This window comes from Macaca mulatta, chromosome 10 (genome assembly GCF_049350105.2).
Source record: "Macaca mulatta isolate MMU2019108-1 chromosome 10, T2T-MMU8v2.0, whole genome shotgun sequence".
NCBI lineage: Eukaryota > Metazoa > Chordata > Mammalia > Primates > Cercopithecidae > Macaca > Macaca mulatta.
In genome coordinates this window covers 22,782,258-23,906,215 of record NC_133415.1, presented here as the reverse complement: position 1 = coordinate 23,906,215, position 1,123,958 = coordinate 22,782,258, and the positions used below count along the sequence as shown (strand labels likewise).

At 41.8% G+C, this 1,123,958-nt stretch overlaps 5 protein-coding genes and 11 long non-coding RNA genes across 48 annotated transcripts; 5 read left to right on the top strand and 11 right to left on the bottom strand.

Annotated features, from left to right (window-relative positions):
* Positions 1 to 17,799: 17,799 nt before the first annotated feature.
* On the bottom strand, positions 17,800 to 42,536 carry LOC144331868 (uncharacterized). Its single transcript, XR_013399434.1, has 4 exons — positions 42,428 to 42,536; positions 21,506 to 21,572; positions 19,836 to 20,075; positions 17,800 to 17,915 (listed from the first exon to the last, which is right to left on the bottom strand). It is a non-coding gene; the product is annotated as an uncharacterized LOC144331868 (long non-coding RNA).
* A 41,446-nt stretch (positions 42,537 to 83,982) lies between these two features.
* On the bottom strand, positions 83,983 to 138,076 carry MN1 (MN1 proto-oncogene, transcriptional regulator). The gene is made up of 2 exons (XM_015149976.3): positions 133,083 to 138,076; positions 83,983 to 86,831 (listed from the first exon to the last, which is right to left on the bottom strand). Exons 1-2 carry the CDS (start codon positions 136,861 to 136,863, stop codon positions 86,650 to 86,652), a joined length of 3,963 nt encoding a protein of 1,320 aa, XP_015005462.2. The 5' UTR covers positions 136,864 to 138,076; the 3' UTR covers positions 83,983 to 86,649.
* Positions 138,077 to 162,910: 24,834 nt separating this feature from the next.
* Positions 162,911 to 164,628, bottom strand: LOC144331867 (uncharacterized). Its single transcript, XR_013399433.1, has 2 exons — positions 164,535 to 164,628; positions 162,911 to 164,164 (listed from the first exon to the last, which is right to left on the bottom strand). It is a non-coding gene; the product is annotated as an uncharacterized LOC144331867 (long non-coding RNA).
* Positions 164,629 to 189,197: 24,569 nt separating this feature from the next.
* Positions 189,198 to 256,856, bottom strand: PITPNB (phosphatidylinositol transfer protein beta). Of its 3 annotated transcripts, none has more exons than XM_077948702.1 (12): positions 256,693 to 256,856; positions 251,907 to 251,937; positions 248,603 to 248,748; positions 235,289 to 235,380; positions 234,612 to 234,619; positions 234,040 to 234,114; positions 231,994 to 232,077; positions 211,188 to 211,265; positions 197,630 to 197,740; positions 195,871 to 195,993; positions 192,386 to 192,471; positions 189,198 to 191,174 (listed from the first exon to the last, which is right to left on the bottom strand). In XM_077948702.1, exons 1-11 carry the CDS (start codon positions 256,716 to 256,718, stop codon positions 192,424 to 192,426), a joined length of 822 nt encoding a protein of 273 aa, XP_077804828.1. In that variant the 5' UTR covers positions 256,719 to 256,856; the 3' UTR covers positions 189,198 to 191,174; positions 192,386 to 192,423.
* Positions 241,142 to 244,133, top strand: LOC144331862 (uncharacterized). Its single transcript, XR_013399428.1, has 2 exons — positions 241,142 to 242,327; positions 243,260 to 244,133. It is a non-coding gene; the product is annotated as an uncharacterized LOC144331862 (long non-coding RNA).
* Positions 256,857 to 257,045: 189 nt separating the features above from the next.
* LOC114670379 (uncharacterized) lies at positions 257,046 to 322,858 on the top strand. 2 transcript variants are annotated; one of them, XR_013399426.1, is made up of 5 exons: positions 257,046 to 257,134; positions 306,427 to 306,473; positions 307,513 to 307,571; positions 318,800 to 319,441; positions 322,771 to 322,858. It is a non-coding gene; the product is annotated as an uncharacterized LOC114670379 (long non-coding RNA). The 2 variants fall into 2 exon arrangements; XR_003719926.2 differs by lacking the exons at positions 318,800 to 319,441; positions 322,771 to 322,858 and adding an exon at positions 320,982 to 321,121.
* Positions 266,934 to 269,154, bottom strand: LOC144331866 (uncharacterized). Its single transcript, XR_013399432.1, has 2 exons — positions 268,372 to 269,154; positions 266,934 to 268,233 (listed from the first exon to the last, which is right to left on the bottom strand). It is a non-coding gene; the product is annotated as an uncharacterized LOC144331866 (long non-coding RNA).
* On the bottom strand, positions 313,348 to 1,031,587 carry TTC28 (tetratricopeptide repeat domain 28). Of its 6 annotated transcripts, XM_015149977.3 has the most exons (23): positions 1,031,308 to 1,031,587; positions 987,001 to 987,279; positions 640,909 to 641,056; positions 632,352 to 632,624; positions 630,977 to 631,107; positions 493,511 to 494,018; positions 431,854 to 433,195; positions 430,072 to 430,595; positions 425,974 to 426,083; positions 423,736 to 423,865; positions 420,981 to 421,199; positions 418,873 to 419,038; positions 365,191 to 365,331; positions 348,798 to 348,942; positions 335,625 to 335,804; positions 332,483 to 333,203; positions 330,050 to 330,174; positions 327,182 to 327,413; positions 326,833 to 326,909; positions 325,034 to 325,057; positions 324,097 to 324,226; positions 320,544 to 320,651; positions 313,348 to 319,123 (listed from the first exon to the last, which is right to left on the bottom strand). In XM_015149977.3, exons 1-23 carry the CDS (start codon positions 1,031,407 to 1,031,409, stop codon positions 317,493 to 317,495), a joined length of 7,446 nt encoding a protein of 2,481 aa, XP_015005463.2. In that variant the 5' UTR covers positions 1,031,410 to 1,031,587; the 3' UTR covers positions 313,348 to 317,492. The 6 variants fall into 6 exon arrangements, with proteins under 6 accessions (XP_015005463.2, XP_077806385.1, XP_077806386.1 ...); XM_077950259.1 differs by lacking the exon at positions 325,034 to 325,057; XM_077950260.1 differs by lacking the exons at positions 987,001 to 987,279; positions 1,031,308 to 1,031,587 and adding an exon at positions 793,029 to 793,806.
* LOC144331863 (uncharacterized) lies at positions 582,551 to 585,074 on the top strand. The gene is made up of 3 exons (XR_013399429.1): positions 582,551 to 583,669; positions 583,805 to 584,389; positions 584,518 to 585,074. It is a non-coding gene; the product is annotated as an uncharacterized LOC144331863 (long non-coding RNA).
* On the bottom strand, positions 703,608 to 725,621 carry LOC144331864 (uncharacterized). The gene is made up of 2 exons (XR_013399430.1): positions 723,009 to 725,621; positions 703,608 to 704,845 (listed from the first exon to the last, which is right to left on the bottom strand). It is a non-coding gene; the product is annotated as an uncharacterized LOC144331864 (long non-coding RNA).
* Positions 745,192 to 756,872, bottom strand: LOC144331865 (uncharacterized). The gene is made up of 2 exons (XR_013399431.1): positions 756,789 to 756,872; positions 745,192 to 745,882 (listed from the first exon to the last, which is right to left on the bottom strand). It is a non-coding gene; the product is annotated as an uncharacterized LOC144331865 (long non-coding RNA).
* Positions 1,025,307 to 1,031,563, top strand: LOC144331861 (uncharacterized). The gene is made up of 2 exons (XR_013399427.1): positions 1,025,307 to 1,025,603; positions 1,030,195 to 1,031,563. It is a non-coding gene; the product is annotated as an uncharacterized LOC144331861 (long non-coding RNA).
* Positions 1,031,588 to 1,039,779: 8,192 nt separating the features above from the next.
* Positions 1,039,780 to 1,094,485, bottom strand: CHEK2 (checkpoint kinase 2). Of its 17 annotated transcripts, none has more exons than XM_077950247.1 (16): positions 1,094,299 to 1,094,460; positions 1,086,503 to 1,086,827; positions 1,082,562 to 1,082,699; positions 1,077,364 to 1,077,488; positions 1,077,098 to 1,077,245; positions 1,072,904 to 1,072,994; positions 1,064,842 to 1,064,950; positions 1,062,951 to 1,063,004; positions 1,056,141 to 1,056,202; positions 1,052,827 to 1,052,926; positions 1,048,951 to 1,049,037; positions 1,047,745 to 1,047,908; positions 1,047,161 to 1,047,276; positions 1,046,063 to 1,046,148; positions 1,041,167 to 1,041,247; positions 1,039,780 to 1,040,022 (listed from the first exon to the last, which is right to left on the bottom strand). In XM_077950247.1, exons 2-16 carry the CDS (start codon positions 1,086,819 to 1,086,821, stop codon positions 1,039,933 to 1,039,935), a joined length of 1,770 nt encoding a protein of 589 aa, XP_077806373.1. In that variant the 5' UTR covers positions 1,086,822 to 1,086,827; positions 1,094,299 to 1,094,460; the 3' UTR covers positions 1,039,780 to 1,039,932. The 17 variants fall into 17 exon arrangements, 13 of the variants coding, with proteins under 13 accessions (XP_077806373.1, XP_077806374.1, XP_077806375.1 ...); XM_077950248.1 differs by having other exon boundaries at positions 1,082,607 to 1,082,699; positions 1,094,299 to 1,094,455; XR_013399421.1 differs by lacking the exon at positions 1,082,562 to 1,082,699 and adding an exon at positions 1,045,390 to 1,045,529 and having other exon boundaries at positions 1,039,857 to 1,040,022; positions 1,041,179 to 1,041,247; positions 1,094,299 to 1,094,484.
* Positions 1,094,486 to 1,094,570: 85 nt separating this feature from the next.
* On the top strand, positions 1,094,571 to 1,109,929 carry HSCB (HscB mitochondrial iron-sulfur cluster cochaperone). 9 transcript variants are annotated; one of them, XR_013398707.1, is made up of 7 exons: positions 1,094,571 to 1,094,859; positions 1,096,978 to 1,097,074; positions 1,097,707 to 1,097,801; positions 1,098,965 to 1,099,109; positions 1,104,489 to 1,104,536; positions 1,109,323 to 1,109,415; positions 1,109,721 to 1,109,855. XR_013398707.1 is itself a non-coding variant. In XM_077948703.1 (7 exons), the coding sequence occupies exons 1-7, from the start codon at positions 1,094,624 to 1,094,626 to the stop codon at positions 1,109,810 to 1,109,812; spliced, it is 801 nt and encodes a 266-aa protein (XP_077804829.1). In that variant the 5' UTR covers positions 1,094,571 to 1,094,623; the 3' UTR covers positions 1,109,813 to 1,109,855.
* On the bottom strand, positions 1,104,189 to 1,106,207 carry LOC144331860 (uncharacterized). Its single transcript, XR_013399425.1, has 2 exons — positions 1,105,437 to 1,106,207; positions 1,104,189 to 1,105,085 (listed from the first exon to the last, which is right to left on the bottom strand). It is a non-coding gene; the product is annotated as an uncharacterized LOC144331860 (long non-coding RNA).
* Positions 1,106,752 to 1,112,910, bottom strand: LOC144331859 (uncharacterized). The gene is made up of 2 exons (XR_013399424.1): positions 1,112,790 to 1,112,910; positions 1,106,752 to 1,107,602 (listed from the first exon to the last, which is right to left on the bottom strand). It is a non-coding gene; the product is annotated as an uncharacterized LOC144331859 (long non-coding RNA).
* Between the last annotated feature and the right edge of the window lie 11,048 nt (positions 1,112,911 to 1,123,958).

Below are 1,123,958 nucleotides of genomic sequence, written 5' to 3'. Positions count from 1 at the left end.
TCCCAAAGTGCTGGGATTACAGTCGTGAGCCACTGTGCCCAGCCATGAAGGACAATTTAACACAGACACATATACAATTGTGTCCACATACTTAACGAGTACCTATAAATACAAGTGCACATGCAGACACACACGTATTATATATTCACTATTTTTTAAAAACCTATTTTAGAAAAGCCTGTCAGTTCCTCAAAGAGTTAAACATAGAGTTCCTATTTGACCCAGCCACGCCCCTCCTAGGGTCATGCCCAAGAGAATGAAAACATGTAAACACACAAATGCTCACCCATGAATGTTCATAGCAGCATCATTCAGAAAGTGAATGGATAAATGAGATGTGATATATCTATCATAATGGAATATTATTCAGCCATAAAAAGAAATGAGGCATTGACACATGCCACGACGTGGAAGAACCTGGAAAACATTGTGCTAAGAAGCCAGATGCCACTGAGCATGGAGGTTCGCACCGATAATCCCAGCACTTTGGGAGGCCAAGGTGGGATCACTTGAACCCAGGAGTTCAAGAGCAGCCCGGACAACATGGCGAAATCTCATCTCTACAAATAATACCCAAAAAATGATCTGGGTGTGGTGGCACACACCTGTAGTCCCAGCAACCTGGGAGGCTGAGGTGGGAGAATGACCTGAGCCAGGGACGTCGAGGCTGCAGTGAGCTATGACCGTCCCACTTCACTCCAGCCTGAGTGACAGAGTAATACCTTGTCTCAAAAAAAAAGAAGCCAGACACAAATGGTCTCTTATTGTATGATTCCATTTATATGAAATATCCAGAATAAGAAAATCTGTAGAGACAGAAAGTATTAATGGATTAATGATTGCAGGGGGTAGGTGGTAATCGCTAATGTTACAGGATTTCTTTTGGGGGTGATGACAATGTTTTTGAATTTGACAGTGGTGATGGTTACACAACTCTTGACTATACTAAAAACCACTGAGGCCTGGCGCGGTGGCTCACGCCTGTAATCCCAACACTTTGGGAGGCCGAGGCCAGTGGATCACCTGAGGTCAGGGTTCGAGACCAGCCTGACCAACATGGTGAAACCCCGTCTCTACTAAAAATACAAAAACTTAGCCGAGCGTGGTGGCGCGCACCTGTAATCTCAGCTACTCAGGAGACTGAGGCAGGAGAATCACTTGAACCTGGGGGGCAGAGGCTGCAGTGAGCCGAGGACCATGGCGCTGTACTCCAGCCTGGGTGACAGAGACTCCATCTCAAAAAAAAAAAAAAAAAAAAAAATTGAATTGTACATTTCAAATGGGTGAATTGTATGTATGTAAATTACATCTCAATAAAGCAGTTACAAAAAAAAAAGTATACACTGTCCACCCAGGACTTGATATATGCTGTTCCCACTGACTGGAACACCCTTCCCCATCTTCCTTCCTCTGACCTCGTGTTGGCCATCCCCCAGGGGCTGAGAGGTAGAGCCTAGGGTGGGGCAGGAGGGACCTGCAGAGCAGTGTCCTACAGTCCCTCTGCACCCATGATGGGCTGTGTGACCCTCAGCAGGTGACTTTGTGTCCCTGAGCGTTAGTCTGAGCCTGGGGGGGCCGGTGTGATGTACCAAGGCAATGCTTGGTTCAGGCTCTGGCCTGACCTGGATGCCCAGTGAGTTGTGGTCATTGGGCCCCTCACATGGCATGACACTGAGGTCACAGGGAGGCTGAGCAAAGCAGAACACGGCCAGCCTGGCTTTGGCAGATGCCCTGGGATGTCACTGGGGCCGTGCAGGGCAGGCAGGCCCTAGCCAGGCCAGGGAAGGGATTTGCTGTTCCCATCTCCCTGCAGTGAGGGCAGGTGCTCCCTGACCCCCATCCACTATCTCCCTGATGCAAGGAGGCCTTGGCCTGTGGCCCAGCCAATGGACCCACCCACTGCGTGTTCCCTGGGAGAGAAGCCAGAGGGCTGGAGGGAGGGCCGGGTCCTGTCAGAACCGTGTGCCAGAGGCTGGACTTGCAGAGCCTCGGCAGAACTCCAGCCTCAGCCCCACAGCAGCCAGTGGCCTTTTAGGACGTGAATCCAGTCACGTCTCCCCCTTGCTTAAAACCCTCTGCTCACCTTTTACCATGGCCTTCAGGACCCTGTGCGTCCTGGCCCTGCCCAGCGATCTGACCCCGTCTCCTCTCACTCTTCCCCTTGCTCACACCAAGCAAGCCTCCAGGACTTCACCCTGGCCATTTCCTCTGGCCTTCCCACCGCTCCACATCCCTCAGGCCCCAGCGCAGAGGTCACCTCTCAGAGAAACATCTCTCCCCACCCGCTTTGGAGCCCATTTTGCTCTTTTTTCTTTCCTTTTAGAGATGGGGTCTTGCTCTGCTGTACAAGCTGGAGTGCAGTGGCGCAATTATAGCTCACTGCAGCCTCGACCTCCCGGGCTCAAGCAATCCTCCCTCCTCAACTTCCTGAGTAGCTGAGGCTACAGGCCTATGCCACCACGCCTGGCTATTTTTTATTTATTTATTTTGTTTGTAGAGGTCAGGTCTCACCATGTTGCCCAGGCTGGTCTCAAACCCCTAGCCTCAAGCGATCCTCCCACCTCAGACTTCCAAAGTGCTGGGATTCCCACTCTGCTCTTCTCTGCCTCAATTCTGTCTTCATCTACAGATAGCACCCACCCATGAGTGTCCAATAAATGCACAAGGCAGGCAGCCTAGGTCCCAGCCCCAGGTCTGCCTCTGGTTCACTGGGAGACCCCGAACAGATCACACCTCCTCTCCACATGACAGTCCAGACCTTTGTGAAGCGGAGGAATCTCCTGTTTGATTCAAATTATAGGTGGCCCCTAACACCTAAAGCAGTGAGAGCTGCCGGATGTCAACCGTGGTGGTTCTGCTGCTGGAAAGGTGAAAGGTGGGGCACGGGCAGGGTTCTGCTCCATCATATTTTTATCATGCTTCCCGTTTTCCCCGGTGACTAATTCTTTGTTCATCAGAGTGAAAAGATTATTTGAAAAAAAAAAATGCTAAGTTTCAACTGAGAATATAAGGTGAGATCATTTCTCAGGGTTCCTCCAGGTCTGGAAAATGCAACGGGGAGCTTCAGCAGAAGAGGGCAGGAGGGGCTCTTGTTTTTTTTTGCAAACCAAGAAGGAAACACGAGTGGGAGAGTTTGAGAGAGTGCAGTGGGCAGGTGGGGAGACACCAGCAGCTGTTCCCATACTGTAGTTCATTTATTTATTTATTTTTAATTTAATTTTTTTTTAAGATGGAGTCTCATTCTGTCACCAGGCTGGAGTGCAGTGGCACCATCTTGGCTCACTGCAACCTCTGCCTCCTGGGTTCAAGCAATTCTCCTGCCTCAGCCTCCTGAGTAGCTGGGATTACAGGCATGCGCCACCACACCCAGCTAATCTTTGTGTTTTTAGTATAGATGGCGTTTCGCCATGTTGGCCAGGGTAGTCTCGAGCTCCTGACCTCAAGTGATCCACCCACCTCAGCCTCCCAAAGTGCTGGGATTACAGGCGTGAGTCACCGCACCCAGCCTCATCTTGGCCACTGGCTTCTGATTTCACTCATTCATTAATTCACTTAACTCATGTTCCTTGAGCTTTGCAAGGTTCTGGGAATCCAGCCAAGCACACAGCAGACAGGTCCTGGCCCTTGTGGAGCTGAGGGTCTGTGGTCACTAGCCCCAGGGGTCAAGGTTTCTCTGAGTGTGATGTGCTACTGGCCCCATATGGACCATGACCGTCACTCTCCTCGGTTCCCACTCTGCACCACTATTCACACAGCCTCCTATGATAGTCATCGCCCCATAAAGACTCAGGCCCATTAAAATCCTCAAATCTATCTGGGAGCTCCTGTCTGCCCAGTGCCCCATCTTGGATGACACCATTACATCTTGAGGGTGGTTACTGATCTTGTCTTTCTTTTGTTAAAAATTAACTCGAGGTTTTTTTTCTGATTGTATCAAAATAGTTAATTCATATTTTAGACAGTCTGGCAATGTAGGTATTTGCCTACATTACTAGCTGTGGAACATCAGGCAAGGTACTTCTCAAACCCTTAATATCGTCATCTGTGAAATGGGGACAGTCCTAGTACTCACATCACAGATTCATTGTAAGGAGTAAAAGAGACTCCAAATGTATGCATCTGGCACAAAAGAAGCTTAAAATAAATGCACTAAGATGAAGACCAAAAAGAGACCTGTAGCCCGACATCAGGGACAAATCCAGACAACATCTTATAATAGGTTACTCTCTTCCAGAGATTTTTTTTCTCTGCACAGATTTAAAGAGAGAAAGAGATAGATGCAAAACAACAATTTTTCATGTAAATGGAGATCACATTGTAATTCTATTTTGTAATCCAGTTTTATTCTCATTTAACAGCCTGAACATTTGACCCACAAAATGATAATATTACCTTGAACCTATAAAGACCTTTCCATCTTTCCGTTACTTCAATGGAAACGCAAAGTTTTAGCAAACTGCCCTTCTGCTAGTTATACGTAAGAAAGTGTATTTCCCTAGGTCTGTAAGTCCTCTTCTAAGACCTGATTTTACGGCTGAACTGAATTTCAGCCTGTAGCTAGACCTTAATTGATTCAAGCAATGTAAGTAAAAATAAGTGGTAATAAGCAAAAACAAACAGCAAAATAAGTAACAATGGTTATTACTAGAGTGCTGTAACAGCGTTGGTTAGGTTGTTTGTTTCTAGTTATTTGCTATAAGCAATGCTGTCATGGACATCCTTGTTGATAAAATCTTTGTCCATAAGAAACAAATTATTTAGGATTTCTAAAGGAATTCATCCCCAAAACAGAGACTACGAATAAGCTTTCCCAAATGTTGTTGCCCTTTGTGATATGCCCATAGAGAAAAGACCAAGACATGTTGGGCATTTTTTGAGTGTTAAGTGTTATGCTAGGCATTTGGCCAAGGCATTGAATCTCCAGGCAGTGGCTCACACTTGGAATCCCAGCACTTAGGAGGCCAAGGTAGGAGGATTGCTTGAGGGCAGCAGTTTGAGATTAGCCTGGGTCACATAGTGAGATGAAGCCCCATCTCTACAAAAAAAGATTAAAGAAAAATTAGCCAGGCTTGGTGACACACATCTGTAATACCAGCTACTCAGGAAGCTGAGGTGGGAGGATCACTTGAGCCCGAGAGTTTGGGGCTACAGCAAGCTATGATTGCACCACTGCACTCCAGCCTGAGTGACAGAACGAGACCCTGTCTCTTAAAAAAGAAAAAAAAGAAAAAGAAAAAAAAAATCTCTATAATAATCCCTTCTTTTTTTTTTTTTGTTACTTCAATGGATATGCAAAATTTTAGCAAACCATTCTGCTACTTATGTGTGAGAAAGCCTATCTCCCCACACCATCACCAACACTGGGCATTATGATTTGTATCAGTCAGCTATTGCCATGTAATAAACCACCACAAAACTCAATGACTTAAAACAGTAAGCATTTATTATTGCTCATGCATCTACAGGTCAGGTAGCTTGTTTTTCTGATCTGTCAGTCTTACTTGTGCATCTCTGGCTAGTTTTGCTGATTATTATAGGGCTCTCTCAAATGTCCAGAGCTTGGCTCTACTCCACATGGTCTCTCATCCTCCAGCAAGCCAGCCCAGGCTTGTTCCATGGCAGCAGCAGAATTTCAAGATAGCAAATGGAAACTGCAAGTCCATTATGGCCGAGGTTCAGAACAGGTACAGAATCACATCATCACATCCACCACATTCTATTGGCCAAAATATGTCACATGACTGAGGCTTGAGTCAAGGAGTGGGAAACAGACTCTATCTCTTGATAGGAGGAACTGCAAAGCCACATTGCAAAGCATACAGATATAGAGAAGGGAAGCACATTAAGAACATTTTTGCAACCAATCTATCACGTAATTTTTTAATTTTTATTTTTTAATTCGATTTTTAAAGTTTTTGCCAATTTTCTGACTTCAGAAAATGTTTTAATGTGTATTCTTGGATTATACCCTGCTTCCCTTCCCTCTGTTTATTGGCCACTCATGAATTGACTCCTTGCACCCAAACACTAATCTTTATATTCACCCTGGCCCACACTCCGCCTGGAAGTCCAACCCGTGCTCCTTCTGGAAGCCAGCCGTCACCCCCACCCGTCAGCTCCTCCTTCCCATAATGAATAGCCCAGGAGCCTGCAGGAGAGAGAGCCATGGCCGACCACCACCAGCACTTCCCCCGGGGAAGCCCATGATAACACCATCCATCACTGCCACCCTCGGTGGCTGGGCGCCCCCGGCCCGGCCAAGGAGGAGAGGAAACACTGCCCACAGCTCAGTGGAGCCCTTAATGATTACGTCAAGTGGCAAGCCATTTATTAGTCTCCTTAGCGGCCAAAAAAAATAAGGCCTGAGAAGCCAGCAAGCACATCAGGGGACTGTGGTTTTATTTTTTATAACCGCTTCAAGCCTCAGACACCAAGGGGAATGTGGGTCAGGAAGGGAGGCAAGGCTTGGGGGCTGGGGAAGCAGGAGTTCTGAGCCAGTCTCTGCAAAGGGACTGTGGGCACAGAGGGTTTGCGCGGCCCATCCAAGGTCACACAGCTCCCAGGCCAGCGTCCTCCCTCAGGGTCATGATGTGCCTTCCACTGCACCTGTATTAACAGCTCCTGCATTTTACCATCAATTGCTTTGAACCCTTTTTTGGAGATTGGTGAATAAAAATTAGATATGAGCAGGCATTGGAAGGCGGTGTGGAATATAGGGCGCTCTGGAATTGGAGTGAGAATACCGGGATATTTCACTTCTCTGAGCTTCAGTTTTCTCCTATGCAGAATAGGCATGATCGGGGCCAGCTTTATGGCTGTGAGATCTCTGCAGTTGCACAGACCCCAGCTCTCAGAAAAGCTCCAAGCTGGGTTTACGTTTCGCTGTTGCTGTCTTGAAATTCTTTTTTTTTTTTTTTCTTGTGACAAAGAATTGCTCTGTTGCCCAAGCTAGAATGCAGTGGTGCAGTCTCAGCTCACTGCAACTTCTGCCTTGCAGCTTCAAGTGATTCTTCTGCCTCAGCCTCCCAAGTAACTGGGATTACAGGCATATGCCACCACACCCAGCTAATTTTTGTATTTTTAGTAGAGACAAGGTTTCACCATGTTGGCCAGGCTGGTCTCAAACTCCTGACCTCATGTGATCTGCCCACCTCAGCCTCCCAAAGTGCTGGGATTACAGATGTGAGCCACCGTGCCTAGCCACCATCTTGAAATTCTTAATTTTCGCACCTATGTGTGTTTTAAGTGAAGCCCAGTGGGGCAGTGGAGCACACAGGTGAACAGAAGAGATGCACGGAAGAAGAGCAAACATTTCCTATTTTAGTACTTTTACCGCACATTTTTTCTGCTTTTTATACAGGGAGGACTGCAGTTTTGTTTTACACGGCACCCTGCAAATTGTGTTGCCACCCTAAGCATGATGATATCTCCTGGACCAGGCTGGGCACCTCGGAGACTCTCAGAGAGTGGCTCGCCCCACCAGTCAGGGGCTCCTTCTCTTCCTTTGTAGGTTCCTCTCCTCCATCGGAACCCAGGACTGTTCTCCTGGATGACACCCCTGCTCTTCCTGCCACATCCAGACAGGCTCCACGCCCCTCCTTTTCACCTCCTTCTTGTCCCTGCCTCCATTTCCGCTTTAGTTTCATCGCCCCAGGATTGCTCACCTAGAATGCCTGCCTTCTGCTGGAACTTTCCAGCCTCTACCCTGCCCTGCCCCCACCCACTCTCTTTACAGGGCCAGGCCCTGGTTCCCCAAGCTTCCACATGGGGCCACAACACCCCACTCTGGGCTCTAGACGTTACCTACCAACCACTGGCTAGTGGTTCCCATGTTCCACATGTCCTTCATTCCCCATGCCTTCCTAACAACTCCTGTTTATTGAGCACCTACTGTGTGCCAGGACTCATGATAAGCATCTTGCATGAATGAACTCATTTCATCCTCATAAGACCCTTATGGCATAAACACTGAATATCTTCAACTTACAGGTAAGGAAACAGAGGCACAGAGTAGTTGATTCGCTTGCTCTAAGTCACACAGCAAGTGCCAGAGAGGGCTTGGGTCCCAGCAGACTGGTACCCATACTCTTAACCGCCACAGAACTTCTCCTCCATACTTTTGTCCAAGTCAGGGCTTTCTCTAGGAATGTTCTTCCCTGATGGACATAGTCCACTCTTCAGACTCCAGAAATATTTGCCAAGTCAGTGAGTGACCAGATGATTTTGTCCCTCACTTGCTGTGCGGCTTTGAGTGAGTCACTTCCCCTCTCTGGGCTTACATTTCCTCTTGCATCCAAAGAGAGTGAGCTGAGACCCACTCAGTGAGCAAAGTGAGGCTTCAGACCCGCTGGGATTGGCTGCAGCTGCTGTGAGACAGCGAGAAAGAGGGAGGCGCCCCATGGGGCCCAAGTTATATCTGGGCTATGACTAAGCGTGCCCAGCCCTAGACCATCTGTCTGTCCACATCCGTCACTGTGAGGAGGGGCCAGGGGCCCATGTCCCTTAGCTCCAGACCCACATGACACCTCCTCTCAAAAGGGCAGAGCCCGTCCTGGAACTGGGTGGCACACGATGCCTACTCCTCCTGCACTCGACCGCCTCACCCCTGCACTGCAGGACTCACACCCTTCCTTCCTGGGCAGAAACAGCCCGGAGGAGCCTAGGCTGATCCCAGCGTACCCTCGGCCATGACCTTGGGAAAATCCTCTGTGCAGCCAGCAAGCAGATAGCCACTGTCCCACTGATCCGAATAACCGATGTCAGGCTCTGTGCAGATCGTCTCCTTGAACTTGCCCAACAACACTGTGAGGGGGTGGTCCTATTAGATCCATTTTACAGAGGGGCAAACTGAGACATGGAGAGGCTCAGGAGCAGCCCAAGATCACACAGCCCCAGGTAGTAGCTGCCTGGCCCCAGAGGCTGTGGGTTTGAATCACTGGGCATTACTGCCTGCCTGTGCCAGGCACCCAGGGGCATGGGGACAGCAGTGACCAAGGGTGAACTCAACGCCCACCCTGGTGAGGCTTCCATGAGCAAATGCGTGCGTTCAACGGACCACCTGTCATTCTTGCTTGCCACATCAAAGGGCTCATCCTGTGATCCCAGCCTCGTTCTGCTCCACCCCCTCAATGCTTGGCAAACACCCGAGCATCACTCCTTCCAAGGTCAAGCTGTGTGGACCCTGGGCAAGTCACTTGACCTCTCTGGGCTGCCTTTTTCTTAGTCATCAATAAGCGTTGCAAGTACAATCGGCCACATGACTTACGTGACTGGAACCTCCAAACTATCCATAGAGGTTGACAGATGATCCCCATCATTCAAATGAGGAAACTGAGGCTCAGAGAGGAGGGAACTGCTTGCCCAATGTCAGGAAGTGCCTTAAGGGGATGGCAGAGGATGTGGGTGTCCATGGGGGCATAGGTGCTTCCTGCCCAGAGCCAGGGGGCTGGGATCAGCCAGGAGGGAGGGATGGTAACCCCTCCCCTTCCCCAGCCTGCTTCTCCCTGCCCCCTTCCCCACCTTCCCCCTTCCCCCTTCCCTCTCCTGAGGTCTCCAAACAAAGCTGCCTTTATCTGAACTGTAGCTGCATTCCTCAGTGACACATGAGGACAAAGGCAGGGGCCACCGGCAGCGACAGGAAAGCCCTACCGCCCCAAGCCAGTTTACAGCCTTCCCACGCCCCGCCCCCACCCGCAGGGCCTCCCCGGGGCCTCCAAGCCCGGCCCAGGGGAGCTCTGGGAGGAAGTTTCCCCAGGACCCTGCCTCTCTTCCCCCACCTGCAGGGCCTCCCCAGGGCCTCCAGGCCTGGCCCAGGGGAGATCTGGGAGGAAGTTTTCCCCAGGACCCTGCCTCTCTTGCCCCACTGGAGCCTGGCTGTTTGTCCTGGGGAGGACGTTGAGCTTCCGCAGCCTGGATCCAACCCCAGCTCTGCCCTGGGCCCCATACACACTGCAGGGTCTAAGTGAGTCTCGGAATCTCCAGGCCTCTGTTTCCTGGTCTGTAAAACGGGAGTAGACTTCCGGAGGGGCTTAGTGAGATCATGCAGGAGGCAACTGGGCACTTCAAGAAGGCCACCATGATTGTTGATGGTGGTACTCTTATCGGTTTTCCATTTCTAGCCATTTCTGAGCTTCTTTCAGTTCCTCAGAGTGCTGCTGTCACCCCAGAGGATTGCACATGCTGATCCCTCTACTGGGAACACTTACCATCCCTTGGTTCCTTCCCTGCAGGTGTCTCCTAAATATCCCCTCCTCCAGGCAGCCTGCCCAGATAGCTCCTGCCTCAGGCTGATTTAGGAACCTTCTATGGGCTCCTCTATGGCTTGTGCATCCCCATCACACAACGTCTTGAGTGAACACTGCCTGGGGATCACTGACAGTGACCAGGAGAGATGGGGAGAAGGAGAAAGAAAGGAAGTGAGGCTGAGCACCTACTGTGTGCCAGACCTGTGCTAAGCATTTCTCTCTCATCCAGGGTGTTGGGAACCCTCCCAACCACCCTCCAAAGCCAGCTTCATCATTCCATTTAAAACATAAGGAAGCTGAGGCATGCGCCTGAGACTCAAGCCCAGGTCTGTGAAATTCCAGAGCCTGGAGTGAACACTGCCTGTTGATGGCGGTCATCCCACCAGGCTCAGAACCCCTTAAGGACAAAACCAGGGTGATTTTGTTCTCTGCTGTGTCCTCATTGCCTGGAACTGGGCCTGGCCTCACTCACCCATTGCTGGTGGGATGGGTTGGTGGGTGAAGTAGCAATTGGGTGCACAGGGCCCTTTTTTTTTTTGTCTTGCTAGACCAGGGAGGGAAGGAGGAAGGGAGGGAGGGAGGGAGGGAGGAAGGGAGGGAGGGAGGGAGGGGAGAGAAAAAGAGGGAGAGAGGAAGGGAGGGAGGGGAGAGGAAGAGAGGGAGAGAGGGAGGGAGGGAGGGAAGAAGAAAGAAAGGGAGGGTGGAGGGAGGGAATGAGTAAGAAAGGAAGGAAGGATGGAGGGAGGGAAGGAAGGGAGGAAGAAAGAAAGACAGGAAGAAGGGAGAAAGGAAGGGAGGGAGGGAGAGAGAGAGGGAAGGAAGGGAGGGAGGGAGGGAAGGGGAGGGGAGGGGAAGGAAGGGGAAGAGTGGGGAGGGAAGATGAAGTCCCTGGGAGTGGGTTAGGGGAGAGAATAAGAAGGGGCTGGGCACAGTGGCTCATGCCTGTAATCCCAGCACTTTGGGAGGCCGAGGCGGGCAGATCATGAGGTCAGGAGATCTAGACCATCCTGGCTAACACGGTGAAACCCCATCTCTACTAAAAATACAAAAAATTAGCCGGGCGTGGTGGCGGGCGCCTGTAGTCCCAGCTACTTGGGAGGCTGAGGCAGGAGAATGACGTGAACCCAGGAGGCGGAGCTTGCAGTGAACCGAGATGGCGCCACTGCACCCCGGACTGGGCGACAGAGCAAGACTCCGTCTCAAAAAAAAAAGAAAAGAAAAGAAAAGAAAAAAAGAAAAAAAAGAAGAAGAAATAGGGGTTTCTGAAGCCAGACTGGCCTCCTAATCCCAGGTCATCCCTCACTAGGGGTGGAGGCTAGGGCTGCAAGAACAGGATAAGGCCTCAGAGGTTCAAAAAAGTAAGAAATGCAGTAGCCTCTCCCCTCCCCTCCCCTCTCCACCCTGGCCCAGTTCTCCCAGAAGAATGAGCCCTGTTCTGACAGCCAGGGCCTCCAACCAGATCCACATAGTTTGGTGTTCAGATATCACTAATGACCCACTCACCTCATTTCCATGTTTGTCCCTGGAGCACCTACTGTGAACCAGGCAGGATAGAAAGCACACAGAAAGGGGAAACTGAGTCCAGTTCCCCCAAGAGCTCACAACCTGGATCCACAGCACGAGAAAGTGTTCTTGAGATGATCTGGCCAGACCAGAGAAAGCCAGATATTTGCCCAACACTGCACAGCAAAGTCCAGAAAAGTGAGAATTGGGACCCAGGGTTCTAGACTCCTGGCCCAGTGCTCCTCTTTCTATAGCATATGTTCAGGGGATAGTAGAAGGTCAGGTGACTGTGACCAGGAGAGATGAGGAGAAGGAGAAAGAAAGGAAGTGGGGCTGAGCACCTACTGTGTGCCAGACCTGTGCTAAGCATTTCTCTCTCATCCAGGGTGTTGGGAACCCTCCCAACCACCCTTCAAAGCCAGCTTTATCATTCCATTTAAAACATAAGGAAGCTGAGGCATGCGCCTGAGACTCAAGCCCAGGTCTGTGAAATTCCAGAGCCGGGTCTTCCGACAAGCAGAGGTTGTCCTATGAATTTGTTCACATAGGCCCAGACCCAAAACTGCTAGGCTCTAGTTCATGGGAGGTGCAAAATTAATGTCAAAGGAAACAGTTTCTGGCCAGACACAGTGGCTCGCGCCTATAATCTCAGTGCTTTCGGAGGCCGAGGGGGGAGAATCGCTTGAGCCCAGGAGTTTGAGACCAGCCTGGGCCACATGGCGAAACCTCATCTCTACAAAAACTTTTTAAAAATTAAACAGGCATGGTGGCACATGCCTATAGCCTCAGCTATTCGGGAGGCTGAGGCAGGAGGATCGTCTGAGCCCAGGAACTGGAGACTGCATGAGCTAGGATGGCACCACTGCACACTCCAATCTCGCTCTGTCACTCCGGCTAGGTGGGAGAGCGAGACCCCATCTAAAAAAAAAAAAAAAAAAAAAAATTAAAGGAAGAGAAGGGAAGAGGGAAAGATTCCTTCCCTGAAGCTGTTCTCAATGTCAAGGTGGGTGAAAATACCTTCGCACGGGACAAACACCCAAACAATTCTAGTGTCACCTAGATGCAGGAAGCCTGAGTTTCCTCCTGGGATTCAGTGTCTGTTCTTGAGTGTCACCACACCCAGCCTAGACACCCAGGTCCCTCTGTCCCTTCAGCATCCCCAGCCCAGGGACGGTACCCAGCCTGGCTCCAGCTTAGAGGGGTGGCTCTGGGGAGGCTGGTGTCCTTTCAGCTGGACATAAAGGCTGTGTCTAAAAACAAACGACTTCTAGGGCAGAGGGCAGGGAAGTGGTTCCAGCAGGGTGTTTGAGCGGCACGCCGGCCATTCAATCAGACCCGCGGGGCTGTGAGGGGAGCGGCAGAGAATCAATCATGGGCCGTGTGTGTTTGCAAAAGGACGTGTGTGGCCGTGACAGCAGCGGGAGCCCCAGGGGAAGCCCCCTGGGGACACGTGTCCACCACCTGGGCTCCCGTGCCTGCTGAACTCTGGGAGGCAGTGGCTGCTAAAATGCAGATTCCTAGGCCCCAGACCATCATCCCGAAGCCAAACTGCGAGAGTCGGGCCCAGGACTCCAGAGTTTCTTTGAGGGTCTCCCAGACACTTCTGGTGAGCAGCCAGGCTTGGGAACTCCTGGGCAGCCCACCCAGCCCCAGGTAAGGTCCTGAGGGTAGAATGTGAGGAGTGGGAAGTAGGGGGCCAAGGCAGGATCCATCATGGGAGGAGCTGGAGCTTTGCAGTCAGACCGGCTCTGTCTGTTTCCATAACATTCTATACTGCCCAGCTGCAAACTCCAGCCACCGGGTTCTAGGCTCATTCTATCTCCACCCCTTCCTCCCTCTCTCTCCTGCCCTCCCTCCCTCTCCCCACTCCTTCTTTCTCTCTCTATTGCTTTCTCTCTTTTTCTTTCTCCGTCTCTCTCTCTCCCTTTTCCCCTCTTTTCCTCTTCCTCCCTTTCCCTCTATCTCTTTCTCTCTCCCTCTGTCTCTCTCACTCCCTTTCCCTCTTCCTCACTCTCCCCTTCTGTTGCTTTCTCTCTCCCTTTCTCTCTCTCCCCCCATTTCTCTCCCTCTCCCTTTTCCCTCTCTCCCTTTCTCTCTTTCTCTTTCCCTTTCTCTCTCTTCCCCCTTTCTGTCTTCCTCTCTCTGTCTGTCTCCCTTTCTCTCTTCCTTTCTCCTTCCTTCTTTCTCTTTCTCTCTCTCTCCCATACGCTTCTCTCTTCCTCTCTCTCTTTCTCTGACTCCTTTTCTTTCTCTCTCTTCCTTTCTCCTATCCCATTCTCTCTACTTCTGTCTCTCTTTGCCCCAAACACAGCATCTGGCACCTAGTAGGCACTCAACAAATATTTGCCAAGTGGAGAGCCCTCTGCTCTCTCTCCTGCCCCTGGGTGTCTGCCTGTCCTTCAGGTCCCCTCACCTTTCATTCTTGCTCTCTTTGTGTCTCTAGTGCCTCTGAATCCATCTGCAGTGGCTGGAACCCCATTCTCCAAATGTTCACCCCAGCATTCTGAGGCCAGGACTGGGCTGCTTTACACTTCAGAAAGGCATGTCGGGGCTGGGAGAAAGCAGACCTGCCATCTGGAAAAGCTGCCCCAGGCCTGTCCCCACCTGAAGCCACGGTGCGCTGCATGCACCTCAGCCTTGCATCTTGCAGCGTGTCTGCAATCTTCATTCCCAACAACATTCCTTCCTGAGCCTGGTAATCCCCGCCCTCTTCTGTAGCACCAGGTACCCTAGCAGAGCCCCTGTGTCCCGTGTCTGTCCAGTGCCTGCAAAAAGAGAACCATGGGACAAAACCCCCATTGCACAGATGAGGAGGCCAGCCAGAGAAGGGAGCATTGACCTGGGTCACCCGAGAGTCGATGGCAGGCCTTACCACCTGCATTGTGTGGTGTTTTGATCTCCCGGAGGGCAGCTTACAATCCCAGACTCTCCAAGCGACAGAGAGGGCCCGTTCTGTCCAAGTCCACATGTCCCCCAATTTACAGATGAGGATGCTGAGGTCTGGAAAGATGAGGTGACTTTCCAGATGGCTCAAAGAGGAGCAATGGAGTGACTGGGGAGGAATGACCGGTTAATCAAGAGGTAGGACTTTTCCACGCTGGTCTCACATCATACATGAATTTAATTTAACTGAGTTAAAGTCTACTTAACTAAACACATTTGCCCCTCACACCCCAAAGGGGAGACGAAGGTGTCTGTTCCAAGCCAAGCCCTCCCGTCGGGTCCCACATGTCTCTGAGTAGGAGCACCTGGTTCCTCCCTCTGCCTGTGAGTGTCCCACCCCCCTGTGTGACCCCTAAACACAAACCTTTACTGTATCTGGAGCTTGACAGGAGAAACAGCGATCTGTCCTAACGCAGGAGGAAAAGCTGGCTGTGCTGAATTTATTGAGAAATGGTGGTTGGCTCCAACATGACGGCTTCCCAAGGAATTTTCAAGGGCATTTTGATTCTCAGTGATTTTCCCCTTACGCACCTGTCCTCTGCATAAGGTGCAATCCCACTGGCTCTCCAGCAACTAGAAAAGAAACAAGAGACCTGATATTTTTAAATCTTTTTACCAAAGTGTAAACCACATGCACAAAAATGCACATATTTTAAGGGTACAGCCCAACAAATGGTCACCAAGTGAACACACCCCAATAACCAACCCCCAGAGGTCCCCCTTGTTCCTCCTCCTATTTAATACCCCCTCAAAGGTAACCACTACCCTAACTTATCTCTCCATAGGTTACTCTTACCTATTCTTGTACTTTCGGTATAAATGGCATGTTGTAGGATGCACTCTGCCTGTTGAGCTTCCTTCACACAGCATAGTATCTGTGAGGTTCATCCATGTTGTCTTGTGTAGCAGTAGTTTATTTATTCTCCTTCATGTTTGTCATTCCGTGTGTGGCTATACCACAACTCATTTATCCATTTTACTGTTGATGATGTATCCATTAGTTATTGTTGGGGAACAAAGCCTCCCATAGCTTGGTGGCTTAAAACAGCAACCGTTTATTTAGCAAATGCTTCCAGAAGTAGATTTGGACAGGGATCAGCCTGGTGGTTCTTCTGTTCTGGGCTGGGCTTGGCTGATCTTGGCTGGGTTTGCTATGTGTCTGCCTTCCACAGCTAGGGCTGGCTAGTCTCAGATGAAGCCAACTCTGAAAATTCATCTGTGCTCCACCCATCACTCATCCTCCAGCAGGTTAGCCTGGACTTTTCACACAGCAACTGCAAGTTCCAAGAGAGCAAAAGGCCTCTTAAAACCTAGGCTTGGTACTGGTGCATGTTGCTTCCACCACACTCTATTGGCCACAGCAAATCACATGACCAACATAGATTCAAGGGAGAAGAAATAGACTCTGCCTTCTAATGGGATGGGCTGCAGAGAACTGTGACTATTATTGCAATCTGCCAAGATAAGCATTTCCAGTTTTCAGCCAAGAGAAATAATTCTACTGAGAACATTCTAGTATATGTCTTCCAATGACCAGAAGGGCATACTTCTAATGGGGATGTTCCTAGGAGTAGAGCTGCTGGGTTAGAGGACATGCCTTCGTTCTCATATGGGCCCCATAGAGGCCTATTTGTTGGAAAGAACAGAAGCTGCTGTGAGATTTGCTATCTTAAGGAATTACTCCCAAAGGGGCATGCACAGATTTTGAAGCCCCTCTCACCCCCAGACAAGCCCCTCCTTCAAGCAAAAACTTCCCTTTCCCCTTCTGTGCCAGGTGGAATATTATCCTCCCAAAATTTATCAACCTGGATCCTCAGAATGTGACTCTATTTGGAAATAGGGTCTCTGCAGCTGTAATCAAGATGAGGTCATACTGGTTAGAGTGGGTCCTTATCTAGTGATTTGTGACTTTATAGGAGATAAGGGAGAGAGATTTGGATACAGAGACACAGACCTTCAAGGAAAAGGCCATGTGACCACGGAGGCAGAGACTGGAGTGATGCATCTAGAAGCCAAGGACCACCAAGGATTGCAGAAACCATGAGAAGCTGAGACAGGCAAGGATTCTCTCCTAGAGCCTTCAGAAAGAGCATAGCCCTGCAGACATCTTGATTTCAGACTTCAAGCCTCCAGAACCATGATCGAATAAATTTCTGTTGTCTCACACCCCTTCCATGTGTGGTACTTTATTATAGCAACCCTGGGAAACCAATACACCCTCCTACCATCCTGTTGTTCTGTCCTCTGGTCCAGAGCGGGAGCAAAGGGCAAGTTTCCCTGTGCCCCTTGTAATTGACCTTTTCATGCCGTTTCGTCCCAAGGGTCACACGCGTACACACGTTACTGAGAAGATTTATCCCAAAGCACGTACAGGGCGCTGGCCCGCGCAAACACTTGCCTGCTGGTTTACAGTGATTTACTCGCAGATTACCCTCTGATGGAGGGGGCCCCAGCCTACGCGCCTCTCTCGTATATCAAAAAGGAAATCCTGAAGACATCCCTATAAACGCAGCAGGGAGGAGAACCTGCCGACGCCGTAAACTTACACGATGTGGTGAAGTCAGATGGGCCATCTGCTTCGCTCCCCAATCCAGATGTGCACAGAGGCTCACTTGCGCGACTCCTCACACACTCTGGACACGCCCCTTCTCCCATCTCTTCTCTGCTGCATGGGCAGCAGGGCGGCCCATGAGAGGAGCACATTGGACCAGGGGGCATCAGCTCCTCCTCCTCCGAAGGCATGCAGTGGATCAAAATGATACAGCAGAGCCATGTTCAAACTTTGGCTATTCCTGGGCTACTTCAATGCCTTCTCTGAGTTTCAGCCACCTCGTCTGCTGTGGGGGACTCCAGTGAGAAAGTATCCTGCCTGACACAATCAATGACTTCCCACTTTCACTCTCTTCTGCTAGGTGGTATTATCTGGACTCCTGGTTGCAGGTGACAGAAACCCTGCTCATAGTGGCTTAAGAAACAAGCAAGAATAATAAATCTGTTTTCTTGAATGCCCAAAAACTCTTGAAGCTACAGCTTCAGGTGTGGCTGCATCCAGGCTCTCCACAATACCAACAGGAAGCTGCGTGTCTCTTTCGACTTAATTTTTCTCTCGTTCTACTTTGTTGTCAGGCAGGCTCTCCCATCAGGGTGGCAAGATGCGCCCTCAAGCTTACACTCGGTGGTGTAGCAAACCCAGCGGAAGAGAGGGTCTCTCCAGTAGGCCCTGGACTGAATGAAGAAATGCTGATCAATTAGCAGCAAGATGGCAGGAGGTGGGAATGAATGCCCAGCTTCATCAACTAGGATATTTGTGAGCTGTTAGCCACTGCTTTCACCCTAGCTAATCTTTGTATCCTCTCAAAAGAAAATTTGCTTCTTTGTGAGTCTACCCCTCCTACATACGAGGTGAGGTTCCCCCTGCCCTCTGTGGGGACTGTCTCATCTCTAGACCCTTCCTCTGTCCCCCACCCTGGAGCTGCCCTCTCTGCTGAGATGCCAACACCCATCTTTGACTCATCACAGTCTTCCACGTTGTCTGTTATTTTCTAAGTGTTGTACCCTGGATCCTTCAAAACTCATACTTTTAAGGCTCAAAAGCCAGATTCTAGTGACTTAAAATAAGCTTTTGAAATCCAAAAACCACATACTTGACTCTCTTATCCTCTTGTTATAACATCCATCCCTGAGGCAGAAAATACAGAAACCCTGTGGTTCCTGAACAGAGGAAGGATGGGGGCGGGAGACATTGGTCAATGTATCAAAGCATCTCTCTGCCTGAAAGACCTCTCCTGAAAGACATGAGCTATTAGGAGCTCTGGCAAGGGCTTTGTCTTATCCTCCTTGCTATCCCTGATGACTGGGCAAAGCAGTAGCTGCCCTGATTCCATAAGACAGAAAGGGGTGACTTACTTAATCCCAGAGCCACAGAGCAGAGGCCCCCGGGAAGCAATCTAAGGAAGGACTTTGAGCCAACAGAACCATGCAGAGATGCAATGGGCTGCTTCACTAGGTGGTGAGCCCCCTGTCACTGGAGGCAGCCAAGCAAAGACAGCTTGGCAGAGACACTTGAGAGAGGATTCAAGTATCAGATAGGTAGTCAGTCACCTGGAATCTGAGCTCTAAGAGAATTGGGCAGTGTCTATTTTTGCTACTCATTTGATCTTCTCCAATGCTTAGCACAATGCACAGGTCATAAAACACTTAAAATACTCTTGGCTAACATTCAGACCCCTTTGTATAATCTCCATTGTCCTGCAAGTCTGATTCCCACCTCCCACTCCAAACCCATTTCCACTCACTCCTCCATTCTCTCCAGCTACCTTGTTCCCTCCTCAGGGCCTTGCTAATGCTCTTCCCCATGCCTGGAATGCTCTTCCTGCAGATCTAGGTACAGCCAGCTTCTTTTCAGTCGTCAAATCTCACGGCAGAGATTATCTTCCCTTCTCAAGGAAAGCTTCCCTGATGACTTGATTTAAAAACTCCTCTCCCACCCTATCCCTCTCTCTGTCATGACCCTGCTTTCTTTTTCTTGGCTGCACTTACCACCATATGAAATGATCCTGTGTTTATTCGGTCTCTCCAACTACAATGGAAGCTCCCCAAAGGATAGGAACTTTTTCCACCCGTTCACTACTATCTCAGAGCTTAGCCCACTGCCTGGCACATAGTAGATGCTCAATAAGTACTTGCTCAATGAGCTGTACTCGCTGGGATAACACTCAATGCTCTAATAGGTGAGCCCCAAGTTCTCAGCGGCTTAACACCATCATTTTGTTCTCTGCCTCTGAAGGCCACGAAGTGTTTCTCATGAGTGGGCAGCCATCCCAGGGCCCAAGCTACTTCCATTTCATGGCTCTTCCATTCTCTAGGATGCCAGAGTCTCCTCCTTTCAACTGCAGGTGGAGAAAGAGAGAAAGTGGTGGGGGAAGTTGTGGGAGTCAGGGGTGGTTTATGGGCCTGGCCTAAATGTGGCTTATGTCACGTCTGCCTCCATGGACCAGATCTCAATCACACGACCACAGCTAAGAGCAAAGGAGACTGGGAAATGCGGCCTCCTTGTGTGCCAAGAGGAAAGTGGTTGTAGTGAGGAATCCGTCTCTGCCCCCGAGGGAATGGACGAATGAACACGTGGAATGATCTGTCACATACCTTCCAACTCAAGATCTCGTAAAATTCCAAGTCCTGCTGGTCCAGGAAATCTGACGCCCATTGCTGCCTGCCCTGTTTCATCTCCACTGTTGGAATAACTGAAGGCAAAGGCTCAGGGCTGGAAATGTGCAGCCCAAGGGACAGACAGAAAGAGCTGCCAGGGTCTGCTGGCCCCAGATCAAAGCAGCCCGAGAGATCTGGGCTTTCCTGAGAGACACCTGCGTGGAACAGCTCTCACTCCTGCAGAGCAAGGAAGAATTGAATCCATTTGCTCAGGATGACTTCATACTGGGTTCTACCTGGGATACAGCAGATTTGGGAAAATTGGGGGCAGCCCTGGGGTCCCTGAAGGGCCTCCAGTGGAATTTAGCTCCATAGGCATCCGGAAGCATGTATTAAGTCCCTTCCTTGTACTACTTCTTTCTCCAGTGGTGGTTAGCACGTGGAAGTGCTAAGAGCAGTGCCTGGCACACAGTAAGCACTCAATACTCAATAAGCATTTGCTAACATGAGCCTTTTCACCTTCATAGTGACTCCATGCATTCATTCATCCACCTAACATTTATTGCCCATCGTTGCCCTTCACTAGGTCCTGGGAACGCAGCAATGAAGAAGAAAGACAGAGTGGGGAGTGATGAAAGACATCAACCTTGCCCTCACAGAGCTCCCGCTCTGGAGGGAGACCAACATTACCTAGGAATGGCTCCAACAGGAGAAAAACTGCACATGGTGTGTGCTGCTTTAGAAGAAGGTGCTGGAGCTCTAGGGAGAGCACCAGGGGGCTTGACCTGGCCTGCGTAGGGGAAGAGTCAGAAAGATGCTCTTTGTCTTACCCTTTCTGATCCTTCACACCCATACCTTGGATCTAATCTGGGGTGCTCCTCCAGCAGATACGTTCTCCTAGACACACCTTTCTCCCTGGTATGTGCCCAGAACCAGCCTGAAGCTAGGGGTCTCCGCCCATGCCAGTACCCACGGCCTGGTCCTTTCCTGCTGTGTGGTTGTAGCCAGGCTGGAATGCAGGAGGACTCAACCCTGGGAGATGCAGGGGCTACAGGCTGTGGGGTAGAAAGTGAGGGTGGGGCTCCATGCTTCCTGAATCTTGATCAAGATGAAGATACCCAGTCCAGGGCCCGGGTGAGGAAGTGTCCAGCGGTCTCTGATGTGTGTCTCCCTGAACACACGTCCTGTGCACGTCCCATGGGGTTGGCTCAGCTGCTGGGAACCCCGGCTTCTCCCAAGGGGCCCACATCCCTAAACCAGGCTCCCGTGAGCCTCTCTCTACATTTGCTGATGCTCTGCAGAACGTCCTGTGCAATTGTTTGAATATTATATTGCCCTTGGTTTCATAAAAGTGTTATCGAAATGAGTGAAGACCCGACACCCGGAAGCGTTTCTCCCCAGAGGAAGAAGGGCTGGTCTCATAAACCCGGTATGTTGGAGACCAAGAAGAAAACTGCACGGCACAGGCCAGAAGTGGCAAATCTTTCACCTTAGTCAGCGACTTATTGGATGAAAAGTCACCCAGATAAATGTTCAACTGGGAAGGAAAAGAGCTAACGAAATGGACACGTACAAAATTCTGGAAGTAGACTATCAATGACCGTGCCTAAACAGTTTACTCAGAGACTTGCTCATCTAGTTTAACCCTTCAGGGATTAAATGCTCACCTCTTTATAACACGGCGGACCAATGCTCGATTTCCACACATTTGAATTTCATAGCATGCATGCAAATCTGTAATGCATGAAACTGGGTGAGGCGGGGGAGTTGCAGTGTCCTCGGCGGAGCGCCTCCTTGGGGCTTGCACTGGAGCTGCCTGGAGCCCGGGGAGCCCACAGGTTAATGAGCAGGACCAGGACCAGTACCCGGCCACCAGCCCCTGGAAAATCTCCCCCAGGGAGAAGGCCACCAGATCACAAGACCCCAAGTCCACCCCCAGGAATGCAGGTCAGCCTGCCGCTTCCTCCAGTCTGCATCCAGCCCCGGGAGCAGGTGACGGGGGCATCTGACCCTCCACAGGCCCCCTAGAAACAGGGGGAGGGGACATTAGATGGAGTGCAGCACAGCCCCGTGCGTCCTCCTCAGGAGGCCAAGGGCACCCAGGACGTGGAAATTAAAAAGGAGGAGGGGAGGCCCAGCATATTAACCTCCTTAATCTTTCATTTCTGACACAGATTGTGGTCCCTCATTTCAAAGAATTTCAAGCTAATGTCTGGAGGGCAGAAAAATCTATTTCCCAATACGCGCTGCAACTTTTTCGCCAATCGACTGCCCTTCCTGGTACAATCAGCCGGGCATTGATTTTTTTTTCTTTCTCTCTCTTTTTTTAATGCTAAAGCATCATCCAAAAATCTATCAATACGAACAACATCTTTGAAGAAAATACCAGAAGGCCCAGGCTGCTTCTTCATTAACCCCAAAGCTGCCAGCCTGAAATCGGGCTCAGGACGGGGCTGCTACTGGAAGACGCAACCTGAGGAACACACTTGTGACACTTCCTGGAATGCTGGGCTCTCTCAGGATGTGTGGATGTCGGCATCTTTTGTCCTTAGGTTAGGACCCTTTACAACTGGGGCCAGTGAGGTTATTTCATTATAAATTAATTAACATTCGATAAGATTTAAAATTCAGTTCTTTGGCCAGGTGCAGTGGCTCATGCCGGTAATCACAGCACTTTGGGAGGCCGAGCTGGGAGTAGGGCTTGAGCTCAGGAGTTCGAGACTAGGCTGGGCAACACATTGAGACACTGTCTCCACAAAAAAAAATTTTTTTTTTTTTTGAGATGGAGTTTCACTCTTGTTGCTCAGGTTGGAGTGCAATGTCACAATCTCGACTCACTGCAACCTCTGCCTCCCGGGTTCAAGCGATTCTCCTGCCTCAGCCTCCTGAGTAGCTGGGATTACAGGATGTGCCACCACGCCCGGCTAATTTTGTATTTTTAGTGGAGATGAGGTTTCTCCATGTTGGTCAGGCTGGTCTCGAACTCCTGACCTCAGGTGATCTACCCGCTTCGGCCTCCCAAAGTGCTGGGATTACAGCCGTGAGCCACCATGTCCAGCCAAATTTTTTTTTTAATTAAAAATATTTTTTTTAATTAGCCAGGCATGCTGATTTGTGCCTGTAGTCTCAGCTCCTCAGGAGGCTGAGGTGGGAGGATCGCCTGAGCCCAGGAAATTGAGGCTGCAGTGAGCCATGATTGTACCACTGCACTCTAGCCTGGGTGACAGAGCAAGACCCTATCTCAAAAACAAAAAGAATAAAAATAGTAAAATAGGCCGGGCACAGTGGCTCACGCCTATAATCCCAGCACTTTGGGAGGCTGGGGCGGGTGGATCACCTGAGGTCAGGAGTTCGAGACCAGCTTAGCCAACATCGTGAAACACTACCTCTACTAAAAATACAAAATTAGCCGGGCGTGATGGTGCATGCCTGTAATCCCAGCTACTCCAAAGGCTGAAGCAGGAGAATCACTTAGAACCTGGAAGACAGAGGTTGCAGTGAGCTTAGATTGTGCCACTGCACTCCAGCCTGGGCAACAGAGTGAGACTCTGTCTCAAAAAATAATAATAATAAATAAATAAATAGAATTCCTCAGTCAAATGAGCCAAGTTTCAAATTCTCCATGGCCATGTGTGGCTCATGGCTCCCTCGTTGGACACCACAGGCCTAGAACATCTCCATTATCATAGAAAGTTCTAGAAAATAGGGCTGCCTCAGAACAGGGCTCAGCACACTTTTTCTGTAGAGCCAGCATTCTGAAAATGCTTCATATCTTGATTCCAGTGATGGTTTCATGGGTGTAACATGTAATATTTGTGCTGTATATAAATTGTGTGTGTGTATATATATATATTATTGTGTATCTATATATTTTTTTTACTGTATATGAATTATGCCTCCATGAAAAGAAAAATATATTTAGAACTCTTAGATTGTCTTAGGGAGATACAATGCCTGGAAAGTTTGAATCCTGCGGGATCCCCGAGCACATCCTTACCCCATGAGACCTTAATGGGGTTTCAGAGGCCTCCAAAGAGGGAGGATGCTGGGCAGGGGGCTTTCACTCATAAACCCCTTCCCCAGATCAGTCTCCTTTATAAGGGTTATAGGGACTGAGAAAGAGTTTAACAACAACAGCAATGGAAAGGTCAACTCTGTTTCCAGCCTTTAGGAATGTGAGAACTCTTGAAAAAAATAGGAGGCAGAACCCGTAGGGAGAGGGTACACGATGGGGGTGGAGTGTATGGAAATGAGTGAGCCTGGTGGTCTCGCAACCCTAATGCCCACTTCAGCCAGGTAGGCTCCCATGGTCTGTATTTTGCACATAGGGTTTCTGAGCAATAAGAATTCACTCATGGAAAGCTTCGGCTCCGTTTCAAAAGTTTGCACACCTTTGTCTTGGCTTTTAGCCCAAAACAAGCAGTAAAGTGGACAGTTAAAGGCACACGCCATGGAGCCAGAAGGCCAAGTTCAATCCCAGCCGCAGCTGTGTGACCTTGGGAAAATCTCTTCATTTCTCTGTGCCTCAGTTTTCTCCTCTGTAAAATGGGGATAATAAGACCCAACTCACGGGTTCTTATGAGAATGAGAAGCATTAACGCTTGGAAAGCACGCTGAACCAGACTGAGCATCTCCTGTTTGTTTGGGGTCTGTCTAGGATGATGCCCTCATTCATTCCTTCAACAAGCTTGCGTGATGGAGATGCCAGGCCCTGGGAAAGAAGGCAGCCAGACCAAGTCACGACAAACATTCCTCTTTCCCTACCCCAGGGCGCACCTGTCTCTCACCTTCCGGAGACCCCACCTTCAGGTCCTTCCGGCTCCACCAGGCAGGTCCCTGGAGCTCAGCCCAGCAAAGACTGATGGCTTATCAGGACACCCAGGCCACAATCCAGAACTGGCTCTGATCCAGGAGCCACCAGTGTCTGATGTCCCCATGTCAAAAAGAGAAGCCACACTGTCCCAGACCTGAACTGGCTGTCCTCAGTGCCCTGTTGCACAGAGCCCAGACTCCCTCTCCAAGAGGCGGGATGCTACTCCCTGACCCTCTACATCTGGCAGAGATCCCATTCTGGGGCACACAGGCAACCTGAGGCTCTGTCCCCAGAGATGTTCACCTGTTCATCCAACCTGGTGGCTTCTTGTCCCGGGAAGCCCTCACCTTCGGTTAGTCACTCACTTGACAACTTTTTATAGGATGAGTACTTTGTGCTAAGCTGAGTCCCCGAGGCTGGAGACATAGGGAACGAGAGACACAGTCTGCCCTCATGTAGTTCACATCTAGTTGAAGAAACAAGCAATTAACAAGTAGAGATCATTTCACCTGGAAATCAGTTCAAAGAAGAAAATAACTCAACAGACTGGAAGCAGGTGTGGTCAGGGAAGGCTTCCTGGAGGAGGTGACAATTACACAGAAACTTGATAGATAAAGGAGCTGGACACAGGCAGATATGGGTGAAGGGCATTTCAGGCAAAGGCATGTGCAAAGGCCAGGAGGTGGGAACAAATGAGAGAGGGGAAAAAGGAGCAGAGTAAGCTAGGAAGCCAGTGGTCAGAGGTGAGAATGGCCAGTGCCCACCAAGCCTCAGCATACCTCTGTCCTGCTGGCTCAGTTGAAACTTTCCCTTGATCTAGAAATATACAACTACCATTGATCACTGACAGAGCCTGGTGGCTACCAGAGCTGCAGGGGTCTAGGTTCAAATCCAGCCTCAACCTCCCAGGGAGTAACCTCAGGCCAGGGCATGACCCTCCTGGGCCTCAGTTTTCTCCTTGGAAAATGGGGGCCTAGTGGGGTTGCTGCAAGGGTCAGGGAAGGCATGTAATGGGCTTAACTCAGTGCCTGGCACGCAGTGAACGATAGGCCGATGTTGGCCAAGCCAGAAAATCCGTCTGCCCTGACGTCAGGCAGGGCCTAATTATAGACGCCCAGAGGTCACTTTCAGCCTCTTGTGACTCAGAGGCAGTGCCAGGCAGCAGACAGTGCAAGAAACAAAGAATCAGGCCAGCTTGACCAATGCAGAGCCACAGGGGAGTGCCTCAGTTTCCCTGTCTATTAATCAGAGATATCAATGGGACCTGCCTCCCATGGCCATGAGAAGACTCCAAGATGGGCCCAGTACCTCATAGGAGCTCTGTCAACCTCCACAGTCCGCAACTGCACGCACAAATGGAAAAATCATTGTAATTTAGATGAATTTTCCCTTGAGGCTTTCTTTCTTTTATTCAACAAATATATGCTGAGCCCTTTGGTGCATCTGGCTCTGTGTTAAATACAATGTGTACAAAAAATGCCTGCGACAGCCACTGAGGGTTTACAGAGCCAATGAAGAGAGTCAGCAAGGTTACAGGGGCATATTTAATGTGCTCAAAGAACAAACTAGAGGTTCCAGAAAGAACCATTCTTCTTCTTTGTTCTTCCACTGGTTTGCTTATTCAGCCTCACAGCAGCCAGGCCTTGTCTCACAGGCCCTGGTGTCTGAAAACTTGCTGGGGCAGGCAGAGAATCCCCTACCCCGTCCCTGCATGTGGAACCCTCTGGTGTGACCCTGGCCTCCAAGAGGACCGTGTTCGCCTTGAGATCTGAGTTCAAGGCCTGGGTCTGCTCCTGCCTTGCTGTGAGAACTTGGGCAAGGCATGGAGCCACGCTGTGCCTCAGTTTCCTCACCTGTGCATGACATGAGTGATGGTAATAATGAAAATGCCCTGTTGGGGCTGTTTGGGGGGTTAGATGTGATCACAGGGGCGGAGTGCTCTGTGTCCAGTGCTCCAACGGGGATCACTGCTGTCATTACCCTCTGTCTAGGGCAGGGGCATCCAATTTTTTGGCTCCCTGGGCCACATTAAAAGAAAAAAATTGTCTTGAACCACACATAAAATACACTAACACTAATGACGGCTGATGAGCTAAAAAAAAAAAAATTGTAAAATATAAAAATAAAAAACTCACAATATTTTAAGAAAATTTACAATTTTGTGTTGGGCCTCATTCAAAGCCATCCTGGGCTGCATGTGGTATGCAGGCACCAGGTTGGACAAACTTGGTCTAGGGAATGATGCAGCCTCCAGCACCAACATCGCCCCTGGCTCAAGGAAGGGAGACATACCCTGTACACACCCCCAGCTCTAACCCACTCTTGAGTCACTACCCAACTCTTGAGTCATTTCCAGGTCACCCCCTGGAAATGAGTTTTTCTTGGGCCACAGTTTTTCTTGGGCTGCAGTTAATCATGCATAGACTACATTTCCCAGGTTCCTTTGCATCTAGGTAGGGCCATGTGACTAACTCTGACCAATAGACTGTGAGAGAAAGTGATGTGCATAACTTCAGGGCTGAAGTGATTAACAAGCAGGTGTGTCTCCTCAGTCTCTCTTTCCCCACCCACCTGCTGAATGGAACAGAGTTCAAAGTAAGTGTTGAAAATGGTAGAGCCGCAAGATAGAAGGAGCCTGAGTGCCTGAGTCACCGCATGGAGGCAGATTGCCCAACCAGAAATGCCAGCAGTGGGTTGTAACATTAGTGAGAAATAAACTTATAATGTGTTAAACCACTGAAGTGACAATTGCATCTGTTACAGCAGGTAGCATTGCCTTCCTTAACTATTACATATACATTATACCTTTTTTTCAGTTGTATATGCATTATCTCATTTAACACTCAACAAATTTCTAACACTAATAATGTGAGGTACTGATTTTTGAGGATTTAATCTGGGCCAAGCACTGGGCTAAGTCCTTTGCATACATTTTCTTGTCTTAACCACAATTCTATAAGGTGGGCTTATAGGATTATTATTATAGCCACACTACGGATGAGGAAACTAACACTCAAAAACATTCAGAATCCTACCCAGGGTCATCAGCTAATGAGTAGAAGTGGCTGGACCAGAACCCAGAGTTTACTTTTTTTTTTTTGAGACAGTCTCTCTCTGTCATCCAGGCTGGAGTACAGTGGTGTGATCTTGGCTCACTGCAACCTCCACCTCCCGAGTTCAAGTGATTCTCCTGCCTCAGCCTCCCAAGTAGCTGGGACTACAGGTGTGTGCCACCATGCCTGGCTAATTTTTGTATTTTTAGTAGAGATGGAGTTTCACCATGTTGGCCAGGCTGGTCTCGAACTTCTGGCCTCAAGTGATCCACCTGCCTCGGCCTCCCAAACAGTTCACATTCTTAATGACTGCACCCATGGCCTCTCAGAACCCAGTAAGTTAGATATTTACCTTGATCTATAAGTGATGACACTGAAGTTCAGAGAAGGTCCACAACTTGGCCATGCTCCTGGAACTAGTAAGTGGCAATGACTGGCTTAGAACCCAGATTTGTCTGGGTCCCAACTAGTGCTCTTGACCTACCCACATTGCTGCCTTGGTTGCCTTTTCCAATGGGCACTAAAGCTTTGACCCTGTTCCCATTCCCCAACATTACGGTGCCATGGCTGTAGGCAAATTTGGCATCCATAGAGCCTGTTATAATGCTAAATAAATTTTTATCTTGGCAGCCTTGACACTTATTAAGCACCTGGGAGGCTATTAGTGCCTTGTGCTGTCCAAAACACTTTAATTACTGTCTAATCAAGGTATCTTTCAACTCTAGGAGAAAAAAAAAAAAAAACAGGGGAAGATGTTCATGCACACAACTTTTGAATCCTTTGCTGTGCATTTCCCTCCACCCATCACATCCCCTGGGTGTCATTCAGGAAAGGGAATAAAGAAATAAAGATGGAGGGAAATGGTCTCTAAACAAGGCTTCATTTTCACACAGCAGTCTCATTCTGTGCACTTGATCTGGAGGCAAAATGGACTGAGTGAATGATGATGGACGTACCAGGATGCTGATCACAGTGGTGTTGGTCTCAGGGAAAAATTGCACACGTCTGAAAGGCCTGCCAACAGGTCCCAGGTTAAATGAACTGTGGTGCATCCATGCAAAGGAGTACTATGCAGCCATTAAAAAGAAGAACATGGAACCATTTGGGCTGATGCAGACCAATCTACAGAAAAAGGGTTGTGCAGAACAGTGAGCCTCCTGTGAACCCATTTGTGTAAAAACATAAGGACATAGTTGTATTACAATTGTCAACATTTATTGAGGGATTAATATACACTATTTTAGGTAGTCAAATTCATTGCCTTATTTAGCCCTTGTAAGACTCCTATAAGGTAGAAAATATTGTCATTCCCAATTTATAGATGAGGAAACTGAGGCTTAGAAAAATTCAGTAATGAGTGCCCAGGGTCGCCTCTTTAGTGAGTGGTAAGGCTGAGATTCAAACTCAGGAAGTCTGAAAGCCACTATTACCCATTAAATGACACTGCTTCCCCAACACACAAAGAGAATGATTGACAGGAGAGTTCCATTTCTTTGAAATGGGGGAGATTTGAAGGTGCAAGGTATATGAGAGACTACTAGGAATTGAGGGGATAGAGTTTTAACAGCCATATGGGGACAGGAGGCAAAGCCTGGAGCCCTCCAAAGGTGGAGTGTTGGAACTGAGACTGCTACCTAAAATCAGTGTCCCCAAAAGGTAATATTCTCAAATAAATAATAAAGTAGGGGAAAATTTGTGTGCAGGCAAAGAACAGCAACAAGGAATTTTGTCTGTCTTGGCTTGGGCTCAGGAAAAAAAAAGCTCCCCTAAGACTGTATGACTATGGACCTGTGATCATACCAATTTGGTGTTTAAATCTGAACTACACGTATAGATGGGAACACCCAAACTGAGAAAAACATAAACCCCAGACCAGGGGTGATGATATTACGGAAAACAAGGCAGAAACAAATGCTGAACCAGATACCCTCAACCATGACATTCAAGATTCCCACAGATAACGCCATGCCTAAGATGAGCTTGCAATTCCAAATTATAAAACCCATGAGAAAGCAAACCACCATGAAAATGCCTGTAAGGTCACATAAGGAACTGCTAGCAGTGGTTGTCTTTGGAAAGTGGTAATGCAGGAATGAAGTAGAGCAAGACTGACTTTTTACTTAATACACAGCTAAGGCAGTTTGAAGTTTCTTAGTGTAATAATGCTTTCTTCTTTCAGTTTTAAAATAAGAGAATCACTTATCGGCCTTTTCAAGTGGCTAAGATCAAGTGTAAAATAAAAACTATTTGAACTGAAAAGAAAGAATGGAAGGAAGGAGGGAGAGAGGAAAGGAGAAAAATTGGCTACAAGCCTCAGCCCCTACCTCCAAGATCACCCTCCTACCTCACCCTACACCAACTATGGGCTGTGGCCACTGAGTTTGGTGATGCTTCACAGGAAAGAGTTGGGATTCTTCCCATTTGCCAAGCATGCTTTCATATATGTTAATCAGCCACTTTGTCTAAAATCCATGATTGGGGTTGGTGCCACTAAATTTCCTCCAACAGAAGGAAGTTCCAATTTTAATTCCTCTTTGGGCACCAATCTGTCAACAACCTCATTGTTTCGACCTCTTCAGTATTCTTCAAGTCTCATTACATTTATCCATCCCCTGCCCCCTCCTCTGTCCCGAACACATCTCATGCCAGGCTCAGGACATAGTCCTCCTGCCTCTCGTGCTCACCCCACTAACCCATCCGCCAGGCAGCAGCCAGAGTGAGAGTCCCAAAATGCAAATCGGATTACTGCCCTGCTTAGAATGCTGTGACAAGCTCCCTTTCACTCAGAATAAACTCGGAGACTGGCCAGGCATGGTGGCTCACGCCTGTCATCTCAGCACTTTGGGAGGCCAAGGTAGGTGGATCACTTGAGGTCAGGAGTTCAAGGCAAGCCTGGCCAACATGGTGAAACCTCGTCTCTACTAAAAATACAACAATTAGCTGGGCATGGTCCCCTTGAACCCAGGAGGCAGAGGTTGCAGTGAGCCAAGATCACACCACTGCACTCTGGCCTGGGTGACAGAGCGAGATTCCATCTCAAAAAAATTAAAACTCTGAGATCCTTCCACAGCCGACAAGTGTTGGGGGATGCAGTCTCACTGATGGGTCTCAGGTCATCACCCTCTGCATCTCTGCCCTTTTTGCCCACCCCCTTACTCTGTTCCATTTACACTGGCCTCTCATCAGGCCTCAAATGTACCAGCTCAGGCCACCAAGTCAGCACAGAGAAGACACATCCTCTGTCTGGTCACTTTTCTTGCACAGATAAACTCTTTCTCATCTTTCACATTCAATCATGATGTCCTTGCCCTTGGACAGCCTCTCTGCACCCACCTAAAGCAGATGCTGAAGATCTCTGTGGTAGACAGAATAATGGCCTCCCAGAGACGTCCATATGCTAATCCCCAGAACCTGTGAATATGTTACCTTACCTGGCAATAGAATTTTACAAATGTGATTAAATTAATGACCTTGAGATTGGGGGTTGGGGGGCAGTGGTTATCTTGGATTATCTTGGTCCTTATAAGAGGAAAGCAGGAGGATTAGAGTAAGAGAAGGTGATATAATGACAGAAACAGAGAGATTGGAAGATGCTACAATGCTAATTTTTAAGATGGAAGAAAGTGTCACAAGCTAAGAATGTGAGTGGCCTGTAAAAGCTAGAAAAGGCAAGGAAATGGATTTTCCTCCCCCTAGAGCCTCTGGATGGAACACAGCCCTGCTAACACCTTGATTTTAGTACTTCTGACCTCCAGCATTGTACAGTGGTAAATGTGTGTTGTTTAAAGACACTAAATGGGTGAAAATTTCTTGCAACAGCCACAGGAAACTAATACAGTACCCTACTTGTGTTCGTCATGCCTGACCATCTCTGTATTATCCAGGAAGTCCAAATGCCAGCTCCAGGATTGCATTTCTGTTTTTGTGTTTTGTTTTGTTTTTTGTTTTTTGAGACGGCATCTTGCTCTGTCGCCCAGGCTAGAGTACAATGGTATGATCTCAGCTCACTGCAACCTCCACCTCGCCTCCTGGGTTCAAGTGATTCTCCTGCCTCAGCCTCCTAAGTAACTGGGATTACAGGCATGTACTACCACACCCAGTTAATTTTTGTATTTTTAGCAGAGACGAGGTTTCATCATCTTGGCCAGGCTGATCTCAAACTCCTGACCTCAGGCAAACCTCCTGCCTCAGCCTCCCAAAGTGCTGAGATTACAGGTTTGAGCCACTGCGCCTGGCCAGGATTGAGTTTCTGGAACTGCAGAAGGCACACTGGAAGTGCTAGAAACTAATGACTCTGGGAAGATAGTGTATCAATACCTCAGCTCCCTCTCCTCACAGGGTACACACCTCTAAGTATATTCTACATGGTCTCCCTGAGGTCCTACAGTCTTGAACTCCAGTTGCCTATCATGGTAACTGACTCAACCCACACTCCCTGTATTAGCTGCCTCCCTCTCCCTGTCTCACTGCCCCACCCCCCTTCAAGTGCTTCCTGGATTCATTTCTCAAACAAACTACTTGCCTTTGAGTCCTCGCTTCTGAGCAAGTCAAACCAAGACCCTTCAGAAAGGGTTTTATTCTACACTGCACCCAGCACAGCTGTACCTCTGCATCTCCCCAGTGGGAATGGCAGCCCCTCGAGGGCAGGATGGTGTCGGCATGCTGAACACACTGGATAAATATTTGTTGAGTTGCTAACTGAATAATTCAGCTCTTTAAAGAAAACAGAACATCTTCTGGAAGATGCACAGGCACTCATACTACCAACAGGGCTTCCAAATTAGTGGTGGGGGTGGGTGTTGCTTTAATGGAGCCCAAATTTCTACCGCGATTAGTGACCTCTATTTACATGCAGAGAAAGCAGGCACCAGAATACTGGCAGAGTTTGTTTTCGTAACTGGATTAAATGCACCCCCGCCGGGCAACCAGCACCCGCAGGTAGAGATCAGGCTTCTTGATCTCTGCAGATAGTCTTCCTGAAGAGCTCCTAGAAAGAGCCTGACTGGCTGGGTGCAGTGGTTCACACCCCTAATCCCAGCACTTTGGGAGGCCGAGGTGGGTGGATCACCTGAGGTCAGGAGTTCAAGACCAGTCTAGCCAACATGGTGAAACCCTGTCTCTACTAAAAATATAAAAATTAGCAAGGTGTGGTGGTGCCCACCTGTAATCCCAGCTACTCAGAAGGCTGAGGCAGAATTGCTTGAACCCAGGAGGCGGAGGTTGCAGTGAGCTGAGATCATGCCATTGCATTGCAGCCTGGGTGACAAGAGCAAGACTCCGCCTTGAAAAAATAAAGTTAAATTAAAAAAGAAAGAGCCTGACCCTGCCACTGGTTCCTCTGACACTCTCAGGGAAGTCTCTTCGAGGAATCAGGTAGTTTTCCACCTTCATGCCTTTGTCTAGGCCATGCCTTCTACCTGGAATTCCTTTTATCTATCTGTAAAACAATGGTTTATCTTTCAAGATTTGCCCCAAGCAGGACCTCTCTGGGGTCTTTCTTTTCCCTTTCTAGGACTGCCCAACCTGAGTCCCCCTTTTCATCTCTGTTGACACTTCAGATATCTTTGATGTCTCTGACACTTCAAGGTGTTGCATCTGGAGCAGGAATCCTGTCTGTTTCTCTCCATGCCCCAATGTCTGGTATACAGTAGGTGTCCAATGCTTGCCGACATATACAGCTTCCTCCTCCTTGGCTCTAAGCCTGAGAAGCTTGGAGGCTCACCCCATGCCCTCACCATACCTGGTCACAACTGGGCTCTCCGAGGCCCAAAGTGAGGTGCCAAGAGGATTCCTAGACTTCTGTAGAAGGAGAAAAGAAAAGATGGGGAGGGAAAGCAAAGAGGCTGGGATGGCTGGACAAGGGACAACGCCCCACCACCAACAACCCACTCCTAGATCCTAGGGTGCCACGTCAGCACTGGGTACCCTCGTCCTATCACCCATCAATACTGCAAAAATCCTGGAAAGAACTCTGTCCATCCTGGCCACAAGATCCTACTGGGAGGCAAATTTCTGAATAAAGAGATGGAGACACGGACCCCAGGTTCTGGATTTGGGGCAGAAGGTCTAAGACTTAGTCCACTGTGTAGCCTCAGACAAGTCCCATGAGCCAAGGTGGAAGAGACCAACAGACAGCTTCCAAATGCCCCTCTCGGCTGTCCCTCCTTGGTAGGTCCTGGCCTGTCTCACCCTTCCCACAGGGCAGCTGTCGCGATTCAATGAGATGTGTTCAATGAGATGTGTTCACCTGCAAAACATCACTCATCCTATCTCCACCCATCTAATGAGCACCTACTGTGTGCCAGGCACTGTGCTAGGCCCCCAGGGTTGGGCAAAAAACAAAACAGACAGGGACCCTTCATTTGTGAGGAAGAGGAAGATGGGGCACAGCAGAGTGGACAGGAGGGGAACAGGAAGAAGAGAAAGAGGTGGGCAGGGCAGTCAGATTGCTGAGTCTGGCAGATTGCTGAGAAGATTGGGTTTGATTCTAAAGACAACAGGCTTTTGGAGGCTGAGACAGGTGGATCACTTGAACCCAGGAGAAGTTCGAGACCAGCCTGGGCAACATGGTGAAACTCCGTCTCTACAAAAAATACAAAAATTAGCCAGGTGTGATGGTGTATGCCTGTAGTCCCAGCTACTCAAGAGGCTAAGGTGGGATAATTACCTGAGCCTAGGGAGGCCGAGGCTGCGGTGTGCTCTGATTGTGCCACTGAACTCCAGCCTGGATGGCAGAGTGAGACCCTGTCAAGAAATAAAGGGAAGGGAAGGGAGAGGGAGAGGGAAGGGGAGAGAGAGGAAAGGGAAGGGGAGAGAGAGAGAAGAGAGAAGGGAAGGGAGGGAGGGAAGAAAAAGAAAGAAAGAAAGAAAGAAAGAAAGAAAGAAAGAAAGAAAGAAAGAAAGAAAGAAAGAGAAAGAAAGAAAGAAAGAAGGGAGGGAGGGAGGGAGGGAAGGAAGGAAGGAAGGAAGGAAGGAAAGGGGAGGGAGGGAAAGAAGGAAGGAAGGAAAGAAAGAAAGAGAGAGAAAGAAACAAAGAAAGACAGAGAAAGAAAGAAAGAAAAAAGAAAGAAAGAAAGAGATAGAAAGAAAGAAAGAAAGAAAGAAAGAAAGAAAGAAAGAAAGAAAGAAAGAAAGAAAGAAGAAAGGAAAGGAAGAAGGAAAGGAAAGGGAAAGGGAAAGAAAGAGGAATGGGGGAAAGAAAGAGAGAGAGACAGAAAACAAGATGCCCAGAGAAAATTTCTAGCACAATAGCAGCCTCCCACAACTTGTGCCCCTCCAAGGTGTCCAAAACAGGTATATCCTTGTTTGGCATCCATGGGTATCTGGCCTTTTCCCCCTAATAAGCATGCCTCCCCTTTCTACAGGCAGCTGCTTGCAACCTTTGAATGTTCCTGGCTCAGTCTCAAAAACTAGAATCCTTGGCCGCCCTCTCAAAGGGATTAAATCACTCAAAAACAAAGTTAAACAACTTAGAGATAGTAGCAAGAACCACAACAAGGTGTAACAAAGGATCCGCGGCCATCACACTGAGCCCTTGGTCACTGTCTGGGTAGAAGGCACCCTGTTCTGCCCTGCCCTGGTTCTCTTATATACTCCCAAGGAGAGTTCATGCATTCCAGTAAATGCATCATCTTTCTTTGGGTCAGTTTGGCATTGCACTTCCCTTCTTTCCAGATTATTTCAAGAGGTGATCCTTGCTATTAACCAAAACTGCTCAGTACATGCCATACTGGTATGAAGCCCAGTTGGCCGCAAGGAGTGGGTGATCAAAATTTAGAGGCTGAGGCAGGAGGATCGCTTGAAGCTAGGAATTCAAAACCAACCTGGGCAACATAGCAAGACCCTCTCTCTACAAAAATAAAAAATAGCCAAGTGTGGTGGTGTGTATCTAGTAGTCCTAGCTACTCAGGAGGCTGACATGGGAGAATCTCTTGAGCTCAGGAGTTCGAGGCTGCAGTGAGCTGTGATTGTGCCACTGTACTCCAGCCTGGGTGACAGCTCAAGACTCTGTTTAAAAAAAAAAAAAAAAATTAGCGGCCTCCCAGGGAAGGGTTTCTAGCCATCTGTTGATGACCACTGACTTGGGAATCGTGGGGATTCCTGTTCTTCCTCCATCTGCACCGCCAGACTCAGGCATATGAGTTGCTACCAGGCCACCTTCTCACCAAGAGTTAGAAGATCTGCCCACAGAGCTGGGGAAGAGGTGGAGCTGTCATGAATAGTGAAGATCTGTGCACTCATTCTGGAAGCATCTTATTGACAAACGAGTCAGTGGTGTAGCTACAGCAGGCAGCCTTGTCCATCACATCTCTCCTCTCAGCCAAACTCCTTGGCCTGCCCTCCAGGGCTTTTCATGGACTCGTACCTACTGACTTTGTCTGACTCACATCCTTCCATATCCCAACTTCCCCTCTTTATTCCAGCCCCATCAAACCAGGCAGCAGTCCCTTTTCAGCCTCCGCACCTGTGCACATGCTCGTTCCTTTTTCTGTACTGGGTAAATTCATGTGCAATACCCAGCTAAAATGTCCCTTCCTCCAGGAAGCTCCTCTGGTCCTGAAGTCTGTCTCTCACCTTAATCTGACGTTCTGGGTCCATCTCCCCCATTGGGCTAGAAGGTTCTTGAGGGTGTGAACTTTGTGTTTTACACCTTCACAGTTGGCCAGCACCCGGTACCAGACACTCCTATGGAGTTACGTCACTTAAGCTTCGGAGCCTCAGCTTCCTCTACTGGATAATGGGATTTCCATGCCAACCTCCTAGCATCGTGGGGAGGAGGGAATGAGCAAGGCCTGTGAAGCTCCACCAGAAGCGGCCCCTCATAGCAGTCCCAGGGCTGGGCAGAACAGTGCCAGCCCCGACCTGGGGGCAGTGAGGATGACGACCAGTATGCATGAGTCCCCCGCCGCAGAGGTGCAGACTACAGGTCATTCACTCCTTGTGGCTCAAAGCCACCTTCGTCTCCTGTCCTCCCCCTGACCCTGCAGAGGGAACAGTCCCTGCCAGGTTAACACTCACTGACCTCATACCACACCCGTCAAGAGACCAAAAGGAGAACTCGTTTCCCAGCCAGGGGCCAGCTGTCCTCACAGAAGTCACGAGGCTCAGCACAGGTGAAAGCTGAGCCTGAGTCACAGAGGCGCCTGCCTCCTGCCCCCAGCCCTAGCAGGACTCAGACAGAACAGGGTGAGGCTCTCCCAGGTCCCAAAGACCTCCTGGTGCCAGGAGCTTCCCAGATGTCATCTCACATCCCCGCACCAGCCTGGTGAGGGGTGCACCCTTAGCATCCCACTGTACAGATGGGAAAAATGAGGCTGAGTGTTGAATGACGTGCCCAAGGTCTCACAGCTGCTAAGTGGGGGAGCCAGGATTTGAACCCATGTTCCTGGGACATTCCAGTCCTCTCCACTTCCTGACCTTGGTCAGTTTCTGCTGTGGGTGTTTTCAGCCTGGGAACTCCCTCCCCTCCGCAATATCCACACTCTTTATTCAGGTGTGCAGCTGAGGGGGCCTTTGAGAAACAGCAGGTAACGATACAGGTTCTCACCCAAAGTGCTGGGATGTTGTTGCCTCCGAGGGTCAGAGGGTTGGGAGCCTAGCTCAGCCAGCCCATAACTCACAGCCTGGACACAGGGGGCTTGTGCCAGAAGATCGAGCCCCAGCTGACCCCCCTGCTGTGTGGAGAGGGTCAGGAAGGGGCCCAGATCCACCCTCCCACCTGGCGACTGCATTTATTGAGTGCCTGCTCTAGTCACCACCCAACGAGTGGCTTGCTTTCACTTCCTTGCGTGTGTCCCGCATGACCCCACCTCCCAGTCTTTATGCCCGCAGGCCCTCCCTCATCTACTCAGCAGACATGCATTGAGCCCCTCCTGTGTTAGGCACTGAGAAGAGAGCAGGGGACAAGGTGAACACAGTCTCTGCTCTGTTATCACGTGGAGGAAACACAATACACAGCAAAGTGAACCAGTCGCTAAATAAGTCAAGATTGCATGGAGCTGCAGAGGAAATGAACTGAGCACTGTGCATCACGTGGGGGCAGTCAGGAGGGCTCCCTGGAGGAAGAGGCACCTGAGCTGAATGCTTAGAGATGAGAAGGCAAGGGTCTGGAGAAGGAGCATGGATTCGCATTAATGAAACAAGAGAAGCATTTGCACAGTTCCTGCCATACAGTGGGGCTCCCTCAATGTCATTCATGGTGTCTGTCTAATATAACACCATATAACCACACCATCCTTCAGCCACCGAACGCTTTATAATTTATGTAGTGCAGAGCACTTCACAGTTTCTATCGCGTATTCCCACTCAAGACCTTCCTAGCTCCTCACATCTGCCCTGAGGTGCAGAGATGAGGACACTGAGGTTGAGAGGAAAATGTCACCCAAGGTCACGCAGGCAGATGTCTCCCTCCTCGCCCAGGCCTCCTGCCTCTCTCTACCTGCCTCCCCACCTGCCTTTCCCTAGAAGGCAGCGGCTGGAGGACTCCTGCCTTCACCCCCTCACAAGCCCACCAGCCTCCCGGGAGGGAGGGCGGCTCTGCACCAGCCCATATATAACCCACTCCACGCACCTTCTCCACATTAATAAATGGGGAACAGTGGGGTCATAAATCCTGGGGCTGCCAATGTCCCCGGGACCAGCTCTTTCTCTGGCCACGCACTAGTACTTTTTACAACCCATTAATTAGTCCCTCTAATAAAGTTTGACAAAATGATAACTTGCCCATGAAAAGTGTTGTAATAAATACATTTTCCCTAACTTTTGACCATTCGAGCATGGCCGCCTCATAAACCCTCTGCCACGGTTCACTGCCTTATTGTCTCTCTATATTTCTCCATCACCAAGGAAGTTCAGGGCCTGGGGCCTCATGGACTCAGGACAGGCCTGGGCCTGATTCTGGGAACACAGCATCATCAGGGAGACAGCCACGGGTGGTCCCTCCTCTGCTCAAGACCTGCAGTGGTTCCCACCCCCACAGAATGGCAGTTGCCAGGCTCTAGTCTCTCCTTCCTGAGTCCTGTTCTATCCATGTGGCCCCTGAACAAACATTTTCTGGACATTATGTTTTCTTCAAACTGATTCTCTTAAATAACCTTATTTTGCAAGGAAGCTTTAGATCATCATTATGGAAAACTGGAAATACCATGTAATAATCACTGAAAAGGGGCCAGGCGCGGTGGCTCACACCTGTAATCCCAGCACTTTGGGAGGCCGAGACGGGCGGATCACGAGATCAGGAGATCGAGACCATCCTGGCTAACACAGTGAAACCCCCGTCTCTACTAAAAAAATACAGGCCGGGCGCGGTGGCTCAAGCCTGTAATCCCAGCACTTTGGGAGGCCGAGACGGGCGGATCACGAGGTCAGGAGATCGAGACCATCCTGGCTAACACGGTGAAACCCCGTCTCTACTAAAAAATACAAAAAACTAGCCGGGCGAGGTGGCGGGCGCCTGTAGTCCCAGCTACTCAGGAGGCTGAGGCAGGAGAATGGCCGGAACCCGGGAGGTGGAGCTTGCAGTGAGCCGAGATCCGGCCACTGCACTCCAGCCTTGGCGACAGAGCGAGACTCCGTCTCAAAAAAAAATAAAAATAAAAAAAATAAAAAAAATACAAAAATACAAAAATACAAAAAAAAACTAGCCGGGCGAGGTAGCGGGTGCCTGTAGTCCCAGCTACTTGGGAGGCTGAGGCAGGAGAATGGCGTAAACCCGGGAGGCAGAGCTTGCAGTGAACTGAGATCGGGCCACTGCCTTCCAGCCTGGGCAACAGAGCGAGACTCCGTCTCAAAATAATAATAATAATAATAATAATAATAATAATAATAATAATCACTGAAAAGGAAATTAAAATAAACACAATGCAAACAAAAGATGTCACTAGGTCAGGCACGGTGGCTCACGCCTATAATCTCAGCACTTCGGGAGGCCGAGGAGAGCGGATCGCTTGAGCTCAGGAGTTCAAGACCAGCCTGGGCAACATGGCAAAACCCTGTCTCTACAAAAAATACAAAAATTAGCCAGGCCTGGTGTCGTGTGCCTGTAGTCCCAGCTACTTGAATGGCTGAAACAGGAGGATCGCTTGAGCCTGACAGGTCGAGGCTGCAGTGAGCTGTGTTCGCGTCACTGCACTCCAGCCCTGGGTGACAAAGGGAGACCCTGTCTCAAAAATAAAAAATAAAAAAGTCACTAAATCTCAGACAACCATTACTGTTTTTTTCCTGGCACTTCGAGCCCAAGGTCTGTCTTCCCTCTTTTTGTTGTAAAGGAAGTTCAGTGAGGCTAGACAGGCATTAAAGACACATCAGCACCAAGCTGAGACTTTCTCCCCGGTGTAGACAGAAGGTCTGAAAAAGAATTTCAAGAGGAATGACGTCCCTTGGAGAGTCTCTGGGATTGACTCAGCATTAACAATTACATAACGAATGCCCAGGTGTCGTGGATCATGCCTGAAATCCCAGCACTCTGGGAGGTTGAGGCAGTTGGATTGCTTGAGCTCAGGAGTTCAAGACCACCCTGGGCAACATAGCGAGACCCCAGCTCTACAAAAAGTTTAAAAATTAGTCAGGTATGGTGCTGTGTGCCTGTAGTGCCAGCTACTTGGGAGGCTGAGGCAGGAAGATGGCTTGAACCCAGGAGTTTGTGGCTGCAGTGAGCCATGATCATACCACTGCACTCCAGCCTGAGTGACAGAGCAAGACTCTATCTCAAAAAAAAAAAAAAAAAAAAAAAATTGTAAATGAAATCATTGTTTCCTTTCTGATCACTTTCCTGATTACTAACAAGAAGAAAACCTCAGTTTGGTGTTGATGGGTCTTTAACGCCTCCCCTTTTGCTAGCTCCCTTTTAAACAAAAACCAAGCAGACCTCAGGCTGAGAGCCCTCAGTGGACGGTAGCGCCTGGCTGGACTTTCACAGATCGCTCTGCTTTGTTTTTGTTGCACTTTTGTTTAAGGTCACCGTCTTTTCAGGGCAAGTGGAACGTGCTTTTCATTTACTCTGGCAGTATAAAGTGTCCTTTTTAAATACGCTCATTTAAGCTGAAAGAATGAGTTGGTTTCATGAAAAGTATCGAATCAATATGAGCATCGGTAGAAGAGAAATTAGGAAAAACGGCAAAGTGGAGTGGATGATGGGCTGGAGGGTTCTTTCGGGGCAGTTGGGGGCTCCCAGGTTCACAGACCAATCAACATAAAGAGCAGTCCCTCATTTCACAGTTTGCAAAAGGCTTTTCCAAGCACAGTCTCAGTCAATGCATCCTATGCCCGGTGACCCTGTTTTCCAGGGCCTCACCCACAGCCAAGGCCACGTCTTGTAAGCATCCCAGCTGCCAATCACAGACTATTGCGGGCACTTTATAGACATCGCTGAACCATGCCCTACACCTGGCTTGAGTGGAAGACACAACTCGGACCCCACATGCCAGAAGAGGAAACTGAGGCTCCAAGAGTCACATGGCAGTTTCTTTCCTGCAGCAGTTGTGACAAATTCGCACAAATTCATTGGCTGACAACAACAGAAATGCATTCCCTGACAGTCTGGAAACGGAAGCCTGAAATCAAGGCATCAGCAGGGCCATCCTCCCTCCAAAGCCTCTCAGGGGGATCCTTCCTTGTCTCTTCCAGCTTCCGGTGGCCCCCGGCATTCCTTGGCTGGTGGCTGCATCCTTCCAGTCTCTGCCTCCATTCCCACACGGCCTTCTCTTCTGCGGCCTCCTCCCTCCTTCTCCTTCTCCAAGGACACCAGTCACTGGACTCCGGGCCCTCCCTAATCCCAGTTGATACTGTCTCAAGATCCTTTATTTATTTATATCTGCAAAGATATTTTTTCCAAACAGTGACATTCACAGTTTCTGGGGGACATCTTCTGGGAAGTGGGTGGGGTCACCATTTAACCCACAACAAGCAGTATCAGGATTGATGCTTAGAACGGAGCCTGGTTTCCTTCACTGGACACACAGGCACACAGCGGAGCCTACCTCCCCTGCCCGTACCACCATGGGTTGCCCACCCTGCCTCCTCAGACCCACAAACTCAAGGCACCTGGTGAAACAGCAGGCACCTGGTGTGGCAGGAACCAGGCCTCGCACCGTCTCACGCTCCCGTTTAATTAGGACAGAAGACTGAACTCTGCTCAATGATACCAGCATCAGCCCACTCACCTGCTTAGGGACCCATCTCTTTGAGGAAATTTATAGCCGTAATTTAGTAGGTGAATTATGGCTGCTGGCACCTGAGCCATGAGAATTGCCCGGGAACATTAAACCCACCTGCTAACACCCCTTGATGCTGGAACCACCCTCACGGCGCCTGTAAAACAGGGAATGGCAGAGAATGGGGACCCTCCTGGGATCCGCAGGGCCCCCAGGACCGCAGCAGCCTCCTGAGCTGGGGGCAGAGAACTGGGTTTTCCTCCAAGTGCTGCCTCACTGGGTGACCTGTAGTGGGTCCTCGGCCCTTTCTGAGTGCCAGTGGCCTGGCGATGCCAAGTGTGGTGTGCTGGCCAGCAGCATCTAGGAGATGGTTAGAACTGCAGACACTCAGCAACCCTCACTGAATCCAGACCTGCACGTTACCAGGTCCCCACTCCAGGGGTGTGTGGCCAGAGTGACGCTTGGGAAGCGCTGGCAGAAGCACAGGATGGAGTATGCCTTGGTCTCTGGGAGGTGCTGTAACAAAACACCACAGAGTGAGTGGCTTATGAGCCACAGGAATTCACTACTCACAGTTCTGGAGGCTGGAAATCCAAAATCAAGGCACATGGGCAGGTTCAGAGTCAGATGAAGGCCCACTTCCTGGTTCCTAGACTGACTTCTCGTCTCACCTGGTGGAACAGGCAAGGAAGCCCTCTGGGGCCACTTTTATAAGGGCACTAGTCACATTCACAAGGGATGGACTCTCGTTACCTAATCACCTCCCAAAGGACCCACCTCCTAACACCATCACCTTGGGTGTTAGATTTCAAAGTACAAATTCTAGGGTGACACAAACATTCCAACCATAGCAGGGCACAAACCATGCAAGCCTGGTACACCAAGAATCCAGGCCCCGACATGGACCATGCACATGCTCACAGTCCCTGCCACCCCTCAAAGACACCACACACGGTGCACACACACCTCACTTCACACATTCATGGAAACGCACGCTCCAATACACAACACGCACTCATATATGCACCTGTGCGCAATCTGTGCCCATTCCCAAATGTGTCAGTGATGGTAGGATTGCAGGCAGCTGAGAAAGACTGCTTGAGGTTCTCATACACATTTGTCCATTCAGCATATTTACTAGCCAATGACTGGGAGCCAGGCATGCAACAGGTGTCAGTGTATGAAGTTAAAGAAGGAGGAGTCCCTGGCCCTCAGCTCAAGGTCACGATGTGGTCTGATTGATGCAATAACAGGTGGATACACACAGTAATGGGAGAGGGAAGGGGAGGAGATCAACCAGCCCTTGGGGAGAAGGTGGACCAGAGAGGCTTCCCAGACAAAAAGACCTGGGCTGGATCCTAGCAAATAAGTATGAGTGTTCTTGGCAGGCAAAGTAAATGTATTCTTCTGTTTTCACACTGCTGTAAAGAACTTCCTGAGATTGGGTAACTTATAAAGGAAAGCGGTTTAATCGACTCACAGTCTATCTTGCCTGGGGAGGCCTCAGAAAACTTATGATCATGGCAGAAGGTCAAGGGGAAGCAGGGCACCTTCTTCACAAAGCATCAGGAAGGAGAAGTGTTGAGCGAAGGGGGTAGAGCGTTATTATACCATCAGATCTCGTGAGAACTCACTATCACAAGAACAGCATGGCGGAAACCATCCCCATGATTCAATTACCCCCACCTGGTCTTTCCCTTGACATGTAGGAATTATGGGGATTACAATTCGAGATGAGATTTGGGTAGGGACACAGAGCCTAACCATATCAGTAAGAAAGGACATTTTCAGTAGAGAGAACAGAAGCAGCAAAGTCTTAGAGGCATAAATAGGTGGCTCAGGGCAGGCGAAGGTGCAGAATGTATGCCATGCCCTGATACCAAGGTTCCTAAATTGGACTCAAGTCCTCTTATCCTCTCCACTCCCCTCCCCCACACCCCAATCAGGCCACCCTCACCTCTTCCTTGCACCAAAACAACAGCATTCTTGCAGGGCTCCTTGCTGGACTTAAGTCTTACTCCTTCCAGACCCACTCACCTCCCTTTACAGCCTCAGGGACCTTCCTACCATGCAAATCTGATCATATCACCCTCTTGATAAGCCCTGCCTTGGCTCCCTAGTGCCCTAAGACTAAAGACTAAAGTTTCCAGGTCTCTCAGGTTCTGTCCAACTCTCATATCAAGTTGCATCTGCAATGCTGTTGTAATCTCACCCAGCTCCCTCACACTGCCTTACCTTTACATGCACCATTTCTTCTGCCTGAACGTCCCTTTCCCAACCCCCTTCTCCACCTGTCAAACTCCTATTCATCCTGCAAAACCCATGATGCCAAAGGTCTTTTCATCCAAAATGCCTTCCATGAGAGATGCTTGGAAAGGGAAAAAAAATATTAAGCATTGGGGTCAGGTCTTCAGTGGTTTCTCAGAAATTCAGGCTCTGGGATGAGACAGGGGCAGGAATGTGCAGGGGTTTTGAGGTTCAAACACATCCACAAGGCAACCCCAAAACATTTTGCCGAGTTTTTTCTCTTTCTTTTTTAAATTAGATTTTCATATTTCAGAGATTAAGAAGCTCAAAACATTTTCCGTGATAATCTTTCCTAGTGCCTCAAGACAGCCAAACTGGTTTTATTTTTATTCACTCAGATCTGAGCTTTTTGAGCACTTAGGACAAATGAAGCCCTATTTCACAAAGAAGGAAAACACACAGAACCCACCCCCTAGAGGCCTGCACTAGACTGAGGACATGGGTAAATAACAACAACAATAATGATAATGATGGCTGTCAGGGCTCCGGGAAGGGGTACTACAGACAAGGTCTCTGACCACAAAAGAGGCTGCACAAATCCACATAAAACAACCTCAAACCAGCGAGGCAGGAGGTCATGCGCTGAACTGGGGTGTGAGGAGATTTCAGAGGCTGTAGAAGGGCCGTGTGGCAATCCAGGAGGGCTTTATGGAGGAGGGAAGTTTCTCCTCCCACAGCCTCAGTGACCTAAATTCCCCCTAACGAAGACAGGCCACTGGGGCCTGGCCTGGGTGTGCTGGTCCCTTGCAGCTATTTCAGGCACCCTGTGCTCCATCGAGGCAAAAGTATACTCCTAAGTGACTTCTCAAATGAGATTGTTCAGAATTCCCAGCCAGTGCAATTAATGGATCCCAAACACTGTTAATCATGTTTTCTGTAGCCAGTGTATACAGAGGCTGATCGATCCTCCCTGAACAGCCAGTTACGGAGGCACCGCAGATCAAGCCCGCCCGGAGAGGTAAAGAGGCCACGCCTGGTGCCAGCGGGGGGTTTTAGAGACTTTTCACCAAGCAAGGCTCCATGCGAACCCACCTGCCTGCCTTCGGGGTGTGGCACCAGCAGACTCAAGCCAGATGGAGTTGCATACTCACACCCAGAGAGCAGAAGACCCTGAGACCTTTTCACTTGGGAGGGAGCAAACGAGCCTGATTTCTGAGTGTGCTACCGTGTGTGCATGTGAGGCGTCTTTGTGCCAGGTGTGTGTGTGTATATGTGCAGACGAGGTGGCTGCAGGTGCTAGTGAGTGAGTGTGTGGGGGGGCATGACTGGAAGGATGTATGGTTGAAGAGATGAGTGTGCACGTTTGTGTCTGAAAGCTACATGTTATTGCAACTGTGGGCATGTTTGGGTCCAATCAATCTGCTATAACAAAATACTGTAGACTGGATGGCTTGCAAACAATAGAAACTTACTTCTCATGGTTCTAGAGGCTGGGGAGTCCAAGACCAAAGCTCTGGTAGATTCCATGTTTGGTGAGGGCTGGCTTCCTGGTTGAGAGATGGCCCCTCCTTCTCAAAGTGTCTTCACAAGATGGCAGGGGTGAAGAAGCTCTCCAGGGCCTTTTTTATTTTTTGGGACAAAGTCTTGCTCTGTTGCCCAGGCTAGAGTGCAGTGGTGTGATCTCAGCTCACTGCAACCTCCACCACGCGGGTTGAAGCAACTCTCATGTCTCAGCCTCCCAGGGAGCTGGGATTACAGGCATGTGCCACCACACTGGCTAATTTTTTGTACTTTTACTAGAAATGGGGTTTCTCCATGTTGGCCAGGTTGGTCTCAAACCCCTGGCCTCAAGTGATCCGCCTGCCTCAGCCTCCCAAAGTGCTGGGATTACAGGCACGAGCTACTGCACCTGGGCTAGAGCCTCTTCTTTTATGAATATTTTTTTGAGACAGGGTCTTGCTCTGTCACGCAGGCTGGAGTGTAGTGGTACAATCACAGCTCACCGCAGCCTCCAACTCCTAGGCTCAAGCAATCCTCCCATGGAATCCCATGTATCTGGGACTGTAAGCACGTGCTACCACATTCAGCTAACTTTTTTTTTTTTTTAAGTAGAGACACAGCCTCACTATGTTGCCCAGGCTGGTCTCAAGCTCTTGAGCTCAAGAAATCCTCCCACATTGGCCTCCCAAAGTGTTTGGATTACAGGTATGAGCCACCACACCTGGCCTGGGACCTCTTTTATAACAGCACTACTATGGTTTGAATGTCTCCTCCAAAGTTCACATTGAAACTTAATTGCCATTGTAAGGGTATTGAGAGATGGGGCCTTAAGAGGTGCTTAGGTTATGAGGGCTCTGCCCTCATGAATGGATTAATGCCATTATCACAGGAGTAGGTCAATTATGGTGAGAATGATAAAAGGATGAGTTTTGCCCAACTCTCTCTTGGTCTCATGCACTCACTTGCTATGTGATGCCTTCTGCCATGTTCTGATGCAGCACAAAGGTCCTCAGCAGATGCCAGCACCATGCTCTTGGACTTCCCAGCTTCCAGAACCATGAGAAATAAATTTTTTATTATAAATTACCCAGTCACCAATATTCTGTGATAACATGAGAAACAGGACTAAGACAAACACTGATGCCGTATATGACATGAGGGCTCCATACCCATGACTGAATCACTGCCCAATGTCCCCACCTCCTAATAGCAATACCTTGGGGGTTAGGTTTCAACATATGAATTTTGGGGCAACACAAACATTCAGTCTCTAGTGGGGTAGATGTAGGTGTTAACCAGGTTAAGTGTGGGAATGTGTGCAAAATTAAAGTGTGCCTGTGAGTGTGTGGAGCAGTGACAAAGAGGGTGTGTTGATCAGAGCCACTCTGAAAAAGTGTGTTCATGAGTGAGGGATGGGTGTGAGTTAAGTGCAAGTACACACGTGTCGCCAAGGGTAGGCATAGTGAACAAACAGTATGTGGCTGAAAATGTGTGTGTGACTGGCAGAGGTAGGGACAGCGAGTGTGTTAGTGAAGGGGTTCCCATGGGAAGAAACGTGGGTGCATTGGTGGTCTGTAGTATTCAAAGGCATAGATAGTCTTTGCCCCTCCATGCAGAAGGATCACTCTGTCTTGACAGTCAACATGGCCACAGGACTTGCTCTGGCCAATAAAATGTGAAAATGCCATGTGTCACTTTCAGGTGGAGTTTCAAGAGCCTCTCCCTGGTTCACTGTCTCCTTTGCTCTTCCATGACCACGAGAAGAGAGAGGCTGCATATCAGTGTGCTGGGAGGAAAGATAAAGTGAAAGAGAGCCCTCACCCTGCCATGATGGATAGAGCGTGAGCAGGAAATAAGCCCCTACGGATCCAGCCCAGGCTGACTGGTACAGGGACTGGGTGTGAATGAGGGGAAGTGGGAGTGAGTGGGGCAGAGAGAGTAAGATAGCATAGGTGTGAGTGAAACCTCTATGGCTGAACAATGCTGTGTTGAGGGTTGTTTGTTACTGTGGCATAATCCATCCTGTGCTGACTGATTCAGGGACTATGCATCCTGGTCAGTAAGGGAATGTGGGAAGATGAATTTGTGAGTGAGACTGTGCATGTGACTATGTCCAGTTGCTGTGAGTGAGTGAGGTTGTGAGTAGGGGTGTGAGGGAGGTCTGAAGGAGGAATTAAGGGTGTAAGGGGCACCTTCCCCCACCTGGCACCTTCTCTGTATCTGGGGCCCCAGGCAGAAGTTGTACAGAGTATCCTCCCACTGCCCACACCGGATACCAGTGGCACCTGCACTCCTTCCTCTTTGCCACTGAAATTTCTCTCAAATCATTCAGCTTCTCCTCCCCATCATGCTATCTACTAACCTAACCTATTCTCCCTACTGCTGGCCCCTATCATGTCCATCTGGAGGGCACAGCTGCCCCCTCCAACTGCACCCGCACTTTCAGGCCTTTCTTGGCACAGCAACCAGAAGGCTCTTTCTAAACCCAAGTCTGACTCTGCCTTTCCCTTCTTTAAAAGCCTCCGTGGCTCCCGTGGCCCCATCACTGTCCTCCCCATAGCCGAGTCTTGCCTCACCCTGTCTCTCTCAGGCTCCTGCCACACTGACCTCCATTCAACCTGTCAGAGCTCATGCTTCCTCTCCCCGAAGACCCTTCACACATGCTGTTCCCTCCCAGCCTAGAATGCTTGTCCCTTCTGCTCTTTACCTAGTTCATATCTCAGCTGCCACTTCCTCCAGGAAGCCCTTCCTGATATACACTCTCATCACTCTATATGTCTGTCTCTCGAAGCACTGTGTGCTTACTCTGTGAGCTCCCTGTTGGGGAGTGGGGAGTGGGGACTGGGTAGGGCCAGGACCTGCTCTTGTTCACCACTGTGTCCCTAATACTGGCACTGTGCCTGGCACACAGTAGGCACACAATAAATGCTTGTGAATGAGCAAATGAGTGAGTATGCATGTGTGCATGTGTGTATGTGGGTGTGATGTGTATGTGGGTGTGCCCCTGCAGTGACAGCTTCTAGAACCCAGCCTGGCCCATGCTCTTTCTTCTGTGCCTCTCCCTCCCCCAACAAGAACCTCAGGGGATGGGGCAGCCTCCCCATCTTTTCTGCACATCTCAGGGGCAAGCAGGGGCGACCTAAGGGGAGAGAGGGGCTGCAGGACTCAGGCAAGGAAAGGAAGGTCTGGCTGCAACCAGCAAGGCAGGCTTGGAGGGGATGGCACTACCCTAATCACACGTAGAGAGTCAGGGAAGATTGGAACACAGGTCACTGGGGACTGAGACTGGTGGGGTGGAGAGGGCTGTCCATGTGGAGGGTAGAGCAGTGAGAAAGGGAAGCAAGAAACCGACTTCTTTAAATTTAAGCTTCATCAATGCAGGGACCACATCTGTTGTATTCACCACTGTAATCTCCAAAGTATAGTACCTGGCACATAATTAGTGCTCAATAAATACGGGGGAGAGAAAAGAAGGACAGTTTATTGTTCCCTAGGGCTTTGGGGGTTTTTTTAGAGATGGGGTCTCACTATGTTGCCCAGGCTGGTCTCGAACTCTTGGCTTCAAGCAACCCTCCCACTTCAGCCCTCCAAAGTGCTGGTATGACAGGCAGGAGCCACCGTGCCCGCCCTCTCCAGGATTTTTATAAATCAGTCCGGGAGTCCTGGGCTCCAATCAAGATTCTGCCGCGTATCAGCCGTGTGAGTCTGGGCGGTCCATTTGCCTTTTTGTAACTCTGTGTCCTCATTAGTAACATAGAAGTGAGATTCGCAGGCCCCTGTGATAGACAATTGTTTCTGCCTGTCCAGCACCCTGATTCTCCCTCAGGGATCATCCATCATTCTCCCACCTCCCTTGGGCTGTGATGTTAGTTGTTTTTCGATTTTTTTTGTTTGTTTGTGTTTGTTTGTTTGTTGAGACGGAGTCTTGTTCTGTTGCCCAGGTTGGAGTACAGTGGCACGATCTCAGCTCACTGCAACCTCTGCCTCCAGAGTTCAAGTGATTCTCCTGCCTCAGCCTCCCAAGGACCTGGGATTACAAGCATGTGCCACCATGCCCAGTTAATTTTTGTGTTTTTTCAGAAGAGACGAGATTTCACCATTTGGCCAGGCTGGTGGTCTAGAACTCGTGACCTCAAGTGATCCTCCTGCCTTGGTCTCCCTCTGTGATGTTTAAGAGAGACTTATCCCAGTCCCCAGCTCTTAGAAGGGCACATGACCTGGGCTTGGCCAATCAAAGAGCTCCATTCCTAGTCCTGTGATTGGCTCAGGAACATGCACGTGACCCAAGTACAATCAGTGAGAATGAGTCCTGGAACTTGTGCCTGGAACTTGTGCTGAAACTATTAATAAAAAGCTTTTTATGTTTTTCTTGTCATAGTTCTGACAAGAGAATATAGTTCTGGGATTACTCAGGATTCTGTAAAAAGAGCTTGCCTGTGAGAGGAAAATAGGACCAGGTCCTGTCCTGTGGACATTGTTGGAACACCTGGATCCAGCCATGCCTGAAGCCAGTCCTGAGTGCTGTGTGTGTGTGTGTGTGTGTGTGTGTGTGTGTGTGGCTGGCACATAAGTAAAGCTATACAAATGGTAGCTGTAATTAGCAGAATAGCATATGGCACACAGTAGGTACTTGGTGATGTTAGTGCCTGCCTTCTTTCATTCCCCTGCCCCTGGAAGCATTGTAGCCTTACTGCCATCTCTTTTTCTGTCCATTATAGATGCTTCCAGAAGGATTGTGGGGCCACGTTCAGGGCATGAGAAAAATGTGTTAATGGTACAACGTCTGTCAGGGCATTTTCCCATCAAGCTGTTCTTCTTCCCCACTGAAGATGCTTAAGGGATAAGACAGATGCCAAAAGTAATGAGGCCGAGAGAGCTGCCGTGGTCCTTGCCTGGCAAATTCACAGCTGCAAACTATTCAGGCCCTGGGGCAGCCACAGAGAGGGGAGGAGCAGAGAGCCCTCGGGGATCTTCGGGGACTGGGCACCTCTGCATTAGGCCAACAGTGGGGCCTGGGGTTTGAGAGCTCTGGGCAAGTTCCCATCAGCAAGATTGTGAGTGCATTTAGTGAACGCCTACTGGATGCAAGGCCTGTGCAGTAGTGAATAATAAGAAATGAGGAAACTAGATCAGAGAGAGAAGACCTACACTGAGTAGGTGGTTTTTAACTCCTTATTGGTTGAAAGAGTGGACCTTCAGAGATCCGATCCATGGATAGCCTTCACGCCCCAAATGGCCAGGTCAGTATGGGCAGGGGCGGCACTAACCTGGCTGAACGTGGGGAGGGAGCAGAGAGGGCTTCCTTGGGGTTGCTTGTGGACTGAGTTGAGCCTTAAAAGAATGAGGTCTTAGCAATGAGAAATCCTGTTTGATGGGGTAGAGAGAAATTCCTGGGAGGGGCAAAGGAGCAACATGCCCCCAGACTATACAGGGAAGCCGGCCGGCTCCAAGCGCAACAGGTACCTTACAGATCATGCTAAGGAGCTCAGGCTTTGGGCTGGAGCACAGGGGAGCTATGGGAGGGCTCTGAGCAAAGGAGTTAGGTTTGGGCTTTAGATTTAGAGTTAGATTTGATTTAGATTTGGGCTTAAGAAAAACCTCTCTAGCTACTATCGGATAGCTTCGAAGGAGAAATCCCGGAGGACGTTAGCATCAATCAGGTGAGTGATACTGGGGGCTGAGACTGCTGCCAGAGATTTCAGAAGCAAAATTGAAAAGCTTGGCAGGTTTTTGAGTCAGATGGAAGGCAGCGTGGAGGAGGCCCAGGGAAAGAAATAGGACACTCAAGTTCAAGGCCTGGCCTTCTGGGGCTGGGATGCAGTTTCCTCTTCTGAAAAATGGGACTTCATCAAATCTGCCCTGCTAAACTCAGAGAGTTGGCATGAAAAGCAAGTGATAGGATGACTGGGAAAATGCCTTGAATTGTATACACCTGGGTCAGCAAAGGTTATCTGTAAAGAGCCAGATAGTAACTACTTTAGGCTTTGTGAGCTGTAAGTTCTCTGTCCCTCCTACCACTCAACTCTGCACCACAGACCATACATAAACAGGTGGGTGTGGCCGTATGCCAATCAAACTTTATTAGCCCGGGGTTGTGGTTTGCCAGTCTGATTTAAGGCAATATGCAAATGCCAACACTTTCTTCTTAGCACTCCTGATATCTCTTCTCTCTTGGCCCTGATTTCTTCCTATTTTCTCTGTCTCCAGAGATCACAGCCCAGACAAAAAGAAAGTACACTTGGCCCTCCATATATGTGGATTCCACATCCATGGACTCAACAAACCGCAGAGTGAAAATATTTGGAAAAAATAAAATGGATGGTTGTGTCTGTACTGAACATGACTTTTTTCCTTGTCATTATTCCCATTCCCTGAACAAGACGGTGTAACAACTTTTCACATAGCATTTACATTGTATTGGTATTATAACTAGTTTAGAAATGACTTAAAGTATGTGGGAGGATATGTGTAGGTTATATGCAGATAGTACTCCCTTTGTATAAAAAGGACTTGAGCATCTGTGGATTTTCATACCCATGGGGTATCCTGGCACAAATTCCCCGTGGATACTGAGGGATGGCTCTACTTCTCCATAGGTACTCATTATATAAATAAGGAAACTAGATCAGAGTGAAAAGATCTACACTCAGTAGGTGGTTTTTAACTACTTATTGGATGAATGAATGGACCTTCGGAGATCCAATCCATGGATAGCATTCATGCCCTAAATGGCCAATCCTATACTCGTGGCAGACATCACAAATCAATCCCAGCATGCTTCTCCATGGAGCATTGATTCGGCTTCTAATTTCTCAAGTCAACGTTCCAAGCAGCCACCTTCAATTGAGAGTGGCACGTAAGAAGAAATGGAAACTAGTTCAACCCTTCTATTTTGTAGATGAGGAAATGAAGGCAAAATAAGGTCTCCTGGGGGGTCTGTGTGGACCAGCTGGTGCCCTCTGGCTGCCTGTTTCATCCAGCCTGTCCAGAAGCTCCAGAGAAGCCCTCGTCCAGCTGGGCAGGCAGGGGGTGCCAGAGAGAAGCACAGCTGGGCAGCTGGCATGGGCTCATCCCAGCGCCTCCCTGCCCAGCCACGCTGCGCTCGGCTCTGGCGGGGTCCCTTATGTCCCCTGCTCGCCTGCTCCCCACAGCTGCTCTTTTGAAAGCCCTGCATGGGAAGCTGTTGATGTGTCTCTCTGTCCCCTTTTCAGACCATTGTCCCCTTGCTGGCGCCAGCCGTGTTCTTCTCTTGGCTGCTTAATTAACAGTATTATTAAAGCCTAGAGGAAAGAGTCACCCAGATCCTCCCTCAAAGCCACTTATGCTTGGGAAGAGGAGCTGCAAGCAGACAGGAAGCAGGGGCTGGTGCCAGGAGATGCCCCCTCCCTGCCTCCAGGGCTCTTCACTTGCCAATGCCCAGTGGAACCACTTTTCCCCACCTTCCTGGGGCAGCCATTGAGGGCCCCGGAGGGAAGAGGCAGGGAGGAAGTGACTTGCAGCAAGCTTGTCTGGAAGCACCCAGGCCTGGTTGATAAACCCCGCTCTCAGCAATGGGTGCAAGTCTTTGGGGAGAGGAGCTAGACCCCCAGCCCCAGGATCAGCTCAGAACTCAACAGTCACATCCTCACTACTTCTATGCAGAGAAGCAGCACAAGCAGTAACTGGAAAACATGTCCAGTAGCTGTGTGACCTTGGGCCAAACCATCAGTGTCTCTGTGCTCAATTTCTCCTGTGTAAAAAGTGCTTCTAATGCACCTGGTCTAGTGATAAGCACTTCATGTGCATTATCTTACCTATTCCTTGTTCCAATAATCTACTGCTGTATTACAGATCACCCCAAAACATGGTGCCTTAAAGCAACAACAATCACAATCTGTAATTTACGCAGGGTGCAGCGGGAGAGCTCATCTCAGCTGCACACAGCATCAGCTAAGACAACTTAACTGTGGGGTAGAGAACCCACCTCCAAAATAGCTCACTCACATGACTGGCACGTTGGTTCTGGCTGTTAGCTGGGATCTCAGCTGGAGCTATCCACTGGGGGCGTGAGGGTGGGGTCTCCATTCCTCTCCATGGGCTTCTTGGGCTTCCTCACAACATGGCAGCCAGGTTCTGGGAAATAGGAACTTAGTGCATGGCATTGTCATGACCTGGCCTCAGAAGTTATAGCATCACCTCCACGCTACTCTGCTGATTGAGGCAATTCAAATGCCCACCTAAGTTCAAGGAGAGGGGACTTCCATTCAACTTCTTGATGAGGAAATGGCGAGATTCTGCAAAGGCATAAGGAATGAGAGATGTGGTTATGACCATCTTTGAAAAACACAATCTGCCACATTCTTCAAAACAACTGGGAGGTCGGTGCAATTATTATTTCCATTTTACAGATTAGGAAACTGAGAATTTAAGTCATTCAGAGAAGTTAAGTAATTTACCCAAAGCCACACAGTTTTGTGGCTGAGCAGGGTCATGAACATATGCAGTCTGACTTCAAAACATACAGTTTTTCAAACTTTTTTTTAGCTGCAAAACATATCCTCCTAATAAAATATTCTGGGAGAGATTTGTGAAAGGAGGTCAAAACAGAGAGAGTGGGGACTTGAACCCTGCCATTGCCTCCGGGATCTTCTCAGGAACTCGAGTTTCCAAAAAAGCTTGAAAATCCCAAGGTAAGCTGCTCTCCAAGTTAACAGGCGACAAGGAAAACTCCCCTCCATCATCTGGCTGGTCTACCTGGTCTAGACTCTGCTCCTGTCATCTTATTTTATGGGCTTCCTGGATTGCTACCTATATTAGCCCATTCTCACACTGCTATAAAGAACTATCAGAGACTGCATAATCTATGAAGAAAACAGATTTAATTGACTCACAGTTCCACAGGCTGTACAGGAAGCATGGCTTGAAAGCCTCAGGAAACTTACCCTCATGGCAGAAGATGAAGAGGAAGTAAGCACGTCTTTACCATGGAGAGAAGGAGAGTGAGGGAGCAAAGGGGAAAGTGCTACACACTTTTTAACACCAGATCTCACAACAACTCCCTCACTATCACGAGAACAGCAAGGGGAAAATCTGTCCCCATGTTCCAATCACCGCCCACCAGGTCCCTCCCCTAACACTGGGGATTATAATTCAACATGAGATTTGGGTGAGGACTCAGAGCCAAACCGTATCACTGTCCCCCCTCTGAGTTTATCCCAGCAACCCAGGTGGTTTCTCCATACCTGCCACCCTCATCCCAACTCCCAGTTCTTGTTGGAAGTGATGTTTAAAACAAACAGCACTGGCTGGGCGTGGTGGCTCACGCCTGTAATCCCAGCACTTTGGGAGGACAAGGCAAGGAGATCACAAGGTCAGGAGATCAAGACCTTCGTGGCCAATGTGGTGAAACCCCATCTCTACTAAAATACAAAAAATTAGCCTGGCATGGTGGTGCACATCTGTAGTCCCAGCTACTTGGAAGGCTGAGGGAGTGGAATCACTTGAACCTGGGAGGCAGAGGTTGCAGTGAGCTGAGATCACGCCACTGCACTCCAGCCTGGCAACAGAGCAAGACTTCATCTCAAAAAAGCAAACAAACAACAACAACAACAAAAATAGCACTCTGCCAGGTAAAGGAAGTTGGAGGAAGGGTGGTCTAAACAGAGGGACCACCACATGCCAAACGCTGGAGTATGGGGCAGCCAGGGCAGAGAGTGACATGAGCAGGGACTGGCATGAGATGAGGCTGGCAGGAAGGCAGGATTCGAGAGCACAGAGTGGAGAACTTTGTTTTGAAGGCAATGGGAGTAGAACCATGGAAGGGTTTTGAGCAGGGGAGAGCGTGCTTGGATTTGGTCTTTTGAAGGAGCACTCTGGCCAAGGTGTGGACAATAGATTGTGGGAAGGAGGCTGGACTGCCAGGGTTCCACCATCCTAAGGCTGGTGGCAGGGGGTGGAGAGCACCATTAGGTCTTGGTGCTCCGTGGAGGTGGAGAGAGGGCACCCGGGACTCAGGTTGGGAGACGGAGTGAATGGTCAGTTCTGGCTGGACTTACTGTCTCTGTTCCTAGGAAACTCCCAACTAGACAGCTCCCAGCGACAGGGGAGCAGAGAGGAAGAGTGGAGTGACTCATCGGAGCCCCACCCAGGCTGCACGCCTGGCTGCTCCAACATCTGCCCCAGGCTTCTACCGAGCTCTGTCTGCCTGAACGTCACTTCCCAGGATGCCTGACGTATTTTTGCATGGTGACTTTGACATGAACACTGCAAAAAGAGGGGTTTAAAAATAACCACCTTGTCACGAAGAATAGGGAGGAGAGACACCCCCTCCCCATGCAAAGGAATGAGGTGGAGAGTCACCCAAGACTTCTTGGAGTTGTGCCCATCAATGCCACTCCCTCCTCCACACCTTGCACCTGATCAGGACAACTTTATGGAGATTTACTGATGCCCCATGCTCAGGAGTCTTTCTGCTGCTTTAAACAAATCATCTCTGTGCATCAGTGTTGTCTGCCTGCTTCATTCTCTCTCTTCCCAGGACTCAGCAAAGCAGAGGAAAATAGCTCACAGGGCTACCTGGTGACCCAGGAGACCCTGCGTGGGCATTGCTTCTAGTCTGGCTCTGTACACATGTGGACCCGGCTTCAAATTTTCTCCCTCTCCCTTCCTTGCCGGGTGATGTTGAGCAAGTGATTTGACCTCTCTGGGCCTCAACTCCCACATCTGTAAAATGGAGCCCAAAACACAGGAAGAATGGAGAGGCGTGGGAGGCATGGGGCTGGTATCTGAAAAGCTGGAGCTGGAATCTCCCACGTCCACTAGGCAGGTCCAGCGAGTACTTACTTTCCATCCAGACAGTCGGCAGAGCACACAGCCCTTGGGGACAGCCTGAGTGCCTTCAAGCAGTTTGATTAATGTTCCATTTAGTGCAATAAACAATACAATTACTCAACTCCTGCAAACTCTACTCTGAATGGGGTGGGCAGGTGGGGCGCGCAGGCTAGGATGCAGCTTTGGATTCATCCTTGCTATTAATTACAGGTACTTAAGCACAGCCGTAGAAAACCAATGTCACACCTTCTCCATGGCTGAAAGGGTGGATGCAGGGAGCAGACAAGAAGGGGTCTCAGGGTCCTCCATTGTGACATCCAGCAAAGGAGACACAGAGATGGCTTAGGGAAGACATTTTCTCCCCCACTTTCTCTCCCACTATCCTTATCTGTTCTCTTTGTCACAATAAATCTGCATGACAAAATAATGACATGTCCTCAGTGGTGCCCGTGTTAAGCATTTATTTGTTGCTTGCACATCTAGGATGCTTGGCCAGGTGGCTCTGCAAGTCATGGCTGCATTTTCTCTCATGTCCGGGGTTCGGCTGGCTGTCGGCTGGTCTAGGCTGGCCTCAGCTGGAACGACTTGGGTAACTCGGTTCTGTCCCCCACATGCCTCTTACCCTCCCCTCCCGCACACTAGCCCAGGCATGTCCTTCTCTTGGCAAGGGCAGGAGGCAAGAGCGAACAAGCCCAGTCACAACAGGATTTCTGAGTCCTATTGCTTACATCCCGTTGGCCAAAGCAAGTCACATGGCTGAGCCCAAAGTCGGAAGAGGAGGACACCACAGGGTCACATGGCAAAGGGTGTGAACACAGGGAGGGGTGGGAAATGGGACCGTTATTGTAATCAGCCTACCGCTGCCTAACCTCTTCCTGGTCCAAAAGCACAGAGCTGAGAAAGGGAGAATAGGCACCAGAGAAAAGCCTTTGTGTAGGGGGATAGAATGTGTTGTGTGTGGTTTTTGTTTTGTTTGCTTTTTGAGACAGGGTCAATTCTACCACCCAGGCTGCCACCCAGTACTATGGTATAATCACAGCTCACTGCAGCCTCAACCTCCCAGGCTCAAGCCATCTCAGCATCCCAAGTAGCTGGGACCACAGATGTGCACCGCCATACTCAGCTAATCTTTTTTCTATATTTTTAGTAGAGGCAGAGGTCTCCCTATGTTTCCCAGGTTGGTCTCGAACTCCTAGCCTCAAGCCATCCTCTTACCTCAGCCTCCTGAGTAGCTGGAACCACAGCTGGCATGGAACCCACCATGCCTGGCTAATTTAAAAAAAAAAAAATTTTTTTAGTCCGGGCATGGTGACTCACGCCTGTAATTCCAGCCCTTTGGGAGGCTGAGGTGGGTGGATCATGAGGTCAGGAGTTCACAACCAGCCTGGTCAAGATGGTGAAACCTCGCCTCTACTAAAAAAAAATACAAAAATTAGCCAGGCATGGTGGTGGGCGCCTGTAATCCCAGCTACTCAGGAGGCTGAGGCAGAGAATTGCTTGAACCCAGGAGATGGAGGTTGCAGTCAGCCGAGATTGTGCCACTGCACTCCAGACTGGGCAACAGAGCGAGACTCTATCTCAAAAAAAAAAAAATTTTTTTTTTTTTTAGTAGAGGCGGGTCTCATTATGTTGCCCAGGCTAGTCTTGAACTTCTGGCTTGAAGTTATCCTCATGCCTTGGCCTCCCAAAATCCTGAGATTACAGGTGTTAGCCACCATGCCCAACCTAGAATATTAACTGACAGGCGTATATTAGAACTGTGCAAAGGACATGAAATCCAGCATCTAAAGGGCAGAACTGAGGTTGGTTTTGTTTGTTCTGCAGCAGCATGAGGAGCACACATTTTTTTCATCAAGTCTGAAAAGCAAAAATCTAGGAATGTTTGGTTTGCTTTTATTCAACCAATGCTGAGATTTCAATCGTGGAATCTCCGGCAATCTAAAACAAATGGTCCATTAGGAAGCTGTTGCCTGGGGAATCCTTACTGAGCCTCTGGCTTGCCTTGGTGAGGATCTCATGCAGAACGCTGCCATGGACCCAGCCCATGGAGGAACCTGCACCTCTCCTGGAATGTGAGTCATCCTGAGAGCTGGCATGGGTGACCCCCATTCCAGGGAGGTTAATTACAAGATCTTGGACCCAGAGCTAGAACTCCAACTACCCCCACCCCCACAATAAGAAAGCCAACACTGACAAAGAGAATCTCCTTGAATTCTCCCCACTTTGGGAAGTAGGTACTATTTTTGTCTGCATTTTATTGGTGATGAAACTAAGGCTGAGAAAGGAAAATTAGCAGCTGATAATAAAGTGGGAGGCAGGATGCAAGCTCAGGAGGTCCGATACCAAAGCCTTTGCTGCTGTTTCCCAAGCCTCCCTGCAGTGGAAATGCACAGGAGATGCCAGACCTAAGCTGGCTGTTGTAAGCATCCAGCCCAGTCGACAGTGGGTCACAGGAGACCCACAGAGGAGCCCACCTGCAGATCTAGTGTCCATGGACTGAGGGCCCAATCAACCTGCTTATCTGCTTAGAGCTCATCAACACAGACTCCTACTGTCTCGATTTCTATTTTCCTAAATGCCTTTTCCCAGCTTGATACATTGAAAATATATTCTCCAGCTTTCCAACCCAAGCCTCTACCCCTCCTCACTTCCCCTTGGCTTGACTCCATGCCCCCAAATTTCTTAGAAATAATCCCAATTGGGCTGGGCGTTGTGGCTCACACCTGTAATCCCAGCACTTTGGGAGGCCGAGGCAAGTGGATCATGAGGTCAAGAGATCCAGACCATCCTGGTTAACATGGTGAAACCCCATCTCTACTAAAAATACAAAAATCAGCCAGGTGTGGTGGCGGGCGCCTGTAGTCCCAGCTCAGGAGGCTGGGGCAGGAGAATTGCTTGAACCCAGAAGGCGGAGTTTGCAGTGAGCTGAGATCGTGCCACTGCACTCCAGCCTGGTGACAGAGTGAGACTCCATCTAAAAAAAAAAAAAAAAAAAAGAAAGAAACAACCCCAATTGGATTCACTCACAAAAATGTCTCTGTATCAATTAGGTTTTGCTGTGCAACAAACTATGTCAAAACTTGCTGGCTTAAAACAAGAAACATATTTAGCTCACAATTCTACTGATCTGCAGTTGGGCTGAGCTCAGTATGGCTGTTCTTCTGGTCATGACTGGGCTCACTCATGTATCTGCAGTCAGCTACCAGGTGGGTCAAGGCTGGCCTCAACTAGGACAGCTTGGCTCTCATCCTCCATCATGTTACCCCAGGCTTATTTTCATGGCAGATGAAGGTTTTTTGAGAAAGCATAGAAACTGAAAATTTCCTTTAGGCCCTCCTTGGTAGTAGCACAATGCCATTTCTGCCACACTCTACTGGCTAACACAAGTCCAGTGCTATGGACTAAATTGCTTCGCTCCAACATTCATATATTGATGCCCTAACCCCCAATGTGACTATATCTGGAGGCAAGGTCTTTAAGAGGTGATTGAGGATAAATGGAGCCATAAGGGTGGTGCCCTAATCCAATCAGACTGTGGCCTTGTAAGAAAATTAACAGGGAGATCTCTCCCTCTCTCCACCATGTGAGGACACAGTAAGAAGGTGGCTGTCTGCAAGCCAGGAAGAGAGCCCTCACCAGCATCCAACCGTGTTTGGCACCCTGATCTCAGACTTCCAGGCTCCAAAACTATGAGAAAATAAATTTCTGTTGTTTAAGCCACCCAGTCTATGGCACTTTGTTATGGCAGCCCGGGCTAACTAAGACATCCAGAGTCAAGATATGGGGAATAGATTCCATCTTTTGATGGAAGGAGTTGCAAAGCCACATCATAAAGGGGCGTGATAAGGGAAGGAGTGGGTAAAGATAAACTGAGGACTTTTCCAGTCAGTTTAACACCACAGAGCTCACAATGTAGAATTTCTGTGCACCAGCTTTGAAATAACACAGGCATTGTGGCTCTGCCATTTTCTAGCCACTTGGTATTTGGTAAGTCACCCAAACTCCCTAAGCCTCTATGTATTCATCTGCCAAATGGGAATAAAAATAGTGTCTACCTCATAAGGCCATCATGAGAACTAAAAAAGACAACATGTTTGAAGTGATTGCCACCCTGTAGGTGCTCAATAAATCTTTGCTCTTCATCATCAATACCACCTGCACAGACCAGTAACATGGGGGTTGAAAACTGGACCTGAGTTTAAATTCTAGCTCTGTCATTTGTCAGCTGTGTGGCCTGGAGTAAGCCCCTTGACCCTCTGCACCTCTATTCCCATATGTGCAAAATGGAGAAAATAATAAACACTACCTCCAGGGACACTGCAGGATTCAGTATAATAATTTCTACGAGAAGCTCAGCTCAGTAGCTGGCACAGCATTGAGTTCTTGGAAAATTGACATGATTATGATTACTGACACCTGTAAATAGAAATAGGGATACCCATTTGAAGAGTGGCTCCGAGGAACAACAAGGGTAATGAACCACACAGGTGCCTTGGAAGTCAGGAAACGCTTGCATTTATCAATATGGTTTTAGTTGTATAAGACAGAAACACAAATTCAGTTAGTTTAAGCAAAACAGGCATTGTTCTTAGCTCTTGTTACCAAAAATTCTGTGAGAAGGACAGGTGTGAGACAGGCTTCCAGGATGCCAACCTCATCTAGACATTGCCTTTGACTTCATCTGCCTCTCTTTTTACTGGTCACTTTTTTTTTTCCTTATCTTCACAGAGTGGGGAACACAGCCACAGACAGCTCAGGACTCGCCTTCGTGGAGGAAAAGGGTCTGCCTTCATCCAGCCCAAGGGCAAATATCCCAGAGAAGAGCTCTGATTGGCCCAGTAAGAGTCACATGACCATATTTAGCCCAGTCATAGCAGTCAGAGAGTAGGATAGTATGATTGGCAGCCCCCATCAGAAGCACATATTGAGAAGAGGAAGAACAGATGCCTGGAAGGAAAGGACGGTTGTGGAATTGGTGGGGGTATATTCTGTGTAGATGAAACCAAAAGGCCTGCTTTTGATGCAGGACAGGTGAGCCCCAAAATTGGGGCTTAGCCTGGGAGGGTTCTTGTCTTTGCCTAGGAAAGAATTCAAGCACAAGCCAGTGGTGTTAAACAACAACTTTTATTGAAGTGTCAGTGTACAGCAGCAGAGGTACTGCTCCTTGCAAATCAGGGCTACCCCATAGGCAGTGTGCCCAGAGTAGCAGCTCAGAGACAGTCCTGCAGTCATATTTATACCCACTTCTCATTACATGCAAAATAAGGAGCAGTTTATGCAGAAATTTCTAGGAAAAGGATGGTAACTTCTGAGGTTGTCATGGAAAGGGGCATAACTTCTAGGTGTTGCCATGGCAATGGCAAACTGACATGGCACACTGGTGGGTGAGTCTTGTGGAAAGCTGCTTCCATCCTGGCCCTGTTTTAGCTAGTCTTCAATTTCGTCCAGTGTCTGAGCCCCACCTCTGGAGTTGAGTTCTGCCTCCTACTTCACTTTGGCTCTGCTCAATTCCCTCTAAATCTGCTTTCCCCATTTGACAGTAGAAACCCTTAAGGCTCAGCAAGGTCAAGAGACTCAGGTCACAAAGTAGGAAAATGTAAAAATAACTTTTAAACTTCATTCTTGACACTATGTGATGCTGTGCCATCTGGAAGGGTCCCTTTTGCCTGCACAGCCCTGCTCTGTACGTCACCCAGCCTGGCCCAATTTCCCTGTATCTTGGTCTCTGTCCATGTGTCCTTGGCACACATACGGAATGAGTTAAGGCATTCAGTTGCTCCCTCCTGGACCAGTTGCCACAGTCCAGCACTGCAGGCCCATTCAGCTGAGTCTTGGAGTTGTCAAACATCTCAGAAGCAGTCACCTACATATTTCAGGTCCAGCCAATGCAGCCTGCCTTTGTCCAGCACCATTCGCTGCATATTTCAAGAGAAATTGGATCCATATGACCAAATTCCTCCACACTCATCTCACTCAGGCAGGGTTTGGCATGAAAGGGCTGTGGGCTATGGAAAGGTTTCCCTCCCTCCTGCTTGGGACCAGAGCACAGCTACTGATGCCAAGGGGATGACAAGCCCCCAGCCGAAAGTGCAACCAGAGCCTTCAGAGGCTTAGCCCACAGGGTCAGAGCAGGACAAAGGCCTAGGAAGAGAGAAACCTGACATCTCAGCACCCTGGGCACAGGGGAAGGCTAGGGCACAGCCTTCCCAGCTGCTGGCTGAAAACAGGATGCATGGAGTCCAGAGCTCAGTGCTCAGAAGTCAGGCCAATCTGGCACCCCATCCCTACTCTGCCACTCTGTAGCCAGATGGCCACAGGCAAGCCTCAGTTTCCTCATGTGAAAAATGGGGATTAAAGTGATGTCAATCCCATGGGAAAGTGGCCTCATAATGACATTGAGATGAAGAATACGAAAGTAAATGTCAGTTGGTACTATTATTATATTGTTACCACCATCATCATCACCTTCATCAGCATCACCACCATCATCATTAAAATCATCACCATCATCACCATCACCATCATTATCATCTCATCATCATTGCCACCATCACTATCACCATCGTCATCAGCACCATCACTATCATCATCATCACCATCACCGCCATTATCACCATCACAACCACCATCAATATCATCACCACCATCACTATTATCACAATCATCACCACCATCATCAACACCATCATTATCATTATCATCACTATCACCACCACCACCATTATCATCATCACCATCACTATTATCATCAACACCAGTATCACCATCATTATCACCATCACTACCACCATCAACATAATCACCACCATCACTATCATCACAATCATCATCACCATCAACACCATCATTATCATTATCATCACCATCACCACCACCACCATTATCATCACCACCATCACTATAACGATCATCACCATCACCATCACTATCATCAACATCAGTATCACCACCATTATCACCATCACAACCACCATCAACATAATCACCACCATCACTATCATTACAATCATCATCACCATCAACACTATCATTATCATTATCATCACCATCATCACCACCACCATTATCATCACCACTATCACTATCACCATCGTCATCACCACCATCACTATCATCATCATCAGTATCACCACCATTATCACCATCAAAACCACCATCAATATCATCACCACCATCACTATCATCACAATCATCATCACCATCATCAACATCATCATTATCATTAATATCATCACCACCACCACCATTATCATCACCATCACCATTATCATCATCATCACTATCGCCACCAACATTATCACCATCACAACCACCATCAACAAAATCATCACCATCACTATCATCACAATCATCATCACCACCATCACCATCACCATCATTATCATTATCATTATGATCACATCACCACCACCATCATCATTATCATTATCATCACCATCACCACCACCATTATCACCACCATCATCATCACTATTATCTTCACCATATCTTTACCATCATCATCACTATTACCATTATATGAAACTTAGTGGTTAGGCCAGCTCTGATGACTTCATCCCCAAAGCCACTGTCCTCCTGCAGGTCACCATCATCTTTAGCCTGGAGCACTGATAAAATCCTGTAACTGCCTAGCTGCCTCTAGTGTCACTCCCTCCAAAACCTTGCTTCTGCTCAAAGCCATTCCATCATCACGTGGCATCAGGGGCCTTTCCCCTTGTGCCCCTTTCTGCCTTATCACTCACACCTACAATCACATCAAGTGGCTCCCCTTTCTACAAAATATGCCATGCTTCCCTATATTTCCTGTACGATATACATGCTGTTCCTGCCACACAGAATATTCTTCCCAGTTTCCTCTCAAGCTCCCAGTGACCTTTCAGGATTCAGTTCAAATGGCTCCTCAACAAAACTCCACTCTATCCTAGCTGGACAGCATTGCCCGTAGAAGGCTCTGGACTTCTTTGTCAAAAAGGGAGACAAGCATGAGTTGGAGACAGGTGTAAAAGAGGTATTAGCACCAACAGGAGTCTTTCCCTGATGCCATGAGAGGAATTGGGAGGAAATAGCTCTCTCAATGGGGAATTCAAAATTATTTATCTCATGTCCCACTAAGGGGAATGCACCCAGCCCTTCGGCGAGGACACACTGGCATGCATGATGTACCAGGGAGGGCTTCACACAGAAGTCTACCTCCCCCACAATCCTCTCTGCGCAGAGCCAGCCCCACATTTGTAGGAGACATGCCTGTTTTATGGCTGAAGTTATATAACTCATCCTTCTCTGGAGCAGACATTCTTAGTTCAAACCCTGACCCCACCCCTTCCCGTCTATTTGAAGGACTTAGTTTTCCTCAGCTATACAGTGGTTGGTTGTGCTGAAGGACCTCTGGGAACCCTTCCTGTCCTAAGCAGAGAGACAATAGCCTGTGAATCTGGCAGACCTGTATTCCATCTGACAGATCTGGCCACCTTAACGTGAGAATGGGAGTTACCCTGCAAGTTTGCCGGAAGTTCCAGCCCTCTGCTTGCTGTCAGCAGGCTCTGAGCCTCAGTGTCCCTAGCAGGGCAGATAATGGGCTCTCCTCTTGCACAGGACTCTTGTGAAGTCTGAATGGTTCTTTCTGAACACGAAGCCAGGCATAGGGGACGCCCCTGCAGCCCTAGTTGTGCATGACTCATGACTCTTATCCGCTCCGCAACAAGAGCCCAGCCCCTGTGGCCTCTGGCTGTGAGGGGGTTGGAGAGCGAGTTCAGGGAAGCCAGACGCCAGGAAGGGCCACACCCAGTGCCTACTGCTCTCCCCCAACCCCCCACACTCTTTTAAATCTGCAGCCTGCGTGACAGTGCATTTGGCTGGATCCTTAAAAAAAAAATAATTTCAGAGAAAATGCAAATGACACAGGAAAAAGAGTTGCAGATGGTGCCTGACGCCCACAAGAGCACCGCCCTGGCCCCTCCCAGGTCCTGCAGCAGCACCCCTCTTGCCCACCCCCACCAAGCTGACTTATGGCCACCTTAGGGTGGCCCAAGGGAGCCAGACAAATGGGAAGGGCCCGGCCTCTTTCTTGAAGGAAAGAAAGGAGGGAAGGGGCGGAGCTGTCTATCACCTACTGGCTGACCCTGCTTCACGCCATCTCAGCTGCACACCTCCTAGGTGTCAGGCCCTGCCCTGGCGACACCACTAGGATTTGATCCGACCCCTCTGCCCCAGGAAGGAGACAGATCCCTTAAAACTTCAATGCCTTAGGGAACTATGCTAAGGGAGGCTTACCTGCTTCATTGATTCACTTCCTACCAGTCTTTCCTTTCTCTTTCTGCTCCAGTCACACTGGCCAACTTGCTGTTTCTTCACACTCATCAAACTCTCCCTACCTCTGGGCCTTTGCCCTTGCCTTCCTCTGCCTGGAAGTTCTCAAATCCTTCCTTTTCCAAAGACCTTCTCTGATCACCCAGTACACAGTAGTTCCACTTCATCACTCTTTATTAGAGCACACAGTTCATGTCCTTCATAACTGTTTTTACAGCTAATAACAATGTATTGGTTTGTGTTCCCTTGTTAATTGGTGGCAACAAGTCAGTGTATTGTTCAGTGTTTCCCCAGGGCCTACCACAATGCCTAGAATATGAAGGTGCTCAATTATTTGTAGGAGGGAGAAATGAAATGTTCCTTGCTTGGGTGCTTCAAAAAACAAAGAGGTATTTGAGCAGGGTTCTGAAGGATGGTTAGGAGGTCATGGGCAGGGGAGAAGGTAATGGGGACAGATGAATAAAATAAAGGAAATGGAGGCAGAAGAATGAAAGAGCAGGGAAACTTGAGCATGCAGGCCTAAACATGAGGTTCAGGGCCCACAGGTGAGCTTCAAATGGCGTGGCCTTAAGCCCAGCTCCCCCATTCACAATGATCCTGGGGTTGTAACTTCAGGTTCCTGAGCTCTGTTTCCTCTCTCTAAAACAATGGGGTTGGGTGAGGATTTGTAGAAAAGATACATGGGCTTGGCACAGTACTGGACACATAGTCAGCTGGATAAACAAGGCAGCTGCTATTTTCATGCGGAGATTCAGCTGAGGGACTTCTGGTCCCCAGGCTAGGAGAGAGAGAAGGGAGGGAGAGAGGGTAGGAGAAAGAAGAAGACAGAGAGAAGAAGGGAGGGAGGGAGAGAAAGAGAGAGAGGGAGAGAAAGAAAGAAGGAAGAAGGAACAAAAAGAAAGGAAAGAAGAAAGAAAGAAAGAAAGAAAGAGAGCGAGAAAGACGAAGAAGAGAGAAATAAAGAAAGAAGAAAGAGAGAAAGGAAGGAAGGAAGGAAGGAAGGAAGGAAGGAAGGAAGGAAGAAAGAAAGAAAGAAAGAAAGAAAGAAAGAAAGAAAGAAAGAAAGAAAGAAAGAAAGAAAGAAAGAAAGAAAGAAAGAAAGAGAGAAAGAAAAAAGAAAGAAAGAAAGAGAGGAAGGAAGGAAGGAGAAAGAGAAAGAAGAAAGAAAGAAAGAAAAAGAAAGAGAAAAAAAGAGAGAAGGAAAGAAAGAAGGAAGGAAGGAAGGAAGGAAGGAAGGAAGAAAGAAAGAAAGAAAGAAAGAAAGAAAGAAAGAAAGAAAGAAAGAAAGAAAGAAAGAAAGAAAGAGAGAGAAGAAACCTGAGACATCTAGGCCATCAGCAGGGCTGTCAGGAATTCCTTCAGCTTCATGCAGAGAGCCAAGTTCCAAGTTGAAATCTTGGCTGGGGGCCTGGGCCAAAGAAATGCGGGCCTAGAATTTGGAGTCACATGACCCTTGAGCAACGCTTTGAGAGACTCTGGCTTAAACCTCCGTCTTTGCCTTCACCTAATCCTCAAGGTTCCCGGCTTTGGTAGTTTCCGTTGAAACTCTTTCAGCTGCCCTTTGCCCACCAGGCTGCACCCTCTTCCAGGAATGGCCTTTCTCCAGCTGTTGAAACTCCCAGGAAAATTTCCGCCATCTCCAGTGGCACTTCAGTCAGGCACTAGCACTAATGCCCAACCCTCTGGCCACTTACAGGACAATGATAGTCCTGACCTTGGTCTCAGGGTCTGAAAGTTTCCACTTAGGCTAGGAATAGAGAATCCCACTCACCAAACCAGAAGTTCCTCAAGGAGTGGGATCAGGTTCACCTTGCCCAGCACGCAGGAGGTGGTGGTCAGCTAATGTTTGTTGAATGAATAAATAAGCAAATGCTTGAACTATAAGAGGCAGAGGAATGAGCTTAACCCCACTTCTGCCCTCACCAACACCCCATCCCCATGACACAAATCTCATTTCCAATCCAATCAGGAGGAAACTGAGGTTCGGGGAGGTCCTAGTTTGGCCATCTCTGATCTCATCTGAGTCTCTGTCCCTCTCAGAGCCTCAGTTTCCCCATCTGTATGGCAAGTAGCACCCCTGAAGCAGGGCCAGCTTCATGAGTGTGTGACGGGGGCAGTCATAAGCAGGCTGTGTCTAAGACTAGGTGGGAGTGGTGACGTCCCCAGGAGGCCCCACTCTCCACTCACTTTTCTTTACCTTGAGGGCAGAAAGAGGCAATGATGTTCTAAGACACACAGAGGACCAATGTTTAATTAAAGGACTCATGTTTACTTCTGCAGGAAAAGAATGAAGGAAAGAGGAAGACAGAGAACCCATAGTTCCTTTTTCTTTCAGCCTTTCCTCACTCTTCAGTAAGCCAAAAGTAGAGAGTGTTCGAACAGTATGCCTGTGGCAAGAAGTGAAATAAAAACAATCGATTTGGTCAGGCGCAGTGGCTCACACCCATAATCCCAGCACTTTGGGAAGTCAAGGCAGGAGGATCACTTGAGGTCAGGAGTTTGAGACTGGTCTGGGCAACATAGCAAGACCCCCATCTCAACAAAAATTTAAAAATTTAGCCCAGGTATGGTAGCGTGTGCCTGTAGTCCTAGCTACGCAGGAGGCTGAGGCAGGAGGATCTCTTGAGCCCAGGAGTTCAAGGCAGCAGTGAGTTAGGATAGCACTACTATACTCCAGCTGGAGTGACAGAACGAGGCAATGTCTCAGAATAACAACAACAATAATAATAATAACTGTTGAGTTAGTTTTGAGCAGCATTTCTGTCATTCTGGTAATAATGAAATACCTGTATGTGTGCAAGCTATAAATATGAATTGTGTCATTTCAGTGATTCTGCTTACAAGTTAAATGCTCTAATATTTGCACTTAAAGCAGGCATTGTATAATATAAATATGAGTGATAAAATTCATGCTAATAACTTATAAAAGTTTAATTTTTCTTTACTTAGAAGGATATTAAATAGCAAATAAAAAATGCCATGACAAGGCAAGAGAGAGAGACTACAGAAGAAAGGAAAAAGTCTTTATATTTCAGTACCTTTCTTAATGCCATTTTTTTCTGCTTTTTGAACGAAGAGCCTGGAATTTTTTATCTGTTTTTCTGAGAGACAAGGTCTCACTTTGTCGCCCAGGTTGGAGTGATGTGGCACAATCGTAGCTCACTGCAGCCTCCACTCCTGGCCTCAAGCCATCCTCTTGTCTCAACCTCCCAAGAGGCTGGGACTACAGGTGCATGCCGCCATGTCCAGCTAATTTTTCTATTCTATTCTTTGTAGGGACGGAGTCTTGCCGTGTTGCCCAGGCTGGTCCTGAACTCCTGCCCTCAAGTGATCCTCCTGCCTCGGCCTCTGAAAGTGACCCGTGATACCTGTAATCCAAAAGCCTGTGTTTTTATTTTGCACCAGGCCCTGTAAATGATGTGGCCAACCTGCCTTGAAGGCAAGAAGCCCAGCCCAAACAAATCTGAGCTCACAGCTCACAGCCCTTGATCCCCCACCCGCATGTGACACTGGCCTGGCCGCCTCTCCACCTGCCCAGCACAGGAGGACAGCAGGCTCCAGGATGGGACAGTTGGGCAGCCAGGGTAAACTCTCAACCTGGGATATGTTGCCTGCCCAGAAGACCGAACTCCAGAGCCTACATCCAGTGGGGCAAGTCAGAGGGTCTGGACAAGAGCCTGGGCCTCTGGGGTCTTTTAAGTGGCCCCGTGTCCCCAGCCCCAAGTGATACAGCTGCTTTCTGAAGGGGGAAATCTCTGCTCCAAGCTCCAGGGAGAAAAGCCACTTCATTTTGGAGCCTGAGCAGCTCTAGGTCCCTTCCACACCCATCAGCAAATTCAGTCCTTCCAGAAGGCCTTCAGCCACGGAGCCCATTGTACAGCTGACGAAACTGAGGCCTCCAAAGCCACCTGGCTTGCCTAAGGCCACACAGTGAGCAGGAAGTCTGGTGGAATTCCAACCCGGGATCATCCAATACTCCAGAGTCGCACACAGCATTCTTCTAGCCCAGGGAGAGCCAGGCTCTGGGAATCACAGACGACTCAGGCTGTGGGCACCCGTGGCAGGTCCCTTCACACCCTGGCCTATTCCCTTATCTTCAAGTCGGCCACGTCAGGAGCCCTTCACCATCCCATCGCCATGCCCACCTTTAACTCAATATGGGGAAAAGATCCTAAGAAAACACAAGTGTTCTGGATGGACAGCACTGGTTCAGATTCTGGCTACTGACCCCGGGCAGATGCTCTCCCTCCACACTGGCTTCCTCATGTGTGAGCAAGGCTTGATGCCTCTACAAACCCCCAGGTCCGTGTAGACGCAGGTGTAGACATTGCCCCACATACCCCATCGTGAGCCCCATGGGACAGGAGCTTCGCCCCGTCTCCCGGTGAATCAATCCCCCAAGCCTGAAACAGAATCTGGCACATAGATGCTCAATAAATATTTGCTGAATGAATGAATGAATGATGGCAGTAAAGCTTCACACTCTATTATGTGCAATCCTAAAATCGAAAACGGCTCTCAAAACAGAGAGATCTTCTCAAACTCACATGCCTGAAGGTCTTTATGTATCCCAACCTAATGTGAATATTCCAACGAGTTCTAATATTTGATGTCAGCCTGCCGGGGATGTCACAGAGCACATGCTCTACAGCCCTGGCTTGCTCACCTTTCTGGGTTCTCCAAAATTCTGAATTTTAAGATACAGCTGGCCCCAGGGGGTTCCAGTACACCATGATGGTCTCTGTATCTATATCAACAGTATTCAGCTCCACACTTCATGACTGGAACAGTGAGAGGTAATAACCAGCCACTGAAAACAGTGCACGTTATCTCATTGTAACCCAATCATCTCCATCTCACAGATGGGTAAATCGAGGCTCCCAGAGTCAAGATCCTAGGGTTCATGCCAGGTTTGCATGGTAGAAGCAGGATTTGAACGCAGTCCCTGTGGGCTCCTGCCTTATCAGCTCCTGTGTGTTGCTCGCCCACCTCTTTCCTCCCCACCTCTGCCTGGCCTTGGTGCCTCAATGAGCCCTTTGTTCTCCAAAGGGCCCGGGAGCTCCTGCAGGTCCCTTCTTGGGACAAAGCCATAGAGGGGTGGGGGCTGCTTGGGGTGCCCGATGGGGGCTCCAGAAGCATGGCTGGGAAGAATGAGCCCCTGCAGGTGAGATTTCTGTGGGGTCAGACTCCTCCAACCTTTCAGGAGGAGATGAAATGGTGGGGGCAAAGGCTGCGGCCACAGCACGCACTGAAACTGATTTGAGCGGTCTCCAAGGCTCACCAGCCCGCATCCCACCAGCCTGACCTGGAGAGGCCAGAGAAGCAGGAGTTCCCACCTCCCCATAGGAGGGAGGCTGCCAGGAGCTCCTTTCTGGGCCCAGGATCTCAGCCTTGTGCCACCCAGGAGCAGAGAGCCATGAAATCTTTCTGTCTCAGCCTCTCCTCCCTGCCTCCCTAGTAAACAGCAGCCAGAATAACAGGAAAAGAGTTGACCTGGACCTGCAGGAATAGAGGGCTTGGGGTGGGGGTGGGACAGCACATTTATCCAGCACTTACTGCATGTGAGGCACAGAACAGGGCAGAGAGAGCCAAAAAGACCTGGCTGCTTGGACCCTGAAAGGCCCAAGTTAGGTCTGCCCTTGACTGGCTGTGTGGCCTCAGGCAAGTGGCTGTGCCTCACTGAGCCTCATTTGTGTCCCCCGGTGGAGACTTTGGAGCTAGCCCGACCTGGCCCTGTGAGGTGCGTGCTCTAGCTGCAGTCTGATTGAATCCTCATTACCCGAAGAGGGGAGCTGCCACTGTCTGCCTGGGTGACCTCTGTCAACGGTCTTCACCTCTGTGTCTCAGTTTCCTCCTCTGGAAAGTAGAGTTCATAGTACAGTCTGGCTCCTAGGGCTGTGAATATAACTCATCAGTGAATGTACAATGCTTGGATCAGGTCTCTGCACGTAGCAGGCATCATACATGCGTTTCCCATTATTGTTAATTACTAGTACCCCTATTTTGCAAAGAAGAAAACTGAGGTACGGAATGGTTAATCCTACCAGCAACAGCTGCTGACAAGTACCAAATGTTCCCTCAGAGCAGGCCTTGTGCAAGGCCTTTTTACTGCATTTAAGTTAGTTTGTACATTATATGCAGAAATCAGCCCCATTTTGCAGGCGAGGAAACTGAGGCTTGGAGAATGGCCACTCAGCTCGTGAGCAGCATATAGAGCTGATGAACTGTCTGCTACCCAGACCCCACCTTGGTATAACAAGGTTAATGCCCACTGCCAGACCCAGGCTCTAGTCCCTCCTGGGTCCTCCCTCCCTGTCAAAAAACAAGGTGACCACAGGGCCTCGCTGGGTGGGCGGGGGGTTACCCCTGTTTGCTCAAATCCGTACAAACGTGCCAACAGGAGAGGCCCCCTTGCCAGTCCACAAGCTTGGAGCTCAGAGTTTCCCAAACGTATATCTGGTCAGCCATTCACCTCCTGGACAAACTTGGCCAAAAGACTGCACATCGCCAAGCTTCAGTTTCCCATCTGCAAACGAGGAAGGATTCTGAGGCCTTTGCTTGCGCGGCTGCCTGAGCATTGATTGTACAGTGAGAGGCTCACCAGCACTTGGTACACGGTAGGTAATCAACAACCCCTGGCTGCACAGATTCTGATACCAACCAAGGGCATCAGCAGTGTCCTCCCACCCCTAGCTGCAGTTTACCATTTTCAACGTCCCCCTTTTCATCTTTATCTTAGTTAGGTAAGTCTTGCCTTGAGAGGTACCCGGGACAGATGCCAGTTGAAGCTCATCTGTGAGATGAGAAAACCGAAGCCTAGGATAACCCACAGCGCGGGCTTCCTTGCATCATCTGTCCAAACCCCACCATGTACCCTGCCCTGCCGGGCCAGGGCCTTCGGGTGGCTGCAGAGCAACAAGCAGAGGTTTGGCTGGGGAGGTGGATGGACCTGGGTTTGAGTCAGTTTTGTGTGTGACCCCAAGGCAAATCACTCCCTATCTCCAAGCCTCTGTTTCCTTCCCCGGAAAATGGGGTTGATGCATGAGAAGTCCCCGGACATGTGCTCCATGAGTGGCAGCTGGTGTCAGGGGCAGCACTTACAATCCCTTCCCCATCCCAGCAAGCCAGGAATGGTAGTGGAAACCCCGGACGCTTTATAACGTGGAGCTCCCAGCTCAAGTGAGAGAAGCAGCACGGCCATTCCTTTGTGGATCTGAAGGTCTCCTTTCCTGCATCCCTGACCCCAGCACTGTCCCCTCGGACCCATCCACTTCTGCACACACAGATCCTTGTGTCACCTTCCTTGGAAAAACAAAGTGAGATGAGTGGCTGACACCTAATGAGCTTTGTTGAGTGAAGACAGAGAACCTGGGAAATAGATGAGGCCCAGGTAATGAGGTAGCAGGTGAGGTCAGGACCAAGACAGACAACTTCAAGGGGACAGCCTGGGGTCCCAGGAGACAGTGATGAGGCAATGATGGAGCTGGCAGGGCCCTTCAGCTTGGGTTTTCTTTTTTTTCTTTTTTTTTTTTTTTTTTTTTGAGACGGAGTCTTGCTCTGTCACCAGGCTGGAGTGCAATGGTGCGATCTAGGCTCACTGCAACCTCTGCCTCCTGGGTTCAAGCAATTCTCCTACCTCAGCCTCCCGAGTAGCTGGGATTACAGGCATGCACCACCACACCAAGCTAATTTTTTGTATTTTTAGAAGAGTCATGGTTTCTCCATGGTGGTCATGCTGGTCTCTTTTGGGTTTTTTGTTTTTTGTTTTTGAGTCTTGCTCTGTCGGCCAGGCTGGAGTGCAGTGGCACAACCTTGGCTCACTGAAACCTCCGTCTTCTGGGCTCAAGCAACTCTCCTGCCTCTTCCTCGTGAGTAGCTTGGGTTACAGGCATGTGCCACCATGCCTGGCTAATTTTTGTATTTTTAGTAGAGATGGGGTTTCACCATGTTGGCCAGGCTGGTCTTGAACTCCTGACTTAGGTAATTCGCCCACCTCGGCCTCCCAAATTGCTGAGATTACATGAGCCACCACACCCAGTTTATCAGGCTGGTCTCAAACTCCTGACGTCAGGTGATCCACCCCCCTCAGTCTCCCAAAGTGCTGGGATTATAGGCATGAGTCACCGCACCTGGCACAGCTTGGGTTTTCAAATGCACCAGAGTAAGACGTTCAAGGGATGGAGACTGGATTCTGGAAGCCCCTTCCTATCCTGCCCCTTTGCAAACTCTGGGCCTAGTGAAATCGTTATCATCAAGGCCACGTTGGTGGTCCTCCAATTTGCCAGAGATGCTCCCACCACAGGGGCTTTGTCCTGCCGTTCTGATACCTGCTTGGCTCACTCCCCAACTTCCTCAGTCTCTTCCCCTGGCCGTCTTCAGGGAAGTATCTCTGAGAAATCCCCCATCACCCCCTATTGCCTTCCCCGCTGTATTCATCTTCATAGCAGAATTCACGCAGGACCTGTTGTGCGGTTTTGTGAGCACAACCATGAGCGGCCCCAGGAATAGGCGTAAGCCACAGTCAGCCTAAGCCATCAGCTCTCGTCCCCAGCCCCAAGCCTCAGGTCTCCACTCGTTAACCTCAACAACCACCAAAGGTGGGGAGGGCAGAGGGCATGGAGAAAGCAAGGGGAAACCACCAGTGGCCCCTTTCATTCCATCCGTATCTAGTGAGGACCTACTGGGTGCCAGGACCTGTGCCACCTGCTGTGGACCATGACATGAACAAAACAAGGTTCGTGCCACGTGGAGCTGCTCTCCTCTCCAGCTACCCTGGAGCCAGGCCACAGGATAGGAGACAGTGCAAGGGAGGAGGCAAGGAGGTGGGATGTTTCATTCTGGCCCTTGCTTTGTTGCTGACCTTGAGCAAGACACGTGATTCTCTGAGCCTCTATTTCTTCACGTGTAAAATAAAGAAATTGAACGAGGTTTCTCGGAAGTCTGGAGCAGGGTGGCATGCGAGGTGCCCAGATGCAGTCTTAAGCAATTCCCAGCCTCCCAGTGATGAAGTCACTCCTTTTCCAAGTCTTTCCAAGACTTCCTCTTGCTATGTGGAGAAGGTCTCAGCTCAGTGCTGCTAGGTCTTCATCACTCTCATGAACACGTTGATCATGTAGAGAGAGTAGGTCTCAGGCCAGAGACCTTCAGCACACAATGATGACGTTGCCGAGTTTTCGAAGTGGTCATTTTAGGATTGTAGTAGGACACATTGGTGTCTTTTTTCTAGATTCCCTCTCTGATCCATTCTCCAGAGGGAACATACTAAAATTCCAATGTAACCCCAGCTTAAAATCTGTCCTCACAGCAAAAGGATGGGACAAACAGATGAGTAGAACAGAGAGTCCAAAAACAGACCCCCACATACATGGTCAAATGATTTTCAACAAGGACACCAAAGCAATCCAACTGGGGAATGAAAAATCTCTTCAATGCATGGTGCCGGGACAACTAGATATCATGGAAATATTTTCAAAATCACCTTTGCCTCACACCATATGAAAATGTAAGTCAAAATGTGTCATAGAGTTAAATACAAGAGCTAAACTTAAAAGCATAAAGCTACTAAAAAAGACCCTAGAGAGGGCACAAAAGAAACTTGATAAAACAAACACTGTGACATTTTAAAACTTTTGCTTTTCGAAAGACACCATGAAGAAAAGCCACAGACTGGGAGAAAATATTTGTAACACAGAGAAGGTGCTTGTATCTAGAATAGATAAAGAAACTTTTACAACTCAATAATAAAAAGGCAAACAATGTAATTTAAAAAAATGGGCAAAAGATTTGAACAGAAAGTTTCACCAAAGAAGATATACAGATAGCAAATAAGCACATGAAAAGATACTCAATATCATTAGAGAAATACAAATTATAACCTCAGTGAGATAGCACCTCACCCACACCAGAATGGCTAAAGTTTAAAAAGCAGACAAAACCAAGTGTTAGCAAAGATGTGAGAAGGAACTAGAACGCTCACACATTGGTGTTGGGAATGCAAATGGTACAACCACTTTGAAAAGCAACTTGGCATTATCTGAAGAAGTGAAATGTATACCTCTTATATAACTCAGCCATTTCAGAAAGATGTTTAACTCTATGACAAATTTTGATTTTGATTTTCATATGGTGTAAGTCCATAAAGTTTTTGTCCACACAAAGACTTGTACACAAATGTTCATAGTAGTTTTATTCCTATTAACCAAAAACTGAAAACAGCTCAAATGTGTATCAACAGATGAATGGATAAATAGACTGTGGTATGTCCATGCAGTGAAATACTACTCAGCAATAAAAAGGAACAAACTACAACTAATATGCGCAAGCTCAAAAGTATTATACAGTGTGAAAGAAGCCAGACCCAAAAGAGTGCACACCAATTTATATGACATTCGAGACCCAAGAACAGGCAAAACTGATCAATAGTGATAGAAATCGGAGCACTGGTTGCTTTGGGGATTGAGGGGCTGAGTGGGAAGGAGCAATGGAGAAGTTTCTAGGGAGCTTGTCATGTTATATCATCTCAATAGTGGTTTAGGTTACACAGGTGTATACATTAGTGAAAATACATCAAATTATACACAAGTACTGTGCATTTTATTGTATATAAATTAAACCGTTGTTAGAATGTGAAAAGTGGGGGCAGTTCTGGGTTAAATCCACAAAGGAAAAAATCCTTGCAACATGTAAAATGGTTCAGCGCTGTAGAAAAGAGTGTGGCAGGCCAGGCGCGATGGCTCACACCTGTAATCCCAGCACTTTGGGAGGCCAAGACAGGCGGATCACAAGGTTAGGAGATTGAGACCATCCTGGCTAACATGGTGAAAACCCGTCTCTACTAAAAGACACAAAAAATTAGCCGGGCATGGTGGCGGGTGCCTATAGTCCCAGCTACTCAGGAGGCTGAGGTGGGAGAATGGCATGAACCCAGGAGGCAGAGCTTGCAGTGAGTTGAGATCGCACCACTGCACTCCAGCCTGGGTAACAGAGCAAGACTCCGTCTCAAAAAAAAAAAAAAAAAAAAAAAAAGAGTGTGACAGTTCCTCAAAAACTTAAACATAGAATTATGATGCAACCCAGTAATTCTACTCCAAGAGAATTGAAAACACATGTTCACACAAAAACTTGTATGCCTTCATAAAAACATTATTTGTAATAGCCAAAAGGTAAAAACAATCCAAATGTCCATCCACTAATGAATGAATAAACACAGGTGGCCTATCTATATAATGGAGTAGTATTCAGCCATAAAAAGGGATGAAGTACTGTTACATGCTACAATTTAAATGAACCTTGAAAACATTATGCTAAGTGAAAGAAGTCAGACATGAAAGACCGCATATATATGATTCCATTTATATGAAATGTCCAGAATAAGCAAAATCATAGAGACAGGAAGTAGAAGGCTGGGCTCGGTGGCTCATGCCTGTAATCCCAGCACTTTGGGAGGCCAAGCTGGGTGGATCACCTGAGGTCGGGAATTTGAGACTAGCCTGACCAACACAGAGAAACCCCATCTCTACTAAAAATACAAAAATTAGCCTGGCGTAGTGGCACATGCCTGTAATTCCAGCTACTCGGGAGGCTGAGTCAGGAGAATTGCTCGAACTCAGGAGGCGGAGGTTGCAGTAAGCTGAGATCGTGCCATTGCACTTCAGCCTGGGCAACAGAGCAAGACTCTGTCTCAAAAAAAAAAAAAGTAGATTCCTGGTTGCCATGGGGCTGGGAGAAGGACAGGATAATGGGGAGTGACTACTAATTGATACAAGGTTTCTTTTTGGGGTGATGAGAATGTTCTGGAATTGGATAGTAATGATGGTTGCACAACATTGTGAATATACTAAAAAGCCACCAACTTACATACTTGAAATTATTAAAATGGAGAATTTTATGTCATATACATTTTATGTAAATGTTACATACATTTTTTCTTCCATACATTTTTGGAAGAAAAAAAAGATTCTTCCGGGGTTCCTGGAGCACCTCATCAGGCTATGTTTTTGTTGCAGAGTTAGGGTCTTATCCTATTACACTGTGCTATAATGGAAGAATTTAATACTTACCCCAGTCACCTCCAAGTTGGATGAGGTCGGACTGGAGGTAAAGGCTTGATATCTCCCACACCCTCTGTCTCCTCTACAGCTCGATCATAGTGGCCCCAGGGCGGAGTCCTCCCAGCTGAAACTCTTGACAGCTAGGAAAATCTGTGCTTCACTCTGGTCTTGGGATCTTTTTCTAATCTTCGTAAAAATGCACTGGGATGAGCATCCTTCCTTGAACCTCCTCCAACTCACTAAGGACAGAGTGTCCACGTGACTCGTCTCCCATCCCCTCCCATGAGGCACTGGGGTATGCTGGGGCTGTCACCTGGTTAGGTGACCTCTTTACATTTTCCTGCTCCCTTTTGTGGGTGAGCATTCTCTCTTTTGCAGCCTGTGGCCACGGCCCCGCTAGACTCCCTACCCACCTTCACCCTTCCCAAAGCACCTAGAATGCATCCAATGGCATTAGGAGATCACGTGGTTTGACTTCTCCATTTCACAGATGGGGAGACTGAAGCCCTGAGATGTGAAGTCCTTCAGCCTCATACCAACAAGCAGCAGAGCCAAGTTTCAGACTGGGGATTTACTGAGCACCTACTAAGTGCTAGGCATTAGGCTAAGAAAGACTTTACAAACGTTACCTCTTTGGATCTTTCAAGGGGTAAGTGCCACTACCCCTTATAGCTCATCTTATAACTGAGGGAGCTGAGGTTCAGAGAGGTGCAGTAACTTGCCCAGGGACGCCCAGTAGTTATCCAAAGCCCACTCTATTTTTTTAATTTGTTATAGAGATGAGGCCTTGCTCTATAGACCAGAGTGAAGTGCAGTGACACAATCATAGTTCACTGCAGCCTCCAATACCTGGTCTTAAGTGATCCTTCTGCCTCAGTCTCCCAAGTAGCTGAAACCACAGGTGCATACCACCATACTTAGCTGATTTTTTTTTTTTTGTATATATTTTGGAGACATTATCTCACTATGTTGCCCAGGCTGGTCTTGAATTCCTGGCCCCAAGCAATCCTTCTGCCTCAGCTTCCCCAGTTGCTGGGATTACAGATGTGAGCCTGGCAGTCCACTCTCATATCCACTCTGCTCTTCCTCCCCATTCAAAGGCTGAGTAATCCTCAAGGCACAATTTAATAGAGCCTCTAGACTAGCACTGTCCAATAGAAATAAAATAAAAGCCACATGCATAATACTCTAATTTGAATTTTTGAGTAGTCACATGTGTAGGTGTACACACCCTAAGATGACCCCCCATGAGTCATGTCCTAGTATAATCCTCTCACCTTAAGTGTGGGTGGAATCAATGATTTATTTCTCACTGACAGAATATGGCAAAGGTGATGGGATGTCACTCCTCTGATTCGGTTGCCTTATATGTCAAAAGGTGATGGGATGTCACTCCCATGATAACATCATGTTATATAAGACTCTGTCTCAGCAGGCTAGAGTGAGAGACTCTCCTGCTTGCCTTGAAGAAGCAAGCAGCCATGCTGTGAACAGCCAATGGCCCATATAATAGGGAACTTTCAGGATGTCTGGGAGCTGAAAGAAGCCCCAGTCATCAGCCAGTAAGAAACCAAGGCCCCCAGTTATACAGCCCCCAAGTAATTCTGCCAACAATTTGGATGAGCCTGGAAACGGACTATTCCCCAGTTGTGTCTCCAGATGAGAACACAGCCCACCAACATCCTGATTGCCATCTTGTGAGTCCCAGAGCAGGGAACCCGAATATGTCAGACCTGGATTCCCGATGCACAGAAACTAGGAGATAATAAATGGATGTTGCTCCAAGCCATTATGTTTGTAGGAATTTGTGATGTAGTAATAAAAAACTATGCTGAGCACAGTGGCTCACACCTGTAATTTCAGCACTTTGGGAGGCCAAGGTGGGCAGATCACTTGAGGTCAGGGGTTCAAGACCAGCCTGGCCAACATGGCGAAACCCTGTCTGTACTAAAAATACAAAAATTAACCGGGCTTGATGGCACACACCTGTGGTTCCAGCTACTGAGTAAACTGAGGCAGGAGAATCACTTGAACCCGAGAAACAGAGGTTACAGTGAGCCCAGATCGTACCACTGTACTCCAGCCTGGGCAACAGAGTTAGACTCTGTCTCAAAAACAAAAACAAAACAAAACAAAACAAAACACCTAATACAGCACATTTTTAAAGTAAGAAAAAGAAGTGAGATTATTTTATCAACATTTTAAAAGTATATCCAAAGTATTATTTCAACATGTAATCAATACACAAAATTTTAACTTTAATGAGATACTTTAAATTCTTTTGTGTTTTTCATACAAATCTTTGAAAGCTGGCATGTATTTTATACTTACAAAACATCTCAGTTTGGGTCAACCACATTTCAAGCACTCAGGAGCCACATGTGGCTAGTGGTGACCGTGTTGGGCAGCATATGTGTAGACATTTAATGGGCTGTTACCATATACCTGCATCACCTCCGCTTCAGTGCCCAGCATATGGTAGGTGCTCAAAGGAATCCACGATTCCTGAAGTTACAAAGGGTTGATAGTCACTGAGCACTTACGGTGAGCAAGACCTGTGCAAAACCCTCACTTGAGCCTCACTATCTCCCTATGAAGTGGTCATTACTGTGAACATTCTCTCCGCTTTACAGATGAGTAAACTGAGGTGCAAAGAGTCAAGGCTCTGCAGTCCAGACCCTGGGCTATGACCTGCTCATCCATCCACCCTAGGAATCTGAGGCCCACCCAGCATCCCACCACATCCAAAAGCCCCCTCTTCTCTTCACACACAACCCAAGTGACCCCAACCCAGAGTGACTTTAAGAAGCACTACACAAACGCCCACGAAAATGTCTCCTAGGCCTCAAGAAGGGGTGATGTCATTACTTCCCTGCCCCCTCTTTTCTCCTTTCCCTCCTAAGGACTGACCCATCTCTAACCAGGGTCCTCTCTTTTTCTAAATCCCTTAAAAACAAATTGAACTCAGAATGAAGCTTCTGATAATTTGCAGTTGAGGGCATAGGGCCGCAGATGTCCAAATTCAACGCGGCCTTGGGCCACCAGATCCCTGTCACCTCAGGGACCATCATGGTGCAACCCTGCTGTAGAGAAAGAAAAATGGAAGCCCAAAGCAGTGTCTCTCCAGGATACACTTTGAATTTCCTGTGGTATTTAGTCCAGAGTCTTTCTTCAGATAACGTGGCCCCTTCTGAGGCTGCAAAAATGGAATTCGCTCAACATCCATCTGCCACAGATGGACAGTGTACCTTCCTCATACTCTGCACTATGCATGGGTCCTGTCCAGGTAGGGCCACCACCCTCCTAATCCAAGCTGGGCCAGGGTCCTCGGCTGCCTTCTACCCCCTCGTTCCCATAGACTGTCAACTCAGAATGAAGAAGGCATTCTTTCTGAGGTGTGAGATGGGTGTTTCTCTGTTAGCATGGAAAGACCTCACCAGCAATGTGGGCCAGCCTAGACCCCATCCTTGTCCTCCCCAGGGCCAACATGTATCCCAATGTCATGTGCAACCCCCACAATGTGCCAGTCTGTGCCATAGTCCTTTGGTTCTTAGGCCCTCTTAGAGTTCATTCATTCACTCATATGTTCATTTCACACCAACCTGAAGTCTCCCAGATGCCCATACCCAATACTCATCATTCTTTCACATTCCTTTCTCCTTCCTTGGGTTCTGATCATGATCATATACCACTGTCACTCTGAGCAGGAGACCTTTAAAGGTTAAAGAGATTTTTTAAGCTTCTTCCAAATTTAGGTGACTATAGAGGCTTCATCTGTAAAACTTTATATTCTGATAAATATGCCATTACCTATATAAAGAAAACTTGAAAAGTTGAAAAAAAAATACAATAAAACTTCTGCAAAATTAGGCTCAGTTTACGTGCTGGGATGAATAGGATGAACTCCTATTCATCCTCCAAAACCCTCTCTGGACATGCCCTGCTGGAGAAAGCCTTTTCCAAGCCTCCCACATGGGGTTCATGAATCTCTGAGTGACATCTATACTTTGTAGAGCCATGGGTTACTGGGCATATTCCCTTCACTTTTAACTGTCAATGTACTTGTCCATCCACTCCTATTCCCTCTTTCTAGACTGTATTTTAAGAGCAGGATGATTCATGATCTCCATGACAACTGGAGTCAGAGACACTTTTTGACGGCACATCCTTGTACACTTCATCTCCCCGAGCCTATTGCCTCATCTGGGATATGGGATGAATCTGCCCTGGCATGAGGTTGCCATGAGGATTAAATGAGAAAATATTAGTCTGTAAAGTGCCTAGTACTGAGTGTGGCTCTCGATTCATGGCAGTTTTATTATCTAGATCCTCCGCTTCTGCCACATAATAGGAGCTGAATACATCTGTTGAGCTAGAATGAAACGGTTTGAATTGCCTGCACCTATATGGTGTCCTTTGGTTACCAGTGAGGGGTGAACCCAGGTCTCTGAGTCAGTCCCAGGGAAGCAAATTTCCTCCATGGTCATTCTATCCTGTAGACGGGTCACAGGAAGTGGAAGCACCATGTCTAACTCTGAAGAGTCTGGAAGATGTGTCCTACCACATGCCAGTGGAAAGGTGTCACCAGGTGTCAGAAGGGGGCTGGCACTGCCTGTTCCCGCTCTGTGCCTAGCACTGTGCTCAGGAGTCTTCCCATAGACAGCTCTGTGGGGTCATAACACTCTTTCTGTCCACTCTACAGCCAAGAAAACTGAGGCTCAGAGAGAGTACACTGCCTACCACCTGGAGACCCAGTGCCCGCAGAGGTTTTTCCACTCAGGATTCCAGCCCCAGTGACAAAGCAACTATGGCGGGTAATCTTCCTAAATGTGTTCTTTGCTCCTGAGATAGGGAATTTCCTGGATGTCATTAAACATTTTACCAGCTTAATGCCAGTCTGGGGAGCTTCTGTGAACACACTGCGTTAGTGTGATGTTTTCCGGGGTAGAGTCATTGGAGATATGTGTAAGCTATTTGCCTCCACACTGAATGGCCGCACTGCAGCTCTCAATCTGCCGCCATCATTTCTGACTCATCTTCCTGCTCCAACCTGGCATCGGGCCCACCTACATTAGCCCTCTGGTCTGCTGCGGGCTGTGAAAGAAGGTAACTGCACCTGTTATAATTATGTGTAAAATAAGAGTTCAGACGTTCTGATTCAGCAGTCTAGCACAAGGCCAGAAATCTGGAGTTAACAAGAGCCCTTAAGTGTTTCTGCGGCCAGGGTTCTGTGGACCATGCTTTGAGAAACACTGAGAGGTAAAGGTCCAAAAGGGAAGAACAGGGAGGGTCTGTAGTGGCCTCAGGTCTGAGGCTACAGATGCTGGAGTGAAGCCACTGCCCAAAGCGTGGCCCATAGGCAAACCGATCCTTTTACAGGGCTGGTGCTCACAGTGAGCTTCCAGCTAGATGTTACTTGCTCCACTCTAGAAACAAAAAACTAGGGGCTTAAGCCAGTTAAGCCGCTTGCCCAAGGTTCGTGGCTGTAAGCAGAGGAAGCAGCATGCGCCCCAGGACAGCGCGACTCCAGACCGCCATCAGCTGCCCTGTGGTCAGGTCATGGTGCTGATGCTGATGCTTTATGCTTATGAAGCACTTCCTACGTGTTGTGTCCAATACATTGTCTCCAATAACCACCCCATGAGCTAGACCCCTTTCAAAGATGAGGAAACGCTGGAGCTGAGAAGCTGCATAACTTGCAGGAGGTTCCCAGGCTTACTAGGATCTGAAACTCAACACTAGAACTCAGAAACGTAAGCATCACCCTACACAGCCACTTGGGTGGCACTTCCCTTGCCCCTCCCTCCTACATGAGTCAGATACAGGGTTCTTGGCTCCCAAAGGATCTTTCCCCCAAGGAGACGTTGGGCAATGTTCAGAGAGTTTTTTTTTTTTGGTTGCCACAAGGGTGGGAGGTGCTACTGGCATGTAGTAGGTGGAGTTCAGGAATGCCGTTCAACCTCCCAAAATGCCTAGTTGCCCCCTTTACACTCCAGCAAAGAATGAACAGGCCCAAAATGTCAATAGTGCCAAGGCTGAGAAATACTGAAATGACCCAACTTAGGACAACATCAGTACACACACACAGACACACACACACTACAGCATCCAAACCTACACCCGTACATCCCATAGAATCTGAAGAGATTGATGTAAAAAGGGGATAGAGTTGGGGGGAAACAAAGCAAGCAAGCCCCACCCACAAATATACCACAGTCACCATTAACGTCATATTTATTGTTATTTAACTGCTCAGGAAAACATATACAGGTATATACAATATGCAGGAATACAGAAGACTGCACTTTACATATTTTTTTAAAAAAGAAAGAAAAAAATAACACTCAATTTCATGAGCTATTGTCACAGTCTTCCAACCAAGCATTTCAGAAATGAATTTCTTTTAAGAGTCAAAAAAGATTACAGGATTGCCTAACACACAGCAGAGTTAAGTTTTCATATTTTACATGTGCAATAACATTTTCGTTTTCTTTTCTAAAGAGTTTGCTATGCAGTACTGATTACCAGTGTTCGGAGTCTAGTGTGTTGGGTGTGTTTTTCATTTACTTTTATTCTTTCCATTAAACCAAATTTAATGAAATAACATCCTTTTGCTTAAGGCTATTTTTAAAGCTGTTTCATTCTGGGGGTCGTGGGGAGCGAGAAAGTTTTTAAAACTTCAGGGGTTTCCGAGGTTGCCAGGACCATCAGCTAATTGGCAAAGTGTTGATGACTCAACGCTGGGAAAGTCAAAGACAGAAGTTAAGACACTTTGCTCCCCGGCCTTAAGCAATTAAGGAGAAATCATTCCTGTTTCAAAAGTAAAATGATGAAGCTCTCAAACAGCTGTACACTGCAGAATCAGAGCGGTCACGGAGTTTTGTCCACAATACGGTCAACTCTCCCACAGCCCACGGTGGGGGAAAATTCTCTTCCCTTTCCATTCCTTTTGTAGCAGAACGCAGGAACTGCCTCGGCTCATACCTTTCTCGCTGATCAATTCATGCCACCTGCTTTGTCTGCCCTCTGAAGCCGGGGTTTGCCCCAGGTCAAGACTGCCCAGGCAAGAACCGCAGACTCAGACCCCAGCCAAAAGGGCCGGCAGAAGGAAAGAGGGGAGAAGGGAGGGGAAAGAGTGAGGTTTTTCTGAAAGCTCCTCTCCCTTTGCTGAAGAGTTCTTTGAAATAAACAATGTGGGTGTTGTATGGTGAGCCCAGAGCCTTCAGGTCACTTGCTAAAAAAAGCCCGGATCTGCAAACTCTGAGGACCTAGAGGGGGTGGAGGAGCTCAAAGTGGAGCGTTTTAGTAAGACAGGCTCGATAACAATAACTGAAATTAAATATAACCATCACCGATTTGGGTGAAGTGGTATCAGTCACTTCTTGTCTAACCCACCCGGGAATCTATATGCCCCCCACCACAAGCCATAAATGGCTTTTGCAGGCATCAACAGCACCCAAAAGTGCCTGTCCATGACAACCACCACTCATCTCTGCTCAAAGCAGTTATTCCTTTGTGAGATGCTTGGGACATGGCTCTAGTTTTGCAACAGGGTAAGATTCCATCAAAAGTTGGGGAGGGGGCAGAGGAATTCCAGGGTTCAAAACTAAAAGGCGTAGGAATCAAAGTCATTTTGTTATATTCTCTTTCTTCGTCCTCTAGCCCTCGGGAGTCTGCAGATCCCTGCAAAGAAAGACACCCGGGCTCAGAGAAGGCTGAGCAGGCTGAGCAAGAGGGTGCCTCATCCCTCCCGGGGGTGGGGTTGCCCAGGTTGGACTGGGGATGGAATGGGAGAGGTGGAGGAGATACACACAGTCCCCTCCTTCTTCCCTGGGATGCCCGGCCAGGAACAGCTTTCAGAAAAGGGAAAGGGCTGAGAACTCAGCCTCCTCCAACTCCAGCGCCCGAGGCACAGCTGGCCTGACTGCAGCAAGGACAGCAACCTGGCTCCAAAGACTGCAGGCTGGGAGCACACCATCCCCCATGCAGACCAAAGGCTGCTTAGCACAGCGTGAAAATGCAGGGCCTGGGCATTTGCGAGGAGGCCCAGAAAAGGAGAGAAAACACTACTGTCGAACATTCCAACTCCTTCCCACAGAGCAGAGCTGGACACGTCCTCACGTCCATCGCAGAGAGGGGCGGCTTCCAGCAGGAGAAGAGAGAACCCAAGTGGAAGGGAACTGAAGGCTGAGCACTGTGTTTGCAGGAATGAAAATATATTTTCTTAGGGAACAGACAAAACAAAATCCCAGGCGGAATACCTAAGGGGGGCATTCACTGTTTGGCTCCTGCCTAACTGATGACACTTGGGTGTCAATATATAATATTGTGAAGACAATTTGACTTTCACCCGGCAATATTCCAGAACTACTATTCTCCAGGATTTCCATTTTAATAAGCAGTGAACAAAGCAAAAAGAAAATAAAAGGGGAGGGGGGAAGAAAAGGAAAAAGAATAAAAAAGAAAGCAACTCTTGTCTTATTATGAAATAACAATACTTGGACATACAGCAGCATGAAAATAAAACAAGGAAAGAGGTCATCTAAAAAATGTATGCCAAGATTACCAAAACATGGGGAGTATCTAGAGGAAAAAGGCTTAAGCAAAAGTTTGCTAACTGCAGAAGGGTTAACACTGGTAACATACTGTGGCAGACAAGTTTCTTTTTTAAAAAAACTTTTGAGATTCCCCCCCCCATTTTAAATTAACCCTTTCCGGTCCATATGCCACTAAGCAGGTACCAACCTAGAGAAAAAAAAAAAATCATACACTCAGCAATAGTGGCCCTTTCAAATTAACAGAGGGGTAGGGTCAGGTTGAGGGGGAAGGAGACAGAGAAGGGGAGGGGAAGGGCCTGGTAGAGGAGGGGGTCTTTCTTGTCATTCAAGTTAGGGCAGCCACAAATGTCCCGAATCTGTTGGAGATGTCAGAATGCAGGGACCGCCAGGTGGGCACGGAGGCCCGAGCCTTGGCGTCACCCACGTCGTCTGTGCAGTGGACAGACAGGCACTGCAAGTGGCTGCCAGGCTGGGTTGCTGAGGCCTTGTTTGCCGGGAGGTCGTGGGCTGTGGAGAGAGAAGGAAGAGAGGATATTAGTGGCACGCTCATCTCTGAGGGACACCATAATGGGGGCCAAAGTGGCAGAGGCATACAAGGGAGGCACCGTCCACGCCCTCTTTCCATGGCTAAAGCTGGTCCCAGAGGATCTAGAGATGTTGTTTCGAATCCTCTTGCTGTTACCTCTGATTCATCTGTGAGATCTCAGCCAAGGGAAGACCCCCCTGTTGGGCCTCAGTTTCCCCACTGGGAAATAGGAAAGTGAGGCAGGATAAACTCAAGAGTTTGCCCATCTCTGATGCACCAGAGTTCCCAAAAGATTAACTGGACATGATCTAAGTCAGGAATGCTTCCTGGAGGAGGGGCATCTAAACTGGGCATCAAAGGATGTGTAGGAGTTCGCCACATGCCGTGAAAGGGTGGAGGGGAGGATTGTCTGGGTCCAGAACACAGCCTGTTTGTGTGTCATCCTCTGGACAGACATTTGCTCAGGGTCTACCATGAGCTGGGAACTTTCTTAAAATGTGCCAGACTGCATACCAACTCCAGGAGTAAGGATGATCACCTCTGCTTTATAGCTAAGAAAACTGAGACTCAGAGAGGGAAAATGACTTGCCCCAAGTCACATAGGAGAAAGTGTGGAGTCACAGCACCCTTCCCAGAGGAGCAGGAAGGATGGAGAAGGTGCCTGTGGACACCCAGCTTGGCACAGCTGAGTCACAAAGACTAGAAACCCACAGCTCCCCAAGCCCCAAGTGCTCCCCAATCCTCAAGCACTCCCCAAGCCCCAAGCACTCCCCAGGACTTTCCAATTGCTCCCTTTTCAGCCCCCTCCCACCTCTGAAGGTTCTGCCCCTCACTGGTGTGCAGGGGCTGAGGCTCCATGGAAGTGACTTTGAGAGTGAGGACATGGGAGAGGAGGAGCCCTTCAGGACACCTGCCTATGTCTTTCATTCCCTCCTATGCTCTGGCCATAGCTTTCTCAGACTCCATTTTACAGATGAGAAGTCTGAGCCCCAGAAAGGCACAGAAACTTTCCTGGGGTCACACAGCTCCAACGTAACAGCTGAGAGAATCCAGTTCTAGCTCCACAAAGGGACCCGAGGCCAGTCCCCTCCTCTGAAAATGGGGGTGTCTGCCCGGCTCATGCACCTCCTTATGATGGCTAGTCAACTAGGCTGTTAATATGTACAAGGTGTTTGTATAAACTATAAAGTGCTATCTTCACAAGGACAGAGGGTGAAGTGTTCAGAGCAGGAAAGACAGAGAATCTGAGCTCCCCGGTCAGACCAGCACAAAAGCACCATTCTCAGCTGCTACATGAAAGGACTCTGGGTGCCTGGGGTGGGGGAGTCTATTCCTCTCCCATACCCTTAATGAAAATCCCCCGATCCCCCTTCTCATTGAGTCACACAATGCCAGAAAGCACCACAGATCACAGGGATGTCTGTGTTAGACGTGCTTGAGGAGAAAGGAGTCTGACAACCATTCACATCTTAGTATAAATTAGACCAGAGCAGGCAATTTGCAGGACTTCTCATTTACGGCTACCATGTGACCACTGGCTCTGTCCTGAGACCTGCCATATGTCAATGAAGAGTCTCATTATTCTCATTTCCTAGAGTCTGACTTTAGAGTATGCCCACGGTCACACAGCCTGGAAGGGACAGAAAGCTGGGTTTGAATATGGGCTGATGTTGAATTTCTGCCTCAGTAGAAGTGAAAAAAAGCTGAGATTGGGGGCAGGGGGCTCTGCTCCAGGTGAGGGAGCACACCCAGATACTGAACTCCACGACCGGCCTGCCCTCAATCCTCTGTGCAAGCCCAGCCAAGGGCCCTGTGCCAGGCAGGAGTCACCCGCCCGCCCTGCCCTCTGGGATTAAGCAGGAGGCCTCCCCTAGGAGCTGAGCCACTGCGTGCAGAGAAAATCCTCCCAGAGGGATGGGCCCAGGCAGTTGAGGACAGGCCATGACTAACTGGGCTTGGGGCCCCCACCCTGGAGCCCCAGAGACACCTTGCTTTGAGATCTGCATGCTGGGAGGAGCTGGAGCTGGGGAGGAAGGCACCTTCCTTGGCCACTTCATTCATTCATGCAATTAACATGCCTTTATTGAGGACCTTCTATATGCCAGGCATGGTACAAGCCTGCGGATCTAGCATGGAACAGGATAGACACTGTCCCCACCCTTCTCCTGGAGCTGATGGTGAGGCCCGGAAACAGTATCTCTTTGTGACCAAAGCACAGTCACTTTGGAGTCACAGCCCCACTACTATGTGGCCAAGGCTCTTCTGGACCTCAGTTTCCCCACTGGTAAAATGGGGATGACGTCATCTCCCCTGGGGCCTTGTAATGGCCTGGCACACAGAGAGACCCCCAAACAGTGCTGCTGGGGCTGTCTTTCGTATCTGGGAGGGTCAGAGGTGAGGGGGGCTTTGCAGCCACTTAGAAGCCCCTAAAGCCCCATTACTTCCTGGGGCCCAGCCAGGTGGGCATGTTCCTGGCCATGAAACAGGAGTCTTTGCCCCATTTCACAGGAGAAACTGAGGTTCTGAATCCAAGGTTTCAAAGCTAGTTCGTAGTGGTGAAATCTGGATGCTGTTAAGATCCAGGTATCGCCTGGATACCTTCTTCCTGGGGAGAAGGTACCCCAGGAAGCTTAAGGCATCAGAGGCAGGGTTTCCAGGAACATGGCAGGCCCTGGATTCTGGCAATACTGAGGCACAGTGCCCGAACCTTTGCTCTTGAACCCATGCTTGCCTTGTTCCCAGTGACCCCTCCACCCTCCCCTGCTTAATATCTCCAAAGGAATTTTATTCCAGCACTGCAAGATCTGGATTGGCGGGGGTGGGGTGAGGGAAGTAGTATCTGCCACAAAGAGAAAGAAAGAAAATCTGAAAGGGGGTTATTTCCCCAACTTTGCACACATTATCTCAAGGAATGAACACAGCAATGCTTGTGCCCACTTTACAGATGAGGAAACAGACTCCGAGGGATAAAGCTCCTTGCCAAAGGAGAGAGAAACTCTTTGCTCTGGGGCTGCAAGCACCCAGAAGGTGAAAGAAAATTCCTGAGCAACACACCGGGCAGAGGAAGCTGCGTCTGCCAAGCGATGGGTAAGACAGACCCAAATGGCCAGATTTTCTAAAGATGCTTTCAGACATCAGCGTGCGGTGTGCTAATGCCAGAAACCATTGCCGTTCTTATTAGGGGTGGACTTAATGAGGGCGTCCCAGGCACACAACTGAACACTTCTGTGTGTTATCTAACTCCATCCCCCAGCAAGCCCATCAGTGGGGGGGCCCCTTCTCCCCACCCTGGCAGGGCCACCCTGGGCTCAGAGAGGGCGAGAGGCTTGCCAGATGTCACAAAGCATGGGTGCAGGATTCCCCAGCCTCTGCCTAGAATGAGCAAGAGAGCCTACCAGTCTGGTATCCACAGGGAACATTTTTAAGAGAGAATATTATTCTTCAGTTCTTGACAACCCAAGCATGACCGAACTCATCCTCCCGCCGGATTCATTCCAGCTAGGGGGACCTAACACGCCCTCAGACCGCGGCTCCCCAGGGCTGCCGAGTCGCTGCCGATAAATCAGTCTCACGGAAGCCGCCTCAAGTCACGGCCTGCCCCAGCTCCAGAGAGGCCCTCAGTCTCCACTCCTTGAGGCGGCAAGCATGCCAGCCCCCACACCAGGACCCAGAGATAAAACCACCCCCTTCCCAAGCTCCCAGGGTTGAGGGAGACCCTGGAGTCACTCAGCGCCCAGCACTGGCAGACACCACAGAACCCAGTGGGTGCTGTTCTGTTTTCCACTTGATTATCAGCCTCCCCCATCAGACTGTGGCCATGTGGAGAGGGGCAGGTTTGGCCTGTTCACCTCTGGATCCTGCATGTGCTGGGCCCTCAGTTGGGTCCAGTGCACTGACTGTGAAGTGCCCTTCATCCCCATTTGACAGATGAGAAGACTGAGGCTTGAAGGGGCAGGAGCTACCCACGGGTCACCCAGGGTCAGGTCACCAGCTCTAAGGGTGTGGCTCTCTCCTCTCAGCCCAGGATTCCCAGCTGGTCAGGCCAGGGTGGAATCCCAAATGCCCTGTACCTAGGCAGCTCCTGTCTGCAGAGCCACAGTTTCCTCATCTGCAATTTGGGGATGGTGATTCCTGCTGAGTCCGGCTAACAGCAGCGTGGGGCGACCTCACAAGAGACTGGCAATACCATGTACATGTTGGGGGGTCAGTCCCAGAGGCTGGGGCGACGTTGTCTCAAAACAGATAACCTTTCGTGTGCCTCACTTGATTCAGGCAGCACTGGGCGGGGACGGGGGGGCGTGAGGGGAGGGGCCTCTGGTTCTTGGGGACTGATGGGCACTGATGCCCAGCAAGGAAAGACTGAAGGATGGTTTTTAAGGACAGATACGATCAGAAAGAACCACCTCACGCCCCATGCCCAGGGTCAAGGCCCAGAGCTGAGACAGACACCCCTGCTGTTTCTCCTCCCAAAAGCACTTCTCAGCTTTTCTTCATGGCACAAATCCTTGCTGATCTTCCAGCCTCTTCCTACTACCCCGTCACCCCTGCCCTGAACACCATAGCATTTCTTCTGGTCATCATGCTGCAGAGGTTCAGGCTGCCCCCTGCTCACCCCGCTGCAATCACAAGACCCACGTCGGACTCTGTCTTCCAAACTTCTCCATCCACAATGGAGACAGTAAGTTCCATTAAGGGAAGGAGAGAACCAGGAGCAGGTGCCAAAAAAAGCAATTGCGTGAATAACTCCAAGTCACTCCGTTTCTCTTACAGGGTTCAACAATGATAGCGGCCACCATTCGTGGAGCAAGGAACTTTTGGGCACATCACTTCATCTCTCAGAACCTTGGCTCTACAAAACGGGGAAAATAATAGGACCGGCCGTCATGGAGGCAGTTAGGAGAATTTAGTGAAATGATCCATGCAAAATGCTCAGCACGTGGGGCACTCCTGGCAACACTGGCTCTGAGTACAGCCTGTCGATGTTGTTGGCCAGCCTGCAGGTGACAGTGGGGACCTGCAGGGCTGGGTCCAGGGAGGGCTGAGTGACCCTTCTGCAGGCTGTGCCTGGGGTGAAGGGAGAATGGAAAAGAGGGGACGTTTACCTGGGGATGTTGCATTTTAAATTTTGCTTCCAGAGATGCCACCCACCCGTAGAGGGGGCCGAGTTTTCTTTTTTTCTTTAAAGTCAGCAAAATAGGCCTCATCATCACCCTGCTCTGCACTAAAATCCCCGGACCAGGTTTCCATGTGGGTGAGCCACGTGCTCAGGCGTCGTGAGCCGGGCGGAGGTGGCTGCCACCTCCCACGCCAGGCAAAGGGCTGCCTTGGTGGTTCTCCCAGCCACAGTTCCACCATTGAACCCCAGGGAAGGAGACTCCTGACCCAGCCACCTCCTGCCCTGCTGCCTACCTGAGGGAAAGCCAGGGGCATTTGGGGGGAAGGACAGAGCCCAACAATTGCCCATATCAAGGGCTCCCTGGGTACTCCCCCAGAGCATGGCCCAGGCCAGGTGCTAACCTCTTCTGTCATATGGGAAGAATAAGAGAACCTACCTCACGGGCTGCTAGAAGGATTAAGTGAGATGATAGCTGGAAAGCCTTCAACATACGGTGAGCCCTTTGTCAAAAAAGGGTAGCTGCTCTGACACTTACCATTCCTCTGTTGTTGCTGTTGCTGTTTTTCTTTTAGAGACAGAGTCTCACTCTGTCACCCAGGCTGGAGGGCAGTGGCACAAAAAAAAGAACTCACTGCAACCTCAACCTCCTGGCGTCAAGCAATCTTCCCACTTCATCCTCCCAAGTAGCTGGGACTATAGGTGCCCACTACCACACCTAGCTAATTTTTTAAAATTTATTTTGTAGAGATGAGGATCTCACTATGTTGCCAAGTCTAGTCTTGTATTCCTGGGTTCAAGCAATCCTCCCATCTCAGCCTCCCGAAGTGCTGGGATTACAGGGGTGAGCCACCATGCCTGGCCATGTTTTTCCTTCTAATCCCCTAACCTGGTACTACTGTTGCTCTTTACAGATGAACTGAAAGACGGTCCAGAGAGTCAGAGCCTGATCAAGGTCACACGGAGTCAGAGGCAGAGCCAGGCCTGCAATCCAGCCTCTGGTTTTCGTTTTGTTTTTTGTACAGATGGGGTCTTGCTATATTGCCCAGGCTGGTCTCAAACTCCTGGGCTCAAGTGATCTGCCCACCTCAGCCTCCCAAAGTGCTGGGATTACAGGCGTGAGCCACCACGCCCAGCCCACTGTTACTGTTCTTGGCACTGGAGGCAGCCAGAGCTAGAAGTGCCATGTGCTAGCTTCGTGCCATGGGGCAGTTTCTTCGTCCCTGCGGGTGCTGGAAGCTGCTGAGGCTGGGGTCAGGGTGCAATCCCAGGCCGAGCCAGAGAATGAGAATTCCGGGCGTATTTTTAACTCGGAGCTTATGTAAGAAGCAGTGTGGGCCCCAGCACACAATAGCGGATGACTCTCGCCCAACTCACCCTCGCTGGATTCCGACAAAGGGAAGTGTATTTTGGTTTTTCCTTTATTTGGACCTGGTGCGGGGAGACATTGGGTTCTGTGACAGCTGCCACTCAACTGGGGGGCTGGGCGATGGGCCTGGAAGCTGAGGCAGGTCTGGTGGCCACAGGGCTGAGCCACCACCTCTTGGAGCCTTCGTGCTACAGCCTGGGAGTCCCTTAGCCCCCCCTCCCCACACTTATCTGTGACCCCCAGACCTTGGCAGCTTTTCTGTTCCTCACCTCCTTAGAAGGGCAGGGCCACTGCATCCAAGCCAGCCCCAGGCATTCCAGGTCACTCTTCACTCTTCCCCATCCCCCACAGTCAGCCCAGGCACCAAGGAGCGAAGAGGTTGCCTCCAAAGTCTGCCCACTTTTCTCCTGCCCCACTGCCCTACCCTGGCCCACACACCCACCATCTCCTGCCTGCAGCTGCCACCTTGCCTCACTGCTTACACACTGCCCTCCAAACCTGTGAGCTGGAGGAGTTTCCTGAAGCACCAACCACAGCAGGCCTCTCTCCTGCTTGAAACTTCCATGGCTCCCCAGTACCTCCTAGCTTTGCATGCCCTAGCCCGACTCCCTCTCAGGCCTCCAACCTCATCTCAGCGCTTTCTCCTGCACTGCAAGCCCCAGCTATACATTCCCTCAACAGAGTCCTGATACTTCCACCTCCACACCTTTGCTGCTACGGTTTTTTCTGCCTACAGCACCTGCCCCTCCCCACCCCAGGTGACTCCAGCCACCCTACCTGGCTGTCAGCCCCATGGCGATGTTTCCCCAATGCCCCTACTCTGAGATATGTACACTTCTCTCCCTGCTGGCAGACGGCACCCTGGCCCCGGCTACCATGATGGTAATGATACTGCTAGCTGCAGCCTGGCTGGCTTCAGGGACATGCTCACATATCTCGCTCTGGCAGAGGGGTGTTCTGAGGTCAGGGCCGCTCACCAACAAGCCACGAAACACAGAAAACATCACGGGGGACTTTGGAGTCAGATGGCCAAGGTCTGTATCCTGGTCCCTGGCATTTTTCCCAGCAGCTCAAGCTTGGGCAAGTCACTTTCCCTCTCTGAGCCTCACCTTCCTTCTCTGTGAAATGGGAAGGGGATAAGGTTCCATTGTGCCTGGCATAAGGCAGGTGCCCAGGAAAATGCTACCAGCTATCAGGGCAGACAGAAGTCACAGGAGTAGACAGTCTTGCCCAGTAGAAAGTACAGTCACAGGCTTTTTTTTTTTTTTTTTTTTTTTTGGACAAGGTCTAGCTCTATTACCCAGGTTGGAGTGCAGTGGTATGATCACAGCTCACTACAACCTCTGCCTCCCAGGCTCAAGCAATACTCCCACCTCAGCCTCCCAAGTAGCTGGGACTACAGGCGTGCGCCACCACGCCCGGCTAATTCTTGTATTTTTTTATAGAGATAGGATTTCACCATGTTGCCCAAGCTGGTCTCGAACTCATAAGCTCAAGCAATCCACCTGCCTTGGCCTCCTGAAGCATTGGGATTATAGGCATGAGCCACCGTGCTTGGTGGTCACAGGCTTTTGACTGCAGCGCTAAGACCTGTCTCCAGGAACGCACCACTGAGAATGTGGAGGACTTGACCCCTGTGGAGTTGGCCCCCCCCGGCCCAACTAGAACCCATTTGCAGGGCCTCACAACCCCAAGAACGACCCTGCCTTGGCTGCCTGTGCACACTTGATCCCTGGGCCACGTCCCCTTCCATAGAAAGATAGATGGGGCCTGGGAAACTCAAAGACTCTGGGCTCAGGGGCAGAAACAGCAAATCTCAGCCAGAAGTCAGAGATCAGAAAGAGGGTCTACATGGCCACCAACCAAGTGGGAAAACAGCAAATCTTAAACTTCACGGTTGGCCCCCACCCTAACCCTCCCATACACGCATCAGCTTAGAGGTTGTCTCAGCTCTGAGCTTGGAGATCTGAGTTCAAAGCCCACCACAGTCTGAATCTCAACTCTGCCCCTCACTAGCTCTGTGATCTTGGGCGGGTCTACTTGCTGAGCCTCAGTTTCCCTATCTGTCGAAGGGGATAACAATCCCTCTAGTGACAATGGCCTGGAAACCCTGAGGGCCAACATGCCCACGTGGCTCCCACCTACTTCCTGGCACACAGTAGGCACCTGGTAAGTATTTGTTAAATGTTTTAATGAATGGCTCACATTTTCATCTCAGCTCTGTCCCCTTGCTTGCTGTGTGATCCCCCTCTCTGAGCCTATTTGGCAAGTCACTAAAATGACTAGTGGTTTGGGTAAATGTATAACTCTCCCCACAAATCCCTTCTATGCCTCTGGGGCAATCAGATTTCACATTTCAGCTGGGTGAGGTGGCTTACATATGTAATCCCAGCAATTTGGGAGGAACAGGTGGGAGGATAGCTTAAGGCCAGGAGTTCGAGACCAGCCTGACCCTGTCTCTGTAAAAAAGCTTTTTTAAATTAACCAGACATTGGCTGGGCGTGGTGGCTCACACCTGCAATCCCAGCACTTTGTGAGACCGAGGTGGGCGGATCACTTGAGGTCAGGAGTTCGTGACCAGCCTGGCCAACATGGTCCCATCTCTACTAAAAATACAAAAATTAGTCGGAAGTGGTGGCGCATTCCTGTACTCTCAACTACTTGGGAGGCTGAGGCAGGAGAATCGCTTGAACCTGGAAGGCAGAGCTTGCAGTGAGCCAAGGTAACGACACTGCACTCCAGCCTGGGCCACAGAGTGAGACTCCATCTCAAAGAAAAAAATATATATATTAACCAGACATGGTGGTGCATGCTGGTAGTCCCAGCTGCTTGGGAGGCTGGGGCAGGAGGATCTATTGAGCCCAGGAGATTGAGGCTGCAGTAAGCTGGGATCATGCCACTGCACTCCAGTCTGAGTAACAGAGCAAGACCCTGTCTCTAAAAAAAATAAAGAAATATTTTACATTTGATATAGGCAAGAGGCTGGTCCAGGAGTTCTCCCTAAGTAAAGGCCACTGAGACACCTTGACCTGAGCTCAAGGAACCACCATCCACAACCCCAAGGATGGGGACTGAGGGACAGTGGCCAACAGCCTGAGTGACACTTCAAGCACCCCACCAGGGCCACGCAGAGCCCGAAGCAGGCCCAAGGGACTAGCCACTCCTTGGCCCAGCCCTGTGCCTGTGTCTCCTGCCCTTTCTCTCCCCCTCATCAATGACAACTTCTAGCAATAATATCACCGTGGCAATCGAGAAAAGGAAAAAGGAAAACAGACCACGTCTCTATGCCAGTCAGTTCTAGGGCGTGACCGTGAACATGGCCTGCAGGCTCAGTCAGTCTCAGTGAATGACCCCAATACCCAGTGGGAGAGAGGGCCCGACACACTAGCCCATTTTACAGCAGAGGACACTGAGCCTCAAGGAGGTGATGGCACAGGCCCAGGGTCACACAGCCAGCCAGTCGCAGAGCCAAGGTCACACCCAGAGATGTCTGATGTCACAGTGTGTGGTATTTATCAAAGTCGTATGAAAAAGGGAAACATCATTGGCCAAAGTGACTGGCTCAATCTCTCCCACCCCACCACCACCCCCAATTTCTCTCTTGCAAGCGTTCTCCTCCTCTCAATCTGTCTCGATCTTGCTCTCTCTCTCTCTCCCTCATGTCTTGCTCTTATTCACCCTCCCTCTGTCCATCATCCATCCTCTCTCTCTCCCTCTCTCTTCTTCTTCTTCTTTCTGCCCCTCCATCCATATCTCTCTCCCTCCCTCTCTCCTTCTCCCCCTCCCTCTTACTTCCTAATTCTTCTTATTTCTCTCTCTCTCTCTCTCTCTCTCTCTCTCTCTCTCTCTCACTTTTTGGGGAAAAAGAAAACAAACCCGAGGCTCGCAGATGGGATGAGAACTTCCCAGGGTGACACAGAAGCTGAGGACAAAACCCGACAGCCCCCCGCCCCTTCAACTCTTCTTCCCTCACCACTGATGTCACCGCAGTTTCATCTGCAACCTTCCCCCATCTGACAGGAGACAGCACACGCGGGGACAGGGGCTCCTGGGGGCAGGGAGGGCCTGCATTCCCTTTCTGCCCTGGGCACAGAGCCAGGTGCAAAGACAGCCCCCCAACTCATGATGGGCGGGAGGGCCCTACAAGGCCCCCCGTTTCCAGGCCCCACGAGGGTGAAGCAGAGGCCTCGCGCCGGCCGCTGCAGCAGTGCAGTCTGGTGAGAGACTGGGCCAGGCCCCTGGAAGCCTTCAGAAATTAATTTGAGTTGACTTGGCTGAGGGCAGCTGTCATTTAGATTGAGAACTGGCCGAGCGCTCCACGGAGGAGAGGCTGCAAGGACATCATCGGAACCAGGCTGCCAGGAGCTGGGGGCAGGACCGGGAAACGAGGGAGGAGGCTGGGTCCTGGGGACCGTCCCTGGCCCTGAAGGAGGGGATGAGGTGGTGCGCGACAGCCACGGATGGCAGGATGGACAGAGCGGGCTCCTCGCACCAGGCCTGGGTGTCTCTGATTGGGCTCCTTGTCCTGGCACCTCCGGCCACGCAGCCAGTGACCTGTGACAGATGCAGCCCTGCACACCCCCGGGCCACTCCTGACCTGTATGCTGCTAAGATGTGACAGGCCCCGGGGGGCTGAGGGCTGGTCGCTCAGCCTGCACCTTCCTCCTGATAGCGGCATTGCCAGGGTGCTTATGCAACAGCACAGCTCGTCAGTTCTGGGGAAATTCACTCCTCTGAGCCTCAATTTCCTCATCTATGAAATGGGGATGGAGACAGTATCGTTCTCATAGGAGGGAGGGCCCGGGGGCAGTGCAAGCACAGTGCTTAGCACAGTGCCAGGGACTGACTTCACCCCATAAATAGTAGCTGCCGCTCCGGAGAGACTCTCAAATATAATAATAGTATTTGCTGGTAATACCGGTAATGCTGGTAATAGTGTCACCAGTAAGTACTATTATTATATTTGAGAGTCCCTCAGTCCTGTCTCCAGCACAGTCCTCCTGCTCTCTGTTTTCTTGCCTTCTTGCCCAAGATTCACCCACATAGTGTTAGACCCCATACTGAGTGGCCCTGAGCAGGATGCGGTACCTCTCTGAGCCCCAGCATGCTCACATAGAAACTGGAGCAACTAAGCACCAGTGCTGACACCTCACTGAGCTCCTAGCATTCTGCCTGGCAAGTGGTAAGTCATTCAACAAATAATGATTTCTATTTATTAAAAACAAAAACAAACAAACAAAAAAAACAAGCAAACAAATAGAGGCCGAGTGCGGTGGCTCACCACTGTAATTCCAACACTTTGGGAAGCCGAGGCAGGAGGATTGCTTGAGCCCAGGAGTTCAAGACCATCCTAGGCAACATAGCAGGACCCTGTCTCAAAATAAAAATAAAAAATAAAACATTAGCCAAGTGTGGTGGTGTGTGCCTATGGTCTTAGCTACTTGGGAGGCTAAGGTGAGAGGATCAGTTGAGCCTAGGAGCTCGAGGCTGCAGTGAGCTGTGATGGTGCTGTTGCACTCCAGCCTGGGTGACAGAGCAAGAGCTTATCTCGAAAGAAAGAAAGAAGAAGAAAGAAGGAAGGAAGGAAGGAAGGGAGGGAGGGAGGGAGGGAGGGAGGGAGGGAAGGAGGGAGGGAGGGAGAGACAGAAAGGAAGAAAGAAAGAGAAAGAAAGAAAGAAAGAGAGAGAGAAAGAAAGAAAGAAAGAAAGAAAGAAAGAAAGAAAGAAAGAAAGAAAGAAAGAAAGAAAGAAAGAAAGAAAGAAAGAAAGAAAAGAGAGAGAGAAAGAGAAAAAACAACATTCACATTTATTTGGAATTAGAACCTCATTGCTTCCAGCCCATTGGAGGAAAAATGAGGTTCAGTGCAAGTCTGGATTTTCAAAACACACATTTTCAAAGTGCTGATACTTTGGGTGCAGGTCCTGTGGAGCACCTGCCTCATCCCCCCATCCATGGGTCTGCCAGGAGTTCTGCGGTGTTTTCCTGTGTCGGGTCAGCACAGCTGGCAAGGGGCCGGCTTACCCGCGTAAGTTCCCACGCACTGCTTCATCCCCGGGGAAGGACTTTGCATAGGGGTCAGCTGTGCACAGTCACGCACTTTGGAGACAGAGGCCTGGGTTTGAAATCCATCCCTGCCACTGTGGGGTTGTGGGATCCTGGATCAACCACTTCGACGCCTCCATTGCCTCCTCTGAAAAATGGGTTTGGTCATTCCTTCCTTGCAAAGAGGGGGATGAATTGGTACCCAACCGACACTCAAAGTCCTGCTACCGTTGTCAATTCCCCAAGCCTGGGCCTAGGGCAGCCTGGAGGAAGGGAGTCCTCGTGAGGCCACTAACAATGAGCTGATCACAGCCACAGGTGTGCCTCCAGCCATGTGCTGGGCACTGAGCTCAGAGAGGGGAACCCAAAACAGCTCCCACCCCCAAGAGCTCCCACCCTATGGGAGAGGCATTCCGGTAAACATGAACCTGCAAAACAGAGCAGGAACTCCACCAGAGCAAAAGGCAGGCCTGTGTTGTGAGATCTGAGTGGAGAACTGGGGATCCCGGAAGACTTCACAGAGGAGGGGGTGTGCAAGTTGGGGGTTAAGAATGAGTAGCAAGCTCTGCGGGAAGAGAAGGCAAGAGGAGCACTCCAAATCCAGGCGTGACTCCTTCCAAAGCAAGAGACTGGCCCAGGGACCCTGATTTAGGGATGGGTGTGAAACGAGGGAAGAGGAGGCTGCAAAATTCAAGTGAGGTCAGTCACGGAGACCACTGGAAGAAGTTAGACCATGGTCCTGCTACCAATGGGGAGCCAAGGAAGGCTTCTGAGCAGAGAAGGAGCATCGAGAATCCATCAAAATTAATAAAGAGGCTTGCACCTCATGCATCTAGCCTTGCCATAGAACACCTGACTTAGAAACATACTCCCATATTGAGAACCAAGTCCCTTGTATTCTCCAACTCTGAGCAAGGTGGGGGGAAAGAGTCCCACTTCCATGGGAACAGTACCTTGAGAGAGCTTGGGTCTCACTGGACTGGCCCGGTGCCCAGGGCAGCTTCTGAGTCAGATGCCTCTAACTTGGGGCCCCAAGAAATTCAGCTTAGTTCCTCATTCCAGCCCTGCCACATCTCAGGCGGTGACCTCTACAAAGGACTCCACCTCCCTGTGCCTCCACTTCCCCTCTGCACGATGGATGTGACCATCATGCTCTGTGCATTACATCACCAAGTCCTCTCTGAGGCTACAGGTAGGGAATCGGAAGCCTGAGAGGAATAGGGACCTGTGCCAGGTCATCCAACAGTGAGCAGAAGGGTTGAGGGCAAGTCACTTAATCTGTCTGTGTCTTGGTTTTCCCATCTGTGAAATGAGATCTTAGACCTACCGGGCAGGGCTGCCAGGAGAATGACATATGATAATATTAACAATAACATAATTACAGCTAGTACCTATCACATGTTCATTCTTTCAAATTCAATAATTCCTCATGTAACCTTGGAGGAAGCATCTATTCTCTTAGTCCCATTTCTCAGATAAAGACCCTGCTAGGGTCAACCCACTACACCCCACAAATCAAAACTGGCCCACTCCCTGTTTTTGTAAATAAAGTTTTATCAGAACACAGCCCTGCTCATTTGTTTACATTTTGTTTATGGCTGTTTTCCTAGAGGTGCATCAGATTGTAAGCACTGGGGCAGAGCTCTCCAGAGAAATGGTTAACCAAATATCTGGGCACCTCATGACCCAGTCAAGGTAACACATAAAATTAACCATCACAGTGTATAACCCACAAACCTAAAATATTTGCTATAAATAGGGCCCTTTGCAGAGAAGGTATGCTGACCCTTGAACCTGAGGCTCAGAGACGTGATGTCACTTGTCCAACTTCGCATAAGAGGAGGTTGCAAGCCAGGTACCCAGTAGGTGCTCAGTCCATGCACCTGATCTATGAAGATTCATGCTGTCACTTTTAGGGAGTCAGAAATGTCCTCGTCATTTGCTATGGCCCTCAGCTTCCTTCTTGGGCTACAGCAGAAACCTCTCTTTCTACTTAAAAATCAATAGAATATTATTAGGAGCAGAGGGTTGTTGTTAAAAAAATAATAATCATAATTCCAGAACACATCCATAAAAAAGGAGAAAGGTGGGTTTTCCGAGGCCGAGTGAGTCGGCCACGTCAGGCAGGAGGGAGACTCACGCGGGGGCTCCCAGCACTTACCCCTGCAAGGCCTCTGAGGACCCCCATGTGGGATGTATTGCCTGCCCAGCAAAGAACAGTTCAGCTTCAACTCCAAAAGGACAGAGTGATGGGCAAAGTGGACAGTGACCAGCCAGGCAAGCGAGAACTGGGTGGACGGTAGTGGGTGGAGCACTGATCCGGGGCTGGCCCGGATTCTCTGCACAGCCCTGTGAGAACCAAGGCCACGCAGCAAAAATGGCTGAGCCTGGACTCGAACCCCGGTCTATGTGAGTCCAGAGGCTGTGTCTTCTTACCCACTCCCTGGTGTGTGCCTGGTGCAGGGGATGGAGAGAGACAGGGGGAGCAGCAGGAGGTGGTCTGGGCTTAGAAGGAGCTGGTTAATTATTTCCATTAAAACAACGGGGAACAAAGCCCCCGGGGTGCCTGTACCCGGCACACCCATCTTCAGTGGCAACCACCCTAGCGTTCCGGCAGATCCAGCGTTTGGCTTTCCAGGAAGAAGTGCGCCTGCCGCAAACAACCCCCAACTTGCTTTCCCTCTGGACTGGGCTCTCCTCCCCAACTCAGGAAGCCAAAGCTGGGCTCTGCCGGAAGCTGGCTGTGTGATTTCAGGCGCATCACTTGCCTTCTCTGAACTGATCTCCCCTTTGAAAGTCACAGGAGTGTCAGCTGCCAGGACCAGAACTCCGTGACCTAAAGATGCCACCCAAGTGGGTGTTCCCCATCCCAAATTATCCTGTGGACTGCTGGAAAATATTCGCTGGTCTTTACCTTGGGGGCGGGAGAGAGGATTGAGCGATGCTGACTGGCTTGGCTCTCCATGCTCTTGCTGGGCCTGCAACACCCACTGTCGTCTCTGGCGCTGACCTGGGAAGGTGGCGTGTGGTCTCTAGGGGAAGGTGGGGGCCGCCACACTCCTTCCAGCAGAAAGTGTGGGAAGAGGCGGGTGCAGGGGAGCAGGGTAAGTGACTAAGTCAACCCTGGCCTCACCTTCTGTCAAATTTTCTACAGACAAGACAAATTTTGCAACACCTATACCCTACCTCTCAGGATTTTCCGGATTTGGCCTATGTCTCTGGTATAGAGAAGCAGGATTAAGCCCCAGCGCCTCTTCCTCCAAGGGCGGAAGTCACAGCCCCTTGTCCCTGTGGTCTTCTGAGGATGGCAGAACCAGACCTAGGAAGACTGGGCTGGCAGATGCTATTTACTAGGGAAACCAAGGCCATAGAGGGGTAAGTCAAGGGCAGAAGTGTGACTAGATCAGAGGATTTTGGCCCTACTGCCAAAGCCAGCACTAGATTCCCTCCTCGTCCCGAAGGCTTAACCATGGAGCTTGTGGTACGCTATCACTAAGGGGTGATGACACTATTCCTGTCATGTCTGCCGTCTTCCTGGACCACCACTTTCCTTTCTCTCTTCACCTGGCTAACTCTTCTCCATCTTCCTTCATCAAGGAGGCCTCTTCCAGTCCCTCAGTGGGCTCCAGTGCCCCTCAGACTGTGACACTTCATGCCAACCCTAATTGTGCTGAACTTTTCCTGTTTGTCCTGCTCTTTGCCATGGCCCCAACAGTATGAGTTCCATGAAGCTGGGGGCCTTGTATCACTTGTATCACCTATTTACTCCCCACTCTGACTGTAGCACCTGGCATATAGTAGGCCCTCAGTGTGCTGACTACATCAATTCCCGGGAACAGGAACAAGCCCTAAAGAGTCCCTAAAATGAGAAAGACTCAAACCACATCACCCGAGCCTCCAGACAGACCTGAAAAGGAGCTTTTCAAGGCTTCCTGGGTGCCAATAATACAAGACTTCATTGGAAGGCTTGCCACATTTACTGAGAGGGGCGACAACTCTCTCACAAACCACCTAGAGATTGAGGAATTATATCCACTCACTTCCCACAACCCCAACCCAGCCAACAGACTTCCTTCAAAGTTTGAAGGTTAGACTTCTTGTTTATTTTATTTCATTCATTTATTTATTTTTTTGAGATGGAGTCTCGCTCTGTCGCCCAGGCTGGAGTGCAGTGGCCGGATCTCAGCTCACTGCAAGCTCCGCCTCCCGGGTTTACGCCATTCTCCTGCCTCAGCCTCCCGAATAGCTGGGACTACAGGCGCCCGCCACCAGGCCTGGCTAGTTTTTTTGTATTTTTTTAGTAGAGACGGGGTTTCACCGTGTTAGCCAGGATGGTCTCGATCTCCTGACCTTGTGATCCGCCCGTCTCGGCCTCCCAAAGTGCTGGGATTACAGGCTTGAGCCACCGCGCCCGGTCAACTTCTTGTTTATTTTAGACCCTGCTGGTGTGTGCAAAAACCCCAAAATGGAGGTGCCTGTAATAAAGACAAAAACGCAGGAGTCCCCTGGCATGAGCTGACAAGGGCCAGCAATTTCTCCCTGCCCAGGGTGATCACCCAGAAAGGCCACTCTCCCAACCAACATGCCACCCAGCCCTGAGACTGGACCTACAGGGATAATCTCTGAGATGAGTTTCAAGTCAATTCCAAGCATGGAAATTGGTGAAATTACCCTCCACCGCTCCAACATCATCTCTGGGCAGGAAGGGTGGGGCGGGTAGAGGTGTTGGTTGAGGGTTTTGGGGGTTTTGGCAGAAAGAAAAAAAAGAGAGAGAGAGAGAGACAGTATCAGCACATTGGAGGCTAATTTTTTCCCAGGGAAGAGAACCACATGCCAGGCACTATTCTAAGCATTTCATGTATATTACTTCATTGGGTCCTCCCTTCAAAGGCAGGGGCTGTTATTCCTTTTTAAAGGATGCAGAAACAGGTTCAGAGACGTGGGGTGACTTGCCCAACACCACACAGCGAGGGAGCTGCCAACTCAGGATGAAGCCACATCAGTTTCCAAAGCATCTTCTACTTTTTCCCCACACCAGAAAGAGAGAGAGACAATGGGAGGAGGAGGCAAGAAGGGAGAGAAACAGGGAAGGGAAAAATAAAACACGTCTCCCACTCTCCCAAACACCCATCATCCTGCCTTCCCCTTTGGCCCACCGACTCTGCATCTGGAAATGCCTTCCTGTTTCCTGGATTGCCACAGGGAGTAAGAGATGGGCATACTCATCCAGGGGTTAGGGAGTGGGTCTGATTCAGGCCAGGTCTCACCCACTCACAGGGTCTGAGCCATGGAGAACCAGGCCCCCAAGGAGGCATGCAATGCAAAAGAGAAAAGCGTTTACCCTCGTATGCAGAGCTCACCCACCTGAGCAAAACTCCTGCAGAGGTGGTTTCCAGCTGCCTGTGGGTGGAGCTACAGAGAGTGCTGCTTGGTGTCGGTTGCCAAGCAACAGGCTTTCACCCAAAGACCCACCCAGACTTTATGCACACTGGGGTATAAAAAGTAGATGCCTTGGGAGCTCCTACAAGCTCAGGAGCTCTATGAGTCTAGAGTTGGGTTGTCCAACACGGTAGCCACTAGCCATGCACGGCTTTCACATTTTTTAAATAAAATCTGAAAACTGGCCAGGCATGGTGGTGCACAGCCTGTAATCCCAGCACTTTGGGAGGCCAAGGCAGGAGGATCACTTGAGCCCAGGAGTTTGAGGCTGCAGTAGGCTATGATCATGCCACTGCACTCCAGCCTGGGTCACACGGTGCGACTCTGTCTCTAAAAAAATTAATTAATTAATTAAAAATAAATTCCTCATTCATGACTAGCAATATTTCAAATGTTTGACAGCTGTGTGTGGTCAGTGGATACTGTACAGGACAGGGCTGATGGAGGACATTCCCATCACTCCAGAAAGTTCTGTGGGACAATACTGATCTAGAAAAATAATCTACAAACTCTCTCCCAGTCTGCATCAGTGGCTGCCATGACAACTAATTTTCTTACAAAAGGCAAAGGCCCCATCAGTTTCAAGTAGGCAGGTTCCATAGACTGATGTAAATTCAGGGCTGAAAGGAGCTGGTCATCTTTTCTAGGATTATCAACCACCCGAGGCTCCCACCAAAGCGTATTTCACCTTAAGTCCATGGCAGACATTGCTAATCAACTGCAGCACTTCCTCCTAGGGAACCCGGACACGGCTTCAGAGTCTTTCTTGACACAATGCTGCAGGTCGCCAAAACTAATCCAGATTAGCACTTGATATTGAATCTGTAATCTGACCTATTACAATCACAAAGAGGGAGAAACTGAAGCCCAGTGAAATACAGTGAATTGCCTGAGGTCAGATGATGAGTCAAGGCCAGAACAGGATTAAAATTCACACCCCCAGCCTCCTGTTCTCCCCCAGCATGCCTCCCCAATTAAGGCTCTAGATGGTGGAAATTCGCAATCCTCAGAAATGAGGCTTGGAAATGCAGTGGCTGAGAATGAAGTAGAATGATGATAATAACAAAGCAATAATATCAAGGATGCCTTTTTTTTTTTTTTTTTTTTTTGAGATGGAGTCTCACTCTGTAACCCAGGCTGGAGTTTAGTGGCACAATCTCGGCTCACTGCAAGCTCCTCCTCCTGGGTTCATGCCTTTCTCCTTGCCTCAGCCTCCCGAGTAGCTGGGACTACACGCACCCACCACCACACCTGGCTAATTTTTTTTTTTTTGTATTTTTAGTAGAGACAGGGTGTCACTGCATTCGCCAGGGTGGTCTCGATCTCCTGACCTCGTGATCAGCCAGCATCAGCCTCCCAAAGTGCTGGGATTACAGGTGTGAGCCACCGTGCCCGGCAAGGATGCCAATTTTTTTTTAATCATCTGCTATGTGGCCAGCCCCAAGTCTCAGTTTTCACTGGTACCTTCCTTTATTCTCATGTCAATCTATAATGTATTGCATTACTATCCCCCAGATCATGATGAAAAGGAGAGTCGATGGCTCAGAGAGATTTGTCCAAGGCCACATAGTCACTAATTGGCAATCATAATCCAATATTGACAATGAGCATCCAGGGTGTTCAGCACTGACCATGCACAATTTCACAGTCCTCATCCTAACCTAGAGAACACAGTCCAAGCTTCATCTTACAACCTTCCCTCCCAAATCCCTTCTGGCCAGCAGAGCAGATAGCTCCCACAAGCCTTAGCCACGAGGCAGTGCAAATGCTGGTCAGGTGTAACCTGGATTTTAGAACCACTGAAAGGATGACGGAGAGAGATTCTTGTCACCCCAGAGGCACGGTCCATAGACAGTTGGGGGTTTGAAAGGCAGTCATTTCCAGGTTGAAACACTGAGGCTCAAGGGAAGACAGGACTGACGTGGCTCCCAGTCCAGTGCATTTTCCAACACGTAAATTTCTGGAGAAGACTCTGGGGCCCGCCCAGGCAGAGAATCATGTGGATTCAGGATCCACCTCTGCCTTGTCCCAGCTGTGTGACTTTGGACAAGGCACTTTCCCTCTCTGGGCCTCAGTCTCCCTGCAATGGAAGTAATAGTCCTGCCTTGATCAAAGAACATACGAAAAGTTTAAACATACAAGCATAACGTGAAAAAGAAATGATTACCACCGAACTTCACAGTACAAACCTGGTTATTTTATTTTGTTTTATTTTATTTTATTTTATTTTATTTTATTTTATTTTATTTTATTTTATTTTTGAGACAGGGTCTTACCTTGTCACCCTGGCTGGAGAGTACTGGCGGAATCACAGCTTACTCTAGTCTCAACCTCACAGACCCAAGCAATCCCCCACCTCAACCTTCCCAGTAGCTGAGACTATAGGCATGAGCCACCATGCCCGGTTACTTTTTTTTTTTTTTTTTTTAAAGTAGAGATGGGGTCTGGCTATGTTGCCTAGGCTGGTCTTGAACTTCTGGCCTCAAGCAATTCTTCCCACCTCAGCCTCCCAAAGTGCTGGGAATATAGTATGAGCCACCACATCCAGTCCCTGTTTTTAACTTACTCTTAAATATGCCCATAAAAGGTGTTTTGAGTCCAGAAAATAATAGTCGTCGTGTCCATTTATTTGGCAGTTTGCCTGTGCTGAGCACTGCATTAAGTACATTTCATCTGTCAACTTGGGGGTGGCAAACCCAAATTTGGCCCAGTGGCCAAATCTGGCCCCCCATCTGACTTCTGGGTCTTGGAGGGTTAAAAAAAAAAAACAACTCTACAACCCCATGAGCTAAGAATGTTTCAGTGGGGTTTTTCCCCTAACCTTTTTTTTTTTTTTTTTTTTTTCTTTTTAGAGACAGGGTCTCACTCTGTCATCCAGGTTGGAAGGCAGTGGCATGATCATAGCTCACTGCAACCTCTGTCTCCTGGGCTCAAGCAATCCTCCCACCTCAGTCTTCCAAGTAGCTGGGACTACAGGCACATGCCACCATGCTTGGCTAATTTTTTACAGAGGTTGGTAGGGGTTCTCACTATGTTGCCCAGCTTGGTCACAAACTCCTGTCCTCAGGCCATCCTCAGCCTCCCCAAATGCTAGGATTATAAGCATGAGCCGCCACACCTGGCCTTTTTTCATTTTTTAATGGTTGAAAAAAAGTCAAAAGAAGACACTTCATAACAAATGAAAATTATATGAAATCCAAATTTCAGTGTCCATAAATAAAGTTTTATCAGAACACAGCCACACCCATCCACTGGCACACTGTCTGTGACTGCTTTTGCATGACAAGGAAAGGGCTAGGTAGTTAAGTAGAGACTTTATGGCATGCAGAGTCCAAAATATTTACTGTCTGACCCTTTACAGAAAAAGTTTGCCAACTCCTGTGTTAACTCATTCCATGGTCAAAGTTACACCCATTTTAAAGATTGGAAAAACTGAGGCTCAGAGAAAGGAGATAATTTGCCCAAGGTCCCACAGCTGGCGGAAAGTGTTGTTGCTGGGCCTTGAACTCCTGGGGAAGAAATCCCACACCTTGAGTTCCACCGCTGGATATCAGTTATTGGTATCTTCCAGAGAGGTTGTTGGACCCGACACATGTCAGGCCACTCACCTGCTGGAAAAATCAATCCCAGTACTACTTGCTGAGGCTTCTCAGATATAAAATAAGGATGGAGGAAAGGCGCTGTTGTGTGTGTCCTCCTGCCCGGCCCTCCCTAGTGCTCTCCGTCTTGGGGAGAAATCGCTACTGTGGGCTTAAGTCCTGGCGACAGGGCATTCTCTGGCAGAGCACACACAGCCATCAACAGACTCAGCACCCAGCCCAGCAGGAGCTGGGCCAACTCAGTCCTTTTTCACCCCACTGCCTCTCTGTGCCTCAGCAGAGAAATTGCCCAAGACTAATTGCAAGTAATATTTAATTTTATCAGGGATAATTACATGAAATTAATCCGGCTTCTACCTGGAAGCACTTTGTTACCATTTGCCTTTCGAGGGAGTTGGGGTGGAAATAGAGCAGTTAGGGTGTGGGGAGAAGGGAGACGGTCATGAAATTTGGACTTCACAGGTAACAGGTGTGACAAAGTACAGTCATCAAGTCATGATAGAGGCTAGCATTTAATTAGTGCCAACTGTATGCCTGTGGGCAGTGCCCCACGGCTTGGCATCACTTAACCAACCCTAAGACAACCTGCAGGGGCAGACGTCTGTGAGACACCAGGACAGTGGTGTGCTGGCGAGAGCCCGGGTGAAGCTCTGCTAGGCTACTTCCTAGCTCCATGATCTCTCACGCAGCTGCTCCCCTTTGGGCCTCAGTTTCCTCACCTGCCAAATGGGAATAAGAATAGTAAACTGTTCCCAGTGGTTTCCAGCAGCCAATAAGCTAGCAAGACAACACACTCATCAGGGTTTGGTACTTAGCAATTGCTTCATGGATGCTGCTGTCACTATCACCATCGCCATCGCCATCGTCATCATCATTATCATCATCATCATCAAGCAGTGTGGCTGGCAGCTGGGGGCTGGCAGTCTAGTGCCTGCACTAGGCCTAGTTTGAAGCTGGGGTGGGGGAGAATCAGGAGAAGAATTTGGGGAAGGCCTAGCTTTGTCAGCCTCCCCAAGGAGGCCCCACACACAGAACCTCTGAGCCAAGACACACAAACAAGGCCCCAAACAGGCCGGGAAGCCCAGGCCGCCCCTCCCCAGACTCCAGTCCCCTACCCAGCCCCCGAGGAGCCCCATTTGCAGGTCAGAGGCTCCCCTGAGACACCAAGAAGAAAAGGGGGCCCCTCTCCCACAGCTGCTGCCGTTGCCAGCCTCCCCGAGGCCCAAGGGGGGTCTGGAGCCACTCTGAAAGGCCACCGGGCGCCAGGGGGTTCATTCAGCTGTTTTCGGGTGGCTCCAATGAGTTCATTTTACCACGGCAGAATATTAAACAGCTCCTGGGGAAGCAGATGCTGGGCTTTGGTTTCAGAGCGAGGGAGAGAGGGAGGCCGCAGGCCAGCAAAGGGAGAATTCAAGCTCTGCTTCAGGCGACTCCAAACCTTTCAAGGCTCAGCTAGGCCCAAGTCGTGGGGGTGCACCGTGCAGAGCCCAGGCTGGGGCCTCACATGCTCGCTGCACTTAGTCCTCACCACCTCACTACGCCCATTTCATAGCCGAGGAAACTGAGACAATAGTGTAGCACTGTGACTCACTCAAAGCCATACAACAGGAGAGGACACCAGGACCCAAACCCTGGTCCCTAAACATCAAATTGTTTTATTTATTTATTTATGTATTTATTTATTTATTATAGAGTCTCACTCTGTTGCCCAGGCTGGAGTGCAGTGGCATGATCTCGGCTCACTGCAACCTCTGCCTCCAAGATTCAAGCAGTTCTCCTGCTTCAGCCTCCCAACTACTGAGGCACAGACACACACCAACATGTCCAGCTAATTTTTGTATTTTTAGTAGAGACTGAGTTTCACCATGTTGACCAGGCTGGTCTCGAAATCCTGACCTCAGGTGATCCACCTGCTTTGCCTCCCAAAGTGCTGGGATTACAGGCATGAGCCACTGCGCCCGTCCTTGATCCTTTGACGTACATGAGTATCTTTCACCACCCCCACGGTGCCCTCTCAGTGGTAGGGGCTCAGGGGCAGACACAGAGCAAACAGACCCCTGCACAAACCTGCAGCTGCCAAATGCTTCACCTCCCGTGTGCCCAGATTCCCCCCAACTCTGCAGAGAAATGATCCCACTTTCTACTATTCTAATGATAGTCCCTGAAGTCTAAAGAGCTCGCTGGGAGGCTGCAAAACACATCTGGGCGTATCACTTCCTCTACACTTCACCATCGTGAATGGGGATATTCCAGACGGGGCAACAGAGGCCTGGCCAGCAAGATAGATTCTAAGGCCACTGACCAATTAAAGGCAGAGCCGTGAAGCAAATCTCCGTCCCCTCGCCCTGAAGACTTGAGGTCCAGGCTCATCCCACCACCAACCAAAGAAGCTGGCATTTCCTCCCCACCAGCAGGAACACAGAGAGTTGAAGCAACTTCCCCAGGGCCACACAGCCCCAGGTGGGAGGTCCACCCCACGGGTCAGACTAGGGCAAGACCTCCTGCTTTCAGCTCCCACTGGGAACCCCCACGCTCCTAGCTATCCACGGAAGTGTTGATTATCACATGGGGCTTCTTCCCTCAGAGACTTGGTTGGTACCTACATTTTTTCCTCCAAAATTAGTAATAAATGATAATAATGCCAATTAATGTGCACTGAAGCTTACCAGGTACAGGTCGTTGCTGGTGAGCCCTTCTGTGCATGAACGGGTTTCGTGCCCACAGAACCCCAGGGGGTTGCCACTGCCATCGTCCTCATTTCACAGATGAGGAAACTGAGGCTCAGACATAACAGTCGTGACAATTCCATAAGAGCCCTGTGTGCCAGGGGCAGCTCTGCCAGGTACCAACCTAAGCCGCTGGCAGACTAGACCCCCTGTCACCCTGACAATACCCAGGCCAGCTGCACCCCCTCCTGAGCCCCGTATCACAGACCATCCAGCTTGCATAGCCCCTTGGACAACTCCACAGGTGATGGGGACCCCGTGGCTGGGAGGCACCAGTTCTGTGTTCTTGTTCCTGCTTCCAGGGACTGGTGATGTCGCATGCTGAGGAGCAGCCAGGCCCGGTGGGCAGAAACAATGGGGGATAAATCAGGCTTTGCCACATGTCGTCTGTGCTCTCAGGCAGGTCCCTTCTTTCTCTGTACCTCACCCTCCTCATCTGTAAAATGGGTCCACAGCGGTAGCTGCTTCACAGCGGCTGGAGGGTGCTGTGGGTGACATGGCACATGCTCTACCCTCCAAATTGGCCCCCCGCCCCTTCAATGGCTACAGAATGATGGAAGGAATCCAAACACCATACATGAGTCAGAGTTCTCCTCTGATCGGACTCCAGAGACTGGGAGTGGCAGGGGGTTCTTGGTATGCAGGAATCGAGGGTTCAGAACTGGGAGAGATGGCCTTGCATCCACTGCAACCTCTGAGCAGCTGGGGAACTGAGCACATCACTACCCCTTCTAGGCCTCGCTTTCCCCGTCTGTAAATGGGGCTATCTCCTGGGATGCTGACAAGGTTACAGCAGTGCATACGGCCATGGCCCAGCCTGCCCTGTGCGACCACATCTATATGGGTGGCATCTTGCTCCTGGTCCGGAACACACCACAGGTGCTCAGGACGTGCTGATGGAACCAAAACCCCCACTTCGCACTCTCCTAGGTGATGCCGCTATGACTGCCCTGTCCCACCCCAGATGTGATTTGTAGCTTAAAATCCTGAAAAAGGAGTCCAGGTGCCAGAGTCCCCTCTGACTCTAGTGAAGAGAGGGGAAAGAAGTGCCCAGTATCCCTGAACCCACAGGCAGGGCCTGGGCCCCAAAGGGTTAAGCTCAGCTCTGCTCTCTCCCCGAATGGCACCAACAGCAGCTGAGGCTGCCCCTCTGCTCTCTGCCGCCTGAAGCCTGACCCCTGACATTTCTACTCCCAGCCGCACTTGCATTTAAAAAAGGGAAGGAAAAAAAAATCTAACCATCCACACAAACAAGTTGGGCAGAAGGGAGGGGGAGCCACGAGGAAGGAGTAGGGGCTGCAGATTTCCTTTAGCAGAGTTCAGTTCACCCAAAAAAAAAAAAAAAATTGTTTAAGACTTAGAAGGGAGGCAGAAGGGGAGACGGGAGAATTCAAAGGTGGCAGACAAGTTCTCCGCAATCACCAGGCACCACTACATTTTCTGATTAATTAACCCTGAAAGGGGCCTCTCTCCCGGGGCTCTTCCTAGGGGAGGCTCCGGCTGGAAGAGTTTGCAGTGGGGCAGTCTCTCTGGGGGGATTCACTGAGGGGTCCCAGGGGGAGTTCAATCCTGTCTCGAGGACGCGCTGTAGTTAAAGCCAAGGCTGATAAGGAATTTATCAAATGAGATTTACACAGGGAAACCCTAATTAAGAGGTTAGTCTCCAGTTTAATTGCCTTCAAACCTAGGCAGGCAGGCCCAGGCAGATGGATTTTCAGTCTGACCTCATTAAAAAATAGTAATAATCAAATAGAATACAGAGTACAATCCAAAGTCTACCACAGGGCTAAGAAGGGTGGAGGTTGGGGGTGGGCTCTGAACGGGTGGGCCTGGCCTGACCTAGAATCTGCCGGTCACCTCGGCTTGGCTGTCTTTCCCCCAGCCTCTCCCTCTTTCTCCTCTCTTGAAATGCAGTGGTTCTGGCCTCCTCACTTTTTGAGGTTTCTTTTCCTCCCCCAGCCCCATCTCGCCTTGAAGCTGGCATGCTGGAATATAAATTGGAAGCATACATGCCCCCCGTCACCCGCCCCAACTCGGGCGGACGCCACATACCAGACAAAACGGCTGCAGGCCTGGTCATCTGGGGTTAAGAATGGTTTTTGTTTTTGGCAAAGAATGTGGAAGAGTCCAAAGGAACTGGTCAGGACGATTGTTCCAGGAATGAAAGGGAGAGAAGAAAAAGGAGAGGAGGGGGAGCGGTGGGGGAGAGGGAGACAGAGCAAACACCTGGGGAACCGCAGCCTGAGAGATTTTTCTGTCCCCCAGGAACTGGCATGCAAAAAGTTTTTGCCTTGGTCTTTAAAACGCAAGGGAAGGCATGAGTATCCCCCCTCACACACTCTCTACAAATAGGATTTCGGTCCCTGCAATCCCTTTACCACCCCACCTTTGTTTGATTAAACCGTAAATGAACGCTTGAGGCAGACAATCACAAGAGATTTCTTCCAAAAGCAAAATCGAGATGAAACCTCTAGTCAAATGGGCTTGTTCACCATAGCATGGATTTGGAGAGAAACACAAGCAAGAAGAAAAGTTCTGGCTGGGCACAGCGGCTCACGCCTCTAATCCCAGCACTTTGGGAGGCCGAGGAGGGAGGATCATTTGAGACCAGGAGTTCAAGAGCAGCCTGGGCAACATAGCAAGACCCCATCTCTATGAAAACATAAAACATTAGCCAGGTGTGGTGTTGCACACCTGAAGTCCTAGATACTCTGGAGGCTGAGGTGGGAGGATCTCTTGAACCCAGGAGTTGGAGACTGCAGTGAGCTATGATGGTGCCACTGCACTCCAGCCTAAGTGACAGAGCTAGACCTCAAAAAAAAAAAAAAAAAAACAGAGAGAAAGAGACAGAAAATAAAAGTCCATCCTGGCGCTGTGGTTCATGTCTGTAATCCCAGCACTTTGGGAGGCCAAGGCGGGCAGATCACTTGAGGTCAGGAGTTTGAGACCAGCCTGGCCAACATGGTGAACCTCCGTCTCTACTAAAAATACACACCCACAAAAAAAATTAGCCCGGCGTGGTGGTGCATGCCTGTAATCCTAGCTACCAGGGAGGCTGAGGCAAGAGAACTGCTTGAACCCAGAAGGCGGAGGATGCAATGAGCCAAGATCGCGCCACTGCACTCCAGCCTGGGCGACACGAGTGAGACTGCATCTCAAAAAAAAAAAGAAAGAAAAGAAAAATCCTACAGGGTACATCTTTTTATCCTGAGTCAGTGACCCAGGCTGATGACAAAGCAGTGGGAACAGCTACCAGGGATTCCTACCCACCAGGCAACTTTTAAGGGCTACACATGGTTTGTCTGGTAACTGCCCGTGGAGAACTCGTCACCATATATATACAGAGTAGAAGGTGTGATTAATGTGCTCTTAAATATTATTAGCATTGTTGCCGTGATTTTGAGGAAAGTTTCCCAACACTAACGAGGGACTGATTTTTCAAGCCCTACACAAACAGGGAATCTAAGAAGTGGGTATATGGGGCCAGGGTATTTAAAACTCTAAGGAGTTCCAGAAAATGCACAATTTTTGTCTCAGATTCATTTTCTCACTGGTTGGCGTTGTAACACATCTAGCCGTTGAGGGAATTTCTGCCAGCTGCCGCGGCCACTTTCTCTTTCCTAAACGGCACCCGAGACCACCCTCCTAAATTCTGCAGGCAAATCTCTCACTGCCCACTGGAGAATGAGCCGTCCTACGGGGGGACGCCCACTCCTCTCCACTTCATGCAACGTGTCATCCCCTCCCCTCACAGGTTCCCGATGCCTCCTGTGCAGGAGGAGAAGCATCTGTATTTATGCCAAGGCTTAGTGACGTCTGCGATGTGCCAGACGCTGGGCGGAGTGCTTTTCATTATCTGTCTTAATCCTCACCACGACCCCGCTTAACCCAAAAGGCAGATGAGGAAACTGAGGCCTGGGGCAGGGAGGAGATCAGTCCAGTCGAAGGCCACAGGCCTGGCTTCCTGCACTGTCTTCCTCCCCCAGGTCTGGGACATAAAATCTGACTCCAATGCCTAGCCATCAGGTGACTAATGGAGGAAATGTGAGCAGCCTCGTGTACCCCACCACAGTCAGGTGGGCCCTGACGTCTGTAACAAGCCTCACTTGGGTGGGACAGTGGCTGAGGGCCAGACCACAGTGGCCCAGGCAAATGCAACCTACGAAAGGAGAAGCAAAGCTGACTAAGACCAGTGTCCTTGAGGGTGGGGAAGGAAGAAAGGAGGTGGGTGGGGCTGGCTCCCTTCCTTCCCTGCCCACCCCTTCAGAGACAGGGGTGAAGATGCCTGACCCTGAACCAGCCCCATCCCAGGCCCTCTGCAGGAAATCCCCATCAGCCCTCCTACACCTCAGGGGCCAAAGGCAGCAGGTGCTGGGGTGACCATGATGAATGCTGTCTCTGGATGGTGCCCTCACCCCCTAGGCCTGGGACCAGCATAGGATGCACTCCTGCAACAAAGCTCGTGTGCTCCCTGGCACTCAGCAGGTACCAGCTACACCGGCAGGTGCTTCCTCCTCACTGGGGTCCTAGGAGATGCCAGAATTGGGCCACTGGATAGACAGCAGACTGAGGATCAGCGAGGCAGCACAGCCTTGCCCCCATCACATCACATCACCTTGCAGCACCCAGGCTAGGGGTTCTAACCACTGTCCCGTCACCTGTGGGGAACAAATGGGGAAGACCTAAACAGCCAATGGCATGACCTGGTGACAGCCGTGAGGAGGCAAGACCCAGAGTTGGTTTTTATCTTTAGCATCTGTTGGTAGGAAATACAGCTCCTCATCTCTGTGCCCATAAGTGGTTCTGAGCACAAGCTCAGAAAGGCCTGGATATGAATCCACACTGCACCCCTGGGCAGGTCACCTGGCCTCTCTGGACTCAGTTTTCTCATCTGTAAAATGGGGCTTGGCATGATGGGAGTTTAATAACTGTAGCCTGTTAGGATTCCTTTGCCACTCAGGGAGTTGGGGAGGAATGCGAAAGAAAAGCTTCCAGAAAGTGAACACCAGGCCTGGGTCCCCCAGGGGCCCAGGCCTCCACACCTCCTCGGGCTGGCCCCAGCTGGGCCTGTGCCTTCCTGTCGGAGTGACCTATGAAGGCCTGGAGAACAATGCCTGGGGGAAGGAGGAAACAGTCTCCCTGGACCAGGACATAAATCGTGGCCTGCCCAGCTCAGGGAGCCACTGACATGCCCCATGCCCCATGCCCTCCCACCTGTGGCAAGCTGATCCTTTACCTTAGGACCCCAGCACCCTGTCCTAGGGGACAGCCTAACTTGCCCTAACCTATGGCCTGGGGCTTCCAAAGCAGAAGAAAAGTTTCTGCCGTCTCAGAAAGGGCCAGAACATAGGGAAGGGAAACAGACATTATCTCAGATACCTTAGGCTCAGATGAAGCACCGTTAGTTGCACATCTACTACATGCTGTCAGATCCCAGCCTGTCTGTGCTCCACACCCTCCCCTGGCTCCTGGCCACGCTTTAGAGTGGAATCTAAACTGCTGATCTGACCGTGCCTACAAGCCCTGAGCAGTTGGGCCCCTGCCTGCCTGAACTGTCTCTCCCCTCTCACCAGCAATGCATTGTTCCTAAAATAGGCCCGCTCTGTCCTGCCTCAGGACCTGCCCTCACTGTCCCCTTGCCCAACCCACTTCCTGCAGAGCTTGACACAGCTGGCTCCAGGGTGCCGCAGCCCATTGTTAAATATTCAGGAATTCTGCAATCCAGCTGACGGCTGACATCACTTTGGTGGCTTGAAATTGGGAGTATTTACACCATGGAAATCAGCAGATGCTGCACATCAGAGCATTTATTTTTCTCTCCCCTACCCCAGAGAGCCAGATGTTTAAAAGTAGAGTCACCAGAACGCTAGTGGCTGGTTCCTCATCATCACTCAGGGGGTTCTGCTTCACCATCACTGCCTCACCGAGACCTTCCTGGTGGCCCAGACTAGGAACTCTCACACACATCCCCTCTTCTGATTCTCTGCGTTCTTCTCTGTTGTCTGTCATTCTGGCCCCTCTCCTAGAATGTAAATTCCATGAGGGCAGGGCGTTGTCTGTCTTGCTCCCCACTGCATCCCACCACCTAGAACAGCATCTCCATGTGGTTAAGTGCTTGGGAGTGTTTGTTGAATGAATAAATATGCCAACACTCTCGAAAATAGACTATACTGTCTAGCAAGTTTGAGTATTATTTTTTTTCTTTGAGACAAGGTCTCACTTTGTCGCCCAGGCAGGAGTGCAGTGGCGTGATCACGACTCACGGCAGCCTAAACCTCCCAGACTCAGATGATCCTCCCACCTCAGCCTCCCAGGTAGCTGGGACTACATGTGTGTACCACCATGCCCAGCTAATTTTTTGTATTTTTTGTAGAGATGGGGTCTCACTCTGTGGCCCAGGCTGGTCTCGAACTCCTGGGCTCAAGTGATCCATGAGCCTTGGCCTCCCAAAATGCTGGGATTACAAGCATGAGCTACCATGCCCAGCCCGGAGTATTATTTTGAACGTAACCTCAATCACTCACTGTGGTTCAGAGTTTCTCAGTCTTGGCGCTATTGACATTTGGGGCTAGAAAGGAGAGTAGTGAGGCCTGTCCTGTGCATTGTAGGATACTGAGCAGCATCCGTGGCCTCCACCCATCAGGGACCCATAGCATTCTTCCTCCCTGCAACCATGACAACCAAAGATGTCTCTAGACGTTGCCAAGTATGCCCTGGGGGGCAACGCTGCCCTTGGGTGAAGAGCATTCCCACTACCCTGCGGGAAGGGTGTTACTCTTCCCAGTTTGTAGCCAGGGACACTGAGGCCCAGAGAGGAACCGGATATGGCCAAGACGTGGGAACAGAGAATAGCTACCTTCCGGCTGACTCCAGAGCCTATGCTCTCACCAACCTGTCCAGATGCTCAGGCCCCACAGCAACCCTCTGAGAGGGTCCCAAGAATTATACCTATGTAACAGGTGAGGAAACTGAGGCTCAGAGAGGTGAATCACCTCCCCAGAGTCACACAGCACACAAGTGGCAGATCCAGGATTTGAACCCAGGCGCTTGTCTGCCTCCTAAACCCTCCCACTGTCTCCGGGGGCAGGGACGCTCATTCACTCTCAAGCTCTCTTTCTCTCTCTCTCTCTCTCTCTCTTGCTATCTCTGTTCAGCCCGAGCCTGACAAGTTTCGGAGGCCCCACCTGAGGTGCCAGACGCAGGGGTTTAATTTTTCTATTGCTGGCTCCCAGACTGTTTATGATTGACTCGGGCTCCTGGCAAAAATAATCAGGAGCCGGGGACCGGCTCACCTCATGGATTCCCTCCACAGGAAGGTCTACCATCACTCATGCATATCAGGGAACTGTTCCTCAGGGGCACAAGGAGAGCTGTCGGGTGGTAAAAAATACCTTGGCGCTACCATCCCGCTGCTAGGAACCTGTGCCTGATGGTGGCAGGCTGTGACCAGACCACAGGGTCTGACTGCCCCGAACAAGGAGAAGGTCTGCACATATAATCCTCCCCTCCCTTCCCTGGCCTCACACTGGCCCAATAGTGAAGCCTGAAATTGCTGATGCAGGGGCAGTGGGTTCCAGCCTAGCCCCGCCCTATGACATGGTGACATTTATTGAGCAAGTCCCCAGTGCCAGGCCCGGGGCTAAGTGCCTGAAGTACAGCCTGGCACTGTTTCCCCTCCAGCCTGCACCACTTGCTAGCCATCTGTGCCTTTCGCTTCCTCATCCCTAAGATGGGACAAACAATAGCAACAATGCCACCATGCACTTCCTAGGTTCACTGATGCCCTACATATGAACCACCTGGTATATAGTCAGTGCTCAGTAAAACCTGGTGCTGGCATAGTACTTTCTCTGTGTTAAGCAGGCTTCTGAGTATCAACTCATATATTTATTAACTCACTGAATCCTTCTAGTTCCATGAGGCAGGAACTATTATTATTCTCTTTCACCGATGAGGAAATGAAGGAACAGAAAGATTAAGTAATCTGCCCAAGGACACATAGCTAGGAACTGGAATTGCTGGGGTTTGAACCCAGGTAGTCTGGCTTCAAAGCCTGTGCTCTTGGTCACATAATTATAATGCTAGCTAAAACAACTTATTTGGTCCTCACAATATTTATGTGAGGTACACACTATTTTTTTTCCTTTTTTCAATTTTATCTATGAGGAAAGAAAGCTGGGAGCAGTGAAGTGGCTTGTCCGAGGTCGCCCAGCTCAGAAGAATCAAAACGCCAGGACTGAAGCCCACAGCAACCATCTGACAGGCTATGATGCTACTGCAGCTTCCCCAAGGTCAAGAATTCTCTCCCGCACGATGTCCACCTCCACAAGAGGAAGGGAACAAGGGCTGTTGTCACCAACCACAGGATGGACATCGTGGTGCCTTTTTTTTTTTTTTTCTTGAGACTGAGTCTTGCTCTGTCACCCAGGCTGGACTGCAATGGTGCAATCTTGGCTCACTGCAACCTCCACCTCCCCTGTTTAAGCAATTCTCCTGCCTCAGCCTCCTGAGCAGCTGGGATTACAGACACCTACCACACCCCACTCATTTTTGTATTTTTAGTAGAGACGGGGTTCCACCATGTTGGCCAAGCTGGTCTTGAACTCCTGACCTCAGGTGATCCACTCGCCTCAGCTTCCCAAAGTGCTGGGATTACAGGCGTGAGACACTGTGCCCGGCCCTGTCGTGGTGCTTTTTAAACAGGCTTAGAAACCTCCAGTTTAAAAAGACCCAGCTCTGGTCTGCACAAGGCTTACCCAGATAAAATCAAATCCTAGCTCTCAGGTGAGGGCATTGAGGGGCAGGAAGGGAAGGCCAAGGCCAAGGGTCAACTATAGTCCTTTCCTGGATCTGCGCCTGTGCTGTGTGATCTTGGCCAAGTTGCCTGCCCTCTCTGGGTGTTCATTATCTCAACTGGAAAATGTTGTAGGGAAGCGGTACAAAAAACAGGAGAAGGTGTTTCCCATTCTAGAATTGTACCTAAAGTTTCACGTTAGTGCCATATTGATAATGAAAAACCACAAGCATGTGTTTTAGATGTTCAGTTACTACACTGTCACAGGGTCTACCACTGTCAAGTCTGGACACCTAAGCGAATATCTCCACGTACACACACTCAGGCAAGGAAAACTGGGTCAGCAGACACTGGCCCGTGGCGGCCAGTGCAACAAGCTCTCAAAGACTTTCCACGATGATGCTGCCGCAGGCTCCTGCTGGTCTGCCTGAAGTCAGCCTTCTAAGAAGTTCTGAATTTCCATTCCTCCCAAAATGGCCACAGAGGCCTTGGCAGAAAGCCGGCCCCTGAGAACTGCCCCTCAGAGGGTACTCGGGAGCTGGAAGCAGCCCCTTTCCCAGAAGTCACATAAAGGGGAGCAGGACTGGGGCCCCTGGATCTACCCAGCAGTCATACAGAAGCCAGGAGCAGGGGATGCACCTAGGGGATCACAGGCATTCCCCGGGAGCAGGGAACTGAGCCCCCTCCCAGGCCAGGCCAGGGCTGAGCGCACACAGCTCAGATTTCAGGACCAGTTTCTCTGTTTGTTGAAAACACCAAACACCCCCAAATCCACCCAAAATGTGGGCAAGCCCAGCCTTTCTCTCTATTTCGGCCTTAATGTGAATGGACTGTCAAAAAACACAACCGCCATTACCGTCCGCTGCATAATCTAATGTCAAAAAGCTCGGACGCAGAGGAGGGAAGGTAGGGGCCTGCTGAGAACTAGGACACCAGTTTTTGCAGGCTTAAAAACAGATCAATTTTACTCTAAAGTTTAAAATGAAACATGCTCTTGTTTGGGAAAAGAATTTCATTAGGGGAAAATATAATATAAAAATACCCATTTAGAAAGAATGTGCTATTAATTCTTAGCACTCTATGCAGAGGGGAAAATTGCATTTTTATCTAAATGGTTTTTCTGCATAAGCCATTTACAATATTCTTTGCCTCTCTGTAATAGGCCCTGCTACCATTAGTACTGGGACAACCAGGCTGAGGGCTGAAATCGCCCTCAAACACATTTAATACATAACCTCTGAAAATCTATTCCAACAGGGACCTTAGCAAACAAGCCGGCATTCCTTTTTTTAAGGAAGAAATAAATATTTCTGGGTTGTGGGTAGGGGGGAGTTGGGGAGTAGTGTGCTGATGCGGGAGGAAAGGACAAGATGGTTTAAGTTAAAAACAAATGGTCTGAGTCCCTTTAGCCAGATGTAAAATTGCAATCGTTTTTTGGTTGGACGATTGCAACTATTTGACTGCCTGCATCTATATAGATGTGTGTGCTGGCATCCGTCACACACATACACACACACACACACGCACACGGGTTTCCATCAAACAAGCAAACAAGGAAAGGATGAAATTTGGGATATGAAAACAAACTATTTTTAAACACTAAAGCAAACACACCAAGATAGTAATACTGCTATTTTCCCATTAAACCAAGTTTCTCTCAATTTGAAAAGCGAGAATAATCTAAACAATACTTCCAAACAAACTGCTCGGAGTCTGGGTGCTGTGGCCTCCGCCGTTCCTGACAACGGAAAAACCCCCTCTGTCGAGAAGCAAAAACACAGGCAGGGATGGGGCTGGCCGCTTCGCCACGTCCGGCCACGTCGCACCAAAGGAGTCCTCCCCCACATCTTACGCCTGGACGCCAAGACGTCTCAAACTTCAAAATGCAATACTTTTTCTTTTTCCCAAAAAGTTTTTTTTTAAGTCTTCCAGCTCTTTCTCTCTTAGGTTCCCAAAATAACTACTTACTTAATACCAAATGTTGGGGAACTAAATTAGTTCATTAAGGAAATGCAGGGGCCGTGATGGGCACCGAGCGTGGGGGTTCTTGCAATTTCGCTGCCATGAGCCAGAACGCCTCTGGCTGCTCTCTTCCGGCGTTACCTAGCCCATAAATTATTCCTTTAAAACCAGGAGTCTAGAAATGTCATAATTATAGCTGGTACAGGTAACAGGTGTGCCCCCCATGGCCCCTCCCAGGCCCACCACGGCCATCCAGACAAGCCTCTGGAAGATTTAGTGGTCTTGCCTGGGGTGTCGTAATTACCGGAAACGACTCTGGTTTTAAGGGTTAGATAAAGACCCTCTCCAAATTTAAGGCCAGACACCAATGTCCATTAGACTTTAACGGGCCCACATAAAAAAAGAAATTGTATCCTCATCTCTCCAAATGCCTGTTTCCTCAGCGCCTTCAGTTCATTGCAGACTGGCTCAGCGCCGAAAAGACTCCGTCTGGCCCTCACTCTGCAAAGGCAAGGCCTTGGTGGGAACCGTCGAGATGAGTTTGGAATTAAGCAAATGGTGGGGGATGCCGAGGACACCATTTCTCAAAAACTGTTCTGGCCGAACCCTGGCATTTTGATGGTGGTTTTTTGAGTGGAATTTTAGCCCATCATCTGAAGGCAGAGAGACAGGAAGGCTGTGGGGAGCCCAGAGAGGAAGAGGGGGCCCCCCAAAGAAGCGGGGATGAAGTGCTCGCACCATCAAAATGACACATGCTCCCCTTTAGAGACTCGGTGTTAGGAAAGGCCAAAGCTGAGGGCTGTTTTGCTTTGTTTTTCCTTTTCTCAGCTTTCGAGATTTATGCATACTTTTTCTTCCTTCTTTGGAAGTCAAACGATGCATTTCTTAAAAGTTAAACACACACACACATCCTCCTACCACCACCACTACCATGTGTGAAGGAAGCGGCATAAAAGGTGCTGCAAAGAGGTTGAATATTCCCAACTGTCCACTCATGTGCAGAGACCTGGCCCACACGAGTGTTCAACTCCCAGGCAATTAAGAATTAATGCTCGGAAACTCTGAAGGTCCGAGAACCAAGGCACCAGAAGGAAGCCTGTGTTCTTTGGCTGTCTCCAAGGCTCTGGGAGGCTGTATTTGCTCAACGACTGGGCTTTTTCTCCCTCCTCCTGGACGAGTGATGGTAAAAGGTGCCACTCGTCTCCTCTTCCTGTCCTGGGGAGGTGATGGGAACCTAGCCTACTGGTGACCATTATTCTACGCCAGGCAATGGGGCCCTATTAATGCATGTGCGCATGCGTGCACAAACACACACACACACACACACACACACACACACACACACACACACCCCTAATCCCAGCAAAATGCTTCACAGGCGCTGAGCACAAAATAAATGCTTATTAACTAAACTGACCCAAAATAGTGAAATGTACAAGTAAATTAATCATGCCTTTCCCGGAGGCCTAACAGGATTACAAATTCGGCAAAAATTGACCGCACGGAGATCAATACGCGTCTACTTCAAACTGAACGAGGCCAAAACTTTGTATGAGCTTCTTCTTGGGGGAAAAATTATTTTTTCATTTCTTATTAAGACTTCTCAGGCCTATGTGGTATGTGTGCGCGTGCACGTGCGTGTGTGCACGCAAGCAAAGCCTGGCAAAAGGCATTCAAAGCTTTCTGCCCAGACAATTTAGAGAAATAGTCATGGCATAAGGATCGTGAAATTGCTCCTGTTCTAAAAAGCCAAATTTTGATCCGCAGCCTCCCTTCCTTCAAATACTAAACAACGGCCAAAAGTTACATTGCAGGGGATGAAAATGGCCAATTTGTTTTTAGCCAATTAGTTCTCGCTGCAAAAGCATTAAGGGCTTCTGAAGGCTGGACCTGGGGTCTCCTGGAAGGGAGGAAAGAGGAGACTCTTAATTTCTCCAGCTCCTTTTCACACTTGGCTTATCTCAAGTCAGGGAAATCTTCCTCTTGCTGGATTTGTCACTTACTTTGGTCCCCTTTTTGCCTACCATTCAGAAAAATGACAAATATATACATTGTGTGGGAGGGCATCACGGGGCACGCTTGCATTTCAAGGCATTGGGACCTGCCTACAAGGTCTGTGAAAGCCAAGATCATCCCTGAAGGGTCTTGCTAGGAGGGAAGTCTTAGTGGCCACCTTACGGGATCACCAGGGGAAAGGTCACTCCCTTTTCCCACCCCCATCATCCCTCTTTTATGGAAAGATCTGGGCCTCAAGGGACCAGCTCCTCTGCAGGCATTGGCCACAGGCACGTCTGGGTCTTGACCTACCCAGGGCCCATCTGGGTCTTCATCCCCTTTGAGCCTGCCTCGGCCACTAACTCAACAGAAACGGGTCCTGACTGCTGCTAACAGACCCACAATGCGGTCATCCAGTCTCAGGCTGGGTCCTCTGGATCTATTTCCCCCATACATGTGCAGCGATGTGGGAGTCCCGGGCCCCAGAGGGAAAACTTGGGCAAGAACCTTCTGTCCTTTGTGATGGCCGACACCAGCTGCCAAGTAATTCATACACCCTCAGCCTAGCCCAGGTGATGTTGTTATAAATGACTTCCACATTTATAAATTATTTTCCACTCGCGAACCCCACGAGTCAGTAAACGACACTTCAACTCATGTTGTTGCATTTCTCTCTGCCCCATCCGTCCCTCTGCCATGCCCCTATCCTGAGAAAATACACTACACCCCAATTTCCATCTACCCTTCCTCATTGGAGGTGCTTCTCTCTCTGCCTTCTGATTTATTCGGAAATGAGGACCTAGAGTGTCCACATTAGGATCGGGGCCCTAAAATTTAAAAGGACGCTTTCAAATAGCACACAAGGACCAGGAAGAACCCACTAACTTCTCAGCAAATTCTCAACCAACCCCTGCTTTCTCTGGAAGACTGAGCTTTGGGAATTTCAAAGCAGGCTAGGTTTTCTGCCGACTTCCCCACCTCTTCTCTGATCATGATGGTCCCTCAGAAGTATTTTACTCCTGGTGGTCGCTGCCAATCACTCAACAATGCTTGTGTTCCAAGATCCAAGGGCGTCTGAAAACACTGCTTCACAGTAACTGAAAAGGGTCATATCTTTTTTTTTCTTTTTGACACCTCACCCTGCCCTGAATGACTGGATGAGCAAGAAGCTGTGGTGTGTGTGTGTGCGCGCAAGCGCGCGCACGCACACGCACGTGTGTACACACGTGCGCATGTGTGGAGGGGTTCACTTATTAACTGTCATCTCACGTTCCTGGAGTTCCCAAATACAACCAAGAAAACCAGACCAGGCACACTGGGGCCCTCAACTTTGACGCAGAGAGATTTCTCCCAGTCATACCATGCAAAACGAGTGGCATCAGAAAGACCGCCCCCCCCAGACGATGTCACTCCAGGGAAATTTTTGTCCCAAGTGTTGAGATCAAACAAAACCATCATGCCCAAAACTCTTTAAATTCTTCTCAGCACTGAGAAGAAAAAAAGTACTTTTCAATCCTCACAGTTGAATGCATCAACGGGCCACTTAGTTCTCATGAGTCAGGCTGCTCGAAGAGCGAGCAGGAAAAACAAAGCTGCAAGAGTCTCTTGCCTCAGCACCAAAGTTAGTCCACATTTCCTCCAAAGACATGACCATGGCCATATACTTCTGAGTAACTATGGAGATTGTTTTTGAGAGACGCAGGATAAAAACAAGACCTGGTTCTCTTGTGGGTATCTTTGAAGTCCGCAACTTTCCAAAGATCTTCCATAGCAATGGGTCCCAAATATGCCCTCGCCAAAGGGTCTCCCTGTTTCCCTAAACTATTTCCCAACACACCTTGCATCTCCCAAACCAAATACCGGCACAGGTAAGTCAGACTGCAGCCCAAGAAACCAGAGATAGACGGAAGGAGCAGAATCCTAGGAGCAAACATTTTGGGGGAGTCCAAGATTTTCCACAGAGAGATCAAAAATGGGAATAAGATGGAAGCTTCTGGTCACATAGTTGATCCTATAAACGCCAGGGAAGTAGGGCAAGGTGAGTTCGCTGGACTCGGAGCTTTCAAGATGAGAACACGGAAACACGATTTCCCTCAACGATGTGAGTTTATATGGGAATGTTTATTGGGGAATTTTTTCTCCCTTTTTGGATAAGTCCATTCCATGGAAGATATTCCTTCTGGGACATTCACAGAGAGTCAGCATGTTATTACGAATGCTCTAAGACCTCCAAACTGCTAGATTCAATTGCCTTATGTTTAAAGGGCATTTGGATCCCTACGATGATGCGTACATTGTGAAAAGATACGCATGCAATCACTATAAAGTTCTCTCTGCTCCGGCTTCACAAGGAAGCGGTGATTATGAAATCACACCAGCTTTCTCAGCCGAGACAGAATGACAATTTGGGATGCTGTGGCTATGACAAGTCCTGACTCAGGAGGTACCCAGGGTGCCAGTCTAATATGGTCTTGTCAGGTCCAAACTGGAAGCTATCGGGAATCCAGCTTCCACCCCTTGGATTTCAAGAAACCCGTGGCTGTTTCTCCTCTCCGTGCCAGGGGCAAACACCGTGTTGGGAGGAGACACTTCACTGGCTGCTCAAAATCTCGGAGGCTGCTGATTAAAATGCAGGCCAGCACACAAAGCAGGTCTCAGCATCCTACAATAATTACATCCTGAGAACATGATGCCTTTCAAAAGTCCCTCCCCACGCAAGTAAATGAAATTTAACTCTGCTTCTCCATCCTGGTCACAAAATAAGTTTGGGGGTTTTGCCCCCTGAAGCGCACACTTGCAGGGTATCATCTCACCCACGCTCTGCAAAGCAGCTGATCACCCAGGTGAGTCTGTGTGCCGTCCTGTCATCGGAAGGTGGCAGGAAATGACCAGGGCCACCTTCGTGTGGGGTGGCCCATTGGGCACAATGTGCCAGGATCCCAGAACCATCTCTCCCTTTGGGTCCTGTTCACAGTTTCTCGGGGCCCTGGGTGGCTCTGAGCTGGGGACTGTGGCTGAGCTGTTCTGCATCAGGACACAGAGGGTCCCTGCAGGCAGGACCATGACTAATTTGAAAGCCCAGCGACGTCTCCGCCACGTCGTTGGTACAAAAAGATTACAATAAAGGCTAGGAATTTCCATAAATGAGAAGCAGCGTTCGCTTCCCACAACTGGTGGGGGTAGATGCGGGGGGGAGTAAAGAAGGAGAGGGGGCACTGATTCAAAGATTCCTCTCCTGGCAGGAAACTGGTGTTAGCTGAACTCAGCCAGAGAGACACCTCCACGCACGCTCACGCACAAAACCCAGCGAGGGGCGACGTGCGTCTGCTACTGAAATACTCCAGATCAAAGTCACCCACAGCCCAGGAGGCCCGGGAGGCTGAGATTTCGTAATTAGGATCTTCAAAATCCTCCCTCTATTTTTAGGACTCACGCTCATTCAGTCCTTTGCAGAATCAGAACCTGTCAGCTAAGGCCATTGAGACTGAAGGGTGAGCTCCTTTCCCTGCTCGCCTTCAGAAAGCAGATTAAGGGTAAACTGGAGGAGTGACTCCAGATTGGATGGAAATACACTGGTCCATGCATATGTATATATGCGGATGCTGGGATGGGACGAGGGGGAGAGAGGGGGGCTTCTTCCCATGCTGAACTGCATGGGGCCCTGCTTTGCTCCCCTGAGATACAGACCCAGAGCTTCCACCCACCTCAGCTGTGCTCTTTCGAGCTGGTCCCCAGACCACTTCATTTGGCTCCAGTGTGTGTGAGAAGGCGAGGAGGCTTGAAAAATTTCCTCCAAATGTCCCTCTTCTCAATCACGCACTCATGTATACATCAACATCTCCACCAAGAGCGATCAAATCCCACACTCAAATCTGTCCACCCAAGACGCGCCTAAATATAGACACCATCCTAAAACAAACACATCGTCGGCAAGTCAAAATCCTGACTTGAGTCAAAATGATGAGGTTGGGCGATCCCAGACCCTCCAGACCAAAGAACTGGGTGGAACAAGCAGTGGGCAGTGAGAAAAGGACAGAAGGTGAACCCACTGGTTGCAGCCCCCCACCCCCCTCCGACAAACAGAGGACCCCTCTGGCATGAGAGGATTTGGTGTTTTTATGTTGCGGTGCGCTTGGGAGGCCTGCTTGCTCCCACACACTCCCCAGACATTTGATCCTATTATATAAAGCTACAGCCTTTTAATCTCTAAAAATAACCAAACAGAGGTAAATACGGTATTCCTTACCAAGAGTATTTATCTCTCCTAAATGCTTTCGGCAAAGCTGATCACTCCCTGGGCCAAGAACACAATCCGAAGTCATTGTCATTCAAGTGGAGAGAAACGGGTCACAAGTGATTGTGCTACATTTTCCAGCATAGAGTGAGTTTAGGAGATCCCGTGAAATCCCAGTGACCCACTCGAGTTGGCCCTTCCACAGTAGGAAGAATTTTCCTCCTCTGATTTCACCTGGTCCTGCCGGACTATTTATTAAAAATGTATATTTTATATCGGCACAAGGTATCAAGTAACTTCTTGGCAAGAGTAGCCGCATTTCCAAAACCTATTAAGATTCTTTGTGGAAATTTAAATACCTCTGTCAGGCAAACAAAATCATATCAGGAATCATAGAATTTCATTGCTAGAAAGAGAAATTAGATTAACTAACTCTCACTCCTTTCCTAGAAACCTCAATAAACTAGAAGAACATTTCAACAGTTCCTTATTTCCGGTCTGAAGGGGCCTCACAAGAAATCTAGGTGAATATATATTAAAGAAAGCTACACTACTTGAGGAAAGCCCTTCAATCTGCAAAAATTGCATATATATATGAATATATAAATATATTTTGCATATTAGAAAGCAATGGCTATTTAAAATCAAAACAGCCAGAAAAACCCAGTGGTAGAAAACCATGACAAGTTCAACACTGCCAGCCTTCAGCCCCTTAAAACATCCTTGTCCTTTATTAATATTTAGTAGAAATGTATGATTGCAGATGTGTGTTAGGTTGGGGTTTTATGTCGGGAGGCGGGCAAAGTAGACAGGTTTATTACAGCCATGAAATATTAAACAAGCACCAAAGAACAGTAGTTTGATGTCCTGGGATATCCAGGGAGCAGGCAGGCCCAAACGTCAGCTGCACAAAGGGGGCCCTATCTGTTTACATTATCCCTTATTAACACCTGCGAAGTTTTGGGTTACATCTTCCGGAGGCGCAAAAGTCACATGAAGGCATGCAACTCGTGCTGGGTAATTTCACAGGGAAACAGGATTGCAAAGCTCTTTGCCTTCCCCAGACAAGTTCGAATGAGCCTTAAAAATTCTCTCAGGAAAACAGTGCTTTGCTCTGAGGCTAGGAACTCCCTGCCCCCCCGGCCCACCCCAAGTCTGCCCCATGTCTAAAGAAATTCCATGTTCAAATCATGTCTGCCTAGGATTGCTCAGTGCTGTTACTGTGTTCTGACTGCAACACTGAGAGAAGCATGAAATTCCAAAAATTTCTCTGGCATCACTGTAAAAATATCATACTTCCAAAAAGAGCAGGATTGCTTGCAGAGTGTGTATCGAGACTGCTCCCATTTCAATGTATGTGAAAGAGTACTTCAAGACTGCCGTGAGTTTCAAGATAGAGCTACCAGGGGAGAGGAGGTTTGGCAAGGATAAACGTATTACAGAATACAGTTAATTCAACTTTTGAAAATTGTAAGGGGCAGGAGGGGAGAACACGTACTTTTTCCAACTTCATATACGTTATCTATAATCTATCATTATCTTTCCTTCTCTGTGTTGAAATTCTTCCATAGCCACACACCTATTACAAAGATAGGCAGATGATTTTGCAAACTCTTTTTAAATTCATGTAATTCTTACCAATTTAATTGATGTTTGAAAAGGCCCAAACTCAGGCTGGGTTTGTTGGTTTGTTGTTTTTTTTTTTTCCTTTTCACAATCTCACCCTTCCCCCACCACAACTTTGTACAAATAGAGCCTCATGATCAGAGGTGAAGTTGCATTATATAAAAGTTGTTGGGTGGGTTGATTAAGAAGTCAAGAGAAGCATGATTTGGAGAGACTAGCTAGATTTCCTGGTTTAAAAAATCATCATCCCATGTGATGTTGGCCTAGACTTTAAGAGAACGACAACTTGCCAGTCAAGTTCCCTCCCCTCCAAAGGACATCTCAAGCCCATAAGACAATCTGGGCACGTCCCAGTGGCTGCACGCCTTGTGCAGTTCTGAAGACTGATTCGTTCCCTCCAATCCGAGCACGGATCATTTTGTTAAATACCGACTAGTATTTTGTCATTGGAGCGAAGAATTTCAGAAACGGTGTTAATATTTAATCACATTAGTACTGGCATGTTTTACGGCGTGACAAAATAAAATATCATTACAAAAATGGGCTTTGCCTGCAAGGGGGTTAGAAAAAAAAAATGCTGGGGCTGGTACCTAGAGAAGGTCTATTCAAAACCACTGGACACCACTGCTCAAGGCTAATGGGACCATGAGCATGTTTTTAAAGGAAAAGCAGAACATTTTGCTATGGTTTTTTTTTCCTGTCTCTATTTTGAAGTGGCACACTTCACTCTGATTTTCCGCCAGGGGACTCAGGGGCCTGTAGAAAGCTCTGTGTACCTATTTATACAACATGTGCAGATGGAACTACAGGGTGCTATCATAATGAAAAGTTTAATCATCCTTATTTACTACCAGTGAGGGAGCGGGATTCAGATGCAGATACCTTAGAAAGCCTTAACTAGCAACCCCAAGGCTACAGAAGCTTCCAGTGACCTCAATTCGCTGCTTTATCGAGGAAACTGTCCTTCCCATACCACAGAGTAGAAAACAAAGGAGGTCAAGTGGGTGTCCCTGCTGGTGCTTATAAGGCAGCCAGCCCTGCTGGTCCCTGATGGAAGTCCCTGTCGTCCCGCGTGCAGGGGAGGGCTTCCTTTAGCTTACAGGGGAAATCAACCCTTAAGTGACTAGCATCTGTTTCTAAAAAATATTTTCATTCATCTGACTGTGATGATGACACAAACAAAACATTTCTTTGGTTGACATTTCTTCATTCACAGCCTGCATCTTCATCTCTAAAGGAAGGATTGGAAAGGGGATGGGGAGAGACATTTTCTAAAAATCTCATTAAAATGACCCTATACCTGTCCACCTAGTCTATGAAGGCCCTTTAAAAGACTTGAAGATGAAGTGCTACTGTTTTTCTTTAAGTTAATTCTTTAAATCAGGGTTTTGTTCCTTGTTTTAACTTTTCTCACCTCATTTTGGCTAATATGTTCTTAATTACTAGGGGTGGGTGAAGGATGAGAAGGGGAAGGGGGAGGGGCGGCCAGGCCAGGCCAGGTAGAAGTGACAGGGGCTGAGATTTGTGCTAACCAGCTATCGATCGATCGGGCCAGATCGAGATGTTGTGTACAAGAAAATAAAGGGGTGGGGGGAGCAAGCAGGATGCTGTGTCCAACTCGATTTTAAAAAGGGGGAAAAAAAGGGAGAAGAAGCTGAGGGTCCCAAACTAACCAATTTATGGCCTTGCCTGGGAGAAGCCTGGAGAATGCTGATGCTGGCCGCAGCGTCTGCTGTGCATGCTAAACACCCGGCTTCAAATGAGAGAGTGAGTCCCGGGCGTCCTGGGCTGGGCAGTAACCGCGGAACAAAGAGAAAAAGCAGAGAGGCCGCATTCATGAATTAGAAAACCTAAGCGGGAAAGCTACCCAGGATGGGCGTCTTGAAAGCCCCAAGTTTTGAACCACCCAACTCCCAGCCCACTCCCGCCTCCTCTCCTCTTACCTCCCCCAGCCCCCGTGCCATTCTCCTAAAACCTACCCTCACCTTAAATCCAGGGTCAAGATATGGCAGGATATGGGGAGGATGAGGGAAACGAAGGCAGAGGAGGAAAGAACTGTAAAAGAGGGCAAGAATCGCATTGAGAGGGGGCACATTTTTAAAAACAAGGTTAAAATGTCAGCCACTGGTTCCATGGCGATAGTCTGTCTAGGGAAACCAAGGGAATTCAACTATAGTTTAAAAGAAAGAGGTAGAAAGAAAAAAATGATGTTATCTGATTTTAAGAAGCCATTCGATATATATAGATACATATATAGACACACATACCTATATAGACACCTATATATACACACACCTTATATATATATACATTTTAAAGCTCCATTCAGATAAAATAAATATCTACGGCAACCCAGTCATCCTTAGGTTAAAGAGAACTGTTATTACTTTAACTGGAAAGGCAGCCCATTTACTAACCCCACCCCTCCCACCTTAAAGGCCTCCAGGCCTGGTGGGAAGGGGGTGTTTAGAATGCAAACGAAAGCTGGGACAGGACATCTGTCACCAAAGCCAAGCGAGATATTGACAAACACGGATCCTTTGTGTCTTAAGAATATATATCCATATCTCCATACACAAATGATGTCCTGACTGAGTGGTCTGGTCTCTGCCAGGCCGACCCCACCCCAGCATTCCCCCTCCCCAAACCCACCAAATGTCAAGGCGGTGCACCCTGAAAAGGTTCCCTGCCTCCTCAACCCCCACAGGTCTCCAGTTTTTCAATGAAACTCTGATAGTTAAGAAGAGACAAAATAGCTATTCATTAGGAACAAATGTCAAATTAGGCGTTGCCTCTGAGTGATGCTGCTGACACCAGGGCTGGTAACTTTTTTTCTAAAGATGCTGGCACCTAAAAGAACTAGAGCTAGAGGCTGACTAACTAGGAAAAGGTGGGAGGCCTTAACACAACTTCCCAGGTGTCCTGCCAGGGAAGGCAGCACACAGCTGCTAAAAAGTGGAACCTGCCTAAATGTTGAGGGTGAGGAAGGGTCTTAGTGTGAAAGGGAAGAGGCAACTCAGCTAAAACTGGGGGTGTGGGGGAGGCTGTGCGGTGTACTCTACAAGATTCCCAAAGGGCTGCCATCTAAGTTTTTACCACCCTGTGGCACTAGAATCTACCTGGCAGCATGTGGGGGGCTTGGGGGCAGTGGGGGGGTGGTCTGTCCTCACAGCCCTTGGTGTAAGCAAAGGTGGGATAACCAGCTCCTAGTTGGGGATTAGGAGGGTCTGTGCCCTCCAAACCTCAAAGGACCCCAAGGCGCAAAGGCTAAGGCCTGCCCTGGGGATGGGGCGGGTCACCCGGGAAGTGAGAGGAAAATGGGTGCGCATATACCTTCTTTGCTGTTGGGGTTCTGGGGTTTGGCCTTCTCCCAGGGCGCCAACGTCTTGTCGTCGTCCGCGCTGTCCACCAGGGCCTTGTCAGCGGGCATGTACCAGGCAGCGCTGTGCTCTGCCATCAGCGAGTCCAGGTCGATGGTGCTCATGGCGCTCTTGACTGCCTCGGAGCAGCAGCTGCCCAGCTCGCTGTCGCCATTCTGCGCCCCTGAGGCCCCGACGGCGCACTCACCCTTCTTGCCACCCTTCAGCCCCAGAGGCTGGTCCTCGGAGATGCTGAACTGCTGCCTCTGTAGCTGAATCTGCGCCTGAAGGATCTCCAGGGGGTGGATCTCGTCGGGTGGTGGGGCGCCACTGCTGCTCGTCGGGGTGCGGACCTGCTCCAGGCCCGGCGTGCCCGGATGGCCCGGGCCCCCACCGCCGCCGTAGCTGTCAGGGGTCGAGGTAGAGTTAGACATGATGCCCAGGCCGAGGGCGGGCGGGGGCGCCTTCGGTCCGTGTTCCCCGGCGCCTACACGGGGAGGGAGTTTGGGCGAGCCGGTCACCAGGGGACTCCTGCTCGCTTTAACTAGTGCCTGGGGGTTGTCAGAACTGGACGACACCTCGTCCTCATTGGCGTAGCTCGTGCTCACCTCGTCCGAGGCGAACTCACCCACGTGTGGCGAACTACTGTCCGATTTGGCCCCACCGTCCAGGGACCCAATGAGGTCTGGCTGATCCCCCAGGAGCAACTCAGCCCCCTTCCCCCAGGATGGCGACGTGAGCGCCTTTTCGTGGGGCGTCGGTGCCCCGCGCGTCTCCCCTGCGGAGCTTCCCCCGACGGCTGCACCTGACGCTTGCTGCTGCCCTGGGCTCACCCCAGGTGCGCCCCCGCTGTCCGGAGCCGCCGAGTACTTGTCAAAGAAGGTGCCAGGGCTCACGTGACCACTGTCCCTTTTTCTGCGACCCCGTCCCCGGCCGCCGCCCCCGGGGACCGGCTTGCCGTCATTCCCCGACGTGGATTCCAGGGTGTAGTTGGGGGAGAGGCTGGTGCCGTCCCCCTGGGCTGGAGGGTTGGGTGGCCCCGAGGCTTTGGAACCGCTGCTACTGGTCCCGGATGGGCCTCCGGTTCCTGGGGCCCCAGGAGCAGTCCCTCCTGGGAAGTAATCCGAGCCCGGGTTACCGGCCACTGCCGCGCCGTCGGTCTCGTTCTGGCTCAGTTTCCTCTTGCCCTCGGGCGGGTTCTTCTTGTTGAAGGTCACGTTGAGGTTGGGGGCCCCGAGGCTGGCGATCATGTTCTGGCAAGCGGTGGAGAGCGCAGCCAGGCAGCTCTGGCCGAACAGGTTGTCCTTGGAGCTGGGCTTGTTGAAGGAGCCCAGCGAGAGCGCGCCCAGTTTACTGGCCGAGGTGCGTTGGCTGGGCTGGAAATCAGGCTGCGGCGGGTAGGCACCCCCGCCACCGCCGCCACCGGAGCTGCCACCGCCCCCTCCCGCGCTGGGGGGTGAGTTCACGCCTGGACCGCTGTGCGGCGTGGCCTGCCGGCTTGCTGCACCAAACGGAAAGCCCGGCTGGCCCCCGAGCGCAGACGTAGCGAAGTCCGGCGGAGGGGGCCGGCGCTCGGAAGCAGCGCCGGGGAGCCCCACGCCCGCCCCGGGCGACTGCAGCTGACCCAGGCCGCCCAGACTGCCCCCGAACTGCAGGCCCGGTGAGGGCAGCGCGGGCACGTGGCCCTCTCCGGGCATCCTCATCGGGTCCTGCAGAGGGCCCCGGAACAGCACCCCCGAGCCACCGGGCGGAGGAGGGGGCGCCAGGCTGGGGTCGTGCGGGCCACAGTCAGCGGGCAGGCCCGAGCCGCCCATCCTACGGGGCAGCAGGTCTCCGGGCGGCGGGTGCGGACCTGAGAACCACGCGCTCTCTTGAGCCAAGTGCTGCGCCTGCTGCTCGAAGGTGCCCAGACGCCCGGCGCCCGTGCTGCCGCCTTCGCGCTCAAAGTTCGGCTGAGCCAAGCCGCCCACCGGGCCGCCATGCACCAGGCCGCCCTGGCTCACGTCCCCGGGGTGGCCTAGCTGAGCCAGGTTGGGCTGGCGCAGCCGCTGCTGCTGATTCCGCGACGCCATCTGCTTAATCATGAGGGCCGCGTTTTGGCGCTGCTGCTGCTGCTGCTGTTGCTGTTGCTGTTGCTGCTGCTGCTGCTGTTGCTGCTGTTGCTGCTGCTGCTGCTGCAGGGACTGGTGGTCCGGGGCCGGATGCTGCAGGGGCGGCCCCGAAGGGAAGCTGTCGGGCACAGGCGGTGTGAACTCGCCGGGTAGGCCTGGGTAGGCGGAGGGGGAGAGGTGGTTATCCAGAGCGCCGTTGTGCATGCTGCCGTTCCACGAAGCGCAGCGGTCCACTCCCGCGCTGCCCGGGAAGTCGAAGCGCGGCCTCTTGGCCACGTTCATGTAGGGGGGCGCGTCGAAATGCTGCAGCCGCTGGTTGGGCGCCTGCTGCGGAGGAGGATGCTGCATGCTGAAAACAGGCTCGGAATAAGGGTGCATGCTCCGGTTCTCCAGCCGGTGGATGGGATACTCGAATTGCGCGTGCTGGCTGGGCAGCATGGGGCCTCCGTCCTGCAGGCCGCCGCTGGGCGTGCCCGCCTCGCCCTGCTGGGGCCGAGGGAGCGCAGGCGGGCACGAATTTTGTCGGACTAGAAGCCCGGGTGGCGGCGGCGGCTGCTGCTGTGGCGGTTGCTGCGGGGGCTGCTGCTGAGGGGGTGGCGGGGCCTGCTGGGGAGGCTGCATTAACGGGTGCCTGGAGCCCACTGAGGGCTCCAGACCCACAGGCATCTTTCTGGCCCCACCGAACCTCTCAAAGAACACACCATGCTGCTGCTGCTGCTGCTGCTGCTGGGGTTGCTGCTGCTGCTGCTGCTGCGGCTGCTGCTGCGGTGGCTGGGCGTGCATTTTGGACAAGCCCACCATGCCCGCAGCCCTGGGCATGGCCGAGGCGCCCGGGAAAGCGCCCCCGGGAACCTGGCGACCAGCTGCATAATGAGGCAGCTGCCCTTCGGAGTCAGAGGGCGAAAACATGTCAAAATGTCCCGAGGGCCCCTCGCCCGGGTAATTGTATTCCAGCGAGTCGACGGCTCCTTGGTTCGTCACCCTCCGGGGCTCCAGACTGTGGGAATCGGAGCTGCTGGAGGAGGGCAGGCCGTGGAAGGAGGCGGCTCGGTTAGGGCTCTGGTCCAGCGGCAGGCATGGGGCCGGCACGGCGTGGCCGGAGGCACCCGAACTGTGGAAGTCCGGGAGGTTCCCCGGTCGCTGCGGGCCGAAGCTCTCAGGCCCCTGGCTCTCTGCCATGTGCTCATAACCCTCGGCGAAGGGCGGCTGGCTGCCCAGGCCTCCGGCTGCGCCGCCGTAGCCGAGCAGGCGACCCCCGTGCAGGCACGAGGCCCCCGGGTCCGGGCCACCGAAGTTGCCCCCAAAGTGGGGGTGATGCTGGTGGGGATGGTGACTTCCCGGGTGGCCGTGGTGAGGCTGCTGGCCGCCAAAGAAGCCGTGCACAGGCTGCGCCTGCAGCCCCCCTGCGTGCAACTCCGAGTGGCCGCGCGTGTGGAAGCCGTAGGGCTCCATGTTCATACCCAAGATCGGGGGCTCGCCCAGCGCGCTCATGGCAGGATCCACAGGGCCAGGGGGCCCCCCAGTGTGGAAAGTCGGGGCCTTAAAGTGGGTGTTCATGCTCAGTCCGGTCTCGTTAAAGTTCCTCTCGCCCTGGCCAGCGTTCCTGCTGTTGATCTGGGGCTCGAATTGGTCCAGCCCAAACATACTTGGCGGGGGGCAGAGGGAGATCAATAGGGCATGACAGCCTGCTCTCCGCGGCGCGCCTCCGGCCAGCTACTCGTTCCAGCCCAGGATTGGGCGCTCCGGGACGCTCAGCACCGCGGGGGCTCAGCGCGCACCTCCACCCCGCCTGATGTGAGGGACGGGGGGCGGGTATCAGCTCCTCTCCCGAAGCTCCGATTCTGCCCGGGGAGGGCCTCTCACATCTTGCGAGGCCGCGGGGCCTCTAGGAGCCGTGTTGGGGGGCCCATGCCCCGGGCGGTTGTCACAGCCGCGGGTGGGTCTGCGGGGAGGGGACGAAGCCGCGGATGAACGGAGACAAAAAGTTAAGTGGGGGGAATAGGGAGGGAAGGGGGTTGGGAGAGCAGAGCGATCACCTTCTCAAGTCCGATTGGGTCTGTTGGGGAGCCCCCAGGACGCCGCCCGCAGCCTCCCGGAGTCCGTGGCAGAGCTGCTAAGGGCAGGGGAGGGAGACCCTTCAAAGCCGCGGCTAGCGCCGGGCACCGACAGAGCGGTCCCTCCCCCCGCCCCCTGGAGTCCCCGCGCCCCGCAGCCCGAGCCTCCACCGAACACGATCCGCTCGCACAATCCCTGTAGGCTCCGGGCGAGCCGCTGCTGCTTCTTCAGCGGGTCAGAGGACTGGAGGCTCCGCTCGGCATCGCGGGTGCCGGCCCCCGAGCCGAGGACGCAGAGGGGCTGGGAGGCGGCAGGCGCCGGGGGTTGGAGCGGAGGGTCGGGGGAAAGGCGCGGCTCCTCTGCTCGGCAGCGGGTGCGCTGCGCCCAGCGCGCAGCTTCGCGGCCACGTCCGCCGCCTGCCGCTTCTGTCCTCCGCCGTTGGGTGTCTGAGTTCGCTGGAGTCTCAGCGCACCGTTGCAGGCGCGGGAGGGCAGCGAGACGAGGGGTTGGGTCGCTCCAAGGCTCCGGTTCCCTGCCTCCGCGCTGAGGTGCTTCGCGAGTCCCTCTCGGACCTGAGGGAGGGGGGCGTACGCGGGTCGGGGGGCCACGCCGGGCGAGCAAGCTGAGGCGTTCCCGCTGCGCTCTCAGAGCCTGGAATGGGGGGAGGGGGGCACGGGGGCAGCTCTGGGGGGTCTGCGCACCCCTCTCCCGACTAGCGGGGGGGCTCTGCGTGGGGCGTTCCGAGGGTCTCGGCTCCCCTCTCTGTGTCTGCCTCTCGCCCAGCGCCGGGAGAAGCAGCAACAAGTTTTGCATTTCAGCAATCAATTTCAGCCATTACATTTGCACCAATCAGCGCCGCCCAAGCTCCGGGCCCGGGGCGGGGCTCGCTCTTAAGGTGGTCCGGGGTCCTGGCTGCCGAGGCCCCCGCCACGAACCCGCATTACCCCAGCTCTGGGGTCCCCCGCGCCCGCCTCGCTTCGGGGTCCGGCGTCAGTGCGCTGGGGGCGCGCCCTGGCCTCCGGGCGCATCGGGCTGGAGAGGGTGCAGGAGGAGGAGAATGGCGGGAGCTTGGCTTTGTTCACCCCCTTCCCATTCACACAGTTCCCAACTCCCCACCCCCAACTGGAGCGAGACCCACCGGGTGGGCAGGGGGCGGGGAGGTGGGCGGTGAGCGGTACGGGGCGCTCAGACAATGAGGTCGCCAGGCAAAGACCCTAGACTCGCCACGGAAAGTCGCCAAGTGTCTACTGCGCTTCGGCTCCGGGGTGAACACTCCGTTCTCCGCTAGCGGCGCCCAAGTTAGCCGGCCCTGGGATTTTCTTGGAGGGTAAAGCAGACGGGGAACCTCGAAGTTAGGGTTATCCTCGAGAGACCTAGGCGCTTGCTCACTCCTCCGTCACTAGGACGCTCACAATTGTTCCCCTTCCCCACTGCCTGGGGTTCCCGGTTCTCACCCGCCGGCGTGGGCTCCAAGGAGTCACAGTCACTCAGCCACTTTATGGGGGAGCACATCGGTTGAGCCCAGTAACCGGAGCGACTTGCGAGGCGGCTGGGAACCCCGAGAAGACACGCACGAAGAGGGCGCACCCGCCGGCGCGCACACCTTGCCCTGGGCCACCCGGTCCAAGGCCCAGGCCCATTGCGGGTGCGAGGTTGGCCTCCTTAAGAGATCAATTAAACTGAAGAGGCCGAGGAATGGAATTGGACTGTGATACTAAAATCAATAGGAGTAATTTAATATCTGCCCTGCTCTTTATGAAATATTTATCCTAATAATCTTAGTTAAAATGTTTAGATCTTCCCGATCCCCACCGAGGCTGAAATCTATCTTGCAATTAGAAGTTGGAAGTTAGAGGTGATGGAGGATAGAGGAGGTGTTTATTCTGTGCGCCTGTGTGCGTGTGCGCGCGCGTGCGTGCGTGCGTGTGTGTGTGTGTGTGTGCATGCGTGTGTGTGTTCCTCCCTAAAGTGTGTGTGGGGAAGGAGGGGGGAGAAGGCCTTTAATTTTCCTTGCCATAAAATAGCACGAGGCGATTTTGCTAGCAGATTCGCACTCTTAGGAGAAGGGCGAAAAAAGAACTTTCTTTGAAGTGCCCCTGATATCGCTATTAAATCTAAATAAAATTAAACATGGTGTATAAAAATGCCTTTTCCCCCCACAAAAGAAAGTGTTTATCGCCCGAGTCTGTCTAGCGTTTGCTAAATTGCGCATGAAATCTGAAATGAAATAAACGTTATAATAAAACCAACCCCTGAGCCCTTTTTATTTAAAAACCTTAGATTAAGCACTCCACCGTCGCGGGCAGGAGTTAAAAAGTTACCATGTCGTACGCGCAGATTCATTGCTCCCCGGAGCTGCGGCTAGGAAGGCAGTGCGACGTATGCCAGAACCGCCCCAGAACCGACGTGCCGGGGGTGGGGGGATATGGGTTCAACTTTGCGCTAGTGGCGGAATTCCTAAGAAATTGCCCCCCGCCCAAAAAAATTTTAATTAAAAATAAACAAACAAGAAAAACCAACAACTTTAAAACTCAGCCAGAGCAAGCTCAGATCCAAGACCTTTCTCGGGGCCGTCCTGTTGCGGAAGTTTACAGACGTATATATATTTTTTCTTTTTTGAAATTAAAAATGAAAATTACCCCCATCAAAAATGGGGTCCATAAATAAGCAGGGGAAGAAGTATTTGTACAGGGCGGTGGAGTTTTTAAAGGATTTTTCTGCAGGATCAGGTTGTTGGTCTGTGATTAAATATTGATTTTGTGTAATTAGTTTTCATGTGAACTATCCTCTTGCTGATAGCTTAGAGGTTTCAGAACTAGAAAAGAAATGGAATTGGACATGGAAATTATTACTTAGCAAAGTGACAGGGAAGTGAGAGGCAGAGAAAAGACTGAGGCTTTGCTGATTTAGGCACAAAGAAATAAAGGCTTGGGTAGGCCTCCAGTGACACCCTCCCCCCGGGGCTTAGGACCCTGGGGCTCTGGGGTTCCCCAGACAGAGCAGCAGGGATCTTGAACCTCTTGGACAAAAAGGGGGAGGCAATAGGAAAATCTGGTTGTGAGGAAGAGGCCCCACATGGGCAAACGCCTGGGCATAGTCCAAGACACTGGGTCACATACTCAGTCTGCTCTCGACTATAGGTGTCTCCTGAGGCACCTATGAGCCGCCTGTGATTTTGTGTCTGGAGGAAACAGGGAAAAGTGGGGACCTGTCTGGATCCTGGGGGTGGGCCAGGAGGGTGGGAAGAATGGCTCACAGGCCCGTCGTCTGGGGAGACCTGGATAGGGGCGTGTGCAGAGCTGAGGCATGACTTCACACAGGCCTGGGCGGGGGTCTCCAGCACACCTGGGCAGGTTTCCTGTGGAATAATTCCGTGTGCTCCAGAGAGCGGGGGGTGTGGGAGTATTTTTCTGGGGCTGTTTCCAAGAGTTAGCTCTACAAGGTGTGTGAGTGGCTGAAAGAAGGGAGTGTTTGGGCCTGGTGGAGTTTCTGTTCGGGATGTGTGTCTGGGCCACCTTTCTTTAACACAGCAAATGTTGTGCGGGTGTGTGGCGCACATCTGCATGTTGTGCCTTGGCTTGTGTGCAGGTGGCAGGGCATCTGTGTGTGTTTCTGTCCATGCCTGTGTGGGCGTGCGTGCATGGATCTGTGGGTGTCTTGGTGCATGTGCACTGTCTGTCCTCCAACCCCCCTTTTCTGTGTGTGTGAGCCACTGCGTTTGTACCTGTGTGTGTGCAGCTGCCTCACCCCTTATATGCCTGTATCTCTGCTCTAGTGTAACTGTTTTTTCTGTGAGTGTGAGGGCGTGTGCCTCACAGCCTGTGCCCATCTGTGCCCATGTATGCGCCGGCGTGTGCGCCTCCACAGTGTGGGCTCCCCTGCGTGTGCCTGTGTGTGCTTTCGCCCGCAAGGTCCCGCAGTGTTTCTTTGGAACAGACACATTGCCCCCTAGCGCTCAGACGAATTCAAAGTCCCCGCAGGCGCAGAGCGGGGAGCAGCAGGAGCCTCAGGGCCCTCCACCCACCAGGCTTTCTCCATCCTCCTCCCTCTCCAGATCCCCCTCTGGGGTCGCTGAGTGTGCTGGCAACGACCAGAGGAGGCTCCCTGGGCAAGGGAAGAAGGAGACACAGCTGGATGGGGCCCCGGAGCTGGACAGGGATGTTTTAAGCTGGCGACAAGTGGGGAACTGTCTGGGATGGCCCCCAGGGAGCTGCCCAGAATACTGGCCACTGATGTGGAGAGCCTGGCACAGCTCAGCTAGTCCAGGACCCCCAGCCTGCAGCCCCACCAGCGAACTCTCACTCTATAGAAACACAAAGCAACCCACACCAAATACCCTTCACCCAGGAGACACACAGCCTTGTGCCTGCCCCATAGGCCCCCAACACCAGCACACACACATGTACACACTTACCTGCATAGTGTGTGGCTATGTCAACAAATACGCGCACTTGCACACACACACAAAGCAATATCGGCATACATGTACTCACACACACACACCCCCCTCCATAGTGTGTGGATGTCAGCACACACACACATATACACCACCATCGCATGTGGCTATGTCAGCACACACACACTCACACACACACTCCTCCATAGTGTGTGGATGTCAGCATCCATGTACTCTCACACACACACACCCCTCCATAGTGTGTAGATGTCAACACATTCACACACACATACACCTCCATAGTGTGTGGATGTCAGCACAAACACACACACACATATACACCTCCATAGTGTGTGGATGTCAGCATCCATGCACTCACACACACACACCCCTCCATAGCGTGTGGATGTCAGCACACACACACTCACACACACACACATGCATACACCTCCATAGTGTGGGGATGTCAGCACACACACACACACACACACCCCTCCCCATAGTGGACGAGGCTGCCCACTGGCTTCAGGACATGGAAGTCTCCTTCCATGTCAGGCTTGGTGCTTTGTGCGTTATACCCATGGTCATCCTCACAGCAACCCCATGAGGTGGGGACTCAGAACCCATTCTACAGATGAGGAGATAGAGGCTCACACCAGTCAAGGGACTTTCCCAAAGTTGAGCAGTGGCAGAGCTGAGATTCGAATCTCCCTGATGCTGAAGCCTGGCTCTTAACCACTGCCTGCCCTACCTGAATGTGATAGTTCAGATAAAACACTTAGCACAGTGCAGGGGACATGGTAAGTGCCAAGAAGTGTTAGCAACCTTTATTACCACTGTGATTATTAACAAATATGATCACAATTATGATTCATGTTATTCTCAGTGTCTCCCTCACCCACACAAACATGAGAAACTAGTACAAACACACACACACACAGAGCAATAGCCTTAGCCTTCTTCCTCTAATCCCCATATCCTTTGAGCTTGGAAACTCACGGGGATCACAGAAGCTCAAGTCCTTCTTGCAGGCAGTGTTCCTAGAAGGACTGGAGGGGAAGCTACTTCGCCGGACACCTGGGGTTGACAGAATAGGCCCCTCCAGTGGGCCAGTGGCAGAAAGGGCAAGGACTTGGGCATTACAGACCCAGATTCAAATCTTGTCTTCACCACTTATGAGCTGTGTGACCTTAAGCAAAATACGTTTTTCTCTGAACCTCAGTTTCCCCTGTTGGAAAGAGACATCACAGCCAGTTGATATAGAGCATAGGGACTGGAGACAATGCTTTCAGAGTGGAACGGAGTACAGCACAGGACAGACCTTCATTAAATGGCGGGCCCTCTTATGACCATTATTATTTCTTCTGTGTTTGGATGCAGGGAGATGCAGAACAGAACCACAATCCCAGGAAGCCCCAGCTATGGCCAGGACAGAGGAGAGGGCAGATGACTAGAGTCAGAAGACATGAGACCCTCATGAAGCTACAGTCTGCTGTTTGCTAAGCAGCAGCACCTCATCTGTCTCACTACATACAATGTCTGTCTTTTGGGGTCTCTCCTCGATCTGTTCATCACTTATATACCAAATGCTTCTAATATGCCAGGGCCTGGTCTAGGAACTCAAGAAAAAGTGTAGAAGACACAGTCCCAGTCTTCAAGCCAAATCAAAGGAAACCTAGTATTCGATGTGAAAGGACTACATTACACACTTTTAAGGGATAAAATAACTGCCGGGAAGGAGGGAAAATAGAGAAGGATTCCCAATGTTGGGTTTTGAAGGTAGAATAGGAGTTTGACAATCAAATAGGGTCATAGGACTTTCCAAGAGGAGTAATCATGTTAGGTGGGGTGCAGGAAGGTTCAAGCAGAAGTGAGTTTAGAGCAGGATAAGGAAGGGGCAGGATCAGGAGAACCTCAAGGCCAGGTAGGAAAGTTTGGACATTGTTCTGGGGAGCTATGGAAAGGTTTAAAGCAAGATCAAGAGACATTGTCCAAGGTGAGTTTTAAAAGATTCCTGGAGACCTGAGGGTCTCCCTTTTCTCTGCCTTCAATGTGGCCCCAGGAGCCATCTTTACCTGGTTTCCTTGGAAACAGGGCTTGGGAGAGGGGAGGTCTCAGGTTTGTACCCAAGCAGCTGGCACAGAGCAGGACCTTGCCTGCTGGCTCTCCCATTTCAGGCCTGTGCACAGAAAAGAGTCCCCTCTTGGTTCAGTGATTATAGATGCTGCTCTCTGCGGAGCAGGACCTCCTGCCCATTTCTCAGTTGGGGTAGGTTTAGGGGCATTTCTGAATGACAGCCAGATCTCCTAGGTTCAAGCCCAGTATGGCCACCCACTGACCTGTCTCTAAGCGTGTGGGGGAGGCAAAAGTGTGAGAAAGCACCCAGTCCCCACTACATAACTTATATAAATTATATAAGTACAATATATTTTATAGTGTTAGTATATTACATAGCTACCCTGTGAGGTAGGTTCTATTCTTTTCCCCATTTTATAAAGGTGAAAACTGAGGCACAGAGAGGTGAAGGAACTTGCCCTAGGTCACATGGCAAGTAAGAGTCAGAGCCAGGACTCAAACCAGGCCTGGCACAACTTCACCATTAGCCCACATATCAGTCACAACGATTCTCCCTCTCTCAAACCCAGGGCTACCACCTGGAAAGAGGACGCCTTGCCCACAGTTCTGCTGCTTGGCCCTGGGTCTAAGCCCCTGGAGAGTCCCAGCCCTAAAGAGGGGTCCCTGCTTTCTCTATTGCTTTACTTTGTTGCTCCCCTGAGGTCTTTGGGGTCTGATCACAGGGTTTCAGTATGGGGAGCCACTGAATTTCCCCTTAAAAGATACCTGGAATAAGAAGTATTGCCAGCGCACTTGGCCTGGCAGAGCTACCTGCACAGGAGAAGAGCTGTGGCCACCATAGGGCATTTCAATCTCCCAGGTACCAGACACGTGGGGCTGAGGCTCCATAGCTTGCCACTGGCCTCCAGATCTCCTGGACAACCCAACCTTCCCAGGAAACGCTCTATTTTCATGAGTCTAGCTCAGAGCCAGAGACAGTATCTCAACCACACAGCAACACGCTTAGCTTGTGACGTGGAAGATCAGAAATGAGACCCTTGCTTGAAAGCGTGAATTGCAACAGTGCTATGAACCTCCCCTTTTCTGAACACAGAAACTCTCTTAGACCTCACTGAATCCAGAAAGCAATCCTAGGAAGTAAGCATCTCCATTATCCTCTGGAATGGAGGCTCTGATTGGTACAAGAATGACCTGTTCAAAGCCACACCGCGGCTGCATGGCAGGGCCTGGTTTCAAACTCGGAACCGTAGGGTCCTAGAGCCATCCTGCCAATGTCTCCATCTACGTGGGTTTCTCTTCCCCAGACAGCATCCAGCTATGAGCTTGTATTTTCCATTCTCTAAGCAAAGTATGCTGAACCCAGGCCCTGCTCCCAAAATAACTCAAACCAGCCCCACAGGCTGGAACTGAGGCCCCAGTGACTCCAGGGCCCAGTTAGCCTCCCCTTGAAAAAGTCCCTATTCAGCAAAAAAAGCAGGGGAAAAAAAAAAAAAAAACAGCCATCACGCATAAAGCATCACATACCACACAATTAGTCAGAAAATGCAAAAGTTCAGCAAGGTTTATAATTATTCAACAAACCTATTTAGCATGCTCACAAGCCCCTCCCTCCCCACCTCTTCGTTTTCCCTCCCTGCAGCCATCAGCAATGTGGGCTCATTACCACCGAGAACCTCGCTGGAAAGCCAGCCTCATAAACAGAACCAAACAAGCATCTATGATGGGAAAACTTTGGATGGACCAGTCATTAGCCGATGCCTTTCAAATCACACTGTCAATTGTCACCCGCGTTCCCTGTCCCCCACCCTCTCGGACACCCATGGCTGCACACCCTGTCTCCACTGAGGTGAGGAGCAAGTGCTGGAAGGAACCAGCCCCAATGCCAAGACCCAGGCTGAGCTTATCTTCCAGGAAGGAGCCCTGGGTGCAGCTGGAGTCTGAAGCCAACTCCTCCATGTGTCAGCAGCGACAGCAGCTGGCATGTGGCAGGTGCGTCCCTGTTTGCTCTATGGTGCCCCATTTCTCTTCACTTTCCTTACAGAGGGGTGTGCTGGGGTGGCTTAGAGCATCATACAGATCTGAGATTTGTGGCCTTGAGTGGGTCATTACCTTCTGTGCCTCAGTTTCCTCATCTGTAAAATCAGTTTCCTGCAGTACCTACAGCAAAGGACATATGTGAGGACAGAATGAAATGGTGTAGGTTAAGCACGGCAGTCACACGCCATCCCTGGGAGGTGAGTAGAGGTGCCCCCTCTCTAGGGCTCCCTGGAAGTGTGCCCCAGTGTAAGAAATGGGGGGGGGTGCCTTGCTGACATCTTCCAGAGATCCAGGATAGGAGGAAAGCAGCCTCCCATGTCTGAGCACTTACCATAAGGTGGGCTCCTTTCCATAGATGTTCTAATTATTGCACCAGTTGTATTGCAGGGATAGATGTGTGCCCATTTCATGGACGGGAACCTAGAGGTGGCACACCACTTTGAGAAGGGGCTTGGGGAGAGTTCCTCCAAAAGAAGAGCCTGCACTTATTGCCCAAAGGGTTCAGGAAGGAAACAAACGGAGCCCCCAGGGAACCCTCGGACACCCCACCGCCCACCCCCACCATCAGTCACGCTATCTAAGGGATTGGAAAGTGGACGACAATGGGGCTGATGGGCTTTGAATGGCCCTTCCCACCCAACGAGGAAACAGAGCCCAGAGGGAGTGAGTAATGTGCTTATTTGATCAGATTCTTGGAAACGTTCACAAATCATCACTGTTCGCCCTGTGACAGTGTTACCAGCTCTTCCTTTAATTGTTGTTGTGTGCATAGCAGGAAGGCAGTGTGGTCTGGAGGTGAACAGGGTCAGCCTCAGGCTTGACTGGACGTAGTACCTTGACCTCCTTGAGCCTCAGTTTCCCCATTTGTCAAATGAGGAGGATAATCTTCTCTGGAGTTGTCGGGGGGGGGGGGGGGGGCGGTGAACAAGCACAGAACACTTAGCACGTAGTTAACACTCAATAAACGGCAGCTACTACATGGAGCCAGGCCCCTGCAGGGCGGGTGGCTCCCTGCGGGGCAGCCCTGAATTGATGAGGTGACTGCTCTCTTTGGTCTCCCCTCAGACCCTGGCTGCGTGGTCCCCAGACTCCTGGCTCCGGTCCGGTCCGGAGGCCTTGTCATGCCAAGGCACTGCCAGCAAGGATGGGGAGCGCTGAGTAGAGAGAGGACTCACCCCTGGGTTCTCTGGGCCAGGCCCCAGCTGTGCAGGCCCCACCCTCTCTTGGCCACCTCCACCCCATCTGAGGCTTAGCCGCCAGCCTCCGACATTTGCCACCCGGCCACCTGGTGAGCTCCAGGCAGGCTGCAGGCGCCAGCTGCCCCCACCTCTGGCTCCGATGAGCTCATCTGGGTTTCCAAACTTCCAAAGCAGCCAGGAACGTTTGCTCAAATGTTCCGAGCCCAGAGAGCGTTAAGAGCAAACCGGTGCCCTCCGCCCCCCTTCCCTGCGCAGAAAGCAATCTGCTATAACTCAGACAGGCCAGCCTCACCAAGCCCAGGAGATGGATGCGGCGTTTTGGAATCTATATCACCCAAAAGGAAAATGCCTCTTAAATCACAGGGAGCTGGGAGAGAGCAGGAGCAGGAGACACAGGGACCCAGTGATGCTCCAGAGGTCAGACCTGGAGGAGGGGAGTTCCACCAGGCATGGTCATCAGCGTGTCCGCTGCACCTTCTTGGCTCAGGTGGAGAGAGGGAGGCCTGGAGATGCTCCCCCCACTTGAATGCTTGCTGGGTGTGCACACACATGTACATGCACACACACACACACGTGTCCACATGCACACACACACACGTGTCCACACACACACACACACACGTGTCCACATGCACACACACACATGCACAAAGTGCCCACGCTGATTCAGCCCACTCCCAGGTCCTGTTGAAATCTCTCCCCATTTTATCCCTGCCTTTCTGGCCCTGGCCACCACTCTCCCAACCTGGGCAGCAGCTGGGCTCTAAACCTGATAAAGTCAGGTCACAGACAGCCCCTTCACTCATATCCTTAGAACATTCAGTGATCTGTCCTTTGAGAATAACAATCAAATTCCTCACTGCAGTGTGCAAGGCCCTGCATGCCCAGCCCAGGTGACCTTGCCATGCCTGCCCCAGTCCCTCCACCAGAGCTGCATTAGCCCCTACTGTGCCCTTCTCACCTTCTCCCATCACAGGGCCTGGCAGGGATTGTGCCCATGGCTGGAGGGCTTTTTGCTCAGTGAAGGCACAGCCATACCTCAGCTCAGCCACCACATCCTCAGTGAAATGCCCCCAGCCACCCCCAGACACTCCTACCAGATAATCCCGGCACTGGAATGCTCTCCTACCCCCAAGATCTGGGTAGCACAACATCCAGCAGTGTTATCTCCTGGTATCCTTAATAAATCTCAGTCCACCCCACTCCATCAGGAGCACCCAGGCAGCAGGGTTTCTTCCTGGTTTTGGCCACTTCTGTTTGCATTTCATTCATTTTCCGAATGAAGGAGTGAAGGGCCCCTTGCAGTCTAGTCTTATGAACTCCTATTCATCCTGCAAGGCCCTACTTGGTGCTTTTCAAACTGCAGATAGTGACCAATTTATAGATTAAAAAGCCATTTAGGGAGTGTGGTATATACAAACAGTGGAATACTCATTAGCCATAAAAAGAAATGAAATTCTGGACAGGCACAGTTGGCTCATGCCTGTAATCCCAGCATTTTGGGAGGCTGAGACAGGAGGATCATTTAAGCCCAGAGGTTTGAGACCAGCCTGGGCAACATAGGAAGACCCTGTCTCTAAAAAAGAATTAAAAAATATAGCCAGACATGGTAGCACATGCCTGTGGTCCCAGCTACTCAGGAGGCTGAGGTGGGAGGATGTCTCAAGCCCAGGGAGTTGAGGCTGCAGTAGCTATGATCATACCACTGAACTCCAGCCTGGGTAACAGAGAAAGACCCTGTCTCAAAAAAAAAAAAGAAAAGAAAAGAAAAAAAGAAAGAAATGAAATTCTGACACATGCTACAACATGGATGAACATTGAAGACATTATGCCAAATGAAATAATCCAGGCTGGTCACAGTGGCTCACGCCTGTAATCCCAGCACTTTGGGAGGCTGAGGTGGGTGGATCTCCTAAGGTTGGGTGTTCAAGACCAGCCTGACCAACATGGAGAAACCCCATCTCTACTAAAAATACAAAATTAGCTGGGCGTGGTGGTGCGCACCTGTAATCCCAGCTACTTAGGAGGCTGAGGTAGGAGAATCACTTGAACCCAGGAGGCGGAGGTTGTGGTGAGCCGAGATCTCACCATTGCACTCCAGCCTGGGCAACAAGAGTGAAACTCTGTCTCAAAAAGAAAAAAAAAAAAAAGAAAGAAAGAAAGAAACCAGACACAAAAAGACAAATAACATGTGATTCCACTAACATGAGGTAACTAGAAGAAGATTCACAGAAACAGAAAGTAGAATTAAAGTTTACCAGGGGACAGGGTAACAGGGAATAGGGAGTTCGTGTTTCATGGGTGGAGTTTCTGTTTGGGACGATGATAAAGTTCTGTGGATGAATAACAGTAATGGCTACACAACAATGTGGATGTACTTAATGCTACTGTACCCAGCACTTAAAAATGGGTAAAGTGGGCCGGGCGTGGTGGCTCACGCCTGTAATCCCAGCACTTTGGGAGGCCGAGGTGGGCGGATCACAAGGTCAGGAGATCGAGACCATGGTGAAACCCCGTCTCTACTAAAAATAGAAAAAATTAGCCGGGCGCAGGGGCGGGCGCCTGTAGTCCCAGCTACTCGGGAGGCTGAGGCAGGAGAATGGCGTGAACCTGGGAGGCGGAGCTTGCAGTGAGCCGAGATTGCGCCACTGCACTCCAGCCTGGGCGACAGAGCGAGACTCTGTCTCAAAAAAAAAAAAAAAAAAGGGTAAAGTGATACATTTTATGTTATGTATATTTTACCACAATAAAAACAACTCTTAAGCTATACAAGTAAGTACACCTTATATTACAAGTAAGAATTATCTAGTGAAACTTTTGTTTCATTGTGTATGAATTACTGCATTTGTGAAAAATGTATTTCCAACTCTGAATCAAGGCCCACTAATTTTTTTTTTTTTTGAGATGGAGTCTCGCTCTGTTGTCCAGGCTGGAGGGCACTGGTGCAATCTTGGCTCACTGCACCCTCTGCCACCCAGGCTCAAGTGATTTTCCTGCCTTAGCCTCCCGAGTAGCTGGGATTACAGGCGCCTGCCACCACACTCAGCTAATTTTTGTATTTTTAGTAGAGACGGGATTTCGCCATGTTGGCCACACTGGTCTTGAACTGTTGACCTCAGGTGATCTGCCGGCCTTGGCCTCCCAAAGTGCTGGGATTATAAGCGTGAGCCACCGCACACGGCCCAAGACCCACTAATTCTTTTTTTTTTTTTTTTTTTTTTTGAGATGGAGCCTCACCCTGTCGCCCAGGCTGGAGTACAATGGCACTATCTTGGCTCACTGCAATCTCCGCCTGCCTCCTGGGTTCACGCGATTCTCCTGCCTCAGCCTCCTGAGTAGCTGGGATTACAGGCGCGCGTCACCAAGCCTGGCTAAGTTTTTGTATTCTTAGTAGAGACAGGGTTTCACCATGTTGGCCGCGCTGGTCTCAAACTCCTGACTTCGTGATCCACCCGCCTCGGCCTCCCAAAGTGCTGGGATTACAGGTGTGAGCCACCGCCCCCAGCCTAAGGCCCACTAATTCTAAAAAACACTGCTCAGGAGTCACAGAGCCTCCAAAGCCTGATGACCTCAGGCGGGGTGACATCCTCTCCTCTCTGCACCCAGGCCCCTTCGTGCTGCTGACTCACAACGCGCCGCAAGCCTCTCCTTGTAGTCTAAACTCATGCTTATCTGTTTATCGCCAGAATTGGACTACAAGCTCACCAGGGGCAGGGGCTGTGTCTCATTTTTCTTTGTGCTCCCAAGGTGCCAGGCTTAGCGCCTGACACATAGTAAGTACTCAGTATTTCCCAGAAATGATTAAGATGCAGATGGAGTCCAGTGGTCCCAGATTTGGATTCACCCTGATTTCAAGCCCCAGCTATGTGAGTTTGGGCAGGTCACTTCTCCTCTCAGGGCCTCCATTTTCATTAATAATAACACTAATATTTGGCACAGTGCGGTGGCTCACACCTATAATCCCAGTACTTTGGGAGGCTAAGGCGGGCAGATTACTTGAGGTCAGGAGTTTGAGACCAGGCTGGCCAACATGGTGAAACCTTCTCTCTGCTAAAAATACAAAAATTAGCCAGGCATGGTGGCGGGTGCATGTAATCCCAGCTACTCAGGTGGCTGAGGCACAAGAATCGCTTGAACCCAGGAGGCAGAGGTTATAGGGAGCTGAGATTGTACCACTGCACTCCAGCCTGGGCAACAGAGCAAGGCTGTATCTCAGAAAAAAATAAAATAAAATAAACACACACACACACACACACACAATAATATTAACCATAGTCATTTATTAAGCACTGGCTATATGCCAGGCTAAGTGCTTTATAGATATTGACTAATTCATGCACTTACCATATGCTGAGCAGTAATTTTCATAAAATTGTTGCCTCGATTATAAACACTATTTACTGAGCACCTACTATGTGCCAGGCACAGTGAAACCTGTGGAAATTCAAAGGTGAGCAGGACAGTGGGTCCTGTGTCTTGATCTTTACGGATCTTTCTGTTCTTGAATCCTCACAGCACCCATTTTATAGACAAGAAGACTGAGGCCAGAAAGTCCTGTCTGACTCTGAGCCTGGCCTCTTTGCTGCCTCCCGTTGCCCTGTGAAGCTGTGTGGTCACAGCACCTAGGACTTGAGAGGAGTGAAGTTCTTCCTCACCCCACAAAGGCTTCATGAGCCCTACTATGCACCAGGCCAGCCCTGCTCTGTCTGGGACGATAAACACAGGGGCAGGTGCTGAAAGCCTGTGTGAGGGAAGTTCTAGGCCTGCAGGAGCTGAGAGGAGACCCTGGAGAGGAAGGGAATCAGGGCGGGCTTCCTCGAGGAGGTGACACTCCAGTAGAGTGTTGCAGGAGAAGCAGGGAAGGGCATTCCAGGCAGTGGAACAGCATGCCAACAGGGAAGAGCCCCAGATGGCTCCTGGTTTCCTGTTTGGCAGGCTGGGATGGGAGAACTGGTCCTCACTCGAGTTTGCATGGAAGAAAAAGGTCATACATGCCCTGGATACACTCACTGGCCAAGAGGCAGGAAGAAGCGGAGAAAAGGCAGGTGGGAGGATGGGTGCAGGTTGGAGGAGGGCAGCAAACCCAGTGGAGCTGGAGGGGAGGCAGGAGGACACAGCCCTGCCTGGCCCCAGGCAATCCAGCACCTGCATTCACAACACCCCTTGAAGGAAAGAACCGGAAGGATCCCTTCCAGCCCCTCCTCCCCTTGGGAGGGGAAGGTCTCACACAGCCCTAACTACACATCCAGACCACCCCTGAGCTAAGCATGAATTGACTTCCCAGGAACCATGCAAACTGGGTTCTAGTAAGCCCTTGTCACTGGGGAAACTGAGGCTCCCAGAGGGGAAGAGCTAAGGTTAGGACTGCTGCAAATGACAATTTATTTCAACAGACTTTAACTGAGCACCTACTATATGCCACGCACAAGGAATATGATAATGGGTTAAAGCAGGCGTGGTCTCAGTCTCCTATGGACTCACAGTCCAGAGGGAGACAGGTATGAACGTGACATGCTCACCACCAGTATAAAATGACAAAGAGATCAAGCCCCTAAGGTCCTTAAAGGGAAAAAGACAGTAAGTGCCTTCAGTGAAAGAGTCTGACTAAAGCCAGGGCACCCGGGTGAACAAATAGAAATTAAGAAAAAACAGAGAAAAACAGAGAAGTAGTGTTAAAGGCAGAGAATGGCATGCAAAGGTCCTGAAGAAGAAAGGAGTGTGGAAAGTTCAGGAGCTGAGGGCAATCAGAGAAGGTCGGGGTGGTGGCAAGGCCAGGTTTGCAGGACTTGTTGACCAAAGGAAGCCTCTGAAGATTAAGGAGCAGTAACCTCCGTTCATTTATCCATCCATTCAGTAAATACGCGGGTAGCACCTACTGTGGGCCCTGCTTTGCATAGCTCAGTTCTAGGCTCTGGAGAGACATCAGTGAATGGAACTGACAAGGCCCCACCCCTCCCGAAGCTGACCCTCTCAAGAGCGGATTGCGGTACTTCATACATCCTGCTTCTCATTTCTCCCTCCTTTCTTTCTCTTTCTCTCTTTCTTTCTTCCTTCTTTCCCTCTTTCTTTCTTCCTTCTTTCCCTCCTTCCTTCCTTCCTCCTTCCTTTCTTTTTCTTTCTCCTCTTTTCCTTCCCTTCCCTCCCTTCCTTCCTTACTTCTTTCCCTCCCTCCTCCCTCTTTCCATCCTTTTCTTTCCTTTCGTCCTTCCTTCCTCTTTCTTTCTCTCCTTTCCTCCCTTCCTCCCTCCTTTTTCCCCTTCTTCCTTTCTTCCTTTTCTTTCTCCCTCTTTTCCTTCCCTTCCCTCCCTCCCTTCCTTCCCTCTCTTTCTTCCTCCTTTCTTCCTTCTCTTCCTCCCTTCCTCCCTCCCTCCTTTCTTCCTTCTTTTCCCTAAGCCATTCTCTTTCCATAGTCTCAACACTATGTCACATAGAAAAAAAATCATCTTTGAGCAGCTGAAACAGGATGGGTAGTGACCCCTCCTAAGGCTGTCCCAGGAATTAACAAACTATCACCTGCTTGGTGGCTTAAAACAACAAAACTTTATTTTCTCACAGTCCTGGAGACCAGACTTCTGCAATCAAGGTGGGAGCAGAACCTTGTTCTCTCCCGGGCTCTAGGGGAGAGCTTTTCCGCACCTCTTCCAGCGTCTGGTGGCTCCCAGCAACCTTTGACTTTCCTGGACTTGCAGAGGCATCTTTCCAATCCCTGCCTTTGTATTCATGTGGTGTCCTCCTGTGTGTCCCTGTATCCAAATCTTCCTCTTCTTCTAAGGGCGCCGGTCATATTGTATTTATGTCCCACCCTAATCCAATACGACCACATTTTAGTGTGATTGCATCTATAAAGGCTCTATTATCAAAAAAGGGTCGCAGTCACAGGGTCCAAGTGGACATGAGTTTTCAGGGTAAACTAGTCAACTCAGCACGCCTTGATTCTTTTTCTTTTCTTTTTTTTTTTTTCTGAAATGGAGTCTTTCTCTGTCGCCCAGGCTGGAGTACAGTGGCACGATCTTGGCTCACTGCAACCTCTGCCTCCTGGGCTCAAGCAATTATCTTGCCTCAGCCTCCCCAGTTATTGGGATTATAGGAATGCACCACCATGCCTGGCTAATTTTTGTATTTTTAGTAGAGGCTAAGTTTCACCATGTTGGCCTGGCTGGTCTCGAACTCTCGACCTTGTGATCCGCCCACCTCAGCATCCCAAAGTGCTGGGATTATAGGCATGAGCCACCATGCCCAGCCCACACCCTGTTTCTTTTAAGTTAACTAGAATGTCTTCCATTTTTCCAAGATACACTGGATAAAACCCACAGTTACAAATGTAATGCAATTTTGTCCAGATTTCAGCAAGTGTTCTTCAATTAGGTATTAAAATGTATTTTTCTCTAGTAATATTATAAAACATTTCATTCCAGTTACAGTCAATCTGCATTTCATCTCACACAACAATTAATAGACTCTACCACCAATTACAAAAATAAGGGCTGGGCACAGTGGCTCATGCCTGTAATCCCAGCACTCTGGCAAGCAGGAGAATCACTTGAGCCCAGGAGTTCGAGACCAGCCTGGGCAACATAGCAAGATCCCTTCTCTACTGAAAAGAAAAATTAGCCTGGCGCAGTGGTGCACCTGTAACAATCCCCGCTACTCAGGAGGCTGAGGTGGGAGGATCATTTGAGCTTAGGAGTTTGAGGTTGCAGAGAGTTAGGATTGTGCCACTGCACTTCAGCCTGGGAAAAGAGCAAGAGCCTGTCTCTAAAATAAAATAATAAAATAAAATATAAAATGTAACTGCAGATGGTTAGATCTGAGTAGCTTATACCTTCATCTTTCACTCAAGACACAGAAAACCTTTGATCATGATTCAGCTTATGACAGGATACATTTCCCAAAATAGTGAATAATCATTTTATAAAATAATTCAAAGCATTTTATAATTATAATGTTATAATATTCATAATCAACAGTTTATAATTATTGTATACACATATATGATCTATTTCTGTTGTTTTGGTCAATTGTTTTCCATGATAACTATAACAACTCAAGCCAGGAAAAATAGAGTAGCCCTGACAGCTTTATAGTCACAGAAAATTACACAAATATTCAAACTTTTAAAAAATCTGGGCCGGGAATGGTGGCTCATGTCTGCGATCCCAAAGCTTTGGGAGGCTGAGGCAGGAGGATCACTTGAGCCCAGGAGTTTGAGACCAGCCTAAGCAACATGGTGAGACCTCATGTCTACAAAATAATTTTTTTAATAAAAAAATATGCATATAGTGGCCAGGGCCAGCACTTTGGGAGGCTGAGGGAGGCGGATCACTTGAGGTCAGGAGTTCATGACCAGCCTGGCCAACATGGTGAAACCCTGTCTCTACTGAAAATACAAAAAAAAAACAATTAGCCAGGCATGGTGGCAGGCACCTGTAATCCCAGCTACTCAGGAGGCTGAGGCAGGAGAATTGTTGCAGTGAGCCAAGATCACGCCACTGCACTCCAGCCTAGGCTACAGAACGAGACTCCGTCTCAAAAAAAAAATAATATATATATCTCTCTCTCTCCAGGCGTGGTGGTATGCACCTGTGCTCCCACCTACTCAGCTACTAGGGAGGCTTAGATGGGAGGATCACTTGAGCCCGGGAGGCGGAGGCTACAGTGAGCTCTGATTATGCCACAGCACTCCAGCAGAGACCCTGTCTAAAAAAGAAAAAAAATCACATGCAATTACAGTTTGGCCTGAAAAGGATGAGGTCCTGCTCTGGGTGGTTACAATCATATTTCTATAGCATATGGCACGGGTTGAAAGAACAAGCTGAGACCACGTTCTCCTTCCTGGATCCCTATAACACTCTGGTCAGAACAAAGCACCATAAGAAAGATGAAGTTCAGAGTCGAGAAGCCTTCCCAGGATCACAAAGCAAGCTAGAAACAATTCCCCACCCAGGCTGGAACCCATCTCCTGACCTCCAGTTGTGAGATCCTTTAGTCCCAGAAAATCAAAACCATGTTCTCCCAACCCCCAGAAGGAGAAATATCAGGCACGACTCCTCCATCCAAAGACAACTACCCAAGAAGTACTCCAAGTTCAGCAGAATCTAATTTTGCCCTGGAGGTGACCAGAGCATGGGGTTACCTCTACACTCGCTTAGAGAAGGCCTGGGTTTGAACAGCGAGAAGGGGCCGTGCCCTCTCTGAACGTCTTAGCTACAGCCGTGTCTCCACCGGGCCTGGGATGTCCAGAGAAACAGGCATCCTCCGGCACAGGCATTTGAGAGTCTCCTGGTAGTTACAGGCGTATATGAAGGCAGCCGAAGAGACTGGCTCACCTGCCTGATGGAAATACGTCTCAGGAACACTGGGCCCTTCAAGTTGATTTGACAAGCTCCCTTCTGGAATCTCTGGGGTCCTCACTGCTAAGAGAAATTCCTGACAGAACCCCATACTCACCTTGACCTTGGGCCCCTGGGGGAAACCCGCAGAGGGTTTGACAGGCGCACACAGTGCAACGTCAAGGCTGGTGCAGAGGGCTGCAGAAGACAGGCCGAGACTGCCAGAGGATCACTGTCCATCCCGGCACTCAGCAAGGCCAGCACCCTCTTGGAGCCTCTACTTCCTCACCTGTAAGAGGGAGTAGCTGAAATCCTATCCCTAGAGTCGCTGTGAAAAGACACATTTAGGGGTTTTTTAATTTGTTTTTTTTAGAGACAGAGTCTTGCCCTGTTACCCAGGCTAGAGCACAATGGTGCAATCACAGCTCACTGCAGCCTCAACCTGCCAGGCTCAAGCGATCCTCCCATCTCGGCCTCTCAAGTAGCCGGACTACAGCCACACGCCACCAAGCCCAGCTAATTTAAAAAAAAATTTTTTGCAGAGATGAGGTCTCATTATATTGCCCAGGCTGGTCTGAAATTCCTGGGCTCAAGCAGTCCTCCCACTTCGGACTTCAAGTCATGATTTTTTGTTTGTTCGTTTGTCTGTTTTATGGAAGCAAAACTCACAGGATGTAAAATTGACCATTTAAAGTGAACAATTCAACCGGGCACGGTGGCTTTTGCCTGTAATCCCAGCACTTTGGGAGGCAGAGGTGGGCAGATCGTTTGAGGTCATGAATTTGAGACCAGCCTGGCCAACATGGTGAAACCCCATCTCTACTAAATACAAAAAAATTAGCCAGGTGTGGTGGCACACGCCTATATTCTCAGCTACTCAGGAGCTTGAGGGAGGAGAATCGCTTGGACCCAGAAGGCAGAGGTTGCAGTGAGCTGAGATCGCACCACTGCACTCCAGCCTGGGCCACAGAGGCTCTGTCTCAAAAAATAAATAAATAAAAATAAACTAAATAAATCTAAATAAAATTAAATGCTAAATAAAAGTGAATAATTCAGCAGCAATTAGTGCATTCACAATGTTGTACAACCACCACTTCTATCTAGTTCCAAACATTTTAATCACCTCAAAAGGAAATGCTACACCCATTAAGCAGTCACTCCCCATTCACCCTTCCCCCAGCCACTGGCAACCAGCAATCCACTTTCTGTCTCTATGGAGTTGCCTATTCTAGACACTTCATATAAATGGAACCATATAACTATGTGGCCTTTTGTGGCTGGCTGCTTTCACTTAGCAGAATGTTTCCAAGTTCCATCCATGTTGCAGCATGTCTCAGTATTTCATTCCTTTTTAGGGCTGAATAACACTCCATTGTATGGATATACCACATTCTGTTTATCCACATCAATGGACATTTGGGTAATTTCTACCTTTTTTTTTTTTTTTTTTTTTTTTTTGAGACAGAGTCTCACTCTGTTGTCCAGGCTGGAGTGCAGTGGCGCAATCTTGGCTCACTGCAAGCTCCGCCTCCTGGGTTCACATCACTGTCCTGCCTCAGCCTCCTGAGTAGCTGGGACTACAGGTGCCCACCACCTCACCTGGCTAATTTTTTGTATTTTTAGTAGAGATGGGGTTTCACCGTGTTAGCCAGGATGGTCTTGAACCACCTTTTGCCTATTGTGAGTAATGCTGCTGTGGACCTGCGTGTAAATATCTTTTTTTTTTTTCTTTGGAGTACCTACTATGTGCCTGGCATGGCCCTGGGCACTGAGAAAACATCAGAAAAAAAGCTAGAAAGCTAGAAAACTAGAAAAAAAGCTCATCCTTCTGAGCCCTGGGTCTGTGTGACACAGCATGCGTGAGGCTGGTGGATTACACAGTGTGCTACCTGCTGGACAGCTTTTCTATCAGTTCTCCTACTCACCTCAACTAATACTGGCTGAATTAATGAGTGAATGAATGAATGAATGAACCAATGTCTCCACTTTATTCATTACTGGATCCCCAGTTCCTGCAGAGGTGTGACACGTGATAGATACTCAACATACGTTTGCAGAATAATTGGACCTAAAATCCAGTGCCTGGTCCCACAAAGGAGCACAGGGCTTACATTCAGATCCAAATTCAAATCCTAGCAGTGCCACTCACGTGCTGGGTGACCTTGACTCAGTCCATCCCCTGCTGCCTGCTCCACATCTGGAAATTGAGGATAGTGCTAGTGCCCCCTCCCCAGGCTACTGTGATGAGATCACCAAGGCTGGGAAATATCAGGGAAGGGGGGTTGCCAGCCTTGGAGCCTGCATAGTTAAGCCTTCCTCCCCTACCCCCACCACCCCATGTCACGTGGCTGGTGGTCATTCCCTCCAGGACAAAAGGCCCGATTTAATCCAGCCCACCATCACCACTGTCGCCACTGGGACACAATGCAGCAGGTTTGTGGCCAACGTCTGCTGATCAGGTTTCGTGTAACATCCCTGCCAGGCTGCCCGGGCCGGCAGACAAAGGCCTCTTTGTTGCAAATATGTTTTTTAAATCCCTGAAGATATTAGCAGTGCGGGGAAACTCACACTGTGAAACAGTTCAGAAATTGTTTAAGGAACATGTTTCAAACTGGGGGGTGATCATTTAAATGGAATCTGCCCTCGTGCTTTCTTATCGAGAGCAAGATTCCTCAGAGCCAGATTGGGCCCCGGACCTGGGCAGGGAAGTTTCCAAGGCCAAATAACCTTAACACTCATCATAACAACAATGCCAGCAGCCATTTACGGAGTCCACAAGGCCAGTCGCCAGCCCGCCTATGCCTTTGTGCACGTGACTGCCAAACCTCGGCACTTAGAGAGATTCAGATGGGCAGTCCCATTCGACAGATGGAAAATCTGAGGTTTAGGGAAGTGTTGGCCCAAGTCACAGCTGGCCTTGAACCAGGTTTTTTGGATCCTCCACACAGCCCCTGTGCCCTCTTCATTCTGTTGATGGCCACAGGCATGGAACACGTCCCAACTTGTGAACTCTGTCCCATCAGGCATCCAGGAGGGCATCTGACGGGCACCCAGTCCCCTCACACCCTGTTCCTTCAAGTTCACACAAGAGTGCCTCCTCCAACACATCTCTCCACCTACTTCTCTGTCACCTGGGCTGAGTGCAGTGGTCACGATCATGGCTCACTGCAGCCTCAATGTCCCAGGCTTAACCGATCCTTCCACCTCAGCCTCTCGAGTAGCTGGAACTATAGGCACACACCAACACACCCAGCTAATTTTTGTATTTTTTAAATTTATTATTTAATTAATTTATTTATTTATTTAGAGATGGAGTCTCTCTCTGTCACCCAGGCTGGAGTGCAGTGGCGCAATCTTGGCTCATTGCAACCTCCGCCTCCCAGGTTCAAGTGATTCTCCTGGCTCAGCCTCCTGAATAGCTGGGATTACAGGCGCCCACCACCACACCTGGCTCATTTTTTTTTTTTTTTGTATTTTTTTTAATTTTTTTTTTTTTTTTTAGATGGAGTCTCACTCTGTCACCCAGGCTGGACTGCAATGGGGTGGCCTCGGCTCACTGCAACCTCTGCCTCCCGGGTTTAAGTGATTCTCCTGCCTCAGCCTCCCATGCACCTGGGACTACAGGTGCGTGCTGCCACACCCGGCTCATTTTTGTATTTTCAGTAGAGACAGGGTTTCACTATGTTGGCCAGGCTGGTCTCAATCTCCTGACTTCACGATCCGCCCACCTCAGCCTCCCAAAATGCTGGGATTAGAGGCATGAGCCACTGCACCTGGCCTTTTTTTGTAATTTTTAGTAGGGTTGGGGTTTCACCATGTTGGCCAGGCTGGTCACGAACTCCTGACCTCAGGTGATCCACCCGCCTCCACCTCCCAGAGTGCTGAGATTACAGGCGTGAGTCACTGAGCCCAGCCCTAATTTTTGTATTTTTGTAGAGACAGTTTCACTATGTTGCAGAGGCTGGTCTACCTACTATTCTCACCCTCTCTGAGCGACTCCATTAGTCCCAGACTGTGCCATAAACTTCAGTTTTTAATAAGTAACAGTGACGACTCTTCAGAGCTGTGTGGGGGCCTAACCTGGGTAGGCACTTCCGTACCCCTCAGAACCAGGAAAGCACTGTGGCAATGAACTCAGGCTCAAGTCAGAAACGTCAGCTCTGTCTTAATTTTCACAAACTGTGACCAAGGGCAAGTTAAAAGTTAATTCAGGTTCATCAATAAGTTAAACTTAGAATTACCCACAGGTCCCAGCAATTCCACTCCTAGGTATAAACCCAAGAGAATTGAAAACAGGTCTTCAAACAAAACTTGAGCACAACTGTTTATAGCCACATTATTTGTAATAGCCAAAAGGTGGACACCATCTAAATTGTCCATCAGCTGATGAATGAATGAAAAAAATGTGGTAAATGTATCTATGCAACAGAATATTATTCAGCCATGAAAAGGAATGAAGTCTTGATGCATGCTACGTCATGGATGAACCTTGACAACATTATGCTAAGTGAAAGGAGCCAGACACAAAAAGTCACTGGTTATATGATGCTATTTATAAGAAATGTCCAGATTAGGCACATCCAGAAACACGGAAAGTAAATGAGTGGTTGTCAGTGCCTGGGGTGGGTTGGGCAGGGGAATAGGTACTGACCGCTTAATGGATATGGAGGGTTTTTCTGGTGTGAAGATGTCCTGGAACTATTTAGAAGTCATGTTTACATAACACTGTGAATGTACTTAATGCCACTGAATTGTACCATTTAAAATTGTTAAAATGACAGGGCACAGTGGCTCATGCCTGTAATCCTAGAACTTTGGGAGGCTGAGGAGGGCAGATCACTTGAGGTCAGAAGTTTGAGACCAGCCTGGCCAACACGATAAAACACCATCTTTGCTTAAAAATACAAAAATTAGCCAGGCGTGGTGGTGCACATGCCTGTAGTCTCAGCTACTCTGGAGGCTAAGGCAGGAGGATTGCTCGAACCTGGGAGGCGGAGGTTGCAGTGAGCCGAGATTGTGCCACTGCACTCCAGCCTGGGTGGCAAAGCAAGGCTCTGTCTAAAAAAATACATAAAATAAAATAGTTAAAATGATAATTTTATGTTATGTACAATTTTTAAAAACTGCATGTCACTCACCTCTCAAGAGGTGGTGTGGGAGCAAGAAAGAAGCCATCAGAAGACACAGGTCCCCCAGCTGATCTCTGCACACCATGCTGGGCACCCTGGGGCAGGTCAGCGCAACTCTCTGAACACTATTGTCCTCTGTGTCCTGGGACTATTGCCTTTGGCCCCGCAGACCTCACAGGCTCAGGGCAGGCTCATGTGGGAGACTACAGGGCACGCCATAAAGTGCTACAACGAGGTTAGAATCATATAAAGGAATAGTACCACCATAAGAGAGCATACAGGAATAGAGCATGATGTAGTTTCGGATATTTGTCCCCACTCGAATCTGATGTCGAATTGTAATCCTCAGTGTTGGAGGTGGGGCCTGGTGGGAGGTGTTTGGGTCATAGTGGAGGATCCCTCATGGCTTGGTGCTGTGCTCGCGATAGTGAGTGAGTTCTCTTGAAATCTGGATGCTGTAAAGCGTGGCACCTCCCCATCCCCTCTTTCTTGCTCCTGTTCTCATCGTGTGATGGAGGTACAAGCTCCTGCTTGGCCTTTTGCCATGATTGGAAGCTTCCAGAGACCTCCCCAGAAGCAGATGCTGGAGCTATCTATGCTTCCTATATAGCCTATATAACTGTGAGACAATTAAACCTATTTTCTTGTAAATTACCTAGTCTTAGGGATTTCTTTTTTCTTTTTTTTCTTTTTCAGATGAGGCTTCACTCTTTCACCCAGGCTGAAATGCGGTGGCGTCATCTCAGCCCACTGCAACCTCCATCTCCCAGGCTCAGGTGATCCTCCCACCTCAGCCTCCTGAGTAGCCGGGACTACAGGTGTGCACCACCACACCAGCTAATTTTCTGTATTTCTTTGTAGAGACAGGGGTTTGCCATGTTTCCCAGGCTGGTCTCAAACTCCTGGCCTCAAGTGATCTGCCAACCTTGGCCTCCCAAAGTGCTGGGATTACAGGTGTGAGCCTCTCCACCCAGCCAGGTATTTCTTTACAACAATGCAAGAACGGCCTAACTCAGAACCCTTGGGCTCCATTCTGATAGCTAAACATCTCTTCCACTGGTCAAGCTTTCCTCCCTTTTCCAAAGGGCCCTACCCCGCGTTGTCTCATAAAATCCCTGGAAAGAAGGCAGGCCAGAGATGAGCAGGGGTTCTTCTCCCAGTGTGACCTGCCAATGTGTCTTCCCTGGCTGGCTTTCTAGAGGATGCCCCCTGGGTGTGCACATGGAGGGGCACAGGGAGCCTTCAGATATCTACTGATGTTGGTGAACCTGGACCTATCTCATTGCCAGTGTGTCCTGGTGAAAGAGCAGGAAGCAGCAGCAGGCACACCAGCCTTGGCGCCCCCTGCTGGCACTCTGCTGCACAGGCCATGTTCTTACCTCTGGGCCTTTGCACATGCTGTTCCCTCTGCCTGGAACTGTCTTCCACTATATTAGTTTCCTATTGCTGCTGTAACAAATTACCACAAACTTTTAAGGCTTAAAACAACACCAATTTATGACTTGACAGTTCCGGAGGTCAGAAGGCAGCCATGGGTCAGACTAGGTTAAAATCAAGGTGCTGAGGCTGCACTCCTTTCCAGAGACTCTAGAGGAGCTTCTGTCCTCTTGCCTCTTCCAGATCCTGGAGGTTACTGCATTCCTTGGCTCCTGGCTTTCTCCTTCCATCTTCAAAGCCAAGCAGCGTTGCCTCTCTCCAGTCATTCTTCCATAGTCACACCTCCCTCTCAGCAAGGTCAGGAAAAGCCCTCTGCTTTTAAGGACCTAGATGGTTAGATTGGGCCCACCCAATCTAGGATAATCTCCCCATCTCCAGACTCCTTAACCCTAATCTCATCTGCAGAGTCTCTTTTGCCTTGTAAGGTAACATAGTCACAGGTCCTGGGGACGAGGAGTTGGATGTCTGTGGGGGCTATTTTTTTGTCTACCACAACCACTTCCTCTTACGTTGCCTACTTGTTCAGTGATTCAATGCATGCATTTTGGGTGCCTACAATGTTTCAATGCTGGGCAACCATGGTGACCAGTTTAAATGCAGCCTCTGCCATCATGAACCTTCTAGGCTGGTAGTTCTTGGTATAATCATCACCTCCAAGAGGCCTTCCCTCACTGGTCCCTTGGATCCCCAAGCTGCTCCATTCCAGCACTGTCACTTTGCAAGGTCTCTGGCCTATCTCCCCAGCCAGACGCCTTAAGGACCAGGAGTGCATCTCATTCACCTCCACATTGTCAGAGGCCTCACCTAGCAGCATAAGCATTTGGGACACATTGATTGAATCAGGTGAATGTGGGTTCCACCTCCGCTCCACCGTCTCCAAGCTGTGTGACCTTGGGCAATCCCATTCCCTCTCAGAGCCCAGGTTCGCCGGCTCTACAGTGGGGATACATGGCAGCACCTGGCATCAGAGGTTTTTGTAAGGATTAAATCAGACAAGGTCCCTCGTGCATATAGTAGGTGTTCAGCCAAATGGCAGCTCCTTTCTCTCTTTGAGCTGCTTCATGGACACAGGCTCTGAGTTAGTATTTGCAATTCTTGATCTGGGGCCAACACTGAAATTATCCCAGGCCTCAGATTTCTCCATCAGAGAACCAGGTTATAGCAGCATTCATCACAGGCCCATTGGTAAACACAGTGTGGCTGCAGGTGCCAGCCTCTCGAACCCTCCCCACCCCAAAAGCACCAAATACTGGCTGGGTGCAGTGGCTCACACCTGTAATCCCAGCACTTTGGGAGGCCGAGGCAGGTGGATCATGAGGTCAGGAGATCGAGACCAGCCTGGCCAACATGGTGAAACCCCATCTCTACTAAAAATACAAAAATTAGCCAGGAGTGGTGGCGGGTATGGCGGGTGCCTGTAGTCCCAGCTACTCGGGAGGCTGAGGCAGAAGAATTTCTTGAACCCGGGAGGCGGAGGTTGCAGTGAGCCAAGATCGTGCCACTACACTCCAGCCTGGGCGACAGAGTGAGACTCCTTAAACAAACAAACAAACAAACAAACAAAAAAACCCACACACACACAAAATGCCACCTTTTGGAGGACTGGCTAGAAGTATGGAAACTGGCCAGGTGCTGTGGTTCATGCCTGTAATCCTACTTTGGAAGGTGGGTGGATGGCTTGAGCCCAGGATTTCAAGACCAGCATGGACAACATGATGAAACTCCATCTCTACCAAAAAAAAAAAAAAAAAAGCTAGGCATGGTGGCACGTGCCTGTAGTCCCAATTACTGAGGAAGCCGAAGTGGGAGGATTGCTTGAACTCAGGAGGTCGAGACTGCAGTGAACCATGATTTCACCACTGCATTCCAGCCTGGGTGACTGAGGGAGACTGAATCTCAAGAAATAAAAAATGTAAAAGAAGTATGGAAGCTGAGTCTTGGCTAGATATTCGGCATGAAAGCTGAACATGCATCTATCTGCACACAGTAGGTACTTCGTCTGACATCAGGCAGTGGTGAAAGTCTATATTTTGGAATCAGGCTGACCTGGATTCAAATCGCTATTCTGCAGTAATCAGTACACTGACCTTGAGCAAGGGTCTTCCATTTCTCTGAACTTGATTTTTCTCCTCTGCAAAATGGGGACAAGAAGAGGACCCGTTTGTGAGGAATAAGTAAGATAAAGGAGACAAGTGTCTCACCTGGCACCTGGCACGTAGTAAGGACAAGATCACGGTGAGCTGTAATGATCACAGGAAAAAGCCCACCGCCGTTGAGGAAGCAGCCAGGAGACCGGGCCCCTGGAAGTTACACCAGGTCAGCCTCCAATTTCCCGTAATTCGGCGACTCCTACTCGCCTGGTAACTTTGGAAAATATTATCTTAGTGTTTGCAATTCTTGATCTGGGCCCAACACTGAAATTATTGCAGACTTTCTTCTCCTTTTTCTTCTTCTTCTTCTTCTCTTTTTTGACAGCTTGAGCAAAAGGAGTTGTTTTTGAACTTCAGGAGGGGAAAAACACACGCGCTCACGCACACGCCCCAAACAGCATCATTTTGCAGGACAGAATGTCCCCTGTGCTCTGGAGCGGGCAGCCCCAGCCCCACTTCAGCAAGCCTCACAAACACTTAGTGTCACTGCGGGTTATGTAAGCGTGGTTTGGGCCTGTGAGGTTGGACGTGGCCTTGGGTTTTGAAAGGAGGCAGAGGAGTTTGGGTGAGGAGCCGTTTGGCTCAAAATAAATCCAGGAACTCAGTGCAGAAAAAAAATAAATAAATAAAATCTCCTAGACTCTACTGAAAGGAATATTTAGATGTATAGTCTGGAGTGTCCAGAACTCAGAAAACACAAGCCAGACTGTGGCCAACATGGCCTTCTTGGCCCCATCACGCACATAGGTGGGGCTGAGAGGTGGTGGAGTGTCACAACGTGACCCCGGCCGTGGGACAAGGGCAACATACAGACCATATCACTGCTGGAAGGAAAACGCCAATCCTTAGTATTTTCAAAACTGGTTTGTCCTTTTGTTCCTGGAGCTCCCTGCCTTTCTGTTGTGTTGTCGGATTTAGTGATTCTTAACGGACAGTGGCGTCAGGGCAGGCAAGCAAGATCTTTGTTCCAGGGAAAAGAAAGAAGGAGATGCAGCGTAACCACCTCATCCTGATTTGCCCGAGACCTTTCCCAGTTTCAAAACTGAAAGTCTCACTTTCAAGGAAACCCCTCTGTCCTGGGCAAATGGGGACAATGAGTTGCCCTGCAAGACAGCATAACCCTAATGACCATCATAATCATGCTGGAGCCCTGAGTGTCCCTCCACAGGCTTATATGCATTGTCGCACTTCATTCCCCCAGCTGCCTTTCCAGGTAGGTTTCTCATACCCATTTTACAGACAAATGAGGCTCAGAGGAGGAAAACATATGGGGCAGTGGGGGAGAGAGGAAGATGCTCAGGGCTCTTATTAAAATCAGAGATTTGGCCAGGCATGGTGGCTCATACCTGTAATCCCAGCACTTTGGGAGGCCGAGGCGAGTGGATAACCTGAGGTCAGGAGTTCAAGACCAGCCTGGCCAACATGGTGAAACCCTGTCTCTGGTAAAACTACAAAAATTAGCCAGGTGTGGTGTGAGCACCTATAATCACAGCTACTTGAGAGGCTGAGATGGGAGAATTGCTTGAACCCAGGAGGCGGAAGTTGCAGTGAGCCAAGATCATGCCACTGCACTCCAGCCTGGGCAAGAGAGTAAGACTCTGTCAAAAAAAAAAGAAAAGAAAAAAAGAAAAAAAAAGAAAGAGAGAGAGAAAGAAAGAAAGAAAGAAAGAAAGAAAGAAAGAAAGAAAGAAAGAAAGAAAGAAAGAGAGAGAGAGAAAGAAAGAGAAAGAAAGAGAAAGAAAGAAAATCTGAGATTCCTGGCCCCCACCCCAAAGAATCCAACCCAGTAGTTGGGGGAAATTGCATTTATAACACACACTCCTGGTAGTTATATGAGCAAGTAATTTCAATGTGCAAAACCCAACCCACCTCCATTGGAAATTACCCTGGAACTGAACATGGAAGGTGAAGTTCAATGGGGACAGGCATTTGAGCTGAGGGAACAGCATGAGGAAGGGCACAAAGGTGTAGTGACAGGGGAGTGTGTAGCTGAATATAATGTCCCTGATGGACAAAGTGGGAAAGGAGGCCGCCATCGACAGATCTAGGGCTTGAACACCAAGCTAAGGAGTTCAGGCTTTATCCTGAGGCGACTGGGGAGCCTTGCACGGTTTAAACAGTTGTGACTAGGTCAAATTTGTGTTTTGGAAAGATGATTCCAGCTCTTATGCAGCAGTTATGTTGCACAGGAGTATGAGTGGAGGCAATAGCACAGTCAGGAGCGACAGAAACCCAGCACAAACTGGCTGACACCAAAATGGAAATTCATTGACTCATATAATTGACTCCAGCTTCAGGTATGGCTGGATTCAAGTGCTCAATTTAGAAACCAGCCTCTCTCCATGTCTTGGCTGTGTTCTGGCTTCTTTCCAGACAGGCCCTCCCTCTGTGATGACAAGATAGTCTCCGGAAGCTCAAGGCTTGCCTCCTGTGGCTTAGCAACCCCACCAGAGAGAAAATCCCTCTTGCATAGAACTTTCAGCCAAAGTCTTAGAGCTGGCACTTGCTGGCTCTGATGGGCCCATCCCCCAGCTAATCACAGTGGTATCTTGTTGACCAGGTCTGCATCAAAACCCACTCCTAGAGTTAGGGAGTGAGATCAGCCCCATCCCATATCCGCAGTCTGGGATGGGAGAGCGGGTGCGGAGCCCCAAAGGAAAATCTGGATTCTGTCCCCAGGAACCTTGATCATGGACCATGTAGGGGAGACAGCGAAGTGCCCCAGCTTGGCTGGAACCCAGGGATTATGGATTACCATCACCACCTGCCTGAAGTAGAAAGAGAGTGATGAAGTGAGTGGTAGAAGGACGTACAGCAACCCAAGGGCATCAGGTCTCAAACTTCCTTCAGACAACCACTAAGGCCAGCAGTTCATGATGGGGGCCCCTGCAGGGTAGGATTTCTGCACACTCCCTGGAAACAGACCACAGAAGCTGCTCAGTGATTCTCAGAAACTTAAGAAGTAACTTCCACAGCTGCTATCTCACAAGCCCCATTGCAATCTTTAATAACTGGAATTTTTTTTTTTTTTTTTTTTGAGACAGGTCTTGTTCTGTCACCCAGGCTGGAGTGCAGTGGTGCCATCTTGGCTCACTGCAACATCTGCCTCCCAGGTTCAAGCGATTTTCCTGCCTCAGCCTCCCAAGTAACTCGGACTACAGGTGCCCGCCACCACGCCTGGCTAATTTTTGTATTTTTAGTAGAGACAGGGTTTCACCATGTTGGCCAGGCTGGTCTCGAACTCCTGACCTCTGGTGGCCCACCTGCCTCGGCCTCCCAAAGTGCCGGGATTATAGGTGTGAGCCACCGTGCCCAGCGTGTATATTTTTAAAATGCATTAATTTATTTGGATTGATTGAATGATTGAATTAGGGTCTCACTCTGTCGCCCAGGCTGGAGTACACTGGTGCAATCATGGCTCACGGCAGCCTCAAACTCCCAAGTTTAAGCAGTCTTCCCACCCCAGCCTCCAGAGCAGCTGGAACCACAGGCGGGTGTCACCATGCCTGGCTAATTTTTTATTTTTTTGCTATGTTGCCCAGGCTGGTCTTGAACTCCTGGGCTCAAGCAATCCTCCCACCTCAGCCTCCTGAAGTGATGGGATTACAGGTGTGAGCCACTGCCCTGGCCTTTATATTTAATTGACAAACAAAAATTATATGCATGTATATACACACACAAGGGAATACTATTCAGCATTATAAAAGACAGAAACCCTGTCATTTGCGACCAACATGGATGAACCTAGAGGATATTATGCTAAGTGAATAAGCCAGACACAGAAAGATAAGTACAGCATGATCTCACATGTATGTGGAATCTAAAAAAGTCAGACTCACAGAAGCAGAAAGTAGGAGACTGGTTACCAGGGGCTGGAGGTGGGGCATGGGAGAATGAGGAAATGTCAATCAAAGAGTACTCAGCAATTAGGCAGGAGGAATAAATTCTGCAGGTAAATATTAAAAGGGGAGAACCCTCAAATAATCTCTGGTCTAAAGTCAGGATTCAACAGAACGATCATATCTCACGCAATGACCTCTGAATTGCAAGGTCACCAGGGGAAGACAGAGCCACAGGTTGATGGAGCTGAGGTTCCCTGAAGCATGGGATGCCACGGTCCTTGCCCGGGCACAATTCATCCAGACATGCAGATCCATGGCTGCCTGGAGTGCGGTCCTCACAGCATGAGCTGGGGAGTCACCAGTCCTGAGCTTCCCTAGCCCCTAACCCTGCCTGGTACACTGTGAGACCCAACAAATAGTTGTCAGATCAAGGGATGGCTGCCCCAATTGTCTTGCACACCTCCAGGCATGGGAGGCTCACTGCCACCCAAGGCAGCCTGCCCCTTTGTTGAACAGCCTGATGGAAATGCTGCTCTTGACCCCAAATGGCAAAATTACGGAGCAACATGCAGGGAACTCTGGCTTTGGCATTTATCCTCAGGAGAGAATTCAAAAGCAGTAAAAACAAGTCATCAACAGGAAGGTGTTCATTCTTGTGTTGTCCGTCATGGTAGAAATCTAGCAGTGATCTGAACGTCTCACAGACGGCAAAGATTCTCTCTCTCTCTCTCTCTATCTCTGTGTGTGTGTGTGTGTGTGAGAGAGAGAGAGAGAGAGAGAGAGAGAGAAAGAGAGAGAGAGAGAAAGAGAGAGAGAGAGAGAGAGAGAGAGAGTGTTACTCTGGAGACACCACCACAATGGACAACCTAGCAACCATTAAAAACGTGAACTACGAGAAGCATGTAGAAACATGAGGAATTGCAATCTAACAGAAGGTTAGGAAAAGCAGAATGCACATTGCGCCTGCAGCCACGTAAGCTAAATGTGCACAGACAGGAGGGGTTGGAAATAAGCAGGAAAGGAAATAGCTGTGTGGTCAGAGTGGCTGCACCTTAGGCTGTTTTAAAAAGCTTCTTTACGATTGTATCTCCTCATTTTCTGTGTACCATGATTCCCATTTTAGAGATGAGGAAATCAACATCCACAGAACTGAAGCCATTTGCACATAGTGGCTGCTGAAACAAACCTGGCGGTTGACTCTGAGCCCTTTCATGATCCTGTTTGCCATCTCCCACCTGGGCCTGCAAGTTCTGCAGCCCTTCTGAGAGCTGAAGGCAAAACCCTTGCCCCGAGAGCCTCATCTTCTCGATGACTGTTCCTGTGCCCTCATTGTCCCCACTTGGAGACTTGGTCTCAATTCTCCCCATCACAGACCAAGAAGGAGCCATGGCCAGAGATGCCTCCCCGATAGACGAGAACTGCCTGGAAACATCCACGCTGCCACAGCCTGACCTTTGCGTGAATCTTGGGAACAAAGACCCCTTGCACCCACCGGGGCGGCCCTGCCAGGCAAGCCAACAGAGTGATGCGTGGAGCCACCTGGCGTGGCCATCTGCTCTCCAGGATGCTATTAAATCTGACCCGGCAATTATAACTTCGCAATAGGTGATGGCCTCATAACCACAATACATCCCTGAGCTCCAGGCTCTGGGCTCTGTGGAGAATTCTAGAGCATCACAGGCCAGGTAAAGAGCCCCTTCTTTGAAGGAAAGTGGAAGATATAACCTATCTGCAGATAGAGCTGGCTTTGCTGAGCCATGTATTAGGTGGTGCAAAAGTAATTGCGGTTGTTGCCATTACTGTCAATGACAAAAACCACGGTTACTTTTTTTTTTCTTTTTTGAGACAGAGGCTCACTCTTGTTGCCCAGGCTGGAGTGCAATGGCACAATCTTGGCTCACCGAAACCGCTTCCCGGGTTCAAGCAATTCGATTCTCTGGCCTCAGCCTCCTGAGTAGCTGGGATTACAGGCATGTGCCACCACACCCAGCTAATTTTGTATTTTCAGTAGAGACAGGGTTTCTCCATGTTTATCAGGCTGGTCTCGAACTCCCGACCTCAGGTGATCTGCCTGCCTTGGCCTCCCAAAGTGCTGGGATTATAGACATGAGCCACCGTGCCCGGCTGTGATTACTTTTGTACCAATCAAACCACAATTACTTTTGCACCAACTAATACTTATCTCCTCTTCCTGACAGCTCGCTAAGGTGCATGTTATTCTCCCTGTTTTACAGATGAGGAGCCTGAGGCTCCATAGGTGGGCAGCATCACTGAGCTTGCAAAAGCCATAGCTGGGCTCTGAACACAGGCTCATCAGGCCCCACAAACATGCCCCTTTCCTCCAGCCTGGACTAAACAGCTGAAACAAACACAACCCTCTTCCCTCACCCACCCCATTCCACAATTCTTTGCATTTGAGCCATATGTTCAGGAGTTTCCTGAAGACACAAGCCTCCTATTCAGACATTCACTCAACAAGCATTCATTGGGCGTTGATTGTATGCTAGAATCTGCATGCAGAGGTAGGGAAGCTTTCACAATCCAAAAAGCCATGGCCCCTGCCCTCTTGGGGCTCAGGCTAAAGGGAGAGGCAGCCTCCAATAAGCACGTGAAGCTGTACAGTTGGAACAATGGGAAGGAAGGTTATGAGATGCCATTAGGATGTCAGGGTTGTGGAGGGCTTCCAGGCAGCAGAAATAGCATGTGCAAAGGCCCTGTGGTGGGAACAAAATAGGCCAGTGTGGCAGGAGTATAGTGAGTGAGTGTTGGGGATAAAACACATTTTGATTAACTCCTCATACCAGTGGTTCCAACATTGCCACGTGCCCACTGCACACTGCCTCTGAGCCTCTTGTACATAACCTCTAAATCCTTACAGTACTTTCACGGTGAGGATATTTGCCCCCACTTCCTATTTTACAGTTGAAAGACAATGGAAACTCAGACAGACACTGAAAGTTCCTGAACCCGGCAACTGACTCGGAGCCTGCACATTCAGCCTCTGTGGTGAAGGTTTACCATGTGTCCTGCTCTGTGTGAAGCACTTACACATCTTACTGCAACGAGTCCTTTCAGCAACCTGTGATGTGGAGACTGTTGCACAGACAAGAAAAGTGAGGCTCAGAAGGAGATACGACCCACAGAGCCTGGAAGCTGCAGGGCTGGAATCTAAACCCAGGTAGGTCTGACTCCAAGCAAGCCAGCGCTGTTTCCCCAGGACTACAAATGCAGCAGCTTTGAGGTGTCTAATGGGGCCTCGCAGAAGCCAGTCCCATTCTGTGCACAGACATAAGTGATGAATTCACCCGCGGTTCCTTGTCTGGCCACTGACCTGCAGCCTCGGCAGATCCCCAGGCTTAACAACCTCCAGCCACAGAACTAGTAACTGTCCTGGTGACTGGGGGCATCTTTCTGTGAGTCATCTGAGGGCCTGGCCCCCTCTTCATCCTGTAGGTCCCCTTTATCATCAGCCGATCCTTTGACACCTGCCACTACCTTGGCTGGCACCATCAGTTGAACTCCAGTTCACCACTGCCTCAATCTGGGTTCCCCCAAAAGAAGACCCTCAGGCAAGGAACTCGGGGTGAGCCCTTTGTCAGGTAATTCCAGGAGTACGGTCAGGAGTGGGGAAGTGAGAGAGGAGGAAACCATCGAAGGATGCATTAGGGAGTGGCTGACCACTGCGGGAAGCGGGTGCAGTCCTTCTGGGGACCTCTGGGAGACTGGGCACACTACGATACAGCTGCCTCAGCAGAGGGACGAGGGAGCTGGGGTATTTACCCACCAGTGACCATCCCTCTCTGGCTGAGGGCTGCTCCTGGGGTGGGGTTGGGGGTGTTAACTCTCCAGCCCTTCTAGCCAGCCTGTCCAGTCACCTGGCCAAGAGCACAGGGACTATCTCTCTGCAGATGACCTGCAGGGAGCCAAGACATGTGAGTGGGGCATTGATTAGGGTACATTCATCCATCCTTCCAGTCTTCCAGGCAGCAAACATTTCTACAGCTTCCACCCTGTGCCTGGCAGTGCTACCATCTGAAAAGAGGCAGCCTGGAAGGGCAGAATAATCAAATGCCTACTATGCATGAGGCACCATGATGAGTACGTAAACATGCAATCTTTTCAAACTACACATACATGTATAAGTGTCAACACCACCTCACAGGGCCATGTGTGGTGGCTCACGCCTGTAATATCAACACTTTGGAGGCTGAGGTGGGAGGATCACTTGAGCCCAGGAATTTGAGACCAGCCTTGGCAACACAATAAGACTACAAACAATAAACAAAACTACCTGAACATGGTGGTGTGTGCCTGTGGTCCCAGCTACTCGAGAGGCTGAGGTGGGAGGATCACTTGACCCCACGAGGTTGAGGCTACCGTGAGCTGTGATCACACCACTACACTCCAGCCTGAGCCAGACCCTGTCTCAAAAAGACAAAAACAAAAGCAAACACTTCAGCATATTTTGCGTTCCCTACATACTGACTGTGACCAGTATGAGCATGTGAATCAACCTTGGAACCCTGGTTTTGCCATCCATAATATGAAGCCCCGTCTCCTAGGGTTGATGAGAGGATTACATTGTAAAGTTCACAGACACAGTGCCTGACACAGAGTAAGCACTCCATAATAGGTAGCGATTCTTCTCTTTTTCTCTTCTTATCATCATAGTTCACCAAATCGAAGACACCATCAGTTGTAAACCGCATCACAGTTTCAAAGATGTTACAATGAGGGAAGAGATACACTCTTAGAATTAATGGGATATGGTCTTGTCCCCATTTTCCAGATTAAGGCATTATTGAGGCTTGGTACAGGAATAGCACTGGCCTGTTTTCCCGCCCCTGGGACAGGACCCTCACTAGGTCACCCTGGTGTCAGGTTCAGGCAGATTTTGCTGTTCATGTTAAGCTACAGCAGGAGAATCAACACTTTTCAAGTGGTGGATTAATTTCTTTCAGTGCTATGTCAAAGAGAACCAGAAGTCTGGAGCAATTATGCTGATGGAGCCCACACCCACCCAACACCCACGTCTCGGCCTCCACCAAGATGACTCAGCCCAAATTATCCCCCTAATTGTCTCAACCTGTGTGGACTCCAGCTGGGGCCCTCCTTCCCCCAAACCCGCATGACTGGATCCTTGAGGGCTGCAGACAGGCACAGAGCTCCCCTCTCTGTGAAATGGAGTGTTGCTTTCCAGGCCCTTCCACCATTGCTCATCAACGCAGTTTCCACTTCCCTCCCGCTTCGGCCCACGCTCCTCTGCACACAGGCCTGGCTGTTGATGGTCTTTATGAAAGCTTCTGGGCCAGGCATGCACTTTGGGAGGCCAAGGTGAGAGATTGCTTGAGTCTGGGAGTTTGGAGACCAGCCTGGGCAACATAGTGAGGCCCCGTGTCCTTAAAATAATAATAATACATTATTTATTATTACAATTTTTTTTTTTTTTGAGACAGAGTCTCGTTCTGTTGCCAGGCTGGAGTGCTGTGGTGCGATCTTGGCTCACTGCAACTTCCGACTCCCTGGTTCGAGCGATTCTCCTGCCTCAGACTCCTGAGTAGCTGGGATTACAGGCATGTGCCACCATGCCTGGCTAATTTTTGTATTTTTAGTAGAAACGGAGTTTCACCATGTTGGCCAGAATGGTCTCTATCTCCTGACCTCGGCCTCCCAAAGTGCTGGGATTATAGGCGTGAGCCACAGCGCCTGGCCAATAAATTAATTTTAAATTTTAAATTAATGTTTAAAAAATTTAAAAGTAGCCGGCATGGTTGTATATGCCTGTGGTCCCAGGCACTTGGGAGGCTGAAGTTGGAGGACTGCTTGAGTCCATGAGGTTGAGGCTGCAGTGAGCCGTGACTGCACTGCTGCACTCACCCTGGGTTACAGAGTGAGACCATATCTCAAAAAAAAAAGAAAGAAGGAGAGAGAGAGAGACAGAGAGAGAGAGAGAGAGGAGAGAGAGAGAGAGAGAGAGAGAGAGAGAGAGAGAAAGAAAGAAAGAAAGCAAAAAAATGAAAGAAAAAGAAAGAAAGGAAGGAAGGAAGGAAGAAAGAAATAAAGAAAGAAAAAGAAAGAGAAAGAAAGAAAGGAAGGAAGGAGGGAGAGAGGGAGGGATGCAGGGAGGGAAAGAAAGAGGAAGGAAGGAAGGAAGGGAGGGAGTGAGGGAGGGAAAGAGAGAAAGAGAAGAAAGAAAAGAAAGAAAAGAAAGAAAGAAAGTTTCTTCTCTAAATAGACCTCCCTTTGGAGATCCCTGTTCCTTCACGGCTGACCCTGCCTTACCCTGTTGTTAGGCCTGGGGGAGGGGAGTACTGAATTTTAAGTCCCTTGAGGGGAGGAACTATCTTGTACTGCCGTCTGGATCCCACCCAGCAGAGGTCATGGCACAGAGATGATGTTCAAGGTAAGTGGGGTTGGATGGAGAGAAGGAAAAAAAAAAGAACCAAAGAAGTTTGATCATGGAAGAACAAAGGAGGCCTCTGAGGAAGGAGCAGGTGTGCTAAGGCTGAATCAGCCTCCCTTAGCAAGAACAAGAAGACATAACAGCAAAAACAAGCAGACATGGTGATGTTCCACATAAACCAAAGAACACACCGGATCTCCAGGCAGACAGGAGAATGCACTCGGGAGTGGACTTTTATATTCAAGATTCAGAAGAGAATTTTTTGGGGGCTAAGAAAGCTCTCCTAGGATATTGATTTTATGAATGCAGAAGTCCCATGAATTGGACAGAAGCAGATTGGGAGTCATGGGCCCCTGGCCCAGGCTGTGTTCATTGCAGGCTGGGAGACACTGGGAAACTTACGCACTTATTTTAATTGGCAGGCACACAGGAATGAATTGATTCCCTCAAGGACACTTGTCTGTGAGAGGCTCAATATCATCATTGGTCTAGACAGTCGCTCAAACTGAGTCAATTCCCCTCCTCACAGCCACAGACATGGGCCATCCTGTATTTAACATAGTTTTGTTCTTCCAGGCTATCTGCCACCCGTTTATGTACACGCATGTATATATCCAAGAACAACAAAGAGCACTGCCGTGGGTAAATGGTTTTTAAAATGAACATAAATGATATTACCAACTGTGGCTCCTCTGCAACTTTCTTTTCTTGGTCAATATTAATTTTTAAGATTCATCCTTACTGGTAAATGTGGTGATAACTCACTCCTTTTCATTGCTATATAATAATCCATTTTACAAATATCCCTTTTAAAAAAAAGTTTAAGAGATAGGTTCTCGCTTTGTTGCCCAGGCTGGAGTGTAGTGGCACGATCATAGCTCACTATAACCTCGAACTCCTGGGCTCAAGTGATCCTCCCACTTCAGCCTCCCAAGTAGGGGGGACTACAGATGCACTACCATACCTGGCGAATTTGTTTTTTTAGTTTTTGTAGAGATGGGGGTCTCACTCTGTTGCCAAGGCTGGTCTCAAACTCGTGGCCTCAAGCGATCCTCCTGCCTTGGCCTCCCAAAGTGCTGAGATTATAGACGTGAGCCCCTGTGCCCACCCAGTATCCCTTATTATATCTATCCATTTCCCCACAGATGAACATCTAAGTTGCTTCCAACCCTGACCCACTAGACACTTCACTTCCTCCTTTCGTGGTCTCATCTATAAAAATGAGATGCCACAGATGACTTCCAAGTTGCCACAGGCTGGCTGCTTCAAATGCAGACTTCACCCCCAGGAAGTTCACAGTTCAGTCGGGGAGCCACGGTTTGTACCGTGAAAGAAATCTCACTCCATGACTGAATTGGGTGGTAGCTGGCATCTTCATCCTCATCTCTGTTGTTGGCCTCTAAACCCTTGCTACCCTGAGAAGGCTTTGCACAGTGCCTGGCACTCCTGGAAGACTGAGTGAGGCCAGTGGGTGGTGTGGCATGGGTGAGACAGGGAGGAGTGGGGTGCAGCTCTGCCAACTGCATCGATTGCATCGGGGGGCCCTGCCTGGTGCATCCATAGCAGTCCAGCCTGGGCAGCTTCCTGTTCCAGCCCGGCAGGTTGCACCTCATGTCACACAGCGGGAATCCTCTTGCTGTTATTTACATTGCCTGCAAAATCCAGGAAATCATCCCTGAATATGTGACCCAGTGTCTTCAGATTAAATCCTTTCAGCAGGATTCTCTTTCCCCAGTATTCTCCTGTGATCTAGACCACAGAGCCCGCCTGACGGGGGATCCGGACTTGACGTTACTGGGAACAAGAAAGAAACCGTGTTGCGAAAGCTCGGAATCAGATCTCCGGCCCGGTAGAAACATTGCCATATGCTTAATTGTGCTCCAATTACACAGAATGCTTCAGAATCACTGCTCTGGGGTGGAGAGACGCTAATGGCCATCATTATATTTGGACAACCCTGTTCAGCTTTATGTGATCTTTGCAACTACTGTGTGGTTCACTGAGAGTTGCTGGCCTATTTTAACATGGGAGAGACGGTGGAGTTCCTCATTTGCAGAAGCTGACTGAGCATCTAGGATGGACCAAGCCTGGTTCCAGGTACTGAGGACAGTGCAAACTAGGCTCTCATGGAACTTCTAGTCCAGTGGGGAAACAAGCAACACACACACACACACACACACACACACACACACACACACACACACACACACAGCCTGTAGAGATAAGTGCTGTGAATAATTAAGAGTTATGAGAAATGGGAGCAGGGCCTAAACAGTGGTCCAGGAAGGCTCCCCGTAGAGGAGACATTTGGGAACCTACGTGAGGTAAGGGAGGGAGCTGTGCGGAGGAGATCTGGTGGAAGAGCATTCCAGACAGCAGGAACAGCCAGTGCAAAGGCTAAGGGGACCTGCTTGGTGTGTTGGACAGCCAGTGTGGCTGGAGTGGGGAGAGGGACTGGAAGATGGGGAGAGGATGACACTGTAAAGGCCACAGTAAGGAACCTGCACTTCACTATGAGTTGCATGGGACAGCTTTGAGCAGAGGAGGATGTGACCTGTTTGATACTTAGAAAAATCTCCCCCACTTTTATTTGAGACAAGGTCTTACTCTGTTGCCCAGGTTGAAGTGCAGTGGTGTAATGATAGCTCACTACAGCCTCAAGCTCCTGGGCTCAAGGAATCCTCCCACCTCAGCCTCCCAAGTAGCTGGAACCACAGGCACATGCGACTGTGCCTGGCTAATTTTTAAATTTTTTGTAGAGATGGGGTCTCACTTTGTTGCCCAGGCTGGTCTTGAGCTCCTGGGCTCAAGCAATCCTCCCACCTTGGCCTCCCAGTGTGCTGGGATCACAGGCATGAGCCACCACGCCTGGCTAGAAGAATCTCTGTGGTTCCTCTGTGGGAGGGGAGGGGGCCAGTTAGAAAGCTCTTGAGCAACAATCCAGGGAGGGAGGATGGCAGCCAGACAGGGTCAGGCGGGAAGCAACAGAAGCGATGAGAAGAGAAGAGTCAGACCCTGGGCAGATTCTGAAGTCAGAGCCAACAGGATCCACTGATGCATCCAGTGTGGGCACGAGAGGTGCATCTGACCCAGTCAGAGAGCAGGAAGTTGAGCCAGGTCTCCAGCTCACCGGTGCCCAGGGCTCTCTGCCAAGCCTGTCACTGGACCTTTAGTGCACGCATTTGAACAAGTATGATGACTGCCATTAAATCCAGTGGGTTCGATCCCTTGTTAAGGGGTCACTTGGCTTCTTTTCCATTTGCAGGCTCTATTCCTCGCCTCCATTCTCTCTTGCCAACAAAAGGATCTTGGGCAGGGTGTGGGTCTAGGCCCCTGGGTCAACTGCAGTGTTTCATGGATAAAGCCCATTCAAATACTCCTGTATGTTTGCACCCACTTTGAAGCCTCACCTCAAGAGGAGGGTCTTTTCATCTTCACTGCACAGACTGGAACAGAGGTAGCAAAATCTGCTGCTCAAGGCAACAGGGCAACTTGGAGTGATGGGGAGATAGTGAGGACCTGGGTGAGCCCTGCGTTAAGTTGAGGAGTGAAGGATCATGGTACGGGATCCTGCTGGACCCAGACACTGTTTCCCACTCCCTCCCCATGGCTTGGCCTATTTCCCAGTTCCCACTGCCCGGCCTGGAGACCTCACACCTGAGTCTACCTTCATGCACAGCTGTACTGGAGGAGCTTCAAACTTTAAACATTCGAAAGCACTCAGGGATGCTGAACTTCATGAATCAGGTATAAGGGGTCCAGCTTCTTATTTGTTCTGCCAACAGAAGCTCCCATGATGATTACGAAAGAGAGAGCAATTCCATCTCAGAACATTCACGTTCTAGTCCTTTCTGTCTTCAAATCTTAGATCTAATTCCTTAACTGTTCCATCTTGAAACTTTCAAGGTTTTCGGTCCTTTGAAAAAATAGCCTAGATCAGATGCCCACCCTACTAGAATTTCCGTGATCTCATTTCTAATGAAGTCCGCCCCAGAACTTTGGAAAAGTGTGTGGCAAAGAGTTGTGTGTCCTGTTCTCTACCATGAATATCTGCTTGTATCCAATTATTCCTCCAGTCAATCTTTTCCGAGTGGCGACTGCAAGCCAGGCACAGGGCTGGGAACTAAGAACAGAAAAGGGACCTGGGCAGAGGGAGACAAACGCTGTAAGCACATGATGATGGGGCTGTGCACTAAAATCATAAGAATGTCCGCTAAGCCCACTGTGTACCAGGCACTGGAGGGAGGCAGCATGGATCCTGCAGGCACCTGTGGCTGACGGCTTTTAGAATCACCATCAGAATTACACGTGAAAACACATTAAAATGCAGGTCTCTAGGCCTGAGTCCTCAGAAGTTCTTGTTCTACTGGTCTGGATCAGTAGGTGGGCCCAGCTAGGGTGACCCCTTGTCCCAGTTTGCCCCCAATCTAAGGGGTTCTACAGGAGGTGGGGCTTTCAGTGCTAAGACCAGGACAGTCCTGGGCAAAGCGTTGTGGTTGGTGCCCCCTAGACCCAAGAGTCTCTATTTTTAACACACTCCCCAGTTGATTCAGACACACAGAATCCACAGGGCCAGGTCAGGACAGAGAGGAAGTCCTGAGTCCTCATCTTCCCTGGGACAGACTCTGAAATCCAGAGGAGTTTCTGCAGGCAAGGTTGGCTGGCAAAGGATGGGTAATCCAGGCAGAGAGGGCAGCCAAGGCTCCCCGGAGTAAAAGTGCTGGTGAGGTTTAAGACCCCAGATCTGCTCACCTAGATCTGCTTCAGAGCATTCCCAGCACAGCAGGCCAGTGCAAGGAGAAGTAAAAATTAAAAAGGATTTGATTAGCTTGAGTGGAGAGGTCCGAGCTTGCCTATATGGCCAGGCCAAATTTCCCTGCAGCCCCCAGCTGGGCACAGCTGAGCTATGGCTTCCGTGAGCTGCAGGATATTTGGAATAAAGGCTCAACCTTGGAAAACTATTAATGAAAATGTCACAGGCACTAAAGTCAAAGCAGATGTGAAGCTAGCTACGCGGGCAGACAGAACTGATAAGAAACAGCCCAGGAGAGGACAAAACCTCTTGAGATTAGGTCAAGGGCAGACAAAAAAAATGACATCCGAGGGTCCCCCATGGCAACTCGGAGGAACACTGTCGCTCCTGTGGAACAAGCTGACATTTTTGTGCTGCTGTGTTATATATATTGACATCCCAACAGGGCAGCGTTCAGAGGCCTCCACACCAGCAAATAAATATTACGTCTCCATCTTCAGCTAAGCAGAGCTGTGGTGCATTCCTATTACTTCATGTGGATTAACCATCTGGAAGTTGAATCAAGCCACAGAGTAAAGAATGAGATCCAATTTTGCATTCACCAAAATAAGCCGTACTAGTCTCAATTTATGGCAGATGGTTATGCAGTCTCAGCGGGCCAAAAAATCTCTCTGCAAAAGAATAAAGTTTATGCCAATTACTGTAATAGGAACCAGCACAACAACTGTGTGGGGTTGACTAAGATCGCAGATATTGCTGTACAGCTCATAAACTCCGGGGGGCCAGAGGAACGATGGGGACCCAGTTAATTCATTAAGATAACGCGAGAGAAATGAGTAGCAGAGTTCGTCATAAAACAGAAATATTTCCCCGCAAAGGATGGGAGGGAATCGAGGTAGAGTGACTCCGATCGGGGTGGGGCCTGGGTCATGCTGCAGGCAGGGCCAGGGAAATGGTTAATGGTCACAGGGAGGCTGCCTGGTGATCAGTGGGAAAGGTATAGGAAGAGAGCTGTTAAATTCTGGGCTTCTCCACTCCATTCATTCAAAACAGGTCTGTTGAGCATGGGCTAGTCTGTGGCAGGCAATGGGCAGGCCTCGAGCCTACCGTGGCCAGTGCCCTGCACTCCTGGGGTCTGTCCTCACAGAGCTCCCAGCTTGGCGGTGCCCAGGAGGGAGGCTGGTCGAGTCGGGAGGTCCAAGGAGGCTTCTTGGAGGACATGGCCCTGGGGCTGAGGATGAAGGATGAAGAACAGGGAAAAGGACTCTGGGCCTACAGGACACACTGTGGGCTTTGGTCTCAGAGAACCTGGAAGGCTATCATGGTTGCAGTCTGGTGGTGAGCGCCAACAGCTAGGCAAAGACGGAGACAGTGGCTGGGCCTCTTGGTTCCAGAGAGGTTTGTCTGTGTTCTGAAATCAAAGATAGAATGATGTGCTCTCTCTTCCTTTTGGAAAGGGATCTTTGGTTACAGAAGCTCTTGACTCTTTTCAGCTGAGAGCAGCTTTTTAATTTTTTTTTTAATACTTTTATTTTGAAACAGGGGGTCTGTTGCCCAGGCTGGAGCACAGGGGTATAATCTTGGCTCATTGCAGCCTCAACCTCCCAGGCTCAAGCTATCCTCCCACCTCAGCCTCCTGAGTAACTGGGACTACAGGTGTGTGCCACCACACCCGGCTAACGTTTTATTTTTTTTGTAGAGATGGGGTCTTGCTATGCTGCCTAGGCTGGTCTCGAACTCCCAGGCTCAAGTGATCCTCCCGTCTCAGCCTCTCATAGTGTTGATATTACAGGCATGGGCCCGGCCTGAGAGCAGCTTCTTGACCTATGTGTGCTCAAGGAGATGGGAGGGCGGTAACTCCTCACTCCTCAGGGTGCTGCTATAAAGGAATGAGGCACTATAGCACAGAGGAGGAATTCACTGTTCCTCCATCATCCTGCCTGAGGAAAGCGCTGCGGGGACCTCCTGGCCAGCACCTCCTCGCATAACGCCTAACGGCTTCCATGTAACCTGTTCCCCACCCCCACCCTGGGAACTTTCGTGCCCTGCTAGGACTCAAGTAGGCAGTTGGTCTGGGACACATGGGGTTCCAAAACAAGGTTGCCTGTTTCCTATACAATGTTGGTTCAGCCCTAGTATTTGCTTTTAAATGAATGCTGACATTTGGGGTTCACAATAGGGTGACCAACTCTTCCAGTTCCCCCAGAAATGTACTGGTTTTAGCACCAAAGTCCAGCCTTCCAGGAAACCCTGTATCCTGGGCAAACCAGAATGGCTGGTCACCCTCGCTGAATAACAGACCAACCAAAAGGCAAACCCAGTGTTGCAGAGATTTCCATGCATCACTGTGGCCATTCCTGTTGCACAGCCACATTCTGTGTTGGTATAATGACCTTGAGTTCCACCAGCAGGACACGGAGGCTCAGGGGGGCTGCGACCACTTGGGGGTCCGTTGCTTGGTACGTGGAGGCAGTAGGCTTGGAATGCAGGTGTTGGATGCTAAAGCCCCAGCAGCAACGTCAGTCACTACCACCGAGCTGCACATTCTCGAGATAGGTTGACAAGTAACGGAACAAAACTCTTCCCAATCAACAGCAATCCCACTGTTCCTTGCTCGGCCAGAGGTCTCTTCCCTGTTCCCATGAAGGCCCAAGCAGACAGAGGCCATCTCCTCTTGGTGGCCCGGAGCCAGGCTGGCCTGGCTGCCTAGTTCCCCTCCTACCCACCACCCCCATCCCCAAGGATACTGGTGCCCTGCAGCACAACCTGCGGGGACAGAGGACCAACGTGGAGAGTGAATCGCAGGGCAAGTGGAAGAAGCCCCCGCCTGAGGCAGGGAGCTTGCCGGCAGGAATGCAGGCGCTGACCTCAATCGCACAAGTGGAAAATCTGAGCCTGTCGGGTTGGAAGAGGCCAGGAGGAATCCTGAAATACACCCCCCACTCCCACATGGGCTTTCTGGCACGCACCATGCCGAGGAAGGGGAGTGAGCTCATGGGCCGTGAGATGCCAAACTGAAAAAATCTGATCCCCAGTGGTAGAAGGCACCACTGGGCAGTCACATATGGAAAGGGTTCTTGAGGCCTTGTGCCTTACAAAAAGTTTTAGTAAGATTCTCTTGTCAAGTTAAACACTGAAGACAGTTCTGGGGGTAAGGGAGGCGTCTACCCACGATCCCCCCACGCTAACAAAACCACAGCGCTCCCTTCTGGATGCTGGCAGGCCTGGAGACTTCCTGCCTGGCTGTGGCAGGAGAGGGAGGGCAGGTATTCTGATTTCTCACCCTGCTGCAGCACAGTTCCTGTCTCCGCATTTCATTATCATTAAACCTTGCCCTCTAAGTACTCTGAGGCGGCTTACAATAGGAGGCATGGATACAGGAGACCCTGAAACCCTCAAGCCTCCCAGCACCATTGCAAAAACCAAGGATGAGGGGTGGGAAGGGGGAATGAGGAGTTATGGCAGGAAGCCTTGCCTGAGGATGGTGCCTTGGTTGGATGTAAAACGCAACATGGGGATTCCTGACACCAAGACTGAGGGGATACGCAACACTGTCTAGGAAGAAACGTTTTCTTGGCTCTGGGAAGAATCGGCCATGGAAGTTTACTCCTAAGGGGTGTTTGGGAGCCTAGGGTGTCCATAACAGAATTTTTGTCATTAGGGTCGCCCCTTGCTGAATGCCACAAGCATGGAGCTTTGCAGTTCTCAAAGACAGGGCAGTAGGATGAGCAACTCTGGAGAGGCCCCTGGATGACAGTCCTGGCTCCACCACTTTTACTAATAAAACGTGGGGCAAATATATATTAATCCGGGCCTCAGCTTCCTCCAGCATACAAAGATAGTGGCAGCACCCACTTCATAGGGTGATTGTGAAGATTAGAGGCCAATGATGTGCTGTACCTGACTTACAGTAGGTACTATTAAGTGCTGGTTGGTACTGTTGTTATTGTTTGCAATCTGATATGTTAAGAGGAATAACTATGAAAAGAATCTTAAACCAGGGATTTGGGAAAATTGTGGCCCCTGGGCCAATCTGGCCTGCTGCCTGTTTGTGTGAAGTTCTGTTGAAACAGCCGTGCCCATTTAGGTAATGTCTATGGTTATTTTCGCACCACAAAGGCAGCGTTGAGTAGTTTAGGCAGCGCTGAGCAACAGAGACTGTATGGCCCAGGAAGCCAAAAAATATGTACTATCCAGCCCTTTAAAGAACTCTGATTTAAGGGAATGAATGGACTGAGTGATGTCTATGCATGGCTGTTCGGGGCCTGATCCCGAGCCTCCCTCCAGCCTCACTTGGGAGAAGTCTCTTGTCCTACACAGCACCTCTCTTAGAATGACACTGGGAGAGAAGGCTATAGGACACATTGGGTGCGGAGCACTCGCAGCACCTCTTGATAGGCTGAAAAGTTGTTTCAGGGACTCCCCAGGCCATGGGAAAGTGGAGGCGGCGCTGACCCCGTGGCATCAGTATTCTGGGCTGCAGAGAGCCAGCATGCAATGGGATGCCCAGAGGCGAAGCTTTTGTTTAGCACATATATTAACAAACACAGGAGGCCACTCCTTCGTTCCACTTCATGAACCTCCCTCAGTCTGGAGTGCAAGGCAATTCTGCTATCGACTGATGAGCAGGTGGTGTCAGAATATATAAAGGATCAACAAGGCGGAAGCATGTCACGGCGCTTTACTGCTTCCTAGAAATCCAAGAAGTAAACAGATTCAACCCAAGGTGGAGTGTCACTGACTGGCAGAAACTCTGGGCTCATTTTCTAGGCAAAGGCCTGGCACAGGCACAGCACATCCCATCAAAAGCCATGACCCCAAGCCCAGGTTAAGGCGTTAGCAATGGCATCTAGGGAGTCGTATTTCAATTGTGGAAAAAGTACAGGATGTCTATGAGCCTTTTTATGAGTGTAGGATTTAGTTTAACAGCCACAGATAGCATTTTCTGGACAACAGATGTAGAGAGAAATTATGTCAGTTGAGAAGAGTTTAATCAGAATTATCTTCTTTTCTTTTTTTGAGACAGAGTCTTGCTGCTCTGTCGCCCAGGCTGGATTGCAGTGGCGCCATCTCAGCTCACTGCAACCTCCTCCTCCAGGGTTCACATCATTCTCCTGCCTCAGTCTCCTGAGTAGCTGGGATTATAGGTACGTGCCACCACGCCTGGCTACTTTTTGTATTTTTAGTAGAGATGTGGTTTCATCATGTTGGTGAGGCTGGTCTCCAACTCCCTCCTGACCTTGTGATCTGCCTGCCTAGACCTCCCAGAGTGTTGGGATTACAGCTGTAAGCCACCGCACCTGGCCTATCTTCATCCTATTCCATATATCAACTGCTTTTGTTAACCCATCATAGCTCTGCCCTTCAGCTTTCTGTGCATATTGGTGGGGGAACAGGTGCTTAGAGCTATTTCTGTGGTCAATGTGCATGTTTAGGGCAGCAGAGAAATCAGCTTGATTCCTTCCACCTGTGACTGACCCTGTATAGGCAGTGAGACTGATAAGCCTCATTGGCTTCACTTTAAGAATGGCAGGACACTGGCTTTGGCTGCAGTAGTCTTTTGGGCCTCAGGAAGTCATGCAGATGTTCCAGAAGGGGCACAGCACCAAAGCTAACTCGGGCAGAGCCTGATTATCCACACAATGCCCTACACCTAGGCTTGGCAAACAAGGCATGGCCTCTCCAGTCAAATCCAGCCTGCCATTTCTTTGTGTAAATAAAGTTTTATTAGAATAGGCACAGTGTTCATTTATGTGTCTTCTATGGATGTTTTTGCATTGTGAGGGCAGAGCTGAGTAACTTGTGATAGGCCATATGGCCCACAAAGCCTAAAATCTTTTACAGGAAGTTTGCAGACCCCACCCTAGATGAGAGGACGGTGCATCAGAGCATAGTCTGCACTGGATCAGGACACACAAAAGGGGCAGGATTTCAGTCATTTGGGGGCGTTTTTTAGACTTAGGGGCCAGTTAGGATTTCTGGCTTGGGCAGCACAGCCAGTGATACAGTTAACTGATAGTAAATGCAGACAGTACATTTTTGGGAAGGAGGAAGGCCTAAAAAGAGTTTTGCTTTAGATTCATTTAGTTTGCAGTCTCTGAAACCTCTGGTTTAGGTGCCTGGAAAGCAAGGAGGGAAATGCAGACTTGGAGCTCCCTCCTCTGTTCTCATCGAATTTTGTACAATCAGCTACCAAAACTACTACTTCCCACTGCTAGTTGGTAGGCTTCAATTCTGAGGGCAGAAGTTACATCTTACTGACTTTTTGGTTATTATTCCCTCTGCTTGAACCCCAGGACTCAAAGGGGGCCTTGGCACAGGGCAGGCAGATATCTGTTATAGGTAAAAAGGAGCGATTTTCAGAGTCAGTTTCCATCAGGGAAAGTTACTTGGGGGCACAGCTGTGGCTCCTACCTCTAAGGAGCTCCCAAACTCTTTGGGACACAAAACATACAGAGATCTAAAGATGACATCTATTAACCAACGCATAGTATACATGAGTCACATGAGGGGTGTGGACTGCTGCAGAGGGAGTCATTCCAAGTTAAGACCTCCTACAGGAAGTGCCACTTGACGCCAAAGCTTTGAAGAATGGGAAGGGGAGAGAAGGCAGTCATCTCAATGATCTTCCCGGAAGAGAGAATGGGAATTCTCTTAGCAATTTACCCTGTCCTTTGAACAGAGAGCACACCAAACCCAAGCCACAGAAAGACAACTGGTAGATAAGTGATATTTTCTTTCTTCTTCTTTTTTTTTTTTAGACAGTCTTGCTGTGTTGCCCAGGCTGAAGTGCAGTGGCGCAATCTTGGCTCACTGCAACCTCTGCCTCCCGGGTTCAAGCGATTCTCCTGCCTCAGCCTCCCAAGCAGGTGGGACTTCAGGTGTCTGCCACCATGCCTGGCTGTTTTTTTGTATTTTTAGTAGAGATGGGGTTTCACTATATTGGTGAGGCTGGTCTTGAACTCCTGACCTCATGGTCCGCCAGCCTCATCCTCCCAAAGTGCTGGGATTACAGGCGTGAACCACCACACCCAGCTGATAAGTGATATTTTCAAAGGCTCCCCACATGGGTTCCCCCACAGGGTGGAGGGCACAGGTTTACACGAGCTCAATTTTTTCAAATCATTCTTTCTAGCATAACAGAACTGACAAGAGATGAGAGTCCTGAAGACACAGTCTGGGTACAATGAGAAGAGCCTAGAATGGAGGAAGCATTCTTCTTTCCTCCAGGGACAAATTTAGTTCATGATTTAAGTCAACAGAAGAGAAAAATGTAAATGCCTGAGGAAGTCATGAAGCAGTGATTCCTCCTAAGAGGCTGTAACCCTCACTGGGGAGCGTACGTGATCTTGAGGGAGTGGGGGAAGTAAAAATGAGTCCTAAAATATTTTTAAAACAATAGATGCTTTCCAGTGGAGGCCCTTTTGGATGGAAGAAAGGGATGGTCACCAAAGCATCAGATGTCCCAGCTGCTGAGTACTGCATTCAATATTCAGCCTGGCCTTGGAACTTCTGTGAGAGGCAGCTTTAGAAGAGCTGCAATCTCTACTTTCCCAGGGCAATCCGGCTGAAGAACCAGTTCTGGAGAGACCTGCTGCTGCTGAACGCTTCCAAATCAGAAAACATAACCCCAAGTGACACTGGCAGGGCTCCTGGGAAGCACTCCAGGTTGGCAGGAGATGCTCCAAGCTCAGCGGGACAACTTTTAACCTATTCTCCAGCACTCCCTCTCCCTCCCAATCATGCAAAGTCCCAAATCCTAACATTGGCAGTGAGTCTAACTTGAAAACATTCCTTCTGTATCCACAGAACTCCACCTCGCAACATTCTATAGCTCTCACATGAGAGCTGAGGGTCTAAGAACAAAGAACATTCTCCTTCCAAATGAGCAAGAACAGGAAATCCCACACACTGCCCTTGTCAACTAAGCTGCTGAGAGGAAAGGTACAAAACAAATGTTAACAAATGTCTCTTATTTCCTGAGAAGATCTGTGGAGGCTGGGCTGCAACACTTTTCAATTTAGCAAGTTGAAGAGGGGACAGAAAGTTAAAACTTTAAAAGCCAAGTGTTAGGTCCACAAGGACAAAAGATCCAAGTGATTTTAGATCAATTAGGAGGCCGTTTGGTAGATGAATGAAACAGGAGGGAAGAATCACCCCACCGTGCTACAGGACACAGTGTCTCAAGTGACCCTGACCACCTTACAGCTGGGCATCATGGCCTCCATTGAGAGATAAGAAGTCCAAGACTCAGCCAGGAACCAGGAGGGCCCCGGGTATGCCTGACCCCACATTGCCCAAGGACTGGCACCCTAGGCTTCTTGGGTCCCAGCTGCCAGGCTGCCTTGGCGACTTCTGCTTTCTCATCTATACAATGAGGATGGTGTCTAAGATCTCTCTCAACCAACTCTCTACTCTTAATCACACTGCCTTGTAATTTACCTGTCCACATGTCTGTCTCCCACGCTGGAATGTACACTGCTTTTATTCATCTTGGCAGAGAGAACCGAGGGCTCACTGTATCCATGCTCGGATGGCCAAGTGCATGAATGATAGTGTCACCGTAAACGCAAACACAATGTCTGAAACACAACACTAAGAAACTTACCTCAGAAAACAAACCAGTAAGATATCCCAACATATGACACTATATATTAAATCCAACCATAGAGCCGAGCTGGCTACCTCTCCTTATGTTCAGCAGTTCTACAATGTGAGCCAGAACCACAAGAATATGGTTGTGACACGCACAAAAAAGTAGACTGGAAAGGACTAAATCCTAAAAGGAGAGGTAAAAGGTGACCCCGCACCAAAAAGACCTAATCTTCAAACAATCAGAATCAAATGGCAAAATCCTTACTAAGTGCTTTAAAAATACGATGGGTTTTCCCTGTTTTCCCCTTTAAAAATAATTTCTGAAAACTGCTGAGACTAATAACATGTAATCCTTTAGTTTACTGCTTAGCTTTTAAAAACAGAAAATTACTTAAGAAACCAAACGTAACCACTTAGTGTGGCACAGGTACATTTCAAGAATAAGAATTTGCAATTAAAACAAAACAATTTTCCCAGAGCGGCAGTGCTGCCAATGACAGAGTTCTCGAAAAACAGAGTAGTGGTCTGAGGTGTTCCGAACCAGTGGCTCAGGGAAACAACCACTCAAGCACACAAGTGGCATTTTGTGATCAAATTTATTTTTTGTTTAAATTTCATTTACTTTGTTTTACTGTAATTTACACAAGAGACTGCCAAGTAAACTAGGTATTTTACATTCACCACACATTCCCTCAAATCTCCACAGTTGTTAGAAAAACATTAAAATCCATGCGCCGGGCTCTCATTTCCATGTGTGCCTAAGCTCCCAATGATACTACAGATGCCAGCGAGAGTTAAGTTCATTAAAAGGAGAGGGCTAGACTCTTTATTTCACAAAATTAGCAATAATCTTCCTCGCACCAAACACTTTGCAGACAATGATTATGCTCTGACAAAACCTATCTTACAACAGTGCCCAGAGAGTAAACATCGGTCTTTATCCTGAGTACACAAAGGACGTATGAAATGTGGGTTTTGTTGCTGAGGATAACAGGGTATTGCAATGCAGTAGTGATCCTAAACATCCTTCCTTGTCTGATTCACTGAAATCACTCCAGTGGGGGAGGGATGCAGGACATGTGGGAAAACAAGGAGCAGGCAGGACAGGACTGTCAGCAAATCAGATTACTAATGTGATTTGACTGCAGGGGTTGGCGTGTTTTAGGAGGGACAGGAGGTTAAAAAAGACAGTTTGTGACCTGAAGGCTTCAACAATATAATTCTATTCAAGCTTCCAGGACTGACAGGGGAAAAACTGGATTCAGACAGAGAAAGCTGATAAAAATCTAACCTAGCTATTGTTCCTTCCTTTAAAAAAAAAAAAAAAAAGTGGCAGCCCGTTCTGACCAGCATTCTCATGATGCCTATTCAGGATCTGTTCTGATGACATCCTACTTGAGAGCACATCCCACAGTCGGAGGTCCCCCAGCCTCCTGGCGGGGCCTCCTCACCGCACAGGCCAGACTCACACTGCATCTTAAACTGTTCCTATCTCAAAGTCACCATCTCCCCCTTGAAGTGTGTGTTTCCACAAGAAGAGCAAAATGTCATCACTAACTATATCCTATCATGTGAGCTCTGAGGAATCTAGACCATTTGCATAGTTTCCAAGCTGTAGTTACAGACTGTCATCTTCAAAACAAGACTCCGTGAAGTGCTATACTTTTAGCTTTTCTACACAGCCTACAATCCTATTAAGACTAATTTCTCCATCAATGTGTTTGCCTAACAGGAGGATGAAAATTGTCTAGTGTTTATTATAAATCAGAAACCGTCATCTCCATTTTTGCTAGGTTTGATGTAGAAAAATATTTGAAATTTAAAATATAAAAATCCAATAAAAACCAGAATTTTTTTCTAAGGATTTTTCCCTCAGGGCAAACAAGTAAAAACTGGCCTGTAACTTTGCTCCTTACCTTATATTGTCAAATTTGGCTACAAGATAATGACCATCCAGAAATAAATAGTTATAAATATATTCAGAGTTTACACCCCAGATTCCCTGGAATACCAAAAAATTTTGAAGAAATTTTCTGTGGGAGTCTACTGCTTATGGGACTAAAATAAAAATTTATAAGAAACTGACTTAAAAGAAGAGAAAAATAATAAAAGGCTATATATGTTGGTCCACAACTTGACATTTATGAAACATACCAGCTAGTATTACATTGCAGTCAATTTGTCCATTAATGGTATTACTCTGATAATTATTAAAATCTGTTCCAGGTATATATATTGAAAATATTTTCTTTTGCATTCTTGCTGAAGATAGGTACAGTACTTTGGAGAAATTGTACTAATCCCTTCAGTATGTCTGTATGTACATATATACACAAATGTGTGTATTTGGATCTGTAGCTCTACATGCGCTTTATATACAGCTACAGACATATGCACACATACATATATACACACGTGGTGGAGAACCTGTGCTTGTGTGTGTATCATCACAAGCACACATCTGGGAAACGTCAACACTGCAAGATACTGGTCAGATTCTTCTTCACTCATCACTGGCTGCGCTTGTTCCCCTCACTTGACCTTGATTACGTAACTGTAAGAAAAGTGAAAGACAGTGCAAAATGTGTTAAAATAGAGACAGAAAATGTTAGACAGCAGCTTGTCAAACACACTTTCCAAAAAAAAAAAAAAATTCTCAATGTGTCAAAACTTTTGGCAGAAAATGTACCCCAACTACTGCATCTTACAATTTTCATCTGTTTAAAAAGAGTTTGGTCTTACTACTAATGCCACAATATATTCTCATCAGAGGGGAAAATAAAGTCGAGGCAGAAATAAATCACAAAAACTTAGGAGAGTTTAACAAAAGTAACAATAACTTATTATTATTATTTTTTTAATGAACATGGAATTTAAAAGTGTTTTGGGGGAATCTTGGAAGAGTTACTTCATTCTTATTTGGCACAACTAGCTTTTCTCACAATGGAACACTTCATTTATCCCAATGCTCAAAAATTAAAAGAGCAGGTAGCTCATGTGGGGCAGCAAAGAACCACAGTGGAGGGAGGAGAGTGTTACATCTCGTTCTTTTTCTAATAAACATCATAGTTCAATATAAACAAATGATACAGCACACTGTCGATTTTTGTTTACTCACACTGGTTTCAATTTGTGAGGGAGATTTTGATTTCCTGTTTTTTTGCATCTCTGGGAAAATTTGTTATATGGGCATATAATGTTTTAAAGAAATAAGACCACAGAAATGTTTTACACCATAAATTAAAACTAAAGTGCATTTACGCAGAGTACAGCTAACTGTAATAACTGAAGATGAAATACCAAGGAAGACTTTCTGGTGCACAGAAAATATTACAGCCAAAACAAATTATTGAGGTTGGCTCGTATGGTATGGGATAGAGAATCTTTATTTGATCTCAAGTGATTTTACATATTTCCTTACTAACCACAAATGGTTCTACAAAGAACCAGGTCAATTAACTCAGTATCGAAAAATCAGCTAGCTTCTAGGACAATGTGCTACATGATGAGTAAGAGCACCTGGCAGCTGGGTTCTAACCCATAACACTAAAAACTAACCCAGGATTACTAAATTCAACCTGGTCCACAGGTAAAATTTTTAAAGACTATATAATAAGTGTTCACTATTAATTTCTAAAATATTTATCTTTTAAATTCTAAAAATAAAACCACATTTAACACTTAGAGCTTCTGCTCAGCAAGTTAACTGCCCATCACCAAAAGGTACAGGTTTTGAAACATCTTTTTACCCAGGTCTTCACTTACACAGTTTGATATTGTCTCTGACCCTACAGGGGACTCATCTAGACATCAGCAGCCGACGTGCCTCGAACGGAACCCCTCTTACGCATCTAAACGTAAAATAAAATTGTGAGCTGCTGAAATCAGACTCTAAATAGGGGTTAGTAAGCAAGGGGAGAAAAAAGATCTAGAAGAAATTATGAAGTGATGGCTGACTGTTTATAACCATATCCACGTTAAGAATGAAGTTCTGAGGCCCCTCAAATAACCTTGGCTTAAAGATATTCTTGCAAAAGGCTTTTCTTAGCACAAAAAAAGGTTTATCTATCCTTAAATGTAAAAAACAAAAGCCTGCAGACTGATAAAAAATTATGAAAAACAGCCAATGGGTAAATAAATTGTTTGCCAATATGTGAGAAAACGTCCCAAAGGTCTGGTCCACATTTGTATAGTCCCTAGGCCAGACAAGGAAGCCATGAGGGTGTGGGCCACACCTCTCTGCTGCTTCTGAGAACAGGGTCTCTCAGCGGAGTCCTTTAAAGGAAGTTTACTGAAAGGAGGGAGAATGAAAGGAAGAAAAGGCAAGCACAGAAACAATGTATGGCAAACCATGAAGGGCACACAGATGTATTAGAAAGGACAGGCATTCATAACAATAGCCTCCAGACAAGCGACACAACTCAATGAGAAAACAAAAAACCAAATGAACAGAAAACAAACAAATGCAATAAATGCATTAAAACTCAACACATCCTCACCCCGACCCCTGTACCAGAAGTGCCAGTTAAGAACAAACAGGTAAAACGTTAACCTAAAGTCCTCCTTCAGCCGCTGAGCCTCAACCCCAGGGCAGTTCCCTGCAGATCATAGGCAGGGGCATTCCTCGTGTGCCTAACCTCTCAAGATACTAATTCTCTCCAGGGCAAAAACCCATTTGAAAGAAATCCAATTCTTAAAATATTTGCGAATTAAGAGCATTATAACGTCATTAAAATCTATCATCAGGTGTCAGGGGTCAGGACCTCAAGGAAAAAGCATGGTAAAGAGGACTCTAAAATGGGATGCCTCTTCAAGAGGCAGGTGCTTTCCGGGTAGGCATTCTTGGCCTGCAGGCTTGATGCTGCCCAGATTCTGAGGATGCTTTCACAAAGCCACTGTTAGGACTCAAAGCAGCAGCATCTTGATTCTGTGATGTGGAATCAAGCACTCCCCAATGACCTACAGCAAAATAACTTAAATGGGATTCAACGTTAAGATGCAGCACTTAATGGTGAAATTTGTCTTAAAATGTTTTTGAGGTAGTTGACAAAGCAATTGCTATGTACCCTCACTGTGAAGCAATGATAGATTTTCTACTAGCTTTATGAGGGGGTTAATCAGTTTCAGCAATGTGGGTATAAGAATGATGACACTGTCTAAGGAATTGGCCTTTTACTTCTCTATCTTACACCTTCTTCAGGAGTGCAATTTCCAGCTCACAAATAACTGATTTGCATGGAGCAGCAGCTGCACCTGCAGGCCCACTGCCATAGTTGAGAGCAAGAGTCACCAGCTCCACAGCGGAGGGTCACAGCGTGTTGATGCTGGGACCATTCTGTGTTCAGGTATCGTGCGGCTGAGAACTTGTTAGGGAAGCAAGAGCACTTCCCTGGGGGAAGAAATCTCAGTCAAGTTCTGTCCAAGGGGTCCAGAGATAGGTAGGGGTCAGAGTCCAAACCAGATAGGGCTATATTTATCACCTGGTCAATGGTAACTACTCTTCCCTATGTGACACACAGTTCTTCAGTATAAAAATTAAAAACTGAGAGAAGGGCTCTCTCCCAAGGGTTTGAGCTGTTGGTAAATCCTTGTTGAAAATGCCAGTGCTACATCATGAGCTTAGTGTGGATGGCTGTCTCTTGCTGCTTCTGTTTCATGTTCAGTGGACACCCACCAGCAGCTTGGAAGGGCTGAAGGCAGAGCTGGCAGGTATTCCTGGAGACTTGGGCACTTGGAGGGAGTGAAACCAGACAAGGCAAATGGACTAAAACTGGATAGGGTATCGAGGGCCAGGGGGGTGCTTGTTATAGAGTCAGAGAAAGGCACCTGACTCTTGAAAAAGGGAACACAGAAGTGGGAGAGAGGTCTGGAAAGAAAGGTAGGAAGTGCCCATGACCTGCTGTTGCCTATTTAAATGTTTTGCCTGTGGCTAGAATAAAAATAAGGAAGTGAGGGGGGTATCTTCCGCTCTTGCCATTTCATCACCCTATTCCCTATATCCAGAACTCAGAGCCCTAATATTAGTATGAGAAATTGGAGTCAAAGAGGCTTCTGCTGGCTAGTCTAGAAACCAAACCCTAATTTATAAAATATGTTCCAAATTTCAAACAATCAAAATTTTTTGGAACAAAATCCATTCATAAGTTGGAGTCTGCCTATAGTTTACTTTATGTATAAGATAAGGTTAAAATATTTTATTGCCTTATAAAGAAAATATGTCTTAGTCCTCTCAGGTTTATATAAAACTAATTAGAAGCAGATCTGCTGTAATCACCAAAAGTAAGCAACTTTAAACAGATTCTTTACGATGCTATGTGCCAGAAAAATAGGTTTCCTTTTGTGCCAAAGAATCTGATTTGCTGCCATTCTCCTGTGATTAAATGGAGTTTCTGCCTCACACACAGGCGTTTGTCAAATGCTCACACCTGCAGGGCTTCCAAAACTGGGCCTGTTGGCAGGACTTGAGATGACCACATGGAAACCACTAGCAGGCCCTGGACATTCCTTGGGTTCGTTTCACCCGTGGGGTCTTACTGCCAACTGAAGACAAACATGGCCCAGGGCAAAAACAAAACAAGACACATGCAAGAGGAAGCCAGGGAAGCATCCATCCCGACGAGAGAGGAGACGCCCACTGGCTGCCGGCCCTGCCCACTAGTGGTGGTGAGCAGCTGGGATGGGCTGTAACACTGAACTGTGGCATGCTGACCTCTTGCCCAAGGATCACCTGAATCTGCCTAAAGCTTAGGAAGAAATAAAGATTCACTGCTAGTTGGGAGAAGCAGAGGAGGCATTTCCAGAATTAGTAACAACACCACTAGCCTTACCTTTTCTACAAAAAAAGCGAACTAGGACTTATCGTGTTAACATTTGTAAACTTGCTGTGATACAAACTGAGCCAAAAGCAACTTAGTCTGGTAAAGTGTCTAAAAGGACTGTGAACCAGGAACCAACATAGAGAACTAGAGTTTGTGTGTAAGAAAGAATACAGAAGCATTAGATATTTAACAGGTAACAAACTCTAGACTGAGAAAACTCTAGTCTACCTTCACGCAATCTGCTCAACAAAAGACAGATCAGAATATGTGAAGGAATAGCAGTGTCTAAGAAACTCCATTTTGATGAGAATAAGTAGAATACAGAATGGCTTTTAATAACACTCTTCCTAATTCTAGCTCTGTATTTACAAGCATGTATACAGTTTTAGAAAAGGGAAAATTAGAGAATTGCCATAGAACAGCCAGTCTTACTGTTTCTAGTTCTTTCTGAGTCTCGTCTTCCATTCTCCTAATGTCTTCCATTGTGAGATCGATCCACTTGTCAATCCAACAAAACAGCTGGCGATGGAAGTTTGTAAATATCCGTTTTTCTTGCTTTTAAAGCAAAGAAAAAAAGTAGCATAAGATGACAAAAACTTAAGATTAATGACACATTAACTTTACATGTTCCAATTAACCCATGAAATTTACACATTTGGTTCAAAAAGACTACTCTGTAGATTTGTGGAAATCATAATTCCATTTTATTATCATTGTGTACAGCAAAATTAAAAAAAAAAAAAAACAACCTTTCCCTGTGAAATGGAAAACAATCTCCCAGGCAAAGGTGTCATGATCTAGTAGAAATTTAAAAAATGTGGTGTGTATGACCTAATCCAACACATTCCTGCTGGGCCTGATTTATTTTTACCTTTTTTTAAATGTCAATGAGCAAAGGTCAACTAGATTTCTTCTGCTATAAAACTATATATTGTCATTCTTAACATGCACTATGAAGTGGAATACAATAATGCATTGAAAGAAAAGAGTCCTGGGTTCTTTTATTAAATTAAGAAGCATTACAAACTCTAATTTTCTACACAACACGTTGCTGCCACTATTATAAATATATTTAAAAACCATGTATATAATGTGGTTTCAATTGCAGGATTATTTAAGTTTTATTCAACTTTCCCAAAAAGAGAGAAAACTGCATGGAACAGTAAGTATTTCTGGACAATCTTCAACTTAAAAATATTTTTCCATGAATAGAAAGGATTTTATCAATTACATGTGTGACTTCCATTTTTTCAGAACTGGACTGTTAATCTATGATTATGATCCAAGAGGAAGGAAGAATACCAATATTTACAGAATGCCTACTGTGGGCCAACTGCAAGCAGGCCCATGAATAATCAAAGTTTCCAGCACTTTGAGATCCTTGTCTTATAAAGTATTACAGCAGCTATAGTTTAAAAATAGAAAAGTTATTATGAAACAGACACTACTAATTGTGGAGATCTGAGATATAATGAGGGTTTCTTTATAATAATAACAGAATCAATATTCACCCTACAGGAAAAGTAAATACCAAGGAAACGTTTCAACATTCCTAGGTAGTAACAACCGTGTGCATTTATAAAATTCCAATTCTCCCCTCCTCCTAGATCTAACTGCCCATGTTACTTTCACTTTAATAAAGAAGACATAAAAGAGAAACAAGTAGAATTTGGATCATCAGATTGTGTGCCTTAGTTCAGAGTGTGCCTGTTTTCACTAAGGACCTCTAAAGAAGACATCCCGCCCCTGTGACAGCACGAGGCACACATATATATTCTGAGAGATATGGAGGGTAGGGGGAAGGGTCCAGCTGAGCTGGGGCAGAGGAGCCCTTCAGCAAGCTGGGCTCGCTCTCTCCCTCCAGCCAGGATCAGAACACCAGGTCCTCTTGGGGACGTGCTGTGTGGGGGAAAAGGGTTCTCTACAGAAGTCCTGGGCAAATCATAAGGTAAGCACTTTGAATGAAAAGCTGTTGTGCTTGTCCCCAAAGAAAGTCCCTTAAAACCTCTGCTGCCATCTGTCTTTGCTGCTTCAAGGTATAAAGAAGGGCTGAAATGAATTATGTAGGGACAATAATTTTCATATCATAAAGGAGGGAAAAAAAGTAACAATAGAGAAGATATCCCATTAATAATAGCTAGCTCCGATCTTACCCTAAATCTAAGTCACCACGTTTTCAGCAGATTTTTACCTTCTGAATGAAGTTTTCTACTTTGCTTTGCAGTCCCCACCACTTGAATTTGATGGTCACCAGCTTATAGGCACACATCTGGGGACAGTCAGGGCTGTTTGCCAGCTCCTTCTAGATGAGAAAAATTGAAAAGGAGAAATTGTGACTTAAATATTTATGTTTTCATTAAAATTGACTGTTGTGTAACGACATCACAGACATACATGAAGAAAATTACAATCTCATGTGTTTAATTCAGATATTTGAAAATTTGAAATCATTTTAGCAAAAGCCGCAGTATTCCCCTGCTGTAAACCCTCCTTCCACAGACCAAGTTACTTCCTAGCTCTAAAGTTTAATAGGTATGTTGCTCTGCCTCAAATTACACTATTCAGATTTCATATTAAATACCAAATTCTATTCACATCAAATCAATAGTGAGCCTTTAATACGTAAGGGTTCTCATAACACCATCACCACACTCCCTTGATGTGGTGAGGCACAATAAAAAATGACAAGGAAATTCAGCTTTCTCCTGTTATCTTCAGATATTCGCAAGTGGACCTGTACTGTTTATTAACTGAGGTATTTTCAATAGAAGGGAGATACGAAAAGTGATGCAACAGCAAAAATGATCTGTAATTACCAAATATTTGGAGGTAAATCCTATACATACAGACTTCAATTTCCACAAATGACTATACCTCACAGTTTAAATGGTGTAGTCAGGAATCAAATCAAGACTTGTTCTGGTAAACAAGGGAAAATAAACTATTTTTTTAAAGAGCCAAGAGAGGCGGGGCACAGTGGTTCATGCCTATAATCTCAGAGCTTTGGGAGGCCGAGGTGGGAGGATCACCTGAGGCCAGGAGTTGGAGACCAGCCTGGGTAGGATAGCAAGATCTTATTTCTAAAAAAAATTAAATAGGCCGGGCACAGTGGCTCACACCTGTAATCCCAGCACTTTGGGAGGCAAAGGTGGGCAGATCACTTGAGGTCAGGAGTTCGAGACCAGCCTGGCCAACATGGTGAAACCCCATCTCTACTAAAAAATACAAAAATTTGCTGGGCGTGGTGGTGGGAGCCTGTAATCCCAGCTACTAGAGAGGCAGAGACAGGAGAATCGCTTGAACCCAGGAGGAAGAGGTTGCAGTGAGCTGAGGTCACATCATTGCCCTCCAGCCTGGGCGACAGAGCAAGACTCTGTCTCAAAAAATAATAATAAAAATAAAGAAATAAATAAACTGGGATGAGAGGTGGGGGCACTGCAACCCATGTTATTATTGATGATTTCTGTGAGTCTTACTGAGGCTTTGCCTTACTTAGTGAGTTCAATATACTAGCATGTTTATTTTCAGGAGTGAGTGAGTGGGGGTGGACCAGGAGCTTGCAGCATACATCAGTGACTTAAATACACAGGTCCACTTCCAAGGTGATGTGTGCAGAAGACCAAAATACTCCTGAGCTGACCCAGAAAAGCCTGGAATAGGTGCAGAGCAGTGAGCCCTCAGGGCTCAGTCTACTGCAGAAGGCACATAACAAAGCACCACAGAGAGCAGAGGCAGACCACAAGTACGGTCTGGGGAAAAGAGCCTTTCTGTAAACCTGAAGCCCCAGTGTTGGTGTGCTTACAAGATGATTTAAAAAAAAAAAAAGGCGACATCATCTTAGGACTGTTGTGCGGTTGTGGGGACTGAGCAAGGCAGTTTATGTTCCATGCTTAGTAGGTGAGACTGAAGGGCTTAATACATGTTAGTTCTCTCTTTCCATTGTTCTTTAATAAGTGCTGTATTGACCACTTTTGAATCTGCAAGACAGTTTTAACCAAGTTGCCTCCTAAGAGAAGAAAGTCAGTGCAACACGACGGGGACCCCTTTTATAAAAACTAAATTACTGAGTCAAAGGCCAAAGTAGCCTCTCCCATGGGCTCTTCCCTCTTCACTGCTGTCCTTGTCTTCACACGGTGGTGCCCAGACATCACTGGATCAGTCCCACTGGGTGCCACCACCATTGCTTGTCAGCTTCAACTTACCAGCTTCAACTCATCCCACTTTCAAAAAGCTGCGTGTGAGCAAAGATTCTTTCTCAAATCGGCCACATACATTCAAAAAATGATTAATTTCTAGGTCTTATTCTAAACCTCAAGATTATTTTTCCTTTATGTGATTGAAGCACCAGACCACATTTTTTTCCCCCAAATTATATACCATGGCGCAGTTTTAAGTTAATTCTAGGGATATGCTATATAAAAAATTCTATACTGGTATTACTAAGCGACTGAATGTTCTATAGAGTCCTTCATGATTGATCAACTTTTCTCAAGACATTTGTTCTGTAGTAACATTTCATCTTCTGAAGAATAACCTGATACATGGCTTAAATCAATGAGGTAGCACCAGTAAGCAATTAAATAAAAATATTATAGCAAACTGTCCTCTTGCAGGTGAGCTCTGTTAACAAAATATCTTGGCTAGCTTAGCTCTACTTTTCCATGACTTTTCCCCCGTAAAACAGAGTACCAATGTGAAAATTCAGGATGTATGTGTATACTTTAGTAATATAATATAATTCAGCAAGTATTACGTGGCACCATTTACCCTTTACTCTGTGCTACGTGCTGTCAGGGGACATAAATGTAGCTGGTAGAGAAGAGGATAATTATGTAAATAATGCTGCCCTTGGTGTCAGTATTCTCTCCCAGGAAACACCCTCCTGTTGTGGATGCTGGCTTGGGCTAAAATCAAATATTTACATACTCCTCCCTTTGCTCTGCAGGCCCCTGGCACTTAAGCTGGGCTCCTGGATGAAGAAGCGTCAACAAGCCTTCCATAAGACACAGCCAGCTTCTAAGTGCCCAGCTTTATTGAAATGACAACAAAGTTGGTCTTCCACAGATCATTTGATCAATAAACAACGAGCCAATGCTGAAGTACTTTCTAATCCAATGAATGTCACTGAAAATCCTCATATGCAATACAATTTGGGTTATGCAGAATATGGCACTTAATTGTGAGATACAGCTGCCAAACAGTAGCACTAGACTAGGAGTAAGGGGACTTGGGTTGCAAGGTAACTTCCTGTTTAACACAGGGCAGGATCATTAACCTCTCTCTGGGCCTCGTTTCTCCATCTGTAACAGGAAAACTAGACTCTATCAGAGCTTTTCATTCTCCACTGAGGAAAAACTAAAAGCAGGGGTGAGTGAACTAAGGTTCTTGAGGGCCAGGATTGGTCTAGGGCTGTACGTGGTAAACATTACACATCTTTGACATCCAATGGCTTGTCCTAAAACTTCCTGTAATTTTGTGTTTTATTCTACAATATGCCTGGGCTTCAGAAAATATTCCCCAGCCTGCCACCCACCCACAGTGAATTTCCTCTATGACTGAGTACCCCACCAAACCACTGATGAACTCTAAGATACTTTCCAGATGGAACATTAGAAGGTCCTATTAATTATGAGCTGCTGAAAGCTTTCTTCTACAACTTCAAATCATTGGACACCTTGTACTAAATGAAAAATCTTGGGTGTACCTAGAACACTGACGCTTCAGAATTCTCCAGCAATTTTATAAAAACAGTGGGATGAAGCATGGTTCTAATTAAAGGAGTAAGCTAACTGTAATATACATATGCCTACACTAAACTTGAGCTCCAAGAACAGAGTACACATATATGACTTCAACAATTAACCAAGTTTATTTCTCACATTCTTTCTAGTGACTCTGGCAAGCTGCGCAAATCAATTAATACTGGTAATTCATAAAGTAACACTGATCTATAAAATTCATTTTAGAAACTATAAGCCATGGGACAAAAAGGAACCAGTTCCCTAAGCTATCTTTTCAAATCTAAAATGTATATTCAGTCCCAATCTGATTTTTGCTTTCCATCCAATTTACAAGTAATTATTTTTTTAAAAACCCTTCAGAGAAGAATACGCACCCAACTAAAAAACAACAGCTTGTTGCCTAAAAACATAAATATTACCAGAAGAAAGTTGAGAGCACACAAGCTACACACATTTTTTTCAATCATTATTATTAATGTATACAAGATATCTAAAAGTTCTCATACAATTCTCAAAATGATTTGCGGGAGTCATCTGTTAAATGTGAGCTACGGTTTTTAAAAGTACTGATTAAGAACATAGCTTTGAAAGTCTCCATACTTATGATGACACAGAAAATAGTGAAAATGTCCGAATGTCATACAATAACCTAAAAGAATCCTTTTGGTATCATCTCCCTGGAGTGAAATCTGACACTAGGTAATAAAAAGTCTTAAAAGCGGTTCATATCCTACCCTGTACCCTTTAACCTGGTAATTCCACTTTCAGAAATATATCCTATTAATCAAGTAAAGAAATAATACCACAGATTTATCTGGTAACAGCAAAAATCTGGACTTATTAATTATTAACTTAAATACCCACTACAGGAGAGGGGTGAAATACTTCACAGGCCTTCCATACAATGGGCTATTATGCATACAGCCATTAAAAAACATTTTTTTCCAGCGTTGCGGTGGTTCACATCTGTAATCCCAGCACTTTGCGAGGCCGAGGCAGGTGGATCATCTGAGGTCAGGAGTTCGAAATCAGCCTGGCCAACATGGTGAAACCCCGTCTTTACTAAAAATACAAAAATTACCTGGCTGTGGTGGCGGGTGCCTATAATCCCAGTTACTCAGGAGGCTGAGGCAGGAGAATCATTTGCACCCAGGAGGTGGAGGTTGCAGTGAGCTGAGTTCGTGCCATTGCACTCCAGCCTGGGCAACAACAGCAAAACTCCATCTCAAAAAATAGAGAGAGAGAAAAAGAAAAAGAAAAAAATTCAAATAACAGTCAACAATGTGGGAGGGAAAAAAAGGAGAATTAATACAAATAGGTATCTATGTATAGTATAAACATTCCTAACAAAATAAACTACAGGAATCAGAAAATATACCAAATAATAGTAATTAAATTACACAACTAATTTTTATTTTCTTTTGTGTACAATTATTTTCAAAATTATCATTTAAAATTTAAAAAAAACCAAATACGCAGAAAAACAAATTGATGCTAAAAAAGTTTTTCTTTGCCCTCAGCAGAGTATTTTAGGACAAAGACTGACTTTACCCTAAATTATCTGGGTGCTATTTCAAGTCTTCATTCTTCTTTCACTATAAACAATCTGGCTTTGGCTTCTTTCTTCTGATGTTTAGTAAATTAAATCTAAACAAAGCTAAACAAAATCAAGTTAAAAGCCGAATTAAGATCTTTAATACACAAGTTTAGTCCATCCCATATTTAATTCTTCTTTAAAGCAATTACAAGGTATACATGCAAAATAAAATGATCAACACTTCTAGGGCATCAGCAACATTCTAGTGAAGAAATGTGTAACCTTCAAAATGTGAAAAATCTCAAAGGGGCAAATATTTGGGACCCCACACTCAGAGCAATGTTCTAGAATCCACAAGACCCAAAGAAGTTCCAGAAGTCTCTGCCCAGCTCTCAAGAGGTTCACAGCCTGGGGTAAGACAAAGCTTCCTCTCTGACTTTAAAAAATACAAATGTTGTGGGGAGGGTGAAAGGAGGGAGAGGAACAAAAAAGATAACTATTGGGTACCAGCGGGGGTGAGAAATACTATGTACAACAAATCCCCGTGACATGTGTTTACCTACATAACTAACCTTCACATGTACCCCCTAAACCTAAAATAAAAGTTTTAAATAAAGTTTTCTGATTCTTTCTTCTTCATTGGCTAAAAAACAACCCCAAAGCAAATAAAACCAAAATCTGAATTAAGATCTTTAACACACAACTCCAATCCAGCCCAAACCTAACATTTCCTCCTCTAAGGCAAAACAGTTAACTCTTTCCTAATCTGAAAGTAGATAAAATGATTTTGCTGAGTTTTACATAGAGCATGAAAATTTAAAAGGACAACTTAAAAGGGTAAAGAATGGTTGATTACAAAGAGAACAATCAAAAGTTCTACAAGATGAACGTCATGGGCTAACAAGAACCTCAAATTATGACTCATCGCTATGTAATTTAAATTTCATCTGTAATATAGTAAGCACTAGTTGTGAAATGTTTCCAAAATTGTATTTAAATAGTTTGTATATTCACTGAATTCCTTACATTTCATGTTTCTAACTGTAAATGAAACTCCCAAGCCCAAGTCATGTTTTTAATTTAACAACACATATTAGGTTACTCTAAGGTATGTGGATGAGGTCTTAGGGGGAATAATGTATACTAGAGGCACACAATGTAACTAAACAAAACACAGTGTGTTTAACTGGAAGAGTGAGCAATCAGTACATGTTATCCACAAGAACTAGTTTCTCAAATCTGTGACAAACAAATATAAACAAACGTAAAAGAGATTTAACATTTTTTAAAAAGAATCCAAAGGCATTCTGGAAATGTATTTTCTAAAAATACAGTCTCCTCAGTTTCATGAGATTTGTCAACTTTACACATACTTTTTCCTATTTAAAACTGTGTTGGGATGAAGATGGAATAGGTATATGCTACACTGAACCAGAATTAACACTTTGCAAAGACACAGCAGTTTCTATAAGGCTCATAACTGTCTTCATATTTTCATTTTTCAATTTAAGGGAATGTGAATGCTTAATTTCAGCTGCTGATTTTGTGATGTTAAGTTTCCAACCCAGATTTCACCAAGAAAGTTAAAAATAAATGCACTGCTGGGAGTGCTGCCAGTGTGTGTGCATCAGTAAATATCAACACAAGATTACGAAATGTATCTGACGTCTATGTACTGAAATTTCAAGCAGATCCCCATTCCCCAACTCAGCTATTCTCTCTATTTAGGTAACCTAAACTTTATTTAGGTAACCATTTATTTTAGTAGCCATTTTGACAGACTTACATTGGACATTATATTTCTGTAAATACATGGGAAGTCCAACATTTACTTGATTTTTATTTGGTTTAAGGTAGTTAACTTGAATCTAGCAAATACTTACAAGCCCCTACTATGAGCAAACCTCTCTGCTTGGCACTGACCTGTATCAAGGTAAGTCAGACACAAAGCCTATCGTTTAAAATTCAGTGTGAACAACAGGAGATGGAGGAAGTGGGGGGAAGGAAGACAGAGGGAATACATAAACCACTGCCCTAACCCAAGACACACTGGGAGCCATGAGAAGGTCATCGGCAAGACTCTAGTGGCATTCAAAGGTGGAGGAGTCCCATCTGGTGGGGCAAATGGAAAATATTAAATGGAAGAAGTAAACGTGAGACTAAATGTGAGTTAAAAAAGACTGAACTAATTGTAGGTTAATCTAATTTCACAAAAATAGGCGAAATAAGATCCAGACAGGAAAACTTACTGCCTGTGAGAGGATAATCAGTCACATTTTCCATGTTCCTCCAAACCTAATTTTTTGTGTGGCTCACACCCATTTCACTAAAGAGGACTATGTTATATGCTTCATGCTTGTGTCTGATAACTCCAGGAGTGACACTATTTTCAAGCAAAACCCCAAGTTCACCTTCAAATGAAACTCATGAAGAAAACTGTTTCTGGAAGTGTCTGGAAGAATCTCTGCAAGAAGCTCACACTGCCAAATCACTTCTTGAACTTGAATAAGACATTCATTCATCTGTGCCTGAATCCTTTAACTCTGCCTGAGAACAGAGACATTCCATAGCCAAGATAAGGTTAGAATTAATTAGTTTTGCTCTTAGAGCACTTAGCTTCTTAAAGACATGGAAAAGCTTTTTTTTTTTTTTGGTATCCTCCATAGGAGTTAACATAATTAGTACATACTATGTGCTATGTATTTATTTTAAAAATCAAATTAAAAATGTAGTCATCAAACTAGATATTAAAAAAAACTCAGCCATGCTTGAAGGTCTGCTTTATTATACATAATCCAAAATGTGGTCTAACCAGAAACTAATTACTAAGCCTCTTTATGCCACCCACTATGGGGTTTCAAATGTGAGATTACAGGGAGGGAACATGTTTTCAAATGCTTTGTATCCTCCCTGGATCTCACAGACATGTTGAGGCTAAGAAACAAGAGAGCACCTCCCAGTCTTTCCACTAGGGCGGCTACCAAGTAAAAAACACTGCTCATAAGCCACATGAGTCTCTGGGTGGCTTTCCTGCCACTCTCTATCTCAAAAGAGATTTCCACACCTGAATTTCAACTTTTCCCTCATCACTCACTTCTACTCCTCCTATCCCTGGCCAAAAAAATTTTGCAGTTTCCTTATCTTAGGTCACGGACACCAAGTGTACCACCATCTTTTCAGACATGGGGTAGAAAAAGAAAGAAATCTTGGTAGCATGGCATGAAACAAATTAACATCTCTATCATGCACAAATATGGTTTCCCTCCACTGGCATGAAGGATCCAGAATGGCCTCTACAGTTGTTCTAGAATGAGTCTAAAGCTGACTGAGGAGCTAAACAGTATGAAAAGCTGAACAGCCAAGCTCTGACTGCGGAGCATTAGCTCAGGCTAGAGTTAACACAAAAGACAAATGGGGCATGCCTTTATGATGAGAAAGAACATGTACATAAAGATAATTTAAAAACCACCATAATTTCTGGATCAACTTATTTATTTGACCGGATCCCCTTATATATTCCGAAGTTCAGAGCTCTGGCTGAGACTTCCGAGACACATCAAGCCCTATAAGGCAGAGCCGCTTTGACAAAGCCTCCTACAAAGACCTTTAGAGGCCTAATTATTAACTATCATGTATTTGTAGACACAGAAGCTTAAATCTTCAAGAGATGTCTGGCTTAAATGAAGGAAGAAATGAGGCCTTGCCATGGGATAAAAATGAAACCACAATCTTCAAAGGTAGTGTTTCAATCTGTTAAAATGACAATTCCTCACTCAAATCAGAGAAGGGAAACTGAAAAGCTAAAAACAAATGGAAACAGGTACACACACACACACACACACACACACACGTGCACACAGTGCTATAGAGAAGCAAGACATTTATATCCATCAGAAATGTACAATTCTGCCTTGAAGCAAAATTCTTAATCAGGTTATAAATCGCTTTCCTATTACTATGCACACAGTCACTTCATCAAGTGCTGAATCCTAAGTAACAAAAATATAATTCATGCACTCAGATTTTAAAAATTCTTTCTTCAGAGGGAAAATAAATATACAACTGAGGCCTGCATCTCTGGGTTTGTAGTTTTTTAAAAATAAAAGATATGTATCACATCATAGGCTAAAAAAATTGTCTGTACTCTTAACAAATGTGGAAAATATGAAAATATATTCCTTAGCAACCTCATCATCCCATGCTAGTGAATCCTCTCTAAACCGTGTGGCTCTCTACTTTATGGATAACCAAATAAAATCACTCATTAAACATATATAACCATGAGGGGTAAAGACACGTGAACCCGGATGTGTTTAACAATCCCTAGATACCAGAATGAGGGGAACACATTCTAGAATGAGGGGAACTCCCTGGACACTAGACAGATAAGAATTACGTGTCATAAATACAGGGTCACATTTATAGATCTCAGCAACCCCAAGAGACGAAAGACAAAAGCATGATGACAATGATAACGGTTAACACTGATTATGCACTTCTTCTGTGCTGAGAACTTAACATTATTTCACCCAGTCTTTACAACTACCTTCTGGTAGTTGCTAAAATCATCTCCATTTTGGAGATGTGGAAATCAAGGCTCAGAGTGAGCGTTAAGTGGCAACTTGTGTAGATTCCCAATGGCTTTTTAATGGATCTCCCTTAGTGCCTCTGACACTTACAGATTCCCTGACCATTGAAAACGTACCACTAGTGTAACAGAAATTATCAAATTCTGGCAAATACCATGAATAGGGAGTCACACAATTGCCAATGATGCAACAGGGCATAAAAGGTACAGAACGGTGATCTAGGAGTCACTGGATTAAGAGTTAAAACCTGCTACATCTTCATACCTTACACACTGCTATAACTAGCACTGAATCAGGTGTTCCAGAAATGGCAGACGTTGTGCTGTTTCTCCTACAACTATTATGTGTGTTTCTCTGCCCAAGTTTCTCAACTATATAAAATAAAGCAGCTGAACTTACACCACACGAAGGTTGTAAAGATTAAATGTAACCTTGTACAGAACCTGGTACCAAGGAAAAGTTTATTTTCCCCTAGTCAGTCTGGTGCAGACAGGAAGTAAATACTGCAATAATTCAGAGGGAAAATATCACCATCAGACAAATAAGGAAAAGTTTCAAAGACATCATGGGATTTGCATTTAGCTTCAAATAGACTTTGGAATTCGTACTGGTAAGGCAGGTTTCTGCTGAAGGGTAAGTGTGGGAATGGCTCACGGAGGCCTTTTGAGAGAGGGACCGTGGAACTACCAGGCAGCTCTTCTATAAGAACATTCTTCCACACAACCCTGGGTAAGTGGGTCCACAATAAGATTTCTTCTTCCTTTAAGCCATAATTATTATATGTTTGTTCCCTATTACTTCCTTGCATTTCAGAAGTATAAAAATTTCCAACTATTATCGTTCCCTAGTGCTACCCTCAGTGCCTCCACCAGGACAGTAATTGGCAAAGAGGGCCTGCTAAACATGTTTACAGAAGACACTGGTAAGATCAAGTCCAAAGGTTCCTAATTTCCTGTATGCCATATTATCAGCTATCTTCTTACTCTTTATTTCCCTCCACAGCAGCGAGTGGATGGCTTAATTATTATTAGTTATTCTTGACTGCACTAGTTATTTCTGAGATCACAGTAATTCACATAAATTCAGTCAGGCAGTAGCTCAATTTATAAGAGTAGCTGGATCCACCATCATCTGGATAAAATGAACAATCAACCGGCAAATGGGCAGAAACGACCAGCACCCTACCAGCCTAATAAGTTAATGTTTAACACAGGGGTGAAAATGGAAAAAAAACTGCAGTTCTGCAACCTGCAGAAATATAAAATTCACATTATTTCTAAGAATTAAACCTATTCTAGAATTTCAATCATTAGTCAATAATAAAAGACAAAGCCGTATCAGTTAAAAATCAGGCCAGACATGGTATATATTCCAAGTTCCTAAAAAGTTAGAAATCGGCACAACTCATAGTATCAAACTACTTTTGCTGCCTGTTATAAAATCAGTTAGGAGTTCCTACAGGAAGGATTTGAGCCCAAACATAAAGCCCACCACATAATGTAGCATTGTCTTCTAATGTTTATTTCAAGAAAATACAATATTTAATTCACCTCTGGGTCTCAACCTCATACCCCTTTACTCCCTGAAAAAGTATTGTCAGCTAGAGCTACTATGCATTGGAATAAGACGTACTTTTTCAGAAGTTACAGCGCCAGTGGAGGTAGCCACCATCTGGGCTGCTCTTTGGCATGGTGTCCTTGTTTAGAAGACCAGTGTGAAATCTCAAAGGGCTTCCCCTCCAACTAAGATTGAGTTCTAAAGTCTGAAGCTAGAAATCTGGAAAAGGGTGGGGACATTTTCTAAATCCATTAAAGCAAATTTACATCAAGCAGGCTGAATTTGTTAATTTATAAGTGGTATACATCACTTTCTGGGTAGTATAGATTGGAAATTTGTCCCTGCGCAAATATCATGCTGAAATGCAATCCCCAATGTTGAAATGCAAATCCCTAATGTTAGAGGTAAAGCCTCTAACAGGTGTTTGGATCATGAGTGCAGATCCTTCATGAATGGCTTCAGCCATCCCCTTGGTGATAAGTGAGCTCTCATTCTGAGTTCACATGAGATCTGGTTGTATTAAAGTGCCTGGCACACTTCCCTGCCCCACTTCCGCCATGTGAGATGTCTGCTCCTCCTTTGCCTACCATGAATGTAAGCTTTCTGAAGGCTCCCCAAAAGCAGATACCAGCACTATGCTTCCTGTACAGTGTGCAGAACTGTAAGCCAATTAAACCTCTTTTTTTTTTTTTTTGAGAGGGAGTCTCACTCTGTCACCCAGGCTGGAGTGCAATGTTGCAATCTCGGCTCACTGCAAGCTCTGCCTCCCCGGTTCAAGTGATTCTCCTGCCTCAGCCTCCTGAGTAGCTGGGATTAAACGCAAGCACCACCGCGCCCAGCTAATTTTTGTATTTTTAGTAGAGATGGGGTTTCACCATGTTGCCCAGGTTGGTCTTGAACTCCTGACCTCAGGTGATCCACCCCAGGGCCTCAGCCTCCCAAAGTACTGGGATTACAGGCGTGAGCCACCATGCCTGGCCCAAGTCTCTTTTCTTTATATATTACCCAATCTCAGGTTCTTTATAGTAACACAAGATTGGCCTAACATGCTAAGTATTAAAACTGGGAGAATTTTGAACTACACTCTACCCAGAGAACAAATGTGAAAATAAGATAGTTATGAATCATTTCTTATAAACCAAAGTTAAACTCTTTTTTCCTTATAGTTGATGCACAAGACGGTCCACAAAACAGTCTAACACCCATGAAGAACCACTCAATGAGCTCTCTGTGGGGCTGTAACAGTAATCCTCTATCTGCATGCAACAACTAGTATCTAGACATCATTTATCGATGACCTGTGACTGGCTTCAGCACAGAAAGGTTGGTTACCAAGTAAGACCCTGTGAGTAGAAAATCTGCTGTGGGCATGTTTAAGTTTTTATGCTCTTCTTCTGTCAAATTAGCTGTAATAACTTGCCAATAACACATTAAAACTTCTTTAAGGATCTGTCATTTAGTTTAGCAGATGTCTTTAAAATGCATTATATTTCTACAGCAATTTAAATTATTACCTTGACATTACCTTACTTCCATGAATAAAGTAAAGGGGTGCACTTTATTTAAAAACAACTACTGGCTGGGCGCGGTGGTTCACGCCTGTAATCCCAGCACTTTGGGAGGCCGAGGTGGGTGAATCACTTGAAGTCGGTAGTTTGAAACCAGCCTGACCAACATAGGGAAACCCCGTCTCTATTAAAAATACAAAATTAGCCAGGCATGGTGGCACATGCCTGTAATCCCAGTTACCTGGGAGGCTGAGGCAGGAGAATCACTTGAACCCAGGAGGCAGAGGCTGCAGTGAGCCCAGACTGTGCCACTGCACCCCAGCCTGGGCAACAAGAGCAAAACTCCATCTCAAAAAAACAAAAACAAAAACTACTTGCCACAAAAATTGCTCGCTCGTGTCCTGCTTTCCAAAAATATAACTATTAAAAGTCCAGGAATATGAGCTTGGGTGAAGGGAACTTGTTCAGTTTTTACTAAGACTAAACTTAAACTAGAGACCTTCATTTAACATGGATTTTTATACTGCTTCAGGTCTCAAAAGAGAACATTACAATCCCCAAAGACTAAATCACTTGTCTCTTTTAAGAGTTATTGGAGCAGCATTATGCTGAAAGTGACAGTCTGGCTCTGTTCAGTTGTTAATGCAGCACAGATTTGCTGGCCAACTGCAACTGGCTGTAAGTCCTTATCGCAAATAAAACTATTTTTGTGCCATTTCTATTTTTCACTTAAACGTCACCAGCTCCTCAAGACTCAGGACCTGTCAAGTGTTCTGTTGCCAAGACTATGCCTGTCAGAAAGGTCAGCATCCGGTACCTTCCAGTTGGGTCCCAAAGGGCCTCTCTTGGTCTTGACTGACTGGAATAATGCTGGGTCTTCATCAGCTTTGTAGTCCTGCAAAGCAAAACAAAGTCAGAGGCAGAGAAGAAAACCAGAGAATATTCTTTAACCTTGCCAGAACAGCTCTTTGCAGCTACCGAAACACAAGACAGAAATCAATCAGACTCACTGTGCTTTTGTGTAAAAGTAGAAAAATACTCAGGACCTGTCCATTGTTTTCAGTTTGGTTTCCTTTGCATTAAACTTTTACCTTGGGCTAAATAACTACATAATAAGAAATAATAAAAGTCTTGGACTAATAATCCACTCTGGTTACTGGACAGCTGTCTCCAAGAACAAACCTTCCAACAGTTTTTTAATAATTTAAGTATTTTGATAAATGGATAATCACATTCAAAGAATAAAACATACCCATCCCAGTTTTGACACTACAGGGAGATGATGACACTGGACTGTTAATGCTGGCCAGAGCAACTACTGTGGCTGGGAACAAAATCAGAACTATGGATTCTGTAGCATCCCCCAACCTCTTCCTACAGTTGGGTCTGTGGTGGACATCTCAATTTCGTGACTGGCTTCTCTAAACCCTTGTTCAGAGAGCCCTGGGGTACACACGGCTTGGCTTCCTCACAAAAGGAGTGCACTCATGTCAGCCCCCCACTGTCAAAGGAGGCAAGGGAGGGGTGTCACGGGACTGCCTCAGTTATATCCCACAGGGGAACGGCTCTAAAATAAAGGTTTTATTCAGGGTTCTAGTGTGTGTAAATTGTTTCCCTTAGTATATCCTTTTCCTGACAGAATGGAGGAAATGAAAAAAGAAAATCTTTTAAAATCTACCTGCTTTACAAAAGTTCTCTTGTCGTTATACATACACACACACACACACACACACATACTCTCTCTCTCTCTCTCTCTCTCCAGAAAAAAAGATAAAATTACTTTTGAAGAGCTAGAGCCCAGATTAATAAAAATAATAAGAGAGACTTACAACAGTAACTTGACCATGGTCAGTTGGTCAGTTTAAAACATTGCAAAGAAAGAGAGGTGGGGAGAGTCCCTTGCTTCTTGAGCAGATTTTCTGACTCTGGGGTCCTTTACGGAATTTGTGAAAAGACCTCATACTTAGTGAAAAATGTTCAGATATGTCAGATATGAAACCTTAACTAAAATCACTGTTCTAGAGATAAGGGCAGTACAAGCAAAAGCAAGAACTGAACATGCTCTACAGTATAATACGAACTTTCCGCAAATCAAAAACAAACAAACAAACATGTTGAGAAGCAGCCACTCAAAACTTAACAGTTACTCAGTAAGTGCATATGCCATGTTAATAATTCCTAAAGAGAAAGTTACAAACAAATTATGTGAGGAAAGAAAAATGTTCAGTTCAGAGAGAAAACAAAACTTTAAAGAAAGATAACTGTGTAAATATGTGACCCAGAACTTGAAGCCTCTCTAAAGGTTGTCTACAAAAAGGACCAACAATAACCTAAAATTATTAAACAAGCAAATAGGTCTCACTATACTGAGACTTAATGCTTTAAAACATGCAATGTGGCACAGCCACAGGCATCAACATTACCCAGGAATGACAAACTGGGATGGACAGTCTGCAAAGAGCTGGACAACTGGACTTACTTCCTATGTCTGGGCAGAGCAGCAGAAAGGTCAGTTACTGTCAGCAAGTATGAGTTCTTAAACTTCAATTTTTAACTTCATCCTAAAAATGAATAACTCCACTTCTGATTGACAAAAGAATCAACTGTGTGTACAGGTGGTTTCAAGACCTGGATTTACAATGAGAAATAAGCTACTCTATTAACATAAATGAACCTGCAACACCATAAAACATTTTCTTCTAGGTCAGAGGCTTGGAATTAAAACCTAAAAGCAAGCTCATTTTTTTTCAAAACTTGAAAGTATTTAACATTGTATCAAATAATCACTTTCAGCATCATTTCCCTCAATCAAAATCTAGTTATTGAACAGCCATCATATAGAAGGTAGCACACCAGATGTTATTAATAAGAGGTAATTCAAGGAAACAGATGAAGTAAAGGAGAACCAACACAGTTCTGGCTCCTAAAGAATCAGTCTAGTTAGGATAAAGAAAGAGGCAAACAAAGAACAGGTAACTCAAACACCAGGAAGTACCTGTTAACTGCCAACAGAGAATGGAGACAATTACTGTCAGAATCAAAACCAAACAAAACCAGCAAAGGAAATGCACTTTTAAAATGGATTGTAAAATCATGTTTAAGAGGAGAAAAATCTGAACTATGGATTCACAGAATCATAGAAGTGAAATGAACCGTAAAGACCACCCAAGCTCCATCATTTGAAAGATGCTAAAACCACAGTCTGATAAGGACGTGGTAGGGCTCAACTACCCCAGCACTTCAACTCAAGCCTCCTTAGCCTTGGTCCTGGGCACATTCTCGTACACCACACAGGATGATGGCAAAAGGTGTCAACAAATGCCAGATAATCAAACCACGTTTCAAAAATACCAAGAAGCTGCAGCACTAGAGATATCAAAGTGGATTTTCCTATGAAGCACAACTGCATGTAAAACATCATACACATATACACATGTATATATGAAATGAAGTCTTCCCCTCTCTGCTTTTTCTCCTCTTGAATACAAAGCAGAAAAATATTAAAGACATTATACCGAAAACATAACAAAACCCAATTATTAACAATAGCACTTTAACCTTGAAAGATGAGAATAATGAATCTTGTCAAAACCTAGAAATTTCTGTTTTACATTAGTTTGAATATGAAGAATATGTAAATGTTTAATCAGCTGAATTAAGTGGTAAGATATTAAGAAGCAGGAAGTAGCTTTTTAACAACCTCAGCTTTGTATTTCCACAACAAACACCTAATTTTTTGAACAATATCTTCTTTGCTACATTTCCACTGTTGGGTATCTAGTTTGGTCTTGCTATATCTGAAAACGGAACGATTTATGTCCGTATCACAATGAACAAATATATTCCTTCATGTATGACAGTTTCAGCATACAGAATGCAACCTCAGCTACCAATTATAGCTGCAAATGAGCAATAGTGTGGAATGAGACAGCCTGCTGGCTTTGTTAGTATTCTGTCTCCTTTGGGATCCCATGGGGAAAGGGGAGGCTCTGATGAAGAGAAGCCCTTGGCTCATGGTTTATTGTGCTTGCCACCAGCTGCAGACTTCTCATCTCATTAGTTCTTTTAGAATACTGTGGGTGAAGACAGCTGTAGCCTACTTGAGTCTTCAGCTCCTGGGTATTCTGAAGGCTGAATTTGCTATGCACTTTCTGTAATCCTTGGGAAAAAAAGAGAGCAAATTCACCAGGCTAAGGAAATGCATTTTTTAAAATGGGTTTTAAAATCATGTTTAAAAGTAGAAAAATCTTATTGCTAAGGTGCATTGTGTTTAAAATTTTTTATGATTCAATTTTAATTATCTGTATAATGCCCAGAGGCCTGGCCAGGATAAGGGCTTAGTAAAACCATCATTATCAAGTTAGGTGTAATATCCCTAGACACTACTTGCTCCACCAATAATAGTGCCTGAACAACGAAAAAATACAATGGTATCAGCATAAGGTATATTCGGATTAGTGTTAATACAGCTCTATTTAATTGAAAACTCTTATTTAAGAAAAACAGGCAGGATACCCTTTGGAGAACAAAATAAAATATAATATGGTAAATAAATGGATTACTGAGGCTCCACACTGGAGCCACAGAATACACTCATTAATTTCTTATAAATAACTGTTTTCTGTCACTGGAATACAAAAGTTGTGCTACCTCTTGGGTGTACATCTGTTGCTCACTCTACAGATCTCAACAGAAACTCTCAATAGAAACCAGATTTATTTCGAATACAAAGAATATTAGTTTCATGAATCTTTGAGCATAGTGGCTGCCCCCAAAAATGAAAGTACAAAATCTGTCTGTGCTGAGCCAAATTAAATGTCCCTGAGCCCAGATTTAACTCCTAATTATGAATGGGGAAGTGAGTAGGAGGTGGGGGGCAGGCTGGTAGAGTTTCTTGACAGCTTGTGGAAAAATTGAGATGAGCTCCAGACACCAGAAACTGCTTAAATAACCAAGCATGGGTTACCAGAGGTGAGGCTAAGTGTAAACTAAGGAAAAAGAGTACCCAAACCACAAGCATTAGCAACTCCTTGGCACCTGCTTATAAAAGATCAACCCCTATTTTCCACCCTGTGGAGAGGGGGTGTTTTACTGGGTAAACACAAAAGCTTGAGAGAGAGATTAGGATCCTGCAGGCTGCTATATAAAATGCTTTCCTTTAGCATAAAATGATTAATTAGGTGTCTATTAAAATAGCTCAAAGATAATCATTAAGTTTAAATGCATGGGTATTGCAGCTCAACTTAGCAAGGCTTATTTCCTCTAATCACATCCTAAAAATAAAGCCCAGGATGGAGGATAAAGCTGAATTAAATATGAAGATAAATAACAATCATCATTTATTAGCACTGCCCTGAATTTTCCAGTATTGGGGCACCTAAATGAGCTCCTGGATCCTATCACTGTTGACCCTAATGCCAAACGAGTAACTCGAGCTGACAAAATTCAAGCGAGACTCCAAAGAGTAAGTAAGCCCATTTAAAAAAAAATGTTTGCATTAAATTTTGCAAAAGCAAATAACAGAGGTGTAAAGAGAAACATTTACTAACTTGTTTAAGAAACTGATTTCAACAGTTATTTTCAAATAAGCAGCTTTCTTTTCTATTTTTAATTACATCTCCCTAGTGACTCCTCAACCTTTCAGGTTCCCACAGAGTACCATTAATATAGTATAAGTAAATCTCATTAATTCAGGTCCTACCACCTTGGAATACATAATCATTCGGACAGGGGCTGGGCTGAAGTTTATCTTTGCATGATCTATGAAAAAAAGATTTGCTACACAAATTAATAGAGTAACAAGATCTCAGGAGGGCTTTTTAAACAGTTCAGAAGTGTTTTAGAGCAATTCAGAAGCATTCATTTGCATATAATTATTATGCTAATTACAAATCATTCTTATCTATTCATTAAAGCAGATTCCCAAAGGACCACTAATTGTCAATAACTTGTTGGCCTAGTTTCTGTTACTGAATGTACCTCAGAGGGACAAAACTGCATTAAAAAATATTCTATAATTCAGCCCTCTCATTAAACCTTACTGGCTTGCCACCAATGAATCCTAAAAGCTGAATTTTAAACAACTGTATTGAGAACTGAGAAATGCAGTCAAATCTATACCCCTGAACAGAATACTTTCACACTTTTTTTTGGTAATCTTTTTGATCTCACAGAGACCCTCCATAGTGTCCTCAGATGGTGGGGGTGAGCCTGGCATGTGGGTGGTGGGGAGGGTAGCAGGGGTTGTCAATAGCTCTATGCTGTGTTGCCACTGTGATCCACATGAAGTGGCTCCGTCTACAGTACTGCTAGGCTACAGCACAACTAATCGCTCACTCCATTCTTTCTGATCTTATCCTTATCACCAACATTGTCATGTTTATGAAGGCAGACCCCTAAAGCCTTTGGAAGGATACAAATTAATAGAGAAAGAAATCAGAATGTCAGCCCTGAAAAAAAGTTACAACCAGATGGCTATGTGACACACTCCATATCCTACAACACAGCAAGGAAACCAAATAGCTGTGCTCCAAGATAAGATGGGAAAGTGAGGCCCAACGGAGCAAGCTCTTGAGATTCCTGTATAGCCCAGAGCTACAGGAGCTAGTGAGCTGCCTTAAGCCGCTGCCCATGGGCTACACCCCAGCACTCTCCTCAGGGGAGATGGGTTACTGCTTTGGGCAGTTCATGCACAAATATACAATATATTTATTATTGTAATATTGTATTTATTACTAGTATACGTTTATATATTATAGCACTTAAAAATGAAGGTATTTCAAACTCTATACACCAATGAAATGAGTTTTAACAAACAAGTTGATTCCATAAAGGTACTTGTTAAACATTACATATTTTAAAATTATACTGCATATACCTGAAATGTAAGTGATACGTTTAGAAAAGTTTTACTTACAAAAATGCATGTTTCCTGAAATGATAGTAAATCACTGACCAAATTGTATCAATTTCCTAAAACTGAAATGGGGGAAAACACCCTATTAGAAATTCAAAGTGAGCCCTCTCTCACTCTAAATGTTAGTTCATGATTTGGCCTTCAGCTTCTAAGTCCCAAGATTCCATTTAATTCATTAGCATTCAGTTAACAAATATTAAATATGAAAAAGTTAAAATATGAAAAAAAGTAAACACTTTTTTACAGTAAGAACAAAATCCAATAAACAAAATCATTTCTGCTACCATTTTGAAGCACACACTTATGTGGCAGGCCCCCACATTCTTCCAGTTAAGGCTCAAAAACTTGAAAAAAAGGTACTGGACTATCACCACCACTAGGGGCAGGGAAGTGAAATTCTTTGCCAGAGTCCACCATCGCTTAGCAGAAGAGCCAGGACTCAGATGCCGCCCTGTCTGACACCAAAGCCAATCATGATCCTTTATTGCAAAAATGTGATTTATACTCTACCATTTGATTAGACTCAAGTACCTGAAGGGATGCTTCCTCCCTCTCAGCCTAGAGAGCCTTCCCTAAAAAAGAGTTTACACTGAAAAGGGGATTTATAAGAAATGCTGAAAAGGGGCTTTTATAAGAAATGCACTTTAAAAACTTGACTTGGAGCTGTTTATACTTATTTCTTTAAAAATATCTGCCATGAGCTGCTCAAAAACATTTTCTGCCTCTCAGAGAATTTCATCCCCCACCCAAGGAACTAAAGCAAATCCTATTCACACCCCCATCATCTCGTTACCCTCCCTGCCCTTTTTACTTTTAAAACAGGGAAGAAATTAGGAATAAACCTTAAATTAATAATGAGTTCTAGTGAAAAAGCATTTTGTACAAAACATGCTTGTACATACCGATTTTTTTTTTTTTTTTTTTTTTGAGACAGAGTTTTGCTCTTGTTGTCCAGGCTAGAGTGCAATGACGTGATCTCGGCTCACTGCAACTTCAGCCTCCCTGGTTCAAGCGATTCTCCTGCCTCAGCTTCCCGAGTAGCTGGGATTACAGGAATGTGCCACCACACTCAGCTAATTTTGCATTTTTAGTAGAGACGGGGTTTCTCCATGTTGGTCAGGATGGTCTCAAACTCCCAACTTAGGTCATCTGCCTGCCTCAGCCTCCCAAAGTGCTGGGATTACAGGCGTGAGCCACTGCACCCAGTTAATAAAATTTTAAAATCCTTGCTAATGTTTAAAGCAAGCACCACATAAGCAATATGTCGTTTTCCCACAAGAGGGCACTGCTCTCCAACCATGCCTTCAAATATAGCGGTCATTCTCTAAATCTACTACTGGAAATGATCTGAAAGTGTGTGACCATGTAAGGCAGCAGAATAATGTAGGAAACATTTTCACATTTCTTTTTAATAGAAACCATGCCTACATTTATTTATATCTTCTTTGAAGATGGGGGAAAAATCTCTAACTTACTACAAAAGACCTTGACAACAGTCTGTTTCACAGTGCAGTGAAGGCGAGATGAGACAAGCGTTTGACAAACAGAAATTTCTTAAGCATAAGCAAAATCACTGCTACCTCAAAACACATATTTGAGGTGCTTTCCCCCTAAGTTCAGGAAAGCTACTATCACATGCATTCATCTCGAGTTAGGAGTTGGGTCACAATTCTCATGTTTTTAGTATGCACACACTTTAATAAAGAGTTTTTGGATCACATACCTTAGTGATAAGTAACACATTTTTAAGACAGAAATGAATGTCTAGGTTCATTTTAACAGCAAAAGGACATGGTACTCTACCGAGATCAAGTGTGTGTCTGTTCATGCCGAAGAAAACAGCCAAAGCAGCATTTGGCAACCATAGGCCCGCCTAGGACTGCCTGGATCTCAGCCACAGACTTCTAATAAACAAAAGCTCTTTTCAGTCTAAAGAGCTGGGTAGCCACTGCACAGCTCCAAGAAGCAGAAAGCCCTTCTTAGGAAATAAGCAGCAGCAGTTGGAACAAATATAACATCTAAAACACAGGAGTTTCTTGAAAGCTGTGAGAGAGAACCAAAAGGACTGCTGACCATTTAGGGTATCATCTACCAAAAATTAATTTGGAGGATGTATTAGGTTGACCCATAAGAAAATGTCATTTTTGTAGCTCAAAACCTTACAAATACTAACCACTTCACATGGCTTCTACCAATATTTAACTCTTTCTGGTCATGTTCCATCATTCTTTTTAATTTTGAAAAGAAAAAAGTTTTAATATTATAAAGATTATTTAGAGAGTGCAATTACAAAGTTTTTCTAAAGACAGTGCAGTAAAGCAGGTGTTACCAAGACTATCTACTCAAATATACAACACCTGGGCACTGTCTCAGAGCCTGAATGATCAAAAGAAAAGATATACCAAATCCTTCTGAGAGCACAAGAAACAAGCACTGCTTAAGGTGTGACCAAAACTTACATGCCCCTAAGGTTCAATCCAAATAAACCCAGTTTCATCAGTTTGCCAACTTTTAGAAAATAATATGTTTAAAAAGAGCAAAATACCTTTTTTTTAAACAATAAAAACAATTAAGAAGTGTCAGGTTGCTCACTAAAAAACTCAAACAATGGAATGGTATGTTCAAAGTAAAAAGAACTAATGTACAGAAAAGCAAATCATTTATGTTCATTCCCAAAGGCAACTGATATTTCAAAAAAACAGGTACTGGCTTAGTATATTCCTGCCCTCAACTAAAACAGGACACTGTTCTTCCTACCAAGACATACTCACCAAATAAAGAACAAGCAAAAAGTACAAACTTTAAAAACCAATTCATTTTCTTTGACATCACAATCCTTAAAAAGATTCACCTGAGACTTCTACAAGCTGCTCAGAAACAGTTTAGATGAGCCCAACAACCCCATTATAGTCCTTTGACAAGCAATTGAAATGGCTGTTCATTTAGTAAATTGCAAAACTCAAACCCTCTGGTGAAGGAGCACTCACATACTACACAACCAACAGTTGGAACTTGTAAGTCACTTTGACACACTTTAGCATGTCCGCGATAAAGAATCTCACACTCTCTTTAGACAGATACAATTGTTCCTTTAACTGGAGAAAGATTTACCATAGCAACACGGAACAAATAGTAAGTTTCAATAAATGTTTATTAAATGAACAAATGAGAAAACGTATGAGTGGTGTTCCCTGTAAGTACCCACACCAAAACACATCTTTGGGTGTCCAATCCTTTTACTCTATTGCACATATGCGAACTTCAAAATACATCAGAGGTCAGCAGTCGTGGGAGGAGGTGACCAAGACTACTGATAAAAACTGAGGTTTCAGGGGACTAGAGAAGACAGATGGAAGAACAGGTGCTGCCTATTTCCTTCAAGTAAATTAAGAATGCTCTTAACATATTGCAAAGGAAGAAACATCATATAGCAAAAAGTTGTTCTAGAATGACAAAAATAAAATCAGCAGCTCTGCATTAGAGTCCTGGCTCCCCTTCCACTGCTTACATGGCTGAAGAGTTACAGCAGTTCCCTGGGCTACAAATTCTTTAACAGTATAAATAAAGGCTGAGGGGAACACTGTTGGACCATGCATGGCCTCCAACTGAGATTCCTTCTGCTTCCAAAATCCTAGAAGAGTGCCTGCGCTACAATCTTCACCATTAATAATGTATACTAGAATGCAGCTTCTCAAAGGTGGGCATGCGCAGGAATTGCCTGGAGGGCCAGAAAAGCCCTGAGCTCTACTCCAAAGATTCTAAACAGGGAGGGGGCAACAAATTTGCATTTCTAATAAGCTGCCTGTGGGCAGACCACACTTGAATGCAAAGGGACTCAGGGTTTTGGCTTGAGTCCTAATAAAGGCTTTGACAGGCAAGCTCTGAAGTTAGCCAAAAATGCTCCCCAGCGATCCTCAGGGGCTCTAAAAAGAACCACCTCTTAACTTCCATGCAATCTTCAGAGAACTGGACTAGTGGACAGACCCAGCCCACAACTCCGACTCATGCACGTACAGACCTGCCTAATGACCGTGGTCTCCAAAGGAGACCAAACTGGGGACAGGACAGGGGAGGTGTGAGTGAGCTGGACTCAGCAGAGGTGTTGCAAAGGAGGCTGAGCTGATTATCAGCAGCCTCATCCTCCCACTTGGGAGTGCCTGCGTCCTCTGGGGTATTAAGGAAAAAAATGTGACTAGTGAGTGGACCCACAGCTTTGCCACAGAAGCTGGTGCTGAAAAAGCTGCTTGCACGAAGTGTTTCTGCTGGAAAGAGATGTTGCAGACTGGTCCAGAGTCTCAACAGCAGCAACAATCCAAGGACCACAGTGTAGGGAGGGAAGGCTGGCTGCCTGGGGCAGGCAGGAGGGCTGCAGAAGGGATGTAGCACCCTTGAAGCCCATAATTGTGTCCCCATTACCCCCGGGGGGGACATTTGCAAATAAGGAAAGGTACCAGAAAAAAGGATGGAGATTTTGGGTAAATATGACAGTGGAAATTATATTCATGGGCAGGTAAGGAAGAGGCACATGAGAGTAACAATTAGGGTGAAGTTAAAAAGGACAAAAAGATGGACATGATATGAATGAAATCTGAGCTTTATCTTAAGAACACAACAAACTTACTGTGTAGCCCACAGAACAGGGGCCCCTCCTACACTGCAGGGAAGTTCCCTATCAATCAGAGCATACGCTGCACATTCTGTGACCCAAAACCAATATGGCACACGAGTTTCTAGCTTGTGTCTCTTCCTTTCAGGAACATCGATGCTGAAATGCTATGGTCAGGGCACTGTGGTCACACAATGCTAATGCTTGATCTTGAACCATCTCATTTAGGAAAAATTTCACCATGAATTGAAGCATTACTCTCAAACATGCTGAAAGATGAGGGGAAAAATTTCATTCTCTCTTTTAAATTTGCTTCATTTTAATATTAAATAGATCCAGATTTTTAAACTACAACTCCCAAACAATTTAATGCTTTTATATCATTAATATTTCCTCATTTTTAACACGTAAAAAAACACTCAGATGTTAAGATGCATCACTTTTAGGTATGTAAGCCTTAAAATTTTGAATTAAACACTGTTTCTACTTAAAAAGTACCTTGAAAATTATACAAACAAAGTCACATAGTATGTACTATAGAGGAAGGCTGATACAATCCTTTCTTGTTACACATAAATATCTAAAAATGTGGTTCCAATTTCTTTTTTTTCCTAAACCATGCTCATTTTCTTTCAAATTACTTCCAAAAACGAAGGTCTCTCTGATGTTAATCATGTGTATACTTCGGCTTACACTTTAAAGAGTCTTCCTCTCCCGGGAAGTGACTTTTGTATACAAATCATGGAAAGCTACTTAGACAAAGTGCTGGAGATGATTAAAAAGAGCCAGATTCAAATTTATACCTTTAAAAAAAAAGCAGAAGCAGATGTCAACTGACTCATTTGTGTATATTCTGGAAATGTGCTGAAGATATGCATGTGCATTTCATCAGGACATTTAAGGAATCCTAAGCTTTTTACAGTGGTTGTGTATCAGAGACAACTTTAGAAATTAAAAAACTTTAAAACTTACACTGCGGTGTTTTATGCTGGATACTCCTGGCTCTTACTACAATTTGATCTAACCAAAACACTTTTCAATCTGACCAAAATGGTATTTGCTCATTTAGAAACAATATTCAGAAATTTTATTTTCTTGAGACAGTCTGTCGCCCAGGCTGGAGTACAGTGGCATGATCATAGCTCACTGCAGCCTCGAACTCCTGAACTCAAGCAATCCTCCTGCCTCAGCCTCTCAAAATGCTGGAATTGCAGGCGTGAGCCACTGTGTCTGGCCAAAATTTTTAGAATTTAAGGCACATAATATATATCTTATCTAGAATTACTAAAGAAAGAATTAAAGTAGCATTTTATTTTTTCATTTACTATTTGAACAATAAAAACTTCAACTCCTCCAAAAAGCCTTTTCTTCTTTTTTTTTTTAATACTAGAGAGAAAAAACATCTGATCTACCAAACCTTTATGGAAGAGCTTACTCCACGCCATGCATCCTGCATCTTGCTAGGTCCTGGACACAGAAATGATGAGTATAGTACAATCCTGACCACCAAAAGGCATCTAGCTTATTGAGGAAGACTTTTAGAAGTGATGCCTGGGTTTAAAACAAGTGGGTCTGAGGATGGAGAGAGTGTGAGGTGTGTCCTGCTGGAGCATGGTGTACTCTGTGACCGCTGGGATGACAGGCAGAAGGACTCTTCCTTCTTAAAGGATATAACACCTTAATAACACTTCGCTACAATGCCACTTTCTCTTGAAACAGGAAATCCGTTTCCTACGGTAGGTAGATACATTCTAAAGGAAAAAAGATATTAAGTGAGGATATTATGCAGAAATTCCAGACTACTTGGCTTGTTTCATCAGGAAGTGATGAAGCTTCTAGAAAATTACACAGAACAGTGGCTAAAGCAATAGTCATATACAGACTTCCCACAAGTCATCAACAAAAAGCCTAATGGCCCATACATTTAAATACATATGATTTCTGTAGCAAACGACTCTGTGACCCTGGGTCACACTGACGGATTTTTAAAACAAATCCTTGTTCCTAGAGTTACTGTGACAATGTCACCCTCCAATTATGTAAACATGTCAAAGCATCCACCCAAGTATTCAGTTACGCCACGAGTCAAATCACATCTCTTCTCTGCATGGGGAAGTATAGTTCATAAACATTACCAAAGACAGCAAATCTATAAGAGCGGTATACAAGTCACCTGACAATCTAGCTGAGAAAGTTAAATCTTAAGAGAAATCAACAATCACTCTGAATTAAAATATTTGGGGCTGCATTTGTATTAAATTCACCTGCAGTGACAGAAAGCCCCCACCAGGTGGAGTTTCAAATTCTTGGTTTCTACAACACAGCAAGGAAACCAAACAGCTGTGCTCCAAGATGAAAACATGAAACTATTTAATGTTTGTCCTGACTCTGAGGACTTGCCTACTGATTCACTCAAATTTAATAATGCTGCTGTTTTCTTTCTTTTTAAAAGCAAGTAATATGAAAGAAACTCAACCATTTAACTTGGTTTTTTTTCTAAATTAGCTCACTCAAGAAAAACCAGAGGTCATTAAGTACAGAATGAAAAATCACTGATTAAATCAGACTAAGACAAAAACCTCCAGGAGTCAAGGTGCCACAGTACAAACTTTGAGGATGACTATACTTTCAGAAGGTCTTCCTAATTTTCTTTTTCCAAATCACCACCAACACATTCACTTAAGGGAGAAAAGGTCAAATCATGAACTTTTAAATTGGGTAAGACTATAGACAGTGATTCACTTAACTTCTGGATATTCACAACTGCATAGGTAACCAGATTCTGCATGTGAGGTGTTACCACTAAACACAGGTGCACTGGAGGAACATGCATTCCCAGTAGTCACATGATCTCCCATTCAGAAGGTGCTGCCCTTGGGTCATAAAAATAGTGTTGAGAAAAACGCAGGTTCTAGCCACAGTCTCCTACCATAGGCCCAGACATGATGGTGGTCTCGTGAAAGGGGATCATTCCCTGTTTACAAAGCAAGAGAGTCAGGCTCCCAGCTGAGGTGCAGGATAAGAGCTGGGGCTGACTGAAGGGGTAGGATCTGGATCTGGCCATTAACCATTCCCCACAACCTGAGCCTCCACAAGCTGTCCTCTGATCCCTGGAACAAGGCACACTCAGCAAATCTAGGAGATTCTGCCCCAATATCCCCACCCACCTCACCTCCCTAGGTCTAACAGGCAACCCAATCCATGGGGTGCAGCTCCACCCCCACCCAATCCCACACCCACTTGCTGGCCTATTCACAGTTACTAAGTTCTCAATTCTAGTGTCACTCCAATCCTTAAGGAGCAAGTTTTAGGCACTAAACATTGACTGCTGGTATGGCAGATGCATTCTAAAGTGAACCCCTCCCCGCCATAAGTCACCCTCCCATTAAGTGCAAGCAGAACCTCTAACTTGCTTCTAAGTCACAGACTGTGGCAAAGGTAATGGTAGGCCATTCCCTTATTAATCAAACTAATCAGGTCACATTATCCGGCCACTAAATATGTAGTGATCTGTTATGCAGCAACAAAAAACATACAGTTGGTGAGAGGAGTTTATCCCCTGATCCACTGCACACATCTCTGTCAGACCTCAACTCTTCCATCCCATTCCTTTCCTAAGGGAAATCACTATTAACAGCATCTTATGCATTCTTCTTGATAATCCATACATAACTAAGCAAACATATTTTTCTCCTTTTTAATATAACAAATGGAAGCATATTATACATACTTCTTCGTCTTTCTCTCTCCAGGTTGTCTTGAAAAGGATTCTCCATCAGTGCAAATAGGGTTCACTCCCTTTTAATGATTGCACTGAACTCCATCATATGAGTGTGCCATAATGTTCTTAATCAGTTCCCGATTGATAAAGCAACACTTAGACTTCTGATCTTAGGTTTATACACCTGTCACTTTACAGAGGGTAGAGTCAATTCCCAGAAGCAGAATTTCGCTGGGTCAACAGGCTACATGCACTTGTAATTCTGCTAGGCTAGTACCAGTTCTACCAATTTATATTCCCACAGGCAATGTATGGGAGTGCCTGCTTCCTCATCCCTTGCCAACCCAGATGTTATCAAAAGGACATCAAATTGATTTTGTATTCCAGTACAAACTCTTGGCTCATAGTGTTTAGTTTCCTCATTATTCTCAAGCTCATCAGGTTCATCTGACCGATATTTATGAAGGGCCTACTCTGTAAAAAGAGAACAGGTTGCTAAACAAAGAGAACAAAACACACCAATGAAATGAGCAAAAGCTTCTGAAATTCAGCAGACAGGAAGACTGATTCCAACTTGAGAGAAATCTCCCTGGAGCAGGCAAGCTCTGACCTACCTACATCCTGAAGGACACGTCAACGTTGGACAGAGAGAAAGGAGTCCCAGAAAGGAGACGAGAACAAGCAGTGCATTGGAACAGGAAAGCACAGGGTATGGTCCGTGGCAGAGCAGTGTGAGGAGAGGAAGAGAATGCTCAAGTGGCAGCTCGAAGAGTGACTGCCCCGGCAAGGCCTGAGCTAGGGAAGAATCAGTCAGCTGATCTGAGAATCGGGATTTCCACTTTTGGCATTAGCTAAGTGATCATGAGAATTACTAGCTTATCTGGGCTTCAGGAGGTTAGCCCTGAAATCAAACTTTAAGTAGCTGCAGAACTGTGTTCAAAGTAAATCTTACAGTCAAGACTAATGACAAGCAAGCACAACTGCGCTGGCAGAGGAGAACACAAAGGAACTCAACCCCTTATTCTAGTTGCTCCATCCTGATAACCTGAGGGAGGAGGGGGGCAAGAAACCCTTAGGATTATGTGAAGCACAGTCTAAATGCAAGGAGGCCTACGTAGCTAAGGTTCCCTTCAGCTCGAAAAACTACTCCAATTCAATGTCAGATGGTGCACCTGCACCTTCATTTCTATTCTGCTTGCCTATGAATTCATTTATTAACAGGAATTCACTGAGTACCTACTATATTTCAGACAGCGTTATAGGATCTGGGGAGACATGGGCTAAGGTTACAAAGACTCTTCACTCTGAGGTTTAATTTCTACTTGGAAGGGAGAGAGAAAAATGAAATAAACGTATAATGTGTCAGAGCAACGAGTGTAAGAGGAAAAAGTGTAATGATTGTTCCACTCATCAAAACTCTACACATCCTCATGTCAGGAGTCTTCCCTTCAGCCTTTTCAGCTTTGCGTTCTTACAGATCGTCTGTTCTCTTTCTGAAATCCTATAGCACTTTAGACCATGCTATAAGCCTCTGCCACTTGTTAACTACTTTATTGTACTGGGCTTTTCTTGCTAAGACTGTAAGTCTCTTGTGGGTGCTATACAAATCCTCAACAGTTACCACAGTGCTGTATGCACAGAACTGGTACACACAGCACAGGCATTCAGTACTATTGATTGCTATGACAACATTACCATTTTAGAACTGTAAATGTGTTCTGCCTTTTCTCTACACTGTAGACTAGAATATTCAAGTGACAAAATTACCTAACAGGGCAGAATGATATGAACAAATTAACTCAACAGAAAACCAAATTGGATCTGGTAAGAAGTAATGACCTCCAGGTGGTCCAGGTGTTTGGGATAAAAGCTAACCCTAAAACTCTAACTAGTCAAGGCCAAAACAATGGAATGGAACTTAAAGGGATAAGAGTGTAGGGGCAGCTGTCAATGCCTGGGAAAGTGGACAGACAAGGATGTGCAGAAGAAAAGAGCAGACCCAGGGTCCCTGCACCACTAGATTTCACAATCACCTCCTCCCTGAAATGGGGTTCTGGTCCTAGCTCTCCTGCCACCACCCATACTGGCCTTCAACACCGCCCCACCCCCCACCCCACCCCAACCCTGGAAGCTCAATGCTCTGCTCTATGCTTAAAAACTGTCAAGGGCACCTTTGCACCAAAAAGCTCCTTTCCCTTTCTTTTTAACAGAGAAATGTGCATACTGGAATTATTTTTTTTCCCACATCAAAAGGTCTGATAATCCTTACATATCAGTTCTTTAATTATCCCCAACTAAGAGAGCACATTAGACAAAAAGCTCCTGTGACACAAAGGTTTACAGTAGCACTAGTCACAACAGCCAAGAGGTAGAAAAAACCCAAATGTCCATCAACAGATGAATGCATGAGGCCGGGCGCAGTGGCTCACGCCTGTAATCCCAGCACTTTGGGAGGCCGAGGCAGGAGGATCACAAGGTCAGAGATCGAGACCATCCTGGCTAACATGGTGAAACTCCATCTCTACTAAAAATACAAAAAGTTATCTGGGCTTGGTGGCGGGCGCCTGTAGTCCCAGCTACTCAGGAGGATGAGGCAGGAGAATGGCATGAACCCCGGAGGCGGAGCACGCAGTGAGACAAGATCGTGCCACTGCACTCCAGCCTGGGCGACAGAGCAAGACTCCGTCTCAAAACAACAATAACAAAAAAAACCCAGATGAATGCATGAACAAAATGTGGTCTATCCATACACTGGAATATTATTTAGCCACAGAAAGGAATGAAGTACTGACACATATTATAAAGATGAATCTTGTAAATAAATGCAAAGCACAAGAAAGAAGCCAGCCACCGGAGGCCATGCGTTGCATGATTCTATTTATATGAAATATCCAGAATAGGCAAATCCCAAGAGACAGAAAACAGGTTAGCAGTTGCCAAAGGTTGGGGGAAGGAGAATCAGGGAATGACTGTTCATGAGTACAGGGTGTCCTTCTGGGGTGATGAAAACATTTTGCAGCTAGACAGTGGTAATGGTTGCAGGACATTGTTAATGTACTAAATGCCACTGAACTGCACGTTTAAAAATGGTTAAAAGGGTAAATTTTACGTTATGTGTATTTTATCCCAATAAAAAATAGTTCCTGCAAATTCAATAAACTTTAAAATAAATTTATATCTTACTAATCTCTAAAACATAATGGGAAATAGGAGCTATGAACATCAAAAAACCACATATATGCAGGTTGTGGTTAGTCCCCAAACAATGCTTGGTGTGAACACAGACTCTCAGAACTCTTGTACAACTGCAGCTAATAATGACAATTACGGCTAGCATTTACTGAACTACGCACTGGCTCTATGATATGATTTGGCTCTGTGTTACCACCCAAATATCATCTCAAATTGTAATTACCACATGTCAATGGAGGGACCTGTAATCCCCATGTGTCAAGGAAGGGAGGTGATTGGATCATCGGGGGCAGTTTCTCCCATTCTGTTCTGGTGACAGTGAGTGAGTTCTCACAAGATCTGTTTAGGAGTTCCTCCTTCCTCCTCCTCTCTCTCCTGCCGCCATGTAAAACGTGCCTGATTCCCCTTCCACCATGATTGTAAGTTTCCCAAGGCCTTCCCAGTCATGCAGAACTGTGAGTGAATTAAACCTCTTTCCATTATAAATTACCCAGCCCTGGGTAGTATCTGTACAGCAGTGTGAAAACAGACTAATATACTCTAAGTGATCATATTTAATCCTATAAGATAATTACTCTCATTTTACACCAGATAATACAGGAAAAGAGAGGCTAACCAACCTGTCCAAGATTAAATAGCCAGCAGGTGGCAGAGTCTCAGAATGGAAATCTGAAGCCCACCTAGTTTCAGAATGTATGTTCTTAGTCAAAGCTCCATGCCTCGCAACACAGATCCTCCTCACTTGGGCTCAATCCAGTCTTTTTCACTAGCTATCCACCCCAAACATCACCATTTTCACACATAGAACTACCTACTCAGCCTTTGCATGTGCGGTGCCTTCCACCTGGAGCACCTATCTCAAGTGCTGCTGTCATGCATCCAGTGCCTCCTCTCCTCTCTGAAGTCTGTGCTGAGGTGGAGGGGATGGGAACCAGCGCCTCCAGGGTTCTTGTGCAATCTGCCCTTACACTGCTCTTTCCACCAGCATTCATGCCTGTAAACACTGCCCATTTTCGCCTGAGGACAGGAACAAAGAATTTTTATGCCTCCAGCAAAACCAAAGGTATCTTGTACTCTGCTGGTGAACAACATAGACTGCAAACCTATGGACCATAAGTCTGAGTCAGTCCAGCCATTTTGTTTGGTCATTATAGCATTTTCAAACACCAACAACATAATGGGAATGCCTTCCCCAGGGCACCCGATCCTGGTGTGGCATACTGCTGCTTGGTATTTTAGTGATGGGCAGCTCCAGGCTTGTAAGCTGTCCTGACCTAGTCATTAACTGACTCACTCATTACTGCCAATTACTTCTCTTCCCATCATTCTTTCACATATAGTAAATCTTAGCTGTAAACAATACCAAGAGAAATAAAAGGGCATAACAGATATCATTTCATTTCTACAGATTAAAAAACTCTCTAACAATGTCAAAGGTGAAAAGATCCCTAAAATTGAAACAACTTCAAATCACAGCAAAACTAAAATTTAAGAACTTCTAGAACAAAAGTCCCTTATTAGTGCTCACACTTCTAAGCAGGAAGGGGGCCCTAGCAGAGTTGGCCCAGCCTGGTACTGGGTCACTGCTGGCAGTCTCAACCCCAGCGACTTCTGAGAAAAGGTCAGGGACCTTTGTTTAGGCAAGTTTACCTTCAAATTTCAACAGCAAAACCAGACATTTAGTGTTTGACTTATTTCTGTTTAGCTTACAACACTGCTCAAGTTCAGGGAATAAGCACCAAAAACAGAAATGGAAGGGGATACCTGCTGAACACACTGTGCTTTACCATGACAAAACAAAGGGTGCCACTCTTATTCCAAAGCTTTAGTTCTCTAGATTAGAGGAAGAGGACCAGTGCTTGTATTTACATGTGCTGTGTAAAACCAAATCAGCACTTATAAAAAAAGAACCACAATAAATATCCACAAACTTTGGCAAGATAAGACAGGGGTCTTTTTTTTTTTTTTTGAGACAGAGTCTCACTCTGTTGCCCAGGCTGGAGTACAGTGGAGCGATCTCGGCTCACTGCAAGCTCTGCCTCCCAGGTTCACGCCATTCTCCTGCCTCAGCCTCCGGAGTAGCTGGGACTACAGGCGCCCGCCACCATGCCTGGCTTATTTTTTGTATTTTTAGTAGAGAAGGGGTTTCACTGTGTTAGCCAGGATGGTCTCGATCTCCTGACCTCGTGATCTGCCTGCCTCGGCCTCCCAAAGTGCTGGGATTACAGGCGTGAGCCACCGCACCTGGCCTTTTTTTTTCCCCCCCTCTGAGACAGGATCTCACTCTGTCACCCTGGCTGGGGTGCAGTGGTACGATCACCGCTCACTGCAGCCTCAAATTTCTGGACTCAAGCAATCCTCCCATCTAAGCCTCCCCATGTAGCTGGAATTACAGGTACATGCCATCATGCCCAGCTAATTGTTTTTTTCTTTTTAGAGACAGGATCTCACTATGTTGTCCAGGCTGGTCTCAAGCTCCTGTGCTCAAGCAATCCTCCCCCTTTGGCCTTCCAAAGTGCTGGGATTACAAGTGGAAGCCACTGTGTCCAGCCTAACACAAGAGTCTTAATCTGGCATGAGGAATAAGTGTCTTTGTGAAAAAGAAATTTTTTTGTTAAGTCAAAAGCCAGGAGTAGAAATATTTACATCTTAATAGGATTCAAAATAGAAAGCTAAACAACTATTAAATTAAAATACTCTACACCTACCTCTGGAATCTAAAAGAAAATTTTAAAAAAGATACTCTACACAAACTATTTTCTACAAATAACAACTGTGGCTGAGTTACTAAATACTTGCATGCAAATTAAATTTTTGCTTTCTTAATCACATTTGAAAAGTAAAAGGGACCTATATTATTTAAAGAAGCTTGAGGGAGAATTATTTTGTAAACAATGTGTTTTGTTTTTCAATGAAAACAACCTACATTTCCCAGGTATATTGGGACTTCCTAAAGGGATCACCTGTACAAAGGCAAAATCCACACAGAAAACAAATCACCTTCTCTCTTACTCTGGTCTCTTTGCTGCAAAGACCTACTAGACTACACTCCAAGCTCATTTCGGCATAGAAATGTAGGCCATACAAGAAAGAAAGGAAATAATTTTAACTTAATCCTAAATGTGATAGTAGAAAATAATTTTTAACTGTAAAAGGGAACAGGTTAAATGTCATTGAGTAATACTTACTGCTGGTTCAACTTGACTTCTATCTGCAATATCTATATGGACAATTTCAACAGTTTTCCATGTGTTTGGATCTAAACCATGTACCTACCAATGACAAAGAGAAAAGAAATAAAACAAAGTGTAGATTATTCTATTATGTTTACATATATAATCTTTATCTTGAGTCACTCAGGGTACATTACAGGGAATTAAAAGACCCAAATTATTATTTCATTATATTAGCTGTCTGATATTTTGCAGGATCTAGAAATCTTTTATTACCACTTATAACCCCAAATAATAAGGAAGGAGAGAATAAGGATGCTGCCAAATGAATAGAAACCTGTCAATATTATTTTCTGATAGTCCTCACAGATGATTTATTTAACAAAATATACCAGACCTATGTTTAACCCAAATGATACACAACAAAGTACTTGTAACTTTTGTAACCAACAAAGTTCTATACAAACATAAGGTGACATTACAAGTAGAATTCAAATGATGCACTGTATGGTCTAAAATCTCTCCAAAATTTGATTATCCTAAAGCTATTCAGTTTCAGTATGATGCCAACTCCTCTCTATTGCATGTTGATCCATCATTTATTTCTGAAATGCCATCTATGAACTAATTAGGAATTGTTTGATAACTGCCAAAGACATGCCCATTTAAAAGCTGAAAATAGCAGATTAAATCATATAGATTAATGCACACCAAATCATCTCATCTAGATTATAAATTATAGGAGATTACTATAAAAAACAACAAAAAGCCTGGGTGCAGTGGCTCACACCTGTAATCCCAGCACTTTGGGAGGCTGAGGCAGGTGGATCACCTGAGGTCAGGAGTTCAAGACTAGCTTGGCCGACATGGTGAAACTCTACTGAATGGTGAATCTCTACTGAAAATACAAAAGTTAGCCAGGCATGGTGGTGCATGCCTGCAGTCCCAGCTACTTGGGAGGCTGAGGCAGGAGAATTACTTGAACCCAGGAGGCAGAGGTTGCACTGAGCAGACAGCGCGTGATTGCACCCCAGCCTGGGCAACAAAGTGAGACTCTGTCTCAAAAATAAAAAAAAATAAAAAAATAAAAAAGAGAAAAACAACATAAAATGTCAAATGATCACTTGAAAGAAAACTCAAGTCAAATACTACATATTAAAATTAAAAGTTCTATTAATTGGCTAATTGGCATCAATAACATAAGAGCACAGCAATAGAACAGTAAAAAACAGAATTTGCCATAATCATTAACCTACTCTCCTGGAATGCATGTGCACCAGAAAACAGAAACTGGTGAGTCCCAACCCTACAGATTCTGGTTTGAGTCCCAACCCTACAGATTCTTGGGTGAGGTCAGAGTATTTGCATTTCAAACAAGTTCTCAGATACTGTGCTGCTGCTGGCCCATCCAAAGACCACACTTTTGAGAACCCCTAGACCAAGGGCATCAACCTATACAACAGGCCTTCCCAAGCTCCATGACAAACCTTACTAAAAGTTAATGATTACATTTTTTTAAAGTCCTAACTCAAAGATATTCTTGAATCTTAAAGAGATAAATGTGCACCAACTTATATAAGTCAAGAGCTTTTCAACATTTTTTTAAGTTATTCAAGTACTTTATCCCTCCTGCCTTTCGGCCATTTCTCTGACATCAGCCCATACCCTAGCAAAGCAGACAGGAGGTAAAAATTAAAGCAATCAATTCTGCTATGCAGAGCAGCTCTGGCAAACACTCAGAGATAAAAGCAATCTAATTAGCAAAACTAATGGCTAAAATTGGGCTGGGGGTTATCTTTGAATTTTGTTTACCCAAGCTCTCCTTGCCTCAGATAAGAGTTGCTGATCAAAACAGCAACAAAGTGTCAAGGCAAGGGGACTGATAGGGAAAGCCCATTTGGTTTCTGGCTGCTTGCCTGCCTCATCTCAATTTGACACAGCTTGGTGTGGTCAGATACTAGTCCAACACAGGTGACATTACTTTGGTGATGACAAGTGAACTACATACAGTATTCTCGTTTCCAGGGGCTTCCGTACTAAAAGTGCAGAGTTGAAACTTACATTTTCTAATGTTCCCAAGTCTGGTTTGTGCCATGTTTCGATTTTAATGAAGAAATCATCTTTCATATATTCATTCTGCAGAAAACACAACACGAAAATGATAGTAATCTTCTACCTGTTCCTTGGTGCCCACGTCTGAGGGAGCTTTTCCCAGTATAAGCATGCATGCTCTGACTCTACAAGGAGACTGATCCTCAAGTGACAAAGAATCATTAGCTACCCATTTTTATAGACTTGTCAGGCAAACCAAATGCTGCATGCTTTTAAATAATTCAAACAATTCGACTTGCCACGCAGCATACTGGGCTAATAAAGAAGCTGCGAGGTCTGATAAACAAATACCGTGTTTGAAGGGAGTAACAAAAGCAAAATAAAATCAATAGGGAGATTTTGAGACAAGGGTGGAAAGGGCCCATGAACACTGGGAACATGTGGTAGAGTGTGGGGGCTGGTTGGCGGGACACAGGAGGGAACCATGCAGTGAGGGGCAGTTAGCAAAGAATGGTTGAAAATAATTACTGTGTAAAACAAAGTTTAAAGATATTTTGAGACACAAAAATAGTTTTACTCACCGTTACAACTGAGGCATAATGGAGAGGTAGGTAATGAAAGGAGAAAAATTTCAGAATATTAATTGGAGTCAAAACAATCTGTCCCAAAACTTAATGTCACAAAGACTAAACTACCTAAAAACACAGAACATTTATTTAGTAACTTATGTCTGCAAAACAGAGTTTCTACACAAGTGACACTACACAGCACATTAATTTAGACTATGGAGTACAAATAAAATATGAAAAATCATCTAATTTTCAAAATAATGCTAAAAAGAATAATGTCACAAAAGCAAAACATTATTTATAAGGTCAATTTAGCAAATGATAGGATGCTGTTTCAGAAGTCTGTCCTATTCCTCCTCTACTATGTAGCAATGTAAGTAAAATACTGTTGAAACGCACCAAAACACCCTTGTGAGTGTAAACGACCTTTCTTTTGGCTTACCCCTGGAGCCAGCATAGTCGGCTAGGACCCCAAAGTGGCTGCCATGTGGGAATGGACTTATGCCTGTCACAAAGTTCTGGGAGGAGGAACCCAATGCAGTTCTTCCTCTGCCATCATTCTAGCAGTGACTATCCAAGAACCCAAGAAAGACCTTGCTCAGTGTAATCCTTCTCAAAGACATTGGTACTGGGAATCCCTCTCATTCTCAGGGTGGAGGGGTGCAATGGCTGCTGGGGGCCAGGCTTACTTGTTCTACAGTAGGGGTACGCATTCCAGGCTTTCTCGTGAAACACCAAGGAGCCTTCGGGAGCAATCATCCTCACGAATGCAGGAACTTTGCTGGGAGAAGAGAGATACTGGATATATTTAACAGCACCATCAATTCTTTCTTGGTATCTATGAAACTGCTTGAAAGAGTACGGCAATCAAAGGTGACCATGTTCTAAGTTTGATGAACTAGTTTATTTCAATCCTAAAGTAATCCACTAGAAAGGAACACATAATTGTTTACATTTTAAATAAAAATGATTAAGAATATTTAGCTGGGTACGGTGGCTCATGCCTGTAATCCTAGCATTTTGAGAGGCTGAGGCAAGAGGATCACTTGAGCCCAGGAGTTTGAAACTAGCCTGGGCAACATGGTGAAATCCTGTCTCTACAAAAAAATACAAAATTAACCAGGCATGGTGGCACATGCCTGTAGCCCCAACTATTCAGAAGGCTGAGGTGGGAGGATCACCTGAACCTGTGGGATAGAGGTTGCAGGAAGCTGAGATCACACCACTGCACTCTAGCCTGGGCAACAGAGCAAGACCTTGTCTCACAAGAAAAAAAAAAAAACCAAGTTAAGTGTATAAAAGGGTTTGTGTGTGTGAGTGTGTGTGTGTGTTTTAAATAGAAGCAATTATTTCTTAAGGACTTCTGATCTACTACCCCAATGTGAAACCTAAGAGTTAACAGCTATTCATCCTGCACATTAATACAACGTAGTTCTTAGAGTTAGATGATATTATACTGTTTCTTAATGCAAAAAGCCCCAGAATAAGGAGATATCTCTGAATAAAAGTCTCAATACATTTTACAGAACAGATCTGAAGAAAAATAACAATGTAAAGGACCCATGTAGAAAATGAGAAATGAAAGCATATCCAAGTATAAAATTTTGTAGGTATGGGAGATGAATGTCACTTGCTGCCTCAAGTATGTTCAGAGGAAGAGAAAGGTTCAATACATGATTAATATATGAGAAGCTTGTGCAAGCATATGACAATCAGAAACAATCCCAACATATAAAGGGGCAAAAGTCATCCACAGGCCCATTACAAATATAAAATGTTACTCGTTAACAAACAAATGGGAAAATCAGTCTTACTAGTCTTCAAATAAATGCAAATGAAGTGACTGATTTAGTGACTGGAGCCTACTGTAAAGAGTAGTTTTGCTTGCACAGACTTTTCACACAGATCGAATATAAATCCCAACATTACCATTTAGAAGCTGTGTAACCTCAGGCCTACTACTTGGCTTCTCTGAAATTCCTCATGTGTTGAATGGAATGCATATTACCTGCTCTGCAGGGTTATTGAGAGAATTAAATCAAATACTCGAATGCGTTTAGCACATTGCACAGTACAATGAGCTCAAAAAATGGTAGTTACTGCTTTTTAATTATAAGCTGACATGGAGCTGGGTACTTTCATATGCCTTTCTTCATTTAAATCCTCCTTAATGTCTTCATACCCAGGTGGGAGTGGCATGATATTGGCTCACTGCAAGCTCCACCTCCCAGGTTCACGCCATTCTCCTGCCTCAGCCTCCTGAGTAGCTGGGACTACAGGCGTCCGCCACCATGCCCAGCTAATTTTTTTGTATTTTTAGTAGAGATGGGGGTTTCACTGTGTTAGCCAGAATGGTCTCGATCTCCTGACCTCGCGATCCACCCGCCTCGGCCTCCCAAAGTGCTGGGATTACAGGCGTGAGACACTGCGGCCGGCCTGATCACTTACTTCTTTTCAAATGGTGGAACGATTCATTCAAACTTCAGAAACACCAAGCCAGGACAACCGAAAATAATGTCACTTTAAAAGTCAAAGAGTATCTAGTTGTCCAAAAAATGTATCACATTGCTAAAGAACTAGAACCAAAATCCCTTCAAGTGTGGGTGAGGTCTAATCAGGGTACAATGGAACACATGAGGATAATTTTTTAAAGCCAAGCTACAAGACTACCTATTCATCTGAGAGTATGACAAACAGATCTATCAATGGTTAGTTGGTCAACTTAGAGAAAGCAGGAGAGGCCGGGTGTGGCGGTTCACACCTGTAATCCAAGCACTTTGGGAGGCAGAGGTGGGTGGATCACCTGAGGTCAGGAGTTCAAGACCAGCCTGGCCAACATGGCGAAACTCTGTCTCTACTAAAAACACAAAAAATTAGCCAGGTGTGGTGGTAGGTGTCTGTAAACCCAGCTACTCGGGACCCTAAGGCTGAATTGCTTGAACCTGGGATGTGGAGGGTGCAGTGAGCTGAGACAGTGCCATTTCACTCCAGCCTGGGTGACACAGCAAGACTCTGTCTTTAAAAAAAAAAAAAAAAGAAAAAGAAAAAAACGAAAAGGCAGGAGAAACAATTCTGTATTAACTCAGACACATATTTTAACTATCCATCTATTCCTATAGTGCCTGATATGTGAAGAACTTTAATATTCGTAAAATGTTCTAAAATGTGCTGACTCAAATAGAAGGAAATTGGCATTTATCAGTAAAGGCCAACATGAGCCAAATCTACATGAAAATTTTAATATTTCTTTATCTCGCTCCCAAATGCCTACTATCTTATTTCCAAGATACTTTTCCCACCATGAGAATTCCAACAATTCATTTTATGTTTTGACTGAGTCAATAAAGTCCAAACCTATAAGCTAGATTTATTTCAAATTTACTCACTTTTTTTCATGTTTAACGTGAGAACATTATCAAATACATCTCTCCTCAATGAATCTAAGTGACTGACTAAACTTGAGGAAAATGTATATATGGAGTAAATAAAATTAAATTTCAATTCTACTTCAAAGGTTAGAAATTTCCATTAATGGCAACCTTAATATATTCCTAACATGGTAGTTCAAGTGTGCCAGGTATATATAACTGAGAACATATACATCATTTTCCCACCAGTTATTACTTAGTAAGGCACTTTAGTAAAATGCAGCAGATTCCTGATTTGGAAGCTTAGAGAGCCTCAGAAAAGAACAATTACTAACTGAATTAACAATAGTAAGGCACTTTAGTAAAATGCTGCAGATTCCTGTTTTGGAAGCTTACAGAGCCTCAGAAAACGAACAATTATTAACTGAATTAATAAAATGGGAGGTGGGCCTTCAAAAATAAACACGCAAAAAGGACAATCCTTCTCTTGTCCTCCCAAACTATTCACAAAATGGTGCTCCCTCATGATAAACTAATACTCAGAACAGTGCTCACTTACCTCAAGGTAAACATGGCTAGATTTCAGCTGCTTAAGAGTGTAGAGTTACCAATAGCACAATGCCCAGGATCATGAAGACTCTTTAGGAATACATACCCTTTCTCCCACTCTGAATATTAAGACTATTTAACTTCAGGGTAAAACATGACCATAAGGTACACTGAACACCTGATCTAGGCACATTCCTTTTTTAATCCTATTCCTGAGATAGATAATACCATGGCAAATCATTTCTAACTGTACTTTTCTCTGGAAATTCTTATGTCTATCTGTAAATCACACAAGCAAGACAACTATTCGCACCCTTCTCCTTCCCACTGCAGATGAACATCAAAACACAGAAAAATTTAGGGAAGAATTTGAAGACCAGATTAATTTACCATAAATAGACCAATTAATCTTTCATTTTATGATCAACTGAAATATCCCTCAAATACACTGGGATGCCTTCTCTTCACTAGTCAGGAAAAGCTCAGCTAAGAAGGCAAAAAAAGAAAAGAAAGGGCCAGGTGCAGTGGCTCACGCCTGTAATCCAAGCACCTTGGGAGGTCAAGGTGGGAGGATCACCTGAGGTTGGGAGTTCGAGACCAGCCTGGCCAACATGATGAAACCCTGACTCTACTAAAAACACAAAAATTAGCTGGGCATGGTGGTGGGTGCCTATAATCCCAGCCACTTGGGAGGCTGAGGCAGGAGAATCGCTTGACTCAGGGAGGTGGACATTGCAGTGAGCCAAGATTACACCACTGTACTTCAGCCTGGGGACACAGTGAGACTGTATCTTAAAAATAATAATAATAAACAAATACACACACACACACACACACACACACACACACACACACGTTTAAATAAAATACTGGGTACCTCATTCATTCATCCACTCAAATATTTACTGTGTCCACCATCCCAGGCCAGGGGCTGTGTAAATAATGGTGAGAACACAGGAATAATTCCTACTCAGAACTTATTTCCAGGGATGGAGGCAGAAAACAGATTAGTAAACAACACAACACAAAGAGAATTACTTAAGCAGTGCAGTGAAATTAAAGAATAGGGCACTGGGCAATGAGTAAGTGGAGCAAGGGTAGTCGGGAAGGCCTCTCTGAGGAAATAATATTACAACAATGATCCAAGGGTACGGAGACAGGGAACAGAACAGCAAGCAAAGGGAACAGCATGACCACAGGTCCTAAGACAGCAAAAGACTTAACCTGCTTGAGCCACTCTTAGGCCTCCAGCATGGCTAGACTGCAGTGACCAAACATGGAGAAAGGGCAGAAAGACCACATGGCCCTCACCTTACAGGTCACAGAGTTTAGATTTTACTCTGTGTATGATGGGAAGCCACCGAAAGCTTTAAAAGGGGGAATGGCACAACCTGATTTGAGTTGTATGACCATTCTGGCTTTGTGTGAAAAATTAATTGGAGTGGGCAAGAATGGATGGTTGCAAAAATTAACTCAAAATGGATAAAGACTTAAATTAAAACTAAAACTATAAAATTATTATAAGAAAACATAGATGCAAATCTTTATGATCTTGGATTGGGCAATGATTTCTTTGATGACATCAAAAGCATAAACTACAAAAAGAAAAAATAAATTGGACTTCATCAAAATCATAAACTTTTTTTCTTTTTTTTTTTTTTAAGAGAAAGGGTCTTGCTCTGTCACTAGGCTGGAGAACAGCAGTGTAATCATAAATCACTGCCACCTCCAACTTCTAGGCTCAAGTGATTCTCCCACCTCGGTCTCCTGAGTAGCTACGACAAAGAGGTATGCAGTACTGTGACCGGACTGATTTTTAAATTTTTTCATAGAGACCGGGTCGCAATATGTTTTGCTATATTGTCCAGGCTGGTCTTGAAATCCTGGCCTCAAGCAATCCTCCCACCTCAGCCTCTTAGGTAACTGGGACTACAGGTATACACCAAAATTAAAAACTTTTTAAGTTTCAAAAGACACTATCAGGAAAGTGAAAAGATAACTCACAGAATGGGGGAAAAATCTGCAAATCACCTCTATGATAAGGAACTAGTACCCAGAATATAAAAATAACATAACTTAACAAAGAAAACTCAATTTGAGAATGGGCAGCCAGAGGCCGGGCGCGGTAGCTCAGGCCTGTAATCCCAGCACTTTGGGAGGCCGAGGCAGGTGGATCACCTGAGGTAGGGAGTTTGAGACCAGCCTGACCAACATGGAGAAATCCCATCTCTACTAAGAACACAAAATTAGCCAGGCGTGGTAGCGCATGCCTGTAATCCCAGCTACTCGGGAGGCTGAGGCAGGAGAAGCTCTTGGACCCGGGAGGCGGAGGTTGCGGTGAGCTAAGATCGCGCCACTGCACTCTAGCTTGGGCAACAAGAGTGAAATTCTGTCTCAAAAAAAAAAAAAAAAAAAACAGAATGGGCAGCCAAGGCCAAGACCAAGGAGGATAGCTTAAGCACCAGGAGTTGGAGACCAGCCTGGGCAGCACAGGGAGACCCCCATCTCTACAAAAAAAAAAAAAAATTAGCAGAGCACAGTGGTGCACACCTATGGTCCCAGCTGCTTGAGAGGCTGAGGTGGCGGGATTGCTTGAGCCCAGTTCAAGGCTACAGTGAGCTATCATCAAGCAACTGCAGTCCAGCCTAGACGACAGTGAGACCCTGGTCTCCAAAAAACAAACAAACAAAAAATACTAAAAAGAAAGTGGGGGTCCGAGATTTGAACAGATAATTCTTCAAACAAAGAAGATATACAAATGACCAAAAAGCACTTGAAAAGATGTTAACATCATTAATCACCAGGAAAATGTAAATTGAAACCACAATGAGATACCACTTCACACACACTAGAATGGTTGTAATAAAAAAGATAATGAGGATGTGGAGGAACTGGAATCTTCATACACTGCTGGTAACATTACAAAGTGGTGCAGTTGTTTTGGGAAGCAGCTTGACAGTTCCTCAAAAGGTTAAATATAGAGTGATCATATGACCCAGCCAATTTCACTCACAGCAATATATATCTCCAAGAGAACTGAAAACATGTTCACACACACACAAAAAAGTATACACAAATGTTAACAGCAGCATTACTCATAACAGCCAAAAGTGCAAACAACCCAAATGTTCAACAACTGATGAACGGATAAACAAAATGTGGCAGGTCTACACAATGTAATACTACTCAGCAATCAAAGTAGTACTGATACATGCTTTAACACAGACAAGCCTTGAAAACACACTAAGTGAAAGAAGTCAATCACGAAAGGCCACATATTACATGATTCCATTTACACAAAATATCCACAGTACATCTACACAGACAGTAGATCAGTGGTTGCCAGGCGCTAGGAGGAGGGGGTAACAGTCAGTGATTGCTAATGAATACGAGATTTCTTTCTGGATTGTTGAAAATGTTCTGAAATTAAGTAACAATGGCAGTTGCCCAACTCTGTGAATATACCAAAAACTACCAAAGTATGCATTTTAAAAGAACGAATTTTATGGCATATACATTATATCTCAATTAATTTTAAAGCCAGAAAAAGAACGGATGGCAAAATATCAGCCTGGAGACAAGTCTAAAAGAGAGAAGGGTAACTTCTCTCTTTTAGAGAGATTGATTCTAAATAGTAGTGATGGAGATACATAAGGATACAAAGAAGATACATCAGGAAGGAAATTACAGAAATGATTTAAAACCCCAGTTTGTGGGAAGGGAATAAAATAACCAGACACAAACTGGCTAACTTCTGGGAGAAGGAGACTCTAAAGTCCTAGAGAATTATAAAAAACAAAGAGAGGGCCGGGTGCGGTGGCTCAAGCCTGTAATCCCAGCACTTTGGGAGGCCGAGGTGGGCAGATCATGAGATCAGGAGATCGAGACCATCCCGGCTAACACAGTGAAACCCCGTCTCTACTAAAACTACAAAAAAAATTAGCCAGGCGTGGTGGTGGGCGCCTGTAGTTCCAGCTACTCGGGAGGCTGAGGCAGGAGAATGGTATGAACCCGGGAGGCGGAGCTTGCAGTGAGCCAAGATCGCGCCACTGCACTCCAGCCTGGGCGACAGAGCGAGATTCTGTCTCAGAAACAAAACAAAACAAAACAAACAAAAAACAGAGACAGGTTTTTTTTCACCCAATAAAAGGGGAATAATAAATGAAAAATGAGATACACCATCAAGAGGAAACAATACATTTCAGAAAACACTGATATTTTTCTGAAATAGGATCACTTGATTTGGAAAACTTTGAAACTGTGAAAAATTTAGGACTAAACTACATATAATGACAAATAACATGTGTCTATCATGGCTAAATCTTGACTCAAGAACAAATTATATTTGGCTGGCATTTATTAATTTTTCTTTTTCTTTTTTTTTTATTTGAGACGGAGTCTCACTCTTGTCGCCCAGGCTGGAGCGCAATCATGATCTTGGCTCCCTGCAACCTCCGCCTCCCAGGTTCAAGCAATTCTCCTGCCTCAGCCTGCCAAGTAGCTGGGATTACAGGTGCCTGCCACCACACTCGGCTAAATTTTTTGTATTTTTAGTAGAGACACGGTTTCACCATGTTGGCCAGGCTGGTTTCTAACTCCTGACCTCAAGTGATCCACCCGCCTTGGCCTCCCAAAGTGCTGCGATTTCAGGCGAGCCACCGCACCTGGCCTATTAATTTCTTACATGTGCAAGATGCTCTCTGAATGTGAAGAAGTATATACAATCAATCCTTTCATTTTCAGGTGATTTAAATTTCTCATTTTTAAACATAATTTAAGTTCCTGGCAAATGACTCCTTTTGCTTACAAAAATGAACTCTTACCTTGGAACCACATGAAATTTTAAAATAACAATTTTTCAATAAAAACCTCTTCTGTTTTGACCTTTGGGAAACAAGGTGGTTCTGGAGTTGGCAAAGCTTTGTAAATTCCCCATCAATCAGGACTGACTGAAGATGGCGAAAGTGTAACACTTATGCAGAACAAGAAAGAATAAAGCTGACTTTCCCCAAGAAGGGTGAGCAAATAAACTAACAAAAAGGACTGGTCAGTGTGTTCGTACAGGGAGGTCTCAGGAAAGCTACAGGCTTTTCTCTGAAATACCATCTGAAAGTTTCAACACATTTCTTTGTCATGCTCTAAAATTCTCTGCCTGGTAAATTCCTTCCTCTTTCACTACCATCTACTACTAAGCGAGTATTAAAGAAACAAACTTTAGTGGAAAATGGGATACAACAAGACAAACATGCACATATAGAAATATATGACTAGGTATCAAAATGAGTAGAAATGACAAATATGATGGGTTTAGGGAAGAGGGATCAAAGTGAATAAAATCAGCCATGGAAAGCCTCTGCATAGGATAGTTCTGAGGTGTACTCAGAAAACCAAGCAGGTTATGAGAGGCCTCAGCATAAGGAGCTGAAAAAAATCAGGGTGGGTTGAACAGTTTATGTTAGGAAGATAACAAAGAGACTGGCTTGCTTAGAGCCGAAGGTTTTTGTTCTGGATGGACTTATACAATTGGAATCTCAAATACCTTGTTAAGTTTAGCTTTATTTTGGAAGAAGACTTTAGACGTTAAAGACTTCAGAGAAAGTAAGAGATGGTGAAACCTGTGGTTTTGGAAGAATTTTTCTGTAAACTCCCATTTAACTTCAGGAAATGGAAAATAACTCTTCCACAGGACTTAGATGTAGAGCAAAGTGGTTAGCTAAGCAAAGTGGTTAAGAGGGCAGGTTCTGGAGTCGGGCTGTGTTCAAGTCCTATCTCTGCTACCAAATAGCAGTGAGACATGGGGTAAGTTAAACCTTTCTGGACCTGTTTCCTCACCATAAAAAGTTGCTGTGAGGAATGAATAAACTCCCAACTGAAACACTTCCAATAACCCAGTGATCAGCACACAGTAAAAATACATAAGTACTAGATCTTCTGTTCAGAATTACCATGGGCAACCACTCACTCTAAGTTATCAAATAAAATAGGGACAAAATCTCATTCTCCCATGAGATGATTTATTGCCTGAGATTCAAGGAAACCAGACATTTCAAATGTCCTGTGCAATGAGTCAACAACTTTTGAATTTTGTCAATAATCACAAAGACTGTTTCTCAACCTTCTGGTTGAGATTAAGTGTATATGCCACCAAGAAGCGTTTTGCTGAAATAGGAAAGCACACAGGTCAGGGGATCCAGAGACTTGAGTTATACTGGCTAAAGCAGATGTCAGAATTTCAACTATCTCAAAAGTAAAATAAGGCCTTGGTGGCCTTAGTCAAGTTTGTAGTTTTATTGATGTTATACAGTGACAGTGCACCCAGCTTAGGATAATTTATGGAGTAAATGCTGAAAAAGCAAACATATTACTGGACACAAATTTAACTTCCTCAGGGAGAGCTCTAAAACTAGTAGGGACTGTGGGTATGTCTTCAGCATGCTAAGCTGATGCCCTAAAGAAAACTGTAAGTCTGATGGGGCCGCACCTTCAGGCTTGTCCTGGGATGGAGGTCTTTCCTGCAGCACAGTGAAGGCCTCAGCACGTACTACTAAATGATTCTTTGCCCTTCCATAACATATTTATCCTGTGGCTAATGTGCTTTCAATGTTGACAGACAAATTTGTCAGTGTGGACATCTGACTGCCCCATAGCCATTCCTTCCTCCAGAGGACAGCAAATGGGCCTTGTTTTGCCCAGTTTATCTATTGGATAGGTTTTTGTTTCTCACTACTGTCAGAATAGTCATTATTTGCCATGCTGCCTGAGACCCATTACTGCCACCCTCTTGCCTTTTTCCCTTTCCTGACTCATTCCTCTCTGTGCTTCTGCCCACAGCTGCCATCTTTGTGTGATAAGGCCAACCTTCCATGGGAATCAAATAACCCTCGCCATCCCATCAGATCCCCTCTCTCCCTTCTCAAGGGAGTGCCTTGTACTCATTAGGCACCTGGGACAAAAGGGTGTGGGATTTGAAATCAGAGCACCAGGTCTCTGTCACTATTCCGTCACTTATTACCTGTGACCTTGGGTAAATATGTGCCTTAGTGTCTTAGGTACAATATGAATATTGTCTATTTCTCAGGACTGCAATTAGTAGTAAATGAGTGCATGAAAGGGTAAAACCACAGGGAACCCCGCTCCTCCTAGGAATGGAGAAGTTGTTCTACAAGCCCAAATGTGCTGGAAGGTTGGCTGCCAGAGAGCCAAAATCTTTTATTTAACCCACTAACAGCCTGAGAGGAATTCTGAACCTCATCCCCAAATAATCTCTCCAGAATAAGAATATCTCTTGCACTAACCATATTTATCTAGCCCTCTTCAACTTATGAGACTCCTTATTCTTGGCTGCAGTGTTACCTAAATCAACTGTTTCAAAAATCATATTTAACATTCCTCTTCTTTTTCATAAAAATGAAAATGCAGAAGAGAATATTTATCACCTGGTAGTGGGATATGGGTAATTTTTTAATGCACCTCTTTTAGGTTTTTTTTTTTTCTGATTTTTTTTCCAAAACCATGTAACATGTATTACATATTATTTCAAACTGTTCTTTTTCATGCAAGAATGTATCAAACACTTCCTCAACATTTCAACTCTTAGATTTCAACCAGAGGACATTTTGAATCTATTTCAAATTTATTTACTTACAGGAAAGTGATCTAAACAGGACATTAGAGGCCAACAAAAAATTTTATACATCAAACTTTTTGGCTTATTTTAGAACCCCCAGGAAGAGTCCAGTGTCTTTAAGAGAACGTTTGTATGTGGTGGTATAATTCAATTACCAGGTAAATGCAAAAATGCTAGAAAAAGAAAGCTGAGTATATATAAGCAAATTCAAAACTTTAAATACTATATAGACTATACCATCTGGAATGCCAAAATCTTCTCTCCGTAGACATATTTTTCAGGTATACTTAGGGTACTAACAAATTAATAGAAACCACGAAAAGACCTTCTCTACAGATAATTGATTGATCAGAGTTACTGCCTTATTTCTCAAGTGAAACCTGCAACAGAAGCAAAGAAATGCTGTATTCTAAGAGAAAATAATGCTAAAATGTAAGGTTCTATAAAGTGGTAAGATTATGTGTCACTATAAACCAAGGATGAGTAGGTTATGGGTCACTATAAACCAAGCAGCCGAGTTAAGCTGAGGAAATATAAAAAACTTCCGATCATGACAGCTACAGCTTTAAGGAGTTCCACAAAACATGAGTATGATTCATTTCCATAGGAAGAGAATAGAGGCAAGAGAAAAGATCCCCCACCTGTAATTAACTAGGGAGACTAATGACAAAATGGACTCTTAGCAGCCATTACTGGTCTTCTGCCCTTAGCTAAATACTGGTAGCACCTTTTTTTTTTTTTTTTTTTTGCTTGTTTTTTCTTTTTGTAGAGATGAGGTCTCACTATATTGCCCAGACTGGTCTCAAACTCCTGAGCTCAAGCAATCCTCCCACCTCAGCCTCCCAAAGTTCTGGAATTATAGGTGTGAGCCACTGCACTTGGCCAGCACTTTTTGTTTTAAAATATTTATGCCAAAGATACAGATTAGACTGTCAAACTTAGGGGAATGTGCAAAAAAAACTAAACCAAAGAGAAAAAAAAACAATGAAGAAAGGATATGAAGAGTCAAAAGTCATACAAGAAACTCAAACGGTCAATTAACATAAAAAGACATTCAACCTCACTAATAAAGAAATACGAATTTTAACAAGAGACTATTTTTTGTCTATGAAATTAGCAAAAATTAAAAAGAAAAATATGGAAAAATACTATTAAACTCTGTAAGGGCAATTTTGGCAGTAATATCAAAATTTAAAAGGTGCAGGTTCTCCCAGCAGTCCTTTTATTAATTTTTCCTATAATTTATCTTAGGAACAGTAACCTAAGGCATACAGACACATGTACAACCATGTTCACAAAAGTTTATTTTTTGAGATAGAGTCTTGTTCTTTTGCCCAGGCTGAAGTGCAGTGATCATAGCTCACTGCAACCTCTAAATCCTGGGTCCAAGTGATCCTCCCACCTCAGCATCCCAAGTAGCTGGGACCATAGGCATATACTACCATGTCCCGCTAATTTCTTTTCTTTCTTTTTTTTTTTTTGAGACGGAGTCTCACTCTATCACCAGGCTGGAGTGCAGTGGCATGATCTCGGCTCACTGCAACCTCCACCACCCCGGTTCAAGCGGTTCTCCTGCCTCAGCCTCCCAAGTAGCTGGGACTACAGGCGTGCACCACCACAGCTAATTTCTGTATTTTTAGTAGAGACAGGGTTTCACCATGTTGGCCAGGGTGGTCTCGATCTCTTGACCTCATGATCTACCCGCCTCAGCCTCCCAAGTGCTGGGGTTACAGCTATAAGCCACTGTGCCAGGTCAATTTGTTTTTGTTGTTGTTGTTGTAGAGATGGGGTCTCCCTGTGTTGCCAAGGCTGGTGTTGAACTCCTAGGCTTAAGCAATCCTCCCGCCTCAGCCTCTCAAAGTGCTGAGATTACAGATGTGAGCCAACACACCTGGCCAGAAACATTATTTATAACAGACAAAAACTAGAAAATATCTAAAATACCTAAATGGACTTACAATGTAGGGAATACTTAAGTAAACTACGTCCAGAAGAAATTTTACTCAGCTTTAAAAAGAATCACACAGATATTAAATAACAATATGGAAGATGTTCATGAGAAATAAAGCAAACTGCAAAACCATTCATATGGTCCATTTGTTGTAGAAAGCTAAAATTGATACAACTAATACATTGCTATCTATGTTTTAAAAATTCCTTTGAATATATACAGAAAATGATCTAGAAGGATAAACTCTAAGCTGCTTCTGGTGTTTCTCTCTGTGTTACAAATACTTGATGGCAACGAGCAGGGACTAAGTTTTTATTTGAATTTTTGTTATAAGCAGATATAATACTTCTCTAATTTACAAATAACAAATAAAGGAGGAGGTTCTTTCAAAAAATTAAAATGCGACATATTATCACACTGAAATGAAAAATGTACTTCACATCTACTAGTTAAGTTAGCTAGTTACATGCATCATAAGTAAGCCAGGTCAAATGTGAACACCGCTTACCTCTTTAGGTGATAAATTTTGTGTGTATATTGTCCCTTTTCTCCATCCTTCTCATAAGGTTCATTCTTTAAGACTTCAATTCCTTCTCCACCACCAGTCTCATTCTTACTAGCTTCTGCAACAGAGTAAAGCTGCCCAACCTGATACTGAAATTTCAAAGAACACAGAAATTCAGTAAGTCAGTAGTAATTGCAGAAATTTTGTATGCTAAAATCTTAATAATAAACAAGATACAGAAAAGCATATCCAAACCATTCAGCACAACTGTGTTCAATATGAGAACACAACTCAAATTAGAAATTAATACGTTTAGGAAGACAAACTGCAAATGATTATAGTTTTAAAAACCTGTATTTTATAGAACTTTCATTATTCAAAAAATTTGCCAGTTACAAATACTTTGGTGCCTTTACACTATCTATTTATCAAGAAAATGTCTCAAAACTTGCTTCAACTGCTGAACAATACATATTTGTACTTTACAAAGCATTTTCACCTCTATTATTTCTCATTTAACTTCACAAAATTCCAAGTTATGGCAGAAATACAACTGGCACTTTGCCAACTAAAGCTGAGCAACCAGCATATTGTTCTTAATGATAAAGGGGAAGGATGTAAACTACAATAACAAAAGCCTGGAGATCCAAAGAAACATAATAGATAGTCCAAATCTTAGTAGACTTCTGGGGTCGTTTTTTCCTTGACTTATTTATGATACACCCAATTTGGTCCTTCCTCAGCTAACCAGAAACAGTACTGGGGGCCCAAGATCAGAAATGTTCATTTTGAGTCCTCAAGTAAACAAACAGAAACTGTTTTTAAAGTAACATAACTATACACATATTACCATAAAAGGCAGGAAATTGCTGACAGTAGTTTCTATTTCATTTAACATAAATCAGAAATCTCAGAAGCCTGCGTCAATATAGCTGTAAGTCAGCTGTATTTTCTGCACTAGTTCCAACAAATATTGGGAAAAGTTCTCGTGTTCTTATTTGTTCCAGTGACCCAAGCGTGGCACTACCTTCCATCTCTTCAAATTTGGCTAAATTTCTTCCTTCTAATGAAAACAGCTTGAAGAAGTGTATTTTTTCTTTATAAGCATATTTTCAAAGAAAAGCTACAGAAATCTACCTCTAAGAACTTGTAATTTCAAAACTAACATTTTATGTGAGGGACCAAAACAACCGGTAGTTTAAGCTCAGTAAATATTCGTACCTATAAATCGCATGGAGATACGCTGCTATCTTGCCCATTAGTTAAATTTAAAAACACACCCCCACACACACTCTTACTCAATTTGCAAGTGTTTGGGAAGTTGAAACCAAACATATTTCTAAAATGCTCCCAAAATAAATGTCTGTAGGGCCTGCAGAGAGGACTGTATTTCTCCTATCGGCTTTCCATGATACAACACTAGGGTTGGTCTAATGCCACGATCCTTAAATACCTTCAACATGTACTTTTAAACACTATCATATTCTAAAACAGGACTAAAATGAGTCTAAGTCAAAATATAAATTTCATTTTGTTAATGAACACACAATAACAAAAATTCAAAAGAACTGTATACAAAAAAATGTTAATGGACTGATATTTCATGGCATGCTACTTAGGCTTTCTCTCATTCTCCTTTTTTAAGAATAAAAAATTAAAAAAAAAAAAGAATAAGAAATAAACACAGAAGGCATGTTTTAAAAGTGCATGTAGGCCTGGTACAGTGGCTCATGCTTGTAATCCCAGGGCTTTGGGAGGCTGAGGCAGGTGGATCACTTGAGGTCAGGAGTTCGAGACCAGCCTGACCAATATGGTGAAACCCAGTCTCTACTAAATATACAAAAATTAGCCAGGTGCGGTGGTGGGTGCCTGTAATCCCAGCTACTAGGGAGGATGAGGCAGGGAGAATTGCTTGAACCTGGGTGGCAGAGGTTGCAGAGAGCTGAGATCGTGCCACTGCACTCCAGCCTGGGCGACAGAGTGAGACACCATCTCCAAAAAAAAGGGGGAGTACAACAAAAAGCTGAGAAGAGTACTTTCAGTGACAATACCAAGACTCAAAGAGATTTTGGACAAGTTGATTCAACCAGCTGAAACCAAAAGAAAAAGTCTAACAGAAACTAATGTCAATTTGCACATTCAACTTCAAACAATCAATTGTGCAAACAGAGAATAGGGTGCCTGGCTTCTCTGGAGTGTTTTAATGTAGTGAATCCTCCTGAGATATACACAACTGTGTTCAAGTCTACACTAAACAGTGCCAGAGAGCTACTCTTTTTCACTTCCTGCATTTCTTTCTGTCTTCTGTCAGCTGTCACTTCTTAGGTTATCAGTTTGTTTTGTCCCACTTCCAAGTCACTGCTTCTAATCTACTGTCAGCTCTAGGAAAACCAGATAACTGAGCAAATGGCAACTGTGTGCAAGTTAAAGAAGAGCCTAGAGGGTTTTATGGGTTTTGCTATATATATCTTGATTTCTCAGAAGCTGTTTCTGCTCTTATCTTCATTCTTGGCTACACTACACATGGCTATAACTGCAGGACATGCAAGTTCTGAATAGGTGATATATTTCTGTATCACGTCCAGGCTGAGGAAAACAAGAAGCTCTTACAGTTATGTGCTGGTCACACCATGTCTGGAATACTGTTTTCAGTTCAGATCAACAATTACAACACATATAGTAATAGGACCAGCTGGTAGGAAGTCTACATTTCATGCTGTATTGAGCCAAGTGAATGTGCTGGGAATGTTTAACCTTGAGACTTTCTAAGATGAAATAAAAGTGCTTGTGGGGAATGGGGTTGCCTGGAGGGGAGAGCTGCCATCAGAAAACCTGAAGGATTAACCACTGCAAGACAGAACAGGCTTATTTCCCATTGCTCAAATGGGATAAACTGCAAACAAGAGTCAAGCATTATAGGAAAAGCAGATTTTGGTTCAAACACAAATGTTTAAAATGTCCAACAGTAAAGCAGACTGCTTCCCTAAGTAGCAAGCTACTTAACCCTAAAGTACTTAAGTTAAGGCTGGAGCCTCATTTCTCTAGGATGTTGTAGAAAGAATTCCTGCACTAGACAGGAAGTTAAACTACATTCTTTAGACTCTTCCAAAACAAGACAGTGTAGCAAGAAATTATCATTCATTTAATTCATTTTGCAATTCATTGCAATTATCATTCATATAATTAATTTTGTCACGTAGGGTGGAAGGAAAAGGTAAATCAATACTATGAAAATGTGAGTTTAGAGTAACATATCAAAGTATAGTACATATACCAATGAAATGATGCAGAAGCAAGAAAAACTCACCTCCTGAACAGAACATGGCAAAACCACACGGCTAAAAAGACAAAAGAAAAAAATATATATATTACATATGAAATAGCTTTAAACACAGATCCCTGAAGAGGTTTCACCTTAAATCCAATGATAACAGAGACAGGTCTCTTAAATCAAAAAATACAAGGGTGTCATTTATGGAAGAGGGTCTTTGTAATGCCTACACCCTAATTGGGGAAGTAAAACTATCACTCCTGGGTCTCAATGATCATTTGCATTTAGTGTTCCCAGGACCCCAAACAGCAGCTGCAGAGATTCTTGTGAGTAAAGAAAAAACAGAAAACTCAACATCGAAAACTGCAGGGTACAGAATGTATTATTTGTAGATTGTCTGGTCAGGTTGCCCTGACAAAATTTTTAGAATGGTTTCATTCTCCACCTATATACTGTGCCTTTTGTTTTTATGATGCTTCTTACAGAATACGTGTCTTGAATCTCATTGAATAAACGCTTCCAGAAACTGTTCCCCCACTATTCAATTATTCCTCAAGTTTACTGAGATAAAAATAAGGAGTCGTGTAGAATTAATAAGAAAAAATTTTACTATGGAAACTACTTGACGCTTATAATAATCCCTTCCAGCATATATACAATATGAGATTGACATATGTTTGATCCTATCCAAGAGTTTCTTACTGTATATATCAAAAAGATGTCATTATAGCTCCATTGCAAGCAGTCTTAAAAGACAAAGTCCAAAAACAATATCATGGTATATTATTTTATCAAAATATTGCATTTTATCTCTAGATTTTATAAGGAGAGTCCTTAATTTATTTCCACCATAAATTCTGAAAATCAAGACCATCCCTGTATATAATTACAGTTGATTCCAAGACAGCAACTTCCTTTTTTGGGGGATGGGGGTATACGATCCTTCTCATATTTTCCTAATCTTACCTGTCATTTTATGGAAAATTTTCAATAGTTTTCCTCATTCCAATTTCTTTTCAGCTATAATTTCTTTTCATTTTTTTCTTACAGTAAGAGCCATTTAGCTTACTTTTTGTATTAGTGACAATCTTTTTGGCCTAGGCATTCTTTTTTAATAGTCTTTCTTATTTGTAAGTATGAAGAGGGTAATACAACCCAGATTATATCTAGTTTGCATTCCAGCTACACTTTCCACCTACTCCTTTCTCCCTACTCTCCTCAAACATCTATGCCTGAATGTTCACATTATCTCAATCTCCAACATGTACAACACGTCTGTTACTCCCTCCCCTTTGACTACTGAGTTACTCACCGCTCTGTCTTTCTGATAATGGTGATTCAAAAACAATTAACATTCTCAAACCCACAATGGTCACTAATTTCTACTCTCCATCAAGAACAAACTTCTTGTAAATCCTTCCATACCTAAAAATTCCGAATCATTTTAGTTCTCTCCTCAGTACACACTAACTTGCTCACTGTCCCAGAACATAAAATGGGGGAGGGGAGACTAGAAAGCTATAGGCTGGGAGCAGATTATCAGGACCTGGAATACTATGGTAAGAAATCCATTAAATCCATTTGGCAATAAGGAATCCCAGGTTGTTCCAAGAGGTGACAACTACAGTTGACCTGAAGAAGTCATCTGCAGGTGGTTAAAAACACTGACAAGCAGGAGAAGTGGGGAAAGTTATCTTTTGAGAGGCTAGGCAAGAACTGTCACAAAGGCCTGAACCAAGATGATGGATTGCAGAGGGAATGGAAGGAAGGGATAGAGAAGGAAAAGTTAGTCTTCCCTGAAGTTTCACAAAACCAAAGAATCACTGCTGAGTAATTTTATACTCACTAACAGGAAGATCCCTATTTTTATTTAAGAACACTTTCAAGGAAATTTCTTTCAAAAAATGAAAGTGACTGATTAAGACATTCAGAACAATGAATCAAGTAACTTCTTCAAGATTTGCTTAACAAGTAAAAGGGAAAAGGAACATACAGGTTTTGATTTTCTGTTGTTATTCCAAAAGCAGTATTCAACTTTCAGTGCCAATCGAAAATGTTCAAATGTCTGAAAATCCTCATAATTTCCAAATGGAATCAGTAACTAATTCTTTAAAACCAGGAGTTTACATTAATGGTAACTTCGTCTATTGCTTAAATAATAACTTGAAGGGAAACAGCCCACTCCGAAAGTCATTTCTAACATTTTCATTCTTATAAAAAAATAAACAGAGGGCCAGGCGTGGTGGCTCACGCCTGTAATCCCAGCACTTTGTGGGCGGATCACCTGAGGTCAGGAGTTCCAGACCAGCCTGGCCAACAGGGTGAAACCCTGTCTCTACTAAAAATACAAAAAACTTAGCCAGGCATGGTGGTGTGCGCCTGTAGTCCCAGCTACTTGGGAGGCTGAGGCAGGAAAATCGCTTGAACCTGGGAGGCGGAGGTTGCAGTGAGCAGAGATGATGCCATTGCACTCCAGCCTGGGCAACAGAGTGAGACTCCGCCTCAAAAAAATAAAATTTAATTTAATTTAATTAAAAAAAAAGAATTTTGTAAGACAACAAACATTTGTGAAAATATTTTAGTTGCCAATATCTTCACATAGGAACAAGCTATTCATTGCTCCTAATCAACAAGAATTTTAGAAAGTTGACTTGAGAGTAATAAGTATCAATTTTTTATTGAACAACATTGAATACAGCATGTTAGGACTAGAGGCTGTGCTAGATACTGACATTACTTAAGAAACAGCTCCTACCTTCAAAAAGTCTAGGAGGAGAAAAAATCTAGGGGAGATACACATAAAGAGTTAACATCAAGAAATCTAATTTATAACTCTTTGGGAAAAATAATTAGACTTTGGGCACGTGTCAACATTCATTATCTGGGTACATTTAAATCTTCATAATGAAAGCAAATGTTTGCAAAAAGTACAGTGAGCAAATTCCCAATAGGAACTGCTTTCCAAGAGTTAGCTTCGTACTACTCACATACTGTCAGAGGGACCTACTGAACACTGTGTTTCTGTAACATTTTTGGAGGTAGGAAATACTCCAATGAAAGAAAAATGACTAGATCTATTTAAAATCAGTTCTGCAACTCACTTGCCGTGTAACTTGGGCCAAGTTAATTTCCTTCTTTCTTATTTTCTCCATTTGTTTTAGTGTCTGCCACCCATCTACCTACATCATATAGAAGTCAGAGTAATGAACACTTGTTTGATACACCGTATAAATGACTTCAAAGAAAAGTTTTATATAAGCCCAATATTCAGTACTATAAATAAGCTTTAACCGCAAATTTTCACTCTACCAACAAAAGGCAAAATGTCTCTTCTCAAAATTCCTGTCACTGGCCAAAGTTATCATTTTTCATCAATTTATTAACAAATATTTACTGAGCACCTATTACATGCGAGGCACTCTTCTAAAAACTGGGGATATGAGAGAGAGCAAAACAAACTCATGGCCCTTACATGTAAAAAGAGAATACAACTAGTAGGAGAAAAAAATTAACAATAAATTGTATTGCACGTGGGATGGTGATAAGTACTATGGAGACCGATAAAGCAGGGAAGATAAATACTACCCCAAATAGTGGGAACTGCAATTAGGTCTTCAGAAAAGGATTTCCTGAGAAGGTGACGTCTGAGCAAAGACCTGGAAGGAGGTGAGTTAGAGAGCGTAGGGAAGAACACTTCAAGCAAAAGGAACAAAAGCAGGTGGAAAGGCCTTGGACTGAACTTACTCTGGAGTAGCAGATGAACAGCAAGGAAGCTTGCGAAGATGGAATGGGCAAGGGAAAGGTAGTAAATGAGATCAGGGCAGGAAAAAAAAGTGTAAAGCCTTGTGGCTGTTGTAGAGGCTTTGACTTTTATTCTGGGTGAGACAGGGAGTCTTTGGGAGGTATCAAGCCTCAGAGAAGTGACATCAATGACTTTTTAAAGGAGGTTTAAGAACACTAAGGTGTCTGAAGAAAGCTAAATTAAGCCAAAACTATTTCTAAGAATTTAAAGTGAAGAATTTGAAAACCAACGAATGGGCCATACTCGACCTCCCTAGCTGCCCAAAGGATGCTGACGACACGAACCAGCTGTGACAGTTGAACATTCAAAGGCAGGGAGATTTCCGTAATGTTTACAGTCCTTGCCAGTGGGAAAAGCCGTGACTTTTCAACAAAAGCACTTGGCCGGTCGGATGCACCTCGAAATCCCTCCATTTGACAGACCACGTGTTAACTTCTAAGAAAGTAGGTGGGGCCCACGATGTCACCTCATCTTAAAACATGCGGAAACCAAAAAGAGAAAAGGTCTCCCGTCAAGTCAACGGAGCTGCCCAGCAGAGTGGAGGCTTTCCGGATTCCCGGCTCCAGCACGAACTTCAGGGCGCCAACGTCCCACCGCGAGTCTTGACACGAGGGCTGCCTTCAACCGGCAAGCCCATCTCCCGCTGGTTACCAGCGGACTCCACCCCGGACGACAAATCACAGTCAGAATCAACGTGTCTCTCCCACCCTCGGACTGCGGCTCCTTCCCACCGGCGGGCCTGGGGGTGGGCCCAGACCCAGACTAGGGGTGGGGGGTTGGGGAGAAGGCGGGTCCCAGCGGAAACTCCCGGCCGCGCCTTCCCGAGCCATGCGCTCGGGCCGGGACCCAGCCGCCTTCGCCCTGGGGAAGAGAGAGGCCGTGTTACCACGGCAGTGCCTGGAGGGCCGAGGGGCGCACTCGCTGAGGGGCTTCGAGGGGGCTGGGGGCGCCTGTGGGAGGGAAGGGGCGCCCGCAGGGAGGGGCTGACACAGGGCTGACTCCGATTTAGGAATATCCTGCCACTTCTCCATCAACAAATCTCCCATCACTGCCGTCCCGCGGCCTCGCTCGCGCCCACGGACCCACTTACAATTCCTTGATCAGCACCATCTTCCCGGAACCCCCTCACAGCTGCCGCCGATACCACCGCCGCCGCCGCCGCTACCGCCTCTCACAGCGCCTGCGCGGCCCCGCCTCCCTGCCCCCGAGCCACCATAGCGCCTGCGTGCCTACACCCTTCCGCCGCGACCAGTCGCGTCAGCGCGCGAGGGGGCCTAGCTCCGCCCAGTTTCGTGCCCCACCCCGGGCACACGAGGCCTCCACTGCGGTTGCGCAGCCCGCCGAAGAGCTTGCGGTTTTTACTGCGGCTGCGCAAACTCGACGCGCGCACTCCTGTCCGCTGACGAGGGCTCCTCCCTTCAGCTTCAGTCCCTCGGGGCGTTTGGGCAGCCTACGCTTTCCGGTGAGTTTTCCAGTTGGTTCTTTGGAAGCCGTTTTTTGGTGACCAGTTTTCTGCTCTCTCTTACTGCTCTGAGTCAGGGCCCACCTCCCTGACCGACACCTCACCTCCATAGTCCACATAAAAGACTCCTGACAGGTTCTGGAGGCAGCCGACGCCAGCTTCTGTTCCCCTCCCCAGCCTTGGCAGCTGACGTTCCGCGGGAGGACGTTCACCTGCTTCGCGGTCTCGTGGAGGTCCACCGCGGCGGAGAATCCTAAACCTCACCTGTGACGCGGCAGGATGAGCGGCCAACACTCCCGACGAAGGCGCTCTTGGGGAAAGGAGGCGCTTGGCCTCGAGACCCAGGAAAGGGGGCTGTTCTGGGAGTTAGTTCGCGCAGTTACAGCGAATGCGCCATGGGCCTCAAAGCCGCAGCCCGGAGGTCGCTGGCTTGCTCTGTGCCAGACACGGTTCTATAGAGGCAGTGGGGAGGCATGTGAAAGCAGGCACGGTCCCTGTTCTCAAGAAGCCCACAGTCTAGAGGAGACAACTCACTTGGGAAAAAACCAGGGAGAATTTGGGGTGGTGGGGAAGTGCTATGCTATGAATACAGTGGAGTACTGGGAAAGGCAGGGAACTCAAGACAAGGGCTGTCTTAGGAGGCGGTGTTTGAACCTAGCCTGTTAGGATGTGAGAGGGGCATTCCAGTTGGAGGGAAATAGGACCCGAGAATGCAATAAGCTTAGGGTATTTAAGGATCGGCTAGAGGGCAGATGTGGCCAGAACATCGTAAGTGAGGGTGGCAAATGAGCTGGGACCAACTAGATCACTAGGCCATAGTAAAGAATTTGTGTTCTAAGAACCATGAGAACCTATTGAAAGGCTATTAAGACGATTAAAATATCACGAAAACATTTTTGTGTAAACATCTGGTGTATCTGATACTGGAATATACGTCTGTGGAGTTAGGGCTACCTCAAAAAAAATAATGGAAATGAAGTGACTCAGTGACTCCCAGGGACTGCCTTAGGAGAAGGTTTCTGGAATGTCAAAACTTCCAGAAACTTTCTCCTAAGGCAGTTCCAGGGAGTCACCGAGTTTCTCTTGTGTGTGAATAGTGCTAGTTATTGTGAGGGCAGAGATTTAAGGAAACGCACGCAAGAGTTGAGAAGCTTAGAATCCGCTTTGTTGATTGGACATTGGATTTTATGCCAAGTACTGTGCTAAGTAATAGAGATGTTTTATTTTATTTCACCCTTAGAACATTATGAGATGTATTTTAGCATGCTTTACGAGGGGGAATAAAATGAGATTCAGGGAGTCAAGTGACTTGTACTAGCTTGTTTGCAGAGCCGGGTTTCAAATCCAGATTTTAAAAACGTCAAAGTCTGGTCCATTCATTACACTAATTTCCTAGATGAAAGTTAAGTTGGGGCGTGCAGACCATCTTTATGAGAAATAATTGTTCTCAATTATGGAAAGGAGACCAAAGTCAAATTCTAGAAGATATTTAGAAAAATTAAGGGATTGAATACTATAAATCTGTATGCTTAGGGAGTGTTCTTTAAAGTCTAAGGAGGTAATATTAACATTAATTGCCAAATTTATGTGGTAAGGAGTCATTTTATGTTGTAATCTTTCTCCCCACGTTATGCTTGTTGAAAATATAACTTTTTAAACGTTGCAGATAAATTTATGGCTGACTTGCTTTATCAATCATTAAGAAAAAGGAAATTTTACATCATTTCTCTAATTTTTGAAGTCTCCCACAAGTGTTCACTAGTTCTTTTGTCTGCATAACACAATTCTTCTCATAGATGTACTCAGATGTTTGTGAAATAAACGAGACAGTATGCTGGATGGAGCATGCCTCCAAACCAGTATACAATATAGACGGTGCCTCCCTTTCCTATTGTTTAAAAAAATTATTTGATGATACTCGTTCAAGTATAGTAAGGCAGACTTTATTCAGGACCTTCGAAATAAGTATACGGACCACTGTAATGGGATTTTGTAGTGGGGGAAAGAGATTGGGCTCAACTCTGAACACAGCATGGGCAAGTGAGGGTTTATAGCCAAGGAACAAGATGGTTGGACCTAGGGCGATCAGTGGATGGAAAATTATTAAGAGGATACATCCAGTTCTGGCTAAAGTAACCTAACAATTCTTGCTGAAGACGTGATCAGACATCATCTGGGGAATGGTGGAGGATGAAGAACAGATACCAAGGATGGGGAGGTTCTGTTAAAACTAGATTTTACAACTGTTTGGTGGGGCAATGTATTGTTGTCACAATCAAAAGGTTCATATTAAAAGACTCAATTGAGAAGGATAGATTAAGAAAGTAACCGGTTTAGATGTATTTATTGAGGGAAAGATTAGCTAGGTTGCTGGAAAACATGAAATCTGTATAACAAAATAATCCTACATCTTTTTCAAGGATAAAAATGGCAGAATGAAAGAATTGTAAGTGGAACTAGAGAATAGGAAAGCCACGAACCAGTGCCCAAAATGAGAAAGAAGGACATATAAAGAAAAAGACAAATACACGTGAAAAAAATAGACTAGTGGATTTATGTCCCTGTTGTGTGACATTTTCTTGTATAACAGCTGAAGATGTTGAAGCCTGTGGTGCATTTTTGCAAATGTGTGTATAAAGTGGAATGTAAGTTTTACCAGTAATTGTCTGTAGATACAAAAAGCCAACCCTTTTTTTTGTTTGTTTTAGTGTGGTGTTCCTTGTTTTATCTTTGAACTCTCAAAGGTAGCCTTTACACAGATGTTCAGTTAAACTAATTCTACCAGTGTCATATGTCTACCAATCTCATTACTTCCCTTGTATGTACTTCTAGGTCAAAGAGCTCATTACAGTAAGAATGATGGTAAATTTTACCAAGGTAAAAGATTTCTGAACACGAGCAGTGTGAGTGAAACGCTTATGCACTAACTGATAGCATAACTCTGGCCAAAGAAATTTGAATGGTCACTTAAATATTATAAATGAATTTAGTTCCTAAAGTAGCCGTTCTTAACCTGGAATCCGAAGAAAAGCCTGTCGGTGGGGTTCCCAGGGAATTTGTGAACCACTGAAATTATATACATAATTGCACATCTGTGTGTGTGTGTTTGTGTGTGTGTGTGTGTATATATATATATATATATATATATATTTTTTTTTTTTTTTACTTTTTTTTTTTGAGACAGAGTTGCGCTCTGTTGCCCAGCCTGGAGTGCAGTGGCACGATCTGGGCTCACTGCAAGCTCCGCCTCCTGGGTTCTCGCCATTCTCCCGCCTCAGCCTCTGGAGTAGCTGGGGCTACTGGCGCCTGCCACCACGCTCGGCTAATTTTTTGTATTTTTAGTAAAGATGGGGTTTCACCGTGTTAGCCAGGATGGTCTCGATCTCCTGACCTCGTGATCCACCCGTCTTGGCTTCCCAAAGTGCTGGAATTACAGGCTCAAGACGGAGTTGTTGCTCTTGCAGTTGCCCAGGCTGGAGTGCAATAGCGCAGTCTCGGCTTACTGCAGCCTCCACCTCCTGAGTTCAAGCTATTCTTCTACCTAAGCCTCCCAAGTAACTGCGATTACAGGCACCTGCCATCACGCCCGGCTGAATTTTTTTGTATTTAGTAGAGGCGAGGTTTCACCACGTTGGTCAGGCTGGTCTTGAACGCCCGACCTCAGGTGATCCACCCAGCTTGGCCTCCCAAAGTGGTAGGATTACAGGCATGAGCCACCGCTCCTGGCTCATTTGTACATTTATCTAGGGGCGAGGTTTGTAGCTTTCATTTGCCTTGCTTGCTCTGCATTTTGCCATCCCATTTCTTTTTATCTCTGCCTATTCCAGAATGATCTTGATTGAGGATCTTTCTATGAAAACTAGAAATATTCCCAAGGATGCTTTAATTTTGTTAAGTATCAGGGCGTACGTAGGTCATAATACTGTATCACTCTGGGATAGAGAGGGTTAGGCTTTGGAGTAAAAAGACCCTAGCCTCGATCCTGGCTCTGCCACTTACTGTTCTGAATCTGAGAAAATGACTTAATCTCTCAGAGATTCAGTTTACACTGAAACTCAGTCTTACACATCTGAAAAAAGAGGACTATTAATATTTGCAACAGATTTAATAACTAACAAATATGAAGTATATAAAGCACCTATGTTATGTACTTTACTGGATGCATAAGTGTTCAGTGAATGGGAACCATTTAAAAGCTTCCAGAAAGCAGGAACAGTAATTGAAGATATCAATCTGTAGAGTAACCACTATGTTTAATCATTGTTTGTTATTCTAATACATGCATAAGAATGTATATGTGCATTCATGCATGTATACGTATTGGCCATAATTACCTTTTCTCTGTGGTGTATAATACAGATTCTTGTTCTTCTGTGTCATCACCTACATGTAATAGTATCAGAATTTTCATTTTTTGTCAGTTTATTGGTTTTAAAACTCTATCTTGTGTTTACTTTGCATTGCTTGCAGGACGAGGATGTTTTGTTTTCTGGTCTTGGTCTCATTCTTCCTTCTTTTTCCTGTTGGTCTTGTTCTTTTCTTTTTGGTTTGTAGGGTATATTAGGATGGTGCAAAAGTAATTGAGGTTTTTGCATTGTTGAAATTTGTCATTTGATACTGGAATACCCTCTTAAACCTTCTTAAATAAATGTGGTTATGTTATACATCATTTTAATGGGCATTTCTCACTTTATGTTTTTTTGCTAATGACTTATTACTTGCCATTTATATTTATTTTAGACTATGGAAATGATATTAGACAAAAAGCAACTTCAAGCGATTTTCTTATTTGAGTTCAAAATGGGTCATAAAGCAGCAGAGACAACTCGAAACATGAACAGCACATTTGGCCCTGGAACTACTAATGAACATACAGGGCAGCTGTGATTCAAGAAGTTTTGCAAAGGAGACTAGAGCCTTGAATATGAGTAACACAGTGGCCGGCCATTGGAAGTTGACAACAACTAATTGAGAGCAATTGTCGAAGCTGATCCTCTTACAACTACAAAGGAAGTTGCCTAAGAACTCAATTTCGACCATTCTATGGTCGTTTGGCATTTGAAGCTAATTGGAAAGATGAGAAATCTCAATAAGTGGGTGCCTCATGAGCTGAGCAAAAATTTTTAAAATTGTCATTTTGAAGTGTCGTCATCTGTGCAACAACAACAAACCATTTCTCAATCAGATTGTGACTTGCAATGAAAAGTGGATTTTATATGACAACCAGTGATGACCAGCTCAGTGGTTGGACTGAGAAGCTGCAAAGCACTTCCCAAAGCCAAACTTGCACCAAAAAAAGGTCGTGGTCACTGTTTGGTGGTCTGTTGCCAGTCTGATCCACTACAACTTTCTGAATCCCAGCAAAACCATTACATTAGAGAAGTATGCTCAGCAGATTGATGAGGTACACCAAAAACTGCAACACCTGCAGCTGACGTAGGTCCACAGAAAGGCCCAATTCTTTTTTTTTTTTTTGGGTTTTTTTTTTTTTTTTTGAGACATAGTCTCATTCTATCGCCAGGCTGGAGTGCAGTGGTTCAATTTCTGCAACCTCTGCAACCTCTGCTTCTCAGGTTCAGGCATTTCTACCTCGCCTTCCCGAGTACCTCAGATTGCAGGCACCTGCCACCACACCTGGCTAATTTTTGTATTTTTAGTCGAAACAGGGTTTCACCATGTTGGCCAGGCTAGTCTCGAACTCCTGACCTCAAGTGATCCACCTGTGTCAGCCTTCAAAGTGCTGGGATTACAGGCGTGAGTCACCACTCCTGGCAGGTCCCGGTTCTTCTCCATGACAATGCCCAACTGCACGTTGCACAACCAGTGCTTCAGAAGTTGAAGGAATTGGTCTATGAAGTTTTGCCTCATCTGCCAGATTCACCTGACTTCTTGCCAACCAACTACCACTTCTTCAAGCATCTTGACAACTTTTTGCAGGTGAAACGCTTCCACACCAGGAGGATGCAGGAAAATGCTTTCCAAGAGTTTGTTGAATCGGAAGCATGGATTTTTATGCTACAGGAATAAACAAATTTATTTCTCATTGGCAAAAATGTGTTGATTGTCATGGTTCCTATTTTGATTAATAAAGATGTCTTTGAGCCTAGTTATAATGATTTAAAATTAATGGTCCAAAAATGCAATTACTTTTGCACCACCACTACCACACACACCCCTACATGTTCTGGATTTGAATTCCATGTTGATTATGTGCACTTGGAATATTTATTTTCCATCTGTGGATTGTTCTGTCACTTATTTTTTTTAATAAACAGGTTTCTGAACCTCTGTTGTATTGACATTTTGGGTCAGATTATTCTTTGCTATGTAGGCTGTTCTATGCCTTATAGGATGTTTAGCAACATCCCTGACCTCTGTTGGCTAGTTGCTGGTAGTACCCCTCCAATCATGACAATCAGAAATGTTTGCAGACATTGCCCAGTTTCTCCTGGGGGGGCACAGTTACTCTAAATTGAGAACTAATGGTTATAGTGACTTTGTCGTGTAGTTATCCTGCTAACATTTTTTTGTTTTTATTATATGCCAGACAAGCCTTTAGTGTTTCATAGGAACTAATCCTAACTCATTTACTTATCACAACAACATATGATGTAGATATTGTTGTCCCTATTTTAAAGAGGAGAAATCTTATGTCCTCTAATACGTAGAAAATGTTAACTTTACCAAGCTATAACTTACATATAAAATGCAACTATTTGAGGTGTACAGTTGTAGAGTTTTGTCAAAGGTATACTCAGACTTCTCTAGAGTTTCATATCATTTATCACAGTCCTTTTTGTATCTTCTTCTAGCACAATGGTTCTGAGATTCCTGAATGTGTGTCATTCAGTCCTTTTCATTGCTCAGTGGTATTTGTGTGGATATACCAGAAATTGTTTATCCATTTACCTAGTGATGGATTTTTCAGTTCTATACAGTTTTTGGTCATGATAAAGTTGCCATGACTAGATGTATAGAAGTCTTTCTGTGGATATATGTTTTCATTTCTCTTATAAGGTAAGTGTATAAGGTAAGTGTATGTTTGACTCTGGGAGAAATGGCCAATTTACAAAGTGGTGGAATCATTTTGCATTCCCAGCAGCAATATGTGAGAGTCCAGTTACTCCACATCCTCATCAACACATTTTAGCCACTCTAGTGGAAATGTGGAATCTCATTGTAGTTAAACTTGCAGTTCTCTGAACATTAATGATGTTGAGCACTTTTTCATGTACTTATAGGTCATTTGTACATCTTTCGTCAAGTAACTATTCAACTCTTGCCCATTTTCAAATTGTTCTTTTTCTGTTTTTGAGTTGGAAGAGTTATTTGAATATCCTACATATAAGTCCTTTCTCAGATGTTTGTGTTATGAGTATTTTCTCCCAGTCACCTGCTTGCCTTTTCTCTTAGTGTGGTATATGTCAAACAGCAGAAATTGTAAGTTCTGATGAAGTCTACTTTCTCATTTTGTTTTATGGTTCAAGCTTTTTGTGTTCTTCCTGAGAAATCTTTGCCTAATCCAGAGGCACAAAGATTTTTATTTTACTACCTTTTCTTGTAGAAGTTTTAAAGTTTTGGCTCTCACATTTAGGTCTGTGAGCCATTTCAAATAAGTTTTGGTGTATATGTCAGGAAACAATCAGGTTTGATTTTTTTCTTACATATGTGTATCCAGTTGTAGCCTCCATTATTAAAAAGACATTTCCTTTGCTCATTTGTTGAAAATCAGTTGACTCTATGTATGCAGGTCTGTTTCAGAAGAGTGTTCTGTTCCATTGATCAATGTGTTTATCATTATGTAATACCACACTGCTTTGATTACTATAGCTATATAGTAAGTCTTGAAATCAGGTGGCTTATTTCCTCCAGGTTCTAAATTTTCAAAATTGTTTTGGGTCTTCTAGGATTTCATTTCATTAATTTTTTTAAAAAAGAACTCTGGTGGAATTTTTATGGGACTTGCATCTTATCTGTGGAACAATTGGGAAGAGTTGACATCTTAACAATATTGAATCTTTATAAATGGTGTATCTCTTCATTTATTTGGATCTTCAGTGTTTCTCGGCTCTTGGCAGCATTTTGTAGCTTACAGGGTATAGGCTTTGCAAATATTTTGCTTTATCCTTAAGTATTTTGTGGTTTTTTAAAAAACTATATAATTTTTAAAAATTCCTCAAGTATTGATAATATGTAAAGATAGACTTGATTCTTGTTTATTCCCCTTGCTGGACTCAGTTATAAGAGTGTTTTTGTGTATTTTATAAGATTTTCTATATAACAGTCTCTGAATAAAGACAGTTTCATGTTTTTTTCCAGTCTTTATGATTTTTATTTTTTTCCTTTATAGCACTGGTTAAGAACTCATCTGGGCCGGGCGCGGTGGCTCAAGCCTGTAATCCCAGCACTTTGGGAGGCCGAGACGGGCGGATCACGAGGTCAGGAGATTGAGACCATCCTGGCTAACACAGTGAAACCCCGTCTCTACTAAAAAAAAATACAAAAAAAAAAAACAAAAACTAGCCGGTCGAGGTGGCGGGCGCCTGTAGTCCCAGCTACTCGGGAGGCTGAGGCAGGAGAATGGCGTAAACCCGGGAGGCGGAGCTTGCAGTGAGCCGAGATCCGGCCACTGCGCTCCAGCCTGGGCGACAGAGCAAGACTCTGTCTCAAAAAAAAAAAAAGAACTCATCTGTTGCTATAAGTGGCAAAATCAGTTTATTGATCTTTTTTTTTCCACCAGCCCAAATAGAGAATGTTTACCAATTGGATAGATCTTTTTACCACGTTCTTTGATTTTTCTCTACTTATTTTCTATTTGATTGATTTTTACCTTTTATTACTTACCTCTGCCTAGTTAGTTTTGGTTTGATTTTTTCTATTCTTAGCTTTAAGATAGAAGCCCATACCATTGTTTTTAGATTTTCTTCTCAAATATAAGCATTTAAACCTATAAATTCATCTCTAAGTTCTGGTTTAGCTGCATTTATATTTTTATGTTTTCATTGTCATTCAATTCAAAGTATTTTCTAATTTTTTTTATTTCTTTTTAACTTTGGACTATTTGGAAGTATATTAATTACCAAATTTTTTAGTATTCTCCACATTTTTGTTTTAAGTGTCAGTTTAATTTGGTTACAGTCCAAGAATATACCCTGTATGATTTTAATCATTTCAAATTTATTGAAACTTATAGCCTAGTTTGTTTTTGCTTTGTGTATTTTGAGGTTTTGCTAGTAGATCCCTATACTTTTAGGACTTTTATGTCTTCTTGATGAGTTATCCTCATTATAATTGTGACATACCTCCCTTTATCCTTGGTAATATTCCTTGTTCTGAAGCCTATTTTGCCTGATACTAATGTAGAGTTTCAGCTTATGATTTGTGTTTGCATGGTAGGTATCTTGTTATTCCTTTTAACCTTTTTGTTATTGTAGTGATAGTAATTTGTACATAGCATATAGTTGGGTCTTGCTTTTTAATCCAGTCTGATACTCTACCTTTTAAGTAGAATATTGGGCCATTTATGTTTAATATAGTTATAAAATGGTTGGGTTAAATCTGCCAATTTTTTATGTTTATTGTAGAGCTTATAAGATGTATCTGTAACTTACCACAGTCTACCATTAACCCTTTTCTTAGGAAAAAAAAAAAAAAAAGGTGTAGCTCACTGCCAGCACTCATTTAATTTTACATAAACATACTCTTTGAGGATGAAGCAAATCTGATTTCCAATGTGAAAATATAAAAACTGTTCTTGGAGTTATTTTTAAATAGAACTAACATCAGAATTGTGTGAATCATTAGAATCATCTATATCAGAAAAATTGGATTCATCAAATTTTTGGCCAACAACTGTTGAAGAACAATGTTAACATCACTCATAGGAATGCTGTATATTCTAGGATTTGACATTTTCAGTGATTGAGAATTACTGTATTTTATAAACAAATACCACTACTGAAAACAGAATGCTATAAATAGAATGATGTCTTTTGTTTCCAGAGTCAGTATTACTGGAATAATGCAACAATAATCATAAAAGCAAGATACTTTGTGGCAAAGGTATCTCACAGTAAACTCTGTAGCTGTAAGTGCTGCCCGCAAGTATTCTTGGGGCAAATGGAAAAAGGGTTAAATGGAATTAAACTGTTTCACATGAAATGTAAGAAATAAGAGTATACTTTCATCTCTCCTCTTGTCTTTACAGTCTCACAATACATCATTATTTCGCTTTAAAACAGTCAATTATTGGCTGAGCACGGTGACTCATTCCTGTAATCCCAGCACTTTGGGAGGCCGAGGCAGGTGGATCACTTGAGGTCAGGAATTTGAGACCAACCTGGCCAACAGCGTGAAACCCCGTCTCTACTAAAAATACAAAAATTAGCCAGGCATGGTGGCACATGGCTGTAATCCCAGCTACTGGGGAGGCCGTGGCAGGAGAATTGCTTGAACCCAGAGGTTCAAGGTGGAGGTTGCAGTGAGCCAGAATCATGCCATCATACTCCAGCCTGGGTGAAGAAGTGAGACTGTCTCAAAAAAAAAAAAAAAAAAAAAAAGTCAATTGTCAACCAGGCACAATTTCTCATGCCTGTAATCCCAGCACTTTGGGAGGTCGAGGAGGCAGGAGGATCACTTGAGGCCAGGAGTTTAAGATCAGCCTGAGCGATATAGCGAGACCCTATCTCTCAAAAATTTTTTAAATCTGAGAAAATAGTATTTTCTATTATCTTGCTAACATTTGTTCAGTATTTGTGCTCGGTATTCTAAGTGCTTTGCATGATTTAATACATTTAATCTTGTAAGCAAACACATGATGTAGGTACTACTATCTATTTTACAGTTAAGGAAAGTGAGAGACAGGTAATTAACCCCAATTTAGTCAGCTAGCTGGAATATGAACCCAGCCAGTCTCGTACCAGAGCCTGAGTTTTTAACCACTTTGCTATACTGCCTTCCTAAATTGGCCATGGCCTCCAGTATAGTTTTAAGCAGAAAATATAAAAGTAGGCTTTTATTTTTTTAAGAGACAGCATCTCCCTTTTTCACCTAGGCTAGAGTGCAGTGGTGTAATGGTAGCTCACTACAGCCTCAAATTCCTGGGCTCAAGGGATCCTTCCACTTCAGCCTCCCAAGTAGCTGGGACTACAGGCATGTACCACCCCACCTGGCTAATTTTAAAACTTTTTTTTTTTAGTACATGGGGTCTCACTGTGTTGCCCAGGTTGGTCTCAAACTCCTGGCCTCAAGTGATCCTCCCTCCTTGGCATTCCAGAGTGCTGGGATTATAGGTGTGAGCCACCATGCCAGACTGGACTGGCATACTTATCTTGATGTTGACTTTAAGATGCTTCCAGAATCTAATTAAGTATGTTTGCTACAGGTTTTTGGTAGCTGCCCTTTATTAGATTAAGGCTGTTTTCTTCCTAGTTTGAGTTTTTGTCGTTATTTAGTATTGAATTTTGTGAAATGCTTTTTCTGTGTTGAAATAATCATGTTCTCCTTTGTTCTGCTCGTGTAATCTATTCCATGACTAGATTTTCTGATGTTGAGCCATCCTTGGGTTTTCAGAATAAACCTTAGTCATCATTCATGTTATTTTTTATTTTCCATTGGTCATCTGTGATGTTAGGATAGGTTTGCTCGATAGGTCAGGAAATTAAAATTATGAAGATGAGACAGATTTATGAATAGTACTGATTTTAATTTCAAATAATGAATGGCTTATTAGCTGGCTTAAAATGAAGATGGCCTATGTAAGATATATCACTAATTTTATTTGAGAAGTCTTCTTAAAGTACTCTATTATTTTTGAATAGATACTCACATTTCATAATTCAAATTGTACAAAAGAGTGTATACAGTGATACCTACCCCTCTTTCATGCCTATCTGGACACCTCCAGAAACCAATGTTACCAGTTTTTTTGTCCTGGAGATTTTGCATATATAAGCAATTATATTTATTTTCTATGTCCCTCTTTAAAAAAAAACAAAAACAAAAAACAAAAAAAAAAAACATTGAATTGCAGTATACACGCTATTCTGCATCCTGTAGGTTTTCTTGATCTTGAGGAATGTATGAGACAAGGTTCAGTCAGAGAAATGGAGCTACTGTGTGTGTTAAGACATATGGCATTTATCAAATGAATTGGCCTTTACTCAATTGTAGGAGTTGCTGAAGAAACGAAGGTCGGGAAAGGACAGGTGGAGAATGAGAGGGGTCACTAACCAGGCTTTCTGAAAGATTAGTGTGGTGAACAAGTCAGAGCTTGTTAGGGAAATCTGGGAAACAGGCACTTCCAGCTGCTGAGGTGAGATTGCAGAAAGGATTATTTGGGAGACTCTTGCCTCTGTGTAGTTAACTGGATTTGATAGCCTGGGGCTGCTGATGATCCAATGGGGTATGCTTTCAGGAAGAGCAGGACATGAAATGGAGGAGAGTGGGGACAACCTAAAGCTTTCCACATACCTTTGTGAGTGTTCATCACTATGCTAATCCTGAAATCTTCATTGACTCATGGCTGCTGCATTGCTCCTGCTTTCTAAAATCTTGTGCAGATTTCTCTTGGCCAATTCTTACTCAGAGCCATAGAAGGAAGGGGATTCTGGAAAACAGTTCCAAGCTTAACCTTACTAACCCAGCACAGTTCAGCACCAAGCGCACTCCGTATTGATATGTAAAGGCAGCTTTATCCCCCCGCCCTTTTTTTTTATTGTGGTAAAATACACATAACCTAAAACTTACCATCTTGGTCATTTTTAAGTGTATAATTCAGTGGTTTTAAATACATTCATCATATTGTGCAGCTGTTACCATCCATCTCCAGAATTCTTTTCATCTTGTAAAACAAATTCTGTGCCCATTAACAATAATTCCCTGTTACAAGTGGAATCATACAGCATTTGTCTTTTTGTGACTGGCTTATTTCACTTAACATAATGTCTTCCAGGGTCATCCATTTTGTAGCGGTTTGCAGAATATCTTTCCTTTCTAAGGTTGAGTACGATTCCATTGTGTGAATATACCACATTTTGCTTATCCACTCACAGGTGGATGGACAGTTAGCCTGCTTCCACATACTACGTATTATGAATAATGCTGCCATAAACATGGGTGCACAAATATCTCTCTGAGACCCTGATTTCAATTTTGGGGTATATATCTGGAAGGAGAATTGCTGAATCATAAGGTAATTCTATTTTTAATTTTTTGAGGAATGGCCATACTGTTTTCCCCAGTGGCTGTTACCATTTTACATTCCCATCAGCATGGTGGGGGTATGGATTACTCCACATCCTTGCCAACACTTACTTCTGTTTTTTTGATAGTAGCCATCCCAGTGGTTGTGAGGTAGCATCTCTCCTAGTTTTGATTTGCATTTCTGAAATGAACAGTTATGTTGAGCGTCTTTTCATGTGCTTTTTGGCCATTTACTTATCTTTGGAGAAATGTGTACTCAAGACCTTTGCCCATTTTTAGTCAAGTTTTTTTTTTTTTAATTGTTGACTTCTCTATTCTGGATATTGTTCTCTTATCAGATATATTATAAATATTTTCTGCTATTCTGTTGCATTTTTACTCTTGCAATTTTTAAATTTTATAAAATCCAGTATGTTTCTTTTTTGTTTTGTTTTGTTGCCTCTGCCTTTGGTATGATATCCAAGAAGTTATTGCCAAATCCAGTGTCGTCATACAGGTAGGCAGTTCTCCATTTCAGGTTTTGTTTGTTGTTTTGTTTGTTTGTTTTTGGTTTTTTTGAGATGGAGTCTTGCTCTGTCACCCAGGCTGGAGTGCAGTGGTGCAATCTTGACTCACTGCATCCTCTGCCTCCCGGGTTCAAGCGATTTTCCTGGCTCAGCCTCCCAAGTAGCTGGGACTACAGGTGTGTGCCACCATGCCTGGCTAATTTTGTGTATTTTTAGTAGAGACGTGATTTCACTGTGTTAGCCAGGATGGTCTCAATCTCCTCGTGATCCGCCTGCCTCAGCCTCCCAAAGTGCTGGGATTACAGGCGTGAGCCACCGCACCTGGCTTTTTTGTTTCTGGTTTTCTTTTTTAAGAGATGGGGTCTCACTCCGTCACCCAGGCTGGAGTATAGTGGTGCAATTATAGCTCACTGTAACTGGAACTCCCAGTCTAAAGTGATCGTCTTGCCTCAGCCTCCAAAGTACCTGGGACTATATTTGGGACTACTGGTGTTTGCCACTATACCCAACTAATTGTTTTTGTTGTTTTTGTTTGTTTGTTTTGTTTGCTTTTTGTAGAGCCAGGACCTTGTAATGCACAGCATTGTCTTGAACTCCTGGCTTCAAGCAAGTCTGCCACGTCAGCCTCCCAAAGCACTGGGATTACAGGCATGAGTCATGGTGCCTGTCCCATTTTAAGTTAATTTTTGTATAGGATATTAGATAAGGATCCAGCTTCATTTTTCCCCCCTGAATATCCAGTTTTCCCAGTGCCATTTGTTGAAAATTCTATCTTTTCCTCATTGAATGCTGTTAGATAAAAATTATTTGACCATATAGACAAGGGTATATTTCTGGGTTCTCCATTGTGTATATGTAGTGTGATTTAAATTGTCTTCTGTTGGTACCCACTTAGGTTGTATTCAGTAGTTGCTGTTATCAGAGTCCTGCAATAAATACTCCTTTACTGTGTATATGCAGTGTGATTTAAATTGTCTCCTCTTGGTACCCACTTAGGTTGTATTCAATAGTTGCTATTATCAGAGTCCTGCAATAAATACTCATTTACATAGATCATTTCATGTAATGTATAAGTGTAACTATAAGAGAAATTTCTGAAAGTGGAATTGTTAAAGGGTAAGTATACTTGCAGTTTTTACATATTTTGTCTTGTTTTCCTTTAAACTGTACCAATATACACTTCCACAAGCAATGTATGAGATTACCCATTTCCCCAAACTCTTCAAACATAATTATTTTCAAACATTGTTTAAAACCTTTTGGTTGTATGGTATAGTACTGTGAGAAACATACTCACCCGTCCAAACCCAAAGAATGGACTTAGAGGCACGAAGAACAGCAAAAGTAAGACTTTATAATAACAGTCTCGCAAGGTCGGGTGTCTGAGCGGGTACATCCAGGGAAGTCACAACAGGTAATTTATCTCCTAGCGTGCAGGTCGTTCCACCAGTTCCTCACTGATTGAGTATTACGGGGTACAATCTTCTAAGATGTCACCGAAGTTTCATTATCCCCCTCATGAGGTTATATCCTGTCCCTTTCCCTGCTTAAGTTTTATTTCCCGATAACGAAACTTTCCTTTTATGGGCTGACCCCTCCTCTACGTTGTTTGCTTATTATGACCTTCTAGGTGCATAAGCCAGGCAGTTTGTCACATTTGCAGGCTAGCTGCCAATACTTAGATTTATCTTGCCTTGAAAATTGACCATTTAAAATGTTTTCTTACTGTACAAATACAAAAAGTTACATAAAATGAATTAGTTACTGTAGGGAGATCAATAGTTGTTACCTCCACCAGATCAAGAAATAGACCTTTGCCAGTCTTTCCATAAGTCCTTCATGTACTTTGTCCTAGTCACAATTCCTTCTTCTCTAAAAGTAACTGCCTAGCCAGGCATGGTGGCTGGTGTCTGTAATCCCAGAACTTTGGGAAGCCAAAGAGGGAGGATCACTTCAGCCCAGAAGTTCAAGACTAGCCTGGGCAACATAGTGGGACCCCATCTCTACAAAAAATAAAAAAAAAATTAGCTGGGCATGGTGGCATATGCCTGTAGTACCAGCCACCTGAGACAGGAGGATGAGTTGAGCCCAGGAGGTCCAGGCTGCAGTGAGCAGTGATGGCGCCACTGCACTCCAGCCTGGGTGACAGAGTGACACTCTGTCTCAAAAAGTAACTGCCTTCTTTACTTTTACGGGAATCACTTCCTTCATGCTTTTGATCACCCTACTGTGTAGCTCCTAAACTCTATAGTTTCTTTTTTGTTTCTTTTAACCCACATGTAATCCTGTTCTTTCACCGCACTCTCCAACCTACAATACAACTTGTTGAGGAAGTTGAATTGTTTGATAGAATTCTCTGCACTCTGAATTTTGCTGCTGTTAGGTCTTGATATGGTTTGGCTGTGTCCCCCCTAAAATCTCATCGTAAATTCCCACATATTGTGGGAGGGACATGGTGGGAGATAATTGAATCATGGGGATGGGTCTTTCTCGTGCTGTTCTTCTGATAGTAAGTCTCATGAGATATCATGATTTCATAAGGGGGAGTTTCCCTACATGAGCTCTCTTCTCTTGCCGCCACCATGTAAGAGGTGCCTTTTGCCTTCCGCCACGATTGTGAGGCCTCCCCAGCCATGTGGAGCTGTAAGTCCATTAAACCTCTTTCTTTTGTAAATTGCCCAGCATCAGGTATGTCTTTACCAGCATCATGAAAACGGACTAGTACAGATCTACAGGCTTGACCAGGTCCATTTGGAATATTTTTGGCAAACTTGTTTCATAGGTGGTAATGGGTTCTTCTGTGAAAACACATGTATACAGTCAAGACAATGGGAAAATTGAAAAAAGAATAACATGTATATTGTCTCTTTGTGGTGATAGCAACCATTACTGCTAAATCCTTAGCTCCATTAATTAATTATGGATTGGAAAATGGTGACATTCCTAATCATTTCTTAATATATTGGCTGGAATATTTCTGCAAAGAGAAGCTGATCATTTACTAGTGCAATTTGTGTAAGAAAGGCAGAATAGACCCTTGATTTTTGTCCCATTATTTACCAGTTCTCAAAATGAAAATGTTTCCTGTTATCCTCAAAAGGTGATCAATTACTGTTTCTTAATTTGGACTTAAACAAATTTGAAATACCAATGTCAATTTCACTTACTGCTCTTATTGCTCAGAATGTTCTATCTTTGGCCATTTGAATCCCTTCAAATTGTCTCCTGAATCCTGTTGATGTGTTTCTAGTAAGTAGTCTTTGACAGCTTCATTGGTATAACAAGATCTAGCACAAAAGCTTATCTCATACATTTTCTGCCATTCCAGACTGGAATCAGCCATTTTACCAAGAAAGTTGGGTTTCTTTTACTGGCAGGAGCACAGTCTTATGTAAGGTATGTCTTGGCTTCTGGATTTGTCATCGTTTTTAGGCCTTTTTAGTAGCTAGGGTGAAAAAATTGTGTACACTTAAATATATAGATAATGCGTGGAGATGTTGATTATACAAATATGACAGAAACTGTATGTATGTTAATGTATTATGTGAATACAGTTGACCCTTGAGCAACATGGATTTGAACTACATAGATCCACTTATACATGGATCTTTTTTCAATAAATATGTTGGAAATTTTTTTGGAGATTCACAATGATTAAAAAACAAAAACAAAAACAAAAAAACTTGGCCGGGCGCGGTGGCTCACACCTGTAATCCCAGCACTTTGGGGGGCCGAGGCGGGCGAATCACAGGGTCAGGAGATCGAGACCATCCTGGCTAACACGGTGAAACCCCGTCTCTACTAAAAATACAAAAAAATTAGTCAGGCATGGTGATGGGCGCCTATAGTCCCAACTACTTCGGAGGCTAAGGCAGGAGAATGCCTTGAACCCGGGAGGCGGAGCTTGCAGTGAGCCAAGATGGCACCACTGCACTCTAGCCTGGGCAACAGCGAAACTCCGTCTCAACAACAACAAAAAACTTGCAGACTGTGTAACTTAGGAATATTGGAAAAATTAAAAAGTTTAGTATGTCATAATGCATAAAATATGGATATTCATTGTATCATTACTGCCATAAGAGATACACACAAATCTATCATAAAAAGCTGATGTATTAAAATTTATACACACAGGTCATACATGATGCCATTTGCAGTTGAGAGAAACGTAAACAAAGATGCAATAATAAATAGTAACTGCCTAAAATTAGCTATAGTACATACTGTGCTACTGTAACAATTTTGTAGCTACCTCTTATCGCTATTGGTGTGAGCTCAAGTGTTGTATCTGCTTAAAATGTAATGCTAATCATCTCCGTGTGAGCAATGTGTCCCAGTAAATTGCATATCATAGTAAAAAGTTATCCCTTGTGATTCTTGAGTATTTTTTTTAATCGTGTTTGGTGCGATACTGTAAACTTTGAGTAACACATTGCAAAGTACCACTAGTGATGCTGGAAGGGCTCCCAAGAAGCAGGAAAAACTCGTGACATTATAAGAAAAAGGTGAATTGATTGATGTGTACTGTAGATTGAGCTCTGCAACTATAGTTACCCACCATTTCAGACATATACTTCATTTTGTGACATAAACATATGGTATCAATAAATACATTATTAATATTTTCTGTACATAACTTTATTGTAAGAATACAGTATATAATGTGTAAAATATATGTTAATTATCAGTAAGGATTCTGGTCTGCAGTAGGCTGTTAATAGTTAAGTTTGCAGAGAGTCAAAAGTAATATTAAATGGATTTTCGACTGCGCAGGGGCTGGCACCCCTATTGCTAGAGTTGTCTAAGAGTCAACTCTAAAATGTATATATCTTCTAAATATGTGACTTAACATATTTTGTTATAAATAGGTATTGTGTATAAATAGACTAAGCATACAAATTATAAAGTATATAAAAATAGCCTTTTTAAAGATAAAGTACCTTATGACTTTATACTGACTTCTAACTCAAGTCTAAGACCTCATAATTTTTCACTCAGCCTCTTTTATATCTTCACCTTCTTTCCCCAACATTGAGAATCCTAGTCCCTTCTAAAGAACTGCAATCTTGGATTTCTCCATTCCCCATCCTCTTTACAGTTCTCTTCCACAAAATTCTATAAATGTTCAGCTTGATTACTTTCCATAATTTACAGGACCAGAATTTTTATAGCTAAATTATTTATTTGTGTGCTTTGAGACATACTAACTGAAAATCATAGAATTTTTAAAGCTGTAAAGGGTGTAGGAAATAATTGCTTCGGGTTTTCCCAACTTGGAAGAGCAGTGCCACTTAGAATATCCTGAGGAATCTTAGCAAGCTAGAGTGAAGGCAGAGAGATCAACTGTAATGTATTGTGAAATTCAGGTAGTACTTTACAAAGAGGGACAAGTGATGCTTAGAGAATAGAAGCTGGAGATGGTTTGTTTGTTTGTTTGTTTGTTTCTCTGAAGGACTATGCTGGGATGAATAACCTCCATAATCTTGTGTCTGTGTGGTTAATGCTGCTTCTGTGGCTAGATCTAGATGAGGCTTACATGGACTGGACTCAAAGACCATGTCATTTTTGTTGTATGTACACATCTTTTAAAGACTGGTGATCATCCTCATATATGCATCTGTATCAGCTCCCCCTCTTGACTATGTCTATTAATACCCACATGTTACATAGTACTGGGAAGAATATTGGCTTTGGAGCCAGGAAAACTGGCTGCACCATTTATAGTATCTGAGACCTATCTTTGATATAGTAATAATATAATATATACTTTACAGATTAAGTTATTTAAAGCATATTCCCAGCACCTTGGGAGGCCAAGGCGGGCGGATCACTTGAGGGCAGGAGTTTGAGACCAGCCTAGTCAAGATGGTAAAACCCCGTCTCTACCAAAAATTGCAGAAAAAATTAGCCAGGTGTGGTGGCACATGCCTGTAGTCCCAGCTACTTGGGAGGCTGAGGCATGAGAAATTGCTTGAACCCGGGAGGCAGAGGTTGCACTGAGCTGAGATAATGCCACTGCACTCCAGCCTGGATGACAGAATGAGACCTTGTCTCCAAAAAAAAAAAAAGCATATATAACATATGTAGGCACCATACGAAAGCTAGTTTTCTGCTCATTATTTTATGTTCCATATCTTTTTTTTTTTTGGAGACAGGGTCACTGCAACCTCCCAGGTTCAAGCGATTCTCCTGCTTCAGCCTCCCAAGTAGCTGAAACTACAGATGTGTGCCACCACACCAGGCGGCTAATTTTTATATTTTTAGTAGAGATGGGGTTATACCGTGTTGGCCAGGCCAGTCTCAAACTCCTGGCCTCAGGTGATCTGCCGGCCTCAGCCTCCCAAAGTGGTGGGATTACAGGTGTAGGCCACTGTGTCTGGCGTATGTTCCATATCTGAAGAGATGTTAATTACTCCCACTTACTCTTCCCTCTAGGATTTTCTTTGTCAAGTTTCTCATACACCTTTCTTTTCTGTTTGCATGGGTACCATCTAATCCATTTCACCCTAATCCTTAATCTCATGAATGAACTGTTGTCACAGTATATATTGCAGTAGTAAAGATGAATATTTGTTCTGTCTCTTTTTATTCACATTTAAGAATACTGGCCCCACACAGTGGTTCATGCCTGTAATTCCAACACTTTGGGACGCCAAGGTGGAAGAGTTGCTTGAAGCCAGGACTTCAAGGCCAGCCTGGCCAACATAGTGAGACCCTGTCTCTACGACAAATAAAAACAAAATTAGCTGGGCATGGTAGCATACACCTGTAATCCAGCTACTGAAGAGGCTGAGGTAGGAGGATCACGTTTGCCAAGGAGTGGGAGACTGCAGTAAGCAATGATTGCACCACTGCACTCCAGGCCAGGTGACAGAGCAAGACCCTGTTTCTGGGGGCCGGGGGGTGGGGAGGAATTACTTCTGACATAAGAGGTAAAAGACTAATATAATTAAAATCTGTGTGCATAATAGCTAAGAAATAAAACATTTCCAGTAAAAGTGAAGGCCCCATGCTTACCTGCCTGATTGCATCTCTCTCCCATTTCCTTCCCCGTCCTGCGAGGTTCACAATCCTGAATTATTTTAGATTATCATTTCAAAATTAATATATGTCTCTGGCTGGGCGTGGTGGCTCACACCTGTAATCTCAGCACTTTGGGAGGCCGAGGCAGGCAGATTGCTTGAGGCCGGGAGGTTGAGACCAGCCTGGCCAACATGGCGAAACCCCATCTCTACTAAAAATATAAAAATTAGCCAGGTGTCGTGGTGTGTGCCTGTAATCCCAGCTACTTGGGAGACTGAGGCCCAGGAGTCTCTTGAACCCGGGAGCCAGAGGGTGCAGTGAGCCGAGATCGCACCCCTACGCTCCAGCCTGGGTGACAGAGCAAGACTGTCTCAAAAACAAACAGAAGTAATACATGTCTGTGTCCTGAGGTCATAAAGATATTCCACATTCTAAAAGTTTTAAGTTTCACATTTTATATTTGGGTCTTTATCTGGATTTACTTTTTGTGTTTTTTTCCCCACATGTATAACAAATAGTCTTAGCACTACTTATTGAACAGTGTATCCTCTGACATAATATACTAACTTGACATATATCAATTTTTTTCAGGTTCTCTGTGATATTTTTATAAATATTCCTATTTTTGAAAAATCTGTTTTCTCATTTTTGAATGCAGTGCTCCATCTATAACTGCTAGGTCAAGTTTATTAATTGTGTTTGAATACTCTACCTTCTTAGTGATTTTGTGTGTGTGTGTACTTGATACAACAGTAACGGAAAGAGATGTGTTAACATTTCTCAGTGGTTTTTATTCTTGTTCTATTTTTTGCCGTATATTTTCAAGACTGTGCTATTAGTGTGTAAAAAGTAGAACTTTCATATGTTTCAGGTTACTTGATCTTAGATGCCGTGCATCTCAAGATATGTTTTTATCTTATGTCTGATATTCAAGGAGCTGTACCAAGTTATTTTGGGTCAGAATTCTCCTGGGTTATCTTTTTCTTCGCCTTTTTAAACTTGTTTATTATAAAAACAGTGTTGCCGTATGCAAAATTAGAAGAGTGTAATGAATTCCCAAAGATAGATGTCCATCATCTATCTTTAACAGGTATGAATTTGGCATTCTTGTTTATTCTCCCTCCCAATTTATTTCTTCTGGGCGGTATTTTAAAGCAAATTCAAAACGTCATGTAATTTCTTCTATAGGTATTACTAACTTTCAACTTTACCTTATGTTCTAAGTGTGGCTTCTGTTAACAGATTATAAGCAGATTGTATGGTTAATATTGACTTTCTACCCTTTTTTAATACGTTCTGATATTCTTTTAATTGATGTTTGTCTATTTCATTTGTCATGGACTTATTTCTACAATTAATACATGTAGTATTATAGAAATTGTAGAAATGTAATACAAGTTTATGTTTATCCCACGTATTCCTTTTGTTCCCCTGTGGTTTCTTTTTGGTTTAAGAGTTCTTCCCCCACCCCACTTACTCAGTTTTGCTTATCTATTTTGTTAGAATTTATATGCTTTTGTCTATTCTTCAAATTATTATACTAGCTTTAGCTGCCAGCCAGTCTGTCTGTCTTTCTCTTTCTCGCTCTCTCTCCTTTTTCCTCCCCTCCCCTTCCCTTTTTTTTTTTTTTTTTTGAGACAGGGTCTCACTCTGTCACCCAGGCTGGAGTGCAGTGGCACAGTCATGGCTCACTGCAGCCTCAACCTCCTGAGCTCAGGTGATCCTCCCACTTCAGCTTCCCTTGTAGCCGGGACTACAGTTGGGTACCACCATGCCCAACTAATTTTTTTTTTTTTTTTTTTTTTTTTCATAGAGACAGGGTTTGCCATGTTGCCCAGGCTGGTCTCAAACTCCTGAGCTTAAGTAATTTGTCTGCCTCGGCCTCCCAAAGTGCTGGGATTACAGGCCTGAGCCCCCACACCCAGTGTAAAAATTTTTGTTGAGATAGGATCTCAGTATGTTACCCAGGCTGATCTCAAATTCCTGGTCTTAAGCAGTTTATCCACCTCAGCTTCCCAAAGTGCTGGGACTACATGCATGAGCCCCCACACCCGACCTAAAAATTTTTGTTGAGATGGGATCTCACTGTGTTACCCAGGCTGGTCTCAAACTCCTGACTTCAAGCTGTACTCCCATGTCAGCCTCCCAAAGCGCTGGGGTTACGGACTAAAGCCACCATACCCGGCCTTCTTTTTTTAATTTTTAGAGATGGGGTATCTCTCTGTCACCCAGGTTGTAGTGCAGTGGCCTCCTGAGTAGCTGGGACTATAGGCATGCACCACCATGCCCAGCTAATTTTTTATTTTTTTAGAGATGGAGTCTCTCTATGTTGCCCCGTCTGGTCTTGAACTCCTGGCTTCAAGCAGTTCTCCCTCCTTGGCTTCCCAAAGCAGTAGGATTACAGGCGTGAGCCACCACCCCTGACCACATGCATGCTTAGACTAAAAAACATTATTTTTACCCTCCTTGTGAACAATGCAAAGACCTCAGAATGCTCTAACCTTGAACAACAATTTGAACAATATCCTGGACTATATATTGGCCCCATCCTGTTTTTCTCTTAGAAATCAGACATCTCTGTATCAGAGATATTGTATCATACAACAGATTAGACATTTATTTTATATTTTATACAATAAATATTTAGATTTGCTCACCATTCCCTTTTGCATCTCAGCCCTTACATCTTGGTTAATTTTGTTTGAAATTTGTATTCAAAAGTTTAATGGGTTTAAACTTTTGGGTTTGCACGAAGGGCTTTTGGTGGTAAACTATGGGATCTTTTTCTGTGAAAATGCCTCTATTTTGTCCTTATTCTTAAAAAAGTTCTTTGATACAGAATTCTAGGTTGAGATTTGTTTTCTCTTGACATGTTTAAGATACCATTGTCCTGTCTTCTGGCTCTCGTTGAAATAATCTAATACCTAGTCCTTCGTAGGCAATACAATGTTTTCTCTCTAGTTTTTAAAGAAAAGTTTTTACAGAAATATGACATGCATCCAGAAAAGCACAAAAGTTATATGCTTGGTACATTTCTAATAGTAAAAGCACTCATGTAACCATACCTAAGTAAGTAAGTAAATAAATAAATAAATAAAGCATTATCAGAACCCCAGATCTGCTTCTTTTAGGCCTTCCCAGTATTTACCACCCAAAGTTAATCAGTGTTTTATCCTATTCCATGGTAGATTAGTTTTTCCTTATTTTACACTTACATAAATGGGATGATAAGATAAACATTTAATGACTGGCTTTTTTCTGCTCAGCACTACATGTGATTCATCTGCAGTAGTTTATTCATGCTCATTGCTATCAAGTATCCCATTATTGGAGTATACTACTATTCCATGTGGTACTATCACCATGAGGCGTGGTGGCCCGACCTCAAATGGCTTTTTTTTTTCTTTCCAAGAGGGAGTTTCATTCTTGTTGCCCAGGCTGGATTGCAATGGCGTGATCTTGGTTCACTGCAACCTCCACCTCCCGGGTTCAAGCGATTCTCGTGCCTCAGCCTCCCAAGTAGCTGGGGCTACGGGCGCATGCTGCCACACCCAGCTAGTTTTTGTATTTTTAGTAGAGTTGGGGTTTCACCATGTTGGCCAGGATGGTCTCGATCTCTTGACCTCGTGATCCACCCGCCTCAGCCTCCCAACATGCTGGGATTACAGGGGTGAGCCACTGCACCTGGCCTCCTTTAGCATTTCTTATAATGCGGGTCTACTGACAATAAATTTTCTTAGTTTTCTTTCATTTGAAGATATCTTTATTTTACCTTAACTCTTGGAGGATATTTTTGCTGGATGTAAAATTTTGGTTTAATTTTTTTAATTCCTGTAGAACTTTTAAAGATGTTTCATTGTCTTCTGGCTTTTATTGTTTCTGATAAAAATCTGAAGACATTTTGAATCATCCATTCTTCCCTGTATGTTAGAGAGAGAGAGCGAGCGAGCATGTATGTGCATGCATGTGTGTGTGTTTCCTCCAGCTGCTTTAACGATTGTTCTCTTTAATTCTTGCTTTACCACCTTGGTCCAGCATATGATGTGCCCAGGCAAAGTTTTCTTTATATTTATCTTTCTTGGGGTTCACTGAGCTTACAAGTTTATGTTGTTCACCATTCTGAGTCAGTTTTTGGCCATTATTCATTTCTTTAAATATTTTTTTCTACTACCTTTTCTCTTCTCTTTCTGGAACTCCAGGTTTGTGATACCTTTTGGTTTTGGTTTTGTTTTGTTTATAGTTGCATCAAGTCCCTGAGGCTCTGTTCATCTTTTGATACATTTTTTTCTTTCTAAAGTTGGCTAATTTCTATTGCCGTCTCTTGTTCACATATTGTCTCTCTTCAAACTGCACTAAACCAACCCAGTGGTTTTTTATTCAGATATTATAATTTTCTAATCTGAAATGTCCATTTTGTCATTTTATATAGTGCATGTTTCTCTGCTGAGATTTTTAAATCTTTTCCTCCCTCATAAGTATGTTTTCCTTTATGACCTTCAACATAGTTGTATTAGCTGCTTAAATTCCTTGTATGTTAATTTCAACATCGGGGGTCCTCCTGGGGTAAGTATCCATTCAGAGTTTCTTGAGCATAGCTCACACTTCCCTGTTTCTGTTTATGTGGCATACTTTTGGATTGTATCCTAGATACTCTGAATGAAGCATTGTAAAGACTTTGGATTGTGTTACCTTCTTCCTAAGAGTGCTGATACTTTTCCTTTTTAAAAAAATTAAGTCGGCAGGGCATGGTGGCTCACGCCTATAATCGCAACACTTTGTGAGGCCAAGGTGGGCGGATCACCTGAGATCAGGAGTTTGAGACCAGCTGTCTCTACTAAAAACACAAAATTAGCCGGGCATGGTGGCACACACCTGTAATTCCAGCTACTTGAAAGGCTGAGGCAGGAGAGTCACTTGAAGCTGGGAGGTGGAGGTTGCGCTGAGCCGAGATGGCGCCGTTGCACTCCAGCCTGGGCAACAAGAGCGAAACTCCGTCTCAAAAAAAAAAAATTAAGTCATTAGGTTGGAGGAACTGGAACCTCTTATTCCTTCTACGGTGGGCAGCAGCTGAAATTTTAGTTCAGTTCTTTTAGCCTTACCTAGGCTACTTGGAGACAGCCCTTCAGTGTTTATAATCTGGGAGTACTCCACTCTGATTCTTACCTTAATAGCATTTTCCTCCTAACTAACTACTGTATTTGCCCTGAAATCTGTCCTCTGGGACAAGAAAGTCAAACTATGGATTTTAAACTGAGTTTTAACATCTATGCATGGCATGGATTGGAGTCTGCCCAAAGAAGAAAATGGAATTTATTCCAGTGCTCAACTCCGCCCCCTCTCCTGCAACATCTTCCTCCTTTGATTGCTCTCCTGTGCGTTTAGGTAGTTTTGGTTTTTGTTTTTCGTTTTCCTATTTTTTTCAGGGTTTATAATTGTTATTTGTGGAATTATTATTCTGATAGTGGCTACTCAGCCATGATTAGAAGCAAAGTCGCTTGGTTCTTTTTGATGCATGCAGTTTTATAGATACTCATATGAGGACAGTGGTCCTCATGAGTCCCTATTTTAACACATGAATTACATGACAGGTAGCAGTAACATTAGCCATGACTACCCTGGGCTTTGGCTGTTAAATTTGGCTGTAGTAACTGGACCAGGAACCCTCTATTAGAGTTAGATCAAGTCAAGGTATTCCTCCAAACTATGTGATGCAAACACTGCAAACACAGAGTGCCGGTATGTTTCAACAAGTCTTAGGTTTCATATCCATGCAGAGCTGAATACCAGAAAAGCCTATTTCATGTGGTCAGTAAATGTTAAATCATTATGATAAACAGCTTTAGTCCTTGTAAATGATTTTAAAATAATATATAATTTAGAGTAGTGATGGATTTGGGTGTGCCCAAGGAAAAGAAAATTGCCTACAATATTAGGAAGTTCAAAATACATAACCATCTGTGACTTGATGGAGGGGGGTGTAACATAAAGATGTATGATGCCATTTGTAAAACTAATTTCTCTTTCCATTTAATCTCTTGTTGCCTAAGAAAATGCAGCTAGTAATTAAGATACCATTTTGGTCTTGCTTGTAAATGCTGTTGCCTTCATTAAATTTCACACTTGTGAAAAGGAGCTATTAAGAGACAGCCTAAGGTAACACTTTTGAATAGCTAACTTTGTTAAAAATACGTTTTCCAAATTTCTTGCAATAAAATGTAATTGCATTTTCTGTTTTCACTTGTGTAGAATCTTCTCACATATTATCTATTAGAGATAAGACTTGGTGCTAGAGGGAATATTTTGGCAAACTGGCATAGTACAGTGACTTTTAAGTTCTTTCCTTGCCATTCATAATAAATAAAGTTTTCTGGTTTCTCTGCTAGTTTTTCTTAACATTCACTTCTCATAAGGTTAAGGAGTAGCACTGAGAGGTTCCAGAATATATGCTATTTTGAAACAGTGTCAAAAATTTTAAAGATTTGTCATTAAATTATGCAAAGTGGTTAGGCAGTCAATAAATAATCATTAGGCCTGTATTGGCAACACCAGTGTACCCTGATAGCACAGCTACCACGTTAAACAAAAACCAGGGTGAAGGAAGAGGAAAAAACTATGTCGTCTTTTGTGGTTGGTAATACAAAATCATAGCCAATGAAAATATGTTCTATTTTACAAAACTGGATACATAGTAAAGTGTTGCTATTGTATACATGAACAATGAACTTATGACATGTATTCTTTATTCTTTCATGTGTTTTAATATTTTCCATTGGATTTCTATGTCTTTATTTCTGTAACTGGTCTATAGCAAGACTAATATTAATAGATGAAAACATTTTGAGGTTGGTTGTTTGTATAACCTTTAAACTTCCCGCATCAGTTTACCTTAAGACAGATCTTAATTCACATATCCTTATTAGTCGCTTAGTCATATATAAGAAACATTGAGTGCTCCTTTCCACTAATTTTAAGTCCCTTTCGTGTTTTTTCAAAGTGGCAGTATTAACATGCTTGCTTCTAAAGTTCTTTTTCCAGATACTGATGTAAAGGTTCTCCTCTATTATACATTAATTTTAACCTCAAAAGATCACCTTGAAGAAAAAATGTCTAGTTTTATCATTTAGGTTTATTTTGACCTTTGCCTCTTCCTAAAATTAATAGAATGTGAGGTAGTGTAAGTGAATTTTGTGATGTGAATCCTTTCTACAGAGAATAAGACCAAATCTCTAAATTTGCTTTGAACTGAAATGTAAAATGCTTTTGAATCCAACAATTTTTAATCTAGTTTGAGATCAAACTACTATAGATTGTGCAATTGAAAGTGTTTTCTTCAAATGAACACACGAAAATCTGTAACCTACATGTATATACAATCAGTGAGAACCTAGAAGATACAATTTCAGTTAGAATAAACTCAAGAGATCTATTGTACAACATGGTAGCTGTAGTTAAAAACAATGTGTACTTGAATATTGCTAAAAGACTACATTTTACTCACCAAAAATAAATGATAAGTATATAAGATAATAAGTACTAAATAAATTATCATTTTTAATACTAATAGAAGGAAATACCTAGGAATGGAGTTAATGCACATACTTTAAAGTTATATAAAAATAACCTTGTACCATTCCTGAAAAACACACAAATGTAGACTTGAACAAATGGAAGGATATCTATGTTCTTGAAAAGAATGTTTCAGTACCACAAAAAAATGTCATTTTCTCCCCATGTTAAAAAATAAACATAGTCCCAGTAAAAATACCACTTTTTTTTTTCCAGGGGATAGCTTAATTATAAAGGCACGTATAAATAAGCAAGAATAACCAAGAAATCCCTGAAAAACAATGATAATGGGTCAAGTGTGGCTAGCCCTAGCAGATGTTAAGACATAACTCTGAAAGCCTCCATAACTAGAAGAGAGTAATGTGGTCACATTATAGACAAGTCAAAGAAACAATAGAAATTCCAAAACTGAACCACATACTAATAGAAATTTGGCATATAGATATGGCCATCTCAAATCACTGGAGAAAAATGGACTTATTTAATAAGCAGTATTGAGATCACTGTATAGCAATTTGAAAAAAAAAAATTGAATGTAAACCTCATATTGTATGCTAAAATAAATTCAAGTAGGTCAGAGAGATAATACAAAAAATGAAACCATATTAAGAACTAAAAGGAAAAAAACGGAAGAATCCTTTATAACCAGGGAGTGTCAAAAACCTTAAAAAAACACGTATTTATCATTTATTTGTGGTGAGAACACTTAAAATCTCTTTTAGCAATATTCAAGTATACATTGTTACTAACTACAGTCACCATGTTGCACACTAGATCTCTTGAATTTATTCTTTCTAACTGAAATTTTGTATCACTTGAGCAGCATCTCCCAGTCCGTACCTCCAGCCCCTGATAATCTTACTCTCTGCTTTTGTGAGTTTAACTTTTTTAGATTCCACATATTAGTGATATCATGCAGTATTTGTCTTTTTCTGCCTAGTTTATTCCACTGACGTTGTCACGTAAATGGCTGAATTCCATTGTGTATATATACCACATTTTCTCTATCCATTTGGTAGACACTTAGGTTGATTCCATATCTTGGCTATTGCGAATAGTGATACAATGAGCATGGGAGTGCAGATAACTCTTTGGCATACTGATTTCATTTTCTTGGGATGTATACTCGGTAATAGGAATGCTAGATCATATGATAGCTCCATTTTTAATTTTTTTTGTGGAACCTCCCTACTGTTTTCCGTAATGGCTGTACTAATTTACATTCCCGCCAGCAGTGTGCAGGGGTTCCCCTTTCTCCACATCGCCTCCAGCACTTACTGTTCATCTTTTAAGTAATAGCCATTCTAACAGGTGTGAGGTAATGGCTCATTGCGGTTTTAATTTGTATTTCCCTGATGATAAATAATGCTGAGCATTTTTAAATATACCTGATAGCCAGGTGCTGGAGTGAATGTGGAGAAATAGGAACACTTTTACACTGTTGGTGGGATTGTAAACTAGTTCAACCATTATGGAAAACAGTATGGCGATTCCTCAAGGATCTAGAACCAGAAGTACCATATGACCCAGCCATCCCATTACTGGGTATATACCCAAAGGATTATAAATCATACCGCTATAAAGACACATGCACACGTATATTCATTGCAGCACTATTCACAATAGCAAAGACTTGGAATCAACCCAAATGTCCATCAGTGACAGACTGGATTAAGAAAATGTGGCACATATACACCATGGAATACTATGCAGCCATAAAAAAGGATGAGTTTGTGTCCTTTGTAGGGACATGGATGCAGCTGGAAACCATCATTCTCAGCAAACTATCGCAAGAACAGAAAACCAAACACCGCATATTCTCACTCATAGGTAGGAACTGAACAATGAGATCACTTGGACTCGGGAGGGGGAACATCACACACCGGGGCCTATTATGGGGAGGGGGGAGGGAGAAGGGGGGAGGGATTGCATTGGGAGTTATACCTGATGTAAATGACGAGTTGATGGGTACTGACGAGTTGATGGGTGCAGTACACCAACATGGCACAAGTATACATACGTAACCTGCACGTTATGCACATGTACCCTAGAATTTAAAGTATAATAATAATAATAATAATAAATATATATATATATATACCTGTTAGCCATTTGTATGTTTTCTTTTGAGAAATGTTTTTATTCAGGTCCTTTGCCCATTTTTTTAGAAGACAGGATCTCTCTCTGTCACTTAGGCTGGAGCGCAGTGGTGTGATCACAGCTCACGGCAACCTCAACCTCCCAGGCTCAAGTAATCCCCCTGCCTCAGGCTCCCAAGTAGCTGGGACCACAGGTCCGCAACAGGCCCGGCTTTTTAAAAAATGTTTTGTAGTCTTGCTGTGTTGCCCATGCTGTTGTTGAACTCCTGGGCTCAATCAATCCTCTTATCTCAACCTCCCAAAATGCTGGGATTACAGGCATGAATGTGAGTCACTCTGCCTGGCCTTTTGCCCATTTTTAAATTGGGTTGTTTTCTTGCTATTGAGTTGTTTGAGTTCTTTATATACTTTTTTATATTAACTCCTTGTCAGATGTATGGTTTGCACATGTTTCTCCTATAGCTTGCCTCTTCACTCTGCTGATTGTTTCATTTGCTGTGCAGAAGTTACTTAGTTTAATGTAACCCCACTTGTTTATTTTTGCTTTCATTGCCTGTGCTTTTGGGGTCCTATCCAAAAACCCATTGCCCAGATCAAAAGCCTTTCTAACTCTGACTCAGTCTAATACATTAAAGAAAAGGTTAATAAATGTGACTACACAAACATTAAAGAACATTTGTATCCAAATACTTTAAGGAGTAAACGTGTAAAGCATTTGCCATTTGTCTTTCTGTGCCTGACTTACTTGTGTCACAAGAAGATAATCTCAGTAACCTACAATAACATACAATATTCTTAATCTCAGTAACGTACAATAACATACAAGGAGCTCTCACAATGTGAGAAGAAAGATAAAAACTCAGAAACTTGAACATTCAGTTCACAGAAAGAGACAAATGGCATTCGAACATATGAAAAAATGCTCAATCCCACTCATAAGGAAGTTCAAATTAAAGCTACACTATGATATCATGCAGTGAAATACTACTCAGCAATTGCTGATGCCAATATAATCTTATGTGAAAGATACCTGATATGACATTCTGAAAAAGGCTATAGGCCAGAAATCAGTGGTTGACGGGGACCAGAAATAGTGAGACAGGACATGAGGAAACTGGGTTGATGAACATGTTCTGTGTCTTGGTTGTGGTGGTTACATGAATATGTGTTTATCTAAACTCATTGGACTATACACCCCAAAAAGGTGAATGTATTGTATGTAAATTATACCTCAGTAAACCTGAGTTTTTTCTTTCTATCACTGTTTGGAAATAAACCTAAATTTTTAAACAGTCAAAAGCCACACTATGATACCATTTCTTACATGTAGCTTAGCAAAAATTGAAAAGTTCACAGCACTGTTGGAGATGCAGTGGAGAAACAGGCTCTATCATACATTGCTGGTGGATATATATGTGTTAGGGAGATCTGTCCTTTTTCATATGAGTGCCAAATATTTTTGCCACTTTGTCAATTGTGTTTTGAGTTTGCTTATGTGCGAAATGTCACAATCCTTATCTAGAGGAATTTAATAATATCTAACAAAATTACATATGCATTTATCCATTGGCCTATCTATTCTTTTTCTAGTCTATTCTACTTTTATTGCTGTCTATGTCCTACCTCATCCCACAAAATAAGAGACTACTATTGTTGTTGAGTATGCTATGAAGATTTTGTTTAATGCATACACATGCAAGTAGAAGTGAACATTCTTCTCCTTCCCCCTTTTACGCAGATGCCTGCTCTACACACCATTCCATGATTTGTTTCTTTCACTTCTGATATCTCAGAGATTTTTACATATCAGTACATGAAAATCAGCCTCTCTCTGAGTTTTCTTTCAGGGGAGTAGGGAGTTAAGATTTTTTAAAATTAACGGTCTAGAGTATATTTCACTGAGTACATAATTTTTTATGTAACTAACCTTATAGTGTACATAAGATTGTTTACTCTTTTTCTATTACAAAGGATGCTGCAAGGCAGAATCATTATGTTTATTATCTCGTGTATGTATACTACATCTATAGGATACATTCTAAGAATTAGTATTGCCTAGTAAAATGGAAGGTATATGTGTGATTTTGAAGGGTATTGACAGATGGCCATCAACAGGGTTTGTAGCCATTTGCACTCTTAACCAGTGATGTCTGAGAGTGCCAATTTCCCCTCAGCATTGCCAACATGTTATCAAGATTTTGGATTTTGACCAAAATCTTATTTTAGTTTTAACCTTTGGTCAGTTCTATATAGTAGGAAGATTTGTCCTTTGCGATACGGGTTGCAAATATTTTTCCCACTTTGTCATTTGTTACGGTTGAGTGTTTTATTTTTCTGTATTTTTTCTTTCAAGTTAGGGTCTCACTCTGTTGTGTAGGCTGGAGTGCAGTGACACGATCATAGCTCGTTGGAACCTCCACCTCCCAGGCTCAAGCCATCCTCCCACTTCAGCCTCCCAAGTAGCTGCAACTACAGGTGTACGCCACCAGACCCAGCTAATTTTTTAATTTTTTTGTAGAGATGAGGTCTCACTATGTTGCCCAGGCTGGTCATGAACTCCTGGGCTCAGGGGATCCTCCTGCCTCGGCCTCCCAAAGTGCTGAGATTACAGGCACACACCACTGCACCCTGCCTATTTTTATTTTTCTTATGTTAAATATCTTTTTTTGTGTGGTTTGTGGATTTTGAGGTCAGTTAAAAAGGCCATTCCCAGCCTAAAGTTATTAAAGAACTTTGCTCCATTTCCTTCTAGTATGATTTTATTTTCACATTGAACTCTTGGTTCATATGGAATAGATTTTGATGTACAGTGTAAGATATAGATCCAGCTTTATTATTGTTTTAAAGTAGTGAGTTGTCCAAATCCTAGAATAGTGATTTGATATACCATCTTTACCCTATATTAACTTTCTGTTTATTAGAATCTGTTTCTGTTCTTTCATTTCATTGGTCTGCCTCTTACATGCTAGTACCAGCTTTCTTAATTGAGGCTTTTGCTTTTTGTTTTGCCTAATCCCCCTGTTATAGTTATTTTTCCCCTTGAGAGTTTTTATAGATCTACATTTTGTGTTTCCAAATGAACTTTAGAGTTACCCTGTCTAGTTCAGCAACAATAAAACCCTCCAAAACTCAATACTATCCAGAAGCTTATTATTATTATTATTATTTGAGACAGAGTCTCACTCTGTTGCCCAGGCTGTAGAGTACAGTAGCGTGATCTCGGCTCACTGCAACCTCCACCACCTGGGTGCAAGCAATTCTTCTGCCTCAGCCTCCCTAGTAGCTGGGACTACAGGTGCATACCACCATGACTGGCTAATTTTTTTTTTTTTTTTTTTTTAGTAGAGATGGGGTTTCACTATGTTGGCCAGGCTGGTCTCAAACTCCTGACCTCAGGTGATTTGCCCACCTTGGCCTCCCAAAGTGCTAGGATTATAGGTCTGAGCCACCGTGCCTGACCTAGAAGCTTATTTTTTAAATTAAAACTACCTTAGATGTATAAGTTAGCATCAAGAGAATTTATATTTTCTTCCCAAACAAGGGCATAGCATACTGTAAACTTTCAATGCTAGAATTTTGGCTTTGCATTTGAATATTAAAATACTCAAAATAACATTAAATACTCCAGCATTAGTTTATAATGTCACGGTATCTATAAAACCATTCACAATTATATTCACTAAATTGCTTTCAGCAATATGCCCCTCTTAGACCACAGTTATTTACTTTTCTGAGTTTCCCATACATTCTCATGAAACAAAGGTTATTTTCATAAACACTCTTAAGTGCTGGCCTGACATTATGATACAGCTTTTAACCTCCTACTCAGCATATTGTCTCCTTTTATGCTTTATCTCACCACTTGCTTAGGTCATATTGCAACATATTAAACACAAATATTTTATGGGTATTTTGAAAATCCAAAAGAATAGAAAAAGCAGGAATATAGCCTAATATAAGCAAATATTTTAATTAGTTTTTCTGTATGCTAGAAATAACAGTTTAGAAAATACAGTGGGGAAAATGTCCCTTTTAAATCACAACAAAACTATAAAATACCTAGGAATACATTTAATAAGAAATATACAAGGATGTATTTGAAGAACATTATAAAAATTTAATAAAGGAAATGAGAAACATTTGAATAAATGGAGAGATGAATAAGAAGACAGTATCATCAAACTTTCCTTAAATAACATTTATATTTAATGCAATTCCAATAAGAATAGAAACAGGACTATTTGGAAGTTTAAGAGTTTATTTCGAGGCCAAAGTGGGAAGATTGCTGAAGCCCAGAAGTTTGAGACCAGCCTGGGAAACATAGTGAGACCTATCTGTACAAAAAAGAAATTAAAAATTAGTTGGATGTGGTAGTGCACACCTGTAGTCCCAGCCACAGAGGAGGCTGAGGTGGGAGGATCGCTTGTAACTGGGGGAGTTGAGGCTGCAGTGAGCCATAATTGCACCACTGCACTTCAGCTTAGGTGACAGGGCAAGCCTGTCTTTAAAAAAAAAAAAAATTTTTTTTGAATTTTTTTTTCTAAATTAAATAGGATTTTTAGCTTAACACATTTATTTTGAAGTTCATCAAGAAGGAAGAACTGGCTGGGCACGGTGACTGACGTCTGTAATCCCAGCACTATGGGAGGCCAAAGCGGGTGGATCACAAGGTCAGGAGTTCAAGGTGAAACCCCATCTCTACTAAAAACACAAAAATTAACGAGGCCTGGTGGCAGGTGCCTGTAATCCCAGTTACTCGGGAGGCTGAGGCAGTGAGTTGCTTGAACCCAGGAGGCAGAGGAGGTTGTAGTGAGCTGAGATCGTGCCACTGCACTCCAGCCTGGGTGACAGAGTGAGACTCCATCTCAAAAAAAAAAAAAGAACCTTCAAAATCTTGAAGCGGCAGCATGAGGACTTGTCCTGTTAAGATATTAGAATGTACTATAAAACTGCAGTACTTAAAACCGTGTGACTGGAACAGGTTTAATTTTTTAAAAGCAGAAGAAACCACTAAAGTACCATAAGTAAATGTGTTTTGCTCCATCATTGTATTATAAAAATTTGTGAAAGTACAAAACTTAGAAATGAAACTTAAATGAATGGAAAGACATTCTACATTCATCGATCAGAAGATTCGTTTTGAGATGACGGTACTCTGTAAACTGATCTAAGATTCACTATCAAAATTTCAACTGGCTTCTTTTAACAAATTGACAAGCTATTCTTAAAATTCACACGGAGGCTGGGCGCGGTGGCTCAAGCCTGTAATCCCAGCACTTTGGGAGGCCGAGACGGGCGGATCACGAGGTCAGGAGATCGAGACCATCCTGGCTAACCCGGTGAAACCCCGTCTCTACTAAAAAATACAAAAAACTAGGCCGGGCGAGGTGGCGGGCGCCTGTAGTCCCAGCTACTCGGGAAGCTGAGGCAGGAGAATGGCGTAAACCCGGGGGGCGGAGCTTGCAGTGAACTGAGATCCGGCCACTGCACTCCAGCCTGGGCAACAGAGCCAGACTCCGTCTCAAAAAAAAAATTCACATGGAAATTCAGAGGGCCCAGAATAGCTGAAACAATGTTGCAAAAGAACCTTGGGGGTCTCACACATCCTGATTTCAAAGCTTACTACAAAGTTACAGTAAGGAAGACGGTGGTGCTGGCATAAAGATAGACATACGGACCAATGGAATTCAACTGAGAATCCGGAAATAAACCCATACATCTACAGTCAGTTGATTTTCAAAATGGGTGCCAAAACAAGGATGCAGAAGAATGAATTTGGGCACCCTACCTCACACATACTCAAAAATTAACTAAAAATGGATTACTGATGATGTTAGCCAAAATTATAAAACTCTTAAAACATAGGCATAAATCACTGGGACCTGGTGGTCACAATGGTGGTTTCTGAGAGATGATACCAAAAGCACAAGCAACAGAAGAAAAAAAGAATTGGACTTTATCTAATTAAAAACTCCTTTGCTTCAAAATCCATCAAGAAAATGAAAAGACAACCTACAGAGTGGGAAGAAAGATTTACGTTTGATAAGGGATTTGTATTTTTAATACTTAAACTCCCATAACTCAATAAAAACCCAAATAAAATATCAAAGGATCCGATATGGTTTGGCTGTGTCCCCACTTAAATCTCACTTGGAATTGTAATAATCCTGGCCAGGTACAGTGGCTCACACCTGTAATCCCAGCACTTTGGGAGGCTGAGGTGGGTGGATCCTTTGAGGCCAGGAGTTCAAGACCAACTTGGCCAACATGGCGAAACCCCATCTCTACTAAAAATACAAAAAAGTAGCTGGGTGTGGTGGTGCATGCCTGGCCACCATGTTGGCCAGGCTGGTCTCCATCTCCTGACCTTGTGATCCGCCCACTTGGGCCTCCCACAGTGCTGGGATTACAAGCGTGAGCCGTCGCACCCGGCCTCGTTTGACAAAATCTAGCTTTCATGTTTGATAAAAATTATTAGCAAACTAGAAATAGAAGGGAATTGCCTTAATATAATAGAGGCATCTTCAAAAACCCTGAAGCCAGCATGATACTTAATGGTGAAAGACTGAATGCTTTGCCCCTAAGATTGGGAACAAGACAGGATGATTCTCTCCTCATCACAGGTCATAATTTCATGTTTCTTTGCATGCCTGATCGCTTTTTGTTGGATGTTATACATAGTGATTTTTACCTTTTTGGGTGCTGGATATTTTTATATTCCTAACATATTCTTGAGCTTGTTCTGGGACACACGTAAAATACTTGGAAACAGTTTCATCCTTTTGGGTCTTGTTTTTGAGATCTGTTAGGCAGGACTGAGCTGTTGTCAGCCTTGGGCTAATTACTGCCCGCTATTGAGGCAAGACTGTTGTTTACTTCACCTGGTGCCTCATGGAACATGAGTCTGGCTGCTGGTGGGAAAACAGGCACTTTTCTTGCCCCTGTGTGAGTGCTGTGATGTCTAATCCTTTCGGGTGGTTCTTCCCCAGGCTTCGGGTAGCTTCCTGATGTACATATACAGATCACGAGTGACTCTGCCGACCTCTCGGTGTCTCTCCCTGGGCAGCTCCCTTCTCTCTGGCATTCTGCCCTTCGTATAAGTCACTTAGTTCCTCTCACCCTCAGCTTTGTCTCCTCAACTCCGGGAATCCTCTGTACTCCAAAAGGTTTCCCTCCTGTGCCAGGTCTTGGAAACTATCCAGGCAGTAAGCTAGGGCAGTTGGAGAGCTCTTCCCGTCTCTCAGGGTTACTGACCTTTGTTGCCTGATATACCTCATGTCTTGAAAACTGTCGTTCCATGTATTTTGTGTGTTCTCTGATTTCAGGCAAGACTGTAAATGTGGTTACCTGTTACTCCACGTTGGCTGGAAGCACGTGATTTTTCTCTTTACAAATCTGACAAAGTAATTCAAAGGGGAAAAGCTGGTCTTTCCAACAGATGGTGGTAGAACAATTTGATATCCATATGCAAAGGAAGGAAAAGGAAAGAAAAGAGAACTTAGACCCTTACTTGGCATCATGCATTAAAATAAATTTCCAAAGGATTATTCATAGGCCTAAATGTAAGAGCTAAAACTATACAACTTGTAGAAGAAAACATAGGAGAAAGTTCTTCAACTTTCCTTAAGGCAATGATTCCTGAGAGAGGACCCCAAAGCACAATTCATAAAAGAAAAAAAGTAGCAAATTAAACTTCATACCCAGCAATTCCACTCTTCAGTATATACCCAAAATGCCTGAAAGAAGAGACTCAGATACTTTTACACCGATGTTCATAGCAGCATTATTCATAACAGCCAAAGATGGAAGTAGCCCAGATGTCCATCAACAGATGAATGGGTAAAGAAAATGTGATCTATACATTATACGGTGAAATATTATTCATAAAAGAAATAGCATTCTGATAAATGCTGCAACTTGGATGAACCTTGAGAACATTATGCTAGTGGAATAAGCCACAGTAGACAAATACTGTCTAATTACACTTCTATGAGGACGTGGAATAGGTAAATTCATAGAGACAGAAAGCAGACTACAAGTTACCAGGGGGCATTGAGGGAGTAATTGTTTCATGGTGTGTTCATTTCCTGGGCCTGCCATAAAGCACCACAAATGGGTTATTTAAAATCTAGGGATTTATTGTCTCACAGTTCTGGAGAGTAGAGATCCAAAACCAAGGTGACAAAAGGGCCATGGTCTGCAACCTGCAGGGGAATTCCCCTTGCCTCTTCCTCACTTCTGGTAGTTGGCAGGTAATCTTGGGTGCAAATGCCAAAAATCTGACTTGCAGATGCATCACTCTAATCCTCCATCTTCCCGCAGGGTTCTCCCTGTGTGTCTTCCCTCTGAGTACGTCTGTGTCTGCATCCAAATTTCCTTGTAACGACACAAATCAGATCAGATTAGGGCCTACCTGCCTACCTGCTGATCTCCATGTGACTACATCTGCAAAGACTGTTTTAAGATCCTGAGGTACTTAGGAGTTAGGACTTCAACATATCTTTTTGTGTGTGGAATGCACTTTAACCCATAACAAATAGGCACAGAGATTCTCTTTGGGATGATGAAAACATTCTGGAAATATGTGGTGGTAATGGTTGCATTACAGTGCGTGCACTTAATGCCACTGAATTTTACACTTAACAATTTTTTAAAAATTCACCACAGTAAAAAACAATGCCTGGAAAAATACTCAGCAAATGTTAAAAGTAGTTTTCTCTGGGTGGGGTGGGATTTGGAGTGATTTTCTTTCTTCTCTGTATGTTTATGTATTGTGTATAAATAGAAAAATTTTTAAATAGAGTTAATCCTGAAGAAGAGAATATACAAGAACCTATTTCTCTGTATTCAAAGTTCATCCTTTAGTGGAAAATTAAACCCAGTTACATGACCTCTAATTTGATAAGATAGCAGCTCAGTGAGAGTTTTCCTGCCCTAAAATGTTTGTTTTTGTTTCTCTATTTTAAGGAGTCTGGATATTCGTAATTCAAAACTCTGTACATTTAAAAACAATCTCTTTTTCAAAATGAGAAGCAATTTTCTTTTAGGTGTTAGTAGGGGTTGCTAATTCAGTGGGCCAGTGCACTGTGTTAAAAAAACAGACCTAGAGATTATTATAAAATTGAGCTCTCATTCTTTACCTTTAGGAAAAACTGAGGGATATGCCAAATTTCTCTCATTCGGTTATGATAAATCCAACCTTTACATATTTAGATATGGTAAATCCTACCACTACTTTGTGCTTGATTGTTCTACAGAAGTTTTATTTAAAAATTATCGGTTTTCATTTTCTACTGTCAATTTTCAGGCATAATGACTTTATTAGGATTAGAGAGTTGATGAAAATAAGACTTAAGGTAACGTCATTTTGATTTGGTTAGTTTTGTTGTTTTGTTTGTCTATATAAGCATTTATGAATATAATTTGACTCACAAAAGGAGTCAATTATTGAAGGACAATGCTATCTCCTTTTCATGATCAATTGAGGAAAATTTATCAAGTCAGGTATAAAATGTCTGCTTTATGTGAACTGTAGAAACTAGGCCAGCAAATCTCAAGTTAGGGAACCAGGAATAGCCCGGATCTTTTTGTAAGTCATGCTGAATGTTCTTGTCTGCAAAGTATTCTGTGACATTCTCTGAAAGGGATTCTAAGCTTATTTGGAAAATAGAAGTAGGGAAATATTTATCTGTTAACCATATTAAAATCCTGATGAATTAAAAAATTTACCTTTCTATCTCAGTAGATATAGCTTTATAGTTTGGCTTCATTTTCAGAAAATTGAAAGTACAGATACTATTTATTGGCATTTTGCCCTTTAAAAAACTTTTTAATACAAGATTAGCAAGATATTAGAGCCGTGGTAATTGGATGTCTTTCAGGGTAATAAACCATTAAAGTTTATGAGTCATGTTAACAGAAAGCCTTCTCAGTTCCACCATTTCCCTTCATCAATTCATTCTACAATAAACATAAAATCCTCTGCCTGGAGTTCAGAGCACAGCAAGGGAGAAGAGAAAAAGCTAAAACAAAATCCAGAAAGCAGTAAGTGGGAAATGTTCAGTAACCTCCTGAACCTTGGGCTCGTGACTAATGTCCAGGACTCAGGGCACTGCTGGCACCAGCAGGATTTGGCTGTGGGAAGTCTTCTTTACAAGAACTCAGTCCCTAATTTGTGGTCTCAAGATACGCAGAGACAACCCAGATGTGTTTTCTTGAAGTCATCCCAAAGCCGCCTTAGTAGTTAAAAGAAAAGAATGACTAAAAAAATAGAGCAACCTTAAGGGTTCTGGTCCTTTGTGTGGGAGGAGTCAGTTGACAGTTCCTTGATGTCTGGGACAGCTGCTGGAAGCCTCTATTGTCTAGACAGAGCTGGGTGTGGACCCCAGGCCAAGTCTGAGCACAGAGAATGGATGCCACTTGTGGCTGGTGTGGACTCAGAGCTTGCCGGCAAGAAGAGTGCCACGCTCTGCCACTGACACCATCCCTACTCAGGGGTGCCTTGGATGCATGGGAGAGCAGCTGTGTGGTTGATCATGGAACACAGTCTGATAAAAAAAAAAACCCTAGTGTAAGTAACTCAGTTATTGTCTTCCTTTGCCCTTTCAATACTTGACTCATTTTATTTTTGTTTTTGTGGGTTTTACACTGTGCTTTTATTTTGAGCTCCTTAAAACCTTTATGGAAGTTGAAGAACATATGTGTATATCTATTTCTGCATGTATTAGTGTAACAAGAATATCTGAATTTACAAATAAACATAGGTTTTTTTTCATGACTTATGAAAAGCATTATGCAAGTCCTGTTGCATGTGATTTTTCTTTTAAAATAATTCTTTGAGGCTAGGTGCAGTGGCTTGCACCTGTAATCCCAGCACTTTGGGAGGTCAAGGCGGGCAGATCACCTGAGGTCAGGAATTCGAGACCAGCCTGGCCAACATGGTGAAACTCTGTCTCTACTAAAAATACAAAAATTAGCCGGGCATGGTGGCGGGTGCCTGTAATCCCAACTACCAGTGAGGCTGAGGCAGGAGAATTGCTTGAGCCCGCGAGGCAGAGGTTGCAGTGAGCATGAGATCCAGGCACTGCGCTCCAGCCTGGGCAACAGAGCGAGACTCTGTCTCAAAAAAAAAAAAAAAAAAAAGACTCCATCTCAAAAAGAAATAATTATTATTATTTGATTACAAGTTTTCCAAAGAAAATAAAGCCATTGTTTGCATTTACTCTTCAAAAATAATGTGCGAAATGCCAGAGGTTCTTTTGTGAACAGGAAGATGTATCAAAAACACATCCTTCTCTAGGAACTGCAGCTTTCTTCTTTGAATCCTAAAAGTTTGAAAAGTCACATTTGCAACTGTGTAAGTGTCAGGATTCAGAGGGCTGGGCATGGGCATGACCTCAGGAAAGCCTGTGTCTGCTTGATCAGTTGAGGCATTTTAGAACCCTGTGCACATCACCACTTTTACTGAGTTTTTAAAATTAAAGTCAAAGTAACCATTCTTTAGCCTCCATAGTCAGCCTAAAGGAATTTTTCACTTCTCAAGGTTAGAAAAACAATAAGGTTGGTGAGCTAATTTTCTTTGATGCAGTTGGCCGTGTATAGCTGTCTACAACTCCATGGTAAATAGCCTGTGTACTTATTACCAGCCAAGGCTGGTCGATAGGGTTATACTACCCAGTCTTTCAGGATGATGAAAGCGTCATCAGGCCAGTCATGGTAGCTTATGCCTGTAATTCCAACACTTTGGGAGGCCAAAGCAGGCAGATCACTTGAGGTCAGGAGTTCGAGACCAACCTGGCCAACATAGCAAAACCCCATCTCTACTAAAAATACAAAAATTAGCCGGACATGGTGGCACACACTTATAATCCCAGCTACCCTGGAGGCTAAGACATGAGAATCACTGGAATCTGGGAGGCAGAAGTTGCAGTGAGTTGAGATCACACTACTGCACTCCAACCTGGGCCACAGAACAAGACTGTATCTGGAAAAAAAAAAGAAAAGCTTCATCGGTTACTCAAACGACTAATCAACAACTTGGTCAGGTTCCAGACACATTTTTATTTTCTTGAGACAGGGTATCTCACCCTGTTGCCCAGGCTGGAATGCAATGGCATGATTATGGCTCAATGCAGCCTCAACCACCTCCCAGGCTCAATTGGTCCTCCCACCTCAGCCTCCTGAGTAGCTGTACTACAGGTGCACGCCACCATGCCTGGCGAATTCTTGTAATTTTTGTAGAGATGGGGTTTCACCATGTTGCCCAGGCTGGTCTCAAACTCCTGAGCTCAAGCCACTTGCCTGCCTTGGCCTCCCAAAGTGCTGGGATTACAGGCATGAGTCACTGCACCCAGCCCCAGACAAAACTGATAGCCTTGCTACACTGTCAGAATTAGCCAAACGTTTTGGAAAAATTATTTGTTAATACAATGAAAGTTTACCTGACATTCCCTTCATAGGACCTCCTTATGGGTACATTTCTCAGAAAACCAAGGGTGTGCTAAAACAAAACTATTTTAGCAAAGTTTTTATTTTAACCATTTTGGATGGAACATTTTCAGCACAGATAATTAGCATTTTTTAACCAAAGTATTTCAGACATAAAGGTACAGAGAATAACAATGAAAACCCATGTGTCTACCATCTACTCTAGGAAATGAAACATTATAAATACAATAGAAACTCTTGGTATAGTCCTCCCAGGTTGCCTTCTGTCCCCAGACCCACCCGTTATGTAAATGTGCTGTTATCCTTCTCATGCATAATCTGTGATAGATTCTTTTTACTGGTCATTGTTGAGTGGATGTGTGGTTCTAGTTCATCCATTTTCACCACTGTACATTTTGTCATTCTATTCTTGGTATTTAACTTGATTTTAACATTTTGCTGGAGTAAATGATACCACCATGGACATTCCAGTAGGTCTCTTGTGCACATAGGTGCTTTTCTTTAGACTGTGTACTTAGGAGTTGAACTGATGAGTCATAGGGTATAAACATCTTCCATAGTTATCGGTTACTTTCCAAAGTGTCTCCCCAGTTCACAGGTTAAGTCATGTTTCAGGATGTCTTTCAATCTGGGTTTGTCTGATATTTCCTTATGATTAGATTCAGGTTGTACATCTTTAGCAGAAATATCACAGCAATAAAGCTGCCATCTACTCAGTGCATCCAGGAAGGACCTTTATTATAAAATTGGCACATGATTCCAATTTGTCCCCTTTCTGATGATGTTTATTTTAGTAACTTCATTAAAATGCCATCTGCCAGGCTCCTATGTAAAGTTACTCTTTTTCTCTCGGTAATAAAAGTATTTTCTGGAGAGGCACGTTGAAACAATATAAAATCCCATTTTTCACATCCACTTCTAGCCATGAGGGAATTACAGGGACCAGATTTATCCTACTGTCTTAAACAGTAACAAAAAATCCACTGAGGAATAGGACACAGCAGTTTGCGGACACTGGAGGCTGGGCACCGCCAGGTATGGTGCCCTGAGTAGGGGAAGTGAATGAGGTGAGTGAGCCCCAGGAATGCCCCCGCTTACCCCCTGGAGTGTTCAGGCCTCAGCGCTGGGAGGGAGATGAGACTGAGCTTGCAATTGTGTTGAGGTTGAGGATTTGGGGAGGTCAAGGTGGCAAGAATTAACAGGAGAAAGACCAGAGAGGAGAAGACAATGCAGAGGACCCTCCTGGGGCTTCAGCAGGCATGTAAGGAGACCACCTGAGGCCAAACAAAGAGCTGCCGTAGAGGTGCAGGCAGGACAATCTGTGCAACACACAGGGATGGGGATAGTTCATGTTCCCGACAGCCAGAGTGGAGAAATCTAATGATACGTGGTGTTAGACAGGGTTCCCAGAACGGCTCATCTCAGTGCAGGGGCTGGCTTAGTCCGGGCTAAAGGCTGCACCAGCTGGTCCCACCTAACAAAGCTTACAAGAAAGCCCTGCAAGATCAAACTGGAACTTAGCAATGTCCTAGAATAAAGCACAGAAATACTTGAAAGGATACAAAAAATCAAAAACCCTGCAGCCTGCAATTTAAAAGTCACCGTGCCCAGCATCTAGTCAATAATTGCTAGAGTTTCAAAAAAGTAGGAACATATGAGCCTGAAGGAGGAGAAAAATGCATTCCAAACTGATGGAAACGGCACAGATGATGGAGACCTTGGCATTAGAAAGACAATTATAAATACGTATCATGTGTTCCAGGTGGCGGAGGAGCAGGACAGGAACCATGGAAATAGGGTTCAAAGACCCAAATATAGTTTCCGCAGATGGACACTATCCTGTTCCTCACCCAACCTTCAATTCATTTGTCAGTATGGACCAGTTTCCTACTTTATTTGATGGGTTATAATTTGTTACTAACATTGTTTATTTTGATACTCAAATTGTACCTGATTTGGCCAGTGGGAGCACCTTCAAATTGTTACCTGTGCCCTTTTGACATGGCCCAGTCATTCTTTGAGTACTTCACCTTCTGATATGCAAGGTGTTCCAGCTCTGCCTGAAACCAGTCATTTTTCCAAGGAGCCCTGGTTCCGTTTAGTGGAGAACGGTTTGTAGAAGCCAAGTTCTGGGTATTGGGTGCTTTCTTATTATTGGGGTGTTACTGCTGCCAGGCCCTCCCTGTCAGAGCTAGGGAACATATCTGTATGTCTAGATTGATTGATTGATTGATGCAAACCACAAGCTTGCATCAATATTTCCAATTCTAATACACCCCATATAGGGTTCATTCTAGTTCTCAACATTTGTAATGCCTCCAACAGTGAGAAGCCTCACTCCCATGATGCATCATAGATTTGTGTATTTGAGCAGTCTCCTGTGTGTAATCCATCCCCATTGCCACCACCACTGCCCTGTGAGGACCGTCCCTCACCCTGCTCAGGCTCCCACACCACACACGGGTGTAGGCCACTGTCACTCCTCCACATGGGTGTTCTTCTCACCCTGACTGTGCTCTGACGTCCTGCACCGCCTTCCCTACCCTCAAAGGATGCCCTCCTCACCCTGGCCAGCCTCCATCGTCCCTCCCAGGCCACCACAGCTCCCCCACAACTCAGCCGCCTGCCTTGCTCATAGCCATCTGAGGGCTTTGTTCTGAATGTTTTGGGAAGGAGTAGAGGAAGTGCCTTTTGATAAACAGAAGTTCATCTTATTTATGGTTTGTGTGTGTATTTAAGAAATCTTACTTTGAAAAATCATAAAAGCTTTATTTTTCATATTTAAGGCTTTAATTCAACTTTTTTATATATGGTAAGAAGTACCATATATAAATTCATTTCTTCTTTTGAAATGAATATTTCGTATGAAATGGTTCTCCACATTTATTGAATAACCATATTTTTCCCACTGATGTGCAAATATCAACTTGACATACACATGTGTGTCTAATTCTGGAGCTATTAGCCTGATTTCCTGGGCTAATAATTACCACATTATCTTATTTACCATAACGTTGGAATCAGCCAGGGTCTAGTCAGGAAAACAAACCTCTCTAAGTATGTCAAGCAAGACTGGACTCAATGTGACCAAACCATGGGCAGGAAGGAAGATGCGGGAAAGTAATGGCTACTTCTCAGGTTTGCTTCTGACTTTCTGAGAGATGGGAAGATGGAGACACCACAGAAAAATCTCCGAAAAACTCAGCTGTCCCCAGTACCGAGGCCAACCAACACTTTATTTGAGGTATTCATCCATGTTGTTGCACATTGCCATAATGTATTCTGTTGTGTAAATACACTGTCATTAGCTTACACAATAGGCGATAGTCCGTTTTCTCAAATGTTTTCTTTATAGTTACCACTTTTTATGTCCCATTTAAGAAATGTTTGCTACCTTAAGATTATGATGGTAGGTAGTCTCTTGTGTTTTTTTCTAAACAGTTTTCCTAGATTTTTCTGCCTTTTCACCTTATCTTTTATATTTATATATATAATACACCAATAATTGATTTTTTTTTTTTTTGAGATGGAGTCTCGCTCTGTTGCCCAGACTGGAGTGCAGCGGTGCTATCTCAGCTTACTGCAAACTCCGTCTCCCAGGTTCAATTGATTCTCCTGCCTCAGCCTCCCAAATAACTGCGACTACAGGCGCATGCCACCACACCTGGCTAATTTTTGTATTTTTAGTAGAGACAGGGTTTCACCATGTTGGCCAGGATGGTCTTGATCTCTTGACCTTGTGATCTGCCCGCCTCGGCCTCCCAAAGTGCTGGGATTACAGACATGAGCCACCGTGCCTGACAAGAACTGGTTTTTTATGTAAGGTATGATATAGAGGTAAATACTAATTTTTAAAAATGTATATTTGGCTAACCAAGCTCCATTTCTTGCAAAGTGTATTATTTCCCCACTGGACAGCACTGTCATCTTTGTTACAGGTCAGGTGACCACATATGCGTGGGTCTGCTTCAGAACTTCCTGTTGTGTTTCATTCATCTGTTTTTTTTTTTATCCTTGCACCAGTTCCACTGTCTTAATTATCATAGCTTTATACTAGAGCTTAGTTTCTGGCAATGTAACTTCTCCAGCCTTGTTGTTCTTCTAGACTGACTGCCTTGGATATACTTGGCCCTTCTGCATTTCCATATACATTTAGAATCAGCTCGTTGATTTCTGCCAAAAACAAACAAAACACTGCTGGGGCTTTTAATATCATTTATGCATAATAAAATGCAGAAATATTAAGGGTACAATTTAATGAGTTTTGGCAAATGTCTGCACCCATGTAGTCAACACTTTAGTTAAGATCTAGAACAGTCATCACTCTAGAATGTTCCCTCATGCTCCTTTCCAGTCAATCCCCATTTCCTACTAGAGGCAACCACTCTTTTGAAAGATTTCTGTCACCGTAAAAGTAGGTTTCGACTATTCTAGGACTCTGTATAATTACGAACTCTTGTTTTTTTACTTATTTTGCTCAACATACGGTGTTTTATATTCACTCATGTTGGTGGGTATGTCAGTTCATTCCTTTTTGTTGTTGAGTATTCCATTGTATGACTATACCAAAATTTGTTTATCCATTTACCTGGTAATAGGCATTTTGTTTTTTTCCAGTTTGTGGCTGCTATTGATAAGGCAACTATGAACATTCTTGGATGAGTCTCTTTGTGGACATCTCTTGTCATTTCTCTTGAGTGAATTCTTAGGTGTAGAATTGGATTGGGTGATAGAGTGGGTGTATGTTCAATTTGATAAGAAACTATCCAGCTGTTTTCCAAGGCGGTTGCATCATTTAACACTCCTACTAACAATATGTGTGAATTCTAGTAGCTCTATATACTCATCAACATTTGATATAGTCAGTCTTTTTAATTTAGCCATTCTCAAGGTGTGAAGTGTTTTTTTCATTGTGGTTTTATTTTTATTTTTTATTTTTATTTTTATTTTTTTTTTGAGACGGAGTCTCACGCTGTTGCCCAGGCTGGAGTGCAGTGGCGCGATCTCGGCTCACTGCAAGCTCCGCCTCCCGGGTTCCCGCCATTCTCCTGCCTCAGCCTCCTGAGTAGCTGGGACTACAGGCGCCCGCCACCGCGCCCGGCTAATTTTTTGTATTTTTAGTAGAGACGGGGTTTCACTGTGGTCTCGATCTCCTGACCTTGTGATCCGCCCGCCTCGGCCTCCCAAAGTGCTGGGATTACAGGCTTGAGCCACCGCGCCCGGCCCATTGTGGTTTTAATTTGCATTCCCTGATAACTTATTAGTCTGAGCACATTTTCAGTGCTTGTTGATCATTTGTATATCTTCCTCTGTGAAGTTTTTGTTCAAATCTTTTGCCTTTATTTTATTGTTTGATGTTTTATTGTTGAAGGAGTTTCATATATATTCGAGATACAGGTCTTTTGTCAGGTAAAGGTATCACAAAAATGTAGCACACATTTTGTCTTCTAAGCTGTGCTTTCCTTTTCATTTTTCTTAACATCTTTTGAAGAGAAGACAGTTTTAATTTTGATAGATTTCCATTTATTAAATTCTTTCATGGTTAGTGCATTTCATGTCTTAAGAAATCTTTGCCCGACTCAAGAGCAAAGACATATTTCCCTGCCTGAAGCTTTATAGTTTCAGCTTTTACATCTAGGTTTATGATCCACCTTGAACACATGTTTTAGTATTATTTGAGGTAATTGTTAAGGTTTATCTTTTTCTAAATGATATGTAGTTATTTTAGTGCTATTTGTTGAAAATATTCTTTCCCGCATTGAATTGCCTTGGAACCCTCTGTTGAAAATCAGTTGACTGTATGTTTGCAGTCTGTTCTCTCCACATAGTCTGGACTCTATTCTGTCCCCTAAAATATTTGACTATATGCCAGAACCACATAGCATTTACATACTCTAAAGACATACATACTTTAGAGTAAGTCTTGAAGTCATCCTCTTTTGCAAGTTTGTTTTGACTTTTCTAGATCTTTTGCATTTCTGAATAAATTTTAGATTTAACTTGTCAGTTTCTAGTGAAAAATCTGCTTTTTCCTGCTAATACTTTGATTGCAATTGTATTGAATCTGTAGATCAATTTGGGAAGAACTAACAGCTTAACAATATTGAGTGTTCTATCCATGAACATAGTATATCTCTCTATGTATGTCTTTAATTTTTCTCAGCATCATTTTATAGTTTTCAAAGTAGAAATCTTGCATGTCGTTTATTAAATTTATATTATGTATATATTTTATCAACTTTGAGGTATAATTTACATAGTAATTTACAAATGCTCTCATTTTAAGTATACAGTTTGTGTTTTTAATAAATTCATTTATGTTTATTGATGCAATGGTAAACAGAATTGGTTTGCATTTTATTTTCCAGTATTTATTGTTAGTATATAAAAAAATTGCAATCACCATCGGATGTGATGTCTCTTCATTTTTTTTACTCTTTTTTTACAGTAAATATCCTCTATTTCTTCATGACATTGATGTGTTGAAGCAATCAGGTCAGTGGTCTTATTGCGTTGTTTATTACAGTGGCCATTAGGCGCATATGGCCATATCCATGTACATAAAATTAACATTAAAATTTTCCTTGATCACACTAACCTCATTTTAGTTGCTCAGCAGTCAAATGTACCTAGTGGCTACTGTATTGCACAGCACAAATTTTCATTATTGCAGATAGTTCTATTGAAAAGCACTGTGTGGAGTGGTGGGGTGGCCCCACCTTCTGGATTTGCTTCACTGTTCTCTTATGGTGTTGTGTAACTCATTCAAATAATCCCTGTATTTATAGAAAATTGGAAGTTATACATATATATCCAAAAGCTTACTTAGATCCAGATTAAACTTTTATTTCAAGACTACCTTAGGTGATGCTGTACCCTTTATATTGCATTACAAAGAACTAAGAATTAACCACTAGATTTTGCACGACGGATGTAGCTATTGGTCTTATGTGGGGCCAAAAACCTCATTTGAGGGGGTAGTTCAAGAAAGAAGGGAAAGAGTGGAGTTGGAGACACCAAGTATAGACCAGTTGGGAGCTTTGTATTGAAAGAAGAACAGAGAAATGGAGTGTTAACTGGATGGGGATTTAGTACTGAGTTGGAGAGCTATAGCATATTTATATGCTGGTAGGAATGATTCATCTGAGAGGGAAAGCCTGACAATGCAGGAGAGAGACAGGAGGATTATTAAAGCACTGGTCCTCAATAGGCAAGGGACAGTGAGTGGGTCTGGGCTAGTGGACGTGTTGGCCATGGAGAGGGACCCAGAGGCTCTGCCCACAATAATAGGAGGGAAGGCAGAGCATAAGCTGCTAAGAAGGGATATGGGACTTCTCTGTTTATTTCATGTCATACTGTCCAAGACTGTACAGTACTGTAGTGGCCTTCACTGTAAGGCCCCAGACCTTCATGTGTGCACTTTTATGACCTACGTATAGCTCTTCTTCCTTTGCTGGCATTTCTGTCTCAGTTTGCCAGACTCTACAGCCTTCCTCCCCGCCCCATTTCTAACTTGCTTCTATTTATGCCATAGATTCAAACATCCACAACTAAGGCCATGAAATTACAAAAGAAAAAAAAAAAGACTGCCATGTAAGTTACCCTAACTTGGAAGTAGCTAATCCTGAAACTAGCATGGCCTGCAACTTGGCTACTTTGGGGACTTTCTTGGTCTCCCTCCTAGTGTCTTTGCATCTGTTCTGTCTTCGTCTTCGCTTCTCCTCTCTCTGCTTATGCGTGGCTTTTGCACCTCTGTCACCCCGGGCTGCTCGTGGTCATGGTGGTCCACTGACCTCAGTTTACATCACCAGCTTTTGGGTCTTGCTTCAGCTGCAAAGACCGGATCTTGTCAAGATGTTCTGGATTGAATTCATGTGAAAAGGAATCTGGTTGGCCAGTTCATGGGGCACGGGGGGGTTTTCTGACCTGTCACAGGGTTGGCTGGGCTGTGCAGGCTGTTTCCTGCTCTTGCCTAGTCAGCTGCAGCTGGGGGAGTAGAGTCCTCCAGTAGGAAACACAACTGCTTGGGTTCACAGCTCCCTAGGCTGGGCTGAGGCAGTTCTAGGGAGGGGTGGTGAGTGGGTGGGTAGGGGCACAGTGGTGGTGTTTTCATTCACCAAGCTGTTTAAATTGTATCATGAAGACAATGGCATGTAAGTGAAGTGCATAAGCTGTATTTTATTGACTTGTTTTTCTCTTTTATTTTTTTGGAAACACGGTCTTGCTCTGTCACCCAGTCTGGGGTGTGGTGGCATCATCATGGCTCACTGCAGCCTTAACCTCCCAGGCTCTAGTGATCCTCCCACCTAAAAGCCTCCCAAGTAGCTGGGACTACAGGAGCAGGCTACCATGCCTGGCTTATTTTTGTATTTTTTGTGGAGACAGAGTTTCACCATGTTGCCCAGTCTGGTCTCGAACTCCTGGGCTCAAGCAATTCCCCCCTTTTTGGCCTCCCAAAGTTCTGAGATTAAGGTGTGAGCCATTGTGCTTGGCCTGTTTTATGGACTTTCTAACACCTGTTTTAACTTTCTGCTTATTTTTTATTGGCTGCATTCTACTTATAAACTCTGCGCAAATATTTGTGGAATGAATGGCTTTTGAAATAATAGATAAGAACTGCCTTTTTCATTTTGACCACATATTAATTTTATCTTTTGCATTTTTGGTTTAGAATGAAATGGCTATACTTCAAGAAGATCTGTACAGGGAAAAAAAAAAATTAGACTGTTGGCAAAATGCTGCCAGGCAAATCAGAATTCAAATTCCTTTACCTATCTTAATTAACTAAAAGTCTAAAAGTATAGACTTTGAGTTCTGCTCCTGGGATTTAAAGCTTAAAACTTTTTCTTTTAAGTAAATATATTGACAATATTTATATACTTAAGAATATTATTATTCCCTGAAGCCCAAATGCATAACTGCTACAAATTTAATAAATATCTTGAGATTGGATGAAATGCATTTGAAAAGCAAAATGTTTCCTTAATGCCAATGTGTCCCTTTAATGTGTTTGGCTCCAGATGTTTGGCCTCATTTGCTGGAGTGGATGCAGCATTAGCCTGTCAGTTCCCTGCTGTTTGCCATTATTTAGGAGTATTAGAGGCTGTAAGCATGCATGCTCATTGGGAAAGTTAGAGAAAGGCTTTAAATAGAGGAAGGTACCGAGCTGCGGCCCCTGTCCAGAACATCTAAGGTTAAAAGCAAGACAACAAAGTGACTATAAATCAAGCATTAGAATCCTAAAAGTAGCTGCAATAGCTAAGAGCAGTCCTACTTGTAACCATCTTTCGTATTAGCTGTCAACTCAGATCCCGAAGCACAGAATCAAATCTTCATTAAGGGCCATTCTCTCCTTCAAAGGACGTGTCCAACAAAATAATGTATTCTACAGTGGAATATACAAATTCTTTAGCAGTAACAGGGAACATAAATTGGATTTCCTAAAGAATTGGGGCTCACACTATTGTGCTCATAAATCCTTGCATTATGCCTCATTAACCTTTCATACTTAGATGTAATCTGTAGATGATTGTATTATACTAAAGTAAAAGTCTACTTTAACACCAATGGCAGGGTATAGTTCTTATACTGTGTCTTAAGAAATGGTAGAACCACTTGGAATTCCCTTTACATTGACATACAAATTTTATTTTCTTATAATGGGAAGATAATAGATTTTGCCTCTTGTATAATTATAGTATAAACCATAGAACTCATCCACCCCAGTTCTCAGGGTCAAAATGTTCTCCAGAATTTCATGCCTAATATAAGGTTTTCTGCATATGAATGTGTTTATACGTATCCCTTTAGGGCCAGAGCTCTGGTCTCTTAGGAATACCAGTTTTGTGTATATTAGCAAAGACCAACACTCCCAAGTCACTAACACATAGATCTACTTTTCAGTTTGTGTTTTCTTAGGTTTCAAATACAGAGGTTTGCTGGGGGGTGTGGTGCGTGCCTGAGGTCTCAGCTGATCCAGGAGGCTGAGGCAAGAGGATTGCTTGAGCCAAGAAGTTTGAGGTCAGCCTAGGCCACATAGTGAGAGCCCCATATCTAAAAGTAAATAAATAATAAAATAAAATGCAGAGATTTAATGGCCAATATTTTCTTTAGGATTTTTATGTCTAGGTTCACACATGGAATGGTCCTATTGTTTTCCTATACTATTCATTGGTTTCAGAATTAAGGATGTCATCTATGAAATGATTTGGACATTGTTTTATATTTTCTAAACAGTTCATTTTGAAAAGAGAGACTAACTGAAAAAAACTCCTAAAAGAGTTTGGTGAAATACACATAAAACCGCTTGGGCCTGCTATTTTTTGGAGAGTTGGATAAGGGCAAAAATAAGGCTAAAATGATTACCATTTTAGTTTAAGTTTCTTTTCCTTCTTACATCAATTTTGGCATTTTATCTTTTTTCAAAACTTTTAATATCTTTTTCTAAAAGTTTGTATAATCTAATTATTGTGTAATGGCTATATTTTTTACTTGTTCTTAAATTTGTTATGAAGTAGTTCAGATATATAAACGAATTGTAAGTCACAGTCGCCCACATCCCGCTCCTGACGCTAATTCTACCGCCTTTGAGAATTTGACGCTAATACCACTCCGCCTCAAATGACTCACTTTAACGCTAATACCACTCCGCCTTTGAGAGCCCTCATTCCCAGCATTTCTAGATACCTCCACTGCATGTATGCACCTGGACCCTGAAAGGCGATATTTTGTACATTCATATATATTGGCATAAAATCGTTCGGAGCGTTTTCTTTGACCGTTTCTTTGATCTCGGCTGCATCTTTAGTTATAGCCCATTTTCCTTCCTTTTCCCTCTTTCTGACTCAAAGGCACGCACGCCCACACACATGCGCATACACGATTACTGTTCCTAGAAATCAGTGTAGTTGTCTTTTTGGCAAACTTTGCCCTTCTTAAACTTCTATATTGTCTTCTTTTATTTCTTCTATATTGTCTTCTTTTATTTCTGGCCTTTCTTATTTCCTCTTTTATTTTCTCTGTTATTCTTTTTCTAACTTCTGGGTCACCTAGCTCAGTAAGTAGTTTTTGTTCTTTCCTAGCATACCTCGGTACTCTAGTGTCACAGCACCAGTGTCCTTCTTGGTCGCTTGGGGTTCTTGTAGTTACATAATTTAAATATTACCCTTGAATATAAACATTTAGGGCTATACATCTTTCTTTAATATGTTGTATTCTACTAGTTTTATGGAATTATAATTTTATTCTTTACACATATAATATATACATTTTCTGAAAATACCATGTACGCAGAAATAAAAATAATTGTAATTTTATTTTATTGGGTGAAAGTGATAATGTTTCTAATCCACTGTGCAAATTCTAGGCGAGTATAGAAAAAATAAACACCACTGTCCTGTAGGTCTGGAGGTATCCATCTGTTTTGATATGTTGTATTTTCCCATTTCTATTTTGAGTTCTTCCATGGGTTGTCTGCTATGTGGTCCATTTAAAAATGTCTAAGTGATTGGCTGCTTTTTAGTTATCCTCTTGTTATTGATGCCTGACTTAATTGTATTGTGCTCTGATTATGTGGTAGTAATTCTTCAATATTTGCTGAGACTTGCTATGTGGCCTGTGCATGGTCTATTTTCATGACATAGTCCATATGTGCAAGTGAAGACAGTGGATTCACTATCCGAGACTGGGTTCTCCATAACTGCATTTCAGAAGCCTGTTCACAGAGTTGTTTAAACCTGCCACATGCTTTCTAACTTTTCGTCTGCTTGATCTATCAATTATTGAGAGTAGTGGCTTAAAACCTCCCATTATGATAATGTTTTTTCAAACTTGTAAAACAAATTTTCTTCATGAATTTGGAGGCTATATAGTTAGCTGCATACAAATTTAGAATTTTGCCCTTTTGCTAAGTTTATCATTAGGAGGTGGATCTTGGTTTTTATTAGTGCCTCTTATTTTAATATCTAGTTTGCCAAGCCTTTTACTATCAGCCATTTGGGGCCTTTATGCTTTGGTGATTTTCTTTTCAAATAGCATATAGCTTTTTAAAGAGCATGTGGCTTATTGCCATCATCTGTCAATCTACTGCTTAATTGTTTAGTTCACTTACATTTATAATGATTACTGATATTTTTCTTTTGTCTTTTTTTATTTTAATTTTTGTGGGAACATAGTAGATGTATATATTTATGGGGCATGTGAGATGTTTTGATCCAGGCGTGCAATGCATAATAATCACATCGTGGAGAATGGGGTGTCCATCCCCTCAAGCATTTATCCTTTGTGTTACTAACAAACCAATTATACTTTTAGTTATTTGAAAATGTACAAGTTCATCTTATATTTGTCTTTTTAGATGGTTTTTGTTGTTCCTTCCTTTTTCTTCTTTTTTTTTTTTTTGAGACGCAGTCTCGCTCTGTCACCCAGGCTGGAGAGCAGTGGCCGGATCTCGGCTCACTGCAAGCTCCGCCTCCCGGGTTCACGCCATTCTCCTGCCTCAGCCTCCCGAGTAGCTGGGACTACAGGCGCCCGCCACCTCGCCCGGCTAGGTTTTTTGTATTTTTTAGTAGAGACGGGGTTTCACCGTGTTAGCCAGGATGGTCTCGATCTCCTGACCTTGTGATCCGCCCGTCTCGGCCTCCCAAAGTGCTGGGATTACAGGCTTGAGCCACCGCGCCGGGCCTGTTCCTTCCTTTTTCTATTCCTTTACATCAACCAGGGTTTTACAAAATGAATCTGTTTCTCTTCCACTAACTAGTTTGGAAGTATAACCCTCTACTTCGATTTGTGTGTGGAACTACATATATTTAGCTTACTCTAAAAGTAATCTACAATTTGTTCCTAAACTTACAGCACTTTAACTCCCTTGTTTTACATATTATTGTCTAGTATTTCTTGTTATCCAAATGAGACATTACTCTTTTTATAAAGGCAATATTTGTGTTCATTTATTCACATTTACCCAGTTCTTCACTATTCCTTCATGCTTCTTACACTTTTGCATATAGAATTATCTTCCTTCTTTCTGAAATACTACCTTGGAAGTTTCGTTAGATGATATAGGGATCTGGTGGTGATGAACTGTTTTTGTTTGTTGAAATATGTATTCAACTGTAGAACTTTCTGGCCCTCCAACTATTAGTAGCGTCTAAATCACCCCCCACCGACAGTGTCCCCAGACCAGAGACATGCGGGACAGCTCTGCTGCATGCACGGTTGTGCTCTCTGCTTGGTGGATGTGAGGCTATGGTGTAGAGATGGGGATAAAACTAGAGAGATACGTGCTCAGTAATGACACACGGCCACTCCATGTGCTGCAAAGAAATCTAGACAGTGTGGAAAGGGTGAGAAAGTGATCCAGATACAGCACTTAAAACCGAGAGAACTCATGCTTTAATAGACACTGAAAATCACAAAGGAGCAAGGCCAAGTGCCTTAGCAATCTCAATAAAAATATGAAGTTCTTTTTACATGGTAAATTTCATAATATAAAAAGTTTAATGTCTGGAAACCGTGTAATTTACAAAAAAAGTCCACGTAGGCCAAAGATGGCTAACACTGCATATAAGGAACGTGAATGCCACTGGGAAGGTATCTGAGGAGGGGCGGGACCACAGGTGTCCTGACAGGAAACATCTTTGAAGGATGTGGCACAAACAAGGGCCCAGTTCACAAACCAAAGGTACACTCAGATAGAACAGCAGAATAGGTGATGAAAATTATACAGTTTCCACTTGTTGCCTACTTACTGAAAGCAAACCAGATTATTGCATGGCATTTTTCCAACCTGAACTGAAATTCTCAAGGCTACAGTTCTTTTTGTGGGTCTGCAAGTGTGTGTGGCCGGGAGGTGGCGGGATCGGCATGGCCGGGACTGGCTGCAGTGATCATGTGCTGGAGGTCACTGTGTTGGAGAAAGCAGGATCAGGACAGCGTGGGTGGCACCTTCGTCTCCTGCTAAAACCCAGCAAGTTTCAGTGTGGACCGTGAATTTTTAAAAAATGGAATGGAGGTGAAAACTATTTCATTTTGTGCTGCACATCAGTGTGGCTCAAAATGTAAGTTTTAGTAGCATTTTTTCTCTTGGTATTTTGACTTAATTAAAAAATCAAATTAGTTGAGTCATTTACTGGAGAGAATTAAGAAAGCTTTGACTCCCTTGCTCTGTGGTCCTGCTGAGGTTTCTAAGAGAGGGGAGTTGTACGGCTTATCGTCATTGTATTTACATCTGATGGAGTAGCAGAGGGTGGGACATGCCAGTTTAAATATATGCAATGCTTTCTGCAAATGGTAAGCCAAAAATTGTTTTGTAAATATTACCCACATCCATGGACTCCTCCCAAGTGGGACAAAGAACCAAGGGCTATGCAGGAGGCATTTGCTTCATCCACGTGGCCCTTACATACCCGGGCTTCCCGGACGCCAGTCAGTCAATCCACTACCTGACTTGCTCTTCCTAGACTGGAGAAACAAAACATTATTCCATTTTCTGTCATCTATACCAGGAGTCAGCAAACTTATTAAAAGGCCAGGTATTGGCCGGGTGCGGTAGCTCACACCTGTAATCCCAGCACTTTGGGAGGCCGAGGCGGGTGGATCACCTGAGGTCATGAGTTCGAGACCAGCCTGGCCAACATGGTGAAACCCCGTCTCTACTAAAAATATAAAAATTAGCAGGTCATGGTAGTGGGTGCCTGTAATCCCAGCTACTCAGGAGGCTGAGGCAGGGAGAATCGCTTGAACCCAGGAGGAAGAGGTTGCAGTGAGCCGAAATTGCGCCATTGCACTCTAGCCTGGGCGACAGAGTGAGACTCTGTCTCAAAAAAAAAAAAAAAAAAGCCAGGTATTAAATATTTTATGTGGTGTGGGCCAAAGGCAAAATCAAGAATATTATGTAATTACTTATATAACCCTTTAAAAAGGTAACTTAGCTCATGGCTGTGAAAAACCATACCGCTGACCAGACTTAGCCTGTGGGTCATAGTTGCCAACTCCTGATGTACACAAAGAAATCTTGGTGAATTATGCAATTTCCCTTAATTCTAAGTGCATACTTTTTTCAGTGTAGCCTGAAACGTTCACTTTGATTTTATGATTTTACATCCGTTTTACTCATATAGGAACACCAAGACGGACATACACATAAAGTGGCGGTGACTCTACAGTGGCCTCTAGACTGGTCTATCATTTTATCACTTTTGTTTTCCCTTCCTTGAAACTTATATCTAAGACAGAATAAAACCACATAAACCATTTGGCTCTTCAATATGAAACCTAAAACAATAATGTACATGGGACTAAAACCAGGTTAGAGTCCATGAGTCCTCCTAACTGGCTCAATAACCACAGGAAGTGGCAGGGTGGTGGGGGTGTTTGCTAGAGAGGGGCAAGTAGGGCGGCACCCTTCCCCTCATGGAAGGAGAGCACAGACCCCAGAGCTTTACTCCAGGGATCCTTGGCACTTGGGAAAGAAAGAGGCTGAGAGATTTGCTAAGAGAGGGACAGCCTAACCATCTGCATATGGATTTAGAAACTTGAGGTTTACTTTTCATTGTTAAGAACCTGATTTTGCTGTCTAATGCACAGTGCTATAAATTTGGTCTTCACTTGCTACACTGGTACTTTTATTACCATTTTTTCCCCTACTAACATAAAGAAACCCTCATAATTGCTGGCTGCTTTATAAAGTACTTTGCTTTCAGTGTTGGGATCAGGGCTAGAATGTGACATGCTTATTGTTGCCTTTTGTCAACATGGCTGCTGGTTAAATTAAAAACCCCTAGGATGGAGCTCAGGAGAACACAGACTGGATAAATATTATTTTTCTTTTCAGAGGAGTACACTGAGGAACAGGTGAGACTGTCAGTGTATGCTCAGAAGCTGAGATCCTACCCATGGTTAAAACCCCCACTTGGGGATCCTGAGGTCAGTGCCCCCTGCCAGGCCCCTCAGGTCTGCTCCATGTGCTGCTGGTGGCCCAGGGCCGGGTGGCCGCCCACCTTCATGAGGAACCCCGTAGTGAGGTGGGTAGGATTTTTATTTTAGAATTACCTGAAAGATACTTATCTAAATTCTCCAACTAAGTACTAATACGACTTTCAGCATTTCCTTTCTTTATTAAAATAAATTAATGGTTACCCCTAAATAGATGATTCCCTTGTCTTGCCTCAAGCTGGCAACAATTTAAGTTACCGTCAGAGCTGTAGGAAAAGAAGTCCACCTTCACTTTTTAAGATGTATCTCTTTCTCCCTGGTTGGCCATAATCCGGGATGGCCCTGCTGCTTAGGATCTGGACGTGTGGCTTCAGTGGTGGGGGAGGGGCCAGTCCTTCAGACAGTAGGAGCACAGGAGGCTGGCCAGGGCCAAGGTGAGGGTTTTGGGGGGCAGCTCACAGAGGCAGGTGCTGGAATTGTGGGGACCTGGCAACAGATTTAGATATAAGACAACTGAGGGACCTGGAGTTGGGAAAAGAGAATAAAATTCAACAGCTAATAAAAGGGAACAGGAGCTGGAAGGCGGGATAAATCTAGTTAGCCTTGGAAATTTTTTTTTTTTTTTTTTTTTGCTTATAAGGAAACTGAGTCATTTCAACCTTTCCTTCCAAACTTGATAATTACTTATTGATGACTATTCAAAATTTGACATTTTAAAAAACTTTCTGAGCTTTTAAAAATAATAGCTATAAATGCAAAGTACTATTGATAATAAAACCAAGTTGTTTATCCATATACAAAAAAGGTCAATACTGTTTTAAAAGCACAAAGTTGCATTTTAAATCACAATTGCATAGTTCTAAAATGCCTGGATAAAAGTTACATAATTTTTTTTAAGAAAATTCAAGTTTGGTTGACAGCGGGGACCCAAAGGACATTTGCAGAGGAGAGTTCAGAATGGAAGCGCTGTTTCAATGTGAATTATTGCATTGTTGCTGAGATATTACACTATCATGAGACCAAAATTGCTACAATTTAATTACAAATCATTGGCATTTTAAAAACCATTATTCCATTTTTGGCTAATATAACACTTTCCTGTAGAATTCAACTGAGAGAAATTTCATAGATCTCACCCCCAACCAGCACCCGAAAGCCTTAGAAAAAGCTCTATTTGTATTTCTGTGTATAAAAGGTACTGCATATATACCTCTTAGCAAAATATGTGCTCCCTTTCCTCTCCCTACCCCAGAACCATGATCATTTTTGTACAAAATCCTAGTGAAGAATCATATCAAAGATGAGAAGCAGGGAGTTCAAAGGTAAACATTTGGTGAAGTGTATAGGAAATTCCATGAGCCTCCTGTACCAGCCCCATAGAAGTCCTGGCTTTTGGTGAATGTGGCCCAGAAAAGCCACCAGTGTGTGTGACAGCCTTTGGACGTGGTCATGCCCCTTGCCCGGAGAGCACAGCATCACGAGGGTGCTGGTGGCTGTGAGGGGACTGCACTCGGAACGGCTGAAGCAAACGCCAGGCCCCCATCTGCCGGCTGCTCAGAGTCAGTGGGTATAAAAGATGCTTTAGCATTTGGAAGAAGGGAAAAATCTTCCTGGGGACAGGAACTTGTAGCCATTTCCAGAAGGCAGTCTCAAAGGGCGCGCGGGGGCTGCGGCGGGAGGGCCGGCGGGCAGCGGCAGTGCGCCCAGCGAGGTGGTCTCGGTGCGCCAGTGTCCGTTGGGAGGGGCTTTTGGTGGAGTTCCCTCATGCTGCTGCAGGGACAGCTCCTTCAGTTCAAGCTTATCCACTCCCTCCTCCTTCTTATTGTGCCGTGGTGACAAATTCAACAGACTGAGGACATCTCTCTTAGAAGTCATCGTGCCAGGAGCCCCCCGGAAGATCTTCATTGGCCCTGTGGAATGCTGGGGTGTGCTCTGCCAGAACATCTTCAGGTTATGGACAGCCTGCACCTTTTCGTCAATGGCTGCCATTTTCAGTTTGTCTATGTCAGGAGCGTCTGCTGGACTCGAGCGAGCGGATCCAGCTGAGGAGTAGGAGAGAGCTGGGGAAGGTGCACTGCCAGCAGGAGACTGGTGGCCGGAGCTTGGGGACATGTTCCTTGGTGATTTGGAAATGTGAGCGCTGTAAGGAGAGCTGGGGTACTTCAGTTTAAAGAGAGGCTGGTCCAGCTGGGAAGTCTGTGAGTCGGAGCCGGGCGATGGCCGGCCACTGTTCTGGCTCGGGCTGTCTTTGATGGACGTCTCCGAGGTGGTGGGGCTGCTATATCCAGAACTCACCTTAGGCAGGGAGGAGCTCCTGGCTGGGGGCTTTGGTTTAACAGTGACTGGCGATGGCTGACTCTTCTGATGGGAGAGGACAGGCCTGCTGAACGCGCTGGTTTCTGATGCTCTGAAGACGGCAGCGCTGCTGGGCGCCTGAACGCCGTCTTCAGGGTTATTACTCTTGCTCACCTGGCCGCCGCTCCTCTGAAGACGCTCCACCGCAATGAGATGACTCTGTGTCTCCTCTAGAATTTTCTGGGCTAATTCTTGTGGATCAAGTTTTGGATTGCTTTCTTCTTGGGATTTCACGGTACTGTCCGTTTCTGTGCTAGACTGGTCTGATTCTCCTGTATCTGAGCTTGCTAGTTTTCCCACCTTTTGGAAGGGTGAGTTGGGGCTGGGAATCAGAGTCATTTTCACTGGAGAATTTGGAGTGCTGATGCTCCCTTTGGAGCTCACTGAGACTTTCAAGCCTCCGGCTGTCCCAGGTCGGGGTTGTTTGTGGTCTGGTGAGAAGCACATGTTTTGGTTTTCTTGGTAGGTCGCCAAGGGCTCGTTACTGATGATAGAAAACCCTTCATATTCTTCTTCATCTTTGTTGCCTGCAGGGCGGGTCTGGGGAGGCAGCTGGCTCCGAGGCAGGGTGGATCTCTGCAGGTAAGCGTTCTTGGAGCGGTCATTGTCCTGTCGTCCTCCGGGGCCTCCACCCTCTGACCCACCCTCAGGTCTGGAGACAAAGCTCACTGAGGAGGCAATGGAGCTCAGACTGTACACAGAGATGGCGTCTGAGGCAATGCTGTCCGCACCGGTGGGAGAGAAGGGGGGATGCTGGTAGCCCAAGGGCAGAGCATTGGAAACAGACTGAGCAGAAGCAAGAGACTCCAGGGAGGAGGAGCTGTCGAGGCTGAGGCGCTTGGGTAGCTCAGTAGAATCTAAGCACAAAACACAAAGGCCCAAAGGGCAATTAGAATTCTATATGGTTTTGATTTTTTTTTTCCAAAATTTACAACATCCTTATATGCATAGAAGCTAGCAAAGAATTATGCAAGAGCTACTTATATACACCACTTGAATTAATCTTACAATCCTCAAAAACATGGTCCTGTTAGAAAAAGTAAATCTAACATAGGGACAAAATCACTCTAGGAGAGCTCACAGCCACACCCACACCCCCCCAGACCTCCACCACCATGGCCCATCTCCACTCTGCTCCCTGTCACATGTGGGGTCAGGGTAAGCAACACGACCTTGTATCCACCTTCCTCTGAGGAGGGCTGGCTGTGCTCCTGGGGTGGGGGCCCTTTGCTCAGCTGGGGCATGTGAGCAGTCTGCGACATCTCCTGCCCTCCTTTCCAGCTCCATCCCAGCAAGTCCCTCTGGCATCATCTACACTCGCTCTCCACACTGCTTCTCCCCCATTCTCTCAACTTACTCCATTCAGGTTTTTGTCCCTGTCATTCTTATAAAGTCGCCAATGAGGTCCACAGTGCCAAATCCAGAGTCCATTGCTCAGTTCTGCAGTGGGATACACCCTGCCCTCACCACCCCCTCCCTCCTCCATAGGCCCCTCCTCATCCTTGTCACTCTGAGACCTGGAATGCCCACAGGACACAATCCTCTTCCCCTCTGACCCTCACGCACCCCGGGTGACGCCATGCACGTTTCTGTCTCCATGCAGACCTCTCCCTGAACTCCAAACTCACATACCATCTGCCTGCATGGGTGCCTAATGGATATCCCCAAACTGAATGTGTCCCAGATGGAACTCAAGCCCATTCCTCCTGCCACTTTCCCGACCTCAGCAGAGGGCAATCCCATTTTGGCAGTTCTTCCAAAAAAAAAACCAGGATATCACTGTGACCCATCTGTCATGACCTTCAGCAGACCCCGTTGGTTCCACCTGCAAACCATAACCACCTCCCAAGCCAGCATTTGTTCTTCCCACTGTAGCCAGCTCGGCCCTTAAGAACATCAGTCAGGCTGGGTGTGTCCCCCGAGCCTGGAAATCTCCTCCCGGGCCCACGTGACCTGAGGGTCTACTCCCATCAGGCCCTGTGGCCCCACAGAAGACAGGCACACCTGTCGCCACGTTCCCGTCTGCTTTGCCGCCACCCTCTTGCTTTCCAGTCCCTTGCCCTGCTTGAGCACTTGCCAGCACCTCATACATTCCAAGTGCCATGAAAGCAGGGAGTTTTTGTTTCCTGCTCCTGAACAGTCCCTAACTGTTCCCTAACATCACAAAAAATGTTTATTCACTTTTCTTCTGCTTCCCAAAATGTATGTGCTGGTGTTGGCCCCCAGGGAGAGCGTGGCAGGCCCTGGTGGAGAGCTGGTCTGAGGGCAGGCTCTTACCGAACAGAGACAGCAGGGACTGCAGCGCGAAGTGCACAGTCCGTCGATTAGCTTGCTTCCCGGTTTTCAGGATTACTTCCTCCTGACCAACTTCACAGAGATCAAAACCTAAAGGACCAAAGAAGATAAGCATCTGCTTCCTTTGGGAAGATTCCAGATCTTGAACAGGAGCGCTGTAGGGCTCCTTGTGCAACTTCATGGAGTGCCTGCAAGGCCCTTCAGGAAGCATTTGGGCCTGGGGCTTCCCCTGTCTGCACAGAGGTTGGTCATGTGGCAGAGGGGTCGGGCTGCCCCACCCGGAACATCCACTCTACACAGCCCCCATTTGGCGTGTGTGTGGCTGTCACTGCCTGGCTCTCCTCTGTCCCTTCACGGAAAGCACTATGGACCAGAACTGAGTAAGGCTCACTCACATGTTTTTTTCTATTTTTTTCACAGAAGTACAGTCTATATAAAGACTGTCCAGGACAAAAACTGGCCACTCCATTCAGCATTGAGAGCAGTATTTACAGCTGGTGCATGGTAAGGTGAAGTTTCTCAAGGGCAAAGACAGTGCCTTCATGCATGTTCAGTGTCTGCCCCCGTGGGCTTTGAAATGAGTGCCGACAAGGGGAATCTGCAGTGACTTCTCTGCCTCTGCCAAAGCCCAGGGGTGCTGCTCCCTAATTCTAAGGATTCTAATGAGACTCAGAGCAGGTGTAACACAGGGCGTGGAGCTTCCTGAGCAAGAGGCTGGCTAACAAGCTGTGGACGATTAAGAGACATTATAGGGACACCAGCAAGTATGTCTCTCTGGGGAGAAGCCAAGCGCAGATGCTATGGCCACAGATGATGTGGTTTGGCCCTGTGTCCCCACCCAGATCTCATCTTAAATTGTAATCCCTGGATGTTGAGGGGAGACCTGGTGGGAGGTGATTGGAACCTGGTGGTTCATGATAGGGAGTTCTCACGAGATCTGGTTGTTTGATAAGTGTCTGGCATTTCTCCTGTGCTGTCTCTCCTGCCACCTTGTGAAGAAAGTGCCTGCTTCTCCTTCGCCTTCTGCCATGATTGTAAGTTTCCTGAGGCCTCCCTAGCAATGCAGAACTGTGAGTCAATTAAACCTTTCTTTATGAATTACCCAGTCTCAGGTAGTATCTTTATACCAATGTAAGAACAGACTAATACAGATGGGGACCACAAAGCAAGAATTTAAGGCCTGAAGAGTCTTCAGCATTGAAAATTTTCACTCAGGATCCCTAGTCCCTGGTCCCTGGGTAGATCACTGAGCTCCCCTTAAAACACTGCAAAGTGCTGAGTACCTACAATGCCACACCCTCTCCTCTGACCTCACAATGATAAAGTAAAGGGGCCTGTAGTACACGATGCTACTGTCAGCATGCTGTGCGTGTCATGACTCAGCCACAGCACATTCACCAAAGGAGAAACCCCTCCCTCTCTCATCTGCCTAGCCAGCCAGCCTTTTTACTTGTACTCGGAGATTTGGAGACTATCATTCCCTTAGGAATTAGGTTCACTAGAGGAGCATTCTGGTCTCTATGGGACGTTTTCCTCTCTGAATTTGAAAGTAGATAGCAATCCCTGAAAGCAACAGGAAGACATGCTCAGAGAACTCAGCATTAAAAACAAATAAATAATGAATAGTATCAATGTAATGCTTGCATGAGAAACCTCTACTTTTACCAAAATGATTCAAATGGGGTTGCTGAGAACTGGGTCCTCGCCATCTCTGGCAGCCCATGCTGGGTTGTGAAGGTGTGTGCTTACTGCTGAGGACTGGAAAGGGGGCATTTCTTGGAGCCTTGGAGCCCTGGGAGTGAGCCAGCCACCTCTCTCCAGATGACAGGCCTGCCAGACACCACTGTCCTCCCCGAGCTGTAGTCAAAAGGCCGTAAAGGTCGCAAATGCATGCAGGCTGACTCGCCCCTTGAGTATCAGTGGCTCTTGGAAAATACGGAGAATAACTGGAACATTGACTAACATCTCCCATAATCCCAACACCAGAGACAACCCGTGTTAAGATTTTCCATGTTTCCTTCTGTACTATTCTTGATGTATCTGGCAAAGGGACCTCAAAAGCAGCAAGTGTGCAGAGGAGGAAGGCTGGCTCCACCACCCCCACACCAAAGAGAAGCTCAGGCTCCACGAGGAAGAGAGCTTTTCCTTTATAAAGCGAGCTCTTGGCCAGATGCGGTGGCTCACGCCTGTAATCCCAACACTTTGGGAGGCTGAGGCAGGCAGATCACTTGAGCTCAGGAGATGGAGAACAGCCTGTTTACCATGGCAAACCCCTGTGTCTACAAAAAATACAAAAATTAGCTGGGCGTGGGTGGTGCATGCCTGAAGTCCCAGCTACTTGTGAGGCGGAGATTGCAGTGAGCTGAGCTCGTGCCACTGCACTCCAGCACCCCAGCCTGGGTAATAGAGTAAGACTGTCTCCAAAAAAAAAAAAAAATGTTGTGGTTGTGCCTTCGTCTTGCGGACTTACTTGTGGCAATGCCCCCAAGGCTTGCCCTACAGCTTCTCACAGAAGTGACAAGAGAAGCATCCGGATGGGAACCTGACCCTTCTCAGTCTAGCCTCCATCTGCTGCTGCCTACATAGATATTTACTATGTTTATGCCAGGAAAATGATGCTTTAAACCCACAGAAGAAAAGCATGTAGGCCAGGAGTGGTGGCTCACGCCTGAATCCCAGCACTCTGGGAAGCTGCATGGAAGGGCTGCTTGAACCCAGGAGTTTAAGACCATCCTGGGCAACATGGTGAAACCCCATCTCTACAAAAAAAGTTAGAAAAAAATAAAAAACCAAGTAATGCAACCTGTAAAGGATGCCAAGCTTCTAATCCAAGGGGATTCAGATCCACCCACCTCGGCCTCCCAAAGTGCTGGGATTACAGGCGTGAGCCACCGCGCCCGGCCCGAGGTGGTTTCGATAGTACTGTTTTCCTGCCAGTTTTGAGTACCCAGGGACAGAGGACAACATTGAAACCATTATTATCTTATGACTCTAATTTTAGTTTTCTTTAGCTCCTAATAACACTTGACCTCCAATAATACTAGAGTCTAGCAGGTTCATCTTAAGGTAATGGGCACAAATGAGAGAGATGAAATCACAGTGCAGAGGAAATGGCACAAAGCCATTTGTGCCATTTGGAAATCCTGCTAAACCACTACAATCTAAGTTAACTTTTTTTTTTGAAAGAAAAAAAAAAAAAAAGAGAGATCCTCCTGCCTCAGTCCTCCTGAGTAGCTGGGACTACAGGTGTGCACCACTATGCTCGGCTAATTTTTTTTTTTATTTTTGTAGAGATGGGGTCTCCCTATGTTGCCCAGGCTGGACTCAAACTCCTGGCTTCAAGTGACCCTCGCACCTCAGCCTCCCAAAGTGCTAGGATTACATGCGTGAGCCAATGTACCCAGCCTGAGTTAACTATTTTTAAATAATATTTAAGAAGACACTGAGATACTTTGCCCAATAGAAACCAGGAGGAAAAGCAGTGATTTAAAAGATGGAATTAAAGAACCCACTAAGTCAAGGATGCTCTGCCTACCTAGAGCTGCCAGGAACTCGTGGCATCCCGGGAGCCGCCACAGCTGGACGCTGATGGAGACCTGAATGGGAGCTGATGCCAAGTCCTGCTCCTTCTCGCCAGCCTGGAGCTGAACCAGCACCTGGTGGAGCTGAGGAAGGGAGGACAATGTGAGCACCCTGTGTCTCCTTCCCCTCCAGCCCTCCTCAAGACTTGACCCGTTATTCTTATGTCACCTGTCACTGGCATCGCTAATGACCCTCGCGAGTGTAGCATTTGAGATTCTTTTCCAGGTGCATTCATACCTGCTGTCCTGCTGTCCTCTCTGTGGGAAGCTGATGGGGCAGTGGGGCAAGAGGCTGTGTGGGGCAGGAGAGGCTGTGTGGCCTCCTGGGGCTGGGGCCGGGTTCTGCTTCCAGCCTCATGTCTCCCCTCAGGTGTGGGAGAGCCTCACAGGAGAGGCCATGGAGGGTAGAAGGGGTGAGTTGGGACCGGCCACCTCCCTCTTTCTTAAGTCATCTTTGGGATCTTGAGGTGGATGGCGAAGAGGAACCTGGTTACATCTTAGAGCCTCACAGCTTGAGGAATAACCCACGTGGCCCACTCGAGTGTCCACTTCCTTTCAGATTTCAGGGTCTCTGGCCTCTCCTCAGGGGTCTGTGTGTGGGTTCACAGAGTGTCACTCACTTAAAGCTGGTTCTGCTCCTGCTGTTGTGGTGGACCTTAAGAGGTCAATCAAGGACACAAGAAGGGTGGAGCAGGAAGAGGGGAGCCAGAGCAGAGGAGGGGACAGGCCGCCGGAGCCAGCGGCAGTGGGCACCTGCCTGGAGCACCACAGCCTGTGTGGCTCCGTTTGACAGCACGTGCACCCCGAGCTCAGAGCCTGCCCAGGGGAACTCGGGGGTGGGTGGGTTGAGGGGCTCACCTGACAACAGTTGCTACTTTAAGTAGTACTCACCATTCCAACCATATTTTTAACAGCCTTCGGCCAGCAGATTACAAGAAAAAGAAAGAAAGAGAGAAAGAAGAGAGTTTAGACTCAAGCACAGGCTGTTATGCAACATGAGCTGATCACTGTTTAGGAAGCGCCACACCAGGCCCGCGGCTCTGACTGGGAGGGGAGAGGAGCAAGAGTCAGCAGGGGACACACAGGAGAACCGACAGCCACACCCAGGCCAGCCGCGTGCGGATCCAGGGGCTCAGGGGCAGCAGCAGCCAGGCCTCCCTTCCCAGCCAGTAGAGGCTCAGGAGGGGAAAGAGCACAGCGGGCGTTTGTAGCCAGCTCAGGAAACCAAAGTCCCTGGTTCCCGAGTGACCCAGGAAAGATCCACCAGCTGCCACCACTGGGGGCAGCCTCGGGACACATCCCTAGGGCCCGACAGCATATCAGGCAGAAAGTCCCTGTGTTCCCATTAAAAGCAAAGAAATTAAGCAACTGGGTTTTTTGGCCTCTCAGCACAGCCCTGCAAATGGAATATAATTTTGGCTTTCAGATTTTGTAGAACACAGACCTCTAGACTGCCTGGGTTCAGGATGCTTTAATACGCAATATCCTAGAAGTGTTTTCCTGATGCTATTCAACAAGCAGGCATAACACACTTATTACAAAATGAGCAGGGACTCAGCCAAGGGTACAGGTCACTGCTGGTTCTAAGTTCCAAATCCATGTGGAAACAGCCCCAGGTAGCACTCAGAGTTTCAGAGGCTAATACTTGATGGAGCAGCTTTATTTCTCCATAGAAATATTTCTTCTGCTTAAGTGAAATTTGCTGGCAAATATCTCCAACAACAACACATATTACTTTTTCAAATTGTTACACTCCAGAATGGCCAGAAAAGCAGCTCTGTGCTCTTCAAGGGCTGCTCCAGCCTCCAGAAGTGCTCCCACAGCTGTCCCCCTAGGACTTGGTCCAGACCCTCACTGGCCAGAATGCAGTGGTGCAGCATGGGTACTGAGAAGCTCCCAGGCCAAGCTGCAAAGGACCCACATGATGCTAAGAACTGGAACCCTCTGAACTCCTGAACTAGATCTGTATTTTCCTAAAAGAAAGCACATCTGCTAAGCAGTATCTTGCATTAGAGTTGCTCCTGTGTTCACTGCTTTGCCTCAGTGACTATCTTTTTCCAGCATGGTAAGTACTTTGATCAAAGAAGTATGGGAACACCTGCAGCTGTCCTGGCAGGCTGGCCCCACACCTGGTGGCTTGGGGAGGGTGGCTGTAACACTTGTCAATCAGCTGAAAAAGTTGGTGGTGAGGAGGACAAGGTTCAGGAGACCACTGAATGGAGATTTCAGGAAATGCCCTGAGACCACAGGTGACAGGGGCCCCATAAGCATCCTCTGAAGGCCCTTGATGCTCAGCACCCAGTGAAAACACTATGCAAACCTGCCCCTCTGTGCCCCGCTGAGTCAAGCACCCAGCTTCACCCTGGGGTTGGCCGCACAGCTTCATCAGGGCCACAGGTGCACCTGACAATGCCAATAGTGGCCAGTGTCTGCTGGCACGGCCTCCCATCATCCTGGGAAGGGGCAGCACCGCTGGCACGGATGCCTTGGCATCATAGATGGAAATAGCAGGTAAACAGCACTTGCCAGGGAGGGCTATTCTCTTACTACCAGCCCTCATCTTCTCCTTCGAATCACAAAGGCAATGAGACTGCATTAACTTACAGCTTCCTATTTAGGGCCAAATTGCTCTGCCTTTCCAAATCAGCATGGGCCTCAGGCCCTGGCTCAGCCCTCCAGGCTCGACTTACCCGGCTGATGAGCTGCTCTCCCGTCTCTGAGGCAGTGATGAGTTTGCAAAGGGCTTGGAGGGCAGGATTGGGCAGACCTAAACCAAGGAAAAAGGGTAGAAGTTATTCAGAAGAGCCTCTGTACACAAAAACCTTTCCAGGGGAAAGAACCCTAAATCCTCGGCATCGGTGGCATTTTTCAGAAGCTCAGCACAGCTGGACGTGTGTCTGGGACCCCTTGCCATTTCTCAGAACACCCTGCTCCTAGCTGGGAGATCCAGCATCCTCATGAATGCGGGGCCCAAGGCCACCAACTGTTCCACCTGCTGTTGGCCAGATCTGTTGCCCCAGCCCTACACCCGCAGCTCACCCAGCAGGGACTGGAGGGTGCTGCTGCACTGCTGGAGCCGGTCACCCGGGTCAGAAGTTGGGAAGAAGACAGCTGCTGGCAGGCCGCTGGTTGGGGGGTCCAGCCGGAAGCCCACAGCGGTGAGGAGGGCCTGCCAGCCAGGGATGCCGCCCACTTTGTTCTCCACGCTCTGCTGGGACGTGTACATGGCATTGCGCTGCCCGTTCTGGATGCGCTGCAGGGACTTTTCCACCTGGGGGGAAATTGGGGGTGAGTCAGAGACCCAGGCAAGCCCTGGTTTCTGTCCACATGGCTTTGAGGGTACACAAAGCCCCAGGGGTGAAGCAAGGCTGACTGCTGCAACCCCACGTGGCCCACATGGCCAGGCCTGAGGATGTGACAGTGGGGCACTGACCAGGCATCTTGCGAGGGAGGGCACAGAAGGGAAGGATTTTACAATCAGAGCCCTCAAGGGCTGGTACAACAGAAGGATTCTGTCCCTCCCCTAAACCAACCCCTTGCACACACTCCACAGACAGTAAAGCAACGTGTCTGAACACACAGGGGCCTGCCTCAAACCCTGTAATGGCTCCTGCCCACTAGGGATAAACCCTCAGGCCCTTCAGGACCCCCCTCGCTGCCCACAGCCCAGCCCCATCATGGGGTCTTGGCTGGCAATGCCCTTCTTCCCCATTCCTCCCACTCAGCCTTCGTCCCTCCGCACTGGCCTCTGCAGCCTATACCTCCCTCCACCAGGAAGTGTCCTCCTGTCATCCAGGGCCTGAACAGTTGCCTGGCACTTCTACGCTGGTCACCCAAGTCACTGCTGCATGAACTACATGAGTGAGTGTTTTAACAGTAGTGCAGGGTCTCAAGGCTAAGTGGGGACAGCTGAGAGGCGCAGTGGCTCACACCTGTAATCCTAACACTTTAGGAGGCCAAGATGGGTAGATCACTTGAGTTCAGGAGTTCAAGACAAGCCAGAGCAACATAGCGAGACCCCAGCTCTATACCCCGTCCCCCCCAAAAAAACACCAAATAACAGTAGTGCAAACAGTTTTCATCGGGCCTCCCTGGGCCTCTCTCTAGTGGAAACCCCTGTCCACTCTGGGATGTTGGTGCCCTGTGAGGCACATGTCCCCTCAATGGAGGGGCATGGGTAGTCCAAGATGACCTGAGGCTTTTTTTTTTTTTTTTTTTAAACAGTAAACACTGGGATGCCGGAGCACAGGCGTCCAGACAGGAGGAAGTGTGTACTCACATCAGCCAGGAGGAAACAAGCCTGCCCGGGAGGACAGAAGATCAGCCCTGGCTGTCACTCAGGCAGGGCGGGCCTCCAAGACACTGCCTACTGGATCAAGGAATATCCAGGAGGTGTTAGAAGGTAGGGGCTGGGGAACTTGACTCCATGGCCCCCACACTCCTGCATCCACCCCAGGAGATAATACCAAGGAAAAAGAGGAAACCCTTAAATGGGCCTGAGGGGCCTCAAGGCCATGTGGGGGCAGCTAAGAGGCCTGGCCTGGGAGGAGGCGGCTAATGGGTAGAGAAGGCAGTTCCACTACCCCAAAAAAGCAGTGTGCAGTGGCAGCAAGGACAGAGGGACTTTGCGGGTGACGGGACCTGAGAACTGAAAGGCTCTAGGCAGTTTCCAGATACGGGGTAACAATGGAGAGGGCCTCCCAGCAACCTGGGCGTTGGCCTCCTCGAGCCAACTAGGGGAATGCTGGGGGCTTGCTCGTCACAGTGTTCACATACTGATTACTTTCAGGCCTGAGGAGACCCTAAGCTTAAGAAATGTGTGTGACTCTATCCTCAGAAGTGCATGGAGAGCTAACCACGCACAGGCCCAGGTGCCACAGGTCTGAACAGAGGGACCTGATCAGACCCAACGGGCAAGAAGTTTGCATAGCCCAGGAGACATGCTCGCTCCCAGGCCTGCGTGGACACTGCCCTAGGTCCTCCATCTTAACCATGGACGGAGCCAGGCTGTGCAGCAACCAGCCTGCAAGGAGGCCCTGGGGTCTGTGGCAGATTTGGAAGGAGCTTGGCTGTGGCATGGCTGTTCACCCACACTGCATGGGCCCCAGGCTGGCACTGGGCTAGGAAGATGTGGGGTGGGCTAGGGCTGGTCTTTCTGGCACAGCACTCTAAATGATTTGAAACGGCCTTCCAGGTTGTTCCAAAGGTAGAAGGATGAAACAAGTTTGATGTCACTGCTTCTTGACTCAATTGATAACATTTACACCTGTAGATGTGGGCCCTCCATTTGTGCTCTTGCCTGGGCTCCACAGAAGTTGGGGCAGGCTGGTCAAGGGCACGATCAAACTTGGACTCATTAGGGGCAGACTGGAGTCATCTGATGGTAAAATAGGACTCTACTGTGCGGCGAGTACTCGCATTTTCTCAAATCCTCATGATAACCTTGAAATATTCAACTGTTACCACTCTTTCCAGATGAGAGCACTGAGGCTCGGAGAGCCAAAGTGACTTGTCCAAAGCCACATGACCTGGAAGCTGCTAGGGTATGGGTCCCTGTCATTGGCTGCCCTTCCCCCAGGGTCCTGGCGAGTACTGCTACTACAGCCGCCTGTATGGCATCACCCACCGTGCCCACCCCTCAAGCCAGTGGGCTCATCCCGGGGACGTCTGCAGAAGCACCCTGGGGATGCTGCCCACTTTGTGCATCACGCTTTGCTGGGACATGGGTCTCCCAAGCAGGCTTATCCCAGGGACGTCTGCGGAAGCCGGTCAGTGCCGTCCTGGACATGGCCCCAGTCATGATGTCCTCTCCACCTGCTCACATCCCGATGTAAGGAAACCCTTGCCTTCTCCTTCTTGCACAGCACTGCCAGCTCTTGTTGAGTGCAGGGTGCCCGACCCCCTTACCAGGTGCAGCAGCACTCGCAGGGCATCCCGCGCGCGCTCTGGGTGCTGCAGGATCTCTGTGAGGGCCTGGCCGATGAGTGATGAGGGGCTGTTCAGCTTAACATCACTCCCGATGAGCATGAACCCTGCAGAGAGCAAAGGAGGACACCCTCAGCAGAGCGGCTGGAGACCCCAGCCCCACCCCGGCTTCTAGGGCTCACTTATGCCTCAAGGTTAACCCAGCAGAAAGAGCAGGGCCTGGCAGGGGAGCAGCTCACAGGCTAGACTGGGGCATCTGACTCACTGGATGGTGATGTGGCACCCCTTTGCCCCCTTCCTTTTAATAATCAATATTGCTTAGCTGTTCAGGTAAGTGGGGCCTGCTGTTTTGCAGAAAGGAGCCAAGGGAAGTACAGTGGGAAAACCTGCCTTTTTTTGTGTGAAATTCATCTATGTCTATCCTCAGGCCTTTAGGAGGGGACATGCCAGGACAGGGGAGGTGCACGTATCTCCTCCTTGGGGCCACGGGGAGGCAGGGAGCGGCTACTCCTCCATTTCTAAACCAGCAAACAAGCTCGGCTGGGAAAGACCAACTGGGCTGAGGAGCACAGCATCCCACTGTTCCTTTCCACATTGCCTTCCAAAACAGGGCCTGGGGGAGCAGGTTTCTCAAGCCCACGGGCAACTTTAGGACCAGCCTGCCCCCAAATCATGTAGGGAAAGGGTTTTCTAAGAGAATGAGCTGTTTTTAAAGGTAATAGGAGAGCATCACTAAAAATGGTTGCATCCGGAACAAAGTTGTGACTTATATTATCTATCAACAAAACTAAACAAACAAAGACCTTTTTCAAAATGCCATGCCCGTAAGCACACTGGACAGACCTGCAGAGACAGGAAAGGGGCCAGGTCCCCACAAGCCCTGCAGTAGGTTTTGTGGGATGCTGTGGGGCCCAAAGCCCCTTCTGACTGCCAGGACTTGTGTGATGAGGACAATAATGGAAGCCACAGGGGTCACCTCTACTTTCTGTGTCTCCTAAGAGCAGGAGAAGCAGGTAAGCAGCCCTCTGTGCCTGCCTGTGCACGCTCCGCCTGGCAGAACCAAGGGATGGCCGTGAGGCGAGTAGGCAGGGTGGGGTATGTGCCTGTTGGACCAACTAAATGCTTTTCAGCCGCTTGAAGAAACAGGAACAATTCTATTTTGTTTTTTGAATAGCTCTTTGAAAAATACTCCAGTTGTGTTTGTAAAGTAAGCAAAATGTTTCCATCTTTCAACAGCATGACCAAACGCCTGACACCAGCACCTGGGGCTGCCAGGCAGCCACCCCTGCAGCTGTGTTGTTTGCTGGCTGACAGGGCCTGGCAGTGCTGTGGCTCCACCCCAGGGCTGACCCATCTTTGGAAAATGACACCAGCAGTATCAGGATGTGTCAACTGGATTTATGTTAAGAAAACAGGATTTTCGGTATTCCTCTTTTTCCCAAAGTTTGAGACACTTTCAGACACTCTGCTTTGCAGTTATGGCTGATGTCACCCATGGGGGGCAGGGGACTTTTGCTTTGCTCTAAATTTTCGTAACACCCTGGGGAGTTTCGGGGCCCAATGCTGAGAGAAGACCACAGGCTGACGCATCATGACGCATGTGGGTAAAACAGTCCCGGCTGGCTGAGAGGCCAGTGAGGGAATAGGCCCAGGGTTTGGTTTGTACTCTGTGAGTCTTGGCCTGGCAGGGTCTTCTGCACAGCAGAGCCCTCTGAGTGGCTGCTGTGGGCAGCTTTCCACAGGGACCCCAGGGGAAGCAGGTTGTTGCCTAGAGCTGAGAGGCAGCTCTGTACGTGCCTGCCTTCCCACCTCCCCTGTGACCAGATGTCACAGGAACATTCTCTCTTTACTCCCTAGACCCTCCAGGCAGGCCCACTAAGAGAATGTATTCTAGAACATGCAGGGCCTGAAGCTTCACAAAATATTCAGTACACTCCTTACAGATCTTCTCAAATGTGGACCGGGTGGTGTCATCAGCACCACCATCATCCCCTTACCGCTGAGGACACAGCTTCAGAGAGCGTAAGTAACCTATCTCAGGCCACACAGCCAGGACATGGAGCTAGATCCATCCTAAGTCTTTCTACCACACACTCCTTTCTACAGTCATGGTTTAAGTGAGGGTGCAATGGAATAGGTCATCCAGTGTACACTGACATCAGGAGGAGTTTCACATTCACACTCCCATGGCAAATGGTTCAGTTGCTCCCTGGTCCAAAGATGATCTTAATAGTAGGAAAAACTCATTTGGCAGAAGGAAAACTCAGCACACAGGCTCTCTCCCTGAGTCTTCTGCAGCTGGCCCTGCCCTGCCCTCCCCTCCCCTCCCTAACCCCACTTGCAGAATAAAGTCAGGGGGCTGTGAGGACTGAGCCCCAGGCCTTGACAGGCACCTGCAGCTGGCTGAACTCCCACCTGCCCAGTTGGAGGGGTGCGAGAAGGCCTTGCTGCTCTGCACCACCTTCATGGCCTCCCCCAGGGCGGCGCTGGCTTTCAGGCCATTCAGCAGGGATGAGTAGAAGGCATGGATGAACATCTTAGAAGCAGCCACTGGCACAGGCCACAGAGACACGAGGACACACTGAGCGCCGGCAGCCAGGAAGGCCCTTGTCAGCGCAATGACTCCGTCGGCTGTGACTTTGCTGTTGGACTCCTGGGAGGAGCCAAGCACCACCAGCTTCACGGGCAGCTGCAGGTCCAGGACATCGGCGGCCGTGAGCAGCAGCTCCTGCAGGGGCGGGCAGTCCGAGATGCTTTCCCCGTCACTGGCGTCGTCCTGCACCCGTAAGGACTCAGGGATCGTGTAGGGGTGGCCAAAGGAACTCTTGCTGCTGGCAGGGTTGCCGTCCATGCTGGGCGTGAGGACCAAGGCCGACAGCTTCCAGGAGATGTGAGTGGCAAAGTGGACACACTCAGCCTGGGTCAGGGCGCTCATGACCCTCTCCTTGGTGGCTACACTGCCCACTAGGGGCTGGCAGCCCAGCAGCTCGGACACCATGTAGGCCTCTTCCTCAGCCGACGGCATGGGCCCCCACAGCCACCTGTCCATCACAGCTGATGGGAGCTTGGGGTTGCCGATGACAGCCGCCATGGATGTGGAGCTGGAGTATGTGGGCGGGTTCTTCCGTAAGTGAGACTAGGAGGGGAGGGGACAAAGCAGACCACCCGTCAGACAGAACAGCCAGGCTGCCCGGCAGTGGTCAGGTGAGCACAGGGATGACCAGCTCTCTGCTGGTTGAGCTTGAATCCACCTGTTTCCCCAGTCACCTCATTAACTCTTATTTTTCAACATCTTTTTGACACAGGTGCCTAACTTACTGAGAATCACGCCTGCTGTGATGAGCCCTTGAAAATCATCAGGATTGGGCCGGGCGCGGTGGCTCAAGCCTGTAATCCCAGCACTTTGGGAGGCCGAGACGGGCGGATCACGAGGTCAGGAGATCGAGACCATCCTGGCTAACACGGTGAAACCCCGTCTCTACTAAAAAAAAAAATACAAAAAAACTAGCCGGGCGAGGTGGTGGGCGCCTGTAGCCCCAGCTACTCGGGAGGCTGAGGCAGGAGAATGGTGTGAACCCGGGAGGCGGAGCTTGCAGTGAGCTGAGATCCGGCCACTGCACTCCAGCCTGGGTGACAGAGCCAGACTCCGTCTCAAAAAAAAAAAAAAGAAAATCATCAGGATTGGATGGTAGGGGTCCTGAGAGGACTGGGGGAGGAGGCCCTGATATGACAGAGTGGACAGAGCCCATGGAACCCAGGATGGCCAGCCTGCTCCATAATCCTCATCCCCATAGACCTCCCTGTGTGGCTCCTAAATAAGAGGAAACCCACTCCTGAGAAGTCAGGGACTTTGAAGAGTGATTTTGTTTAAATCGTGCAAACAAGCAAGTAAGTCTTGGGGAGACAGGGCTAAACTAAGTCCTTTAAGAAGCTCTACATACTGACAAGATTCTAGTTCCCTTCTGCCTTATATGCTGCAAAGTAGAAAGTATCACTGAATGAGAAAATCAGCATAAAGAAGCCCAATGATGTCTGCCTGAGTTTCCCCTATGATGATTTTTGGTACTTTTTGGGAAACATTAAGTATGAAGTTACTTCAAAATAATTTGTTGGTGCCTCTGCTTGGTGATGCCTTAAACTCTGGGTAAGAGAAACACCAGATGCCTGTCAGGAGATGGCCTCTTCCGGGTCTCTGGTTAAGCTACAAACAGCTAGCTGGCTGTTGTTATCAAAATAAAAGTTTTCTGAAGGTGGAGGCATCTGATACCCAGAGTGCTGCTATCAGCCAGGGCAGTGGGCCACTGGGTGGCAGGAGTGTCGAGAAGGCCAGCTCGATTCCTATCTGGGATTCAGAATCAGCCATGGAAACTTCAGAAACCTAGAGAAAATAACTTCTTTCACTTTGAACTGATTCTTTGCTTCATAAGAAAAGTATTATCCAGCTACAAAAATGGTCAAAATTCAGATCTGCAAAAACCCATGAGGCAGAAACTGACCCCACTTAGGCCACACCAATGAGCAAGTCATCAAAGCGGCCAAGACAGGTCCTGTGGGGGCCACCCATGCACAGGGCCCAGCCTTGGTTCCTAACCCCGCCTATGCTTTCCACCACTGCAAAGAGGACCATCTGGGTAAGACTTGTCCCACCCGCCATGGGGTATTAGGGCAGATGGGGTCTGAGGGCTCTGAGAGCAGCTGGCAGCTCGAGGGCATCCGGAGTTGGAGGATGGAGCAATGCAAGCCCTTGTGGTAAAGACAGTCCTGCAGCTGAGCAGGCAGGGATGCTGCAAGTGGAGTGTGAGGCAGGTGCGGAGCCCTGTGGGACTGTGGAGGGGTCAGAGGGAAGCCAGGATTTTGGGGTCTCTGAGAGTTCGGAGAAGGGGAAGAAGATTAAAGTTTGGCTCAAAAGTTTCTAATCAGGTGGGCAGGGCCAAGGGTGGCAGTGGGGTGAGACCCATGACTCAGGGTGGCCCACTGTTACTCTCTTGATTTTGGGTGTTTCTTTCCAAACTGATTATTCTTGCTCAATGAGACCTGAGTCCCTGCCTGTCCCCTGAAAGCCACCTGACTTGTTTTTAGTTCCATTGGCCTGTTGGGCTGTTTTCTACTCGACTCCACTCTTGCTTGTCTGCCTTCCCTGCTTGGGGCCCAGCCAACAGTCAGCTCAAGGGCCAGGTGAATTGGGTGGCTCTGCTCTGCCCACTGGGCATCGTGTGGATGGTGGGTGACCAGCCCCCTGAGGTGCTCAGTCAGGCCTCAAGCTTCACTGTGTACCTCAGAGCAGCTCAGAACCCTAATGTCACAGCAAAGAAACTTAGACATGACACAAATTGTGGCTTCTCGAGGCAGCAAAGAATGGCCAGGGGTCATGAGGGCCGAGCCCCACTTTTGGACAGAGCTACTCTAAAGTTATGCTACCTGCATGCAAATCATAAAATCAACACTTTTGAGGAGATCACCGCTATGCCTTAGTAACACAGCCCAGTCCGACCAGATAGACAGTGCCTCGAGACCCGAGAACAAGCCCTTGGTCCCCCACCATGTGTGTGAGCCTTACCTTGGACTGCACGCTAAGGGAGCGGATGGAAGGGACAGCAAGGAGGCCGAAGCGCTCGTAGAGGTACTCGTTGGAGGAGCTTCCCTTCAGGAGGGCGAAAGGAATGAGGTAGAGCTCCCCCTCTAGAACCAGGATGAGCTGCCGGTGCCGGCCCACAGGGCCGCTGGAGTGCATCAGGCCCTGTGGAGCAAGCACGGAGAGGCTGACATGGGAGGCCCAGGAGGCAGGGGTTTCAGGCACCAGGACAACCCTGAGCCATAGCCTGGACGATACAAGTATGAGCAGGTGAGGCCTGCGGGGGTGTGGGGTGCCGTGGGGTGTGAGGCGCCACAGGGCATAGGCTGAGCTGCAGCCCTGCAGGAGCGTCACCAACTGGCATGCTTGCTCGTGGACTGGCAAGGGCTGGCCTGGCAGCGTCCATCTGCCTCACAGTCCTGAGAAGGTTAGAGGACAGTTTCTTGAAGTTCATAAGAACCTGGAGTGGGCGGGAGACCGGCCTGTACTGCACAGGCACCCTGAGAAGGGGTGGGAAAGGCCCCTCCCAAAACAAGATCTGTTTTCCATTTCAATGGACAAGAGGCTAGAAAATCAGAGGGAGGACGGGAGGTCTGGGGGCTGGCATGACAGTCCCTGGAGAAGGGGATGGGCTGGGTTCTAGGACCTTTTGTGACTTCCTCTGAGGGAAGAGTGGCCCCTTGGCTCTGGGCTCGGGAGGTGCTGTCCCCACTTGTTCCCTCTGGGGATGTCAGGGGACCCAACGCATGGATGACTCCCATCCCTCTTGACAGGCTGGGCATGAGGACCCAAGGCAGGGTGTGCACAGGGCCACAGGAGACATAGGCTCATTCCCATTCATTGCAGAACAAGGCTAAGGCCACGGGCATCTTAGAGCAGCAGGCAACAATCCTGAAAGCTGGGTTCACACAGACTGAGGTGAACAAAGAGGTGGTGTGGAAGCTGCTGCTGCAGTCCAGAGCCTGCCAAGAAGGTCCCAGGTCCACAGAGCCTGCGCAACACTGGGTGCCAGGGGCGGGGCTGGCCTGCCCCCAACCCCGTCTGCTGAGGAGTGGCTGACAAGCAGACACCCACCAGGGTGCCACTCGCTTGTGCCTGGGGAAGCAAATGTGCTTGCTTGACCCGTCTGATGTGCTGCCGTGGGCACTTGGCTGAGGGTGGCAGGGCACTCAGCTAACCCAAAGTGACACATGCCTGGCGGGACGTTCAGTCTCTGTAAACTCCTATGGGGTTTTCTTTCTTTCTTTAAAAAAAAAATGTCTAGCTCCATCTAGCGAAAGCAGAAATAAAAATTATTAGGCCAATTTGTTTTTCGTTTGTTTGCTGTAAGAGCTACAGTATGAGCCAGGCACGGTGGCTCATGCCTGTAATCCCAGCACTTTGGGAGCCCAAGGCGGGCGGATTATGAGGTCAGGAATGCAACATGGTGAAACTCCGTCTCTACTAAAAATACAAAATTAGCCGGGTATGCCGGCATGCCACCATACATCTGTAGTCCCAACTACTCAGGAGGCTGAGGCAGGAGAATTGCTTGAACCCAGGAGGCGAAGGTTGTAGTGGGCCAAACACCAGTGTACTCCAGCCTCGGGGGCAGAGCGAGACTGTGTCTCAAAAACAACGACAACAAAAAAAGAGCTACAGTGTTTCCCAAGAGGAGGTAAATTAATCACTGTGCAATTGTGCAACCTAAGCAGGAAGAAGTAGGGGTGTGTCACAGCGACCCCGACACTGTCTATGGATGAGCTCAGCACAGGGAGGAGAAACAGCTGTAGGCACCTGGGCCCCATGGTCTGCCATGGGCCACACCTGAGCTCCCCGGCTGGCTCCGTAGGTAGAGGTGGCTCAGGGGGCTGCTCTGGAGGGGAGTGCCACCACACCGGGGAGGTATGCCAGTGAACCTCAAACCAGCCGCAGTGGCACAGCTGATGCTGCCCTGACCCTGGTGACAGGGTCAGCGGCTGTGACAGTGATGGCCACCTGCTGCTCAGTGAGAACTGTGCTGCCTGAGAATGGGTAGGGTGGGGCTTGAGCCACTTGCCATGTGTAAAACTGGACCCACCCTCCACTGTTCCAGAGTCACAGGGCTTTGTTGTGACAAGATGCCAGCCCCAGCCCCACAGGTCCTCCCTGGGTTCCTGCCACCCAGGCCCAAACCACAGTAAGTTTCTGTCAGATGTCATCCCACAGGCTACTGCCTTCACCAGGACACACGCCACTCATAGACAAGTCCCTAATGACAGCACCTAACTGTGCGAACCGGACGGAAGCTTGGCAAGCTGAAAAAAGGAGAAGTCAGGCTGGAATCCATGCAGAGCAAACATTCACTGGCAGCACTTCTTTGTAGAACCCTGCTAACTCTACCCACAAAACCTCATCTGCGGCACAAGCCTAATGATCAGAGAATGCATGTCCTTGAAGGCAGCTTGTCTGTCTTCTCCAACACTCCACCAGGGGTGGGGGGTATCTCCTGTGGCCCTGTTGTCAGAAGTCTCCCAAGCTGGGCCTCGGCTTTCCCATCAGCCACTGAGTGGTGTCTGTCATGTGCCTACTGGGGACTGTAGGGAAGTCAGATAAATTTAGGACATGCTCCCTGCTTGCAAACTTATGATGATGTACTTAGAAAACTAAAATGCACACAAGAGGCCATTGCTGAGTGAAACTTGGTATTATCAAATGTAACAGCCTCATGGCAGCATGGCAACCCCAGAACTGGGAGAGCCTATCCAGGCTGACACTGGGCCCACCCAGGAGGCTGCTCTGGTCCGTGAGAACTGGGGAAGGCCTGGCCTGGTCAGATGCTGTTGCCAGGTGAGCACAAGCCTAGAGAGGGACATGGAAGCCAGACTGTGGGGGCGCTGAAGATCAGGCAAGAAAGTGTGGTTCTTGTTGGCTGTCAGGACCTGCCATGCCTTCTCAAGCTGAGCCCTGCAAAGCATTGAGAGGCAGCCTGCCTGCCTGAGGGAGAGGGGCTATGCCCGGGAGTAATTCAGACCAGGGCATGCCCACCGAGAGAGGAGACAAGGAGACTTGCTGGGACTCAGTGAGAGTGACCTTAGCGGGTGAGGAGAAGTCTGAAATCCAGGCTGGGAGATAGGGAGACTGTTCTCTGAACCTCATATCCCAATTTGGAAGTCTGGGTCCTCCCTGCATCATGCCTAGGAGCTGGTACCGAGCTTGGCACATGCATACAACCCTGGGTGAAGGCCCCCAAATGGGACCCCTGTCCAAACTGTGTGAAATGAGGCAGGTGACAGCCACAGCTGTTCTCTGAAACGTGTAGGCTTGTGGGGAGACGGGTAGAACAGCAGGCTGACAGCTCCTGTTCAAAGGGGGAAACTGATTGGACATGCTAGAGACAATGCCCAGGAAACTTGTGAGCTCTGCCTCTGGTGTATGCGTGCTGTCCTTGCACTGAAAGATTAGCTATAATCCAATGTGAACTTGAAAAGGGGAAAGCAAGTGACATCTCTATTCAGCTTACATATCATCAGTCAGCCTACAAAGGAGAGACATTCAAGGAAACACTACTCAGCACCTGGGCCTGTCAGCCTCGGAAAGGGCGTCTGCTGGCCTCTTAAGGCTTAGGGTTGAACAATAAAGTGGCTCATGCACCAGCCTTATAGCAGCAACTACCAGAATCTCCAACAGATTCTATCAAAGACTCAGATGTTCTGACCTTTGCAGTTTCTAGTAATGGGATTTCTGAAAGCAGAAGATGACAGGGCCAGGTGCACTAGAATCTGTCCCTTCCCCAGGGGTGCCGCCCTGCGCTCTCACCAAGGGGCTGTGACCCTGACTGTGGCAATGTGAGTCCAGGCAGCAAATGATGCTTGAGAACCTACTGTGTGCCAGGCCAGGTGAGAGAAAAGGGGGAAGACACAGTGCTGGGCAGGCAGGCCACCACGCACAGTATCGCGGGGCTGCCCTGGGGCACAGTGATGATGGGGTACCGTGAAGGTGCAGTCTTTGTACAAGGAGAGGGTTGTTCCTTCTGACAGGGTGGGCAGTGAGTACACTGGAGGTGGCTTTGCACATCTATTGTCAGTTTACTGTCTCTCAGGTCCTGAAGCCCTTGTCACTATCCACACTGAGACACGCTGCATTCCTTCGGCTGTTTCTCCCACGATATGCAGGGTGCTGAGCTGTGTCAGTGGAGTGCACTGAGGGGCACTGAGGAGGCAGGAGACCTCCTGGGTCAGTGATGGCTGAGGACATCCAGAGGCCTGCCCAGCCACGGGCCCAGAGCACTGTCCCGTTGCCACCTTGCAGTCTCGGCCTGGTGATGATCTTCCCACATCCTTCTCTACATGGAAACCAGAGCCCCCACACTCCCAAGACCTCCTGCCTGGGCAGGTGCCTAGACTCCCTGGCACCCATCACCGCTGGAAGCTGATGGCTGCTCTCCTGCCCACACTCAGGGGGCTACCACTTGCCAGCAATTCCAGACTGGCTCTGGCCTGGTCAAACAGTGGACATATCTCTGTGTCCTGTGGGCTGAACCACACCTCCTCCCATGTTCATTCTTTACTGGGTACACTCCCTCAGCCCTAGAGAACCACACAGCTTCCCTATATCTTACAATTACTTGCTTCTCATAGGTAATAGCTCTCTATACTGAACGTTGTGGTTTCTGTCTCCAGATGGACCCAGAGGATGAAAAGCTGTGTCCAGTGGCCCGGGAAGGGATGCTGCATGCTGGGGAAAGAATAAGGGTTCTGAGGGGAGGCCCTGCCACAGAGTCTGGGGCAGCCTGCCAAGTCAGGGTGCTCCCAGCATCTGGAACTGCTAGATAGGAGGCGAGGGGTAAGAAACCAGTAGGGTTGGGGGTAGGGGATCTGAGCACTCCAACAAGACACTAACCTCTCTGCACCTTGGTTTCCAAACCCACAGGACAGCACTAACATCCATTCCTCACAGGCCTATGAGGCCAAGGTAGCTGCACAGTGGGTAAAGCATCTAGCCCCATGCCTGGCACTGGTGTGCACTCCAGACATATTGGTCAAATGCGAATTTACAACTGTCTTCAGTGCTTGGAATAAGGTGACACCGCCCCTATTATTTATACTATTCTTTTCTTCTGGTCCATAATCATTTTTCCAGTATTACTCATTCCCTTTCTCTCTGGTGTTTACAAACATTCTGTGGCTAAAACAGACAAATGGTTTCTCTGGAACATCCAGCTCCGAATTTTAACCCAGAAACTATGAGAGACAGATGTTGTCACATTCCCCTCATCTCATCTCCACGTCACTAAGGCTATCATCCACACCTACTTACTGAACCACCACCAAGCAGTTACCCTGAAGTCCAGTTTCCAAGCCCACAGTTCTCCCAGGCAACCCCCAATGGATCCCAAATGTGTCATTGGGTGGTGAATTCTAATTGGATTGCCGTTTCGGTCAGTGGGGACCCTGTGTATATGCCCTGGTGAGTACAGGTCTTGAGCTCTTCAGAAAGCACTCATAGTGAATGTTATGTTGATCATGTCCTAATCTGGAGTTTAAGAAAGACGTGCTCCCTGTGTATCGCCAAGGTTAGAGGATCTACAGGTGACCCCCACAGGGCACCGGGGAGTTTCCTTTTTACTGGCAGACACAGCAGACCTCTCAGGGGTTCACAGTATCAAAGGCCAGAGGAATGAAAATCTCTGATCACCATGGGGGAGAGAAAGAAAATGCCTGGGTCCATGAGCTTTCAGACTGATTAGATTTGGGATGAAATGGACTTTACTGTCTACAGTAAGGATTCCAGAGGCAAAGGGCTGCAGGGTATCCAGATACCCCAGAACTGTGTATAGGGCTTCAAATTTTTTTCTGACTCATATTTTTGATGGAATAAATTTATCAAACAGAACTGTTTAAGGTAGAGGAACCCTTTCTGTGATGCTTCTGGGAAATCCTGTCATCATGGGTAGATACATACAGTTTCGGCAAAGATCACACACCTCCTGGAAATCACCCTCAACCATGACTGAAGCCTACCAAGACTGTAGATACTGTATTCCAGCCAGAAATAGAAAAGTGAACATTCAACCCATTCAACTGTATGCTTTGGCCAAACAACAGCCCACTTGTTTGCCTGAAGAACCTAAGAAGGTATTGGAGAAACATGACCCAATGGCCAGCAAGAGCCAGAAGGGCTTGCCTGAAACCCAGGGTCCAACATCAGCCAAATCAGCTTGAAGTGACTGTTCAAGCTGCAGGAGCCTCTGTACAGTGGGCAGGGTTGGAGGGGCGGAGCGGAGCCTCTCTCTCTATCTTGGCTGACCTGGTAAAAATGATCCCTCCACCCTTAGTGGCAGAAGACCCTGACCTGCCTGGAACCTGCCAGGGTAAGGCTAAGATGGCTGCTTGTTAAACACCAGCTAGAATAGAGCCAGCACCCAGATGACACTCACGTAACAGCAGCCATCCAGGTGAGAATGCCACTTACCACGTAAGAGCTTGCTGGTTATCCTGGGTGCTGCCACCACTGGTTTTAGTCATACAGACAGCTTGCAAGTAATTGCCTCCATTTTTCCTCCTCCTAATCAGTTGTGAAAATGCTTGTTGTTCTTGGGTGACGTCTGTCCTCATTTGAATATCACTACAGATGTCTCAATCAGAAATCAATTAGACAGCCTGGTGGTGGGGCTGCCAGTCTCAAGGGCCTCATCCTCTACCTCATACTGGAATCTAGGTCTGATTGTTTCTAAAGACAAAAATTCCCTGGCTATACCCAAGCCCCCCAATCTATTTAGAAAACAGGCAGCCACGTGGTCAGTCTCATTCCTGTTGCATCTGTTCTAGGAGAAGCCGACTTATCCTGCTACCTGATTTTGCAAGGGGTATTTTACAAAACACAAGGGAGTCCTTTCCCCTAGGGCAGTGATTACAGTCATGGCCCAACCAAGGCCAAGCCACTCTCATGGCAGAGCCCTCGGCAGAGCTAGATGCCTGCTTTCACTCTTAGATGAGAAGTCTCAGCTCCAAGCACTGAGCTCCAGTGCTTGGAAAGCAGTTCAGCAAGCTAACAGACATAAAGAAGTTTTGAATAAGTTTCTAGGATTATAAACAGGTGACTCCACACTTTGTGAATCACAAGCCAAGGTGAATGAGATGTCCTTTTTTATCTGATCAAAGTCATTTGCTCTTGCTACCTGCCCTAGAACCTTGGTTTTTAAATTTAAATATAGGAAACAGGGAATTTAAATAAAGGGAAATAAAAATAAGGATAACAGAGACTCTATAACTAGAGCAAACTCCAAGGATCCAAAAAGATCCCCAGATCTGAACCTTTGAAGAGTAACTTGACCAAACCTAAGGTATTCCTCAAATCTGGTTCCTTGATTATAGCAGCTGCTGGCTCTGGACGAAGGCCCCAACTGAAAACTGAGGGGTGATTTGGGATCTGAGTGGACGAGTGGCTTTGCCTACAGCAGCTCTGCCGAGTCCTGCCACAAGTTTGCTGCTGAGGGAAGGACACTGGAGAGAACTCTGAGGCAGCCTTGTGCCTTGGGGTGGTGGGGACAGGACTGGTCCAGATCAGTCCAGGGCAAGAAGCAGGGAAGTCCAGGTCAGAGACATGGGTTACTATCCTTCACTCTAATTTAATTAAAAACTAATGCCACAGACACAAACACGTCCCAGTAGTCCCTTTCATGCTAAACACTTGTAACTTTTCTTTCATGACATTTTCTCCTTTGGGGACCACATAGGATCTGATTTAATGTTTGATGATGGCTCATGTGCAAATGCAACTGGGCCCTCCTCAAAGATAAGTGGACATGCTCGCCCCATCCTGACAGCAAAGAACAGCGTGGTTCCAGGAAACAGCCACGACAATGTTTCCCTTAAGCCAAATTAAATCACATACTAGTGTAAGGCCTATGGTAAAATATTATTCTGTTCCACTTTTCATACTGTCTGACCTAGTCCCTTAGCAATAGGACTGCGGCTAAACAAAGGCAGTTGTTCAAATAATTATATGCCCCATGTGAAGAGGCTAATCGTTTTAGTCTTGAAGTGTCAGTGATTCACAACCCTGGACTTCTGGCTTTGATGTGTATTCTTGCTGAAAATGTGGAGAAGGGTTTTACTCTGCCTGGCAGCTGACAGCGGCAGATCTGGAGCCGGCTGGCGGTATCATATCGCCCTCTTGTGGCCTCTGGAGCAGTGTGGGGGTGCTTGCCACCAGAAGCAGGAGAATGATCCAGGCCTCCTCCTCCACCTGGGCAGTGCAGGTGATGTGTGCCAGGCCCTCCAGAGATGACAGGGTCACTGAGGCTGACCTGCCACAATTCAGCATGGCCCACTGGCTCGGGTGCTGGCCTCCATCACCACCCTTAGCAGTCTGTGAGTGACCAGACATGAGAACACTGGCCCCTGGCCCAGATTTTCACCTGTCTTCCCCAGGTTTAGGACAGTGTGTGCCTGGCACAAGTCAGTAAATATCTGTTAAATGAATGAATAAAACTGGGATGGAGACGACTCCTAATTAGACTTCAACTTTTCAGTTAAGTGTTTTTACTGATACACAATGGATCATTTTAGTTAGAAAAGGAACAGTGCTTGCTCTGATGATTTACTTTAATACCTTTAAAAAGGTTTCACTCTGTCTCATGTAAAGCAGCCAAACTCCTTCCCCTGCGTTCAAATACCTGACTCACAAAAGATTGTATTTGTAGATATCAGGAACTAAGGATGTGCTTTCCAACTGCATGCCTCACCTCAAGATAAGACCGCAGCCTGCGGGTGGGTTCAGGGGCCCCATCGCATTCTCCACACAAACAGCTCTGAAGGCAGCAGAAACTCAGGGTGCTGCTGGCAGCATTTCATTTTTTGAAATGCTGGTGACAGGTCTTTTTCCTTTTCCTAGTGTACAAAGGCATTATTCTGATCATTGTTCTAACTTGTTTGAGGCTTAAGTCCATAATCTTCCCCCTTCCTAGCACCCCTACAGGAAAATTAGGTTGTCCCAAAGCCAGCTACCACTAATCCTGATAGCATCTTTATATTCTTTAAGTCATGGGAAAGTCCGCAGGGAGAAAAATTCTAAAACACATGGTACAGCTTTTATACACTCAGAGGACCCCCTTCCAGGATGACCTGTGGCGCTGGGGAAGCACTGGGATGGGTCAAGGCAGAGCCACCTCCTGCCCTCCACCTCTTTGCGGCCTCTACCAAGTCGATTTCTGCCTCAAGTACAGAGCCCCCACAATAGTCGCCGCCTTCACCTGGCTCAGTGTGGACACCTCGGCCAGTGAAACCATGCTCGGGGTGGGGCCTGCAGGCGTGTTGACTGGACCATGCCTCACCCTGAAATCACTGTGCTGGCTGGCAGAGGCAGGGAGCTCACTAGATTCAAAGCTCCTCGAGAACAGGCCCAGTTCCTTCCTTCTGCTTCATCCTCTTGGGAAAGGCCCCAGGTTCAACCCAAGAGTGGCCATGAAAAGCCTATTGGCTGATTTCTAAGTTGGCTCTTCTGCTTTCTATGCCAAACTAGACCCAAAATGCAATGCCGCTTTGGACCCCATACCATTCCAGAAAATTTACTGACCACCAATGTGTACCAGGCCCTGTGACAGCTGCTGGGGACACAGAGATGAGGGGCAGTCCTTGCCTTCAGGGACTGTAGGGTGGGCAGCAAGCACAGAGCTAAGTCCTGAGTCCAATCAGGCACAGGTGCCTCTCTGTATCCCTAGGGGATTATTCCAGGACACCCCTCAGATACCAAAATCCTCAGATGCTTAAGTCTTTGGTATAAAATGACATGGTGTTTCCATTAACCTTCATACATCCTCCTGTATACTTTAAATCATCTGTAGATTATTTATAATCTAGATTACCTAACAGAATGCCTACATATCACTTCATTCACATGGATTCAGTGTAGTAGTCAGCATGAAGCAAATTCAAGTTTTGCTTTTCATAACTTTGGGGAATTAAAAAATATATATTTTCACTGGGCGTCGTAGTTCACACCTGTAATGCCACCACTTTGGGAAGCCAAAGCCAATGGATCGCCTGAGCCCAGGAGTTTGAAAATAGCTTGGGCAACATGGTGAAACCCTGTCCCTGCAAAAAATGTAAAAATCAGCTGGGCGTGGTGGTGCACACCTGTAGTCCCAGCTACTCAGGAGGCTGAGGTCGGGGGAGTGCTTGAGCCTGGGAGGTCGAGGCTGCAGTGAGCTATGATCACTGCCACTGCATTCAAGCCTAGGGGACAGAGAAAGACTCTGTCTCAAAAATATATATGTATGTTTTCAATCTGTGGTTGAAACCATAGATAAGGAACCCATGGATATGAAGGGCTGATTGTCTTAGGTACCATAAAAAACATCCAGGTATGCCAGGGGCCCAGTGGTGGGGAGGGGAATGAAGGGGTCCAGGAAGGTAAGGAAAAGAGGCAAGGAAGGTTTCAAAGAGGAGGTGACACGGCAGCTAGGCCAGAGAGATGAGAGGAGCCTGCCAGCCCCAGATGACCTAAGCCTTATGGGGGCAGAGGTGGCAGTCACAGCCAGTCTCCATCTTTACCCTCTGCTCCCCTCCTGGTCCCCAAACACCAATGCAACATTAATGGAGCAAGTAATCTGGGGACCTGAATGCAAAAGGAGAAATGCAAAGGGAGATAGGCAAAGGCCTCAGAAGGCCCAAGTGGGTAAAGAATGGAGAGTCCAAACACCCTTCAGAGGAGCGGGGATCCCTGGGAAATGCAGGCCTCAGGGCAAGCAGGAGGGAAGGCCGGTAGTAAGTCACTAAAATGGTTTGCATGACAGTCAATAGCAGTAAAGAAAACTTGGAAAAGCAAGGGAGCTAGGTTTGTATTTCTTCCTCCAAGGTAGGGCACATAAATCAGGGTAAGTGATTATGGTATCTGAGAAGCTTTAAGCTGGAGAATTCTCTGCAGTTTTGGTCATCTCATTAAAAGGAGGACGCAGGAGAGGGTCATAACCCTAACAAGGGAAGGACAACCAAGCACGTGCAAGGACTGCAAGAATGTGCATGCAAGGATGCGATCGGATCCGGGAGGCCCAGGAGCACAGGAAAAGCCTGGAGGGACAGTGGCAGTGACCTGGCACTCAGAAGAGGGATCTGGGCACAAGAAGGCACTGCTCGCCAGGCACACATTCACTGCTGCTGCTGCCTCAGGTGCTTTATGCACCTTTGTGTTTTTTTTGAGACACGGTTGAGTTCTGTCACCCAGGCTGGAATGCAGTGGTACGATCATGGCTCATTGCAACCTTGATCTCCCAGGCTCAAGAGATCCTCCTACCTCAGCCTCCTGAGTAGCTGGGACTACAGTTGTGCACCATCATGCCTGGCTAATTTTTGTAATTTTTGTAGAGATGAGGTCTCGCTATGTTGCCCAGGCTAGTCTCGAACTCCTGGGCTCAAGTGATTGCCCGGCTCGGCCTCCCAAAGTGCTAGGATTACAATCAAGAGCCACTGTGCCTGGCCAGGTGCTTTACACGTTTGTCTAACCTGCTCCAACCTGTTGCATTGGGTGCTATCATCCTCATTTTCTAATGAGGAAACAGATACTCCAGGAGAGGAAGCAGCTTTGCCACTGTCACCCAGCCAGAAAAGGGCAGGGCCAGATGCAAATCCAGCTCTGCTGGTTCCCAAAGGCTCTGTGCTTTCCACCACACCCTGTCTCCGCAAGCCAGAGAACGTCCAGAGGGCACTGGCAGGTAGTGCAGCCTCCTGACAAATATTAGGCAAGACACATCCTTGGAAGGCCAGGCAGGGAAAGGTATAGGCATTTTCTGGGGACAAAGAAATCATTGTGCAGATATGGTTTCCTGGGGATACATTTCACCTCCATCATCTGGCTGGAGCAGAAGAGAGAGCTTCTGAAGGCCACCCCAACAGCTGTGAGACAAATCTCCCACTTGGCTGCAGACTGCTGAGAAGGGGCCATGCAGCCTGGCTAACAGCAGCCTGCTCGCCTGCTGCAGGCTCCCTGGGCTTTTCTAACACTCTATGCAAAGGCATCTGATGGACTAACCATTGGGATTTGCAAAGATCCTGAGCCCTCCGGCACTCTCCGCTCAGTCAGAGGGCCGTGTCTGATTTAAAAAGTGATGTGCAAAGACCAGGGCAGATGAATACACACCACAGAAAACCTGTCTGTGGCAGATTATGCAAGGGTGTCTTTAACATTAGACTCTATGGTGGAGTCAGTGATTCCCAACAATATCTGAGGCTGAGGGAAAGAGGGAGGTGGGAATTGATTCTCTGAGACTCCATCTCACCAGAAAGCATAGCCCTGGCTTGAAGTTGCTCAGACAAGATTCTAGGATGAGAGGTAGGGAGGTGGAGAAGCATTCATTCCTAGTAGGGTGCGGGCACAAGGTGCAAAGAAGCCCTCTGGGAAGGGCACAGCCATGGCCACATCCCCGAGGTGTCTGCTAGGTGGGAAAGGGCAGCCTCAGCCTCACACTGATGCACAGCCCCTACTGACAACTCCTTAGATGTGCACCTGTACCTCCCTGAGCCGCACCATCACTCTGTTGGACAGGCTGGGAAGGGAGCATCATTTCATTTTGTACATGAGGTCACTGAGGCTGAATGTACCTGGCTTGTAGGGAGCAGAGCTAGGGCTTGAACCCAGATTTGCAACTTGAATCTCAAGGCCTCATCCACTACCTACCTACCACCCACCCAACCAACCAACCAAGTCTGTGCTCCATCTTATTTTTCTTATTTTTTTTTTTTTTTTTTTGAGACGGAGTCTCGCTTTGTCGCCCAGGCTGGAGTGCAGTGGCCGGATCTCAGCTCACTGCAAGCTCCGCCTCCCGGGTTTACGCCATTCTCCTGCCTCAGCCTCCCGAGTAGCTGGGACTACAGGCGCCCACCACCTCGCCCGGCTAGTTTTTTGTATTTTTTAGTAGAGACGGGGTTTCACCATATTAGCCAGGATGGTCTCGATCTCCTGACCTCGTGATCCGCCCGTCTCGGCCTCCCAAAGTGCTGGGATTACAGGCTTGAGCCACCGCGCCCGGCCTCCATCTTATTTTTCAAATGCTCACTGAGAAGCTGGACAGAGCAGACTTGTGTTCTGGAAAGCCTCCGTTGTCTCGGGAGCCCATTTTGGTGTCTAAGATACATGTGGGCACTGACTGGTAACCGATGTGTTTCGACGCAGAGGAGCCTCGTGCTCCCAGGAGGTGCTTACCCCTTCCATGGGTGCGATGAGCAGGTCATACAGGGCACGGAGCGGGGGCTTGGCGAACGAGTTCTGCCTCCTGGGAAGAGAGGAGGTCCCGTCCTGGGTCGGTGACACAGTGTTACTGAACAGGCTCGTCATGCTCTGGCAGCTCCTGGGGAGGGAAGGGCCAAGGGATCAATCAGGGCCACTCAGACAGGCAGACTCACCCCGGCCCTCCCAGCCATGCCCCTGTATGGAAGACAGGCTGAGGCTTCACAGCAGCACCCCCGCCAGCCTCCCTCCCAGCTCCGTTCCCTTCTCTGTCCTTTCAGGTAATTTTCACACTACAGTGAGCACTGTCAGAAACCGCAGGGTAAACCAGCTGCACACAACAGCTTACATTTCTATGGAGTTTTTCTACATAATCAAATGTCCCTAAGTGCTGTTCAAAGGATTTAATTACATCCTGTGTGGAGCAATTGTGTGCAGGCAAACGTGAGGACCATTAGGAATCAGCGACAGCCACCAAGCTGATGAGGACAGTGCCCCAATGCCAATTAATTTACCATGTGGGGGCTGCAGACAGGACAAAGAGCATGTTGGCCCCCACCTTGGGCTCAGAGCAACCGCTGAGCACCCACCTGAGCCCCAGCATGGGCTCTGTGGCAAGGCAGTAGAAACCCCTGGCCCCATGGCCTCATTGGAAGATGCTATGACCAGGCAGCAGCTGCAGAGTGGGTTGGTTTCAGTATGGCTGTGTAGTTTTGTTTCGCTTTTAAATTTCTGTTCCAATGTTTCCAGGCATAGTTTTATTAATACTAAAGCATTTTCAACCCCAAGTACCCCAAGTTTCATACTTCCAACATGGGATGACAGCATTCAATGATTCATTCATTCATTCACTCATTCATTTGGAAAATTTTCCCTAAGCGCTGGCTGTCTGCCAGGCACTGGCATAGTCTCTGGGAACCTACAGAGGATAAAATGCACAAATGAGCAGAAGAGGTACAGGGAGGGGAAATTAGTCCCTTTCCAATGCAGCAACAGCTGCCCACATGCATCCTCTCAGCACCTGCCCTGTGGCCTGGCCACTGTGACCGCAGCACAGCCATTGGTGACATTCTATGCCTGACTATTGGACGGTGATTTTTTTCTTTTTTCTTTTTTCTTTTTTTTTTTTTTGAAACAGACAAGGTATCATCCTTCCTGTAGGAGATAGCTTTTAAAAAAGAAAAAAAAGGGCCGGGTGCGGTGGCTCAAGCCTGTAATCCCAGCACTTTGGGAGGCCGAGACGGGTGGATCACGAGGTCAGGAGATCGAGACCATCCTGGCTAACACGGTGAAACCCCATCTCTACTAAAAAATACAAAAAACTAGCCGGGCGAAGTGGCGGGCGCCTGTGGTCCCAGCTACTCGGGAGGCTGAGGCAGGAGAATGGCGTAAACCCGGGAGGCGGAGCTTGCAGTGAGCTGAGATCCGGCCACTGCACTCCAGCCTGGGCGACAGAGCCAGACTCAGTCTCAAAAAAAAAAAAAAAAAAAAAAAAAAAAGACAAGGTGTTGCTCTGTAGCCCAAGCTGGAGTGCATTGTGGTGCAAACATAGCTCACTGCACCCTCAACCTCCTGGGCTCAAGTGCTCCTCCTACCTCAGCCTCCTGAGGAGTTGGGTCCACAGGTGTGTACCACGACACCAAGCTAATTTGTAATTGTTTTTTTTAGAGATGGGGTCTCACTGTGTTACCCAGGCTGGTCTTGAACTCCTGGGCTCAAGCAATCCTGCCACCTTGGCCTCCCAAAGTGTTGGGATTACAGATGTGAGACACCACACCCCACCATCAGTGATCTCTTAACCTTGATTTGGACACTATGCATAGTTCAAGAGTTTCTGCTACATATTCTAGGACCCTTAAGGGCAAAGACCATGCCTTAAACCAGATACACTGCTGAGGTTCAGTAGGTACTCTGGCTACTGGTAATGACAGCAACTAGACTGTTGCCCAAGAAAAACACAGAAGGCTGCTCCTCTCTGCTGGTCCAGGCCAGGAGCTGTGACATCAAAATAAATTATTTGAAAGATTCAGCGGTGTGTTTTCCAGGTAAGATCTCTACCCCTAGCTCTCTCCCACTCCTCCCAGTGATCTTGGCAATGCACCACTTGACCTAAATTCTAGGGTTGTGCCAAGCCAAGCTCTCAGCATCCTCAGCCTCCAGCCTGGTGCCTGTGAGAGAAAAGCAGAGCAGCAGGACTTGGAGGGCCAGGGAGCCCACTCACGTCCGCTCCCTGGCCTCACTCACTCTGGAAACGTGTAATTACAAGTGATGAGGGCTGCAGCATGTCTTTGCCATCAAAGCCAGTGAAGCACAGATAACCCTGGAGTGACACTCAGAGGCTCACTTAATTCCACAGAATACACTGCAAAGAGCAATTCTCCCCTCAAGGAGAGATTACCAAATTGCTCTCCTGAGGAGACGCTTTGGCATAACACACGGTGTCTGTCACGGCACTGTTTGTTACCACACACACGTGTTCTCAGCAGACAGGGAACACGGCCCCGAAGAGCCTAGGCTGCCATCCAGACAGCAGACGGGCAGCAGCAGGAGCACTAGGTGCCCTCTTCCTGTGCACTTCATGTTTCACAATCTAGATGATGGCCTGGACTGTGGGCTCAGGTAACCCCAACTTGAGGCTCCTGAGTCTGGTCAGTCCAGCTGGGCGTGACTGGGGGAGTGCCATGCCCCCAGACAATGCTGTGGCCCAAGGTCCTCAAGATGACTGATGGGGACACTCCACAAACCTCAAGGCCCTTTAGCTTTGAACTAAAAAGGCTCCTACTAGAGAAAGACCCCAGCTCTAGGGAGTTCTCAGGACAGCCCCAGCTGTCCAGGGAGACCCAGGAGTTCCTTCAGCTGCTCCCAAACTTGGCTACTTACTCCAACAAATCAGAACCAAACACCCGGCCCATCTGACCCCTCCCTGAGGAGCACAAGATGTCAGGTTGGACATCTTGTGGTCTGGGCAGGGCACCCCTACTGGCAATGCTGAACTGCACAAGGAAGTGCCAGGGAAAGGCTGGAGTCTGATGCTAGCCAGCAATTCAAAAGAGGAAAATGTTTGAAGAAGTGGTGGACAGACCTGCTGAGCTTGAATCCCAACCTTGGGCACTGCTTCATGCCCTGCAATCAGGGGCAGTGTCACCTAGGGGCAGGGAGTGTGGGTCCTGGGGAGGATGGCTGCAGTGCGTGGAGAGCCAGGTAAGGCTTGGGCGTGTGAGCTAGAGACAGGCATGGGGCAGGAGGGCAGAGACCAGGCTGTGGATTCCAGGACCTAAGTGCTAATGGCGGTGGCATCTTTTTATTGAAAATGCCATGAGTGCCAGAGGCATCTAAGGGGCCCGGTGGCGCTAACCCATCCCACATATGTCACTGCCCATGATATGCCAGGCACCATGGGCCACAGGCCTTTGCCCTGGGTTCCAATGGAGGTGGGGCAGCACCGGGGACAAGCTGCTGACTCCCACTGCTGGTCGGGCTGAGATGAGGGAAGCCTCTTTGGGACAGCACCATTTGATCTGGGCCACAAGGGATGATTTGGTGGTACCCTGCCTGGACAAAGTGGAGGAGGCCATTCCAACAGAGGAACAACATAGAGAAATAGAGACTGGGGTGCTTGGGGCAGTGAGTGTGAGAAGTCATGCGGACAGAGGAGTGGGGATGCAGGCTGAAGAAGAAAGTGGGCCAGATGGGCCTGGGCAGAGGTTCTGGGGTTATATATGGGGAGAAGCAGTACCTCTTACCTCTTTAAACAACCAGGCTTGCCTGATCAGGAAGTTCCTCTCCCCAGGCTACCAGTTCTTTCCTAGGGGATGAGCATAAGGAGGCCACCTGTGTCTACACCCCTCCCCTGAGAACATTCCCCCCTCCCCAGGGCTGGGTTGCAAAGTAGCCATGATCAGACCATCCTCACCCTGGGCTAACTTCAGTTGGGAAGCCAGTCAGGAATCTTTGCAGGGCTGGGAAACGCAGCCATTCAAGGCACCTGTCTGATCTGGGAATATTTCCTGGAAGACCCCCTCTGGGCACCTGGGTATGTGCCCAGGCAGTGCAGATTCTTCAAGAACCAGATCCTAATGGGGTGGTCAGGGCACCCAAGCTCCAGTGAAGGCTCTCCCTCTGAGTCTCAACTGAGCACCCCCTGCCTGGAACTTGACCTTGTTTTGCTCTCTCCAGGCCACCAAGCCCACCTGTGCCCCATTGACACTTGCTGACCTCTGCCCCCTAGATGCCACATCAAGTGCTGGCTCTCAGCCTCCCACCCTGGCCCTTTTTGCAACCTGGCAGCTCACAGACCAACTATCTCTGGAGTAACAGCTCCTGGGCACTGACCCTAGCCAGCCCAGTCTCGGTGGGCCCAGCAGGACCTGGCCATGGGGCCCCTTGCACTCAGGCAGGGCAGCCCTTTGAGAATACCACTCTAATCTGCGCTGCTATTCAGTTGGGCGGCAGGGAGCACTTGTCCCTAGAGAGATCCTTTTCAAAATAAAAACAAAAGACTAGAAATAGTCAGTCAGTAATTATGAAACAACAAACAACAAACCAAAAAAACAACCAACCTGAACCATGATTTGAGGTCAAAGTAAATCCATCAAGACTTTCTCCCTGAGCAGGAGGCATCTGTGGCTAGCCGCCTGGCCCCACAGCAGCAGCCTTCACAGGCCTTCATCTGCTGGGCCCAGTGCTGCCTTCCTGCCCACGCCTCTTCCTTAGTAGCTCTTCAGGCAGCAGCTGCCTCTGGTTTCTCCACGATAGTGGCCCTGGTCCACCTTGACAGCAGCCACATGTGGCTGGTCCCCACTAGGGAACTGCCCTGGGAGTGATATGCTCAGGGGCAGAGAATGGGAGTTGGGGGCCGGGGGGATGGCGGGCAGGAAAACAAGGCTGAGAGCTACTGATGGTCCCTTGAACCCTGGGAGCCCTCTGCTGGAGGTGCACATGGGGGGAGGTGTCAGGCTGCGACTCAGAGGACAGGATGTGGCAGGACACAGCCCCTCTCTGGTTGCATGGGTGGACCCGAGGTTTCCTTGCCTCCACCATCATTAGTGCTGCTGCTGCCTTGTGCAGACTGCTGGGAGCTGGCAGGGGTGAGTTCCCTTTCACATGTAGTTTCTGTTCTCACTGCAACAGTTAAAGCAACCTACTGCAGCTATCTTACTGGGATACCTCTGCCTAAAGATCTGCATAAAGATATATTCCCAACAGATCAAAACAGCAAAGCAGTCAGCTCCTTAGCCCTGAGCCTTACTGTTCACAGCTGGGAGTGGACCACCCACAGGTCGCCAAAGAGCTGTGACTCTGGCAAGGAATGTCACTTTCTACTTCCCTCTTTTTCTTGCTGGTAAAATAAAGGGTTGGGCTAAAGTTCTTGTAGGGCCTCTTCTAGGGTTGTTGTTTTTTAATTTTTTTTTTTTTTTAAACTGATGATCAATCCAACCAGAACTTCTAGTTTTAGAAATGAAAAATTTCCTCTATCTAGGCAAGCCTTCAACCCCTCTGCTGAGCCTCAGCCCTTCCTGTGTTTCCCCTGCGTGGGCATCAGGCATGGGACAGTTAGGGTGCAGGCTCAGCTTTCTGGTGTTGTAATCTGCCTGGGAGAGTTGGCACTGCTGATACATGTCCTTGTGGTGGTGTGGTTTTGGGCCTCAGAGTCACAGCTGGCTGGCAGCAGGCACCCCGGGCTCTGAGCCCCAGGTGGCAGAATGCTCACAGCGGCTGACAGGTGTGCACTGGAGTGTGAGGGATAACCTGCTCTCTGCCATCCACCTTCCTGCACTGTCAGGACAACCTAGTCCTTCACTGCTTCATAGAAGAACGGCCACAGAGGGCCAGGGGCTCCTCAAGGCAGTGCTTTAGAGTATATATAGTATTGCTCTGATCTCCACAGGCCTTTCACCCTGGCTGACTTCTCTCTGTCTCAGCTTTCTGGGCTCTAGAGAACAGCGCTTTTCGCTTGCTAGAATGGGAGCTTTGAAAGGGGTAGAAACATGCTTCCCACAGGGCAGGAGTGTGAACCGTGGCAGGGGCTGTGCTGCCGGTTTAAGAATGAAGGCAGGCCAGAGAAGAGCACACATGCACCCCTCTGCCGGCACAGCCAGGCCTACCACGGCAGCCTCACCGGCTCAGGGCCTGTGAGGTTATTCTTCCTCTTCAGATGAGGAACCAAGGTCCAGAAAGAGCAAGAGATCTGCACAAAGCCACCAGGTTGGCAGGTCATCAGGCCTCTCACTTGGCAGGATAGGGGCTTTTGCTGTGCCCTCCCAGCCGCTGTGTTCCTAAAGGTGGTGTGATGGTGGGTGGCCCCTCCTGGAGGCTGCGACTCCAGGCTTCACAGCTGCACCACCCCGGGGCTCCAGCAGGTGGCACTGGCTCACTTTTCTCACAGCCCATGGCTGCCGGGACCCAGTTGGGCTAACAGCCTAGCTCTCAGCAGAGGATCTTCTCACCTCACACTGTCTTTATTATTCTTCAGATGATGTTTATTAACCTACTTCAGGAACATTTTCAGTTTCTCCAAAGCACACAATCTGTGTGGTGGTGGGAAAAGGAGAGGGCCCAGCATGCATGGAGAGAGAGGTGAAGCCACAGAGTGTCTGTGAAGAGTAGACAAGGGGCAGAGGGGTCAGGGGCGTGGCTCTTGTCTCTGCAATGATGACAAATGCCAACTGGGTTGGGCTGCCCTCATTGCTCATGAATCTCCCCTTCAGAGAGGATGAAGGAATCTACTCCTGAGGCAGGAGGAAGCCAGTGCACTGCTCACACTCCTTTGGGCAGTCTGCTGCAGCAGTGCCTGTGAGCGAGTATGAGCCTGCCCAGGTGAGCAGCTGCTCCCTGGCTTCCCGTCCACACTCAGCTGAAAGGGAGTTAATTTATGGTGCAGACAGCAGCCTGGGCAAGTCCCCCCAACACCCCCCAACACACACACACACACACACACACACACACACACACACACACACATATGCATACACACACACGCACACAGCTTTCTCAGGCTCTCACACTCTAAGGTGGAGAGCGAAATGCACCCACTCTGCTTGGGCCAAACAAGCTCTTTTGGGCAGTTGGGACCCGATGGACCTCCCTGTGGAGTCTGCCCGCCCTGCCTTCTGCGAGGCAGGCTCTCACCTCAACCCACTCTGCTCTGTCACCCCTCACCTGGCTTCCAAGGCAGCATTTCTGCAGCACTCTGGCATTGGGGAATCAGGTCTCCCATGTGAAGAACACAGCACTGCCTCCTTGGCAGAGACGCGTCTATGTGGGGTCAGTAGATGAAGAAACAGGGGCTTGACTCTCCCTCAGCCAAGTCTGAGAAAAGGGCTCTGGCTCAAGCCTGAAGATGACCAGGATGGCAGGCGCCCACCTAGCCCTGAGATTCTGGCCCTCCTGTCTCTGCAGTAGGGCTGACCAGGTGGCCGGGAGGAGGGAACAAGCAGGCTAGAGCTTAGTGCAATCTCGAAGAACCTCACTGGCTGGCTGGGGCTGTCTGCTCCACACGCATCGACCCAGAGGCAGCCACACTACTGTGGGGGCAGCACTGTTAGACTGCCTGGGGAGGGGCAGCTAGGAAGGGTGCCACCTGAGAAACGCATGAAGGGGCAACCTGAGGGAAGGCTTTGCCCCTCATGGCACCAAAGAGAAAGGTGGTGCTCATTCACCCATTCAACAAGGGCTAAGTGCCTCCTTGGTGTCCCTGGGCAAGCTGCAGTGGGGGAATTCAGTCAACAGGGAGATCTGGTCCTTGCCCTCCTGGAGTTCACAATTTGATGAGGACCATGCAAGGCCCGATAGCAGCTGTGTACATGTGTGCTCACATGGGTGCATCTGATCTTAACGCTTGAACACAGGTGGCAGAACGAGGTCTCTGGGAGTGTCTTCCTTTCCACCTCTTCCCTGTGTCCTGCCCTCCCGCTCCTCTGGGGCTCAATTCCTCACCCAGGCACTTGGTTCCTTCATGGTCTGTCTAGACATAGGGCCAGGAACGCTCACCCCAGGGCACATCTGGTCATGACATCTTTAGGATGACTGGAAGGGAGGGGTGAGAAGGGAACTAAACTGATAGGGGGCATCTTCTAGAGTATGGACATGGAATCTCAGGGCTAGGTGGGCCCCCGTCATCTTCTGGGCTGTAACGTGAGTACGCTACTTGCATCCTCTTTTAGCCCTTGGCGCCGTTCACTGTTACTAATGAGTAAACAACGATGCAAGGTTAAACATCTCCTCTAAGGCAGCGACATCAGGGGAAAGGCCCTGCTGCTCCACGAAGTCAGGCAGCAGAAAGCCTGTGGCTTGAGGGGGGCGCCCTCTGCTCTCTGGGGAGCCGAAGGTCTAGTGCTGTGTGGCATCAGGCCCTGAACCCTCATCTGCCTCATCTGGTTTGTGCCCTCTATCCTAGAAAGGCAGACACTGCACGCAGTACCAGTCCAGGGGCCATCTGTGAAGACTCTGTCCCCAGGTCAGAGTTCTGCAGGGGTCAGGGAGGGTCCTCGGTGGTGGCAGCTCATTCAAGGTGTGGCTGCCATTTCTCAGCCCTGTCATTTCTCTTCTGATCAGACACATGGTCCTCACCTTCTCAGGATACGTTTATTGCACATGTTCACCTGCCATGCCCTCTGTGCTGCTCTGTGGTCAGGCTGCCCTGGGAGGAATCCTGCCTCTGCCCCTCACCCACTCACCTGCTCACACTCACTCAGGTGAGCCCCTTAACCCCTCTGGGGTGCAGCTTCCTGCCTCACAGGCAAGGACTGTACCTGGCAGACTGTGAGTATAGCTCCTGCTCTGCTGGGATCTACCTGGAAAATCCTTTGGTTCCTTCTTCCCTCAACTGAGCCCTAACCAGGATGTTCCCAAATCCCCTCTGGGGCTCTCAACTGAGCTGCATCTTCTGAGGTAGCTGGCCTGAGATTTGAACGTGAGTTTTAAGACATCAATGGAAAAATTAATTGACAAATACATTATATTCAAGTAACCAGAGATGCCTCAATTCAATTAAAAAACAGGATTCTGAAACCATTCAGTGACTTCCCTCCACGAACATCCTCACATGAAAGGTTGTCTCATCTGGGAGGTGAACCTGGTGAACACTGCATTTTAAGTACTTACGCAATAAGCTGTGGGTGCTTCTGCTTGTTCCCCTCCTTAATTGCTACATGTCTGGCTGCTCCTCCAGAGAAGAGCCACAAGGCTGGGCAGGCACAGGCAGGGACCCTGGCTCTACCGGTAGTGCCTGGCTCCTCTCAAGCCCAGGAATGAGTGTGGTGCTGCATGTGTCTTCTCTTCCCTTGCTCTTGGACTCTCCTGGGCATATTGGGTCCATGGTAGGTACCCTGCCTGGGCTAAGGGTTGTGGCACATGCCTCCACCAAAAGGGTCTGCACCTGCCCTCCTGCAGGAGCCACGGCAACAGTTGGTGGTGCCTGGCCTCTGCCCACTCTAGGCATTGTGCTGTGGCCATCTGCTCTTTACTGTAATGAGTATGAGGCTCTGAGCCCAAGCCTGGAGATGCTCACCTTAAAAGAACCTGATGCCCAGGCCAGCCTTGTACGCCTTTCCTACTGACCCCATTCAGAGATCAGAACAAAGGCCTGGGCCAGACAGTCATTGGGGTGGGCTTCTCAAGTGCTCAGAGATGGAGAGAAGAAAAGACAGCCCTGTGTGTGGTAGCCTGCCCAGCTGATGCATGTCCAGCAATATAACAAAACCCCCTTCCAAAGGACTTTGCACTTTCAAGCAATTTGTGGGTCCAAGCCTGTCCCTGAAAACAAACCTGTCAGGTCTAATTCACTTGTTCACAGAGAACTTCCAGAGTTGGATTAGTCAGAGTTGTCTGAAGACAGAATGCGCTGCCTCAGGAGGTAGTAAGCTCCCTGTCATGGGAGGAATTCAGGGAAAAGATGGGTAATCACTTGGCAAGGGAGTTAGATGGATGAAGGCCTGTGGGGCTAGAACATTGTCTTTGGAGTCTGGAAGACCTGGCTCCTAATGCTGGCTCTGTCATTTTCTAGCTGTGAGATCCTGGGCAACTAACTTAACATCTCTAAGCCTTAGTACCCCTCATGGTTGCTGCAGGGATTGACTAAGATAACACATGTAAAGCACTTAGCACAGTGCTGAGTGCTGGGAAGTAATAAGCAGACACACACTGTTGTCATTATCATCGTTGCTATTGTTGTTGCTATAGTTACTTAATTCCCTCCCCTCCTCCTTCCCTCTTTCCCTCCCTCCCTCCCTTCCTTCCTTCCTTCTTTCCTTCTGTGCCTGTACCTACCTAACACACGGCACCCTGCTAGGCTCCTTGGGTGATACAGAGATAAATCAGAAGCGACTGAGCCTTGGGCAAATGCACAGCCTGGGAGGGGAGAGGGCATGGACACAGGTGACGAATGCAAGGTGCAAGGTTGTGGCTCCCTACCCACAGAAAAAGCACCAGGAAGTTTTAGAGAAGGGAGAAATGATTTCCAGTAGGGGCAATCCAGGATGGATTCGTGAAAGATGCTGTGTTTGACACAGTGCCTCAGGGGAAAGCCCTCTTTGGCCATGTCCCCATGCCCAGGTGAAGACCCTGAGATGTGAATGGGCAGGTTTGGGGTTCCTTTGGGTTAGGACAGAGGGTGGGATGAAAATGGAATAGGAAATGGGAAGAATGGCAGGGTGGGACTGTGAAGTACTCAGATGCCAAGCTCCACACTTCCACCTAACTCCACTGGAACTCCTGTGATTCCTGTCGAGAGAAGGACACAAACAAAACCGCGCCCCAGCCAGAGGGGAGGACAGCGATGACCGTCAGCCTGTCCCAGGTGGGTGGTAACAGGATCAGTGTGAGGGACAAAGTCACATCCAGTGAGGGGCAGATTTCATCTCTGCCACTGACAAGCGGGCAGACTTGGGGCAATTCACCTTGCGGAGCACCAGCAACTGTTTGAGGCTGTTGATAGGCATCAAGATAGGCAGGGACAGGACAGAGGCTCCTGCCCAAAGCCTGGTGACTGGAACCAACAGCTGCAGCAGCTGTTGGCAGGGAAGATCCTTGCCCAGAATGGTCACAGTGAGGTGAATATGGGTGGATGGCAGCCATGGCATGCTGTGCATGCCTACATTTAATGTGGCACAGATGACCTGGAGGTCAGAGGTGGAGAGAACACTCAGCTCCTTATTGGGGCCAGAAGCCAAAGAGGCACCAACAAGGAGCAGGGGACAGGGATGCAGGACCCCAGCCAGAAAGCTGGGTATGCAATCTTGGGGGTTCAAAGCCAGGGCTATAGCTGTAGCTGATAGCAGATTGGGTCATCCCTCTGCATTTATTCAAAGTGTTTCCAGTGGCCCTGAGAGAGGTTGTAGCAGGAAGAAGCATCAATCTATCAGTTTCTTGGTGGCGATTTGATCTTTTGGATCTTTTGAGTAGTTGATTCACCCCTAAAAAAAGAGCCTTTGGTGCCATAGAAACCTCAGACTCAAAGTGGGGAGAGAAAGAAACTACTTACTACACAGCAGGATCGATCTAGTCATCATTACTCTTATTGCGTCCTAGTAACAACTCTATCAGTAAGCAAATGTAAAAAGTTGAAGGTCACTTTAACAAAGGGCAGAGCCAGGTTTCAAATCAAGGTCTGGCTAGCCCCAGAGCCCAAGATTTCTCCTCTGCACTGTGTGTCTCACCACAGACAAAGGCCTAGACCTAGGAAGACAGTGATCAGCAGATCACTGGCCTACACTGGGCTTTTGCAGCACTGCTGCAGCACACCTCTGTACGGCCCTAAAGCAGGGTGGCCCTCATGTATGTTCATAAAGAACCACAGCCTGGCCAGGCACAGAGACTCACATCTGTGATCCCAGCATTTTGGGAGGCCACGGTGAGAGGATTACTTGAGCCAGCCTGGGCCAAATAGCAAGACCCTGTCTCTACAAAAAAAAATTTTTTTAAATTAACTGGATGAGGTGGTGTGCACCTGTGGTCCCGGCTACTCAGGAGGCTCAGGCAGGAGGACTGCTTGAGCCCAGGAGTTTGAGGCTGCAGTTATTTATGATGGCACCACTATAACCCAGCCTGGGTGACAGAGTATGACGCTGTCTCTAAACAAAAAAAGAACTACAACTACACATCCATGCACATGCACACACAGCAGGACGCACGTGTGCCAGGTCTCAGCTTACTGGCCAGGCTGGTCTTGTGGAGACGGCTCTCCTTTCCAGTCACCGCTCTCCACTGTCCTGCTGACACTTTCTTCCCCATGCCTTTAGGAAATCGTCCTGTGTATTACAGTCACTGCATTCCCTCCCACCTCCACTGCAGGCCAGGCTTTCACGCATGGATTTGGAGGGCAGCATAGGCTCTGGGAGCACTACTGCCTCTCCACTTTCAGGGCCTGACCCTCAGGTGTTGAGGGCAGAGGGGGAAGGGGGCAGGCAAACGCTCTGGAGGGCTTCCTCTGCACCCCTCAACATGGCAGCCAGCTCTGGCTCCCCCAGAACCCCTCCCCTCTGCCACTGGCTGCACACTCTGTAACGTGTGGCTGAGGTCCCTGCCCAGCAGACAGTCTCCTGGGTGGGGAACCAGTAAGGTGCTAGGCCCATGTGACCCACCCAGCGTGACACACACACACACACCCATGCCACGTGAAATGTGGGCACGCTGAGCACTGTGGCCATCCCACTCCCACCTAGCATTCTCCCTACTTTCTTTTCTCCCTGTTCTATAGTCATGGAGGTTGGGCCATGGGATGGCCTCTTTCCTCATCTAGCAGGACCCCAGTTTTTGCTGGCGATTCTCTAGAAGGACCCCCAACCAAGCTGAGGTTCTCTCTTGCTTATTCCTTGTCCAGTCTTCTGTGAGAGACCGGGAGTGTGTCACAGGGCACTAGAGGGAAGTTGCAGAGACCTGAGGGTGGGCTCTGGCCCTGTTGTGCTCCTCTCTTTAGAATAAGGAGACTTACTTCTTTGTCCTCTGTTTTGGCTCTAGTCACTGCTCTCTGGACAATAAGAAAGTCCCTCTCCACACTGTGTCACACACAGATATAATGTGGAAAATTAAAGACCTAGGATGCTTGTTGTACCAATGGTGGCTTACAGAAGTCAGGAAACTTCTCTGGGGTACTGGCCCTAAATGACTCTGGATGGGTGCACCTTACTTAATACCAAGGCACTCCGTGTAGTCCAGGATCCAGGATGCAGTCAAAAGCCTGTCCTGTTCTTCCTTCTCTTTTCTACAGCAAATGTGATCTGCTGACTGCCCCAGGTCCAGTCACATACACACATACCATATATACATACCACACACACACACACACATACAAATACAACTCTGCACACACAAATACTTACATACATTCCCACAGAACCTCCCCCCACCCACACACAGACACTTACATGCATGTGCTGGCCTACCAGTCCTCAGCGTCACTCCCAAAGGATAGGGCTGCTGCTCTGCCCTCTGGGGCTCACACCAAGGTCAGGGTGCTAGCCAAGAGAAGGGTCTTTGTTTTTCATTCAATAGTGGTGCTTACCCTGAGTTCAAAATGCAAATGTGTTTTCTGCCAATAGGCAAGAAGAAAAATAGTGATTGCAGAGACCTCAAAAATGACAGCAGAACAAAGACCAATTCCTGACGTGGCAAGGGAGAAAAACCTAAAGCCAAGTCGCACTTGACTTGCATTAGCTACAGTGGCCTCATTGCCAAATCAGTCCAGCAAACCACCCAGGAACAAAGGGGCCAAGGAATCCATAAAATCACTGAGCTAGAGAGCCCCTGGAGAGAGGAGCCCTTACTGCTCCAGCACACAAGGCCCTACACACACGGTTGCTTCCATGTCACCTCTGTTGGCTCCAGGGTACAAGCACTCTGCAAATGCTAGCCACTATCAGCAATCTGCAGAAACGCCACTTCTAGCTGCTCTGTTCAGTCACAAGCCAGTGCACCTCTTAGCCCAGATCCCTGGCCATATGTGGGACAGAGAGGGAGGCCTGGGACCCCACAGCAGAGCAGGGACAGGCTGGCAGGAAAGCTGCAAGGCATGTTTTGGCACCCGTTCATGGGCAGACCTCCCTCCTCTCTGGCCTATGTGTGCTGAGCTATAAGATGTGAGGGAAGTTTGCACTGTTTTAACAGGGATACCTTTGCCTCCATGGTTCCCTCAGCTGCAGCTCCACTCTCTTGTGGATGAAGGCCAGAACCCCGCTTCCTGGCTTCTGAGAGAGGCACTAGAGAACACGCAGTGTTGCAAACTTACCTGGGCCTTAAGGGCTCACTGCATTGAAGTGAGAAGAATGCCGGCTATTTCCCTCATCCAAAGGGTCGGGATTGGAAGAGTCTGCAGAGACCCCTTCAACTCCTTTGCTTTTCTGAGGGTGGGACTGGGTTGGGTCAGACCTTGCCAATGGAGCTGGGTGCAAGCTCAGGGCTGTGGGCCTTGCTGCTCCCCACTCAGTCCTCAGGGCTGGGCACAATACTCAGCCTGGCTGGGGACGGAGATTGTGTTGTATAAGTGAACCAACAAATTAATCTACAGTACTGTGCTCACTGGAGTTATTGCAGGGCTGCTCCAAAGGACAGAAACCATCTTTCCAAAATGTGCACTCCACCATTCAAAATGCACACCAACCCAAAGCCCAGGGTTGATTACCTAGGGCCCTAGATATACCTGGCTCGACCCTTTTCTTCCATAGAGCTCAGGTCCTGGGGGAACTGGTTCCTGACTGCTAGAGTGTCTGCAAGCAGGTCACCATGGATGCCTGACCGCCTGCTTTGGCAGCTCTCTCATGTGAAGGACTTGAGGTAGGAAGGGAAGAAGGATGGGGGAGGCTACAACCCAAGGTGGCCAATAGCTGCTGCATAGGCACATAGACATCTCATCCCTTCGTTTCTCCACCCACGTTAAGAATTTAAGTTTAGCACTATTCTTCCCACTTTATTCAAAACAACAGAAACCCACCAGTTGTATAGTGTCTTCCACATATTAAGTCGGTCAGTGTGTTATTTATACATTGGCTCCATTATTCCCACATTACAGGAACCCTGCAGGGTAAGAAGCCATCCCCATTTCACAGATGACGAGACTGAGACTGACAGAGGTGAAACTGCCTCCCTAGTGTCCTACAGCTGGTGTGGCAAGGCCAGAGGCTGCACTCTGAGCTCTTCACACTCTAGTTTATCACCACAGCTTGCATCACCTGGCAGAGGTAAGTGTCACCTGCCTTCACTGGCTGAGAAGTTGGCAGAGCAAGAACATGCATCCAGGCCCAATCCCAGGCCTCCACAAACCTGGTGGATCCCTACATGAAACCAAAAGCCATAAGGGACACCTGTGAAGGTGGCTGGGAAGAAGGAACTAGGCGTGAACTAGCTTGAAGTTCTGGCCTCCTTACAACCAGGCTGCCAGCTCCTACATCCCCTGTCCTTGGCTCCCTTCCCACTCAACTCAGCCCTGGGAAAGTCAACACACATTTGTCACTCTGACAGCACAATAATGAGAGGAAACCAGGGCCTGGAGTAGGAACAGACAGGGCACACAATGCCCTGCACAGCAGGGCTGCCAAGCAGAGAGACTGCCTCCCACCCAGTGCATAGTCACTTCCCACCTGTGTTCTAGGGTCAACCAGCTGCCCTTTAAAGGCAGGCCCTCAGGCTGTGGCAGGGACCTAGGGAGTCTGTGATGTCTTTCCAAAGAGGTCTATCAAAATGTACTCCTAGGTTGTTGCCAGGCAACCAAACAACAGTGGGACAGGTGTCCCTCAACCCCAACTGTCTGCCCTGTTTACCTGGACCCAGCTCGGGTATCACTCCTAAGAAAAAGATGAAGAGGTGTGCTGGCTTGGAAATTTCAAACTCGATTCATCTTAAAGCCATTAAGAACTATTTGGTCAAGTGACAGGGAACTGAGGTCTTGGCACAGATGGGTGAGCCTGGGTCTGGATGAGTGCATTCCTAGGCCCAGTTTCTCCTTCCAACAGCACCAGCATTCTCACTCTCCCTGACCTCCCTGAATCTCAGGCCAGGAAGTCAATGCAGGTACCCACGAGTTACCTGCAGAAGCTAGCAAAGAAGTATGTGAAGTTACTCTGGCTTCTGCCTGATGTTTGGAAAGTCAGCTCTGAGGCTATGTGAAGAAGCAGCCGACTGTCCCCTGGGACTCCCATCCCAGCCAAATGAGGGTTGTCACGTCAAGCCTGTCACTGTTTTCTCACTTGAGCTGGAGATGCTGCTGTGAAGCAGAGGCTCTGACGGGCATGGGACTGTGGAAGCATCACGCTTGCTGCTGCAAATGCATGACATGAGCCAGAAGCCTAACCAGCCGGAAGGAACACCCACTAAAAGCACATTATCTGTGCTCAGAGCACCCTGCCCTGCACTGGGCCTAGGGAAAGCACCCTACACACACCTGTTAAAGAGGTTATTGCGGCGAACCATCCGCAGAAAGCCAGTGGGGTCAGTGACCGAGTTGAGTTTGTTGTTCATCTCTTCAAATTGCTGGTCCATGATGTCTCCCGCTTCACTCTCTGTCTCACTGCTGGCACAGGCCCTGCAGGAAAAATTGCAGAAAAAGCCAATCAGAGACAGGAAGCGCTGAGCTATGGAAGTCAGCTCTGAGGTCCTGTGCCATTCTGTCACCAAACGATCCTCTAGTACCATTGCCTCCAGATGTCAGCATTACCCTACTCCCTCCTCAGTGTCCCTGAGGCCCTCTTCCTGAACTTCTTTTGTCCACTGCTTCTCCAGATGAACTCTGGTTGGTTGTTTATGGGCTGTCACCCCCCACTCTGCTGTGAACTCTCTACAGGCAGGAGCTGTGTCTGAATAAGAATTGTATTCCAAGCATCTGGCATATGCATGACAGACTAGGTGAGGTGCTGTCTGTGATGGGCTGGCCACACACTCTTCCCAGAGTAGAGCTGAGGCAAGTGCAGCTGTGAGGCAATCCTCCCTGCACAAGCTGCAGTCCAGTCCATTTCAGAAACAGTAACTAAGTACCTACATCGTGTTGAATACTGTCCTAGGCAAGGGGGACATGCAGCCTAAAATGGCATTTTCCAGATGAGGGGACAAACATGCTGACAAGTGGCTGCAATGCTAGTAGGGCAGGCACTGCTGGAAACGCAAACGTGAGAACTGCTGCTGATTTGGCCCATTTTCCAAGCTCAGCATGAGAAGGTGACCATTTTTTAATTAATAAATTCATATTTCCCCTATGACAGCCTTTAACAGAACATCTCACAATGTGTTTTAAGTAAACAAAAATACCCAGGAGTACCTTGATTCATCAGCATGATTAAAATGGCAAAAGGCTTAATAAATGTAAAAGCCATGCACTGTGCCCTGATGAGACACGGACAGCCAGGCCGTGGCTAATGTGTCTGTGGAAGCACTGCCGGCCTGCAGTCATCCTCCTCCATGCCGCACCATGCCTCCCAACCAACTGAGGCTCACAAAGGCGCATGTCTATGTTGAGCCCTCACCTATCCTAGGCATCAGGAACACATTCAGACTTTGCTGAGATGCTTTGCTGAGATGCTTACTGATACCTCGCCCACAGGAAAACTACTTTCAGACCTTCCTGCTAAGGACTGGCATAAAGAAGTGGAGGGCACCAGGGCACTGCAGGCAGCAGTCAGTCACTAGCCCCTCATGTGCTAAGCAGGTGGGACTCTGGAAAGGCGCAGACCACCTGTCGCTAAGAGGAATAAGGCTTGGTGCATAGAGATTTGGGTTTAAGGCAAACATGACCCACTTCAAATGGCCAAGCTGGTGACACCTGTGACAGAGAAGGGAAATAAGCCCCTCACCAGCTCATTCTGGGGGGCAAATGAGACATGGCATGTAAAGCTGCTATGCAAACTTGAATGCTCTATGTGAACACCAACCCTGGTGTAAGGGCTAAATTTATGTCAACGTGACTGGGCTGCAGGGTGCCCAGATATTTGGTTAAACATTATTTAGGGTATGTTTGTGAGGGCATTTCTAGATGAGATTACCATTTAAGCTGGTAGACTGAGTAAAGTAGACTGCCCTCCCCAGCGTGAGTGGGCCGCATCTGCTTATCCATTGAAGGCCTGGATAGAGCAAAAAAGTAGAGAAAGAGAAAATGTGCTCTTTCTGTGCTGTCACCAACCTAAGGCATCAATCTTTTGCCTTCAGGCTTGGACTTGAACTGAAACTTACACCACTGGCTTTCCTGGGTCTCCAGCTTGCTGCAGCAGATCCTGGGGCTTCTCAGTCTCCATAACCACATGAACGAATTCCTTATAATAAGTTTCCTTTATCTCTTTATAAAAATAAATAAATATACATACAAGCACATCCTATTTATATCTACGTGTTGTGTGTGTGTGTGTGTGTGTGTGTGTGTGTGATCTTTTATTGGTTCTGTTTCTCTGGAAAACCCAGATAAAAACATCTAGTAATTATCTCAGAACCACACTGATGACTGGTAAAGTCCTGGCTATTGGCCTGCTTTTGTTCCAGCCTTCACAGTCTGGAACTGGCTCTTTAACCATAGTGCAGTACCTGGCATGCAGCAGCTATGCAGTGGGGAATTGCTGAATGAATGAATGACCTATGCTGGAGAGAATTTTACAATGTGCCAAGTATTTTTACACAGATTTAATTTTATCTCTATGACAACTCTGTGAGGTAGGTCTTATTATCTCTATCTTATATCTAAGGTGACAGAGGTTCGGAGAATCCAAGGAACTGGGCTAAAAAGTATTAATTAGGTGGTAGAGCTGAGTCTGAGTCCAGCTCAGATCTGTGGCACTCACTGACCTCCCTCCCCCTCCCCCTAAAAGGCTCTAAGCTTCTCACAGACTCCATGCTTCTCTCCTGGGGTTTGACTTCGACAGGGAGGGGCTGAATATAGGAATTAGGAGAAACCAGGAAACTTCTAGGATCGAAACAAATCACCAAGCTTCCATCATGTTGGACAGCTTTTATTCCTCTCACTGCCTGGTGGACGTCAGCTGAACAGGCAAGCAGGTGAAGACTTGAAAGGCTCCTTTGGGAGCTGAAGGCCCTTCACAGAGACCCTGGTAAATATTACTCAACGAGCTCCTCTGTCCAGGGACACATTTATCATCTGAATGCAACTGCCTGCTTGGAGCTGAGAAATCGGCTTGTCATTCAGCACTTTGCAAAGGGGAGAAGAATTGCCTGGGACCTGTATCAGCCTCCATTATCTTGCAATTCTGTTCTTACTGTCAGCCACAGACTGAGCCCTCAGTATCTCCTGCTTAATGGGGTTGTTTCCTATTTCCTGACCCTTCAAAGTATTAACACTGAAGGGAAAAATAAACAGGCGATGTCATAGATAAAGGGATCTCCCATTTACAAAACAAGCCTCATATCTATATAGTAGGAGTCCCTAGTGCCTTGCTACCAGTTCTCACAGCACACTCACTCTCCTGCACCCATTTCTCTGAGTGACTTTCTAGAGATGGCACATCTGGTCACCATAGGCCCTGATTCAATCCATATTGCTTCAACAATAATTACTGGGTGGGAACCATGTGTAAGAATTATAAAGGCTAAATAGATGAGAGTCACATTATAGCTGCCTTCAAGGTGCGTACTATCTGGTATGACTAATATCCTTTAGTTCTTCCTTATTACTAGCCAATCCCTTTTACTCCAATCTCTGTTCAAATTATTGTGTGGTTTCTTATTCTTGCTTTGATACTGACTGATATATACTGAATGTTAATTTAAAAAACAAAATAAATCCTATTACCAAATCCTGGGAGGAAGTCAGGAAAGTAAGATAAGCTTTGGTGCCCCTCACTCATTGATGAGGTCATTAGGCTGACCAATCCTCAAAAATTCACTGTGCAACCAGTACATCCAAGACACTCAGCCGGGGCTGGGATTACTCAAAGGAAGAACACTTCTGCCCTGAGAAGCTGCTAGATAGGCACACTAATCTCTGCAACATGAAAAATAAATTACTACATAGTAGCACATGTATGTATATAGAGAGATTGAATGAGCAATCAGTACAGGATAAGCAGGGGAGAGAGCAAGAAAAGAAAGAGAGGAGGAGGGAATGAATATGAGAATGTGAATAAACAAACAGTGGCTGTGCAGAAAGAGCCCCTAAAGCATTTAGTCTTACAGCCTGATTTTAGCCACTATTCTGATGGCCATGATCTGAAACGAAGAAACAATAGAGACACATTGGCTTTGCAGACAAAACTGGCAGTCATAGCTCAGCAGAGGATAACTCGAGGGAGAGAGGGCACGTGAGCCGGGTGGCAAGACAGGAAGAGTGGAAAAGGAGGGCACTCCTGGCCCACCAGCTGCTCAGCACTGGCAAGCTAGGGAGGCACCAAAAGCTAAGATTCCGCCTGTCTTTTCTTCCTAGTCTGCTTACATTCCACTCCTGCCTAACCAGCTCTGGACCCTTGGCCCTGCCTACTTGTCTTGCCCTCCAGACTCGGCCACACACTCGATTTCTCCTTCCTTCGTGGCTCTCTAGGCATGAGGATTCTGGCTCAGACATCCTTCTTGGGCCCTTTCTACTCCTGGACTCTGGAGGGTAAAAGAGGACTCTGTTCTTGTTCCAGGGGCCTGACTTGGCACTTGCCCATCAGCCAGAGTCCTGCCTGGACCTGACCCTAGTCTTTTGCCTGGAGTCAGGTAGAAGGTTGAGGTCTGGATCATTATGGTCATGGAGAACAGTGAGGGCAAAAGGTCAAAGTCAGTACAAGCTGGCTTAAGCAGAGGGCAGCAAGGTATACCTCCTGGCGAGGGCTGAGAGGGGAGCTGGAGAGAGGGAGCAGTCCAGAGACAGGCAGTAGCTGCTTCATGGTACCTACCTGCCCTGCTAGCATCTGTTCCAGGGACTCTGTGAGAAGCCCAGATCCTGCCTGCTCTGGGGAATATAAATCATGCCGTCACCAGAGGCAAGCTCCAAAATGCTGTTCACATGCAGCTTTCCCCAGAGAGATGGAAATGGCTCATGAATCAAGCATCTCAGAGCTGTGCCAGAGCTCTTCCTGTTCTTGGGGACATGGCTTGGCAAGAGGCTCCAGATAGGATTTTCATTTGCAAGCATGGCCACCTGATCTCTCCAAGAACATGCTTGCTCTCTGTCATTCCCCTGACAGTTGCAACTGAAGCTCCACAAGGCACACTTTTATTTATGTCTCAACATCCTTTTACTACCTCATTCTGTCTCCATTCCCCGCCCCGCTCCAGGCTTCTTGTGCACTGATAACCAGTTACTTGCCAAAGACCAACCAATTGCAACCCTGAAGCTGGAAACGACAGGCGAGAAACTCCATCTTCAGTTTCCTGTGCACAGGGCAGTGAGACAGCTCCTACACCGCTGGCCCCATGCCCGATGGGAGCAGATCAAAGGCAGCAAAACACTCCTTTTTTCAAAGCGAGGATCTTTTTGCAATTGGTAAAACTTCAGAAAGCAAGAGTTAGTGCATTTGCAGCTACTTCCTATAATCATTTTTTTGCCTTCTGATTCTGAAAGGCCAGGTCTAACTGTGCCAGTACCCTATGTTGGGGATTCTACAACCAGGAAGCAGAGGGTATCTTGGAGATCTGAAAAGGTGCACAGATGACAATACCATGCACACTTACTAGGTTTTGCATGGGCTGATGTGCCAACAGCTGAAAAGGCCCACCCATTTTTCCCAGTAGCCACTTAGCAAGAGCACCAGAAAATGAAGACATGAGACTTTTGGGAACTCAGGATTTCTGAGACCTTTGAAACTTTCCCATGTGACTTACTTACCAGTTCCTGTCTATTTTTTCTTACTAACAATTCGTAAACTTTTAAGATGAAAAGAGCCTGGGCTAAAAAAAAAAGCAATTTAGTTGCAATCTTAGTCTCTGATAAAACAGACTTTAAACCAACAAAGATCAAAAGAGACAAAGAAGGTCCACTACATAAATGGTAAAGGGATCAAGTCAACAAGAAGAGCTAACTATCCTAAATATATATGCACCCAATACAGGAGCATCCAGATTCATAAAGCAAGTCCTTAGAGACCTACAAAGAGACTTAGACTCCCACACAATAATAATGGGAAACTTTAACACCCCTCTGTCAATATTAGACAGATCAATGAGACAGAAGGTTAACAAGGATATCCAGGACTTGAACTCAGCTCTGGACCAAGTGGACCTAATAGACATCTAGAGAACTCTCCACCCCAAATCAACAGAATATACACTCTTCTCAGCACCACATCACACTTATTCTAAAATTGACCACATAGTTGGTAGTAAAACACTCCTCAGCAAATGTAAAAGAACAGAAATCACAACAAACTGTCTCTCAGACCACAGTGCAATCAAATTAGAACTCAGGATTAATAAACTCACTCAAAACCGCATAACTACATGGAAACTGAACAACCTGCTCTGGAATGACTACTGGGTACACAACGAAATGAAGGCAGAAATAAAGATGTTCTTTGAAACCAGTGAGAACAAAGACACAACGTACCAGAATCTCTGGGACACATTTAAAGCAGTGTGTAGAGGGAAATTTATAGCACCAAATGACCACAAGAGAAAGTAGGAGAAATCTAAAATCGACACCCTAACATCACAATGAAAAGAACTAGAGAAACAAGAGCAAACACATTCAAAAGCTAGCAGAAGGTAAGAAATAACTAAGATCAGAGCAGAACTGAAGGAGATAGAGAAACAAAAATCCCTTCAAAAAATCAATGAATCCAGGAGCCGGTTTTCTGAAAAGATCAACAAAATAGATAGACCACTAGCAAGACTAATAAAGAAGAAAAGAGAGAAGAATCAAGTAGATGCAATAAAAAATGATAAAGGGGATATCACCACGATCCCACAGAAATACAAACTACCATGAGAGAATACTATAAACACCTCTATGCAAATAAACTAGAAAATCTAGAAGAAATGGATAAATTCCTGGACACATACACTCTCCCAAAACTAAACCAGGAAGAAGTTGAATCCCTAAATAGATCAATAACAGGTTCTGAAATTGAGGCAATAACTAATAGCCTACCAACCAAAAAAAGTCCAGGACCAGACGAATTCACAGCCGAATTCTACCAGAGGTACGAAGAGGAGCTGGTACCATTCCTTCTGAAACTATTTCAATCAATAGAAAAATAGGTAATCCCAGCACTTTGGGAGGCTGAGACGGGTGGATCACAAGGTCAGGAAATCGAGACCATCCTGGCTAACCCAGTGAAACCCCGTCTCTACTAAAAAAAAAAAAACACAAAAAACTAGCCAGACGAGGTGGCGGGCACCTGTAGTCCCAGCTACTCGGGAGGCTGAGGCAGGAGAATGGCGTAAACCCGGGAGGTGGAGCTTGCAGTGAGCTGAGATCCGGCCACCACACTCCAACCTGGGCAACAGAGCGAGACTCCGTCTCAAAAAGAAAAAAAAAAAAAAAGACGGAATTCTCCCTAACTCATTTTATGAGGCCAGCATCGTCCTGATAGCAAAGCGTGGTAGAGACAACAAAAAAAGAGAATTTTAGGCCAATATCCCTAATGAACATCGATGTGAAAATCCTCAATAAAATACTGGCAAACCGAATCTAGCAGCACATCAAAAAGCTTATCCACCATGATCAAGTCGGCTTCATCCCTAGGATGCAAGGCTGGTTCAACATATGTAAATCAATAATTGTAATCCATCACATAAACAGAACCAATGACAAAAACCACATGATTATTTCAGCAGATGCAGAAAAGGCCTTCGACAAAATTCAACAGCCCTTCGTGCTAAAAACTCTCAATAAACTAGGTACTGATGGAACATATCTCAAAATAATAAGAGCTATTTATGACAAACCCACAGCCAATACCATACTGAATGGGCAAAAACTGGAAGCATTCCCTTAGAAAACTGGCACAAGAAAAGGATGCCCTCTCTCACCACTCCTATTCAACATAGTGTTGGAAGTTCGCCTAGGGCAGTCAAGCAAGAGAAAGAAATAAAGGATACTCAATTAGGAAAAGAGGAAGTCAAATTGTCTCTGAGGATGACATGATTGTATATTTAGAAAACCCCATCGTCTCAGCCCAAAATTTCCTTAAGCTGATAAGCAACTTCAGCAAAGTCTCAGGATACAAAATCAACGTGCAAAAATCACAAGCATTCCTCTACACCAATAATAGACAAACAGAGAGCCAAATCTTGAGTGAACTCCCATTCACAATTACTACAAAGAGAATAAAATACCTAGGAATCCAGCTTACAAGGGATATGAAGGACCTCTTCAAGGAGAACTACAAACCACTGCTCAATGAAATAAAGGAGGACACAAACAAATGGAAGAACATTCTATGCTCATGGATAGGAAGAATCAATATCATGAAAATGGCCATACTGCCCAAGCTAATTTATAGGTTCAATGCTATCCCCATCAAGCTACCACTGACTTTCTTCACAGAATTGGAAAAAACTACTTTAAAGTTCATATGGAACCAAAAAAGAGCCTGCATAGCCAAGACGATCCTAAGCAAAAAGAACAAACTGGAGTCATCAAGCTACCTGACTTCAAACTATACTGCAAGGCTACAAAACCAAAACAGCATGGTGCTGGTACCAAAACAGAGATATAGACCAATGGAACAGAACAGAGCCCTCAGAAATAACACCACATATCTACAACCACCTGATCTTTGACAAACCTGACAAAAACAAGCAATGGGGAAAAGATTCACTATTTAATAAATGGTGCTGGGAAAACTGGCCAGCCATATGTAGAAAGCTGAACCTGGATCCCTTCCTTACACCGTATACAAAAATTAACTCAAAATGGATTAAAGACTTAAATGTAAGACCTCAAAACCTTTATGATACCATAAAGACCTTTATGACACCATAAAACCCTAGAAGAAAACCTGGGCAAAACCATTCAGGACATAGGCATGGGCAAGGACTTCATGACTAAAACACCAAAAGCAATGGCAACAAAAGCCAAAATAGACAAATGGGATCTAATTAAACTAAAGAGATTCTGCACAGCAAAAGAAACTATCATCAAAGTGAACAGGCATCTTACACAATGGGAGAAAATCTTTGCAATCTACCCATCTGACAAAGGGCTAATATCCAGAATCTACAAAGAACTTAAATTTACAAGAAAAAACAAACAACCTCATCGAAAAGTGGACAAAGGATATGAACAGACACTTCTCAAAAGAAGACATTTATGCAGCCAACAGACATATGAAAAAATGCTCATCATTACTGGTCATTAGAAAAATGCAAATCAAAACCACAATGAGATACCATCTTATGCCAGTAAGAATGGCAATCATTAAAAAGTCAGGAAACAACAGATACTGGAGGGGATGTGGAGAAATAGGAATGCTTTTACACTGTTGGTGGGAGTGTAAATTAGTTCAACCATTGTGGAAGACAGTGTGGCGATTCCTCAAGGATCCACAACTAGAAATACCATTTGACCCAGTGATCCCATTACTGGGTATATACGCAAAGGATTATAAATCATGCTACTATAAATACACATGTACATGTATGTTTACTGCAGCACTATTCACAGTAGCAAAGACTTGGAACCAACCCAAATGTCCAACAATGATAGACTGGATTAAGAAAATGTGACACATATACACCATGGAATACTATGCAGCCATAAAAAAGGATAAGTTCATGTCCTTTACAGGGACATGGATGAAGCTGGAAACCATCATTCTGAGCAAACTATCACAAGGACAGAAAACCAAACACCGCACATTTTCACTCATAGGTGGGAGTTGAACAACAAGAACACATGGACACAGGGTGGGGAACATCATACACTGGGGCCTGTCAGGGGGTGGGGAACTGGGGGAGGGATAGCATTAGGAGAAATACCTAATGTAAATGATGAGTTGATGGGTGCAGCAAACCAACATGGCACATGTATACCTATGTAACAAACCTGCACACTGTGCACATGTACCCTAGAACTTAAATAAAAGAAAGAAAGAAAGAAAGAAAGAAAGAAAGAAAGAAAGAAAGAAAGAAAGAAAGAAAGAAAGAAAAAGAAAAGAGAGCCTGGGCTTCCTTTTAGGAATAGCAAAGAAAGGCTGGGAGACATCCTACTCTATGGGATGTCTCACACAGGAGAAGAACCCAAGAAACAGAGAAGCGATGTGAGTCTTTAAATCAGGAATACAGGCTACACATTGGGGATGAGGAGAAGGAGGCGGTGTAGTAGACAGCTTTGGAGCAAGCTCTGACCACCATAAACATTCTACTTCTAGAAATTGCCTCCCTGGGCCAAGCGCGGTGGCTCACGCCTGTAATCCCAACACTTTGGGAGGCCAAGGCAGGTGGATCATGAGGTCAGGAGTTCAAGATCAGCCTGGCCAAGATGGTAAAACCCCGTCTCTACTAAAAATACAAAAATTAGCCAGGCGTGATGGCGGTCGCCTGTAATACCAGCTATTCGGGATGCTGAGGCAGAGAACTGCTTGAACCCAGGAGGCAGAGGTTGCAGTGAGCCGAGATAATGCCATTGCACTCCAGCCTGGGTAACAGAGCGAGACTCTGTCTCAAAAAAAGAAAAAAAAAAAAGAAATTGCCTCCCTGATTCACAGAGTCACATATGGTGACCATCCTCCCTGCACTGGTGATTGTATCAGATGTGTATTCCTGCCCTAAGCTTGGCCTATCAGATTCCTTTCCCCAAAATTTGTGTGCTGGAAAACAGGGGAGCTGAATGTAACTTCCTGTGGCTAGTTCTATAGGCTGTGGGTGAGCACAGGAGCCATCCGAGGTGGCTATTTTCCCACTCTGGGATTAGGAGCAGAGAGCAGTTTGCACCTCCAGCTGCAAACTGGAGGTCTGCAGCAGGAGGTGCCAAATAAAGCAGCTGAGCAGTGATGAGAACCAGACTGCCTCCCACAACCTAGGGGTTCCCACAGCTTTCCTTTAGTGTTCCAAGTTTGCCTTGGATTTCATGGGGCTCCTCACCCATATAACCTTATTAGAAATCCCCCTTTCGATTAAGCAAGGTTTGGGGAGGATTGTCGTTGGGAGAGAGGAAGGGCAGGGCGGAGAAGTGTCCTCAGGGACCTGTGTGTCCTCACTGCCCAAAGCCACAGCTGTCTAATTGCTCTGGTATCATTCAAACTTATGGGCACGTTGGACGGTCAGTGGGTAGAGAGAGTATGAGCTGCACACCAGAGCAAGATGTGCTAGAACCATCCATGAGGGTAGAGACAAGTGAAAGCCATTCTTCTCAGAAAATTCCTCCCAGGGGGCCCAATATCATGCCAGAGAAAATGTGGTAACACCAGCACAGTCTGTGAAGTCAAATCCACTAGTTCAAACCCTCTGTAGGGGCTAGCAGTGGGGCCCTTCCAGCATTTGCTGTTGACACTGCCTGGAGCTATGAACAGTTTCTCATCAGAAGGTCAGTCACTATCATACACTCACTGGTCTCTCTGGAAATGCTTATATTTGAATGAGGCTAGATTTAGTTCCTTTCTCTTCTTGTACATCACTCTAGAAATTGCTTTTCTCTGTATCCTCTCAAGGCTATAATTTATACTATTATCTAACAGTTGTAATTTATAGAAAAAACCTTCTGTTGGTCGGAAGGCAAACGATTACATTAACCTGCCGAGAATCTATACACATATGAACACAAAACACACCTATGAACAATCAATGAATTATGTGTGCTTTGGTTGTTAAACTGATGAAAGAATAAAAGTTCTCTTCCGAAACGCTTTCTTAAGAGCATCTGAATTTTCTTAAAAAAAAAAAAACACAAAGTCTTCTGGCCTCTGGGATCCAGAACAATTGTGCATTTTTAACTCAGAAGCATTTTTTGTACACATTCTTTTTATCTCATGGCCTGGAATTATCTAGTCTATACTTAAGTGTTAAAGGAGAAATACAGATTTACCCTTAGCTTTTCTTTGTTAAAGGAGAATTACAGGTTTTCCCCTAGCTTTTCTTTTTTCAGTAAACACAGTGATCAAATAAATAAAAAGGTTTCACTTCCATTAGCTCAACAGCCCGTGTGTATGAATACACAAAGACTGTAATTGATTGGAAGGCCCCATTACTTGGTGTTTTATTTTTGAAATCTTTGCCGAGAAAGTGTTGGCAATGGAGTTTTCCCCTGACGATGTGACTCTCAAACCCTCTCCTCCACCAATCAGGTTTAATCACATCAATAAGGCTCAACTCAACCAATATGAATGCTGTCTAGTATAGGTTGAGTATCCTTATCTGAAATGCTCAGGACCAGAAGTATTTTGAATTTTTGATCTTTCTGGATTTTGGAATTTTTACCAGCTGAGCATCCCAAATTAAAAAACCTGAAATCTGACATGCTCCAATGAGCATTTCCTCTGAGCCTCATGTTGACGCTCTGAAAGTTTTGGATTCTGGAGTATTTTGGATTTTTGAATTTGGGATTCAACCTGTAGTAGAAAGAGCCCAAGGCCTGGAGTCTAGGACACATTCCTTCTGGACATCACCTATGGGACTCAGAGGAAGCAAATCTTTCTTCTTCACAGACAAAATAGAGATAATAGTAGGATTAATGAAATAATGTCAGTGTATATAGCACCTATCACATAGAACCTGGCACCTGCTAGGTGCTCAGTAAACTCAACGGACATTTTTCTTTTTCGAATTCTGTGAATGTGTTTTATCTAAGAATTAGACACATACACACTCACATATACAGATATATCTAATAAAGAAAGTCATACCGGCCAGGTGCGGTGACTCATGTCTGTAATCCCAGCACTTTGGGAGGCCAAGGCAGGTGGATCACTTGAGGTCAGGAGTTCAAGACCAGCCTGGCCAACCTGGTGAAACCTCATCTCTACTAAAAACATAAAAATGGCCGGGCGCGGTGGCTCAAGCCTGTAATCCCAGCACTTTGGGAGGCTGAGGCGGGCGGATCACGAGGTCAGGAGATCGAGACCATCCTGGCTGACACGGTGAAACCCCGTCTCTACTAAAAAATACAAAAAAAAAACTAGCCGGGCGAGGTGGCGGGCGCCTGTAGTCCCAGCTACTGGGGAGGCTGAGGCAGGAGAATTGCGTGAACCCGGGAGGCGGAGCCTGCAGTGAGCTGAGATCCGGCCACTGCACTCCAGCCTGGGCGGCAGAGCGAGACTCCGTCTCAAAAAAAAAAAAAAAAAAACATAAAAATTAGCCAGGTGTGGTGGCGCGTGCCTGTAATCCCAGTTACTCTGGAGGCAAAGATAGGAGAATTACTTGAATGCAGGAGGTGGAGCTGGAGGTTGCAGCGAGCTGAGAAGGCACCACTGTACTCCAGCCTGGGCAACAGAGCAAAGCTCTGTCTCAAAAACGAAAAGAAAGTCATCCCAACTATAAAGAATCGTTTTGAGACCCAAGCAAGAGCATACGTGAAAGCTCTTTTTAAAAGGCAGACTATACAAATGAAAGTTGTCAGTCATTGTGTTGTTATTAAAAGTACTTAATGAAATTTTTGGCTGTACCAATATTTAGTAGCAATGTGTGTTGCCTTAGTGAAAATGCCATAGGCTAGAAAAAAAATAGTGGTAACTTAATCTACTTTCTTTTAATTCTGAAAGTAAAATATATTTGTGGCAACTACAGTCATATGCCATTTAATAACAGGAACATGTTCTGAGAAACACATCATTAGGCAATTTCATCACTGTGTGAGCATCAGAGAGTGCACGTGCACAAACCTAGCTGAGACAGCCTACTACACACCTAAGCTGCGAGCCTATTGCTCCTAGGCTACAAACCTGTATAGCATGTTATTGTACTGAATACCACAGGCAACTATAACACGATGTTAAGTATTTGTGTATCTAAACATAGAAAAGGTACAGTGTAATATGGTAGTATAATCTCTTAGGATCACCATTGTGTATGACGTTGTTGACTAAAATGTCATTATGTGGTACATGACTATTCAAAATTGATTCTCAAGGTAACCAAGTAAAAAAGTAAAAGCCCCTCTCTCCTCCCACAACATAGGCTGCCTATATACATAGGCTATATACATAGCGATATATACATAGGCTGCATGATTCCTGTATGTGGATATACGTGCATGTGTGTGTTTGTATATGTGTGTGCACCTCTTTAACAGAGGTGTCAATGCAATAAATATCAGATACAGGCACTCTGCCTCACCTCCCCATGTCCAGATGCACATAGGAAATGGCTTTGAGAACCTGTCTCAGGACTTTTGGGTCTCCACCTAGAACAGTGGTCAGAGAAGGGCCAGAGAGAAGAGAATGAGGAAACTGGTGATTTCTTTGGAGGTAGTTACCACCATACAATGAGTCCCCATCTCAGCCCCTTTCGGAGAGGCGTGAGGGGGCACCATCTTCCACCTCAAGCCTCACAGGAGGTGTTGTCATGGTACCTCACAGGGTGTACCACTCAGAGAGCTTGGTAATGTGCCCTCTGAAGTCAGGGGAGAGACCTGGAGAACTGAAGCCTGACCCTTGCTGAGTGGAGTCTCACTGTCCCACCCTGCTTCTGCCCTGCCAGGAGGGTGAGGCTAGGGAGGGGATAGCCTATGCTGCTAGAGTTCAGGGTCAGGGATACAAGAGTGTTTCCTGCAGAGCAGGCAAAGCTCATTTTGAATTCTGTCCTGTAAAGCCACCTGGAGAGGCCATAGAAGGTACACAACCAGACGCCAAGGGCTGAGAAGAAAAGTGGAGGACCAGAGATGCATCTACCCAGGTCCAACAAGCTGCAGAGCCCCTCTAAAGGGCCCACAAAAAGCAAGATTCCACTCTAACCATCTAACAGGCCCAAAGTTCCCAAAGCCATGTAGCCAAGCAAGAATGATCCCGTCTCCCTCTATCCCCTTGCCATAGCGTCAAATAGGTGGCAGAGGAGGCGGGCCTGTCCCGTTACCCTCAGCAGGCTTCCAGCCCAAAGCAGGCCCAGGTGAGTGTGATGCTTTCTTCTCCTTGGCAACAATGGAACAAACCCTGGCTGCTGCATATGACCATATTCAAGTGAAGCGGAAGAGGGATTTCAGTGGCCTCATAACTTATTTGATAATAAGAGTATATCCTGGGCTCAGTTTTTTCTTCTGGTCCAGGAAATCATATTGCCTGTAGGCATGGAGGAAGGGAGGCAACCTTGTCCTCTTCCTGGATCCCTTCCTGGAATAAGCCTGTTGCTCAAAATTGTGGAGAGAACTGCCCTGCTCCTTCCCACTCCTCAAAATGAGGCCTTGCACTCAGAGCCACCATCACATGCAATAGAACTCTGGGGCAGGTAGCCATTCTTGTCAGCCTAGGAGGTTTTTTTCTGCTTGGGTAAATCCATGCCTGACTGGGCTCCTGGCCTCCGAGAAGAGAAGGTGAGGAAGCTAAAGTGTCCAGAATGGAATGTACTCATTCACCCACATATCCTGGAGGCCCTGTAAAGTGCAAGATGCTATGAGAGATCCCACCAAGTGGCAGGGTCTGTTCCCTCAGAAATTCTCAGCCCTGGAGGGGAGCGGAATGCAGACAGACATGCCTCTAGCACAAGCCAGAAGCTAGCAAGTGTCCAATGCAGAGAGACACAGAGCTTTAGTGTGGGAGAGGTGCCACCTAGTTCAAGGAGACCCTTTATGTCCTCTCAAAGGCAGCAGCAATTGAGACGAGTTGAAGAATGAGCCAGGATTGGAGCAAGTTAGAATGGCAGTGTAGGATATCTGGTCCAGGGCAGGGCTAAGAAACAGCAAAACCATAGACATGGCATAAAGATAAAAGACATAAATTCTTTCAAATTAATTTTCCAAGAACCAGCACACTGATTAGGCCTTAACTGCATGAGTCCACAAATGCTGTCCACCACCCAGAGGACAGTGCAGAGCCTGGTGTGAATACTGCTGTCATCTAGCACCAGTCTAGCTTTCAAATCTTATCTCCCATCACTGCCTGAGACAAGCGTGCTTCATCCAAACCAAGCACTCTCCATTCCACAAACATACCTTGCAGTGGGCCACCTCCCTGCCTTGCCTAGGCAATTCCCTTGACCTAGACTCTCCCTTCTCTATCAACCCTGACCTGCCACGCATGTGAAAATTAAGCCTGTCCCTCCAAGACAAGCTCAAATGCCTTCCCCTCTAAAAAGTTTTCCCTGAACACCTCTGGCCAAAAGGGAGCTCTCCCTTCTCCTGCACCTCCAGCAGCACCTACTAGGTGAATAACTCCTTAAGATCCAGACTATAAGGAGCCTTCAGTCTGTCCATCTTTGTCCCTAATTGCATGGACAGATGTGGAGGCACAGACCCTGTCTCATGTCTCTGATCCTCATAAGAGCTAGCATCAGGTCTTTGCTACAGCAGAGCTCAGCACAGGCTGGGTGGCTGTATAAGGCCTCCCGAAGGCTTCTTTGACTTCATCACCTGCACCTGGGAGATGTACCACAGGAGCAGCACACCACCTTCAGAACAGCTGTGAAATGGTTTTAAATCCCACCATACAGGTTAGGTTCTGTCCCCTCCCAAGGAGAACCAAGTCAGTCACTGGAAAAACAAAACCGGCACCCTTAAGTAAACAGTGGCTTTGCAGCAATTGTAAAATACCTTTCTTCCATTTCCTTTTTAGAATCTTAAACTTTCTTCCTGTGAGGTGACCAGAGAGAAGAGGAACTGTTACAGAAAGGAATTTAAAATTTATTTTATTTTATTTTAGCAGGGGTGGTTTGGGGCCAGGTTTCTGGAGCAGCAGAGGACTAGTGCAGTGCTCTTGGAGGCTGGTCCCAAATCCATGGCACCTGGCTATTCCTTCCCTTCTCCCAGCTGGTTGGGGACTGTATAAGGGGTCACGATGGCCCCACTGAACTTAATCATGGGGTGTATGAGCACACACGCATAATGTGAGGTGGTAAGCATATGCAGCTGTGAAGGTGGGGTGTCTACAGTATGTGGTAGTAACGGCACAAGATGAGTGTGTGTGAAGGGTGTTGTATGAGGGGTATGTGCAAGCACACTGGTGTGTGAGGGTGTGCAGTGGGCTTGGCACATGAGAGCTATCTATGAGTGCATGTTCTGTGAAGAGTGTGTGTAGGAGCAAGGGCCTGTGGGGAAAAGCATTCTATCAGGTGAGTAGCTCTGGGCCCTTCACTGGGCCTCTGAAATAAAGTACCCATTCTGATCTGGTAGGGTTCCCCAGTTCCAAACCTAAAGGGCAACAGAGTTGAGACACGTTATTAATGACAGCTGAAGTCAATTACTGAGTGTCAGGGCCTACTTGCATATTACCATGAATCCTTATAGCTGAGACAGCTATAAGGGTACAGCTGGGAGGTAGATCTTATCTTTGTTAAATATCTCTAAAGGGAGACTCAGAGGAGCTCAGGCACTTGTCCAGGGTCCCACAGTTAATAAGCAGCAGAAGTAGGCCCCGGAGCCAGGTGAGCTTGAATCAGGCCTGTTCATTCCCATGTCACCATCCCAGTCTCTAAGGGCTCAGAAGCTGCCTAATCCAGGAACACATTTTCTAAAGGCAATCAGGGGCTGAGAAGCTCAAAGTTCACAGAGGCATTTCCATTAGCACAGCCCTCCTTAGCAGCATCAGCTCCCATATGCTATGCATGCTTTTAAATTTCATTTTATTCTGTGTTCTTGTAGAAAACACAGGCTATTATAACTGAAAATGGTCTTCAAAGATCACCATGAGGTCCATTTCCCTTGTTCACTAAGAGCCAAGAAGGTCTCTGGGAAGAACATTTGCATATATTATGTACATGCTACATATTATTTAGGAGTATGTATACATCAAGGGGTTTGAGACACACAATGGAAGAGTGTGGGGAGTATGGGCATATATTTTACCAGCTGTTAAAGAGACCTGCCTGAGTCAGTGTTTAAAGATTTTTGTTTCCTACACATGCACTAATACAAGTTATATTAAAAAGCCAAATGACCCCTTCAACAAATGAAAAAGAGATGAGGGTTTAGGATAATGAGAATATTACAGCAAAACTCATACTGTGCCTGCTTCTAATGGGAATCCTACAGCTAGACCTCCACGTAATGCTTTGAGAATGCCCCCCTCAGAGTTGTTACAAATACAGCAAACCTTAATATGTCATAATGAAAATGCATATTCTAATACAACATGATCTCCTTAATGAGGCAAACTGGAGGGGGTGTGTGGTAACTTTATTCATAATCCTCTAAATTTAGGTAAATTGCACACATTTTAAATTTCTATACAAATAATGTCACCAAGAGCTATCAAACCTAGTCTATTTGGTCTGGATAAGAAACCACTTAACAGAGAAAGTCAGGGTATAACCAAATGCTAGGCAACAACCAGGAGGAGGGAAGTTATTTTTCTTTTTTTTTTTTTTTTTTTTGAGACGGAGTCTTGCTCTGTAGCCCGGGCTGGAGTGCAGTGGCCAGATCTCAGCTCACTGCAAGCTCCGCCTCCCGGGTTTACGCCATTCTCCTGCCTCAGCCTCCGGAGTAGCTGGGACTACAGGCGCCCGCCACCTCGCCCGGCTAGTTTTTTGTATTTTTAGTAGAGACGGGGTTTCACCGTGTTAGCCAGGATGGTCTCGATCTCCTGACCTCGTGATCCGCCCGTCTCGGCCTCCCAAAGTGCTGGGATTACAGGCTTGAGCCACCGCGCCCGGCCGGGAAGTTATTTTTCATATGGGATGTGGTCCTTAAAAGCTAGAAGTGACCTCTAAAATTATTCCATATTCCCTAGATCACCTAAAACTGAACAAGTCAGAGGGAGAGTGTGACTCCCAGGCTCCTGGAAGGAATCATGGAAAGCCTTTGCAATCCCCCATCTCTGATGTTTTTTGAACAGTCATATTTGTTATTGTCTAAATTGAACTTTGGGCGAAAACAGTTTCCTGTTTGCCTGCAGTATTTGTTTTCTGAGAGGATATTCAGAAACATCAGTTTTCTGAAACAAGTCAAAGTAATATAGGATTTCCTTTGTTAATATCAAAGTCTTTTACCTCTGGGAGAGAGCCTGTTTTCTCTTTCTCTCTCTCTCTCTCAGCAAAGCACATTTCCTTCTCTCTCTAATTGGATTTCTACAAGGATCTGTTTTCCCTTCTCTCTTCCAGATGCTCGAGATACAGCACTGTACAAAAAGCTGCTGGCTGATGTCATTCCTGTCTTTTTCTGCCACATTAACCCGGTAGGGGGTTTAACAGCCCGAGATTTTGAAAAGCTGTTGTCAAGTCATGAAAGCCCCCAAACACAACTTAAATGGTTATTAGCTAGTGGGAAACGTTCCCTGCATTCTAATCCTTCCATTTAAATAACAATAATAAAGAAAATAATAACAATAAGAGTAAACTCCATGCCTTCGAAGCCATGATTATACCCTACCACCCATTGTCCACACAGTCTACAGCGAATTTATATGGGGCCTAAGGGTGAGGTGTATGGCTTTTGGCTTGGTGGGCACTTCTGATTTTGCAGCCAGCCAGCAGGGGTCGCCCAAGTCATCTAGCAGTTAAGTCGGAGCTTCCATGACATCCTGGATAATTCCTTTAAAAAACCCAAGGCACAGACAAAAGAGCCAAGGGGGTTCCTTGCTGTATTAAAAGCCCTGAAACACATGTATTTGCCAAATAGAAAGGTGCAGAATTAATTGGAAAAGAGATGGAATTTGTATTTCCAGCTCCCTTGGGGGTTTTATAATTAATAAATATTTGTTAAGTCTGTAATAAGTATAAAGTACCATATATGTGCAGAACAAAACAAGCTTTTGCTGGCATCAGAATGTACTTATGGTGCATTCTGTACTTGATCAAAAGACATAAAAGTTAAGGATAAACAATGATAGCAGTGCCATATAGTGACCCTTTATCATGTGCCAGGCATTTCCTAAATTTCCTCACCGTGACCCATCAAGGTAGATCCTATTATTATTCCTATTTCGTAGATTTTTGTTAGAAGCCCCACAAAGCTCCGCAAGATTCAGTCACTTGCCCCAGGAAGCCCAGCCAGTAACTGGAAGAGCCCAGATTTAAACTGGGCTTTATAGCTAATACATCTTCTCAACTCCCAAACTGATGTTCTTTCTACAGCCCTATTGTATAGCCAGCATAACAAAATTTATGTATTCCTTATGCCAAGGATACTAAAGGAAATGCTACCACAGAAAAAAAGACCAGCCATTTTCAATAATAATTAGTAAAGTACAAATTGTGTAGGTAATACAAAAAAATTGTGTTGGCTATGGGGCTTCTGAAACAATGTCTCGAGTGTTTTATTTCCTTATGTATATTCAATACTTTATAAAATGTCTACAGATGTGAAAATTATAGTAAATATGTTCTGCAGTCTTAATTGCTAAATGATTACAAAGTAACTAAACAAGAGGTGGCAGGTTGCCCTGTGGCTTTATTCATCTCTTTCTGGAGAGCAGCAAAATCATAAAGTCTTCTCTGACACAACAGGTTTCTATGGTTACATGAGACATAAATATATTATATGTCCTGTGCGACGTGAAAGGACCAGTCAGGCACTGTGTGTGCAGCAGATCCCCAGAGGGAGAGCACTCCTGTGGATGGCACTCCACAGCCAGCTAAATATTTGTTTCTAGGTTTACAACGGGGATGAAGCAGGAATAAAAGCTGTTGGTGCTAGAGAAACTGTCTACGTAGCTCAGCAAATGTATCGGCATGTTGGCTGTAAAGAAATGCAAAGAACGAAATGGCTTCTGCTTTGTCAGTCTTGAAAACTAGTCCTTAGTGAGCTGTGTGAGGCAGAGGCTTTGTCCATCATCCCTTCTGGATGCAGGACGGCCTGTTGTCTCCCACTGGGCATCTGTACAGAATCTACATGTATCCAAATTATTCTGTTGGTGGTTTATGTATTTTCTTAACCTTAAAGAAGCATAATCAGATAGTGGCTACTGATAAATCAAATAAGAAAAGTAGTTTCCATTCAAGATAGGATAGGGTCAGAGACCTCTGTCTGAATCCAGGATTTACTATATGCATCATAAGAAGTGACAAATTGAAATAATCTGCATCATTAAGACTGAAGATGGAATACTGGAAAATCCAAATTCAAAGAGCAAGGGTAATAACAGCTTAGACTTCTCTAGAGTTATTTTCATTGCATAAATTGTGAAGCAATGTTAAATGAAGAAATACCGTTGTCCATTAAATAGAATCCCTAAAATCCTGAACTGCACCCTTTCCTTGTTTAATTCTGAAGTCTTTTACAGATCACCTGCCTTTGACTGCACATATTCCAGGAGCCCTGGAATCCAGAAAAGTAGTGACTTGAACAGCCACATTCCTCTTTTCTTTTTTTAATAATTAGAGAAAGGGAAAACAAGGACAGGCTAAAAATCCCTAGGAAAGAAAGAAGCAGTCTCTTCTGGAAAGAGAGTATTTACCTGAAGAAACTGTTCATTGGTATCCTTTAGAGAAAAAACAATGACTGTTCCTGGCCACTTTTGCTTTTAAGGTTTTTAAGAATACATTACACATTCTTATTTTAAATATAAATGTATCCTGATGTTTGTTAGCTAAAGGAAGACTTAAATAAATCCCTGATATACTGAGTGAGTCAGAGGGGGTGACCTGTGTTAGGAAAATAGAGTAACAACCCCATATGGAGAAGAAAGGGCACAAATGCTGGGTATCTGACCCCCCTTGAGAGAAAGTGAGGAGCCTGGTTTCCTGCAGCTATCCTTCATGATCCAGAAATGTGGGGAAGGCCAAGAATGGAGAGGGAATGATGAAATGGACCAAAGGGAAGACTGTGGTGATCCCAGAATGGTCCCGCATGCAGCAGATTGCTTGACGAAATGAGGCTGCCTAATGAGTAGCTTGGATTGATTTGAAGACATGGAAATATCAGGCTGAGGCTGTGCCAATGGTCCCTCCCGGGGTTTGGGTCATGTCAGCTGGCTGCTATGTATGCCAAACACGATGCAAAACCAGTATTTCCAGGCTGAAGTGTAGGGTTCCAAATGTGTCATTTGGGTTTCATTTTAAAATCAGGGTTTGAGCCATGTCTTTGGCCCAGATAAAAGGATTAGGAGGTCAGGACAAAATCAAGGATAAGACAGGGGTGTTGCAAAGGACAGAGCACAGAAGGAGTGGATGAGCACAACTCATCCACCCACCATCTTGTCCCCTTTATGTAATGTGATAATCCTGATATACAGCCAACACCCTCCCTGTGGGCTCCCCTCCACACATATCTGCTGCCATCTCCAATCCCCAGCTCATGTCACTCTACACCCTTGGAATGTTCCATCCTCTCTTTAGACAACCCACATCTTTCCCCATCAATAAACTCTGCTTAATATTTACCTCCTCCATGAAGGCAATCTCTCTGACTAATCCCAACTGGCTTTGAACATACAAATCCTTTTCATCTAACTTTTAGCATCAAGGGTTTGGTTACATAAAATCAAAGACCATTTCCAGCTCTAAAATGTTATCCATAGTTTCACAGAATAGCTGAAAGAGCACCCACAGTAAAGAGAAGTTCCCTGTCTTTGAGTCCAGTGTGTTTATGGAGCCACACCCTGCAGCAGATCAGGGTTGGGCTCACAGTATTCCACGGATAATGGAATGGATAAGTTCAGCAAGTCTCGCAGCGTATGAGGGATGGGTAAAAGCAATGATAAATCAGTGTGTTTATTAGACAGTACTGAGTTAAAAAGCAGTGAAAAACAGGTAATGTCTATTCGTTCATTCGCTCATCAAATTATTTGCTGAGCCCCTTCCATGCAGCAAAAAGATAGGGAGTAACAGACACAGTCCCCGCTCCACTACAAGTCAAGAAAATACTGGGTAACAACTGAGCACAGAGATACTCAAAGCTACACTCTGAGTTCTCAATAACCTGTAGAATGATTAGTGGAAGAGCAAGATTGGTATACGCAAATCAATACTTCTAAAGGAGCTCTATGTATGAGACAAAATGGGATAGAATGGAATGGCTAAAAGTGCTACAAGTCTTTGAAACAGAGGAAAAAGATAGGTTGTTCTGGAGTTAAAGAAGGCAAGCCCCTTGAAGGACGTCGAATATTTAGATGAATAGAAGAAAAGAAGAAAAATAGACCTCTGTTTAATGTCTACCAAAGATTAAGGGCTGTGCCAGGAATCTCCCAGACACTATTTAGTGTTAAGGCTCACAACAACTCTAAGAGGCAAAGATCATAACCCCCATTTTATAGATGAGAAAAATAAGTCTAAAGAATGTTAAACAACTTGTCCCAAACGACATAGCTAGTAAAGTGTAGGGCCAAGATTTGCCTCTAAGTTTAATGCTTTTCCATGCAACTCACCTACCCCACTCCCTTTCTCCCCATGATCATCATTAATCCATGCAAGGCCATCTATATCACCACCCATCTGTCACTCATCCCATCACCCCTAGGCCCTACTCACATTCCTTTCCCCCACTGGCCACCATTCTAATGTGTTTATTGTATATCATTTTGCCTGAATTTCTCCCTTCAAATCTGTATATAGGTATTTTAATCATGTATTATGATATCACATTATATAGTTCATTCTTTCTTATTTTTCCATGATACCCTATATTTTTAAGATCAATATGTACATGCTGTTTTATATATTTTCCCAACATTTTACAGTCAAAAGTTAAACATATAGAAAAATTTAAATAATTTTATAGTGAATACCTATATTTTACTGCCTTGATTCTATCATTGGCTTTTTTTTCAGACATGGAGTCTCGCTATGTTGCCATGGCTGGAGTGCAGTGGCTATTCACTATTCACAGGCATGATCCTACTGCTGATCCACACTGGAGTTCTCACCAGCTCTATTTCTGACCTGGGTCAGTTCACCCCTCCTCAGGCAACCTGGTGGCCCCTCGCTCTCAGGAGGTCACCATATTGATGCTGAACTTAGGGCGGATGCCTGTTCGGCACAGCACCCTACAGCCCACAGCTCCTGGGCTGAAGTGGTCCTCCTGCCTCAGTCTCCTGAGTGGTTGGGAATAGAGGCCCATTATCATTAACATTTTAATAAAATTGCTTTATCACATACCTATCCAAGTAGTTTTCCCTCTTTCCATTCATCAATTCATTTTGTGTTTGGATGTAATTCAATGTAAATTACAGACTTCAAGGAAGGTTCCCTTAAATACTTCAGAAGGCAATTATTAGCCAGAATATATTTGTTTTGGTTTTTAATGTAAAATGTATATACAATAAAAATAAATAACTATATAAAATGAACTGCACAAATCTTAATGTACATTAAGGAAGTTTTGACAAAGGCATGCACCTGTGTTCATAAACTCTATCAAGATTTAGAGCATTACTTTCATCCCAGAAAGTTCCTTCATGATCCTTCCCAGTCAATTTTTGCCCCAGCCCTGGAGGCAACTTTTCTGATTCTCTTCCACCAGAGATTAATTAAGCTTGTTCTAGAACTTCACATAAATAGAATCATATGGTATATGCTCTTCTGGGTAAGGTTCCTTTCAATTAGCAAAGTATTTTTCGGATTCATCCATGTTGCTGTTTGTATTTACGGCTTGTTACTTTTTACTGGTGGGTACCATGCCATTGTGTGACCATAGAACAGATGAATCATTCTCCTGCTGATAGACATCTGTGCTCCTTTATAATTTGGAGATAATATGAATAAAGCTGCTAATAACATTTATGTAGAATTCTTTTTGTGAACATATATTTTCACTTATCTTGGGTAAATACCTCAGAGTGAAATTGATGATCCATAGGGCAGGTATGTATTTAGTTTCATAAAACTGTTCAAACTTTTTCCAGAGTTATTATATATTCATAGTCACTCCAATAATACATGAGCATTTTAGTAACTCTACATCCTCACTAACACTTGTATTTTCAGTTTTTAAAATTTCATCCTTTCTAATGGGAATGTAGCGGTATCTTCCTGTGGCTTAAATTGGACTTCCTGAGGACTAAATCATGCTAGATATTTTTTGATGTGCACACTCCCATTCACAAAACTTTTTAAATCAAGTGTTTGTTTAAATCTTTCCACATTTTAAATTGGATTATTATTCTATTAATTAAATTTTAGGAGTTCTTTACAAATGCTGGATACCAGTCCGTTAGCAGATATATGATTTGTGACTTGCCTATCCAGTTTCTTCATGATATATTTTGATGAGCGTAAGTTTTAAATTGTGAGGATATCTAATTTATATATATTTTTTTCTTTTCTGGCTATTGCTTTTTATGACCTGCCTACCTCTAAGTCAGAAATATTCTCTTCCATGTTTTCATATAACAGTTTTATAGTTTTATTTATTATGTGTAAGTCTATGATCCATCTTGAATTGATTTTTGTGCTTGGTATGAGGTAAGGTTCAAGATTATTTTTTTCTATAGATATACCCAGTTGTTCCAGCATAATTTGTTGAAAAGACTTTCCAAAAAAAAAAGAAAAAAGAAAAAAGAAAAGACTTTCCTTTCCCCATTGTATTGTTTTGGTATCTCTGTCAAAAATCAAATGACCATATACGTGTCGGTCTACTTCTGGGCTCTCTATTCTACTCCATTGATCTACTTGTCAATTCTTATGTGCCACACTGTCTTGATTGCTATAGGTTTATAAGTTCTGGAGTCAAGTAGTATATGTTCTCCAACTTTACTTCCCCCCCCCCCCCACCGCAGATTGCTTTGGATATTCTAAGTCAAAGATCAGCAATGCCTTTTTTTTTTCTTAAGGGATAGATAATAAATATTTTAGGCTTACAGGCAATATGGTGTGTGTCCTAATTACTCAACAGTACTGTTGTGGCATGAAAGTAACCATAAACAATATGTAAACAAATGGCTGTGGCTGTGTTACAATAAAAGTTTATTTACAAAACAGTAGATGGTCTGCAGGCCACAGTCTCTGAACCTCTGCTAAGCCTTGGGCATTTCCATTCATATTGTAAAATCACCTTATCAATTTGGAGATTATGACTGATATAGTGTTGAGCCTCGAAGTCAATTTGGGGAGAGTTGACATCTTAACAATGTTGAGTCTTCCAATATGTTAATATGGCAAAGTATATTGACTGATTTTTTAATGTTAAACCAGCCTTGTATTTCTGGGACAAACCTACATGGTCATGCTATATTTGATTCGCTAATGTTTTGCTAAATATTTTTATACCTATATGCATGAGTAATTTGGTCTGCAATTTTCTTTTTATCTAATATCACTGTTAGGTTTTGGCATTAGGGTTATTTTAACCTTATTTTAGCCTTATAATACAAGTTTAATACAAGTGGAAGTGGTTCCTCATCTTCTATTTTCAGCAGTTTGTGTATAATTGTAGGGTTTTTTCTTAAATATTTGATAGAATTCATTAGGGAAATCATCTAAACTTTGAGTTTGTTGTTAAAAAGGTTTCCGATAATGAATTTAATAGATATAGGGCTATTCATATTTTGCTTAATCTAGTATTAGTTTTGATAAAATGAATTTTTCAAGGAATTTTTTTCATTTCATCTTAGTTGTCAAATTTATTGGTAGAAAGTTGTTCATAATATTCTCTTATCCTTGGAATGTCCATAAGATCTGAAGCAATAAGGTTTCTTTCAGCTCTTACAGTCATAATTCATGTTCCATCTGTTTCTTTAGCCAGTATCACTGAGGGTTTGGTTTATCAATTTCTTGCTCTTTCCAAAGAAGCAATTTTAGCTTTATTAATTTTTCAATATTATTTCTCTGTTTTTTCTTTCATGGATTTCTGTTCTTATCTTTATCATTTTCTTCTTTCTACTTAATTTTGGGTTTACATGTTCTTCGTTTTCTAGCTTCTTTAGGTATAATCTTACGTCACTGACTTTCTACTTTCCTCTTTTTCTACTACAAACATTTAAAACTATAAATTTCCTTCTATCTATGCTTTAACTTCATATTTTGATACGTCAATTTTCATTATTATTTATTAGAAATATATTTAAATTTCTCTTTGTTTTCTTCTTTGACCTGTGGATATTTTAGTAGTGTGTTTAATTTCCAAATATCTGTGGTCAGAACATGCACCCTATAGTATTTTAATTATTTTAACTTTTATCAAAATTTGTTTTATAGTCTATTTGTTGACTGTACCATGAGCACTTGAAGAGAATATGTATTCTTCAGTTTGGGGATGTAATGTTCTATAACTACAATTGTGTCAAGGTGATTGGTGTTTTTGTAACATCTATGTTTTACTGGCCTCCATTTTTTCTAATTATTCTATAAATTTCTAATTACAGTTATTCATTATCCATCAATAAAGAGTGGTGTTAAAATTGCCAACTACAACTGCAGAAATATCTATTTCTCTTTTCAATTGTATCCAATTTTGCTTCATGTAATTTGAAACTTGGTCACTAGGTAAATATACATTTACAGCTTTTAATGTATTCTTAGTAAATTGATTCTTTTAGCATTAAGAAATGTCCCTGTTTACCTCTGGTAATACTCTTTGGTGCTGAGGTCTATTTAATCTGACTAAAGGCACTCCAGCCACCTCTATGATTACTGTTTACATGATATATCTTTTTCTACCCATTTATTTTCAATCTATAGGTAAATATGAGAGATTTTGGTTCTGCTTTTTAAAAAATCCACTTGACAATGTCCTTTAATTGTACTATTTAGTTCCTTAATATTGTACTATTTATTCCTTAATATTTATTGAAAATACTAATATTTAATGAAAGTACTCAACTTTTTTTTAAAAAAAGATCATTTTTATCATTATTAAAGTTCTAGGGTACATGTGCACAATGTGCAGGTTTTATATATATATATATATATACATGTGCCATGTTGGTGTGCTGCACCCATTAACTCGTCATTTACATTAGGTATTTCTCCTAATGCTATCCCTCCCCACTCCCCCTACCCCACGACAGGCCCCTGTGTGCGATGTTCCCCATCCTGTGTCCAAGTGTTCTCATTGTTCAATTCTCACCTATGAGTGAGAACAAGCAGTGTTTGTTTTTCTGTCCTTGCGATAGTTTGCTCAGAATGATGGTTTCCAGCTTCATCCATGTCCCTACAAAGGACATGAACTCATCCTTTTTATGGCTGCATAGTGTTCCATGGTGTATATGTGTCACATTTTCTTAATCCAGTCTATCATTGTTGGACATTTGGGTTGGTTCCAAGTCTTTGCTATTATGAATAGTGCTGCAATAAACATACGTGTGCATGTGTCTTTATAACAGCATGATTTATAATCCTTTGGGTATATACCCAGTAATGGGATGGCTGGACCAAATGGTATTTCTAGTTCTAGTTCCTTGAGGAATTGCCACACTGTCTTCCACAATAGTTGAACTAGTTTACATCCCCACCAACAGGGTAAAAGTGTTCCTATTTCTTCACATCCTCTCCAGCACCTGTTGTTTCCTGACTTTTTAACGATTGCCATTCTTACTGGTATGAGATGGTATCTCATTGTGGTTTTGATTTGCATATCTCTGATGGCCAGTGATGATGAGCATTTTTTCATTTGTTTGTTGGCTGTGTAAATGTCTTCTTTTGAGAAGTGTCTGCTCATATCCTTTATCCACTTTTTGATGGGGTTGATTTTTTCTTGTAAATTTGTTTAAGTTCTTTGTAGATTCTGGATATTAGCCCTTTGTCAGATGGGTAAACTGCAAAATTTTTCTCCCATTCTGTAGGTTGCCTGTTCACTCTGATGGTAGTTTCTTTTGCTGTGCAGAAGCTCTTTAGTTTAATTAGATCCCATTTGTCAATTTTCGCTTTCATTGCCATCGCTTTTGGTGTTTTAGTCATGAAGCCCTTGCCCATGCCTATGTCCTGAGTGGTATTGCCTAGGTTTTCTTCTAGGGTTTTTATGGTTTTAGGTCTAACATTTAAGTCTTTAATCCATCTTGAATTAATTTTTGTACAAGGTATAAGGAAGGGATCCAGTTTCAGCTTTCTACATATGGCTAGCCAGTTTTCCCAGCACCATTTATTAAATAGGGAATCCTTTCCCCATTGCTTGTTTTTGTCAGGTTTGTCAAAGATCAGATGGTTGTAGATGTGTGGTGTTATTTCTGAGGGCTCTGTTCTGTTCCATTGGTCTATATCTCTGTTTTGGTACCAGCACCATGCTGTTTTGGTTTTGTAGCCTGGCAGTATAGTTTAAAGTCAGGTAGCTTGATGACTCCAGTTTGTTCTTTTTGCTTAGGATCGTCTTGGCTATGCAGGCTCTTTTTTGGTTCCATATGAACTTTAAAGTAGTTTTTTCCAATTCTGTGAAGAAAGTCAGTAGTAGCTTGATGGGGATAGCAATGAACCTATAAATTAGCTTGGGCAGTATGGCCATTTTCATGATATTGATTCTTCCTATCCATGAGCATGGAATGTTCTTCCATTCATTTGTGTCCTCTTTTATTTCATTGAACAGTGGTTTGTAGTTCTCCTTGAAGAGGTCCTTCACATCCCTTGTAAGTTTGCTTCCTAGGTATTTTATTCTCTTTGAAGCAACTGTGAATGGGGATTCACTCATGATTTGGCTCTCTGTCTATTACTGGTGTATAGGAATGCTTGTGATTTTTGCACATTGATTTTGTATCCTGGGAAGTACTCAACTTTAGGTCTTTTTTTTTTTTTTGAGACAGAGTCTCCCTCTGTCACCTAGGCTGGAGTGCAGTGGCGCAATCTCGGCTCACTGCAACCTCTGCCTCCAGGGTTCAAGTGAGATTCTCCTGCCTCAGCCTCCTGAGCAACTGACATTACAGGCGTGTGCCACCATGCCTAACTAATATTTTTGTATTTTTAGTAGAGATGGGCGTTTCACCATATTGGTCAGGGTGGTCTCGAACTCTTGATCTCAAATGATCTGTCTGCCTTGGCCTCCCAAAGTGCTGAAACTACAGGCATGAGCCACTGCATCTGGTCTATTATCTTGTTATTTTCTGTTGTGCTCTGTGGATTTTTTTTAACTCTTCATCTTTTTTGAATTATTTGAATATTTTCTAGAATTCTACTTTATTTTGGCTTTTTATTTTATTTTTTATTTTTTAGAGACAGGGTCTCTCTCTGTCACCTAGGCCAGAATGCAGTGAGGTCATCATAGCTCACTGTAGCCTTGAACTCCTGGGCTCAAGTGATCCTCCTGTCTAGCCTCCTAAGTAGCTGAGAATGCAGACGAAAGCCACTGTACTTGGCCCAAGATTAGATGCTTTCTGTTGATCTACAAATTCATCCTTTTCTTTGTCATTTCCTTTATGTTGTTAAGCTTATCCAGTGAATTTTTAATTTTAGATATTGTAATTTTCAGTTTTAGAATTTCCACTGTGTTCTTTTTTATAGTTTCTAGTTCTACTCTGACAAAATGCCTTATATTTTTATTCATTGTGAGCATAGTTCATTGAGCATATTTATAATTGTTTTAGTATTTTTGTCTGCTAATTTCAACATCAGAGTCATTCATAAATGGTATCACTCTTCTCTTAAAAATGAATCACATTTTCCTGGTTCTTTATATGTGAAATAAATTTGCAGTGTAACCTGGACATTGCAAAGGTTATGATGTAGATTTTGTTATACTCTTCTAAAGAGTATTTTTTTTTTCAAAACAAGCAATTAACTTGATCGGATTCAAATGGAAAATTCAGTTTTTTGAATGGTACCTCAAATCTCAGTTTAGTTCTTGTATCTTCAGCTAGAATCTGTCCTGTGCATTTGTGGTTCAGGGCTCAGTCAGAGATACGGGCAGAGTTTATACACAAAATTTGAGTTTTCCACTCTCTAGATCTTTCCATTCCAATATATACATGTCCCCCTCATTTTCCAGAAGCTGTGGTTGTCCTGAATGCTGTCATCTGGTTCTTCAGAACAGAAAGGCTGCAGTTTTCTATTGGAGCTTTAAATGCCAAATGTGGCCATTGGTCATGTTCAGACCTTAGGCTAAAAGCCATAAAAATGGGAAACACACTCTGCCATTCCTTTTTTCCATGTTTTGACACCCCTCCAGAATCTTAGGACCTTGTGTTCATGATTCAGGACTTTCAGGTGGTTGGTATTTCCCGCCCTGCCGCCCACCACAGAGTTTTTGTTATTTATGGGAAGGTTATCCTAGAAGGAGCTTATTTCATTATAAGTAAAACCACTGTAATATGCATTGCTGCATAATATGCCATGGCGTGTATCCACCACATTTTACCTGTCCACTCTATCAGTGATGGATGCACAGCTCAGGTTGACTCCAACTTCCCATCCACACACATAAAACAGTCCAGGGCCTCTTCTACACATGCCTCTGTAGAGGGAAGGTATCTGGATGAAGATATTATCCCAAGCAAAAGCCAAGAGGTAGGCATGTGAACCTAGTATGTGAGGGAATGGAAAGAAGAGTAGCATAGCTGCAGGACAGCCGAGCAACAGCTGATGTGAGGACCCATGAAGAAATGAGTCAATGAAGGTTTAATCGGGGGAGTAACAGGACAGCTGTGTTTTAGGAGAGTTCTTGTGTCTGCAGAGCGTTTGTTGAAATGAACTGTAAAAAGACTGGGGTCCAGGAATCTAGTTTAGTGTCCTTTTTTTTAACCCCGTATTTGATGGGATATGAAATAGGATAAGCAAGGCAGACACGGTAGGGGATGGATATGAAAGAAGTGACATGTGCTTATTAACTTTCCTATGGATGAGGGAAAAGTGAAATACAGATGGTCACGTTAAATTTAGTTTGCAAGGCTGCTCCTCAGGAAACTGGAGATGAAGGAATAGAAAGAATGCACTAGAACTCCTTGTCTGTGGGTTTGTTATCTTGGGAGGATGTTGGTATCACTGACACACAAATCAGAGGGAAAAGGATGACTTCAGGTTTGGATGAAGTCCCTAAATAACCTTCTGGGCCTCCCTACTTAAAATCTCTCTGATTCTGTGTTTCCGAGTGTGGTTTTATGACTCCCTTCTAGAGAGTGGAAAACTCAAATTTTGTGTATAAACTCTGTCCATATCTCTGGGTGACCCCTGAACCACTGGACAGAAGAGAGTGGAAAACTCGAAAGGGGATAATAGTATCTGCTTTTGTTTATTTTCTATATTATAATAAAGGTAAAATGAGATATGGAATAAAAAATATTTTACTACCACAAAATATCACATATAACAATATTTTATTGTTAGATAGACCCAATTATACCCCTCCCCCAAATAACATCATACTTTCAGTGTCAGCTCTACATTCAGAACTAAGATGGCAAAGCAGTTTTACCATATTTATTGCCAAACACTATTGTTGCCCTCAAGAAGCAAGGAGACAGACATATTAAATGAGTGAGACTATCTTGGAAAAGGTATCCAGGAAACTGTAACATTGGTAACTCCAGGGAGGAAAATTAGGTGGTGAGAAAAAGAGATGGGAGGGAGACTCTTCAGCATGCTTTTCTTTTGAACCTTTGAGTTTTGTACCATGTGCAAGTATCACTTATTCAAAAACTAAAAAATGCAAATAGTTAATGAGTACATGCACATTAGAGAGCTATCAGTGCATCGATGCATCATTTTGATACATTATACATAGGAATGCATGGCTTTCTCTATAGCATCCAGAAACCAATAATGCCACTGGTATTCCACCCAGGCCACGCCCCTTGCATAGCAGCTTGGCAGCAGCTGCAAAACCTCATTGGGTCAGCCAGGACAGACTCTTACCATGCTAGGGTATTTCCTTTCAGTGATTATGGACACACGTTCTCTTCCCACAGTGGTATATGCAAGGATAATTATACTTTCCACCAACATGAGATTCTTCCAAAGAAGGAAGTGAAAATCCATGGATACTAAAGAAAGTATTGGGTTACTCTGCCACAGTTCACAGTCTACGTACTTAGTCCTCTTCTTTCTCCATTGACTTAGGGTATGCTTCGAGGTCACTGATAATCTTTAACCTAAGTGAGCTGACATTCTTTCCAGACTGCTCTGCCATAATAACATTATTATTCTTCACAAAATGGTCGGGCCAACAAGAGTTAGGCATGCTAACTGTGATCATTTTTCATTTAAGAAAACACCCTATAAGGCCAAAATAATTTAAGAAAACATGCTTTCTATGGTTAAACTGAGGGCCAGCAAGCTCCTTTGACAGCTCTGCTGCTGCAGTACTTAAGACAGCTAAAGTGTCACAGCCTCAGGTGCCCTTCAGAAAAAGGAGATACTTTGTTTTCTTTTTTGCTTATTTTGAATGACAGCATGACAAAATTATTCAACTTTAATTCTAATAGAAAATGGAGTAAAAAAAGAAAGAGTTCTACACCATTTCAGACTGTAAGCTTCCAATGAGTTAGGCTCTGTCCATGTCAGGAAGGTTTAGAGAAGGGATTTTGGCTTGGACTGTGCACAGCTAAAACCTTGTCTCCCTGAACATTTATTCCAGTTAGGTAATTTTCTGCCAACACAATCAAAGACATTACTAGGAAATGTACATATTTCATACTTGATATATTCTTATAGCATTTGCTGGACCAAACCAAATGTAGTTTTCATTACAACCAGAAAGTGAGTCTTCCCCCTCATACGCACAATTATTTCTTGCTTAAAGGCAGATACGCAACAAGACTTTTAACTGTTGGCCAGGATTTTTTATTAAGGCAGAGGTATCTCTATTTTTTTCCAGCCTTACTGAGGCATAATTAACAAATAAAAATTGTATATATTCAAAGTGTATGTAATACTTTGATATATGTATATACTGTGAAATGATTATGGTTACCACACTCAATTAACACATTAATTACCTTACCTAGTTACCATTTGTGTGTGTGTGTGTGTGTGGGGCGGGGAGGACACTTAAGATCTACCGCACTGGCAAATTTCAAGTGTATGATACAGTGTTAACTATACTCACCATGCTGGACATTAGATCTCTAGACTCACTCATCCTATATAACTGAAAGTCTGTCTCCTTTGACTGACTACTACTCATTTCCCCCACCCCCAAACCTCTGGTTACCACCATTCTACTCTCTTCTTCTATGACTTAGATTTTTATAGTCTATATATGAGCTCATACAGTATTTGGTCTGTCCAACAGGTTTTAAAAATGGTTCTTTATTTTCCCCTTAAAATAACAGACCATGGGGAATATTTAACCAAAAAGACCAAGACAGAACAGGCAAAATGATATTGCGGTTGTCTCACTGGACAACCTGGGACTGTGGGGTCTTTCTCAAATGTAAACCTGCCTATTCCACGCTTCTGGCCCTGGCTGCAGAGTGCGTCCCCCTAACGCCCTTTGTGACCTCCTGGGGTCTGTCCCCAGGCACCTCTCCAGCCTGTTTCCAGTGGTGTGCTTGATATTCCTCCCTGCCTCTCTCTAAGTGTGGCACTGCACCCCCAACCTTGCTTGTACTGCTCCTCCACCTGTATTTGGCAGGGCAAAAACCCACTGCACTTCCCGCATAGATCAAGCAGCCCTTTCTCCAGGAAGACTCTCCTGACTGAGCCCTCCCCAAAGTACCAGTAGCCCCTTCCACCTCTGTGTGCCTATGGGAACCCAAACCCTCCTTCCACTTTTCTCATAATAACCAACAGTGGCAGCAGCTACATTAGACTTCTTATATGCCCAGCTCTATCCTCCTGCTTTTCAGGTATCATGTGTATTGTTACAAAAGTTCCATGAGATTAAATTGCTTGCTAAAGGTCATGCAGCTAGTAAGTGGCAGTCAGGATTGGGCATATTTGTTTATATTTTTTCTCTCCTATTAAAGTGAGAGCTTCTTATAGCAGGAAACATATTGGCTTTATCTCTGTAGCCCCACTACTTAGCAGAGGCCCAGGCATGTAGTATGCATCTGACAAATGTTTCCTGAATGAATATTTCAATAATTAGGTTTCTTGCAAGTTAGACTGACTGCAATATCTCTTATAATATGAAATACTGAAAATTCCAATGATAAAAGATTTGGAAAATTGGGGGGCAAGCAAACTTGGTGCCCATCACAAGATAAATGCTAGATGTTTGTGAAGCTTATGCTTGTATTTCTGAGTGTCTCTACTCATGACATCTACAAACCTACGAGCTCCTCAAGGAAAGGAACTGTGTTTTTGCTCTGAATCCTTGGGGCGCATCACAGCCACTGGCACAACAGAGATATTCACCAAATAGTTGCTAAGTGAATAAATGGGTTAAAAATGAATGAATACTAGATTTCAAATTCTATTTGGGTACAAGGCTAAGTTACTTGGAAAAATGCTTTTAAAATTGTCCATTATATTTTCATTATAAACACTTCCCAGCTGTTCTTTTAAGCAGAGTTATATCACACTAAGTGATATTTTATTTATCTCCTCTTTGCTACCTGCTTCTTAGCCCATTTTGATTTAGGCAGCTTCAGATTTATCCTGGAATCTACATGCCTAAGCTATGTAAAAGTTGAGTAGACCAATTTATTCATATACTATTAACTTAAACTTAGCTCATCTCTAATTTAGTCTTACAGCAGCAAATAATTCAGAACTTCATTATCGCAGGTCAGATTCCATTTCTATAAATACTGTTATAAACTCCAGGCAACACCCACATGTCTCAAACATAGGAAAAACTCCATTACAATTAAAGACTTTTCATGAGCCTTGACAGAGCTCTAGTAAGAGCTTATCCACAGTAAATGCTCGCCCCTTAAGAGAGATAAATGGCTTGGTGGAAAAAGCAGTAGATTGGCACCTGGAGACCTGGGTTCAAGTTCTGACTCTGTCATCTTTAGCTGTGTGACCTAGGATAAGTCAATTTTCTTGTTTCAAAAAGAGGGGTCATAGTTGTCCTGCCTCTCTCAAAGAACTACCGCAAGGATTAAATGAGGTACTATGTGCAAAAACGTCTGGTAGGTTTTTTTGTAACCACATGTGTAACAGGTGACATTTTTATTGTTAGAGCTGATACTTCATTCCATTCTGGGCTCCCACAATTTAATCTCTTTTTTTCCTGTTTTTTAGTCTCAGTGGGCAAGGAGTTTACATTCTGAGGTCTCTATTTCTTTAAAATTGCATTTCTCTTTCAAATGAAGTCAAATATGCAACAGATCCAAGTCTGTTTTAAGGTTGAGCTAAAATCACCAAAGCAATTACTTAGGGGGAGTTCAGGGAATTGTATGTAAGATTAAACGATCACTTTAATGTTTGAATAGAAAAATAGGTAAATTCTCAAGGACTGCTTAATTATTTCTTTCATGATGTGGTTTGATACGAACTATTTTTATTTCAAGAACTGTCCAGGGTAATGAAGGATTTATTTTTTGAAAATATTCTCCAAGCCAAAGGACTTTTATTTCTCAATGAGAAATAATTTCCCTTGCTCTCAAATTCATTACAGTAACATTATTTAAACGATACGTCAGATTGCACTGTGACAGAAGATTTCTCTATTTTTTCATGTGGTATATATTTCTACGTTTTTCTCTTCTCTATTGTACTGCTGATGTCAGTGGGAATACCCAGTACTTAGAGACCAAAAGGAAGTTTCCAGAAGAGGAGGACAAAAGTCTACCAAAACCTCCAAAAAGACAGCAAAAGTCTGGAAAGGCAGTGAGTGAGTCATTTTCTCTTGATCTTTTTCTCTTCCTCAAACAAAATCATTCGAAAGCAATTTCAGAGCCCCAGGAGGCATGTTGGCACTCTGTTTTTGATAAGTTCTTTTTAAGGCCCACATTTGTATTCTAGTTCCATCATTTAATTAAACATGAATCCTTGGACAATTCACTGAAGAGTTCTGAGCTTTGACTTTGTGCTAGGTAAAACAGAGGCCACAATCAGCACCTCAGAGGATGATCTCCTGAGTTCATACACCTGTGTCTGACACATGGAAAGTGCCCAAAAAGGTCATTTCCCTCTTCTTTGTCCAAAAAGAAGCAAGCTGAGAGGTTCTAATAGGAAGTGAGAGTTAAAATGTGAGCATTAACTTGGCATAACAGAGCACTCAGCAAAGCATCTTATATATCTTGGCTTATTAATATTATTCATTAGCATAAGATGAAATAAAAACTGTGTCTATCTACTGAGAAATTCTGTCTGCCACGGGAAACCAAAATGACAAGCATTATATAGAATCTGGATTCTCTTGCCTGTTTGACTCATTTTCAAAGACAAGTTAGACAAGTAGCTTTTTTTCTCCTTGAAACTTTCATCCAACTAAATTCTCTATCCCTTTTCAACCTAGCCACTTCTAACATTCAAAAACACCACATTCCCAAGTCCTTACTATAAGCTCCACTGAGTTTCTATTTCTAGGATGTAAAGCACAACATTGAACCAAAGTACGAAGAAGCAGACAAGAAGAAAAATACAATAAAGCATTAGCCTACATTAAATTGAAAGAAAGGTTGTACAAACACACACACCACCACCACCACACACACACACACACACACACACACACCCACCCCTTGTTCTTTTCCATTTTACTCTGGTATTAACCCAGGGTGCTCATTCTATATCCTCCTTTGGAAAAAATAGTATTTTTACTTGTATATAGTCAGACCCATTCTAGCAACGATCAGAAAACTTCTAAGCTTCAGCTTTAACACAATTATAAATCAACAGTGCTTATATGGGGAAAAAAGGTAGAACCACTTCATGCAGTCATTCAATGAATATCCCCTGAGGCCCAGCTACATTCCAGGTTCTAAACTGATGTAAATTGAATAGATCAATCTCTGCCCTAAATGGGCCTCCAGTCCAATGGGAGAGCGAGAAATTACAGAGTTAACCTCCACATAATAAATACTACTGTGATTAGGGACAGCCAAAAAATGAAAGACACAAGGTGCTGAGATAGACAAAAATAGCAGAAACCCACAAAAGTAAGAATACTCAAGCCTAACAAATAGCTTTTTTTGAAAACAACCCCAAAGAAATTTCTGTAGAGGACAGGGATGTGGTATCCAAAACATTATTAAAAGGCAAGTCTAGGTTGGGTGCAGTGACCCCCTCCTGTAATTCCAGCAGTTTGGGAGGCCGAGGTGGGTGGATCACCTGAGCTCAGGAGTTTGAGACCAGCCTGGGGAACATGGTGAAATCCCATCTCTACAAAAAAATACAAACATTAGTTGGGCATGGTGGTAAAAAGAGGCAAGTCTAAACGAAATAAGAGATAGTTTAAAGTGGATAATATCTGAAGGAAAGAAAATCAATGTTCTGTGTCATTCAGTCATTCCATTTCATCTTTATCATGAAAAGCTTTGTCTAACCTTGAGGTGATAATCAATATATGTGACACAGGTTCAACCTATTAAGTCTAAATTAATAAACATACATACTAACTTACAGTGTAATTTTCAAGCTATCCCATAGCTATATTCTTTTGAGAGCACAGTATGTCAACCTAACTTTGGGCTTTAGCTGCAAGCATCCATTGCTACTCGATCCAACTATGAGACAGGTGAGGGAGCAGCAAAAGAACTAAAGCCTCTATGAGTAACACACTTGAGGAGGCCCTGGTGTCAGGGCATGGGAGGAGAATGAGTGCTGGACAGCTAGGGGCCAAATCCAAAGGTGGGAAAGGTAGTCAGTCTTTTCTAAAAGCAGGAATCTTTTATTAAGGCCGCCAGAAAATGATGTGTTATCTCCTGACATCTCTAACTGGCAGGAGGCACACACAAAAATTAAGAAAAAGACAAGTTTGCAATGACAACTTTGTCTCCACCAGCCAGCATATTTTTGGAAGTGACAGATCCTTAAATCAATTCTGTCTCTCCCTGCTTATTAGCAGTAACTCCTCACTGCATTAGCATAAGTCTATCAAAAGCTAGGAAAGAACATCTCATTACTTAATGTAATCAGTCTTAATGTGTTACTGGGAATCAGAAGAGTTTCATAAGCTGGCCTTGGGGTCAAGTTTTGAGATGTGGATGTTAGCTCAAGGTCTGTCATTAACCACCTGATCTGGATAAGTCCACCTCTTTGATCGTCCCAGATGATATTACATGTTCATGGCACTTCACAGGAGTGGAAGTGGGTAGGAAAAGGCTAGAGAAATGTAAGAAATAACTATGAAATGCATGTTATCACTGAGTCATGCTTTGTCTTGTAGATGATGATGGGCTAACCACACATTAATGATGCTATGTTGACCGTGTGTGCAAGAGAAGGTGTGGTTTATTCTATCAGCCCCCAGTAGTTTGTTCTCTCACACCCTTGCTCATCCACTCATTCGGTAAATATTCATGGAGACTTCTTGTGTACTAGGCGTGGCCAGGAGCTTGAAATGCAGACATTAGGCATGATCACTGCTAAGTCGTCATCTGGCCTGCAGGGACATTCATCAATGGGACTGAGTTCAACTGTCCATCTGTATTACTGAACTAGGTTAACCAATAAGGATCCATTAGGGTGCTATGTATTGCATACCCAGACTCTTCTAAATCCTGGTCAGGAGGTAGAGAAAGTGGGCAAACATGGGTGGGTCTGCTCCACAGCAGGTATCCTCCACTTCAACCAGTTTGGCCCCCATTTTTGGCTCTTACTCACCTGTGTAAGCAATTTCAGGCTTCAATGCATACTGAAGACATCTAGGAAAAACGATGCCCCAGGGAATAGAACTCCAGGGGATCCCATGCTATCAGAAGAAAGTAATTGCAAGCTTACTAGAATGTGCATGGTGCAGAGGTAGCAGGGGGAAGCCGGCTCCTGTTGGAACAGAGGGTTGACACCAGGAGATACAGTGGGACACACAATGGGGCCTCATAGCCAACTTCATCTCCAGGCACTCCTCTGTCACCATCCTTCTCTGTGGCGGATGTGTGCAGGAGTACTCGGATGACAGTGACCTCTTAGAAAATGCCTTAAGTAGCAGGAAGCCAGAAGCACTGATGGAGAAGATAGGAGGCAGGTGGCCAGGCTAGTCCTGTGGGCATGTTATCATAAAAGCCCAGCCTGGTGTGGGAGAAAAGAAGGGGTGATTCTAGAAGCAAATGGGTAATATCAAACAGAGGTTAGTGACTGATTAAATCAACAGCAATAAATGAAAGGGAGATTTAAGGACAAGTGATTCAAAAGCCTCAAAACTAAGGAAATTGAGAGGGAAAGATGGAGGCTTTTAAATAAATGGGAATAAATATGCACCTGATTGAGGAACTGCATGAGAAAAGGTCAGATTTTGGAGAGGCTGAGTTTGAGGTGAATTCCAGGGGAAAGTCAAGCTCAGAAATCAAGAGAGACACTGAGCCAAGGACATATATCTGTGTCCTTGGGATAGAACAAGTTTCTAAAGGAATGTCCATTAACCAAGAGTGCCCACAGTTTTGGAGCAAAAGGAAGATGAGAAGCCACGGAAGAAGATGTAGGAGTTCTTGCAGATGCTCACCAACACAGAGGTGTGTGCTATGTTAAGGGAAGAAAGATATAAGCAAGAAGATGGTCAGCCATCAGACACTGAAGGAAACAAGGAGCGTGAAGCCTGAGAGATCATCATTCTCTTTCTCCAGGTCTCTGGAAACAGTGGGTGTGAGTGGGAAACTGGATCATTGTTCAGCACACATCCACTCCTGTGGGAGGAATATATTCTCTGCCCTACTGATGTTGGGCTTGATATGAGATTCGCTTTAGCCAATGAAATGTGAATGGACAAGAGGTAAGCAGAGGCTTGAAATGTGTCTCTTTATTTCCCTTTGTCTCTTGCAATCTTAACTTTTACCATCTCGACTTGTGGACACAGAAGGAACTGACTTAAACTTAACAGGCAGTATAAAAAACAGAACCACCCCAGTTTACCCACAGACCCAGAACAAGAAATACATGCTTGTGGTTAAATGTCTCTGAAACTCTGGCATGCTGCCTGGCATTACTGGAGGAAAACCTGGACAGTACTGTGTGAGTTGTGGGTCTGACACAGTTAAATGTGTTCCTTCATGGATGGCACCCTCTGGGCCTCCTTATTACTGTGCTCAAATCATAAAAGTACAAGCAAGATGAAAAACAAAGCCTATTTCAACCAGTTCAAAGAGGAACTTGGTGACTATATACTAGGGTTATTTTCCTAAAGCCAGAGAAGTCAAGATTTACACGTTAAATATCTTAAATATCGATTGTTACATAAAGTTTTATAAAATCAACCACATAAAAAAAGACTGAGGAATTTTTAAAATCTTGTCCTGGGGTAAAGTGCAAGATACACAAAGTAAGGGATATTGAGATTTGATAAGTTCAAATGATTTTTACAGAATTGGTTGTAGCAACATCCAGCTAGCAGCTGACATGGAACCAAGAGGGAAGGACTGAATGTCTGAATTAATCAACAGATTCAGAATCCCACCCTGCCCCTTCTCCCTCCAGCTCCTGTTCTAACAGGAATGCCATCCCAAGCTTTGGGACCATGAATAAAGGATTTGGAACAAGAGATAAAAGAAGAAATGTCTGGTGTTCAACAGTGCCTCTGGCAGGTGTTCAGAGCATCTGACAGATTGGTCCCTGCCCTATAGCACAGGTGCAGAAGTGTCAGGCCCTGGTACAAGACAGCCTAGGTCATTCTGAATTCCAGTGAGAGGCTCATGACACTTTTCCCCACATCAATGTGGTCTGTTTTTTGCCTTGGGCTGACACCACCATTCACCAGATTATCCCTCCCATGTACAATGGGATAACTCACACCTAGCAATTTCGAGTTCTGCTTTTGAAAAAGGTCATGAGGCCAGATGTGGTGACTCACGCCTGTAATCACAGCACTTTGGGAGGCAAAGGCAGGTGGATCACCTAAGGTCAGGAGTTCGAGACCAGCCTGGCCAACATGGTGAAACCCTGTCTCTACTTAAAATACAAAAATCAGCTGAGTGTGGTGGTGCACGCCTATAATCCCAGCTGAGGCACGAGAATCGCTTGAACCTGGAAGCAGAGGTTTCAGTGAGCCAAGATTGCACTAATGCACTGCAGCCTGAGTAACAGAGAGATACTCTGTCTCAATCAATCAATCAATCAATCAAATTAAAATAAAAAAGGTCACAAGAAACATAAAAGGAGATTACATTTACGCTATTTCAGAGGTTATTCAAGAAGACCAACTATAATTATCCTCTTGTTAAGCTGCTGACTTACGCTAAGAAGCCTACAAAAGCCTTCTGAACTCATTTTGTTCTCAGTCTTTCAGGAGTAGAAATTCAAGAATCAGGAGCACAAGACGAGTCTATAGTGTGTCCCACTCATTCCTGCAACTGCGTCTCTTTAGTGCTCTAGTCCCTAATGTGGCATCAACTTTTTTTTTTTCCTCAAGCAGATATAGCTGAGCCTGAGTGAGTTGCTTCACAGATAAGGCTATGCCTGCCTTTTGGAAGCCAGCCACGATAGGAGAGGAGGCCACAACAAGACAGAACACAGAGACTCAGCCAGGAAATCCCATCCTATTTGAGAAGGAGCTCAACTTTGGATCTTACAAGAAAGGGGTGAGCATCAGGAAGCAGAAGCTGGGGAACTGTGATGTAGCAAGCTATAATCCCTGCAGCAAAGGACAGACTATCTTCCTCCTGCAAACACCATTCAACATCTGGAATGTCTGGACCCTTTCTTTCCTCCATGCCCTTGCCTGGTGAGAAACTCCTCTGCCTGGAATGGCTTTTCTCCCCCTACCCTTTAGGGCCCAGTTAAAATGTCACCTCCTTGGAAGCCTCTTGAATCACTGCCTCACTCCCCAAGTAGGCAGAGCGAGGCACAGCCCTCTTTGTTCCGACCTTTATCAGAACAGTTCTCACGTGGTAGATTAATAATTTACAAGTTTGTTGCATGCTCCACACCATGAGCTACTGTAAGGGCAAGAATTCCAGCTATTATTCATGCATATATCTCCAGGCCCAGCATCAGCCCTGGCACAGACTACATGCTCATAAAATATTTTCAAAATGGCAGTACCCTCGTTTAGAATGAAATTGGAAACTCTTTGTTTTAAGGAATAAAATAAGTGCCAAAATATATTCTATCTACCTTTTCTCCACAGAGTTCTGGAAAGGATTGGGGGTAAGAAAAAACATTTGTCTTGTAAAGTAAAACTTACCAATTTGGATGAATTGGGAGGTCAGTCTCAATTAGCAAAAATCCTTAATTAGAAATACTTATAATGACAATTTTAAATGTTCAAAGACCTACTGCACATTGAATGAGGCTAATGATGCAGCAATGGCATAGTCACCAGTGCATGGGGACTGCTTTAAAGAACAGATAGAAATGATTTGAATCAGTCTATCAACTGTTCATTTACATCGATATATTAAAGATGAGTTGCAATCCTGCTTTTGTAATTCATTTGCTTAAAAACCCCTGTCTTCTCTCTTTTTGGGGAGCTGAAGTAGGGGGGTAAAAGGGAATCTCTCTGGAATTGTATTAATCATACGTAATCTTTGGATTGTGACACTCTTCCATCATGCACAGTCTGTATTCATTCATGCATTCATTTTTTCATTCATTCAGAGACGGGGTCTCATTCTGTTGCCCAGGCTGGAGTGCAGTGGCACAACCATAGCTCACTGCAGCCCCAAACTCCTGGGTTCAAGTGACCCTCTCACCTTAGCCTTGCAAGTAGCTGGGACTTCAGGTGTGTGCCAACACATCGCTGCTTTCATTTATTTATTTTGTAATTTTAAATAATGTAATAAACATGCACAAAACCATTACCCAAAACAAAAGCCAGGATCTTGAGAATAACATACCTCTAATCATTTGTTACTTCCCAGTGAGTGCATTCCTAGCCTGAGGTAGGTCCCATCCCTAATCCCACAGCAATCACTCCCTGGTTGTCCTTTCTATACAGGTTTTATTGCATCTTTCTGTATTCTGAAAAGTATATTTTTATTATTGTCTTTAACTATTAAAAAGATGTCATCCTGTAGGTAATGTTTTAGAATTTACTTTTTCACTTATTAATTATTATAGTTCTATTATGTAGCCACTATCTTAGGGTTCACAGTGGCTCATTTGTTGTTGAAACCTAACAGTCCATTTTAGGATTGCACCTCTATTTATTCATCTACTCTCTCACTACATGTGGGTTGTTTCCAGAATTTTGCTATTGTTTACAGTGCAGCTTTGAAGATTCTTGTTCATGCACAAGACTTTCTCTTGGATATTACACCCAAGTGTAAAGGGTATGTACATATGTGATCTATTTATTTATTTACTGAGTCAGGGTCTCATTCTGTCATCCACGTTGGAATGTAATGGTGTAATCATAGCTCACTGCAGCCTCAAACTCCTGGGCTCAAGTGATCCTACCACTTCAACCTCCTAAAGTGCTGGGATTACAGGTATGAGCCACCTCACCTGGCTAATATTCAACTTTAGATGGTCATGACAAGCTTCTTCTGATGTGGTTATGCCAATTTACTCTCCCACCAGTCATTTGACCCTCCAATACTTGATATTGTCAGACTTGTTAATATTTGCCGCTTGTTATCAGTGTAGAATCAATGGAGTTATCAGCATTATGAACAAGTATAATCTAAATTAATCAGGATTTTGAAATAAGAAAATGTATTTGATTACAAACATAACTTTCACTGTAGAAAATTTGTAAATACAGAAAAACACCAAAAGGGAAAAAACGTTAACAGCTATAGTTTATCAAGGTTTAATATTCTTTTACAATGAAGGAACATTTACCCCATTAAAAGGGCAGTCTACAATTGCAATTTGTTAAAAACCCCTTGGGAGTGCTCCTTCCAGACCTGACCTACTACTGAACAAAGCCCTACCCAGTCTTAGATTCCCTAAAGTGCCACTGTACCATTCTAGGAGGCCAGGGAACAATTTACATACTGCAAGATGCTGGCTAAGTATCAGAATTAAAAACTGAAGATGTGTTTTGAAATTCATAACATCTCCCTTATGGGAGGCTTATGTTCTATACAGTGGTTTCAATCTACGCCTCTTTTGATCTGGGAGGAAGCGACTGGAAGTTCTTATTAAACACTTAATAAAAGCACTTATTTTATTTTTAAATCCATTTTCAGAAACTCCTTTGTAGCATTTTACTTCCTTTCAGCAGCAAGATGCCATTAAGGAGAGCAAAAACAGTCTGCAGAATAACAAGGACACCAAGGCTAGGCTGCGGGTAACTGAATAAAGGTGTCCCCCAAGGCATAGAGACTCAGTTTCTAGGGGCGCAGTGCATTTTACAAACACTAGCCCAGCATAAATGGAGTCTGCTTACAGAACATCTTCTGGTGACTAAATTTCAAACTTACTGATGTCTAACCATGAGTCAGGTACTGTGTTAGTGAGAATTCAGAAAGAAGGACACAGCACCTACCCTCTAGGGCGTCACCATCTGCTTGGAAAGGCATACAAACTACATAAATATAAAACTGGAAAAAACAAAATAAGTGCTATTATTAGGTACACAGAGGGGAGCAAAGACCTGATGTGGACCAACAAGGATGGGAATAATTCTGATGAAAGCAGTGTGAAATATAAACAGAGCTCCAAAGGGTGATTAGACTATCACAGGAAAATATAGTCCATAAAAAAAGTTCAGGCAGAAGGGAGAAGCACTTCATTCGGAGAACTAGTCAGTTGTTCATGCAAACATTTCTTAAGCATCTACTATGTTCCAGAGCTGCCCTAGAGACAGGGAACACAAAGAGGTGAATGAAACTAACAACGGAGCTTCTGAAAGGCTTTTCTGAGAAGGTAGGAATTTGAAGGATGAAAGGAACCAGCCACACCAAGAGCAGGGGGCAGAACTTTACTGAGAAAAGGAAGAGCACGTGGATAACTCTAAGGTGGGAAAGCCCTTGGTGTAAACTAGGAGGTGAAAGGAGGCCAGGGGTCACATGGAAATGCGAAGTTGAAGAAGGATTATAAGTGCTGTTGAAGGGTGGGTAGAGGCTAGATCACACAGGCATATAGGTCAGCATAAGGAAAGTGAGCTGGAGTCTAAAGACCATCAGAAACTCTGAAGACATTGAACTGTGTTTGGCAAGCTTTGTGGTGGGTAGAAGGGCAAGGAAACAGAATCCCAAATACATCTTTGAAAGACCACCACTCTAGCGAATGGGTTTGGAAAGCCATGAGAGGGAGAGGGAGAAGAGAGATCAGACAGGAAGTGGTAGCAGTGGTTTAGGATAGAGATGATGGTGACCTGCACTGTACACGTAGCAGTGGAGACAGAAGTGGATTGATTAAATATGTATTTTTAAAATACTTTAAAAATTTTTGGTAAAAAACATAACATAAAATTTATTCTCATAACCATTTTAAGTATATGGTAGTGTTAACTATATGTATCTTGTGTGCAACAAATCTTGAGAAATTTTTCATCTTATAAAACTGAAACCCTATATCCATTAAACAACTCCCCTTTACTCCTCCTACCCATCCCTGAGGACTACCATTGTAGTTCCTGTTTCTAAGAGCTTGGCTACTTCAGATACCTTATTGTGAAATAAGCCAATCACACACAAAAAGACAAATATTACTAAATGAAATCATGTAGTATTTGTCTTTTGTGATTGGCTTATTTAACTTAGCATAATGACCTCAAAATTCATCCATGTTGTAGCATGTGACAGGATTCTCTTCTTCCTTTTCTTCCCCGATAGAGTCTCGCTCTATCACCTAGGCTGGTGTACAGTGGCACAATCACGGCTCACTATAGCCTCGACCTCCCGGACTCATGACCCCCCTACCTTAGCCTCCTGAGTAGCTGGTACTATAGGTGCACCACTGCATCTGGCTAGTTAAAAAAATTTTTTTTTGTAGAGACAGGGTCTCACTGTGTTGCCCAGGGAAGTCAGGAACTCATGGGCTCAAGCGATCCTCCTGCCTAGGCCTCTCAAAGTGCGGAGATTACAGGCACGAGCCACCATGCCCAGCCGATTTTCTTCTTTTATAAGGCTGAGTAATATTCCATTGTATACACCACATTTAAAAAATCTGTTTATCCATAGGTGGACTTTTAGGTTGCTCCTACCCCCTGGCTATTATGAGTAGTACTGCAATGAATATGGGTGTGCCAATATCTCTGAGATCATGGTTTCAATTCTTTTGTATATACCCAGTAATGGGATTGCTGTATTGTTTACTAAATTCTATTTTTAATTTTTTGAGGAATGTCCATCTGTTTTCTATAGTAGCTGCACTATTTTACATTCCCACCAACAATGCACAAGGGTTCCAATTTTTCCACATCCCGGCCAACACTGGTTATTTTCTATTTTTTTGAAAGTGACCATCCTAATGAGGAAAAAGGTTTCTCATTATGCTGTTGATTTGCATTTTGCTGATGATTAGTAATGTTGAACATCTTTACATATGCTTGTTGTTCATTTGTATACCTCTTTGAAGAAATGTCTACTTAGGTCCTTTGCCCATTTTTAAATTGGATTTTGTTGTTGTTGTTGTTAAGTTGTAGGAGTTTTTATATATTCTGGATATTATCAGATACATGGTTTGCAAATAATTTCTCCCATTCATAGGTTGCCTTTTCACAATGTTATTTCCTTTGCAGCACAGAAGTTTTTAAGAAGTTTGAAGTGGTCCTCTTTCTCTATTTTTCCTTTGTTGCCTGTGCTTTTGGTATCATACCAATAACCATTGCCAAGTTCAATGTCAAGTAGCTTTTCCTCTATGTTTTCTTCTAGGAGTTTTATACTTTCAGGTCTTATGTTTAGGTCTTTAATCCATTTTGAGTTAATTTTTGTATGTTGTATAAATAAGGGTCCAATGTTTTTCCTTTTGCATGTGGATATCCACTTTTCCTAACACCATTTATTGACGAAATTGTTCTCTCCCCATTGTGTTGCCTTTGTGGAAGATCATTTGACATACACATAAGGGTTTATTTCTGGGCTATTCATTCTATTTCATTGGTTTATATGTTTGTCTTTATATCAGTATCATATTGTTTTGAAAACTGTAACAAAGAAATACACATATGTACATATATATTTATATAATACAATTATATATAAGATGGACATACATAAATACATATATATGTGCATATATATGGACATATATATTTTTTGGAGATAAAGTCTCTGTTGCCCAGGCTGGAGTGCAGTGGCACGATCTTGGCTCACTGCAACCTCTTCCTTCCAGCTTCAAGCGATTCTCACGCCTCATCCCCCCAAGTAGCTGGGATTACAGGCGCATGCCACCACACCCCGCTAATTGTAATAATATTTTGAAATCAGGAAGTATGATGCCTCCAGCTTTATTTTTTTTCCTTAAGATTGCCTTAGCTATGTGGGGTCCTCTGAGATTCCAAATAAATTTTAGAATTTTTTTCTATTTCTGTGAAAGTATGCCACTAGGTTTTTTTCTTTTTCAGATGGAGCCTCACTCTATTGCCTAGGTTGGAGTGCAGTGACGTGATCTTGGCTCACTGCAACCTCTGCCTCCTGGGTTCAAGGGATTCTCCCCCTTTAGCCTCCTGAGTAGCTGGGATTACAGGCATGCGCCACCAAGCCCAGCTAATTTTGCATATTTAGTAGAGATGAGGTTTCACCATGTTGGCCAGGCTGGTCTGGAACTCCTGACTGAATTCAGACGATCCACCCGCCTTGGCCTCCGAAAGTGCCGGTATTACAGGCGTGAGCCACTGAGCCCAGCTGCCACTAGGATTTTGCTAGGGATTACCCTGAATCTGTAGATCACTTTGGATAGTATGGATGCTTTTTAACAGGATTAACTCTTGTAGTCCATGATCATAGGATATCTTCCCATTTATTTGTGTCTTAATTTCTTTCAGAAATGTTTGTAGTTTTCAGTATATGGATCTTTCCCTTCCTTGGTTAAGTTTATTCCTGAGTATTTTGTTCTTTTTGATGCTTTGGTAAGTGGGATTGTTTTCTGAATTTCCTCTTCAGATTTTTCACTGTTAGTGTATAGAAACACACTTGATTTTTGTTCATTGATTTCATATCCTGCAGATTTGTTTATTAGCTTTAATAGTTTTTTGGTAGAATCTTTTGAGTTTTCTACATATAAGATCATGTCATCTCTGAACACAGATAATTTTACTCTTTCCTTTTCAATTTAGATATTTATTTCCTTTCCTTATTTAACTGCTCTGGCTAGTACTTCCACTACTGTATTGGAGATATGACAAAAGAAGGCATCCTTGCCTTGTTCCTAGTCTTACATGAAATATTTTCAAATTATTGCCCCTTAGTATGATGTTAGCTGTGGATTTTTCATATATGGCCTTCACTATGTTGAGGTAATTTCCTTTTACTAGCTTGCAGTATGGTTTTTATCATGAAAGGGTGTTAAATTTTGTCAAATGCTTTTCTGCATCAACTCAAATGATCATGTGTTTTTTGTCCTTCATTCTGTTAATGTGGTGTATTATGCTGATTGATATTCATAGGTGAACCATCCTTACATTCCAAGAGTAAATCCCACACAGTCATGGTACAGAATCCTTTTAATGTATTATTGAATTCAGTTTGCTAGTATTTTTTGAGGATTTTTGCATTAATTTTTTTATGATAAATATTGATCTACAGTTGTTTTACTTGTGGTATCTTTGCCTGATTTTGGCATCATGGTAACTCTGGCCTCATAAAATAAATTAGTAACGTTCTTTACTCTTTAATTTTAAAAAAGAATTTGAAAAGGATTGGTGTTAATTCTTCCTTAAATGTCTGGTAGAATTCCCCAGTGAATACATCTAGTCCCAAACTTTTCTTTATTGGGAGGTTATTGGTTACTGATTTAATCTTCTCACTAGTTATAGATCTGTTTAGATATTTTATTTCTTCATAATTCAGTCTTGGTAGGTCATTCAAAATGTATTTTACAGAAATATATTTCTACAAATCTGCAAGATAAATTGATTAGAATGAGGGAAAGAGAAAATAATGGATGATGATTCATTTTTTTTGTCTTAAGCAACTAGTTATATGATGGTGCAGGAATCAGGATAAAGATTAAAGTAGAAATGGGGACATTAAAGAGTTAGGCTTTAGGTGTTTTAGACCAGAGATGCCTGGAAGATATCCAGACATAGATGTTTATTGACAGCTACATATACAGATCCAGAGCTCAGAGACCCCTGAGCTACAGTAGAGAGACAGAAATTACAGGGTACATTTAGAGAGCAGAGAAGAAGGCCTAGTGGTTGAAATACAGTATTCACCAAGAGACAAGAATAGAAAATAAACCCAGAATGCCTTCCTAGCACTAGATCATGGTGACAGGCTCTGACACTGGGGTTTTATTCTCTGTAAAGCCAAATTACAAAAAGGTTTTCTTTCTCCCTTTGATATGACAGAATTGTTTATTCATGGCTATTTATTTCTCATTTAAAAGTACTACATGCCTAATTGTAAAATAAAATAACAAGCATCCATAATTCCACCATTCATTTATAATCACCACTAAAATATAGCCTAGTCTCTTTCTAAGAATTTTTCTTTTCATACCCATATTTTGAACGACAAAATTTAAATTATACTATACACAGTAATTCTATATCCTATTTTTTCACTTAATATTTTGTCTATGTGATTAAACATTTGGCTATTTGATTAAAATTCTTTGTAAACATAATTTTAATTGCAACATAACATATTGAATAGATATAAAATAATTTGTAATTTAATTATTGTTGTATATTTGGTTTGTTTTCAATGTCTTCTATAATATATAAACTTAGGACAGATACTAGTATGTACAGATCTTTGCTCCATTTCTAAAATAAATAATTTTGAGATCAAAGGGCATAAACATGTAAAAAGATTTTTTATACTATTGGCAATTTGTTTTTAGAAATGCAAAATCAAGGTATATCCCTACGATATGAGCCAGGTCATTCACTGCATCCTTAATCTCATTGAGCATTACGGTTTTAAAAAATATTTACTAAATTTATAGATGAAAAATAATACTTCAATGAAATTTTCTTACTGTTTTCATGAAACTAGGAGATACGAATTGCTCTCACAAACACTCCATTCCCGTAAATTCAAACCACGCCAATAAAGGGTTTAATTTTAATATTATAATCAACAATATGAGTTTAAGCTCACAAAATACGAACAAATCTCTAACAAGACTACTCCGAAGCAATAGGAAAAACCTTATTTCCAGCAGTCTAAGGGGAAGATCTAGGCCACTGAGGGCAGCCCAACAAAGTGATGCTGAATGTCAAGCCACATAACCTGCTGGAGATCCTAAGGACTCATAAGAACTTGTAAGCTCTCTGTGTAGAGCAGAGGGGAAATGGTTAACATGGGAAACACAAGCAAGCTGCAGTCTTTCCTGTCTCTCTACCATTGATAAAGAGATGAACTATAACTCAAAAGACATTTTTAAATTCAAAAGGCACCTGGAAACAGAATTACTCAACCTCCAGCATCTTAGAAAAGAACTGCTTAGACACAGGTATTTAAAGTTCAACCATGACATCCAGTGAGGAGCATGGAAGAGTGAGACCAAGGGTAATCCTCTTCTTTCTCCTGGTGAATTTTAATCTAGATATCTGGAAATTTGAATTAGGTAAAATTTACATTTTCATGCAGGCTGAGCCCCATGAATGTTTGGTTTAGACTGAGATGACTTGGATGTGGCCCCCACATTGCCAGAAGGGAGAGGCCACCTTCATGTATGCAGAGGTTTCAAATGGCAGGTGTCATACACTCAAGTACCTTTAGAATCTTGGTGGCCAGCAGTAGAAACACAAAAAAGGGAAATCTAGGAGGGCAGACTCTGGCAGTACCCATTTCTAACACTATCAAAAGGAGGGAGAATCTTGGCTTAGGGACACAAAGTCCCATCAGCAAGGCTGACCCCATGGTGGACATGTGGTCACCGTGCTCTCTTAGATCCCTGCTGTCCCTCCTCCCATAAGTATTTGAGTGCTTACTCTATAAGGTACTATACTAAAGATTAGGGATCCTGATGAATAAGGCAGACATAGCCCCTGTTCTCACAGAAATGAAAAAGAGTAAACAAGAGAGTATACAAAACCTTTCAATTAAAATTGTAGTAAGTGCTTACATGAAAATGTTGGGTATAATGAGAATGTACAAATGGGCATAAGGGGTAGGGAAACCTATGTTGGGAGTTGTAGAGGCTTCCTTAAGGAGGGAATATTTGAACTGAGCTCAGAGGATGAGGAGAATTAAACTGCCAAAGGTTACCCCAGGCAGTATACACAAAGGTCTTCAGCAGCCCTTGGTGGACAAGATCTCTCAGATGGTTCTCCTGCCTTCCCTTGTTCAGGTCCCATGCTTCTTGTCAACCTTTCTAACTATCATTTGGTTTCTCATATAAATATACTTGCAGATAAAGAATGTACATAATACCTGGCATTCTAGTTTGTACAACTTTCTTTGAGCTTGGTTAATGAAAGTTCACTCCCAAGAGGCAAACCCTCTTTGGGCATGTTAGCAACATCAATCAGGTTTTCAAACTTAGAAGGCCACACTTCAGAGCTTGCCCCTCAGTTTTGGGATAGTAGGGGCTATGTCTGCTTTTTCATCAGGATCCTTGATCTCTAGCATAGTACCTTACACAGAGTGAGCACTCAAAATACTTGTGGAAGGAGGGACAGTGGGGGGACTAAGAGAACATGGCAACTGCATGTCCACCATGGGGTCAGCCTTTTCGATGGGACTTTGTGTTCCTAAACCAAGATTTTCTCTACTTTTGATAGTGTTAGAAATGAACACTACCAAAGCCTGCCCTGCTGGCTCTCCTACTTTTGGGTTTCTATTGCTGGCCAATCATGCCCCTCTAACTCTCACTTGGGACATGTAATACCTTTGGTCAGGTTATAGTCTAATCACACTGGCCTGAATTTCTGTCTGCTGAAGCAGCTTTGTATACCTCTGGTCTAATGTCTAACCTAGTTCATTATGGTCATTTATAATTTCAATCTCAGAGGACAGTCTTACTTCCAAGTTCTTGGGAGTTACCACCCTGTCAACCCCTGTAATTGCCAAACTGTTGCCTGGGTTGTTAAGGATGGGGATACTTCAGGATGCACAGCAGTCATAGGATAAATAAGAGAAGCACGTGTGCATGTGGCTAAAGCCTGTTCCTACTTCATAAAAACAGAAGCTAGAAATGAAATTCTTATATTTGGCTATTTTCTCAAAATATGATATTAATTTTGAAAATCAGAAACAGAACAAGCACTGGCCTGGAAGTCTGGGTGAGATCTAGACTGTTTTGATCCTGGCTCTGACATTAACTTGGCTGTCAGCAAGTCCTATTTCAGTGTTAACTTCTGTTAAATAAAGGGGTTGGACGAGATGACTACTACAGCCCCTTCCAATATTGACATTACATTATTCAATAATTATTTTTCAACTAACTCTTTCTTCACCAACTTAATAAGCATCCCAAAGATCAGTCCAGCTGCTGGCAGCAACCACCACATACTTGGAAATCTGGGTGAAGCATCTCTAAATAAATCACAGAATTACCTAAGGATTTTCATGATTACAAATGAAATCATTCAGGAGATGAGCAGAGATTCTTGGGACCTGATACAAGCTAACACAGCAGATTCTCTGACACACAGATCTTCTGGATTCTTGGTAATCACTGGATGGAGAACGGAGATGCCTGGGAAATCTGGTTACAACCCAGCTCTAAGGTACCCTCTTCCTTTGATTTCCCCTAGAAGCAGGGTGCTTGTGGAAATTATTTTTTCATATGTAAAATAGTCAATCATTATGATAAAATGTTTCCATAAGCTTATACCTTTTACAACCTTTGCAAAAAGCAGTTCCCTTATCTATTCTTCACATTTGAGAGTTCAGCTCCTTTCACCTCACCCCTCAGCTCACAGATCTGTGCACATATCCTGTCACTGGTACTAAATTACTCTCTCAAATAGGTGTTCAGCTATAGTACAAACAAACTCATTATAATTTGTTTATAACAAAAAATAATCTCAGTTCTAATTGGCTGGTATGTTAAATTCAAAGCCACGTTTATGTTTAAACAGTTTACAAATCCTGCTTAGAGGAATGGGCATGTCTGATGAGGCCCTTCCCCATCTGATGGAAAATCACCAAAAAAGAATAAAGACAGACCACTAAGGGGCTTACACTCCAGAGACACATATTTGTTTCTGCTGCAGCAGCTGTGAACAGACTGAGCACAACCACATGAATTCTGAAAGATTTCTTCTGTTAGTTCAAATAGAATGTTTACAAAAAATAATACCCTGAGATTTATCTGAAAATGGGCTTGGGGATGTTTTACTACCTACCTTGAGTAGTGAGACTCCACCCCCAGGGCCTCCCGGACACTGGCAATGTGATGCTCCAGGGCTGAGCCAGTTGCTGTTGGAAGGGTTGCACTGCTGCTGGCCTGGAAGTCACTTGAGTTTTCCACTGTGTTCTCACCCAGGTAGTGTTCATTAAACTTCAGAATTCCTGAAGCAAAACAGGCACAGCTGACATTATACACAATTAGGGTCAGGGAAAGGAGAAGTTGAAGGCAGGGGACAGGACTGCCAATGGTATGTGACTTCTTTGACAAGCATGCCATCCTGCAAACCCTGTGAAAAAATCCTGAAATCCAAGGTCTCAAGAGGGCTTTCTCTATTTTGGTCAGTATCCTTTTCACAGCTTTTACCATTAGGTGTGGTGCTTGAAACCAAGGAATTCTAGATACAGTCTCAGAAACTCCTGGAATTATGATGACTTCATATGTGTTTCAAAACAGATGCTTCTTAGAAGCACCAACTAGGGAAAGTCTCCTTTCAGGAATAGTGCATGAGTACGCCAAGACATATTCCTTATACAAACTGAAATCTCAAAGAAAAATATAATTGGCCAAGTGGAAGTTGTGTTCCAACAGTGCTTTCATTTCACAAAAGCAAATTATAATAAACATGTAGTATAAAGGCCAGATAAAAACATTTTAAACCATTTTTAAATAAGACTAACTGGTCAGTGGTTATTAATGAATTAAAGGAGCAAAAAATGATGTCTGCATGAAATTGAGGCAGTCCACAGTGGTTTTCTGGCAATAAATAGGATATATTCTCAAATGGTAATGAGGTGTGTCAGCTCTGGAAAACGCCAGTCCTCTCTGATTGGATTAGCGCCCCCAGTGAAAGCTTCAGAGCCTCATTAAGAGCAAAAAGGAATGGAAAAAGAAACAATAGGAGCCTCATTATACATGGCTCATTATTACAGGAATTCAGATATACCACCTGTCAAATCATGTCCCCAAGATGTAACAACCACAGAGAGGAGTTTGATACCTCCCAGTCATCAACTGTGTCCTCACGAGTATCAGTGCCACTCTGGGAGCTGGGATCCACAAAGATTCCACTGTGGCCAATGCTTACTAACCAAGTCACTGTAAAAATCACAATTTAAAACCTTTAGCATTAAAAATGTCAGCTGTAAGAATATTCTTTGTGGAAAGCCCATAAAGAACATGGAACTAAAGAGAAAAAATTATTAAAAACAATGCCGAGGTATAGAATGTATAGGCACAAATGTTCAGAGCCTAAAAGCATCTGGGAGCTGTCATCCAGCCATCATTTTTTTTTTTTTTTTAATCAAAGGGATAGAAACATAATCAAGAAAATCTTGTCAATTCTCGCTGGCAGTTAAAGTTTTTGAAATTGGCTTACAGATATTCAAGAAGCCCATTCTTTAAGATTACCAATTATAAGATCCACTTCCCCAGTCAATAAACTCTAATTGGATCTGGTGTGTCTCCAAGTTGGTAAAGCCATCAGCATTTTATTATGCAAAAAATATGGCCCTAACAGCTAATTACTGTTTCTGTATTTAGTGAAAGTGTTACAGCCTGAACATTTAATGCTGATTGAATCAAAGGAGATTTTTACTTCTGAAATAGATTTACAGCAGAACCGGTTAAAAATAGGTTCTGTTAAACTCAGAAATTTCAAGCATAGGACTTATTTATAACCTGTGATAGAGTTGCCATTATCATTTTAGTCTCTTTAACTTTGCCATGACAAAGGGTCACAATTATTAAACCATATCTAGAAAGAATTCGTTAGGTCTTGCAGTCATCGCTTTATTAGCTAATGAACAACAGCTGCCTACACACAGGGCTGCTAGTGAAATTAACTCGTCTGCTCTTAGTCTTCCTTGATAAATGCTTCCACATTCAACAGTGATGAGCAGCGATTTCTTGGGGGAATGAGAAAGCTGGGCTGTCTTATTAATTGAATGCCCCACCACAGCATATCCACTGCCGCTGAGGTTTTGCTAAAATCTGACATCAGTTCCTTAGGATGATCTATGATAATGCACCTCTTCCACCTCTATTCATTAGACTTTTACAGGTGTAGTCTTCTAATTGCCCTGTTCCCACAGAAAGAGATCTTACCTGCCCCAGGAGCAAGCAGCCAGCTATACAGATAGCCTGCAGCCAGGGAATAGTAAAGCACTAGTCCCCTCTGGCCATTAACCATCTCTAAGATCTGATCAATAGTGACTGGGGAGTAGGGGTCAGAGTCCTGTTGTCCTGTTTGTCGTTCCACCAGAAGATCAGCAAATGCCCTTGTCCGTCCCCTTTCTGCCACGGCCAGGGCTTCATCATGATGGCCTAGGAGACAAAGAGATATGCTGAGGGGTCCATAGTGAATGTGCTTACTTAGAGAGGCCTATCAGGGACGGCCATCAAATCCTGGGCAGAAACCTCACTGCCTCTGCTCTCCAATATGTGACAGAATCTCAGTCACACTGCTTCGAATTCAATTCCCTGCCTCAGATGGTGGGTGCAGTGTCCTGCATGACTGATTCCACACTACCCTAAGCCATCAGGCCTTCGCCTGTCTTGCAGCCAGCGCCACAAGAGAGCTGATCTAATTCAGTGAACTTGTCCTTAGCCCTGTGCCATCTCTGCTCCACCTCCTGAGTTGCTCCCTAACCTGGTTTTTTTTTTTTTTTTTTTTTTTTTAACCTCCTGCCTGGCTTCTGACACCAGGTTTATTGGTGTCACTTGGCTCTCTATGTGTCCTTTTTTTCTTTTTTTTAAGACAGGGTGTCACTCTATCTCCCAGGCTGGAGTATAGTGATGCAATCTTAGTTTACTGCAACCTCTGACCCCCTGGGTTCAAGCGATTCTCCTGCCTTAGCCTCCCAAGTAGCTGGGATTACAGGCATGTGCCATCATGCCTGGCTAATTTTTGTATTTTTAGTAGAGATGGGGTTTTACCACGTTGGCCAGGCTGGTCTCAAACTCCTGGCCTCAAGTGATCTACCCGCCTCAGCCTCACAAAGTGTCTGTGCGTCTTCTGACTCTCTCTCCTCCCTCCATGCGGGCCCTCTATGCATAACATTGTCCAGCCTTATCCATTTCTCCCCAGATTATACTTCCGTCCATTTACGCATGCCAGTCCCTCTCCTGGGTGTGCCCTCTTCCCTTTCACTGGCCTTGTCTCAAGAAGAGGGATGCTAACAGTTGTCCTGCCTATCGCAAAGGGCTAGTTTGAAGATTAAATGAAGCACTACATGAAAAGATGCCTGGTAGGCCTACTTACATCACCACATGTATAACAGGTAGTAGTAGTGTTGTTGGAGCTGATATCTCATTCCATTCTGGGCTCCAACACACTTTTTCCCTTATCCCCAGGGGCAAAGAGTTTAAACCTCTCAGGTCTCTATATCTTTAAAATTGCCTATCTCAAGCTTTTCCTGTGTTTTAATCGAATTTTGAATCCCACTTTCCTTAAGAAACTGGTCTATAATCTAGTTTAAAAGCTAATGCACCAATATGAAAGCACAAAAAATGTAAAGGAATTGTTTATAAGTGCTGAAGGAACACAATGCAGAGGATTTACTTTTGTAATAAATGTAAATATGGAAGGGTTTCTATAACCAGTGTCCAAAGAAAGCAGACAGAAGCAGACCAGATGCTGCAGCTGTGACAGCACTTCAAGGATGCCTTGCTTCCTGCAGTTTGGGTATCAGAAGCAAGTGGAGATTTATATGTGTGTATGTAAATGTCTCCTTTTACTCTATTAAGTTATTAACTGGAACAGCAGGGACAATTTCTGTGCACATTGGAAAATCGGCCCCTAAGTGCTAGACAGACTTAACACTGTGATTATAATAGATAATAAACTGTAATCGCAGGCAATGAATGCATTTAATAGATACATTTTTCAAGAGGAAATTTGAGTCCTTCCTATATATACAGCAAAAGACAGGTTATCGAAAAGGCCTCAACATCCAAATTCAAAGCCTTTGTTAGTTCCAATAAGTATCTCCTGGGAAGAGGCAGATGACAGGGGAGCTGGAAGGGACTCGCTGACTAGTTAAGTCCTGGGTGAAAGAAGATGCATGCTGCCCCAGTGTGATGGGGCACATAGGCTTGGGAGAATCATCACTGACTATGCCAAGTCTAGGAGGCAGACCCAGGTGGCAAAAACATTTATTAGACAGCAACCTTGAAAGGTGTGTGGATGAGGACATAGAGAAGAGGCCAGGTGTCTTCTCCGGTACTTCCTCTTAGTCAGATGCTTGAACCACACGCTAGTGTTAAGAGGGAACCTGGGGAGGGCACACCTGGTTCAAGCATCCTGTCTCAAGGACACTTTCTCTGGCTCCTGGACTCACCAGACAAGAGACTTTGTTTTAGGCTGGGTGTGATGGTTCACACCTGTGATCTCAGCACTTTGGGAGGCCAAGGCAGGAGGATTGCCTGAGCCTAGGAGTTTGAGACCAGGCTGGGCAACATAGTGAGACCTCATCTCTATTTAAACTTTTTTTGTCTTTTTTTTTTTTTTTTAAAGAGACTTCATTTCCACAGCATCTGAATTTATCCTAGTGCCAATCAGCACTGTATTGGACTCACTGACTTATGTCTCTCCACAGGCTAAGAGCTTCTTGGGGTCAGGAACCAGGCCTTCTTGACTGTAATCCCCAGGGCAGGCACTCGGCACATGGTAGCAGCTCTGCTAATCTTTGTTGAATAAATGAATGAATGTTCAATGACTGGTTACAGTTATGGCTTCACAATCTGTTGTTAAAACAAACCATGCTTCTTCACAGCTGTCACTAAACAACTTGGACACACGGATGTGCACCCGTGCACGCTAGTGCACACATAAGCAAGGAGTAACCCCTGCTGTTCTCACCTAAGGTGACGAGCACCCGCTGCAAGGCCTGGTAGGATGATGTCTGCAGGTCAAAGAGGGAGAGTTTGTAGTCCGTGCTCAGCTGTGCCTCGTGTCGGATCGTTTCAAACAAGGCTGATGCCCTATAAAGCTGCAAGGAGGGAGAAAGAACATCATCCATTCCCCAGAAACCAAGGTCCAGCTGTTTACAGACTAGAGACAACTTTTGCTCATATCTTTGTGCACACCCTAAATATTTTTTAAAGATCTGAAAGGAAGAGTCTTATGTCCAGGTGTAAGGAAAATGGATGTGCTGTGGTCAAGAACAGGCCAAGGCAGACATCCAGTCCAGCATGACTCAGTGAGTTTGGAGCACAGGCGCACAACTCTGCTAGTTATGTAACCACACCACGTGAGGCGCATTAGGTGACCACCTATGTGATCACAGCCACCATTGTCTTTAAAAGGTATAATTACCCTGCTAACGCCGTATACATGGCTCACGCCCGGGCTTGCTCATGCCCAGAGAAAGTAAAGCCATGGTGAAACTGTCTACACTTCATCAAGTGTTTTTCCAGCTACCTGCCACTCGCCCACTGACTCCCCTTGGACCTCAGTTAGAACCTGACACCAGGTAGGTCCTTGTGGACCTGAAAAGGCATCAGATCATACCTAGTAAATTACAGTTTATATAATCAATTTTTGACAAATAAGGGGATCTAAAAGACAGGAATTATAGACTTATGGTCTTAAAGATATTAAAACAGATATTAATCCACCAAGTGCTGATTTCTATTAAAACAAAAAGCCTCTCCTCTTGTCATCAGGAAACCACAATTCACCACCCTCACGCCTCATGGTGAGGAAGGATGGGAGTGAGAACAGGTATGGTGGAGGCATGCTGGAAATGAACAAGCCTGAGGGGAAGAGAGCGCCACACTCTCTGAAGGATGATAGCTCTTTGCAGATGGTTCAGTGCCCCAGGGTCAGATCATCACTGGGCAAGCTCTTCAAGCAGCCATGCCCACTCACATAGACACTCTGAGGACCAGATAATTGCTATTCCGAACGGAGTCACTGTCCTGATGCTCTAACAGGCTTCTCCATCAGTGAGGCTACAGACTTTTCTGACTCTGATATTTTCTTTTTTTTTTTCTTCCCCTCATGCCACACTGTCTAAGATGACTCTGATACTTATATGCTGGAAACTCAGTATCAAATTTTAAATTTATCCAAACTTAAAAAGCAGAATTCTAAGACTACTTGCTTCTCAGCCTTTTGGCTAAGATCAAGTACAGAATTCTAAGACTAAGAGACATAGACCCAGGGAGCGGTAAGAGAATATGTTCCTAACTCTGCCACTAATTGGCTGTGTGACTTTTGGCAAGACTCAGAGACTCAATTTCCTCCTCTCTATAAAGAGGATAGTTTCTACCTCACAGGGTTATTTTAAGGATCAAATTCATTGAGCTATAATAAGTACTTTGAAAATTGCAAATCACAAGATCAACACAGGTTTTACTTTTTATAACCAGGAAATTAGAGAATTAATCCTTTACATTGCCTTTAATCATTTTCAAAGTACAGTAAAACACCCTAACATTCTAGAATGCTATGGTGCAAATTCAGTCGCATCGCTTCAACTCTAGTGAGCACCTCTGGATAGGAGTCTCGATGTCCTTATCCTTGTTCCTCTCTGCCTAGCACAATGTCCTCTGCAGTCACCACTCACATGCTCGCTATCTGGATGAGCGTGTGATCTTAGATGCAGCCATCTCACTACTCCTCCAACCTAACAGAGGAGGCCCATAACTCAAGGGATCTTTCTACTCTCCAGGGCCAGCATGACAAGGGACTTTCCTTCAACTAATTGCATATATGCAGAAATATGGCCTTATTGTAAAAGAGGGAAAGAGAGAAGTTATATCTATTAATATATCTAGAAACATGAAATTTAATTATGAATTCTTGTTTTCCTTCTGTCATGAAATGAATTTCATATTAATGTTTAATGGGGAGCAATAGCACTTAATACAAGAATTCTTAAGAAATTATTGAGAAATCTATCACATGAGTGAGCAAAAATCTTTACTGATTGTTCAAATACTTCTGGGCTAGTACAGGCTGGAAATCATACACCTTAGCCCAAGGGTAGAAGTCAGTGCCTCTTGTAAATGCCATCACTACTAGGATAGTAATCCTAAGGTCTCCCATGCTTCTGGAAACAAAAAATCCACTTCAGTCAGGGGTTCTGCTTACCTGGTGTTGGGCCTCCTCCAAGTTTCCACTAGCCCAAAGGGAGAGGCCAAGGCCATGGCGAATTTTTGCCTCATCTTCTCTTCGGCCCAGTTGCTCAGCTAACCTTAAACCTGAAACCAGATAGAGAAATTTAAGGAAACATAGAAGACGGATAATTCCACTATCCTAAGGAGTCCTGGAGGGTCATTTTACTTTTGTGTTTTTGTTTTGAGACAGGGTCTCACTCTGTTCCCCAGACTGGAGTGCAATGGCGGCTCACTGCAGCCTTGACCTCCCCAGGCTCAGGTGATCCACCTCAGTCAGCCTCCAGAGTACCTGGGACTACAGGCACAGGCCACCACAACCCGGCTGGCTTTTGTATTTTTTGGTAGGGATGGGGTTTCACCATGTTGCCCAGGCTGGTATCCAGTTCCTGATCCACCTACCTCAAGTGAGTCACCCACCCTGGCCTCCTAAAGTGCTGGGATAGCCACTGCTCCCACCCAATTTTGCTTCAGGTGTCTATAAAAGAATGTTAACAAGAGCTACTCAGGAGACTGAGGCAGGAGGACTGCTTAAGCCCAGGAGTAAGAATCTAGCCTGGGCAACTTAGTGAGACCCATCTCTTAAAAAAAAAAAAAAAAAAAAAAAAAGAATACTAACAACACAGCTAGATAAAATGAGGATAAGAGCTGAATCAGCCAAGGTAGAATAAGCCTTCTCTTCAAATTCTGTGTTGGTAGCAACATTTCCAGGATTTCCAGGATGCCTTGGCAAGAGCTCAGGTGATGGCTATCAGCAGGAGACAGGTTTGCTGGGCAGGCAGAAACACTAAAACAAGTGAAACTTAATCTGGTCACCCTCCTAAATTTGAAATCCACAGCTTTGCAAAGGAAAACTCCTGGCTGATAAACTTATCTAACCTGATTCTTTGGCTGGCAAAGCTCTTCCTGATAGTTAAATATAGAAGGCAAAAGAGTATTTTTCCTTTCTCACGTGCACAGCATCCAATGAGCATTAATAGAAGACACATACGATGTTCTCCTGAAAGCAGAATATGAACACAGCCTGACCCTGCCTTTTGTTACTGATGTTACTGACACATTTCATGTCTAATCTGTTTTCCCTTTCAGTTTAAGACTTTGATGTGCCTCAGCAGGGTTGCAAAACCAGTGCTATTGTAAGGCAAAAACCTTAAATGAGACCATCCTCATTTTAATAGCCTTCAGGTAGCCACCTGCAGTTTGGGTCACTTACCCACAGCAAGTTTCGGGGTTTCAGGACACCAGCAACCTCCAGAGCTTTGTGAGAGTCAAATCTGAAGGCAACCATTTATTATATTGGTCACTAGGCAGTTCTCAGCATCACTTTGCCCTCATTACCCTGCTCACTGTACATAGAAGCTAGCCTGTGCAGAGACAGCATGAAGGCTCCCACCGTACAACTGCACATACAAAGGAAGGACTTCCTTCTTCTAATCTAATTCAGGGTAGATGGAAGCCTGCCTCTGATCATGCTGGGCCTGTGCAATTTCAGACTTTTGAAAAGGAATTGAGTCTGTTGAAAGGGTAAGAAAAGTGACACTCAGGTTCAAGGTCATAAATACACATTTCAAAATGCTCCTAACTCAGAAAACTTAGAAACAACACTTTAAGTTTAAATCATATTATTGGATAACAAAAATATTTGTAAATAATTCACATATTTAAACACCTCACAGAATAGAAAAACATAGGAAAGAAGATGGTTCTTGGGAGAAAACCAGAAGGGTACTGATTGTTTAAATCTTCAATAAGCTAACCACATTAATTCTTCAATACAGATGTCCCTTCTAGGTCAAGATCTATGAGTCAGAAGTAAAATTCATTGAGACAATTCCTGCTTAGAAGCCATGTTCTATGAGAACAGGGACTGTGCTTTGTTCCTGCTATATCCTCAGCATGTAGGACTCTAGCTGAGGTTCAACAATGAAGAGTTAAAAGCCCACTGGATAGACATGGTATCTGTCCTGCCGCAGCTTCTCTCTGCTTCTGCCTCTTAGGAACCTGACACCCATCCAGCTCTCCTAGAACCTATAGTTTGTCAGGGACTGGTCCCAGGTAAGTCACCAAATTGATCCATGCTCCCTTTCTTCATTTGCAAGAAGAGGAAGGGCTGGGTGAGACCAGTGGTTTTATCCAGGGGTGTCTCCCTCCACAGCACCTGGAAAGATTGTTCAAAAGACTCAGACCAGGCCCTACCTGTGAGAATCTATTGCACTGAAGCAGGGTGATATTGATCTATAAGGCTCCACAGCCTCCAAAGCCAAGGGAGAGGGAACCACGGGGTGGCTTCCAGATAAACTAGTCCCTCCTTGCCAGAGGCTGCAGACCTAACTCAGAGCGTTTGGAAAGCACTGTCCAGGTGTCCTGCACTCATGAGAAGAGGCACTCTGGTTTGGCCCACGAGGAAAGTCATCAGCTGCAGGCTCTCTAGTGGATACATCCACAAGACAGACACCGTAGAGATGCTACAAATTAGAGTTTTTAGATCTCTGCAAGACTTAAAAAATTACAAGAAACAATAAAAATGAACTTGAGAGTTTTCCACAAATATAGAATTGCGTTGCAATGTCTCAGGCAAACCAGCTGTTTCATGAAAATAGTATTTCAGGAAGTACAAAAGAACACAGCTGAAAAGTTGTCATATGACTGAATTTAATAGTTTTTACAAATTCAAATGAAAATTGCTCCTCGTCTGTTGGAATTTTACCACAGTCATGTTTCAGGAAATTAGAAGCCAACATTTTCATTTAATGCATTCAGGCAGAGCCCCATGTGGATAGAAGGGGAGCTAGATAAGGTCTGGGAAGTGGCTTCCAGACTCTCTGTAACCTCTCAGACTGCAGGCCAGCGCAGTCCCTGGTCTGTTGCAAGGAGACCAGCGAATCATCAGCTCTTCACCCATTCTCCTCTTTGCTTCCTGCTTATCTCTCTCCTGGCTTCCCAGTGGGGGCTCGGGAGTATAAGGGGATAGGATGCCCAACCCTACTCTGCAATTGTAAAGTTAGAAACAACTTCAGAGAGGATCTTGTGTGGTTTCTGGGTTGGAAAACTTGGGCTGGGCCCTACTCCTTGACTAACTGACCACATCATGAGGATTGAATCACTGTACTTCTCTGAGCCTCAGGTGATTCAACAGCAAAAATGGGAATAAAAAGATATACCTCACAAGACTATCGTGAGAATTGAATCAGATTAAACAAACTTTATGTGCAAAGCCCCGTGGAAATGAGAGTTTTTGCTTGAAATCAGTAACCATTCCTTTAACCAGTGAGCATTCTGTCCTTTTTCCCTTCTAGGATGAGAGGATCCAATATGCCTGTGTAAGGGGAAGAACTTTTAAGAGCAGAAAGCCCCATCTCAATGTAAAGAGGTGGAGGGCAAATGCATTGCTGTGGGACTTCTGCTTTCGGAGGAAGGAAGGATCCAAGGTGAAACTGTGCAGCCTTCAGTTTCTAGGCCTGCCTGGAACAAGACCCTACTGTGGCACCAGCCCAAGCACCGCAGGTGACAAATGCTGGGAAAGAAGCCTGGTTTACTACTTGAGTGCCCCTCAGACTGACACTTCTGGATTAGACCTCAGCTGCCATGTCAGAACTGACTTCTATAAAGTTTTAATATGGTTAGTTTAGATATTCTCTAGAGGGACAACAGAGCTTGGAGCAGATGGACATTTTCTTCTGATTGAAACCCTTACAATTTTTTAGGATTACATCTTACTTGATTCATCTGTGTGAGAACATGTTGCTCATTCCACAGAGGGTTCTGAAAAGCAAGGAGGGTCTCAGCTCCTTGGGCAGCTGGCGAGCAGTAGATGCTGTCACTGAGAGAATAAGACAATCTGGGTCTGAGAGAGCAGGGCAAGGTGCTATGGACAATGAAACACCTTAGTACTATCAAGGGACACCTGGTGGGGATTCTGTGATTCTGGAGTTGAATTGACAATGTGGCCTCTGAGACCCTTACTCCACACCGAAGTGGCCACTCAAACTGTGCATACTTCCCTCTGAGTCTTGAGTTCTGACTCTGAACTTGACTTCAAGTAGGCCAAGAGAACACAATGGGCCTTTTCACCTACCTTCCTGTAAGTACATGACTGCTTGGGAATAGTTCTGCAAGGCATGATGGGTCCTTCCAAGGCTACTATATGACACCGTCTTGGCCGCCAAGTCATTCATCTGTGCAGCAATGCTCAAGTGCTGTTCTTGATAGACCACAGCCCTCTCGAAGGTGCCCAGGGATTCATAAGTCAGGCCCAGGTTCCCATAGGCTCGGCCCTGGCATGTGGGGTTGTTGGTTTCCTCTGCTATCTGTAGATCAAGCTGGTGGTACTGCAGGGCTGTGTCATACTCCCCCATCTGCTGGTAAACGCCCCCCAGGCCACAGGCTGCGTCACTCTCCAGGGCTCGGTCTTTCATATCTCTAGCAATGTTCAGCTGGCGTTCAAGGCAGGAAATGGCTTGTTCGTAATTCCCTAATTGGCTGTGCAGACTTCCCAGTTCTCCATAGGCCTGGGCTTTATTGAAGGCCTCCCCGAGCTCATGGGCAACCACGAGCCTCTTTTCAAAGCATACGAGGGCTTGCTGCAAGCTCCCCATTGCCCTGTGGGGATGTAGACAGAAAAGCAATGATATTATTTCGTGCAGGTGCAGACATGCTAAAGCCCCTGAGAAAATGAAAAGCATTTGTCACTGTCACTTACTATAGAAGCTCTTAACTCCTCTTCTAGCTAAAATCTATCATGTGCCCTTAGAGTGAGATGCAGAGGAATTTCATAATCTGGAAAGCAATTCAAAAGTCATCCCTTAGTGACCTTCCCAAGAGCTTGAGATTCAATGGGATATACACCCCAGAGGAAACATAAAATATATTAATAGGCACAATGATAGCAAGTGAACTGTTTGGTTCTTCAGGCCTCCCAATTTCCACTACTGCTTAGACTATGTTTTTGAAATCACTTTACAGTGGCTATAAATCTTTCACCCTGAGCTTCTCAGAGCACTCTGTGGGTGAAGATTTAGTTTGACCCTTGCCCTTCCTCCACTCCAGGAGCCCTAATCCCCTGCCTCTCTGGTGGGGCCATATATTCTGCAGACACAGGCACCTTCTTGGGTTCCCCACATTTAGGAGAAAGTATCAGCTTGACCAACAGTGTGTCTTTTTGTGCTGCTAAGAGAAGACACGATAAGAGTGGAAAGAGCATGACCAAACCATTTGTGTGGGGCACGTGAATTAGTTCCCCTGAGCCTCCGATTCTGGTGATAATAAATCCCACATCCCACAGCAGATGATAATAGATGTAGAGTAATACAAAACTGCTATAACTATTAAGATATCTGTGCAAGGGACCTTGCACAGAAGATGCATGCAACATAGTATATTTATGCATTCTCCTATTATCAGGTGGCTTTTCTGAGAAGCAACACAATGGGGTCTAAATAATTGTTAGATGCTGATGTTGTATTAATAAACACATTCATATAATGTGGGAGGTATTCAGAAAAGATCAGGGAAAGTGATTCATTCACCTTCCCAATCCCTATTATCCTTCTCATTCTAATGTAGTCAAAAGGCACTGCATTTGGAGTCACAGAGCCCTGGGTTCAACTCTCAGCTGTCCCTTTTAAGCTGCAAATCTTAGGTATTAACTCAATTTCTCTGGGCTTTAGTTTCTTCATCCATAGCATAAGGGTAACAACATCAACTACTTAATTCAAATAGTTATTGGAGGAATCAGATGAGATATGTAAGAAAATGTTTGTAGTTAACAAACTGCCATGCAGACATGAAGTTGCCATTACTGTCACAAATGCTCTTTTTTGCAGAACTATAAACCACAATTGTCCTTGGTCATTTTTACCTGTGTCCATTTCCCAGGCCTCGGTAAGCCTTGGCTTGGTCTTGCATGCGATTCAGACTCTGCGCAACAGATAAATATTGTTCATAGTATTTGATAGCTTCCTCATAGTCACCCAGGGCTTCGTAGCAATCTCCCAGGTTGCCATAGGCCCGGCCCCTGTCAAGCACAGACTCATTTCCACTTAGCTGCTGCAGCATGGCCAATTGCTGCTCAAAGTAACCAATGGCTTCTTCCATCACATTCATGTTCATCTTTGTGATGCCCATGTTGCCATAGACCTGGGCTTCCAGACTTGGATCCTTCAGCTTTTGCCCTAGATCCAGTTGCTCTTCATAACACTTGAATGCCATTGTGTATTTCCCAAGGGCCATGTAGACAGCAGCCAGGTGCCCATGAGCTCTGCACTCCCCTGGCAAGTCGCTCAGCTCCTGATATACCTCCAGTTCCTGTGTGTGATAACCCAGGGCCTTGTCATACTTCTGGATCATTCGGTATGCAGTGCCAAGGGCTGCATATGCACTGGCTTCTAATCTTCTGTCCTTTACCTGGTGAGCTAAGCCCAGCTGTTGCTCGTAGAATTTTATTGCACCATTTATATCTTTTTTACAGATGAATATATCGCCCAGGTTCCCTAGGGCTCGAAATTTAGCCTGGGAATTATTCAGAGACTGGGCTAGGGACAGTAGGTACTTCTGACACTCTTCAGCTTTACTGAAATTCAGCAGAGCCTTGAACGCTAGGCCCAAGTTGCAGTAGGCTTTTGCTTGGCTCAACTTGTCATGAAGGTCTTTGGCCAGTGCCAGATCCTGTTCGTAGTACTTCACTGCCTCCTGATAATTTCCAAGGCAGTAATGGGCATAGCCAAGATTGTGGCAGACCTTCCCTTCTCCTTCCATGTCTTGAAGGTCGGGAGCAAGCCGGAGGTACTGTTCATAATAGGGGGCAGCCTGGACATACTCTCCCCGAGAGCAGTGGAAATTGCCCAGGTTGCTGAGGGCCCGGGCCTCACTCTGGATGTCTCGTAGCTCCCGGGCAATGTTCAAGTGGTTCTGATAGTGTTGCAGGGCCCGGTCATGGGCACCCAGGGCCTGGTAGGCCACAGCAAGGTTCCCATGTGTGGAAGCCTGTGAGGCGCGGTCATTCACTTCCATGGAGATCTGCAGCTCCTGCCGATGGTATTTGACCGCCTGGTCGTACATGCCCAGGGCATTGTAGGCATTGCCCATATTCCCATAGGCACGGCCCTGGGCAGCATAATCACTCAGCTCCTGGGCGATGCACAGGTGGGTCTTGTGGAGTTTCAGTGCAGTGTCATAATCACCTTTCATCTGGTGTATGATTCCTGAGAAAGAGAATAAAAGAACAGACTAAGACTGAAATAACTGATTTGCAATGTAGAAAGAAATTTAATTTGCATCTCAATTTATAGTAAAATGCAATCCAGATGAATTAAAGAATTTAAAATAACAGAAGCTAGAATTAAATATTTATTAGCTCTCCAGAGGGAGGATAGCTTAAGTTTCAAAGCAACAGAAAAAAACATTTACAGATTTTATTACAAAAATAAGAATGTTTGTACTACAAATACATATCTAAAATGAAAAGGCAAAACAATATGGGAAAATATATTAAACATAAATGAAAAAGTTCAATAGCCACTGTGTGTGAAGAGTTTACTTGGTTTGATTTTTAAAAAATGAAGATCCCAATTTACTAAAATAGGCAAAGACCTGTAAATGTTAGCAGACAACTCACATCCAAAGAAATACAAAGAGTAACCACAGGAGAAAATGCTAATTTCCTTTAATAATCAATGAAATGCAAAAATAAAGCAACCCTGAAGTGCCATTTTACTTCAGCTAAATGAGCAAACAAAAAAATTAACCACAATTCCTACACTGATGAGATTGTCCTAAAATTGGTAAACATACCAACTGCTGGGGACATAAACTGGAACAACCTTTTTACACAAGCAGCCTGGCAAGAACCACAAATGCGCTCCTACTCTGACCCAGCAATCTTACTCAAGGGAAAGTATCCTAAGAAAATAATCTGACAAACACAAAAGATTGCATAACAATACACGTAACAACCTTCAGTGTGGCACTATAGACTACTGGAAAATCAGAAACATCTTAAATGTGAAACACTGGGGGATTGTATAAGTACATTTTGGTATATCAACTCAATAGAGAATTATGCAGTCGTTAAAAAGATAATTATGAAGTCTATACTGAAAAATAGGGAAACAATGTTCTTGTAATCATATTAAGTGGAAAAATCAGGAAAAAATGCTGCATGCTCCCATGATAATAACTAGGAAAATAAGTACGTCCATACGCATGGACAAACTCTTGACGGGGTTATACAAAAAGAAAAATAGTTGCCTTGTTAGGTAGTGGAATTTCAGTAATTTTTGTTCTAAAAGCTCTTATAATTCTGCTATACTGCTTTTATAATCAACAATAACAGTGCTCCAAACAAATCTCATGCACCATATTATAGCTGCTAAGCTAAGGTATTAACAAGCAGTTAAAAATGAGTTATATCATACATATCATAAATATAAAGTAGTTTCAAATGAGGGATAACATAATGGTAACTTGGGAGCTGGCTTTAAGGAGAGCTTGGTCCATTCCAGTTGGGGCTAGAGTAGGGCCACCACTAGAAAAGGTGGAAAGAAGCTAGTATGCAAACAGGTTTCTCCTTGCCTTTGGTTTTGAACATGCTTTTCCATGCATCAGTGTGTGAGCTTTCCAGTGGTGACTAAAACCTACAGAAGCCCCAAAAGTCAAAATGCAAAGATGTGTTCTGTTAAAACGTCTGAACTAAAAACAGAGGCTTTAAGCAAGAAAGCTGTGAACACCTAGCCTCCACAATTTGTGTATCTCTCTGACACTCTTTATTCATTCATTCACTTATCAAGCAGACATTAGCTGGGCATTTATTGTATCAGAATTTGTGGTGGGCAGCAGGGGTAAAGAGAAGAATGAAGACAGAAGTCTCTGCCCCCAGAGAGCACACTGGGTCAAAAGGCAGAAGTACGCATGATCAAGGCTGAAGTCAGGGCAGGGCAGGAGCTGGGGGTGCAGTGCAGGGTGAGTCTGTGGGGGCTACTCTGCTGGTCCTGACTCCTCCCTTGCATGCTGTGGAGATCTGCCCTGCCACAAGAGTCACATCTAGTCCTAGGACCCAGCCATCTCTTTGACTTAACTGGACTTAGGGTAAATCATTTAGTCTTTTTGAGTTTTATGTAGTTCATCTATAAAATGAGAAAAATAATGAACATAACACCAACCTTAGGAGGTGATAGTGAGGATCAAACGAAATAATGTATGTGCAAGAGCACTATAAAACTACAGAGTGAAACTGCAATATTAGGTATTGAAATTATTCCCTTCTAGGAAAGGAGATTCTTGAGGTGCTGGAAATTAAATAAGCCATGGTAATTCTTCTGTATATTTTTTATAAGTAAAATATTTCATAATTTAAAAATAACAAAACAAATCATGGTACATTTATACAATGGAATAAACATGGTGACATTAAAAATGGTGAGGGGCTGGGTGGGGTGGCTCACACCTATAACCCGGCACTTTGGAAGGCTGAGACAAGAGGATCACTTGAGCTTAGGAGTTCAAGACAAGCTTGGGTAACACAGCAAGACCCTGTCTCTACCAAAAATTAAAAAATTAGCTGGGCATGGTGGTGTGAGCCTGTAGTCCCAGCTACTTTGGAGGCTGAGGTAGGAGGATCACTTGGGCTCAGAAGTTCAAGGCTGCAGTAGGCCATGATCGCACCACTGCTCTCCAGCCTTAGTGACAGAGACCTTGTCTTTTTAAAAAAAAAAAAAAAAAAAAAAAAAAAAAAGTGAAGTTTATTGACATAGGAAGAAATTTATAATATATTAAAAGGATATATGATCACAAAACAGTACATTTTAATGCATGCTTTAGTAGCACTGTGTATAGACATACATGTTTACATTTAAACACATATAGCATAAAATGTATTAAAGGTTAAGAGTAGTAATATTTGGGTGGTAGAATTGTAAGAGTTTTTTTTTTTTTGCTTTTTACTTATATGTATTTTAATTTTTTTTTCTATGATGAACATATAACCCTTGGTTTAAAAACAGTATTTTTGGACTCCAATCCAATAAGAAAGTAACATTCCTGGGGACTGGGTCTGGTCACTTCCCTGGGTTAGAGATGTCACCAGGATCCTTGCTGGAAGGATCAGAGCTTTTCCGAATCTGTCTCAAGGTTAGAAAATCTAAGCTTCCTGAGAGGAAATAATACCTTGGCATCACCTAGAACCCTTTTAATGCTGAAAAATTATTAGTGACAGAAATATTTCAGTTCTAAAGACCTAATTTAACACGTAGTCCTAAACCACTTTTATCTAAAGAGAAAAATTTCACATTTCGAATTTCCAGGTATCCTCAGAAGAATTTTTTTTTTCACATTTCTCCCTACTCCTTATTTACTTCCTCTCTCCTCAGTTTCTGTATTTTTTTCAATTAGGGTCAAAATATCTGTCCAGCCATCAGTCAATAGTTACGAAGAGAGCCAGAGTTAGGGAGGGCAGTAGGAGTGCCGGAATCTCCCTTGGAGCACTTTCTCCCACAATGATGCCTTTGCAGTGACATTTTTTTTTCCCTCACAGCTTTTGGATTTTATTGCAATGATTTTCTTAAGCCAATATTATCACTTGTTGTTTGCTAAGATGATAGTAAGAGGAAGCAAGTGGCGAGAGACCTAGCAGGCAATTGGAGGAAGCTTGGTTTTCATATATGGCCCATCACCACCAAAGACAGGTCTCCTTGGAAGCTCCCCACTCTCCTGCAGGGTGGGACTTACCTCATCCTACAGGAAACTGGCTAAACATCAGAAAGGCACAATATAATAGAAAAGGCACAGGACTCTATGCCAGAAGTCCTGTTTACAAGCCTGGCTCCCACCTCATTCAGCTGAGTGTCTTTGAGACACTCAATACTTCTGAGCCTTTGTTATTTTCTTAAATTGAAAATATTTTGGCAATTTTTGTTTTCTCACTAATAAGGTCAGATTATAATCATTTCAAAGACAATGGCATGAGAAACATAATAGTATGTATCAATATACTTTGTAAACTAAAACATGGTATCTAAACATAGTATGACCAGTATTTAGAGAGTGAGAAGAAGGAAAGGAATTCTATTTCTCTGACTCTCATGACCTTAAGAGTCTGGGCTAGTTAATAGTGAGCAGTTGGGATGATAATGGCTACCCAGGGTTCAATGATTTGTGAAAGAAATTGCCTGCTGGTTATGGCAAAATGATCTGATCTCCAGCCAGCTTCCCTCTGCATTCTCCTGTTCTCCTCCTGTCCTCCTTATCTTACTTTTCCAAGGGCCTATAAAGAATCATAAGAAGACTCTCAAAGGCTTCCTCACACAGACAAGAGTAAGAAGAGATGGATGGGGCTGAGCTGGGAATTGTTCATTCTCCCTGTGTCTCTACTGTCCCAGCCACTGCCAGCGTAGGGAATTCTGAATGGAACATGACACACTCTTGGCAGCCTTTCTCTTTGTTGAGGCAATATAAAAGCGGCCCAAGAGCTGCCAGCAGAGTGACTGCACATGCTGAGGAGATAATCTGCAGATCCTCCTTCCCTTTCGAGACCACAGCTTGATTTTCCAGGGCCGTCATTCAGATGAAGACTTACAGAGGGCCTGTCAGCAGGGGCGTGCTAGGTGACAACATGCTGCAGGGAGGGGAATTAAATGAAGATTAGTGGGGCAGAAGATCCTCACAAAGCCGAGTTCTCACGAGGGTGTGTGGAGGAAGGACACATCGTTATGAATTTATACATCGTCACAGCAGGTCCCCACCTATGGGTCGAGAATGGTCACTGCCATGGGAATAATAATACCTACTTCAAAAGGCTGTTGTGAGGGCCAATGCGATCATGCTCAGCAGAGGCTGGCCTAAGTGCCTCAGACATAGTAAGTGCTCAATACATTTTGCTTTTATTAGCCATTACCAGCAAAGATTAAGGGAGGTGTGAACTGCACAAGCCAAGCAGAAAAACTACTAAACATAGAATGCAGTTCCGGCTGTCTTTTCTCTTAATAATTTTGTGGAGGTAGGGGCCTCAGTGTACTGCCACAAACAATGGAAGTGGTCTTCTCGTGTACTGAAAGCATTACAGTCATGATTATTAATAGTGCACAACCCAAATGGGGTTTTAACAGTTATCTATTGTTTTCCTCTACTTTCAAACAAATTGTTTTCTGTTCCATCCTACTTAAATCACCATCTATTTCCAGAGGCAACATAAAATTTGGGAACTGGAAAAGGCCCTCCCACGGGTTCACTTTCTGAATGATATGACCAGGGCCTAGTGAGAGGAAGTGAGTTAGTGGCAGAACTGAGGCAAGGACTCTCAGACCCACTGCCCTCAGCAGGACCAGCCCATCTGCTTTCAGGACAAGCTGGAGACATGAAGTAACTCCTATTAGTCTTGCTAGGTGTGACATAGGACAGTGGCTATGCTTTATAAAGATCTCTTCCGTTAGAAATATTTATAGAAGCATTTACACATGAAACGACATGGTGTCTATGATTTGCTTTAAAAATTGTGTGTGGGGGCCGGGCGCAGTGGCTCACGCCTGTAATCCCAGCACTTTGGGAGGCCAAGGCGGGCGGATCACGAGGTCAGGAGATCGAGACCATCCTGGCGAACATGGTGAAACCCTGTCTCTACTAAAAATACAAAAAAATTAGCCGGGCGTGGTGGCGGGCACCTGTAGTCCCAGCTACTCGGGAGGCGTGGGAGGCAGGAGAATGGCATGAACCCGGGGGGCAGAGCTTGCAGTGAGTGGAGATCATGCCACTGCACTCCAGCCTGGGCAACAGAGTGAGACCACCTCAAAAAAAAAATTGTGTGTTTATGAAAACAGATGAAACAAGATTAGCAAAATGTTGATAACTGGGTTATGAGTATGTGGGAGTTCATTATACCATTTTCTCTACCTGTGTGTTCATGAACATTTCAATAATGGAAAATTAAATAATAAAGGTATACATAAAAGTTGGCACTGCATATATTCTTCTATAACCTTTTTTGATCAGGAAACTGTTCCTTGCAGTTAAGTCCTGACGTGGATGTTTAAGTCCACTTTTCTGTCTCTGGGACCACAATAGAAAGAAATTGGGTTGGTCACCAGCCTCTGTAGCTGTACCAGCCTCCACATCCTTTTCCAGGCTGGGAGAAGAACATGTAGAGACTGAAAACTACATAGCACTTTGTCCTATTGCCTTGATTTCATTTTAAATGATCTTAAATGATAGGTTGATATTTTGTCTATCAAAGAGCCAAATGGCTGATAAATGGCTAAAATGGCTGAGAAAACCTGCTTCACAGAAAAAGTGCTGTGTACTCCCAACTGTTCCTCCTGATCCTCCTCCTCATTGGTAGAAGTGGTCTCAGGTTTTCCACAGGACCCATAATTCCAACCCTAGATATCTTTAGGTTCCCTGAACCCTCTCCTTCTCAAGTTTTCACATGTAAGTTCTTCTACATTGTACTTAAAATACTGCAAAGCTGAGAGTAAGGAGGAGGTGACAGACCTGGTTAGTAAACAGATGGCTAGAATCAAAGGCATGAGAGCAAAGTGCTCTGTGTTAGAAGTGCAACCAATTGGATGTCTTATCTAACACACTTGCAGATGACTATTTATTAATATGCACCTGGAGACAAATCTCCATTACTTTTGCCAGTGATGGACAACAAAGGTGTAGATTTTTTTTTTTTTTTTTTTGAGACAGGGTCTTGTTCTGTCACCTAGGCTGAAGTGCAGTGGCATGATCATGGCTCACTGCAGCCTCAATCGCCCAAGCATAAGAGATCCTCCTGCCTCAGCATCCCATGTAGCTGGGACTACAGCTGTGCACCACTGTGTTTGGCTAATTTTTAATTAATTAATTTTTGTAGACGTGGGAGCTCACTATGTTGCCCAGGCTAGTCTCAAACTCTTGGGCTCAAGTTATCTTCCTGCCTTGGCCTCCTAAAGCCCTGGAATTGCAGGGGTAAGCCAACATGCCAGGTCAATACAGGTATTTTTAAATGCAGGTAATTCCAAAAATATGTATCATTTGACTTCAGCTACAAGCAACTTCCTGATAGGTAAGCTTTTCTTGAGAACCTCTCTGTGCCTGGCTCTCTACTCCATGATCTCATTCATGCCCCAAAACAAGGTTGATACTGTGGTCTCAGAGCCCCAAAAGGTTCAAGAGCTTACTCAGGCCCACACGGCTCTAAGTGGCAGGATTGGTACTAACACTCAGGTTTTTCTGACTCAGAAGTCCATGCTCCATGCTTTTTTTTTTTTTTTTTTTTTTTTTTAAAAGAGACAGAGTCTTGTACTCCAGTCTGTGACCGGGGCTGAAGTCCAGTGGCACAATCACAGCTCATTACAGCCTTGACCTCTTGGGCTCAAGCGATCCTCCCACCTCAGTCTCCCAAGTAGCTGGGACTATAGGCACACACCACCATACCCAGCTTAGTCCACACTCTTTTACCTTCTCCCCTCATCTGGAAATGTCTTCCAGTGAAAGACAGACATGATTCTGTGCCCATTTCTTTTCCCTCACCACACACACAAATATTTGCATCATGTGCCAATTTCTTCTTTATTAACACTAGTATACTGCTGTGGCAAACCAAGCTCTTAGCAGCTGCATATGAACAGATTGATGCCCTAGCTAAATGTGTATCTAGACAGCAGAGAAGTACACATTAGATACAAGAAAATCCTAAAAGATTAAGAAATGTAGTAGGAGGAAGCAGATGTAATCTGTGTGGGCGTCACCTCTGGAGAACTCTTGGGCCATCGCATGTCTATTCTGCCATCCTTTAACTTAATTACATCTGTCTCCTTTTTCTACTAAACCCACCAGGCTCTGCCTGTTCCTTGAAGGATAAGTGAAGTTACGAGCCTGTTATCTTCTTTTGCTTCAACAGCAGTTTAGGATGTCTTCAGTGACATTGAGAGTTCAGTGGCACTTCTGTCCCAGATCCCCATTGCCCTTTCCTTCTGTTTCAATTCTGAGGAGCCTGCTATAAGGCTGGGAAATCTCTGTACCACCTCTCCCTCCTATAAGCAAGCACACTCCATTGGAAGCTACCTACCTTTTTTTTTTTTTAATTATTATTATTATTATTTTTAAATTTATTTTAGCTACCTACCTTTTAAACCAATTTTGGAGGAAATAAAATGTAGTAGTTTTGTAGAGACTATATTTTAGAGTCTAAATGTATTATTTATTTGCTATACATTTATTTCTCCAAATGCAGAGAAATAGGTTCTATTGCTCACCCCCACCCCTCAAGACTCCCTTTGATGCTGACTGGGAGCAGAGTCAGTTCCTCTGCAGTCCCCTCCCACCACCATCCCAAAGCCTTGGGCTGAATGAGCAGTGACAAGAAGTCAGCTGGAGCCCACTGGAACCCACAAATATTCACTGCCTTCATGCATAGCCCTCCTTCCCACTTCCCTTGGATAGTTAAAGACTTAGACTGCAGGTGAATAGCTCAGAAATTCCCTGGGCCTGTGCAGCTGTAAATCCTGAGGCAATGGGGAAGATTAATTGTGCCATGAAGTCAGGGAAGTAATAATTAAACCTATTAAAAAGGAGGTGGCTGGAGAGGGGTGCTGGTGATAGATGATGAGGTAGGAAGTGCTAGGCACAGTCATCTCTAATGGCTATGGCCGGGCCACTGGGAGAGACTTGGTGGGAATCCCAGAGCATAGTGAAAAATATGCTGGGCCTGCCTGGCCAAGCTCCGCCATTAGTCACTGTTTGGAAAAGGCAGAGTGTGCCTGGTTTTCATTCTAGATCACAATAAGAGGTGGGAGGCAGCCTCATAAGTTAGCAATGCAGGGAATGTTACAAGGAGTTAGTTTCAGTATGAAAAAAACATTTGTTTAGAGGCATGGGGTAGAATCACTGAAATGCTGAGATAGCTGCTTCTGCTCCTCCCTTGAGCTAAGACCCTGAAAGCTGAACCAGTACCATCTCCTTGGAGCAGCTCCTGAGGGTCCCTCTAGCCTACAAAGTGTAGTCAAGTGGAACTTATGGGCTTTCCTGACTCAGCCCCAACTCAGCCTTCCTATGCCAGCCACAGAGCAGCCCCATACACCCTTCTGCTCAATCCCACCCTGCCTCTTCTGCCTATCCTATTCACTTGGCTTGGATTACCTTTCTTGCCCATCTGTGGTAGACTTTACCAATGCTCCCTGCTATCTGGTTCTCTTCCACATTCAGGTATGTATTTCCCTACTCATGAGAAGTTAGGCATGGCAAGTGACTTGCTTTAGTTAATGAAAAGTAAGAAGTGATGTGTTACTTCCAGACAGAAGCGTTGAAGAGCTGAAGTGCAGTATTCCATGCTCTCTCTTCCTCCATCTCATCAACTGCGGAAGGTACGTATTGTATTCCAGATGGTACAGCTATAGGAAGATGGAGCCATGGCAGGCCTAGATTAATGTGCTGCCCCTAAGGGTTGCATGGACCTCTGGTAGGCTTTGTATGAATATAACAGTTTGTTGTATTAAGCCACTAAGATTTATGGGCTGTTACTCTATTAGCACCTAGCACATCCTGATAGATGTGCCCTCCAATATAAACCCTCCCAGCCCTTGTCACAGCCTACAATTACAAACCATATTCTAACAAAGTCGTGTGAGACAGATGTCTATTAACAGAAGTTTCCCAAGGAACTTTTGAGCCATCCATGCCTCTTGATGCTCTAAATTCTAGCCCTGGATCTAGTGAGACCACAAAAACCTGTAAACTTGAACCAAATTGCCTTGGACCCACATAGAATTGTGGGTTATCATGGTGCCCTCAGGTTAGTTAATTTGCTTTTGATTAAAGATTGCTGTTAGAAAAAGCACACTGAAGTCTATTACAATCTTTGCTATAAAATTTTATTGATACCATACATTTTGTCACCAGAATCCCCTATTTAAATTCCCTCTTGAGAAATTTCTTTTAGAATTCAGCTACCCTTTCCCTGAGGAATACTAGGCTCCATCTTTTGGATAATAACAATTATGAAAAAATAGTTAGAAAGAATGAATCAAATCTAGTAGTTGATAGCACAACAGGGTGACTATAGCAAATAATAATTTAATCATACATTTAAAAATAACTAAAAGAGTATAATTGGATTATTTGTAACACAAAGGATAAATACTTGAGGGGACAAGCACCCCATTTACCCTGATGGTGATTGTTATGCATTATATGCTTGTATCAACATATCTCATGTAACCTATAATTACATACACCTCCTATGTACCCATAAAAATAAAAAATTAAATTAAAAAAAGAATGATAGGCTGAGAGTGGTGGCTCACACCTGTAATACCAGCACTTTGGGAGGCCAAGGCAGGCGGATCACCTGAGGTCAGGAGTTCGAGACCAACCTGGCCAACATGGTGAAACCCCATCTGTACTAAAAACACAAGAATCAGCTAGGCATGGTGGCGTGCACCTGTAATCCCAGTTACTCAGGAGGCTGAGGTGGGAGAATCACTTGAACCCAGGAGGTGGAGGTTGCAGTGAGCCGAGATCACACCACTGCACTCCAGCCTGGGTGACAGAGCAAGACCACGTCTCAAAAGAAAAAATAAAAAAGAATTATGTATAGTCAATGACAGACACTCAGGCAATGACAGACTGTAGATACAACAGGGGTTCCATCAGATTATAATACCATAAAGCATACCTTCTCTCTGTTTAGATACATAAATATTTATCATTGTGTTAAACATTTCAGTACAGTACCCTCCTATACAAGTTTGTAGCCTAGGAGCAGTCAGCTATGTACCACATAGCCTAGGTGTGTAGTAGGCTATCCCAACCAGGTTTATGTAAGTGCACTCTGATGTTCATGCAATGAAGAAATTTCCTAATGATGCATCTCAGAATGTATCCCTATTGTTAAATGACACATGACTATATTTCTTTCTTTGTTTCAGCCACCAAGAAGCTCTGACTTAAATATGAAACTCTACTATAACAACTATATTAGCCCTTATATGCTGCATGTTTGGGCTCTTTGATCTTGATTTTCTATTTTTATTATATCATCATTTGTTATTATAAGTTAAATAAATCCTTTTTGAATGAAACAAGTTATAAACAAGCAAGCAATAAAAAAATTTTATATCTGTTGCATGCTCAGCTGACTTTGCCTTGGTAATTGGTGTATCCCCTGAGCCTGCCATTTCTCAACGTTGCTGCCTAAGCTCTGCAATTTGTTTCATGGGTCTTATTCTACCAGATTTAATAATTCAGAATTGCCAGTTATGTGGGACAGTGCTTTATGGTGGAAAGGCACTGTGAGCAAAATCAGAAGATCCCTATTCCCGGCTCTACTACTTCATGTCATGTTCTCTTAAGGAAGTTACTATTAATACTTCTCCTGGCCTCAGGTTTTCTTTTCTTTTTTTTTTTTTTTTTTTGTTGAGACGGAGTCTCGCTCTGTCACCCAGGCTGGAGTACAGTGGCCGGATCTCAGCTCACTGCAAGCTCTGTCTCCCAGGTTTATGCCATTCTCCTGCCTCAGCCTCCCGAGTAGCTGGGACTACAGGCGCCTGCCACCTCGCCCGGCTAGTTTTTTTTGTATTTTTAGTAGAGACGGGGTTTCACCGTGTTAGCCAGGATGGTCTCGATCTCCTGACCTCGTAATCCGCCCGTCTCGGCCTCCCAAAGTGCTGGGATTACAGGCTTGAGCCACCGCGCCCGGCCCAGCCTCAGGTTTTCATCTACCTCAGAAGGCTATTATGAAGATCAAATGAAACAGTTTCTAGGGCATTGATATTATTCCAAACAGCTTCAATTACCATAGTCCTCAATATTACAATTAACAAAATCTGCCACTCCCTCTAGGATTATTTTGCTAGAGTACAACTCACTGTAAGTCTTAGATGCCATCATATTTCCTAAGTAAGTATCAAAGGGAACTTAACACCAGATCATCTCACCTAAGGACAGTGCAAAATTATGGGCTCTGAGAATATTATAGCGAAGCTCTGCTTGTATGGGGATGGAACCCATTTCCTTAAGAGTACCAGAGTGTGTAGGTAGGGGAGGAAGTGCCCTGACATGGCCTTTGCAAATGTGGTGGGGGTATTTTGGTTGTCAAAATATCTGGGAGACCACACTGGCAAGTTGTGGGCGGGGCCAGGGATACTACACAACCTTCACCATGTGGGAAAGTCCTACACAATGAAAAGACATCACACCAAAACGACAATACCACCACATTGAGTGACACTGAATGCTTTGAGGTAATTTTATACTCTGGTACTACTAATTAATAATCTGAAGAAACAACTTCATTTTTATACTGTCACCCAGCTTAAGTTGTTAAAATAAATCATCAAAGCTAATTAATTGGGAAGCCTTTTGGCTGGTATCCAATAATTTAAGCAAAAGACTGAGAAACTGAAAACCTTACTTTAAAAATCTCGTTTACTGACTGATCCTCCTCACCAGTTTATCTGTGAAATGTAATGGATTAAGAAGACAGATTAAAAGACACCCATGTATGTGCTTCCTCCTAATTTCACAATGATTATTAATAAGGGAGAGGGGAAGCTTTCCTAATAAAAACCAGTAGTAGCAATAATAATAATAATGATAATGATAATAAACAAAATTCTCTTTTGGTGATCTCATAACATGGCACAAAGTACCAAGCATGTGACTCCTAAATAGGCAATTCTAGCTCTGAGTTCTCTCCTGAGCCGTAGTCTCATAAATCTAATGGCTTTCTGAATATGTCTACCTGGATATACCTCAGATACCCTAAAATTCAAAAATATTTGTTATATTGTTGAGCTTAATTAAATTTAACATTTTAGGGCTCTCGTCTGCTTTCAAAGCCCTTGGACCTTCATTATTTTATTTGAGTCTAGTACAAAGGCAGGGTGGCTGGGTCTGCTTTTGAAGACACTCACAGAGGCCATGTGGTCACTAAGATTCAGAGCTAGGACCTGAACTCACACCCACCACCTCTCAGCCCAGCACAATTTTTCCCTGGGTTACTTTGCCTCTCTGAGAGTCTGAGACAGTAACTGCTACAGAATTCAACTGTGCAACCCAGGGTGGAGACAAAGCCCATCCTCCAGAGCAGCATCGTGCCTTCAGCCCAGGGAGGATAACAGGACAGCATGGTCTGCCCAGACAAATAGAAATCCCTGAAAATGAACAGGAAAAGGGAGAAAGAGCAGAAGAGCTGGTCAAAAGAACAGCCCTTTAAAATGATTTTACCTTGCAAATTCAATTGCAAAGACAGATGGATGTTTTAGCAAGGCTGGAGAGCAAATTATGAAATCTGCGTTCCCAAGGCAATCGGGTCTGAAAAGTTTCCTTTTAAAAATTCACACTGGATTGAAAATTCAAACTCTATGATTGTGTGAAGTGTTCTAGCTAGATTAACATAATGCTATCAAAACAAGTGATTCACATATTCCGCTCATTTTTCTATTAGTATATGGGCTTTTGGTTAGGGCAATTTCAAAAACACTGAAAAGAGCAAAATGGGATTAAAATTGTGAATCAATTTACTGCTTTCAGTTTTTCTTCTGTTTCTGTTTAATTGAGAGGAACTTACATAGGAAATTGGAGGCTCCTGAGGCTGGCTCACTTATGCACATCACAGAGATGGTATTTAAACATGTTTTCCTAGAAAGCTCTCATAATCCACTTTAAATCTGAAACCCCATTTACCTCTTTATTTGAGCTGTAGACTCACAGGATTACAGAAACCTGTGAAAATCACTTGAACTTGGGCTTCCCAAGACATTTGTTGGTTCACAGTGAACCTCAACCCTGCTACATACATCAGGATGGGTAAGTTCCTTTGCCTGACTATTCTGCCAGACCTGCTTGTCTACACGCTTATTTCCAGCCAACCACTTCTTCCATGCATATATAAATGAAGAAACCACCCATTTTTTCTCCCTCTGATCACTTACAGCAACCACTGGGGACGCTAAGGCAGAATATCACTAGTCTCAAAACCTAGAGCAGACAACTATACTGCTTCTTTTAGTTTTTGTTGTTGTTGTTGTTGTGCATGTTTTTGCATTACTGAGATTGTATAGCAAATTCAAAATTGAATTAAAATTGAAATTTAAAAAATTTCTATTATGAAAATACTAAAAACCAATGCTTGTGGCAGACAGCAAAGGCTGGTGCACCCAATATTCATTTTCAGTTTCCTCCTACTCTCCTGCCTGCCTCTGCCTATGGGGCTAGAAAGCCAAGTATTTACCTTCCCAACCTTTCTTACAGCTAGGGTTAGTCAAGTGACACTACTGTGATCAATCAGACAAAAGCAGAACTTTTCTGGGATTTTAGAGTAAGCTTTTGTTTTTGTTTTGTTTTGTTTGTTTTGTTTGAGACAGAGTCTTGCTCTGTTGCTCAGGCTGGAGTGCAGTGGCACGATCTTGGCTCACTGCAATCTCCGCCTCCCAGGTTCAAGCGATTCTCCTGCCTCAGCCTCCTGAGTAGCTGGGATTACAGGAGTACGCCACCATGCCCAGCTAATTTTTGTATTTTTAGTAGAGACTGGGTTTCACCCTGTTAGCCAGGCTGTTCTCGAACTCCTGACCTCAAGTGATCTGCTGTCCCTGGCCTCCCAAAGTGCTGGGATTGCAGGTGTGAACCACTGCGCCCAGCCTACTTTTTTGATAAAGGGATACAGAAGCAGCTCCCTTTTACTTATCTGAACAAGTCATGAGGTTTGGAGCTTCAGCAGCAATGTTGTGACCATGAGAGGCGAGACTATAAGAAAGGCCAAGAGGACTGCAGAGAAATTGGTCTTATTATTCTTAAACCTCTGAACCAATGTCAGGTGCCTCACAATTATTGTTTTGTGAGAAAAATAAGCCCTTATTTATTTAAACCATCATAAGTCAGATTTTCTGTTTCTTATAGTCAAAAGATTCAATGTAGAAAATATTTAAAAATACAGAAAAAAGCCCTATCTATATATCTTACCTAGTGACTGAAGATAATCATTGTTAACATTTTAGAGTAGTTCCTGACAATCTTTTTGGATTTTGTTGGTGGTGGTGGTTTCATTTTGTTTTGGTATGGGTTGTTTTGTTTATATTATTGAAATCATATTATATGCACTGATTTCAAAACACAAATACAATAAGACCAGGTTCTTAAAGGCAGATAATAATAAAAAAGACTTTGATGACAACTATTTGCCATTAGGTCTTTGCTTAGATTTAGGTCGTTCGTTACAGATTTAAGGGATGTGTACAATCATTTTCTCAAAGTTTCTAGGTAATAAAAATGATCACTATATTGTTGTCTACAGCTCTGCTTTGTAGAATAAAAGTTGTTTTAGTTTATTAACTCTTCTAATAATATTCTCACCACGTAAAAATACCTAAGCCATTCTTAGGAAGTGCTGGGACAGAACCACACCAGTTATGGCTTTTGGTTGTATTACACTGGGCAAGTGATTTTATTGAAATGGAGTATGAAGAATGTAGACAAAGAAACACATTTTCTGGTACTAACAAAGGAGCCAAAGAAGGGCGGCCAACGGGAAGAGCAGGTCCAAACTTCTCTTGGCAGCATCAGCCCACTGAAATATGGGAGCAAGATGAGAAACGGAAGACTTTCAAGCCCAGTATCAATGCTTCCCATCCTTTCCTTCTCTTTGTTCTTTTCTTCTGTATTCTACTGATTCAGTTTCCCACTGTATCAGTTCTTTTTTTTTTTTTTTGAAGATGGAGTCTCACAAAAAACTGGTGCCCAGGCTGGAGTGTAATGGCATGATTGTGGCTCACTGCAACCTCTGCCTCCGGGGTTCAAGTGATTCTCCTGCCTCGGCCTCCCAAGTAGCTGGGACTACAAGTGCAAGCCACCACACCCAGCTAATTTTTTTATTTTTTAGTAGAAATGGGGTTTCACCATGTTGGCCAGGCTGGTCTCAAACCCCTGACCTCAGGTGATCTGCCCGCTTCAGCCTCCCAACATGTTGGGATTATAGGCGTGAGCCACCACGCCCAGTCTCCCACTGTATCAGTTCTTCTCAATTCTACCTTTATTGTACATTTTACATTTTAGGTTCCTTACAATCTTCCTTCTATCATCCATCTTTTTTATTCAACCCCCTTTTCCCGTATCAACCTCCTTTCTCAAGATTTTTACTTCTGGCTGGGGGCAGTGGCTTATGCCTGTAATCCTAGTACTTTGGGAGGCCAAGGCAGGTGGATTGCTTGAGCTCAGGAGTTTGAGACCAGCCTGGGCAACATGGTGAAACCCCATCTCTACTAAAATACAATAAATTAGCCGGGCGTGGTGGCATGTGCCTGTAGTCCCAGCTACTCAGGAGGTTGAGGCAGGAGAACTGCTTGAACCTGGGAGGCAGAGGTTTCAGTGAGCTGAGATCATGCCACTGCACTCCAGCCTGGGTGACAGAGTGAGACTCCATCTCCAAAAAAAGAAAAAAAATTTTTTTTTTATTTCTATTTCATATCTTTTTGTATCCTACTAAGGATGCCAAACTTTTTATACATTTTTCTCTTCATTCTTACAGTAAGGAATTTTTAAAGGTCTGCTTGTCTTCTGAGAATCACTGTTGCCTCTCCCTTATTCTGTAGCATTTTTCATTTATCTCTGTTTTTTATTGTTGTTGTTGTCGTCGTTTGTTTTTCTTTTTTTTTCCTGTTTGACCTCAAAGAAAGCAAGCCGTATCTAGGCCCAATATTTACCCAAAACAAAGTATGGGCTTGTGCTCCAATGGAGTTTGGCCCCCTTCTCCAAGTGGTTGGGTGCTAGCCAAATCCCTCAGATCTATAGCTAGATGACAGAATGATAATATATATAGTGCTCAGCTCAATTCCCAGTATATAATAATATCTATTCTAATAGCTAAAATTATTGAAACCTATGTGCCAGGCACTATTTTAGGCATTTTACATTTGTTAATTTAATCTCACAAGTGGGTATGAGTTAAATGTTGTAATTATCCTATTATTCCAGATGAGTCAGAGATGCTACAGAACTTGCCCTAGGTCACACATCTAGAAAGGGCAAGCCCAGAAAGTCTGATGCTATAGTTTAGGCTCTTAACCAGTACACTCAAATAGCATTAAATGACATCTGGGCAATAAACCAAGGCTTCTGTGAGCAAGATACAGGTAGAGAAGGCAGGATTTAGGGAGACACTATCTACATCCAGTGACTTACAAATCATTTCTAGATAGCCCACCTGAGACCTAGTCATGGGTCTCCAGTTGTCTCAGGCTGTCACTTCACGCTCTTAGAACTTGGAGTGGAGGTAGAGGGTAGAGGTAATTTTTTAGGACAAAGTCCTATAGGTTCCCCAAATTGGAAAAGATGTATTCTAAACTGGGCTCACTCTGCCTAACCAGTCTCATTTTCCATGTCTCACCAGCATGAACTCTCTACTCCAGCTAGCTTTTTTCTGTGTTCTTCAAGGAATAAACTGAATAGATTACATGCCCTAGAAAAATAATAGTGAAGACAATGATGACTGAGTGTTACATATATCTTTCCTCCAAAGAGCTCACCATGCTCTCATGCCTCCCCTTTATCATTACAGTATTACTTGGAAGGGTGCAAAGTTACTAATCATTCATTTTCCAGATGGAGAAGTGAAGTACAAAAAGGATCACAACCTACCCAACATTAGACAGCTGGCTACTGTTGGTATGAACCTGTTTCTTAGCTTAGCTCCTTAGCATCAGGTTCTCTGAGACCTTCAGAGTGAAAACTACCTCAATTTATTAATCTCTGTTGGCTTGGACTTAATTTTCTAAAAATGCCTTTATCATTCTTTCAACAAACATTTACAGTAGTACCACAGGGGGCATCAGGGATAAAAGATGATGAACACAGCTTCCTGCTCACAACCTCAAGGCAGACCCAATCACAACTCAGGGTAGTAAGTGTAGAAATGGAGGCCCAAACACAAATATGCAACACCCCCAGCCATTAGCTCACTGTAATTACCACCAATGCTGCCAAAGGCAAAAGAACAAAGAATGCTTTTACACCTTTAACTTTGGAAACGCAAAACAGTACAGATCAACATTGTGTAGGCTAACAACAAAAGGATTCATATTTCCTTTATGATGTGCTTCTTATATGCAGTAGTTCATAAAGATCTGCTTGAAAAAAAGAATTATCACCAATCATTAATAAGACAAGCCAACTGGCTGAACAGTGATTTTTTAAAATCATTAATAAAATTTATTCAGCATAGAAATATGTTCATAAGTAATTCAGTAATGCTTCATCTGTTAAATAAAAAAAATGTTGCATAGCTCATTATAAAAAACTGGATAAGAGACAAAAGAATGAGTTTTCTCTTATGAGGCATCTGCATAAAGTAGGTGAAAAAAATACTACACTAGGGGCTTAGAAACTGCACATACCCATCTACAATCCTTAGAGGATCTGGAAAAAATGGAAATTAGAAAGCAGCAAAGTCACTGTATTCTCTATTACTGAAAGACACTGTACCCCTGAGGGAAAAAAACAACATATGAAACAAGAGAGGATGTTTTGGTCCTAGAGAGGATTGGAGAGGAGGAAAGAGAGAGAATGAATTTGGCTCTGTGCTCCAAATAGATATGAAATAAGTTACTGCAGCATTGCATGGTTTCTCCATTGATGAGTCCCTCTCCTTAATATAATAAAATAATCGAACCAAAGAATTGTTTAATTACTGGGCTGGACCCTGGATATGTCACACAGATTGATCAAACTCATCACAAATCTAACTATGGCTGGGCTTGGCCACGGAGAATTACAAGTTTCCAGTGTTTTATAATCCAGTGTTGGGTGGCAATTTCACCATCTCATGGTATTTTAAGTTAATCCACACTCTTCATTCTTCCAATCCTGCTCTCTACAATGGTTCACTTAAATACAGACTGACTCTAGTCTAAGTAGTTGTAAAGATTGTACTTCCACGGAAATGTCAATTCTCAAGGTCTGTTAGACTGAACAGCCACTCTCTAATCCCCACTATGTTGATTTAGATGGAAAAAGGAGTCCTGTGCCTTATTCTTCTAGTGGGAAAGGCAGTCATTATACAAATATAGGGTCAGCAAAGTAACTGAAGTGATCTTCTAGTTCTGTGTTTTCCAAACCTTTCTCCACGGAGCAGCTGTGTCTCATAAGATGTTAATGGTGCAGATGTCTTGAGAAGTATGTGTCTTTCATGGTCAAGTGAGTATGAAAGACTGGATTAAACAAAGTTAATATAGGACTTCTCAGAGCCCTTCATATGCTAACATGCAGAATGAATTTCCTGGAGGGGAATCTAGCATTCCAAATCATTTGATTGCAGGGATATGAGAGCCTTATCCACATGTCCTGGAAGAAGAATTCTACGGAACACAATTTGTGATTTAGCTTGCTCATGCTGGCCTTGAACTCCTGGGGTCAAGAAATCCTCCTGCCTCAGCCTCCTGAGTAGCTGGGACTCCAGGCCACTGTGCTAGGCTCTAATTTTTAAAAACATCTTAATAAATTAAGGCAAAACACTTATTGTTTAGATTGATTCTTAAAAAGTTTGATATAACTATAACCATTACAAAGTCAGTCCCTATTAAAAATATCCAGTACAAACAGGAACAATCAGGCCCTATTAAAAATATCTGGTACAGACAGGAAGAATCAGGCCCTATTAAAAATATCTGGTACAGACAAGACTGGGCCTTGGAGATACAAGTAGCTTTTCTGTACGCTAGGCTAGAAAAAGGCTGTCATGAACTGGAATCTTAGTCATTTCGCTAAAACTCTGATATATGAGAACATTTATAACTAAGGGTCTCTGAGAAGTGTAAGGCATGATTTCACTGGGTGCAGGGATAAAGCCCGGGGAACACAGCATTACACTTACTCCAATGTAATGGTAGCAACAACCAATCAACCTCCCCTAATCCTTGCTCCTCTCAACAATAAGGACGTTGTGCTTTTCTCAGTGCTTCTCTAGATAATACTGTCCAGTAAGGTAGCAGAGCACTTGAAATGTGGCTAGTCCAAACTGAGATGTGCAGAAATGTAAAACAGACATAGGATTTCCAATACTTAGTATGAGAAAAGGAATGTAAAATATCATTAATTTTCATATTGATTACATGGTGAAATAATACTTTTTATATACTGGGTTAATAAAATATATTATTAAAATTAATTTCACCCTTACTTAACTTTTAAAACTCAGCCACTAGAAAAATTTAAATTACACATGTGCCCCACATTTTCTTTCCATAGGCTGTCACTTAAGCTGGAGGGCAGTGGTGTGATTATGGCTCACTGCAGCCTCAATCTCCAAGACTCAAGTGATCCTTCTGCCTCAGCCCCTCTCCAGGTAGCTGGGACTACAGGTTCAAACCACCATGCCTGGCTAATTATTTTTTATTTTTATTTTTATTTTTTTTCAGGGATGGGGTTTCATTATATTGCCCAGGCTGGTCTCAAACTCGTGGGCTTAAGTGATCCTCCTGCCTCAGCCTTCCGAAGTGTTGGAATTACAGGTATGAGCCACTGCACCTGGCCACCTTCTTCATTTCTAGATCCCTGGAACTTAGCTCAGAGCCTGGCTCACATCAGAGCCTCTGTAAGTCTGTGTTGAACTAATTTGATTTTCAAGGGTTGGCTGTTTAGGGCTAGACCCTCTTTCCTGTTAGAAAGTATAGTAGGCCAGGCGCAGTGGCTCACGCCTGTAATCCTAGCACTTTGGGAAGCCAACGTGAGCGTGGATCACCTGAGGTCAGGAGTTCAAGACTAGCCTAGTGAACATGGTGAAACCTCATCTCTACTAAAACTACAAAAACCTAGCCGGGTGTGGTGGTGGGCACCTGTAATCCCAGCTACTTGGGAGGCTGAGACAGGAGAATTGCTTGAACCCAGGAGGCGGAGGTTGCAGTGAGCCGAGATTGCACCATTACACTCCAGCTTGGACGACAGAGCAAGACTCTGTCTCAAAAAAAAAAAAAAAAAAAAAAAAAAAAAAAAATACAGTAAAGAGAAGACAACACGGGTTGTTTTGAATTATTTTGAGTTGAATCACAGTTCTAGCAAACTGCTTAATTTCTGTAAACTTCAATTTGCCCACCTAAGAAACAGGGTAAGGTAAGCATTAAATGAATAAGTAAAGCACACAGCTGACTCCTGTCACCAAATTATGGAGCAGGATAGAACTTTGCTATCTTTTTCTTTTTTGAGACAGGGTCTCATTCTGTCACCCAGGCTGGAGTACAGTGGCTCAATCTCGGCTCAATGCAACCACCACCTCCCAAGCTCAAGTGATCCTCCTAACCTCAGCCTCCCCAGTAGCTGGGACCACAAGCACATACTACCATGCCTGATTAATTTTTGTACTTTTTGATAAAGATGGGTTTCACCATGTTGCCCAGGCTGGTCTCAAACTACTGGGCTCAAGCAATCTGCCCACGTCAGCCTCCCAAAGTACTGGGATTACAGGTGTGAGGCACCACACCTGGCCTGGAATTTATTTTACAAGATTTGTCTAACATTGAGACCCACTTACAGACCTAAACACAAGATTTTAAGTAAGTTGTGCCTGACAATGAGAGCCAGACTGTGTAAGAAGTAAGACAACTGAGGAAATCATCATGTTCGGAGAACTGTGCTCACAAAAACTGCAAAGATGCCTAACTGCCTTGGACATTTAGCCAGATCTGGACAGCCATATTCAATCTCTCTCTCTCTGAACACAATGTGATTGTTCCATGTAACAACGCACCAAATGCTTTACGTACTTATGCCACTACTCCCAGTGACAGCAATCTCAAAGTTTATCCATACAATAAGTGAACTGAGGCAGATGAACTGTTCCCGATGGAAATCCCATTAACAGGGGCAAACTAAAGTTTAGCCAGTCCATAAACCAGAAGTTCTCAACCTTGGGGTAGACATTGCGATTGCTGAGAAAGATTTTTAAAATCCCAGTGTCAGATCTAGATCCCAGACCAATTAAATCAGAATCTCTGAGAGTGGGCATCAGTGTTTTGTAACGCCAAAATGCAGCCACAGCTGAAATCCACCTCTGTAAACCCTTTCTCATTCCAAGATGTTCTCAAACACTTGCAAAGAGCAGGAGCTTGGCGGTCAGGGATCTAACCTGGCTCTGGCATTTCCTGGCTGTGTGATCTTAAGCAAGTTACTTACCCTCTTAAACTTCATTCTCCTCAAATGTAAAGTAGAGCTACTATTACCTTCCTCATGAGGTGTGGTAAGGATGAGGTGAATACTTACGTAGAGTGCCTGGCACACAGTGTGGACTTAAAGGGCAGTAGTTGCTACCATTATCATTATTCTCTTCACCTTAGGGGAAATGATTCCTGCATGTGAGGTTGATGTCACTTTCTCCTACGTTCACACTACATTGGCAGGGGAGATGATGCACGTAAAAGTATTTTGTAGACAGAGGCTCCTCTGAACTTAATGTGAATAAGAATCACAGGGGACCTTGTTAACATACAGTGTGATTTCCTAGGTCTAAGGTGGGGCCAAGGGAGATTCTGAATTTCTAATAAACTCCCATGAGATGAGATGCTACTGATCCATGGGCCACATTTTGAGTACCAAGACTGTAGGTGGTAAAGCTCTTTACAGAAGTAAAGTACTACTAGTATTTCCTTAACATGCTTTTGGGGAATACCACCATATTACCTATTTTTTTAAATCTTCTGTTTATGAGACTTTATAGCAAGCTTAAAATCTACAAAAGAACTGTCTAAATCAGATATCCTATATGGAAAATTCAAAGTTTAAGCGGATTCCTTTTACATTATCGTCTTCCTTTCTCTTTTTTTTTTTTTTTTTTTTTTTTGCTATGAGTCAACATTTGACTCAATTTAATGAGCACATACCTAAATCACAAGAGTGTGGAAAACACACTTGTCTTCCCCCATTTCCCAAATTAAAGATATTTCTCCCTTTGCTCCCAAGGAAAAGCAGAAGATCATTACAGTCTCTTGGGAGCTTGGGGCTTCTTCCACCACTTTATAACAACAAACTGCCACTTTGATGCTTCAGAAACTTCCTAGTTTTATCTTCATAATGATGATGGTGTTTCTCAAAAATGTCAATACTTTTGTTTTAGCATAATAATCCTGTGAGCACCCTATCAGAATGTTAGCAACATTTTGTTTTATACATATGTATCTAGCTTTACACATAAATATGTCTTTAAGAAATTGGGCATGAAACACTTATGGGTGAATGCAGATGCAGACAGAATGTAGATGCAGAAAGATAGCTGGCTATTTAAGGTTTTCTATGAAAGATAATTTTGAAAACCAGCCTTGAAAGTCTTTTGGAAAATCCGGATATTCCTTTTGCTACCTGAGTGGACTGGATCACCTCAATTGTTGATCACTTCTATAAGGTTCCTTTCAGTCCTATGGGTTCTGTTTTCTGGGTTTTTTGTTTGTTTTTGTTTTTTACTTTACTTTTTACTCTGGCGACAACTTTATCTGTCACCAGAGAAGAGCAGACAGGATAAAAATTAGTTTAGATACTTTTTTCCCAAACTACAACATATAATTCTAAAACATATATAGCTTCTGCCTGAGGAGCCAAAAGTCATTTCTGTCAATTACTCAGAATATGCTCAATTATCCCTTATATCAAGCCCTTTTGTCATGAGGTGATTCTGACTAACAATGGCAATAGCCAGGGTAGCCAGCAAATACTGGTGATGCCTACTATGGAAGTATGTATCTCAGTGCTAGGTGGTGGAGATGTTCAGGCAAGGACAGTGAATTTAGAAATCCAACAAGGTCTTTTTTATTTGAAAAATTTATCTATTAATTTAGTATTATGTTGAAAGGCTTGCTTCTGTTTCTAAATTAAAAACACATTTTTTTTCCTCTAGGGTACATGTTGTTGGCCGAAGATCAGTTACCTAATTAATTCTGTGAGATATAAAGATGCTGCTTGACTTGAGATGGGATGTCCTGATGAATCCATCATAAACTGAAAATATTTAAAATCAAAATGGTCATTTTGTAGACAGTGATGGGCTATGAAAAACAAAATACAATATCCAAAAATCACTGGCAACACAGTTCTGTACGCTGTAGCACGTCGGTTGTTTACCATCATGATCTCACAGATGACTGGGGGCTGTGGCTCACTGCTGCTGCCCAGCATCTCAAGAGCATATCACACCACTTATCACTAGCCTGGGGAAAAAAAAATCAAAATTTGAAGAATGGTTTCTACTGAATGTATCACTTTTGAACCACTGTAAAGTTGAAAAATCTCAGTCAAGTCATCCTAAGTCGGGGACTGTCTATATATGTACTTACTCTGTGACCTTGGGTATATTATTTACCCTGTCAAAGTATCAGTTTATTCATCTGTAAAATGGTGGTAATACCTATTAAAAAGCATTGTTTTAAGGATTAAGTAATATCCAGATTCAGGGTTTAGCACAGCTCCTGGAATGGAATCAGGCTCAAGAAATGGCTAATGTTATAATTTTTCTTATTAATATATAGCCTGAATCTTCAATTGTTTTAATGATTATTTTCTTCTGCCCTTGAACTAATTCCTAAAACAGCACTGGAGAGGACACCATTCATTACTCAAAAGATTCAAAAAATTCAATTTCAGAAATTTAAGGCCATTATGCCAAGTAAGCCACAGGCAGACCATTAGTGTTGTGATACCTTGTTGAGCACAATTTCCAACAGTTATACTCTAAGAAAAAAGAAAAATGCTCAGCTATCTGCAATAAAAAGAGACACAAGGAAGGAATGAGAAGATATAAGACAATCAACTGCAAAAATTGAGATCTTGGAGTCCAATATGTGAATTGCTACAGATACATATCCTTGAAGGTATCCTGTTGGAGGCCCTCATGCGTTATCAGATTTCTAGCTTCATAAAGTCACACATTTTAATAAGACAAATCTTTTGATATGGAATGACTGAAGAGAGAGACACATTTATTACCAGTCATCCAGCAGTCTCAATATACTTCAATTAGCACAATTCTCAGCCTGGTAACTTCAACAGGACCCTGACTGTTATACAGCAATATACTAACAGCCAGGATAAATGTGTTCTCTTCTTGGCTCAGGCATAAATCTGTTGTGTGATCTCATGTTAGTCAAAAAGCCTCCCAAAACATTACTTTTTTCATCAGTAAAGTAAGAGTTAGACTGAATATTTTTTCAAAAAAGCCTTTCCCGTTCCAACATTCCATGGTTCTAAGATTCTTTTAACTCTAGCTTATACTAATGTTCTGATTTTCTAACACGATTCTGAAAATATCGTACCCCCTAAGAGCTTTATTCAGATCATTGGTTAACTGTACTAAAGGGCAGAGGCTACCTCAAATCCTTCAGCAAATACAACTGTACCGTAACAAGTAGTGTAGTGAAACCACTTACACAGCAGGTGCTAAAATAACATTATTTCCTTCAATGTCATTTTGTTGATGAGAAAAAAATAATTGGTTGCTTCAAACATAGTTTATCTAAAAGTCACAGTTTCCAAGAACCCTATAGACAATGTTAAATAAGGACTTACTATATATATGATAATATAAATATACGAGACATTTGTAATGGCCGGGCATGGTGGCTCACACCTGTAATCCCAACACATTGGGAGGCCGAGGTGGGCAGATTACTTGAGGTCAGGAGTTTGAGACCAGCCTGGCCAACATGGTGAAACCCCATCTCTACAAAAAAATACCAAAATTAGCCAGGTGTGATGGTGCATGCCTGTAATCCCAGCTACTCAGGAGGCTGAGGCAGGATAATCGCTTGAACCCAGAAGTTGGAGGCTGCAGTGAGGTGAGATCGTGCCATTGCACTCCAGCCTGGGTGACAGAGTGAATGTGACTCCATCTCAAAAATAAATAAATTACATATATATATGAGAGACATTTGTAATGTCCTTCCCTGGTTTTGGTATCAGGGTACTATTTGCTTCATAGAATGAGTTGGAAAGTATCCCCTCCTCTTCAATTTCCTAGAAGAGATTGCAGAACTGGTGTTAATTCCTCTTTAAATGTTTGATAGAATTCTCCAGTGAAACCATCTAGGCCTGAAGATTTTTTGGGGAGGATCTTAATTATCAATTCAATTTTCTTATTAATTACAGCATTATTCAAATCATTACTCTTAAAGGAATTGGTCTGTATTATTTCAGTTGTCAAATTTATGTCTGTAGCGTTGCTTACACAATTTCCTTATTTCCCTTTTAATATTTGCAGGCGCTACCATGATATTCTCTGTTTTTTCCCAATATTAGTAATTTGTGTTTTTTTTTCTCTATTTTTCTATTGGTTTTGCCACAAGTCTCAATTTTATCGATCTTTTCAAAGAATCAGCTCTTAGTTTTTTATTGCTTTTCTCTATTTTTCTGTTTCTCTGTTGTTTTATTGTTTTCAGTTTCATTGATTTCTGCTCTTTTATTATGTGCTCTCTTCTGGTTGCTCTTTCTTTATTATTTTGCGCTCTTCTATTTCTAGTTTCTGCAGGTGGAAACTTAGATCGTTGGTTTGTGATTTTCCCTGTTTTCTAAAGAGCATTTAGTGCTAGAAAGTTGCCTTTCAGCACTGCTTTAGTTGAGTTCCACAAATTTTGATATGCTGTATATTTTTTCATTTCCCTTGAGACTTTCTCTGTGACTCAAGGATTATTTAAAAGCGTGTTGTTTAATTTTCAAGTGTTTGGAGATTTTCCAGACTTCTTTCTGTTAATTCATTTCTGGTTTGGTTGCATTACGGTCAGAGAACATCCTCATTATGATTTCAATTATTTTAAATTTGTTGAGGTTGTTTTATGGCCCAGAATACAGTCTATCTCAATAAATGTTCTGTGAGTGATTGAAAGAATGTGTATTCTGCTATTGTTGGGTGAACTGTTCAATAAACGTCAGTTAAATCCTTTTGTGTAGTTGAGAGCTTTTACATGTTAGTGATAGGAAAGTCTACTGTATTTACCCATATTTTTGCTCTTACCATGTTCTTCCTCCCTTTTTGAAGCTCCAAAATTCCTTCTATCATTTCCTTTCTGTTAAGAGCATTTCTCTTAGCCATTGTTTTAGAGCAGGTCTGCTGGTGACAAATTATTTAATTTTCCGTTAACTCAGAATGTCTTGATTTCAATTTTTGCTGAATATTGAATTCTGGGTTGATACAGTTCTCTTCTTCTGGCACCTGAAAAACATTCTGCCACTTCTCCTGGCCTCTATGATTTCTGATAAGAATTGTTCTATCATTCTAACTGTTTTTCCTCTATGGGTTTGTCTCTGGTTATCTGCCATTACTTTTCTTAAGTTTGACTCCAATGTGTCTTAGTGTTGACTTCTTTGGGTTTATCCTATTGGAGTTCATACAACTTCATGAATCTATAGGTTTATGTTTTTGCCAATTGTGGAAAATTTTCAGCTACTATTTCTCTAAATAACTTCTTAGTCTCATCTCCTTTCTTCTCTTTCTGGGACTCAAATAACATAAACATAAACGTTGGATCGTTTATAGTTCCACATGTCCCTAAGGCTCTGTTCATTTTTTTTTCAGTCTATTTCCTTTCTGTTGCTCAGATTGGGTAATTTCTATTGTTCTGTCTTCAAGTTCACTGATTCTTTCCTTCGACCTGTTTATTCTGCTACTGATACCATCTGTTAAGCTTTTTATTTCAGTGATTGTATTTTTTTTAGTTCTAAACTTTCCATCTGGTTCTTCTTTATATCTTTTACATCTTTGCTGGAACTATATTTCTGTGTGGAAGTTGTCAATTTTTTCCATTTGTTTCAAGCTTATTCAAAATTGCTCACTGACGCATTTTTTTAATGTTTACTTTAAAATCTTTGTCAGATCTTTTGAGCATCGGTATCATCTCAATGTCAGTATCCATTGGTTGCCTTTTCTCATTAAATCTAAGATCTTCCTGGTTCTTGGTATGATGAGTGATTTTCTATTGAAACCTAGGTATTTTTGACATTATGCTATAAGATTTTAGATCTTATTTGAATGTTGTGTTTTATCAGGTCTCCTCTGACACCACTCTGGTAAATGAAGTGAGGTAGGGGCGGAGGACTGCCATCTTGTTACTACCTTGGTGTGAAAGTCAGATTCTCTACTTGGCCTCTGTTGAGGGAACCCAACACCAGCAAGCTCACCACTACGTCATTCTCTGGGTTCTCTTTTATGGGTTAAGAAAATGCTTATTTATATTATAATAGGATTCTTTACAAAATATGCACAATAACTTATTAAATCCATTAATGAATTAAATTTCAAAAATTTTACCCTCTAAATGACTAACACATAGCTTTTAATAGACAGAGTTGTTGAGGAGTAAAACCCCAGGGCTAGGAGGAGTTTTAGAAGGCAAGTAAAGGAGAAATCCCAGGAAGGCTGCACGGCAGACAGGAGAGGGAGTTCAAATAAGTCAAGTAAAAGGGCAACTCAACTGATTTGACATTTAGAAGATCAATGATGACTTTAGCAAAATAAATTTAGAAGAATAGTGGTAGGGGGAAAAGCCAGATTTCAGGCAGTTGAGAAGTAAATAAAAGTTGAGGAAGTAGAACTTTGTAAAAGAGTACCTAAGAGAAGTCAAGTTGGAAAGTGAAGGGGAGAAAATATAGGGAATTCATATCTGATGTTTTCTCTTACCACTGTAATTGTTATTATATTAGTGTCATTTCAAAAGAAAGATCAATAAATCTTAGAAACAGGATATATGAAATTAATACAAAAAATCCAAAATTAATTACTCTTATATCTTCCTAAGACTGATTTGAATGTACATACTATAAAGCAGTGCTCCTCAAACTACATCGATAAAGGGTCAGTTCTGGGGTTTTTTGTTTTTCACAATCCACTGCAGAATAATACTATTGTAAAATACAGTAAAATATCATCGCAATGACCAGTTGCTGTAAAAGTTTCAAAATGCTGTCTATTTTTTGATAAAATATAATAAAATTTCAAAGCAATGACTAGTTGCTATTAAAGTTTCAAAATGTTTACCTTTTATTTTTTGGTATGATGTCTCCTTCTGTTGCCCAGGCTAAAGTTCAGTGGTGTGATCAATAGCTCACTCTAGCCTGGAACTCCCAGACTCAAGCAATCCTCCCACCTCAGCCTCTCAAGTAGCTGAAACTACAGGCATGCGCCACCACACTCAGCTAATTTTAAAAATTTTTCTGTAGAGGTGAGGTCTCATTATGTTGCGTAGGCTGGTCTCAAACTCCTGGCCTCAATCGATCCTCCTGCCTCAGCCTCCCAAAGTGCTGGGATTATAGCTGTGAGCCATAGCACCCAGCCCAAAATGCTTATTTTTGATTCTGCACTTATCTCCTCATGGACAGGTAATATGTAGTTCATGAATTGGCACTGGCCTACACTTGGAGCAGTCCTCTTCTCTAAAGCTGAACTCAGGTTGCTCAGATTCAAAACCAGATTCAAAACTCAGGTTGCTTAAATTCAAAACCTAACTTATCAAATGAACTCTAGATGTCCAGGGAAATGTCTAACATGAGAGCATTCCACTTCTGTGTCCCTGCCTGGATTAGTCAGGGAAGGAGAGGTTATGGTGTCACAAAGAATGCTCCAGTCTCGAAGGTTTACATGTTTAATTCTTGTTCACTTTGCATGCCCAAGGTGATTCAATACAAGGCTCTGTTCTGTATACCCATTACTTTAGTGGCCATGGCAGGTACACAGAGACTGGAGAACTGTACACACGCTTTCCATGGCCTCGCGTTTTATTGGCCAGAAGTAGTAATATGTCCTTGCCGAGGAAGCTGGAAAACTAGGGCATACTGCTTAAATCATAAGCAACACAGAGGATGGACTGCTGAGGTTCTACTGGAAAACAAGTATAAAACTACTTTTCTCCTCACCCCTCCAGGGCGCTGAATTAAGGAGCATGGAAAGATACAAGTGACTCTTACTTAACTAGTATTCTATTGGCTATTATTGGCCTTTAGCTTCAAACTGACTGGCCACTAGCATCCAAATGCCAGCTGCATTTGCTGGAGTCTTGTATAAGTCCTTTGGAGCCCCTACGGAAAGACCTACCCATGGCACAACTCCCTGATGTGAGAACTCTCAGATCCCACTTGCAGAGTTACATTCCACAGTCTCACGCTGCAGAGGCTTCCTCATCCTGAGGCAGTGCTCTTGAGAAGTGTCCTAGGGAGTTGTCTCAAGCTAACTTCTATACTGATTCACAGGAAATTCATGCATCCACCACTGGCCAAAGAGTGCCAGTTCTCTTTACTGACCCCTCTCTCTCTCTCTGCTTTTCCTCTCTCCCTTCTCAGAAGGGTACAGGCAGCAGATCAGCAAGTTAACTACATAATCACATCTCTCTGTAGAACGTGACTACCATTCCTGCAAGAATCTTAAACACTATGAGTAGTTCTCTTAGAGGACCCTCTTGGTTTGGAGGGAGAATATCCCATTCTGTTCTCCACAGGAGCTTGAGCGTCCTTACAACATGGTGGATGAATTCTGCCTGCATGAATGAATAATCCATGAGGAAGAGTGCCAAGCAGAAGCTGTGTCCTTGTTATGACCTTGCCTCAGAAGTCATATGGTATCACTTCTGCCGCCTTCTACTGGTTAGAAGATAGTCACTACGGGCCAGGCACGGTGGCTCACACCTGTAATCCCAGGACTTTGGGAGGCCGAGGTGGGCAGATCACCTGAGCTCAGGAGTTCGAGACTAGCCTAGCCAAAATGGGGAAATCCTGTCTCTACTAAAAATACAAAAATTAGCCGGGTGTGGTGGTGGGCACCTGTAATCCCAGCTACTCAGGAGGCTGAGGCAGGGGGAGCACTTGAGCCCGGGAGGCAGAGGTTGCAGTGAGCCGAGATCACACCATTGCACTCCAGCCTGGGTGACAAAAGAGAAACTCCATTAAAAAAAAAAAAAAAAAGAATATAGCCACTATGTCTGACCCACATTCAAGGAAAAGAGGAATTAGGCTCTACTTTTTGAAGGGAGAAGTGTCAAGGAATTTGTGGACATATTTTAAAACCATCATGCTCCTTAAACACTTTCTAACAAGTTTAATTCATTCTGTGGAATGAACTACAGTATCAATCAGCCAGAGTCTGAAGAAAACAAATGTCTGACACAGAAATCATTATAATTTTGAGATACTGTCGAAAGCTGTTAGAACTCTTTGTTTTTATGAATGCTTAATAATGGGTAAAAGGATGCACTGCTAGACTTTTGGGAAATGAGACCCAAAAATTTTCAAATGCTCCAATAAATCTCTTTCTGTCACATATTTTAAAAAACACTGAGCAAATGTTTACAAGTATTTGCACAAGGGAAGCTTTAATGACTAATAAAATAAGAGTTAAAAGTGTAATATTCCATATCTTTTCTTCTACCCAGTATCACCATCAAGATGCCTATTCTGGCAGAAGCCCGTTCCTCCATCTGCATAGATGATCAGAACAGAAAACAATCCAGGAATATGTCGCTGTTCAGAATTGTAAGTATACTGATTTGGTCAATACATCCCTGGCTTTAATAGTTTGGAAAAATCCTGAGGCTTATCAAGGCCAAACAACTTGTCCATAGAAAACCCCACAGGCAGTACATTAGAGACCCTGTGCCCCTCCGGCTCCACAGCCAGAGTCCTTTATCACTAGGCGTCGTTTCCTCTCCAAAACACCAAACATTAACTCAATGTGCAGGAAAGATCTGAGGTAGCTTCTATTCCATTAAAAGGAAATCAATATTGTTGAACTGAACTCAGATACGAACAAAGAATAGAGGATAGCTCAAGTGAATAGAGAATAACAATGACCACTAGTTCTCAAAATACAGATACTTAAAAAGACAAATACAAGCATGAATCACGAGGCTCCAAATTTTCCTGTGTGTTAACTATTAGGATTGTATCTTCATTTCTGAGGTGGGGGGATTTTTATCCTGATTTTGGGGGTTGGGGGGAGATGGGGCGGAGTTGAAGCAATTGAAGGAGATGGAGTATAAACATGTTACCAAAACAAACACATTTAATGATGCCTTCTGTAGATCATACATTGTGCTTGAGGACACAACCCACAGTCTTGAATGGCCTAGTACCAGGCCTTTAGAAGAAATTCACAGCCTAGATGTGAGGAGAGGCATGTAGGGAAATAAGAACAATGCATTATAATACAGGAAACAACAGAAAACAAAACACAGTTTATAAGAAAGTAGCAACTGCTTCCAGGACCCGGTGAGCTCCATTTCTGTGGTACATTCATGAATTAAGATGACACTGGTAAGCAGGATAAACACACAGTAACAAGGATAGGATGGCCTTAATCACTGTTCTTATTATTATGCTTAAGGGCATTTTAATCAGGACTGCTTTTAGGAACCATGAGCGCTAGGATGAGTATTTAAAAAATATCAAACTGTCAAAATTTAAGGGGCTTTCCACTGCAGTAGGGAAAATAAGGAGAGTAAACCTGATACCAGGAAGGAAAATACTGCAAGGAAGGAAACACTTTTGCCCCAGCATTAGAAACATCAGGCTTCTACAGTAATTGGTCACAAACCAGCTGTGATTTAAATCCCTTAGCTTCTCTGAGCTGAAGTTCCATTTTTTTTCTAAACATTAAGGGGACTGGATTATACAATCCCCACAGTCCCTCTCTAGCTCCAAAATTTATAATCCTAATGATGTTCCAAGGAAAATCTCTTTCCCCTCTGAAGTGCCATCTCTCTCTGCACAGCTCCCTTTGGCTTCAGGGCCTGAGTCAAATCTCCTCTCTATAGGCTGAATTCATACACATGACTGCGTTCACAACACCAACTACAGTCCCCCACATGATTTCTATAGAAAGATCTGCCACATGTCAGCAGCTCCCATGATAAGGAGGGTTGTCTTTCCCAGCAAGGTGGCCAAGGTAAAACACTTGCTTATGGGCTCAGGTCTGGGTATAGTCCTGGCTGCCTGGGTGATCTTGGATATGTAACTTCCTCAACCATAAGGTTGAGAGGGTCTGCTCTGACTCTCTGCAGGGTTGTTGTGAGGACAAACTGAAGTGATTCATAAAGCACTGTACAAATTCAGAGTATCACAGTGATGACTGAACACACTGGATTCAGGAAATCCTTCAGCTGGAAGTCTTGCTAGGACAGAGGTACATGCTGTATTCCTCCCTGAGAGGAAACCTGATGTAAAACAGACTCAGCTTCAAGGCTGATGTGCCTCTGAATCTCCCCTTAGAGCAGCTAACGGCTCTAGAACTAATAAGGTCCCAGTGGAGTTTTTCTTTAAAGAAGCTTTTAATGTTACCAGGAACTGACAGTAACGCTGTCCACATCAATCCCACTCAGACCCCAGCCTCTGGAACACATGACCTTAGAAACTCTGACTGCAGAACTTTTCTGTCACTTTCCACTTAGGTCAACATTCTTGCCACCCACTGTCCCATGTCAAGTTCTAAGAAGTTAAGATCTGTACCTGTTAAAATTCACTTCTAGACTTCCAAAAAAGACTTTCATGGAACTGTAGGCATTTCACACAGTTAAGCTATCCATGGACCTGGACTTCCCAGAAATGGCCAACTTCATGTAATCTTCTTATCCATAAAGGCAAAGATTAATTAAATGTGTAACTAAACATAATTAATTTTTAGAACTCTCTTACATATTTATTTAAATAAACCCATAAATTAGAAATGAGGGGTTTTTTTTCCCCTCAGTCTGATCTTCTTGAGACTTGATTTTTTTACTTGGAAAATAGTTACTGTAAATATTATAAACTCTGGTTAACCAGCATGCTCAGAGAATATAAAGTTTTAGTAACCTTTTAAATGCAAAAGAAGAGGAGGAGGAGGAGAAGGAGGAAAAGAAAGAGGCGGCGGAAGAGTGATAACAATAAATATCAAATATATAAATGCAAGCAGGTTTTATTAATTGTACTTTTAACAGATGATGAAACACATTCAGAGAGACCCAACAGCAAGTAAATTACAATGCCAGAATCAGAACCCAAATTTGGCTCACTCTGAAGTGCTCAGTCTCTGCTTCATTCAGGTCTCTGCTCAAACACTACTTCCTTACACAGGCCTTCCTTGACCACACAACTGAAAATGTCCCAGCTGTCAGCCTGGCTCCCTCCTTACCTGCCATCAACTTGCTGCCCTTTTCAGTCCCCTTACCTGCCGTTAGTTTCCTTCATAGTACTTAGCTGTACGTTTGTTTAAAAACATGTCTCCTGTTTGACAGAATGCAAGTTAAGCAGGGATTTTAAATTATTCACTGCTTATCTCTAATGCCTAGAACAGCATCTGAGACATAATTGGCACTAAATGAACAAATGAATAAAAGACCCTAAAATGCATGCATTTTTCATTATGTCTCACTGAAAGGGAATAGTAAGAAAGCAGATATATATCTACACTGCATTATGTCATAATTCTTTCATGATCTGGGTGGTATGATTACAGAGTAAAGGTTCAAATTGATTGTGGAGATCACTCAATAATATTTTTACTAAGGGAAAAGGGTAGCTGTCTCCTAGAAACTGAAGGAAACCTTTACAACTGTAGCAGTGTGCTCTTTTTCACACTAACAATCTCTCCTTCCTATCAACTCTGATATAAAAATACACAGGACTCTTTTCATGACAAGTCCAAGAATTTGGTTAGGTTATTTTTGCCATATAAAGGACAATTTAATACCAAAACAAACCTCCCAAATGAAACAGTTAATTCCACAACCACGAAACCTCTTCTGACTCACCAAGAAAAGCGACATCAACACAGAGGCAAGGGATTCATTTATTACACCAAAAGAGTCTGTTCAGTACTTCGTAAGTAACTATAATTTTTGGTCATTTAAATAATTTTGCATTTAATGTAGGCTCTACTTCCAGATTTTTCTGAAATTGATGGAAGACATACTAATAAAAATGCATTTCAAGAAAAAGGAATTAAACAGATTATGAACATCTCATTTCATCTGGGTTTATGTGAGACCTAACATTCATTAATCTTACCAGACATTCTCCCTGGGTAGGTAAAACTTTTTTAAAAAGTTATGCCTCCAAAGTACATCTTGAAGGCAGACATCTGCTTTATTCAGGCAAAGTAAGTACCCAATAAGTGTTGGCTCACCAGATCATGTCTATCTTTCACATAGCAAATATTCCGAGTTCTAAGTCACAAATCTAATACTTAACAATTCCGCCTAGAACAGAAGAGTAACCATGTCTATGGGAGAGGGAAAGGTTGGGAAGAGATCTGTTCTTCTTCCTGATATCCATGAGCAGAATACTGTTGCACAGATCTATTTTGTGTTTTCATAATTACCCAAATTCTCTTCTTTTGTCAGAATTCATTCTCGGGAACCGCTTGAGCAATATAGCAATCGTGCTCTGAAATGACTTGTAAACCACAAACACAAATATTTAGGCCAAGAATGTGGAATCCATTGCTGTCACATTCCATTATTTCTGGTGGAGCAATTCACTAACATTTTGGAATCTAGATCATAAATTATGCAGAGCCTCAGCAAAAGAGCTGAGGACACAAACTGCTGTAATAAAACTCCTGTTACTGGAGCCATAAAAACAGAACAAAGGAAAGGCAAAGAAGAAAAATCATGGTTGGACTTCTCTGACATGCCTTGTCCACCATTGTTAATGGTTTCAAAAAACGATAATGTAACATTTGGAAAACCATCAGGCAAGCCAAAAATGATACAATAGGCATACTGTCATTCATAAACATCACCACCACCATGAGAGTCCCCACAATAAAATTAGCTTTTTGAAGAATGCCTGAATGTTGACATAAATTAAAGTGCCTAAATGTACATACAACCAAGCCATCTGTACATTTTTCATGACTCTCAAGGGGTGTGAAATGTCCTTCAACAACAGCACTTGGATAGTGGTCGCATTTTCTGTTGGGACGTATCATAAATGTCAGAGGGAGAAAGAGATCTGTGTTACATGTGAACTGAAGCAAGTCACTTTCCCTCTCTGTGGAAACTGATTTAATGGCAGAGCTGGGACTAAAACCCACATCTCTTGACTCCCACGATAAAAATGACTTTTATTTTGCAGTATGATGCCTCCAGCATGGTAGGGGCTCAAAAATTACTTTGTGAATGGAAGAATGGCAGAATAAATGGATAGGTGAGTAAATGAATAAATGGACAAATGAATAAAGAAGTAACAGAACCATTCCCTGTGGTTTGATGCTCATAGTCAGAAAAGGTCAAAAAGGGACATATCTTTGAAATACTTACAAATAAAACAGAGAACTGAAAAGCCAGATGGTCCATGCTTAGCAACCATTCCAAAAAGCCATTGCTAACTCCAAGAACTCTTTCTTTTCAATTATAACATTGTGTTGGAGAGCACTGGTATATCTATCTCAAGAGAAATAATGAATGTGAGAACAAAAATGGGTGAACATGTTTCTTAAATAAGACTGCTATAATTTGACACCCATTTAGTATGACTCCCTTTTTCAAGATTTACTGTAAATGAGGGAGAATAGAGAAGGTGAGGGAGGGGCCAAGGACAAAGATGGACTAAAAGTCAGGCATTCACTTTATGAGCACAGCACTGCTTGTGCAATTTTTACAAACATATTTAGAAGAAAACAAAATGCTTTTCGAGATCACACAGAAGGTCTAAAATGTTAAAACAGGGAAAAAGGGCTCAGCAAAAGTTAAAACCATATAAGGGAAGAAAGTTATTTTTTCACCAGCAAAGGAAAAAACTTTTCTTCTAGTGAATCTTACAGCACAAAAGACACTGGCCTCAATCATCTGTTTAAGTCAGGAATCTTCAAATTTTTTTAAGAAGAGAAACTACTTAAAAATTTCCCAGAGCCTTGACACTACTCAGAGAAGGAGGGAAAGAGAGTAAAGAAAAAGATGGAAAAGAGCCTAGTGGTCCCAGTGGTACCCCCAAGGCAGGAGGAAGTTTCAGTCCAATACCAGCCACTATTTCCTATACTGTGCCAGGCACCATGCAAAATGCTTCACATACATCAACTCATTTAATCCTCACAAGAGCCACACCCTTCATTGCTATCCTATAGATTCTATTCTTAATTCTATTTTACATCTTACATAACCTTCCCCAGGCCACACAGCTCATAAATGGCAGAGCTACAATTCAAACCAGGGCCAGTCTAATACCAAGGCTCAGGTTTTTCTGTCTCCTGGCTGCCACAGACTCCTTCTGAGAGAATCTCAGGAAGCCAACCGTGGCTTTACCAGGCTTAATAGTAGAAGATGGTCTGGAAATCTATCAGGTATACCTTCAAGTTCTTTCAAAACTATAATTGGAGATATGAGTTTCAGAAATCTGGGTTTACCATTACAAAACAACTGGCAGTTTTCCTTCTTTGGTAAAAGTGTTCTGGAAAGCCAAAACTGCTGTGCTATGGTCATTCCTTAGCCAAGTCTGCATTTTAACATCCAACTAATTGATGTGAGTGGAGACATCTGTAAGCTTATTTTTAAAAACACAAATCTCTCTATATGTAATAACAGCAGTACCATTTACTGAGTGCTTGCTATGTGCTAAGCACTACTCATCAATTTACGTAGCATCAAAGATTAACAAGCTGAGAGTTAAGCACTAGGAATACAAATGCATCAAATGGGGACCCCATAGCATAGCCTCTCTGGAGGCTTACAACCTTAATGGGGAGACAGACAAGCAAGGTGATCACTGCAGGGAAATATGCAAAGGGTGCGCCTCACCATCTGGGCACAAAGCACTGCAAGGTGCAGAAAAGCACTGGTTTGGATTTGAAAAAGCTTCTTAGAGGAAGGGGTGTTTCCTCACAACAATCCTATGAAGTTGGGCGGAACCTGATGGTCAGAAAGGTTAAGTAATGCAAAGGTACACAGCTATGAAATAAGTTGAGCCCAAGGTCACCTCACTTTAAAACCACACTTTCCAACACTTCCTGTAGCATCACAGAAAAATAATCTCCTTAAAGCTCTTGCCACATGATTACCTTTACCTCACAGGTGAAAAAACAAAACAAAAAACCACACTAACTTCTAGGTAGCCCATAGAATCATATTGATATGGCTTTAGTCATTAAAGCGTTTTCACATTCACACTTTCATTTGAGTCTAATAATCTTGTGAGAAGCAAATACATTATTATTGTTCCCCTTTTTAACACATCACAAAACTGAGGCCCAGGAAAGTAACATAACTTGTTCAGGGTCATGCAAAAGGTAAGAACTCACGTTAGACCCCTTCAATGTCTAACTCCTAGTTCAGCCATCTTGGCACCACTAAACATTAGATATACCACCTACTTGAGTCTCTCCTTGTTGGTACCTACAACTGATTGCCTTACTCCGAGATCAATGAACGGTGGGGGCAGAGTTAGCATCCGGGGTGGGTTTCTCCTGGTCCAGATTTGATTTGGATTGTTTTACGGATCTCTTTCATTTGAAATGTCTCATCAGAAAAAATGTCAGCCAGTCATAATGGAGAGTTTTTCAGCAAGAGATGAAGACATCAAATAACAACATGTACTGCTAGCCCCTGATAACCACCTGCAACTTTCAAGGGATCAGAATATTGTAAAGGATAAGAAATGTTATGTATTTCAGTAGCATTTTCGCCTTTCTTTTAGCACCTGGTTTTGTGTTAACAAATGATATACTCTTTCCACATATGATACAAACAACGATGATAATAATGATTACAACAGTTTGGGGTGTTTATTATGTGTCAGATATTGTTCTAAGGGCTTTATATGTATTAACTTGTTCAATCCTCACAGCCACCTCATGAGATGGGTGCTATAATTGTCCTTATTTGGGAAGGATGAAGAAACTGAGGCAGAAATCAGCTAAGCATCTTGTCCAGGCTCTGGAAGCCAGTAAGTGGCATAGTTGGGATCTAAAGCCAGGCCATCTGACTCAAAGCTCACGTTCTTCACAGAATGCTACATGTAGGAGGATTTTATATCCCAGTGGTGTGTGGGACTGTCCCAGTGATAAATAAGGTCACCCTAGCTATAACAACACTGTAAAAGCCCCTAACACTGGCTTGAAGGCAAAACATTTGTATACAGGGCTTCTTGGTAATCAAAATGGAGAGAAATCGGTACTGAAATCCAGTGGTTTCTCTGCTACAAGAAGAAGGGAAAAGAACAGTCCAATAAGGATGCTTATGCAGAATACCACAGTCACAGGGGATAATGATCATGAAAATATTTAGTAAAGGATTTAGCACACAGGTGCTTCTTATTCCCTCTGTCACATGCACAGTTGTGTGAGTTCTTCACTGATGAACTGACACAAAGAGGATGTCTTTCTCCATCAGGCATTTAAGAAGTACCAGGAGTTGTCAAGGCAGACATGCCAGCTCGCTGGATGGTGCCATGAACTGGAGAATGCCATCTGTTTTATCAAGGTTGACAATCTGAAATTCCTGGTTAAACTCCAGATCTCCTTGTTGTGAAGGGCTTGATAACTTTTAGTCCATTACCTTCTGTTTACTGAGTCACAGAGCATATTATATCTCCCTCTAGAGCACTCCAACAGCTGGGCCATGTTATAAGCTGTCTTTGTCTTATTTGGGATTAGATAATGGATTGGTGGAACCTTCCATTTGAATCAGGGAAGCACAATTACAGAATAACTGTTGTTTCAAATAAGTGGCCAGCTCTGACAATCTGGCTCAAGAACACAAATCCATTACTTTTTTGTTTTGTTTTGTTTTTTGCCACTGGGGCTGTTCTGATGAGGGCTTGCTTTACAGGCATGTTGGGCACATAACAACAAAGCATTTACTTCACTTTTTAATTGCTCTTGGAAACATTTTAAATGGCACCAGTGCAATTTTTACTAGAAAATGAAAGCATTCACTTCCCAGAGTAACTTAACTCTTCAGTAGGATGGCATAAAGGACCACTTTCAGAAATCTGTTGAAAACTGAAAGCCTGTATTCAGGAGCTAACAAAGCTATTTGAAAGTCAAGTTGAGAACAGGCTTAGTCAGCAATATGAACCAAGAGTTGCATTCCAGCTTTCATCTAATTCAACAAATGTATTTTCTGCTGTGTCAGAGACAGCCTTAAGAAGAATTTCTGGAACAACATGCAGAAATTGATTCTCAGTAAAAAAAAGCTACTTTTTGAAGTTACCATGAAATTACTAATTATGCTCAAAAGTCTTAAACACTTGAATCTCTTGTGTATTTCATGCTGAAAAAGAGGGGAGACTTCAGGTGGCAGTGTATGAGCAGCCACGTGTCCACCTCGCATTAGGTCTGTATGTGTGTTTACGTATAGCCGTTATGAAATAGGGATGAGTGAATGAGGATGAAAAGAAGCTGTGGGTAAAGAGAAATGCTCAATTTCCAGTTATAATGTCACATTGTCCTACTCACTTAGAAATGCTAGAGCTTTATCTCTTTTCTCAATAATTTTAGCCATTTTCTTTAGAGAGGTGGTGTAACATAAAGAACACTGACTTTTGATTCCAACAGCTCTGGGCTCACACCCCAGCTCTGCCACACACTTACTATGAGATCTTTGACCAGTTAACCTCTCTGTTCTTTGGGTTTTTGATTTCTAAACAGGAATAATAAGCCCTATCTTTCTGAATTATTAAATTAAATAATGAATCACTGCATAAGAAGCTACACCAAGTATAGTGTTCACACACTGGAGGCATTCAATAAGTGTCATTCCTTTATTATTATTATTGTGACTTCTAAGCTACTTCAAAGGTGTGTTGGAGAGATCACAAAGGCCTTTTCATATATTCTCAATGGAAGCTGTTATTTGAATATCTAGAAAAGTGGAACTGCATTAGTTTCCAAGACTAGATGTTAAATACAGAGGAGAATAGACTATTAAGTTCATGTACTTAAAAGAAGAAACAGTGTGATATCCTAGTGATTTTCTTGTCCAAAAGTCATAAATATTAGGGTTCTTCAAACCTGCACAAAGGACCTCATTTTAGTCATGCTTTGTAAACTTCTTGGATGAAGATCCAAAAAGTTAATGTATTATTTAGTTAGCCTGCTAATCAGACTCTCATTTAGCTATAGGGCAAAGAACCATGTAAAGGAGGGAGAAAAATCTGCTCAATTCAGTCTTCCTACTAACTGTAAGGAGTAAAATTAAAATGATATCATAAAACCTAATCACTGCCTGATAGTTTAACTATTTCTCAAGTTCATTATATTTCTGGTTCACGTAAAAGGCTTTAAGAATGAAGCTCTAGGTCGGGTGCAGTGGCTCACGCCTGTAATCCCAGCACTTTGGGAGGCCAAGGCGGGCAGATCACAAGGTCAGGAGATCGAGACCATCCTGCCTAACACCGTGAAACCCCATCTCTACTAAAAATACAAAGAATTAACCGGGTGTGGTGGTGGGCACCTGCAGTCCCACCATAGTGCAGTCACTATGTGATATATGTGAAATCCAAAAACTTGTTAAACTTGTTAAAAACTTAAGACATGAACATACACATTAGCCTAGGCCAACGCAGGGTCAGAATCATCAATATCATTGGCTTCCACCTCCATATTTTGTCCCACCAGATGGTCTTCAGGGGCAATAACACCCATGGAGCTATCATCTCCTATGATAACAACAGAAGCAGACAATAGAATGTTGGTTACTAGAGGCTGGCAGTGGGAGGTGGGGAATGCAGAGAAGGGAGATGTTCATCAAAGGGTACAAATTTCCAGTTAGACAAAAGGAATAAATTTTAGTGATCTGTTGCACCGCATGGTGACTGTAGTTAATAATGTATATTTCAAAATTGCTAAAAGGGTAGATTTTAAATGTTCTCACCAGCAAAAAAATGGTAAGTAGGTGAGCTGATGAATATGTTAATTAGTTTGATTTAATCTTTCTGCAAGGTATACATATATCAAATATCACATTGTATCATATAAATATATATACTTTGTCAATTAAGTTAAAAAGGAAAAAGAAAAAGAAAGGCATACTATTACAATCCTACTCTGTCCCAGAGTGCAATGTGTTTTTAAAAATAAGTCTTTAAATAGAGTATAAAATATTGTCAGGAAGGTATAAAATCATAAGCATAGAGCTCAACAAATTTTCATAAAGTTGAGGACAGCTATGTAACCCTACCACTCAGATCAAGAAGCAGAACATTAGCAGAGTCTCTGAAACATACTTCTTATCATCAAAGACATTTACTGCCACAATCATGTTGGCGGCTTAGAAACTTAGAATCTTCACCTCTAAATATTATCTTCAAATAGAATTCTTCATGAAGGAGAACCACAGAGGTGATCTGAATAATCGTTTGTTAAATCACCTCCAAATATCTACCTAAAAGATCTGATTCTGATGCTCTATATTTTCTGCTGCTATTTTGATTTTCTCAAAAAAAATCATTCAAAAGCATATTCCTCTAACGTCACCCCAAAACAGATGGATTTCTTAAGGAATGAACATAAGACTAAAAGAAGAACCAAACAATTCCAGAAGAAAGACCCCAAAGCCCAGTGCAATCACATGGCATAGGTCCAGTGTGCAGTGTCCAGCACAGATGGTAGAACCCAGGGTCACATCTGCACTCACCATTGCTGGCAAAGCAAAAGGCTACACAGGAGCTGTTGCAGATGGAAAAATTTAGGGACAGGCAGGTGTGGGAGGTGCCAGTGCCAGGTATGGGTTCAGGAGCCAATGACTAACACCATTGCAAGGCTCCCAGGTTCACTGCATAGTGCTAGGTAGCACTGCTCACAGAACATGGCGAAAGAACAGCTGAAGGTAGGGTGAGTACCAAAGCAGCAGTACCCCCAGGAAGTAGTGCCCACCTAGGTCCAGGAAAACAAAATTGTGTTCAGAAATAAATATTCTCCAAAGTGATCACTCAAATATTCCTTTCTGAAGTCCTAACAGAAGTGTTATCAATGCTCAGAACTGGGCTGCCTAATGGGAAAAGTCCCCATGGGGGTTTTTGACTCATAAACCTATTCAGCCTCATATGTTCATAATCATTTGTGTAAAGAAGAAAAAACCTCCAAGCACTAATTAGAAAGATAGAGCTGTTGTGTTTTCCTCCTGATCACCTTATCTTCTTTATTCAGTTCTTGAAGACTCAGCTATTAAAAGAAATTAAGTAATTCATCAAGCCCATTTCAATTACCTGCTGCTGATAACATCAGATTACAATTAGCATCTACAAATGAACCAAGTGCCAACTGCCAAACTGAAACATAAGCTAATTTACTGCTAGACTCTGCCTGCTGCAGACACAACTTTGGGACCTGGCAGCAAGCATCTACTTCATTATTCCAGCAACAGTTTTGCCACCTCTCTTGCAACAGTCCAAAGTGCAGCTCTGACCAAGATTTACTGCCCCGTCTTCCTCTGATCACATGTTTACACATGCACTGTATCTGTAAGCAAATCACAGCTCCTTTTAAATAGCAATGTCTAGACAAGCTGGGTGACAAATCTTGACCTAAAGGAGAGAATAAATATTATTAATATGTATTAGGCACTGATAGGTGTGGGGCACAGCACAGAATGTGCATGCCATAACCTTAATGAGGGTGTGAATCATTTTCTGTGAGGCCTCTGGTGCTTGTTCAGAAAAATCTCCTACTTCGGTTGATGCTTTCCATTTCTCTTTTCTCCTTTTACATGGGGATAGGACATTCTTGTTCCTTTCTTTTAGATGTCTAGAAAAATCTGTTTCAGGGCCTGTGACGTCTCAGTTTTTTACATTTATATTTTCCCTTTTCATGGCCCTTAATAGGAACTGCTTTAGATGAAAAGCTGAGGTGTGTGGTTTGGCTTCCTATATCAACGGCATTATTAGACTTTGACAGTTTGTGTAGTCTTGTCTATGCCTCTCAAGTAGAAAAACTAACTGGTCAATAAATGGGTGGGGCTCAGAGGGGGCCCGCAGGCTGTAGCAAAAGACAACATGAAGACCTGAGTTTGGATCCTGCCTCTGCTGCTTATAAACTATATGAATTGGGGCCAGTACCTTTACTTTTATGCCTACCACATAGCTTCATAGTGAGAATTAAATGAAATAATGTTTGCAAAGTGCCTAGCTCAGTGCAAGTAATCAATAGACAATAGCTTCTCTAGGAAAAGAGGAGAAAGGGCCACTCCCTCCTGGCGGTACATATACTCCTCTAGGAATGCTTGCTGTCTTCTCACTGGGCATGAACAGGGACCACTGCTTCAAGGTGGCCCATAACTCTTCTAGTGGTGCTTCCTCTTTTTCATCTTCTTATGGATGGAAGAAAGGAGAAGGAGCATCTTTGGCCTTTAGCCCCAGCCCAGGTAATCCTAGCATGGCTCCCACTCAGATCCATAATGGGGATGTTCTCTTGTGGAAAGATCTGTGGACATGGAATCCAAGAACTGAGGTCTTATCCTGGCTGTCCCTCATACTCTATAATCTCAGGTGAGTCACAAATGTTCCTTAATCTCTGAATCGTCATCACTAAAATAGAATAATAATGGTTTACCTCCAAGGGCTACTGTGAGAACAAATAAGTACTATAAAACACAAATATCGATACACTTCTATGTGAGGTCTCACAGACCTTTTGACATATTAAGAGGTTATTCAGAATATGACCCCATATATCATTCTGAGAATCTCCAAAGGAAAACATCTGGTTAGTGTATTGACTACCTATAATTAGAAACATTTTACCTATAAAGCTAGGCCTCTTTCCATAGAAAGGTTCCATAAAATATCATCAAGTTTCTATAGATTTCCATAGCAAGAAAATCCAGTATATAACAATTAAAATGTAAAAAACATTAAAGAGAGTGATTGCTATATTACAGACAAATTTTTCTCCTACAAAAGTAACTTTTAAAAAATTTTTATTTATTTAGAATACTAAGTTTCATGTGTGTTCACAGTGATGATTTCATTCATAAAATCTACTTAGGAATAATATAGCTAAGGTAGGATATGTATGTGTATTATATAGATAATATGTAACCTTATTCCACCTGACCTTGGGAATCCAGAATTTTCTGATTCAGACTGCCAGATTTTAATGTTCAAATATGATTTTATAAAAGTAATTTAGGTAATATTTCTTAAACCCTTGACTTAGAACAGCTGAGAGTCACCATTTCTGGTGACTATCATTTTGCTGCACTGTAAATAAGAGGAATGATACATAACCACCACAATTGCTACCAAACTTTTACTCCAACACATGACTCCCAGGATGGTTTGAAAAAAGGAGAAAAAGAGGCCAAGCATCATTTTATGAGATCTTAATTAACCTTTTATGCTTTGGGTCTCCAGAAACTCAAGAAATTTTTTAAAAACCTTGATTTTATTTTTTTTAACTTGCTTGGACCTTGATTTTTCTCATATGTAAAATCAATTAGTATTCTCAACCTCACAGGTTCTGAGAAGAATTAAATATGAAAATGGATATAAACATGTGACACAGAGTAGGTTTCAATAATCACTTGTAGAATGAAAAACCATTAGCTCCATGGGGGCAGGAGGTATTAATATATTGATTTTATTCATTAAGAGATATTAATATGTCGATTTTATTCATTAAAAGATACCACAGAATGAGGCAGGCAGTTCCAAGATGGCCAAATAGGAACAGCTCCAGGTTACAGCTCCCAGCATGAGCGACACAGAAGACGGGTGATTTCTGCATTTCCAACTTAGGTACTGGGTTCATCTCACTGGGTCGTGTTGGTCAGTGGATGCAGGATAGTGGGTGCAGCCCACCGAGAGAGAGCCACAGCAGGGCAAGGCATTGCCTCACCCAGGAAGCGCAAGGGGTAAGGGAATTCCCTTTCCTAGCCAAGGGAAACCTTGACACACAGCACCTGGAAAATCGGGTCACTACCACCCTAATACTGCGCTTTTCCAAGGGTCTTGGCAAACAGCACACCAGGAGATTATATCCCGTGCCTGGCTGAGAGGGTCCCACACCCACGCGGCTTCCCTCATTGCTAGCACAGCAGTCTGAGATCTAACTGCAAGGTGGCAGTGAGCCTGGGGGAGAGGCGCCCACCACTGCTGAGGCTTGAGTAGGTAAACAAAGCAGCCAGGAAGCTCGAACTGGGTGGAGCCCAAGGCAGCTCAAGGAGGACTGCCTACCTCTGTAGACTCCACCCCTGGGGACAGGGCATAGCTGAACAAAAGGCAGCAGAAACCTCTGCAGATTTAAATGTGCCTGTCTGACAGTTTTGAAGAGAGTAGTGGCTCTCCCAGCATGGAGTTTGAGATCTGAGAACAGACAGACTGCCTCCTCAAGTGGGTCCCTGACCCCCGAGTAGCCTAACAGGGAGGCACCCCCCAGTAGGGGCCGACTGACACCTCACATGGCTGGGTAACCCTCTGGGATGAAGATTCCAGAGGAATGATCAGGCAGTAATATTTGCTGTTCAGCAATATTCACTCTTCTGCCGCCTCTGCTGCTGATACCCAGGAAAACAGGGTCTGGAGCGGACCTCAAGCAAACTCCAACAGACCTGCAGCTGAGGGTCCTGACTGTTAGAACGAAAACTAACAAACAGAAAGGACATCCATACCAAAACCCCATCTGTACATCACCATCATCAAAGACCAAAGGTAGATAAAACCACAAAGATGGGGAAAAAAGAGAGTAGAAAAGCTGAAAATTCTAAAAATCAGAGTGCCTCTTCCCCTCAAAAGGAATGCAGCTCCTCGCCAGCAATGGAACAAAGCTGGATGGAGAATAACTTTGACGAGTTGAGAGAAGAAGGCTTCAGATGATCAAACTTCTCTGAGCTAAAGGAGGAAGTTCGAACACATCGCAAAGAGGCTAAAAACCTTGAAAAAAGATTAGACGAATGACTAACTAGAATAACCAATGTAGAGAAGTCCTTAAATGACCTGATAGAGGTGAAAACCATGGTACGAGAACTACGTGACAAATGCACAAGCTTCAGTAACCGATTCAATCAACTGGAAGAAAGAGTATCAGTGACTGAAGATCAAATGAATGAAATGAAGCAAGAAGAGAAGTTTAGACAAAAAAGAGTAAAAAGAAATGAACAAAGCCTCCAAAAATATGGGATTATGTGAAAAGACCAAATCTACGTCTGATTGGTGTGCCTGAAAGTGACAGGGAGAATGAAATCAAGTTGGAAAACACTCTGCAGGATATTATCCAGGAGAACTTCCCCAACCTAGCAAGGCAGGCCAACATTCAAATTCAGGAAATACAGAGAATGCCACAAAGATACTCCTCGAGAAGAGCAACTCTAAGACACACAATTGTCAGATTCACCAAAGTTGAAATGAAGGAAAAAGTGTTAAGGGCAGCCAGAGAGAAAGGTCGGGTTACCCACAAAGGGAAGCCCATCAGACTAACAGTGGATCTCTCGGCAGAAACTGTACAAGTCAGACGAGAGTGGGGGCCAATATTCAACATTCTTTTTTTGTTTGTTTGTTTTTCTTTTTTTTGAGACGGAGTCTCACGCTGTTGCCCAGGCTGGAGTGCAGTGGCGCGATCTCGGCTCACTGCAAGCTCCGCCTCCCGGGTTCCCGCCATTCTCCTGCCTCAGCCTCCTGAGTAGCTGGGACTACAGGCGCCCGCCACCGCGCCCGGCTAATTTTTTGTATTTTTAGTAGAGACGGGGTTTCACTGTGGTCTCGATCTCCTGACCTTGTGATCCGCCCGCCTCGGCCTCCCAAAGTGCTGGGATTACAGGCTTGAGCCACCGCGCCCGGCCAAATATTCAACATTCTTAGAGAAAAGAATTTTCAACCCAGAATTTCATATCCAGCCAAACTAAGTTTCATCAGTGAAGGAGAAATAAAATCCTTTACAGACAAGCAAATGCTGAGACATTTTGTCACCACCAGGCCTGCTCTACAAGAGCTCCAAAAGGAAGCACTAAACATGGAAAGGAACAACCGGTACCAGCCATTGCAAAAACATGCCAAAATATAAAGACCATCAATGATAGGAAGAAACTGCATCAACTAACGAGCAAAATAACCAGCTAATATTATAATGACAGGATCAAGTTCACACATAACAATCTTAACCTTAAATGTAAATGGGCTAAATGCTCCAATTAAAAGACACAGACTGGCAAATTAGATAAAGAGTCAAGACTCTTCAGTGAGCTGTATTCAGGAGACCCATCTCACGTGCAGAGACACATATAGGCTCAAGATAAAGGGATGGGGGAAGATCTACCAAGCAAATGGAAAACAAAGAAAAAGCAGGAATTGCAATCCTAGTCTCTGATAAAACAGACTTTAAACCAACAAAGATCAAAAGAGACAAAGAAGGCCATTACATAATGGTAAAGGGATCAATTCAACAGGAAGAGCTAACTATCCTAAATATATATGCACCCAATACACGAGCACCCAGATTCATAAAGCAAGTCCTTAGAGACTTACAAAGAGACTTAGACTCCCATACAATAATAATGGGAGACTTTAACACCCCACTGTCAACATTAGACAGATCAATGAGACAGAAAGTTAACAAGGATATCCAGGACTTGAACTCAGCTCTGCACCAAGTGGACCTAATACACATCTACAGAACTCTCCACCCCAAATGAACAGAATATACATTTTTCTCAGCACGTCACTTATTCCAAAACTGACCACATAGTTGGAAGTAAAGCACTCCTCAGCAAATGTACAAGAACAGAAATTATAACAAACTGTCTCTCAGACCACAGTGCAATCAAACTAGAACTCAGGATTAATAAACTCACTCAAAACCGCATAACTACATAGAAACTGAACAACCTGCTCCTGAATGACTACTGGGTACATAATGAAATGAAGGCAGAAATAAAGATGTTCTTTGAAACCAATGAGAACAAAGATACAACATACCAGAATCTCTGGGACACATTTAAAGCAGTGTGTAGAGGGAAATTTATAGCACTAAATGCCCACAAGAGAAAGCGGGAAAGATCTAAAATTGACACCCTAACATCACAATTAAAAGAACTAGAGAAGCAAGAGCAAACACATTCAAACGCTAGCAGAAGGCAAGATATAATTAAGATCAGAGCAGAACTGAAGGAGATAGAGACACAAAAAACCCTCCAAAAAATCAATGAATCCAGGAGCTGGTTTTTTGAAAAGATCAACAAAATACATAGACCACTAGCAAGACTAATAAAGAAGAAAAGAGAGAAGAATTAAATAGATGCAATTAAAAAATGAAAAAGGGGGTATCACCACCGACCCCACAGAAATACAAACTACCATCAGAGAATACTACAAACACCTCTATGCAAATAAACTAGAAAATCTAGAAGAAATGGATAAATTCCTGGACACATACACTCTCCCAAGACTAAACCAGGAAGAAGTTGAATCCCTGAATAGACCAATAGCAGGCTCTGAAATTGAGGCAATAATTAATAGCCTACCAACCAAAAAAAGTCCAGGACCAGACGGATTCACAGCTGAATTCTACCAAAGGGACAAAGAGGAGCTGATACCATTCCTTCTGAAACTATTCCAATCAATAGAAAAAGAGGGAATCCTCCCTAACTCATTTGATGAGGCCAACATCATCCTGATACCAAAGCCTGGCAGAGACACAACAAAAAAAGAGAATTTTAGACCAATATCCCTGATGAACATTGATGCAAAAATCCTCAATAAAATACTGGCAAACCAAATCCATCAGCACATCAAAAAGCTTATTCACTAACACGGTGAAATCCTGTTTCTATTAAAAATACAAAAAAAAAAAAAAATTAGCCTGGCAAGGCGGCGTGCACCTGTAGTCCCAGTTACTCGGGAGGCTGAGGCAGGAGAATGGCGTGAACCCGGGAGGCAGAGCTTGCAGTGAGCCGAGATCGCGCCACTGCACTCCAGCCTGGGCAACAGAGTATGACTCTGTCTCAAAAAAAAAAGAAAAAGAAAATGGCCATCTTTTCTTTTATGTTCAAAAAACTGTAGTTGCATAACAATAATTCTATAGCCTCTGGTTTTTTGGTGGCCTTCTTTCTCATTCTAATTTAAGAAGTTTGGAGTCAAACCTCAAATGTGCTGCAGAGTAGGTTACTAGACTGAAGGCTCAATTAAAGTCCTCTCACACTGAAAACCATGAATCTTATTTACTGGGAAACCAGGCAGAATTACCTCTCATCTCACTTTAGGATGAACTGCAATTAGGAAAGTCAGTAGGGAGACAATGAGAATCATGACTCAGTTTCTCCTCTCTTTCTCTGTGATGAAGGTGACTTAGTGTACACCTGCAGTAGATACAAAGGTGAGTACATTTCATGAGCCACTTCCCACACACATCAGTTTCAGGCCTGATCGCTTCTAGTATTGGGTCAAATACGAGAGGTAGAAGGTGCTTCCCACCAAGGCCTGAGGTCAGATACCTAATAATTCAACTAAGGAAAACAATCAGTTTAAAAACAACTGTCTCTTTTTAGTCAGAAAAACATTTTATATCTAGAAAGTAACTTATTTGGGAAGAAAAGGGAAACAAAACTAGTGTTAGTTCATTTGTTCACCTATTCATTCATTCTTTTGATCAACAAATATTTGTCGAACATTAGTTATGTCGTAGATACTGTGGTATCTTTGTTTATTATTATTATACTTTAAGTTCCAGGGTACATGTGCACAATGTGCAGGTTTGTTACATATGTATATATGTGCCATGTTGGTGTGCTGCACCCATTAACTCGTCATTTACATTAGGTATATCTCCTAATACTATCCCTCCCCCTGCCCCACCCCATGACAGGTGTGTGATGTTCTCCTTCCTGTGTCCAAGTGTTCTCATTGTTCAGTTCCCACCTATGAGCGAGAACATGCGGTTTTTGGTTTTTATTACCTTACATGGCAAAAGGGACTTTGCAAGTTAAGAATCTTGAGAAAGGGAAATTATCCTGGACCATCCAGGTGGGCCTGATGTAATCACACCAGTCTTTACTGGAGAAACGCAGGAGTCAGGGTCAGAAGGGAAGGTGATGTGATGACAAAAGCAGAGATTGGAGTGATGTGTCCTGAAGGAGGAAGATGGCAGCTGACAGGGGCAAAGAAATATATTCTCTTCTGGACTCTGAAAAAGGAACTAGCACTGTCAATATTTTGACCCTTACCCCAGCGAAACTGATTTTAGACTCCTGACCTCCAGAGCTGTAAGATAATAAATTTGTGTTGTTTTAAACCACTAAGTGTACGGTAATTGCTTATACAGGAATAAGAAATTAAGGCAGACAGCTAGAGGAGTGAGGCTGTCAAGGGAATTAAGAAAGCTAGGAGTTAACCTAGAAAAAACGATGTTTCACGTGTGGGCTCACTAACTTTGAATGATCAGCATGAAAATGAGACAGAATACCTACTAGGCAGTTGGAAATGTGAAAGTGATGCTCAGGCAGGAAAGATGTCAGAGCTGGTGAATACAGAGTTGGAAACACTGTATACTGGAGCAGTTGTCAAAAGTTGGGGGTACAAAACCTATGGGATGCAGCAAAAGCAGTATTAAATTTATAGGTATAAGTGACTACCTCAAAAAGGAAGAAAAACTTCAAATAAACAATCTAATGATGCATCTTAAAGGACTAAAAAGCAAGAGCAAATCAAAACCAAAATTAGTAGAGGAAAAAAATAAAGATCAGAGCAGAAATAAATGAATTTGAAATTAAGAAAATACAAAAGATAAATGAAATAAAAGTTGGTTGTTTGAAAAGTTAAACAAAACTGACAAACCTTTAGCCATACTAAAAAAGAGAGAAGATACAAATAAATAAAATCAGAAATAAAAAATGAGACATTACAACTGATACTGCAGAAATCCAAAGGATCATTAGTGGCTACTATGAGCAACTATATGCCAATTAAGTTGGAAAATCTAGATGAAATGGACAAATTCCTAGATACATACAACCTACCAAGATTGAAATACGAAGAAATCCAAAACCTGAACAGACTGATAGCAAGTAATGAGATTAAAGCTGTAATAAAGTCTCCCAGTAAAGAAAAGCCCAGGACCTGATGGCTTCAATGGCTTCATTGATGAATTCTAACAAACATTTAAAGAGGAACTAATACCAATCCTACTCAAACTGTTCCAAAAAACAAAGAAGAGAATACTTCCAAATTCATTCTATGAGGCCAGTATTACCCTGATACAAACACCAAAGACACATCAAACTACAGGCCGATATCTCTGATGAATATTGATACCAAAATCCTCAGCCAAATACTAGCAAACCAAATTCAACAAAATATTAGAAAGATTATTCATCATGACCTAGTGGGATTTATCATAGAGATGCAAGGATGGTTCAATAAACACAAATCAATCAATGTGATACATCATATCAACAAAATGAAGGCCATTTCAATTGATGCTGAAAAAGTATTTGATAAAGTTCAACATCTCTTCATAAAAACGCTCAAAAAAATGGGATATAGAAGAAACATACCTCAACATAATAAAAGCAATATACAAGAGATCCACAGCTACTATCATACTAAATGGGGAAAATCTGAATGCCTTTCCTCTAGTATCTGGAACATGACAAGGATGCCCACTTTCACCACTGTTATTCAACATACTACTGGAGGTCCTACCTAGAGCAGTCAGACAAGAGGAAGAAATTTAGGACAGCCAAACTTAAATGGAAGAAATCAAATCATCCTTGTTTGCAGATGACATGATCTTATACTTAGAAAAATCTAAAGACTCTATCAAAAAAACCACTAGAACTGATAAAGTCCGCAAAGTTGCAGGATACAAAATCAACATACAAAAATCAGCAGCATTTCCATATGCCAACAGTTAATAATCTAAAAAAGAAATAAGAAAATAATCTCATTTACAATAGCCATACATAAAATTAAATGCCTAGGAATTAACCAAATAAGTGAAATAGCTCTATAATGAAAACTATAAAACACTCATGAAAGAAACTGAGGAGGACACTAAAAACTTGAAAAATGTTCCACATTCATGGATTGGAAGAATCAATATTGTTAGAATATCCATACTACCTAAGGCAATCTACAGATTCAATGCAATCCATATCAAAATACTAATGACATTCTTCAAGGAAATAGAAAAAATCAATCCTAATATTTACATGAAACCACAAAAGACCCAGAATAGCCAAAGCTATCCTAAGGAAAAATAAGAAAACTGGAAGAATCACATTACCTGATTTCAAATTATACTACAAAGCTATAGTAACCAAAGCAGCCTGTAATGGTATAAAAACAGACACATAGAGCAATGGAACAGAATAGAGAACCCAGAAACAAATCCACACACCAACAGTGAACTCATTTTTGACAAAGGTGCCAAGAACATACACTGGGAAAAGACAGTCTCTTCAATAAATGGTACTGGGAAAACTGGATATCATATGCAGAAGAATGAAACTAGACCCCTATCTCTTGCCATATCTAAAAATCACATCAAAACTGATTAAAGACTTTAGATCTATGACCTCAAACTATGAAACTACTATAAGAAAACACTGGAGAAAATCTCCAGGACATTGGTCTGGGCAAAAATTTCTTGAGCAATACCCCATGAGCACAGGCAACAAAAGCAAAAATGGACAAGTGGGATCACATCAAGTTAAAAAGTTTCTGCACAGCAAAGGATACAGTCAACAAAGTGAAGAGACAACCCACAGAATGGGAGAAAATATTTGTCAACTACCCATTTGACAAGGGATTAATAACCAGAAAATATAAGGCACTCAAACAACTCTACAGGAAACAATCTAATAATCTGATTTAAAAATGGGCAAAATATTTGAATAGACATTTCTCAAAAGAAGACACATAATGGCAAACAGGCATAAGAAAAGGTGCTCAACATCACTGATCACTACAGAAATGCAAACCAAAACTACAATGAGATATCTCACTCCAGCTAAAGTGGCTTATATCCAAAGGACAGGCAATAACAAATGCTGGCAAGGATGTGGAGAAAAGGGAATCCTAGCACACTGATGGTGGGAATGTAAATTAGTACAACCACTATGGAGAACTGTTTGGAGGTTAATCAAAAATACTAAACATAGAGCTACCGGCCGGGCGCAGTGGCTCACGACTGTAATCCCAGCACTTTGGGAGGCCGAGGCAGGCGGATCATGAGGTCAGGAGTTCAATACCAGCCTGGCCAATATGGTGAAACCCTGTCTCTACTAAAAAATACAAAAATTAGTTGGACATGGTGGCGCGCACCTGTAGTCCCAGCTGCCTGGGAGGCTAAAGCAGGAAAATCACTTGAACGCAGGAGGCAGAGGTTGCAGTGAGCCAAGATCACACCACTGCACTCCAGCCTGGGTTACAGAGTGAGACTCTGTCTCAAAAAAAAAAATAGAGAGCTACCATATGATTCAGCAATCCCACTGCTGGGTATATACCCACAAGAAAGGAAATCAGTATGTCGAAGAGATATCTATACTCCAATTTTTTTTTTGCAGCACTGTTCACAATAGCTAAGCTTTGGAGCAATGTAAGTGTTCATCAACAGATGCACAGATAAAGAAAATGTGGTACATGTACATAATGGAGTACTATTCAGCCATAGAAAAAGAATAAGATCCTGTCATCATTTGCAACAATATTGATGGAACTGGAGGTCATTATGTCAAGTGAAATAAGCCAAGCACAAACAGACAAACATTGCATGTTCTCACTTCTTTGTGGGATCTAAAAATCAAAACAATTGAACTCAGGGACATAAATAGTAGAAGGATGGTTACCAGAGGCTGGGAAGGGTAGTAGGGGCACTGCAGGGAGCAGTGGGAATGGCTAATGGGTAACAAAAAGTAGAAAGGATGAATAAGGCCTGCTATTTGATAGCACAACAGGATGACTATAATCAATGGAAACTTAATTGTACATTTGAAAATAACTAAAAAGTGTAATTGGATTGTTTGTAACACAAAGAATAAATGCTTGTGGGATGGATACCCCATTCTCCATGATGTGATTATTTCACATTGCATGCCTGTATCAAAACATCTCATGTACCCCACAACGGGTACCTACTATGTACCCACAGAAATTTTTTTTAAAAGGTTGGGGGTAAAAATGATAAAAGGACATATACAAAGAAAGAACAGAAAAGAATCAAGGAACAAAATATGACAACTCCGATTCCGGAGCAAGATGGCTGAATAGGAACAGCTCCAGCCTCCAGCTCCCAGCGCCAGCGACACAAAAGACGGGTGATTTCTGCATTTTCAACTGAGGTACCGGGTTCATCTCGCTGGGGAGTGCCTGACAATCAGTGCTGGTCAGCTGGTGCAGTCGGACCAGAGAGAGCTGAAGCAGGGCGAGGCATCGCCTCATCTGGGAAGCGCAAGGGGGAAGGGAATCCCTTTAGAAACTGAGACACACAACACCTGGAAAATTGGGTAACTCCCATCCTAATACTGCCCTTTAGAAAGGGTCTTAGCAAATGGCACACCAGGAGATTAAATCCCACACCTGGCCAAGAGGGTTGCACGCCCACAGAGCCTCCCTCATTGCTAGCGCAGCAGTCTGAGATCTAACTGCAAGGCAGCAGCAAGGCTGGGAGAGGGGCGCCCGCCATTGCTGAGGCTTGAGTAGGTAAACAAAGCCTCCAGGAATATCGAACTGGGTGGAGCCCACCGTAGCTCAAGGAGGCCTGCCTGGCTCTGTAGACTCCACCTCTGGGGACAGGGCATAGCTAAACAAAAAGCAGCAGAAATCTCTGCAGATATTAATGACCCTGTCTGACAGCTTTGAAGAGAGCAGTGGATCTCCCAGCACGGAGGTTGAGATCTGAGAATGGACAGACTGCCTGCTCAAGTGGGTCCCTGACCCCTGAGTAGCCTAACTGGGGGACATCCCCCACTAGGTGCAGACCAACACCTCACAGGGCGGAGTACACCCCTGAGACGAAGCTTCCAGAGCAAGAATCAGACAGCAGTACTCGCTGTTCAGCAATATTCTATCTTCTGCAGCCTCCGCTGCTGATACCCAGGCAAACAGGGTCTGGAGTGGACCTCAAGCAATCTCCAACAGACCTACAGCTGAGGGTCCTGACGGTTAGAAGGAAAACTAACAAACAGAAAAGACACCCACACCAAAACCCCATCAGTACGTCACCATCATCAAAGACCAAAGGCAGATAAAACCACAAAGATGGGGAAAAAGCAGTGTAGAAAAGCTGGAAATTCAAAAAATCAGAGCGCATCTCCCCCTCCAAAGGAACACAGCTCATCACCAGCAACAGAGAATGACTTTGACGAGTTGAGAGAAGAAGGCTTCAGTTGATCAAACTTCTCAGAGCTAAAGGAGGAACTATGTACCCAGCGCAAATAAACTAAAAATCGTGAAAATTGCCATACTGCCCAAGGTAATTTATAGATTCAATGCCATCCCCATCAAGCTACCAATGAGTTTCTTCACAGAATTGGAAAAAACTGCTTTAAAGTTCATATGGAATCAAAAAAGAGCCCGCATTGCCAAGACAATCCTAAGTCAAAAGAACAAAGCTAGAGGCATCACGCTACCTGACTTCAAACTATACTACAAGGCAACAGTAACCAAAACAGCATGGTACTGGTACCAAAACAGAGATATAGACCAATGGAACAGAACAGAGTCCTCAGAAATAATACCACACATCTACAGCCATCTGATCTTTGACAAACCTCAGAAAAACAAGAAATGGGGAAAGGATTCCCTATTTAATAAATGGTGCTGGGAAAATTGGCTAGCCATAAGTAGAAAGCTGAAACTGGATCCTTTCCTTACTCCTTATACGAAAATTAATTCAAGATGGATTAGAGACTTAAATGTTAGACCTAATACCATAAAAACCCTAGAAGAAAACCGAGGTAATACCATTCAGGACATAGGCATGGGCAAGGACTTCATGTCTAAAACACCAAAAGCAACGGCAACAAAAGCCAAAATTGACAAATGGGATCTAATTAAACTAAAGAGCTTCTGCACAGCAAAAGAAACTACCATCAGAGTGAACAGGCAACCTACAGAATGGGAGAAAATTTTTGCAATCTACTCATCTGACAAAGGGCTAATATCCAGAACCTGCAAAGAACTCAAACAAATTTACAAGAAAAAAAAAAAACCATCAAAAAGTGGGCAAAGGATATGAACAGACAGTTCTCAAAAGAAGACATTCATACAGCCAACAGACACATGAAAAAATGCTCATCATCACTGGCCATCAGAGAAATGCAAATCAAAACCACAATGAGATACCATCTCACACCAGTTAGAATGGCAATCATTAAAAAGTCAGGAAACAACAGGTGCTGGAGAGGATGTGGAGAAATAGGAACACTTTTACACTGTTCCTGGGATTGTAAACTGGTTCAACCATTGTGGAAGACAGTATGGCGATTCCTCAAGGATCTAGAACTAGAAGTACCATATGACCCAGCCATCCCATTACTGGGTATATACCCAAAGGATTATAAATCATGCTGCTATAAAGACACATGCACATGTATGTTTATTGCAGCACTATTCACAATAGCAAAGACTTGGAATCAACCCAAATGTCCATCAGTGACAGACTAGATTAAGATAATGTGGCACATATACACCATGGAATACTATGCAGCCATAAAAATGGATGAGTTCATGTCCTTTGTAGAGACATGGATGCAGCTGGAAACCATCATTCTCAGCAAACTATCGCAAGAACAGAAAACCAAACACCACATGTTCTCACTCATAGGTGGGAATTGAACAATGAGATCACTTGGACTCTGGAAGGGGAACATCACGCACCAGGGCCTATTATGGGGAGGGGGGAGGAGGAAGGGATAGCACTAGGAGTTATACCTGATGTAAATGACGAGTTGATGGGCACTGACGAGTTGATGGGTGCAGCACACCAACATGGCACAAGTATACATATGTAACAAACCTGCACGTTGTGCACATGTGCCCTAGAACTTAAAGTATAATTAAAAAAAAGAATAATAATGTATTTATCATCTAAATACATAAATATAAATATATAATAGCAATAAAAAATATGACAACTCCCACATTTAACAAGTGGCAATACAATGGAAAGGAGCTATTAAAATAATATAGGATATCTGAATAATGAGATAGAGGGAAGCCTAGGAGAGGAGGCAGAGTAAAAAAGGCAGCTTCAGAAAAGTATGTATGTTACAAACCAAGATATGGAAAGGGAACAATCTATACACACATGTATATATTTACATATATGTTTGCACTGACATGTGTTTATGTATGTAGTACAAAGGTCTGGAAAGATTATAACCAAATTATTAACAATAGTTGACTCTGAGGAGTGGGACAAGGGAAGATATTAATGTGAAGGGGTGAGCCTCCTTTTTCTATTTTATAAACTTTTATATGGTAAGAATTTTTTACAAAACTAAGTGCCACTTTTGTAATTTTTAAAAGTTGTTTGTTTTTTGAAGGGAGCATTAAAAAGTCAATGCAGAAGATACAGAAGGAGCAGCCAGGAAGAAAATCAGAACAGTGGTGTTTCACAGAAACCTAAAGAGAAGAGAATTTCACAGAAAAATTAGCAGAGCATGTCAACTACTGATACTGATTAGGGAAATTTAGAAATGTCAAAAGATCTTTCAACTCAGCCATGAAGAGACCACTGCTGATTTTCTGTCAGAGAAAAACCCCAAATATTTTTACATTAAACACTTCATGAGTCAAAGAGAAGTCACAAACCAACTCAGAAGATGTTAAAAACTCAATAAACGTGAACGTAATACATAAAAAATTATGGGATGCAGGTCAAGTAGTGTTTAGAGAAAATTTTGTATCTGTAAATGCTTGTATTACAAAAAAAAAAAGAATCACCAAGTGCAGTGGCTTATGCCTGTCATCCCAACACTTTGGATGCCAAGATGGGATGATCGTTTGAGGCCAGGAGCTTGAGACTAGCCTGAGGAACATAACAAGGCCTCATTACAACAACAAAACAACAAATGAAAATTAGCTGGGCATGGTGGCTGATGCCCACCATGGGCAGGTTGCTTGAGCCCAAGAGTTTCAGACCAGCTTGGGCAACATAGTGAGACCATGACTCTACAAAGAAAGAAAGAAATTAGCTGGTCGAAGTGGCATGCGCTGCGCCTATGGTTCTAGCTACTTGGGAGGCTGAGGTGGGAGGATCACTTTTGCCCAGGAGTTTGAGGCTGCAGTGAGCCATGATTGTGCCACTGTACTCAGGCCAAGGTAACAGATGGAGAACCTGTCTTGGAAAGGGAAGGGGAGGAGAGGGAAGGAAAGGGTAGAGGAGGGGAAGGGAGGGAAGGGAAAAGGAAGGCAGGAATGGAGGAAGGCAGGAAGGGAGTGAGGGAGGGAGGGAAGGGAAGAAAGAAAGGAAAGAAGAAAGGAAGAAAGAGGAAGGAAGGAACGAACGAAGGAAGGAAGGAACGAAGGAAGGGAGGGAGGGAGGGAAGGAACGTGGCTAAGTTTTACATTTTGCTGCTACTCATATCTGATAAGCATAGCAATAAGGTCACCCTCTCTTTGTCCTCTCCCCATCCTGAATCCCTATAGGCAAAGAACAAACCATGTGGCTCCAGGCACAGGGATAAGTTTAGCTCATACTTCCAAACACATCTTCCATTCATTATGTACCCACATCTATTTGAAGACAGGGATAAAAAATTATCTTCTAAAAAATTGCCAGTTACCAATTACTTGTTGTCTCTTACCACTACATGTAAATTCCCCCAAATTATAAATGTTTTAATTGTAACCAAGTACTATCAAAACAGCAATTGTAAATCTATCATCTTTAAATAGATCTTTCATGAAAATAATTTTGCATTTATATTAAAACTATCAATATTATTTTTTGAATCACATAATTTTGAGGAAAAAATGCATTTCCTGTGCGGTTAATTCACCAAGTAAAGAAATCCCTGTAAGGAAAAATCCTTTCAGAAACGTTCTCATCTATTGATGACTGCTTAGCAGCTTCTCTTTCATTTAAACCAAACATAGCCTATATCATCATTTCATGTCTCTTCTCTCTAATTAGATAAATCTGGTTGCTCTTCTCTCTCTACAGATTAAAAGGTTGGGATGTTTTGTTTTTCCAGTATTTCAGAATTCTAATCCTTACAGCACTATGATGACAGGAAGAATTGTGTGATTTAGAGAAGGCAGGCTCCAAGGAAATATATCTAAAGAAAGAGGTCAGGCATGGTGGCTCATACCTTTAATTGTAGCACTTTGGAAGGCCAAGGTGGGGGGATCGCTTGAGCCCAGGAGTTCAAGATCAGCCTGGGCAACATAAGAAGATCCCTGTCTCTACAAAAAATAAAAAAATAGCCAGGTGTGGTGTGTGTGCCTGTCGTCCCAGCTACTAGGGAGGCTGAGGTGGGAAGATCACTGCAGTGAGGTGTGGTTGTGCCACACCATCCTTGGCATGTGTACTCTATCCTCAGTGACAGACGAAGACCCTGTCTCAAAAATAAAAGGAAAAGAGCACACACAATAAGGATATTCTTTTAAATATAAACACACAGATTCCTCTAAAAGATAGTGACCTACTCCAGCTATTTCCAGCTCATGACTTTGACCTCGGCTCTTGCAGGCAACCCTGTTCTTACCCAGATTGGAGGATGCTCGCCCCTCTGCAGCCCGGTCCTTGAGATCCTCAGCAATGCCCAGCTGCTGCTCATGGTACTGTTTAGCTCTCTCCAAATCCTGCATGCACCTGGCAGCATGGCCTAGTCCAGCATAGGCCCGCATCTCAATAGCCTTCTCCATCAACTCCTGGGCCAGCTCCAGGACATAGTTGTGGTAAGACATGGCCTTGTCAAAGTTCCTTCGGTAGTGATAGGCACTGCCCAGGTTGCTGTAGGCCCGGGCCTCTTCTCGCTTGTTCCCCAGGTCCTTGGCTATCTTCAGATGCTGTTCATGGCACTGCACAGCATTCTCAAAGTCACCCATGGCAATATACACAGCTCCCATGTTGCCAAGTTCTCGGGCTTCAGAAAGTTCATCTTTGGATTGCTTGGCAAGAAGAACACACTGTTTGTGACTGGCCAGTGCATTGGGGTAGTCTCCAATGGCTGTGTACACATGGCCCAGACTGCTCAAAGCTGATGAAGCAGCCTGAAGAGAAAAGCATAAAGTGGAGAAATGAAAACACATCAGAATGGTTTTGTATGTTTTGGCAGATAAAATTTTACAGGTTGCTTGTAATTATCCAATCCAATTGCTAATGGTACTTCTATCAGTTTTCCACAGACCTACGCAGAATTGATAAAGAACACATCCAAACAGCAAGTTCCTAATAAAAAACAATGATACTTTAATCAGTAACTTTCTATACCTAATCTTCCTAGAAACAAGTTGTATTACATATAGCCTTCATTTTAAAGACTCATTGACATTTCTAATATTAATTACGATATTACATCTCTGTTAATACCTATTGACCTCTGTGGTATAAGAAAATGTATTAAAAAATCAAAATTAGGCCGGGTGTGGTGGCTCACGCCTGTAATCCCAGCACTTTGGGAGGCCGAGGTGGGTGGATCACGAGGTCAGGAGATTGCAACCATCCTGGCTAACACGGTGAAACCCCGTCTCTATTAAAAATACAAAAAAAAATTAGCTGGGCATGGTGGCGGGCACCTGTAGTTCCAGCTACTCGGGAGGCTGAGACAGGAGAATGGCATGAACCTGGGAGGCAGAGCTTGCAGTGAGCCAAGATCATGCCACTGCACTCCAGCCTGTGTGGTGACAGAGTGAGACTCCATCTCAAAAAAAAAAAAGAAAAAGAAAAAGAAAAAGAAAATCAAAATTAATTACTACATATAACAGACCACAGGAAATTCATAAGAGAAATCCATGCTTGGCTTTTTGCACTCCTGGGTATTTTTCTATTCTTGTCTTCTTCCACAGTAAATGGATATCTTAATGGTAAGAGAGATGTTTACCATGATGCTGATGATTTTGTGACCCAGGGCTTACTGGAGAGGGTCCTGCTCTCTTATCTTTGTTCCTTCAATGTAACTTCATCAGTGTTGGTTACTGTGGAGGGCTTAGATTTGGATGAGTCTCAGAGGAAAAAAATGGTTGGGTTACAACCTGCACTGCACTCTGAGTGGGGTGGTCTCCATTAAGCCTCACCACCCCTTTTCAGGCTCACGCTGGCTCTTCAAGCATTTCTTTTCCTCCCTAGAAGCACTTCTAATCCCAGCCTCTCTGTGCAGAGAGATGCCATCTTCCTAGTCCTCTCACATTGCTTGCCACTCATTCTTTTTTTTTTTTTCTTCTTATTTTGGCCAAGGAAAAGTATGCAAACCCTTTTTATCTTAAAGGTTTTAATGAAACTGACTCTATGCTGGTGTAGTGAACCACAAAGGGACAACGAAAATACAGGAGATGTTACATGGTTTCTAGAATCTTAAATACTTGCAGTCTTATATTCTAGTCCTTGGTTTCTAATTTCTTTGCAGATATAAAAGGGAAGTTATGCTGGGATTTTTCTGCCCTTCTTTTTATCCTAAAACTTGGAAGCTTGCCTACCCTTTCTTTCCTTCATTACCTGCCTATGGCTAGAGCCATGTGGCTGCCTTTCTTCATGATGCTCTCTCTTAGTAAGTGAGTATGTGATCCTGCCAGAACAAAGGGTGTACTCTGTTACATATAGGCAAGTAATTTTCCTAAGGGCCTCCTGGCTAGGGAATAACAAGGAGGGGATGCTGTCCCTCCTGGAGTAAGGGCATTTCTTTACGAAATGTGTTCTATGTCTGTGTACTTCAGAACACTTTTATTAATATTTTATAGATATAAGCGATTTTCTACCCTATTTTCTTTGCCTGTGAAATAGCAGTTCTTGATCAAAATGACTGGGGACACTTTTTTTTTTTTGCCCTTCTTATAATTTTTTATTGTTATTATTATACTTTAAGTTCTAGGGTACATGTGTACAACGTGCAGTGGTGCTTGCAAATAGCATATTTGCAAAAAAAAAAAAAGCCCCATATTGTTTTAAGTTGCTTTTATCATTTTACAGATGTTCTAACAAAAAGACTTAGAAAATAGAGAGGAAATAAATACTTAGAAATTTACTTTTCTGTTTCTTTTTTTCTGAGTGGTGGAGAGCAGAAACAATTCCATGCAAGTCACAATGCTGCAGCAGTGTGCTTCTGGCAGAAGCAGCAATGAAGTCAACAAAGAGCATGTCACTTGTACGTGTACTGGCCTCAAGCTTCTACTTTGTGAGCCTCTTTGGGGCTGAGGTTAGGACTTCATGTCAACACATTGTATAAGGGACTTTCTACTGCTTCTACCTCCACCCATACTCTATCCCCCAAATCTTTTTTTCCTCCTTTGCTGCAGGCCTAGAGACTCAGCCTCCTTCCTCTACTTCAGTAGTTGGTCCTCCCTTATTCTTTGTGGGTTCTCCACCACCTGACTAGGGAGGACACAACCCACTCCTACCCAGAAATCTTTGTTACCCTCAAAGCAAAACATGCAGGCTCTTTGACTATGGAATTATTGTAGCTTAGAATCAGATACACCTTGTTCAGAACTGCACTGCCCTTTACTAGCTCTGAGAGCTTTAGCAACTTAACTTCTCTGAGCCTTGGTTTTCCAGACATTTTTAGGCCCAAGCAGCAAGCCAGGAACAGAGTATTTTCAAACCCAGCCATGAGCCCCTGTCAAATATGTAAACCATATATAATTCACTAGATAATTCCAAATAGTAGATCTGGTTGGAGGCCATGAGCCTTTGAACACTGCATGGGATAGATTTATAGGTCTCGGGGCAGGCACAACACCCCAGGCGTCGCTGTTCTCAGGAACTTCTGGTTTATGGCAACTCCAAATGATAGCCCTGGGATCTTCTGCTTCTGGTTCTTCATTTCTCTAAATGCCAGGGAGACATAGGAGCTGCTTGCTAAAGCTCTCTGAACATAAGGAAGGGAATATTTAGGCATTTCTCCTCTGGGGTGTGGGGGAAAAAGGGAAAGATTATTACACTGGCTCTTTCCTGGCATCCTCCAGTTACCAGGCAGTGCTGCCAGGCTGGGACTCTTCATGACGGGTGTCCTGGAAGTCAGTATCTCTAGAAAGGATGTAATTTATGAAGCACACATCACTGCCTCTGAAACTAGAGAGGCAGCTTGGTACAGTATAAGAATGGAACAGGATTTAGCATCAGAGGCCCTGGCTATGTAACACTAATAAGTCTTTTACTTCTTCACTCCTGTTTTCTTTATTTGTAAAATGTTGCTAATGACAATACTGTACATACTTCACAGGGCTGAGATGGCATCAGATGAAGCAGTGCGTGTGAGTGCCTTTAGTAAACTATAAAGTGCTCTGTGAATGCATCACTAAGGTGTAGATGGATGTTTTATGACTGCAAGATGACTGGGCTGAGTTCTGTTAGCAAGCAGAAGCTAGTAATGGCAACTGAAAACATCAATCATTATGACCAAACATCTATATTCCTATCAGTTGCTACAGGAAATAAAGTCCAGTGTTTTACAGCCCCTGGGCAAATAACATGTGATGATATTTATCAGCTAAGTGAATTACAAATTAATCACTTGTCTTTGTTCCTGTTCCTGTAGAATAAGCTTAGATCTGAAACATGGTTTCAGGCTGTTAATGAGAATCTGAAGACCCACTATCTATGGGGAATCATAGGCCCCACCTCAAGCAGATGCTGCATTTGCCACCAAGGTTCATGCTGCCTTTGTATATTAATATCTTTGAGATTTCTGTGCTAGAATAGCAGCAGCTGCTTCCCACAGTGGAAATATTCTGGAACATCTGTATTTGAATACTAAAATGCATACAAACAGTTATGCTAACAAACTATCTGGTTGGAATAAGACAATATTTTTCTCTTTCTACAAGATATAAATTACTCATGTTCTTGCCAAAGTATAATTTCCAGCTGCAGATTTAGGCACATAGGAGTCAGTTACCTCTTGCTCTGTGACCTGAATATTTACAGAAGAATTGCATCTGACAAGTTAGTTTCATGTGATATAAAACTAGAGTAAGAAATTTGTTCATATTTCTTCAAACCACCTTTAAAGGTTTTTAGTTTGAGAAATAAAGTTTAAACTACCCAAACTATAACCACATCGATGACACTGCCATTAAATATTATGCTGAAGATTTAAACACGTTTTCCTTCCATCTAGCATGTTTCTCCCTTACCATATGTATTTTTCATAAGGGTTACATTTTGTGGGAGGATTACATGCTTATAGTGTTATACACAGAATATTCAATATAATTGCTGATTGATTCACTACATGCCATTGGAAAAATGGGAAATGTACCTGCAGCTAGTACCAGAAATATAGCATTTCTTTTTTACTGCCCGAATCTACATGTTCCGTGTGTTCTCTGCCAGTTCAGTGCCCATAAACCCAAAGTCCTAGATTAACTGCCCACAACCCAATAGGCAGAGATACATAGAAGAATAAGTATAGACTCTGGAATCAGGCACTCACTGATTCAAATAACACACTGTGATAACACACATTTGGAACATCTTTGAGACTTAGTTTCCTCATCTGTAAAATGGGAATATTAATATCTTACAGAGCCTTCACGAGTACTAAATAATATAGTATTTATAATGACCCTGGTTCAGAACTCAGCAATAACAAGATGCTCAAAAATTTTAGATTTTAGTTTTTCTTCCTATCCCACCCAAGATAATACTCACTTAGCTTTTATTCATTTCAAAGATGTGATAGAAGATAACCAGAAAATAAACCATAAGGTTATGTCACCACAACTAAAAAGACAATACAAGAAGCTTGCCCCACTGATGGTAAAAAATGTCATCAACTTCATATACTGAAGACCAGCATATGATTCATACTGCTCTTCTGCAAATATATGCATAAGAAAATTCACCCTTGTAGTGCAGCACCACTGGTGGGCACCTGTAATCCCAGTTACTGGGGTGGCTGAGGCAGGAAGACTGTTTGAGCCCAGGAGTTTGAGGCTACAGGGAGCTATGATCACACCACTGCACTCCAGCCTGGATGACAGAGCGAAACCCCATCTCTTAAGAAGAAGAAAAACTAAGAAAAATCCACCCTTTACTTAGGGACATTTTGGAATCCAACACATATCCAATACATAATTCAACACATATACAATTAGATGTATATCCAACACATATACAATTAGGTGTATATCCAACACATAATCTTGGTAAATGCACTTTACTTCAAAGAGTGAAAGTTTAGGCCGGCATTGGAGTGTTTGGAGTCTGTTGGTTGGTTTGTTCCTTTGTTCATTCATTCTTGCATTCAAGAAAATTCTCTAGGCCCAGAAATAAATTCATGTACCTATAGCCAACTGATTTTTGACAAAGTTGCCAAGAACATACATTGGAAAAAAAAGGTAGTCTCTTCAAAAAAAAAAAAAAAAAAAGTGCTGGGAAAATTGAATATTTACATGCAGAAGGATGAGACTAGACTCCTCTCACCATATACAAAAATCAATTCAAAATAGATTAAAGACTTAGCTATAAAACCTGAAACTATGAAACTGCTAGAAGAAAACATAGTGAAAAAGCTTCATGAAATTGGGCTGGGCAAGGATTTTTAAAACATGAGCTCAAAAGCACAGGCAACAAAACCAAAAATAGACAAATGAGATTACCTCAAACTAAAAACTTTTCACAGCAAAGGAAACTATTAAGAGAGTAAAGAGACAACCTATACAATGGAAGAAAATATTTGCAAACTATATACCTGATAAGGGATTAATATCCAGAATATGTAAGGAACTTAAACAACTCAACAAGACAAAAACAAAATAACCCAATTAAAAAATGGGCAGGTCGGGCCTGGTGGCTCACACCTGTAATCCCAGCAGTTTGGGAGGCCGAGGCAGGTGGATCTCCTGAGGTCAGGAGTTCGAGACCAGCCTGGCCAACATGGTGAAACCCCATCTCTACTAAAAATACAAAAAATTAGCCAGGCATGGTGGTGCATGCTTATAATTCCAGCTACTCAGGAGGCTGAAACAAGAGAATCGCTTGCACCAGGGAGGCAGAGGTTGCAGTGAGCTGAGATGGCGCCACTGCCCTCTAGCCTGGGCAACAAGAGCAAAACTCTGTCTCAAAAAAAAAAAAAAAAGGGCAAAAGACCTTAATAAACATTTCTCATAAGAAGACATATAAATGGCCAACAGGTATGAGAAAAAAAATGTTCAACATCACTAATCAAGGAAATGCAAATAAAAACCACAATGAGATACCAGTTACAAAGGCTATTATAAAAAGATACATGAAAACAAGTGTTGGTGAGGTTTTGGAGAAAAGGGAATGCTTACATGCTACTGGTGGACTTGTAAACCAGTACAACCATTATAAAAAACAAAGTGGAAGCTCCCTCCTCGAGAAACAAAAAAATAGAACTACCATATGATTCTGCAATCCCAATACTGGTTATATATCCAAAGTAAATAAAATCCGTATGTCAAAGAGATTATCTGCATTCCCATGTTCACTGTAGCACTATTTACAATGGCCAAGATAGGGTATCAACCTAAGTGTCCAACAAGAGATGAATGGATACAGAAAACGTGGTATGCATATACAATAAAATATGATTCCATCACAAGAAAATTAAAATCCTGTCATTTGTGACAACATGGACGAACCTGGAGAACATTGTGTTAAGTGAAATAAGCCAGACAAAGAATGACAAATTATGCATGATCTCATTCCTATGTGGAATCTGAAAAAAAAAAAAAAAAAAAAAAGTTGGTACTCTAGAAGCAGAGAGTAGAACAGTCCTTGCCAGAGACTGCAGGGGAAGAAAAAAGGGAGGATTCTGCAGGGTTGGTTAACAGGTACAAAGTTACAATTAGATGAGAGGAATAAATTCTGGCGTTCTACTGCACAGTAAGGTGACTATGGCTAACAATAAAATACTGTATATTACAAAACAGCTAGAACAGAGGCTTTTGAATGTTTCCACCACAAATAAATGGTAAATGCATGAGGTAATGGATACACAACTATGACTGGATTATTATACAACATAGATATGTATCCAAACATTAAATTGTACACCATAAATATGTACAATTACAATGTATCCATTAAAAAGAGAAATAAAATTTTTTAAATGAAAATTCTCCAGACTCACCTAAATATAACAACTAATCTTTGACAGCATACAAAGGTAGTCACATGGAGAAAGGATAGTCTTTTCAACAAATGCTGCTAGAACAACTGGACATCACATGCAAAAAAATGAATTTAGACACAGACCTTACACATTTAACAAAAATTAACTTAAAATTGATCACACCTAAATGTAAACTGCAAAGCTACAAAATTCCAAGACAATATCAGAGAAAATCTACATGACCTTTAGATATAAGACCAAAAATATGTTCAATGAAAGAAAAAATTAAGTTGAACTTCATTAGTATTTAAAACTGTGCTATGCAAAAGATAGTGTTAAGAGAATGAAAAGTCAAGCCACAGATGGAGAGAAAATATTTGCAAAACACATATATGGTAAAAGACTTGTATCAAAAATATAAAAGCTCAATAAGAAAACAAACAACTTGGTTAAAAAATAACAAAATATCTGAAGAGACATCTCATTAAAGAAGATATGCAGATAGCAAGGAAGCATATAGAAAGATGTTCAACATCGTATGTCATTAGGGAACGGCAAACTAAAACAACAATGAGATGACACTACTTACATATTAGAATAGCTAAAATCCAAAAGAACTGACAATATCAAATGCTGACAAAAACGTGGAACAATAGAAACTCTCATTCATGGCTGGAAGGAATGAAAAATGATACAGCCACTTTGGAAGACAGTTTGGTCATTTCTTAGAAAACTCAACATGGTCTTATGATGTGTTCCAGAAACTGTACTCCCAGGTATTAACTAAAATGAGTTGAACACGTGTCCACACAAAAACCTGTGCATGACTGTTTATAACAGCTTTATTCATAATTGCTAAAAACTGGAAGCAAATAAGACATCTTTCAAAAGGTGAATGCAGAAATAAACTGTGGGATATCCATACAATGGAATATTATTCAGGGCTAAAAACAATGATCTATCAAGCTGTGAAAAGAAATGGAAGAAATTTTAAATGTATACTGCTTAGTCAAAGAGGCTTGTCTAAACAGGCAACATATTGTATGATTCCAACTATATTACATTCTGAAAAAGTCAAATGTATAGAGAGAATAAAAAGATCAGCAGTTGCAAGGGAGTTGGGGGAATGGAGAAAAGATGGAGCACAGGGGATTTTTAGGGCAATGAAACTATTCTGCATGGTAATACGGGACACATGACATTATAAATTTGTCAAAACCCACAGAACTATACAATACAAAGAGTGAACCCTAATGTAAATATTGAACTTTAGTTAACAATTATATATCAATATTGGTTCATCAGTTGTAACAATGTACCATACTAATACAGGATATCAATAACAGAAGAAAATGATTGGGGGAGAGAGAAAGGATATGTGGAAACTCTACACTATTTGTTTAATTTTCTGTAAACCTAAAACTGCTTGAAGAAAAGTATATTGGGCCAGGTGCGGTGGCGCACGCTTGTAATTCCAGCACTTTGGGAAGCCGAGATGGACAGATCATCTGAGGTCAGGAGTTTGAGAACAGCCTGACTAACATGGTGAAACCCCGTCTCGAAAGAAAGAAAGAAAAGAAAGAAAGAAAGAAAAGAAAGAAAGAAAGAAAAGAAAAAGAAAGAAAGAGAAAGAAAGAAAGAGAAAGAAAGAAAGAAAGAAAGAAAGAAAGAAAGAAAGAAAGAAAGAAAGAAAGAAAGAAAGAAAGAAAGAAAAAAAGAAAGAAAGAAAGAGGGAGGGAGGGAGGGAGGGAGGAAGGAAGGAAGGGAGGGAGGGAGGGAAAGAGAGACAGAAAGAGAGAGAGAAGGAGAGAGAAGAGAGAGATGAGGAGAGAGAGAAGGAGAGAGAGAGAGAAAGAAAGAAAGAAAGAAAGAAAGAAAGAAAGAAAGAAAGAAAGAAAGAAAGAAAGAAAGAAAGAAAGAAAGAAACAAAGAAAGAGAAAGAGAGAAAGAAAGAAAGAAAAAGTAAGTTAGCCGAGCGTAGTGGTGCATGCCTGTAATCCCAGCTACTCAGGAGGTTGAGGCAGAATAATCGCTTGAATCTGGGAGGCAGAGGTTGCAGTGAGCCGAGTTGGCACCATTGCAAACCAGCCTGGGCAACAAGAGTGAAACTCTGTCGAAGGAGAGGAAGAGGAAGAGGGAGATGGGGAGGGGGAGGGGGAGGGAATTTGAAAATATATAAATTGGAGTTTTCCTCCTTGGGGGAATGGGTAATTCTAGGAAACGGAAACAGCATTAGCAAAGACACAAAGTATGTCGGAGTGTGTTATGATTGAAGAATAAGAAGACATTTATACCTGGGAGCAGGGGTAGTGGCTGGAGAGGAGTTTGTAAAGGTAAGTTTAGATGAATTCTGTCTGTCCATCAGTTTGTAAAATCTAAAGCATTTTTCATATATGTTGTTTCATTGATTATTATAACAAACCTTTTAAGTGTACATTATTATTTCACCCATTGGTGAGATAAGTCTAGACTCAAAGAGGCAAAGACTCAAAAGAGATAAAGTGGCATGTCTAAAAGTACACAATTAATAACAACACCAGGGTTCAGATCCACATATGTCAGACTCTAGCCCTTGCGCTCTTTTGACTACATAGTTTAGCCTCTATTGATGAATTTGCAATCCCCATAGATAGGGAATGGGAGCCACAAAAGGTTTAAGTGGGGAAGCGACATGACCATTTGTACTTTCACATATTTCCATGAAGTAGATGAAAACTAGGAAGATCTGTAATCACAACAGCAACAAAATACTGTATAAAATAATGCCTAACAAAGAATACAATTGCACTAATTTTAAGCACTAATTTAAGCACTAATAATACTTTTAAGTAGGTTTTTTTTTAAGCACTAACAATACTTAAAGTAGGGTTTGGTTTTTTTTTTCTTTTTTCCTTTTGAGACAGAGTCTCGCTCTGTCGCCCAGGCCTGGAGTGCAGTGGCACAATCTCAGCTCACTACAACCTCCGCCTCCCAGGGTCACATGATTCTCCTGCCTCAACCTCCCAAGTAGCTTGGATTACAGGTATGTGCCACCATGCACAGCTAATTTTTTTTTGTTTGTATTTTTAATAGAGATAGGGTTTTACCATGTTGGCCAGGCTGGTCTTGAACTCCTGACCTCAGGTGATCCACCTTCTTCAGCCTCCCAAAGTGTTGGGATTACAGGCATGAGGCACCACGCCTGGCCTAGGGTAGTTTTTAAGGCCATTCACAAATGCTGACTTCTCTCTGTCCAGGCAGGTAAGATTACACATTGCTGCCTGCATGAAGTCAGATGTAGGTGACTATGTGACCTGCTGTGGCTAATAAATAGGATCACTTCCAGGTAAAGTTTTAGAAATCAATGCATGTATCACCACATTCTCTTTGCTATAGACTGTTCCAACAGAGTTGATCTTCAAGGGAGAATGATGGCAATGTGGAATAGATCCCTGGGCTGATCTGTAATGAATATACAGTGGGCACAAGAAATAAACCTTTGTTGTTTTAAGCTACCAAAATGTTGAGATTGTTATTGTAGTATATCCTGGTCAATCCTGACCAATACAATACTGAGCATAAATTAATAATTTCATGCTCCAGTTATCATAGTTATAGTTAACACTATCTAGTGATTCTACATGTGCCAATTAACACAGATCTCCAGATGATAAAATTTTGCACATTTTTATAGAAAAAACAAATTTAAGAATTAGGTTCTAAAATCAGAGATTTAGCTAATCTTTGAAAACTTGTATTAATTTAGATACAAAGGTCTGCCTGGTAGTAACTTATCCAGATTGCAGGGCTTTCAGGGAGAATCAATAGCTACTCAAAAATAAACCTGTAGAAACAGAAAACTGAATCATGTTCTTGGAGTTTAGTCTTAAATGACATATACTCTCTATTTAATGAGAGTATTACTGCCTGAAAATCTACCCTTAATGCAACTGAGCTGATGAAATAATTGTATATAAAAGGTTAAATAATGTTCATAAACTTTAAGTTGCTTACTCAATAGTCACACAAAATTAATTGCACAAGAATAACCAAATACATTTTATAATCTATATTATTGAAGACACTGGCCATGATATCACCCAATATCATCTTTACAAGGATGATGGAAATTTTTTTTTCAGATCTCAGTGCTTCCACCGAGCAGCTACTGTGGTTTTTATCTTAAGAAAAATGTGAATCTTTGAAGTGATCACATTTACTTCTTTGCAGGGCCACCAGTAAGCTTGTGACCAGATGCAGAGCCTCCCTTTAACAACCAGATAGAATCCTAAAGTATGAACATAGTCTGCCCTAGTTTCAGTTCATCATTTGGCCCTAATCCTTTCATTATTCTGATCTCTCCCATTTTAGGATTTGCTCCCACAGATCCTTCTTGGATCAAAGTGGACCAATCAATGAAATATACACACAAAAAACACAATTAAATATTAAGAATCTTGGTAGGGAAAAAACTTCCTGAATGGGATCTCTAAAAACTGTGAACTCACATCCATGGACTACAAAGAAGAGGCTTAAATACCACATAAACAGGGAAATTTTTAATTACATGGTCTTTAATGGTCTTAAATTATTTCCACACTGTATGTGCTCAATAGCTGGTGTTGGCTTTACTACCATCAATCTAACCAGTTTGTTCCAATGCCTAAGCCTAGGGTTGGAGGTATATTTTGCAATCATTGCTGAATAGAAAATAGTGATTTGTACATATCTAAATTCTTTTCTACCTTAATAGTGGGAATAGTTGGTTTGATTCTATTACTCTGAGCTTAGAGAGCTGTTAGTGATAGTTACAGCTTCTCCATGGTAACCTGTCAGCCTTTTCTAATGCTGTGGGACCAGAGGAGCTTTCATAATAATTATTTTTATCAAAATTATATTAGGGTTGGAAGAACAAGATGTCAGAAAGATCTATTGCCTAGACCTAAGAGTTACTATCACAGGTGATAAATTGTTTATAATGCACAGCATTAATACAGCAATCTTTTCAAATCAAGAATTTGTAAATGTCCTTTGCAGATGCAAATTAACAGATTAATAAGAAAACAAGCTTTCTGGTATGAGAAGCTGGAATGACAGATTAGCTATTAAGAGCAATTTATAGGTCATAAGATATGAAAGTTGGCAAGAAACACTACCTCTGCTGGCTCTATAAATAGTAAAACTGCATTTAGTTTCCCAGAGGTATCCTGTTAGACATTTTAATTATACCATAAAAACTTCCAGAATTTATAATGATTTCATTTTTTTAAAAACTTGATGCTCAATGTAAACTTGATGCAATACAACAGGCATCTGTGCTATGTGCTATAAATGCCAACTTGCAGCCAATGAAGAATGCATGCTACTTCCTCCTGAAGGACTATAAATGGTGAGGCTGATGAAAACATCGGAGGAAATAAATGTTACTCCCTGACACCTCCTCTAGGATATTTAAGGATTCTCCTCTTTCACATGCTAACACCTTCCATTGTAGCCATGCTATCTATCTAGGAAGACGTTTACAAAAGACTGCCTTCTAGCTGGGCATGGGAAGGCCGAGGCTAGAAGGATTGCTTGAGCCCAGTGAGACCCTGTTTCTCAAAAACACAAACAAACAAACAAACAGAAAACAAAAAATGAACTCCATTCTATGTAGCTCTTTGGCCACAAAGTGATGACTACATAAAACTTCTAGAGTCTTGATAGTTCTATTAGGGAGTCGAGTTTGTTTGGGGTTAAATTCTCTCACTCACTTGAAATAATTAAGATTATTTTTGGAAATTTATTTCCTACTCTCAGTCTCACCTAAATTTTCATTTTTACTTGGGGGAAGTGGAGGGTGGATAACCTAGCTTCACAAGCATTTTCAATGATACAATTCACTAGTTTCTTATGGAATAATTTGACCTGGATTAGGAAACATATTCTATCACGATGCTATCCAATCAAAACTGTTCCAGTCCACACTTGCCAGCCAACCTGAATTTCAGTGGGCTATAAAACATTATTCTGTAGGGAGTTGGAATGTAGTCAATCACCCTTCAAAGACAGTATTTACACCAAATCATAAAATCTGGCTTTGGCAGGGCAGGATATAATGAAGAAACTCAGAGAGAGAGAGATGGAAAACACACACGTGTACAAGTGCACATATGAGAGGCAGAGAAAACGTTTCTGGAAGGAAGAAAACAAGAAACCTTTAAATTGGGTGAAAAGGGATCCTCAAGGTTCCTGGAGAGATTTTAGAGAATTAAGAAACAACTGAGAACTTCTGGCTTCCATCCATGAAAGAATATCATTACAGCCTTCCTGCTAAAAAAGATAGCTCCTAATATAGGCTAAGACCTCCTGAAATGCATGGCTTTTGAATGTTCAGGAACAAATGACATCCAATCTCAGCTCTCTGTACTTTCACTAATTCTAGCAGGTTTAACCTCTATCCCCTGTTGAATGATTCCAAACCCAGATTTCACAACAAACAAGAGACAGAGAATTTTACAGCTGGAGGAGGCCTTACAGATCACCCAGTCCACAGATTTTCAAACTTTGTTTAAACCAAATTACAAATACATGTTATTTGTATGATTAAAAGTATAGCTGTTTAGGTTAAGTTGGACTAGGATCTACTTTTCTCCTCAAGCAGCCCTTAAGGAAACCTGTGGCACTCTGTAGGACTCTTCAGAGCAGAGTTTGAAAACCACTTACCAATAAATCCCTTCAATGTCCTTTTTTTTTTTTTTTAATGTTGTAGAGACTGAGTCTCGCTCTGTCACCCAGGAGTACAAGGATGTAATCATAACTCACTGCAGCCTTGAACTCTTGGGTTCAAGTGATTCCCCCACCCTCAGCCTTCTGAGTAGCTGGAACTACAGACACATACCACTATGCCCAGCTAATATTTTTATTTTTGGTAAAGATGGGGTCTCACTACATTGCCCAGGCTGGTCTCCAGTCTGGCCTCAAGCAATCCTCCTGCCTTAGCCTCCTGAGTAGCCAGGATTTCAGGTATGAGCTATCATGCTTGGCCCCCTCAATGTATTCAGGTGTAGAAACTACGACCAAGAGAGTTCAACTATCTTGGCTGAAGGTCAGCCCACTAATGACCAGTGAAGGCAGGACCAGAGCCAGGTCTTCAGGACCCCAGCTGGTACCCTCCTCATACTGCTTTGATGACATTCTATTAGGCCATTTCTCTGTCACCTCAAATCAAGTCCTCATTGTCTTTGCCAATGCTCTTCTACTCTTTTGGCTTCCATAACTAATATAAGAAGCAAGTGCTATCATGATTTCTTCCAGTCAAAACTCAGTATTATCATTGCCTTTTTCTTGTTCTTTGACACTTTCCTTCAGCAGCCATCCAAGAGCAGCTTTATTAGACTCCTGAAATTATAATGATACTAGTTTTCATTTAATTATTTTTATTTTAATGCCAATTATCTATATGCAGGATCTATTTAGAATTTGACAATTTTAAATAATAATTAAAAAAATTAACAATGTTAACAGATGGTATTTTAATACATTTTAAAACATAGTGCTATGCTCTCTAAAATCTCAGCCAGCTATTACTGGCAAATTCAATGGCAAACTTAGATAACTTCAATTAAACTTTAGTAACTTTTCTAACAACTACTGATTCTGTTCCCTGCATAATAATGGACTTAGAAATCATAGGGGCTAATACAGTGATTAGAACTGCCTAGGTTTGAATCCTGTGTCTACTGGCTACTTTCCCTTAATTAAGGAAGTTACTCTCTCTGTCTTTGTTTCATTATCTATAAAATGGGGGTAACGATATCCACCTTATGGGCTTGTTATGACCACACATTTGAAGAGCTTAGAAATTATGTCTGACACATAGCAAGTATTTAATCACTAGTAGCTATTATTACAGCTAGTAAATACCAATAAAACTGAGTACATTAAGCAATTTAAAGTCATACATTTACATTAATTTAATCTGTTTTGTATATTTATTTAAAATTTAAATGTACCAAATTACTGCCCTCCTTCTTCCTCATATTAATGAGAAAACCTAGAAATGTCATTTCCCTTGTGTGGCATTTGTCAGTGTTCCTTTGGTACAGAAATTATTTGGGTATGCAAGCACATAAATATTCCTTTTGGAAATCCCCAAAGAAAGAAGTCATTATGCCAAGATCTTAAAACAGAAGATAATATGTTCACTGAAGAAAAATTAAATTTTTAATTAAGATCCTAAGTTACGTTTTTAAATTTTCTTTTACCAATTTCCTCAGGTGATTCTGATAGTAAAATTATTATTTTTGATTTGCTTACCATAAAAATACACAAGTTAACATTAAATATAGGTTATACTGATAGATACAATTTCTAATTACAAGTATGATCAAATTATTCGTATTAATTTTAAATTTTTCAGTGGTATGCTTGTTTTAAATGAAAATTAATACTAAAAGTATGTGCTAAGTTTCAAAGGAAATATGTTCTGTAACAAAAAAGAAATGATTCATGTATATTCTATTTAACATAATAAGAAAAGGTATGGGGTGCAGGTGAAGGGAGGGAGGCATAGCATGAGACAGTTGAGATGGAAGCTTCCTGATGCCAAGGGTTGTCTTACTCATCTCTGTAACTCGGGGTTTAGCATAATGCCTAGCACCTAGCAGATGCTCAGCAAACACTTGAGGAATCAAATCAACAGTCATGGGACTTTAGGTCTGCACAAGGATATAAAAGAAAACTCCATCCCTCCAAAGTAAGAATGTCAGAATGAATATGTGGTACCAATGTCTTTCAACTCCTAGTCCTCCATAAGCAAAATTCAGCTACACAAAAATTCACTCTTGTTTTTTTTTCCCTACAGCTGCAAGAATATGAAACCCATAAACAGAGGCTGTTTCTGAGCTGCCATCTTGTCTGTCTACACAGAACTCACAGTCCCTCATATCTGCTCTTGTTTTTCTACCTGCTGCTCTCCACGCTCTTAATCAATCTTACAAAATCTATTCCTTTTTACCTTTGTAAAGGTAAAATGATTAAACAAGACATGACATGAAACAGGAGCTGCTATTATGTTTGTTATAATACTCTTTTTCCTAACAATTGTAATGGTATCCAAAATCATAGTCTGAGAAAATATATAGAACACAAATTCTTACTAGGTATAAATAAAATCTTTCTTAGAAAAAAATGATCTAGTAGTAAGTAGGACTACTATTCATTGAGCACCAGGCATACCGTATTTAATAAAATCAAAGTTGCTGTCAATTATAAGAATTTACAATATGTACCACAAATAAAGGAAAAAATTGTTGTAATTAAATAACTACAGTATGTTTACTTACAGATTATAAGACCATCTTGATTTCAGAGATATTAAAATGTAAAAAAAGTATACCTTAGAGTCAATGAATTATGATATATCAGATGCTTTATTTACATTATCTCAAATACCCACAGGATCCTCGGAGGTAAGATTTTTACCCTCATTTTGCAGATGAGGAAACAAATATTAAGTGACTGGTCCAAAGTCAAATAACTAATAAACAGCAAGTTTGGGATTTAAATCCAGGCCTCCCTGACTGCAAATCTGTGCATTTCCATCATATTGCACTCCTTCCTCCAGAAATCTCACAAAAAAAATAAAAAACAAAAAATGAGAAAGAAGGCAAGGACATTTTCTCTAAAAAGGACTCTATTAGTTCTGTTTACAATTTAAGTGCTTAGAATAGCTTAGCAAGCAAATGTTTCTAGTTTGTAATTTTTTTTAAATGGTATTGTCAAATCCTATCATAAAATGGATATAGACTTAGAATTTTATTAAGACTAAGGAAGAAAAAATCTGCAACAATTCTATTACACTGATTTTTTTGAGCAACTTACAATTTTTTACTGCCTCCCCCCCAGATATAAAAATTACCTTTGGAAGTCTTCAAGTTTGCCAACCTGCCCATAAGTGTAGAAAGAGATGCATGTTATTTGATTAATATTATCCTCAGGATTATATATAAATGCAAATATATGGAATGAAAAGCTTTGAGAATGTTCCTAGCCTAGGTCTGGCTAATGTGTCTGGCTTGCCTGAAAAATCCCTCAAAGCTGCACCCGAATACCTGTAACTACAGACATTAAGAGGATGGGCTATGCTTCGGGTATAAGTTTATTCCATTCAGGGATACAGATGGTTTTCAGCAGTGACACTGGGCTGTGAGTTCAGAGGACCATTTAAATGTGCCTTAGTAATGCATGTATGATGAGAGCTCTACAGGAAGAAAGAATTAGATCAACTCCTAGAATGGCAGGGCACATTTCCAGAAGGTTCCATTCAAAGTATTATGGTATTAAATAGAGACTGCTGGAAATCATGTAATTTTATGGAAACCTCAGAAGCCTCTTTCTGAAAAACTCTGGGATTAGGAATGGTTTACTTTGCTGCTAGTAAATGGTGAAAGGAGAGGTGATGACTGGGTCAGTATTAAAGAGAGAAATCAATGGAAGGCAGAGGTGAGGTGCTGAGTGATGGTACTTCTGATGGTGTCCCACTCCAGATGGGAGTAGGATACAGCCCTTTCCTGTTCTGGCTTCTTCCCAAGAAAGTAGCAGCACATTTTCCCCACAAAGCACATGTTGTACCATTTCTAATTACACCTAATCAGCTTATTTGCTTATTTTACCTAATGTTATAGTTCAAAACAGTAGGAGAGAGGGAATAAATAAAGAACAGGAGGGTAAATAAATGTTTTGTTTCCCAAATTCTAAGATTACTCTACTGGTAGTGACTTTATTCTGTAGTTGTTTATGTGGCTGTAATATAAGAAAAATACATAGAAATGTTGAATAGAGGAACTATCACTGAGCAAGAGTGAGAGGAACTATCACTCAGTGAGGGTAAGAGGTTAAGGTTAACTTGTTATCTATAGAGGGATGCAAAATAAAGGCTGGAAAGAAGTGAAAAATACTAACCTATCAAAATAATTTGTCATAAATGTTAAAGTATGATAATTTGAATTTCATTTAAAAAACACAGAATCTTTATTTGCATTTGATGAGCTATCAGAAAGACATAACTTTGATTTTAACATAATTTTTGGTATAACAAAATTAAACTTCCTGAACCAATGGTAAAAGGCAGAGGCCACTATACACAACCACTATATACTATACACACTATACACAACACTATACACTGTAGGCTCCCCTCAGAATTTGTCACTGCTTCTGAGCACATCCAGATGTGTCCAGGTGGGTTACATTTCCCCCAGGATGCTTCTTCCAATATCATCTCTCTAACAAGATAAATAGTAGTCCTCATACTTCTCATGGGTGCCATCAAAGGCAAACCAGAGTACAGCATTAAACACGTGTTAGGTACTTGAGAGCAATGTGGTGATTAAGTCAGCTGGGGGCATCAAGGACGTGCTTCAGGGGTTTGGTAATAAGAGTCTGGGAGATATATTCATCATTGGATATTTAATAAAATCCTCTGCATAACAATGCCCACTGGGAACGCTAAGTAACTTGCACATATTGTGAATACCAGCTGCGTTCAAAGGTGATCAGCCTCGCCACAATGGCAGAATCTAGACTTACATTTTAAGCACTCTGCTTTAAGAAACATCAAGAAAACAAATGTTTGCAAAGCAAAGTTTATTCAGTTGATTTATTCACCACTCAACAACACTGAGTGCCTACTATGTGCTAGGTCCAAGAAATATAAAAATAAATGAGACAAGGCATCTGCTCCAAACTTGCTCACAGTTTAGGCAGAGGCAGACTGGAAAAAAGTAAGTGCAATAGACTTCTAGGTAAATAGAGCAAATGGAAACCCCTAGTTTGCAACTTCTGCTAGAAACCCTAGTAAAACAATAGTGGAAAAAAGTGTTTTAAGGCTATAAGCCCATAAAAACAAAAAGACTGAAAAAGATGACAGTAGATGAAAGATATCCACAAAATTTTAGAAGATGGAAAACAGATGGATGAATGGTAGCTAATTTAGTAGGACAGGGAAAACGGAAACCAAACTGCCTGCAAGGAAAGGTGCCAATAAAAGGCAAGTCAAGCCCAGCTGCAAGACCCTGGAAAGGAGCAGGAATTGAGACACTAAGGGCTTCTGAAGTTCAGGGGAAGAGGTACAGGTCTGAAAACAGAGGATGGGATATAAATTTATATAAAAAGCAACTTACATAAAAAGGACGCTAGGTCTGCTCCCCTAATCTGGCAAAAGATGGGGGCTAAGATGGGGGCCTACTGTCTGGAGATGTTTAGAGATGAAGACGGAAATGAAATGCTACACTAAAAACAGGAGGGGTCAGTGAAAGTCTGCATCCTGAATAGTGAGATTCTCCTCACCCAGTATCCTTCTCACATTACAAGCCCCTTTGTTCTGCTCAGTTTCCAGAATGCTGGCAGTCATGCTGGAAGCCCCTGTGGAAATTGGCCCAAAGAAAAGATGTGCACAGACTAACATGAGGGGGATTCCCCAAATAAGAAAAACCTCACAATCTTTTCAACCTGCATTGAAACCCATCTGTGAACAAGGGCCACCCAACCACACATAGGCACTAATTCGTTTTTAGTGCCTCACTCCTCATATGAGCAAAGATTACTAGACATTTGAGGAAAACTCTAATTTGAAAGACAGTGATCAAAGTGAACAAACAGAAAAAAGGAACTCAGGGGAAAATGAAAGGGCTGAAAAAAAAAGACCTTCAAAAAAAAAAATACAAAGTCTTGCCAGGCACAGGAAGTGCATGCCTGTAATCCCAGCACTTTGGGAGGCTGAGGTGGGAGGATCGCTTGAGGCCAGGAGTTCAAGACCACCCTGGGCAACACAGCAAGAACTCATCTCAAAAATAACAAATACATATGCGTGTAAAGTCTTCAGAGACATAACATACTACAGCCATGCACCTTTTGAGTGCCATACAAAAGGAACATTCATAAAACGAGAGAAGTCTTCAGAATTTTAAATGATAGCATAAAATAATACATGAAGCAGAACAAATCCAAGAATACTACTACTTCACAGGAAATAAGATTTTTTAAAAATCCAAAAAAATCATAAGGAAAGGGGAAGAAAGATAAAATTACAGGATCAACCCCAGAAGCCTAATAGCTCACTAATACGAGTTTATATATAGAAAACAAAGAAAATGGTGAGGAAGAAATTATCAAAAACTTAAGAATTATTTTTTCCCAGAAATTGAACACATGAGATTCTACACAAAGGGGGAAAAAAAAAAAAAAAAAGACCTTCTGTGAAATTTCAGGCCACCAGGGACAAAGGAAAGATCTCCAAATATTCTAGTAGAATTTGGCTTCTCAACAGTAACTGAAAGGTAAAACACAATGGATAAAATACCGTCAAAATCCTGGGAAAATGGCATTCCAATCTAGAATTCTATTCCTAGCCAAACTACCAATCAAGCTTGAAGGTAGAATTAAAGAATTTTAATACACTTAAAGTCTCAAAAACTTTACCTATATTTTGCTAAGGCAAAAAGAGAATATTTAAAGAAAAAAAAAAAAGAGTGCCATCATAATCAGTCAATTAACTGGGTGTAGCACTCAGCTTTGCTTTTCTTATCAGGAAGCTTAAGTAGTTTCAAAAAGATTCAACAAATCTAGATATTACTAGAGCATGGTGCTGGGCACTTTATAAGCAACAGAATTAAGAAGGTACTGTTATTCTCCATTTTACAGTTTAGGCATAAAGAGGTGAAGTAAATTGCCCATGGTCACCATGGTCACACAGCTGAAAGGTGTCAGAGATTCAAAGCCAAGCTGGCTGTGCCCACAACCTGTTCTCTTACCTGCAGTGTGCATTCTAATAGCTTCTTAAAATAACAGTTACCATCTGCTGAGGGGTTATTTTGTGTTAAGTACTGGTCTAAACATTTTACATGTATTAATGCATTTAATCTTCACCACAATTCTATAAGACAGATACTATTTTCATCCCCACTTTATAGCAGAGAGGTTAAATAACTTGCCCAAGGCCATTCAATTAGTAAGATTCTGTGCTAGGATTTGAGCCCAGTCATTCCAGCTCAAGATCTTGTCCTCTGTCACCACTAGACCATATCACCTCTGAAGTTATCTGGATTCCTCTAAATCTGTTTCCTTATGTCTAATGACGAGTATGTACTTCTGAATCTACCTCTGAGGTACGTTAGTGTAGCAAATGGTGGCCAACCAACATGTTTTATTTGGCTCACATAGTATGTTGTTTAATTAGGAAACTCACGTGAAAATCCAGCTTTCCAATTTCCGTGAAAACAACAACAATAAAATAACAACAGATCTGACAACACTGACCCATATTCCCACATAGGAAAAGTCACCTAACTGAATAGTGGCTATCTCTATTAGAGAGTATGTATGCATTTTCAAGTTCCCCACAGATCCCATCACTCCCCATATCTAAACACATTTCACTCATCCGCAGTACTGCCTGGTTCCTTTGGGAGCTCGTGTTTTGAGGCCCCTGTTCTTATTTTGGGTCTGCCCCACTCTGGGCCACTGTTTCTGTCACCTGCACAACAGCCTCTACCCTCTACATTCTTCTAATTCTACTCATTGTCCTAAACTATAGCTCTGAATATGCCATCCCCTTGCTTCAGAACCTTTGATAACTTCCCAGTGCATATGACTCTAACCCCTAGGCCTGGCAAGTAACGATTTTCACAGTGTAATTCCCACCACCTTTTTAGTATCATCTCCTTCCTCAGAACCTAGACCTCCTGGCATATTTGTTGCTCTCTGAACAATCACCTCATTTCCTGCTTCTACGCCATGGTTCATAATTGCATTAAAATTTTAATTATAAGAAACATGTTTAAATGCAGGTTTACTTGTTTCAAATTATGCTGAAGATGTCTTCGAAAATCCTGGTTATAAAATAAATGGATAAATAAAGAATTACCAGCTAAAAAGAGATGAAATAATTGGTTTAGAAATTACACAGTTCTGGTTACTATAGAAGATGGCCAAATAGGAAAAGCTCCAGCCTCCAGCTCCCAGAGTGAGCGACACAGAAGACGGGTGATTTCTGCATTTTCAACTGAGGTACCGGGTTCATCTCACTGGGGCGTGCTGGACAGTAGGTGCTGATCAGTGGGTGCAGCACAACCAGAGAGAGCTAAAGCAGGCTGAGGCATTGCCTCACCTGGGAAGCACAAGGGGGAAGGGAATTCCTTTTCCTAGCCAAGGGAAACACAGACACACAACACCTGGAAAATAGGGTAACCCCCATCCTAATACTGCACTTTACCAAGGGTCTTAGCAAATGGCACATCAGGAGATTATATCCCACGCCTGGACTGGAGGGTCCCACGCCCACGGAGCCTCCCTCATTGCTGGCGCAGCAGTCTGAGATCTAACTGCAAGGTGGCAGCGAGGCTGGGAGGGGGCACCCGCGATTGCTGAGGCTTAAGTAGGTAAACAAAGCCGCCTAGAAGCTCGAACTGGGTGGAGACCACTGCAGCTCAAGGAGGCCTGCCTGCATCTGTAGACTCCACCTCTGGGGACAGGGCATAACTAAACAAAAAGCAGCAGAAATCTCTGCAGATGTAAATGTCCCTGTCCAACAGCTTTGAAGACAGCAGTGGTTCTCCCTACATGGAGGTTGAGATCTGAGAAGGACAGACTGCCTGCTCAAGTGGGTCCCTGACTCCTGAGTAGCGTAACTGGGAGACATCCCCCACTACGTGGAGACTGACACCTCACACCTTGCACGGCTGGGTACACCTCTGAGACAAAGCTTCCAGGGCAAGAATCAGACAGCAACACTTGCTGTTCAGCTATATTCTATCTTCTGCATCCTCCGCTGCTGATACCCAGGCAAACAAGGTCTGGAGCGGACCTCAAGCAAACTCCAACAGACCTACAGCTGAGGATCCTCACTGTTAGAAGGAAAACTAACAAAGAGAAAGGACACCCACACCAAAACCCCATCAATACGTCACCATCATCAAAGACCAAAGACAGATAAAATCACAAAGATGGGGAAAAAGCAGTGCAGAAAAGCTGCAAATTCAAAAAATCAGAGCGCATCTCCCCCTCCAAAGAAACACAGCTCATCACCAGCAATGGAACAAAGCTGGATGGAGAATGACTTTGACAAGTTGAGAGAAGAAGGCTTCAGTTGATCAAACTTCTCAGAGCTAAAGGAGGAACTACGTACCCAGCACAAGAAACTAAAAACCTTGAAAAAAGAACGGAAGAATGGATAACTAGAATAACCAATGCAGAGAAGTCAATAAACGAACTGATAGAGATGAAAATCATGACACAAGAAATACGTGACAAATGCACAAGCTTCAGTAACCGACTCAATCAACTGGAAGAAAGAGTATCAGTGCTTGAAGATCAAAGGAATGAAATGAAGAGAGAAGAGAATTTTAGAGAAAAAAGAGTAAAAAGAAATGAACAGAGCCGCCAAGAAATATGGGATTATGTGAGAAGACCAAATCTACATCTGATTGGTGTGCCTGAAAGTGACGGGGAAAATGGAACCAAGTTGGAAAACACTCTGCAGGATACTATCCAGGAGAACTTCCCCAACCTAGCAAGGCAGGGCAATATTCAAATTCAGGAAATAAACAGAACACCACAAAGACACTCCTTCAGAAGAGCAACTCCAAGACACATAATTGTCAGATTCACCAAAGCTGAACTGAAGGAAAAAATGTTAAGGGCAGCCAGAGAGAAAAGTCGGGTTACCCACAAAGGGAAGCCCATCAAACTAACAGTGGATCTCTCAGCAGAAACTCTCCAAGCCAGAAGAGAGTGGGGGCCAATATTCAACATTCTTAAAGAAAAGAATTTTCAACCCAGAATTTCATATCCAGCCAAACTAAGTTTCATCAGTGAAGGAGAAATAAAATCCTTTACAGACAAGCAAATCCTTAGAGATTTTGTAACCACCAGGCCTGCCCCACAAGAGATCCTGAAGGAAGCACTAAACATGGAAAGGAACAACCAGTATCAGCCATTGCAAAAACATGCCAAGATGTAAAGACCATTGATGCTAGGGAGAAACTGTATCAACTAACAAGCAAAATAACCAGCTAATATCATAATGACAGGATCAAGTTCACACATAATAATATTAACCTTAAATGTAAATGGGCTAAATGCTCCAATTAAAAGACACAGACTGGCAAACTGGATAAAGAGTCAAGACCCATCAGTCTGCTGTATTCAGGAGACCCATCTCACGTGCAGAGACACACATAAGCTCAAACTAAAAGGATGGAGGAAGATTAAGCAAATGGAACACAAAAAAAGGCAGGGGTTGCAATTCTAGTCTCTGATAAAACAGACTTTAAACCATCAAAGATCAAAAGAGACAAAGAAGGCCATTACATAATGGTAAAGGGATCAATTCAACAGGAAGAGCTAACTATCCTAAATATATACGCACCCAACACACGAGGACCCAGATTCATAAAGCAAGTCTTTGGAGACACACAAAGAGACTTAGACTCCCATACAATAATAATGGGAGATTTTAACACCCCACTGTCAACATTAGACAGATCAACAAGAGAGAAAGTTAACAAGGATATCCAGGAATTGAACTCAACTTTGCACCAAGTGGACATAATAGACATCTACAGAACTCTTCACTCCAAATCAACAGAATATACATTCTTCTCAGCACCACATTGTACTTATTCAGAAATTGACCACATAGTTGGAAGTAAAGCACTCCTCAGCAAATGTACAAGAACAGAAATTATAAAAAACTGTCTCTCAGACCACAGTGCAATCAAACTAGAACTCAGGACTAAGAAACTCAATGAAAACCACTCCACTACATGGAAGTTGAACAACCTGCTCCTCAATGACTACTGGGTACATAATGAAATGAAGGCAGAAATAAAGATGTTCTTTGAAACCAATGAGAACAAAGATACAACATAGCAGAATCTCTGGGATGCATTTAAAGCAGTGTGTAGAGGGAAATTTACAGCACTAAATGCCCACAAGTGAAAGCAGAAAAGATCTAAAATTGACACCCTAACATCACAATCAAAAGAACTAGAGAAGCAACAGCAAACACATCCAAAAGCTAGCAGAAGGTAAGAAATAATGAAGATCAGAGCAAAACTGAAGGAGATAGAGATACAAAAAACCCACCAAAAAATCAATGAATCCAGGAGTTGGTGTTTTGAAAAGATCAACAAAATTGATAGACCACTAGCAAGACTAATAAGAAAAGAGAGAAGAATCAAATAGACGCAATAAAAAATGATAAAGGGGATATCGCTACCAACACCACAGACATACAAACTACCATCAGAGAATACTATAAACATTTCTATGCAAATAAACTAGAAAATCTAGAAGAAATGGATAAATTCCTGAACACTTACACTCTCCCAAGACTAAACCAGGAAGAAGCTGAATCCCTGAATAGACCAATAGCGGGCTCTGAAATTGAGGCAATCATTAATAGCCTACCAACCAAAAAAAGTCCAAGACCAGATGGATTCACAGCTGAATTCTACCAGACGTACAAGAAGGAGCTGGTACCATTCCTTCTGAAACTATTCCAATCAATAGAAAAAGAGGGAATCCTCCCTAACTCATTTTTTGAGGCCAACATCATCCTGATACCAAAGCCTGGCAGAGACACAACAAAAAAAGAGAATTTTAGACCAATATCCCCGATGAACATCGATGCAAAAATCCTCAATAAAACACTGGCAAACTGGATCCAGCAGCACATCAAAAAGCGTATCCACCATGATCAAGTGGGCTTCATCCCTGGGATGCAAGGCTGGTTCAACATTCGCAAATCAATAAATGTAATCCAGCATATAAACAGAACCAAAGACAAAAACCACATGACTATCTCAGTAGATACAGAAAAGGCCTTTGACAAAATTCAACAGCCCTTCATGCTAAAAACTCTCAATAAATTCGGTATTGATGGAACGTATCTCAAAATAATAAGAGCTATTTATGACAAACCCACAGCCAATATCATACTGAATGGGTAAAAACTGGAAGCATTCCCTTTGAAAACTGGCACAAGACAGGGATGCCCTCTCTCACCACTCCTATTCAACATAGTGTTGGAAGTTCTGGCCAGGGCAATCAGGCAAGAGAAAGAAATAAAGGATATTCAGTTAGGAAAAGAAGAAGTCAAATTGTCACTGTTTGCAGATGACCTGATTTTATATTTAGAAAACCCCATCGTCTCAGCCCAAAATCTCCTTAAGCTGATAAGAAACTTCAGCAAAGTCTCAGGATACACAATCAATGTGCAAAAATCACAGGCATTCTTATACATCAATAACAGACAAACAGAGAGCCAAATCATGAATGAACTCCCATTCACAATTGCTTCAAAGAGAATAAAATACCTAGGAATCCAACTTACAAGGGATGTGAAGGACTTCTTCAAGGAGAACTACAAACCACTGCTCAGAGAAATCAAAGAGGACACAAACAAATGCAAGAACATACTATGCTCGTGGATAGGAAGAATCAATATTGTGAAAATGACCATACTGCCCAACGTCATTTATAGATTCAATGCCATCCCCATTAAGCTACCAATGAGTTTCTTCACAGAATTGGAAAAAACTGCTTTAAAGTTCATATGGAACCAAAAAAGAGGCCGCATTGCCAAGACAATCCTAAGTCAAAAGAACAAAGCTGGAGGCATCACGCTACCTGACTTCAAACTATACTACAAGGCGACAGTAACCAAAACAGCATGGTACTGGTACCAACACAGAGATATAGACCAATGGAACAGAACAGAGCCCTCAGAAATAATACCACACATCTACAGCCATCTGATCTTTGATAAACCTCAGAAAAACAAGAAATGGGGAAAGGATTCCCTATTTAATAAATGGTGCTGGAAAAATTGGCTAGCCATAAGTAGAAAGCTGAAATTGGATCCTTTCCTTACTCCTTATACGAAAGTTATTTCAAGATAGATTAGATACTTAAATTGTAGACCTAAAACCATAAAAACCCTAGAAGAAAACCGAGGTAATATCATTCAGGACATAGGCATGGGCAAGGACTTCATGTCTAAAACACCAAAAGCAATGGCAACAAAAGCCAAAATTGAGAAATGGGATCTAATTAAACTAAAGAGCTTCTGCACAGCAAAAGAAACTACCATCAGAGTGAACAGGCAACCTACAGAATGGGAGAAAATTTTTGCAATCTACTCATCTGACAAAGGGCTAATACCCAGAATCTACAGAGAACTCAAACAAATTTACAAGAAAAAAACAACCCCATCAAAAAGTGGGCAAAGGACATGAACAGACAATTCTCAAAAGAAGACATTCATACAGCCAACAGACACATGAAAAAATGCTCATCATCACTCGCCATCAGAGAAATACAAATCAAACCACAATGAGATACCATCTCACACCAGTTAGAATGGCAATCATTAAAAAGTCAGGAAACAACAGGTGCTGGAGAGGATGTGGAGAAATAGGAACACTTTTACACTGTTGGTGGGACTGTAAACTAGTTCAACCATTGTGGAAAATAGTGTGGCGTTTCCTCAAGGATCTAGAACTAGAAATACCATTTAACCCAGCCATCCCAGTACTGGGTATATACCCAAAGGATTATAAATCATGCTGCTATAAAGACACATGCACATGTATGTTTATTGCAGCACTATTCACAATAGCAAAGACTTGGAATCAACCCAAATGTCCATCAGTGACAGACTGGATTAAGAAAATGTGGCACATATACACCATGGAATACCATGCAGCCATAAAAAAGGATGAGTTCATGTCCTTTGTAGGGACATGGATGCAGCTGGAAACCATCATTCTCAGCAAACTATCGCAAGAACAGAAAACCAAACACCACATGTTCTCACTCATAGGTGGGAACTGAACAATGAGATCACTTGGACACAGGAAGGGGAACATCACACATCAGGGCCTACTGTGGGGAGGGGGGAGGGGAGAGAGACAGCATTAGGAGATGTACCTAATGTAAATGACGAGTTAATAGGTGCAGCAAACCAACATGGCACATGTATACATATGTAACAAACTTGCACGTCGTGTACATGTACCCTAGAACTTAAAGTATAACAAAAAAAGTTACCAAAAAAAAAAAAAATAGAAATTACACGGTTCCTCAAAATAAATACCAGATGGACAAAGAAAAGATAAACATAAAAACTAGAAGCAAATATAAGTGATTTTTCATCTCTAAATGGGGAAGGACTTTTAAAGCCTAAAAATGATAAAAATCACAATGAATAAAATAAAATGATATGAGTAAATAAAACTTTTAAATGTATATCGAAACATGAAAGTATTGTTAAAAAAATTACATAGCAAAAAAAGTTCCTGAAAAAAGTATCTTCCATAAATAAGGACTAGTAGCAAGAACAGAAAATTGACTAACAGTGTGGGTGTGCTGGCTCATGCCTGTAATCCCAGCACTTTGGGAGACTGAGGTAGGAGGATCTTTCAAGGAAAGGAGTTTGAGGCCAGTCTGTGCAACACAGCAAGACCCTATCTTTATTTTTAAAAATTCACTAACAGAATATTTAAAAACCCATCAAACATATGGAAAAATTCATCTTCATTAGTGATTAAGGGGACATAAAGGAAAATAAGATTTCACTTCACCTTTCAAACAGCAAAGTGTGAAAAAAAATTTTTTAAATCTCACTATGTTAATTAAAATGGAGTGACACGAGGTACTCTCATGTACTGCTGGTAGAAATGTAAACTGATGAAGCTTTTCTGACAAACTTGTCGGAACAAATCAAAAGTCTGAAAAATATCTTTTGATGAAGTAATCTTCTTTCTAAATTCAAAACCAGGAATTTTCAACTTTGGCATTACTGAAATTTGGGGCTAGATCATTGTTGGTTGTGGGAGGCTGTTTTGTGCCTTCTAGATTTTTTAGCAGCATCCCTGTCTGACCTCTAATCAATAGATGCCAGTTACACACCCCCTCTTAGTTGTGACAATTAAAATGTCTCCAGACATTGCCAAATGTGCCCCTGGGGGAAAAATATTTCCCAGTTGAGAGCCATTGCTTTATACAAACAAAGTAATGAGAAAGGTGGATGAGGGTTTTTGCAGAAAAGCAGTCATATTATAGAAAAATTATAAAAATGTTAAATGCTCACTAACAGCAGAATGATTAAACAAATTATGGCACAGCCATGTTATGAGATATGAAACATTTATTTAAAATATTATTTTTAAAACATTTAAGGACATTTTAAAAATGCTCAATCAGTTAAGATAGTGTTAGCTGCTATAACAAGCACCAAAATTTCACTTGACTTAACACACAAAGAAGGTTTGGTTCTTGTTCATGAAACAGTTCAAGGTGGTGCCAGATTAACAGGGAAGAATAGGCTGGAGATAGGGCCCTGTTCCACACAAGTATTGAGAGACTCAAGCTGCTAGGAGCTCTGCCATATTCATTTGGTAACTTACAAAAGTTACCCTTAGTGTTCGTATCCACCTAGCAGTTGGAAAGAGCACGGATGATTACAACAGGGAGGTTTTTTATGTGCCAGGTCTAGAAGCAGCAAAAATCACTTCCACTTACATTCTATTGTATAGAACTGAGTCACAGGCCACAACTACCTGCAAAGTGGGCTGGGAAACAGTCTAGTCATTACTCCAGAAAAAAAGAGAAAACAGGTTTGGTAAACCAAGAGTTCAGTCCCTGTCAGTGTCACAACATAATGTTAAACAAAAAGAGTAGTTTAATACAACTGTATGTGTAATGCAATCCAAATCTTTCTTTAAAAGCATATTTCTAGAAGTAATATCTTGTAACCCAGTATTTCTATTTCTAAATACACTCTCTAGAGAAATACAGAGGAACATGTACAAAGATATTTAAACATCTAAGAAATGGCCTAAATGACCATAAAGGGAACTGACTGACTAAAATATTGAAAACTCATATTCTGGAATACTATGCACAGAAGAAATAAGGTAGAACTACATAAACTGAGTTGGAAATATCCCTAAGGTATATTGGAAAGAGCAAAAAGCAATAAGCAAAACAATACTTAAGTATAATGCCACTTACATTAAAAATTACATATATATATGTGTATATATATATATGTAACTATTCCAGGAGTTCAAGGTTTCACTGACCATGATTGTGCCACTGTACTCCAGCTCGTGCAACACAGCAAGACTCTGTCTCTTCAAAAAAAGAAATATACATACATACATACACACACACACACATATATATACATAAAAACACTAAATTATTTGTGTGCATGTGTGTGTGCATGCACTATGTATGTGTATGTTCATAAAACAAGCTCTGGAGGAGGGTTTGTTGACAGTGACACTATTAACATTTTGGGCCGGACAGTTATCTGTAGCAGGAGATGTGTGGAGAGTTCTGTGCCTTAGAGGATGTTTAGCAGCATCCCTGGCCTCTACCCACTAGATGCCACTAACAAGTCTTACTCTCTTCAGAAGAATATACACTAAATGAACAAAAGTGTTACTCTGGAGGAAAAATGGGAGAGGGGCAAAGGGTACATTCATTTTATCTGTAAAGTTTAAAAAATTTACCAGGAGAATCTATCCACGTATTCACTATATAATTTTTACTTTTTAAAATGTCATAGGTAAAATACATAAAAACATTAACAATAATTACCTTTGAGCCATGAAACTATAGGTGACATTTGTTGTTCTCTATATATTTTCTATAAATATGTATTGTTTTAGAAAATTAAAAAGAAAACAAACTTCCTTTTTATAAAATAAAAGAGAGACGGAGTCTCGCTATATTCCCCAGGCTGGAATACAGTGGCTATTCACAGGTGTGATCATAGTGTACTACAGACTTGAATTCCTGGGCTTAAGCAATCCTCCTTGCCTTCAGCCTCCTAAGTAGCTGGGACTACACGTGCATGCCACTATGCCTGGTGGTAGACTTCATCATTGAAGAAAAGGACAAAGATTAAAAAAATACAAATTCTCAACAGTGCTTACAAATGGGAAATAAAATGACATGTCATTTTTGTTTGCCTTTTGAGTTTTGCTTTACAAATTTCCTACAATAGCAGGTACTAATTACAATTCAAAAAGTTTTATTTTCTTTGAAAAAAATCCTAGTCTTCATACATCTGAATTAAAAAGAATGGTCCCAAAAGAATAAATTAGGACCAAATGGAGTCAGAGATAGTGTTGGTACCCGGCTCCCTTCCATAAGACAGCTGGAAATCCTAGCTACAGAGATCAACCACCATACTTGGCAAAGAAAAGTTTAGAACTGGGGTTTAGAATTGGAGGGCTAGATAGATAGCTCCACTGAGAACATAAGAGCCACCGGAGAATGTTCATTACATGCATAACAAACAGGTGTAATACAGTCATCAACTGTTACACCTTCAGGTGTAACATCTTCTCCAACTAGGAATTAAGGAGCAGAATGGACAGAATGTCAGGTTGGGAGACTAGAAATGGCCTAGGAGCACTGCTAGGTAGGAGCACTGCTAGGTAGGAGTAGGATTATAAACCTCTGCTGAGATAAGCCCCTGATAATAGGTTATCAAAGACTTGCTACACTTGGATTTATAAGCAGAAAGCTATATTGTGTGCTACTATCTAAATAAGTAATATGTTTGTTTTATATTTAAAAAGCACACTTACACTTCTTGGAAAATCTCTATTGTTCTCATTTTCCCATTTATAAAGGAAAAACAGTATTCATTCAGTCTCCACTATGTGCCAGGCAGTTTATGTCCATTGGCTCACTTGTAACTCACAACACATTAGAGTTGGATAGTGTTATCTCACTTCAGAGGTTGGAAAACTGAGGGTCAATCAGGTCATTAACCAAGAACACACATTGAGAAAAGTATAGGAGAAGGACTTGATCAATCATAAAATTCATTCATTCATTCATTCATTCACTCAACCCAACCAACATGTATTAAGCATCTGTGATCTGCCAGTTAGGCTGCAGATATAAGTGATCGTGATGCACTCTGCTTTCATTAATCGTGCAGGGCTAGAGTAGAGCACAGACTTCAAACACGAAATTATAATACAATGTTTGATGAAGACTGGAGAAAGGAAGGTGAGGTGAAAATACAGCAAGAAGACTTAACCTTCTTAGGGTGTCAAGGAAGGCTTATCAGAGAAACTAAGCTTTAAAATGAAACCTGAAGAATCAGTAAGAATTAGAAAGGTTACTTAGAGAAAGGGGAAGGGGAAGAAGGACAAGAAGCAAGAGATAAGAGAGCATATGGAAATTTCAAGTTACTGAGGAAACTCAGTATAGGTGAGGCATGAAATGCAACTTCTGGTGCGGTAACAGTGGTGAGAAAGAAAATGAGAGAGGATGGCAGCAACAGCCAGGGGAATTCTCAAAAGGGAACATAAAAGACTGAAATAAGCAAGGAAAAAAAGAGTGTGGTCTAATTTGGATTTCTGAAAGATCTGTTTACAGAAAGCAAAAAAAAAAAAAAAAAGAAGGGAGCCAGCGTGAACACAAAGAGAGATCAGTTAAGAGGCCATTTATGAGGGGTAGGTGAAAGAGAGGAATACAGCCTGAACAGGGGTGATGGCCCTGGGAATAGAAAACTGTGAATAGACATGAGGAATATTTAGGACATAGAATTGAATGAAAATAATATTTGTACAGAGCTTCAGAAGCCAAATGAAATAACCTACTATGAGTACCCATCATATGCTTCACTCTTTACAGGTCATCTTTAACTGCCACAACAATCCTAGGAAGTAGTCTCATCCTCATTTCACAGAAGCAGCAGAGGCTCAGAGAGGTTTAGTAACCTGTTCTCAGTCTCAGGGTATCAAGTGGCAGGGCTGAGATTCAAATCTCAGTCAGTCTAACTTCAGAGTCCAAGTTCTTTTCAAAATATCGTACTGCATTTGAATAGATTCAGAAACTTCAAAATCATGCTTTTATTCAACAGCTTTAAAACAACAGAAACAAGGTCAGTGCAGTGGCTCACACCTGTAATCCCAGCACTTTGGGAGGCCAAGGCAGGCAGATCACTTGAGGTCAGGAGTTTGAGACTAGCCTGGCCAACATGGTGAAACCCTGTCTCTATTAAAAATACAAAAATTAGCGGGGCATGGTGGCAGGCGCCTGTAATCTCAGCTATTTAGGAGGCTGAGGCAGGAAAATCGCTTGAACCTGGGAGGCAGAGGTTGCAGTGAGCCAAGATCACGCCATTGCACTCCAGCCTGGGCAACAAGACTCTGTTTAAAAAAAAAAAAGAGAGAAACCAGAATAGGTAGAAGAATTTTCTTTGAATCATCATTCTGTATCTTATATTTATAAAGCTATAAAGCTGTCAAACTGGCAGGGACCTTGGTCATCAGAAAACCACAAAATTTTACAGCTGGCCTAGAGAGATCTTAGAGGTGCATGCACTGTCTAGCTCTTCCCTCCTTCCAATGCAAATGCCACCAAAGCTTTCTATCTGGTAATTTAGGCATGATTTTGTCTTTCATCTTTTGAATATTTCAAACAGAGAAAGTATAAAAAATAACATAAAATACCCATTACCCAGTTTTAACAAATTTTAACATTCTTCCACATTTGTCTCAAATTTTCTCTTCTTTTTTTAAAAGAAAAATAAACACTACGAATACGGTTTATTCCTTCCTTCCCTTTGCAGGGTGACCATAATGCTAAATTGGATATTTACCACTCTTATGAACATTTGACACAATTATTGTATAGTATGAATACATAAAAATGGATAGTTTTTGTTTTCCAATTTTATATAAATAATAACATACTGTATACATCCTTCTGTAGATTTGGTTTTCCATGCTTATTTACACATATTAAATTTTTTTAGTGGAAAAAAACATGGTAAAGTGAGGCAAACATGGACTTTAGAGTCAGTCAGAAATTGCGGCTTTTTCATGTACGCCCTCAAGTAAGTTAATGAATCTTCTGGAGCTTGTTTCTGGATTTGTAAAATAGGGGTAAGGACCTACCTTGCAAGGCTATTGAGAAGTAGAAGATAGTACCTATCTTCAGGCCTGCTACAAATATTCAATAAATGTTAACTATTATTTGTCACATAAAATAGTACACACTCAGTAAATGGTAGCTATTTTTATTGTAACCTGTAAATGTTCTTCATATTTGTTCAGGAAAACTAAGTCTTACAATGGCCCTAAGGTCCCCAGTGCCTGACTCTGTTCATATAAAAGGAAGTGTGATAATTTCCAGGTCAAGTCTTTGTGAAGTTTTATGAACTCCCCTATCCAGTTGGGCTTGGCTTATTTATTTTAATAGCATAATTGAACTACCAATTCTTAGATTTCTACTGAATGCCATTCTATATGCCTATGACCAGGAGTCTAATGTGCAGAAGATTTTTTAAAGCTTAACTGTATTCTCTAGCCCCAACCACCCCACCTACCTGCCTCTGTGGCTTAACACCATCTCAGTACAATTTCATTATCCATAAATTTATTAAGTGTTCATCTTCATTTTCAATAAGATGCTAAACTCAGGCTCAGGAATGACACCAGCAGAAGCACCACTGTTTATGTTATCTCTGCCTCACTCATCGCAAGGAGACTGATGTTGTGCCTTCCAAAGTCTTTTGATTATGTTGTTGTTATATTAAAAGCAAAAACACAAAAAAAGCAAAAGAAAATGTTTATTCATTGCCTTATTTTTAATACCTTGATCCCACTCCTTATGCCTACCTCTGCCTGTCAAAACTTCACCCATTCTTCATGATTCCTCTCAAGTGTAAACTTTTTCATAAAATCTACCCTGATTTCCCCCTCCCACAGGGGCACACTCTCTCTTCTGAACACCAAAGCATGTGCCTGTTGCATAGACTTCAGCAAACAGTTTACCCCTATGTAATCCGGATTAAACCGCAAGCTTCCCAGAGAAAGACATCCCACTCCCTTCTCTCATAGGCACTTAGAACTGAACTCGACAACTATTAGGAATTAGTACACTGTGATAGGATATCAGCCAATATGCAAACTATGACTGACACAGAGAGTAGGGCAACCTGCTATTTGAGTGGTCACATAGATTCAATATCTCTGTCTAAAAGGGAAAAGTAATAGCTGTCTTTATCAGGAGACTATCCTGCCTGGTCCTTTACATGCAGTAGTTCTATTCTCAAATTAATCCTGCAAGAAAAGTGAAATTGTCCCCATTTTCCATATTGCACTAGAACTGTAATTCAAATCCAGCTCCATCTAACTCTGAGGCCCATGCTCTTTCCACACCATGTGTCCAATACAATAAACACTAGCCTGACTCTCACCACTCTGTGCAAGACTACCTTGCCACACAAGGAACATAATGAATAAGTAAATCACACAGCCAAACAGTAATTCATAAAAAAACACTTAATCTTTGCCACAGATTCCTAAGCCTCCAGTTCTACCGAAAATCCCAATCCATTTGGGATATTAATTATGATAAAAATTTATTAAATACTCATAAATGTTAGACACTACAGGGAACACTAGAGAAACACAGCCATGTATCTATGCTTTCATTCAACGAAAATGAAATGTCTAAATGATGAGGACTCCTGGCAGCAGTAAATATACTTTATCACTTGCATTTTCCCTATCCTTGTTTTAAAGCTGCTTATTATTTATCTAGTCTCTTGATTTTTTGGACCAAATGCCAAAATCTAATATATGTTTCAGGTAAAATACGATCTTAGCAGAGGAGCATACAACCAATTCACTATCAGCCTTATCTCCATCATAATGGTCCTTATGAAATATTACCTATAGTATTTTCATGTTTCTTTACTCCCTCTTAGACTGAAACAGGGAATAAAAATAGCCTAAACCTTTTAGATGATTACAGTGAAGATAAAGAGATGCTCTTTTGTTTTAATGCAACACACACACACACACACATACACACACACACACACACACACAGAGGGGGGAGAGGGAAGGGAAAGAGAGAGAGAGAAAGAAAGAGAGAGAGAGAGAAATGACTCCATTCAACCTCATTTACTTCTCCATAGTAAAGTTAGACATTTTTTCCTTATAAATACCTTCAAATTTCGATGGCCTATTTTTCTCAGAGCCTCTGTTAAATGTGGTGCAGCACAGTCATTAATACACATGACCAAACCAAAAATGATCATGGGCACCTGAAGCCCAGACTACAATTTACACCTGATGATAATTCTGCCAACTGACCATACTCCAGGGTCAAGTTGATATTAAATTTTAATAAAATGACACTTTCATCTAGTGGTTTCCAAAGGACTGAGTGAAATGAGATTAACATAGAAAAATGTCAGACTGGTGAATGATTGACCTATTTGGCTAGTATGAATTAAATGAGAATTTTCAATGATGAAGATGTCAAATGAACAACAGAATTAAACATTTGGTGGGATAAATATACAAATGAAACTTCTGAGAGCAGGGTCAACATTGAAATGAAGGTATGATTTCTCAGACAGGGGAAGGAGCTCACATAAACACAAACCTTTTTCCTTTCCCTGTCCATGAATTCCTTTTATAAGCCACATTTATTTCACCATTAGAGATCAGACTTAAATAGGAATAATACCCTGGAAGAAGTAGCACATTGATTTTCATGAAATAACATTGATTTCCACCACCCCTCCACAAATGAGTTACACTAAGGTTTAAGTATCTGATGAACAGAAGAGGCTTATTACAGGCCCTGGCTGCACAAAACCCTATGTAGCCATGGGGTGTCAAAAAGAAAAAGGGGACATTATTGAAAATTGGGAAAGGCAGAGGTTAGAGTCCTAGCATCTAAAGCAAAACATTCAAATTCTGCCTAAGTCCCTGGGAAGTCAGCTTGCAAAGTCTACTCCCATGATTATTCTAATTATGCATTGGGTCAGCTATGAGATACTGTGCAGTACTTGCTAATTAAAATACAACAGCCAATGATCACAGACTGGTAAGTGATGATAAATGTATGCATTTAAAGGAAGAAGGAAGAAACTTAAGAAGGTTGTGGTTAACAAATGCTCTAGCCCCCTCAAATTTCTTCATACAAAATAGTAATTCACTATGGGCTCTGACACAAGTTATGGTCCTATACACCTCTTGATCTTCTGTTTAATTCTGCGAAGAAGTGACAAAATATGTCCACTTTCTAATCATCTTTCTACTATAATAACATTAGGTGCTAATAACAGTATTTGTGCTAGCCCAAGCAGCAGTTAAGTGTCCAGAGCCAGTGCAAGACAACCTAGTTTATCACGTTGCTCAGACATTAGGCTATAAAGGAAAGTTTAGCCTACTTTGCCGATACACAAATCTGATTAATGTGTCCCTTATAGTAGATAAGCTCTGATTAGTATTTTATCTGTTAAATCATTTAAGAAATAGAAGCTATATTTTGGCTTGACTAGCACTAGGGTTTCATAAACAAAAGAAATGGGTCCTTTCATTATAGGGGTTTGAAAAGTCACTGAATTTTGGCTATGGGAGGCCAGGAAAAGAAAACATGCATTTCTTCTCTGGAAGCCACACTCCATTCTACTTGCCATCCTCATTAGTACTTTACTCAGCACTATGGAAAGAAAGCCACTCAAAAGTAGTTTAAGTGGAACTGACTCACGTTGTTATAGACAATGGGGAGAAGTCCGTACCTACTCTGGACAGAAGGGGGTGGGAGTGGGAGGTGGCAAAGGAAATAAAACTCGAAGGGCAAAGAGAGACTAGTCAGGACAAGTAATTCATTCCAACATTTCAACACGGGATAATATAAAATGTTATTAGGAAGGTAAATTTGGGATAATCCCTCAAATGTAAATGACATTTAGATTGTCCCAGCTGAGGATTATCTATCACCAAGGTTATCTACAAATTGAATATAGTTCCCTTAAGGGGAAAATACTGAGTGCAAATAACTGACAAGCCACTAAGCCCTTCAAAAAGAATGCCACTTGGTTTCAAGGGGGCTAAGCAGATGAAAAAAAAAAAAAAAAAAAAAAAAGCACAAAAAAACAGGCCTTCAATAAATAGTTCTGTATAGCTGTGACATCATTCTGGGTTAATTTATCCTAAAAATCACTACAAGCATTCCACTAGAGGAATATAAAAAGATTTGAAAAACACTGACCCAGAAACATTATGCTTGGCTACATGGCAGAATAAAAAGGGCAAGGGGCCACCTTTAGAATTAGAAAGATGTAGAAATGAATCATGGCTCTACTATTTAACATGAATGACCTCAGACAAGTTATTTATCCTTCCGGGTCTCAGTTTATTTGGACTATAAAACGATGCAACAATATCTGACTCATACAGTTTCTTAGCTATGTAAACCCATAATGGAGTACCCAGAACATAGTAAGCATACAGAAGAAAAAGATTTTTCTAAACTCAGTATTAGAACCATCAAAATCAGCATCAAAGGATGGGCTTTAGAGACACTGGAGAGCTAAGGCAGAGACACGATTCAGGGACATGTGGCAATGTTCTCTATTTTCTCTCCTTCAGGGATGATTTGGCCATGCTCACACTGATCCTGGTAGAGGATCCAGGAGAGCTCCATGTTTATAAACACGTACTTAAACGAATCACATAGACTGTAAACGTAAGCTCTTCAGAAACGGTGATGAAAAATCCTAAAAATAAAAGGGTGTGGAGTATGAGGTACTCAATATGGCAGACCTGGACTCGCATGAGGGTCGTCTCAAGAAGCTGTGTACCCTGTGGGAAAAGGGTAAGAAAAACTATATGCTGCATCTATGACTACTCTGTGCAGCTACCTTGCTTCTACAAGTCCTATACCCATGATCACTAAACCCAGAACCTATAGTAGGCATGTGCTCTTAAGTGTGTGTGTGTAATCTCTTCCCACCATCTTGTAACCTGCCCAAAATGCTGCAAGGTGCCTGAATACTTGCTGAATGAATAAAGGACACGTGGGTTTCCCAGGAAGCACACACTAAATCCACAAACCCTAATTTTGTAATGGCAAAATAACTTAGTATTAGTTAAGCCTAATGGTGCCTTACTGTGGTTCAGTTCTCATTATCACACTTCACCAGCCCTGGTAACAAAACTCTACACTACATTAGGCTCTTCATCCATATAATATGCAACAAAAACAACAGAAATGGCAGAGACTACTAGAATAGCTCCAAACTTACAGGGTCGGTTGGTGAAAACAGCACGACTCCAGAGGAATCAAGAGAACCAGGTTCAAGCCCTAGCTCTAAGTCTCGACAGTTTCTAACCTTTTTGTGACATGAGCCAGAAAACAAGGAAGTTCAAAGATCTGGGAATCTAGGAATAAAAATAGCCTCACATTCACATATGACCTTATCTACCCTATGGCTTACGAGTCATAGCTATAGTTCTCACTTATACAATGATAACTTGCCTTTTGCTCTATATAAATTACTATGCTATGAATTCAAGTTATCACAATCCATGGTCTTCCAAAATATAGTATTTTAACCATATCTATATTTATATCTATATCTAAATATTTTTTCTAAACCTTCAAAGATGAAGAAAAGTTGTGGTCAACACCTGGAACTGTCTCTGAGACTTGACAGATCTGAAACCAATTTCAGCCTCTGGGAAGAAGTCTGTCAGAAAATTGTGTGCTCAGATTTTAGGCTGAAGTTGCTTATTCTCTACATATTAGAGGGTCAATCTCCAATCATTCAGAAGAGCAATTGCTCATTGGAATCATCTGGGATCTGCCAGCGAAAAATTACTTGAAAGCCACTGACTAAATAGGTCAACTGAATTAAAAGGTTTTTCAAACATACAGCCCTGCAAACGGACTTAACATACATCAAAAGGATATTGTTCTCATAGTTTCAAATTTTCACACTCTATAGATCACCTACCACTAAACTAGCTGAGAGACTTTATGTAAGTGGTTTTACTTCTCTGCCCTTCAGTCTCCTTAGCTATAAAAGAGAATACTGGAATGGCTGAACATCAACAGCTCCAGTTTACAGCCCCCAGCATGAGCGACGTAGAAGACGGGTGATTTCTGCATTTTCAACTGAGGTACCGGGTTTATCTCACTGGGGCTTGCTGGACAGTGGGTGCAGCCCACGGAGTGTGAGCCAAAGCAGGGCGGGGCATTGCCTCACCAGGGAAGCTCAAGGGGTCAGGGAATTCCCTTTCCTAGTCAAGGGAAGCCGTGACAGACGGTACCTGGAAAATCGGGACACTTCCACCCTAATACTGTGCTTTTCCAACAGTCTTAGCAAACGGCACACCAGGAGATTATATCCTGTACCTGGCTCGGAGGGTCCCATGCCCACTAAGCTTCGTTCACTGCTAGCACAGCAGTCTGAGATTGAACTGCAAGGCAGCAGCCAGTCTTGGGGAGGGGCGCTCACCATTGCTGAGGCTTGAGTAGGTAAACAAAGAGGCCAGGAAGCTCGAACAGGGTGGAGCCCACTGCAGCTCAAGGAGGCCTGCCTGCCTCCGTAGACTCCACCTCTGGGGGCAGGGCATAGCTGAACAACAGGCAGCAGAAACTTCTGCAGACTTAAACATCCCTGTCTGACAGCTTTGAAGAGAGTAGTGGTTCTCCCAGCATGGAGTTTGAGATCTGAGAACAGACAGACTGCCTCCTCAAGTGGGTCCCTGACCCCCGAGTAGCCTAATTGGGAGACACCTCCCAGTAGGGGCCAACTGACACTTCATACAGCCAGGTGCCCCTCTGAGCGAAGCTTCCAGAGGAAGGATCAGGCAGCAACATTTGCTGTTCTGCAATATTTGCTATTCTGCAGCCTCCGCTGGTGATATCCAGGCAAACAGGGTCTAGAGCGGACCTCAGGCAAACTCCAACAGACCTGCAGCTGAAGGTCCTGACTGTTAGAAGGAAAACTAACAAACAGAAAGGACATCCACACCAAAACCCTATCTGTACGTCACCAACATCAAAGACCAAAGGTAGACAAAACCACAAAGATGGGGAGAAACCAGAGCAGAAAACTGAAAATTCTAAAAATCAGAGCACCTCTACTCCTCCAAAGGAATGCAGCTCCTCACCAACAATGGAACAAAGCTGGATGGAGAATGACTTTGACAAGTTGACAGAAGTAGGCTTCAGATGACTGGTAATAACAAACTTCTCTGGGCTGAAGGAGGATGTTCGAACCCATTGCAAGGAAGCTAAAAACATTGAAAAAAGATTAGATGAATGGCTAATTAGAATAAACAATGTAGAGAAGACCTTAAATGACCTGATGGAGCTGGAAACCATGGCATGAGAACTACGTGATGCATGCTCATGCTTCAGTAGCCGATGTGATCAAGTGGAGGAAAGAGTATCAGTGATTGAAGATCAAATGAATGAAATGAAGCAAGAAGAGAAGTTTAGAGAAAAAAGAGTAAAAAGAAATGAACAAAGCCTCCAAGAAATAAGGGGCTAAGTGAAAAAATTAAATCTACATCTGATTGGTGTACCTGAAAGTGATGGGGAGAATGGAACATAGTTGGAAAACACTCCTCAGCATATTATCCAGGAGAACTTCCCCAACCTAGCAAGGGAGGCCAACATTCAAATTCAGGAAATACAGAGACCACCACAAAGATACTCCTCGAGAAGAACAACTCCAAGACACATAATTGTCAGATTCATCGAAGTTAAAATGAAGGAAAAAATGTTAGGGCAGCCAGAGAGAAAAGTCAGGTTACCCACAAAGGGAAGCCCATCAGACTAACAGCAGATCTCTTGGCAGAAACTCTACAAGCCAGAAGAGAGTGGGGGCCAATATTCAATACTCTTAGAGAAAAGAATTTTCAACCCAGAATTTCATATCCAGCCAAACTAAACTTCATAAGTGAAGGAGAAATAAAATCCTTTACAGACAAACAAATGATGAGAGATTTTGTCACCACCAGGCCTGCCTTACAAGAGCTCCTGAGGGAAGCACTAAACATCGAAAGGTAAAACTGGAATCAGCCACTGCAAAAACATGCCAAAATGTGAAGACCATCGATGCTAGGAAGAAACTGCATCAACTAACAAGCAAAATAACCAGCTAACATCATAATGACAGGATCAAATTCACACATAACAATATTAACCTTAAATGTAAATGGGCTAAATGTTTCAATTAAAAGACACAGACTGGCAAGTTGGATAAAGAGTCAAGACCCATCAGTGTGCTGTACTCAGGAGACCCATCTCATATGCAGAGACACACATAGGCTCAAAATAATGGTATGGAGAAAGATCTACCAAGCAAATGAAAAACAAAGAAAAAGCGGGAATTGCAATCCTAGTCTCTGATAAAACAGACTTTAAACCAACAAAGATCAAAAGAGACAAAGAAGGCCATTACATAATGGTAAACGGATCAATTCAACAAGAAAAGTTAATTATCCTAAATATATCTGCACCCAATACAGGAACACCCAGGTTCATAAAGCAAGTCCTTAGAGACCTACAAGGAGACTTAGACTCCCACAAAATAACAGTGGGAGACTTTAACACCCCACTGACAACATTAGACAGATCAACAAGACAGAAAGTTAACAAGGATATCCAGGAATTGAACTCAGCTCTTCACAAAGCAGACCTAATAGACATCTACAAAACTCTCCACCCCATATCAACAGAATATACATTCTTCTCAGCACCACATCACACTTATTCCAAAATTGACTACATAGTTGGAAGTAAAGCACTCCTCAGCAAATGTAAAAGAACAGAAATTATAACAAACTGTCTCTCAGATTACAGTGCAATCAAATTAGAACTCAGGATTAAGAAACTAACTCAAAACCACTCACTACATGGAAACTGAACAACCTGCTCCGGAATGACTACTGGGTACATAATGAAATGAAGGCAGAAATAAAGATGTTCTTTGAAACCAATGAGAACAAAGACACAACATACCAGAATCTCTGGGACACATTTAAAGCAGTGTGTAGAGGGAAATTTATAGCACTAAATGCCCACAAGTGAAAGCTGGAAAGATGTAAAATTGACACCCTAACATCACAATTAAAAGAACTAGAGAAGCAAGAGCAAACACATTCAAAAGCTAGCAGAAGGCAGGAAATAACTAAGATCAGAGCAGAACTGAAGGAGATAGAGACACACCAAAAAAAAAACCCTTCAAGAAATCAATGAATCCAGGAGCTGTTCTTTTTTTTGAAAAGATCAACAAAGTTGATAGACTGCTAGCAAGACTAATACAGAAGAAAAGAGAGAAGAAACAAGTAATAAAGAAGAAAAGAGAGAAGAATCAAATAGATGCAATAAAAAATGATAAAGGGGATATCACCACCGATCCCACAGAAATACAAACTACCATCAGAGAATACTATAAACACCTCTACGCAAATAAACTAAAAAAACTAGAAGAAATGGATAAATTCCTGGACACTTACACTCTCCCAAGACTAAACCAGGAAGAAGTTGAATCCCTGAATAGACCAATAGCAGGCTCTGAAATTGAGGCAATAATTAATAGCCTGCCAAGCAAAAAAAGTCCAGGAACAGATGGATTCACAGCCCAACTCTACCAGAGGTACAAAGAGGAGCTGATAACATTCCTTCTGAAACTATTCCAATCAACAGAAAAAGAGGGAATCCTCCCTAACTCATTTTATGAGGTCAGCATCATCCTGATACCAAAGCCTGGCAGAGACACAAAAAAAACCCAGAATTTTAGACCAATATCCCTGATGAACATCGATGCAAAAATCCTCAATAAAATACTGGCAAATCAAATCCAGCAGCACATCAAAAAGCGTATCCACGACGATCAAGTTGACTTCATCCCTGGGATGCAAGGCTGGTTCAACATACGCAAATCAATAAATGTAATCCAGCATATAAACAGAACCTAAGACAAAAACCACATGATTATCTCAATAGATGCAGAAAAGACCTTTGACAAAATTCAACAGCCCTTCATGCTAAAAACTCTCAATAAATTCGGTATTGATGGGACATATCTCAAAATAATAACAGCCATTTATGACAAACCCATAGCCAATATCATACTGAATGGGCAAAAACTGGAAGCATTCCCTTTGAAAACTGGCACAAGACAGGGATGCCCTCTCTCACCACTCCTATTCAACATAGTGTTGGAAGTTCTGGCCAGGGCAATCAGGCAGGAGAAGGAAATAAAGGGTATTCAATTAGGAAAACAGGAAGTCAAACTGTCCATGATTGCAGATGACCTGATTGTATATTTAGAAAACTCCATCGTCTCAGCCCAAAATCTCCTTAAGCTGATAAGCAACTTCAGCAAAATCTCAGGATACAACATCAATGTGCAAAAATCACAAGCATTCTTATACACCAATAACAAACAGAGAGCCAAATCATGAGTGAACTCCCATTCACAATTGCTTCAAAGAGAATAAAATACCTAGGAATCCAACTTACAAGGGATGTGAAGGACCTCTTCAAGGAGAACTACAAACCACCGCTCAACTAGATAAAAGAGGACATAAACAAATGGAAGAAAATTCCATGCTCATGGATAGGAAGAATTAATATCGTGAAAATGGCCATACTGCCCAAGGTAATTTATAGATTCATTGCCATCCCCATTAAGCTACCAATGAGTTTCTTCACAGAATTGGAAAAAACTACTTTAAAGTTCATATGGAACCAAAAAAGAGCCCACATTGCCAAGACAATCCTAAGCAAAAAGAACAAAGTTAGAGGCATCACGCTACCTGACTTCTAACTATACTACAAAGCAACAGTAAGCAAAACAGCATGGCACTGGTACAAAACAGAGATATAGACCAATGGAACAGAACAGAGCCCTCAGAAATAATACCACACATCTACAGTCATCTGATCTTTGACAAACCTAACAAAAACAAGAAATGCAGAAAGGATTCCCTGTTTAATAAATGGTGCTGGGAAAACTGGCTAGCCACATGTAGAAAGCTGAAACTGGATCCCTTCCTTACGACTTATACAAAAATTAATTCAAGATGGATTAAAGACTTAAATGTTAGACCTAAAACCATAAAAACCCTAGAAAAAAACCTAGGCAATACCATTCAGGACATAGGCATGGGCAAGGACTTCATGTCTAAAACACCAAAAGCAATGGCAACAAAAGCCAGAATTGACAAATGGGATCTAATTAAACTAAAGGACTTCTGCACAGCAAAAAAAACTACCATCAGAGTGAACAGGCAACCTACAGAATGGGAGAAAATTTTTACAATCTACCCATCTGACAAAGGGCTAATATGTAGCATCTACAAAGAACTTAAAGAAATTTACAAGAAAAAAATCAAACAACCCCACGAAAAAGTGGGCAAAGGATATGAACAGACAGTTCTCAAAAGAAGACATTTATACAGCCAACAGACACATGAAAAAGTGCTCATCATCACTGGCCATCAGAGATATGCAAATCAAAACCACAATGAGATACCATCTCACACCAGATACCAAAACACCAAAAGCAATGGCAACAAAAGCCAGAATTGACAAATGGGATCTAATTAAACTAAAGAGCTTCTGCACAGCAAAAGAAACTACCATCAGAGTGAACAGGCAACCTACAGAATGGGAGAAAATTTTTACAATCTACCCATCTGACAAAGGGCTAATATGCAGCATCTACAAAGAACTTAAAGAAATTTACAAGAAAAAATCAAACAACCCCATCAAAAAGTGGGCAAAGGATATGAACAGACAGTTCTCAAAAGAAGACATTTATACAGCCAACAGACACATGAAAAAGTGCTCATCATCACTGGCCATCAGAGATATGCAAATCAAAACCACAATGAGATACCATCTCACACCAGTTAGAATGGCAATCATTAAAAAGTCAGGAAACAACAGGTGCTGGAAAGGATGTGGAGAAATAGGAACACTTTTACGCTGTTGATGGGACTGTAAACTAGCTCAACCATTGTGGAAAACAGTGTGGCAATTCCTCTAGGATCTAGAACTAGAAATACCATTTGACCCAGCCATCCCATTACTGGGTATATACCCAAAGGATTATAAATCATGCTGCTATAAAGACACATGCACACATGTTTATTGCAGCACTATTCACATTATCAAAGACCTGGAACCAATCCAAATGTCCATCAGTGATAGACTGGATTAAGAAAATGTGGCACATATATACCATGGAATACCATGCAGCCATAAAAAAGGATGAGTTCACGTTCTTTGTAGGGACATGGATGAACCTGGAAGCCATAATTCTGAGCAAACTATTGCAAGGACAGAAAACCAAACACCACATGTTCTCACTTATAGGTGGGAACTGAACAATGGGAACACTTGGACACAGGGTGGGGAACATCACACACCAGGGCCTGTTGTGGGTTGGGGGGCGGGGGGGAGGGAGAGCCTTCAGAGATATACGTAATGTGAATGATGAGTTAATGGGTGCAGCACACCAATATGGCAAATGCATACATATGTAACAAACCTGCACGTTGTGCACATGTACCCTAGATCTTAAAGTATAATAAATAAATAAATAAATAAATAAATAAGAAGACTGGATCAGATGGTCTGCAAGGTGCCTTCCAACACCGAGTTTCCATGCTTATTCACAACTGCAACCTCTGTGCTACTATCTCACACACTATGAAAGGAAGGTAGAGGTTCCAATGATGGATCGTATTAATTAGGTTTTGCTGTGAAAAAAAATGCCTCCTCTGCCCTCTCTGTTCCTTGCCTCTTTATTTGGTGATCAATTTTCTTCCATATAAAGTGACTTCATTATGGAATTTATCTCTTATGGAATTTATCTCTATGGAAATAAAAGCAAGCTTATCTTGACAAATCTCTAAAATGATTTTAAAGCATGCACACATGCTCTGTGTGTGTGTGTGCGTGTGTGTATGAGAGAGAGAGAGAAAGGATGTGTTTGTGAATGCAGGTATGTTGATGTTGAATCAGAAGACTGGGATCCTAGTGATGTTTCATCACTCACATGCAAAATGAGAACAAAACCATCTTCCTTACTGATCTATGGTTACTATAACAATCAAATGAAATAAGCATGGGAAAATATTTTTAAATCATTAGGAATGGTGCAAATATAAGGCACGTTTTTATTAATGTTTCTTAGTCTTAGATACTATGGTTTTCTTGAAATCAGAGAGAAAAAAGCCATATTTGCACAAAGTACAGGCTCATTAAATTTTGACTTGCTTAAAAATTAAATACTAAAAAGTACTGCAAATGAAAAGCATCCTACCATGTAACAGACATTTGTTAAACCCTTACTATATAGCAGAACCTATAGGGCTAGGCATTAGAGACACATATGCCTAAATTCTGTGAGGAGATGCACTTTGGGTCACTCACTGCTCCATCCTCAGCACCCAGCACAGCAATGAGACAGAGAGGCACTCAACATTTGCAGAATGAAAGAATGAGAAATGGTCTCTGTCTCTGAAAGGCTTAGAGTACACTATGAAGACCTGGCATGTAACTAGTATAGTAACTATCATAGTTGATTTGAAAGAAGACCATATCATCAGGGCATGAAGGAAGGAGTGGTCAATTCAACTTGGACTGGGTTCAGTGAGTGGGAGTGCAAAGAAAGAAAAGCCTTCAAAGAGGAGGTGAGCTTGGACTAAACCTTTGGTGCACATATTCATTAACAAGTCTAACTCTCCTTTGGCCATAAGGTATTTGGAGTGAGATACATGTTAACATATGAGTTATGTGTTGTAAAGTGGGGAGTAGTAAGGAATAGATTGTGTTTATATCATCTTTGCTACATGTAATTCTACTGAGCTGAATTTACATGACAGCCTCATTTACATACAAAGGAAAGGTTAAAAAAACAAAGCAAGAGGCAGTCAATAAGGAGGAAAGGATATTGACAACATTTACAAAGGTGCAGCAATATCATAGTCATTATTGATCCTGAGGTCCTCTAATGATGTTGATGACAATAAATATTTTTTTAGTTTGAAAAAAAATTTTTTAGAGACACAGTCTCACTCTGTCACCCAGACTGAAGTACAGTGGCATGATCACATCCTACTGAAGCCTCAATCTCCCAGGCACAAGTGATCCTCCCACCTCAGCCTTCCAAGTAGCTGGAATCACAGGCGCATGCCACCATGTTGGCAATTTTTTATTTTTTGTAGAGACAGGGTCTTCCTGTGTTGCCCAGGCTAGTTTTCTCCTGGGCTCAAACGATTGTCCTGCCTCAGCCTCCCAAAGTGCTATGACTACAGGCATGAGCCACCGTACTCAGCCTTATTTTCAATAATAAACATTTCATGTAATGAAATGTTTAGTTTCAGTGTGGATAAAATTACAAATACCCTCAGATATAGGCAAGAGATTTGCTGTAGCGAGTTACAGCATATTCATTAGGTGGTATTAAATGGTCCAAGTCAGAGAAGCCATCACTCCTAATAGCTGAGTGTTAATGACTACACAAGATACACATTGCGTACCTGTATCAAAACATCTCATATACCCTATAAATATATACACCTACTACGTACATGCAAAAAATTTTTAAAAACCTGAATGCCAGAAACATCTAGATTGCCAGAAAAATCTACAACTGACCTAACAATAAATTCAGACATGACTATCCAGTGAGTTTTGCCATATACCTATTATATCAGTTCAGCCAAGTCACATCTAATTTATGGATTCCATTTAGTATAAAGGAATTGTGGTGATAGAGGAAAGTGATAACTGTATATAATCTCCTAATATTAGGAAATTTATTTTCCAACAGCAAAATTAAGGCTAATAGGATAAAGGCAAAGCACACTTATTGTCATTAGTGAAATGATATGTACCTTTAAAGTGACTTATCAAGTTAATCTGCGTATAATATTTTATTTTAGTTTCAGCATAGGCATGTAAGAACAAGAAGCAACACAGTATAATGCATCAGTTCTAAAAACACTTTTTGGTCTTGGGACCCCTTTATATACTTAATAAGTACAATTCCAACAAACTGTTGTTTATGTGGGTTATGCAGTACATAACAATATTTAATGTATAAGAAATTAGAATTTTTGAATATTTGTTAACCCATTAGAATTATAAATCCTTTATATGATAATATAAATAACACATTTTTATGATAAGTATATCCTCTAAAACAACAACAAAATAATGAAAGGAAAGGCATCACTTTACACTTTTAAAAATCCTTAATGTTTTTGCTTAATAGAAGACAACTGGATTTTCTTATCTGCTTCCACATTTAATCTGTTGAAATATGTTGTTTTGGTTGAAATACATATTTTTAAAAAACAGCCTCACATAGATATGTAATTGGAAAATAGATGATGTGAATATCAGTCTTTACCATTATACCAGAACTTGACATATGCTTTTTTTTTAAGGTCAGTTGCAATGTGGAATGTAAGACTATATCAATGAACTTTTTGTACTCTGTTACTTTCAAATGCATTGGTTTATCTTGCACTTTCAGTAGCTCTTTTGCCCAGTCATAATTTTATAACACTATGCATTGGCTATTGGAAATATTGTTCAGTAAGGCTACGGATCTTCCGAATGTTGACAATTTCATTATACAATATCAAAAACTCACCACCACTTCATCAAGAAAATAAGTGTTGGGAAGTTATCAAGCTCTCACAGTCACAGTGGTAAATACAAGTTTTCCCAAATTCTACCTTTCCCTTAAAAGCATGAATTGGCAGCAAATACTGTTTTCCTTGAAGTGACAGGCCCATTCATTCCGTTTTTTTCACTCATTCAGTTTTGATAAAATTTCTCCAAATATTAAGTCTGGAAAAACCACAGTTTTCTTTAGTCATTCTTTCACATAAAAAAAAAAAAGTTCTATAAAAAAATACCCATTCAGCTCACAACTCAAGTGTACAAGTGTCTTTCTTTTAGACAACACAGTGCTTAGTTGGTATGCAACACAGGTGCTTTATGTGTACTACCCATTTAGTCACTATGAATACTAAAAAGATCTGCTCAAGGGTTGAGATTTATTAAAATTAATGTTTTTAATAGCTTCAGTAAGGACACTCTTAAGTGAAACTGGCTCTCCCACCCCACCCCACTCCAGCTCTTTTAACTTCAAGATTATGGCAGTCAAAAATACAATGACTTCTAGTGCAGCTTGGTGCCACTGTCCAGATTCATGTTAAGGCTCCAGCAGGTTTTCCCACCATTGCTTTTATACCGCCAGTGCAAACACCAACACAGTAAAAAAAAAAAAAAAAAAAAAAGACAAATAATATCTTACTATCATTATGAAAATAGTTGTGACCTCATGGATTCCCTGAAAGGATCTCAGGAACCCCAAGGAATCCATGAACTGTACTTTGAGAACCACTGATGTCATGGAAAGACATTTTTGAAGTCAGTGGGATTAAGTTCTGACTCTGAGACTTACTAGCTGCGTGCTTGGGCACATTACTTAACCTCTCTTGGCCTTGGTTTGCTCACTTAACAAAAATAAAGAAAAAGAATACCCATTTCGTCCAGGCATAGTGGCTTACGCCTGTAATCCCAACACTTTGGGAAGCTGAGGCAGGTGGATTGTCTGAGGTCAGGAGTTCGAGACCAACCTGAACAACATGATGAAACCCTGTCTCTACTAAAAATACAAAAATTAGCTGAGCGTGGTGGCGAGCGCCTGTAATCCCAGCTACTCGGTAGGCTGAGACACAAGAATTGCTTGACCCAGGAGGCAAGGGTTGCAGTGAGCACCAGTGCACTCTGGCCTGGGCGACAGAGTGAGACTTTGTTAAAAAAAAAAAAAAGAAAAAAAAAGCCATTTCATAGACCTACTGTGGAGAAGCTCATAGGAGATGCAAAACAATACTCAGTAGGTGTTCACAAAATGTTATTTTTAACTCTCCCCTACATAAAATAAGAGATTATCCCATTTTGACACCTAACCAAAGATCAAGAGAGGTTAAATGACTGACGATCAAAAGAACAAAATGAGAAAATTAATATTATAATTAATATGAGAATGATGCATAAATAATAGATCAACCTAATACTGTTATGAAACTGAGAGATTTGAAAAATGCATTAGAAAATATTTATATTTTCTGCCAGTAAACATTTGTAGTGTCTCTATTTCAAAAGGGATGATAAACACTCATTCTGAACCATTTATCACTATACTTTAGACATCATTGACACCTCTCGAACACTCTCAAGAAAATCTTTAAGAATTCTTTTATTTTTTCTTTGTTCTCTATTACACACAAGGTTATACCGAACAGAGTCTCTGTGATTCCGGAGTTTTCCTACTCCAGCTGCTGGATCCCATCTGGTGTCCTTTATCTAGGACGCCTGTTCCAGGAATAAGATGATTAAGGTGATGAGCCAATTCCTTGTAGAAAATAGAAATTTCCCATTTCCTTAAGAATGTTAGTAGGAGAGAGAAAAAATGTTTGATAAAGCACAATTACACATCTAATTACCAGATGCTAAGCATTTAGCCAGAACAGATATTCTAATTGCTATATGTTGTTTTGCTCCACTGAGACACTGTATTAGTTATCTATTGCTGAATAACAATATTTCCACAGTTTCAGTAGCTTAAAATAACACCCATTTATTATCTCACAGTTCTGTGAGTAAGGAGTCCAGGCATAGCTTCACTGGGTCCTCTGCAAGGCTGCAGTCATGTTGTCAGCTAGACCTGGTTCTCATGTGGAGGCTCAATTTGGGGAGGATCTGCTTCCCTACTTGTGTGGTTGTTGACAGCATTCAGTTCCTTGCAACTGTAGAACTGAGAGCTTCAGTCTTTTGCTGGCTGTCAGGGGAGACTGCCCTCAGCTCCTCAAAGCCACTTGAAGTTCTTTGCCACATGGGGTTCCCCAGTACAGCTACTTGCTACTTCATAGCCAGCAAGGGAGAGAGAGAGAGACTCCAGCAAGATGAGGGCTACAATCATACATAACATAATCATAAACACAAACTAATGTATATCCTGTCACTTTCGTCATGTTCTGTTGGGTAGAAGCAAGTCACAGGACTCATCCATACTCAAGGGAAAGGGATCACACAAGGGCATGAAGAATGGCAGGAATCATGGGGCCCACCTTAAGAGTACGTTTGCCACGGACATGCTGGAGCATGCAGTGTGACTAGTAGAGAATAGGAAAAATTTGAAACAAGTCAAGAATAGGGTGAGGAGAATGAATAAGCTCGATAGTATGGAGAGAAGGAATACAGGTCTAGTATCACCTAAATCTATATCCACAGGGAGGCAACAAATCTGGAGAAAGGTGAGATAGTACAGATAAAAAAGTCTGATTTGGTAGGTTGGATACAACTGTTAAGAGCTAACAGGGACTCACAATGAGCAGGTGACGATGGTGTGGCTCCAGGAAAGTTGTTAGTTGGAGCAGGATCCCAGCATGTGGCTGGAATATGGAAAGAAGAATACAGACCCTAGGAGGAGGAAGAGGACTGATAAGAGAGAGATTCAGTGTCTGGACTCTAGCTCCAGTACTGGGAATTGGAAGGCTAATCAGAAAAGCAAGCAAAAGCCCAGTCACAAAAACCAGGAGAACAAGGATAGAGTGAGGGTCCAGTTACTGAGCTCGGGAGCTTATGAGTGTCCGGACATACCACAGTTTAGGGCAGCAAGACTAATTTTAAATTCCGACAGCTAATAACCCAGGGCTACCTTTGCTCCAGAGACTGACCTGGTCAGGGATTGACTAGGTGAGGTCAAACTTTAACGTACTGGTGTTGGGAGCTAAGTAAGAGAAGACAGGAACTGGCTTTGATAGTTTCTCATTGCTTAGGACACTGGATCGAGTCTAAATCCACAGTATGGTATGAATCCCATGATAACACAGCCTCAGTCTGCCCATCTAGTCTTGTCCCCCTGCATGCTTGACACTCCTCAGATTGAAACCACTGGAACACCCTGCTGTGTCCTAAACATGGCACGGACTTGCATGCTTCTGAGACAACCTCCGTTTACTTTCCCTAAAGTGCCCTATCTCCTCTGCCTCTAACTAGAGAATTCTACTTAACTTCTCAGGACCTAGTCCATATGTTACTTTCTCTGTGAAATGTGTCCACTGTCCAGACCTCTATTGTGGCACTTATCACCAAGTTATGACTGTGTCTTCAACCTAACAGACTAGGAATATGAGAAGGAAAGGACCGTATCTATCCGCTCAACTTTGTATCCTTTGCACCTGGAATAGTGGCTGGCATTTAGTGGTTACTTGATAAAAATTATTGAAACAAATGCAGGAAGTATTTTAATGCTTTATTGATCTTGCCTTAGGAGTCTAATTTTGTGCCCCAACTCTCATCTCCATTTCCTCCTGCTATACACCCACTTCTTGCAATAATGATGGGAGCTCTGTGTATATGCCTGGGTTCACCTAGCTGCTGCTCTTTAATGAGCATTGATGCAGCTGAAGCCTGACATAGAGGGCTGAAAAAACAACACTAAATCTTTTATGGACAAACTGCAAATCTGCATGTACAGTCAGACATTTCTCCTGTTGACCCAGAGCTCTGATCACCAGATGTGAGAGGTAAAGCAGAACACAACACCCACATGTTTTCAAAAGAGGGAAAATCCCCAATTTAGTTCATGGCTGCCACTGTGGGTAACCCAGAAGACCTACATGACCCGAAGGTGATTTTAAGTCCTTATCCTTTTGTTGACAAGAAAAACATGTCTTGGCACTTGGTATCTTTAGTGTCTAAAGCTACAGTAAAAGTATTTCCTCTTTAAAATTCATTCTGCAGTGAGAATGGCTTCCTTCTGCCCTTGCATGTGAGACTTCAATGACAAAACCTAATGTACACACACAAAGTTGGATCACAGACCCAGCAATTACTATTTCTGAGGCTGGCTATTGAGTTCTGCATTAAGAAATGTTCAGAAGCTATCCACCTCCTATTGGGCGAGAGAGAAAAGGGCTATTCATCATCCTCAGACATGCACAACAGTATCAGTCAATTCTCTTCTATGGTGAAAGATTTTAAGTTGAAATGAATCTTTCAAATCCAATTGTTCATAATCAAGGTGACCCCAACAGGCAGTGGCTAGAAACAAGGCCTGAGCTAATCTGTACGAACTCTTTTCAGCCTTTTAATATGGCTATTAAACCCTAGAAATGGGAACGAATTATGCACACATCTTTTCATTTTAGTTTAAAATATGCACATATCCATGTTTTAAAATGGCCCTTTGGCCTAAGACAATGAAGGAACTCCATTCATAATGAGGGACAAGCATTGGGTATGCTGACAAAAAGGGAATTAATTTGCTTAATATGTCCTTAGATTCAGACTTTTGGAGAGAAAACATCCAGGAACTGGAAGGTCGTTCTGTCCAGACGCTCTCAGCATGACACTGAACATAACAGTTGCGTTTCATGGAGAGGGGCAGCCAGAGCCAGCATGTCGTGCAGCATCCTGGCTTGTCTGCTTGCTCTTTGGTCATTCCTTCTTTCCATCCCACAAATACTCATTGAGAACACATCAATGTGCTTACTGCAATAGGCTCCTTCCTTTCAGAAGGGAATTTATACAGTAGCATAAGAAGCAAAGGATGTGAAAAAGCAACTTTCACTCCACATTAGGTGAAGCCAGAAAAGTCCCTCTGGAAAGGATACTTTGGTTTCTTCTTCAAAAGAAGAAATTGAAATTGAGAAAATATTTACTTCTTGTTAATGTTATTCATTGTTAAACAATGATTTCAGCTTTCATAATCTATTTTGATGAGCTTCAAACATCTGTGTATTAGAATTTAATTATCTGAACTGGATTTCATCTGTTTTTGCATCTCCACAGTTGGCCACAGCACTGGAACATCCTGAATGATTACAGCCTGAACTTCCCAAAGAGATTTCGCTGAAAAGGTCTCACTGTTCACTAACAAAAGGTATTTTATAGAAAACAAGTACAATTACACAAGTGGCTAAGTTCAAGATTTAATGTGTACTTGGTACCTACATGAATAAATATTTTCCCACTATATCTCAATAATGGAAAATGAAAAGAAATGGCTTTCTAAATTAATACAGTAAAGTTCACAAGAAAATTATAAAACCTGACATTATAAAGAAATAAAAACTCACAAAAGCCTGATATTAAACCTACCCTTGTACATGGGCTTTGGATTTTGGAAGGCAAATCCCATGAGACTGACTAATATTTGTACAGATTAACAGTTTATAAAACACTTTATATGTTATTTCTTTTCATCCTCTATAGCAATGATTCTCAACTGGAGCAATTTCCTCACTCCAGGGACATCTGGCAATGTCTGGAGACATGTTTAGTTGTCACAACTTGTAGTAGAAGAGTTGCTACTGGCAACTAGTGGGCAGAGGTCAGTGATGCTGCTAATCATCCTACAATGCACAGAACAGATCCCCACAATAAAGAAGGACCCAGAACCACATGTCAGCAGTGCTGAGGTGGAGAAACCCTTCTCTACAGCAGTGCTTCTTGAGCTTTAAGGTGTATGTGTCATGTTAAAATGCAGTAGGTCTGGGGCAGGATCTGAGACTCTGTATCCCTCACCAACTCCCAGGTGATGCTGATGTTGCTGGTCCACAGAATACCAAGATTCCATAGCACATGTAGTACTCAATGTGTACTGTCTTATACAGCCCTTCTCAAGGGCCATTCTGTTCTCAAACCCTTAGTGAGTGGGTTATATGACCACCCTTCCCTTCATGGCTCTTAATACTTTGATGGACCCCAGAACCCAAGTAAGCCAGTCAAATAACCTCCCAAGAATTTGTTAGCAGGTCTCAGGAACTCCAGAAAGTTTCTGCTGAAAACTAGGAGCCAGCAATTAATTCTGGGAGCTAGAAACTGATATAGTGCTAGGTCCAGAATGGATATGTATTTGGTCCATATGCACAGAGAAACAGAAGTTTCTGAGCTAAATGGGCTGGTGGAGGGGATCATGGGGGCAGGGAGATGACTGATGAGAAGCAAATATAAGAAAGTGATCTCACCTTCATTCTACAGTTCCTCCTGAGGCCCCAGCTGAACTTCTTGCCCCAGCATTCATTAGATACCTCTATATAGTATGACGACATTCCCTTTTTTGCTTAAACTAGCTTAAGAAGGTTTACTCACTTAAAACAACTGATTCTTGACCAAAATATGTTCATAATGATTGTCCTCAACCCTGAGATATATAACGCCCACTTAGAAATTCAGCAACTTTCCCAATGTTAGTAAGAACCAGTAAATAGCAAAGCACAATTTTTTATGCCTCCAGATCCCATGCTCCTTAAACAGGCTATCCATTAACAATCAAATAATAAACCTTACAGACTACTGCCACATCTCATAGAAAAACAATGGTGCTGGCTGGGTGCAGTGGCTCACCCGTAATCCCGACACTTTGGGAGGCCAAGGTGGGTGAATCACTGGAGGTCAGGAGTTCGAGACCAGCCTGCCAACATGGTGAAACCCCACCTCTACTAAAAGTACAAAAATTGGCCAGGTGTGATGGTGCATGCATGTAGTCCCAGCTACTCAAGAGGCTGAGGCAGAAGAATTGCTTGAACCCAGAAGGCGGAGGTTACAGTGAGATCGTGCCACTGTACTCCAGCCTGGGCAACAGAGTGAGAGACTCTGTCTCAAAAAAAAAAAAAAGAAGAAGAAGAAAAAGAAAAACAATGGTGCTTCAAATTTTCATTCCATTTTCCCAAGGTAATCATTCCTGCTTCCACCAAGGGAAATGTCTCCAACTCTTCAAGTTGAGATCAACTTTTCTGCCATGGACAAACAGTAACACTATTACAAAAAGAAATAATAATGACCTAAAGAAGGGTAGAACTGCACAGATAACTGAAAACAGCATGCAATTTATTTACTGAGGTAATTGCCAAAAAAAAAAAAAAAAACCCATATATTGAAGTGTACAACTTGTAAGCTCTGATATATGTGTACACTTGCAAAATCACCACAAGCAAATAGTGAACATATCCCATCCACCCCCCAAAAATTTTTCTCATGCCCCTTTGCATCCCCTACTTTTTGTCCTACCTCCTTACCCCTATTACCAGGCAACCACTGATTTGCTTTCTGTGCCTGAAGATTAGTCTGCATTTTGTAGAGCTTCATATGAGTGAAATCATTTTGTATATACTCTGTTTTTGTTGGGCTTCTTTCACTCAACACAATTATTTTGAGATTCAACCATGTTGTTACATGTATCAGTAGCTTATTCCTTTTTATTAGTGAGGCGTATTCTGATGTTTGAATATACTACCACCCTTTGTTTATCCATTCACCTGCTAATGGATATTTGGGCTGTTTCCAGTTTTTGGCTATTATAGATAAAGCTGCTATGAATGTTCATGTACAAATCTTTGTGTAGACGTGTGCTTTCTTTTCACTAGTGTAAATTTGTAGGAGTGAAACGGTTTGGTCATATGTTAGGTATGTGCTTAACTTTGTAGGAAACTGCCAAACTGTTTTCCAAAGTGGTGGTACAACTTTGCATTCTCAGCAGCAGTGTATGGGAGTTCTAGTTCTTCCATATCCTTTCCAAAACTTAGTGCGGTCAGTGTTTTTAATTTGAGCCATTCTATTGGGCATGTAGGGTTACTCACTATGGTTTAAATTTGTATTTCCCTAAATACTATTGATGCTGAGCTTCTTCTCTTCTCTTCTCTTCTCTTTTTTTCTTTTTATGAGACAGTCTCACTCTGTCTTCCCAGGCTGGAGTGCAGTGGTGCAATCTCAGCTCACTGCAACTTCTGCCGGCCAGGTTCACGGGATTCTCCCACCTCAGCCTTCCAAGTAGCTGGGACTACAAGTGTGTGTTACTGCACTTGGCTAATTTGTGCATTTTTCGGTACAAGGTTTCACCATGTTGGCCAGGCTAGTTTTTAACTCCTGATCTCAAGTGATCCACCCGTCTTGGCCTCCCAAAGTGTTGGGATTACAGACATGAGCCACCACACCCAGCTGATGTTGAGCGCTTTTTAATGTTATTTTTGTCACTCAGTGCCATCATTTGATCAAGTATCTGTTCAACTCTTTGTCAAGTTTTAAACTGTGGTATTTGTTTCCTTTTATTCTCTCAATGACATCTTTCAAAGAGCAGAAGTTATTATTTTGATGAAGTCCAGTTTATCCATTCTACAGGACTATTCGGGTCATCTGTTTATTTTTTGTTTTGTTTTGTGACAGGGTCTCACTCTGTCATCGAGGCTGGAGTGCAGTAGAGCAATCATAGCTCACTGTAACCTCAAACTCCTGGTTCAAATGATCTTCCCACCTGAGGTTCTCAAGTAGCTGGGACTACAGGTGCACACCTCCATGCTCAGCTAATTTTTATTTTATTTCTTTTTTTTTAGAGATGGGGTCTCACTATATTGCCCAGGCTGATCTCAAACTCTTGGCCTCAAGTGATCCTCCAACCCTGGCCTCTCAAAGAATGAAGTGAATCTTTACCTTACACCATATATAAAAATCAACTCAAAATGGATGAAAGACCTAAACTCAAGAGCTAAAACTATAAAACTCTTAGAATAAAACATTGAGGAAAAGCTTTATGACATTGGATTCTGCAGTGCTTTCTTAAATATGACACTAACAGCATGAGTGACACAGCTAAAAATCAATGAATTGAACTTTATCAAAATTAAGAACTTTTGTGTTATTAATTTAAGGTCACTGCTGAAGAAGTAAAAAGATAACACACAAAATGGAACAGAATATTTGCAAATATACCTAAAAAGGGATTTATATCCAGAATACGTAAAGAACTCCTACAATCCAACACAAACAACCCAATTCAAAAATGGACTTAGAACTTGAAGACTTTTCTCCAAAGAAGATACATAAATAGCTAATAAGCACATATTAAGTATCTATTTAATATCACTAGTCATTAGGAAAATGCAAATCAAAACCACAATGAGATACTCTTCACACTCTTTAGGATGTTATTACACATTTGAAAAAAAAGAAAACAAGTGTTGGCAAGGATATAGAGAAATTGGAACCCTTGTGCACTGCTAGTGGGAATGTAAAATGGGACAACCATTGTAAAAAACAGGATGGCAGTTCCTCAAAAAGTTACCTATAGAATTACCGTATGACTCAGCAATTCTACTCCTGGGTATATACTCAGAAGAACTGAAAGCAGGACCTCAAAGAGATATTTGCACATCCATGTTTATAGCAGCATTATTCACAATAGCCCAAAGGTGAAAGCAACCCAAATGTCCATTATAGATGAATGGATAAACAAAATGTGGTATATATATACAATAAAACATTATTCAGGCTTCAAAAAGAAGGAAATTGTGATACATGCTACATGAATAAACCCTGAAGACATTAAAAGTGAAATAAAGCAGACACAAAAGGACGCATACTGTATGATTCCACTAATACAGATACCTAGAGTAAACAAATTCACAGAGACAGAAAGGAGAATGATGGTTGCTAGCGGCTGAGGAGGAAAGGGGAATGAGGAGTTGACTATTTAATAGGCACAAAATTCAACTTGTGAAAATGAAATTGTTCTGGAGAGGGATGGTGTTAGTAGTTGCAAAACAATGTTAATATATTTAATGTCACTGAACTGTATAGCTAAAATTGTTAAAATAGTAAATTTTGTTATGTATGTTTTACCACAATAAAAATAAATTTTAAAAATACACGTTTGGCTGGGTGCGGTGGCTCACGCCTGTAATCCCAGCACTTTGGAAGGCCGAGGCGGGGGGATTATCTGAGGTCAGGAGTTCAAGACCAGCCTGGCCAACATGGCGAAACCCTGTCTCTACTAAAAATACAAAAATTAGCCGGGCATGGTGGTGTGCACCTGTAATCCCAGCTACCCAGGAGGCTGAGGCAGGAGAATCGCTAGAACCCGGGGGGCAGAGGTTGCAGTGAGCTGAGATTGTACCACTACACTCCAGCCTGAGCGACAGAACAAGACTCCATCAAAAACAAAACAAAACAAAAACACACACACGTTTAGACTTCTCTCAATATTCATTCTAAGACACTGAAGACCCTTTTATTGGTAGGAACTTTTAAAATTTTTTCTTTAAATCAATAAATGGAATATAAATATTTTCTAGATTGTTAAAAAACTACACCCTGGCCAGGCGTGGTGGCTCACACCTGTAATCCCACCACTTTGGAAGGCTGAGGCGGGCAGATCACAAGGTCAGGAGATCAAGACCATCCTGGCCAACATGGTGAAACCCTGTCTCTACTAAAAATACAGAAAATTAGCCAGGCGTGGTGGCGGGCGCCTGTAGTCCCAACTACTCAGGAGGCTGAGACAGGAGAATTGCTTGAACCTGGGAGGCAGAGGTTGCAGTGAGCCGAGACCGCACCACTGCACTCCAGCCTGGGCGACAGAGCGAGACTCCATCTCAAACAACAAACAAAAAAACTACACCCTCTCCAATAGGAAAACAAAGTCAATTTCAAGGGAAAAGGTAAGCTAATTTTGTAGTTCTGGGTAGAATATCTACTGTCTTTAAAAAAATCACACGCAGAACAAATAAGTCTCCATTTGGCTTTAACAATACAAACCAAAAAATTAAGTGAAGCCAGCAAAAATAAACGGGGACCAAGTGGATAAAGAACATCCTTAACTTTTAACACTATCATAATGAACTGCTATCAACTGTTGCCAGCAAAGTCTGACTCCAAAACTATTCAGTTCAACCTTATAGACCTATTCTAATATAGATAAATAAAATATGAAAGCAACAAGCTTGTTCAAGTACTCCAGATTCAACTAATTTCACTATTTTGTTATCCTTCTATTTTAACAATATATTTGAGGCCATATAAAGTCAAGCGAGGTCCTCAAAACAATGTTATAGACTAGTAATATGGAGGCAACAAGCAGCTTCCTAAGAGCTGCTAGTCTTAAAATTGAAAGCCACCCCTTTCAATTCTACAAGCATATGAATCAGCAGTTAAGGACAGTCATCCAGCATTCAGAGTAATAACTCTGAAGCCTCATTCTGAGCTCTGCAGGTAGACACAGCATAACTGCCCAGAAATGTCCACTGCTACCAGACAGACATAATGATGTGTTCCCTTCTCTATGATAGGATTTTGAGAATTACAATTCTTTAAAACATTTTGAGATACTTAAATTAAAAAAATACATAAAAAGGACAAAATTCCATCTCTAATGACCGCTTCATGAAGTGGTAATAAGCAGAATGCACACATGCAATGTGTCTGGTCTCCAAACAGAATATTTGAATAGTGGGAACCTGCTATCCAGTATGGTCCCCAGCTGACAGATACTAGTTGGAAATGAAAGAATGGAAAAAGCCATTGTGGCAGTAGTCTGCATCCTGCAAGAGCAGATTCTGACCAGCGTCACTTCCACAGTGAAAGGTAACAAAATCTGACAAAGAAAAATTCAGGCTCCTTTTCTACTTGTAATTGTCATATCAGCCCAAGTGGAAGTATGTTACACAAGAGATACAGCGAAGAATGCAAGCAAATATAACTGGTCACAAAAAGGTCCCTCCCAGCCAAACCAAGGCAGAATTTCTCAAGGATGAGCAGCATTCCACAGAGAGATCTGTTGGCTGTAAAAAGCGTATTGATCCTGCTGAAGCTTTCTGCAGATTATTAAAATTCAAGAGATCCAGATGAGACTCATTACAATCCTTTCATAGGTGACTACAACGTAAGACTGAGTCTTCACACAGAGGGGAAGGGTCTTTGTCTTCTCATTGCCCAGAAAAGAAAACAACCCTTTTATTCTACTGGACATCAGAGGAGATTTTTCAAAAGAGGTTCCTCCACATTTCCTTTACGTGCCATGCCAGATTCATCCAGGTGCTTTCCCTGAATTGCACTGATGTTTTAGAATACAGAGAGAGACTGGGGGAGGTTCGAGAGAAATAGGATATTTTCCCTTAGACGTATATCCTATAGTAGCAGCTGGGAAGGGTCACACTGACATTAAGTCAAGTGTGAGTTGAACCAAAATTTTTTCTGTATGGGCAGAAAAATTTTCTATAATTGTAAACTATTGAGTTCTCATTCATTCCAATTCCAGGATTTTAATCCTCCTCAGCCAGAGAAATGACCTAATAGGAAGTCTAACCTCATTATTCAATTGTGTGTGTGAGGTTTTGGCAAAATGTTTAAGAGAGACGTGTACACCTATGTGGGAAGCCTGTACTGATGAAAAATGTATCAAGTATTTTATGGGTATGAATTATAATAAATACTAGTATATAACTTGGGTGATGCCCAAGTTATCCCCAAGTATCCCCAAGTACTTATTTAGGTATGTTCTAAAGTTAGCATCTTTCAACAATCTTTTCTTTTCTTTCAACAATCTGTTCGTGCCACAACTGCTGACTACATATCTAGCACATATAGGTACTATGCTAGAAAGAGAAGCTGGAAGGTGGGAATACATAGATAAATTAAACACAGTCTCTGCACTTGAAGAACCAACAGTCTACAGTAGGAGACAGATATGTAAACAAATGCTTTAACACATGCGATAAATGCTTTAATACATGGACTGAATACATGGATAAGTTCTTTAATACATGGAAACGCAAAGAGAAAATCAGAACATCTGAGACAAAAGTTTGTTTTTTTGTTTTGTTTTGTTTTGTTTTGTTTTAAAACCACAAGGCAGGGGATCGAGCCTACAGTCTTATTTTTACATATTAAGTCCAAATCCCTGAAGAGCCCAAAATATATAATTTGCATCTATAACTCTTCTAATTCCTCCTAGAGTCACAAGATAAACCTAATACAAGAGTGGCTCAAGTCTGTAGATCACAGCAGGGAACTGCTCTTGGTTCTATTTGGTTTACAAGTCCTGTGACGGTTGTGGAATGTTGGCAGTTTACACATGGCTGGTGAGGAGAAGCTATGCAAGAGTTGTCAGGAACTCAGCTGTAATAGACCAGGCATGACCATTAGGAAAGCCCATGAAAATAAATGTCTGGAAGGAAGACAGTTGTTGTTCCAAAGAATCAAAGTCAAACATCAGCTCATTTGTCCATCTAAACATACATTTATTCCAGCTTTGATAACAGCAAGAAAACAACTGACAATGGTTTGATTTATTCATATGAAACAAATAATCAATGGTGTGAAGATTTAAGGGACGTTTCTCTCCGATTTGATACAAGCCTTAAATTCTTATTCTCGATTTATACACCTAGGGGCCACAGTAGCTCATAATGTTTGAGAAAGTATCCAGGAGAATTGGGAATTATCAATAATTTTTAGAAGGATTACCCTACAACCATGGAAGTCAGATATTAGCTTTCTTTTATCAGACAAACAGTGATGGGGAAATACCAGCCCACAGCCTTTTTTAAGGAAAACCACTTCTTCATCCCACCCCTGCTGAGACCCATAGCTGCTCATGAAGTACCACAGGATTTCAACCACTCCAGCATAGCTATTTGAGTCAGGTGTGGGCATCTGACTAAAAGACAGCCAATCAATTGAATGATCAACAACCTATTTTGTGACCTGGAATGAAGAAAAGAGCTCCAACCAATCAGATTAATCCACTTTCAGGAATTTAATAAATATTAAGAGAATGTGGCTGTTAAGAGTGAATCTGAAGCCAAAAGAATGCAAAAAAAAAAAAAAAAAAGAGGCCTCATGGGGCAGCCTTTCAGGCCTAGGAGCTCCTATCAAGGCCTAGTGGTAAGGGAATAATCCTTAGCAAGCAGCAGCAATCTTATTATTATTATTATACTTTAAGTTCTAGGGTACATGTGCACAATGTACAGGTTTGTTACATATGTATACATGTACCATGTTGGTGTGCTGCACCCATTAACTCGTCATTTACATTAGGTATATCTCCTAATGCTATCCCTCCCCACTCCCCCCACCCCACGACAGGCCCCAGGGTGTGATGTTCCCCTTCCTGTATCCAAGTGTTCTCATTGTTTAATTCCCACTTATGATTTAGAATATGCAGTGTTTGGCTTTTTCTCCTTGCGATAGTTTGCTGAGAATGATGGTTTCCAGCTGCATCCATGTCCCTACAAAGGACATGAACTCATCCTTTTTTATGGCTGCATGGTATTCCATGGTGTATATGTGCCACATTTTCTTAATCTAGTCTATCACTGATGGACATTTGGGTTGGTTCCAAGTCTTTGCTATTGTGAATAGTGCTGCAATAAACATATGTGTGCATGTGTCTTTATAGCAGTATGATTTATAATCCTTTGCGTATATACCCAGTAATGGGATGGCTGGATCAAATGGTATTTCTAGTTCTAGATCCTTGAGGAATCACCACACTGCCTTCCACAATGGTTGAACTAGTTTACAGTCCCATCAACAGTGTAAAAGTGTTCCTATTTCTCCACATCCTCTCCAGCACCTGTTGTTTCCTGACTTTTTAATGACTGCCATTATAACTGGTGTGAGATGGTATCTCATTGTGGTTTGATTTGTATTTCTCTGATGGCGAGTGATGATGAGCATTTTTCCATGTGTCTGTTGGCTGTATAAATGTCTTCTTTTGAGAATTGTCTGTTCATATCCTTTGCCCACTTTTTGATGGGGTTTTTTTTTTTCTTGTAAATTTGTTTGAGTTATTTGTAGATTCTGGATACTAGCCCTTTGTCAGATGAGTGCATTGCAAAAAATTTTTCCCATTCTGTAGGTTGCCTGTTCACTCTGATGGTAGTTTCTTTTGCTGTGCAGAAGCTCTTTAGTTTAATTAGATCCCATTTGTCAATTTTGGCTTTTGTTCCCACTGCTTTTGGTGTTTTAGACATGAAGTCCTTGCCCATGCCTATGTCCTGAATGGTATTGCCTAGGTTTTCTTCTAGGGTTTTTACGGTTTTAGAGAGACCCTAGGTGGTCCATCACATAGAGAAAGCTGCTGGTCCTTGCTGGAGTTTCCATTCCAGGGTACACGTATCTTCATAATATGTTCCCTTTCTCTTAACATTTGTTTTGTAAATGTCTGTTTGAAACCAACAGAAACCAAGTATAATGCACATCTTATAAATGAAAAAAACCACAACTCAATGTAATTAAATAATCAGTTAAGTGGTACAGCTAGCTAGAATCTTGTACGTGGCTCAAGACAGAACAGATGGCTGAATAAAGAAAATAACTAGTCTCTCTTGTAGGTTTATGAATAGTTTTTCTTTCACTTATTTAGGGTTGCTTTGATGACATCACATTGTCAAAGTAATTTTCAATTTTCTTCATTTTAAAGTAATTTTAAATTTTCTTCATTTTAGAGCTGGGTGCAGTGGCTCACACCTGTAATCCCAGCACTTTGGGAGGCCGAGGTGGGTGGATTGCCTGAGGTTAGGAGTTCGAGACCAGCCTAGCCAACATAGTGAAACTCCCTCTCTACTAAAAATACAAAATATTAGCTGGGCGTGGTGACGGGTGCCTGTAATCCCAGCTACTTAGGAAGCTGAGGCAGGAGAATCACGTGAACCCAGGAGGCAGAGGTTACAGTGAGCCGAGATCGTGCCATTGCACTCCAACCTAGGCAACAAGAGTGAAACTCCGTCTCAAAAAACAAAAAAAAATTCTGTTTTAATTTTCAATTGCTTTTCCCTTGTTGCTTTAGAATTATTCATTCTTCAATATTATTTGAGCATTAAAATTCTGGAATTTTTTCAGTGATAATTTTAAAGAAAATCAAGTACACCGGTAGAAAGAGTGGTCTAAAGTCCTCCCAACTGAGTTATATTAGAATTCTGGATAATTTTTCTCATAATTTACTGCTTTTAAATTTGACCATATATCTTCACATAATTTTGCTCATATTTTAATTATTTTCTTTTTTTTATTATTATACTTTAAGTTCTAAGGTACATGTGCACAATGTGCAGGTTTGTTACATATGTATACATGTGCCATGTTGGTGTGCTGCACCCATTAACTCATCGTTTACATTAGGTATATCTCCTAATGCTATCCCTCTCCCCCTTCCCCCTCCCCACAATAGGCCCCGATGTGTGATGTTCCCCTTCCTGTGTCCAAGTGATCTCATTGTTCAATTCCCACTTATGAGTGAGAACATGCAGCATTTGGTTTTCTGTTCTTGCGATAGTTTGCTGAGAATGATGGCTTCCAGCTGCATCCATGTCCCTACAAAAGACACGAATTCATCTTTTTTATGGCTGCATAGTATTCCATGGTGTATATGTGCCACATTTTCTTAATCTAGTCTGTCACTGATGGACATTTGGGTTGATTCCAAGTCTTTGCTATTGTGAATAGTGCCACAATAAACATACATGTTTTCTTCTATGGTTTTTATGTTTTTAGGTCTAACATTTAAGTCTCTAATCCATCTTGAATTAATTTTCATATAAGGAGCAAGGAAAGGATCCAGTTTCAGCTTTCTACTTATGGCTAGCCAATTTTCCCAGCACCATTTATTAAATAGGGAATCCTTTCCTCATTTCTTGTTTTCATCAGGTTTGTCAAAGATCAGATGGCTGTAGATGTGTGGTATTATTTCTGAGGGCTCTGTTCTGTTCCATTGGTCTATATCTCTGTTTTGGTACCAGTACCATGCTGTTTTGGTACCAGTACCATGCTGTTTTGGTTACTGTAGCCTTGTAGTATAGTTTGAAGTCAGGTAGCATGATGCCTCCAGCTTTGTTCTTTTGGTTTAGGATTGTCTTGGCAATGCGGGCTCTTTTTTGGTTCCATATGAACTTTAAAGCAGTTTTTTCCATTCTGTGAAGAAAGTCATTGGTAGCTTAATGGGGATGCCAATGAATCTATAAATTACCTTGGGCAGTATGGCCATTTTCACGATACTGATTCTTCCTATCCACGGGCATGGTATGTTCTTCCATTTGTTTGTGTCCTCTTTGATTTCACTGCGCAGTGGTTTCTAGTTCTCCTTGAAGAGGTCCTTCACATCCCTTGTAAGTTGGATTCCCAGGTATTTTTTCTCTTTGAAGCAATTGTGAATGGGAGTTCATTCATGATTTGGCTCTCTGTTTGTCTGTTATTGGTGGTGTATAAGAATGCCTGTGATTTTTGCACACTGATTTTGTATCCTGAAACTTTGCTAAAGTTTCTTATCAGCTTAAGGAGATTTTGGGCTGAGACGATGGGGTTTTCTAAATATACAATCAGGTCATCTGCAAACAGTGACAATTTGACTTCTTCTTTTCCTAACTGAATATCCTTTATTTCTTTCTCTTGCCCGATTGCCCTGGCTAGAACTTCCAACACTATGTTAAATAGGAGTGGTGAGAGAGGGCATCCCTGTCTTGTGCCAGTTTTCAAAGGGAATGCTTCCAGTTTTTACTCATTCAGTATGATATTGGCTGTGGGTTTGTCATAAATAGCTCTTATTATTTTGAGATACGTTCCATCAATACCGAATTTATTGAGCGTTTTTAGCATGAAGAGCTGCTGAATTTTGTCAAAGGCCTTTTCTGCATCTATTGAGATAATCATGTGGTTTTTGTCTTTGGTTCTGTTTATATGCTGGATTACGTTTATTGATTTGCATACGTTGAACCAGCCTTGCATCCCAGGGATGAAGCCCACTTGATCATGGTGGATAAGCTTTTTGATGTGCTGCTGGATTCGGTTTGCCAGTATTTTATTGAGGATTTTTGCATTGATGTTCATCAGGGATATTGGTTTAAAATTCTCTTTTTTTGTTGTGTCTCTGCCAGGCTTTGGTATCAGGATGATGTTGGCCTCAAAAAATGAGTTAGGGAGGATTCCCTCTTTTTCTATTGATTGGAATAGTTTCAGAAGGAATGGTAACAGCTCCTCCTTGTACCTCTGGTAGAATTCGGCTGTGAATTCATCTGTTCCTGGACTTTTTTTGCTTGGTAGGCTATTAATGATTGCCTCAATTTCAGAGCCTGCTATTGGTCTACTCAGGAATTCAACTTCTTCCTGGTTTAGTCTTGGGAGAGTGTATGTGTCCAGGAATTTATCCATTTCTTCTAGGTTTTCTAATTTATTTGCGCAGAGGTGTTTATAGTATTCTCTGATGGTAGTCTGTATTTCTGTGGGGTCGGTGGCGATATCCCCTTTACCATTTTTTATTGCGTCTATATGATTTTTCTCTCTTTTCTTCTTTATTAGTCTTGCTAGCATTCTATCAATTTTATTGATCTTTTCAAAAAACCAGTTCCCGGATTCATTGATTTTTTGAAGGGTTTTTTGTGTCTCTATCAAATTATTTTCATTTCCCTTCATTATAGGGATATCTCTATACATCACAAAATGTACACATTTTTATTAATGCATTATTTATACACTCTTCTAGAATGCTGCCATGTTGTTTAATATGTGAATATCTGTCCATTATACTATTGAAATAATGAAAAATAAAATAAAATGATAAAAATAACCCAGAGGTTGATTCCCCACTTAGACATATGTATTCCAAGTATTCTTCAGACATTACAAACTCACCAGCAATACATCATACCACTCAAAGGCATGTATTGTATTTGTTACAAGAGCCCAAGGAGCCATAACTAATGTGCAGATCACGAGTTAAATGACAATGGAAGAACTTACTAAAATTATTAGAGACAAAAAGAACCTTTTTTTTTTTGGAGACAGAGTCTCGCTCTGTCACCCAGGCTAGAGTACAGTGGCACGATCTCAGCTCACTGCAACCTCTGCCTCCTGAGTTCACATGATTCTCCTGCCTCAGTCTCCTGAGTAGCTGGGATTACAGGTGTGCACCACCACACGCAGCTAATTTATGTATTTTTAGTAGAGATGGGGTTTCACCATGTTGGCCAGGCTGGTCTCGAACTCCCTGACCTCAAGTGATTCACCCACCTCCGGCTCCCGAAGTGCTAGGATTACAGGCATGAGCCACTAACGCCTGGCCTCATCTTCTAATTTAAACACTATACCAAATTAGGGAGAAGCTGAGATCCCTTGAAATGTTTATCTATATACAGTGAAATAAGGGTGTGAGTAAAATTCCTGAACCCTCAGAGGCATATTAGGTAAGTGGCCCCCACTATGCCCCACAAATACAATTTACTTCTAAACTAGAATAGTGATGCTAAATTGTTCCAGTGGGAATGTGAGCTTATACACAACAAGCTCCTAAAATATACTCACTGATAGACAACCAGCTAATGATTACCTCCAACTTGAGTTGTGATCTTTTATGTTATTGCCAAGGAAGGGGACTTTTTGATACACAAATTATGAGGTGTAGTCATAGAATATTAGAAAAGGAAAGACTGAGATGTTTAATCTAGCCCTCTCATATGGCAGGTGGGAAATTAAAGCCCAAAGAGATGAAACAGCTCTCCCAGAGTCACAAGAAATGTCAGTGGCAAAGCTGCTACCAGCCCACAGATCACTTTCTTTTAGTCCAGACTCTACTGCTTTTTGAGTTATTCTTATAATGTCCTTATTGTTTTGGTTTTATTCTTTTTTATTCTAAAATAGGCAAGATGAAGAGACCAGAGAAAGAAGTAATATTTGTACTAGTATTTGACACCTGGTCTGTTGCCCTCACTCAACTCCATCTAGGAAAGAATAATTACCTTCGCCTTCACTAAAACTCCATAGTAATCAGTGGCAAATCTAATTGGCCTCTAAATCTATTTCTCCTTTCCATTAATAATTCCTAATATTCAAGGGAAAACACTGCTGTAAGGGAGGTTCTAGCTAAAGTTAGATAAGAATGGGGTTTAAATACAGGCTTTTAAACTATAAAGGAAGACTGGCCCTGTCAGATAAGAAAACTTTTTATAAAGTTTCTAGAATAGAACAACATGGTAGTAGTGTCTGAACAGATAAAAAGAACACTGGAATAGAATATGAAGTCCAGAATACACACAAGTACATAAGGAAATTTAGAATATGGTAATGGTAGCATCTCAAAGGACTGAAGCAGATTTTAATAAATGTTGATGGGGAAAACTGAATAACAGTCTTTGGAAAAAGATAAAAGTATATCCACACCTCCTACTATACACAAGGATAAACTCCAAATGGATCGCAGATTAAAATGTAAAAACTGAAACCACGTAACTGTTCTATTGCTAACTTCGTTAAGTTGGAACTACAATTCCTGGAACCCTCTTCTTTGTATTGGTTCAGGTTAGAATATGCCAAAAGAGGAACTTTTGAGAAACTTCGGAGGTGGAAGTAAAATAGCAGCTACTGCTTTCTAAGAGTCTTCATTGACTAATATGATGGTGTCCGGTAAGTTCCAGTTTGTCATCTTTCTCCAGGTGACTGCTGGTCTTGCTGACCAACAGCAGTCCCAGGTCCATCACCAAATGCCTGGTAATGATTACATGGAGGCAACATTTTCCCCACAGATCCCCTCCACACACCACCCTTACAATCCTAGTTCTGCAGCAAGACATGCTTGGCTTCTCAGGTTTTCCTGCCAGCTCCAGTTTGTCACCTGCACCAGTGCTTCAGGAAGAGAGATTGGTGACTTTTGCATTGACCCTCCAACTCCCACTTTTGGACTTTCATTTCCTTAGCTATTTCCACATTTGCATAACATCTATCCTGTATTAAATTCCTTATCCCATAACATGCATAGGGAATTTGCTTGCATGAGCGATATAATTATTGGTCTTTGGAGTAGAGTTCCAAGGTGAAGTATGAAAAGGATGGGAACCTGGAATTGGTTCTTTGATCTGCCTAGTCTGAAGTCTTTAAAGGCATTCGTGACCCTATTAATAGTGATAAATAGAATACTGGTAATAGGTGGCATACAGTGGCAAACAGATAATACAACTATTACCTGTAGTCACCTGAAGTCAAGTGCCAATAAACTGCAAAGCTTCAGGTGTCCAAGACGCTGCTGTCATTGTACAACAGTACATGTTAGTGGAAATAGAGTTTAAGGATATGGGCTTGGTCAACTTCTTTCTAAGCATGCTGGAGAACTTGAGGAAAAGAAAATTACGATCTCGGCACTTTGAATTCCAGCGTATGTTCAGAGAAGAACCAGAAAGCTTCTCTACAATTGTCCTGAAAGATGTCCTTATTTTCTGAAGCCACAGGTTCAAGATTTCAGAAAACTAATTAGGAAATAGAGGGAATGGAACTCTGAAAAATAGGATAAAGACACACAAGCAAATTCTAATGAAGTTGAGGACCTCGAACCCCTAAAGGTTAATCTTTCCTTGCCTGATAACCTATAATGGCCTCTCCCAAAGTAATTACCTGATTAAAGTAATGGCTGACTAAAACCTGGAACTCCATTTCTCCTTTGTTCCTTTTCCCCCTCTTTATCCTGCCTTCTTCTGGATCAAGTGAGCATTTTTAGGATCTAATTTTATCTCCTCTATTGACTTAGTGTTCTTGCTCATGTGCTCTCGCTCACTGGTGCATTCTCTCTCTCTCTCTCTCGCTCTCTCCCCACCCTTTTCTCTCCCTTTTTCTCTCTCAATGGTTGCTCTCACAGCCCTCTTCAACTGAGATTCTACGATAGAATTAAACAATAATGTCCTAACGTGTCCACTGTATGTAATGATCTAACCCCTCTCCTACGCATCCTAGAATAGTACTAGTTACATTCCATTCTTAGGAGAATTGAGACAGCAGTTCTCAAATGATTTTCTGTGTTTCATGGTTGAAATGAGGAACTCCAGTTGAGAAAGGCTGCTAGGGTTTACAGCACACATCTTTAAATTAGTACAGTCTACCTTTAAATAATATTAACTGCTTCATATATAATGTAAGAACCTTACAACAGTATGTACTTTCATTTCCCCCTCTTATTCTATATTATTGTAATATATTTTATTTCAACACGTTATAAGCCCCACAATACACCATTATCACTGCTGTGTTACCTAGTCAATCATCTTCTAAATAAAATCTTCAAAATACATGAAAAAATGAGGGATATCACTTATATTTATCTACATAGTTACATTTTGGCCTCCCTTCTTTCCTTTGTATAGATTCAAGTTTCTCTCTGGTATCATTTTCCTTCCACCTGAAAAACTTCCTTTAATAGTTCTTTAGTGCAAATCTGCTGGCAGCAATTTTTCTCAGCCTTTGTTTGTCTGAAAATGTTGATTTCACCTCTATTTTTGAAGTATATTTTTGCTAGATACTGAATTCTGGGGGGAGAGTTTTTCTTTTAACATTACCAAGATGTCATCCCATTGTTCTCTGGCTTGTATTGCTTCTAATGAGAAGTCAGTAATCATTCTTATCTTTGTTCCTCTTTATGTAATGTAGTTTCTCTGGCTGCTCTTCAGATTCTCTCTTTTATCATTTATTTTCAGTAGTTTGATTATGTTGTGCCTAGCTGTGACTTACTTTATATTTTTACTGCACAAATGGGATTCATGAAAATGAAAATTGGGTATGAAATGAAAATTTCATAATATTAGGAAACTCCTTCATCATTATTTCTTCAAATATTTGTATACCACCTTTCTGAGAATTCAGTTACATATAGTCTAGTCTACTTAACAGTTTCCAATGGATCACTGAGGTTTTATTGATTTTCCTTGGTCTTTTTTCCTTTGCTTCAGTCTGGATGTTTTCTATTGATGCATCTTTAGGTTATTTGATGTTTTCTTCAGCTATATCTAATCTCTTATTAAGCCCATCCAGTCATTTTTCATTTCTGAAATTGTATTTCTCCAATCCAGAAGTTTCATTTGGTTCTTTCATAGATCTTCCAGTTATTTTATATTATATCAAATGTTCTCTTCTAAATCTTTGAAAATGTTTATCTTTTTTAAAGTACTTGTCTGTTAATTCCATCATTTGTGTCATTTACTTGCAAATCAGCCTACTCTAAGACTTGTTTTTAAGTTTTTTTAGAATGAGTCCAGCATTGCCTTTACCAGGGCTGTTTAGTTCTACTCCTAAGACACGGCCTTTTTAGGGTCTCTACTAAATGTACTGGGTGTTCAACAATGTCTTTTCCATCTGGCCATGTGGTAGTTCTGGTAGTTGCTCAACTCCCAGGTAGTTGTTCTTTCCCCCAATATCTTATTCTTTGCCTGGCTTTGTGGAAACTAACCTTACACAAGTATAGCACAGTATTTACCCAAACTCTGAAGAGGACTCACACATAGATTTCTGGAGGTCTTTCTCTATGTTGCCCCTTCCTGTCTCTGTTCCACAAATTCCAGATGGTTCAGACTCCCCACACTAATATCTATTTTTCCTCAACTCAGTGAAACCATTGTGCTCTACGAGGTTTCTCTCCTTACGACATGACCTGCAAAGTATTCTAGGTAGAAACAGAGTAACTGTAAGGTTCAATGCTCTATTTCCCTTCTGTCAGGGATCACAGTTCTGCATGATTTGCTCAGGTCTGAAAACAGTATTTTCATATATACTGACCAATGTTGTAGTTGTTTACAGTGGAAGGACAAGTTATTCCATCATGAACAAAGTAAAATTTTTATTCTTTTTATTTTGCTTCAATTTCCCTTCTATCAAACAGTTCTGTTCAACAGAACTTTCTGCAATAATGGACATATTCTATAATCTTCTTTGTCCAATATAGTAGCCAATAGCCACATGTGGCTCTTGAGAACTTAAAATATGACCAGTGACTTTTTATTTCAGCTTGGAAATATAAAACTGGAAAGAGCACCACTCTACCGTACAAGAAGACAAAAAGGTGGACAAAGTACAAATCAATGACTTTTCTTAAATCAATCAGACAAGTGAAGTCACAGGGTAGACAACTAACCTAAAATATATAGAGAAGCAAGCAACTACAGACAGAATAAGCATTTGCTTACCTGAGACAGGTGCTGCTAAATATCATAAAAGCCAGTAGGAAGATTAAACAAAATAGTTTTACCAAATGCTAAAGGCTTAACATAGTCTAGCATGAGAGCATGAAGCCTATGGAGAACACAGACACAGAGAGGTTATTGCTCTCATGGAGGTTTTTTGTTTTTTTTCCCAAGGAACTCTATCAGGCTCTCACAGGAAACACTGATTAGAAAGGAATGGGACTTGAAAAAAGGGATGGAGACATATGGGCATATTCTGATGAAGATGAGGACCTTGAGCCCCCAAGGGGTGGTCTCTACTTGCCTAAGAATCTGTAATGGCCTTTCCTGAAGTAACTGTCCTGAAGGAGATCTAATCTTTAGACTTACCTCTCATTCCCTCATCATCTCTCATTGCTTCTAGACCAGGGTTTCTCAACAATGGCACTACTGACATTTGGGAATAAATAATTGTTTGTTGTGGGAGCTGTCCTGTGCACTGTAGGATGTTTAGCAGCATCCCTGACCTCTATCCACTAGATGACAGAAATGAATGAATCTGACTGTCTTTCAAACGAGTAATAGAATCATATTAAAGAAAAAGAACTAATCCAAGAAACTTTTCAACCCAATATTTTGACTATGTGCCCTCAGGCAAAGATAAAAACAATCCTTAGGAAATACTGAATTTGTTAGGGAGTTTGTTTTACAGTGGCATTAATTAGTACCTCTGAAAACATATTCTGTATATTAGAGGACTGAGATAATATATGGAGAATAATAGAAAGTCATGTTCCTCACTGTGGGAGAAAGGAATGACAAATATGGAAAGAGGAAGACTAGAAAGAATTCTGCTGTGGCATTAAATTGGAATTGGGGATATCTATAAGTATTCATAATATTTAATACTTTTAAAAATATAATACAGAAATAACTACAGATATATGTATTTATATGGTGTATATATACACGTATATGTAAACACATATCTATATATATACATATGTATATATTTGTATACATCTATATCCACACAGATACATGTATACATGTATATATATTTTTCCCTAGCTTAGTCTCCAGAGAGAAACCCAAAACATTGATACCTCATTAGAAATGAGCACACCTAGCACAGAGATCTTGATTTCTAAACCATTCTCCCTTAAAGGGAACCAGAGCTAACCAAAGAAATGGCAGCTTGTGGGACCTGGGCAGGGAAGGCAAACCATAAGGCTGGAACATCTTGTTGCACCAGAAAGTATATAAATGCTCAAAGAACAATGGAGACAAGTCAAAAGAATGTAGTAATTAGCTTAAAAAGACTCCCAGTCTGGGACAATTTGAGCAGCAAATCAAACTAAATAATAATAGAAATAGTCCTTTAACCCAGTTAGCAAAATAAGAAAATAAAATAATTCATGAGATCACACTGATATAAATGAATAAACAAATGGTGGAAAAGGGAAAGCTCTTTCTGGTAAAACATCAACTAATATAGAAGGAATGAACAGAAAATGCACAAAGTCTAGTCTCAAAATGTCTCCCCACAAAAACTACAAATGAAAAAACAGTAACTTCACGGTAGAGAAACCTGGCAGACTCCACCTGAACCACATGATCAAAGTTCATTTCCCCAGGTATGAAGCACTCCAATACCATGTGTCTCTTTATAAGATGTGCTGAGAAGAATAAGTATCACTTCTGTCGTATTTTTGCCCCAAAAATGGAAAACAGGGATCTAATCATGAAGAACCATAGATAATCAAATTGAGAAACATTCTATAAAATAAATGGCCTGTATTCTTAAAAAGTGTCAAGGTCAAGGAAGACAAAGAAAAGCTGAGGTTCTAAGCTGACATGAAAACTAAATGCAAAATCTAATCCTGGATTGGATCCTGGACAAGGAAAAATAGCAGATCAGACATTACTGGGATAATTTATTTAATATTAATATAAAATTTGAGTATGAGCTATATATTTGATAACTGGACTATGATTATGTAAGAGAATGCCCTTATTCTCAATAAATACAAATGTAAGTATTTAGGGGCAAAAGGCAACTGTATGTAATTTACCCTCAAATGGTTTGAGATTAAAAATTTAAGGAGAGAGAGAAAATATGTTAAAACAAATGGGGAAAATAATGATTGAATCTGGGTAAAGGGTACACAGGAGTTCTTTATACTAATCTCACAACTTTTTGTAAGTTTGGAATTATAAAAAAAATAAAAAGTTATAAAAATAGGCTTCTTACTCCCTCATGCTTTAGGTATGGGACTTAAAGTAGTTTGGTTATGACAGTGTAACAAAGTGGTAATGAAACTAGAGGAAGCATAAAGAAAGGGAAATAAAGAATTAGGATGTGTTTTGTGGTTATACATTAAAAAAAATCAGGCTTTTTTTTGTAAATAAAAATGCTAAGTGAGGATATAAATGAAGCATTTCTAATTATAAAAAGGATAGCCAAAAAAAGACTCATTCAACAGAATTCTAGGAGTACTACAAGAAGCTTAAAAGTGATACTCTGAAGACAAGAAAAGAAGCATTGGTAAGTAAAATGACATAGCAGAAACTATTTCAGGGGATCTTTATAACAACTCACAGATTAGCCTCTGCTTTTTGTTCCCTCAGTAGAATACACTGCCTGGCGCCACAGCACACCAATTACCTGTGACTACTGTCTACTCTCCAGCATTCCCTGGCCCTTTACTCCTTCTAATGGAGTGGGTGGTACATTTTACCAAGAGTCTGTTATGACTGCTTCCAAATAAGTTTATATCACATTTACTTGTTACAGTAATTACGCCATCTGACAGAAACTAATGAACTACAAGTGCAGGAAAAAAGCTCTTGTTTCTCTGAAAACTACAGTGAATACTTTCGAAAGACAATGAATCTGAGGCGAATTTGATATAGGTAAAATAATTATAAAATATTAGAAAAAGCCATAAAAATCTAGAGAGATTGTGCACTTAGACTTCCTTTTAAGTGATGTACTCAATTTTTACAACTCTTTGAAGAAAATGAAATTGTAAATGGATGTGGTTTATGCAGGAATTATTCTACAGAACTCTAAGCCTCGAATTAAAGAAAAGTCATTTGTTCTATGTCTTAAGATTGTTGGGTCAGTGTTTTTTTATGTTTAATTGAAATAATATGTTTGAATATGTATATATCCTTGTTATAATTTCTGTTTTAAATGATTTTTTTCCATTAACCAACTAATTACTGGTGCTGACTGGATTAAATAAGTTTCAATTTTACTTAATGTCTGTGACCAATAATATGTAAGAGGCTGGAAGTAATAACAAGCAGATTCATTTTAGAGGACACGTTAAAATTAAATTGACATCAAATTGGGCAGGCATGACCTGATACACTGCCTCTCAAACTAAGTAGAATGGTGCTGATGTGCAAACTGTTACTGGTCTGTGACAAGACAGGTACAGAAAATAAGAGTAAATATTTAAAATCCTTTAAAAATCAATTTGACAGAGTCATTTTAATCTATTTAATCTAATAATTAAAAAAAAAAAACCGGGCCAGGCGCAGAGGCTCACACCTCTAAGCACAACACTTTGGGAGGTCAAAGCAAGTGGATTGCTTGAGCCCAAGAGTTTGAAACCAGCCTGGGCAACCTGGCAAAACCCCCTCTCAACAACAACAACAACAACAAAAAATACAAAAACTAGCCAGCCACACTGTCACACACCTGTATTCTGAGCTACTTGGGAGGCAGGAGGATTTGCTTGAGCCTAGGAGGTGGAGGTTGCAGTGAGCCATGATCGTGCCACTGCACTCCAGCTTGGGTAACAGAGGGAGACCCTGTCTCAAAACAAAACAAAAACAAAAACCTTGAGTTTTCACATTTGACTCTTTTTTTTTACTTTTTTTTTTTTCATTTTTTTGTGTGTTTTTCTTTTGTATTTTACAAAAGTGCTAATCTGCGATGGATTAGAAATTTAAGACTGATATTTAACCACAGGGAGTTTGCCAAGTACTTATACTATGTGAGTTTTGATGCTATCATGTACTACAGACTACAGAGTTAGATAAAGTAAGATCTCACCCAGCAGTGAAATTCATAAAATGAATCTGCTTGTTATTACTTCCAGCCTCTTACAATTCTTAAGAGCAGTGAAATTCTTAAGAGGCTTGAGTTTTAGAGAACGTGGATTAGATAGCTACTGTAAGCCTCACTGCTTTAGTGGCATGTGGGGTGGGATGGGGTCCAGGCATAATGAGTGTCCTCTGACACAGAAAAAACAAGCAGGCAAAAGGTAAAAGGAGTGGAAGGTGGGGAGTGGACAGAAGGATAGAGAAGCAAATGTAGAATAGCTTTCCCCCAACTTCCTTGAACATAGACAGTTCATTTGACTCATTCAACAAATATGTATTGAGTACTTACTATGTGGTAAACACTGTTACAGGCACTAAAGATACAGAATGCACAACATGAAGAGAAATCTTTGTCCTTATGGAGCTTAGATTTTAGAGATGAGAAAAAGACAATAAGGAAAATAAATTATACATATTTATTTTACAGAATCTAAGATGTCATTGATTATTAAATACATCGATTTCAGAAATGCTAAAATGTGAAAAATATATATGCCAAGAATCAATAAACATGGCAGTAAGTTAGACCAGTGGTAAGATCTGAGGGGAAAATAAAGTAGTAAGGAAGGAGGATAGGCAGAGTTGGGTGGGTTTGAGTAAAAGCGTGAGGGGAGTGAGAGAATGAATTAAATAGACATCTAGGAGAAGAACAGAGGGAAAAGGCAGAGACTAGATGGAAAGCAGCCACTGCTTTAACACACAGAATGCTTTCACAAAGACAACATGGATTCCACTCAGAGAAACCTCCTTCAACTACTACATTTACAGCTACCCTTCGCCTCCTCTCAAATATAAGGAAAACAATTTACCGAGAAATAATTTATCTTGATTTTCTACTCAGAAGGTAGGCCAAGAATGATTCAACTATGGAGAAGGAAAAAACTCAAGAAAACACACTGCTATACCTAAATCAGTGAACTGACAGGCAAGCACTCTTGAATGATTTAACTGACTTCAGAAATTGTTCTCTTGCTAGCAGGGTATAAAGAAGGCAAATGAAAATTAGGAAAAGCTTCAAAAGAGAAACCTAAAGCTCTGTATTTTCTCTTCCCCAAGTACTAAATGGCTGCTCTGAATTCTCAGCACCTCTGCTTCTAGGGGTTTTTGATCCATTATTCAATTAAATTAAAAACATATAAATGTTTTTAATTCATGACAAATTACATCTAAATTTTCTTGCTCATGTTCATTTATGGGACATTTTTATCTTGTCATCTTTTTTCATGTACCATGCAAGCAAGAAGAAAATATCCAGCACAACATACCCTTCAGAAACAAGCTAATGGCACAATTTGGTGTCAATTTCACAGCTCAGTGAAGTGAAAGTGATCTAGCTGGCCATCCACATACACCTAGAAGGAGGTCTACTGCAAGTGCCCAGCCTTCATGTTGCTTGTGTCATGCCTACAAGCAAGATAAGTTCAAGTAGAAACATTATGTATTCAGAAAAAAAGCAGTTATCATTCAAATGCCCTTAGAGCTAGCTAGAACAGAAAGTGGAGACACAAAGCAGAGCGAGACTTTCATTTTTATATTGTGGAGAGTTGTTTTTCAGAAGTCATGCTTATATTCACAAATGGTACGGGATTTTGATAATGTTTAGAAGCAGAAATTTTATTTAACAGATGCATGAAAATTGAATAACTATCTTAACAGTTTCTCATGCTTTATAATGGGGGCAAAATCATAGACTTTCAACTAATATAAAACCAAAATGCCACAGGAAGAGTATGCAGCTCCTATTATTAACAATTACAGTAATACCAATACCATTATTTACTAGCATGGTAATGACTCTATTTCATCCTTAGGCCAATTCTGTAAAGTAAGGAGGTACATACATATTAATGATTTGCCCAGTTTTATAGATGAGGAGGCTGAATCTAAGGTCACACTGTTAGTAAATGGTATAGTCAGAACTTAAATCCTATTTTTTAGGGTGGACTCCAAAACATCACAAAAGAAATGAACATCTCACTACACTACAAACTTATGAGCTATAATTAGAATGTTCTTAGCCAAAATACCCTACTATGCAGGCTAAATGCTTTCACACGATGCACTAAAATAAATGCAATTCACAAATAAATGTTAAACATAGTAGTCTTTCTCACTGGCACTTTGGTCTTTAATATTAGATCAAGCTAATGAGACTGCTTTCAGTGACTTACCACACTACAGACAAACTAACATTTACCACTGCCTCTAGAACAAAGGTCAAGCTCTTCAACCTGGTCAGTAAGACCTTTCACAATCAGGCTCCTTTCCAATCTTAGCCCCCTATACGAACTTTTCACTGCAATCAAAGAGTGACAGTAAATATTCATGAATAGGTCTTGAATTTTCCTGTTTCCTAACTTATGCTATTACTTCATCTGAAATGCTTCCTATGTTCTTCTATCAAACTGCTATCCATCCTTCAAAGGGAAGCTTAAGTACACATCTTCCATGAAGCTAAATAAAAGTAAATAGTGAGCTCTGTTCTTATTATTCACTGTTAGCTTTAATGGTAGAAAAACTTCATCTTTAAGAGCCCAACATTGTGCCTTACACACACTACATATTCATATATTTGTTAAACAGAAGGAATACAATGTATTAATAATAGAAAGAACATGGCATTTGTACACAAGAGACCTGGGTTTAAATCCTCCTTTTCTACTTACTGAGCAGATCATTTGGCCACATCTCTAAAATAAGGAATAAAATGATCTATATCAATGCTATTTTGAGGTTTGAATGAGTTATGATGTGCCAACACACCACTCCAAGGTCTGGCACAGAACAGGTATTCAATAAATGTTTGCTGAATCTGTAAAATAAAGAGGCTAGACTAGATGGTCTCTAAGGCTTTTTTCTGGTCTATAACATACTGTGATTCTTTGAGAAGCTAATCGTAATACTTTTCATGTAATATCTTATATTGCTACTTGTTTCATGTATCAGTATTTTATGCAAGTATGCTAGGGATAGATCCTAGCATAGTTGCATGTGGTCATGATCACAGTGACCAAGTATTTGGCACCTTACATATATAAATTATCTCACTGAATCCACATACCAACCTAATGACATAGGAACTATCTTCATTTTCAAATGAGAAAACTGAGGATCAATGGGGTTAAGTAACAGACCGAAGACCACAATCTAGTAAGCGGTATAGTTCAGCTTTCACCCCAGGTCTCTGACTTCAAAGCTCCTATTATTCTTAGTGTGCTATGGGGCCTCTTGAAAAATGTCAAGGAGAAGGAAGACCCAGTATCATCAATTAGTAAAAATAAGACAGAATAAGAGGTGGGGATGTGCTGCCCTTCAATGAAAATGGCTGTTTAAAGGAAGATCTATACACCCCAGCACCTGGTTAGGAAAAAAAAAATGCATTTCTTGAAAGTAAATAGCATGCAAGCACACGCTGAAGCAATGGGAAACTTTTACTAGAGCCCTACCTGAGGGCAAGATCTGTCTGACCCTGGGCAGTTATGCCAAATATAAAAGAAAAATGATTAAGATCAAGATACTTGGCATTCTTTCTAAGACGCTACTTTTTTCATAACTATAAGCAATAGATGATGCGGCTGCTGGGTGCCTGCTAGGATTGCCAGGGACAACACTCAATAAAGAGTGTCTCTAGTGAAAACACTCAGGAAAACAGATTGTACAGTTTGTATATCTGGGCTCTTCAATCATAGAAAATTGAGGGAGTCACATTGCCAGCCAGTTCTTCAGTATGAACTTTCTCATGGTGTGGGTGTGTAAGTACTGGGATAAGGAATATAATGAGAATCATATGTGGCTGCCTGAGTGAAGCTGAGAGTTGCTTACAAAACAGTTCAACTCAGCTCAAGAATCACTATTGGCTGCCCCTACGCTGCTTGAGGCACTGGGCTGGGCACCCAAGAGTGGGTGAGAAAAGAGATGTCGTCCAGCCTTCAGGCTGCTATACCATGAGACAGAGGTGGAAACAGATTGCTTCACTACAGTGGGATCAGAGCTACCTATAACAGATAACATCTCACCATTCTCTGAGTACACAGAGGATATCAAGCCAAGACTGGGGGAAGAGAAATAGAGAAGCTTTGCTGGGGGAAAGGGAGGTGATGTCTGACCTAAATCTTACAGAATGAGAATACTTTACCTTGACAAAGAAGGTAGAGAAAGATCTTGTCAACAAAACAAACAGAGGTCAAGAAAGGCTAAAATGTGTATGATATATGTGGGGAACTAAAAGTAGTTAAGCTTTCTAGAGATAATAGAAGGGGATGAGGCTGCAGAGAAGGGAGGATCCCATCTTTAATGGTTTTGATTACCTATCACGAGTCATTGAAGGGTTTAAGTCAGGTAGGCACATGGTCAGATTTGCATTTTTAATACAAACAAATCCCTTTTAGAAGCAGCTAGTAAACCCCTTCTTTGCAAATGAATTGTGAATTGTCAAGAAACAGTATCACTGTATGATAAACATTCTAAAAGAACTCAGTCACATCGTTTGCTGCTTACTTGCAGCAGGGCCTGAAGACCAGTCAGTATTAGTAAGTGGCCTATGATAAATGACCCATTCAACTCTGCAGTAAGGCTGGGGACAGAGAGGGGTCTGAAGTGTCCCTAATGGAAACAGCATGTGTTCTTGTATTTGTATTCATTGAACACACCACATGTGGTGCCCACACATGGCTGAAAACTCCAGGAAACCTTAGAGCCCCTATCTATCTCCTTGACAGTTCTCACTGTAGCCAGCCTGGAAACCAGGGGCCAGGCTGGGGGCTGAATTTACCTTATTCTCCACTACTTTCTCAGGCTCTTCTTCATCATGGAAAAGTAAGAGTTAATTCCAAAGGTGCTCTTAAATTAAGGAGGATATTAGAATTTAAAACAGAATACAATTCTTAACACTGACAACTAAAAAAATATTGTGAAGATAACCAATATACACCCTACGTCATACACTAACTAAATAAGTGGGTAATTTTTTTTTCAGCTCAATAGTTAAGAAAGAGGAGGAAAAACTTGGAATATGATACCACTTTGCTGATTGCAGCTCTGTCCTTCATAATACACACCTACTGAAGCCACAATGGATTTGCTTACTCAAGCAGATACAAAAGATCCTGCCCAAAGTATCTTGTAAAACTATAGGGCTAATCTATGGGGCCAAGAATAAAGGTCCACACTCTTATTTCAAGTCATTGTTTTTTGCAAGTTTGTTTCCTACCTCTTTCCATGAGGGCTTGGTAATTCACTGGCCTAATTTCTCCCCTTTTCCACATAATAAGAACAAACTAAAACTTAAAGCAGTATTGGGACATTTAGCAGGGGGGGAAATCCAGAGCCATACAAACTGCTTCCTTGTATAGCAGCTTTATCATGTGAGTAAATACTTACTACACATGTTAATTAATAATGGGTAGAACTCAGAGGAATAGCATTAATTCCTTAATCCTCCAAATCCCTCAATTTGTACTGTATTATATAATTCTTTATATACCCTAATAATAATTTATCCCCTGAAGAGAACCGCAATAAGAAGACAAAGCGAGTACCATAACTGGGGGAGACAGAATAACCCAGAGGTTGAGAGCACAGCTTTTAGAGGAAGACAAGCCAGCATTTCAAATCTCCACTCTGCCACTTGGGAGCTGTGACCTTGAGTTTTCTTATTTGTAAAATGAGGACAAGAATAGTATCTGCCCCACTGGGTAGCTCTAAGGATTAAATAAGTGAATGCACAGAAAGTCTTTATTTCAGTATCTGGCATGTAGGAAAAAAAATGCTCAATATATGTAAGCTCTAATTATCATCACTTCTCATAGGGTAGTAAGGCAACTCACTATCCCTACACATCTTAGGAATAGGTAGAACAAAATCTCCCACAGGTAATGTTTTTAAATCTTTAAAATTAATGTTTAATTATACTAGTAGTACATGAGGACATTCTCCTTTGCCAGAGATAATTTAAGTGAATTCCTTCTTGGAGTCAAGAGGGCTGAATGAGATAATGTCTTGCCATCTATAGTAGCTCTAAGAACTGATGAATTTCCCAAGGACAAGGGCAAAAGGTCAGCACCTCCACCAGGACCCGTAATGCAACTGGGATTCAGCCAAGCTTCACTTCCCCCTGAGGTAGGGTTGCTTGCCCTCCATGTTGCCTTGAGCTCTCCCTGAGATGGGCAGGCCCTTAATGGTAAACACATTGTCCAGCAAAATGAGAGGATGGATGTGTTTCCAGCTCAGGAAACTTAATAAAAATTCTTTATCTATTTTATTGAAAACTCAGTTCTGAGACATTACCTCAGAGGTCAGGCCTGAAGACCAGCCATTCACTGTTTCATGTTGAGACCAATCTACTGTTCCTCAGAGCAGCTTCTTTGAGGATTTCACTCCTCTTGTTGTGATTAAAATGAGGACTCTCAGCTACTTAGATATAAAATTTCAATTAACACCCAACTAAGAAATTAATTCTACACATTAGAGAGGTGTCTAATGTAAGCAAGTGGCAAATCTCAGTCCCAGGACAGTCGTGGAAATTCATAAACCATTTTCAATATTTCAAAAGGAAATATAGTTTCTCTAGGTAAAACTATGCAGTCTAGCAAAAAGTCACATTTCTTTGCTGATCCTAGAATTCTATCAGCACAGTACAGCCATACTGATTACTCATACCGATCGCTTCAGTGTGAGGTTTTTCTTTTTAACATCCTGGACGACATAAATTGAAAAGACTATTTAGGCATTCTTTGGTTTATTTATCCATTTGTTATATTTCAAAATTTAAAACTCTACATCTCTCACAAGATTTTTAGTCTTACTATTCTTAAAAGAGAGATTATTATAATTTAAATACTTTAATCTACATTCACAAATGTAATATAATTCAGTCAGTCATCCTTTGGTATCTGTAGGAGGTATCCATGGTATCTGTGGGAGGTCGTTTCCAGGACTTCCCAGCAGAGTCCAAATTCCAAAGACCTTTGTATAAAATAGCACAGTATTTCCATATAACCTATGTATATCCTCCCTCCCTTCTACTTTAAATCATATCTAGATTACTTATAATACCTAATTTAATGCAAACTCCATATAAATAGTTTTTATGCTGTATTGTCTAGAGAATATTAGCAAAGGAAAAAAGTCTGTACATACTTAGTATAGACACAACCATTTATTTTTCCCTCAAATATTTGCAAACAGCAGTTGGTTGAATCCACAGATACAGAACCCACGGATACAGTGGGCCAACTATATTCTAGTTATCTGACTGACAAACCCTTAAGTGACTGGAAACAGTGGCTGAGATGCAAGCCTAGAGATGCAGACATCAGAAAATTCATCTCACAACCTGATGGCAAGGAGGGCCCCTTTCTGTGGTTGGCACATAACACATTACAGAAGCCAAAGAAAGAAGTGGTCAAGTAGCTGAGAGTACAGGATCCAGGGCTTGAGTTATATCATTACCTAATTTTCAAGCATCAATTAAGTGGCTATGCCCTTAATGAGAAATTGAACTCTGGGTATCACAAAGCTACATCTGACTCAATGATCACAGCTTTTAAGAAACATGGCTATGACTGGTTTTGGTCATCATTTATTTATGCCTCGAATTAATCAAACATGGGAGTATGCACTCATTATCATTCAATATTGAGTTTTGAAAGTCCAACTTTCAAAACATGGGAGACTGAAAGGAGACACAGATGGGAATGATAAAAGGCCTTTTGTAAGGAGCAGTTTGGAAGCTAGCGGATTAGAGCAGGAGTCAGTCAAATCACACTCACCCCTATTTTTGTAAATAAAGTTTTATTGGAACACAGCTATACCTATTTATTTATTATCTATGGCTGCTTTCATACTACAATGGTAGAGTTGGTTAGTTGTGCCCATTGGGCCTGAAAAACCTAAAGTATTTATCATCTGGCCCTTTACAGAAAAAGTTTGCCAACACCAGGTTCAGAAGTACAGTTACAAAACTGGAAATGTGAGAACTGGACTCTATACCTGGCTCTATCACTATTGGGAGAAACAAAAATAGGATATGTATGAATTACTAACTAAAGTGTAAAGTGATTCACAAATACAGGGTGGCATGTGATTAGTAATTAATTTGTGATCTTAAGCAATTTATTTAACCTCTTTGAGTCATGTACCACAATCTAATGTATGGAATATTAATATTTATCCTAAGCAATCATATGAAAACATGAGAAAATGTATGTTTTGAAACATTAAAAGGGCTATGAGATAGGGAAGTTTCATTTCACTCTCCATTAAAAAGGATCCTGAATCAGAAACTCTCTCTCTCTCAGTATTCCATATTCCATGTGATTAAAAACAAAATATACAGGACTACAAACATTTATCCCAGATCCCTAAATCAACTGGTTATTAGCCATGTCAACTAGCTAAAAACATTCTCCATTCAGCTAATAATTTTTTTAGAAGAGGAAATTAAGTTGTACTATATATAGTGGGGACATAACTCAGGAATAGTCACATTATTTGGTATCATAATTTGTGCATATGAGATGGCTACATGGTAACATGCTATAACTGCCTTTCCAGAACAGCCCTGGGCCAATATGGAATAATTTCTATCTTATGCTCCAACTCATTTGATAGGGCAATTTCAACAGATTTTCAACAGCTCCTTTCCTTTCCCATTATCCAGGAGTAGCCATAGCCAGTGGGAAATATCAGCTATAACTCCCTAACAAAAACAGAGCTTTACCATTACACTGTGAGAAAAAATGATGAAGTCTCCAATCATCATTTTAACATGACACACCTGTTATTCTCTATTCCAACTACTGAAATGTGCTCAGCTGAGAATGGCTGCAAGATCAAGAAAGGAGGGCAAGAGGTAGATGATGGTATATATTTCTACAAAACTGAAGCCAGATAGTTAAGCTGTAACTACCAGGATTAAATCCATAAATGCAAATGGTGTTGTCTCATCTTCCAAGAAGCATTTATCTAAATGAAACAACTGAAACCAGAGAGAAGCCGTTTACTTGCAATAAGTTAGATGCTAGGATCCTTTTTTCTTCTCATTTCAGACTGCCAAGTTCATCTCCATTAGCACTACCAGAGTCTTTTAAAGATGTGGACATTATGGGAAAGACTCGGGTTTGTGTTCAAAGGCCACAAAAGACCTGGCACCATCTTCTGGCAGAACCTGACTATGGGGACAGATGTGATGGTAGTTAGCTCACCCAGCAAGCCGAGATCAATGTTCTGCCACTCCCCCAGTGAGAGCTATTAATTACATGGTTCAGCTGCTGGTTTTAGCAGCATGGTTTTAGTCAACATGTTGACTGATTCATTACCAAATGTAGCAGGCGAAAAAGAACAGCATAAAATGGGTAAAAAGACACCCAAATATACATCCTTCCTGTCAAATACTGAGATGGGATTTAAGTACTCCAGTATTCACTCAACTTAATAGCTATAGTTTGTGTTTTTCCTGAAAAATTCAAATCATTTTAAAGACACCTATAGAAAGGTTACACAGATATTTCAGAGAATGGACTGAAAACAAAATATCATATGAAAAGAAAAGTATAAATACTCTTGAGGGGGACTATATATTGACTATATATTTCCACTTCTGGGACATTTTCTAAATATAGCTTAAATAAAAAGCAATCATATAAAACAATATATCTATGCAATAAAATTCTTTAAGGAATACATTTCGACAATGTAATGGAAAACAATTGTTCAGCCTTCCAAATCAATTGAAGTAAATTTATTTTTTGCATGTATAAAACTCAGATAAATAGTTATAGTTCTGGTATTTAACTTTAATTATAGATGGAATCTTCAAGAGAGATTTTATTCACATTCCAATAAACAAAGAGTGCAAATTGCCTAAATCACCACTAGGTGACAATGAAATGTTACTGCAATGCACTACCTTATTTTCTAACATATTATACATTACATATTTATTTGTTTGCTCTCTCCTACATGCAAATTAAAGCTCCACTGGGTCCGGAACTTCGCTGTCTTAGTCACAACTGTAACCTCAGCACCTACCACATGGTACCTGGCACATAGTATCCAATATACACTTGTTAAATGAATAATGGTGACTCAACTATGTATTATGGTAGGAATAGGAAGAAGATTACTCCTCATAGGGAGGAGCTAGGTAAGACATTTAAAATATTGAGGAGGTAAACACCAAGTCCTGGTATCTGAGTAGATGAGGGACTGCAGAGGAGAAGGAGTCTAGGATGAAAGGGCAGGTTTCCTATCTGAGTGACCAGGTAAATGATGGCACCATTAAGCAACACAAAGAATTTATGGGGCCGGGCACAGTGGCTCACACCTGTAACACCAGCACTTTGGGAGGCCAAGGTGGGTGGATCACTTGAGATCAGGAGTTCGAGAGCAGCCTGGCCAACATGGTGAAACTTTGTCTCTACTAAAAATACAAAAATTAGCCAGGCATGGTGGTGCCTGCTTGTAATCCAGCTACCTAGGAAGCTGAGACAGGATGATTGCTTGAATCCAGGAGGCGGAGGTTGCAATGAGCTAACACCGCTGCACTCCAGCCTGGGTGACACAGTGAGACTCCATATCAAACAAAAGAAAAAATATTTGAGTTTTGAAAGAAAAGTAATGAGTCCACAATTAGATAACCTTAGTTAAGGGGTACCTAAATGCATGTGTCCAGCAGACCACTGAATATATGAGGAAAGGAAAGGATGAGGCTGGAAATATATTTTTGGTAATAGTTATAATCATGAAAATATATGGGATCATACAAAGAGAGAATGTAGAGAAAACCACAATGGAAAAGAACATAAACTTGAAGAACATCAACATTCGGTGAGTGGATATATTTGGGAAAGCCCCAGGAATTAAAGTAAAGAAGCAATTACAAGGTAATAAAGAATCAGAAAAGTCAAGGAAGAAGAGCACTTCAAAAGAAGTGTTTATTCAGGAATACTCAATGGTGCAAAAAAAAAAAAAAAAAAAGGCTGGTTAGATAAGAGGCTGAAAAGTATTCCTGGGATTTGATAAAATGAAAGTCAATTAGAAGCCATTCCAAAAAAAAATGCTTCACTATGGTAGGGGAAGAAATGTTTCAAGAGTGACTAAAGCCTAGATGTGGACTCCCTCCCACTAAAACACATATTCATGTCAGATATAATAGCATGTTAAAATCCCTAGGTGCTAGAAACAAAGAGGGAACTCAATACCAAAGCATCAAGTATGAGAGCCAATAGAGAAGTGGCTGAGGAACCACACATGAATTGGGGAGGAGGAAACCTGGTTCACAGAAGGCAAAGAATCAGAATACTCCCATATAAAGCAAGGACCCTGGAAAGGCCTGCCTCCTCCATGAAACCAGGACCAGGAAAACTATCCCTGGAAGACACAAGAAACCTTGTCATCTGCCTTCTGTATAGGAACACTGTATTCAGTGATAAATTAAACCCCCAGGCCTATGTGATACACAGATGTGGAATCTGAATTTATACCTCCTAAATTATACAGGATCCCAAACCACAAAATAAACATCGAGAACAAGTCCTCAACTGGTGAAACCCCTGAGTTTCTTCACCAGAAGCAAATGCAAAGCCATTTTGTAGGAACTCTTCCACTATCATTCACAATAAAAATGATCTTGCAATTTTTTTTGAAAAAAGCAAAGACCACACAAGAAAGCCATTCACTAAGAGGGAGTAGAAAGACACAATAAATTGAGAATTAGCACCCTGAAAAGGTGACATAATATAACTGTGACTATCATTAGTGCAAACACTATTTTCAGCCCTTTGCCTTCTGGGCACCTAAGATTACACCTCTTGGCCCACTTGAGGGAGGAGCTAGATGAACAACATGTATATGACTTGTATTAAAGAGACAGGCAGGCCGGGCACGGTGGCTCACACCTGTAATCCCAGCACTTTGCCAGGCCGAGGCAGGTGGATCACCTGAGGTGAGGAGTTCGAGACCAACCTGACCAACATGGTGAAACCCTGTCTCTGCTAAAAACACAAAATTAACCAGGGGAGGTGGCACATGCCTGTAATCTCAGCTACTCAGGAGGCTGAGGGCAGGAGAATCACTTGAACCTGGGAGGCAGAGAATGCAGTGATCGAGATCGTGCCATTGCATTCCAGCCTGGGCAACAAGAGCAAAACTCAGTCTCAGAAAAAAAAAAAAAAAAAGCAGGTTCCAGTATGAGATGCTCTTTTCCTCTAGAATGGCAATTGGTGATACTCAAGACAGTGGCTGACTTCCCAGTCTGGGTCCCTGAGTGATTAGAGTGAGCAGAGGCTTTGATGACCTGCAAAAAAATAGATATTAATAGCATATATAAAATATGCACCTTTGCTCTTCTAAATGTCTATTTTTGGATTGTTTGTTATAGTAGGATAAGCTAGCCTATCCTGTCTGATATTAGAATAATTTAAGATCACTTATAAAATGTTATATATGTTTAATATGACTAAATATATTTTTTTAAAAAGGAAGAGTGACTAGTCAGGAAATGTCAGTCATAAGTGTAGGTTATGTTTTCAAAAACTGTGGCTCACATTAGTAGCAAAGAAATAGTACAGTGGCTAAAAGGGGACACAAGGTTGAGGCCTTAAAAAAAAAAAAATAGGAGAGGCTGGGCGTGGTGGCTCACGCCTAAAATCCCAGCACATTAGAAAGCCGAGGCAGGCAGATCACCTAGGTAAGGAGTTCAAGATCACCCAGGACAACACAGCAAAACCCTATCTCTACTAAAAATACAAAAATTAGCTGGGTGTGGTGGCAGGTACCTGTATCCCAGCTACTTAGGAGGCTGAGACAGGAGAATTGCTTGAACCCAGGAGGCGGAGGTTGCAGTGAGCCAAGATCACGCCATTGCACTCCAGCCTGGGCAACAAGAACAAAACTCCATTTCAAAAAAAAAAAAAAAAAGGAGAGACTTGAACATATGCACAGGCTGATGGTAAAGATAAACAGATTAATGTAAGAGTTAAAGAAAGTAAAGATTCAATGTATCTCTATCAAATGCCAACGACATTACTCACAGAAATAGGAAAAAAACTCCTAAAATTTAGACGGAACCAGAAAAGAACCTGAATAGCCAAAGCAATTCAGGGTAAAAAGAACAAAGCTGGAGATATCACATTACCTGACTTCAAAATTTAGTATAAAGCTATAGTAATCAAAACAGCATGGTACTGGTGAAAAACGACGACAACAACAAAAAGCAACAAAAAAAAACCAGACACATAAGACTGGGCATAATGGCTCATGCCGCAATCTCAGCATTTTGGGAAGCTGAGGTGGGAGCATTTCTTGAGACCAGAAGTTCAAGACCAGGCTGGGCAACAGAGCAAGATGCCATCTCTACCAAAAATCAAACAAAAAACTTAGCCATGCACAGTGGCACATGCCTACAGTCTCAGCCACTCAGGAGGCTGAGGTGGGAGAATTGTCTGAGCTCAGGAGCTTGAGGTTACAGTGAGCTATGATCACACCACTATACTCTAGCCTGGGTGATGGAGTGAGACCCTGTCTCTAAAAATAATATAAGAAATACAAGAAAATGACTTGTATTAAAAAGGCAATAACAGATGCTGGTGAGGATGTAGAGAAATGGGAACCTTTGTACACTGTTGATGGGAATGTAAGTAAGTACAGCCACTTTGGGGAATAGTATGGAAGATCCTCAAAAAACCAAAAATAGAAATACCATATGACTCAGTAATCCCACTATCGGGTATATATCCAAAAGAAAGGAAATCAATATATCAAAGAGATACCCGTACTCCCATGTTTACTGCAGCACTATTCACAATAGCCAAAATATGGAATCAGCCTAAGCATCCATCAATGGATGATGAATGAGTAAAGAAAACATGGCATATATACACAATGGAATATTATTCAGCCATAAAAAGAATGTAATTCTGCAATTTGCAGCAACATGGATACAACTAGAAGACATTAAGTGAAATTAGCCAAGCACAGAGAGCTAGATATTGCATATTCTCATTCATATGTGGGAGCTATTAATAAAAAAGCAAATCCCATGAAAATAGAGAGTAGGTTGGTGCTTATCTGATTCTGGGAAGGGCAGAGTGAAAAAGAGTAAAGGAGGATAAAGCGGAAAAAAAGAATATAAATGTATTTATTACCACTGAACTAACTGTATACTTAATAATGGTCAAGATGGTAAATTTTATATATATGTTCTACTGCCATAAAAAAGAAAAAAAGAAAAAAAACAGCTTTGTCACATAAAAAAAGACAGAAAAGAAAGGCTATATGTAGTTTATTACCCTTACCTAAGCCCTTCAAGCAAATCTTACAAAACCATCAGTTGATTTTTATCACCACGGTCCTCAGAAATCTTACTCCCTTTCTGTATACTAATTTAAAAACTATGGAGTAAAAGGCCCTCAAAATTTCCCCTAAAGAATAAAATGTTTTCCCTCTGTACTTTGTCAGTCCTCCTGTCTTCTATCTTCATAGCAGAAACCAACTATAGTTTTATAAACATACTATAGTTGGGATACTGGAGTGGTGAATGTTACTTAGCAATGTCCGTGTATTGGTCCTTCAAAGAGCTGTGCCTGACTTTTGATGCATAATTTGTTCTTCAAAATGTGAACAGGCTGAACGTGCACAGGTCAAACAGTGGAATTTCATGTTATACAAGGAATCCTGTTAGGATCTTCACAGACACATTTTCAGGATTTACATGTTCTTCAGTCTTTTTATTTTCCTTCACTTTTACCAGCAGAAATCAAAGAAACAAGAAAATCGAGAGTAAAGATGTACTATTTTGGGCACACCAATAATTTTCTATCTTTATCTCAATTGTATTAGATTATTAGACCTAACTATCTTTTTGTTACTATTAGTAACTTTATATTTAAATTTCCCAATTATTTGTATAAATAAGGGAAAAATGCAATAAAATATACATATAGCTGCACAAACTCACAACAAAGATGGCAATAAGAAAGACATATGAATGTCTAAAACTGGCAAGTTATCTGAACCCCAGAGCATATCAGAAATGCCTGCAAATAAACAGGACAGCAATCCCAATAAAAAATGAATAACACTTTACAGAAGAGGGAATTCAAAGGCTAAGAAGTATATGAATAGACGTTCAAATTCATTAGTAATGAAATAAATGCAATTTAGAACAACAATGAGGAAGTATATTAAAAATTAGAATGCTGAAGAATGTCAAGAGCTGATGAAGAAGAGGGACATAAAAACACATTTGTTGAGGCGTAGACTTAACAGTGGAATGTAGCCTTTCCACTCTAAAGGAATCTGGCAGTGTTTGGTTAAAGAGGTGTGTGTGTGTGTTTGTGTGTGTGTGTGTGTGTGTGTGTGTCCCACAACCTCACACTTCCAGCCCTGAGTATATATTCCAAAGACATTCTCACACAGGAATTTCAGGGAAAAAATACAAAGGTGATCTCTGAAGTACTGCTGTGGTAGTGGGAAGCCAGAGAAATCTGGTTGTCTATCAGTGGGGGAGTCATTGGTAAAATGTGGTGGATGAGCATACATGATGAACATGCATGCAACAGTTCCTTCGAAGCAATTTTTTATTGCTGTAATTGTAATTTCTCCATTCTCTCATCCACCTTTTTCTATGGACTATGAGCTCTTCAAGGGCAGAGATTGAACCTTGTTGATCTTTGTTTCCAAGTCATCATAGACTGTTCCTAGCCATAGTAGGTATTTATTAAATTCTTAATAAATGAATAAAAATGGATTTAATAAAGCTTTTAAGATGAAAAACCAAACAGTGTATACACAATATGAGAACACAATTCTCACTTCTACGTAAAACAACAATTTGACAGTAACTCCAATAATAGTGGCAGTTTAACATTTTTCTTCACTTTGGACTTAACTAGAGATAACAGCACAAACTGATGTTAGTCCAGAAATGCTCAGGTATGTTACAAAACTATGAGAAATGGCTTTATTTCTAAAATATAATATAAATGCTAGAAAAATCTAGTAGGGACTATTGTAGATAACCTCAGATCAATGCATGTTTCTATGAAAAAAAATGTGTTGCATGTTCAATGGATGAAGCATCAAATATGAAATGACAGCTCAATGGTTTGCATTATTTTTTTAAAAGAATTGGCTAGCCACATTTATGTATGATGTTTAGAATCCACTAAGAGCAGCTATAATGGAAATGTCAGTTGAAACTACTTCACTATTTGCCTTTAAAAGTGTTGTGCTGCATTTTAAAGACACTTAGATATTTGGCATTAAAAACTGTGGTGGTCACATGATTTCTCTCAGAGGAAATTGCAAGGATCGGGGAAAAGGACAAAAGGAGACACTGGCAGTAGAGGCAGAAAGTCAGTTTTCAGCTCCAAATCTCTGCTCCTGAGGTTTTCCTCTAATCACAACAAGTCAACTGTCTATGCATTTATCAGGAAAATGTCTTCCCACAATTCTGATGTTTTCAGCTGCTGCTGTGTTCTCTTGGATGAACATTTCAGAGAAAAGACAGGAACAGATGTGAAAGACGTAATAATTTATTAGGAACTAGTGGAGCTTGTGCTTTGTTCAGGGCAATCACATGTCCTAAAGCATAATATCACAGGACATAAACATGCCTCTAAACAATTCAGTTTTTATGAAGCAGAAGTGGAAGAAGTAGAAAACCAGTAGTAGTTGTAATTTTGTACTATAACATTTTGCATTAAAGGGGACACATTTTGAACTAACTCCAAGATACTATTATATCCATTCTATTTAGCTAATGGAACAGGAGTCTATTTTAACCATCTAGAAAAGAATGGGATTAAAAGTCTTTCTATTGCATATTTTTACAAATGCATGATACTAGAGAGGAACCTGAACAGGGCACACATTCTATATTTTTGTGACAAGAGCTACAGTTACTATTATAGTACTAAGTCTTCAACCTAGCCTTCTATTGTTCTTTTGAAAGACAAAAAATAAAACTCATTTTTAACATGATAGATTCAGAAAATAAAAGGTGAAATGATCAACACCCCTAGCCAAATGCACAAGCTTTGCAAAACAAAAAAACAACAGCAATAAAATCTTTCACTAGAAAAACAGCATCGCCAAAATTAACCTGTTCCTTGTGTAACTTGTTTGGCATGATTTGGCACCCAGTAAATCCGTACCTAAAGAATGATAGGCCAGTGATTCCTGGACTCAGTACCAATTCAGCTCCAGACTAATGGGTCACTGTCAGGCCAAGTCAGAGGGCTGCCCTTGTCCTTTCATGTAACACTGGTTGTAATTCCAGAATAATGTAGCACAGTAAGATATGCACCATCACCTACTCCTACTTCCTCTTCTCACCCTCAAAAAGGAGACTGTCACCACATTTATTGTACAAGATCATAATAAGACTCCAATTTTCTCATACTTCCTCTAGGAAGTCCTCCTACTCTGCTTGTGCCTCTGTCCCACTGCCTGACCCGCTCAGGATGAAGGAGGTAAAAACCTGTACCTTTCTTCCTAGCCTTAGGTATATCACCCTAATTTAGGCTCTCTTGATTTCTCCCAAGGGCAATTAGCTCATTCAACAAAGTTATTGAGCACCTACTATGTACAAAACAGCATTCTAGGTTCTGGGTATACAACAGAGAACTAAATACACAAAAAAGTCTGTCATCATAGAACATTCTAGTAGGAGAAAACAGACAATGAAAAAATTAAGTAGAGTAATGATATAGTTAGTACAGTAGAAGGCTGAAACCTGTGCAGGAATCGGGAGAATATTAGCAACACAATGATAGCTGCAGGCCTCAATGAGAAAGCCCAAGCATGATGGAAGTTGCAGGAGAGGAGGTTAGAAAGAGAAAAGGAGCTCAAGCTCTGAAAGGTCTTGTAAGGCCACTCAAAGGATCTTGGCTTTTATTGTATGTGAGATGAGAAGCTACTCTGATAGTTTTGAGCAGCAAAGAGGCGTACTCTGTCTGACTTACTATTTTAACCGATCCTTCCAATAGATGTTAATAGGTGTTTCACATAAAAAGAATTCAAACAAATTTGAATAACCCTCTCTACCGAATGCCTCCCTTTATGATTAACAAAGTGCCTTAGCACATTTAAAGCTCTCAGAGCTCCAGCAGAAAGAAGCCAATGCTTATTTATTTATTTTTGTGACTGGCCCTCACTATATTGCTGAGGTTGGTCTTGAACTCCTGTGCTCAAGCAATCTTGCCACTTCAGCCTCTCAAGTAGCTAGGATATCATACATCTACTAGTCCCATATAATCATCTCACTATTGGAATACCTTTTAACATCTCACAGAATATAGTTCAGATCTAAGGCCAGGAAACACTGGCCTAGATGCTTTGAGATCTAGTATTCTAAGACTCTGTATCAGAAACACTTTAGAAGACTCCTAACTAAACTGACATTATACAGGGCCAACAAAGTTTGTTATGAAAAATAGATAACTTCAGGCTTTGGATGTCTATCCTTTCTCTTTCTCTCTCTCACTCTCCCTCTCTCTGTCTCTCGAGTGAAATAATAACAAAGAGAAGGGGAAGGGAATCAGGAATACCTGGAAGCAAAGTCAGGCTAAAATATCCCTCAACAGACTGTGATACTAGGCAAAATCAAAGTTAAGGTCATCAGTTCAATCAGAGACCCCTTGGTGTCTCCTCTGTCACATAAGAGTAGTTCAACCACTTGAACTGTTACAACTAACACAACCCTGCAGCCATTTATATCCGACACAATGTTTAGTCATCTCAGTCACTGACTTTGTAAATTAGGCTTTATGCAAGCAATAGTTTGGAGCTGCTAATCTAGAAAAATAGTTTTCCATACTACAGTATGGCTTCATTAAAGTTACGTCTTTTAAAGCAATATATTCATCATCCAATTTGTTTCTTTGATCTTCTCTTATTTACATCAAAGTATCTCAAATAAGTTTCCTATGTCCATAATATTTCTTAGTCACTGAAGCTTAATATAAACTAACAGCTGATTTCTATAGCTTCATCTGCGATACAATCAACTATGAGATTTCCCTCTTAAAATGAAAAAATATGAATAAAGTAAAATCAATGCTAATGAAGAGACTAAACTGACAGATCTAGGAGTAGGATTGCTATTTGTTGAGTTCCCCAAGGAGCAGTGACTGACTCTCTCATTTATTATATACATAAAGAGGGCAAATATGTCATCCCACAAGGCCCAAGTAGAAATGGAGAACCAGGGCTTTCCTTATGGGAAGGGGATAGTTCCTACGATGAGAATGACTACCAGAAGCCAGACCTTTATGAGACTACCAGAGATCCAAAGTGGTTGACAGAGAAGCACACCAGGAACAGAGTGGAAGCCAAGCTACAGAGCCCAGCGAAGGGGTGAGAGGCACGGGTGGGTCATGAATTAAAACTAGCAAAGACCAACAAGAGGAGACCAAGCAAGCCAAGAAGGCAGTCTGGAAGAATTCTAGAATCAGAGTTGAAAAGTCCAAAGTATTTTTAAGAAAGCCCTAAAATTGGCTTTCATGGGGAAGCTTTACGTTAGGTGTTGATTGAGATGAATAAGAGACAAATGACAGTTTTTGCCATCAAAAGATCAATAATAATAATGACTAGCATCTATTACATCCTTACTGTATATTATACATGATGTTAATGTGTTACATTCATTTAATCTCTTTAACAGGCCTCTGAAATATGTCTTAATCCTCATTTTACAGACGAGTAAACAAAGGTTTAGAGAGATTGAGCAACTCAACTTTTTAAAAACAGTAAAACTCTATTGCATTTGTGATTCACATATTATAATACATTACATACAATAGCCCAAAATAAACATCTCATGCCAGTGACACAAAAATGAGTATCAGGCCAAAAAAAATCAGCAATAAGTACATTATTGCTTTCTTTAATCATAAACATTCAATTCTGAATGAAGACAATTTACTACATACTGATGCAGTTTTCTTTTCATTTCATATAATCATCCTACTCTCCTATACCTACACTATTCAGTATGTTCCTGTGTTAATTCTTACACGTGTGTGGAGCAAAATAATAATAATAATAATTGTAATAATAATATAGTATTTTGTACTTTTAATGGGGTGATGTTGATAGATCAGTCCTCAGATTCTATATGGCAAGAGATCATGTTGATGCAGCATTTAGGGAAGGCCGACCAGAGAGGATAAGCTTGATCTAAGTTTTTATCTCAGAACAAAAGGAGTAGGGGGTTAGTCAGGATAGAGAATAGGATCCACAAACAGAGTAGCAGTAAATGATAGTGGAAAGGCAATTAGGAGCTGGATCACAAAGGGCCACAGCTAAAAAGTTTAGACTGACTTGTGGGTTATGGTGACTTGTTGGTAGATTTGATACAGGAGGATGCTCTGTTTAGATCTGCACTTCGAAATTCTACTATAAGATCTTAGGGAGAATGGGTTAAAAAGAGGGAGTGGGGAGGCAGAAAGACCAATTCAGAGGTTATTGTTATGGCCACGTGATATGGTTTGGCTGTGTCCCCACCCAAATCTCATCCTGAATTATAGCTCCCATAATCCCCATATGTCATGGGAGAAACCTCATCAGAGGTAACTGAATCATGAGGGCAGATTTTTCCCATGCTGCTCTCATGATAGTGAATACATCTCACAAGATCTGATGGTTTTATAAAGGGGAGTTCCCCTGCACACACTCTCTTGCCTGCTGCCATGTAAGACATGCCCTTGCTCCTCCTTCACCTTCCACCATGAGTGTGAGGCCTCCCCAGCCATGTGGAACCACATGTGAGTCCACTAAACCTTCTTTTCTTTATAAATTACCCATTCTTGGGTATTTCTTCATAGCAGTATGAAAATGGATTAATACACCGTGCCTCTTCCATCATGTGGGAAGCAACACAGAACATAAATTAAAATGTTTAAACGTATTCGGGAGAAGATGATGAGGGTGTCCATTACAGGCCCCGGGAAGAAGAATAAAGGATATTTGGAAGAGATAGACAGATACATAGATATTTCATATATATGATATATAGATATAAATAAATATACGCACATGTGCATGTGTGTGTACACACGCACACACATGCATGTGCAGGCACATGTGCTTAAATGAGGCCTGAAGACTGCCTTGGTTGTGGGGAATGTTAAAAACTGCCAGGTTTCTGCATGGAGCATCAGGGGAGTCAGAATGACCACATTGGAGGGAAAAGAGATGAAGAACATGGGTTTAGACCTGCTGAATTGAAAGTACCGGTGATATACACTGAAGACTGCAATATAAGTGTAAAGTTTAAAAGCAAGATCCAGGGTGAAGATCTATCTCTAGAGACTTCTGAATGATTCCTTATATTCCCCCAGAGATAACAGTATTGAATATTAGGTTGAACTATATGGAACTACCAATATTCTATTTTTTTGACCTCTAAAAATGACAATTTCAACATGAGAATCTACTTTATCTATGAGTTCCTTGAAAATAAGACAATATGTAAATATATAAGTATTTCTAAAACAGAATCCACAACAGATATTTCACAAATATGCTGCAAGAATAAAGAATAAATTACATACATTTATGAATCCTGTGCTCGTTGTTGTTATGTGGTTTTGTAAAATTATTATGAAAATTTGCATATTTTACACAATTAATAGAACTATAAGACTGATGTATTGCTCAATGGTAATTTCAAGCAATTGTCTTTTGTGGGGTCATGCACACCATGTATCCATCCCATGATTTTCTGCCTATGTGAGGAACTAGTAACTATAGTTTTTCAAATGGTTTATCAGTGCTCATTAATTTACTTACTCCCAACCAGTCTTTGTAGAGGGAGAAATGAGAAGAGGTGGATACCAGATCACCAACGGAAATGTTTTCTCTAAGAAGGTACCTCAGTTTCCGCATCTGCAAAGTAGAGATATCACTTGTATCTGTGGCTGACTATAAGGATTAGAGGAGATATTGCATGTACCGCATGGGACACAAGAGAAGCTTAGTAAATGGGTGCTTATGTTACTATGTCAGTGTTGTCAAATGACCAGCAGCAACTATTCAAAAATCATCTCCTATGTCAGGTTGCTGATGATTGACTATACAAGTTTATTTATAAGCTTAAAATTCTTGGGACAAGAATTTAGTGGAAGCAATGTTGACACAAAAAGCCAGACATAGTAAATGATACATATATTCAGAAAAACTATGTAGTAACCATTGAATCATAAAGATCTTAGAACAGAAAATGGCCTTTAGAAGTTATCTCATCATTATTCCTTCAACAACCCCCAGATAGAGGTGAGAAAGCCTAAATATTTCAGGGATGGCAATAATTATTACAATTATTTTAAAAGTTTCTGCTTTTTGCCAGGCGTGGTAGCTCACACCTGTAATCCCAGCACTTTGGGAGGCCGGGGAAGGCAGATCACTTGAGGCCAGGAGTTCAAGACCAGCCTGGCCAACATGGCAAAACCCTGTCTCTACTAAAAATACAAAAATTAGCCAGGCATGGTGGTATGCGCCTGTAGTCCCATCTACTCAGGAAGTTGAGGTAGGAGAATCACTTGAACCTAGAAGGCAGAGGTTGCGTGAGCCAAGATCACACCACTACACTCCAGCTTGGGCAACAGAGCGAGACTTTGTCTCAAAAAAAAAAAAGTTCTGCTTTTGTTGGGCTTAAATTAAAAAGCATGTATGAAAATGTCAGCTAAGCTGATTCTAGTCACTCTTAGTCCCGTTTTCCCTTCTGACAACATGGACAGCAAGTTTATTACTTTCTCAAAAGGAATCATAGGAATATAATACACATTAAGGTATCTTCAACCTGCGTGTATCATTTTCAGTCATGCTTATTTATCAGATAATTAAGCCACCACACTGAGGTATAATGATGATTGCACTGATAACCCAAAATCTTCACTCCTTCCAATGGGGATGTGGGTTGACTCTGGGTTCAGCAACGTTCACTTGCCTAGACAAATAGATGTTAGCAAATGTGATGCAAGCATAAGGTTGACAAGCACTTGCTCCTTGTTTTCATCATAATAGTGTGCCCAAGGTGATCTGTTAGAGGATGACAGCCTGGTGAGCAGTTGTCCCAGGGAGGCCTCAGATATGCAAGAGAGGCTGAGCATAATCAGGGAAATTGCCAAGCCACTGACTTCAGCTGACTACAGACAAGTAAGTAAGCCCCATGGAATGCAGCTCAGGTCAAAGATGTATAAGCAAAAATAAATGTATATGGTTTTATGCTACCCATGTTTTGTGGTTATTTTGTCACAGAGCATTACTATGGCAATATAAAACTGATATAGTGACCGTTAAGCATCCAAAAATTGTCTACTTACTAACCCTATAAAAACCCAGACTTCACCAGAATGACTACATGATGGCATCTCAATGACAACGTGAGTTATATGTACAAAAAACCACTGTTCTCCAGGTGTTTATAAACAGTCTGATTTAAATACAGGGTTAAATATGGAACCTTTCCAATTATACTACTTTTAAACTCAAAATTAGAAGGCATCAACAATATTGAATTGCTAGGATTATATCCATTTGAGAAAACTGAGTAACAGTTGATCTCTAGGTACATGTGGGGGACTAGTAGTGTACTGTACTACACCTTGGGCTAAGTGACCTACAACATGTTTCCTATGACCAATTTCTGTGATTTCTTACTCTATATCTTGAAAGAAGCTAGTTACCTAACTACACAGAAACACTGGTTTCTAGTGAGAAGAAAGAACAGTTGGATTTCTATTCCTATTTCCTGGCAAGGTTTCTCCAGTAGGTTTCTCAAGAGTCTAATCTTGGCATATCAGTGTGGAAGAAAGTTTATAAGCTGGGAAATCTATTGCTTTTAATAGTCACTCAGGACGCTAAAACAGCTAGGTGCCAGGGCAAATCACTCTGTAGAAAATGGGAACAAGACAAGCCTAATATCTGTTTCTGGAATTTGGTGGGAGGAGGACCAAAGTCATTGCCTTCTTTTGATCCTTTACCTATGTCAATTATTTTGTAAATAAGAGAAATAAAATGTAACAAAAAATAAATATGGATGTTTGAGAGTCATAATACTGAATATGCTAATATGTATAAAATATATTTGAGTTCTTCAGAGGAAGATCATCATATAAATTAAACCTAGTACTATTAATCCTATTATCCAATCAACACACATGAATTAAACCTGCAGTACCTAATCAGAAGTGGGTACTCCCTAGACATATTAAAGCCAATAATATCAATTAGAACATTACTAAGTCCAAATGTCTTTGCTCAGTAATTATTTTTGTAGTCTCTCTAAAATGATTCATATGCCACATTCCAACATAATAGGACAGGACAGGATCAAGTCCTTTGGGACTAGGACTAGTCAGCTGCACTGAAATCCTTTTACTAACATTTTCAAAGTTTAATATCAGGTATTTTACCTTATTTAAACCTAAAGGGTATGTCAACGCCTAGTGTGCCATCAAGAACAGGCTCTTTATTGTCCTATTAGGGTGGAGATGCATACTCTGTAAACTAAAGAGATTAAAAGCAAATGGAGGATATAAACCAGATTAATGATCTGGTCCCTGCAGCCTTACGAGAGTTTACTTAAAATGAAAGCTTTGGATGCTGATCCAACTTTTTCGATTTAACCAAGGTTCTCATTTGAATGGCTGTCATAACAGCATTACTACTGAAATCCTCTAGCTCATTCTTTCCAAGGCTTCTAGAAAGAAGAACATTGCAGAGAAATGGGATCCAAGGTACCGCCTGCAGTGGGCGCAGGAAAGGAGTACTACAAGTTCAACAGCAGAGACAGTGTGGGGCGTGTGCCAACAAATGTTCTTTTAAAAGACTGATTCATGAGGTTAGGTAAAAATCTTTTCATCTAGGTCACTGGAAAACATCCTTGAAGGCAGACTGACTTCAAGACTCATCTATGTTAATGATATATGTAGGAACAAAAGCCAATTGCCATGGTAATGCATACTTAGTAGCAAGAACCACTGAACCAGAGCGGGCTCTGTGAAATACTAGTTTGAAAATATCTGATTCTAAAAGAGAATCAGTTTTCCTTTCAAGTGGTAATGAGAATTCCAGATCTTCTATAAGTATGCATTTAATGGGAAATGCAATGATCCTCACCATACCTTCATGTCTAATTCCCACTTTTTCCCCTTTGCAGATTACCAGAGAATTCGGTTTTTGGTTGTTCCTCATCTAGACATCTAGTTTCTTAGATGTTAGCTCTTAGACACCCTTCACTTCATCGTGGTCTTTTTGAGAAATGCAGAAATATTTCGTCTTCAGTCAAAGTTATTTAATTTCTACTTCTATTTTGGTGAGAAAGAGTAATGTATTTATTATGACAATCTATTTTTTCTGATACATTTTCTATTACTTAAAAAAACTTTTTGCACTCACAATCATAAAGAAAGCATGCTATATCTTTAATAATATGCCTAATACAGGTCTCAGTGTGCTGGCCAGTGAATGTTTGAATACTGCCAACACCCAGCGGCCTTCTGGCAGCACTGGGCCTTCTAAAAGCTGTTCTCTGGCAATAGTCTTTCATGCAAGCACTAATTTTATTATAGCTAGTTTATGATTTTCCCTCATTTCCCTGCTATTTTTAAATGTGGGGCTGTAATAGGAGGTGTCTAGAGGCCCAGGAGATGAGGGAACCATTACATACTGTTGGGTCTCTGTGGTATCAGTGGCCTTTGGAAGCTAAGGATTTCAAATGCGATGTCAAAGGGTATTTGAATACGGGGTCCCTCAGGAACTATGCCCAATGAGAAACACATTGCTTTGCTCTCTTTATTTTACTTTTAATTTCTGCTTTCAAGTTGTTGTGGTCTCTCAACACTCTTCCCAGTTTTGTTCTTTAGAGTTATTTTTGTACATTGCCCACTCTAGCCAGACCTGTTTAGCAACATTTAACAACACTGTCTTGGGAGATGAGTTTTTTACATCCAGTATGATGTACCAGTACTGACTTCTATAACACAATGTTAAAACAGTTCATAATGTGAATAAAACCCTGCATGAAAAAATATCAATTTTACTTGATATTATTCCCCATGTAACTCTGGGCTGCAAGTTTTCAGAAAGACTGGCTAATCAGAAAAAAAGTTTGAAAAATTAGAGTGGTTTTCAAGGATGGTTTATGGGGATGAAGAAAGACATTTATGAAACAGGAGAGGAGGGAAGCCATGTGCTTTTCTTAAATTAGGCTTATGTCTGATAACTGGGATAAACAAGTCTCGCATAAGAAGATGACAACTAGTGTTCTGGATCCAAATCCAACCTGTGCCATCTCAATCAACCTCTATAGTCAGAAGAATGAAGGGAAGAAAGAAGCACAAGATAGAACACAAGCAGCACAATGACAAAGATGAAAACACCCTCAGTTTAAACTGCAGTAAAACACATGCAAAACAGTGGAGACCACTGGTAAGAACTATTGACAAAAAAGCCAAACTCTGTAAAATATTTGAAGAGACTTATCCTGAACCAAATGTGAGGACCATGACCCATGACACAGCCCCAGGAGGTCCTGACAACATGTGCCCAAGCTGGCTGCGTTACAGCTTGGTTTTATATGTTTTAAGGAGACATAAAGCATCAATCAGTGCATGTAAGGTACGTATTGATTCAATCTGGAAAAGCAGGACAATTCAAAGGGGTAAAAAACAAAAGGCCAATGACAAAAAGAGACACATGAATCCTAAAACTGTATTTTTAACAAAGAGCAAATACTGCAAACGTGACTATTCAGGGTTACATTCATGCTAAAACAAAATAGAGACAGGAAAAGTCACAAGCATATAAAATGATGGATCTGGCAATACTATTAAATAGTAGCAATCCCTGGATCAGACAGTGCCTAACAAATGTGCTTTACCTGAAAAAGACTGAGAACCCAGAGCAACTGTAGACTTCTTTTTCAGATTGTCCTAAATGTAGATTATACTCTGACATTAAAAAAAATAAAAAATAAAAAAACCCCACAAACTTTAAAGTAGCTTTAATATGTACAGAGGTCACTCAGCAATATTTATTCCCCATTAATGTTCTTTTCTATTAATTTATTTCCATACGTGTTTCACTTATCCTAACATAAAAACTAAAGGGCAAAGATATGCAACCCAGTTATACATCCTTGCACAGTATGAGACACCAGGTAATCAAGCTGTGTTACCATAAAAGCCACTGTCAGCCAGATCCAGTGGCATATGACTATAGTCCCAGTTACTCAGGAGACTAAGGCAGGAGGACTTCTTGGGCCCAGGAGTTTGAGACCAGCCTGGGCAACATAGCGAGACTCTTGCCTCAAAAAAAAAAAGAAAACAAAAAAACCAAAAAAAAAAAAAAAAGCCACTGTCATTGGCTCTTCTACGGGATCCATAAACCAGATCAAACTCTTTAGCCACAGTCAGCTCCATTCATTCAACTGTGTATCCTCTGGATTTACAAATATGTTTATCTCTTTTTTATAAAAGAAGCTACCAATTTGATAACATTACGATTATCCAAGCATTCTTAAAGTAAATTACAAAAATCCAAGACAATATTCTTTGTGGTTTTTTCATTTTTTTGTGTGTGTGCTTAAATTTTTTTTTTAATTTTTTGTTGTTTTTTGTTTTTTTATTATTATTATACTTTAAGTTCTAGGGAACATGTGCATAATGTGCAGGTTTGTTACATATGTATACTTGTGCCATGTTGGTGTGCTGTACCCATCAACTCGTCAGCACCCATCAACTCATCATTTACATCAGGTATAACTCCCAATGCAATCCCTCCCCCCTCCCCGTGATAGGCCCCGGTGTGTGATGTCCCCCTTCCCGAGTCCAGGTGATCTCATTGTTCAGTTCCCATCTATGAGTGAGAACATGCGGTGTTTGGTTTTCTGTTCTTGCGATAGTTTGCTGAGAATGATGGTTTCCAGCTGCATCCATGTCCCTACAAAGGACACAAACTCATCCTTTTTTATGGCTGCATAGTATTCCATGGTGTATATGTGCCACATTTTCTTAATCCAGTCTGTCACTGATGGACATTTGGGTTGATTCCAAGTCTTTGCTATTGTGAATAGTGCCGCAATGAACATACGTGTGCATGTGTCTTTATAGCAGCATGATTTTTTTTTTAATTTATTATTATTATACCTTAAGTTGTAGTGTACATGTGCATAACGTGCAGGTTTGTTACATATGTATACTTGTGCCATGTTGGTGTGCTGCACCCATCAACTCATCATTTACATCAGGTATAACTCCCAATGCAATCCCTCCCCCCTCCCCCCTCCCCATGATAGGCCCCGGTGTGTGATGTTCCCCTTCCTGAGTCCAAGTGATCTCATTGTTCAGTTCCAACCTATGAGTGAGAACATGCGGTGTTTGGTTTTCTGTTCTTGTGATAGTTTGCTAAGAATGATGGTTTCCAGCTGCATCCATGTCCCTACAAAGGACGCAAACTCATCCTTTTTGATGGTTGCATAGTATTCCATGGTGTATATGTACCACATTTTCTTAATCCAATCTGTCACTGATGGACCTTTGGGTTGATTCCAAGTCTTTGCTATTGTGAATAGTGCTGCAATAAACATACGTGTGCATGTGTCTTTATAGCAGCATAATTTATAATCCTTTGGGTATATACCCAGTAATGGGATGGCTGGGTCATATGGTACTTCTAGTTCTAGATCCTTAAGGAATCGCCATACTGTTTTCCATAATGGTTGAACTAGTTTACAATCCCACCGACAGTGTGAAAGTGTTCCTATTTCTCCACATCCTCTCCAGCACCTGTTGTTTCCTGACTTTTTAATGATTGCCATTCTAACTGGTTTGAGATGGTATCTCATTGTGGTTTTGATTTGCATTTCACTGATGGCCAGTGATGATGAGCATTTTTTCATGTGTCTGTTGGCTGTATGAATGTCTTCTTTTGAGAAATGTCTGTTCATATCCTTTGCCCACTTTTTGATGGGCTTGTTTGTTTTTTTCTTGTAAATTTGTTAGAGTTCTTTGTAGGTTCTGGATATTAGCCCTTTGTCAGATGAGTAGATTGCAAACATTTTCTCCCGTTCTGTAGGTTGCCTGTTCACTCTGATGGTAGTTTCTTTTGCTGTGCAGAAGCTCTTTAGTTTAATTAGATCCCATTTCTCAATTTTGGCTTTTGTTGCCATTGCTTTTGGTGTTTTAGACATGAAGCCCTTGCCCATGCCTATGTCCTGAATGGTATTACCTCGGTTTTCTTATAGGGTTTTTATGGTATTAGGTCTAACATTTAAGTCTCTAATCCATCTTGAATTAATTTTCGTATAAGGAGTAAGGAAAGGATCTAGTTTCAGCTTTCTACTTATGGCTAGCCAATATTCCCAGCACCATTTACTAAATAGGGAATCCTTTCCCCATTTCTTGTTTTTCTCAGGTTTGTCAAAGATCAGATGGCTGTAGATGTGTGGTATTATTTCTGAGGACTCTGTTCTGTTCCATTGGTCTATATCTCTGTTTTGGTACCAGTACCATGCTGCTTTGGTTACTGTCGCCTTGTAGTATAGTTTGAAGTGAGGTAGTTTGATGCCTCCAGCTTTGCTCTTTTGACTTAGGATTGTCTTGGCAATGCGGGCTCTTTTTTGGTTCCATATGAAGTTTAAAGCCGTTTTTTCCAATTCTGTGAAGAAACTCATTGGTAGCTTGATGGGGATGGCATTGAATCTATAAATTACCTTGGGCAGTATGGCCATTTTCACGATATTGATTCTTCCTATCCATGAGCATGGTATGTTCTTCCATTTGTTTGTGTCCTCTTTTATTTCACTGAGCAGTGGTTTATAGTTCTCCTTGAAGAGGTCCTTTACATCCCTTGTAAGTTGGATTCTTAGGTATTTTATTCTCTTTGAAGCAATTATGAATGGAAGTTCATTCATGATTTGGCTTTCTGTTTGTCTATTACAGGTGTATAAGAATGCTTGTGATTTTTGCACATTAATTTTGTATCCTGAGACTTTGCTGAAGTTGCTTATCAGCTTAAGGAGATTTTGGGCTGAGAAGGTGGGGTTTTCTCAATATACAATCATGTCATCTGCAAACAGGGACAATTTGACTTCTACTTTTCCTCACTGAATACCCTTGATTTCTTTCTCTTGCCTGATTGCCCTGGCCAGAACTTCCAACACTATGTTGAATAGGAGTGGTGAGAGAGGGCATCCCTGTCTTGTGCCAGTTTTCAAAGGGAATTTTTCCAGTTTTTGCCCATTCAGTAGGATATTGGCTGTGGGTTTGTCATAAATAGCTCTTATTATTTTGAGATACGTTCCATCAATACTGAATTTATTGAGCGTTTTTAACATGAAGGGCTGTTGAATTTTGTCAAAGGCTTTTTCTGCATCTATTCAGATAATCATGTGGTTTTTGTCTTTGGTTCTGTTTATATGCTGGATTATGTTTATTGATTTGTGAATGTTGAACCAGCCTTGCATCCCAGGGATGAAGCCCACTTGATCATGGTGGATAAGCTTTTTGATGTGCTGCTGGATCCAGTTTGCCAGTATTTTATTGAGGATTTTTGCATCGATGTTCATCAGGGATATTGGTCTAAAATTCTCTTTTTTTGTTGTGTCTCTGCCAGGCTTTGGTATCAGGATGATGTTGGCCTCATAAAATGAGTTAGGGAGGATTCCTTCTTTTTCTATTGATTGGAATAGTTTCAGAAGGAATGGTACCAGCTCCTCTTTGTACCTCTGGTAGAATTCAGCTGTGAATCCATCTGGTCTTGGACTTTTTTTGGTTGGTAGACTATTAATGATTGCCTCAATTTCAGAGCCTGCTATTGGTCTATTCAGGGATTCAGCTTCTTCCAGGTTTAGTCTTGGAAGAGTGTAAGTGTCCAGGAAATTATCCATTTCTTCTAGATTTTCTAGTTTATTTGCATAGAGGTGTTTATAGTATTCTCTGATGGTAGTTTGTATTTCTGTGGGGTCGGTGGTGATATCCCCTTTATCATTTTTTATTGCATCTATTTGATTCTTCTCTCTTTTCTTATTAGTCTTGCTAGTGGTCTATCAATTTTGTTGATCTTTTCAAAACACCAACTCCTGGATTCATTGATTTTTTGGTGGGTTTTTTGTATCTCTATCTCCTTAAGTTCTGCTCTGATCTTAGTTGTTTCTTGCCTTCTGCTGGCTTTTAAATGTGTTTGTTCTTGCTTCTCTAGTTCTTTTAATTGCGATGTTAGAGTGTCAATTTTAGATCTTTCCTGCTTTCTCTTGTGGGCATTTAGTGCTATAAATTTCCCTCTACACACTGCTTTAAATGTGTTCCAGAGATTCTGGTATGTTGTGTCTTTGTTCTCATTGGTTTCAAAGAACATCTTTATTTCTCCCTTCATTTTGTTGTGTACCCAGTAGTCATTCAGGAGCAGGTTATTCAGTTTCCATGTAGTTGAGAGGTTTTGATTGAGTTTCTTAGTCCTGAGTTCTAGTTTGATTGCACTGTGGTGTGAGAGACAGTTTCTTATAATTTCTGTTCTTGTACATTTGCTGAGGAGTGCTTTACTTCCAATTATGTGGTCAATTTTGGAATAAGTGTGATGTGGTGCTGAGAAGAATGTATATTCTGTTGATTTGGGGTGGAGAGTTCTGTAGATGTCTATTAGGTCTGCTTGCTGCAGAGATGAGTTCAATTCCTGGATATCCTTGTTAACTTTCTGTCTCGTTGATCTGTCCAATGTTGATAGTGGGGTGTTGAAGTCTCCCATTATTATTGTATGGGAGTCTAAGTCTCTTTGTAAGTCTCTAAGGACTTGCTTTATGAATCTGGGTGCTCCTGTATTGGGTGCATATATATTTAGGATAGTTAGCTCTTCCTGTTGAATTGATCCCTTTACCATTATGTAATGGCCTTCTTTGTCTCTTTTGATCTTTGATGGTTTAAACTCTGTTTTATCAGAGACTAGTATTGTAACCCCTGCTTTTTTTCGTTCTCCATTTGCTTGGTAGATCTTCCTCCATCCCGTTATTTTGAGCCTATGTATGTCTCTGCATGTGAGATGGGTCTCCTGAATACAGCAGACTGATGGGTCTTGACTCTTTATCCAGTTTGCCAGTCTGTGTCTTTTAATTGGAGCATTTAGTCCATTTACATTTAAGGTTAAGATTGTTATGTGTGAACTTGATCCTGCCATTATGATATTAACTGGTTATTTTGCTCGTTAGTTGATGCAGTTTCTTCCTAGCCTCGATGGTCTTTATATTTTGGCATGTTTTTGCAATGGCTGGTACCAGTTGTTCCTTTCCATGTTTAGTGTTTCCTTCAGGGTCTCTTGTAAGGCAGGCCTGGTGGTGACAAAATCTCTAAGCATTCGCTTATCTGTAAAGGATTTTATTTCTCCTTCACTGACGAAACTTAGTTTGGCTGGATATGAAATTCTGGGTTTAAAATTCTTTTCTTTAAGAATGTTGAATATTGGCCCCCACTCTCTTCTGGCTTGGAGAGTTTCTGCCGAGAGATCTGCTGTTAGTCTGATGGGCTTCCCTTTGTGGGTAACCCGACCTTTCTCTCTGGCTGCCCTTAAGATTTTTTCCTTCATTTCAACTTTGGTGAATCTGGCAATTATGTGTCTTGGAGTTGCTCTTCTCGAGGAGTATCTTTGTGGCGTTCTCTGTATTTCCTGAATTTGAATGTTGGCCTGCCCTACTAGGTTGGGGAAGTTCTCCTGGATGATATCCTGAAGAGCGTTTTCCAACTTGGTTCCATTTTCCCCCTCACTTTCAGGCACCCCAATCAGACGTAGATTTGGTCTTTTTACATAATCCCATACTTCTTGCAAGCTTTGTTCATTTCTTTTTCTTCTTTTTTCTTTAGATTTCTCTTCTCGCTTCATTTCATTCATTTGATCCTCAATCGTTGATACTCTTTCTTCCAGTTAACTGAGTGGGTTACTGAAGCTTGTGCATTTGTCATGTATTTCTCGTGTCATGGTTTTCATCTCTGTCAGTTCGTTTATGGCCTTCTCTGCATTAATTATTCTAGTTATCAATTCTTCCACTCTTTTTTCAAGATTTTTAGTTTCTTTGCGCTGGGTACATAATTCCTCCTTTAGCTCTGAGAAGTTTGATGGACTGAAACCTTCTTCTCCCATTTCGTCAAAGTCATTCTCTGTCCAGCTTTGATCCGTTGCTGGCGATGAGCTGCATTCCTCTGCAGGGGGAGATGCGCTCTTATTTTTTGAATTTCCAGCTTTTCTGCCCTGCTTTTTCCCCATCTTTGTGGTTTTATCTGCCTCTGGTCTTTGATGCTGGTGACGTACTGATGGGGTTTTGGTGTGGGTGTCCTTCCTGTTTGATAGTTTTCCTTCTAACAGTCAGGACCCTCAGCTGTAGGTGTATTGGATATTGCTTGAGGTCCACTCCAGACCCTGTGTGCCTGGGTATCAGCAGCAGAGGCTGCAGAAGATAGAATATTGCTGAACAGCGAGTGTACCTGTCTGATTTTTGCTTTGGAAACTCCCTCTCAGGGGTGTACTCCACCGTGGGAGGTGTGGCATATCGGTCTGCCCCTAGCGGGGGATGTCTCCCAGTTAGGCTACTCAGGGGTCGGGGACCCACTTGAGGAGGCAGTCTGCCCGTTCTCAGATCTCAACCTCTGTGTTGGGAGATCCACTGCTCTCTTCAAAGCTGTCAGACAGAGACATTTGCGTCTGCAGAGATTTCTGCTGCTTTGTTGTTGTTGTTGTTGAGCTGTGCCCTGTCCCCAGAGGTGGAGTCTACAGAGACAGTCAGGCCTCCTTGATCTGCTGTGAGCTCCACCAAGTTCGAACTTCCCAGCGGCTTTGTTTACCTACTTAAACCTCAGCAATGGCGGGTGCCCCTCCCCCAGTCTCGCTGCTGCCTTGCCCTTAGATCGCAGACTGCTGTGCTAGCAATGTGGGAGGCTCCGTGGGCACAGGACCCTCCCAGCCAGGTGTGGGATATAATCTCCTGGTGTGCCCGTTTGCTAAGACCCTTGGTAAAGCGCACTACTGGGGTGAGAGTTACCTGATTTTCCAGGTGTTGTGTGTCTCAGTTCCCCTGGCTAGGAAAAGGGATTCCCTTCCCCCTTGCGCTTCCCAGGTGAGGCGATGCCTTGCCCTGCTTCAGCTCTGGCTGGTCGGGCTGCAGCAGCTGACCAGCATCGATTGTCCGGCACTCCCTAGTGAGATGAACCCATTACCTCAGTTGAAAATGCAGAATCACCTGTCTTCTGTGTCGCTCACGCTGGGAACTAGAGACTGGAGCTGTTCCTATTCGTCCATCTTGCTCCGCCCCCTCTTTTTTTTTTTTTTAAATAAAAGTCAGGTCTCACTATACTGCCCAGGCTGGTCTCAAGCAACTCTCAACACCTTAGCCTCCCAAGTAGCTGGGATTATAGGCATGCACCACTGCACCCAGCAGGACAATATTCTCTGGTTTAAACTGTATACTCTTTGACTGTGTGTTATTCCACAATCATATATACTGTACCTTATTCTTCTCTGGCATGCTCATTAAGTTGAGCTGCTGTAGTTAATTAATACTTCTTTAGAGAACTATAGATCAACATAATCTGGTAGTATTCTTTATGAACTATCCTCTCTAGATTGGAAAAAAGAAAACCCTTTACATGTAGTTATATGGTTTGGCTGTGTCCCCACCCAAATCTCATCTTGAATTGTAGTTCCCATAATTCCCATGTGTTGTGGGAGGGACCCAGTGGGAGATAATTGATTTCATGGGGGCGGTTTTCCCCACACTGTTCTCGTGATAGGATAAGCCTCACGAGATCTGTTTTGGTTTTTTTTTTTTTTTTTGAGATGGAGTCACTCTGTTGCCCAGGCTGGAGTGCAGTGGCATGTTCTCCGCTCACTGCAAGCTCCGCCTCCCAGGTTCACGCCATTCTCCTGCCTCGGACTCCCGAGTAGCTAGGACTACGGGCGCCCGCCACCACACCCGGCTAATTTTTTTGTATTTTTAGTAGAGAAAGGATTTCACCGTGTTCACTAGGATGGTCTCAATCTCCTGACCTTGTGATCCCCCCGCCTCAGCCTCTCAAAGTGCTGGGATTACTGGTGTGGGCCACCGTCCCCCGCCGGTGTTGGTTTATTTGAGACTCGCCTGTCACCCAGGCTGGAGTGCAATGGCGCGATCTTGGCTCACTGCAACCACCGCCTCCTGGGTTCAAATGATTCTGCAGCCTCAGCCCCTTGAGTAGCTGGGATTACAGGTGCCCGCCACCACACCCAGCTAATTTTTGTATTTTTAGTGGAGACAGGGTTTCACCATGTTGGCCAGGCTGGTCTCGAGCTCCTGACCTCGTGATCCGCCCACCTCAGCCTCCAAAAGTGCTGGGATTACAGGCGTGAGCCACCGCGCCTGGCTGATCTGGTGTTTTTACATGGGGTTTTCCCTTTTGCTTGGTTTTCATCCTTTCTTGCCTGTCGTTATGTAAGACATGCCTTTTGCCTTCTGTCATGACTGATTGTGAGGCCTCCCCAGCCACATGGAACTGGGAGTCCATTAAACCTATTTTTCTTTATAAATTACCCACTCTGGGGTATGTCTTCATCAGCAGTGTGAAAATGGACCAATACATACACAGTCTAACAAAAGAGATTAAAAAACAAACCTTAGAGTCTTCAATGTACATGTATTGTCTAGCACAGATAGGGCTTCATAGATGTTCCCAAAATTTGACAATGTTAGCACAACTTCAAAATGTAAGCTCCATCAGATCACTATTATCACTTAACCAAATGAAGGCTGAACTGATTTTATAGAATGCTGGTTAGACATGGTTTATGACCTCAGGAAGTGAGTAGAAGACACAAATACTGTATTATCAGTGATGCGGTGTAAAAGCCAACGGACTACAAGTTGGAAGCCCTGGTATGAGAATAGTCATTAATTGGCTGTATGTCCTCAGATAGGTATCTCTATCAGAGCCCTAGCTGTTTCAGCTGTAAAATGAGGGCAAGGTGCTCTCTAAGATCCTTATCTGATCCAAAAGGTGTAATTCTAAACAAATAACGATCAGGAATCAAAATATTAAAAAAATCACATAAGAAACTACTTCCTGTTATGACAGACTAGTCTGTAGCAGAATTCATTTGCCAAAAACAAATTTTAAAATTGTATAAATTTTAAAAATCCATTCAAAGGCACTGGAGTGGTATCAAGGTATTTGGGACGGAAGGGACCAAATCCTGGACAGGGGAACTCACAGAAACTTAGCAGAGCTTTCAGCAATCCCCAGGGCTAGGGAGATAAAACCTGAAGTTCAGAGCTACCAAGGAAGCCAAGATTTGACGTGCCTTTACAGAAACGTGAACCCAAGTGTTTGAGCCACTACTACCCTCAAGACACTATTTTATAAGTAGCATACACCTAATGGAGGAGAAGACACATAGAAAGTAACTGCAATAAATCAAGTTATTGGCATTCTCACGGTACTAGAAAGATAAAAGCTAAAGTTCAGAGTCTATCAAGGTGGTGGGATTATTTAAGTACCTCAGATTTAAAGCTGGGACTATTAAAGGACTAAAGCCTAAGAATAAAGTTGAATCAGAAACTGTTTTAACTGAAACCCAGCTTTGAAATATCTCATTCTTGACTGGATTAAGATTATCTACTCCTACTCTAAATGCCTGCCAGATATTAAAGGAAATGTTATCTAGAGGAAGATAATGCCATTGAGATTCTCTTCATATTTTATATACAATGGTGAACATTCAACAAGAAACTGAACCATGCACAACAATAATAGGACCAACAGAAGAAATAGAAAATATAAATGAACCCACAAATTATTAGACATAGAATTTAAAATAACTTATTAATATATTCAAGGAAAAATGATAAGCTAGAGAATTTCATAAGAGAACTGGATTCTATTTAAAAAAGAAATTGAAATTCCAAAAAAATGACTAAAATTAACAATGTGATATACAGGCTTCATAGCAAGTTGGACATAGCTAAAGAGAGATCTGTGATCTAGAATACAGGATAGTAAAAAAAAAAAAAAATCTAAGCTGAAAGACAGATAAAAAGGATGAAAAATCCAGTACAAAGTATAATGGACATACGGAACATGGTACAAAGGTATAATATATGCAGTAGAAGAATAGACAGACACGAAGAAATGGAGCAGAAGCAGTATTTGAAGAGATAATAGCCAAGAATGTTCCAATACTAATGAAAAGCATAAAGCCACAAATCCAAGAAGCTCAGTGAATCTCACACAGAATACAGAGTAAACCACATCTACACTATTTTACAGTAAAAGTGTGGAAAATCAGGAAAAATAAAAAGCAAGAAGAGAGGGAAAAAGATACTATCTTCAATAACAACATTAAGACAGTTTTCAATAGAAAAAAGCGGAAACAACCCAAATGAATACATAAATAGTATGTACATTCATTTAACAGAACACTATATAGAAATGAGAATATGTGAATTACTGGTATAGCCCTCAACAATAATAAATTTAACAAACATAACAATGAGCAAAAGAAATGAGGTACAGAAGAGGATATACTAAATGAATCTATTTGTATACAGTTCAAAAATAGGAAATAATAGCCTATGCTGTTGTAAGTCAGAATAATGGTTATCCTTTGGGTGTGATTAATATTGGAAGGAGGCAAGAAACGCTAATGAGTTACTGGTAACTCCAGTTTCTGATATGCATAGAGGATAAAAGCACATATTTACTTTGTGAAAATTCATTTAAAAATTATTTGTGTACCTTTCCATATATAATACCTCAATAAAAGTTTATTTAGACACATACACACATCAATGAGTAACAGCAGTCTTTAAATTGCAAATTCATTTTACAAATGATTCATACACAACTTCTTTCCTTCTTTCTATTCACTGCTTAATGTATCTTCCAACATCTCCTTCTTTGGGTTCAAAAGGGTGAGATGGTCTCAGAAATAGGAGCTTATTTTTTAGTACATTTATAGATTATTAAGTAAATAAGATACTAAGAACCAGGCTGGGAACTTGGTTCTCATTTAAGACATTTCTGTGGTGAACCAATTTAAAGACAAGCAAAACAAAAAGAATCTAAGACAAGAGAGCAAGATTGTTTATTAAGAGTGATCAAAACACAAGTATGGACTGCCGGATTGCAGAAAAGATGCTATTAAGAATGCATTAGGCTGGGCCTGGTGGCTCACACCTGTAATCCTAGCACTTTGGGGGGCCGAGGCGGGTGGGTCACTTGAGGTCAGGAGTTTCAGACCAGCCTTGCCAACGTGGAGAAACCCCATCTCTACTAAAAATACAAAAATTAGCCAGATGTGGTAGGGCATGCCTGTAATCCCAGCTACTCAAGAGGCTGAGGCATAAGAATCACTTGAACCCAGGAGGCAGAGGTTGCAGTGAGCTGAGATCGCACCACTGCACTCCAGCCTGGGCAACAGAATGAGACTGTCTTAAAAAAGAGAGAGAGAGAGAGAGAGAGAGAGAGAGAGAGAGAGAGAGAGAGAGAGGGAGAGAGATTAGGAATTTGATAGACTAGATCAAGAAAATAAATGTAAATACAATATCTTGAACCCCACAGCAAGGAGCCTGTTTGTGATAGATTAAACATTTAGCAATCACTGGAAGAACCAGAAGAACTTTAAAATAGGAAAGACTATTCAGTATGCATTACGAAAGTTCTTTAAGAAATTCTACACTTCTAAAACAATGCAAGAAAATCCATCAGTCTGGTAAAAGCTTTGGCAAAGATTTTTCCAACTTCATGTATGTTTCACCTGAAATAAGGGGATAAGGCCCTTAAATTTCCATCACTACCATGAGTTTGCTTCAAACATTAAGACCATTACATAGTTTGTGATATAGCCTGTTAATAAAACAACTTTAATAATTTGGTAGTTGTTTTTCTTATAGGATCTCATATGCAGTGAAGGTGGCTTTAAAACAAATTGGACAATGTTAGGAACCAGGTTAGTCCAGGTTTTACAGTATTGTATATTTTTTCCATTCCAATAATTCTGCAGACTCTGCTCAGCCTTCAGAAAGACAGTTGCTGATACAAATATGCATGTCTGAACTTACAGTTGTTTTACTTGAAAGTGCCCTTTTCCTCATCTCTTTTATGAAAGAAGATACTCCAGCTGCTTTTTTGGAGAGAGTAAAGGTATTCAGCAATACAGTAAAGCAATCTTTTTTTTTTAAACTCACAGTGGGAGGAAGAAAAGGGGAGAAAGTTAAAAAAAAAAAATAAGAAGCGTTTTTCTAACTTTGCTGCCTACCCCTACACTCCATTCTGATGCTGAAATGGTGAGAAGATTGTCAGTCAATGGGAGTGTGGGGTGGGAGCTGGTAAGTTTTATTTCCAAAGGGTGGCTAGGTGATCCTGACCTCCTAGTTGAAACAGCATTGGACTAAAACTGATCTACAGAAAGTGACAGGCTTTAGAGGACAGTTTTATAGATGGCTAAGAGATGAACTAAATAAGGACTGTCACCAGTAATTTTTTTTTCTTTTTTTTTAGAGAGGGCCTCACTGTCGCCCAGGCTGGAGTGCAGTGGCTTGATCTTGGCTCACTGTAGCCTTGAACTCCAGGACTCCAGTGATCCTCCCACCTCAGCCTCCCAAGTAGCTGGGATCACAGGCATGCACCACATCGCCTGGCTAATTTTGTGTATTTTTTGTAGACATAGGGTTTCGTCATGTTGCCCAGGCTGCTCTCGAACTCCTGAACTGAAGTAATCTGCCTGCCTCAGCCTCCCAAAGTTCTAGGATTACAGGCACGAGCCACAGCGCCTGGGCCACTATTTTTATTATAGGAACCCTTCTAATTATTGACACCCAAATCTTGGTTAGCATAAACCACTGGGACCATGAGATCATGACTAAAGTGATAGGATAAAATTGTATATCAAAGGAAAAAAAAGTACCTGGCTGATTTGGATTCAGGAGAAAGATGGATCTGAATTAGTAACAAGATTTGATTAGATAGATGGGTAGAGTTATGCTACTGCCAAGTATATACAGTAACTATTAATAGAACTTCTCTAATGGCTTTCTTGGTTAGAGGAAGAGATTAGGGATAATAGCCGTGGCAGCTAAAACTTACTGTCTACATGCTTTATGCTAAACACTGTGCTAAATACTTTATTGCAGATTACCCTTGTTTTATGGATTAGGAGACTCAGACTTAAAGAAGTTTAATAATTTACCTAAGACCACAAAACTAGATAAGTGTCAGACTGAGGACTCAGCCAAAGTCTATTCGATCTTAACAACATTCTGCTTATAAATTCTGATCAACATAGTTAACTCCTTATGTCTAATATTTCTAGAGAATTTATGAATACTTATTAAAATACTTAATACTTAAATTATATTAGTATTTTATTCATCCTGTAATCATTTTTAGCTTCTTGATTTGCCTAGGCAAACCTCCTAAAAAATAGTTAAAAGGTAAAATTTAGACTCAATCAATTACCACAAATTCTAACTAAAATCAGTAAAATTAATTAATTAGTGAAGTCTTATCAGAGACTAAATAATAAAAAAAAAATTTAGAACGTTCTTGCCACTCTCAATCTCTATCTTCCAGGAAAGGCTGAAAGACATGTTCTAACACACCTCCAAAAAGCAATGGACACCTGGTTAGCGAGCCTGCAGAAGAATATGTATTATGAAATAAAAGCAATAAGCAATTCAATGGTGATTTCTTTGCAATGTGATTTCCTTGTGGAAAAGGAGAACTTTGGGATTCATATATGTTGCATGGTAATTACAGAAAAGTACCTTTATTCAGGGAGAATAAAAGATGCTGATTACTGCTTAGAAAACAGACTGTTTTTAGTGAGCTAAAACTGAAATAAGAAAGGATTCCTAATTTGGATCATTGGTATCAGTGAATGGGAAGAGCATTGTTCTACAACCTATTTTAATCAGATTTTAATTATTCTAAGCCACAATGACAAAAATTAAACAAACCTCAGTGATGGTTTTACAAAATTAAAAAGGACTATAGGAAATTATCATTTCTGTTGTTTTTGTTTTAGAAATTATCTTTTTAAAAACTGGACACAGGGTAGATTTTGTTTCAGCAAGGATAACTGCTTTGTATCAATTATATTACAAGTAGGTAGCAGAACATATGTCACGTTATTTTAGAAAACCATAAGTTAACACTTATTATTAGCTGCATAACGTTATGAAAACATCATCCATCCTCTTTAAACTTTAGTTTTCTCATCTACAAAACAGAAAAATTACCATTAATTTGCTTCAGTTTCCCCAATCTGTCCCTGAGGATCCCAACGTTAAAAATCAAGTAAGTGCAAGCTTACCCAGCAGCTGTTCTGTTGGGGCAGCCTGCCACCCATTATACCAGAATGACAGCATCTTAGCCGCAAAAATCACATTCTTAGCCTTACAGATTGTCATTAGTATCTTTAGGAATAATACCACTCAAACTCCTCTCAGTCCCTGAATGATACTGCAGTCTCTGATATGTCAGGTTATATCTGTTTCTGAGTCTTTTAATTTTGATTCTTTATGCTTAACTCTCTTAGCTATTGGTTCAATCTACAGTCCCTAATATGGGTGTAGCACATGCATTATCAAGCAGAAGGCTTTTGGTATATCTCAGGAAGCCTGTTTCTCTATTTTTATTTTTATTTTATTTTATTTTATTATTTATTTATTTTTTAGGAAGCCTGTTTCTCTGGGAAACTACTGAATTATATCAAACTACATAAAAGTCCATTCCTGAAATCCAAATACCTGCTCTGGGTTTTTGTGGGAATAACATGAAATAATGTATACAAAAATAAGAAATCTATTTGTAAATGGTAAATATTAATCACATGCAAACAACAATCCATTATCAATGGTAATCATTATTTTAAATGACTAGGATCCAGTTAACATTCCATAAATTGTATCATTATGGGTAAAATACTTAATAAATTTAGGATCTTTAGAAGTCCTACAATTATAACAAAAGGGAATTACTTTTAGGTATAACAAATTGAAGCAAGTCACTTGATGATGGTCAAATCATATCATTCCTATGGGCTTCCTATTTCTCAGGATAAAATGAGAGGGTTAGCCTTGGTGATTTCTATTAAATTGCATAAAGTACTTTCTCCATGGGACCTATATCTCATTCTCTGCCTCAGCTTAGCACTGTCTTGCAGGAGAGAGGTGGCTCCCCACAGCAGTTGCTGTAAGAAAAGGCTCTGGCCATACAAATCAAAAAGGACTGCCACCATTGCTAAAGCAAAGAAAGACAATGAGTCTACCACCTCCTCCGTCCACTCATACCGCCCAAACTGCACTTCTAGGATAATGTGCACTTCATCGATTTGGGACATCTAATTGAACCGGGTTTCAGCCATATATGAATATTTTGTTTGTTCTAGGATATGCGGGGTTTGTACAGCCAGGAAAGAGATGGGAAATGTGAAGTGGTTTTGTTTTCGTGGCATAGGGAGGCAGAGTCAGGGCTACCCAGTGAAATATATTCCACATGGGTCAGCTCTCACCAAGAATTTGAATCACTAGAATTATTGCTCATCATTCTTTCACTACCAAGACTTCTATTTTTTATTTTTTCTAAATTTTTATTGTGAAAATTTACAAAGATACAGTCAAAAGAACTGTACAGTGAATAACAAAATCCACAGTAAGATTCTACAACTCCTAACATTTTGCTAAATGTGCTTTATAACATATCTATACATCTTTTCATCAATCTGTTTTTTGATACAATTTAAAGTAAGTTTCAGACATTAGTATACTTTACCCCTAAATACTTCAGCATGTATATCACTATTTATATTTTCAGATAAAATTTATATATAATAAAATGCACAAATTTTTAATATACCATTTGATGAAGTTTTGTTTGTTTTTTAGACAGAGTCTTGCTCTGTCACCCAGGCTGGAGTGCAATGGTGCAATCTCGGCTCACTGCAACCTCCACTTCCTGAGTTCAAGCAATTCTCCTGCCGCAGCCTCCTGAGTTGCTGGGATTACAGGCATGTGCCACCATGCCTGGCTAATTTTTTGTATTTTTAGTAGAGACGGGGGTTTCACCATGTTGTCCAGGCTGGTCTCGAACTCCTGACCTCGGGACCCACCAGCCTGGGCCTCCCAAAGTGCTGGAATTACAGGCATGAGCCACCACACCCAGCTCATTTGATGAGTTTTGACACACACATACACCTAGGTAACCCAAACACATATTAAGAGATGAAACATTCCCATCGCCATATAAAGTACCCTTACATCCCTTACTAGTCAATCCTGTCCTCACCTCCGCTTCCAAAGACAACCACTGATCTGTTTTCACTACAGATTAGTTTTGCCTGTTCTAGAATTTATTAATAGAATTATAAAGTATGTCATCTTTTGGTGTCTGATTTCTTTCACACCGTCTAATGTTTTTGAGATTTATTCCTGTTGCTACATATATTTTAAAATATACCGTTTTTACATCCGTTCTTCCATTGAGAAACACTTGGGCTATTTTCAGATTTTGCTATTATGAGTAAAACTGCCATAAACATTCTTATACAAGCCATTTTGTGGACATATGTTTTCAATTCTCTGGGGTAAATATCTAGCAGCAGACTTGCTGGCCAAAGGGTTAATGTATGTTTAGATTTTAAAGAAACTGCAAGACTTTTTCCAACATGGTTGTACCATTTCATGCTCCCAACAATAACATATAAGAATTAAATATAATACATCGATGTATGCTATAAATCCTACAATTCAACGGTATACTTTTTGCTTTAATTAGCCATATGCATTTTAAAGAAATTAAAAAAGAAAAAAAGTTAAAAAAAAAAAGTTTTGTTTTTTATTGAGATGGAATTTTGCTCTTGTTGCTCTTGGCTCACTGCAACCTCTGCCTTCTGGGTTCAAGCGATTCTCCTGCCTCAGCCTCCCAAGTAGCTGGGGTTACAGGTATGCACCACCATGCCCAACTAATTTTGTATTTTTAGTGGAGAGGGGGTTTCACCATGTTGGTCAGGCTGGTCTCGAACTCCTGACCTCATGTGATTCACCCACCTCGGCCTCCCAGAGTGCTGGGATTATAGGCAAGAGCCACTGCGCCCTGCCAAAAAATCTTTTGTATTTACCAACATATTTATTATTATCTCTGAAGTTTTTCCTTTTATTTCCCTGTAGGTCTGGGTTTCCATTCGATGTCATTTTCCTTCAGAACGAAAAATCCTTTAGTATTTCTTATAGTGCAGGTCTGTTGATAATTTTCTTGGTTTTCCCTTATTTTTAAATGTTTTTATTTTGCCTTCACTCTTGAAAATTACTTCTGCTGATTATTGAATTCTGGGGTTGACAGAATTTTTTTCTTTCAGCACTTGGAAGATTTTCTCCTACCGTCTTTTGGTCTCCATTATTTCTGATAAGAAATCGGCCATCATCTGTATTATTGCTCCCCCTCTATCTAATGTGTCATTTTTCTCTGGTTGCTTTCAAGGTTTTCTAATTGGTTTATAGTAAATATACAGCATTTAGGTGTTGTTCTCTTTGTATTTATGCTGTTTGAGATTAGCTAAGGTGTTAGAATCTGTAAATTTATTTTTTACTAAATTTGGGGAAAATTTTAGCCACTATTTCTACTAATACTATCTTTTGCATCATTATCTCTGTTTATCTTTTTGTAACATGTGTATAATTATACATATGTAAGACCATTTGATATCGTCCCACAAGGCACTGAGGCTCTTTTTATTCTTTTTAAACTATTTTCTCTCTGATTTTCAGATTGGATACTTTCCATTGATCTGTCTTCAAGTTCATGTCTCTTTCTCTGTCATCTCTAATGTTTTATTAAGCCCATCAATGACTATTTGATTTTAGATATTATATTTTTCCATTTCATTTTCTTATAGTTTCTATTTCTCTGTTGAGATTTCCTATCCACTCATTATATGCATATTTTACTTTACATATTTGGACATAGTTACAGTAACTTTTAAAACTCTTTTCTATTAATTTCAACATCTGGGTCATCTTGGGGCTGGTTGGTTTCACTGAATGCCTTTTTTCTTTAGTATGAGTTATATTTTCCTGTTTCTTCATATGTCTAATAACTTTGGACTATATCCTGGACATTGTGAATGATACACTGTATACACTTGAAATTTTGTTATATTATTCTATACAATATCAACTTTTCTGTTTTAGCAGTTAACCCTGATGAACTCAAACACCAAACTGTTACTACTGAAGTGGGCAGCAAGTGAAATCTCTATTCAGTCCTTCCAGCCTTGGAAGAGTTGCTTGGAATCTGTCCTCACATGCTTAGGAGCTACCTAGAGATCTGATCAGAGTTTATACATAGAATTTGGGGCTCCCCTACATGGCTCTCCCCTTTACAGGATTTCCCACGTCACTTTCTGGTTGTTTTTGTGGCCCATACTCTGCCCTCTGATTCCTCAATCAATAAGGCTACAAGTTTCTATATAATTTTAGTAGCACTGCGAGGACTGGGGCCTACACTCTTACAAAAACAAACAAACAAAAAATATAAAACCAGGGAATTCACTCAGTGATATTCTCTTTTTCCAAGTGTTAATTCTCTTCCAGCTTCTGCCTGTTTGGTTATTCTCTAGTACCCTCATATAGCTGTTTGTTTTATATTTTGCCCACAGTTTATAATTGTTATGTGGCCGTGCTAATATAAGTGACTTTGCCAGAAGCAGAATCTTCTTTCCTTTGTGTAGCTACAGGGGATAAAAATGATCCTAATATAAATAGCATAAACTATATAAAAATGAAAGTACTCTATGATTCACATTGCTGCACTTTTTGTCTTCTGATCAAAGAGTCAATGTACAAGAGACTATGGAAGCACTATCCAACAGAACTTTCTAAGATGACAAAAAAATTTTTCTGTGCTATCGAATATGGCCGCTACTAGCCACATTAGTCTATTTTTGCACTTAAAATGTGATTATTGTGATTGGGAAACCAAATTTTTTACTTTATTTAATTTAATATAACCACCTGTGGCTAACAGCTACTACGTTGGGCAATCCAGCTCTAACAATCGTGTAATCTGGTCTTCCTGTTTTACAGGTAATGAACCAGCAGCCCAAAGAGCTTCCACAAGAGGCCTGTCCATGACAGAAGGCCTCTAGTGGCAAAACCAGGTTTTGAATTTAGATCTCCTAATTCTTAATCTCAAGTTGCTTCTACTCTACATATGAAGAGACTACAAAACATTATGACTGACAGAGGAGAATGAAAAATATAATAGATGGAGTGATGATAAAGTAGAACTTCGAAAATTACAGTTGGAAAAGATGAAACAGCTGAGGACAGAATGATTTGCAAACATATCATACATTACACATACATATACATATATTCCCCAGATGTACAATTTCTTTTGAGGTGGTAATTATTTTATCAGCAGAAGAAAAAGAGCTTTTTATAACTCATTACAGGCCCAAAAAGTCAGTCTCAGCCTATTTATAATACAAAGTACAAAGAACACCATCAAGAAATTGATGTCCTGTCTCCATTCTTCACAAGCATCTACTTTCCAAGTCCTACAGTCTTCAGTGATTTGAGAGTTACTGTTTAGCAATCCTATTTGTTTCTCAAAAGCCTGTAAGATACACACCCCAGAAAAGTTGCCAAGCCTTCCCCTCATGAACTCAATACTCCCTATGAGGATTTGTTTCTCTGCTAAAATGGAATGCTTTTTACCTTTTAACCCACTCTCCTGTACTATTAGAAGTAAAATAATTACCTCAACTACATTCTTTCTCTCTTACACACACACACACACACACACACACACACACGCCACAAGCCTTTGTATGGATTTCATATTAGCATTATTGCAAATTATATAATAAAGCACATAGTATAGAAAATGTCTGCAAAAAGGTCCAAGAAAAATAGCATTGTTTTCAGAGAAAGTGCTGTGGTCAGGATGATGTCATCAAAAATCATCTAATTAATTTCCTGTAGCTACATCCTAAAGGAAATCCAGAAGGCTCAATTTTCTCACAAAGTAGTCTTTTCTTTTGGTCAGTAACTGTTCATGCAAACCCACAGGTGTCAAATTGATAATGATTATGATTCACCTTCATTCTTCACTATCACAAAAAAATGAAATTTCATTTTAAAAGATTTTTCATGTGAAATGCATCATCAGAATATAAAAAGTATCCTTTCTTTTAGAGATAGGGTTTCACCATGTTGCTCAGACTGGCCTTGAACTCCTGGCTCAAACAATTCTCTCACCTTAGTCTCCCAAGTAGTTGAGACTATAGGCGCATGCCACTACATCTCGTTGGAAGTATCCTTGTTGAATGTGAATTTTAGATTTTAGTTACTAGGAGCAAAGTAACTGCAGAAATGACCAGATGATTAAACTGAGTTGGTATTTACTACTCAACTTTATACAACAACTTCTCCAGCTCTGAGTAAAATAAAGATTATCACTCATAAGAACCAAGGAGAGGAGAGCACTTTTTACCTACTACCACCCTCAATGTTCTTCCTGCAGACCAACAGGCATTTATCATGACTGGCCTGGAATACCATAGGAAGTTTGCCAGGAGATGTGAGTTTCAAGGGCAAGAATGATGGCTTATTCATCTTTATATCCAAAGGCATTACAGCACCTGGTACATAGTAAGCACAAACATGTTGAATGGATAAATGGATGAGATTATTAAAATAAATAAACTGTGCCCCTTTTCAACCAGAAGCTCCCAATTCTACAGTGGGGAGAAGAACACCATTACAAACAAATATATGGGAAGTACTGTAACTAAGGGATCACCAAGGGCCACAGTTTCTCAATCAATTTGAAAAAACAAACTAACAGATTGATATCAAGTGCTAAGGTGTTTACAGCAGCCTTTCTGGTGAGCAATTTGGGTAAATCTTTTAATTTAAAATATGTACTAGATATGACACCAAAAGCATAGATAACAAATTAAAAATAAGCAAATGAGACTACATCACACAAAAAGCTTCTGTGGCCAGGCATGGTGGCTCACGCCTGTAATCCCAGCACTTTGGGAGGCCAAGGCGGGCGGATCACGAGGTCAGGAGATCGAGACCATCCTGCTAACATGGTGAAACTTCGTCTCTACCAAAAAAAAATACAAAAAAAATTAGCTGGGCATGGTGGCGGACGCCTGTAGTCCCAGCTACTCGGGAGGCTGAGGCAGGAGAATGGCGTGAACCTGGGAGGTGGAGCTTGCAGTGAGCCGAGATCATGCCACTGCACTCCAGCCTAGGCAACAGAGTGAGCATCTCAAAAAAAAAAAGAAAGAAAAGAAAAGAAAATAGACATTCCTCAAAAAATTTAAGAAGAGCTACATTATGATCCAGCAATTCCACTTCTGAGTATATATCCAAAGCAAATGAAATCAATGTCGAAGACATGTCTGAACTCCATTCACTGAAGCATTATTCATAATAGCCAAGATATGGAAACAACCTAAGTGTCTGTCAGATGTATAGATTCAGAAAACATTTTGTGTGCGTGTGTGTGTGTGTACAGACCAACATACATATACACACATACATACAAAAAATATATGTACAATGAAATATTATTCAGTCATAAAAGAAAGAAATCCTGCCATTTGTGAGACAGTAGAGATGACTCTGAAGTACATTACGCTAAGTGACATAAGCCAGAAGGACATATACTATATGATTTTACTTACACGAAATTCCACTTATACGTGGAACTTTTAAAAAGTCAAACTCATAGAAGCAGATAGTAGAACAGAGGTTGCCAGGGCTTGGGGTGAGGGAAATGGGGAGATGTTGGTCAAACAGTACAAACCTTCAGTTATAAGATAAATAAGTTCTGGGGACTGTAACACACAGTATGGTGACTATAGTTAATAATACTCTATTGTTTACTTAAAATTTGCTAAAATAATAGATCTTAAGTGTCCTCACCACCCCAACACATATAAATTATAACTAAGTACGACACTTAATTGTTAATCAATTTGATTATGGTCATTTCACAATGTATACATATATAAAACAATCACATTGTACACCTTGAATACATACAATTTGTATTGCGTAATTATACTTCAATAAGGCTGAATAAAATTTTTTAAATAATATAATGTACAAGACACCTGTTGACCCAGGAATCCCACTTCTCAGATGCTATTCTAGTTCTAAATGTATACAAAGAGACTTATATATGGTCTTTTTCACTGCAACCACGTTTGTAATGGCAAGAAAACAACAACAAGAAAACCAAAACAACTCCCTGAATTTCAACAGTGGACAAATGGTGCACCCATAATACATACTAGTACACAGAAGTTCAAAACAATGTAGTTGATCCATGTGTGCTGACATGAAAAGAGGTTCAAGATTATTAAGTAAAAAAATCATTTGAAGAACAATATCACATTCCCATTTATGAAAAATAAAACAATACATTTTTATACATGTATATTTAAATCCATAGAAGGTGGGCTAGAACCCCACTAATAGAAAAATAATATGTCATAAATATAATTTAAACTTTCCAGTAATCCATGAAAATGTAAAAAGTAAAATTAATTTTAATAACACATTTAAATCCAATATAGCCAAAATATTATCACTATATTAAACAATATAAAAAATTAATAATGAGATACTTTACATTCTTTTTGTTCATTCTAAGCCTTGAATTCCAGAGCATATATTACATTTACAGCACATCTCAATTCAAACTACCCACATTTTAAATGCTCAATAGCTACATGTCGAAGTAGCTACCACAATGAGCAGTATAAATCTAGGAGAATGCACTTCAAACTGGTAACAGTGGTTATTTCTGGAAAAGACAGTTTTTAAATCTTTTACATCAATAACTAACTCATACATTACTTATGGAATGATAAAACTAGAACAATAAAAAAACAAGTAGCATGGGAATACAGATGGCTGAGCAAATAACACTGTTCCCAGGGTTGCTGAATCTCTGGATCAAGGAAGGGAATCAGGGAAAAATAAAATTTAAAAATACCATTTACTATAGTGAGCTAAGCGCACACACACACACACACACACACACACAAACCTAAGGATAAAATTAAGAAACTATATGTAATAGTTCTACACTGAAAAGAATAAAACACTGCTGGAAGAAATTCTGCAAGGCCTAAATAAATGGAAAAATATACCATGTTTATGGAATATAACATTAAAATATATTCATAGATTCAACGCTATCCCAGTCAAAATTCCAGCAGGATGTTTAAGCAGAGGAAAGGAGAACTGACAAGCTAATTCTAAGATACACATATATGTAAAGAACCTGGAATATCTTCAGCAATCTTGAAGTAGAACAAAGCTATAAAAATTACATTATCAAGTATCCAGATTCATTAAAAAGCTACAATAACTAGGCAGTTTACTATTGCCATAAAGATAGACAAAATTATTAACAGAGCAGAGTCTTTATATGTATACATCTTACTTACGACAAAAGTAACATGCAGTACAGTCTCATGAATATAGAGTGCTGGGTCAACTGGATATCCATATGGGAAAAAAACATGAACTTTGATTTCTACCTCAATGCAAACAAGTTAATTCCAAGTGGCAGTAAATCTAAATGCAATGACCTTGGGATACACAAACATTTTCTTAAACAAGACACAAAAGGCTCTAACAAACAAAAGTATTGATAAATCGGACTTAACTAACATTTGATAAGATATTAGGTGGAGAAGATGAGAATTGAGAAAGACAGCTTCAATGTGGTAGAAATGACAACTAAACCTGAAAAAGAAAAATGTTGCTAAGAAGGCAAAGATGAGGTCTTCTATGTAGAGACCAGAAAGAGTAAAGGTACAGAAGGGTAAAAGCAGAAGGTCAGTAGACTTGCATAAACAGATTAAAAGGTGTACAATATTCAGAGCAGTTGAAGAAAAGTAATAAGAAAAGGTTATGAAGGGGTTTGTACTTTATCCTAGAGAGAAAAGGAAGCTGTCAAAGGCTAAATTTAAGCACGCTTTTTCTGATGACGTAATTCATGATCAGAACTAAATTTTAGAAGGATAACTCAAAGAGCTTATAGAAGATGGACTAGATCAAGAAGAAACTAGAATTAGGACAAGGTTAAAACAGGGCTTCATAAATTAGAATAGTTACATGTCCCAGTGTGACAAGAGGTATGCAAAGCTATCTAATAAAATCTACAGCACTTTTTCCAGGAGTATCTTGTTTACTTGAATATTTAGGGAAAAACAACTTCACACTAAAACAAACACTGATATAATGTAGTCATATGCAATATTCATAAGAGTAATTTAAATAACGACAGCAATAACATCAATAATAACAATAGCATCCCTTTTGCATCCTAATTATGTCTAAGGCACTATCCTCATCAAGCGCTTTATGCGAACTCATTTAATTCTCACAACAATAAGCAAAATAGATACGATAAGAATCACTTCCTCCATTAAACTACACATAGTTATTTGCTCACATGCGTGTTTCCATATACCTTTTCCTTTTTACTTTTTAAATTTTGTAATTAAGGTTTAACAATTCTTTACATTGCTGATGATATAACTTGATATAACCACTTTGGAAAACTGGCAAAACTTCCTAAATCTAAACATCATATGTATGAACAAATACCTAATAGAAATAAGTGCTGATGCTCATCAAAAGATATTCACAAAAATTTTACAGCAGCATTTTTATAACAGCTCCAAAATGGAAACAACTCATGAGTCCATCAGTACACTTAAAAGAGTTGTACAGGCCGGGCGCAGTGGTTCACGTCTGTAAGCCTAGCACTTTGGGAGGCCGAAGCAGGTGGATCACGAGGTCAAGAGATCAAGACCACTCTGGCTAACACAGTAAAACCCTGTCTCTACTAAAAAATACAAAAAAAAATTAGCCGGGAGTGGTGGCGGGTGCCTGTAGTCCCAGCTACTTGGGAGCCTGAGGCAGCAGAATGGCGTGAACCCGGAAGGCGGAGCTTGCAGTGAGCCAAGAGAACACTACTGCACTCCAGTCTGGGCAACAGAGCGAGACTCCGTTTAAAAAAAAAAAAAAAAAAAAAGTTATATAATTTTTAGGTCACATGGTAATAAGTGGCAGAGCCAAAACTCAAGCCCAACTTCGTTGAATATCTAATTTCACACTCTCAACCACTATCCTATATTGGAAAGAAATTATCTACTCATGGCAGCAGCTTCAGACTTTGCTCATAGACCCAAATAGTACACATCCTTTCTCCTCCACTTGCATAAGAATATCTATTAAAAGGTGTGGAAAGTTCTGAGAGGAGGGTACTGCAACAGTCTAGGTAAAAGAGATGGGAGGAGACAGGAAAGAGATTTTTAATACAGAAAGAAGAGAATCAAGTAACCAACCAAACATGAGAGTGAGGGGAGGAGGTGGTTTGGGCAACAGGACAATGGTGAATGCAGAAATAGGCACAAATTGAGGGCTCAATCAACAGAGTTGAAGGTACGTATCCAGGAGGCAGATGAGAGTATGAAGCTCAAGAGACAAATCAGACTGATAAAAAATACTTTGGAGTTACCAGCATATTTGTATATCAGATTTCCTGAATAGAGAACACTATCTCCAATACTATGTAATTTATGTACCCTTCTGACAATTAATATTAACTCACAGGAGGGCCTCTGTGGGGTAAGCAAAATTAATTTTGAAACCATTAAAGTAGATAGAAGGTTAGCCAGAATAAAAAAATCTTGTGGAGAAGACACCACCTCCCCTATTAAGCATTTGAGAGCAACAGTAGAAAAGAAAACCTATTAAGCTGCATTGGTGTGCCTGTAGTCCCAGTCACTCAGGGACTGAGGCCTGACGCCAGGAGTTTAAGGCCACAGTGTACTATGCTCACACTTGTGAATAGCCACTGCACTACAGCCTGAGCAATGTAGCAAGAACTCTGACTTTAAAAAACAATAAAATTAAAATAAATTTTTTTTTGGCCAGGCACAGTGGCTCATGCCCGTAATCCCAACACTTTGGGAGGCCGAGGCAGGTGGATCACCTGAGGTCAGGAGAGTGAGACCAGCCTGGCCAACATGGTGAAACCCTGTCTCTACTAAAAATAAAAATTAGCTGGGCATGGTGGTGCGCACCTGTAATTCCAGCTATTTGGGAGGCTGAGGCAGGAGAATCGCTTGAACCTGGGAGACAGAGGTTGCAGTGAGCCGAGATGGCGCCATTGCACTCCAGCCTGGACGACAGAGCGAGACCCCATCTCAAAAAAAAAAAAATTTTTTTTTAAAGAAAACCTACTGCTTTTCAAAGGTAGGTAGACAAACTACTTTCAGGCTGCTATCTAGCTACTTTGGAAAATCCTAAAACTTATTATAGCCAAAGATGCAAGAGGCAGAAAGATGCAGTTTCGTATCCTTCCCACTCATAGCATTTACAGTATTAATTTTTGCTTCAAAAGGCAGTGTACTGTATTTCACTTCACTATCAAAATGATGCAAAAGGGCAAATAAGGTATAATTTAGGGTCACAGGTACAATGTAAGAATAGGATAATCATAAAATCTGTATTACCTGAACTTTTTGTATTGAAGATGGTATGACTGCTGTTTGGGAGTGTTCTCAAAGTTCTAATTAGCACAATCATTAAGAGGAAAAAATCAGGAGTGTAACATAAGAACATAAATGTACAAAATTATCATTATCTTCAAATAATTCACATTACAAGAGAATCAACAAAAAATTATGCACTAATATAAGATAATTTTCATATGGCCAGTGACAAAACATGCAAGATAAACACCTTTCCTATATACCATCAATAACTATTTTTTTAAAAAAATCACAATGAGGGCCTGGTGTGGTTACTCATGTCTATAACCCCAGCACTTTGGGAGGCCAAGGTGAGAGAACTGCTTGAGCCGGGACTTCAAGACCAGCCTAGGCAACATAGTGAGACCTTGCTCTACAAAAAATTTTCTCAAATTAGCCAGGCATGGTGGCCTGTTCCTGTAGTCCCAGCTACTTGGGAGGCTGAGGTGGGAGGATCAATTGAGCCCAGGAGGTCAAGGCTGCAGTGAGCCATGATTGTACCACTGCACTCCAGCCTGAGTGACCTTGTCTCAAAAAAAAAAAACACACACACACACAATGAAAAATCTCATTTCCAATAAGATACATGAAGTGTATAGCAAAAAAAAAAACTCCTTAAAAATGTAGATCAGTGAGGGGACATGTAAGAATAAATGGAGAGACAGACCAGGCAACTAAACGGAAGACTGACTATTAAAAAGACATCAATTTATTCATAAGTAATATGAAAATTCCATACAATTCCAATAGACACCCCAATGAATCATTCTCTAAAATCTAACAGAATGATTTTAAAGTTCATTTATGGGGTAAGGGGACAAGAATATCCTAGACATTAAAAAAAAAGAATAAAGGTATAGGACTTCTCTAGCAAATATAATGTATTACAGGGCAATAATAATTAAAACTGTGTGTTATTAGAACACAAAGTGCCTAACAGCTCAGTGGGATGACACAGCAATGCCCAGAATCAGACCAATACAAAATAACCAATACCACTATAGAAGAAAATAGGTTAAGAGTATTATAGTTCTTTATAAAGGAAATAGAAGCATAAAGCTCTTTATAAAAGAAATTTTAAAAAACAGTCAACCCAAATAGTGATCAAAGAAATACAAATTAACACAATAAGATATCACCTTTTTCTTAACCTATTAAATTGACTTTTTGGTTTTAATATTAATGCCCAGTGTTGGCCAGTGAAGGGAAATGAAACCTCTGATACATTGCTGATAGGCCTGAAACAGATGCAGCTTTCCTGGGAGCAATTAGCAATAGGTATAAGAAGCCTTACTATGTTTATTCCAAACCAGCCCACTTCTAATAATTTAACTAAAGGAAATGATAAGAGATGTGTTTAAAGATTTACCTACAAGGATATTTTTCCAGATTTTATAATACCAAAGCTTTTGAAACAACCTAAATATATAACAATAGGAAAATAGATGAAATGAATTATGAGAAAGTCATAAGAATTTCAGTAGAAAATAGAATGAAGAAATGTGTTATAAGTGGAAAACCATAAGTGCAAAAAGTTATAAAACAGCACTCCAAGAGGATTTCCATTTTGGTTTGAATATATATAAACAATCATAATTACATATATGACTAAAAGAGCATACCAAAAATGTTAACAGTATGGTAGGCTTATAATTACTTATTTTTAATCATTATGTAATTGGATAAAACTAATAAATATTAACTTTTTTTCTTGGAGACAGGATCTCTCTCTGTTGCCCGGACTGGAGCACAGTGGTGCGAACTTGGCCCACTGCAACCTTGGCTTCCCAGGCTCAAGCAATCCTCTCACCTCAACCTCCTGAGTTGCTGGGATTACAGGCATGTGTCACCATACTCAACTAATTTTTGTATTTTTTGCAGAGACCAGGTTTCACTATGTTGCCCAAGGTGGTCTCAAACTCCTGGGCTCCAGTAATCTGCCCACCTCGGCCTCCAACTCCTGGGCTCAAGTAATCTGCCCACCTTGGCCTCCCAAAGTGCTGGGATTACAGGCATGAGCCACTGTACCAACACTATATTAACTTTTATAAAAAACAAGATTCTGTGACTATATTGAATAGGATTGTGGTAAATATCTGATCTTTGCTAAAGCCACAAACCCTCTTATCACTCAGCAAAACATGACTGATACGCTAACCAGAGTTTAGGATCACATTTCAAGTTTCACCTGTTTCACAAAGCTTCCTCAAGTTTCTACCAGTCTCTACCCCTCTAGAATTCCAGAATTTCAGCAGTGATTAAGAGGGCATTCATCATTTATTGTTGAAACAATGTTTTAACATTTTCATGTATTAAAGCTTGCCTCAAAAAGAAAGTAAGTCCCTCAAAGGGAGTAACCCCACACCACACTACCCAGACCTTGAACCCTAAGCACAGTATTAGGTGCCTTATGAGAAGACATCACACTTAACTGAATTAAATCTCAGAATGGCCAACTAAAACTCTGAACCTAGATAAAATACATATTGCTAAAATAGTTTCCTTTAGATATTTTGTACATTCCTGTATGTTCTAAACCAATATTAACTCCAGTCTTAATAATTGGTGGCTGGTTTCAGGGATACAGAGATAAAAATTTCCAGTAAAACATGGGCAGGTAAGCAGCAGCAATCAAAAACAACCTTAAAAATTAGAGAAATGCCCTTGTTCACTGCAGCATTATTCACAATAACCAAGATATGGAAACAACCTAAGTATCTATCAAGAAATGAAAGTGTAAAGAAGTTATAGCTCACACACACAGACACATACGTATACTGGAATGTTATTCAGCCTTAAAAAAGAAGGAAATCCTGACATTTGCAACAACATGGATGAACTTGGAGAATATCATGTTAAGTGAAATAGGCCAGACACAGAAAGAAAATTACATGATCTCACTTATATATGGAGTCTAAAGTAGCTGAATTCATACAAGCAGAGCATAGACAGAATGGTGGTTACCAGTGGGGGTTGAGGGAGAGGAATGGGAAGATGTTGGTTAAAGAGTATACAGTTTCAGATATGTAGGATAAATAAGTTCTAGAGCTCTAATGTATACCAGGAAGCTACAGTTAATAAATCATATTGTATACTTAAAATTCACTAAAAGATTAGATCTCAAATGTTCCCCCCCCTCCAACAGAAAGTTAAAAAGAATTACTGAATGCTCACTATGTATCAGATACAGGAAATAAATTTAAGAACAAAAAAACTAAGAAAAATACATTAATTTCTCATGAAAATGAATGGTACTTTATAATTCCTGAGGCAAACACAATAGAAGAAACACAGTGAGAAAAGGGGAAATTCCATAGGTTAGTCAAGGAATCAGATAAATATGGGCTAAACAGGAGGAACAACTCAGGAGGCCTCTGAAATAGTTGAACTATCTATGGCTGACAACCCAAATGGGCCACTGTGAAAAGGGAATGGCCAGAAGAGGTTGATTATTAGGTCTTAATAATCAGAAATTTTGAGGAGAATATTATTAAGCTTAGAAAAGGAATTTGGTAGCTGGACATTCTCTCCTCACACAAGGGAAAAAAGAAATTCTCCTCAGTGGGAATTTTAAATCAGCCCTGCAGTCTATTACTTATACATAAGGAGAATATCCCAACAGACAGGCTTGTGAACTACTACAGTAATGGTTATGCAAACAGCAATTTTGGAAGGGCAGAGGAGTGACTGTGGTAGGTGGCAAATCTAAGATGGCTAGGTTTGGGGAAGGAATGGGTACCAGTATTACCTTAGGGTCCCTTCCATCCTCATAATTCAGTGATTTCTTAATAACATATTGTACAGCAGAGGTTATAAAACATGATATAAATTACACTATTGAGAAGAGGGAAGGCAGAAAAATTTCATTCCTCCTGTTTAACATCTATGATATTACCCATTTAAAAGTCTTTCCACCCTTTGTATTAATTGGGCTAATACATATACCTTGAAGGTTAGGAAAAAAAGAGTATAAATGCAGCCCTTGCCTTCCCCCCACTCCCTGTGACAGAGTCTTGCTCTGTCACCCAGGCTGGAGTGCAGTGGCGCAATCTCGGCTCACTGCAACCTCCACCTCCCAGGTTGAAGCAATTCTCCTGCCTCAGCCTCCCGAGTAGCTGGGATTACAGGCACCCACCACCAAGCCCAGCTAATTTTTGTATTTTAAGTAGAGACAGGGTTTCACCATGTTGGCCAGGCTGGTCTTCAATTCCTGACCTCATGATCCGCCCACCTCAGCCTCACAAAGTGCTGGGATTACAGGTGTGAACCACCATGCCCGGCCAGCTCTTGACATATTTATAGCAATCTATCCCTTCACTAAATGGACCTATCTGGACAACTATGCTGTTTTAGTTCTTAAACCTGGCTCTCACTTCTTAATGCCATTAGTATATCTGTCTCTAGAAGTGTGATCTCTCATTTCACTCCCTGAACATCAAGAAATCAGATCATCTGGCTTATAAGAATTGTTTGTAATGTTAGAGTTAATTGGGCAATAAGAAAAGTGTTCAGGTAACTCTCTAGAGAATAAAATTGCCCAAAATCCGCAGCCCTTTAATAGCCTGTTTTGATGGTTTTCAAAGGCTTTTCTTCCCCAATTCCTTCCTAGTGCGTGACCATGTTCCTGAGACATGAAGTTGCTGGATCATTTAAACAATACAATTAATCTTTATAAGGTCCCATAGTAGAATTCTTAGATGTAAACGTGACTAAACATATTTCTCAACACATAGATTGATTTATAAACTTATTGTTGCCTCTGCTATTAACCTTCTCTTCCCTATTAATAATATTATAATAAAAGCTATCATTTATGGAATTCCTTTGTGGAATGCCATTATGGAAATCCTGGCACCATGCTGGGCACTTTACATATATTATTTGTAATCCTACCACAACTGTGTTTGGAATAAATAGAATAATCATTTCCTGAATAAGAAAACAGAGGAAAAAAAGAAGAGTTGTTATAACTACTCCCAAAATCCCACAGCCAGGAAGTACTGCAGCTGGGATTTAAATCTGGGTCTATCTGACACCAAACCTCACCTTTCCACTCTGCAGACACTCTCTAATTATGTTACATCTACTGAATATTAACTCTTTGAGGATATTATGGTTCATCTCCTTAATAAAGACTACAATGATATTTCTTTACCATTATGATTCAGATATCTCAATCAAACTCAGTATGCTTCTGAGTTGAAAATCCACCAAAGCAACAATGTAAACAGTTTGCGGTAATAATATCTGATCTAAAAAAAAGCAATGTTTGCTTTTTACAATTTAATGAGTATGGCATAATGATATAGCTTTTTTCTAATTTTACATAAACTTATGCACATTTGAAGAAAATAAGAACAATGCATCTGACAAAGCTGTTAGATCGCGAGGTCAAGAATAAAGTCTTATCTATTTCTATATATACAAGGACTATGCTTGGATATACAGAACACTCAATTGTTGATGAAAAACAGAATTAATAAGTCTCAAGTAATACTTTCTTCTGAAAGAAATATGTTAAGATACCTGAAACAGTTTTTTTTTTTTTTTTAACAGAAAATAGAGCTCCACATTTCCAAAAGAAAAAAAAAAGTTTTTGGTCTGCAGATAAACTTCCTACCTCTCGATCTTTGAGTTTCATGGCGAGTACCAACTGATGCCTGTGGTTAGTGAGAGCCTCCCGGTAATTTCCTTTGGAGAAGAATGCAGAGCCCAGATTCCCATGAGCTCGGCATTCTCCTGTCTGGTCACCTGGATTGAATTGAGAAAATAAAAAAAAGAATTTCTTTAAATTAATAATGTTATTTATAATATATAATGGTCATCTTAATTTAAGAGACACAGATTTATTAGCTAAAAAGTATTTGTTTCTTCCACAAGACCCTATGTGGGGAGTTATTGTCCTAGAATTTAAATCTCTGGATAACAATTGCTATTATTGTCATAACATATAACTGCAGACAGGGACTTAGGTGTCTTGGAAACAAAAGGTTAAAGACCTTAACACAAACTAGCTGCTGTTTGAGTCCTCATTGCCTTGCTAATGACCTTTGATTCTAAACAACCATCGGCTTGTTGGTTCAGTCATTTGAATCCAAACCTACAAGAAAATATCTTTACAAGTATGCTGGTGGCAGATTCATCATATCCCTTCTGTTACTCCAATCCTATAAGTCCTTGAATAATCACCATAATGACCATCATAATCATAAGCCATACTTATTTTACAAATGAGAAAACTGGGTCACAGAGAGGTTAAGAAACTTGCCCCAAATCACAAAGCTAGTAAGTGGCAGAGCCAGGATTCTAAACCCAGTAGTCAGGCTCCATAGTTTACATTCTTAACCTCTACACTATACTATCTCCTTCAACAAAATGATGATGCATCCTAATGAAGGAAAAAATTAAAACTACAATGAAAGATTCACCCAACAATGTTATCATTTGACACATTTTGTAAGCCCAAATCTCTGAAGAGGGCAATGAGTATGTTATTCCACATCTCTTGGCCTCTTGGGAGTATTGGCACCTTGTTATATGAGAAAGCTGTAAAGACCTGAACAGTCTAAAACAGAGACTGTTCTAGGGGCACTCACTTTTTTTCTTTACTTTTTTTTTTTTTTTTAAAGAGACAGGGTTTTGCTCTGTTGCCCAGGCTGGAGTGCAGTAGCATTATCATAGCTAAGTGTAACCTTGAATGCCTGGGCTCAAGCAATCCTCCCACCTCAGCCTCTAGAGAAGCTAAGACACAGGTACACCATACCCAGCTATTTTTTTTCCTTTTTTTTTTTTTTTTTAAGAAACAGGATCTCACTATGTTGCCCAGGGTGGTCTCAAATTCCTGGCCTTAAGCAATCCTCCCAAAGCACTGGGATTACAGGTGTGAGCAACCAGGCCATCACTTTTCATTGCATATTATTCTCATTCATGTCATGTTACTCAGCTTTCTTTGTTCCCTTTCTGCTCCGATATAGAGAAGAGAAGCATCACTCTACCTAAGGTTTTGGCTACATCCAAGTCCTGCTGCATATATCCAGTGCTCTTCTCTGTATTTCCAAGAGACCAGTAAGCACTGCTCAGGGCAGAGAAAACAGAACCTCTCAGTTTGAGGCTGCAGGTGCCAATCTTCAGTGCGGCTTCTAAGACAACCACGGAGGCCCCATGATGGCCAGCTGTCAGAAGTTCCTGCCCAACCACAGACACTACCACAAAGGGACTCTTGTCCAGTTTCATTTTCTGAAGCTGCTGATAAGTAGGCTCGAGGGAGTCTGAAAATAAATAACAATAACATAACAGGATAATGTAGGATGATACAAAAACAATCTTTTCTAATATGCTCTAGAAACAAATGTTTATCATACCTTTTGTGGCTTATTTCAAGTATAAACTCTTCAACCTTTATTCTAGCACCACCCTAACTGTCCACTTATCTCATATGACTAGTATCACAAACCCCAGTCCAGTAATTTCCTTCTCCTCTCTCTTGCATGTATATGTCTTATCCTCTCTTTTGGCCTTTGTGATTATGATGTGCCACTTTCCCTGAATAGTTCCCTCTCCTCTGTCCTGTTCCCCTCTCAAAATATTACAGGCACATGCCTCAAGTCCCACTTGTACTGGGAATATCCCCAGGTACTCTAGCATACATTAATTTGTGTATCCAAACCTGTGCTGAATTTTAATAGTATTGCACAGTTTGGTCATTAACAATTTTAGAATTGTTCCACATGTATTAATTTTTTAAATATTTTTCCAGCTAAATCTAAATACTGCTGTAGGACTATCTATTACAACTCCACAGCAAGTCGCACAATGTGGGTACTCAGAAAACTCATCATGAACACAGGTGAAAGTCCCTAACATGTCTGGCATTTGATAAGAGGTTTGTCTGTGACAGGTCTTGCTCCGTCACCCAGGCTGGGGTGCAGTGGCATAATCTTGGCTCACTGCAGGCTCAACCTTCTAGACTCAAGTAAATCCTTCTACCTCGGCCTCCCAAGTAGCTAGGACCACAGGCACACACCATCATCCGTGGCTAATTTTAAAAAATATTTGGGAGAGAGGAGGTCTCATTACGTTGCTCAAGCTGGTGTCAAACTCCTCGGCTCAAGCAATCCTCCCACCTCAACCTCCCAAAGTGCTGAGATTACTGGTGTGAGTTACCATGCCCAGGCTGATAAACTTGAATCTGCATGACAGATTAATAAACCCTGTAAATATTTTTTCCTAGAAGATGCAATAAAAGAAGCTCTCCCAAGAAAACCTTTGTCATTCTCACTGGTAACCCAGTATCCACTGCTGCTTCTGAGACCAGTAGCCTCCCACTAAAAGAATATTATCCATTTTTGTTTGCAGTCATAAATGAAACCATAAAGAAATCATCTGAATTTATTTATTAAGATGGAAGATAAAATTAGTGTTGGTCTCATTTTATTTTCATATGGTATTAAAAGAACATAGACAGGGGTCAGTAAGCCACAGGAGATTTTTTTCCCATTTGAAGCTAAGTTTGAATGTAGATTACCTCCAAGCTCTTTCTCGCAATTCTTTTTTTCTTTAAAGACAACTGCAGAGGTATTAATGATAGCCCTACAATAAGATGGCACTTATAAAGCATTTATTATTAGCTTTCCTGAAAAACTATTTCACATTAGTTTTTCCACTATGCACACGTAAAAAAATAATAATAATAAAAATAAACTATAAAAGGGACGGTCTCTTTAAATCTTGAGTCTCCTAGCCACCAGTACTGCATTAAAATGCGATTTTTACAATTTATGACTGTGAATCTAAACTCTCAACTAAAAAGCTCTCGTCTGAATCAACACTGCCACAGAAACCTTGAAACCTGAAAACCTGCGGGTGCCTAAAGCATGTTTTTCCTTCAATCAGATCACTAACAGAGAACAAAGAACATTTTTACAACTGTCAATATTCAAGCTGTGTAGAGTACTGGTAAACACTAGCTAACCAATGGGGTTAAGTACAGGCACAAGAACCCAGGAATTGCTAGAATAAAAAATAACAATACCATAATGAAATATTGTGAGCAGAATTTTGGTAGTGTCTGCTGATGAGTTTGGCAGTCAATGTTGATCACATTAGCATCCCACTGGCCAATTAGCAGAAACAAAAATAATAGAATTTTAGAGTTGAAAAGACTTTTAAAATATGCTCTCTTAGAAATGAAGAATCTGAGTATTTAAGTGACTTACCCAAAGTTGGAAAGCTTGGGACACAGCCAAGATAAGAACACACTGCAGGGCTCTAAGCCCAGGTTCTGTAATATCACACCAGGCAAGATTCTTGGTTGCTAGCAACATACAGCACTCTTGGCTGCTTGTAAGCAGAAAAGAAACAACTGAGTGACTACTGAGAAAGGTAGAAAACCAGCCCTCCAGATCCACAGTCAAAATCATACCACAAAAGCTGCCTGGTGAAAGCAACATAACCATTGCAACCAAACACAGGACACCATAGCTTACAATGCTCCTCCCCACACCACCTCACTGAATGCCACCCTTGGAAAATGAGTGTCACCATTGCCACTTCCACCACCAGAACAAATTCTGTGCTATCCTTTCTTCTTTGAACCTTTAGCTCCTGATTCAAGGATGGGGTCCCAGCTGCTAGGGAGAATGGGAAAATTAGGATCTGACGCTTTCAGCTTTTATTATAGATGGCAGAAGCAGAAGTGTATGATGGAGAATTCCCTAAACTGACAGCCCAAATTGACTGATGGCTAGCAAAGACACTATGCTTTACTTGGTGATATTTTTTCCCATAGCAACCACAGCTAAGTTAGAGAAACAGTCATCTAATTGAGCCTCTAAAATTACACAACAATGGTAGAAAGAAGAGTGAACACTGCCACAGAAATAAATATCTGGAAAATTCCCAAAAGAGAAAGAAATATTTAATTGTACAAATTTTCACTAGATGAAAATGAAACTGATGAAAGAGAAGTAGAAGATAAAATTTCCCTTCTCAGTATATAGGAAATACACTTCAAAAGATAAATTATAGTGCAAAGATCAATACAAGGCTAATATACAGAACATGCTACACAAGTTTGGAAAAGGGAGGGATTATCAAGGGCAACTGGAAAGCTTCATGGAAGCAGAACTTGATCTCTTGAATAAAGAGTAGGGCTTAGGTAAGTCTTTGCTATTTTCTGAGAGTAGAAGGTATTTTATGAAGAAGATTTGTCCTAACAGAAGTGCCAAGAGAAGACAGGTACATGAAATGACACGGACTGCTTGAACTGACCAAAGAATATTTGTAGGGAAGGAAGTTGATGTGAAATAATGGGGAAAACACTGAGCTAAATACATACAGACACCTGTATTTAAAAGTAACATAGCCTCAGTCTCTCACTTGGTCAAATGTATAGGTTGTAACTGTGGTGATTGTTACACAAATCTATTCATGTATATACGTATGTCTATGTGTACAGATATATACACACAAAAGTCCACTTCACTGTATATAAATTTAAAAATTTTTTAATATCAAATTTCTCTGCTTGGGCTGTAATTATGTCTCATTGGTCCACACCCACAATCAAAAGCTCTAGATATACAAGTGGTAAGATAAGTTTTCTAAATGTGTAGGTGATCACTACAATTATTTCCAACTCTATTATTCTAATTCCTATTTTAGAGTAAACTTGGGCTATTAGCAAAGGGACTAATTTTGTGATTTTATCAGTCTAGGTGAAACGGAGCTTTGGCAGCCCATAGCTATTAAGATGTTTTTCTTTCTAGAGTCTATGGAGATAATAGATTAAATAGGCAATGTCAAACCAACTCCATAAGAACATAAAGCCCTTTGCAACATCAATTCATTAACCATTAAGTGTTTTTGAAAGGTAAAGGCTTTAAAGTTTTAAGATGAACAAAATCATATTTCCTAACATTTGAAGAGCTTGTAGGAATGTAGCAGAGGCTAATAATAAACAAAATCACACTCAACTAAGAGATATACTGTATTTCATCAGTTCTGAGGTGCATATTTATTCACATATTAACAGTCCCTGAATTTGGGATATAATACCTCTGAACTCAACAATGCTATGAAATGGTATGTCACTTTTATATCTAAAGGGGCCTAAAAGAGCTCTTTCAGAATACATAAAAATATATGTTATCATAATAGTCGGTAGTTTTTTTCTTTCTTTGTAATACATAAAATAATGAGGCCAAGCATGGTGGCTCACACCTGTAATCCCAGAACGTTGGGAGCCAAGGCCAACGGCCCAGGAGTTCAAGATCAGCCTAGGAAACATAGTGAAACCCTATCGCTATAAAAAATACAAAAATTAGCTGGGTGTAGTGGCACAGACCTACAGTCCCAGCTATTCAGGAGGCTGAGGTGGGAGGATCACCTGAGCCCGGGAAGGTTCAAGGCTGCAGTGAGCCATGACAATGCCACTGTACTCCAGCCTAGGTGGCAGAGTGAGATCCTGTCTCAAAAATAATAATAATAACTTTTAATCCAGAGTTCTTAGAAGTGGTAAAATGTGCTATAGGACCCCAAAAGAGAAAGATGTTATTAACTCTATCAGGTTAGGTCTGGGAAGGCTTCCCAAAGGAAATGGCACCTGAATAGAAATCAGAGACGTAAGAAACCATAGTGTTTTCTAGGAACTGCAGGTAGTTTTAGTTGAGAATATCTGGATATAAGAAGGAAAGAGAGGCAAGGTCTTTTCTACTAAGGCTTGAGAGAAACTTCTCCAGTGAGTGCTCATAAAGAGGACCTTAGGTACTAGGTAGTGTTCGTTCCACATCCACACCACTATGCCTGCCCTAAACATAAGGGCAATTAGTACTGCTGCTACTTTCACTCCTCAGTGAGAAGAATGGCACCACGCTGCAGAGGAAAAGGCATCCTACAGAGGCCTGCCTTTAGATGCTAGTTCTTGACTTTCAAAACAACATTAGGAGATAGATATTATAATTTCTCTCTACAGATATAGACTGAAGTATAGGGAAAGGAAGCAATCTTGCTCAGCCAATGGACTGGCAAATGGAAATGCTGGAATTAGATTCCAATCTTTTGGGGGAAGAAGTTTATGTTTTTGCGTTTTGGTTTTTGTTTTTTGTTTTTTTGAGATGGAGTCTCACTCTGTGTGTCACCCAAGCTGGTGTGCAGGGGCATGATCTCAGCTGACTGCAACCTCCGCCTCCCGGGTTCAAGCGATTCTCCTGCCTCAGCCTCCTGAGTAGCTAGGATTACAGGTGCCCGAGCCTATGTTTTTAAGAAGGAAGCCTCCTGTGAAAAGTGACTCCCACCTAAAAGAAAATCAGAGGGAATGAGCCCACTAAGGGTAGACAATTAGGCAAATAAAAGGTGAGTCACAACTTGACCCTGCAAGAAAAGCTTACACATTTAACAGGCATATTCCATCAGCACTTCATAAAATCAGCTTCCCTGGGTCCCCAGGAGCTGGTAGAAACACCACAACAGGTGATAGACCATAAATGTAATAGTTTTTGGATTGCCAAATTAACAGGAAGAGAGACAATATACACAAGAGGTTCTCAGCAAGAAGCAGCCCTAGCATCTTTAAAGAAACAAACAAAGGTAAACTCAATCTCACTTGGTAATTACATTAATAAATCCATGGTTGGCAGTAATAGTATGCTACAACAACCAAATTTGCTTAAATGTTTGTAGGATACCACAAACTGAAATTGCTGAAAGATTATCTAAAAAAAAGAAATAGAATATAGTAAAAGGATTACTTGAGAAATCATGTAAAAGAAAGTTTCAATTTATACTTATATTTATTTTATATTTTCATTAATGATTTAAGAGAAACACATCATATAAAATAACGTAAGTATAGCCACAGGATAAAAGGGTTAGCTGATACCTGATTTGTGTGCATGAGCGAAACTAAGAAACTAAAGTAAAACAGATTTAATTCAGTTAGAAATACAGGCGACAATAATCAAAAATCAAATGAGCGTCAATGTGGAAAAATATAATGTATTTATATGGGGGAAAGGGTATATTAATATAGGTTGTCCCTGACTTAAAAAAAATAAAATCTTAAAACTTCCACAAAGACTAAACCACAGGAACACTGTGCAGGTCATGAGAGCTTTGTCTGCTTACAGAAGCACCAAGACCAGAAAGTTTTCTCTGCTGCATTCAAGGATTACAAAACAGGCTGGTCTGAGTGCAACAGTAGTTACAACTAACTGATCACAACCAGTTACAGATTTATCCTGCTCTTCACTTGACTAGCCTTTAAAATACAAAATATATATATATATACAACTGACATAACAGATCAGACGTATATGTAAAGTGACCCAAAGTGCACAGCTATGCAACAATGGCAAAACTTAGGAAGTTGCAGGAGGCTAAAAGTGGGCAGCAAATGATGAGAAATTTTGTCAATTACAACCATATGACAAAAAGAGAGGTCATTAAGATGTAGGACGATGCACAGAACAATACTGTGCAACGTAACATACTCCATAAATTGTTGATAAGAAAAGCCCACCTGGAATAGATACAGTGGTAAAGGCAATGCTAAAAATAAATGAGATAAATTAAATTGCCTTAAGGGAAGAGAAGAAGATACTGAAGCACTCCAGGCACCAGTAAGAAGTTGCTTTCTCCAGGTTCAGCCTTAGGTCAGTTACATAAGATGGGAAAGAACCTGGTAGAGAAAACCCTAAGGCAGCTCTGAGCTATTTCTAGCAGTGCAGGGACGATTTCCCTACATTTATCTAAATAGATCGCTTCAAAGGCAAAATGGTAAGTATGATTCTACTGATCTCAACACATTCACTCCAATATTCTAAGGCAGCAGCAGAAGCACCTCAGAATAAAGAAGTAATATCTTCATGAACTAAATAAAAAATGTTCCACATAAATTCCTTTTGGAGGGGTATAGGGAGAGAACAAGAAAAAACTAGAAAATGGAAAGGAGAGATAAAATGACTTTTTTCTTGTTGTCCATTCTGCCCCTGCTCCCTAAGCCCTGGAGCTCCAAAATGCATCTGCTCTAAGTCGGAGTTTATTTATTTATTTATTTATTTAGAGATGGAGTCTCACTCTGTCACCCAGGCTGGAGTGCAGTGGCACGATCTCGGCTCACTGCAACCTCCGCCTCCCAGGTTCAGGCGATTCTCCTGCCCCAGCCTCCTGAATAGCTGGGATTACAGGCATGTGCCACCACGCCCAGCTAATTTTTGTATTTTTAGTAGAGACAGGGTTTCAGCATGTTGGTCAGGTTGGTCTCAAACTCCTGACCTCATGATCTGCCCACCTCGGCCTTCCAAAGTGCTGGGATTACAGGCGTGAGCCAACATGCCTGGCCAGTCAGAGTTTATTAAGAGCAGGTCCCTAGGAGGTTTCAGCCTGTGGCAAAATCTCAGCTTTGTAGAGTTTATAAAATCGCATGAAGAGAGGTTTTCTTAAGACTTTCTTCCTAAAATATGAAATCCCTGAATTTCAAGAAAATATTTTTTATAGCTATAAATTACCCAGAGACCAAATCAGTACCATTTAGTTTATCAAACTTTTATTTGGCACATACTTTGAGCCAAGTATAATACTAGCCAGTATATTAAAAATATCTAAGTCTGCAAACATTTTCAAAACTAGATAAAATGTTGAATGATGCTGCCATCAAAAATTTTAGGTTCATTTTTCCATAAGAAAAATTCAAAAACATACCACTTCAGACTGAAAAAGAGAGTTCTGCTTGACATACCCTGATTAAAATGAATCATTATTAGCTGTCTACTGTCTACCATAAATCTGCCTCGGTGTCTCTATCACTCCCCAAAGACAGCAATTGCTATATATACTTTTAGTCAAATCTTCCCAAGAACTCATTCCTCAAAAATCAACATTCCTCAAAATGAAGCCAATCTGTTTTCGGCCTCAGAACTCCTCCAACCTCCACAGTACCATTTTCAATCCATTCTTTTGTTTATTCCAGAATATCAACCAGCGTAAATTAGAAGTAAGAACAGGGATAAAATATGTAAACTGGTATCTGTCTTGTTTCTTTCTTCTTTTAATTTTTAATGCTCCTCTGAAAAATTTGAGGCAAGGCCTACAATTAGATGTGTATTTCTTTTATGAAATATAAGAATGTCAAATGTCTTCTCTTATTTGAGTATTTCTAGAAGGCATATATTGGTCCATCTGAGAAATCAATTTCCTACTAAAAGTGTTGTGGTTTAGAATTACAGAATTTCAGACTACAGAAAAACTATAAGGGTTTTTAAATAATCCTGAAATCCAGAGAAGTTGATCCATTTACCCATTGTCATACAGTTAGTGAAAAATTTAAGAATGTAATGTAGGTCCACAAACTTCTATGTGAGTGGCCCTTCTACCATACTATTCTGCCTCATTAACATCACTTGTTGGCAGTTATTCTTGATCTTCCTTGGTCTAAAATATCAAATCTTAGCTAATTTGATAACCTATCAGTTCTCTGTGCCTGAGCCTAAAGTCTTGGAAGGCTAGAAATCTTCTTCTTTAAATTAATGTTACACCAAGTACTTTTATCATATTTACCTCTCATGGGAGATTTCATGGCGGCTTCCACCATCCCCACCAGAAGCTGGAGACTCTTGGGGTCTTGAGCCAGTCCAGATGCAAAGGCTGCCAGGGCATCGGCATGACGTCCAAGGTACTGGAGGGCAACACCCTGTCGGAAGTATGCCTAGAAATAAAAGATATATAATGCATGTTTTGCCTGTGCTCCAACAAGACTGATGGTGATTCTTTACTAGAACAACAGGTCAGCAGAACGAAGATTGAGATGTACTTGATTTAAAAACCTAGTGAACAGTTCGTGATGAAATGAACTAACTTCTAACATCATAAGCATACTTTCATCAGGCAACTTCTACTTAAAATTTACATCTTTTCACTTCTAAGACACATCAACTTTATCACATTCTTTGATATTTATTCACACACTACTTTTATTGTTTTTGAACTATTTAAAAAATATTTCTTATCCCACCTTTAATGCCATAAGCTCCTCAGGACAGGGACATGAAGATTTCTTTATACCTCACCTAAGTATCTGGTACAGTGCAAAAATAAATGAGATGAATTCTACTTATTTTCTATTTCCCGCTCTTAAATAATTATAAAGGAACAAATCAGTGTGTGATTACTATTAAGATAATTTTAATAATGAGTAACACAACATGGCTACTTACTTTTAATGTGTTGTTTCAAACATAGTATTTCAAAGCAATTACCTATATGTGTGCTTTGCTTAGAAACCAAAAAAGGTTATTGTCCTTTGTATTCTTTAATTGAATTATTTTAAAAACTAGTATTATCAATTGTGATTATAGGAAAAGATTCCTCGTTCCAACTAACTGCAGAAAAGACCAGAGAATTAATAAGACATTTAAATATTTAAATTTTAGAATAGTTTTAAGAAACTGCCATTTGTTTTCTTTTCTCTTTTTCTTTCTTTTAATAGAGGGTCTCACTTTTTCAACCAGGCTTCAGTGCAGTTGCGCAATCCTAGCTTACTGCAGCCTTGAACTCCTGGGCTCAAGCAATCCTCCCACCTCAGCCTCCCAAAGTGCTGAGATTACAGGCGTAAGCCACTACATCAAGCCTGCAGTTTGTTTTCAAGTACACAGAGTAAAACCAAGCAGGTGACAAAGTGTTACCTGTATACAACCAGCAAATTAGGTGTGTACCTAATTAATACATGCAAATAACATATAATTAACATACTCATTGCTTATATGGCAACATCTGCTTCTAAAATACCTGGTCTCCTATTCAACTGAAATTCTCTTACAATTCTGTTTATAACACAAACGTATTTTTTTCAGTCCAATATACTTAGAAATTGTTACAAATTGTATTCTTGGGATCTAAATGAAGTTTCAAACTCCTAAAACTATCACTCAATACAAAATACATAATTTAAAATTTTTATATTACAAATGCATATACACAGAGAGTGAAAAAGCACCTTTCATGTTTACAAGATATATTTACTTATCTTAATATTATAATGACTCTTTGAGGTAATTTAAGATAGGCAACACCATTCAGTGTTTCTATTAAAAAACAATCCATAAACAGAATGAATACTCAAATTATGACAGACTACTCAGGCTTCTATTAAAGTATCAGCAGCTGTTAAAACTCAGACCCCAGTAAGATAATAACCTATAAATGTACTTTCATTACTAATTCATAGGATCACTTCCCTTCACTGGACTCAGTCACTGTTTTAATCTTTAATGTGTTTACAAACGGTTTTTCATTACCTTTTTCATTTCACTTTTTAGGTGGTTTCTATATTCCAAGAGGCAACAGTATATTCCAACTAAAAATAACTACAGTTTACATCACTACAGAAATGCTATATTAAAACTAAACTAAAAATATACATATTTGTATGTTTTTATATACAAAAATGCCGAATAACTGTAAACTTAACTAAGAGACACAAAAATGTCTTAGTTATTGATTTCACATATTATAAGAAAAAAAATCTTAAGTTAGTACCAATGAATTCTGATAACTTCTTACATATTTGAAGCAAAACATTGCTTACTTGAGAGGGCAACTGATTCTCCTGTCTGCCAAGTAAAACCACTGAAAAGTATGATTTATCTACCGCTAGGGAGGTAGGTAAAGTTCAGTGTTAAATGCAAGCTTTGGTCTCATGTTCACGCAGGAGCTCAAGGAGAACGTGCATGTTTTGTTTTCTTAGAACACTTACAAATTAGGTAAGAAAAGGTAAGACTGGACGATGCCTCCCACAATCTTGGTTTCCTTTCTTCAGGAAAATATTTTAAAAAGTGATATAGGAGAGAAGGGTCAAAGGTCATCTTTGGTCTTCCCTTATGCCCTTCCAGAGTCTCTAATCCAACTTTATAAGATTTTACCTGTTAAAAGCTTAGGGTTGTATCCCTCTAAAGATAGCATAAAGAGTACAGCTCTGACAACCCCCCTGCTCCAAACTCATAGAGTGGGGCTCTCCCAACATTTATCCGTGCAATATTCATTACATGTACAAATGGCTGTTGAATAAAAATGAGTTGTTTATACTTTTGTGAGAGATACGTCACTATGGAGTTCAAGCTGATGATAAAACCTGATTGTGAGTTATTGAAATAGAATAAAGAGAATCCAGTACAGTAATTGGCAAAGAGTTAAGCACCCAATAAAATTAGCTATTTTTGTTATTATTTAATGGGAAAAGAATCTTAATACAAACACATAATTATAGACTAACAGAATACAAGGGAGTCCAATAAATATTTTAAATATTTTAGCATTCAATATAATATTATTCCATTTCTATAACTGTCTCATTCATTCTTTCTCTTGTTCCATAAAAGACTATGAGCAATCAAGAAACTATATAATTGAGACTTCTCATTGCTATAAGGCTCCCAGACAAAATCTAAATCACCTGACTAAAATAAATTGGTATTACCAAGTTCTGAGCGAGATAACAGCCACCCATAGGCTTGCTAGCCTTCTCCAAAGCAAAGGTCAGGATGTGTTGAGATTCACAGCTGTTTATCCAAGCTTCAGGGAAATTGTCGTGACCTGCCAAGAGTGTATCTGCTTCTCCTTCTATGGGTTCCAGCTACTAATATTTATCTTATTATCACAGGTTTCACACAAAACCACTTCATCTGGGAGAAGTACTAATTTATATATAGAAAGGCAGAATAGGTGCAGCATGCCAAAGTTGGGATCTCCAGGGCAATGGTGAATACTTGGTGCCCAGTCAACATCAGATCATATACACACTTACTTCATGAACCCACCAACATACACTACATGCTGGTCATCAGTTTGGCAACATGGACTAACTGTTGAGAACACCTATACCCTAAGTACAATGATTTTAGGCTGAAGCTTTAGCCAAGAAGAAGAGAAACATATAGGGAGCTAGTAAATAAACTCAACTAAAGTGGGATGCCTAGATTTTCAAGTGTTCCATTCATTATTTTCTTGTTGGTCACCACAAATATACCACAGTGATTATTCCATGCATACTACTAGATGACTTCACAAATCATATAAAGACAACTGGATTACAAGAATAAGTTTCCATTACTTCTTTCTCTCAATTAACATTCCCTAAAAATCAACAGTGCCAGGCACCATGACACATAACACAAATTTAAAAAAAAAAATGAGACTAGAGCACCCTCAAGATGCTCACAGTTGAGAGGGAAAAAATATAAAAAGCTCTAAGTGTCTTGACTGCTGACTGCAGTAAATGCTAACTAAAAGTAACTAATGTTGTAATATTTCAGAGGTAACAAAAATGTAATTAATGACCAAAGTATTTATGCCCTATTGTCAAAATTGTTAGTATTACTAGCATTTGCTTTTTACTAAATGGCATTTCTCTCACTCCAGAGGGTGAAAATAAAAACACTAAAAGACTAAATAAGTGAAACAGTAAACAATTCACTCTGCAAGTACCTCTGGAAGCAAGGAAAGACCTTTAGTCTTTACTTTCAACACATCATTCCTGGTTTAGAATTCCAAAATGTCACTGAACCAAACAATAACCTTACTCTCCCTTGGCCTAAATGAGTAATGAGGTAAACTACTATGTTCACAGTTACATGTGTATAACAACATATGTAATAAATATATGTAATATGTAATGATATATAGAATAGTGTATACTCATATGTACAATGCATAACCTAGTGCTTATTTCAACTATTTGCAAACAATCTGCCTTTGATTTTATCTGTATTTTCAAATGTTATACTTTAATACTCTTTTTTTTTCTTTTTTGAGACAGTCTTGCTGTCACCCAGGCTGAAGTGAAGTGGTACAGTCACAGCTCACTGCAACCTCCACCTCCCAGGTTCCAGCAATTCTCCTGCCTCAGCCTCCCAGGTAGCTGGAAGTACAGATGTGCACCACCACTCCTGGCTAATATTTGTATTTTTAGTGGAGGTGGGGTTTCACCACGTTGGCTAGGCTGTTCTCGAACTCCTTACCTCAAATGATCCACCCATGTCAGCTTCCCAAAGTGCTAGATTACAGGTGTGAGCCACCATGCCCAGCCTACTTTAATATTCTTAGTCCGTATTTCACATTTGGAATGTGAACCTTTAAAATCTCCTGAAGAATATTTCTAATTATAACATTGTTTTATATCTTCCATATGTTTTATATATGCTTTCCATATAATCACCAACTTTGTTCAACTACACTTGTAAATCACATGATTTTCTAGTAAATTTTCCCTTATTTTATTTTAAAGATGATTAGAAATGGGGAAAATAGATATGCTGATGCTAGTTTTTAAAAAGCAGCACCACTGACTTATAATTTTTTTTCTTTTTTATTATACTTTAACTTCTAGGGTACATGTGCACAACATGCAGGTTTGTTACATATGTATACATGTGCCATGTTGGTGTGCTGCACCCATTAACTCACACTGACTTATAAGTTAACACAACTGAGTCAAAAGCAAAAATGATTATAAGAGGCCAAAACTAAAAGAACTTTAATATCACTATATGTATACAAAACAATTTTGTTCAATTGTGATGGAAAAGAATAAACTTAGAGAATATATAAAACTTGGTTTTAAAAGAAAAAATGATTTTTGAAAACTTTATATTTTTAATTTTTGCAGGTCCAAAGTATTTATGAGATACATAAGATAGTTTAATACAAGCATACGATGCATAATAATCACATCAGAGTAAATGGGGTATCCATCACCACAAGAATTTATCCTTTCTCTGTGTTGCAAACAATCCAATTACAGTCTTTTAGTTATTTTTAAATGTACAATAAATTATTGTAGACTATGGTTATCCTGTTATGCTACCAAATACTAGATCTTATTCATTCTATCTAACTATATTTTTGTACTCATTAACCATACCACCTTGCTCGCCCCCACACACACTACCCTTTCCCAGGCTCTGCAACCATCATTCTACTCTATCTCTGTAAGTACAACTGCTAAATGACCCCGATTAAAAGACACAGACTGGCAAATTGGATAAAGAGTCAAGACCATTAGTGTGCTGTATTCAGGAGACCCATCTCACGTGCAAAGACATACACAGGCTCAAAATAAAGGGATGGAGGAAGATCTGCCAAGCAAACAGAAAGCAAAAAAAAAAAAAGGGTTACAATCCTGGTCTCTGATAAAACAGACTTCAAACCAACAAAGATCAAAAGAGACAAATAAGGTCACTACATAATGGTAAAGGGATCAATTCAACAAGAAAAGCTATCCTAAATATATATGCAACCAATATAGGAGCACCCAGATTCATAAAGCAAGTCCTTAGAGGCCTACAAAGAGACTCAGACTCCCACACAACAATAATGGGAGACTTTAACACCCCACTGTCAATATTAGATCAATGAGACAGAAAATTAACAATGATATCCAGGACTTGAACTCGCCAAGTGGACCTAACAGACATCTACAGAACTCTCCACCCAAATCAACAGAATATACATTCTTCTCAGCACCACATCATACTTATTCTAAAATTGACCACATAATTGGAAGTAAAACACTCCTCAGCAAATGTAAAAGAACAGAAATCACAACAAACTGTCTCTCACACTACAGTGCAATCAAATTAGAACTCAGGATTAAGAATCTCACTCAAAACCACACAACTACATGGAAACTGAACAACCTGCTCCTGAATGACTACTAGGCACATAACGAAATGAAGGCAGAAATAAAGATGTTCTTTGAAATCAATGAGAACAAAGACGCAACGTACCAGAATCGCTGGGAAACATTTAAAGTAGTGTGTAGAGGGCAATTTATAGCACTAAATACCCACAAGAGAAAGCATGAGAGATCTAAAATTGACACGCTAACATCACAATTAAAAGAACTAGAGAAGCGAGAGCAAACAAATTCAAAAGCTAGCAGAAGGCAGGAAATAACTAAGATCAGAGCAGAACTGAAGGAGACAGAGACACAAAAAACCCTTGAAAAAATCAATGAATCCAGGATCTGGTTTTTTGAAAAGATCAACAAAATAAACCACTAGCAAGACTAATAAAGAAGAAAAGAGAGAAGAATCAAATAGATGCAATAAAAAATGATAAAGGGGATATCATCACTGATCCCACAGAAATACAAACTATCATCAGAGAATACTATAAACACCTCTACACAAATAAACTAGAAAATCTAGAAGAAATGGATAAATCCCTGTACCCTACATACACTCTCCCAAGACTAAATCAGGAAGAAGTTGAATCTCTGAACAGATCAATAACAGGTTCTGAAATTGAGGCAATAACTAATAGCCTACCAAACAAAAAAAGTCCAGGACCAGACGGATTCACAGTCGAATTCTACCAGAGATATAAAGAGGAGCTGGTACCATTCCTTCTGAAATGATTCCTATCAATAGAAAAAGGGGGAATCCTCCCTAACTCATTTTATGAGGCCAGCATCATCCTGATACCAAAGCCTGGTAGAGACACAACCAAAAAAAGAGAATTTCAGGCCAATATCCCTGATGAACATCGATGTGAAAATCCTCAATAAAATACTGGCAAACCGAATCCAGCAGCATATCAAAAAGCTTATCCACCACGATCAAGTCAGCTTCATCCCTGGGATGGAAGGCTGGTTCAACCTAGGCAAATCAATAAGCGTAATCCATCACATAAACAGAACCGATGACAACAACCACATGATTATCTCAATAGACACAGGAAAGGCCTTCAACAATATTCAACAGCCCTTCATGCTAAAACCTCTCAATAAACTAAAATGGAACATATCTCAGCATAATAAGAGCTGTTTATGACAAACCCGCAGCCAATATCATACTGAATGGGCAAAAACTGGAAGCATTCCCTTTGAAAACTGGCACAAGACAGGGATGCCCTCTCTCACCACTCCTATTCAACATAGGACTGGAAGTTTTCGCCAGGGCAATCAGGCAAGAGAAAGCAATAAAGCGTATTCAAATAGGAAGAGAAGGAGTCAAACTGTCTCTGTTTGCAGATAACATGATTGTATATTTAGAAAACCACATCATCTCAGCCCCAAACCTCCTTAAGCTGATAAGCAACTTCAGCAAAGTCTCAGAATACAAAACCAATGTGCAAAAATCACAAGCATTCCTATACACCAACAACAGACAGAGAGCCAAATCATGAGTGAACTCCTATTCACAATTGCCACTAAGAGAATAAAATACCTAGGAATCCAACTTACAAGGGATGTGAAGGACCTCTTCAAGGAGAACTATAAACCACTGCTCATGGAAATAAGAGAGGACACAAACAAATGGAAAAACATTCCATGCTCATGGATAGGAAGAATCAATATCACAAAAATGGCCTTACTACCTAAAGTAATTTATAGATTCAATGCTATCCCCATCAAGCTACCACTGACTTTCTTCACAGAATTGGAAAAAACTACTTTAAACTTCATATGGAACCAAGAAAGAGTCCACATAACCAAGACAATCCTGGGCAAGAAGAACAAAGCTGGAGGCATCACGCTATCTCTACTACAAGCTACATTAACCAAAACAGCATGGTACTGGTACCAAAACAGATATATAGACCAATGGAACAAAATGTAGGCCTCAGAAATAACACTACACATCTACCATCATCTGATCTTTGACAAACCTGACACACACAAGCAATGGGGAAATCACCTGCCTTCTGCATTGATCGCGCTGGGAGCTGCAGACCGGAGTTGCTCTTATTCGGCCATCTTGCCAGCCACCCTCCCTATTTCTTTATACATTGTTCTCCTGGTTCTCTTTACCTCTTTGTTCATGATTTATTTTAGCTCTCTGAGCATATTTAGTACAACTGAATTAAAGTCTTTTCTCATAAATTCAATATATGTGCTTTCTATATGATAGTTTCTATTAATTACTTTTGTGAATAGGCCATACTTTCTTGCTTCTTGCATGCCTTGTAATACTTTTGTTGTAAACAAAGTATGTTTAGAACATTTTAAGTTTCCTAAACATTAAAAATACATGTGAAACTCTGAAAATGAGATTCTTCCCTTTTAGGGATTTTTGTTTGTTTGCTTACTTCACTTTTTGTGATTTTTTTGCTTACTGTGGGTTTTAGCTGTTTGTTGATTTGATAGCAGTTTTCTCGAATAGCGGGAAAAAATGAGATAGAGAGAATCAGAATAGGGAAAAAAAGAAGAATTAGAGCCAGAGCAGGGTGCCTTGTGCCATGCCTGTAATCCCAGCAACTCCAGAAGCTGAAACAGGTGGATCACTTAAGGCCAAGAGTTCAAGACCAGCCTGGGCAACACAGCAATTCCTCATCTCTACCAAAATTTAAAATATTAGCCAGATGTAGTGGCATGTACCTATAGTCCTAGCTACTTGGGAAGCTAAGGTGGGAGAATTGCTTGAGCCCAAGAGTTCAAAGCTGTAGTGAGCTATGATGGTTCCACTGCATTCCAGCCTGGGTAACAGAGTGAGACCTTATCTCTAAAAAAAAGAAAAAAATTCTCCAAGTTTGTACAGATTGGCTGTGTACTGGGGACTATCTGTAGTCTTTTGTATAGGTCACTGGGGATTGTTTGTTTGTATTACAGTGTTTTTGAGGAATATCTGCTGCTTTTCTTCCCTGAGGGAATTTTGAGTTAGGTGAAACAAAGGCAGATACCTTGCATTAATAATATAGGTAGTCCCCAGACAGGTTAGATCAGACAAACACAATTATTTGAAGATAAGGTTTGCTCTGCTCCCTAGAGAACCAGGGACCTAGTTCTCACTATGGGAATGCGAACTGTCAAGTTTAAGACTGTCAACAAGCCAGGGAGGAGGATGGGGCAAGGTGAAGCTAAAATGTCAAAGACTTGTATGCCATTTTGAAGTTGCTTTCTTCTGGATTTGGATTTTTTTTTTGCACTGGTGTAAACCTGTGACTGTGTTCCAGAGTCCTGACAAAGTTGGTATTGACAATTTTTCTTTAGTTTTTGATATTGCTTCAGAGGGACAGGCCCTTGGAGCTATGATATCTACTTATCCATTTTTGCTTAGATTCCTCCTTGTTACCATGTTTAAGAACTTTTTATCTAATCCTTGGTTACAAACATTTTCTTCTAAAATTCTTATAGTTTTACTTGTTCACATTTAGATTTGTGGTCCAGTTTGAGTTAATTCTTATATAAGGTGCAAAACAGTGTTTTAGATTCATTTTTATTTATATGAATGTCCAATTGTTCAAATGCCATTTATTGAAAAGAGTAAGTTCCTTTCTTTTTTAATCCCTCCTTTGTAAAAAAATCAGTTGTTCATAGTTGTGTGGGTCTATTCCTGGACTCTCTATTCTGTTCTATTGATATGTGTCTACCCCTTCACAATATTACTGTTACCGTCTCACCAATGCACCACAATGTAACAGTCTGAGTTGTGAGGTATTACCCAGAGTTCTTTGTCTCATGACTAAGAGAATTAAGGAGCATGGACACAAAGGATGAGGTTGGAGTGAAAGTTTAATAAGCGAAAGAAGTGGCTCACGCCTGTAATCCCAGCACTTTGGGAGGCCGAGGCAGGCGGATCACAAGGTCAGGAGATCGAGACCATCCTGGCTAACACAGTGAAACCCCGTCTCTACTAAAAATACAAAAAAATTAGCCGGGCGAGGTGGCAGGCGCCTGTAGTCCCAGCTACTCAGGAGGCTGAGGCAGGAGAATGGCGTGAACCCGGGGGGCGGAGCTTGCAGTGAGCCGAGGTCGCGCCACTGCACTCCAGCCTCAGCGACAGGGCGAGACTCCGTCTCAAAAAAAAAAAAAAAAAAAAACAAAAAACAAAAAAAAAAAAACCTCTCAGCTGTGGTGAAGGGATCTAGAAGAGGGTTGCTGTTGTTACAGTTAAATGCAAAGACTTTTATAAGAAACTGATGAGGGCTGGGTGTCTCATTTGCACAAGGCACGAAGTTCTGGTAGTTCCACCCCATCCTTTTAATGCGCATGTGGGCCCTAAGCTTGAGTTACTCCGTATTGCTTTATTCCGCTTACTGCACATGTGTCAGGGGATGGAATTTTCCATTGCAGGTGTATTTGGGCAAGTCACCTATGTAGCCTTTCTTATCTGTGTGGCTGTGGGCATCTTAGGCAAGCCCCACTGTGCAAGTTCCCTTATCTGTGCCTGCAGGCTGTTCTTTTGCTTGAAAGAATTCAACAGAGGACCCACCCTAACTGCCTGCCTGACCTGTTTCTTCCTTTCTCCTCTCTCATTACATTGTGTTGATTACTGTAATTTTTTAGGAAGTTTTAAAATTGTGTTCTATGATGCACCCAACTTTTTCTTTTCAAAATTGCTTTGGTTATTTTAGTTTCTTTGCTTTTCCATATAAATCTTTGTAGACTCAGATGTCTATATGTACAAAAAATCTTGTTTTTCATTGGAATTATGTTAAATCTATTTGTATTGGTTCAATTTTGGGAGAACAGGCATCATAACTATATTTAGTCTTTCAGTTCATAAACAGGCTATGTTTCCCCATTTATGTCTTCATTTTGATTTATTTCATGAGCATTTTTTTAGTTTTCATTGTAAATATCTTACACATATTTTGTCACACTTACATCTAAATAATTCATTTTTTGGAGCTATTGTTTTTGAAAGTTCAGTTTTCAGTTGTTCCTTGCCAGTATGAAATATGATTGAATTTTGTGTGCTATTATGATTATTAATTTTTTTTGAGACAAGTTCTCACTCTGTTACTCAGGCTGGAATGCAGTGGTATGATCATGGCTCACTGCAGCCTTGAACCCCTGAGTGCAAGTGATCCTCCCACTTAAGCCTCCTGCATAGTTGGGGCTACAGGTATGCACTACCATGTCTGGCTAACTTAAATTTTTTTTTTTTTTTTTTTTTTTTTTAGAGAGAGGATCTCACTATGTCATCCAGGCAGGTCTCAAACTCCTGGGCTCAAGTGATCCTCCTGCCTTGGCCTCCTAAAGTGCTGGGATTATAGGCATGAGCCACTGCACCCTGCCAGTTACTGTACTTTTATGTTTTAAAACATTTATTTATTCATTTTAATATCTTTTATTTCTTTTCTCAGTGTTTCTGTCCTTCCATTTGTTATAAGGGTTGCCTTTACTTATTAGAGAATGGTTGTAATAGTTACTACTAAAATCTTTGTGTGATAATTTTAACCTTTATGTCATCTTAGAATTGGTGTCTATTGATTGATTTTCTTGTGAGTTGAGATTTCCCTGGTCTTTCATAGGCCAAGTAACTTTGGTTTATATTCTGAATATTTTGTTATTATCTTATGAATCTTTATATCCTGTTTATATTTTAAGAAGAATGTAGTTATTTTTTTGTTTAGCAAACAATTTACCTGGTTAGATTCAGGCTATAATTTTCAATACACATTTTATAGACTTTATTCACAATGTCAGTTAACTTTTCACAGCTTTTGTTGTTCTATTAGGACCTGTCCTTCATATGTACCACTGAGTGTTCTGAGAACTGGATAGCGGCCTATCCTACACTTTTCACAGCCTTTGGCATGCTATTTAGGGTAAGAACCATACACACCACATAATGGGATTGCTCTCATGAGCTCACTCCTATATCTGATATCTTCAACACTTTCCAGCTCTCTGACTGTCTTCCTTCCTATCTCCGGCCAAAAGGTAGAACTTTAGTTTCCCTGTGTTGCCATACATATCCTGTAATTATGTCTACATAAAGTATCAAGCAGTGAAAATGCAGAGAGAGGAAAAAAGTACTGTTAACTCAATTTGTACCCTCAAGACCACAGCTCCTATAGTCAGAGAGAAGGTCTCCTTCCTCAGAATTTAGATGCCTGCCCATTATACACCGCTTTTGCTTGTTGTTTTGGGGTCTTGCTCTGTCACCCGGGCTGGAGTGCAGTGGTGTGATCATAGTTCACTGCATCCTTGACGTCCTGGGCTCAAGTGATTCTCCCACCTCAACCTCCCAAGTAGCTGGGGGTACAGGTGTGTGCCACCACACCCAGCTAATTATATTTTTTAAGAGATGAGAGTCTTACTATGTTGTCCAGGCTAGTCTCAAACTCCTGGACTCAAGTGATCCTCCTGCCTCGGCCTCCTACAGTGCTGAGATGACAGGCAGGAGTCACTGCCCCGGCCCCCTCCACTGCTTTCATCATCCCCATCACTGCTGGCTTGCCTGGAGTGTGGACTGTGAGAGAATATTAAGAAAACCAGATTTTCTTTATTCTTTCTGACCTTAAGAGTTCCCTTTTTTGCTTCTCTAACCAAAGAGAAGGCTTTCTTGGCGCACTTTCTGTTTGCACCCAATAAGTGCATCCTGATTTGAAGCTGCCTTTGAATCCAAGCTGGTAACACGAGATGGGAAAGAAAAACCAAAACAAATCAGGAAACCCACTGCTGGCTTGTTACTGCTTTGAATTCTGTTCTCCTCCCTTGAGTCACCTGCTACCATTTACTCTTCAGAGAGCTATACTATGAAGTCTTTTCAGGGTATAGTTGTGTTCAATGGAAAAGATTAAATGAAGTGTACTTGTTTCATCTTGCTTAGAACTGGAACCTCTTTTTGAAAAGATATAAAACATGTTGTATTTTTATACAAGTAAGTATTGAGAGGCAGTCATTTTTCTTGTTTTTTTTCATTTTGATACATGGTACCCTACATTCATGTCAATGTAGAAAGATCATATAACATGGGACAGAGAAGAAACAGGCTGGGAAGTGTAGTCGTCTTTTTTGGACAGAGTTTCACTCCTTTACCCAGGCTGGAGTGCAGAGGTGTGATCGTGGCTTATGGAAACCTTGACCTCCTGGGCTCAAGTTATCTTCCTGTCTTAGCCTCGCAAGTAGTTAGGACTACAGGTGTGTGCCACCATGCCTGGCTAATTTTTAATTTAAATTTTTTTTTTTTGTAGAGACAGGATCTTGCCATGTTGTCCAAGCTGGTTTTGAACTCCTGGACTCAAGTGATCCTCCCATCTCGACCTCCCAAAGTGCTGCAATTACAGATGTGAGCCACCACTCATGGCTTGTAAATTTATTCTGTAGAAAAATGTGTCAAATATTTATGCAAGTGTTTTTTAGGCATATAGTTTTGCCTTTCTGCCCTGTTCTCATCACTTACTCATGTCACCCTGTTCAGGTCCCTTCCTCAGATGCATGTTCTTTTCTGGAGATTCTTACTACTCACCAGTAATTGAAGCAACTGACAAAAGTATTAGTTGTCAGTAAGCCAGCAGTATTTCTTGAACTGTGCTTTCCCAAACACCTAAAGTCAGAAGAGAGGGACTATTCCAAGAATTGGGGCTATAGGAGGAGTAGAGATGGGCATTTCTTTGTATTTCCTCTTTTAAAAAATTGTGTGAACTCTTCATTTTATTCTATAATTTTTATATTAAGATAATCCTCTTTTTTTTTTTTTTTTTTTTTTAGTTTGTGTCCTTTGTAGGGACATGGATGCAGCTGGAAACCATCATTCTCAGCAAACTATCACAAGAACAGAAAACCAAACACCACATGTTCTCACTCATAGGTGGGAACTGAACAATGAGATCACTTGGACTCGGGAAGGGGAACATCATACACCGGGGCCTATCATGGGGAGGGGGGAGGGGGGAGGGATTGCATTGGGAGTTATACCTGATGTAAATGACGAGTTGATGGGTGCTGATGAGTTGATGGGTACAGCACGCCAACATGGCACAAGTATACATATGTAACAAATCTGCACGTTATCCACCTGTACCCTAGAACTTAAAGTATAATAATAAAAAAAAAATACAAAAAAAAAGATAATCCTCTATAGATTATAACAAACAATAAAACACTGTGGTGTGGGATGTCAATAATGGGGAGGTTATACATATATGAGGACAGGGGTATACAGAAACTCTCTGTACTGTCTGCTCAATTTTGCTGTGAACCAAAAACTGCTCTAAAAATAAAGCTTATTAACTTAAAAAATTCTCTTCTCAAAACTTCAAATAACTTTGACATTTCATGAGATGTGTCATGTTAGCGTATTGCTTTGCTCTTCTTTTTGGTATAATGCTAGAGAATTCCATTTGAATAATTTGAAGGGAAAAGAAAGAGTTGATAGCCAGAAAGATCAAAAGAGTAAGTCATTAATGGTAGAATTTCATCTGCCTGAAGAAGCCTTATGCAGAGTGCCCATATCTCAGTGTATACCTACTTATAGTAATAATTTTTCAGAGACTGCTTTCTGGAAGGAGTGAATTCCCATTAATCTGACATGATTTGGGTGTAGTTACATTATAGTAGGCAAGATGCCATGTGTTTTTTTCAACAGTTGGTGAGAATTTTGGCTGCTTTAATCCCCATATTTTTAGCTTCACTGTTTTTTTCCTAATCCACCGTTCTCGCTGCTGCTACTACTATTTTTTTCCATTCTGCTTCTGGTCTTACCATATTCCTCAGGACCAGGACCAGGCTATGTGTATAAAAGCACACATTCTCTGTGTTCTAGAGTTGGCAGAGCATTGGTAGGGCAGGGGCACAGAACTCGTGCCAAAGCCAGACGATTTCTTGGAAAATGTTCAGGTAATTCTCTAGTTATTTTTTTTATTTTTTATTTTTTTAGCATGACGTTACACATTTCCTATACTGCACCCATAGAATGAAGGCCCAAGATATGGAAAGTTCAGAACCACTACTCTAGGGGACTGCAAACTTCTTTCATTGTTTATGTTTAAAGTTTTGAAAACTCCAGTAATGCTATACACATTTTATAATCTGACATAAATTGTACTTCGAGATTCCCCCCATTGCTAGAAAATAACACCTACTTAGTTATTTAATTTCTGGTTGGCATTCTGTCTTTTCTTTGACTTCTTAACAACTTTCTAATTCTTTTTTAAAATATGATTTTCTCATAAACCTGTCACCTTAATAACACTTTTGATACAATTAATTTAACATTAATTTTGGGAAAAGAAGTAGCTGATACATGAAACAATCAGAATTGAGAGCAGGTTTCCTTTAGAAATTGATTCTAAATGTACCGAAAGTCAACGTTAGAGAGAGAAACAATTCACAGCTGCAGATTTGGTTAGAACATTTATGTTTAGGACATTTGGGTCTCTGATTCTGGGTTCCAAACTAAATAATGGTGTTTTCTAAAATAGCTCCCAATCCTTTTGCATGTGCTTTCAGTATACGATATGACAGACTAGTGAAAAATACAAGTTTAGTTTTCTGGAGAGGTAGGAATATTTCCTCCCAGCTGATCAGGTAAAACACACTGTGACATGAAGAATGTGTTCTTTGCTGATTCTCAATGTTTTTATTTTTATTTTTAATATAAAATGTCAACAAATAGAAGCAAGAGAAAATTCACTTGAAAATATCAGAAGATAAAAGAAATATAGCAAATTATACTGCTGGTAAAAAATCCATTTTAGCCACCAAACAAACAGGCATTGGCTGAGAAGCTTGCTGATGGCTTCTTTTGTTTCTCTTTGATTTAAAACCTCATGCCTGTAATCTAATTAACATCGAACTGAGTTGCAAGTATAGTGGCCTGTTTGGTTCAATAATAATACATTTATATGAAAGGTTAATGAAATGAATTTTTCCTCCATCCAATTCATTAAAAATTGTTCTACAATCAACGGTTGCTAATGGAATAGATATTAAATATTCATGTTCATAAATTTTGTGTCATTTCTGATTTTCCTTCATTTCCGCCTCCATATGTTGAATTTTACAAGTATAAGAATTTCAAGACAAAGAGCTGATTTAGAGGTTAATTGCACACTATTAATTCTTTTATCAAGGAGGCAGTGTGGAAAGTGGAGAGAGAGTATGACAGTAGGTTTGTCTCACTTTGTAGCTCTATGATTTGGGGCAAGTTTTGTAACCACCTCTTTTGTGAAATAGTCATCGTAAGAACTTCTTGCAGGGTATTGTGAGGGTTAGTGATAAACTATGGAAAGCACCCAGCACAGTGTTCAGTAGAGACTAGCTATCCCATAAATGACAACTTAGAAAAAGTTTTGGAAAATAGAATACCCACATATATGCAGCAAAACTTAGGATAATTTATAGTGGCAGGAATGAGATGACAATACTGAACTCTTTAATTCTAAAATAGGTATCAGGCTTGGACCTTGGAAACCCTGTAATAATTATTTTTGAGATGGAGTCTCACTCTGTCACCCAGGCTGGAGTGGCATGATCTTGGCTCACTGCCACCTCTGCCTCCCAGGTTCAAGCAATTCTCCTGCCTCAGCTTCCTGAATAGCTGGGACTACAGGTGCCTGCCACCACGCCCAGCTAATTTTTGTATTTTTAGTAGAGACGGGGTTTCACAATATTGGCCAGGCTGGTCTTGAACTCATGACCCTGTGATCCGCCTGCCTTGGCCTCCCCAGGTGCTGGGATTACAGGCGTGAGCTACCGCGCCTGGCCAATAATTCTAATAATCAGTGTATCAGGATAAGTCTCTGATAGGAAGGAGTGTTTCATGTGCCTTTAGACAGATTTTTGGATTTCTGTTTTCTGGCACCTGTTTTTTTCTTTTCCATTCAAGTCAAAGGACATTATTTAACCTGCATTTAATGTCTTTTCCAAATAATAAACTTACTAGATAACTGCAGCCTGCCCAGTCAACTGCCAAAGTATAAACATTAAAACAAATTTTTTGACTGAAAAGTTTCCCTGAAACATATTATCTATTATATAGGCTTTTGAAACAGAAGATAACAAACATAAGTTTACTTCCTCAATGACTCAGGGAGATCATTATGATCATTAATGTTTATTTTGTGCCAAATTTTGTCACCCCCTTACCTACTTTACAAAAGGTGACTTATAATATGTGAGCTGGTAAAGCAGATGAGCCACCTCAATAAATAACAAATGCCAAATAGAGCGTAACCGTGAGAGAATCACTTCTCTTTGATATTAAAAAGTGCCTCGTCCATCAGCCCTATTCTGGCACTGAAAATACTGAACAGGAGCATTTCCTAGGTGCATTAGTTATCCTTTTGCTAATATAACAAATGATCACAAATTTAGTAGCTTAAGCAACACATATTTATTCTCTCACAGTTCTGGAGCTGTTCAAACGCCCAAAATGAGTCTTACAGGGCTCTAACATGAAGGCATCCATAGGGCTGTTTCCTTCTGGATCCTCCAGAGAAGAATCTGTTTCTTGCTTCTTCCAGCTTTAGAAGCTAGCTGCACTCCTTGGCTCATGACCGCTTCCTCCCATCACTTCAAACTCATGCTTCAGTCTTCAACATTTCCTACTGCCCTGATGGGTGCAGCACACCAACATGGCACAAGTATACATATGTAACAAACCTGCACGTTATGCACATGTACCCTAGAACTTAAAGTATAATAAAAAATTTAAAAATTAAAAAAAAGGACCTATCTGATTACATTGGGCCCACCCACATAGGCCCCCAAGTTGAGATTCCTAATCACATTGACTAAGTCATTTATCATGTAAGGTAACATTTCTTACAGGTTTCAGGGATTAGGGTGTGGGCATTTTTTGGGTGCCATTATTCAGTCTACCCACACTGGGCAACTTCAGGCTAGTCACTTAACTTTTGCAAGCCTAGAATAAATACTTAACTCTTCAATGCCCAGACACTGATGAAGATCTACAAGCATCAAGACCATCCAGGAAAGTATGATCTCACCAAATGAACTAAACAAGGCATCAAGGGACCAATCCTGGAGAGACAGAGATATGTGACCTTTCAGAAAGAGAATTCAAAATATTACAGCTGTTTCTAAGAATCTCAATGAAATTCAAGATAACACAGAAAAAAAATTCAGAATCCTATCAGATAAATTTAATAAAGAGATTGAAATAATTCAAAAGAAGCAGAAATTCTAGAGTTGAAAAATGTAATTGATATATGAAAGAAGGCATTACAGTCTCCTAACAGCAGAATTGATCAAGCAGAGGAAGGAATTATTAAGCTTGAAGACAGGCTATTAGAACATACACAGAGAGATGAAAGAACAAAGAATAGAAAACGATGAAGTGGGCTTACAGGATCTAGAAAACAGTCCCAGAAGGGAAAATCTAAGAGTTGTTGGCCTTAAAGAGGACGTAGAGGGTGAGATCAGGGTGGAAATTTATTCAAAGGGGAAAATAACAGAACTTTGCAAACCTAGAGAAAGATATCAATATTCAAGAACAAGAGGGTTATAGAACACCAAGCAGATTTAACCCAAAGAGGACTACCTCAAGGCATTTAATAATCGAACTACTAAAAATCAAGAATAAGAAAGGATCCTAAAAGCAGCAGGAGAAAATAAATAACATACAATGGAGCTCCAATACAGCTGGCAGCAGACTTCTCAGTGGAAACCTTACAGGCCAAGAGAAAGTGGCATGACATATTTAAAGAGCTGAAGGAAAAAACTTTTACGCTAGAATAGTATATCTGGTGAAAATATCCTTCAGACATGAAGGAGATATAATGACCTTCCCAGACAAACAAAACCTGAGGGATTTCATCTACACCAGGCCTATTCTAAAAGAAATGCTAAGGGAGTTCTTCAATCTGAAACAAAAGGACATTGATGAGCAATAAAAAATCATCTGGGCTGAGTGGGGTGGCTCATGCCTGTAGTCCCAGCCACTTGGGAGGCTGAGGCAGGTGGATCACTTGAGCCCATGAGTTCAAGACCAGCCTAGGAAACATGGCAAAACCCTGTCTCTGCAAAAAATTCTACCAGAGGTACAAAGAGGAGCTGGTACCATTCCTTCTGAAACTATTCCAAACAAAGGAAAAAGAGGGCCTCCTCCCTAACTCATTTTATGAAGCCAGCATCATCCCGATACCAAAACCTGGGAGAGACACACACACAAAAAAAGAAAATTTCAGGCCAATATCCCTGATGATCATCGATGCGAAAATCCTCAATAAAATACTGGCAAACTGAATCCAGCAGCACATCGAAAAGTTTATCCACCAGGATCAAGTCGGCTTCATCCCTGGGATGCAAGGCTGATTCAACATACACAAATCAATAAACGTAATCCGTCACATAACAGAACCGATGACAAAAACCACATGATTATCTTCAGTAGATGCAGAAAAGGCCTTTGATAAAATTCAACACCCCTTCATGCTAAAAACACTCAATAAACTAGGTATTGATGGAACGTATCTAAAAATAATAAGAGCTATTTATGACAGACCTACAGCCAATATCATACTGAATGGACAAAAGCTGGAAGCATTCCCTTTGAAAATCGGTACAAGACAAGGATGCCCTCTCTCACCACCTGATCTTCCTCATCTTTGGTCTTTGATGCTGGTGACCTTTGGATGAGGTTTCTGTGTGGACATCCTTTTTTGTTGATGTTGATACTATTCCTTTCTGTTTGTTAGTTTTCCTTCTAACAGTCAGGCCCCTCTGCTGCAGGTCTGCTGGAGTTTGCTAGAAGTCCACTCCAGACCCTGTTTGCCTGGGTATCACCAGCGGAGGCTGCAGAACAGCAAAGATTGCTGCCTGTTCCTTCCTCTGGAAGCTTCGTCCCAGAGGGGCACCTGCCAGATGCCAGCCAGAGCTCTCCCATATGAGGTATCTGTCGACTGCTGCTGGGAGATGTCTCTCAGTCAGGAGGAATGGGGGTCAGGTACCCACTTGAGGCAGTCTGTCCCACAGCAGAGCTTGAGCGCTGTGCTGGGAGATCTGCTGCTCTCTTCAGAGTTGGCAGGCAGGAACATTTAAGTCTGCTGAAGCTGTGCCCACAGCTGCCCCTTCCCCCAGGTGGTCTGTCCCAGGGAGATGGGAGTTTTATCTATAAACCCCTGACTGCAGCTGCTGCCTTTCTTTCAGAGATGCTTTGCCCAGAGAGGAGGAATCTAGAGAGGCAGTCTGGCTACAACAGCTTTGCCAAGCTGCAGAGGGCTCCGCCCAGTCTGAACTTCCCAGTGGCTTTGTTTACACTGTGAGGGGAAAACCACTTACTCAACCTTATTAATGGCGAAGGCTTTTCCCCCGACCAAGCTTGAGCATCCCAGGTCGACTTCACACTGCTGTGCTGGTAATGAGAATTTCAAGCCAGTGGATCTTAGCTTGCTGGGCTCCGTAGGGGTGGGATCTGCTGAGCTAGACCACTTGGCTCCCTGGCTTCAACCCCCTTTCCAGAGGAGTGAATGGTTCTGTCTCACTGGCATTCCAGGCACCACTGGGGTATGAAAAAAATCTCCTGCAGCTAGCTTGGTGTCTGCTCAAATGGCCGCCCAGTTTTGTGCTTGAAACCCAGGGTCCTGGTGGTGTAGGTACCTGAGGGAATCTCCCGGTCTGCAGGTTGTGAAGACTCTGGGAAAAGTGTAGTATCTGGGCCGGAGTGCACCATTCCTCACAGCACAGTACCTCATGGCTTCCCTTGGCTAGGGGAGGGAGTTCCCTGACCCCTTGCACTTCCTGGGTGAGGTGACACCCCAGCTCGCTTTGGCTCACCCTCTGTGGGCTGCACCCACTGTCTAACCAGTCACAGTGAGATGACCCAGTTACCTCAGTTGGAAATTCAGAAATCACTCACCTATTTAATAAATGGTGTTGGGAAAACTGGCTAGCCATATGCAGAAAACTGAAACTAGACTCCTTCCTTACACCTTATACAAAAATCAACTCAAGATGGATCAAAGACTTAAACATAAGACCTAGGACCATAAAAATCCTAGAAGAAAACCTGGGCAATACCATTCAGGACATAGGCATGGGCAAAGACTTCACGTCTAAAATACCAAAAGCAATGGCGAAAAAAGCCAAAATAGACAAATGGGATCTAATTAAACTAAAGAGCTTCTGCACAGCAAAAGAAACTATCAGAGTGAAAAGGCAACCTACAGAATGGGAGAAAATTTTTGCAATCTACTCATCTGACAAAGGGCTAATATCCAGAATCTACAAGGAACTTAAACAAATTTACAAGAAAAAAAAACCCCATCAAAAAGTGGGCGAAGGATATGAACAGACACCTCTCAAAAGACGACATTTATGGGGCCAACAAAACATATGAAAAAAAGTACATCATCACTGGTCATTAGAGAAACACAAATCAAAACCACAATGAGATACCATCTCACACCAGTTAGAATGGTGATCATTAAAAAGTCAGGAAACAACAGATGCTGGAGAGGATGTGGAGAAATAGGAACACCTTTACACTATTGGTGGGAGAGTAAATTAGTTCAACCATTGTGGAACACAGTGTGACAATTCCTTAAGGATCTAGAACCAGAAATACCATTTGACCCAGCAATCCTATTACTAAATATACACCCAAAGGATTATAAATCATTCTATGGTAAAGACACATAGCACACGTATGTTTACTGCAGCACTGTTTACAATAGCAAAGACTTGGAACCAATCCAAATGTACATCAATGATAGACTGGATAAAGAAAATGTGGCACATATACACCATGGAATACTTATGCTGCCATAAAAAAGGATGAGTTCATGTCCTTTGCAGAGACATGAATGAAGCTGGAAACCATCATTCTCAGCAAACTAACACAGGAACAGAAAACCAGACACTGAATGTTCTCACTCATAAGTTGGAGTTGAACAATGAGAGCACATGGACACAGGGAGGGGAACATCACATGCTGGGGCCTGTGGGGTGTGGGGGGCTATGGGAGGGATAGCATTAGGAGAAATACCTAACGTAGATGCTGGGTTGAGGAATGCAGCTAACCACCATGGCATGTGTACACCTATGTAACAAACCTGCACATTCTGCACATGTATCCCACATTCTGCACACGTATCACAGAACGTAATGTGTATGTGTGTGTGTGTATATATATATATATACACACACATATACATACACATAGGGAATATCACTTTGGAGACAGAAATTGTCAAAGGAACTAAAGGAAATTGTGGAGCTAAAAAGCATAATAACTGAAATTAAAAACTCACTAGAGGGTTTCCATGGCAAATTCAAGTAGGCATAACAAAGCATAAGTGAAATTAAAGACAGGTTAGTTGAAATACAGTTTGAAGAGAAGAAAGAAAAAAAGAATGAAGAAAATTGAACAGTGCTTAAGAGACCTGTGGGACACCATCATAAATACCAACATATGCATAATGAGAATTCTGGAAAGCAGAGAAAGAAATGGATCAGAAGAATATTTGAAGAAATATGGCCAAAAACTTCCCAAATTTGATAAAGACCTGAATCTATATATTCAAGAAGCTCAACAATCTCCAAGAAGGATAACTACAAAGAGATCCACACTGAGACACACTAATCAAATTGTCAGAAGTGACATAAAAAGAGAATCTTGAAAGCAGCGAGAGAAGCAACCTGTCATATATAAGGAAACCACAATAAGATTAACAGCAGATCTCTCATCAGAAAGAAAGGAGGCCAGAAGAGAGTGGTATGATATTTTAAAACTGCACAAGGGAAAATCTTTATGACTTTGGATTTGGCCATGGATTCACAGATAAAACACCAAAAGTATGGGCAAAAAAGAAAAAAATACATAAATAAATCAGACTTCATCAAAATTCAAAACATTTTTATATCAAAGGACACTATTAAGAAGGTAAAAAGTGAATCTACTGAATGGGAGACAATATTTACAAATCATATATCTGATAGGGATCTAGTATCCAGAATATATAAAGAACTCTCACAACTCATTAAGAATAAGACAACCCAATCAAAATATGGGCAAAGGATAATTGATCTGAATAGACATTTCTCCAAAGAAGATATACAAATGGCCACAAAACACATGAGAAGACAGTAAACACCATTAGTCATAAAGGAAAAGCGCATCAAAACCACAATGGGATACCACTTCATACCCACTAGGATGGCTGTAATAAAAATGCCAAATAATTAATTTTTTAAATGACATAAAAATGTTGGCAAGGGTGTAGTGTAATTGGAACTCTCATGCATTAATGGTAGAAACACAAAATGGTTTAGCCACTGTACAAAAGAGTGTGGCATTTCCTTGAAAAGTTAAATATAAAATTACCATATGACCCAGCAATTCCACTCCCAGGTATATCCCCAAAAGAATTGAAAAAAGGAACTCAAATACTTTTACAACCATGTTTGTAGCAGCACTATTTACAACATCCAAATGGTGGAAATAATCCAAATGCCCACTAGTGAATGAAAAGATAAACAAAATGAGATATATAAACAATTAAATACAGTCATGTGCGACATAAAGATGGTTCAGTCAACACTAAACTGCATGTATGACAGTGGTCCCATAAGATCATAACACTATTTTTGCTATACCTTTTCTATATTTAGATATGCTTAGATACACAGATACTTAACACTGTATTACAAGTGCCTCCGTATTCAGTACAGTAACATGATGTACAGGTTTGTAGCCTAGGAGCAGTAGGTTATACCATATAACCTAGGTGTGTAGTAGGCTATACCATACCTAGATGGGTTTGTGTAAATACACTCTATGATGTTCACATAATGATGAAATCAACTACAATGCATTTCTCAAAACATATCCCCATCATTAAGTGATGTATGACTATATTATTCAGCCATAAAAAAGAACAAAGTACTAATACATATCGCAATACAAATGAATCTCAAAAACATGCTAAGTGAAAGAAGCCAGACACAAAAGGTAACACATTATATTTAATTATATGAAATATCAAGAATATGTACATCCAGAAAGATAGGAAGCAAGTTGGTGGGTGCCAGGGAGTAGATAAATATGGAAAATTGGCAGTAACTGTTCAATGGGTGTGGCATTTTCTTTTGAGGTGATGAAAATGTTTTGGACTAGATAGAGGTAGTGGTTGCACAACATTGAGGATGTATAAAATGCCACTGAATTGTTCACTTAAAAATACTTCATTTTATATTATGTGAATTTCATCACACTAAATGAAAATTTTAAAAAATTAACACAGAAAGCAGTCCATAAAGGAAGTTTGACAGGTGCGGCTTCCTCAAAATTAAAAGCTTCTGCTCTGTGAAAGACATTTTTAAGAGAGAAAGTCAAGCTACTTTTCTAGAAGAAAATATTTGCAAAATACTAACCCAAAAGAGGATGTATATCCTTTATATACAAAGAATTGTGAAAACTTACTGGCTAGAAAACACAGAACACAATTTTTAAAATGGGCAAATAGATTTGAACATACTTCAACATAGAGGATATTCAGATAGCAAATAAGCACATGAAAAGATGTTCAAAATCATTAGCCATTAAGAAAACGCAAATTAAACTATAATAGAATACCACTATATACCTATTAGAATAGCAAACAAACAAAAAAGGAAAAATGACAATATCAAGTGCTAGTGAGGACAGAGAGAACCTGAAACTCTTATATATTGCTGGTAGAATACAAATTCTAGAAAACGGTTCGGCAGTTTCTTGTAAAGTGAAATTTAGACTTATCATATGACCCAGCAATCCCACTCCTAGGTACTTATCCTAGAAATAACAACCTATGCTCACACAAAACCAGTATATGAATGTTTATAGCAGCTCTATTCATAATTTCCCCAAACTGGAAACAATCCAAATGTCCTTCAATGGATGAATGGATGGACATACTGTGATACATCCACACAACGAAACAGAGGTAAGCAACAAAAAGAAACAAAACTATTGATGCATGTAATATGGATGAAACTCAAAGGGATTATGCTGAGTAAAAGAAGTCAGTCGACATACCATATAATTCCATGTATATGACATTTGAAAAAGGCAAAAGTATAGCAATTAGTTGTTGCCAGGGTTTTAAAGGTAGAAAATTTAGAAGTGATAGAAATGTTCTGTATCTTAATTCTAGTGGTAGTTAAATGAATGTATACATGTGTTAAAATTCATAGAACTACACACACAAACAAGTCAATCTGACAGGAAAAGTTTGAGTAAATAGTGGTAACAATTATATGACTTTGTGAATGTAATTCATGCCATTAATTGTACACATAAAATGGTTAAAATGGTGAATATTACATTATATGTATTTTATCACAGCACTGGCATGTGAACTTGTTTTCACTAAATGAGTTAAGATGAGAATGCTTGTTTTATAATTAAAGAGTGAGAACAAAAGACATATACCTTTTACTTGGAGATATTATCAGAAGAAAGCACTGACAGTTTTATGACAGCAAGGTCAAGGCATCTGCTAAAAATGTTATAAACTGATTTCTTTGCAAAGTCTGCTTTAACTTTTTAATTTCCAAGTCTGATTTTTATTACTAGCATTTAGCCCATTTGCCAATTTCTCCAAACTGAGTCAAACTATAACCCAAATAAAATCAAGCAATAAGTATATAAAGATCAATCCAGCATTGTGAGACCTGTGGAAGATTGTTTTAAATATATTATACTAAAGGTGTTTTTAAAAGTAAAATAGTACTTTGGACATCTCAATGAAAAGCATACACAAACCCAAACACACACACACGCACACACACACACACATACACACACACACACACACACACAGAGCAAGCCCTATTGTGAAATAAAAATAATACATAAAAATGAAATGTGCTTTGTATTTAAAAAGTGCCAAAAACCACTGTGGAAGAAGAGTTACTCATATGTATATTATACTTATGTAAATGTATATTATTTAACATAAAGCCCCAAAATTATGAGATTAGACATAAATAATGAATAGAAATATGTGCAGTTGATATTATTCACAGATTCTGTGTCTGTAAATTCACATAATTATTAAAATGTATTTGTAACCCCAATTCTCATATTATAAGGTATCCTTTTTGTTGATTTCACTGTTTAAAATGACCCCCAAGTATAGCACTAACGTGTTGTCTAGTGTTTCTAAGCTCAAGAAGGCTGTGACGTGCCTTACAAAGAAAACACTTGTTTAGTAACCTTTATTCAGGCACGAGTTATAGTGCTGTTAGCCATGAATTAAATGTTAATGAATCAACAATATATATTAATCAGATATCTTTAAACAGAAGCACATATAAAAGATGGTTATGTATTGATCAGTTGACAAAAAGGTTGTGACCAGAGGTTCACAGGAACCTAACCCTCAAACAGTTCAGTATTTGCTAACTCAGTATTTGCAGCAACTTCACAGAAAATAGCTAATGCAAATAATAAGAATTAATTGCATGTTTTGATTAGGGGAAAAGGAAACCACTTTCCCCTTGGCTTTGATCCCCAGTGAAGTGGCAAATGTGTAGGTGCCTACTGTTCACTATCCTCTCGTAGAGCTCTAAGGCAGGAAGCAAAGAGTGGATACCTGCATCTGTAAGTAGAGGTATAATATCTAACAGTAACCATATCAGCTACTAATCATTAAATGTCTCCAAATTTACCAACACTCTTACAGGTGTTTTATATTCATTCACTCATTCTTTAAACAACCATGTGCCTGACAGCTCAGTGGTAGGCATTGTTCCAGTGAAAATTCAAGAGAGAAAAGATAAACATGGTCCCTGTCTACTTTGAAGCTCAATACCTAGTGCAAGAGACAGGGAGTAAACACACAGTTAATACAATAAAATAAATTGTAAACGTGCAATAAAGAAGCAAAACATGTAATAAAGAATTATTAAGAAGGATAAATATCTTATTTAAAAACATGCTCTGGGCCAGGTGAGGTGGCTCATGTCTACAATCCCAGCATTTGAGAAAGCCAAGGCGGGAGGATGGCTTGAGTCCAGAAGTTCAAGACCAGCCTGGGCAACATAGCAAGACTCCAGCTCTACAAAAATATAATGATTTAAAAAAATAGCTGGTCATGGTGGTGTGCACCTGTAGCCCTATCTACTCTGGAGGATGAGGCAGAAGAATCACTGAGCCCAGAAGTTTGAGATTACAGTAAGCTATAATAACACCACTCCACTTCAGCTTGAGTGACAGAGAGAGACCCTCTTTCTTTAAAAAAATATACAAATAATAATAAATAATAGGGCCGGGCATGATGGCTCACACCTCTAATCCTAGCACTCTGGGAGGCTGAGGCAGGTGGATCACCTGAGGTCAGGAGTTCAAGACCACCCTGGCCAACATGGTGAAACCCAGTCTCTACCAAAAACACAAAAATTAGATGGGCGTGGTGGCAGACACCTGTAATCCCAGTCACTCGAGAGGCTGAGGCAGGAGAATCACTTGAACCTAGGAGGCAGAGGTTGCAGTGAGCCGAGATCGTGCCACTGCACTCCAGTCTGAGCTACAAAGCAATACTCTGTCTCAAAAATAGTAATAAAAAAAAATAATAATAATATATATGCTCTGAAGTGGTACAAGCTGAGAACTAAGAATTTTGATAAGCTAACCAAGAGCACTACAGAAACGAGTACAAAGGCCTGAGACTGGGAAAGGTATAACTAGGTTCATGGAATTCAAAGAAAGTCACTACATTAAGAAAGAAAGGCATGAGATGAGTCACTTAGTTCCCATTTTCAAAAAGAGAAACCTGATTTCAGAGAGGTAAAGAAATTTACCCAAGTTGCACAGATAGTGGGTAAGAATTCAACCTCAGGGTAGATTGGCTCGAAATTCCATGTTCTTTTACCTATGTCATGCTGCCTCCGACTTTCTTCCTGCTGTCCTATAACTTACCCCCAATAACTCTCCTGTAATTGTGTATATATACATATATAATGTATGTAAACATATATGTATGTATGTGTGTGCATATATATATAGTATTATACACACATGGAGACACAAAGCTTAAAGAAAAACAAGCACAGAAACCCAAGAAATAGGACATGATGCCAACAAGTACAGTTGATATATACTGTTTCTCTATCAGTATACATCCCAGGATCTTATGTACTTTAAAGAGTCACATCATACTGCTGACACATGTTCAGTAATTACATTATCATCCTCATTACATCTCTATAACCACTTGATGCCAGGGCTTTCTCTCAATCACAAGCTAATATATCTTTCCCCTATGAGACATGAAAAGGAAATGGCTTTTATTTTATAAAAATAAGGTAAAGAAAGGTTAAATTTTACAATGTCTTCCTCTTAGCACTTTACAGTTGTCCTAACAGGCAGTTTCGTTTTACACTTTACAGATACTTTAATGCTGAAATATTCTGTGCCAGGGATTCAGGTTTCCCATTTTCTTTCTTTTTGTTTTTTTAGGTAGTTATTTATGTGACTGTCCTCCTAACTAAATGGACCAATCTGGGCATAAACCATTTTCTCATTTTCTCTGCTTATAGAAAGGAATGGTTTATTTCAGCAGTGCAGATAACATCTTGAGGTCTCAGGAGGATGACAAATTGAAACAGTTTCTTTCTTGCCTAACATTCCTTACCCAAGAGTCAAGTGATGATGGTGGGGAACAAATCTCTCTTCTCCTGACAATTTGCACTTATTTTCTTAATAGCTCTGCTAAAATTCAGTGAATTTCATTTTGCTTAGAGCCTACTTAGTGCCTGCCAACAGGCACAGGAAGCTTTCATTCATCAGCACAATAGTCCTACTGGTGATGCATTCCTATGAAATTATGACAGCAATTCCAAAAACAAAACAGCAGGGATGGGACAAATGAATTCTTTTTCAAAAAGAGCCATCAGAATAGCATAGCAGTTCCTATATAACTAGAAACGTAATAAATTATTTTGATTGAGAATTGTTTAGAAATTTTATTCTAGTATAATATCAATGTAGCTAAAAAATGACCTATTCCCTAATATCACCTATATTTCACAAAATCATTTGAAAACAAGCACAACCATGAAATACAACTGCATAACTCTTTTCATAAATTCAGGTCTTGGTAATGCTGCACAAAGACAGTACCATTCACAGACAATTGGTGCCTCGATTGGCTGAAGAGCTCCAGATTTATGGTCTTCTTTGTCTTGTTAGGGTCCCTTGCACCACATGATTATGGTGTGCTATTTGACAGACACCCTTTGTGAATCAATGATGTGTCTCTATACCTTTTCCAAAGACTGCAAATTGCTAACATTGTTCTCTCTGTCATTTAAGTTCTCTTTCTATAAAACATAAATTAAAACTTACTATTTTCTAGTATTATTTGTTGACAAGTTTTAAATGGCAGAATCAAAACGATTTCCTATTTTTAATGAAAGGCATCTTTGGCATCTTATCTGTAACAATTTCACCTTACATCAAGACTGTATTTTCTACCTACTATGTACAAAGATTTTCAGTGCAAAGGGGGTATATAAGAAGAGATAATTAATATCAGCCAAAAAGCATATAATCAACTTGGGGAAATACATAAATGCTGCACATTAAATAATTAGAGTTGTTTCAAAGCAACATATGAACAAGTAAACGTAAAAATTTAATATGGGTCTTCCCCAGCTTACAAAGGAATTGTGTTCCAAAATTGTATTCTTAGGTCAGTTATCTGGAATGTTTTAAGCATTTTTTCCATTAAAAAAATTATGCTGTAAAGAGTGGTTATATTCACCAGCCAATCCTAATGGCCTAGTTCATGCAAAATGTCACTGAATTATAGGACAAGCAATATTACAGAAAGGAGAAGAAATGGAACTGAAATCCATTAGTATACTACAACCACCTTCACACGAGTAATCCTATTTAGTCTTTATAATTCTGCAAGGTATATTATTATGTCTTCCTTTAAAGGTAAGGCTCCTGAAGCTGATAAAGGTTAAGGACTTGCCCAAGCTAAGCTTGTAAGTGACAGAACAGAGATTCAACCCCAGAACTGTCTGCCTCTGAAGCCAGGACTCCACTCCTAGAATATACAGTTTCCATATATAAGGAAAATGTTTTTCGGTATTCCAAATGAAAATGTTAGGAATGTGCTTCACAGCCCCAAAGATTCTGGAGTACAGAAACAATGCCTTTTCATCTTTCTGTCTCCAGCGCAGGGTTTGACACAGAATAGGTAGCCAATGATTACTGAATAAATGTAAAAACAGGAAATGAGTTCCTCAAAAGTCAGGGTCTTTTATCCATATGTATATACATATAGCCTAATACAGATACATAATCTATTCATCAATAAATATTTATTAACTAAAGAATTCCGTCTTACTTGTACACCTCCTCTCATTCTGCTTTTTTAAAATAAGCACTCCTGACCACTTCTAAATGTATTACTTAAACTCAGTGTCTTTCCAACTCTCAGTTCCTTCCTCCCTTCTTGCCTTCAATGCTGAAATCCAGAGAGAATAAATCCATATTTACATCTTTATGTGGCTAAGCATGCTCCCCAGCTAGGACAAAAATGAATTTAACCTAGGAAGTTTTATCCATAATACTCTTGGATCTCTGAGCTTGAAAAAGATGCACTACCCCTTGGGGAGAAATTATCCAAACTAATATCAATGAAGTAGATTTATCCTGTCCAGAGGAAATGCAAATGAAACTTGGTTGCATCAACTTTCTGAAACTACACTTCTAAAGCAAATTAAAAAACCCATTTCAAGCTGTTTGAAAGGAATGTTGGCTGACACTCGCAAATGAGTCTTCTACAGAGAAGTAGCTCTGATTCTGCAGCTTATCATTTCAAATGGTTTTAGAGATGAATATTCAGATTTCACATCAATTTTTAATGTAATAGAATCCCAAATGCTTAAAAACTAGGTTCCACTTCATAATCTGTCATCCTCTCTACCTTCTTTCAGGATACATTAATTTTTTAATAAGCTCTTTTAACTTAGCTCCTAAGATGCATTTTTTAACCACTACAAGTAAAAAATAATGCATAAGGTCCCTAGTTTAATTAATATCTTATGTAAAGAATCCTTGTTAATTATAAAATTGTGACCATAATGAAATAAAAATAAAGACTTAATAGAAATACAAGTTCTGAATTTCTCACATTAAAAGTCCTTGGGGAAAAAGTCAAATCATTCTCTTAAGCTCACAGATGACTATATTTAATGTCCTACGGCAACCATGTTGATTATTTTCAAAATTATCCTGATTATTATTAATGGCAAATGTTAAACTACCAAATATTCTGCAATATTGGTAAGTACTCTCTGAAGACATGGCTCAACAATTTCAGTGTAGACACATGGTGAAACAAGAGAACCAAGAACAACAAAATTTTCATTCACTTCAGTGCAATAGACTCAGAGCAATGAAACAAATACTCATTTGTAAAACATACTTTATATTCACATTTAAATCCCTAATTAATCCTAACAATTAAATGCAACCAGTAACCACTTCCTTTGCAAGATATCTTTTTTATTTCCATAAATTTGAAATCTAATGGAAATCATTGTGTCATTATGGCTAGGGCAATAAATGCCTATTGGTCAATAAGCTCTGAACCTTAACAGACAGTTAACTAATTCAGCTGGAAATAAGACCAATAGTTCTAATGGCTCCTAATTTCACTGGAAGAGTATACCTTTATGAACTATAGATGGTTTTCATGAGCTCCTCCTACAGCAGAGAACAGCAATTTAAATGTCAAAAACATGCACTTGAAATTGAAGTGCCTACACTGATTTCATTTGCCAGGGAGACCACAGATCAAAAGAGGTCCTTCAAATATTTAAGTTAAATAGGCAAGACCAATGCAAACAAAAATTTATTTTAAATTACAAGAACCGATTTAGTCTATTTCAAAATCATTCAGATTTTCTTTTGCTTATTTCAAACAATCTGAATCAATTTTTTTAAAAACTGGAGAAATGTAACAACTGTAAATACACCTTGTAATAAAAACAAAAAGGGAGGTTTAGAAACTTGATCTCTTCCTGCTGTTTCACTCCTCCTACCCTGAGAATGAGGGCCTCTTAATTTCAACACAAATAGATATAAATAACTTAGTATACAGATATCAGTACACTTGAAATAAAAATAGTCTGGAGACATCAGTATCCACTCAAAACCTGATCCTTTCAGCATATATCTCACACTGTAACAGCACAGAAAGCATTTCAAGCAATTAGGTAAGAATGTCCCTTTGCTCTATGATGCCAGGGAGTAACTTCTATATGAGAATGAACTAGGTTATATTTACTGTTCTGCCAATATTCAATTCTGACCTGATCATTTTGTGTTTCTAACCACACTTCTACAGCAGCTACACCTATTTCCAGAAATGTCTTAAATTACACATTTCAGCTCCTCATTCCAAATGGCATTTAATTTAAAAACCATTTTGCATACCATATTTTAAAACCCTTATATTTATTAATCACTTACTTTGCTAATTATGGTGAAAAAAGTTAAATCAAAATTTTGTGGCATAATTTTGTACCAAACTTTTGACACACCTAAGGAAAATAAATCACTGTATTTTCTAACCTCCAGTTCAATCATAATCACACTTCCTGCAAAACATTTAGACTGTTCTCCCTGATGACACTAGACAGGGAATAAGGGACAAACCTTGGGCTGGTCCTATCCTTATTATTGACCAGTTATGTGAACCTCAATTACTTTCCTTCTCCGGGGCTTGGTTCCATCATTTCTAAAGTGAGGGGTTGGAGTAAGTGACCTCTTAACTCTTAAGGTGCTTTACAACTGTAACATTCTAAACTCCTAGTCTATGAAATGTGATCTTCTTTGCCCTTAATTATTTATGGAGTGGGTAACTGCTAAGGCATCCCAAACTTCTCCTTAATGCCTCCAAATTCACTATAATTTGGGACCTTGTGATTACCACACTTGGTTTCATTTCAATGTCAACCTCTTTCCTTTTCAAACATTTTTTCCTTAAAAAAAAAAAAAACAGAAAAGAAAAAGAGCACCTAATATAAAAATCTTGGATAAGTAATCTGTCACCACCATCCTCCCAAAGCAGGGCAACCTTCTCCTTTTAACAAAAACACATGTGATTGGCAAGAATGGTGTAAGCCAGGTATTTCTTTCCAAGTGTTAATGAACTACCTATTGCCAAATGGAACTCTTTCCTTAATTCCAGACCAGCAAACACCATTTTCTGATGATGTAAAATGACAAAGTACTAATTAGAAGGAACCTAATCTGAGTCACAGTCCTCTTTAATTGGAAGTTACTGCAGTAATTATTAGCAAGTCACATTATCATTACACCAAAGAAAAAGTCAAAATTGATTTATACATACAGGAACCTCTAATAAACAGGGTCTACAATGAAGGTCCTTTATAAAACAACCAAAGCAGAGAAAATAACATTTTACACTTTATATATATGCTCCAAAAATGTCACACTGGTTATTGCTCAGATGCCTTTTTCCAGCATTAAAGATATCCTGAAATACTAAATTAAACTAGATGACTAGGAAGAAAAATTATTTCATTTTAAAGTCTCCAAAGGGTACATGTAGCATCTTTTGAGAAGCCTAAAACAATGCCAAAGATGACTAATGCCCTAAAGATCCTAAGATGCATCTATCTCTAAGGTCAAAAGGGTCCTGCCTTTGTTCCAAGTTCACTTGCTAATTAAGATCAACTGAAGATAAATGCAAACAGGAATTGTGGGCAATTGGAGACAAATATATCAAAACAATAGAGGAAGAAAAAAACTGCTCCATTAATTACAAGGCCATGATAACATGGGTAAATTTCTTGTTTCTTTCGGAATTTATTCAACTTCCTGATTCTTTTCTTACAAGTTTTTGCAATTTCGAATGAGCTCAGCTTATATTATAAGACATTTTTGGCTGGGGGTAATGCCTGTAATCCCAACACTTTGGAAGGTGGATATGGGAGAATCACTTAAGGTCAGGAATTTGAGACCAGCGTGGGCAACACAGTGAGATCCCATCTTTACGAAAAATAAAAATAAAAATTAGGCCAGGCACAGTGGCTCATGCCTGTAATCCCAACACTTTAGGAGGCCGAGGTGGGTGGATCACTTGAGGTCAGGAGTCCAAGACCAGCCTGGTCAACATGGTGAAACCCCGTCTCTACTAAAAATATAAAAATTAACCGGGTGTGGTGGCATGCCTGTAATCCCAGCTACTCAGGAGGCTGAGGCAGGAGAACTGCTCGAACCCGGGAGGCGGAGGTTGCTGTGAACCGAGATCACACCACTGCACTCCAGCCTGGGTGACACAGTGAATGTGACTCCATCTCAAAAAATAAAATAAAATGAAAAAATAAAAACAAAAATTAGCCAGACATGGTGGTGTATGCCTGTAGACACAGCTACTTGAAAGGCTAAGGTGGGAAGATGGCTCGGGCCCAGGAGTTCAAGGTTACAGTGAGCTATGATCATGCCACTGCACTCCAGCCTAGGCAACAGAGCAAGATCCTGTCACACAAAAACAAAAAAAAAAAAGGAAAAAAATAGAGATATTTTAATGTTAGTAAATTTTGATATGTATTTGTACTCTGAACATGTTTAAAACTCTGTAATAAAAAGTGATCTATCTTTGGGTTTCTAAGAGCTAAAATTATTTTTTGTGTCAAATTTCCTAACTGTTGCATGTGGTCTGGATTAGAAAACTATGTTCTAAGTGCATGATTAACATGTTTCTGTAATGTTAAATAAAAAGCTAATATTACTTTAAATTATTTTACAGTTAAGCTTGAGATTCAGACTCCAATACTTTATGCTGACATATTTGTTGCTTTCATTAATCAAAAATATATCTATCAACTGAAAGAGAGTTAGATTTCCACTGCATTTATTTTATTTTAAAGATTTATATTATTCTGATTAAAGAATATATGTTCATTCTAGAACATTTAGGAAAATATAAAAGCACAACCATTGCCCAGAGACCATCACTTTCATTTTTGCTTATATGTTGCCAATATTTACTACTCTGACATATGTTATTTCACAAAACTTGGAATTCATCTAAACTTTTATTTTGGGCTTAAATTGCTTTAAAATAGTTATTTTGTTACATAATTCTCATAGATAAAAATGGACAAAGCAGGATGAAATACATATGTATGATACACAAAAAAGGGTGGTATATAAAATGCACATACATATGCATATATGAAAAATCATGTGTTAAGAGCTCATCTTTCACACAGATCCAATCAAATTTACATTTCAGAACTGAAACATCATAAGTTCTACCAAATAAGCATACCTACACAGTATGTCTAAGTCATAACCTCTTGATCACGTTATAGCCACACAATGCAGACTAACCAGACAAGAGAAACAATAATAAAGTATAAAACATTTTCCATATAAGTGTGGGAAATTAACATAAGCACGCATAGACCTACACTAAAATTTTTATTAGATCCATGAGAGGAAATTACAAACCTTTCAATTCACATCAGTCTTTGCTACTACAGAACCAACTACTCTCACAAAATAAAGTAAAAAGAAATATTTTCACTATGAAAACACCTAGTTGGTGGCAAAAGAGAACATATACACATAATGAAAAAGTATAACACCTTATGAACAATGCATACAAAATGTATTGATTTACCTAATATTAAGAAGTATCTCCAAAATGTATAATCCATGAAACTGTTTAAAAATAGAATAAAATAAAATACAATGGAGATTAGACAGAAAAAAACTAGATGAGAAAATTGGATGTAACTTTAAAAGCTTTTAATACAGGCCAGGCACGGTGGTTCACGCCTGTAATCCCAGCACTTTGGGAGGCTGAGGCAGGTGGATCATTTGGGGTCAGGAGTTCGGGACCAGCTTGGGCAACATGGGGAGACGCCATCTCTAGTAAAAATACAAAAATTAGCCAGGCATGGTGGCAGGTGCCTATAATCCCAGCCACTCGGGAGGCTGAGACAGGAGACTCACTTGAGCCCAGGAGGTGGAGGTTACACTGAGCCGAGATCATGCCACTGCACTACAGCCTGGGCGGCAGAGTGAGACTCTGTTTCAAAAAAAAGCTTCTGATACAAAGGGATAGCAATGTCCTCTGCCTAATTCAAAAATTTCAAAGGATTACTTTTATGGAGCAGAAGTAAGCCCTTTAAGTGAGATTTGTAGAATGTGACACTGGAGATGAATATACTTTAATTTGTAACATGTGAAAACATCTATAAACATCTACTAGAGCCTGTTCTGTCTGCACCAACATTTTCATTGAGTATGTATTCTGCCTACCAGATACAGTTGCTCTCCAACTTTCGAGGGCTGGTATAAAACTAGCTTTTACCTATTTTTTAAAAATTACATGAATAGTAAAATCTTGGATTAACCCAGTATTCTGGTATTTTCAATTTCCTTGGGAGCTTAGAGGAAGGACAAAGAAAAGGATTATTTATTTCAATATCAAATATATGCTATTGTTTACATACGAAGATAACCACATATATGTATAAATTCACTGTTACTTTTCAGCAATACTATAAAATTCAACAGAAAAAAATAGCATTTACTATTTTTAAAAAGTCTCATTCTTACAGTTATTTGATATCTCACCTATACCTGTGAAACAATGTGTCAGCCACACATATACCAATCCTATAATCACTAGTCCAGCAATCTAGTATGGTGTCTGGAAACACAACTCAGAAATTAAGCTATATTCAAAACAAGTACCTTCGAGTTGTGTCTTGAAGCAGTGCTACTGACCGAAGAAGAAGAAGAATGAAATATATATTCCCTGAAGCAACATTACCACAAAAATCCCAGCACATTCAACCAGACTTCTGTTAAAATAGTTTCAACTCAATAGCTTTCTTCAGCTTTCTTTCCTGATGCAAAGGATCTGATATTAAGATATTTTTGTAATATGCTTAAGAACTAAGACATGACAAATACCTTATTGTTAGTATTGAACCATGACACTAACACCACTAGCCAAATCCAAGAATATGAAAGCATTAAGGAAACTGTGGGAATGGACCGCTAACACGCTGAAAGATCTAGAAAGTTTAAAAGAAATATAATTGAAAATATATATTCTTTTGATTGTTATTAAAGAATTATAACTAACAGGCACTCCATTTATGCCCCAACTCAAAAATTATTTTATATTCATCCTAATTCTATAATCTCCATGCAATAAGATAGAGCCCACTGTCAGGATAGTACAGTTTCCTGAAGGTATCAGAAAACAAGTCTCCCTAACCTTAATTAGGAAAAAGAATGGAGTTTTTCTCTCCTTTCATCTCCAAAGGAGCTCCTACGGCTCTGTCCCCATGTGAAACCGGTGGTTAAATCATTCTTTGATTAATAAGGAGTGAAAGAGGAAGGAGAATAAAGGAGGGGACTAATATGAGCAGACCTTTACATATCAGACATTTTACATAAATTAATGTTCTCAGCCACCCCAAAACGTAAGAATTACAATTCATTTTTTTCAGTGAAGGAGATGAGATTCAGACAGTAAGCAGCTTGCCTCACGTCACATCACACACATTTCTTAAGCAACTGAGTTAGGATTCAACTCAGATCTCACTTCAAAGACCCCACACTTTCCACTGTAGTATGCCGCCTCCCTGAGTGAAGTTTTATTCAGCATGGTTTAGTCATAATACCATTCTGTATAAAAATAAATAACTTTAACCAGCTGGTCTTAATATCATAGAAACTGAAATTAAAAAGAAAATCCCACAACAGCCACAAATATTTGGAACCACAAAGGAATATGTCATACTACAGCCAATAAAGTTCTAGTTAATAGAACATCCAAAGCTAGACCCCCGAAATAAAAACTCACAGGAAGGAGAAAAAAATAACTGCTGCCAAAATGCTAATAATCACCCCCTAAAAATTCTTATACAGTGCATGGGACTATTGAATCCTCAAGTCCGGAACCACCCCCTTTCCAAGCCCTCTTTTTTTCCCATTCCCTTGGCCCTGCTCTTGTAAGAGAGCTAAGGAGGCTGGGTAGCTGAGGTGCCTGCAATGACCTTTTATGGATCTGCCTGAGCTTGCTCACAGAGCCCAAGGCAAAGCAACTTTGAGGGTTTGGCAAAGAAACTCAGTTTTAGTTGTTTTTATTTTTAAAAGAAAACATCATCACAAAACACTGATGCTCTGGTTACAAAAGCAAGAAATATTTCTAATGAGGCTCAGTCTCTTTTTCAAAGACTTTTACTGAATAGAAATCAGAATTTAAAACCCAGGCAGGCATATTATATTGGTTTTACAAAAACAACAAAGAATCATGAAATTACAGGGCTTGAAGGGATCTTGAACAGTAAAGTAGTATAACCTCTTCATTTCAAACAAACTGATATTAAAGTATTTACAATAAATGGCAATTCATTCAATATTAAAACATCTCAGAAAAAAGTCACAGGTAAGAAATTATTTACAAGGGGTTTTATAACTAACCTGAATCACTCAGTCTACCTTACAAATCTGTATGCTTTTATTCAATCTTCAGAGTAGAAGTTGGTGGAGATGGTGGCTTGTGTGAAAGAAAGGAAAACAAATATTGTCAAATGTCAAGGCCCTATATTGGATGCTTTTTTATATATGTTATCACTTATTCTTGATGACAACCTGTAAAACAAGTACTGCTAGCCCATTTTGCTAAGCAGAAACTGAGATTCAAGAGGGTAAATAAATTGCCCAAGGCTATAAGGTGGTTAAGATTTGGGACATTAACTCAGGTCTATCTAACTTCCTACATGTCGGTTCATAGTTCATCATTCTTTATAACTTGTCAAAACGGGGTAGTAAAGTGTTGCATTACTTTCATTCTAATGTATCAGATTGGATTAGAATGAATATCTAGCTTGAATATCTGGGGACAAAGACACGTACTGGCCAGCAGCTCTTCTTTGACACATTGGGGCTACTTTATGTTCACTGGAAACTTCTAAAAGCTAAGACGGGTGACACCAGCTCCAAACTCTCACTAGAGTTTGGCAGCAGGAGATCCAAGCTGGCTAACAATGAGCCACTGAATACCAGGGAAAGATCCAAAAGCTGTCACCACCTGTTAGGGCAAGTGACTGATAATAGCTCTTGAAAGTGACAAGGAGTGGGACTTGTGGACGTAACTTTCTTGTGTATCCATGAAAACTGCCTAACAGCTATCCTTGGTATACATTTAATAGATCTCCAATCTCTGTAATGCAAGATTCTTCACAAGCAGACAATGTGTATATTTAGAGGAAGGGGAGCAAGGAAAGGATAGGATGAAATAAAGATGCCTGAACCATTGTTCTGGGAGATAGGGTAGGAAGTAGAGGAAGGCTGTGGTTAAGCACACTGCATTGCACAGTAACAAAGGAAGCAACTTAAATCAAAGGGGGAAAAAGTTGTCAAGGAACAAGCAAGTTAAAAATGAAACAACAAACAATATTCCGTGAGGAGATCAGGGTAGAAACAAATTAAAGCTTTTAAAGGAAAGGCTATGGTCGGGTGCAGTGGCTCATGCCTGTAATCCCAACGCTTTGGGAGGCCGAGAAGGGCAGATCACTTGAGGTCAGGAGTTCCAGACCAGCCTGGCCAACATGGTGAAATCCCATCTCCACCAAGAGTATAAAATTTAGCTGGATGTGGTGGTGTGCACCTTTAGTCCCAGCTACTTGGGAGGCTGAGGTGGGAGAATTGCTTGAACCCAGCAGGTGGAGGTTGCAGTGAGTCAACATCATACTGCTGCATTCCAGCCTGAGCAACAGAGTGAGACCCTGTCTCAAAAAAGGGGGGGAGAAAAAAGAAAAGAAAAGAAAAGCTCTTGAAAGTCATTGCCCTTTTCTCCTCAATATATGCTCCGTCAGTTACTTCTACTCCTCTCCATTTATGGTGCACTCCATTAAATTTCATATTTCACCCCTAGAGTTTTGTTGATAGATTTTCATCACAGATAGCTTGAGAATGATCTATATATTACTCATTCACAATATAGATATAAAGGTGCAAAAAGTACCTAAAGCCCTGAGATCATCGCGTTTACTCCTAACCCCTTTAGCGACAGGTAAGGTGCACTGAAAAGGGTGGTAGAAAGAATAGCACCTGGCTGAGCAGTGGCTCACGCCTGTAATCCCAGCACTTTGGGAGGCCGAGTTGGGTGGATAACTTAAGGTCAGAAGTTCGAGACCAGCGTGGCCAACATGGTGAAACCCCATCTCTACCAAAAATACAAAAATTAGCCAGGTGTGGTAGCAGACCACCTGTAATCCCAGCTACTCGGGTGGCTGAGGCAGGATAATTGCTAGAACCCAGGAGGTGGAGGTTGCAGTGACGGTGAGCTGAGATCATGCCACTGCACTTTAGCCTGGGTGAGACAGTGAGACTCCATCTCAAAAAAAAAAGAAAAAAGAAAAAAAAAACAGAAATGAAAGAAAGAATAGCACCTACACTGTCTTACATATTTTGAGGAAGGAACTTAAAGCAGTGGGGTTTTGACATCTCCCTTCAGACCTACCAGACTGGTATCAACCAGTCAAAACCAAAAGCAGACTGGCTACTCAAGTAAGAAACAAGAAGGAAAGAGCCTGGCACATGCCCTTCCTTCTACTGTTTCAAGTCAGTCTAGAATCTGCACCTTGGTTTCAGACAGTCAACCTAGTACTTAGGGCTGTTATAGAAGAAGATTCCCCCTAGGGTAAAATTTGTAGAAGAAAACGGCCATCACTCTCTTAGACACTAGGAACAATGGCAGAACTCACAGATGTGGTCTAAAAGTAGGAGATGCAGTTCCAGTCATTGCCCACATGCATGGTGGCCCTCTAGTCTTTTCATATGCCTCTCATCCTTAAAAGGTAGAATGAAACTGAGGGACTAAAGAAAAGAGCTGCTATTCAGGACTCCCTGGGGCTCTCAGAGGGTACTATGTGCAAGCCTACCTAGGATGCCACCAGAGGCTAATTCTAAGGATCCTGGAAAGATCCTGGGGTGTTCCAAGATAAGCCCAGTGTGCTAAGGAACTGGGCTTAAAATAAAGCATACAGATTTTCTAACATCACTGGAATTAGCATTCACCTTAGAGGAGGTGAGGCTTCTCTGCAGCCCAGTTGAGCCATACCTATTTCTCCATGCCTAAACCAGAACAGGATAGACCCACAAAGGCTACAGAAATATCCAGTTGTTTGGGAGCTGCCTTACAAACATGTGGACCTTTCATTCATGACCAAATGCTACTTAAGAGTTATAGACTACTGCTAACCAATCGATGGCTTCTGATCCCATACTTCCTGCTCAAGTGAACACAGAGAAATGAAATGTCAGGCTCTTTAAACATGCCAACTGGAAATCAAAGTGAAATGCTGAAGGAGAAGTGACAGGTCAGTGTTTCTCTCTCGTATAAATTCCCCGATGCTCACTCTTAAAAGAATCGTCCCAGTACTTTCCTGTTTGACATTTCCTTCCTAGCTCAAGCTAAAGTGGGTCCTGTGCATAATCACTGATGAACTAACTGCCCATAAGACCACCTCAAATGACACACACAGTGCCCTGACAAAAAACGAAATCAATAATCTGCTGCTCTGTGTCACATGGAAATCTTGACTGCTGTCAGCAGACAGGAGGAGGAGGCTTGGGGGGTTGCAGCAGAGACAATTAGGGCCTTTGGAAAAGCAGAGCAGAAAGTAATGAAACCTTCCCAAGTTCATCAGTTATACATACATGCACGTGCATGCACACACACACAGACATGCACACACTCATAAAATGAAAAGGCCATGTAGCCAGAGGTCATATTTTTTCAGCCTGCTAAATTGAAATGATTCAAAACCTCTGTAATTACATAGAAACAGATGAAATTGTTATCTTAACTAAATTGTAAAAGCACTTTAAATGTCATAAGTTTTCATGCAATTTAATATTTTAAATGGACATTGCTCAGTATAGTCACTGATTTTTGACCAAACAGATGGCAACATAATCCATGTCTATTACCAAGACTGAACAAACGCCCATCCATCTGCCTGAATGGTACTAAAGAATACTGCAGAGAAAGCAAAGAGCAAACTCTCTCAGACTGAAGTTACAGAAAAGAGCACTGGAAAGAAGCCAAGAGGCTTGAGTTCCCATCTTAGTTTCTTTTTTTTTTTTTTTTTTTTTTTTTTTTTTGGAGACGGAGTCTCGCTCTGTCACCCAGGCTGGAGTGCAGTGGCGCGATCTCGGCTGACTGCAAGCTCCACCTCCTGGGTTTACACCATTCTCCTGCCTCAGCCTCCTGAGTAGCTGGGACTACAGGCGCCCACCACCGCGCCCGGCTAATTTTTTGTATTTTTAGTAGAGACGGGGTTTCACCGTGGTCTCGATCTCCTGACCTTGTGATCCGCCCGCCTCGGCCTCCCAAAGTGCTGGGATTACAGGCGTGAGCCACCGCGCCCGGCCAAGTTCCCATCTTAGTTTCTATACCTTATTGTGTCTTTAGGCAAGTCACACCCTCTCTGGACTTCAGTTTCCTCTTACACAAAATAGAAGTAATCCCTGCCATATGTGTGTCACTAGTTACTGTGAAGATAAAATGAGATTGAATAAGTTAAAGTGTATTGGAAACATTACATATAAATGTAAGCAAGTATTATAATTTTGTGATTATGTATTTGGGGAAAATATAAAACTCATCATTTCTTACCATAACCTAAAAAACATTTGAATTAACTTTATACTAACAAGTTGGCAACAAAGGAAATGAATGACAAGATCCCAGTGCACTCCTTGTAACCCCCTGAGAGCCCAACACTTCTAAAAGAAATTAACCAAATGTTATGTTACAGTGAAGATGAGATAGTAACATACAAAAATCATGTACAAAACTGGCACAATTGTCCAGTGTGCATCTAGAAGGTTGAAAGAGTAAATGTATCTCTTTTCATATCTAACTCGTTAGTAGAGAATGACATAAGCACTGGAGAGAAACAGGTCCATTATCTCTCACCTTTCTTTGTCCCTTCCTACACATATTTTATATAAAATAGCAACTAAGGAAGGCTATAAGAGTAGTACTGAAGTGGCAAGTTGAAATATTAACCACATTCCAGATAAAGTATATTTCTCTCACAGCTATACTGACTTATTTTCCTGTGCATCTAGCAGATTTACTAGCAATTTCAGAAATAGAATGTATTGTGTATGTGAATTAATATTGTAAGAAAACTTGGATCTTTATTCTTAGTTTTTAGCTTGTTTCAAGGACTAATGATAGTCCTTGATAGTCCTTGAATTAGTTATTCATCAAAAAGTTGTTTTTCATGGTTTAATGTGTTTTGCTCAAATCCTAAAAATTTGCTTTGGGGTCAAACACAGGAATGAAAAGTTTTAGCTTTGATGGAATATTTTTTGAGGTTACACTAGAAGACATTTTTTAGGTTCCACTAGAAGACATTCCATACTTTGAGCTGTAAGGAACTCCCATGGATGGAACTGTATTTCTGTGATCAGTTTATCTTGTAACCATAGGGTCTAACAAACTGCTAAAGGGATCCATGGCATGCGCGCGCGCACACACACACACACACACACACACACACACACACAAGCTTAAGAATCCCTGAATTAGTGGAAAGCCATCACGACAATGCAATCAGAAACAAAGAGGGCAGGAGTTAACACACAAAAGCAGAAAAACAGAAAATGACCTAAGAGATATTTAGGAGACCCCCTTGCCTGACTTTAGATCTTAAAGTGCCAATCTATGCACACATAGAAAACCCAATTAATCTTTTACAGTAAATAAAGTTTGAGAATCACTGTTATAATCCTCAAGAAACACTTCTCGGCTGGGCGTGGTGGCTCACGCCTGTAATCCCAGCACTTTGGGAGGCCAAGGCAGGTGGATCACAAGGTCAGGAGATTGAGACCATCCTGGCTAACCCAGTGAAACCCTGTCTCTACTAAAAATACAAAAAAATTAGCCGGGCGTGGTGGCAGGAGCCTGTAGTCCCAGCTTCTTGGGAGGCTGAGGCAGGAGAATGGCGTGAACCCGGGAGCAGAGCTTGCAGTGAGCCGAGATCATGCCACTGCACTCCAGCCTGGGTGACAGAGCGAGACTCTTTCTCAAAGGAGAAAAAAAAAAAGAAACATTTCTCCAGAGCTATCAGGAAAGGACTGGCAACACTGCACATAGAGAGCATCTCCCGACAACATGCATTCTACAAACAAAAGAGCTCACTCTCATAACAAACAGATCTCAGTTATATGTGTGTGAAGAAATGGTACTTTAGTCCACCCAAAAAGAAAAATACTACCAAAACAAAAAGAAGATCGTATCTTAATATAGTCTTCTATTGTTTCAGCCGTGGGCTCTCTTGATCTCAAGAATCCCATATATGCTTTGAGACGTGAAAAGCCTTTGTGAATAATTGAAGACAAAATAATGAAACCCTAGAATGTCAGAGACATATTATAGTTTTGTAGAATTCATCACGGAGCTTTTAAATTCCCAAATACTACATGCTGAATAATTTATTCCTGTGTCAATATGGGGCCAGCAGATGTTCACTCAGAGCCAATGTTAACCCTCCTCAAGCTGAAGAGCAGGAAAATGGTCTCTGCCTGAGACAGAAGGCGGCACTTAGTCTAAGTGAGATTACCTTAGTGTTTATGAGAAAATTCAAGTAGCTTTGGAAGTCAAGAAAAAACACACTAGTCAGCAATATTTTATCAAAGTCTGCTTTAAAGATAAAGAGGAGAATTTCACGAAGAGACACAAATGGTTGATACATAGGGAGCTGATAACACTGCTCTCCCCTTTCAGAAGGGTCCCTGGGGATTTTTCACTGATTCTGTCTAAGAATATCTTTTAGTGGCTTATTGATATTTACCTCCCTCTTTGGATCACTGATTCATGATACAATTTTGAATACGCTGCTGTGTGTTCGTTTCTAGATATTCTCCCCTCTACAACCCACCCTCTAATTCAGTTCACTTGAATTAACAGGTTATATAGAATTCATTTAAGAAGAAAAATAAGGCAGGAGAAAATTACAAACTTAAGCAATAATTAAAGTTTCACCAATGATCTATAAACATTCAAAACTGAAAACCAATGCCTTAGATCTCATCTACTTATCCCTTATTTAATAGCTTGTTATTGAATACCAACTATGTGCAAAGTAATATCCTAGGGCTGAAAAACAGACCTGATTAATCAAATATTCTGAAAACCTATTAGACAGAGGAATATACATATGTGTGTGTGTGTGTATACACACACACACACACATATATATATATCTCCTGGTAAGTGCAGAGGCTTGCAGTCAGTACAGCAAAAATGGTATATAGGGCTACTGTAGAAATGCACAGTTCCAAATCTAAAAACAAAGAATGAGCAGAATATATGAAAATAATCTTAGGCTACTTGTCGGAGCTCATGTTCAAGAAACGGAAATTCCTAAGTGCCAGAAACAATGAGGAAATAAGCAGGAGTTGGAGCCAATAAAGCCCCCAGGAAGCGAGCGGTAGGACTTAAGAGTCAGTCATTAGCCTCAACCACTGGGGGTAGCCCACTGATATCCTCTCAGCAAGAGGTACCCAGGCTGCAGGCTTCACGCAAGCTGCTTGGTAGGAAGGAGCCACGTGAATAAAACCAAGAGTTACCAAGGTCTGCCCATGAAATAGGGACTGGAAAACCTCTACCTACCAACCAGGGTAGTGATACAGATGGGCCAATTTGCACCACAAGAGTTAGATATAATTTAACAGGCTAAAAAACAGTTTAAAACAACTATGTTTAAAATGTTGAAGGAGATAAAGAAAGGAAGAGAGGTAATAAGGAGAAAAAAGGACAGCATGAAAAATAACAAGGCAGGTTTGAAAAAGAATCAAATGGAAACTCTAAAAATAAAAAAGAGGGGACTTCATTGGGGTGGAGAACCTCAACAGGCAGTCCAAACAATACACAGCCGATAACTAGTGGCTGGGAAGATTAACCTAATAAAATCATAATGGAAATCCCAAAACACAGGACAGACAAGGAGGTAAACATAGAAAAGAATATGCTGAGACAAGAAAGGTAGAATAAGATGGTTCAAAAAGCATCAAACAAGAGTTCCAGAAGAATTTAATAGAGAGAAAAATGTATTGCCTTATATGTTGTAAGCCAATGAGGCCTTAAGGATTGTATTTTTTTGGACTACTCACAAATTTCTTCAAGCTGTTATTTTTAAAATTTAAATGAATATATGTATAAAAAGCAAAGAGAACAGAAAGCCATCCTAAAACTCATATGGAATCTCAAGGGATCTTGAATAGCCAAAACAATCTCGAAGAAGAAGCGCAAAGTTGGAGTACTCGTACTTTCTGCTTTCAAAACTTTCTATAAGGCAATGATGTCAAAACAGTTGTTATAATGGCATAAAGACAGACATTGACCAATGGAATAGAAGAGGGAGCCCAAAAATAAAGCCACACATATGGTCGATTGATCGCTAAATTTTCAACAAGGGTACAAAAGACCATTCAATGAAGAAAGGACAGTCTTTTCAACAAATGGTACTAAAAAACTGGCTACCCACATGCAAAAGACTGAAGTTGGACCCTTACCTTATACTATGTATAAAAACTCATTTTTGTGCATCAAAGGGCACTATAGAGTAAAAAGACAACACACAGAATGGGACAAAATATTTGCAAATCATATACCTGATAAGAGATTAATATCCAGAATATATAAAGAACTCCTATAATTCAACAACAAAAGAAACAAGCAACCCAATTTTATACATAGCCAAAGGACTTGAATAGACATTTCTCCAAAGAAGATACACAAATGACTAACAAGCAAATGAAAAGACACTCATTATTAGTTATTAGAAAAATGCAAGTCAAAACCACAATGAGATATAGTCACTTCACACCCATTAGGATGGCTATTATTTTTAAAATGGGGGGAAAAGGTGCTGGTAAGAATGTAGAGAAATTGCAACTGTGGTGCACCACAGGTAGGAATGGAAAATGGTGCAGCTGCTGTGGAAAATAATTTGGTGTTCCTCAAAAAGTTAAACAAAGAAATACCGTATAATCTAGCAATTCCACTTCTAGGTATATACCCCTCAAAACTGAAACAGGGACTCAGGGAGTTATCCACCAGTGTTCATAATAGCATTATTCACAATAGCCAGCAGGTAGAAATAACCTAAGTATCCATCATCAGATAAATGGATGAATACAAGGTCGTATGTACATACAATGAAATCTTATTCAACCAAAAGAAATGAAATTCTGATACATGCTACGTCATGGCTGAACCTTGAAAACATTATGCAAAGTACAATAAACCAGACACAAAAGGACAAATATTTTATGGTTTCCCTTATACAGGGTACCTGGAATAGGCAAATTTATATCAACAGGAAGTGAAAAAGAGGTTATCAGGAGCTGGGGGAGGAAGAATGGGGAGTCAGTATTTAATGACTACAGAGTTTCTGTCTGGGGTGATGAATAGTTCCAGAACTGCAGAGTGGAAGGTGTGTACAGTTACGAATGTACCTAATACCACTAAATTATACACATAAATGGTTAAAATGGTAAATTTTATGTTATGTATATTTTACCACAATAAATAAATAAAAGAACAAACAAGAAAGCAAGCAGACAGCACTGGTACGTGACTCAATGTTGCCTCTTCCTAATGTTACTGATATATATCAACATGTCTTAACCATCTTCAAAAATAAAGAATACTCTTTACTACCACAAATATGGGTATAAACATTTAAAAACACAGGATCTCTAAATAACCTCAAAATAATATGCAGTTGAGGAAAACAATAGTTACTGATAATATTTATTGAGCACTAACATTGTGCTAGCCATCATTCTCACATAAACTTCATAAAAACACTATGCTATGTATTATTATCCCAACTTTACAGATACGAAAAGGATGATCCACAGAAGTTAAAATCTACTCACCCTTATTTAAATGAACACTATGGAGGGAAATATTTCTAAAAAATAAATTGAAGACATTTTCTTTGCAAAAGTATTTTTCCCCCTTTGGAAAAGGAATTATCACAGAAAGCTTTATTTCGGTGTCAATCCCATCAAGCATATTTTAAAAGTTTAAATTAATTTTATGACCATCTCTGGTGCATCAAGGAAGGTATATCTATACAATACTTACCTTTGTAAAACAGAGGAACCAAGATGGAAACTAATAATGTGTCAAACATCTAATCATGTGCCAGACATTGCAGTAGGCATTTTACAGATCTAATTTAATCCTCTCAACAAACCTGTCAGGTAGAGATTATTATGCATTTCACTAATAAACAAAAATACAGTAAGTCTAAATACTCCCATTCACTACTTTCAAGTTCTAATAAATATTCTATTAAAGTGGAAGTCAATTAATTCCAATTCTTCAAGGAATCAAAGAATAGTAGTCATGGCCAAAAGCTGTTCAGATCCCAGAAAGAGCCAATATGACAGCTGCCCCCAGCATGTTGCATGGCTGAGTATTCAAAAGCCCAACAGATCTCACACCCAAATAGTGCTAAAGGGCAGAAGATCACCCTGCTTTACTATGGAGTCCAGAACAACGAATTGTGTGGCCTTCTGCTCCAGCACCAGCCCACTGCAGGGGGGAGAAGACAACCAAATATGGCTGGCCTTGAGCCACATTAGGGGGGTTCACACTGCCCTCCCCTATTTGGGTATAAAGAATAGAATCTAAGGCACCTTCTGTTGCTTTGGAAAATGAAAACTTTTGAACCTCAGTTCAAGAGTGAATAGCAAAAATGATATGATAAATTTTCAGTAAATATTCCGCAAATGACTATATTTAACTTTTCCTTCCCAACTAACTTCATCATATTAACATTTAAACATGTTCAGTTCTGTCTAAAAAAGGAAAGGCAAACAAAGAAACCCTCTCTCTATCTTCTACTTCAGCTACTACTCTCTTCCCTTCTCTTCAAGGCCAATCTTTTTAACAAGGTTTGTGTCAATTGCTGTCTACACTTCCCACTTCCTCACTTTTCACTCACTCTCCACCCACTGGATTCTCCTCTATTCTATCCCTACCAAAAGTCCTAGTCAGGTCATTATTACATAGTCCATGGATTCCCTGAGAAATCCCTAGGGCTCTGAAGAGCAGAGTCAGTTATTTGTTTCATAGGGTAGCCACATAATTTGGCTGATGCAAAATGAAAATGAGGGGCTTTTTGTTTAAAAAACAGGAAAAAGCTTTTTTCGTTTTCTCCCCATGGTCATGCTCTCAACAAGCTATAGTTTTTAAAAAAACATTTGCTACTTAATTGTGCTCCCTCAGGCATGAGGATACTTGAAGGGCACTGCAGACTTTCACAGGCACCCAGGATACCACCCACGACTTTGTGTGCAAGGTGCACACCCAAACCTACTAATTTTGTGTCCAAACCCAAGCCCTGTCAGGGGTGGAGAGTGGCAGTAGTCACTGAGGTAGGCACAGGGCAGTAGGCAGCTGAGAACCTGTTGCAAGTAAGTAGGGACTGACAAAAAGCTGGCTCGTAGCGGGGTCACATCCCAGCACATGCTCCATTATCTTATCTGACTTCACTTAAAAAACATAAATTCAAAAAAAAATATCATTCAGAATGTCAAGACAGCAACCATATTAATTTCCCAGCACAGGACCTCTTTCTGAGCATGAGATCCCATGCAGCTACGGTGGTGGCATGCCCAGGAATCTGGCCCTGGCCATGCTATATAATAATAAAATAATAATAATAATGTCTGCATAGAACATCATAGTCTACAGAATAAATCCAATTTCATTTTAGTCTCACAATAAATCTATAAATACACATAAATAGGTATCCTCATTTTACAGATTAAAAAACTGACTCAGAAAAATGAAATGCATTGCTCAAGGCATGAAAGAGCAGATGCTAAACCCATGCCTCCTGGCTCCAAGTCCAGGATTCCCCTGGACTATAATGTACCTCTCCAAGCAAAGGGTAGATAGTGAAGACCAGGATAGTGACCATTTCTCTACATGAGCCACTGGTTTAGTCATTAGGTGGAAATTACTTTTATCAAATTTCTTTTTTTTTTTTTTTTTTTTTTTGAGAGAGAGCCTTGCTCTGTCACCCAGGGTGGAGTACAGTGGTGCAATCATATAGCTCACTGCAGCTGCAACCTCCCAGGCTCAAACAATCCTCCTGCCTCAGCCACCCAAGTAGCTAGGGCTACAAGCATGCTCCATCAGGCTAATTTTTTAACTTCTTGTAGAGACAAGGTCTCACTATGTTGCCCAGGCTGGTCTTGAACTCCTGAGCTGAAGCGATTCTCCCGCCTTGGCCTCCCCCAAAGTGCTACAATTACAGGCATGAGTCACCAAGCCCAGTCACTTTTATCAAATTTCTGTCAATTCCAGACAGATTTTGTTACGTCAATTGAGTTTTTTACATTCTAAAATTCAAAAGTTTTATACAAATATGTAGTCTAAGAGAACAGAAAGAAAGAGTAACAGGTGAAAAGTTAGTTTTCTTCCCCAATGTTCCCCATCCAATACACACCTTGACCCACCAATCTGGACCCCTAATTACCAGGGGTGAGTCACAAAGGACTCCAGACCAGCAGTTGACACCACACTACACTGGGATGCAACATGAGAGCTGATCCATTGATTTAGTTGGGGAAGAGTTCATTAAAATGCCAGATAGATAGTAAAAACAAGGAAGGTGGCAAAGTATTTGGCCAGGAAATACCAAAATCAAAGAGGGAGCTATTTTCTTTAAGCTCTTTTTTACCCTCATTCCACATACTTTATATAATTCAGTCTTTCCAGACAATGAAATTGTTGCTAAACTTCTTCATGTTAACATGAAGTACCTTATTTTGAGAATAAAACTCTCAATTTATTCTCATTTTCCTAACTTGGTTTTTTTTTTTTTTTTTTAATTATACTTTAAGTTGTAGGGTACATGTGCATAACGTGCAGGTTTGTTACATATGTATACTTGTGCCAGGTTGGTGTGCTGCACCCATCAACTCATCATTTACATCAGGTATAACTCCCAATGCAATCCCTCCCCCCTCCCCCCTCCCCATGATAGGCCCCGGTGTGTGATGTTCCCCTTCCTGAGTCCAACTGATCTCATTGTTCAGTTCCCACCTATGAGTGAGAACATGCGGTGTTTGGTTTTCTGTTCTTGTGATAGTTTGCTAAGAATGATGGTTTCCAGCTGCATCCATGTCCCTACAAAGGACACAAACTCATCCTTTTTGATGGCTGCATAGTATTCCATGGTGTATATGTACCACATTTTCTTAATCCAATCTGTCACTGATGGACCTTTGGGTTGATTCCAAGTCTTTGCTATTGCGAATAGTGCCGCAATAAACATACGTGTGCATGTGTCTTTATAGCAGCATGATTTATAATCCTTTGGGTATATACCCAGTAATGGGATGGCTGGGTCATACGGTACATCTAGTTCTAGATCCTTGAGGAATCGCCATACTGTTTTCTATAATGGTTGAACTAGTTCACAATCCCACCAACAGTGTAAAAGTGTTCCTATTTCTCCACATCCTCTCCAGCACCTGTTGTTTCCTGACTTTTTAATGATCGCCATTCTAACTGGTGTGAGATGGTATCTCATTGTGGTTTTAATTTGCATTTCTCTGATGGCCAGTGATGATGAGCATTTTTTCATGTGTCTGTTGGCTGTATGAATGTCTTCTTTTGAGAAATGTCTGTTCATATCCTTTGCCCACTTTTTGATGGGGTTGTTTGTTTTTTTCTTGTAAATTTGTTTGAGTTCTTTGCAGGTTCTGGATATTAGCCCTTTGTCAGATGAGTAGATTGCAAAAATTTTCTCCCATTCTGTAGGTTGCCTGTTCACTCTGATGGTAGTTTCTTTTGCTGTGCAGAAGCTCTTTAGTTTAATGAGATCCCATTTGTCAATTTTGGCTTTTGCTGCCGTTGCTTTTGATGTTTTAGACATGAAGTCTTTGCCCATGCCTATGGCCTGAATGGTACTACCTAGGTTTTCCTCTAGGATTTTTATGGTATTAGGTCTAACATTTAAGTCTCTAATCCATCTTGAATTAATTTTCGTATAAGGAGTAAGGAAAGGATCCAGTTTCAGCTTTCTACTTATGGCTAGCCAATTTTCCCAGCACCATTTATTAAATAGGGAATCCTTTCCCCATTTCTTGTTTCTCTCAGGTTTGTCAAAGATCAGATGGCTGTAGATGTGTGGTATTATTTCTGAGGACTCTGTTCTGTTCCATTGGTCTATATCTCTGTTTTGGTACCAGTACCATGCTGTTTTGGTTACTGTAGCCTTGTAGTATAGTTTGAAGTCAGGTAGCGTGATGCCTCCAGCTCTGTTCTTTTGACTTAGGATTGTCTTGGAGATGCGGGCTCTTTTTTGGTTCCATATGAACTTTAAAGCAGTTTTTTCCAATTCTGTGAAGAAACTCATTGGTAGCTTGATGGGGATGGCATTGAATCTATAAATTACCTTGGGCAGTATGGCCATTTTCACGATATTGATTCTTCTTACCCATGAGCATGGTATGTTCTTCCATTTGTTTGTGTCCTCTTTTATTTCACTGAACAGTGGTTTGTAGTTCTCCTTGAAGAGGTCCTTTACATCCCTTGTAAGTTGGATTCCTAGGTATTTTATTCTCTTAAAGCAATTGTGAATGGAAGTTCATTCCTGATTTGGCTCTCTGTTTGTCTGTTACTGGTGTATAAGAATGCTTGTGATTTTTGCACATTAATTTTGTATCCTGAGACTTTGCTGAAGTTGCTTATCAGCTTAAGGAGATTTTGGGCTGAGACGATGGGGTTTTCTAAATATACAATCATGTCATCTGCAAACAGGGACAGTTTGACTTCTTCTTTTCCTAACTGAATACCCTTGATTTCTTTCTCTTGCCTGATTGCCCTAGCCAGAACTTCCAACACTATGTTGAATAGGAGTGGTGAGAGAGGGCATCCCTGTCTTGTGCCAGTTTTCTAAGGGAATTTTTCCAGTTTTTGCCCATTCAGTATGATATTGGCTGTGGGTTTGTCATAAATAGCTCTTATTATTTTGAGGTACGTTCCATCAATACCGAATTTATTGAGCGTTTTTAGCATGAAGGGCTGTTGAATTTTGTCAAAAGCCTTTTCTGCATCTATTGAGATAATCATGTGGTTCTTGTCTTTGGTTCTGTTTATATGCTGGATTATGTTTATTGATTTGCGAATGTTGAACCAGCCTTGCATCCCAGGGATGAAGCCCACTTGATCACGGTGGATAAGCTTTTTGATGTGTTGCTGAATCCGGTTTGCCAGTATTTTATTGAGGATTTTTGCATCGATGTTCATCAGGGATATTGTTCTAAAATTCTCTTTTTTTGTTGTGTCTCTGCCAGGCTTTGGTATCAGGATGATGTTGGCCTCATAAAATGAGTTAGGGAGGATTCCCTCTTTTTCTGTTGATTGGAATAGTTTCAGAAGGAATGGTACCAGCTCCTCCTTGTACCTCTGGTAGAATTCAGCTGTGAATCCATCTGGTCCTGGACTTTTTTTGGTTGGTAGGCTATTAATTATTGCCTCAATTTCAGAGCTTGCTATTGGTCTATTCAGGGATTCAACTTCTTCCTGGTTTAGTCTTGGAAGAGTTTAAGTGTCCAGGAAATTATCCATTTCTTCTAGATTTTCCAGTTTATTTGCGTAGAGGTGTTTATAGTATTCTCTGATGGTAGTTTGTATTTCTGTGGGGTCGGTGGTGATATCCCCTTTATCATTTTTAATTGCGTCGATTTGATTCTTCTCTCTTTTCTTCTTTATTAGTCTTGCTAGTGGTCTGTCAATTTTGTTGATCTTTTCAAAAAACCAACTCCTGGATTCATTGATTTTTTGGAGAGTTTTTTGTGTCTCTATCTCCTTCAGTTCTGCTCTGATCTTAGTTATTTCTTGCCTTCTGCTAGCTTTCGAATGTGTTTGCTCTTGCTTCTCTAGTTCTTTTAATTGCGATGTTAGAGTGTCAATTTTAGATCTTTCCTGCTTTCTCTTGTGGGCATTTAGTGCTATAAATTTCCCTCTACACACTGCTTTAAATGTGTCCCAGAGATTCTGGTATGTTGTATCTTTGTTCTCATTGGTTTCAAAGAACATCTTTATTTCTGCCTTCATTTCGTTATGTACCCAGTAGTCATTCAGGAGCAGGTTGTTCAGTTTCCATGTAGTTGAGCGGTTTTGATTGAGTTTCTTAGTCCTGAGTTCTAGTTTGATTGCACTGTGGTGTGAGAGACAGTTTGTTATAATTTCTGTTCTTGTACATTTGCTGAGGAGTGCTTTACTTCCAATTACGTGGTCGATTTTGGAGTAAGTACGATGTGGTGCTGAGAAGAATGTATATTCTGTTGATTTGGGGTGGAGAGTTCTATAGATGTCTATTAGGTCTGCTTGCTGCAGAGATGAGTTCAATTCCTGGATATCCTTGTTAACTTTCTGTCTTGTTGATCTGTCTAATGTTGACAGTGGAGTGTTGAAGTCTCCCATTATTATTGTATGGGAGTCTAAGTCTCTTTGTAAGTCTCTAAGGACTTGCTTTATGAATCTGGGTGCTCCTGTATTGGGTGCATATATATTTAGGATAGTTAGCTCTTCCTGTTGAATTGATCCCTTTACCATTATGTAATGGCCTTCTTTGTCTCTTTTGATCTTTGATGGTTTAAAGTCTGTTTTATCAGAGACTAGTATTGCAACCCCCGCTTTTTTTTGTTCTCCATTTGCTTGGTACATCTTCCTCTATCCCTTTATTTTGAGCCTATGTATGTCTCTGCGTGTGAGATGGGTCTCCTGAATACAGCAGACTGATGGGTCTTGACTCTTTATCCAGTTTGCCAGTCTGTGTCTTTTAATTGGAGCATTTAGTCCATTTACATTTAAGGTTAAGATTGTTATGTGTGAACTTGATCCTGCCATTATGATATTAACTGGTTATTTTGCTCGTTAGTTGATGCAGTTTCTTCCTAGCCTCGATGGTCTTTACATTTTGGCATGTTTTTGCAATGGCTGGTACCGGTTGTTCCTTTCCATGTTTAGTGCTTCCTTCAGGGTCTCTTGTAAGGCAGGCCTAGTGGTGACAAAATCTCTAAGCATTTGCTTATCTGTAAAGGATTTTATTTCTCCTTCACTTATGAAACTTAGTTTGGCTGGATATGAAATTCTGGGTTTAAAATTCTTTTCTTTAAGAATGTTGAATATTGGCCCCCACTCTCTTCTGGCTTGGAGAGTTTCTGCCGAGAGATCTGCTGTTAGTCTGATGGGCTTCCCTTTGTGGGTAACCCGACCTTTCTCTCTGGCTGCCCTTAAGATTTTTTCCTTCATTTCAACTTTGGTGAATCTGGCAATTATGTGTCTTGGAGTTGCTCTTCTCGAGGAGTATCTTTGTGGCGTTCTCTGTATTTCCTGGATTTGAATGTTGGCCTGCCCTACTAGGTTGGGGAAGTTCTCCTGGATGATATCCTGAAGAGCGTTTTCCAACTTGGTTCCATTTTCCCCCTCACTTTCAGGCACCCCAATCAGACGTAGATTTGGTCTTTTTACATAATCCCATACTTCTTGCAGGCTTTGTTCATTTCTTTTTCTTCTTTTTTCTTTTGGTTTCTCTTCTCGCTTCATTTCATTCATTTGATCCTCAATCGCAGATACTCTTTCTTCCAGTTGATCGAGTCGGTTACTGAAGCTTGTGCATTTGTCACGTATTTCTCGTGTCATGGTTTTCATCTCTTTCATTTCGTTTAGGACCTTCTCTGCATTAATTACTCTAGCCATCAATTCTTCCACTTTTTTTTCAAGATTTTTAGTTTCTTTGCGCTGGGTACGTAATTCCTCCTTTAGCTCTGAGAAATTTGATGGACTGAAGCCTTCTTCTCTCATCTCGTCAAAGTCGTTCTCCGTCCAGCTTTGATCCGTTGCTGGCGATGAGCTGCGCTCCTTTGCCGGGGGAGATGCGCTCTTATTTTTTGAATTTCCAGCTTTTCTGCCCTGCTTTTTCCCCATCTTTGTGGTTTTATCTGCCTCTGGTCTTTGATGATGGTGATGTACTGATGGGGTTTTGGTGTAGGTGTCCTTCCTCTTTGATAGTTTTCCTTCTAACAGTCAGGACCCTCAGCTGTAGGTCTGTTGGAGATTGCTTGAGGTCCACTCCAGACCCTGTTTGCCTGGGTGTCAGCAGCAGAGGCTGCAGAAGATAGAATATTTCTGAACAGCGAGTGTACCTGTCTGATTCTTGCTTTGGAAGCTTCCTCTCAGGGGTGTACTCCACCCTGTGAGGTGTGGGGTGTCAGACTGCCCCTAGTGGGGGATGTCTCCCAGTTAGGCTACTCAGGGGTCAGGGACCCACTTGAGCAGGGAGTCTGTCCCTTCTCAGATCTCAACCTCCGTGTTGGGAGATCCACTGCTCTCTTCAAAGCTGTCAGACAGAGTCGTTTGTGTCTGCAGAGGTTTCGGCTGTGTTTGTTATTGCCCTGTCCCCAGAGGTGGAGTCTACAGAGACAGGCAGGTTTCCTTGAGCTGCTGTGAGCTCCACCCAGTTCGAGCTTCCCAGCAGCTTTGTTTACCTACTTAAGCCTCAGCAATGGCAGGCGCCCCTCCCCCAGCCTCGCTGCTGCCTTGCCGGTAGATGACAGACTGCTGTGCTAGCAATGAGGGAGGCTCCGTGGGTGTGGGACCCTCCCGGCCAGGTGTGGGATATGATCTCCTGGTGTGCCTGTTTGCTTAAAGCGCAGCATTGGGGTGGGAGTTACCCGATTTTCCAGGTGTTGTGTGTCTCAGTTCCCCTGGCTAGGAAAAGGGATTCCCTTCCCCCTTGCGCTTCCCAGGTGAGGCAATGCCTCGCCCTGCTTCAGCTCTGGCTGGTCGGGCTGCAGCAGCTGACCAGCACGGATTGTCCGGCACTCCCCAGTGAGATGAACCCAGTACCTCAGTTGAAAATGCAGAAATCACCGGTCTTCTGTGTCGCTCGCGCTGGGAGTTGGAGACTGGAGTTGTTCCTATTCGGCCATCTTGCTCCGCCCCCAGAGTGTAGTTCATTTATATTCAGTGTTATTATTGATAAGTAGAGGTTCGCTCCTGCCATTTTGTCATTTGTTTTCTTGTCACCACTGTAACACTACAGACAGACCTCTGTTAAGTATTTATTACTTTTTATTGTGATTATCTGCATATCTTTCTTTCCTAACAGCTATGATCTAAGAAAGCAGGGACAAGGATTATGACTAATTCATCTTTATATCCCAGTAACTAGAACTCACTAAGTAAGAAAAATGTTACAAGAATGGGTGATTGAGATAAGAAAGAGGAAATCAGAAGAAGTGAATATTTTAAGAGAAAAATTTGTTGAGAAGAAAATAAATTGTGTTAGATTTGGTTTGCCTTTGTGGGCAGAATGTCATATGGGCTATAGGAAATCTTAGATAGGATTACATGTTTGTCCATGGGTTTATCAACTTCAAAGGATTCTTATTTGACATTTGGCCTTGTTTCTTTACACAGTTAAATGTAGTTAGTAAATGATAGAGGAAAATAGAATGGTATTTTCAATATGCATACATGTAAAGGAAGAAGAAAGAAGTTGTTGAACTAACCGCTGCCAAATTGTAGCATATTCTTTCTTTTTGTGTTCAGTTTTACATAGTATTTAGCACTTAGCCATGTGCAAATAGGTGTTTAATAAATATTTGACATGTACCATGTTTTGTGTTGCTTTTAAGCAACTTGTGGTGAGTGACATTCAATGCTACTGCCTTTTTGCACATCATTTTTTTTAAATTCCTAATCCCTATGAGAAGGATTTAATTAGAAATGTGCACTGGATCCAATTTTGGTACTGTTTCTATATTGTATCATTCACTAGTAATGTTTGACAATATTTCTAATAGACTAATAAATTCAAATTAAAAGGAGAAGTGATTAGAGGTAATACACAGACAAATATGCATGTGTACATGTGTTAATATCAGCACACAGATTTCATTCTTTTCTTATTTACAAGAATGGGCTTCACCAAAGAGAACAAGATTTGTGTTCTTCCAGCATTTGCAGAAACAGCCTCTAAACCGAGGCCCTGAGCCCATTAGCACTAATGAAAAGAGTCACCCAAGGGAGTAAGATGGATGGCTTATGCTTGCATGTGGTAATCTCATGTATGTTTTTTGCTACAAATAATTTCCCAAAGCTTGCTTCTGTGTTTTCAGGTTCATGTGCCTTTTTCCTGGTAGCTAAGCTGTTGGTAATGATGCTTATGTTTCATTACAGGCATACCTTACACTTATTGAAGGTTCAGTTCCAGACTATTGCAATAAAGCAAATATTGCAATAAAGCAAGTCATGAATTTTTGGGTTTCCCAGTGCATATAAAAGTTATGTTTATACTATAATGTAGTTTATAAGTGTGCAAAAGTATTATGTCTAAAAAGCAATGTATATACGTTAATTTTAAAATATTATTAAAACTTCTAATGATTATCAAGCCTTCAGCCCTTTGCTGGTGGGGGGTCTTACCTCAATGTTGATGGCTGCTGACGAATCAGGGCAGTGGTTGCTGAAGGTTCGGGTGGCTGTAGAAATTTCTTAAGATAAGACAACAATGAAGTTTGCTGCATTGATTGACTCTTCCTTTCACAAAAGATTTCTCTGTAGCATGCAGTGCTGTTTCATAGTATTTTACCCACAGTAGAAATTCTTTCAAAATTGGAGTCAGTCTTCTCAAACCCTGCTGCTTCATTATCAACTAAGTTGGTATTATATTCTAAATCCTTAATTGTAATTTCAACAGTGTTCATAGCATCTTTACCAGGAGTAGTTGCTGTCTCAAGAACCATTTACTTTTCTCATCCATAAGAAGCAGCTCCTCATTTGTTCAAGCTTCATCATGAGATTGCAGCAATTTAGTAACATCTTCACTGTGCTTCACTTCTAATTCTAGTTCTCTTGCTATTTCCACCACATCTGCAGTTGATACTTCCTCTGCTGAAGTCTTGAGCCCCTCAAAGTCATGCAGGAGTGTTGGAATCAACTTCTTCCAAACTTCTGTTAGTGTTGATATTTTGACCTCCTCCTAGGAATCATGAATGTTTCTAATAAAATCTAGAATAGTTAATCCTTTCCAGAAGGTTTTAAATTGACTTTGTCCATAGCCATCAGAGGAATCACTATCTATGGCAACTCTAGCCTCCCAAAATGTATTTTTTAAATAATGAGATTGAATATTGTATTAATCCATTTTCACGCTGCTAATAAAGATATACCTGAGACTGGGCAATTTACAAAAGACAGAGGTTCAATGGACTTGCAGTTCCATGTGGCTGGGGAGGCCTCACAATCATGGCAGAAGGAAAGAAAGAGCAAGTCACATCTTACATGGATGGCAGCAGGCAAAAAGAGAGAACTTGTGCAGGGGAACTCCTCTTTATAAAACCATCAGATCTCGTGAGACTTATTCCCTATCATGAGAACAGCAAGGAAAGACTTGTCCCCATGATTCAGTTACCTCCCACTGGGTCCCTGCCACAACGCATGGGAATTCAAGATGAGATTTGGGTGGAGACATAGCCACACCATATCGAAACACCAAAATCACTCCATGATTTTTAGGCTTCAGAATGTATATTGTGTTAGCAGGCATTAAAACAACATTAATCAGTCTCCTTGTACATCTCCATCAGAGCTCTTAGGTAGCCAGATGCATTGTCAGTGAAAAGAAATCAATCTTCTTTTGAGCAGTAGGTCTCAATAGTGTGCTTACAATATTCAGTAAACTATGCTGTAAGCAGAGGTGCCATCATTCAGGTATTGTTGTTTCATTTGTAGGGCAAAGGTGAGTAGATTCAGCATAATTCTTAAAGGCCCTAGGATTTTCAGAATGGTGAATAAAATGACTTAAAGTCACCAGCAGCATTAGACTGTAACAAGAGAGTTAGCCCATTCTTTGAAGCCAGGCATTGACTTCTCCTCTCTAGCCATGAAAGTCCTAGATGGCTTCTTTTCCAATAGAAGGCTGTTACGCTTAAATTGAAAATCTATTGCTTGGTCTAGCCACCTTCATCAATGATCTTAACTAGATCTTCTGGATAATTTGCTGCAGCTTCTACATCAGCAGTTAATATTTCATCTCACACTTTTATGTTTTAGAGACAGTTTTTTTCCTTAAACCTCATAAACAAACTTCTGCTTGCTTTTAACTTTTCTTTTGCAGCTTCTTCACCGCTCTCAGACTTCATAGAACTGAATAGAGTTATGGCTTTGCTCTAAATTAGACTTTGGCTTAAGGGAATGTTGTCGCTGGTTTGATCTCTATCCAGATCACTAAAACTCTCCATATCAGCAATAAGGCTGTTTCGCTTTCTTATTCCTGTGTTCACCAGAGTAGCACTTTGAATTTCCTTTGAGAACTCTTCCTTTGCATTCATAACTTGGCTGTTCAGTGCAAGAGGCGTAGCTTTTAGCCTGTCTTGGCTTTTGTCCTATCTCAGCTTTTGACCTGCCTTCCTCACTAAGCATAATCATTTCTAGCTTTTGATTTAAAGTGAGAGATGTACAACTCTTTCTTTCACTTGAACACTTAGAGGCCATTATAGGGTTATTACTTGGCTTTATTTCAATATTGTGTGTCTCAGGCAATAGAGAGGCCTGAGAAGAAGGAGAGAGACAGGGGAATGGCCGGTTGGTGGAGTAGTCAGAACACAAAACATGTATTGATTAAGTTTGCCATCTTCTGTAGGCCTCTTGGTATCCCAAAACAATTACAATAGTAACATGAAAGATCACTGATTGTAGCTCACCATAACAGATATAATAATAATGAAAAAGTTTGAAATTGTGAGAGTTACCAAAATGTGACACAGAGACACTAGGTGATCAATGTTGGAAAAATGGTGCCAATAGACTTGCTTCATGCAGGGTTGTCACAAAACTTCAATTTGTAAAAAATGCAGTGTCTGCAAAGTACAATAAAGTGCAATAAAACAAAGTATGCCTGTACAATCAGTCATTTCATGGCCTTTTTTTCCCAATTTTGAATATCAGCTAAATTATCGCACCAGAGTTGTTCATGTGTGCTGATGATAAAAGAAAATTAATGTTTCTGTGTTTCAGATTTACTATTGTTGTCTTAGAAGGATACCCTTGTACTCAGCTTTGAGAATGTTGTACTTTGCTTTTGAAACAACCAAAGAAAATAACTTTAAAGTAAAAGCAACTGCCATTCCAAAGTATCTTTTATTAAAGCCTTATAAAATATTAAATTTGTGTAAAAATAATATTCTAATTAATGTTTCAAGATAGGTTTATTGCAGGCTATCAAGGAAGTAGGTCTCCTGATTTCAAGTGCCTTGTTCACAGTGTTCTACCCAGGATCCCAGAGGAAGCTGCAGCCTTAGTTAAGTGAGCAGGATTCTAGCACTGTGCTCTGCCTCTCTTCTCTGTTTGCATCTAAGCAGGCCCTTTTTAATCTGTTTTTTTTATGTTGGAATTCTGGTTGAGATTCTGTTTGAAGAAAGATCTTGGCTGCTTCAAGATGATGATGATGATAAAGACAAAAGGAGGGAGAGAGAGAGAAGGAGGAGAAGAGAGGGGAGAGGGAAAGAAGAGAGGTAAATGCTTTGGTTTAGTACTCAGATATTTTAGAATGAGACCTGACTCTGCAAGCTCCATGTCTTCTTGGATAAATGACGCCTGGGCCTTGATTTTCTCTTCTGTTAATTAGAGGTGTGGCGGGGTGGGGTGGGGTGGGGTGGGGTAGGGAAGGTTTAAAGTAGATTATCTCAAGGTGTATGGTATTTCTTTAATGTCATGTATATTGTTTGGAATGGAGCTGTCTGAGCCCTGTGCCCTGACCCTGCCACTCTCACATCCCCAGGCCAAATGGTATTGTGAAGAGTTATCTAATCCTGACTTTGTTAAGAGGTCTTTCCTGTGTCTCAGAATTTCCTTGTGTTGATCAGTGCCCACTAGGGTAGCCTATTGTGATCTATAAACACCGCTTCTCTTGTTACCAACATGCACCTGCTTGACATTTGGCAGATGGTGCTTGGACTTACCATGAGCCAGGTTATGTTTCTTGATAAATATCCATATACTTACTACTTGTTACTTGACAACAGGTGAATGCCACTGAATCCAGAAAGGATTTTTCTTTTCTTCCAAATGTCTTTGATGTGAAGAAAAACTCTGAAGCATGTACAGAGGTATTTATTCTCTAACTTCAATAAAATATGTCTCATATGAAGAAAATGGATTATTGGATTTGGGCTAAGTGGATTATTAGATTAAGTTGGGTAGCTCTTTTCCTTGACCCAATCACTAAACCAATTTGCTTGATCAATTTAAAATTTGATTTGAGAGGCTATCACAGACAAAGGTTGTGTAAATGGCTGAGATACACGACTATAGTCAACAAAGCATTTTTTCTTCTGATGTGATTCTTATATGATACCTAAGGTAGATAGCCACTAGGGGTAATGGAAGAGGTTTTCTTAAAAAGTTTTTCATACTTCTTTTCTTTATTTGCTATTTAATTTTAGTTATTCCAACCCATATTCTAGAATTCAGTTCATAAACTTAAGCGTATTGATAGTTAAAAATTATGCCAAACTATTTTTACTCTTATAGTGGAGTATTCTTATTAATGACATAATCTCATTTTAAGACTTTTTACTAGTAATATCTTAGGAATTGATTTTGTTATTCAGTTCAGTAATTTTCTAGAGAAATAAGGGAACCAAAGTACTTCATAGGTAAGAGCCCATCCCCATATTACTTAACTGAAGACAGGAGATGTGAAGGTTATGTAGAAAAGGGAGGAGCAGGATAGTAAAGAAGGACAGAGCAAGGAGTAAGAACCCATTGGAAACTGAATGAAAGCCGCAAGTGAGGAGGGTCAGGAATCATAGTGGTCCTCATTCACCCACTGCCTGTAGCTCCTCCATTATAGACCAGTGGACACATGGGTACCTCAGGCTGAATGCAGACAATTGCTTCAAAATAGTAAGTTCCTTGGCATGAAATGTTTACTAAGTAGAAGAATGAATTTTGTGATATATGAGGGTATTACTGGCTTAGGACAAGGCTTTCTTTCCTAATTGAAGGTGCTTTGTGGGACTATTAGCTGATTCCTCTTGTGTTGCACTGCAAATTGCTGATTAACTGCTTTTATGTACGCAGAGCTGACATGTTGCCTCGTTTAGAAACAAACTGTAGTGCTCTAAGGAACTAGTCAGAAGTTCAAACTGACATTTAGAAATTGTAAACCCACAGACTTCATGACAAGTAATGCTGTCAGTTTAAATTATGGCTTTTCTACCTCGAGATGGATAAAAAGAGCTAGTAATAGAGCCTGTGACCAGTGTATTAGAGACAGATTCTGCTCTAGTGAGCTGAGAGATTGTGCTATTTGGATCTAACGTTCAGTTGCACTTCCTTTTCCTTGGATATTTTCTTGGTGATCAGCCAGTGTGAAGGGTCGATGCTGTGGATGGTTGTAACAAATGCATATTAGTGCAACCAAAAAATGCTCTATTCTTGCTTTCAGGGAGATTGTTTAATAACAAAGTTAGGGGGGCGGAGCAAGATGGCCAAATAGGAACAGCTCCAGTCTCCAACTCCCAGCGCGAGCGACACAGAAGACCGGTGATTTCTGCATTTTCTTTTTTTTTTTTTTTTTTGAGACGGAGTCTCGCTGTGTTGCCCGGGCTGGAGTGCAGTGGCCGGATCTCTGCTCACTGCAAGCTCCGCCTCCGGGGTTCCCGCCATTCTCCTGCCTCAGCCTCCCGAGTAGCTGGGACTACAGGCGCCCGCCATTTCGCCCGGCTATTTTTTTGTATTTTTTAGTAGAGACGGGGTTTCACCGTGTTCGCCAGGATGGTCTCGATCTCCTGACCTCGTGATCCAACCGTCTCGGCCTCCCAAAGTGCTGGGATTACAGGCTTGAGCCACCGCGCCCGTCCGATTTCTGCATTTTCAACTGAGGTACTGGGTTCATCTCACTGGGGAGTGCCAGACGATCCGTGCTGGTCAGCTGCTGCAGCCCGACCAGCCAGAGCTGAAGCAGGGCGAGGCATTGCCTCACCTGGGAAGCGCAAGGGGGAAGGGAATCCCTTTTCCTAGCCAGGGGAACTGAGACACACAACACCTGGAAAATCGGGTAACTCCCACCCCAATGCTGCGCTTTAAGCAAACAGGCACACCAGGAGATCATATCCCACACCTGGCCGGGAGGGTCCCACACCCACGGAGCCTCCCTCATTGCTAGCACAGCAGTCTGTCATCTACCGGCAAGGCAGCAGCGAGGCTGGGGGAGGGGCGCCTGCCATTGCTGAGGCTTAAGTAGGTAAACAAAGCTGCTGGGAAGCTCGAACTGGGTGGAGCTCACAGCAGCTCAAGGAAACCTGCCTGTCTCTGTAGACTCCACCTCTGGGGACAGGGCAATAACAAACACAGCCGAAACCTCTGCAGACACAAACGACTCTGTCTGACAGCTTTGAAGAGAGCAGTGGATCTCCCAACACGGAGGTTGAGATCTGAGAAGGGACAGACTCCCTGCTCAAGTGGGTCCCTGACCCCTGAGTAGCCTAACTGGGAGACATCCCCCACTAGGGGCAGTCTGACACCCCACACCTCACAGGGTGGAGTACACCCCTGAGAGGAAGCTTCCAAAGCAAGAATCAGACAGGTACACTCGCTGTTCAGAAATATTCTATCTTCTGCAGCCTCTGCTGCTGACACCCAGGCAAACAGGGTCTGGAGTGGACCTCAAGCAATCTCCAACAGACCTACAGCTGAGGGTCCTGACTGTTAGAAGGAAAACTATCAAAGAGGAAGGACACCTACACCAAAACCCCATCAGTACATCACCATCATCAAAGACCAGAGGCAGATAAAACCACAAAGATGGGGAAAAAGCAGGGCAGAAAAGCTGGAAATTCAAAAAATAAGAGCGCATCTCCCCCGGCAAAGGAGCGCAGCTCATCGCCAGCAACGGATCAAAGCTGGACGGAGAACGACTTTGACGAGATGAGAGAAGAAGGCTTCAGTCCATCAAATTTCTCAGAGCTAAAGGAGGAATTACGTACCCAGCGCAAAGAAACTAAAAATCTTGAAAAAAAAGTGGAAGAATTGATGGCTAGAGTAATTAATGCAGAGAAGGTCCTAAACGAAATGAAAGAGATGAAAACCATGACACGAGAAATACGTGACAAATGCACAAGCTTCAGTAACCGACTCGATCAACTGGAAGAAAGAGTATCTGCGATTGAGGATCAAATGAATGAAATGAAGCGAGAAGAGAAACCAAAAGAAAAAAGAAGAAAAAGAAATGAACAAAGCCTGCAAGAAGTATGGGATTATGTAAAAAGACCAAATCTACGTCTGATTGGGGTGCCTGAAAGTGAGGGGGAAAATGGAACCAAGTTGGAAAACGCTCTTCAGGATATCATCCAGGAGAACTTCCCCAACCTAGTAGGGCAGGCCAACATTCAAATCCAGGAAATACAGAGAACGCCACAAAGATACTCCTCGAGAAGAGCAACTCCAAGACACATAATTGCCAGATTCACCAAAGTTGAAATGAAGGAAAAAATCTTAAGGGCAGCCAGAGAGAAAGGTCGGGTTACCCACAAAGGGAAGCCCATCAGACTAACAGCAGATCTCTCGGCAGAAACTCTCCAAGCCAGAAGAGAGTGGGGGCCAATATTCAACATTCTTAAAGAAAAGAATTTTAAACCCAGAATTTCATATCCAGCCAAACTAAGTTTCATAAGTGAAGGAGAAATAAAATCCTTTACAGATAAGCAAATGCTTAGAGATTTTGTCACCACTAGGCCTGCCTTACAAGAGACCCTGAAGGAAGCACTAAACATGGAAAGGAACAACCGGTACCAGCCATTGCAAAAACATGCCAAAATGTAAAGACCATCGAGGCTAGGAAGAAACTGCATCAACTAACGAGCAAAATAACCAGTTAATATCATAATGGCAGGATCAAGTTCACACATAACAATCTTAACCTTAAATGTAAATGGACTAAATGCTCCAATTAAAAGACACAGACTGGCAAACTGGATAAAGAGTCAAGACCCATCAGTCTGCTGTATTCAGGAGACCCATCTCACACGCAGAGACATACATAGGCTCAAAATAAAGGGATAGAGGAAGATGTACCAAGCAAATGGAGAACAAAAAAAAGCGGGGGTTGCAATACTAGTCTCTGATAAAACAGACTTTAAACCATCAAAGATCAAAAGAGACAAAGAAGGCCATTACATAATGGTAAAGGGATCAATTCAACAGGAAGAGCTAACTATCCTAAATATATATGCACCCAATACAGGAGCACCCAGATTCATAAAGCAAGTCCTTAGAGACTTACAAAGAGACTTAGACTCCCATACAATAATAATGGGAGACTTCAACACTCCACTGTCAACATTAGACAGATCAACAAGACAGAAAGTTAACAAGGATATCCAGGAATTGAACTCATCTCTGCAGCAAGCAGACCTAATAGACATCTATAGAACTCTCCACCCCAAATCAACAGAATATACATTCTTCTCAGCACCACATCGTACTTACTCCAAAATCGACCACGTAATTGGAAGTAAAGCACTCCTCAGCAAATGTACAAGAACAGAAATTATAACAAACTGTCTCTCACACCACAGTGCAATCAAACTAGAACTCAGGACTAAGAAACTCAATCAAAACCGCTCAACTACATGGAAACTGAACAACCTGCTCCTGAATGACTACTGGGTACATAACGAAATGAAGGCAGAAATAAAGATGTTCTTTGAAACCAATGAGAACAAAGATACAACATACCAGAATCTCTGGGACACATTTAAAGCAGTGTGTAGAGGGAAATTTATAGCACTAAATGCCCACAAGAGAAAGCAGGAAAGATCTAAAATTGACACTCTAACATCGCAATTAAAAGAACTAGAGAAGCAAGAGCAAACACATTCGAAAGCTAGCAGAAGGCAAGAAATAACTAAGATCAGAGCAGAACTGAAGGAGATAGAGACACAAAAAACTCTCCAAAAAATCAATGAATCCAGGAGTTGGTTTTTTGAAAAGATCAACAAAATTGACAGACCACTAGCAAGACTAATAAAGAAGAAAAGAGAGAAGAATCAAATCGACGCAATTAAAAATGATAAAGGGGATATCACCACCGACCCCACAGAAATACAAACTACCATCAGAGAATACTATAAACACCTCTACGCAAATAAACTGGAAAATCTAGAAGAAATGGATAATTTCCTGGACACTTAAACTCTTCCAAGACTAAACCAGGAAGAAGTTGAATCCCTGAATAGACCAATAGCAAGCTCTGAAATTGAGGCAATAATTAATAGCCTACCAACCAAAAAAAGTCCAGGACCAGATGGATTCACAGCTGAATTCTACCAGAGGTACAAGGAGGAGCTGGTACCATTCCTTCTGAAACTATTCCAATCAACAGAAAAAGAGGGAATCCTCCCTAACTCATTTTATGAGGCCAACATCATCCTGATACCAAAGCCTGGCAGAGACACAACAAAAAAAGAGAATTTTAGAACAATATCCCTGATGAACATCGATGCAAAAATCCTCAATAAAATACTGGCAAACCGGATTCAGCAACACATCAAAAAGCTTATCCACCGTGATCAAGTGGGCTTCATCCCTGGGATGCAAGGCTGGTTCAACATTCGCAAATCAATAAACATAATCCAGCATATAAACAGAACCAAAGACAAGAACCACATGATTATCTCAATAGATGCAGAAAAGGCTTTTGACAAAATTCAACAGCCCTTCATGCTAAAAACGCTCAATAAATTCGGTATTGATGGAACGTACCTCAAAATAATAAGAGCTATTTATGACAAACCCACAGCCAATATCATACTGAATGGGCAAAAACTGGAAAAATTCCCTTAGAAAACTGGCACAAGACAGGGATGCCCTCTCTCACCACTCCTATTCAACATAGTGTTGGAAGTTCTGGCTAGGGCAATCAGGCAAGAGAAAGAAATCAAGGGTATTCAGTTAGGAAAAGAAGAAGTCAAACTGTCCCTGTTTGCAGATGACATGATTGTATATTTAGAAAACCCCATCGTCTCAGCCCAAAATCTCCTTAAGCTGATAAGCAACTTCAGCAAAGTCTCAGGATACAAAATTAATGTGCAAAAATCACAAGCATTCTTATACACCAGTAACAGACAAACAGAGAGCCAAATCAGGAATGAACTTCCATTCACAATTGCTTTAAGAGAATAAAATACCTAGGAATCCAACTTACAAGGGATGTAAAGGACCTCTTCAAGGAGAACTACAAACCACTGTTCAGTGAAATAAAAGAGGACACAAACAAATGGAAGAACATACCATGCTCATGGGTAAGAAGAATCAATATCGTGAAAATGGCCATACTGCCCAAGGTAATTTATAGATTCAATGCCATCCCCATCAAGCTACCAATGAGTTTCTTCACAGAATTGGAAAAAACTGCTTTAAAGTTCATATGGAACCAAAAAAGAGCCCGCATCTCCAAGACAATCCTAAGTCAAAAGAACAGAGCTGGAGGCAACACGCTACCTGACTTCAAACTATACTACAAGGCTACAGTAACCAAAACAGCATGGTACTGGTACCAAAACAGAGATATAGACCAATGGAACAGAACAGAGTCCTCAGAAATAATACCACACATCTACAGCCATCTGATCTTTGACAAACCTGAGAGAAACAAGAAATGGGGAAAGGATTCCCTATTTAATAAATGGTGCTGGGAAAATTGGCTAGCCATAAGTAGAAAGCTGAAACTGGATCCTTTCCTTACTCCTTATACGAAAATTAATTCAAGATGGATTAGAGACTTAAATGTTAGACCTAATACCATAAAAATCCTAGAGGAAAACCTAGGTAGTACCATTCAGGCCATAGGCATGGGCAAAGACTTCATGTCTAAAACACCAAAAGCAACGGCAGCAAAAGCCAAAATTGACAAATGGGATCTCATTAAACTAAAGAGCTTCTGCACAGCAAAAGAAACTACCATCAGAGTGAACAGGCAACCTACAGAATGGGAGAAAATTTTTGCAATCTACTCATCTGACAAAGGGCTAATATCCAGAACCTACAAAGAACTCAAACAAATTTACAAGAAAAAAACAAACAACCCCATCAAAAAGTGGGCAAAGGATATGAACAGACATTTCTCCAAAGAAGACATTCATACAGCCAACAGACACATGAAAAAATGCTCATCATCACTGGCCATCAGAGAAATGCAAATCTAAACCACAATGAGATACCATCTCACACCAGTTAGAATGGCGATCATTAAAAAGTCAGGAAACAACAGGTGCTGGAGAGGATGTGGAGAAATAGGAACACTTTTACACTGTTGGTGGGATTGTAAACTAGTTCAACCATTATGGAAAACAGTATGGTGATTCCTCAAGGATCTAGAACTAGATGTACCGTATGACCCAGCCATCCCATTACTGGGTATATACCCAAAGGATTATAAATCATGCTGCTATAAAGATACATGCACACGTATGTTTATTGCAGCACTATTCACAATAGCAAAGACTTGGAATCAACCCAAAGGTCCATCAGTGACAGATTGGATTAAGAAAATGTGGCACATATACACCATGGAATACTATGCAGCCATCAAAAAGGATGAGTTTGCGTCCTTTGTAGGGACATGGATGCAGCTGGAAACCATCATTCTTAGCAAACTATCACAAGAACAGAAAACCAAACACTGCATGTTCTCACTCATAGGTGGGAACTGAACAATGAGATCAGTTGGACTCAGGAAGGGGAACATCACACACCGGGGCCTATCATGGGGAGGGGGGAGGGGGGAGGGATTGCATCGGGAGTTATACCTGATGTAAATGACGAGTTGATGGGTGCAGCACACCAACATGGCACAAGTATACATATGTAACAAACCTGCACGTTATGCACATGTACCCTACAACTTAAAGTATAATAATAATAAATAAATTAAAAAATAAAAAAAATAAAAAAATAAATGAACTACACTCTCCAATCAAAAGACATAGAGAAGCTGAATGGATGAGTAAAAGAAGATGCAATGATCTGTTGCCTACAAGAAACACAATTCACCTATAAAGATACACACAGACTGAAAATAAAGAGATGGAAAAAGACATTCCATGCGAACATAAAAAAGACCAGGGTGAGCTACCTTTATATCAGACAAAATAGATTTCAATACAAAAACTGTAAGAAGAGGTAAAGAAGGTCATTATCTAATGGCAAAGGGGCCATTTCAGCAAGAGGATATAACAAGTGTAAATATATATGCACCCAACACCAAAGCACCAAGATACAAAAAGCAAATGTTATTAGAGCTAATGAGAGAGACCCCAATACAATCATAGCTGGTGACTTCAACATCCCACTTTGAGCAGTGGACAGATCTCCCAGACAAAAAAATCAACAAAGAAACATTGGACCTAATCTGCCCTATAGAACAAATAGATATAATAGATATTTACAGAACATTTCATTCCACAGCTACAGTGTACAAATTCTTCTCCTCAGCCCATAGGTCATTCTCAGGGATAGACCATATGTTAGGTCACAAAAGAAGTCTTAAGAAAATTCAAAAATTTGAAATAATATCAAGTATCTTCCCTGACCACAATGGAATAAAACTAGAAATCAACAAGAGTAACTTTAGAAACTATACAAACACATGAAAATTAAACAATATGCTCCTGAATGACCAATTGGTCAATGAAGAAATTAAGAAGGAAAATGAAAATTTTCTTGATGCAAATGATAATGCAAACATATCAAAACTTATGGGATATGGCAAAAGCAGTACTAAGGGAAATTTATGACTATAAGTGCCAACATCAAAAAGAAGAAAAACTTCGAATAAATAACCTAATGATGCATCTTAAATAACTAAAAAAGCAAGTGCAAACTGAACCCAAAATTAATAGAAGAAATAATGAAGATCAGAGCAGAAATAAATGAATTTAAAATGAAAAAAAAATACAATGAAACAAAAAGTTGGGTTTTTGAAAAGATAAACTAAATTGACAAACCTTTAGCCAGCTAAGAAAAAAAACAGAAGACTCAACTAAATAAAATCTGAAATGAAAAAGGAGATATTACAACCAATATCACAGAAATTCAAAGGATCATTAGAGGCTACAATGAACAACTATATGCCAATAAATAGGAAAATCCAGAAGAAATGGAAATTCCTAGACCTCTACAGCCTACCAAAATTAAGCCACTGAAGAAATTCAAAACCTGAACAGACCAATAACAAGTAATAAAATTAAAGCTGTAATAAAAAGCCTCCCATTAAAGAAAGGCCCGGCACTTGATGTCTTCACTGCTTAATTCTAACAAACATTTAAACAAGAACTAATACCAAATCTACTCAAACTGTTCCTAAAAATAGAGAAGGAGAGAATACATCCAAACTCATTTCATGAGGCCAGTATTACCCTGATTCCAAAACCAAAGACACATCAAAAAAAGAAAACTACAGGCCAATATCTCTGATAAATATTGATGCAAAAATCCTCAACAAAATACTAGCATATTGGATTCAACTATACATTACATACTGGATTCAACAATACATTAAAAAAATCACCATGACCAAGTGGGATTTAACCCAGAAGTCAATCAATGTGATACATCATATTAACAGAATGAAGGCCAAAACACATACGATCATTTCAATTGATGCTGGAAAAGCATTTGATAAAGTTCAACGTCCCTTCATGATAAAAACCCTCAAAAAACTCGGTATAGAAGGAACATGCCTCAACATAATAAAAGCCATATATGACAGACCCACAACTAGTATCATACTGAATGGAGAAAAACTGAAAGCCTTTCCTCTAAGATGTAGAATATGACAAGGTTGCCCACTTTTACCACTGTTATTCAACATAGTACTAGAAGTCCTAGCCAGAGCAATCAAACAAGAGAAAGAAATAAAGGGTATCCATCTAAAACAGAAAAAGACAAATTAGCCTTGTTTGCAGATGACATGATCTTATGTTTGGAAAAACCTAAAGACTCCACCAAAGGACTATTAGAACTGATAAACAAATTCAGTAAAGTACAGGATACAAAGTCAACATACAAAAATCAGTAGCATTTCTATATGCCAACAGCAAGCAATCTGAAAAAGAAATCAAAAAAGTAATCTCATTTACAATAGGCACAAATAAAATTAAATACCTAGGAATTACCCAAAGAAGTCAAAGATCTCTACAATGGAAACTATAAAACACTGATGAAAGAAATTGAAGACGACATCAAAACATGGAAAAATATTCCATGTTCATGGATTATAAGAATCAATATTGTTAAAATGTCCACAGTGCCCAAAGGAATCTACAGATTCGATGCAATCCCTATCAAAATGCCAATGGCATTCTTCATAGAAGTAGAAAAAACAATCCTAAAATTTATATGGACTCAGAAAAGGCCCAGAATAGCTGAAGCTATCCTGAGCAAAAAGAACAAAACTGAAGGAATCACATACCAGACTTCAAATTATACTATAGAGCTATAGCAACCAAAACAGCATGGTACTAGCATACAGACACACAGACCAATGGAACAGAATAGAGAACCCAGAAACAAATCCATATATCTACAGTGAACTCATTTTCAACAAAGGTGCCAAGAACATACACTGGGGGAAAGGGCAGTCTCATCAATAAATGATGCTGGTAAATCATTATTGACTATAGTCTCCCTGTTATATCACTAATGTGTGTCAACTACAGAAATCTTTGAGAAAGGTTATCCACTGAAAGATCAGTCATCATAACAAGTATTATAATTAGATTAGTAACAGATCATTCAAAAGAAAAGACTGGTGTTAAAATAGAAAGACTCTTTTCTTCATACAATCCACATACTTCAGAGCACTGGTCATGTTTTTAAAATGAACTGGCAGGTTCCTCAAAGATTCATGCTTCATTTAAAATATCTTTCATCAGCTTACAAAGAAATGTCAACACTACCAACTAGTTCATCTCCTTTCCTTAAATATAATAAAGGTTTACAGAAGTAAACAAAATCTAGAGAACAAGTTGAATTTGATGTCACCATTTATTTAAAGAAACTCCCTTTCTTTGAAGGATTCACACAGCATGGTGAAAACTACTATCTATAAAAAACTTTCAGAATAAATGTGTAAAATATATACATAAGAGTAATAGGAATATACAGTAGACACGAGATGAAATCATAGATATGCTTCATTTTACATTAAGACTGAATCCTATCTGTAAATTAAAATGTATCCCTTCTGTTCCGAATATGCTCTTTGCATAAATCCCACCCTCTATATCCAAACCCTGCCTTATCGCCTCCTCTGTGTACCAGGAAGCTAACCTGTACAGACAACTGCACTCTGTGGCTTTGGGTTGGGCTTAGCCAGTGGAAGGCACTGGCAAGAGTTAAGAATGCAATGGGACAGAGAGCTATCAAAGTATTTATTTCCCATCCCTTTCCCAATACCCCTCGCTCCCTCCCTGCCTCACTGCAATTATTTCAGTGGCTTCATTCCTCTGAAGCTACAGCTTCTATCACAGTCCTTCTTCAACAAGCTCTCATTAGACTTCAATCATACTATTTCCTCCTTTCTCCTTCTGACCTAGAGAAGGTGGTAACCGCTTCCTTGGTGGGTGAGCTAGTCCCAGATATCTTACCATCCTGTCAGTTTCCTTAACCCTGCCCAAACCTCTGTAAATAGCACCTTCATTATATTCTCCTCAGTTAAACCCCAAATTCCTACATACTGTATTTCTTTAAAGTGACATAATACCCATTATCATAGGCAAATGAACATTTTACATAAAAACTATTCTATATATTGTCCAATCTCATATTCTCCATCTATCTGAACACTCGCTGTAATACCAATGACTGAACATAGACCAATCTGCATGTATCACTATATTTATAATACTATATTTATCTGAAGACTTCCCTGAAAAAAAAAATTAAGACTTATCTCAGAAGAAAAGCAAAGATACAGAGAAGTAAAGACAGAAATAGTGAAAGAGAGGAGTACAGAGAGACAGATGGAGACACCCATGGTTCAAGAAACACAGAGAAAGAGAGAACTATAGAGAGAGGGGGGAGTAAGAGCAAAGGAACACTATAAATCCTTGCTTTTCAGTGCTGTCCCTGGCCCGGCAGCATTAGCGGTGCATGAGTTTGTTAGAAGGTGGAAACTCAGGCCTTGCCTCAGACCTAATGAATCAGAATCCAACTTTTAAAGAATATCCCCAGGTGATTCAGGTGCACTTTAAAGTTTGAGAAGCACTGACACTACAGTTAACTCAAGGTCATAGTAACCATTATTAAGCAGTGAAACTGTTGCTCCTACATACTAAGTCATGAGGTTCCAACACTTAGAAACCCAGGACACACTTCAACCTCAGGACAGGTAGCTTGCGTGTCTGTACAGATTCAACCTAACTATATTTGCTACCAGTTTTTTTCACAGTGGGGTCACATGTAAGGAGTTAGTAATAGAACCACTTGTTTCCATACAAATTTTCTTTCAAGAATTCAGAAAACAGATTGGCTAGGCATGGTGGCTTATGGCTGTAGTCTCAGCACTTTGGGAGGCTGAGGCGGGCAGATCGCTTGAGCTCAGGATCAGCCTGGGCAAAATGGTAAAACCTCAGTTGCACACACACACACACACACACACACACACACAAAATTAGCTGGGCTTGGTGGCACTTGCCTATAGTCCCAGCTATTGGGGAGGCTGAGGTGGGAGGATCACTTAAGCTAGGGAGGCAGAGGTTGCAGTAAGCCCAGATTGCACCACTGCACTCCAGCCTGGGCAACAGAGTGAGACCCTGTCTCAAAAAAAAAAAAAAAAAAAAGAGTTCAGAAAACAGACAAGACTGGGCAACATGGCAAAACCCCACCTTAACCAAAAAAAAAAAAAAAAAAATTTTTTTGAGACTGACTCTCACTCTGTTCCTCAGGCCACTGCTCTCTCAGCTCACTGCAACCTCCGCCTCCCGGGTTCAAGCGATTCTCTGCCTCAGCCTCCTGAATAGCTGGGATTACAGGCACCCATCACCATGCCTGGCTAATTTTTGTATTTTTAGTAGGGACGGGGTTTCACCGTCTTGGCCAGGCTGGTCTTGAACTCCCAACCTCGTGACCCACCCACCTCAGCCTCCCAAAGTGCTGGGATTACAGGTGAGAGCCACCACGCCCGGCCTCAAAAAAAAATTTTTTTTAAATTAGCCAGACATGGTGGTGTGTGCCTGTAGTCTCAGCTATTCAGGAGGCTAAGGTGGGAGGATTTCTTGATCCCAGAGTTTGAGGCTGCAGTGTGCTGTGATTGTGCCCATGCACTCCAGCCCGGACAACAGAACAAGACCCTGCTTCCCCCTACCATCTCCCCCCATTAAAAAAGAGAGTTCAGCAAACAGGAAACCTTCAACAATTATAGATGATAGATTTAATCAGGCAACTCTGAATTGATCATCCACAGTTGGAAAATTTCTGAACAGCTACTACTAAAAACATCTAATTTCCTCTTTAAAAAAATTTAAGAGGTAGTACCAATCCCATGATGACATATGTATTTAAGATATGCTGCATTTCAAATACAGAGTAAATATGTAGTAATTTCACTACAGGATATTTTTATTAAACAGCCAAGCTCATAATTACAGAATTTTCAGTGTAAAATTACTGCTGCTTTGAAACTGCAGCATTTCACTCACCCACATGGCAATGTTTTTCTTACCCTACAGTACCAGCCATGTTCCCTGAATCCTCCACCAGCTGCCATTTTCCCTCCCCACTTCCCTATTGTTCATGGTTTATCTTTTTTTTTTCAATTAGAAGGAAAGAAGTAGAAGACACTGATGTCTCTTTGTTCCATGATTATGCTCTTTGTTCTACACACTGGGTAACAATAACTGTTCCCAACTAAAGGGCCAGGTCAGGGACTCATAGACGCTGATGGTCAGCTTCTCCTTCTCCTTTCTTCTCAGTTAATCTCAGTGGCCCCTAACTCCACCAACATGGCCCAGCTAGCAAACATCTAATGTGGGGGAAAGCAGCAATATTTGTGCTATAGGGGAATAAACACCGAAGTCAGGAGAACGGGGCCATAAACTACACACTGACTGACCAAATGACTTTGGACAAATCATTTCCAAACCTAGAAATGCCTCCAACAGTAAAATGTGGTTAACTAAATCCCTTCCAGAACAGTATATGTTTCTAGCTGAAGCCTGCATTTAGCTGAACTCCTCTTTTCTTCTAATATATAGCAAAGGGATGAGGGGCAAAGAAGGCCATAACAGCAGGTTAGAGGAGCAAAAAGAGCAACAACAAGAGAGAATGAGAGAACAATGGATACTGGTGACCTCACCCCTAAAGATAACTTTATACCTTGGAAATATTGTCACATTATTCACTGGATCCTTTCATTTTTCAAATAAAAAATATTTAGCAAGCACGCCAGGTATTATGCCAGATGTTCAAGATAGAGAAGAGATAAAAATATAGGAAGGTTTTATTACTGTTTTTACAAATGTTAAAGAAAAAGACCCTGGAGTTTGGCTTTCATTTTTACTCCTTCAGATACTTTATGAGGCCCTTCATATGGTACACAAAAGTTTAATTTCTTACAAGCATCCAATGTTTTTTAAGAGATGAACAAATCAAGGGGAATATGCTAGGCTGCTTAGCTTATACAGTAACACTTACCATGCTAGGGGCTATTAGCAGAATTCATCTATTGGAGAAGAGATAGTGAAGATGATCAGAATCTACAGATTGCAACTGCATCTTCAAAACTACCACTGTTCAACATATGCACTCACTAGATATTTTAATTATGAGTAAGTACCATTTAATGTAGATTTATCATCTACAGTGATAGGTTTTGTAAACAAGCTTATTTAGTAGGTAATTATGAAGACTATAATCATTAGCTAAGAACATATATAAGAATACTACAAAATAACTATACTAAGTTTGTAGAGTGATGTGACCAAAACTATCTTCTGAAAATGACAGTAATCCTCTGTGAGTAATCACTGCCCCAAAGAAAGTTATCTCCCTGTAAGGATACTATAGTATAGGAAAAACCATAAAATAACGGTTAAGGTATTTTGTTTTGTTTTGCTTCTAAAAGCAAACATGGAAGAACAAAGCCATTTTCAAAATAAGGACTACTGTTCAAACAAAAAAAAAGGGAAATGTCCATCATTTGAAACATCCTGCCTCCCTTCTTTGCTTTAAATTCCATATAAGTTATTTTGAGCTTACTGCTTTGATCAGATTTAGCTGTAAGTAACTATATTTAGTCATAGACATCTGATCTATAAATAGAATCTACTAGAGGAATTACTATAACTTCCTTGAAATTGGCAAATAGCAATTCCATTTAATGTGATTCTAGGAAAGCTTTACACCAAAAAGAAAATGCAGTAAATTTACTTACAGAGAAGACATTTGCTTTCAAAATTACAATCTCTCAAGAGTAAATTTACACATCTACGTTTTGAAGAAAGAATTGTCATTTAACAGTATCTTAAACAAACATGTATTAATTACTTAATAATCACCCTCAATTTGGGGAAGTAAACAGTAACAGAAAAATTATGTTTTTCCTTTCATAGATATCATGTAAATAATACCTATATATTGAATGCTGGCCACTAAGTGAAATACAAAGATAAGGTTCCTCATTATCCTTGCCTTGAAAAAATATAAAGTCCATTGTTGGTGAACAGTATGTAAATGCAGACACAAATAAAATATTTCACTGGGAAGCAATATGGGTACTGTAAAGAACACTTAAACAGGAGTTCCCCAATCACTGATCTAGTTGTGGCTCTGTCATTTACCAGCTGCTTATCCTTGAGTTCATTGCTTCTCTTCTCTTCTCTGACTCTGTTTCCTCATTGGAAAATAGAGACAAAGATTCAGACATCAAATTCTATAAAGTAAAGTGATATATAAATATTATTTTGTTTGTTTGAGATGGAGTCTCGCTCTGTCACCCAGGCTGGAGTGCAGTGCGCACTATCTCGGCTCACTGCAACCTCCGCCTAGCAGGTTCAAGCAATTCTCCTGCCTCAGCCTCCAGAGTACCTGGGATTGCAGGCGCCTGCCACCATGCCCAGCTCATTTTTTTTTTTTTTTTGTATTTTTTAGTAGAGATGGGGTTTCACCATGTTGGCCAGGCTGGTCACGAATGCATATTAAAAAGAAAAGGTGCCAGGAACAGTAGCTCATGCCTGTAATCTAAGGAACTTGGCAGGCTGAGGCAAGAGGATCACTTGAGCCCAAGACTTCAAGGCTGCAGTGAGCTATGATCCTGGCACTGCACTCCAGCCTGGATGACAGAGCAAGACTCAAGACTCTAATTCCTTAAAATAAAAAAAATAATAAAAGAAGATGAAGAAGAAGAAAGAAGAGGCTACAAAAAAGAAAGGAAAGCATACCCTAGAAAGTTGGAGTTAGGGTCATTTCAGTTTTACATCTCCGAAATAAACTTTAATATAAGTAAAAATAATTACTACCATTTATTATGCTTGAACTATGTGACAGGCACTGTGCTGAAGGGCTTCATATGCACTAACTTATTTAATTCTCTGAACAACCCTATAAAGTATGTGGTGGCATCTCACTTGTAAAACTGAGGATTAGGAAGACAATAACTTTGCTGCAGATTAATAAAAAGGAAAGCAAGAACTTCAATCCAGACTGTGCTCCTAATTACTATACTATTCTGACTTACAACAACAACAAAATGGCTTTAGAGAAAATTACTGCCTTATACATGATTTAGAGTATTAAGATTCATGTTTTAGCCCTGGTAAAAGTAAATAATTAGGAGAGGGGAGGAAAGGGTTAAAAACATTTCCACTAATAGGTCTTGCTTTTTAATACTGCTGTGATGGCTAATTTTAGGTGTCAATTTGACAAGATTAAGGAATACCTAGAGAACTGTAAAGCATTACTTCTGGCTGTATCTGTGAGGGTGTTTCCAGAGAATATTGGCAGGTAAGTCAGTGGACTGAGTGGGGAAGATCTGCCCTCAATGTAGGTGAACCATACAATTGGCTGCAGACCTGGAGAGAACAAAAAGGGAAAGAAAAGGATTTTCTGTTTCTCTCCAGGAACTGGGATAGTCCCTTCCTTCTGTCCTAGGACATCAGAACTCTAGGTTCTACAGCCTTGGAACTCCAGAACTTACACCAATACCCCTTAGGTTCTCAGGCCTTTAGCCTTGGACTGAGTATTATTACACCATTGGCTGCCCTGGTTCTAAGGCTGGTTCAGACTTGGACTGAACTACACCACCAGCATCCCAGGGTCTCCAGCTTGCAGACTGCCTGTCGTGAGACTTCTTGGCCCCCATAATCTCATGAGCCAATTCCCCTAATAAATCCCTTCTTATCTATCTACCTACCTACCTACCTTTCTATCTACTATTGATTGTGTCTCCCTGGAGACCCTAATATAAACCACAGAAAGTAAGTCAGAATGAAATAAATTGGCCCCTGATCCTAGTTGCTCAGACTGGTGTAAACTATGCTCTCCTCTTTTTTGTGCCAAAAATATATTGAGCAACTAACATTTACTGAGCATTTAGCATGTGCCAGGAACTATACTAAGTGCTTTGTGTGTATTATCTTATTCAATCTTCACAAACTCAGAGTATTATCTTCATTTTATAGATGAGTAAACTTGAACATAAGGAGATTAAATAACTTACTTAAATTCTGCTTCTGGCCAAGACGGAGTAACAGGGCAAGATTAACATACCTAATAACTTAAACAACTATAAAATTCAGGAAAAATATTTTAAAAAATAAATATTCAGACATTGGACAAAGGGCAAGAAAGGACAATAATTTCTGAGAGGGGGGAAGAAAAGGGTAAGCCCTACCTCTAAGTGCACTGCCTAGAGAGTTTTCAGGCTCCAGCTCTGGGAAGGGGAAGCAAAGAAGAGCCCACTGGTCTTAGTTGGGAAGGCAGAGTTGAGAGCTCAGAGAAGCCAGAGTGCCTAGAGTTCACAAGGCAAAATACTGGAATAGAGACAGCTGCACTAAGGGAAAACTGTAGAGATCCTCAGAGAGTCCCCCCACCTGACGTCTTCAGCTGAGAACCATTCAGCACATCCAGGTGAGAAAACGACCCAAGGCTGAGGAAAGAAGCACCAGAAAGAAGCAGGCAGAACACTCTTCAGAGCTCACAGAAACAGTAATGGTCTTCTCACAAGCCAGAGTGAAAAAAATCTTGTCATACATAGGACATAATAAATTCTAAAGTAAAAACAAAAACCCATGTAATACATAGGACGTAATAGATTCTCAAGTTAAAAAAAATGTAATACACAGGACATAATAGATTCTAAAGTCAGAAAAAACCATGTAATACATAGGACTAGGACATAATATATTCTAAAGTAAAAAAAAAAAATCTTGTAATACATAAGACATAATATATTCTAAAGTAAAAAAAAAAACAAGTAATACATAGGACTAGGACATAATATATTCTAAAGTTAAAAAAAAAAAAAAAAAAAAACCTTGTAATACATAGGACATAATATACAGGAATTCCTGGGCTCAAGCAATCCTCCTACCTCAGCCTCCCTAGTTAAGATTACAGGCATGAGCCACCGCTTCTGGTGCCTTTTTTTTTCTTCTTAATATTCAACTTACTTTATAATATTTGTATATCACCTTATAGAATTTGATGTCTGAATCTTTGTCTCTATTTTCCCATGAGGAAACAGAGTCAGAGAAGAGAAGAAATGAACTCAAGGTTAAGCAGCTGTTAAATGACAGAGCCACAACTAGATCAGTGATTGGGGAGCTCCTGCTTAAGTGGTCTTTACACTACCCATATTGCTTCCCAGTGAAAACACTTCCCTGTATTCCCTCAATAGTGACGCAAAATTAACGTAGACCAAAGCCTACTCTGGTCCTATCTAACAAACATTAAAAGCAAGTCTCAAAAGGATCAAACCATTTCTAACTAACTTAACAGCAACAAAGCTCCACAATAAAATTCAAAAATATTTCATATACATAAGAATATTCAGCATCCAACAAGGTACAATTCACAATGTCTGGCAGGCATGCAAATAAGGAAAATAAAGCCCATAAAGAGAAGAATAAACCAATAAAAATGAAACTAGAAATGACATAGGTTAGTAGACAAGGATATTGTCTCCTAAAAGAGTTATTATAACAACATTGTATATGTTCAAGAAGCTAGAAAAAAACATGAGCATGGTAAGGAAAGATTGGAAGATATTTTTCAAAAAGACACAAAGCAATAGTCTAGATCTAAAAACACAATGTCTCACATTCAAAAATGCAGAGGGGGCCAGGTGAGGTGGCTCACACAATCCCAGAACCTTGGGAAGGCCAAGGTGGGCAGATTATTCAAGGCCAGGCGTTCAATACCAGCCTAGTCAACATGGCAAAACTTTGTCTCTACTAAAAAATACAAGAAAATTAGCCAGGCATGGTGGTACACACCTGTAATCTCAGCTACTTGGGAGGCTGAGTCATGAGAATAGCTTGGACCTGGGAGGCAGAGATTGCAGTGAGCCAAGATCACACCACTGCACTCCAGTCTAGGCGACAGAGTAAGACTCTGTCTCAAAAAAAAAAAAAAAAAGCCAAAAACTAGAAGAGCTGGGCACAGTGTCTCATGCCTGTAATCCCAGCACTATGGGAGGCCAAGGTGGTAGGATCTTTGAGCCAGAAGTTCGAGACCAGCCTGGGCAACATAGGGATACCCCATCTCTACAAAACAATTAGCCGGGCATGGTGGCATGAACCTCCCAGATACTAGGGTGGCTGAGGCAGGAGGATCGCCTGACCCCAGAGGTTGGGGCTACAATGAGTTATGACCGCCACCGCACTCCACCATGGTCAATAAAGCAAGACTGTATCCCCCCACCCCCACCAAAAAAAAAAAAAACAGAGAGGATAGGATTAATAGCAAATTAGAAACCAAAATAGATTAGTAGATTTGAAGATATACCAATTGAAACAATTTAAAATAAAACAAGACAGTGTTTCAATAGAGAACCAGCGAGCCGTGAGCACGTTCAAGCAGCCGAATATACAAGTAATTGAAGTCTCCAAAGGAGAAGAGAGACAGGAGAGAGCAAAAAAATATATTTGAGAAAATAAGACCTGAAAATGTTCTAGGTTTAATAAAAAACTGTTATTGTTTAAATAAAAATTAATAAAAACTATACCAAGACACATCATAATCAATTTTTTAAATACATTAATAAAGAAAAAATCTTAAAAGCAGCCAGAAAAAATACAGATTTTACAGAGAGAAAGCTAAAAATGACAGCTAACATCTAACGAGAAACAATATGAGACAAGTAGGTACAGCAACATCTCTACATTTCTGAAAGAAATCTCTAGACCTAGTGAAAATATCTTTCAAACATCTAAGCAAAAAATATGTATATAATTTCAGATATATAAAAGGTGATTTGGGAACCATGTGATGGTTCCTCGAAAATTAAAAATAGAGTTATCGTATGACCCAGCAATTCTACTTATGGGTGTATACCCAAAATAACTGGAAGCAGGGACTCAGATATATATTTGAATACCCTTGTTCAAAGCAGCCTTATTCACAATAATCAAAGGGTGGAAGCAACCCAAGTTTCTATTGAAGAATGCATAAACAAAATGTGATATATGCATATAATGGAATATTATTCAGTTTTCAAAAGAAAGGCAAATATGGCACACACTACAGCATAGATGAACCTTGAGGACATTATGCTAAGTGAAATGAGCTAGTCATAAAAAAGACAAATAGTGTATAATTCCACTTATAAGAGGTAGCTAGAATAGTCAAGTTCATAAAGACAGAAAGTAGAATGGTAGTTGCCAGAAGTTGAGGGGAGGGGGAAATGGAGAGTTGTTTAATGAGTACCAAGTTTCAGTTTTGCAAGATGAAGAGTTGTGGAGATTAGTGGCACAACAATGTGAATACACTTAACACTACTGAACTACACACTTAAAAATGGTTACAATGGTAAATTTTATGTTATGCGTATTTTATCACAATCGGAAATAAACAAAATAACAAGATTTTTTTAATGTGAAAGACTTCAACAACAGCAGACCTTCACTACAAGAAATGTTACAGAAAATACTGAAAAAATCATGTATCAGAAGCGATTAAAGGAGATACGACAATTAAATGCAATGTGGGATCCTGGATTACATCTTAGAACAGACCAAGGACATCCATGGGAAAACTAGAGAAATTTGTATGGGCTACAATTTAGTCAATAATATTGCATCTGTGTTAATTACACTATGCTTCTTCAAAATAACATTAAAGAAAGCCAGATGAAGGGTATACAGGAAATCTCTGTTCTAGTTTTGCAACATTTCTGTAAATCTAGTATTATTTCAAAATAAAAAGCTCAAAAAAGAAGAAGGAAGCCTGACTAGCATAGCACTTCCGATAAGAACTGAAAGCCCCACTGTTAATATAGGTGAATAAACTCCAAGCTGAGCACATTTTAGGTCTAACTCATAGGAGAGAGAAGCAATTGTGTTTAGTCTGTTTGTTTTAATTAAACAAGAATATACAGGATAATAAGGGCAACGGACAATGCTGGAAACTATTAAAACTCACAGCCTAATATAACAAAATCAAAAACATCTCTTTCTCAAAGCTCTGACACATGTGACAGTGAAACAAATCCCAAAATAAACCAACAAATGTAGGAATTTAAGTATATAAAACATGTCAGAGGAATTAAGAATAAGGAACATGCCAATAAAGGATTGGTTTGTGTAATTCTTATGTTGGGTGCAAAATCCAGTCTCTTACAATCAATCCTTTATGCTGATGAATAATAATTTTCTGGATCAATTTCCATAAGAAAAAAGCATGTTTTTTCTTCTACTGTTCCTGTCCATTGGCATGCAAGTATTTCAATCTGAAGAGGCAGTTTTATGGAACAGAAAAAGCATGAAACTGAAACTACTATTTGTTGATCAGCTACTCTGTTCCAGGTACTGTTCTAAATGCTTTATACATGGATTATCTGATAATCTATTTAATCCCCACAACAAACCTAAGCAGGATGTGCTATTATCACTATTTTCACAGAGGAGTGCTTGTCTTGGATCTTCCACTATGTCACTGGAAAAGTTTACACGAATCATAATGAATCATAACCTCTCTAGGACTTAGGAAATTAACCCCTATAAAATTTTACTTCTAGCATTTATTTTATGCCTGCTGTTTTGCCTTACCTACTATGAATTCCTACAGGAAGGGGCAGTATTTATCTTGGTATTAGACACATACATGTACTAGGTTTACAGTTGTTAAAAAAGAAAATGTTGGTGGGGAGGCTGAACTAGAAGAACAAGCCACTGAGGTTTCTTACATTTCCATCACATTCTCACAAAAAAAAAAAAAAAAAAAAAAAAAAAAAGTGTCAGGAGACCCAGTAGAAGGAATAGACTGGAAATGAGGAATTTGAGGTCTGCCCCCAGCTCCACTGATTGGCAGTTTGGCCTTAGGCAACTCAGATTTCTCTCTACTATTCCCAACCAGTCCAATAGAAATTATAATATCTGCCCTTGATTCATCAGATTATTGAGAGGAATGAATGAGCCTACCATAGGGGCTTCTTGCAAATCTAAAAGAGATAAAATGTGTGAAGCTCCTGGTATAAGATCAATGCCCAATGATAGCAGTTCCCTCCCTTCTAACAAGTATTGAAGGATGGAGCTGCCCTATTAGTAGATGGTGCCTTCCTGTCTGCTGCATTTTAGTAACCTGGCATTTTTGCTCTGATGATGTTTTTTGTGGTATCCTACAAATGTTAGTATAGAGAATGATTCATCATGTAAACTAAAATCACTGCTTGCAAGTAAATGCAAACTGCAAATTACAGGGAGAACAGAGGTTTAAAAATGTACTTTAAAATAATAAAAACTCAAGTGAAGTCACTTAATCTAGTATTTTATTGGAAATTGGACCAACTCCAATTCTCTTAAGGGTACCACAGTTTGGTAACCAGATGTTAATACTGTTTTTCTGCCAAAGAAAACTGCAAGATTTAAAGGGTATTTTTTCCTTTAAAAATTATGTTCTATTTATATTTCCAAAACATATATTTATCTGATAATCCAACAGATTAGAGTAAAACCTAATTGAAGTATCTCTTCAATCTCCATGCTACTCTAAGATATATTTGAGGTGCACTGGGCACTGGAAGAGAAAGTGCTGATTCCTCACAAATAGGCTAAAGGGTAAAATGGACGACAGTAGATAGTTAGCCCAACATTCAGATTTACAACTAAAAGACAAGCATCGTGGAAGCAGCCCAAACCCAATAGTAGAACTTAATTATTCCATTGTAACTAGCAACATGAGCCTCATTAAGGGATGGGAACAGTAGTCATGAAGAAATGTGACTGTTGGTATGATCCAAGCTGTGAAAAAAATAAAGTAAACCCTCATCCAAACCAACCAAATTTCAAAGTAAAGTAAATTCTCTGCATTTTTCCCTCAAGATACAAATATAAGTATACTAATTTGCAGTATCATAATAAAAATTATGACAACTATACCAAGAGCATTTTATTATTCTCTATTAGACTTGGCAAGAGCTCTGAGCTGCTTTCTCCACATCATCACTTGAGTATTCCCTGGGCCTCAAAACTGTTTCTGACATAAATGAGGCGCAGCAAATATGATATTCACCTTGCATCATATTCAAAGTGTAGATAACAGAGATTTGATTCTTTGGCAGAATTATCCATGGACGTGACCTTTGGTAACTGTTCATAAGTTAATCAGTTATCCAATACAAGAAAATGATCAAATGAACAGAAAAGCTAGAATGCAACAACATTAGATCAAATCCACATCTTCTGGGCAAGCACCTTCAACATACTATCTTAATTATCAAAAGAAATAAGAGCTAGAAAGCACAACACTAGACCAAATTGACATCCAACTGGCTACAGCAAGTAGCTACAGTAGTATAAAATAAAGTAGACTGCAAAACAAAAGTAGAACCAGAGATAAAGAGGGACATTTACAATTATAAAGGGGCAAATTCATCAGAAAGACATATCATCATAAATATGAATGTATGCACCTAATAACAGAACTTCAAAATGTATGAAACTATTTGTACCATCACTATTTGGTCTCCCATTTTCTTTAACCACCTTCACCTAAATTCCTCTAAACAAGATTACAAACGACCTCTAGTATTGTTAAAAACAATGACTAATTCTCAATCTCATCTTACTTAACCTATCATTTACTCACTTTCAAAAGATTTTCCTCTTTTGGCCTCAACGGCTTCATTCTTTCTGCATTCTTCCAAAGTCTATCATAATTCCAGGTAAGAAATACTGTACACAAGAGATTAGATGTAGACAGAACAATTCTCTTCATTATTCATTCATTGGCCATTATTTCTCGGTTTCCTTTCTTAATTCTTAATCCAATTTTTCTTTCTCAATATTGGAGTGCCCAAGATGTGGTTTCTAGGCCTCTCCTGTACTTAATTACATCTATTGCATTACCTATGTACTTTCTTTGGCAAAAATGACATTGTTGAGTTTCAGACACTTTCCTTTGTCCATAGCAGTGATATGTTGATCCGAAATTGTCCCCTCACCCACTTCTACTTATTATTTGTGATTTCAGGGTAACTGGCTATAGTTATAATATACATCTCACAAATTTATATACTCAAATCTCCACTTGGATATCTAATAGACATCAAAAACTGAACTCTTACTTCCAACTCCCTTCCCCCAAAACCTTTATCCACATTATTTCTCTACTCAATAAATGGCAACTTCAATCTACCAGTTGCTCAGGTTAAATGACTCTGCCGCATTCTTTCTCTCACATCCCACATTCAATACTTTAGAAAATCCAGAGGGGGTGCGGAGCAAGATGGCCGAATAGGAACAGTTCCAGTCTCCAACTCCCAGTGCGAGCGACACAGAAGACCGGTGATTTCTGCATTTTCAACTGAGGTACTGGGTTCATCTCACTAGGGAGTGCCGGACAATCGGTGCTGGTCAGCTGCTGCAGCCCGACCAGCCAGAGCTGAAGCAGGGCGAGGCATTGCCTCACCTGGGAAGCACAAGGGGAAAGGGAATCCCTTTTACTAGCCAGGGGAACTGAGAAACACAACACCTGGAAAATCAGGTAACTCCCACCCCAATACTGCGCTTTAAGCAAACAGGCACACCAGGAGATCATATCCCACACCTGGCCGGGAGGGTCCCACACCACGGAGCCTCCCTCATTGCTAGCACAGCAGTCTGCCATCTAACCGCAAGGCAGCAGCGAGGCTGAGGGAGGGGCGCCCGCCATTGCTGAGGCTTAAGTAGGTAAACAAAGCCGCTGGGAAGCTCGAACTGGGTGGAGCTCACAGCAGCTCAAGGAAACCTGCCTGTCTCTGTAGACTCCACCTCTGGGGACAGGGCACAGATAAACAACAACAAAAGCAGCAGAAACCTCTGCAGACGCAAACGACTCTGACAGCTTTGAAGAGAGCAGTGGATCTCCCAACACGGAGGATGAGATCTGAGAAGGGACAGACTGCCTGCTCAAGTGGGTCCCTGACCCCTGAGTAGCCTAACTGGGAGACATCCCCCACTAGGGGCAGTTTGACACCCACACCTCACAGGGTGGAGTACACCCCTGAGAGGAAGCCTCCAAAGCAAGAATCAGACAGGTACACTCGCTGTTCAGAAATATTCTATCTTCTGCAGCCTCTGCTGCTGACACCCAGGCAAACAGGGTCTGGAGTGTACCTCAAGCAATCTCCAACAGACCTACAGCTGAGGGTCCTGACTGTTAGAAGGAAAACTATCAAAGAGGAAGGACACCTACACCAAAACCCCATCAGTACGCCACCATCATCATCAAAGACCAGAGGCAGATAAAACCACAAAGATGGGGAAAAAGCAGGGCAGAAAAGCTGGAAATTCAAAAAATAAGAGCGCATCTCCCCCGGCAAAGGAGCGCAGCTCATCGCCAGCAACGGATCAAAGCTGGACGGAGAATGACTTTGACGAGATGAGAGAAGAAGGCTTCAGTCCATCAAACTTCTCAGAGCTAAAGGAGGAATTACGTACCCAGCGCAAAGAAACTAAAAGTCTTGAAAAAAAAGTGGAAGAATTGATGGCTAGAGTAATTAATGCAGAGAAGGTCATAAACGAAATGAAAGAGATGAAAACCATGACACGAGAAATACGTGACAAATGCACAAGCTTCAGTAACCGACTCGATCAACTGGAAGAAAGAGTATCAGCGATTGAGGATCAAATGAACGAAATGAAGCGAGAAGAGAAAACAAAAGGAAAAGAGAAGAAAAAGAAATGAACAAAGCCTGCAAGAAGTATGGGATTATGTAAAAAGACCAAATCTACGTCTGATTGGGGTGCCTGAAAGTGAGGGGGAAAATGAAACCAAGTTGGAAAACGCTCTTCAGGATATCATCCAGGAAACTTCCCCAACCTAGTAGGGCAGGCCAACATTCAAATTCAGGAAATACAGAGAGCGCCACAAAGATGCTCCTCAAGAAGAGCAACTTCAAGACACATAATTGCCACATTCATCGAAGTTGAAATGAAGGAAAAAATCTTAAGGGCAGCCAGAGACAAACGTCGGGTTACCCACAAAGGGAAGCCCATCAGACTAACAGCAGATCTCTCGGCAGAAACTCTACAAGCCTGAAGAGAGTGGGGGCCAATATTCAACATTCTTAAAGAAAAGAATTTTAAAGTCAGAATTTCATATCCAGCCAAACTAAGTTTCATAAGTGAAGGAGAAATAAAATCCTTTACAGATAAGCAAATGCTTAGAGATTTTGTCACCACCAGGCCTGCCTTACAAGAGACCCCGAAGGAAACACTAAACATGGAAAGGAACAACCGGTACCAGCCATTGAAAAACCATGCCAAAATGTAAAGACCATCGAGGCTAGGAAGAAACTGCATCAACTAACGAACAAAATAACCAGTTAATATCATAATGGCAGGATCAAGTTCACACATAACAATATTAACCTTAAATGTAAATGGACTAAATGCTCCAATTAAAAGACACAGACTGGCAAACTGGATAAAGAGTCAAGACCCATCAGTCTGCTGTATTCAGGAGACCCATCTCACATGCAGAGACACACATAGGCTCAAAATAAAGGGATGGAGGAAGATTTACCAAGCAAATGGAGAACAAAAAAAAGCAGGGGTTGCAATACTAGTCTCTGATAAAACAGACTTTAAACCATCAAAGATCAAAAGAGACAAAGAAGGCCATTACATAATGGTAAAGGGATCAATTCAACAGGAAGAGCTAACTATCCTAAATATATATGCACCCAATACAGGAGCATCCAGATTCATAAAGCAAGTCCTTAGAGACTTACAAAGAGACTTAGACTCCCATACAATAATAATGGGAGACTTCAACACTCCACTGTCAATATTAGACAGATCAACGAGACAGAAAGTTAACAAGGATATCCAGGAATTGAACTCATCTCTGCAGCAAGCAGACCTAACAGACATCTACAGAACTCTCCACCCCAAATCAACAGAATATACATTCTTCTCAGCACCACATCGCACTTATTCCAAAATTGACCACATAATTGGAAGTAAAGCACTCCTCAGCAAATGTACAAGAACAGAAATTATAACAAATTGTCTCTCAGACCACAGTGCAATCAAACTAGAACTCAGGACTAAGAAACTCAATCAAAACCGCTCAACTACATGGAAACTGAATAACCTGCTCCTGAATGACTACTGGGTACATAACAAAATGAAGGCAGAAATAAAGATGTTCTTTGAAACCAATGAGAACAAAGATACAACATACCAGAATCTCTGGGACGCATTTAAAGCAGTGTGTAGAGGGAAATTTATAGCACTAAATGCCCACAAGCGAAAGCAGGAAAGACCTAAAATTGACACTCTAACATCACAATTAAAAGAACTAGAGAAGCAAGAGCAAAGACATTCAAAAGCTAGCAGAAGGCAAGAAATAACTAAGATCAGAGCAGAACTGAAGGAGATAGAGACACAAAAACCCTCCAAAAAATCAATGAATCCAGGAGTTGGTGTTTTGAAAAGATCAACAAAATTGACAGACCGCTAGCAAGACTAATAAAGAAGAAAAGAGAGAAGAATCAAATAGATGCAATAAAAAATTATAAAGGGCATATCACCACCGACCCCACAGAAATACAAACTACCATCAGAGAATACTATAAACACCTCTACGCAAATAAACTAGAACATCTAGAAGAAATGGATAATTTCCTGCATACTTACGCTCTGCCAAGACTAAACCAGGAAGAAGCTGAATCCCTGAATAGACCAATAGCAGGATCTGAAATTGAGGCAGTAATTAATAGCTTACCAACCAAAAAAAGTCCAGGACCAGATGCATTCACAGCTGAATTCTACCAGAGGTACAAGGAGGAGCTGGTACCATTCCTTCTGAAACTATTCCAATCAATAGAAAAAGAGGGAATCCTCCCTAACTCATTTTATGAGGCCAACATCATCCTGATACCAAAGCCTGGCAGAGACACAACAAAAAAAGAGAATTTTAGACCAATATCCCTGATGAACATCGATGCAAAAATCCTCAATAAAATAATGGCAAACTGGATCCAGCAGCACATCAAAAAGCTTATCCACCATGATCAAGTGGGCTTCATCCCTGGGATGCAAGGCTGGTTCGACATTCACAAATCAATAAACATAATCCAGCATATAAACAGAACCAAAGACAAGAACCACATGATTATCTCAATAGATGCAGAAAAGGCTTTTGACAAAATTCAACAGCCTTCATGCTAAAAACGCTCAATAAATTCGGTATTGATGGAACGTACCTCAAAATAATAAGAGCTATTTATGACAAACCCACAGCTAATATCATACTGAATGGGCAAAAACTGGAAAAATTCCCTTTGAAAACTGGCACAAGACAGGGATGCCCTCTCTCACCACTCCTATTCAACATAGTGTTGGAAGTTCTGGCTAGGGCAATCAGGCAAGAGAAAGAAATCAAGGGTATTCAGTTAGGAAAAGAAGAAGTCAAACTGTCCCTGTTTGCAGATGACATGATTGTATATTTAGAAAACCCCACCTTCTCAGCCCAAAATCTCCTTAAGCTGATAAGAAACTTCAGCAAAGTCTCAGGATACAAAATTAATGTGCAAAAATCACAAGCATTCTTATACACCAGTAACAGACAAACAGAGAGCCAAATCATGAATGAATTTCCATTCACAATTGCTTCAGAGAGAATAAAATACCTAGGAATCCAACTTACAAGGGATGTAAAGGACCTCTTCAAGGAGAACTACAAACCACTGTTCAGTGAAATAAAAGAGGACACAAACAAATGGAAGAACATACCATGCTCATGGATAGGAAGAATCAATATCGTGAAAATGGCCATACTGCCCAAGGTTATTTATAGATTCAATGCCATCCCCATCAAGCTACCAATGAGTTTCTTCACAGAATTGGAAAAAACTGCTTTAAAGTTCATATGGAACCAAAAAAGAGCCCGCATCTCCAAGACAATCCTAAGTCAAAAGAACAAAGCTGGAGGCATCACGCTACCTGACTTCAAACTATACTACAAGGCGACAGTAACCAAAACAGCATGGTACTGGTACCAAAACAGAGATATAGACCAATGGAACAGAACAGAGTCCTCAGAAATAATACCACACATCTACAGCCATCTGATCTTTGACAAACCTGAGAGAAACAAGAAATGGGGAAAGGATTCCCTATTTAATAAATGGTGCTGGGAAAATTGGCTAGCCATAAGTAGAAAGCTGAAACTGGATCCTTTCCTTACTCCTTATACGAAAATTAATTCAAGATGGATTAGAGACTTAAATGTTAGACCTAATACCATAAAAACCCTAGAGGAAAACCTAGGTAGTACCATTCAGGACATAGGCATGGGCAAAGACTTCATGTCTAAAACACCAAAAGCAACAGCAACAAAAGTCAAAATTGACAAATGAGATCTAATTAAACCAAAGAGCTTCTGCACAGCAAAAGAAACTACCATCAGAGTGAACAGGCAACCTACAGAATGGGAGAAAATTTTTGCAATCTACTCATCTGACAAAGGGCTAATATCCAGAACCTACAAAGAACTCAAACAAATTTACAAGAAAAAAACAAACAACCCCATCAAAAAGTGGACAAAGGATATGAACAGACATTTCTCAAAAGAAGACATTCATACAGCCAACAGACACATGAAAAAATGCTCATCATCACTGGCCATCAGAGAAATGCAAATCAAAACCACAATGAGATACCATCTCAAACCAGTTAGAATGGCGATCATTAAAAAGTCAGGAAACAACAGGTGTTGGAGAGGATGTGGAGAAATAGGAACACTTTTACACTGTTGGTGGGATTGTAAAGTAGTTCAACCATTATAGAAAACAGTATGGCGATTCCTCAAGGATCTAGAACTAGATGTACCATATGACCCAGCCATCCCATTACTGGGTATATACCCAAAGGATTATAAATCATGCTGCTATAAAGACACATGCACACGTATGTTTATTGCAGCACTATTCACAATAGCAAAGACTTGGAATCAACCCAAATGTCCATCAGTGACAGACTGGATTAAGAAAATGTGGCACATATACACCATGGAATACTATGCAGCCATAAAAAAGGATGAGTTTGTGTCCTTTGTAGGGACATGGATGCAGCTGGAAACCATCATTCTTAGCAAACTATCACAAGAACAGAAAACCAAACACCGCATGTTCTCACTCATAGGTGGGAACTGAACAATGAGATCACTTGGACTCGGGAAGGGGGACATCACACACCGGGGCCTATCATGGGGAGGGGGGAGGGGGGAGGGATTGCATTGGGAGTTATACCTGATGTAAATAACGAGTTGATGGGTGCTGACGAGTTGATGGGTGCAGCACAGCAACATGGCACAAGTATACATATGTAACAAACCTGCACGTTATGCACATGTACCCTAGAACTTAAAGTATAATAATAATAAAAAAAAAAAAAGAAAGAAAAGAAAAAAAAAAAAAAGAAAATCCAGTTAGTCCTACTTTGAAAAAGTAGAATGCACCTTTTCAGCTTTTCACCACTCAATTGCTACCACTTTGGTCCAAACCATCATTTCTCTTGCCTAGATTACAACAAGGGCCTCCCAATTGGAACTGGCCTCATGTATCTGGCGTCCTCACAGCCTATTCTTCACATAGCAGCTAGGATGATCCTTTTGAGCATTAGTCTGATCATGTCAATACTTTGCTCAAAACCTCTGATGTCCTCCTATTAGAGTAAAATCTGAAGTCCTTGCCATGGCCTTCAAACCCTATATGATCTGCCCTCCCCTAAACAACTTATTTGACTGCATCTTCTACCAGCATGCCTTTCATTCACTCCAGTCAAAACAAACCGTTCTCTCTGTATTCTGTGAGCACACTAAGCACATCCCCTCCTGTGGGCTTTTACCCTTGATGGTCCCTCTGTCTAGATTACTCTTTTCCCAGAAGCCACATGGCTTTTTCCCTTATTTCCTTCAGGTCTTTGCTTATACACAACTTCTTAAGAAATACCTTTATGTTCTATCCAAGATAAAATTGCACCCCATCACTCTTTTTTTTTTTTTTTTGGTAGAGATAAGGTCTCATTATGTTGCCCAGGCTGACCTCAAACTCCTGGCCTTGAGTGACCCTCTTGCCTTGGCCTCCCAAAAGACTGGGATTACAGGCCTGAGCCATGGCACCTAGTCCCTTCATCACTTTTTACCTCTCCTCTTTATTTACTTTACTTTTCTTCTGAGCACTTACCATCATCTTCCGTACAATATGTTTACCATCTCTTTGTCCCATACTAGAACATAAGCTCCATGAAAGCAGAAACTTTATTTTATGCAGCGTCAAGTCCCTATTGCCTAAATCAGTATCAGTTACATAGTAAGTATGCATTATATACGTGGTGATCAAATGAAGGTATTCTCACAATTAATTGGGTATCTTCAATGCTTCTCTGCCTTGTGACCCACATCCCATTAATCCCTAAGTTCTTTCAAGTCTATAACTAAAATACTTCTTTACATCTCTCCATTTCCACTACCACTGCTAGGTCAGCCCCCCATCATCTGTCTTCTGCAATGAACTTATCACTGCACTTTCTGTACCCAATCTTTGTCTACTGCATTTCCTAAGTAGAAAGATGACAGACTTTAAAAATTAGACAGGTGGCTGGGCATGGTGGCTCATGCCTGTAATTCCAGCACTCTGGGAGGCCAAGGTGGACGGATCATCTGAGGTCAGGAGTTCGAGACCAGCCTGGCCAACATGGTGAAATCCCATCTCTACGAAAAATAAAAATTAGCTGGATATGGTGGCATGCGCCTGTAATCCCAGCTACTCGGGAGGCTGAGGCAGAAGAATTGCTTGAACCAGGGAGGTGGAGGTTGCAGTGAGCCAAGATTGCACCAATGCACTGTAGCCTGGGCAAGAAGAGTGAAACTCTATGTCAAAAAAAAAAAAATTAGACAGGTATAGTCTTTACTTGAGCTGTTATTTCCAGCTATGTGACCCTGAACAAATTATTTGCAATTTTCTTTTTTTTTTAATTTGAGACAAAGTCTCACTTCTTCGCCCAGGCTGGAGTGCAATGGCGCGATCTTGGCTCACTGTAACCTCAACCTCCTGGGTTCAAGCAATTCTCCTGCCTCAGCCTCCCAAGCAGCTGGGATTACAAGGCTTCAGTTTGTTCACTTGTAAATGTAGATAATAATATCTACTTTTAATAGATGTTAATTTTTTAATATACTTTTTTACAGTTTACATTTTTACAGTTTTAGGTTCACAGCAAGATTGAGTAGAAGGTACAGAGAGGTCCCACACACTCTCCCCACACTTATAATACCTAAGTAAAATAATATAAAATATATAATTTTATTAATAGTAGAAGTGTACATAGTAGGCACTCACTTATTGTGAGTTTTTTACTTTCCAGACTCCTCTGATCAAGTTATTTCATGCCTCAAAATTTTAACTGCCTTACCTCTACATAGGGAATGAATCAAATTATTTAGTCTGATATTTAAAATACTACAGTTTGGCTCCATCCTAGCTTTCCAACTTTATCTTTCACTAAATATCCCCATCCACTAGCCCATATGCAATCTTTAGTCACAACTCTACTCACTATGTCTGATCACATTCAGCATTTTCCTACTTCTGTTCTTTGCTCTGCCTCTGCCAAAAACACTTTTTCCCTCCAGTAAGTCTGCCAAAACCTTCCAAACTTTCTAAGCCCAGCTTGAGTCCCATTTTCTATAACAAGGCTTCACCAGTTTTAGCAGTTGGCATTCATCTCTTCTCCAATACTTTCACATTACTTTGCTTATGCTTTTTTTCCTGCTCTCTCCTGCTGGGCAGGGACCACAGCTTATTCAGCAATTAGTACAGTGCTGTGCAATCCTTGGCATTCAGAAAGAGTCTGTTGAATTAATTTGCTGACTATACAATCACAAGTTACTCAACAACCGATGAGAAAGCTAAAGGTTCATCCCTAAAATACTTGTCCTTGAATGGGTATAGAGTCAGACATAGGTATTTTTTCTATACTATGACTCCATAGGGTCTAAGAGCTTAAAAAAAAATGCCTTGGGGTGAAAGGGAGAAAGGGAGGAAGTATAAGGGAGAGAAGACATTAAATATTTAATAGCTACAGAATCTTGATAATCATATACTACTGCATATTGTCACTTCTTGCAGTGTTTCCTTGAGACATTTTTAAAACTTTCATCATTTAACTTTAACTTTCTTATATTTCCTTCCTTTTTTTTGAGACAGGGTCTCGCTCTGTCACCCAGGCTAGAGTGTAGTGGTATGATAAAAGGCTCACTACAACCTCGACCTCCTGGGCTCAAGCTATCTTCCTACCTCAGCCTTCTGAGTAGCTGGGACCATAGGTGCAAACCACTATACCCAGTTAATTGTTTTATATTTATTTTTTGTAGAGATGAGGTCTTGCTATGCTGCTCAGGCTGGTCTCAAACTCCTGGGCTCAAGCAATCCTCCCACCTTGGCCTCTCAAAATGCTGGGAATACAGGTGTGAGCCACCAAGCCTGGCCTTTCTCATATTTTCAAACTAGATGATCAGTTCTACATAGGCAGAGTTCACATCTAGCCATATCTAGCACTTTTACAGTCAATTCTTTTACAACACAAGCTTCCTACAGTACCACTTAGCTCGTGTCAATAGTACATAGACATTATATTGGTTCATGTGTGTGATTTTTTTTTTCCTAAGCAAGAGAAGCTGGAATAGTAGAACAGAATTCAGAAAGAAAAGCAAAACAGGGCCAGATGCAGTGGCTCATGCCTGTAATCCCAGCACTTTGGGAGGCTGAAGCAGGAGGATTGCTTGAGCACAGGAGTTCCAAGACCAACCCAGGTAACATAGTGAGACCTTGTCTCCACACAAAAAAATAAAAAACTAGCCAAGTGTAGTGGTGCATGTTTTTAGCCCCAGCTACTAGGGAGGCTGAGACAGGAGGATCACTTGAGCCCAGGAGGTCAAGGCTGCAGTGGGCTGAAATCATACCACTACACTCTAGCCTGGGTGACAGAGGGAGACCCTGTCTTAAAAAAATAAAAAATGAAAAAAAAAAAAAAGCGAAACAGCTTCAGCTTGGATGCTGCATATACAGGCCCTTCATTTTATTTAAGAAAATTCAAAGTGAAAGCTTGTATACAAGGCTAAAACAGGTGTTAATTCTTGGTTCTCATCTTGGAGCAAGCCTTATTTCCTTCTGTGCCCACCTTAATGGCAACTCCACTGGCTCAGAGCTCCACTTATCTTTCTGTTTTTGTTTTTGAGATGAGGCCTTACTATGTTTCCCAGACTGGTCTCAAACTCCTCAGTTCAAGTGATCCTCTTGCCTCAACCTCCCAAGTAGCGGAGACTGCAGGTCCCCCCATGCCAGCTCAGGGCTTCACTTCCAAATGGCTCCACATTTATACAAGCCAGCATTTTTTTTACTCTTTTTTGTGCATTTTTAATTTAATATAATCTATAGTAACCTCGACCTATGCTGAGCTGCCTGCCTGGGCTGTTCAAGCCCTTCTTTTCTGGGTACCATGGGTCAATGCTGCATAGATTTTGAGTGGTCTGCACCCAACCCTATTTTTTAATAACCCATTATTTTTAGTATACAATTTTGTAGAACATACAAGTATCATGTTTTATTAAATTTCTGTTTATCCAAAGCCACTAGCATAGTGCCTTGAATATAACACTTAAAAGTTTATTGGAATCAATTTGAAAACAATTAAAAACATCTTATTTTGCTACTGTTCCCCTGATCTTAAATCTAAAATCAATTTGTCATCTCCAAATTCTGGATTCCTAAAAACCCTCAGCCTCACATAAGGAGTACCTCCCAGCTAAGGTTTCCATTCATCACACCAAAATCACAACTTAAACAGCTTCTGCTAATACAAGATTCAATTTACTGTTATAAAAAGATCTAATCTGCAACAACATCCGTATGACTGTCAAACCCCAATAAGCAAGGTGACCTCTCTGCTTGATGATTCAAACTCGGGCCAAAATGAATTGAAAAGCTGAGACAAACAGGGACGGTTTTCTATTCAGTTTCACAGCTGCTTGGGCTACTGCCCAGTCTCCATAATGAGGGTGGTCTCTTGCTTTGTCTTCATGAAACCTATAGCATGTAGAACACACAGCATTTCAATAATGTATGAATTTCAGCCTTTAGGATATCATATTGTCCCCAGTTGCTTGATATTTTGTCTCTCTCCTCCTCAGAATAGTCAGAAACACTCTAGAGCAGTAATACTATGACTCCTACTTGAACCAGCTTAAATGATCTGCTTATTGTCTACACAATGAATAACCAATATACCATTTTAAGGGAAAGCCTCCATACTTTTATCTTTAATTTCAAATCCCCAGACAGGAACATGAATTTCAATTTAAAAACGTGGAGATCAGAAGTACATTGTACTGTATATCCAGGCCTGACAATGCTCCTTTAACCCAATTTAGAGATATGCATGCATATGTATGTATTTTATGGATACGGCAACAGGATTTGTTTTTAACATACAAATATCTGCCATATATAATTTTTACAAAGAGAGAGCAAATTAATCTTCCTCCCTTCCTTTCTTCTTTCTCTTCCCTGCCTCCCTACTTCCTTCCCTCCTTCTTCTTCTATCCCTTCCAGGGAGGCAAGTGTGGTACTAGAACAGCAACAACCGACCGAGGAGGGCAGATCACGAGGTCAGGAGATCAAGACCATCCAGGCTAACGCGGTAAAACCTCATCTCTACTAAAAATACAAAAATTAGCTGGGCGTGGTGGTGGGCGCCTGTAGTCCCAGCTACTCGGGAGGCTGAGGCAGGAGAATGGCGTGAACCCGGGAGGCGGAGCTTGCAATGAGCCAAGATCACGCCACTGCACTCCAGCCTGGGCGACAGAGCGAGAGTCCGTCTCAACAACAACAATAAAAAAACAAAAACAAAACACACACACACATAGCAACAACTCCAATATTCATTGTTACTGTGTATTTATATAAACTTTGTATAAACAGCCCACACATCCTTGTAGGGCTATTTTACCCCTGACATATGATGCTCAACCTAATTATTTACATTACAAAATATATTCAAATAACAGCACCCAAGGCCTAATAACAATTTGGATATGAACTATGGCTTATCTTTCATCAAAGCAAGCAAAATCAGGAAAGGTATTTATAAATTTCATATAGAAGCCCTAAGAATGTGAAAAATATTCACAACTATGACTAATGCAGACAAATAATAAACTCAGAGAGGTTAAGTGGTTTGTCAAAGATCACATAGCCATTTGGTAGCAAAACTTATTTATCATATGGTCCAGTGTTCTTCCCATTATTCCACATTGTTCCCCTCTGCTAATAGGTTAGGAAATATACTACTTAAAATAGTAATGCTAGGCATCAGATAAACAGTGTAAAAGAAAAACCTGACTTTGGGGAAATAGAATTTCTAAAGAGTAACACATCAAAGAACAAAGTATGTGTGTAATTTGGTGATTACATTTTCCAGAAACTGGCAGAAGATATTTCACTAGTTCAAAGAAAGCCAAAGCCAAAGGTTACACTCTCGGTTAGAAAACAAGAGCAATTTCACTAGTATCAAAATGCCCAATCTGACAACTGGCAGTAAAAGCAGTCTGTCCACTGGCTGGCTGTTCATACTGGGCCACATAGCTCAACTTGTAAAGGCTATAATTCTGAGTTATCAGTTTGTGGATGTAAGCTTTAAGCAAAGCTCAAAGCAGCAGCCCAGATCATTTCCTCTGTCCCCCTCCCCAACCCCTTTTTAATGAAGCCACAAATTCAGTGGAGTCTGGAGATTTAAATTCTAATCATTTTCCCTTTGCCCTTTAACATTGGTGCTCCCAAGGGAACCTTTACTTCCAAGCATTACTATTCTAGGACCCTGAATCAATAATCCACAGCTCTAAAAGGCAAGAATGCCAAGTAAATGCTGTTTTCTTCCTCCCTCCTCATCCCAATTAAAGAAAATGAAATTTATAAGGCTATGGAAGAGTCTCCAATACAAGCACTATAATAATAAAACCACTCAGAATATCTCAAACCAGACTAAACAAAATACTGCATTCAACTTGCACACAGCAACCATGTGATAATCCACTTGACTACATTTAGGAAGAATGCTTCCCAAAAGAGGACACTTACAACTATGATTGTCTTTCTGTCCCTGCTCCCCATCCAAAACTACCAGGCACCAATACTCACCTTATTCCTCTGTATACAATGAAATCTACCAGACCACAGCTCGATACTGCTTTACACAGAGAAGGCTGGCGGTGTGGCAAACCAATCCAATATTAAGAATAAAAACAATAATTTTAATTTTCAATTTAATGAATATTTATTGAACATCTCTTATATAGCAAACCGTGAGCTACATGCTGGTGATAAAGTTAAAAAGAAAAAAAATCCAGTCCCTGATCTCAATACTCTCATTAACTAGTAAGATAAAGAGACAAGGGAACAAACAAAAATCTAACAAAAATCCCTTAGAGTTCTACATAGTCCTTCATAACTTTCATAAAACCTTTGTATCCTTTAAAGCTCACTGATCCTCACAAGAGTCCTGATGTAGGTAAGGCAATTCTTACTGTCCTCACTTAACAGGTGAAAACACAAATTCACTGTACGGAATTGTCATGAATAAGAGCCAAGAGTCATAACACACCACAAAGCTAGTGCTCACAAAGAATGAGACTGTATTTAATGAAACCACACATACTGTTGCATCCTAATTACATGAGACAGCACAGGCAGAGAGTGAACAGCTGTTACAGGAAAACACTGCTGAAAGGATGACCAAGTAAATAGTATACAAACCAAGGATGCTTTTGATAGACATCAAGACTCTGTGATACACTGTAACTCGACTGAACCATTACTGATTTGTTAGTGCTGTTTTGGGTCTTCTATTTCCTTCAATAATGTCACCAAAATTCTAGTGTTAGAAAATGTGCCACAAACATGAAAAGCTAAGAAACACTGACTTAAGAACATAGAGCTAGTAAGTGTAGTATAACATCAAGCTTTTGTTCCCTCATTCTATGTTCTTTCTCCTACAAAATACAGCCCCAGACTGTACAAAGGAAATCCAGGTCATTTGAATTTCACTTTGGAAAGGAATCCTTCAACACTCTAGAGGGCTTTGAGTCCAGGATCTCTGGGTGTATCCCAAGTCTCAAGTAGCCACATAATAAACCCTAGAATCCCACATATACTCAGAATTTATTAATTAGGTCTGAACATTTTAAAGGCACCAGATCAGGCTGGATCCCCCAAGAGCCTAGTTCAGATGTAATCTTCAAGGTGACACATGTTGCCCCCAGACTAACTGACTCCAGAAACGTGGGTACTGTAAGTTGCAGTATAAACCTGGTCAGGCCAGAACATTGGTCCCCGCCCCATTCCAAATCAAAGAGGATCTGGTTAAGTGCCTGAAACTGTCATCCTGAGAACTACAGAGCCCAAGTGGTTACAGTAGCCCCACTTCTGTGGTCAGGAGAGATGCAAAGGTGGCCAGGGCTTGTGCTCAGCAGAGACAAAGAGAGGGCCAGAGGGGGCCACTGTGGATTAAATACAGTGGCCCTGCTTCTGTGCTCAGGAAAGATGGAGAAGGGGCCAGGGCCTGTGCTCAGGAGACACAAAGAGGAGGGTACAGGGGGCCACTGTGGATTAAATGCAGTAGCCCCACTTCTGTGCTCAGGAGAGATGGAGAGGAAGCCAGAAGAGAAGAAAGAGAAAGAGACAAAATAAACACCAAGAAGAGGAGGGGCAAGAAAACAAGGGAACAAAAATTAGAAGCATGAGCATAAAGAAGGGATGAAAGATGTGAATCTGCTCTTCCTTCAGTCAGCCTTCATTTCTGTGAGCCTCTCACAGTGTGAACACTTTGATAAACTGAGGGTGACTCCAACATGTAAGGCATTATTCCTCTCTAAACATCATTGCCCCTAAATGCAAGCCAAGTATATCTAGGGCTCAACCAAATAAATGGTGCTTTGTTATAATGCTGCAGAAAAAACTTGCTGTGTTGAATTTACTGATCTCTAATATGGAATTTCTAAATGGATTTTTCAAGGTAATTTTTGACTATTCCATTTTTCACTTTATATGCTGACTTTGGAACCTACCCCCCAAATAAGGTAAAGCTTCATAATAATTTTTTTCTCAAGGTAAACATGACCTATCATGTAAGCATTGCCAATCTTTTATCATTAATCTTCTTTCTAATTTCCAATTCATCACTTCTATATCTTTCTTGTTACTTCAATTTAAAATAACAGGACTACAATAACTGATTCAGATATATGTGGTTTTTAAACTTAAACATGGACTACAGAAATCAAAACAGTTGTTTGGGAGGTTTTTTTGCTTTTTTTTTTTTTTTTTTTTTTACATTTCTAACTGTAGTGATCAGGCAATGAACATTCATTGCATTGGTGATGATCCTAATATATGATGTACTTCAACTCTACCAGACTTTTTCATTTTCCAGCCAACTGTCTCCTGTCAGCCTTTGTTTGAAATTTCTTAACTTCTGGGGATTGTTGCCCAACTCTTAAAACCATGAACCCTGCATTATCTCTGTAAAATTTAAATCCCTGCCTGTCTACTCCAGCTACCTAGCTCATTTCTGAGCTCTATCCAGTACAATCTTTGTATAAGCTGAGAGTAGAAACTTTTTTTTTTTTTTTTTGAGACAGGCTTGCTGTGTCACATAGGCTGGAGTGCAGTGGCACAGTCATAACTCATTGCAGTCTTGACCTCCCCGGCTCAAGTAATCCTCCCTCCCACCTCAGCCTCCCAAGTAGGTGGGAATACAGGCATGCACCACCATACCTGGCTAATTTTTTTTCAGTAGAAACGAGGTTTCACTATGTTGCCTGGACTGTTCTCAAACTCCCGGGCTCAAGCAGTACTTCACCTTGGCCTTCCAAAGTGCTGGGATTACAGGCTGAGCCACTGCGCCCAGCCTAGAAACTTGTATTATCAGCCTAAAACATAACTAGAAATGTAAATTTCTATAATCACACTAGTCGATAAATTTATCTTAAATACTATCAGTTCAAAGATAGTAAGTTTTTAATTATTGTTGCTTTGTATTATCAAAATCACTATATTATTGGTCCATATATTATCCTTCAAAGCACTCCATCCCTTGTCTCGCCTCACCTAGCCTCACAACAATCTGATAAGCCATCCTCATCTACAACCAAGAGGAGAAGTCACCAGATATTCAACAGGCAATTTTTAAAACAGCCTTCCATAATAATAATAGAAATATGCATACTGTAGAAAATTAGAGAATACAGATGAGCAAAAAATCTTAAAACAAACATTTCATATTCTCATTCAGAAAAGATCAGCACTGTATGTATATCCTAGTAGTTTTTCCCCCACCCCATATACACATATTTTTATATATGCATTTTCACCAAAATATTTCACTCTACATACTTATGCAATCTGATTTCCAAAGCCAACAATCTTCACCTTTCCATTTCAGTAACTCTTCATCTTGTCTAACTCCTAGATGAAATTTGGTTATTCAAGATGGACTCCAGCTGGTATGTTCAAATTTATACCAAACCTATAACCATCATCAACTAATTTTTACTGAAAGCTCTATCTACCATGCCAGGTATGACCTGTCTTCTTCTCTTTGCCATTGTGCACAGCTCCAGTCCTGCTCAGCATCTCAAAGAGTGCCAGGACTCCTCCTTTTTAAAAGATACAAATACATATTCATCAAGCATTGAAAAGGCACACATTCTATTCTTATTTTAAATTAATCTTTTAGTTTATTTAATCCTTGTTTATATTTGAATTGAGAAAGAATATGGGGTATTAAGGGTAGGAAAGACCCAGTACACATATAGTTCTATATAGTAGTGGTAGTAGTAGCAGTGGCAACAGTAGCAACAATAATACCATCACCCTGCACTTGGAAATGTCTCCTTATCCCACACATACAAAATTTAAAGCAAAACAAAATCCTTTAAGTTTGTAAGCAGCCTTTCCCAAAACAGAACTTGCGAGTTAGAGGCCATATTGTTCAAACTGATTGAGATATAAATGAATTTTGTGACTTAATATGTAAATATTAGCTAAAAAATTTAGGATAGCCCAGATGGTAATAGCAATAGTGCCAATTCTCCAGGCCACTTTTTAATGCATTTCTAGTATTATTATTTCAGTTTTTTATATTCTAAACAAGGATACATAAGAAATCCAACAAGAGTCCAATCTAATTTCTTCAACTCTTAGATTCAAACATTTTTTAAAATATACAAATACATATTCATTGAATACTAAAAGGGCACAAATTTTTTTTTAAGTTGATGTTTTAGCTTCTTTAATTCTTATTCATATTTGAGTTGAGAAAGAAGATAGGAGTAGTAAAGGCCAGAAAAATGGAAATCAGGGAAGTATGATAAGAAAGATGGTACAGAGTTGTTTATAGCCTAAAAAGAAGTCTAAGAAGGAGAAGCAGGAAAAGGAAGAGAAGGCGGGGGGAAGGAGGAGGGGAAGGAGGAGAAGGAGGAGCCAGAGGAGGAGGAGGAGAAGTAGAAGGAGGAGGAAGAGAAGCAGAAGGAGGAGGAAGAGAAGCAGAAGGAGGAGGAGGAGAAGCAGAAGGAGGAGGAGAAGCAGAAGGAGAAGGAGGAGAAGGAAGAGAAGGAGAAGAAGAAAAAGGAGGAGGAGAAGAAGAAGAAAGAAGAAAGAAGGAGGAGGAGGAGGAGGAGGAGGAAGAAGAAGAAGAGGAAGAAGAAGAAGAAGCAGCAGCAGCAGCAGGAGCAGGAGGAGGAGGAGGAGGAGGAGGAAAGAAGAAGAAGAACAACAACAACAACAATAACTTCTTCCAGCTGAACTATCTTCAGTGGGCTAAAGTCTCCTAATAAAGACCAGAGTCATTCATTAAAAAACTAGGCCAGGCGCGGTGGCTCAAGCCTGTAATCCCAGCACTTTGGGATGCCCAGACGGGCGGACCACGAGGTCAGGAGATCGAGACCATCCTGGCTAACACGGTGAAACCCTGTCTCTACTAAAAAAATACAAAAAAAAAAAAAAACACTAGCCGAGCGAGGTGGTGAGCGCCTATAGTTCCCGCTGCTCTGGAGGCTGAGGCAGGAGAATGGCCTAAACCCGGGAGGCGGAGCTTGCAGTGACCTGAGATCCGGCCACTGCACTCCAGCCTGGGCGACAGAGCGAGACTCCATCTCAAAAAAAAAAAAAAAAAAAAAAAAAACACTAAACCAGGGCCGGGCACGGAGGCTCACGCCTGAATCCCAGCACTTTAGGAGACTAAGGTGGGCAGATCACCTGAAGTCAGGAGTTTGAGACCAGCCTGGCCAACATGGTGAAACACCATCTCTACTAAAAATACAAAAATTAGCCAGACCTGGTGGTGCGTGCCTGTAATCCCAGCTACTCAAGAGGCTGAGGTAGGAGAATCACCTGAACCCAGGAGGTGGAGGGTGCAGTGAGCCAAGATCGTGCCACTGCACTCCAGCCTGGGCAACAGAGCAAGACTGTGTCTCAAAAAAAATAAAAATAAAATAAAATAAAATAAACCAGGTCAGGCACAGTGACTTACATCTGCAATTTAAGTACTTTGGGAGACTGAGGCAAGATGACTGCTTCAAGCCAGACCAGCCTAGGCAACAGAAGTGAGACCCCATCTCTACAAAAAAAAAAAAATTTTAATAGAAAAATTAAAAATTAACCATTAGGCTCACAGGAGAGCATACACATAATCAATTAATTTACTGATTGATGATGCCAGACCTAAATATTAACTTGTTGGAAAAAGTTCTATGCATTTAATTCACAACTGCTATGTTTCAGACATGGGATTTTTAAACTAACCCTTTTCTGAGATAAAACCCAAGCTCTCCGTCCCATCTGTTTACTTGTCAACTTCCCCTAGCCATAGTCCAAATTTAAAGTCTGACTTCAGCGCTAATTACACTTAAATATGTACTCCCAAAGAGTACATCTATCAATAAAGGCCGATGCACTGGAGACTGAGGTCTTCTTCCCTTTAATCCCAGAAATGGTAGAATAGTAATAGCAAATACAATACCACCATTTTATATGAGCTTGTCAGAGAAAACTTTGGAATAGTAGGCCTAGGAGAACATGTTTCCAGTAGCAGTGGGAGATGGATGGCGCAGAAAAACAAGCTCCCGGTGTCCACACTAAATAATGCCTAAAGTAGTAACAGGAGACATAGGGCTTACAAGCACTGTTATTTTATAAAGCATAGAATGTCAATTCACTAAAAGTCCTGTGGTGGCACATGCAATAAATAAGACCTATTTACACTTTTCTTTGCCTAAAATCATCCCCAGAGAGTTAGTTAAGTAACTCACTTCTTAATTCACATTGATCATCACGTGTCATTGGTTTGTGATCTTTGATAACAAGGGCTTTCTGGACTTCTATACCTTAAAATTTTTAGGCACTACTTCTTTTTAGGCCTATCTGTAATTATTTCTCATTTTAAAGTATCCAAGTATAGAACTGAGCAGCACACCTATGTCAGACAGATCCAGTTTCAAACCTCAGATCACTATGTAGTAATTCTGTGATTCTCAGCAAGTTACTGACCCACTCTTAGACTCAGTTTCTTCTGCTGTAAAACAGTCATTCTAAAACTCTCTCACAGTACTGTTAAAATGTAAAGCAGCATAGTCTTTGCACACAGGACACACTCAGTAAATGGTAACTATTGCTGTCATTAGTGTTGACAACTTTTCTCCAGTTTGTCTATGCCTCTATTTAACTCTATCTGTGAAACTAGAAACGAATTTCAAAAGTTTCGTTTCCAATCATGCTCTTACCAGCAAGATTTAAGATATCTTTTTTATAATAAGTCTAATTACTCTTGGGTCATAAATTAGCAAGAGGCCTATCTAACTTCTATACAATCTCCCAGTCCCCAGAAGGTAATTTAACCTACGGAAGTAGCCAATCTCAAAAGCTAAAGATGTGCTTTTATATCTCCTTACTGGGCTTAATCTGTTAATTAAGCAAACCAGGAGAAGTACACAAAAGTTTACCTCAACCAACTCTTGCCAAACTTATAGAGAGAATACAGAACATGATCACCAGTCTTTGCTATTGGCCAACAGTCTATTGTAACCAGCGGTAGAGACTAAACACAACTATCTACAAGGCTGACACATGGAAAAACGATTGGTCCAAAACATTTTGTCTTCATCATATATGATTCCGTTATGAATAAAGCTGTTTTCCTCCTTAGAATATTAATAATACTAACGTCCAGAAGAAGATGTGACTTAGAGAATGGGCAGGTGGATTCCATAATGACAGTTCCACTCATAAAATGGACAATTGCCCTGCACTCTTGTTAAATATGACACCAGGATCTAAAGTCAAAGCTTTGCCAAAAAAAAAAACAAAAAACAAACAAAAAAAAAAGGCCGGGCGCGGTGGCTCACGCCTGTAATCCCAGCACTTTGGGAGGCCGAGGCGGGCGGATCACAAGGTCAGGAGATCGAGACCACGGTGAAACCCCGTCTCTACTAAAAATACAAAAAATTAGCCGGGCATGGTGGCGGGCGCCTGTAGTCCCAGCTACTCAGGAGGCTGAGGCAGGAGAATGGCATAAACCCAGGAGGCGGAGCTTGCAGTGAGCCGAGATCGCGCCACTGCACTCCAGCCTGGGCAACAGAGCGAGACTCCGTCTCAAAAAAAAAAAAAAAAAAAAAAGCTTTGCTAACATTTATTCATGTTACCTTCTGTTTTAGGTCCTCTGTACAGATACCACCCTTAGCCTGGTGTCTCCATGAAGGTTCATTTTGCCCTTCCTTCAGCTCCCTTAACCAAGTGTTTCAGGAGAAATATTAAATCGATGCCTTCAACTTCCAACATACCTGGCAGCCCATCAAAGCTGCCTCTTTAACTGTAAATGGTATCCTGTCTCACAAATGCCCATTTTGTCTGCTTCACGTATAACAAGGGTGTGAGAGGCTACAGGAGAGTATTAGACAGGTTTTACTCAGTTTCTTGCCATCAGAGGTAAACAGTTTTGTATTGTTCAAAACAGTCATGGGTCTCATTTCCTCACAAAAACAATCTCTACAGCTATTTACACCATAGGGCTAAGGAGGTCAGTCAGTGCTGGAAATACAATTAGGGAAGCCAGACTTTTTTTAAGTAAAGAAACATCTGCCCAAAAAGCTTAAGTAACAAGCCTCCATCACCATGTGGCTGTGGTTTGGCTTTTGATCTCTTTTACCAAATGACAGACTCCAGAGGCAAATGACATATAACTACTAACGAAAAGATATCCTAAATATTAATTTAAAAAATTTTAACTAGAATATATGTGTTATTTTTTAAGATCTACATACAAAAAGCAAATAGTGGTGTTGGTAGATGTGGACCACTGTTCTACACACATTCGTTATCCTCTCCAATCACCTGCCTACGTGTCAGCCCATCCGATTCCCTCCTCTCCTGCTTCCCACTCATGGCCTGCATCCCAGGACTTAACCTCCAGTTTCCTCCCTCTCTCTGTCATTCTTTCTATTACCTGTTTTCCATTCACCCCTGATTTCCTCACTATCTTCTCAGGTGTACCTCTATGACAACTTATTACTAGAAGCATTAACAGTGGCTTCACTATTAGGTGTCAAAGTCCCAACTGTTCATTTTATATATCTAGGAAAGGCAGAATTTTAAGGGAGATGAAGTTTGGAGAAGTGAGGATGATAATGATCACCACCAAGGGTCAGAAAAGGTGGGAGACAGCAACAGCAGAAATTTGTTTTGAGTCATATGGGGCTGGGAATTACCAATGACTGATGGCAGCAGGGCTTGATTATTGTTACTTTCTAACACCTCCTGAAATGCATGGTGTTTTTCCTGTTTGCCCATTGGTTCACTATTTAATAGTGTGTGTTGTCGAGACAAGAGATTTTATTGACAGCTCTGAGCAATTAATAAAGAATTCTATCTTCATACAGGGTTTTCTTGAACAAGGCTCAATTTACTTGGTATTCAGTCTATAAGATCATGTTGATTCTGCTAAAAGGATCATATGTCAGTTTTTACTTATACACAATTCATAATGCAGAAGGTTTTTTTAAATGATTTTGACAATGTTTTTGAGATTTAAAAAATTAAAACATCCTATATACCTAAAAATAATTTCTAAGTTCCTTAAGACTATGATTATGATTGCATTAAAAATATTAAAATATGTTATTTCTTTCTACTTGTCATTTACTCAACAAATATTCCTGAGCAAACCACAATGTGCAAATGATTGCAATGGGCCCACTGGAGACAAAAGAGTGGTCACAGAGCCTTCCTTCAAGAAGCATTTATAAATGTGTGTATACAAATAGCTACAGCAGAAGGTAGAAAGCATGATGTACCACAAGAAGGATACAGTAAAGTACTCTTGAAGGACAGAGGAAGAAGAGATCAATTTCAACTGAGGGACTCATGGAAAAGATAGTGATGATGAGTAGTTCAGAGGAGAGGCTAACAATTTTACTGTGTAGTAGAATTTCAATTTCTGTGAATTTCTCTGGGAAGCTAAATTTCCCATGGAATTTACAGGTACTATGTATCTGTGAGGTAAGGGGCAGGACTCAACTCTGGCCCAGACTGAAGACTGGCTGAAACAGGGAAGAGGTGCTGAAAGCACTTCTCCGTAAGATACGCCCACCAGCACCATGACAGTTTACCACTGCCATGGTAATACCCAGAAGTTACCACCCCCTTTCTAGAAATTTCTGAATACACCACTTCATTTGCATGTAATTAAAAGTGGGTATAAATATGACTGCAGAACTGTTCCTGAGCTGCTGCTCTAGGCACACTGCCTATAGGTTAGCCCTGCTCCACAAAGAACAGTACCTCTGCTGCTGCTATACACTGTCACTTCAATAAAAGTTGCTATCTAACACCACCAGTTCCCCCTTGAATTCTTTTCTGGATGAAGCCAAGAACCCTCCTGGGGTAAGCCCCAATTTGGGGGCTCGCCTGCCCTGCATCTTGTTCTTAGTATTCCTGTCTATTACATCTCTCCAGTTACCTCTTCCATTCACTGAAATGAAAATATAAGGGAAAAACACAGATTTAACTCTTAAATACAATGAAATTAGTGAAGGGAATAAAATACAAGCATAATGCACTCAGCTAAGCCTTATGCTCTTTGTATTTGATAGCAATAATCCCACAGTAACTAGAACACACACTTATCTTATTAACGAGACCAGAATTATTTTAATTAGGTATCTCCACGTGCACCAACTGTTAGAAATCAGACTGTTTTGAAACAGTTGTTAATGACTTAACACAGCAAATGTTTTCCCGAATTTCAGGCTGAAATCTATGTTTGAGACAGATGGGGAAGAGCCTGGCCCTGCTGTGTAGTGGAAGAACAGCCTCGTGGGCCTAGAGATGCATTTTCTACCGGGATCCAGCAAAACAATCCCAGGGACACATAGAAAGATAATAATAAATTTTGATAACATCTGTTACATTAAAAGTTTGAAACCTGGCACTAGTAAACCCCTAAAAATTGGGGAAAATGCTTTATTTCAGAAACAAGTGTCTAAATTTCAAAATCTCAAAACACCTAATGAGAACATCAGAAGTCCAAAGTCTAATCCTAGTCTTCTGGTTAACCTGGGTGAGTCTGTGCTCTCCCTTTAGCAGACCCTCCTCTTAGATAAGAAATCAGGACTCATATGGAGTTCCTCTCTATGCTTTACTTCCTCTGGGAAATGATTTTGCTTTCAGTTTATTGTTAATTCATGGAAAAGCTTTAAAATTTTGGAAAGGATATTAAGAAATTTACAAAAAATTTTACTGGACCAATTTTGGCCCTCTGAGGAGGCACAAGCCCTAGGAATTCTAACCTGTCTTAAAGAGGTATGTGGCCTGCCTGAAGTAAGATCAAGATGTGTTGAAAAGCAGTAATTACAAAAGGAATAAATTTTATATTTTGACAACTGTATAAGTTCTATTCTCTTGCTCCTTCTTAGAAGGTAAGTCTCCAACTGTCTATGCACAGCAAACACATTAAAAAAGGGGGGGACACAATAGTGGACATTAATTTATTCTGACTTATTTTAACCTAATTAGGGAGAAAAGAAATAAGAGTTCCCTTCCAACCTGTCTAGTCTTTTCTTAGACCTGAGACAAAGACAATTCTGGAGAAAGCAGGAGAAGAAAAGCAAACACAAGCACAGCAATACTAACTTGCAAGGCTTACGGTATTTTTGTGTCTGACATCTCTCCAAGGCTCTGCTGAACAAAGGCCTTTCCCCGACATGCTTATCCAGTATGCCCAGGTTCCCAGGTTTGGGAATATGGAAGAATTTTTACACATACATATACACACACACACACACACACACACACACACACACAGAGTAATGCCTTATAAAAGGTTTTAGTGTTTAGATTACACAGATTGTCTTGATTTTCTATATGGCTGAGAGTCAAGGTAGGTATGGCTTAGTAATCCACTTAATTGCTTCACTGCCTGATTAAATTTGTCAGAGCACTAATCTTATTTTACAAGAAAGAAAAACATTACTGTTGTTACAAGTGACAGTAACATTTAGTCTACATATTTTTGCAGTATTATGGGCTTTGTGACTTGCACATATAATGAATACAAGGAAAAAATCACCCGCTGACAAATTCTTATCTCCTCTATTTTTCTAGTTCTAACATGGCCAACCACTTCTATTGGAACATAATGATCAAAGGGCCATTCTATTGGATCTGGCATTATGCCAAGTATACAACCCAAGGAATTAAATTGAATGTCACATAGTCAACATCCTTTCTAAGGCCACAGGGTATCAATTAACTCTTAGAATGACAAGGAGAGGTACACTTGGTTCTGTTCAATAACAGTATTCTGGAAAAAATTGTTTATAACTTCTTCCTAACCTCTCTTATATTTTAGTAATTTCTCTTATATTTGGGTTATATTATGGGACTAATAACTGTGCATTCAGCTTTCTGTTTTCTCCTTTTTTGTAAACACATTTTTATAGAGTAGACTTAATTCATAAGATGCTAGGAAGCCGACTTCCTAAGAGTTGCACAGGATTGAAAAAAAACAATGAGTCACGTTTCTAAAACATCACTATTTATGTGGCAAATACACAACTTTCCAATCCCATTCCTCAATGAGTTGTTTTAGTTCCTCAGGAAGAACAGGGAGATTGAACCATGTGTCTTCCAACGTCTGTTCCACCCAGAAGATTCCATATAATTCTCAAAGTAATGTTTCACTTCATAATAAACACAATTAGAAAACACTTTGATGAAAAAAGTCCCAACTTTCTTTTTCTTCTTTTTTTAATAGACAGAGTCTCACTCTGTCACCCAGGCTGGAGTGCAGTGGCATGATCTTGGCTCACTTCAACCTCTGCTGCCCAGGTTCAAGCGATTCTCCTGCCTCAGCCTCCCGAGTAGCTGAGATTACAGGCACCTGCCACCGTGCCCGGCTAATTTTTGTATTTTCAGTAGAGTCAGGGTTTCACCATATTGGTCAGGCTGGTCTCGAACTCCTGACCTCAGGTGATCCACCCACCTTGGCCTCCCAAAGTGCTGGGATTACAGGCATGAGCCACCGTGTCCAGCCCCCACTTTCATTTTGAAACTCAATCATAAGCCAGTGCTTTTCTACAGATGCCTTACAAGGACTACAGGCCACCAACATGTGTTGTAAAGTAACCTGCAATTAAAATGAGCTCTTCAAATGAGTCTTGAACTACCACATCTGAAAGAGAAGGTGAACAAAGTGAGCTACTTCTCATGCAGGACAGATGGTACGGTTACTCAAAGTCACTTAAGAACTAGACAACAGTATATCTTGCATAGAATTTCTTCAGATCATGTTTTGTTATTCATTAAACTTAAGGCTGAATCTCATCTGAGCTACTGCAGCACAGAGGAATCAGTTCCAAGCTTCCAGCTGCAATTTATGACTCTTATCCTTGCTTCCTTTTCCTCCTTGTAATGTTATACAATATCCACCTTCAAAATGTGGGAGTTTTACATTGCCCTTTTCCTGCTGTGAAAAAATAAGTGATAATCATGAGAAGAAAAATAACAATTCTTAAATACTACAGTTCTTAAACTTAAAACTAAAAAAGAGATCATTCTCATAATCATGTCTATTGTTTACTGACATGTCTATTATTAAAGAGCTGAGAAGTGTATCTTTCAGAGACAAAGAAATTCAACCTAGCAGTCATCTAATTCAATATCTTATTTGATGCCAAAATCCTATCAACAGTAGCCCTACAATACAAAGCTGACCACGTCTATTAAGAGAAAATCACAACTTCCATCAGCAAAGCATCATTTCCTGAGACCATTCTAACTCTTTGGAAGTTCTTCTTAAATAAAACAAATAAGCCAAAACATGTTCCTGTCATTTCCATCACCTGCTCCTTGTACCACTTTAAAAAATATACACACGTTAATATATTATATATACATATGCTATATATGTTTATATGTTACATATAACATATATATAACATATATGTAAACATAGATGTGTATATATATAATTCATATGCCATAAAATTAACCTTTGTGCTATCTTTTTCTGTTTTTTTTTTTTTTTTTGAGATGGAGTCTCGCTCTGTCACCAGGCTGGAGTGCAGTGGCATGATCTCAGCTCAGCACAACCTCCGCCTCCCGAGTTCAAGCCATTCTCCTGCCCCAGCCTCCCAAGTAGCTGGGACTACAGGCGCACCGCACCATGACCAGTTTATTTTTTGTATTTTTACTAGAGACGGGGCTTCACCATGTTGGCCAGGATGGTCTTGATCTCTTGACCTCATGATCCGCCCACCTCGGCCTCCCAAAGTGCTAAGTGTTTTTTTGTTTGTTTGTTTGTTTTTTTGAGACACAGTCTCACTCTATCACCCAGGCTGGAGTGCAGTGGCATGAGCTCAGCTCACCACAACCTCCACCTCCTGGATTCGAGCGATTCTCCTGCCTCAGCCTCCTGAGTAGCTGGGACTGCAGGCATGCCCCACCAGACCCAGCTAATTTTTTTATTTTTTGTAGAGATGGCATTTCACCGTGTTGGTCAGACTGGTCTCCAACTCCTGACCTCAAGTGATCTGCCCGCCTCAGCCTCCTAAAGTGCTGGGATTACAGATGTGAGTCACCATGCCTGGCCTGTGCTATCTTTTAAGACAATGTAGAACAAAGCTAATTCCTCTCCCATACAATAATCTTTCAATGACTTGAGGAAGTTATTATATTCCTCTTCTTACTAAACATAGGCATTTCCCTCTGTCATTCCTCATTTGAAGTAATTTAAAATCACCTCTCTCATCCACTCTGTTGGCCTTGGTGACTATTGTGAACATATTCTGGTTTATCTATATTCATCTTAAAATTACTTAGGCTTTATCACAAACATGCTGAATAATGAATAAAAATAAGTTATGGAACTCTAGTAAATATTTCATTGTGAAAAGGAACATAGATTGTATTAGTGTGAGAGAGAAGAGGAAACTGTGAATCCTAAGCACAGACCTTAGTAATCAACAGAAGATGTGTGGGATTCAGAAAGAATGAGGTCATTCAAAAAGGAGGAATAGCCAAGTAGGTTGAAAGGAGTCCAAGAGAGACTAAAGCAATATGAGGATAACAAAACTGGTATTCAGCAAGATTACAATCAGAAAGATATTTAAATGATGAATTTAGAATACATTTGAGAGGATGAAAAGATAAAATGCCTAGAAATAGAAAAAAATAGTAATTTAGTGAACTAGCAAATAACATGAATTTATAAGGTAGAATTCTTTATTTTTCAACCTTTTCTAAAGAAAAGAATTTCCATCTTTAATGATGTAAAGTTCAATATACAATGTTTTTCGTTAATAATTCTTACCTTGAATGAAATTAAAACAAAACAAAACATGAAGATAAACTGAACAACTATTTCTAAAATGGTAATTTTAGTAAGCTATAAATAAGACTTCATTTTTATTCAATTCCTTTATTTTCAAGTTTGTGTAAGAAATAGATGGACTAAGTTCTCTTGCTAAACAGGTAAATTTTTTATATTCTAATGAACACCTGTTCAGTAAGTATTATTTTTAAAAAATTGATACCCCAGAACAAATTCTTCTAATAGGTTTTAGACTAAAGCAGTGCATCTTTGTAATGTTTTGTTGTCTTCAAAAATTTCTCTCAAGTCCAGCTTTCAGAGTGAATAACAAAAACACTTGGAGATCCTAGCTATCTGGTGCCAAGAAAAGCAACTACAGAGTTGTTCAACTCTTATGAAAAGGCATTCCTACTCACAGAATAGCCATGTTTATCACATTTAGAGATCTAAAAGAAAGCTTATTCCAAGAGTCCATTCTTAATATGTAGTCTTAGAAAAGAATTCTGATTCAGAAGAACATTCTTATCCTTCCTCAGAAACTCAGAAAGAGGTTCTGCAAAGAAGATCTGAAAAAATTCATTAGAAAGCATGCTTATAAGATAGCACCATGTTCCCTGATAACCAAATGAGAACTACAGCCTTTCCAAAAAGGCATAGGATTAAATAATGCCTGCAGGAAAGTGCTGGTTTCACAGCAACAGTTATAATGTCAGTTTAATAGCTTTTACTATTGATGATCTCTATGGTTGCACAGGCAGTGAAAATAGTGCCTTAAGAAGAATAGTTCCAACCACTATATACCTAGCAGTGTATAAGCAGAAACAAATGTACTACCTGAATTATTCAGGTTTTCCTTACAAGAGATATGAGAAACAACCAAAACCAAAAATTCCTTGTTGCCTTCTGAGATCTAGCCAACAGAATCATAACATACAGGTTCAAGGATCTTGCTCTCCAGAAGTTCTACACCCTGCTGGTTCCCTAAAATAAACATCCTACATCAACGTTATTTCAAAATAATCAAATATTTTAAAGTATTACAATTTCAACATAATAAAAATACTATGGTCACTAGAAGTAATGAAAAAAGAATAGTAAGGCAAGTTCTATAAGTGGGTTGACACATCACTGATGCTTATCCCCTGTTCTAGTTGGTGAAGGAAGCTGGGATTACACAGGTTCTCCAAATACATGGCTTGCTAAAGGACACAAAACTGCCTTCAGGTATCTGAAGATCTGTTCTGTAGAAGATGAATGGAGGCTGTGCCAGATGGCCACAGCCTTTGTCACTTCTTGGTTACAACTATTACAAACTGCCTTGGGTTGCTTAGCAGACCTTCCTGCTACCTTTCTCCACAACAGCTCCTTTTCAGTTCATCCTCCACCATGCAACCATGCATCCTCCACCATGGGGAGGGAGGAGAGGGCAGAAGCGGGAGGAGAGAAGAGCTCATGGTTCTCTGCCAAGTCTGGAAAATGTCTGTTGAATGTTTGCTGGCTCCTAAAAACCAAAACTCCTTAGCCTGGCATACCAGTGCTTCACAATATGACCCTATCTAGCTTTCCAGCCTTGCCTCCTTATGACTTCCAATCAAATGCATAATGATTCCACTACAATGCTCTTCTCTCCCTACTAGATATGCCAGTTGTTTTCACAATTCTGTGCTGGATATATGCTTTCCACACCCTTCTTCCATTTGACAAAATTTTATTCCTCCTTTAGTGCCAGCTTTGCTCTCAAAGTTAGTTTGTTAGTCTACTGCTCTTACATTCATTTCACAGTTTTAGCATGGACTCTGTTTTTGTGTAATTTGTTTTTTGTGTATTTAGGCATGGTGATGCTTAATGACAGAAAAGGGAGGAAATGGGGCAGGTGGGCTGCAGAGACAATAAGGTAAAACAGAGTGGTAGGCAAACTTTCTCCATTTAAAATATTTTATCTAAACCCTTGGCTATCAGCTTTGTGATTACTAAGGTCTGCGCTTAGGATTCACAGTTTTCTCTTCTTTCTCACACTAATACAATCTATGTTCCTTTTCACAATGAAATATTTACTAGAGTTCCATAACTTATTTTTATTCATTATTTAACATGTTTGTGAAAAATCATCTCACTCACTGTGTTATTTATGTATCTAATGCCTAGGAGCACATTCAGGTGGGTTTCTATGAAGAATCCAGGCACTGAAATGCTTAATCACTCCTTTTAGAAAGTTTCTAGTCGTCTGATGTGCTATCAAAAAACAATGTAAACTGGATTTTATTTTCATGAAATACTGAGCAATAAAACTGGATATTATTGCTTAAATGTTGCAATGAACTCTAGTACTTACACCAATACCAGAGGTAGCTTGGAAGCAGTCACAGGGGTTAAGGAGAATTAATTTTGCTATAGAAAAAGGTAACTTATTTTAAATTTATAATGCAGGAGAAATGCCTTACATTTAAAAACACTCTGTCAAAAATTATTTAGAATGCTAAAGAAACAAATCGATGTTTTCAGTAAATTTCAATTAAGGCTAAGAGTTAAAAAAAAGGTGGTAACTTTCCACCACCAATGACATGGGCTGTGGACCCATATCATTAATGATGACAGAGCAAAATAAATGAAGGAGGACTTTACTTGCTTTGGGCTGTGAAGAAGCAAAGTATAATGACAGCCAAATGACACTAAACCCAAAAGAGAGGTGGAAACTATGTTATCTTCAAGCTTTGTGGAAAGTATTATAAACATGAAGAGAAGAATGAACAATTCAAACTCAGAAAAAAATTCTGTTTAATCCATTTTGAAACCTAGACACATGTCAAAGCTTAGATGAGCTTAAATATTATTCTTATTTTCACCTATTTCTGTCAATCATTAATACGTCACATCATCTAATTCTGTGTGTCATACAGCACATTTGAAATAAGTCTTCATTTCTCTTCCAAGTACAATGATTAAGTACATAACAGAAAGAAGACTACTCTGGCTTGATCTCCTTTGGTTGGAATTCACACCAGGAAATGACCTTTCAGAAACAAACACCCTGCACAGATGCAGCATAGTTCTCTTGAGAGTAACAATAAATCTGAAGTTGATCAGACTGCAACTGAGGAGTTCCTGTAGGAAGGAATATTTGAAACATTTGGGATGCTAACTGCAACCCTCTAAAATAATGTAAGGTGATGGAGAGTATAAGGAGAGCCCAGTGTGTTATGTTCTAGGGAGATGGTTCTTGACAGACTGAGATGTCCCAGAGTTCTATCAACTGAGAAGTCAGTTCTGAGTTGAAACTTGCAGCAGAGTTGGCCTATGGTGGGAAAAGCATTCTAACTGGAAACAGGCAACCCAGAGACATGTGGGTCAGAGATGAAGTGGCAATGCAGATAATGAGAAAAAAGCAGCAGAAACAAGTATCTTAAAACCATAATTTTCTATCCAAGCATTTATATTAGTGAGTGGGTATGGGGAAGAATTGAAGGGAGAAGGACAGGACAGGGATGTAAGACAGTCCCTGAGGGAGGAAAACTGAATATGCAATGATCTAAGAACCAAAAAAGGAACAATATTCTGCTAATTGTCTAATAAATTCACAGTCTGTATAATTCAATTTCCAATTTTGCATGGAAACTTCAAGAACTATCTTCCCTTGAAATAAATGGAGTAACAAGCAATAATCAGTACAATATTTACAACTCTTAAAAATTTTGTCATGAGGTTTGACAGACTTGATTGGTCTACTTTTAATATTTTAATCACATAATTTTTTGAATTATGGAATACAACTAATGATCTAATACTGTATTCTAGTAAAATATCTGAGACAGGTTCTTACCATGTAGCTCACAAGTTTAATTAAAATTGGCCCAATATGAGCACTGCCAGATGGATTAGAAAGTGGCTCTGAGATGACATAGGAAAATGATCAAGGAAAACATGTCAAATGAGAGGAGGGTCTGCTGTATGTGCCAAGGTTGGTATTGGGTCTGAGTTTAACAAAATCCTTAAATGACAAGAAGATATTATCAGATAAATGGAATTCCCTTGACATAAATAAAAGAAATTTTAAATGAAAAAAACAGTTATAGCAAAGTGGAGACTATCCCTTGGAAGCATGCAGGTAAGCAATTACAAATTTTAATAGACAAAAAAAAAGTAGTACAGATTTAAGAGAAAAATCATGCTGTTAAATCAGAGTGAAACATATTTTCAATGTGACTAGAATTATAGTAAGATCATATTTGGAAATTAATAAAAAGAAATTTAAATACAGATTCACTTAAAATAGACAATAGTAATCAAAAGGTAAATATGATTTGAAACTTCCTTTTAGAGATAGAATAATGTACTGCTTTACAGTTTCCCAAATGCTTTCACATGTATTATCCCTTGAGATGCATACAACAGTCCTCTGAGACAGGCAAAGTTTTACCTAACTTTACAAATAAGAAGCCTGAGGCTCTGAATGGGTACATAACGGATACACAGCAGGAACACAGAAAGACTGCCAGCAAACCTAAATTTACTAACTTCTATTTCCAATGAGAGGAAAGGAATCACACCACTGGATAAAAAGCTTATGCTACTACGGTTGTACATCTTCCTTCAGTGCTTTATCAAGGCATTTCAATCTCTCAAAATTGGGTAAAATCCAAATAATGATACAACTTACTAAAAAAGGCGAAACTAATTTCATAAAATTTTAAAAATACTAAATGTATATATTTTTCCCATTTTGCAACCTTCAATAAAAAGTTTCAGAATGTGTTTATCTACAAAAGGCACTGAACTTTCAGAAAAGCCCTAGAGTAAGTATCTACAAAAGACACTGAATTTTTAGAAAAGCCCTAGGGTAAGAAAGTTTAAAGGCTTTCTTTTAAAGAGGCTCCAACATTTCGACATTAAAATTGGAATTTTCCTAAAACTTTCCCTATCTATTCTATAAAAATTGTCTGATTTTTCTTTACACTGAACTCTAGAAAACACATTGGAGAAGTCAATCTCATGGTTACAAGAAGTACATTCGAGAGTCTTACGTTCCCACCTCTGGTTCCATTAACTTCAGTGTACCCTACTATGGATTGATTTGGGGTTTTTTTCCTTTACCCTTTTTTTCCTCTCACCAAAACTATGTATTAATTAAGAGGATATTAGAAGAAAATATCACACCTACATACAATTTCCTACACAATGCTGAACAGTCTCAGAAGATATTGCTCCTCCATGTGCAATTTGATGTGATGGAAATTATTTCAATATCATGTGGTTACCACATACTGAATACAATCTCCCCACCTCCATCCATAAAGAACTTTTTACTTTGCTAGAGACAAATCAGAGGAAGATTTACCAAGCTGTAAAATGGAACTTGTTGTTGTTCTCCTAGAAATACTCTTTTCTTATGTCTATCAATCTTACTGCTTCAATAAAACATGACCCATTAGGGTGAGCTCCACCAACATGACTTGGCTCAGTTTCATCACTCCAAGATTTTAGATCGCCCTTACCAATCTTCACAAGCCATTTGGGAAAGCAAGGCACACAACACTGAAACAAAAGGCTCAATGACATAGTGACATACTCTGCAAAGAGACTGGGAACATTTAAACAAAACTGCAAGACTACGGAGAAAACAAGGATTCAGAACTCCTATGATAAAATGTTATTGCATTCATTTCATCAACAAGTATTCACTGAGTACTTCATCTCTATATGAAGAACATATTCATAGAAAATGCCACATTCATAGCATATCCATAATATTAATAACTTTCCATAAAGCAATTCTGCAAAGGAGTTTCTATTAGCAGTTATTTTTTCCCAATTTAGACAGAGTTCAGAAACAGAGGTTTGCTTGCACAATTCCAATGAGAAGTATCTTATGCTGATGTGGACCTTAGGAAAAATAATAAAATCACTGTTCAGGCACGGTGACTCACACTTGTAATCCCATCACTTTGGGAGGCTGAGGTGGGAGGATGGCTGGAGCCTAGGGGTTTGAGACCAGCCTAGGCAACAAAAATTAAAAATTAGCGAGCATAGTGGCTCACACCTGTAATCCCAGCACTCTGGGAGGCCAAAGTGGGAGGATCGCTTCAGTCCAGGAGTTGTAGCCAGCCTGAGAAACATAGCAAGACCCCGTCTCTACCAAAAAAAAAAAAAAAAGACAAGTGTGATGATGCACACTTGCAGTCCCAGCTACTTGGGAGGCTGAAGCAGGAGGATTCCTTAAGCCCAGGAGTTCAAGACTGCAGAGAGCTATGATCATACCACTGCTCTCCAGCCTGGGCAACACAGCGAGACCCCCATCTCGAAAAAAGAAAAAAAATAAGGAAATCTGAAATCACTGTATTCTATGTTTGAGAGACATTCTAAAAAGGTAGACGACATATGGCTGACTTAGATGACTCAGGAATTTACAAGGTTTAGATTCCATCTACCTACCAAACACTGTGGTAGACATGTTCACATAGTTTTATTACCAAGGCATATGCACATGCATTTTCATTACATTAGTAAGTTACAATACCCCAAGTCAAGCAGTCAAGCTTCCTGACAGAAAAATGGCACATTTAATTACTAATCTACATTTCAGGCAAAGCTTTGAAAACCCTAATAGCTTTGAGCCTAAATCTTCAAGTCCTCCCAATACATAGATCAGGGACATTGTATGAGTCTAAACCCAGAAATCAAAAAGCCAGCAATTACTGTGCCTTTGAAAATATTAGCCATCTCTTGCTCTGAACAGTACACTACTCTTTGGTTTCTGTAAAATACAACCAACTTCTTATGGCACTCCCAATGTGCTAAAATACAGATCTTTTTACCTTTTGTCTGACTGTAACTAAGAAAACCCAGTTTTAAATAGCATACAAGTATAACCTACAATGGAGGCAATCTCTCAAGATTTGAGCAAAGAAGAATTAAGAGGGAAAACCTTGAGAAGACAGTAATTGGGCCATTGGAGTTTCTTCTCACTAATTATCCCAGAGTGGCCATTAGCTATGTAACCAAGGAGGAAAGTGTGTCAGACTTCAGTGAAGCTGTGTCTTCAGCATCTTATGGAATGCACCCTAAAGCCACTGTGTAATTAACTGCCAGGAAAATGCTGAGCAAGTAGAATAAAGAAGCTATAACAAATCAAATATACTGCACAGTTCAACCCCCAATGACGGCAGTTGAACTGCTTAGAACTTCAAAATACTCAATCAGCATGCGTTCCCTTTTCAGAATCTCTAGAAAATAGATTCTTTGAAGAAGCAAAAATACATGCTACAAAAAACGCTTAAACTTACAGAAATTCTCAGCAATATGACTTGCTTTATCTAACTGTCCTTAATAATGGTATAGGAACTTAGCAATCAGTGATGCTCAAAGTGTGGGTCACAAAGAACCTGCAGGGCTTTTCTAAAAGAGCTTCATATACTGGAGTCAAACATAGAACAGACAAAAAAAGAGGCACACAGAGAGAAAGAGTCTCTTAAAGGAATATACTGTGTAGTACTCTCCAATATAACCTTGAGATTTTTTTAGTATATTTTTTTCTATTTAACAAATATTTATTAAATATTGAGCACTTATGTGCTTATCAATAGCTAACAACAAACCTCAATCCCACTTGAACACTGAAATTTCAAGAATCAAATAACTAAATATAGACTGAAACATGTCCATTTGCTTTGAATTTGGAAGTGGCAGAATCAGAAGAAGAAAGGTTTTTTGTGTAAACAATGAAAGCTCATGCAGAAGGTTATCTTCCAAACCTGGCTGAACAAAATCCAAGAGCTTAAAATCAGAATCTGGAGACCTACTCAAGATTTACTGAGACAGACTCTGTAGGAGCAGAGTCTAGAAATATGTATTTCTTAAAGATCTCTAGGCCTAGATTATTATAATGAACAGACAGGTTTAAGAATTAACATTTTGTTGAATCTATTGTCACTGTTAAGAATCTAAGAGCCAAAGAACCCCTATTACATAAGGAATCATAACTAAGAATCCTGTATAACTATTTGAGACTACAATTTCTCACTCTATCAATATTTCCCCCATATCTACTTGTTAAAATTCTATCCATTTTTCATGCAAATTAAGATACTATCTTTTCCAAGAAGTCTTCTCTGATTCCTCAAGCAGGAATTGTTCCCTCCTCTGTATTCTATAGTACTTTATAATATGCTTCTCATATTCTGCCTTGTATTACACTAGGTCCTTTGCATTGATCACCTGATAAGAAGTTAACCTTTTTAATAAATAAAACTTCTCCTATTTAAATATCTGCAGACATTCCAGAACCTAATTCCTTGCCCAAAGTAGATGGTTCACTCATACTTTTTTAATTGAACTAGATTTACATACCAAAAGAGAATTTTAGTATTTTCTTATGAGGGCATTATTAACAAACTGCTGATTTAGAACTCTTGCCGAAAGCATATGATGCTAAACAGCTTATCAACAATCTAAATAAGAAAACAACCACCTTGGAGGCATGGTATGTCTACATTCTGTTTAAACTAGAGCGCTCAATTATGAGCAAACTGATCATGACAAAAGAAACTATTTCACTTTAAACAAAAATCTCACGATCACATTTTAAGTACAAGACTATATAGTTTCTCTTTGTTTTACTTCTTCCAAGTAATATAAAAAGCTAGATACCTGAGAATGCTATTTTTCCAATAGCGCTCTAAAATGAGAGTAAGACTCACCGCTTCTCAAGAAAAAGGGCTACAGATGATTGTAAATAAAAGGAAAAGGTCTTGAAATCCATATTACAGGATATTAATTCACAGATTTATCGGAAGTTAAACAATTGAGTTGCCAATCTTATCATGAAAGGCTGATTTTTTTTTCCTATGCAGCAAGTTTAATTTTGAAAAGTTACATTTTTGATTGTTTGGCAGCTACTACCAGTGTTTATACAGCCCTTATCATCACCCCAGATGACTGCTGATTGACAGAACTAATAGACTTTGTTATAATTATAAAAGAAGACAGATGAAAGCTTTTGGCCAGATGACTAAATGTTCATCTTGAGTAATAAACAGGCCTATTTATCTACCTCTGTATAAAAAATCTACTTTTAATTCACTATTAACTAATAATTAGGGCTGCAGTGAAAAAAGAATTAGTATAATACAAAAAAAGAGGCACACAGAGAGAGTCTCTTAAAGGAATATACTGTGTAGGACTCTCCAATATAACCTTGAGATTCTTTCAGTATATTTTTTTCTATTTAACAAATATTTATTAAATATTGAGCACCTATGTGCTTATCAATAGCTAACAACAAACCTCAATCCCACTTGAACACTGAAATGTGATCGTGAGATTTTTGTTTAAAGTGAAATAGTTTCTTTTGTCATGATCAGTTTGCTCATAATTGAGCGCTCTAGTTTAATCAGAATGTAGACATACCATGCCTCCAAGGTGGTTGTTTTCTTATTTAGATTGTTGATAAGCTGTTTAGCATCATATGCTTTCGGCAAGAGTTCTAAAAATAGTTTTATTTTTCTGACTTCAATACCAATGAACACAATGCCACTTGAAAACACAAATGCCACTTGAAACTTAAGTACTTCCTGATAGTTTCTCTTCTCTGTGGCTGCAATAATTCTCAAAATCACTCTTAAAGAGAGAGACCACGTAAGCTTTAACTCTTTGACCTTTGTTTCTTTTTTCTCCTCAAGTAGTTGAAAGAAAGCAATCCTAATTCCACCTTTGTAGCCATAAAATAAGTAATGCAAAAAAAAAATTTTTTTCTTCTTGAGACAGAGTCTCATTGTGTCGCTCAGGTTGGAGAGCAGTGACACGTGATCTCGGCTCACTGCAACCTCCACCTCCTGGATTCAAGTGATTCTCATGCCTCTGCCTCCCGAGTAGCTGGGATTACAGGTGTACACTACCACGTCCAGCTAATTTTTGTATTTTTCAATAGAGATGGGGTTTCACCATGTTGGCCAGGCTGGTCTCGAACTCCTGACCTCAGGTGATCCGCCTGCCTCAGTCTCCAAAAGTGCAGCGATTACAGGTGTGAGCCATTGCACCCAACAAGAAATGCAAAATTTTTAACACTATTTTAGCTGAGACACACTTGGAAAATAATGTCTTCCCTCTTTTTGCAATATTTTGTATTAACTGGTACATATTCATCCAAAAAGTATCATAATTATGAGTGATCCAATAAAACGGTCTTTCCCTCAAAATGATAAAAGCAAAGAGACCTTATTCTGCTATAGAGTTGCAACCTGCAGAGACAGATACTAACAAGGACCCAAATTGTGCTTCCATGTTTAAGAATTTCTTTCTCCCTCTTTCCTTTTGTCCTGTTTCAGCTAACTACAGAAAAGGAATCTAATGTACAATACCCAATTCTGTTCCATCGTTATATGCATACATCCAAAGGCATGCATAACAGATACCTTGTATTACAAAATTAAACAAATAAAACCACAATGCTGGAAAACTGATTTGTCTCAATTTTGGAAATAACAAACAACAAAGTGAAACCTTTACAGAGAATTGTTCTGATTCTATTTATATGGTAATTAATAGACTTTTTGAAAAAAATTACAAATCATTGTATCATCAAAAGAAATCGGAGGGGCGGAGCAAGGTGGCCGAATAGGAACAGCTCCAGTCTCCAGCTCCCAGCGCCAGCAACACAGAAGACAGGTGATTTCTGCATTATCAACTGAGGTACTGGGTTCATCTCACTGGGGAGTGCCAGACAATCGGTGCTGGTCAGCTGTTGCAGCCCGACCAGCGAGAGGTGAAGCAGGGCGAGGCATCACCTCACCTGGGAAGTGCAAGGGGGAAGGGAATCCCTTTTCCCAGTCAGGGGAACTGAGACACACAACACCTGGAAAATCGGGTAACTCCCACCCCAATATTGCACTTTAAGCAAATGGGCACACTAAGAGATTATATCCCACACCTGGCTGGGAGGGTCCAACGCCCACGGAGCCTTCCTTATTGCTAGCACAGCAGTCTGCGATCTAACGCAAGGCAGCAGGAAGGCTGGGGAGGGGCGCCGCCATTGCTGAGGCTTAAGTAGGTAAACAAAGCCCTGGAAAGATCAAACTGGGTGGAGCTAACAGCAATTCAAAGAGGCCTGCCAAGTCTCTGTAGACTCCACCTCTGGGGACAGGGCACAGCTAAACAACAACAACAACAACAACAACAACAACAAAAAGCAGCAGAAACCTCTGCAGACGCAAGCGACTCTGTCTGACGGCCTTAAAGAGAGCCGTGGATCTCCCAACACGGAGGTTGAGATCTGAGAACGGACAGACTGCCTGCTCAAGTGGGTCCCTGACCCCTGAGTAGCCTAACTGGGAGACATCCTCCACTAGGGGCAGACCCACACCCCACACCTCCCACGGTGGAGTACACCCCTGAGAGGAAGCTTCCAAAGCAAGAATCAGACAGGTACACTCGTTGTTCAGCAGTATTCTATCTTCTGCGGCCTCTGCTGCTGACACCCAGGCAACAGGGTCTGGAGTGGACCTCAAGCAATCTCCAACAGACCTACAGCTGAGGGTCCTGACTGTTAGAAGGAAAACTAACAAAGAGGAAGGACACCTACACCAAAACCCCATCAGTACGTCACCATCATCAAAGACCAGAGGCAGATAAAACCACAAAGATGGGGAAAAAGCAGGGCAGAAAAGCTGGAAATTCAAAATATAAGAGTGCATCACCCCGTCCAAAGGAACGCAGCTCATCGCCAGCAACGGATCAAAGCTGGACAGAGAATGACTTTGACGAGATGAGAGAAGAAGGCTTCAGTCCATCAAACTTCTCAGAGCTAAAGGAGGAATTACGTACCCAGTGCAAAGAAACTAAAAATCTTGAAAAAAAAGTGGAAGAATTGATGGCTAGAGTAATTAATGCAGAGAAGGTCATAAACGAAATGAAAGAGATGAAAACCATGACACGAGAAATACGTGACAAATGCACAAGCTTCAGTAACCGACTCGATCAACTGGAAGAAAGAGTATCAGCGATTGAGGATCAAATGAATGAAACGAAGCGAGAAGAGAAACCAAAAGGAAAAGAGAAGAAAAAGAAATGAACAAAGCCTGCAAGAAGTATGGGATTATGTAAAAAGACCAAATCTACGTCTGATTGGGGTGCCTGAAAGTGAGGGGGAAAATGAAACCAAGTTGGAAAACGCTCTTCAGGATATCATCCAGGAAACTTCCCCAACCTAGTAGGGCAGGCCAACATTCAAATTCAGGAAATACAGAGAGCGCCACAAAGATACTCCTCAAGAAGAGCAACTCCAAGACACATAATTGCCAGATTCATCGAAGTTGAAATGAAGGAAAAAATCTTAAGGGCAGCCAGAGAGAAAGGTCGGGTTACCCACAAAGGGAAGCCCATCAGACTAACAGCAGATCTCTCGGCAGAAACTCTACAAGCCTGAAGAGAGTTGGGGCCAATATTCAACATTCTTAAAGAAAAGAATTTTAAAGTCAGAATTTCATATCCAGCCAAACTAAGTTTCATAAGTGAAGGAGAAATAAAATCCTTTACAGATAAGCAAATGCTTAGAGATATTGTCACCACCAGGCCTGCCTTACAAGAGGCCCTGAAGGAAGCACTAAACATGGAAAGGAACAACCGGTACCAGCCATTGCAAAAACATGCCAAAATGTAAAGACCATCGAGGCTAGGAAGAAACTGCATCAACTAACGAGCAAAATAACCAGTTAATATCATAATGGCAGGATCAAGTTCACACATAACAATATTAACCTTAAATGTAAATGGACTAAATGCTCCAATTAAAAGACACAGACTGGCAAACTGGATAAAGAGTCAAGACCCATCAGTCTGCTGTATTCAGGAGACCCATCTCACATGCAGAGACACACATAGGCTCAAAATAAAGGGATGGAGGAAGATTTACCAAGCAAATGGAGAACAAAAAAAAGCAGGGGTTGCAATACTAGTCTCTGATAAAACAGACTTTAAACCATCAAAGATCAAAAGAGACAAAGAAGGCCATAATGGTAAAGGGATCAATTCAACAGGAAGAGCTAACTATCCTAAATATATATGCACCCAATACAGGAGCAACGAGATTCATAAAGCAAGTCCTTAGAGACTTACAAAGAGACTTAGACTCCCATACAATAATAATGGGAGACTTCAACACCCCACTGTCAACATTAGACAGATCTATGAGACACAAAGTTAACAAGGATATCCAGGAATTGAACTCATCTCTGCAGCAAGCAGACCTAATAGACATCTACAGAACTCTCCACCCCAAATCAACAGAATATACATTCTTCTCAGCACCACCTCGCACTTATTCCAAAATTGACCACATAATTGGAAGTAAAGCACTCCTCAGCAAATGTACAAGAACAGAAATTATAAGAAACTGTCTCTCAGACCACAGTGCAATCAAACTAGAACTCAGGACTAAGAAACTCAATCAAAACCTCTCAACTACATGGAAACTGAATAACCTGCTCCTGAATGACTACTGGGTACATAACAAAATGAAGGCAGAAATAAAGATGTTCTTTGAAACCAATGAGAACAAAGATACAACATACCAGAATCTCTGGGACACATTTAAAGCAGTGTGTAGAGGGAAATTTATAGCACTAAATGCCCACAAGAGAAAGCTGGAAAGATCTAAAATAGACACTCTAACATGACAATTAAAAGAACTAGAGAAGCAAGAGGCAAACACAGTCAAAAGCTAGCAGAAGGCAGGAAATAACTAAGATCAGAGCAGAACTGAAGGAGATAGAGACACAAAAAACTCTCCAAAAAATCAATGAAGCCAGGAGTTGGTTTTTTGAAAAGATCAACAAAATTGATAGACCACTAGCAAGACTAATAAAGAAGAAAAGAGAGAAGAATCAAATAGATGCAATAAAAAATGATAAAGGGGATATCACCACCGACCCCAGAGAAATACAAACTACCATCAGAGAATACTATAAACACCTCTACACAAATAAACTAGAAAATCTAGAAGAAATGGATAATTTCCTGGACACTTACACTCTCCCAAGACTAAACCAAGAAGAAGCTGAATCCCTGAATAGACCAATAGCAGGCTCTGAAATTAAGGCAATAATTAATAGCCTACCAACCAAAAAAAGTCCAGGACCAGATGGATTCACAGCTGAATTCTACCAGAGGTACAAGGAGGAGCTGGTACCATTCCTTCTGAAACTATTCCAATCAACAGAAAAAGAGGGAATCCTCCCTAACTCATTTTATGAGGCCAACATCATCCTGATACCAAAGCCTGGCAGAGACACAACAAAAAAAGAGAATTTTAGACCAATATCCCTGATGAACATTGATGCAAAAATCCTCAATAAAATACTGGCAAACCGGATCCAGCAGCACATCAAAAAGCTTATCCACCATGATCAAGTGGGCTTCATCCCTGGGATGCAAGGCTGGTTCAACATACGCAAATCAATAAACGTAATCCAGCATATAAACAGAACCAAAGACAAGAACCACATGATTATCTCAATAGATGCAGAAAAGGCTTTTGACAAAATTCAACAGCCTTCATGCTAAAAACGCTCAATAAATTCGGTATTGATGGAACGTACCTCAAAATAATAAGAGCTATTTATGACAAACCCACAGCTAATATCATACTGAATGGGCAAAAACTGGAAAAATTCCCTTTGAAAACTGGCACAAGACAGGGATGCCCTCTCTCACCACTCCTATTCAACATAGTGTTGGAAGTTCTGGCTAGGGCAATCAGGCAAGAGAAAGAAATCAAGGGTATTCAGTTAGGAAAAGAAGAAGTCAAACTGTCCCTGTTTGCAGATGACATGATTGTATATTTAGAAAACCCCACCTTCTCAGCCCAAAATCTCCTTAAGCTGATAAGAAACTTCAGCAAAGTCTCAGGATACAAAATTAATATGCAAAAATCACAAGCATTCTTATATACCAGTAACAGACAAACAGAGAGCCAAATCATGAATGAATTTCCATTCACAATTGCTTCAGAGAGAATAAAATACCTAGGAATCCAACTTACAAGGGATGTAAAGGACCTCTTCAAGGAGAACTACAAACCACTGCTCAGTGAAATAAAAGAGGACACAAACAAATGGAAGAACATACCATGCTCATGGATAGGAAGAATCAATATCGTGAAAATGGCCATACTGCCCAAGGTAATTTATAGATTCAATGCCATCCCCATCAACCTACCAATGAGTTTCTTCACAGAATGGAAAAATCTGCTTTAAAGTTCATATGGAACCAAAAAAGAGCCCACATTGCCAAGACAATCCTAAGCCAAAAGAACAAAGCTGGAGGCATCACGCTACCTGACTTCAAACTATACTACAAGGCTACAGTAACCAAAACAGCATGGTACTGGTACCAAAACAGAGATATAGACCAATGGAACAGAACAGAGTCCTCAGAAATAATACCACACATCTACAGCCATCTGATCTTTGATAAACCTGAAAAAAACAAGAACTGGGGAAAGGATTCCCTATTTAATAAATGGTGCTGGGAAAATTGGCTAGCCATAAGTAGAAAGCTGAAACTGGATCCTTTCCTTACTCCTTATACGAAAATTAATTCAAGATGGATTAGAGACTTAAATGTTAGACCTAATACCATAAAAACCCTAGAAAAAAACCTAGGTAATACCATTCAGGACATAGGCATGGGCAAGGACTTCATGTCTAAAACACCAAAAGCAAAGGTAACAAAAGCCAAAATTGACAAATGGGATCTAATTAAACTAAAGAGCTTCTGCACAGCAAAAGAAACTACCATCAGAGTGAACAGGCAACCTACAGAATGGGAGAAAATTTTTGCAATCTACTCATCAGACAAAGGGCTAATATCCAGAACCTACAAAGAACTCAAACAAATTTACAAGAAAAAAACAAACAACCCCATCAAAAAGTGGGCAAGGGATATGAACAGACATTTCTCAAAAGAGGACATTCATACAGCCAACAGACACATGAAAAAATGTTCATCATCACTGGCCATCAGAGAAATGCAAATCAAAACCACAATGAGATACCATCTCACACCAGTTAGAATGGCAATCATTAAAAAGTCAGGAAACAACAGGTGTTGGAGAGGATGTGGAGAAATAGGGACACTTTTACACTGTTGGTGGGATTGTAAACTAGTTCAACCATTATGGAAAACAGTATGGAGATTCCTCAAGGATCTAGAACTAGAAGTACCATAGCCCAGCCATCCCATTACTGGGTATATACCCAAAGGATTATAAATCATGCTGCTATAAAGACACATGCACACGTATGTTTATTGCGGCACTATTCACAATAGCAAAGACTTGGAATCAACCCAAATATCCATCAGTGACAGACTGGATTAAGAAAATGTGGCACATATACACCATGGAATACTATGCAGCCATAAAAAAGGATGAGCTTGTGTCCTTTGTAGGGACATGGATGCAGCTGGATACCATCATTCTCAGCAAACTATCACAAGAACAGAAAACCAAACACCGCACGTTCTCACTCATAGGTGGGAACTGAACAATGAGATCAGTTGGACTCGGGAAGGGGAACATCACACACCGGGGCCTATCATGGGGAGGGGGGAGGGGGGAGGGATTGCATTGGGAGTTATACCTGATGTAAATGACGAGTTGATGGGTACTGATGAGTTGATGGGTGCAGCACACCAACATGGCACAAGTATACATATGTAACAAATCTGCACGTTATGCACATGTACCCTATAACTTAAAGTATAAAAAAAAAAAAAAAAAAAAAGAAACCAGAGCCCCACAAAGGTATATCACATTTCTCTGATGACTAATGAGATTGGAATGTTGTCTTTCCATATATGTATTAGTAATAATTATCAATTAATGGATAATTATCTATTTAAAGATGAAGTTACCATTTATAGAAGAATTGATGAAATTTTGTGACTGCTTAAGACATTTAACAAAAATGTCAATAGTTGCTACTTCGGATCAAGAAGAATTAGGGGCCGGGTGCAGTGGCTCACACCTGTGATCCCAGCACTTTGGGAGCCCAAGGCAGGCGGATCATGAGGTCAGGAAATCGAGACCATCCTGGCTAACATGGTGAAACTAAAAATACAAAAATTAGCTGAGCTTTGTGGCACGTGCCTATAGTCCCAGCTACTCGGGAGGCTGAGGCAGGAGAATCGTTTAAACCCGGTAGGTGGAGGTTGCAGTGACCAGAGATCACGCCACTGCATTCCAGCCTTGTGACAGAGCAACACTCCGTCTCAAAAAAAAAAAAAAAAAAAAAAAAAAAAGAAGAGTTATGATAAATACCTAGTCAGGAAAAAAAACAGAGTAAGAAATATAAGCTTTGAAGAGATTTGACGGGGATGTTATGGTCTTCGGTGTATTTCTGTTTTTAAAAATTCCAATGATAATTGTTAAAATGAAAGGAGAGGAGTAAATGAATATAAGTATCTCTGCTAAATCAGCAGAGCACAAAATGTTATACTCAACACAATAAAATCAACAGTGTAATGTTCAAAAACATGAAAAGAAGGCTGTCTTCCTCTCACTTTACACTTGAATGGTTTCCCTGCTAAATGGCTTTGACGAGGAGTAAGGGATTCTATATATAAATAGGCACATGTATGAATGGCTTTTTTGAATCTACGTAATGCAATACCACAAACACTCTGATCGTCACATCTTGTCACTTCTGATTTAAAACTTCAAGTACCTCTAAATTCTACACAATCTTCTTGTCTTGCTATTTAATAACATTAAATAAGTTAATTTTTATTCATACCTGTATAAGTTTAAAAGCATTTTAAAAATCTGACGAATTTCTCATTTTGTATATAACAAAAGCCTAATTTTTATTTTAAAAATCAATGATATATTTTTAAATATGTATTGTTAACATCATTATTAATTCCTAACAATCAATGGATGGTATAAATCGCCATTTTCTTATTTCCAGTCACCTACTTCTTCACTTAAAATAGTGAAAGCAGAGTTTGGTTTTTTAATGAAGAAATACAGATAATACATACCATGTACCTGTCATGTAAAAGTTTTTAGATTAACAGTCAAAAACTACTGTAGATTCCTGACATTCCTAAAGATCTCTGGAAAATTCTAAATCCTTGGGCATCGTGGCTCACACCCACAATAATCCCAGCACTTTGGGAGGCCAAGGTGGGCAGATCACGAAGTCAGGAGCTCGAGACCAGCCTAACCAACATGATGAAACCCCATCTCTACTAAAAATACAAAAATTAGCCAGGCATGTTGGCGCCTGCCTGTAATACCAGCTACTCAGGAGGCTGAGGCAGGAGGATCGCTTGAACCAGGAGGCAGAGGTTGCAGTGAGCCAAGATTGCACCACTGCACTCCAGCCTAGGTGACAGAATGAGACTCAATCTCAAAAAACAAAAACAAAAAAACAAATTTGCAAATGATACTACAGCACATAGCTTTCCCCACAAAATTCAGTAAAGTATGATAAAATTTTAAGTAATCCATTTCAGCCCTCTATCGTTCTATAAATACTACTGGACTAAAGCAATTTATAATGCCACTAAAATAAATCTGGGCATGCAAATAAACTCTAAAGTCCATTAAGTTGCATCATTACAGTAGTCACATTAACCTTACCTGCCTGTGTAAAATCAGAGCAATGCTTCCAAGTGCTGATGACAGTCACTGTATAGCACACAGGCCATTATGATAAAGAGGAGGATGGTGGGCAGTGCACAGCAGGCAGAAGTTGGATTACACTAGCAGTAATCCAAATGTGGGCATAGTTATAAAATGGTTTGATACAAGGTTGATGGGGAGCCAGCTATGTTCACTCATTAAACAACTTACAATGTATGCTTCAGCAAAATCACAAATTTGGGGATCACTAGAGCAATTTAAATCTTGAATGCTACATCTGGGAAGGCCAGGATTTTTTAAACCACTCCACTCATATGAATTAAACTGATGAAATAACTTGGAAAAATACCTGCAAATCAAAAGGTACTATAAAGACCCAGGAAATATATTTTCCTGATTTATCATTTTTGGTACTATTTACTTCAAGGAATACAGGAAATTAGGCTCTTTGTTTTCTAGCCAATTCCAGTATAATTGGCAAATAGAAATTGTGTATATTTAGGGCATACAACTTGATGTTTTGATATATAAATTCGGCTCTTAATAATTACTTGCCCATAACACTTTACACTCTCACAATAAACAAACAAATAAGTAAATAAATAAATGTGTTCTACTGTTTCATACCTTCATGCCTCTGTCTATGGTAATACCCTGCCTGAAACAAAACCCTCTATTCCTCTCCATGGGACAACTCCTCCCTCAAGTATGGGAAACCTTCTCTACTTCCTTCATGTTCCTTTCTCAGTGTTCTCATGATTTTTACTACACACTTCTATTAGAATACTTGGAACATTGTATTATAATTAAATATTAATATATGTTTCCTAACTATACTCTGACAGAGATGATGCCTTTTTAGGTCCTTTTGAGGTATTATCTCTTTATTCAAGCCATAGTATAAGTATAATAACAGCTTCCTTTGAATACAGTACCAGGTAAAAGCATCTCATACCTAATTCTGTTAGTGTCATAGTCGTTTCCAGTAAAGTTCTTACTATTTGGCTCTGATATGAGGTCATTTCTCACCTCTGGGCTTTATCATACCAAACTATAACCACATTTAGTCAAACATTTAGATCTTTGCTAATTTCCAGTTAGCCCCTATCCATATGTTCCTGTTTCACAAACCTCCTGGATTAGATCAGTCAGGAATAGCTTCTGGCAGCTGTTTGCCATTCAATTTTGCTACCATTAAAGCATGTGAATATTTCATTGTTTAGGCGTTGTAGAGACTCTCAGCAAACATTACTCTGGGTTCCTGGATTAGAAGAACATTTGTGGTAGGCAAAAGGTAAATAATAAACCACAATGCTACTCAACCAGTGACCTAAAAGCCTTTTGACATTTGACTCTATTGCTTACTAAGTCACTGTACATATAAACAAAGATCCAATCCTTTGTTTCTACTACAAATTTACATTTCTAAAACACAGTTCTTCAGTTATTTGGTTTATTTAATATAAGCTAAAGTAAGGCACAATAGTTCAGTGGCTTGTAAACTAACATAAAAATAAAAAGTATCAGAATATGAATTAGTCTGTTGCTGACATACTAAATACAGCTGGATGTGTCATTTAATATAACCTGTCAGAACTCTATTTTCCTCCAATACAAGACTATTATACAAATGTCAAATAATAGACCAATATCCAAGAATCTTCAGTTCTGCATGTGTCAGAAACAAAAACAAATACATTATATTCAAAGGCACTGGCTAAATGCCTTTTACAAGTCAGGCACTATGTTAGGCATGTGAGAGAAGATGAGTAAGTGCCCATTACTGGGTCCTTCAGGGGTTTAAGATCAAGTGGGAGAAACCAATATAAACAAGCAAAAGGAATGCACGATTAGCTCCTTGAAGACAGGGATAGAGTTTTACTCATCAGTACTTTCTCTGATGTATTGAATGGCTGATACACCGTGTGTAATGAAAACATGTTGAATCAATAAACTAATCGATTCATTGATCAAGTGATCAAACTGCAATAATTGCTCTAATGAAGGTAAAAAGAGTGCAGTTAAAGAAGGGATTAATTCCAACTTGGTGAATCTAGGAGAACCTCACCATGAAGAGGCTTGGGCAAGGCCTTGAAAAATGAGTTCAACTTGGGCAAGTTGTGATGGAATGAGGGACTTTGGGGACAGAGTAAGGGCAGCTTTTCTGCACTACAAGAGGGCCCAACAATATCTCCTCAGTCTTGCTCTCTCCTGAGGTCCATTTACTTTGATGGTGGCTGCCATCATCTCACTAGCAGCTAGCTTCCCTCAACAAAATTTTGGCTGAGCGCAGTGGCTCACGCCCTTAACCCCAGCACCCTGGGAGGTTGAGGGAGATGGATCACTTGAGGTCAGGAGTTCAAGACCAGTCTGGCCAACATGGTGAAACCTCATCTCTACTAAAAATACAAAAATTAGTCAGGCATGGTGGTGCGTGCCCTGTAGTCCCAGCTATTCAGGAGGCTGAGGCAGGAGAATCACTTGAACCCAGGAGGCCAAAGTTGCAGTGAGCTGAGATCGTACCACTGCACTCCAGCTTGGGTGACAGAGTGAGACTCCAAATCAAAAAGAAAAAAAAGAAAGAAAATTCAAAAGGCACTTGGTAAATATTTGTTCAGTGAATGACCCAACCTAGTGGGGGTGGAAGACAACAACAAAACTTTCCTTTGGTTGTCTTCAGTACAGCTGGTAACATTTTCAAAAAGACTTAAAATGCCAAGGTTAACAAAACTAAACAGAATATTTAAACACACACAAAGTCAGGCTTACATAGTCCATTTTCTGAATCTATCTTTATATAGCTAGTTAGTTTGCTCCAGGAGTTGGATCAGACCATTCTAAATTCCTAAAATAGCTACATTCTAACCCCAAGAGATCTATGTGTACAGCTTCCCAAGTTTCTTACTTCCTAGTTCCTAAGGCTGCACTAGCATAAGGGAACCACTCGGTGATCCACCATGTAAGAGCTAACTAGTCTATTTTGACAAGACTTAGATCATGCTGTTTCCCCTCAGTATTCCTCTTCTTATCTAAGCTACTTGGCAAGACAAGGGCTGGAGACTCAACAACATTCCTTGACCTTCCCTCTAATCAAGTTCAGAAATGGCCTATTTTTCCCCATTAGAGGTCCAAAAGAATAATAGTGCCCCATTAAAAAATGTAACCAAGCAAAAATCCATACTTTCATTCAATACCTAGAGATGTTCTACTACAGTTCACACTGTCACAGGCAGCATCTCACTCAGAGATTCTTTTCATACCACCTCAAACTTATCTGCCCTTCAACAGTAAGGAAGGAAAAATGCTTTACCAATTGTGAAATTCACCAAGGGAACTATGCCCTCTTATCTAACTTTACATTGTTAAAAATTTTAGTCCTTTAATAATAAAGTGAAACCTACAGATAACATTTTTCAGGAAAAACAGTAATGTTCTAAGCACTGTAAAAAATTAAATGTGAGAAAAATACTTTGGCACTTAATAATATTTTCATGTTTCTGAGGAAATACTAAATTCAGAAACCTGATAAATGGATTTTACTATGTCACATTTTAATAACATTTTATAATTTTACAAGATATATTTTCTTTTTACCTTTGTGCCGCTATCAATATTTTTCTCTTACATCTTTCTATTCCTATAGTCTTTTCATTTTATTTACTTCTCTTGCCTCCTTTGTTTCTTTCCAACTAATTTCAACTATAAGAGGAAAAGAGGCTGAGCGCGGTGGCTCACGCCTGTAATCCCAGCACTTTGGGAGGCCGAGGCAGGTGGATCACCTGAGGTCAGTTTGACACCAACCTGCACAACATGGAGAAACCCCGTCCCTACTAAACATACAAAAAATTAACTGGGCGTGGTGGCGAGCACCTGTAATCCCAGCTACTCGGGAGGCTGAGGCAGAAGGATCGCTGAACCCAGGAGACAGAGTTTCCAGTGAGCAGAGATTGCCCACTGCACTCCAGCCTGGGTGACAAGAGTGAAACTCTGTCTCAAAAAAAGAGGAAAAGAATATTTCCATATTGATTACGTGTATAAATTCTTATATCTAATCCAAAAACAAAGATATGTTAAGAAAGCAATTCCCCAAATACAAATTTTTATGTTATCAAAAAAAAAAGAAGTCATATTAGGAAAATATTTAGTCAAATAAAAGCAAAGAAGTCTCTCTTCTCCTCCCCTCCTACCTTACTTTTTAAATTGTAAGACTTCTCAGAAGCCTCACAATGTGCCAAACGAATCTCTAAGTGGGAGACAATATGTACACCTCTTCTAAACTTTTCTAACCATGGAATTTTTTCTTCCTCAGTAAATCATGTGGAATATACTTTAAGAACTGCCTTCCTCAATTTAAAAAATCAAGAAAAAACAAATTAATATGGGTATAATACTCAAAAGGTTTAAATATTAAAAGTATTACAAAGAAAGAACAACATCATACCATAAGACAAAAAAATAGAGGTAGCACTCATTTTATTAACAATCCAACTGTGAAAACTAATAAGAGGTGAATATGTAGGAAATGCCCATTTATCTTGCAGAAGTATTTCAGAGAAAATCAAAATATGGACAACAATATAATACTATGAAAATATATGTGAATTTGGAATGGCAAATCCCTTCACTTTTGAAATCACTCTAGTAAAAATGAAGGGATAAATAAGTCTATACTATGAAAATACAAAGTGGTTATTAACCTAGACAACTTCTACACATAGTTCAATGCTTAGCTCTTATCATTTCCTCCTCCTTTCTCCTGCTTTTCAATGTTCCCATACCACCCTATCTGTGGTACCATTGTTATTGTACTGTATTGCAATAATTCATTTTCTATTCTGATTTCCTGTCTAGACTGTAAAGTCATTGAGAATAAGGATCATATTGTATCTGATTCTGCATCCCCCAAGTTCTAACACTTCATGAATTATTAAAAAGCTTATAGTTACTAAATTAAATTCAGTAAACATTTGTAAGGGTAAACTGAAGAATCCCAAATTTTGAAATAGTGGAGTCATCATTAGTGTTACTCAATTTGCCTTCTCATTATGATATAAATAGCCAGCACCTGGCACAGAGTAAGCCCCCAGTAAACGTATATAGAAATAATTATTTAATCAATTAATCAAAGTTTGACTACAAATTTAGATCTTAGTAGAAGGGGGCTGCACACTTCCAAATCAAAGAACAGCTCTTGAATCACTTGTAGCGTTTGTATCTCACTACCTCTGCCTGATAGTACCTAAAAGCTGCTGTACTCAAGCATGGCTTCTGATTGCTGAAAAATGATGGCCAAAGCTACCTGTCTCCCTCCCAGGTCTCAAACACAGAAAAGTATCTTCACAATGCAGAGCACTGTACCTGGCATCAAGGGACATAGAAATTCTAGCACTAAGACACTTGCCTTGATTTACTGTAGCCAAAAGAAATTCTTATAAAATGGGAAGAAATAGCTGCTAACTGAAAAAACTCAGAAATTTCAAAACCCTAGCAGCTCTGATAATCTGAAATCATTTATTTTTGCAAACAATCACAGCCTAAGTTAACTTTCCATACTTAGCACTTTTGTCTCCCATCTAGACATATGTCCATCATTTCTTTTTCAATATTCTTTCCAATTAATTATATTATACTGTAAACCCATTCTTCCCACTTCAATTTCTCTCTGTTTTAACCTACACACAGCTTACCTTTCCCAGATGGTATAACTGAATACTTAAAAAGTAGACAGAATTCTGTCTTCACAAAAATGCCCAGAGACACAGCATTCCTTTTAAGTCACAGCAATTACCAATCAGCCTAAAGGCCATCTAAATTTTAAAGTCTTCAGAGAAGAGCATGACAGGAGAATGCTCCAAGTATGAGTTAAAGACTCTTTTCAACATCCAGACTATGACTTCTTTGTGGGTTTATTCTCCCACAAGAGAATGTGAGATGTATTATTCTTTTACAATTTGCTTAGGATGGATGTGTAAGTTCTCTCCACAAGGGCTCTGGAATATGATATTTTTTTTTTTTTTTTTTTTTTTAGTGAAGACTGCGTTTAACAGAAATTCAAACAGAAGCATGAATTAAGGGGTAATTTCAGATGTAGTGAAAAGCTGTAATGTCCATTCAAAGTAATGAAGGCACACGGCATTAATCTCCTAAAAAGATTCAAATGCTATGAGTAGAGCAATTCTATTTCTTAGTGGGAACAAATTAAGATGATTTCCCTTACAGAAATTGCCATAATTACAAGTAATTATCTTGTACTCTCTAAATTTACCACTATAGCACATTCTGCAAATATCATTCCCTTCAAAGACTTTATTTGGAAATACAGGAGAGATTGTTGGTCTGTGAATTGTGCTACAGATCTCAAACTGATTGTTTAACAGTACTACACAATATATGTAGTAAAGACATGGCATTCTGAAGTTGGAAGAGCTTGGAATTCCAAATACACGAGAGTCCCTTCATCAGGTAACTAATATTACCCAAAGGAGTGCAAACAAAATGAGAATGGCAAACATTCAAAGATAAACTTGAGTCAAATGTGGGCTTATGCATGAAACAATGAGCAGAATCATTCTGATATGCATGGGGCAATCATGAAAAACATGTAAACAGCTGCTGTAGTATTTATAAAAATCCTTGCAGAGCCAAATAAAATCCCATCATTTGCAGCCTACTCAGTTTTTCATTTTCTTTTAATAAGAAAATGGGAGAAAAACCAGTTACTCATTGGGCATTAAGAGGAGAATAAGCATGTAAAAACCTAATTTCACCATCTTTGGGGCCAATTACTGTCTGGATTTCAGCTGGCATTTGAAGTCTATTCTCCAGCCAAACTGAGACTCCGTACCACTGTAAAAGAAAAAAAAAAAAAAAAAAAAAAAAAACATACCCAGAGCTTGCCTTTCCTCTTCTTGTTGCCTAGAATGTCCTCTTCATCTCTGTCTGGTAAAAATCAGCCTACCCTTCAAGTCCAGTTAAAACACGATTCTACCGTGAAGATTCTTTTGGTCTACTCATTCCTACCCCCAATTCCAAACACTTCATCTCCCATCCAATCTAGCTGTGACCTCTCCTTTAATTCACTTTCCAGAGAACTTTGTGCCTCTCTGGTGACACTTAACATATGCCACCTCATATTTCAGGTATTTGGGCACTTGCATTATCCCCACTTCTAGATTGTAGCCTGAGAAATGCACTTTATTCATATTTGCATCTCTTGCAGCTATAGTAAATGTTTAATAATATGATCACTTATGATAAATTTGATTTTTAAAATTATTCTAATTTAGAAGCATGTCATTGAAACAGTCTCTAAAATAGCTACACAGTCTATTAAGGAATAATATACATTTTAAACTCTAAACAAATATCTGGTTTTATTTAACAAAAACTGTACAATTTCATATTAATGTTTAAAACTCATCCATGGTAAGATTATACCTCTGTGCCTATTAATCTTACCTAGTTTATTTGGTCAATATAAACAGTAACTCTACTTGTATATGTAAGTACACATAGTCAATAATCTGTTAACTTAAGATCCCTCCTTTAACTGTTATCTCTTACAGTTAGAATTGTTATGCTTACATTTTCAACAAAAAGATAAAGAAATGTACTAAGTTTCTCCATATTTTCATCTTGTTTCAATCAACGAGCACAGTGGCTCACGCCTGTAATCCCAGCACTTTGGGAGGCCAAGGCAGGCATATCATTTGAGGTCAGGAGTTCGAGACCTGCCTGGCCAATATGGTAAAACCTTGTCTCTACTAAAAATACAAAAATGAGCTGGGCGTGGTGGCACGCACCTGTAATCCCAGTTACTTGGGAGGCTGAGGCAGGAGAATCACTTGAAACCAAGAGGAGGAAGCTGTAGTGAGCTAAGATCATGCCACTGCACTCCAGCCTAGGCAACAGACTGAGACTCTGTCTCAAAATAAAATAAAATAAAATAAAATAAAATAAAATAAAATAAAATAAAATAAAATAAAAAATAAAATAAATATCAGCAGTAAAATATATTGATTTGTTAATACTTTAAAAATTAGCTTTAGGAATTTTACATTCTCATTCATTCTTAATTCGTATGAGACAATGCAAAGATATATTACAGATTCACCCTAAAAAATAAAGTCACCAAGTTTTGCGCAAATTAGCACAATTTGCCCACATTTACAGTTATTTACTGGAAATATTGGTTCTATAATAGCCCAGTTCTTCTAAATTGCTTGTTTCATGAATACTATGAATAGGACAGCATTTATATAGTTCATTAAAATTTCTTGAGAACCACAGCTAGCATCAGAAATAATTAGAATAATGACAAGCATATGCAGTTATGATTTACTTATCAATGAGATCTATTTTGTATTTGTGTAAACTGACAAACTGTTTACTTTTCACTTAAGTTATTCTACCTTTATTGATAATAATCATTAATTTTTCTTCCCTTCTCTTGGTCCTTTGCATCATCTACAGTAACCTAGAGCTAATACTCCCTTGAAATTATAAAGTATGTGAAGTTTGTGGTCAACATCCTCTATCTCCATTCTCAACTATCTTCTTCTCCTGTCCCCCAAAAACAAAGACCCCTTAATGTTGTTTCTTGACTACCCAGGGTCCCCACCAAAGTGGGCCTGTCAAAATAGTTCGCATAGTCACTATGGTCTTGATGTTTCATGAATCCTCCCTACCAGCTACATCAAGTGGTTATATGGATCCTGTTTCTCAACATCTTGCTGGATGACTGGCCAGCAAAGATAACAAAGAGCACACAAATGTTACTATCAAATTTGCATTTTACTATGAATTTTTAAGGCCTCAGCACAAAGGAATTTTAGAGAAATAAGTTATAGAAAATATATCTGAAAGCAAATAAACTTCTCAGTATCTTCAAAATATACTATCTATAAAGCTGTCTTGTCTTTTATTTATTTATTTTTTCTCTGGAGATGGAGTCTTTTCTTATAAACAAACCCAACCCTAGATTGCAAACTCCTAAAGAAGCAGAAGCAGAGAAGCCCAGTGGATACAACCCTCCCCATTAAAGTACCCAGGTCAAGAGCCAGCTTCTAAATAGCTATTCAGAAGGGATATCCAAGGGAACCAGTTTACCTTTCTGCTACTCTGCTTACTAGTCTGCAAAATCAAATGCTCCTTACGGTTCTTTTCCTCTTAAAAATGTTTTAGTCTAAGTATTATAAATACTATCTAGCAAAAGCCTAGGCTTAAACAAGAAGGATTCTCTAAAATAAATAATATTTGTGTCACTAAAAATAGCATTTTAGTTAATTAATATAGAACTAATTAATATTTAAATAAATATTAACTATGTATTAATTGCATGGGTTCCTTGGTCATTTCTTCTTAAAAGCAATTGCATATGCTCTCCAGGATATGTAATTCTACCCTTCACATAAACCTCTAATACTAGTTCCTTCCACCATGGTTTTGTATTGTGTGTGTTTGTTTGAGTAAGTTATTGGAGGGAAAAAAGGCAAGTCAGATACACCAAAGCAAAAATCAGAAAAGGGGAACCTATAGTGGCTTTTAGCCAATCATTCAAAATGTTTTCAGTTTCTGACAAGGATCCTCAAATATATCTAATTCTTGGTCATCAGCACCACAATAAATATTATCTTACTTATCAAAAGGTCACTTATTTAACTACCTCAACTATTTAAAACATAGCCTAAAACCAGAAAGTATAAAGGGAGAACAAATGTCAAGCTTTTTGAGGTTTCTTAGTTTAATATGTAGATAGTTGATGAATTTACATGACAACAGCATTACTTTCAGCAATATAGAAAGAAAAATAAAAACCATACAAAGAAGACATAAAATTATTTTAAAAGAAATAAAACATCAATCTGGGATCATTTAGTATAGAAATAAATAATTCTACATTCCTTAAAAGCTCCTAAAGATTTACTGTGTTAGAGCAGTAGAATAATTCATGCTTGTGATAATAATACTGAGTAATCAGGAGAAAGTTAAATCATGCTTAGTACCTTCTGTTTAAGAAGGCAGAAAATATGTAATATATTTTAGAAAACTTCACCTAAAAAAATGGCCAGGTATGGCGCAGTGGTGGCTCATGCCTATAATCCCAGCACTTTGGGAGGCCAAGACAGGCGGATCACTCGAGGTCAAGAGTTCGAGATCAGCCTAGCCAACAAGGTGAAACCCTATCTCTACTCTCCATTCTATCCTCTGTTGGGGAAAAAAAAAAAAAAAACTAATTATTAAGCGGTAAAGACTCAAAGTCTACCAAAATGATCAGGTATCCACCATCACTCACTGTGACATTTTCTTTTCAAAAACAAAACAACAATCTTACTTATGCCTGAAAATCTCTACTTCATAAACAGAGCTCCCAAAATATCTAATACTTCTGGATTTCATCCTTACCTTCTCCCTTCTACTATCTTTAAAGGTTCAAGCCTATATACGTCGAGTGTTTGGAAGAGTGTGTGTCCAAACAATCAGTTCCCACAAAGACCTCCCGCCTCCCAACTCCACCAGGCCCCTATTCCAAATGTCAACTGCTCCATAACTCAGGCTTGCCTCAGCATCTGTACTTCTACAAGTCTCAGCCACCCAATATGATGTAAATCTAAAATATTACCTCTCACAAAGTAAATGGTGCTGGAAATATGGGTGCATTCATGAATGACCATTGGCTTACTAACCAGATATAAGATAGATAAATTTCATTCTTTAATAGTTCAAATTGAGAGATATCTACCAGTAAAAAAGCTTATATGCAGCTTTGACAAGTGCCATAAAGCTTATTTCACGAAACTTCTCTAAAAATGCTATTTGTTATACAGAAGGTATGAGTCAAAGAACATAATTTTATGTCTTTTCTTAAAATGAATGCAAAAAGGACAGAATACTCAAAATAACAATGACAGAACACCCTAACAGAATACTCTAAATGGCAAAATGTGCTGAAAAGGGAATACAGTTAAAGGATTCCATCATGTGAGAATGTGAGAACTCCTCTTAGCTAGAAGAACCTAAAAAGGGTGGACTAACAAGAAAGTTCAGGACAAAGGTTTCCTATAAATCCTGAAAATGTCAGTTAAATTATATAATTCTTATAGCTTTCAATAAAATGACATGGTTTTAGCACATCAATAAAAGCAAAGTCTTAAAGCTGAGACATACATTGTTATTAATGATATAATGAATTCACTGTAGAAGCTGAAGCTGACAGGGCCAGCCGGGATTTCAGGTTTTCCACAGCATGTCATCACTGTGACTGACTAGCAAAATGAAGGTGGCTGCTGGCACCCTTTCTTGAAGTTGGGCCAATTAAACTCTGTAGCCTCTCACACTGGCAATGTTTACTGGCTAGCTCCTGTACAGTAAAGGTGCCAACTCAGATCTTCATCACTGACTTTCTTCACTTCTTGTCAAGTCTATCAACTACTCCCAGCTTCTCAAATGTTCCTGGAAGCAGTTTTCTATAGATGATCATTCCCTACCAATTTTACAGAATCAAAAATATTTAGGACTAAAAGGAATAAAGATTTAGTCTGGTGGTTTACAACCATGGCACGCCTGAGCTGATACCACGTGATCAGTTGTGAGTTGTGTCACAAATAACTGTAACTTTCCCATCCCCTCCCCCTGCTCTTAATTGAAAGGAAGTTCACATGACACAGAATTAACCATTTAAAGTGTTAAATTCAGTGGCATTTAGTACATGCACAACGTTACAAACCACGACCTCATAACTGTGACTTTAATTTTAATGGGTGCATACTTAAGATTATCCCTTTAATGAGTCACCCTCATTACTAATGAATAAGTCACCCTCACTTATATTCAATATTGCATTTCTGAGAGGGTGATAAATCGATAGACACAAATTTGCAAGCTTAGCATTTCTAATAACTGGCCAATCAGAGGATCTTGCCAACTGACTGAAGATCGCTGTGCATCTCATCCCATAAATACATTCATCATTTACACATTCATTCATTCAGCTCCTCCTCTGTGCCTATGCCCTCAAAACTTTAAACTGATAGAGACAGACATACTGACAGCTTCAGTACAGGGCTACAACTGTGGTCTATAAAAGTATAGTCAAAGGAGGGTATGGCCATCTATGCCTGGCAATAAAAGAACTGCTTGTAGAAGGATTCACTAAGGAGGAGAAGGCTGAGTTAGTTCTTAAAGTATAACCAGTAACAAAAGGAAGGCAAGTTAAGAACATGAGGAGAAGGCACTCTAGAAAGGGGAAAGAAACTTAGTGAGCTGTGTCCAGCTAGACCATAGAATATTATCATACTACGAGGAAAAACATATTAAGTACTTTTTATATGCAAAGAACTCTTGTAAGCATTTTACATTATAGCCACAGAGTCACACTAAGAGCTAGGTGCCATTCACATTAAACGGCTGAGATCTCTGAAGTACAGAGAGGTTAAGTAACTTGATTACACAGCTGCTAAGAGGCTGGGTTAGAATTCAAGTCCAGGCAGTCTAGCTTCAGAGTCCATCCTCTCCATCATGCTACAACCTATACCACAGTCTTCTTTTTCATCTTCTTCTTTTGAATAAAATTAATTGTTTAAGGTGGATATCTTCTGATGTAAACTACAATATGCCACAACATACTGAAAGTGAACAAATGACTTCAACAATGAGTGGGCACCACTAAGAATCCCTTTGACCTTTCAGCAAATGAAAGCTCAAGTGGCAAACCATATCAGAAGATCAGTAAAGCTTATTTTATTTCTTATTCTTTTATTTTTTTTTTCTTTTTGAGACAGAGTCTCGCTCTGTCACCCAGGCTGGAGTGCAGGGGCATGACCTCAGCTCACTGAAACCTCTGCCTCCTGGGTTCAAGCGATTCTCGTGCCTCAGCCAGCTGAGTTGCTGGGATAACAAGCGTGCACCACTATTCCCGGCTAATTTTTGTATTTTTAGTAGAGGGGGGTTTCAGTACGCTGGCCAGGCTGGTCTCAAACTCCTAGCCTCAAGTGATCTGCCTGCCTCAGCATCCCAAAGTGCTGAGAGTACAGACATGAGCCACTGCACCCAGCTCTTATTCTTTTAGAATATAAAAATACATAAAAACATAAGTTCTCAGATTTTCCCATATGCAGTCATTTTCCTGCAACCATCACCTCTCAACCCAGCCCAGTGTATGCTTATACCACTTTGAAGAACATTTACTAGACAAGGAAGAAACAGGGTAGGGCTTTAAGAAGGTGAGTAATATGAACAGACGTGCATTTTTGTTGTTGTTGTTTGGGAGTTTGCTTTTTTGTTTTGTTTGAGACAGAGTATTGCTCTGTCACTCAGGCTGGAATGTAACGGCATTATCACAGCTCACTGCAGCCTCAACCTACTGGGTTCAATCAATTCTCCCACCTCAGCCTCCCACGTAGCTGAGACTATAGGTGTCACCAGTGCACCTGGCTAGTTTTTGTTTTTTTGGTAGAGATGAGGTTTTGCCATGTTCCCTAGGCTGGACGTGTGTTTTCTAAACAATTACTTGGAAGGATTAGAGGGGGAAAAGGAAGCTAGAAAAAGAAAATTCATTAGGATGACATTTGCAATAAATCCAGCAAGTGATATAATGAGGCACTAACTATAACAGTGGGGAGTCAAATGTGAAAGATTTAAGTGACTCCCCCAAGGCCAAGGGTCAAGAGATCCGCCCAAACCAAAACCTGGGTCTCTTGGTTGCATTGATCTGGCAATGGTGTATAGAATGGATTTGAAGAGAGACTGCTATAATGAAATTTCTAAGACTTCTCTTAGTCTTAGAATAAGTATTACTTATTCTAAGTAGAATAGAATAAGAATAATAGAATAAGACTACTTTTGTCCACAATACTTATTTTTAAAGTCTGATTTTATACTATTAAATAAACTGTGGTCCAAAATGAATAAGATAATAATACCAACTAGCACAGCATTCTGGCAAGTAACTAAGTAATTCAGTATAGGCATATTAAAATTTAAGACTTAGCCTTATAATACAGAAACAAACTACTTCATCATAGAGAAAGCGTAGGGACTTGAAATACATTCTTTTGTAAAAGTAATAAGCTATTCTAAGACACAAATCTACAGGACATAATCCTCACAAATGAGCTTCCAAACAAGGCTTTTAAATGAAACTCCATCAGAGAAATCATTTGAGAAGCCAGATTCACATTTTATTAATGTGACAAGTATAACAAGATAAATATATCATATGACTCTCAAATGACATAATTAATGTAGTTTATGTGACATATTCCTATTAATGGTCTTTTATTATGTGTGAACAGTAAAATAACATTAGATAAGCAATGAAGAAATCCAATCAGCAGCAGCTTTCCTGAAGGTTTTGACTGCAGTCTTATTTACACAGTGTTATCTGATACTAATCCTTGGATTTTAAAGAGCAGAAATAGCTTCAGAATTATAAACAAACGTGTTCCTAGGAGATGAGCATTTTAATTACTATCATTTTGGCAAATATAAGATAAAAATAATGTGATGCATAATATAGTCTCTTGACTAAAGGTAAAAACAGGGGAAAGTATATTTTTCCAGGCCAATAAGGTTATATGAATAAAACAATCATGACACTGGATGGGGTACCTGGTTGACAGAGCCTGGTACTATGTTTTAACCATGACTTCCACTGAGATTTTGCCGAAAGTGTGATTTCCCCCTCCCTACTATTATCTACAAAAGATTAGAAATGAGTGACAAAATATTCTGGTTTTCTTTAACAATCCACTACAGTCTGCACCTATGAATCAACTGAAATATAAGAAAGCCTAAAAGTACAGGTTTTAAAAATAGTTCTGATTTACTTTTATATCAAATAAGTATATATTATCCTTGGCACCAAAAAAAGAATTGTAAAATATGGTTCCTGAACTCAAGGAGTTAAGTGTAATAAGGAGGCAAGATATATACACAAATAGAGATATATGCACAAGGAGACCAAAAGATTACAACCAATAAAAGACAATCCACTTACAGAGGCACAGACTCTAAATGCTCCAAGAATTCAGAGGTAGGTAAAATCACTATGTTTTGTTTTTCTCAAGAGGAAAAGGGAGCGAGAAGAAGAGCAACTTGGTGCTAGTATCTAGAAGTGAGGGAGCAAAGCTGTGCTTAACTTTCATTTATTGGGATCATCTCAGCTTTATCTTTCTTGGATAAAAATCCCTGGTCAGAAAAATTCCCAAGTATAATGGTAAATAACACATGTTTTGAAGTAAATAAGGCCTGGTCCAATCCTAGCTGTGACCCTACCATGCTATGTTGACTGGGTAAGTCACTTCACCCCTCTAAACCTCAGTTTGCTTATCTGTAAAATGCAAATTGTAACACCTATCACCTCATTGGATAAGAATTAAATGAACACATATAGGCCTATTAAAGATGACTAGCAAAGAACAAGCGCTTTTAAAATTATAGCTGTTTATCTGTATGGTATTAAATGCCATTCTTAGCATGACAAGATTGGGTTAACTGCCCAGAATCTTGCTCTATTTTAAACCACTTTTTTGAGGCATGATTGACATAGAAAAAGCTGTACACTTCTTTTTTTTAAGACAGAGTTTCATTCTTGTTGCCCAGGCTGGATTGCAATGGCGTGATCTTGGCTCACTGCAACCTCCGCCTCCCAGATTCAAGCGATTCTCCTGTCTCAGCCTTCTGAGTAGCTGGGATTACAGGCGCCGTCACTACACCTGGCTAATTTTTTGTATGTTTGGTAGAGATGGGGTTTCACCATGTTGGCCAGGCTAGTCTCGAACTCCTGACCTCAGGTGATTCGCTCGCTTGGCCTCCGAAAGTGCTGGGCTTACAGGCGTGAGCCACCATGCCTGGCCAGCTATACACATTTAATTTATACAATGGAATGAATTTGGACATGTAAGTATACACTTGTGAATCTTGCTTTTTAGGGCAATTACATGGCTCTTGGTGGGAGACCTACTGTGCTCTAGAAGACTGGGACCTAAAGTCCTCATTGATACTGGGGGCAGAACATGATTACTTTTGTTCTGACAGTTTCTTTGTGAAAAGGTTGCAAACCCTAACTGAATATTACAGACTCACATCTTTAAAAAGCTTGTTTTAGTATTTAGATTAATCCAGCAAGTAAGCAGAGAAAAGAGAGGAGAGAGCTCCCCTTCAATCATATACCCCAGCTGCATGCTCGGTTAGAAACAAAGATATCTAGAACCTATAATCATTCTCTTACAATGAGCCTAGAATTTAGAAAAGCCAAAACTAGTAGTGACTGACAGGACACCATGATAGCAAGCACCACAAACGCTGCTGCTTGGGGCAGCACTCTTTGGATGATCTTCCTAGCTTTGTTAAAATCACACCAATGCAGTATCACTTTTCATCTGTAGGGTAAATGGTTTTTAAGAAACCGTTTGGTAAAACACATGGCATGTGACTGTACCACTACAAATGTGTTAGCAGACCCAGCCAGAAACCATGGCAATGATCTGATCATGTGAGTATTCTGGCAAGAGTAAGAAAATAAACCTAATCTTTGTAAAGACTTACCGATGCCCTACCAGAGTAGGATATCTAATCTCTTCCAAGGGAGCTCCCATTTCCAATGTAGAAGAAGCAAGAATTGTTTTCAAGCTACCACCAAATAATCATATAGTATTTGATGGCTCAGCTTATTTTTTAATCTTCTGTGAACTCTGAAGAATTGTATCTGGATCTTTACAACATGATGATATGAAATCATTAATACAGTGAAAAAAATACAACCTTCTGGTATAGCAATTTAAGCATCACGGAGTGAGTAAATACTGCAGAGTGAATCCTAACACTTGAAACAGAATCTTCCAGAGTCCAGAAATCCACCTGACTGCCAAGAATAATACTTCCGTGGTTCAAGCAATACCAGTACCCAGAGGGGTTTCCACAGACATAACCACATGAGTTACTGCATATTGGGTAAAATAGAAAAAGCAGACGTTTATGAATGTACAGTTTGCAGACATCTTAAAACTACTCATAAACATGCAATTTACAAATATGGAAGAAATGGGGGACTTTAGGAATACGCAGCATCTGTTTAAATTGCTTAATTGTATGGTTTCTTCTATGAGTTTTCCTCATTCTGTCTGTATTGGGGTTGGAGGTGGGGGTGGGAAATATATGGGTCTCTCAACCAAAGTAAATGAAATCAATCTAACTGAAAGAAGCTCTATGATGAGAACTATTATAATATATGAAAGATTCTTGACTTCAGGATGAGGTAGAAAAGACAGGGTCAGAGGACAAAATCCCATCAATTAGATATCAAAGAAAACCTTTCAATTCACCAGGCTATGCTGAGGCAGGGTTTGTTAGATTCTCCAGCAATAAAACAAATGCACAATATCTTCTCATGCACCTCACACGATTTCTATTTCAGTTCTGATATAAAACACGGTATCACACGTCATGCCACAAAGAAAAGAGTCAGTTTAGCTCGTTCAAGTAAAAACCAGGCAGCTGCTAACAGAGACAGGTCAAGGCTGGGGAGGACCACAGCACATTCAGTTTGCTATGTTTTCCTTCAGAAGAATGTCAATAAAACCCACGGCCAAATGAGGTATTTGAAGTTTTAAAAAAAAAAAAAAAAGTCCTGTTATGCAGTGAACAACTGGGTTCACCTAACAGTTAGGGGCAGTCAGACAAGTTAGCAAAAGGGAGCCCTAGCCAAATGTACACCGGCCAACAACTTGAAGAAAGCTGTCTTTCTCCCTCCACGTCCTAGGGTAGGGACCAGTCCCACATTTAGAAACGTTATTTCTGGGACCAATAGCAATTTATTTTGATAGAACTGCTGGATTTTTTTTTTCTTGAGTTCTCAACAAAGGAGCCATATTAGGAAATAATCTCACAAAAAGCAAAGTGCCCCCTCCCCCTTTTCCCCATGATCGATTCACACACGCTGGTGCACGCTGACACGCACAGACACACGCCCGTGCACAATGGCCAGCGCAGGCACTCGCACGGGCCCACGAGGCCTCAGGAGCCCCGCAGGCTGAAGGCCCGGCTATGGCCAGCCCCAGGCGCTCAGGCAGGAGGCCCCTCGGCCCGCTGCCCCGGAACCAGCTGCTGGGCTGGTGTGCTGGGGCTGCTCGCCCCCCAGCGGGGCCCTGGGGAAACAGCTGCCAGCGGCTCCGAGCCTTTTAACCCCTTGGGGAAATAGGTGTTATAACACCACCTGCGGGGCCTGTGTCGGGGTGCAGCCTCAAATCCACTCCCGCCCCACGCCCCGCCATGGGGCAACACCTAGCAGCTCTTGGCTGGCTCCCGCAAAGCTAATCGTGTCACTGTCTGCACAGGACTTCTAAAGCAAACGGGTGTTTCTGAGCTGTCACCCCTGGGGGTCCACGCATATCACGAAGGAAAAACTTAGAGGGCAGTGGATGCAGATGCAGACCAGACTTGGTAACTCGTCCCTAAGGGACTGATGCAAGTCCTAAAGGGACCAGGGCTGTTTGGACCAGCTGGCCCAGCGAACTACGGAAGGGGTGGAAAGACCTGAAGGCAACCGCCCCGTGTCACCCTTCCCCGGGTTAGGCTTTGGGGCCCCGTCCGCTCTCCAGGACACTTACCTTCTTCCGGGGCTGCCATTTCATCATATTTGTAAAGCCGATACGTGGAACATCAAGATGTTGGCTGGGGGCTGGGGGCAGATGCAGGGCAGCGACGACTGCAAGTCATGCTGCCTCCCTCCCACCCCCTAATTCTTTCCCATATTCACTGCAATGGGAAAAGCCCCAGGAGAGTCCAGTCTTTTCGCCTTCAGTTCAATGAAAAGTATCCCCAAACCACGAACACACTTCCCACCAGGCTAGGAAGTCCCAGCAGCCACCGGCGTACTCCTGCCAGAGCGGGGCATTTTCCCGGCCGGTGTCTGCAAAAGGAGCCTGCGGCAGGGGGTCTCCGAGCTGACTGCAGAGACCCTCCCTCAGAGAAGAGACCGAGAACGCGAGCTGCTACAGAATCCCAGCCGGGCTTCTGCCATCCAAACCCCTTTTGGCGAATTCTCCTCTTCTCAGAAAAGATTAGACAAGCAATCAAACCCTCACGCGCAGCCTGGAGCAATTCCCACAATTCTGGGTGTATTTCTCGTTTGTAAAATTTAGCAAAGAAAATTCCAAAGATCTGTAATCAGAGCTTCTTTACGCTGTTTTCGCTTCCTTCTTGGATAACTTGGGAAAAGGATCTGCCCTTCTCGAAATGCCTACCTTCCCTGAACACTGTAAATAGGAAAACTTGGTTTGTGTGTTTAGATTTTTTTTTTTTTTTTTAATTCCCAAGAACCTTAGTGGGGAAAGGCTGGAAGGAAATCCTGCAAGAACCCAACTCCACAGCTCAGTCTGCACTAATGACTTCCTTCCCTTCAGTGCGAGCACAGCCAGCCCAGCTCCAGCCACACAGAGCAAACGGTTTCTGGGTCTTAGTGCCACGACATCTGCTCCAATATAAAAAGTAAAGCATGCAGTTTCAGAGGCACCCAACGGCTCCTAAAGAATCAAAGCCAAAAACACCTACGTGGTCAGGAAATCATTTCAAAAGACATACTTAGACTTGTAAGGCAGCTATATCTAGAGGGAAAAAAAGGAAAAGGAAAGTACTCTAGGCCAAAATCTTAATTTCTGATTTGAAGAAAAAAGATTTGAAGTATCTGACAGAATAAAATATTTTAATCAAGAATTTTACCCCCAATGAACTTTAATAGATTCCATTTGTTCTCTAAATTTAGCACTAATTTCATTACTATAAAAAATATTTCTATGGGGATTGAGTTTCATTCATCTTCTGTGAAATTATTCCATCCTATTTAAGGAGATACATCTACAAATATAAAAATATTATATAATTCTATTATTTACCATCCAACATGTCTACCAAGTCCTAAACCACCATAAAGCTGTTTTGATAGTTGGGAATATAACAGGTAAACTACTAGAATACCAACTAATATGCACAATAATAGTAACTGATGTACCAATGGTCCAACAATGTTTAACTTATTACCCTCAGACTTCTGTATGCATTCCCAGGATTGGCTAATGTGGGAGATTATATGCAGACTGATCACTAGCTATATCAGTATAAGTAAGCCATTAAAACACCCAAAACAATTAGTTAACTCAAAGGGACTGCTTTTGAGTTCTTTTCTACGCCTGAGAATCTGAAATTCAATAGAGGGCATTATCTTTATAATAATAATATTAACAATTTTAGCTGAATAAACAGGTACTATTTATTGAGCCACTAATCTATGCTAGAACCTATGCCTACATTCATTATCTCACAGCCCTGCAAGGAAGGTCTTTTTTTTTTTTTCTTTTTTTTTTTTTTGAGACGGAGTCTCGCTCTGCCGCCCAGGCTGGAGTGCAGTGGCTGGATCTCAGCTCACTGCAAGCTCCGCCTCCCGGGTTCACGCCATTCTCCTGCCTCAGCCTCCGGAGTAGCTGGGACTACAGGCGCCCGCCACCTCGCCCGGCTAGTTTTCTGTATTTTTTAGTAGAGACGGGGTTTCACCGTGTCAGCCAGGATGGTCTCGATCTCCTGACCTCGTGATCCGCCCGTCTCGGCCTCCCAAAGTGCTGGGATTACAGGCTTGAGCCACCGCACCCGGCCAGGAAGATCTTATAGTTCCATTTTCCAGACACTGAGATTCAGAGTGCTCATTTACTCAATCAAGACCACACACATAGAGCATAATGGGGCTAGAATTCAGACCCACAATGACCCTACCAGAGCTTATGCCTTTTCTAGGACATGCATCATAGCTACATGCCAACTTCTCATCTCAATAAACTTACTAAGTACCACTGACTTAAGCACCTATTATTTCACTGCCAGTCCCTGTTCCAAGTACTAGAAATATAAGTAAGATGTTGTCCCTGCTCTTGAGAAGATTACATAACTGCAGGTGGCAGTCACAAATAACTCCAGTACTCTATATATATTTGACATATCAAAATCATTCTGGACAACTTTACTTGGATATGCTACTAGCATAGAAAGATCAATAAATTCTAAACTAAATTCATCAATCTACTCCAAAATCAGCTTCTCTTCCCAACTTTCCTTTCTCTATCTACAACATCATTATTATTCCAGGATCACAAACTAAAACCTAAACATCATTCCTTATGTGTAGTCTATCACCAGGTCCTCTCTCTTTTTTCTTAGACATCGCAAATTCCTACTGCTGACATCTGAAGCCAGAGCCTCACAAAACATACATTAAGTACCAACTATTTGCAAAGCATCATGTAGGATACAAAGGTATAAGACTCAGTCCTTATGCTAGAGAAAGTTACAAAGAAGTTAGGACAGAACCAAAAACCTATAAGAAGACAACCAGGCACTCACTGTTTAGTCAGTTGAGCAACAAATGAGTTATGTGGTCAATAATTTCAGGTTCTCCAGGAATTACCAAGGATAAATCATCAAAAACTGGGGTGGTCAAGGAAGACCTCATGAAGAAACTTGAAGTAAAAATTCAGAGGAGACACAACTTAGTCTGGAGCCAAAAGCCAAGGTGCTTACCATGGACTGTAATGCCCTTCAGGATCTGGACCCCTCCACCTTTCTGAGCTCACCTTTTACCCTTTTCCTATTCCCCTACTCAGCACCTACCATACTGCCCTCTCACTGTCCCCTGAACATGCCAACCATACACTTCCGCTCTCTGCCTGGATTACTCTTCCTCCAGATGCCCTCTTGGCTGCCTCCCTAAGTCCCTTCAGGAGTCTATTCAGATATCATATAGAAAGGCTATCTCTCACAATCTCACCTAATACACACTATGACTCTCACGCTGTTTCTTTCTACCCTACTTACCCTGTTACATTTTCCTTCATAGCCCTGATGATATATATATCTATACACACACACACACACACACACACACACACGTATTTCTAAAATGTTCATTCACACCACAAGAACATAAATTCCGAGGGAGCAGGGACTTGACTCTGTTATAATACCAACACCCAGTGAACAGTGTCTGACACCCAGCAGGCAATCAGCCAATATTTGTTCAATAAAACAATAAAAGAAATAGAAAAAAGAAAATGAAGAGAATAGTGTGAGCAACGGAGGCAGACATGTTTAAGATGTGTTCAAAATACAAAATGAAAATACCGACTCATTATCTAAAATACAAGTATGGGGATGTTAGAGGCAGGGACTTTGTCTTGTTCAACTTTGTAATCCCTAGTGTCTAGAACAGTGCCTGGAACAGAAGACGTACTCAATATTTTTAAGGCAAAAGAATGAACGGGGTATGAGGGTGGGAGGATGGAAAAGGAATAGTGAATAAATTCCATTCCATTCCATATAAAGATACTTTGGCAAGGAATGTTGGAACCAAATGGCTGGGAACGCTGACTCTAAGACGATGTAGTTTGAATGTTTATCCCCTCCAAATCTCATGTTGAAATATAATCCCCAATGTTGGATGTGGGGCCTGGTGGGAGGTTTGGGTCATGGAGCTGGATCCCTCATGAATGGACTTGGTGCTGTCCTCATTCGGAGTTAACTTGAGATCTGGTTGTTTAAAACAGTGTAGCACCCCACTAGCCCCGCATCTTGTTCCCGCTCTTGCCATGTAATGCACCAGCTCCCCTTTTGCCTTGGGCCATGACTGTAAACTTCCTGAGGCCCTCACCAGAAGCAGATGTTAGTGCCATGCTTCCTGTATAGCCTGCAGAACCATAAGCCAATTAAACCTCTTCTCTTTATAAATTACCCAGTCTCGGGTAATTTATAGCAATAAACAGTCCTGTATAGCAATGCAAAAACACACTAACAGATAAGGCAAAGAAATTTGGACTTTATCCTGTAAGATGCAGAGCACTGAAGCTATAAACAGTAGGAAAAGGGTATAGTTGAAACTGTATTTTTAAGCAATCTAATATATAATAAAATATTAATTATGATTTTATGGAGCTGTTTTTTCTGACAACTCTGTGCCTGATTAAAATGCTTATTATGATCATTTGACAGAAAACAAAACTGAAGTTCAGAGGACCTAAATAACCTGTGCAATGCCACAGAGCCAGTCAATGGCAACAGAAGAGCCAGAATCCAGGGCTCTTGCTTATAAACCACTGCCTGGGTGATGGGGCTACAATTGCTTTAAGAGTTAAGAGAGAAGTCTCTACTTTCTTTACTCTACTTCTGACTTGCTATATAACAAAAGTTTTCAAAAAGGGAAGGCAAGCAACATAAATTAGTGAAACAGAGACAGGTTAAAAAAAAGGGAATTGTGAGGATTGTAAACGTAAAGACACACGAATCATGTTAAAAGGGGCTCTGCTAAGCAACTCAATTGATATCCTTTAGAAATATCAGTGCAGCAATATCAGATCCTCTAAATTTTCATGAGAAGCTAAAAATTTCCTAATTTTTAACTGTTTGGTCAAAAATTCTAAAGCATCCTAACAGGCCAAACAAAACATTCCTATAGGGCTAAATTCCATCTGCAAGTCCTAATTTGTGAATGTTGATTTAAATCACTCAAGGCTTCAGTTTCTCATACATAAATTAAGAGATCCAGTAGTTCCTAATCTGTTGGGGTGATTTTTCTGAACACATCGGTGAATCCATATGCATACCACACATGGTATGTAGACTGAAGGCTCAGTCTTAGGCTCAGATGTTGCTGGACTTAATAAAAAGTTATTTAAACTGGGGGTGGGAATACAGAATCTGAGGACAGTAAACTGTATCAAGAAAGGAGAAAATATATTTATGTTTCTGTAGAAATAATCGAAAACTTCAAAGTGATACAAGGCTTTAAACTGGTTTTCAATTTTTTAGGTGTATTTCCTTTGGGTTGCTTACTTGTGATCTGTATAGCACTTCTTTCCCTGCTGTCTGGTGAGTATTTTGGCTTTTGTTTAATAGGTACCACTCGACAAAGGACTATCACCTAAAGTCTTAAATACCCACACCATCTTAAATTACCTTATTTTTTCTTCTTTCTTTCTTCCCCTTAATCCAAATTGCACCTGTATTTACACCTGAAATATTTATAGAATTACTATTGTATCAATATATTTTTTCAATAGGAATGATTTACATGGAGCTACCAAGCCAGCATAGTTCAGAATGTTAAAATTTAACATTATTGTTTCAAAGATCCACCATCAAACAGTAATTATACATTTTCCCAGGTCTGTAGGTATTTTTATGTCTCCTTCATTTTTTAACATAGCACTTTGCAGATCACTTCTCTAAATGCAAATACTGTAGAACAGTCTATTAAAATAGTATTTTACTCAATAACCACTTGCCTATTCAAATCTGAACAAAAGCAAGAAAGAGAAAATGAAGAAAACACATCTTTTTCCATTGTAAATTTCTTCAAGATTTCCTAAGGAGTGATGTATCTGACATTGATCAAAGGGTAAATGCCTGAAAAGGCTAGCCTCGTACTTATTTACATTTATTGTGTTTTAGGAGTAGAAATTTGAAAAATTTGTTCAAATTTTGAACCAATTCAAAATTTGTTCAAAAATTAACGTACAAATTTTGTTCAAACTTTTGTTCAAAAATTTTCCTACAGACCTCTAAATCATGTTCAAGTATCTAAGGAGGTGTTAGGAAAATAAAGGAACAAAGGTAGAAGTGTATTTGACATCAAAAAAATGTTGCCTCATTGGTGACATTTCACACAGTTGGGTAATCTGAGAATCTCAAGGCCTCACTTTGCTAGAAAAGAAATTAAAATAACTTGTTGCAGGAAGAATTCTGCCACACAGCCCAGGTGATGCAGGACCATGCTCCCATTCCCCCAGCAGAAAACTGCTACAGATCACTCCACAACATTCAAAGCAGATCACCTCTGACCTTACCCATCTCACTTCGTTCCACGATCAGGCAGCTCCAGACAGGCTGAAGTTTCACCCCTTAAATTCAACACATTTACTGAGTACTTGTTAGGTACAAGGCAGTGTTGTAGACACTGTGAGAAAAGAAAAATGAACCAGATGATTTTGCCTTTGAGGAGGAAGGCGTCTGGTGGAGGTCAAAAGAGAAGACAGTTATACAACTAATAAAAATAATAATAACAATAGCAGCTAACACTGACTAATCTTGCTATTTATCTGACTCTTAAGAGCCCAACTCTTAGCCCAAGCTACATGCTAGAAGAATGGGAATAACTAGTGGCATATTCTGTCATTAAGTCTAAGGAAGCCCTAAAGAGTAATTACGTCTGAGTGTAGTAACTGAGAAAGGTTTCACAGGAGAGGTGGCACAGTATTCTCTCAACAAGCAGGGAACACAGCATGAGCCAAATCATGGAGGTATAAAAGTGTGAGCTACATTAGCAAGCATCTAATAGATCTGAAATCTATATGCAGGCCAAGCTGTAATCACCTTTGGAAGGCTGTGAATGCTATTCTCTTAACAATACAATAATAGCTACCATTTATTGAGTATGTGCCAAGCATTGAAATATTTTAACATTTTTTATTTCATTGAAATAACATCTTCCTAACACTCTTATGTAGAGGAACTATTATTATGCCCATTTTATAGGAGAGGAAGCTAAGGCTAAAGAATTAAGCAAATTCCCAACGTATCATGGCTAGAAAGTAGAAGAAAGGAAATTCAAGTCAGATCCAAAGCCTTGCTTTTAACTTCTGACTTAGAATACAATGATAAGCCAGAACAAGATTTTAATTAAGGTACTGACAAATCTATTTGATTTTTATGCTGATAATTCTGCAAGTATTGTGGAGGACAGAAAAATAGGAAAACAATAAAGACAGGAAGGCCAAATAAGTTTCTGTTGCAACAGAGCAACAAGGAATGAAGAGGCCTTGAATTAGGGCAGCAGAAACAGAAAAAGGACCTTTCTGAGAAACATTTCACAAGTCAAACACATCCTAAGAGCATGTTTCATGAAAGGAACCAAGAAGGATTTAAAGGTGGTCCCCAAATGTTTCACCATCAGTTAGAAAAACAGACACTCCACTAACTGAAGTATAGATCACAGAAAAAAAAAAAAAATTGGATACTAAATTCTGTTTAAGACCTGTAGGATCTAAGGTACTTAGAGGCACAGGGATGTGAAGTAAGTAGATGGAGGTATGATCTACAGTTAAGGATATATATAGATGTAGATATTGATATGGGTATCGATAAATAGGTAGAGCTATAAAGAGATGGGGGCTCACTGACATGATGATTTTATATATATATAAAGCCTATGGTTTAAAAAAATTCTTCCAGTGATGAAGTTTGGAGCAAGAAGAATTTTAAAAGGAGAGAAAAAGAGAGATCATAAAATTGAGTCTTGGGCAATACCATACTTCTAAACACAACTGACTTCACTGCTCAGATGGAACGTGAGACTTAACCAGTTTCCTGAGGCAGCAATTTTTATTTGGCCAGTGCTGCCTGGTTCAAACCCTAGATCCACCACTTACTAGCTGTGTGCTCTTTTGTTACTTCATTTTTCTGTACCTCAATTTCTAATTCTGTACATGGAGATAATAATAGCACCTACCTATGATTTTTGAGATTAAATTATATATGTAATTATCCACACACAAGCACACACACAATGTATCCTATACATATGATAATCCTATATGTTTAGTATTGTTACTCTACTTGTTGTTTTACTACACTAACTCTGAACTTTTTTCCTCCTTCACCATCACACCATGGACTTTCTACAAATTATAAGGGCTGCAAAGTACCAGAAATAATGCTCACGTGTTTCAGTGGTATAATCATTTTTCTAATGGGACTTCTGTTTCTCTGCACGACACTGCAACTGGGACTAGGCTTACACTCCTAACATAACTAAAAAACTAGATAACATAAAGGAAAAATACTGCTTTCCAAATGTTTCAGACCATAGGCAGCAGAGTACCATGAACCTTAAGACAAGCAAAACGAATGACATGAGCCTTATGATCACTCTGGCTTTCAGCCTGGAGGCACTTTCCAGACTACAGGGCAGAAAAGGGATCCCAAACAGAGCACAAGTATCTTGCTGAGTTGAGAAAACAGAGATCAGTGTTTAAGGAGGACAAAGTAGCTAGAACATTCAGAGTACGGAATTGGAGGGGGCTACGCAGACATGGAGCTCCAGAAATCAGCACAGGAGTCCTCTTAAGTTTTGGCTGAACACTAAGTTGCCAAAATATGGTGAAACTCTACAAGGCAAAGTGGAAGCCATAAGCTGAACAACTGCCAGAGCTCATCAGGACTGTAGGACTTCCAAGTGTCAACCAGACAGAGTCATGGGATATCATTGAATACCTGGGACATTCAGCAGAGACCTCAGAAAGGTCATGTCTTCGCAGAAGGGGTAAACTAGCCCAGACTAAAGTGTACTCTTTTTGTTTTTTGTTTTTTGTTTTTTGTTTTTTTGAGACGGAGTCTTGCTCTGTGGCCCAGGCTGGAGTGCAGTGGCCGGATCTCAGCTCACTGCAAGCTCCGCCTCCCGGGTTTACGCCATTCTCCTGCCTCAGGCTCCCGAGTAGCTGGGACTACAGGCGCCCGCCACCTCGCCCGGCTAGGTTTTTGTATTTTTTTAGTAAAGACGGGGTTTCACCGTGTTAGCCAGGATGGTCTCGATCTCCTGACCTCGTGATCCGCCCGTCTCGGCCTCCCAAAGTGCTGGGATTACAGGCTTGAGCCACCGCGCCCGGCCTAAAGTGTACTCTTAACTCACTCTAACAAAGCTTACAAACCAACCTTGAAAAGTGCAACATTCTTTCAAGGAAAACAACAAAATCCAGGACTCAATGAAAATGTCCAGCATTCAATCATTTTCCAATGATGCTTATGAAAGAACACAGGTGTTAGCCTGAAAATATAGTAAGTCTTTAGCAACTTTAAGGAGAACAACATACAGCAGGTCTCAAATAACGTCTTTTATTCAACATCATTTTTATAATGTTAATGAGAAAAAAAAATTGGTTTCATTATACATTAGTTCACTTAAAGTCACAGTTTCCAAGAACCTATCAACAATGTTGTGAGGATTTACCATACTTACTTGTTATCTCTTTGGCAAGCAGTTAGTCTTCATCATTAACAATGCTATGACTATGGTATAAATTTTCTTATATAAATCAGGTTAATGGATTATAAGGTTGGCTACAACCTTTTCTCTACAAGATAGCCACAGCTATAGTGCATGTGTAATTTTGCTATTATATAATTAATTGGGGGAAATTTCAGTATGTCATACTTAATTAAAACTTATCTGGAATAGATTCAGTGGTCACATATTTGGGCCAGAATATACAGCTTTGGATTTATTAACTTTCCCAAAGAAACCCTGAGTATTCAGTGGTAGTGACTGTGTGTGTGTGTGTGTGTGTGTGTGTGTGTGTGTGTGTGTGTGTGTGTTTTAAATATGTACACTTCATTAAAGAAAGATGCTTGAAGTGGGGGCTTATGGACTTGTGTGTTTTTAACCAGAAGAGGTTGGCCAGGTGCAGTGGCTCACGCCTGTAATCCCAGCACTTTGGAAGGCCAAGGCAGGCAGATCACGAGGTCAGGAGATTGAGACCATCCTGGCTAACACTGTGAAACCCCGTCTCTTCTAAAAATACAAAAAATAAGCCGGGTGTGCGTGGTAGCGGGCGCCTGTAGTCCCAGCTACTCAGGAGGCTGAGGCAGGAGAATCGCTTGAATGTGGGAGGCAGAGGTTGCAGTGAGCTGAGATTGTGCCACTGCACTCCAGCTTGGGCAACAGAGTGAGATTCCATCTCAAAAAAAAAAAAAAAAGGCTATATTTCTCTGACTATGGTGAAAGAGATATAGGGAAAGTGGATCTTTTCTTAATCTTCGAGGAGAAAACAGATCATGGGAAAAGACAGTCAGTAGGGATAAAATATTCTTGAAGTGCATCTGGAGGCCCTCTAATGACTTGTTGCTTAACTCTGCACTTACCGTAAGCAAGCAAGTGCATTATATTCACAGAATTGAAATATGGACATGGCATGAGACAATAACCATAGTCATTTTGTGGGGGAATGAGGCGGGGAGGTTAGGGAGGTACTTTTTACAGTTGTTAAAATGCCTAGCATCAGAATTGCCATCCTCTGTTTCAGGGAACTTCCCCATTATCTGAGTCATGGTGGAATATAAAGAATATCTCATGACAGCCACCAAAAAGTTCAGATAATTACTTTCCCCTACCATCTGAGTTAGGATGAAGACACAATACCTAGCCCCAGTTCTTTACCAGAACATCGAATGTAAAGCAAGTGACACGAGGAATAGTGGCAGAGAGAAACTGCTCTGGAAGTAGCCACAGCAACATCCAGTTTCTAGGGTCATCAGTACCAGAGGATCTCATGGGGTATCCTATATCCAGCTCCAACAGTGATGGCTCAAGTTCTGGAAGCCAGGGTATAACAGCTGCTGTATACAGTTATGGATGAGATCCAGGTACCTGTTTTCCCTTGGATTCTGCCCATTATCTAAACCTGATTTGCCAGCCACCTTAATGATTCTATGAGCCACCCAACATCTTTTCAATAAAGTCTCCTTTCAACAAAAACAGTCACAGTTGCTTTCTGTTACTTGTAACTCAGAACTCTGACTGACTAGTAAGACACATTTGATTTTGTTAATATTAAAACACAAATTTTTCTTGCATGAACATATCGACAGGTCTTCTGCCCTCTCTTCTGTCTATAATTATTCCTCAAAGACCTCAGCCAGTCTCAAGCCTCTAACTACCATCTCTTAATTCACGATTCCCATATTTATGCCTCAAAAACCCACTTCTCTACTGAGCTCCAGACTTGTAACTGCCTACCCAACATCTCCTCTAAGATGTCTAACACACATCTCAGACTTATACAGCCAACAAATCTGGTCCTTCTTCAATTTTATTTTATCTCAGTTAATGGCATTTCTGTTCATCCAGCAGCTCAGGCCAAAAAGTTTATAGTTCCCTTTGATTCCTCTCCTTTCCTGGCCTCAACATCCAGTCCACTAGCAAGTCCTCAGCTCTCTCCCAACAAAATCTAATCCAAATCTTGCCACTTTATCATCACCTCTACCCTTTCTCTTCAGCAACAGATGCCATCAACATCATCTGGTCTACTACAATATCTTCCACTCTGCTTCTTGTGATGCAGTCTCTTAGTGTAGCCAGAATGATCTTTCTATAAATTGGGTTGCACATTTCCCCCTGCTGAAGACCCGCTTAAGGTTTCCCTTTGCACAAAATATAAAATCCAAAGGCTTTAACATGGCCTACAAGGTCATACATGATCTAGCCTCTACTTTTCACTCTCATTTTTTACCATACCTTCCCTTAACTATGCTGCAGCTATACCTGCCTTCTTATGCTTCCTTTATAACCTTGTTAATTGCAGTTATGTCTACCTAGAATACTCTTCCTCCGGGATAGGTATTTCCTTTTCCACATTCAAGTTTCTTGTCAAATAGCAAGTTCCCAGAGAGGCTATCCCTGACCAAAATTAACCCACCCAGCCCCATTCCAAATGATTACGTACCCTATTACTTTAGTTTGTCTTCTTCAAACCACTTATTACAATTTGAAACTACATTATTTCTCATTTAACCCCTGTGCATCCAATAGCTTATAAGCTCTATGTAGTGCTATCTGTATTTGTTCTCCACTATAAATCCAATCCTTAAAACATTTCTCAGCATATTAGGTAGTCATTAAATATTTATTAAACAAAAAAAATAAATATAATGTTGGTTATATGATAAAACTAAATATACAGAATTTCCTTCTGCAATAAAAAGTTCAGCATGGCATTTATTCAGTTGTCAAGGGATGCCTGTAAATACCTTCATTCTTGAAAGATATACTCTCCCAAGTAACACAAAAAGAGGTCATTCCCCTTAAGACAGTATTACACCCAGGAGTAAGTCAGAAGATAAGATACTTAACTGAAAGAAATATAAGCTTCTGAAAAGTAAGCAGTAATTATTCTGGAAGTAATTATTGCCCAATAATGTCTTTTACTGCAAAAACTCCAATAGTATCACTTTCTGTCTTCATTTACACTGATGAGAATCTTGTATAATCCAAAGATGGGTAGATAAAATGATCTTTAGATAGTTTAACAAATAAATTTAACACACTTTGAAATTCTTAGATGAAATACAAATCACTTGTCAAAAGTACAATCTTATTTGTCAAAACATGAAAATGAAAAAAGAGAAGACACAGAAATAACAAGCTCAGAGCTGCCAAACTGACAGGCAGTCTTAAGTGAGACAGTCAAAACATACATATGCTAATTTTTAAAGTGCTGTCTATCTGGCCACCCATACGAAAACATGAGAGGGCTTTTTCTTCGTATTTCAAAAGTATATAAATGGGTCAGAGAGTGGACACTCTGATTACCAAATTAAGCAAGAGAAATTAAGAGCATAAAGAATTTTCCATTTAAGTTCAGAGTGCACATATAAGAAAACTATTAACTGAATTTCATGGGAGGTAATTAAGAAGATCCAACCCCCACAAAAATATTCATACCACCTATAACATCTAACACAATCACTGGCAGTGTTCTGGGTATAGAACACAGTGCAAGAGATAACTTTCCATGTTAGCAGCTGAGGTTAGGTAAATATTATAAATGGCAAAAATCATGCTTCCAAAACACTACTGAAATTGAGTTAAAATTTTAAATAAAATGTACAGATATTATTTCTGTTTTCCTTCTTCATTTAATATAATAAAAGGTTTTCTTATTAACATTTCTCCTAAGCAGTCCTCCCTCTTGCAACACTATTGATTCTAAACAAAAGAGCATCATGGCCAGGAGTGGTGGCTCACACCAGCACTTTGGGAGGCTGAGGTGTGTGGATCACCTGAGATCGGGAGTTCAAGACCAGCCTGGCCAACATAGTGAAATCCCGTCTCCCTAAAAATACAAAAATTGGCCAGGTATGGCCTGTGCATGCCTGTAATCCCAGCTACTTGGGAGGCTGAGGCAGGAGAATCACTTGAACCCAGGAGGCGGAGGCTGCAGTGAGCTGAGACTGCACCAGTGCACTCAAGCCTGGGTGACAAAGTGAGACTCTCTCTCAAATTTAAAAAAAAAAAAAAAAAAAAGCATTTCCTTGAAATGTTCCCTTCATTGGGTTGATGAATTTGCCATCATATCTACACTTATGTCTCACCCAGTTTCTAAGATGTGGAATTCAATCTAGCGATAGAACTTTTTGCTCAAATTTGTTTTGTAAAGAATGCTGGACCAGAAAGTGTAATCCCAGCACTTTGGGAGGCCGAGGTGGGCGGATCACGAGGTCAGGAGTTGGAGACCAGCATGGCCAAGAGAGTGAAACCCTGTCTCTATTAAAAATACAATAAATTAGCTGGGTGTGGTGGTGGGCACCTGTAATCCCAGCTACGTGGGAGGCTGAGACAAGAGAATCACCTGAACCTGGGAGGTAGAGGTTGCAGTGAGCCGAGATTGTGCCACTGCACTCCAGTCTGGGCAACAGTGTGAGACTCTGTCTCAGAAAAAAAAAAAAAAAAAAAAAAGAATGCTGATATTTGTAGATTTGGATTCTGATATTCCGCCACTAAAAAAGAATGTGGCCGTGTATAATTCGATCCCATATACATGAAATGTCCAGAATAGGCAAATCCATAAATACAGAAAGTAGATTAGTAGTTACTGGGGATTAAGGGGAATGAGGAGTGACTGTTAATGGATAAGGGGATTCTTTTGAGGGGAGATGAAGATGTTCTAGAATTAGATAATGGTGATGGTTGCATAATTTTGTAAATATACAAAAAAAAGTGAATTGTAACTAAAATATACAAATATTATTCTTAATTATTATCCTTCTTCATTCAAAAGGGTGTATGTGGTCAGCTTTCCCCAACTCCCCCCACCAAAGAAAAAGGTTAATGTATAATTCTCTCTACTTAAAACTTTTTCTCTCATAATTTTCTTTTTCTTTGAGACGAAGTCTCTCTCTTTCGCCAGTTTGAAGTGCAGTGGCACGATCTTGGCTCACTGCAACCTCCATCTCCAGGATTCAAGTGATTCTCCTGCCTCAGCCTCCCGAGTAGATGGGATTACAGGCGCCCACCACCACATCCAGCTAATTTTTGTATTTTTAATAGAGATGGGGTTTCACCGTGTTGGCCGGAATGGTCTCAATCTCTTGACCTCGTGATCCGCCTGCCTCGGCCTCACAAAGTGCTGGGATTAGGGGTGTGAGTCACCACACCTGGCCCATAAATTTTTAAAATATATGTCATGAGCTACCACTTGTCCTCCATACTAGACAACAAAAATAAACAACTAGCAAACTAATGTCAGCATAAAAAGTTGAGAAAACAGTCTTAGTTGAATGGTTTATTTTATTTATGGGCATGTACCGATGCTATGAATTTATTATAAGACCATAGAATATATTTCTATAATTATCATTGTCTGTAGCTCATTTGTAAGACAAAATAAAATATGTCAGTATTTCACAGCACTCTACTCAGAACATCATGGCTCTTACAGTGTCTTGTTTAGATACATTTGAGCCAATGAAACAGAACAAAGCTAATTAGGCCAAGTAAGATGAAACTAATCTTTTTCTTAATAACAGTATGTATTACACTAACCTAATATATCTCAGCTATGACCATGAACTGTTTAAAAAACATCAACAACCACTGCACGATGCTTTTCTCAATACCCTTGACCCAGGCCAAAAAAGTAGCTGCAAAGGTTGTTTCATATAATCCTCAAAATTTTAGCACCACCACTTCAAAGATAAAATTTTTAAAGTCAATCCTAAAATACAATGACTATCCTATGGTTCGAGACCAGCCTGGGAAACATGGCAAAACCCAGTCTCTACCCAACAAAATACAAAAACTAGTTCCAACCTACAAGAAACGTAAAAAGAAAACCTCTGCTTTCTGAAGTACAGTCATATTTCATCAACAAGTAACAGTCACAACTTTTAGACTATATCTGAAAATCCCAAACTCATGTTTTTATAGCAATTTCTAGCTTATCATAGTTATTTTTGTGTATAGGAATTTTAAAGTCTCACATAATGATCAAATCAAACAGTATCATACTGTTTTAATTATTGGTGTTTTAAAATTATACTTTATTATGTGGTAGGATTAATCCCCTCTATCATTAGCTTTATTTTTTCAAAATAATCTTTCATATTTTTATCTATTCTTTCTGCAACATAAATTTCAAATTAATCATGTCAAATTCCAAGAAAAATGTGATTTGATATTCTTAACATCATACTGTCCAAAAATAGTCTTGGGCAGAATATATGTCCATTTATTCAATTCTCTTTTATAACTCTAAATGAAGTTTTGCTATTTTCATTATCTAAAATTATACATGGCTGTTATTTAATTATTTTTAAGTAATTTTTGCATATTATAAATGTGTATCTTTTTTCCATTATATTTTCTAATTTAGAACGCTGAGTGAAATGCTGCTTATTTTATTGAACTCTTATTTTTTCTAAAATCTCAGTCAACTTATTTGGATTTACTAGATATAAAATATGTTTGCTGTGTTTTTGCCTTAATTTGATATGAAAATCTGTTTAAAAGTTTGACTTCAAAAAGCTTAGAGTACAATCCAAAATAATAACAAAATACATTTAAACGAATATGAGAGCAACATGTGAGGATTTCTAGAGATTTAAAAAAAAAAACAAAGTAATAAATTCATCCAAACAGAAGTTCAAAACCTAAGAAAGTAGATTTTACCTTGAAGGTAGTATGTACTTCATTTCAAATTTATATCTACAAACCACTCTGAAATGGGTCAATTGGAAAAATCCCAAATGTATCTAAGCCTATTTTTCAGTAACTTCCCAGATAATCTCCCCTGAAATAGAAGTTCTTACACCAATCAGAATGTGGTAAAGACAAAAACATCTAAGACATGTTCCTGAATATGAGGCCTAATCTTTTTTAAAATCAGTTTCTGAAAGGTAATATAAAAATATTTACCAAAATAATAGCAATACCAATGTGCTCTAGTTTTATCATATCATGAATGCATCATGCATCTCAGTAAAAGATTATTGAACATCACATCCAAAACCCAAAATGTATCCTAGCTGCAGGGATGGGGGTGTGTGTGTGTGTGTGTGTGTGTGTGTGTGTGTGTGTGTGTGTGTGTGTGTTTTGACAGAGGGGTAGTGGTAGTATTAAGTGTTTGGGTTTGGGAGTTTTTCATTCCTACTGTGAAGATCGTAACCTGCTTTTTTTCTAAAAGAAAGCCTGGGCCAGGCACAGTAGCTCGTGTGTGTGTGTGTGTGTGTGTGTGTGTGTGTGTTTTGACAGAGGGGTAGTGGTAGTATTAAGTGTTTGGGTTTGGGAGTTTTTCATTCCTACTGTGAAGATCGTAACCTGCTTTTTTTCTAAAAGAAAGCCTGGGCCAGGCACAGTAGCTCATGCCTGTAATGCCAGCACTTTGGGAGGCCAAGGCAGGTGGATCGCTTGAGCTCAGGAGTTCGAGACCAGCCTGGGAAACATGGCAAAACCCAGTCTCTACCCAACAAAATACAAAAATTACCCAGGCATGTGGCGCGCACCTGTGGTTCCAGATACTCAGGCCGCTGAAGTGGGAGGATCACTTGAGCCCCGGAGGCGGAGGTTACTGTAAGCCAAGATGGCACTACTGCGCTCCAGCCTGGGTGACAGAGTGAGGCCTTGTCTCAAAAAAAAAAAAATTAAAGAAAGAAAAGGAAGGCCTGAGGAAGCTGAACAGAAGCAGGCAGAAACTGCCTTGGTCTTCAACCCTTCAAAACAGAATCAAAGTGCCACCTACTTCCCTCCTCCAGGTCAAAGCCACCCACATTCCAAGACCAGTTCTTAATTTTTGCAGAAAGCATATATTAGCAGTCTGCTTTCTTTCTTGTTACTACCATTGCTCGATACTAACAATGCCGTTTTCTTGCCTTTGTTCTCAGTCTTCTGGGCTAAGTCCTTACCCAAGTTTTTTTTTATTCCTTGTCTCTGACTATCCAGAAATCGGAGTCAATGCCTGGCTCTTGCCTTCAAGAACACCTTGACAGCTGACCTAGTATCTGGTTCTGATCTTTGGTATGTATCTTATCTCCTATTCTGGACTGTCCTCTAGTCTCAAACACTCCAGGGTTGGCTATAACTATCATTTTCAAGGTTGTGCTTTTAGGAAATGTTGGCTGTCCTGAGGAACGAGAATGGGGAGGTGGGGAAACATATTCACTGAGAAAGTGCTAAATAAAAACAAATACATATACACTTAAAATAGTTAAGATGGTAAATTTTATTTTATGTGTATTTTACCACAATACAAAATTTTTGAGAAAAAAACAAATAATAGAAGTGAAACTCAGAGTCGACAGAATAGTTATTTGTCTACCTATTTATATCTAGGAGACACAACTAAGATTATCAGAACAAAAGTTGAATAACCAAAAGAAGCCGGGTCGGACTCAAAGTATATTAACATGAAGATTTTAATATCAGGATGTTTGAGTCCAGAGATAAAGTCGTGAGTACAGGTTGATTGTGGTGGGATGCTTTTTTGTTTAACTAGTTTTGTAATTACAAAGTTAAAATATATTGTGGTAAAAATGCAAGGAGATAGAAGGATATAAAATAAAAATTAAAAGTCGTTCTTCCCATCACCACCAGTCCTACTCCTCTTTTTCATACACTCCCTAAACTTTTCTGTGCATATACATTTTTTCCAACTCACATGAGATAATACTTTATGTACAGACCTGCAACTTGCTTTTCTGCCCAAAAGAATATCTAGGACATCTCAGGAGCTATCTCATCTGTATGTATTCATGTATGTATGTATGTACGTACGTACATATAATAGATGGATAGATGATTAATGATAGAGAGAGAGAGAGAGAGAGAGAGAGAGAGAGAGATAGAGGCAGGCAGATTGAGATGGGGTCTCACTTTGTCGCCCAGGCTGGAGTGCAGTGGTGCAAACAGGGCTCCCTACAGCCTTGACCTCCTGGGCTCAAGCAATACTCCTGCCTCAACCTCCTGAGTGGCTGGGACCACAGGTGTGCATCACCACACCTGACTAATTTGTAAGGTTTTTTTTGTAGAGACAGGTTTTGCCATGTTGCCCAGGCTGGTCTCAAACTCCTGGGTTCATACTCTCCTCCCACCTTGGCTTACCAAAGTGCTGAGATTACAGGCATAAGCCACCACACCTGGCCTCCTATGATTTTTAAATAGCTGTATAATCTACAAAATACAATAACTTAATTGATCCACTAGTAGGATCTGTTTATCTATGGTCTGCCTCTGAAAAACTATCTGGCATATGCCCATGCTTTTTCCTCATTGTGGCCTTCTTGCTTATGGTCATTATTTCATTTTCTATATAGTTACCTTCTATTTTTCTAAAACTTTGTTAAAGGCAGGATGTCTATTGTTTTATCTTTATATTCCCAGTATGTGCAATGGTGCCTAGTACATAGTAATACTAAATACTTGTTGAATGAATGACTATTGACTTACCCAAAGATAAATACCTGATAAGTGACAGAAATGCCATTATACTTCTCAATCTAGCTCTCTCTTTCTATTAGACTGTATGGTCTTGTAGACCCTATCCTTAAAAACTGATCAACATAACACCCTACCAAATACAACATCAAACCCACAATTTTTCGTCAGTTTTGTTTTGTTTTGGTTTTTAAGATGAAGTCTCACTCTGCCGCCCAGGCTAGAGTATAATGGTGTGATCTTGGCTCACTGCAGCATCTGCCTACTGGGTTCACACAATTCTCCTGACTCAGCCTCCCAAGTAGCTGGGATTATGGGCACCTACCACTAGGCCCGGCTAATTCTTAATAGAGGCGGAGTTTCACCATGTTGGCCAGGCTGGTCTCAAACTCCTGACTTCAAGTAATCCACCCACCTTGGCCTCCCAAAGTGCTGGGATTACAAGCATGAGCCACCATGCTAGGCCTCCCTAAGTTTTTTTGTTTCTCCATTGATCTGGACCTATCCTCTCTCACCAATCCTGTCCTCTTTGACTTCAAAATAAGGCCACCTTACTCCATACATTGTGCTCTCTTCTCTGACTTTCCCACCAGTCATGCTAACCCCCACCCAGGTCATGACTTAATCTGTTGCTCTACTCTGGAATTCCTTCCCTTCTCAGGTCCTTCCACCCCAATTACAGCCATCATTCACCAACCAGCTTGTCTCAGAATCTTCTCTAAACCCATGTCATAATTTTAGTATTTTTAGTCTGGTACAAGTTATTCTCTGATTGTTTCATATTTGTTAGAATTTCCTCTCCTATTATCTTTTTAAGGTAGGAACTATATTTTACCAATAATAGCTACAATTTATTATGTGACTGTGATAGCTCATATTATTTGTTCAAAATATTCATTGCTTCTCTGTATCCAGCCCATTTTAATAGAATCCCTCCGTTTGAGATGAGTATACTTCCTGTTCCAGTGATGTCAGGCTTGGTCATGTGACTAGCTTTAGCCAACAGAATGTGAGTACAAGTGTTATATGCCACATCTGAACAGAATTTTAAGAGCCATAATATGGTTCCATCATGCTTCTTTTCTCTCTGCCATGAGGCTGGGATCTCTCAGATAAGGGTGAGCCCAGTCTAGGTCCTAAAAGAAAGAAGTTGTGGAACAGGCCTACAATTGACCTATAGTCAATGTGAATAAGTAATGTGAGAACTAAACCTTTGTTCATTGAGATTTGGGGACTGTTACCCAGAATAATATAAGCAAATAACTTTCATCCTGTTGCGGCTTTCCCCATCCCCACCTTTCCAACCTATACAATAATAATAATGACAACAACCACAACCTAAGAAATTTCAAGAAGTTACTTAGGAAGTTCTATGGCTTGCCTTACCTCAAGTCAAAGTGGGACTAGGGGCTTCCAAGAAAATTAGTAATAAAAATTGAGAATACCTGTAGTAAAAGACTGGCATCTCATTCTCCATTTGGATTATCAAACCAGCTGTTCTCAAATTTTAGCATGCGACAGACTCACCTAGATGGCTTCTTAGAAAGCACATCATTAGGCCCCACTGGGCCCAAAAATTTTACATATCTAGCAAATTTCCAGGTGATACTAATGTTCCAGTTCAGGGACCAGGCTTTGAGAACTACTGGGTTAGGCAGTGAATATTTGATCTGCCATTATAACTTGAGAGAACTGGCAGAAAGGGAGACAATAGTACAATAGCTTAAATGCCCATAAACTGATACAGCAAAGACATGCAAATTTCCAAAATTTAGATACCATAGAAGATGGCTTGGGACATCTTCCTGGTATCCTACCCAAGAGGACTGCCAGAAGGCAAGGGGATTCCACAGAAGGAGGTTTTTGGTCGTGCCACTTGATGTGGATGCTGAAAGAAGTTGAAAGAAATAGAGCTGGAACTTATATCTCACATTAAGAAATTGCAATGGGAAGCTACCTTAAAGTGTCCTCCAAAAAATTAATATACATGATCTCATGAGAGAACTATCATTTGGATACCTGCCAATGTCAACCCTAAAAAACTGCAACAACCAACAGTGAGTAAACTACAAGAGCACCAGTAAGGTAAGAGACATTTAACCCTTTCCATCATCTTCCTTCACATACTAACTCATTAGAAGAGCGAGAGACCCAGAAGAGAGGGGGAGGAGACGTTTACAAAAAAGTTCCCTCCTAATGAAGTCTGGGCCACTGTCTCTGGAGAAAAGGGAAAGAAGGACTCCGAACTGGATGTAATATTGGAGTTTTAAATTTAACCAGAATTAATTTTTAATACCAAAAGCATGCAGAAAGTTATAGAATCTAGAATCTTCCCACAAAGAGGGACTTGACAAAGCATGGTTGAAGGAAGTGTTTGTAGGAAAACCAAGTCATGTATTTACATCCCCATAAGACTGGTGAGGAAGCATATGCATATTTACCATATCAGTAGCTTCATTTTCCTGATTACATGCATATCTTTTATGATCTCTTGATTTTTACTTTTCAATTTTCTTTAGGAAAGGTTTTTTCTATCTATGAAAAAGACTAAATTAAGTGGTGATAAAATTCTATCTGTCTTCACTTCCTTACTTTGGAAGGAAAAAAGTCTTAGAAGTTGAATCTTCTTTAGAACAGAACTTAAAATAAAATATCCTCTTTCTCAGTATCAGGACTTGTATTTTATCTCTACTTTTTCTACTACCTCTTAAGTTTTCCCCTCTGTTATCACTTCATTTTCAATACTGGAAAAGATGATACTTACCCCATTGTTAATGGTCCCAGAATTTTTACATCTGTCTAACTGAACTACAGCATTCTTCACTGCTTTAATGTCCTCTTCCAGAACAGAAGAGAAGCAATACCACTTGGAAGCCATTTATAATAAGCCAGATTTCAACTCACAAAAGAACTTGAAATGACCTGATATTGTGGTCTTTTACAGACTTCACACCAGATGCTTTCCATTTTTATAGACTCCCCCAAAACTTCACTTTCTTACTGGATTTCTGTACCTCTGTGTGTCCAATGATCATATATAACAAGCAGAACTATAAAACATCATAGATTTACATTTTCTGGTTACTAACTTAGGTTTACAAACTGGTTTGTCTCATTTGGTAGAAAAATATTTTCTTCAGCTAGCTTCCTAAAATACAGCCAGAGTACAATAAGTTAGACCTAGATAAGGATAAGAGAATCAGAAGTTCAATTTTAATTTTTAAAAAAATCTGAATTCCAGAAACAGTCAATTCCCCAACTTTATAGGAGGCACAAAATTATGGCTTATCCTGGGCCAGGCACAGTGGCTCACGCCAGTAATCTTAGTACTTTGGGAGGCCAAGGTGGGCGGATCACAAGGTTAGGAGTTCAAGACCAGCCTGACCAACAAGGTGAAACCCCTCTCTACTAAAAATACAAAAATTAGCCAGGTGTGGTGGTGCGTGCCTGTAATCCCAGCTACTCAGGAGGCTGAGGCAGGAGAATCGCTTGAACTTGGGGAGTGGAAGAGCCTAGATGGTGCCACTGCACTCCAGCCTGGGCAACGAGAGCGAAACTCCTTCTCAAAAAAAAAAAAAAATTATGCCTTATCCTGATCATATTAATCAGGGTTAGATTTAGGTCCTAAATAATTCAAAGTAGTAGTGACTTAACATAAGGGAGAAGTTTAATTTTCTCGATATTAACAAAGACCAGACATCAGGAATCCAAGGTTGATATGCTATCTCAACTATCATCAAAGACCTGTTCCCCTATTCTCCTGCCCCATCCTTGACGTATAACTTTCAATTACAGTCCAAGATAGCTGCTTAAGTACCAGCTGTTATATCCATATTCCAACCAAGAGGAAAGAGAAAGGAAGAAAGGCACATTCTTCCCTATAAAGATATGTCCAAGAAATTGCACTTGATACTTCTGCTTATATCCCACTGACCAGAATTTCATTTTATGCCTCTACACTAGCTGTAAAGTTGGAAAATGTAGCCTTTAAGAATAAAGGTCCAGTTAATAATTACAGAGTTTATTGCTAAGGAAGAAATGGAAGTGAATATTGGGGGAACAGCTAGCAATATCTGTCACAGTGATTATCACATTTTATTGTTTCTGAGCCCCAGGACTTAACTTGTTACCTCAGGCAAGTCAATTTAAATTTTTCTCACAAAAGTCTCCCAATACTTCGCATGAAGAGCATCCACTAGAGAAATGCCAGAAAATATAGAATTATCCTGGGAATGCCAAACAATTCTCAACATAGACGCAGCAGTAAATTTACTAAGAATTTTAGGTAGCAGTTGAGCAATGAATGAAAATAAAACAATGCTGAGTTGATGCCCTCTGTTTCCTCTTTCCCCTTGAGGTCCTTCCTCTATATTACAGGTACAGACAGCAAAAATTTCTATTACCTAGCATTAATACTATGTAATATTAATACATATTAAGATATGGTATGCCAAACCAACATAATAAATCTAAAGAAATCACACAGAGTACCAAGAATATGAAATGTGACTTGGCACTAAGACTAGCAAAGAGAAGCACAGTGTGTGATTAATCCTGCATGGCCACATTTACATCTCTAATTTGCTCATATAAATGCATTAAGCCAGATGGTTTTAGAGACTAGCATTCACATATACTCGTGGGTCAACACCCACGTCTTATGTACTTTATGGGTGCCAGGCTTGGGCAATGCCTGCCCTTCACCCTTCACTACTTTCCTAGCATAAGCCCTCTTATTTTTCTCCATTTCCCATAATCAGTATTCTTACATTATATACATACACATACACATACACACACACACACACACACACACACACACCCCTATGCCAATATCTGTTGTGACCTTGCTAAGTAATATATTAGGAGGATATGAAGAGGCAACTATTACTTTAATTTAGAAAACATTAAGAAGATAATTTTTAAGTGGGCATTCTATTCTATTTCGAAGAATTAGAACCCCCATCCAAAAATGGAGTCATATACTTTGCTAATATAAATCCTGTTCTATCTACTAAAGAATAATCCACACTAATAACTGGAATTCTTGAAAATGCAATCAAATTCTAAACGAATGCTTTTATTTGTTAAATTTTAAAACTTGCCAGGCATGGTGGCTCACATCTGTAATCCCAACACTTTGGGAGACCTAGGCAGGAGGCTCACTTGAGCCCAGGAATTTGAGACCAGCCTGGGCAACATAGTGAGACCCTATCTCCACAAACAAAATAATAAGAATTAGCAAGGGTTGGTGGTGCACATCTGTGGTCCCAGCTATTCAGGAGGCAGAGGTGGGAGGATCACTTGGGCCCAGGAGGTCAGGGTTGCAGTGAGCTGTGATTGCACCACTGCACTCTAGCCTGGGTGACAGAATGAGACCCTGTCTCAAAAAAATACATACACTGATTTGTAATTATTATAATAATTCTATATTTATTGATTTGTTGGCATCTACCTCCAACCAGACACATCATGTGAGTCTATTCACTGAGGCAGTTGTAGTAGCAATTTGCTTCTCAACTAGCAATATATTGTTAAATATGGTCATTTTCTTCTATCTCAAATGCTAGCAATTAAGAGATCCTCAATTAGTCTTTACTATGGAATTGTAACATTAGGAATTGTACATAACAAGCAAATATAAAACTAAGACATGCCTCAGGCATTAGCAAACTTAGAATTTTTGTTATATCGGAAAAGTGAAACAAATCTGCAACATCTGAGAAAGTTTTTTTTTTCCTTGAGACAGAGTCTCACTCTGTTGCACAGGCTGAAGTACAGTGGTACAAACATGGTTCACTGCAGCCTCTACCTCCAGGGCTCAAGAGAGCCTCCCATCTCAGCGTCCTGTGTAGCTGGGACCACAGGCGCATGCCACCATGCCTGACTAATTTTTTTTTTTCTTTTGTAAAGATGGGTTCTCACTTTGCTGCCCGGGCTGGTCTCAAACTCCTGGGATCAAGCGAGCTGTGTACCTCAGCCTCCCAAAGTGCTAGGATATTACAGGAGGGAGACACTGTGCCTGGCCCATAAGAGATTTTTTTATTTCAGAGAGATAAGGTACAAAGTAAGAATGCTATGAAAATACGATCATAAGTTCAAAAAGAAAACATCCTCAAAGAATGTGAGCATGGTTTGGGTGCAATAAACACAATCCTCTCTGAGAAAAAGCTGAATGGATCCCTGCAGCACATCTACAGCTAATCTACAAATGCTGGGAGCAGTTATAGGAGGAGATCTACAATGCAACTCGAAGAGGTCCAGGTTTGCAACCCCAAGACCCACAGAATCTATTTATTTCAGTGATGACAAAAGCTACTTAAATCAACAATCTGAGGGGAAACAAACAGTAAAGATACACAAGAATCTCATTCTCTATGTCTCCTCTCCCCCATCTAAGCTCAGGTTATCATTTCTTTCGTCCTCCATTTTTCATACTTATAAGAGTTCATCTCTCATAATGCTATCTTGAGGGTTACAATTTTAAGACTGGCTCTTATTTGGTTTTAAGAGCAAAGGGATGATAATCATTAAATGTCTAATACTTCTTGTTAGATTCACCCTGCCTTGTGCAACCAAAACACTCCAATTATTATTTTCAAGAACATGCATTTATTCTGCCTCTAGTTACAGCTAAATTAGCAACTTCAACTACTCATCCTTTCTTCTCTAGGAACTGCACCTCTTCAACGACTGTGAAGTCTGAGGTCATGTTTGTTCTGCATGAGCCTTCCCCCTGGCCTAGGAAACTTAACCCGGATTGGACACTTGACCAAGTTAGAGCTTCAAACTACCTCTTGTGGGAATCTGAAATTGATACTCAATCATCCTGTTAGTCCGAAGTATTCTCTTGTGAACCCAGGACCCAAGGCCGTCATTGTTGGTTATATATGCTTGGCACCTGTATGCCAAAGCAGAGAAAGCTAGTCCTCAGAAAAAAAAGAGAACCATGAAGAACTGCAGAAAGAAAAGTAGCAATAAGAGACTATGGTAAACTAAATAACAGCTCCCAAAGATATCCAAGTCCTAATCTCTGGAATCTGTAATGTTGGTTTATATGGCAAGAGGTACTTTGCACATGTGATCAAGTTAAGGATCAAAAAAATAAAAAAACTGGGAGAATATTATGGATTAGCCAGGTAAGCCCTAAATATAATCTTAAATGACCTTATAAGAGGGAAGCAGAGGGAGATTTTACTACAGAAGAAGAAGGCAATGTGATAACTAAAACAAAATGTCACACTGCTTTGAAGATGAAGGAAGAGAATATGAATCAAGGAAGGCAAGAAATACAGCTCTAGATAATGGAAAAGGCAAGGAAATACATTTTCTCCTAGAGCCTCCAGAGGGAACACAGCCCTGGCAGGATACCTTGATTTGAGCCTGAAATTAATTTTGAACTTCTGAGCTTCCAGAACTTTTAATTTCTAATTTTTTATTTCATTTATTATTTTATTTACTTATTTATTTTTGGAGACAGGGTCTCACTCTGCTGCCCAGGCTGGAGTGCAGTCGTGTGATCACAGTTCACTATGCACCTTGAACTCCTGAGCTCAAGTGATCCTCTCTTGCCTCAACTTCCACAGTAGCTGAGACTATAGGCATGCACCACCACATCCAGTTAATTTTTTCCTTTTCCTCTTTTTCTTACAGATGGGGTCTTGCTATGTTGCCCAAGCTGGTCTCAAACTCCTGGCCTCAAGTGATCCTCCTGCCTCAACCTCTCAAAGCACTGTGATACAGGCATAAGCCACCACACTCAGCCTAGAATTTTAGAAGAATAAATCTAAGTTGTTTAAACCATTAACTATGTGGTAATTTATTACAGTGGCAATAGGAAACTAATATAGAGACAATGTGGCCTTAACAGAGAGACTTAAGAGGTGGCTGGCTGGGTTCCTAACTACTTTCTATTTCATTCTTTCATGTTTTCATGCAGCTTAGCCTGAACATCTTGCCATGGGCTCCGTGAGATACCAGTGTTTCATGACAATAAATTCAACATTTTGCTTAAGCCAACCAGAGTCTTAGCTAAGATAAAAGCAAGCCCAAGAAGAAGATATGCAATGTAATTTTAAAAGAATCATAACTCACAGTCTCCAAAAAAAAAAAAAGTATCTGCCTCCAAGGTCTAAAACTGCCCCAAATTTCTACCATAAGAGTCACCCTTGTAACTTTAGGTATTATATGTAGAATGCCCTTTTTTAAAGTGTAACTTTATTTTTACCCAATAGAATTCACTAATATAATTGCATAAACTCAACCAGCATGCATTTTTTGACAAAATAATGCAAGAAAAACTTATATTTTGCCCTAAAGAAATAGAGTCCAAGAAAAGTTCATTTGTAAGAAGGAAGTTACAAGAGACTGGAACGTAAAACAGCCATCTGAGAAGGCAAAAATCAGTAAGGCAATAATACAGAAAGAGGAGGTTTTCACAGGTGAAGAACAACACAAGAGAAGTGAGTACTAAGAGAAGGTTAGACTCGAAATGTGGAGATGACAGGCACAGATTTTCCCCGCATTTCAGCCTAAGGCCTACAGATTTAGAGGATCAACGGAGAAGCCAAAATATGCTTCACAAATCAAACCTATCTTAGATGCTCAGTACAAAAACTATACCAGCATGAATCCCAGATCTCAACAGAATGAGGAAAGCAGTCCATTTTCAACAATGAAAAATGAACAGGTTCACCAATACTTTCATCTTTCAAAGCTTGGAAAATTGTACTTTTGTGAATAATTATTAAAAGTCTACCAGTCTTTAGTTTTCATAACAGTATGCAGAACAACTCTTTTCCAAAAAACCATTATCCTTCCATGTAGTACCTTTATGGAACAGGTCATTATGTGCTGGAACTCTTTGTACCTCAATCTTCAATTCACATCAAAATGCAAAATGTCATTAGAAACTTTGATTAGTGATGCAGAAAAGCAAAATCCCAGTATAACAAAAGCCTAATCCAGGTTGAAATGTTACAGTTAAAATCATCAGAAATAAAGATATAATTTCCTAGAACAGTCTCTGTGACAAAAGACCTAGGAGGGAAAAATGCATGTTTAACATAAATTAGGAAGAGCTTGTATTATTTGGTGAAGAAAATGCACTGTCCTGAACAATAAATAACTAAAGTATCATTTATCACTTGGAAACAACAGGGAGCATGAAAGGGCACAACAAGGGAGCAATCACCCAAACAGGATTACTCATGAACTCCAAATGCTCATCACTAATTACAAATTATCCCATAATACTCTGAAATGATCAAATAGGTTAATATAGGATTTGAATTAATCTTCCTAGGTTTAAAATTTTCCTCTAATCCACTGAACCTTAGAATCAGTGGAGTGTGATTTCTGTATAATATGAGAAAGAACACTAGGAACATTAACATAATATTCCAATCTTTTGCCAGGCCAGTCTCAGATACAGCTCTTTTGCGAGGGTAAAAACTTAATGCTTCATGTTCTGACCTTTATTAGGATATATCTCTTAAAGAAAGGTCTATTCAAAGCCAGAGAATGTCTTTGAGTCTCTGGAGGGCAGTGGCTGTGCTCAAAGCATCTTTGAATCTTCAGCACTTAATAAATGATGTATGATTGATTGATAAATGAATGATATAATATCACAAACCTTTCTTCAAAGATTCTGCCTTTCCTGAATAGCTAATAAAAGCCCCCCAATAAGATACCATACACTAATCAAACTAAGAAACACAAAATCACATCTATTTATATCTATCATTCTATTAATTTACATCAAACATTATATCTATCATGTTCCAATTCTCCACCTTATATGAGTTTCTTCTTGATTTCCCTATCACTCTTCTTTTAAAAAATACATTGACATTTCTTTAGTTAAATGGTTGCTATTATCTTTATAAAACATAATGGTAAAGACTGACTTGCGTAACCATTCTTTAACAGTGGGAGTTATGAACCTTAAGTGGTGAAGAAATCATTCCTGGTGAGATAGGAGGCAAAAAGGAGAGGATAGAAGAACTGCACTTGATTACTTGTCCTGGATGGTATTAATAGTTTCATAGACATTTGCTTAGTAATACATTATTGAATTATACATTTTGTTTTGTATACTTTCATGTTTCTAGATTACTTTTTGACAAAAAGAAAATGTGTGTGTGTATATCCTCGAATACATAAAGATTGAAACTGCAACCATAAAATAAGAACAGGTTACTTTTAAAAATAAACAACTTCAGACTCAAAAAGAACTCCTGAAAGTTTAAAATATAATAAAAATGAGGATCCACTAGGAGGACAGTAAGATAAAACTGAAGAAGTTTCTCAGAAAGCAGAGTGAAAAGGAGAAGAATTTGAAACAAACAAAGAACAAATAGGGAAAAAATTCAAAGACCAGTCCAGGAAAGTTATATCCGCATAACAAATATTCCTAAAAAAGGGAACAGAGAAAACAGGGAGGAAATGATCAAAGAAATAATTCAAAACAAATCCCAAAGCACACTGATTTATAGAGAGAAAAGGCCCACCAAATGACCAATACCACGAATGAACACACACTCACATCAAGCCATAGTAACAAGAAGTTTCAGAACAATGAAAATCTTACAAGTTTCTAACAAAAGATATTAAAAGATTTAATATCAGAATGGAGAAAGAAAGGATTTGGAATTAGACTTCTCAATAGGAACACTCTATTTAAGCTAGTTTAGGCTTCTTGTTACTTCCTAAGGCAAGCAAAAGAGCCTCAGCTAAAACATTATTAATCTCATTGTATCTGGAAAATGCATAATACAAAAAAATAAAAAGAGAAGGTGGCTCATAATTATTCCTATAAACATGAAAGATTTATTTACACTATAATGAAATAAAAATGAAAAAGGTATACAGGCTGAAAAATAATAGTCAAGTAACTTAGTAACTGTCAAAAATATTCTTATTATAGGCTGAATTAATAAGTTGAGGTCCTAATCCTCCATACCTCAGAATGTAACTGTATTTGGATATAATGCCTTTAAAGAGATAATTAAAGTAATTTAGTAAAATGAGGTCATATTGAGGAAGTAGGACTCAACTCTGGAGGTAGGGCTTGAACTCAAGACCAGATTGAGGACTAGCTAAAACAGGGAAGAGGCAAAAACACCTCTCCATAAGACACGCCCAATGGTCAGTTTACCATTGCCATGGCAATAACTGGAAGTTACCACCCCTTTCCATGGCAACTACCTGGAAGTTGTCACCTATTTTCTAGAAATGTCTGAATAACCCACCTCTTGATTTGCATATATATAATTAAAAGTGGATCTAAATATGACTGCAGGACTGCCTCTGAGCTGCTACTTGGGAAACACTGCCTTTGGGGTACCTCTGCTGCTGCTGTACACTGCCACTTCAATAAAAGCTGCTAACACCACTGCATGCCCTTGAATTCTTTCTTGGGCAAAGCCAAGAACCCTCCTGGGCTAAGCTCCACTTTGGGGGCTCACCTGCCCTGCATCAATATGAGTGAGCCCTAATCTGACTGTTGTCTTTACAAGAAGAAGAGATTAGGGCACAGACATACGTGGAGGAAAGACAATGTGAAAGAAGCAGGCCATCTAAAAGCCAAAGAGAGAAGCCTCAAAAGAAATCAACCCTCCTGACACCATGTCTTGGTCTCCTATCTTCCAGAACTATGATAAAATAAATTTTTTTGTTGTTTAAGCTACCCAGTCTGTGGTACTTTGTTACAGAAGCCCTAGCAAACTAATACAATTCTATTAATACCCTGCTAAAATAACTACTGCTGGTTAAACATGATGGATTAAACATGAATTTAGATCTTCTCTCTTCCAAAATCCCACTAAAATGACATTTTTAAAATGTTATAAATGATATAAACTCACAAGGAAAAAGATCAGAAGAGGCAAAGACAGCAAAGTTTTAAAAGCTAGAAAGCAGATGAACAAGTGGTAACTGACTTAGCAGAACCAAAGAACTGACTTGGCAGAAGCAAAACTTAAGCCAGTGAGGAAAGCTGAGAAGCAAACCAACGTATTTATACGTGTATCAGAATCCCTGTAAGGCTCAGAAAGTAGAAGTACCATGTACCTCTGGAACCTGAGATGAAGACAAGGCTAAAAACTGGAAGAGAGGTTCAAAGTCTGTTTAAGAAGCAGTTACACTCCCAGAAGACTCCTCCTCCCTCTTATTGCAAAGCCTTAAGAGAAGAAAACAAAGTTCTCTGGGCTGGGAGATACTAGGTGTGGTTAGAGGGTTCCATAATGAAAACATGTGAATGAATTAAAGGCTTACATGTTTGGCCCTCAGAACACCGACATCAAGCCAAACACATACCCTCAGGCAGAAAAGTAGAAGAGTTGGTGCTGGAAACTGACTACATCTAAGGTAGAACAAAAGACCCAAAGGGATTCTATCAGGCATTCTCTAAGGATACAGTGCAGCCAGATCACCATGTGATAAACAGCATAGTCAATCGGCCCTGCCCTTGCTCAGAGAGCTTGCATTAAGTTTTATTGTACCTCACTCTTAAACAGAAGCAGAAAAGTAAGAATGACAGATTTTTTTCTGGAAAATATCTAATATAAAAGGCAGGCACCAAAGCAAACAGAAAAAAAGTAATTTGGGGAAAATAGAGAATATGCGCATATATGAGAATTTCAAAAAGCTAATCATTAATATCCTCAAGGATAATAAGAGAATCATGTTTGAATGAAAAAGGAACAGGCTTTACTAAAAAAGAACACTGAGAAAACAGAAGGAGATATATACCATGACATGGATTAACCTTAAAAACATTATAAGTGAAAGAAGCCAGAAATAAAAGGACATATATTACATGATTCCATTTATATTAAATGCCCAGAATAGGCAAATTCATAGAGGCAGAAAGTAGATCAGCATTGTCAGGAAGTCAAGAGTAAGGGAAATGAACGACTGATGAGTAGAAGTTTCTTTTGGGGATGATGAAATTTTTCTGGAATTTGATAGTGGTGATGGTTGCACAATTTAGTGAGTATACTAAAAAAGCACTAAGATGTACAGTTTTTTAAAATTAGTGAATTTTATGGTATATAAAGTATATCTCAATAAAGAAAAAAGGAATTATTGAAATTAGAAACGTAATAGAAGAAATTAAAAACTCAATAGAAGCTTTGAAAGATAATGTTAAGGCAATGCCCCAGAAAGTAGAGTAAAACAATAAAAAGATGAAATTAGGAGAAAAAATATAAGAAAATTAAAGGACAAGTCCAGGAGATCCAAAATCCCAGTAACAGTAAATCGAGAAAGGAAGATTAGGGAAAAGCATTAATAGAAAGAGGTAAAGTGTCAAAGTTCACCCGTAAATGCTATAAAAAATATACCTGAACACCAGAGAATCAAAACAGATCCATATTACAGCATATTGTCGTAAAACTGAAAAATGCTGGGAATAAAGATCTTATAAGCTTCTAAAGAAAAGGGGGTTTAAAAAAAAGCCAACTTTCATACAAAGGATCAGAAATCAAAAGAGCACTGGTCTCAACTGCAACCATGAAAACTAGAAAACAATGAACAACGAATCTACCTATGCCTTAAAATTCTTAGGGAAAATAACTTCTAAATCAGAATGTAAGTTAATTGTGAAGATAAAATACACCACTTATGTTCCCTGTCTTAGATACTGGAGAGTATGCTCTACCAAAATTAGAGAGTACACCAAAACAAACGAAGACATGGGATTCAGGAAAAAGAACACACAAAAAGGTGAGAAGCAAACTGATCCCAGATGACGATAAAGGAAAATCCTGGGACAATAACTACGCAGCAGAGGTAAAACTAGTAAAAGGGAGAAAGACTGCCTTCAATTACAAAGTGAAATACAATAAATCCTCACTTAACATCATCAATAGGTTCTTGGAAACTGTGGCTTCAAGCAAATCGACTTACAACCATAGGCTAATTGATATAAACAAGAGTCAAGTTCCTATAGCACATTTCTGGTCACAAAAACATCACCAAACTTCTAAATAAAGACCAAAACATTTCTAATATTAAACATTGAGATAAATGTGAGCTATGCTTACATTTAAGAAAGATTAATAGGTCGGGCGCAGTGACTCACGCTTGTAATCCCAGCACTTTGGGAGGCCAAGGCGGGTGGATCACGAGGTCAGGAGATTGAGACCATCCTGGCCAACACCGTGAAACCCCGTCTCTACTAAAAAATACAAAAAATTAGCCAGGCGTCGTGGCAGGAGCCTGTAGTCCCAGCTACTCGGGAGGCTGAGGCAGGAGAATGGCATGAACCTGGGAGGCGGAGCTTGCAGTGAGCCGAGAATGCGCCACTGCACTCCAGCCTGGGTGACAGAGTGAGACTCCATCTCAAAAAACAAAAAAAGATTAATAAAAACAAGTAAGATAATTATTTACCTGTTTATTCCAGTTCAGGGCTGTGGGTAGCCAGAGGCTATCCCAGCAGCTAAGGTCACAAGGCAGGAAACCACCCTGGACAGGATGCCCTCCCATGGCAGGGCACACTCACACCCACACTCAGACTGGGACCATTTAGACACACCAATTAAACCAACGTACACGTCTTTGGAAATGGGAGGAAATCTCAGTACCTGGAGAAAACCCACACCGACATGGGGAAAACGTGTAAACTCTACCCAGTGGGCCCTGCCAGGAATCCATTTTTTTTCCTCATCAACTTTGTAACCAAACAACATTAGAGCAAACAACCTTACTCAAGGATGCACTTTACTGCTCTTTCTGGTTGACTCTTTATGTGAAGAGTCAGGATTAGTTAATCAATCCATCAGTAAAGATTTATTCGTATTTATATTCCAAGTAATAACATAAATCCTGTAATTAAGGCAATGCCAATCAGATACTGAATAAATGACAAATTAAATGCTATAAATGTACTTTAAGTAAATTATTTCCAAATTTATAAATGGCACAGTAGTCATTAATGGGAATTTGGACCTAAGCACTAAAGTATGAATGGGCAATCACTAACCCAAAAACCATAGTGTACAGGATGGGATGCCAAGCCCATCCACTCTTGTAAAATACAGCATTCCTTTCCAAGGAAAAGGCTTACACTAGTTTTTTTCCTACAATAATTGCAAAAATTTCTGCTTTGAATGAAATCAGTCTCTCTTTTGCCTCATTTTGTCTCCATTTTCTACACAAAAACCAAAGCAGCTTTTTAAACTGTAAAATCTTTTAAAATATAATACTTGGCATACCAAGAGACACATTGAAGGCTATATTAAGTTATAAAGCAATCCAAGAACAGGACATTACCAATAACTTGTATCTACCTCCCCCATGCCATCCACCCGCCTCCTGCCTGAGGAAATATTATTCTTAATGTTGTATGTATCATCTCCTTGCCTTTTTTGACATAGTTTTATCACATTATACCTGAATAAAATATTATTTAGTTTTGCTTGTTTATTAACTTTATCAATGATGCATGTAATTATAGTTCATTCATTTTCCCCTTATGTATAACATTGTGTAATATGTGATATGCACTGTTTATTCTTTATCTTGTCAATGGACAACTGGGTATTTTCCAGTTTTGTTCCTATTACAAAGTGTTGCTCTCAAAATTCTAAAACATAGCTCGTAGTACACTTGTATGAGAATTTTCCTACCTAGGAGTCAAATTGCTGGGTTATAAAGTTAAAAGTTCAACTTCTAAAATATTGCCAAACTATTTTTAAAATCAGTTATTCCAATGTATGTTGCCACTAGCAAGATATGATGGTTCCTAGTCATCCCCTACAAAACTGTGTTAAATGGCATTTCTATAAAACTACTAGGTGGACATAACATCTAGCTGTGGTCTTAATTTGCATTTCCTTGACTAGTAATGAGGTAGTACAATTTTGAAATAGAGTTTGACAGTTTATTATAAAATTGAAATACACTAAGCCATATAACCCTGCAATTACACTATTTGCTCCAGAAAAATGAATATATGTTTAAAAACAGACATATATGAATGTTGACAACAACTTTATTCATAATGGTAAAAAAAAAAAAGGAAACAACTGAAATGACCATCAACAGGTAAATAGTAGTAAAGTCAAACAATTACACATTATGCAGCAATAAAAATAAATGAATTGCTAGTACCAGAAATAACATGGTGAATTGTACAGACATTATGTTGAATGAAAGGAGCCAGAAACCAAAGAATATATTCATGTAATTCCACTATATAAAGTTCTGGAACAGGCATAACTAATTTATATTTGTAGCTATACAACTCCCCATCAAAATCAGATCAGTGGGGAGGAGTGGCTGACTACAAAGGGACATGAAGGCACTTTATAAGGTGATGAAATGTTCAACATCTTATTGGAGTAGTGGTTACATGAGTATACACATTTCTCAAAACTCATCTGTGTATTTTACCACATGTAAACATACTTCAGATTTATCAAAAACAAAACAAAACACAAATCAGATCATGTCATTCCCGAGCTCCAAACCCAGCATGACTTCCCAATTGTTCTTAGAATAAAACCCAAACTCCTTCCCATGATCCATAAGACACTGAATGTAGCCCATACCCTCCAAATTTCACCTATCACTCTATCCCTCATTACCACATTCCAGCCGCACTGGCCTTCTCAATGTTTATTAGAAATTTCAAGTTATTTGGATTCTGATTCAAAACAAGATGCAAAAGAAAATTATTTACATCATTTGTGGTAGATAGATTGCATTAACAGATCCAATGAGTGGCCTTCCTGAATTCACCCAGTTTTCCAGCATCTTTGTAGTCACCTCCCACTCTGACTTTGACCAATGGGATGTCAGCAAAGGTAACGCAAGCAGAGGCTTGAAAATCACTCATTCTTTCCCACCTGCCCTCTCACACAACTGGTCTTTATTCTTTCCCTTCTGCCTTCACCAGGAAACATGCCCAACACTGCCTGCTTAAGGAAAAGACATGTGGGACAAAATCAAGTCAGTCCAGTTGAAGCCCGAGATGTAGGAGAGAGACAAATCAAGATTAATAAAATCATCTAGTCCAGCTGCAGGTAACCAGATATACATGAGTGAGTCCCTCCAAGCTCTGCTTACAGCAGCTGGACCACCCAGCTGACCCCTAGGCTTCATGATTATTCTTGTATACCTCTGAAGTTCTGTGGATGTTTGCTAAGCTGTGTAATTGTGACAACAGATAACATAAAGCACTTAGGAGACAAGTGGAAGTTTAAACACAGACTAGACATTTGGTGATATTAAAGAACCATTGTTAACTTTTTTCTAGCTATAATAATGGTAGACATATTTTTTTTAAGTCCTGGCCAGGTGAAGTGGCTCATGCCTATAATCCCAGCACTTTGGGAGGCCAAGGCAGGCAGATCACCGGAGGTCAGGTGATTAAGACCAGCCTGGACAACATGGTGAAACTCCACCTCTACTAAAAAATACAAAAATTAGCCAGGCATGGTGGCATGTGCCTGTAATACCAGCTACTTGGGAGGCTGAGGCAGGAGACTCACTTGAATCTGGGAGGTAGAGGTTGCAGTGAGCCGAGATCACATCACTGCACTCCAGCCGGGGCAACAGAGTGAGACTCTGTCTCAAAATAACATAATATAACATAACATAACATAACATAACATAACATAACATAACATAACATAAAATGTATCTTATCTAAAGTCCTTATCTTTTAGGCATGCATGTTGAAATATTTTTAGATAAAATACTATGTCTAGAAAATAACATGATGCTAAAATAATATGTGGGTGGGATGGCATGGGAAGGTTCATCAATGAAACAACATAGGCTATGAGTTGCCAATTGTTAAAACAGTTGGTGATGAGTATATACGTTTGAAAATTTCCATAATACAAAATTTCAAAAAAAATCCAATCCATCCAACCTCAGGGCCTTTACACTTGCTATTACTCCCTCTGCCTTAGCTCACTGAGGTCTCAGTTAAAATATTACTGTCTCAGGCAGAACTTTAACCACTTTATATCTAAAACAGACTCTTTCCCCAAGTCACTCTTCTATCACATCACCCTCATTTATTGTCTTCTCAGGACTTAACACCATCCGAAATCACCTTGTTCATTTGTTTATGTTCTGTCTCACCACCACCATAATGTCAAATTATAAACTCCATTTGAGCAGGGGCCTATCTTGCTTACTTCTGACTTCCCAGCATCTGGCACACATCTGACTCACTGTACGTGTTCAAAAAAACAAAAAAAAAAAAATCAAGCCACAGCTGATAGGACCAAGTTTCAAACGCACAAGTGAAAGCAATGTAGATTGGTTAAATACGAGGAGAAAAAACACCTCTGAGATGTCTTCACAGAACAATTAAAAGAGGTACTCAAGGCAGAGTAGCAAGATAACCCAATCAAATTGTCTTTCTTGAAAATACATACACAGCAGGTGGAATAAGGACAGCCACTTTGGATTGTTAACTATAAATAAGTTGGTTTATCTATAACAACGACCATCTTTCCAATGTTTGCATCATAAATGACTACAAACCCGTTATGGTGACTTCCAGTACTCTGCACATATATCCTCACAACGAACTCTCAAACCAAAAATAGTAAGTATATCTTTTCCTTGGGATTACAAAAATCCATCTAATCACAGAGGATGACAAATCTGAACCTTAATATGATTTTACACTAGTGACTGCTGTTGCATGTAACAGAATTTCCATTCTTGTAGATGCTCTGATTTCTCTATTTGGAACGAAACCTCTAGTTATTAGAGCTGATTAATCATAACTAATAAACATTTTCACGTGGCAGTAGACAACAGGTGAAAATCAGAATCTCAAAGCTTAAATTAGCAGAGGTATATAATCACTGATACTAACCTCAAAATAATCTTCCTTGTTCTCTCTCCCATTCTCCCCTACCCTTAACTCCACACCCCAGTCTCTTCATCTTTGCCATTCTACCACAAATTCTCAATTTATCTCTCCTTTCCCTCTGTTCTCTGTTCCTCCACACTTATTCCAATCCTTGTCATATCTGCTCATTCTTCCCTTCCCCTGCAAGCCTCCATTAAAGTGAAACTGATTCATATTTTAAAAACATTTATTGAATAATATAAGAAATGAAAAATAAAACTATAAAGAGATACCATTTTTACCCATCAGACTGAGCATCTCCTTGCTGAGGGAGAGAAAAAGGCAAGCAGCAAGCTCCTATCACAGAAGATGAGGCAAAGCCAAATGGGGGTTATCAACATGCAGATTTTACAAGTCTCCAGATGTGAACTATCAGTCACAATGATTACCACAGCAATCCCACAATAGCTATATAAGAGAAACAAGAGTGCTGCTGCAAGCATTCATTCTAAAAGCATTTGTTTAATGAGAGTTGGGGAAATTTTTGCAAACATATCTAACATTTCTCTTCCTCTTGTTTTTCAGACACTTGTTTCTCATGTAACTAAGCTATACATAGATCCTAAGGCTTCATGCCAACTATCTTGCCATAAAACTAAAATTTTACACTTGTGACCTCATCACCAACTTCTTGGCACTAATCTCAGGTCACAAACTCCACAGAAAGGCTCAGGAATATAAACTCAGTAGGAATCTTGAAGTGTTCAGAAAATTAATTAGTATTTGGCATGCTGTTTTTAAAAAAATCCTTTCGTTCTAGTTCTGTCAAAAGCAGTCTGGCACATTTCTCTAGTGCACTAACAATCTGATGATTGAAATCAATGTTTTATTTACATCCCTCTACAGCTTTTCAGTGTTTCATTTGCATACATATGTAAGAACCAAGTCAAAAGCTGAGGTTCCAGAAGCTCGAGGAGGAAAGGGCATTTCATTTGCAGGCTAATTCTTTCTAAGACTGTTTCCTATCAAATGAAACAACAGTGAGAATAGCTAGAGAGAAAAGCAAACCAAGAAGGAAAAAAATACAGAAAAGAAAATACACTTTACTGTGTAAGTGTTCACAGCTGAAAAAAGAGAAGGTAATCTGCATATTTTCTATTTTCAAAATCATTAATTTCAAAGAATAATCACCTCTGACTGTATGTGAGGCCCTATGTTTTAAGGGGTTTATCATACCAGATAGGTTGATCATCCTCATTTTATAAATGAATAAACTGAGGATTATCGAGGTTAAATGACTCCCTGAAGGTCACACAGCCAGCAAATAGCAGAGACAGGATGCAAGTTCAAGTCTAGTTCCATAACCCCATGCCTTAACGTCTATGCTATTCTGTTATTTTATTCTTTGTGATATATTGCATTACATATATAAAGTCGACTCAACATAAAATCAAGCTATTTCAAGACACTTTTAAAAGAATGAAATGTTTCTTTTTGAACTTTCATTCCTGTCATTTATATGACAGATGACATACCACAGAAATTTTGGTTGTTCATTAATTTACACGGAAAAGCAGTTACAATCTACATTTCAGAGTAACACTGGGCTTACTGTTAGATATTTCCCCATTTTTAGAGATGCTATAATACAGAAACCATTGCTAATAATTAATCATATGTGGATATAAACGGAAAAGAGAATATGAGTAAAACTCAAAAGGTTTTTTTTTTAAAACAATGACTCTGTGGACTTTGTAGAACATACATAAAAAGATATACTTTACTATGGAAAACACCAAGTCTGGATACTTGGTTATAACAGTCTAAATTTTTCTAGATTCTGATTAACAAAATGCAGAAAGTCTTCATACAACAATCATTGTGGAGCCCAACAAACTTACAGAATGAGATTAGCTGAATAGATGAGAATTGGAAATTTGTTCTATTTTGAAGTGCAAGCTTTTCTGGTTGATGAGGTAAATGAATAAATTCAAATGTTGAGACAGAATCTGGATTAATTTCTTGGTATTGTTCTCCGCCTTCATTCCTCTAGGAAGAAAGATCATGTCACTCAACAGCAATACTTCCAGCCAATTAAATGTTGGTTTTGTGCTGCAATGCTTCACCACCACCCCCAAGCTGGAAGGATTTCAACTGTGATGTAGGATCCACAATAAGGGTAAAGTAAGGAAGAGCAGGAAAAATGAGCTCTGTCATACAGGCAGTCAGCCCCCATGGGAAGGAAACAGCCAAAGAATTAGCATTTCTGAACTTGACAAGTGAACGTCACATGCGCACAGACTCCATATGCATCAGCTATCCTATTCTGCTCTGTACCTCATATTACATCAGGTTTTAACTGTTTCTAAGTGTGTTCCATGTCAATCAAATATTTTTCTTCTCCTATCTGAATCAAATAGTGCAGCAGATATTCTAGTCTAATCATTGCTTGTTCCCATTCCTCCATTTTGCTCAGCTAGTAGAGATAGTAATGGGCAGTCTTATGTACAATAACTTACACACAGCAGGGATTCAAAACAAACAGATCACATTCCTTAATCAAGCATTTAAAAAATAATTTATTGAAAACTCACGTAACATAACATCAACCATTTTAAAGTGAACAACTGAATGGCAGTTATTACATTGTGCAATGCTGTGTAACAACCACCTCTATCTATTTACTTCCATCCATAAAGTAAAATCCGATACTCATTAAGCAGTTTCTTCCTATTCTCCTCTCTCCCTTTGTTCCTAGAAACCACCAATTCACATTATGTCTCTATGGATTTATCTATTCTGAACATTTCATATCAATGAAATCATACAATATGTGACCTTTTGTGTCTGGCTTCTTTCACTTAGCAAGATGTTTTTGAGGCTCATTCATGTTATAGCATGTATCAGAACTTCATTCCTTTTTATGGCTGAACAATATTTCATTATAGGTATATACCACAATTTGTTTATTCATCCATTGATGGATATTTGGGCTGTTTCTACCTATTACCTGTTGTGAATAGTGTTACTATGCTATATACTTGTTTGAATAGTGTCCAATTCTTCTGTATATCTAAGAGTGAAATTGTAAGGTCATATGGTAATTCTATGTTTAACTTTTTGAGGAATGGTCAAGGTGTTTTCCACAGTCAAGCAAGCATTTCTGAGCACCAGACATGTACTAGATAAAGTCTCTGCTTTCATAAAGCTTACATTCTAATGAGAAAAAACAAACAAGTATATCATTAATTGTATTATATATTTAAGTACACAGACATGTAACTGTCATGTCAGATGGCAGTAAGTATATGAAAAGAAAAGCAGAGTAGGGTACAAGGAGGAAGGAGAAGATACTATTTTATATAGGGTGGCCAGCAAAGGCCTCTCTGAAACATGAACAGTATGAAATTAGATAATTAAGTACTGACTAAACAGTCAGTGAAACTTCTTTTTAATGAAACATCATTTCTTTCATGACATTTTCCAAAGCACTCTCATCTTTCTGGTTTGAATAATGTTCCCTTTGTGACATTTTTCTGAATGTTAATTCAGACTAGTAACTTTACATAAAGATCCTTGCTATTTATTTTGTATAACATAAAATAAAACCCATCTGGTGAATTTTCTTGATCACCAGTATACTCTGTGGCAACGGACCTACTTTTCTAATATGATTACAGTTAGAGGTAATCATCAAATAAAATCTTGTGGAATGTCAGGACTCTAACATCTCAAACCAACAATTTCCCAAAAGAATGTAACCAGCAAATCATAAATAGCTCAAAGTATTAAACCCCACATGTGTGTCAAATACACTAGGCTAAGGGTTAAGAATCCCAGTTCTAGTTCCTGCTTTACCACCTTGGGCAAGACAGTTACTTCTTCTGGATCTCAAGGTTTGGCTTTACATACAAAACTAATCTGAGTATATACTACTTTAAAACAGAATTGTTAAGTAGGTAAGAGGGTTGCATTTTTTCATAATTTATAATTCAACTTCATAAAGAAAGATAAAAATAGCCTTTCGTCTTGCTCTCTGAAGGCTCTGCTACAGTCATCTCCCGTCTCCTCTGAAGCTTTTTTTATTTTTTTATTTTGGGGGTTTGTTTCTTTTGTTTTGTTTTTTGTTTGTTTGTTTTATTTTGTTTTAGGTAGGGCCTGGTTCTCTGTCACCCAGGCTGAATGCAGTGGTGGAGCCATGATCTCCCAGGCTCAAGTGATCTTCCCACCTCAGCCTCCCCAGTAGCTGGGAGTACAGGCACATGCTACCATGCCAGGCTAATTTTTAAGAATTATTTTTTGTAGGGATAGGGTATCACTATGTTGCCCAGGTTGGTCTCAAACTCCTGTACTCAAGGCATCCTCCCACCCTGGCCTCCCAAAGCACTGGGATTACAAGCATGAGCCACCGCACCCAGCCCCCAAAGTTTTATTAAAAGGTGGCTCAAGCCTGTAATCCCAGCACAGGAGGCAGAGCTTGCAGTGAGCTGAGATCCTGCCACTGCACTCCAGCCTGGGCGACAGAGCAAGACTCCGTCGCAAAAAAAAAAAAAAAAGCTTTATGACTCCATCACTTCAGACATTCAGAATCACTTCAGAATGTCAAATTTATTTGTACAAACAGGCAAACCCCATATTTGTCATTTTTAATATTTAGAGCTCTTCTGATCCCTCCCTGGAAGCCTCGGGGGTAGACAACCTCAACAAAACATCCTATGTGCTCATGCCCTAAGTACGCCTCTATAATTAGTCTCTTTCCCTGCTCCTCAGATCCTCTACCAAAGATCTCTCCCATGGACACTAAACTCATAATGAACTAGGGCCAACAAGGAAAACCCTCCATAACTCCAACCCCAAAAGAACCTAGAATGACAAAGCTACACAGACTTAAAAGAGGAATAAGCAAGCAGAATCTGAAAAGAATAGCCAATCAACCTCGTAACTATTCTCTGAAATCTAGAGACTCTTCTGGGTTATCTCTAGAATCCTCAAACATGATTGATACGCCTCATCTGTCTCCTCAGCTTGACACAAAGTACACCAAATAGCATAGCATGTGTAAATCTCCCTAATGAAAGTATCTGTAAACTGCTCCTCCTAGAATGGTCCTGAAAGTCCAGTATATTTTTACCATCTTGTCAGTTTTCTCCCATGATATTATGACAGGGTTATTCATTTTAAAGGTTACCATCCCTTCAACTGCCAGATATCAGCTACCACGGGGGCAAATAATGGAATAATATTTCTGTAATCTACATAGAGTCAACACTTTTTAAAAGGTTGTGAGTGAAAGAAATGATCCTAATAATTCTAAAACCTAGTTTGATGAGAAAAATAGAAGAAACTACAAAATCTCAGGAAAAATAAAATCCTTCCACGGTTAAATCAGTAATTCACATCACAGCTGAATCAAGTCATTTCATTATATTTCATTTTTAGTTACATGAAAATCAATATTCTATACATATTATAAAATAATCTAGAGACCAGAGTAATCTGTAACAATGAATTTATGTTGCCTTTCTTTAATCTTAGTATAAATATATAAACTGCTATCTTAACATAAGGTATTTGCCTAATTCCTACTTAACTTCACTTCTATCCTGTATTTTCCATATCGTTTGCTATTCAGTTGGCTTTAAATATATTCATGCCAATTCTCCATGTTCTCACCAGCATGATTAAAAAAATTTCATATGGCATTGGTATAGGAGATGATTGATAACAATCTTATTCTTCTTAAAGTGATTCCTTGCTGGGTCTGTGGGGTGGGGAAAAAATGTTAAAAGTGATTTAAAAGCCGGATTTTCTAAAATCCTGCTTTTTCAGATGAATATCAAAAGGGAAAGAAAATGAGCATGTAGGCATTCTACATTTAAAATGAGAAGTACACACTGTGAAAACGGAGGAAAATATATTCATAAAGATTGAGTAACAAACTGCTCAAGCCATTTCCTGAAAAGATATTGCATTTCTGGTTGTAATTGTTAAAATTATAGAAAACAATTCCTGTTCTTCAAAAATAACTCAAATGTGGCTCCAAAATCAAAGGTATTATTATTTTTAAAAATGTAAAGGTATTAAGAGCAAAATTTTGGTGTTGATAAATTTAAGTAAGGAGCTATTGTGCTAGAAGATAATCTTGGTAAGAGATACGCAGTACTAACCCTTCTTGCCAAAAAGAAGACAAAGAGTAATAAAGACAATTATAAGGGAAAATTGATTACATCATTTTAAAAACGGCATTGGTGCCTGTGAAATTCCTAGGAATTTTCTTCCTGTGGGATAGTGTACAAATGATTTTGTCTTGTCTAAAGTATACTAAAATTACAAATACATACTCACACTAAGGAAAATTGCTTTTACTTACCAGGTTGAAAGAAACAAGGAAGGCTTGAAAAACAGATATTTCCAGGGAAGAAAAGTAAAGCAGAAAAGTGAAGGTATAATAAAAGGACTATAATCAGAGATATGGAAGGAAGACAAACTGCATTAATTAATTTTCTTTAAGAAATGAGACTAGCTACACACTGAGATGAATTGTCTCATTTGCCAAGTGTCCCAAGTGGCAAAGTCAAACAAATAACTCTGTAATTCTTCATTAGTTTTTCATCAAATTTAACCATTTGCAGACTGCCAAAAGTGTGGGGGTGGTATCCTTAAAATCTTAAGAGAATTATAACTAATTTTCACATGTATTTTTCAATACCTTCCTTTGTTGAAATAACCAAGCACCAAATGAAAATGGTATAAATACAGAGCAAAAAATAAGATAAACAGCAGAAAGGGTCTACTCTTCATGGGAGGCCAGATTGTAAAGTGGACAGAGCAAAGCCTTTCAAATTACTCAGAGCTCGGTTTAAACTCGGACTTTTCCACTTCCCCGTTAAATGTCTCTGCTCCACTTATTTAATCTCTTGCAACTCCATTTTCACATAAGTACAAAATGAAGGATACAGCAGCACCAGGGTCGCTGTGAGATTAAACATCATTATGGCATTAAATACCATGTATATAAAGTATCTGGCTCTTTCCTTCATAAATATTAATTCCTCTAATAAACTACATAAGTCAGGCAAATATTTAAATGTTTGAGATTTACTGTTAAATGATCAAAAATCTGAGTACAGTATGAGACCTTCTGATGCCAAATGATCCTCACTTAACATTTAGTTGAGAAATTAAGTAGATGCAGTCCTCAATTTTTATGTACTTTTACCACAGGGGTAAGACTTATGGAAAGATACGGTGAATTTTTTTTTTCCTTTGGACATAAGCATTTTTTTCCCCCTCAGCCCTACTAAAAGATAAATTTTTAAATGAAAATCTAGTTTTTATAGCACATGGGACTTTTTTCCAAAATGAAAATAGCTTTGTCATTTTTAATAATAAGATTAATAAATATCTTTGTTTTTAAAAACTGCATATATATAAATATCATAAAGAATACATTTTTAAAAATCCCTTGAAATCTTGCCACCCAGAGATAATAGTGGTTAAGATTTCAATATATAAATATACACATAAACATATATATCTTAGACTTCTTTCTCTGTATAAATGTATATACAGATTTTAATAAAACTATAAAATTAATAAATTTTTAATTAAAACTGAGATGTTAATGCTTGTTGAGTAGATTTTGTGTATATATCATTAACTGTACAAAATCATGGGAATAACATTAGGATAAAATGAATAAGACTTCCACAATCTCTAACACTAACTATTTTTATTCTTGCCATGTCCATTTCTAATGCTTGCCATATGGATATATAACTGACATAATTATAACATAAGAGATATAATTTTATATTCCTTTTTCATCCATTGTAAGCATATTCTATGTTGCTGCATGAAAATATTTAAGTCAAATACAACAAATGAGATACTAATAATACGTACTAATATCAAAATATCCTCCCTGATTATGACTTATAAAGCCAAGTCCTCATTTTTGGAAATGACAAATTTAATGGCAAACATACCTACCTTTTTTAAAGGGTTGTATATTTTATTGCTATGGAGATTAAGTGAGATCATGTAACCAAGTATCTTATATTCAAAATGCATTTTGAAACATATTTTTTCCTTTCTTGCTTTTAGCCTTGAAACATACTTTGAAACTTTGTTTCCCCTCCTTTTCCAGCAGACACTCCTACGCACAGTGCTCGCTTATCTAATTATGTGCTTGCTTAGAAATTCCAGGGGCTAATTTTGAAACAATCCAGGCATAAAGAACCAGCTGCGAATCCTCAGGCTTAGGGGGAGTCACGAACAATTAGTCCACCACTACCAAGAAGTAGTGAAGATGATACCAACCGGACCTCCAGACAGGAGGTTACTCAAGATAGTCTATATGTCTCTGAACAATAAATGTAGAACTGCGCCCTTCAGCACCACTCCTGTATATTTCCCACACTAAATTTTCCTTATTAAACCCTTCACTCAGCCCAAAAAGCTGGAATGGACTTTTAAGGGAATGTGCCTGGCCATTCCCCAACTGCTAGCATTTGAATAAACTTGCTTTCCTTTCACCACACCTCACTTCTCATGTTCTGGCCTTCAAGCAGTGAGTAGCTAAGCTTGAGGCAGTTACAGTAAGACTTGCTGAAACTCTTGATATACCTGCATTATATGAATATAACACATCACATAACATTATTATCAACGGGTATGTTATGAATGAATATATTGCAAGTATATATGATGCTTCTCAATATTCTCAGAAATTTCTTTTCTAGGATTTTTGTTTACAGCAGAAAAAACAAGACTTTTCCTTTATTAAATACAACTAGATCCAGGATATGCTATTAAAAAGCATTTCAATATATTTCTCGGCTTGTAGGTAAAGGAAAGCTATAAGGGTGTAAAAAACAACAATGAGCTGTAACAGAGTAGGGGGCACAGCGAAACTAAACCTGGGAGATCAGAATGAGAAGCAACCCCACTCAACCCATATTAAGGCAAGACTTTTAAATGGCGCTAAAGTGGTCTCAGGTCTATAGATCCCTGGCTTCTGACAGAAATCAGTGCAAATCCTCCCTGAAATACATAATCTCCAATTTAGGCCATTAGGATTTTCACAGATTAAGTTCAACTAAATACGTACTTGGTATTTTTTTTAATCACTAAACCATGTAAGGAGACAAGCCACCATGAGCAAGATACAGAATAAAAAACAAAACCCCAACAGATTTAAACTTCCAAGTATATTGCTTTTCCCATGAGAGCAATATATTGTCCCTCAATATTAAAAAATCATTACTTGGCCAGGCATAGTAGCTCATGCCTGTAATCCCAGCACTTTGAGAGGCTGGGGGAAAGAAATGCTTAAAGCCAGGAGCTTGAGACCAGCCTGGGCAATAAAGCAAGACCCTGTATGTACAAAATATTTAAAAATTAGCTGGGCACAGTAGGGCATGCCTATAGTCCCAGCTACTTATGAGGCTGAGGCAGGAGGATCGCTTGAGCCCAGGAATTCGAGGCTTCTGTTAGCTATGATCATGCCACTGCACTCCAGCCTGGGTGACACAGCAAGATCCTATCTCTAAAAAACAAATTAAAAATTAAAAAAAAAAAAATTACTCTTCCTCCATAAGTCCGAATTCAAAAGCTTTATTTCTGTTCCTATGATACAACCATAACTATCAAAGATATGAAGATATATTCCTCAAAAATCTCACCCTGAAAGCATTTTAGAATTGCATCCTTTATAAACTGAAGACTGACTTTTAAAATAGCCATAAAATTTTTTTTCAAAATTAATCATCCATATCTTTTTGTTCTTAACTACCCAGGTGCTAGCACAGGAATCAGAGAAAACGGTAGGATATTTTTCTTAGAAACTAAGTAGTAACACTTATATTCAATGTATATTAGTCAAGAGAGGTATGGTGGTGCATGCTTGTAGTTCCAGCTACGTGGGATGCTGGGGTGAGAGGACTGATTGAGCCCAGGAGGTCAAGAGCAGCCTGGGCAATATAGTGAGATCTCATCTCCCAAAAGGCAAAATAAATAAATATAACATATACATTAATCTAAAAAATAAAAAAAAAAGGCTGGGTGTATTAGGGTTCTCTAGAGGGACAGCACTAATAGGATAGATAAGTATATAAAGGGGAGTTTATTAAGTATTAACTCACAGGATCACAAGGTCTTACAATAGGCTGTCTGCAAGCTAAGGAGCCAGGAGAGCCAGTCCGAGTCCCAAAACTGAGGAACTTGGAGTCTGATGTTTGAGGGCAGGAAGCATCCAGCACAGGAGAAAGATGTAGGCTAGGCCAGTCTAGTCTTTTCACGTTTTTCTGCCTGCTTTATATTCTAGCTGTGCTGGCAGCTGATTAGATGGTGCCCACCCAGATTAAGGTGGGTCTGCCTTTCCCAGCCCACTGACTCAAATGTTAATCTCCTTTGGCAACACCCTCACAGACACACCCAGGATCAATACTTTGCATCCTTCAATCCAATCAAGTTGACACTCAGTATTAACCATCCTACTAGGTTATACCAAAGTGATACAATCCCAAAATCTCATGGCTTTAAGGAACAACATTTTTTTTCTTGATCTCACTGCACCCCCATTGCTCTGCTCTGTAGTCATCATTCAGGGATGCAAGCTTCAAGAGTTTGTATCACCTGCAACAACCAAGGCAACAGAATAGAACGTGGCAAATTGTGTGCTCGTTCTTTCACATTCCTTTGATCAGAACAAGTCATATGACCACTCATAACTTCAAGGGAGTAGAGAAGTACAAGCCTATGACGTGCCCAGAATGAAAAGAACCAGAAATACCAGTGGACAGAACTAAAGGCCACCATACACAGTTATTTGGACTATTCAAATAGTAAGATAAACAAATAAATGCTCAACTGAATGCAGTTGAAAGTTTATATAATAATTCCACTGCTAGACTTTAATAGAAGACCACAAGATGATCTCAAAGAAGTGTAGGCTTGACAACAGCCTGAGGCATTGTTTCCAGATCCTAGGCTCCCTTATTAATTGAGTAAATGGTGCAGTTGTCTTCTAAGCAATTTACCCCACTAACTTAATATTTCTCTAGTCAGAGAAAAAATGGCTGATATTCCACAACAGATATAAGTCAAATAAAAATCACCATTATATACTATGCACTTAAAAAAAAAATCCTCTCATATCACTAGAAATGCTTCTTTGCCTAAAGCCTAAGTCAATCATATAGTAGTTTAAGCTGTTTATTCAAGAAGTTTTGGAATATTCAAGAAGTTTGTTTGAGAAGCTTTTTTTTAGGGGGGGAAATAAAACCATCAAGCCTTTAAGCTTAGGAATAATCTATGAAATCTTCAACTTTCTCATTCCTTCTTGCCCACTTGCTTCTCTCCATCCTATTTCTTTCCCTCTCTTCCTGTTCTTACTGAAATTAGGTGACAAAAGATACTTTTAGAGAGTTTCTCTTAAAGAGAGTACTGCCTTGGTTTAAGAAAATAGCTTATTAGATGCTCTGAAGAAGTGAAATCAAGATAGCCAAACTGTTGCTCATAAGAAGTAATGAAACCAGTGATTTTAAAATGTAGCAATTATGCACATAATTCTCCTTTAATTTTTTACTAAATATAATTTACATGCAATTAAAAGTACACAGATCTTAAATGTTACTACTATAATAGCCATTGACAAATACATCACCCAGTAATCCATATCCCTATGGAAGATACAGAAGGTTTCCATCACCCCAGAAAGTTCCCTCAAGGAAAACATCGTTATGATTTCTTTTCTATAGATTTGTTTTATCTCTTCTTGACCTTCATATAAATAGAATCATATCATATGTACTCTTTTGTGTCTAGCTTCTTCCATTCATCACAATGATTTTGAGATTTATCCATGTTTCTGTGCATGTAAATAGTTCCCTCACTTCATTAATAAATAATACACTTATTTGAATATTAAAAAAAAGAAGTTAATGAATGGATGGCTTCTAGTTAAAGATAACAATTAAAGTATTTAGCACAAACTCTAAAACTAAAATGAGACATTTTATTTAAAGTCATAAACCCACAAGGACCAAAACACAAACAAACAAACAAACAAACAAACACAGGAAGGGAAAAAGCGGCAATTTTTGAAGCTGTAAAGTCAATGAACTAGTGATAATATACCGAGCAGATTCAAGAAATTTAAGTCAAAAAGGAGAAAGTTAAGAAACAACCAATTCACATTTAAGAATCTCCTAAAGTTTTGGGAAGTAGCAATACCAAGTACCTCTAAAAAAGATGAGGAGATAGGGCTAAAAATAGGATTGGTTTAAAGTCTATTTAAGAATCAATTAGCCCTTAGCATGTAGACTGTGGTCTCTAAATTTCCTTTCTCCAAAAATGAACAAAATTCCTCTAAGGAATAGTTGATTCCGCGTCTGAAGCAGAAAATACACGAAATGTTCCCAAAACATCTTGTCATTCCAAAAAGTAAGACAGTTTCCAAAGACCAGTGGAGTCACCTCAAAATGACTCAGAAGTCAACTTAAAGAGGCTTAATGGCCCAGAGATTGAGCAATGAAAAGGACAATAGATTGACACACCAAATCCATTTAAGTCCAAGGGTTCATGATACTAAAAAAAAAAAAAGAAAAGTTTTGGCTGGGTGCAGTGGCTCACGCCTGTAATCTCAACACTTTGGAAGAGAAGGTAGGTGGATCATTTGAGGTCAGGAGTTCAAGGCCAGCTTGGCCAATATGGTAAGACCCTGCCTCTACTAAAAATACAAAAATTAGCCAGGCATGCTGGTGAGTGCCTGTAATCCCAGCTACTCGGTAGGTTGAGGTAGGAGAAATGCTTGAACCCGGGAGGCAGAGGTTGCAGTGAGCTGAGATTATGCCACTGCATTCCAGCCTGGGCGACAGAGCAAGACTGAGTCTCAAAAAAAAAAAAAAAAATTAAATTAAATTTTAAAAATCACTGCTCCCCTTTGAAGGATGTAAAGAAACCAATTCATTACTGTGAAAACAGGAAAATAAAGGAAAAAAACATTCATTCTGTCTTTCTACAGGAACCACATCACAAGTTACCAAACAGCTGGTGACATTGTTTTGTAGATGTTTTCCACCTAATAAATGCAGATGGAATGAAATAATTAGAATATCTTCATTTTGTAAACCCAAATTAATTTTAGGATCTAGGCAATGATTGGCAACTAACATTGGCAACTAACATCACAAAAAGAAAAAACAAGATACTCGTGCCTTATGATAGAAGTACAACAATACTTCTGAGACAGTGTTGTCCTCCCTCTGCCCCCCGCCCAAAATATTGCAATTATGATTCTGACAAGGCATCTGATCTCCCTATCAGTTTCTAGGAAATAGAAGGGACACCATTAAATGGCACCACAAGGATGCAGTTAGCAAAGTCCAAACAGTGAAAAACTGTATCATTGATCCTGTCTCTTCAACAAGTAATTTGCGAAGGGAAAGATAGAAAGATATTATAAAATTTAAGAGACAAAGTAACCAAAACAAGGATCTTAATTTAGATTCTGAGTCAAACAAACACACTGTGGGGTGAGAATGGAGAACCATTAATGAGATAATCAGGAAAATCTGAACAATGATTAAACTATCTGATAATACTAAGAAATTATTGTTAATTATATCTAGGGGTGATAATGCTGCAGCCATATGGCCTTTGTTCTTTAAAAATGTCTTTTTCCTTTGGAGATACATATTAAAATGTTTATGAATTAAATAGTGATGTCTGAGATTGTTTCAAAATAATAGATAAAACAAAACTGGCCTTGAGTCTGTAATTGTACATGAAAACTATTCTCTCTGTACTTGTCTCTGTACTTGTCTCTCTGTATATCAAAATATGCTTGAAATTTTCATGATGAAAAGTTAAAAAAGTAGTATTTTCAAACAATATAACATCTACTCTCCCTATCACAGCAGAAGATGCCAAAGATTTATCCTCTGGAGAAGTTAAAAGAGAGGGTTTCTGATATAAAGAACACAGGAACAGTTAAGTGTAAGATAATGCATGAAAATGGGAATTAATTGAAAGTTTACTTAATAAATGTTGAAAGTCTTTTACAACCTCCTCTTCCAACTTGACTTCAAGAGCATTAGCAGTCAGAAGAATACCCTTTGGGCCAGAAATTGAAATAATCTTTGCTGAATAATCTGATAAACACAAGAGGAAAGATCTAAAGAGACTCACATCAGGAGTTCCTACTAACAGTCCATCCATTCACCCTGTGGTGAAGACACCAAGAAACAGTACCAGCATCTACTCCACTCTTAAATATTAGACAAAAATCAAGGATCATCTGCATTTGAGCTGTTACAATAATTAATTGGGAGGCCATCAATCTAAGATGGTTCCAGCATCCTGGGTTCCTACTTACACAAACTAAAACTCAGCTCAGTGTAAATGGTCATAGTCTAGGCCAATTAGAAACTGTCAACTAATCTCTAACTAGGAACTTTCCCCTACTTAAGCTTAACTAATCAGAAACTGCCAACTACCCCTCACTAGAGACTTTCCACCACTTAAGCTTAACCAATCAGAAACTGCCAACTAACCCCTCACTAGAGACTTTCCACTGGAAAGAATTATTTACCTTGCTTCCTTGTTCATCCTATAAAAGCCTTCCCCTCATGCCCTTTTTGTGAAGCCCTGTACTGATTGCATTCTGGCTCTGCACAATTCATGAATTGTCAAACTCATGCTCAAACTCTAAAATTCTAATACACTTCAGTTTATCTTTTAAAAAAACAATACATCTGAATATAAAAGACACAGACTTAACATAGAAGGAGGAAACAAAAAGAGGAGGAAAGGAAGGGGGAAAGGAAGAGGAAAGGAAAGAAAACAGGAACAAACTGACTCAAGAAGAAAAAAATTCAAAACAATTGTAATATCCTCAGAGGGATGAGAAAATACTGCATTGATGAAACAAGAATGGGATACTAGGGAAAAAAGGAATAATCAGATAGCAAAAATTTTAGAAATAAAAAGATAGGAATAAAAAACTAACCAGAAGAATTCTGGTTGAATATTAAAATGGAAGAAATGTTGCAGGAAACAGATTAAGTAACAAGAGAGGTGGAAAATAAGAGAGATATGAGAAAATTATCTCCTGAGATTCAATATCTGAATAAAAATAGTTCAAGGAAATTAGAAAACAGATAAAACTGTGAAAATGAAATCATTAAAGAAATCATCCAAAGAAATTTTTCTAAATTAAACAACATGAGTTTTTAGATTGGAAGTTGTCCATTAAGTAACCTACACAAATAGTGAAAATAGAGCCTCCCTAGAGCATACTGTTACATTTCAGAACACTGAAGACAAAGAAGATTCTATAAGCTTCCAGAACTAAGAAGGTTTTCATATAAAGGATCAAGATTTTAAAGTGCATCAGAATTCTCAACAGCAAAAAGAGAACAGGACAATGGCTGAATCCGTTTCTCCAAAATTCAGAGGGGAAAATTATTCCCAACCTTAAGTACTACAATCATTCAAACTATTCATCTCTTGTTAGAGTAAAATAAAGACATTCTCAGACATACAAGGTTTTAAAGTTTTTCTTCCCATGCTCCATTTCTCACAAAACTGCTAAAGAATATGTAACTCAAAAACAATAAAGAAACTATGGGATACAAAAAATAGTGAATTAAATATAAGGGGATAAAAGGTATTCCTTGCTTGATGGTAAATGAAGATCTCAGGACAATAGTTGTGGAAATAATCCATTCGAATTGGAGCAGATCAGAAGGCTCCAGCCCAGAGAGATTTCTTCAAGAAGATAAAATTGTTCAAATGCCTCCTGTGTTTGAACATATTGATATAAGTTTAACACAACTAGGTAGATTTGGAGGACTTAATTCATAATATACTCCTCATCTCCAATTTTCTCTTCCCATCATCTCTTAAACACACACCAAACAGACTTTCACCCCACCACTCCACTGAGTCTGCTCCCGTCAATTCATAAGCTCCATGCTGCTAAAGCCAATAGTCGATCCTCAGTTCTCATATTAACTTAAATCCATTAGCAGCATCTTATAGCCTGATCGCGCCCTCCTTGAAACAGTTTCACTTGGCTTCCAGGATACACCAAGCTTTCCTGGTTTTTCTCCTACATCACTGCTTGGTCTTTCTCAGTTTCTTCTGGTGAATCCTCCTTATTTCCCCAATCTCTTCACACGTGAGTATTCCAGGTTTCAGTCAGTGGACCCCTTTACCATTTATACTACGTTCACTTGTGTTTATTCACTTTATATGAATCTATAAATGCATATCTCTGGCCCTATCATCTCCCTGAACTCCAGATTGCTATATCCAACCCCTCCCCTTAGGTGTGTAATAAATATCTTAAGCTTAACGTGTCCAAAACCAAGCTCCAGATCTCTCTCAAAAATATCTGCTCCCCGGCAGTCTTTGCCATTGTAGTTAGCTAAAAGTCCATTACTCCAATTATTCACGCCAAAAACCTTGGAGACACCACTGACCCTTCTTCTGCTCTCACATACCATATCCAATCCATCAGAAAATTCTGTTGGTTCTACCTTTAAAAATATTTCCAATTAGTTAATATGGTAGCTAAAAAAAAAATTTCCCAGAACTTGACCACTTTTTGCCAATGCCACTGCTAATTACCACCCTTGTCCAGGTCATCATCATATCTTGTGTAAGTTCTGCCTTAGCCTACCAACAGGCTCCTTACTCTGCCCTTGCCTTCTCCAGTCTACTCTCCAAGCAGAAGCCAGAGAAATCTTTTCAAACCCTAAGTCAGATAAAGTAATTCCTCTGCTTAGAAGATTATAAAGACTTCTCATCCAGCTCCAAATGAAAGCAAACATCATGACAATAGCCTCATAAGGTCTTACCCAATCTAGCCCTTGGTCCTCCTCCTCATTTGCTCCAGACACACTGCCTCTGTCTACTCAAGAACATGAGGCAGGATCCCACCTCAAGCCACTGCACTTATGAATCCCACTGAGAACACCCTTACCCCCAGATATCTGCGTGAATCTCTCTTTCATAGCCTTCAAGCCTTTACTTAAATATCATCTTCTTGACAAAGTCCTCCCTAATGACCCTATTTGAAATTGTAACCCCACCTTACTTCCAATATTCCTTTGTCTCCTTTCTTGCTTTATTATTCTCCAGAGAACTTACTGATATCTAATATATTATGTATTTTATTTAGTTTACTGTACATTTTTCCCCCTTAGACTTTGGGAGAACACGGAGAATTTTAATCTGCTTGTTCACAGCTATATCCCTAACATAGAGTAGAAGTTCGACATACTTTTACTGAATGTATAAAAAGGTACATAGAAAACTAAACAAATACAAAATAAATTATTTCTTAACACTAGGGGGAAAATATGAGCAAGAAAGGAAAAGTAATGACTTATTACATAGCTCAGCTATGCAAAGCATTTACACAGTCATAATAAATACTGATTTATTTATTATTTACTCAGTGGTTCTCAAACCTGGCTGCACATTAGAAGTAACTGAAAACTTTAAAAACACAGATACCCAGGATCTTCCCCAAAACACATAAAGCAGAATCTGTGAGGATGAGTCTCAGGCATCTAGATTTGTTCACTCAAGTTTGCTAGTGATTCTAATGTATAGCCAGAAATGAGAAGCACTCGTCTAACCAAAATTACAATAAAACTACAGTGGGCAGCTAGGGGATCAGAAATACCTATGTAGGTGTTAGAGACAAGAGGTATGAGTTAAATCTTAAACTTCAGTAACTAAAAATCAATAAATAACTGCTAAAACTGAAAAATCAGTAACATTATAATTCAAATAGAACAAGTTACAAGAGTTGAAAAGTGTTTGCTTCTGGGAGGAGTGAGGAATAGGGCTGAGGATGCCTGCTTTTTAAAAGTCAGGTTGAATATTTTATTTTAGACTGAAAATTCATATAATTTTCAATTAATAAACTAAATTTATAATTTTTAATGGTAATTTTGAAGCTGGAACAATTAGCAAAGGAAGAGAAGAAAGAGTGGGGGCTGAGTAACATGGGGGAAGGGCTAGAGTCTTATAAAGACACAAATTTCCAGTGACAGAGTAGCCAAGGTTTTCACAGAAGAATGACTAACATTCCATCTTAAACTGGCTGTTGTCAACGAAATAGAACATTGACCTGAGCCTTCCATTTAAAAAAAAAAAAAAGGCAAAAAAGGTGGGAAGTGGTAGTGGTAGCAAGAAATTGGTGGTAATTCTCACATCAGGAGCCTATCTTCCTTTAATAAAACAAAGAGCAAATCATTCTAAGACTGTTCGCAGCCATGAATACAGCAAATGCAGATCACTTTGTTTTCTTTGTCCTTACACAGGTGACACAGTAGAAAAATTTAAATTATGAAATCTCAAATACATTCTAAAATGTGTTCAAATGTAAGTTGAGATAACGTATTTTGGAGTACTCCCTAAACAAGACATAAATAGGGACAAGGAGAGTATCTTCAAGGAAAAGTCCATATGTTAATCCTTTATTTCTACTGTATTTTGATAGAACCTAAATCCAAGTTTCACTTGAAATGATACTCAATGTTTACCGAAAGGGGCTCCCTCGGTTTCACAGTAAAATGATTACATTGTAAAAGTCCTATTTGTTCAAAACCATTTTTCGATCTGAAGGAACGTGAGCATGTTAAGAGCATCTAATCATAATTCTGGATCCCAAAGAGCCCCCGGAAAAGTCCCTACAATATTCCAGAATAAGCATACATTTCATAGGAGTTCATTCTTACTGATTTACCATATGGGCAGTTCCAGTTGTGAACTTCTATAAGAAATGTAGAGAAATGTAATTTCTCTCTTTACTGGGCCAATATATTGACAATTTATTCATAAATAAATTTATTTACTGAGTGCAGTGGCTCACACCTGTAATCCCAGCACTTTGGGAGGCTGCAGTGGGAGGACTGCTTGAGCCCAGGAGTTTGAGACCAGTCTGGGCAATACAGTAAGACCCCATCTCTACAAAAAAAAAAAAAAAAAAAAAACCTGTAATTGCCCAGGTGTAGGCACACGCCTGTGGTCCCAGCTACCTGGGAGGCTGAGGTTGGGGGATTGTTTGAGCCTGGGAAGTTGAAGTTGCAGTGAGCCAAGATTGTACCACTACACTCAGCCTGGACAACAGAGAGAGATCGATCCCATCTCTAGAAAGATAAAATAAAATAATAAATTCATTCAAAAAATGTTTTCTTTCTCCCTTGCAAGATTACTGGTCAGGAAGATGTGACTGTGAAAAAATGTGAAAATAAATGAGAAATTTCAGAATGTTTCATCAGTTTCAAGTATCTAAAAGGAAAAGTAAACTTTGCTACTTTAAAATTAACTACGAAAAAGTAAGAATTATCAGAAAACTATGTAATTTTCACATCCTTCATTAAATAAATACTATTTACTATTTTAGTAAATAGTAAATTCTATTTACTAAAATTTGCTACCTTCCTCAGGACAGGCAGACAAGTTGACAGCCTCTTAGTCCCATCTTACAATTACCATTTCTATTAAAACAAGAAAATACCTTTTTTTCTCTGGAACAAAAAATGCAGATTTTTCCAATACAGTAAACTAACGGTCATCCTCATTAAACGAATGTTTAGTGAAGTATATCATATACAGAGATTACTAGGGTCTCAAAATAAAATGAAGCACAAATTCACTGCTTCTGTCTTGAAAAAAATAGTGTGTGAATTAAAATATAGTATGAAAATAGCATACATGAATTAAGATGGCATAGACTGCAGGTCTAAATTAGCTTATTGGGTAAACTCCAACACTATAATTTTTAATCTTTTAAATATTTATTTGGAGAGTTTTTAAAATTGGCACACAAAAATGTACATATTTATGGGGTACGCAGTGACACTGCAATACATATAACGTATAGTGATCAGATTGGGGTAATCAGCATACCCATCATCTCAAACATTTATCATTTCTTCGTGTTGTGAACAGTCACTGTACTACTTCTAGCTATTTGAAATTATAGATTGCTGTTAACTATAGTCATCTTACAGTACTATAGAACACTAGAATTTGAATAACTTTATTGAGATATAATTCACACACCATAAATTCACCCTTTTATACAATTAGATTTTAGTATATTCACAGAATTGTACATCTATCACCACAATCAATATAATTTATTTATCACCCCCAAAAGAAGTTCCACATTCATCAGCAGTTATTCATCATTTCCTCCTACCCCAAGCTCCTGAAAACCACTGATCCACTTTCCATCTCTACAAATTTGCCAGTTGTGAACATTTCATATAAATCGAGTTATATAATATGTGGTCTTTTGTGTCTAGCTTCTTTCACCTAGAATGCTGTTTTCAAGGTTCATCTACCTTATAGCATGTATTAATCAGATTCAGAAATGTATTAAGATCATTTGTTTTAACCCTTATGTCCATATGGCTTTATCCACTTTGCTAATAAAAACAGGAAGTGAAAAATTCAAAGGCGATGTTGAGTACATGTAATAATCTTTCAAAAATATTTTTCTTAAAAAAGAATCCATAATTACAGTGAGAAAATGATTACAAAATAGTAACAGTAAAACCAGTCTAATCTAGGTCTACTTTATCCTTAATATTCAGATTAGTTTAATCTTTTGAATGATATTCAATCTTGCTAGGACATAGCTAATTACATTAAAAACTACAATATGCAGAAAGCTTAACATTTATAATAGACAATTCCCTATCACAGCAATCCCATAATTTTCATTAGCAGTAACAATTTCTGTTTATTACCAGTAACAATCTTCTGCATGATTCCTGATAAACTGAGTTTCATAAAACTGTACAAAAAATAAAGATTTGGTCAGTAATTTCACAAAATGAGGCAAGAGGAAGAGAAACTAGAAATGTATCAATCACTTGAGATGCTGCATTCTTCAGTTAGAATAAAAAAGATGTCGACTTCTCTATTATATTTGCCCTTAATTTGCTTGCAAACTTGCAAAACAGGACATCTAATTTGATAAAACATCAGAGTCCAGAAGGGTATTTCTTAATGGCATGAAGTTTGAACATCTTGAATAATATTCCTCAGTTTCTCTTTCTAAAGCTTGAGCAGAAACTCATAAAATGAACATCTGTAGAGCACCTACTATATGCCAAGCATTACATTATGAACTAGGTGTACAAGAAAAGGAGCAAAATAACTGTTCCCAAAGAATTCACAATCCAGTGGATGCAGTAAATACAATCATCAGAAAAACAAACATTTATTGAGCACCTATCATGAGACTGGCACTACATTAAAAGCTTTCGATGAATTCAAACCCAGGCTGTCTGACTCTGGAGCCTGTTATTAATCATATGAAGATGTGATGTGTAAGGTGTTCCAGGCGAAGGAAAGCAAATGAGGGTAAAAGTAGAAAATGATATGACATGTGAAGGGAACTGTGATGAGTTTGATGTAGTGAAAAAAGAATTTAGAGGTAAAAAGTAGCAAGAACTGGAGCTAAAAGTTTAGCAGAGGTCAGACCACAAAGGTTCTGGAATGTCATTCCAATGAAAAATTAAAGAAGATCTAAGTAAAGAGAACTTGAAATGTTCCCAACACATAGAACTGATAAATACTCAAGGTAATAGATATCCCAAATACCCTGACTTATTCATTACACATTCTAGGCATGTAACAAAATATCTTATGTACCCCATAAATATGTAAAATATTATATACCAATGCAATTTTTAAAAATATGAATTAATACCTGAGTAGTTTTTTTCAAGTAAAATTAAAATGTTCATATTTTCATGATAATGCAAGTAAACAGGACAGGAGTCTTTTTGCATTATGCCATTTTTCTTGCTTTTTAAACATAATTATGCAATGTTGGAAAATATGCTTTTTAAAAATCATGACTTGCCTATTTATTTTTTATACCTATTCTCTTTTGATGCAAAGAATTTTTTTTTAATGCCAGTAAGTTTTAGGTTTTAAAGTGTGTTCTGATATTTTAAGCTGAAAAGCTGATTGGTACTAAAAGCATTCTCTAGTATCCATAAAAGCATATGCTTTTTCCATCCTATCTTTATAACATTTACATGGTTAATATATGACTCTCATACATATTGCACAAATGAAACAGAATAGAATTACTATTTTTGGTGATAGTCTATAACTAAAGCCTTGGAAATCCATCTGATACCTGTTAAGAGATAACAGTTGTTTCTACAATGAAGCACCAGTATCTGCCTTGCATAGCACAATCCCCATTATCCCTGCACCTGAGAGGCTTGAAGCTTGGAAAATGTTCATGAACTGATTTCAGTATCACTAGATATCACTGGCTGGCTAACAAGCAACACAGTAGGAATCGCGCAAGATCCTTTCTGAAAAAATTATAAAAGAAAATGGGTTGGGCATGGTGGCTCACGCCTATAATCCCAGCACTTTGGGAGGCCAAGGAGGGCAGATCATGAGGTCAGGAGATCAAGACCATCCTGGCTAACATAGTGAAACCCTGTCTCTACTAAAAAAAATACAAAAAATTAGCCAGGTGTGGTGGCGGGAGCCTGTAGTCCCAGCTACTCAGGAGGCTGAGGGAGAAGAATGGCGTGAATCTGGGAGGCAGAGCTGGCAGTGAGCTGAGTTCGCGCCACTGCACTCCAGCCTGGGCAACGGAGCCAGACTCCATCTCAAAAAAAAAAAAAAAAAAAAAAAAAACAGAAAAGAAAATGTAGAGGCAGCATCCTAAAGTCCTTCTAAAGAGCTTTCCACAAGATTCTGACAATAAGGCTGTCAGTGCAGAAATCCTGGATAATGCAAAGATTCTCCAATTTTCACAAAAGTGAGAAGAAAGGCCTTAAATCTTTAAACCAAGGATTAAAAACAAGCATATCCTAGTTTGGGCTATATATCTTATTAATAAAAATTCATCATCAAATGCCACACTACCCACAAGAGTCCATAACTAGCTTCGGCTTTTTTTGGACACTACCTGACAGATTTTTTTCTAATTTAGGTTGAAGGTTTATATTCTTTCATACTGCATCACGTAATGCCTCATGGATGGCAGGCACTAAACAATTTGTTGATTTTTTTCTATTAAAAAGAATGAAATTCCCTGACTACCTCACTAGACATCTTTATTACTCATTCTTTGTGCTCCAAACACACCTGCCTGATTTCAGTTTCTAAACCTAACAATATTCCTTTCCCCTCAAGCTGCATACACCGCTCCCTCCACCTGGAACACTCCCCACATCCTCCACTTTCTTCAGAACTCAGATGAAACATTTCCTCAGAGAACCTCCACACTAGGGCATGTCCTCCTGTCACATGCTGTCATCCCCAGTTGTACTCCTTTGCACCACTTACCATACTATAATTAAATAATTATGTGATTGATTAGTTTAATATTTGGCTCTCTCTTAGGATGATGTATCATGGGTTTTCACATCTTTATCCCCAGTGCCTTTCACAAGCAGACTAAAGATGAATATTTGTTGAATAAATGAACAACTTTGAAAACTAGCTTTACAATTTACTAAGTAAATTTGAAAAACTCACTTAATGTCATTAGGCTTCAGTTTCTGTAGCTATGTAAAGAGAATAATATAAATGCTACCTCACTAAGTTGTTGGGATTTATGATGAACTCTAAACTTTAAAATGTTACATAAAAATATTAATCTATTATTATTATCAGCAAGGATATTTCACATTTAATACTGCCTGTAGCCAATCGTAATAGTATTAGCTAAGAACTTTAAAGCATATTACAGATTATCAAGATGCTGATAAATAATGGAAGTATCTGGCAAAAATTAATAAGTAATCATTAGCTCCAGTCAGTAGCAGCCTGTGACAGATTCCAAGCACTGATCTCACGATTGTCAGTTTAATAATAATAGTCTATATCACAAGAAACTGTGTCAGGTCTACTATAATTCATGCTTCAGAAAGAAGTATTTCCTATGGAGTTGGGCTCATGAAATACACCAGCTAAAGAGTGGATCAATAGTGAAAGATGAGCTTCTCCAATTCACTCACAATTACACTTGGTCAATAGACTAATGTAAATCAATAATTTGTTATATTTGCTACATTTACAGACTTTGATCTTTAATATAAACCTGGCAATAAAACAACATACATTTATTTTCCTATGTTCTACAGTAATCTGATCATGAATATGGTAAAGGAAAAAAACTATTTTCTCTCTCAACTGTGTAATAAATATAAACCAAATTGTTCAGTAACCTCTTTCAGGTATGCCTTTTTAGTAACTGTCTTCATAAAGATATTTTTTAAAAACAAGTAAAAGTGAGATATGTAACAGGTAATTATTAATCACAAGTAATTTTGAGTTATACAGTTTTCCTAGGTATTCCTATACTAGCCTATATATATATGTGTGTGTGTGTCTGTGTGCATGTACGTGTGTTTGTGTAGACATATATATACACATATATATACTCATATACACATACACATACATACACATGCATATGTGTATACGTACACACACACCTATATATATAAAATTCCACACTTCCTCTTTTGTATTATAGTTAGGTAGTGTTTACCTGTAACCTCTCCTAGAAAGACAGCTCTTTGAAGGCATGGTCAATGTCTTTTAAATCTGTACCCTCAGTACCTAGTGCAGCATTTCAACGTTAATAGGCATTTAGTGAGTGCTTGCTAAATAAACTGCACAGTCTTTTGCCAACACAACATTTTTCTGATGCTCGACTCACACTACCCAACAGTCAACTTTTGAGGTTGTCCATTTCCAGCTCTGAAGAAGATACACTCTTAATAAAAAAACACTTTCTTGATATAATGTCAGTTATTTGCTTCAAAAAAAAATCCAGTGGGAGTGGGTACAGAGATTTAGAGGTGAAATAAGACTGTCTATGAGCTATAATTTAAACAATTTTTGATATCGGTTCATTATACAATTCTCTCTACTTTTATATATTTGAAATTTTTCATAATTTTTCTTAACTGGAAAAAAGTTTTAAACGTTTAAAACTTGAGAAGCTTCTCTTGCAAGATGGCCGATCAGAAGAAGCTGCGCTCTGCGGCACTCCGAAAGGAATGAAGCAGAGAGTGAATTCAGCACCTTCGGCTGAAATATCCAGGTCCTCACAGTGGAACTGTCTAGGCAACAACTCGATCCAAGGAGGACGACAAAAAGCAGAGTGGGGTGACGGCCCACCCAGCAATGGCACAGAGCCAAAGGAACCCCCACCCCCAGCCAAGGGAAGCAGTGAGGGAACCACACTTCTCCCATGCATCTTTGCAACCCGCAGATCAGGAGATCGACTCATGAGCCCAGGACACCAGGGCCTTGGGTCCCATACACAGAGCTATGTGAAGTATCCGCAGAGCAGCCGCTCAGGCACACCCACGAGTTTTACCTACTCCAGCCCCAGAATCCCCGACAAGGCAGAAGATCCATCCACGCATACCCCTAGGAACTGGGGCTGAATCTAGGGAGCCAAGCAGTGTCACTCTGCAGGCCCCACTTCCATGGCACCTCACAGGTTAAGACCCACTGGCTTGGAATTCCAGCCACCCAACGGCAACAGGCTGGAGTAGGCGTGAGTTGGAACCGAGTTCCCGGGGAAGAAGGGTGGCGACCGTCTCTGTGGTTCAGTAGATTCAGCTGTTCCAGCCAGCTGGCTTTGGAGAATACAAACAGTCCCGACAAGGAAGGGTCCCCCACAGTGCAGCACAGCTGACTTACCAGATCGTGGCCAGACTGCTTCCTAAAGCAGGACCTCAATCCATTCTTCCTTACTGGGCGGGACCTTTCTGCGGGGGCTTCAGCCGCTTCAGCCAGGGTTCTAAAGACAGAGCCTTGATCTCTCCCTGGGACAGAGCTCCTGTGGGGAGAAGCAGCCACCATCTCTGCGGTTCAGCAGACTCAGCCGTTCCAGCCTGCCAGCTTTGGAGAACACAGATGGTCTGGATGAGGAAGGGTCCCCCACAACGCAGCACAGCTGCCTTGTCAGGTCATGGCCAGACTGTGCTTTAATTGGGACCCTGATCCATTCCTCCTCACAGGCAGGACCTCCCTGCAGGGGTTTCAGTCACTCCAGCAAGGGTTCTACAGACAGTGCTCTGATCTCTCCCTGGGACACAGCTCCAGGTGGGAGGGGTGGCTGCCATCTCAGTGGTTCAGTAGACTGAGCTGTTCCAGCCTACCAGCTTTGGATAACACAGTCTGGACAAGGAAAGGTCCTCTCCCCCCGCCCCAGTGCAGCACACCTGCTCTACCAAAAAGCAGCCAGACTGCTTATTTAAGTAGTTCTCTGATCTCATTCCTCCTGACTAGGTGAGACCTCCCAACAGGGGTCTCCAGTCACCTCCTACAGGCATGTTCGGGCCAGCAACAGATCAGTAATCCCCTGGGACACAGCATCCAGAAGAAGGAGCAGGCTGACATCTTTGCTGTTTCACAGCCTTCACTGGTGATACCTCCAGGCATGGGAAAAGCCCAGGCAACTAGGGTCTGGAGCAGACCCCCAGCAAACTGCAGCAGCCCTAAAGAAGAGTGGTCTATCTGTTAAAAGAAAAACAAACAGAAAACAACAACAATATCAACAAAACAGACCTGACAAAAACCCATTCAAAGGTCAGCAACCTCAAAGATTGAAAGTAGATAAACCCACAAAGATGAGAAAGAATCAACACAAAAATACTGAAAACTCAAAAAGCCAGAGTGCCTCTTCTCCTCAAATGACCCCAACACCTCTCCAGCAAGGGCACAGAACTGGGGTGAGGCTGACATGGCTGAATTGACAGAGTAGACTTCAGAAGGTGGGTAATAACAAACTTCACTGAGCTAAAGAAGCACGTTGTAACCCAATGCAAAGAAGCTAAGAATCATGATAAACTACAGGAGCTGATAGCCAGAATAGCCAGTTTAGAGAGGAACATAACAAATCTGATGGAGCTGAAAAACATAACATGAGAACTTCACAATGCCATCACAAGTAACAACAGCAGAACAGACCAAGCTGAGGAAAGAATCTCAGGGCTTGAAGTTATCTTTCTGAAATAAGATAGGCAGACAAGAATAGAGAAAAAAGAATGAAAAAGAATGAACGAAACCTCAAAGAAATATGATATTATGTAAAGAAACCAAACCTATGACTCACTGGGGTACCTGAAAGAGACAGGGAGAATGGAACCAAGCTGGAAAACATACTTCAAAATATCATCCAGGAGAACTTCCCCAACCTAGAAAGACAGGCCAATATTCAAATTCAGGAAATTCAAGAACCCCAGTAAAATACTCCACAAGAAGACCAACCCCAAGACACATAATCATCAGATTATCCCAGGTCAAAATGAAAGAAAAAATGTTAAGAGCAGCCAAAGAGAAAGGTCAGGTCACCTACAAAGGGAAGCCTATCAGATTAATAGCAGACCTGTTAGTGTAAACCCTACAAGCCAGAAGAGAGTGGGGCCAGTATTCAACATTCTTAAAGAAAAGAATTTCCAACCCAAAAGTTCACACCTGGCCAAACTAAGCTTCGTAAGTGAAGGAGAAATAAGATCCTTTTCAGACAAGCAAATGCTGAGGGAATTCATCACCACCAGGCCTGCCTTGCAAGAGCTCCTGAAGGAAGAACTAAATATGGAAAGGAAAACCATTACCAGCCACTACAAAAACATGCTGAAGTACACAGACCAGTGACACTGTGAAGCAATCCCATAAACAAGTCTGCAAAATAACCAGCTAGCATCATGATGCCAGGATCAAATTCACAGATAACAATACTAAACTTAAATGTAAATGGCCTAAATGCACCAATTAAAAGACACAGATGGTGGCTCAGGCCTGTAATCCCAGCACTTTGGGAGGCCGAGACGGGCGGATCACGAGGTCAGGAGTTCGAGACCATCCTGGCTAACACGGTGAAACCCCATCTCTACTAAAAAATACAAAAAACTAGCCGGGCAAGGTGGTGGGCGCCTGTAGTCCCGGCTACTTGGGAGGCTGAGGCAGGAGAATGGTGTAAAAACCCGGGAGGCAGAGCTTGCAGTGAGCTGAGATCCGGCCACAGCACTCCACCCTGGGCGACATAGCGAGACTCCGTCTCAAAAAAAAAAAAAAAAAAAAAGACACAGATGGAAAGCTAGATAAAGAGTCAACACCCATCAGAAAATTTACCAAGCAAATGGAAAACAGAAAAAAGCAGGGGTCTCAATCCTAGTTTCTGACAAAACACACTTTATTTATTTATTTAGTTTTATTATATTATATTTTATTTTATTGAGATGGAGTTTCTTCTTGCCCAGGCTAGAGTGCAATGGCACGATCTCAGCTCACTGCAACCTCTGCCTCCCAGGTTCAAGAGCTTCCTCTATCTCAGCCTCCCGAGTACCTAGGATTACAGGCACCTGCCAAGATGCCCGGCTAATTTTTTGTATTTTTAGTAGAGACAGGGTTTCACCATGTTGGCGAGGATGGTCTCAAACTCCTGACCTCAGGTAATCCACCCACCTCGGCCTCCCAAAGTGCTGGTATTATAGACAAGAGCCACCATGCCCAGCCCACAAAACACACTTTAAACCAACAAAGATCAAAACAAGACAAAGAAGGGCATTATATAATGGTAATGGGTTCAATTCAACAGGAAGAGCTAACTATCCTAAATACATATGCACCAACACAGGAGTATCCAGATTCATAAAGCAAGTTCTTAGAGACTTACAAAGAGACTTAGACTTTAGACACCCACACAAAAATAGTGGGAGGCTTTAACACCCCACTGACAATATTAGACAGATCATCAAGACAGAAAATTAACAAAAATATTCAGGACATGAACTCAGTTCTGGATCAAGTGGACCTGATAGAGATCTACAGAACTCTCCACCTAAGCCAGGCACAGTGGCTCATGCCTGTAATCCCAGCACTTTGGGAGGTCAGGTGGGAAGATCACTCAAAGCCAGGAGTTTGAGACCAGCCTAGCCAACAGAGCAAAACCCCCTCTGTACTAAAAATACAAAAATGAGCAGAGCACAGTGGCACGTGCCTGTAATCCCAGCTGGTAGGGAGGCTGAGGCAGGAGAACTGCTTGAACACAGCAGACGGAGGTTGCAGTGAGCTGAGACTGTGCCACTGCACTCTAGCCTCAGCGACAAAGTGAGATTCTGTCTTCAAAAAAACCAAATAATAATAATAATAATAATAATCTCTACCCAGAAACAACAGAATATACATTCTTCCCATTGCCACATTGCACTTACTCTAAAATTGATTACATAATTGGATTTAAAACACTCTTCAGCAAATGCAAAATAATTGAAATCATAACAGTATCCCAGACCACAGTGCAATCAAATCAGAACTCAAGAAATTCACTCAAAACCATACAACTACACAGAAATTGAACAACCTACTCCTGAATGACTCTTGGATAAATAATGAAACTCAGGAAAAAATCAAGAAGTTCTTTGAAACTACTGAGAACAAAGAGACAATGTACCAGAATCTCTGGGATGCAACTAAAGCAGTGTTAAGATGGAAATGTATAGCATTACATGCCCAAATCAAAAAGCTAGAAAGATCTCAAGTTAATAACCTAACATTTCATCTAAAAGAACTAGAGAACCAACAGCAAACAAACCTCAAAGCTAGGAGAGGACAAGAAATAACTAAGATCAGAGTGGAACTGAAGGAGAGGGAGACACAAAAAGCCCTTCAAAAAACAATCAATGAATTCAGGAGCTGTTTTTTTTATTAATAAAATAGATGAGTGAAAGCTACATTAGATCAATAAGAAAAGAGAGAAGAATCAAATAAACACAAAAAATGATAAGGGGATACCACCACTGACCCCTCAGAAATACAAACAACCATCAGAGAATGCTATAAACATTTCTATGCACATAAACTAGAAAATCTATTGGAAGAAATGAATAAATTCCTGGACACATGCACTCTCCCAAGGCTGAACCAGGAAGAAACTGGATCCCTGAATAGACAAATAACAAGTTCTGAAATTGAGGCAGAAATAAATAGACTACCAACCAAAAAAAGCCCACAACCAGACAGATTCACAGGCTGAATTCTACCAGAGGTACAAATAAGACCTGGTGCCATTTGTACTGAAACTATTCCAAAAAATTAAAAAGAAGGGACTCCTCCCCAACTCATTCTATGAGGCCAGCATCATCCTAATACCAAAACCTGGCAGAGATACAACAAAAAAAAAAACAAAACATCAAGTCAATATCCTTAATGAACATCAATGCAAAAATCCTCAATAAAATACTGGCAAACCAAATCCAGCAGCACATTAAAAAGCTTATCCACCACAATCAAGTTGGCTTCATCCCTGGGATGTAAGGTTGGTTCAACATACACAAATCAATAAATGTGATTCATCACATAAACAGACTGAAGACAAAAAACACACAATTGTCTCAATAGATGCAGAAAAGGCCTTCGATAAAATTCAAAATCCCTTCATGTTAAAAACTCTCAATAAACTAGGTATTAAAGGCACATACCTCCAAATAGTAACAGCCATCTATGACAAACCCACAGCCAATATCATACTGAATGGGCAAAGGCTGGAAGCATTCCCCTTGAAAACCAGCACAAGACAAGGATGCCCCCTCTCCAACACAGTATTGGAAGTTCTGGCCAGGGCAATAGAGCAAGAGAAATAAAGCATACTGAAATAGAAAGAGAAGAAGTCAAATTATCTTTGTTTGGAGATGACATGATCCTATATCTAGAAAACCCCATTGTCTCAGCCCAAAAGCTTCTTAAGCTGAAAAACAACTTTAGCAGAGTCTCAGGATGCAAAATCAATGTGCAAAAATCTCTAGTATTCCTATACGCCAATAACAGGCAAGCAGAGAGACCAGTCATGAATGAACTCTCATTCACAATTGCTACAAAGAGAATAAAATACCTAGGAATACAGCTAACAAGAGAGGCAAAGGACCTCTTCAGAAAGAACCACAAACCACTGCTCAAATAAATCAGGACACAAAGAAATGGGAAAACATTTCATGCTCATGGACAGGAAAAATCAATACTTGTGAAAATGGCCATACTGCCCAAAGTAATTTATAGATTCAATGGTATTCCGATCAAACTACCATGGACATTATTCACAGAATTAGGAAAAACTATTTTAAAATTCATGTGGAACCAAAAGAGAGCCCAAATAGCCAGGACAAGCCTAAGCAAAAAGAATAAAGCTGGAAGCATCATGCTACCCAACTTCAAACTATACTACAAGACTACAGTAACCAAAACAGCATGGTACTGGTACAAAAACAGACACATAGACCAATGGAACAGAATACAGAACTCAGAAATAAGCCTGCACACCTACAACCATCTGATCTTCGACAAACCTGACAAAAATAAGCAATGAGGAAAGGATTCCCTATTTAATAAACGGTGCTAGGAGAAATGGCTAGCCATATACAGAAAATTAAAACTGGAAAATTAAAAACCCTTCCTTACATCATATACGAAAATCAACTAAGATAGATTAAACACTTAAACGTAAAACCCAAAACTATACTGGCCAGGTGCAGTGGCTCATGCCTGTAATCCAAACACTTTGGGAGGCTGAGGCGGGTGCATCACGAGGTAAGGGGTTCAAGACCAACCTGGCCAACATGGTGAAACCCCATCTTTACTAAAAATACAAAACTTAGCCGGGCACGGTGGCACATGCCTATAATCGTAGCTACTCAGGAAGATGAGGCAGGAGAATTGCTTGAACTCAGGAGGTGGAGGCTGCAGTGAGCTGAGATCATGCCACTGCACTCCAGCCTAGGCGATATAGTGAGACTCTGTCTCATTAAAAAAAAAAAAAAAAAAAAAAAAAAAACCTATAAAACCCCTAGAAGAAAATCTCTGCAATACCATAATTCAAGACATAGGCATGGGCAAAGATTTTACGACAAAAACACCAAAAGCAACTGCAAGTTTTATTAATTAATTAAACTGAAGAGCTTCTTCATAGTAAAAGAAACTATCATCAGAGTGAACAGAAAACCTACAGAATGGGAGAAAATTTTTGCAGTCTATCCATCTGACAAAGGTCTAATATCCAGAGTCTACAAGGAACTTAAATTACAAGAAAAAAACAAACAACCCCACTAAAAAGTGGGCAAAGGACATGAACAGACACTTCTCAAAAGAAGACATACATGAGGCCAACAAACATATGAAAAAAGCTCAACATCACAGATCATTAGAGACATGCAAATCAAAACCACAATGAGACATCATATCACACCAGTCAGAATGGCTATTATAAAAAAGTAAAAAAACAGCAGAGAAAAAGGAACACTTTTATACTGTTGGTAGAGTGTAAATTAGTTCAACCATTATGGAAGACAGTGTGGCAATTCCTCAAAGACCTAGAGGCAGAAATACCATTTGACTCAGCAATCTCATTACTGGGTATATACCCAAAGGAATATAAACCATTCTATTACAAAGATACATGTATGCGTATGTTCACTGCAGCATTATTCATAATAGCAAAGACAAGGAATCAATCTATATGCCCATCAATGATAGACTGGATAATGTGGTACATGTACATCATGGAATACTATGCAGCCATAAAAAAGAATAAAATAATGTCCTTTGCAGGGACACAGATGGAGTTGGAAAGCATTATCCTCAGCAAACTAATGCCAGAACAGAAAACCAAACACCGCACGTCTTACTTGTAAGTGGGAGCTGAATGATGAGAACACATGGACACATGGTGGGGAACAAAATACACTGGGGCCTGTCGAGGTTGGGGGAGAGCATCAGGAAGAAAAGTTAACAGATGCTGGGCTTAATACCTACACGATGGGGTGATCTGTGCAGCAATAAACCATGGCACATGTTTACTTATGTAACAAACCTGCACATCCTGCACATGTACCCCTGAACTTAAAATGAAAGTTGAAGGAACAAGAAAAAAAAAAGAAAGAAAGTTCTCTTTTGAATATTTTAACCTGGAATTTTTTTTTTTTTTTTTTTTTTTTTTTTTTTTTTTTTTTTTTTTTTTGAGACAGTCTTGCTCTGTTGCCCAGGCTGGAGTACATTGGTGTAAACATAGCTCACTGTAAACTCAAAAACTCCTGCATCAGTCGATCCTCTCACCTCAGCCTCCCAAAGTGCTTGGATTACAGAAGCATGAGCCACCATGGCTGGTCTGAAAATTTTTTAATACTCATACTGTAAGTAGTGCTTATTAACCAGCACATATTTTGAATTTTTAATGCACAGTACGGAAGATATTAGCTCTTGCTTTATACCTATAGGAGTCATGCCTAAATGCAGAATGAAAAGAGCCAATGTAAGAGTTAATGTGTCATAGTAATAGCTTCAGCCACCTCACTATTTACTGCTACCCACTGCATCCTTGGTTAAAATTTTAGGAGCTGAAATGTAAGGGGTATATTGACTTTTTCTAATCCAAAAAGCAGTATTTCCTTTACAAAACAAAAACTCACTCCTTAGGGCCAGGCTCAATGGCTCACACCAGCAGTAATCCCAGCATTTGGAAGGCTGAGGCAGGAGAAGCACTTGAGCCCAGGAATTCGAGGCTGCATAAGCTATGATGGCACCACTGCACTCCAGCCTGGGGAATAGAATGAGACCCTGTCTCTAAATTTTAAAAAGTTTGTTTAATTAAAAAATTAATTCCCCATTAAAAAGGAGATTTCTAAAAACATTTTAATGACAGGAAAATATCAAGTTATATTATTAAGTAAAAATAGCTGAGAAAATGTTAAAGAGTATTTCCAAATTTTGTAAAAATAAAAATATACATATATCTATACAACATATATGTTTCTTATATGTATATATGTATATGTATATTAATCTAAAATGAAATATCAAAGTGTTAACAGAATTGCTATAACAATCTATATTATTATTTACATTTACATTTCTAATGTCCTATTATAAAGGGCAAATATTGTTTTTATTTCTTGAAGTGTTACTTTAAAATCATACTGTTATAACAGGCAGTCTTTATACAAAAAACAAAAGAGATTAAGATTTAAGATAGCATCTATTCAAGCTTAAGAAAATGACACTTGACTTTTAGTAAGGACACTGATTTGCTAATAAAAATTTAAGAGTAAAATAACTGGCTACTTCACATTTTTATATCTCCATGTATTCTTCTACTCTATCTTATAGGTCATAAATTTCCAAAAGGAATCAATTGCTTTATTTATTTGACATATCCATTAGTGTAGCATTAGAGCATAATGCCTTAAATAATAGTAATGAGAATAATTAAAATGCAACAATTATATTCTTTCTGATACATTAGTAAGTGTTACAATGATTAGCAGTACGAATCTCTGATAAAACCCAACTCTACTGGGAAAGAGAACAATTTGGCAAGTTAGCTAAATCAATTAATCATTTCCATCTGCTGCAAACCATGCACACTAAAATATTCTCCCAGCTTTACTTTAATGGAGAAAATGGAACTTTCATTTGGTGTTCATATCATATCAAGAAAGAACATGCTGAATAAGGCCTTCCGAATAGACTACTTTTGAGAGCCAACAAAAGGCCGGAAGCTGGAGAATTAAGAAGAGAAAACCTTACATGGAGCGTTCATTCTTGGCAGCTACTGGTGATCTGATCAGGCTCAGGACAGAACATTCTTGTTTTACTTCTCTATATTTTCATAAAAATGATTTTTCCATTCCAACACTTACATATGCCTGTGTGCAGCAGTGAGAATAGCATTCACTGACTCTCAATACATATGGTATGCATTCAATGACATCACTTACCACTACATTTGCCAAGTTGAACCTCTCCTATAGACCACCAAAACACTGTTTCACAGTCTCTGTGGGGCTAAGAGAGTAGTTCCAAAGCAATAGGTCAGTCTTGCAGAATACAGAGGTTATTAATGTATCATCCCATATATACCATACCCTCCCCATCCCCTAATAAATAAAATTCTTTGTAATCCTATAATGTATTCAGCTTTTATTAACTCTTTCACTGTTGAATAGTGAAGTGAATACACATTTGATGGCTCTTGTTGCTACAGTGCTCTGGCAGGTGCTGTTTACTTCTTTTTACAGAAGAGATTACAGAGTGAATTTTTATTATGGAGATGTATGAAAATTACTATGCAAGTTGTAAATAATAATTCATGTAACTAATATTTTAAATTAATGATTATGAAATAAAAATCAAAGCAGTTTTTCTATTAAAGAAAAGCTTTCAATAATGTTCTGCTTTTTCTAATTTAGAGTTAAACATCCAATTTAAAATATTTAAAAATTACTATATAGGGGATTCTATGATCTTTCAAAATACTAAAAAAAACCTTCATAATTACTTTCAAAGAGGTATTAAAGGCTCTCCTTAATTATTTTTTAAAGCCGTGAAAAATTGGAGGAAAAAGCAACATTACTCACATCAAATTATTTTTTTTCCATTGGTCTATAATATAAAACCACACGTGGGCATAAAGGAAAACCAAAATTAAAAGATATTGCAGAAAGGGCTCTGGTGGGGTCTTGCTTCACAGCATGCTGTTTACTAAAGTAGTTTAGCAAATAGCAGAGCTCCCGAGCACAAACTGTTCAGGGTTTTAAGGTAAATGTCAAGAAATCTAATCTCTGGGCAATGCAGCAGAGTAGAGCACTCACTTTGAAGGGCCTCAGCATCTCTTCATTTAGCCCTTCTCACATAAGCGTGGGATACCAGCTAGCCACTATACATGGCATATGCAGTGGGGTCTGAAATTTTATAAATTACAAAATAAGTCAGGTATCATATAACTTGATGCATCTTTTTATAAAAACGGATAGTAATAATTACCATTTACGAAACATTATATTAAATAACATAAATGTATAAAATTTTCAAAAAACTTCAGTGAGTTTGGCCGGGTGCGGTAGCTTATGCCTGTAATCCCAGCACTTTGGGATGCTGAGGTGGGCAAATCACCTGAGGTCAGAAGTTCAAGACCAACCGGGCCAACATGGCAAAACCCCTTCTCTATTAAAAAATACAAAAATTAGGCGGACGTGGTGGTGTGCACCTGTAATCCCAGCTACTCAGGAGGCTAAGGCAGGAGAATCATTTGAACCCAGGAGGCAGAGGTTACAGTGAGCTGAGATCACTCCATTCCACTCCAGCCTGGGCAACAAGAGCAAAACTCCATCTTAAATAAATTAAAAAAAAAAAAAAAAAAAAAAATTTCAGTGAATTCATGTGATTTGGAAAATAAATGATTTTATTATCCATATTTTAACATAAATAGTAAACTAATATGGTAATGCCATGAATTTTCTGAGGCATGAGATTATCTACTAGACATTGTGATGCTTTCTAAGAATTAAGTATTTCAAACACAAAATCTATCTAAAAATGTAAAACACAATAATAATTCTGAAAAATCAATTCAATTGTAAAATAGGTGCCACACTTTAAGATAATATAATGGTTTTCAGGTGTTATTAAGAATACTCATCATTGAGTTCATGTCCTTTGCAGGGACATGGATGAAGCAGGAAACCATCATTCTCAGCAAACTAGGATGAAGTTGGAAACCATCATTCTCAGCAAACTATCACAAGGACAGAAAACCAAACACCGCATGTTCTCACTCATAGGTGGGAATTGAACAATGAGATCATTTGGACACAGAGCGGGGAACATCACACACTGGGGCCTGTCAGGGGATGGGGGACTGGGGGAGGGATAGCATTAGGAGAAATATCTAAGGTAAAAGATGAGTTGATGGGTGCGGCAAACCAACATGGCATATGTATACCTATGTATCAAAACTGCACATTGTGCACACGTACCCTAGAACTCAAAGTATAATTAAAAAAAATAAACAAAAAAGAATACTCATCATCACAAAAAAGAATAAGCATGTGAAGCAACAGATATGTTAATCAGCTTGATTTAGCTACTTCACAATGTATTCATATACATATGTCAAAACATTATACTGTATACCATAAATAGATAAAATTTTCATTTGCCAATTGAAAGTAAGTAATAAATAAATGATACTCACTATAACTTACTACTCTGTAGTGAGTAAATAATACTCATTATAACTCCTGTTATACTTGAGGAACTTAGACTCAGAGACAATACTCTCTTACCCAGGGTTGCACAGTTAGTAAATCGCAGAGCTAGGTTTTCAAACCAAGTGTTTCCAACTCTAAAGCCCACCAGCTTTCCTCTATATCAAACTGATCAAATTGAAAAAGAGTTACAATAAAGGTATAAAGCTCAGGTTAGAGAATGCATGAGAACATGCGGTGTTTGGTTTTCTGTCCTTGTGATAGTTTGCTGAGAATGATGGTTTCCAGCTTCATTCATGTTCCTGCAAATTTAGAGCTAGATATAAAATTGTTAGAGCTAGAGATAAAACTGTCTTTCCAAAGGTAAAAATTACTAAGTTCTAAATACTGAAAACAATCAAGTTGCTGAAGAGTATCTTCCAATCAGCTTTTGCCCAACTATAGGCTACACAGAGCATCATTAAAGACGGCATACCCAGCATAATTAGGAATCTAAAGAGAAAAAGAAAAATCTTTTTTTTTTTTTTTGAGACGGAGTCTAGCTCTGTTGCTCAGGCTGGAGTGCAGTGGCCGGATCTCAGCTCACTGCAAGCCCCGCCTCCCGGGTTCACGCCATTCTCCTGCCTCAGCCTCCCGAGTAGCTGGGAGTACAGGAGCCCGCCACCTCGCCCAGCTAATTTTTTTGTATTTTAGTAGAGACGGGGTTTCACCGTGTTAGCCAGGATGGTCTCGATCTCCTGAACTCGTGATCCGCCCGTCTCGGCCTCCCAAAGTGCTGGGATTACAGGCTTGAGCCACCGCGCCCGGCCAAGAAAAATCTTTACAAAAGATAGTCAAGTACTCCCCTTCACTCTCAAAGAAAGGAATGCAGACAGAAAACTCTAGGCAGATCCTAGGAAGACAGAATTATGGGCAGTGAACTTCCAATTAATTCAGTACACAAGCCAACGGCAAGGCTATTTTCATGGTAAGAAAACTTTTAAGCTACAGAATGTCTCAGTCTTCAGACTTCAAGAATTTCTGTTCCCAATGGAGTCTACAATTCATCCCAACTGAAAAAAACTTCATAAAGTCATTTAAATTTCTTGAATATATTTACTAAGTACTTATTAAAGCAACATTCTGAGTATTCTTTTTTTTTTTTTTGAGACGGAGTCTCGCTCTGTCGCCCAGGCTGGAGTACAGTTACAGTGGCGTGATCTCAGCTCACTGCAAGCTCCGCCTTCCGGGTTCAGGCCATTCTCCTGCTTCAGCCTCCTGAGTAGCTGGGACAACAGGCACCCGCCACCACGCCCGGCTAAGTTTTTATATTTTTAGTAGAGATGGGGTTTCACTGTGTTAGCCAGGATGGTCTCGATCTCCTGACCTCATGATCCACCCACCTCGGCCTCCCAAAGTGCTGGGATTATAGGCATGAGCCACCACGTCCAGCCCGTTCTGACTATTCTAATTAGGGCTGTAGGGTGAAAATATTTGCAACTCTTTACTTCAATACTTCATAATATATTAAACGCAAATGTATTCAAAGTGATTATTCAGCAATTTTTGTCTTTTCCGAAGTTTTAATTTTTTAAACACTTTTAAAATTTTTATTTTATTTATTGTATTTTTTTTTTTAGATTCAAGGTCCCACTATGTTGCCCAAGCTAGACTCAAACGATTCTCCTACCTTAACCCGAGTAGCTCGGATTACAGGTGTACATCTTTTTTCTGCAGTTTTTAGAGAGGGTTTTTCAAATGTTTATTAAGCATCAATGGCATATCTACTATAAATACTAGATATATTATGCTCAGTGATTCTTAGCAGAAATCTTAAAATGTTCCTATCATTGACTTTCTCTGTACAAAAATTTCAGATTCATGAAGACTGCTTTAGAGTTTAGCTGCATGGGGTTTGGAGAACTGAGATGTTACCTGGTTTGTTTATATTAACAAATACCTATTCTCAAATCACAGATGATAGACTTAAATTTTTGAAAATGAGTATACAAAGGCCGGGCATGGTGGCTCACATCTTAATCCCAGCGCTTTGGGAGGCCCAGACACGAGGATTGCTTAAAAATAGAAGTTCAAATACAGCCTGGGCAACACGGCAGGGCCTCATGTCAATGAAAAATAGAAAAATTAGCCAGGGACGGTGGCATGCACCTGTAGTCCCAGCTACTCAGGAAGCTGAAGCAGGAGGATCACTCAAGTGGTGAGGTTACAACGAACTATGATTCACCACTGCACTACAGCCTACGTGACAGAGTAACACGCTGCCTCTATTTTTTAAAAAAAGAATTAGTATATAAGGCTAAATAAGTATAAACACATAAAAAGAATTAGTGTATAAGATTAAATAAGTGTAAGCACACAAACAAACTTATGTGGAAGTAACATGTTTGGCAGAATACATCTATCAATTAGGAAGATAGTAAAAAGATAGAATTCATCTATCAATTAGGAAGGTAGTAAAAAGGTCTTTGTGACTAATATGCTGTACTCATTACAGTCTCCTAGGCCATCATTCAGGGACTAAAAAATTTAAATGATGAAAAAAATTAAAGACTATAGTATAGTACATAGAAGATTCCATTTTTCTTGTCAACTGTGTTGACAGGCTGTGCACGTGCACTGGGCAAGTCACTTAATTTTTCTGGACCTCAATTTCTAGCCACCCTCTGAAATCCTAAGATGGTATTCTTATTTTTTAAGATAATTTTTACAACCTTGGTTATCTAAGATAATTTTTACAACCTTGGTTATCTAGTTTTCTAAGCAATAGCAGACCAGAAATAGTCAAAGAGAGAGAGCAGGGAGAAGTGTAGCAGGAAGCAAGCCATTGATAATGTACTAAGTGGCAGGTAACAGAGAAGATGACTGAAAATTTTTAACAATCAGATCCAGGAACCCTCACAGTAACCTGGGTCCATTAGGAATAGAAAAACATACCTCTTCTATCTATGGATAATTCAAAGGTCTTATTTCTCTTCCGGCACTTCAATTTTGTTTTGGTCATTTTACTGAAGTGGAGGATGAAGAAAAACAAACAAGACATGTAACTACGCCCCTAAAGAGTTAACGACACCAATGACTAACAAATGGTTTGCAGGATGACAGATAAAAAAAGAAACAACTTGCTGAAATGCCGAGACTCTCTCTACTTATAAGATAAAACTGGCTGAAATCAGTTGAAATCAATATGGCCAACTGGAGTTTTGCACAGAAAGAGCTTGCTGACATCACGGTGTTCATTTCTACCAGATGTTTCATACTAACTCTCCCCCAATTTGCACATGGAACCCATGAGGAGGCATGAAGAGATAACTGTGCATGCCTAAGGATTTTACCAGACCTCCCCTTTCCTTTGATCAATCACCTGCTAATCTCAGCATCTACCCCTCGACCTTTTCTTATAAAATTACTGCCTTAAAGTCAGCAGGAGGAAACACATTTGAGCCAGACTCCTACCTCCTTGTTAGTCAACTTGCAATATAAAGCTTTTCTTTCCTCAAAACTTGGTGTCGTAGCATTGGTTTCTAGTGCATTGGGCAGCAAGCCCCCTTCTCTTTTGCTGAATAATAGACAGAAGTAAAATGTAACATATTCAAGTGTTGACAGTTAAAGCAAAACACAACACCATTTGTGAGCTTTACATTCTACTTAGGACAAAGTAAAGAGAGAGAGACAGAGTCCTTTGAGTATATCTGTAAATAACACATTATTTTACAGTTCTAATACTTCATACTGCTCTGTTATGCAATAAGACAAACTGATTTACACAAGAGCCAGTTTCTATAGTTCCAAATGGATGCAGATGGGAAAAAACACTAGATGTGGTCTTATACAATCTAGGTTTGAATCCCAACTTGACCCAAAAGTAGCAAATAGACCACAGAAGGCAACAGTCTTTCCAAACTCAACTCTTAATTGAAGATACTAATGCTTATCCTTACAAAATTGAAAAGATCTAATGAATTAACATCTGTGAAAGCATTTTATAATTCTATAAAAGCCTTTCATAAACTAACATCTCATATACATATATTATGAATCTCCAAAACTGTCTCCAGTTTACAGTGAATAACTGGAGATCAACTGCATATATATGAATACGCTATAAAATCTAGTGAGTTCCTCTGACCAACACTCAACTCACTCAAAGGCAAAAGCAACAAGATAATCCAGTTAGGTCAAACTACTGATTTCAGGTAGGATACAATCATCTGTGGCAGACCAACTCACCTATCAAAACTATCCTCCACAGCCTGGGCACCATCATGAGACCTTGTCTCTACAAAAAGTAAATGAACAGATAAAAACTCATCGCACCCAAGATGGCTGAATAGGAACAGCTCCAGCCTCCAGCTCCCAGCCTGAGTGACACATAAGACGAGTGACTTCCGCATTTTCAACTGAGGTACCGGGTTCATCTCACTGGGGTGTGTCGGACAGTCGATGCTGGTCCGCGGGTGCAGCACAACTGGCGAGAGCTGAGGCAGGGCGAGGCATCGCCTCACCTGGAAAGCATGAGGGGGAAGGGAATTCCTTTTCCTAGCCAAGGGAAATTGAGACACACAACATCTGGAAAATTGGGTAACTCCCACCCTAATACTGCACTTTACCAAGGGTCTCAGCAAACGGCACACCAGGAGATTATATCCCACACCTGACCCGAAGGGTCCCACGCCCACGGAGCCTCCCTTATTGCTAGGATTTAACTGCAAGGCGGTAGTGAGGCTGGGGGAGGGGCGTCCGCCATCGCTGAGGTTTAAGTAGGTAAACAAAGCCACTGGGAAGCTCGAATTGGGTGAAGCCCACCGCAGCTCAAGGAAGCCTGCCTGCCTCCATAGACTCCACCTCTGGGGACAGGGCACAGCTAAACAAAAAGCAGCAGAAACCTCTGCAGATGTAAATGTCCCTGTCTGACAGCTTTGAAGAGAGCAGTGGTTCTCCCAGCACGGAGGTTGAGATCTGAGAACGGACAGACTGCCTGCTCAAGTGGCTCCCTGACTCCTAAGTAGCCTAACTGGGAGACATCTCCCACTAGGTGCAGACCCACACCTCACACCTCACATGGCTGGGTACACCCCTGAGACGAAGCTTCCAGAGCAAGAATCAGACAGCATCACTCGCTATTCAGCATTATTCTATCTTCTGCAGCCTCCGCTGCTGATACCCAGGCAAACAGGGTCTGGAGTGGACTCAAGCAAACCCCAACAGACCTCCAGCTAAGCGTCCAGACTGTTAGAAGGAAAACTAACAAAGAGAAAGGACACCCACACCAAAACCCCATCAGTACGTCACCATTATCAAAGACCAAAGGCAGATAAAACCACAAAGATGGGGAAAAAGCAGTGTAGAAAAGCTGGAAATTCAAAAAATAAGAGCGCATCTCCCCCTCCAAAGGAACGCAGCTCATCGCCAGCAATGGAACAAAGCTGGATGGAGAATGACTTCGACGAATTGAGAGAAGAAGGCTTCAGTCCATCAAACTTCTCAAAGCTAAAGGAGGAACTATGTAACCAGCGCAAAGAAACTAAAAACTTTGAAAAAAGAATGGATGAATGGATAACTAGAATAATCAATGTAGAGAAGACCTTAAAAGAACTGACAGAGATGAAAACCATGACATGAGAACTACGTGACAAATGCACAAGCTTCACTAACTGACTCGATCAACTGGAAGAAAGAGTATCAGTGATTGAAGATCAAATGAATGAAATGAAGCGAGAAGAGAAGTGTAGAGAAAAAAGAGTAAAAAGAAATTAACAAAGCCTCCAAGAAATATGGGATTATGTGAAAAGACAAAATCTACGTCTTATTGGTGTGCCTGAAAGTGACGAGGAGAATGGAACCAAGTTGGAAAACACTCTGCAGGGTATCATCCAGGAGAACTTCCCCAACCTAGGAAGGCAGGCCAACATTCAAATTTAGGAAATACAGAGAACATCACAAATATACTCCTCGAAAAGAGCAACTCCAAGACACAAAACTGTCAGATTCACCAACGTTGAAATGAAGGAAAAAATGTTAAGGGCAGCCAGAAAGAAAGGTCAGGTTACCCACAATGGGAAGCCCATCAGACTAACAGCAGATCTCTCGGCAAAAACTCTGCAAGCCAGAAGAGAGTAGGGGCCAATATTCAACATTCTTAAAGAAAAGAGTTTCCAAGCCAGAATTTCATATGCGCCAAACAAAACTTCATAAGTGAAGGAGAAACAAAATTCTTTACAGACAAGCAAATTCTAGAAATTTTGTCACCACCAGGCCTGCCCTACAAGAGATCCTGAAGGAAGCACTAAACATGGACAGGAACAACGAGTACCAGCCACTGCAAAAACATGCCAAAATGTAAAGACCATCAATGCTAGGAGGAAACTGCATCAACTAACGAGCAAAATAACCAGCTAATATCATAATGGCAGGATCAAGTTCACACATAACAATATTAACCTTATATGTAAATGGACTAAATGCTCCAATTACAAGACACAGACTGGCAAATTGGATAAAGAGTTAAGACCCAGCCGGGCGCGGTGGCTCAAGCCTGTAATCCCAGCACTTTGGGAGGCCGAGACAGGCGGATCACGAGGTCAGGAGATCGAGACCATCCTGGCTAACCCGGTGAAACCCCGTCTCCAGTAAAAAATACAAAAAAATAGCCGGGCGAGGTGGCGGGTGCCTGTAGTCCCAGCTACTCGGGAGGCTGAGGCAGGAGAATGGTGTAAACCCGGGAGGCAGAGCTTGCAGTGAGCCGAGATCCGGCCACTGCACTCCACTCTCGGCGACAGAGCAAGACTCCGTCTCAAAAAAAAAAAAAAAAAAAGAGTTAAGACCCATCAGTGTGCTGTATTCAGGAGACCCATCTCACATGCAGAGACACACATAGGCTCAAAACAAAGGGATGGAGGAAGATCTACTGAGCAAATGGAAAACAAAAAAAAAACAGGAGTTGCAATCCTAGTCTCTGATAAAACAAACTTCAAACCATCAAAGATCAAAAGAGACAAGGCCATTACATAATGGTAAAGGGATCAATTCATCAGGAAGAGCTAACTATCTTAAATATATATGCACCCAATACACGAGCACCCAGATTCATAAAGCAAGTCCTTAGAAACCTACAAAGAGACTTAGACTCCCATACAATAATAATGGGAGACTTTAACACCCCACTGTCAACATCAGACAGATCAACAAGATGGAAAGTTAACAAGGACATCCAGGAATTGAACTCAACTCTGCACCAAGTGGACCTAATAGATATCTACAGAACTCTCCACCCCAAATCAACAGACTATACATTCTTCTCAGCACCACTTCACACTTATTCCAAAACTGACCACATAGTTGGAAGCACTCCTCAGCAAATGTACAAGAACAGAAATTATAAGAAACTGTCTCTCAGACCACAGTGCAATCAAACTAGAACTCAGGACTAAGAAACTCAATCAAAACCTCTCAACTACATGGAAACTGAACAACCTGCTCCTGTATAACTACTGGGTACATAAAAAAATGAAGGCAGAAATAAAGCTGTTCTTTGAAACCAATGAGAACAAAGATACAACATACCAGAATCTCTGGGACACATTTAAAGCAGTGTGTAGAGGGAAATTTATAGCACTAAATGGCCACAAGAGAAAGCAGGAAAGATCTAAAATTGACACCCTAACATCACAATTGAAAAGATCTAGAGGCTAACCGAGTGAAACCCTGACTCTACTAAAAAAAAATACCAAAAACCAGCCGGGCGAGGTGGCGGGCGCCTGTAGTCCCAGCTACTCGGGAGGCTGAGGCAGGAGAATGGCGTGAACCCAGGAGGCAGAGCTTGCAGTGAGCCGAGATCCAGCCACCGCACTCCAGCCTGGGGGACAGAGCAAGACTCCATCTCAAAAAAAAAAAAAAACTAGAGAAGCAAGAGCAAACATATTCAAAACCTAGCAGAAGGCAAGAAATAACTAAGGTCAGAGAAGAACTGAAGGAGATAGAGACACAAAAAACCCTCCAAAAAAAAATCAGTGAATCCAGGAGCTGGTTTTTTGAAAAGATCAACAAAATTGATAGAATGCTAGCAAGACTAATAAAGAAGAAAAGAGAGAAGAATCAAACAGACACAATAAAAAATGATAAAGGGGATATCACCACTGACCCAACAGAAATACAAACTACCATCAGAGAATACTATAAACACCTCTATGCAAATAAACTAGAAAATCTAGAAGAAAAGGATAATTTCCTGGACACTTACACTATCCCAAGACGAAACCAGGAAGAAAATGAATCCCTGAATAGACCAATCGCAGGCTCTGATATTAAGGCAATAATTAATAGCCTACCAACCAAAAAAGTCCAGGACCAGATGGATTCACAGCTGAATTCTACCAGAGGTACAAGGAGGAGCTGGTACCATTCCTTCTGAAACTATTCCAATCAATAGAAAAAGAGGGAATCCTCCCTAACTCATTTTATGAGGCCAACATCATCCTGATACCAAAGCCTGGCAGAGACACAACAAAAAAAAGAGAATTTTAGACCAATATCCCTGATGAACATCGATGCAAAAATCCTCAATAAAATACTGGCAAACTGGATCCAGCAGCACATCAAAAAGCTTATCCACCATGATCAAGTAGGCTTCATCCCTGGGATGCAAGGCTGGTTCAACATATGCAAATCAATAAACATAATTCAGCATATAAACAGAACCAAAGACAAAAACCACATGATTATCTCAATAGATGCAGAAAAGGCCTTGACAAAATTCAGCAGCCCTTCATGCTAAAAACGCTCAATAAATTCGGTATTGATGGAACGTATCTCAAAATAATAAGAGCTATTTACGACAAACCCACAGCCAATATCATACTGAATGAGCAAAAACTGGAAGCATTCCCTTTGAAAACTGGCACAAGACAGGGATGCCCTCTCTCACCACTCCTATTCAACATAGTGTTGGAAGTTCTGGCTAGGGCAATCAGGCAAGAGAAAGAAATCAAGGGTATTCAGTTAGGAAAAGAAGAAGCCAAATTGTCCCTGTTTGCAGATGACATGATTGTATATTTAGAAAACCCCACCTTCTCAGCCCAAAATCTCCTTAAGCTGATAAGAAACTTCAGCAAAGTCTCAGGATACAAAATTAATGTGCAAAAATCACAAGCATTCTTATACACCAGTAACAGACAAACAGAAAGCCAAATCATGAATGAACTCCCATTCACGATAGCTTCAAAGAGAATAAAATACCTAAGAATCCAACTTACAAGGGATGTAAAGGACCTCTTCAAGGAGAACTACAAACCACTGCTCAGTGAAATAAAAGAGGACACAAACAAATGGAAGAACATACCATGCTCATGGATAGGAAGAATCAATATCGTGAAAATGGCCATACTGCCCAAGGTTATTTATACATTCAATGCCATCCCCATCAAGCTACCAATGAGTTTCTTCACAGAATTGGAAAAATCTGCTTTAAAGTTCATATGGAACCAAAAAAGAGCCCACATTGCCAAGACAATCCTAAGCCAAAAGAACAAAGCTGGAGGCATCACGCTACCTGACTTCAAACTATACTACAAGGCGACGGTAACCAAAACAGCATGATACTGGTACCAAAACAGAGATATAGACCAATGGAACAGAACAGAGTCCTCAGAAATAATACCACACATCTACAGCCATCTGATCTTTGACAAACCTGATGAAAACAAGAAATGGGGAAAGGATTCCCTATTTAATAAATGGTGCTGGGAAAATTGGCTAGCCATAAGTAGAAAGCTGAAACTGAATGCTTTCTTTACTCCTTATACGAAAATTAATTCAAGATGGATTAGAGACTTAAATGTTAGACCTAAAACCATAAAAACCCTAGAAGAAAACCGAGGTAATACCATTCAGGACATAGGCATGGGCAAGGAATTCATGTCTAAAACACCAAAAGCAATGGCAACAAAAGTCAAAATTGACAAATGAGATCTAATTAAACTAAAGAGCTTCTGCACAGCAAAAGAAACTACCATCAGAGTGAACAGGCAATCTACAGAATGGGAGAAAATGTTTGCAATCTACTCATCAGACAAAGGGCTAATATCCAGAACCTACAAAGAACTCAAACAAATTTACAAGAAAAAAACAAACAAGCCCATCAAAAAGTGGGCAAAGGATATGAACAGACATTTCTCAAAAGAAGACATTCATACAGCCAACAGACACATGAAAAAATGCTCATCATCACTGGCCATCAGAGAAATGCAAATCAAAACCACAATGAGATACCATCTCACACCAGTTAGAATGGTGATCATTAAAAAGTCAGGAAACAACAGGTGCTGGAGAGGATGTGGAGAAATAGGAACACTTTTACACTGTCGGTGGGATTGTAAACTAGTTCAACCATTATGGAAAACAGTATGGTAATTCCTCAAGGATCTAGAACTAGAAGTACCATATGACCCAGCCATCCCATTACTGGGTATATACCCAAAGGATTATAAATCATGCTGCTATAAAGACACATGCACACGTATGTTTATTGCGGCACTATTCACAATAGCAAAGACTTGGAATCAACCCAAATGTCCATCAGTGACAGACTGGATTAAGAAAATGTGGCACATATACACCATGGAACACTATGCAGCCATAAAAAAGGATGAGTTTGTGTCCTTTGTAGGGACATGGATGCAGCTGAAAACCATCATTCTCAGCAAACTATCGCAAGAACAGAAAACCAAACACCGCATGTTCTCACTCACAGGTGGAAATTTAACAATGAGATCACTTGGACACAGGAAGGGGAACATCACATACCGGGCCCTATTGTGGGGAGCAGGGAAGGGGGAGGGATAGCATTAGGAGATATACCTAATGTAAATGACGAGTTAATGGGTTCAGCACACCAACGTGGCACATGTACATATATGTAACAAACCTGCACGTTGTGCACATGTACCCTAGAACTTAAAGTATAATAAAATTTTTTTAAAAAAAGTAAATGAATAAATAAAAAATCAGCCAGGCGTGGTGGCATGTGCCTGGGGTCCATGCTACTCAGGGGGCTAAAGTGAGAGGATTGCTTAAGCCCAGGAGTTCGAGGCTGCAGTGAGATATGATCACACCACTGCACTCCAGCCTGGGCGATAGAGTAAGACCATATCTAAAAAACAAAACAGGATCCGGCAAGGTAGCACACACTTGTAATCCCAGCAGTTTGGGAGGCCAAGGCGGGCAGATCACTTGAAGTCAGGATTTCAAGACCAGCCTGGACAACATGGTAAAACCCCATCTCTACTAAAAATACAAAAATTAGCCAGGTGTAGTGGCACACGCCTGTCGTCCCAGCTACTTGGGAGCCTGAGGCAGGAGAATCACTTGAACCTGGGAGGCAGAGGTTGCAGTGAGCCAGAACGTGCCACTGCACTCCAGCCTGGGCAACAGGGCAGGACTCTATCTCAAACAAAACAAAACAAAAGAAATTCCTCCAAAAATCCAAATAATATATATTTTAAAACTATGTTGAGGCCAGGGGCAGTGGCTCATGCCTATAATTCAGGGATTTGGGAGGCCAATGCTAGAGGACAGCTTGAGGCCAGGAGTCCAGGACTAACCTACACAACATAGCAAGATCCTATCTCTACCAAAAAAAAAAAAAAAAGATTAAAAAAAAATTAGCTAGGCATGGTAGTGTACACCTGCAGTCCCAGCTACCAGGAGGCCAAGGAGAGAGAATTGCTTAAGCCCAGGACTTTGACGTTATGGTGAGCCGTGACCAAGCCTCTGCACTTCAGTCTGGGTGACAGAGGGAGACCCTATCTCTTACATTAAAAAAAAAAAAAAAAGCCCGTGTGTGTAAAGGTGTTAGAAAGAGCTGATTAAGCAGCTAGAATTAGAAAAGCCAAGATTCCAGAGAGGAGAAAACAAAAGAGCTGAGCAGATATTCTGCTGCTCCTCTTTCTCTTGGGGCACTGCTGATTCTGGGAAAAGGTCAAGAGGTTAAGAATCCATCTAGGCTTTCCCCCAGCCATAAGACTGCTTCTGGAAAACATGAAAGAGGCAGAGCTTTGGTTGTCTCTTGGGGATAGTAAGAGAAAATTAGAAACTTGAGGGGCCAAGATCCCAGAGAGGAGAGAGAGGTAAAGAACAAAGCCTGACATATAGCCAGCTTTTCCTCAAGATATCTGTCAAACTGTGCAGGATAGGAGGCTGAGCAGGAAATCTTTGAAAAGCAAGACATTTTCAGCAGCCTCAGAATCCTGAGGAGACGGGAATTGGAATTCAGAACCCATTAGGGCTGAAGCCCTGGTGAACACCCAGAGCTCTTTATGAAAAGCTCTACAAGCTAGTCCTTTGCTCTGATTGGATTAAAGTGATCCACCCAACACTCTGCCTAGTAGAAGGAAAAAAGTGGGCTTCTCTAGAAGATAACATTGTAACTCCAGAGCTTTTATACACAATGTCTATCTTTCTGTAATATATGCCAAGAAAGAGAATGACAACTATGAGAAAAAAACAAACAAGAGAATCACAGGTAACCAAAAAAGTAGAGTTAGAAAATAAGAACTTTTATAGTACCATGATTAATATGTTAAAGAAAACTGAGAGGCCAGGCACGGTGGCTCACGCTTGTAATCCCAATACTTTGGGAGGCTGAGGTAGGTGGATTACCAGAGGTCAGGAGTTTGAGACCAGCCTGGCCAACATGACGAAACCCCATCTCTACTAAAAATATGAAAAATTAGCTGGGCGCAGTGTTGGGTGCCTGTAATCCGAGCTACTTGGGAGGCTGAGGCAGGAGAATCTCTTGAACCCAGGAGGTGGAGGTTGCAGTGAGCCAAGATCGCACCATTGCACTCCAGCCTGGGCAACAAGCGTGAAACTCCGTCTCAAAAAAAAACAAAAAACAAACAAACAAACAAAAAACTGAGAAACAGAAAATATTGAGAGAAAGATTGAAAATTGCAGTAGAGGATTAAAATATATTAAAACATAATTATAAATAATAGAACTGAAAAACAACTACTGAAATTTGAACTCAACAGATAGGTTTAACAACAGATTACTGATGAACTAAAAAACAGGTAAATGGAAAATAATGAACTGAAGCACAGCAAGAATAAAATACTAAAAAAGATATGAAGCGCTAATATACACTACCATATGGATGAACCTGAAAAACAATCTAAGTAAAAGAAACCAGGTACAAAAGCCCAGATATTGTATGATTATATTTATATAAAATGTCCAGAATAGGCAAATTCATAGAGACAGAAAGTAGATTAGTGGTTGTTGGAGGCTGGAAGGTAAAGGCGGGGAAGAGGGAGAATGAAGAGTGATCGTTAATGGGTAAAGGGTTTCTTTTTGGAATGATAAAAATCTTCTGGAATTAGATAGTGGTGATGCATGCAAAACTCCATGAATACATAAAAAAATCACTGAAGTATATACATTACAAGGGTAGACTTTATGGTATGTGAATTATATCTCAACAAAGCTCTTACTGAAAAAAAGTAAAACAAAACCCAATATGTGACTTACAAGCGATATAGTTTAAATATAAAGACACAGAGCGATCAAAAGTGAAAAAATAGCAAAAGATACAACATGTAAACACAAACCAAAAGAAAGCTGGCATAGCTACATCAGTATCAAACTTTAACAAAAGCAGCATTACTACGCAGACATTCAGAGTCAGAGCAATAATTTAATAGAAATAATTAAGAACAGTAGTAAGAATAATAGTCACAGTGATAATAGTAATTATTTCAGAATAATTCTATAAGCTAACTCAGCAAAAGGATATCACAATTCTAAATCTATATATATCCATATGATGAATTAAGTTATTAAACAAATGGGGGTAGGGCTGGACTAAGATCTCCCATACTCACTCTGGGCAGTCATGGGGATCCACCGTTGAGGCACCTTAACCAGTCAGAGCTCTAGTCTGCTCTCTCAGGCTTTCAAAGGGATGTCAAGAGAGATGGAGATGAGGAAAAAATCAGTAACTGAGAGCCTTCCACGTGCTTGGCCCTTTTTATATATTGTCTCAAGAAGCCTCAAAATAGCCCAGTGAGAGGGCTGCATCATCATTTCAATTTTATAAACAAGGACACAGACTCTCAGAAAGATTATTTTTTCATGTACACACAGTTAGCAAAGAACACAGTAGAGCCTGACTCCAGAATCTAAATAGCTTAAGATCTTTAAAAGTCAGGTCCTAAAGAAATCCAACAGAAAACAGGTACGTTTTAATATTAATAATAATAGCAGTGGCAATAATAACACATTTTATAAAATGCTTAATAGATGCCAAGCACAGTACTAAGAGCTTCACATTAATAATCTCATATTTTTCTTCCTTTTCCTCCTTTCAATCCCTTTTCCTTCTTTCTCCCTCTTTTCTTCTGCCCCTTTAAAGCTTACATGACCGTAAAGTAGTACTTAGTGGGAAACTCTGGAGGAGGAAGACTGTGAAAAGGCAAATTCTGAGTAATTCACAATTTTACCAAAATTTACTCCTATTAAAAACTATTTTTAATAGTCTGTATGAATTTTTTAAAAGTCATTTTTTGAAAGGTGATGAGTGAACATAAATAGGTTATTATGCTCCAAAAACTAACAATCCCAGCACTTTCGGAGGCTGAGGTGGGCGGATACGAGGTCAGGAGATCGAGACCATCCTGGCTAATACAGTGAAACACCGTCTCTACCAAAAACACAAAAAGAAATTAGCCGGGCGTGGTGGCGGGCGCCTGTACTCCTGGCTACTTGGGAGGCTGAGGCAGGAGAATGGTGTGAACCCGGGAGGCGGAGCTTGCAGTGAGCCGAGATCGTGCCACTGTACTCCAGCCTGGGCGACAGAGCGAGACTCTGTCTCAAAAAAAAAAAAAAAACTGGGGCGGAGCAAGATGGCCGAATAGGAACAGCTCCAGTCTCCAACTCCCAGCGCGAGCAACACAGAAGACAGGTGATTTCTGCATTATCAACTGAGGTACTGGGTTCATCTCACTAGGGAGTGCCGAACAATCGGTGCTGGTCAGCTGCTGCAGCCCAATCAGCCAGAGCTGAAGCAGGGCGAGGCATGGCCTCACCTGGGAAGCGCAAGGGGGAAGGGAATCCCTTTTCCTAGCCAGGGGAACTGAGACACACAACACCTGGAAAATCAGGTAACTCCCACCCTAATACTGCGCTTTAAGCAAATGGGCACACCAGGAGATTATATCCCACAACTGGCCGGGAGGGTCCCACGCCCACGGAGCCTTCCTTATTGCTAGCACAGCAGTCTGCGATCTACGGGCAAGGCAGCAGCCAGGCTGGGGGAGGGGCGCCCACCATTGCTGAGGCTTAAGTAGGTAAACAAAGCCCTGGGAAGATCCAACTGGGTGGAGATCACAGCAGCTCAAGGAGGCCTGCCAGTCTCTCTAGACTCCACCTCTGGGGACAGGGCACAGCTAAACAACAACAACAAAAAAAGCAGCAGAAACCTCTGCAGGCGCAAACGACTGTGTCTGACAGCTTTGAAGAGAGCAGTGGATCTCCCAACACGGAGGTTGAGATCTGAGAACGGACAGACTGTCTGCTCAAGTGGGTCCCTGATCCCTGAGTAGCCTAACTGGGAGACTTCCTCCACTAGGGGCAGACCCACACCCCACACCCCACACGGTGGAGTACACCCCTGAGAGGAAGCTTCCAAAGCAAGAATCAGACAGTACACTCGCTGTTCAGCAGTATTCTATCTTCCGCAGCCTCTGCTGCTGACACCCAGACAAATGGGGTCTGGAGTGGACCTCAAGCAATCTCCAACAGACCTACAGCTAAGGGTCGTGACTGTTAGAAGGAAAACTAACAAACAGAAAGGACACCCACACCAAAACCCCATCAGTACGTCACCATCATCAAAGACCAGAGGCAGATAAAACCACAAAGGTGGGGAAAAAGCAGGGCAGAAAAGCTGGAAATTCAAAATATAAGAGTGCATCACCCCCTCCAAAGGAACGCAGCTCATCGCCAGCAACGGATCAAAGCTGGACAGAGAATGACTTTGACGAGATGAGAGAAGAAGGCTTCAGTCCATCAAACTTCTCAGAGCTAAAGAAGGAATTATGTACCCAGTGCAAAGAAACTAAAAATCTTGGAAAAAAAGTGGAAGAATTGATGGCTAGAGTAATTAATGCAGAGAAGGTCATAAACGAAATGAAAGAGATGAAAACCATGACACGAGAAATACATGACAAATGCACAAGCTTCAGTAACCGACTCGATCAACTGGAAGAAAGAGTATCAGCGATTGAGGATCAAATGAATGAAATGAAGCGAGAAGAGAAATCTAAAGAAAAAAGAAGAAAAAGAAATGAACAAAACCTGCAAGAAGTATGGGAATATGTAAAAAGACCAAATCTACATCTGATTGGGGTGCCTGAAAGTGAGGGGGAAAATGGAATCAAGTTGGAAAACACTCTTCAGGATATCATCCAGGAGAACTTCACCAACCTAGTAGGGCAGGCCAACATTCAAATTCAGGAAATACAGAGAACGCCACAAAGATACTCAAGAAGAGCAACTCCAAGACACATAATTGCCAGATTCACCAAAGTTGAAATGAAGGAAAAAATCTTAAGGGCAGCCAGAGAGAAAGCTCAGGTTACCCACAAAGGGAAGCCCATCAGACTAACAGCAGATCTCTCGGCAGAAACTCTACAAGCCTGAAGAGAGTGGGGGCCAATATTCAACATTCTTAAAGAAAAGAATTTTAAACCCAGAATTTCATATCCAGCCAAACTAAGTTTCATAAGTGAAGGAGAAATATAAACCTTTCAGATAAGCAAATACTTAGAGATTTTGTCACCACCAGGCCTGCCTTACAAGAGACCCTGAAGGAAACACTAAACATGGAAAGGAACAACCGGTACCAACCATTGCAAAAACATGCCAAAATGTAAAGACCATCAAGGCTAGGAAGAAACTGCATCAATTAACGAGCAAAATAACCAGTTAATATCATAATGGCAGGATCAAGTTCACACATAACAATATTAACCTTATATGTTAATGGACTAAATGCTCCAATTAAAAGACACAGACTGGCAAACTGGATAAAGAGTCAAGACCCATCAGTCTGCTGTATTCAGGAGACCCATCTCACATGCAGAGACACACATAGGCTCAAAATAAAGGGATGGAGGAAGATCTACCAAACAAATGGAGAACAAAAAAAAGCAGGGGTTGCAATACTAGTCTCTGATAAAACAGACTTTAAACCATCAAAGATCAAAAGAGACAAAGAAGGCCATTACATAATGGTAAAGGGATCAATTCAACAGGAAGAGCTAACTATCCTAAATATATATGCACCCAACACAGGAGCACCGAGATTCATAAAGCAAGTCCTTAGAGACTTACAAAGAGACTTAGACTCCCATACAATAATAATGGGAGACTTCAACACCCCACTATCAACATTAGACAGATCAACGAGACAGAAAGTTAACAAGGATATCCAGGAATTGAACTCATCTCTGCAGCAAGCAGACCTAATAGACATCTACAGAACTCTCCACCCCAAATCAACAGAATATACATTCTTCTCAGCACCACATCACACTTATTCCAAAATTGACCACATAATTGGAAGTAAAGCACTCCTCAGCAAATGTACAAGAACAGAAATTATAAGAAACTGTCTCTCAGACCACAGTGCAATCAAACTAGAACTCAGGACTAAGAAACTCAATCAAAACCTCTCAACTACATGGAAACTGAATAACCTGCTCCTGAATGACTACTGGGTACATAACAAAATGAAGGCAGAAATAAAGATGTTCTTTGAAACCAATGAGAACAAAGATACAACATACCAGAATCTCTGGGACACATTTAAAGCAGTGTGTAGAGGGAAATTTATAGCACTAAATGCCCACAAGAGAAAGCTGGAAAGATCAAAAATTGACACTCTAACATCACAATTAAAAGAAATAGAGAAGCAAGAGCAAAGACATTCAAAAGCTAGCAGAAGGCAAGAAATAACTAAGATCAGAGCAGAACTGAAGGAGATAGAGACACAAAAAACCCTCCAAAAAATCAATGAATCCAGGAGTTGGTTTTTTGAAAAGATCAACAAAATTGATAGACCGCTAGCAAGACTAATAAAGAAGAAAAGAGAGAAGAATCAAACAGACACAATAAAAAATGATAAAGGGGATATCACCACCGACCCCACAAAAATACAAACTACCATCAGAGACTACTATAAACACCTCTACGCAAATAAACTAGAAAATCTAGAAGAAAAGGATAATTTCCTGGACACTTACACTCTCCCAAGACTAAACCAGGAAGAAGCTGAATCCCTGAATAGACCAATCATAGGTTCTGAAATTGAGGCAGTAATTAATAGCCTACCAACCAAAAAAAGTCCAGGACCAGATGGATTCACAGCTGAATTCTACCAGAGGTACAAGGAGGAGCTGGTACCATTCCTTCTGAAACTATTCCAATCAATAGAAAAAGAGGGAATCCTCCCTAACTCATTTTATGAGGCCAACATCATCCTGATACCAAAGCCTGGCAGAGACACAACAAAAAAAGAGAATTTTAGACCAATATCCCTGATGAACATCGATGCAAAAATCCTCAATAAAATACTGGCAAACCGGATCCAGCAGCACATCAAAAAGCTTATCCACCATGATCAAGTGGGCTTCATCCCTAGGATGCAAGGCTGGTTCAACATATGCAAATCAATAAACATAATTCAGCATATAAACAGAACCAAAGACAAAAACCACATGATTATCTCAATAGATGCAGAAAAGGCCTTGACAAAATTCAACAGCCCTTCATGCTAAAAACGCTCAATAAATTCGGTATTGATGGAACGTATCTCAAAATAATAAGAGCTATTTATGACAAATCCACAGCCAATATCATACTGAATGAGCAAAAACAGAAGCATTCCCTTTGAAAACTGGCACAAGACAGGGATGCCCTCTCTCACCACTCCTATTCAACATAGTGTTGGAAGTTCTGGCTAGGGCAATCAGGCAAGAGAAAGAAATCAAGGGTATTCAGTTAGGAAAAGAAGAAGTCAAACTGTCCCTGTTTGCAGATGACATGATTGTATATTTAGAAAACCCCACCTTCTCAGCCCAAAATCTCCTTAAGCTGATAAGAAACTTCAGCAAAGTCTCAGGATACAAAATTAATGTGCAAAAATCACAAGCATTCTTATACACCAGTAACAGACAAACAGAAAGCCAAATCATGAATGAATTTCCATTCACAATTGCTTCAAAGAGAATAAAATACCTAGGAATCCAAATTACAAGGGATGTAAAGGACCTCTTCAAGGAGAACTACAAACCACTGCTCAGTGAAATAAAAGAGGACACAAACAAATGGAAGAACATACCATGCTCATGGATAGGAAGAATCAATATCGTGAAAATGGCCATACTGCCCAAGGTTATTTATAGATTCAATGTCATCCCCATCAAGCTACCAATGAGTTTCTTCACAGAATTGGAAAAAACTGCTTTAAAGTTCAAATGGAACCAAAACAGAGCCCACATTGCCAAGACAATCCTAAGCCAAAAGAACAAAGCTGGAGGCATCACGCTACCTGACTTCAAACTATACTACAAGGCGACGGTAACCAAAACAGCATGATACTGGTACCAAAACAGAGATATAGACCAATGGAACAGAACAGAGTCCTCAGAAATAATACCACACATCTACAGCCATCTGATCTTTGATAAACTTGAGAAAAACAAGAAATGGGGAAAGGATTCCCTATTTAGTAAATGGTGCTGGGATTATTGGCTAGCCATAAGTAGAAAGCTGAAACTGGATCCTTTCCTTACTCCTTATACGAAAATTAATTCAAGATGGATTAGAGACTTAAATGTTAGACCTAAAACCATAAAAACCCTAGAAGAAAACCGAGGTAATACCATTCAGGACATAGGCATGGGCAAGGAATTCATGTCTAAAACACCAAAAGCAACGGCAACAAAAGTCAAAATTGACAAATGGGATCTAATTAAACTAAAGAGCTTCTGCACAGCAAAAGAAACTACCATCAGAGTGAACAGGCAATCTACAGAATGGGAGAAAATGTTTGCAATCTACTCATCAGACAAAGGGCTAATATCCAGAACCTACAAAGAACTCAAACAAATTTACAAGAAAAAAACAAACAAGCCCATCAAAAAGTGGGCAAAGGATATGAACAGACATTTCTCAAAAGAAGACATTCATACAGCCAACAGACACATGAAAAAATGCTCATCATCACTGGCCATCAGAGAAATGCAAATCAAAACCACAATGAGATACCATCTCACACCAGTTAGAATGGCAATCATTAAAAAGTCAGGAAACAACAGGTGCTGGAGAGGATGTGGAGAAATAGGAACACTTTTACACTGTCGGTGGGATTGTAAACTAGTTCAACCATTATGGAAAACAGTATGGTAATTCCTCAAGGATCTAGAACTAGAAGTACCATATGACCCAGCCATCCCATTACTGGGTATATACCCAAAGGATTATAAATCATGCTGCTATAAAGACACATGCACACGTATGTTTATTGCGGCACTATTCACAATAGCAAAGACTTGGAATCAACCCAAATGTCCATCAGTGACAGACTGGATTAAGAAAATGTGGCACATATACACCATGGAGTACTATGCAGCCATAAAAAAGGATGAGTTTGTGTCCTTTGTAGGGACATGGATGCAGCTGGAAACCATCATTCTCAGCAAACTATCGCAAGAACAGAAAACCAAACACCGCATGTTCTCACTCATAGGTGGGAACTGAACAATGAGATCACTTGGACTCGGGAAGGGGAACATCACACACCGGGGCCTATATCAGGGAGAGGGGGTGGGGAGGGGTTGCATTGGGAGTTATACCTGATGTAAATGACTAGTTGATGGGTGCTGACGAGTTGATTGGTGCAGCACACCAACATGGCACAAGTATACATATGTAACAAACCTGCATGTTATGCACATGTACCCTAGAACTTAGAGTATAATAATAATTTTTTAAAAAAAGAAAGAAAATAAAATCATTCCAGCCAGTCACAAAAAAAAAAAAAAAAAAAAGATTTTGTCACCACCAGGCCTGCCTTACAAGAGATCCTGTAGGAAGCACTAGACATGGAAAGGAACAACCAGTACCAGCCATTGCAAAAACATGCCAAAATGTAAAGACCATCGAAGCTAGGAAGAAACTGCATCAACTAATGAGCAAAATAACCAGCTAACATCATAATGACAGGATCAAGTTCACACATAACAATATTAACCTTAAATGTAAATAAGCTAAATGTAAAAAAGCTAAATGCTCCAATTAAAAGGCACAGACTGGAAAACTGGATAAAGAGTCAAGACCCATCAGTGTTCTATATTCAGGAGACCCAACTTACGTGCAGAGACACATATAAGCTCAAAACAAAGGAACGGAGGAAGATCTACCGAGCAAATGGAAAACACAAAAAGAAAGCAGGAGTTGCAATCCTAGTCTGTGATAAAACAGACTTTAAACCAACAAAGATCAAAAGAAACAAAGAAGGCCATTACATAATGGTAAAGGGATCAATTCAACAAGAAGAGCTGACTATCCTAAATATATATGCACCCAATACAGGAGCACCCAGATTCATAAAGCAAGTCCTTAGAGACCTACAAAGAGACTTAGACTCCCACACAATAATAATGAGAGACTTTAACACCCCACTGTCAACATCAAACAGATCAATGAGACAGAAAGTTAACAAGGATAACTAAGACTTAAACTCAGCTCTGTACCAAGCAGACCTCATAGACTTCTACAGAATTCTCCACCCCAAATTAACAGAATATACATTCTTCTCAGTACCACATCGCACTTATTCCAAAATTGACTACATAGTTGGAAGTAAAGCACTCCTCAGCAAATGTACAAGAACAGAAATTATAACAAAATGTCTCTCAGACCACAGTGCAATCAAACTAGAACTCAGGATTAATAAACTCACTCAAAACCGCTCAACTACATGGAAACTGAACAACCTGCTCCTCAATGACTACTGGGTAAATAATGAAATGAAGACAGAAATAAAGATGTTCTTTGAAACCAATAAGAACAAAGACACAACATACCAGAATCTCTCGGACACATTTAAAGCAGTGTATAGAGGGAAATTTACAGCACTAAATGCCCACAAAAGAAAGCAGGAAAGATCTAAAATTGACACCCTAACATCACAATTAAAAGAACTAGAGAAGCAAGAGCAAACACATTCAAAAACTAGCAGAAGGCAAGAAATAACTAAGATCAGAGCAGAACTGAAGGAGACAGAGACACAAAAAGCTCTTCAAAACATCAAATCCAGGAGCTGGTTTTCTAAAAAGATCAACAAAATTGATAGACCACTAGCAAGACTAACAAAGAAGAAAAGAGAGAAGAATCAAATAGATGCAATAAAAAATGATAAAGGGATATCACCACCGATCCCACAGAATGTATACAAACTACCATCAGAGAATACTATAAACACATCTATGCAAATAAACTAGAAAATCTAGAGGAAATGGATGAATTCCTGGACACATACACCCTCCCAAGACTAAACCAGGAAGAAGTTGAATCCCTGAATGATACCAATAACAGATTCTGAAATTGAAGCAATATTTAATACCCTACCAACCAAAAAACGTCCAGGACGAGAGAGAATCACAGCCTAATTCTACCAGAGGTACAAAGAGGAGCTGGTACCATTCCTTCTGAAACTATTCCAATCAATAGAAAAAGAGGGAATCCTCCCTAACTCATTTTATGAGGCCAGCATCATCCTGATACGAAAGCCTGGCAGAGACACAACAAAAAAAGGGAAGTTTAGACCAATATCCCTGATGAACATGGATGCAAAAATCCTCAATAAAACACTTGATTAAATCATGGGGATGGACTTCCCCCTTGACACTCTTGTGATGGACTTCTCACAAGATCTGGTTGTTTGAAAGTGTGTAGCACCTCCCACTTCACTCCCTCTCTCTCTCCTCCTGGCCATGTGAAGACTGGGCCTGCTTCCCCTTTGCCTTCTACCATGATTTTAAGTTTCCTGAGGTCTCCCCAGGAGGAGAAGCCTATACAGCCTGCAGAACTGCAAGCTGATTAAATCTCTGTTCTTTATAAGTTAAAAAAAAACACATAAAAGAAATTATTCCCTTTATAGTAGCAATAAAAAAAGATGAATAATCTAAGAATAAAGTTAGCAAGAAAAGTACAAGATCTATATGATAAAATCTTTTTTATTATTATTATACTTTATGTTCTAGGGTACATGTGCACAACATGCAGGTTTGTTACATATGTATACTTGTGCCATGTTGGTGTGCTGCACCCATTAACTCGTCATTTACATTAGGTACATATCCTAATGCTACCCCTCCCCCCCCACCCCACAATAGGCCCCAGTGTGTGATGTTCACCTTCCTGTGTCCAAGTGATCTCATTGTTCAATTCCCACCTATGAGTGAGAACATGCGGTGTTTGATTTTAAAACTACTGAGAAGCACTGAATAAATGTAATAGTCTGTCCTTTCTTGGACGGAAAGACTGAATGCCATAAAGGTGTCAGTTCTCTGATCTGTAACTTATTGTTTTATAAATGTAATGCAATCCCAACAAAATACCAATAGAATTTTTTAATTAGGTAATTGGATTTCAAAGTTAACAACAACAAAAAACATGTAACACTGGGAAGATTTTAGAAAAGAGAAATGGTAGAGTACTAGCCCAACTCAGATATTAATTTACAGTTACATATTGTAACTATATTATGTATAATTTGTTTAATATATTAACATTATAATATGTATTATAATATATAATGTACCATAATTATAAGTATGGTTATGATGTAAGAACAGACAAATCGGCCAGGTACGGTGGCTCACACCTATAATCCCAGCACTTTGGGAGGCCAAGGCAGGTGGATCACGAGGTCAGGAGATCGAGACCATCCTGGCTAACACGGTGAAACCCCCCTCTACTAAAAACACAAAAAATTAGCCGGGCGTGGTGGTAGGCACCTGTAGTCTCAGCTACTCGGGAGGCTGAGGTGGGAGAATGGCGTGAACCCAGGAGGCGGAGCTTGCAGTGAGCCAAGATCGTGCCACTACACTCCAGCCTGGGCGACACAGCGAGACTCCGTCTCAAAAAAAAAAAAAAAAATTGGCAAATCAATGAAAAAGAAGAGGAAGTCCAAATATGACACAAATACATATGAGAATTTAGAATACAACATTGTTTCTCAGTAGGGAAAAGACGAATAGGTAGCCATCTTAGAAAAAAGTGAAGACAGATCCTCTCATACCAAAAAAAATTCCAGAATGATCAAAACTTTAAATACAAAAGTAAACATTTTTGAATCTTGGAGTAGGGACAGCCTGTCAAAGAATGAAGGAAAGACCAAGAAGTGTAAAAGATTGATCGATCAAAATATACAAAAATTTAAATTTTATACGTTTTAAAAAAAGCATAAAAAATCTAAAGTAAATTTAAATCTTACAAGGAAATATATTCATTATATCATTAAATGTAACAGCAAAAGCTGGTAAACAATCCATTAACAAAGAACTGTTAAACTACAATACATCGATATCAAGCAGCTGATAAACTAGGGTAGTTCTCTATAAATAGATATAGAAAGAAATTCAGACAAAGAAGCTGTGCACCGTGTACACATTGTTGCCCAGCTATGGGAGGGTGCAGTGGAAGGATCCCTTGAGCTCAGGAGTTTGAGACCAGCCTGGGCAATATAGCAAGACACCATCTCTTAAATGAAAAAAAAAATAAGATATAGAAGGAAAGAAGGACATAGGACAGAATAATGTATATAATATGCTATTTAGTATGTGTGTCATTGCATACATATCTAATTTTAATATTCATAGGTATATCTTTTTTAGATTTTTTTAAGAGAAAGAGAGTGTCTCACTCTGTTGCCAGGGTAGAGTACAGTGGCGTGATCATAGCTCACTGAAGCCTCAACCTCCCAGGCTCAAGTGATCCTCCAGCCTCAGCTTCCTGAGTAGGTGGGACTACAAACACATGCCACCACGCCTGGCTAATTTTTTTTTTTTTTTAGAGACCTAGGGTCTTGCTATGTTGCCCAGGCTGGTCTCAAACTCCTGGACTCAAGCAGTCCTACCATCTCCGCCTCCCAAAGTGCTGGGATTACAGGCATAAATGACTGTGCCTGGCCTATAGGTATATCTTTACATGGATAGACAATCTGTGGTAGTATAAATAAGAAACTGGTAATGTGTGTTGCCTTTGAGAAAGAATTCTGAAGAAAAACCAGATTGCTGAAAGTTGGATGTGGTGATGAGAAGATAAACATATTTCACTGAATTCCCTTTAGTACCTCTCTCTCTATTTATTTATTTTTTTTTTTTTTTAGACAGAGTCTCTTGTATCGCCTAGGCTGAAGTACAGTGGCACGATCTCGGCTCGCTGCAACCTCCGCCTCCCTAGTTTAGGCAATTCTCTTGCCTCAGTCTCTTGAGTAGCTGGGATTACAGGCATGCGCCACCACGTCCAGCTAATTTTTTTGTATTTTTAGTAGAGACAGGGCTTCACCATGTTGGTCAGGCTGGTCTCGAACTCCTTACCGCAAATGATCCACCTGCTTCGGGCTCCCAAAGTGCTGGGATTACAAGCATGAGCCACTGTGCCAGCCAAGTACCTTTTTTATTTGGAACTATGTGCATGCTTTACAGAATCAAAAAGTGAATATTTTAAAGAACTTGCGTGAACTTTTTTTTGACTACCTGCCTGTCTTCTCAGTGGGTGCAAATAACTGATGCAGAGTCACCCCCAATATATTATGGATTGTCTACTGTGAGACCATGTGAAAGGAAGGTCAACTTGCCAGATAGACTGCCTGTTGACAGGCCCAGGCTTCAGTCCTGCCTGAGGTCAAGTTCTGCAGAAGGTGGTTAATTTGATTGTGAACATATTAAATTTGAATGCAACATCAGATTGTCCTAGTCGAAATGTCTGGCAGGAAGTTAGGAATTGAGGACTAGAGCTCGGCAAGGAGAGGAAGGTGGGGGCTGACAGGCTGAGGGACAGATTTGAACTGGATGAGCTTACAGGTACTGAAGTGTAGAGGTTGCTAGGAGATAAAGTGTCAGGAATAGATTCTTGAGGAACACCTACATTTAGAAACAGGGGGAGAGGCCAGGAGCAGTGGTTCAAATTTGTAACCCCAACACTTTGGGAGGCCAAGGTGGATGGACTGCTGGAGCCCAGGGGTTCCAGAGCGGCCTGAACAACATGGTGAAACCCTATCTCTACAAAAAACACAAAACTTAGCCAGGCATTGCGTCATGCACCTGTACCCCCAGCTATTTGGGAGGCTGAGGTGTGAGGATTGCTTGAGCCTGGGAGGCTGAGACTGCAGTGAACCGTGATTAAGCCATGACACACCAGCCTGGACAAAAGAGTGAGACACTGTCTCAAAAAAAAAAAAAAAAAAGGAAAGAAAGAAATGGAGAGAGAAAGAGGAGATGGAAAGGGCAGTCAAATGGGGAGAAGAATCAGAAAAGAACAAGCCACAAAGGCCCAGGGGGAGAGTATCAAGAAGAAGGTGGTCGAGTGTCAGATTCTGCATTAGGACAAGAGGGCTGTGTGAGGCCGTTCTTGTTTGCTATAAATAGAAACACTTGAGACTGGGTAATTTATAACAAAAGAGGCGTGATTGGCTTGTGGCTTTGCAACCTGTATAGGAAGCATGGCAATAGCATCTGCTTCTGGGAAGGCCTCAGGAACCTTTTTTTTTTTTGGAGACGAGTCTCACTCTGTCGCCCAGGCTAGAGCACAGTGGCGCGATCTCGGCTCACTGAAAGCTCCGCCTCCCGTGTTCACGCCATTCTCCTGAGTAGCTTGGACTAAAGGCACCCACCACTACACCCGGCTGATTTTTTTGTATTTTTTTAATAGAGACGGGGTTTCACTGTGTTAGCCAGGATGGTCTCGATCTCCTGACCTCAGGATCCACCCATTCAGCCTCCCAAAGTGCTGGGATTACAGGCATGAGCCCCCGCACCCAGCCCAGGAAGCTTTACAATTGTGGTAGAAGGCAAAGGGGGAACAGGCACATCACATGGCGAAAGCAGAAGCAAGAGAGAGTTGGGTCTGGAGGTGGGTGTCATATTTTTAAATGACCTGTTCTCATGAGAACTCCTTGGGTGAGAATTTTTAATGGGGATTAAGAATTTAATATCTATACATTGAGTGTGCTTCTCCCTGCAGGAAGTTGTTTCCAAATGAGGTCCTATGCAAACTCACAGATAACATAACAGCATTTTACCATCTACTTGCATAAAACACTGTTAGAGTGTACAATATTTGTTAATAAATGCCCTTTGTACTATAAAATCTAATACTTTAATACTGTTTTCATCCTTGATTTATTATTTAAGTAGATCAAATTAGGAGCAAATTTTACCAGAGCCAAAACCCATATGTTTCATTTTAAACAATGCTTAACTAGCTTCAGAGCTTAGCATTCAACCTTTAGTATCATTTACAGATATAATATAGAATCACAGTATTTTCACCTAAGACTTCAGATCTTAGGTCAGTATAATATGCTTCCTTCATTTTACAGAGGGAAAAAAAATGTATCTGAATAGTTTGAATATGTCTAAAACCACATGTAAGTCAATGGACAGGTGAAATTGAGTATTTCGAGATCCAGTCTTCACGCTATATATCATATGGAATCATCTCACTCTTGATTCTATTACCATAAAATAAAGGAGACTAGTTAAAAGGTAACAAGAAAACATCAAACTATCTTACAGACTTTTACTCAAAACAAATCTGTATTAAAAATTATACTTAATATACTTGTTGTTTACCACACCCTCCAAAGTGTTATGAACTATATGAAAACCAGTAGTGGCTTCCACTTTGGGCCATGACAGAGCAACAGATACCACATTTATGCTCTGCCTCAACAACTAGAAAAATGAACAAAATATATAAAACAACTGTTTTTAGAAACTGAACAATAGGCAGCACAAACGTGTGATGCCTGAGAGAAGGGATACAAACGAACTTAGCCCCATGATTTCCCTGGCTTCTGCCTTTTAGGACCTGCTGGGCCATAATGCATGAAAGGAAATCCAAAACAAAGCACAGAGGTCTTGCTCGGTTGGAGGGTCAGAGGTCAGAGTTAGGAAGACTAAAGCAGTTCAAGGTGTCAGGGCAGAGCCCCCAAAACAGGAAGCCACTCAGGAAAAGAGCTCAACAAGTATGCAAATAATTGCCTGCCAGAACAAAGCCAAACACTTTCTAAAGGAAAACAATAAAAACCAAATGCACAACAGGAAAACATCAATAATGTCCACAATTTAAATTTTTTATTCCAGAAATGTGAAAAAGTAGAAGAATGTAAAACATAACCAGAAGAAAAATTAATAAAGATTGCCAAAATGACTCAGATGATAAAATTAGCAGACAAGAAAATTAAAAGTTATTGTAACTACGTTCAAGTGTTTTTAAATATATATATATATAGAAGAAAGAAGACATAAGAGTCAAAAGGAACCTCTAGAGATGAAAAATATAATATCTGAAATATGAAATTTACTAGATGAGCCAGGCATATTGGCTCACACCTGTAATCCCAACACTTTGGGAGGTCAAAGCAAGATGATCTCTTGAGTTTAAGACCAGCCTGAGCAATATAGCAAGACTCCATCTCTTAAAAAAAAAAAACGTCTTTCAAAAATTAGCCGGGCACAGTGGTGCACACCTGTGGTCCTAACTACTTGAGAGGCTAACACAAGAGGATCACTTGAGCCCGGAGTTAGAGGCTGCAGTGAGCTATAATCATGCCACTGCACTCCAGCCTGGGTAACAGAACAAGATCCCACCTCTGAAAAATAAAAATAAAAACCACAAGGTGCTGGGATTACAAGCATAAGCCACCATACACCAGCCATAAAAATATTTTTTAAAATAAAAAATAAAAATAAAATTCACTGGATAAATTAACCACAGAACAGATATGCAGAAGATCACTAAATCTGAAGATGCAGCAATAGAATCTATAGAAACTGAAGCACAAAGACGGAATAGAAATAAACAGAGCATCAGCGGCCAATGGGACAATATCAAGCAGTCTACATATACATATAATCGGAGCCACAGAAGGTGAGGAAGGAGGAAGGAACAACAAAAATCTGAATAAGTAATGGCAGAAATTTTCTAAATTTGATAAACCTGTAAATCCATATATCCCAAAAGCTCTATGAACCTAAACCAGAATAATCATGAATAAACTTACAAAAAGGAATGTCATAATCAAATTACTTCAAACCAGTAACAACGGGAAAAAAAAATCTTAAAAGAAGCCCAAGGGAAATAAAAGGCATTTTATGGAGAAAAAGAGATAAGGTCAGTAAACTCCTCTTCAGCAACTCTGCAAGCCAGAAAACAATGGAATAAAATCTTTAACCTACTTATGCCTAGTGTTCCATTACTGGAACGCTAAGCATGGGGGAATTATTTATATCCTACTGCTCAAGGTCATCACTAAGGTCTGATTTTTCACTCATGCAAAATTTCACGCAAAAATTCAAAAAAAGGCAACCTCGGCATAAATTGGTTAAAGTGCTGGGGGAAAAAAATTTCTCAATCTAGTACTTTAAATCTAGTAAAATAATGAAGGTAAAATAAAGATATTATTAAACAAACAATACCTGAGAGAATTTATCACCAGTAAATCTGTACTATACAATAAATTTTAAAGAAAAAAAGTTCTTCAGGCATATGGATAATGACAACCAGATAAAAACTTGGATCTATATAAAGAAATAAATAGCGCTAACAATGTGAAACATCAATAAATATAACATTTTTCTTATTTTTAAATTTCTTTAAAGACAATTTGTCTAAATAAAAAATAATGTAGTTTAGAGCTTATAATATATGTAGAATGAAATTTGGTGACAATAGAATTCAATTTGGGAGCTGGAATAATAGAATTAAATTTGGGAGATATACAGTTGTAAAGTTACACTATACATGATATGGAATTTCTGAAATAACCTGTTAAAGAGGTAAACTGTAAAGCCTAAAGCAAATCCTAAAAACAATAAAGCAAAGAAGTATAGTTAATTAGCCAACAGTGAAGATAAAAATAAGTCATTAAAAACTCTCAATTCAAAAGAAGAAGAAAAAAAAAAACAGAATGGAACAGAAACAAACATAAAGGTGATTAAAACCAACTATAATGAAATTTACATTAAATGAGAACAGTCTAACGTTCCATACAATAAAACAGCAGAGATCATCAGACTAAAGAAAAAAGCAACTAGTAACTACATGCTATCCATAAGAAGACCATCTTAAACATGACACAAAAAACAAAATAAAAACAAAAAATAAAAATAAAAATAAATAAACATAATGACACAGGTAAGAAGAGTTTTTTTTTTTAAAGTATGTCATACAAAGCTAATTATAATAAATCTGGAGATACTATATTAATATATTAATTATAAATTATTGAAGTTAAAATTATCAATTATATATTAATGTTACACAGACTTAAAAAAAATCATCTGCGAAAAATACAAATTATATATAAAGGGCACAATTCACAAACAAGACATAACAATCCTAAATTAGTATATACCCACCTAAAAAAGAGCTTCAAAGTATATAAGGGAAAAACTGGCAAGTGGAAGAAAAAAGTGAATAAATCTACAATGCTAGTTGGATATTTCAACTCTTATCTCACAGTAAATTATAGAACAAGTACCCAGAAAATCAGCAAGATATAGAACACTTGATTATCACTATCAACCAAGTGGATCTAATTGACATTTACAGAATACTCAAATCTATAACAGCAGAATACACACTCTGGAATCAGGATTTACTATTAAATAGGTATAGACTTCCAGTTTTGCAAGAAGAAAAATGTTCTGGAGATGAATGGTGGTGATTGTTGCCTAACAATGTGAATGGACTTAATGCCACTGAACTGTAAACTTTAAAATGATTAAAATGTTCAATTGTATGTTATGTATATTTTAACATAATTAAAAATAAATAATTTATTAAAATATTACATTAGACATCAATAATAAAGAGCTTTCAGGTTAATCCTGAAGTATCTGAATTAAAACACACGAGTAATCTATGAGTCAAGGAATAAACATTAGAGATAACAGAAAATATTTTGAAGTAGTTTAAAATGAAAACACTATATATCAAAATTTATAGAATGCAGTTAAAGCAGTGCTTGGAGGGAAATGCATAGCTTCAGATGCTTATAGGAAAAAAAGTCAGGTCCAAAATCAGTGATAGAAGAACAAAGTAAGTAGAAAGAAAACATAATAAAAATAAGAACAAATATCAATAAAATTTAAATGAAATCAAAACAAATTCAACAATATTCATTCATGCTAGTAATCAAGAAATGCAAATTAAAGCAATGTTGAGAAATGTTTTGCACATTACCCTAGCCAAAAATATTTTTTAAAAAACTAATTCAAGGACAAATAGAGGCCTGGTGCAGTGGCTCACTCCTGTAATCCCAGCACTTTGGGAGGCCAAGTTGTGAGGACTGCTTGAGTCCACGAGTTTGAGACCAGCCTGGGCAACATAGCAAGACCCCATCTCTACAAATAAAAAGTAACAAAAATAGCCAGGTATGGTGTGTGCACCTTATAGTTCCAAGTACTTGGGAGACTGAAGCAGGATCACTTGAGTACTAGAGGTCAAAGCTGCAGTGAGCCATGATTATGCCACTGTACTCCAGACTAGACAACAGAGTAAGATTCTGTCTCAAAAAAAAAAAGAAAAAAGAAAAAAGAAGGAGAAGAAGAAAGTAGAAGAGAAAGAATACAAAGAAGAAGGGGGAGGAGGAGAGGAAGGAGGAGGAGATGAACAACAACAGGAGGGGAGAGGAGAGGGAGGAAGAGGAGGAAGAAGAATAAAAAGAGAAAGAAAGGAAGAGAGAGAGAAAGGAGGGAGGGAGGAAGGGAGGGAGAAGAGAAAATCTGAAGAACCTTATATCTATTAAAACAATTGAATTCATAATCAATTTTCCTAGGAAGAAAACTCCAGGCCCAGACAGCTTCACTGGACAATTCTATCAAATATTTAAGGAAAAAATAACAATCCTACACAGACATTTTTAGAAAAGGTACTAAGAGGAGACATTTTCAAACTCCTTTGATAATGTAGCATTATATTGACAATGAAAGCAGACAAAGACATAAGAAAACTACAAACCAGTATCTTTAATGAACACAGATGAAAAAATTCTGAATAAAATTGCAGCAAATCAAATCCAACAATATCTAAAAAAAAAATAAAACACCATGACCAACTGGGATTGATCCTCAAATGTTAAGCAAACCTTGTGGCTGGGTGCAGTGGCTCACACCTGTAATCCCAGCACTTTAAGAGGCCAAGGTGGGTGGATCACCTGAGGTCAGGAGTTTAAGACCAGCCTGGCCAATCTGGTGAAACCCCATCTCTACTAAAAATACAAAAATTAGCCAGGCATGGTGGCAGGTGCCTGTAATCCCAGCTACTTGGGAGGCTGAGGCAGGAGAATCACTTGAACCCAGGAGGAGGTTGTAGTGAGTCGAGATCACACCATTGCACTCCAGCCTGGGCGACACAGTGAGACTCCATCTCAAAAAAAAAAAAGAAAGAAAAAAAAGGAAAAAAACCCTTGCATTCCTAGAGTATTTCCCACAGTTGGCTTAACATTTGAAAAGGAATCAATGAACAATCAGAATAATAAATAAAACCATGTAATAAGTTAAAACAGATATAAAAGAAAGCATTTGATAGTATTCAAGATCCATTCATAATATACTTTTTAACAAGTCTCATCAAACTAAGACTAGAATGAAACTTTCTCAACATGATATAAGGCTTCTATAAGAAAACTTAACATTTAATATTGTCAGAGGCGTTTGACCCAGAGCAACTCCATCTTGATTAGGGGATGGGTAAAATAAGCCTATGACCGACTGCGCTGCCTTCCCAGGAGGTAAGACATTCTTAGTCACAGGATGACATAGGAGGTCAGCACAAGATACAGATCACAAAGACCTTGCTGATAAAACAGGATGTGGTAAAGAAGCCAGCCACAACCCACCAACACCAAGATGGCCCCAAAAGTGACCTCTGGTCATCCTCACTGCTCATTACATGCTAATTGTCACGCATTAGCTACTAAACGACACTCCTACCAGTGCCATGACAGTTTATAAATGCCATGGCGACACCTGGAAGTTACCCTATACGGTCTAAAAAGGGGAGGAACCCTTAGTTCCAGGAATTGCCCACCTTTTTCCCAGAAATCTCATGAATAATCCACCTCTTGTAGAGCATAGAATCAAGAAATAACTGTAAGTATACTCAACTGAGCAGCCCATGAGGGTGCTCTGCCTGTGGAGTAGCCATCCTTTTATTCCTTTAATTTCTTAATAAATTTGCTTTCGCTTTACTCTATGGATTCGCCTCAAATTCTTTCTTGTGCGAAATCCAAGAACCCTCTCTTGGGATCTGGATTGGGACCCCTTTTCAGTAGCATCACACTTATTAGTAATAGTGAATTTTCTCCTGAAGGTCAGTAACAAGGCAGGTATATAAATTATCATGCCTTCACCGTACTACAGATTCTAGCCAATGCAACAAGGCTAGAGAAATCCCAAGAAATCTACAAATTTTAAAAAACAAATAAAAGTGGCTAGATGTAGTGGCTTACACCTATAATCCTAGCAATTTAGGAGGTCATGACAGGAAGATCACTTAAAGTCAGGAGTTCAAGACTAGCCTGGGCAACATAGTGAGACCTTGTTTCTACAAAATATATATATATATATATATATATATATATATATATATATATGCCAGGTATAGTGGCATGTACCTATAGTCCCAGCTACTTGTGAGGCTGAGGCAGGAGGATCGCTTGATCCTAAGAGTTTGGGGCTACAGTGAGCTATGATTGTCACCACTGTACTCTAGCCCAGGTGACAAAGGGGAAGACTATGTCTCTAAAAACAAAAAATAAAAAAACTAATATAAATAATAGGTGAATTTAGCAAAGTCACAGGATATAGGTTCAATATACAAAAATCAATTGTATTTCTAATACTAGCAATAGACAATTGGATATTTAAATTTAAAAATATATATATCATTCACAATGTTATCCAAAAACATGAAATGTTTAACAATAAATCTAACATAATACATGCAAGACTATATAAGAAAAATTACAGAATATTGCTGAAAGAAATGAAATAAGATCTTTAATTAGAGAGGTATACTATGTTCAGAAATGTGAAGACTTGATATTGTTAAGATGTCAATTCTACACAAATTAATCAATAGAATTCAATGCAATTTCAATCAAAATTTCAATAAGATTTTTTGTAGAAATCAGTAAGCTGATTCTATAACTTACATGGAAATGTAAAGAACCTAGGCTAGCCAGAGCAACTTTGAAAGAACAGAACAAAGCTAGAAGACTTATACTACCTTATTCTAAGACTTACTATAAAGCTACAATAATCAAGATACTGTGGTATGTGCATAAGGATAGGTATGTAATAAATCAATAGACCAGAAGAGAAAATCCAGAAATAGGCCTCAAATATATGGTCACCTGACTTTTGACAAAGGTACCATGTGCAGTGGCACACGCCTATAATGCCAGCACTTTGGGCATGGCCCAACATGGTGAAACCCCGTCTCTACTAAAAATACCAAAATTAGTCAGGTGTAGTGGTGCACACCTGTAGTCCCAGCTACTTGGGAGGCTAAGACAGGAGAACCGCTTGAACCCAGGAGGCGGGGGTTGCAGTGAGCCGAGATGGCACCACTGCACTCCAGCCTGGGTGACAGAGCAAAATTCCGTCTCAAAAAAACAACAAACAAACAAAATTAAAGACTGTCAACACCATGTGTTGGAGAAGATATCAAGTAACTGAAACTCTATATTGTTGGTGAGCATGTTAAGTGGTACAAATACTATGGCAAACAATATTGTAGTTTCCTTGAAGGTACCATGTGTCCCAGTAATTCTACATCTAAGTCTTTACCCAACAGAAATAAAAACTTATTTACACAGAGAAGTAATAAGTTTGCACTTGAATGTTCATAGCAGTGTTATTCATAATACTAAAAAATAAAACTAACTCAAAGGTCCATCAACAAGTAAATAGATAGATAAATTACAATATATCTAGAATACCACAACAGAATACCACTCAACAATAAAAAGGAGTAAATTACTTATGTAAGAGCAATATGGATGAAACTCAAAAACATCACAATGAGCAAAAGAAGCCAAACACAAAAGATTCCATGCTGTGCGACTCCAAACATATGAGACTCTAGAAAGGACAAATCTGATCTATAGTGACAGAAAGCAGGTCAGTGGTTGCCTCAGGTAGGGACACAGGGATGGAGTGACCAGAAAAGGGCAAAAGGAACTTTCTAGGGTCATGGAAGTGTTCTATATCTTGACTGCACAGTCAAAATATAAATACACAAATCTGATTGCACGAGTTCATGTGTTAGGTTCATTGAGCATTGAACTATATATTTTAGATGGATGTTTTATAATATTTGCACGTAAATTATACTTCAATAAAGTGATTTTTAAGATCTCTCTGCGTGCGTGTGTGTGTGTGTGTGTGTGTCTCATATACACACACACGGAACATGGGCAGTAATGCTACAATATTCCAGGGCTGTGCAGTCCAATGATTGGGACTGCCAAAGTTTTTCCCTGCACAAATGCAGGCAAAGATTCATTTAAGCACCAATCATCCTCCTACACTTCAGCTGAATGAATGAAGGTGAAGTGGTACAAGACTCTACACTTAATTCATTTGAACAAAGTGGTTCTACATTAATAAACGATGTAAAACTACAAGCAAGATTTTTGTCTCTCCCTTATAAAGTATGCAAAACATTTTCTGCCTCTCATACAGTGTCCTCTTTCTACCCTCAGTCAATGAATCTAGTAATCTGAGTCACAATTTTATACTGCAATCAAATCAAAGAAGCTATCATTTTTTATTTAACATCCATGGGCTGTAGTCATGAAAAATTTATTGACTGTAATATGGTTGCATTCCTTCCATAATCAGACTCTTAATAATATGATGCAATATTCTTAAGGACATTTTAATGCTGAAGCATGTTAAAGAAAAGTAGCATAAAATAACTCTACAGACATGTATCATTTAACTCTCCCTAGTTTAAAAAAAAAAAAAAAAAAAGTAAACAATGCAGAACCGGAGCCAACAGTTAAATACTGGCTAAACATTAAACAATTTTAAGTAAAGACATACTTAATTGTAGTTTCTTAGCACTACAAGCACTCCATCAAGAATACTAGATATGAAAATTGTAGGTCATTAACCTATATTTCTAACCACCCAATACTGCTGCTCTCTTTTGGAACTCTTTTATGTCATATAATTCAAATGCACCAGTTTTTCACTATTATCTAAATATCATCTAATAAAAGACAAAAGCTCTGTCAAGTGACATTTAATTTTCTTCCCATATCTAAGCACTCCATGTTTTTGACAGTAGCTTACAGAGTGAGGGGAGTACAATTTTTGTTCACCTGAGGATACAGCCTAGCCCCATATCATCTTAGAACAAGGCCCCAAAGCAAATATGGGGCTTGAATTCTGCTCTGAGGCAGGGCAGAGACTAACTCCAGCATAAGGAATTAATAATTTGGCCACGTGCCCTCAGTCTCAGTCTCCAACCAAAGACATCTAAAGCTAGATGGAACACCTCAGACCTAATCAACCATGTACCAACACTCTTGATGCTCCACCAAATCAAGAGTAGAACTCAATTCTTCTCATTACCAGTCCACAGTGTACAGTTCTAGCCAATCACTAAATTCAATCCTGACAAATACACTACAAGCACCCACAATAACATTAAGCCAATCTGTAATTATCTCCAGGCAAAGCTCTGAGCAAAACTGTAATGTAGATAAAATGTGTCACTGGTTCTTCAAAGTCTCTTTTCTTCCCTTTGTTCCTTAACCTATGATGTTCCTTTACTGTTTTTCCTACTTCACCAGGCATTCAGTGAGCTTGTGCTCTTTGTATCCACCTCTCTATTAAACCCTAGTCTTAGGGAAAGATTGAGAAATGCATTTATAGCAAGCTGAGCATGAACCCTTCTCAAAAATTATATGTTTTAACCATGAGCAAAGAAATAATCAATTCATTCTGGTACCTCAGGGTGTTGAGGAAGTATGAGGTGGGTAAGCGGACAGACCTTCCAGCCCAGTATCAAACCACCATGGCAATCTCTGAACAATAAGGCAAGCCCAGCCTATCCCACACCATTTAAAGCTACATTTTATTGTAATTTAACATCACCACAAATCATCAGTTATAAAGCTCAAAGTCACACTGGTTTGCTAGCTTTCACAAAGAGCAGCTTTACTGACATTAACAGCACCATTTCTTACTACCTATGCATCTGTCAAACCATCTGAGCAAATAGCTGAGAGGCAGTGTGCCAGGCAGGCTCCTGGCAGACGGATATGGCTGGAAGCATTCAGCAGATCAGTTTGGTGGTGAATGGCAAAACTGCCATTTGGAAATTTAAATTGTCTGCCTAAATACCACCTATCAATCCAGCATTATTATAGTTTAAAGTTTTCCAAGAAGGCCATTTTTCTCATTGGCTCATAAACATGTTTCCTTACCTCCATGTCAGTCATGATGTTCCCCTACCTACGATGCCTCTTTTATTCACATCCAAATCCTACCAATCCTTTAGGGCTTGTTCAAGTCCCATATTCTTTAAGAGGACTTCACCTGACTTTACCACTATAATAAGTTTTGTTAATAGTAATCCAAATACCATGTTTGAAAACTATTTTAATGTTTTCTCCAAATTCTAACACCTCTACATTCTATTTTCTTTATCTTTTTTTTTTTTTTTTTTTTTTTTTTTCTGAGATGGAGTCTCGCTCTGTCACCCAGGCTGGAGTGCAGTAGTACAATCTCAGCTCACTGCAGCCTCTGCCCTCTGGGTTCAAGAAATTCTCCTGCCCCAGCCTCCCGAGCAGCTGGGATTACAGGCATCCACCACCACACCCAGCTAATTTTTTGTATTTTTAGGAGAGATGGGGTTTCGCCATGTTGGCCAGGCTGGTCTTGAACTTCTGACCTCAGGTGATCTACCCGCTTCAGCCTCCCAAAGTGCTGGGATTACAGGTGTAAGCCACCACGGCTGGCCTCTAAATTCTAATTATTGAGCACACTATTATTGTCTATTGATCAGTCTGGTTTTCCATATATTCATCTTATTATATTTAAGGGCTCTAAGTTTCTTGAGGGCAACTATCAGGTCCTTCTTACTCATTTATTCATTCAACTAACCTTTAGTAAATGTCTACTGCTGCCAGGCCCTGTGTTAAACATCAGGAATGTAAAAAATAAAAACAAACAGTTCTCAAAGGATTTAGAGTCTCTCCTTTTTAAGTCTATCTTAATTATCTGGTACTCATTACAATGCCTAAAGTTAATACATAATGATTAATCAACTGTTTGCCAATTAACTGAACAAAAACATCTTTAAATTTTAAAATACATAACAACTATATTCTGTAGTTTAGATCCCTTTTCAAAAGAAGAGCTATGTGGTTATATAGTTTTTACAGTTAAGACATTTGCAAAACAAAAAATGTGCTTGATTTGCTAACTGGAAGAGATAAGTCACTGTAAAATTCATGGTCTTCAATGTTTTTCTTCAATCTAAAGACTGGACATCACTGATTTCACAAAATACAGTTGTAAATTATTGTATCATACCTTAAATCTCCAAACTTCTATATTGAAAAGCCAAAGCTTTTAAGTTTTTTCTGCTCACAATCAAATAAGATCTGTACTTTAATTCCCAAAAATTTTAGTCCAGTGAGGATTGTGATCAGTCCACCTTAAGATCAATGATAACCATTTTCTCTGTGGCTGTTTAGTGAAAAAATATCTTCTAGTGAGGAGATGCAACAGTCTAACACATAACATTTGCCATTTTCAAAGAGGTACTCCTCACTACATCCCTGAAAAAAGAGATAAATGATATTGACATTTTGCAGAAGTAGATCGTAAATTCTTCAAAAGAATTTTTTAGGGACAGAGACCCATAATTTCAGAGTTGTGGCTACAATTCATTTTGAAATTTTAGCCAAAGCAGTTTAAGATCCCATTTCCCTCTGAAAACATAAAATGGCAGTAAGGTTTATCTACATTACTATGGTTTCATTATCCTCATTCAAGCTACAAATCTTTAAACATAAGACTATTTTAGTTTATTTCATCAATCACAAGAATCCTAAATGCCTAAATAACTCAGTGGTCAGGGATTAACTGTAACAGTGATATACTGTCCCTGTAACCATCACTGTTAAAGACTAATCAAGTATTCATGGCCTACTTCTATCAGGAGTGTGCCTCTATCATTTGTATCAGTAGCAAAGCTAATATAAAAAATTACCTCCAATGTTACTTTACTCTACAAAAAACTATAAAAAGAGAAAAATGAAACATTAAAAAGTATCATAAATTCTGTTTTATAGTATAATGACATAAATGCGAAGGTTTAATAGACTAGTACTGCAGCAAAACATTTGATAAGTCTTGACAGAATTTTATCTACTGTTCCAGAATTTAAAAATAAAAATTAAAAACTAGAAAAAAATTTGAATGGAATTATTTTAAGTGATTTCTAAGGACTCACATAAACTTAAGGCAAAGAGGGTAGAAAAAGATATTCCATGCAAATGGACACTAAAAGCAAGCAGGAGCAACTATTCTTGTATCAGACAAAGTAAACTCTAAAGCAATAGCAGTTTTAAAAGACAAACAGGGACATTATACAATGATAAAAGGACTAGTTCAACAGGAAAATATCACAATTCTAAATGTATATGCACCTAACACTGGAGCCCCCAAATTTATAAAACAATTACTACTAGACCTAATAAATGAGATAGACAGCAACACAATAATAGTGAGGGACTTTACTAGTCCAGGAGATTGATAAATTCCTGGAAATATACAACCCTCCTAGATTAAAGCAGGAAGATATAGAATCTCGGGACAGACCAATAACAAGCAGCAAGATTGAAATGGTAATTTTAAAATTGCAAACAAAAAAAAGTCCAGGACCAGGTGGATTCACAACTAAATTCTATCAGACATTCAAAGAAGAATTGGTACCAATCCTATTGACACTATTCCAAATGATAGAGAAAGAGGGAATCCTTCCTAAATCATTCTATGAAGCCAGTATAACCCTAATACCAAAACCGGGGAAGGACATAGCAGAAAAAAAAGAAGAAGAAGAAAGAAAGAAAACTACAGACCAATATCCCTGACGAAAATAGATGCAAAAATCCTCAACAAAATACTAGCGAACCAAATCCAACAGCATATCAAAAAGATAATCCACCATGACCAGGTGGGTTTCATACCAGGGATGAAGATGGTTTAATATATGTAAATCAATAAATGTGTTATACCACATAAACAGAATTGAAAGCAAAAATCACATGATCATCTCAATAGATGCAGAAAAAGCATCTGATAAAAATTCAGCACCTCTTTATGACTAAAACCCGCAGCAAAATCAGCATAGAAGGGACATACCTTAATGTAATAAAAGCCATCTTCAACAAACCCACAGCCAACATTATACTTAACAGGGAAAAGTTGAAAGCACTCCCCCTGTGAACTGGAACAAGACAAGCATGCCTACTTTCACCACTTCTATTCAACATAGTACCGGAAGTCCTAGCAAGAGCAATCAGACAAGAGAAAAAAATAAAGCACATCCAAATCAGCAAGGAGGAAGTCAAACTGTCACCGTTTGCTGATGATATGATCATATACCTAGAGAACCCTAAAGATTCATCCAAAAAGCTCCTAAAACTGGTAAATGAATTCAGCAAAGTTTTAGGGTACAAAATTAATACACACAAATCAGTAGCTCTGCTATACACCAAGAGCAACTAAGCTGAGAATCAAATCAAGAACTCAACCCCCTTCACAATAACTACAAAAAAAAAAAAAAAAAAACTTAGGAATATACCCAACCAAGGAGGTGAAAGACCTCTACAAGGAAAACTACAAAATACTGCTGAAAGAAATTACCAATGACACAAACAAATGGAAACACAGCCCATGCTCATGGATGGGTAAAATCAATATTGCAAAAATGACTATCTTGCCAAAAGCAATCTACAAATTCAATGCAATTCTCATCAAAATATCACCACAAATCTTCACAGAGCTCGAAAAAAAATCCTAAAATTCATATGGAACCAAAAAAGAGCCTGCATAGCCATGTAAGACCAAGTAAAAAGAACAAATCTGGAAGTATCACATTACGGACTTCAAAGTATACTATAAGGCCATAGTCACCAAAACAGCATGGTACTGGTATAAAAATAGGCACATAGACCAATGGAACAGAATGTAGAACCCAAAAATAAACCCAAATACTTACAGCTAACTGTTCTTTGGCAAAGTAAACAAAAACATAAACTGGGGAAAGGAAAACCTATTCAACAAATGGTGCTGGGACAACAGGCAAGCCACATGTAGAAGAATGAAACTGGATCCTCATCTCTCACCTTATACAAAAATCAACTCCAGATGGATCAAAGACTTAACTCTAAGATCTGAGACCATAAAGATTCTAGAAGATAACATTGGAAAAACCCTTCTAGACACCGGCTTAGGCAAACACTTCATGACCAAGAACCCAAACACAAATGCATCAACAAAATAAGATACATAGATGGGACTTAATTAAACTTAAAAGCTTCTGCATAGCAGAAGAAATAATCAGCAGAAGTCTGGCACAGTCACTCACACTTGTAATCCCAGCACTTTGGGAAGCTAAGGCAAGTGGATCACTTGAGGTCAGGAGTTCAAGACCAGACTGGCCAACATGGTGAAACCCCATCTCTACTAAAAATACAAAAATTAGCCGGGTGTGGTAGCACACAACTGTCATCCCAGCTACTAGGGAGGCTGAGGCAGAAGAATCACTTGAACCCAGGAGGCGGAGGTTGCTGTGAGTCGAGATTGTACCACTGTACTCCAGCCTGGGTGACAGAGTGAGACTCCATCTTTCAAAAGAAAAAAAAGAAAAAGAAAGAAAGAATCAGCAAAGTTAGCAGACAATCCATGGACTGAGAGAAAATCTTCACAATCTATATATCCAACAAAGGACTGATATTCAGAATCTATGAAGAACTCAAACAAATCAGCAAGAAAAAAACAATCCCATCAAAAAGTGGGCTAAAGACATGAATAGACAATTCTCAAAAGAAGACATACAAATGACCAACAAGCATATGGAAAAATGCTCAACATCACTAATTATCAGGGAAATGCAAATCAAAACCACAATGCAATACCACCTCACTCCTGCAAGAATGGCCATAATGAAAAAATAATAGATGTTGGCATGGATGTAGTGAAAAGGGACCACTTTTACACTGTTGGTAGGAATGTAAACCAGTACAACCACTAGGGAAAACAGTGTGGAGGTTCATTAAACAACTAAAAGTAGATCTACCATTTGACCCAGCAATCCCGTTACTAGGTATCTACCCAGAGGAAAAGAAGTCATTATGCAAAAAGATACTTGCACACCTATGTGTAATAATACAGCAGCACAATTTCCAATTGCAAAAATACAGAACCAGCCCAAACGCCCATCAATCAATGAGTGGATAAAGAAAATGTGGTATATTTTATACTATGGAATACTACTCAGCCATAAAAAGGAACGAAATAATGGCATTTGCAGCAACCTGAACTGAACTGGAGACCATTATTCTAGGTGAAGTAACTCAGGAATGGAAAACCAAACATTGTATGTTCTCACTCATATGTGGGAGCTAAGCTATGAGGACACAAAGGCATACGAATGATACATTGGACTTTGGGGACTAGAGAAAAAGGGTAGGGGTTGCCTAGGGATAAAAGACTACACTTTGGGCACACTGCTTGGGTGATGGGTGCACCAAAATCTCAGAAATCGCCACTAAAGTACTTATTAATGTAACCAAACACCAACTGTTCCCCAAAAACCTATTAAAACAAATTTTTAAATCCAATATTTTAGTTATGTCTTTTTTAATTCCACGAATTAGACGTTACTCTTTCATACAGATATTTCTTGTTTACATTTATCCACGTTTACTAATTTTGTTGCGCATCATCATATATCAGACTCTTCCGAGATCATTTTCCTTCAGCCTAAAATATACCCTCTAGTGAAAGGTTCATGGCAAACTCAGTTTTGGTTTACTAAAAAAAAAAAAAATGCCCTATTTCTCGGCTGGGCACGGTGGCTCACACCTGTAATCCCAGCACTTTGGGAGGCCAAGGCGGGTGGATCACATGAGGTCAAGAGTTCAAGACCAGCCTGGCCAACATAGTAAAAACCCATCTCTACTAAAAATGCAAAAATTAGCTGGACGTGGTGGCATATGTCTGTAGTCCCAGCTACTCTGGGGGCTGAGGCAGGAGAATCACTTGAACTCGGGTGGCGGAGGTTGCAGTGAGCCAAGATCGCACCACTGCACCCCAGCCTGGGCAACAGAACAAGACCCTGTCTCAAAAAGAAGCCCTATTTCTCTTTCATTCTTAAAAGACCATTTTTCTAAATATATAACACTAGGCCAACTGATACTTTCCTCCACGCTATGCATGCCAATACTGGTCTCTAGCTTCCACTTTTGCTATTCAGAAATCTAACATCAGTCCAAGTGTTATTATTCTCTAAGTAATCCATTTTTAGTTTCTGGTTCCTTTTAAGATTTTTCTCATTGCCTTTGATGTTCTTTAGTATATTAGGCATCTAATGCTGCATGAGAAGTTATCCTCAAAACATAGTGACTTAAAACAATAAACATTTATTATCCCACAGTTTCCGTGGTTGAAGAACTCAGAAGCAGCTTAGCTGGCTGATTCTGGCTCTAGGTATTTTATGAGGCTGCAGTTGAGATGTTAGCTAGAGCTATAATCATCTGAAGGCTTGGCCGGGGCAGGAGGATACACTTCCAAGGTAGCTCACTCATATGCCTCATAAGCTGATGCTTGTTATTGGCAGGAGGGCTCAACTCTTCTCCAGTTGGGCTTTTCCATGGTTGCCTGAGTGACCTCACAACATGGTGACTGGCTTCATCCAGAGAGAGTGCTCCAAGAATGAGAAAGGTGGAAGCCACAATGTCTTTAACCTCCAACGTCATACTCCTTCATTTGCACAATACCCTTATTAGTTATGAAAGTCAGCCCCATTAAGTGTGAGTGAGAACAATATAAGGGTGTGAAAGAAAGAATCACTAGGGATCATCTTGGAGGCTGGCTACCAGACACAGTTTCACCTACAATATCTTTAGGTGTGGGTTTAATTATTCTGCTTTGTAAAAGTCGAGCTTTTCTATATCTATAAACTCAAGTCTTTCAAGAATTTTAGAAAATTTTCAGCCATTATCTCTTCCAATATCGTCTCTCCTGCATTTTCTTGTCTTGCTTTCTGGGATTCTGAGTAGAGACCTATATTAAACCTTCATATTCCATTTCTCTTAACCTCTCTGTCATATATTCCATTTCTCTGCCTCTGTGCTACATTCTATGTGATTTCTCCAAACCATCTTCTAGTTCACAAATTCTCTCTGAAGCTAGGTTAATCTGCTATTTAACCAATCTGTTGAGGTTTTTATTCCAACAACTACATTCTTCACGTACAGACATTCTATTTGGTTCATTTTCAAATCTTCTTGGTCATATTTGATACTCTCTTGCTGCTCGCTCATTTTTGTGAGTTCATCTCTTATATCTTTAAATATTTTATGCATAGTTATTTAATATTCTATACCTGATCCCTTCAATATCTTAAGTTCTTGGGGTCTGTTGTGTTTTTCAGCCAACTCCTTAATAATGATTTGTTTCCTTCTGTATTTGATCATCTTGGATTGTGACTTCAAATCTAGTTGATCTTAAACAGAGAATACTTGGTGGTAAATGAAGAAAGTTTTCCTTCAGAGACAGAATTTATACTTGCTTCCTCCAGGAACTATGGGCTCTATCAATTTTCTCTGGCTCCCTTCAACAGTCCCCGGCTTAAGGCTGGAATTTCATATTCAGCTTTCTTATCTTGTTTCCTACCTAAGGCTTAGACTCCCAACTGCCATGCTGATATAAACATTTACCTCCAAGGCTACTTTCACGTGTGATTATTTTTTACTGTTTCAGTCTTAGTTCATAATTTTTAGCTGTAATTTTGTCATTTTTTTTTTTACTTTTGATAAACGTTATATAATTTCACTTAATTTCTGCAAGTCCAGCAATGCATTCATTAGTGGTTTGTTGTGAAAGGTTCCTACAACCTAACTTGTCTGTTATTCTTCTGAAGGTGAAATACCCAAATCCTTTCCTTACCCATGCTCATCTTTTACCTGATAAATAATTCCAGAGGAACTATCATGGACTAATTTAACATTTATCATAAGAAATTTATTATTCAGAGTTCATTTACATGGTAAGATGTAAACTGTCACCAAGAAACCAAAAATGTTGGTGTATTTTTGTCAAGTAGTACCTCACTGATGTGGATAAAATGCGGATTCAGCATGTCAGAAATATTGGCCAGGCATGGTGGCTCACGCCTGTAATCCCAGCACTTCAGGAGGCAGAGACAGGTGGATCACCTGAGGTCAGGAGTTCAAGACCAGCCTGACCAACATGGTGCAACCCTGTCTTTACTAAAACTACAAAATATTAGCCGGGCATGGTGGCACATGCCTGTAATCCCAGCTACTTGGGAGGCTGAGGCAGGAGAATCACTTGAACCCAGGAGGCGGAGGTCGTAGTGAGCTGAGATTGTACCATTACACTCCAGCCTGGGCAACAATAGTGAAACTCAATCTTGAAAAAAATAAAAAAGAAAAAAAGAAAGATATAGTGCAAAAACTTAATAATAGATTATCCTAAAGAATTTCCATTTCTGGCTGGGCACAGTGGCTCACGCCTGTAATCCCAGCACCTTGGGAGGCCAAGGCAGGCGAATCGCCTGAGGTCAGGAGATCAAGACCAGCCTGCCCAACATGGTGAAACCCTGTCTCTACTAAAAGTACAAAAATTAGCTGAGCATGGTGGCAGACACCTGTAATCCCAGCTACTCAGGAGGCTGAGGCAGGAGAATAGCTTGAACCTGGGAGGCAGGGATTGCAGTGAGCTGAGATCGCACCACTGCGCTCCAGTCTGGGCAAAAAAAGCGAGACTCCGTCTCAAAAAAAAAAAACAAAACAAAACACATACACACACACACACACACACAACAAAAAAAAAAAAAAAAAGAAAGAAAGAATTTCAGTTTATTTCCAAGTGAATGATGACCCAAAAAGAGTTGATATGTAGAAGGCCTGCTCAAAAATGACTGCTTGAAAATGGTTCACATGATTTCATTAATCATGCATGCCCCTAGATATCTTTATCTTATCTATATGCTTAGAAACAGTTTTTCTACAAAGATCAATTGATATGCCCTAATCCAAAATGTTGGTTAAAATGTCATTAGTTTCACTTAGGCAAACTTGTATAACCAAGATCAGTTAAAATAATACTAAAAACCTCAGTCTCCAAAGAATCCGAAAGTACTGCAGCCACAGTAACTTCAGTTTTTGGTTTGCTCATTCAAGTACTATAGTTTTTAAAGTTCAATCTTTTAAGAACTTAAACTTAAGACCTATAACATTCAGCCCATACCCAATTACCAAGTCTACTAATTCTGCCTGCTGAATTTATCTACCATACTCCATCCCAACTGCCACCACCCCGGCCTAAGACAATATTTAGCATTCCTCCCCTAAGCAGAGCAACAGTATCTATTTCCCCACCTACAGTCCTGCCTCTTTGTAGTCCATTATCCATACTATAACCAAAGTGGTCTTTTTTCAGGACATAATCTTAGTATTTGACACAATGGGTCATTCACTCCTTCACTTAGCTTCTAGGATATCACGTTCTCCAGTTTTTTCTCTTACCACATTGGCTGCTCCCCCTCAGGCTCCTTTGCTGATCTTCCCATCTTTTCCTAAATTCTGAATGTTGAAGTGCCATAAGACTCAGTCCTCAGTCTTCTCTCTTCTATACAAACACTTTCTAAGTATCTCATCAAGTTTTATTATGGCTTTAACTACCACCTATGTGCTGGCAAATCTCATATTTATAGCTTGAGCTCTGATCTCTCCCATGGGTCCAAATACCTACTTGTCTTCTCCAACTGGATGTCTAAGAGGGATCTCAAATTTAATATCTAAAACAGAATTCTTGGCTTTGTATTACTCCCCTCTAAAAAAAGAGTTTCTCCTTCAGTCCTTCCTGTCTCAGAACTGGCATCAGCATTCACCCAGCAGCACAGGTTAAGGACCTCTGAGTCATCCTTGATTCCTCTCTTTCTTTCACAACCCAAATTCAAATCCCTCGAAATCCTGCTTGATGCTATCTGGAAAACATATATCCTAAATCCAGCCGTTTTTACCACCTCAACAGTTATCACCCTAGTCTAAGTTATCATTTCTTTCCTGGATTGCAGCAACAGCGCTCTAATTGATCTTCCGGCTTCCAGCCTTACCACTTTTTACTTTATTCTCTGCCAGCCACCATAATGACATTTCCAAAATATAAGTCACTTTGGTTCCCTGCTCAAAACTTTCCAATGACTTCCAATCATATTTAAAATAAAATCCAATGTCCTATCATGGCTTACAAGGTCCTGTAACTTATGACTTGGGCCCTCCTACCTCTCTGACCTCATCTCTTATCTCTCTTCTCACTCACAAACTTTCTGCAGTTTTTCCAATACATAATCACTTCCACCCAAGGAACTGTCTGTTTTCTCTTGGGACATGCTTTCCCCAGATCTTCATATGACTCACTTCCTTACTTCATTCAGGTCTCTGCTCAAATGTCACCTAATCAAAGAGGCCTTTCTCAGATGACCTCCTCAGGGTGAACTTCCCTGACATTTCTACCTAAAATTGCTACCTCTCCTTCATTTTGTTTTTTTGTTGTTGGTTTTTTTGTTTGTTTCTTTGAGACAGACTCTCGCTCTGTCACCCAGGCTAGAGTGCAGTGGCATGTCTTGGCTCACTCCAACCTCCTCCTCCTGGGTTCAAGTGATTCTCCTGCCTTAGCCTCCCAAGTAGCTGGGACAACAGGCACCCACCATCACACCCAATTAATTTTTGTAATTTTAGTAGAGATAGGGTTTCACCATGTTGGCCAGGCTGGTCTCAAACTCCTGACCTCAAGTGATCTGCCCGCCTCAGCCTCCCAATGTGCTGAGATTACAGGCATGAGCCACTGTGCCTGGCCCCTTTCCTTCATTTTCTATCTCCTTACCTTACTTTGTTTCTTCTATAGGACTTACGATTACCAAAAATATACTGTATATTTATTTTTCTGTCTGTTTCCTGCATCAGAATGAAAATTGCACAAGGCAGGAACTCTGTCATGATCAATTCTAGATCCCCAGTGTCTAGAATAGTACTTGACATGCAGTAGGCATTTAATAGATAAAATGTCATTCCCCTGTGAAAAACTCCTCAACAGTTCCCCATCGCCTCTTAGGTAAATTCCAATCTATGTAACATGAGTTATAAAACCTATTGTGATATGGTTCCTGCCTCAACTGGAACCACTGTCTTCACATTCTCAATGCTAAGCCTGGAACACTCTTCCATATCCTTTCCTCCTCATACCTAGCTAACCCTTACTTATTCTTTCAACTCTTGTCTTAAATATTACTTCAGAAAGGCTCTTTTTGAATCACTCAACTAGGTTTACTATGATTAATTCCCTTGCCATATTTTCTTATACTAGTTTGTCTTTGCTCTATCATGATGTATTAGTTTTGTAATTACTCAGTATGTTGGCCCTGACAAAACACATATTCCTTGAAGGCAGTGACTACGTCTGATTTGTATACCATTATATCTCTACTATCTAACACAGTATTTGACACATACGGCATACTCAAATACTTATGGAATTCCCAAATGAATCACGAAAATTTGCACTCACACAAAAAGGTGAATTAGACACTTAGATCACCTTTAAAACTCTAAAGCATAGTAATTAAGTACTTTGAATATAAATAATAAAGAAAAAAACTGCATGGAAAACAAAATTATGTACTACATGGCGAAGAGAATAAAAAAATATAACCACCCTCTTTCAGGCTAATGAAAAATGGCTTCCTAGAGAACTAGCCATAGCAATGCTTTCAATTTCTCCATTATAGATGCTTTCAATTTCTCCATTATAGATGCATAAAAGTATAGGTGTTTGAGCAAAAGAAAAGTTATTTTTCTGTTTCTGATGTGTAAGGTGAGTTTTAGAGACACTGTCATGAAGACTAGTTGATGCTGGTATTTCTGAGAGGACAAGGTAAGGTTGGGTCCAACAACAGTGAAAATACAGTCTCAAACCAATTGCCATTGCTAGGGTGAAGAACCACTGTTGAAGTGAAACTAACAACAATAAGTAAACAAGAATGAGCATGTACCTTCTCCTACTTCTTGACTTCCATTATCTAAGTACCATGTACTGGTAGAAGGGAACAGCTGAAAAAAAAAGAAATGTAGTTTGTCCAGTCCCACACCAGTAACATAAAGAGAATAGAAGGGTAGGTTTGGAGCTGACAAACAATAGCTAAACAACCAGCCCACAAATCTTACCGTCAAAAATTGCCAAAAGCACAAAAGAAGTCTTGCCTTCTGACATGAGAGTCAATTACTTCATCAGAGGAAAGGTTTTCAAGCATTTTAAGATAGAAAGGGGCCAGCACAGTGGCTCATGCCTGTAATCCCAGCATTTTGGGAGGCTGAGGCAGACAGATCGCTTGAGTTTAGGAGTTTGAGACCACCCTGGGCAACATGGCAAAACCCTGTCTCTACAAAAAATACAAATATTTGCCAGGTGTGGTGGCGTGTACCTGTAGTCCCAGCTACTTAGGAAGGTGAGGAGGGAGAGGGTTGCTTGAGCCCAGGAGGCAGAGGTTGCAGTGACCTGAGATGGAGCCACTGCACTCCAGCCTGGGTGACACGGCCAGACTCTGCCTCAAAATAAGAAGAAGAAGAATAAGACAGACAAAATCTACAAAAAAAAACAGAATCTATAGAAATATTTTAAAATATTTTTTTAAAGTTTTTTGCTCAATGACCTTACATTGAAAATGTGTATTTGTCATCCCTTTGTTACTGCCACAGACAATGTCAATGATGCTATGAATTTGCTAAAGATAACCTGATTGACTTGAGGAAAGAGAAATTAATATAAAATAAATTTAAATCAAAAGTCTTCTAAATTTCTGGGATTCCTTGATATAAGGTAAGTAATTCTTGGCAAAGCAAATAAGAACGGCAGAGATTTGCTTTGCAACCATACACCTTTGTGAATCAATTGTAAGAACTGTTTAATAATTCTTATCATCAAAACCAAAGATTAATCCAAAGAAGATAAACAAATAGCAACAAGCACATGAAATGATGTTCAACATCATTAGTTGATATGCATCAATCAGTGCAAATCAAAACCACAGTAAGGTACCACCTTACACCTACTAGACTGACTATAATTTTAAAAATGGAAAATAAAAAGTGTTGGTTATGGAGAAATTGGAACCCTTGTAGATTGATGGTGGGATGTAAAATGATGCAACTGCTGTAGAAAAAAGTTTGACAGTTCCCCAAAGAGTCAAACATAGAATTACAGTATGAGTCAGCAATTCCACACCTAGATATATACCCAAAAGAAGTGAAACTCAAACAAATACATGTACATACATGTTCATGACAGCATTATTATTCACAATAGCCAAAAGGTGAAAACAGCCCAAATGTCCATCAATGAATGGATAAATGAATCATAATATGCACACACAAAGAAATATTATTCAGCAATAAAAAGAAATGTAATATACTATAATGTTCATGAACCTCCAAAACATTATACTAAGTGCAAGAAACCAGATACAAATCATCACATATTAAATGACTCTGTTAATATTAAATACCCAGAATAGGTAAATCTACAGAATGTAGATTGGTGGTTGCCAGGGGCTGATGGGAGAGGAAATGGGGAGCAAATGCTTAATGCATTTGGGATTTCCTTTTGGGGAGATGAAAATGTTTTGGAACTAAATGTTTTGGCTGTTGTATAATATTGTGAATACACTAAATCCCATGAATTGTTTACTTTAAAATGGTTAATTTTGAGTAATGTCAATTTTACCTCAATTTTTTAAATGTAAAACTTTTTAAATAATATTTTAAACTTAAGGTTGAAATCAGATAAATGTCAAAGATCTTACAAGATACCACATCAAATTTCAGAAATACTCTTTAATTTTAGTGACTTTTCCATCACTAAATTCAGACATTTGTTTTATTTGTCCAATTTGGTTTTATTTCTATTTTTAAAGAAAGTAATCATTAATTTACCAATTTTTACATTATAATGACACTCACATATTATCTTATAGATAGTTGTTATATTTTTGTCTTTGATAGTAGTATTCCATGGCTTTCCACCCACTCTGAACATCTCAACAATACTACACAGTGCAATGAGAATAGTGGCTCAGTGTAACAATGATTATCAAATAGCTAGGTATACCTATCTAACAAGATATATTAGAATACCTCAAGGAACCCCAGATCATTCTGATCCCTCTCCTCTCCCCACGTTACACACCCCCCATCATCTTACCTGGCCCCACCTCTGCTATCAATCTTGAGAACCACTGGTCTATAAATTATATGATTCCAACACAAAAACCTAAAGTAAAAACAAATGTGTTTATGTACTATTTGGGAGTGGGAGGAGGGAGGCACAGGAAGGGAAGTGACCAATAGCCATTATCAGATTCTCAAAGAGGAATATGACTCCCTGCCAAAAGTGAAGATCCCTACTATATTTGATGAGGCTCATTCATATACAGTACAGTTTTCTAGGTTAACAACTTAATAATCTACAGCAGAAACCAACTATTACTCTCATAAGCTGGGAAGACAATAGAAACAACATACCTAGGTAAGACATGGCTATGCTCCGTATGTCCCCAGAAAAAAAAATTAAGAAAAATTTTAAACTACCCAAGTTTTCACATGGAATTAAACTGCACCAAAATGTACCAAACAGGATACTTTATGATACCTGAAGGAGATATTAAAGAAATGGTAACATATAGTGCTTAGAGTGTTTAGTCCTGATGTGCTAGAACACTATCAAAAGGGATTCCTTGATTACACATTTTGACATATTCTTCACACATATTCACATAATCCATCTTTCAAAGAACCAGATCAAATCCAAGAGTTCCCAAATGAAAAACAGCTATAATGAAATTTGCACTTCCCAGCCAAGCTCCAGAAATGTCATAAGACTATAAAAAGAGCTCTTTGCTAACTGCTTACTAATTTCAAATTTTGTTTTCAGATTACATTTCACAAATCATAACTGAGAATGGCTGATTCAAGTTTGGAAAAGCATATTTACTATTAAAGATGGAAAAAATTAGAAGTGCTGAAATCATTTTTAAAAGAGATGACAAAATTTTTCCTGCTATATAATGAAATGATTAATTAATATAACTAGAATAATATTTTTAGATTTTCCCTTAATGGAAAATCTCCTTCCTTATACTACATCTGCCATTATGTCTCCAGTTAAGGGGCTGGGACAAACACTACTTTGGAAAAGAAAGGGCTATGAAATAAAGGACCTTCCAAACATAGGGGGAAAGTGGAAAGCTTACTCCATTTCTCCCTAGTAGGTAAACAAAGGAAAAATCAAAAGTAGGGGAGACTTTTGCCTAGCTCCACATGTGAAACACTGCATCTAGACCATCACGTAGGATGGTCCTGGGACAATATGGTTTGTGGGGAGGAATAACAGTCTTAGCAGAGGAAACAAATGGGCTTGGGTCAACACCCCTGCCCCTGTATGGCCTCCATATATAAAGAGAATCCATTAGTTCTATAAACTCCTAAGGGACAGAGAAACCAGTTCCATTTAGGCAGTCAAAACAGTTCAGGACAAGACTAGAGAAGCTTTGTAGAGCACATACTCCTTAATGACTGGCCACAATTCCAAGACACACTCTCTCATTATCACAAAATCACATAGGGACTACCCTGTAGCATTTAAACAGCATCCTGAGGCACAGCAGAGGGAAAAAGAAAGGGAGAATATCTGAAAGACTCAGCATATACCTGAAAGAAGCTGAATTCCTTCATGAGACAGTTGTTAACTGGCAAATTTAAGATGTATAATACCTTGAGCCTCTCCTTGCCTACCACTACTCTACTGAGTAAGATGCTTGTGAAAGATTACAGCCACTACAAAAATAAGGAAGCTATATTTTCTTTGAACTTTGAATGCTCGAAGAGAAATTTTCAGCTGTGCTAGATGAACAATAAGTTCATTGATTTCTCTTTCATTCCCTTTACACATCAATCAAGATTTTAAAATACTATCATTAATATCCTCAGATAAGACACTGCATCAGTAAAACAAGAGAGTAACTTTAAAAATAAAAAAAAGAACAAAGAGAAACAAAGTTCTTGAAAATCAGAAATAAGATAGCAAAAACAAACTCAACAAAAGGACTGGAAGATAAAACAGAAAATATTGGCCAGGTGCAATGGCTCACACCTATAATACCAGCACTTTGGGAAGCTGAGGTGGCAAGATTGCTTGAGCCCAGGAGTTTGAGACCAGCCTGGGAAACATGGAATACACCATCTCTAAAAAGATTTAAAAAAAAAAAAAAAATAGGCTGGGTGCAGTGGCTCACATCTGTAACTTCAGCACTTTGGAAGATCAAGGTGGGCAGATCATGAGGTCAGGAGTTCGAGACCAGCCTGGTCAACGTGGCGAAATGCCATCTCTACTAAAAATAAAAAAATTAGCCGGGCATGGTGGTGTACGCCTATAATCCCAGCTACTCGAGAGGCTAAGGCAAGAGAATCACTTGAATCCGGGAGGCAGAGGTTGCAGTGAGCCAAGATCGTGCCATAGCACTCTGGCCTGGGCAACGAGAGCAAGACTCCATCTTGAAAAAAAAAAAAAATTAGCCAGGCATGGTAACACATGCCTGTAGTACCAGCTACTCAGGAGGCTGAGGTGGGAGGATCAATTGAGCTCAGGGGGTCAAGGCTGCAGTGAGTCATGGCTGTGCCACTGCACTCTAGCCTGAGCAACACAGCAAGACCCTATCTCAAAATATATATATATATATACACACACACACACACACACACACATATATATACACACACATATACACACACACCACATACACATACATACATTTATATAAGTGTGTGTGCACATACATACATATGTTTTTACCTATTAATGATTAGGATTCAGAACAGCTTGCAATTGTGGAAAACGCAACCAAGGCAGAAACCAAGCAAAATTTGAAGGAAAATTATTTCTAATCTAGCATTCTGTAACAAGTCAAACTATCAAGAATTAGGCAGAAGAAAAAGGTATTTTTCAGACTTGTGGCATTCCCATTCACCCTTTCTCGGGAAGCTGCTTGAGAAAGTATACCACCAAAACAAGGGAATGAATAAAGAATGAAGAAGATACGGAATCTAAAACCAGAGCTCAACACAAAACATAGGCAAAGGGAATTTTCAGACTGACGAGGAAGGGAGATTTTAAGATGAAAAACTGTGCATAAGGGGAACGAGCACTCAATCCTAATTAAACCCAATCAGAAAAGGTGTCCTCAAGATGATGACATTTACAAAATACTCAACGTGTTTCAAATGTAATAAGAGGGAAATTTAGATAATTGGGGAACAATTCAAAAATGAATTTGTGATAAATACATAGAAAACAAAAAAGGGGGAAGAATGATTATTAACTCGGGAAAACAAGGTTTTACAAGAAAGGAAAAGTTATCATGGTATATCAAATGATTCAGCTGTGAATTGCATTTTCAGAGTAATACTAATATAAACAATTCTAACAAGAATTATGATTATATTGGGAGATTGAAAGTACAGAAAGTGTGCATATGTACCAGAAAAGGGGAAAAGAGTTCAATCCGCATCTTTCATTGCAGGAAGACATTGGATAATACTTTAAGAAGTAACAGCAAAGGTGGTGATTGTTGCACAATAATGTGAATATGGTTAATGCCCCATAAACTTTAAGGTGGTTAAAAGGAAGTCCTAGCCAGACCAATGAGACAAGAGAAAGAAACAAAAGACATACAAATAGGAAGAGAAGTCAAACTATCTCTCTTCACAGGTGATATGATGCTATACCCACAAAACCTTGTAGTCTCTGTCTACAGGCTCCTAGATCTGATAACTAACTTCAGCAAAGTTTCAGGATACAAAATCAATGTTCAAAAATCAGTAGCATTTCTATACACTAACAATGCCCAAGCTAAGAGCCAAATCAAGAATGCAATCCCATTCACAAAATGGGATAAAATACCAAGGAATACAGCTAACCAGCGAGGCAAAAGAACTCTGCAATGAGAATTACAAAACATTGCTGAACAAAATTAGAGATGATACAAATAAATGGAAAAACATTCCATGCTCATTAATAAGAATAATCGATATTGTTAAAATGGTCATACTGTCCAAAGCAATTTACAGATTCAATGCTATCCCTATCAAACTACCAATACATTTTTCACAGAATTAGAAAAAACCTATTCTAAAATTCATATGGGCTAGGCGTGGTGGCTCATGCCTATAATCCCAGCACTTTGGAGACAAGGCGAGTAGATCACCTGAGGTCAGAAGTTCAACACCAGCCTGGCCAATATGGTGAAACCCCATCTCTACTAAAAATACAAAAATTAGCCAGGCGTGGTGGCACATACCTGTAATCCCTGCTGCTCGGGAGGAGTACTCCTGCTACTGAGGCAGGAGAATTGCTCGAACCAGAAGGCGGACGTTGCAGTGAGCTGAGATTGCGCCACTGCACTCCAGCCTGGGCAACAAGAGTGAGACTCTGTTCTGTCTCAAATAAATAAATAAATAAATAAATAAATAAAATTCACATGGAACCAAAAAAGAGCCCGAATAGCCAAAGCAATCCTAAGTAAGAAGAACAAAGCCAAGCGAATCACATTACCCAACTTCAAACAATACGACAAGGCTACAGTAACCAAAACAACATGATACCAAACAACATGATGCCGGTACAAAAACAGACACATATACAATGGTTACGGGTTAAAGAATCCAGAAATAAAGTCATACACCTACAACCATCTGACCTTTGACAAAGATGACAGTAACAAGTAATGGAAAAAGGACTACCTATTCAATAAATGGTGCTACAGTAACTGGCTAGTCATATGCAGAAGATTGAAAGTGGACCTCTTCCTTACACCAAATACAAAAATCAACTCAAGATGGATTAAAGACTTAAATGTAAAACCCAAAATTATAAACACCCTAGAAAAAACCTAGGAAATACCATTCTGGACGTTGGCCCTAGCAAAGATTTCATGATGATGACTCCAAAAGCATTGCAACAAAAGTAAAAAATTGGCAAGTGGGACCTAATTAAACTAAGGAGCTTCTGCACAGCAAAAGAAACTATCAATAGAGTAAACATACAATCTACAGAATGGGAGAAAATTTTTGCAAACTATGCATCTGACAATGGTCTAATGTCTAAGATCTATAAGGAACTTAAATCAACAAGCAACAAACAACCTCATTTAAAAATGGGCAGAGGGCATGAACAGACACTTTAAAAAGAAGACATATACGCGACCAACAAGCATATTAAAAAATGCTCAACATCACTGATCATTAGAGAAATGCAAATCAAAACCACAGTGAGATACCATCTCATACCAGTCAGAATGGTTATTATTAAAAAGTCAAAAAATAACAGATTTTGATGAGGTTGCATAGAAAAGGGAATGATTACACATGGCTAATGGGAATGTAAATTATTAACAGTTCAGGCACTATGCAAAGCAGTTTGGAGATTTCTCAAAGAACTTAAAATAGAACTACCATTCAACATAGCAACACCATGACTGGGTATATTCCTAAAGGAATACAAAGCTCTAACGTAAAGACACATGCACATGTATGTTCACTGCAGCACTGTTCACAATAGCAAAGATAACCTAGATGCCCATCAATAGTGGACAAGATACAGAAAATACCAATTCCATACACCGTGGAATACTATGCAGCCTTAAAAAAGAATTAAATCATGTCCTCTGCAGCAACACAGATGGAGCTGGAGGCCATCATACTAAGCAAACTAACGCAGGAACAGAAAACTAAATACCATGTGTTCTCATGTATAAGTGGGAGCTAAACATTGAATACACATGAACACAAATTAGGGAACAACAGACACTGGGGCCTACTTGAGGTTTGAGGGTGGGAGGAGAGTGAGGATCAGAAAACTACCTATTGGGTGCTATGTTCATTACCTAGGTGATGAAATAATCTGTAAACCAAACCAATGTGACATTAATTTACCCATGTAACATGTACCCCGATCCTAAAATAAAAGTTGGAAAGAAAAAAAACTTTTAATGGTTAAAATTATATATTTTATGTTATGTATATTTTACAATAAAATTAAAAAGTAACAGCGAAAGTATATGGAAGGTAAGTTCCAAACAAAATGCTGAAAAAGTTGAGCCTTGTTGCCTCGAAAGATCAAGACAGCTAGATGGTTAAGGGGAGGTCAAGGAGATATAAGGCACTACAGAGAAGTGTGGGAATTCCTTGAGCCTTTGTATATGCTTAACTTTGATAAAAATGAAAAGTAAATTTAAAAAACAAATAAGGAAATTTTAAAGCTGGCATTTTTTTCCTGACTGTAAGATTTTAGACTACTCTTTAATTTGCTCTTTAATTAAAGTACAACATACAAAATGATAGTATGTTTAACATCTGAGGAAAGCATATGTCCTGAATAGGTCAATGCTCATAAAAATACATTTATGCCTATTCCTCAGTGCCAAGTATATGAGGCTATGTGGAATTTTGAACAGTTGCCAAATTAAGCAAAGTAAATCTTTGCTGAGTAAATCTTTGGCACTACTTCTACCTGACTAAACTTTCTACATCATAACTGAAGCTGTGTATATCTATTCTTACAGAGAGAAACAATCTAAATAATTACACACGAAATTACATAAACTCTCTATTGTATTTCCATTAACAATTCAGATATCACCAATTCAGAATTTATAATTCAGAAAAGACAAATTATTAATTTTAAGAATATGTTTAGGCCGGGTGCGGTGGCTCAAGCCTGTAATCTCAGCACTTTGGAAGGCCGAGACGGGCGGATCACGAGGTCAGGAGATCAAGACCATCCTGGCTAATACGGTGAAACCCCGTCTCTACCAAAAAAATACAAAAAAAACTAGCCGCGCGAAGTGGCGGGCGCCTGTAGTCCCACCTACTCGGGAGGCTGAGACAGGAGAAAGGCGTGAACCCGGGAGGCGGAGCTTGCAGTGAGCTGGGATCCGGCCACTGCACTCCAGCCTGGGCTACAGAGCGAGACTCGGTCTCAAAAAAAAAAAAAAAAAAAAAGAATATGTTTAAAAATTAGGAATTTACTTTGCTCTCAAATCAAGACTCCACCATAAATATTAGAGGTTTAAGTAGTTAAAAATGCACTGCAACTCATCTGATTGCAAATAATGTAAACTGTGATAACCAAGTGCTGGCAAGAATGTACAGCAATAAGAACTCTAATTTATCCTGAAGGGCAGCAGGATAACCTGAAACAAATCTTTGAAACATAATTTCATACTATGTAGTAAAGGTTAACATAATGTATACTCAGGCTGGGCATGGTGGCTCACGCCTGTAATCCAACACTTTGGGAGGCCGAGGCAGGTGAATTACCTGAGGTCAGGAGTTCGAGACCAACCTGACTAACACGGTGAAACCCCATCTCCACTGAACATACAAAATAAGCTGGGCATGGTGGCACATGCCTGTAGTCCCAGCTACTTGGGAGGCTGAGGCAGGAAAATAGCTTGAACCCGGGAGGCAGAGGGTTGCTGTGAGCTGAGATCATGCCATTGCACTCCAGCCTGGGCAACAAGAGCGAGACTCCATTTCAAAAAAAAAAGATACTGTATACTTTGCCACCCAGCAACTTAACTTCAAGAGAAACTCGTTATATAAAGAATTGCTCAGCCCAGAGCAGTAGCCCATGCCTGTAATCCCAACACTTTGGAAGGCTGAGGAAGGCAGATCACTTGAGGCCAGAAGTTGGAGAACAGCCTGGCCAACATGATGAAACCCCATCTCTACTGAAAACACAAAAAAAAAAAAAAAGAAAAGAAAATAGCCAGGCATGGTAGTGCACAACAAAGTCCCAGTTACTGGGGAGGCTGAGGCACGAGAATTCGTTGAACCCAGGAGGCAGAAGTTACATTGAGCTGAGATTGCACTAACACAGCGACACTGTCTAAAAAACGAATTGCTCATAGCAACATTGAGAATATTCATGACAGCATTGTTCATAATAGGAAAAACTATGTAAGCAATATAAACACTGAAATTATATAAATTATAGTATATCTATGTCAGTGGAATTCTATAAAGGACTGAAAATGAACAAATTATGACTACATCATCAAAGTAGATGAATATTAAACATGGCCCTGACCTAAAGATGGAAGTCCCAGAAGAATAATTAGAGGATCATTCAATTTATTAAAAAATTTTGAAAACAGGCAAAAGTAGGTAATATTAATACATTGTTTAGGGAATCTACATATAGCTAGATGACAAAACTATAAAGAAAAATAAGAGAATGATTTATTACAAACATAAGAACTATTTATCGCCGGGCGCGGTGGCTCACGCCTGTAATCCCAGCACTTTGGGAGGCCGAGGCGGGCGGATCACAAGGTCAGGAGATCGAGACCACGGTGAAACCCCGTCTCTACTAAAAATACAAAAAATTAGCCGGGCGCGGTTGTGGGCGCCTGTAGTCCCAGCTACTCGGGAGGCTGAGGCAGGAGAATGGCGTGAACCCGGGAGGCGGAGCTTGCAGTGAGCCGAGATCGCGCCACTGCACTCCAGCCTGGGCGACAGAGCGAGACTCTGTCTCAAAAAAAAAAAAAAAAAGAACTATTTATCTTAGTAGGGGAGTGAGATGTGTGGAGAAGAACACAGCATCTAAGGAATTGGTAATATTCTATTTTGTTCTGCAGTTGGTTACAAAACTGTCCACTTGGTGATTAACTTTTAAAGCTATGCCTGTAAGTTTTAAGTACAGTTATGTAATACTTCACAAAAAGTAAAGGGATGCCAGGTGCAGTGGCTTACACCTGTAATCCCAATACTTTAGGAGGCCAAAGTGGGAGGACTGCTTGAGGCCAAGAGTCTGAGACCAGTCTGGGCAACACAGGGAGACCCTATGTGTACAAAAAGTTAAAAAATGAGCCCGGCTACTTGGGAGGCTGAGGTGGGAAGATCACTTGAGCCTGGGAGGTCAAGGTTGCAGTAAGCAATGATTGCATCACTGCACTCCAGCCTGGGTGACAGAGTGAGAACATGTCTCAAAAAAAAAAAAAAAAAAGTACAGGGAAATTAATCTTATAAAAAAGAGAAACAGGCCGGGCATGATGGCTCATGCCTGTAGTCCCAGCACTTTGGGAGGCTGAGGTGGGCAGATCACAAGGTCAGGAGATCAAGATCATCCTGGCCAACATGATGAAACCCCGTCTCTACTAAAAATACAAAATTAGCCCGGTGTGGTGGCGTGCGCCTGTAGTCCCAGCTACTCGGGGAGGCTGAGGCAGGAGAATCACTTGAACTTGGGAAGCAGAGGTTGCAGTGAGCCATGATTGCTCCACTGCACTCCAGCCTCGTGATAGAGCTAAATTCTGTCTCAAATAAATAAATAAATAAATAAAGCAATAAAGAACAGAAAAATGCATTGAAATTAATGTGAGACTTGTGAACAGTAATTTTCTTTCAATTTTTATGGGTACATAGTAGGTATATATATTTATGGGTACATGAGATATTTTGATATAGGCATATAATGCATAATAATCACAGCAGGGTAAATGGGGTATCTACATCACTTCAAGTATTTATCCTTTCTTTGTGTTACAAACAATCTAATTATACTGTTTTAGTCGCTTTTAAATGTACAGTAAATTATTGTTGACTGTAGTTGCCCTGTCGTGCTATCAATTACTAGATCTTACTTATTTTGTCTAATTATATTTGTGTACCCTTTAACCATTCCCACCTCCCCCCACCCCCACTACCTTTCTCAGCCTCTGGTAACCATCATTCTACTCTATCTCTGTGAGTTCAATTGTCTTAATGTTTTTAGCTCCCATAAATAAGTGAGAAGATGCAAAGTGTGTCTTTCTGTGTCTGGCTTATTTCACTTAACATAACCTCCAGTCCCATTCATGTTGTTGCAAATGACAAAATCTCATTCTTTTTTTTTTTTTTTAACAGAGTCTCACTCTGTCACCCAGGCTGGAGTAAGTGGCACAATCATAGCTTACTGCAGCCTCAACCTCCCCAGGCTCAGGTGATCCTCCCATCTCAGCCTCCCAAGTAGCTGAAACCACAGACATGCACCACCACACCCAGCTAACTTTTGTATTTTTTGTAGGACAGGATTTCACTATGTTGCCCAGGCTGATCTCAATCTCCTTAGCTCAAGTGATCCACCTGCCTCCGCCTCCCAAAGTGCTGGGATTACAGGTATGAGCCACCATGCCCAGCCAAGATCTCATTCTTTTTTGTGGCTGAATAGTATTCCACTGCATATGTATGTATGTGTGTGTGTGTATATATATATATGTATTTTCTTTATCCATTTTCTTTATCCATTCATCTTTTGATGAACATTTAGGTTGTTTGCAAATCTTGGCTAATGTAAATGGTGCTGCAATAAACATGGGAGTGCAGCTATGTTTTCGATATACTGATTTTCTTTCTTTTGGGTGTATACCTAGCAACGGCATTGCTAGATCACATGGTAATTCTATTTTTAGTTTTGAGGAAGTTCCAAACTGTTCTCCAAAGTAGTTTTACTAATTTACATTCCCACAGTGTATGTGAGTTCCCTTTTCTCCATATACTCAACAGCGTTTGTTATTGATTATCTTTTGGATAAAAGCCATTTTTACTAGGGTGAAATGATAGCTCATTGTAATTTTGATATGCATTTTTCTGATAATCAATTATGTTGAACACCATCTCATATGCCTTTTTGCCATTTGTATGTCTTCTTTAGAGAAATGTCTATCGAGATTGTTTGCCCATTTTTAATTCAGATTACTAGATATTTTTTCCCCATAGAGTTGTCTGAGCTCCTTATATATTCTGATTATTAATCCCTTGTCAGATGGACAGTTTGCAAATATCTTCTCCCACTCTGTGGGCTGTCTCTTCACTTTGTAGATTTGTGGTCTGCACTTTGGGTCTATGCAGAAGCTTTTAACTTGATATGATCCCATTTGTCCATTTTTACTTTGATTGTCTGGGCTTATGAAGTATTACTGAAGAAATATTTGCCTACTCCAATATTCTAGAGAGTTTCCCCCAATGTTTTCTTTTAGTAGTTTCATAGTTGGAGGTCTTAGATTTAAGTCTTCAATCCATTTTGATCTGGTTTTTGTGGCAAGAGAAAAGGGTCTAGTTTCATCCTTCTCCATATGGATATCCAGTTTTCTTAGCACCATTTATTGAAGAGTTATCTTTTCCCCCAATGTATGTTCTTGGCACCTTTGTCAAAAATGAGTTCACTGTAGATGTATGGATTTGTTTCTAGGCTCCCTATTCTGTTCCGTTGGTCTATGTGTTTGTTTTTATACCAGTACCATGTTGTTTTGGTTACTATGGCTCTGTAGTATAATTTGAAGTCCTCCAGTTTCGTTCTTTTTGCTTAGGACAGCTTTGGCTATTCTGGGTCTTTTGTGGTTCCATATAAATTTTAGGATTATTTTCTCTATTTCTGTGAAGAATGTGATTGTTATTTTGAAAGAGATTGCACTGAATATGTAGATTGCTTTAGGTAGTATGGATGTTTTAACAATATTGATTCTTCCAACCCATGTACATGGAATATGATTCCAATTTTTTGTGCCCTCTTCAGTTTCTTTCACCAGTGTGTAACACTTTTCATTGCAAGATCTTTCACTTCTTTGGTTAAGTTTATTCCTAGGTATCTTATATGTAGCTACTGCAAATGGCATAACTTTCTTGATTGCGTTTTCAGATTGTTTGCTGTTGGCATATAGAAATATTACTGATTTTTGTATGTTTATTTTGTATCCTGCAACTTTACTGAATTTATCAGTTCTAATAGTTTTTGGTGGTCTCTTTAGGTTTCTCCAAATATAAAATCATATCATCTGTAAAAACGGATAATTTTACTTCTTCCTTTCCAATTTGAATGCTTTTTATTTCTTTCTCTTGTTTGATAGTTAGGACTTCCAGTAGTATGATGAATAACAGTGGTAAAAGTGAGTACCTTTTCTTGTTCTAGATCTAAGAGGAAAGTCTTTCAATTTTTCCCCATTCAGTATGATACTAGCTGTGAGTCTGTTGTACATGGCTTGTAATGTATTATATTTCTTCTATACCCAGTTTTTTTTTTTAGTATTTTTATCAAGAAGGGATGTTGAGTTTTATCAAATGCTTTTTCAGCAACAATTGAAATAATCACATGGGTTTCAGCCTTTGTTCTGTTGATATATCACATTGACTGATTTGCATATGTTAAACCATTCTTGCAACACTGGGATAAATTTCACTTGGTCATAATGATCTTTTTAATGTGTTGTTGAATTCGGTTTGCTAGTACTTTGGTGAGGATTTTTGCATCAGTGTTCATCAGGGATGTGACTCTGTAGGGTTTGTTTGGTTTTTTTTTATGTACCTTTATCTAGTTTTCATAGTGGTAATATTAGCCTCGTAGAATGAGTCTGGAAGTACTGCCTTTCAAGTTTATTTAGGATCCCAGAGCCCTTTAGCCCATGGTGGTGAGGTTTGCTGGAACTCTGGTTCCAACAGCTGGGATAGACAATTTGCCTCTGGCTAGGGCTGGTCTAAATGTTCCTTCCATGAGCACTGGCTGAGTTCTGCCCCGTGTTGCTTTCCAATGTAACAGGGAAGCATTGAGTTTCAATGTAAAGTTCCACAATAACTGCACTCTGATTAGAGTGCTTAGTCAATTTATGTTCAATGTTATTATTGATAACTAAGGACTTACTCTTGCTATTTTATGTGTTTTCTGGTTGTTTTGTGGTCTTTTCTTCCTTCTTTCCTTGCTTCCTGTTTTCCTTTAAGTGAAGGTGATTTCCTTAGGTGATACTTTTTAACTTCTTGCTTTTTATTTATTGTGATCTACTGTATGTTTTTTGACTTGAGATTACCATAAGGCTTGCAAATAATATCTTATAACCCATTATTTTAAACTGATGACAACACTGATTGCATAAACATACAAATAAATAAGCAAAAAGAAAACTAATGAAAACGCTACACATCAGCCCCTCAATTTTTAACTTTTGTTGTCTATATTTACATCTTATTATACTATGTCTTAAAAAGTTGTAGTCATTATTTTTGATAGGTTCACCTTTTAGTCTTTCTACTCAAGATATGAGTAGTTTACACCACTGACACACAATATGTTCTCAGTAGTTGTTGAACTGAACAAATTATTTAATTAAAACTAAAAAGAAACAAGAACTAAAGGAGGGAGCAAGATGACTGAATAGTAACCTCCAGTGATCCCCTCCTCCAGCCCCCACCACTACAGGAACACCAAACTGAACAATTATTCAAACAAAAAAATCACCTTTATAAGAACCAAAAATCAGATGAGCAGTCACAGTATCTGGTTTTAACATCATATTAAGGAAAAAGGTACTGAAGAGGATAGAAAAGACAGTTCTGAATTGCCTATATCACCCTTCCCTTATCTCCTGGCAGTGCCCACGGAGCATGGAGAGAAAATGTGTTTTTAGGGGAGACAGAGTGCAGTTATTGTGGAACTTTACATTGAAACTCAGTGCTTCCCTGTTACATTGGAAAGCAACAGGGGGCAGAACTCAGCCAGTGCTCATGGAAGGAACATTTAGACCAGCCCTAGCCAGAGGCAAATTGTCTATCCCAGCTGTTGGAACCAGAGTTCCAGCAAACCTCACCACCATGGGCTAAAGGGCTCTGGGATCCTAAATAAACTTGAAAGGCAGTCTAGGCCACAAGGGCTGCAATTCCTGGGCAAGCATATATATACAAGTACATATACACACACACACACACAGTATAGCTATATATGTGGTTATATGTATAGCTATATATGTACAGCTATATATAGTACATATATACATAAACACTAAACATAGCTATATATAACTAATTATAGTTATATGTATAGTTATATATAACTATATATTCATTTATCAATAATTATGGTCATATATACAAATGTGTGGGTATATATACACACAAAAAATCATATAGTCACATATGCAAATGTGTGTGTGTATATATATACATAGATACATATACACACACACACACACACACAAAAAAAAAAAACCTAAGGGCTGAGCATGGTGGCTCATGCCTATAATCCCAGCACTTTGGGAGGCCAAGAGGGAGCAGATCATTTGAGGTCAGGAGTTCAAGACCAGCCTGGCCAACATAGTGAAAGCCCATCTCTACCAAAAAATACAAAAATTAGCCAGGAGTGGTGGCACACACCTGTAGTCCCAGCTACTCGGGAGGCTGAGGTGGGAGAACCACTTGAACCCAGGAGCAGAAGTTGCCGTGAGCCAAGATCGTGCCACTACACTCCAGCCTAGGTGACAAAGTGAGACCCTATCTCAAAACAAAAAAAAAATTATACACACACACACACATATATACACACACACATATATATAACTAGATAAACAGATCATTTCAATGTATTGTGTTGATAAAGTCTACAATAAGGACACATACAGGGAAATAAGTAAACATAAACAAGGGGCACTCTACCCAACCTGAAGGTAGTTATTGACTTATTATTCCTTCTCTGCCAAATAACAGGTGATTATACAGGCTGAATGGATAACTGCACCTTCCTAATTTTCTCATTATAGGGTTGTGTCTTATAATGTGATTCTTCAAATCTTATTAATGTACCATGCCATCTTTTACCATCTCCTTTACCTCTCTACAAAGATGCCCTTTATGCTATTTTCAATTTACTTTTTCATGAGTCCCATGAATTTATCTATCTGCTTAGGACTAATTTTTAGGTTTTTTTTTTCTTAACTTTAATTAAAATAGAGGCAGGGTCTCACTATGTTGCCCAGGCTGGTCTCAAACTCCTGACCTCAGGTGATCCACCTGCCTTGGCCTCCCAAAGTACAGGTATTATAGGCATGAGCCACCTAATTTTTAGTTTTTTTACACAAATTTCAAACATAGCTATATTGAAAGTAAGCATTTACTAGAGAAATTATAAAAATATTTACCAAATACCAGTAAGATACTAAACACTATGCAAAATCTAGAATTAAATATTCTTCCTACTGAATGTAGAATTATAATTATTTTTATCTGAATCTATTTGCTTTTGTTTGACAAATCTAGTATTAATTCCTAAAGTAATTCATAAAATCTGTTATTTCTGGAGAAAACCACTGACTCTTCAGATTTCAGCTATCTATCTCATTCTGAAAGTACAGCAAAGGCTGTCTCAAAAAGTTAAAATCTTAGAAGTTTCAAACTATATCCTTTGAGACTAAATGAAAATCAATATTTATTTAAATCAAATACTCTCATTCTATTTATTATTTGCCTTTGCAAAGGCTCTCCTCCATAGTTAAGAAAAATGTATTTATAAAAAATAAAGTAAAATTAATTTTAATAATTTTATATATCGATATGGTTTGGATTTGTGTCTCCACCCAAAACTCATGTTGAATTGTAATCCCCAAATGTTAGAGGAGGGTCCTCATGCGAGGTAACTGGATCACGGGGGCAGATCTCTCCCTTGCTGTTCTTGTGATAGTGAGTGAGTTCTCACAAGATCTGGTTTAAAAATGTGTAGCACTTCCCCTCACTCTCTCTTCCTCCTGTTCCAGCCATTTAAGATGTGTCTGCTTCCCCTTCACCTTCCGCTATGATTCTAAGTTTCCTGAGGCCTCCTCAGCCACGCTACCTGTAAAGCCTGAAGAACCAACCTCTTTTCTTTATAAATTACCCAGTGTTAAGTGTTTTATAGCAGTGCAAGAATAGACTAACACGACATCCTTTGAGATAATACACCCTATAATTTCACAAAATAGGGAGGTAGTAGTGAACTAATATTAGGAGATTCCAAAGGATAAATAATACATTGTAATTCAGTGAAGAAAAGTCTAAAGTAATGGAAGTATTTAAGGAAGGTAATTATCATGAGTAACTATCAAAAGCATACCTAAAATTTGAAATTTCAATCAGGTTAGGAACATGATACCACTAACAAATAGAATTCAACAATTTTTATCGACAGATATCATTGCAAGAATATTTATTCCCTCTTTGGGAGACCAAGGTGGGAGGATTGCTTGAGCCCAGGAGTTCAAGACCAGCCTAGGCTGGTGAGACCCCATCTCTACAAACAAACAAACAAAAGAACATTTCTTCCTTTTGTAATATGGCTTATTTTCATAAGTATCTATGTTACTTTGCATAATCTTACAAATAAATCATATATCTGTAAGCCTGCAAACAATACATGGATATATGTGGTATCTCAAATATCTAATACAAGGCCTTAAACAGAGTTAAGGACTTTATAGACTTTTGAAAGAGAGTATTACTTGAAACACTTTGGCAAGCACAATGTTTTATCTCAAAATATTATTAAGTGGTTTCCTTTTCTGAAAAAAAGCAACATTACTGTAATAATTTTATGGCCCATAAAGCAAAAATTCATACCTATAATTATCACCGATTTTTCTTAGATAATAATAGATGATTACTATACATGTTTTCAAATTTATCTTATCAGAATATATTGGGATGATTAACTGACCAAGCTCTGTCTAGCGCTAAAACTTAGAATGCCTTAAATATTGCTACAGCATTAAGGGGTGATAGGGAGAAGAAGATCTCAAAAAACAGAAGCAAAAATATTTATTTCTTAGTGCCACCAAGAAGACATAATAGAGCTTAAAAGTAGCGCTTAAACAGAACAACTTAAAATTTACACACAGATTATGTCTCACAGAGGATAAGTAAAATGAACTAAATAATCCGAGATGTTGAAAATTCTTTCATATTTCTTTCAAGGAAGACATGGCTGGAAACAGTACTGTAATAAAACAGTCTAACAGCTGCAACTGTGTATTACTTAAGGAGGACTAAAGACACCATCTAATTATTTTTCAATGTCAAAATAGTAAATATAAACATTAAAATGAGAAAAGGAGATTGAAATTCATGAAATGATACATGCTAAATTTCAGGGGTAACCTAATATGACTAGAAAACTAACGAATCCCAAAAAAAATCCATTAAACAGTTTTATGTCTGAAAAATTGGAATGCATCTTTTTTGCAAATTAAAGACAGATTGTAAAGAAGGGTTAGAGTTGGAAAGTTCCCTGCTCATCAAATTAAAAACAAAAACTCTATTCATAAAAAAAAATACTTATGTGGTCAAGTCACATTCTTTGTTTTAAAGTTTTTATATGCAACTTGGGGTAAACACTTTACTTGTTATTCATAATGAGAAATGATCAGTATAATGGGGGTTCCTAGAGCATGTGGGTACATTCCAGGTGATATGTAAGTAGCCATTTAAGATACTATAGGAAAGGAAGAAACACACCCTTAATACCCAGAGGAAAGAGTGTGATCACATGATCAACAGCTGGACTTGATTAAAAAGAAATACCAGGTTAGGCTAGATGGTGGTTCTTCCAGTTACATGAGGACACAAAGGAGAAATGCTACATTTCTCATAGCCTGTTGCCTAGCAATCTCAATGCCTGCCGCTCTACCCACCCCCACAATGCAACCACCTCTTCTGCCTTTCTTACAGCATTTAAGTATTTTTGTCATTTTATAAAATCATTTTTTTAAAAAATGAGGACATCATTAAAAAAAGATTGATTTCACTTATAATTTGTGATTCATTTTCATTTTCATAAGCAGGATAAATAGAAACTGAAATTTTTTCTTCAACAATTAAGTAAAAGTTGCAAATGTGTACAATATTGCTTTAAATGAAATAAATTGCACTGGGACAGTAGAATTCCTGCTTTCTGAGGATTGAAAGTTAAAATGCAGGATAAAAAGCAGATGACTAACAATTCATTCTTCCTTAAAATCAGCTGTGCAATACAACAGAAGGTTAAGAGAGAATGTAGTACTATGGAAACAACACAGTTTTATGGAACTGTGAACTAAAGAGTTACATTAAATACCCATAATTCCTTGTGAAAATCTCTTTGTTTTTCTGCTTGTCAGCATCTGCATTTTACAGCTGCCTCTTTCAGTATGGACCATCTTGCAGAAGTTCAGGAACTTAAAACATTAATATCCAGGAGGTTTAAAAAAAATCACAGCATTAATAACTTACACAGAAAATTCTTGACTATAAGCTGAGCAGAAAATAAATCTGAAGACTGGAGATGACTATTTACAGAATATAAGAATAAAAATATCTCTTTCAACTTGGAAAAAGTATTTATACATGCAAAATTCTTTTAAAACCAAAAAAGCAGATGGGTCAATACCAGGTCTGAGGTATTATTTACCACAAGGTTAAAATCCCCAAAAACTAGTTATTCTTATAAATATATATTCTTATAAATATATTCTGATTCTCTCAATCATGTATTATTTTCTCTCTCTCTCTGTTTTTTGTTTTGTTTTGTTTTGTTTTGCGTGGGGGCACGATCATACACAGCTGACAGCAGCCTGAAACTCCCGGGCTCAAGCGATCCTCCTACCTCAGCCTCCCAAGTAGCTGAAACTACAGGCACATTCTTTTCTCAAATGAAGACCATGTTTTTTTCTTCTGAAATAGCCTGATGCAACAAACAAAATTCCAGCAGTATTCCATTTCTTTATTTCAACATGATTCCTTTTCTTCCTCATCATTATTCCAACATAATCACAAAAGCAGCTCTCACATCTCCTGATACCACCATTGCTCCTACTGCTCATTCAAATTATTCCTCATTTCAAGACAGGTTTCTCCCCAGGAACCTGGATTCTGCAGGTTAACAATAGGATTTCCGTAGCATCACCATCTTTAATTCCTTTGTCCAACCTAGCTAAAGCTAGTGTAATTCTAGCCTGTCTCATTTTTTGGTATCTTGGATCCAGATCAGCAATGTCCAATGGAACTTCATGTGATAATGGGAAGATTCTATATCTAAGCTGACTAATATAGTAGCCATTAGTCACATGTGGCTATTGAATGTTTGAAATGTAGCTAGCGTAACTAAGAGACCTTTTTTAAACATTATATTTAATTGTAATTAATGAGTTTAAATTCAAATAGCCACATATATCTAGCACCTACCATACAAGACAACACAGATTTTGATTGAGTCCTTTTATTCCTACCAGAAATGATTTACTTCATTTTGCAGGTGATGAGAGTTATTAAAAAGTTGGATTTATATTTTAGAAAGCTGTTTACATTTAGAAAGCTTTCTCTGTCTGCTTTATAAGAGAATAATTTTAAGGACTGGAAAGAAAAATAAATGATGAAGTTCTGAAAAGTGCTCATCAGATCTGGCAATTAGGAGATCAATGGTAAACTTGGACTAAGAAGTTATAGAATAGTAGAGGTGGAAACCTAGACTTCCAGTAGTGACTACAAATATAGACTATTCTTTTAAGAAGTCTGGCTCTGAAGAAAGAAAGGAAGAAAGGAAGTGGGGAACAAACATCATAGAGAAACTATCCTGTGAGAGAATTTGAAATAAGGACCAGGACCTTAAATTAATTACTCTATTTAACTTTTTATCAGTAGTCCCCAACCTTTTTGGCACCAGAGACTAGTTTTGTGAAAGATAATTTTTCAGTGGACCCGGGGTTGGGGAGATGGTTTTGGGATGATTCAAGAACATGAACATTTATTGTGCACTTTATTTCTATTATTATTAAATTGTAATATATAATGAAATAATTATATAACTCACCATAATGTAGAATCAGTGGGGGACCTGAACTTGTTTACCTGCAGCCATACGGTCCCATCTGGGAGTGATGGGAGACAGGGACAGACCATCAGGGATTACATTCTCATAAGGAGCACGCAACCTGGATTCTGTGCATGCGCAGTTCATGATAGGGTTCAGGCTCCTATGCGAATCTAATGCGGTTGCTGATCTGACAGGAGGCGGAGCTCAGGCAGTAATGCAAGCGATAGAGAGCAGCTGTAAATGCAGATGAAGCTTCGCCCACGCTCACCTCCTGCTGTGTGGCCTAGTTCCTAACAGGCCATGGACCAGTATCAGTCCATAGCCCAGGGGTTGGGGACCCCTGCTTTATATGATCCTCAAAACAAACCTGTAGTAAGCCTTATCTCCATTTTATAGAAATTAAGCCTCAAAGGGGCTAGGTGATTTGTCCAGGGACACCGTGGTGGAGCTGGGATTTAAAACTAGGGTTTTTTTCATGCCAAAATTCATTGTCTTAAAGGTCAATAAAGAACTGAAGAGAGAAATACAGGATTGAAACAGTGAAGAATCTTTGAAAGATGGGCAAGGGGAAGGATAGCATTAGGAAAAATACCTAATGTAGATGATGGGTTAATGGATTCAGCAAACCACCATTCCCCATGTATACCTATGTAACAAACCTGCAAGTTCTGCACATGTATCCCAGAACTTAAGGTATAATTTAAAAAAAAAAAAAAAAAAAAAGAGGCCGGGTGCGGTGGCTCATGCCTGTAATCCTAGCACTTTGGGAGGCCAAGGCGGGCGGATCACGTGGTCAGGAGATCGACACCATCCTGGCTAACACGGTGAAACCCCATCTCTACTAAAAACGCAAAAAATTAGCTGGCCGTGGTGGCGGGCAACTGTAGTCCCAGCTACTCGGGAGGCTGAGGCAGGAGAATGGCGTGAACCTGGGAGGGGGAGCTTGCAGTGAGCCGAGATCAGGCCACTGCACTCCAGCCTGGGCTACAGAGCGAGAAAGAAAGAAAAAGAATGAGAAAGAAAGAGAGAGAGAGAGGGAAAGAGAAAAAGAAAGAGATCAATTTTAACTGTGTTTTAGTTACATCTGTATTGGACGCAGTTTTACAAATAAAAGTAATAAAAATCAATAACATATAGATTTTTAAAAAGAATCTGTAGAAAGATTAAAGATAAAGTGAGAGAACAACTGATGGGGCAAGACTCCATAGATTTCTATCTATGGAAAGACAGATATCAAGTGAATACAAATGTACACATATTTATAGTATAAGGGGATGACAGGAAACAGATGAAATTAAAACCTGATGATCTTTCTTTTCCCTGTAAAGCAGAAAGCAAGACCCTGTGTAAGAGGATGAAAAGGAAAAGGAAAGTTTAAAGATTGATGTTTTGGCATAGTCACTATAGGAAACAAGAGAGGAATGAACCTCATACCTGAAAAATTATTGCCTGTTTATCACTAGACCTTAGATCTTGCTGTTTAGCTAATAATGCTGAGTACCTGGCACATTTAAAGCATATATAGAAAGTGCTTCAATCAATATTTTTTATATGAGATCAAAATTCTTTGGATATATATATACAATTTTCAGCTATTTCGTATAAATAATACAAAGATATGAAGTGTCACCTTTCACTGGACTTACTACAAATCAGAGGAAACTAAATGTGATTAATAATTTTATAACTGGCAGGGTGGTAGTTCACGCCTGTAATCTCAGCACTTTGGGAGGCCAAGGCGGGCAGATCATTTGAGGTCAGGAGTTCGAGACCAGCCTGGCCAACATGGTGAAACCCTGTCTCTACTAAAAATACAAAAATTAGCCGGGTGTGGTGGTGGGCACCTATAGGCCTAGAACTTTGGGAGGCCAAGGCGGGCGGATCATTTGAAGCCGGGAGTTCGAGACCATCCTGGGCAACATGGTAAAACCCCATCTGTACTAAAAATACAAAAAAAAAAAAATTAGCCAGGTGTGCTGGCATACATCTGTAATCTCACACACTCAGGAGGCTGAGGCATGAGAATTGTTTGAACATCACTTAAACCCAGAAGGTGGAGGTTTCAGTGAGCTGAAATTGTGCTACTGCACTCCAACCTGGGTGACAGAGTGACAGTCTGTCTCAAAAAGATAGTAATAATAATTTTATAATTAATAATGCTAAGACCATGCATTTGTACCACAATTTGAATTTTTATACAGGCCTTTCAGATCAATTATCTTGAATTCTGAACTCTAAAAGAATCCTCCTAATTTTTATTTATTTATTTTATTTATTGAGACAGAATCTTGCTCTGTCACCCAGGCTGGAGTGCGCAATCTCAGCTCACTGCAAGCTGGGACTATAGTCGTACACCACCACGCCTGGCTAATTATTCTACTTTTAGTAGAGATCAGGTTTCCCCATGTTGGCCAGGCTGGTCTCAAACTCCTGGCCTCAAGTGATCCCCCTACTTCAGCCTCCCAAAGTGCTGAGATTATAGGCGTCAGCCACCATGCCTGGCCTCAATCCTTCTAATTAAAACATTCAAAGTCAAACAGCTTTTTAATCTCTAAAGTGTTGGTGATTTTCCTGAAAATTAAAAGAAAATGCACTTATAAAAACATGCTGTTATTAAGAGTAAAATATAATTTTAAAAATATATATAAAGCCGTAAACTTCAGTAATTAAACATACTTTCTGTCATCAGGAACTATAATTTACCTTTAAATGTCATTTAAGCTTGGCTTTGATAGGAACAAAGCTTAAAATTTTAAAACACCACAACACTTTGGATGTGGAATACTGGAAGTAGGGTTACTCCCACCCTTACAACAAGAAAAATGTAAATAATCTGAACAAATATATTTTTCTAGAAATCATCAGAGGGCTGAGGTTGCAGGACAATCAACCATGCTCAAATTTAAAGAAAGGCAGGTGTCTCCACGGAGAAATGGGAGACAAACACTTGATTACTGGAAGCAGACACCACTTGCTATGCATCTCATAGAAAAAATGCAGCTAAAATTTATATCAAATCACTAGAGCCAAGTGTGGGCTAGTATGAAAGCAGCAACTTCTCTCTTCAAAAGGATTTCGGGTTCAATGACATACAATACCAATTCATAGCCAACTTCTGGTTTTGGAAGGGATTTTCCTCTGCTCTGCAAATGAGGCTGTCTAGCCGCCATGTCCACAGACAGTCAATATCCAGTCAAACCAAACCATCAGAATCTCAAGTACTACTTTGCTGGTTATCCACAGGACACCTGACCCTGACAGTCAATTTTGTTATAACATTTGAATCTAAGCCTCAACAGGAAACACCCCTTCTGCTATATCATCTCATCTAACACTGTTCTTGTCATTAATTTTTAACACATAGAACTCCAGGCCACGAAGATCAGATCCTAGAGGAAAAATTACCATCTCTCACTGAGTATCATACTTAATTTCTGTATATTCTATGCTTAAGCCTTCTTAGCCCTCATTTCTCTTTCTGATCTCACACAAGGAAAAGAAAGTAGCATTGAAGTACTCTGAAATGGGACCCTCCAATTCTTACCTCAAGCATTCCTAAATTCTAAAGATGGAACTACCAGTCCCCTATCTTCCAACCTCTAGTTTATCCAAATAATCCTGTTGTACAATCTTAGTGACTATTCTCCATGTTAAATAAAATTTAGAGGAGGCCCTTGATTTGAGCTGAGCCCCTATACTAGACCCTAATAGACCAAACAGAAATGGAGTTACTCTTGTTTAAGTTCCACATCACAAAACTGAACTACAACTAAGCTGTTTATCTGACTGTTCAAGAAATCAGGAGAGAAATAATGGCCAAATTCCCAAACAAGCCAGCATTAGCCACCATGATAAGAAGCCCCCTCTGCTTTAACCCTTACAAGGAAATTAACTTTAAAAGGACCAATCTGCTTTTTGTTCCCTCTTTCTGCTTTCTTCATTCAGCCTTTTCCTGTCTATATTCACTGCCCACGTTGCAGATGGGAGCTCTCTGAACCTGTTCTGGTTTTGAGGATTGCCTGGTTGTGAATCATTCTTTGCAAACTCTGTTGAATGTATTTTGTCTAAAGTTTTTCTTTTATCACTCAAGATTGTTATATGTAAATCCACAGTTATGGAGTCTAATGAGGTTTTTGGTAACCCTGCAGTTACCTCTAGCTGAATTATAAAAATAACAGAAAATGGTCGGGCATGGTGGCTCACGCCTGTAATCCTAGCACTTTGGGAGGCCGAGGTGGGTAGATCACAAAGTCAGGAGTTCAAGACCAGCCTGGCCAAGATGGTGAAACATCATCTCTACTAAAAATACAAAAATTAGCCGGGCATGGTGGTGGGTGCCTGTGTGGTGGGTGACTGTAATCCCAGCTACTCAAGAGGCTGGGCAGAGAACTGCTCAAACCCGGGAGGCAGAGGGTACAGTGAGCCCAGATCATGCCACTGCACTCCAGCTTGGGGGACAGAGTGAGACTCCATATAAAACAAACAAACAAACAGAAAACCTGAAACTATAACTTCCTATTTGATCTCATGGGCTTCTTCCAATTTCTAAATTTTTTTTTTTTTTGAGATGGAGTCTCGCTCTGTCGCCCAGGCTAGAGTGCAGTGGCACGATCTCGGCTCACTGCAAGCTCTGCCTCCTGGATTCACACCATTCTCCTGCCTCAGCCTACCAAGTAGCTGGGACTACAGGCTCCCATCACCATGCCCGGCTAATTTTTTTGTATTTTTAGTACAAATGGGGTTTCACCGTGTTAGCCAGGATGGTCTTGATCTCCTGACCTCGTGATTGTTTTTTATTTGGAGACAGGATCTCACTCTGTCACCTAAGCTAGAGTACAGTGGAGTGACCACGGCTCACTGCAGCCTTAACCTTCCAGGCTCAAGTGATCCTGGCACCTCAGCCTCCCAAGTAGCTGGGACCACAGACACGTGGCCACCATGCTCGGCTAATTTTTTATGTTTAGTTGAGATGGGGTTTCACTGTGTTGCCCAGGCTGGTCTCAAACTCCTGAGTTCAAACGATCCTCTTGCCTCAGCCTCCCAAAGTGCTGGGATTACAGGTATGAGCCACCACACTTGACCCAGAAGTTGTTATTTTTAAATATTTAATTAAAGGACATTTATAGGCCAGGCGCAGTGGCTCACATCTATAATCCTGGCACTCTGGGAGGCTGAGGTAGGAGGCACTGGAGCCCAGGAGTTTGAGACCAGAGTGGGCAACATGGGGAGACCCCACCTTTACAAAAAATTTAAAAATCAGGCCAATTGTGGTGGCTCACGCCTATAATCCCAGCACTTTCGGAGGCCAACACAGGCAGATCACTTGAGGTCAGGAGTTTGAGACCAGCCTGGCCAACATGGCAAAACTCTGTCTCCACTAAAAATACAAAAAAAAAAAAAAAAAAAAAAATTAGGCAGGTGTGGTGATGCATGCATGTAATCCCAGCTACTCAGAAGGCTGAGGTAGGAGAATCACTTGAACCCAGGAGGCGGAGACTGCAGTGAGCCCAGATTGCACCATTGCATTCCAGCCTGAGCAACAGAGTGAGACTCTGTCTAAAAAAGAAAAAGAAAAAAAAAAAAAAAAAAAAGAAAGGAAAACAGCCATGTATAGTGGCATGTGTCTGTGTGGTCCCAGATACATAGGAGGCTGAGGCAGGTGGACTGCTTAGGCTCCAAGAGGTCAAGGCTGCAGTGAGCCATGGGTAACAGAGGGGGTAACCACTGTAGTCCAGCCTGGATAACAGAGTGAGTCCCTATCTCAAAAATAAAAATAAAGAACATTTACAGAAAGTGATCAGCAACTTCTGTACCCACTTAAATTACACCTAGTACTTTCAGAAAGTATAGTTACAAAGCATCTTTTAATATATACATTTTTGATATCTTGATCAGGCTCATGCCTAATTGATCCAATGATATTATTGCTTCCAGGATGCCACACTTTGTTTATTTCTGTATCACTATTACTCCTCCTCCATTTCCTTTGCTTGTTGTTTGTCTTCTCCCTGCCCTCCGAATGGCAGAGTACCTCCAGACTCAGTTCTTAGACATCTTTTCTGTCTACATCCCCTCAGTAATTCCATCCAGTATCATGATTTAAAATATAAATTTATTTCATATTAGAGCTTAGGCCTCTCTCCCAAACTCTCGACTCAAATATTTAACTGCCTACTCAACATTTCACTTAGATGTCCTTTAGGTATCTCAAACCCAACATGTCCAAAACTGAATTTATGATCTTCTTCCCAACCCAACTCTAACTGCAACTTTCTTCATCTCAGTTGATAGCAAATCTAGGTTATGCTCAGGCCAAACACCTAGGAAGCATCCTTGACTTCTTCCAGACTATCAGAAAATACTATTGCCATTATTTCAAAAGATATCCAGAATTTGACTACTACTTATTACCATGATCATCTCTCATAAGGATTAGTTCAATGGCTGCCTAACACCGCTCTGCTCTTTATCCTTGACTCCCAAAGTTCAGTCTCAACACAGCAGCCAGAATATTCCTCTCAAAAGGTAAGTCAGATCATGCCACTTTTCTGCTCAAAACCTTCTAATGGCTCCATATTTACTGAGTAAAAGTCAGGGTCCTTACAATGGCTTAAAATGACCTACATGATCTAGTCCCAATTAACTCTCAGAAAGCAATGTTCTATTACTTTCCCTTTCGCTCACTGCATTCCAGCCACATGAAACTCATTCCTCAACTTTGTTAGGTTCTCTCTTGCCTGATGGCCCAAGCAAGGCCAAGGGCATAATTAAGAACACTTTCTAACCTGGGGAACATAGTGATATCCTGTCTCTACAAATAAAAAAAAATTAGCCAGGTGTGCTAATGGCCTTGCTCTTCCCCCAGATAACCTTCATGGTTAACCTCCTCACATCCTTCAACACTTTGCCCAAATATTACCTTCTGCATAAAACCTACCCTACTCCACTTCTCTCACCAGCACTACCTTTACTTTGCTTTTATTTTCCCCCCAAGCATTTAACACTTTTTAACGTATATTTCTTTCTGTTTTATCTCATTCGAAAGCTCCATCTGAGTTGATGCAACTTTTTCTTTGGGGTCACAGACGTATCCCAAGTGCATATAATAATATTCAACATTCAACAAACACTCAGTTAACATTTGTTAAATGAAAGAACCAAATCTCATATGCCAGTGGTCTGTCAGTGGCTAAGGACCACAACATTGCTAAGAGCCATGAGGCCCTATTCCTTTTTGTTCAATCTAACCTAATAAATAAATTATAAAACCTACTAGCCTTGCAAATAATGGAAAGCCTGGCAAACTATGCATTCAAGCTATTGTTCCTAAAACAATAAAAACATAAATATAATCCAAAGGGAGCCATACCCCATTGCAAGTTTTCGGTCTATACATACTATTGAGAGTACACTTATTGTTTGCAGGTAAAACAAAGTTTAGAAAAATTATAACTTTAGAAAGTAGAACTGAAGTTCAAAGTTATTTAAACGAGTTTGTGAAATGGACTGTTTTAAAAAAAAAAAATGACCCTTAATAGGTAAACCTATTCCTTTTATTCCTTGAGGGTCTCGCTCTATACCTCAGGTTGGAGTGCAATGATACAATCACAGCATCAAAGCTCACTGCAGCCTCGACCTCCTGGGCTCAAGTGATCCTCCTACCTCAACCTCCCAAGTAGCTAAACTGCAGGTTTAGCTGGCTATTTATTTTTTTATATTTGTAGAGACAGGGTATTGCTATGTTCCCCAAGCTGGAAAGTGTTCTTAATTATAAGAAGTATACAATTTTAAATAAAATTTACATAGAGCTCTGCTGTCTACAAACTGTTTTTATAAAGAATCTTGTTTGAATCTTATACCAAGCCTGTGAGAGATGTGTTACTAACCTCATTTTGTAAATATGGTAACTGAAGCTAACAGAAGTTAAATGACTTTCCTAAGTGACTCAGCTGGTAAACAGAGATTCCAAGACTCAATTCCAGGTCCATGTGCTTTTAAAACATTTTTTGAAATAATTATAGATTCATAAGAAGTTATAAAAATAGTACAAAGGACCCATGTACCCTTCACCCAGTTCCCTCCAATAGTTTCATCTTATACAGGTGTAGTAAAACCTCAAAACCATGAATTCACATTGGTCTATATACCTTTTCTTAGAGTGTCTGGGAATGAAAATGGACTACAATATGACTCAAAGATTTTTTTTTAATTCAAGTGAAGACAATTTACGTATATGAGCTAGGAAGTAATTTCTAGGAATACACTATTTTGCTCTAAGAATTATGGGAGTATTACATTGCACTTGGATATTTATATTTAACAATGTAAACAACATAGCTGAGAAGTATTTGAAAATATGAGTAAAAAGAAAGAGGGCGGAGCTGCGGGGAGGGTGAGTTCTGAATGAAAGAGACTGTCATGCAGCCGTCCAAGGGGCCACCGAATGGAAGGGTAGGGTGGGTAGACTACCTGGTGGAGCAGAGGCAAGAGCAAGTTGGGCATGGAAGGGCAAGGCCTGCACGAAGTTGGGTGTGGTAGGACATGAACTAGGTTATGAAGAGAAGCAATGAGTGGGGGACCTGGAGAGACAGGATCTAGGGGGTCTATGGTGCCTGCCATCTAATGAGTGGGATTTGCTAGGTGTGGTGGTGAGCACCTGTGGTCCCATCTACTGGGAGGCTGAGGAGGGAGGATCGCTTGAGCCCAGGAGTGTGAGGCTACAGTGAGCTATGATCACACCACAGCACTCCAGCTTGGGCAACAGAATGAGACTTTGTTTCTAAAAAATTTAAAATTAGGCCAGGCACAGTGGCTAATGCCTATAATCCTAGCACTCTGGGAGGCCAAGATGGGAGGATCGCTTGAGGCCAGTAGTTCGAGACCAGCCTGGTCAACACAGGCTTAAATTAAATCTGTAAGTTAAAAAAATAAATAAAGGTAAAGTGGACCAAAGTTGATTTGATAAACTTCTCTTCATTTATGTGATTGGTTATGTCACAAGATCTCTCTGCTCTGGCTAGTTCATAAAAACTACTCTTGAATCTCATGAATGACGATCCTTCCATTTCAAACCCAGATTTTTTTTTTCCTCCTCCCTTCTGTATTCATGACAGTATTGTTACAATTAACTGCTTCATTCTTGTGGAAACTTTTTCCTTCATTGGCTTTTAGGCCACTGACTCTCTTGATTCTCCTTTATTCCATCTTTTTTGTTTTCTATTACCTATTACTTTTTATCAAAAACCTCCCCTTTTCTTAGAGCACAAGAATCACAGTCACATTTAGGACACAGCAATTTTTCCAGGTCAAAAATATTATTGACCATCATTTGGGCAACTTAGCACAACCATCCACTCTTCTAAGGTCTCCTCTATATTTCCCAGAACCTCTTTTGTTGTTTAGATTTAGGTTAGATTTTGCTAATGAAAGGAACCATATAAGATTTGGAAAGAGGAGAAGCCATTATTTTCTGAAGGCGGCTGGAGGCAGAAAAGCAAACATAAATTTCATAGCAGCTTTTGGGTAACTGTTTGAGAATCACCTGCTTATTGCTATAGCCCTAAATATATGGCAGAAGCTTTCCCAGAGATGCTTCATAATTGCAGCAGTTTTCCAGTGAGCTTTTGAGAACACTGAAAGTCTTCAGTGTTCGTGTTCGGTGATCTTCAGTGTACCTTTCAGTTGTAGTTTCTCTAATTTTCCAAAATGACTTATATGACATTCACTCCCCTAGCTCTTCCAATATTCATGCAAGCCCTAATTCCCAGACTAAAACTTATTCCCAAAATATTTTAAATGCCTCTTTTTGTTGTCAGGCTCAGACTCTTAGCAACCAGATAGACGGACAGACAGATAGACAGACAGGTAGGTAGGTAGACTGAAGAACTGATTGATCATTCAATAGATAGATGAAGAGTTTAGATTGATTGATTGGTTTGTATGTTCATCAAATACCCCAGGAAGGATGCAAAATAATCTAGTAATGGCAATTGCCTTTGGAGAGGAAAACTGAATGGCTAGAAGAATAGAAGAAAATAGTCTTTACTGTATACTCTTTTTGTACCTTCTTAAATTTTATTATATAAGTATGTATCAACTATTCAAAAAGGAAGTAATTATTTAAAAGTATATATTCATATAATTTTTGTTTTATTCCTTTAAGGGCCAGACAGACCCAGAGAATTTTTCTGTCCATGGCCATTTACTAGTTCTACTACATCTTCAATCCCTGTGCAATAGGTAGTGGTGGAGTAGGGAGGGGAAGAATGACTTTTCAGGAATGAGGTATTTTGCACTCTTAATTTAAAAATCAGCTATAGAGCTATTGTCAAGGCTTCTTGAGTTTGGAAGAAATTGTTTTATTAATTCACTGGTATATTAAACAACTACTCATGAAAGATACAAAGACGAAAACAAAAAGTCCCCAGCACTATAATTAAGGCACAGATAAAGTACTAGAAGCTGTGATGAGAGACACTGATGTTGAACTTAGAACTTTGACGACAAAATGAATTTTAGAGATTTAGCCTCCAGCATTATTTTTAAACTAAATAATAAACCAATCTTGTCTCTCATTCCCTAAGAGAACTACAATTAAATAAATAATTGTTTATTAATATAAAAATTAAACATTATTTTTATGGCCACTAACCCTAATTCTGTAAAGATACCTAACCCTAACTCTCCAAAGTAGTATTCTTTAATTAGATAATGTAACACAAAACCTTCTGAGGTCTGGGGAAAAACTGCCATAAACTGAGAATCACTGAAGCAGCAAGCCACTGTTAGGGTTTTAAGTTTATCCTTTGGTACCTTAGGGCAGAAAAAAAGGTTGAGACTCATTGTCATAATTCATTTTAAAGTAATATTCAATTTATAAAAATTTTAACCTCTCTATAACTTTTAGGAAAAATCTGTAGTAGAGCACAGTAATAGTATAATATAGTATAAAGTGAGGTGCTCCTATGTGTATAATAATCCCTAGATACCACTGCACTCCAAGTACTCAAATAGACAGGATCCTCTCTTTGAGGAAGGAAAACTCTTGAATACAAGATAATACAATTCTATAGGAAAAGGAAAGTCAAAATATCTCTTGAAATCTTCACCATCTGATCAATAAGAAGGAAAGTCTCTGCATGTTAAATTCACTAATCACTAACAGACTTGCAGTGCTATTTAGCATGCCTAAGCACACAATCTTCTTGGTATACTACTGCCTCCTGGGGGTTACAGTATATTACTACTCTTCTGAGAAAATAGTATCGGAGTGAATCAACAGTACAGACATTCTTTGCTACTAACAATACAATGCAAAAGGTCCATGTTGTAGGCCTTTTAATAACATACTAGTAGGCTTTTCATAAATAATCTCTCTTTTTAAAAAAAGCATATTTATTTCTACCTGAATAATCGGGAACTAAGTACACAATAAAACTTAATTATAGAAAGTGGTTGTTAATATGATTGAGGACATCAAGGCTTACATAGCATTTTGCATTTTCAAAGCACTTAGCCAACATTAAATGATTAATCTTTACAACATTCTTGAGGGTAATATTATCATCATCTTTTTGTAGAAAAGTAAATAGCAAGGTTAAGTAAAGTATTAGAAAGTCAAGAATTGGTCAGTAACTAATCAGCAAAGTGCCTCAGGAGAATGGTTTAATGTAAAACATGAAGCACTAATACATTAACTCATCTCTAATACCCCTTGACCTACTTCTAGGAGAAATTAATTCTTTCTATTTGTGACCCCGTAGCATTTTCTAGATTCTTTTATTATAAAACCTATACTTTTATATTATAATTATTGGATTGTCAGTCTCCCTGACTAAACAGTGCCTCCACAAGATTTTGCACAGTGTCCAGCACATAGCAAGACACAACAATGAATCATTCAGTCATCTGTTCAACAAACGATTACACATCTTTAATAAGTAATAATATGTGGCCAGGCGCAGTGACTCATGTCTGTAATCCCAGCACTTGGGGAGGCCGAGGCAGGCAGATCATAAAGTCAAGAGATTGAGACAATCCTGGCCAACATGGTGAAACCCCATCTCTACTAAAAATACAAAAATTATCTGGGCATGGTGGCACACGCCTGGAGTCACAGCTAGTCGGGAGGCTGAGGCAGGAGAATCGCTTGAACCTGGGAGGTGGAAGTTGCGATAAACCGAGATTGCGCCACTGCACTCCAGCCTGGGCGACAGAGCGAGACTCCGTCTCAAAAATAATAATAATAATAACAATAATAATAACATGTAAGTCACTGTTCTACACACAGGGGATATGGTGGTGAATAAGAAAGCCAAGCTCCCTACTCTCATGGAGCCTACATTCTACAAAGGAAAGGCAGATGACCAAAAAACAAAAACAATCAGACAGTAAAAACAGCTTAAGAGGAAATTCAAATAGAATGATGTGACTAAAGATGGCTAGGTGGTTATATTAGATTAGGCAGTTATATTCAAGCTGATCTCTGAATTGTAAGAAAACAACCAGTCATAATCACACAGAGAAAAGACAATTCCAGGTGTCAAGTACCAAAGAACCAAAGTGGAGAAGAAATGCAAATATTAAAGGAACGGGAAGGAAAAAAGGCTGGCTATAGTGGGCAAAGGAGTGAGTGCTAAAAGATGATTATCACAGAGGTAGACAGAGACCAGATCAGGATTTTCTTGGGCCAGGATAAGAATTGTATTCTAAAAGAAAAAGAATTTTATTCTAAGTGAGATGGGAAGTTATTTAAGGCTCCATAATACTTACTGCTTATTTGAATTGCTGTATTTGCCTCGTAGGTGGCACTAAAAGGAAAATTAATACTTAGAAATGAAAATTACTATGCTATTGGTTAGGGAGCTTTTCTGTTTAATAAATTACTTTTTAGTGAAAAGTTATTTTATAATTAAATGTTCAGACTAAAAGATAAAGCAGCAGTGTCTACTAACATTTTAATAGAAGTTAGAATAATGAGATTTTGACAGTCATTATTGGAAGAAATTGAAGAGCTCCTGCATAAACTACTGTACATTATAGATGACTGTACCAGGATCTTATGCTAATCACTTATTAATTTTGCAAAGCCTAAGATATCTCCAAATAGCTCATGATATGTAACAGACAGACATCTGGAGAGGAGGCTCCTAAGTGAAAGTATGGAAGTGTCATTAAATCTCTTCCTCTTACCAAAGAAACCAGAATGAAAAAGTAGCATATATTTAGAAGCAAGAACACTTCTCACCACATTAACTGAACAAAATACAGCAATAGCCTAGAAATTAAGGTCAGGTTCATATTTTACCTGGGATGATATAGGTACTAGAGAAGCCTCAAGGGTAACACCGAGTCATAACATCAAGACTCAGTTAAATTTAATCTCACAAATAATCGCTCCAGAGAAAATACTATCATTTGCTCATTCTAGGTGGCTTGAACATTTGTTGTATTAAAGTTTGTGTATTTTTTACCTTTTTAATGTGGTTTTTAGCTGTCATAAAAAAACACATAACACCAAAATTTACTATCTTAGTCATTTTTAAAGGTTCAGTTTAGCAGTGTTAAGTATATTAACATTGTTTTGCAACAGATTTCTAGAACATTTCATCCTGAAAAACTGAAACTCTACACTCACTGAACAACTATCCATTTCCCCCTTTTCCCAGCCTCTGGCAACCACCATTCTACTTTCTATATAACTCTATGTTTTTTAAATTATAATATTACATTGTAACAATACCCAGGCCCCTACAAAAGAAACTATGCACATAAGCATCTGAATTGGTGTTTTAGTTTGTTTTTGTTTAAACACAATTTCCTAAACCAAAATGTGTATATAAAGGGCTAAGAATTGCCTCTAATATAGACAGGAATACAGAAGTGACTTAGAAATACACTGTAATATGCACTGCACTATTTCCAGTCCACCATGAATGTCACCAATTATTAGAGAGAAGCAGGGTTACTGGCAACCAGCAGTACGGCAACTAGCCAATATAAGATCTATTTATATGGAAAAAAAAGTACATAAGGAGAATGAATACTGGACTTAAAGTTTTTAAAAACCTAAATTTGAGAATAGGCTAAAAGAGATTACTAAAATCCTCTTATCTTTTTTGGGGGAGTGGGGAGGGACAAGGTTTTGCTCTGTCACCCAGGCTGGAGTGCAATGGCGCAATCATAGTTCACTGCAGCATTGAGCTCCCAAGCTCAAGCAATCTTCCTACCTCAGCCTCCTGAGTAGCTGGGACAATAGGTACATGTCACCACATCTCTTGAGTTCAAGCAATCCTCCTGCCTCAGCCTCCCAAAGTGCTGGAATTATAGGCATGAGCCATGTGCCTGGCCCATTTTTAGCCTTTATATTTTACAAGGAACTTCCACATACACAAATTCATTTAGTCAAGTCACAAGCCCTCCAGATTTCAGTTTTCTTAAATCATTTTCTGTAAAACAGGGATAAAAATATTCGCCATGCTGACCTCACAGGGTTAAACCATGGAAAAACTGCAATAATAAATATAAATGCAACTTAAAAGTGATAAGCAGGCCGGGCGTGGTGGCTCACGCCTGTAATCCCAGCACTTTGGGAGGCTGAGGTGGGCGGATCACGAGGTCAAGAGTTCGAGACTATCCTGGCTAACATGATGAAACCCCATCTCTACTAAAAATACAAAAATTAGCCAGGTGTGTTGGTGGGCGCCTGTAGTCCCAGCTACTTGGGAGGCTGAGGCAGGAGAATGGCGTGAATCCGGGAGGCAGAGCTTGCAGTGAGCCGAGATCACGCCACTGCACTCCACCCTGGGCAACAGAGCAAGACTACGTATCAAAAAAAAAAAAGTGATAAGCACTACTGTGTGGAGGTAAGTTACCTGAAGACTGCCTGAAGATAAATTTTTAAAATGCATTACTTCTAACCAACGAATAGTTACACATTTAGTAAACAGTGACTACATACAATTTATGTCAAATGATTTATAGATTATCCTGGATATAAAGAGTTAGTAAAATTTCCTCTATCCATTTGGGGAATAGGAAACAAACTCTCTGAAATCTGCTAATGGTGAGGTCGAACTTAAAAGAAGATCAAAATATAAATCTATAAATCTACATATTACATATAACAAGAATGACAAGGGAGTATACTTTACTCCCATCGCATTAAGGAGTCAAGACTATAAGTATAGTTATTCATGATACAGAGCAGCAAATCTTTAGAGAATCAGTAATGTGATAGATTACAAAACTGTGAGTGAAATGCTTGTTCAAAGAAAATTACAAGAGCACAAGCACAGGCAAGATTCTTATAAGACAAAAACATACCAAAATCAAGAACAAAACTACTCTCTGGGTGCTATATAGTATAAAATTGTGGGATTTATATGAAGAATACTACATCTCACTCCTTAGAAGAAGGTCTTATTAAATTTGCAAATATAACCAAGAAGGCCATATAAAATCCTTTTGACTCATAAGGATTAAAGAAAAAGAATAGCCATAAATGGCAAGTTCTTTATCCCTACTTCTAAATTGTATAATTTAGCCTATATTTTGCCTATACAAATCAAATGTAGGAAGGAGGGTTTTATCATTATCAGTGAGGAGGTAAGGCATTATCAAATTCTGAACCTTTGGTAACTAATTTTTAGAATCACCTTTTTAATCCCTCCCCCATTTGAAAGAAATGCTTTGCTATGACACCATTTGCTGAATGTCTACAATCAGCTTGGCACAATGGCTCATGAACCTTCAGCAAAGCTGATCGGATGATGATGGGATCCACAAAATCCAAGTAATTCAGTCTATGAGCAAGCTGAGCGTGGTGGCTCATGCCTATAATCCCAGCACTTTGGAAGACCAAGGTGGGAGGATCCCTTGAGGCCAGGAGCTCACAACCAGCTTGGGCAAAATAGCAAGACCCCCATCTCTACTAAAAATAATTTTTCTATAAAAAAGTAACTTAGTCCATGAGGGGTCCAAATAAGGGTAGTCAGTGCCATGTCAATTAGAATAAGGCTGTAGATTGAGACTTTAAAGTAGTTATAAGTATGATGAGGTATAAAGGTTCTATTTTCAATAAAATACTGACCCAAAGGTTAAAAGTCATTTGTTCCCCAGGTTCTTTGGAACCAGAGTAACAAACTCTGGTTGTTATTGGGTAACAGATTTGTCCCTTGGAATACAGCAATTTGGCAACCATCCAACTAATTTCATTTCTTTCAGTCCACAAAAAAAAAAATGGATCATCAGCCATAGTTCTTCCATTCTTCCTTTCAACAAATATTTATTGAAGGTTTACAATGTGCTAGGCACTTAACAGTTTGATCAGTCAATATAGCTTACAACTGCCATTGAACCTTCAAATAAAATGACTGCAGGCCGGGCACGGTGGCTCAAGCCTGTAATCCCAGCACTTTGGGAGGCCCAGACGGGCGGATCACGAGGTCAGGAGATCGAGACCATCCTGGCTAACACGGTGAAACCCTGTCTCTACTAAAAAATACAAAAACTAGCCGGGCGAGGTGGCAGGCGCCTGTAGTCCCAGCTACTCAGGAGGCTGAGGCAGAAGAATGGTGTAAACCCAGGAGGCGGAGATTGCAGTGAGCTGAGATCAGGCCACTGCACTCCAGCCTGGGTGACAGAGCAAGACTCCGTCTCAAAAAATAAATAAATAAATAAATAACTGCATAACTAAACCTTGTTGCTTAGTCTTTAAAAAGTAATTTATGGGAGAAGCACAGTGGCTCACATCGTAATCCCAGCCATTTTGGGAGTCTGAGGCAAGAGGGATGCTTGAACCCAGGAGTTCAAGACCAGACTAGGCAACAGAGTGAGACCCTGTATCTACAAAAAGGTTGAAAACAAAAAATCAGCTGGGCATGGTGGCACACACCTGTAGTCCCCACTACCCAAGAGGCTAAGGTCGGGGGAGTTGCTTGAGCCCAAGAGGTTGAGGCTGCAGAGAGCCATAATCTCGCTACTGCACTCCAGCCTGGGCAACAAAGCAAGACCTTGCTTCAAAAAATAAAACTAAAAATATGCTCAAGGACATCTATCTCAATGAATGTTGAGCCTGGGCAACAAAGCAAGACCTTGCTTCAAAAAATAAAACTAAAACTATGTTCAAGGACATATATCTCAATGAATGCATGCATTAAACACAACAAAAATTGATATAGAGCATGCAAAAGTAAATGTAAAAACAGAACCAGCTGAACACTTAACATTCTTTCCAATTGTGAAGTTCTACAAAGATGCTGTAAGACTGTTAAAATAACGAGATTGGATAATATGTATTGAGTATTTATCATTATACTGAAAAAGTTATATCTTCAGAGAATACACATATAACAACCAACCCATCAACCTACACAAGACTACCAAAAGCTACATAATGTAGAATGATCTTAACTATAAATTAAACACAAGAGGGCGCCCAAGTCTGGAAAATTCTTCATAAAACCAAAGGCAAATTGCATTTTACTCAACAATTTACAGCTCTTAAAGCATCGTCACAAGGATTTATAAAAGATTCTTCCTGCATGTACTTAGCCAATTGTACTAAAAATATGTCCTTTTCTCAATATACTTTCTAGAAATCAGATCACTGCTTCTCTAATATCTAAAATTCTGTGTCTAAATTGACTTTAAACCTAAATTAGTATTTTATCATTAAGAAAAATTATGATTCTTACTCAGTTTATACCACTTTTACGTCAACTTCTCCCTGGAAGACCGACTATTAGGAAATTAACCTACTATTAGGAATTAACTCTTAAAATATTTTCAAATATCACTAGAGCTTACCCATTGAATAATTATAATAAACTTATTATAAACCTGATGATCATAATAAACTTGTAGGAAATAGATCTACAATTTTTAGATATTTAAGCAAATCTATATCAGCTGTTTAATTCTTGAACAGTGAACATTCTATCAATAATATTCCGTTCCAAGAGTTGCCAACTGGCCGGGCGCGGTGGCTCAAGCCTGTAATCCCAGCACTTTGGGAGGCCGAGACGGGCGGATCACAAGGTCAGGAGATCGAGACCATCCTGGCTAACATGGTGAAACCTCGTCTCTACTAAAAATACAAAAAACTAGCCGGGCGAGGTGGCGGGCGCCTGTAGTCCCAGCTACTCGGGAGGCTGAGGCAGGAGAATGGCGTAAACCCGGGAGGCAGAGCTTGCAGTGAGCTGAGATCCGGCCACTGCACTCCAGCCTGGGCGACAGAGCGAGACTCCGTCTCAAAAAAAAAAAAAAAAAAAAAAGAGTTGCCAACTGATTACAAATGGTAGCCCATGATTTCATTAGTTCACTCCCTCATGAAATAACAAGACCACCTGAGAAGACTACATACAGCAGCCCTCCATATCCATGGGTTCTGCATCTGTGGATTCAACCAGCTGTGGACTAAAAACCTTTTTTTAAAAAATTGCAGGTGTACTGAACATATAGACATCTTTTCTTGTCATTATTCCCTAAGTGATACAGTATAACAACTATTTACATAGCATTTACATTGTATTAAATATTATTAGTAGTCTAGAGATGATTTAAAGTTTGTAGGAGGATAGAAACAGTTTATATGCAAATACCACCTCATTTTATATAAGGAAATGGAGCATCCACAGGTTTTGATATCCATAGGAGGTCCTGGAACCGATCTCCCAAGATACTGAGAGATGACTATACTAAGATTATAGAGCCTATAGGCAGAAGCATAATCCAAAATAATTTAGAAGCACATTCTGCCTACTTAACCCAAGATTCACAGCAGAGTACACCACACACACACACACAGGGTTCTGGGTTTGTAGCTCTCTTTAGTTTTATATAGCACTAATGCTGACTGTTATATGTGAAATTATTCTAATGCTAACTCCTATTCTGATATATTCTGCTTTATTCCTATACAAAGAGACACCTGGCACAAGGATTTCTGATAGACACAAGCACAAAAATATTAGTCATCCCTTACACATTATCAACCTAGAGAAACAAAGCAAGGGATGGACTGGATGCTAGGATCAAGAGAGTCAAGCAAGCAGTCCAGACTAGCAACAATGAACTGCAGGTTAGGTACTACGGGCAAAGGCTGACGGTCCAAAGAAAAGCACATGGAATATATCATTACAGTGATCAAAGGTCAAGGCGCCAACCAAGAAAATAACCGTCAGGAACCCAAGAGTGGTCAAAATCCAGTCACCCAAATAAGTTGCCTGTAATGTGAGCACCTAGTACAGAGCTGATACTACAGCTTAACTATCTAAACTAGAGAATCATAATACACTTCTTGCCAGATAATTGATCCTGGACCAGAAAGGAAAGGGTGTCTATAAAGGACATTACTGGAGCAATCATTCAAATTTCAAGGGGGTCTGTGGTTTAGAAAGCAGTACTGTATCAATGATGATGTCCTAATTTTTTTTTTTTTTTTTTTTTTTTTTTTGAGATGGAGTCTCGCTCTGTCGCCCAGGCTGGAGTGCAGTGGCCGGATCTCAGCTCACTGCAAGCTCCGCCTCCCGGGTTTGCGCCATTCTCCTGCCTCAGCCTCCGGAGTAGCTGGGACTACAGGCGCCCGCCACCTCGCCCGGCTAGTTTTTTGTATTTTTTTAGTAGAGACGGGGTTTCACCGTGTTAGCCAGGATGGTCTCGATCTCCTGACCTCGTGATCCGCCCGTCTCGGCCTCCCAAAGTGCTGGGATTACAGGCTTGAGCCACCGCGCCCGGCCCGATGATGTCCTAATTTTAATGGTGGTACTGTGGTTTTATATCAACGTTACCAATACATACTGAAGGATTTAGGGGTGATCGCACATCATGTCTGCAACTTATTCTCAATTCAGAAAATAACAGTAATAGTAATAGAAAAAGAATTATAGGCCGGGCGCGGTGGCTCAAGCCTGTAATCCCAGCACTTTGGGAGGCCGAGACGGGCGGATCACGAGGTCAGGAGATCGAGACCATCCTGGCTAACACGGTGAAACCCCGTCTCTACTAAAAAAAATACAAAAAACTAGCCGGGCGAGGTGGCGGGCGCCTGTAGTCCCAGCTACTCGGGAGGCTGAGGCAGGAGAATGGCGTAAACCCGGGAGGCGGAGCTTGCAGTCAGCCGAGATCGCGCCACTGCACTCCAGCCTGGGTGACAGAGCCAGACTCCGTCTCAAAAAAAGAAAAAAAAAAAAAAAAGAAAAAGAATTATAGGCCAAACATGATAAATGTTAACAACTGGAGGATCTAGATAAAAGATACACAAAAGTCCTTTGTACTAATCTTGCAAATGTTCTCTAAATTTAACATTTCAAAAGTAAAAATTTAAAAATATACAAATAAAATGTTAAATGCTTTGACAATGAAGTATAGTATATTTTAAAAGAAATATCTAAACTGATCAACACAAGAAATTATTTCACAGTAAGAAGGTAAAAAATAAATGACATGATTTAGCAATAGAATACATCGCAAAAACTAACTAAGCTAATAAATACATAGAGCGATTCTAACTTTAGTTTTGTTTTTTTTTTTTTTAGACGGAATCTTGCTCTGTCATCCAGGCTGGAGTGCAGTGGTGCAATCTCGGCTCACTGCGATCTCCGCCTCCTGGGTGCCAGCGATTCTCCTGCCTCAGCCTCCTGAGTAGCTGGGATTACAGGCGTGCGCCACCACGCCAAGCTAATTTTTGTATTTTTAGTAGAGACAGGGTTTCACCATGTTGGCCAGGATGATCTCAATCTCTTGACCTCGTGATCCGCCCACCTCGGCCTCCCAAAGTGCTGGGATTACAAGTATGAACTGCCGTGCCTGGCCCCTAACTTTGTTCTTAAAAGCCTTGCTGGACTTCAATGAACAACAAATAATATTTCATCACCTGGATAGAAATGGGAGAAAAAAGAAGAAATAATATTTCCAGTAAATTAAGTTAAAAGGCACTCTTTCCAGAGAATTGAAATGAAGGTAATTACGTAAACATTCTAGAAACTTATATACAGGTTAATTTTTTTTTTTTTTTTTTTTTGAGACAAGGTTTCACTCTGTATCCCAAGCCACAGTGCAGTGGCACAATCATGGTTCACTGCAATGCTGGGCTCAGGCTCAAATGATCATCCTGCCTCAGCCTCCCGAGTAGCTGGGACTACAGCTACATGCCACCATACCAGTTAATTTCTTTTTTTAATTATTTTTTGTAGATATGGGGGTCTGGCTTTGTTGCCTAGGCTTGTCTCAAACTCCTGGCCTCAAGAGATTCTCCCACCTCAGCTTCCCAAAACACTGAGATGACAAGTGTGAGCCACCATGCCCAGCCCACAGGTAGCTTTTTCAATACAATAATGTAAAAACAATCCTTTTAACAGTCCTCTTGAAAACGGAAAATAGTGTAATACTTCTGAAATATTAGTAAATCTCTGTACAAAAAAAAAATCAGGAAATTTAACCAATGACTAAATTTATTCAATGACTTCAAGTGTTGCTATACCAAAATATAAGAAGAATGTTTCCGTTTTAGTATTAGTAATACTTCAATTTCCAAAAAACACTAATTTTATTTAAGTATATTGGTCATCTATCTTATCACTTTAAAAACATTTTTGAAAAAACTATTTCTTGGCTGGGTGCAGTGGCACACGCCTGTAATCCCAGCATTTTGGGAGGCTGAGGCAGGCAGATTACCTGAGTTCACAAGATCGAGACCAGCCTGACCAACATGGCGAAACCCCATCTCTACTAAAAATACAAAAATTAGCTGGATGTGGTGGTTTGCACCTGTAATCCCAGCTACTCGGGAGGCTGAGGCAAAAGAATCTCTTGAACCTAGGAGGCAGAGGTTGTGGTGAGCAGAGATCACGCCACGGCACTCCAGCCTGGCTGACAGAGCAAGACTTGGTCTTAAACAGAAAAGACTTCTTTACCACTATTTCTGGAGTAGCTTTCATAACTTTTTATCTGAAATGCTGTTTTGAGAATATTAAAAAATGTTTCTATAAAAAGACTCTGGAAACTCCTGGGATAATTTTCTCATTTCATTAAGATAGAAAATGCTGGCCAGGCACGATGGCTTGTGCCTGTAATCCCAGCACTTTGGGAGGCCAAAGCAGGCAGATCACCTGAGGTCAGGAGTTCGAGACCAGCCTGGCCAACATGCTGAAACCCTGTCTCTACTAAAAATACAAAAATTAGCCAGGCATGATGGCAGGCGCCTGTAATCCCAGCTACTCAGGAAGCTGAGGCAGGAGAACTGCTTGAACCCAGGAGGCAAAGGTTGCAGTGAGCCGAGATCGTGCCACTGCACTCTAGCCTGGATGACAGAGATGAAAGAGAAGAGAGAAGAGAGACAAGGGAGGGGAGGGGAGGGGAGGGGAGGAAAAAGAGAGAGAGAAAGAAAGAAAACAAAAAGAAAATGCTGCCAAATCTTTATTATAAGAGATAAGACTAATAGAAACCTTTAAAAGTTGTGTCCTGATACATTTTATATATCACCCACAAAGCACATATCTACATTTTAATCAATGTCACTGTCAAGTATATATGACAACAAACCTCTCACTTCATTTTAAAAAATGCATCCACATTCCTTAGTGATAAACATACCATCTGAGAGTTGGAAATGAAATTTATTACTTAACATATGTTTATAACTTAGTATCATTAGAATGAAACACTCTTAAATTATGACAAATCTGAGAACATAAATAATTGAGCTCCTATTTTCTGAATTTCCTTCACAGCATGATTTCTCTTCTTGCCAGACTTCCTGAATCACTTCCTAAGGACACAGCATCCATCTTAAAGTAGTTGTTTCTATCCCACGAAAGCCTAGTTTCCAAGGAGATGCTATGGACTCTAACATTACTTTAGGCTAACATTTATGAGAAAAATCCCTTTTGGCAAAAACTCTTAGATAAGTAATTCTCCTCTTAGATCAACAATAATAAAATAAAAACTAAATGTACAAATAAGTAAACAATGACCAGTGGCCTTAAGAGAGTCATTTTAATACCAAATAGAAAAGTTACCAATCAAATGGTGGCAGCTAGAAAACATACTTTTGTTTGTAGTTTTTTCTTGAATAACAAAGAAATAAACACTTCTTTGTGTCTTCTAACATGTACCCAAGAAGAGACAGAAACCTTTCAATCACTTTTTTACCTCATCTCTTATAACAGCACACTCAGTAAAAGAGGATGATTTTCCCCAACAACGGAGGACAGTCGTTTGATGAAAGGTATAGGAGTAGCTGCACTCCCCCTGCTAGAACCACCAAACAAGGGCTACTCTCGTATTACAGATTTTTATCTTCTTTTTAAGTAAAAACTAGAAAATGTTAAATTGGTACATTCATAATGTGAAATATTATGAAGCTGTTACAATTAAATTATGTGTAAATTGCCAGAGAAAAATAAGCACATTGCAAATCTAACATTTAAAAAGTATCCCTTTTTAGGAAGATGTTGATCAAGGATACAAAGTTTCAGTTAGATTGGAGGAATAAATGTTAGTGGTCTATTAAACTGCATGGTGGCCACAGTTAATAAAAACATGTAATTCAAAATTGCTAAAAGAGATTTTTAATGTTTTCAACACAAAAGAAATATAAATTCGGTAAGGCAATGTATGTGTTAATTATCTGGACTGAATCCTTCTATAATGTATACATAGATCAAAACATCACATGGTACTCCATAAATATATATACTTATCAACTCCTTTTTTTTTTTTTTTTTTTTTTTTTGAGACGGAATCTCTCCCTGTTGCCCACAGGCTGGAGTGCAATTGGAGTGCAGTGGCACAACCTCGGCTCACTGCAACCTCCACCTCCTGGGCTCAAGCGATTTTCCTGCCTCAGCCTCCCCAGTAGCTGGGATTACAGGCGCATGCCACCACGCACAGTTTTTTTTGTTTTTTTTTGTTTGTTTGTTTGTTTGTTTTTGTATCTTTAGTAGAGACGAGGTTTCACCATGTTGGCCGGGCTGGTCTCAAACCCCTGACCTCGTGATCCATATGCCTCAGCCTCCCAAAGTGCTGGGATTACAGGCATGAGCCACCACACCCAACCAATTGCCAATTTTTTAATTGTTCTAAGTATCTATTTTCTTTAAAAAGCATGTAAGGGTATGTCTGTGAGTACAGGTGTTTATGTGTATAAAGTTACAGATATATTGTAAAAGCTCTCAAAAAATATTCAAACTGAATAAAAATAGTTAACTCTAGGGACTGGAATGGGGAATGGGGTGAGCAACAGACATGAGGGAAATATGATTTTTATTGTTCAAAATTTTTCCAAAAGTAACTTTGAGTTACTTTTGTAATTTAAAAAATTTATATGTGTGTATATATATATACAAGCAATTTACAGACTGACCAAAAAGACCTGAACATAGATTCAAATGCATACAAATTATAAGCCTGTCATAAAATCATGTCTTGAAGGCATATAAAATAAGGGACTATATAGTAACAATAAACCATTTATTGCCAAAGATAACAGGTAATAACAATTGTTCTGGTAATGAAATCCATACTATGAAAAGAAGTGCCCATTGCCTTTGATGGATTTAGCTTATGATGGTGACAGGTAGCCACTCCAAAATGTGGTGCCTAGGCATATGAAATATTTTAAGCTGAAGTAATTTGAGAAATGGTTAGTGCTGGAAGAAATCTCTGACCTTCCTCTGAAGCAGGTCCTAAGACTCTCCTTAAACCTGATGGAAAGGAATATCTTTCTCTGGGAAGACAGAGGGGTACTGAGAAGAGCCCAGACAGGTGTTGGTAAGTTTCTCCCCAGTTTATTACCTCTAGCTCATACCCTCATTGTCCTGTCACATTTTTTCACAACTTTCCACTCCTCATCAAACCTAGCATAAAAATGCTCAAGCTTAACTATTTATTTGGGTCTTCATTTCCTTACGAAGGCTCTCACGTCATGTAAAACTTACGTTAAATACACTTATATACTTTGATCTTGCTAATCTCATTTGTTATAGGGGCCCCACTTGAGAACTTAGAAGTGCAGAAGTAAATATATTTTTTCTCTCTCATACTTAGAATATAAATTTTGCTTAAATTTAAAGAAAGCATCACTTTCTTACATATTAAAAAATTCCCTTTCCTGATTATCATTCCATCTATACAAAGCTGAATAACTGAATTTTCATCTCCTTAAAAACAAGAATAAAATTACACAAAATAATTACATAAGACAATTTTATTGTAAATATTTATTCTGAATACAGTGTTTGACTCATAACTGATTTTTTTAATGTCACAAGACAGCATGCACAGATGTTAAGACAATTTGGAGTAGGTAAGTAGAGGTTCTAATTCTGATTTTTTTTTCTCTCACTCTGTAACTCTGGGCAAATTACTTAAATCTCCCTGAATCTTACCTTACCTTTAAAATACAGATAGCACCACCTATAACAGATGATTATTATGAGGATCTGCCTTTCACTCATGAAGTTCACTAGGTCTTTACAAAGCATATCCCAAATCCCTCAGGTTCTCTCCATTTCCACTACTCTAGTCCAAGTTAGCTTCATCATTAGCCTCCCTGCTTCTGCTTTCACTCTCCTACTTTCCATTTCCCTCACAGTGGTTGTTTATACTTTCCCATAAATTAAACTGTGGAAAAGCACTTCCAAAAGGGCAGAGTAAAGCCTTCCAAAAATCTGCTCTTCCACAAAAGCAATGAGAACACTAGCAGAACTTGTCAAAATCAACTTTTTCAGGATTTCAGAAATTAACCAACAAACTGTACCAACCCAAGAAGTGTTTCTCAAAAGAAACAGCTGAATCTCAGTAAAAGCAGCAAGCTTTGTGGGGTTTTTAACTTGCACTATTTCTATCCCTTTTTCTCCACCTATGTGATCGACTTGAAAACCAGCAGCCTTCTCACCAAAATGGGTATGAAAACCAGAAGCTTAGGAGTAAACAGAGGGATCAAAATCGTTTGGACCTCTTCAAAATACCCTACCCCCAGAAAATTACCACTATTTGACCTGTCTGGCAGCTCCCTAGAGAAGTTCCATTCATAAGACTATATTCGGCCTAACTCAGAGGTAGCTGTGTGAACAACCCTCTTCACAGGGCATCTGTCAAATAAAATCAGTGGCAACTGCTTAACATCACAACTGCCTGATGCAGCAATACATATTGGGTAAACAAGAGTTTAATGAAAAACTTTAAAAGAAAAATCTGGATAATGAGATGTCCCTATGGGGCTTTTAAAACTCCAAAATATCCCTGGAAATCTAAAAATGTGCAGTACTATGTGCATACCCAAGAAGGACCTAAGAAGCTCCTAATCTCTCATCTGGCTGTCCTTGAGGTTCTACACAAATGGGAAGTGAAGGCTAAGAGTTGTAATCTACCAGAGTGCTGAAGGTGTGTCCAAACATACACAGGGAACTCTTTGGCAAAGGCTGGGAAACTTAGTAGTTCAAGGCATTTAAGAAATCTCTATTGAGCTGAGGACTATGCTACCTGAGCAGACTTCAGTAGATACACATGACAAAGAATAGAGATTTTAAAGAGTTAGTTTAGGAAAGTCACTAACACACAAAAACCAAAAACAACAACAACAAACTCTGGGAGAGAGGGAGATCTGATTTCCAAAGTTACCACATTATATTACCTAAAATGTCCAGTTTTCAACAAAAAATGATGAAACATAAATAGAAACAGGAAAGTACTGCCCATACACTGGGGGGAAAAAAGCAGTAATAGAAACTGTTCATGATGAGAAAATCAAGATATTAGACTTACTAGATGAAGATACTAAATTAGCCATTAAAAACATGCTCTATGGAAACTATGTCTAAAGAATTAAAGGAAAACGTGAGCAATATCTTACCAAATGGAGAATATCAATAAAAAGAAAGTATGTTTTTTGAAAACCAAATAACTCCGGAATTAAAAAATACATAATAAAAAATTCACGGGGATTGCTGGCAAGATGGCCGAATAGGAACAGCTCCGGTCTGGAGCTCCCAGCGAGACCGAAGCAGAAAGCAGGTGATTTCTGCATTTCCCACTGAAGTACCCGATACACCTCATTGGGACTGGTTGGACAGTGGGTACAGCCCACAGAGGGTGAGCTGAAGCAGGGCGAGGCATCGCCTCACCCAGGAAGCACAAGGGGTCGGGGAATTCCCTGCCCTAGCCAAGGGAAGCCGTGAGGGACTGTAAACAGTGCACTCCAGCCCAGACACTGCACTTTCCTCATGGTCTTTGCAACCCACAGACCGGGTGATTCCCTCCAATACCTATGCCACCAGGGCCCTGGATTTCAAGCACAAAACTGGGTGGCCGTTTGGGCAGACACCAAGCTAGCTACAGGAGTTTTTTTTGTTTGTTTGGTTGGTTGGTTGGTTTTGTTTCTTCCATACCCCAGTGGTGCCTGGAATGCCAGAGAGACAGAACCATTCACGTCCCCTGGAAAGGAGGCTGTAGTCAGGGAGCCAAGTGGTCTGGCTTGGTGGGTTCCACCCCCACCGAGCCCAGCAAGTAAAAATCCACTGGCTTGAAATTCTCACTGCCAGCACAGAAGTCTGAGGTCGACCTGGGACACTCGAGCTTGGTTGGGGGACAGGTGTCTGCCATTGCTGAGGCTCGAGAAGACAGTTTTACCCTCATGGTGTAAACAAAGTCACCAGGAAGTTTGAACTGGGTATAGCCCACTGCAGCTCAGCAAGGCCACTGTGGCCAGACTGCCTCTCTAGATTCCTCCTCTCCAGGCAGGGCATCTCTGAAAAAAAGGCAGCAACCCCAGTCAAGGGCTTATAGATAAAACCCTCATCTCCCTGGGACAAAGCACGTAGGGGAAGGGGTGGCTGTGGGCGCAGCTTCAGCAGACTTAAACATCCCTGCCTGACAGCTCTCAAGAGAGCAGCGGATCTCCCAGCACAGCGTTCAAGCTCAGCTACAGGTCAGACTGCTTCCTCAAGTCAGTCCCTGACTCCCATGTGTCCTGACTGGGAGATACCTCCCAGTAGGGGCCAACAAACACCTCATACAGGAAAGCTCTGGCTGGCATCTGGCGGTGCCCCTCTGGAAAGAAGCTTCCAGAGGAAGGAACAAGCAGCAATCTTTGCTGTTCTGCAGCTTCTGCTGGTGATACTCAGGCAAACAGGGTCTAAAGTGGACCTCTAGCAAACTCCAACAGACCTGCAGCAGAGAACCCTGACTATTAGAAGGAAAACAAACAGAAAGGAATAGCATCAACATCAACAAAAGAGGAAGTCCACTTGGAGACTCTATCAAAGACCAAAGGTAGATAAATCCATGAAGATGCGGAGAAACCGGTGCAAAAAGGCTGAAAATTCCGAAAGCCAGAACACTTCTTCTCCTCCAAAAGATCACAATTCCTTGCCAGCAAGGGAACAAAACTGGATGGAGAATGAGTTTGACAAATTGACAGAAGTAGGCTTCAGAAGGTGGGTAATAACCAACTCCTCCGAGCTAAAGGATCATTTTCAAACCCAATGCAAGGGAGCTAGGAACCTTGAAAAAAGGTTAGGCAAATTGCTAACCAGAATAACCAGTTTAGAGAAGAACATAAATGACGTGATGAAGCAGAAAAACACAGCACGAGCACTTCACGAAGCATACACAAGTATCAATAGCTGAATTGATCAAGTGGAAGAAAAAAATATCAAAGATTGAAGATCAACTTAATGAAATAAAGTGAGAAGACAAGATTAGATAAAAAAGAAGGAAAAGGAACGAACAAAGCCTCCAAGAAATATGGCACTATGTGAAAAGACCCAATCTATGTTTGATTGGTGTACCTGAAAGTGACAAGGAAAATGGAACCAAGTTGGAAAACACTCTGCAGGATATTATCCAAGAGAACTTCCCCAACCTAGCAAGACAGGCCAACATTCAAATTCAGGAAATACAGAGAACACCACTAAGACACTCCTCGAGAAGAGCAACCCCAAGCCACATAATCGTCAGATTTACCAAGGTTGAAATGAAGGAAAAAAGGTTAAGGGCAGCCAGAGAGAAAGGTTGGGTTACCCACAAAGGGAAGCCCATCAGACTAACAGCAGATCTCTCTGCAGAAATGCTACAAGCCAGAACAGAGTGGGGGCCAATATTCAACATTCTTAAAAAAAAGAATTTTCAACTCATAATTTCATATCCAGCCAAACTAAGCTTCAAAGGTGAAGGAGAAATAAAATCCTTTACAGACAAACGCACGCAAAAGATTTTGTCACCACCAGACCTGCCTTATAAGAGTTCCTGAGGGCCGGGCGCGGTGGCTCAAGCCTGTAATCCCAGCACTTTGGGAGGCCGAGACGGGCGGATCACGAGGTCAGGAGATCAAGACCATCCTGGCTAACACGGTGAAACCCCGTCTCTACTAAAAAATACAAAAAGCTAGCCGGGCGAGGTGGCGGGTGCCTGTAGTCCCAGCTGTACGGGAGGCTGAGGCAGGAGAATGGCGTAAACCCGGGAGGCGGAGCTTGCACTGAGCTGAGATCCGGCCACTGCACTCCAGTCCGGGCGACAGAGTGAGACTCCGTCTCAAAAAAAAAAAAAAAAAAAAAAAAAGAGTTCCTGAAGGAAGCACTAAACATGGAAAGAAACAACCGGTACCTGCCACTGCAAAAACATACCAAATTGTAAAGACCATTGACACTATGAAGAAACTGCATCAACTAACGGGCAAAATAACCAGATAGCATTGTAATGACAGGATCAAATTCACACAATATTAACCTTAATGTAAATGGGCTAAATGCCCCATTTAAAAGACACAGATCGACAAATTGGATAAAGAGTCAAGACCCATCAGTGTGCTGTATTCAGGAGACCCATCTCACATGCAAAGATACAGATAGGATCAAAATAAAGGGATGGAGGAATATTTACCAAGCAAATGGAAAGCAAAAAAAAGCAGGGGTTGCAATCCTAGTCTCTGATAAAACAGAGTTTAAACCAACAAAGATCAAAAGAGACAAAGAAGGCCATTACATAACAGTAAAGGGATTATTGCAACCAGAGAGCTAACTATCCTAAATATATATGCACCTAATACAGGAACACCCAGCATAAAGCAAGTCCTTAGAGACCTACAAAGAGACTTAGACTCCCACACAATAACAGTGAGAGACTTTAATACCCCACTGTCAATATTAGATCAATGAGACAGAAAATTGACAAGGATATTCAGAACTTAAACTCAGCTCTGGACCGAGCAGACCCAATAGACATCTACAGAACTCTCCACCCCAAATCAACAGAATATACATTCTTCTCAGCACCACATCACACTTATTCCAAAATTGACCACATAATTGGAAGTAAAACACTCCTCAGCAAATGCAAAAGAATGGAAATTATAACAAACTGTCTCTCAGACCACAGTGCAATCAAACTAGAACTCAGGATTAAGAAACTCACTGAAAACCACACAACTACATGGAAACTGAACAACTTGCTCCTGAATGACTACTGGGTAAATAACAAAATAAGGCAGAAATAAAGATGTTCTTTGAAACCAATGAGAACAAAGACACAATGTACTAGAATCTCTGATACACATTTAAAGTAGTGTTTAGAGAAAAATTTATAGCACTAAATGCCCCTGAGAGGAAGCATAAAATATCTAAAATTGACACTCTAACATCAAAATTAAAAGAACTAGAGAAGCAAGAGCAAACATTCAAAAGCTAGCAGAAGACAAGAAATAACTAAGATCAGAGCAGAACTGAAGGAGATAGAGACATGAAAAACCCTTCAAAAAAACAATAAATCCAGGAGCTGGTTTTTTGATAAGATCAACAAAATAGATCAACCACTGGCTAGACTAATACAGAAGAAAAGAGAGAAGAATCAAAAAAATGCAATAAAAATTGATAAAGGAGATATCACCACTGATCCGACAGAAATACAAACTACCATCAGAGAATACTACAAACATCTCTGTGCAAATAAACTAAAAAACTAGAAGAAATGGATGAATTCCTGGACACATACAACCTCCTAAGACTAAACCAGGAAGAAGTTGAATCCCTGAATAGACCAATAACAAGTTCTGAAATTAAGACAGTAATTAATAGCCTACCAACCAAAAAAAAGTCCAGGACCAGATGGATTCACAGCCAACTTCTACCACAGTTACAAAGAGGAGCTGGTACCATTCCTTCTGAAACTATTCCAAACAATAGAAAAAGAGGGAATTCTCCCTACTTCATTTAATGAAGCCAGCATCATCCTGATACCAACACTGAGCAGAGACACAACAAAAAAGAAAATTTGAGGACAATATCCCTGATGAACATTGATGCAAAAATCCTCAATAAAATACAGGCAAACCGAATCCGGCAGCACACCAAAAAGCTTATCCACCACGATCAAGTCGGCTTCATCCCTGGAATGCAAGGCTGGTTCAACGTATGCAAATCAATAAATGTAATCCATCACATAAACAGAACCAGTGACAAAAACCACATGATTATCTCAATAGATGCAGGAAAGGCCTTCAACAAAATTCAACACTCCTTCATGATAAAAACTCTCAATAAACTAGGTATTTATGAAAACATACAGCCAATATCATACTGAATGGGCAAAAACTGGAAGCATTCCCTTTGAAAACAGGCACAAGACAAGGATGCCCTTTCTCACCAATCCTAGTCAACACAGTATTGGAAGTTCTGGCCAGAGCAATCAGGCAAGAGAAAGTAATAAAGGATATTCAAATAGGAAAAGAAGAAGTCAAATTGTCTCTGTTTACAGATGACATGATTGTATATTTAGAAAACCCCATCATCTTAGCCCATAATCTCCTTAAGCTGATAAGCAACTTCAGCAGTCTCAGGATACAAAATCAATGTGCAAAAATCACAAGCATTCCTATACAACAATAACAGACACACAGCCAAAGCATGAGTGAACTCCCGTTTACAACTGCTACAAAGAGAATAAAATACCTAGGAATACAACTTACAAGGGATGTGAAGGACCTCTTCAAGGAGAACTACAAACCACTGCTCAAGGAAATAACAGAAGACACAAATAAATGGAAAAACATTCCATGCTCTTGGATAGGAAGAATCAATATTGTGAAAATGGCCATACTGCCCAAAGTAATTTATAGATTCACTGCTATCCCCATCAAGCTACCATTAACTTTCTTCACAGAATTCTTCATATGGAACCAAAAAAGAGCCCGCATAGCCAAGACAATCCTAAGCAAAAAGAACAAAGCTGGAGGCATCACGCTACCTGACTTCAAACTATACTACAAGGCGACGGTAACCAAAACAGCATGGTACTGGTACCAAAACAGATATATAGATCAATGGAACAGAACAGAGGCCTCAGAAATAATGCCACACATCCACAGCCATCTGATCTTTGACAAACCTGACAGAAACAAGCAATGGGGGAAGGATTCCCTATTTAATAAATGGTGTTGGGAAAACTGGCTAGCCATATGCAGAAAACTGAAACTGGACCCCTTCCTTACACCTTACACAAAAATTAACTCAAGATGGATTAAAGACTTAAACCTAAGACCTAAAACCATAAAAAACCTAGAAGAAAACCTAGGTAATACATTTAAGACATAGGCTTGGGCAAAGACTTCATAATTTAAACACCAAAAGCAATGGCAACAAAAGCCAAAATTGACAAATAGGATCTAATTAAACTAAACAGCTTCTGCACAGCAAAAAGAAACTATCATCAGAGTGAACAGGAAACCTACAGAATGGGAGAAAACTTTTACAATCTATCCATCTGACAAAGGGCTAATATCCAGAATCTACAAAGAACTTAAACAAATTTACAAGAAAAAAACAAACCCATCAAAAAGTGGGCAAAGGATATGAACTGACACTTCACAAAAGCAGACATTTATGCAGCCAACAAACATATGAAAAAAGGCTCATAATCACTGGTCATTAGAGAAATGCAAATCAAAACCACAATGAGATACCATCTCATACCAGTTAGACTGGCGATTATTAAAAAGTCAGGAAACAACAGATGCTGGAGAGGATATGGAGAAATAGGAACACTTTTACACTGTTGGCAGGAGTGTATATTAGTTCAACCATTGTGGAAGACAGTGTGGCAATTCCTCAAGGATCTAGAACTAGAAATACCATTTGACTCAGCAATCCCATTACTGGGAATATACCCAAAGGATTATAAATCATTCTACTATAAAGACACATGCATGTATATGTTTATTGCGATACTATTCACAAAAACAAAGACTTGGACCTAACCCAAATGCCCATCAATGATAGACTGGATAAAGAAAATGTGGCACATATATACCATGGAATATTATGCAGCCATAAAAAAGGATGAGTTCATGTCCTTTGCAGGGACATGGATGAAGCTGGAAACCATCATTCTCAGCAAACTAACACAAGAACAGAAAATCAAACACCACATGTTCTCACTCATAAGTGGGATTTCAACAATGAGAACAAATGGACACAGGGAGGGAAACATCACACACCAGGGCCTGTAGGGGGGTGGGGGGCTTGGGGAAGGATAGCATTAGGAGAAATACCTTATCTTGATGACAGGTTGATTGGGTGCAGCAAACCACCATGGCATGTGTATACCTATGTAACAAACTTGCACATTCTGCACATGTACCCCAGAGCTTAAAGTATAATTTTAAAAAATTCACTAGAGGGACTCAAAAGCAGACCTGAATTGGAGGAAAAAAAAATCAGTAAATTGCAATCTCAGACTCTGGTGTATATTACAGGAAACTAAAATTGAATAGTCTCTGCAACATCATTTGGACATATTGGTGTTAGAACTTGAAAGAGAATTCTGGATTCTTGAGTCCCTAAACAATGGACTCCTTTGTCCAGGGAAGTAGTATGGTATAGTAATTAAGTACAAAGTCTTCAGAATCACATTGACCTGGGTTTAAATCCAAATCTTTCAGTTAATAACTAGATGTCCTAGACAAGTATATAATCTCCCACTAAGTATAAATGTTCTCTTTTATAAAGTAGTGATAAAAATAATATCTACCTCATAAGATTATTGTGAGTATAAAATTGATATCACAAATAAAAGGATTTGAACAAGCCTGTCGTAATAAGCATTCAATAACAGCTATTCTATTTTATTACTATTATAATACTAGGGAAACGTAAGGTCAAGATATGTTTAAACATTTTTTTCTTAGTGTGACTCTATCATCAGGTATAATACTTGACAGATAAGGTGTAATACTCTGTATTCAGGTATTATACCTGATGATAGAATTCTGTCATCACGGACAGATGAGGTGGTTCATGCCTGCAAACCAAGCACTGGGAGGCCAAGGCGAGTGGACTGCTTAAGCTCAAGAGCTTGAGACCAGCTTGGGCAGCATAGTGAAACCCCATCTCTACAAAAAGTACAAAAATTAGCCATAGTGGCATGCGCCTGTAGTCCGAACTACTTGGGAGTCTGAGGCAGAAGGATCACTGTAAAGGCTGCAGTGGGCTGTGATCATGCCACTGCACTCCACCATGAGTGACAGAGCAAGATCCTGTCTCAAAAAAAAAAAAAAAAAATTCTGTCATCAGGTATAATCAATGAACAAGAATACAAGAAAAGCTTTCAATCCATGCAGAAAGAGGAGGTATTTTATCATGTGCTTTAAAATTAATAGGAAAGTCCCACTATGAAATCTTCCTTTATGTAGTGTTATATACCACATGAAAATTCACCATTCCTTTGGGTTCTTTTCCATTGATACCCTTGAAGATATCCTTGAAGAACATAACCATTTCTGTAACTCATTATTTACACTAAAGTAATAACAACTACTTATCAACTGACTTATCTGAAAAGATGGGATTCAAGAAAATTCCAAAACAGAAAGATAAAGGATAAAAAGCTAAATTAAAGTAGATATAATTAAAAAGGGATATGAGACACGGGTTGGTGGCTCACGCCTGTAATCCCAGTACTTTGGGAGGCCAAGGTGGGAGGATCACTTGAGCCCCAGTGTTCAAGACCAGCCTGGGTAACACAGGGAGACCCTTTTAAAAAAAAAAAAAAATTTAACAGTTAGCCAGGTGTAGTCCTGTGTGCTAACAATTAGCACACACTGTAGTCCCAGCTACTCTGGAGACTAAGGTGGGAGAATCTTTTGAGGCTGGGAGTTTGAGACTGCAGTGAGCTGTGATCACAGCACTGCACTCCAGCCTGGCTGACAGAGTGAGACCCTATGTCAAGAAAAGAAATAAAGGGGGGATATGATATGGTCTACGAATGAAGGTACATGAACATGTACCGTAATATGCATATGATCCGACAAAGAATACTGAGGTGAATTATAAGAATAGTCACAAATTCTTCCTCTTCTGCTTTGCACTTAGCCATATGAATTGCTTTGGCCAATGGGAGAATAACAAATGTAGTACAAACAGACTTTAATAAAGCTATGCAATTGTGTTTGCACTCTCTTACAGTTCTTGGAATTCAACAACTGCCATGCAAAGAACCCCAGCAAAATCTGCTAGAGGATGAGAGACACATGGCCCAGTTGCCATTGTTCTCCTGGCCAAAAGCACACCAACTGCCAGAAATGTGAGACTGTCCTAGATATTCTAATCACCAGCCAAACTTCTAGTGTACCTCAAACATATGAGAAAGACCAGCAGAAATCAGTTGAGTCAGAGCAGTTCAGAAGAGTCACTCAGCTGACCTACAAAATCTTGAGCTTAATAAATGGTGGTTGTTGGCCAGACACAGTAGCTCATGCCCGTAATCCCAGCACTTTGGGAGGCCGAGGCAGGTGGATCATCTGAGGTCAGGAGTTCAAGACCAGCCTGGTCAACATGATGAAACCCCATCTCTACTAAAAATACAAAAAAATTAGCCAGGCGTGGTGGTGAGTGCCTGTAATTCTAGATAATCGGGAAGCTGAGGCAGGAGAATTGCTTGAACCCAGAAGACAGAGGTTGCAACGAGCCGAGATCACACCACTGCACTCCAGCCTGGTCAACAAGAGCAAAAACTCCATCTCAATCAATCAATCAATCAATGGTTGTTGTTTTAAGCCACTACCTTTTGGAATGATGTTTTTATAAAGCAAAAGTTAGTGGACACAAGTGCAAACCAAAAATACATTTAAAAAAAAAAAATCAGGCCAGGCACAGTGGCTCATGCCTGTAATCCCAGCACTTCGGGAGGCTGAGGCAGGTGGATCACCTAAGGCTAGGAGCTTGAAACCAGCCTGGCCAACATAGTAAAACCCTGTCTTTACTAAAAATATAAAAATTAGCCAGGCATAGTAGCACATGCCTGTAATCCCAGCTACTTGGGAGGCTGAGGCAGGAGAATCGTTTGAACCTGGGAAGCAGAGGTTGCAGTGAGCCACTGCAGAGGTTGCAGTGAGATCGTGCCACTGCATTCCTGGGTGATAGAGTGAGACTCTGTCTCAAAAAATCATAATAATAATAATAGCAAAGAGGTAGGATATTGAAACAATGAAAAAGGTCAAAATGCCAAATTAACAAGAAAAAAAAATAAAATAAATACCATTACCAGAGAAGACAGCAGCAAAATAAACAGTACTTGCTTATAGTAAGTGCCTAATCGATGTTTATGAATTGAAATAAAGAAAATATATCACATATATTAAACAGCAAGCTACATTTATAGGATCCTATATTAATAGGATCTGATAAACTATTCACAAGCATATATATTCTATATATGTGGTGAAAAATAATTCTTCCTTTTCCCTCTGCAGCAGAAATATCTCAACAGAATGTTTTATCCATTTTGGAATCAACACATTAAAAAACTTAAAAAGCTAATCAATAGGTATTTTAAGGATTCAGAAGATTACTGAGATTATTATAAAGGAAAGAAAATGCTCAAAAACAACTGGGTAGTTTTACTAAAAAGCATGTGTATATAAATATAGGGTGATTATTATCATCATGATGATCATCATCACATTAATAATCATGATGTATTATCATATAATCATATATAATATCACATATAACCAACTTGTATATAAAAAACTCTCTGCTACGTGCCTAACATTAATTTAATCCTCACTACAATACTTCAAGGTATGTAATGTTAACCCAGACACAAAAGGAAAAATTGAGGCTTAGGGATGTCAAAGACTTCAGCTAACAAGGAGGAACAAACCTAGACTGAATTCCAAAGTACTAGCAGACCTCACTTCACATGTGTATTATGCCAATATACATGAATTTCAGTTATCGCAATTAAATAATACCAGTCCCCTAACAACACAATTCAAATTTCAGTTACCACTATACATCAACTGATATAAACGAGGAGGAAGAAGAAAAAAGGAAAAGGAGAGCATGTTTGTCAGCAGAGCAGTAAGCAATACAAAGGGTCCTCAAAAAGCTCATGGAAAATGTGTATTATGCAAAAACTATGCATGGATTTCAAAAAATTTCTGATCAAAATAAACTCTAACTTGTTATAACATGTCTGAACAGGATCTAACTTGAGGCACTATGAAGAATAAAACATAAGTTTAGAAACAGTCCCTATCAGAGCAAAATAAATTCTGCTAAAATCAAAGCAAAGCAAAACAAACATCAAATTTATAGTAAAGCCAGGGTGGAAAAATAATAGATGCTTTACAAAAAAAATTGTGGGGACCATACCCAAAGAAGTCAACAGTTTACAAATAGATAACTTATTTTAAGAAGGGACAAGACCACGTTGAAGATAAAGTCCACAGCAGCAGATCATCTGTATCAATTTACAATGAAAAAAACCACCTTATTCCTGCTCTAATTGAAGAGGATCAATAACTAGCAGGAGAGACAACAGCCAGCATCAGCTGGGCAGAGTGGCTCACGCCTGTAATCCCAGCACTTGGGGGGCCGAGGCAGGCAGACCACGAGATCAGGAGTTCGAGACCAGCCTGACCAACATGGTGAAACCCTGTCTCTACTAAAAATATGAAAATGAGCTGGGCGTGGTGGTGCGCACCCATAATGCCAGCTACTCAGGAGGCTGGGGCAGAATTGTTTGAACAAGAGAGGCAGAGGTGGCAGTGAGCTTAGCACTCCAGCCTGAGCAACAGAGCAGAATTCTGTCTCAAAAAAAAAAAAAAGAAAGAAAAAGAAACAATAGCCAACATCATAGACAGCTCAACTGATTCAGCTTACATAATTCTGACTGAAAAATTAAAGTTGAGCAAACTTTGCACTCGGCAGTGCCAAAACTGTTGTACCAGATCAGCTACAGACAAAAGCAGAGCTTTCAACGGAAATTTCAAACAAGTGGAAATTTTAAACAAGTGGGATAGATATCCTAAAACAGTTCTTTGAAGAACTGAAGAATTGAAACCAGAGATGAAACATGGCTTTACCAGTGTGATCCTGAAGACAAAGCACAATCAAAGCAATGGCTACCAAAAAGTAGAAGTGGTCCAGTCAAAGCAAAAGCAGACCAGTGAAGAACAAAGGTCATGGCAACAGTTCTTAAGGATGCTCAGGGTGTTGTGCCTGCTGACTTTCTATGGGGCCAAAGAACAATAACATCTGCTTATCATGAGAGTGTTCTGAGAAAGTTAGCCAAAGCTTTAGCAGAAAAATGCCTGGGAAAGCTTCATAGTCCTCCACCATGACAACGCTCCTGCTCGTTCCTCTCCTCAAAAGATAGAAATTTCTCAAGAGTTTCAGTTGGAAATCATTAAGCGTTTACCTTAAAGTCCTGATTTGGCTCTTTCTGGCTGCTTTTTGCTCCTTAATCTTAAAAACATATTTAAAGAGAACCCATTTTTCTTTCGTTGATCATGTAAAAAAGACTGCTTTCACATGGTTGCATTCCAGAATGCTCAGTTCTACAAGGATAGACTAAATGGTTCGTATTACTGCTTACAAAAGAGTCTTCAACATTATTGAGCTTATGTTGAGAAATAAAGTTTGTACTTTTTGTGTTTATTTTTTAATTCCAATTTTCCAAAAACTTTTTGAAAACCCCTCCTAAAGGAAGAAATGTGACCACTGGAGCAGAATCTTGACTATCAATCCAATTGACAACACTGAGCAACAAAAGGTTTTGAACAAGAACAATGTTACAATAAAAGGTTATCACAACAAAGTAAGAATGAAACTATAAGAACTGAACTATAATACTGACTCTATTAGGTTGGTGCTAATACAAATAAACTGTATAAGATATATATGAAATACATTTAAGAAAAAAGGCTGGGGCCTATGGCTCATGACTGTAATCCCAGCACTTTAGAAGGCCAAGGCAGAAGATCATTTGAGTCCAGGAGTTTGAGACCAGCCTGGGCAACATAGCAAGACCCTACCTCTAAAAAAAAAAAAAGTTTAAAAAAAATAGCTAGGTATGATGGCACACGCCTGTAGTCCCAGCTGCTCAGGAGGCTGAGGCGGGGGGATCACCTGAGCCCAGGAATTCAAAACTGCAGTGAACCATGATGGCACCACTGCGCTCCAGCCTGGGTGACAGAACAAGACGGTCTCTTAAAAAGAAAGAAAAGAAAAAAGAAAAGAAGAGAAAAGAAAAGAAAAAGAAAGAGTATGAAGGAATTATTTACCAATTTGATGCAGAGAATGAAAAGGAAATAAGATAAATATCTTAAATGTATGAGACTAGCTAACTGGAAGCAATGAACCTAGTGAGAGACCTCAAAACATCAAGAGAATCATTAAATCACTCAAAATATATCACTTTTACTTCCAGTAGAGACTGGCTGGGCAAGATCCTGCTGGACTCACCCCAACCCAGAAAACAACTGTAAAGTTTAGACATAATATTTTAAAAAGCTACCTGAAAGTACTAACGCGTGAAGAGAAGCAGGTAGATTTTGGAGCAAGAGAGCTGTAAAGTGAGTTCCCATTTTCAAGGTGCAAGGGTCAGGTACTGTAAGAATGGTAAGCAAGGGTACAGAAATACTAGTAGAAAAATAGTTTTTCTGGCCTGAGGAACTAGAACACTGAAGGCCAGAAAACCACAGCCTCTGGCCAAGGGGAAAGGGGATTCCAGAAAGAAAAGAATCAGAAAAGAAATACTCAAATTCTGTCTACTCACATCTTTGGTTAACCGCTGAGTCACACATGTATGGAACAAATTTCAAAGCAGTTCAACAAAAGACAAAATATTTGAACTGAGACCAGAGCTTCCACTTAAGAAACAGTGTTTGCATTTCTAGTCTAATCAAGATAATTACCTGTCAAACATCAACAATTGAAAACTTTCTCAAGAGAAAAAAAAATCAACTCTAGAAAGTATTCAAATAAGCCAATAAATAGCATGAAAAGAATAACAGAGGGACAAAAACAGAAAGGACAAATTAAAAAGAAATAATACAATGGTAGACACAAAGTTAACAGCAATAATTGCATTAAAAATAAATGAACAAAAAAATCCAATTTTGGCAGAAACTGACAAACTTGATTTAAAAAGCAAGACACAACTATATATTGTCCAAAACAGATGAATTTCAAATGTAAAGGCACAGAGAGGTTGGAAATACATAAACAGAAGAAAATATATAATGCAAAGAGTAAGTAGAAGGCTAGAACATCTATATTAACATCAGACAAAATAGATTTTTTTTGAGACACAGTCTCGCTCTGTCTCCTAGGCTTGAGTGCAATGGCACAATCTCGGCTCACTGCAACCTCTGTCTCTTGGGTTCAAGCGATTCTCCTGCCTCAGCCTCCCGAGTAGCTGAGATTACAGGCCCCTGCCACCGCACCCAGCTAATTTTTGCATTTTTTAGTACAGACAGGGTTTCACCATGTTGGTCAGGCTAATTTCGAACTCCTAACCTCAGGTGATCCACCCACCTTGGCCTCCCAAAGTGCTGGGATTACATACAGGTGTAGGCCACCATGCCCAGCCCAAAATAGATATTTTTTAAGAGACATGATCTCACTATGTTGCCCAGGCTAAACTCCTCAGCTCTTATTATTTATCCTCAGCTATTATTTATCAAGAAGATATAATAAAGTTATATGTATATATTAATAGGAGAGCTTCAATATATAAGAAGCAAAACTTGACAATATTAAAGGGATAAATAGCCAATTCCAAAATCTTAGTTCAAGATTTTAACTTCTTCATTCCAGCAACTCATAGAATAACAAGACAAAAAAGTCAGCAAAGATGCAGAAGATACGAGCAACAAGATTAAGCATCTGGACTTCATTTATATCTATGGTACTATACCTCAAAACTACAGAATACATGTTCTGTCCAAGTGTTCATGGTATATTCCCCAGGATAAACCACACGCTAGGCCATAAAAAAACCTCAGAAAATTTAAAAGCATTAATATCATAAAGAGTACGTTATTTGACTACAATGAAATTAAATTAGAAATCAACAGTAAGATAACTAAGAAAACAGCTGGGCGTGGTGGCTCACGCCTGTAATCCCAGCACTTTGCGAGGCCGAGGCAGGCGGATCACGAGGTCAGGAGATCGAGACCATCCTGGCTAACACAGTGAAACCCCGTCTCTACCGAAAATACAAAAAATTAGCCAGGCGTGGTGGCGGGCGCCTGTAGTCCCAGCTACTTGGGAGGCTGAGGCAGGAGAATGGCATGAACCCAGGAGGCGGAGTTTGCAGGGAGCCGAGATCGCGCCACTGCACTCCAGCCTGGGTGACAGAGCAAGACTCCATCTCAAAAAAAAAAAAAAAAAAAAAAAAGATAACTAAGAAAACACAAATATTTGGAAATTAAACAACAAACTTCTAAATAATCCATGGATCAACAATGTGTTTACAAGGAAAATTATAAAATATGGAACTCAATAATAATGAAAATACATGTCAAAATTTGTAAGATGCAGCAAAAACAGTGCTTGAAGAGAAATATTCAGCTTTAAATACTCATATTTTAAAAAAAAAAGAAAGATCTAAAGTCAATGGCCTATGTTCTCTTCTTAAGAAATGAAAACAAAAAGCAAAGTAAATGCAAAATTAGTAGAAAGAAGGAAATAATAAACAGCAGAAATCAGTGAAAAATAAAATGTACTACAATATAGAAAATCAATGAGACTAATAACTCATTGTCTAGAAAGATGAATCGAATTGATAAATCTCTAGGCAGACTGATCAGAAAAGGGCAGATTAACAATATCAAGAATGCATCCTGGCTAACACGGTGAAACCCCATCGCCCGGCGTGGTGGTAGGCACCTGTAGTCCCAGCTACTCAGGAGGCTGAGGCAGGAGAATGGTGTGAACCCAGGAGGCGGAGCTTGCAGTGAGCCGAGATCGCACCACTGCACTCCAGCCTGGGCGACACAGTAAGACTCCGTCTCAAAAAAAAAAAAAAAAAAAAAAATCAAGAATTATAAAAAGAACATCACTATGGATTCTTCAGGTATTAAAAAGGATAATAAAGGAATATTAACAACTTTATCCCAACAAAGCTGACAACCTAGATCAAATGAAAAACTATTTGAAAGAAACAATTACCAAAACTGATCTCAAAAGAATTAGAAAATTTGAAGAGCCCTACATCAATCAAAGAAATCGAATTCATAATTAAAACCTTCCAACAAAGAAAAGTACAGATAAAGATAAAGATGGCTTGACTGGTGAATTCTATCCAATACTTAAGGAAGAAATAACGGCAATCCTACACAAACTCTTTCAGAAAATACAGAGAGAACACTTTACAACTCATTACATAAGGACAGAATCACTTTGATACCAAAACCAAACAAATACATCATGAGAAAAAAAAAAAAAGGGCTACAGATCACTATCTCATAAACATAGATGCAAAAATTCTTAACAAAATTTTAGCAAAGCATTTCCAACAATATATAAAAAGAATAATAATACATAATGACTACCTGGAATTTACCCCCATTAAAACCAAAGTTGATTTAGTTGATTTAATATCCCCAAATAAATCAATTTAATTTCCCATATTAACAGACTAGCTAAAAAATTATTTCAACAGATGAAGAAACATAGACAAAATTTGACACCCACTCATAATAGAAATTAAAGGGAATATCCTCCACCTGATTAAGGGCATCATGCTCAACAATGTGAAGCTCAATGCTTTCCCACAAAGATCAGGAATGAGTAAAGGAAGTTCACTCATGACTTCTAGTCAACATTGTACTGGACATGCTAACCAGTGCAATAGAGCAAAAAATGAAGAAAAAGAAAAAGAAAGAAAAGGCAAACACAAAAGAAAGGAAGAAGCAGAATTGTGATTACCTGCAGACATCATCATGTGCATAGAAAATCCCAAGGAATCTGCAAAAATCCTACTAGAAATTAAAAGCAAATTTAACAGGGTAACATGACACAAAGTACAAAAAATACATTGTATTTCTATAGATTCTTAACAGAAAGTTAGAAAACAAAGTTAATCCATTTATAATAGTATCAAAAACCAAAATACTTAGGAATAAATTTAACAAAAGACTTGCAAGATCTGAACACTGAAAACTACAAAAAGTTGCAAAGGTAATAAAAGAAGGCCTAAGTAAATGGAGGAATACACCATGTTCATGGATTCAAAGACTCAGTAACATTAAGATGGCAATTCTCTCCAAACTGGTCTAATTCAGTGTAAGCCCATTAATTTCCAGAAAGGTTTTTTGAAGAAATTGATAAGCTGATTCTACAACTTATATAGAAATGCAAAAATATAGAATAGCCAAAACAACTTAGGAAAAAAAAAAGAACAAGGTTGGAAGACTTACAATACCTAATAATCAGACTTATCATACATCTATAGTAATTAAGGCATTATGGTTAAGGCATTTAGATATATACATAGAAATCAGTGAAATAAAATGGAGAATCTAGTAATAACTCCATATTTATAGGGTCAAATGGTTTATGACAAAGGTGCCAGGATAATTCAATGGGGAAAGGATAATCTTTAAAACAAATGTTGCTGGATTATGGTTATCATTATCTGGAAAAAAATTAACTTTGACTCTTATCTCATACAATACCAAAAATTAACTCAAAATAAATCATAGACCTAAAGGCCAAAAAACATAAAAATTCTAGAAGAGGCCGGGCGCGGTGGCTCAAGCCTGTAATCCCAGCACTTTGGGAGGCCGAGGCGGGCGGATCACAAGGTCAGGAGATCGAGACCACAGTGAAACCCCGTCTCTACTAAAAATACAAAAAATTAGCCGGGCGCGGTGGCGGGCGCCTGTAGTCCCAGCTACTCAGGAGGCTGAGGCAGGAGAATGGCGGGAACCCGGGAGGCGGAGCTTGCAGTGAGCCGAGATCGCGCCACTGCACTCCAGCCTGGGCAACAGCGTGAGACTCCGTCTCAAAAAAAAAAAAAAAAAAAAATTCTAGAAGAAAATCTTTGTAACCTTGGCGAAGACAAAGGTTTCTTAAATAGGACATAAAAAGAAGAAACATAAAGATAAATCAAAGAAAACCATCTAGCATGCAATTGGAGATAAGGTATCATAGACTGAACTCACTGCTTGTGTGGGTTCCCACAGTGCTTTGTTCATACCTCATCAAAATCATTTTTTCAATGAGATAAAACAGACATGTATAAAAGATTCTCCATCTAATCTCTGGAGCCTTTGGATCTTTACATAAAACATTAATACTTATGGAGAGAGTTAAAAATTGGAAGGTAGCTTTTCACACCTCAGACTAGACAAAAATAATATTTCAGATAAATACTTTAGAAAAGCAAAGCATTATAATAAAAAAGAGTAGAAAAGCAAAAATTAAAAGAAAAAGGAATTGACAAAATTTCACCAGATATACATTTATAACAAGAAAATGTAAGTGAATCTTCTTTTACCTAATGAGTATATGCCTAGAAAAATAAGTATAAAATCAAGTTTTTATAAAAGGAAACATTCTTATGCAGTACTGAACATTTCCTTATAAATTAATTCTGCTATCATACTACATCAAAAGAACCTTTTGTGATTTCAATTATGAACTCTATATTTTATATAATTCTAAATGTTCCTAAATTAGGTTTGCTTAAAGCCAAATATAGAACTAAAATATTAATGTAAAATGGACTATACAATAACTTCACTTATTGTGAAGAGAAAACATCAGAAACCAATAATATAAATTATCCAAAAAGGGTGATTTTTTTGTCTATAATCATAAAAATACACTTTTAAAAAACCATTTTTGGGGTGTAGAAGTCACAAGTAGTGCCAGGAGAAAGTAGAAATGATAAAGAAAAATGGAAAGGATAAAAGTTTAAAGGTGTTCACAAATATAGGAAAAACACAAGATAAGTGGATCAAAAAAGGGCAAGAATTGATACTTAATTTGAAAATTAAGCTCTCTATAAGGCTCACTGCATTAATCATAGGTTTAAAGAGAGAAAGAGACAGAGGCAGATAAATATGGAAAACCTTGCTAGAAAAATCTAATTCAAACCTTCAGTAAAAATGTCACAATCATAGCTATTACTTACCAAACATCTACTATGTACAAGTTACAAATTATCTCTAATCCTTAAGCAACAATCTTCCAAGATAGGTATTATGATTCCCATTTATCTTAACTTCAGAGAGGTTAAGAGATTACCCAAAACCATATTGACATTAATGGAGGAACAGGAATGTGAACCAAGGTTTATCCTTTGCAAACAGCATTCTAGTTCACAAATGGTATCATATACAATTTTTCTTTTTCTTTTTTTTTTTTTTTTTTTTTTTGGAGACTCTTCACTCTTGTTGCTAAGGCTGGAGTGCAGTGGTGCGATCTCAGCTCAATGCAACCTCTGCCTCCGGGATTCAAGCAATTCCCCTGCCTCAACCTCCCCAGTAGCTGGGATTACAGGCGCCCACCACCACGCCCAGCTAATTTTTGTATTTTTAGTAGAGAGGGGGTTTCACCACATTGGCCAGGCTGGTCTCAAACTCCTGACCTCAGGTGATCCATCCACCTCAGCCTCCCAAAGTGCTGGGATTACAGGCATAAGCCACCACGCCCAGCCCATATACAATTTTTCTCAACAATTTTTGCTTCATTTACAATGATTATGGTTACAAAAGTAATCCTTTAGGGAATTACAGAATAGTAAACCATTCACAAGGCAGCAGCAACACTAGAAGTTCCATTAAATGAGGCCAAAAAGACCTACCAGAGTCAAAGGATAAAGTACTATGACTTTTATTATTAATATTTGAGACAGGGTCTCACTCTGTTGCCCAGGCCAGAGTGCGGTGATGCAATCATGGCTCACTGCAGCCTCCACCTCCTGGGCTCAAGCGATCCTCTCACCTCAGCCTCCCAAGTAGCTGGGGATACAGGTGCGTGCCACCATACCTGGCTAATTTTTGTATTTTTTGTAGAGACAAAGTCTCACTATGTTGCCTAGTCTGGCCTCAAACTTGTGGGCTCAAGGGATCCTCCCACCTCAGCCTCCCAAAGTGCTGAGATTATAAGCATAAGCCACGATGCTCAGCCCTACAGCATATTATTAAGACATTAGGAAATTATTTTAAATCTCTAGGAAATATCCATTAACCTTTGTTAACCCAACAGAAAACCAAGAATGGGATGAAATGGTTTTGTGGTTCTATGGAAAATATCGCATATACTTCAATCACATTGTATTTTTTATTGTATGTATTTAAGGTATACAACATGATATTTTTGTTTACTTATATGAAGTGAAATAATTATTGTAGTCAATCAAATTAATATATTCATCATCTCACATGGTAACCCTTTTTGTGTGTATTTGTGTCATAAGAGAACCTAAAATCTCCTCTTAGCAATTATCCCTAATACAATACAATATTATTAACTATAGTCCTCATGTGGTACATTAGATACCTAGAATTATTCATTCTATATATCTGCAACTTTATATCCTTGGATCTACATTCCCCCATTTCATCCCTCTCCTATCCCCCACCCTCTATGCTTCAGGAGCATCTTAAGAAATTGTTTCTGCTGGGCGAGGTGGCTCACACTTATAATCCCAGCACTTTGGGAGGCCAAGTTAGGCAGATTACCTGAGCTCAGGAGTTCAAGACCAGCCTGGGCAACATGGTGAAACCCTGTTTCTATAAAAAATACAAAAATTAGCTGGGCATAGTGGCACATACTTGTAGTCCCAGCTACTCAGGAGGCAGAGGTTGCAGTGAGTCAAGACTGCACCACTGCACTCCAGCCTTGGTGACAGAGTAAGAGCCTGTCTCAGAAAGGAAAAAGGAAAAAGGAGAAAGGGAAAGGGAAAGGGAAAGGGAAAGGGAAAGGGAAAGGGAAAGGAAAGGGAAAGGGAAGGAAAGGAATTGTTTCTAAAAGAAACTAGGGGTTAGGTTAGGAGCAGGCACACCGAAAATAAAGTATATATAATAAAAAACAAAGATAATAACTAAGCCTTGCGTTACTCAAGGACTACAGATAATTACAATGCTTTATTAGAAAAAACAGAAATTTCCCTCATTAAATACCATTCTGAAAATAAACAGTCATTGACAGGGAATAAAATTAATTATTTTAAATTGAAGGAAAGAAACATCATCATACTTCATCTAAAATAGTCATTCACAAAGAGGTGTTCCAAAACCTATATAAAGAACTAGAATGTATCTTACTTATCAAGAGGCACAGAGAAAAAAAATTTAAATTTCACACATACAGGAAAAGAATTAAACTTGCACATGGAAAGCACACTACAAAAAAAAAAAAAAAAAAAAGGAAGCCTTTCACTAATGTACCAGCTCAAGGAAGTCATTTTATATTTTGCTGAAGTATAGATTATTAAAATATTAATAAGTACACTAAATCCACAAAATGTTACATTAAAGTAAGAAGCCAGCACAAAAGATTCTGTGAAAATAAATAAAATTTCTACCTTTGGCCATTTGGGATTGAGAAGTCGAGCTTTGATTGCATCATCCAGTGCCTTGTCATACTGCTGGATTTTCATGTAGGCTGCAGATCTATTGCTGTATAAGATGCAGTTCTGAGGGTCAACAGCCAGGGCTTCATTATACAGAACAATAGCTGTGTGGAAATCTCCATTGTGACAGGCCTGATTACTCTGACGAACTTTCTCAACAAATTCAGCTTTGCTCAGTACCGGTCCATCAGGACTCCTCTGGCCAAAAGTGTTAGCACCAAAGAGAGGAATCTACAAACAAAGAAACTTTTTCAGACAAAGTTAGATAATCCAGATGGGTTCCTGATCTGCTAAGATTTGGATGTCTGTCCCCTCCAAATTGCACATTAAAATGTGATCCCCAGTACTGGAGGTGGGGCTTAATGGGAGGTGTTTAGGTCATAGGAGTAAATCCCTCACAAATAGAGGGATTTGCCCTTCCTTGGGGGTGAGTGAATTCTTATTCTATTATTTCCAGTGAGATCTGGTTATTAAGAGGCCTGCCACTGGCCCCTCTCTCTCTCTTGCTGCCTCTCACTTTGTGATCTCCGCATGCACAAGCCAGCTCCCCTTTGCCTTCTGCCATGAGTGGAAGCAGCTTAATGCCCTCACCAGATACAGATGCCTAATCTTGAAGTTTCCAATCATCAAAATCATGAGCCAAATAATCCTTTTTTCTTTATAGATTACTCAGCCTCAGGTATTAATTTTTTACTCTTATTTTTTTTCAGATGAGGTCTCACTCTGTCGCCCAGGCTAGAGTGTAGTGGCCCAAGTCTGGTTCACTGCAGCCTCAACCTCCAGGCACAAGCAATCTTCTTGCCTCAGCCTTTTGAGTAGCTGGAAATACAGGCACATGCCACAGCATGCAGCTAACTTTTTTTTGTTTTTGTTGTTGTTGTTGTTTGTTTTGTAGAGACAGGATTTCACTATGTTGGCCAGGCTGATTTTGAACTACTAGCCTCAAGAGATCTTTCCACTTCAGCCTCCCAAAATGCTGGGATTACAGGCATGAGTTGCTGCACCTGGCCACGAATTCCTTTATAGCCACACAAAACATACTAAGACATCATCTGCACCTCAATAAAACACAAACATTCTTCATTATCTGCTCTACATTATATATGTGCCCCGGAAGACAATAATCTTCCCTCAAAGCAGCCAACAAAGTGCCTTGCATGCATATGTGCATATGTATGTTTAATAGTTACATGCATGTATATTTGTATTTGTATTTGTTGAATGAATAAATGCAAAAGAGTATTCAGGTTTTTCCTTGGCAATTTAAAGTTATATACTATGGAAAAAATAAAATACAAACATATATGGACACTATAATCTCAACTATATTAAGATGATTGCACTTAATGCTGAAAAGCCAGGAACAGTGGCATGCACCTGTAGTTCCAACTACCCAAGATGCTGAAGCAGGAGGATCACTTTAGCCCAGGAATTTAATACTATAGTGTGCTACAACTGCACTTGTGAATAGCCATTGCACTCCAGTCTGGACAACATAGCAAGACTCCATCTCTAAAAATAAATAAATAAGTAATGAGAGAAAATCAAAATATTAATCATACTAAATTATCTCTGGAAATAAGCTTGTGGAGCATTTTAATTCTTAAACTTATGCAAGTTTTAAAATAAAAAATAAGCTTTAAAAAATGTTTTCATGTACCAATGAATCTTTTTGGACTGGCAAATTTGGTGACTATAGTTTGGCTACTACCATGAAATTTCAAAGACAAACACCAGTGTTTGAAGACTAGCAAAAAAAATATTCAGCTGTAACTATATTCTGGCACTTTAAAATCTGTTTTTGATGTTGATTTTTCAAAATTACTAAGTTTTCTATAACTATAGCAGCAGTGCAGTGACCTTAAAACCAAAGGAAGCAAATGTGTCAAGTGTTTTTGTTTGTTTGTTTGTTTTTGTGGTTTTTTTGAGTCAGGGTCTTGCTATGTCAGCCAGGCTGGAGTGCAATGGTGTGATCAGAGCTCACTGCAGCCTCAACCTCCTGGGCTTATGCAATCTTCCCACCTCAGCCACCCAAGTTGCTGAAACCTCAGCCATGCACCACCCCACCCGGCTAATTTTTTTATTGTTTTCTAGAGATGAAGTCTTCTCATGTTGCCGAGGCTGGTCTCAAACTCCTGGGCTCCAGCAATCCTCCCGCCTTGGCCTCCCAAACTGCTGGGACTATAGAAGTGAACCACAGCACCCAGCCTGTTACTCATTTTTAAAACATAAAAATTATGAACTGTAGGCCAGGCGTGGTGGCTCACGCCTGTAATCCCAGCATTTTGGGAGACCAAGGCGGGCGGATCACGAGGTCAGGAGATAGAGACCATCCTGGCTAACACGGCAAAACCCCATCTCTACTAAAAATACAAAAAATTAGCCAGGCATGATTGCAGGCGGCTGTAGTCCCAGCTACTCAGGGGGCCGAGGCAGGAGAATGGCATGAACTTGGGAGGCGGAGCTTGCAGTGAGCCAAGATTGTGCCACTGCACTCCAGCCTGACCAACACAGCGAGACTCCGTCTCAAAAAAAAAAAAAAAATGAACTGTAAAGTACAAAGGGAAGAAATTTAACACAGTAGTATCAAGCACAGACATTTTATACTTCTAAGCAAGCTTGCCCTAAGTGAAATTAAAACAAAAAGTATTTTTTCCCTATGTCTTCCTTTAAGATCAAGTCCAGTACCTCCATTCAGAAGAGAATGCATCTGATTTGATGCAATAGGCCAATACACACAAAGAAATAGACTCGTCAAAGAAGTACTTGCATTAAAAGAAGAAAAAATTGGCCGGGCGCGGTGGCTCAAGCCTGTAATCCCAGCACTTTGGGAGGCCGAGACGGGTGGATCACGAGGTCAGGAGATCGAGACCATCCTGGCTAACACGGTGAAACCCCATCTCTACTAAAAAATACAAAAAACTAGCCGGGCGAGGTGGCGGGCGCCTATAGTCCCAGCTACTCGGGAGGCTGAGGCAGGAGAATGGCATGAACCCAGGAGGCGGAGCTTGCAGTGAGCTGAGATCCGGCCACTGCACTCCAGCCTGGGCGACAGAGCGAGACTCCGTCTAAAAAAAAAAAAAAAAAAAAAAAAAAAAAAAGAAGAAAAAATTCCCCAAAGAAGGGAGGAAAGGCAGATCTAATCTCACATATGACCAACAACTGTTCTTCCTCTGCTCACAAGGATATTATATCCTGATTTCCAGGACAATTCAAAACATTAAAGGATTCTGTAAGTTTCAAGTATCAGTGTCCAAGTTATATTCAACTTTTTTTTTTTTTTTTTTGAGGAGACGTTTCACTTTTGTTGCCCAGGCTGGAGCGCAATGGCACGACCTCGACTCACTGCAACCTCTGCCTCCCAGGTTCAAGCAATTTTCCTGCCTCAGCCTCCCAAGTAGCTGGGATTACAGGCATGCACCAATATTCAACTTTCACTTACTGGAAGTGGCCAACCAATAATGCACTTAAAGGATTTTTTAAAAATTATGATCATGAAACATATTGCTTGAAAGTAAATGGACTACGTAACATTTGCCAAACAACCAGATTTTTCAGTCTTTGTTTTTAATTATTTTATTCCATCATCAAACCAATGTGTAAAACACTGACAATATGTAAGACTGATTTCATTTTGGAAAACATGATCATCATGGTTCTGCTTAAGGTCAATACTACCATAAGTTATAGAAACAAATTCTGTATCTCAAAATTCAAGGGCATGATATAAAAATAGCAACTAAAGACTTTTAAAGTAAAATAAATTGTTAGCTTCAGAAGTAGCCTGTAAGTTATTTAAAAAAAAGAAAAGAAGAAGAATCCTACTATTACAGTATTCCCTACTTCTCATAAAGAATTGCAGAGTAGACTGGGCTCAGTGGTTCATGCCTGTAATCCCACACACTGGGAGACTAAGATGGGAAGACTGCTTGAGCCCAGGAGTTTGGGACCAGCCTGGCAACACAGCAAGATCCTGTCTCTATTTTAGAAAAATATACATATATATTTAAAAATTTTGTAAGGTAGGACACAGTGGTTCACATTTGTAATCCCAGCACTTTGGGAGGCTGAGGCGGGCAGATCACCTGCGGTCAGGAGTTTGAGATCAGGCTGGCCAACATGGTGAAACCTCATCTCTACTAAAAATACAAAACTTAGCTATGTGTGGTGGCGGGTGCCTATAATCCTAGCTACTCAGGAGGCTGAGGTAGAATTGCTTGAACCCGGGAGGCAGAGGTTGCAATAAGCCGAGATTGCACCATTGCACTCCAGTCTGGGCAACAAGAGCGAGCCTCTGTCTCAAAAAAAAAAAAAAAAAAGAAAGAAAAGAAAAAAAAGAAAAAAGAAAAAAATTTTTTTCAGAAAGAATTGCAGAGTAAGCCAGGTACAATAGCTCATGCCTGTAATCCCACACTTGGGGAGGCTAAAGTGGAAGGACTGCTTGAGCCCAGGATTTCAAGACCAGCCTGGTCAACAAAGCAAGACCCTGTCTCTACAAAAAAGACAAAAAATAGCTGGGTGTGGTGACATGCACCTGTAGTCCTAGCTACTTGGGAGGCTGAAGAGGGAGGACCGCTTGAGCCTAGGAGGTCAGGGTTGCAGTGAGCTGTGATCGTGCCACTTGCACTTCAGCCTGGACAACAAGCAAGACCCTGTCTCAGAAAGAATGGCAGAGTACTACTTTTGGTTCAACGCCAACACAGATAAGAATCAAATTAAGAAGAGAAATCATCTTCATTCTGTTGCCTCCATGTACAGTAAATTAAAGTAACATTTCCCAAAATACATTCTAAGGAAACCCTAGGTCCTCAGGAGACTAGGATGAACAACATTAAATAAATCTCTTCTTTAGTGAAATATCTCTCAGAGATCTTATTTTGCACACTGTGAATCTGAGAGGGGGGAATACCATACATTATAAGATCAAATCACCTTTTATAGTGAAGCATCTGGCAAGTTCAGAAATTGCTTGAAACACTGATGTAAACCATTACTAAGGCCTCTAAGAGCAAAGAAAATACCATGGATGAGTTAGTACTAGTGCAGAAAGATTCTAAATCCCAGAGGAGAACTCTAGTATTTAGAGTTAGTAGTAGTTAATCAAATGTTCACAACATGCCATCAAATGTTCACAAATTTAAAAGAAAAATGCACTGTAGTAAGTGCTCCACAGAAGCTTCTAATTTGTCAAAATTTATCTGTGTCTACTCAGCTGGATACCGTGTGGCTGCCAGAAGGCTAAGAAACAGAAATTTCTGGCCGGGCGCGGTGGCTCAAGCCTGTAATCCCAGCACTTTGGGAGGCCGAGACGGGCGGATCACGAGGTCAGGAGATCGAAACCATCCTGGCTAACACGGTGAAACCCCGTCTCTATTAAGAAATACAAAAAACTAGCCGGGCGAGGTGGCGGGCGCCTGTAGTCCCAGCTACTCGGGAGGCTGAGGCAGGAGAATAGCGTAAACCCGGGAGGCGGAGCTTGTAGTGGGCTGAGATCTGGCCACTGCACTCCAGCCTGGGCGACAGAGCGAGACTCCGTCTCAAAAAAAAAAAAAAAAAAAAAAAAGAAACAGAAATTTCTGGCTGGGCGCGGTGGCTCACGCCTGTAATCCCAGCACACTGGGAGGCCGAGGCGGGCAGACCACGAGGTCAAGAGATCAAGAGCATCCTGGCCAACATGGTAAAACCCCGTCTCTACTAAAAATACAAAAATTAGCTGGCCATGGTGGCACGAGCCTGTAGTCTCAGCTACTCGGGAGGCTGAGGCAGGAAAATCGCTTGAACCCGGGAGGCAGAGGTTGCAGTGAGCGAAGATCGCACCACTGCACTCCAGCCTGGGAACAAAGCAAGACTCCGTCTCAAAAAAAAAAAAAAAAGAAAAGAAACAGAAATTTCCCAAGTCCTTTTCTTTTTTTTTTCTATCTTATCTGCAATTGATAAACTTGACAGAGAAAAAAGACCTTTGCATATATTTCTCAGATTATATATATGTTGTACTTAAAATAACCAGCCATATTAAATTTAGGAACTAATTTAATGAGTTAAACAAGGTGAATAGTACTTCTTAAGGAGATAATGAAAAATAAAAATTTTAATTACTCATTTACTTAGATTAACTATTATATTATTTCTTCCCCCATGAGTTCCAAAATAGAGAAAAATATTGTGACTGTATTTCATATACATATAGCATATGGATGTCAACATATATTAACATTGCTAATATTTTCCTCTGATCCTCTGACAAATTCATCTTAAAAAGATAGAGGGAGTGTCAGTAACATGTGAGCCAAATGGGCTCAGTATATGCAGCCACATATAATTACTACATACATGGCATAATTGCAGTCCTGTTATAAATTTTTCCAGCTTTACTGAGGTATAAATTGACCAATAAAGTCATATATATAGAAAGTATATAATGTGATGTTTTGATACATGTATGCATTGTGAAAAGATTACCACAATCAAGCTAATTAACATATCCATCACCTCACAGAGCTTTCTTTTGTGTGTATATGGTAAAAATACTTAAGATCTACTCTCTTAGCAAATTTCAAGTGTATAATACATTACTAGTTACCACGCTATACACTGGGTCTCCAGAACTTATTTATTCATAGCTGAAGATTTGTACCCCTTGACCAATGTCACCCATTTCTCCCACCCTTGTCCCCTGATAACCACCCTTCTACTCTGTTTTTATGAATTCAACATTTTTAGATCCTACATATAAGTTAGATCATACGGTATTTGTCTTTCTGTGTCTGGCTCATTTCACTTAGCATGATATTCTCTAGGTTCATCCATATTGTTGCAAATGTCAGGATTTCCTTCTTTTCTTTTTTTTTGAGACAGAGTCTCATTCTGTCGCCTAGGCTGTTTGCAGTGGCATGATCTTGGCTCACTGCAAGCTCTGCCTCCTGGGTTCACGCCATTCTCTTGCCTCAGCCTCCTGAGTAACTGGTACTACAGGCGCCTACTACCATGCCCAACTAATTTTTTTTATTTTTAGTAGAGATGGGTTTAACCATGTTAGCCAGGATGGTCTCAATCTCCCGCCCTCAGGTGATCCGCCCGCCTCGGCCTCCCAAAGTGCTGGGATTACAGGTTGGATTTCCTTCTTAAGGTTGAATAATATTGTATTTTGTGTATGTGCATTTTTTTAATTCATTCATCCATCAATGGACATTTAGGTTGTTTCTACATCTGGGTCTTTGTGAATAATGCTGCAATATACATGGAAGTCCAGATATCTCTTCAAGATAGTAATTTTATTTCCTTCAGAGACATATCCAGTAGTGGGATTGCTAGATCCTATGGTAGTGATGTTGAGCAGCTTTTCATACCCCTGTTAGCAGTTTGTAGGTCTTCTTTGTTCAAATTATATTCAGGAATTTTGCCCATTTTAAAAATCAGGTTATGTATTTGTTATCGAGTTATGTCAGTCCCTTATATATTTTGGATATTAACCCTTGTTAGGCATATGATTTGCAAATATTTTATCCCACCCCACTTTTTCATTTTGTTGACTGTTTCCTCTTTTGTGGAGAAAGTTTTAGTTTGATGTAGTCCTAACAGCTTTTTTTGCCTAGTTTTTTGGTGTCGCATCCAAAAAAATCATTGCCAAGACCAATATTAAGAACTTTCCCCCCCATGTTTTCTTCTAGGAGTTTTAGAGTTTCAGATGTTATGTTTAAGGTTTTTGGTGTTTTTTTGTTTGTTTGGTTGGTTGGTTGTTCTGAGACGGAGTCTTGCTCTGTCGCCCAGGCTGGAGTGCAGAGGAGCATCGCTCACTGCAAGCTCCGCCTCCTGGGTTCATGCCATTCTCCTGCCTCAGCTTCCCGAGTAGCTAGGACTACAGGCGCCCGCCACCATGCCAGGCTAATTTTTTTTGTATTTTTAGTAGAGACGGGGTTTCACGTGTTAGCCAGGAGGGTCTCGATCTCCCGACCTCAGGTGATCCGCCTGCCTCAGCCTCTCAAAGTGCTGAGATTACAGGCATGAGCCACCGTGCCAGGCCACATTTAAGTATTTAATCTATTTTGAGTTGATTTTTGTTTGTGGTGTAAGTTAAAGATCCAATTTCACTTTATGGCACGTGATAGCCAGTTTTCCCAGGACCACATATGTTGGAAACTATCGTTTCCCCATTGTGTATCAGCTTAAAATAGACTGCTATAACTATGTTTTATGTAAGCATCAAGGTAACCACAAAGCAAATACCTATAGCAGATACACAAAAGACAAAGGAACCAAAGCATACTATAGAATATCATCAAATCAGCAAGGAAGACAAGAAAGGAACAAGAGGTTTACAAACCAGCCAGAAAACAATTGACAAAATGGCAACAGTAAGTCCTTACCTATCAATAGTTACTGTAAGTGTAAATGGAGTAAGTTCTCCAATCGAAAAACAGAATGATCGAATGGATAAAAATTCAGGATCCAATAAAATTTTTTAATTAAAAGAAAAACAGGACCCAAAGAGATGCTGCTTACAAAAACTACATGCTGCTTACAAAAGACTCACTTCAGCTTTAAGGATATGCACAGACTGAAAGTGAAGGGACAGAATAGATATTCCATGCAAATGGAAACCAAAAGAGAGCAGGGATAACTGTACTTAGACAAAACAGACTTTAAGTCAAAATCTATTAACAAGAGACAAAATAATTGTATAATTATAAAAAGGTGAATTCATTAGGAGGGTATAATTATAAATACATATACACCCAAAATCACAGCACCTAAATATATGAAGCAAATATTAACAAATCTGAAGGGAGAAATAAACAGCAATACAATAATAGTGGGAACTTCAATATGCAACTTTCAACAATGGACAGATCATCCAGACAGAAACCAGTACAGAATACATTAGACTTGCTCTACTTTAGACCAAATGGACCCAACAGACATGTACAGAACATGCCATCCAACAGCAGCAGAATATAAATTCTCCCGTTATAAATTTTGATTATTCAAATTACATATAAAAAATCACCTCTATATAAAAAATTATGGGTAATTCAAATAATTAAATATTTTGAAATAAAATTATAAAACATTAAAAGGAAATAATCTTTTATTATGTAGAACTGAGTCCTTTCTAAGTATAACACATAAGCCACAAAACATAATAGAAAGGACTGATAAGTATGACAACATAAAAAATTTTAATGTCTGCATGGAAAATATGGATTAAGACCAAAAAGATTAGTAACAAATAGGTTAAAAAAAAAACACAACACATGATAAATGGCTAGTTTTCTTAGTATAGATAAAGTTCCTACAAATCAGTAATAAAATGGACAATTCAATGGAAAAATGGACAAAGGACATGCACAGACAAATCACAAAAAAAGGAACTCCATATGGCTTTTAAACACACTTTTTTAAATGTGTGACTTCAGTTATTTTAAAAGAAAATTAAACCTTAAAGACAATATTTTTTTTACCTCTCCTACTAACAGAACTAAAAAATTAGCAATACACTTTGTTGGTTAAGGGGGTAAGGAAAAAGTGACACCCATACATTCATACACTGTTGGTAGAATGGGAGGTCTCGCTATATTGCCCAAGCAGGTCTCAAACTCCTAGGCTCAAGCTATCCTCCCACCTCTCACTCCCTAAGAGTTGGAATTACAGGTGTGAGCCACCAAGCCTGGCCTGATACAATTTCTTATAGAACAACTTGGGAATATCTATAAAAATGTAAAAGTTGGGCCGGGCGCGGTGGCTCAAGCCTGTAATCCCAGCACTTTGGGAGGCCGAGACGGGCGGATCACTAGGTCAGGAGATTGAGACCATCCTGGCTAACACGGCGAAACCCCGTCTTTACTAAAAACACAAAAAATTAGCCGGGCGAGGTGGCGGCGCCTGTGGTCCCAGCTACTCGGGAGGCTGAGGCAGGAGAATGGCGGGAACCCGGGAGGCGGAGCTTGCAGTGAGCTGAGATCTGGCCACTGCACTCCAGCCTGGGTGACAGAGCGAGACTCCGTCTCAAAAAAAAAAAAAAAAAAAAAAAATGTAAAAGTTGCATAACCTTTCAATTCTAGAAATTTTCTCCACTTCTAGTAATTTATCCTATAGATGCACTTGCATGTGTAAACAAAATCACATATATTAAAACAAGGATAGTCATAATAGCATTATTTGTATTAGCATGATGTTAGAAATAATTTAAATGTTAGACAACAGGAAAATGGATAAGCATAGGGCTTTGTAAGGCATAAATAAGTTTTATTAGATCCATGTAATTATTATAAATTCAGCCAAAAGAATGAGAAAGATTTTATATGCTGATATAGATAGAAAAAAATTGAAAGGCAGAATAAATTGTATCAGTTTACATTTCTACCAACAATGTATGAGTGTAACTTTTTCCTTACCCCCTCTCCATTCACCAAGCTATTCCTATGCCTAGAAAGTAGGATCTTTTTCAAACTCACACAAAGATGCCATATGGATGAGCAAAGGCATATGTTAGTTGTGTGCTGATATGGTTTGGCTGTGTCCCCACCCAAGTCTCATCTTGAATTCCCATGTGTTGTGGGAGGGATCCCATGGGAGTTAATTGAATCATGGGAGCAAATCTTTCCCATGCTGTTCTCATGATAGTAAGTCTCACAAGATCTGATGGTTTTAAAAATGGGAGTTTTTATGCACAAGCTCTCTCTTTGCCTGCCGTCATCCATGTAAGATGTGACTTGCTCCTCCTTGCTTTCCACCATTATTGTGAGGCCTCCCCAGCCAGGTGAAACTGTGAGTCCAATTAAACCTCTTTCTTTTGTAAATTGCCCAGTTTCAGGTATGTCTTCATCAGCAGCATGAAAACGGACTAACACATGTATTTTCAAAGCAAAAAAAATACATGAGAAAGTTTCACCAGAGAAATGACCATCCAACAAAGAATTCAATGTACAAGACTAAAATATATAATACACGAAATTAAGAACTGTGTGGATGGATTTAGCAAGATTTGATACAGCTAACAAGAAGATTAATAAACTGGAAGATAAGTAATAGAAAATCCTCAAAATGATGGCCAGGTGCAGTGGCTCAAGTCTGTAATCCCAGCAATTCTGGAGGCCAAGTGGGCGGATTGCTTGAGCCCAGAATTCAAGACCAGCCTGGGGAACATGGCAAAACCCCATCTCTACTAAAAATACAAAAACTGAGGTGGGAGGATCACCTGAACCTGAGGAGGTTTAGGCTGTGGTGAACCATGATCACGCCACTGCACTCCAGCCAGGGCAACAGAGTGAGACCCCATCTCAAAAAAAAAAGAAAAAGAAAATCCCCAAAATCAACTATAGAGGAGAAAAAAAGGAAGATGAGCACATAAGAGACCTAAGTAATATACCCAAGAGGTCTGATACACATATAATTAGAATTTAAGAAGAGAGAGAAGGGAGTTAGAAACAATATTTGAATACCAATGACCAAGAATTTTCTAAAACTGGTAAGACACATCAACTCATAAGATATTGAACCCATAGCTTTCAGACTTTCATTCAACTCCAAGATATCACAAAGAAAATCATACCTACATGTATCATAGTCAAATTGTTAAAAATAATTATTATAAAAATAATAATAGAGAAAATGTTAAAGCAGAGGGAAATAAGACACATTAACTTGAAAGGAGCTACAAGCTGCATACTCAACAGAAACGATGGAAGCTGAAATAGCACCTAACATAAAATACTCAGAGAAAATATTCTTCAAAACTGAGAGTGAAATAGTAATATTCATACATTACTCATGGGAATATAAAATGGTACAACCACTGTGGAAATAGTATGGCAGGTCCTTGAAAAGATAAACATAGAGTTACTATATGATCCAGCAATTCTACTCTTAGGTATCTACCTAAACGAACTGAAAACCTGTCCATGGAAAAACTAGTACACAAATTTTCATAGCAGATTTATAATAGCCAAAAAGTGGAAACAACCAAAATATCCATCAATTAATTAATTAGTGAATAAACAAAATGTGGGATAACCATACAATGGAATACTACTCAACTATAAAAAAGTAATGAATACGGCCGGGTGCGGTGGCTCACGTCTATAATCCCAGCACTTTGGGAGGCCGAGGTAGGTGGATCATGAGGTCAGGAGATCAAGACCATCCTGGCCAACATGGTGAAACCCCATCTCTACTAAAATGCAATTAGCCGGGTATGGTGGTGTGTGCCTATAATCCCAGCTACTCAGAAGGTTGAGGCAGGGGAATCAGTTGAACCCAGGAAGCGGAGGTTGCAGTGAGTCAGTATCGCACCACTACACTCCAGCCTGGCAACAGGGCAAGACTCCATCTCAAAAAAAAAAAAAAAAAGGAATAAAACACACATTACAACATGGATGAACCTTAAAAATATTATGTTAAGTGAAAGAAGCCAGTCACAAAAGGTCAAATACTGTATGATTCAATTTATTAAATCTCCATAGTAGACAAATCCATTGATATGGAAAGCAGATTGGTGGTTGTCAGAGGTTGGAAGGAGGGGAAAATGAGGATTGACTCTTAATGACACCAGATTTCTTTTCAGAGCAAGAAAAATGTTATAGAATTAGATAGTGATATGGTTGAACAACCTTGTGAAAATACTAAAAACCACTGAATTGTATACTTTAAAATGGTGAATTTTATGGTGTGAATTGTATCGCAATTAAAGAAACAAAAACTGAGGGAATCAATAGCAGGCCTCTCAAAAAAAAAAAAAAAGAAATATTAAAGAAAATACTGAAAGAAAACTATCCCAGACAGAAGCAGAGGAATGCGGGAGGGAATTAATAATACTGGAAAGAGTAAATATATGAGTAAATATAAATGAACATCAGCTATACAAAATAGTAAGTTTAAAAAAATATATGACACAAAATGCAGGAGATAATAAATGGAGCTAAAGTTCTCTAAGAAAGCATTTCCCAAACCTTACTGTACGTATAAATTACCCATTCTGATTCAATAGCTTTGGGACAGGGCTTGAGATTCTGCATTTTAACAAGCTCCTGATGGCTTAGATGTTGCTCATCTATGCATCACACACTGTAAGTATCAACGTTTTAAGTTTCTAGCAGAATCTGTTAGGTAGTAAAACTATTATTTTTATTAGCCATATTAAGTCAAGGATGCATGTTGTAATCACTAACGAAATAACAGGAGTAAAAAACAAGTTAATTTGGAAAAATAAAATCATTTGTAAATTTGATTAATCAAAAAAAAAAAGAGTAGGGAGAGGAAAGGGAACATTAAAACAGGTTAGTAATGTAAAAGCTAAAACTCCTAAAAGAAAATAGGAAAAGTTTTGTGAACTTAGGTTAGGCAAAGATTTCTTAGCCAGAATACAATAAGATTATCTGTATGTCAGGCACTCTCCTAGGCACTAGAGATAAAACCTGTGAATAGATAATAACAGTATAAGCTGTTTGCCATTTAAAAAAAAAAAAAAAAAAAAAAAACCACTGGCTTCACCTGCGAAAGGCCCAGGCAGTTGCTTATACCTTGCAAAGCCCTGTGCTTAGGGGGTGAATCCTCCTAACCAGGCTGCAACTATTCAAACCAGTGATCCCAACTGGGATCCTCCAGATCAAAGAAAGACGGCTAATCAAAAGAAAGTAAAGAAGTTGGCCATGCAGATAGATATGGAATTAGGTCTCTAGAGAAAACAAAATTAAGGCAATAAGGACCAGGAGTGTTTCAGAAACAGCAAAGAGGTCAGCGTGAAAGAGGTGAGGGTACAAAGTTAAAAAAAAGGTCAGAGAGGTAACTGGGGCCCAGTGTGTTTAGATCTGCACTGCCCAATACAGGAGCCATCAGCAATATGTGGCCATTTAATTTTTTACTTTACCAAAATAAAATCAAAGATTCAGTTCCTCAGATGTATTAGCCACAGTGCAAGTGCTCAATAGCCACATGGTAGCTAGTGGCTACCAGATTGGAGAGTGCAAATACAGAACATTTTTTATTTTTATTTTTTTCCTGAAGAGACAGGGTCTCAGCCCAGGCTAGAGTGCAGTGGCTATTCACCATTCACAGGTGTGATCCCACTATTGATCAGCAGAGGAGTTTTCACCTGTTCTGTTTCTGACCTGAGCTGGTTCACCCTCCTTAGGCAATCTGGTGGTCCCCGCTCCCAGGAGGTCACCATATTGATGCTGAACTTAAGGTGGACACCAACATAGCGTACTACAGCCTACAACTCCTGGGTTCAAGCAACCCTCCTGCCTCAGCCTCCCAAGCAGCTGGGACTACAGGCAAGTGCCACTGCACCCAGCATAGATACAGAACATTTCTATCATCACAGAAAGTACTATTGGACAGAGCTGGTTTAGAGCTTTTGTAGGCTGTCATAAAGATACATAGAGAAGCTAATACAAGAGTGTAAGAGAGAACTAGACACACAAGAAGAGGTTAGCAATTCTCGGAATGGCCAAACCCTAAAGCAGAATTGCAATTCATCCTTCAATAAATTCCCAGTCCTTGGGTCAATGAAGTGAATACTTCTCAAACTTTTCCTTAAAATTATCTTAGTAGGCATCCTTGAAAAGGTATTCTATGGTCAAACAATTTGGGGAATATTAATGTAAATTATTTGGGAAAAATTCCTCACCGACATCTTTGAAAAAATTATTTCTTAAAATTTGAAACTTCTTTTAGCTGATTCTAGGTCAATAGTTGCCAGTTCTTTCAAATAATTAGTAAGCAAACAGATTTTGTTACTGTAGGTCTTCCTTAGAGACTTTAATATGTTAACATATATTGTGAGTCTCTCAAGAATTATATTGACTATACACTGTGTCCAAATAAGGATAAGAATTATAATTATTGAGTACTTAATATGTCCCTGGCACAGTTCTAAGTACTTTACATATGTTAGCTCATTACTCTTCACAAAACTCTGTAAGATAGGTACTATTATTATCCCTAGTAGGGGAAGAAACAAGGCACAAAAAGTTTAAATAACTTGACTATCAAAAGGGGAGGGTGTGAAAGTGTGACAGGCTACTAAGCACTAGAGGTGATTCAAACCCTTGCACAGGCTGGCTCTGGAGTCCATGCTCTTAACCATTTTATACTTCTCAGAATTATTTGAATATCTACTATGATTATATAGAACTCTGTTCCTACAGTTTGAGAAATGCTAAATGACTACTTAGGCCTGTCTTCCTTGCAGCCTGAATGAGCCATGATAGAACTATACCCAAAGTTACTTTTGCCCATTTAAAAATGTTCCAGGCTGGGTGCAGTGGCTCACGCCTATAATCACCAGCACTTTAGGAGGCCAAGACGGGCAAATCACTTGAGCTCAGGAGTTCAAGACCAGCCTGGGCAACAAGGTGAAACACAATCTCTATTAAAAATACAAAAATTAGCCAAGCTTGGTGGCACACGCCTGTAGTCCCAGCTACTTGGGAGGCTGAGGTGGGAGGATCGACTGAGCCCAGGAGGTCAAGGATGCAGTGAGCCAAGATCGCACCACTGCACTCCACGCTGGGCAACAAAGTGAGACCCTGTCTCAAAAATTAAATTAACTTTTTTTTAAAATGCTCCAGTTCGGCGAGGCGCGGTGGCTCACGCCTGTAATCCCAACACTTTGGGAGGCCGAGGTGGGTGGATCACAAGGTCAGGAGATCGAGACCTTCCTGGCTAACACGGTGAAACCCCATCTCTACTAAAAATACAAAAAATTAGCCGGGCATGATGGCGGGTGCCTGTAGTCCCAGCTACTCGGGAGGCTGAGGCAGGAGAATGGCGTGAACCTGGGAGGCAGAGCTTGCGGTGAGCTGAGATCATGCCACTGCACTCTAGCTTGGGCAATGGAGCGAGACTCCGTCTCAAAAAAAAAAAAAAAAAAAAATGCTCCAATTCGTGCCGGGCAACAAGAATGAAACTCCATCTCAAAAACAATAATAATAATAATAATAATAATAATGCTCCAGTTCAAGGGCATAACCAAAAAAGAAAACTGCAAACCAACATCCCTGATGAACATAGATGCAAAAATCCTCAACAAAATATTAGCAAACCAAATCCAACAGTAAATCAAAAAGATAATTCAGGCCGGGCACAGTGGCTCACACCTGTAATCCCACCACTTTGGGAGGCCAACGCAGGTGGATCACAAGTTCAGGAGATCAAGACCATCCTGGCCAACATGGTGAAACCCCATCTCTACTAAAAATACAAAATTTAGCTGGGCGTGATGGCATGCGCCTGTAGTCCCAGCTTCTCAGGAGGCTGAGGCAGGAGAATTGCTTGTACACAGGAGGCCAGGGTTGCAGGTAGCCAAAATCAAGCCACCGCACTCCAGCCTGGGCAACAGAGCGAGACCACATCTCAAAAAAAAAAAAAAAAAGATAATTCACCATGATCAAGTGGGTTTCATCCCAGGGATGCTGGGATGGTTCAACATATGTAAGTCAATAAATGTGACTCACCACATAAACAAAATTAAAAACAAAAATCATATGATCATTTCAAAAGACACAGAAAGAACATTTAATAAAATGCAGCATCCCTTTGTGATTAAGGGGATGTGATCTCGGCTCACTGCAACCTCCACCTCCTGGTTCAAGTGATTCTTGTGCCTCAGCCTCCCACGTAGCTGGGATTGCAGGCATGAAGAAACACACCTCAAAACAATAAAAGCATGTATGGTAAACTTACAGTCAACAACATACTGAATGGGGAAAAGTTGAAGGCATTCACCCTCAGAACTGGAACGAGATAATGATGCCCATTTTTACCACTTCTATTCAATACAGTAGTGAGGATCCTAGCCAGAACACTCAGGCCAGAGAAAGAAGTGAAGGGCATCCAAGAGGGGAGGAGGTCAAGCTGTCTCTGTCGATGGTATGATAGAGGACTGTGAAAACTCCTCCAAAGGACTCCTAGATTTGATAGGGTTTCAGGTTGCAAAATTGATGTACACAGATCAGTGGCACTGCTATGCACTGGCAACAACCAAGCTGGGAATCAAATCAGGAACTCAGTCTTTTTACAGTGGCTGCAGAGAAGATAAAATACATGGGAATATACTTGACCCGGGAGGTGAAAGATCTCTATAAGGAGAACTACAAAACACTGCTGAAAGAAATCACAGATGATGCAAACAAATAGAAATATATCCCATACTCATGGATTAGAAGAATCAATATTGTGAAAATGACCATACTGCCCAGGGCAGTCTGCAGATTCAATGCAATTCCTATCAGGATACCAATGTCATTTTTCACAGAATTAGAGACAGCAACCCTAATATTCTTATGAAAGCGAAAGAGGGCCAGGTGTGGTGGCTCAGGCCTGTAATCCCAGCACTTTGGGAGGCTGAGATGGGGAGATCACTCAAGGCCAGGAGTTCAAGATCAGCCTGGCCAGCATGGCAAAACCCCATCTCTATTAAAAATACAAAAATTAGCCTGGCTTGGTGGTGCATGCCTGTAATCCCAGCTACTTGAGAGGCTGAGGCATAAGAATCACTTGAACCAGGAGGTGGAAGTTGCAATAAGCCAAAATCACACCACTGCAGTTGAGCCTGGGAGACAGAACGAAATTCTGTCTCAAAAAAAAAAAGACAGGAAGGAAGGAAAGAAGGAAGGAAGGGAGGAAGGAAGGGAGGGAGGGAGGGAGGGAGGGAGGGAGGGAGGGAGGGAAGGAAATAAATCAAAAGAGAACCCAAATAGCCAAAGCAATCCTAAGCAAAAATGGCACATCTGGAGGCATTACATTGTCCAACTTCAAATTGTACTACAGGGCTGTACTAACTGGAACGGCATGGTACTGGTATAAAAGTAGACATATAGACCAATGGAACACAATAGAGAACCCAGAAATAAAGCCAAATACTTACAACCAACTGATCTTTGATAAAGCATACAAAAACAGAAACTGGGGAAGAGGACACCCTGTTTGGTATATGGTGCTGGGAAGACTGAATAGCTACATGTAGAGGAGTAAAGCTAGATTCCCTGTCTTTCACCATATACAGAAATCAATTTGGGATGGATTAAGTACTTAAATCTAGAACCTGAAATCATAGAAATTCTAGAAGAAAACCTAGGAAAAACTATTCTGGACATTGGGCTAGGCAAAGCATTTATGACTAAGACCCCAGAAGCAAAAGCAACAAAGACAAAAATAAATAAATGAGACTTAAACTAGGGAGCTTCTGCACAGCAAAAGAAATAACCATCAGAGTGAACAGACAGCCCACAGAGAGAGAGAAGGTCTTTGCAAACTATGCATCCAACAAAGCACTAATGTCAAGAATCAAAGAACTCAAACAAATCATCAAGAAAAAGACAAATAATCCCATCAAAAAGAGGGCAAATAGGCCAGGCGTGATGGCTCACACCTGTAATCTCAGCACTTTGGGAGGCTGAGATGGGGAGATCACTTGAGGCCAGGAGTTCAAGATCAGCCTGGCCAGCATGGCAAAACCCTGTCTCTACTAAAAATACAAAAAATTAGCCAGGCGTGGTGGCAGGCACCTGTAGTCCCAGCTACTCAGGAGGCTGAGGCAGGAGAATGGCGTGAACCCGGGAGGCAGAGCTTGCAGTGAGCTGAGATTGCGCCACTGCACTCCAGCATGGGTGACAGAGCGAGACTCTGTCTCAAAAAAAGAAAAATGCTCAACATCAGTAATCATCAGGGAAATGCACATTAAAACCACAGTGAGATACCACCATACCCCAGACAGAATGGCCATTATTAAAAAACCAAAAAACAACAGATGTTGACATGGATATGGTGAAAAGGAACACTTATACACTGCTGGTGGGAATGTAAATTAGTACAACATCTATGTAAAACAGTATGGCAATTTCTCAAATAACTAAAAGTACATCTATCATTCAATCCAACAATCCCACTACTGGGTATCCACCCAAAGGAAAAGAAGTCATTATATCAAAAAGACACATGCATGCATATGTTTATTGCCACACAATTCACAATTGCAAAGATATGGAACCAACCTAAATGCCCACCAACTGATGAGGGAAAAAAGAAAATGTGGGCCAGGCACAATGGCTCATGTCTGTAATCTCAGCACTTTGGGAGGCTGAGGCAGGTGGATCACCTGAGCTCCGAAATTCGAGATCAGCCTGGGCCACAAGGTGAAACCCCGTCTCTACTAAAAATACAAAAACTAGGTGGGCGTGGTGGCCTGTGCCTGTAGTCCTGGCTACTTGGGAGGCTGAGACAGTAGAATTGCTTGAGCCTGTGAGGCAGAGGTTGCAGTGAGCCGAGATCACACAATTGCACTCCAGTCTGGGTGACAGAGCAAAACCTTGTCTAAAAAAAAAAAAAAAAAAAAGCAAGCAAGCAAGAAAGAAAGAGGAAAATATGGTATGTATACACCATGGAACACTACTCAGCCATAAAAAAGAATGAAATAATGTCTGCTGCAGCAACCTGGATGAAGCTGCAGGCCATTATATATCTAAGTGAAGATTATTCCATTCCAGAGTTAGGGAATGGAAAACGTAATCCCACATGTTCTCACTTATAAATGGGAGCTAAGCTGTAGGTACACAAAGACATATAGAGTGGTGTAAAAGACATTGGAGACTCAGCAGGTAGGAGGTGGGAGGGGCTAAGCGATAAAAAAACTACATATTGGATATTGGGTACAATGTACACCACTCTGGTGATCATTGCACTAAAATCTCAGACTTCACCCACTACACAATTCATCCATGTAACCAAAAATGACTTGCACCCCTAAAACTATTGAAATAAAATATATATAAAAAATTTTAAATAAATTAAAAATATAAAATGATCCAGTTCCCAGTTTACAGTTTTTATAACCTGCTGTGGTTTTATTTGTTTTAAGAAAGGCTGGGTCATATCACCTGCAAACTACATTGACTTGTTAATTTCCATAGTTTCATGTCCATGAATAATAGAATCTAAACTACAAACTATTCAATATAAACTCTAATTTGGAGATTTACCAAAACATAATTGTGATATTCTAACCTTTGTATCTCTACAGTGTTCTCTTGACATGGTTACAAATAAGTCACTACCATTTTATTTGGTAAATAGCCAACTTCTTTTAAGGCTAATGGAGAAAATCATTTGGCTTATTCAGTTATAATGACAGAGATTCAAATATACAAGGTCAAAATTAATTATTAAAATTTCAAATTCAACCAAGTTACAAATACATGCAATTTGAACACTTAACACATAAGCATGAATAATTTATATTATATACCATTAAATTTTAAAAGCATTGTTTTCCAGCTCTTATGATAAATAATAAAAATCCCTGAGGCAATTACTGATCTCTGAACTTACTGGTACTTTCATGCCTTCTTTTTTTGATAGGCTTTGTGAGAGTGGAACCAGTGAAATAAAAATCTGTTCCTATTAAATAGGACCCTGTTCCTATTAAAATATCAATTTTTGTAAAGGTATAATCATGACTGTCATACAAGCATAAAATGAACACACATCAAAGACTTTAACTCATTAATTAATGAGTGATCCAGTAAGATATTACAACTAGTTCAGAGGAGAATTCCAAGTACCACACATGTAAAGGCAATCAGGAATGGTGAAATGAATTTCTAAATACTAGGTGCACAACTGGCCTTTGCAGGGGAGAAGAAAAGGAAAATTGGTCACCCTTCCATTTGGAAAGAATAATTTGCATGCTTATGGACAAGAATCACTTATACTGCTATCAGTTATCTACAATGTACAAAGACAGAAAATAGCTCAAAGACAATGAAAGGTGCAAACCTCTTAGAATTGGATAAAACAGAAGGGCAAACTGCATTCCAGACCACCTGGTTTTCCATTGAAGATACCCAGTAATCTTTTCAAGTCTTTCACAATTTTTTCTGACAGCCTCAAAGTGCAGCATACTAGTATCAGGGAAAATAAGCTATTTTTTATGAAATAAATATGATCAAAAGAAACCTGCCATGAGATAATTAGAAGGAAGTGGTGCTAGAAATGAATACAAACACAAAACACAGCAGGAACCTAGGAATGCATAATTAATGCAAATATAACTGTTTTCAGCATCATCCAAGGGAGAGAGAAACCTAGGGCTAAGTATACAAGTATAGGATTCTAAACTTCACTCAGCGCACTTACAAGACCTATATTTTAACACCCATATGAGTCAAGGTTGGCTGGGATGATCTATGATCTCCTGACAGTGTTCTGGAGGTATTAAACAAGGTAGTAGTCTAACCTCTCCTCTCATTCCCATTTTTAAAAACTTAAGTCTTAGAATCTGAAACAACTTTTAGAAGATCTAGAACAGGGGTCAGCAAATGTTAGGTGTCAGTCAAATCTAGCCTGCTGCCTGTTTTTGGAAATATAGTTTTACTGGAACACAGCCATATCTATTCAGTTACCTGTTGTCTATGCCTGTTTTGTGCTACAGTGGTGGGACTGAAGAGCTACAACATAGACCATATAGCCCACAAAGCATCATCTAGCCCTTTATAGAAAGTATGCCACCTCTGATCTAGCTCAACAGTTGCCAGTATGTACTTTCAAGTCTCTTGAGCTCTTTTGTTTGTTTTTAATTAGAAACAGAGTCTCACTATGTTGCCCAGGCTGGTGTCGAACTCCTGTCCTCAAGTGAGTCTCCCACCTCCGCCTCCCAAAGTGCTGGGATTACAGGCATGAGTCACTGCACCCAGTCACCCTTTTTTTTTTTTTTTTTTTTTTTTTTTTGAGACAGGGTCTTGCTCTGTTGCCCAAGCTGGAGCAGTGGTGTCATCTGAGTTCACTGTGACTTCAACCACCCAGGATCAGGTGATCTTCCCACCTCTGCCTCCCAGGTAGCTGGAACCACAGGAGCTCTGTCACCTAGGCTGGAGTGCGGTGGCACAAACATGGCTCACTGCAGTCTGGACCTCCCGGGTTCAGGCAATCCTCCTGCCTCAGCCTTCCATGTAACTGGGACCACAGGTATATGCCACCACACCCGGCTAATTTTTTTATTTTTTTTTGTAGATACAGTCACTCTGTTGTCCAGGCTGGTCTCAAACTCCTGGGCTCAAGTAATTCTCCCACCTCAGCCTCCCAAAGTGCTGGGATTACAGGCATGAGCCACTGTGCTTGGCCCTCGCCACCCTCTTGACCTCTCTTAAACATAAAAAGTTTTTCTGACCCCTTAATTATACATTTTAAGACCGCTAACGGAGAAAATACAAATAAATGGCAAAGGCTACTCTGAATTCAGCTTTTGTTTGTTTTTGTTTGTTTGTTTGTTTTGAAATGGAGTTTCACTCTTGTTGCCCAGGCTGGAGTGCAACGGCGCGGTCTTGGCTCACCGCAACCTCCACCTCCCAGGTTCAAGCAATTCTCCTGCCTCAGCCTCCCAAGTAGCTGGGATTACAGGTGCCCTCCACCATGCCTGGCTAATTTTTGTATTTTTAGTAGAGACAGGGTTTCACCACATTGGCCAGGCTGGTCTCAAACTCCTGACCTCAGGGGATCCGCCCACATTGGCCTCCCAAAGTGCTGGGATTACAGGCGTGAGCCACCGTGCCTGGCCTGAATTTGGTATTGCCTTTAAATACATTACATTCCACGCATCAAAACTGTACCTATACATATTTTTAAAAACAGAAACATACATGTGAACAAGTTATTTTATTTACCCAGTCTACAGATAATGCTTGGTGTTCATGTGAACTGAACCATGGGCTCTGTTGGGAGTCCCCAAAATCTAGGAAGCAGTGATCTGGTTCAAGCTACCTTGCTACAGAGAATAAAAGCTTATGCTGGTTAATCAATTCTGCAATCTAATTCTAATTGCTATCAGAAATAATGGCTTGACAGCAACTATTCTACTGTTTTTGCCAGACATCTTCAAAAATCTCAATAATTTTAGTGTATTTAGTTATTCAAAGGAACATTCAATGGTAATACAATCTGACAAATTCAAAGGGAAGTTATATTGCTCAGAACTAAATGTCTATGGAAACATTTTGAGATTTTGTTCCACAGGTAATATAGATGTCTGGTAACACCTGTCTAGAAATTTTTCAGACCAAAATCTTCTTAGCTATGTTTTTATTGCAAAGCTTTGAGAATATAATTTGTTCCAGGTTGAAACAGACAAATATTTCTTCAAAAAATTCTAGTTTTGCCTGCAGGTACTCCCTGAACCTGTTCTGTAAGCCAGCAGGATAGTCCTTCAATCAGATGAGACACCAGGTTAAGCATCTCCATACTACAAAAGGAAACTAACAGCATCTTTACCATTTGCCCACCTGATCCCTATTGTATAAATATACACTCAGTATACACCACAGAATACCTGTACTCCAAGCCCTCACCAGAAAATACCACTTTATATGATTTACTGTTCTGAAAGGTTTTCCTTTCATTTACCTAAATCTGCCTCCCTAAAATTCCCATTGATCTGAGTTTTGCACCTGTGTGGACCCACTAGGAACCCCAAATTTGGTATGAAAATTATTTTAAGCTGAAGACATTTGAAATTCCACAGATAGAGGAAGATTTCTCAGAGCTTCCCTGACTAAAAGCAGCAACTTCTGGGAAATGAGGCTGCCATAAATTCCCTCTTTGGAGCAGGTCTATTCCTTGGAGGAAGAATAAAAATAAATATACTATATGCTGGGCACGGTGGCTCATGACTGTAATCCCAGCACTTTCGGAGGCCAAGGCAGGTGGATCACTTGAGCCCAGGAGTTCCAGACCAGCCTGGGTAACATGGCAAAACCCCACCTCTACTAAAAATACAAAAAATTAGCCAGGCATGTGGCGTGAGTCCGTAGTCCCAGCTACTCAGGAAGCTGAGGTGGGAGAATCACTTGAGCCTGGGAAGTCAAGACTGCAGTGAGCTGGGATGGTGCCACTGCACTCCAGCCTGGGTGATGGGGGTCAGACCTTGTCTAGAAAAAAAAAAAAAAAAACTCTACCATAAATCCTCTCTTCCAGGAATTATATGGCCCTGGAGAAGATGGAGAGACCGCTCATACCTGTACAGACTAACATTATCACAAACTTTCTCATCTTTCATTTGTTCTTCTAGAAACGCATTTATTTTTCTGAAATAAACCTATTTGTTCCTCCCATAAAAGCTGTTTCTCCCCACTTCCCTTCCCATACTAGGTATATAAGCCTTTAACTCTACCTATCTAATAAGCTTCTCCTTTTGTCAGCTCCCTTATACATACCACAAACCCTTTTCTCATGTTAATGTTGTGTCAGTTTAATTTGCAGGGCCCCAGACTGTAAACATAAGAGAGTAGAAGAAAATTTTTCCTCCCTTACATGTCCAAAAATGACATAAGAAGATACTTAAATCTTCTGTCTTCAGATATTGTACACTCTCAAATGTCTTGTATGCCTCTGTAACATCTACGGTTTAGGACTACTGTGTGCTGAACTTCTGTTTTTGCAACATTTCTTTTTCACTTGGGAGAAAAAATGAGAGAAGGATGGATGAGGACATTATAAAGGGATTGGCTGGATAAGCCAATGAACAGAGTACCTGTTCATTTGTCTTTGATAAGCTGTAGCTCTCCCACCATTTCTCCATTTAAAAGCCCAAGTGCCCTCAGTTACTTGTGAGGGCTAAAAGGCAGCAATCTAATGAGTCCTTAATTAAGAACTATGTATACCTACGCCAGCTTATGCCTTCTCAGAACTGAGATTCTGCTAAGGGCCTAGTCAGGAACTGCTCAGAGGTGACACAGGGCTTAAAATAATTTTTTTTTTTTTTTTTTTTTAGGCAGAGTCTCACTCTGTCACCAGGCTGGAGTGCAGTGGCATAATCTCGGTTCACTGCAACCTCTGCCTCCTGGGTTCAAGTGATTCTTCTGCCTCAGCTTCCCGAGTAGCTGGGACTAGAGGCACACGCCACCAGGCCCAGCTAATTTTTGTATTTTTAGTAGAGACAGGGTTTCAACATGTTGGCCAGGATGGTCTCGATCTCTTGACCCTGTGATCCGCCCACCTTGGCCTCCCAAAGTGCTGGGATTACAGACATGAGCCACCACGCCTGGCCTTAAAATAAATTATTAAATGCCCGCTCCTTTCTTTCCCTTCCCTCACTGTGAAGTGTCGTCTTACATCCTTTAGGATTTTATCACAAATTTGTCACTTCGACCATCTTCAGTAGACCAGCAACTCCTTAGGTAGGAAGTGGGAAATGTTTCGTTTCTAAGCTAAATGCCTAACTTCCCTCAAATGTTCATCATATGACCTAGTCACTTTTGAAGGATGCTCTCTACTTAACTAATATGTGCCTCTAAAAATATGATTCCTAAAACTGGACTCAAACTCAAAATAGAGCAGAACCAAGAGCTTTTTAGACCATAATACTCAATATTCATTAATGAATACTAGGACCATATTCTGTAGCTTTTTAGAGATTAAATATGGTTAGTTCACATTATACTTACAGATAACCTCAATATATTTTCCTATGAATTACTGATAAGGTTTATTCATATGTATTTCAACCTAAACACAGAACGTCACTTATAACTGATGAATGTTGCCTTGATTTATCAATGTCTTCAACTATTGAGCAAATGTGCTCTGCGCCAGACACTTATTGAACATTGAACATAATAAAAGAAAATAAACATGGTCTCTACCCTATAGATTACAGACTATCTTGGTGATTTCATATCATTCTAGTATATCAATATATCTTAGAATCCAAAATATTTCCATATATTATCTATCCATTTCATATTTGTGAAAGCTACAAATCCAATAAACATGCCTTTTATGCCTTCATATAGGAAACTGTACTAATAAATAAGACAAGATTTTAAAAAATAGTCCTGTGTCTTGGTACAGACTTCCTGCAAATTTCTATGAATTTTATGGTAGTCTAATTCAATAACTTTATTATCATCAAATCTATAAAATTCATGTTATCCCTAAGATGATGATACTTTATCAAATTATTTCAAAAAAACAAGATATACTACTTCATCTTAGAACTCCCCCCACCCTCAAAATAGGTAATGACACGTTCTTAAATGAACCCAAGTTGACACCTACTCCTTATCACCTCTATCTCGTCAGGATTCAGTTAGAAGACAGAAACTTCATCAGTTATTTGAACAGATAAAATGTAATACAAGAATTTGTTAACTGAGTTTGAAATTTTTAAGTAAAAAGCTGAGAGGACACAAAGATAACACAGATAGCAACTGCAGGAAGCAGCTAGCACCCCTAAGGCTGAGTTAATAAACGCTCAGAGGAGAGGCCCAGGGAACTTAAACTCAGACTTCTGAGAGGGCACTACTCAGCTGTGCTGGTTTTTCTAATTTCCCAGGAGAAGCCCAAGGAGCCTAGTGGTCCCTAAAGGAAGCTTGATAAAACTGGTCCCCAAATGTTGGGAAAACTGCTAACTGCATCCAGCAACTGCTACAGGAAGGTACTGCTGCTGCAGAGATAAAGAAATGTGGTTAAGGCAGCACTCACAGGAACAGCAGAGAGGAAGGCCATGATGAGGATACTAGCAAATCCCTCTTCCTCTTCTAGATCTTTACCACCCACCACTTGCAACAGGGAGCAGCCAGCAAAGCAGAAATGTTGCTTGCAGAATCTCAGCCCCAGGATCACAAAGCAGAATACATAAGATATCTTTGCAGCTAAGAATAAACAAGATGGATGGATTTGGAGCAATAATTTAACTGGCAAAATATCTTCTGTTCCAAGGACACACAAACTATCTGTTTAATAATCTACAATTTTGTGCAAGGGATCAAAATCAGTGACTCCAATCTGTATCCAACACTTACTATCTCGTGCTACTCTGAAGTGTAATAATAACAAAAACAGTATCTAACATTTATTTAACACTTACTTCATGCCTAGAACTGTTTAAATAGTATATATGTATTGCCTGATACTTTATTATGCTACACACACAAAAAAAAGAAAAAGTAGTATACAGGTATTGAATTCATTTAACGCTCACAACAAACATGTGAAGTACACAAGGTAGTATTCCCACTTTATACATGGGACAATAAGATGCAGAAAAGCTAAAAGTTAAACTGTGTGACTTTTGCCCAAAGTCACAGGGAGTCAGACACCAGAGTCCATGACTTTGACCACTACATACGCCTCAATGCCACAATACACCTCAATGCCACAATACATAACCTTCTCTAAATCTAATGCAGCCTTTGAAATGTAACTCTTGTTGAACACAATTTGTTTACATGGTTTTTAAATTTCATATCTGGATTTGTAACTTTACAAAAAAGCCAAGTCTCACAGATGGAGGTATTTTTACTCTCTACTGAGAACATCCAACCTGACAACACATTTCTGGTACCCTAAGCAATACAGAATAAACCGGGTAGAATAAAGGCAACAAAATAATCTTCCACACTGCAAAATAAAACTACTACCTTCACTACTGTCCCACTCAGAAATCAGAAGTAAATCAATTCATAGATGTGTACAATTTATTTTCTAAATTATTATTTCTGGGTCGGGCACGGTGGCTCACACCTATAATCCCAACGCTTTGGGAGGCCAAGGTAGGCGAATCACTGGAGGTCAGGAGTTCAAGACAAACCAGGCCAACATGGTGAAACCCCATCTCTACTAAAAATACAAAAAAAAAAAAAGCTAGGCGAGATGGCACGCACCTATTGTCCCAGCTACTTGGGAGGCTGAGACATGAAAATCGCTTGAACCTGGGAGGCAGAGGTTGCAGTAAGCTGAAATCACACCACTGCACTCCAGCCTGGACAGGCAACAGAGCGACACTCCGTCTCAAAAAATTTATATATATTTATATTGATTGAAACTCAAAAATATGCTGGGGTTGAAAATACAAAATTAAAAATGGTCCATGATCCTTAATATTAGATATTTGCCTTACATTAAAACTTTGTATAAGTGGAAATTTAATAAAGGGATTTTTTTACTTTCTTGCAATATTGTTAAACATAATACGCATTTCTAGTGTCATGATTAAGGATTCAGAATTACAAAAGGCCAATGTTAAAATACTGATGCATCTGAAGTTAGTATCTACAAAAAGTAATAAAATATTACACAAGAAAAATTTTCAAAAATTTTTTTCAGCCAAATTGAGTTCTCTTTCACAACTCCCTCTAAAATTAATCAAAATGTAATGACAGTTGTGGGAAACCAAGCACATTTGAAAAAGTTCTGACCAGTAAATACATGAAATAATTCTAACTCTTCCAGCTTCAACTAGAAATATGTACTCTAAAGCAGAAGAGTAATCATATTTCATTATAGCTGCTAGCATGTTTACAACACATTTTACAAGGAATAAAAAATCTTCATTAAAAATTTTTATCTAAATTGCTTTGGGTTCACAGACATGATTTGAAACATGGCAGAGTAGTCAAAATCATTGAGATGGAAAATAAAATGGTGGCTGCCAGAGGTTGGAGAGAGGGGAGTAGGGAGTTTATTGTTTAGCGGATAGAGTTTCACTTTTACAAGAAGAAAAGAGTTATAGAGATGGACAATGGTGATAGTTGCACAACATCATGAATGTATTTAATTCCACTTAACTGTACACATAAAAATGATTAAGATGGTAATTTGACACACATTTTACAATTTAAAAATTGAGTGCCGGGCGCAGTGGCTCATGCCTGTAATCCCAGCACTTTGGGAGACCGAGGCGGGTGGATCACCTGAGGTCAGGAGTTCCAGATCAGCCTGGTCAACATGGTAAAACCGTGTCTCTACTAAAAATACAAAAATGAGCTAGACATGGTGGCACATTCTGTAATCCCAGCTACTCAGGAGCTGAGGCAGGAGAATTCCTTGAGCCTGGGAGGTGGAGGTTGCAGTGAGCCAAGATCATGCCACTGCACTCTAGCCTGGGTGACAGAGTGAGATTCTGTCTCAAAAAAAAGAAAAAAAAAATTGAGGAAAAAAAGAGATGATCTCCCTGTCATGTAAGAAAACAGTAAGAAAATGTCCATCTGCAAAGCAGGAAGTGGGCCCTTACAAGAACCAAAATGACTGGCACCTTGACGTTGAACTTCCCACCCTCCAGAACTGTGAGAAATAAATGTTTCTTGCTAGAAACAAGAACAAACAAAAAATAACTCCATCACAGTATAAAATGTCTCTAAACATTCAACTGTTTCAACTCTTAAAAGGGTAAGAAACGGGCTCAAAATTAATTTTTTCTTTTTTTTTTTTGGACACAGAGTCTTACTGTGTCGCCCAGGCTGAAGTGCAGTGGCACGATCTCGGCTTACTGCAACCTTCGGCTCCCAGGTTCAAGTGATTCTCATGCCTCTGCCTCCCAAGTAGCTGAGACTACAGGTTCATGCCACCATGTCCAGCTAATTTTTGTATTTCTAGTGGAGATGGGGTTTTACCAGTTGGCCAGGCTGGTCTCAAACTCCTGAACTCAAGTGATCCACCTGCCTCAGCCTCCCAAAGTGCCGGGATGACAGGTCAAAATTAGTATTTATTAATAACTACATTTCTAGCTTCACCAGAAATTCCTACTCAGATAAAGAATATGCCTGGTGTGGTGGCTCATGCCTGCAATCCCAACTACTTAGGAGGCTGAGGCAAGAGAATCCCTTGAGCCTAGGAGTCCGAGGCTGCAGTGAGCTACATTAGCACCAATGAACTCCAGTCTGGGTGACAAGGCCAGATGCTGCCTCTAAATTTTTTTTATTTTAATTTAAAAATAAAGTCTGAAATGCTTTTTTTTTTTTTTTTTTTTTGAGACAAGGTCTCTCTCTGTCACCCAGGCTGGAGTGCAGTGGTATGATCATGGCTCATTGCAACCTCTACCTCCTGGGCTGAACTGATCCTCCCACCTCAGCCTCCCAAGTAGCTCGGACTACAAGCACACATCACCATGCCCAACTAATTTTGTATTTTGGAGATGGGGTTTCATTTTGTTGCCCAGGCTGACCTTGAACTGCTGGGCTCAGGCGATCCTCTCGTCTTGGCCTCCCAAAGTGCTAGGATTACATGTGTGAGCCACCCACACCCAGCCTGAAATGCATTTTTTTTTAACAGCAAAAAACTATTTTCAGGAAACTACAATTATACCTTTATTTCACAAACCTGGTCTAAAACTAAAATTTTGAATCAAAACACAACTTATAGTACTAACAAACTTTCTAGTTAACTTTTATTTGTACTACAAGAATTGATTCTTCCTCATCAATAACCAAGGAAGATACAAGCAGTGACTTTCTTTATCATTTCTTTCATTAGCACAGTAAGAAATGGAAACTTTTTTTTTTTTTTTTTTTTTTTTTGAGACGGAGTCTTACTCTGTTGCCCAGGCTGGAGTGCAGTAGCAAGATCTCGGCTCACTGCAACCTCCGCCTCCCAGGTTCAAGTGATTCTTCTGCCTCAGCCTCCCAAGTAGCTGCGACTACAGGCGCACATCACCACACCCGGCTAATTTTTTGTTTTTGTTTTGTTTTGGTTTGGTTTTTTGAGACGGAGTCTCGCTCTGTCACTCAGACTGGAGTACAGTGGCATCATTAGGCTCAATGCAACCTCCACCTCCCGGTTTCAAGAGATACTTTTGTCTCAAAACCTCCTGAGTAGCTGTGACTACAGGCATGTGCCACCACACCTGGCTAATTTTTGTATCTTTAGTAGAGATGGGGTTTCACCATGTTGGCCAGGCTGGTCTTGAACTCCTGACCTCAGGTGATCCACCCACCTCAGCTTCCCAAAGTACTAGAATTACAGGCATGAGCCACCACGGCCGGCCAATTTTTGTATTTTTAGTAGAGATGGGTTTCACCATATTGGCCAGGCTGGTCTCATATTCCTGACCTCATGATCTGAGAAAGGGAAAAAAAATTTTTAAATAGATAATTCCCTTTATTTCAAAGTTTCATAGGAAATTAGAATCATTTGTTTGCTATCTTAAAAACTATTGTTTTTAAGGCTGGCCACGGTGGCTTACATCTGTAATCCCAGCACTTTGGGAAGCCAAGGTGAGCAGATCACCTGAGGTAGGGAATTCGAGACCAGCCTGACCAACATGGAAAAACCCTGTCTCTACTAAAAATACAAAATTAGCCGGGTGTAGTGGCACATGCCTGTAATCCCAGCTACTAGGGAAGCTGAGGCAAGAGAATCCCTTGAACCCAGGAGGTGGAGGTTGCGGTGAGTCGAGATGGTGCTGTTGTACTCCAGCCTGGGCAACAAGTGCAAAACTCCATCTCAAAAAAAAAAAAAAAAAAAGCTATTGTTGTTATATAGCCTCATTTCACAGAATCTTTTCTTTGTTATATAATTTCCATTATCCAAGAAACATTTATATCAGGTACTGCATTAAGTATTAGTTTAATAACAGTTTTGTAACATTCATTTATTCATTTATTTTTAGAGACTGGGTTTCATTCTGTGGCCCAGGCTACAGTGCAGTGGTGCCAATATAGTTCACTGTAGCTTGGAACTACTGGGTTCAAGAGGTCTTCCTGCCTCAGCCTCCTGAGTAGCTGGGACTAGAGGTACATGCCACCATACCCGGCTAATTTGATTGATTGATAGTTTTGTTTTGTTTTGTTTTTTGTTTTGTTTGAGACAGAGTCTTACTATCACCCAGGCTGGAGTACAGTAGCACGATCTCAGCTCACTGCAACCTCTGCCTCCTGGGTTCAAGCTATTCTCCTACCTCAGCTTCCCAAGTAGCTGGGATTATAATTGCATCACCACACCCAGCTAATTTTTGTATTTTTAGTAGAGATGGAGTCTCACCATGTTGGCCAAGCTGGTCTTGAACTCCTGACCTCAAATGATCCACCTGCCTCGGCCTCCGAAATTACTGGGATTACAGGCATGAGCCACCGCAGCTGGCCTAAAAAATATATTTTAGAGACTGGGTCTCACACCATGTCACCCAGGCTGGTCTTGAACTCCTGACCTCAAGCAATCCTCCTACTTCAGCCTCCCAAATAGCTGAAATACAGAAATGAACAACCATGCCTGGCTCAGTTTTGTAACTTTCAATACATAAAGAAATTACAGGCCGGGCACGGTGGCTCACGCCTGTAATCCCAGCACTTTGGGAGGCTGAGACAGATGGATCACGATGTCAGGAGATTGAGACCATCCTGGCTAACATGGTGAAATCCCGTCTCTAATAAAAATACAAAAAAAAAATTAGCCAGGAGTGTTGGCGGGCACCTGTAGTCCCAGCTACTCGGGAGGCTGAGGCAGGGGAATGGCGTGAACCCGGGAGGCAGAACTTGCAGTGAGCCGAGATTGCGCCACTGCACTGCACTGCAGCCTGGGAGACAGAGCAAGACTCCGTCTCAAAAAAAAAAGAAGAAAGAAATTACACTGCTTACACTGTAATTAATTTCATCTTTTCATTAAATTAATAGGTAATAAAATTTGATATAAACTTAGTGTCAAATACTCATCCCTTTGCTTAATCAGTATTACAGAGACAAATTCCAGAATGGTGTGCCAACATAACCTTAAATCTCACAATAAAAACTAGGTTTTAACAATATCCACAGGGAAATTATGTTATTTTCCAGCAACAAGTCTAGTGTTTAGAAGCAAAAGGCAGTTATAATTGATCACTATTTGCTTAGTGATCATACAAATCAAAGACAGTCTAATGCAAATGGTTAAGAACACAGACTCCAGAGCCAGGATACTAAATTAGAATCCAGGGCAACTCAGTTTCCTAGCTGGATGGTCTTGATAAAGTAACTTAACCTCTCTGTACTGCACTTGTCTCACATGTAAGATGGGGATAATACTGCCTACTTAATAAAGTTGTGAGAATTAAATTAGTGAATATATGTAAAGTGTTTAAACAGTACTGACACTGAGTATGCACAATATAAATGCTAGTCCAGGTATAATAATCTCAAACACCTATACTTATGGAAGGAAGAGTGCTTTCACACAAATACTCTATGATTTATATGGTTCTTCCAAATATGTCTAATGAAAATTTTATTTTTCATAAAATATATCTGGAATTTGTGGCCAATTTCTTGAACAATTATTATAAATGGTTTTCATAAATCTTTGTGAATATTAGGAAGCAAGAGATTCAACAAAAGCATTATCTGACAGTGGAGCAATATTCAAAAATCCTGTTGCTACATAAGCCAAAAGTGACATGGATCCGAGACAACTCAAAACAAAAATATTACACACAGAACAGAAGCAACTGTGCAGTATCAGGAAACTGCAGCCTGCTGCAACACACTTTTTCTAGTGATAAGAAACTTCACATGGGGCCACATGTCTAATAAAGATGACTGAATCCCAAAATTATATTGGTAATATGGAAATTCTTGATAGAGGAAGAATATTCCCAGAAGTGTGACCAGTTAGGACCAAAATAAAAGGTACAATTTACCCAATTATTATACCTAAGTACCCAGCCTTATTAAATATACGTTCCTCAATATCAAATTGTACTAACAAAAAAATCAGGAAACTAAGCTCCTAGTAGAGAACTGGTCAAAGGGAAGATCTTTGTAGAGTCAACAGTTTCCCCTGTCCTACAATTTGGCAAAATAATCTCATAAGCACAAGGAGGTTAATATGCTTGCATTAAAAATGTTAAGTTACTTATAATCCAATTTAAATGTTAAGTTGAGATACCTTAACATGTTCACATGACTTTTTTTAATTCACAAAAACGTTCTTATCTATCTTTATTTTAAGGTGTTTTCCACATACATGCTTCATGAATTTTATTTTAGGAGATGTAAAAAAGTCTACAAATCTTTATTCTACTATTTCCCAAAATATACCCAATTACTGGCAAAAATGTTAATAATTATTAAACTGAACTGATGAGAAAATACAAAGGTTTATTACTGGATTAAATAAGTTTTTCCATGTGCTTGAATTTTTTTATACTCAGTATATATTCTATTATATGTATACACAGAATACAACTCTATCAGTATTGAACTTAGTTTGTCATTGCATAAAACGGCCATAGATGGTCAGATCAAGTAATCCTACTCATTTTACCCTGTATTACTGAAAATAAAAATGAGAGGGGGGAGGCAAATAAAGACTTTAATATCTTTAATGATGTTTTCCAAGGGTTAGACTTTTATTTTCTGACATTTTTCTACACCTCTATTGAAATACATTTCACATATCATAAAACTTACCCATTTAAAAAATCCAGTTCAGTGGCTTTTAGTGGTTTATTCAGAGTTTTACAACCATTACCACAGTCTAGTTTTAGAATAGTCTCATCACCCCATACCCACCAGCAGTCATTCCCTACTCCTCCCCACCCAACATTCCTGACAAACACTAATCTTCTTTCTCTCTCTATGCATTTGTCTATGCTTAACTATTTCACATAAATAGAATCATTACAATATGTGATCTTTTGTGACTGGTTTCTTCCACTTAGAATGTTTTCAAGGTTCATCCATGTTGTATTATGCATCAGTAGTTCTTCCTTTCATGGCAAAATAATATTCCACTGGAAAGAATACATTTTGTTTATCCAGTCAACAGTTACTTGTACTTGTGGCTGTTTTCACTATTTGGCCTTTTTTTTTTTTTTTTTTTTTTTTGAGATGGAGTCTCGCTCTGTCGCCCAGGCTGGAGTGCAGTGGCCGGATCTCAGCTCACTGCAAGCTCCGCCTTCCAGGTTTACACCATTCTCCTGCCTCAGCGTCCGGAGTAGCTGGGACTACAGGCGCCCGCCACCTCGCCCGGCTAGCTTTTTGTATTTTTTAGTAGAGACGGGGTTTCACTGTGTTAGCCAGGATGGTCTCAATCTCCTGACCTCATGATCCACCCGTCTCGGCCTCCCAAAGTGCTGGGATTACAGGCTTGAGCCACCGCACCCGGCCACTTTTTGGCTTTTATAAATAATAAAGCAACGAACATTCATGTACAAGTTTTTGTGTAAACTATTGTTTTGATGTCTTTAGGGCGCGTGTGTGTGTGTGTATCTATATGTGTATAGATATATATATATATACACACACACACACATATATATACCTGGGAGTAGAATTACTGAGCTATATGGCAAGTCTATGTTTAACATTTTGAGGAGCTGCCAAAGCATTTTCTAAGACAGCTGCACCACTTTACATTCCAGCAATGTATGAGAGTTCCAATTTCTCCACATCCTCACCAGTACTTGTTATTGCCTATCTTTTTAACTTTAGCCACCCCAGTCGACGTAAAGTGGATCTCATTGTGGTTTTGATTGCATGACTGATGACTAACGATGCTGTACACTTTTTCATGTCATTGGCCATTTGCATATCTTTAGGAAATGTCTACTTCTTTGGTTGCACTCTGTCACCCAGGCTTGAGTGCAGCAGTGCAATCACTGCTCACTAAAACTGCAACTTCCCCTCAAGTGATCATGGGCTAACATTTTTTTCTATTTTTTGTAGAGAAGGGGTGTTACTATGTTGCCCAGGCTGATCTCAAACTCCTGGGCTCAAGTGATCCTCCCACCTTGGCCTCCCAAAGTGCTAGGATTACAGGCATGAGCCACCTCAACCAGCCTGTTTATTTTTAAATTGGGTTGTCCTCTTATCATTGCATAGTAAGTTATTTATATATTCTGAATAACAAGTCCTTTTACAAACATATATTTGCAAATATTTTCTTCCATTATGTGGGTTTTGTTTTCACTTTTTGAGATAGTCTTGCTCTGTCGCCCAGGCTGAAGTGCAGTGGCCCAGTCTCAGCTCATTGCAACCTTCACCTCCCAGGTTCAAGCGATTGTCCTGCCTCAGCCACCCAAGTAACTGCGATTACAGGCACTCACCACCATGCCCGGCTAATTTTTGTATTTTTAGTAGAGACAGGGTTTCACCATGTTGCCCAGGCTGGTCTCGAACTCCAGACCTCAAGTGATCTGCCCACCTTGACCTCCCAAAGTGCTGGGATTACAGGTACGAGCCACTGCACCTGGCCAAAATAAGGCTTTATTCAGAAAATTGAAATAGAAATAAACCCTTTAAAACTAAAACTAAAATACTTTTTTTTTTTTTTGGAGACAGAGTCGCTGTCACCCAGGCTGGAGTACAGTGTTGTGATCTCAGCTCACTGCAACATCCGTCTCCTAGGTTCAAGCGATTCTCCTTCCTCAGCCTCCCAAGGAGATTGGACTATAGGCTTTCTGGGAGTTTTGGTTTGGTTTTGTTTTTTTTGAGACAGAGTCTCACTCTGTCACCCAGGCTGGAGTACAGTGACGCCATCTCGGCTCACTGCAACCTCTGCCTCCCGGGTTCAAGCAGTTCTCTGCCTCAGCCTCTGGAGTAGCTGGGATTGCAGGTGCCCGCCACCACGCCCGGTTAATTTTTGTATTTTTAGTAGAGACAGGGTTTCATCATACTGGCCAGGCTGCTCTTGAACTCCTGACCTCGTGATCCACCCACCTCAGCCTCCCAAAGTGCTGGGATTACAGGCGTGAGCCACCACACACTGCCAATTCTTTGTATTTTTAGTAGAGACAGGGTTTCACCATGTTGGTCAGGCTAGTCTCAAACTCCCAACCTCATGATCCACCCGCCTCAGCCTCCTAAAGTGCTAGTATTACAGGCATGACCCACCATGCCCGGCCTAAAATATTTATTACTAAAAATCAGTAATATTTTCTTGCTGTTGAGAAAGAGAAAGCAACAATAATGTCCTTCTACTCTTTGACTAAATACCAGGAATTAGTTATTTTGCTAAACACCAAAAGTCGTATTTGGAGAACTGAAGAGGTAGTAATAGTAACTGGAGAGTAGAACAGAAAAAGAGGTCAAGTAGGTGTTGTAGTATGGCTGTAATTGGCCTCACTGTGACCACTACAGAAAAAACCCTTTTTCATCATAGCTATACTGCCCCTAGCCAAGGATGTGGAGAACATACCTTATTTAACAAGATTAATAGTATAAAACTAACATATAGTAATCTGGAATGTGATTTTTTTTTGACATCCCACTTGATAAATAGTTGATTGTAATGAGGATGTGGTTTTATTTTGTGGATAAAGAGTAGCATTGCTAAGAAATAGCAAGTGCTCCAAGCACAACAAACCTGACTTTGTGTTGTGGTTTTGCGGGAGTTAAAAAAAGAAGTTGCGCCAGGCGCGGTGGCTCACTCGAGAAATCCCAGCACTTTGGGAGGCCAAGGCAGGCGAATCATGAGGTCAGGAGATCGAGACCATCCTGGCTAACATGGTGAAATCCCGTCTCTAATAAAAATACAAAAATAAGCTGGATGTGGTGGCAGACGCCTGTAGTCCAAGCTATTCGGGAAGCTGAGGCAGGAGAATGGCCTGAACCCAGGAGGCGGAGCTTGCAGTGAGCCAAGATCGTGCCACTGCACTCCAGCCTGGGCTACAGAGCGAGACTCCGTCTCAAAAAAAAATAAAATAAAATAAAATAAAAATAAAAAATAAAAAAAGTTAACTGTGAATGTTAAATAGGAGAATGCATTATTATTGCATGTGGTTTCCCCCCTTCCCTGGTATGTACTTGGCATTTCCATGCCATAGTGGAAGTCAAAAATTGCCATGATACTGTTTCAACATACTATGGACTTAATTCAGAAAATGTTAGGACAAATTTGCTATCAACATTCTTTGCATTCACAGAATTGCATAAAGAGTTTCTCTTTGTTAAAGATGAAAATTACTAAGATTATTGTCCTCTAATGCCAATCATCATAAAATGAAAATCAAATTAGCATTTTGCCAAAACATGCCTATAGAAAACTGGTGTTTGCTTTTTGGAAGACTGTAGATAATACAGTGTGAATATACAAGAAACATGAGATATTCCAAACATCATATTTGTATCATACTATGTCTCTAGTTTCTCTTCTTAGAAAATAACTATCCACCCAGCTGCTGAAGAGACACCAAAATAAAAGTTCTACCAAGTTTAAATTCAAACATCAGGCTTCCCTCTAACGGGTTTTAAAAATAGCAATAATTCAAAGGAAGAAAGATTGTAACCATGAAATGTAATGAAAAAATATTATTTCTGCTTTCAGGAAAAAAAAGTAGTGAAAAAACAGCACACAAAACAAGAATCGTATAGTAAAAATAAAGCGTTCAATTATACTTTTATTATTTTTAATATTTAAAATTCATTGTCAAATATTCTATATAGCAACTTTGATTTCACATGCATTTGCAATACAACTATGCATATGAGAGACTTGTCTTCTTTCGTGGTTCCTCAAACACTCACAGGGATTTCTTGGGTTGTAGAAAGGTGACGGGGACAGGAAGAGGCTTGGGGTTTCTGTTTGTGGTTTTTTCTTTGTGAGTTTTTTTTTTTTTTTTTTGGTCTGTGGTTTTGGAGTTTTTGTTTTTCTTGGTTTTTGATTGGGTTTTTCTGCTTTTTGTTTTGTGGCTCACTTTTAACTGGAATTAATTAGCAGAAGAAGATAAACAACAAATATCAAATCCCTACCACAGGCAAGGCATTGTTCTAAGTATGTACCTACATCCTCTTTTATTTAACAATTCTTTGGAATGGATATTATTGTGCAATTATACATATGAGAACCATAAGATGCATAAGAGTTATGACCTGTTGGCTGGTGCAGTGGCTCATCCCTGTAATCCCAGCATTTTGGGAGACTAAGGCAGGTGGATCACTTGAGGTCATGAGTTTGAGACCAGTCTGGCCAACATGGTGAAACCATGTCTCTACTAAAAATACAAAATTAGCTGAGCATGGTGGTGCACATCTGTAATCCCAACTACTTAGGAGGCTGAGGCAGGAGGATCACTTGAACCCAGGAGGCAGAGGTTACAGTGAGCCAAGATCACACCACCGCACTCCAGCCTGGGTGATGGCGAGACTCTGACTCAAAAAAAAAAAAAAAAAAAAAAATTAGGTAAAACATGATCACTGTAAAAAATCCCAGCTGTCTTTTTTACAGAAATTGATAAGCTGATCCTAAAAGCCATTTGGAAATACAAGGGATCCAGAATAGCCAGTCTTGAAAAAGAATAAAGTTAAAGGACTTACACTTAATTTCAAAACCTATTACCAAGCTACAGTAATGAAACAGTGTAGTACTGGCATAAAGACAGAAAGAAATACTGGTCAAGAGAACAGAACTTATAGTCCAGAAATGAAACCTTATATATATATTCAACTGATTCTCAAAAAAGACGTGAAGACCATCAATAAAGGAAAGGACACTCTTTTCAATATATAGTGCTGGAAGAACTTTTTGTATTCATATACAAAATAATGAATTTGGACCACACACCACACACACCTCACATCACACACAAAAATTAAATCAAAATGGATCAACAACCTAAATATAAGGGCTAAAAGCATACAACTCTTAGAAGAAAACATAGAGGTAAATCATAGGGATAAATCTTCATGACCTTAGATTTGGCAATGGCTTCTTAGACATGAAAACAAAATCATGAGCAACAAAGAAAAAACAGATAAGCTAGACTTCCTCAAAATTAAAAACTTTTTTGGCATCAAAACAACATTATCAAAAGAGTAGACCGGGTGTGGTGGCTCACGCCTGTAATCCTAGCACTTTGGGAGGCAGAGGCTGGCAGACCACTTGAGCCCAGGAGTTCCAGACCAGCCTGGGCAACACGGCAAAACCCCATCTCTACAAAAAATACAAAAATTAGCCGTCCCTGTAGTCCTACCTGCTCAGGAGGCGGAGGTGGGAGGATCAATTGAGCCCCGAGAGGTCCAGGCTACAGTGAGCTGTGATCCCACCACTGCACTCCAGCCTGGGCGACAGAGTGAAATCCTGTCTCAAAAAAAAAAAAAAAAAAAAAGTAAAAAGAGACTCATGCCTCTTTTATAGGTGCAGTGGCTCACATCTATAATCCCAACACTTTCTGGGAGGCTGAGGTGAGAAGATCTCTTGAGGCCAGGAGTTCAAGACCAGCCTGGGCAACATTTCGAGACCCCTTATCTACAAAAAATTTTTAAATATTAGCCAGGTGTGGTGGCATGTGCCTGTAGTCTTAAACAATTATCATATGACCCAGATAGTCTATTCTTTAGGGATATACTCAAGGGAAATGAAAATATGCATCCACACTAAAATTTGTACACAAATGTTCAGAGCAACATTATTCATAATAGCCAGAAATCGGAAAAAAAACACATGCCTATCACCAGAGGAACTGATAACATATGGTATATCCATTCAAAAGATTACTCAGCATTAAAAAATAATGAAGTGCTGATATATGCTACAGCATGGATAAACCTTGAAAACACCGTGCCAAGCGAAATAAGTCAATCATGAAAGACCATATGTAGTAAGATTTCATTCTGTGAAAACCTCTAGAAGAGCTAAACTCAGAGACAGAAAGTAGGCTAGTTATTGCTAGGAACTAGGAAAAAAGGGAATAAGCCATAACTGCTAATGGGTACGGGATTTCTTGTGGACTGATGAAAATGGTATGAAAGTATCTAGATACCTGTCTTGTTTGTGCGATTCTGTGAACATATATTATAAACCACAAAATTCTGCACTCAAGGGGTTGATTTCATGGTAGATGATTTTATCTCATTTATCTTTATCTCAATAAAGCTTTTTAGGCTGGGCGCGGTGGCTCAAGCCTGTAATCCCAGCACTTTGGGAGGCCGAGACGGGTGGATCACGAGGTCAGGAGATCGAGACCATCCTGGTTAACACGACGAAACCCCATCTCTACTAAAAAATACAAAAAACTAGCCGGGCGAGGTGGCGGGCGCCTGTAGTCCCAGCTACTCGGGAGGCTGAGGCAGGAGAATGGCGTGAACCCGGGAGGCGGAGCTTGCAGTGAGCTGAGATCCGGCCACTGCACTCCAGCCTGGGCGACAGAGCGAGACTCCGTCTCAAAAAATAAATAAATAAATAAATAAATAAATAAATAAAGCTTTTTAAAGACACTTTAAAACGACATATCTGTATAAGCTACAAAAATAACACACTGAGAGACTAAAGTGCCTAATTTTTCCATTTTTCTTCTTCGGTGCAATCTCAAGTCCAAAAGTCTTGCCTTCCTATATATGCATATTTTGTCCAGTGAAACAAGAAACTCTATTAATTTTATTAGAAAATTTTTAAAAAGCTAGGTGTGGTGGCTCACAGTTGTGCTTCCAGCTACTCCGAAGGCTGAGGCAGAAGGATCACTTGAGGCCAACACTGGGAGTTCAACACTAGCTGGGGCAACATAGCAAGACCCATCTTTAAAAATATTTTTTAGTCAGGTGCAGTGGCTCACACCTGTAATCCCAGCACTTTGGGAGGCCGAGGAGGATGGATCATTTGAGATCAGGAGTTCAAAACCAGACCAGCCAACATGGTGAAACCCCATCTCTACTAAAAATACAAAAATTAGCTGGGCGTGGTGGTGGGCACCTGTAATCCCAGCTACTTGGGAGGCTGAGGCAAGAGCATTGCTTGGTTCAGGGAGGCGGAGGCTGCAGTGAGGCCAAGATCATGCCATTGCACTCCAGCCTGGGCAACAGAGCAAGACTATCTCAGGAAAAAAAAACATATATATATACATATATATTTTTTTAAATAGTTAAAACCCTACTGAAATGAAACCAATAAAATAAAATTCAACTTAATGTAAACAATAGTTACTGAAATATTAATTTTCTTTTTTTTTTTTTTTTGAGATGGAGTCTCGCTCTGTCGCCCAGGCTGGAGTGCAATGGCCGGATCTCAGCTCACTACAAGCTCCACCTCCCGGGTTTACGCCATTCTCCTGCCTCAGCCTCCCCAGTAGCTGGGACTACAGGCACTCGCCACCTCGCCCGGCTAGTTTTTTGTATTTTTTAGTAGAGACGGGGTTTCACCGTGTTAACCAGGATGGTCTCGATCTCCTGACCTCGTGATCCGCCCGTCTCGGCCTCCCAAAGTGCTGGGATTACAGGCTTGAGCCACCGTGCCCGGCCTGAAATATTAATTTTCAAACAATTCTATTTTAGCTTTGACTCTGAATAAAATATAAACCTCAATTTCAAAATATCACAAAGATTGGCTGGGAGCAGTGGCTCACGCCTGTAATTCCAGCACTTTGGGAGGACGAGGCAGGTGGATCACTAGAGGCCAGGAGTTCCAGAGCAGTCTGGCCAACATAGGGAAACCATGTCTCTACTAAAAAAATATTTTAAAAATTAGCCGGTCTAGTAATCCCAGCTACTCAAGAGGCTTAGGCATGAGAATTGCTGGAATTTGGGAGGTGGAGGTTGCAGTGAGCGGAGATCATGCCACAGCACTCCAACCTGGGCGACAGAGTGAGACTCTGTCTCAAAAAAATAAAAATAAAAATAAGGCCAGGTGTGATGGCTCACGCCTGTAATCCCAGCACTTTGGGAAGCCGAGGTGGGCAGATCACTTGAGGTCAAGGAGTTTGGGACCAGCCTGGGCAACACAGTGAAACCTCCTCTCTGCTAAAAATACATAAATTAGCTGGGCATGGTGGCACACCCTTGTTATGCCATCTACACCAGAGGCCGAGGCAGGGAATCACTTGAATTCAGGAGGTGGAGGTTGCAGTGACCCGAGATTGCGCTACTGCACTCCAGCCTGGACGACAGAGTGAGACTCCATCTCAAAAAAAAGAAAAAAATTAAAATTAAAAATTAAAAAAAAACACAAAGACTACAAATACTCAGGTTTAAGCAAACTGCCAACTTTCTTGAATTAACAGTAATTCCTATTTGCTTTGTCAAAAATGTAGATACTTACCTGCCTCAATGGAATGAAATCCTAAAAGCCTAGTGTTCCCAAATGATGAAGAGAAAGAAACATGCATATTTTAATTTAGAATTTTGATTCGGAATTAATATTAACCTAGTTGGAGTATACATAATCATTTATGTATTTATTTACTCATTTAAGAGACTGGGTTTCGCTGTGTTATCCAGGCTGGAATGCAGTGGCACAACCCTGGCTCACTGCAACCTGGACTTCCTGAGCTCAAACGATCCTCCCACCTCAGCCTCCAGAGTAGCTGGGACTGCAAGTGCACGCTACCACACCCAGCTAACTTTTGCATTTTTTGTGGAGAGAGTCTCGCTATGTTTACCACACTGGTCTCTAACTCCTTGGCTCACTACAGCCTCAAGCCCCTGGGCTCAAGCAATCCGCCTCCCAAAGTGCTGGGATTACAGGAGTGAGCCACTGCACCCGGCCTAGTGGATAGTGCATACTAAGCAACATATACCCTGCTTTTGCCTAGCACATACTGAAAACACGGCATTAAAAACAATCACAAAAGTTAAGCTGGGAGCTGAGAAAAATCACATACTGTAAAATAAATCTGTACTGTAAAATAAATCACATACTGTAAATTAATCTCAAGAAGCTCCTAAAAATGTCTCAAGAACTCCTATGTTGCACTCTCCCTAACAATTTAGACTTTCTACAGATATTTTCTGATCATCTACCGTGTGCCAGGCACCATGTCAGGTACCAGGATGCCATGGTGAGGTACACACAGAACCGGCTCCTGCTCGCAGGAAGCCTACTCTCTAAAACAGTGCTTGCCAAGCTCGCCTGATCACAACTTCGGAGCTTAAGTTCAAAATCAGCTTCTCTGCTTTGGTGAGCCACACAGTCCGTGGCATTTCTATCAGGCGCTCCTAATGATTCCTACGCTCTAACGGGTTTGAGAGGCAGGGGTGCGGGTAAGCTCGAGAGCCCAGAGCCATCCCGTCCAGCGGGGGCCCCACCTCTAAAGTCCATGTCGCTCAGCATCCTTCCCCCTGACTAGTAACTCAAACACAGCCCGAAGCTGAGGTGGGTGGAACGCTTTCCAAAATAGCGCTCTGTGATGAGCCACCGACTGACTTGCTCGCCTCCAGGGACGAAGAGCTCACTCCTCACAAACCCCACCCGGGAAAGGTAGCACCTGAGCCTCCCGGGCTGAGCCGACACCTGTCTCCCCAAGGGTGCCGCCTACCGCTCAGGTAGACTCCAGTCCCCAGGTTCCGCCCCACGGGGGCTGGGGTGAGGGGGAGGCGCCGCACGCATTAGGCGCCGACTGTATACCGACCCCTCTCCACCCCCGTGAGTGCAGGCCAACACCCACACACACCCTCACACACCCACACACACTCTCGCGGAAACTGAGGCAGGCAGGCGGCAGACCAGGTCCCGCCGCCTGACGGCTCGCGGCTGGGATCGAACCCGGACTGCGAGACGCCTTCCGCCTCGCAGGCGCTCCTCAGCAGCTGAGGCCCGGCCTCAGCTCCCACCGCCGGAGTTTCACAAAGAAAGTCTCCCGGCCCGAGCCCCTCACGCACTCACCGGCGCCGACGCCGGCGGCGACTCGGGCTCCCGCCGCCTTCGGCTCCTTGCTGGGGTTGGCCCTTGGGTCGGCTCGGGCGCCGGCGGCGGCGACTGCTCCATCCCTACGGGGCCCGGGCCGCGTCCGCCTCGAGCTAACGGTCCCGCCAGCTAGGCGCGCGCGCCGGTTCCGCGCGCCATGTTCCCGCCGTGCTGCGCGCCGCCGCGGCGACCCTCACTGCCCCTCCAACCGCGCGCGCCCCCGCGGGCCCACACACGCACCGCGCACGCGCGCGTTCGCCGCGCCCCCTCCCCGCGCGCCCCGCCTCGCGCCCTCTGGAGCTGGCCGCTGTTCCCAGTGTCTCGCCCACCCCCGCCGGGCCCATCCGACTCGGCGGGTGAGCAAGCAGTTCCTCGCTACACACCGCCGCCTGTCTGTCTGCAGAACACCCCGGACCCGACCCCTCGGCCATTTCCCCACACTGCCCCTTTCGCTTCCCCCACGACGCGGGGACTGAGACGAGGGTCCGGGCCAGGAGGGACTTCCCCGCAAGAAGTCCGAGCTAAGGACGCCACTAAGGGGGCGGGATCGCCATCGTGGAGGTGTGCAAGCACGTGCTCGCCTCCCAGAGCCAGCCAGACTCAACCGAGAAGCCGAGTTCAAGTCCCACATCTCCACTAACCCTTGCGTGTTAGGGTCAGGGCTTCGGGACTTGTTTCTCCTAAATCTTTTTATTATTATTATTATTATTATTTTATTTATTTATTTATTTTGAGACGGAGTCTCACTGTGTCGCCCAGGCTGGAGTGCAGTGGCACCATCTCCGCTCACTGCAAGCTCCACCTGCCGGGTTCGCGCCATTCTCCTGCCTCAGCCTCCCGAGTAGCTGGGACTACAGCCGCCCGCCACCACGCCCGGCTAATTTTTGTATTTTTAGTAGAGACGGGGTTTCACCGTGTTATCCAGGATGATCTCCATCTCCTGACCTCGTGATCCGCCCGCCTCGGCCTCCCAAAGTGCTGATATTACAGGTGTGAGCCACCGCGCCTGGCCTGTTTCTCCTGAATCTAAGGACTCAATGTAATAATCAAGAGAAAGCCTCAGCACCGCGCCTAGCACTTAGTAGGTAGTGATCAAGAAACAAGACCTCTTAAGTGGTTTTTAATGGTTAAGGACCACAGGTTCTCAAGAAAGGGAAATCTCAATTCAAGTCCCGCCTCCATCTCTTGAAAACTGAGAACCCTTGAGCAAGTCACTTAGAGGAGCCAACGATCCTTGATTTCTGCATGTGCGAAAGGGGAGTGTGGCAGTAGCACTGCACAGGGTTGACTGAGCTTTCAGGGAGATAATGACTGTATGGTCATGCCTCTCTTAATCACGATGGTTCTGAGAAATGCCTCCTTAGGTGATTGCGTCATTGTGCAAACAGCAAAGTGCACTTACACGAACCTTGTGTAGCCTTGTATAGCCTACTACACACCTAGGCTGTATGGCTTAGCCTATTGCTCCCAGGCTACCACCTGTGCGGCATGATATTTACTGACTATAGGCAATTGTAATACAATGGTAAGTACTTGTGTACCTGAACGTAGAGAAGGTACAGTAAGAGTATAAGAGATTTTAAAATGGTACTCCTGTATAGGGCACTTACCATGAAAGGAGCTTGCACGACTGGAAGATGCTGTGGACGAGTCAGTGAGTGTGAAGGCATAGGATCTTACTGTACACTACTGTAGACTTTATAAACACCATATGCTTAGGCTACACCAAAATTTTTTAAAGCTTTTCTTCAATAATAAATTAACCTTAGCTTACTGACATTTATTTAAAAATTTTTGCCAGGCTTGGTGGCTCACACCTGTAATCCCAGCACTTTGGGAGGCCGAGGCAGGCAGACCATTTGAGGTCAGGAGTTCGAGACCATCCTGGCCAACATGGTGAAACCCCCATCTCTGCCAAAAATACAAAACTAGGCCAGGCATGATGGTGTGCACCTGTAATCCCAGCTACTCAGGAGACTGAGGCAGGAGAATTGCTTGAACCCAGGAGGTGGAGGTTGCAGTGAGCCAAGATATTGCCATTGTACTACAGCCTGGGCAATAACATGCATGGAGCTGTCATCTCCTGTGATAACAATGCCTTCTTCCAGATTACTTCCCGAAGGACCTGCCTGAGGCTGTTTTATAGTTAGCTATTTTTTAATGTAAATAGAAAACATACATTCTAAAATTATGAAAAATACTAAATACACCAGAGCCAGGTGCAGTGTCTCATGCCTGTAATCCCAGCACTTTGGGAGGCTGAGGCGGGCAGATCATCTGAGGTCAGGAGTTCAAGACCAGCCTAGGCAGCATGGTGAAACCCAATTTCAGCTACAAATACAAAGATTACCTGGGCGTGGTGGTGGGTGCCTGCAATCCCTGCTACTTGGGAGGTTGAGGCAGAAGAATCGCTTCAATCTGGGAGGCAGAAGTTGCAGTGAGCCAAGATCACACCACTGCACCCCAGCCTGAGCGACACAGCAAGACTCTATCTCAAAAAAATAAACCAGTAACATAGTTGTTAATTATCAAGTATTATATATTGTATGTAATTGTACATGTTATGCTTTTATAGAACTGGCAGCACAGATTTGTTTACACCAGCATCACCAGAAACACAGTAATGTGTTACCCTAACATTACAATGGCTACGTCACTAAGCAATAGGAATTTTTCAGCTCCATAATCATCTTATGGTACCACCGACTTACATGTGGTTTGTCATTGACTAAAATGTCATTATACAACACATGACTGCATATCCCAGAGCCTAATGCCTGACATACACAAAGCTGAGTTTCACTAGTGTAATTCCCACCCTATCCATCCAAGACTCCTAAAAGTTTAATGAAAGGGGCTGTGCTCCCAAACCCTGTGGTATAAGTAGCTGGCGGGAGTTCGCCCAACTTGGGGCTGGAAGGACTCTTTCTTCCCACATCTTTGCTTTCCTTTCTCTCCCCCAAACTTCTCTGAAAACCCTAAAGTTGGCAGAAAAACGGAGAATGTTTTCCCTACTAACAAAAAGAATCTTCAAGAGTCTCTTGGAATTTGTAAATGGTTGCATTTACTAGTCTGGTTTTTTGGGGGTTGTTTTTGTTTTTGTTTTGAGACAGAGTCTTGCTCTGTCACCCAGGCTGGAATGCAGTGGCGCAATCTCAGCTCACTGTAATCTCCGCCTCCCAGGTTCAAGCGACTCTCCTGCCTCAGCCTCCTGAGTAGCTGGGATTACAGGCACACACCACCACGCCCGGCTAATTTTTTTGTGTTTTTAGTAGAGACGGGGTTTCACCATGTTGGTCAGGCTGATCTCAAACTCCTGACCTCGTGATCCACCTGCCTCGGCCTCCCAAAGTGCTGGGATTATAGGTGTGAGCCACCACACCCAGCCTTCTAGTCTGGTATTTTTCTTATTCAAGTAACGAGAAAAAAACAAAAAAACAAAAAAACAAAAAACAAAAAACTCCACCAAGAGTAAAACAGAAAAAAGGAACAAAACTGATAGCATGACTGAAAAGGCCTGGGGTGGTACCTCACTTCAGGCATAGATGGATACAGGCGCTTATACAACATAAGTCTCTCTAATCTCTCAGTTGTTTCCCTTTGATTACTTCATTCTCATGCAGTTCTTTCCACATAGTGGCCTGAGCGGCTCCTAACTCACATCTGCCCAAGAAAGCGGAGGCTGTTCCCCGATAGTTCCAGCCAAAGTCCCAGGGCTGACTTTCACTGGACCCATTTGGGCCACATGCCCCTGCCTGAGCCAATCACCACATCCAGCTTGGCCAGACCTGGCTATGAAGCCCCTTCAGGAAGGCGCTGGGGTCATCCTCTCCAGAAGGACATGGGGAAAATGAGAAAGTAGAAGGAGGGATGCTTCCTTCTGAAAAATAGGGATGCAGTTACCACAAGAGGTATCGGGTACAGGGCTGGCACAAACAAGAGCTATCCATGGCACCATCATGTAGGCATGCAGCAAGTCCACCATGAAGCAACCTGGCTGCTCCGCAAAACAGAGTCACAGTTAATTCAGCCAATGAGAAATATCCCTCTACCTAGGTTCCCACCATTCACCCCAGGCCTGGCAAGTCCCAGATTTGCTTGGTCAAGGGCAAGCAAATTACCTACCTTTTATGCTGCACAAAAAGCTGAAAAGATTATCTTACTTCTCTGGCTCAAGAACTTTCTATGACTCTGGCTACTTATGTGGCTCTCCCACCCTTAATGATAGAAGCCAACATTCATGAATCCCTTACCACATGCCAGGTACTTTATGGACCTGCCTCCTCCAAACAGCATAGAAGAGGTTGGTACTCTTACTGCACCCATTTTACAAATATGGAAACAAAGGCTCAGCAATTTGAGGTAATTTACCCAAAGCCAAAGTTAGGAAGTGCAGAGTTCAGTTTAGCACAATATTGTTCTCGTCATTGCCATCCCAGCTCCATTTGTTAATGTTTCAAAGTCCTAAACCCACCTCCAGCTGGGGGGCCAGTGGGAACAGCTCCACAGCAGAAGGCTCTAGGAACCCCTTCAGCTTTGCAATGGTGGGAGTGGGGGTAGGTGCAAAAGATACTTAGCTTTCCCATCCTCTCCCATAACTTGTTTTTTTGTTTTTGTTTTTGTTTTTGTTTTTTTGAGATGGAGTCTCACTCTGTCCCCCAGGCTGGAGTGCAGTGGTGCAATCTCAGCTCACTGCAACATCTGCCCCTGGGTTCAAGCAATTATCGTACCACAGCCTCTGGAGTAGTTGGGATTACAGGTGCCCACCACCACCCCCAGCTACTTTCTGTATTTTTAGTAGAGATGGGGTTTTACTATGTTGGCCAGGCTAGTCTCAAACTCCTGACCTCAAGTGATCCACCCGCCTTAGCCTCCCAAAGTGCTGGGATTGCTGAGCCACCACACCTGGCCCCATCTCCCATAATTTGATGGGATAGGGAAAACAATTCCTCCAAGAGAATATTAGAGTGAGATTAGGAGAGAAAGTAGGTGCTGGGTAGCCTTAAATCAGCAGCTGATTTCTCACATTGGTGAGTCAATTAGTTTTCTACGGCTGCTGTAACAAATTACCACAAACTGATCAGCTTACAACAACACAGACTTAATATCTTATTGTTCTACAGGTCAGAAGCCTCAAATCAGTTTCACTTGACTAAAGTCAAGTTGTAAAGGACTGATTCCTTCAGCAGGTTCTGAAGGGAAAACCCATTTTCTTGCCTTTTCATGTTTTTAGTGGTTACCTATAATCCTTGGATTGTGGCCCTTTCCTCCATTTTTAAAGCACACCAGTCCAATCTCTGCACAGTGCTATGGTTTGAATGTGACCCCCCGAGTTCATGTGTTGGAAATTTGATCTCCAATGCAACAGTGTTGAGAGATGGGACCTTTAAGAGGTAATTAGGTCATGAAAGATCTCCCCTCATTAACAGAGTAATGGTGTTATCTCAGCAGAGGGTTAATTATCATGGAGGTGGGTTCCAAATAAAAGGATGAGTTCAACCCCCTTTCTCTCTTGATGTGATGCCTTCCATCATGGGATGACACAGCAAGAAGACCCTCACCAGAAGCGGGACCCTCGATCTTGACCTTCCCAGCCTCCAGAACTGTAAGAAATAAACCTGTTCTTTATAACTTACCCTGTCTCAGATATTGCATAGCAATACAAAAAAGACTAAGACACTCAGTCATCATCACATTGCCATCTCCCCTGACTGCTGAGTCCCTCTTAAAAGAGCACTGTGGGCCAGACGTGGTGGCTTATGCCTGTAATCCCAGCACTTTGGGAGGCCGAGGCGGGCAGATCACAAGGTCAGGAGTTAGAGACCAGCCTGGCCAACGTGGTGAAACTGCATCTTTACTAAAAATACAAAAATTAGCTGGGCATGGTGGCAAGCGCCTATAATCCCAGCTACTCGGGAGGCTGAGGCAGGAGAATCGCTTGAACCTTGGGAGGTGGAGGTTGCAGTGAGCTGAGATTGCACCATTGCACTCCAGCCTGAGCAACAAGAGCAAAAAACTCCATCTCAAAAAAAAAGAAAACGAAAACAAAAACAAAACACTGTGATGGGACACTGGACCCACAGGCAACATAGGATAAGCTCCAATCTCAAGATGCTTAATCACATCTGCAAAGTCCCTTTTGTCATGGAAAGGAACATATTCTTGGATTAAGATGAGGACACTTTGGAGGGGCCGTTTTTCAGTCTACCATGGAAGATATCATGAGAGGGAGTGAATATAAAATGCTCTAGAAACAGAGAAGGGTGGCAGGGCATGGTGGCTCATGCCTGTGTCCAGCACTTTGGGAGGGAGGCGGGCAGATTGCCTGAGCTCAGGAGTTCAAGACTAGTCTGGCCAACATGGTGAAACCCCATCTCTACTAAAAATACAAAAATTAGCTGGGCATGGTGGTGAGCACCTGTAATCCCAGCTACTTGGGAGGCTGAGGCAGGAGAATCGCTTGAACCCAGGAGGCGGAGGTTGCAATGAACCGAGATCGCACCATTGCACTCCAGCCTGGGCAACAAGCGTGAGACTTCATCTCAAAAACAAAAAATAAAAGAAAAAAGAAAAGAAATGAAACGAAACAGAGAAAAGCCAGCTAACTCTACACGAGTGGGATAAATGTCCCAGGAAACCACAGCCTCCACATTAAATATTCAAATGAGCTAAAACCCATCTACTTGGCAATCTCAGCCTCATTCCTTTAAACATGCAAACCACTTAAATTCCCAAACCCCCTACACCAGGCCAGCCAAGTCTCAGAATGCTTAAATACCCTTTAATGGAAATTTCCAACCACCAACCTCATTTCCTAAGGAAACGGCTGTGCGCCCTTGACCCTGCCCTGACTGAATTGCCAGTGGCATTTGAACCATGGCACTCAATTCATGGCATGGCCAGCAAGCTACAAAGTGTCCTAGCATCAACCAAGCAAAGTTATAAAAGCAGTTTCAGTGGACAATAAGGAACATTAGTTTTAGAGTCAAAAAGACCTGGGTTGGGTCCCAGCTCTGCCATTTACCAGCTGTGTGACACTGGAAAAGTTACCTTCCTCCTCTAACTTTGGTTTCCTCACCTGTGACATGACAGTGGCTGGAGGACCTCACTCATAGAATCACTGTGAGGACAAGAACAGCCAAGGGTAAGTCTTCACACAGGGCCTCCCTGGTCACTGTTGGGTCAACATCACATAACCATATGCCTTATCTCCACTTCCAAAACCCAAACAGCTCTCAAAAACAAGTCATTGTAGCTCCTTTGGAAGAAAAGACTGATAAGAACCAATATGCAACTACCTATAATCTTTCTCTATCCCTCTTACTGTGAATATTTGCTGTGGAAATATTAACATGTTTGGTCTCCATTGGGGTAGGACTCCACATGTGTAGGACTCCACTGGGGTGCTGCACATACACATGGCAGATATGCCTTATCATCTTCCTAAAATTGGATCATTAAATTTCACAACTTATCTAGCCCAAAGGTTTCAGAGACTGTAGACCTGTATCTTTATGAGGGCGAGGATAAGAATATAAACTGGCCTGTTATTATGCACCAAGGTACCTGCTGTTCTCATGAAGATGTTGGCAGCCAGTCCGCCAGTCTCTACAAACTCCACCCCCAACCTCATTATGTTCCTTTCCCTGGAACTTTCCAAGGGGTCCTTAGAATTTGTATTCGGCTCTCACAGGCTGAGACCAGGGTGACATCCTGGGAAACCTGCCTAGTGATAGCCAAGGTGTAGTTCCAGATGAAAGGCACACAACAACTTTAAATATAAAAAAGCCAGCTGGGCGCGGTGGCTCAAGCCTGTAATCCCAGCACTTTGGGAGGCCGAGACGGGCGGATCACGAGGTCAGGAGATCAAGACCATCCTGGCTAACACGGTGAAACCCCTAGTAAAAAATACAAAAAAAACTAGCTGGGCGAGGTGGTGGGCGCCTGTAGTCCCAGCTACTTGGGAGGCTGAAGCAGGAGAATGGCCTAAACCTGTGAGGCGGAGCTTGCAGTGAGCTGAGATCTGGCAACTGCACTCCAGCCTGGGCGACAGAGCGAGACTCCGTCTCAAAAAAAAAAAAAAAAAAAAAAAAAAAAAAAGCCATTCAGGCTAGGTGCAATGGCTCACGCGTGTAATCCCAGCACTTTAAGAGACCAAGGCAGGCAAATCACCTGAGGTCCAGAGTTCAAGACCCGGCTGGCCAACATGGCAAAACCTTGTCTCTACAAAAAATATAAAAATTAGCTGGGCATGGTGGTACATACATGTAATCCCAGCTACTTGGGAGGCTGAGGCACAAGAATCGCTTGAACCTGGGAAGCAGAGGTTGCAGTGAGCCAAGCTTGTACCACTGCACTTCAGGCTAGGCAACAGAGTGAGACTCTATCTCAAATAAATAAATAATAAAGCCATTCCACTAAAGAACCAATTATCAAGCAGAAGCACAAAGCCCAGGTTCCATCAGTTTTTTATTTGTACATCAGTGACTGTGAAAAAGCAATTATTCCCATAATTAAAATACAAATTATAAAAAACGGACTTAAAGAAAAGAAAGATGACAGAATGAAAGAAGGTACATTTCTTTCATGTTCAAACCACGGAGTTCACAATACAGCAGCACACACAGCCAGGCGCTTTGTGGTCTCGGCACCCTCAGCTTCTCCTTCATGGGGCCGCTTTCGACTAGTAGAAGGCTGAAAATAAATGGAGAAATGTTCAAAAGAAAATCACTGGCTTCTTTAAGATTATCAAAGTTCCCCAATACACTTCCAGTAAAGTGGGGGCATTTGATGTGAAGTTCTAGTACCAAAAATTACTGGTTGTCATCATTGACAACTGAGTCCTCACCACAGCCCCGAACTCAGATATGCTTATCTAATAGATATTTCTCTCCCTTATGGTTTCTGACCTCTGAATGATGTATACTGAAAGCAAGTAACATAACCAACTTCTTCTTGATTATCTTCTTCTAAATATCAAGTTTAAAAGGACTATAATTCCTCTCAGTTGAAGCCCCAGGTCTTGCTGTTTTGCGGGAAGACAATCTTTGGGCCTTAGTTGTTTTCCCATATATAAAATTGGGAGGGAGGCTGGGTGCGGTGACTCATGCCTATAATCCCAGCACTTTGGGAGGCCGAGATGGGCAGATCGCTTCAGATCAAAAGTTAGAGACAAGGCTGACCACCATGGCAAAACCCCATCTCACCTAAAAATACAAAAATTAGCTGGGTGCAGTGGCAGGCACCTGTAGTCCCAGCTACTCGGGAGACTGAGGCAGGACAATTGCTTGAACCCAGGAGGCAGAGGTTGCAGTGAGCTGAGATTACACCACTGCACTCCAGCCTGAGTGACAGACCAAGACTTTGTCTCAAGAAAAAATAAAAACTGGGGACAGGAAATAGTGGGAAAAAGGAGAGCTACCACTCAACAACAACAACAACAACAAAAAAGCAGGACTGGAATTAACTTATACTTACAAAGAACTTTAAAGAATAAAATTATAATCAAGGAATCAACTACTGATCCAAATTTTAATTTTTCCAACAAATTTATATTTGAGCCTCTAATAGACTCTTTCAAAACTGCCTTGCAGGTGACCTTTTGGATGACAATCCCTGGCTGTGCTTATCTGTCTATTATGTGTTAGATATTAAATGTGTCCTGCATTTTTAAATCTAAGGGTGCTGGAGTGGATCAAGTTAAAACAGAGTTTTTACTACATTAAAACTGAAACAATGTTAAGCAATTGCTACTCAGGAAAATCTTCAAACACATCATCTTTGCTTATTAGCTCCTTAAGCCCAGACTACATTTAGTAATCATCAGGAATACAAATGCCTGGGCTAGAACCTGGGGTAGAGCTGTGGATTCATTTTCCTCAGACAGCAGATCTTGAAACTTTCTCTTCATGTCTTCATCCTGTGAGGGAATTAAAAATATAAGTAGCTGTGTCTGAAGGATAGAAAGCTCCTAGAAGGACAGGGCTAGCATGCCCCTGGAAAGAGGGAGGAAAAGATGTCCGTCCAAGAATCATCCCCTTGATGAAGATCCCACAGCGAAGGCATTATATGTTGCCCCCCTCTACCTTCCCAGAGGAGTCTAATTAGCAGTCAATGCTCCATCAATCCTGGCTGACTCACATCCACATGCCTAAAAGCTCTCAGTGGGTCAATCACAGCCTCCAGCAGTCAAGAGTTTCTCAATTAGTATCCCAGATCCTGAGAAAGATGGCAATCAGGAGGCCAGAGGCTGGGCCTGACTCCATGCACCTCCTCAAATCCTTCCAGGACCACTCTCCATCTGCTGCCCCTGCCATGAATGAGGCCAGTCACCCAGGCTATCCTAACAACCAGTCCAGCACCCTAGGAAAATTCACCCAGCAGATACCATACAAATTGTCAGAAGTACTTAAGCCCACAATATCCCAGAGCTCAGGTCTAATGAGAAAGGGAGACAATAAACAGAACAAAGCATTACAGTTGTTTCATGCTGCAGGAGCGGAAGATGAGGAGGGCACAGACAGTGTGTATAAAAGTAGCTCCCACCTCTCTGGATGCTCACTTCTGCAGGGTTCAAGGATTTGCATTAGGAAACCCTGAGAGGTGGTCTGGTGCAGCTCTCCTCATCTTCACCAAGGTGAAAGGAACATCTATAACTAGGAATGTGGCCTTTGAGTGCTGGCCAGAAGCCCAGTTCAGCTTCTCACAGGTGGCATGTGCAGAATACAGACCCAGAGTTATCTGATTCCAATGCCTCATGTACTTTCCCACCCAACTCCAGCCCCACTGAGCCAAGCATACCACAGTGGGCAAAGGGAGAGGATACAGTAAAGTCCTCCACCATTTGGCAATTTAATGGATGTGGAAATTTTACAACACTAGGTTGGGCATGGTGGCTCATGCCTATAATGCCAGCACTTTGGGAGGCCAAGGTGGGAGAACTGCTTGAGGCCAGGAATTTGAGACCAGCCTGGGCAACATAGTGGGACTGTGTCACTACAAAAAAATTTTAAAATTAGGCCGGGCACGGAGGCTCCCACCTGTAATTCCAGCACTTTGGGAAGCCAAGGCGGGTGGATCACCTGAGGTCAGAAGTTTGAGATCAGCCTGGCTAACATGGTGAAACCCTGTCTCTACTAAAAATACAAAATTAGCCAGGCATGGTGGTGCACGCCTGTAATCCCAGCTACTCAGGAGGCTGAGGCAGGGGAATCGCTTGAACTCGAGAAGCAGAGGTTGCAGTAAGCGGGGATCACACCACTGCACTCCAGCTTGGGTGACAGAGTGCAACTCTGTCTCAAAAAAAAAAAAAAAAAAAAAATTTAAAAATTAGCCAGACATGATGGCATACACCTATAGTCTCAGCTACTTGGGAGACTGGGGCAGGAGGATCACTTGAGCCTGAAAGTCATGGTGCAGTGATCATGCCACTGCACTCCAGCCTAGGTGAGAGAGCAAGACCCTGAGGAAGGAAGAAAGGAAAGCAGCAAGGAAGGAAAAAAGGGAGCAGGGGAGGAAAGGGGGGAGGAAAGAGGGGAGGGGAGGGGAAGAGGAGGGGAGGGGAAGGGAGGGGAGGGAAGGGGAAGGGGAAGGAAGGAGGAAGAAAGAAAGAAGGACCAGGCACAGTGGCTCACGCCTGTAATCCCAGCACTTTGGGAGGCCGAGGCAGGGCAGATCACTTGAGGTCACTCTGTTTTAAGTTTCTCAGTGTAGCTCCCCATTGCCATATGACAGCAGCAAGCTCATCTGGATTCCACTCCACACCCTCTCATGGCCTTACTTAGGGTCTCAGTTATCTTGCAGTGTCACTCTCAAAAGTCCATCTCTCAGCAGCCCTTCAGTGAAGCCAAACAGAGGGGTCACAAGCCTAATCGGGCCTATATTTAAACAAGTAAACAGGTCAGGCACAGTGGCTCATGCCTGTAATCCCAGCACTTTGGGAGGCCAAGGTGGGTGGATCACCTGAGGTCAGGAGTTCGAGACCAGCCTGACTAACATGGTGAAACCCCGTCTCTACTAAAAATACAAAAATGAGCTGGGCATGGTGGCAGGCACCTGTAATCCCAGCCACTTGGGAGGCTGATGCAAGAGAATCACTTGAACCTAGAGGCAGAGGTTCCAGTGAGCTGAGATCATATCATTTCACTCCAGCCTGTTAGACAAAAGTGAGACTCCGTCTCAGAAAACGAAATAAATAAATAAATATTGATTTTCTTCAGGATGTCTACAATTATTCCCAAATATTAAATTAGCCAGGAACAGTGGCTCATGCCTATTATCCAAGCACTTTGTGAGGCTGAGGCGGGAGCATCCCTTAAGGCCAGGAGGTTGAGGCTGCAGTGAGCTATAATTGCACCAGTGCACTCCAGTTTAGGCAACAGAGGAAGACCTTGTCTCCAACAATAAATGAAATAAAGATTAAATGATAATATCCCTTAAAAGCAAACAGAAGAAATCCTCTATTTCAGGCAGTAAATACAAGGCAGAGAGTAGATATAAGGGATGCTCCCAAAATGGGCACTCTGTTAATGACAAAACAGAGACCAGAATCCACATTCCCAACACTCAGTCCAGCGCCAGACCCACAAAACCATTTGGTTTTTTTTGAAAACACTGAATTTTCCCAAAATAAAACCCAAACTATCACTAACAGATGTTTTAGATGGTCAGTCTTCATCTTTGTCTTCATTCAATGCTCATTCCTCCTTTCACTGCAAAAACAAAAGGTGGATAAAAGAGTGTTCCAGGGAGACCCTGCAACAGAGTTGAACTTCACTTTCTCCTTGGTTGTTAATAAGTTTTCTTTGAGACAAAGAAGTACAAGAAAAATAGGCTATGCTTGCTCATAAATTTCAGGCAGATGCAAACCCTGTTCCCAGGCTCAACTGGCCAGCTCTATTTTTTTGTTAGAGATGAACACAGCTCCTGTACCTCTACATTTAGACCCAAGAGTTTCCCTATTAGGACACATGAAAAGAGCCAAAAGACATGTTTCTCTTTTTCATCAAACTTAAAATCCCCACATGCAAAGGCACCCTTTGTTTCCAAACCCCTTTCCTCCAGGGTCCTGCTGTTTCAAATCTGTGTGGTCTATTAAATGCTAAATCGTCTGACAGATTTCTTCTGGGGAGACTGTAGTTTCCAGGGCAACATCCAAAACACATATATCTGTCTTTTTTTTTTTTTTTTAAGGATTTGTTGTTCTCAACCTGAGCTGGCCTGAGCAAAACTGTTAGGTGTAGAGGATTGGAACAGAGAATGGGGACAGTCTTCCCAGAGTCCCAGAAGTATGGGGCTGAGGCTGGATTGTCCAAGGAGTTCCTGGACCAATAATCCCCAGAGAAACAGCATGTAGCTCAAGTAACAGCCTCTAGAGCTCAAGCTACCTGGTTCTGTCCCCCATCTCCACAGAAAACAGATCGATACGGTTTGGCTTTGTGTCCCTACCCAAATCTCATCTCAAATTGTAATCCCCAGGTGTTGAGAGAGGGACCTGTTGACAGGAGACTGGCACATGGGGGCGGTTTCCCCCAGGCTACTCTAGTGATAGTGAGTGAGTTCTCACAAGATCTGACAGTTTCATAAGAGGCTCTTCGCCCTTCACTTCCTTCACACACTCTGTCCCCTGCCGCCATTAAGACATGCCTTCTTCCTCTTCCACCATGATTGTAACTTTCCTGAGGCCTCCCCAGCCACGTTGAACTGTGAGTCAATCAAACATCTTTTCTTTATAAATTACCCAGTCTCAGGCAGTTCTTTATCGCAGCGTGAGAGCAGACTAATACACAGACCAAAAGAAAATTAATAGAAAGGGGCATGGCTGTGCTGAATGGAACTGCTCATAACAGAAGACCAGACATCTATCAGAAAAACTTGCCCAATGCCATAGCTAATTCCAAAACTAAAGATTAACCCAGCAAAGCCACAACGTACTTCCAACTCTTGGCAGTTCCAAATGAGGTCAGCATTTAATAATGGCAGCCCCAACCCCTAGCAGGAACACAGCAGTAATACAGATGAAAGGTGCAGGTGATAGCCTTCACTAAGGACACGTTTACTCACCTGAATGAACAAGCAGTAGGACCCTTTGTACCCAGTCACTTGGGCTTGAGAAACAGCTGGATTCTCCCTAGGGAGGCTGCCCTCCTCCCCTCCCGCAGCTTCCCTGATTTAAGGTTGAAGATGGCTGGAATGCACCCCACCTATGAGGAACGGTGGACATGGCTGGGGCTAGAGCCAGAACAAGCCCTCAAAGGAACACAGGCCAAACTGGAGACTCGGGGCAGTCAAGTGGAACCAGAACAGGACAGAAAGTGAGTTTGTACATCCAACAGCCATGAGTAACATCGAAAAGGTTCTAGCCTGGCCAACACAGTGAAACCCCATCTCTACAAAAAATACAAAAATTAGCTGGGCATAGTGGCATGCACCTGTAATCCCAGCTACTCAGGGGGCTGAGGCAGAAGAATCGCTTGAACCCGAGGGACAGAGGTTGCAGTGAGCTAAGATCGCGCCACTGCACTCTAGCCTGGGTGACAGAACGAGAACCTGTCTCAAAAAAAAAAAAAAAAAAAAACAGGTTGTAACCCATCCTCTAAGATATCCACCATATAGCTAAAACAATTAGATTAAGCAGACTTAACAAAGTAAACATGTTTCTGTCCTCTGCCTCATGTCTCTTAGGCAGCAGAGCTTCCCATGTATTATATGCTAGCAGGCACTATCCCACACCCACCTGAAGCCACGGGTGTCTTAAGGCTTCTTCTGTCGTAAAACGTGCCTTTGGATCCACTACCAACAACTTCTTGACAAGGTCCAGAGCTAAAGCAACAATTGGGCAAATCACAGTGAAAAGGATAAATATATTAAATCGTAATAGTATGCCAGAATTAACAGGCCACCATCCAGAAAGAGCAGAGAGGGTCTGAGATCATCACAGAGTCAGCAGACAGGGCCCCCTAATCTTCCTCACTCTCTGTATTCAGAGTATTATGAGAAGACCAGGAATGATAATGACACTCCCTGTCTCCTGCTGCTGGGATGTCAGTCACGACCTCTTCGCTGCCTGTTCCCTCTCTTGTTGCCTGTTGACTCAAGGTCAAACTAATTAAAGCTAAACTTCCACCCAATTCTAAGATACTTGGGATACGTAGCAAACTCTCCCTGACATCTACAGATGGATGGGTGAGAGTTACTCAGCCAGGGAGAGGATTCCTGGAACTGCAGACTTGTCAGAAATAAAACTTGACTACTCCAGCAAGCAACAAATGCACGCTGGCTTGTATATTACAACACTATTATTCCTTAAATATTCTGACATTTAACACAATCACCTATGTTATATTATTTGACATTTAATTTTCTACTTTCTCTTTGGGGAACTAAAGTTGCCAGGATAAATTATAAAATACAAGGTAACTAATGACATCTAGTTTTTACATGCTTGCTTACTCAAAGGAAACCCTGTAACTAAAAAGTTACAAGTGCACTTTTTTGGGCACTAAAATAGGTACCAGGCACTTGTGTACATTATACTTAACCCTTACAAAAACCTTTTAAGGTAGGGATTATTGAGGGTCCCTTTACACAGAAAGAAATTGGAGACAGAGGTTAAATAACTTGCCTAAGGCCACACAGCTAAGTAGTAGCAGACCCAGGACCTGAGTGCACACTCTTAATAATTTCCAGTGCCTCTCAAATGGTGTGAAACTAACAACAGAAAATAAGAACAGAATTGACAGGAGAAAACACCATGGAATTTGGAAAGAAACTCCCACCACAGCAAATACACATTTTAGCATACCACAAATTCTTAACCCTTTCGTATTCATACCCTTCTCTGAGACCTCTGCCCAGACTTCAGGAATGAAGTTGTATTTTCCACTGGTGATCTGATCCTTCAGTGACACTTGAGTCCTATGCTCAGAGAAAGGTGGATACCCACTAAGGCTTAATATTGGTAGAGAGAGAAAGGAAAAGAAATCAAGTGGCATTCTCAGTGGCATTCAGATATGAAGATTTCTTTCTCAGCATAATGAAAAGTCAAGATTTTTCTTTATATCAATGGTCAAAAAGTGAGCTAGGCTGGGCACAATGGCTCATGCTTGTAATCCCAGCACTTTGGGAGGCTGAGGCAGGAGGATCACTTGAGCCCAGGAGTTCGAGACCAGCCTGGGCAACATGGCAAAACTCCATCACTACAAAAAATAGAAAAATTAGCTGGGCATGGTGGTGTGCGCCTGTAGTCCCAGCTAGTCAGGAGTCTGAGGTGGGAGGATCACTTGACCCTGGACGCAGAGGCTACAGTTAGCCAAAATCAAGCCACTGCATGCTAGCCTGGACAACACAGCAAGACACATTTGTGACTTCATTTAATCACCTCCTACCAGTCTGTGAAGCAATGAAAATGTTTCTTACCAGATAAAAAGAATAACTCCTAAACTCCAGCAGTCCACAGCACGGTTATATCCAGCAGTCCCAACAGAAACAAGAACTTCAGGAGCCAAGTAGGTGGGGGTTCCACATAAGGTTCTCATGAGAGAGGTCTCCCCCAAAATTTTGGAGTGCCCAAAATCAGTAATCTAAAATTCAGTACAAAAGGGGATAATGTTGAACTATGTCATAAATAAAAAGATTAACATAGTCTGCCAGTCCAAGAAGACATGTAGGCTAGATCAGTTTCTATTGTACAATTCACACCTGCCATTAATCTGGAATCTACAGATTCATGTCTTTGCAAGTTAAGACATTTAATTTTGCTTAAATTAAAATTCCTGAGCCTAGGAATATCAACACTCAGGCTTTCCAACTTAACCTATGTCCCCTGTAATCTTACAAAAAGCTTATTGCCATTATCACAGACACTTCAGGATTCTAATTAGTTCTATGTGGTTCTTAGGCCCCAGTGTCTCAAACTTGGCTGCACTATGGAATACCTGGGGAGCTTGGAAACACATGCTTATAACTGAGTGCCACTCTCAGCTTCTGAGGTAAAGCCTGGATGTCATAAATCCTAACAAGAGATTCTAAAGTGATGCCAGGCTTGAGAAACATGGAAAGGCAGGGCACGTGATTACTCATTCATTCATTCATTCACCTATTCTGAGATGATGTCTCGACCTTTTGCACAGGCTGGAGGACAGTGGTGCGATCTTAGCTCACTGCAACCTCTGCCTCCCGGGTTCAAGTGATTCCCGTGCCTCAGCCTCCCAAGCAGCTGGGATTACAGGCACCCACCACCATGCCCAGCTAAATTTTTGTATTTTTAGTAGAGATGGGGTTTTGCCATGTTGGCCAGGCTGGTCTCAAACCCCTGACCTCAGGTGATCTGCCTGCCTCGGCCTCCCAAAGTGCTGGGATTACAGGTGTGAGCCACCGTGCCCAGGCCACTAGTCCATTTAGACCCCTCCTCTCTCTCTCTCAGCACAAAGGTCACTTGCACACAACAGAGCTCAATAAATGCTCATTCAAATCTGGATAAGAGCAATGTCACCTGATCTCTAAAATAATTGGTAAGAGGTCAGATTCTCAACCTTTTAACACTCCCACTTTTTATTTGAGGAATTAAAAGTTTCTGAACAAGAATCTACAGGAATAGCCACATACAGAATGCCAATTTCTTACCTTTATAAGACAGTCCTCTTCTTGAGATGACAGCAAAACATTCTCTGGCTTTAAGTCACGGTGTATAATACCGTTTTCATGAAGGTACTACACAGAAAGGCAGGTATGACCCTCAGATTCATGCAGTAGATAAGTAGAATCAAAGTTACCAACACACACATCTCACAGCTGGGTGAAACCGTAAGCCGTGATACACACAATCATATTGTCCAAAATCATAGAAAACTGTTGGGGTAAAGTTTACAAATTTGTTTGAGAAGATCTTTAAAAAGCAGGGAAATGAAAAAAGCAACTTAGAACAATCAACCTTTCATTTTACTTTAAGATAATAAACAACCCATCACGTGGCAGAAATGTAAGGTGTCAATTTCAATACAAATACAAATGGGTAATAGAAAATGTTTTGCGAACGTACCAAATAAACACAAAAATTCAACCAAAATGATATATTTGGTTATTGCAGTCCTGGGAATATTTTTAAAGGGAATCTATACAAATATATATTTGTAGGCCGGGCGCGGTGGCTCAAGCCTGTAATCCCAGCACTTTGGGAGGCCGAGACGGGCGGATCACGAGGTCAGGAGATCGAGACCATCCTGGCTAACACGGTGAAACCCCATCTCTACTAAAAAGTACAAAAAAAAAAAAAACTAGCCGGGCGAGGTGGCGAGCGCCTGTAGTCCCAGCTACTCGGGAGGCTGAGCCAGGAGAATGGCGTAAACCCGGGAGGCGGAGCTTGCAGTGAGCAGAGATCCGGCCACCGCACTCCAGCCTGGGTGACAGAGCGAGACTCCGTCTCAAAAAAAAAAAAAAACAAATATATATTTGTAAATTATCTGTTTATGTGAGTTAACCTATTCCTCAATGCAAAGACTTTGTCTTTGAAAACTCTATTGTCTGAAATAGCATATAAAAATGAACAAACACCAACATACTATGCCACATTTCTTTTCTTTTCTCTCTTTTTCTTTTTTCTTTTCTTGAAACAAGGTCTCACTCTGCCCCCCAGGCTGAAGTGCAGTGGTACCATCTTAGCTCACTACAGCCTCAACCTCCTCGGCTCAAGTGATCCTCCCACCTCAGCCTCGTCAGTAGCTAGGACCATAGGCACAATGCATGCCACTTCAACCAGCTAATTTCTTTATTTTTTTGTAGAGATGGGGTCTCACAATGTTGCCCAAGCTGGTCTGGAACTCTTGGGCTCAAGTGACCTACCAACCTCAGCCTCCCAAAGTGCTGGGATTACAGGCATCAGCCACCATGCCTGGCCATTTTTTTTAGGAAACAAAATTTTCACATATCCACAAACTGTACTCAATTCATGTTAATATTCTTGGCTACTTAATATAAATAAATGGAATAAACCAATAAGGGAGCAATACATTGAGTAGGTGACAGCTACTATTAAAAATGCTTGCATTGTACCCCATAACATGTACACCTACTATGTGCCCACAAAAATTAAAATTAAATTTTTTTAAAAAAGGCTTGTGGGCAGGCACGGTGGCTCATGCCTGTAATCCCAGCACTTTGGGAGCTCAAGGCAGGCGGATCGTTTGAGGTCAGGAGTTTCAAACCAGCCTGGCCAACATGGTGAAACCCCATCTCTACTAAAAATACAAAATAAAAATAAAAATTAGCCAGGTGTGGTGGCAGGCACCTGTAATCCCAGCTACTGGGTAGGCTAAGGCAGGAGAATTGCCTGAACCCAGGAGATGGAGGTTATAGTGAGCCGAGATTGTGCCACTGCACTCCAGCCTGGGAGACTCAGCCTGGGAGACAGAGCGAGACACCGTCTCAAAAAATAAATAAATAAATAAAATAAAACAAAAATAAATTTAAAAGGCTTGTGTTTAGGGGTTTCAGTCTTCTCTAGATGTCCCTCTGGGCTAGAACAAACATTTTCTGCAAAACCTTCACCGGGAAATGGATCTGGTGAAACCTCCAGGGAGGGCAAACCTACGTAGACCAATCACAAAAAAATTTCTCTTGGGCCGGGCACGGTGGCTCACGCCTGTAATCCCAGCACTTGGGGAGGCCGAGGTAGGTGGATCACCTGAGGTCGGAAGTTCGAGACCAGCCTGATCAACATGGAGAAACCCCATCTCTAAGAAAAATACAAAAAAATTAGCCGGGCACGGTGGCGCATGCTTGTAATCCCAGCCTTGGGAGCCTAAGGCAGGAAAATCGCTTGAACCCGGGAGGCGGAGGTTGCAGTAAGCCAAGATCGCACCACTGCACTTCAGCCTGGGCAACAAGAGCAAAACTTGGTCTCAAAAATAAAAAAAAAAATTTCTCTTGATCCTCACTCTGTACAAGGATTGCTCCCAGTCACTGCATTTCCTGCATGGAGTGGATTTTCAAGAAGAGACTGTGGAAGGGAATGGCCACAACCACATTTGGTCTGGGAAATGGTGATGTTCCTCAAAGCAAGTGCCACCAGCTATTTTTTTCATCTAACACTCACTGAATAGAGACAGCTATGTGCGTGCCCTGCCGGCCAGCCCACTGCCGTGAACAGGATGCTGCACCTGAAGGGAAACACCTAGTTCTGAGCCATGGGGGACCAACCCATGTCACAATCATCACAACTTGCAGCTTTGCCCTTAAACCTGCCCAGCTCCCACTCTGAGTTAAGAGAGACTTCTACAAGGATCAAGGAGAACTAATGAACCTAATGATCAAGACCCCTCCAGAAATACCTCCAAGCTAAAGTTAGGCAACATAGGACCATGCTATCTCTTTTTTTAAAGACAGAGTCTCACTCTGTCTCCTAGGCTGGAGTGCAGTGGCATGACTGTGGCTCACTGCAGCCTCAACCTCCCAGGCTCAAGTCATCCTCCCACCTTAGCCTCCAGAGTGGCTAGGACCACAGTTGCCCGCCAGCATGACTGGCTATTTTTATTTTTTGTAGAGATGAGGGCCGCACTATATTACCCAGGCTGGACTTAACCTCTTGGGCTCAAGTGATCCTCCTGCCTCAGCCTCTCAAAGTGCTGGGATTACAGGCATGAGCCACTGTGCCTGGCCTATTTATTTCTTTAATTCCCTTTCTTACTTTCTCTTAAGTTACACAGTGAGAGTTTTTTCTTTTTTTTTTTTTTTTTGAGACAGAGTCTCACTCTCTCGCCAGGCTGGAGCGCAGTGGCATGATCTCAGCACACTGCAACCTCCGCCTCCCGGTTCAAGTGATTCTCCTGCCTCAGCCTCCCAAGCAGCTGGGATTACAGGCATGCGCCACCACGCCCAGCTAATTTTTGTATTTTTAGTAGAGATGGGGTTTCACTACGTTGGCCAGGATGGTCTCGCCCTCTTGACCTCATGTTCTTTCCGCTTGGCCTCCCAAAGTGCTGGGATTATGCCACTGGGATTATGCACCTGGCCAGTGAGAGCTTTTTCATCTCAGTGAGAGGAGTGGGACATTTTTGCCAAGAAGAGAACAGCAAACACACAGATTCTCTTCTGAGTTTGTTTTTTGGTTTTTTTTGAGATGGAGTCTCGCTCTGTCGCCCAGGCTGGAGTGCAGTGGCCAGATCTCAGCTCACTGCAAGCTCCGCCTCCCGGGTTTACGCCATTCTCCTGCCTCAGCCTCCCGAGTAGCTGGGACTACAGGCGCCCGCCACCACGCCCGGCTAGTTTTTTGTATTTTTTTTTATTAGAGATGAGGGTTCACCATGTTAGCCAGGATGGTCTCGATCTCCTGACCTCGTGATCCGCCCATCTTGGACTCCCAAAGTGCTGGGATTACAGGCTTGAGCCACCGAGCCCAGCCTCTCTTCTGAGTTTTAATCGATGGTCCCTCAATTTCTGCCTAATTCAGGGAGTAATTCAACTAAAAGAAAGTCATCTGTCAAAATAATTGAGGGCTTCTCTTACCTGTACAGCCAAGAGCATCTGGTAAAAATAGAGCTTGCAGGTAGCTTCTTTCAGGCGTTTATTCCCCACCACTTTGTCAAACAGCTCTCCCCCTTCCATCCTGAAACACAAAGGCAAGGAAAGGGGTTCATTCCCTGGGGGAAAATGCACTTGGACAGAAGATAATAAAACAAACAAAATAAATTCATTAAGACAAGCAAACAGTTGACATTTTTATTCACTTTTGACTCCCATTTTTAAAACTAATGAGGTAATAAGCCTTATTCACAATCAGATGTCCCAGTTGGAAACTAAGGAATGAGATGAAAGAAGTGGGCAATGGAGGCACTTGGGGAACTTTAAAAAATCTGATTCAGTAGCTTGGAAGTGGGGCCCAGGAGTTGCTTTTGGTTTTTTTTGTTTTTTTGGTTTTTTGGGGTTTTTTGAGATATTTGCTCTGTCACCCAGGCTGGAGCGCAGTGGTGCAATCTTGGCTCACTGCAACCTCCACTTTCCAGGTTCAAGTGATTCTCATGCCTTAGCCTCCCAAGTAGCTGGGATTATAGGTATGCGCCACCAAGCCCAGCTAATTTTTGTTATTTTTTTTAGTAGAGACGAGGTTTTGCCATGTTGGCCAGGTTGGTCTCAAACTCCTGGCCTCAAGTGATCTGCCCACTTTGCCCTCCCAAAAGTGCTGGGATTACAGGTAAGCCACTGCACCCAGTCAGGAGTTTGCATTTTTATCACACACCACAGATGATTCTGAGACTGATGTACAAGAGCAAACAGAAATTTACAAACAGACAACCAGGATCTGAACCCCAACTCTACCATTTCCCAGATTTTGGACTTTGGGCAAGCTATTTAACCTGTCTGAGTTTGTTTCTACCACTTAAAAAATGGGGATGATACCATCTACCTTGATGGTTGTTATAAAAATTAAGACATAACTGATGTAGGAAAAGCTCCTGGCACTGGTGCTTGGCAAGGTTATTCTTTTATTTATTTATTTATTTATTTTTAGATGGAGTTTCACTCTTGTTGCCCAGGCTGGAGTGTAATGGCACGATCTTGGTCATCGCAACCTCCACCTCCCGGGTTCAAGCGATTCTCCTGCCCCAGCCTCCTGAGTATCTAGGATTACAGGCATTCCCCACTATGCCTGGCTAATTTTGTATTTTTAGTAGAGCCAGGGTTTCTCCATGTTGGTCAGGCTGGTCTCAAACTTCTGACCTCAGGTGATCTGCCCACCTCAGCCTTTTCAAAGTGCTGGGATTACAGGCGTGAACCACTGCACCCAGCCCTGTCTTATCACTTTTATTAAACTGTGTTAACTAGATTCAGTCAGGTAACAATCTCCTATTTGATAGCAGTAGATATTCCTTTAAGATCCACAAGGGGCTGCAGGCTCTCCTAATGCTGTGACCAGGGGTGTTGTTTACCATATAGTCTTTTTTCATATGTTTTTTGAGACAGTCTTGCTCTGTCCATCACAGCTCCTAACCTCTGCCTCCCAGGTTCAAGTGATTCTCCATGCCTCAGCCACCCGAGGAGCTGGGACTACAGGCATGTGCCACCATGCCTGGCTAATTTTTGTATTTTTATTAGAGAGGGGGTTTTGCCATGTTGGCCAGGCTGGTCTTCAACTCCTGGCCTCAAGGGATCCGCCCACCTCAGCCTCCCAAAGTGCTGGGATTCCAGGTGTGAGCCACCACACCCAACCTGTTTTCTATATGTCTTAATGATCACCCTGCATAGATACCATTTGCCAACTAGGAGCAAAGCATTCTGTGCCTGCCACAATAGCTGCTCCTAGAAACACTTAATATTTATGCAGGAGCAGATATCAAGACAGCTATCTTCCAGAAATGAGACAGGAAGTTATTCTGATTACACCAAATAACACAAGACATTATCGCCACTGAAATAAACTACCAAAACACTGAGAGATACTCAGGAGCCACCATGCAACCTGGTCCTGGGTTGAAAGGACCTGCGTAGAAAGGCCTACCCAGGTAGATATTTCAGAGTAGAGTCGTCCCTCAGTATCTAGGGGGAATTGGTTCCAGGAGCCTTCTCAGATACCAAAATTCATGATGCTCAAGCCCTTTATATAACATGGCATAAGATTTGTATATAATCTATGTATATCATCCCATCTACTTTTTTTTTTTTTTTTTTTTTTTTTTGAGGCAGTCTCACTCCCATTGCCCAAGCTGGAGTGCAGTGGCACAATCTCAGCTCATTACAGCCTCGATTTCCCAAGCTCAGGTGATACTCCCACCTCAGCCTCCTAAATAACTGGAATTGCAGGCACGTGTCACCATGCCTGGCTAATTGTGTGTGTGTATGTGTGTGTGTGTGTGTGTGTGTGTGTGGTGTTTTTTTTTTTTTTTTTTTGAGATGGAGTCTCACTCTGTGGCCCAGGCTGGAATGCAGTGGCACAATCTCAGCTCACTGCAACCTCTGCCTCCCGGGTTCAAGCGATTCTCCTGCTTCAGCCTCCTGAGTAGCTGAGATAACAGGTGTGTGACACTATGCCCAGCTAATTTTTGTATTTTTAGTAGAGACCGGGTTTCACCATGTTGGCCAGGCTGGTCTCGAACTCCTGACCTCAGGTGATCCACCCACCTCGGCCTCCCAAAGTGCTGAGATTACAGGCATGAGCCACCGTGCCCGGCCCTGGATACTTTAAATAATCTCTAAACTAATTACGAAACCTAATACAATGTAAATGTTATGTAAATAGTGGTTCTACAGTACTGTTTAGAAAATAACAAGAAAAATGTCTGTTCATGTTTGGTACAGATACAACCATCCATTTTATTTTCCTAAGTATTTTCGATCTGAGGTTGGTTGAGTACACGGATGTGGAAACCCACAGTTATGGTGAGCCAATTATAACAATATTGCCCCATGGTGAGTACACACATGTGCCAGGTGCTCTGCTGGGGGATTTCCATCCCTCAAAGCATCTAATTCATACAAGGACTCTGCATGTGGGGGCTCATTATAATCCCCATTTAACACTAGGAAGACGAGACTCAGAGAGGTGACATAAACTCACCCATGGGTGGTCAGCTAGTCAACTGCAGAGTGGCGTTCAAGCCCAGGTCACAGATTCAGGACCTGGAGTCCCAACCACCTATCTTTGGAAACATTGGAGGGTTTTTAGGGTTGACATTAACTCCCTACACACAGACTTTGTGAGCCCCACTACTAAGTACATACATTGAGGTCCCCCAGGATGAGAAAGGTAAGCCTACATTAGATTCTTTGGTGGCTTTATAAGCATTTGAATGGGAACAGAAAGTTGTAAAAAGTTTACTACTTACAATTCCAAAACAATATAATAATCTTCTGCATCAAAAAAGTTTTTAATCTTGATGATGCAAGGCTAAGAAGAGGGGGAGAAAAAAGGGAAAGTAGTGAGAAACTCCCAAGAGGAAAACCACAAGAGCTTAGAACTGTCTGCCCAGAGGGACAGGGAGGCCAAGACCAGGCATTTGGCCCCCTGCCTCCAGAGGCTTGGAAGTTCAATCAGGGGAGAAGGCAGACAGAATCTAGCCGACTCCTCAGTGAGAACATGCAAGAAATTTTCCACCTCACCATGATGGTGAGAGACTAGTTCATATTTCATATGCAAGGATGCTACCTGGGAATGAAGGCTGGGTCTCTTCCCAGTCTTCTTCCTCACTGCCCCAGAGCAGAGGTACTCAAGGACAGCCTAAGGAACCCTGAGGGAGACTGACAAGTAGCATGAATAAAAGCGGTCAAGTAGGAGCTCAGCCATGCTGCCAAACAAGGGTTATTTAAGCTCCGGGCAACTGGAACCTCCAGGCAACTGGACCCCATGGAACAAGATCCTACCATTTTTTGAAGGAAGAGGAAAATTATAATTTTATAAGAACTCTAAAACACGGCCGGGCGCGGTGGCTCAAGCCTGTAATCCCAGCACTTTGGGAGGCCGAGACGGGTGGATCACGAGGTCAGGAGATCGAGACCATCCTGGTGAACACAGTGAAACCCCGTCTCTACTAAAACTACAAAAAACTAGCCAGGCGAGGTGGTAGGCGCCTGTAGTCCCCGCTACTCGGGAGGCTGAGGCAGGAGAATGGCGTGAACCCGGGAGGCGGAGCTTGCAGTGAGCTGAGATCCGGCCACTGCACTCCAGCCTAGGCAACAGAGTGAGACTCCGTCTCAAAAAAAAAAAAAAAAAAAAAAAAAAAGAACTCTAAAACACACTTGGGCGGGGGGCGCAGAGAGACACAGAGAGACAGACAGATACACACACACATACACACACACACACCGCCCCCATGGCTGACAGTTCCTGACCGCTGATCAATGCAGAATGCATGGAAGAACACTGAGGGTAAGGGAGAGAGTACTGCACATTTTAAAATGCCTATACAATATCATGACTTTACACTTAGCATACCTATTTTTTTATTATTTTTATTTCTTTTTTTTTTTCTTTTTTTTGAGACAGCCACATTTTCTTTTTTTTGAGACAGAGTCTCACTTTGTCATTCAGGCTGAAGTGCAGTGGCGTGATCTCAGCTCACTGCAACCTCCACCTCCCAGGTTCAAGCGATTCTCCTGCCTCAGCCTCCTGAGTAGCTGGGACTACAGGCGTGTACCACCACACCCAGCTAATTTTTGTATTTTTAGTAGACAGGCGGTTTCACCATGTTGGCCAGGTTCGTCTTGAACTCCTGGCCTCAAGTGATCCACCCGCCTCAGCCTCCCAAAATGTTGGGATTACAGCAGTGAGCCACCATGCCCGGTGGGCATGCCTATTGTTTTTACAATAAAAAGGACAGAAGACAGTTAAGCTCAGTGGGTAAATAAAAGATTTGGTGAGTATTCATCAGCACAGAGGAGGATTGTAGTTATATCAGAATTTTAAAAAGCCATCAGATTTTTTGGTTTTAGATTCAAAAGAGTGGTAAAACTTGCCAGATTGATCTTCCTATAATGTGTATTTCATCATATTCATCACTCATCACTCTGATTAAGATCCTCCAATGGAACCTTCCCACAATATATGAATGAATGCCCAGTTTTCCCACCATAGATGGGTCTTGGAAGCATAATGTTGAATGAAAAAGGCAAGTCACAAAAGACTTCAAAGAGTATGATACAAGTCGAGCATCACACATACAAAAATCTAAAATCTGAATGATCCCAAAATCCAAATCTTTTTTTTTTTTTTTTTTTTTTCCTGAGACAGAGTCTCACTCTGTCGCCAGGCTGGAGTACAGTGGCGCGATCTTGGCTCACTGCAACCTCTGCCCCCGCCGGGATTCAAGCAATTCTCCTGCCTCAGTCTCCCGAGTAGCTGGGATTATGGGTGCCTGCCACTGCGCCCGGCTAATTTTTGTATTTTTAGTAGAGACACGGTTTCACCATCTTGGCCGGGCCGGTCTTGAACTCCTGACCTCGTGATCCACCTGCCTCAGCCTCCCAAAGTGTTGGGATTACAGGTGTGAGCCACTGCGCCTGGCCCCAAATCTTTCTGAGAACTGACACAACACTCAAAGGAAATACTCATTGGAGCATTTGGGATTTCAGATTTTTGGATCTGGAATGCACAACCAGGAAGTACAATGCAAATGTTCGAAAATCCAAAAAGATTCAAGATCCAAAAACCTCTGGTCCCAGGCATTATGGATAAGGGACACTCAATGTGTACCATTTTTATAAGGTTCAGAAACAAGCAGTAAAACTGTATTATCTAGGGATACATATATATATGTGGCTTTACAAAAGCAAGGGGCCGGGCGCGGTGGCGCACGCCTGTAATCCCAGCACTTTTGAGGCCAAGGCGAGTGGATCACCTGAGGTCAGGAGTCCACGACTAGCCTGACTAACATGGTGAAACACTGTCTCTACTAAACACAAAAAAAATTAGCTGGGCATGGTGGTGCATGCCTGTAATCCGAGCTACTTGGGAGGCTGAGACAGGAGAATCACTTGTACCTAGGAATCACTTGAACCCGGGAGGCAGAGTTTGCAGTGAGCCGAAATCACGCCATGGCACTCCAGCCTGGGCAACAAGAGCGAAACTCCATCTCAAAAAAATAAAAAAAACTAAAATAAAATAAAATTACATTACATTAAATTAAAATAAAAAAGCAAGGGACAGGCCAGGCACAGTGGCTCACACCTGTAATCCCAGCACTTTGGGAGGCCGAGGCGAGCAGATCACCAAGTCAAGAGATCGAGACCATCCTGGTCAACATGGTGAAACCCTGTCTCTATTAAAAATAAAAAAATTAGCTGAGCGTGGTAGCATGCACCTGTAGCACGCAGCTGCTCGGGAAGCTGAGGCAGGAGAATCTCCTGAACCTGGGAGGCAGAGGTTGCAGGGAGCCAAGATCACGCCACTGCACTCCAGCCTGGCAACAAAGCAAGACTCTGTCTCAGGAAAAAAAAAAAAAAAAAAGGCGGGGGATAGTACACACAGCATTCAAGGTAATGGCATTACCTCTGGGTAGGATGGGGAAAACATAAACAGGCAGCTTGAGTCATATGGTCAGGTTTTTGTGTTTTTTGTTTTGTTTTGCTTTTGTTTTTGTGACAGGCTCTCACTCTGCTGCCCAGGCTGAAGTGCAATGGGGTGATCATGGCTTACTGCAGTCTCGACTTTCTGGGCTCAAGTGATCCTCCCACCTCAGCTTCCCAAAGTGCTGGGATTATAGGCATGAGCCACCATGCACGGCTGTAAAAAGTACCTTTTAAAGGAGAATAAAGCCAGGAGCTGTGGCTCACCCCTGTAATCCCAGCACTTTGGGAGGCCAAGACAGGCAGATCACCTGAGGTCAGGAGTTCGAGACCAGCCTGCGCAACATGGCGAAACCCCATCTCTACTAAAAATACAAAAATTAGCTGAGCGTGGTGGCGGCTGCCTGTAATCCCAGCTAGTCTGGAGGCTGAGGCAGAATCACTTGAACCCTGGAGGCGGAGGTTGCGGTAAGCCGAGATCACGCTACTGCACTCCAGCCTGGGCAACAGAGGGAGACTGCATCACATACATACATACATACATACATACATACATACATAAACAAATAGGAAAGAAGAAAAGCCACACATAGAAAAGGAACAGAGAGAAGGAAAAATGGGAACTGCTTGGTTCTGGTTGGCTTCATAATGGGCAGTGCCAGTACCTATCCGAAAATGGGTGGGGTCTGGAGCTAACAGAGCATGAAGAGATACCTGATAGTCAGAACCAGTGTGAATTATCTCCTCTAGTGTCCACTACCTCCAGGGTCATTGACTGGGGCTGTCACAGCTAAAAGGGTCTCTCTACCAGGAAACAGAAGCTACTAACCCACACCTTCCATTTAGGTCACACTGGGAAAGCAGTTCAGGGAATTAATGATCTCTGTCACTCTCCAAGTGTGTTGTCTGTGCTGAAAGCTTTAGGAGCACGTCTCATTAAATTATCACACTGACCTTGTGACATAAGTATTCTTACTGTCTTCATTGTACAGCTGAGGAAACGGGGGTTCCAATAAGTAAAATAAACTTTTCAAATGACTTCTCAGTTTCTTTGATAGTACTGAGATAGGAACCCAGGTCTGTCTCCACACTAAAGTCATGTGAGGGAAGGAAAGGACAGCGCTATCTGTGCTTACCACTGCCTGGGTCCACAAAACAGCCTGGCATGATAAGTGTTCAAAAACTCTCCATATCAATCTCTGACTGCAAAGTTCCGGCTCTCTTGGCCACTAGACTCTACTTATTGTCCCCAAGCATCAAAATGCACTCATGAGCCCATGTTTAATTCCCAAGAGTTCCATGTGCCCTTGTAAAATGCAAATAAATATGTCTAGAAATCTTTTTTAGGGTTTTGAATTCTTCTCTATTGCACTGGACACCGGATCTGTACAAATGTTGTGTTTGAAGATCATCTGACATCAGAGAAAATTCCCTGAGCATTTGTGTTTATCTTTTTTTTTTTTTCCTGAGACGAAGTCTTGCTCTGTTGCCCAGGCTGGAGTGCGGTAGCACAATCTCGGCTCATTGTGAGCTCTGCCTCCCGGGTTCAGGCCATTCTCCTGCCTCAGCCTCCTGAGTAGCTGGGACTACAGGCGCCTGCCACCACACCCGGCTAATTTTTGTTTTGTTTTGTTTTGGGTTTTTTTGGTATTTTTAGTAGAAACGGGGTTTCACCATGTTAGCCAGGATGGTCTCAATCTCCTGACCTTGTGATCTGCCCGCCTCAGCCTCCCAAAGTGCTGGGATTACAGGCGTGAGCCACAGTGCCCAGCGCATTTGTGTTTATCTTAAGGGTAGGTCTGATGCAACCCCACCCCAGAAAATTGGAGGGCTCCTCTCTCCCAGAAGGGCATGGTGGCACATGCCTATAGTCCCAGCTACTCAGGAGGCTGAGGCAGGAGGATCGCCTGGTCCTAGGAGTTTGAGGCTGCAGTGAGCTATGATTGTGCCACTGCACTGAAGCCTGGGTGACAGAGAGAGACGGTCTCTAAAAATACTTGTGTGTGTGTGTGTGTGTGTGTGTGTGTGTTAAAGAGAGACTCCCCATCTCTTGGAAAAAGGACCTGGCAAATTCAGGGAGGACGAAGAATTTGCAAAAGAAACAGAAGCCAAGCAGGAAGGTCAGCCACTCAGGTTCTCATGGGTTTTCAGGTCCACCCACTGAGTTCTAAAGGAACCTGTTGAAGTACTGTGTCAACAACAGTAATTGCTCCTCAGTTTCTACTGACTTTTTGGGGGGATTTGGAGAGGTAGAACAACAGAGAAGAAACCTTTTTGCTATTTGGAGGTTAAAAGCCAGAATAAGGCCAGGTGCGGTGGCTCACACCTGTAATCCCAGCACTTTGGGAGGCCAAGGCGGGGGGATCACGAGGTCAGGAGATTGAGACCATCCTGGCTAACATGGTGAAACCCCATCTCTACTAAAAATACAAAAAATTAGCCGGGTGTGGTGGTGGGTGCCTGTAGTTCCAGCTATCCGGGAGGCTGAGGCAGGAGAATGCCGTGAACCTGGGAGGCGGAGCTCGCAGTGAGCCAAGATTGCGCCACTGCACTCCAGCCTAGGCAACAGAGCAAGACTCCGTCTCAAAAAAAAAGAAAGCCAGAATAAGATCATCATTAGCTGGACAGGAGAGTGGTCTTGCCTTGAGTTTAATGCCAGTGCCTAATGAGCTTACGCCTTCATGGGTGCTCATGAATTAATGAAGAAACTGAAAAAACCAATAAAAAGCAAGATAAGATTAGGCCCACCCGCTAATTTTTCTTCTCACTTTTTAAAAGTGAGACACATTTTTCATTGAGACAGAGTCATCACTGCACAAAAAGATAAGAACTACTTACACCCAACAAGGCCACAGACACCATTTAATCAGATATAAGGACAGGATGTTGTCATACTTAACGGATACGCTTGGATTTATTTGGATTACTCCAAATAAAAGGTATTCAAAGGTGTTAAAACTTCAGGTATAACTAAACCAAATTTACTAAAATTAACACTGTCTTCTCCAATATAACCAGTTGTGTCTATGAGATAGAATAATTGTTATGTCTTTTGGTCAAGAACTAACTCAGAAGAAATATCATGCAATTATTTAATCATGAAATCTTTATATGGTATTGTTCACTCAATAACATTTTGGGGTAAAACTCTTCCCAGCTATATGACAACTAGGCATGCATGTACATGTACACATAAGTTAAAGAACCCAGGTTAATATTAGCTTTATTTTATTTATTCATTTAATTTTTTTTTTTTTTTTTTGAGACAGAGTCTCACTCTGTCGCCCAGGCTGGAGTGCAGTGGCGCGATCTTGGCTCACTACAATCTCTGCCTCCCAGATTCAAGCACTTCTCCTGCCTCAGCCTCCCAAGTAGTTGGGATTACAGGCATGTGCCACCATGCCCAGCAAATTTTTTATATTTTTAGTAGACAGGGTTTCACCATGTTGGTCAGGCTGGCCTCAAACTCGTGACCTCAGGTGATTTGCCTGCCTCGGCCTCCCAAAGTGTTAGGGTTACAGGCATCAGCCACCACACCCGGCCAATATCTTTATTATACTGAAAGGCTTTATACTCTTCTCATATTTTGAGATAAATAAATCTAAGTATGAGTCATATCTTACAATAATACTTACATGATTTAGCTTTTTCAAAATTTCTATTTCTGTTTCAACATTGAGAGCTGGGTCCTTTGATAAATAGAATAACAGAGTTTATTAATAATATATTTTTAAAAACATTTACAGTTAAACTTAGCTGACTCAAGGCTGCCTGAGTTCCAAACCCAACTCTATTCATACAAAGAAATCAAAGCCCAGAGGTCAATGACTTAAATACTTCACCTAAAATAACTCTGTAAAATGCTTGGCAAATAGTAAGCAGTCAATAAATGGCCAGGCCCTGTGCCAAGCTCTTTATTTACAGAGATCATGTCTCATAAGCCTCAGAATCCCCATCTTACAGATGGGGCAACCAAGGCTCAGAAAACAGAAGTCCCTTGCCCTAATGTCCACAGTCAGAAACAAGTATCTTTCCACTGTGTTCATTTTTAATTAGTAAACCCTACTTATTAGCTATGGAACTATTTACATTCATTAAAATGATAAAAGAAACATGAACAAGAAGGTGTTCAATTAAACTGCATAAAGAAAATGTCAAATCAAATTTCTACTAATAGAGCAGATACAGGTTCCAACTTCAATAGCAGGCTCATATATTTACTGAGACTCTGACAAGAGGCTTCAGGGTACTAAAGTTGTTCTGTTACAATTCCAAAAGGATGAATCAAGTAACTCAACTTCCTGGGCTACACCCTCCACAAGCAAAGAGGAGATAGAATTACATATTTATGTAAAATGAACTTCAGCTAAGAAACCCAGATGTTTAATTTTAAGAGCCTGCCTCTTCCTGTAAGCTGCTAAACTCATTACCAAGTCAGGGTATACTCTGATAACAGAATGGTCACAAAGGGTCCAATCTGATTCAAATAATGAAATCAAAACATAAAATTTTGCTCCCAGTTTTTAACAATCTAGTTGGTATTTTCTTCTCCCCTAAATGGGAAACAAATCTTACAATCATAGGGAAAAAGATCTATAACAAAGTGAACACAAAAAGGAAATTCCTCTTGCCATGTGAGAATGGCATTGTCTAGGGGGAAAAAAAAATTGATCTTTAAAGAATGTGAAAGTATAATAGCCAGAAACAGCTGGCCACAAGGGAAAATGTGATTAGAGGCTGTGTTTTACATTACTTTTTTGAGTCACATGTGGAAAGACCAATGCATTTGGCCATCTCTCCCACACAGTAAATGTGGATTTAAAAAAAGTAGTAAAATAAATGACTGCTATAAAGAAAGGCTATTTCAATGATTTAATTAAAAATTTAAAAATCTATGGCTAATCCACAAACCAAGGATACTCACTGCCACATTACCCAGAACAGCAAAGAATAAGAAATTGTCTAAATGATCAGCCAAAGAAATGGTTAAATTACAATAAAGTTGATGACATGAAAACTCAGTCATCAAAAAGGATGTATTAGGCAAAAGTCTATGCCATAATGCATTTGTAGAAAAGCAAAATACAAAACTGTACATACAAGATGATTTCAACCATCTAAAAACACGATTTCATCTGAACAAAACCTAGAAGGAAAAGGAAAACTGAAAACAGCTGTGGAGTTACAGTGGGGATTATGGCTGAATTTTTTTCTCTAATTTCCTGTCATTTATTGTAAAAACAATCTTGTAACAACTTTGAACTTGGAAGAAGAAGAAAAAAAAAAACTTCCCGCTATGCTCATTATTATGTACAATTAAATACTTTTGGAACCGAATTATCTATAAGTAAAAGTTTCTAGATTAATCAAAGATGCCCCCAAATTTTCCATGTTCTTTGATACTCACAAATTCATCCATCTAAGCAGGGGGTTATTCCTGAGTTTGAAAATCATCAAGCTAAGATTATTTTGGGAAGTTATGAAGACATGTTAATAAAAGGTGAGCAGCCTTTTGTTGGTACTTACTGTCTCTCTTGCTGAACCAATAGCAAACTTCCTTTTGCTGATGATCTTTATGGCTACTTTCTTACATGTTTTCCTCTCGAAAGCCAGCTTTACCTCTCCACAGGCACCACTAGAGGGAAAAACAAAGACAGTGATTGTCTGAATGTTTTTAATTATGAGACCTACCACTCCTGGGTCCGCTTCGAGTATTAGAATTTACAGACATTCCATATAACAACCTTTCCATTGTCCCTGTTTGCAGAGGACACAGTGAAACTTCACCAATGTAAAATGTCAAGGGCTTAACAGCCAAAAACACTAAGTCAGCTCCAAATTCCATTTCTGAGCTGAGTGATACAAACATGTGTCTTACTGCAGCCCTAGATTGTGAAATTCCCAGAAAGATACTAAGAGAAAAATGAGAGAAAAACTACTTATCCAAGAGGTCAGAAAAACATTAACTAGAAACAGCCCTCCCCGGTCATGAGTGCCCCAAACAAATAACAGTAAACAGAATCTGCAAATGAATAACTTTAATGGATATATTTCTTTCTTTCTTATTCTCCATCTTTTTTTTTTTTTTTTTTTTTTTTTGAGACGGAGTCTCGCTCTGCCGCCCAGGCTGGAGTGCAGTGGCCGGATCTCAGCTCACTGCAAGCTCCACCTCCCGGGTTTACGCCATTCTCCTGCCTCAGCCTCCCCAGTAGCTGGGACTACAGGCGCCCGCCACCTCGCCTGGCTAGTTTTTTTTTTGTATTTTTTAGTAGAGACGGGGTTTCACCATGTTAGCCAGGATGGTCTCAATCTCCCGACCTCGTGATCCGCCCGTCTCGGCCTCCCAAAGTGCTGGGATTACAGGCTTGAGCCACCGCACCCGGCCTTATTCTCCATCTTAAAAGGAAGTGCATAAGCAGTTCACAGCATGAGTTGCACCCTAAATCAAATCTGATTACCTAAGAAATCAAAAGTATTACACAATTAGCCTACTTGCAGCAACCTCTCACAGAGATTTGCAGTTAATTGGGATACTACTCATGGAAGAGGAATGCTCTCCAAGCCATTACCCAGAACACAGTTAATCCTGAGTAGGATCTGTCCTCCAAAGCTTGGGTCAGCCCAAGAGAATGGCTACTAGGGCATCAATTATCCATTATGAAGTACACTATTATAACTATTGTGGGTTTTGAACGGGTGAGTTGAGGGTTTACCAAGACATCTTTTTTATTGTGTTAAATATACATAACACAAAATGTATCACTGTAATCATTTTAAAGTATACTATTCAGTGGCATTAAGTACACTGCCAATGTTCTACAACCATCAGCATCTAATTCCAGAACTTGCTCATTAGCTCAAATGGAAACCCTGTACCTATAAGCAATTAAGCAGTCATTCCTTACTCTACCCTGTCCCCAGCCCTCAGCCCCCAGCCCCCAGCCCCTGGCAACCACTAATCTGCTTTCTCTATGTATTGATTTGCCTATTCTGAATATTTCATATCGATGAAATCATACAATATGTAGCCTTTCGTGTCTGGATTCTTTCACTTAGCGTAATGCCATAACATTTGTGGTACGTCATTCCTTTTTACAGCTGAATAATATTCCATTATATAGAAGTATCATATTTTGTTTATCTATTCACCTTCTGATGGACATTATTTGGTTTGTTTCTACCTTTTCTAAGTAGTTTCTTTAATTTGACAACAAAAGCTTAAGCAACAAAAGAAAAAAAATAGATAAACTAGACTTCTTCATTGTGACTAAAGCTGCTATGAACGTTCATGTACAAGTTTTTGTCTGAACACTCGTTTGCTTTTTTTTTTTTTTTGAGGTATAGGCTCGATCTGTTGCCCAGGCTGGAGTGCAGTGGCACAATCTCAGCTCACTACAACCTCCGTCTCCTGGCTTCAAGCAATTCTTGTGCCTCAGCCTCCTGAGTAGCTGGGATTACAGGTGTGTGCCACCTCGCCCAACTAATTTTTGTATTTTTAGTAGAGACAGGGTTTCACCATGTTGAGCAGGATGGTCTCTAACTCCTGACCTCAAGTGATCCACCCACCACACTCTCCCAAAGTGCTGGGATTACAGGCGTGAGCCACCATGCTCAGCCTGAACACTTGTTTTTTAAATTGGGGAATGTATAAACCTAGAGGGAAAATTTCTGGGTCACATGATAATTCTGTTTACCTTTTTCTGTTATTGTTTGTTGTTGTTATTTATGCCTCATAGAGCTCGGATGTTTACCTTTTTAAGAAATCACCAAACTATTTTCCACAGCGGCTACACCATTTTACATTCCCATTATCAGTGCACAGGGGTTCCAATTTCTCCACATCCTCACTAACGTTACTATTTTCTGTTTCCTTATTATGGTCCCTAGAAGGTAGCTGTGAAGTAGTATCTCATTGTGGTTTTGATTTGTATTTCCCTAATACTAATGATATTCAGCATCTTTTGATGTGCTTTTTGACCATTGTATGTCTTCTTGAGAGAAATGTCTATTCAAGCCCTTTGCCCATTTTTTTTGTTTTGTTTTTAGAGACAGGACCTCACTCTGTCACCCAGGCTGGAGTGCAGTGCCTTTGCCCATTTTTAAATGGCAGGTTGTTTGTTTTTTTATTGTAGAATTCTAAGATGTCTTTATCTATTGTGGACATAAGCCCTTATCAGATATAGGGCTTGCAAATATTTTATCATTCTGTTGGTTGTGTTTTCACTCTCTTGATAGGTATCTTTTGAGACACAAAAGTTTTTAATTTTTTTAAGTCTAATTTATCTATTTTTTCTTTTGTTGCTGTGCTTTTGTGTCTTATTTAAGAAACCACTGCCAAATACAAGGTCATGAAGAGTTGTTCCTATGTTTTCTTCCCAGAGTTGTAAAGTTTTACCTCTTATATTTCATTCTTGGTTCCACTTTGAATTAATTCTTATGTATGGTATGAGGTAAGGGTCCACACAACTGTTCTTTTTTAAATCAGCTCAAAGCACTTTCCAATTTCCCTTCTCCTGGAAACAGTCACTCTTTGCCCGGGAATTCCTCCCTGAGTTCATGCAGCTCTAGCTGGGGGTCTACTGTGGCACAATCCCTACTCCTAGAAACACACGATAGCTACATAACTAAAACTGAGCTGGAACAGTGAGCCGTGATCATTCATGCCACTGCACTCCAGCCTGAGAAACAAAGCAACACCCTGTCATTCATTCACACATACAGCCAGAGTTGCCCTTGAAATCAAATGCTGACATTGGGAGAGAGAGTTCTCTCTGCTGTAGTTTCTAGACAAAGAAAATATCAATCTGCACTTCCTGGTAGCCATTTTTCCTGCCACATAGAACAATTCTATAGGAAGGCAACAAACAGCCGAATCAAGAGATGGAGCTAGAGCCCTAGTGACGCTGTGAGAGCTCTCAGATGCAGTCAACCAGACCATCAGAACTCAAAGACCATGAAGTAAAAGCCTAAAGACCTCCTAGATCCAGCCATGCCTGAAGTAAGGATTTGCCTGTTTCTTTTTTTTTTTTTCCCCCTTTTTTTGAGACAGAGTCTTGCTCTGTCACCCAGACTGGAGTGCAGTGATGCCATCTCAGCTCACTGCAACCTCCGCCTCCTGGGTTCAAGCGATTCTCCTGCCTAAACCTCCCAAGTAGCTGTAACTACAGGCATATGCCACCACACCCAGTTAATTTTTATATTTTTAGTAGAGACGGCGTTTTACCATGTCAGCCAGGCTGGTCTCAAACTCCTAACCTCAAGTGATCTGCCTGTCTCGGCCTCCCAAAGTACTGGGATTACAGGCATGAGCCACTGCGCCCAGCCTGGCTCTTTATTTCCCAGTTACAAAAGCCAGTAAATTTTTTATCTTACCTGACTCATTTGAGTTGAGTTTCTGTCATTTGCTACAAGTTAGAGAATTCATATTAAATCCTCCCTTAGGAAAACATCAAGTTCCATACATTTCTTCTTTTACTTTTCCCCCTTCTGAGATATGGTCTCACTCTATCGCCCAGACTGGAATACAGTGGCATGATCACGGCTCACTGTAGCCTCCACCTCCTGGGCTCAAGTAATCCTCCCACTTCCACCTTCCAAGTAGCTGGGACTACAGGTGCAGCCCACCATGCTCAGCTAACTTTTTCTATTTTTTTCTAGAGACAGGATTTCACCCCGCTGCCCAGGCTGGTCTCGAACTCCTAAACTGAAGCCTGCCTCAGCTTCCCAAAGTGTTGGGGTTACAGGCATGAGCCACCATACTCAGCCTCATACTTTTTTTTTTTTTTTGAGACATTGTCACTCTGTTGTCAAGGGTGGAGTACAGTGACGCGATCTCGGCTCACTACAACCTCCCCCTCCTAGGTTCAAGCTATTCTCCTGCCTCATCCTCCCACGTAGCTGGGATTATAGGCATGCTCCACCACACCCGGCTAATTTTTGTATTTTTAGCGGAGACGGGGTTTCACCCTGTTGGCCAGACTGCTCTTGAACCCCTGACCTCAGGTGATTCACCCGCCTCGGCCTCCCAAAGTGCTGGGATGTTGTCACATGCCACGTAGCCTCTGGAAAACTCCATATGTATGAGCTAATGAGAATGGAAAACACAAATAATGTCTTAGTATTATTCTGAACATAGTTGTGGCTTTGTGGATGCCCTGCAAGGCCTTGGGGTCCTCTTGGGGAGATCCAGTCATACTTTGAGAACCATTTCTTTAGGAAAGTATCAGGATACTGTTACCACATTACAAAATGCTCTTCAACCCCCTTCCCTTCTCACAAAGGTCTTTCTACTGATATTGTAATCCCAGCACTTTGGGTGGCCGAGGCGGGTGGATCACCTGAGGTCAGGGGTTCAAGAGCAGCCTGGCCAAGAGGGTGAAACCCCGTCTCCGCTAAAAATACAAAAATTAGCTGGGTGTGGTGGTGGGCACTTGTAATCCCAGCTACTCGGGAGGCTGTGGCAGAGAATTGCTTGAACCCATGAGGCAGAAGTTGCAGTCAGCCGAGATCTCGCCACTGTACTCCAGCCCGGGCGACAGAGCGAGACTTAGTCTCAGTAAAAAAAAAAAGAAAAGAAAAGAAAAGAAAAGGTTTGACAGTGAGATTTCAAGCAACCAGTGCAAATATGGAAACACAATCAGTTACTGAATTCAGTATCAGTAAACTAAAATTTCGCCCATATAATAAAGAGGATACTGTGCTTGACTATGTTGCAGGAATATGGAGGATTATTTCCTTTTATGTACTTTCTACTTCTGTGTTTCCAAAAATATCAGTAGAAAGACCTTTGTGAGAAGGGAAGGGGGTTGAAGAGCATTTTGTAATGTGGTAACAGTATCCTGATACTTTCCTAAAGAAATGGTTCTCAAAGTATGACTGGATCTCCCCAAGAGGACCCCAAGGCCTTGCAGGGCATCCACAAAGCCACAACTATGTTCAGAATAATACTAAGACATTATTTGTGTTTTCCATTCTCATTAGCTCATACATATGGAGTTTTCCAGAGGCTACGTGGCATGTGACAACATAACAGACTGAATGAGGAAGCAAATATCAGAATCTAACCATCTTCTAACTAAGCCAGATGTCAAAAAAATTTGGAAAAATGTCGAATAGTTCCTCTCTTCTCACTAATCTTTTTAATAATTATTTTTCATAAAAAATATTACTCAGGCCAGGCGCAGTGGCTCACGCCTGTAATCCCAGCACTTTGAGGGGCTGACGCAGGCAGATCATGAGATCAGGAGATCGAGACCATCCTGGCTAACACAGTGAAACCCCATCTCTACTAAAGATACAAAAAATTAGCTGGGCGTGGTGGCACAGGCCTGTAGTCCCAGCTACTTGGGTGGCTGAGGCAGAAGAATCGCTTGAACCTGGAAGGCGGAGGTTGCAGTGAGCCGAGATTGAGCCACCGGACTCCAGCCTGGGTGACAGAGCGAGACTCCGTCTCAAGAAGAAAAAAATAAATGTTACCCATCTTAACATGTAGTAAGTTTACTTAATGAATTAATATAAAAATGTCTTGGCCAAACACAGTGGTTCATACCTATAATCCCAACACTTTGAGAGGCTGAGGCAGGAACATAACTTGAGCCCAGGAGTTCGAGACAAGCCTAGGCAACATAACAAGACTCATCTCTACAATAAAAAAAATAAAAATTAGGCCCAGGCGTGTTGGCTCACGCCTGTGATCCCAGCACTCTGGGAGGCCGAGGTAGGCAGATCACCTGAGGTCAGGAGTTCAAGACCAGCTAGGCCAATATGGTGAAACCCCGTCTCTACTAAAAATACAAAAAAATTAGCCAGGTGTGGTGGTGGGCACCTGCAATCCCAGCTACCTGGGAGGCTGAGGCAGGAGAATCACTTGAAGCCAGGAGGCGGAGGTTGCAGTGAGCTGAGATCACACCATTGCACTCCAACCTGGGCAACAAGAACAAAACTCCATCTCAAAAAAAAAAGTAAAAATTAGCTGGATGTGGTGGCACATCCCTGTAGTCCCAACTACTCGGGAGGCTGAGGTGGGAGGATTGCTTGAACCTGAGAAATCAAGGCTGCCATAAGCTGTGGTAACACTACTGCACTCCAGGAGGCCAAGGTAGGCAGATCATAAGTCAGGAGTTTGAGACAAGCCTGGCCAATATGGTGAAACCCTGTCTCAGGCCCCTACAGTGAGCTCTGATCATGCCACTACACTCCAACCTGGGTAACAGAGCAACACCCTGTCTCACAAGGAAATAAAATAAAAATAAATTTAAAATAATTATCACCAATAAAATTCATGAGGCAAAAGAGTTAATTTCAATTAATAATTATCAAACACATCAAAAATATACCTATTATGATGTATGAAAAATGCTCAACATCTCTAGCCATCAAGGAAATGCAAATTAAAACCACAATGACATATTACCTGAAGCCTGTTAGAATGACAATTATCAAAAAGATGAATAATAACAAGTATTGGAGAGGATGTGAAGAAAAGAGAACCTTGGTACGCTGTTGGTGGGAATGTAAAGTAGTACAGTCATTTCAGAAACTAGTATAAAGGTTCCTCAAAAAGCTAAAATTATAATTACCATATGATCTAGCAATCCCACTTCTGGATATATATAAAAAAAAATTAAATCAGTATGTCGAAGAGATATCTGCACTCCTATGTTCAATTCAGCAATATTCACAATAGCCAAGATAGGGAAGCGACCTAAGTGTCCATCAATGAATGAATGGACAAAGTAAATGTTGTGTATATATACACAGTGAAATACTATACACACGGCCGGGCGCAGTGGCTCATGCCTGTAATCCTAGCACTTTGGGAAGCCAAGGTGGGTGGGTTGCTTGAGCTCAGGAGTTCAAGACCAGCCTGGGCAACATGGCAAGACCCCAACTCTACACAAAATACAAAAATTAGCCAGGCGTGGTGGTGCGAGCCTATAGTCCCGGCTACTTGGGAGGCTAAGGTGGGAGGATCAGTTGAGCCTGGGAAGTGGAGGTTGCAGTGAGCCAAGATTGTACCACTGCACTCCAGCCTGGGCAACAGAGCAAGACTCTGTCTCTCTCTGTCTCTCTGTCTCTCTCTCCCTCTCTCTCACACACACACACACACACACAAAGGAAATAAAAAAAGAAATACTTGGCTAGGCATGGTGGCTCGTGCCACTAATCTCAGCACTTTGGGAGACTAAGGCAGGAGAATGACTTGAGCCCAGGAGTTCAAGACCAGAGCTGGCAACACAGCGCAACTCCAACTCTAAAAAAAAAAACAACACGCATTAGCTGTGCATGGTACTGCATGCCTGATTCCCTTGACCTGGGAGATCAAGGCCACAGTGAGCTCTGATCGTGCCACTACACTCTAGCCTGGGTAACAGAGCAACACTCTGTCTCACAAAGAAATAAAATAAAAATAAATTAAAATGACTGTGTGAAATAACTCACAAAAATATAAATAAAAAATAATACACAAATAGATACCATATAAATGTTATCAATACATAATAAGTGTTATAAAATCAGAAATTAGAAACTACCAATCACAAATGTATAGGGAAAAAATTAAGCGCAGTTATATAAGAAAATAATTTACCTTCCAAGAGTTTTTGACATGATGTATTCATCTCTTAATGCCTTAGGATAAACTGACTGATCATCTACAGTCAGATCAAAAAAGACAAAAACTAAGGAAAAAAAGAGTAGAAATGGGTTTCATTAATTTATTTACAAGAGGAGATAACTGATTCTAAAATGTATTAGTCATATGGAATATTAAAATTGTTTTTAATTACATTTAACATGTAACATTAAGGAAATTAGTTCAGTAGGCTAATACATATTATAAAGCCCTTGAGAAATAAATGATAGTCAAATTTTATGCTTCAATGGAACTATAAGCATCACCCTAAAACTAGTGCAAAAAATCCATAACACAACATTATTTACATTCCTTGACCTCAGAATATTTAATCAATTACACCAATATAAAATGCCCATGCAGATTTACAACAGGTCCAGAATCAAAAAGCAATCAATCAGGCCGGGCACGGTGGCTCAAGCCTGTAATCCCAGCACTTTGGGAGGCCGAGACGGGCGGATCACGAGGTCAGGAGATTGAGACCATCCTGGCTAACACGGTGAAACCCCGTCTCTACTAAAAAATACAAAAAACTAGCCAGGCGAGGTGGCGGGCGCCTGTAGTCCCAGCTACTCGGGAGGCTGAGGCAGGAGAATGGCAGGAAGCCGGGAGGCAGAGATTGCAGTGAGCTGAGATCTGGCCACTGCACTCCAGCCTGGGCGACAGAGCGAGACTCCATCTCAAAAAAAAAAAAAAAAAAAAAAGAAATCAATCAGTCTGAGTCTAGAAAAAATGATCTAGGCAAGTAAATATCCCAATGAAAATCAGGCCATAAGTATCACCATACTGGCCGTATTTTTGAAAATCAGTTGAGAGAGTAGATTTTAAGTATTTTCTCTATTTAAAAAAAAAAAAAAAAAAGATGGCGGAGCATGGTGGCTCACACCTGTAATCCCAGCACTTTGGGAGGCCGAGGCAGGCAGATCACAAGGTCAGGAGCTCAAGATCATCCTGGCTAACATGGTGAAACCCCATCCCTACTAAAAATACAAAAAAAAAAAAAAAAATTAGCCGGGCGTGGTGGCAGGCGCCTGTAGTCCCAGCTACTCGGGAGGCTGAGGCAGGAGAATGGTATGAACCCAGGAGGCAGAGCTTGCGGTGAGCCGAGGTCGCACCACTGCACTCCAGCCTGGGCGACAGAGAGAGACTCTGTCTCAAAAAAAAAAAAAAAAAAGAAAGATAAGTAAGTGAGGTAATGCATGTTAGTTAGCTCAAATTAGCCATTCTACAATATATACATATTTCAAAACATGTTGCACATGATAAATATCTATGTATTTTTGAGACACCTTCTCACTCTGTTGCCCGGGCTACAGTGCAGTGGTGCAATCATGACTCACTGTAGCCTCGACCTCCCAGGCTCAAGCAATCCTCCCACCTCAGACTCCCAAGTAGTTGGGACTATAGGAACATACCAGCATGCCCAGCTAATTTTTTTATGTTTGGTAGAGATGGGGTCTCACTATGTTGCCCAAGCTGGTCTTGAATTCCTGGGCTCAAGCAACCTTCCTGTGTTGGCCTCCCAAAGTGCTGAGATTACAGGCATGAGCTACCATGCCAACCTGTAATTTTTATCTATTAAATAAATGTTTAAAGGTTTATTTAATTTTTTAAAAAGAGGAAGAAAAGTGCCCTTTGGGCAGACCAATGAGAAAAAGGTGGTACACAGGTTGTCAAGTAGAGGACAGTCCAAATTTCAGCACCCAGTTGCACCTCTCCTACACACTCATAAACAGCAAAACCCAAAGCAGCTGCCCTGACTATAACTATCACAGAGAAAACAAAATAGTCGGAAACAGGGAAAACTAAGTTAATCATAAAATGTACTTCAGGACGCCCAATATAGACATAGTTCCAAGATACCAGACTGAAGACTGACTGCATGAAAATCCCTTAGGCATGATTTCATTTCATTTGGTTAGACGGGGTCTCACCATGTTGCCCGGGCTGGAGGGCAGTGGCTATTCACAGGCACCATCATAGCTCACTGTAGCCTTAAAATCCTGGGCTCAAGGGATCCTCTAGCCTCACCTTTCTGAGTAGCAGGGACTACAGGCTCATGCCACAGCCCCTAGAGGCATGATTTTTTAAATCCCTACCAGAATCTAGAGAAGAGTACTTGTAGGAACCCTTATTTTCAAAATGTCTTGCACACACATAGACACCCTCCAAGTCATTCGACTCTCAGATAAGTTTGGGAAGCTCTATGGTTTCTTTAACTAAAGAAAAATAGTATTTCTCTTGTCTAATCACCTTGAGCTACTTTTAACTCTATGGTTGTTTTTGTCAGGTACCCTTCTAGATATTACCCTGAAAAACAATTGTTCATTTCAGATTTTATTTCCATAGTTTTAGAAATGGATGCTTTGCCGGGCGCGGTGACTCACGCCTGTAATCTCAGCACTTTGGGAGGCCGAGGTGGGCGGATCACGAGGTCAGGAGATTGAGACTATCCTGGCTAACACGGTGAAACCCCATCTCTACTAAAAATACAAAAAATTAGCCAGGCGTGGTGGCGGGCGCCTGTAGTCCCAGCTACTCGGGAGGCTGAGGCAGGAGAATGGCGTGAATCCAGGAGGCAGAGCTTGCAGTGATCCGAGACCACGCCACTGCACTCCAGCCTGGGCGACAGAGCGAGACTCCGTCTCAAATAAAAAAAAGAACTGGATGCTTATATGATGATGCTAATAAACATCTCCACTTACACAGGATAACCATGTAGTATTTACAAAGGTAGATGCTCTAAAGTGAGCCTCTTACAGAAGCACCCATATCCTAACGCCTGGTATATAAAAGTAACTCAATAAATGTATACAGAAATAAAGGAATGGGGCTAGACGTGGTGGCTCACACCTGTAATCTCAGCACTTTGGGAGGCCAAGGCAGGCAGATTGCTTGAGCTCAGGAGTCTAAGACCAGTCTGGCCAACATAGTGAAACTCCATCTGTACCAAAAATACAAAAAATTAGCCAGGCGTGATGGCATGTGTCTGTGGTCACAGCTACTCAGGAGGCTGAGGTGGGAGGATCACTTGAGCCTGGGAGGCAGAGGTTGCAGTGCCACTGAACTCCAGCCTGAGTGACAGAGTGAGACCATGTCTCAAAAAAGAAAGAAAGAAAAAAATGAATGGAAAAAATGAAGAAAGGAAAGAATGAGGTGAAGAGGAAGGAAAAATGAATTAATGGCCTGAAACAACAATTCATAGATATCTAAGACTGATGTGGTATAAACTGAATCAATCAATGAACTATAACTTATTTTAATCACCATGATAATTCAATTAACAGTATATGGGCCAAGTGGGGCCTCACGCCTGTAATCCCAGCAATTTGGGAGGCTGACGCAGGCAGATCACAAGGTCAGGAGTTCGAGACCAGCCTGGCCAACATAGTGAAACCCCATCTCTACTAAAAATACAAAAAAATTAGCTGGGCGTGGTGGCGGGTGCCTGTAATCCCAGCTACTTGGGAGGCTGAGGCAAGGAGAATCGCTTGAAACTGGGAGGCGGAGGCTGCGGTGAACCGAGATTGCGCCACTGCATTCCAGCCCAGGTGACAGTGCAAGACCCCGTATTAAAAATAAAAAATAAAAAAATAAAAATAAATTTAAAAAAAAACACAGTATATGGCATTACATAAAACCAATTAAACCTTAAAACCTTAAAAATCTGTCTGGATGGAACTTTTTCAAAATTTAACAATGCAACTAGGACGGCAAAGTTGAATCTTGAATGCTAACTTACTCATCTTTTTTTCTGAGACAGAGTTTCACTCCTGTTGCCCAGGCTGGAGTGCAATGGCGCGATCTCGGCTCACCGCAACCTCCGCCTCCTGGGTTCAAGCGATTCTCCTTCCTCAGTCTCCTGAGTAGCTGGGATTACAGGCATATGCCACCATGCCCGGCTTATTTTGTACTTTTAGTAGAGACAGGGTTTCTCCATGTGGGTCAGGCTGGTCTCGAACTCCTGACCTCAGGTGATCCATCCGCCTCGGCCTCCCAAAGTGCTGGGATTACAGGTGTGAGCCACTGCGCCTGGCAACTTACTCATCTTTACTCACTTAAACCATACTCTGTAAGGACAGGACAAATTTTCCTCCTATGAGGGAGTGGAAAAAAAAAAATCCAGTAACCATAAGATAATAATATTACCTTTATTTCTGCTTAGTGAAAGTGCAATTTCAGAATTGTTATTCAAAGGACGGCGTTTTCCTTTCCCTACAAGCTCTGTATTTACAAAGGTTCCATTGCCACTGTGATCTTCTATGTATGCAATGTAAGAGTTTTTAGGACCCACTTCCTAAAACAGAGAACATTTTATTTCAAACTTTGAACAGCAGAGATTTATAGTGGGAAAATACCTAAAAACAATGACTAGATTACCAGCTCTCCTAGATACGTGGGTATTTGTTACCTACCCTGAAAATCCGAAAGTGTTTCTTGCTATATGTCCGGTATTTATCTGTTCTTTTCAGCAGTGGTTCATCAAAGCAATATTCACAGCTTTTGTCCCTCCCAAACCAGTAGTTGTCATTCACACATTCTGTAATACAAAAGCATGCAGCAGACAGCTGTTGAATTTCATATATCAAACGTTTAAAAATTGGTCATAAATGCTAATTGTAGGAAAATAGCCTAAGAAGGCAATCAGAATTATCAGTCTGCTTATCAAGATTTTATAAGATTAAAAATCAGGAGAGAAAAAACAACATTTACAACGAGTTTAACAAATGGCAGTTTATCTATAATCACATGGCCAGGCGCAGTGGCTCACACCTGTAATCTCAGCCCTTTGGGAGGCTAAGGCAGGAGGATCACTTGACCCCAGGAGCTCATGACCAGCCTGGGCAACATAGCGGGCACCCATCTCTACCAAGAATTTAAAAATTAGTCTGGGCAACACGGTGAAACCCTATCTTTACAAAAAATAAAAAATCAGTAGGGTATGGTGGTCTCAGCTACTCAGGAGGCTGAGGCGGGAGGATCGCTTGAGCCCAGGAGGTCGAGGCTGCAGTGAGCTGAGATTGCGCCACTGCACACTAGCCTGGGCGAGAGTGAGACGTTGTTTCAAAAAAAAAACTTGGCCGGGTGTGGTGGCTCACGCCTGTAATCCCAGCACTTCAGGAGGCCATGACGAGTGGATCATGAGGTCAGGAGTTGAAGACCGGCCTGGCTAAGATGGTGAAACCCTGTTTCTACTAAACCCTGTTTCCACTAAAAATACCCAAAGTAGCTAGGCATGGTGGTAGGTGCCAGCTACTCAGGAAGCTGAGGCAGAGAACTGCTTGAACCCGGGAGGTAGAGGTTGCAGTGAGCTGAGATTGCGCCACTGCACTCCAGCCTGGACAACAAAGCGAGACTCCATCTCAAAAAAAAAAAAAAAAAAAAAAATCACCCAGATGTGGTGGTGCATGCCTGTAGTCCAGCTACTCAGGAGGCTGAAGCAGGAGGATCACTTGAGCAAGAGATGCTACAAAGGGCTGTGATCCTGCCACTGCACTCCAGCCTGGGTAACAGAGCAAGACCCTGTCTCAAAAACATAAATAAACAAATATTTAATATATATTATATATTTATTTTATATTTATTATATATTATATATAATTTGTATTTATTATACATACAATATATGTCACATTAAATAGAATTATATATTTATACATAATACAACTTATATATTACATAATATGTTAATTATATATACATATAATATATAATACATAATAAATAATATATAATATTATAATCTATTAATATATGTACTTATACACACACACACATACACATACACATACATATATATATAAAACTGTGAAATAACAAATAGTCATTAAAAGTTCTCGAGTAATTTTTAATGACTTGGAAAATTACTTGCAATACAGTAACTTCCTGCTTATTACCTTCCTGAGGTTTTCCACAACACTTAGCATAAAATCTGCACTCTTCCTTACGGCCTAATAGATGCTCAAGGTCTGGCCCCTGCCACCATTCCAGCCCCACCTCATACCCCTCTCCCCTTGCTCATGACACCCAGCACCACTGGCCTCCTTTCACTGCCCCCAAGAATGCTGGGTTCAATCTGCCTTGAGGTCTTAGCACTTCTTCCCCAACTACACAAATGGCTCATTCCACCTTGCCTTTTGTATAGATACTATTTACACAATACTATCTGCCTTTTGGACTCCACTATCATCTCCCACTCAGCTTTTTCTTTTTTTTTTTTTTTTTTTTTTTTTGGAGATGGAATCCTGCTCTGTCACCCAGGCTAGAGTGCAGTGGCGCGATCTCAGCTCACTGCAACCTCCACCTCCCAGGTTCAAGCGATTCTCCTGCCCTCAGCCTCCCGAGTAGCTGGGACTACAGATGCATGCCACCACGCGCAGCTAATTTTTTGTAATTTTAGTAGAGAAGGGGTTTCACCGTGTTAGCCAGGATGGTCTCGATCTCCTGACCTTGTGATCCGCCTACCTTGGCCTCCCAAAGTGCTGGGATAACAGGCGTGCACCACCGCGCCCAGCCTCCCACTCAGCTTGTTATATAAACCTTACTCACCTGTTATCATAATGTTATCCCGTTTTATTTCTTTTTGAGTATGGGCCATGACTAGAAATTACCTTGCTTACTTGTATATTTTCTCCCCACCTCCCTGCATTAGAACATAACCTCCAGGAGGGCAGCTGGAGACCTCTTGTTTAACAGTACAACTCCAGCACTTAGGATATTGTACATGGCAGGCAATTAAATGTTCACTGCAAGACAGACTAGGGAAAATATTAGCAACTCCTATCAGGAAAAGGAATAACTTCCTTAATAAATGTTAGGTTCCTATAAATCAACGAAAAAGATAAACAGTCCAGTAGAAAAATGGGTAAAGGATATGAAAAGATAATTTACAAAAAACGGAAATACAGCTGGCTCAAACATATGAAAGGTGGCCAAGCTAACCCAATATAAGAAAATTTAGAAATCAAAAACACATTAAGATTTCATGTTTTACCTATTAGATTGGCAAAAATTCAAAAGTTTCATATCACCCTGTGCTGGCAGGAGGTATGAAAAAGTGGGTACTCCCATACATTGCCAGTGGGAATATAATTTATACTCACGTTGTCTATAATTGTCTAGGGAGGACAATTTAGCAAGATCTATCAAAATTACATATGGGCTGGGCGCAATGGCTCAGGCCTGTAATCCCAATACTTTGGGAGGCCAAGGAAGGAGGTTCACTTGAGCCTGAAAGTCAAGGCTGCAGTGAACTGTGACTGCACCACTCACTCCAGGGTGACAGAGTGAGACCCTGTCTCTAGAAAGAAAGAAAAAGAAAATTAACAAATCCAAATTTAGTTACTTAAAAAGATCAGCAAGTTGGTAAACCTCAGACAGACTAAACAAGAAAAAAAGAGACAAGACTCAAATTGCTAAAATCAGAATGAGAAAGGTAATTACTACTGATCTGACAGAAATAAAAATTATTTAAAAAGAATAACTGAACAATTGTGTGACAATATTAGATGACATAGGTGAAATGGACAAACTCCTAGAAAGATACAAACTACCAAAACCAGCACAAGAAGAAATAGAAAATCTGAATATACCCATAAGAAGTGAAAAGATTGAATGATAATCCTAGCACTTTGGGAGGTCAAGGCAGGTGGACTGGCTGACTTCAGGAGATCAAGACCAGCCTAGGCAACATGGCAAAACCCCAGCTCTACTACAAATGAAAAAAAAAAAAAAAAAATTAAGCCAGGCATGGTGGCGCACACCTGTAGTCCCAGCTACTCTGGAGGCTGAGGCACAAGAATCATTTGAACCTGGGAGGCACAGGCTACAGTGAGCCAAGATCGTGCCACTGCACTCCAGCCTGGGTGACAGAGACTCTGTCTCCAAAAAACAAAACAAAACAAAAGACTGAATGAGTAATCAAAATATCCCCTACAAAGAAAATGCAGTCCCAGATAGCCTCACTTTAGCTTGAGCAACATAGGGAGACCCCCATCTCTATCAAAATAAAAAAATTAGCCACGCATGATGGCACATGCCTGTGGTCCCAGCTACTCGGGAGGCTGAGGTAGGAGTTGGGTCTGGGAGGTCAAGGCTGCAGTGAAACGTGATTGTGAGTAACACTCCAGCCTGAGTAACACAGTGAGACCCTGCCTCAGAAAAAAAAAAAAAGAAAAAAGAAACACATGGCTGGCTTCATTTTAAATTCTATCAAATATGTAAAGAACTAATACCAATTATTCTCAAACTTTTCGAAGAAATACAGAAGGGAACACTGTCAACTCATCTATGAAGCCAGCAATACCCTCACACCAAAACCAGACAGAGACATGACAGTAAAACCACAAACCAATATCGTTTACAAATATAGATACAAAAATCCTCAACAAAACAGTAGCAAACTAAATTCAGCAACACATAAAAAATATTACAAATGACCAAATAAGAATTAACCCAGGAAAGCTTGGTTGGTTTAACATCTGAAAACCAATCAATATAATACACAATAACAATAGAATACAGGAAAATAGACACAGAAAAAAATTTTGGCAAAATTCAACCCCCTTTTATAATAAAAAATACTCAGAAAACTAGGAATAGGAGGAAATTCCTTCACCTAAGAAAGAGCTTTTATTTTATTTATTTATTATTATTATTATTATTTTTAATTTGGAGGCAAAGTCTTGCTCTGTGGCATGCAATCATAGCTCACTGCAGTCTCCAACTCCTGGCCTCAAGAACTTCTCCTGCCATAGGTTCCCAAAGCACTGAGATTATAGGGAGAAAGGATCAGAGCACCCAGCCAGAAAGAACTTCTTTTTTTCTTTTTTTTTGAGACAGAGTCTCACTCTGTGGCTCAGGTTGGAGTGCAGTGGTGTGATCTCGGCTCACTGCAAGCTCCGCTTCCCGGGTTCACCCCATTCTCCCACCTCAGCCTCACAAGTAGCTGGGACTACAGGCTCCTGCCACCACGCCCGGCTAGTTTTGTTTTTGTATTTTTAGTAGAGATGGGGTTTCACCGTGTTAGCCAGGATGGTCTTGATCTCCTGACCTCATGATCCGCCCACCTCGGCCTCCCAAAGTGCTTGGATTACAGGCGCGAGCCACAGCCCCCGGCCCAGAAAGAACTTTTATGAAACATCCACAGCTTAGTCTTCAGATATCAAAGAGGAGAGAGAAGAGAGGAGGAGAAGAGAGGAAAGAGGAAAGAAAAGGAAAGAAACGAGGAAAGGAAAGGAAAGGGGAAAGAGAAAAGGAACGGAACGGAACGAAACAGAACAGAACGGAAAGGAAAGGAAAGGGAAAGGAAAGAAAGAAAGGAAAGGAAAGAAAGAAAGGAAAGGAAAGAGGAAAGAAAAGAGGAAAGGAAAGGGGAAAGGAAAGGGGAAAGGGGAAAGGGGAAAGGGGAAAGGGGAAAGGGGAAAGGGGAAAGGGGAAAGGGGAAAGGGGAAAGGGGAAAGGGGAAAGGGGAAAGGGGAAAGGGGAAAGGGGAAAGGGGAAAGGGGAAAGGGGAAAGGGGAAAGGGGAAAGGGGAAAGGGGAAAGGAAAGGAAAGGAAAAAAGAAAGGGGAAAGGGGAAGGGAAAAGGGAAAGACCCACAGCTAACATCATACTTAGTGACAAAAGACTGAAAACTGGCCGGGGATGGTGCCTCACACCTCTTATCCCAGCACTTTGGGAGGCTGAGGCAGGAGGATCAGTTGACACCAGGAGTTCGAGGTCAGATTGGGTAACATGGCGAGACTCTGTCTCTACAAAAAATGAAAATAAAAAAGTAGGCCAGCCACAGTGGCTCACGCCTGTAATCCCAGCACTTTGGGAGGCTGAAGCAGGTGGATCACCTGAGGGCAGGAGTTCGAGACCAGCCTGGCCAACATGGTGAAACCCCATCTCTACTCAGAATACAAAAATTAGCCAGGCATGGTGGCATAAGCATGTAATCCCACCTACTTGGGAGGCTGAGGCAGGAGAATCGCTTGAAACTGGGAGGAGGAGGTTGCAGTGAGCCGAGATCACACCATGGCACTGCAGCCTGGTGACAGAGCGAGGCTCTGTCTCGATAGATAAATAAATAAATAAAACTCAAAATGAATAAAGGACCTTAATTAAACATGAGAGCTAAAACTAGGCCAGGTACTGTGGCTCATGCCTGTAATCCCAACACTTTGGGAAGCTGAGATGGATGGATCGCCTAAGCTCAGGAGTTTGAGACCAGACTGTGCAACATGATGAAACCCCATCTCCACCAAGAATACAAAAAGTTAGCTGGGAGTGGTGGTGCACATCTGTGGTCCCAGCTATCCAGGAGGCTGAAGTGGGAGAACTGCTTGAGCCTGGGAGGCAGAGGCTGAAGTGAGCCGAGATTGCGCCACTGCACTCCAGCCTAGAATACAGCGAGACCCTGTCTCAAAAAAAATAAATAAACAAACAAACAAAAAGGAATTAAAACTATAAAATTTTAGAAGAAAACATAGGTATAAATAATTAACAAATAATAATAATAAATAGCCTTGGCCAGACGTGGTGGCTCGCGCCTATAATCCTACCACTTTGGGAGGCCAAGACGAGCAGATCACCTGAGGTCAGGAGTTTGAAACCAGCCTAGCCAACATGGTGAAACCCCGTCCCTACTAAAAAAATACAGAACTTAGCCGGGCATGGTGGTGGGCACCTGTAATGTCATCTACTCAGGGGGCTGAGGCAGGAGAATCGCTTGAACCCAGGAGGCAGAGGTTGCAGTGAGCCAAGATCGCACCACTGTACTCCAGCCTGGGTGACAGAGTGAGACTCCATCTCAAATAATAATAATAATAATAATAATAATAATAAACAGCCTCTATGTATTCAGCATCTACTTTATGCTGGTCATCCAATCAGGCTCTTTGTTTACTCGTCTTTTTTTGTTTTTCCTTTTTGTGGAGAATGGGGTCTCACTATATTGCCCAGCAGGTCTCAAACTCCTGGGTTCAAGCTATCCTCCCACTTCTGCCTCCCTAAGAGCTGGGATTACAGTTGTGAGCCACTGCGCCCAGCCTATTTGTTTTCTCACTTTTAAAGGTGATGTATCCCATTTAGCCCTTTCTCACCATTTCTGTTTCCCACTCATCTAAACCTATAGGCCTATCTGAAAAATATATTGTATTTTATTTATTTCTTTATTTTTTGGAGACAGAATCTCGCTCTGTCACCCAGGCTGGAGTGCAGTGGCACAATCTCAGCTCACTACAACCTCCACCTCCCAAGTTCAAGCAATTCTCCTGTCTCAGACTCCTGAGTAGGTGGGATTACAGGTGCCTGCCACCATGCCTGGCTAATTGTTTTTTTCTTTCTTTTTTTTGAGACAGAGTTTCGCTCTTGCTGCCCAGGCTGGAGTGCAGTGGTGCGATCTCAGCTCACCACAACCTCTGCCTCCCGGGTTCAAGCAATTCTCCTACCTCAGCCCCCTGAGTAGCTGGGATTACAGGAGCCCGCCACCATGCCCGGCTAATTTTGTATTTTTAGTAGAGACGGGGTTTCTCCATGTTAGTTAGGCTGGTCTCAAACTCCCCATCGCAGGTGATTCGCCCGTCTCGGCCTCCCAAAGTGCTGGGATTGTAGGCGTGAGCCAACACGCCTGGCCTAATTTTTGTATTTTTAATAGAGACAGGGTTTCCCCATGTTGGCCAGGCTAGTCTTGAACTCCTGACCCCAAGTGATCCCGCCCACCTTGGTCTCTCAACGTGCTGGGATTACAGTCATGAGCCACCATGCCTGGCCTGAAAAAATATATTTTAAATGGGTAAAAAATAGCTTCGAGTGTCTACTTATAAATTTAAAGTTGTATATGTAGAATGCAGGTGTATTGTTTCTCCATTTTTTACAGTTTTTTCAAGACATCAAAGTTAGACATGAAATAAAACAAGGATGGTGAGTGACAAAACACAAAATGATATACCAGTCCTTCATTTCTTTATATTAATATATTCTACCCTATTAATGCCAAGTTCAAATGTGTTTAGTAAAGAGGTCATTGTAATGTAAGAGAAAAGAAAAAAAAAAACACTATTTTTTTTTACTGGAGTGCAGTGGCACAATCCTGGCTCATTGCAACCTCTGCCTCCCAGGTTCAAGCAATTCTCATGTCTTATCCTCCTGAGTAGCTGGGATTGCAGGCATGCACCACCACACCTGGCTAATTTTTGTATTTTCAGTAGAGACAGGGTTTTGCCATGTTGCCCAAGCTGGTTTTGAACTCCTGGCCTCAAGTGATCCTCCTGCCTTGGCCTCCCAAAGTAGTGGGATTACAGGCATAAGCCACCACGCCTGGCAATTTTAAAATACACACATGTGTATTTTAAACATACGCATAGCGAAACTTACTATTGGAACCAGGAGGTGTCAGAAAGGGTCAACATATTTAAATCACAAGGTTGACTATTTTGAGACAAAAACAAATAACAAGTAGTCAACAAATAGCCATCTCTATTCTGAACAGCTCTGATTCTCTGAAGCTGTGGCAAACCACAGCAGAGGTTAACTGGTGAAGCTTTTGTGATTAGGGGATAATGTTTGCAAGTTTGCATGAATCTGCATTTTTCTAGGAAGAGGGTCCAAAGCTACCTTCAGATCCTTGGATGGACAGCACATTGTAAATATCCAATTAATATTTGTTGAAAGAATAAATGAACGGAATCCACAGCTGGTAACAGCCAATGCAACACCCAACACTGCCTCTTTGGTTTTACCTTTTATCACCTTCAAACTCCAGAATCATTCTAAGGTGGCTCAAGCACTCTGCTGCAACTAACTAAGGCAGGAAAATAGGGTCTGAAGGCAGGGAATCTAAGGCCGATTCACACAAACTTCCTGGAGCAGCCAGGCATGGTGGCTCATGCCTGTAATCCCAGCACTTTGGGAGGCCGAGGCAGGCAGATCACTTGAGGTCAGAAGTTCAAGATCAGCCTGGCCAACATGGTGAAACCCCATCTCTACTAAAAATACAAAAATTAGCCAAGTGCCGTGGTATGCATTTGTAATCCCAACTACTCAGGAAGCTGAGATAGGAGAATCGTTTGAACCCAGGAGTCAGAGGTTGCAGTGAGCCTAGCCGAGATTTCTCAAAAAAAAAAAAAAAAGAATTTGCACTCTGGCCTATGATTTGTCCATTCTAGGACCTTCATTTGCATAAGGCGCCAATCCCCACCAGTCTTGGAATGGTCGAGGTCCAGTTCACTGTGGCCTCTAATGGGCTGTGAGCCAGCCCTTCATCTACATAGGAGGTAACCAATGGGAGACCTCTAGAGGGTACTTGAACCCCAGAAGACTTTGCTACCAGGGCTCTGCAGCCACTTGCTCAGGCCTGCTCCTATCCTGCGACATGTACTTTAGCTTCTATTGCCTTCCACTTCAATAAATCTATGCTTTCATTGCTTGTTCATGCATGATGTTCAATTATTTGTTCAACGTGCCAAAAACCTGGACAACTCACAATCAGAACCTTCCACCCGGTAACACAACAACTTTCTGTAACTGTTTTTCTGAACAAAACATGATACTATATAACAAAGGGTCTTACCAAGATTGGCAAATCCATCCTGAAGGGCCCATAATCGAGCCCAGGGGGCAGGGGCAGGCTCCTCAGGTTCTTGGTCCTCAGGTTCTTGGTCCTCAGGAATAGAATAGAGTTCCTGAGTGGACACTGTCTCTAAGGAGCTCAGTGTCCCAGAGCTGGAGTGAGAGGACTGGCTGGAGTTTGGCATTGTGCTGGTAGAGGAGCTGGATATGCCCTGGGACTGTGAGGAGGAACCCTGGGACTGGGTAACGCTGCCATGAGGCTGTGAACAGGTACTGCTGCCATGGGACTGCTGAGCCTCAACATCCGACTCCCGAGACATCACGACCTCAAAAAGAAAGTGTCCAACAACAAAGGTGAGTTTCGAGGCACAAGACTTTAAAAAGTAAACAATGGGCCTATTACAACAGCAACGGGAAAGAAAAGAAAAGAAAAGAAAAGAAAAGAAAAGAAAAGAAAAGAACCCAGGGCTAACATGCTCTCCAAAAATTAAAAGTCCTAACAGCCCAGACCTACAGTTCTGGGCTGAGCTTTTCACCAGATCATTGTCACCGGATCAGTTTTTTGTCTGACAGCCATAAACTACAAGGAAAAAACAAATTATCTGAAGATTATGAATAAGTAAAAAGCAATAAAATTGAGCTGGGGGGGCTCATAAAAGCTCACATTTGTCCAATTATTTTAAATTAAGACTGAAACCAAAAATGTATTGATACAATCAATACTACATTTAAATTTCACGTATAGTGGGGGCCAGGCATGGGGCCTTACACCTGTAATCCCACCACATTGGGAGGCCAAGACGGGCAGATCATGAGGTCAGGAGTTCAAGACCAGCCTGGCCAACATAGTGAAATTCCATCTCTACTAAAAATACAAAAAATTAGCCGGGCGTGGTGGCAGGCACCTGTAGTTCCAGCTAATCAGGAGGCTGAAGCAGGAGAATTGCTTGAGCCCAGCAGGTGGAGGTTGCAGTAAGCTGAGGTCACGCCACTGCACCCCAGCCTGGGTGACAGGAGTGAAACCCTGTCTCAAAAAAATAAATTAATGAAATAAATAAAATTTAAAAATAAAATAGGTCAGGTGCAGTGACTCACAACTGTAAACAATACTTTGGGTGGCGAAGGTAGAAGGATTGCTTGAGGGCAGGTGTTTGAGACCCCACCTCTACGAAAAATAATAATAATCTTTGTGTTAGATAATTTAGCCCAACTGCAGCCTGATATAAGTGTTCTGAGCATGTTTAAAGGAGGCTAGGCTAAACTATGATGTTTGGTATGTTAGGTATATTGAATGTATTTTCAATTTAACAATATTTTCAACTTAGAATGGGTTTATTTAGACATAACGCCATTGAAAGTTGAGGAGCATCTGTGTATTTTGAAAAGAGAAAGAAGACAAAGGATCAGGTGGCTTGGAATAGAAGTCAAAAAGAAATTGTACAATAACCTGCTGCATTATTCCAAAGGGTCCATTTACATAAAATGTCACTGGTACCCCTTTTCCTCTGGGCTTGCTCCTAAAGGGAAACACACCTGTTCATTCAATCTAGATTCCCTGACACCTAAGGACCCAGTGACCTGATGAGGCAGAACACAAAGGAAGACAGCTCTAAATAACTCCACCTATCCCTTTGTGATGCTAAGTAACTATAGGGCTTATCTTTTCAGCATCCTAAATGGCCTTCCAGCCTTGATGGAATCTTGCAGGAAATATCTTTTATAAACTGGAGACCATAACAGAGGCTCCCACCCTTGTCTTAGAATTAACCTAATAGACAGACTCTCATAACAGGCTGGGTGCAGTGGCTCATGCCTGTAATCCCAGCACTTTGGGAGGGCCAAGGCAAGAGGACCACTTGAGGTCATGTGTTCAATACCAGCCTGGCCAACATAGTGGGACTCCCCTGTACAAAAAGTAAGAAAATTAGACATGGTGGCATGCAGCTGTGGCCTCAGCTACTCGGGAAGGTGAGGTGGGAGGAATACTTGAGCCCAGGAGTTGAAGGCTGCAGTGAGCTACGATTATACCACTTATACACCAGTCTGGGTGGCAGAGTGAGACCCTATCTCCAAAGAACAGAAAACAAAACAAGACTCTGATAATAGAACCACCAGTAAAACCAAAGTAACGTCCACTGCTGACCTAATCGGATTAACAAAAAAAAAAGCGGGGGGCGGGGGGAGGAGGACATTCTCTTCCTCCCCATACTCAGGCTACTACTCCAGGAGAACACAGGAAACAACACTATCATAGTCCCCACCATCACAGGGGGATAAGATCCAAGACCCCCCAAATGGATGCCTGAAACCTCACATAGTACAGAACCCTATATAAACTATGCACGACTTTCTTTTTCCTTCTTCACAATTTCACAAATAGAAGATTTGTTCTTACCACAGATGTTACCAGCCTCAGCATACAAATTTTTTTGTCCTTATTAAATTGAGATCTTTCACCTTTTCAGTTAAAGGAAACACTTTACAGCTTCTCTTTGCAATATCCAAATTGTCAGCATCTTTTGCTTTGGGGGCATTATTAAATATAAGGGTGACTTGAACACAAGCACTGCAAAACCACATAATGTAAGACTTATGAATTGATTATTTCTTTTTTTTTTTTTTTTTTTTTTGAGACGGAGTCTCACGCTGTTGCCCAGGCTGGAGTGCAGTGGCGCGATCTCGGCTCACTGCAAGCTCCGCCTCCTGGGTTCACGCCATTCTCCTGCCTCAGCCTCCTGAGTAGCTAGGACTACAGGCGCCCGCCACCGCGCCCGGCTAATTTTTTGTATTTTTAGTAGAGACGGGGTTTCACTGTGGTCTCGATCTCCTGACCTTGTGATCCGCCCGCCTCGGCCTCCCAAAGTGCTGGGATTACAGGCTTGAGCCACCGCGCCCGGCCTTATTTCTTTTTTTTTAAACAGAGTCTCACTCAGTCACCTAGGTTGGAGTGCAGTGGCACAATCTCGGCTCACTGCAACCTCCACCTCCTGGGTTCAAGCAATTCTCCTGCCTCAGCCTTCCAAGTAGCTGGGATTACAGGCACGCACCACCATGCCTGGCTAATTTGTGTATTTTTTTAGTAGAGACAGGATTTTCACCGTATTGGCCAGCCTGATCTCAAACTCCTGACCTCAAGTGATCCTCAGGCCCACCTCGGCCTCCCAAAGTGCTAGGATTACAGGCATGAGCTACCATGTCCAGCCATGAATTGATTATTTCTTATGAATTTTCCACTTAGTTTCAGATCACAGCTGACCATTGGTAACTGAAATTACTACCGCTGATAAGTAGGGACTACGATACCCACATTGATTGTATTTACACAGCTTTCAAGATACAAATGTTCTGCCAGGTGTGGTGGGTCTAGTCTGTAATCCCAGCACTTTGGGAGGCTGACGCAGGCAGATTCCTCGAGCCCAGGAATTCGAGACCAGCCTGGACACCATGGTGAAATCCAATATCTACAGAAAATACAAAAAATTAGCAGGGCATGGTGGTGTGCACCTGCAGTCCCAGCTACTTGGGAGGCTGAGGTGGGAGGATCACTTGAGCCCAGGAGGCTGAAGCTGCAGTGAGCCGTGATTGAGCCTACACTCCAGCCTAGGTGACAGAGACCCTATCACCAGGAAAAAAAAAAAAAAAAAGGATACAAAGGTTCTGATGAGTTTTCTTTAAAACATACCAGGAAGGCAATGCCAAAACTGAGTATGCCACTCCAGGGACTGCTGGTCTAATACTACCTCAGCCAGGCTGAGTCTTCCCCACAGCTTTTTGAGCAAGACAGGACAACTGGAGAAAATGTGTCAACAAGTTGCTATGAGAGATTAGAGGCAAGCAGATCTGGAGTCAGACACTTGAGTGAAACTGTGCATGACTTTAGGTAGATCACAACTTCGCTAAGCCTGTTTTCTCATCAAAAATAAGTAGACAGACCATAAGGATTAAGTGAAGTGATGTATGTAATACTCCCCCCACCCACCCAAGCTCTCTGGGAGCCATTGTTATTGGAAAGTCATGCAGAGAAGTGAGTGAAAGACCAAAGTGAAGGCAGCAAAACTCCAGGACTATAAACAGAAGTCCAGTCCCCAAACCTATAAAACCACTAGAAGAAAACACTGGGGAAATGCTCCAGGACACTCATCTTGGGCACAGGTTTTTTGCATAAGACCTCAAAAGCACAGGCAACTAAAGCAAAAACAGACAACTGGGATGTCATCAAGCTAAAAAAGCTTCTGCACAGCAAAGGAAACAATCAACAAAGTGAAGAGACAACCCACAGAATGGGAAAAAACATTTCCAAACTAGCCTTCTGACAAGGGATGAATAATCAGAATATATAAGGAGATGAAACTCAACTGCAAAAGACAAATAATCCAATTTAAGAAATGGGCAGCCAGGCGCGGTGGCTCACGCCTGTAATCCCAGCACTTTGGGAGGCCGAGGCGGGTGGATCACAAGGTCAGGAGATCGAGACCACGGTGAAACCCCGTCTCTACTAAAAATACAAAAAATTAGCCGGGCGCGGTTGTGGGCGCCTGTAGTCCCAGCTACTCGGGAGGCTGAGGCAGGAGAATGGCGTGAACCCGGGAGGCGGAGCTTGCAGTGAGCCGAGATCGCGCCACTGCACTCCAGCCTGGGCGACAGAGCGAGACTCCGTCTCAAAAAAAAAAAAAAAGAAATGGGCAGGCCAGGCACAGTGCCTCACATCTGTAATCCCAGCACTTTGGGAGGCCAAGGCAGGGTGGATCATCTGAGGTCAGGACTTCAAGACCAGCCTGGCCAACATGGCGAAACCACATCTCTACTAAAAATACAAAAAATTAGCTGGGCGTGGTGGCTCGTGCCTGTAGTCCCAGCTACTTTGGAGGCTGAGACATGAGAATCACTTGAATCCAGGAAACGGAGACGGAGATTGCAGTGAGCCGAGATCGCGCCACTGCACTCCAGGCTAGGTGACAGAGTGAGACTCTGTCTCAAAAAAAAGAAATGGGCAAAAGATCCGAACAGACATTTCTCAAAAGAAGACATACAAATGGCCAACGGGTATATAAAAAAATGCTCAACATCACTGATCATTGGAGAAATAACAAATCAAAACTACAGTGAGGCCTGGGCACAGTATCTCATGCCTGTAATCCCAGAACTTTGGGAGGCGGAGGCGGGCAGATCACTTGAGGTCAGGAGTTTGAGACCAGCCTGGCCAACATGGTGAAACCCTGTCTCCACTAAAAATATGAAAATTAGCTGGGCATGGTGGCAGGTGTCTATAATCCCAGCTACTTGGGAGGCTGAGGCAGGAGAATCGCTTGAACCTGGGAGGCAGAGAATGCAGTGAGTCAAAATCGCACCACTGCATTCCAGCCTAGGCGACAGAGTAAGACTCTGTCTCAAACAAACAAACAAACAAACAAACCTACAATGAGATACCATCTCACCCCAGTTAAAATGGTTTGAATAAAAGACAGGCAATAACAGATGCTGGGAAGAATGTGGAGAAAGGGGAACTGTACAGAGTGCTCTTGACATAAGTAATTTTATCTTAGAAAAAGGCTCTTGTGGCCGGGCGCGGTGGCTCAAGCCTGTAATCCCAGCACTTTGGGAGGCCGAGGCGGGTGGATCACGAGGTCAGGAGATCGAGACTATCCTGGCTAACACGGTGAAACCCCGTCTCTACTAAAAATACAAAAAACTAGCCGGGCGTGGTGGCGGGCGCCTGTAGTCTCAGCTACTCGGGAGGCTGAGGCGGGAGAATGGCGTGAACCCGGGAGGCGGAACTTGCAGTGAGCCGAGATCACGCCACTGCACTCCAGCCTGGGAGACACAGCGAGACTCCGTCTCAAAAAAAAAAAAAAAAAAAAAAAAAAAAAAGGCTCTTGTATTTTAAAAGGCATTATGCCAATAGGGACCAGATGTTTGTCTAATTAATAAAGACTGTACTGGCCAGGCACAGTGGTTCACGCCTGTAATCCCAGCACTTTGGGAGGCCAAGGCAGACGGATCACAAAGTCAGGAGATCAAGACCATCCTGGCCATCATGGTGAAACCCCGACTCTACTAAAAATACAAAACTTAGCTGGGCGTGGTGTCACGTGCCTGTAATCCCAGCTACTTGGGAGGCTGAGGCAGGAGAATCGCTTGAACCAGGGAGTCTGAAGTTGCAGTGATCCGAGATCACGCCACTGCACTCTAGCCTGCGAGAGACAAAGCGAGACTCTGTCTCAAAAAAAAAAACAAAAAAAGACGGTACTAAACCAGATAAGGACATAAACATGTACACGCTTTTGTTATTAGTCCTTACCAGAAAATTTTGTGGTCATAAGACCAGGACTTTATTAGGTCAGAATGGCTGTCCTAACAGACACCATCTTGCTGTCACTCACGATTAACACCCAGCATCTGCCACCAAAGGCTCATCCACATCAAAAACTCTTCCTTACAAGACACTGACACCCCAGATCAAGCCAAAACACTCTCTTTGTCCACATTGCTCTCCTTGGACTGGTTTGATAACCGCTTTCCCTATCCCCTTTTCTCTGAATGTTAAATGTTACTTTAATGTAAGATTTTTAACCTATAACATTTATATATTAAATAACTATACTATTGTGTATAATTTACAATGCTGACTGACTTGTGGAATGGCTTCAGCCTGTGTGCCCATGGTTCTGACTACCAAGTAAACAGGTAGTACTACAGAAAATTGCTTCCTTGGGAACTCCATGTAGCTCGTGGCTTTTACAATTAAAATAAAACATCAGTAAGTCTGATCTTGTGGAAAAACACAAATGTTCACGGACCTAGTTATGTCTGACCTTGCCCTGTTCACATACACCATTGGTGGGAATGCAAATTAGTATAGCCACTAATCACAAAAGTATTGTGATTCCTCAAAAAACTGAAATTAGGCTGGGTGCAGTGGCTCACACCTGTAATCCCAGCACTTTGGGAGGCCAAGGCGGGTGGATCACCTGAGGTCAGGAGTTCAAGACCAGCCTGGCCAACATGGTAAAACCCCATCTCTACTAAAAATACTAGCCGGGCATGGTGGCGGGCACCTATAATCCTAGATACTTTGGAGGCTGAGGCAGGAGAACCGCTTGAACCCAGGAGGCAGAAGTTGCAGTGAGCCCAGATCGCGCCACTGCACTCCAGCCTGGCAACAGAGAGAGACTCCGTCTCAAAAAAAAAAAAAAAAAGGTACATATGTGGTACTCATACATGTATACTTTATATCAAAAATAAATAATTTTTTTAAAAAAGTCCAGAAGGCTTTCAAGTGAAACACAATCTTTTTTTTCAAGTAGAAAACCTAAGTCCGAAGGAGGACTGATTCCCTCCTACCCACTCCTGGCCACCCTATCCCATACACTTACTTAGGGACTTACTTAGGGACACGCAGAACATCCTCCTACACAGCTCAGTGCGTTTCCAGTTCCTGCAGCGCCCAGTAGCTAAGACTGGCCTCTCTATAAGTATTTTAGAGATTGAATCTAAAGAATGGCAATGATTACTAACATCTATAGAACTTTTTACAAAGTAACTTCGCTCTGATATTGAAGAACACAACTCTGTTCCTTCTTATCCTGTCCGTTCAGGCCTGTTTCAGCTTGTAAGTAATACGGGAAGTGAACTTCACCTCGAGGATGATCTACTAAAAAGGAAGAGAGTCGCCCACACACTCCCCCTTCAGTACAAAAATACAGACAAAGCGAAGCTCAGGAGACTCCGCTCGCACGAAACGCTGAAGATGGGATTCGAACCACCAAACACCCAACAGAAGTTCCCAATATGACTCACCGCGTGAGCCCACCTGGAGCCGCACACTCTCCACAGCCTCAGCCTGCAGTGGCGCTAAACCTGCAGATACAAACTCCACCCTCAGCCAATCAAAACCCTCTCCCCTGCCGCCGGACCAATGAGGAGCAGCAGATGTGGCCGTCAGGCATCGCCTCAATGCTTCCTGGGAGTTGTAGTTTAGAAGGCAGAGCGGAACTTAGAACTCGGGTTCCCCTCGGGTGATCCCGCCCCCTCGACTCCCCAGCCAATCAGCAGCATTAGTCTGGTTGGACGCTCTCTTTGCTTTTCCCCACGGGTGACCACGGCTAGCTAGGCCGCCGGCGAGATGTGGCGGGGGAGAGTCGGGGCTTTGCTCCGGGTGTGGGGGTTTTGGCCGACAGGGGGTCCCAGAAGGAGACTGCTAAGCTGCGATGCTGCGTCGCAGGCGGAAAGCAATTCTCCCCACTGCTGGAACTGCGGCGGCCCATGGGGCCCCGGGCGGGAGGACAGGTTCTTCTGCCCACAGTGCAGAGCGCTGCAGGCACCTGACCCCACTCGAGACTACTTCAGCCTTATGGACTGGTACGAGCGACTGTTTCGGGAAACGGGCCCGGGCGAGAGAGACGTCGGGGTCTGGCCTGCGAGAGGGGAGGACGGATCTGGCTTGCGGAAGAGAAGGCGGGACCGATAGGGGGGCGGAGGTCTAGAGAGCAGGCGTGAGAGAAGTGTCTTGATTTCTCAGGAGGAAATTGAGAGGCGGGGACTGAGGGAAGCAGCGTTGAGGTGTGGAGAAGGGAGACGAACGAGACTGGAGGGGCGGGCGCTGAAGTTAGAGGAAATAGGGGGGCCGAGGCTAGAGGGGAGGGAAATTTGAGGGGCGGTACCTACGGGAAAGGGAAGGAGAAGTCGAGGGGCGGAGCTTGAGGAAGGGGTACTTGAGGGGCAGGGCCCGGGAGACTGGAAGAGTTGGTTTGATGTATTTAAGAAAGGACTGCAGAAGTGTAGTCCGAAATTGGGGAGTAAAGCATGAAAATCTTAATATTGTAGGCGAGACCTGAGGGAAAAGTGAGAATTCGAGGGAAAGGGTCCAATAAATAGTTTTTTCCCCTGAGGCTGACGATCTTGGAGAGATGGGGCAGTGTGGATAGAGCTGAACTGATAAGGAAATAGGACAGACTCTGGGAGTAGAGTGTGAACGGGGTTGAATTAAAATAAACCGGGAGACAGGGATGAAGGGACCTGGGCTGTGGAAAAGATAGGGTGGTATTAAAGAAAACGTTATTCAGTCACACTTGTTCAAACACCAGAAAGACTTTATTCAAGATCATCTTGGCCGGGCGCGGTGGCTCACGCCTGTAATCCCAGCACTTTGGGAGGCCGAGGCGGGCGGATCACAAGGTCAGAAGATCGAGACCACGGTGAAACCCTGTCTCTACTAAAAATACAAAAAATTAGCCGGCCGCGGTGGCGGGCGCCTGTAGTCCCAGCTACTCCGGAGGCTGAGGCAGGAGAATGGCGTGAACCCAGGAGGCGGAGCTTGCAGTGAGCCGAGATCGCGCCACTGCACTCCAGCCTGGGGAACAGAGCGAGACTCCCTCTCAAAAAAAAAAAAAAAGAAAAGAAAAGGCCGGGCGCGGTGGCTCAAGCCTGTAATCCCAGCACTTTGGGAGGCCGAGACGGGCGGATCACGAGGTCAGGAGATCGAGACCATCCTGGCTAACACGGTGAAACCCCATCTCTACTAAAAAATACAAAAAACTAGCCGGGCGAAGTGGCGGGCGCCTGTGGTCCCAGCTACTCGGGAGGCTGAGGCAGGAGATGGCGTAAACCCGGGAGGCGGAGCTTGCAGTGAGCTGAGATCTGGCCACTGCACTCCAGCCTGGGCGACAGAGCCAGACTCAGTCTCAAAAAAAAAAAAAAAAGAAAAGAAAATAAAGATCATCTTGTAGAGGGGGCACTGCAATAGAGTCTTGCAGTTAGGGAGAGAGATTGGTCTCAACTCCAAAAACAGCATGGGCAGAAGGAAATTTGTAGCCAAGGAGCAGAGTAAACGGGATTCTGGCTAAACCGACCTAACAGTATTCTTGCTGAAGACAGGCCAGGGTGCTCAGACATTACCTAGGGGATGGTGGAGGATGAACACTCTGATCAGAGATTTAGGATAATCAAATATCTAAGATTCTAGCTAAACTGACTTAGCAAGGTTATTTGCCAAAACTGGATTTTACAAGAAAGCATACAGCTGGGCCTAGGAGAAGGTTCAGAAATCTGACTAAAGTTTGGCCAGGCAAAAAATCTTTGTGTAATTTAGGAATGTCCTTTTCCCTTAACTGTGGGATCTGCCCCCACCAGTCATTGAACATGTATAAGGGGCTACAGTAACACTGATCTTTAAGTTCCTCAGGCATCCCTGTCTTGCTTCCACCTCGAGGTCCTTGCTCTTGGAATTCCACCTGGATGTCTCTTTCATCTGATCTTTGACTACTCATCATTCAGGTTTCAGTTCAGTGTCGTCTCATTGTCCACTACATCTGCTACCCACTCTGATTCTGTTCTGTGTCCCTTCGTAGGACCTACCACTTTTTGAAATTATCTGTGTATATGTTATTGCAACTTCCCCATAAGAGCAAGAACCAGGCTCATGGTAGACAAATCTTTAAATATCTGTTGCATAAATTTAATCTCCCAATTTCTTTCCAGCAACCGTTCCTTCAGAGTTGATACTGCAAAGCTCCAGCACAGGTACCAGCAACTGCAGCGTCTTGTCCACCCAGATTTCTTCAGCCAGAGGTCTCAGGTAGCTTATTGGCCAACCCCAATAATCCCCAAATATGTGTGCATACTGGGTGGCAGTGGCCTTGTGATTATGTGATTATCATGGACCCAGCTGGAAAATCAGCTGTGTCTGCCCCATGGCAGTCTGACCCTAGCCTGCCAGACCCAGAGCTGCCATTCACTCATAGCTTTTGTCTGACTTCCCCGATAACTTAAAACCTATCAGCTGAGTATAAAGACATCTCATCCCACACCAGCTCTACTTAACCACTTCCTTAGGTGCCTGCCCATCAGCATATTATAAAACTTTGTGGGCCTGCCTGGTGCAGTGGCTCATGCCTCTAATCCCAGCACTTTGGGAGGCCCAGGCAGGCGGATCACTTGAAGTCGGGAGTTCAAGACCAGCCTGGCCAACATGGTGAAACCCTGTCTCTACTAAAAATATAAAAATTAGCCTAGTGCAGTGGCACACGCTTATAGTCCCAGCTACTTGAGAGGCTAAGGCAGGAGGATCACTTGAACGTGGGAGACAGAGGTTGCAGTGAGCTGAGTTCATGCCACTGCCACTCCAGCCTGGATGACTCTGTCTAAAAAAAAAAAAAAAAAAACTTTGTAATTTGGATGGTAAAGTACTATCTTCATCTCCACTAACAGACTGAAAAGGACTTCTCAGAGAAGCATTCGACCCTGGTGAATGACGCCTATAAGACCCTCCTCGCCCCCCTGAGCAGAGGACTGTACCTTGTAAGGTGATTTCCCAACCCTTTTGTGCATGAAGTCCTGATGCCCATTATGACATAGGACAGCCACGTCCCCTTTATTCAGCAGAAGAGTGCTTGAGGTCGGGCATGGTGGCTCACACCTGTAATCCCAGCACTTTAGGAGGCTGAGGTGGACAGATCACTTCAGCCCAGGAGTTCAAGACCATCCTGGGCAACATGATGACACCCCATTTCTACAAAAAATACCAAAATTAGCTGGGCATGGTGGCATACACCTGTAGTCCCAGCTACTCTGGAGTTGAAGCAGGAGGATCACTTGAGCCTGAGAGGTCAAGGCTACAGTGAGCTGTGATTGTACTACTGCACCCTCTCAAAAAAAAAAAAGAGTCCAGGGACCCAATAGTATTTAGCCTTACAGCACAAGTATAATTTTCTCTGTGAATATTACTTGCCTCAACAGCATTTTTTAAATTGTTATTTTCTAGCTTTTTTCTATGAATTTCAAGGATTTGATGTTGGTAGCTTTTAGTTAAAAGTCATTTTCTGTTGTGTTTTTTTTATTTTCCCCTCTGAAAAGTATCTTAAGAGGCCAGGCATGGTGGCTCACGCCTGTAATCCCAGCACTTTGGGAGGCCGAGGCAGGTGGATCACGAGGTCAGGAGTTCAAGACCAGCCTGGTCAAGGTGGTGAAACCCTGCCTCTACAAAAAATACAAAATAATTAGCCAGACGTGGTGGCAGGTGCCTCTAATCCCAGCTACTTGAGAGGCTGAGGCAGAGAATTGCTTCCCCAGGAGGCAGAGGTTGCAGTGAGCTGGGATCATGCCACTGCACTCCAGCCTGGGTAACAGAGCGAGACTTCATCTCAAAAAAAAAAAAAAAAAAGTATCTTACAATCTAGAAAATTTTGTAATTGAATAGAATCTTTAGAAACATCTAGTTCAACCTCTGGGTAGAGGGATGACTACCCCAAGATCACACCAAGGTCACACAGTTTCAGGTAGCATTAAGTGGAAATCCCATTCCAGCATTTATGTTTCAGTCCAACCTTTTGATACCCCTTAGTCTTTCATTACTGGGACTGTTCCAGTTTTCTCTATTAGTGGTATTATTTCCTAATGGATGAGTAGGATTTAGATTACTCTGCCCATAGTTTCTTCAACTTATTTTTCTTGCTTTCTGCCCCAATAGCTAAAGCTCCATGGAATAGAGATTCCTGAAAGGACAGATTATGAAATGGACAGGCAATTTCTCATGGAAATAATGGAAATCAATGAAAAACTTGCAGAAGCTGAAAGTGAAGCTGCCATGAAAGAGATTGAATCCATTGTCAAAGGTGAAAGACAAAATAGCACCGAATGTATTTCATTGCTTGTCCAAGGATAAGTGAAAAATGAACGTAAAGAGTACATAATGGCCCAGGCACAGTGGCTCATGCCTATAATCCCAGCACTTTGGGAGGCCAAGGCGAGTGGATCACCTGAGGTCAGGCGTTCAAGACCAGCCTGGCCAACATGGTGAAACCCTGTCTCTACTAAAAATACAAAAATTAGCCAGGTGTGGTAGCAGGCACCTGTAGTCCCAGCTACTCGGGAGGCTGAGGCAGGAGAATGGCATGAACCCAGGAGGCAGAGCTTGCAGTGAGCGGAAATCACGCCACGGCACTCCAGCCTGGGCGACAGAGCGAGACTCCGTCTCAAAAAAAAAAAAAAAAAAAGGAAGGTTATTTACTTTAAGGAATTAGCTCACATAATTGTGGGAGCTGGCACATCTAAAATCTATAGGGTAGGACTGGGTGCAGTGGCTCATGCCTGTAATCCCAGCATTTTGGGAGACCGAGAAGGGAAGATCCCTTGAGTCTAGGAGTTCGAGACCAGCCTGGGCAATGTGGCGAAACTCCATCTGTGAAAAAAAAGACTAAAAAATCAGCCAAGCATCGACCGGGCGTGGTGGCTCACGCCTGTAATCCCAACACTTTGGGAGGCCGAGGCAGGTGGATCACCTGAGGTTGGGGGTTCGAGACCAGCCAGGCCAACATGGAGAAACCCCGTCTCTACTAAAAATAGAAAATTAGCCGAGCATGGTGGTGCATGCCTATAATCCCAGCTACTCGGGAGGCTGAGGCAGGAGAATCGCTTGAACTTGGGAGGCGGGGCTTGCAGTGAGCCGAGATTGTGCCACTGCACTCCAGCCTGGGCAACAGAGTGAGACTCTGTCTCAAAAAAAAAAAAAAAAAAAAATCAGCCAAGCGTGGAGGTGCACACTTGTGGTCCCAGCTATCTGGGAGGCTGAGGTGGGAGAATCACCTGAGCCCGGGTGTCAGAGCTTGCAGTGAGCTGAGATCACGCCACTGCACTCCAGCCTGAGTGACAGTGAGACCCTGTCACAAAAAAATAAATAAATAAAATCTATAAGGTAGATAAGCAGGCTGAAAGTCTAGGCAGGATTTCTATGTTACAGTCTTGCTACAGAATTCCTTCCCAGAAAACCTGTTTTTGCACTTAATGCCTCTACTTGATTGGATGAGGCCCACCCACATTATGTAGGGTAACATCCATTACTTAAAGTCAACTGATTATAAATGTTAATCACATCTACAAATACCTTCACAGGATCATCTAAACTAGTTGGTTTTTGTTTTTTTGAGACATGGTCTCACTCTGTCACCCAGGCTGGAGCGCAGTGGTACAGTCACAGCTCACTGTAGCCTTGACCCATGGGCTCAAGCAATCTTCTCACCTCAACCTCTTGGATAGCTGGGACTACAGGTGTGCATCACCACACCTGGCTAATTTTTTGTGTCTTTTATAGAGATGGGATTTTGCCATGTTGCCCAGGCTGGCTTTAAACTCCTGGGTTCAAAGCAATCCCCCTGCCTCAGTCTCCCAAAGTGCTGGGATTACAGGCGTGACTCAATGTGCCTGGCAAACAACTGGGCACCATAGCCTAGCCAACTTGACTCATCAAATTGACCATTCCACATATAAAAGATTCCAAGGTTCTCTGTTAGACTCTATTCATTACATACTTTCACAGATATTTGTAGTGTTCTACTACAAATATCAGGCACTGCGTATGACACTGAGGATACAGCATAGAACAAGAAAGACTGTGCCTTCTTGGAGTTTATATATGTCAATTGTGCCCAAAATGGATTCCCAAGTGTCTCCCCTCCCCACCTTTCCCCTAAAAAAAACCTGTTCCTCTTAGGCCGGGCGCGGTGGCTCACGCCTGTAATCCCTGCACTTGGGGAGGCCGAGGCAGGCGGATCACGAGGTCGGGAGATCAAGACCATCCTGGCTAACATAGTGAAACCCCGTCTCTACTAAAAATACAAAAAGTTAGCTGGGCATGTTGGCATGGGCCTGTAGTCTCAGCTACTCGGGAGGCTGAGGCAGGAGAATTGCTTGAACCCAGGAGGCGGAGGTTGCAGTGAGCCGAGATCGTGCCACTGTACCCCAGCCTGGATGACAAAGCAAGACTCCAAATAAAAAAATAATAAGAAGAATAATCTGTTCCTCTTCCAGTGTTCCCTAAGAGAATGACACCAGTTGAACAAGTGTAAATTTTGAGGAGGCCTTAACAACCTTATTTTTCCTTATGCGTGTAGTCAGTCTTTTATGTCTGAAAGAGCCGACTTAAATTTGCCTCAAATTCATCCACCCATCTCTATTTTCACTGCCACCAACCTTTTCCAAGCTACCATTCACTCTCACCTGGACAACTGCAGTAGCTTTTCACTGGTCTGTCTGTACCTTCAGGCCCCATCTAACAAATCCCTTCACTGTCACTGGAATCTTTTTGAAACTCAAGTCTTTTTTTTTTTTTTTTTTGAGACAGAGTCTTGCTCTGTCACCCAGGCTGGAGTGCAGTGGTATCATCTCGGCTCACTGCAACCTCTGCCTCCCAGGTTCAAGCTATGCTCCTGCCTCTGCCTCCCAAGTTGCTAGGACTACAGGTGCGTGCCACCATGCTTGGCTAATTCTATTTTTTGTTTTTAGTAGTGACGGGGTTTCACCATGTTGCCCAGGCTGATCTCAAACTCCTGACCTCAGGTGATCCATCCATCTTGGCCTCCCAAAGTGCTGGGATTACAGGTGTGAGCCACCAAGCCCAGCCAAAACCCAAATCTAATCACTACTTTTGGCCTTATTTAAATTGGCCAGGTGTGGCTTACACCTGTAATCCCAGTACTTTGGGAGGCTGAAGTGGGAGGATCTTTTGAGCCCAGGAGTTCAAGACTAGCCTGGTCAACATAGCAAGACCCCATCTCCATAAAAAAATTTAAAAATTAGCCAGATGTGGTAGTGCATGCCTGTAGTCCCAGCTACTCAAGAGGCTGAGGCAGGAGGATCACTTGAGCCCAGGAGGTGGAGATTGCAGTGAACCGTGTTTGCACCATTGCTTTCCAGCTTCAGCAGTGGAGCGAAACCACGTCTCAGAAAAAAAGAAAAAACTTTTTTTTTTTTTTTTATGTGTATTTTTTTTTTTTTAAATTATACTTTGAGTTCTAGGGTGCATGTGCATAACATGCAGGTTTGTTACATATGTATACTTGTGCCATGTTGGTGTGCTGCAGCCATCAACTCGTCAGCACCCATCAACTCGTCATTTACATCAGGTATAACTCCCAATGCAATCCCTCCCCCCTCCCCAAGAAAAAACTTTTAAGTGGCTTCTCACTGCTCTAAAGCTCTAGCATCCCTTACAGGGCCCTGCATGCCCTGTCCTTTGCTTCTCTTCGTTTTGCCCTCTCCACTCCAGCCACACTGACCACTTCCGGTTCCTCATCTGTACTAGGCACCCTCCTACCTTAGGGCCTCTTGCTTCTGCCTGAAGGCCTCCTCTCCTTCACCCCATTTAAGTTAACCCCTCCTTCTCCAGATCTGAAGGCAATCATCATTTCCTCAGAGAAGCCTTTTTTAAGCTATCTATTAGTAGTGGCTATCTCTTTTGTAAGACTAATCACAGTTATAACTTCACTGTTCTGTGTGATATTAATTGATCAATATCAGCCTCCCTCATTAGACTGGAAGTTCTGCAGAAGGAGAAATCATGTCTACTTTTTGCTTCCCTCACATCCTCAGCTCACAGAAAAGTACTTATAGTTTAAAAGGAACTTGGTAAGTATTTACTAAATGAGCAAACAATAATGAGAAAAGACGTTTAAAGCAGTAAAATAGAATTTGTGGTGAGGGGACTGTCAGCTGGAGATATGTTGACAGCATTAGGGCTCGGTGATAGGGAGAAGAGAAACTCAGGAGTTGCAGTCGATGGGCTCAGCTGCCCAATTTTAGATGACAAGGCAGCATGCTATTGACTTTGTGTGACCTTGAACAAATGACTTCATTCCTCTGACCTTCAGTTTCCTCATCTGTAAATAGAGATAATATTAGTACTGGTTGTTGTGGGGATCAAGATAAATGAGATAAAGCATGTAAAAGCATGTATTCTAGGCCAGGTATGGTGGTTCACGCCTATAATTCCAGCACTTTGGGAGGCTGAGATGGGCAGATCACCTGAGGTCAGGAGTTCAAGACCACTCTGACCAACATGGCGAAACCCCGTCTCTACTAAAAATACAAAATTAGCTGGGCATGGTGGCGCACGCCTATAATCCCACCAACTTCGGAGGCTAAAGCAGGAGAATTGCTTGAACCCGGGAGGCAAAGGTTGCAGTGAGCCGAGATCGCACCATTGCACTACAGACTGGGCAACAAGAGTGAAACTCCGTCTCAAAAAAAAAAAAAAAAAAAACTTATTCTAGCCCTATAGTAAACATTTGACTTTGAGCAGCTCACTGACCTTAATTTAGATTAATTCCTAAATTTTCTCCTGTAAGGTATCTGTTACGGCCCAGGTAAAATGAATGTTCAAGGCATAGAGCTAGTTAATTTTAGGGTCAGGGCTTAAGAACCTCCAGGTTCCTAGTCTGTTCTTTTGTGGACACCACACTGCTACCTGAGAGGTGAGTTTCAAACACCAGACTGGGAGTCAAGTGACTTGGATTCTGCTCCCAGATCTTCCACTCATCACCCATGGGACAATTCCCCCAATACCTGTCATTTCCTACCTTAGGGATATAATGTATTTGACAGTGTTTCGAAAGATGACACCATATAAATGACTGATACTATTTATATCTGAGAAATGAGATTACTGGAAAATTCCTCATTTTCTAACAAGGAATCAAGAGAAATATGAGATAGCTGCTGCTTTATTTTGTTTGGCATCTTCTCTCTTATGACACAACATGATGTAAATGTTTTCATTTTCCTGAGAGGCCATACAATTTGCAAATCGTTGCCGGAAACACTCAGTAATGCTTTACTGATAGGTGTTCCCAGCATGTTAATATTCTCCTTGCTGAAATGTCGAAGACCCAAACTATTTTGTGGAGATAATCAGTATATCCTTGTCTTTTTTTTTTTTTTTTTTTTTAACTGATTCTATAGCCATTTTATAAGCCTTGGTGATTGCTCCTCAGACCTTTCATGGGTAGAAAAACAGAGTGTTATTAGGGTCAGCCAGAGTTCTGCTAAACAGCAGCTGCCGTCATGGTACACACAGAGACAAAGGTTATGAAGCCTTACCCTAGAATATAAACTTCCTCCTTAGTTGTGTTCAAACCAGCATGATTACAAAGTATATGTATTGTCTTCATATTATAAGTCTATTTCAGTGGAAAAATTAAGAGAATGGTTTTCTTTTTCAGCTAAACAGAAAGAATTTACTGACAATGTGAGCAGTGCTTTTGAACAAGGTACTTTCTTTTCTTGACTTTCTTAAATATGGAAAGAAATTCCAAGCACTAAGACGTAGCCATTCATTCAATGACTAGCTATGATATACCTTCCTATGATAGCTATGTTGGGAGATATGAAATACTTAGAATCTACATTTCTGCCTTTAAAAAATGCCTTTAATACATTTCTGGGCCGGGCACAGTGGCTCACGCCTGTAATCCCATCACTTTGGGAGGCCAAGGTGGGCGGATCATGAGGTTGGGAGATAGAGACCATCCTCGCTAACGGATAAAACGCCATCTCTACTAAAAATACAAAAATTAGCCGGGCGTGGTGGCACACCGCCTGTAGTCCCAGCTGCTATGGAGGCTGAGGCAGGAGAGTCACTTGAACCAGGGAGGCGGAAGTTGCAGTGAGCCGAGATTGTGCCACTATGCCAGCCTGGGCAACAGGGCAAGACTCTGACTCAAAAAAAAAAAAAAAAAAGAAAAAAAAGGATCGACATTTCTGCCTTGCTAGAGAAACAAACTATATCAAAAAAGTGATCCGGGCATGGTGACTCATACCTGTAATCCCAGCAGTTTGGGAGGGTGAGGTGGGTGGATCACTTGAGGTCAGGGGTTTGAGACCAGCCTGGCCAACATGGTGAAACTCCCATCTCTATTAAAAATACAAAAATTAGCTGAGTGTGGTGGTATGTGCCTACAGTCCCAGCTACTCAAGAGGCTGAGGCAGGGGAATCGCTTGAACCGGGGAGGCTGAGGTTGCAGTGAGCTGAGACTGCACTGCTGCACTCCAGCCTGGGCAACAGAGCGAGACTCCTTCTCAAAACAAAAAAAGAAACCTGAAGGAGGAATGAAGCTATTCTCAGGCAAATAAAAATTGAGGGAATTTAGACTGGGCGTGCTGGTTCACACCTGTAATCCCAGCACTTTGGGAGGCCGAGGCAGGTGGATCAAGAGGTCAAGAGATCAAGACCATCCTAGCCAACATGGTGAAACCCCATCTCTTCTAAAAATAGAAAATTAGCCGGGTGTGGTAGTGTGCCTGTAATCCCAGCTACTTGGGAGGCTGAGGCAGAAGAATCACTTGAACTTGGGAGGTGGAGGTTGCAGTGAACCTAGATCGCACCACTGCACTCCAGCCTGGATAAAAGTACAAGATTCCATCTGAAAAAAAAAGAGGCCGGGCGCGGTGGCTCAAGCCTGTAATCCCAGCACTTTGGGAGGCCGAGACGGGCGGATCACGAGGTCAGGAGATCGAGACCATCCTGGCTAACACAGTGAAACCCCGTCTCTACTAAAAAATACAAAAAACTAGCCGGGCGAGGTGGCGGGCGCCTGTAGTCCCAGCTACTCGGGAGGCTGAGGCAGGAGAATAGCGTAAACCCGGGAGGCGGAGCTTGCAGTGAGCCAAGATCCGGCCACTGCGCTCCAGCCTGGGCGACAGAGCAAGACTCTGTCTCAAAAAAAAAAAAAAAAAAAAGAGGAAATTTGTTGACAGGAGACCTGCCTTGTAAAAAAATGTTAAAATAATTGATTGGCCGGGCATGGTGGCTCACGCCTGTAATCCCAACATGTTGGGAGGCTGAGGTGGGCGGATCACGAGGTCAGGAGTTCGAGACCACCCTGACAAACATAGTGGAACCCCATCTCTACTAAAAATACAAAATTAGCCAGCATGGTGGCGCTCACCTGTAATCCCAGCTACTCAGGAGGCTGAGGCAGGAGAATCGCTTGAACCCAGGAGTCGGAGGTTGCAGTGAGCTGAGATCACGCCAATGCACTCCAACCTGGGTGACAGAATGAGACTCTGTCTCAAAAAAAAGAATTTATTTAGAGTGGAGGAAATTTATATAGGTCAGAAACTTGGGTCTACATAAAGAAAGGAAAACCATTGGAGAAAGGAATAAGTAAATGTAAAATTAAAACTTTTTTTTCAATTGATCTAACAGTTAAATTTGTTCAAAATAATAAGTGCAACAATGGGCTGGGCGCAGTGGCTCACATCTGTAATCCCAGCACTTTAGGAGGCTGAGGCAGGCGGATCATTTGAGGTCGGGAGTTCGAGACCAGCCTGGCCGACATGGTGAAACCCCATCTCTACTGAAAATGCAAAAAAATTAGCCCAGCATGGTGGCAGGTGCCTATAATCCCAGCTACATAGCAGGCTGAGGCAGGAAAATCACTTGAACCCGGGAGGCAGAGGTTGCAGTGAGCTGAGATTGCGCCATTGCACTCCAGCCTGGGCAACAAGAGAAAAACTCCATCTCAAAAAAAAGGGATAGAAATTTTGACACAGGGTCAGGCGCAGTAGCTCAAGCCTGTAATCCCAGCACTTAGGAAGTCCAAAGCCAGCGGATCACAAGGTCAGTTCGAGACCAGCTTGGCCAATATGGTTGAAACCCCATCTCTACTAAAAATACAAAAAGTAGCCAGGTGTGGTGGCAGATGCCTGTAATCCCAGCTACTTGGGAGGCTGAGGCAGGAGAATCGAGCCAAGATCGCACCACTGCACTCCTGCCTGAGCAACAAGAGCGAAACTCTGTCTCAAGGGAAAAAAAAAAAAGGAAATTCTGACGCAGGTTCCAACATGGATGAACCTTGAGGGCAATGTACTATGTGAAATGTCAGTCACAAAAGGACAAATACTATATAATTCCACTTATATGAGGTACCTGTGATAGATTCATAGAGAGAAAGTGGAATGGTGGTTGTGGGGAATAGAGTCGGGAAGAGGAAAATAGACAGTTATTTCATAAGTAGACAGCTTCAGTTTTGCAAGATGAAGAGAGTTCTGTGGAAGTCTGGGCAGGGTGGCTTGCACCTGTAATCCCAGCACTTTGAGAGACTGAGGCAGATGGATCACCTGAGACCAGGAGTTCAAGACCAGCCTGACCAACATGGTGAAACCCCATCTCTACTGAAAATACAAAAATTAGCTGGGTGTGATGGTGCATACCTGTAATCCCAGCTACTTGGGATTTTGAGGCACAAGAATCACTTGAACCCGGGAGGTGGAGGCTGCAGTCAGCCAAGATGATGCCACTGCACTCCAGCCTCAACGACAACGGGAGACTCCATCTGAAACAAACAAAAAAAAAGTTCTGCGGATGGATGGTGATGATCCTTGCATAACAATGTGAATGTAGTTAATGTCATTGAACTGTACACTTAGAAATGGCTAACATGATGAATTTTATGTCATGTGTTACCACAACTTAATTTTTTTTTTTTTTTTTTTTTTTTTGAGACCGAGTTTTGCTCTTTCACCCAGGCTGGAGTGCAGTGGCACGATCGCACGATCTCAGCTTACTGCAACCTCAGCCTTTCGGTTTCAAGTGATTCTCCTGCCTCAGCCTCCCAAGTAGCTGCGATTACAGGTGCCTATCACCATGCCCAGCTAATTTTTGTATTTTTAGTAGAGATGGGGTTTCACCATGTTGGCCAGGCTGGTCTTGAACTCCTGACTTCATGATCCGCCCACCTCGGCCTCCCAAAGTGCTGGGATTACAGGCCTGAGTCACTGCACCTGGTCCTAAAATTTTTTTAATACAAAAAATATATTAAATAAATTGAGAAATGAAATATGACCAAGGCCTTCCAAGTCCCTGGTAGACCATTTGCCATTACATTTCCCACAGTAACCACCCTCCTGAATTTTGTGTTACTCATTCCCTTGCTTTTCTTGATAGTTTTAACCATATATGTACATAATAATGTATTATTTCGTCTCACATATTTTTATCTTTATATAAATAATATCATATATATCCTGTGACTTTTTTGCTAAATATTTTATTTTTGGAGTCATCTGGAATGATGCGAGTGGTTATAACATATCTTCATTTTAGCACTCTTCACATTGTGTTGTACTTATCTAAGTCAGGGTTTCTCAACTTTGGCACTACAGATATTGTAAGCCAGTTAATTCTTCATTTGGGGGAGCTGTCCTGAGCACTGTAAGACGATTAGCAGCATCCCTGGCCTGTACCCACCAGATGTCAGTACTACCTCCTAACTGTGACAACCAAAAATATCTCCAGATCTTGCCCGATGTCCCCATGGGGACAAAATCATCCCCAGTTGAAAATCACTGGTCTGGCCAGGCATGGTGGCTCACACCTATAATCCCAGCACTTTGGGAATCCACGGCAGGCAGATCACTTGAGGTCAGGAATTTGAGACCAGCCACAGCCAACATGGTGAAACCCTGCCTCTACTAAAAATACAAAAATTAGCCAGGCATGGTGGCAGACACCCTGTAGTACCAGCTACTCAGGAGACTGAGGCATGAGTATTGGTTGAACCCGGGAGGCAGAGGTTGCAGTGAGCTGAGATCGCGCCACTGCACTCTGGCCTAGGTGACAGAGTGAGGCTCCATCTCACACACACACAAAAAAGAAAATCACTGGTCTAACGGTGTCTTTCTTGGGAACTGTAAGCCCCCTGAGCTTATCTCTGTGCCTTAGCACCTGAACTGTAAGCCCCCTGAAGGCAGCTCTGTGCCTCAGCACCTGGCATAGAGGAAGCATCCAGTGCTTTCATATCCTCAGTATACCACCACATGTGTTAGGGAAAAAGTTTTAAAACTTTTAAAACACAACCCCCCCTTTTTTTTTTAAAAGAGACAGGGTCTCACCCTGTCACCCAGGTTGAAGTACAGTGGCGCAGTCATAGCTCAGTGCAACCTCAAACTCCTAGGCTGAAAGGATCCTCCCACATCAGCCTCCCAAGTAGCCAGGACTACAGACATGTGCCACTATGCCCAGCTAATTTTTTTTTTTTTTTTTTTTTTTGGTAGAGACAGGGTCTTGCCTTGTTACCCAGGCTGGTCTTCAATTCCTGGGCTCAAGCCATCCTCCCGCCTCAGCCTCCCAAAGTGCTGGGATAGCAGGTATGAGCTCCTGCATCTAGCCCCCACCAGTCATTTATTACTTGGGTCTATCCTGAAGAGAATAAACTTCTCTAATTTATGTGAATCCTGTGCACATGCTCTTACATGCCCCCCCCCCGATTTGGTTTATCCCTTTGTTTCCTTAACGATCCAGATGTTCTCCCTCTTTGTTGCTAAGTCTTATTGAGGAATTGAGGGGCCCTCCGGACCCAGGGCTCCACCTATATATGGCTGCCCTAGTCATCAGAGTTGGTTTTATTCTTGCTTGAAATGAAGACTGACTTCAGTGTCTCTGTTTATTTCAGATGACTTTGAAGAAGCCAAGGAAATTTTGACAAAGATGAGATACTTTTCAAATATAGAAGAAAAGATCAAGTTAAAGAAGATTCCCCTTTAATTGTTGATAGTTTAAAGTTTAAAAAATAAAGTTCTTGCCAGGCGCAGTGGCTCACACCTGTAATCCCAGCACTTTGGGAGGCTGAGGTGGGTAGATCACGAGGTCAGGAGTTCAAGAGCAGCTTGGCCAACATAGTGAAACCCCATCTCTGCTAAAAATACAAAAATTAACCGGGCATGGTGGTGCGTGCCTGTAGTCCCAGCTACTCGGTAGGCCGAGGCAGGAGAATCACTTGAACCCTGGAGGTGGAGGTTGCAGTGGCACAGACTGCCACTGCGCTCCAGCTTGGGCAACAGAGTGAGACTTTGTCTCAAAAAATAAGAAAATAAACAAAGTTATTGTGTATTTCTTTTCTGGCTTCTGGTAGTTGGAAATAGATAAGCTTTAACCATTTATATCATCTTAATTAAGCCTGTGGCTCAAGCATTAATGGATGGCAAAGTTTGTCATGTGGGAAGAAACACAGCCTAGTCAGAGCTTTGGGTGGTCAGTTCTTCATCTGATACTTGACATTGCATGACCCCAATGTAGGCTAATGGATGAAGAGGTGGAGATGGGGCCAATTTGAGGCCCTACAAAGAGGAGTCCAAAAACTTTTTTCTGCAAAGGGCCTGGTAGTGAATATTTTCAAGCTTTGTAGTCTATATCAAGGGTCCCCAACCTGTTAGGAACTGGATCACACAGCAGGAGGTGAGTGGCAGGTGAGCGTGCAAGCGAGCATTACCGCCTGAGCTTTGTCTCCTGTCAGATCCGCTTTGACCTTAGATTCTCAAAGGAATACGAACTGCGCATGTGAGGGTTCTAAGTTGCATGCTCCTTGTGAGAATCTAATGCCTGATGATCTGAGGTGGAATAGTTTCATCCCCAAACCATCCTCCAGCACCATCCGCATCCATGGAAAAACGGTCTTCCATGAAACCACTCCCTGGTGCCAAAAAGGCTGGGGACCCCTGGACTATATGGTCTTTGTTGTAACTGCTGTTGTGCCATTGTGACACAATCAGCGTAGAGAGTATGAAAACAAATGGACAGGGCTGTGTGCCGGTCAGACTTTATTTACAAAGCAGGTGATGAGCCAGACTTGGCCATGGCTCTGCCAACCTCTGCCCAAGAGCCACAACTTTCTAATGGCATGACCCTCCTCCCTAAGATAGGTAGTCCCCTTTGGTACTGTGGCGTTGGGGCATTCTGTTTGCTAACAAGCAAGGCTGCCTAAGAGTCTCTTTGGTCTAAATTTCAAACTAGATAATATAAAGAATTAATCTGGTATTAGGCCGGACATGGTGGCTCATGCCTGTAATCCCTGCACTTTGGGAGGCCAAGGCGGATAGATTACCTGAGGTCAGGAGTTCAAGACCAGCCTGGCCAACATGATGAAAACCCATCTCCACTAAAAATACAAAAAATTAGCCAGGCGTGGTGGTGCGTGCCTGTGATCCCGGCTACTCGGGAGGCTGAGGCAGGAGAATCACTTGAACCCGGGAGGCGGAGGTTGCAGTGAGCTGAGCTTGCACCACTGCACTCCAGCCTGGGCAACAAGAGCAAAAAACTCCATCTTAAAAAAAAAAAAAAAAAATTGATCTGGTATTAAGCACTAACCACATTTTCTGCTCCATCTTAGTGGAATGGAGAGTAGTTGTAATTACTCTCTGGACAGCTGACGCACTTGTCACTATTTCCATGCTCTTCTAATGCAACCCAATGCAGCTCTACTTCCCCTTCTGTATCTTTGAATTTCAGTTTAAGTTCTTCATCCCTTTCCAGGAAAACAAACAAAAAGTCTCTGGATCAAGGAAGATTAAAATAGCAAACAAAATTCTGAATTAAAAAATTCCAAGGCCAGGCACAGTGGCTTCTGCCTGTAATCCCAGCACTTTGGGAGACCGAGGCAGGGGGATCACCTGGGGTCAGGAGTTCAAGACCAGCCTGACCAACATGGAGACACCCCGTCTCTACTAAAAATACAAAAAATTAGCCAGGTGTGGTGGTGCGTGCCTGTATCCCAGCTACTCAGGAGGCTGAGGCAAGAGAATCGATTGAACCCAGGAGGCGGAGGTTGCAGTGAGCCGAGATTGTGCCACTGCACTCCAGCCTAGGTGACAGAGTGAGACTCTGTCTCAAAAAAAAATTCCAAGAAACAACATTTTAAAACTCTGGAGATAATTGCCTGTCTGTAATTGGAAAAAAGTCAGGGGGTTTGATCCAAAGTTTAAATACTACTCCAAGAACTTAAAACTGTAGCTCCTTTGCAGTTTCTTTTTTCTTTTTTTTGAGACAGACTCTTGGCTCTTGTTACCCAGGTTGGTGTGCAATGGCGTGATCTCAGCTCACTGCAACCTCCACCTCCCGGGTTCAAGCGTTTCTCCTGCCTCAGCCTCCCAAGTATCTGGGATTACAGGCAACTGCCACCATGCCTGGCCATTTTTTTGTATTTTAGTAGAGATGGGGGTTTCACCATGTTGGCCAGGCTGGTCTTGAACTCCTGACCTCAGGTGTTCCACCCGCCTCAGCCTCCCAAAGTGCTGGGATTACAGGCATGAGCCACCATCCCAGTCTCTTATCCTTGTCGAAAAATGTGTATCTTGTGAATCCCGAACCAGTTATACTCAGTTAACATTTTAGAATTCTTTGATCTTTAGAAGGCAAATTAACCACAGCAGCTGTCGGGCTTAATGATACTTGGGAACATCAGTACAATCTCCACCCCCTCACAGTATACAAGGAGAATGAATTACTTGTCTGAAAACACACCAGGAGTCCTTTAAGTAAATAATTACAATGCATGCATATGTCCTCATTAAATTGGGTGCTTCTGCAAAAAAAAGGAGGAAATGAAAGGAGGGTTTGAAATACTTGTGCAGACAATCTTCATTCCTTCTTCAGAACAATGATCAAGACCAAAACAATCTGACCACAAAAATAAATCAGATCAACATTGCCACATCTTTGGAGGAACTTCAAAGAAACTTTCCTTTACCTGTTACCATCAGCTGGAAAAGCTGCAGGGCCTCCCAGCAAACCATGTCTAATTTGGGGAATAAATAAAAAAGACATTATTTCTGAGTCATGGCTTCTGAGGTGAGTGGGCTTACCTTTTTCTCCCACGTCTTCCAAATTCTTCCCCTTCTCATCTGAAGTTTAACTGGACTTCTAAATCCAGGAACCCTTTCAAGTGTTCCCTAACAAAGCCCTGTGGGAGGTATGCTAATAGACGGCTGAAAAGTTGGCAGCCCAATTTGGATTAAAGTTTCAGACCAACAATTGAAGCAAATGAAGCACCTCCTGCCCCCGCCCCCAACACACACAGGCACACACACACACACACAGTTCCCAATATAGTGTCAGAACAAATCAGAGGTTTCAACTAATTTGTTACTATGTCTTCCCAGAGTTTGGTGTCAGACAGTGTTCATGTTGTGAACTGAATAATTTTGTCCCCCAAAATTCATATGTTGCAGTTCTGGCGCCTCTAAGGAAGTAATTAAGATTCTACAAGCAGGCCGGGCGCGGTGGCTCACGCCTGTAATCCCAGCACTTTGGGAGGCCGAGACGGGTGGATCACGAGGTCAGGAGATCGAGACCATCCTGGCTAACACGGTGAAACCCCGTCTCTACTAAAAAATACAAAAAAAACTAGCCGGGCGAGGTGGCGGGCGCCTATAGTCCCAGCTACTCGGGAGGCTGAGGCAGGAGAATGGCGTGAACCCGGGAGGCGGAGCTTGCAGTGAGCTGAGATCCGGCCACCGCACTCCAGCCTGGGTGACAGAGCGAGACTCCGTCTCAAAAAAAAAAAAAAAAAAAAGATTCTACAAGCCAGGAAGAGAAACTGAAACTGACCATGCTGGTACCTTGAGCTTGGACTGCAGCCTCCAAAACTGTGAGAAAATAAATTGCTGTTATTTAAGCTACCTAATATCTGGGTTTGAGTCCCAGTTCCCCTACTTATATTTCATCTGTATTTTTTTTTTTTTTTCGAGATGGAGTCTCGCTCTGTCGCCCAGGCTGGAGTGCAGTAGTGCCATCTTGGTTCACTGCAACCTTCACCTCCCAGGTTCAAGCTATTCTCCTGCCTAAGCCTATCAAGTAGCTGGGATTACAGATGCCCGCCACCACACCCGGCTAATTTTTTTTTTTCTTGTATTTTTAGTAGAGACGGGATTTCACCATGTTGGCTAGGCTGGTCTCGATCTCCTGACCTCGTGATCCACCCACCTCAGCCTCCCAAAGTACTGGGATTACAGGCATGAGCCACCGCGCCTGGCCATCGTCATCTGTATTTTGTTTGTTTGTTTGCTTTTGAGAAAGGGTCTCTGTTATCCAGGCTGGAGTGCAGTGGTACAATCTTAGCTCACTGCATCCTTGACCTCCCAGGCTCAATCAATCCTCCCACCTCAACCTCCCAAGTAGCTGGAACCACAGATGCGCACCACCATGCCTGGCTAATTTTTTAATTTTTTGTAGAGATGGGGTCTCTCTACATTGCCCAGGCTGGTCTCGAACTCCTGGGCTCAAGCTATCTACCCACCTTGGCCTCCCATAATGCTGGGAATACAGGGGTGAGCCACCATGCCCAGCGTCCTCATCTTATTTATGTATTTATTTATTTAAGACAAGGTCTGGCTCTGTTGCCCAATCTGGAGTGTAGTGGCATGATCTCGGCTCACTGCAACCTCCACTTCCCGGGCTCAAGCCATTCTTCTGCCTCAGCCTCCCAGGTAGCTGGAACTACAGGCATGCACCACCATGCTCGGCTAATTTTTGTATGTTTTGTAGAGACAGGGTTTTGCCATGTTGCCCAGGCTGGTCTCTAGTGATCTGCCTACCTCAGTGGCCTCTCACAATGTTGGGATTACAGGCATGAGCCACTGTGCCTGGACATGGCCTCCTTATCTTTAAAAGGATAATAATAGTTCCTATCTCACAGTGTCATTGTGAAGATTAAGTGAAATAAATTATCCATGCAAATTGCTTAGCATGGAGCATGGCACATGGAACTCAGAGATAATTCTTCTTTTACTTTCAATTATAATTACTACTTTTATTATTTTTACTTGGGAAACAAAATCATGCCTTTCATTGCGCCGTAAATACATTCTTCCAACAAAATTCCAAGCACCTACTTTGTGTAAGAAACCACTTAGCCCTGAGAGAGATAGAACAGTCAGATGCTTCCTGTATATTTGGGGAAATCACTTTTCACCAAAAACAAAACAATAATAAAAGTTCTGGGCTGGGCCAGGTACAGAACTCACGCCTGTAATCCCAGAACTTTGGGAGGCAGAAGTGGGTGGATCACTTGAGGTCAGGAGTTCCAGACCAGCTTGGCCAACATGGTGAAACCCGGTCTCTGCTAAAAATACAACAATTAGCCAGGCGTGGTGGTGTGCGCCTGTAATCCCAGCTACTCGGGAGGCTGAGGCAGAAGAATCACTTGAACTTGGGAGGTGGAGGTTGCAGTGGGCTGAGATCATGCCACTCAACTCCAACCTGGGCAACAGAGTAAGACTCCATTTAAAAAAAAAAAAGATTCTGGACTGGGTATGATAGCTCACACCTGTAATCCCGGTACTTTGGGAGACCAAGTGGGAGGATCACTTGAGCCCAGGAGTTCAAGACCAGTCTGGGCAACATAGTGAGACCCCATCTCTACAAAAAATTTTAAAACTTAACCAGGTGTGTTGGCAGCCTGTGGTCCCAGCTACTGAAGTGGGAAGATTGCTTGAGCCCAGGAGTTTGAGGCTGCAGTGTGCTATGTACATGCCACTGTACTCCAGCCTGGGCAAAAGAGCAAGACCCTGCCTGAAAAAAAAACAAAGTTCCCATTTGCTGCATAGTTACCATATGCCAGGGAATATGTGTAGTATTTCGCCTGATTCCATCAAAATAAGCCGAATTTGACTTACTTTACTGATGAAGAAACACAATTCAAGAAGGTAAGAGTTAGCCAGGTGAGGTGGCTCATGCCTGTAATACCAGCACTTTGGGAAGCCGTGGCAGGTGGATCACTTGAGGCCAGGAGTTAGAGACAAGCCTGGGCAACATAGCAAGACCCCATGTCAAGTTTTGTTTCTTTTTTCTTTTCTTTTTTTTTTTTTTTTTTGAGATAGTCTCACTCTGTTGCCCAGGCTGGAGTGCAATGGCATGATCTAAGTGCACTGCAGCCCCCGCCTCCCAGGTTCAAGCGATTCTCCTGCCTCAGTCTCCCAAGTAGCTGGGATTATAGGCACTCACCACCACGCCCAGCTAATTTTTGTATTTTTAGTAGAGATGGGGTTTCTCCATGTTGCACAGGCTGGTCTCGAACACCTGGTCTCAAGCCATCCGCCTGCCTCAGCCTCCCAAAGTGCTGGAATTACAGGTGTTAGCCACCATGCCCAGCCACGTCTCAATATTTTTTTTAATGTAACAAAAATAGAAAAACAAAAGTAAGAGTATTTAAACCCATCTATCTGCAAAGCCTGTGCTCTTAAAGGGCTGAACTCACCAAGATTAAGTACCAGTCAATGGGGTTAAGCAATTCATAATGAGAGGTGCCATTTACCAGGGTCCATGCCATGCCACGGAGAGGTAAGATTTGTTAGGAGTCCCTATTTCCAAAGCCTGTGCAAACAGCTTCACTGGTTCTAGGGAGGGATCATTTCCAGGTGTGGTAACTGAAGAAGGGAAGAGGAGGAATAAAATCCAGACAAGCAGAAAGAAACTACGTCAGGTGTCCTGCAAACCACCGGAGTTCTGATGATTTGCCAGGAGATCTCACAGGATTCAGTATATGGTCCTACTCATGGCTATAACTTATTATAACAAAAGTATACAAAATGAAATCAACACAAGGAAAAGGCTCCTGGCACAAAGTCTGATAGAAATCGGATGCAAGCTTCCAAGGGTCTTCTTCCAGTGGAGTCACATCAGAAGCACATAATTCCCCCAGCAACAAGTTGTGACAACACATGTGAAACTGTTGTCTGTAAGGAAGCATAGATAGACGCAATACCAAGGGGTTGGCCGGGCACGGTGGCTCACACCTGTAATCCCAGCCTTTAGGAGGCTGAGGAGTGCAGATCACTTGAGGTGATAACTTCTGACAACCCCCACCCCTCATGGATCATTGCCATGAACAGTTTGGTATCATTTGTTTCTTTCAGAGGGGATAAAGCCTAGTACTCTGGTATTATTTACCTAACTCGCTTGCTAAGATTGTTTGTTTTTTTCAGATGGAGTCTTGCTCCATCACCCAGGTTGCAGTACAGTGGCACGAACTCAGCGCGCTGCAACCTCTGCCTCCTGGGTTCAAGTGATTCTCCTGCCTCAGCCTCCTAAGTAGCTGGGACTACAGGCATGCGCCACCATGCCCAACTTATTTTTGTATTTTTTGATACAGACAGGGTTTCACTATGTTGGCCAGGCTGGTCTTATACTCCTGACCTAAGGTGATCTGCCTGCCTCAGCTTCCCAAAGTGCTGGGATTACAGACATGAGCCAACGTGCCTGGCCGCTAAATTTGTTTCTTAAGTTCCATCAATTAATAACTATTATGTAGGCAAATTACTCATTCCCCTCCCGCTAGCCCCAGCTTTTTTTTTTTTTTTTTTTGAGACAAGGTCTTCCTCTGTTGCTCAAGCTGGAGTGCAGTGTTGCAGTCACAGCTCACTGCAGCCTCAACTGCCCAGGATAGTCATAATGGAGTTTCCTTCTGGATGGTATTAAGTGACTTTTATTTGCTTTTCTGTACTTTTATCAGCCCCACCACTAACTAAGAAGCTGTGTTCATTTTATAACCAGAAAACATTGTTTAAAACAAAGGTAGGGGGGAACAGTTGAGATTAACCACCAAGGAAAAAGTAGTCATGAAAGGATTGTCTAAGTGTCTGTATGTCTCTGACCCACCAACCCTATGAGAGGTGCACTGGAAGTAACATCAAAGAGGCAGGGTTGGACAGTCACTAAGAAAAAGATGGGTCCAGGTGCAGTGGCTCATACCTGTAATCCCAGCACTTTGGAAGGCCAAGGCAGGTGGATCACTTGAGGTCAGGAGTTTAAGACCAGCCTGGCCAATATGACAAAACCCTATCTCTACTAAAAATACAAAAATTTGGCCAGGTGCAGTGGCTTATGCCTGTAATCCCAGCACTTAAAGAGGCCGAGGCAAGTGGATCACTTGAGGTCAGAAGTTCGAGACCAACCTGAGCAACATGGTGAAACCCCATCTCTCCTAAAAAGACAAAAAATTAGCCAGCTGTGGTGGCACATGCCTGTAATCCCAGCTACTCGGGAGGCTGAGGCAGGAGAATCACTTGAACCCGGGAAGCGGAGGTTGCAGTGAGCTGAGATTGGGCCATTGCACTCCAGCCTGGGCTACAAGAGTGAAACTTCGTCTCAAAAAAAAAAAAAAAAAATTGGCCAGGCATGGTGGTGTACACCTGCAGTCCCAGCTACTCAGGAGGCTGACGCAGGAGAATTGCTTCAACCCGGGAGGTGGAGGTTGCAGTGAGCACCACTGCACTCCAGCCTGGGTGACAGAGTGAGACTCTGTCTCAAAAAAAGAAAAAATAAAAATAAGAGGAGGGGCTCTTAGGGGCCACTGTCAAATTCTGTAGCTGCTCTCCCCAGGGTAATGGAGGAGACAACTAACTATAATCCTCTGACTTATGCTTCTGGGGTCTTAAGCTCCAAGGTCTCAGACACACTGTAGTGAGGCTTTCAGATTGATTCCCCAAAGCCCTTTCTTTCACAGAATTCAGTGAGATGAGCAGACCCTACAAGTTTAGGGCAGGATCTAGGGTCTCAGATCTGAGGCTGGGCACTGGCTAGTTCACATATAGCTGAGGGAATTGGGGACCATAACTTGCCTCAATTTCCTTATCTGTAAAATGGGAGTAGGAAAATCATCCAATTCACAGAGCTGTGAGGAATACTTGACTTAATCTGAGTAAAGAGCACCTGAAAATAGAAAGCACCTAATAAATTATTAATTTTAGTACATTGCCTGACAAGGGGTATAACTTAGTATAGAATTGTGAATTATGACCGGGTATGGTGGCTGATGCCTGTAATCCCAGCACTTTGGGAGGCCAAGGCGGTCGGATCACCTGAAATCGGGAGTTCAAGACCAGCCTGGCCAACATGGTGAAACTCTGTCTCTACTAAAAATATAAAAATTAACCAGGCATGGGGGCAGGCACCTGTAGTCCCAGCTACTGGGGAGGCTGAGGCAGGAGAATCGCTTGAACCCCAGAGATAGAGGTTGCAATGAGTGGAGATCGCGCCACTGCACTCCAGCCTAGGTGACAGAGTGAGACTCCATATCAAAAATATATCTATATGTATATATAGATATATATCTAGTAGATTAAAGAATGAAAAGAATGGCTGTGTGTGCCTCCCCTCCCAGGAGCTCAGGGCTGGGGCCTGCCAAAGGTGTCTCTACACCACATCCCATGCTCCCTCTCTTCTGTCTCTCTCTGGTTCTCTGGCTCTCACTCTCATTCTCTCTCCCTCCTCTCTCCATCTCTCCTTCCTTCCCTCTCTCCTTCTCTTTCTGCCATATACTTTGAAAAAAGAAAGAATGAATTTAGATGTTCAAGAAATAGAAAAGCAAGTTTCAGAATAATACGGAGTATAACTATCTTATTTTTATTTATTTATTATTATTTTTATTTTTATTTTTATTTTTATTATTATTTTTTTTTTTTTGAGACGGAGTCTCGCTCTGTAGCCCAGGCTGGAGTGCAGTGGCCGGATCTCAGCTCACTGCAAGCTCCGCCTCCCGGGTTTATGCCATTCTCCTGCCTCAGCCTCCCGAGTAGCTGGGACTACAGGCGCCGGCCACCTCGCCCGGCTAGTTTTTTGTATTTTTTTTTTTTTTTTTTTTTTTTTGAGACGGAGTCTTGCTCTGTCGCCCAGGCTGGAGTGCAGTGGCCGGATCTCAGCTCACTGCAAGCTCCACCTCCCGGGTCCACGCCATTCTCCTGCCTCAGCCTCCGGAGCAGCTGGGACTACAGGCGCCCGCCACCTCGTCCGGCTAGTTTTTTGTGGTATTTTTTAGTAGAGACGGGGTTTCACCGTATTAGCCAGGCTGGTCTCGATCTCCTGACCTCGTGATCCGCCCATCTCGGCCTCCCAAAGTGCTGGGACCACAGGCTTGAGCCACCGCGCCCGGCCAGTTTTTTGTATTTTTTTAGTGGAGATGGGGTTTCACCGTGTTAGCCAGGATGGTCTCGATCTCCTGACCTCGTGATTCACCCATCTTGGCCTCCCAAAGTGCTGGGATTACAGGCTTGAGCCACCGCGTCCGGCCTATTTTTATTATTTTTTGAGACGGAATCTCTCTCTTCTTGCTCGGGCTGGAGTGCAATGGCACGATCTTGGCTCACTGCAACCCCTGCCTCCTGGGTTCAAGCGAGTCTCCTGCCTCAGCCTCCCAAGGAGCTGGGATTACAGGTACCCGCCACCACATCTGGCTAATTTTTTTGTTTTTTTAGACGGAGTCTTGCTCTATCGCCCAGGCTGGAGTGCAGTGGCGCGATCTCGGTTCACTGCAAGCCCTGCCTCCCAGGTTCACGTTGTTCTCCTGCCTCAGCCTTCTGAGTAGCTGGGACTACAGGTGCCCGTCACCATGCCCGGCTAATCTTTTGTATTTTTAGTAGAGATGGGGTTTCACTGTGTTAGCCAGGATGGTCTCGATCTCCTGACCTTGTGATCCACCTGCCTCGGCCTCCCAAAGTGCTGGGATTACAGGTGTGAGCCACCGCGCCTGGCCAAGTTTTGTATTTTTAGTAGACACAGGGTTTCACCATGTTGGCCAGGCTGGTCGTGAACTCCTGACCCCAGGTGATCCATCCACCTCGACTTCCCAAAGTGCTGGGATTACAGGCATGAGCCACCGTGCCCAGCCATGACTCTCTTTTCATAAATATATATTTATATTTATACCTAGGATCATCTGGAAGTTTTGCTTTTGTTTTTTTTTTGAGCCAGAGCTTTGCTGTCTCACCCAGGCTTAGGTACAGTGGCATGATCATGGCGCCCTGCAACCTTGAACTGCTGGGCTCAAGCAATCCCCCTGTCTCAGCCTCGGGAGTAGCTAGGACAACAGGCATGCACCATCATGCCTGGCTATTTTTTTAGGTTTTATTTTTTTCAGTGACTGGGTCTTGCTGTATCGCCTAGACTTGTCTTGAACTTCTGGCTTCAAGCCACCTCAGCCTCTCAAAGCGCTGGGATTTCAGATGTGAGCCACCACACCCAACCTGGAAAAATATTTTCCCTTTTTTTTTTTTCTAAACCTCAGAGTCAACAAAACTCTTTGGGAGCCAAGGCTGGAAAAAAGGATATTTTTTAAGGTGAGGAATGAGGTGGCCATTTGTAGAAATTGCCCAGGAGAGTATATTTTATATCCAGTTAAGCAGAATATTACTTTAAGAACACAAAATTGAATTGTAAATTGCATTAAGAAAACTGAAACCTAATCCATTATATTGGCAAAGGGGGTTCATTAGTTTTTTCTTGGATCATCACAGTGGCAGTAGAGTTGGAGAAGAATGGGGAGAATCTGGAAGCATTTTGCAAGTAAAGTCCATAGAACTTGCTAACTGACTAGATATGGGTGTTAACAAGAGAGAGGCATCAATGGTGATGCCTTGGTTTTTGGTCAGAAAGAGAAAAGTATCTTCTGACAGAGGAAACTGGCTTGATACTTAACAGGTGAAGCCAGCGGAGCTTCTGGGTCCGGTGAGGACTTGGAGAACTTTTGTGTCTAGCGAAAGGATTGTAAATGCACCAATCAGCACTCTGTAAAAATGCACCAATCAACACTCTGTAAAATGGACCAATCAGCAGGATGCAGGCAAGACCAAATAAGGGAATAAAAGCTGGCCACTCCAGCCAGCAGCGCCAATCCCTTTGGGTTCTCTTCCAGGCTGTGGAAGATTTGTTCCTTCGCTTTTCACAATAAATTTTGCTGCTGCCCACTCTGGGTCTACACTGCCTTTGTGAGCTGTAACACTCACCGCGAGGGTCTGCTGCTTCATTCCTGAAGTCAGCGAGATCACAAACCCACTGGGCGGGCAGAACAAACAACTCTGGACTCGCCACCTTTAAGAGCTGTAACACTCACTGTGAAAGTCTGCAGCTTCACTCCTGAAATCAGTGAGACCACGAAGCTACCTGAAGGAAGAAACTCCGGACACGTCTTAACACGTGAAGGAACGAACTACAGACACATCATCTTTAAGAGCTCCAACACTCACCGCGAAGATCCGCGGCTTCATTTTTGAAGTCGCCGAGACCAAGAACCCACGGGAAAGAATAAATTCCGGGCACAATACTGTTAGACCTCGGTGTCCTCTTGTTACACATAAAATTTTCACAGAATATCATCGAACAAGGCTACTCTGTGACCTCATGGATGAAGATAAAAACAAGTTCACTTAATCATATCCAAACACAGACAAAAACATAAACATTGTCCAAATCACAAAAATGGCCAAATATCACCCTACCCTAACTGATATGAAGGACTGTTGCTGCTTTACCAATTACAGGTTCAGCTTTCCTTCATTCCTTACACCTTCTAGAAAAGAATCACAGCCGGGGGCGGGTGGTCCATGTCTGTAATCCCAGCACTTTGGGAGGCTGAGGTGGGCAGATCACTTGAGGTCAGGAGTTTGAGACCAGTCTGGCCAACGTGGTGAAACCCGTCTCTACTAAAAACAGAAAAATTAGCCAGGTATGGTGGCACATGACTGTAATCCCAGCTACTCGGCAGGCTGAGGCATGAGAACTGCTTGAACCCAGGAGGGAGAGGCTGCAGTGAGCCAAGATCGCACCACTGCACTCCAGTCTGGGCAACAGATGAGAACCTGTCTCAAAAAAAAAAAAAAAAAGACACCCAATCACAAATTTATCCCCACTTCCTGACAGGATTAATTCCAGGCAAAGCTGTTTTGTTTCTTTTCTTTTACCTTTTCTTTCTCTTGCCCTATCGCCCAGGCTGGAGTGCAATGGCACGATCTCAAATCTCGGCTCACTGCAACCTCTGCCTCCCGGGCTCAAGCGATTCTCCTGCCTCAGCCTTCTGAGTAACCGGAACTACAGGCGCCCACAACCACGCCTGGCTAATTTTTGTATTTTTAGTAGAGACAGGATTTCACTATATTGACCAGGCTGGTCTCGAACTCCTGACCTTGTGATCCGAACGCCTTGGCCTCCCAAAGTGCTGGGATTACAGGTGTGAGCCACCGCACCCAGTCGAAAAGCTGTTTTTTTGTTTGCTTGTTTGTTTGTTTTGAGACGGAGTCTCGCTCTGTAGCCCCAGCTGGAGTGCAGTGGCCTGATCTCCGCTTACGGCAAGCTCCGCCTCCCGTGTTCACGCTATTTTCCTGCCTCAGCCTTGCGAGTAACTGGGACTACAGGCGCCTGCCACCACGCCCGGCTAATTTTTTGTATTTTTAGTAGAGAGGGGGTTTCACCGTGTTAGTCAGGATCGTCTCGATCTTCTGACCTCGTGATCCGCCCGCCTCGGCCTCCCAAAGTGCTGGGATTATACGCATGAGCCACTGCGTCCGGCCAAAAGCTGTTTTTTTAAACCTTCCCTCAAATCATCTAACACAACCCCAAATCCTATAAAAAGCCTTTGTAACACCTTCTTAGGGAGACACTTCCTCACCGCAATGAGTGGATAAATCTTTCTTTGTTCAGTTATGTACAGGTGTGTGCTTTGGCTGAAGGGCATTGAGATTGGCATAAGCAATTTAGATTGGATGGTGGTGCTGTTGCGAGATGGAAAAAACAGTGCATAATCAGTGATTGGAGTTGACCATCTGCCAAGCCCAGGGAGGAGATGCTGCCTTTGAATGCCCCAAAGAGACTGGAAGGCTTGCCAATACCTCTCACAAGTGCTCTGAGGCTTTTGTTTTTGTTTAAGTCCTGATTTACTTTTTTTTTTTGAGACAAAGTCTTGCTCTGTCACTCAGGCTGGAGTGCAGTGGTGTAATTATAGCTCACCGGAACCTCAAACTCACGGGCTCAAGCGACCCTCTCACCTCAGCCCCCCGAGTAGCTGGGACTACAGGCATGCACCACTACGCTTGACTAATTTTTATTTTTTTGTTGTTGAGATAGGGTCTAGCCATTTGAGATGGAGTCTCAC

Bases quoted from the DNA above. Each gene is read 5' to 3' on its own strand.
- MN1 (XM_015149976.3), bottom strand. From the start codon at position 136,863: ATGTTTGGGCTGGACCAATTCGAGCCCCAGATCAACAGCAGGAACGCT. The intron at 86,832-133,082 runs GTATATGCGCAC...CTCTCTCCACAG, and splicing joins GAACCCCAACAGCAAAGAAG to CCCACGACCTCCCGGCAAAC.
- PITPNB (XM_077948702.1), bottom strand. From the start codon at position 256,718: ATGGGAGATTTGTTGATGGAGAAGTG. The intron at 232,078-234,039 runs GTAAGTTTCAAC...TGTCATTGGTAG, and splicing joins ACTTGGGAACATTAGAAAAT to GTACATGGTTTAGATCCAAA. The intron at 211,266-231,993 runs GTAAGTATTACT...TTTGCTTTGCAG, and splicing joins GAAGTCAAGTTGAACCAGCA to GACTACAAAGCTGATGAAGA.
- TTC28 (XM_015149977.3), bottom strand. From the start codon at position 1,031,409: ATGGAGCAGTCGCCGCCGCCGGCGCCCGAGCCGACCCAAGGGCCAACC. The intron at 324,227-325,033 runs GTGAGTACTACT...TCCCTTCCTCAG, and splicing joins TTAAAAATATGGTTGGAATG to CTCCACCAGGTGCTGGTTCA. The intron at 320,652-324,096 runs GTAGGCAGAGCA...TTGGTCCTTTAG, and splicing joins CGAGTTCCTGGCAGCTCTAG to GTTTTGATCTCTGTGAAGTT.
- CHEK2 (XM_077950247.1), bottom strand. From the start codon at position 1,086,821: ATGTCTCGGGAGTCGGATGTTGAGGCTCAGCAGTCCCATGGCAGCAGT. The intron at 1,077,246-1,077,363 runs GTAGGTAACAAA...TCTCTGTTTTAG, and splicing joins AACACTTTCGGATTTTCAGG to GAAGTGGGTCCTAAAAACTC. The intron at 1,046,149-1,047,160 runs GTATGAATACGA...TTGTTGCTTTAG, and splicing joins GGCAGAGGTCTCAGAGAAGG to CTCTGGACCTTGTCAAGAAG.
- HSCB (XM_077948703.1), top strand. From the start codon at position 1,094,624: ATGTGGCGGGGGAGAGTCGGGGCTTTGCTCCGGGTGTGGGGGTTTTGG. The intron at 1,099,110-1,104,488 runs GTGAAAGACAAA...TTTCTTTTTCAG, and splicing joins GATTGAATCCATTGTCAAAG to CTAAACAGAAAGAATTTACT. The intron at 1,104,537-1,109,322 runs GTACTTTCTTTT...TTTTTTTGGTAG, and splicing joins GAGCAGTGCTTTTGAACAAG to AGACAGGGTCTTGCCTTGTT.